At 47.5% G+C, this 1,153,433-nt stretch overlaps 2 protein-coding genes across 16 annotated transcripts in view; both read right to left on the reverse strand.

Annotated features, from left to right (window-relative positions):
* ST3GAL3 (ST3 beta-galactoside alpha-2,3-sialyltransferase 3) overlaps nucleotides 1–183,197 on the reverse strand; it is a 1,226,061-nt gene extending 1,042,864 nt beyond the window's left edge. Inside the window, exon 1 of one of the 13 annotated variants that reach the window (XM_085602933.1) lies at nucleotides 182,973–183,197. The gene's annotated coding sequence lies outside the window, so the exon portion shown is untranslated. Of the gene's footprint in view, nucleotides 1–73,286; nucleotides 73,320–143,908; nucleotides 144,154–172,657; nucleotides 172,677–175,092; nucleotides 175,112–177,751; nucleotides 177,771–182,972 lie in introns of those variants that run through there. The other 12 variants (XM_085602932.1, XM_085602940.1, XM_085602942.1 and 9 more) reach the window with 12 other exon arrangements.
* A 170,060-nt stretch (nucleotides 183,198–353,257) lies between these two features.
* KDM4A (lysine demethylase 4A) lies at nucleotides 353,258–966,058 on the reverse strand. Of its 3 annotated transcripts, XM_085602947.1 has the most exons (23): nucleotides 965,810–966,058; nucleotides 951,941–952,112; nucleotides 942,513–942,688; nucleotides 883,704–883,818; nucleotides 820,422–820,615; nucleotides 787,024–787,073; nucleotides 786,522–786,625; nucleotides 735,008–735,145; nucleotides 691,487–691,722; nucleotides 663,791–663,993; nucleotides 593,127–593,569; nucleotides 572,218–572,508; nucleotides 523,267–523,378; nucleotides 473,253–473,434; nucleotides 464,154–464,352; nucleotides 435,701–435,777; nucleotides 434,752–434,807; nucleotides 431,892–432,000; nucleotides 431,180–431,368; nucleotides 413,914–414,084; nucleotides 401,027–401,146; nucleotides 360,541–360,633; nucleotides 353,258–355,317 (listed from the first exon to the last, which is right to left on the reverse strand). In XM_085602947.1, the coding sequence occupies exons 2-23, from the start codon at nucleotides 952,076–952,078 to the stop codon at nucleotides 355,177–355,179; spliced, it is 3,537 nt and encodes a 1,178-aa protein (XP_085459073.1). In that variant the 5' UTR covers nucleotides 952,079–952,112; nucleotides 965,810–966,058; the 3' UTR covers nucleotides 353,258–355,176. The 3 variants fall into 3 exon arrangements, with proteins under 3 accessions (XP_085459073.1, XP_085459074.1, XP_085459075.1); XM_085602948.1 differs by lacking the exon at nucleotides 572,218–572,508 and having other exon boundaries at nucleotides 965,810–966,054; XM_085602949.1 differs by lacking the exons at nucleotides 883,704–883,818; nucleotides 942,513–942,688; nucleotides 951,941–952,112; nucleotides 965,810–966,058 and having other exon boundaries at nucleotides 786,522–786,624; nucleotides 787,022–787,073; nucleotides 820,422–820,557.
* Nucleotides 966,059–1,153,433: the final 187,375 nt, after the last annotated feature.

Raw genomic sequence — 1,153,433 nt, forward strand, 5'->3', positions numbered from 1 at the left:
GCTGGTGAGCAAAAAGGGGAGCATTACGAACTGAAAATGCTCTTGGCTAACCGGGAACAATAGGTAGAGGCTGTGAGCCTACAGGACGAGGATTTGAAAATAAGTGTTTTGCACTCTCCAGGGCACAGGGCAGACAGGACATGGCCTAGCATTAACATCTTGAATTTGTCCTTCCAGAAGGTGGTGTCGATTGGCCATATATCTAAAATAGGATGAAGGCATGCTTCAGCACAAGGAAGTACTGGGGATAACACTCAGTTCCTAATTCTGAAGCACAAACACTCTCTCCATGGTCTCTTTGGCAAAAGTGCTTGCATGTCTTGCCGTAAGACAGATAGATGACCCTCTGGCGGCTGTCCGGAAGTTGGTGGAAGGTGCGGCGGGGTAAATAGAAAAAGAAGGGCATAGTCTTGGCAGACATTTTCAAGATTCACTTGCCTGTTGTAATGGCAGCCACCCTTGGGAGGAAATATCAGATCCTGCCTGCGACAGGGCGACTGTGAGCCTGCAAGGATACATGACTGCGTCTTTGCGGTTGCTGCACCTGGAGGGGTGGGAGACTGAGCTGCACATTGTCCCTGCTGACCTCGCTGTCTGTGAACTGCTGTTTCAGCCACTAAAGGGCTGAAACGCTCAGTAGGCTAGAGGAGTCGTCTGGCGTTGATGGAGGGGAAAGCCTCTACTGCAGCCACGGAGAAGTTGAAAGCTGGTGGGATTGCCTTGTGCGAGCTGACAGGCCCAAGGAATGCGCTGTGCTGCTGCTCTTTAAAGCATTACAGGGCTGAGCCTGCTTTATTCCCATAAAAGGCAGGATCTGTCGAAGGGCATATCCATTAAAGATGACTGGCTGTCCCTAGAAAAAGCTGTCTATGTCAACCAGGCGTGGCGACAAAGAGCCACACTGGTGCCCATGGTACATCAAGTACAGTCGGTTGTATCCATCCCTGAGCGTATCATGAATTTTGCAGCATCCTGTATGTCCTGTATAGCTTGCGTGAGGGATGCCTGAAGGTCGTCCAACACAGCCGGTGAGACTTGAGCTACCGTATCCGAAAGGGCATGAGAATAACGGCATCGGAGGCAGCTGGCATTGACTGATATATGACTAAGGCTCAGAGGAAAATATTATTTACCAACAGTCTTGATTCACACGTAGGAGAAGTAATAGGAAAAGCATTAGGATTAAACCTGCAGGTGGAAGCTTGGACTACCAGGTTCTCAAGAGTGGGATGCGGTGTTAGAAAGGCAGGGTCGCCAGGTGAAGAGCAATGGCAACATACAACCCGTTGACTGAAGGACAGCCCCAAACGGGGTTTTGAACCAAGTGCCCAGAGGGGTCAGTAAAGGCCTCATTAAAAGTCAACAGTTGCTCAGTGGGTGTCTGACTAGATTGCAACCCTTCAGTAAGAACATTAGGTATTGACTTCCACGCTTGGTAGTTGCAAGTCCACCATCTCAGCGTCACTTCACATCATGATCGCGAAAGAAGCACTTTCATCCATAGCAAGACCTGGGTGATGAACAAGACCAGTGTCCAGCGAAGTGTTAAACCTACTTGCATCCTGTAGCTCCTCATACCAGTTGTTCTCATCATACTAGGAAACAAAACCACCCCCTTTTTCATAAATGTCGTTCTCAGAATCTGTGCCAAACAGGTGATGTAAAGTGTGAGCCATACCATGGGATAAGGGCAGAGTATCACAATCAAATGGATGGACACAGGTTTTCACGTTGGAAGCAACATTGGTCGAGGTCGTGACGGATTCAGTTCGGAGTCAGATAGCGCTTTAGGCTGTACGTCCGGCGGCAATGCGGATGGGGCCAGCGCAGGTGTTGACGCTGGGGTCAAAGATGGCCCCAAAGTCATGCTAGACCCTAATGTGGATCCAAGGTGTCTGGCTAACACTGACGGGTGAACCAGTTGGTGGAAGTCTGACTTGAGGCTCCTCCAGTTCCTTGGGGCCTGAAGGCACACCAGAGGGAGCCGATGAAATGTCAAAGATCCACAGCAGAAGGCTTCTACATGCCGCAACGTCGCGGAAGGACCTGAAAGATCAGGGTGCATCAGACGGAATCGGGTCTAAAGGAGATCAGAAAAGAGATCGAGAGGCACGTTGATGCCCTCACACCCTCTAGGGAATTCGAGAGTGTCGGTTTCCTGTTTAGAGTTTTGATGTTTCTTCTTCAAATTACCTAAAGACTTTGACCACAATGAGAAGCTGCTGTGGGAAGGCCTTTTGTGAGGAGGACTATGCTCTTCGTCCAGACACAGCGCGGTGTCTTCATGTGGTTAGCGACATAGTTTGGCCTTGTGGTCCCAAACACCCTTTGGGTTCATCTGGGTGCAGTCATAGGACCTAGGGACACGTTTGGACCACAGGCACTAAAGACTTCACGAGGGGGTGTCAAAGACATTTGTTTGCAACAGTACCTGCATGGATTGAACCCGGTCTTTTTTTGGGCATGACATTTTCCCTTGCCCACTAGATAATGTGTGAGAAAAATAACTCTGGTCAAAGACCATGAAGAGGCTGTGGTGATCTGTGTCTGCAGGAGGAGAAAGAAAGGCACTGACGTCAGCGCGGATGGGTGGCACCTATACCCGGCCCGCACGTCACTTCTGGAGTGGAGAGTCAGCGCTGAGCCGCACAATACTACCCATCAGCACACAATGGTAGTTTCCAGATCCAGTCTCATGCCTAGGGAGTATTCACAAGGTGAGGAATCTGTGGTTAGAAGTATTCATCAGAAAAAAAAGTTGTGCAAAACTATGGACTAAAAAGTCTAATGTTTACCATAGGAGCAGAAGGAGGCTCTAGTGAAATCACTCAAATACACACTAAAGAAGCAGACACTTTATCAGCATGGCACAAAAATATCAGGTGAAGGAAAATGACCCCAGGATGAAGGAAAGCACAGCATCAAGCACTCTACTGTGCAGCCAGGCAGCGGAACAGTGTACCCGCTAAATGACTAGCTGGTCACACGCACACACCCGTGGACACGGGGCTCTTGTTCTTCTTGCTAAAATGTATAAAATTGTGACTTTTTAATCATACTACAGGGCCCCGCTAGACCAGAACTGAAAGACAGATTCATTTTCTGGTGGTAGAGATTTACTGTCCCTTTCACCAGGATTCGCTTTGAATAACACCCCTAGGTGCCAAGCCCTGATCTACAGCGCACGACACTGAAGGTTACAAGTCTGCAAATCCCACAACTTGCACATGGTCCGACTTGCCTAGAGGCTGGCAATCTGGCATCTATGGTGGCTGAAGGACCAGGGGAAAACCTGCTAGCCCAAGCCGAAAATGGCAGGCCCACCTGCTGCCCATCATCTGGAGGTGTGCAGGGGGGAGAACGCTCCTACACAAAAACCAGATTTCACTGAGCTGTTTTTGCTCCCGATTCAAAGTCCCAAGCAGGGAAGATGACTGGTCTGCCATATCGGTCTTGCGACCAGTCAACTCCGTGCAGTGCTTTGGCTGTACAAGTTGTTGGGTGTACTTGGTTGGCCACAACCCCTGGACCAGATACCAATGGCACCGGACTCGTAACCTGCAATCGGGAGCAAAGTTGAGCAGCACTTCTGAGGACTGTGCGCAGACTTCATAAAACCTTCAGTGTATGCAGGAAAGTTGGCCAAATTAAATGAAGCTGCTGGTTATCTCAACGCGCTCCAGGCCTCAGGCACCTCCTGGTTCTGGTCCTGCTGCTAGAAACAGCAGCTGCTGCTAGAAACAGCAGCTTGCCCTCTTTGGCAAGACTGCAAAAGCGACAATGACAAAACTAAAATGATAAAACCTGGCCTTGATCAACCCGAGAAATGGTGAAACCATGAACAAGGAGAGGGGGACTCAAGTCCAACCATGAAATGAAGTTCAATGGTGGTGTCAGACACCCTTACACACAATACCACAGGCGTCCTCCTATCAAGGGATGAGGTAGAAGTAGAAAGGACAATGACAAGAGGAAGGGGAGAGCGATGCTATCAACCTATACTTTCATCCTCCCTAGGAATGCTCTAATCACAAATTGGCAAGACTAGGACTACGGATCTGTACGTCATACTTGTTGTAGACACTTCTTTGGGAAATCCAAGGCCCTCACGCACACATAGTATCATGCTTCATCATCAGGCTTCCCAAACCAAGATGTCTAGATGTGTCCAGCCAGGAAGGCTCTGCCATCTACTGTGGAAACAAGGTTTTGTATGGTCTGAAGAGGGAATTTTAAAACCGTCTAGTGCAATAATCCACAAAAAGTGCATTATTATGGGCAGCCTTGGCTGGATTAAAAACTACCAAGTTTGCGACCGACAGATAAACTATAACACAGGTATTGAATGTCCCAATGTGAGCAAACTGCTGACGTGCCTTGGGCACTCCTAAGGTAAGCTGTATGCTGGATGGTGACTCCTCGTATCGGGCCTCAGCTGTGGGATAGGTGGACCCTAGCACTTCCACACCCCACAAAGAGACTCCAAAGTGGACATGTTGTGTCCGTCATATAGTTTCACTGTTTTAGGGTTTTTGTTATGGGGAGCTAGGCTGGGGACTCCTATTCCACCTGACCTGGGGGAGTCACAATTAATATGTTATGTTTGTTGTTTTAGGTTGGTTTCTGTGAAGCCATAGTACATGATATGAACTCCTGTGGAGTGCACATTGGTGGGAGGGACTGATGCATTACTCACTTACGAACTATTGTAAACATGGGGTACGGATCGCCTCAAGTCCAGGCCTAACACGCACACTACCATGACACACCGTGGGGACATGTGCTGACAATCGTAAACCACAATATAATGCAGCAACGTGGAATGTCTGTGGCATGGCAACCCTGCCACACATTACAGAATCTACGTATACCTTAAGCGCCACCACATACACACATTACCATGTTGCAAGAAACGCATCTTACAGCTACGGAACTCCATAAATTTCGGGCCAAATGGAGAGGGCAGGTCTATGGTACATCCTCCTTGGCGTCTGCACATGGTGTTCTCATATGGATTGCACCAGTGGTCTCTTACGTAGTAAAACAACACTGCTCAGATGTAGGGGGTAGACATGTGGTATAAGAGGGCCAAATAGATGGGGCACAGCTAACACTCGTGGGGATCTATGCACACAACTCCAATCAAACAGAATTCTATGATGCCTTTGGAGTGGAGACTTCAACTGTGCGCCAGATGAGATCTGGGAAAGCTCTACTTCCCCACTGCGGGTGCGGCTGGTGCTTGGACGACAATAGTTACGAACTTGGCTAATGCTAAGACCCCTACATGATGTGTGGCAACTGGGACTTTTCATTCTATTCTGCAGTTCACGACCTCCACTCCAGGCGCGACTTGATTCTCTGCACTGGCCAACTGGGACCACTGATTACCCGATTTGAATACTTTGCCCGTACGCTCTTGGACCATTGACCACTGCAAGTTGTCTTGCAGTTGGGCAGACCATGCATGCAAAGTACTACCTGGCACCTTCAGACCTAAGGATTAAAAGACCCGCCCTTCTGTGAAGCCCTCTACATGTATCACTTAATACTTCGAACTCAACAAGGAATCCACTTCTCTCAGGGCCACAGAATGGGAAGCATACAAAGTAGTTGTAAGGGGTCATTGCCTAGTTGCTACATGGGGGGTCTGACAGCCACTACAGGACACATTTGTAACAGTGGATTGTGAACTACGCACCTTAGAGAAAGTAGCTGTTTGAGAAAAGGGGGTTGAGCATCTCCGACCCTTACGTGACCAGTATAATGAAGCAGAGGCCAGACTGGGACGACATGACTACACAAACACCGACTGACTATGCTGCATGCAGAGGGTGACCAATCAGGCAGAATACTAGCATGGTTGGTCAAGGATCAGCAGTGCTTTCCAATTGGTGCCATAAAACATAATGATGGCTCACTGGCCTCCACACAGGCTGATTTTAGCAACACATTCCATGATTACTACCAAACTCTGTATGGAGTAATGGATGCTCCAGACCTGTTACGTGGATTCACGACTGGACTCCTATTACCACGCCTGTCTCCACTCCAGAGAGCCGAACTGGAAGAACCCATTCGACTGAAAGAGGTTAGAGGGGCTGCAGCTCAGAAAGCCCATATTAAGGCCCCGGTACAGATGAGCTGCTAGTTGAATACTATGCCACGTTCTCCTCATTGCTTACTCAGCCCCTCCTAGAGGCGTTTGATGAAGCAAGGTTGTATGGCCAGCTCCCAGACTCGCATCGCTAAGCGCGAATAGTGGTCATCTCCAAACAGGGACGTTATCCATTAGATGTCTGGACGCATCATCCACTGTCCCTCCTTAACCTTCACAGTGAAGTCCTGGGAAAGGTACTCGCCAACAGACTGCTCCCGTTAATTAACACATTGGTCAATGACGATCAGTCTGTATTCAGAGCAGGACGTAGTACTTTCCTCAATACGAGACCACTCTTACAAATCATTCATGACACAGCCCTGGAGTATCACTGGACATCAAGAAAGCCTTTGATACGCTGAGTTGGGAATTTCTAACGACACTGCGACACATGGGATTCGGGTGGGGGTTTTTGGGTGGATCCGCACATTCTACTCGAACCCGACAGCTAGAGCAAGAACGGTTAGTTGATACCGGACAGCTTCCCAATATTCCCAAGGGTGCCCCCTGTCACCATTGCTCTTTGTGATTGCCATGGAGCCACTAGTTTGCCACCAGCGGCTGCGGGAGCAGGACTAAGCATTTACCATATTGTGTCCCTCTACACACATGTTGTGTTTGTCATTCTGCATGACGTTGGAGCTCATTTGCTGGACTTGATGCGATTACTAGACAACTTTGGAGCTATCTCAGACATCGGAGTTATCTGCCCAAATCTTGCCCGTTTCGCCTCGCTCCGACCCCAGAGCCCCAAAGGGTTGTTTCCCCAGAACACTGACTCAAATGGTGTTGCACCACATTTAAATATCTGGGTCTCGTATATAGCACACCAACAGGGCCCTCAAAGAAGGTAATGTGGATCGGACAGTGCGATCAGCGTGTGGATCCCTCCCTTTTTGGTGCTCGCTACCCCGGTCTCCACTAGAACAGATTGCTGTATTTTTTTTGCTGCAATATCAATTTGCTCTCTATATGCTTTTTTTGAGAACGGAACAGTCTCCAATTAGCTTTGACATGAGGGAGCGGGTGCTAGCCATAAAACAGCGACCACTCCTCAAGGGGGGGAATGGGCGCATCTAGCATCAAACTATATTACTTGCGTTGCAACTGCAATGGCCACAAAGATGATAGCGGGGGCTTGTTAGCGCAGGTTTGTGCACGGAGGTAACCCCACCATCTCACCATTAATTACTTTGGATCAACTGCCGGACATGTGGGAGTTGGCTGCCTAACATGACCTGATGCTGTGGAAAACAGCGGGGATTGACATTTTGGGGTATCTCTTACATAAGGGAACCCTCATGTCCTTCACGGACATCATGGACACATACACTTTGGGCGCGAGTCACCTTCTATCTTATCACACCATCCAGCACATGGTGAGATTTACATTGGGAACTGGAGAGGTGGAACCCCCTCAATCCCCCACTCTAGACACACTACTCACACATGGCGGAAGACGTCGAGCCATCTCAATATTATATGTGGCACTAACGACTAATGCTCTGGTGTATTTGAGGAAGGTGCTGACCCGTTGTAACCAAGTTCTCCCTCAGCCATTAACAGACAGAGCCTGGGCATGAACTCTGTAACATGTAAAGGAGGTGTCTATAAATGCCAGAATCCGCTTTACACAATTTAATTACACACACAGCTCGCTGGGACACACCAGGGTGACAGCCAGGACAGGGGACTTAATTCCCCAGGCTCCCCTGCACCGTTGTTGCTGCTGTCGGCGCCCGGAGGCGCATAAATTAAAGCGCGAGCTCCCGTTGCACGGGACGCTCGCTGGGCCATACCGTGGTGGGAGCCAGGACTATGGACTTCCTTCAAGAGGCTCCCCTGCACCGTTGTTGCGGCTATCGGCGCCCAGAGGCACATAAATGAAAGCACGAGCTCCCGCTGCGCTAGACGCGCCTGGGCTTAGCCCAGACAAAGGGCGGGCCCGTCCTTGCCCGTCATTGCCAGGAAGAGGCAGGGGAGGGCAGGGCCACCCCTCTTACGTCTGGTAGCCGGTTTACGTTGCTGGTTATTACCTGTACCATGAGGGGCATAAGTTCATCCTTGGGCTGGAGCAGCATGGAGCAACGTGTTCTGTGTTTGAACTCTGGTAAGGAGAGAGAGGAGGTTCACTGGGGGGGACCACGGCTGACTGCAGGCCAGTGACGCTTGTACCACCTGATGTGAGTAATTTCTCTTGTGCAACCACCCCCTCCTGAAGCTCTTTGAAGTATTTTTAGACTTTCCTCAAGGAGGTGGGCCCACTGGTTTGATTGTTTAACCTATACCATGGGGAAGAGGAAAGGTCCGCCCGCGTGTTTCCCACAGGACTTAACTAAGGAAACCATTGACTTGTTTCTGGCGAAAGCAGTTTGAGCAATTACAAAATAAACAGGGCTGAGAGACGCCTCTCTTTAGAAAAGGCAGGGGCTGTTGGGCCATTCATAGAGGGTCGCATGCCCGAGGTGGCAGAAAAACCAGCAGGGTTTTTTTTTGGGACGAGGCCAATGTCAAGATGAGCTTGAGGGGGTTCCAACCCTGGAACCAGTCTTACACCTACTGCTGCTGTTGGTCAAACCACTCGCAACAAGACCAGACTGATCATTATCCACAGTGGGGAACGAAGCGGCCCCCCAGCCCCGAAGAAACAATGGACAGCAACAAAGAAACCAATTCCGGCTAAGAAAGGGGAGGGCACCGTAAACCTAGATACAAAGGGCACTAAGGATTTTGAAGGCTTGGGGGGCCTTTGAAACACAAAATTCTAGAATCAGTGACTGGCCTTTTGAATGATTTTTTAAAAGAATTTGCAAAAGTTTGATAAAATTGGTATTACACTATCCCCCTCTACTCAGGTGGCGCAGAGCGTGGTACCTATTACTCAGGAGGTGCAACAAGCAATCTCCCCAGTATTTCCCCCAGTAGTGAGGCATACAGAGACTCAGATCCCCCAAATTACCCCTGTGGCAACACGGCCAGAGGTACAGCTTACGAATCCGGGGCTAAGGATTCCCGTGCCATTGGCTCCTGGTAACAACATGGTGTCGCAGTGGGATTACCAATGGGCCCAAAGGGAACAATGTTTGCAACAGCAATCGTGTAGGGGGGTTATTCTAGCTGCCCCTAATACCCGAGACCTACCAGTTAATGGCATCCCACCAGCAAGCTGCCCCTATACAGTGGTACTGAAAAGTGTACCAGGACTCAATAGCACACATGAGGAATCCACCATCCAGTTCATTCATATAGTGGTGCACTGGTTGTGTAAGCATGCTGGATTTAATATCGCCGAGTACAGGCACATTTTGATGGCGAGGAGGGCATCATGGATGGGCAGGACTAGGAAAGTATTCTCAGGAGACAGTCTGATTGTCTCGCTTAGGTATCCTGAATTGGCCCATAAGATCCTATCTCACCCTCCAGCCTATTTCCAGCAGAGTCAGGGATCAAACCATCACCATTGGGTTTCTTTTACAGGCCACCGTCTAGTCTAAATCAGCCTCAATGTTCTGTAGGACAAGAGGAGGGAATACCCTTGGGCGGGGGACACCTGCCTTTAAGTAACACATTTGCATCATTGAGGGACTTGAATGATATCGATTTAACACAAAAAATTGAGGGCCTGGGCAGAGTTATTGATACTCGATCTGAATCCACTGGTGTAGTAGGGAGGAGAGTGGAGACCAATTTGGGGAAAACAACACAAACCTCCAAGAGTGCAGGCATCAAAGTCATCTGGGACCAGATAACACATCTTTTATTGCCCCGCCCATTGGTTCCCTGGAGGGGCGCATTGTGGGCAACATAAAAATAATCTCATGGAATGTAGTGGGTTTGTCCAGCAAGTTCACGGACGTCCAATGGCTCCTCTACTTCAGGGAATACCATCTAATATGCCTGCAGGAAACGTGGGAGCCAGAAAATAACTTCTTTACGGAAGGATACAAAACTTTCTTCTGCCCAGCAGTAAGATCGGGCTCAGGGAGAGCAGGGGGGGAAGCTAATTTTGTTTATAGACCTGAAAATTCATGGTAGATGGAAAAATCTGGCATTGGATTCTTCAACAACATGTATAGGCTAGTTTTAATACATTTTTATAATGCAAAATCACATTCGCAGGGATCGACTAGCCTTCAAGAATTAAATACATGGTTGGAGCAAATACGCGAGGCAGGGCCGGCACAGTCTCAACCGATCTTAATCTGTGATTTTATTTGCGATCTGTGTCCAAACCTGAGAGCGAACCTTTGTGATTGGTCGTCCTGCACATTAAGAGAGGGACCACACCTGGAGCATGCGCAGGCAGGACGTGATCCGAGTGGTCTTTTAAACACACATGGGTTATCACACACACTGGATTTGATTGCCATCCAACAAGACACAATTGTCCCCCCAACTTGTAAAGGGAGAGGATGTTCATCAATTATCGATTTTATTTTTGCTTCCCTTACATTGAAAAGGTGTACATCCTTTTTTAACATTAATTATACTGCATTTAGTGACCATAATCCGGTGACTTTATCACTTGTTGCCTTGCACCATCCTCCCGTACCTCATAGAGTAGCTGGGGATACGACAATTGCCGTAATGGATCAAAGCAGGCGGTTATGCTGGGTTAAGGTGGACACTGCTGCTTTGAACACTTCTCTGTTTAACAGAGGCAAGCAGGTTATTCTGAAATGTTCAGACCAAGAAGTGCAAGGGGTTGAACTAGTGGAGGCCATTTGGGAATTTTGCACAGTTAGTGGATAGTTTACTGAAAGCACCCGCTTATTCCTCTAGCATGAAAGCACCTAGATGGTTTGATGGTCAATGTTCTCGGGCCATAAGAGAGATAAAGGCGTCCCTCAAGCAGTCCCCGAGGGATAGGGATCGGGTAGCGGCCTGTCGTAAAAGCTATAAGCTAGCCGTCAAGGGGCGAAAGGGACAACTACAACAGAAAGCCTGGGAGGAGTTAATAGAGACAGCAGAGCTAAAGGATTCTACTCTTTTTTTGGAGGGTCACTAACAACCCATGTTTCACGGACTCGAATAAACCAGGGCCAAGCCCTAATATCCTACCTGATCAATGGCAGGAGCACTTTCAGGGTTTGTATAACCACCCCCATAGAACAGAACAACGTCAGGCTCCAAATCCGGAGCAAAGAGCCGACCCCATTATATTCCCTCTGGACGAGGTGAGAACAGGAATTGAGAGTCTCACGCGGAACAAGGCGCCGGGGCCAGATGGGATCCCGCCAGAACTCTTCCGATGTAATACAGAGGTATGGGTGTCGCTCCTAGCCAGGGTATTAAATGCGGCAGTAGCATCAGTAATACCAGCATCATGGCCCACTGCCACTATTGTTCCCATTTTTAAGAAAGGAGATAGGGACAGTCCACACTGCTATCGCCCCATACCTCTCATTGATGTGTCTGTGAAAGCTTTGAGGCGGGTAGTTCTAAATAGGTTGATGGAATGGGCAGAGGGCAACCGAACCATAACAGATGCCCAATACAGGTTCCGTCCTGGGTAATCTACCATAGACCAATACCTCAATCTTTATCTCATCACTGCTAAATACACACTAGCTAAATCAGTGGTGCTGTATTTAGCATTATGGATCTCACAGCGGCCTTTGACCGAGTGAACCGCGGCAAACTATGGACACTCATGGGAGAGCTTGGGGTGGACCCGGCAATAATTACCATCCTAACGTCCCTACACTCTAAGAACACGGCAGCGGTGAGACACACCAGAGGGGAAGATCACGGACCATTTTAACTGTTCTAGTGAGGTTAGACAGGGCTGTATATTAGCACCGTTTTTGATTACATTATATATCAATGGGCTCCATTCTGCCCGGATGGCCATACATGCAGATACCCAGAGGATAGGTACAGGAGCGGTTCCTGTTCTGCTTTATGCAGACGATGCGTTACTCCTCGCTCGCACCCCAAAGAGTCTGCAGCTTTTAATAAACGGTTTTGAGACCTTCATGAATTATCTGGATCTGTCCCCCAATCTAGCCAAATCATACATTATGGAAATCGGTAAGAAGTCCAGTAAGCCTCACAATTACACAATAGGCACACATCTTAGGGAAAGTACCGGCCTTCTCATATGTGGGTATTTTATTTGATGGAAAATTGAATTTTAAACACTTGTTAGAGGAGAAGTGTCTCGCCCTGATAAGGTCCACAGGAGCAATCACTAATTTTGCTCATAGACTAGGCCGCTGGTCACCAGGAACGATTTTGAAGTTATACAATTCCATCTGCTGCTCGAAAGTTTTATATAGAAGTGAGGCTTGGGGATATAAGGAGGTTAATAAGTTCCAAACTGAAGAGAAGAAATATTTTAGGCGCTTGCTGAAAGTTCCACAAAGCACCCCTGCGTATATTGTGCACAACGAATTGGGGTCTAAATACATTTCTGATATGGTGGCTGTTAAACCCCTACTGTGTTGGGCGAAGATCTGGGCGAATGAAGAGGCTGGTTTTAATATGCTGGTAATCCAGGACTGTCTCTCCCTTTAAAATTCCATGGCTAAAATATGTAAAGGATACCTTCTCCACACTAGGGTGTGTAGATCTGTTCACTAACCCTGATAAGTTGGGAACTCAGGAAAAAGTACATGTTAAAGACCTGTATTTTAAGTATGTCACGATGCAACATGAGGATAGTGGACTTTATAAGTCCACAGTGAGAGAACACCTTTTAGGTCAAGTCAACGCAGGGCACGGAGCCATATTTATCTCTCAAAACTAGTGCACACAACAGATTTTTACTTACTCGTTTTAGATTAAACTTATTTCATCATCTATTGGCTGTACCTGCCGGTTTTACTGTGAATATAGAACATAGAGGACACTGTGGCTGCGACGATAGGTCTCCACAGGACACCTTACACTTTGTCCTACTCTGTCCGCACTATGCATATCCCAGAAGAATATTCCTGAAGGGTCTTTTAAGACGGCTCGGATTTAAACAGGCACATGTTGCCTTGTTGTTTTTGAAACTGTCATCAGATGTTTTTACCCTCTTCTGTGTTTCCAACTTTTTATGATCTGCTTTAAAGTGAAGATCTAAGGGGGGTGCTTGAAACCCAGAAAAATTCCAGCTCTTTTGCACTAAGTTTTACTGCTATAAAAGTATTTTATTGTTCTTATGCATTTTAAACTTGTATCAAAATTTGTTGGATGCACTTTGATATCAAGTGATAAGTAGGGGATAAGGATTGTATATAAACTTGGTTTTATCATGTGTGTGGGTGCATCTATGAAGGCGGCCTTCTCCCGTTTGTATATTTTAAGATGTTTCTTTTATTTTCATATGCCGAATAAGGATTATTATTATTATAACTACACACATCATGCCTATCCTTCCCTCCAAAGCATCAAGCGTTATACCCTAGATCCACGCCCAAATAACAGAGGTGAAAGCTGGTTGGGTTCTACCACACGGTATGGGAATGCCCACCACTGCCATGGACGTAGGTAAAAATTAAGACCACAACAGCAGACTTAGTAGGCCACATACTGACCCCCACCCCCGAATCCTGCCTCCTTGGCCTCCGTCCCAAAGCCAAAGGAGCTAAACACCTACATGGGTTTATAGACCTTGCGTTTGTTCTCTTCAAAGAGCCGATGGCAATGCAGTGGAAAAAACCCACGGCCGCAGATACTGATAAACGGTTGAATACACTACTACAATGGCACGCGCGGAATCCAGTGTGCGGATATCAATGCGTGCTAAGGGAATGGCACGGGTGGTGGGTGAAGATTGGGACGTCTGTATTGTGAACACTGAGGCCAAGAATGACACACGCCCACCCCGAAGGGAACAGTCTGCTACCACAGAATCATCAGTCTACAAGGGCGATATGACTGACCCACAGGCTCCCTACATTGTTGGAATCCAGCGTGCCATGGATGCAGGCATATAGGCGGGACCTCACAACTTATGAACGTTATTTGGGTTTATGTCCACAGCTTCTTTATGCCTGATGTACCCTGGGCTCAACGCACTACCCGAAAATTGACTATCGCTGCCTCCCCTCCAAAACCGCTTCTATAACGAGGATATTACGGGATATTACTCTCTGCAATGGCTGTGAACAGTATACATATGGGTCTGAGAAGTTTATTATATTATGAAAAAAGAATTAATTTGGCAGCTAATGTTTTGCATTGCGAAAAAAACTGCTAAGAGCTTCCCTATCTCCAGCCACATCTGATGCCACCGAGTTACGTTGTAATAATCTGGAAGATTTCTTTTATGGAAAACTTCAAGCCATGTACATGCAGGGCCGGACTGGGAACCAAAACCAGCCCTGGCAAAGTGCTCGGCCGGCCCCTCGGGGCTTGGGGGTGCCGCCGAGCTTTTTGCTCGGGGCCGGTTTTCGGCCGATTTTGTTACAGGGCCGATTTTGCAGCTATGCTGCAAAAACGGCCCTGTAACAAAAACGGCCCCCAGGGGCCCAAAACCGGCCCCCACCCCTGCGACGCACCGGGGAAATGCCTGGTGCCGGTAAAGGCCAGTCCGGCCCTGTGTAAATGTCATTTCCCCTTGCAGATGGCCACAGCAAGCATCAAACATTGGATATTAGCCCTTAGAGCAGGGAACACTACTTCGAGGTAATTCCCTTGATGAACCCTGAGTCGTCCAAAACATCTCGGCTCTTGTGAAGTGTGTGTCGCCTGGAGACCCGGCTCCACCGAATATTCTGAAGCAAGGGTCCGGCACGGTCTGCCCTATTATACTGGAGCGGATTAATGCCTCCATTTCTACTGGAGTAGATCCCCCTCCCTGGAAAAGTGCCATGATGAAGGCATTGTTAAAAAAGCCTCGTCTTGACCCTGATCTCCTGGGAAACTATCGTCCCATCTAGCTTCTCCCAGGGTTCAGTAAAATTGTAGAAAAACATGTTAATTCAGTACTTTCTACATTCCCGGAGTCCCACAATCTTATCCACCCCTCACAGACTGGCTTTCGACCACTACAGGGAACAGAAACTGCCCTCTTAGCAGTAGTTGAAGAGTCCAAGAAGATTCTGGACGCCAAAGGCACCACTGTTATCCTTCTGGACCACAGTGCAGCCTTCTACACCGTTAACCACCACATTTTGGTCCATAGACTCAGAAATTTAGGGGTGACTGGGGAAGCTATAGTGTGGCTGCAATAATTCTTGGAAGATCGGTCCTTTCAGGTTTTCGAAGGTGATGCCACCTCAAAATGGAAGTCCCACCGCTGCGGGGTTGCGCAGGGATTGTCCTCGAGTCCCACCCTATTCAATGTTTATATGAGCCCACTAGCGGAGATTGTGCTTCCTTTTGGGGTTCATATAGTGACCTACGCAGAGGACACTCAACTTGTCGTGGCCCTGAACCATTCTGACAATTCATCTCTTGGCATATGTCCTTGTTTGGAGGAGGTAGCAAAGTGGATGGATCATTCAGATTTGAAATTGAATGGAGATACGACAGATGATGCTTCCAGGGAATCCCTCCTTTGTAAAAGCAGAAGTAATGTGGCCAACCTGTCTGGGCTCCGTTCCTGCTCCCAAGACCCAGATGAAAAGTCTAGGTATCGGGCTTGACCGAGATCTGAGGCACAGAATGTGGCGGCTTCCTCCTACGGCATCCTAAGGATGCTTCAGAAAGTTATCCCGCTTCTCCCCTTCCTTGTAAGGCTTATGTTCCAGGCTCTCATTATTTCTCGCCTGGACTATGGGAATGTTCTCTATTTAGGAGCCCCAAGTGTTACCATCTCAAAACACCAGACAGCGCAAAATTGCGCAGTGTGGAGTCTTCTTGGGATTCCGAACCGTCAATCCACGAATCCAGCCCTGAAATCTCTTCACTGGCTCCCTATTCAAGAGAGAGTTAATTTGAAGGCCATGTGTATTGTCCACAAGACACTAGCAGGGAAGGGACTGTCCATCAGTCATTACATTTTCCTGCCTTACCTCGCAAATAGACGCCTAAGTTCGGACGACCTTCATCTTGCCGTAGTTCCCAGGATCAACAAGGCTAGAAGTGGTGGCCGCCTGTTTTCTTACAATGCTGCCAGGATGTGGAAGACTCTTCCACTTCTATTACGCAGGGAATCCAATCATTTAGCCTTTTGTAAACTTCTAAAAACCTGGCTCTTCTCTTAATGTGGTTGTGGTGTCTACTGTTTTACTGCTGTTGGCGCTGGGATGCCCCTGGGTGAATATGCCTCATTATCCCGCAGTCTTTTTACCCGCAGGGAATTACAACGCGGTTGTTACAACGACCGTGTTGTAATTCCGCATACCATTACCCCACAAGTCGTAACAACGCTGGATGTTGGAATAGTCTAATTTACTATTCCAACTCCAGTCTGCGCGGACATTAGGGAAGGTGTTGGATTTTAAATCCAACACCTTCTCCCCCCTCCGCAAGTCGTTGTTCTGACTTGCGGAATAATGGTATGTGGAATTAAAACGTGGTCGTTTTAACGACCGCGTTGTAATTCCCTGCGGAGAAAAGGTTTCGCGGTAAACGTTGTTTACCCCCCTGGGTAGCTATGTGCTTAATAAATGCTTCTTTAATTTCATTACTGGCTTCACTTTTGTTGTTGTTGTAAAATAATATAAACAAATAAAAGAAAATCACTATGTAGTTGTAGATTCTTGTGAAAAGTCCTCTGAACGTGTCCCTGCGCTGTTTTCAGTGGGTCCTATTAAAGCCTGCTATAATGTTTTGCTGAGATGTGAATACAAATAATAAAAATTCCAGTATTACAAATGTTGTTGTACACATGCTACATTGGTGAAGACTAGTCTTAATCAGCAGACACTCAATACTGAAGTAAAATCTGAGATGTGAGTAGATGCTTTTTACACGACAGTGCGCTGCTTCCTTCGAGACCTGCGTGGAAACAGCGTAGTTGACAAGAAGTGCACCATGAAGGCTCATGCGTGCATCACATTTCACAACTGGCTTGCGCCAGTGGTGATGGAACAATTTTCAGACAGGAGGTGCTGCCATTAATGTCACATCACTGATTTCATAGGGATTTTAAACAATGCATGCTTAACACAATGAACAAGAGTAGCAAAGGTGTTTAGCAGGAGAGTGGTAAGGATGTAGTACGAGCTTGTGGTACGTTTTGGAGCACATTGTCACATATATTACTAAAGCATGGTGTGGTAGCGCATTGCGAGCAGCTGGAATTTTGTGGTTTCTTGGAATCTTAGCGAGAGGACACTCTGAATGGAGTAACCATGCGCTTTATACAAATTTTAACTTAACACTGCCAATTACAGACAACACATTTCCCCCTGAAATGACCACTAAATGTGCACATACATACAATTTTACTGATAAAACTATATAGCACACAAAAGAAGTGGGAAAATCGGCATCACCAAGTGTATTGATTATTTTTTAAATCATATTTAAATCTTTGTTTCCACCACACTTCAGCATTGCTTTATGTGTGCCTTCCTAACTGCTGATCTATTCAGAAACCTGTGTACATTTGTTTACAGGCAATTTAATTTAGTTGGGTGCTAGAAAAAAATAGCATCTCACAGCCTTTTATTTCACACTCCGAGTACCCAGTAAGATTGGCACATACATTTTCTCAATTTGCAGTCAGAGAAAGAAAAGTAAACACAAAGCTCATTTTAAACCTAACAAACAGCAGCTGGTCAGAAGGCAGAGTCTGCCATTTGGCCTCTGTCTTTAAATGCACAGCAAATAGAACAAGATGCAAACTACATTTAAAGCCCTCTTTACTGCTCATTGTACTTCGGAACTCCTCTCCTGCATGGTTATTTTGAGGGTGCTTCAACACTTGCCACTCCCCTACTTCCAGTCTCTTTGGCATGTTTGGGACACTGAGGAAGAGGATTTTGTAAATGATGCTATTGGTATAGAGCGCTGAACAAAATAAACAAGCTTGTAGTGGGGAGAGGAGTTGGCCTAACAGCTAGGGCGGTCGACCTCGAATCTGGGGAACTGGGTTCGAGTCTCGGCAATGACGCTGAACCTCCTGTGATTCTGGGCAAATCACTTAATTTCCCCGTGCCTAACAAAAGAGAATGTGTCCTCATGCAATGCAAATAGTGCTATGTAAAGCGCTCCGATGCCAGATACCTTTGGGTCAAGTTCGCACTATATAAAACTCAGTTAAAAAAAAAATTGTAGACAGAACATTGGGGCATATCAGCAACAACCGGCGATAATTATCGCTCAGCGCACTTAGCGCTAGGATAATTATCGCCGGGTAACGTGGATTCATATCGCTGAGATAGCGCGCTATTAGCAACGCTTATCTCCTCAGCAATAAAAATCCTCACGCTAACTGCCTAACATGAGATTATCGCTGGAAAGCCAGCGATAATCTCACGTAGTGTGGCGTTAGCTTGCTGATAGTTACTCACAAACTTAGCCATGATATCCACCTTCCATAGGATATCATGGCTAAGTCAGTCCTGAAGCAGGTTTAAGGGAGGAAGCGATAACAGGTGTTATCGCTACTTTTCCTGCCGCTATGCTTCATAGCGTGGGGCTTGATGATAGGAGAAATGTCGCTCAGCGACATTTCTCCTGTCATGTCAGGTCAAGAACGCCCACTTTGCATCTCATTAGAGATGCAAAGCTGGGCGTTAGGAATCCTGACGCTAAAGCAAGGTTACACGCGTTAGCGTGGCCTTGCTAATTAGATAATTTTTTATCGCCAGCTTGTAAATATGCCCCATTGTTCCTCGCAGACATGAGTGATTGATGAACTGGGGGTGCCAGAGAGAAGTAGAATCAGTCAAACAGTAAGATATGAGGCAGGAAACAATTTCAAAGAAATACAGCACGTTTACTGTTTCCTGAACTAGCATACAAGAGAGACAGCTGAAAACACATGCACGTCCCTCACGAAAAAAAATAAAGAGTTTCTGGAAAGCGAGGGCCAGTGGAAGATGCAAGGAGACAGTCCGAGAGGTGGTAACAAGGCCACGCTCCACAGATGGGACAAAGGTATGCTTGACGCCCTAACAGAAATAAAGCCAGCCAATAGAAAACAAGGAGTGACGAGCTACAAAACACAAAGCGATGGTAAGCGAGGGTGGAGTGCATTCCAAGGTCAGCTTGCAGTACGTTCCCAACAGGTCTGTAGAACCAGACGGCTTGGACCTAAACACAAGACTAGATTGATGGACACTTTGTCAAAACTTGTATGTTGTGATTCTCAGAAACGTAAGTAGCATGCCACGTGGTAACCCGATGACAAAGCGCTTTAGCTGTACTGGTCGTTGACCACCATACACAATGTTTTATTTACAGTAGACAATCAGTTTTAAGACGCAGTATAAGAAAAGCTAAGGCACTGCCCCTGGCCGCTAAGTCGGGGTCAGGGTGTGTGTAATGTGCCTGCTTCCTAAGTGGGTCTGAAGGCATGCACTGGTTGATGCCCTGCACCCATCACTGAGAGGCCAACAAGAGGCACTGGGACATCTGAAGAGGGGGTCTGCAGAATCAGTCTGGGGCATTTCAGTGTCTCAAGCAGGAGGAGGCAGATGTACCTCAAGCAGGAGGAGGCAGATGTACCTCAAGCAGGAGGAGGCAGATGTACCTCAAGAAGGCATAGACGTGCATGTGCCTCAAGGAGGAGGAGAGAAGGGCGTGCCTCAAGGAGGAGGAGAGAAGGGCGTGCCTCAAGGAGGAGGAGAGGCAGACGTGCCTCAAGGAGGAGGAGAGAAGGGCGTGCCTCAAGGAGGAGGAGAGAAGGGCGTGCCTCAAGGAGGAGGAGAGACAGACGTGCCTCAAGGAGGAGGAGAGACAGACGTGCCTCAAGGAGGAGGAGAGGCAGACGTGCCTCAAGGAGGAGGAGAGGCAGATGTGCCTCAAGGAGGAGGAGAGGCAGATGTGCCTCAAGGAGGAGGAGAGGCAGACGTGCCTCAAGGAGGAGGAGAGGCAGACGTGCCTCAAGGAGGAGGAGAGGCAGACGTGCCTCAAGGAGGAGGAGAGGCAGGCGTGCCTCAAGGAGGAGGAGAGGCAGGCGTGCCTCAAGGAGGAGGAGAGGCAGGCGTGCCTCAAGGAGGAGGAGAGGCAGGCGTGCCTCAAGGAGGAGGAGAGGCAGGCGTGCCTCAAGGAGGAGGAGAGGCAGGCGTGCCTCAAGGAGGAGGAGAGGCAGGCGTGCCTCAAGGAGGAGGAGAGGCAGGCGTGCCTCAAGGAGGAGGAGAGGCAGGCGTGCCTCAAGGAGGAGGAGAGGCAGGCGTGCCTCAAGGAGGAGGAGAGAAGGGCGTGCCTCAAGGAGGAGGAGAGGCAGACGTGCCTCAAGGAGGAGGAGAGAAGGGCGTGCCTCAAGGAGGAGGAGAGAAGGGCGTGCCTCAAGGAGGAGGAGAGAATGGCGTGCCTCAAGGAGGAGGAGAGACAGACGTGCCTCAAGGAGGAGGAGAGGCAGATGTGCCTCAAGGAGGAGGAGAGACGGGCGTGCCTCAAGGAGGAGGAGAGGCAGAGGTGCCTCAAGGAGGAGGAGAGACGGGCGTGCCTCAAGGAGGAGGAGAGACGGGCGTGCCTCAAGGAGGAGACGGGCGTGCCTCAAGGAGGAGAGATGGGCGTGCCTCAAGGAGGAGGAGAGACGGGCGTGCCTCAAGGAGGAGGAGAGGCAGACGTGCCTCAAGGAGGAGGAGAGGCAGACGTGCCTCAAGGAGGAGGAGAGGCAGACGTGCCTCAAGGAGGAGGAGAGGCAGGCGTGCCTCAAGGAGGAGGAGAGGCAGGCGTGCCTCAAGGAGGAGGAGAGGCAGGCGTGCCTCAAGGAGGAGGAGAGGCAGGCGTGCCTCAAGGAGGAGGAGAGAAGGGTGTGCCTCAAGGAGGAGGAGAGAAGGGTGTGCCTCAAGGAGGAGAGAAGGGTGTGCCTCAAGGAGGAGGAGAGGCAGAGGTGCCTCAAGGAGGAGGAGAGGCAGAGGTGCCTCAAGGAGGAGGAGAGGCAGAGGTGCCTCAAGGAGGAGGAGAGGCAGAGGTGCCTCAAGGAGGAGGAGAGGCAGAGGTGCCTCAAGGAGGAGGAGAGGCAGAGGTGCCTCAAGGAGGAGGAGAGGCAGAGGTGCCTCAAGGAGGAGGAGAGGCAGACGTGCCTCAAGGAGGAGGATTGAAGGGCGTGCCTCGAGGAGAGGCAGAGGTGCCTCAAGGAGGAGGAGAGGCAGAGGTGCCTCAAGGAGGAGGAGAGGCAGACATGCCTCAAGGAGGAGGATTGAAGGGCGTGCCTCAAGGAGGAGGAGAGGCAGACGTGCCTCAAGGAGGAGGAGAGGCAGACGTGCCTCAAGGAGGAGGAGAGGCAGACGTGCCTCAAGGAGGAGGAGAGAAGGGCGTGCCTCAAGGAGGAGGAGAGAAGGGCGTGCCTCAAGGAGGAGGAGAGAAGGGCGTGCCTCAAGGAGGAGGAGAGAAGGGCGTGCCTCAAGGAGGAGGAGAGAAGGGCGTGCCTCAAGGAGGAGGAGAGGCAGACGTGCCTCAAGGAGGAGGAGAGGCAGACGTGCCTCAAGGAGGAGGAGAGGCAGGCGTGCCTCAAGGAGGAGGAGAGGCAGGCGTGCCTCAAGGAGGAGGAGAGGCAGGCGTGCCTCAAGGAGGAGGAGAGAAGGGCGTGCCTCAAGGAGGAGGAGAGAAGGGCGTGCCTCAAGGAGGAGGAGAGAAGGGCGTGCCTCAAGGAGGAGGCGAGAAGGGCGTGCCTCAAGGAGGAGGAGAGAAGGGCGTGCCTCAAGGAGGAGGAGAGAAGGGCGTGCCTCAAGGAGGAGGAGAGAAGGGCGTGCCTCAAGGAGGAGGAGAGGCAGACGTGCCTCAAGGAGGAGGAGAGAAGGGCGTGCCTCAAGGAGGAGGAGAGAAGGGCGTGCCTCAAGGAGGAGGAGAGAAGGGGGCGTGCCTCAAGGAGGAGGAGAGAAGGGGGCGTGCCTCAAGGAGGAGGAGAGAAGGGGGCGTGCCTCAAGGAGGAGGAGAGAAGGGGGCGTGCCTCAAGGAGGAGGAGAGAAGGGGGCGTGCCTCAAGGAGGAGAGAAGGGGGCGTGCCGCAAGGAGGAGAGAAGGGGCGTGCCGCAAGGAGGAGAGAAGGGGGCGTGCCTCAAGGAGGAGAGAAGGGGGCATGCCTCAAGGAGGAGAGAAGTGGGCGCGCCTCAAGGAGGAGGAGAGAAGGGCGTGCCTCAAGGAGGAGGAGAGATGGACGTTCCTCAAGGAGGAAGAGAGGTGGACGTGCCTCAAGGAGGAGTTCCATGGAATGAGAGAAGTGCATGGTATTCCCATGAAACAAGAGAGATGCACGGTATTCCTATGGAACGAGAGGTGCACAGTATTCCCAAGGAACGAGAGAGGAGCATGCTATTTCCATAGATCAGGAGAGGTGACTGGTATTCCCATAGAGAGGTGCATGGTATTCCTATGGAACTCGCAGAGGGAGACGGGTACATGGTATTCCTATGGAACTTGCAGAGTGAGAGAGGTGCATGGTATTCCCATGGATCGAGAGAGGTGCATGGTATTCCCATGGATCGAGAGAGGTGCATGGTATTCCCATGGATCGAGAGAGGTGCATGGTGTTCCCATGGAACGAGAGAGGTGCATGGTGTTCCCATGGAACGAGAGAGGTGCATGGTGTTCCCATGGAACGAGAGAGGTGCATGGTATTCCCATGGAACGAGAGAGGTGCATGGTATTCCCAAGGAACGAGAGAGGTGCATGGTATTCCCAAGGAACGAGAGAGGTGCATGGTATTCCCATGGATCGAGAGAGGTGCATGGTATTCCCATGGATCGAGAGAGGTGCATGGTATTCCCATGGATCGAGAGAGGTGCATGGTATTCCCATGGATCGAGAGAGGTGCATGGTATTCCCATGGATCGAGAGAGGTGCATGGTATTCCCATGGAACGAGAGGTGCATGGTGTTCCCCATGGAACGAGAGAGGTGCATGGTATTCCCATGGAATGAGAGAGGTGCATGGTATTCCCATGATTCAAGAGAGGTGCATGGTATTCCCTTGGATCGAGAGAGGATCATTGTTTTCCCATGGAACGAGAGAGGCGCATGCTATTCCCATGGAACGATAGAGGTGCATGGTATTTCTATGGCACTCGCAGAGGGAGAGAGGTGCATGGTATTCCCATGGAACGAGAGAAGTGCATAATATTCCCATGGATCGAGAGGTGCATGGTATTACCATGGATCGAGAGAGGTGCATGGTATTACCATGGATCGAGAGAGGTGCATGGTATTACCATGGATCGAGAGAGGTGCATGGTATTCCCATGGAATGAGAGAGGCGCATATTATACCCATGGATCGAGAGGTGCATGGTATTCCTATGTAACTTGCAGAGGGAGAGAGGTGCTTGGTATTCCCATGGATCGAGAGAGGTGCATGGTATTCCCATGGATCGAGAGAGGTGAATATGCAGAGAGTCACCCGCATCCAATGTCTTCCACACTCTACCTCTCTGAGTACCCAAGATCGCTCCTGGCCAGCCGTTCGGGCTGGACCGTTCCCATAGGGAACAGGGTAAAGACTGATTTGCATATGGCTGGGTCTGAACTGGAATGGCATGGGGAGCATAAAACAATGGGTTTGGGCCCAGATATCTGTACTGGGGTGAATGTTTGACTTTGTTCAGCATTCTGTCTATCAATTGTTCTTATTGCATTTGTCACCCCGAGTGCGACGGGTATGCCCAGACGCGAGTCCCGTGCTCTCCATGCTACTGGAGTCAAGCTAGCCAGGCTGATGAGGGTTGAAACTCACAAAATGGTCCTAGGATGCTTTTTTTTCAGTCCAGGGAGAACCTGGCCTGGCAGTTCGGGCTGGACTGCTCCCATGGCGAGCAAGGTCAAGACTGATTTGCATGTTGCTGGGTTTTAACTGGAATGGCATGGGGAGCAAAACAACGATGGATTTAGGCCCAGATCTCTGTACTGAGTGAATGTTTGACATTGTTCAACATTCTGTCCATCAATAACTCTTTTAGCATTGAGGTGACATCAGGTCCTCCTTCTGAAGCAGACGCAGCCGCGCCTCTGAGCTTCCAGACTCTGGGCGATACGACGACAGAGAGCCTGCGGGTTTTCCACCTAGCCTCTTACATCATGGCCTTCAATCCCTCCCAGGTCGCGCTTCATTTTGCACTACGGTCAGGAATATCGTTCTGGGCGAGCCTGGAACAAGGCCTCCTCTCGTCCATGGCTGAGTGGCTGCCCCTGACCTCTCAGCCAAGGACCCATAATGGCGACATCTATTTGGGTATTGCGGGAAGCTTAACCCCTCCAGGGAATATCTCCCTGCTTGGATGAGAGGGCCACTCCATTACATAATTCCAGCCTCTGTATTGGTGGACGCTGGGTTTAGTCAGCGGCTTGGAATGCGCATGGCATACAGCACCTTGACCAAAGTCTGCATGGCGGCGGACTCAATTGAGGACTAATTGAGGACAGTATTCAGCCTACTGAGTCCTGGCACCACCATCAACTGTTTCCCTACGGTGTGCTGCCCGTGGACCTGCCACTGTCCCCCTGCTTCAGGACCTCCAGGCATTTGGCCAATCCAGAGTGTTGCTGTTCGGCCTCGATGCGGTCTTCATCAAAGAACAACCCTCTCTTTCATCCCTCACAGCTTCTAAATCCCGACGGGAGTCTCTTCTGGGGAAGGCCTACTCTTCGGAGGACTGGGCACTGCTCCTGATAGACCAGGACAGGGCTCTCAGAGGATCTGGGCGGACGTTCCTGTACTTTAAAGTCCTACAAAACTGGCATATCACCCCCTGGAAACTCCGCATGGCAAAACTTCTGCGGCATGACATCTGCTGCTAGTGTACGCCCGCTCGCTGGGACCTCTACCACATCCTGTGGGCCTGCCCGGCTACTGCACCCTACTGACCACTCCTCTGGCCTCACTTAAGATGCTCCAGCTCATGCCTTCATCCCATCTTGCACTTCTCCGCGATTTCTCGGACCTGCCCGATACGACTTACCATAACCATAGATGGTTGGCCAACTTACTCGCCACGGCCAAACTGTGCATCTTATGCCACTGACAACAGCCCACTCTCCCCTTGCTCCCAGGACGGCTACTCAAACTGTACTGTATAGCAGGCTACGAGAAGCTTATTTCCAAGTTAAATGATCAATTACATTTCTGTGAAGCTGTCTGGGATCCATTCTTGACAGGCGTCTCAATGTTCGTTGACATTCGCCCTAACCTGACATAGGACCAGATGTGCTGTAACAGGGAAGAGGGCGCAGGGCTGCACTACCTTGGAGAAGATAGACCAACTGACTCTGGATAGGGCGCGTGCCACCATGGGTGCTCATACGCGCCTGTCTTTTATTCCCAATAGACACCCCCAACGGCAACCCTTCCCCAAACCTTGTCATGCCTCTTTCACCCACTAAGAGGGCCCAACTGCGGAGACAGATCCCTGAAGTGGGATGGCCTTGATTACCATTCATCTGCAGGGCTTGGGCAATGACATTTCCACCTATCGTGGTAGGCTGGTGACTGCCCCTGCAAAAATCACCCACTGAGGCTTGCGGCTGTTCATTGTATACTCCCTGTACCCCTCCTAATGAGAACCTAATTGTCTTCAAAACACAACTCTGATATTATCATACTATTGTTATAGTTATAATACAATATACAAATGTAAAACAAAAACAAAAAGGAATACTGTGAATATCCAGACTTCTACTAAAACATACAAGTGCAAGGCACATCTGCAAATAGGAAAGAAAATGGAACAAAAACAGAACTCCCAACAACAACATGATCCAGAGGTCCTTCATCACAAAATGCAGACAGTTGATCACATCAGCCCAAGCAAAGTACTATACCAGCATCAACACTGAAACCGTCAACAGAAGCAGAAGGCTCTTCAAGTCAATCAAGCACGGTCTCGACCACCGTCTGCCCCTCCGATCCACACTCCACAGACAAGTGCAATACCAGCCACCTCTCTTTCTGGGAAAAGATACGAAAGATCCGACAGCACATCGACAACACCTGGTCGGTTTCGCCTGACACCTGCCCCTTCTTGTACATCTCTGCAATGGTCATCCTTCAAAGCCCTACCTCTCGCAGATCTCGCTGACAGACTCAACGCCAGTGCCAAAGAATGGTTCTTGCCCTCATCCTTCATCGAAGCTCTCTCTGGGCAACTCCCTCACTCTGTCGGGGATCTAGCAAAGCTCGAGACAATCTGAGAAGGACACTAGCAGTGTTCAGAACAAGAGAAGGTAACGGGGGTGGCTGCTCTATGCAAGGACAAAGGCTGTCCCGAGACGGGCTAAATATAAACAAGAGAGTACCTGAAGGCTGGGAGGAAAGCAGGGCAGAAGCAGGCTGGGACACACACTGAATAGGAAACTGGAAGGCTGCGGGGGGGGGGGGGGGACTATGAAAACAAAGAAGTACAAACAACAGGAAGATAAACGCAGGGAAACGATAGACAAACTATCAAATGATAGTGTGTCTGCTACTCGGAAGTGATCTCTCTGAGATGAAAAAGATCTTACAAGAGGGCAAGGGGCAGCTAATTAAAGGAGAATGAGACACCCAGCAGCTCCTATGCAGGAGTGCGGGGTGGTTGGTTATCTGTGCCAGAGGCACAGGCACGGGAGTCTGACTGGCATAAACACAAGAAAAAGGAGAACAGTGGAAGGCGCAAAGAATAAGGAACTGGCCTCAGTGAAAATCTGGACTGGAATAAGGGTCAGGGGTAGGACTGGAATACACAGGACTGCAAATCTGCACTTAAAGTAGGACAGGGCAGGAATATGTCATCTGAACAGGAATATAGAACACAAGACACGTCTGGATGTGTGCAGTCAGAACTAGGGACAAGTCAAGCATGGAACAAAGAGGCAACAGACACAAATAACTGATCAGAACAAAAGCATGGAAACAAACAACAACGAAAACAAAAATCAAAGGCTCGTCTGGATCATAGATGCAGAATCAATCAGAGAGCAAGGAAACCCAGCAGCAAGGATAGTTGAGAGCTGCTGCACTGTTGGTTCACCAGAGAGAAACAGCAAATGGCTCAGGGGAGGAGCACAGGTGCAGGAAGAGAGCCAGGTACAAGGTAGAGAGCCAGGTACAAGGAAGAGAGCCAGGTACAAGGAATCGGGGAACTACCAATGAAGGGAAGGAAGAATTGGGGCTTCAAATGGGGAACACCAGGGTAACCAGTAGACACATGACAGGACACTGAAAATCCAGGACCAGAGTACAGGTCGGAGCCAAGAGAGAAAAAAGTAAATAAAGCATGTAGAAAGAGGTCAGTAGGATCCAGGAATCCAGTTACAGAATTGATTACTGCTACGAGGACGTGCTGGGGAACGGTTTGGAGACAGAAAGGACTACAGGGACCATGATGCATCACAAGGGTGGTGCAGAAGCCTGAAGCATTATATTAAGATGATCTGGGAATGCAAGGTGTAGAAGTATATAAAATCCTATTTAGACATAAAGTCAGGTCCCCCAGAGGGCCTTTGTGAGCACCGCCTAGGGCCAGATGGTAGAATTGTAAAAAACCCTTCCTTACCTTTGGTCAGTGCCTCCCTCACAGGGGGGATTGGCGTGGAGTGGTACACAGTAGAGTGCATTAGCACAAAGTGCAGTGGCATAGAGTGGAGTTGTGCAGAGTGGAGTGGCCTAGACTGGAGTGGTGTAGAGTGCAGTGGCAAAGAGTGCAGTGGTGTAGAGTAGAATGGCGTAGAGTACACTGGCACAAAGTAGAGTGGTGCAGAGTAAAGCAGAGAGGCGTAGAAAAGTGGTGCAGAGTGCAGTGGTGTAAAGTGGAGTGGTGTAGAGTAGAGTGCAGTGGTGGGAAGTGGTTCAGAGTAGATTGGAGTATGCATGGTTTAGTAGCACACTGCGATTACTGTCAACACATTTTCAACTGCAATGACCATTATATTTGCACAGATATACAGTTGTTTAAACGGCATCACCTAGTGTATTGATTTGTTTTGATCATATTAAAGTATTTGTTTCCAACACACTTCAGAAATAAATAAATGTGATTCCTTTTTTCTTTTGTAATTCTGATATATTCTGAAATACTTACACATTTCATTCAGATGTTGTGTGCTAGAAAAACCCTTTCCTATCCCCAGTGTACAACAAAATTGCCACATAAATCCTCTCGCTTTGAAGTCAAAGAAAGAAAAGTCAACACCAAGCTCCCTCTGAAGAGACAGCCTGCCGACATTTGACCTCAGTCTTTAAATGCACATCATACAAGATCAAGATTTCAGGCCTGTTTACAGAAAAGAGCACTTCTGGAAGGACACAAGGAGAGGTAGTATGAAACAGCTTTATTCATTTGGAAGGCGGAACTCACGCTGGACCGTCTAAAACAAATAAAGCCAGCAAATAGAAAGCCACAAAACGTGATTTATAAACCACAAAGCAAATGGTAAGCAATGGGCGAAATGCATTCCCAGGGAAGATTTCGGAATGTCATGAAAATGTCTTTAGAAAACCAGACAGCTGAGCTGTCTGTAAGGGTTCAACCTAAACACTACCCGGGTATCTGATAACCTCAACGACTACCAGCCCATCATCAGCCAGATCACTGAAAAAGCGGTCCACACTCAACTCCAAGATCACATCAATGCTAGCAATTGCCTTTACAGTTACCAATTTGGATTCAGGTAACACTGCATCATGGAGACCGCTATCTCACACATCACAGACAATGCCTTCTTGACCAGAGCTGCAGATGACCCCCTGCCTCCTATTATTGATAGACCGCTCATCTGAGTGCCACAGTTAAGCATATCACCCTCTTTGGTGCCCTTGAGTTTCAAATGGGATTCACAGACAATGTTAGTCACTGGTTCTCCAGCTTCGGTTCATCCATATGGGAACCTCCAGGTCCCAAAAGACTCCCATCATTAGCAGAGCCCCCGATAAAATCCCCCATCATCTTTAACCCCTACATGGATCTGCTTGGTGCTCGACTCACAGATATCATTAGGATTCACCAGTATGCCGATGAGACACAACTGTACTTGAAAGCCTCCCCTGCCCGGTTAGGGCTCCGCTCACGCATCAAAACTGACTCACATACTGAAAGTCTCCTACCCTCTAGACATTCAACACCTCATACACTGCCAGCACCTCATCCAGACCTAGATGTCCAGTCCCAGTCCAAGCTAAACCCAGACAAGACAGAACACGTCACGTTCCAAGAACACAAACAAGAAACAGTAGAAACCCATCTCAATGACATGAGACTTGCCAGATTTGAACGCCAACTTTCACCAAATGCCAAGTTACTAGGATTCATCCTGGACGACACTGACCTCACCCTGAAGAAAAACTATTAAAAAAAGGCCTGGTACCAGCTTTCTAGTCTAAAGAAAGTCAAAACATTTCTTCTAGAAAGCAACTTTAGAACTGCTGTTCAAGCTTTTGTACTCTCGCATCTTAGTAGAAGTAACACCTTTCCCAGGCGTAACATTGGCCACCTTAACAGAATCCTACATGCTGCAGCATGTCTCCCTTGGGGCCTGAATCACTATGACCCAATCATCCCCATCCTGATGGCACCCAATTGGCTCCCCTAGGTAATCGGTACCATCTTTAAGACCAGCCCCATCAATTACAAAGCATCAAAACCAGCGCCTCGGTTTATCTCTTAGACAAGTTCACCATCTCTAGTGGCTCTTGGGACACCCACACAGAGAACACCATCATAGTGGAGACAAAAAAAGTGTAATCAAGAGCAAAATCAAGGCAGCAGGCCTTTTCAATCTACCCAGGACCTGGCACAACATCCGGTATCCATCAGGCCTGTCCCGACACTGCCCCAATTCAGGAAAGAGTTGGCGACTCAGCGCTTTAAAAAACTATGTATGACAATTGAGAAACTGTCTGCTTCTGCTCCCAGACCTTAGCTATCCCTTCTTATCACCTGTTGACTGTATGCTCGACTTTGAACCTGTACAGCGCTCCACTACCTTTTGGCTAGGCTAGTGCTATGTATTAGTACATACATACTTACAAAGTGTGGAGCATGAACCAGCGAGGTGTAGTATTTGAAACAGAGTTGAGCAAAGCGTAAAAGTGATCCTTTTCGAATCTAACAGATTATGTTATGTGTGAAGGATTTTTTTTAAATCTTAGTTCGTTTAAAATTGATGTTTCTGAAAGCTTTTATTCTGCGCCTACAAATATGGCTCTTCAACACACAAAAGTTAAGGGGTAGGATGAGATGCCCCACTCCGCCCTCCTGAGTATACTTCTACACATACATAGAAACGCCGTTAGGAGAGAACTGGTTGTAGCAACTGCTTACTTTGACAAATGTGTGACTATAGGGAGCTGTCCTCACTCCCCCGCTAGTTCAAGCACTGTTTTAAGTAAACTAGGTTACACATCAGGAGTGAGTTACTCTACCGATAGTCCTGAGCATTTACTCAGAGTCTGACTACGCTCTACTCCACAAGTAAGGAGGTAGGGATAGTTTCTAAAGGGATCTGTCTTAGTCCTGATGAAAGCCGGGGATTTCATGCTAGCTGGCTGAAACATGTAGATATTTTGCAAAGTGGAGGGGTAGGTGGTTCATAATTACCCACTATACCACCATCCACTGGTCCTGGAATGACCTTTTAACTAGACCAGGGAATCCATCATTAAAGAGTTTGCTTGGGAGATCCCGAGGTCTACTTTTAATCGTATTCTGCACTTCTCCCGTGATCCCGCACATGTCTTTGCCTTGATTTATGTTGTGTTTTGTCTTCCCCTTCCTATTGCTCCACCTCCAGTGTTGGCTTGCTCGGAGGTGTGTCAGCAGCCCTATGATGAAGCATGCCACAGATTTCTGTGGGTGAGGGCAGTATTAAAACACTTGTGGGTTTTCCCCTCTTCTTCTCAGCGACAGTACTTAAGAAGACCCATTCCAACAAATATGGCTACAGAACTATTGATTCCTTGAGGTAAAAGTTATTCTGGAGTCCAGAGACCCTTCTCCGTCATCCAGTGCAGGTAGAGTGTCCAACCATCCATAAATTTCATGCAACGTCCGTTATTTGGGTCTCTGGTTCATTATCCATGATGACATCTTTCACAGATGCCTATGTTCTGTAATTCTGGACATTAGAGTCAGCTGTGCTGACCCCTTGAAGAAACCTCAGAGTTCTGTAACTCTTACTGTACGGGCCGGCAGCATCCCCTCCTGGATCTGGCACAGACTATCGGCCCATTATCATTCTGATTGTCGGCGATTATCACATCCAGAATGATGAGGGGCCTCACTGTGCAGTTACAGCATTTGCTGGGCCTCCTCCTGCCCCAGTCTAGGGCAGGGTATCCCAGTGGTGGCTGGCTAGGATCGGGGTGGTGGGGCAGAGGAAGAGAAGGGGGTAAAGAGAAAAACAAATAAAACTTACCTCCTCGCCGCGTCTCATTGTCCCTCGTCGTCGTCCCTCCACTCCGTTCGGAACAGAAAGCACCCCAAGTCAATCACAATGCTGCAATGCAATGTTGAGATTGGTCTGAGTGTCGTGGTTCGCGCTCAGCCAGGGAATGGGAGCCTAGGCATGTTCTCCATCCAGGCTGTAGTGCAGCCCGGCTGGATAACATGTCACATGCGCATGACTGTTTGTCTGGCCTGATGCGGGCGGCCAAACATTCATTCACACTTTATAGAGTGTCCACCACTCCTCCACCTGCTCTGAGAAACAGAGCAGCCCCGCCCCGCCCCACCAAGATGCAGCAGCAAGGACACAATAAATTGATAACAACAGCTAGTAATTATCATGTTATTTCTCCTTTGTTTCCAATGCTGGAAGCAGTAGGGAGACGTGAATCAATCTTAGGGGCGGAGCCTCCACTGGGGCATTCTGCTTGTGTTCACCTCACCTGGGGGGTCAGAGGGGTTGCATTTTGGCACTTCTTACAGAGTTAAATGCACAGACTTCAGATTCCTTGTGTGCCAGCAGTTTATAGGTTAAAAAAGTTAGTTTAATTCTGAGGATTGACGAGTCAAAACTCGGATTTCTCAGATACATCAAAGTAGCACAGCGGGATAGTGTGCCTCCAGCAAAGCACAATGTGCAACACGCAGATAATTATGTTTTGTGTTGTTTATGTAGACAGCTCGGTGGGTTACTTTTGTCGTCACAGGGACCCTTTTGCATTTATAAAATACAATCCTAACATATAGCACAGTGAGCTATGAACCAAAATCAAATAGTTTTTCTCTAATCTTTCTAATCTTTTGTTTTTCTCTAATCCTTCATCATTTGAAGGTTGATAAATAGGGTTCGTTTGGATGAAAATTACTTATTCGTAACACAAACCCAACCAATATGTTATGTTTTAAATCTCCAGACTAAGCACTCTTAACATTTAATGCCTACTAGCATAGTGGACATGTGACCCCTCAATGTTGTAGTCCTCGTTGTCTTAAGCAGGGCCACTAGAATTATTTGACCAGGGAGGGCCAAATTATGAGGCAGGGTAGAGTCAATTATGCAGCAAGAAAAGGCAAATTATGTGGCATAATGCTGCACATTTTGTAATGGAATTACTTAATTATTTTGCCATTTTTGTCTCAGCATACTTTGCACCCAATACATACCAGTTTAACACCCAAATATTGTAATAAGCAATGGAAAGGTCACCAGTCACCCTTTGCAAAGGGCCTTCCACTGCGCGGAAACAGGTGTGGCTGCGTTTTAAGTAAATTTTAAATCATTTGAGCTAAATCTGCAGAATATGCAGCAGATGATGGATTATGTGGCAAATACAGCACATCTATAATTATACGAAAATCGCAGCAGCCGGACAATCGAATAATTCCTGGCACCCTGGTCTAATGGGAGGTTTCCTATACATTGGCGTACACACTTATACAAGGCAGTGTGTCTGTTTCACATGTGGAATATCACCTCTCTCTCTCCTGGTTCCCAAGCCCAGGGCCCTCCTCCTGCCCTTCAAACTATGCCTCCATCTACTCGCACATGCGCTGTAGGAGTGCGTTCATGTCCCCATAGCAAAGACACGAGAGAATGTTAAACTGAAGGCCAGGGCTTGGGTCGAGTCCATTCAGCTCTGTCAGCCTTACAAAGATGTGCGACTTGATCTTTATTTTGCAGTTCCAGTCTGGGTGTTTCTAAACAGGACTGCTAGCATGGGGAGGAACCCGGGATTGGAGCACTTTTGTTTACGAGGCTGCAAAAAACCATTTCGCTCTAAGCAATGCCCAAGCATTGCCTCGACAGTTTCTGTAGAGTTTCTGCGATGTTGGTGTATTCCGCAACGGATGCAAAAGTACATTTCTTTTACAGGGTTAACCATGAAGCCGGCTATGAATTCACCGTTCCTGAACTGTGTAATGTTCGGCGCGCGAGGAGGCGTTCTAGCCTACCGCGCTGCCGGAGTGCGCTAGCGCTGACGCGTGACGTCAGACGCTAGCGGGTATTAAATAAAGGGGCGTGGCCTCGGCAAGTTAGTCGGAGCCGCGTGTAGAACGCAACCACCGGCTCCTGTGTTTAATGAGCGCGAGCGCGCTAGCATGCCAACGAGCACAAATTGAAACACCACACTGGCGACGAGAGAGTGTTTCTGAACCCTGCACTTTATGCAGGTGACCTCATGGGGCTGAGTGGCTGCTCCCATGGGTTTACACAGCAATCAGTGTTCTCTCCAGGAAGGCCCTGTGGAGGCAGCCGGTGCTGCACTGGGGATAGGTGGTGAGAGGCCCATCCAAGAGGCCCAGGCGCAGTGCCCACGCTTGGTGAGTGGCAGGGAAGGCCCAACCATTAACCAGCCGATGCCTGTCCTGTGCCCCGGAGCAGGCCCGCGCCCTGTTGAAGCGTCCAGGCGCCGAGGACCCTGCAACTGGATTCTTGAGCGACGTGACCCCGTTTGATGGTGAGGAGGCACAGGTGGGGAGCCACACCAGACGCGCATGAGGCGTTTGCCCACTATCTGCGTTCGGCGAGGGAAGAGAGGCGGACGGCCTCCACAGCACGCTGAGCACGTGCCAAGATGGCATCGATTCCCGCCCTAGAGCAGTTTGTCGTTGATGGGGCCCCGTCGTCCCTTGTCCCACTCTGGAGGGATTGGACAGACCGTCTACAAATATATTTTGAGGGAGCAGGCATAGCTCGGGAACGACGCAGAGCCTTACTGCTCCACCTTGGCGGCAAGGACATCCACCGCATCTACAAGACCATCGTGGAGGCAACGCCAAACACATACATCACGCTGCTGAACGCGCTAAATGCCCATTTCGAACCCATGGCCAACAGAGACTATGAAAGATTCATCTTTCGTCAAGCCAAGCAGGAGGCCGACGAGTCGCTGGATGCATTCCATGGCAGACTGAAGGAGCTTGCCGGCACGTGTGGGTTCCGAGATGAGCAGGAGGAGATCCGAGGACAGATCATACAAGGGTGTTACTCATCCAAACTCAGAGTCACCATCCTCCAGGAAGACGGCAAGCCCCTAGCGGACATCCTCACCTTAGGTCGGTCGAAGGAGCTGTCGCAGGCGAGGGCCTCGCACATGGAAGCAGCCTTACATCGCCCCGTAAAGACAGAACAGGTCCAGGTGGCACAAAAGGTGAATGTGGTACGCCCCAAGGTGAGACCAGCAGGAGGAAAGAGACAACCGGACACGAAAAGGAAAGACTGCGGGTATTGTGGAGGCCAGCCCCACCGCATACAAGAGTGCCCGGCAAGAGGGAAGAAATGCAGCGCATGCGGGTGGATGAACCACTTCGCAGCGGTGTGCAGGTCCACCAGAGTCAAGAAAGAAGCTGCACACGCGGTGCGGGAAGAGGCGGAGAGCGAAGACATGGATGATGACACCGAGGAGTACCCAGTCCACTACGTATTCGCGATCAACCAGCCACAAAGGAAGAAGCGCAGACTTCTGAAATGTCGCATATTGATCCACCAACAGGAAGTCAAAGCGACCATTGACACAGGGGCATCCATTGAGTTGATGGCCGCCAACGTCTATCACCAATTACGCACCAAACCCCGCTACGAGAGGCAAGAATCCGAGTGTTTGCATACGGTCAAAAGACGCCCATCCCACTCATCGGGTGCTTCAAGACAGAATTGCAACACGGGGAGGTGAAGATAGGCACCACCATCTATGTCACAGAAGAAGGCAGTGGTATGCTGCTGAGCGGGCAATCGGCCGAAGAGCTGAAACTGATATCGTTCGCCATGGCAGTCCTGAAGGAGGAGTTGGATACCATCATGGAGGAGTTCGGGGAAGTGTTCAAAGGAATCGGGTGCCTGAAGGGGAAAGAGGTGTCCTTACATATCGACCCATCTGTCCAACCGGTGGCGCTGAGGCACAGGCGAATTGCGTTCCATCTGAGGCAAAAGGTCGAAGAGGAGCTGGAGGCGCTCAAAAAACGAGGCATCATCGAGAAGGTCAGCAGACCAACCCCGTGGGTGTCCCCGATCGTCATTGCCAGAAAGCCAAAACAGCCTGGACAGGTCCGTATCTGTGTGGACATGCGCCTCCACAACGCCGCCGTAAAAAGTGAACGACACCGGACGCCCACCATTGATGACATCTTAGGGGAGTTGAATGGGGCCAGGTGGTTCTCAAAAATGGACCTCCGATCAGGCTATCACCAGCTGCCACTTCATCCAGACTCGAGGTACATAACCACCTTCTCCACGCACGTGGGCCTCAGACAGTATCGGCGCCTGAACTTTGGCATCTCGGGTGCCGCCGAGGTATTCCAGAATACCATTAGGGAAGTCCTCAGCGGACTCCCTGGAGTGCTGAATGTGAGTGATGATCTGCTGATCTACGCGTCGACCGTCGAGGAACATCACCAGAGATTGAGGGGAGTCCTCAAGAGAATCCAAGAGTCAGGCTTGACTCTGCACCGGGAGAAATGCCAATTTCTGCAGAACAAAATCAGTTTCATCGGGTACACATTCTCAGATCTAGGAGTGGCCCCAGACCCAGACAAGGTGAAGAACGTTCAAGAAGCCCCCGCCCCAACAAACATTTCAGAAGCAAGGAGTTTCTTGGGCATGGTAAATTTCTGTGGACGCTTTATCCCCGACCTCTCCAACATCACCAAGCCTCTCAGGGAGTTGACAAAGTCTACGACCACATGGCAATGGGGCCCCGAACAGGAGCAAGCTTTTCAAGCAACAAAAGCAGCTCTGTCGCCAGACACCACCTTATCGTACTTTGACCCGGCGAAGCCCACCAATGTGGCGGTGGATGCAAGCCCCTATGGTCTGGGAGCAGTGTTGGTGCAACTTCAGAGCAACGGAGAGTGGGCCCCCATCGCCTACGCCAGCCGATCGTTGACTGAGACAGAACAACGCTATTCGCAGATCGAGCGAGAGGCCATCGCCATCCATTGGCCCTGCAGGCACTTTCACGTGTATGTGTATGGCCATCACTTCACGGTAGCGACTGACCACAAGCCACTCATGCCTCTCTTCCAAGGGTCGGCGTCAAAACCTCCACCCAGAATTGAGAAGTGGATACTCCAACTGCAAGGGTACAATTATCGGGTGGAGTACAAACCGGGAGCCACCAATCCAGCGGACTACCTGTCTAGGCACCCACGCAAACCCACCAAGGAAGAGAGGGACGAGGCGGAGGACACAGAAGAATATGTCCGGTTAGTGACTGAACGCTCACGACCCCTTCCTATGAGCCTTGACGCAATCATCGACGCGTCAAGAAGAGACGAATGTCTGCAACTAGTGGCGGCTGCAGTCAAGTCAGGGGACTGGAGGGCCATCCAAGAGTCACTAAATAGGAGGACACCCCATGCCAAGATGACCCTGGAGTCTATCCTGAAGATAAAGGGGGAACTGTCCGTTGACAGCCAAGGATGTCTGCTACGAGGCCCCAGACTGGTCATGCCGGCCAGCGTTGCCCAGCAGGCGGTAGACCTAGACCCCAGAGGACACCAAGGAGTGGTAAAGTTCAAGGGCAGGCTCAGAGCCAAAGTATGGTTCCCCAGCATGGACGCAATGGTAGAGCAAACGGTGAGAACCTGCAATTGGTGCCAAGCGGCCGGACAGCCGGATCACCCTCACCCCGTGGTGACAAAGGAAAACCCCCAGAGGCCGTGGGAATGTGTGAGTGCCAACTTCGGGCACCTCCCAGATGGACGTCCTGCACTAGTCATCATCGATGATTTTACCAAGTATCCGGAGGTCGAGATAGTGGGGAGCCAAACAGCTACAGAGGTGATTGCAAAGTTTGAGAAAACTATCGCCACTCATGGCATATTTGAGGTGGTCAAGACTGACAACGGACCCCCTTTTCAGGGGCAAGAGTTCGCAGAGTACCTCAGGAGCTGGGGGATCCACCACCGCAAGGTGACACCGCGCTGGCCTCAAGCCAATGGAGAGGTGGAACGATTTATGCGCACCCAGAATAAGACAATACGCATAGCCATGGCGGACGGATCTCCGTTGGAAAAGGCGATTTATAGTTTTGAGGGAATACAGGATGACCCCCCACATTACAACGGAGGCAGCGCCAGGAACGGCCAACATGGGCCGAGTAGTGAGTGACACACTTCCCCAACACCCGACTTGGGTTCCGGCACAGGCCACCAACGAGAAGACTCTGTCCAATCGGACTCGCTCAAATGAGCAAGCCAGCCGACGGAGAGGAGCTAAGGAGTCAACGATCAAAGTGCGAGATCGAGTATATGTTAAGGACAGATACCCTGGAAGCAAATTTCGACTTCCTTTCGAACCACGACCATGGACTGTCACCCGCCGGACCGGCACAGCGGTAACCGCCCAGAGAGGAGCTGAAACAGTCACCAGGGATGTATCCTTTTTCAAGAAAGCCCATCCTGGAACACTTCCGTGTCCCGGGTGCGAGCCAGACGGAGGGAGCCCGAGCCAACTGTGCGGAGACCGGGAGGGGGAGTAAGCTCCGGAGGACGATCATGATCCCATGGACCGCGACCCCCAGTCCCGGCTGGCCACCCCCGGGGGTAACCTGCCCAGCTGCTCCTCGCCCCAGGATGAGCACAACACCCCACAGTGCAGGACCCCAGAGGTGACCCGGTACAGAGGAAGCCAATCCCACTATGGGTTGCAGAGGAATCCAGCACCATCATCCCAGCTAGCCGACTATCTGCTGTAACCTACCTGGACTGGCGGACTGGTAACAGATCCATAGTTTATTTGCATTTGGTGTTAATTGTTTGCTGTTTTGATAAAGTTGGGAAGGAATGTAATGTTCGGCGCGCGAGGAGGCGTTCTAGCCTACCGCGCTGCCGGAGTGCGCTAGCGCGGACGCGTGACGTCAGACGCTAGCGGGTATTAAATAAAGGGGCGTGGCCTCAGCAAGTTAGTCGGAGCCGCGTGTAGAACGCAACCACCGGCTCCTGTGTTTATTGAGCACGAGCGCGCTAGCATGCCAGTGAGCACAAATTGAAACACCACAAACTCCACGGTGAGCCCTTCCTCATTATGTCCACTGTGCGCTCGTGCTGCTTTTTCATGGCTCACCGCGCCACCAGCTTTACTTTGCCTGGTGAATCCAGATGGTCATTTGTTCCGTGGCATTGCCAGTCTACTCTCATATGGATGGGTTGAGTGACCGGGTGATGTCCAGTGCTTTACTGTGTCTATTGTCTCATGGTTCACTGCGAGTCGAGGCTGCTGTGAAATGGTACACTGTGTGTTCAAAGCTGCGGAATGATGATTGATGGTTTGATAAGGCTGGTATAGGATGATTCTCGGTCTATCCAGGCTACTTTTGGATTTTTCCTGGTGTGACTTGGCTTCTGTCCGAAGGCTTACTTAGTCTTAGTGAGCTGTCTGATGGTGAAATGTGAGCAGGCTATGATGGTTGACAGTGTGAGGAGGCTGCCAACGCACGCCATCGCTGCAGTCACTCCGGCCACCTTATGGGAAGGCAGCTGCTTTATGCTCCATATGTGCCAAGTCTTGGTCGAGTTATGCCACAATATGTTTTGAGCTAGTCCAGCACTTAGTATTTTTTAAACTGTACTTTGGTACAGCCTGTAGAGTGCTTGAGGGCTATCTAGGAGGCTGTGTGGTGCATATTTGCACTAAGATGGAGGGCGCTTGCAGAAGCAGCATTTAAATTGACCTAGATTGGCTCGGGGATGTGCCGCTGAGGATAAAATGCATTGTATGAGGACAGCCTCTGGGCAGCTTGGAGTACAATAATAGGGTTAATACAAAAAATAGATACTGAAGGGAGGTCTTTAAGCACATCAGAATCTCGAGAACGAGCATGTGAAGTAATAGTTCATCAGTAATTAGTCTCTGGCTGGTGTAACAAGAATAAAATACACTCTGGGTACCGCGATGCATAGTGGAATGCTGGAGGCGGGACATCACGGAATGGGGGAAAACTCCTGTACGTCTCAATACTTTTCAAATAGTTACAGTTGTGTAAGGAGTGAACTGTCTCCCCCCATCTGAGGACGTCCAACCTTCAGTGGTGTATGAGTGTACAACAAGTGTCACTGGCGAAAGACCTCTTAAAGTCATTGTGATCTGAAGACACAGCCTAGAACACAGAAGTCTTAACCATCTTTTATATCAAAATAACTTGCAGCGTCTGTGCTAATCTCCCCAGATTTAAACCACTCCACCTTCCCACTGCATCATAGGAGGAAGTTTACACAATTTGGAAATAAGGTGTCTGAATATTTAAATTGGACACATGAGGCACATCAGAAATTCACTCCTCACATTCTAGCCGGTGGTGGGTAATGCCCTTAACCTAGGATGCCAAAGTTCTAATTTACCTGTTGGCCCACTCCAGACAAGCCAAGATCATTTAATTTATTTACAGAGGTCTATAAACCTGGTCATATGCTTTCATCCAGTAAGTCCACCTCTGCCACCATGTACTTAATTCACTGAATCGCAATGTAGGATTGTGTAACAATCCTGATAACGCCGCCTCTAGCCTTCACCCTTTCTACATCAAAACACTGGGTACTGATAATGGCAAAATGTCTGCTCTTTAACAGAATGAATGAGATCACGAGCAACAGAACACCTTGCATCTCCCCTACAGCACCAACCGCAAGACCACCCTACATGAACGAACTTGCACAATCAGCCTACGACCAAGTGCACAAAGTCTAGCAAACCATCACACATACTGCCCAGCGCGATCATGAGTTTGAGTTGAAAGGTGAATGGGCAATAAAGATGCCTTTACATTTTGTTCTTCAGTTTGTCACAAGTGCTCTGGGTTCAGGCATAGAAGGCCAATGCCAGGCTGCTCATTCACTGAACACCAGGATTGGGGTTCACAGCATTCTCTAACTTTGCAGTCAAAGGCAGAATAGTAAAGTGGACTAGTTGACAGTCTTGTTGTGGTGGTAAGGGGCGTGCGAAAACAAAGTCTGAAAGTGGTCAGTTTTTTTTGTAACAACTTTTAAATGCCTGTAAATGAACTGTGCAAATGTTTCAAAACAGATCAGCAGTTAGGACACCACAAATGGAGCACTTGTTTAGAACTCAGAAGTGTTCTAACGGGATCAAAACAATCAAGACACTTTACTTGGTGATGTTCATAGGATATATATTTTTTGAAACCACATTTCCACGCATTACTTGTACGCAGTATAGTTTTATCAGTAAAACGGCATGTTGGCATTCTGCTGCCAGTTCAATGGAAAATGGTTTGTAAGTAAACGACAGTGCCTCCTTCTGACCTACAATAATGCCTCTACAACGTATACAGTTTTTAGTCTGTAGCAGACTTCTGAGCATCAGTAAGAATCTGCAGTTTACAGCTCACAGAAATGAAATGGCCCAATCAGTATACTATGCCCAATATACAGCTAAAATAAGGAGGGCTGATATATGGCTAGACGGGGCACGCTTAATGCTCTTACCCTCACACAAGACCTGTCCGCTATGGGTCTTATCTATCACTCAGCACGGCACCATCCTCTGAACCAGTCACCACCAGCTGAGCAGATATGTAATACCCGACGCGATCTGACAAATAAAGCTGGCCACTCGAAGGACTGCACTAGAAGTCCCAGTTAGCTAGATTCTATGGGTGCTGCTTTACATCTCACAATTGCACTCAGATATGAAATGCTAGTAAAGTCCAACCGAGCAGATCTTCCCGACCACGTCTCTCACCAAATATGCCTGCTCAGGACCATGAATTGTAAACAAAATATCAGGCTGCACAATCCAGTGCAGCAACCATATAAATAGATCGTGATCATATGAAGTAACACAAAAAGACCTGCACAGTTGCTCAAAAGCTGCACTCATACCGAAAAAAATGTGAAGTGCACAATTGTCTCAACCGCATATAAAGTTATTTTGGCGTGTACTACTATTTACCCACTTACATGCTATTGTGCAACCTACTCTGATGTGTTTGTAAAACTTATCTTTTCTCCTGAATTTTTGCCCTGAATGTTGACCTTCGGCCCTGAATTTTGACCCTTTCTCCTGAATTTTTACACTCGCCATCGTGAATTTGCACCCATGCCAGTTGTTCAACCTGGGTGCAGGCACCGCCTGTCACTCCATTTCACTTCCATGCCAAGGTCAGGTAACACGTGTGTGCTAGGACACGTATGTGTCATTAGCACCCGTGCGGTTACACCGTATCCGGTCGCTCCCCCCAGAGCACATGCACATGGGGTGGCTGTGTAATGAACATTGCTGCACCCTTCTGTGCTCACAGGCCTTTCCAGGCGCCCTGGGTGGAGGCAATCCTCAAGAGGTACTTGTGCCCGGCTGAGATGGTCTTGTGAATTGCTGTTTTCAGGGGGCTCCTCCGTCCCACAGGTACGGCTGGAATATTCCCCATGACATTAATAGCATATAACTCTCATAACCCAGGCTTTGGTAATGTAGCTCAAAGACAGCCCTTGACATCTCTGACGCATCTGGCTCAGTCACCACATTACTGACATTTTCCACACATGATTTAACGTGTAGTCCTATAAAAGACTTTGGAAATGGTAATGAGTAATTCCCTTCCCTTCCCTATACTCATAATTAGTTAGCCAATGGATACGCGGGGTGTAAATGGCTGGAGTCCAGTTAGATTTGGCTCCTGCCCAAGCCTTGATGGACGCTCAGTCACACATCACCTGTTGCACCACTGGACACACAATGTTCACCTTTTGGATAACTTCAAATATATCCTTCTCACAGAGGCTCAAAAGTCTGCAGCGCTTATTTTACGTCACCCATTGATTACTCACTCATCAGGCCGCGGGTGAACCACATTCAGCGTTTGTATGTCCGAGGCAGGCCGCCAGGGTTCCCCACTCAGACCCCACTCAAGTACCCTGCAAAGGAGGAGAGGTAGAGGCTGGGCCCTCTAACATGGAGGTCACAGCCCTCACAGCTCGGGCGATGAGCCTGGACTAGGAGAGGAAACTCAGAACAGAGGCCTCCCTGAGGGAAAATGGGACCAGGTCGCAAGGGGAGGCTGCCCTGGCGGTAAAGGGCATGACCAGGGGAAAACTAGAATGACCAACTGGCACGGGTGCAAATTCAGGACCTTGAGTGTTAAAATTCAGGACAGAAGTCAAAATTCAACAAAAAACTTCAGAACAAAAGGTAAGTTTTACAGACACATCAGAGGAGGTCGCGCTATAGTATACAAGTAGGGCTCCCGGTTTCATGGTATATTATTTTTGCCATTTCCGTCTGTATTTATCCATATTTATTTTGTGTTTTGTGGAAAACTTAAGCTAAAATGTGTATATTTCCACAATTAACAGATAAATATGCACTCATGCTTGAATGTCTGCCAGGTTTCACTGCTGTGAACATCTGCAGAAGATAAATCAGTGCACTTATATGAAAACGTGCACATTTCAGCATCATCCTTGTGCATATCTACTGCTGTTAAAGCCTCTATACTAAAAATCATTTCTTTGTTAACCCCTTATCTATAAATCCGCACATCTATTGGCCTGGCAGTCAAGGCAGACAGTATTTAGAATTACTCACAAAGCTTCCCAATTTCTTTATTTATCCACATTTAAAAATAAATACAGACAAGAAAATGAATGTTTTCTGTCTGTATTTATCTGTTAAAATCAGTAAAAACAGAAAACAGGGAGCCTTATATATAAGTAAGTAAATAGACAACCAACATAAGTACAAGTCAAAAGAAGTTTTATATTAGGTTGAGACAATTGTGCAAATCAAGGTTTTTCGTTATGCGCGCAGCTTTGAGCAACTGTGCAGGTCTTTTTTTCGCATTTCATATGATCATAATCTATGTATATGGTTACTGCACTGGGTTGTCCAGTCTGATATTTTGTTTACAGTTCATGGTCCTGAGCAGTCGTGTTTGATGAGAGAAGTGATCAGGAAGGTATCGTCTGATGGACTTTGTTACTAGCCTCTCATATTTGTGCCATTGTGAGATGTAAAGCAGCGCACATGGGATGCAGCTACTTGGGACCTGCAGTGCTGGCCTAGAGTGCATCCTCCGAGCAGCCAGCTTTATTTGTCAGATCGCTTCAGGTATTCCATGTCTCTTCAGCTGGTGATGAATGTTTAGGGGCTGGCACATTACTGAGTGTTAGCTAAGACCCAGAGCAGCCAGGTCTTGTGTGAGGGTAAGAGCAATAAGCAGGAAAAGGGAGTTATTAACAAGCCTGCACGAGCTATAACTGGTTGCAGACGGTTGTGTGTTATGGTATTACTGTGGGCCAGAAAGGTTAGATAGGAGTTGCTATTACTATATAGTGAGGAATGGAAGACAGTATTCGAATACCCCAAGCGGGTGTCCCGAAACACACGTTTCAAGTTTATATATGTATGTGCTGACGCAACGCGCCTACCTTACACTACACAAACTACACGTTATCTCCCCCAGCATTACAGGCCTGCCCCTGTTGCACTGATCAAGACGCAGACCTACTACACATGATTTGGTCATGCCCCAGCCTTTGCAGCTGCTAGTAATCAATCACAACTGCCTTAACAGAAGTAATGGGTGAAATGAGTTGGAAGTCTGTCGAAACATGTATACTCAGGCTATGCGCTCGACGGAAGGGACAGGAAGTACAGAACAAATTTATAGACTTAGCAAAAAGGGGTAACACAAGGAGATTGAAATCATCAACCCCTCTCCCCCCCCCCCCCTCCCCCCCAAGATACAGGTATGGAATGATAAGGTTGAGTTATGGGGACTAGCAAAAAGGGGAGACCTTCGACGAGAAGAACACAAGGGACTTCAAAAAAGGCTCACAGCAATGCAATGGGACCTAATATCAACATCCTTTAAAGCTTTAGATACACCAGATCATTAGGTCTTAAAAGAGTATATAACCTCGCACCACCTTCGACTGCACCTAGATAACACAACAGACGCAGTTCCTCCCTTAAGTAATAAATATTTTCCACTCATAGATTCTACTGTCAGCATAGAAACATTCAGCTCCTAATGCTCTCTGAACTTGACTCGAAGAGCCACACTCGCACTAAGTCAAGATAATAGGCCCGCTATACAGAATCAGTCCACTAGTGTGACACTTTTAAGTCATTACCCGTCAGTGTGTGGGGGGCAATTAGTTACTGTAAAGGTTTGTCATGTTTTTAATTTACGTGCCTTTATAATTTTGAATCAGATATGTTTGACGTCAGCCAGGGTCACGGAGGCCCCTAGAGCGGAGATGTTGTCATTTTATCCGCAGTGAACCTATTGTACCTTGATGTAGAAGTATATTATCACGGGATTCACATGAAACTATTCCTACATGATGCTCAAAGGCTTGTGCTTGTAAAATTGATCATAAATGCTGAATAAAAAAATATATATATATATATATATATATATATATATATATATATATATATATATATATATATATATATAATCTACTGGCGGTCGCCAGTAGATAGTTATAGTTAGGACCGTGTTTCCATAGGAAATCCGCAACATTCTATTTGGAATAACTTTGGCGCCGGTCGACGAATCCTCGCGAAATTTTCAAAACTAATGGGGCGCTACGCTCCGCTCCTACCCTGAAAGTCTCGGGGGGATTCGTCAAGCGGGGGCTGAGAAAAAAGGGGGGTCCCAAAACGCGTTTTCCCCATGCATTTTTCCATAGGACCTTTAGACACAGCTACAGCCCGAACGGCTGAACAGAATTACTTGAAATTTGGCAGAGAGGTAGTCCTCAGGTCAAGGATGTGCCTTTTCTAGGTCTGGTGTAAATCTGTTCAGTAGGTCCTGAGAAAATAGCATTTAAATCAAAATATATCTGTAAGCGCGCTCCGTGCGCTTACCGTAAGCTTACCGTACGCGTACGGTGCCGTGCGCGAGCTCAATTCTGATTGGTGGTTACATGACTGTAAACATTCGAATCGGTCGAAATCAGGAATTTTCGGCCGCCATTTTCTGTCTCTCGCACTGAGAAACAAAGGTGGGGAACGTGAAATGGGGGCAACGAAGAGAGTTGCAGACCCCCTAGTGTTTGTCAGAGGGTCCAAGAAGGACCCAAAAGTACGAAAAATAAATTTAATAATTTTAAAAAAAAAATCGCGGGGTACGCGTACGGTAAGCTTACCATACGCGCACGGCAAAAAAAAAAAATAAAAAAAAAATAAAGAAGTAACAATCACATTTATTAAATAAATTAAAGGACCCACAAGGGAGAAAAAAAGGCGAGGCGCGCACGGCATGGACTGCGCAACGTGGGAGCTCGGTGCGCGAAGCACACCGAGCGCCCACAGTGCGCGCACGTTGCGCGAAGCGCACCGTGCGCGCAGGGTGTGCGCATAGTGAAAAATCAGAAAAAAAAATAAATACATAACTTAGCATTTAAAAAACCGTACAAATTCACTGAAAAAACCATAGGTTTCACACACGTTATAGTTAGGAATTATCATTTACAAAACCTTGCAAATTCACTAAAAAAACCATAGGTTTCACACATGTTATAGTTAGCTGTACATTTCACTCGTAAAAAACCAATGAAATTCCACGTTATAGTTAGATCAGGTAACTATAACTTGCGCGACCGCAATCCACAATGTGTAATTTCAGATGTCATCATTGATGTCATGAGTGATGTCACTGACCAGGTCATGAGTGATGTACTATGTGACGTCATCAGCAGTTTATTGTGGGCGCGCAAGTTATAGTTACCTGATCTAACTATAACGTGGAATTTCATTGGTTTTTTACGAGTGAAATGTACAGCTAACTATAACATGTGTGAAACCTATGGTTATTTAAGTGAATTATATATATATATATATATATATATATATATATATATATATATATATATATATATATAATGTAAATGTATGGATACTTGTATAGCGCACGACTACCCGGAGGTCTCTCGGAGCTTGTACAAATACCGCTGTGGAACCCATCCTGGCTTTTCCCTGTGAGGCGTCCACTCCTGGGCACCCCCAAGGTGAAGGCCAGGCATCCTTAGCGTTGTGGGGGCCGTTGTGGAGATTAAGCAAGCTATTGCCCAGAGTTGCAGAGTGGGACTCCATGATTAGAATGGCACCGAGGCAAGAATTATCAGGTCCGTGGAATTTTTGAGCCCAAGACCCGCCGAGGCGGGGAATTGAACCCTGGTCCCGGGCTAGACCTCTGCATCAGGGTCTGCCGCTCTAATCATCGAGCCACACTTCTCCTAGATATATATATATATATATATCTCCTTGGCTAGCATTATATCAGCCCTTCTTATTTTACCTGTATACGGGGAATAGTATACGGATTGGGCCGTTTCATTTCTATGAGCTGTAAACTGCAGATTCTCACTGATGCACAGAAGTTTGCTACAGACCAGAAACTGTATATGTTGTTAAGACATTATTTTAGGTCAGAAACGGATACTGTCTTTTACATACAGAACATTTTCTATTGAAATTGAAGTAAAATTCCAACATGCAGTTTTATCGATATAACTATATAGCACACACATAATAAAATCTGGTTTTAGCAAATATGCATCACTTGAACATCACCAAGTAAAGTGTCTCGGTTATTTTGATCTTAGTAAAACTCTGTTTTCAGCACCCTTCTGAATTACAAACAAGTGGTTTATTTGTGGTTTTCTAAGTGTTGATATGTACTGAAATATTTGCACAGTTCATTTACAGGTATTTAAAAGTTCGGCGTTACAAAAAAAATGGACAACTTCAAGCTTTTGTTTTTGCACCTCCAAGAAAACGTTGGAAAACGTGGTACATTCTACAAAACATTTGTCATTATATATTTAATTCCTATGCAAGGCTAGCTTCAATGCAGTGGCAAAAGGAGCAAGGGACCAACGTCTGGGCATACCCTGCCAACTTACCTCATCAGCCAGGCTTTGCCACTGGATTCAAGGGAGCTTGGATGATGAGGGGGTGTTACCCCGAAACCGGTCCCAGGATGCATGTTCCTGGTTGACGGAAGACCTGGCTTGGCAGTTCGGGCTCGACTGTTCCCATGAGGCACAGGGTCAAGACTGATTTGCATACAGCGGAGTCTTAACTGAGGTGGCGATGCAAGCTAAAGAATGATAATTAATTCAACCCAGATCTGTGACTGGGGGTGAGTGTCTGAAAAGTTTCAGCACTCAGTCCATCATCTCCTTGAGTTTTCTTATTGCATTAGCACAGAAAAGACACTTGAGAGTGTGAGCTGATCCTTCACAGCGGAAGTCATGGATGAATGTGGACTGAGAAAAGCCTTCACGGAAACCATACTTGCAAGCTACTGCTCACCATGAGCAAGTATATGATATATGGGGCCAGTGATGGAACTGGAAACTGTTTACTCCGGAAACCTGTAAATTAGGGGGGTGGAATCACGAGGGGCAGAGCTTGGAAAGGCTAGTCTGACAGTCAACTTATACATTTAAATAAACTGCTGCAAAGAAATTGACAACCAGTACATATGAGACAGTAATTCTGTCCTAGATTCCTTAATTGCTCACAAAGAGGTTGCATTTTCAAATATCTTACAGGGTTAAGACACCTGCTGCAGGGGTCTTTGTGTGCCCAGCAAGTTTGAAGGGATTATAATAAGATAAATCTAGTCATTAATACAGTTCTGGAAAGTTCTGTGTTTTGTCCAATCACTGTTTAGAGTCATAAAATAGCATACAGGGTTAATGTGGCAGCACATGGTGTAACACACAGGTCACAGATTCGTATTTTGTCTACAATGGTAAGTGGGCTATTGCTTTTGACACCGAGACAGCCACAATCACTGTGTTACGTTTTATATCCTGCTTCTCCCAACCATTCACTCTTAGCATATAATGTCTCCAAGTATGGAGGATATGTGATCTTTACATCTTTTAACCCTCATTTTCTTATGTAGCATTTCCTGCCCATTTATTTACAAGCTGCTATTATTTATTGTGCCTGTGTGTGTGATTTGAAGCGCTTTGACACCCTACAGTGCATGAGCAGCACTATAAAGGAAATACATTAAAAAATCTAGGTGCCATTTAAATCAATGTTTGTGTAATTACTCATAGAGACTGGTAAATCTGGCATTCTTGTAGTGCAGGCGCATCTCTTACACAGGGAGTTGAACAAAGTTCAAAACCTGCCTTCAGTGGTTTCTCTGGTGAAGTGGTACCAGGCTAGGTGCTTGGGTTTCCCTCCACTGCACCGGCGACCAGGTGTTAGACTTAAGATGGCCCCCAGGCAGGCTGATTCTTGAATAGAAGGAGGGCTGAAGGCCCTTTAAATCAGGCCAGAAGGGTCAAAGGTGAGTGTGAGTGGAAAGTGCGAGTGCGGCTTGCTTGGCACGAGCACACCGTGTCACCGATGTCACAATGACGTGAAGCGTAAACTGGTTTCCGCTCCTGTTTGTAAATGCAATAACTGGTTTGTAGATCTGAACCAGAACCAATCAGGGCTGGCGCTAGGAATGGGGCAGCCACTCAGGGCCTCGCACTCAGCCCACCAGCATGGGGCCCACCAGCATGGGGCCCACACAGTGCAACACTCCACCAAACCTATTGTGTCCCTGCCGATCCCACTGAAGAAAGATGTCTGTTTGCAACTGGGCATACAGGAGGGGGGCACCCTCCCAGGGCCTCTCCGGGAGAGTGAGGGGGGGCCTAGGGCACACGGACACTTCATCTTGTGCCAGTTGCAAGGAGTCGCATTTTGTCCTGAAATGAGGCTTCCTGCCTGACTGCCCATTGAGAGACACATCAGGACACTGCAGGACACCCATTGTCAGCACTTTACCGTCTGCATAGTTTTAGCTATTCTCACACAGACAGCACCATATGAGCTGTGAAAAGGGTGCTTGTAGGTGGCAGAGAGGGGAGCTGCGGACCAGGAGGGGTCTGCACAAAGCAGCTTCCGGAGCCCTGAAGGTGTCCCTTATGTAAATTAGAGGGGCCTCGCACATTCCACTTCTCCCGGGGCCCCAAAAATCCTAGAACCGGCCCTGGCCAGGGCTGGCCCTAGGCATGGGCAGTGTGGGCAGCTCAGCCCACCAGCATGGGGGCCCTGCACAATGGCAACACCCTACCTGTCCTCATGTACCCCTGCTGATCCAACTGAAAGAAAGGTGTCTCTTTACAATTGGGACCAGGGGAGTGGGCCCTCTCGCTGGGCCTCTAAGGGATGGTGTGGGAAGGCCTAGGGGAGGGGACCCCTCTCGGGCTGCCCAGTCAGACACCGCAGGACGCCCATTGGCAGCACTTTAGCGTCCCCACAGTTTTACTCTCAGCCCCCAAGCAATTCTCACACCTTCAGCCCGAAATGGGCTGTAAAAGAGGTGCTTGTAGGTGGCTGAGAGGAGGAACTGCGCCCAGAAGGAGTCTCTTCAAAGAAGCTTCCCGAGCCCAGAGGGTGTCACTTTTGTAAATTAGAGGGGCTCGCACCATCCCTTGCACCAGGGGCCCCAAAAATCCTAGAATCGGCCCTGCTGAGACCTTGGAGTGCTTTGTGATCCTGCCAGGGGTATGAAACGCTATGGAAATGCTACTAAACAATCCACAAAGGGTTGACGCTCTGGTGGACAGTAAGGGGAAACTAGCCAGGAAATGTGAAACAAACAGATTTGGACTACTTGTGCCCTGGACTCCCGACTCATGCACGCTACCCGGAGGTACTCGAAGGAAGGGTCAGGAGGCGTAAGACGGAAAGGTCAGGAGGCACTCGACAGAAGGGTCAGGAGGCACTCGACGGAAGGGCCAGGAGGCACTCGACGGAAGGGCCAGGAGGCACTCGACGGAAGGGCCAGGAGGCACTCGACGGAAGGGCCAGGAGGCGCTCGACGGAAGGGCCAGGAGGCGCTCGACGGAAGGGCCAGGAGGCGCTCGACGGAAGGGCCAGGAGGCGCTCGACGGAAGGGTCTGGAGGCGCTCGACGGAAGGGTCTGGAGGCGCTCGACAGAAGGGTCAAAAGGGACGGAAGGATCAGGAGGCGTGCGACGGAAGGGCCAGGAGGCGCTCGACGGAAGGGCCAGGAGGCGCTCGACGGAAGGGCCAGGAGGCACTCGACGGAAGGGCCAGGAGGCACTCGACGGAAGGGCCAGGAGGCACTCGACGGAAGGGCCAGGAGGCACTCGACGGAAGGGCCAGGAGGCACTCGACGGAAGGGCCAGGAGGCACTCGACGGAAGGGCCAGGAGGCACTCGACGGAAGGGCCAGGAGGCACTCGACGGAAGGGCCAGGAGGCACTCGACGGAAGGGCCAGGAGGCACTCGACGGAAGGGCCAGGAGGCACTCGACGGAAGGGCCAGGAGGCACTCGACGGAAGGGCCAGGAGGCGCTCGACGGAAGGGCCAGGAGGCGCTCAACAGAAGGGTCAGGAGGGACGGAAAGGTCAGGAGGCACTCGACGGAAAGGTCAGGAGGCACTCGACAGAAGGGTCAGGAGGCACTCGACAGAAGGGTCAGGAGGCACTCGACAGAAGGGTCAGGAGGCACTCGACAGAAGGGTCAGGAGGCACTCGACAGAAGGGTCAGGAGGCACTCGACAGAAGGGTCTGGAGGCGCTCGACAGAAGGGTCTGGAGGCGCTCGACGGAAGGGTCTGGAGGCGCTCGACAGAAGGGTCAGGAGGGACGGAAGAGTCAGGAGGCGCGCAACGGAAGGGTCAGGAGGCACTCGACGGAAGGGCCAGGAGGCACTCGACGGAAGGGCCAGGAGGCACTCGACGGAAGGGTCTGGAGGCGCTCGACGGAATGGTCAGGAGGGACGGAAGGGCCAGGAGGCGCTCGACGGAAGGGCCAGGAGGCGACCGACGGAAGGGTCAGGAGGCGCTCGACGGAAGGGTCAGGAGGCGCTCGACGGAAGGGTCAGGAGGCGCTCGACGGAAGGGTCAGGAGGCGCTCGACGGAAGGGTCAGGAGGCGCTCGACGGAAGGGTCAGGAGGCGCTCGACGGAAGGGCCAGGAGGCGCTCGACGGAAGGGCCAGGAGGCGCTCGACGGAAGGGCCAGGAGGCGCTCGACGGAAGGGCCAGGAGGCGCTCGACGGAAGGGCCAGGAGGCGCTCGACGGAAGGGCCAGGAGGCGCTCGACGGTAGGGCCAGGAGGCGCTCGACGGTAGGGCCAGGAGGCGCTCGACGGTAGGGCCAGGAGGCGCTCGACGGAAGGGCCAGGAGGCGCTCGACGGAAAGGTCAGGAGGCGCTCGACGGAAAGGTCAGGAGGCGCTCGACGGAAAAGTCAGGAGGCGCTCGACGGAAAGGTCAGGAGGCGCTCGACGGAAGGGCCAGGAGGCGCTCGACGGAAGGGCCAGGAGGCACTCGACGGAAGGGTCAGGAGGCACTCGACGGAAGGGTCAGGAGGCACTCGACGGAAGGGTCAGGAGGCACTCGACGGAAGGGTCAGGAGGCACTCGACGGAAGGGTCAGGAGGCACTCGACGGAAGGGTCAGGAGGCACTCGACGGAAGGGTCAGGAGGCACTCGACGGAAGGGTCAGGAGGCATTAGACAGTACGCTAAGGAGTCAGAAGGCACTTGATGGAAGGGTCTGAAGGCACTTGACAGAAGGGTCTGGATGCACTCGACGCTAGTGTCTGATATTTTTTTTTTATACAGATGGGTTCCTTTTTGCCAAAGTTGTACACAAGTAAAATAAAAAGTAACATTTAAGAAGTGCTGCTGTATCAGCAGTGAGAACACATAAAAGGCACACACTTATTTTAAATGCCCAGAGACTGGGAAAGTTGCACGCACACCTTGGTTCATAAAATGTGTCTCAGAAGATTTGTTGTTATTTTTGTCGGTATAATTATTAGGGATCCGAGGACACAGAGAACAGAACAGAGTGCTATGGCGACGAGTCCTCTTTTAGTAACATGAAAACCATGCAATTATTATTTCACCATAAGGCTAGGAAAGAGCTGCTAGCGAACAAGTATCTCTGTGTTGGCTTTGTTTGTATGTGACATTGGGTAACAGTAAATAGGTTTATGTTCTGTTTTGCTTCTCTTCGCCATCTCGATAAACCTTCAAATAATTACTGCCGCTGATGCTTGCTGTACAGTCTGTCTTTTCACCGTGTATCCACGCAAACACATCTTATTTTTTTTCAGACCGTCACCACGCTTGGCACGCTCTGCAGAAACCTTCAGGCCTGTTTGTGGTCTGGGCAGTGAGAAGTGCCCTCTCAACTGCCTGACCATGCTGTTAGAGAACTGATGGGTAGTGTGAGAAGCTCACAGCAGTTGGCAAATGTGAGCTGAGGGCCGCTTTGCCACAGAGCCCCACAGCCCAGTGGTTAGGGGAAGGGGATGCATTTTACCCAGTAAAATTGGGTCTTGTCACAGACGGTAATTTCATGAGTGGGAATTCCAGGATACCTGCAATCCGCAGGGTATACTGCTCCGGCTGACTCAAATTCAGGGCCTAACTATAGAAGTGCTGGTGTCCATTTAGCAAATTACGTGCAACTTCCCAGTCTATTACGATCACTCTAAAGCACAGTATATATGTATGTATGTATGTGGAATTTCTATAGAGCGAGCCGAGTGAAAAGGCAGTGGAGCCCTGTACAGGGTCAAAGACGAGCACATGGTCAATGCGTGATAGGAGAGGGGGCTGGTTGTGGACAATTAATGTGCTGTGATGTAGGTTCCTTCACAAAGGCGAGTTTTCAGCTCTTTCCCACATTGGAGCAGTGTTGGGGCCGTCCTGATGGATACAGAGATGCTGTTCCAGGTCCTGGGCGGATGTATGGAAAAGACCAGATCTCTTTTGTTTTTGTGCATTTTTTACATTTCAGTCTGCTGGTGTCCTGGCTCCGGGTGTGCCGAGAACTGCCAGAAATAGCAAGCTGGCCTACTAGATGAGCTGGGTGCTGGTTGTAATGGCTTCGTAAATGATATCGCTGGTTTTGAAGATGGTGCGGGCCGGCGAGCAGAGCCACTGGAGTTCCATCAGGATGGGGGTGATGTGACCATATATCTTCAGGCCTTGGTTGAGACGTGCAGTGGCATCTAGGATGGGCTTAAGGAGTGCCCGTCAGGGACTGGGAGGTGACGGGGCAAGGCTTTACCACCATTCCGATGCGATAATACAAGGGCTTGAACAGTTCTAAAGTCAATGTCTGGAAGAAACTGTTCGCCTTTCTTTAGAAGACAGAGCTGGTACCGAGCCAGCTTTGCTTTTTTGGCAATGTGTTACGTGAGAGTGAGGTTGGTGTCCAGGGTGAATCCAAGTGATGTGGTATTTGGTGAAAGTTGGGGCTCGGAATCATCAAGGTTCATGACCCTGTGCCAGGTTTGTACTGCTTTTTGTGTGTTGATCTTGGCAAATGCCAGGAATTTTGTCTTGGTTGGGTTGAACTTCAGGTGGGCGCTGGACATCCAGATCTAAAGGGTGTCCAGGCAGTGTTTGAGGCATTGGATGTTTGAAGCAGAGACTTTCACGTAGAGTTGTGCATCAGTGGCATATTGGTGCATTGTGATGCTGTTATCTGCGAGAAGAACACCGAGCAGCTCCATGCGGAGGCTGAAGAGGATGAGACAGTATGGGGCTAGGGGTACTCCGCAGGCGATCGGGATCTTTTGAGATCTGGTGGTGCCCATGTGAACAAACTGGTGTCAGTTGGAAAGGTAGGAGGAGAACCATTTAACATGGCCGGTGAAAACCATTTGAGACTCCAGGGTGCACAAGAGGGTGGGATGGTCAACAGTGTCCGAGGTCGCTGAGAGGTCCAGCAGAATCAGGAGGCAGGGGACATCTCCATTTGTGGTACTGAGGGAATCGTCTACAATGTGGAAGGTAGCAGTGTCTTGCTGCAAAGTCACCTGTAGCCAGGCTGGTTGTTGTGCAGGAGCTGGTAAGCATGGATTCGATCTTGGATGTTAAACGTGCACGTTTTTTCCAAAGATCTTGCAGATAGATGGCAGGGACGGGATTGGTCTGTAGCAGATAATGTCATCAGAGTCTAATGTAGGTTTCTTTAGAAGCGGGAATATCTGTCCTGTCTGCTGCTGGGAAGATGCCTTGAGTGAGACACTGACAATAGTGTGTAAGGGTATGGGAGCATCCCAAGAGAGGGCTTTGATGAAGTAGGAGGGTAAGACTTCTTTAAAAAAGCGTGGCTTAGAGGGAGATAAGTATGTTGGTGAGATCTGCGAGAGATAGGGCTTTAAAGGCTGATCACTACGGTATTCTATGGGAAGGGTGGGATTGATTTTGTTGATGTGTTGTCAGATCGTCTCTATTTTTTCAGTGAAGAAGGCGCTGATGGCCGTGCACTCTTCTGTGGGTTTGTCAGAGGGTTGATGCTTGAAAGGGCTTTGCTTCTGTTACTGGCTTGAATGATGGTGGTGGTGGTACTATAACCTTGCTTTGGCTGATGTGATGAGCTGTCTGCAAGTTGCAAGGAGGGATTCAGTATTATAAGATCATTACAAGTTATTTTTTCTTCCATTCTCTTTCCTGTCTGCAAATGGATCATTAATTGCCAACGTATCAGGGTGCTGACAGCTCTGGCATCAGCACCATGGAATCAACATTGCACCATGCAGCCAGTGCAACAGATGCTGGTCTCGGTACTGCCCTGTGCCACTTTTGCTGGGTTCACCTGCAAGATGCCAGCGCCAAGGTTGTCATCACGCTGTCATCTGTTGGCTCCACAGTGTCCGCCAGACAAATTAACCAGTCCTCACCAAAGCATTGTTCAATGATTTTTGGGTCCTTCGGTGTAAGCATGGCACACACAATCTGTTTATGCAAATGAATGTCGACCATGCTGGAACAGGCACTGCTTGTTACGCATAGTGCAACGCGTCTGTTTATGCAGCCTGCCGGGAGTAGCCACTGATGAGTTTGGCACTGCTGTGCACTGTGGGTCAGGGGCTTTCAGGAAGACTAGTGTTAGCCTCCTGGCACAGAAATATTGAGGTGATGGGGGGCTTCCGTGGCTTAAAGCTCCTCTCTGCAATGCTATTGCGTCACAAAAAGAGTATGAGGGTGTAGGAAGGTGGAATCTGACTAATGGTTGCCCCCAACTTTTTGCCTGGTATTTGAGTGGTTTTTGACTAGTCTGGCTGGGATCCTGCTATCCAGGACCCCAGCCTATCTGCTTTTTCCCTAAAACTAATGTGAAGTACCCTAGGTACAAACCAATTGGATGCTGAGGAAGTCCTGACAGTCCCTTGTAGATGGTACCCAGGGCATGGGTCCCTCAGTAGGCCTACCAGGGCTGCAGCACTTATTGTGCCAACCTGGGACAGCCATACAAACTAACACCACCAGACCACTACTGTAGTCTGGGTAAGGTGGTGCTAGCACCCCTTACAGGGATATAGGTAGCCTATATCCCACCCCATTACAACACATGTACTCTCATGGGTCACCCCTATGGCAGGCCTTGCTAATCCTACAAGGCAGGGTGCTGAGGTATGTGTGAGGGGGGACCCCTACATGAGTAGGACCTCCCTGCAACCTTCGTAAAATCATTGCTGGGTTGTTTGTAGTGTAGCCATACCATATACTCTTAACCGCATTATAAGTCTATCGCGATAACGCGATAACTTGAGAATGGCTACACAGAACCATATCGTGTTTGGTGTCAAACATGTAGGAATCATACCCCCAGTCCAGCCATGGGCATGAGGGTACGATTCCCCCCTGCTAGAGGGGCGATATGAGAAAAGCGGCAGAATTGAGACACCAATTTAAAAGTGCACATGTAGTACAAAATGGCTACTACCCGCCACCCCCACGACTCTGGCTGGCTGTTGCTGGGGAAAACCCCAGCCTCGCCAGCTGGACAATAGGGCTCCTGTGGCAGGGAGGTGCTAGCATCTCCCCAGACAGGATAATGTGGATTGGAACAGGGTGGGTGCACCAAATGTCCTTTCAGAGTTGCACGTAGGCAGCTGCAGAGCCCTCATTCTGCATACACCGCTTGGAACCGGTTCAGGGGCATCCTGCCCCTCGCCCAGGCGGGAAACACACAAAGGGGAGAGAGTGTAGCCACTCTTTCCTGCCTCACCACTCATTGGTGGACACTCCCCTAATCTTGGGGATAAAGGTGAATAACGTGGCCCCAGAGCCTCAGATTAATCTTGAACTTTACAGTCTTCACCTTCGACTTGCTGCTGCCCAGCTGACGGAAGAAATCTCCCTTGGGATAAAGGAGTTATCCCCCTGCTTGGCAGGCACCTGAAACACTGCAAGTGACCCGGTTGGAACCTCGCTGCTCCTACGGACTTCGAAGACTTCCAGAACCCTTGAGGTGGGTTTCCAGCGCATCCCAGAGGCCAGTGAGTGTGCTCAACGAGTTTGGGCACCGTGGACCGCGTGGGTGCTGAGATCCCCAATACCCCAGGACACCGGCCACCTCTTGCGTAGCACACGACCCTGACCAGTGGGGAAGTTGTGCTTTGGCCCGTTTTCAAGCCAACCACTCTACAGCAATTGTCCCAAAGACCAGCGCCCTAGCCCCCTCCGGTGGCTCGTGGGTGCCCTTTTATGCACTCCAAATTGCCGCCTCCCGCGGTCCCTTGTCTCTCAACTTGTGGGCCCCGGCGGAGGTCTATTTCAACAATCAAGAGTTCCCCTAGTTGCTCCAGGCCTGCTCTACAGTCTCCCCAAAGGAGACCTCTCCCAGACCTCGTGGGTCTGTACTGTAGCCGATATGTTTATCCTTCGTGGGTTGCGGTTGCGAAGGCTTAGTGGATCCAATCCGGACACTAACACCGCAGCGACCCTCATCCGACGTGGGACAGTCGCCCTCCAGAAGCTGGCCTTCCTTGAAGCCTCCCGGAGCCCGTGGCTGCAGATCCAAGCTACACCACTTCGCACCTGAAGCACCCGACATCGAAGGGCTCTTTGCTTTGAGCCTCCTGGTCACTTTGCCGTGGCCCAGACACTGTCCCCTCTGCTTTCAGGTTCTTCTCTACAATCTTCACATCTTTGATATTCACGGCATCATCGACGCTTTTGGCTAGCAGCACTTTTGAACATTTTCCTATAGAAAATCAGCCCGCGACGCGACACCAGAATCGACCTATGCACCCGGCTTCCCTGGGGCAGGTAACAGTGGTACCTCGGTACTCTCGTGGTAGTGGGCTCCTCAAAAGCTTAAGTCTAAAGTTTTAACTTTAAAGTCACTTCTAGCAGGAGTATAATCTGTGTAATTTCAACTGCGACTTTCTCCATAGACTACAATAGAGATGCAGATAGCAGCTATTTCCACTGCACGCGCCTCCCGTGGGTCTCCTTCCTCATAACCTGGGGTGGATTCTTAAGGGGCCAGCGATCCTAAATGCCCTAGGCATTGTCTGTAGAATTGTCGTGGTTCTTATACCACTTTTTTGATATATGGTTTGGTCCACCCCTGGGGCCCTATGATTCCTGTGCTATTTATTGTGTTTATAAATGCTTGTTTGAATTGTAACTTTGCCACTAGACTCATAAAGAGACTGTGGGATTCTGTCTAGAATAAATACATATATTTTATATATATACACCTGTGTGGGCTACTCTTTCATTTGGTTATTCAAGAGGTTATTATGGTAAAACAATAAGCTTAACACTCCTTCAAGACTTAGCCTGAAGGCTGCTCTCCACAGCTACCACTAGGATAGCTTTCTTTAAAGGTTGTCTTAAACATATCATCAATAAGAGTCGAATTGGACTGGTGCAAGGTGTCCCTATAACTAGGAGACAGCATATGCCAGGCCAACTTCTCACAGAGGGGAACTAGGAGAATCATAAGTCACAGTGAGGAGCTGCACCACTACAAGGCGCTACAAGTGACCGTAAAGAGGGTGGATTGGAACCTGGGACCCCCTCCCATCACTTGCAGCTACAGAGAACATGAGTCCCATCCATCAACTAGATGGGCAGTGCACAGGGGCAGGAGCTGTTGGAAACTGTGACCCCATCAGACCTGCCCTGAAGCAACTCAGATGTATCAGCTGACCCGGCTTTCAGTCATCCTGATCCTACCTCATGTTACTGGAATCTGTGTAGCACACAAGCTGTAATTAATAAGGCTTTGTCTGTGGGGACGTCCGCACTTCCTATGTGTTCATGGCTGACCCGAGTCAGGTGATCCCAGTTTGATCACACTGGGCTGGACGCAGTTTTACTGCAGGCTTCCCATGTGACACAAGCAGTGACTCCTCCTTACAGCCAGCAAAACACGCTATGAATAGGTCTCTTGCAGTCGGTGGCCGGCGGAGAGCATTGCAAGCTTCACTATCTAAGGAGCAGACCTGCAAATACACGCAGTAAATAGGTCCCTTGCCCTCAGTGGCCATCGGAGAGCATTGCAAGCTTCACTATCTAAGGAGCAGTCCTGCAAGTACACGCCATAAATGGGTCTCTTGCAGTCGGTGGCCTGCGGAGAGCATTGCAAGCGTCACTATCTAAGGAGCAGTCCTGCAAGTACACACCATAAATGGGTGTCTTGCACTCGGTGGCCTGCGGAGAGCATTGCAAGCTTCACTATATAAGGAGCAGTCCTGCAAATACACGCAGTAAGTAGGCCCCTTGCCCACAGTGGCCATCGGAGAGCATTGCAAGCTTCACTATCTAAGGAGCAGTCCTGCAAGTACACGCCATAAAGGTGTCTCTTGCACTCCGTGGCCTACGGAGAACATTGCAAGCGTCACTAAGGAGCAGTCCTGCAAGTACACGCCATAAATGGGTCTCTTGCCATCGGTGGCCTGCGGAGAGCATTGCAAGTTTCACTATATAAGGAGCAGTCCTGCAAATACACGCAGTAAATAGGCCCCTTGCCCTCAGTGGCCATCGGAGAGCATTGCAAGCTTCACTATCTAAGGAGCAGTCCTGCAAATACATGCAATCAATCGGACTCTTGCAGTCTGTAGCCTAGGGAGAGCTTAGCAAGTGTCACTATCTAAGGCAAAGTCTTGGGTGCCACCCCTCTCCTGGAGGCAAGACTCCCAAATCCTGGGATGTACACAAACCGTATACTCTTCTGGCACCACAGCACAGCCTGGCACCCAGATCACACTGTCCATGGCTCTCTCTGAAGACTAGGAACCGTCCATATCTGCGGAATATCCTACAAATGTTGGCCTCATTGTCTAGCCCAAGCGAAAGCCAGCACAATTATCCACCAGCATGGCAAAGCCACTGGGTCTAGTTCAATATGCGAAAGCATGCACAGATAGGCATGCCCAGACCAGCACACGCTTTACTTGCACGCCCTCGGGCATAGCACCACAAGCTTTGGGAATGAAAACAACACGAGGCACACTAGAAAGCACAAAGAGGGGCATGCAGCACAGAAACAAGACACAAACAGCACAAAAACACGACAGACACAGTGTTAGCGCATTTGTGCATGCTGAGATTGCAGATGTGGTGGAAACTGTGGTATCTGCAGTGGTTGCAGCGGATGACCATGCTGTGCTGACAACTGTGGTCACTCCTGTGTTACCATCTGTGGGCACTGCTGTGGTGTCTGCTATGGTATCACCTATGGGCACTACTGTTGTACCTAATGTGGCATCCGCTGTGGGCACTACGGTAGTCTCTGCTGTGGCCTTCCCTTTGGGTCACTGCTGTAGTCTCAGCTGTTTACCTACTGTGGTCTCTGCTGTTTTACCTGCTGTTGTATCACCTGTAGTCACTGCTGTAGCCTCTGCTGTGAGATCACCTGTAATCACTGCTGTTGTACCTGCTGTGGCTTCACATGTGGGCACCACTGTAGTCTCTGCTGTGGCCTCACCTGTGGGCACTACTGTAGTCTCTGCTGTGGCATCACCTGTAGTCACTACTGTGGTCTTTGCTGTTGTACCTCCTATGGCTTCACCTGTGGGCACTACTGTAGTCTCGGCTGTGGCATCACCTGTGGGCACTACTGTAGTCTCTGCTGTGGTGCCACCTGTGGTCTCTGCTGTTGTACCTGCTGTGGCGTCCCCTATGGTCACTACTATAGTCTCTGCTGTGACATCACCTGTGGTCTCTGCTGTTGTAGCCTCCCCTTGGGGTCAATGCTGTAGTCTCAGCTGTTATACCTACTGTGGTCTCTGCTGTTTTGCCTGTTGTGGTATCGCCTGTAGTCACTGCTGTAGCCTCTGCTGTGACATCACCTGTGATCACTGCTGTTGTACCTGCTGTGGCTTCACCTGTGGTCACTGCTGCCGTATCTGTTGTAGTATCTGCTGTAATATCTGCTGTGGTATCACCACTGTGGGCTCTGCTGTGGCATCGCCTGTGGTCTCTGCTGTTTTACCTGCTGTGGTTTCACCTGTGGTCACTGCTGTAGCCTCTGCTGTGACATCACCTGTGGTCACTGCTGTGGGATCTTTTGTAGTATCTGTGGTGGTGTCACCTGTGGTATCTGCGGTGGTGTCACCTGTGGTAACTGCTGTAGTCTCTGCTGTGGCATCGCCTGTGGGCTCTGCTGTGGCATCACCTGTGGGCTCTGCTGTTTTACCTGCTGTGGTGTCACCTGTGGTCATAGCTGTAGCCTCTGCTGTGACATCACCTGTGATCACTGCTGTTGTACCTGCTGTGGTTTCACCTATGGTCACTGCTGTGGTATCTGTTGTAGTATCTGCTGTAGTGTCACCTATGGTCAGTACTGTGGTCTCTGCTGTTGTACCTGCGGTGGTTTCACCTGTGGTCACTACTGTGGTCTCTGCTGTAGCTTCACCTGTAGTCACTATGGTGGTCTCTGCTGTGGCATCTACTGAGGTCTCTGATGTGGCATCACCTGTGGTCACTACTGTGGTCTCGGTTGTGGCGTCACCTGTGGTCACTACTGTGGTCTCGGCTGTGGTATCACCTGTGGTCACTGCTGTGGTCTGTGCTGTAGTGTCACCTGTGGTCACTACTGTGGTCTCTGCTGTAGCTTCACCTGTGGTCTCTGCTGTAGCTTCACCTGTAGTCCTTATGGTGGTCTCTGCTGTGGCATCTACTGTGGTCTCTGATGTGGCATCACCTGTGGTCACTACTGTGGTCTCTGCTGTGGTGTCACCTGTGGTCACTACTGTGGTTTCTGCTGTGGTGTCACCTGTGGTCACTACTGTGGTCTCTGCTGTTCTACCTGCTGTCACATCACCTGTAGTCACTGCTGTGGTCTCTGTTGTATGATCTGCGGTGGTGTCACTTTTGGTCACTGCTGTAGTCTCTGCTGTTGCATCTGCTGTTGTGCCACTTGTGGTCTCTGCTGTGGTATCTGCCCTGAATCCCCTGTGGTCACTGCTGTGGTCTCTGCTATAGCTTCACCTGTGGTCACTATAGTGGTATCTGCTGTGGCATCACCTGTGGTCACTGCTGTAGTCTCTTCTGTTGTGTTACCTGTGGTCAATAATGTGGTCTCTGCTGTTTTACCTGTTGTGGCTTCACCTGTGGTCCCTACTGTAGTCTCTGCTGTGGCATCACCTGTGGCCACTACTGTGGTCTCTGCTGTTGTACCTGCCGTGGCTTCGCCTGTGGTCTCTACTGTTCTACCTGCTGTCACATCACCTGTAGTCACTGCTGTGGTCTCTGTTGTAGTATCTGCTGTGACGTCACCTGTGGTCACTGCTGTGGTGCCTGTTGTAGAATCTGATGTCACATCGGTTGTGGTTACTACTGTGGTCACTGCTGTCGTCTCTGCTGTAGCTTCACCTGTGGTCACTATCGTGGTCTCTGCTGTAGCTTCACCTGTGGTCACGATGGTGGTCTCTGCTGTTGTGCCACATGTGGTCACTGCTGTTGCGTCACCTGTGGTCACTGCTGTGGACTCGGCTGTGTATCACCTGTGGTCACTGCTGTGGTCTCTGATGTGTATCACCTGTGGTCACTACTGTGGTCTCTGCTGTGCTGTCACCTGTGGTTGATTTGATTTGTTTATATGCCGCATTGAATCACCCTAGGGAGGGTATCCCAGCGCTCTGGGGTAGCAGTGAAGCGTTGATCGGGGTTTCAGGCTAGAAACAGGGCAGTTTTCAGAGCCTTCCTGAACTTCCAGTAGTCAGGGCATTGTCTTAAGGCCTCCCCTTTGGGTCACTGCTGTAGTCTCAGCTGTTATACCTGCTGTGGTCTCAGCTGTGGTCACTGCTGTAGCTTCACCTGTGGTCACTATGGTGGTCTTTACTGTGGCTTCACCTGTGGTCACTGCTGTCGTCTCTGCTGTAGCATCAGCTGTGGTCATTATGGTGGTCTCTGCTGTGGCATCACCTGTGGTCACTACTGTGACGTCACCTGTGGTCACTAATGTGGTCTCTACTGTAGCTTCACCTGTGGTCACTGCTGTCGTCTCTGCTGTAGCATCACCTGTGGTCACTATGGTGGTAACTACTGTTGTCTCTGATGTGGTGTGGTAACACAGGTATGTGGCCTATACTGTGGTCTCCGCTATAGGGTCACCTGTGATCACTACTGTGGTCTCTGCTGTAGTGTCACCTGAGGTCACTGCTGTGGTCTCTGCTGTAGTATCACCTGTGGTCACTATGGTGGTAACTACTGTTGTCTCTGCTGTGGTGTGGTAACACAGGTATGTGGCCTATACTGTGGTCTCTGCTATAGGGTCACCTGTGATCACTACTGTGGTCTCTGCTGTAGTGTCACCTGAGGTCACTGCTGTGGTCTCTGCAGTAGGGTCACCTGTGGTCACTGCTGTTGCATCTGTTGTAGCATCTGCTGTGGCATCACCTGTGGTCACTACTGTGACGTCACCTGTGGTCACTAATGTGGTCTCTACTGTAGCTTCACCTGTGGTCACTGCTGTCGTCTCTGCTGTAGCATCACCTGTGGTCACTATGGTGGTAACTACTGTTGTCTCTGATGTGGTGTGGTAACACAGGTATGTGGCCTATACTGTGGTCTCCGCTATAGGGTCACCTGTGATCACTACTGTGGTCTCTGCTGTAGTGTCACCTGAGGTCACTGCTGTGGTCTCTGCTGTAGTATCACCTGTGGTCACTATGGTGGTAACTACTGTTGTCTCTGCTGTGGTGTGGTAACACAGGTATGTGGCCTATACTGTGGTCTCTGCTATAGGGTCACCTGTGATCACTACTGTGGTCTCTGCTGTAGTGTCACCTGAGGTCACTGCTGTGGTCTCTGCAGTAGGGTCACCTGTGGTCACTGCTGTTGCATCTGTTGTAGCATCTGCTGTAGCATCACCTGTGGTCACTGCTGTGGTCACTGCTGTGGTCACTGCTGTGGTCACTGCTGTGGTCACTGCTGTGTCATCACCTGTGGTCACTACTGTGGTATCTGTTGTAGTATCTGCTGTGGAGTCACTTGTGGTCACTGCTGTGGTCTCTGCTGTGGCATCACCTCCGGTCGCTGCTGTGGTACCGATTAACCACAGCGCCAGCTTTCCCTGCGGACGGGTTTACCATTGAATGGTCGCCGTACATTGTGACGTCCTCCATTAATGAAGTGCTTCTTAATAATTAGCAGTGAAGAGAGATTACGACTCCCTCCCTTCTCAGACGCGCACTATGTCCCTCACTTGTAAAGTGATGAGTTCCAGTGGGTCACTGTGTATCTCCATAAATCTGATTGGTCCTGAGGATGGCCTCATGGATTGATACCTTTTGAGATCGAAACTTCGACAACAAGCCCAACCCTCTGGTGCAGTTACCTACACCCGTGCGAATCTTGTCTCGATAGGAAGAGGGACATTTAGGTAGTTTCACTTGAGAGTGGGTCCCTCACACACCGACAGATGGAAACACTGAACGGTGCAGATGGACTTGGATAGCACATGCCCAGTGTATCCGTGGCCATCATCCTCACTGAGGCCCAGCAGGCTCTGTCCATGAGTACATGCTCTTGGATTCAATCACCTCACGTGCCTCTCTTATTTTTGTATTAAGGATTTGTAATAAAAAAAAAACATTTGCGAAACAGTTTTATGTGAATGACACTAATTAGCTTATGATGCCGCGGATTGGGCATTTCAATCACGTCAAATCTTTTAGATTTGTTGTGATTCTGAATGATTCCCTTGTCAGCCGTTTACCTTATTATACTTGTACCTGTTGTGGCATCACCTGTAGTCACTATAGTGGTCTCTGCTGTGGCCTCTACTGTAGTCACTACTGTTGCATCACCTGTGGTCACCACTGTGGTCTCTGCTGTTGTACCTGCGGTCGCTGCACCTGTGGTCACCACTGTGGGGTCTGCTGCGGCATCACCTGTGATCTACTGTGGTCTCTGCTGTGGCATCAACCGTGGCTACCACTGTGGTCTCTGCCTTTGCAACTGCTGTGGCCTCACCTATTGTCATTACTATGGTCTGTGCGGTTCTACCTCCTGTGGCATCACCTGTGGTTACCACTGTGGTCTCTGCTTTTGTACCTGCGGTCGCTGCACCTGTGGTCACCACTGTGGTCTCTGCACCTGTGGTCACCACTGTGGTCTCTGCTGTTGTACGTGCGGTCGCATCACCTGTGGTCACCACTGTGGGGTCTGCTGCGGCATCACCTGTCGTCACTACTGTTGCATCACCTGTGGTCACCACTGTGGTCTCTGCTGTTGTACCTGCGGTCGCTGCACCTGTGGTCACCACTGTGGGGTCTGCTGCGGCATCACCTGTGATCTACTGTGGTCTCTGCTGTGGCATCAACCGTGGCTACCACTGTGGTCTCTGCCTTTGCAACTGCTGTGGCCTCACCTATTGTCATTACTATGGTCTGTGCGGTTCTACCTCCTGTGGCATCACCTGTGGTTACCACTGTGGTCTCTGCTTTTGTACCTGCGGTCGCTGCACCTGTGGTCACCACTGTGGTCTCTGCACCTGTGGTCACCACTGTGGTCTCTGCTGTTGTACGTGCGGTCGCATCACCTGTGGTCACCACTGTGGGGTCTGCTGCGGCATCACCTGTCGTCACTACTGTTGCATCACCTGTGGTCACCACTGTGGTCTCTGCTGTTGTACCTGCGGTCGCTGCACCTGTGGTCACCACTGTGGGGTCTGCTGCGGCATCACCTGTCGTCTCTGCTGCGGCATCACCTGTCGTCACTACTGTTGCATCACCTGTGGTCACCACTGTGGTCTCTGCTGTTGTACCTGCGGTCGCTGCACCTGTGGTCACCACTGTGGGGTCTGCTGCGGCATCACCTGTTGTCACTACTGTTGCATCACCTGTGGTCACCACTGTGGTCTCTGCTGTTGTACCTGCGGTCGCTGCACCTGTGGTCACCACTGTGGGGTCTGCTGCGGCATCACCTGTCGTCACTACTGTTGTCTCTACTGGGGTCTCTGCTGTTGCATCACCTGTGGTCACCACTGTGGTCTCTGCTGTTGTACCTGCGGTCGCTGCACCTGTGGTCACCACTGTGGTCTCTGCACCTGTGGTCACCACTGTGGTCTCTGCTGTTGTACGTGCGGTCGCATCACCTGTGGTCACCACTGTGGGGTCTGCTGCGGCATCACCTGTTGTCACTACTGTTGCATCACCTGTGGTCACCACTGTGGTCTCTGCTGTTGTACCTGCGGTCGCTGCACCTGTGGTCACCACTGTGGGGTCTGCTGCGGCATCACCTGTCGTCACTACTGTTGTCTCTACTGGGGTCTCTGCTGTTGCATCACCTGTGGTCACCACTGTGGTCTCTGCTGTTGTACCTGCGGTCGCTGCACCTGTGGTCACCACTGTGGTCTCTGCACCTGTGGTCACCACTGTGGTCTCTGCTGTTGTACGTGCGGTCGCATCACCTGTGGTCACCACTGTGGGGTCTGCTGCGGCATCACCTGTCGTCACTACTGTTGCATCACCTGTGGTCACCACTGTGGTCTCTGCTGTTGTACCTGCGGTCGCTGCACCTGTGGTCACCACTGTGGGGTCTGCTGCGGCATCACCTGTCGTCACTACTGTTGTCTCTACTGGGGTCTTTGCTGTTGCATCACCTGTGGTTACCACTGTGGTCTCTGCTGTTGTACCTGCGGTCGCTGCACCTGTGGTCACCACTGTGGTCTCTGCACCTGTGGTCACCACTGTGGTCTCTGCTGTTGTACGTGCGGTCGCATCACCTGTGGTCACCACTGTGGGGTCTGCTGCGGCATCACCTGTTGTCACTACTGTTGCATCACCTGTGGTCACCACTGTGGTCTCTGCTGTTGTACCTGCGGTCGCTGCACCTGTGGTCACCACTGTGGGGTCTGCTGCGGCATCACCTGTCGTCACTACTGTTGTCTCTACTGGGGTCTCTGCTGTTGCATCACCTGTGGTCACCACTGTGGTCTCTGCTGTTGTACCTGCGGTCGCTGCACCTGTGGTCACCACTGTGGTCTCTGCACCTGTGGTCACCACTGTGGTCTCTGCTGTTGTACGTGCGGTTGCATCACCTGTGGTCACCACTGTGGGGTCTGCTGCGGCATCACCTGTCGTCACTACTGTTGCATCACCTGTGGTCACCACTGTGGTCTCTGCTGTTGTACCTGCGGTCGCTGCACCTGTGGTCACCACTGTGGGGTCTGCTGCGGCATCACCTGTCGTCACTACTGTTGTCTCTACTGGGGTCTCTGCTGTTGCATCACCTGTGGTCACCGCTGTGGTCTCCATTGTTGTACCTGAGGTCGCATCACCTGTGGGCACTACTGTGGTCTCTACTGTGGCATCACCTGTGGTCCCTACTGTGGTCTCCATTGTTGTACCTGAGGTCGCATCACCTGTGGGCACTACTGTGGTCTCTACTGTGGCATCACCTGTGGTCCCTACTGTGGTCTCCATTGTTGTACCTGAGGTCGCATCACCTGTGGGCACTACTGTGGTCTCTGCTGCGGCATCACCTGTGGTCCCTACTGTTGCATCACCTGTGATCACTACTGTGGTCTCTGCTGTTCTATCTGCTGTTGCATCACCTGTGGCCACCACTGTGGTCTCTGCTGTGGCATCACCGGACATCTACTGCGGTCTCTGCTGTAGCATCACCTGTGGTCACTACGGTTGCCTCTATTGTGGTCTCTGCAGTGGCATCAACTGTGGCCCACCCACTGTGGTCTCCACTGTGGTCTCTGCTGTTGCATCACCTGTGGTCACCACTGTGGTCTCTGCTGTTGTACTTGCAGTCGCATCACCGGTGGTCACTGCTGTGGTCTCTGCTGTGGCTTCACCTGTGGTCACTACTGTGGCCTTAGCTGTTGAGCCGGCTGGGGAGTCTCCTTTTGTCACTACTGTGGTCTCTGCTGTTCTACCTGCTGTGCTGTGGCAACAACTGATGGACGGAATGCTGAATAAATCAAACATTCACGCCCAGTCAAGCGATTGGGGTTGAATCCACGGTTCTTTATTCTTTTGCTCACTTTACTACCCCAGTTTGGACCCAGCCATAAGCAACTCTGTCTTGACCCTGTACCTCTTGGGGACAGTCCAGCCCAAACTGCCAAGCCGGGTCCTCCCTGGACCAGAAACATGGATCCTGGGACCGGTTTTAGGGTATATCACCCCTCATAAGCCAGGCTAGCTTTAAACCAGTGCAAAAATAATTGATGGACAGAATGCAGAACAATGTCATACATTCACCCCAGTACAGAGATCTGGGCCTAAATCCATCGTTTTTTTGCTCACCATGCCATTCCAGTTTGAACCCAGCCATATGCAAATCAGTCTTGACCCTGTGCCCCATGGGAACAGTCCAGCCCGAACTGCCAAGCCAGGTCCTCCCTGGACTGGAAACAAGCATCCTAGGACCGGTTTCGGGCTTTCAGCCCTCGTCAGCCAGGATAGCTTGATTCCAGTGGCATGGAGAGCAAGGGACTCACGTCTGAGCATACCCTTCCCACTCGGGGTGACAAATGCAAAAATAACAATTGATGGACAGAATGCAGAATAATGTCATACATTCACCCCAGTACAGAGATCTGGGCCTAAATCCATCGTTTTTTTGCTCACCATGCCATTCCAGTTTGAACCCAGCCATATGCAAATCAGTCTTGACCCTGTGCCCCATGGGAACAGTCCAGCCCGAACTGCCAAGCCAGGTCCTCCCTGGACTGGAAACAAGCATCCTAGGACCGGTTTCGGGCTTTCAGCCCTCGTCAGCCAGGATAGCTTGATTCCAGTGGCATGGAGAGCAAGGGACTCACGTCTGAGCATACCCTTCCCACTCGGGGTGACAAATGCAAAAATAACAATTGATGGACAGAATGCAGAACAATGTCATACATTCACCCCAGTACAGAGATCTGGGCCTAAATCCATCGTTTTTTTGCTCACCATGCCATTCCAGTTTGAACCCAGCCATATGCAAATCAGTCTTGACCCTGTGCCCCATGGGAACAGTCCAGCCCGAACTGCCAAGCCAGGTCCTCCCTGGACTGGAAACAAGCATCCTAGGACCGGTTTCTGGTTTCGGGTTTTCCCAGACGTGGGACCCGTGCTCACTACGCCACTGGAGTCAAGCTATCCTGGCTGATGACGGCTGATAGCCAGAAACCGGTCCTAGGATGCTTGATTCCGGTCCAGGGAAGACATGGCTTGGCAGTTCGGGCTGGACTGTTCCCATGAGGCACAGGGTCAAGACTGATTTGCATATGGCCATGTCTAAACTGGGGTGGCGTAGTGGGCAAAAAAACGATGGATTTAACCCAGATCTTTTGACTGGGGGAGAATGTCTGCATTGTCAGCATTCCGTCCATCATTTGTTTGTTGTATAGCTTTAAACCAGTGGCACAGTGAGCAAGGGACCCACGTATGGGCATACCCGGCACACTTAGAGCAAAAAGTGCTGCGTCAACAAATGGACGGAATGCTGAATAAATAAAACATTCTCCCCCAGTCATGCTGTACTGGGATTAATGTTACATTGTTCTGCATTCTGTCCATCAATTGTTCTTTTTGCATTGGTCACCCCGAGTGGGAAGGGTATGCCCAGACGTGGGTCACATGTTCACCATGCCACTGGATTCAAGCTAGCCTGGCTGATGTGGGGTGATACCCTGAAAGTGGTCCCAGGATGCTTGTTTCCTGGCCACGGAGGACCTGGCCTGGCCTGGCAGTTTGGGCTGGACTGTTTCCAGGGGGAGCAAGGTCAAAACTGATTTGCATATTGCTGGGTTTTAATATGAATGGCACGGGGAGCCAAAAAACAAGGGAATTAAGCCCAGATCTCTGTACTGGGGTGAATGTATGACATTGTTCAACATTCCATCCATCAATTGTTCCTTTTGCGTTCTACCTGCTGTGGCCTCACCTGTGGGCACTACTGTGGCCTCTTTTTGTTACATCTGTGGTCACAACACTGCACCCAGCTGTGGTAGCACCTTTGCTAGTATCTGCTGCTTTCAGCGTGAAAGGGGCTGACCCCAAACAACTCTTGTATATTTGTTTTTGTTAATCACAAAAGCTCTGTCAGACACACCTCGTCTGTCCATAGGGACATCTTAAAAGAGCGCGCGGGGCCTGTTTACGGATTTTGATTTCCTGTCGTCCGTCCATAGGGACATCTTAGTAGAGCGTGCAGCCTCTTCACAGCCTTTAATTGGCCGTCGTCCGTCCGTAGGGACATCTTAATAAAGCTCGCTGCCTCTTTACAGTCTTTGATTGGCCGTCGTCCTTCCATAGGGACATCTTAATAGAGCGCGCTGCCTCTTTACAGTCTTTGATTGGCTGTCGTCCTTCCATAGGGACATCTTAATAGAGCGTGCTGCCTCATAACAGCCTTTTGGCTGTCGTCCGTCCATAGGGACATCTTAATAGGACGCGCTGCCTCTTCACAGCCTTTGATTGGCTGGCATCACTGCTTGCTTGTCAGGCAGCACTTTTTTCCCTTTTGTGTGAAACACTCCTATATAGTGCACACATGTTAAGCCCTCTCCCTCGTGTAGTCTCTCCCCCACATTCCTGTTGCCTGACTGCCTGTCCCTGCCCCGTCCGCCTTCTGTGCTGCTTTCCCCCATCCCTAGTGCGGCTTTCGTTCCTGCCACCCCCCGTTACTGTTTACGCCCCGCGCCTTTCCCGTTGCTTCTGCATCCCTAACTCCCCCGTGTTGCTTCAGCGTTCGTCCTCTACTTCAAGCCCCCACGTTGCTTTGCCGTTTGCCCACTAATGTACCCCATATTGATCTGATGTTCCCACCACCTTCTATAATGATGCACCCGCTCCCTATATCTTAAAAAGGTGTTTTTGCTCGTTTTATTTTCTTTTTAGTAACTAATTAAACTCGGATTACAAGGTAAAAAGAAAAAAAAACACCTGTAACATTAAAGGTGCGCATGCGTGGTGTGGGCAGCTGCATCAAAGGCTTTCTTTATTTTTCACTTTTGTCACGAGTGGCGTGGTGGATGCTGGGCAACTTGGCTAAAAACCATTGGCAGAGCCAACAGGTCAAACATGCGAGACCTACTGGCTTTGCCAGTGCTCGTTTTGCCTGTCATGAGCTCTCCGACTCCAGAACCAATGGAGAAGGTAGCATGACCATGCTGAGGACGCTGGAGGACGCTGGGGGTCGCTGTAGCTCTCACCAGAGGTCAGCAACGCTGCTGAGCCTGACGAAGGCACCAAGAGATAGCATAGTAGTTAGGGCGCAGCGAGCCCCTCTGATACGTAAACTTATGTTAAGAAGCCACGTTCGGAACGGAGGCTTTGCTGGCATCCAGGGGGCAAGCTTAACCCCCACAGGGAGTCCGTCCAACCGTAGGGTGGAGGCCAAGTTCAGCAGCTGCGTGCCCAAGAGTCTGCGGCTCAACCCTTGGCGCTGCCCCTGCCAGGCCCCCATATTGAAAGGGTTGGGTCGAAAGTCTGCGAGAAAGGACCTGCGAAGCCCCAGGGGGCGACATGGATCTTGCCTACCTTGGAAGTGACCAGCCGGACCACTGGGCGCCTCCAGAGAGGCAGGGTGGCTCGGGGAGCTATCCTTGGTGCTGACCTCTCATGGGCTAGCAGTGGCCCCTTGGAGTCTAGAAGGCCGTTTGAACTCTCGACCTAAACGGGGCCTGAACCCCAAGACTGATCCAGGGGGAGCTCTCATGAACGGTAGGGGTACAGACTCCTTAACTACTCAAGCCCCCCCTACATCCGTTCGAGTGCACTGGACACCGCCTGCTGCCATTTAAGAGAGCCCTGGGCACAGACGGAGATAGGCAGAAGCGGCGGAGGTGTGTGGTGTGGGGGTGTGGGGGTGTGTGTGGGGGGGGTGTGGGGGGGTGTGGGGGGGGGGGTGCGTGGGGTGTGTGCGTGGGTGTGTGTGTGTGTGGGGGGTGGGTGTGTGTGGGGGGGTGGGTGTGTGTGGGTGTGTTTGGGGGAGGGGGTGGGGGGGTCGGGGGTATGAGGGGGGGTGGGGGTATGAGGGGAGGTGGGGGGGTATGGGGGGGTGAGTGTGCGTGGGGGGGTGTGTGTGGGGGGGGGGTGTGGGGGGGGTGGTGTGTGTGTGTGTGTGTGTGTGTGTTGCTAGCATTGGTCTTCACGCCGCACCCCACGAGCTACCCCCGGAATGCTCCACCGGCCTCCCCCAGAGGGGCAGGAGACGCCCAGCATCCTGCTCCGAGGCCACAGACAGCCTCCACCTTCATACAGCCGGCGGGTGGCTTCAGGGTATGGATACAAGCCTGGGTGGGTGGCTTCAGCGCGAGGGATGCAAAAGCACTCCCGAGTGTAAAATGAAACGAAATGAAGGTGCGGCACAGATGCAAATAAAAGGCTTTAAACAGGAAACGGTTAACATGCAGGGACACTCATTCATACATACTCGTCACAGACGACCATGACCGCTTTAAGGAGAGTAATGAAATGTGGCGTCCTATCCGAAGGGTGCCTTCAACGGAGCCCCAATACAAGAAACCAGGACGCGATCATTCAGCGAGAACTATAGGTAGACAACAACGACGGACGGACGGACGACGACGAACCCACGTGACCTGGACTGTATGCCATGCAGTAAACCACTGACGGGCAGAGGCTGAATGAATGACAAGACGCAGCGCTACAACCCAAAAAGCCTCAAGGCGCGCCTCGCTCGAAGGAGAGGACGCAGGGGGAAATTAGAATAGCCAGGAATGGATAGTCCTCAGGGCTGGTGCATACATGCCAACACTCCCGATTCAGGCGTGAGACTACCGATTTGAAGGCTAGTCTCCCGCCTCCCGATTCCTGCAAGCAAAAACCCGATTCCTCGGGGTTTCAGCTGACAGGGCTTGGTAATATGTAACGTGCTAATTCTTCCAGCAATTGTCAGAATGGCGATGCAGGGGCTCTAGAAGGGGTGACAAATCAACAAAGCCCCATTAACAACCGAATTGTCTTTTAAACACCTGTGAAGTACTGGGGGGGGGGGGGGGGCGCGCTGTGTGTGTGCCTGGAAGCTGTTTCAGCCCAGGCCAGTGCACAACTATTGCATCCCCCTCTTTCTCTGCCTGCCATTGCGCTCCATGCTTCTGAAAGGTGATAAAAAAAACACGTGAATTTGCTTTCAAATGCCCGACCCTGCAGCAGCACACTTCCAAAGTCCATACATGACAGAAACCCGATTGAAGGCCCCATTCTCCCGATTTTTTTTTTTTTTAGATCTCCCACTTTGCTCTCCTGAAATGTTGGCATGTATGCTGGGGCACAGCCAGTCGCACATTAGGCTCGGGGAGTGCCGGATATGCGAGAACGGCTCAGCTCACCCGTGTCCGGCACTGCCCGACATTCGACTGACTCTGGCCCAAGCCCCACCAGCCTCCGAGAGTACTCCCTCCGTCCAGACGTTAGAGAAGTCAGAGAGAGAAGTCACAAAGAGAAGACAGTCAGCCGCCCTGGGCTCTGGCCGGGCCCTCACATGCGGGGTGGACGTGGATGTGGGGTCGGGCACAGTCCACACTATGAGCCTTACCTGGGGCCTGGAGCCCTGCGCAGCACTTCAGTCCGTGGAGCAGGAGGCCAGGGAGTGAGGAGGGAAGGCAGGCAGAGGGGACCTCGTGTGTGGGGCACATGGTTAGCTCGTGACCCCAGTGGGCCCCTCCCTGCCTGTTAAGCCTTCGGCCACCTTCTTTCATCTCAGAGCCCCGACCCCATCCCCCTCTTTAAGGACCAGTGCTCAGTTACCCCCTCCTGGACCAGAGCCACTGCCCAATAGCCCATAACTGAGCCCCTGCCCCCCCCCCACACCCCACGATTCACAGAGCCCTCTGCCACCCAATGATTCACAGAGCCCCCTGCCCTCCCACACCCCACGATTCACCTAGCCCTCTGCCCCTCACACTCCACGATACATAGAGCCCTCTGCCCTCCCACACCCCACGATTCAGAGCCCCTGCCCCTCCCACACCCCACTATACACAGAGCCCTCTGCCCACGAACACCCCACGATACAGAGCCCGCTGCCCCTCACACCCCACGATTCACAAGGCCCTCTGCCCCCCCACACCCCACGATACAGAGCCCGCTGCCCCTCACACCCCACGATTCACAAGGCCCTCTGCCCCTCCCACACCCCACGATACACAGAGCCCTCTGCCCTGCCACACCCCACGATACACAGAGCTCTCAGCCCTCACTCACCCCACGATTCACCTGGCCCTCTGCCCCTCACACACCCCACGATACACAGAGCCCTCTGCCCTCCCACACCCCACGATACACAGAGCTCTCAGCCCTCACAGCCCCCGATTCACCTGGCCCTCTGTCTCTCCCACACCCACGATAACACAGATCCCTTTGGCCCTCACTCCGTCAAACCTAGCGCCCCCTTCTTTCATCTCAGAGCCCCGTACCCCGTCACTTCACCCCATTGTCCTTTTCTCCCCACCCCACTCCCCCGCTCCAAACCAGAGCTCTCTGCTTACCCACTCCATGCCAGAACCTGCCCCATCACTCCACGCCAGAGCCCTCTGCACCCTCTCTCCATGTGGGACCCATTCGCCCCCTCACTCCATGCCAGAACCATCTGCTCCCCCGCCCCCTCACTCCATGCCAGAACCCTTTGCTCCCTCACTCCATGCCAGAACTCTCTGCTCCCTCACTACATGCCAGAACCCTCTGCTCCCTCACTACACGCTAGGACCCTGTGCCCCCCATTTCACGCCAGAGCCCTCTGCTCCCTCACTCCGTACCAGAACCCACTGTTCCACAACTCTTACTACCCTCCACCCATCCATTCCATGACCCCCTACACGTCCCCTCATAGAGCCCTCTCTCTCCCCCTTTCCTATGCCCTCTTCCTCACAGACCAGTCTCCTCTCCTCCTCCCCAAAGCCTCCTTTCTCCCGGACCCGTCTCCTCTCTCATCCTTCCCAAAGCATCATTTCTCCCAGAGCGGTCTCTTCTCTCCTCCTTCCAAAGGCCACCTTCTTCCCAAGCCAGTCTCCTATCACCTCCTTCCTCCCAGACCTGTCTCCTCTCACCTTCTTTCTCCCAGACCCATCTCCTCTCTCCTCCTTCCCAAGGCCTCCTTTCTCCCAGACCGTTCTCCTCCTTTCCAAAGCCTCCTTTCTCCCAGACTCGTCTGCTATCTCCCAGACTCGTCTCTTCTCTCCTCCTTCCCAAAGCCTCCTTTCTCTCAGACCAGTCTCCTCTCTCCTCCTTCCCAAAGCCCCCTTTCTCCCAGACCCTTCTCCTATCTCCCAGACGGTGTCCTCTCTCCTCCGTCCCAAAGCCTCCTTCTCCAGACCCATCTGCTATCTCCCAGATGGTCTCCTCTCTGCTCCTTCCCAAAGCCTCCTTTCTCCCAGACCAGTCTCCTCTATCCTCCTTCCCAAAGCCTTCTTTCTCCCGGATTAGTCTCCCCTATACTCCTTCCCAAAGCCTTCTTTCTCCCAGACCAGTCTCCCCTCTCCTCCTTCGCAAAGCCTCCTTTCTCCCAGACCCATCTGCTATCTCCCAGATGGTCTCCTCTATCCTCCTTCCCAAAGCCTCCTTTCTCCCAGACCAGTCTCCTCTATCCTCCTTCCCAAAGCCTTCTTTCTCCCAGATCAGTCTCCTCTCTCCTCCTTCCCAATGCCTTCTTTCTCCCAGACCAGTCTCCTCTCTCCTCCTTCCCAAAGCCTCCTTTCTCCCAAACCAGTCTCCTCTATCCTCCTTCCCAAAGCCTCCTTTCTCGCAGACCAGTCTCCTCTCTCCTCTCTCCTCCTTCCCAAAGCCTCCTTTCTACAAAACCAGTCTCCTCTATCCTTCCCAAAGCCTCCTTTCTCCCAGACCAGTCTCCTCTATCCTCCTTACCAAAGCCTTCTTTCTCCCAGATCAGTCTACACTCTCCTCCTCCCCAAAGCCTCCTTTCTCCCAGACCAGTCTCCTCTATCCTCCTTCCCAAAGCCTTCTTTCTCCCAGATCAGTCTCCTCTCTCCTCCTTCCCAAAGCCTCCTTTCTCCCAGACCAGTCTCCTCTATCCTCCTTCCCAAAGCCTCCTTTCTCCCAGACTCGTCTGCTATCTCCCAGATGGTCTCCTCTCTGCTCCTTCCCAAAGCCTCCTTTCTCCCAGATTAGTCTCCTCTATCCTCCTTCCCAAAGCCTCCTTTCTCCCAGACCCATCTGCTATCTCCCAGACGGTCTCCTCTCCTCCTTCCCAAACCCTCCATTCTCCCAGACTCGTCTGCTACCTCCCAGACTAGTCTCCTCTCTCCTCCTTTCCAAAGCCTACTTTCTCCCAGACTCGTCTCCTCTCTCACAGACCCATCTCCTCTATCCTCCTTCCCAAAGCCTCCTTTCTCCCAGACCAGTCTCCTCTCTCCTCCTTCCCAAAGACTCCTTTCTCCCAGACCCATCTGCTATTTCCCATACGGTCTCCTCTCCTCCTTCCCAAAGCCTCCTTTCTCCCAGATCAGTCATCTCTATCCTCCTTCCCAAAGCCTTCTGTCTCCCAGAGCAGTCTCCTCTCTCCTCCTTCCCAAAGCCTTCTTTCTCCCAGACCAGTCCCCTCTCTCCTCCTTCCCAAAGCCTTCTTTCTCCCAGACCAGTCTCCTCTCCTCCTTCCCAAAGCCTCCTTTCTCCCAGACCCATCTGCTATCTCCCAGATGGTCTCCTCTCTGCTCCTTCCCAAAGCCTCCTTACTCCCAGACCAGTCTCCTCTATCCTCCTTCCCAAAGCCTTCTTTCACCGAGATCAGTCTCCTCTTTCCTCCTTCCCAAAGCCTTCTTTCTCCCAGACGAGTCTCCTCTATCCTCCTTCCCAAAGCCTCCTTTCTCCCAGACCAGTCTCCTCTATCCTCCTTCCCAAAGCCTCCTTTCTCCCAGACCAGTCTCCTCTCTCCTCCTTCCCAAAGCCTTCTTTCTCCCAGACCAGTCTCCTCTCTCCTCCTTCCTAAAGCCTCCTTTCTCCCAGACCAGTCTCCTCTCTCCTCCTTCCCAAAGCCTCCTCTCCTCTATCCTCCTTCCCAAAGCCTCCTTTCTCCCAGACCAGTCTCCTCTATCCTCCTTCCCAAAGCCTTCTTTCTCCCAGATCAGTCTCCTCTCTCCTCCTTCTCAAAGTCTTCTTTCTCCCAAACCAGTCTCCTCTATCCTCCTTCCCAAAGCCTTCTTTCTCCCAGATCAGTCTCCTCTCTCCTCCTTCTCAAAGTCTTCTTTCTCCCAAACCAGTCTCCTCTATCCTCCTTCCCAAAGCCTCCTTTCTCGCAGACCAGTCTCCTCTCTCCTCTCTCCTCCTTCCCAAAGCCTCCTTTCTACAAAACCAGTCTCCTCTATCCTTCCCAAAGCCTCCTTTCTCCCAGACCAGTCTCCTCTATCCTCCTTACCAAAGCCTTCTTTCTCCCAGATCAGTCTACTCTCTCCTCCTCCCCAAAGCCTCCTTTCTCCCAGACCAGTCTCCTCTATCCTCCTTCCCAAAGCCTTCTTTCTCCCAGATCAGTCTCCTCTCTCCTCCTTCCCAAAGCCTCCTTTCTCCCAGACCAGTCTCCTCTATCCTCCTTCCCAAAGCCTCCTTTCTCCCAGACTCGTCTGCTATCTCCCAGATGGTCTCCTCTCTGCTCCTTCCCAAAGCCTCCTTTCTCCCAGATTAGTCTCCTCTATCCTCCTTCCCAAAGCCTACTTTCTCCCAGACCCATCTGCTATCTCCCAGACGGTCTCCTCTCCTCCTTCCCAAACCCTCCTTTCTCCCAGACTCGTCTGCTACCTCCCAGACTAGTCTCCTCTCTCCTCCTTTCCAAAGCCTACTTTCTCCCAGACTCGTCTCCTCTCTCACAGACCCATCTCCTCTATCCTCCTTCCCAAAGCCTCCTTTCTCCCAGACCAGTCTCCTCTCTCCTCCTTCCCAAAGCCTCCTTTCTCCCAGACCCATCTGCTATTTCCCATACGGTCTCCTCTCCTCCTTCCCAAAGCCTCCTTTCTCCCAGATCAGTCATCTCTATCCTCCTTCCCAAAGCCTTCTGTCTCCCAGAGCAGTCTCCTCTCTCCTCCTTCCCAAAGCCTTCTTTCTCCCAGACCAGTCCCCTCTCTCCTCCTTCCCAAAGCCTTCTTTCTCCCAGACCAGTCTCCTCTCCTCCTTCCCAAAGCCTTCTTTCTCCCAGACCAGTCTCCTCTCCTCCTTCCCAAAGCCTCCTTTCTACAAAACCAGTCTCCTCTACCCTTCCCAAAGCCTCCTTTCTCCCAGACTAGTCTGCTATCTCCCAGACTCGTCTCCTCTCTCCTCCTTCCCAAAGCCTCCTTTCTCCCAGACCAGTCTCCTCTATCCTCCTTCCCAAAGCCTTCTTTCTCCCGGATTAGTCTCCCCTATACTCCTTCCCAAAGCCTCCTTTCTCCCAGACCAGTCTCCTCTCTCCTCCTTCGCAAACCCTTCTTTCTCCCAGACCAGCCTCCTCTCTCCTCCTTCCCAAAGCCTCCTTTCTCCCAGACTAGTCTGCTATCTCCCAGACTCGTCTCCTCTCTCCTCCTTCCCAAAGCCTCCTTTCTCCCAGACCAGTCTCCTCTATCCTCCTTCCCATAGCCTCCTTTCTCCCAGATCAGTCTCCTCTCTCCGCCTCCCCAAAGCCTCCTTTCTCCCAGACCAGTCTCCTCTATCCTCCTTCCCAAAGCCTTCTTTCTCCCAGATCAGTCTCCTCTCTCCTCCTTCCCAAAGCCTCCTTTCTCACAGACCAGTCTCCTCTATCCTCCTTCCCAAAGCCTCCTTTCTCCCAGACTCGTCTGCTATCTCCCAGACTAGTCTCCTCTCTCCTCCTTCCCAAAGCCTCCTTTCTCCCAGACCAGCCTCCTCTCTCCTCCTTCCCAAAGCCTTCTTTCTCCCAGATCAATCTCCTCTATCCTCCTTCCCAAAGCCTTCTGTCTCCCAGACCAGTCTCCTCTATCCTCCTTCCCAAAGCCTTCTGTCTCCCAGACCCGTCTCCCCTCTCCTCCTTCCCAAAGCCTTCTTTCTCCCAGACCAGTCTCCTCTCTCCTCCTTCCCAAAGCCTCCTTTCTCCCAGACCCATCTGCTATCTCCCAGATGGTCTCCTCTCTGCTCCTTCCCAAAGCCTCCTTTCCCCCAGACCAGTCTCCTCTATCCTCCTTCCCAAACCCTCCTTTCTCCCAGACCCATCTGCTACCTCCCAGACTAGTCTCCTCTCTCCTCCTTTCCAAAGCCTACTTTCTCCCAGACTCGTCTCCTCTCTCCTCCTTCCCAAAGCCTCCTTTCTCCCAGACCAGTCTCCTCTCTCCTCCTTCCTAAACCCTCCTTTCTCCCAGACCCATCTGCTACCTCCCAGACTAGTCTCCTCTCTCCTCCTTTCCAAAGCCTACTTTCTCCCAGACTCGTCTCCTCTCTCCTCCTTCCTAAAGCCTCCTTTCTCCCAGACCAGTCTCCTCTCTCCTCCTTCCTAAAGCCTCCTTTCTCCCAGACCCATCTGCTATCTCCCATACGGTCTCCTCTCCTCCTTCCCAAAGACTCCTTTCTCCCAGACCCATCTGCTATCTCCCATACGGTCTCCTCTCCTCCTTCCCAAAGCCTCCTTTCTCCCAGACCCATCTGCTATCTCCCAGATGGTCTCCTCTCTGCTCCTTCCCAAAGCCTCCTTTCTCCCAGACCAGTCTCCTCTATCCTCCTTCCCAAAGCCTTCTTTCACCCAGATCACTCTCCTCTTTCCTCCTTCCCGAAGCCTTCTTTCTCCCAGACCAGTCTCCTCTATCCTCCTTCCCAAAGCCTCCTTCCCCCCGGATTAGTCTCCTCTATCCTCCTTCCCAAAGCCTTCTTTCTCCCGGATTAGTCTCCTCTCTCCTCCTTCCCAAAGCCTCCTTTCTACAAAACCAGTCTCCTCTATCCTTCCCAAAGCCTCCTTTCTCCCAAACTAGTCTGCTATCTCCCAGACTCGTCTCCTTTCTCCTCCTTCCCAAAGCCTCCTTTCTCCCAGACCAGTCTCCTCTATCCTCCTTCCCAAAGCCTTCTTTCTCCCAGATCAGTCTCCTCTCTCCTCCTTCTCAAAGCCTCCTTTCTCCCAGACCAGTCTCCTCTATCCTCCTTCCCAAAGCCTCCTTTCTCCCAGACCCATCTGCTATCTCCCAGATGGTCTCCTCTCTGCTCCTTCCCAAAGCCTCCTTTCCCCCAGACCAGTCTCCTCTATCCTCCTTCCCAAAGCATTCTTTCTCCCGGATTAGTCTCCTCTCCTCCTTCCCAAACCCTCCTTTCTCCCAGACCCATCTGCTACCTCCCAGACTCGTCTCCTCTCTCCTCCTTCCCAAAGCCTTCTTTCTCCCAGATCAGTCTCCTCTATCCTCCTTCCCAAAGCCTTCTTTCTCCCAGACCAGTCCCCTCTATCCTCCTTCCCAAAGCCTCCTTTCTCCCAGATCAGTCTCCTCTATCCTCCTTCCCAAAGCCTCCTCTCCTCTATCCTCCTTCCCAAAGCCTCCTTTCTCCCAGACCAGTCTCCTCTCTCCTCATTCCCAAAGCCTCCTTTCTCCCAGACCCATCTGCTATCTCCCAGATGGTCTCCTCTCTGCTCCTTCCCAAAGCCTCCTTTCTCCCAGACTAGTCTCCTCTATCCTCCTTCACAAAGCCTTCTTTCACCCAGATCAGTCTCCTCGTTCCTCCTTCCCAAAGCCTTCTTTCTCACAGACCAGTCTCCTCCTTCCCAAAGCCTCCTTTCTCCCAGACCAGTCTCCTCTCTTCTCCTTCCCAAAGCCTCCTCTCCTCTATCCTCCTTCACAAAGCCTCCTTTCTCCCAGACCAGTCTCCTCTCTGCTCCTTCCCAAAGCCTCCTTTCTCCCAGACCCATCTGCTATCTCCCAGATGGTCTCCTCTCTGCTCCTTCCCAAAGCCTCCTTTCTACCAGACCAGTCTCCTCTATCCTCCTTCCCAAAGCCTTCTTTCTCCCAGACCAGTCTCCTCTATCCTCCTTCCCAAAGCCTTCTTTCTCCCAGACCAGTCTCCTCTCTGCTCCTTCCCAAAGCCTCCTTTCTCCCAGACCAGTCTCCTCTCTCCTCCTTCCCAAAGTCTCCTTTCTCCCAGACTCGTCTGCTATCTCCCAGACTTGTCTCCTCTCTCCTCCTTCCCAAAGCCTCCTTTCTCCCAGACTCGTCTCCTCTCACAGACCCGTCTCCTCTCTCCTCCTTCCCAAAGCCTCCTTTATCCCAGAACCGTCTCATATCTACTCCTCCCCAAAGCCTCCTTTCTCTGAGACCAGTCTCCTCTCTCCTCCTCCCCAAAGCCTCCTTTCTCCCAGACCAGTCTCCTCCTAAAGCCTCCTCTGAGTCCCACCCTAGGGAAGGAGGAGAGAGGAGCCGGATCTCGGAGAAAGGAGGCTTTGGGAAGGAGGAGAGGCGTTATTGGTTTAATGTGCAAGTGACATTTTAGCGCCACCTTTCTAAGTAGCGTCCTGCCGTGATAAAGTGTGCTTTCATGGTCTGAAACATTACACATTGTTTCGCAGGAAGGAGCACGATCATTATTATGATCCTATTTAAAGAGAGCTCGTCACTAGACATGTTGTCTTAGACATTTTTGCACCACTGTAGCATTTAAATGTGCTGCTTGTTGTTTTAAAGAGGCAATGCTCATTTTGATTCTGTTTTTCTTGTTTACACGCGTGGTCGCTTTGTTTTTAGGACTTAGTTCTATTAATTGATGATTTGCCAAAGTTCCAGCCCTAATTAATTTCCCAATGGCACTTGTCATTTTTCTTACTTTATGAATTGGCTGATTCGAACTAACTTTCACTCTCCATAATGTGAACTTTGATATGTGAATAAATGTACTAAATTGAGAACTGGAGGAGTCTAGTATTGCATATTTTCTTTAATGGTTTTGGCCGAGTGAATTGAATTTGTGGATTTGCCCTTTCCTGCTAGTTAACCCCTCTTAATGCTGACTGGACAGGAGCGTCAACAACGCCTACTCCGAAGGCGCATATTCGCTGCCGAAGCGGTATTATAGAGGGGAACAACTCAAAAGATTTCATTTAATCCTGCTCAGAGGATGAAAGGTTGAATGGACCCGACTGGTAATATCCAAGGAGAGGGAAGGCTGGTGCTGGAACGACATGGATATTGAGAATGACAGTAATAATTGAGGGTCACTAGCTGAAAAGATCATGCAGAAACAAGGGTCCATTTGAAGAGCTGAATCTCCATTTTCTTCCTGTAGAGAAAGAGACCTGGATCTTGGCAGATTTCGAAAGGGATGGAGTCCATGGCCCTTGGAGCACCGAGAGTCGAGTCTTTGCTTCTGCTCGTCATGGTTTTTTTTTCTTTTTTCTCTACGGTCCTAGCATCAAGACGACTTTGGCGATTGTGCGCTTTACAAACATAACTATTAATTCATTCAATCATATCAGGGCAAAGCCTGCTACTGGTCACTGATACGGTCTCCCGGTCTCAGCTTGGGAGAGATCCAGGTACTAGTGTCTTCTTCAACTCCACCCTCAAGAGTTCGCCGGCGGATCACAGCACCACCTTCCATGACGTACTCATTAGGGGTACCACTAAATTGGACATCCTAGCGGAAGCCCCTCTATCTTCAGCTTTTATTATAATGGAGGCACTAAACCCATGGGCTGTATGAAGGTTTCTGCCTCAAGCCCGAGGCCTAACAGAGATTGCAGAAGAAAAAATCCTTACTCAATCAGCGGTCAAGGTGGAGGCTCGTCGCCTATTTAATAAATACAAGTCACCGGAACAGAACCCTGAGTTCTTTAGATTGGGCCCAAAGCAGCTTCCATAATAGTCATGTCAGTAATATACCATCCCGCCTCTGCCCCAGAGAAGACTGCTCCACTGGATGGCAAAGAGCAAGTAATTGATGCTACGGGGAAAAGGGTGTGCGACCACCGCTCCGAAGAGCTGTAACGCCGCACTCTCTTGTGACAAAATGACAGAGAAATCTGGGAGGAGATGAACTCATCCGTGGAGGATGTCCCTCCACACAGGCATCAAGACACTGAGGACATGGTAACGGAAGGCTCCTTGGTCACCCACCAAGTAATCCGTGCCGCAGTGGACTCCGCTAAGCTTCAGGCGCCTGATTGTTGCCCTGCAGTATCCCCTTGGAGATAGTCGTGGCTTTGACGGACTACCCACATACTAGGTTCTCAGTCAGAGATATTAAACATTTCCATCTCGGTGCCACTTATGCAGTGTACAGACCTTGCCCCAAGCTTGGGATACAGTCCATCTTTAAAAGGGCTGCCCTAGGCTAGGCACACGCAATACCAAAGGGGATGATGGACGGAGCGTTAGAGCAAATCAAACACTCACCCCCAGTCAACTGATCTGGGTTTAATCCATCATCATTCTTTAGCTCACTCCACCACCCCAGTTCAGACATGGCCATATGCAAATCAGTCTGACCCTGTCCCTCATGGGAACAGTCCAGCCCGAACTGCCAAGCCATGTCTTCCCTGGACCGGAAACAAGCTTCCTGGGACCGGTTTCGGGTTCATAACAAAAGGCTAGGCACACAACAGGCTCAAGCTCTTAATGTTTAAATGACCAGTGCACTCCGACTTGTATGCTAAGCTGCCTGCCGGCCTGTTTCTTTACACACCTTATTTCATCAAATTGTTTGTTATCTCAGAAAGCCTTCTCCCACAATACCCCAAAAACTGCACGTCTCCATTGATGATAATGTGGAGACAGGAAGCAACCCCCACTCTCCCCTTTTAAAGAGGAGAAGAAATGAGTTCAGAGATAAATGTATGGGAGTTTTGTGTGTCGCTGGGTCCCAGTGACCCACCTTGCACCCGATCACGTGGCGGAAGGAGGATTCAGACACTTTGAGAAGTGAGGATCCAAATGGAGGCGCTAATGGGCACCAACTTCCGGTAAATTACAGGAAAAAGAAATCTATAAACAGACTTTGATGCCCCACGATCAATCGTAAATGAACTTTACAGATACAAAATATTCCTTGGATCACGAAGAATGTGTATGCGTACTATGAAGAAGAAAGGCCGCAGCGGAAAGGCTGTAAAAGATGGGTCCCAAAATGGAAGTCAATATGATAGGAAGTAGTGGATAGCTATAGTAATAACAAGCACTGGCAAAGCCAATAAGCCTGGCCTTGACAAGCATGAATTGTTTTTCAAACATGCAATGTGAAAGAAGAAATGATACATGGAAAAATGCCATCACTCAGTGCAAGACAGGGGATGAAGTGGGCTAACCCGCTTCTGTATGGGCGGAAGCAACATGTGAATGACAGTCAAAGAGACCAATGGATGAAAAGAGCAGACAAACTCCTGTATGTACAATAAATGTATGTATTTTCACATTTGGTAAACGTGAGGCTAAGAAACAAAGCTAAGCTGTCTCTATGCCATACTCAAAAAATCTTCAATCCCTCTCCCTCTCCCTCTCGTCGGCCCTCTTTATCCGCTGGCCTGCTCAACTGTAATTCACATGTTAGCACAGCTTCAAGCGGGCTTTGCAGTCTGTTCCAGATCCAATAGTGGCTACAGGGTATCACCTCGACAAATGTGTTCCTGAGGACTCTCCATCCTGCCTGGAGGTCACTGAAGGTCACTTTAGACCTACTTCATGTCTGCATCTTCCAGGAAAGTTTGGGAAAGAATAACAGTGTAAACTCTAGTGTCGTCTAACCTGCAATGCGATTATTGCCAGAGACACTGTTAAGGACACCGGACGCGTGAACGCATCTGGAAAATGACAGATTTTACACAAGAACTTACAGATCGCAGGATGGACGATGAGGCCAACCCGCTCTAGATACACAATCCGTAATCATTGTTTATTTCCCAATAGAAGGACTACGTAAGAATGCAAAGTTTGACTGAATCATAACCACCAAAGCCTCCCTAAAGACCGCAGGCTAGATGCTGGAGCGAAACATGTGTCGATTGATGAAAGTAAGGAAGCCCCCCCCAGGTCAAGCAGAGCTATAGACAGAGACAAAGGATCCCATAAAACGCACATAGGAACACCAGAACATCAACACAACAATTGCACGGCATCTCTCACTATGCTCGAGCTTTTTATTCCAAGGAGACGCACACATGGATAGGCGCCAGAACGAAAGGGAAGGACATCTTCAATGTAACGTAAGAAAGAGGATGTTTTTAAATTGCCTGAGGGGCTGAACTAAGACTTCTGGAAAGTGAACAAGGTACAGATCAAAAAAATGTAGACTCACCAAGGTCACTTAAGCAAGCTGGGCACATCAGAAATAAACCGAGGTAACACAGAAAATGAGAATAAATGCATTGACTTACAAAGGTAGTCTGGAGGGAGGAATAAGGCCCTTTACTACATAAAGCAACTGCCTCAAAACATAAACATCTGCCAGTGTCATCCAAACATTGTTCTTTCTCATGCACACACCATGTTGGACACTTCCATGGGATGTTCACAATAGCTCTGTTGGGGTCCCGACAAAGGTCTCATTGTCACCCAAAAGAAGGTTTCAAACAATTCGATACCTGTTGCCTTGTTGTTGCTTGTTCTCAGGAAGGTTCTGAGACACGGTCATCAAAATCAAAGCATTTAACCGTACACCCGAGGCGGCAACAACAAGAACAGGTTCAGGTCCCACTTATAATAGAAGGTCAAAGCGCAGCAAACAAACAGTAGTGATATAGTCATTGTATTAGCACTTCATCATCCTGGCCCATTTGGTGCCAGGGTGCAGAGCCTTAAAGTCTACTGGGAACCTGGAAGACTTCCTCAGTCCCACACAGACTATTCTCCCCCGCTCCCCAGCTGACAAGCCGGTAATGTGCTTGTACAGCAAACAAATGATGGACGGAATGCTGACAATGCAAACATTCCCCCCAGTCAAAAGATCTGGGTTAAATCCATCGTTCTTTTGCCCACTACACCACCCCAGTTTGGGCCCAGCTATATGCAAATCAGTCTTAACCCTGTACCCCATGGGAACAGCCCAGACCGAACTGCCAGGCCAGGTCCTCCCTGGACCGGAAACAAGCGTCCTGTAACCGGTTTCAGGGTATGTCACCCTTCTTCAGCCAGGCTCGCTTGAATGCAGTGGCACAGTGAGCAAGGGACCCACGTCTGGGCATACCCATCCCACTTAGGGCGAAAAGTGTTACAGCAAACAAATGATGGACGGAATGCTGACAATGCAAACATTCTCCCCCAGTCAAAAGATCTGGTTTAAATCCATCGTTCTTTTGCCCACTACACCACCCCAGTTTGGACCCAGCCAAATGCAAATCAGTCTTGACCCTGTACCCCATTGGAACAGTCCAGATCGAACTGCTAGGCCAGGTCCTTCCTGGACAGGAAACAAGCATCCTGGGACCGGTTTCAGGGTATGTCACCCTTCTTGAGCAAAGCTAGCTTGAATCCAGTGGCACAGTGAGTGTTTTGTATTCACTTTTGAAACCGACGCACTCTAGGACATTCCATCAAAATCCACAGCTGCCAACAACTGCCTCTCTGGTTCACTGCAATTGATTCAGAAACAGTAGAAATATCCTTTAACTTCACTGGTATAAACCAGGCAACTCTGTGTAAAGCAGCACTTACTGGATATAGTGGCTTCCACTGGCTTTCAACTGTGGTTCCAGCCAATCACATCCTTATTCCCTACTGAAATATCAACACAACATAATTCGGAGGCGTTTCATTCCACAATAAAATGCCTGATATATTGACAGGGGGGATTGTTTGATCTGCTTTGCATTCAGTCCATCATCTGTGTGTCTTTTGCTTTCTCGCCTTCAGTGCGCCGGGTATGCCCAGACGTGGGTCCCAGGCTCACTGTCACTGGATTTAAGCTAGCATGGCTGATGAGGGGTGATGCCCCAAAACCAGTCCCAGGATGCTTGTTTCCGGTCCAGGGATGACCTGGCTTGGCAGTTCGGGCTGGACTGTTCCGGTGAGGCACAGGGTCAAGACTGATTTGCATATGGCGGAGTCTTAACTGGGGTAGCATGGTGAGCAAAAGAACAATGGATTTAACAAAGATTTATTGACTGGGGGTGAATGTTTGATTTGCTATGCATTCCGTCCATCATCTGGGTGTCTTTTGTTGATGCGGATATACAGCATCCTCCTTTGCCAACCACACACTTGTCGCAGTGATGTGCTTCAGTTCCATTTCATTCCATATTGAATGCTAGTAGTCGTCAACTCTATCAAACACTACCATTGTTCACGCCTACTCTTCATGCGCCATAATAAAAACAGACAGTGCGGGATACCACTGGAAAGCGGGAAGTCCCCATCTCTCGAACAAGTGCTCGTCTGAACTTTCCCCTTCGCCGCAAAGCCAGACATACTTCATTTACTTCACTCCTCCACCACCTACAAGCCCTACTGTTCTCAGCGATATCTCCCGATGCAGCATGCACCCATCACACATCGGAAACATCTACTCCATCCAAAATTAAATATAGGAACAAATAATATGATGATCAATGAGCTCTGGAGTGGTTTTCTGACATAAAAAACTATAATAAAAGGGATAACTTCCAGTAAGTATGCACTGTTTCTGAACAGACTAAGTTCATGGTTCTTTGGGTATCTCACGCAAAGGCCAGCACATCATGTACTACCAATTCTGCTATATTTGCAATAGGACGAACTTGCACAGTCGTCACCTCTGTGGAACACTACTCCAAGAACAGGAGAAAGTTACTGAAGACACATTTATTAACAAAGGTATGATGAGCCAAGAAATTAGAGAACTGAACCTCCCTCTATGCACCCCAACATCTGTAACACTGTAGATCCACTACCTCCGTCTTGCATTACGGAGCACGCAGCATGCGGTGTTACAAACCACAGTCACCCCATGCCACACCATAACTGCAGCAGAGTACATGGGATCAATACCACTTGCAGGCGTAAGTGTGCATTTTATCCAAAATGTTACAAGTGCCTCCCATTCTCTCAAATCAATCATTTCACTTTTACAAAAAATCATATCAATTTTGTGTGGACGTAGGCAGGTAGAAATCAACAGACAACACCTTTATAACTCGAGATAAGAGGGAACCACTCAAGCCACCAACAACCCGGTACGTGGATCCACTAAAGTAATATGCAGGATGAGGTGGCCTTTGACGCGGCATTGTTCACTATCCCCATAGCAGGATACCGCCATATTGTGTGTCATCTTGAAAATAAGTACACAAAGTGCCACACACTTCCCCTGTGAGCACCACGTGGGTAAAACTGAAGACAAAATTACCACCCAGTAGGAAGACCACCATGTATACAGCATCACCCAGGTGCACCCACCAAGTCCAATGACCCCCATCTAAGACTCCATGTGGTGCAGATGAGGGCAGACCAGCATGTACAAACGGACATAACCAAGCATGTCCAGACAACAGGTCATGCCCCAAGTGAGCAGTCTCTGTTCTTATGCACTGAGACGGCCTTGCGCACATGCAAACTATGGCAACTTTACACAGCAGGCCTCTGAGATCTTTCGCTCTCAAAACAAGAGAACCTGCGAGGGCCTGGACGTGGGCTACTGCCCGCTCCTGGGCCCAAGGAGTTTGGAATCATAAATCTGTGACTTAGTAAGACCTTTCTTGGTAGCACATTCAAGTCCTGCTTCAGAAGTATGCTATCTGAAGAAAAGGGTAGGGCCCCTTAAAGTGTTTGAGGGATAAAATATACTACAAACACTACAGGGTAACCCTAAACTAGGATGGATTAAAGCAAAATGGCCAATCCGAAGTAGCTCCTTTCGTACAAAGCTCGATGGAGGACCTTGTTTTGTTAATCAAGAGCGCGGAAGAATGACCGGTTTCGGGGTTTCACCCCTCATCAGCCAGGATAGCTTGACTCCAGTGGCATAGAGAGCACGGGACCCACGTCTGCCCATACCCTTCCCACTCGGGGTGACAAATGCAAATAGAACAATTGATGGACAGAATGCAGAACAATGTCATACACTGACGCCAGTACAGAGATCTGGGCCTAAATCCATAGTTTTTTTGCTCACCATGCCATTCCAGTTTGAACTCAGCCATATGCAAATCAGTTTTGACCCTGTGCCAAATGGGAACAGTCCAGCCCGAACTGCCAGGCCAGGTTCTCCCTGGAATGGAAACAAACATCCTAGGACCAGTTTCGGTATGTCACGCCTCATTTAATGGCGTGTAGTGAGGTTACAAATGATGCCCACATTCTCATATAAGAGCTCTGATAATATCCTCTCTGGTTAAGCCGGGCTCATGTTCATCGCAGAGTTTTGATTCTGGCAAGGCTGTGCTATATTTGTGACTAAACAGAATGCGGAGCATATCAGGGTTTGTGATAAATATTTCAATATTCACAATTAACAGCGGTTTGCTGCAAGCTGGTTTCCAGGTCTGCTTCTGTAAACTCTTGTGAAATCCTTAAAGTCATACATCTGCACCAGTGCACGGCCGTAGATCTGCGGGTGAAGTTTTGTGGCTTTCATTAACAAGCATTTGCATAGCCAATAGGTCTCGCCTTTAGGACCCGTTATTTATTTTTTAAATTTATAAGGCGCAACAGCTACCCAAGAAGGGTTTCCCGGCGCCGAGACACAGCATAATGATGGCAGGGGAATACTGGCTGTTCAAGTTATTGTTCGAATAGCCAAGTCTTAACGTGCCTTCTAAACCTGGCATGATTTTCCTCCTTACGATTAAATGTTTAGCCATGCAGCACATACATGAAGAGCTTGCCCCCGGTTGCTGGTCTGTTGCAAAAATGTACGTCATCAGCAGTAAGAGGTCCACAAAAAAAAATTTTTTTTTAACTAGGTTTGTGTACCTTCGAATCAGATGTTCATGCCAGCATAACACACGCCATCTTTAAAATGCACTGAATACCACTGCCTTGGCTTGTAATGACGTTTGTTATTTACACGACTTAAACAATTGCAAAAATCAGCAGAGCAATAGATTTAAAAAAAAAAAAAAAACATAAGCTATCTTTGACACTAAAATGTCCAACTGGACCCAACACATAGCATCATCCTTCAACATTGCAGGATATTCCAGTACTTCCATCCACACACAGCACCATACCGTACATTACATCAATGTTATGTGTTGGGGTCTGATTCCCCAAAACAGAGCCCTGCTCTACACACATTAAACTGTGCTGCATCAATACACACAGAAGCCTGTCACTGTCCATGCATTCCCTTTCATCCATCGCACTGCACAGGGAAACACAACTGTTGATATTTGGGATACTAATGCAGCAATCCCCGCCACTTCATTAGAGAAGTCCTGCTATTAGAATGACTCCGAATTGATTCTGATGCGCTAATACCATTGACACATTTCACATCTCTATGTGGACAGCTCCCATCAAAAATGGTCTGCAACCCAAGAGGCTATAGTGTCTCAGCTTTGTGATTGCAACAAAATTGGTACCAAAGAGACGGTGACTGACATTAACCTATGTAAGCATTTGGAGACAATTCAGCCTGCGCGCTCGTAACTCGTCCTAAACTTAAAACTAACACCCAGCATCTGCCTGTGTTCTCTAGCGTGGCTTGGATTATAGCAGTGGGTCACAGTTCTGGAGACTACGACCAGAATCCTACTTCACCTTAACTTGTGTAGCCTGACCACAATATTCAACAATGCAGCCACTGTGTTCTCTGCATTTGAACATTTTTTGTATGGCGATACTGGCAGGGGTGATGTCACCCTCTGAATGTTAACAATCTAGCAACATTTAAGGAGCGGATGGAAGGTTAGCAGCCACAGCCCCTCTGTAGTCAGAGCTATAGTGGCAGCAACCAACAGGGGAGGAGTTGGACGGGCCATGCAGCTCTGCTCCTTAAATCTAAAGTCAAAGCAGCGCAGTTTTTAAATAAAGGTGCGTGTAAAATCTTGAATAATTAAGAACAGATGCTTCCTAAGCAGAAACCTAGAGGTTTTGTGGGAAGGCACGGGGATATTAAGGGAACTGGTTCTGGAGGCACGTCATGCACCCATGAGTGACGAGCAGATGGAAAGAACCAGGGAGTTGTGAGTTTGTCGGAGCGTTTTATAAAGTTGACATACAATTTAAAACAATTTAAAACAAGCGTTGGCCGCTTCCGCAGCGATCGCCCGGGAGTGGTGCGTACGTGTGTGTAGCAGGAAGTGGGATAAGGGAGAGGGGTAGGCGGAGAGAGGCACGCAGGGTGGCAAATGGTGTGCATTTTCGCGGACGCTTTGATGTTCTCAGTGGCCGCGTGGCTCATTGAGATCATCAAAGCGGCCGCGAATGTGATCACGATGACTGACAAATGGTGCACGTGCACTGTAGCTGCAGGCCTGAAAGAAGCACTAGTTTGCACTTCCAAAACCAGCTTACTAAAACTCTTGCCAGAGCAGCGCTAAAGCGCTGGCTCAGGCGAGACCTAAAAATGGGCCCCATAATTTACTTCCTTTAACATGTTCGCTCTTGATGGTTTTACAATTATTCTCATTATTATTTTTTATAATGCTAGAATTCATTAACTGATGCTTTAGAGAAATGTTAAAGTAGCCATTTAAATTGCACAATAATTTAGCAAAACTGAGTTAAATTTGTGTCTGCTCTTTGGCAAATTGAGTTATTTGAGTATATTCTGTACTGAACATGAACAATAATCTGTTTTTCCATGTTATGCATGTATTTATATATCATCAATGAACATTCTGGAAGCATTAGAAACAGCCACAAAGGTCACGTTTTTCTGACGTGCACGTGTGCTTTATTATTGCATAGTCAGTAATGCAAGCTGAGCTTACAACTCACTGTACTTGGTGTGAGTGCCCACCCTTACAACTCACTGTACTTGGTGTGTGCCCACCCTTACAACTCACTGTACTTGGTGAGTGCCCACCCTTACAACTCACTGTACTTGGTGTGAGTGCCCACCCTTACAACTCACTGTACTTGGTGAGAGTGCCCACCCTTACAACTCACTGTACTTGGTGTGAGTGCCCACACTTACAACTCACTGTACTTGGTGTGAGTGCCCACACTTACAACTCACTGTACTTGGTGTGAGTGCCCACACTTACAACTCACTGTACTTGGTGAGAGTGCCCACCCTTACAACTCACTGTACTTGGTGAGAGTGCCCACCCTTACAACTCACTGTACTTGGTGTGAGTGCCCACCCTTACAAATCACTGTACTTGGTGTGAGTGCCCCCCTTACAAATCACTGTACTTGGTGTGAGTGCCCCCCCTTACAAATCACTGTACTTGGTGAGAGTGCCCACCCTTACAACTCACTGTACTTGGTGTGAGTGCCCACCCTTACAAATCACTGTACTTGGTGTGAGTGCCCCCCTTACAAATCACTGTACTTGGTGTGAGTGCCCCCCCTTACAAATCACTGTACTTGGTGAGAGTGCCCACCCTAACAGTGACTGCTTTGCATTAATGAGCCATGAGTCTGAACCTCTTGTGCATGTCCAGGCATATTTCACCTTAGCCAGACAAACTTCAACCCTACAACCATACTGCACACTGTAAATTGGCAAAGGGTTTGCGCTGCAGTATTTTGGGAGTACTTGTTCAGTGGACAAAATAAACATGCCGACTTGTTGACGTCAAACATCATGCCCTGGGGAATAGAGATGTCACACCCCAGAATCCAGGCTGTTAAAGAAATTTGCAACACAAGAAATGTTCACTCCTTTTAAGCATAACAGAAAGAAAGATCAGCTAACCCAAAGCACACACGCAGCACAACAGGCAAAGCATCTGAAATACCAATGCAAAAATAACCAGGGGGCAGGGAGGGCACTGTGTCACAGATATTGAGCTCACGTTCCTACGACCCTGCAACAGGCAAGACCTCAAATGATCCCACTACGTATAATGACCTCAAAGTTTGGAAAAGAGTTAACGCTTGATGCTGCACTCAATCTAGTCGGAGAGATTACGACAGGGAGAAAGCCAGCTCCATCCACTAAACTACTCCGTGGCCGCCCCACTGCAGTCCACAGAATGTGGATAAAGTACAACACACTCTTCTTACTTCCTAAGGCTCTAGGCTGAGATGCTAAATTCAAGGATTGCCTGACTTCCAGATCCACCATATTGGAGCCTGGCAGGGTTATTGCACAATATCATCTCTTTCATTTGTCAATATCCCACTGGTAGGACCTTCAAAACACACAAACAAAAGTCTAAATCCTTCCCTCTTCTATCCCTCCACTATCCTTTTCAATCAAAATAACAGACTAACATATCCACCTCTCAAATTTCCTATTTCACTATACTAATTCACCACTAATCATTTGTGGGTTCCAGAGTAGCGTGCCAGTCGCCAAACAAAGCACTTCAACACCTCATATGGGGTAGCAAGCGCTATATAAATGCAAACCTTTTATTCCCTCTTCTATCCTTCCGCTGTCCTTCTGAACCCAAATAACTTACTAACCGACCCACCACTCAAATTACCTTCATATTTCATTATACTAATTCAACACTAATCCTTTATGGGTTCCGGACTAGCATACTAATCGCCGAAAAAGCGCTTGAACGCCTCATATGGGGTAGTAAGCGCTATATAAATGCAATTACAATATTCACTGAATCTGGTGGATATGTTTCTGTCAACAAGTCACCTTAACTGTCCTCCCTCTGCCTCTACTCAGGCCGACTGAGGAAAATGTGCGAAAATTCGCAAGTATTCAGTAAAAAACACTGTCAACCAGAACTCCGCAACAAAGAAGAAGCCATGGCAAAAACTCAACTTTGAACACACCAACACCAGATTCTACCCAACATAGGGAACACCGTAGAATGTATATTTTATGGAAAGGTCCACCCCCTGCGAGTCTCTACACTTACAAGATAGCCCTGCCGCAAACCATGCAGCGGCGGGGTGGGAGTGGATATCGACTGGCCGGATTGTCTCTGCCCCCGACTCGGTCTCAGTAGTCAATCATCATCATCATAGTCTTTATTCGAAGATTCAAATTCATAAAAGACACAAATATCACAAAAATACAATTACAATAAAAGCATCGTAACGGATGCAGAGACCGTAAAATCCATCATATAATAAATATTAAAATATGAATATAAAAAGACATTAAACAATAAATCCAACGACTAGATGGTGAAATAACATGGAATATGCAGAGAATTAAAAAGCAAGAAAATACCATGGCCCCACCATGCAAAAGCTCGGTAGGAAACTAACAAAGTGAGCGTGTCAGTTTATTCCTTAAATACCATGCCCAGCCCAGATATTTGGCAAGACCGACAGAAATAATTGGTAGGGTATTGGTATGTAAAATCCTTAAGGCCACAAGACTACTCCTTGTGCCCAAAGCTTTGCACAGAGGGGACAACCAGATACGTCTTGGATCAACATAAGCGGGGCAGACAAACAGGAAGTGACCAATTGATTCAGTCTGCATGCCACATGCAGGGCATATATCACTACCTGCACTTGACCACCTACTTGTAAGGGACCTGAGTGGCAAAGAACCTGCTCGTAACTGGAAATATAATTTCCTGTCACTTGGTTTAGTAATCAAGTCCCAATAGGTTTCCAGAACTGGAGTAACCTTTACCTCCAGGTACCAATTAGTCATCCAAGAACAATTGACTTGGCTCCAAGTCTTGTAATCAATATGTTCCCAATATAACGTTTTCAAGACACTCTTGGAAGGAAATGTCGCAGACATTGGATCGCTCCACAGCCCCACCAAACCCAAGTCTACAAGGGCCGCAAGCTTCCTCAGCCAACCGATCTTATGAGATGTATCAGACTTAATAACAGCCATAAGCCCCCTGGCATAGGAGGAGAGCTCCGGAGTAGACCACAACCTCCGCCAGAATAAAATCGGACAGAGATTGGCTAGTTCCAGGATAGCTCTCCTACCTAGGTCATATCTTAGAGGAACCAAAGGAGTACTCTGTGGAAGGCCTATAATACTGCGTAGGAATTTATTTTCAACTACCGTTAATAGGCTTAACGAGTCAAAGCCCTATAACTCTGCCCCATACAAGGCAGAGCTTAAAGCCTTTGCCTCATAAACTTGAAGCACAGGTTTAATCGGTTTGGTAAGCGAAGTTTTAAACTCGTTGTGTAGGACCCCAGTAATCTGCCGAAATTTCAGGGAGGTCATCATGACATGCTTACTCCACTTGGTGTTGTTAGTTATGTGCATGCCAAGATATATAAAGCTGTTGACCTCCTCTAGTGGCTGGGCATTCATAAAGAACTTCCTCACTCTGTAACTAGGGGGTGGATTAAAAACCATAAGTTTGGTCTTGGATACATTTACTTCCAAACCCTGGGCAAAGCAAAAGTCATCAAAGACAGACAGGGCTCTTTGCAGACCACTTGGCGTTTTAGACACAATAAGAGTGTCGTCCGCAAACATCAATATTGGGGTAACTATCCCTGCCAACTTAGGAGCGTCTGTAGAGACACTAAGCATACGATCTACGATCCCATTTATATACAAGGAGAAGAGCGTCGGGGCCATGGTACAACCTTGGCGTACGCCGCGCTCAACAGGGAACTCAGGAGTAACTTCATCAAAACCTCCCCATTGGACTTTAGCAAAGTTGGACTCGTGTAGTCTCATAACCAGGGTCAAAACTTCCGGAGTTGCTAGAACAAGCCACAGCCTTGAGCGTGGAACTAAGTCAAAGGCAGCTCTTAAGTCGACAAAAGCAACAAAGAGACTGCCTTTCCCCAGAGTCACAACCTTCCAATATAATTGGATGAAGCGAAAAACCTGGTCCACTGTGCTAATGGATCTACGAAAACCAGCTTGAAATGTAGACAAGACCCCATTATTCTCTTCCCAATCTAGTATTAAATTCAGGACCATCCTCCCGATGATCTTCTGAATTGTATCTATCAGACTAATCGGTCTGTAATTACATGGGAGAGCCTTGTCTCCTTTTTTGAAAATTGGAATAATAATAGCACCCCCCCCAAGATTTTGGTACAGGGGCACCTTCAGCCACCACGTTAGCCACTAGTGCAATGTACTTACTCCAGCAGGTTCGATTCTGGAGAAAGACATCGGACGGAACCCCGTCAGATCCAGGTGCACGTCCAGTAGCTACCGAAGCCAAGACAATTTGGACATCTTTGGGGCTAAAAGGACCTTTGCTGTAAAAAACATGTGGGATTGTCACAGAGGGAATATGTAAAAGGCTACAGGCATATTGAGGCTTGAAATACTTAAACCACTCATCCTGCGTCACATAATTTGAAAGAGTGTCAGGCAAGCCACCCCTGTTCCATTTGATAATATTCCAAACCGTTCTAGGATCCTTCCCATAACTTGCTCCCTTCAGGTTTTGCCAGAAAAGCTCATCCCAGTTTTTGTGGCTTGTACAAGGCATTTTTTGTATGCCTGCCTTGCTATCTGAATGCTACTCCTGTGACCGTTTGAGAGAGCAGCAGCTAAATTAGCTCTTGCATTTCTACATTCCCAGTCATACCAGCGGAGCCGCCTAGGAGGAAGCTTTTTATTTTTAGTGACTGGCTTTATAAAATATCCCTTTAATCCTTCAAAAAATAATTCATGAACGCCGGTTACTTGAGTCAGACCTTCACCAGAGGCCGCTACAACCTCTAGATGCAAGTTAACTCTAGCCAACTCGGTGTCAATTTTTGCTATGGACATGTCATTAGTTGCCACATCCCGCCACCTTAGCCTACGCATGTTATTAGTGGGAACGACTTCTGGCGGATTAAGTTCAATTATATCAGCTACAACAGAAGTACCACTCCACCAATGGTGAGTGACACAGATAGGATTATGGTCGCTCTCAACTCTGGGTTCCACCACCATGTCTTTGATGGAATGCCATAAGTTCTTACAGCAGAGGACATAATCCTACTTTTAGAGCGGCCATTATCAAAGGTATTAGCACCCAACTTATCCCCCTGGGTTCTGCCATTCAGAGCCCTAAGACCGTGCTCATAACAAAGGGAGTTTATCTGGACTATGACCTCCGACCATCGTTTGATGGGAGGGAGAGCCAGACCTGGAATATCCCATAGGCGATCCTCCTCAGGATCAAGTCCCCATTCTGAATCCGAGGCTAGTAGGGGTTCGAACGCAACGTTAAGATCTCCCGCAATGATCGTGCCCTTCATACTACAATAGGTATCCATAAGGGAATCCAGAGTGACCAGGACTTGCAACCTTTTCCCCTTTGTCCCTCTGAGATAGAGGTTGAAAATAACCAGGTCCATCTTTGAGGCCAAAGGCAGCCTAATTAGTTGAATATCCAGGGACCCGGACGGCAACTCACTGGCCTTGGGAAATAGAGCCTGACGTGCCCAGGTAGTTAAGCCACCCATAGGACGGCCTTTGAGGCCCTTGGATGCTGGGACATGGAAGTTTAAGTAGCCTGGCAAGAACAAAGGCTCGACCACAGACGGTCCCGCCCTTGTCCCGGGCTTCGCCCGGGCTCGTTCCCGCGCGCGTTCAGCGCTGCGGAATCAGTAATGGATAGATATAGAGGCAGAGGGCGGGAGGCCGAGTAAGGCGGGCCAAGCCACAGGTGGAAGCAGCAGAGGGCGCCTGGGTAATGGAGTCTTCCTCCCTTCCCCGCAGCAACAGCCAGAAACAGCAACGGAGGTTCAGCGCAGGCACAGAACCACAGGTAATCACACTGCTGGATACAATGTTGCAGCAAACACCAAAGGTCTTTCAAAGACGAAGCGGGACCCAATATAAACGCCAATGGCCTGCAGCAGATACTGAGAGCCGTAGAGTTTACTGCAACCCTTGAAGGTGAATCAGCCATGGCTCCATTTTAACCACCACAAACAGGGTCAGTGCAGCCACCTCTCCTGACAGATATTTGGACAGCATCGCGTTCTGCGCCCATATTGAATACCCTGTGGAAACCTTCCAGAGTGACTGACCAGGGCAAACTCACCGATCCATCTCTGTACACGAATGCATGCAATGCCCCTAAAGAGGACCGAGCCAAAGCGGCAAGGGTCAACAGGGCATTTTTCACACATCACACACACTCCTCATCCAGTGAGAGTACAGACCCTGGAAGTTGCTGTATGTAATTCCTTTGTCCTGGGCGACAGTACACTCACTGGTCTCAATGAGGTAATTTCCTCTGCATGCAGAGCCTCACATGTATAGCATGCATATTTGTATATACCTAGCCAGGGCTTCTGCTTGAGGTCTGCTCTTTTTCCCCTTTTTCTTTTCCAGGTCGGTTTATTTACGGATTGTTGTAAGGTATACTATATACTTTGTGTGATCGGTGTAAAGTACGGTTCTTGATATACCACATACACTGACCGACCTACCCTTGAGCTGTCTAGTCTATATTTGGTCCTGAAGAAGTGCTATGATCAGCATTGACATTAGAGAGGCAAGAAACATGTCGACCTCCACGCAATATGTGAACCAACGTGGACCATTGTATCCACTTCTGGCCATCACTTGCTTTTAATATAACAAAGCAATCCAGATAAAAACATGTTACCTTTGGATTAGCTTTAGTTATTTTTAACTCACTTCACAAGCAATCTACTCACTTCATCACACTCACACAGCACCTCACTTCACATCGCCAACATAAAAAAGAACTCCAGCAAAGAGTCCCTATGCGGGTGCGTTGGGCATTGCAGCGCCGGCCCAATGAGGAGCTGCCCGATGATGAAGGATAACACCGCTCGGGGTGTGGAGGGAACTTGCTCCTGATGGATCGGATCCCCTGATCTAACAAACTTAGTTGCTCCTGACCTGTCTTCTTCCCCTTGCTTCCGTAGGAATTGCCTACCCCTGACAGTACATATTGCTATTTGGGGCATGTATGCTGGACCTTCATTTCCTCCCATCCCTCTCTTTAAGAACTAGCTTTACCCATAACCAGAAAGTAAAACAAATTTATCATGCCAATCTCCCAAAAAGATGGAAGTAGCCCAAAGACTAGATAGCCAGGAATCTGATCCTATCTGGTGACTACGTCCCATTTAGAAATTCTGGAAGATCCTTTAGAAGGGAATTCAAAGAGAGTTATCAATAAACAAGCGACAAAAAACAAAAAAAAACAAAAGTGGTATCTAAGCCTCCCCTTAAAAAGTTATCAAGATCTCTTTTCCAATATTCTAGGGAGAACTAATTTGATAACCCACGATATACTAACTCACCAGTGGAGGGTTGTTAACCAACGTCTTTGCTGAATACTAGAAGCAAAGCGGCCAGCAGAAGTCAAAGGAAGGAATGATTGAGCCTTCCAAGAGCCCATGGTACTCTCCCCTAGCATAGCATGTGTAGTTGTAAAGGCACGTCCACCCGTAGGTATCTTGGCGCTGAATAACAGATGTTAATTGTTACCCAACTCAATGGTACTCATTTTATCGACCTCAGATGGATAAAAGGCCGAGTGGACCCGCCGGGATTTGAACCTGTGACCATGAGGTCAAGCACAGGCCCCTGCAGTGGAAGCATTAGTCACTGGAGCTGAGCCAGCAGACCAATAACAAACATTCAAGGGATCTACATTTGTCTAAAGTTCAAATCGAATGAAAGCCTATAAAAAAATATATATATATATTTTAAAGTATACCTCTTTGAAAAGGGAAACTTGATCCTAAATTCCTCTTCGGGACAACTAATATTAGGAAATATAACAAACGTTTCTCCTTTATTTAATGCAAAGAAATACTTCTAACAATCACAGCAACTTATTTTTTCAACAGGGGTATACACCCATCAGTTCTCTAGCCTTCACTTACAAGTGTTAAATGTAAATTTGATTCTGCACATAGTAGACGATTATATATATATATATATATATAAATATATCCAAAGAAAGCACACGCCAACCATCAGCAGCGCAAAACCGGCCACACTAGCGTACTTGTAAAATCTTTTATTCCGGTCAAAACAGCATGACGCGTTTCGAGGTCAGATACCTCTTAATCATATGCACAGTTGAGAGGGTGGGATCGTCAACTATTTAAAACGTAACTTTAAACATTGAAAAAGGACAAATGTCCATTCATTTAAAGAGGCAGTATGTTTTTACATTTTCGATTCATTATGTGTAGTTACGGTATCGAGTACTTATTATATTCTTTTGCTGAAATACAAGAAAGTTTCTTCTCAAATACTTCAAAGTTCACCGTAACCTTAGTACTTTGTATATTTCCTTGCTCTATTATCGGACTACACAGCCCACAATGCCTCCTAATTTCTCTTCATTGTTGAACTTGGCAAAACTTCCCAAATGTCAAGGTTTGCCAAACGCTTCCAAAGCCTTTACTTGGTCAAGTACCTTGTTATGGCTGCATCCGATGGCCACAGTGACATTGTAGATTTCCACAACCACCCTGGTTTCAACCCGTTCTTCCTTGCCTCTGTGGAGTAAAGTTCATCTGCACGACGTGCTTCAGGGAAATCCCTTTTGCAGACTCTGGCTAATTAGGGATTTCCCTGAAGCATGTCGTGCAGATGAACTTTACTCCACAGAGGCAAGGAAGAACGGGTTGAAACCAGGGTGGTTGTGGAAATCTACAATGTCACTGTGGCCATCGGATGCAGCCATAACAAGGTACTTGACCAAGTAAAGGCTTTGGAAGCGTTTGGCAAACAGTGACATTTGTGAAGTTTTGCCAAGTTCAACAATGAAGAAAAATTAGGAGGCATTGTGGGCTGTGTAGTCCGATAATAGAGCAAGGAAATATACAAAGTACTAAGGTTACTGTGAACTTTTAAGTATTTGAGAAGAAACTTTCTTGTATTTCAGCAAAAGAATATAATAAGTACTCGATACCGTAACTACACATAATGAATCGAAAATGAAAAAACAAACTGCCTCTTTAAATGAATGGACATTTGTCCTTTTTCAATGTTTAAAGTTACGTTTTAAATAGTTGACGATCCCACCCTCTCAACTGTGCATATGATTAAGAGGTATCTGACCTCGAAACGCGTCATGCTGTTTTGCCACGAATAAAAGATTTTACAAGTACGCTGGTGTGGCCGGTTTCGCGCTGCTGATGGTTGGCGTGTGCTTTCTTTGGATTTATGAGGTGTCTGACACACCTGTGACCGGCCCCGACTCGAAAGGCTGTGGAGCTCTGTTTGTCAGATTTCGTTTGGATATATATAGATATATATATATATATATATATACATACACACACACATACACACACACATACATACACATACACATACACATACATACACCTACATACACACACATATACATACATACACATATACATACACATACATACACATACACATACATACACATATACATACATACGCATATATATACACATATACATGACTCCATTATTACCAAGACCTTCATTGCCAAACTCATTTGAACTGTAAACCTTTTCTAAACATCTTAATTCCGCCAAAGTACCCTGGAGAGCGCAGTACACGCAAAAAACACACGTATATCCATTAACGGGCTTAAAGGTTGTTATTCAGCCTTTTACTATCCATCATTAAACATTCTCTCGCCAAAGGTGAAAATCATATTTCAGCAACCTTCAAGCTGGGTTCCCTACTCCGATTTCATCAACAAGCTACATCAGACTAGTCAATAAAGCCAGACCAGCTGCACACCAAAGCCACCATCATAAACACAAGTAGACACTGACATTTTAGCTGAAGGTCCTTCCACAGGCTACAAAACAATGTTCTCTTCTCGTCCGTTTTACAAAAAGGGCGGTGCTTGACTGACATGAAGCAGATCCTGTAATACGCGACCTCCGATGCTTTACTAGACCAGGCCATGGACTGTCCAGAGGCGTGGTCATAGTACAGAGGTGAAGCTGTTGCTTCAGGTGCCAGGACTAGAGAGGCTCTTTGTTATACAGGCTCGGGCCTTACCCAGCACAGTGATTCACTGCGCTACAATATGGTAGTCTCTGCAATGCCCAGTATGTAAAGTATCATTGCCATGCTATCCACACTGCTCTAGTACGAAAACCATCACTGCCATTCTGCCCTGGCATGTAAATCATCCCCGTCATTCTAGAATTCACAGTGCCCTTGAACAAAAATCTTCTTTGCCATGCTAGAAACTGCTGTGCCCTGGCACAAAAGCATGAAACACCATTGCCATCCTAGAATCTGCAGTGCCCTGGCGGGTTAAGCATCGCTGCAATCCAGGAATCCACATTGCCCTGGTGGGAAACCTGTGATTGCCACACTAGAATCCACTCTGCCCTACAACTAAACCCATCAGTGCCACGCTAGAATCCACTCTGCCCTAGAACTAAACACATCAGTGCCATGCTAGAATCCACACTGCCCTAGAACTAAACACATCAGTGCCACGCTAGAATCCACTCTGCCCTAGAACTAAACACATCAGTGCCACGCTAGAATCCACTCTGCCCTAGAACTAAACACATCAGTGCCACGCTAGAATCCACACTGCCCTAGAACTAAACACATCAGTGCCACGCTAGAATCCACTCTGCCCTAGAACTAAACACATCAGTGCCACGCTAGAATCCACTCTGCACTAGAACTAAACACATCAGTGCCATGCTAGAATCCACGCTGCCTTATTATGAAAAGCATCAGTGCCATTCTAGAATACACATTGCCCTTACATGAAAACCATCATCGTCATGCTAGACTCCTCAATGCCTCAGCATGTAAAGCATCATTGCCCTGCTAGGATCTATATTGCCCCAGCATGTAAAGCATTGTTGTCATGCTAGAATCTGCACTGCCCTAGCAGGTATTGCATCACTGCAATGTTAGAATCTGCGTTGCCCTAGCAGGTATTGCATCACTGCAATGTTAGAATCTGCGTTGCCCTAGCAGGTATTGCATCACTGCAATGTTAGAATCTGCGTTGCCCTGGTCTGTATAACATCATAGCCATGAGGCAATCTGCATTGCCCTAGCATGTAAAGCAACATTGCCATGCTAAATTCTGCATTGTCCCAGCATATAGAGCAGGTATAGCATCACTGTAATGCTAGAATATGCATTGCCCTGGTCTGTAGAGCATCACTGCCATGAGTGAATCTGCATTGTCCCAGCTTGTAATGCAACATCGCCAAGTTAGAATCTGCATCGCCCAGTATGTAAAGGCTCATTGCCATGCTAGATTCTGCATTGTCCCAGCATATAGAGTATTGTTGTCGTGCTAAAAAAGGCATTGCCCTAGCAGGTATAGCATCATTGTAATGCTAGAATCGCATTGCCCTAACAGATATACTAACATTGCCATGAGGGAATCCGCATTGTCACAGCTTGTAAAGCAACATCGCCAAGTTAGAATCTGCATCATCCCTGTATGCAAAGAACCATTGCCATCCTAGAATCCGCATTGTCCCAGCACATAGGGCGTTGTAGTTGTGCTAGAGCCTGCATTGTCCTAACAGGCATAGCATCACTGTAAGACTAGAATATGCATTGCCCTGGTCTGTAGAGCATCGCTGCCATGAGTAAATCTGCATTGTCCCAGCTTGTAATGCAATATCGCCAAGTTAGAATCTGCATCGCCCAGTATGTAAAGGCTCATTGCCATGCTAGATTCTGCATTGTCCCAGCGTAGAGAGAATTGTTGCCCTGCTAGAATCTGCATTGCCCTAGCAGGTATAGCATCACTGTAATGCTAGAATCAGCATTGCCATGGCCTGTAGAGCATCATTGCCATGAGGCAATCTGCATTGTCCCAGCTTATAAAGCAACACTGCCAAGTTAGAATCTTCATTGACCCAGCAAGTAAAGAATCACTGCCATGCTAGATTCTGCATTGTCCCAGCATATGGAGCATTGTTGCTGTGCTATAAACTGCATTGCCCAAGCAGATATACCAACATTGCCATGAGGGAATCTGCATTGTCCCAGCAGCTTGTAAAGCAACACTGCTAAGTTAGAATCTGTATCGTCCCAGTATGCAAAGAATCATTGCCTTGCTAGAATATGAATTGCTCCAGCATGTAAAGCATCATTGCATGCTAGAATCTGCACTGTCCAAGCATGTAAAGCATTGTTGCCGTGCTAGAATCTGCACTGTCCTAGCAGGAATTGCATTATTGAAATGTTAGCATCTGCTTTGTCCAGGCCTTAGAGCATCATTATTCCATGGATGGGCATTGTCACAGCTTGTGAAGCAACATTGCCAAGTTAAAATCTGCATTGTCCCGGTATGTAGAGAATCAATGCCATGCTAGATCCAGCATTGTCCCAGCATAAAGAGCATTGTTGCCGTACTAGAATCTGCATTGTCCTATCAGGTATCGCATTAGTTGAAATGCTAGAATCTGCATTGCCCTGGCCTGTAGAGTATCATTATCCCGGGGACGGGCATTAGCACAGGTTGTAAAGTAACATTGGCAAGTTAGAATCTGCATTGCCCCAGTATGTCAAAATTATTACCGTGCTAAATTCCACACTGTCCCAGCATTTAGAGCACTGTTGCAGTACTAGAATCTGCATTGCCCTGGTCTGTAAAGCAACATTGGCAAACTAGAATCTGCATTGTCCCAGTATGTAACGAATAATTGCCATGCTAGATTCTGCATTGTCCCAGCAGATAAAGCATTGTTGCAGTGCTAGAACCTGAATAAATATAAATAGAGGGAGAAGCGTAGACCCGTTCGCCTTCCCAGCTAATCAATATATTCAACAAAATTAGAATAAGTCTCCTACCTACATAACCTTTGTTCCAAATGACCACTTTCTAATCGTCTATAAAGTACCAGTGACTTGGAACCCACAGGGTGTTTTAAAAGAAAACTCATTCAACTACTTGATAGGTGACATGCTGCCGCATGCTCCCAGGTTGTGCTGCGACATCTGAATAAAGCGGAGCTGGATTTTTTGGGGGTGATCTTGTGACTTTGTGTGTGTCAGTGTGAGGTAATATTTTAAAACTGGCTCGAGATTCTCTCAAAATTTGTGAATTTATTTGAGAGGTTCGCGGTCAATGTTAAAAGCAATGGTGGATAAGTCTGGGACGTTTCGTTGATCCCACTTATCCTAGGTGTGGCCTACATGTTTCAGCCATTTTTATGTGCCTCTCTGGGTCAGTGTGGCTTTCATCAGGACCAAATTCAGATAAATTGTATGCGTACTATGACATACAAAAAAAGGTTGTCTGTGGTTTGTACTTACAAACCCCATGAGTTGTGACCATACCTCTTGTCGTAAAACATAGAATTTACGGGAAAGTGGAATTATAGACATATCGGTAGATTCTGTGTGGAGCAAGATAAGTTCCTTTCTTTCTGGTGCTCCATACTCAATAGTTGCTTACAGTATTTTAGTATCATGCACTAGGACACAATTTTGTGTGAACAAGGTTTCACATTCACGGCAGACAAGACAAAAATCAAAACAAACTTCAAACAAATCGTTTTTTTGGTCACAAAGTAATTGTGGACGACTGATCGAATCCAAGAGGCTATTGGCAATTTTTAGTCATCCCGGTTGTCAGTGATTCCATGCTGTGTTTTATTAGTGAAATCAGATGTGCGTGTTAGAGGCTGGTGACCTTGTTCCATTCATCCAAATTCTAAAAAATGCGCTTTTTACTTTTCAATGTGAGGAAGACCCACCCCATGCAGTGCCTTTTTGTTAATTTATCTTAAACCAGAAACGTTTAAAATATCAGAAGTGATATATTCTACTATTATATCCGAATACAGCTGCCTGCGCCGGCATAACGATGCGATACGAAAAATCCACGTGCTCTGGAAAAAGGAGTTCATACATCCAGTCACTGAAGTCTTTCATAGCTCAAGTGTATACAGTGAAGAGATCATGAGAAGAATGAAAAACAACAGAGGTCGCGTAGCGTGAGGGAAACTCCTGGCGATTAAAAAAAGTTTGGCACCGAGAAAACGAGAGAAAAGTCGGGCCGAAGTGTAGAAGAACTAAAGTAACGTCAAGCCCTGACGAAGTTCCCAAGGCTTGAGGGAACGAAACGCGTTGGCTGTGTGCCTATCTTCTTATTGAAGAAAATGGCCGCTCGCTGTTTCTAATCTGCGGACTGTGCTGTTGGGAGAGTGTTGGGAGCCCATTCCTCCAGTCAAGGACCTCACCTGCATCGCGGGAGCCTGTGTGTGTGCTCTTCCAGCCGGCGGGACTGCGAGGACCAAGGTGCCCAGCGCGGCAATCACCGCTGCACCTGGGGCCTCTTCCCGCCAGCTCCTCCCGCAATTCACATCACCTCCATTTAAGTCTCGCGGCCCCCGCTCCGCGGGAGCCGCTCGCTGTTTCTAATCTGCGGACTGTGCTGTTGGGAGAGTGTTGGAAGCCCTTTCCGCCAGTCAAGGACCTCACCTGCATCGCGGGAGCCTGTGTGTGTGCTCTTCCAGCCGGCGGGACTGCGAGGACCAAGGTGCCCAGTGCGGCAATCACCGCTGCAGCTGGGGCCTCTTCCCGCAAGCTCCTCCCGCAATTCACATCACCTCCATTTAAGTCTCGCGGCCCCCGCTCCGCGGGTTCCCGCTCGCTGTTTCTAATCTGCGGACTGTGCTGTTGGGAGAGTGTTGGGAGCCCATTCCTCCAGTCAAGGACCTCACCTGCATCGCGGGAGCCTGTGTGTGTGCTCTTCCAGCCGGCGGGACTGCGAGGACCAAGGTGCCCAGCGCGGCAATCACCGCTGCACCTGGGGCCTCTTCCCGCCAGCTCCTCCCAATATCCCACCACCTATTTGAACACTCCCCCTATCCTACGCGCTAGCGGGACGCGCGCGGGGTGAAGCTCGGGGCGAAGACCGGGCAAAGAGCGGGCCGTTTGAGGCCGTTCGAGAACGGACGAGCTCGGACCTGGGCCACCCTCATTTTATTGTGCTCACCTGTGTTCCCTGGTACTCGTGTTAAGTTTGCTCCTGGATAATGTCTATGAGAGGGACACGAAGCAAGACTCTGATGGCTGCCGGGCAGTCCCAATGTACCCTAGACAACTACTTTGCAAAGGCTGGAACATTACTTATTGAAGACATTACTACATTAGAACGACGTATCTCCCAAGAAATTGATTGGGTAAGGAGATCGTCTTTGGGCCCCCTAGCTTCTGTAACTACCCCGAATCATAGACTCGAATGTAGTCCATCAGCAGCTGGGGGAGAGGGTCCAGTCGATATGCCTGATATATCCAAATTACCCTGTTCCACTATATCTAGCATCCCTGATGTAGATTGTACCATTCTGTCTCAAGTAGACCTTAGTATACTATCCCTACCGTTACCAAAGCCTTTACAACCTAATCCTATCCCTAACACCATCTCGCAGGGTAGGGAGGAAAACACCGCTGGGTCCAAAATGTCCGAACTCCACAAGTGAGGGCCGAGAGAAGGAGCGATTCCTAAAAATAATAAGAGGTCCCAAAAGCCACTAGGGAAAAAACGGAAAAATGCTAAAATTCAAATTCCAATAGAGAGGGAGAAGACCGAGATAATTAACAAACGGCAAACCCCATTACAATACAAAGGGTCTTTACCATCTCATGTATCAACCCAGAAATCTCCTAATACTGGATCAACTTCTGGGGAGGAGGACATTACACTTTCTGACATCCGTAACTTGATGAGGCTGATGCTTAAACCATTGGAAGCACGGCTAGGAAAGATTGAAACCTCTTTACAGTGTATGGAAAAGGAAATGGCCCGCATATCATTTGCCCGCGCAAAAGATAGCAGATTACCAGATATAGGGTCGAGTAGAATGACGACCAAAATACCCCCCCAGCTATAATTATGAGTCCTGCTCCTGACCCCTCAAAGTCCCAGACCTCCCCTCCTTATCTTAATTTACCGGTCATAGGTCAGGTATCAATTAGAAGCGCGAAGGAGAAACCGGCCGTGTCCGGCAATGAGGGTTTGAATAATAGTAACTTTGGCAAACAAAGGCTAATCAATTTACCGCCTGAGGCCAGTCCATACATAGTAATCCTAGCTGGTATCCCTGTACTCAAAGAATCCATGCAAGAGTCGGTGGAATCTCTTAAAAATAAGGTCATTAACTGGCGATCTATTAACAGACCGCTCCCCGAAGGAATAAGCAGCTCTGATGGTCAGAAGAATTCCGCGGCTGGGTGGTGCAAAGAAATCCATCGATGGAGACTGTGTCCTGGTCAACTTTAGGGACCCCAGGACCGTCTCATATATATCTAACTGGCCCTACCGTGATAGGGGAACCTCAATCTAAGCTTTACCATTATCTTTCTTCTATCCACCCCCATTACAAGATCAGGGAGATGGAGGTTGGGAATTGGTACGGGGCAGAGGTTCCAGGAGGGGCAATAGGGAAAGGAGAATTCCATGCACGACTGAAACATCGTACCTTGACTATTTCCCTACCCAGAATAGATATAGGAATTTAGATATGGTAGACTGACAGTGCAGGATAGGTAGCAATGAGGATTGTTCTATAGCCTCCCCAATTGAGGAAGTCAATTCTGTGAAGGCTGATACCATGAATCAGACACCTAACTTCCTTATTCCCCTCGATATTCCTGTCTGGGAGGTGGAGACTTCTCAAGTCCCTAATACCGGCACCAGTATATTTACGGTGCACCAAGTCCGTAGGCCTTCTGTTTCAAATGAACCCACTGCTAGTACCACCTCCCCCGCATTAAAAATATTATCATGGAATGTGGCGGGCCTCACTAACAAGTTGCACTGCCCAGATTGGAATACATTTGTCAGGAGTAAAGACATATGTATGTTTCAAGAAACCTGGGCATGTGAAGAGGTGACTTACCCAGGATACGCGACATTTTTCACAAAAGCGAAATGGGGAGGGAAGGGACGCCCTTAGGGCGGACTTGCAACTTGGTTGGCAGCAGATTTGGGATGTAGTGCTGTCTTACACCCACTTACGACGGAGGATGTCCTTGTTGTATTATTGGAATGGCCTAACCTAAATAGATTTATGTTGGTAAACGTCTATTCTCACCCAGTTAACAATGGGCTTGAATCCTGCACTATAGAGGAACTCGCTGTAGTTTTAAGTGAAATTCCCGCAGGTACTCCTTATTTAATTGGGGGTGATCTAAACTGTCACTATGAGCCACTTCATGGCTCACTGGACGGTCTGGCTGATGAGGAGGATGCGCTCTGGTCCATACCTCCTCTGGAGGCGCCTGGCCCAAGAGCATGGACACCTCTTGCTGTCCAAATTACAACATTAACCTTAAGATTTGGTCTTCGGGCCTGTAATGGCCGGAAAAAATCCGACATGCCACCAAAACATACATACAATAGAGGTGGCAGGGAATCCAGGTTGGATTATATTCTTGTCCTCCTAGCATCGTGGTCACTTATCAAAGACTTTCGGGTAATCCCGAGGTTGGATAGTGACCATGATGCTCTGGAAACGGAATATACTCTTCCCCACCACAAGGCTATAAGGGATCAGATGCTGACATCCCGGATGGGCTTAACTCTTTCGAGTAACAGACGGAGAGTGAGATGGGAGAGACTACTTTCAAATCCAGAGAATCTACCTAGGCTTTACGCCCGGGTTATCCCAATACTTACAAAAGCTTTTGTAATTACTAAACAAGATACTATCCTTGATACCCGGAAAGAGTGGGGAATGCTCCACGAAGACCTAATTTTAGCATTGTCCGATATCCTCTTCTCAATTCAGCAAGGACCTAACAGACGCCCTTATTGCCCCACGTGGTATAATCCCACATGCTGGAAGGCCAAATCGGATCTTCTGGACGCAATGAAAAAGGGCATGGGGATTGAGGTTGTCCGGGCTAGGCGATCGGCATACAAACGTCTGATCGGTCTCGCAAAAAGGAATGGGAGCATAACAAATGGGAGAAACTGAAAACTACCTTGGCACGAGGAGACTCTCGTACATTTTGGCGTCTCGTGAATACAGGGTCAGAAACACAGTCCGATGCAATTGAGCCAAATATTTCAGCCATTGTATGGCAAAATCATTTTAAATCTCTATATAGCTCACCTGATGGTGCCATTCCAAACTTAATTAATTTTAATAATGCCGAACTAAAAGGGCCTCCATTTACAATAATGGAGGTACAAGAGGCAATAGATAGGTTAGCATCTGGTAAGGCACCCGGCTTAGACGGTCTGCCCGGTGACCTATTTAAACAAGAACCAGCTGTTTGGGCTCCATATTTACTGAGCTTATTTAATTCTATTTTGGGTGGTATGGAGGTTCCAAATACTTGGTTGGGCGCAGAGATTGTCCCAATATTTAAAAAGGGATCTCCTCTGCTCCCATCCAATTATAGACCTATTAGTTTAATAGATGTTCCTCAAAAATTGTTTGGTAGACTGTTATTGAACAGTCTCCAGGCCTGGATTGCAGAGCGGGAAATATTGAGCCCATATCATGCTGGGTTCAGAGAGGGTGTCTCAACCATAGATCAGATCTTCCGATTTAACCTTTTATACTGGAAGACGGCGCTAATAGGTAGAGGCACCCTGTATACGTTTTTTGTGGACCTACGAGCAGCGTTCGACTTGGTACCTAGGGACAAATTATGGACAGTATTAAAAGATCTAGATGTCCCGGTTGACATCTTATCAATGTTGATGAGATTGCACCAGGGCAATTTTGCTAAGGTGAAGTGCGGCAGAGGGGGAGCCCTTTCGGATGGCTTTCCCGTGGACACAGGGGTCAGACAGGGCTGTGTCCTCGCACCGACCCTGTTTTGCCTCTTTGTGGACGGGGTCATAGACTTCCTGACAGGGTTAAGCAATATTGATGCCCCAATGCTGAAAGGCAGCAGGGTACCCGCAATTATGTTTGCGGATGATACCCTGCTGCTTTCCAAATCCCCAATGGGCCTTCAGAGGGTCTTGGACGGCTTTATGAACTTTTGTGAGCGGCGTGGTTTGGAAGTGAACGCGACTAAAACCAAGTTCATGATTTTCAACCCACCCCCCACAACCCGCCCTAACCCTATGATAGGACCCGCTAGATTAGATAGGGTTTTTACTTTTGAATATCTGGGAGTAACCCTAAATCAATCCCTGACTTGGGACTCGCATATAACGAAGGCAAATCTGAAACTTGCCCAGTTATCAGGTGGCATATCCCGGATGATATCTAGGTCCTCGTATAAGCCATTAGGCCCACCTCTCCACATTTATAAAACCCAGGCAAGAGGGGCAGTAACCTACGGGGGCGAGATATGGGGGCATATAGCGTGCCCGAAATTACAGACAACTGAGAATAATTTCATTAGGCAATTGGTTGCACTACCATCTAGTACCCCACTCCTTCCGCTAAGACTTGACCTCGGCCTAAGATCAATTACTGAGGAGTTGGGACTTAAACCCTTGACTTACTGGCACAGAATATGGAGCTCATTGGAGCTATCAAGCTATAGAGCAGAACTTGAAGAAATTTTGCGCCTTCCAAAAGTGCTACAAATATCTTGGTTTAAATATATCAAGTACACTTTTGAAACGATGGGGAGATCGGAGCTGTGGCTTGACCCGTTGAGAGCTTGTCCTAGGATCTCTCGTAGATCCCTAGCGGAGGCATACTACGAGCACAAGCTACGGGTAGCAACCGAGCCCTTACGCCAGGACTCACTATCCAAACACTTCCTTGCTATCAAAGATCACTACTATTTGGAATCAGTCTTTGATGATGTGGGTCCACCACTAACACGGAAGTTGTATATGCAGTGGCGCTATGGAACTCTCCCCTTGAGGGCCCACACAGAACATTGGCATAAAATCCATACTATCCCAAATTGCCAAGTATGTCCGCTTTTGCGAGAAGATGAAGTACATGTTATTTTCTTTTGCCCTGCATACAATAACCCACGGAAACACTGGCTTGTCCCACTCCTTAGAAACCTAGGTTTTAGGGAACACCAACCCGCATATAGAATTTTAAAGTCAGATCTATCTGCCCCAACTGTATTTGCTGTAGCTAAATTTTTAACTGCGGTGTGGTTTATCCGTAACCGTTTTATTATGTCCAAATAATATTGCATCTTAAATTCTAAATGTTTTATATGAGCGGCACATGACATTTTCTATTATTATCTTATGTGCATTGTTTAATTGATAATTGTATTCAGTTGTATTCTTTTATGGTCCATAGTGACCGAAATAAAGATTTGGAATGAACTCACTTTTAAAATGGTAGCTTCTCGCTCCCTCCGGATACTCAGATACTCCGAGGGGGCGCGCCCTGTGGTCACTCTCTGGGGGATATTATCAAGAGGTGACGATAATTATCGCTAACCGCCGTTAGCGTGACTTTTTTATCGCCGTCTACCACGGGAAATTATCGCCGTGTTAGCGGCGTATTAACAACACGACGCTAACAGGCGATAGTTTCTCTTACCGGCTAAAATGTCTGGTGATAAAATTAGCGGGACGGCGATAAAAATACTCACGCTAACGTTAAAAAAGTGGTGATAAGCCCATTAGCGATAAAAAAAGCAAAAAACGCACGTTAGGCAGCCCAACATGAGTGATTTTTCCCTCTTACTTAAAAAATAGCCCAACAGTCCTCCTCCCATAGAAAAGATGCCCCAAAAAAAGGTTTAATGCAGATTGGAGCAGCCAGGGACAAGTGCAGCACACAACAACCCCTTCAAGCCACCCAACATCCAGGATGACCAGGATGAAAGCCTGGATGGCCCGCTGGACCTGCGTCTTGAGACTGGATGCCTCCCTGGGCCTGCGCCTGGAACCTGGATGCCCCGCTGGACCTGTGACTGGAGCCTGGATGCCTCGCTGGACCTGCGTCTTGAGCCTGGATGCCCCGTTGGACCTGCGTCTGGTGCCTGGATGCCTCCCTGGACCTGTGTCTGGAGCCTGGATATCCCACTGGACCTGCGTCTTGAGCCTGGATGCCTCGCTGGGCCTGCGTCTGGAGCGAGATGTGGAGGAGCTGTGGAGTAGATGAGCAGTGGAGGGAGACATTGATGCATGACGATTGCCAGTACCTGGTGGTGAAGTCTGGCAGGTCGCATGGAGCCACGTAGCTGACCTGTGTGAGAAGACCGCCTTGTCACCCTTGGCGCAGTTAATGGTAGCGGCACTCCTGCACACCAACGTAGTGAGGTCCGCATCGCATACTACAATCCACCACTACACCGGGGTGCATGGAGGGGATTACCAACGGTGTGCACCGTCTCCCTGCATCACAGGCCGGATGATGTTGGGCTGGTCGTACACTGTGGAGGCTGAGGCCCCTGTGCTACAGTGAACTTTTGTGGAGTGAGCGCTGTGCCTTCACGGTTAAGGGGACCCTGCTGCATCAACTGCATCGGGAGGTCCACCAGCCTACTAGGCGGCGACTGCTGTACCCAGCCGAGTGAAATCACACCTGGCTGAGGCTCCTGCTGGCTGAGTCACAGATTTGGAGAGAGTGCAGTGAATTGTGCCATGGTGTCAATGTCCAGGTAAGGAGAAAGTGGGACGTGTAGTGCAAGAGGGCCGGGGGGGGTGAGTCGCTCATGCCTAACACACATAGATGAAACACCCCCAGTGGCGCCTCTTCGGCTATGGCAGGAGAGCGTTGCCCCACCGACTCAAGCAGTGCAGAAGAGGAACAATCAACACATGATGATAACTCAATCAATGTATCAATCAGGGGAATTGTAAGAGCGCTACTCACCCGTGAGGGTATCAAGGTGCTGAAGGGGGGCGGGGGGGTGCAGAACTGTTAGCCTAAGAGCCAAGTCTTGAGCGTCTTCCTGAAGGTGTTCAGGGAGGGGGCGCGTCTGATGTCTGCCGGCAGCTCGTTCCAGGTCTTGGATGCAATGTGGGAGAAGGATCTGCCACCTGCTTTGGTTCTGTGGATGCGTGGGGTTTTTGGCCAGTGCGAGTTTGGGAGATCGGATGTCTCTTTTGGGTACGTGGAAGTTGATTCTTTTGTTGAGGTATTTGGGTCTATTCTTGTGTAGGCCTTTGTCGGCGTGAGTGAGGATTTTGAAGGTGACTCTTTTCTCCACGGGGAGCCAGTGGAGTCATCGTAGGCGTTGGCTGATGTGTTCGTGCCGGGGGATGCCGAGGATGAGTCTAGAGACTGTGTTCTGTAATGTCTGGAGTTTGCGGAGTAGGGACTTGTAAATGCCGGCGTAGTATGCTTTTCATTAGCCCAGTCTGCTGGTGATGAGCGCATGGGTGACTATCTTTCTTGACTCCAGGGCGCTCCATTTGAAGGTCTTGCGGAGGATGCAGAGGGTGTTGAAGCAGCTGGAGGTGATGGTGTAGACCTGTCGGTTCATGGTGAGGGATGAGTCGAGTATGATTCCGAGGTTTTGGCGTGGTCCGAGGGGGTAGGTGGGCTTCCAGTTGTTGTCCCATGCTGAAGGAGTGGTTCCAAGGACGAGGACAACTTTCTTCTCGGCGTTGAGATACAGGCAGTTGTTGGTCATCCAGACTTCGACGTCATGCATTCCTTTCTGGAAGTTGAGTCTGGCGGTGGTGGGGTCTTTGGTGAGGGAGAGGATGAGGTGGGTGTCATCAGTGTAGGATGCGATGTTGAGGCCGTGTTGTCGGACGATGGCGGCGAGGGGGGCCATGTAGATGTTGAAGAGGGTCGGGCTCAGAGATGACTCCTGTGGGTCTCCGCAGGTGATTTACGTGGGATTGGCGAGTTAGAGTGGCAGTCTGATCCTTTGGCTTCTTCCGTTGAGGAATAATCAGATCCAGTCTAGGGCTGTATGTTTCTTGTATGCCGGTGTTGTGTAGTCTGGCGACTAGTGTGCGGTCTGAGACGGAGTCGAAAGGCCGCTGAAAAGTTGAGTAGGATGAGGGCTGCAGAGTGGCCTTGGTCCAGGAGGGTGCAAACGTAGTCTGTGGCAGCGTGTAGAGTGATCTCGGTGCTGTGGTAGATGTGAGGAGGGCAGGGGTCGGTGGGGGCACCCCCGAGTGGATGCCTTTCATGGTCGAGGCGGTGTATTCGGCTGTGACCGGTGTACAGGCGGAGATGGTGGGCTGGCTGGTGTGTCGGGGGAGGCGGGGGCTAGCTGTGGCGTCTGGTCGGCGAAGTGGTTGTAGAGTTTTTTGATCTTGAGGTGGAAGTAGGTTCCACGCTGATCGCAGTGGTCTTGGGACAGGGTGATGTCTGTGGCTTTGCTGCGTGGGTTGGTGAATTCATGAATGACCTTGAAGAGTTGCTTGTAGTTGGTGGAGTTGTTGAGGATTTGGTTGTGGTAGTACGTCATGGCGTCCTTGTAGGTGGTGTAGATTTCGGGTGTCTTGGTGTGTAGGAGAGTAGGGTCTGCTATCCTATGGTCACCCCAAATTTTTGCTTTTTGCTTCACTGGATTTCGACATATTGAGGCTGTGGGCCTGCTAATCAGACCCCCAGCCTGCTGTTCTCTCTGCTAAATTGATACTATGCACTTTAGGTGCATGACCCATTGGAACTGGATCACCCTGTGAGCCCCTGTACTAGTGTACCCTAGGTACTCAGGGCATTGGTGAATCTAAGGCCTACCAGGGGCTGAAGCATGTATTGTGCCACCCCTGGCCTAGCAATTTGACACAACTGTCTGATCACTCAGCTGGGGTAATTTGGTGTATCCACCTCTTACTTAGGTGTAGTATGCCTATACCTAACCTTAAATGGGACACCTGGTAACCTATAAGTCACTCCTATGGCAGGCCTTAACAATCCTGAAGGCAGAGTGCTTGGTTTCATATGAGATGGTTCTCTGGCATGAGCTGAGCCTGTCTGCAGTAGTCGGAACCACTTCCTTCTACCGTTTCCAGATATCGCCATACCATATACCCTTAAGTGCATTATGAACCTCGCGGTTAAATGCTAGCTTTGGTTTGGCTTTATCAAAACATATTGAGTAAGGTGTCATACGAATTGGAATACTAACCCCTCGCCAATTCTGGCGACGGGGTTAGCATTCCACCCTCCTAGAGGGACACGACATGTACAGAACCTGAAACCCGGGTAAAATCAGACATAGCCTCAGCTCCACAAAATGGACGCTGCCACCACAGACACAAGTCGGCCCTCCTGCTGCTGGGAGTCCTTCCAGCTTGGGAGACGTGGACAAAGGGTTTCCTGCCAGGGGAGGTGCGAGCACCACCCCAGACAGGATTTTGTGTATTGGTCAGGTAGGGCTTGAAAAGAAACAGACATGCCTGAGGGTCACAAGGAGCCTCGGTGCATATGCCAGTTCAAACCGGTCCTGGGGCACACCAGCCCCAGACCTGGGGCGAGCTGGACAAAGGATTGGGGGTGTAACCACCCCCCTTCCTGGTCTCACCCTCAGGGAGGGACCTAGCAGGTAGTCCGGCCCCTAGAATCCGCTTAAAGGTAGGAGCTGTGTCCAAAGACTTCAGACATCCTGGAATCAACTTACAACTAAGAAGACGGGAACTTCGACGTTCTGCTGCACAGAAGACTGAAGGAAATCTCCCCTATGGTCAGGGAGTGACCATCTTGCTAACGCAAGCACCATCCAGCAAATCGACGTCTGCTTTGCCGCCGCCTCCTGCCGGAGCCCAAGCCCAGAGACCGACAAGGACTGGACCTCCAGACCTCTCACCGCCCGATCCACAGTCCCTGCAAAGAAGGAACCCGTGGAGGCACCGAGACACGTGGAGCCAGCCACCTTGGAAGACACTCGACTAAGCTGAAAGCGCGACAACACAGGCTCCCTCCGAGTTGTGCTTTGGGTCCTGAGAAGCCCAACATCCGAGCAGCATCTGCACCAAAGGTGAGCCCTCCAGCATCTCCACGATCGGCGTGGGGCCCCTCTGCACTTCGCGACTCGACACGCCTAACCGGTTACTGGTCCGTTGACTAGTGGCCATCTTGGCGACCATCTTGAAAAACTACAACGCTGGTCTGGTTGCTCCAGACTGGCCCCTGCTTCCCTCCAAAGGAGCAGCCCCTCTGACCTTGCTGGTCAGAGCTAACAGCTTTCTTCAATTCCTGCGACTCCTGCTTTTGCCAAGGCTTGTTTGCTTCTTCTGAGTCGCCGACACTGCCGACAGCGAGAGCCTGCGTGGGACAGCTCGTGAACGTCGTCGACCTTCAGGGACCACGTGGCTGCAGAGACAAGCTACATCTCTTCACCTGTTTGCACCCGACATCGCCTGGTACCTACCTGGTGCCACGCCGGTCACTGGCTAGTGACTGTGAACACTGTCCCCTCTGCTTACAGGTCTTCTACACTTCCGATCCATCCTTGGATCCACCGCATCTCTTCTGGACCGACCGCCTGCAGCATCTTTGTCGTCAGGCTCCATTGAACAGATAGACGAAACCCGACGCACTTCAAGCCCTATGCACCCGCTTCCTGTGGGTGAGGTAAAGCTGGCACTCCGGTGCACAAGTGTAGAGTAACATCTCTAGGGTCTAGGTTTGAAGTCTTGAATTCGTAGTCCAACCAGAAGACCCTTCTAGCAGTAACTTTTGAACATTTACGCACCCATTGAAAACCTATGGGCGCCCGCATGTAACTTTCCTCACTGCACACACGACCCGTGGACCTCCTGGTCACTAACTAAAGTTAGCTCCTTGTAGGCCCAGCGATTCTAGAGGCCCTAGGCCTTCTCCCTTTCCTGTTCGTGGTACTTATACCACTATTTTAGTATATGGTTTGAGCGGCCACCAGGGCCTATCCATATAAAGTGCAACTTTCGTATATTGTAATACTTTCTTGTTTAACGATTTGTGCTCCTGTGCTCATAAAGAGTCTAGGGGATACTTTGAGTAATAAATACATATATATTTTGAATATATATCTGTGTGGTGTCCTTTCATTGGTATAAAGGGGGGTTACATAGGGTAAAACAGCTTGCTTAACACGCCTTAACGAGTTTAGCCTCAAAGACTGCTTAGCCTACGCTACCACTAGGGCAGCTGGTCCAAAAATGTTGACTTACAACCACACAATAAGGGTTGCTTGGCATGGTACTAGGTGGTCACTTTAATTAGTGAACATCATATACCAGGCCAACTCTCGCATGATGTTTCTCCAGTTCGTCTCCAGCAGGTCCATCTTGCTTCTTGGAGATCGGTGGTGAATCAGGCTGCTTTCGTGGGGCACTGTTTGTTGGACTTGCGTAGCGGGCGAGCTTGTATGCGCAGTTGGAGATCCATGTGTGGAGTTCTCTGGCTGTGACGCTGGCATCGGATGCGTTGGAGGCCAGGGTGGTAGTTAAGGTCTGGCGGCAGGGTAGGCAGTAGAACTGCCTGTGGGTTGTGTTTGGCGAGGCCTGTTGTCAGTCTTTGATTTTTCCGAGGTCGAGTGCGTGGAGGGTGGCTGAGCTGTAGCTGGCTCGAGATCCAGGGTTCCTGGCGCTGGTTGCGGTCAGGTCACGGACGTACGCAGACGGGCTTGGCTTAGGTGCGCCTTCTGCGCGCCTGGGGTGCATGTCCGCTGCGCAACCGCACAGCGTACACCATTTAGGAGGCGGGAGGAATGATCAGCTGGGAGGCGGCAATGGGTGAAGACAGGGGTGTGGGGCCACAGGGGCAGCAGGAAGCGTGTGGGCTCCGAGAAGCAAAAAAAACAGATCACAAGTTAAAAACAAGGGATAACTAACTGATGTAATCATGCTATGTATCCTAAGGGGGTGGGAGGGTGGGTGTGACGGCCCCAAACAGAGCAGGGCATGGGCGGATTAGCATGCCCACTCAAGTGCGCAATGACTGGTCGGCCCACTCAGGCCGTCCAAAGCAGTTATGTGCACTTCCGTGTTCGCAATGTAGGCTGCATTACAGCCTGCATGGAGAACATGGCCACCCCTCTGGCCCCTGGCTGCATGACTTGTCCAGTTGCCGATTACCAATCTCACCGGTGCATTGCAGCTTTGTGACTGACTCAGGGGAGGGAGCCTGGCTGCCTACTTCCTTTTCCTGGAAGCAGACGCAAGAGAGCAGGAGCTACAAAAACACAGGACACAGCTTCGAGGTAAGACTTCACTCAATACATTTTTAACACACACTCACACACACATCCCCGCGTCTACGCACCATCCAGTGTTATTTCTGGCGTTTACCACCTCACCGCTGTCCAGCACACCCCGCACTTCTCAATGGTGGCCGCTGTGCACCCATGCACAGCGGGCGTACCACTTGTGTGCTAAAGGCACATACGTAGTTGAGACACATACCATCACCTTGCATTCCATTCCAATGCATACTAATACTTGGCACATTGCAACAGTAGAGTGGGTGTTGCATAGCGGAGACATAAAGATCACTGTTCCCACTACAGTGAATGCAACCCAAAACTAACCTTTGCACCACAAACCCAAATGTGAACCCTGGAATTCCTTTTTTGAGCCCCCAATAAAAACACAAAAATCACATTTGAGACAAATGCACACCCCATTTTTCATATTTTACACCAACACACCCCATTTTTCATATTTTACCCCAACAAATACAATTTTTCATATTTTACCCCCAAAACACCCAATTTTTCATATTTTACCCCAACACCCAATTTTTCATATTTTACCGCATAAAACACCCCATTTTTCATATTTTACCCCAAGACAAACGTATATTTTCAAATTTTACCCCAAAACCCTTACACACCTGAGAAACTTTAAATTACCCCATTACTTACCTCACAATGAGTTGTGATCAAATGCGATGTTAAGGCACCCGCGTTGTTGGAGTTGCGTTGTGAATGATGTACTGCCTGCCATCTCCCATGCCAAAGGCAACCCATAGGCTACGCCATTTGCGTCCGCCTGCCCCTGGACTTCGCTCAGCACCAAGGAGCATTCCTCTTGGACACTCCACCCCTACGACGCCAGCGCCCTCCTCGCCATCAACCCTGGACGCCACCTCGCATGCCAGGACCAACCTCTGTTCCATGCCAGACATCGCCTTCGCCATCACTGACGGCTGCAGTATCACCTGCAAGGAGCACCCCGACCGTCAAGGAGGAGGCATTGCCGTCACCTAAAGAGGCACACTCCGACTGACAACGCACTCTAATGTGCCAAGGGTGACCATGGACCATGTCAATTCCCAGATCCGGACCAAGCCCAAGAAGTTCCTCTGCGGCACCCTCATGTGGAGGCCCCCCGGGCCATGGCCCCCCATTCTCAAATACCACTGTAGACCTCATTGCACCCCAGGGTCTCCCATCCACCGACGACCTCCAACTCGGTGAACTCAAGTTCCACCTGGACAACCCCAGTGACCAGAGCACCACCCCTTCCTGGGGAGGGTCACCGACATCAGACGCAAGCAGCAAGTCACCTCAACAGGCCACATAGCAGGACACATGGTCGAGCACGTCACCTCCGCCAGCGGGAACTTCAACTACAGCCAAAACACCGGACTCTCCTGGACCGACCATCATTGGTAACATCACGTCTTCACCTTGCCCACCGGATGCCACCGCTATCATCGCACCCCCTCGCAGCTGGTTCAAGGCCAGCGAAGAACATCTCGTCAGCTCCCTCCGCACCAACACTCCACTAATGCTTCCAAACGATGACACCGCAGCACGCAACCACCACCGATGGATCTCCAACAGCGCCGACATTCGGGCACCCCTTATGAACAGCACTGCGTCAGTACCGTTCGCCTGCCTGATGGCAGGCATGAGGGTGAGGCAGTGCCACAGGGATAGGCTGCCCCCATGCACTGCTGGAGTTGCGTCATGGTTGTGACACAACTGCAGCAATGCGTGACTTTAGCGTAGACAGATACGTAAGGATTCCTGACGTATCAGTCATTACTTGCGTCATTGAGCCTTGTCCAGTAAATACAGCGCATCCATGCTGTCACAAGAAGGGTGTAGTGAGAAGTGTTGCAACGCTGTCTTGTCGCAGCAAAACTTTTCATGACTGTGGCACAGGAATGCGCACTATCTTATTGATTGTGTGCATTCCCGCACTGTAGTTTTGTCGTAGGGCAGCACTGCAACATTGCTTGCAGCGCTGGCCAGCACCTAAACCTGCAAAGATTTGGGCCCAAGTTTTATCACCATTTTTAAGACCAGCTATTTTATGGTCTTAAGTAACTGGCTCTAACTGCAGTTAGAGCCAGTTTTCTGGCTCTTCAGAATTTCAAGGAGCCCCTTGATAATATGGAGTAGTGGTGTTTACGTGCCTATTTGCACGGGAATGCCTACTTTGCATGTCATTAGCTATAAATATCGCTAAGATGCTTTGAGATAAAAAACGGGCCGCTATAGCCAAAAAACTTGCGCTAAGGCCCATTAGTTGCAGCTTGCTAATAGGGCGATAAAATTATTGCCGCTTTAGTGGCAAAAAAGTGCAGCTAACGTGGCGATAGGCCCTTGATAATATGCCCCTCTGTGGTTTGTAAGAGGGTTAAAGTTAGATTCAATATGTACTTTTCTCCGTACCCGAATTATCAGACTCCCCAATTATCGATGTTCCACTTACTTAATCAAAGAGCCTCACCCTATGTTGCACCTGCTCGGCCTCGTAGTCCTGCATGTTGTAGGCTGTGTCCGGGCTACCCCGTTAAATAGCGATTGTATTTCCCGCTTGGCGCTACAAACCGTGGCCGGTGCTCGGCCCCGTCCCCTTGGGGGGCGGGGACTGACCCCAGAGTGTGTATGCACATGAAGCGCGTACCATCATCGGGCGTCCATTTTCACGTAGGAGCATAACGCGTTGAGGTTCAGATACTGTTTACATTTACTGTATTCAGGGAGATTGTATGCTATGTTGAGAGAAAGTAGGTCGCACACCGCTCGTCACACCAGCAAGTTGCCCCAAAGGACTGTGGGAAATGTAGTGGCGACGGCGGGTACGCCTATGCCACAATAAGTCAATAGAACAGTATGTGTATGCGTTAGCCATCCCTGGACACGTGTTTCGAGGTAGTTGCCTCTCGTCAGCAGGGAGCAGGTCAGTGTAAAGGGGTGCCGCGTGGACTGCCAAATGTAATTCAAGCAGGTCAAGTACCTCTCCTGGCGCGCAGGTGCAGACACAAGGCTCGTCAGCCCGCCGGCCGAAGCCGTTTAAATTGAGAGAAAGTAGGTCGCACACCGCTCGTCACACCAGCAAGTTGCCCCAAAGGACTGTGGGAAATGTAGTTGCTGATAGGACTAGCAGAGTGCGGCCAATCAGATTTTTGTTTATATTCAGGCTCCCTTGAGCCGGTGGGGCTGACGAGCCCATGGCTACGCACCTGCGCGCCTTGAGTGGTACTTTACCTGAGAATATTTTTTGGCAGCCTACGCAGCAACCCCACACACATACCTACTCCCTGCTGACGAGAGGCAACTACCTCGAAACACGTGTCCAGGGATGGCTAACGCGACACTCATTTTCATTTTAAACTTTTGGCATAGGCGTACCCGCCGACGCTACTTCATGGACCACAATTCTTTGGGGCACATGCTGATAGGACTAGCAGAGTGCGGCCAATCAGATTTTTGTTTAGATTGTATGCTATGTGTACAACACGTCATGCGCTTTCACATTACAAACGTTTTTCTCTAGTTTACGTTTCTCAATGTCAGTATGCCTAAATGGTATAATCTTCTCGTGATAACTCCTTCTGAGACCTTATTCCATCGTTAATTCTTAAATGTGGCAAAAACGACAGTAGTTATTGGCTGTTTTTGAGTGAAAACAAAGAAAGGAGTGTATGTGTTATATAGGCACTTCTCTGTTCCCCTGATCCAAATATTGGGTTCTTGACACATTCTTAGTTGCTGTTTGTCTGTGTGTTTTACCAGCTAAAGTAGTTAATGTTCTTATACCTTGTGAGGGTTTCTATCCATAGTCTTCTATAAGTCAGTGATCTAGGTCATCTATTGCATGTATTACTCAGCCTCCAGTCTCGGGGTGCCTAAGGTTTATCAATGTTCCTCTTGGTGTTCTGAGATGAGTGCACTCAAGTAAATCTTAGATGCATCTCTCAATCTCCGGTCTTTGAGTGCATACTTGTGAATGCTTTAGGTTGCCCAACACAAATGTAAGTTCATGCTGTGCCACATTGTTCCCCTCATTATATTCACTGTGCTCGACTTTTACATGATGTTGTTCCAATGGATATTATCATTTAATCCTGTCTTTTGCGTGGACATGCAATATCCAACCTTACTCTTTTTCAAACAGACTTCTTTCTAGGTTTTCCAAGGAATTTTCCAATTGTTCTATTACTATCCAAGTATGTCCTTGGTTGAAAAAGTGATCTATCATTTTTGTTGCGTTTATTCTGCACCTGATATTGCTCCTGTGCCAGATTATCCGGGTCTTTATTTTTCTAGTGGTCATGCTAAAGTATTTTAAGCCGCAGGTGCATCAGGCCTGGGCGTAATTTGCGGCGTTTTGCTACGCGGAACCCAGCAATGTTACCAAAAAACACCGCGAAGTTCCGCGAGTGGCAGAGTGTAGTGCGAACTGCAGTTTTTGCTGGTATTCCTCTCTCTCAGGTAGAAATTCTACTTGAGCGGCAGCTCACGCTCGCGAACTGTTGCAAATTTGCTGTTCGCAATCAGGGAAAAAAAACTCCGCTGCCCATCGCAAAGCGGAGTTTTCTGCACTCCGCAAACTCCGCGATCGGAGCGAAGTTTACTGCGTTCGTCAAGTTTCAGTTAGTGCGTTTGCATAATGTCCAAATTCTACCTGGTTCTAAGTCCAGGGTTTTTGTTCTGGTTAGAAGGCAAACACTGCAGTTCCCACAGGTGTATTAGCCGGTCACCTCGGTTAGGTCCCACAAATTCCTTCCCGTAGTTCTCACATAATTGGTTGCTGGATTTTGTGGTTTAGTTCTAACTAGATTCTCTTTTAAGCTCATGGGTTTTTAAAAGAAGAAGACTGGCTTATCTCACTTTAGATTCCTCGGCTGGATTATGCGCCAGTTCTTATTTATGGTTTTTTCGACGTCATTGAAGATGGTATTGTAGGTCATCACAAGTCAGGGGAGTTGTGTTGTCATTTCTGACTACAGGTCATAGAAGACCTTCTCTGTCTTGATTGCTTGCTCTTGTATAGGTTTTTTGGATAAATTCTTCCAGATAGTTGCAGACCCGCAATTTTCCTTGAAGTACTTTTGCTTGTATAATGAAATTTGTTTTCTTTGAACAGTTCCTTCTTCACTGTAGAAATTGGCCATATGCAGTGGCAGCTGGTATTTAACGGCATAGGAGGGGGGGGGAGGGAAAGAAAGAAACAATTAAAACACTTACCTATTGCCGCTGCCTCTCGTTCCTCTTCGCCCGCTTCCAGTTGAGGAAGCACAAGGGTCCCAGGCTCCCCATAGCCAATCACAACACTGCAAGGCAGCGCTGTGATTGGTCGGAGTGCTGTGGTTCGGCGTTCAGCCAGGGAATGGGAGGCTGGACATGTTCTGTACCCAGGCTTTGATGCAGCCTGGTGCAGAACATACAAACTGTGCATGATGGTTTCGCCGGCCCGAGACGGGCAGCCAAAGCGTGTCGCGTACTAAGAGTGGGCAAACCACTCCTGCCCTGCTCTGTGAGCAGAGCAGCCCCACCCGCCCCAACCCAGCTGAGCAAGGATGGAAAATAAAATGATAATAAAAATGAGTTATTTTATTTTTTCTTTGTTGGCCGGCTCAGTGCGGCAACGCTCCTCCATAGCGGAGAAGCCACCACTGCCCATATGGCAGATTTTCTCGGAGGGCCCTTGGGGGGAAGCTGTCATTTGAACAATGTGTTTTTATCTGTTGGTTTTTGATAGGTTCTTGTTTTCCATTTTCTGTATATATGGTGACGTCCAGGAAGGTGATGGCTTCCTTACTGATTGTATGTGTGAACTTCAGATTGAGATCACACGTGTTGATCCATGCTAGGAACGTGCTCGTTATTGTGTTGTCTCCTTTCCATATCACCAGGGTGTCGTCTTTATAGCATTTCCGGAGTTATATGTTGTCTTTATAAACATTTTCATTATGCAGCATATTTGGTCTCGAAACTGTACACATAGAGACCCACTACACTTGGGGCAAAGTACTGCCCTTCCATGTTCTGAAGATTTACAGGTAGATTTTGCCTTCAAACTCAAAGTAGTTCTTTCAATGCGAGGCAGACACACTCCAAAATAAAATGTTTGGGTATCATAAAATTCCATTCTCCATGATTAAGGGTATCCTCTATTACTTCAAGCGTAGCTTCTTGTGGTAAACTTGTATATAGGTTTTCCACATCCAGGGATAGCAAGGTGCTGATTTGTGGGTCAAATTCAATGTCGTTTAATAGACAGAGGAGATCTTTTGTGTCCTTTAGATAGGCTGCAGTGTGTTGTACTTTTGGTTTAAGGTAAAAATCACAGAACCGGGAAAAAGGTTCTAATAGGGATGCAATTCCAGAAACAATGGTTATCCCCAGGTGGGGGGGGGGGGGGTCATATTTTTATGGATCTTTGGAATTGTGTAAAAATATGGAGTTTTGGGATTTTGAGTGATGATGAATTCTGCTTATGGAGCACCAGAAAGAAAGAAACTTATCTTGCGCCACACAAGAGCTACCTACAGGTCTATAATTCAACTTTCTCGTAAATTGTATGCTTTACAGGATGAGATACAAGAGGTATTGTTATCACAATTCCTGGGGTTGGTAAGTACAAACCAGAGACAACCTTTTTTTGCTTGCCATAGTACGCATGCAATTTATCTGAATTTGGTCCCGACAGAAGCAACACTGACCCAGAAAGGCACATAAAAATGGCTGAAACATGTAGACCACACCTAGGATAGGTGGGATCAACTAAACACCCCACACTTATCCACCATTGCTTTAAACAATGACAGAAACTCCCACTAAAATCTAAATCTGGCATTTGTAAAGCACAAACTACTCACTCCTAAGGGTCTCAAGGTGCGGGGGGGGGCCATCAGAGAGATAAAGTGAGCTATTGCCCAGAGTCACATGGTGCTGAGCTGAGCTGCCGCCTGCAATCGAACTGTGACCCCTGCGCGGAGTCAGCCGCCCTGGCCGTTGCGCCACACCTTTCCCTCAAATAAATTCACTAATTGTGAGAGGAAATCTCAAGCTAATTTTAAATCTCACCTAACACTGACACACACAGTCACAAGATCACCACCCCCCCTTTCAGAATACCAATTTCTACAGAGGGTGTATTAAAGGGGCGATCGGGTGAATGACGTCACCACGCATCTCAAAACCCCCAGGTGACATCATGAAGCTAAGAAACATTCTGGAACACCTAGTATTGGTGACTGTCAGACAGGACTGTTTTTTTTTTCCTTCATTTTTCTACACTCGATGACCCCTTTAATTCCTACTGGTGCAAACACCTGTATATATACACACATTTGTGTTCTGTGACTTCTAACCTCCTAAGTGAACAGTTCCAAACACTAATAGCGGATCTTTCAGCGGTGCTTGCTATCATACTTTAGATTAATTTATTTTAGGTATAGCGCCTTGCGTCATCAACGGTCTCGGGGCACTAAAAAAAGAAACTGCCACTAACACACACACGCGCATTCTTCAAGTATGAGCTGTTCACCATCTTTTGTGACTACGGACGAATACTGTTTCTGCTTGTGTGACATGTTTCACACGAGAGCTAACACGTGCTGCCGTGTGACCTGGCTCTGCCTTAAATAGCACATGCGTGTTATACTCTTTGCAGAGGGTAAATCTCTCCCTGCTATGGTTACCCTTCAACAACACACACCTACCCACCTGCCACAGGTTTGCAGACCTGCCCTGAGTCCACCAGGGGAAGTCATCCGTCTGCCGAGCAGTTCAGTGCTGTGTGTTTGTGGGGCCGGTAGCCCGGGTGTTGCAGCCTTCAGTGCTGTGTTTGTTTGTGGGGCTGGTGGCCCGGGTGTTGCAGCCTTCAGTGCGTTGTGTGTGTGTGTGTGAGAGAGGCCGGTAGCCCGGGTGTTGCAGCCTTCAGTGCTGTGTGTGTTTGTGAGGCCGGTGGCCGGGGTGTTGCAGCCTTCAGTGCTGTGTGTGTTTGCTGGGCAGGTGGCCTGGGCGTCACAGCCAATGTTGTGTGTGTTTGTGGGGCCGGTGCCCCGGGTGTTGCAGCCTTCAGTGCTGTGTGTGTGTGTGTGTGTGTGTGTGTGTGTGAGGCTGGTAACCCGGGTGTCACAGCCTTAGGTGATGTGTGTGTTTGTGGGGCCGGTGGCACGGGTTTTGCAGCCTTCAGTGCTGTGTGTGTGTGTGTGAGGCCGGTAGCCCGGGTGTCACAGCCTTCAGTGTTGTGTGTGTTTGTGGGGCCGGTAGCCCGGGTGTTGCAGCCTTCAGTGCTGTGTGTGTGAGAGGCCGGTAGCCCGGGTGTCGCAGCCTTCAGTGTTGTGTGTGTTTGTGGGGCCGGATGCCCGGGTGTTGCAGCCTTCAGTGCTGTGTGTGTGTGTGTGTGTGTGTGTGTGTGTGTGTGTGTGTGTGTGTGTGTGTGTGTGAGAGAGGCCTGTAGCCTGGGTGTTGCTGTGGAAATGTGCCTAAAAGTGGGCACACTGGTGCAGGGTCACCCTCTTGTTCACAGGCCCAAAGACCAACAAAATGGAGATTGGCACTGGAGTTGAAATAAAATAACAAGTTTATTAATCACTCATGAGCGGGACCACATCCACACAACATTCTCAAGTGCTGCAGGAGGTAGTACACTGGCTTCACACATCATTGTCCCTTTTATACCATTTTGTTGCAATGTAAGCATGTGAAGAGAAACGGAAAAAAACAAGTTTAGAAATAGCTATCAGCAAACAAGGGCAGATAGATGACTACGTGGTCAGCAAAGTGGGAGGGGGAGCAGGAATACTTATAGCAGCAGTAAATGTTCGACAGTTAACATCTGAGACCGGTGCACTGGCAGCTACAAACCCTCAGCATGTACATTGCTTAGCCATGTCAGGAGGTCAACTAAAATAGATAACACAAGCAGAGTAAAAAAGACAAGCAGCAGAGGACGGAAGAATTACGAAGGAAACAAAATGGACACCACAGCTGAAATGGCTGTCGCTTATGCCAACATGAAATATTAATAGTTTCCACAGACGGCCCTTTTAGCATAAGCTAAGACATTTTCTTATGCTCCAAAAGAGGTATGATACACATCATCGATGTCAATTAACATTATATCATAGATTTCTCGTTCCATTGCTGAACGGGCATTTACATTTTCAACATTCGTTTTAGATGGTAGACCAGTAGTACAAGTGGAAATAAAGAGGGAACAGAGCATTAGCCCACATTGAATACATAAACAACAAGAAAAGAGAATTACAATAATTATGAATAAGGCCGACAATATTTTCAGACCCCATACAGAAAATATGTTCCAGAACCATCCAGTCCAAGTCCATATTCCTAGGTCTTGATGTACTTCTGTGGCTATCTTATGTAGTTTGGAGATGGCCGCATATACAGAAGGTGAATTGTCTGATATGAAGACACAACAGCTGGATCTAATGATACAGCATGCTCCACCTCGATCAGCCTGAAACGCATCTAGAACAAGCCTATTCTGCAAAGCAACCATGCGGATCGATGCTTGTTCTTCTGTCAAGTTCCCCAAGGCCGTAGTTGTCGGATTGATCAGTGCTTCCATTGTACGGGTGAGGCGACGGACCAGCTTACTGTTCTGTGCTGGGCCAACAAAGAAGAAGAATCCTCTGTTAAAGTCTGTATATTGTTCCCATGTGGTCTCTGTCTGGTTGACTACAGAGACATTGATTGCACGTTATCCCCTACTACCAGCATGGTGATCGAACAATTGCTAATCTTGGTGGTAGGTTGGGGGGAGCTAAAAAGACAGGTGGTAGAAGGAAGACTTTATAACAGGTACCAGACCAGCCTGGAGGTAGGAAGTAGTATGCCTTAGTTCCACAAACAAAATAAGTGTGACGTGATGCAAGGAAGCTGCTTCGTCCTCTGGTAGACATCTGCAACACTGTAGTACAGTTGCTGTGGTTCACTGGCACATCGCCTGTACTCTGTACACAAAGGGGGCCAGTTGTCATGGTAACCGAGATAACAGGGGGTTCATTTCCTTTAGCCGACCTAGAATTTGGATACACATAGTTTATTGCTGCACTGCCTTTACTGTATTCTTCCATTTCTAAAGCAGTCCCCTTTTGCTTGTGGGTCCCCATCTTCGTTGGGGTAACAGACTTTGTTCAGTTTGGCATTGAGGTCACCCACATCCCATGTTTCTGAGAGATTAAATACTTTAGAGGCATATAGACGTTTGAATCAAGCTCGGCATTGCTTTTATGTTCTGAGGAGTCTTGCCACAAACCCAACAGTTAGTAGCATTGCTTAGCTGGTGTGTCTGATGCAACATTTGAAGAAAGTGTTATTGAGATGTGACATTCGGTGCTTCTTTTCATAATTGGGAAGAGTGAGTTAATAATGTTCTGTGGGGACAGGAGTAGGCAGTAAATTTCGATCCGGAGTTATTTCTTCCACAACCAACATTATTGTCGCAATGATGAGAGCAGTCAGAGTCAGTCCAGTTATAAACACTGTGCAGCCGCTAAACATCTTTGCAGCATTCGATTTCTTCTCCTCAGGTATGTTCAGCTCGTCGACAAGCAACAAAACAGATGGTGCCCTAAGGTCATGGGCGGGCGTTGGTCTCTTCACTAAAGTTGAGACTAGTGGTCACTAAAAGGCTACCCCCCTTTGTAGTCAGTCTTGAACCACCCAGGACAGTGGCTCAAACAGTCTCTTTTTGTGATGAAGTGTCTGTTCCTGGATCGAAGCAGATATCTAGATTAACCAGGGATCGTGTGGTCCAGGAAGACTTCCTCAGGCCCTTGAGGTGACGCAGCTCGTCCTCTCTCGGTGATCAAAACGTCACGATGATCTGTCAGTACAGCAGGGCTCACGAAGGAAGAGCTTCCCGCACCTGCTGATAAACAGAAAACAAGCGGTCAGTTATCTGGGATTTCTCCAGCAGCCCTCATCATCCAATGTTCCCTCCTTAAACTATTGATCTAGTTCATTAGCAGAGGTAGATTGTTGCATGTCCAGCACTTCCTGCCTGGCATCAGGCCAACGTTCAGCTTGTGACTTCACCACATACATAGATGTGGTACTTCGCTGCATTGCAGTCTCACGGGCTGTGTGATCCGCAAAGGCATTACCTGCTCCTATTTTATCACTCACTTTTTTGTGTGCACTACACTTAAAAATTGCCACTTTCTTAGGATAGGTTAGGGCAGTAAGAAGATTATGCACTAATTCTCCATGTACTATCTGTGTCCCATGTGAGGTGAGTGTGAGAAAGTGCCATCTTTCTTGCATGATATGCCCCCACTTTTTGCTGAATTGCTGAATGTACTTTGACTGAGTGTGCCCTGTACACCTGCCAATCAGGTGCACAGGGCCTATGTTCCTTCCCTAAAATCCAAATTGGCAAACCCTGGCCACATGTCAGCCCCTGGTAAATGGTACCCTAGGTACCCAGGGCCTTGTGACCAGGGAAGGCCTCTAAGGGCTACAGCACTCATTGTGCCACCCTTAGAGGCCCTGTACCCTAACACACACACACTGCCATTGCAGGCTGAGTGTCTGGGTACAAGACAAAACAAAGAGTCGACATGGCACGCATCCCTGTGTGCCATGCCCACAACCTACACTGCCCTGGCATACATCAGCCACCCCTCTAGCTGCATGCCCTATGCCAGCGGTGTGGGCACAGGAGCACGAGTCCTGTGCCCCTACAGTACCCAGGTCCATTCCTGGGAACTGTAAGTGCTGTGCTGCCATTTAAGAGTATATTGTGCTGGGGGCTCGTCAAACACAAACTCCACAGCACCATAATGGCTACACTGAAGACTGAGAAGTTTGGTATCAAACTTCTCAGCACATTAAACCCGCACTGATACCAGTGTGGGATTTAATGTACAAAGCACTACACAGGGCATCTTAGAGATGCCCCCTGAAACCTAACCTACAATCCACGTCTTGTCTGAGAGGCTTCCTACGCTGCCCCACAGCAGACATATTGCTGGACCCCTGGGTGGAGAGCCCCCCGCTCTCCTGGGCCTGCAACAATGCACATCCTGGGCGAGGCGCTAGGTCTCCTCCCCCAGGATGGGCAGGGGGAAGCTTCAAAGGCAGGCTGCCTTTGTGAGCTTCTCCAGGCCACTTGCTGTACTCAGCAACTGGCCCCCACCGGTTCTGACCCCCACTCTGGCAGGAAGACTGGCCGGAAACTCCAAGTCAGGACAGGGGATGTGCCGCCCCTGCCAACCCCACCCCTCAGGTGGGGGAGGCGAGGTGAAGGGGAGCCCTACCCAATCGGGACTAGGCCACTGCCCCCCTCCCACAGAAGAGTGGCAGGATGGGGGGTGTACCCACCCCAGGACAGGGACCCAGTGGTCCCTGCCCTTTACCTACCTGCAATGCCCCTAAATTTAGTATTTAGGGGCACCCTGAACCTTCCTTCCTCAGATTCCAGATTCTAAACTAGCAAAGAAGAACAAGAAGAAAGAAGACCTGCTGTGCAGCTGCTAAGAAGAGGAAGACACCAACTGCTTTGGCCCCAGCCCTACCGGCCTGTCGACCCTCAAACCTGCTAAATCCCGGCACCTCCTGCGGCCAGCAACCTCACAAACCCCGGAGGACCTGGCTACCTTGTGACTCTGAGCACCTGGGACTCCCACGAGCAGCGGCTCTGCTCAAAGGAAGATTCTAACCCCTGGCATCAGCCCGGAACCGCGAACCCTGCACACTCTGCACCCGCCAAGCCTGGCCTGTGCCGGAGTGGACAAAGACCCCGAGGACGCCCCCCCCCCAGCATCTATGACACCGAATCCGGCACCCAATGACCCACCTCGACGCTCCTGACGACACCTGCAGCCTCAGAACCAGGGACCCGCCCAACCGCGATGAACAGAGGGTAAGATTTCCCGACATCAAAAGGCACCCCTGCACCCAGCGCCATGCGGCCCCCTCTGCCCGACTCCTGGGTACCTACCTATCCTCCAACTACCCAACTTACCTCTCGAAGTGGTGGTGGCACCTGAAGAATCTTCGTACCCGAGCTTGCAGCCTTTGTTCGTCCTTGAGCTTTCCCATTGAAATCCATTGAGCGCCTGAAGGCTCAAAAGCACCCTGCACCCAGCTGCCCGAGTGGTATCAGCAGTGCAACTTCTACTCCTACTTACTTCCCCATTTGCCCTGAGCAAGTGACCAGGAGCCCAGCTCCCACAGCCGCGTGACCTGCTAGTCAGCAGCCACCAACCAAGGCCCCCCCTGCCTCCCATAGGATAACTTTGGGCCTAACTCACTCTGCACCCGGCTGCCCCTGTGCCACTGAGGGTGTAACAACTGTACTTACCTGACCCTGGGAGACCCCTGAGTCTGTGCCCAGAACCTTAACTCTGCCAGTCGAGTACTTACCCAAAAGCCGATAACTCATTTTTCTTCCATAGGGTAACATTGACTGGCTTCTTCTGAAATTTCTTCTAAGTGTGGAGTTTCTAAACTTTAAAATATTCACCTAAAATCAACCGAGTAATGAAAACGGAAATACTCACCTGCTATTAGGAGAGATCCCAGTGCTGGATCTTGGGGCCCAGGACTGACCCTGAAAAGTACTAACAACCGTACTTACCACTAACTCAATTTTCTCCCATTGGAAACCATTGACTGTTTTTCTGTGAAATGTCTTCTGTCGATTTTTGCAAACTACAAATCTTCTTTAAAAATCGTACCAACTGTGAAAACGCAATTGCTTACCCGTTTTAGATAGATGCCCCAGTACTGAGCCTAGGAGCCCAGCACTGGGTTACAAAAGTAACGAGAACATACTTTACCCGTAACTTGAATTTTCTCCCATAAGAAACCATTGACTGTTTTTCTATGAAATTTCTTCTAAGTGTCGATTTTGCAAACTTATAAATATTCCTTAAAAATCACCTGTGTAACTTAAGTGAAGTTTCCCAACTGCTTACAGGTGGTACACTAGTACTGGATCTAGGATCCAACACTGACCTAGAAAAAGTAACCATAACCCCACTTACCTGCTAAGTGAATTTCCTTCCATAGGATAACATTGGTAATTTGATTGGCAAAAGATTCTAAGTGTCAACTTTTAAAAAAGCAAATATTGCTTAAAAATCATAACAGTAACTAAAACAAATTTACTCACTTGTTTCCAAGAACTGTCCCAGGACTGAATCTAGGATCCAGTCCTAGAGTTAGAAAAGTAATCCTGAAAGTAATCAAGTGCACATAACTTAAAATTCCCATTGAGCTCAATGTATTGTTGTGTTTGAAATTGTGTTGTGTTTGAAATTGTGTTGCCTATTGCAACAAAACTAACTATTATCTGCAAAAGTCAATTGCCTATTGCAAAGTGTTTAACTAAAGCATCTCATTCTGAGAAAGTATGTTTTGATACCCATTGTTGGTTCTAACAACCATATATGTTGTATACAAACCATTGGCCTAGAGTTCAGTTCTTGAGTGTGTGAGACCATTTGCTGACAGTGTGTACAACAAATGCTTTACACTGCCCTCAGATACTGCCTTACTGCTCAACCAAGCTACCACTTTGGAGAGTAAGGTTATATCTAACTTTAACCTCTGCCAAACCTCTGGGGACTGGGGACACTGTACACACTGTACCTATTTGGCAACTGGGGACACTGTACACACTGTACCTATTTGGCAACAGTATATACAGAGCCACTTTCTCACAGTGAGGAAGCCCCTTTCTTTCCACAAGCTACCAAAATGGTGTGCCACCCCAAATGTGTACTGGCTGTTGGTGAAAATGTTGACATTAGAAGGCATTCTGACATTCAGTAGTCCATGGCCGGGGCATCGGAGTGTCTTTAGTCAAAAGGGCCAACAAAGGTTTAATAATGTGCGAACAACTGGGGATCCACTGCCTACAAAAAGAAGTAAGGCCAATCAGTACACGGACATCCTTCGGAGCACAGGAGTATCTAAAATGGTCCGAACATGATCTGGTGAGAGAGCACGTCCCTCCTTAGACAGGAGGGGACCTAAATAGGTAACCCGGTGTTTACAATATTGCAATTTCTGACGCGAGACTGTGTGATTATGTGATGCAAGAAATGATAACAATAACAGTGTTTATTCTTCACACTGCTCAGGGGTATCTACTCTCACTTGAATTTTTACAGGAGGAATAACCATTTGACATACATCAGTATCTGATCTAGCCCACAGAGTGCAAGGCAAGGACACCAGAGCGGCATCCTCATTGATAAACAGGATCTCTCAACCATTGGATAATTGTCATTTAAAATAACAAGCACACCTTCCAGAGAACAACGTATTGTAGCACGAAAATATTTGAGCATATCGATACCCACAATGTTGTCCGGCATGTCAGGGGAAAGCAAAAATGGACATGCGGCAGTGAATTTGTCAAGTCCAAATACAAGTGGCTGGGAAAGCGGGCTAGGTGTAGGTGTTACATCGAACCCTATTGATGTTATCGTTGTGCCGCACAGGGGAGCCCTAGGAACCAATCTCTTAGACAGAGCACTACGGGTAGCCCCTGTATCAACCAGACACTGATCAGTAGATCCCAAGACATTTGGGTCAGCATAAGGACCCATTTGATCTACTGGCACCTCAACTGGTCCCTTACCCCATCCTAGGCATCCCTATGCGTAATCAGAATCTGCAAGTGCATCATCAGAATAATCAGACATTTGATATTGATTTTGTCTATCAAAAGTATTAGAGTAATTTGGACCTTGTTCAAATGCCTCAAACCTAGGACGAGCTCCTGCAACTCCCCCGTTTCCTGAATTCCTGGGCATCCTCTCATACTTCCCTTTCCTTGCTGATACTGCTGACCTCGCAAAAGGGGGCACTCAGAACGCCTATGCTCAGTCTCTTTACAATAAGCACACTGATCAGGGGACAAATTCGCTCGAGGGAGAGGGGGCACTTCAGGTGTATACATTGCACGTCTGCCTCTTCCACCTCCCCTGAATGGTGGACCATATAGACCATATACTTGAGCCAACATAACTTTTGTCTTTAATTCTTTAACCTTCTTATATTCCCTGCCTTTCGCTTCCCATCCTGTCGCTCATAATATTAGGTCATAGTCAAAAGGGAAACTGGGGAAGACGTGGTCCAAGAACTCTCACTGGCCTTTAAGCGACTAGCTATTGCCGGTAACATATTAGCGACAAATTTGTCAACAAACAAATGCTTACCCGTATCATCGGCCAATGACTGACCACTAAAATCATGGAATGTCTTGTCAAATCTTGAAAAGAAATCAGAAACTAACTCATCCTTTTTCTGTTTACAGGACGCTAACGTAGTCCAATCTATTTTTTTAGGGGGTATGAGAGTTTTTAACTTAGCCACAATAGCTTTAGGGAGATCTAATATCGCCTGCTGGGGTTTCCGAGCAGGTTCCCTTTCCCCAGCTATTCTTTCTAATTCCGCCCAGTTGTCACCAAATGCTGTAGCGTCATTTATTTTACGTTTTGTTCTCCACATATCAGGGGGCAGAATAAGCCCAAAGAACATATCAATATCTGGCAAGGTCATAGTGCAGGAGCCGATAGCTCCTTCCACCTCCTCATAAAAGGCGGCGGGATTTTTCCCGGGGTCGGCCAAAGCAGCTTTAAGAGCCATATCATCAGCTCTACTCCAAGGAGTGTAAACCCAATTATATATAAAATATCCCTTTGCATCATCCGAAGTTTTATCATCATTTGTTCCTGCACCCTTCGGGGAAACATACAGGGGTGCAGCTTCATGCATTGGTTTCGTAGCACCTTCACAACTACTGGGTTTGTTCTTATCCACCAAAGCATCTACTTTCTTTGTCTGAGATTGAACTGTTTCTACAACTTTATTTTTTCTAGCTAATTCTTGCTCCTTCCATAAACGCAATGTTTAATCTCGTAATTTAACTATTCGCCTAATTGTATCAAGTATATCTTTAAAAAAAAGGTAAGTCCCATCTACCAATCGCTTATAATCAACGGTTAGATCAGCTGGTTCTGTTTCGTCAGAAATATGCCACCAACCATATATTACCTCCCAACAGAACCTTTCTACGAAATATAACTGGTCTATATCTTTCCAAGGTTGAACCATCTTTATGAGGATCGTCGCTGTAGTAGTCCGACGAGCTTCCTCTTTAGCAGCGTTTTTTAATGTATCTTTTTCTGCTTTAGTCAAAGTAGAGCGAGTATGTCACCCACCTTGCGTATCTTTTATCTTTTTCTTTTGAAGACAAATGCTTCTCGTCAGAAACCTCATACTCAGGGGCACTTGGAGTAGGAAATTTATACGGGGGTGGGGGTCATTCGAATGGGATGCAATCATCCTGAGGTGTATTAAGTAGTGGAAAGATAGGGCGCCTAATAGGGTCCTGGCCATTTACCTCTAATGGACGGTCTCTATCTTCTTTTTCTATTTTTTTCCTTCATTTCTTTATTTTTTAATTCTAATGCTTTTTGATGTATCGTTTTCTGCTATAGCTTCTGCTCTCTTCACTCTCTCTCTTACTTCTTTATCCCACATACACACACAATCAAACATATCCTGTCTACTTTTTCTTTTAAATAAACACTGTTCTACATATTGCACCTTTTTAAAATCGAATGACCCATTCACTGGCCATTGTAAATCAGACTCTTTCTTTGTGTATTTGTTTCACAATGAACCATACATTATGGGAGAAATACCATATTTAACATACATATCTCTATTGGGCGTCCCTTCTGGAGGAGCCGGCTGACTTTGTTCCAAGCTAACTTTGGTACCACAAGAGCAGCAACACCACTTACGGAGTGTGCTGAGTACAGGCATGTTTTTAAAAAAATTGTAAAATATTACTACTTCAAACAAATACTCCAAAAGGAGAAAAATATCCACATTACCTGCCTTCAGACTTTGCAAAGAGCGAATACAAAAACTAAACCAAAAACCAAGCCAAACAAATCAAGAATGCTGCTTCAGCGACCTTACCAAACATTAGTCTCCAACTCCCACCTGGCGATCTCTGGTCGACCTAATGGTCACTGCAGAATTACGCCAAAGAAAACCCCAGTCGAGACCGACCACCACCTGGAGGGTCAAAACGGGAAAACCGGAAACGTCACGTTGGCCTACAAAGACAAAGGTCTCTTCACGCAGTGCACATCCTCAGTAATATTTCGATCCTCCGTCAAGACCACTCCTTCGGACGGCCGCGTCTCTGATGGGGCCCCACGTGTCGGGCGGTGGCCCGGGTGTTGCAGCCTTCAGTGGGGGGTGGGGTGGGGTGGTGTGGTGTGTGTCCAGTAACATGGGTGTTCTGGCCTTCAGTGCTGTGTCTGTTTGTTGGGCCGGTGGCCCAAGTGTTGCAGCCTTCAGTACTGTGTGTTTGTGGGGCCGGCGGCCCGGGTGTTGCAGCCTTCAGTGCTGTGTGTGCGAGGCCAGTAGCCTGGGTATCACAGCCTTCAGTGTTGTGTGTGTGTTTGGGGGCCAGTGGCCCAGGTGTTGCAGCCTTCAGTGATGTGTGTGTTTGTGGGGCTTGTAGCCCAGGTGTTGCAGCCTTCAGTACTGTGTGTGTTGCACACAGCACTGTGTGTTGCAGCCTTCAGTGAGTGCTCACAGACAAGGAGGGCCTTTTACAACAAAGCGTGAGGAGTGTGGGGCACATGGACAGAGAGTGAGGGTCTTTTACAACAAAGCATGAGGAGTGTGGGGCACATGGACGAAGAGTGAGGGTCTTTTACAACAAAGCATGAGGAGTGTGGGGCACATGGACGAAGAGTGAGGGCGTTTTAAAATAAAGTGTGGGGCACAGAGATTAAGGGCCTTTTACAACAAAGAGTAAGGAGTGTGAGGCACATGGACAGAGATTAAGGGCCTTTTACAACAAAGTGTGAGGAGTGTGGGCGCATGGACAGAGAGTGAGGGCCTTTTACAACAAAGAGCGAGGAGTGTGGGGCACATGGACAGAGTGTGGGCCTTTTACAACAAAGAGTGAGGAGTGTGAGGCACACGGACAGAGTAAGGGCCTTTTACAACAAAGTGTGGGGCACATGAACAGAGATTAGGGGCCTTTTACACCAAAGAGTGAGGAGTGTGGGGCACATGGACAGAGTGTGAGGGCCTTTTACAACAAGGAGTGTGGGGTACAAGGACAGAAAGTAAGGTACTTTTACAACAAAGTGTGAGGAGTGTGGGGCACATGAACAGACAGTGGGGGTCTTTTACAACAAAGCGTGAGGAGTGTGGGGCACATGGACAGAGTAAGGTCCTTTTACAACAAAGAGTGAGCAGTGTGAGGCACATGGAGTGAGTAAGGGCCTTTTACAATAAAGCGTGAAGAGTGTCGGGCCCATGGACAGAGTAAGGGTCTTTTACAACAAAGTGTGGGGCACATGGACAGAGAGTGAGGGCCTTTTACAACAATGCGTGGGATGTGTGGGGTACACGGACAGAGTAAGGGCCTCTTACAACAAAGAGTGAGGAGTGTGGGGTATATGGACAGAGAGTAAGGGCCTTTTACAACAAAGCGTGAGGAGTTTGGGGCACATCAAGAGTGATGGCCTTTTACTACAAAGCATAAAGAGTGTGCAGCACAGACAGTGAGGGCCTTTTACAACAAAGCGTGAGGAGTGTGGGGTACAAGGACAGAGTAAGGTCCTTTTACAACCAAGTGTGAGGAGTGTGGGGTACATGGACAGAGAGTAAGGTCCTTTTACAACAAAGCGGGAGGAGTGTGGGGCAAAGAGAGAAAGGGTCTTTTACAACAAAGCGTGAGAAGTGTAGGGCACATGGACAGAGTAAGGGCCCTTTATAACAAAGCGTGAGGAGTGTGGGGCACATGGACAGAGAGTGAGGGTCTTTTACAACAAAGCATGAGGAATGTGGGGCACATAGAAAGAGAGTAAGTGTCTTTCACAACAAAGCGCGAAGAGTGAGGGCCTTTTACAACAAAGTGTGGGGCACATGGACAGAGATTAAGGGCCTTTTACAACAAAGAGTGAGGAGTGTGAGGCACATGGACAGAGTAAGGGCCTTTTATAACAAAGAGTGAGGAGTGTGGGGCACATAGAAAGAGAGTAAGGGACTTTCACAACAAAGCGTGAGGAGTGTGGGGTATATGGACAGAGAGTAAGGGCCTTTTACAACAATGTGTGGGGCCCATGGACAGAGAGTGAGGGTCTTTTTCAACAAAGCGTGTGGAGTGTGGGGCACATGGACAGCGAGTGAGGGCCTTTTATAACAGAGTGAGTAGTGTGAGGCACATGGACAGAGTAAGGGCCTTTTACAACAAAGAGTGGGGCACATGGACAGAGATTAAGGGCATTTTACAACAGAGTGAGGAGTGTGAGGCACATGGACAGAGATTATGGGCCTTTTACAACAAAGCATGAGGAGTGTGGGGCACATGGACAGAGAAAGGGCCTTTTACAGCAAAGCGTGAGGAGTGTGAGGCACATGGACAGAGTAAGGGTCTTTTACAACAAAGTGTGGGGCACATGGACAGAGAGTGAGGGCCTTTTACAACAAAGAGTGAGCAGTGTGAGGCACATGGACAGAGTGAGGGCCTTTTACAACCAAGCGTGGGATATGTGGGGTACACGGACAGAGTAAGGGCCTCTTACAACAAAGCGTGAGGAGTGTGGGGCACATGGACGGAGAGTGAGGGTCTTTTACAACAAAGCATGAGGAGTGTGGGGCACATGGACAAAGAGTGAGGGCGTTTTAAAATAAACTGTGTGGCACAGAGATTAAGGGCCTTTTACAACAAAGAGTGAGGAGTGTGAGGCACATGGACAGAGATTAAGGGCCTTTTACAACAAAGTGTGAGGAGTGTGGGCACATGGACAGAGAGTGAGGGCCTTTTACAACAAAGAGTGAGGAGTGTGGGGCACATGGACAGAGTAAGGGCCTTTTACAACAAAGTGTGGGGCAAATGGACAGAGATTAAGGGCCTTTTACAACAAAGTGTGAGGAGTGTGGGGCACATGGACAGCGAGTAAGGGCCTTTTACAACAAAGTGTGAGGAGTGTAAAGGCAAATGGACAGAGATTAAGGGCCTTCTACAATAACGCGTGAGGAGTGTGGGGTATATGTACAGAGACTAAGGGCCTTTCACAACAAAGCATGAGGAGTGTGGGGCACATGGACGAAGAGTGAGGGCCTTTTACAACAAGGAGTGTGGGGCACATGGACAGAGTGTGGGCCTTTTACAACAAAGAGTGAGGAGTGTGAGGCACACGGACAGAGTAAGCGCCTTTTACAACAAAGTGTGGGGCACATGAACAGAGATTAAGGGCCTTTTACAACAAGGAGTGCGAGGATCATGGACTGAGTAAGGGGCTTTTACAACAAAGTGTGGGGCAAATGGACAGAGATTAAGGGCCTTCAACAACGCGTGAGGAGAGTGGGGTATATGGACAGAGAGTAAGGGTCTTTTACAACAAAGTGTGAGGAGTGTGGGGCACATGGACAGAGAGTAAGGGCCTTTTACAACAAAGCGTGAGGAGAGTGGGGTATATGGACAGAGAGTAAGGGTCTTTTACAACAAAGTGTGAGGAGTGTAGGGCCCATGGACAGAGGGTGAAGGCCTTTTACAACAAAGAGTGAGGAATGTGGGGTATATGGACAGAGATTAAGGGCCTTCTACGACAATGCGTGAGGAGTGTGGAGTATATGGACAGAGAGTGAGGGCCTTTTACAACAAAGTGTGAGGAGTGTGGGGCACAGAGTAAGGGTCTTTTACAACAAAGTGTGAGGAGTGTGGGGCACATGGTAAAAGAATAAGGGCCTTTTACAACAAAGTGTGAGGCGTGTGGGGCCCATTGACAGAGAGCAAGGGACTTTGACAACAAAGCATGAGGCGTGTGGGGCACATTGAAAGAGAGTGAGGGCCTTTTACAACAAAGAGTGAGGAGTGTGGGGTACAGGGACAGAGAGTAAGGGCCTTTTACAACAAAGCGTGAGGCGTGTGGGGCCCATGGACAGAGAGTAAGGGCCTTTCACAACAAAGCGCAAGACGTGTGGAGCACATGGTCAAAGTGTGATGAACTTGGGGTAGTCAGATAAAGCACATGGAGTGTGAGGCACATGGAAAAAGAATACAGTTTGAGGAACATAGGACATATGGATAGAGAGTAAGGGCCTCGTAGAAAAAGGACAGAGTGAAGAACAACAACCTACTCTCTCCAGCGCCTAAAAACCCTCACTGGTGAATTGCCAGGCTCTACCAGGCGCAGTGCGTCCATTGGGACGTTGCCCCCCACACCCGCCCGTGCCCGCAGCTCCCTCCTCGGTGTCTCTGAACTTAGTTTACTTAAGTTCAGAGACGCCGAGGGTGGGGAGAACTGACAATGCATGTCAGTCAGCATGACGTCGGACCGTGGGCGGTCCGGCGTCGTCCGGCGTCATGTTGACTGACATGCATTGTCAGACAAGCCAGGGACAGGCAGCACTGCAGCACAAGTGCGCATGAGTGGGCATGGAGAGTAATTTTTAGCCCGTGCCCAGTCATGCGTACTTGTGTTTTTACTGCCTTGCGCATGCCCATTAGGAGCCCCTCGGTCTCCTAATGGGCAGGCGGCGGGCGTAGCTGCAGCAGCGCCAGGATTGGCTGAGGGGTTGCCACTCCAGTGCTGACGTGGTGTTCCGGTTTGAAGGGGGCAGAGGCGCCAACACGGACCAGGAGCAGAGGCGGTCAGGTAAGTTTTTGTTTTAATTTTATTCAGTTCTCCCGCTGCTGGCAGCTGCCTCCCCCCGCCTTTGTTCCCCCTCTTCCCTCTCTGTCTCGCTCCACACTTCACAAGACATCGGTTCTCGCCATTATCTGAGGGGACATTGTTAATATGAAATGGCCGCACCGCATGAAATAGTTGTCCAGCAAATGCCCTCTGACCCGGAAGAGCCAGGCGTTTACCTCAGTGGCCAGTCGTCCTGCTCACATTAGAGCCTGGGGTTGTCGATGTACTTCTTTGGCATTAAAAGTCAGTAAGATTAAGAAAATGTATTAAAATAGATTCGAACAGATTTAACGCCCTGAATAATTCCAGACAACTAAAGTAACTTTAAGGTAACCTGCCACACAAACTGTAAAACGCCTCAAGTGGGAGTAACATTCCCACCCAGCTAATTTATTATAGGCAGTATTGTACAGGATGAGTGAAAGGGGTGGCATGTGCAGGGCATGTGAATAGGTTGCTTGCCAGCATGCCCTGTAAAAGAATCGGCCCTTCATGCCGGCAGTAACTCTACCCATCCACCCCCATACCCCAGGGCAGCTTCCTACAGAAGACCGTCTGTGAGGTTATTTCCTGGGGCATTTTAGCGTTCCCTGCTGACATCGGAGGTCCGCTCGACCCATACAGTGCTGGGAAGGTGGTGACTGGCACACTGGCAGAATAGAGATGCCACACAGTCGACTGTGCCAGGGGGCACCTTGGGGGCTAGGGGTGTGGACAGGGAGGCGGGCCTTGGGAAGGGTGCAGGGGTGTGGACAGGGATCTCTGGTATCCCTTCGGCAGCTCTCAGTTAACAGGGAAGCACAAAGGATGTGTTTACAAAATGAATAAACTCCTAAGTGGGGCCCGGAAGGTTCTGCGCCAGGAAGCCTTGGAGGCGCTGGCTCGGCGCTCCCCGCTTCCCGCCATGGGAGAACCCACGGCTGCCGGTTCTGTTTATTAATGAACCACTCAGTGAGGACACGCAGAAGGCCGTGTGTCTTAAATGTCTGCAACTCTTCTGGTACTTCTGTGACTCTAGTAGCCCCACAAATGCCTTGGTAACCCCTGCTGCCCCTGTTCTGGAGTTCTAAGGCACCCCCAGCAGCAGCCACCCCCCACACGCCTGGATACCCTCACGGGTGTCCAGCAGCGCTATACAAACAATATTGAGTGATCGATGTCCAGGCTTCAGTGCACGCGTTCTCGTGTAAGGGGTCGCCTGTGGCTTCATGTGGGGAGTTGAACCGCGTGACACGAAGGGACACATCTCTCCAAAGCGTGCACTATGAGCCGGGTGAATGACCATGCAATGGAATATAATCATAACTTGAAGGAACGGAACCTGCGCCCTAGTGCCAGCTTCAGGGCTTGATTTTTTTCCATCAATTGAATAGAAGAGAGCCTAGTATGGGAATTTTTTTTTTTTTTTTTTTTTAAATAAAGATCAGATACATGATCAGGTCCGCAGTGCAGTACCACAATCATTTTACGCCCCGCCACTTTCAAATGTCACCAGCCGCCCCTGGGCTCTACAAATCCTTGTCCTTGACTGAATGAAGAACGTGGGGCACACAGACTGTCAGAGTAAGGGCCTTATAGAACTAGGACAGTGTGAGGAGCATGGGCCACACGGACAGTCAGTAAGGGCCTTGTAGAACTAGGACAGTGTGAGGAGCCTGTGACACACGGACATTTCAGAGTAAGGACCTTATATAACTAGGACAGTGTGAGCAACCTGGGGCACACGGACAGTCGGAGTAAGGGCCTTGTATTACTAGGACAGTGTCAGGAGCCTGTGGCACACGGATATTTCAGAGTAAGGGCCTTGTAGAGCTAGGACAGTGTGAGCAGCCTGGGGCACACGGACAGTCGGAGTAAGGGCCTTGTAGAACTAGGACAGTGTGAGGAGCCTGTGGCACACGGACAGTCGGAGTAAGGGCCTTGTAGAACTAGGATAGTGTGAGGAGCCTGTGGCACACGGACAGTCGGAGTAAGGGCCTTGTAGAACTAGGACAGTGTGAGCAACCTGGGGCACACGGACAGTCGGAGTAAGGGCCTTGTAGAGCTAGGACAGTGTGAGCAACCTGGGGCACACGGACAGTGGCAGTAAGGGCCTTGTAGAACAAGAGCAGTGGGAGGAGCCCAGGGCACGTGGGCAGAGAGCGCGAGCAGCTTGTGACATATGAAAGTCCTTGTCCGAGCAAGGACACTGAGAAGCCCGGCCCACGAGGACAGACATCATGAGGGGCATGGGTGCATGAACAGTGGGAGGAGCTTGGAGAAACCTCATGCACAGCAAGAGAGGCGCTTGGAACACAAGTGCAGATAGTGAGGTATACCAGTGCACAAGAACATACTGGTTGAGCAGCACGAGGCAAATGCTAAACCGGTGTGAAATACGTGGGCTCCGTGGACAGCGAGCCATACCTTCGAGCACACGGGCAGTGTGTGAACGGCCTGGGCACAACCAGGGGGCGGACCAGAGCGCACATGCACACAGAGACCTTAGGGGGCAATGGACAGTGGGAGGAGATTGTACATTCACGCAGGGCGCTGACCGTTGCCACCCTTATTTCATCATTTTCCATAGACATTAGAGCGAAAGTGCCTTAAGGCGACGGAGTTCAAGCTGCGCGCTATATGAAAAGCAAACTCTTACTTGCAGCCTCTGCGCCGTCTCGTGCTGTGCAGCCAGTGAGGGCCCTGCTTGATAATGGCGCTACAGAAGAGGTTAAAGCGCCCACTGCTCATGCCTGTACCCCCCTCATGGAGGGCACCTCCGTGCCATCGTGACGTGTTCGAGGTCCCACAGAACAGGACTCTGTGTGGACTCCACCGAGGGGCCAAGGCAGCAACAAGACGTGCTTTGAGTCAACATTTCTCAGACAGAATCCGCCATCCAGTACGGATGCCGAGGAGGGACGGGCTGCGCACGGCCGGACACTGTGCCAAGAAAAACATGCATGCTATCCTTCAGCAAACAGCTCTGTTTATGTTTCATTTAATTATTATTGCACATAACTGTAAACAGCCCCTTGCTTCCCCAAAAAACATACTCTTAGTGGGAAAGTATAAGATCAAATGCATGGTTGGGTTACATGATTTCAGAATCCATCAGAATATATGTTAATTGTAACGTGGAAACACATTACATTTCCTCCCTACTTAACAGACCAATTCCATATATTGCAAAAGCACTTTTGCTACAGATTCTTGACGTCAGCTTGCAGCTACCTCATCTCCTTCCCCGAAGTTCCAGATTCCAGTGCAGCAAATTCAGGCTCCGCCTGCCCTGAAGGACCCCAGGACATCTCACGAGGAGAGGGGTTTACACTCTCTTCTGAAGTCTGGCTGATGCTCTGAAGGACCCTGGACATCTCACGAGGACAGGGGTTTACAATCTCTTCTGGAAGGACCGTGAGACATCTCACGAGCGGAGAGGGTTTAAGCTCTCTTCTCAAGTCAGGCTCCTGCTGCTCTGAAGGACCCTGGACATCTCACAAGGAGAGGGGTTTAAGTTCACTTCTCAAGTCAGGCTCCTGCTCTGAAGGACCGTGGACATCTCACGAGGGGAAAGGTTTACACTCTCTTCTGAAGTCAGGCTCCTGCTCTGAAGGACCGTGGACATCTCACGAGGGGAAAGGTTTACACTCTCTTCTGAAGTCAGGCTCCTGCTCTGAAGGACCGTGGACATCTCACGAGGGGAAAGGTTTACACTCTCTTCTGAAGTCAGGCTCCTGCTCTGAAGGACAGTGGACATCTCACGAGGGGAAAGGTTTACACTCTCTTCTGAAGTCTGCTGATGCTCTGAAGGACCCTGGACATCTCACGAGGAGAGGGTTTGGGGATTTCTTCTAAAGCTCAGGCTGCTTCTTTGAAGGACCCTGGACTTCTCACGAGGAGAGGGGTTTACACTCTCTTGTGAAGTCAGGCTGCTGCTCTGAAGGACCCCAGGACGTCCCACAAGGAGAGGGTTTGGACATTTCTTCTTAAGCTCAGGCTGCTGCTCTGAAGGACCCCGAGACGTCCCACAGGTGAGGGTTTGAGGATTTCTCTGTAGCTCAGGCTGCTGCCGCTCAGAAGGACCTTGAGAAGTCCAATGAGGAGAGGGGTTTAGACTCTTCTGAAGTCAGCCTGCTGCTCTGAGAGACCCTGGGACATCTCACGAGGAGCGGGGTTTACACTCTCTTCTTAAGTTATGCTGCTGCTCTGAGGGACCCTGGACTTCTCACGAGCGGAGGGTGTTAACGTTCTCTTCTGAAGTCAGGCTCCTGCTCTGAAGGACCCTGGACATCTCACGAGGAGAGGGGTTTATACTCTTCTGAAGACAGGCTGCTGCTCTGAAGGACCCCGAGACGTCCCATGGGAGAGGGTGTGAGGATTTCTCTGTAGCTCAGGCTCCTGCTCTGAAGGACCTTGGGACATCTCACGTGGAGAGGGGTTTACACTCTCTTTTGAAGTCTGGCTGCTGCTCTGATTGCCCCTAGGGCATCTCACGAGGAGAGGGGTTTACAATCTCTTCTGGATGGACCTTGGGACATCTCACGAGGAGAGGGGTTTACGATCTCTTCTGAAGTCAGGCTCCTGCTCTGAAGGACCCTGGACATCTCACGAGGAGAGAGGTTTGCACTCTTCTGAAGTCAGGCTGCTGCTCTGAAGGACCCCGAGACGTCCCATGGGAGAAGGTTTAAGGATTTCTCTGTAGCTCAGGCTGCTGCTCTGAAGGACCTTGAGACGTCCCACAAAGAGTGTCTGAAGATTTCGTTTTGAAGCACAGGCTGCTCACCCAGAGTTGTCCATACAGAGCCCAATGGGCACCTTCAGTGGAATATGATTAAGTCTTGAGTCCATAGAGGTTGGATGCTACCTCGTAACAATCTCATTAGAACAGTAAACTCTTTACGGCCCTGTTGGCTGCAACATGAAATGAAACAGATAGTACTCATGAGAAAGACTCGACAAACACAGCATGATAAGAACTTAATAAGAAGTATTAAGACATTCAAATTCTGTTAGCAGATTTAAAGCTGCTACTTGGAAATAAAAAGAGGTGGGCGCTAGATGCACTGCAGCGATCCTTTCAATTAACATCACTGTCACCAAGTTCTACTCCCCCCCCCCCCTTTCATGGAGGCAAAGCCAACATAACATGAAAGAGCATTTCACATATGTCTTCAATGGTTCTAAACAGCTTCGAGCTCTACAACATCAATAACACCTAACATGTCCCTTTGCACCAGGCCCAAGCTCAAGGGCACCAAGAAGGTCCCTTTGCACCAGGCCCAAGCTCAAGGGCACCAAGAAGGTCCCTTTGCACCAGGCCCAAGCTCATGGGCACCAAGAAGGTCCCTTTGCACCAGGCCCAAGCTCAAGGACACCAAGAAGGTCCCTTTGCACCAGGCCCATGCTCAAGGACACCAAGAAGGCCCCTTTGCACCAGGCCTAAGCTCAAGGACACCAAGAAGGTCCCTTTGCACCAAGCTCAAGGACACCAAGAAGGTCCCTTTGCACCAGGCCCAAGGACACCAAGAAGGTCCCTTTGCACCAGGCCCAAGCTCAAGGACACCAAGAAGGTCCCTTTGCACCAGGCCCATGCTCAAGGACACCAAGAAGGTCCCTTTGCACCAGGCCTAAGCTCAAGGACACCAAGAAGGTCCCTTTGCACCAAGCTCAAGGACACCAAGAAGGTCCCTTTGCACCAGGCCCAAGGACACCAAGAAGGTCCCTTTGCACCAGGCCCAAGCTCAAGGACACCAAGAAGGTCCCTTTGCACCAGGCCCAAGCTCAAGGACACCAGAAAGTTCCCTTTGCACCAGGCGAACGCTCAATGACAATGAGTATGCCCATATGCACCAGGACGAAACTCAACACTGAGCATGTCTCTTTCCTTCAGGCAACACCAATCGGGTCCATTTGCACTGGGCCCAATCACAAAACCACCGATCATGACCCTTTGCACCAGGCCCAAACTCAAGGACACCAAGAAGGTCCCTTTGCACCAGGCCCAAGCTCAAGGGCACCAAGAAGGTCCCTTTGCACCAGGCCCATGCTCAAGGACACCAAGAAGGTCCCTTTGCACCAGGCCCATGCTCAAGGACACCAAGAAGGTCCCTTTGCACCAGGCCCATGCTCAAGGACACCAAGAAGGTCCCTTTGCACCAGGCACATGCTCAAGGACACCAAGAAGGTCCCTTTGCACCAGGCCCAATCTCAAGGACACCAAGAAGGTCCCTATGCACCAGGCGCATGCTCAAGGACACCAAGAAGGTATGTTTGCACCAGGCCCATGATCAACGACAATGAGTATGCCCATTTGCACCAGGCCCATGCTCAACGACAATGAGTATGCCCAATTGCACCATGCCGCAACTCAACAACACTGAGCAGGTCTCTTTCCTTCAGGCAACACCAATCATGTCCCTTTGCACCGGGCCCAAAACTACCAATCATGTCTCTTAGCACCAGGCCCAAGCCCAACCGCCCAAGTATGCCCCTTTGCGCCAAGCTTACATTGGAACTCCACAATTTCTTTTGCAAGGACAAGGCACCAATGTTAAATTTTCGTGTCAAACTGGCGTGTTCATGTCACAGAAATATAATGAAATCTTCAATCTACAGATACTCCTCCAGAGACAAGTGACACAGCAGGTGGTGCCGAAGAGGTCTGCATGGCCAAGGGTCTGGCACCGAGCTGATACCCGCTGGAAGCCTGGGAAGCAGGTTCTGCTTCCAAAGGGGTAATGAGAACCCTCTCTCTCATGCCAAGCTTTTGTCTGGCACTCTCACTCGGACGCCGTAGAGATCTTGCAAGGCTGACAAAGCAGGGTACTTGCAGTGTTAATGCCTGCGTTCTACCTTCTGTCCAGTCTGCCTGCCCAATCAAGAGCCATCTTGCTGAAGTCACACATATCCAAGCAAGAGCACACTTCTTTACCCACAACAACACGTCGAGCAGAGAGCTCTTGTACCTTTCAGGAGCACAAATTTGAAACAACTGGGAGCTCTCCAGAACATTTAGCACGTGTTCCAAACACACAGACTTTCCCTGAATCTATAGTTACTGTTCCTGACCGTAGTCCATAAATATAGGGGATTCAATAAAGGGCTATAACAACCGCCTACAGGCGGTGAGTGGATTGTAATTAGCAGTTCGTTATATCAATACTGAGGCATACAGACTTTGTTAGAATAATGTAGTTTTAATTTTCTTTTTTTTTTTTTAAATTTATTTAAAATTTTTCCCAAATAAATACAGAAAGCAAAAACACATTTTCTATCCACATTTTTGTTCTAGCAATAATCATCATCGAAAGAAAGTATTAACATCGGTGGGAAGAAAGGAAAACGAAAACAAGAAATAAGTCATACTATGCTTAAAAAAAGAATATACTCTAATCAGATTCATGGATTAGTCCATCCACCTAGTCTTTTAATGGATTCCAAATCTTCATTCCCAATTCTCTGTTCTTTTTACCCTTTTGTGCATAAAGTGCTCTTTCAAGAATAAAAATATGAACCAACCGTGTTTTCCATTGCAAAAAAGTAGTGGGAGAGGGCTCAAGCCAAGCTGAAACAATACATAGTCTAAACACTGCCATAGATATAAATAAAAATTCATTATTATGACTAGCTTGTGTCGTTACCCCAAGCATCATTAACTGAGGAGAAAGCAGAATTTCTTCTTTCAGCACATTCAACAAAAATGTTGTAATTTCTCTTCTTAATAGATCCAAAACAGGGCATGTTGCAAAAATATGGGTTATATCTGCTTCATAGACTTTACATCTAAAGCAGTGGGTCCCTTCTGTACCTTCCCATTTACCAATTTTCGCGGGCGTAATATACAAATCAAACAAAGTCTTATAATGTTGTGCCCGCTATTGGCAGACCTTAAAACCAGATTGCCCATTTCCATAGACATTAAAAAGCATAAATCTATGACATCAATCCTAGTCTGCCATTTCATGTTTTTCAAGATCATCCGTAACATTTCCAAGTAATAGACTATAAAGAGAAGAAATTGAAAGTTTAGATGTATGACTTAGGACTTCCATAAGTGGTATAGCTGAAAATCCCATCGCACCACCAGCTTTTTTAAGAAGGAAGTCTCTTATTTGTAAGAACTTAAAAAAATCTCGATGATCTATATTAAATTTAGTCCTCAATTCCTCAAAGGATGCAATATGTTCTCCTTTTAAAAGATCGCCTATCCTATGAACCCCTAGTTTATCCCATCTCTGTAGATGCCAGTCTGACAAAGCCTCAGGCATCTGCTCATTTTCTATCAATGGTGTATATCTACTGTATCTACCAATCCCCATTTTCTTCCTAACACCAGTCCAATTTCGGAATGCCGCTAGCAAAGTCTTAAAATGGGCCTTCTAGTAATAGCTAGGTTCATAGATTTTTAATAGGCAACCATTAGTGCATGGGCCGATTAAATATTCAAAAACTGATGGTACAGAATTAGTATCTGTTACTGTTTCCTTTTTTTTTAGTGCACCAAAAAGTGGCCAATAATACTGCAAAGAAGCTGCTAAATAAAGTTTAAAATTAGGTAGACCAAGACCTCCCCTGTCTCTAGGCAGGGATAAGAAAATATTCGATCTCCGTGTGCGTTGTATGACCATATAAACCTAGAGACCTCCCGCTCAATTAATTTAAACCAATTGTTAGATATTTCAAGCAGGATCGTACGAAAAATATATAATAATTTTGGCAAAATGGTCATTTTAACTAGGTTACATCGGCCAATTATAGATAGTTTTAAGTTATCCCATCGGCACATATAATTTTTTATTTTTCCAATTATAGGGGTAAGGTTTATATCGATAATATCATCAACATTTGCTTTTATATGTATCCCTAGATATGTAGCCTCATCCACCAGCCTACTATCGACAATAGTAGTATATCTATTGGCCAAGATCGGAGTCTTGGCTCTATTCAGCCGATAGCCTGAGATTGAACCAAAACGATCAGCCAATAACTCAACTTCTGCCATAGTTCTATCAGGCTCTGATGTAATTATTGCTACATCATCGGCATATGCCATTATTTTAACCTCCCAGCCATGCGGCGTGATTGGGGAGATATTAGGGGAAGACTCCAGACAGCGCAAAAACGGATCTATATATAACGCGAACAACAAAGGGGAGGAAGGACAACCCTGCCTTGTTCCTCTTTCGATTAAGAATGAGTCAAACTCCCCTCCCATCATTTGTAAACGAGCAGTAGGTTTTGCATATAATACCTGAATGGCTGTGATAAACTCCAACCCCAGCCCATTAGCTTCCAAACACTTCCAAAGAAATTTCCATGAGACGCGGTCGAAAGCCTTCTCGGCATCTAAAAAAGCAGCAGCCATAGGTTTCCTTAAAACATCTGTTGCATCAAATAAAGCAATGAGGCGCCTAATATGATCGTCCGTCCCTCTCCCTTGAATAAAGCCATGTTGCCAAGCTGTCACTAATTGTGGCATGATCTTGTTAAGACGGGATGCAAATATTTTAGAATTTAACTTTGTGTCACTATTTAATAATGTGATGGGTCTATAAGAACCCAGGTTCAAAGGATCCTTCCCCTTTTTAACAAAAATAATGATATTAGCGGCCCCCCAAGATGCTGGTGGTGCTGCCTCATTCCTAACTTCCTTAAATAGCCCCAGTACCTCAGGCCCCACCTCGCTAAAATAAAATCTTGTAAAATTCTAGTGGTAAGCTATCCATGCCCGTAGCCTTGCCTGATGGAAGGTCTTGTACAGCTAAATAAAGCTCCTCCTGTGAAATTTCTATACCCAAGGCAAGAGCTTCCTCCTGAGATATTTGTATTTTAGGTAAGAATTCATTTTCATATGACCTCTCTGTTTCCTCTAATATATCAGCAGCGGTGTATAACTCCTCGTAATACTTTTTAAAGGCTTCCCTAATTTCTATAGGGTCCGTGACTACATCTCCCTGAAGATTCCTGATCCGTTTAATGTGACCCATAGCTATTTGTTGCCTCGCCTTAACTGCTAATATTCGACCAACTGTCTCACTGTACTCATAACATTGTTGCTTTTTTGCCAGATACTTGCCAGCTGTTTTATCCAATTAAAAATCATTCAGAGAAGCTTTGGTCACCATTATTAAATCAGTGACCATTGTGTGATCCCCACCTTTATTAACGGTCTCAATCAATTCCGTCTCTAAATAAGCAATTTTCAGATAATAATCTTTAACTTGTTCTGAACTCTTTCTCTGCTTAATCAAACTATATCGCAATGTCTCCCCTCTCACAGAGGCTTTAAAGGCATCCCAGATTATTCCCGGGGCTGCACTAGCTTTATTAAAATTTAAAAACTCAACAATCCATTTTTTCATATGACTCACATAATCGTGGTCAGTGAGTAATGCTCTCTGAAAGGTCCACTTATTCTGTCCTACTCTCACTCCTGACACTGGAAATTCAAAAACCAAAGGATTATGATCTGACATTATCCTTGGAAATATTTCAATCCTAGCATCCTTCATGAGAGAGGGAGACACCAAAAAATAGTCCAGTCTAGCATATTTAAGATGAGGCGCAGAGAAGTAAGTATATCCAAACTCTGATTTTCTCAAACTATGCCACACATCCTCTAAGCCAATGTCTTTAATCAGATTTTTGAGTGCATTAGATGATTGAGGTTTGCGATTCCTATTTACTCCCACTGCTTGATTGGTCATATATTTTGTTCCATTAATATTAAGATCACCACAAATTATATAAGGTTCAGGCCAGGACGGAAGGTCCATAGCTAGAAAATTTAGCATCGAAGGGTCATCTAAAACAGGGGCATAGATTGAGCACAAAGTAAACAAACCAGTTCCACTTCTAACTTCCATAATTATCCATCTACCTTGTTTATCCACATTTTTTCTCACGCCTGTAATATTTTTATTTTTTATCAAAATTGTCACCCCTTTAGTCCTAACCTCTTGCGTTGTATAAGCCATTAGTTTAAAGCCCAGCTTATCTAATATTTTATAATCATTACAAGCTATATGAGTCTCTTGGAGACAGATCAAGTCTGCATGTAAAACTAAGATCTTCTTGGATTCTTCTTCTCTTGGCTCCGTCATTTAGGCCACAAATATTTACAGTTACGATGCGCAGTTTAGCCATGATCATTAACACACAGCCCCCCCGAAATGATCATACAGTTCATATACAAATTATTAATCTCAATCAAAAGTGTCTGTATAAAATCATCATGAAAATTGTATATCTTTTTCCCCCTTACCCACTTACTGCCTTTCAAATTTTTTTCCAGATTACTTTCAAGTAACACAAACTTACAAAAAAAAAGTACATCAATTTTTTTATCTGTGGTTTGCTTTCAACACCAAAGGAAAAACCCAGTGCCTCCCACCCACCCCTACCCCCCCCCCCTTGAGCCTTACAGCCCTCTCCCCACCCCCTCCATATCAGAGCAGCCAGACCACACCGGTCTGTGTGACAGGGCGAACGCTGAGCGCCATGGGACCTCCAGCACCCCCCACTTTGTTTTTTTCTCTTTTCTCCCCCCTGTTTTTTCCCCCCTTCCCTTTCCTTTAACCAAGCATACTACTCCCTATGCTGCTCAGAGTCAACTATATTTATATTTTAAAAAAATGAAAATATTCCTCCTAAGTCTTTTTCTTCTCCCCCTGAACTTGTACCAGATACTCTTTAGCCTAAATTTCTGACGTGAAAAATCTAACAGCCCCTTTAACAATCGTTTTTAGCCTTGCTGGGGCCAACAAGAAAGCTTCAAACCCAGAATCTTGAAATGGCTTGATTAACTGCCGTAAGCGCCATCTGCGCTCCACAGTTATGTAGCAAAAATCAGGACGTACGAAAAAGGAGGCCCTTTAAACTGTCGTCTAGTCTCCGGACGGACTTTCTCAAAGATGGCCTGTCTCAAAGAAAAGTTACCAAAAAATACCAAGATTGCCCTCGGTTGGCCAGAGTCTCTATTAGGCATGTTATGGCGAACAAAGAGGAATCTATGTACTCTCTGGATCGCGTGATCCCAATCCCAGCCAATGAGCTCTGGGAAGGATTCCTTGAAGAGACCTAACATAAACCCCCGAATATCTTCCCCCTCCATGCCTTTCTTAATCCCCAGGACTCGAAGATTATTTCTGCGCTGGTGGTTTTCTAAGTCTTCCAGTTTCCACATTACATCAGACAGTTGAGTTTCATGGGTCTTTGTTTGCTCTCTCACAGCCGCCAGATCTTTCTCAACAGTGACAGTTCTTAATTCCATAGAACCAACCTTTCACAAATTTCGCCACATGTACGTCCTACTTTTCGGATAGCCCCTTCCAGTTTTTTTGTGCCCTGTCTTGTCTTTTTCCCATATGCTCTAGTCTCTGCCTGATGATCTTCAATAGTCTCCAAAATGAGGCTTGCTATCGATTTATCCATTGTTATAGGTTCCCCTAGCTGTTCAGAAGAAGGAGGAATGCCACACAAGCTTGAAGCTTGTTCAAGAGGGCCGATCATACCAGTGTCTGAGTAATCCCATTTTAGGCCAGAAGCACCATTCTTTTTCTTTTTTTGAGTCTCCATAGGGCCCTTAGCCCCTCTTGTAGACCTCCGTAAGTTTTTATGGCGCTTCCGAGTTGTTTTGGGTGCTTCAACTGTACTAGACCCCGAGGTAGTGTCGATATGAACTGAATCGCTGAATGCTACCTCTGATTCAGAGGTCCCTGATCGTGAATCCTCCGTCAAAGAATAAAATGTATCTGGGCCATCTGAAGTAGCCTCAGAAATAGTATCCATTACAGTCGGCTTGTCAGGCATGATACCACTGCCCAAATCCTCATGTGAAATGCCTCCAACCCTGTAACCTAGAGCATGGGGGTCTTCTACCACAACAGGTAGAGGTGCCTGTATTAAAGCTAGAGTGTTAGATCCTACATCCTGAATCTCCGGCCTCTGATCACGGGGTGTATCTTTACTAAGATAATTAGCGGCCAGTGACTCTCGTGGCCCTGCCGCAGCAGAAGAATGATCAATACCCAATGTGCTGTTATCTGGGTCCAGATTAGGTAGCAGATTAACCAAGTTCGACTCTGTGATTATCGCTCCATCCCGGGTTTTAAAAAACGCTGTAATAGCCGGCTGAGGTGTTGTTGGTGTATTATTTATAGTATTACTTTCCTGTGTCCCCTTTCCTTCTTCTACAACCATTGGTATGCCACCTTTTTTGCCCGCGACTTGATTTCTATCATGAGGCGCCCTCCGCTTAGCCCCCAAGTCTTGTTTTTTAGTAATTCGAATCTCCAGGGGCTTACCTACTGGTGTTTCCATGTTTGCAGGGGACATCAGAGCCGGATTAATCCCAGCAGACTCTTTTTGCTCATGCGGTTGCCGCATCGATTTTGGAGGCATTATATGAAAGATTGTGCCTGAAAACCAGCTTTTGAAAGCTCTCTGTGCTTTCTTGATATTTTTGCTACTTGCCGCCAACAGGAGCTCAGCCCAGCCTCTAACGGAACAGCGCAGGGATCCCGCCGCCTGTATGGACGTGTCCTCTGACGCTCCGTGTCTCGATGCGCTCGTCTCCGTGTAGCAGCCGGCCCCCAGAAACTCCGCAGCTGGAATGGAGACTGCGGCGCTACCAATAGTCTTGCCCGGAGTCAGCAGCATTAGGTAAGTTCATCTGGTCCATAGGGAGGATCTCCATTTCTCAGCCAGTGTGGGAGGGTAAGACAGAAGCTCCGCAGCGAAGTTCTACGCAGCCACCATCTTGCTACGCAGTTGCTCGCTGTAGTTTTAATTTTTTAATGAAGTTAAATTCTGTATGTGACTGCAGTGAACACTAGTAGCCATAATGGGATATGCTCAAAGACAAGCAATGCCTACAGGGTGGTACATCACATATACTGAAAAGCATTTCGGCTTTGCAGAACTCAATGAGCTGCAGGCCTTCTACAGGACGAGAGGTGTTCCATTTTTATCTTCCAGGCTTTCAGCTTGCAATCTTCAAAATACTGTTACCATAATCAAATCAAATCAGGAATACTTACTTAGCGCACATATCACCCGAAAGTCTCATGGCGCTTTGCAGAAGATCAGGAGTTTGGTTTTGGACTAGGATTCATGTTCCTACCCCATATGAAAACATCCAAGCTTCTTAGACTATGGGTTGTATCTTTAGAAGACTGAAAAAAAATAATGAAATGCTGCCTGAGAACCAATGTCCAGATCGTTGCTGTTTCTTTGATTAAACCTAGTCTATCCAGTAGATAAGCTGTAACGGTCACTTATGTGGCGGCTGGAGCAAGGTTCGTCGTGAAGCAAGCAAGTGGACCTCTGTGTCTCGTCACTTGCCCCTTTTGTTCTCTCCCATGCGCAGTCCAGTTATCTCAGTAGCCTACATACACATTAAAATCCCTGGATGTACTGCTCAAATACCCTTAGATGTTTAGGGTGGCCCCAAGTGCTGTCCAGGAGCTGTTGAGCAGAGTAAGGTTCCAGATGTAACTTGCAACATAGGAGACAAAACAAAAATAACTCCCACAAGCTATTACTGGGCAGGTAGATACCTCACATGCACAACAATGTTACTGACAGAACACAAATGACAACACAGATCAGAAAAAGGGAGACAATGAGTGTGTGGAAGCCGTGGAGGTGGTGGGTGGAATAAAAAAAATCTTTTTAAGCACACTGCAAGGAAAGGAAAAAGCTGGCAACCAAAAGAAACATCACGCTCCATTGGACCAATGAGGACCCAACAGTCCGACACCCACATCACACTCCATGAGACCAACGTGGCCCTAACACTCCAACACCCACAACATCGCACTATATGCGAACAACGTTTCCCCAAAACTCCGACCCCCACAACATAACACTCCATGCGACCAACGTGGCGCCAACACTCCGACACCCACAATATCACACTCCGTTCAACCGAGGCCGCAACACTCCGACACCCACTTGTGCTTTGCAAAATGTACGTCCTTTTTAAAAGGAAATATTTCCTGTTTGAAGCTTTGTGCTTTATATCCACTCTTGTAAGAACTTCTTTTTTATTTTTCAATACAACATTGCACACTTAATTCTCAGATCTAGGCTTAACACTCAAGCGTCCAGAAGTCTGAGACTGAGGACGAGTGACAAAGGCATTTATGACAACGGGAAGTAGTAATACGGGAGTACTCATATGCTACAGGTCTTTGTGAATGGGCCCAAAAATGTCTAACTCCATTTTAGTAAAAGTGCAATGCGTGCACTGTCCATTCGATTTATACTGAATTTATATTAGAGGTCTTCAAATTGTGGGCGAGTTAACCATATGAAACTAGAGCATACAGGGGTTTTCCAAATTAATTCAAACAAGATCACATAAAGCAGGGACTCATCGAGATGTTTTGCTTTAAAATATTTTCTTTATTCTTAATCTTCTTTAAAAATCATCTTTTCTCTAGGTCAAAGGCTACAGAGAAAAGAAAGTTTTAAAAAAAGTTTAAAAATAAAGAAAATATTTTAAAGAAAAACATCTTGACAAGCCCTTGTGGTCTTGTTTGAATTAATTTGGAAACCCAAGAAACAAGTGGTTAATATAATTACAAGATAATTCTCCCGAAGATACACAAGGGTGGTGCATTTCCCCCAGGCAGACCAATAGTCTCGGGCATTGGATCACCGACAGAACGTCTATCAGAATATAGTGACGTGTTTTTGCAACCCTTAGTACTAAATATTCCCTCATACCTCAGGGACACTGGGGATCTTCTAAACAAATTGGAAGATATAGAATGGACAGGAGAACTCTCCTTTGCCACCTTAGACGTGTGTGCACTTTACACCAGTATTCCCTGGGACTAGGGCCTACAAGTCTCAACAGACACCCTTTCCCAGAGAGATGCCACTCTATATGAACACACAGATAGATGATCATAGACCTCACACGTGTTGTATTGGAAAATAATGTTTTATACACCAAGGAACCTGGTATCAACAAGCTATGGGTGTGGCAATGGGCTCCAAATTTTCACCGTCTGTGGCAAACTTGTACATGGGCAGATTTGAGCGCAAACATCTATGGACTAACGCTCCCCCCCCAATTTAAGAACACACATTGTATATTGGGGCAGTTATATAGATTACATTTTTTATCATCTGGGCTGGAAGTAAATCAGAGTTCATGGCCTTGACAGATCATTTGAACAACTACAACTTTAATCTTAAATTCACTTCCAATTTCAGCACTACAGAAATAGAATTCCTAGACACCATAATTTACGCCAGGGAACCCAAAATCTCTTCCCGATTGTTCAGAAAGACAACAGCATGCAATGCAATTCTACACGCTGCAAGTGCACACCCCAAAGTCCAAATCAAAAGCCATACCATTAGGGGAAATGACTCGTATACGTAGGAACTGCAGTGAAGATGAAGTCTTTTTCCAAGAACTCAACAACCTCCATGAACGGTTCATATTCAGGGGATATTCCCCAGATATTCTAGATCAAGCAAAAAAGCGAATCTTAAAAACACCTAGACATACATTGTTAAAGAAAATAACAGAGGGACAATCATAAGAAATATAAAGATCAACATAGTCTAGTTATGGACCATCACACAGAGAGTCATACCAGCCATAAAATTATCTCAAAACATTGGCATCTCCTCATGCTAGATAGATCACGGACAGGATACCTAACAAAACAACCTAGGATAGTACACAGGGGAGGCAGGACTTTAAGAGATATTCTCTGCACAAGCTATCTACCGGTGAAACCCACCACGAGTACCTGGTTCCCAAATAAGCCAGATGGCTTTTACAAGTGTGCTCACTGTAATATGTGTTCACTCGCTCACAATGGAATCAAAGTATTCTGTTACAACACATCTACAACGCATTACATGAAGGGATTCATGAACTGTGATTCTAAATTTGTGGTATACTGTATCTGGCGCCCCTGTAACTTAATCTATGTTGGGATGAACCATACGAGCACTCAAAGAACGGATCCAGGAACACATAAGGGCAATACGCAACAATGACACCAGCTACACAATAGCAGTCCACTTTAACAGAGTCCATCCTAACATGTCCATAACAAATATCAGATTCCATGGGATAGCACAGGCCGACAATGAGCCACGGGGAGGTGATAGAACCTCTGTTCTGAGAAAAATGGAGGCACAATGGATCATACGTCTTCGGGCGGTAGAGCTGGGCTTGAACTTTGATAAGTAATTACATGTGTTCTTGAAGGACTAGACTGTTACAAACAAAAAATCTGTTGCCCAAATGTATGTACTTAGAAATATCTATATTCCCACAAAATACAACATAATGGCCATCACCAACATTTATTGACAAAATGCCTCTCAGTAGACATGTCTAGATTTCAAAACAACCCAGAATCGGTTATTATCAAAATATGTTTAAGGTAGGCTCAGATGTTTAGATACAAACACATCACTTAAATTTGTTCCTGTAGAAGACCGTTCAAAATATTGAAATGCATGTCAATTAACAAATCATGTGTGTTTGGAAAAACAGTAATGCTCAGGATCAGTCTTGTATAAATGTTAAGAAACAAATACCGACTCATGCCGTGTCATTTTTACCGATATGTGGCTAAATAGTTAGCCTTGTTGCTTTTGATATGTTACATATGTTTTAGCTCTCCAATTGAAAATAGCTAGCCACCATAAAGAACTTCTAATGCCAAAGATGCACTTATCATATGTTGTGAATGATTCTCACATCCATTTTCATATTGATTCATGAAACGACAATCATTGTAATTTTAACTGTATGCTGTTAAATAGTGATACTCGATTGTATATTATGTTAAATCTGGCTCTTTTAAAAAAAGTCGTTACAATGTCTCTTGGGATATCACTACTCACATGGTTTTACTCTTTTCACTGGGAATTTCTTTTTTTATTTCCACCATATCACTTTCTTACACCAAAAAATGGAAACTTCAAATAGAAGAATGACATTCTCTTTATCTTTAATATTAGATATGCTTATCGCTTAGACATTTTTTTTTTAGACCATTTCATTAATCAACGAATGTTTGTTCTTTGCCCACCGAGTTTTTCTCAGGGACAGACAACAACAATGCCAACACTTCCAATATGGCCGACAATTTGTGCGAATGACAGAGAAATCTTAGTCCTTTTTCTACATCCCATAGACTAGGTAATCTGCCCAGAAGGGGCATTCAAATATACATAGTCTTTTCTCAATTTTTACAGTCTTATCGGTACATAAGCCGCGGGAAGCGCTATACCAAGCTTCTCCCCGGAGGTACTAGGATCGCCCCAATTTCGGACCACAGGCAACCTCAAAAAGTAAGGGCCATGCCACCACGATAAACTAACGTGTTAGCCAACTATGCTGTAACTTTAAATATATATAGAAGTCTCTAAACATATTTCTTTCTTTTTTATTTGCAGGGGCATATCATAGCCCATGTTGTATTGTATTGTATAACTACACCGGGTAAGTGTTTGATATACAGAATGCTAAGAAACGCTTCCGTACAGTGCATAGGATCTGTATAAATACATAGCATTCGCCATTTTTTTGGGACGCTTGGTCTTTCTCATATTTAACGACTCAAACACAATATGTTCTCGTCTCCATTTTTTTTGAAGGATGGACTAATAGCCTGTGCCAATAACTTTTGGAAACGAGGCTAACATTGTAGAAATAACTACCGTTGAACAAAGGGGTGACAAACCCATTTTAACTTTTGCAGGTATACAATTCTTTCAAATGTATTTCTCTGTTTCCGCATTGTGTCGAATTCCGAATCTGATATGGAGGACCAAATAGAATCCACTTATATTATGGGGAGGCAACTTTACGTCTGCACTTCCAACATCTCAAGGACAGGATGCAATTTGGGACATGCCTGAGTTCGTAATATGAACCGGACAAAGACAGTGATTCGGCTGCTAGGGACAATTGCTCTGTAGATAACTTTATTGACATGTCTAAATGGACCTTTTCTCTTTCTTACTATAAAAAACTTGTCTAGCAGAATCCACCTAGTTTCCAATCGGATGATATTTTACCGAACTGGAATTGCAAAAAAGGAAAAAAAAAATTAGGTACATACTGCTTTTGGATGAATTATTGCAAACACAACAAGCATTGGCATAGCCAATAGGTCTCGCCTTTGGGACCTTATAAGTGTTTAGCCATGCAACAGTTGCATAACTAAATACTTATAAGGTCCCAAAAGCGAGACCTATTGGCTATGCAAAGCGGCCGCGAAAGTGAAAGTGATCGCGATCAAACATCAAAGCGGCCGTGCGGCCGGGAAAGTGAAAGTAATCGCGGTAAAGCGCGGCACGCGCGTCCGCGCACATGCACTGTAGCTCTAGGCTGGCCTGGTAGCACTTTTTGGAGCCCTCTTAATAAGTCTCGCCAGACCAGCGCATGCGCTGGGTCAGGCGAGACCTAAAAACGAGGCATCAAATGAGTAATGATGCTTATCAGTTTGGATTTTAGCATGTTTTTGCAGGACGAGCAGAACGACTACGAAAAAACGTCGCTGTCCTATCTAGTACCTGAGACCACTCCCTTAAGGGAAAATGTACATTTAAAATTAATAAGGTAAAATACAACTAAATCCTTTGAGCTTTATTCTTTGGTCCTAATTTAACAATGGAAAACGGCCTTTTCTACTTTTCACTTTAATCACTTGTCTCTTTTCGTTGGAGACAACTAGTTTTCTTCTCTATTTTTTTTTAAGCCTTCTGTATCTTTGCTCTCCTGACACTAGTGATCCCAACTTTCTATTTATCATCACTTGTGCATGTTCAAAAACAAAAATCACCGCGCTTCTCCTCCTTTTAGCTCACTTTATAGCAGCACCTCTCAGGAGAATCTCACAAAGTATCTGACAAACCCTGGATACAATGTTAGTGATGGCCATCTGTACCATTCCAATTGCAGCCTTGAAAAGGTTACGGCAAGTAACAAAACACGTGTCGGCTGCCTCCAACTGCCACCACTTGGAAGGCTCTAGAAATAGGACCTTTACTTTGGCAATTGCACGGGTTTCCTTTGTTGAAAAAGAATATCATAGGCATATAATATTCTCATGCCTTTTAAGTCACTTGAATATGTGCTGTTTTTATGTTTAAAACGTTTTTATTGAAACAAAACAAACCATGGGGGAGGGGGATAGGAGGTTAGGGTACACTTAATACAATCAAAGAAAAAAGGTGCAACTCAAGAGGGTTAGCGATGGATAGCTCGATGGGCCAGGGGAAAAGCACAATAAATGAAAGGCTAGAAATGCAAACTGTGGAATCCCTGGGTGCATGTCCAACACCCCAAATCTGAGCAATGAAAGCCAGCAGCAACGCGACAAAGCACAATCCACCCCCCCCCCATCCCCCATCCCCCCAGTAAAGAAAGGAAGGAAGAAAAAACAATACCCCACCCCCCCCGTCCTATGGTCCCGCGTCAGATTAGTCCTCACCAAGAAGCCCCGCACCCCCCCCCCCCGGAGGCCCCTGTCTCACATGTGATCTAGTCCGCCGGGATCACCGGCGGCGTCAGCCTGAGAAGCCTGAGATACCTCGGACAGGTGAGCTCCCGGAATTCGGTGGACAGCAGCACTAGAAAGGGTTGCCACAGCTCTTCAAATTGGTCTATTTCCCCCGCCACCGTGAGCGACAGCTTCTCCATTCCCAGCACATGCCAAAGCCTATGCAACCAACCCGTGATGGAGGGGACAGTGTCGGTGCGCCAGTGGATAAGGATGTTCTGGACCGCAGACCCCAGCGCAATCGCGATCTGCCTGCCCCTGCGGGACTTCAGTGGGTACATTAGGTCATTGGGGAGGCCCAGCAGGACATACGCCGGGAAGCGCGGCAGCTCTATCCTAAAGTGCTTATCCACCTCATCCAAAACTTCCTTCCAGTAAGCGGTCAGCACGGGGCAATCCCAAAGAATGTGTGAGAGGGTACCCTCCTGCCCGCAGCCCCGCCAGCACCCCTTGTCAGTGTGTTTATGCATTTCATACAGTCGCTCCGGGGTGTAATACCAGTAAGTGGACACCTTAGTGAAGGTCTCCGTAAGGCCCGTGTGATATGCAGAGTGCCGCGCCCGATACGCAATTTTGTCCCATTCCTTGTGGCTGAGTGTCCTACCCAATTCCCTGTGCCAGCGCTCCCTCCCCGGATTGTAATAGTGAAACGGCGGGGGTTGTAGGTGCTTGTACAGATCGGTAATTATCTTAGCGTCGGAGGTCCGGGTAGCCAGCCACCTCTCATACGGTGTAATTTGACGAGCAGCGGTGTCACGCACCTGGGGCTGGAGGGCCCAATGCCGAACCTGCATGTAGCGCAATCTGTCCAGCTCCGTCAGGCCGAACTCCTGGCGGAGTTGCTGAAACGGAATCACTCCCTCCGGGCCATAGATCTGGAAGAGCGCCCTGCAGCCCGCCTGCACCCAATGGGAGAAAACTCCCGGCTCCATCCCTGGGGAGAAGTCCGGGTTGCCCGCTATGGGTGTGAACGGCGAAGGGAAGGTGGTGAGGCCCCGAGCCTCACAGACTGCGTCCCACACCCGCAGGGGGACCCGCGTAATAAAAGAAGCGTAAAGGTTAGGGGGGCGGTGCGCGCGACGCAAGAATGGAACCTCTTGTAAAGTGCGGCCCGCCACTGCCTGGTCTTGAAAGAGCCAGTGTTTGTCGGACTCCCACCTGCTCCACTCCACCAAATATCGCAGCTGTGCCGCCTGAAAGTACTTACGGAGGTCTGGAATACCGAGGCCCCCCGCCTCCGGAGCAAGCGTGGAGAGGACCCTCTTCATTCGTGGCTTGCGGCCCTGCCAGACAAAGCGGGAGATGTCAGCCTGCATTTGTCGTATCCAGCCCACCGGGGGCTGGAGAGGGAGGGCCCGGAAAAGATACAGTATCTGGGGCAACACCGTCATCTTAACCGCCGCGATTCGCCCCAACCAGGACAGTAGGCCTTTGCTCCAGCGACCAAGCTCCTCCTTGATCTTCCTACTGAGGAAGGCATAGTTAGCCGTAACCATCTCCGGTAATGTGGGCGCCAGCAGAATCCCCAGGTATGGCACCGTGGAGGAGGACCACTGCATGGGGAAGAGTCGCTGAAGGTCCCTCCTGGTGTCCGCAGCCAGGGACACGTCTAACGCCACCGACTTGCTCATATTCATTTTGAAGCCGGCCACACAGGCAAAGGCGTCTAGTTCCTGGAGGCAAGCAGGCAGCGACCTCCTAGGGTCGTCCAAGGTCAACAGGACATCGTCCGCGTAGAGACTGACAGTGTGGACATACTGGCCCATCCGGACCCCGACCGCATCCGGGTTATCGCGAATCCTCTGAGCAAACGGCTCCATGTAGAGGGCAAACAAGAGCGGCGAGAGGGGGCAGCCCTGCCTCGTGCCGCGTTCGATGGCGAATCCACCGGAGCTGCACCCGTTGACCCGCACCGACGCTGAAGGATGCTTATAACAGTTGAATACCATGGTGCGGAACTTATTCCCGATTCCTAATTTCTTGAGAACCAGCTCGAGATACGGCCAGTGAACTCTGTCGAAGGCCTTCTCCGCGTCGACGGACAGCAACATCCGCTCCCCCGGGATCCGCGAGGCCTTCTCCAGAACATGCGCCACCCGCTTGGTATTGTCAACCGTCTGTCTCCCGGGTACAAAGCCTGCCTGGTCCGCCTCCACCAATCCGGGGAGGTGTGGACCCAGCCTGGACGCTAGAATCCCTGTGTACAGCTTGAGGTCACACAAAAAAAAAAAGGGAATTCCCTTGCTTACACACTATTATATGAAAACCGAAAGAAAGTTTTTCTGAACTTGTCCTGATCTTTTAAAATGAATTTTATTATAACAGATGTCGTTCTGCAATCATTAAAAACAATCTCCTATCTTTGTCAGTGTGACACAATTTTTCATTAAAAATACTACACAATCAATTGATAAAAAACTAAATTAAAACAAGATTACAAAAACAACAATTTACAGACACCCAAAAGGTGGGTGTTATATTGGGGTAATGAACCTTTGTAATATCTGCCAGACTTTAAGAGTCTGGGAGGACACCTTATGTTTTTGAGGCCCTTAAAATAGGAGACCGACATACCACCCTGTGAAACATAATCTCAGAAAGTCTCACCCAGACAATATGCTAAAAAGTAAGTCTGGTACCGATAATGTATCAGGAGATGACTATGTGTAAGAAATAAGTATCACTATCATAATAACACATACATTTACTCTATTTAGGAAGTAAGAAAGCCATACAAGAAAGCCATAAAAGAAAACAGGAGACAGCAAAATTACTTTTTGTCTTGATAAAGATGGCAGCATCAATGTAAAAGCCATCGAAACGCGTCGACGCCCTAGCTTCTGGAAACATAATCTTATAACCAGCACAGAACAACAAACACAAAAATTGCAAATATAATTCAATGTTCTGCTGAGTTGAATGGATATGTAATGGTAAAGAACAGAAAATAGTGTCTTACGTATTTGTTTGTCTCCATAATGCTGGTCATTTTTGGGTATCTGTAAATTGTTGTTTTTGTAATCTTGTTTTAATTTAGTTTTTTATCAATTGATTGTGTAATATGTATTTTTAATGAAAAATTGTGTCACACTGACAAAGATAGGAGATTGTTTTTAATGATTGCAGAACGACATCTGTTATAATAAAATTCATTTTAAAAGATCAGGATAAGTTCAGAAAAACTTTCTTTCGGTTTTCATATAATAGTGTGTAAGCAAGGGAATTCCCTTTTTTTTTTTTGTGTGGTTAGACGACCTTATTTCCCTTGTAATTTCCAAGGGGTCCCTCTCATTCACTTGTTACAGCTTGAGGTCGACATTTAAGAGCGAGATGGGTCGATACGAACCGCAGAGGGCCCGGTCCTTCCCAGGTTTCGGAATTACCGCGACCGTCGCCCTCAGGAGATCCGGTGGGATGGCTCCCGATTCGGAAAAGGAATTAAATAGCCGAGTAAGGACAGGGGCCACAGCCGTGCAAAAAGTCTTATAAAACAAAGACGTGTACCCGTCCGGGCCCGGGGCCTTACCATGCTTCAGCCGCGCGATAGCGGAAATCACCTCCTCAACATGGATATCCCGCTCCAGGTGGTCCGCCTGAGCCGGATCCAGCACCGGAAGGGTCACCGACTCCAAGTAGCCTTCGGCGTCCCGTGGCGAGGAGGGCTCCTCCGCATACAGCGCCTCGTAGAAGCCGCGGAAAGATTCCGCTACCGCTGAGTCCCCGGAGACTACCACCCCGTCCGCGCCCACCAGTTCCCTCACGACGCCACGCTGCTGCGTGACCCGGAGCCGGTGTGCTAGAAGCTTGCCACATTTGTCCCCCCCAGTGTAGAAGGCATGTTTCAAGCGCAAGGCGGCATACTCCGCCCTATCAAGATCCAATGCCGACAGGAGCTTCCTCGCAGCCTTCAACTGCCTCCACACCCTTGGCGCCCCCGTGCGGCGGTGGACCTGCTCAAGCTCCCGGACCTGAACGGTCAGCTCGTCCCTCTTCCGTTGCCGCTCCCTGTTTTCGGCTGCGGAGATAGAGATAAATTCCCCCCGGAGGACTGCCTTCAGTGCCGCCCACTGTGTCGCCTGCGAAGTATCAGTGTTGCTGTTGTGAGTTAGGTAGTCCTGTATGACCTCCCCAATACGCTGCACGACAGACTTTTTGTGTAAAAGGGTATCCCGGAGGCGCCACACCCCCCGAGAGGGGGAGGCCGCCGGCCACTGGAAAACGCCGGTGACTGGTGAATGGTCAGACAAGGTCAGGACCCCGATGTCCGCCGCCGTGGCAGCGGCATGCATCGGTCCACTCACCAGAAGGTAGTCCAGCCGTGAGTAGGTTCGATGTGCGTGTGAAAAGTAAGAGTAGTCCCTATCCGTGGGGTGCATGGAACGCCAAAGGTCGTGTAAGTCCATTTCCGCAATCCGGGCCTTCACAGCCTGGGACAGTTCCCCCGTCTGCGGAAAGCGCTGCGCCGATCTGTCCATCACAGAATCGAAGATAATATTAAGGTCTCCCCCCAAAATGACGTGGCGGTCGGGGGAAGCAGTGACATCCACCAACACGGAGTCTAGGAAACGCTCTTGGTGGTCGTTTGGGCTATAAACGGAGCCGACCGTAAACGCTATGCCCCCTAAGCGCATGCGATACGCAAGAAGCCTCCCCTTCTGTTCAGCACATTTATACAAAACCTCCCCCCTAAAGGAGCTCGCTAGAAGAATGGCTACCCCCGCCGTCTTGTTCGCTGCCGAGGAGAAGAACTGGGTAGGGAACTTAGCAGAGCGCAGCCTATGGCAATCCCGGGACAATAAGTGGGTCTCCTGTAAAAGGCAAATGTCCGCCTGCGTCCCCTCCAGCAAAGATAAAATCGCTCTGCGCTTCACAGGGTTATTCAGACCCTGAACATTAAGGGTCACTACCTTTAGGGCCGACATTCCTCTCGGGGATCGGGAGCGCCGTGCAATGGGCAGGGGATCAGCGGGTGGGGCGCGCGGGGCAGCCGCACAGGACAAGCCATAACATACCAAGCGTGGGCATGGACAACATCGGACGGGACCTCCCCAACCCCAGAACAACCCCTACACCCCCCCAAAACACAACCCTGGCAACTAGCCAAACGCAAACTCAAACACCCCATTGTCCCAGTCAAGCCCCAAAACGGGCAAGTCCGTAGAAAGGAACGAAGTGGACGTCCAGCCACTCACCTCCAGCCGCTCCCCCCCAACCCCCCCGCCCCGCACCCAGCATTTAAAGAAGCTAAAGGCATCTCCCCCCGGAGTGAGTATTAGGCCGTCAAGGCCACGCCGGTGGAGCCGGCCGAGTCCCTGGCCGCCGCCCTCAAAGCGTCGGCCATGTCCGCCCTGATGGTAGGGGAATCAGGACGCCCTACGCTGGCCGCTGATCGTCGCCTCGCCGACCTCCGCCGGCTCCGTCTCTCCGAGGCCCTCCACGACGGTGTAGCTCCTTCCTCCTCCGCCGCCGTAAGCCCCAAGACTCCGCAAATGTCCTGCAAGGAGCGTAGCTGGTGTAGCACCCCGTTCCATCGAAAGATCAGGCAGAAGGGATGACCCCAAGAGTACGGCGTCTCGTGTTCTCGCAAAAAGTCAGTGGCAATCCTGAAGGACCTGCGTTTCTGCAGCGTGATGGCGGAGAGGTCCTGGTAAAGCGCCACCGGCCGTTCCCGGAAAGTCAGGGGCTGTTTCCTGCGGGCCTCAGTCGTGATGCGTTCCTTCAGCGGGAAATCGGGCAGGAAGGCCAGAATGTCCGGTGGAGGTGCCGATGATTGGCGCTGCCGGCCAACCCTATGTGCCCTATCAATGCGAATGGGGAAGTCCGCAGCTTCCCCCAGGATCTCTCGGAACAGGTCCCGCAGGTAGCTCCCCAGATCGGACCCCTCGTCTGCAGTCGGCACACCACGCACTCTAATGTTGTTCCTCCGTGATCTGTTCTCAAGGTCCTCAGAGTGGGCCTGGAGCTCAACACACTGCTCCCGGAGGCGGAGAACGTCCTGTTGAAGGTGGACTATCTCCTCCTCCCGGCGTTGGGCCTCCGTCTCCACCGCTTCAACGCGCTCGCCAAGGCCCTCCACTTCCCTGCGCACTTCCCGGACCTCGCTGGCCACCTCCCGCTTCAGTGTCTGGAAGTCCTCCCTGAGGGAGCTAAACAGTTCCTCCATAAAGGTCCTCGTGACGGGTGGTTCCCCCCCCAGTCACGTCCGCCGAGGCCTGGGAGGTCCCCGGCGAAGGCTGTGTTCTGTCCCGCAGTTGCTGGGCCCTGCCAAGCATGTCCGGCAGGGTGCGGTCCCCCTTCTTCGAGCCTCCTCTTCCAGACATCGCAAGCACTACGGTCGGGCACTGGTCCAGCCGCCCCAGGGATGCCCAGCTGCTGGCAAGCACTCGACGTGGGTGTCCCCCCACAAGCAGGGTCGCTGCGTCACAGGTGACAAAATGGCGGTCCAGCCCGGTCACCGCCAGCCGCGGGTGCCCATCCGAGACAGGAATGGAAGCTACAGTGGGGGGCTCCTCATCAGCACAGCCCCCAAAAAGTCAGCCCGGCAGCAGCGGCGGTCACATACATCCGCCAGCAAGGGCTCGGGGGAAGGCCAACACCACTGATCCCACGGGGACAAGATGGCGGCAGGGCGAGGCAGGGCAGAGCGACCAGGCCCGACGACACCACCGGGGCCCCCAAAACGCACAGCAATCAAATAGGTTCCACCGCCGGTTTCAGTCTGTCACACGCAGGGGCCCAGATGGTCCGACCCCAACAGAGAGTCCGCCGTACTTCGGCCAAGGGACAGGGGCCTACACAGTGCGAAGTGTCGCCGACACAGGTCCGAGTGCCAAAGCACCCGTCCTAAGTCTTCCACACCGTCGGGTCCCCTCCCGCAGGGCTCTTTCACCCTCCGTCGAGCGACGGGCCAGATTCCCTCCAGATCGCAACTTTCAGCACCAGGCCCAGCCGAGGCGCCCGGACAGCACTCCGATGCGCTCCGCCTCTCAGGCCCTCCTTCGCTCCTCGAGCTCGATCGGACTTTTTGGGGGCTTCCCCCGAGGCGATCAGAACCAAAACGGCAACAACGGGCGCACCAGGTGCTCCGCCACGCTCCTCTTCCACGCTGAGCCTCAGCGGGGGGAGAAAAGCATAAGAAAAGGGCTCAAGCTTGGCCGGGCCGGAGGAGCTACGGGAGGAAGCGTCCGCTCACCCCGCCATCTTGGCCACGATATATGTGCTGTTTTTGACCATTTTTGAATTAAAAACACAAAGTCACTTATGATTCATGTTTATTTGATGTAATTTTGTTTCTGTGAGTAGATATACAAATATATTCGAAGAATTGGACTTTATAAGTGGCCGTATTATTGCAGACTAACTTAGAGACTGCTTATGTTAACTATCAGAGTGCCGCGGTACAACATTTTGTGCAAATAATTACAAGATAATCTAGAGTGCTGAGCCGTATATATTGCAAATGCTGTTAAAGACTTTGACCTGTGGGGAAGGTTAAGACTTGTGCATCTTTTTCTAACTTGTTAAAACCTACTTTGACTCTAAGTGCCACAGTCGTTGCCTCAGTCTCTTCTACAATCACTTGTTGCATTAAAAAGCATGGCAACTAGGATTCTGTGCGCTGTGGTGGCGGGGGTCAAAGGAGGGGCTAAACAGAAAAAAATATTCGGAAATGTGTTGCTTTTTCACCTTTAGCCACCTGCATATAAAAGAATGCACACACCTTAAATTACAAATAAATACGAATTAAACTCCGTGCTGGGAATGCGCTCTTTTACGTTCCGAAACCTCACTTGGTTAATGTGATCACAACGGATGTCCCTTTGTGAGACCAGAGAGTCACAGAACTGAACTCTGGTTGGCGCAATCAGAAATAATGACTTGTGTATTTATGGTGCTATGACGTCTCCGTTTATAATACAAAGCACTATAAGTATGCTAGTAATTATTTAAAATTATATTACACGCAGTTTAAAGGTAGGCTGCCAAAAAATGATCTAGTGATTAGGATAAAAGACGCGCTTTCAAAGAATGCAGTTTAGCATTAATCGCAGTGTGACGGTGAAAACATTGGGATTAGTTAATTAAAAGGAGGCTTTCCAAAACTCAAACCCTTACATTAGACGAATTGAACAAGTTTACATTTGTCAGGTCACGTGGCAGGTACCTTGTGTGTAAATTACTAAAAGTAAAGGCAGAACCTTTCTAGAACGGGTCATTTGAGAACTCTGCTAATAAGGTGGGGGGGGGGAGGGGCAGCTGCTGCGAGGGCGCAGAATGGTGCCCGGATTCCCTTACACAAACTGGAGGATGTAACGCTCCACGTGCTGGTGTCCAGTCTGGAGTGCAGGACACGCCTCGGTGTGTGGACACCGTGACAGGCTTGGCTGGGCCGCCGGGGGTTGGTTCTCTGCCCTGCTGCGTGGTGATGCTCGCAGGAGCGCGGCATCCTTTCAAGCCCCGAACACGGGCCCTTTTGTTGAACAAGCAGCACAGAGCCCGAAGCGCTCTTCAAACAGCCTGAGTGGTGCACAGAACCTCTGCTGGAACAAAGGCCGATTGTAAAGACACACAGCACGGATCAGACCTCTGAGAAGCCCTGGTAAACATGGACTTACTAGTAGCACAGACCACACGTGGTTTACTGGCTTGGCCCCTGCACTGTTTCCACCCTGGTCTGGGCCCTCTCATTCATTGCTTCTGTACGGTTCCTTTTTTCCAGCTGACTCAGCATTATTTGTGTTCCATTCGCTCTCCTCTGTAACAGACAGAAGGGCTTATGATAAAAGCATCGGTAAAGCCAGTTGGTCTGTTACCTGGTCAGTGCTCGTTTTGCTCTGTAGTGGTTTTGTAAAGGTTTATTCTTGGCCAATCTGTTTGGGCCGTGGCCAATATAAAATAAATGGGCAAAAGCAAAAATACATTTTGGTCTCAAAAAGTGCACATTTGCTAGAAGGCGAGGGATGTACTTGGTGTGTAGGTGTGCCCCTTCTGGAAGCGTTTGATGGGGCTGAGTTGCGTCACCCACACCGGTGTTAGCCAATGGCGGAAGAGGGCCGACCCTTACCTTCATTATTGTGTGAAAAAAATGGAAAAACGCAATAACAGATGAATGGATGGATGAAGAGGGCTGGCTGGAAGCCCCTTTGACTGTAAAGGCTATGAACTGTGTGCTGTGCTTTTAAGATCAGAAAATTGAACAAAAGAAAATTACACCATTAAGAAACTAAAGTCCATTGTGAATCTTTTGGGAGACATTGTATCATTGTTCATTTTCAGTTATTGACACACACAATTGTCTGCTACATATAATCACAGCTGTGTGCTGAGCCATTCTGTTTCTTATATTCTATGATTTGTTTTAGTAGAATCAAAAAGTGGAATAGGAGGCAGAGTGCACAGTTAGGGCGACTTTATGGGGTCACACTGCCCAGCATTCAGGGTTTACACTGCCAGCTCCAGACAAGTACAGGACTAAATGTGACTCAAGGACGGACATGGAGTGAGCGGCAGTAGAGCACAGCATGAGTGACTTCATGAGGGTCACACTGCCCAGCATTCAGGGTTTACACTGCCAGCTCCAGACAAGTACTGGACTAAATGTGACTCAAGGACGGACATGGAGTGAGCGGCAGTAGAGCACAGCATGAGTGACTTCATGAGGGTCACACTGCCCAGCATTCAGGGTTTACACTGCCAGCTCCAGACAAGTACAGGACTAAATGTGACTCAAGGACGGACATGGAGTGAGCAGCAGTAGAGCACAGCATGAGTGACTTCTTGAGGGTCACACTGCCCAGCATTCAGGGTTTACACTGCCAGCTCCAGACAAGTACTGGACTAAATGTGACTCAAGGACGGACATGGAGTGAGCAGCAGTAGAGCACAGCATGAGTGACTTCATGAGGGTAACACTGCCCAGCATTCAGGGTTTACACTGTCGGCTCCTAAGGCAGATAAAGGAGTAAGTGTGCATTAAGGACTGACATGGAGTAAGAGGTATAGCCGAGCGTATGCGGGTCACACTGCAGACAGAGAAGGACACCCTCTTTTCCAAGCCAGGCTGTGTGCACCCGAGGGCCCTAGAATGTGACGTCAGCTCGTGCACAGTCACCTCTCTTTCGGGAATAAGTGTAGGCCAGTGGCCACCAGTGTGAGCGCGCCACTTGCCACGAGGCTTGTGAACAAGGGGTAGTGTGTGCGCGGGTGGAGCGTGGGCTGCTGCAGTCAGGCATAAAATAGCGGTGTGCACGAGATGCACATGACAGAGCTTGCAACACAGAGGTCAACTCTGGGAGGGCCCCTTTAGAAAACGACACCCCACATTCCTACCGAAAACCGCTCAGGAGACCAGAGACCATTCTGAAGAAACCCTTCGTGAACAGAGAGGGCATTCAAACAAAAGAGGAGATCTATGAAGCAGACAACCCCTGCGGACCCGGCCCCGCTCACCTGCCGTCATAAAACGGGATATCAACTCTAGGGCTGGGCTAAACTACCGCTCCTCGTGCGGAACACACCAGCAGCAATTTGTTTTAAACAACTACGCCTGTGACAGTTCCACAAAGCAATTTTAGTTTTCAATGTTACCCTCACAAGTGATAAGAAACTTTGAAAATTCATAAAAACTGAAGTTTCTTGAAGAATCTAAAAGATGTGAATTTCTGCAATTTGTCATACGCGTACATAAACACCTAGTAAAATCTCAGAGTCTGGTAGCGAGGGCTGCCGCAGCCTGTACACCCAAGGGGCAGGTGTGGCGGCCTCCGAGGGTGCGGCAGGTGAAGGAAGCAGTTACCTATATTCCGGAACATTGCTAAAGCCGAGAACGCTTCCCTTCCACCCTCGTTTCTCACCGTTGGGGATCAGAGAAGCCGCGACCCGCACCCTCTCCGGCTCCTGCTCGGAATGTGACAAACGGGTATTCAAGGTGATACGGGGCTTCATGGCGCTCGCGGCTTCCGCTTATCTGCTCTGCTGGGGTAATAATTAGCTAGAAATAAATGGTATTGATCGCACAGCTGGGGAGCGCTGCTTACAGCCTTCGATGGGCACAAGTATACCCACAGTCCAGCCAGCATTTCAAATCACCCCCAAACTACTGCCTGCTCTTGGCACATCCGACCAACGACGGCGCTCACACCCCCACCAGCCCTCGGCCTGCACCCGACACCATGAACCTGCCCTCACAAGGCCTAGTTCAGACGCACCGCAGCCTGGACCGCGTTCAAGAGAGCTGAGAGCAAAGGACCCACCGATGGGGACCGACCGGGGCGTGAACACAACCTGCGCGAGAACAGGAAGACACTCACAGGGCAAGGCGGCATGTACTGCGAGAACAAGCAGCCATCCCCAGCATGCCCCGGGAGATACCCCAAGATAGCACGTGACGTCACCGCAGACAAGCCGAGCATGTGCACTGCTCTCGCCCTACCACACAGGGTGCTTTACTAAAAACCAGCTTTTCATAACAGTCCTAGTCAGTTCTGCCATTCACAAGCACTGGGCACCAGAGGTCTTGGCATCGCCAGTTGTAAGAGCGCTCCAGTAGTCTGGGGGCCGGGTCCGCCCTGCTGGACGGACACTCGTGACACACAAGGCTCCGCGATGCACAATGAACTCACCGCGCCAACGTGCAGCTCTCTAGCTTCAAGCAGATGTCTCAAACTGTTTACTCCCTTAGAAACCATGTGACTCCGACCTATCGCCAGCAAGAAGGAAACATAAAGGTACGGGAAACACCACAACAGACGCAACAGGTGCTCACAAACTAGCAAGACGTTCGCAGGGGTGTTTGAAGGAAAGCCGAGCTTACGCTTACGCTTTGGCCTGGCAGTTCGGGCTGGACTGTTCCCATGGGGCACAGGGTCAAGACTGATTTGCATATGGCTGGGTCTGAACTGGAAAGGCATGGTGAGCTAAACGATGGATTTAGGCCCAGATCTCTGTACTGGGGTGAATGTATGACATTGTTCTGCATTCTGTCCATCAACAGTTCTTTTTCCAGCCGCAACTGGTGCTCACAAACTAGCAACAAGTGGAAAGCCGAGCTGCATGAGCGGGCATAGCGCTTACTCCGGGTGGAGCCCCGTCAAGCACACGAAGGTGTTGAACATATTGAATTACTTTGGTCTGATTAAAACCGGAATATAGCAAACATTGCACCCATCAAATGAATGAACCATCATTTCCTGCTACGAGCTGTATTCGAGCCGGAATGTTTCATACCTACACCAGTGTACAGGCCCCTTTATGAAATACAACCCGGCTTCATTCCTTTCGTGGCTAATGGTGTCACACAGCAAGCACACACACTTATTACATGTACACAAACAAGAATGTAATTGCCTCTAATGTCCTGCTGACAGGGGTGCCCAAAACTCTGGGTTTGTAAAGGCCGCCGTCCAATGGGCGTGGTCAGGTACGCATCAAAAGCACCAGCGTTCCCTCGCCGAGACTGCACAGCCCAGACAGAATGAGTCGATCATGTCTATGGTTTAGTGAATTCAACATTTCCAGTGTGTGGGAATCCACAATTCAATCCGACCCTTGGATTACAGAATCGACGAGGTATCTCTGAGCTGGCGATGGAAACAGTTTGCCATTACTGCTTAAAAAGACTCCCCACCACCCGTTAACCACTGCAGCTCAAAAGTGCTCTCCACCACACGGTCCTTGACACGCGCCGTTAACCCAGAGGCCCCCGTGAGTGAGTGAGTGAGTGAGGGCGGGCGGGGTTTCGAGTGTCTCGCTGTATTTACAGACAGGATTTATTTTAGACTGCAGTTCCTTTGGCAGTGTTCGGAGGCTGGGGAAGCCCCGCCAGGCCAGGCGGTGTCCCGCTTGTTGTGTCTGCTAACGCTCGACCACTAGTCGGGCTTAGTCCAAGCTTATACACGGTCCTGAGATTCTCAAAAGAAACAGGCGTCGAATTATAGCTCCTTCTATTCAGTTTAGGCTTCTGTATGCACTCTCAGCAGACAGCGGAGCTCCGAATATAACACTGTAGAAACCTATGCGGAGAAGTGAAGCAAAGGCGGTCCCTGACCAGTGCTTAATTTGAGCCGGTGGTAGGAAGGTGTGTGTGGGGGGGGGGGGCTACCGACCGTAGTTTTGGGGATCGGCACTTGTTTCAGTGCATAATATATTTATCAAGAGCAGGAGAGGGAAAACAAACTAAGGAGAAAGGCGGTAGAAGCAAAAGACGGCAACCCGTCACAAAGGGAGACAGTAGGAACCTACAAGTGTAAGATAGAGGAGCAGGGGTGCCTGCTAGTGGATGGAACACTACCTTCCATGGTATTCGGCCCGCCAACGTCTGCTTGCACCGACCGCCTCCTGAGCACAGCTTCGGGCACCGGCACTCACTGTTTCACAAATTAAAGCACTGTACCCAGACACAATGCCCGTCTCATCAGACGCAAGATTTATTGGAGCTGTCGGCTGCAAAGGCTCTACAACCACACACGGAGGGCGGGGTATATATACATACACACAGACACCTTTATACAGAGCTTTAAGTGGGCAGTGCAGCAAAATACCAGTGGGCGGCACATTATGCCAAGCACAGATTTTTTTGTTTACGTGTTTTTAAGCCACGCCCTTAATTACATTGGCCACGCCCCTATGAGACCCCCCCCCCCTAGTTCTTTCCTCCCACTTACAGCCCTGCCTTTCTAACACTCCCGCTTCCCTTGCATTAAATGTCAGTACACAAAAGGTACCAATAAGTAACAGTAATGCTCTCTAAAATGTAATAAAGGTAACATTCGCTAACAAATAAAACGATAACAGTAACAGAAGTAAAGGTAAAGGACCCATAGGCCCGGTACACCGGTAGAAACTGTGCCAAACAAAAGTACTCTCCATTGAACACAAGTGGAAACAAACTAGCACCGGCCATCATTCAAGAACGCTGGCGGCCTGCGATCCCTCACACTTCTTTCTGTCACCCTTATTACCAGAATAAGGAGCTATAGCGCTCGCGCCTTGTTCAACGTGTGAACGGATATCACTCACCCCAGCCTTCAACGTGTGAACGGATATCACTCACCCTAGCCTTCAACGTGTGAAAGGATATCACTCACCCCAACCTTCAACGTCACTCACCCCAGCCTTCAACGTGTGAACGGATATCACTCACCCCAGCCTTCAACGTGTGAACGAATATCACTCACCCTAGCCTTCAACGTCACTCACCGCAGCCTTAAACGTGTGAACGGATATCACTCACCCCATCCTTCAACGTGTGAACGGATATCACTCACCCCCGCCTTCAACGTGGAACGGATATCACTCACCCTAGCCTTCAACGTGTGAAAGGATATCACTCACCCCAACCTTCAACGTCACTCACCCCAGCCTTCAACGTGTGAACGGATATCACTCACCCCAGCCTTCAACGTGTGAACGAATATCACTCACCCTAGCCTTCAACGTCACTCACCGCAGCCTTCAACGTGTGAACGGATATCACTCACCCCATCCTTCAACGTGTGAACGGATATCACTCACCCCCGCCTTCAACGTGGAACGGATATCACTCACCCCAGCCTTCAACGTGTGAACGAATATCACTCACGCAAGCATTTGACGTGTGAACAGATATCACTCACCCCAACCTTCAACTTGTGAACGGATATCACACCCCAACCTTCAACGTGTGAACGGATATCACACCCCAACCTTCAACGTGTGAACGGATATCACACCCCAACCTTCAACGTGTGAACGAATATCACTCACCCCAGCATTAAAAGTGTGAACGGATATCACTCACCCCAACCTTCAACGTGTGAAAGGATATCACTCACCTCAGCCTTCAACGTGTGAACGGATATCATTCACCCCAGCATTCAACGTGTGAACGAATATCACTCACGCAAGCATTCGACGTGTGAACGGATATCACTCACCCCAACTTTCAACGTGTGAACAGTTATCACACCCCAACCTTCAACGTGTGAACGAATATCACTCACGCAAGCATTCAACGTGTGAACGAATATCACTCACCCCAACCTTCAACGTGTGAACGAATATAACTCACGGAAGCATTCAACGTGTGAACGAATATCACTCACGCAAGCATTCAACGTGTGCACGGATATCACTCACCCCAGCATTCTCCCCTTCAGTTACAGCTGAGCGATTAACATTCCTTTCCCTCCCAAAGTCACCATCCTTCATCAACATACAACTACTACATGCAGGGCTTTAAGTGGGCCGGGTCCTGTCGGTGCCCAGTTCTAAGAGGCAGGTGCTGAGACAGGTGCCTATCGGGCTCTCCATTTTTGACCTCACGCTCAGGGTGAAAATATACATGTTACCTCTGCAGCAGTGCCACCCTGCACTGCCTTTGAAGTAACTTCAATCAGACTCGTTATGGTACTTTCACAGTCTCATCATTTCAAAACTGAAGCATTTTTAGTATTACATACAAGGAAGCCATATTTGTTGCTTATCTTACGCAGCTAACAACCATTGGCAAAGGCAATAGCCCTGGCCTGTTGTGGGTGTTATGTTACTTATTGTAGTAAATATCTGGATGCAATGACAGAAACAGCAAGATACCGGTCAGGCGGCGCACAATACCAAGCACAGATTTTTACCTTACGAATTCATACGCCACGCCCTTAGTTACATCGACCACGCCCCTCTGAGACAGACCGACCGCCCCCCCCCCCACAGTTTTTGACATCCCACTTAAAACCCTGACTACATCTATCTACTTCAACACTGGCCTGTTCCCCCCTTTCTGATCAACGGCCACACTGCGCCGACTCCGATAGGATGGGGCGCGGATGGAAAGGCCCTTTACACATAGACAAGCTCTTCTTATGATTGCTATTTTAATCTTCACCCAGTCACCCATTTTCACAGCATCCCTCTTCCTTTCGGCATTTCTTCCCACTTGGCTTGTCTGGCCCCCCTTATCCACCCATTCTTACAAGGTCTCGTGCTGGAGCCGGGGCATATATCTTTAACAAGAAGGCGTCCATCAACCTCCACGAGTGAGTAACTCACTGAGCTAACTTGTAGTTCTCTAGTCACGCGATATCCTGAACAGAACAAAACAGTAACGGATACAACACTGTCCGCCCCGCCCCCCCCCCCACAGTGGCCGGGTGACGTCCACTCGAGTCACTCCATCAGTGATGTGCCTACAACTGTTGTTGTCTGACCCAGGCAGCGTCTACAATGAAAAATGCATCTTTAAGTGGCTGTGAATTTAAAGCTCAAAGTCTGAGGTGAAACTAAAGCACACCCTTTATTGTGCACTTCCTTAAAATACTTTAAAATCATCATTTCTGCTTTACACCAGGACACTACATAGCTCCCAACTTTCAAAAGCAAGAATAAAAAAAAAACCTCCTACTCCAAAACCTTATCTGGAATCCTGTCTATGAGACTTGGGGGCATATCATCAACGGCCAGCGATAATATCGCTGGCCGCTCTTAGCGTTAAAATGTTTAACGCCGGCGATCGCAGATAATTATTGCCATGCTAGCGCTGTATTAACAACGCTCAGCGCAATGGCGATAATTATCCTAGCAATAGCGATGTTTCCCATGGAACATCGCTGGTTTTCCAGCGATGTTCCATGGAAAACGGCGATACCCTTGATAATAGGGGCCTGTGGTCTTAGCCACACAATCCACCCCCCATGTTAAGTATGCCTGAGTCAGGAATTTAACAGACGTTAAATTCCCGCGTTAAGGCATACTAAACGCGATTTAAAAATCGCTTTCCCGCATTGTAAAAATCACGAAGCTGCCTTCGTGATATTTACCCATGTTGTTTCCACAGACACGCCTACTTTGCATCTCATTAGCGATGCAAAGTTAGGCGTGCTGGAAACGGGAGCAAAATCAGCGCAACACGCAATAGCGTGTCTTTGCTGATAAAGCGATAATTTGTTATCGCCGCATTGTTAATATGCCCCATAGTTGGGATCATAATACACAACTTAACAAGAGGCACATCTGGGGCAAAAAAAATGCAAAAAGTTTACAGCAGTCTTGATCGAAACCTCCAAATCGCCTTTCCACCACTAGCGTAGCCTTCTGTAGGTTATTCCTCATACTCCCCCATGGACTCCAAGTCCTCGGGGACCCCATCCTGATAGTATCACACTCCCGTAGACTGTCCTTCCACCAGTATAAACTCTTCTACATTAACCCCTTCCTCTCCTGTCTGAAGGCCTTTTCCTGAAGTTACCCCCTCCCCAGTTAAGTGCACTTCTTCGCCTCAGCCTGTCCATCCTCTCCTAGGTTAGCCCTCTCCCCGGGAGACTTCCTCCCAAAGGTATCCCTGCCCTACAGGGTGTCCACCACTGTCGCTCCACCCGTGTGTCTTCCTCTAGGTTACCCATCGTCTTCTCTTCAGGTACTCTCCCTCCCCTGGGTCTCCCTCCTGAAGGTATCCCACCCCCAGGAACTTTCTACCACTGTCCAGCCATTAGTGTGCCCTCTTCTAGGTCACCCCTACTCCACCTCCCAAGTACACTCCGTCCTGAAGGTCTCCCATCCCTAGAGACTGTTCCTCCACCAGTGTATCCTCTTCTAGGTTACCCCTCATTGTCTCCCAAGGTACTCTCCTGACTTTCCACCACTAGTGCATTCTTCTCTATGTTACCCATCATCCTCTCCTAAGGGACTCTCCCTCCAGAAGGGGCCATATCCCCAGCCCACAATTGTCCATCCTCCATTAGAACATTGAAATGTTGGGAGCGCCATTGAAGACAATGGAGTGACCCGGTCTTATAATGGCCAATAAAAACCCGGAGCTCCAACATTTCAATGCTTGTTCACAGCTGCTGCTGTGAAAAACACGGCCCTACGGAGCCCAAGGGGATTTCCTGTCCCCTCAGGCTCCAGTTAAGGCCTTTGTTTTACAAATTAGAATATTCTGCCTTCTAGGGGCGGAATGTTCTAATAGCCTTAGAGCCCTTCATAGAGGACTCTACCGGCCATTAAAGGCTCACTCCTTTGTTAAAGGCCCTCGACGAGCACACCTTTGATGGCTGGAAGAGCTCGCTACGGCAGGCTATAAGGCTATGGTGTGCCTCCTCAGGGCCTCCCTTCTGAAGGTTGCTCATCCCGGCTGTAGCGCTGGTGGCACCCGGAGCAGCAATGTTTGTTGGCGCCCTCCAATGACCACCTCCACAACGGATTCCCTCTCCACCACCCTTTAACAGTACTCCTCAAGTCTCCATAACCACTGTCTCTCAGATGCATTTAATTAGAAAGATAGCACCAATCATACCAGTGTAGGATGTCGCAGCACGTTACATCACATTACACAGAGACAACCAGTCACACGTTTGTAAATCATTGTAAAGAAAATGCTACATCAGCCAGAGAAGTATAAGGTGTAGGAGTGACATGTCATCCATACTGGTAGACATTATAGTTTAATAGAACTTGGTCTGGAGAAGCACAAATTCAGAATTTAAAAAGGAACTCAATTTTTGGGGATTACTAAAAAATAAGAATACATTTCTACCCAAATGAACCCTTTTTACAACATTAATCTATGCTCTAATCTACACTTTGCAGTGTGCATACAGTTTCTTTGATGACAATTAATAGCTCACTGTTCTATATTAGGATTTTAACTTATAAGTGGAGTAAAAAAAGATCTCATTTTAAAACATGAACCCACTAACTATTTACATTATATGCACTTTGCGATCTGCATCGTACACATTCTTTGAAGCAGGCATATTAATCCTCTGCCCTACGTTATAGTGTGTTAAAACATCAACTAGACAAAACTCCGATCTCTCTCCACGAAGGGCTTATCTTGACATTTTATTATTGCCTGGAAATTGCTGTAAGCCAGGAACGTACCAGCAGATGCTTTAAAACCATAATAAACTTGAAAATACTGCAACCCCCTTTCCTAAGTCAGCACCCGGTACAGTGGCACCGGCCGCACCACCCTAGATCCGGCCATGATCCCTAGACACAGACCCTCCACCAGTGTCTCTCCCTCGGCGGGGCCTCCACAGGATCCACACGACATCAGAGGCTGTACCATGGTGTTTTCTCTCCTGGGCACCCCTTACCCTGGCATATTCTCTCAAGTGCCCCCACTCTGTGTTCTCTCCTGGGTACCCCCCACCCTGGTGTGTTCTCTCCTGGGTACTCCTCACCCTGGTGTTGTCTCTCCTGGGGACCCCTAACCCTCTTGTGTTCCCTCCAGGGTACCCCTCATCCTGGTGTGTTCTCTCCTGGGTACCCCTCACCCTGATGTTGTCTCTCCTGGGTACCCCTAACCCTCGTGAGTTCCCTCCTGGGTGCCCCCCACCCTGATGTGTTCTCTCCTGGTCACCCCCCACCCTGGGGTGGGTGTTGTCTCCTGGGCATCCCCCCCCCCCTCCCTGGTGCGTTCTTTCCTGAGCCTTCCTTCTCCTCACCCCAGGGACTCTCCCTCCTCAGGGCACCACCCTCTCTCAGAGGCTCTATCCTGGCGAGTTCCCTCCTGGGCACCCCTCAGCATGGTGTGTTCTCCCCTGGGTGCCCCTCATCCTCTCCCTAAGGTCTCCCCCTCCTCAGGGCACCACTCTCTTTAAGAGGCTCTATCCTGGTGAGTTCTTTGCTGGTATCCCTTCATCCAGGTGTGTTCTCTCCTGGGTATCCTTCATTTTCTCCCCAGGGACCTCCACCTCAAGGTCTTCCTCGGGGGACCACACTCCCTCAGAGGCCCTGGTGTGTTGTCTCCTGGGCCCCCCTAATTCTCGGTCTACGGTCCTCCTTCTCAAGGAACCACACTACCTCAGAAGCTGTACCCTGGTGTGTTCTCTCCTGGGTCACCCTTATCCTCTCCCAATGGACTCTTCGCTCCTCAGGGTCTTCCTCGGGGCACCACTCTCTCTCAGAGACACTACCCTGGTGTGTTCTCTCCTGCCCCCGTCTCTCTCACTGGTGTGTTCTCTCCTCCGCCCCCCTCACCCTGGTTTGCTCTCTCCTGGACCCCCCTCACCCAGGTGTGTTCTTTCCTGGGCCCTCCTCACCCTGGTGTGTTCTCTCCCGTGCCCCCCTCACCCTGGTGAGTTCTCTCCTGGGTCCCCCCTCACCCTGGTGTGTTCTCTTCTGCCTCCCCCCTTCATCATGGTGTGTTCTCTCCTGCCCCCCCCCCCTTCTCCCTGGTGTGATCTCCCCTCTGCCCCCCTCACCCTGGTCTGTTCTCTCCTGAGCTCCCTCACACTGGTGTTTTCTCTCCTGGGCCCCCCTCACCGTAGTTTGTTCTCTCTGGGGCCCCCCTCGCCCTGGTGTGCTCTCTCCAGGGCCCCCCCTCACCCTGGTGGGCTCTCTCCTAGTCTCCTGGGCCCCCTCGCCTTGTTGAGTTCTCTCCGGGGCCCACCTCACCCTGGTGAGTTCTCTCCTGGGCCCCTCTGACCCTGGTGTGTTCTCTCCTGCCTCCCCCCTCACCCTTGTTTGTTCTCTCTTGGGCACCCCCTCACCCTGGTGTGCTCTCTCCTGGACCCCCCTTACCCTGGTGGGCTCTCTCCTGGGCCCCCTCATCCTGGTGAGTTCTCGGCCCCCCTGACCCTGGTGTGTTCGCTCCTGGGCCCCCCTCACCCTAGTTTGTTCTCTCTAGGGCCCCCCTCACCCTGGTGTGCTCTCTCCTGGACCCCCCCCCCCTCACCCTGGTGTGCTCTCTCCTGGGCCCCCCTCACCCTGGTGTGTTCTCAACTGGGACCCCTCACCCTGGTGAGTTTTTTCCTGGGCCCCCCTGACCCTGTTGTGTTCTCTCCTGGGCCCCCCTCATCCGCGCCCCAGGATCCTCCTCCTGAAGGCTTCCCACTCCTCCTTCCCGATGCCGCCGCCACCTCCTCCTCTGGAGCCTTTCGCTCCCTCCCTGTAGGGCACCCTGCCCCGGTGCCTACCCTCTACCCCCTCCACCCCCACCCAGGGTTACATCCCCTACAGGTTCCTTCACCCCCTCAATGCCATGCCCCCAACCCCAGCCCCCTCTGTGTCTCCGTCCGCCCCTGACCGGGGTGCAGGGCTCCCCCTGAAGTTCAGTGCACCGCTGCCTCCTTCCTCCCCCCGCGTCACCTGCCCCCGGCATCCCCCTCCCCAGGTCCCCTGTCGCAATCCCTCCTGTCACCTTCACCTCTACTCCGCTCCTCTCCGACCCTCTGCCCCTCTCGCTCTTACCCGTGGGTGTCGCCCGGCGGGCCCCCTCAGCCAGGTCAGTTGCGCTGGGGACCGGGGGCCGCGCGGGGGGGCTGCAGGTTGGTGGGCGCCGCCATTGTGAGGATTGAGGACCACAGGAGCCCCCCGGAGAGGCGACCAATCAAAGCGATAGGCAGAGAAGGGGAGCGCGTGATTGGCCAATCAAAGGGCAGGTGACAGCGACTCAGAGCCGACAGCCAGGAGACATCGCACATAACGGGATAGAGGGCGAGGGGAGAGTAAGATGGCTATTTGCGGCTTCAGCCGCCCCCGCGCGCTCACGGCAGAGTGTCCGCGAGCACCGAGCCTGGTGGGCACACTGCTGGTCATTCAGGAAGCCGCGGACGTCATCTTGGTAAAGTGTACAGAGGGCTGCTAAAGAACTACACTGTTAATGTGCCTCTCTTCTTAAAGTGCCCTCCGGCTACACAACACAGCTTAATAAATGTACAGCAGTAGATACAATTTTATGTAAACAACAGCCATTATCTTTCACACGTATAATGTTTATCAGTCTGTAAATGTGCGTTTTTTTTTTTGTAACTTTATATTAATCTTTGATTCCGGAAACAGCTTGTTCTCAATAGATACATGTATCTCTTACATATAGCTGAGTCTAATGAATTTTCAGTGATATTTCCACCATCTAGCACACACAGTGCCTCAGGAAACCAGCCCGCTTTATATAATGTAAATAAGCATTCCAAACCAAATGCAAAACTAGAGCAGACAAATATAGACAAAGCCAATGTGTCTTACCTTTAAATGCTGCTCTAATGTTTCTTCTTTTTTTTTTTTAGCTTTCAATACAAGCAAATATCACAAACAAAACGAGAAAGTGAGAAAAGAAAGCATGCTGCTGCCTAGACCTGGCGACCACACGGTTGTAAGGAAAAAAACAAATAAACAAGTGTCATATACTAATGTCAACAGAACAGTACAGATGCTTCCCAGAAGACCGGACCAATTAAAACAGCGGTTGAAACCTTTAAAAAAATGTATACATACCGCAGTAAATATGTTTACTGTTGGTGCACATAAATGGTACTATTGGCTTTGCATTACAGTAGCCTGATGTCCTAATTTAAACACACAAAGATTACTATAAAATGTAGAGAAAGGATAGTGAATGAAAAGAAAAAAAAGTGTTGACAGAGTAAAGTATTGCAAAAACCAAAGGAAATGATGGACGGAGTGTTGAACATTGCAAGCACTCACCCCCAGTCAACTGATCTGGGTTTAATCCATAACGTTCTTTAGCTCACTCTGCCACCCCAGTTCAGAGATGGCCATATGCAAATCTGTCTGACCCTGTGCCTCATGGGAACAGTCCAGCCCGAACTGCCAAGCCATGTCTTCCCTGGACCGGAAACAAGCTTCCTAGGACTGGTTTCTGGCATTTCAGCCAGGCTTGCTTGAATCCAGTGGCAAAGTGGGCTGGACTGTTCCCATGAGGCACAGGGTCAGACTGATTTGCATATGGCCATGTCTGAACTGGGGTGGCAGAGTGGGCTAAAGAACGGTGATGGATTAAACCCAGATCAGTTGACTGGGGGTGAGTGCTTGCAATGCTCAACACTCCGTCCATCATTTCCTTTGGTTTTTGCTTTGTTCGCCATAAGTTGGCAGGGTATGCTCAGAAGTGAGTCCCTTGCTCACTTTGCCTCTGGATTCAAGCAAGCTTGGCTGAAGACTGCTGAAATGCCAGAAACCGGTCCTAGGAAGCTTGTTTCCGGTCCAATGAAGACATGGCTTGGCAGTTCAGGCTTGACTTTTCCCATGAGGCACAGGGTCAGACTGATTTGCATATGGTCTGAACTGGGGTGGCAGAGTGGGCTAAAGAATGGTGATGGATTAAACCCAGATCAGTTGACTGGGGGTGAGTGCTTGCAATGTTCAACACTCAGTTCGGGCTGGACTGTTCCCATGAGGCACAGGGTCAGACTGATTTGCATATGGCCATGTCTGAACTGGGGTGGCAGAGTGGGCTAAAGAACGGTTATGGATTAAAGCCAGATCAGTTGACTGGGGGTGAGTGCTTGCAATGTTCAACACTCCGTCCATCATTTCCTTTGGTTTTTGCAGAGTAAAGTATTGGCCACCAAACCTGTACTGAAATGCATTTGTTTTTTTCGGCGAAAGTACACTTCTAGTCCTTGGAAATGCTTCGCTGAGCCCCGGCGAATGGTTGAAGTGGGGGAACCCCTGCCGCATGCTCTTCCCAGCAGTGGGCTTCTTGGCGTTTTCACTGTTTGGTTATGTTTTTGAGTCTCCATTTTTGTCTCAATTTTTTTTGGGAGTCTTTGGATCTGAGAAAACAGGTCTGTATAAAACTGCACTGTGCTGGTTACTAAACCCTATGGGCAGACGCTCGTGATGTTGGAGTAGAATATTGAATATGAAACTGATGTGGGGCTGGATATTTTTGGCAGTGTCTGTTAGAAGTTTATTCGATAAAGAAAAGTAGTTAGCAGGGGTCACAAAGCCATGTCTGATATCATGCAGAGGCCAGTGGCGTCACGATAATTGAGGGGGGCCCCCCTGCAAGGTACATGGAGGGGCCCCCTCCGGACTCTATCAGGAGCTCCCCGGCCGAAGTGCAGTGCCGAAGGGGCCCCCTGGAGCTTGGGAGTCCCCCCGCACTGCGGGGGATGCGCGGGCCTGTGTTACGCCCCTGGCAGAGGTTCCTACCAAGAGGAAAGCTCGGGGTTGCACTTATTTTAAGCACTTCTCTGGCCCTCCTTATGTGATTCTGAGAAAGGCTCCAGGACCCTATATTCACAGACTGAAGTGGTTGTGTCTGTCTTTCTCACCTCAGAGTCAAGAGACTAGAGGCAGCCACTGAGGGCCTCATGTATGGGGTAGTCCCCTTGACACACTGCCCTACATCAAAGTGGAAGGGCAGGAATGGATCGTATTGATCTAATACGGGGCTTTCCTGTCCTATCCCCCTGTGCTGGTGCTATTTTGGCACCCTAGCGCCTATGCAGGCATCCTTACACCGTGGTGCAAGGCTGCCTATGCTGTCGGCAGGATTGTTGATGTGCAGGAAGGGGCACTTTCCTGCACAAAAACAACCCTGAGGGGCTTCATCCTCTTTCGACGTGTGCTGCAGAACGCAGCGTACATGGAAAGATTAAAAAAACGAGGAGAAATAATGTTATTTCTCCTCGTTTCACTTTCCCTGGGGAGCCGTAAGGTTTTGGCGCATCCCCAGGCTTACATGGTTTTGTAAATATGGGGAAGCGTAACAATCCATGGGTGTGGAGTGGGAACACCCACCTCAACGCCCATGGAACGCCTCACTAACGCAGAGTAAGGCAGCACGGTAATGTGCGTTGCCTAGCCATACTCCACGTCTATGAGGCCATTCGAAGCCAAGCAAAGTGACTTTGCATTACCTCATAATTATGATTTTGTGGTTTGCGCCACAGAAGCATCACAAAAAGTGACGCTACTGCAGTGCAAGGGGCTCATAAATATGCCCGTGAGTGTACAAACCATACAGCGTCCCTACGACACTGGTGTAAAATTGCTGTGACTTATTCTGACAGACCTATTTTTATCACCCTCAAGGTGAAATCGAGGACTCTGCTGGAACTTTGTTATAAGCGTATAAGCCACGCCCAACTAACAACTAAGGAGGCAGGATTGACACTGTAAGTCTATTAATAAGACAAACTGTATGCTTATTAAGAAGCGATAGAATGATTGCCTGTTGTTATTTTGCTTACCTTTACTACATGCTATTTTGTAACACAGATTCTACAACATATGCATTACTTCGCATGTCAGCACTGTCTTTTGGAAATTCATTTACTTCATATGCTGGTACTTCATATTTTTAATGTCTACTTTGGATTTATAAGAAAAAGTCGTTTTTTTAGAAACCATAAAGAATGTAGTGCTCCTTCTAAAAAAATTCAAACTTCAAAAATTTAAATGCCGTAGATTTAACATAAGGTTCTGTTACTAAAAACACATATTTCAAACTAAAACATGTACATATTTTTACATAAAAAATCAATGACCTAAATAGAAGATACACAAAGCAACGTCCAGCATATTGTGGTCATTTGCGATGTAATCCACAAAAGCAGGTCTACAGTAGCATCTAATTAAAAAAGAAGAACACGCAAACGAAAGATTCGAACGCCCTTTACTTACAGTATGTCTATTTAACTAAAAAATGAAAATAACATTAGATTTTCGTTCATTTTTTCAGCAAAAAGGATAGCTTTCTCGTGGACAGCAGTCATTTGCCGTGAGATGACTTCTGTGTAATAAAGTGTATTATTATTTGGGCTGGGCGGTTGTCCACCTCAAGGAATATTAGGCCTATCCCACCAGGGTGAACCCTAAAAGTTGCAAAATTAACCTGAGCGCAACCACCGTGATAGCTATGGCACAGAGCAGACAGGCTTAACTTGGGGCAATGTGTAAAGTAATTATGCAGCACCAGAACAGTAATAAAGTCAAAATTAAAAACAAAACAAATCCAAAAAATAATTTTAAAAAAGAGTAAAATTTAATAAACAACATGGCAAAACTCCAATAAGGGGAACCGGAGATATGAGCTTTCAAAGTTTAACTAGAAATAGCTCAAAAAGCACAATGCGCCAATGACCGTTAATGATCACCGAAGAATGGGACCTATGACAAATGGAGGCTGACTGCAACTGAACGCGGGTCGGATAAACCACCAGGGTTTGTCCTGGTCAAAGATTTAGCCTTTGACTTAGTCCTTTGAGTCTCAATATACCACAGGAGCACACTTCTAAGGCCACAGACCTCAAGGGAAGGACATAGAGACTCACAGGGTATCTGGAAGAGGCCAACAGCAGGGATAAGACCAGGCCCGTTTGCCACTGATCAGGAGAGTATTTCCATGGCAAGGCCTCTTGTAGCTTGTTGTGTCCCTGTATCTAGAGCAGGCGGTCAGTCGTTTGCCCCTTGGTGTCCACTTCTCTGTCCTGTGTACAAGAGGGGACAGGTCCTGTCCTTCAGTACTCCTCTCAGGTCATAGACAGCATGTCCAGTCCTCTTCAAATCTTTAGCAGATCCAGGAAGTGTTCTGAAGTGGGTGCTTGGAGGTGTCACAATTTTGCCTGGCACTAGCTTGTGGGTGTAAATGACTCCAGGGCACCCCCTAACTAATGGTGTAAAAGTTCCCAGGACCACCCTATACACTTTCGGCATTTTCAAGATGGTGAAAGACTTTGATCACACTAAACTTGGGCGCTGGGGGTGTGTGTGAGGAATGTACTGTGGTAATACTAGTGTGCCTTGGCATCTAACACTAAAACCCAGTTTGAGGCACCCCTGTACCAACAATAAATCCAGAGACAGTAGTCTGGTAGGACAAAAGCAAGGCCCTTCAACAACCAGACAGTGGATCCACAAGAAGTTCTTGGCATCCTGTTCTCTCCCTTTTCAAGTGTGTTATATACAGGCCTCGAAGTCTACGTGCCCACTCGTGCCCACTCGCTATAAGGAGTCATATTTTATCAGGGCGAGCTATTTTTAGAGACTAATGGCTGGTCTGGCAGACTCACAAGTAACAGGTGTTCTGTTCACTCAGACAGTGAATGAGCAATAAAGGTTACTTTAAATCTTGTTCTTATCTTTTCACGTTTGCTCTTTGTTTAGAGAGAGGGGTCAAAAGTCAGTTTGTGTCTTCTTACAATTACTTTTCTTTCTCTGACTGCAACATTTTTTTTCTCCGTAGTTTTATATAGCGCAGACTTGATGGTATCAGAGCGCTTTACATGAGCACCAGTTGCGTTACACAAAGACACTTTCATTTTTGTTAGGCACAGGGAGCTAAAGTGATTTGCCCAGAGTTACAGGATGTTGAGCGTCATGACCGAGACTCGAACCCAGTTCCCCTGATTTGAGATCGACTGCCCTAGCCGTTAGGCCACATCCTCTCCCCCATAAGAAGAATTTGTAAAGTGAACTGACTGACAATCCTGCTGCACAAAGAGTGTGAAATGAAAGGCTGTAGAATGTCAGTTTTTTTCTAACACACAACATTTAAATAGCTTGTAAGTGAACTGTACAACCATTTCAAAATATATTTCAATAGTTATGAAAGCACATTTTTGGGAATTCTGTGTGATGAAAAAAAGATTTCAATAGGCTGAAAACAAATCTGAACATTTTATATGAACATTTTATTTGGTGATGTGTAAATTACAAAAAATATTTAGCTGCAACCCAATTTTCACAGTTTGTTTATACCCTATATAGTTTTATCAGTAAAACTACGTTATGGGAAGGTTTGTGGCCATTTCAATGAAAAATTTGCTATTTGTAAATGACAATGCACTACCACATCATGCTTAGGTGATGTATTTATTAAAAGTAGGTTTTAAACATGAACTCAGAAATATTCCTGCCCCGTCTTGATAGCAATGCTATAAGTGAACTAAGAGACAAGTCAGGCAGTGGTTAATTTGTAAAAACAACAAGTGCTGGGGCACTCTTCAGGAGGCAGCCTGCACCAGCCCATTTCTCCTGTTAGCACCACCTAAAACAGAACCAACTACTAACCATCAAAGTGTGGAGAGGATGTGAGATAATGACCAGAGCTGCTGACTTCAGAGCTGGGGGACCAGGTTCGAGTCTCAGCGTTGGCTCAACATTCTGAGTAAATCACTACATCTCCCTGTGCCGACCAGAAATGAATGTGCCCAATACTGGTGATCATGAAAAGCACCGGTATTGATGATTAAGTGCCGGTGCTGAGCACCGGAAACCACTGGCTCAAATTAAGCACTGAAGTCAGAGGTCATGTGTACACTACATGTGGGCTAGATTCTTATTATACTTGGAGTAATGTATAGTTTTTTAAATCAAACAAAAGAGTTGTTTGTACAGCAGAAATGTAAATGTCAAGGTACTTATAGAGCGCACTGTCACCAGACGGCCACCTTGCGGTGTCGCCTTTTGCGGTTTCCTGGCGCTGATACTCATACCGCTGTGGAACCCCTCCTGGCTTTCCTTGTGTAGTGTCCACTCCTGGGCACCCCCAGGGTGAAGCCAGGCATCCTTAGCGCTGTTGGGGCTGGTGGGAAGGCTAAGCAAGCTATTGCCCAGAGTTGCAGTGTGGGGCCCGTGATTAGAAGAGGCACCGAGGCGAGAATAGACAGGTCCGAGGTAATTGAGCCCGATCCCCGCCGAGGCGGGAATGGAACCCTGGTCCCTGGCCAGAACTCTGCTTCAGGGTCTGCCGCTCTAACCATTGAGCCACACTCCTCCACTCAAATGCTCAACGCACATATCTGAAGGTGCGCACAAATGTGATGAAGAAAAAAACAGCTCTGTAAACTAAAATATTTGCTTAGGATCACACAACTTGAGACCAGTTTACGGGTCAAGTGCATTACAGTTAGGTTAAGTAGATTATTCAAGTTACTCGATCTGCATGTCTGGTAACATTTTAATGATTTTTTCAGGTCTAATATATGAACCCAGAACATGTCAAGCAGGATTTGACTTTCAAGCACGGTTTGACTCTATAGTGTCAAAAAGGATGTCCACAGCTCCGCCCTGCATATTATGTGTGGTTCAGAGCAGTTATCTCTCCCCATTCAGGTGAGCATAATGTTTGCTCCTGGGCGGTCTTTCACACCTATTCACACTTATTCAAGGCTAATTACTGGCTGGGAGAAGTTATAGATACAAGGCAAATTAGCCTCCAGGAATGCCAGGCATGGAAAAGGTACCTTTCAAAAAGTAAATGTTCCTTAATATTTATAAAGAAATCTGACTACACAATTTAGCTGGGTTTTTAATAACTAATTAAAATAGTTTAATGTATTTTTCTAGCTGGTCTTATTACCGAGATACAGTATTAGTATTTTAACCTGCCCTCTGGTTTTCAACATAAAACAGCTGGCCAGCCACAGTGAACTAGTTTGTGTATACTAGTCACCGTAAGGACATGTTAACATTAAATGTCAACCTATCCTACTTTTAAATACCTTGCACCAATCATTCCCTGATGTGGGCCAGGTGGTCCTAAAATGAGATTATATTAATAGAAATGTAAGTGACTTTGGCTTTCTTTGAAAAATCAATACCCTGACACATTTCTATGTTGTATTATATGATGACAGACACTTACAGCTCTTTTTTAAATGAAAATGTTGGAAACCTAAATAAAAATGCTAGAAATATACATAAGATGTGGTGATCTGATTCTAAAGGTAAAGCACAATACCTATGTATTCTATGCTCTGCCGCGCTTCTGCCACCAACTAAATTGGGAGGTGAGATAACGTAAACAACATCATTTTCCAGAGGGAAACAAGGACAGACGCACAGTACTGTGATGTGAAATGGCAAACAGTCATATGGTCACGTGACCTGTTTTACCTGGGACTGGTGGACAGCTCTGATAACCCAAGTAAACCTTCTTTTGGACCACACCGGATCTGTGCCAAACATATGCGGATAATTGAACCCTTCTTCATTTTCCTATCCCCATCTGTCTCTCTTACTTTCCCAGTTCTCCCCTTTTCCCACATCCAATCCTCACATCGCTTCCCTCTGTGAATTTTTATGGTCAACCAACAGAGCTGTGTTTTGTCTTTTTTACCCTTTTGTATTCCACATGTCTATATAATTGCTCTGTGTTTTATCCCCCGTAAATCCCACAAATGGACCAATAAAGTATCATTCCTGCACTTGCTGCTTTACTCCTGTTGCCTATCTTTTAATTTGTTTGAGTGTTTTACTCTATTTCCTAGTTTGAATTAAGGGCCATGTGTAATCATGGCTTTCGGGGCTGAAACATGTTGACATCCACATGAGTGGATAGGCTACACTGTTTGAAAAGGCATCAGTACTAGTAGCATTCCTATTTGTACAGGCAATTATATTAGTTGACATAGCAGTTTTAAATGTGAATTATATATTTACAGCTTGCTCTGTGCCCCTAAATGCGATCATGGTCATTGGTTCTCCCCTTTCACAGGCACTACATTTCCCTTGTCTGCGAGGAACCTTGTTTCAGCCGATCCTTTGGCCTGGCCCGCGACTTACATGTTGCCTTCGGCTGTGCACAGAGGGTGTGGGCCTTCATCTCCCCCCCCCACTGCCTAGGACCTTCCAAGCAGAGTCTGGATGTTTTTTTTTTTGGGGGGGGGGGGGGGCGGCAACACTTCTTTAAGAAGCTATTCAGTCTTGTGATGTTATCTGTTATAGTCGGAGCGCATCAAGTTCATAGTAGTGATACTGTATGACGTCATATCCGGTTATTTGCGGTGTAGTAAGGACAGCAGTACTTAGTGCACGAGTGAAGTTTTTCATCCCATGCAGGGCTTTAAGTGGGCTGGGTCTCAACTGTGCTGCGTACTGGCAGTTTTTTAAAGGGGGGCTCGAAACGGGTCTCTATCGGGCTCTGTTTTGTTCCCTGGCACAGGCGTCTGTTTTTTAGGTCGAGCATTCGAGACCTCTTGTATATACTTTAGTATTTACTTTTATATGTATGTACTTTGTGGGCTCTAGAGATCAGCCCTAGGACTTGTCTGCTTCTGCTTAGGGACTTTTTTTCTGGCAACTGCCTCGATTTAACTGTCTTCATAGAAACCGACCAGCAGAGGTCAGTAAAATACCAGATTCACTTTAGCATTCTCTAGATTCCAGTCCATAGAAACTGTCTTCCACGAGCACCCGTAGACAAAAATATTTTTTTCAAATCTTGTATTTTCAGTGATATAACTACAGAAGGCCATGATTTTATATTAAAAACAGAGCTATGGACTATACCATTTCCCGCTGAAAGGCAATATTTCTCTCCATGTCTTCCCATACCTTGCTGTGTGACGCAATTTGATGTCCTTCTTCACCTCTATGTTAAAGAACAGTAGATGTGTCAGCACCCAGGCTAATGTGCTGCATAGCTAAATACATATAAGGTCCCAAAGGCGATACTGATTGCATTGCAAATGCTTGTTTCCCGACTGCAGTGACAGCAGGCAAATCGATGTACGCTGTTCCCACTGCTCACTTCTCACTAGTGGAGAAGTTACGACATGACGTCATGCCAGGTGAGCGTTGTAGGGGAAGGGAAATCCTTTAAAGAGAGTCAGTTTCTCTCTAGATTTCCCTTCTCTTTTTGAAACTCAGGAGCAGCAACATTGTCGTGGTGTCACCAGGGCTTTAAGTGGAAGCTTTTTCAATATTATATACAAGCCATCGTTGCTGCTTATTTATCTTACGCAGCCAACAACCGTTGACAAAGCCAATAGTCCTGACATGTTGTAGGTATGATGTTACTTGTTGTATCATATGTCTGGATGCAATGACAGAAACAGCAAAATACAAGTCGGGCGGCACACTATCCTAAGCACAGATTTTTACTTTACGTGTTTTTAAGCCACGCCCCTTTGAGAGACCACCCCCTAGTTTTTTCGTCCCACTCAAAGCCCTGGTCCCATGGACATGGGAAACTTGTCATCACGTTACGATCACATTAGCTTGGTAAAGATGACGCCTAAGTGCATGAGCGCTGCACAAAAACAGGAAATACAATTAATATTTCCATGGAAAGAAATGTGGGAAGAAGATCGTAAAGTCATTTCGACTGTTGTAAACCAGGTATTCCGTTTCCATCTGTACAGAGGTTGTTGAGCCTTTGAGAGGCGGAAAGTGCCCACATTTAAACAAATGGGTGCATGGCACATGAGGTGGGTCCCTGAGTGAAACGCTCCCTGCTGGCCTCTGATGAGATCTGCAGGTCACAAGACTGTAACCCTGAAAACCCTGCTCAACCCCTATCCTTTCGAGGTCGGTAAGTGGAGTCCGTCTGCGTTGGGTAATCGCCACACCTGTTGTTTACAGCGCCGCGGCGCGGCGGGAGTGTGAAGCAGAATTCCAAAAAAAGTGATTACAATTGACAAGGGAGGGGCAGCACACCCCGCCCCCCAACAAGACCCCCAGCATGACCTAGTGCTGGGGTTCGAGCCCCCCCCCCCCCCATCCAGTGAGTATGTCGGATGGAGGCGCCGGCTCCTCGGTTCCTGCAGCGTGCACCCGCCCTCCTGGGAGACCCGAGGCGTTCACATCCGCTCTGCCAGGACCACCGTTGTCTTTGCGGATTTCATGGGGCACTTCTTGGGATTAAGGGCTCTAGGTCTGAACCAGAGTTTAAAGTAAGCCGGTGGTTTCCGGTGCTCGTCACCGGCACTAAAGTGTCAACACTGCGCTTATGACAGTTTGCCACATGGTGGGGCTGTTTGTCTAATTTCGAGGTCATCCCAACGACAGTTGTTTAATAATTCAATATAGATCAAAAATGACTCATACCTGCCTCTCAAGCAGTCCTTATAGCCTTGAAGGTATTAAATGTCACATTAGAGGCAATGTGATGGTTAGTTGTGATGGTACTGTCATTGGCAGCGCTGGTAGGTGCAGGGGGCGGTGCAAGCTGCAGTGTCCTCCTGACCAGGGCCCTGGCACAAATGAAGCACTGGCTGAACGCTTTGAATGAAGAAAAGGCCACACCTGCATGCGTGAGAGCGCGTGCGAGTGTCTCATGCAGAGGGTACCTGGCAGTGCCCCGCGCGCTGCCTTCACTGGGCACAGAGTCCCTGGTGTAGGGTCCTCTAGGGCATCCTGGCCTCGTGTGATGCCAGCCACGCGCCGTCATTGTCCACAACACCAGCCCGTGGGGGGTACATGTAGTCTACACCGAACCTGAAATCCGAGCGTGTAAACATGATGTGAGGGATGCATGTCCGTGCCGCCCGCACACCGCCTCGAGGCTGCCTTCTCTGCCAGCGAGGCACAGTGCCAGTGCACGCTGTGCCAGGTCCTGCCCTCACAGACAGGCCGGGTACCAGTGGGTAAAGTGGCCTGCACAGCCAGGGGCAGATCTGGACCGCCAGAGCCGGTTTCAGATGCTGGTAGGGCTGGGCAAAAATCTCTTACAGCCCAATCTTTAGTGTTTCGTCTTTTCTTTATTTCGTCTATATATAATTTAGGGTTTTTTTTGTCCAATTTATTTTTGTGCTCTTTTCTACATTGATTCATATGAAAAACAACATGCACTCGCGCCTGGATCTGTATTTGACTATATATAATTTAGTTTTTTTGTCCACATTTATTTTTGTTCTGTTTTTCACATTGATTCATATGAATACAAATCATACACTCGCGGATCTTTCTAGTTTGGCTACATGAAGTAGCCACCATCAAGACAAACCTGCTTTTTCCACAGTTTTGGGATTTTCATTCCATTTCTATGCACCATAAACCCGAGGATTTAATATTAGCACTTCTGTCATACTCTCCGGCTTCGTAGCGCTAGGCGCCAAGGCTGCCGCAGCAGTGACAGCTCGTTCACACTCATCACTGGTGTGCAGTGCACGTGATTCTGGGCTATGAACGCGTGTGCTTCACGCGCACTCCCGGAGACCCACCAGCTCCTCCCTAAATACAGACGAGAGGCAGACGAGAGAGGGATTTAAAAACAGAAGATATATAAATAATGTACAGAAGGGAACATTGACTTATGGGACAGACATGCAAATACCTCAGGATTGTATATGCTGCAGGGGAGAGAGGGTATATGGGAGACATGCAGATACCTCAAGTTTGTATATGCTGCAGGGGAGAGAGGGTATATGAGAGACATGCAGATACCTCAGGTTTGTATATGCTGCAGGGGAGAGAGGGTATATGAGAGACATGCAGATACCTCAGGTTTGTATATGCTGCAGGGGAGAGAGGGTATATGAGAGACATGCAGATACCTCAAGTTTGTATATGCTGCAGGGGAGAGAGGGTATATGAGAGACATGCAGATACCTCAGGTTTGTATATGCTGCAGGGGAGAGAGGGTATATGAGAGACATGCAGATACCTCAGGTTTGTATATGCTGCAGGGGAGAGAGGGTATATGAGAGACATGCAGATACCTCAGGTTTGTATATGCTGCAGGGGAGAGAGGGTATATGAGAGACATGCAGATACCTCAGGTTTGTATATGCTGCAGAGGAGAAAGGGAGGGTATATGAGAGGCATGCAGACACCTCAGGTTTGGATATGCTGCAGAGGAGAAAGAGAGGGTATATGAGAGACATGTAAATACCACAGCTTTGTATATGCTGCAGGGGAGGAGGGTATATGAGAGACATGCAGACACCTCAGGTTTGGATATGCTGCTGGGGAGAAAGAGAGGGTATATGAGAGACCTGCAGATACCTCAGGTTTGTATATAACGAACCGGAGAAAGAGAGCGTATATGAGAGACATGCAAATACCTCAGGATTGTATATGCTGCAGGGGAGAAAGAGAGGGTATATGAGAGACCTGCAGATACCTCAGGTTTGTATATGCCGAACAGGAGAAAGAGAGGGTATATGAGAGAGCTGCAGATACCTCAGGTTTGTATATGCTGCAGGGGAGATAGGGTATATGAGAGACATGCAAATACCTCAGGATTGTATATGCTGCAGAGGAGAAAGGGAGGGTATATGAGAGACCTGCAGATACCTCAGGTTTGTATATAACGAACCGGAGAAAGAGAGCGTATATGAGAGACATGCAAATACCTCAGGATTGTATATGCTGCAGAGGAGAAAGAGAGGGTATATGAGAGACCTGCAGATACCTCAGGTTTGTTTATGCAGAACAGGAGAAAGAGAGGGTATATGAGAGAGCTGCAGATACCTCAGGTTTGTATATGCTGCAGGGGAGAGAGGGTATATGAGAGACATGCAAATACCTCAGGATTGTATATGCTGCAGAGGAGAAAGGGAGGGTATATGAGAGACATGCAAATACCCCAGCTTTGTATATGCTGCAGGGGAGAAAGAGAGGGTATATGAGAGACATGCAGATACCTCAGGTTTGTATATGCTGCTGGGGAGAAAGAGAGGGTATATGAGACACATGCAGATACCTCAGGTTTGTATATGCTGCAGGGGAGAAAGAGAGGGTATATGAGAGACCTGCAGATACCTCAGGTTTCTACATGATGCAGATGAGAAAGAGAGGGTATACGAGAGACCTGCAGATACCTCAGGTTTGTATATGCTGCAGGGGAGAGAGGGTATATGAGAGACATGCAGATACCTCAGGTTTGTATATACCGACAGAGAGGGTATATGAGAGACATGCAGACACCTCAGGTTTGGATATGCTGCAGAGGAGAAAGAGAGGGTATATGAGAGACATGCAGATACCCCAGCTTTGTATATGCTGCAGGGGAGAAAGGGAGGGTATATGAGAGACATGCAGACACCTCAGGTTTGTATATGCTGCTGGGGAGAAAGAGAGGGTATATGAGAGACATGCAGATACCTCAGGTTTGTATATGCTGCAGAGGAGAAAGAGAGGGTATATGAGAGACCTGCAGATACCTCAGGTTTGTATATAACGAACCGGAGAAAGAGAGCGTATATGAGAGACATGCAAATACCTCAGGATTGTATATGCTGCAGGGGAGAAAGAGAGGGTATATGAGAGACCTGCAGATACCTCAGGTTTGTATATGCCAAACAGGAGAAAGAGAGGGTATATGAGAGAGCTGCAGATACCTCAGGTTTGTATATGCTGCAGGGGAGAGAGGGTATATGAGAGACATGCAAATACCTCAGGATTGTATATGCTGCAGAGGAGAAAGGGAGGGTATATGAGAGACATGCAAATACCCCAGCTTTGTATATGCTGCAGGGGAGAAAGAGAGGGTATATGAGAGACATGCAGATACCTCAGGTTTGTATATGCTGCTGGGGAGAAAGAGAGGGTATATGAGAGACATGCAGATACCTCAGGTTTGTATATGCTGCAGGGGAGAAAGAGAGGGTATATGAGAGACCTGCAGATACCTCAGGTTTCTACATGATGCAGATGAGAAAGAGAGGGTATACGAGAGACCTGCAGATACCTCAGGTTTGTATATGCTGCAGATGAGAAAGAGAGGGTGTACGAGAGACATGCAAATACCCCAGCTTTGTATACGCTGCAGGGGAGGAGGGTATATGAGTGACATGCAGATACCTCAGGATTGTATATGCTGCAGGGGAGAGAGGGTATATGAGAGACCTGCAGATACCTCAGGTTTGCATATGCTGCAGGGGAGAGAGGGTATATGAGAGACATGCAGATACCTCAGGTTTGTATATACCGACAGAGAGGGTATTTGAGAGACATGCAGACACCTCAGGTTTGGATATGCTGCAGAGGAGAAAGAGAGGGTATATGGGAGACATGCAAATACCCCAGCTTTGTATATGTTGCAGGGGAGAAAGGGAGGGTATATGAGAGACATGCAGACACCTCAGGTTTGTATATGCTGCTGGGGAGAAAGAGAGGGTATATGAGAGACATGCAGATACCTCAGGTTTGTATATGCTGCAGAGGAGAAAGAGAGGGTATATGAGAGACCTGCAGATACCTCAGGTTTGTATATAACGAACGGGAGAAAGAGAGGGTATATGAGAGACATGCAAATACCTCAGGATTGTATATGCTGCAGGGGAGAAAGAGAGGGTATATGAGAGACCTGCAGATACCTCAGGTTTGTATATGCCGAACAGGAGAAAGAGAGGGTATATGAGAGACCTGCAGATACCTCAGGTTTGTATATGCTATAGGGAAGAGAGGGTATATGAGAGACATGCAAATACCTCAGGATTGTATATGCTGCAGAGGAGAAAGGGAGGGTATATGAGAGACATGCAAGTACCCCAGCTTTTTATATGCTGCAGGGGAGAAAGAGTGGGTATATGAGAGACATGCAGATACCTCAGGTTTGTATATGCTGCTGGGGAGAAAGAGAGGGTATATGAGAGACATGCAGATACCTCAGGTTTGTATATGCTGCAGGGGAGAAAGAGAGGGTATATGAGAGACCTGCAGATACCTCAGGTTTCTACATGATGCAGATGAGAAAGAGAGGGTATACGAGAGACCTGCAGATACCTCAGGTTTGTATATGCTGCAGATGAGAAAGAGAGGGTGTACGAGAGACATGCAAATACCCCAGCTTTGTATACGCTGCAGGGGAGGAGGGTATATGAGTGACATGCAGATACCTCAGGTTTGTATATGCTGCAGATGAGAAAGAGAGGTTATATGGGAGACATGCAAATACCCCAGCTTTGTATACACTGCAGGGGAGAGAGGGTATATGAGAGACATGCAGATACCTCAGGTTTGTATATGCTGCAGATGAGAAAGAGAGGGTATATGGGAGACATGCAAATACCCCAGGTTTGTATACGCTGCAGGTGAGAGAGGGTATATGAGAGACATGCTGATACCTCAGGTTTGTATATGCCGAACAGGAGAAAGAGAGGGTATATGAGAGACATGCCTATACAAACCTCAGGTTTGTATATGCTGCAGATGAGAAAGAGAGGGTATATGAGAGACATGCAAATACCCCAGCTTTGTATACGCTGCAGGGGAGAGAGGGTATATGAGAGACATGCAGATATCTCAGGTTTGTATATGCTGCAGAGGAGAAAGAGAGGGTATATGAGAGACCTGCAGAAACCTCAGGTTTGTATATGCTGCAGATGAGAAAGAGAGGGTATATGGGAGACATGCAAATACGCCAGCTTTGTATACGCTGCAGGGGAGAGAGGGTATATGAGAGACATGCAGATACCTCAGGTTTGTATATGCTGCAGAGGAGAAAGGGAGGGTATACGAGAGACATGCAGATCCCTCAGGTTTGTATATGCTGCAGAGGAGAAAGAGAGGGTATCCGAGAGACATGCATATACCTCAGGTTTGTATATGCTGCAGATTAGAAAGAGAGGGTATATGAGAGACCTGCAGATACCTCAGGTTTGTATATGCTGCAGATGAGAAAGAGAGGGTATATGGGAGACATGCAAATACGCCAGCTTTGTATACGCTGCAGGGTAGAGAGGGTATATGAGAGACATGCAGATACCTCAGGTTTGTATATGCTGCTAGGGAGAAGAGAGGGTATATGAGAGACATGCAGATACCTCAGGTTTGTATATGCTGCAGGGGAGAAAGAGAGGGTATATGAGAGACCTGCAGATACCTCAGGTTTGTATATGCTACAGATGAGAAAGAGAGGGTGTACGAGAGACATGCAAATACCCCAGCTTTGTATACGCTGCAGGGGAAGAGGGTATATGAGAGACATGCCTATACAAACCTCAGGTTTGTGTATGCTGCAGATGAGAAAGAGAGGGTATATGAGAGACATGCAAACACCCCAGCTTTGTATACGCTGCAGGGGAGAGAGGGCATATGAGAGACATGCAGATACCTCAGGTTTGTATATGCCGAACAGGAGAAAGAGAGGGTATATGAGAGACATGCCTATACAAACCTCAGGTTTGTATATGCTGCAGATGAGAAAGAGAGGGTATATGGAAGACATGCAAATACCCCAGCTTTGTATACACTGCAGGTGAGAGAGGGTATATGAGAGAAATGCTGATACCTCAGGTTTGTATATGCCGAACAGGAGAAAGAGAGGGTATATGAGAGACATGCCTATACAAACCTCAGGTTTGTATATGCTGCAGATGAGAAAGAGAGGGTATATGAGAGACATGCAAATACCCCAGCTTTGTATACGCTGCAGGGGAGAGAGGGTATATGAGAGACATGCAGATACCTCAGGTTTGTATATGCTGCAGAGGAGAAAGAGAGGGTATATGAGAGACCTGCAGATACCTCAGGTTTGTATATGCTGCAGATGAGAAAGAGAGGGTATATGGGAGACATGCAAATACCCCAGCTTTGTATACGCTGCAGGGGAGAGAGGGTATATGAGAGACATGCAGATACCTCAGGTTTGTATATGTTGCAGAGGAGAAAGAGAGGGTATACGAGAGACATGCAGATCCCTCAGGTTTGTATACGCTGCAGAGGAGAAAGAGAGGGTATACGAGAGACATGTAAATACCACAGCTTTGTATATGCTGCAGGGGAGAGAGGGTATATGAGAGACACGCAGATACCTCAGGTTTGTATATACCGACAGAGAGGGTTTATGAGAGACATGCAAATACCTCAGGTTTATATATGCTGCAGAGGAGAAAGAGAGGGTATGTGAGAGACCTGCAGATATCTCAAGTTTGTATATGCTGCAGATGAGAAAGAGAGGGTATATGAGAGACATGCAAATACCACAGCTTTGTATACGCTGCAGGGGAGAGAGGTTATATGAGAGACATGCAGATACCTCAGGTTTGTATATGCCGAATGGGAGAAAGAGAGGGTATATGAGAGACATGCAGATACCTCAGGTTTGTATATGCTGCAGAGGAGAGAGGGTATATGAGAGACATGCAGATACCTCAGGTTTGTGTATGCTGTAGAGGAGAAAGAGAGGGTATGCGAGAGACATGCAGATACCTTAGGTTTGTATATGCTGCAGGAGAGAGAGGGTATATGAGAGACATGCAGATATACAGGTTTGTATATGCTGCAGAGGAGAAAGAGAGGGTATATGAGAGACATGCAGATACCTCAGGTTTGTATATGCTGCAGAGGAGAAAGAGAGGGTATACGAGAGACATGCAGATACCTCAGGTTTGTATATGCTGCAGGGGAGAGAGGGTATTAGAGAGACATGCAGATACCTCAGGTTTGTATATGCTGCAGAGGAGAAAGAGAGGGTATACGAGAGACATGCAGATACCTCAGCTTTGTATATGCTGCAGGGGAGAAAGAGAGGGTATACGAGAGACATGCAGATACCCCAGCTTTGTATATGCTGCAGGTGAGAAAGAGAAGGTACCTCAGCTTTGTATATGCTGCAGGGGAGAAAGAGAGGGTATACGAGAGACATGCAGATACGTCAGCTTTGTATATGCTGCAGGGGAGAAAGAGAAGGTATACGAGAGACATGCAGATACCTCAGGTTTGTATAAGCTGCGGGGGAGAAAGAGAGGGAATACGAGAGACATGCAGATACCTCAAGTATGTATATGCTGCAGAGGAGAAAGAGAGGGTATACGAGAGACATGCAAACACCTCAGGTTTGTATATACCGACAGAGAGGGTTTCTGAGAGACATGCAAATACCTCAGGTTTGTATACACCGACAAATAGGGTATATGAGAGACATGCAAATACCTCAGGTCTGAATATATGGAAGGGGGAAAAGAGAAGGTATATTGGGAGACATGCAACTACCTTAAGTTACCATATACCGAAGCGGAGAAAGAGAGGGCATATGAGAAACATGCAAATACCTCAAGTTAGTAAATACCGAAGGGGAGAAAGAGAGGATATATGAGAGACATGCAAATACCTCAGCTTTGTTTATGCTGCAGGGGAGAAAGAGAGGGTATATGAGAGACATGCAAATACCTCAGGTTTGTATATACCGACAGAGAGGGTTTGTGAGAGACATGCAAATACCTCAGGTTTGTATATACTGACAGAGAGGGTATATGAGAGACATGCAAATACCTCAGCTTTGTTTATGCTGCAGGGGAGAAAGAGAGGGCTTATGAGAGACCTGCAGATACCTCAGGTTTGTATATGCTGCAGGGGAGAGAGGGTATATGAGAGGCATGCAAATACCTCAGGTTTGTATATACCGACAGAGAGGGTATATGAGAGACATGCAAATACCTCAGGTTTGTATATACCGACAGAAAGGGTATATGAGAGACATGCAAATACCTCAGGTTTATATATGCTGCAGAGGAGAAAGAGAGGGTATACGAGATACATGCAGATACCTCAGGTTTGTATATACCGACAGAGAGGGTATATGAGAGACATGCAAATACCTCAGGTTTATATATGCTGCAGGGGAGAAAGAGAGGGTATATGAGAGGCATGCAGATACCTCAGGTTTGTATGTACCGACAGAGAGGGTATATGAGAGACATGCAAATACCTCAGGTTTATATATGCTGCAGGGGAGAAGGAGAGGGTATATGAGAGGCATGCAGATACCTCAGGTTTGTATATGTTGCAGAGGAGAAAGAAAGGGTAGATCAGAGAGACAAACAAGTTATTTTCCTTCAGTAACGCCTTGTCTGGTAGAGACTATCTGACCAGACTCCCCACCCTGTGAATTTCTGCAGGCACCCGACTGGACCAAGAAACCTTTCAGCAATTCACTTGCACGTCAACAGGTGGCATCATGCAGCTCTGCATCAGATCCACCCACTCCAAATATGACATCGGGCCCCATATATGCGCCAACTCGGCGCACTGACGTCAATTTCTTCCTGAACTGTCCACGCCGTCAGACACAAATCTATGGAGATCGGTGTGGAGCTCTTTAGAGTTGGCAGTTAATTAATGAACAGTACAGTCCACTTCTCAGAATGGAGAGGAGAGAGGGTCGGTGAAGAATCTGCTGTTAGATAGAGTCTATACCAGAAAAGGCATTACAGAACGTAAATAACTTCTTCTTCTGATGGATACTTCTAACTGCAGATCCCTGACCTTGTGAACAGATACCAAAGTGGTACCTCCGCAGGTGGTGGGTCTGTGGGATGGCTCAGACCAGGAAACCCTGCAGGACAGATCGGGGGAGGTGCCCGTCCCGCTGGACCTCCGCTGTCTAGGCAATAATGCTTTGTGAATGTGCGTAGAGAAGCCCATGTCGCAGCATGGCAAATGTCCAGAACTGGCATACTGAGCACCAGAGAAATGGTAGCAGCCTTTGCCCTGGATGAGTGGCAGGAAAGCCACTTTTGTTCAAAGGACTAATTTGTATAGAAATAAAGATGTATATGGTGGAACTACAGACAAAGCCTTGAGTTCACTTACTCGACTGGACGATGTTATGGTGATGAGAAATGCAGTCTTAATAGTTGAAAGACAAAGAGAACACTTTGCATAGGTTTGAAGGGAGTGTACACCAGATAAGTGAAAACCAGATTAAGATCCGAGGAAGGATTGCCTTGGAAACTCCAACTCGCATAAGTTTGAAAACTGAAAATTCTCTTTGGTAGCAGTTAGATTGAGCCACGGTTCTCCCCATTGCTGGAAGACGCCCTGTGCCACCTTCCGGTGTAACTGCCACTCGGGATCCTCTAGGCAATCGTCAGCTGAGTTCATCTGCCCTGGCATTTAAAGATCCTGCCAAATGCTGTGCAGTCTGGAAGATGCCCTGAACATTCAGGCATTTCCCGAGACACAAGGCCTCCTGGTACAGTACCCATGACTTCACCCAGCCCTGCTTGTACCAAAACCACATGGCGGTTATATTGTCCATGAGAATTGGCACCTGTTCCCCCTAGATGATCGGGGGAACACATTTGGTGTGAAGTGAATCGTTCACAACTCCAACAGGTTGATATGGAGGTGGGTTTCCCCCGCAGACCAGAGTCCTCTGATCTCCACCTCTCGCAGATGACCTCCCAACGCAGCAACGATGAATCAGAAATTAATGTTAGCTCCTGGTGGGGCAGATAGAGGGGTCTGCCGCTGGTCCAATTGTGGTCGAGCACCCACCACTGCAGGTCTTTTGCAGTCTTCTCTAAAACCTGGATAAAATCTGATAGAATGCCTTGGGGCTGAGCCCAATGATACTTCAGATCCCACCAGGCATGATCCACAAGCAAGATGCAGGAGGCAGAGAAGCATAGAAGCCTCAGAGCTGCTCTCACCAAGGTCAGGGCTTGAAACATCTGGATCATAGCCCAACTGTCCTGGACGTGTTGAAGCAGAGGAATTTCTTGAAAGAGCACCATATTCAGGATGGCTCAGAAGAAAGGGAGATGGTGTGGAGGAGTCAGGTGTGACTTGGGCATGTTGATGGAAAAACCCAACAATGCCCATAGGCTGGCCATCATCTGGAGGTGGTTTACGAATGCTTGTAGCGAGCGCGCCTTCAGTAGCCAGTCGTTGAGGTATAGGAATACTGGTACTCCCAACCACGGCAGGTGGGCTGAAACCATCACCATTACCATCATTGTAGTGAACACTTCAGGTACACAGGTAAGGTCAAAGGGGAGCACAGAGTACTGAAAGTGCTGTGGCCTACCTGAAGCCACAGGTAACGGCTGGGGGATTGTAGGATGTGGAAGTGAAAATGTGCGTCCTGCAAGCCCAGCATTACCAACCAGTCTCCTGGATTGAAGGCAGACAGGGCTTGGGCCAGGGTGGGCATTATGAACCCGTCCTTTCAGAGGAAGAAGTTAAGAGGGCGAATGTCCAGGATAGGAGGGAGGCCTCCATCTTTATTCGTCACCTGAAGTAACGGGATTAGCAACCAGACCCGTTCTTTGATGTTGGCACCCTCACTACTGCTCTCTTTGCCAAGAGAGCCCGCTCTTCTTGACGGAGTATGGACAAGTGGTCCTCCGGGAGGTGTTGTGGGGTAGGCTGTATATCTGGGGATTAGGATAGGAAGGGTAGGGAGTACCCCTGCTCAACGTTCTGGAGCACCCATTGGTCTGACGTGATGCTCCGGCACTCATGGAGGTAAAATGTGACTCGACCTCCCACAAGGCAATCGTGTGTTGCCAAGGACAAATGAAAGTGGTTTTGCGGAGGCTGCAGGGGCAGGAGTTGTGTAGTGCCTGTACGCTGTCAGCCTGTTCCTCGGCCTCACCCTTGAAAGGACTGGGAGGCCTGCTGCTCCTCAGGCACATATTCCAGTTGCCTCCACAGGAACCCCCTACCGAAGCCAAAAGGGTGGTGGTATGGGGGAAGAGCTGAGCAGTCTGAGCTAGGCCTAGAGAGTGGTCAGTGGCCTTGCTCTGTTTAAAACTGGCCAAGGCTGACTCAGCCTTCACTCCAAACAGCCTAGAGCCGTCAAAGGGCATGTGCCAGGCCTGTCTTGGCCGTCCTTCGTGTGCGGCAGGGGGCGGCGCACACGCTCCATTTAAGCCACGCTCTGCGGCAGGAAGCTGCTTGCCGTTCTAGCTGTTTTGGCTACTAGCTTCCTGCCGTCGCGTCACATAGCTGCTCTTCTGGGTTGTTTCCTCGCCTCTTTCACCGCGTCCTGTCCGCGGTTCCCTCGTCGGATCCACGCATTCCTAGGACTCCGCTTGGCACATCTTTAGGGGATCCTGTATTACTGTTTCTTTGCCTTTCCTGCAGTGTTTCTTTGACACAGCACCTGTAATGAAGAAGAAATAGAGGACAAGGTCTAAACCAACGTTCTGTTTTGATAACGCGCTGTCACCGCGCTGTCACCGCGCTGTCACATACACGACTGACATCGCTGATCTTCTCTGGCTTTGTTTGGGCTGCCTCGCAGCTTCTGATCTTGCTGGTTTTATCTGTGAGGGTCACAAGAGGATAAGCCATTCTTATGTTCATGTTAAATTCTGAGCTACAGTATCTCAGATACTTCTCTTAGCATTAATATGACTCTTTGAAGGCTCATCATTTTTACCTTTTTTCCTTTTGACTTTTCTGAGGTGTCTCATGGCCAGGTGCATGAAGCAATGCTTTGTAAGTCATATGGTGTCATCATTCTCTCTTTTACAGTCGCTCACTTCTAACCTTATTTTAAGACGTTGCTATGAATGCGGAAGGTCTGCTACGTTACAATTGCTTCATTGTTTGGGCGCAATAACCTTCCCTGGGTGTCCTATACGTACAGTCTTCCCTCTCAGATTTACCAGTTGACCCCAAAACACAACTTGCAGACGGAAGAGGGGGCGTTAGGTATTGCATGAAGTTTTGTAAAAGGTCGGGAGGCTCTCACAGAAGAATCACCTATTGATATATTGTTAATTATTTCATAACGGGGAGAACCATAGACGAGTCCCGGCAGCCACGCCTCCTGCTGTGCAGTCAGCTTTGGACGTTTGTGTCTCTTCCCTTCCCCTCTTCCCCCGCTTGGATCTGAAATTGACTATGTTAGGTCGTTCTAGGCAATAGGGAGGTTGGGACCTTGCGATAGGGAGATGGGACCTTGCAATAGGGAGGTTGGGACCTTGCGATAGGGAGATGGGACCTTGCGATAGGGAGGTTGGGACCTTGCGATAGGGAGATGGGACCTTGCAAGAGGGAGGTTGGGACCTTGCAATAGGGAGGTTGGGACCTTGCAATAGGGAGGTTGGGGCCTTGCAATAGGGAGGTTGGGACCAGACAATAGGGGGGTTAGGACCTTGCAATAGGGAGGTTGGGACCAGAGAATAGGGAGGTTGGGACCTTGAAATAGGGAGGTTGGGACATTGCAATAGAGAGGTTGGGACCTTGCAATAGGGAGGTTGGGACCTTGCGATAGAGAGGTTGGGACCTAGCAATAGGGAGATGGGACCTTGCAATAGGGAGGTTGGGACCTTGCAATAGGGAGGTTGGGACCTTGCAAGAGGGAGGTTGGGACCTTGCAAGAGGGAGGTTGGGACCTTGCAAGAGGGTGGTTGGAACCTTGCAATAGGGAGGTTGAGACCTTGCAATAGGGAGGTTGGGACCTTGCAATAGGGAGGTTGGGACCAGGCAATAGGGAGGTTGGGTCCTTGCAAGAGGGAGGTTGGGACCTTGCAAGAGGGAGGTTGGGACCTTGCAAGAGGGAGGTTGGAACCTTGCAATAGGGAGGTTGGGACCTTGCAATAGGGAGGTTGGGACCTTGCAATAGGGAGGTTGGGACCAGGCAATAGGGAGGTTGGGACCTTGCAATAGGGAGGTTGGGACCTTGCAATAGGGAGGTTGGGACCTTGCAATAGGGAGGTTGGGACCAGGCAATAGGGAGGTTGGGACCTTGCAATAGGGAGGTTGGGACCAGGCAATAGGGAGGTTGGGACCTTGCAATAGGGAGGCTGGGACCAGGCAATAGAGAGGTTGGGACCTTGCAATAGGGAGGTTGGGACCAGGCAATAGGGAGGTTGGGACCTTGCAATAGGGAGGCTGGGATCTTGCAATAGGGAGGCTGGGACCAGGCAATATAGAGGTTGGGACCTTGCATTAGAGAGGTTGGGACCTTGCAATAGGTAGGTTGGGACCTTGCAATAGGGATGTTGGGACCTTGCAATAGGGAGGTTGGGACCAGGCAATAGGGAGGTTGGGACCTTGCAATAGGGAGGTTGGGACCTTGCAAGAGGGAGGTTGGGACATTGCAATAGAGAGGTTGGGACCTTGCAAGAGGGAGGTTGGGACCTTGCAAGAGGGAGGTTGGGACCTTGCAATAGGGAGGTTGGGACCTTGCAATAGGGAGGTTGGAACCAGACAATAGGGAGGTTAGGACCTTGCAATAGGGAGGTTGGGACCAGGGAATAGGGAGGTTGGGACCTTGAAATAGGGAGGTTGGGACATTGCAATAGAGAGGTTGGGACCAGGCAATAGGGAGGTTGGGACCTTGCAATAGGGAGGTTGGGACATTGCAATAGAGAGGTTGGGACCTTGCAAGAGGGAGGTTGGGACATTGTGTGAGAAAGTGAGTTTCTGTTGCAGTAACCCCCCCCCCCCTATTTTGCCTAATAGCTGATGCACTTTTCCTTGTTGTGCCCTGGGCTCCTGCCAATCAGGTGCCCAGGACCTGTGTTCCTTCCCTAAAATACAAACTCCCAATTGGCAAACCCTGGCCACATGTCAGCCCCTAGTAAATGGTACCCTAGGTACCCAGGGCCTTGTGACCAGGGAAGGCCTCTAAGGGCTGCAGCACTCATTGTGCCACCCTTAGAGGCCCTGTACCCTTACACACACACACTGCCTTTGCAGGCTGAGTGTCTGGGTGCAGGACAAAACAAAGAGTTGACATGGCACACATCTCTGTGTGCCATGCCCATCTCCTACACTGCCAAGGCATATGTCAGCCACCCCTCTGGCTGGGTGCCTTATGCCTATGGTGTGGGCACAGGAGCAGGAGCCCTGTGCCCCTACAGTACCCAGGTCCATTCATGGGCACTGTAAGTACAGTGCTGCCATTTACAAGTACATGGTGCTGAGAGCTCGTCAAACACGAGCTCCACAGCACCATAATGGCAACACTGAAGACTGGGAAGTTTGGTATCAAACTTCTCAGCACATTAAACCCACACTGATGCCAGTGTGGGATTTAATGTACTAAGCACCCCAGAGGGCATCTTAGAGATGCCCCCTTACAGCTAACCTACAATCCACGTCTGCTCTGAGGCTGCCCAGGCTGCTACACAGCAGACACGTTGCTGGACCCCTGGGTGGGAGAGCCCCTGCTCTCCCGGGCCTGCAACAATGCACATCCTGGGTGAGGTGAGAAATCTCCTCCCCCAGGATGAGCAAAGGGAAGCTTCAAAGGCATGCCGCCAGTTGGAGTTTCCCCAGGCCACTGCAACCCCCCACTCTGGCGGGAAGCTTGGCCGGAAACCCCATACAAGGACAGGGGATGTGCCAGCCTGCCCACCCCACCCCTCAGGTGGGGGAGGCGAGGTGAAGCACATCTCCGGGCTCTCGCCATCTTGAAGATGGGAGGCCCTACCCTATCAGGATTAGGCTACTGCCCCCCTCCCACAGGAGAGAGGCAGGATAGGGGGTGTACCCACCCCAGGACAAGGACCCATTGGTCCCTGGCCTTCACCTACCTGTAACGCCCCTAAATCTAGTATTTAGGGGCCCCCTGAACCTTCCTTCCGCAGATTCCAGATAGAAACCTACAAGAAGAGCAAGAAGAAAAAAGACCTGCCCTGCAGCTTCTAAAAAGGAGGAAGACACCAACTGCTTTGGCCCCAGCCCTACCGGCCTGTCGACCCTCGAACCTGCTCCTGCTCCAGCGCGGCATCTCTTGTGGCCAGCAACCTCAAAAACCCCGGAGGACCTGGCTACCTTTGAACTCTGATTCCCTGGGACTCCCATGAGTAGAGGCTCTACTCAAGAAACCTACTTTTAACCCCTGGCAGCAGCCCGGGACCGCGGACCCAACACACTCTGCACCAGCCAAGCCTGGCTAGTGCCGGAGTGGACAAAGACCCTGAGGACGACCCCACGGCGACTGTGACCTCGAGTCCGGCACCCAAGGACCCCCCTCGACATCCCGGAAGAAGCCTGCAGCCTCAGAACAGAGTGCCACCCCAACCGCGATCAACAAGAGGGTAAGATTCCCGACGTCAAAAGGCACCCCTGCACCCGGCGCCCTGCGGCCCCCTGTGCCCAATCCCGGGGTACCCACCTAACCTACAACTACCCAACTTACCTCTCGAAGTGGTGGTGGCATCTGAAGCATCCTCGTCCCCGAGCTTGCAGCCTTTTTCCAAACCGGAACATTCCCATTGATTTCCATTGAGCGCCCGACGGCTCAAAAGCACCCTGCACCCAGCCGCCCGAGTGGCCCTGGCAGTGCACTCTCTACACTAACTTACTTCCCCACTTGCCCTGAGTAAGTGACCAGGAGCCCAGCTCCCACAACCGCGTGGCTTGCCCGACAGCAGCCACCAACCAAGGCCCCCCTATCCCTCATAGGATAACATTGGGCCTAACTCTCTCTGCACCCGGCCGTCCTGAAACCGCTGAGGGTGAACCAACTGTACCTACCTGACACTGGGGGACCCCTGAGTCTATGCCCGGAATTTCAACTCTGCCAGTTGAGTACTTACCCTTAAAACCGCTAACTTCATTTTCCTCATAGGGTAACATTGACTGGCTTGTTCTTCAAAAATCTTCTAAGTGTGAACTTTTCAAAACTGCAAAAATTCACCAAAAATCAGCCAAGTGACAAAAACGAATTTACTCACCTGCTCCTAGGTGAGCTCCCAGTGCTGGATCTTGGTGCCCAGCCCTGACTCTGAAAAGTGTCCACAACTATACTTACCTCTAACTCATTTTTCTCCCATAGGAAACCATTGTCTGCTTTTCTGTGAAATTTCTTCTAAGTGTCTACTTTTGCAAATTTGAAATATTCTTTTAAAATCGTACCATTTCTGCAAACGAAATTACTTACCTGTTTTTGATAAGGACCCCAGTCCTGGGTCTAGGTGCCCAGTCCTGGATTACTAAAGTAACGATAAAGTACTCTACCTGCAATTTGAATTTCTTGCCATAGAGATCCATTGAATGTTTTCTTTGAAATATTTTCTAAGTGCTAACTTTTGAAATAGCTAAATATTATTTAAAAATCACTACAGTTATTAAGTCGACTTTCATCACTTGATTCTGAATACTGACCCAGAGCTGGATCTAGGAGCCAGACCTGGAATTCCAAAAGTAATCTGAAAAGTAATTTATTACAAATAACCTGAATGTATCATTGAGCCCAATGCATTGTGATGTTTAGGACATAGGATTGTTTATTGCAACCAACTGTGACTGTTTACAAAAATTCATTGCTTAAGACAAAAAGTATTTATATGCAACCTCTCATTCTGAGAAAGTATATTTTTATCCCCTTTGTGGTTCTAAAAATAAAACAAGCATATATTTTATATATATAAACCATTGGCCTAGAGTTCAGTTATTGAGTGTGTGAAACCATTTGCTGACTGAGTGTGTACAATAAATGCTTTACACTGTCCTCTGGTACTGCCTTACTGCTCGACCAAGCTACCACTTTTGAGAGTAAGGTCATACCTAACTTTGACCTCTATCAGCCTCTGGGGGACTGGGGACTCTGTACACCCTGTACCTATTAGGGAACAGTATATACAGAGCCACTTTCTCACATTGGTGGATCAGCGGTGGGATACAAACTTGCATTTGTTTGACTACTTGGTTACCATCTGATCACACGACAGAACTCTTAAAAATTGCCTTTAGAATTCTAATTGGTTTTTCCAAAATTACTAAAAGTCTTGCTAGGGCCTTGCTTAAGTCCCATTAGAATTTTAGAAAAATAAAAGTCACTATAGTCAGGGTAAAGGGTTAGAACTGTCAGGTTAGAATGTCTCAAACAAACCCAGCTATTAGTGATAATAATAACATGGACCTGGTGGAGGAGCTCGACCTCACACCTTACTTACACTTGTCTTTCAACGAATTGAGGTCCTTATGTAAACTCAAAAATTTACAAATGGGTCTGCATCCAACCAAACAAGGGCTCCAGGAGCTCCTGGCTGAGTATGCTAAAGACCACCCATCTGAACATGGTGATGGCCACTCAGATGAGGAAAGGGAAACAGGGGAGGTGGACAACAACCTCCCCATACTATTTCCTAGGGAGGAGATGGCACCCATACCCTCCTACTCAAGAATTAGCATCTGGGCACCTAGAGACCACACAGGTGGCTCTGGTCCCAGAGACAACACTGGGGGACCCCCCAGTGAAGAGGACAGCCTTGTGAGGCTGGCCAAAAGATTAGATCTAGAGTCCAGGCTCCTGGCTCTAGAAAAGGAAAGGAGAGAGATGGGTTTAGCACCCATCAATGGTGGCAGCAATAATAAAAACAAGGATAGGGAGGAAACTTCTGACCCTAAAATCCCCAAAGGGATTGTCCCTAAATTTGAGGAAGGTGATGATATCACCAAATGGTTCACAGCCTTTGAGAGGGCTTGTGATATCAGGAAAGTAAAGAAACCTCTCTGGGGGGCACTCCTGTGGGAACTGTTCTCTGGTAACTGCAGGGACAGGCTTCTGACTCTCTCTGGGCCAGAAGCAGGATCCTATGACCTCATGAAGAACGCTCTGATTGAGGGATTTGGATTCACCACTGAGGAGTATAGAATTAGATTCAGGGGGGCTCACAAAACCCAGACCCAGTCCTGGATTGATTTTGTAGATTTCTCAGTGAAGACACTGGATGGTTGGTTAGCTGGACATGGTGTGCAGGATTTTACTGGATTGTACAATTTATTCATGAAGGAACATATTTTGAGTAACTGCACAAATGAAAAGTTGCATCAGCATTTGGTAGACCTAGGTCTAAAATCCCCCCAAGAATTGGGAAAAAAGGCAGACCACTGGGTCAAGACTAGGGTGACTAGGACGTCCACTGGGAGGGACCAGAACCAAGGGGTCCCAAAGCCTCCCCAGAAGAAAGAGAGTGAACCCCTTGTGGATAAAAGAAAGGAGTCCCAGGTAGCCCCCCAAAAACCTGACCAGGAGGGTGGGCCCAAAGACACCTCACAAACTAAGCCAGGGTACCAAGGTAAGAATTGGGATCCCAACAGAATATGGTGTTTCAACTGTCAGAAGGCTGGACACCACACCCAGGACTCTAGCTGTCCTAAAAATAAGGTTCCTAGTACAGCTCCAGGGGTGACTAGTGTAGCCCCAGGGGTTGCCAGTGTAGCTTGGGAGGGAGGGTCCTCAGATGAGGAAGTCCTCCTAGCTTTCAACTGGGGAATGGGCCCAAGAAGCAAGCTGGAGATCCCAGAAGGAAGTAGACACTTCCACCACCTACTGGTGAATGGAATCCCAGCCACTGCCCTGAGAGATACCTGTGCCAGTCACACTGTGGTACATGACAGGTTGGTATTCCCCCACCAATATGTCCCAGGGGAAACAAGAAGGGTAAGAACTGTCCCAGGGGGAGTCACTGTTAGGCCTGTGGCTATAGTGCCCCTAGCCACAGCTGGGTCCCTTAGATGGAGAAAAGTGATAGTCAGTAAAAACCTCCCCCTTGATTGTCTCTTGGGGAATGATCACTTAGATGTGGAACTGAGCCAAAGAGAGGTGCTGGCCCAATGCCAGGCCTCGCCCAAAGAACCTGTGGGGGCTCAACCTGCAGTCAGTGCAGCTGAGTCCCAAAAGAGTGAGAAGAAACAGGGTAGGAAAGGTGGGCAACTGTTAGCCACAGTTCCAGAGAGCCAGGGAGATTCTATCCCAGTAAGGGAAAACTCCCACAATGGCACTGGTAAAGCCCCCCCTAGCCAACAACAAGACCTGACTAGTCAGGCAACTGTCCAGCCTGAATTAGTGGCTCCTCAGGTGGCAGAACAAAGGGTGGAGAAGGGGTGTTCCCTACCCAGAGTAGGGACCCCCTATCCTCAAACAGACCAACAGCCAGGACCCAAAGAGAACTATAAAATAGCTCCCTCACTTGCCAGTCAGGAGCTAAAGGTGTGGTTCTGGGCACTGACAGCTGTCAGCAGCCTCTGCTGGGTGTTAGCCTTCATGGCAGCCCTATCCTTGGCATGGTGGCCTAACCCCCTGCCGAATAGCAAGTCAGGTCCCTGACCTTATTGGTCATGGTGGGGTTGCTCAAGCTGTGGGTAGCCTCTGTGGGTAAGCTGGGCCTAGCCCTGGCTAAGTTAGAAACTACCGACGTATACACCTCTAAACCCAAAATAGAAAGATGGGACAAGGACAGTAAAAGACAAGGAGAGGAGCCTTGGGAGTTAGGTCCTGAAACTAATAAAACAGGCCAGCTCCCCAAAGGGACTGACCTAGGCAGAAGGATGTAAGGCAGAGTAAGCCCTGCAACTTTCAAACCACTTCCCCAACTCTTCCTCGCCTGAAAGACTAGGTAGACTCTCCCTGCTTTGGCAGAAGTCTCCTGGCCTTTGGGCTGGGGGGGGCTTGTGTGAGAAAGTGGGTTTCTGTTGCAGTAACCCCCCCTTTTTTGCCTAATAGCTGATGCACTTTTCCTTGTTGTGCCCTGGGCTCCTGCCAATCAGGTGCCCAGGACCTGTGTTCCTTCCCTAAAATACAAACTCCCAATTGGCAAACCCTGGCCACATGTCAGCCCCTAGTAAATGGTACCCTAGGTACCCAGGGCCTTGTGACCAGGGAAGGCCTCTAAGGGCTGCAGCACTCATTGTGCCACCCTTAGAGGCCCTGTACCCTTACACACACACACTGCCTTTGCAGGCTGAGTGTCTGGGTGCAGGACAAAACAAAGAGTCGACATGGCACACATCTCTGTGTGCCATGCCCATCTCCTACACTGCCAAGGCATATGTCAGCCACCCCTCTGGCTGGGTGCCTTATGCCTATGGTGTGGGCACAGGAGCAGGAGCCCTGTGCCCCTACAGTACCCAGGTCCATTCATGGGCACTGTAAGTACAGTGCTGCCATTTACAAGTACATGGTGCTGAGAGCTCGTCAAACACGAGCTCCACAGCACCATAATGGCAACACTGAAGACTGGGAAGTTTGGTATCAAACTTCTCAGCACATTAAACCCACACTGATGCCAGTGTGGGATTTAATGTACTAAGCACCCCAGAGGGCATCTTAGAGATGCCCCCTTACAGCTAACCTACAATCCACGTCTGCTCTGAGGCTGCCCAGGCTGCTACACAGCAGACACGTTGCTGGACCCCTGGGTGGGAGAGCCCCTGCTCTCCCGGGCCTGCAACAATGCACATCCTGGGTGAGGTGAGAAATCTCCTCCCCCAGGATGAGCAAAGGGAAGCTTCAAAGGCATGCCGCCAGTTGGAGTTTCCCCAGGCCACTGCAACCCCCCACTCTGGCGGGAAGCTTGGCCGGAAACCCCATACAAGGACAGGGGATGTGCCAGCCTGCCCACCCCACCCCTCAGGTGGGGGAGGCGAGGTGAAGCACATCTCCGGGCTCTCGCCATCTTGAAGATGGGAGGCCCTACCCTATCAGGATTAGGCTACTGCCCCCCTCCCACAGGAGAGAGGCAGGATAGGGGGTGTACCCACCCCAGGACAAGGACCCATTGGTCCCTGGCCTTCACCTACCTGTAACGCCCCTAAATCTAGTATTTAGGGGCCCCCTGAACCTTCCTTCCGCAGATTCCAGATAGAAACCTACAAGAAGAGCAAGAAGAAAAAAGACCTGCCCTGCAGCTGCTAAAAAGGAGGAAGACACCAACTGCTTTGGCCCCAGCCCTACCGGCCTGTCGACCCTCGAACCTGCTCCTGCTCCAGCGCGGCATCTCTTGTGGCCAGCAACTTCAAAAACCCCGGAGGACCTGGCTACCTTTGAACTCTGATTCCCTGGGACTCCCATGAGTAGAGGCTCTACTCAAGAAACCTACTTTTAACCCCTGGCAGCAACCCGGGACCGCGGACCCAACACACTCTGCACCAGCCAAGCCTGGCCAGTGCCGGAGTGGACAAAGACCCTGAGGACGACCCCACGGCGACTGTGACCTCGAGTCCGGCACCCAAGGACCCCCCTCGACATCCCGGAAGAAGCCTGCAGCCTCAGAACAGAGTGCCACCCCAACCGCGATCAACAAGAGGGTAAGATTCCCGACGTCAAAAGGCACCCCTGCACCCGGCGCCCTGCGGCCCCCTGTGCCCAATCCCGGGGTACCCACCTAACCTACAACTACCCAACTTACCTCTCGAAGTGGTGGTGGCATCTGAAGCATCCTCGTCCCCGAGCTTGCAGCCTTTTTCCAAACCGGAACATTCCCATTGATTTCCATTGAGCGCCCGACGGCTCAAAAGCACCCTGCACCCAGCCGCCCGAGTGGCCCTGGCAGTGCACTCTCTACACTAACTTACTTCCCCACTTGCCCTGAGTAAGTGACCAGGAGCCCAGCTCCCACAACCGCGTGGCTTGCCCGACAGCAGCCACCAACCAAGGCCCCCCTATCCCTCATAGGATAACATTGGGCCTAACTCTCTCTGCACCCGGCCGTCCTGAAACCGCTGAGGGTGAACCAACTGTACCTACCTGACACTGGGGGACCCCTGAGTCTATGCCCGGGATTTCAACTCTGCCAGTTGAGTACTTACCCTTAAAACCGCTAACTTCATTTTCCTCATAGGGTAACATTGACTGGCTTGTTCTTCAAAAATCTTCTAAGTGTGAACTTTTCAAAACTGCAAAAATTCACCAAAAATCAGCCAAGTGACAAAAACGAATTTACTCACCTGCTCCTAGGTGAGCTCCCAGTGCTGGATCTTGGTGCCCAGCCCTGACTCTGAAAAGTGTCCACAACTATACTTACCTCTAACTCATTTTTCTCCCATAGGAAACCATTGTCTGCTTTTCTGTGAAATTTCTTCTAAGTGTCTACTTTTGCAAATTTGAAATATTCTTTTAAAATCGTACCATTTCTGCAAACGAAATTACTTACCTGTTTTTGATAAGGACCCCAGTCCTGGGTCTAGGTGCCCAGTCCTGGATTACTAAAGTAACGATAAAGTACTCTACCTGCAATTTGAATTTCTTGCCATAGAGATCCATTGAATGTTTTCTTTGAAATATTTTCTAAGTGCTAACTTTTGAAATAGCTAAATATTATTTAAAAATCACTACAGTTATTAAGTCGACTTTCATCACTTGATTCTGAATACTGACCCAGAGCTGGATCTAGGAGCCAGACCTGGAATTCCAAAAGTAATCTGAAAAGTAATTTATTACAAATAACCTGAATGTACCATTGAGCCCAATGCATTGTGATGTTTAGGAAATAGGATTGTTTATTGCAACCAACTGTGACTGTTTACAAAAATTCATTGCTTAAGACAAAAAGTATTTATATGCAACCTCTCATTCTGAGAAAGTATATTTTTATCCCCTTTGTGGTTCTAAAAATAAAACAAGCATATATTTTATATATATAAACCATTGGCCTAGAGTTCAGTTATTGAGTGTGTGAAACCATTTGCTGACTGAGTGTGTACAATAAATGCTTTACACTGTCCTCTGGTACTGCCTTACTGCTCGACCAAGCTACCACTTTTGAGAGTAAGGTCATACCTAACTTTGACCTCTATCAGCCTCTGGGGGACTGGGGACTCTGTACACCCTGTACCTATTAGGGAACAGTATATACAGAGCCACTTTCTCACACATTGCAATTGAGAGGTTGGGACCTTGCAAGAGGGAGGTTGGGACCTTGCAAGAGGGAGGTTGGGACCTTGCAAGAGGGAGGTTGGGACCTTGCAAGAGGGAGGTTGGGACCTTGCAAGAGGAAGGTTGGAACCTTGCAATAGGGAGGTTGGGACCTTGCAATAGGGAGGTTGGGGCCTTGCAATAGGGAGGTTGGGACCAGACAATAGGGGGGTTAGGACCTTGCAATAGGGAGGTTGGGACCAGAGAATAGGGAGGTTGGGACCTTGAAATAGGGAGGTTGGGACATTGCAATAGAGAGGTTGGGACCTTGCAATAGAGAGGTTGGGACCTTGCAATAGGGAGGTTGGGACCTTGCAATAGGGAGGTTGGGACCTTGCGATAGAGAGGTTGGGACCTTGCAATAGGGAGATGGGACCTTGCAATAGGGAGGTTGGGACCTTGCAATAGGGAGGTTGGGACCTTGCAATAGGGAGGTTGGGACCTTGCAATAGAGAGGTTGGGACCTTGACATAGAGAGGTTGGGACATTGCAATAGGGAGGTTGGGACCATGCAATAGGGAGGTTGGGACCTTGCAAGAGGGAGGTTGGGACCAGGCAATAAGGAGGTTGGGACCTTGCAATAGGGAGGTTGGGACCAGGCAATAGGGAGGTTGGGACCTTGCAATAGGGAGGCTGGGACTAGGCAATAGAGAGGATGGGACCTTGCAATAGGGAGGTTGGGACATTGCAATAGAGAGGTTGGGACCTTGCAAGAGGGAGGTTGGGACCTTGCAAGAGGGAGGTAGGGAACTTGCAAGAGGGAGGTTGGGACCAGACAATAGGGAGGTTGGGACCTTGCAATAGGGAGGTTGGGACCAGGCAATAGGGAGGTTGGGACCTTGAAATAGGGAGGTTGGGACATTGCAATAGAGAGGTTGGGGCCTTGCAATAGAGAGGTTGGGACCTTGCAATAGGGAGGTTGGGACCTTGCAATAGGGAGGTTGGGACCTTGCAATAGGGAGGTTGGGACCAGGCAATAGGGAGGTTGGGACCTTGCAATAGGGAGGTTGGGACCAGGCAATAGGGAGGTTGGGACCTTGCAATAGGGAGGCTGGGACCAGGCAATTGAGAGGTTAGGACCAGGCAATAGGGAGGTTGGGACCTTGCAATGGGGAGGTTGGGACCTTGCAATAGGGAGGTTGGGACCTTGCAATAGGGAGGTTGGGACATTGCAATAGAGAGGTTGGGGCCTTGCAATAGAGAGGTTGGGACCTTGCAATAGGGAGGTTGGGACCTTGCAATAGGGAGGTTGGGACCTTGCAATAGGGAGGTTGGGACCAGGCAATATGGAGGTTGGGACCTTGCAATAGGGATGTTGGGACCAGGCAATAGGGAGGTTGGGACCTTGCAATAGGGAGGCTGGGACCAGGCAATTGAGAGGTTGGGACCTTGCAAGAGGGAGGTTGGGACCTTGCAAGAGGGAGGTTGGGACCTTGCAAGAGGGAGGTTGGGACCTTGCAAGAGGGAGGTTGGGACCTTGCAAGAGGAAGGTTGGAACCTTGCAATAGGGAGGTTGGGACCTTGCAATAGGGAGGTTGGGGCCTTGCAATAGGGAGGTTGGGACCAGACAATAGGGGGGTTAGGACCTTGCAATAGGGAGGTTGGGACCAGAGAATAGGGAGGTTGGGACCTTGAAATAGGGAGGTTGGGACATTGCAATAGAGAGGTTGGGACCTTGCAATAGAGAGGTTGGGACCTTGCAATAGGGAGGTTGGGACCTTGCAATAGGGAGGTTGGGACCTTGCGATAGAGAGGTTGGGACCTTGCAATAGGGAGATGGGACCTTGCAATAGGGAGGTTGGGACCTTGCAATAGGGAGGTTGGGACCTTGCAATAGGGAGGTTGGGACCTTGCAATAGAGAGGTTGGGACCTTGACATAGAGAGGTTGGGACATTGCAATAGGGAGGTTGGGACCATGCAATAGGGAGGTTGGGACCTTGCAAGAGGGAGGTTGGGACCAGGCAATAAGGAGGTTGGGACCTTGCAATAGGGAGGTTGGGACCAGGCAATAGGGAGGTTGGGACCTTGCAATAGGGAGGCTGGGACTAGGCAATAGAGAGGTTGGGACCTTGCAATAGGGAGGTTGGGACATTGCAATAGAGAGGTTGGGACCTTGCAAGAGGGAGGTTGGGACCTTGCAAGAGGGAGGTAGGGAACTTGCAAGAGGGAGGTTGGGACCAGACAATAGGGAGGTTGGGACCTTGCAATTGGGAGGTTGGGACCAGGCAATAGGGAGGTTGGGACCTTGAAATAGGGAGGTTGGGACATTGCAATAGAGAGGTTGGGGCCTTGCAATAGAGAGGTTGGGACCTTGCAATAGGGAGGTTGGGACCTTGCAATAGGGAGGTTGGGACCTTGCAATAGGGAGGTTGGGACCAGGCAATAGGGAGGTTGGGACCTTGCAATAGGGAGGTTGGGACCAGGCAATAGGGAGGTTGGGACCTTGCAATAGGGAGGCTGGGACCAGGCAATTGAGAGGTTGGGACCAGGCAATAGGGAGGTTGGAACCTTGCAATAGGGAGGTTGGGACCTTGCAATAGGGAGGTTGGGACCTTGCAATAGGGAGGTTGGGACATTGCAATAGGGAGGTTGGGACATTGCAATAGAGAGGTTGGGACCTTGCAATAGGGAGGTTGGGACCTTGCAATAGGGAGGTTGGGACCTTGCAATAGGGAGGTTGGGACCAGGCAATATGGAGGTTGGGACCTTGCAATAGGGAGGTTGGGACCAGGCAATAGGGAGGTTGGGACCTTGCAATAGGGAGGCTGGGACCAGGCAATTGAGAGGTTGGGACCAGGCAATAGGGAGGTTGGGACCTTGCAATAGGGAGGTTGGGACCTTGCAATAGGGAGGTTGGGACCTTGCAATAGGGAGGTTGGGACATTGCGATAGAGAGGTTGGGACCTTGCAGTAGGGAGGTTGGAACATTGCAATAGAGAGGTTGGGACCTTGCAATAGGGAGGTAGGGACCTTGCAATAGGGAGGTTGGGACCTTGCAATAGAGAGGTTGGGACCTTGCAATAGGGAGGTTGGAAAATTGCAATAGAGAGGTTGGGACCTTGCAATAGGGAGGTTGTGACCTTGCAATAGGGAGGTTGGGACATTGCAATAGAGAGGTTGGGACCTTGCAATAGGGAGGTTGGGACCTTGCAATAGGGAGGTTGGGACCTTGCAATAGGGAGGTTGGGACCTGTCCCAGGCCTGAACGTATCCTCAGGATCGAATCGATGCTCTAAGGGGTCCACCTCCCAACCTCCCCAAGTCTGGATACCAATATTACGCAGACTAAAAGGTGGTTAAGCGGGGGAAGGAAAGGTAGGGGACAGCAGGGAGGGAGACCTCTAGGAGACACAAAGAGGAACACGGATTATTACCAGAACCACCCACCACTCTCTCTATCTCTCCCCCTCCTCCTCCAGTACCTCTATCCTACTAACCTGTAAAGAAAAATAACGAAGACCAGCCAACAGGGGTGCAGAGTTTGACCTGTCTGAGCCCACGTGAGGATAAGTACTTGCGGGAAAACCTTGGCTCTGTGAGGCACCCCTGTGGAAATGAAAGGATAGCACAAACACAGGTGGTTTGACTACGATAGTCAAAATAGCAGGTACGCAGTTAATCAATGCACACACTGATCAAGGTAATAGTTGCCAACTACGATAGTCAAAATAGCAGGTACGCAGTTCATCAATGCACACACTGATCAAGGTAATATTTTGCCAACAGCAGCTGACCCAAACAGATAAATCTCCAGTAGAGTTACGTCACTCATACCTCGGGTAATGGCAGAAAAGCGAAAGGTGTACTGAGGGCGTCCCCTCTTTGATATAGGTTCTACAGTTGTTTTCCCTCGCATGAACTCTGCTTCTTAGTCAGGGAAGAGTTCGCCAACGTAGGGAAAAGCACACCGCAATCCCACAGCATAACAGAGCTACTTCGCACACAGAGCTCGCTTTCATGTTTCTCCAGCATAGCAGATAAGTGCGTGAGAGTACTGCTCTAAGGAGAGTGGACAAAGAATACACTGCGCGCTCCTCTTTACTCGCGAGGATTTCCAGGCGCAGATATAGGGCTGAACAAAGGAACTCACCACCTTCCAGGGGCGAAGTACACAAGGAATGAGTGGTGCCAATGGCACCCTTACCCGACCACAGGGACCAGAATGAAGCCAACGGGGACCTAAATCCTTCGGAATAATCGGCAGCGTCTCTTCCCGCTGCCTCGCCTTATCGCCGCTTCCGCATCACGTGTGACGCGGTGATTGGCGTCCGACGTCCAGCGGCGTGTTGAGGCTGCCGGGAACTGTAGTTTCTCCGTTCAGCGCCTGCCAGTGCGAACGGAGCTGCTGTGACCCCCTAACAGGACCTTGCCATAGGGAGGTTGGAACCTTGCAATAGGGAGGTTGGGACCTTGCAATAGAGAGGTTGGGACCTTGCAATAGAGAGGTTGGGACCTTGCAATAGGGAGGTTGGGACCTTGCAATAGAGAGGTTGAGACCTTGCAAAAGGGAGGTTGGGACCTTGTAATAGAGAGGTTGGGACCTTGCAATAGGGAGGTTGGGACATTGCAATAGGGAGGTTGGGACATTGCTATAGGGAGGTTGGGACCTTGCAATAGGGTGGTTGGGACATTGCAATAGGGAGGTTGGGACATTGCAATAGGGAGGTTGGGACATTGCAATAGGGAGGTTGGGACATTGCAATAGGGAGGTTGGGACCTTGCAATAGAGAGGTTGGGACCTTGCAATAGAGAGGTAGGGACCTTGCAATAGAGAGGTTGGGACCTTGCAATAGGGAGGTTGGGACATTGCAATAGTGAGGTTGGGACATTGCTATAGGGAGGTTGGGACATTGCAATAGAGAGGTTGGGACCTTGCAATAGAGAGGTAGGAACCTTGCAATAGAGAGGTTGGGACCTTGCAATAGGGAGGTTGGGACCTTGCAAGAGGGAGGTTGGGACCTTGCAATAGGGAGGTTGGGACCTTTCAATAGGGAGGTTGGGACCAGACAATAGGGAGGTTAGGACCTTGGAATAGGGAGGTTGGGACCAGGGAATAGGGAGGTTGGGACCTTGCAATAGGGAGGCTGGGACCAGGCAATATAGAGGTTGGGACCAGGCAATAGGGAGGTTGGGACCAGGCAATAGGGAGGTTGGGACCTTGAAATTGGGAGGTTGGGACCTTGAAATAGGGAGGTTGGGACCTGTCCCAGGCCTGAACGTATCCTCAGGATCGAATCGATGCTCTAAGGGGTCCACCTCTCAACCTCCCCAAGTCTGGATACCATTATTACGCAGACTAAAAGGTGGTTAAGCGGGGGAAGGAAAGGTAGGGGACAGCAGGGAGGGAGACCTCTAGGAGACACAAAGAGGAACACGGGTTATTACCAGAACCACCCACCACTCTCTCTATCTCTCCCCCTCCTCCTCCAGTACCTCTATCCTACTAACCTGTAAAGAAAAATAACGAAGACCAGCCAACAGGGGTGCAGAGTTTGACCTGTCTGAGCCCACGTGAGGATAAGTACTTGCGGGAAAACCTTGGCTCTGTCAGGCACCCCTGTGGAAATGAAAGGATAGTACAAACACAGGTGGTTTGACTACGATAGTCAAAATAGCAGGTACGCTGTTAATCAATGCACACACTGATCAAGGTAATAGTTGCCAACTACGATAGTCAAAATAGCAGATACGCAGTTCATCAATGCACACACTGATCAAGGTAATATTTTGCCAACAGCAGCTGACCCAAACAGATAAATCTCCAGTAGAGTTACATCACTCATACCTCGGGTAATGGCAGAAAAGCGAAAGGTGTACTGAGGGCGTCCCCTCTTTCATATAGGTTCTACAGTTGTTTTCCCTCGCATGAACTCTGCTTCTTAGTCAGGGAAGAGTTCGCCAACGTAGGGAAAAGCACACCGCAATCTCACAGCATAACAGAGCTACTTCGCACACAGAGCTCGCTTTCATGTTTCTCCAGCATAGCAGATACGTGCATGAGAGTACTGCTCTAAGGAGAGTGGACAAAGAATACACTGCGCGCTCCTCTTTACTCGCGAGGATTTCCAGGCGCAGATATAGGGCAGAACAAAGGAACTCACCACCTTCCAGGGGCGAAGTACACAAGGAATGAGTGGTGTCAATGGCACCCTTACCCGACCACAGGGACCAGAATGAAGCCAGCGGGGACCTAAATCCTTCGGAATAATCGGCAGCGTCTCTTCCCGCCGCCTCACCTTATCGCCGCTTCCGCATCACGTGTGACGCGGTGATTGGCGTCCGACGTCCAGCGGCGTGTTGAGGCTGCCGGGAACTGTAGTTTCTCCGTTCAGCGCCTGCCAGCGCGAACGGAGCTGCTGTGACCCCCTAACAGGACCTTGCCATAGGGAGGTTGGAACCTTGCTATAGGGAGGTTGGGACCTTGCAACAGAGAGGTTGGGACCTTGCAATAGAGAGGTTGGGACCTTGCAATAGGGAGGTTGGGACCTTGCAATAGAGAGGTTGGGACCTTGCAATAGGGAGGTTGGGACCTTGCAATAGAGAGGTTGGGACCTTGCAATAGGGAGGTTGGGACATTGCAATAGGGAGGTTGGGACATTGCTATAGGGAGGTTGGGACCTTGCAATAGGGTGGTTGGGACATTGCAATAGGGAGGTTGGGACATTGCAATAGGGAGGTTGGGACATTGCAATAGGGAGGTTGGGACCTTGAAATAGAGAGGTTGGGACCTTGCAATAGAGAGGTAGGGACCTTACAATAGAGAGGTTGGGACCTTGCAATAGGGAGGTTGGGACATTGCAATAGTGAGGTTGGGACATTGCTATAGGGAGGTTGGGACATTGCAATAGAGAGGTTGGGACCTTGCAATAGAGAGGTAGGAACCTTGCAATAGAGAGGTTGGGACCTTGCAATAGGGAGGTTGGGACATTGCAATAGGGAGGTTGGGACATTGCAATAGGGAGGTTGGGACATTGCAATAGGGAGGTTGGGGCCTTGCAATAGAGAGGTTGGGACCTTGCAATAGAGAGGTAGGAACCTTGCAATAGAGAGGTTGGGACCTTGCAATAGGGAGGTTGGGACCTTGCAAGAGGGAGGTTGGGACCTTGCAATAGGGAGGTTGGGACCTTGCAATAGGGAGGTTGGGACCAGACAATAGGGAGGTTAGGACCTTGGAATAGGGAGGTTGGGACCAGGGAATAGGGAGGTTGGGACCTTGCAATAGGGAGGCTGGGACCAGGCAATATAGAGGTTGGGACCAGGCAATAGGGAGGTTGGGACCAGGCAATAGGGAGGTTGGGACCTTGAAATAGGGAGGTTGGGACCTTGAAATAGGGAGGTTGGGACCTGTCCCAGGCCTGAACGTATCCTCAGGATCGAATCGATGCTCTAAGGGGTCCACCTCTCAACCTCCCCAAGTCTGGATACCAATATTACGCAGACTAAAAGGTGGTTAAGCGGGGGAAGGAAAGGTAGGGGACAGCAGGGAGGGAGACCTCTAGGAGACACAAAGAGGAACACGGGTTATTACCAGAACCACCCACCACTCTCTCTATCTCTCCCCCTCCTCCTCCAGTACCTCTATCCTACTAACCTGTAAAGAAAAATAACGAAGACCAGCCAACAGGGGTGCAGAGTTTGACCTGTCTGAGCCCACGTGAGGATAAGTACTTGCGGGAAAACCTTGGCTCTGTCAGGCACCCCTGTGGAAATGAAAGGATAGTACAAACACAGGTGGTTTGACTACGATAGTCAAAATAGCAGGTACGCTGTTAATCAATGCACACACTGATCAAGGTAATAGTTGCCAACTACGATAGTCAAAATAGCAGGTACGCAGTTCATCAATGCACACACTGATCAAGGTAATATTTTGCCAACAGCAGCTGACCCAAACAGATAAATCTCCAGTAGAGTTACGTCACTCATACCTCGGGTAATGGCAGAAAAGCGAAAGGTGTACTGAGGGCGTCCCCTCTTTCATATAGGTTCTACAGTTGTTTTCCCTCGCATGAACTCTGCTTCTTAGTCAGGGAAGAGTTCGCCAACGTAGGGAAAAGCACACCGCAATCTCACAGCATAACAGAGCTACTTCGCACACAGAGCTCGCTTTCATGTTTCTCCAGCATAGCAGATAAGTGCATGAGAGTACTGCTCTAAGGAGAGTGGACAAAGAATACACTGCGCGCTCCTCTTTACTCGCGAGGATTTCCAGGCGCAGATATAGGGCTGAACAAAGGAACTCACCACCTTCCAGGGGCGAAGTACACAAGGAATGAGTGGTGCCAATGGCACCCTTACCCGACCACAGGGACCAGAATGAAGCCAGCGGGGACCGAAATCCTTCGGAATAATCGGCAGCGTCTCTTCCCGCTGCCTCACCTTATCGCCGCTTCCGCATCACGTGTGACGCGGTGATTGGCGTCCGACGTCCAGCGGCGTGTTGAGGCTGCCGGGAACTGTAGTTTCTCCGTTCAGCGCCTGCCAGCGCGAACGGAGCTGCTGTGACCCCCTAACAGGACCTTGCCATAGGGAGGTTGGAACCTTGCAATAGGGAGGTTGGGACCTTGCAACAGAGAGGTTGGGACCTTGCAATAGAGAGGTTGGGACCTTGCAATAGGGAGGTTGGGACCTTGCAATAGAGAGGTTGGGACCTTGCAATAGGGAGGTTGGGACCTTGCAATAGAGAGGTTGGGACCTTGCAATAGGGAGGTTGGGACATTGCAATAGGGAGGTTGGGACATTGCTATAGGGAGGTTGGGACCTTGCAATAGGGTGGTTGGGACATTGCAATAGGGAGGTTGGGACATTGCAATAGGGAGGTTGGGACATTGCAATAGGGAGGTTGGGACATTGCAATAGGGAGGTTGGGACCTTGAAATAGAGAGGTTGGGACCTTGCAATAGAGAGGTAGGGACCTTACAATAGAGAGGTTGGGACCTTGCAATAGGGAGGTTGGGACATTGCAATAGTGAGGTTGGGACATTGCTATAGGGAGGTTGGGACATTGCAATAGAGAGGTTGGGACCTTGCAATAGAGAGGTAGGAACCTTGCAATAAAGAGGTTGGGACCTTGCAATAGGGAGGTTGGGACATTGCAATAGGGAGGTTGGGACATTGCAATAGGGAGGTTGGGACATTGCAATAGGGAGGTTGGGGCCTTGCAATAGAGAGGTTGGGACCTTGCAATAGAGAGGTAGGAACCTTGCAATAGAGAGGTTGGGACCTTGCAATAGGGAGGTTGGGACATTGCAATAGGGAGGTTGGGACATTGCTATAGGGAGGTTGGGACCTTGCAATAGGGAGGTTGGGACCTTGCAATAGGGAGGTTGGGACATTGCAATAGCGAGGTTGGGACATTGCAATAGGGAGGTTGGGACATTGCAATAGGGAGGTTGGAACATTGCAATAGGGAGGTAGGGACCTTGCAATAGAGAGGTAGGGACCTTGCAATAGAGAGGTTCGGACATTGCAAAAGAGAGGTTGGGACCTTGCAATAGGGAGGTTGGGACCTTGCAATAGGGAGGTTGGGACATTGCAATAGGGAGGTTGGGACATTGCAATAGGGAGGTTGGGACCTTGCAATAGGGAGGTTGGGACCTTGCAATAGGGAGGTTGGGACCTTGCAATAGGGAGGTTGGGACCTTGCAATAGGGAGGTTGGGACCTTGCAACAGAGAGGTTGGGACCTTGCAATAGGGAGGTTGGGACCTTGCAATAGGGAGGTTGGGACCTTGCAATAGGGAGGTTGGGACCTTGCATCTTGTTCGCCTCTCGCTCCCGTGGAAAATCCAGGTGAGGATTCTGACAGCATGTCCACTAGGGACTACTGGATGTCAGAGTTAAACTCTGTGGAGTGAATCCATGCCTGGGGCCGCACTATGATACTGATTCTGACAGCCCTACCCAGGTCTTGTCCATCAGAAGAAAGACGCTGTAAACTCGTCTGTGGCTTCTTGAAGAGTCGGTCAGATGTCCACCACCTTGTCCCACAACATATGAAAGTACCTACCCAAGATTCGTGAGGTGTTGACAGATCTATGGGTTTTTCTGGCACTGGATAACAAGTATGTCATGAATGCGTTTGGATTCTCGTTCAGGAGGGGTCATAAGAAAAGCATTGGGGTTCTGGTGACTGGTGAACGCCTGTAAAGTTCAGCTCTCTGACATGGGGTGCTCGAAGAGAAAATATGGAACCCATGGAGCAGGCCCTCATTCATTTTCCAAATTATTTATCACATCTTAGCGTAATCACACAACATCTACTTCCCTGATAGAAATCGGTTTTGTCCATAGAATTGCCGAAGTGGTGGTTTCCATAGTTCCATAGTATTCCACTTAAACAACATTTTCTAGTGAGCCTGCACCCACTTGCGTCCATTCTTTAACCACATTTTGAAGCAATGTGGTATAGATACAGGTAGAAATGGGATTATTTGATAAATAGATTAGAATTATTCCTGAAGAAACAGCCGCCAGTCCTAACCTTGTATATATCTTGTACGTTGAGAGGTAGTAATCAGCCGTGGATGCTGCACGTAAGAGCGGCGGGGTGGTCAGGCCGGGTGGAGGAGGGATTCCGAGAGACGACCACGAGGGAAAATTAAATAAATAATTAATTTCCCCCCGTGGTTGTCCCTCGAAATCCCCGCCCCCCCCCCCCCCACTTGACCCCACCGCTCTTACCTGCAGCGGCCATGGCTGGTAGTTATCGCTAAGTAGTAGATAAACCCCAATTGGTCTAAGCAGAAGGCTTCCATCTCAGCTGGTGTTTCTTGTTTCAAAATGCCCATTTCCCCTCTAGTGTTCAAGTAAAAAACCAAGACGTCGGGATGGGGGAGAACGGGATCTTCTGACTCCTGACGTTAAGACAATCTCCCAAGAACCATTCAGAGGAAAGTTTATTTCACAAAACCAAGGACACTTCCTGTTCTGGGCCATGGGAAAGAGAACTATTTATGGACACCTCAATCTAGAGAATGTTCATCTCCGTCACTTCGAGATATAGGGCCTCATTTATGAAAAGTGACGCATCGCTGCGAGAAAACAGCGATGCGTCACTTTTCATTGCGCCCTCCTTGCGACACCAATGATGCGTCATATTTACAGTATGACGCATCATGTCGCAAGGAGTTACAGATACGTCAGTATTTCTGACGTATCTGTAGGCGCAAAAATGACGCATTGCTGGAGTGTGTCACAAAAGTGACACAACTCCAGCAATGGGTCATTACACATGGGCAAGCCCCATGTGCAATGTGGCTGCGTCAGTCTTACGCCTGCCATGAGGTAGGCGTAGAAGTGGCAAAGTGAAATCTCATAGATTTCACTGCGTCACTTTTACGAGGCTTACTTGCGTCATAACGCCCACCCTGCATACATTATACCTGGCGCAGGTATAATGTGGCACAGGGGTTTACAAAGTGACGCATCTAGGTAGATGTGTCACTTTGTAAATATGGTGCAACCAGGCTCATTTTTTACGCCGCTGCTGCGTCACAAAAAGTGACGCAACGGCGGCGCAAAAATGACGCAAGGGCTCATAAATAAGCCCCATAGTTCCTACTTGAGGTCCTCCAGTGAGAGGCAACTGAGAGCATCTGTTCTCAAGCTGAATGAACTTGCAGGAGGAGCAGCTAACGAGAAAAATCCCCATTTCTGCATCCACTGCCACAGGCGAATCGCTTCCCAACACAGGGATCACGACCCCATACCCCCGTCTGTTGCTATAATGAACGGGGGTGAAGTTATCCCGAAAAATCTGATTTGTACTTCCCGAGACCGAATGGGAAAAATGCCTCTACAGTGGGCCGACCGCCTGCAACTCCAATGCATTTATATCCAGTTCCGAGGCGGACCAAAGGCCTTGTACGGTTCTATTGGGCGGATGGTATCCCGCCCCAGTGAGGATGCATCAGTGACTACAGTTGCCTTTGCGCGTGAGTGGGTCACGGATGAACAACTACCAGAGTGGAGGGGTCCATCCATCAGCGCAAATCCAGATGAACTAATTGGAGAATCTGAACCTGAGCCAAGGGACTCCATTCTGCTAGAGCCCATTCCGGCGCCGCTTGAGGACAGTCATCTACCATCTAATGCATGGAACCAGCAGGATGCATGAGGACCTGAGGTCAGGCAGTTGTAAGACTGCAGACCTGGGAGTGGTGCCGGAGTCAGAAATCTCTGATCTGGTGGCTTAGTGAACTAATGCGTCCACAGTAGGGGACTGCGTTTGACCTCATGGTCACAGGTTCAAATCCTGGCAAGATCCACTCAGACTTTCATCCTTCTGAGATTTATCAAATGAGTACCATTGAGTTGGATAGCAGTAAACTTCTGTTATTCAGTGCCAAGATAACCTTCTGGGAGAACGTGCGCTTTTACAAATGCACGTTATGTTATGAATCCTCTCCAGAGTATCTCTGCTCCTCTGAGGAGGAGGGAGACCCTTGATGCGAGTGATGTCCAGTAGTCATCTGATGAAGGTGAACCTCGGGGCACCGATAGTAAAGCCCAGCTGGTGGGAAAGGGTCATTAGGTGCTGAAGCTCTTCCTGGACCAATACTGGGTACCCCACAAGTATGGAAATTCATGAACTCCTCACCACTGCATTAAGGCTGCCACAATTGCAAGTGCTTTCGTGAAAGCCCACGGCGCGGTCATTGGTCCAAGTGCCAGGATCGTGAACAGATCCTGCTGAGAGCCCACAGTGAACCTCGGGAAAGCTGTGGGCAGGGAGGACTGGAAGATGAAAATAGGCATTTTCAGGATACAGGGACGCCAACCAATCCCCCACATCCAGGCACGACAAGAGTCGGCTCAGGGACAGCATCTTGCACTTATCCAGCCATACGACCTTTTTCAGAAGGCGTGCATCCATGCCAGGTCTCTGGCCTCCATCCTTGTTAGGGGCCAAGACATAACTGGAGTACCCCTGTCATCTTTAGGCACCATTTCTACACCCCATGTGCTTAGCAGGACAAGGTCTTATGCTCACAATTTTTATTTACTTCTTTTTATTGTTTTTTTTCTCCATTTTTACAATAATATCTGTCACCACACAGGTACAAACACTGCAAGCAGGTCAAACAGAAAATGAAAGCAAAGAAGACGACAATCCTGTGTCCCAATTCCCAATTTTTCCCCATCTTTTGACATATTTGTTTTGCACAGTCTCCATTATACACATGTTCTCATCATCCCCATCAAACGCAGTTAATTCTTAATCTATATCCAAAGGGGTTCATTGATATTCTCTAAATATTTCCCAAGGACCATAAACCTTTTCAGTTTTTTGGGGACAACCCCAGCCTTCATGTTTTGTTTTCTCTGCTCCCAGGAACCAGCCCAAGCCTTCCTTCAGTTGCTTGAGTGTAGGAGGAGTCCTTGCTCTATCTATCCTAGCAGCATTTCACAAGGCCATTTCCAGTCCTAAGTTGCACAGTAACATTGGTACATGGGTGCCTGCTTCCTCAGGTGAGGTATGTGCCAGAGAGCATGTCCTGGTGGAATAAGGGCAGTCTAGCGGAAGGAATATGAATCCCTTGTCGATTAGCAGGATGAGCCAGTGTGATCTTTTGTGAGAACCTCCCCCCAACAGAAGATGTTGGGGAAGGGTGGTTGGCAGTCAGAGAAGTTTTGCTGCAGACAGTCTGAGACTGAATCAACAGATGACAATGGTATCCCCATGATCTACACCTGCCCCAAAAGGAGCAGTCCGTTTGTGGGGGTATCTGGGGGCATATTATCAAGGACAGGTGATAAACTTATGGCCGCTTTAGCATCCTTTTTCGGGCGTAAAGCGGCGATAACTTTATCGCCTAATCAGCGTGTTTTGCTGAATTAGCCCCCGTTTCCAGCACGTCTAACTTTGCATCGCTAATGAGATGCAAAGTAGGTGTGGCTGTGAAACCAACCAGGGAAAATATCACAAAGGCAGCTTTGCGATATTATCAAGAAAGGGTAGCGATTTTTTAAATCGCGTTAAGTATGCCTTAACGCAGGAATTTAACGTCTGTTAAATTCCTGACTAAGGCATACTTAACAGGGGGGGTGGATTGTGTGGCTAAGACCACAGGCCCCTATCATCAAGGGTATCGCCGTTTTCCATGGAACATCGCTGGAAAACCAGTGATGTTCCATGGAAAACATCGCTATTGCTAGGATAATTATCGCCATTGTGCTGAGCATTGTTAATACAGCGCTAGGATGGCGATAATTATCTGCGATAGCCGGCGTTAAACATTTTAACGCTAAGAGTGGCCAGCGATAATTGTCGCTGGCCGTTGATAATATGCCCCCTGGTTCGGCTGAGAAGATTGTCTTTACCGGGACTGCATTGCCTTGGAACAACCTCAGAATGTTATGTACTTCAATAAAACCAATTTTTCTGTACTGTTAATAAATTGTCCTGCTGGGGAGGCTAGGCTCAGCATGCGAGCCACAGCTCTACCGGCCTTGAAGTGTTCCAGAAAGGAGTTGGTTTTCTTGCGAAACAATCGCCAAAGGACATTGAGGGTTGCCTGGACATCGCCTGCAAAAGCAGTGCAACACATACAGCCATGGTAATGCAGCACGATGGCCGTGCCCATGGATTGAGTCCAGACTGTATGTTGGGTTCTGGAGGCGTCCAAATCTTCATTAACCAAATTGTTTTTTATGTGGTTTGGTAGACTGATCACTGTGGACTCTATTCGTAAAGGAAAATTCACATGTGTAAATAAACTTGTGTAAATCTACTACTGTGCCTAGTAGTAACTTTACACTTTTTTTGCTATTCACACATTTACATGTCTCCACCCTCTGGTGGAGCCTCCTGTAGCAGGATTTAAAAGTGCACAATTAGGCAGAGGTCTGCACCGCCAGGGCGGCAATCTCTCTTTGATGAAGTACAGCAAAATATATTTTAAGACTATTAAACTTAAAAATATAAAAATATTGGGCCCGATTATAGTGTCGGGCAGAAATCCATCCGACAGCATGTCGGAGGCTTTCCACCCGACATCGGTGGCTTCCCTCCGACTGCCGTATTACAATGACGGCGGTCAGAGGGAAACCCGCAGGGGGATGCCGCTGCTCTTCCGACAGGCTCAAAGAGACCACCGAAGCGTCGGAATGACTAATAATCCCATGATTACGGAGGAGTTAGCCTCGCTCCGCCGTTGGGATTATGATGTCACTTGCCCACAGCCTTTCCATGTCAGCCTTTCTAACATGGGAAGGCTATCAAAAAGTGACGTTGTGGCCCCTAGCAAGGCCCCCTAACCCAATCGACCCTCCGCTATGGGGCTGCGGGGCACCTATGGTATCCCCCCTAAATATCCATGCACTGTGTGGCAGGCACCTCATGGTGCAGGGATGTTTGAAAACATCAATTTTTCAATGGCAGCTTGTGCTGCGGGCCAGTTCCGCCTACCGCACAAACTGCCATTGAATAATGGATATTTCTGACTGCCCTTAGGGTGGTTGCATCCAAATTATGCGGGCGGACCGCCGACCTATGGTCCGACAGACATCGTAATAAGGGCCATAGTATCATTAAATATTAATGTGAAATAATTTTATATATCATTTGAAATCTAGAATTTATCAAATACATTTTTGTAGCATATTAACTTAAAATGTGTAATATATTATTCATCATTTGAATTATATTTATTTAATGAAAAAATATTCCTAAAGAATTGAAAGAAAACACCACCTACATTTAACCATTTTTTCAACATCCAGAATGTATTAAATAAGTAAAATATACAGCTCTCTCTCTCTCTCTCTATAGATATATATATATATATATATATGTGATCAAGGGTACGTTGTATGCCCGAAACGCGTCATATGGCTTAACAATAAAGAAAGTTCCAGCCACGAAACTTTGGGTCTGTGACTCTGTGTCTAAACGTCCAGTAGTCGGCTTGCAAATATATATATCAAAACAAGTTACTCCCCTAGAAGATTATAGCCCTTAGAGGGGTGGCGCGGTGCCGGCGGAGTGGGCCGGTATTTCAATGAGCTAAACGAACGAAGTCCCAATCGCGCTCTCAGAGCAAATCAAATCACCAGATCCAAGTTTCATCAAAAGGGGTTTTATTGATTTGAAAACCCGCCGCGACGCAATTCACCCTCAGGGGGCTTGTTCACACAACGGGTACACACTGGGCAAAGACTTTACATACATTTTTTGTCATGTGCATAGAAAGCAGACTGACGTCTGGATTGAAGGACATCAGTCCGCTTTCTATGCACATGACTAAAAATGTATGTAAAGTCTTTGCCCATTGTGTACCCATGGTGTGAACAAGCCCCCTGAGGGTGAAATGCATCACGGCGGGTAATCAATAAACCCCCTTTTGATGAAACTTGGATCTGGTGATTTGATTTGCTCTGAGAGCGCGATTGAGACTTCGTTCGTTTTGCTCATATATATATATATATATTCGGGGAACAGAGAAGTAAAAACAGTATGGAGACCAATGTGCAAAAAACAACTACAACGGAAGAAGCAGCAGCCGACAGCGCTAGCTTTGATTCAATTTCAACGTCAAGCGAACTAAGTACGGAAAGTGGAGAAAGACCCACACCAGCTATAGTACTGGATGCAGGAGAAGAATTGGATTTTTTAGTAGCAGAGAGACTGCGATCACTGAGACCGAGAACAGAAAACAAGCAACAACAAAAAACACAAAAAGAAAAAACAGACGAAGGAAAGAACGAAGAAAAATCAGCCAACAAAAAAGGAAACAACAACAGAAGACGCAACTGGAATCGGAAGAAGTAGATTTGGACAAAACTATAATCAATTTGTCCAAGGTGTCTCTATCAAATGCTGAGAAAAAGTTGCTATCTTTGGGTCTGAATTTTTGCCCAGGCCAACCTTTCAATTACAGCTCCACGAGGATTGATGTCTTCAAATTCGTCAGAAAACTTAAATTAAAAAAACATTTTTCTTTGAAACATGTCAAGGAAAAAGACGAAGAGTTGCAACAAGGGGTTAATAACTATGACGAAAATCTAGGCATTAGGGCAGCTGATATTCCATTCTATTTAGACCTACATGATTTAAATAATGGCGAGGCAGCATGCGATGAAATTGATGATGATGCTTCAACGCAAACCAGACTTAGAAACATCAATCTGCTACAAAAGGGTGCTGGGATCAGCCCCTTCAAGAAAAAATCCAAATATATCCCCATGATGCCAAGAGACGCATTAGACACGTTCCACGACTGTGTAGTGGAAGACATTAAAAAATTTAACAAACAAGTGCAGTCCAAAAAAATCAAAAAAAGAAAACAAGTTGAAAAAAAGAAAAAAGATTATGCCCAGTTAATGAAAAAATTAAGTGAAAATAACGAAATCATCGTTAAGAAATCAGACAAAGGGGGCAATCTAGTAATCTGGCCCCGAGAAGATTACATCAAGGAGGCAAAACGCCAACTAAATAATAGAGATTGCTACGAACCATCCAACATCAAAAACTACAAAGGGGCCACAGATTCTCTTAAGAAACTGTTAGTACAACTTCGTGGTGATGGCCTTATTTCTAATGATGAATTCAAATTCATGCATAATGAGAACCCTATTGTACCTGTGTTATATTTAATACCGAAAGTGCATAAAGGTGTCTCTCCTATACCGGGCAGGCCCATTATTTCAGCTATAGGGAGTGTGGCGGAACAAGTGGGCCAATACATCGACTTTTTTCTACAAAATCATGTGAAAACACTGCCTAGTTACATCAAAGACACGGGTGATTTTTTAAGTAAGATCGAGAACATACACTGGTTAGATGGGATGTATCTAATTACATTGGATATTGAATCCTTATATACCAGTATAGATCACCAGGCAGGTCTGGCAGCTGTAAAATTCTTTTTGGACCAGAAAACGTGCGAATTCTACCAGCACAATAAGGCCCTAGTGAGTATGATGAATTGGTGTCTCAATAACAACTTCTTTTTATTTGGAAAGGAGATGTTTAAGCAATTAAGAGGCGTGGCTATGGGTGCCTGCTTTTCCCCCAGCTATGCGTGCTTGCACGTAGGCTGGTGGGAAGAGCAGGTACTTAAAAGGAACTATTCTTCTGTCTTTAATGAAAACATAGTACACTACTACAGGTTCATCGATGACATTTTCATCGTGTGGCGTGGTAATAAAGAGAAAGCCTTGGAATTCATTGAAAGCATTAATGTTAATAATTTGAATCTCCACTTCACCCACCACATAGACAATTCCAGTTTGGAATTTCTGGATGTCAAACTGTATGTAGCTAATAACAGAATAGAAAGTACCCTTTTCAGGAAACCAACTGCCGGCAATGTCACACTTCATGCCTCCAGTGCCCACCCTAAACACCTAATTGCGAGCATTCCCTATGGGGAATTATTACGCCTGAAAAGGATTTGCAGCACGGATGAAGAATTCAACATTTGTGCTGCAGAATCCATGCACCGAATGAAAGTAAGAGGCTACTCAGATGAGATTTTGACCAAAGCACTGATTAAAACATCAACTAGATCTAGAGCCAGCTTACTCCCGGCTCCAACAGCAGCCTTGGAGGTATCATGTGTTTCATCAGCTACTCCTGAGGCAATAGTTAGAACTCAATGTCCTAGACTAATCACAGCATATAGTGAGAACGAACGCAAAATTCGATCTATTGTCAACAAAAATTGGGGAATAGTACTAACTGATCCTGTCTTAAGAATGAGTCTACCATCCAGCCCCACTATAACATTTAGTAGAGCTAAAAACATGGGGGCAATACTAGATCTTACTAGCCCAGAAATAAGAACCAAATCCAATTGGTTAAAACCAAAAGATGGTTTCTACAAATGTTCATCATGCCGGGCGTGTAAGTTCGGGGTTAACACCACAGAATACTATACTCCATTCAGCCCTATACCACACAAGATAATGGGAAACTATAACTGTAAGACTGAGTTCGCAGTTTATGTTCTCACTTGTGCCTGCGGACTTCATTACATCGGAAGTACGAAACTACAGGTACATGAAAGAATACTGCAACATCTGCGTGCCATTTTGCATAGTGATCCCAATTACCCAGTGGCGCGCCATTTTAAACAAGTTCATGGTAATAATTTATCTTGTTTAAAATATTATGTGGTAGCTGCTATTCCCAAACCACGCAGAGGAGGAAACAGAGAGGCTATGCTTAGAAGATTAGAAACTAAATTTATTCTTAACTTCGACAGCAAATGCCCAAATGGTCTGAATAACACCGAAGATATGTACACATGTCTATAAATAGTTACTCTGTGGATAACCCGAAGTATTATATTTATATGTGGTACAGATTTCTAGAGTTTGCTTTTTTCTGATGTAATTTTATACAATTTAGTGTTTGAATTTTATGAATATTGGTGAAACGTGTGATCACGAGAAAAGGATAGAAAATATATCAAGAATGGTGGGTACATTTGTACTTACAATTGTTAGTGGCAATATATTTACACTGTGGCAGAGTTTGGGTATCACTGTTCTTCTGTTTGTTTCAAAAGAAATAATTAAATTTAGATATGATCTGAGTTTAAAAAGATAAAGAAAATTTTCCAAATAGAAGCGAACACCATCATGTATTAATACATAGTATACTTGGAATGGTGCCTAAGCCAGGTGTAGTTTGCTGATAAATGTATATTTGTATATAAATTATGTTTATATGTACATAGTATATATATATATATTTTTATATCTGTGTGGTCATTCCATGTATCCAATATTCTTTACACTTAATATCACATTAATTTGCACATAAATGATTTGAAACATTAATTCTTCGATTAGTTCTGCTATGCACTTTATAAACACGAACAAACATTACTTTTGCACATTGCCTTCCAAAGTCACAAGTCTGTTAATGATTGTATGCATTCGTGCAGTTATAATTAATGAATTGTTTACATTTTTTATAAATGTGAAATTGGATTTATCCAGGAATTTTTATATTACCGCTATGTATTCCCTACATGGGGTATGTTTACGAAGTCTGTTTTCTATGTCATTCATTAGTTTTGTATCATGTGACTATTATGGGAAGGGCATATTATTTAAAAATGGCGAAATCCACTGCAGCCTTTATGTGAGCAAGGGCGCTTGAGCCCGAAACGCGTCATCTGTCGAATGCTGCTGGGTATGAAATAAAACATCTTGCCTGAGAAAAGTGGTTCGTATCTCTTTCTTCGCTGCCGTGGTAGAGGTGGAAGGAGTAATTTTCGCAATATATATATATATATATATATATATATATATATATATATATATGTTCCATGAATTTAATAACTTTCATTGTCTGGCTCAATTGGGGCCATCGGCATATATTCAACAGGTATTTAAGCCATGATTTTAGGATATGCCTTTACCATGAGGGGAGCTGCTTGTTAATATATATTATCATAGTTCAAACTGAAAACAGCGGCGGGCCCCTCTTGCCGCACCTCACATCAGTTCCTGCGAAAACTGTAGTGGTTATCGTGCACACCACCCCAAAAGCGCCAGCCGCTGTGTGGCGCCACTGTGCTCCAGATCAAATGTCAGATAGAAATTGAGAAACGGGGGTGCACGAAAAAGATAAGTCCGAAAAGGATTCTGTAAGTTAGATTTCCACTTTAATTTTCATTTAAGTTTTGTATTTAAAAGGTTGGTCAGCCAACGCGTTTCATTCCCTCAACGGGAACTTCATCAGGGCTGTAACATGATAAAAGTGACATAGATATTACCAATAAATCAAAAGGCACAGGACTTACAACATAAACAGATAACTATACAATATGAAAATCATACAAACAAAACAAAATTATAACAACATTTAAAAGTGTCCATGAAGTTACACCAATCGATACTGGACATATTTATATCACATTAAGAACATATACACAAACCAAGTTTTTAGAAGGACGAAAGTCTAATATAAAAAACCGTTATTGAATTTGTCTGGCTCTTAGTTACTTTAGAGAAACAAATCAGTGAACTTCAACAGGTTTTATGCACACTGGAAAGTGAAAGAAAGTGAACAGAGAAAAAAGAAAATATAATTGGAAACAACATATAGATAAATACAGAGTGACGTTAATGTTTAAAAAGAAGAAACAAGGAGGAAAAATAGCAATCCAATCTCTTAAGGTAAAAGAGAGAAAAAGCAGAGAGGAAAGAAGATGTGTAATGAAAAATAGATGGATACAAAGTCACGTTGATGTTTAAAAACATGAAAACACGGGGTAAGAAGAGCAATCCAATCTCTTAAAGTAAGCATACCTTGAATCGATATGTGAAATTCCGTAAGAAGACAAGATTTAAAATATCCACGAAGTCAAGTACTTCAAGTCTCTGTAAGGAAGCATAGTGACCCAGTTCATATTATCTGGCAGTCAATGGCAGTCCATAATAATAGCTATGCTTAGACTCTATACGAACACTCCAGGTTCCCAACAGACACATCACCAAGTAAGATCACCATATGTAGTCCATACGACAAACTAGAGCCTATTTGAGCAGCAGTCAACACGATATAAATATGGTGGATTAGATGTACATGACAAGAATCGGGGACCCTTCCATCTATTGGGCGCATGCCCGTTCTAGAGACAACAGTGGTAAATTCCAAAGGAATCAACGGTGCCCCGATTGCCGAGCATTAACAATACCAGATCTGAGCTGCCACAACTATGTTGGACATAAGGCGCTCCTGATCCGGTATCAGATGTACAGTAATTTCAAGTCTGCATTCATAACTGTATTGTCATTAAATTTACATTGAACTCTTATTCTGTAAGAGTCTAATTCTAAGCATCGAGCTATATCGGCAGTCATAAAGGTCCTGTAACTCATAAGGTCTAAAATCTCCCCATCAAGCATTTACGGACAAATATACGTGACCCCGCCCACCGATTACTAAACTACAACCACAGTGGACCACAAAGTGAATTGCTTCTCACTATAGAGAGAAATGTTGCAATAAGGGCATAGTCAATGTCTCACAGTAGCAGGTGTAATATATGATTCAATGCCGCGAGCATAACCGTGTGTGAGTCGTATACACACATCGGTAACTGCCTTTACGTAATGGAAACTTAAGAGGTGAACAATAGCTAACACCTACAGACGATCTATTACCACGGGCATACCAGCGTAACACCCCAAGCACACTCACCGGCAATAACCTTAGTGTAGCGATCCGTACGGCGGCGTCTTCCTCGTTGTCAGCTAAACAGCCCGCCATTGTGATTAAATATACGTGACTCCTCCCGCGAGGCAGTATCCGGCCAATAGAGTTGCGCGTGTGTCGGAGTATTGGCCCCTCAGTTCATGATCTAATTCGGCGGCCATTATTAAAAGGTGACGGGCATATTAGCCAATTAGTAATATACTTCGTTCAAGTCCACCCGTGTTGTTATAAAAGCATACTTATATAAATACGTGTGTATCCCGAGAGTACCAGAATAAATAAGTGGCTATGCCAATAGCAATATATAAATAGTTTAAATCGTACCTAACAAAGGATAATAATGTACAGGTAATGTTGTATCTGCCCTGAAATGTTTTATAACAAATACGGGAAGTGAAAAGGTTAAGATCGGATTTTGTATGTGAGCACGGAAACCTGAAAAGGAGCACCATTTTGAACTGGGCATTGTGTTCAAAGTGCTAATAGCAATATACGAGTGAGTTCAATCACACCTCACAAGGGATAATAGTGTACATACAATGTACATCTGTCCTAAGATGGTTTGAGAACACGAAACATCGTAAATTGCAATCGGACTGTGTGTGAGAACACGGAAACCGAAAAATGGGCACCATCTTGGATTGGGCACAATATTCACAGTATCTAAAACCTTTGTTATAAAGATACACACAAATACCCAATTGATAATAAATAACTCTAAAGTGCAATGTCAAACATAAACAAAGGGGGTGAGAAGAAAAAAGAGCAAAAATATAACTCATAACTTCTTCCACAATCCGGAGAGATAAAAAAATGTTCTCTCTCAAATGTAGAGGGTTCGGGTACGCGTGCACATGAAGACCAAACCAAAACAGGTGAGGCATATGAGGAGAAAAAATGTCACCTTACATCAACTATTCATATGCAAGTTAAAAAATCTATATCTTTTGGTAAATTCATTTATCCAAACGAATTAGCACCACCAACAATCCATACTTGTATCTGTCATGATAGAATCATAGTTGGCGCGGGTAAGTATGCTGAGGATAAGAATTAAGGGGCTAACATCAAAGATGTATACCCCACGATTCACAGTCCATCATTGCGTTTTCATAAAGAAACAAAGAGAGAAAGTGTATAGTGGAGAGCAAGAGGAAGATAGGTAACAGGTGGCTGCTATAGTCACAGATTTGGTCACGTCCATCCTGTTGCTAACCCCATATCTAATTAGTAACTGGTCAAATTTGTGCAAATCCTGACCAGTACAAGCGAAATGTAAATAGTCCCCGACCAAACGGAGCTGGACTTTAGTCATTCTCCAGAAAATAATGCATTTCATTGTCGCTATTAAATCCTTGGGTAGCACTGCGCAATCTGCAAATCCATTTTGCTTCACATTGCCTTAGCTGTAGTTCACGGTCACCCCCTCTTACTGCACTTTTCACATGTTCAATTGCATGGAACCAGAAGTTTGCAAGACCCTCATGTTTGTTAACAAAGTGCTCCATCATAGGATATCTGGAATCACGTTTAAGTATAGCCCTCCTATGTTCTTGAATTCTGATTTTTAGGCTACGTTTAGTGCTGCCTACGTAAATGGTTCCACAGGAGCATCCAATCACGTAGACAACAAACTCAGTGTTGCAATTAATAAAGTTGTAGATGTTATAATTACGGGAGCCATTATAGGAGAAGTTCTTGATTTTGTTGATCCCTAGTTCACAAATGTTACACATTGTACATGTAAAGAAACCTTCAGGCTTAGGTGGTAACCATGTTAGTTGATTGTTACTACCTTTACTGATGTAACTTGGGCATAACTCATTCCTTAGCGTTTTTCCACGCCTGTATGTTACTGATGGATTCGAGTGTACCGCTTTTTGCAGGCCTGGTACCTCACATAGAAGATTCCAATGCTTTTTCAGCAACTTAAAAATCGCACTACTATGTGAGGTATATTGAGTCACGAACCTAATGTTAGTGTCAAAGTCCTTATTTGTACTCCTGTTCCGTTTTTTTGTTGATGTTAAAGTACCCTCTCTAGTTAGTGCACGTGCTCTCTTTTCTGCCTTTTCCACAGTCTCTTTTTGGTATCCCCTAGATAGAAATCTTCTCTTTACTTGTTCGAGATTCATGTCAAAATTGGATTCTTCACTACAATTACGTCTGACACGTACCATCTCACCGTAGGGAATATTTTTAATAGTGGAGCTAGCATGCGCACTCTCTGGGTGTAAGACCGCATTACATGCAGTCTCCTTGCGGTATAAGGTGCTATGAATGTGCCCATCTCGTATGTAGAATTGTAAGTCCAAAAAATTGATTTTCTCACTACTGAATTCCATTGTCAATTTGACATTAAATGGATTTGCATTAAGAAACTCAAAATATTCCTGTAGTTGTAAGGTGGAACCTGACCAGAGGCAGATGATGTCATCGATGTACCTCCCCCAGAACACGATGTGTTCGGTCCAGGGGGAGGCACATCTACCCCATGCATGCCCCCTCTCATACCATCCCATAAAGAGACAGGCATAAGAGGGGGCAAACCTGGACCCCATGGCCGTACCTCTTCTCTGATGGTACCAGACGCTGTCATAGAGAAAATAGTTCCTGTTTAGGACCAACCTCAGCATCTCCATGATCATTTGATTTTGGTCAAACTGATCGGCATTCTCCCTGTCCAAGTAGAATTCTACAGCTTTTAGGCCATATTCATGTTGGATGCACGTGTAGAGACTAATAACATCGAAGGTGACAAATAGGAGTTCATCAGACCACTCAAAATCTTGGAATTTGTTCAAAATGTCCTTACTGTCCTGGACATAGGATGGGAGGTCTAAAACATGTTTGTTAATTCTGAGGTCAATGAATTCAGATATTTTCTCAGTGACAGACCCAATGCCTGAAATAATCGGTCTCCCTGGAGGGAAGTTACCCTTTTTGTGTATTTTGGGGAGGATGTAAATACAAGGGAATCTGGGGTTCTCCGTCTTAAGATATCTGTGTTCCTGTTCACTGATCAGGCCCATATCCCTCCATTCCCTTAATTTGGCACTGATTTCTATAATCAGTTCCCCTGTTGGATTGTGGTCCAGTCTAGCATAACACTCGTTGTCCCCAAGCTGTCTTTCTATTTCACCTTTGTAGTCTTTTATGTCCATGACCACAACATTACCACCTTTGTCAGATTCCTTAATGACGATGTTGTTGTCACTTTTCAACCTTTTTAGTGCTAGTCTTTCTCCAGGTGTGAGGTTGTGTTGTTGGTTGTTCACACCCCTACTCTGTTTTTCCAATTGGTATAGACCCTCACTAACCCGCTCAGTAAAGGTATCAATATTTCCATGGTATGTCATTGGGGTAAATTTGGACTTCGGACGTAACCCACTTTCTTTTGTGATGTTCTCCCTGATATCAAGATCATCTAGAATCGTGTGTATTTCAACCTCCTCCCCATCACTTAGTGATCGTAAGCATTGAATATTTTTGACCTCCGCAATCGTGAGGTCTGTTTGTCCTATCTCACCAGAAAATTTGTTTGGAGGCAGCTTGTCATTGAAAAAATCTTTTAATTTTAGCATTCTGCTGAATTTGAAAAGATCTACATGTACACTCGTGAAGTCACCCCCCTGTGTTGGACAAAATCCCAGCCCTCTGCTTAACAAGTTAGTCTCATCAGTATCCAATACCTTGCTGGACAGATTGATTACTCTCAGATCTGAGTGCTCCCCATTCTCTTCATTTGCTGTTATTGCTGGTTTCCCTACTTCTGTTTGGTTTTTCCCCTCTCTGATCTCCTTAATAAATCTTCTGCCACGCCATCCTTGCCCCCTTCTGCCCCCTCTCCTTGTCTTTTTTGCTGTTGCATTCTTTTCGCTTGATTGCCACTTATCTTGAGTCTGGCCATTTCTTTTTGAAAGGTTGTGGTTTCCACCCCTAAAGGGTGTGCATTGGGATTGGTATTAGACGATGTGCTCCCAACAGATGACAGGGAAGTACTGCTTACCGATCTTGTATCTTCACTGGCCTCCCTGGATCGCTTTTTATCATCTGCCACTACAGTTGTATCGTACTTTTTGGCAAATGTATAGATCCTCCCCTCCCTGTAATCTTTGTCATCCCGACTGATCTTGCGTAATTTTTTCTCTGTTAAATAATTTTGATGACTCTCAATTACTTTTTGGAGAATATCGTAATTTTTATCTATTAGTTCCTTGTTGCCACAACCTTCTATTTCTTTTTCTATGGATTCGATCTCAGATAAGAGTTTTGCCCCTTTCTCTATGGCATGCCTGATCAGAATCTGCATCATTATTAAAGAGGCACCTTCCAGGTTCGCCTCCCATTCCTTTAACAATTCCTCACTGAGGTCCTCAAACGTGGGAAAAATAAGGATACGTAACCCTCTTGGTACTTTCTTATTATCTATGTACTGCTGGAGAGTTACCCCATCCCACCACCTTGATAGCTCCTGTTTTTTTAGGCGTTCCAATTTCAAAAATAGAGCACGTGGTCCCAATGTGTTCTGTATCGTGGGTCCAGATTGTGGTTGGTTAGTATTCCTTCCAAACAAGTCCTGTGCCATTTCCTCTCTATTATCATCAAATCGTGGCATCTTTTGGTTTCAGATGATGTTGAGTGCTTGCTGACCCAGAAGAACAGAGTTCAAACTGAAAACAGCGGCGGGCCCCTCTTGCCGCACCTCACATCAGTTCCTGCGAAAACTGTAGTGGTTATCGTGCACACCACCCCAAAAGCGCCAGCCGCTGTGTGGCGCCACTGTGCTCCAGATCAAATGTCAGATAGAAATTGAGAAACGGGGGTGCACGAAAAAGATAAGTCCGAAAAGGATTCTGTAAGTTAGATTTCCACTTTAATTTTCATTTAAGTTTTGTATTTAAAAGGTTGGTCAGCCAACGCGTTTCATTCCCTCAACGGGAACTTCATCAGGGCTGTAACATGATAAAAGTGACATAGATATTACCAATAAATCAAAAGGCACAGGACTTACAACATAAACAGATAACTATACAATATGAAAATCATACAAACAAAACAAAATTATAACAACATTTAAAAGTGTCCATGAAGTTACACCAATCGATACTGGACATATTTATATCACATTAAGAACATATACACAAACCAAGTTTTTAGAAGGACGAAAGTCTAATATAAAAAACCGTTATTGAATTTGTCTGGCTCTTAGTTACTTTAGAGAAACAAATCAGTGAACTTCAACAGGTTTTATGCACACTGGAAAGTGAAAGAAAGTGAACAGAGAAAAAAGAAAATATAATTGGAAACAACATATAGATAAATACAGAGTGACGTTAATGTTTAAAAAGAAGAAACAAGGAGGAAAAATAGCAATCCAATCTCTTAAGGTAAAAGAGAGAAAAAGCAGAGAGGAAAGAAGATGTGTAATGAAAAATAGATGGATACAAAGTCACGTTGATGTTTAAAAACATGAAAACACGGGGTAAGAAGAGCAATCCAATCTCTTAAAGTAAGCATACCTTGAATCGATATGTGAAATTCCGTAAGAAGACAAGATTTAAAATATCCACGAAGTCAAGTACTTCAAGTCTCTGTAAGGAAGCATAGTGACCCAGTTCATATTATCTGGCAGTCAATGGCAGTCCATAATAATAGCTATGCTTAGACTCTATACGAACACTCCAGGTTCCCAACAGACACATCACCAAGTAAGATCACCATATGTAGTCCATACGACAAACTAGAGCCTATTTGAGCAGCAGTCAACACGATATAAATATGGTGGATTAGATGTACATGACAAGAATCGGGGACCCTTCCATCTATTGGGCGCATGCCCGTTCTAGAGACAACAGTGGTAAATTCCAAAGGAATCAACGGTGCCCCGATTGCCGAGCATTAACAATACCGGATCTGAGCTGCCACAACTATGTTGGACATAAGGCGCTCCTGATCCGGTATCAGATGTACAGTAATTTCAAGTCTGCATTCATAACTGTATTGTCATTAAATTTACATTGAACTCTTATTCTGTAAGAGTCTAATTCTAAGCATCGAGCTATATCGGCAGTCATAAAGGTCCTGTAACTCATAAGGTCTAAAATCTCCCCATCAAGCATTTACGGACAAATATACGTGACCCCGCCCCCCGATTACTAAACTACAACCACAGTGGACCACAAAGTGAATTGCTTCTCACTATAGAGAGAAATGTTGCAATAAGGGCATAGTCAATGTCTCACAGTAGCAGGTGTAATATATGATTCAATGCCGCGAGCGTAACCGTGTGTGAGTCGTATACACACATCGGTAACTGCCTTTACGTAATGGAAACTTAAGAGGTGAACAATAGCTAACACCTACAGACGATCTATTACCACGGGCATACCAGCGTAACACCCCAAGCACACTCACCGGCAATAACCTTAGTGTAGCGATCCGTACGGCGGCGTCTTCCTCGTTGTCAGCTAAACAGCCCGCCATTGTGATTAAATATACGTGACTCCTCCCGCGAGGCAGTATCCGGCCAATAGAGTTGCGCGTGTGTCGGAGTATTGGCCCCTCAGTTCATGATCTGACTCTGTGTCTAAACGTGCAGTAGTCGGCTTGCAAATATATATATCAAAACAAGTTACTCCCCTAGAAGATTATAGCCCTTAGAGGGGTGGCGCGGTGCCGGCGGAGTGGGCCGGTATTTCAATGAGCTAAACGAACGAAGTCCCAATCGCGCTCTCAGAGCAAATCAAATCACCAGATCCAAGTTTCATCAAAAGGGGTTTTATTGATTTGAAAACCCGCCGCGACGCAATTCACCCTCAGGGGGCTTGTTCACACAACGGGTACACACTGGGCAAAGACTTTACATACATTTTTTGTCATGTGCATAGAAAGCAGACTGACGTCTGGATTGAAGGACATCAGTCCGCTTTCTATGCACATGACTAAAAATGTATGTAAAGTCTTTGCCCATTGTGTACCCATGGTGTGAACAAGCCCCCTGAGGGTGAAATGCATCACGGCGGGTAATCAATAAACCCCCTTTTGATGAAACTTGGATCTGGTGATTTGATTTGCTCTGAGAGCGCGATTGAGACTTCGTTCGTTTTGCTCATATATATATATATATATATATATATATATATATATATGTTCCATGAATTTAATAACTTTCATTGTCTGGCTCAATTGGGGCCATCGGCATATATTCAACAGGTATTTAAGCCATGATTTTAGGATATGCCTTTACCATGAGGGGTGCTGCTTGTTAATATATATTATCATGTATTATTGCGACAATTTGCACATTCTAAAATTCTTTGTCCTGTCTAATATTAGGATTAAGCTATTTGCGTCTTGTTATACAACAACAAATGAATGAAGCAGTGTTTTCTTTATTTTCATGAAAACTAAAGTCACATGTTTACTTATGGTGCACTTTGAACTTTGTAACAGGGCTATTTATTGGTCTTTGTAACATACTGACGTTGTCATGTGATCAAGGCTCTACGGAGCCGAAACGTTATGACGACAGCCTCACGAATCGATTAAAATAAGCACTTCATTGAAGGTCCGTGTCAGCGAGTGTTTTTGGAGTTACGGATGTCTACTACGTCTTCCATGCACCAGCGGATGTTGGATATATATATATATTCACTGAAAAAACCATAGGTTTCACACATGTTATAGTTAGCGGAAATTTTACTGATAAAAAACCAGTGAAATTCCCCCGTTATAGTTAGTGCTGGCAACTATAACTCACGCGACCGCAATCCTCTGCTGATGCTAATACTGTATTTAGACACTTATTTGCCCATGTCTTCTTCCATACATTTTTAGCTATACATATATTACAAATATTTTTTTTTCATAAAGACACATATGTCATCAGCAGAAGATTGCGGTCGCGTGAGTTATAGTTGCCAGCACTAACTATAACGGGGGAATTTCACTGGTTTTTTATCAGTAAAATTTCCGCTAACTATAACATGTGTGAAACCTATGGTTTTTTCAGTGAATTTGCAAGGTTTTTTAAATGCTAATTCCTAACTATAACGTGTGTGAAACCTATGGTTTTTTCAGTGAATTTGTACGGTTTTTTAAATGCTAAGTTACTTTACGCCATTCGTGGCGTGCGCGCCCACTTAACGCAGTTCGTTCCGTGCACGGTAATATTTTAATTTTTCGTAATTTTTATAAGCCATGCACAAATGGTGCCCTTCGGGCACCATTTGCACACGGGGTGGAGAGAGTGTGGATAATTTTTTCTTTTATTATTTTTGTTTAAAATATTTAGTTTTTGTTACCTCTAATAAGCCCTGTACATTTGGTGGCCTACGGGCACCAAAAGCACAGGGGGTGGGGTGAGTGTGGATAGTGTTTTTTTTTATTTCCATTTTTTTACCGTACGCGTACGGTAAGCGTAATCGGCGAAATTAGCGAAAAAATAAAAATTGCATTTTTGCCCTTGGGGGGTCTTTGGGGACTCCCTCAACATGACTATGTGTGTGGGAGTTGTCTAAACAGCCCCTTTATATGATTTTTCACTTTATTTTACAATCTAACTCTCAGTGCGAGAGAGAAAATGGCGGCCGCCGCTTCCGGGTTTCGGCCGATTCGAATGTTTACTAAGATCAAAGAGCCAATCAGAATCGCGCTCGCGCACGCCACCGTACGCATACGGTAAGCGTACCGTAAGCGCACCGTAAGCTGGCTCAGATATATATATTGATTTAAAGGCTATTTTCTCAGAATCTACCAAACAGATTTACACCAAACCTACAAAAGGCACTTCCTTGACCTGAGGACTACCTCTCTGCCAAATTTCAAGTAATTCTGTTCAGCCGTTCGGGCTGTAGCCCTGTCTAAAGGTCCTATGGAAAAATGCATGGGAAAAACGCGTTTTGGGACCCCCCTTTTATCTCAGCCCCCGCTTGACGAATCCCCCCGAGACTTTCAGGGTAGGAGCGGAGCGTAGCGCCCCACCTATTTTGAAAAATTCGCGAGGATTCGTCGACCGGCGCCAAAGTTATTCAAAATAGAATGTTGCGGATTTCCTATGGAAAAGGGGTCCTAACTATAACTACCTACTGGCGACCGCCAGTAGGTAATATATATATACATATATATATATCCATGGACGAAGGCACAGACACGAGGTAACCAAGATGTGGCAAAAAAGTATTTTCTCAGGTCCACCCTCAACCCCTGAGTTAAAAGATACGCGTTTCGGCTTTCAAGAAGCCTTTTTCAATCTATTTGGCGCCATCACTGGCACAATATATATAGCCCTTCCCACTTGAGGTAAGTATAGACATAGAAAACACACTTAACAGTACACTCAAACAATGTCCACCCACTGCAATAATATCATGCTATATATATATATATATATATAATATATATATATATATAACATTATTTGTAGATACATAACGATTTAACAACATTTTTAAAGTTTATTTTAACTTTAATATTAAAATACTATATTATTAAGTTTTTAAATAACAAAGGGGCTTATTCCCTAAGATAAATGTACACATGTGGATTTAAATTCCCTCCTACACTTTTGAGCACATTTTCTTCTTTGGGCTGCTCACAAAATCTGAGTATAAAGTTCCAAAAAAGTTTAGACTTAAATGTCTCTACTCCATTAAATAGGGGGTTGAGCCAAATTCACATACGTAAACATATTGCAGCCAAAAAGGAGCAGCAGTTAATTCTGTAACATTATCTTTTCATTAAAATATAACACAATTAGTTTTAATTAATTCAGTACATCACTTTAATAAGTTATTAGTACATATTTTAATTTTTTACGTTAGGTGGGAATTTCTTTATACTTTAAACTTCGGAAAATAATTTATAGATTGCCCACCTTTTAAATATTCCTCCGGCATCATACTGGATCCATAAACGATTGAACAGTACCTCTGAGTGCCAGTAGGTGGCACTGTGCTGCTCCCCACTGACTCAGTTCCGCTCTGGAAATGACCTGCGAGCCCTTTAAAGGCACCACTCCTGCACGCTGACGTCAGATGCTTTAGAGGCTGTCCACAACCCCAGACGCAGAGCTCCCGCAGCAAATTGACTTTGAACAGTGTGCAGATTTCTAGACTTGGGACTTTATTAATGCCTGGACCCCAATTGACCAAACGGGGAGGTTGGGAAGGTCGGTGAGGAAGCTGTGTTTAGATAGTTTCTACCAGAAAGAGTGTTACCGAGGGTGTGTAACTTGTTCTTCTGATAGAGAGTCCTAACCGAAGATTCCTCACCTTCTGAATAAATACCACAGCAGTACCTATTAGGAGATGGGTATGTGAATTGGCTCTAATCAAGAAATCCTGTAAGATCAAGTGGGCAAAATGTAATTATCGTCTAACGTGGCTGTCCAGCTAGTAGTGCTTTGTGAACGTATGGAGTGAAGCTCATGCAGCCACCTGGCAGATGTCCAGGACATGAACTCAGCATGCTAACACAGTGCTAACATCCTAGCCCCTGGTGAAATGGGCTTGCAGACTCTTTGGGGGCTGCTTCTTGGCCAGTACATAGCAGATCTTGATGGAGAGTGTGATCCAACGAGTGATGGTTTTCTTGTGCATGGCTCTGTCTTTTTTTGCTCCAGTGAACCACACATAGAGTTGATCATCTACTTGCTGTTCTTTGGTACGATTGATGTGAAAGTTCAGCGCTCTTTTGGAGTCCAAGCAGCGGAGTCTCTCCTCCTCCTTAGAGGGGTGAAGTGGACCATAGACTGCCAGGTAGAGTGATGGTTTGGCATAGGTGGGATGGCATCATAACCTTTGGTAAGTAGGATGTTAGAGTCAGCAGACACCAGCTTGTCTGAGCAGAAGGTGGTCTATGGCGGGTGAACTCAGAGAAACTGAAGATCACTCACTCGTTGTGCCGAGGTGATGGCGACGAGGAACAACATCTTGATGGTGTGGAGCGATAAGGGAAAGCTGTCAATCAGCTGAAAGGGAGTGCACATCAAATATGTGAGTAACAAGTTACAGTCCAAATGAGGCTTGAAGAAAGGAGAGAGTAGGAACAAGTGCTGAAGACATTTTAAAAAATGCATCACAACTGGTGACTTAAAGAGGACTGGTCTGGCAACCATAATATGGCTGTAGGCGGAATGCATCTTCCAGTGAGAAAGACACCGTGAAAACTTCAAAGTGCTGATTGTGTGTTCTTGGCGGAGGCAAAAAGTTCAAGCTAAGGTTCTCCCGATTTGCGGAAGAGACCTTGCGCCATCTCTGAGTGTAACTGCCACTCTTGGTCCACTAGGCATGGACGGCTAAACTCATCTGCCCTGCATTCAAAGATCCTGCCAGATGGTTCACCACCAGGAAAATTCCTTTATTGTCCTAACCATTTCCAGAAGCATAGAGCCTCCTGGCACAGACCCCAGGACCTCAGACCACCCTGCTTGTTGAAATACCACATGGCAGTAGTGTTGTCCGTAAGAATCTGCACTAGTCGCCCTTTGATGGAGATAAAGAAGGCTTTCAATGCCAAGCAGATCGCCCTCAGCTCCACGAGGTTGACATGGAGCTGTGTCTCTACCAAATACCAGGAGTCCCACCTCTCCTAGATGGCTGCCTCAACCCAGAAGGGCCTGCCGCTGACTCAATCATGGTCCAGTAGCCACCACTGCAGATCTTTCGTAGTCTCCTCCGAGATCTGGGTTTGGCCGCAGAAGCCCCATTGATGTTGGGCCCATTTAGACTTCAGATCCCACTCCAGAGCCCACATATTCCATCTGCCGTGCTTGTCCAGCAGGATGCAGGAGGCCATTAGGCCCAGCAGATCCAAAGTCGACCTCACCTAAATCCAGGACAGAGGTTGAAAGATCAGGATCATAGCCTGAAGGTCTCAGACTCCCCTTTCCGCGGGAAATTCACTAAACTGCGCCATGTCCAGAATGGCTCCAATGAAGGGTGACGTCTGAGAAGGAGTCAGGCGTGACTTCGGCACGCTGATGTGAACACAAAGGTTTGCTGTGGGAGGTTCACTGTGGTCTGGAGGTTGTTGACAACTGCTCGGTCAAACTCACTTTCAACAGCCTTCAACAGGCAGTCATTGAGGCAGGGGAAGACTGGGACCCCTGACCTCCGAAGGTGCACTGCTACCACCGCCACCACTTTGGTGAACACCTGAGGGGCACTGGTGAGCTCCTGTTCCTGTCCAACTATGAACCAGAGGTAGCACTGATGGGCCTAACACCACCATCCAGTCTCCAGAGTTGAGGGCAGCCAAGACCTGGGCCAGTGTGAGCAGCTTGAATTTTTCCTACTAGGGGAATGCGTTGAGAGGGGGCAGGTCTAGAACAGGGGACAGGCCTCTCATCCTTCTTAGGCACCACAAAGTAGCAGTTACACCAACCACATACTACGTCTGGTGCAGGCACCCTCTTGATGTCTCTCTGGCCAAAAGGGCTTGCACTTCCTGTTGTAAGACAAACAGATGGTCCTCTGTCAGTCGCTCTGGGGAAGTTGGAAGGTGTGGCAGAGTGGCAATGCAGGGTAAAGTGTACCCCTTCAAGACTATCTGCAGTGCAGAGCCCCCTTCTCAACATGAAGGTCTGCCAACCTGGCAAGAATCATCCGATCCTGCTTCCAGCTGGGTGGCTGTGCTCCAGTAAGGGCACGGTAAATGGGTTTGGTAGGTAGGCTCTGGGGGGGGGGGGGGCAATGGACTGTGTGGCTCACTGACCCTAACCGCTGGGGTGGTGGATACCGTAAAACTGCTGTGCACCTTGAAGGGGCTGAATTGGCTGAAGTATGGGAGACTCCTCGGCTGAAGCCATGAAAGGAGCTGTGGTGCTGATGTGGTTGGCGGGGCGGGGCAGACAAGCTAAAGGAGAGTGCTGTGTGCCAGCTTTCCTTGAACTGTTCCAGGCCGAAATCTGCCTTGTCCCAAAAAAGACTAGTTACATCAAAGGGCATGTCCATAAGGGAAAACTGGACATCACAGTAAACTGTAGGTTAGCATGGCAATGAATGGCGATGCAGGTGCCAAAGGCACACCCAATGGAATTGATGGCGTCCAAGCTACAATGAATGGTGAACTTGGCTGCATCATGACCAGCTTGGAAGGCTTGAACGAGGACAGGTCTGAGATCTTCTGGAACACCAGGGAGGAATTGTGGCATTGAATCCCAAAGAGCATGGGCATAGTGGCCCTGAAGGTGGCTGGCATTTACAAACCTGTGGGCCAAGCTAGTGGAAGAAAATACCATCTTCCAAAGGCTCTCACATATTTTGACTCCCTATTGGGGGGAATAATCAGTGAAGTATTTGGTTCATCTGACTTGTAGATGCCTACACCACCAAGCTTTCAGGCGAGGGGTGCTGAGATAAGAATTTAGGGTCACCCAGGGCAAGACAGTGGCATCTCGTTATTGACTGGGAGAGCCAGAGCAAGGTTTTGGCCAATGCCCCCAACAAGGTATCTGTAAGTGACTCAGTGAGGGGCAGTATGGACTCAGTGGGTATTTGACCCTGCTGGAGCACTTCCGTCATGACCATTGCATAAGAAGTACTCTCCTCAGGGCCTGGACTAGGGGGTGAGAGGAGGCCCATCTCAGGTGATGCATCAAGGCTGCTGGGCTCTTGAAGGTTATCATACCAGTTCTACTCGTGGTATGGTTACCCAGTTTCATCACCAGCATCGTAATCCTTGTCCGAATCCATGCCAAATAAGGAATGCAACGTCATGTGGGGGTGGCAAGTTCAGAAGGGGAGGTGGCACTTCAATGGAAGCCAAGCATGACCTTGGCCGAGGTCGTAGCTGCGCCGACTTGGAGTCAGCAAACATGATGGGTACCTTGTCCTCTGCCATCGATGGAGTCCGCATTGGTGTCAAGTTTCCATGAATCAGTGTGAAGAGCGGCGGCGGAGCCAGAACAGGAGCCAGAAGAGGCCTAGTGGTGAAGTTGAAGGATTCAACTGGCACCAAGGCCGTTCCCAGTGGCGGTACCCCAGATGGAGGTCTTCAAGAATCTGAAGATCCAGATGATAGCGGAACTCTTCGATTTGCCTCGGTGTCACAGACGGCTCAGGAAACTTGGATCGAGCGACTTCGGGAGGGAGATCGAGAAACATGGTGACACCCTTGTGCCTTTTCAGGAGTATGTGAGTGGCGGGAAGGGTTGGAGCTCCACATGGATTTTTTGTGCTTATTCTTTGACTTACCTGAAGACTTGGAGTGCAATGACAGCTGACCTCAGGAACAACTCCTGCATCTTCTGGACTGGGATCGACACTTCGACTTGGCCCGGTCTCGTTGCAGATTCTTCCAGTGCTCAGCGACATAGAATTTTACCTCACAATCTCCTGTGGCCTTCTGGTTCATCAACGCACAGTCAATGCAGGCCTTAGGGTCATGGATTGACTCCAGGCACCTCAGGCAAACCTGGTGAGAACCTCTTGTTTCGAGAGGGATCATTTCTCTTCCACACTGGATTTTCAATTTTGTTAGGTAAACTGGTCTCTAGAGAGATGGGAAGGAGCTCTAGATTTGCATCTGGTGGTGGCGCAGAAAGATAGAAATGGACTTCAGAGTATGGGAGTGTTACCTATATAATCCCATGCGCCATTTCTGGAGTGGAACGGTGTCAGTGGAGAACCACACAGCACCACCTACCCTCACGCAGAGGTTCTGTTCATAGGTTTCCAGATCCAGTCTGATGCCCGGGGAATATTTAAAAAGTGAGGAATATGAGGTTAGGATTCTCTATCAGAATAAGTGTTTATAGATGGGTGAACAGCAGATGACGTATGGATGGAGGCACTGGTTACAAGGATGAAAAGACTGATTACATGGTCTGAGAGGATGGAGGGATGCACTGTTACATAGTTGGGATTGATGTATCAGTGGATGGGTGGTTGGTTGCTTCAGAAGTTGGAATGGGAGAGGTCCAGAATCAGGTCTTTCACCACAAGATTAAGGAGATAAAAGACCGCTTCAACAGTCTCGATACCCAAGACCCTCACACCCCACCCGCAACCACGGCACCCAACGACACTGGACCCCTCACCGCTGATGACACCCTGAAGATCATGAAGAGGCTCCACTCCAGAGCATCATCAAACCCCTACTCGCACCACATCTTCAACAGAGTCAGCACCACCATCGCACCCGAACTATGTTGCACCATCTACTGCTCCATCAACTCTGCAGCATTCCCGGAAGACTGGAAACACACAGAGATCAACCCCTTGCTGAAGAAACCCTCTGCCAACCAGACAGACCTCAAGAACTTCACATCCATCTCTCTTCTTCCCTTTTCAGTCAGGGTCATCAAGAAGGCCATCAACGCTCTACTTTCCGAGTTCATTTAAGCAAACTACATCCTGGACCTTTGCCAATCCAGCTTCTGAAGCAGCCACAGCACCGAGACCACCCTCCTCGTTGCCACAAACTACGTCCGCACACTCCTCGACTGAGGTAAAACTGCAGCCCTCATCCTCCTGGACCTCTTGGCCACCTTCGATACCGTTTCTCACCGCACCCTATGCACAAAACTCCACGATACAGGCATCCATGACAAAGCCCTGGAATGGATCCGCTCCTTCTTCACCGGCCAAACACGGAGAGTCAGACTACCACCGTTCCACTCTGAACCCACAGAGATCAGCTGCGGAGTGCCTCAGGGCTCCTCCCTAGTCCCCACACTCTTCAACATCTACAAGGCCCTGCTCGCAGCCATCATCAGGAACCACGGACTCCGCATCGTCTCCTACGCCAATGACACCCAGCTGATTCTCTGCCTCACCAACGAACCAACAGTCGCCAAGAACAAATTTCACAGCAGGATGAAGGCTGTCACCACCTGGATGAAGAACAGCTGCCTCAAGCTCAACTCAGAGAAGACTGAAGTCCTCATCATGGGCTCCACCCTCTCCGTCGGTGGACCACTCCTGGTGGCCCGCAGCACTTTGAACCCACAGACCACGCACTGAACCTTGGCAGCATCCTGGACTCCTCGCTCACCATGAGCCGCCAGATCAATGCCGTCTCATCATCCTGCTTCCACACGCTACGCCTGCTCCAAAAGATCTACAAGTGGATCCCCATTGAGTCCAGAAAGACAGTAACCCACGCACTTATCAGCAGCAGAATCGACTACAACAATGGGACTTTATGCAGGCATCACCCAGAACTCCTCAAGAAACTGCAAAACATTCAGAACGCCTCCGCCAGACTTCTTCTCAACATCCCCCACCGCAGTCACATCACCGAACACCTGAGAGACCTTCACTGGCTCCCATTCAAGAGAAGAATCGCCTAAAAGCTCCACACACACACCGTCAACGCCCTACACGATGCGGGACCTGCGTACCTTAACCACTGTTTTGCGTGTAATGCACCCACCAGAGACCACCGCTCCGCCCAACTGGCCCTGGCTAGCGTCCCATGTATACACAAGACCATGGCCAGAGGAAGATCCTTCTCCTACCTCGCAGCAAATACCTAAGCGCGCTTTGCGATATTTATCGCCGGCCCTTGATAATATGCCCCCAAGTGAGTTGGCGTTGCTGGTTTGATGCCAAATAGAATGCGGCATATTTATGAGAGCTATGCGTTATGTTGGCACCATGAAATGTGGTACAAGTGTGACAAACCTTTAAGTCAGATTTATGAAGCCATGCAAAGCCACTTTGTGTGGCTGCATGGCTTAAAAAATATGGAATAATGCCACGTAGGCAAATCACTGAGTTGTCATAGTCTGCACATGGGAGGCAGTCCATGGGCATTGCGGATGGGTGCTCCCACGCATCTCCCTTGGTTTTTGACACATTCCCAAATTTACAAGCACTTGTAAACCTGGGAATGCACCAAAAAAGATACCCCTCTCCAGGAGAGGAGTAACAAGGAGATATATCTTTATTTCTCCTCATTTTTATCTCTTTCTATATTTTTTGCACATAGAAAGAGGAAAAAGCCTCAAAGGATTGTTTTCGTGCAGGAACGTGTCCCTTCCTGCACAAAAGCAATCCTGCCTACAACACAGGCACCCATGCACCATGGTGCAAGGGTTCCTCTGTTGGCGCTAGGCTGCCAAAATTGCACCAGTGCAGGTGAAAAGGACTAGAATGCGCCACGTTGGACAAATACGGCATATTTCTGCCCTTTCCCTGTGGTGCAGGACAGTGCTGCGAGGTGGCTTGCTGTGCTGCTCTGCACCACAAACTTCATAAATATAGCCCAATGTGTTGTTTTTCACTTGTATGGTTCCTATTTGCAGCTTGAATCTTATTACTGCATTTTACTGCTGTGCTGCAGTGAATTGCTCCTCTGATTCCATCGCCTTCTGGTCAAGTCATCCTGAAGATTGTCTTTGCCGCTGGCTTTTTCCTGCACCAGTAGTGATTTGTTTTATGGGATACTTACTAATTGCAGTGGGACATTCTTTATTCCATAAGGAGCCTCCAGTAAGACGTCGACCCAGCTTCAGATGAAGGGATGACCACCACAACCTTCCAATGACATTGACAAATTATCACTTTTTTCATTTATCTGTCAAGGGGGTGAAAGCTGGAATCACATTGGCTGCACACCTTCTGACCCATACATGGCTAGCAGTGCCATAAGGGTTTTGGGGCTCCAGGCAAGACATCTTCTGGGGCCCCTTCTTCGCAACAACGATGAATTTATCACCCATTTTTAGCCCCTTCAAAACTAACTTGTGGTTTGACACAACAATGAATGATACATTAAACTTTCAGAAAGAGGAGTTTGCAAAAACAGAACAAAGCTCAAGTTGCATGGAATATACAAACCAAATAGTACCAAAAGGAAGCCTCATTGATGAAGTTACTTTTTTTTGAGCTGGGATCTAGATTTGTTTGGTCTTGCAAGAACAACATTTCATGCAGGATTCGGTGTGTAACCGGTCTGTTCCTACCATTGTAGTAAAAACAATGTAACAATGATCCAGTGGATGATGAGCCGACCAGTACGTTACATTAAAACTCACAACCTGCTTGAAACTTTGACATTAATTGTTGTATATTCATAAATACAAGTAAATCCTCCTTCACAACAGGCAGTCAACAGTGAAAATCAAAGACCTGCTCCAAATTTTTTCACCATTCCATCAGGTAAAATCTGTCAAATTCTCCTTAATTCTTCCCTATGCCTCGTCTTCCTCGCCTCTTTTTATGTGTAGCCTTCGCTGGCTGGACAGTGACCTCGGACTCTGCAGACGAGGCAGGAGATGAACAAGGAAATAAACATAAAGGTACAGCATGAGAGGTGAGGTCATGTCATGTCTAAGGTGGATTACATGTGCTACTCAGTTGGGTCCTGTTTGGCTGTAGTAACTTTAGAAGTGCAGTTTGTGAACAGAGATGGGCTTACTCTTTTGTGGGTGTGTGCAAGTTCCTCCCTAAACCCTGCCCTAGCCCTACTCAAACCCCGCCTTACTCTTCCCCAAACCCTTGCCATTTAATAGTAAGTATTCCCCATTTTCCAGCCACTCTCCCTCCCACATGTACAACTAAAACATAGGTGTACGTACTCGGAAATATCCTTAGTTGAGATGGAGATCTCTCATACATAAAAAATAGCAGCGGCGGAGACCTCAGTTTAGTGACTAGCATTTTGGAGTATGTGAGTAGTACTACTGTAGCACTACTAATTATACTACAAACTCCCTAGGTGTTCATGAGTATGTCTAGATGTGGATCTGAACCAGGTAACACCTGACTGACAAGCCCCAGTCAAGGCCACACCAGTCTTGGGTTGTTTGTGTTCCGGTTAAGGGAGAACATGGCTCAGCAGTTCGGACTAGTCTGTTCCTATTGGAGTAGGGTTAAGACTGATTTACAAATGAACTAACCTGTTCCTATTGGAGTAGGATTAAGACTGATTTGCATATGGCTGGGTCCAAACTGAGGTGGTATGGTTGGCAAAAGACCAATCGGTTGGAATGCTGAGCACTTTCCAGTGGTTAGTCTGATTTCAAGCCTTCTACCCATCACCTTTTGTGGATTTGAACAATCTGGATAGACACTGAATTCCACGTAAATATAGTTACAAGATTTCATTAAAAAATCGAGCTTTATGCGCAACAAGCATTGGCAAAGCCAATAGGTCTGTCCTTTGGGACCTCTTGGCTTTGCCAATGGTTTCAGCCATGCATTGGGTGATGCTGTACCTCATGACTATATAATAGTTTTCAAGAAAGCTTTTGACGCAGATGCATGCGTGCATCTCTACAAAATGACGCATGCATTTATTTTTCATTTTTAGTCACCTATCCGAGCTGGTTCAGTAATTGAACAGGAAAATGATTGTGCAACGCATTTTTGTAAAATCGGGTGTGGGAGAAGCAACACTGGGTGTAGGAAGCAACACTGGGTGTAGGAAGCAACATGGGGTGCAGAAGGGGAAACCGGAAGCAACACAGGGGGTGGGTGGGATTTAGAAGTAAAACTGGGGCTTTGGATGGGGGAAACTACAAGGGGCACAGGAGGGGGGATCAAATGGGCAAAACACAGCAAGGTGGACCTGGTGTGGAGAAAGCACAGAGGTGAGAAGGCAACAGCGGGTAGTGGGGAAGTAAACCACAGGTGAGAGAGGAACATGGAGCGTGGTGGAGGGTGGGGAGAGAAGCACACGAGGGAGACATTTGAGAACACACTCACTCTCGTAGAGTGCTTTAACAAAAAGAAAAAAGTAGTACCTGCAAAAGAAGGCAGTGGAAGGACAGAGTAATGCGTCCATGCTCCAAGGAGCAACAAACAGAAAAAGAGAAAGAAAAGCCCACACAGCTGATAAATAAGAAACAAGCAAACGAGAGTGACAACGAAGATAACCAATGGTAAGCAATGGGCGGGCTCTAAGTCCGATGTATGCTAACAATACATCTCGTAACAGAGCGTGTGCTGTCTAGTAGATAAGACCCAAAAGGAAACTACCACGGCTCTCTTTAGCAAGGCTTGTTCAAGCTTTCTTTTGGCGCTCTTTGGCTGCTGGACACTGGACAGCTTGGGTCTTAGCTGTTTTTGCTTGCCGCTGTTTCTGAAAGTTACTTTAGTTTAAAATTGTTTGACATCACTAAAGCTTAAATTGCACAAACATGTGCGCGTTTTTCTGCATAGGGCACCCCAAAATATGTCTTGCCCGGGGACCCAAAAATCATTGCAATACCGGCCCTGAAGAGAGACATTAAATGCAAAACAGGAGAGAGATACAGATGAAATACCTCGGTATACACAGAGTGAAGGGCGAGGGGGCCATGGGAGGGGGCGAACACGTGCTGGCCGAAGCGAGGCTGTACACAACAAACTTATGTTTGAGGTGGGGTACGGGGGGGGGGGCGAAGCAGCACGTGAGCGTCTGTTCCTCACAGAAAGGGAGGGGTAAGCATCACCCTCAAGGGAGAGGAGGGAAGCAAACATGGAAACGCCAGCAGGAAGAGACATCATAGTAAATGAAAAGTAAACATCAACACGGGGCCCCTGTGAGACTGTCCCAACGAGGTACGGTGTCCGAGGGGTACCAGAACACCAGCGAACACCCTCTTAAAACTCTTGCACGGCAGGAAGAGAGAACCCTTTCATACCGGAGAGCAGCTGGCGTCAGCCGGAGCCAGCGAGCTGCCAGCCGAGGGAGAAGAAAGGGGGCATTGATGGGCAGCCCTGCCGAGTGCCAGGGCAGGGGAGCGCCCATGCGAGGGCCCCGCGCAGGGGCAGGCTCAGTACAATAGGCCCTAGAAGGAGGGTGTTCGAGCGGGCTCTGGGCCGCGAAGGGGCCCCGTACAGATGTCTTTCCTTGAGAGGGGGGCCTTCTCCCTCGGCCCCCTCAACTCCCCGAGATAGATGTGGACTGTGGAGAATGGTTCAGTGCACAGGGCCTATGGATAGGACTCCACACTGAGGGCTCTGTGCACAGAGGGGTTCAGTGCACAGGGGCTGGGGAGCAGGGCCTCCCCACTGAGTACTGTGTGCAGATGGGGGTTCAGTGCACAGGGCCTAGGGGTAGGGGCCTCTCCACTGAGTGCTCTGTGCATAGAGGGGTTCAGTGCACAGGACCAAGGGCGGGGACCTCTCCACTGAGTGCTCTGTGCATAGAGGGGTTCAGTGCACAGGGCCTAGGGGTAGGGACCGCTCCACTGAGTGCTCTGTGCGTAGAGGGGTTCAGTGCACAGGGCCTAGGGGTAGGGACCTCTCCACTGAGTGCTCTGTGCGTAGAGGGGTTCAGTGCACAGGGGCTGGGGAGCAGGGCCTCTCCACTGAGTGCTCTGTGCGTAGAGGGGTTCAGTGCACAGGGGCTGTGGAGCAGGGCCTCTCCACAGAGTGCTCTGTGCATAGAGGGGTTCAGTGCACAGGGCCTAGGGGTAGGGACCTCTCCACTGAGTGCTCTGTGCATAGAGGGGTTCAGTGCACAGGGGCTGGGGAGCAGGGCCTCTCCACTGAGTGCTCTGTGCGTAGAGGGGTTCAGTGCACAGGGGCTGGGGAGCAGGGCCTCTCCACAGAGTGCTCTGTGCATAGAGGGGTTCAGTGCACAGGGCCTAGGGGTAGGGACCTCTCCACTGAGTGCTCTGTGCATAGAGGGGTTCAGTGCACAGGGCCTAGGGGCAGGGGCCTCTCCACTGAGTGCTCTGTGCATTGAAGGGCTCAGTACACAGGGCCAAGGGCAGGGGCCTCTCCACTGAGTGCTCTGTGCATCGAAGGGCTCAGTACACAGGGCTTAGGGGTAGGGACCTCTCCTCTGAGGGTCCTGTGCATAGAGGGGTTCAGTACACAGGGCCTAGGTTCTGGGACCCTCCCACTGAGGGCTCTGTGCTCTATAGAGGGGTTCAGTACACAGTGGCTGGGGAGCAGGGCCTCTGTGTGCAGATGGGGGTTCAGTACACAGGGCTTAGGGGTAGGGACCTCTCCTCTGAGGGCTCTGTGCACAGAGGGGTTCAGTGCACAGGGGCTGGGGAGCAGGGCCTCCCCACTGAGGGCTCTGTGCATCGAAGAGCTCAGTACACAGGGCTTAGGGGTAGGGACCTCTCCTCTGAGGGCTCTGTGCATAGAGGGGTTCAGTACACAGGGCGTAGGTTCTGGGACCCTCCCACTGAGGGCTCTGTGCAGAAAGGCTCAGTACACGGTTCCTAGGGGGTGGTACCTGCCCTCTGTGGGCTCTGTGCCAAGAAGTGTTTTGTACAGACATCCTAGGTAGAGAGGGGGGGACCCCTCTCTCTCCCCTGCTCCCGGCAGTAATATTGCGCGTATCCTGGTTAATAACTCTACAGAGTTTGTGCATGACTTGTAATAACTATTTGGGTACAAACAACAAGTTCATTTCCTTCGGTATTGCTCTTTTTGGTGGGTACCCTGTCTAATCACCGGTGGGTACCCTGTCTAATCACTGGTGGGTACCCTGTCTAATCATGGATTGCTCACTCAGGCCATTATTGAGCGGGCCGGGCTACTCTTGATATGGGTGCAAACAGGATTTCTCATGGACACTTCTAACTGCAGATTCCTCACCTTTACAACATCCTGGACGTCTACCAATGCTCCTGTGTGCCACTGGTGGTGCCACATGACTCTGCTGTGACTCCACACTGTTGCAGCATTTACGGAGTGAAGCCACATAAAGCGCCAACCCACACGCTGATGTCTCGTGTCTACTTCCATGTCGTCAGTGCAGATCGCTGAAGAAATTGCCCGAGACCGCGTGCGGATTCCGAACTTGGGACCTATTTAGAAGGTAAAGAGGACTCTGCACACAACGGGGAGGTGGGAGGGAAGTGAGCAATCTGCGGTTAGATAAGAGTTTCCGCAAGAAAGACTGTTACCGAAGGTAAGCAACTTGTTCTTCTGATAGATGCTTCGAGCCATGGATTCTTCACCGTTAGAATAGGTTCCACTGCAGCACCTCACAAAGGTGGGGGGTCTGGGGAGTGGACTCAGACTAAAAGATCCTGCAGAACCGAGCGGGAAAAAGGGACGTTCCTATCGAACCAGACTGTCAAGGCAGATGTGCTTTGTGGACAGATGTACTGACGCCCATGTAACCGCCTGTCAGATGTCCAGAACTGGCACCCTTGCACCAAAGCTGTCGAAGTCAGCAAGCTGTGAGGAAGCTGCTTTCCGCCAGTGCATAACAAACGTTAATATCGAAAACTATCCCCCTTGCACAGCCTTACTTCTATTTGCCAACAGAAGCCCAGAAAGCAGATCTTTTGTGTGGTCTATGTCCTCAGTAGCAGTTTGTCCAGAAAGGAAGAGATGTAAGGCAGTGCCGTGAACTCCCGCAGTTGACTCATGCGACGTGTGGAAATAATCGCAATCAGGAAGGCGTTTTTCAGCATCAGGATCTGTAAGGAACCGCTGTGCATCGACTCCAAGGTCCTACACATGAGAAACGTCAAGACTACGGTCAGGTCCCATGGAGGCATAACACGGTTTGGGTGTGAACGTGTGTAAACTTTATACAACTATATCACAACCGGTGACTTAAACGAAAAGTGGTTGGTCAGGTACACATAGAAAAGCAGAAATAGCCGATAATCTTTTACTATCCTTACGTAGTCAAGGGTGATGAGAATGACCTGAGCCCAGTCTGTCTTGATCACAACCCGAGGCGGGAGAGGTAGCACTGGAAGACCGTCCATGAGTCTGTTCTTCCATTTCAGCCGGAATGCATCTTCGCACGAACAGCTCTGCATAAACGCCAGTGCACAGAATTACTGATACTGCACCTTCTCAATAGTAGTGAACAGATATGCCAGGGCACGCCGCACTTATCAAAGCCCGTCTGCGCCATCTCGGGATGAAGATGCCACTTGTGGTCTGCTCAGTTCGTCTGCTCTAGCATTCAGAGCCCCCACTTGGTGGGTGGTGGCCAGGATGAAGTTCTGCTGGCCCTGCCACCTCCTGAGGAGTAGCCCCTCCTGGCACAGGATCTAGGACTCCACCCCATCCTCCCTGTTGCAGTACCACCCTGCAGGGGTGGTGTTGTCTGTGAGGACATGCTCTAGCTTAACCTTGATGGGCATCAGGAAGGCCTGCAAGTCCAGATGAATGGCCAGCAACTCCAGCAGATTGATGTAGAACTGGCCCTCTGTCGTAGACCAGTGTCCCCTGATCTCCACCTCTTCAGTCCCACAGGGGCACGTCCATACCCACCGTCAGCTCCGGGAAGGGATTGGGACTTGCAAGGTTGCTGTGTTGGACAGCCACCACTGCAAATCTCGATCTGTCTTCTGCGATACCGGAGTGGCATTGATCAGAGTGCCTTGATGCTGGGTCCATTGGAACTGCAAATTCCATTACAGACTACGCATGTGCCACCTTGCATAGATGGAGAGAAGGATAAATTAGGCTATGAGGCCAAGCAGCCTCAGACCTGCTCTCAAAATGATCCAGGACAGAGCCTTAAACATTGGCATCACAGGTCGAACGTCCTGGGCTCATTGCGGCTGAGGGAAAGCCCTGAACTCCACTGCGTCAGGGCTGCCCAAGAGAATGGAAGCCTCTGCGAAAGAGTTAGATGAGACTGCTGCCTGTGGATAGTGAACCCTAACGATGTCAAGAGGTCCGCTCTTGTCTGCAGGTAGTCCACAAACTAACTGTTGCAAGCCATACAGCCAATCATTGAGGTACTGGAATACTGGTATCCCCAAACTCCGAAGATGGGCGGAGACCAGTGGCATCACTTTCATGTACACCTTAAGGGCTCTGGTGAGACTGAAGGGGAGCACAGAGAACTGAAAATGCTTCTGGCCTATCTGGAACCACATACAACGTTGGTGCAGCTGCATGAGGAGTATATGAAGATATTAATCCTGCCTGCCCAAGGAGACCATCTAATCCCCCAAGTCCAGAGCAGACCGTACCAGCGTTGCATTTTGGATTTGTCCTTCCGCAGGAAGCGATTCAGAGGCTCACGCTCCAGAATAAGTCTGAGCCCCCTGTCCTTCCTCCGAAGGAGAAAGTAGCGAGAGTAACAGCCCCCTCCTCATTCCACGTCCAGTACCTTCTCATTCCACCCTTGGAGAGCAACAACTGCACCTCCTGTAATAGAATGGACAGGTGCTTCTCTGAAAGTCCCTCTGGTATGTGAGGAACAGTGGTCTGGCAGAGAGACAAGGCAGGGCATAGCTTTTTTGAGTAATCAGTAAGACCTATCTGTCGGACGTGCTGAATCACCAACCTGGGAGGAAATGTTGAATCCTGCGGCACACGGGTTGGGCAAGTGCCACTAAGGTCAATCTAAAGTGGTCTGGTGACTTTTGTGCAGGGAAAAGGAATTGGAAGACTGATGCCCCCGTCGGTGCGGCAATGCGGCAGGACCCACGTCCACACCTCAGAATGACTGCGGTGTCTAGCTGTCTTCCCCACTACACCAGCCATCTGGAATAGCCTCTAAACCTTCAGAATCGATGCAGAAACTGTTTGGCAGAGGTCAACTGCCCCAAGGAGTGCACTGTAGCTCTGCTGTCTTTAAAGCGCGCCAACACACAGTCTGCCCTCTCAGGGGAAAGGCAGGAACCATCAAAAAACATATCCCTGAGGAAGGCCTGTACATCCCACCAGAGAATCCTGGGAAATGCATCCATGCATGGTGATGAGGGACAGCCATGTTAATGATTGCTCTCTCCAGGCCTCCATAGTATCCAGACCTGCACAGATATCATACTTAACCCTTGCTTATCCGCCATAGATGAGGTGGGCTACAGAGGTGATAAGATCTTCTGGGGCTGATTGCAAGATGTCGCTGGCCATGTCTTAAAGGGCAGGTTTTTAACGGCCCTGCAAACAAACAATATTTATGAACCAACCACAGTGCTAGACTGGCAGAAGAAAATGTGCTTACCAAAAGCATAAATCCTCCTGCGTTCCCCCTCCGGGGAGTGGCTGGAATGAGTTGGGATGCACCTTACTGGTCGAGGCTGCACAAGGAGGCTCTCTGGGGTGAGGTGCCTGATGAGCAGGTCTGTGACATGTGGCCACCTGCCACTTTTTTATCTTTATTTACAGTTTTATTACACAAGAATCAAGATGATACATCATAAAACAGTGCATCATATATCATTGAAGTACAGCACACAGTTATAGATATCATTGGCAATCGCGCTGTTAAGGTTGTAGTTTGATAGCGGTAATCGCTGTTATTTATCACAAGGTGATATAATTGAATTGAATTGAAGGGGCACTTAAAAAGCGCATGGCTACCCTAGAGCATCCCAGCGCTAAAGACATAATATTCAGTGTTAAGCATAGCAATTGTCACATTACAGAGTCGCTCAAGGAAGTTCTGGGTGCTTGGCGAGGTAATGGACCGCAAATATCCCTGGGATGGGCGGAGCTAAGGGGTAGAGGTCTCAGGATAGTCGTAGCATTTCGAGAAATCTGAGAGGCAACTGTTACATTTAGGCGGTCTGCCATGCCCCATGTCATTGCGACAGTACGCTTAACCAGAAAGAGTGCGAGAGCGACGTATTTACGACAACCCTTTGGAAAGTCACCACTATTAAAAGTATAATCTCAAATTCAATTTCCGTCATTTCTCGTGAGGCTGTTTATATGTCACCAGAATGCCTGAATCTCAGGAGAGGTCCATGCCAAGTGCGGAATATTGGCATCTGCAGGCCTACAGTGCCAACAGAGTCAATCAACACTTAGTCCACATCTAACCATCCTTACAGCCAGGGTATAGTATTTGCTTTATTTGCATGCAGCAAAGTAACCATTGCTAATCTGTTGTCCTATTCTACATCATGTTCCCACATATATTTCTTCATATAGCCTCAGAGTTTGTTTACAAGGGCTATGGCTGGACATTATGAGCGCGAGTGCCTTCCATTCGGTAGGTTCGTCAGGCTGTAGATATGGCCCAAAGAGCAGCTCAGACGTTGATAGATTCAAACATCCATGGTTGTGGAGTTAGAATCATTTAAAGATTCAGAGCAAGGCTTCGTCCAAGTGGTCATCAAAACATCAGCCAGGGCATTCTTAAAAGGACAAAACCAGAGAAGCGGTAGTAGTGTTTGATAGATCGCACTTCAGTAATCAGTATACAATCAGACTGGGCAATGTAGGAAAAGTTCTCATTTGTCTTAATAAACATCAACAGAAACAAATTAAAAAATGGTGCCACTAGGGGCTACAAATGTGCCCTACTACCTTGGGTACATGGACACATAGAACACGTGAAGCCGTGACTATGTGATGAAATGAACAATACAAGTACCCCGGCACTCAAACGTAATGATTCTTATACTTTAAGTCAAACTTTGTTAGGCAAAAACCATATTTCAATATAACACTGATTGTAAACAGAGATAGATTCGTACAAAAAGATTGTATGTTTAATTTTGTCAAAACATAAAATATAGACAAAACATTCTAACAACATAGTTTTGATAGACAGAAAACCATGTAGACCCCTAAATTTGTCATGAACTTGACGATTGAAGTATCAATTGTGAAGGGTGTCTTTGGTTCGATAGTCTTGATCCCAAAAGCGCAACAGCCGACACGCGATCCGTCACATCAGTGACTTTCTCAAGGCTTATAACAAAAAAAGGATGTGTCCAGCAATATAAAGATCTCTGTATTTTGATATCTGATGCCGAAAAAGGCCACAGGACAAGCGAAATTTTATAATTTGTGAAAGCAAAACTTGCCCGTCCGATGACCTTGAAGACCGAACAATCATCTAATAAATGATTCCAAAAATGTATTGAGAAAAGATCTAAATGTTGATAATGATTCTATTGGACACGAGTCTAATAATACTCCTAACTCCGTCATCCATGCTTCAAAGGAGACATCGTCCCTGTTAAGAACTCCTTCTTTAAATATATCTAGTTGCCAATTGAGCCCTCGATTTTTGTTAGCATTTGTTGTGAATTCCCAAAATATGTAGATCCTGTATGGGCTATGATAGACCCCGCCTAAGATTTTCAAAAATCCCACGATGTGGGCTTCGGCTCTCCATTTTGTCAGAAGGGATTGTATTGTTCATTCTTAATTTTTGTTTTGTATCGACTGAGTATCTACATATCTAGAGCCTCAGCTGCCCTCCGAGCCACCACTGTAAATGAGGTAGTCTCTTCTGTTGGTGGCCCAAGCGGCGAGTCAACCTCACCATCAGGGGAGGTGTCAAGCTCCATGGGTCTTCTGTAAGTCGATGTATAAAGCATCATCAGTAAAGTGAGGGGGGAGCAAATTATTCTCCAACCATCATCAACAACATCTTGGGGCACCGCCTGCTCTGGCACAGGATCATAGAACCAAGGCGGTAACGGAGTCTCTGCTGGTAGGTGCGGCATGGCAGACTGACTGCGTTGGAGTCAAGACGCGAGCTGACTGGTTACACTTTGGTTATTTTGTAGCAGACATTGGCGGCCTCGAGCTGAAGTTGGTTCTGGGTCCGACACCAGCATTGACGGTGGATCACCCTCTGTCTTGAAACCTTTCCTTTGGGGTGAAAACATTGTTCCCCAGGACATGGGTGAAATTGTGTAGAATTCATCAGAAAACTGACACATTTTGGAGTGGAGCTTTGGAGCCATTTCAGAAGGTGCAGAGAGAAATTAAATGCGCCAGCGCTTATATGTGACTCCATTCCATCACGTCTGGTGCAGTATGGAGTCGGCGTAGAGCTGTACAACATCACCTATCAGCGCAGACCATTGCTTCGGAAAACGTTTTCGAGAACCAGTCTGGTACCTTGGGAGTATTCTAAAGAGAGGACTCTGCGGCTAGAAATATCCATGAAAAGGCAGCCATGTGAATCCACTAGTCTCTTTACGAGGAGCCTCACTGGCTTACTCTGAGTCTCATCCAATAACTCCTTGTTCTGAAGTTACACCACGTCAGAAGGCCCACCTCCACAACTCTGCTTGGTACCTTGGGAGTATTCTAAAGAGAGGACTCTGCGGCTAGAAATATCCATGAGAAGGCAGCCATGTGAATCCACTAGTCTCTTTACGAGGAGCCTCACTGGCTCACTCTGAGTCTCATCCAATGACTCCTTGTTCTGAAGTTACACCACGTCAGAAGGCCCACCTCCACAACTCTGCTTGGTACCTTGGGAGTATTCTAAAGAGAGGACTCTGCGGCTAGAAATATCCATGAGAAGGCAGCCATGTGAATCCACTAGTCTCTTTAGGAGGAGCCTCACTGGCTCACTCTGAGTCTCATCCAATGACTCCTTGTTCTGAAGTTACACCACGTCAGAAGGCCCACCTCCACAACTCTGCTTGGTACCTTGTGTGAGAATTTTTCTTGGGTGTGGCGGCAGGTTTGCTCGCTAATATGCTGTTGAAAACCATTGTTTATAACTGATATCCCATGGCCACCAATAGTATTGAACTCAAATTGAAGGACAACAAAGTTACTCCATGAATACACTTGACTCTCTCTAGGTCGCAATGGAGCGTAGGCATGAGATTACCGCAGGAGGCAGTAGGGGTTAGAAACTCAGATACAGCTTGACACAGGAAAATAACCCTCTGTTCTTAAGATGTTCCTGAGCCCACTTACTTCTCTGGGCACCAGCTGCTAAGATATCTTCTTCTTGGAAGGCAAAGGATGTGGTTATACACAATCAATCAATCAATCAATCAATCAATCATGGCATTTGTAAAGTGCACGACATACCCGCGAGTGTCTCAAGGCTCTAGAGGGGGGGAGGCTGCTACTGTTTGAAGAGCCATGTCTTCAGAAGTCTTCTGAAGGTCAGAAGGTATTCAGTCTGCCGTAGGCAGATGGGGAGGGTGTTCCATGTCTTGGCGGCGAGGTGGGAGAATGATCTGCTGCCGGCGGTCACTCTTCGGATGCGGGGGACGGTGGCGAGGGCGAGGTCTGCGGAGCGGAGCTGGCGGGTGGGGGTGTAGAGGCTGAGTCGGCTGTTGAGATACATTGGTCCAGTGTTGTGGAGTGCCTTGTGTGCGTGGGTGAGGAGTTTGAAGGTTATCCTCTTGTTGACAGAGAGCCAGTGTAGGTCTCTCAAGTGGGGTGTGATATGGCTGAGGCGAGAGATGTCGAGGATCAGGCGTGCGGAGGCTTTCTGGATGCTTTGGAGCCGTTTCAGGCGTTTGGCCGGGGCTCCTGCATAGAGTGCATTTCCGTAGTCCAGTCTACTGCTGGCGAGGGCCTGGGTGACCGTCCTTCTTGTTTCGGTGGCATGCGGAGGGTGTTGAAGCAGGAGGAGAAGACGGTGTTGACCTGCTTCGTCATGGAGAGGGTAGAGTCGAGGATGACCCCTAGGTTGCATGCGTGGTCGGTGGGAGTTGGGGGTCTTCCTAGTGCAGTCAGCCACCAGGAGTCATCCCAGGCTGAGGGGGTGGATCCGAGGATGAGGACCTCCGTCTTGTCCGAGTTCAGTTTCAGTCAGCTGATTCTCATCCAGTCGGCGACGGCCTTCATTTCTTCGTGGAGGTTGGTTTTGGCGGTGTGGGGGTCCTTGGTGAGGGAGTGGATCAGCTGGGTGTCATCGTCGTAGGAGAGGGTGTTGAGGTCATGCAGTCGGGCGACGTGGGCGAGCGGTGCCATGTAGATGTTAAACAGCATTGGGCTGAGGGATGAGCCCTGGGGTACGCCGCAGATGATCTCGGTGGCTTCGGAGTGAAAGGGGAAGAGGCGGACGCTCTGTGTTCTGCCGGATAGGAAGGAGGTGGTCCAGTCCAGGGCCTTCTCTTGGATTCCGGCGTTGTAGAGGTGTGTTTGTAGTGTGCGGTGGCAGACCGTGTCGAAGGCGGCTGACAGGTCCAGGAGGATGAGGGCCGCGGTTTATCCCTTGTCTAGCAGGGACCTGATGTCATCGGTGACGGCGATGAGGGCAGTTTCGGTGCTGTGGTTGCTGCGGAAACCGGACTGGGACGGGTCCAGGATGCTGTTCTCCTCAAGGAAGCTGGTCAGTTGTTTGTTGACGGCCTTTTAAATGATCTTCGCCGGGAACGGGAGCAGGGAGATGGGTTGGAAGTTCTTGAGGTCCTTGGGGTCCGCCTTGGGTGTTTTTGAGTAAGGTGTTGATCTCTGCGTGCTTCCAGCTCTCCGGGAAGGTCGCTGTCTCGAAGGAGATGTTGATGGTTTTCCAGAGATGGGGTGCGATGGTGCTGCTGGCTTTGTTGAAGATGTGGTGTGGGCAGGGGTTGTCAGGGGATCCGGATTGGACGGTGTTCATGATCTTGATGGTGTCGTCGCCGTTGATGTTGGTCCAGGAGATCAGGCGGTTGGTGCGGGTGGTGGTCGTGGGAGCGGGGGTCCCAGTGGTTACCGGGGTGGTGACGGTGTTGAAGCTGTCGTGGATGTCTGCGATCTTGCGGTGGAAGAAGGTGGCCAGCAAGTCGCACAGGTCTTGTGAAGGTGGGATGTCGTTGGTGTTGGAGCTGGGGTTGGAGAGTTCCTTCACGATGTTGAAGAGTTCTTTGCTGTTGTGTGCATTGTTGTCTAGACGGTCTTTGAAGGAGGTCCTTTTGGCAGATCTGATGAGGTGTTGGGGTCTGCGGGGTGCGTTCTTGTGGGCGGTGTAGGTTTCCGGTGTTCGTTCACGGAGCCAGGTTTTTTTGAGTTTTTGGCAGGTTCGCTTGGAGGCCTGGAGGTCTTCAGTGAACCAGCTGGCTTTCTTGCTAGTGTGGGTGTTGGAGGGGTTCTTGAGGGGGGCGAGGGTGTTGGCGCAGTCGTTGATCCACTGTTTTAGGTTGTGGGCGGCGGTGTCGGGTCGGTCGGATCTGCGGGCGGGTTCCAGGTGAGGGAGGTGGAAAGCTGGTCTTCGGGTGACTTTGCTCCAGCAGCGGCGCGGCATCTGTTGGGTGCGGTGGTGCATGGTGGGTTTCCGGAAGGTGAAGTGGATGCAGCGGTGATCGGTCCAGTGGAGCTCGGTGGTGTGGTTGAAGGAGACGTGGGAGCTTGCGGAGAAGATGGGGTCAAGTTTGTGGCCGGCGGAGTGGGTGGGTGTAGTGACGAGTTGTCTGAGTCAGAGGTTGGCAAGGTTGTCGATAAGGGTGGAGGAGTTGGTGTCGTTGTTGTTCTCGAGGTGGAAGTTCAGGTCCCCGAGGAGTATGTAGTCCATGGAGGCGAGGGCATGTGTGCTGATGAGGTCGGTGATGGAGTCGCTGAACTGTGCTCGTGGTCCGGGGGGTCTGTAGATGAGGGTTCCTCTGAGGGTGGTGTTGGGATCGGTGTGGATCTGGAAGTGCAGGTTTACGGTGGTGCTGAGGGTGTCGTCGGTGTTGGTTTGAGAGTGTTCCTGTGGACGATGGCGATTCCTCCTCCTACTCCATTGGTGCGGTCCCTGCGGGTGATCTTATAGCCTTTGGCAAGCCCGCTGCACGCGTCTGCTGCGTGACCATATATGGGGAGGACGGAGGGATGAGCAGCTGGGAGGCGGGAGTCGGGAGGAAGGGGCAGCGAATGGGCAGTCAGGGGGGACGGGGCCGCAGGGGATGCAGCGGCGGGAAAGGGAGCGGGGGTAAGGGCACAGAATCACGGGGCACAGAAAAAAACGGGGCACAGAAAAAAACGGGGCACACAAAGAGAAAATGGGGCACAGAATCACGGGGCACTCAAGGAGAAAACGGGGCACAGAATCACGTGGCACGCAAGGAGAAACCGGGGCACAGAATCACGGGGCACGCAAAGAGAAAACGGGGCACAGATCAGGGGGCAGAGAACTTACCTCAGCAGCGGCAGCTGGGGCAGGGACAGGACGCACAGGCGGTGCTGTGCAGAGGGGGAGCGACCTACCTAACACAGGGCCTTCACCTCTGTTCTTAACATGTTCCGGAGCCAAATCACTTCTCTGGGCACCAGCTGCCAGGGAATCTTTCTCCTGGGAGGCAAAGGATGTGGTTATGCACAGGGTCTTTGCCTCCTTTAGAATGTCCAGATTGTCTTTGGAAGGTTAAGGCGGTTCTATGTCAAGGTAGGCATTTAAGATCTGCATTGAAAGGCAGAGTTGGCATCAATCGCCTGACATTCTAGGTAACAGGTATGGTCTGCATGGCAGCCTCTACTGAGGCTCCCAGGAGAGAAGATGATCTGGATACCACTACTGGTGTGGACAATCTGGACTCATCAGAACCATTCTGGTCTTGTGTTTCTGTCTTGAGAATTAACAGAACTGGAGAAGAAACATACCACTATTTCACAGATTGTCTTACACATTCCACTTTGACTTGGTTTCTGGGAATCTTGGCGCAAAGTCTCAATGTTTCGCATTTGCTTCTCTGACGAATCAATCTATATCTGGCTTTCCAGATATAGATTGATTCGTCCAGAAGTACCATCCAGAATCACATCCTTCAAACTAATATTTACTATAATGCGAGAACAGGGGTAATCTCATCTAATAACCTACCAAACTGAGCAACATTTAGTATTACAGACACCAAAAAGTCACATTTTTCATTCAGCACTAATTACTGACGCACAACACCCATGGAGATCAACTAAAACAATCAAAGATGTAATTCCCTAACACACTCATAGGTCCTCCTCAAAGTGTATATCTCGGTCTTGTAGGAGAAATGAAAAAATTAATTTTCTATGTAACTCTTCAATACATTTTTGGGGACACAGAAAGTGTTGAACATCGGCTGTGTTTCTAACAAACTGGGAGTGCCCTCTAAGTTATAGCTCCACACTTACATTGTAGGAGGCTGACTTAGTATATGTTGCACACTTATGTAGGTGGAGCACCTTGCACTAATCCAGACAACCCTTATGGTGATTTAAGGGGACTTAGACAACCTTAGAAAGCTCTCTAAGTTGTAGCTGCTGAGAGCAGCCTTCAGGCTTAGTCCAGAAGTAGTGTGAAGCAGCTTGTTTTCCCAGTACTAATCATAAAGTGTAGGTTAAGTGAAAAAGAACAACACAGTGTAGTTATATAAAAATATGTATTTATTATAAACACTCACTAACACATTTCAATATCTCCTTCCCGGAGATATAATCACAACACACCCAATACTTTAGCAATAGAACACATAAGTAGCGCAAATACACAGTGGTCTCCAGTGGAAGAACAAACCATATACTAAGAAAGTGGAAAGCAACCCATGACCTAAGTTGAGACTGGACCCAGAAGACTTAGAAGAAACCACCCAAGGTAAGTGCCCAGGAACCCCACGGAGGCTGTGCACAGAGTGGGAACACGACCCCCTGCTCAATACAAGTCAACGGGTAAGTCGCAGTTGCAATTTTCAAGAAGAAAGACCCTTCCCCGAGGACCCTGAAGGAACCCCATGGAAGATTGAAGGTTGGAGAGAGCCACCCCACTCATGGATACCCCGGGAACCAGGATACCTACACCAGGGAAGTCGGGTGCATAGGTGTGAAGTGGCGTCGGAAACCGCCGTAGACCACAATGGAGGACTTCAGTAAAGATGCCGCTGACGAAGAAGCTGCAAGAGTCCGGTGGAATCCAAGAGTGGATTCAGGATGAGAGGTACCTGCAAGCATAGGGGACAGAGTCTATGCCACTCAGGAGTGGCCAGGAGGCATGGAAGACGAATGCCCACCGATGTCGATGCAGGAGAGTTGACAGTGACTTTGCGCTGTAACTGTGTGGACCAGGTGATGCTGTGGAAGACCAGGAACCATTCATGAGCTGCCCCTCATTGGATGTCTAGAGCCAGGGGGTCGGTGTCTGGTGGGAGCACCAACAAGCCTTGGCAGAAGCAACAAAAGTGCCAAATGAAAAAGGTGCAGTGTCGGGACCAGCAAGGTCCAATGGACTCACCAAGGGCAGATCAGTCAGAGTAGGACCCGACCAGACAGGGGAGCCCACTGTAGCCAAAGGAGACCCTCAAGAGGACCCACGGGCTGAAGGCAAAGGAGTCGCAAAAGGACCTTGAGCAGCTCACCAAGAATGCAGTTCCACGGTGCAGAGGATGTGGTGAGAATGAAGATCTTAGTAGCAAGAGATGCTGGAGGCTGTATCTTCTTGGAGCCCGAAGATCTCTGGAGAAGAGAGTCAACAAGGCTTGCCAATGGCAAGTCGATGCGGTGCACAGGGGTACTGCTCCAACAGTTCCAACGAGGGATACTGACTTCAAACTTGCTGAGAAAACAGTGCAGTCCTTGAGGGAGTTACAGAACCTCCACCTGTGTTGCTGGAACATTTGGGGTATGTGTGAGCCCAGTAGCAGCAGACCAGTCAGCTTCATTGCTGTGCCTGCAGATGCAGGAGAGTGACTCCTTCACCCCAAGAGAGATTACTTTGGGTGTTTTGGATGTCCACAGGCCTGGAGAAGAACCTGTATGGAGCACAGGCATAGATGACGCAGAAGACTGGTAGGACGACGAGACCAGGAGCAGCAGGAGTCTTCCTGTGCAGTCTCGGTTCCCGGTCTAACGAAGTCCAAAGTGCCCAGATGGTTGAAGGTGAATTTTTTGTTCTGAATCTTGTCCCACAACGAATGTAAAGAACCACCCACATATAAGCCCTTAAGTACCCTAAAGAAAGAGTTGGGACGATTCAGGGGTCCCTCCCCGGGGAGCGGGGGGGGGGAGAGGAGGCTGGACAGTGTCCTTTGTACAGCTTTGCGCCAGAGCAGGAGACAACAGCTCCCAGAACTGGTTCCACTGGACTATGCAAGGAGGCCACCATATGTGCCCTTCAATGCAGTCTAGTGGCGCTGTCAAGCGACCCCACCCTAACCCCATACACTAAGTCCTGTCTGGGAGGTGGTCACACCTGCCTGTGACTGGAAACCTATTGTCCTACTTTCCCTTGCTTGAGCTTGGCTCAGCAGCAGGAGGGCAGAATCATGTCTGTGGTCGGTAGCAGCCATAGCTTGCTGTCAGACTCTGGAAGATTGGTACTGGGGGCACGGAGGGCTTCCCGGAGGAACACCACAGTGCATGGAATCATACCTTCAACACTGTTTATGGTGTTGGGGTATGATTCCAACATGTTTGATACCAAACATGACAGGGTTCATTGCCGGCAAATTTAGAGTTAGCCATCGCCTAATGATGCATGGCCACGCTATGTATCGTAATGGCAGATGCACTTACAACGCCTCGAGAATGGACTCGGCATTTGTAGGGGTTTCCTACTCATGCTGGGGCACCCTCACACTTATAAGCAAGCACCTTGCTTTCTGGATTGAAAGGCCTGCTTTAGGGGTGACTTGTAGGTTTTAAGTGTAGTGACCTCAGATATAAGAAAAATTATCTCTCGTAAGTGGTGCTAGCACCAGCTTACACAGACTGCAATGGCAGGCCTGTAGTCACAGTTTGAGTGGTCTCCCATTGGTGGCAAAATACATGCTTCAGCCCATGTTGGACCACTGGTGTACCAATGCCCTGGGTACCTTAGTACCATATACTAGGGACTTACAAGGGTACACCAGTAGCCAATCTGGGGGTTAACCAAGTACTCACCATGGTCCAATTTAGGGAGGAAACACAGAGACTGTAGGTCCTAATTAGCAGGATTCCAGTCAGACTAGTCAGAAAAACAGAATGACACCAGGAAAAAGTCAGGGTAACCATGAAAGCAGATCCTACTTTCCTACATGCGTGTACTATCAGTAAACGGCCCATAAGACAGAGGTACGTGCATTGATAACCTCAAGGGTTGATCATGGCAACAGTCTTTACCTAAATGTAAATGTACTTATAGAGCGCACTGTCACCAGACGGCCACCTTGCGGTGTCGCCTTTGCGGTTTCCTGGCGCTGATACTCATACCGCTGTGGAACCCCTCCTGGCTTTCCCTGTGAAGTGTCCACTCCTGGGCACCCCCAGGGTGAAGCCAGGCATCCTTAGCGCTGTTGGGGCCGGTGTGGAGGTTAAGCAAGCTATTGCCCAGAGTTGCAGCATGGGGCCCGTGATTAGATTAGGCACCGAGGCGAGAATAGACAGGTCCGAGGAAATTGAGCCCGAGCCCCGCCGAGGCGGGAATCGAACCCTGGTCCCTGGCCAGAACTCTGCTTCAGGGTCTGCCGCTCTAACCATTGAGCCACACTCCTCCACCTAGGTTTACCTAAATACTTAGGGCCAGATATATCAATCTTTCATGCAGCGCAACGCAGAAAGCCACCTTGCTGCGCTGCATCAAAGGGACAGGGTAGGACTGTGCCACATTTAACATTACACAGCACATGCCTGGCCTTTCCTAGGCAAGGCGCACTTTTGGCTGCCTAGCGACAACGCAGGTTGCATTGCGTCATGATGCAAGGGAGACTGCGTTGTAGGTAGGATTCTTTTTGTATAGGAAGGGCACCTTTCACAAAAAGAATTCTGAGAGGCACCTTCCTCTTTCTATGTGTGCTGCACAATGCCGCATAGCATTTTGATGCATTCCAAGCTCTACCAGTAATGGTAAATCTCGCAATGCGCCAACATCCAGAGGTGGGTGCTTGGAAACACCCACGCTCCACCCATGGAATGCCGCCCTGCTGCAAAATAATGCAAGACAGCTATTTGCACTGCCTTGCATTATTCTAGATTTGTCAAGCCATGCAGGTGGCCTTGTGCGGCTTGATAAATCTCACTTAGGTTTTACGTCCCCTTTGCGTGGCGCAAGGGCGGTGCAAAACCTTGATCAATCCGGCCCTTGATCAGCAGCCTGCAGGATATTAAAAAAGGAGCTGTAAGAATAGAACTGAAACATTCCCCTTCGGAACCAGGTCTGAGACCACTTGAGGCATCTCCACCGGTTCTGCCTGCAGAAACGTATTTTGTGTAAAGCCCTGGTCACAGTTTCAAGAGCCTTTCATCATAGTGGCCCAAAGTATCTTAATGACTGAATCACCCGCTATACCACCCAGAGAACACCAAGACTCACCAATGCAAACCTGTTTCACGCTCCAATTTAAACTTGTCACCAGATGGGGTGGATCCTTCTTGTGTCACAAGAGGGAGTAGATCCTTCTTGTGTCACAAGAGGGGGTAGATCCTTCACGTGTCACAAGAGGGGGAGATCCTTCTAGTGTCACAAGAGGGAGTAGATCCTTCACGAGTCACAAGAGGGGGTAGATCCTTCTCATGTCACAAGAGGGGGTAGATCCTTCACGAGTCCCAAGAGGGGGTAGATCCTTCATGAGTCACAAGAGGGGGTAGATCTTTCTCGTGTCACAAGAGGGGGTAGATCCTTCTAGTGTCACAAGAGGGGGTAGATCCTTCATGAGTCACAAGAGGGGGTAGATCCTTCTCGTATCACAAGAGGGGGTAGATCCTTCTAGTGTCGAAAGAGCGGGTAGATCCTTCATGAGTCACAAGAGGGGGTAGATCCTTCTCGTGTCACAAGAGGGGGTGGATCCTTCTTGTGTCACAAGAGGGAGTAGATCCTTCTTGTGTCACAAGAGGGAGTAGATCCTTCACGTGTCACAAGAGGGGGTAGATCCTTCTAGTGTCACAAGAGGGAGTAGATCCTTCATGAGTCACAAGAGGGGGTAGATCCTTCTCATGTCACAAGAGGGGGTAGATCCTTCACGAGTCCCAAGAGGGGGTAGATCCTTAATGAGTCACAAGAGGGGGTAGATCTTTCTCATGTCACAAGAGGGGGTAGATCCTTCTAGTGTCACAAGAGGGGGTAGATCCTTCATGAGTCACAAGAGGGGATAGATCCTTCTCGTGTCACAAGAGGGGGTAGATCCTTCTAGTGTCAAAAGAGCGGGTAGATCCTTCTAGAGTCACAAGAGGGGGTGGATCCTTCTAGAGTCTCAAGAGGGAGTAGATCCTTCTTGTGTCACAAGAGGGAGTAGATCCTTCATGAGTCACAAGAGGGGGTAGATCCTTCTTGTGTCACAAGAGGAGGTAGATCCTTCTCGTGTCACAAGAGGGGTTAGCCATTCTCGGTCTTGGCATCTACAGGCTGGAGTTAGCTTCCTCACACTTTGAGGGGAAAAAAGAATGAACAGATCTTCACGAAACAGCTAAAGTCTTGGCTGTTTCCTTCACCATAGGTTTGCGCGACCACTCTTATCTTTCTTCTTCCCTCTTTGGTGAGTTAATAAAGAGCATTTATCCACTGTACAGTACCGATCTTAGGCTAGCGCCAGGACTGCCCCAGGGGTGGCAGCTGTGCTTAGGAAATTCCTATTTCATTTTCAAAAGTTGTCTTTAGAATCTGTTAAAAAAAATGTAGAGAAAACAATCTAATTACGAATATAGAGGTGAAGTCTTCAATTTTATGAATCCAAATCCATACACAATTATAAAACATAAGTAGCATTACCAATGAGCGACTAATAATAGCTGTGTCGACAAGTTTAGGCATAGTTGCCTCGCCGGGTCCTGCACTTCTTTCAGGGTGAAACTAGGTTGTAGGTTTACCTGTAATCATCCGACACAAAATATGTCCCTCTCTTTTCATGTGGTGTCTCTTGTAAGAGCCAATGTACATACTCCTTGGAAGCACCTACTTTACAGACTGTTCATCTCCAAACTTTCACCACTTCTCTTGTTTATATTCAAGGAAGATTTACTGGTTTTGTATAGGCTAAGATAGGACAGTGAGCTACTGTCTTACTTCATATGTGCTCCTGGGGTCTTTAGGCTTCTGTACGCAAACTGGCCAAAGGATAGAAGAGGATACCAGACACAGAGGAATGGAAGTCTGCTTAAAAATAAAGGAGAATGGATTTGTGCATGTTCCGAGAGAAGACGGTTTACGTGGCCAGAGGCAAACCTAAGAAATGGAGTAAGATGTGGGGTCCCTGGAACTCCTACCGTGGGGATATATGCACCCCCCCCTTGGTGGTCACACCAGACGTAACGATGTCCCCTTGACTTTGATGTTCCTGGTCTTTTTCCCCTTTCGCTTTGCAGGATTGATGACCAATCTTTTCCCTGCCCCCCCCCCTGCCCTTCTTAACGCGAGTAACTGTGTAATGGGCTGCACTGTCGCTGTTGTCTCCGGCTCATGAGTGAGCAAGTCCCTGCTAATGGAGTTCTTCTGCCTGGTCTAAGTTTCCTTTTGTTGTTTTTATTTATAAAACAGTTAATAAGAAACCTTTCTGTAGTGCTGGGTCCAGTTGTGGGCGGCTGCAGCCGTTACGCGTGCGGTTCGCTCCTGCTCTCATGATTACTGTATTATTGTTTTCCCCCCCTTTTTTCTACGTTAGCGGCCGGCCCAAGCGGTTGTAGGCCCATGACTGTGACTATTTGATGTGTAAATAAAGGTTTTAAAAAATAAAATAAAAAATAAAATAAAGGAGAGATGGAGTAAAACATTTACACTATCAGAAGTACTGCTCTGAACTTCACACTACAGACAGGCTACAACAGAGACTTTATTTCACAGGTACATCTCAGCAGAATTAAAGAACATACACTTACACTTGATAGCAGACTTTGAGAAAACAACAAGGCTCACTGAAAGCCCACGTATTGTCCCCAAAAAGGTATTGTAAGACGAAACAAATATATCAACTCTCCTATGAGACCAACATCCATTGCAGTCAGTGATTTCTGCCTCTATAGATGTTTTAGAAGCATCACAGTTATTTTAAAAGAGAAATAAATCTAAAGCATGGTTTTTAACCTTTTCTGCAGAGCTGTGTTCAATGATCCAAAAAAACACACGTGTGGAGAGGTGGAGAGGTGTGGTGCAGTGGCCAGGGCAGCTGACTTCGGAGCAGAGGGTTCACGGTTCGATCCCCGGCTCCAGCGGCAGCTCAGCTTAGCACTGCATGACTCTGGGCAATAGTTCACTTAATTTCCATGACAGCCCCCAGCGCCTTGAGACCTGTAAGGGTGAGTTGCTGCGCTATATAAAAACGGACTTACATTTTTTTACTTACAAAGGCAAACATCCTGTGCAAAGCAGTTGTTTTCCACAACCTATTTTACTGAGAAAGGAAATACATGAAGGGAAATCTTCTGCCTTGAATTGGAAGTGTAAATAATAATAGTCCCCAGAATCCGAGCCCTCTACTAAGAGTGGGGGAAGGGTGATGCTTTTGAACGTCAACAGTGATCATGCCAGAGGGCTCGATGTGCCTTTTCATCCAAGGTGGGGCATCTATTCTTTGGCAAAAGCACCTTCTGGGATGCCCTAGAGCATCGTTGATTCATGAAAAATGAAATACAAGCATTTGCAATGCAATAGGTCTCGCATTTACGCAAGTTTGAGCTATTGGCATTGTAAATGACAATGCCTTTTATTTATGTTTTGGTTTTTAAAACCTAAATAAAAGACATTGTCATTTACAATGCCAATAGCTTCAACTCACTTAAATGAGAGACCTATTGCATTGCAAATGCTTGTTTCATCCCAGCTACTTGGCGCTGCCCTGCATGGGAATTCCTTCCTGGAGAATGACAATGCTGTCCAGAACTTCCCATTCCTTCCTGACTTAAATGACCTTGCATGGCCTCCACTTTTACCCTTACTTTATCAGTGCCACAGAATCAGTACTTCGTGGTTATTTTTTGCCCAAATATTCTTCTGGGAGACAGTTCCATGGATTTACAACACAGTCAGTAAATCAAGGCCATTGCACTACACGTCTGAGCTCATAGGCAGGACCACTGGAATAACGCAATATTGTGGCCACCGCGTTCTCGGAGTATTTACATATTTTCCACACTTGCCGCATGATTCAGATCTTCTGTATCAGTTTCAAACATTGATTCTAGCTCAGATGGATCAAAAGAGGCTTTAAAAAGCGTCAGCCGTGGTCCCCCGGGGGGGGGCAGACGCTTTGCAAAGATTAACTGTCGCCATTTCGTTGCTGACGGCTGTATTCGGGTGTTGCTGCTAATAGGGAGAAACGTTTGCCCAGGCAGTACTACTGTGTTGTAAAAAGACAAAATAGCAAAATATTGTGACAGAATGTGCCATATTATGCCGCATCATTGCACCTCTTCTGTGTCTGATTACGTTTGTACCTCTCCAGTCCCCGCAGCACCTGTTCTGACCTGGGTCTCAGGCTCTACAACAGCTCTGCTGACCTGGTTCGCTGACCTGGTTCTCTGGCCCAGTTCTCTGGCCATAGAACAGCTCTGCTGACTTCGTTCTCTGGCTCTAGAGCAGCTCTGCTGACCTGGTTCTCAGGTTCTACAGCAGCTCTGCTGACCTGGTTCTCTGGTTCTCGAGTGGCTCTGCTGACCTGGTTCTCTGGCTCTAGAGCAGCTCTGCTGACCTGGTTCTCTGGCTCTACAGCAGCTCTGCTGACCTGGTTCTCTAGCTCTACAGCAGGTCTGCTGGCCTGGTTCTCTGGGTCTAGAGCGCCTCTGCTGAACTGGTTCTCTGGCTCTAGAGCGACTCTGCTGACCTTGTTCTCTGGCTCTACAGCAGCTCTGCTGACCTGGTTCTCTGCCTCTACAGCAGCTCTGCTGACCTGGTTCTCAGGCTCTAGAGCAACTCTGCTGACCTTGTTCTCTGGCTCTACAGCAGCTCTGCTGACCTGGTTCTCAGGCTCTAGAGCAACTCTGCTGACCTTGTTCTCTGGCTCTACAGCAGCTCTGCTGACCTGGTTCTCTGCCTCTACAGCAGCTCTGCTGACCTGGTTCTCTGGCTCTACAGCAGCTCTGCTTACCTGGTTCTCTGGATCTAGAGCAGCTCTGCTGACCTGGTTCTCTGGCTCTACAGCAGCTCTGCTGACCTGGTTCTCTGGCTCTACAGCAGGTCTGCTGGCCTGGTTCTCTGGGTCTAGAGCGCCTCTGCTGAACTGGTTCTCTGGCTCTAGAGCAGCTCTGCTGACCCGGTTCTCTGGCTCTAGCGCAGCTTTGCTGACCTGGTTCTCTGGCTCTACAGCACCTCTGCTGACCCGGTTCTCTGGCTCTAGCGCAGCTTTGCTGACCTGGTTCTCTGGCTTTACAGCAGCTCTGTTGACCCGGTTCTCTGGCTCTACAGCAGCTCTGCTGACCTGGTTCTCTGGCTTTACAACGGCTCTGCTGACCTGGTTCTCTGGCTCTAGAACGGCTCTGCTGGCCTGGTTCTCTGGCTCTAGAGCCGCTCTGCTGACCTGGTTTTCTGGCTCTAGAGTGGCTCTGCTGACCTGATTCCCTGGCTCTAGAGCGGCTCTGCTGACCTGGTTCTCTGGCTCTAGAGAGGCTCTGTTGACCTGGTTCTATGGCTCTACAGCAGCTCTGCTGACCTGGAACTCTCTGGTTCGAGAGCGGCTCTGCTGATCTGGCTCTCTGGCTCTACAGCAGCTCTGCAGACCTGGTTCTCAGGCTCTACATAGGCTCTGCTGACCTGGTTCTCTGACTCTACAGCAGCTCTGCTGACCTGGTTCTCAGGCTCTAGAGCGGCTCTGCTGACCTGGTTCTCTGGCTCTACAGCAGCTCTGCTGACCTGGTTCTCTGGCTCTCGAGTGGCTCTGCTGACCTGGTTCTCTGGCTCTAGAGCAGCTCTGCTGACTTGGTTCTCTGGCTCTAGAGCGGCTCTGCTGACCTGGTTCTCAGGTTCTACAGCAGCTCTGCCGACCTGGTTCTCTGGCTCTAGAGCAGCTCTGCTGACCTGGTTCTCTGGCTCTAGAGCAGCTCTGCTGACCTGGTTCTCTGGCTCTACAGCAGCTCTGCTGACCTGGTTCTCTAGCTCTACAGCACTTCTGCTGGCCTGGTTCTCTGGGTCTAGAGCGCCTCTGCTGAACTGGTTCTCTGGCTCTAGAGCAGCTCTGCTGACCTGGTTCTCTGGCTCTACAGCAGCTCTGCTGACCTGGTTCTCTGGCTCTAGAGCGGCTCTGCTGACCTGGTTTTCTGGCTATAGAGTTGGCTCTGCTGACCTGATTCTCTGGCTCTAGAGCGGCTCTGCTGACCTGGTTCTCTGGCTCTAGAGCAGCTCTGCTGACCTCGTTCTATGGCTCTACAGCAGCTCTGCTGACCTGGAACTCTCTGGTTCGAGAGTGGCTCTGCTGATCTGGCTCTCTGGCTCTACAGCAGCTCTGCTGACCTGGTTCTCAGGCTCTAGAGCGGCTCTGATGAACTGGTTCTCTGGCTCTAGAGTGTGTTTGCTGACGTGGTTCTATGGCTCTACAACACTCTGCTGATCTGGTTCTATGACTCTAGAGCGGCTTTGCTGACCTGGTTCTATGGCTCTACAGCAGCTCTGCTGACCTGGTTCTCTGGCTCTAGAGCGGCTCTGCTGAACTGGTTCTCTGGCTCTAGAGTGTGTTAGCTGACGTGGTTCTATGGCTCTACAACACTCTGCTGATCTGGTTCTATGACTCTAGAGAGGCTCTGCTGAACTGGTTCTCTGGTAGAGAGGTGTGGCTCACTGGTTAGAGGCGGCCGACCCGTAAAGCAGAGAATCGGCCAGGGACCAGGGTTCAATTCCCGACGCGGCAGGGTCGTGGACCAGGGTCAAAACGGACTCGATAATTCTCGCCTCGGTACCTACTCTAACCAGGAACACACTCGGCAACTCTGGGCATTAAGCTTGCCTCATCTCTACAACGGCCCCCCACAGATGCCGGGGATGCCTGGTTTCACCTTGGAGATACCCAGCAAGGGACCATCTCACAGGGAAAACCAGGACGGGTTCCCCAGCGGTCTTCAGCGCCAGGATACTCCATGGAGTCACAGTTCGCTTTACAAGTACACCCACATTTACATTTTACATTTACATTTACTCTAGAGAGGCTCTGCTGAACTGGTTCTCTGGCTCTAGAGCGTGTCTGCTGACCTGGTTTTTTGGCTCTACAACGGCTTTGCTGACCAGGTTCTATGGCTCTTGAGCGGCTCTGCTGACCTGGTACAATGGCTCTACAGCAGCTCTTCTGACCTAGTTCTCTGGCTCTAGAGCGGCTCTGCTGACCTGGTTCTCTAGCTCTACAGCAGCTCTGCTGACCTGGTTCACTGCCTCTACAACGGCTCTGCTGACCTGGTTCTCTAGCTCTACAGCAACTCTGCTGACCTGGTTCACTGACTCTACAACGACTCTGCGGACCTGGTTCTCAGGCTCTACAGCCGCGCACTAAAACCCCAAATACAAATACCAGACAAGCTGTCGCATTTTGAAAAAAATATAATGCTTACCGACTAATGAAGGAGACAAGGAGGGACTAAGAAGCCTCATTATCAATCGGAAGCCAGCATTTACCATGGACGATGATGCCAGCAAATGAAAAATATGGGCGGGGCTTCCACACCACTTCTAAAACGTACCCTAATACAGCATGCCTCGCAAAGCGAACAGCGCATGCGCAGCAACGCTAGGCTTGACCTAAAAAAAGAGATTATATAGCGCTCTATTACCTAGGAGCGTCTTCGCGCTGCAAGCTGAATACGGTAGATGGAAAATCTGAGAGCTAAAGGTTGAAAAGCCAGGTTTTCAATCTTTTCCTGAAGAGTAGATGATTTTCTAAGGACCTGGGGGCAAATGTATCGTAGCATTGCGTCGCCCTTGCGCCACGCAATCGGGCGCAAGAGGGACCCAACACTAAAGTTAGATTTATCATGCCACGCAAGCTCACCCCATGTGGCCTGAGTGGCTTGATGAATCTAGAGTACCGCAACGCAGTATAAATCTCTGTGTTGCGTTACTCTGCTCCAGGGGGGCTTTTCATAGGTGTTCCCACGCATCCACTGATAGCTTTTGGCACATTCCTAGATTTACCATTACTGGTAAACCTGGTAATTTGTCAAAATGCCACGCTTCCCTGAGGGAGGCATAAAGAGGAGAAATATGTTTATTTCTCTGCGTTTTTTCTTCTTTCTATGGGTGTTGCAGAATGACTCAGAAAATTATTTCTCTGCAGGAAGGTGCTCCTTCCTGCACAAAAACAATCCTGTCTGCAACGCAGGCACCCTTGCACGGTGGCAGCAGTTTGTGCATCAGTGCAAGAAAATGTCAGGAATGTGCCATATAATGTTATATACGGCGCATTCCCGCCATTCTCCTTTCACGCAGCGCAGCAAGGTGGCTCGCTGAGCTGTGTGAAAGTTTGATAAATTTGCCCCCGATATCAAGTGACATAGAGCTCCAAAGTTTGGTTGCAAGATAAGGAAAAATCAAATCTCCCTCCCCAGAAGCTGAGGCTTGATTCTGTAGACAAATACATTTTTTCAAGATGCTGAGAGACCTTTGCGGGATATAACATTGGAATTTGAGCCTACGAAATTCAGGATCCCAATTGCAGAGGGCTATATGTGCCAAACAAAGTGCCTTGAACTTAGCTACCTTTCTGACCAGCATCCAGTGGATCTTGGTCAGTTCCTTTAAAACCGATTGATGTTTAGGTATGTCAAGTATAAGGCAAGTTGCCACATTCTGAACTATCTGGAGTCTGTTTAATGAATGGGTTAATTCCCAGATAAGGTGGATTACAGTAGTCTAGGCGAGAAGGAATAAGCGCTAGGACTACTGTTTTGCATGAAATTAAAGGAATAGCGGGAAAAAGTTATCTGCATATTCTTGAGATGTTGACGCAAGATGACATGACTTAACTAACCCGTCTCGCAGAAGTTAGAGTCTCAAAGATGACTCCTAGGTTCTTAGCTGATTTAACTGGTGCCGGCACGCTACCAAGCTCCATTGGCCAACAGGACCTACACCGAATGGATGAGGAGTGAATCTCTGTTTTCTCCACGTCTAATTAGAGGTAGTTCTTTCTCATGCAGTTCCCACTTCACACATACAATCATGAAAGTTGGCAGCTGAGGAATGAACATAGTTTGTAATGGTGAGGATGATTTGGGTGTTGTCCGCATATGTCAGGACAGAGAGTCCGACTGATCTAAACAAAGAAGCTAAACGAGAAAGACAGAAATCAGAGTAGGGGTAAGTGAAGCATCCTTTGGAGCCCCGCAAGGCATCGAGAAAGGCTTCGCTGTGAATTGATTAAAGTACTCTCTGTGGCGTATCTGACAGAAAGAAATGCAGCACTTGTAGCGCCTTATCTTTAATCCCTCGCCGGGGAGGCGGGTCACAAACACGGAGCAGTTTACAGTATCGAATGCCGCTGAGAGATCTAATACAATTAAAACGGCTGAACATCCTCTATCTACTAAGCCTCTAATATCGTCCAGTGCCGATACCAGCGAAGATTCCGAGCTGCACCCGCTTCTAAACCCTGATTGTGAAGCATCTTATAATCCATTCATGTTTAAAATGGCTGGGAGTTCTACATTTAGCTTCCATTGGTGCAGCAAGTGCAGTACACCAAGCGTTTGGCTGATTTCACGGTCCGACAGTGACTTATGATTCTCGCCCAGAAGTTACTCCCATGGTGCACTGGTAGGTGTTCACCATGTGGTCATATAGTACGGTGCACAGTTGGGTGACACATGGGTCCTCTTGCCATGATGAATTTGCCTGTAAGTTGGTCTTGACAATGAAACAAGTCGGCCGCTCGCAACATTTTGGTCTCAACATGTTGTAATGTTTTTAATCATGAGCCTGGGCATACACTAAAGTATGTATAACATGCCTTTCGGACTCATTTTAAAGTTTTTTTTGTAAGAGGAAGTGATTGTCTCTCCTTTCTTTAAGGACCTTTGGATTGATGCCTGCAGTAGGGTGATATATCTTTGAGAAATTGAGCAGTTATTGTATACACCAAGCATTGATAGAGATTCTGATTTAGTCTGGTCCTTTTGCTACTCCTGGAAAGTGCCGATGATGATACAGTGATGCAGTTGGTCAACATTAGCAAACAGGCTCATGGGGGTCACTCACGTGAGGCACTTCCTGTCATTTTGTAAAGGGTCCAGTAGCGCCATATCTTGTTGCTTAAGGATCCCACCCTGACATGTGGTCTGACTCGGAGGTTCCCCAGAGCAGTACTGAGCCCTACTTCTGAAATGCGCTGTAGGTCTCTATTGAGAGTGATCATTTAAAAGAGAACTGGTGTGAATGACATTGGGCTGTGTTGTGGTGGAAAGCAGTACACCGGGAACCAGAGTCCTCAGGGTTCTATTGAGGCCTGATAATTGCTGTATTTTTCTACCCCAACAATAGTGAAATGGGTCACTTTTCTTACTTGCACCAGGCACTGTGGCATCATTGCTATGGCCAGGGCCATCTTTTGGCATGGGCGAGCTAGATCTAGGCCGCCAACCTTAGAGGGGCTCACACAGCGCTCTGTATCAAGGTCCTACAAACATCAGCGTCCTTCTACCTTAACTTCTGTTATTTAAAGATGTTCTAATCAGTTCTAATGTGTGTATTTAACACCCTATCAGCCCCCTTCCGTGCCCTCCCCTCTACCTATTACCCTCTGCTGCCATACAACACCCCTTCCTCACCCCAGCGAACAACTTGACACCAGCCTCATGGCGCTAACTGTGGACTATTTAGGTGAGTTGGGGAAGGTGCAAGATGGTCGTAATCAGATCGCTGCTTTGATGATGCCAGTCAGGGACTGACCTGTGAAAAATGACACCCGCTTCCTCATTTTACATGAAACGCAGTGAGGGCGACAAATGTCTTTCCGCTCAGGGCGCACTCTAAGCAAGGGCCGGCTCTGGCTATGGCACTGTGCTTAGAGCCCTTTCCAGGATTTTAGCAGGTAGTAGGAATACATAAATTTACTGCTAGTTCTTCAACTACTTGAGATTGGCTGAGGGTTTTTTAACGAGTGAACACCCTGCCAAATACTAGGAAGATACCTGTGCCAATTATCCCATTTAACCCAGTTCTCTTGACTGGGGGTGAATGTTTGATTCATTCAGCATTCTGTCCATTATTTGTTTGTGCAACACTTTTCGCCCTAAGTGGAAGGGTATGCCCAGACTTGGGTCCGTTGCTCTGTGCCACTGGATTCACGCTAACCTGGCTGATGAGGGGTGAAACCCCGAAACCGGTCCCAGGATGCTTATTTCCAGTACAGAAAGGACCTGGCTTGGCAGTTTGGACTGGACTGTTCCCATGAGGAACTATTTTAATACGGCTGGGTCTAAACTGAGGTGGCATAGTGAGCAAAAGAACAATGGATTTAACCCAGATCTCTTGACTGGGAGTGAATGTTTAATTTATTCAGCATTCCGTCCATCATTTGTTTGCATAACATTATCTGGTTCCATGTTACTGTAAGATGGTTGGCCGCCACTTTAGGTACTAACTCGAGAATGCGGGCACATGGATCAGTTGATGAGCCTGACTGGACAGTAAGAAGAGAGTCGATCACCTGTAACTCTGTGAGAACTACAAAACATTCCAACACCGGAGGGTTTCCTGACATGCCCTTAGAAAATGTGATGTATTTGAAGTCAAAAGGTTTATCGGAGCAAATACTTTAGATGGTAGTAATTTTTGTCTGAAAGAAGATAATCTGCTCCTTAGAGATGGACTGAGTGAGGCCATGCTCGAAAAGTTGGTATGCTGAGAAAAAACTTTAACTACAGAGAATAGCTCTTTGGTGAGGTTCTATGAATTGTCTATTTTGTGCCTAGAGAACCTCGAATTTTCTTTCAATATAGTACGTTTGTACTCTCAGATGCACTCTTCATACTGGGTTCTTTCCTATTGGTCATAAGCTTCTCTCCATTTTTGATCCTGCGGATGGCATTTCTGTTTGAGCAACTTAAGTGTTTCAGAGAACCAAGGGTCTGAAGTAGATGTCTGATTTGACCTCACTTCTCTAATCGGCGCTATTGAGTTAAGGGTCTCGTGAGCGATCTGTCATAGGCAAATGCTGCAAAGGGGACAGACGTATTGACTAAAGCTGAACTAAAATCCTGCATGGTAATTTTATACAAGGGCCTTTTACGACATATCGGGAGAACTGTTGCCGGCGCATTTACATTTGTGGGAACGCTTTGATTAAACACTGGGGCCATGTGCTCTGCTCAAGGTAGAGGAAGTGTTGAACAAAGTGTCGCATTTACACACAGCAGGTAACTTGCTCCCAGTGGCTGGCAGACACTGTGCCTTATTTGTATCTAAAAAACACAGTCATTTTTTTCAACGGGAGAAATTTAAAGTGCAGAAACTCTTTTTATGCACTTTAACTTTCTCTCATTTAAAAACAAATGGTAGTATGTTTGTTATACATGTAACGCTGCCACATTTGGCAAAAGGTAGGACACCTTGTTTTCTGGCCTCCATAGAAAAAGACTAGCCTGGTTAGTAAAACCCTGCAGAGGTGGCAACCCTAGGAATGTCCTGTGCCACAAGTACATATGGACATCCCATTCATACGAACACATGTTCATACATCCCCAAAGAGCACGCTCTCACTGACGCACAGTGCCCCTAGTCAAGGTATTGTGTTCAAACCATAGCATCTGGCTCCATGGACATTGGACTTAAAGTCAGTGAAGTGGGCATGGGGGTCTGCTAACAATGCACAAGATGCTTGGCCTTCAGCAGCTCACGATGATTTTCAGTGATCAGAAATAGTTCTCACTAAAGTAAAGGTTGGAAACCCCTCGTGTATACATTGGGCTTTTTCTTTAAGGGGGGGGGTGCTGAATAACTTATTACCATGGATCGTCCTGTGCAGGACACCATTTGTTAACCACGTAGAAGGTGGACTTTGTTAGGCTGCAGAAGAGAAGGCGACCTTTGCTACAGATGTATTTACTCTCCGCTCTTGTTACCAAGGAATACAACTGTAAGTTTCCAAAGCCATCCGGCTGTAATGCGACTTCTTTACACACTGCCAAATGTTATCTGCACTGATCCGGATACTAGTGATTGCCTGAGGAGGGCAGATGGCACCATTATGCCCACGGGTGTCTTTCACAGGATGTTCAGACCATGCACAGGCCTCCCTCATGGATATGCCCTTTGATGGGCCACGCCTCTTTGTGACCAGGCAGACTCTGCGCAGCAGCGCCTCGAAGAAAGGAGTCCCTCTCTCTCTCTCTATCACACAGTCCCTCTCTCTCTGTCACACAGTCCCTCTCTCTCTATCACACAGTCCCTTTCTATCACACAGCCCATCTCTCTTTATCACAGTCCCTCTCTATCACACAGCCCATCTCTCTCTATCTCACTGTCCCTCTCTATCACACAGTCCCTCTCTCTCTATCACACAGTCCCTCTCTCTCTATCTCACTATCCCTCTCTATCACACAGTCTCTCTCTCTCTATCACACAGTCCCTCTCTCTCTATCACACAGCCCCTCTCTCTCTATCTCACTGTCCCTCTCTATCACACAGTCCCTCTCTCTCTATCACACAGTCCATCTCTCTCTATCACACAGTCCCTCTCTCTCTATCTCACTGTCCCTCTCTATCACACAGTCCCTCTCTCTCTATCACACAGTCCCTCTCTCTCTATCTCACTGTCCCTCTCTATCACACAGTCCCTCTCTCTATCACACAGCCCATCTCTCTTTATCTCACTGACCCTTCTATCACACAGCCCATCTCTCTCTATCTCACTGTCTCTCTCTATCACACAGTCCCCCTCTCTCTATCACACAGTCCCTCTCTCTCTATCACACAGCCCATCTCTCTCTATCACACAGCCCATCTCTCTTTATCTCACTGTCCCTCTCTATCACACAGTCCCTCTCTCTTTGTCTCACTGTCCCTTCTATCACACAGCCCATCTCTATCACACAGTCCGTCTCTCTATCACACAGTCCCTCTCTATCACACAGTCCCTCTCTATCACACAGTCTCTCTCTATCACACAGCCCATCTCTCTTTATCTCACTGTCCCTTCTATCACACAGCCCATCTCTCTTTATCTCACTATCCCTCTCTATCACACAGTCCCTCTCTATCACACTGTCCCTCTCTCTTTATCTCACTGTCCCTCTCTATCACACAGCCCACCTCTCTTTATCTCACTGTCCCTCTCTCTCTATCACACAGTCCCTCTCTCTCTATCTCACTGTCCCTCTCTATCACACTGTCCCTCTCTCTCTATCACACAGTCCCTCTCTATCACACAGTCCCTCTTTATCTCACTGTCCCTCTCTATCACACTGTACCTCTCTCTCTATCTCACTGTCCCTCTGTATCACACAGTCCATCTCTATCACACAGTCCCTCTCTCTCTATCACACTGTCTCTCTCTATCACACAGTCCATCTCTATCACACAGTCCCTCTCTATCACACAGTCCCTCTCTCTCTATCACACAGTCCCTCTTTATCTCACTGTCCGTCTCTATCACACTGTCTCTCTCTATCACACAGTCCATCTCTATCACACAGTACCTCTCTATCACACAGTCCCTCTCTCTCTATCACACAGCCCATCTCTATCACACAGTCCCTCTCTATCACACAGTCCGTCTCTCTATCACACAGTCTCTCTCTATCACACAGTCCCTCTCTCTATCACACAGTCCCTCTCTCTCTATCACACAGTTCCTCTCTATCACACAGCCCATCTCTCTTTATCTCACTGTCCCTCTCTATCACACAGTCCCTCTCTATCACACAGTCCCTCTCTCTCTATCACACAGCCCATCTCTATCACACAGTCCCTCTCTATCACACAGTCCCTCTCTCTCTCTATCACACAGTCCCTCTCTCTCTATCTCACTGTCCCTCTCTATCACACAGTCCCTCTCTCTCTATCACACAGCCCATCTCTCTTTATCTCACTGTCCCTTCTATCACACAGCCCATCTCTCTCTATCTCACTGTCTCTCTCTATCTCACTGTCTCTCTCTATCACACAGTCCCTCTCTCTCTATCACACAGTCCCTCTCTCTCTATCACACAGCCCATATCTCTCTATCACACAGCCCATCTCTCTTTATCTCACTGTCCCTCTCTATCACACAGTCCCTCTCTCTTTGTCTCACTGTCCCTTCTATCACACAGCCCATCTCTATCACACAGTCCGTCTCTCTATCACACAGTCCCTCTCTATCACACAGTCCCTCTCTATCACATAGTCCCTCTCTATCACACAGTCTCTCTCTATCACACAGCCCATCTCTCTTTATCTCACTGTCCCTTCTATCACACAGCCCATCTCTCTTTATCTCACTGTCCCTCTCTATCACACAGTCCCTCTCTATCACACTGTCCCTCTCTCTTTATCTCACTGTCCCTCTCTATCACACAGCCCACCTCTCTTTATCTCACTGTCCCTCTCTCTCTATCACACAGTCCCTCTCTCTCTATCTCACTGACCCTCTCTATCACTCTGTCCCTTTCTATCACACAGTACCTCTCTCTCTATCACACAGTCCCTCTCTATCACACAGTCCCTCTTCATCTCACTGTCCCTCTCTATCACACAGTCCATCTCTATCACACAGTCCCTCTCTCTCTATCACACTGTCTCTCTCTATCACACAGTCCATCTCTATCACACAGTCCCTCTCTATCACACAGTCCCTCTCTCTCTATCACACAGTCCCTCTTTATCTCACTGTCCCTCTCTATCACACTGTCTCTCTCTATCACACAGTCCATCTCTATCACACAGTACCTCTCTATCACACAGTCCCTCTCTCTCTATCACACAGCCCATCTCTATCACACAGTCCCTCTCTATCACACAGTCCGTCTCTCTATCACACAGTCTCTCTCTATCACACAGTCCCTCTCTCTATCACACAGTCCCTCTCTCTCTATCACACAGTTCCTCTCTATCACACAGCCCATCTCTCTTTATCTCACTGTCCCTCTCTATCACACAGTCCCTCTCTATCACACAGTCCCTCTCTCTCTATCACACAGCCCATCTCTATCACACAGTCCCTCTCTATCACACAGTCCCTCTCTATCACACAGTCCCTCTCTCTCTATCACACAGCCCATCTCTATCACACAGTCCCTCTCTATCACACAGTCCCTCTCTCTATCACACAGTCCGTCTCTCTATCATACAGTCCCTCTCTCTATCACACAGTACCTCTCTATCACACAGTCCCTCTCTCTCTATTGCAGAGTCCCTCTTTATCACACAGTCCTACTCTATCACACAGTCCCTCTTTATCACATAGTCCCTCTCTCTCTATCACACAGTCCCTCTCTCTTTATCACACCGTCCTGCTCTCTTTATCACACAGTCCCTCTCTCTCTATCACACAGTCCCTCTTTATCACAGAGTCCCTCTTTATCACACACTCCTACTCTATCACACAGTCCCTCCCTTTATCACACAGTCCCTCTCTCTCTACCACACAGTCCCTCTCTCTTTATGACACCGCCCTGCTCTCTTTATCACACCGTCCTGCTCTCTTTATCACACAGTCCCTCTCTCTCTCTACCACACACTCCCTCTCTCTTTATCACACACTCCCTCTCTCTTTATCACACAGTCCCTCTATCTTCACCTGTAAACAGCATTTTATTTAGCCTTACCGATATTTCAACTAGTATGTATATCTCCTTCACACACATTGATATAAAATGGTAATTACAATTAGTACATTTGTGACCATCACTCAGTGCGCTTTCAAGAGAGGCCAAGGATTGGATGAGCATGTTGTCTGGGTACCTTTTATGACCCATGGACAGGCACTGGAAGAAAAGACTGCCTTCTGCCTCCTACTCCAGACCTCTCAGTCGTGTTCTATCATGAACACCCTCCCACGAGCTGAAGTCACCCACGCACCTAGAGGCAACGCATTTCACAATATACACTATACAAGATTCCTATGTCGTCACATGGATAACACCCCCCCCCCCCGATCCCCCCCAGAAAACTACATCCGAGAGAAGCAACTACTCTTCGGTAAAGCTAGATCGTCTTGTATATTCTATAGCCTTATAGCCCGCCGTTGCGGGCTATACCGGCTATTAAAGGCCTGCTCCAGCTTGAAAGGCACGAGCCGAAGGCTTTGTTTTGAGGGGGACTTTAATAGCCGGTATAGCCCAGCTACGAAGGGCTATAAGGCTATTAGAGAATTCTGCCACTAGAGGGCAGAATGTTCTAACAAATAAAACAAAGGCGTCTCAGAGCCCGAGGGGGTTTAAATCCCCTTGAGCCCCGAGAGGCCTTTGTTCACAGCAATAGCTGAGAACAAAAGCAACATTGGAATGTTACCGGCCCGTAGAAGCACGGAGCACTCCACTGTATTCAATAGAGTGCTCCACATTCCGATGTTCTAATATGTGTATGTACTTTGTGGGCTCTGGAGATCAGCCCTAGGACTTGCCCGGTTCCGCTTCGGGACTTTTTTTCTGTTCAACTGCCTCTATTTAACTGTCTTGATATAAAATGACCCATAGAGGTCAGTAAAATACCAGACTTGCTTTCTGCCAAGAGACTTTATTTTGTCAAATTATGTTGGCAAATGCCTCTATTTAACTTTCTTGATAGAAAACGACCAGCAGAGGTCAGTAAAATACCAGAATCACTTTAGCATTATCAAGATGCGAGTCAATAGAAACTGTCTTCCACGAGCACCCGTAGAAAATAATATTTTTTTAAAATCTTGCATTTTCAGTGATATGACCACCGAAGGGCCTGATTTTATATTAAAACAGAGCTTTGGACTATACCATTTCCCGCTGAAAGGCAATATTTCTCTCCATGTGTTCCCATACCTGGTGTGTCACGCAGTTCGGTGCTTACGTTCCCTCCATGTTAAAGAACAGTAGATGTTTCAGCACCCAGGCTAATGTGCTGCGTAGCTAAATACATATGTTATGTTATGTTATGTTATAAAAGCTTGTATAGCGCGCAGCTACCTCCAACGGAAGTGTCCCGGCGCTGTTACCAATCATGTGGACCTGAACTAAAAAGAAAGGAGCTGTGATCAGTGGGGAGGAGAATCAATGCAAGAGAAAGAGCCAGGTTTTCAAGGCCTTTCGGAACACATTTTCCTTCTCAAGTGCTCTAAGATCCTTTGGCATGGAGTTCCAAATGGTAGGTGCCCGGACAGAAAATGACCGACCACCCATTCTGACCCTTCTAAATTTCGGTACCTTAAGAAGATTCAAATTGTTCGATGTTAGAGATCTGTTTTGTACGTACCTTTGAATTCTAGCTCTGAGATATGGAGGGCCTGTGTTATACAAGGCACGATGGGTTAATACCATAGCCTTAAAAATCACTCTTTTCTTTATGGGTAACCAGTGTAGACTGGCCAGATGAGGGGAAATTCTGTGGCGGACAGGTATATTTCTAATTAATCTGGCTGCTGCATTTTGAATTAGCTGAAGCCTGGCTATCAGATAGTCTGGAAGTCCAATAAATAGACTATTTGCGTAATCCAGACGTGAAGTAATGGTGGCATGTACCACTGTTTGACGACAGTCTACAGGCAGAAAATGAAGAAGACGGCGCAACATTCTAAGCTTCCAAAAGCAAACTGCGGAGAGCTGAGCAATGTGATCCTTTCCTGAAAGCTCTGTATCCATCTTAACGCCTAGGTTCCGAGCCATCTTAACTGGGGACGGTGCGGGATTTAAAGTGGTAGGCCACCAACAGTCTGAGGACAGTGGAGAGTGATTATTGAAAAATAGGACCTCCGTCTTTTCTGTGTTCAACTTTAAACAGTTGTCCGACATCCAAGATACTATGTCCAACATACATCTCTTATCACTCAACATCCTTCCCTCATCCTTTTCATGAAACGAGAAAAGGAGCTGAGTGTCATCAGCATAGTTGACAACACGTAGGCCATGTTTCTCAATTATAGGAGCTAAAGGAGCCAAGTAAACATCAAACAATGTTGGGCTCAATGCAGAGCCCTGAGGCACTCCGCATGACAGCATTTTTATTTGTGAAGAGTGCGGACCCAAGACCACCTGTTGCGAGCGTCCCTCCAAAAAAGACTGAAACCACGACAGAACTGCTCCTGATAGACCAATGTTCTTTAGTCTGTGCATTAAGATTTTATGGGACACAGTATCAAATGCCGCAGGAAGATCTAATAACACGAGCATTGCACAGTGTCCTTTGTCCACAGTTTCTCTCAGAATCTCCATAGTTTCCAGGAGCGCGGTCTCAGTGCTAAAAGTGGCTCTGAAACCAGATTGGGAGTCATGCAACAGGTTATTGGAGTCCAAAAATCTCGAGAGTTGCCTCTGTACTTCCTTCTCCAAAACCTTAGCTGGAGCTGCGAGTAAGGATATTGGGCGGTAATTTTTTAATACCAAAGGATCGGCTCCTTCTTTTTTTAAGATGGGCTTAACCAAGGTTTTCTTCCAATCCGCTGGATAGTTTCCAGTTTTCAACGACTGGTTCCAGATAATATTCAGGTCCGGATTTAGCCCCTGAGCAAGAGTCTTGTAGAACCTGGCAGGGAGAGGGTCTGCCGGAGAACCTGATTTTACAAGTTCAAGGTCAACCAGAGATTGAATGTCTTCAAAAATGGCAAAATTTGTCCAGGCCAAATTTCCATACCCATTACTCATAATTAACTCCGGTTCTTTGCAAGGAGGAAATGAGGAATATATTTCTGCAATTTTCTCATAAGAAAAAGTTGCCAGATTCTCGCATAAGATTTGAGACACAGGTATAGAACTTAAGGAGGCCCGGGGATTAGTGAAACCTTCTACAATCTTGAAGATTTCTTAATTTGAATTATTTGCCGCTCGAATCTGATCGGCAAAATAATTTCTCATGGCTGACTGCTTAATCCGATGGAAAGTCCTAATGGCGTTTTTATAAATGAGTTTGGCTTCTAAGGAATAATTCCGTCGCCAGACTCTTTCCAGCTTCTTACAAGCACTCTTTCTAGCTTTAAGATCATCGGTAAACCATGGGGCGGAAGGACGATTACGAACAGTATTCCTCAACACCCTTGGAGCAATGTTATCTAGAGTATGGGTTACTTGCTTCTTGAAAACTAGAACATCCTGATTGACGTCCCCCGTCAGGTGGGAAGAAAACATTCCCCAGTTGTGAGTGAAGGTAGTGGGCAACACCTTCCGCCAATCTCTAGTCTCAATCATAGCGTGAGGGCCTGTCTTGAGTTTATAGTTTCTTTTGAAAAAAAAGGAATAAAATAATGGTCAGACCAGGTAACTTCTTGAGGAGAACTCATTACCAGGGACAGGTCATTTGTAAACACCAGGTCCAACATATGACCTCCTCTGTGAGTCGCACTCTGGACCTTCTGTACAAGATTAAACCCCTGGAACGTACTAATAAGTTTACTGGCGTCCACACTTTCACTATCATCCACATGGAAATTAAAGTCCCCTAAGACCGTGAATGAGGGGAAACTTAAAATTGAGCTACTAATCCACTCATACAAACCAGTTAAATACCTAACAGGAGATGAGGGTGGTCTATATATAAGTAGGCCAGCCATTATGGGGTAGGAAGGGCAGGAGACATTAAAGGATAAAGCCACAATGGGACCAAACTCCTCCAACTTCTTGAAGGAGACGTCCCACTTATCCCGTACAATGATCGCTACCCCGCCTCCCACTCGATCCCTAGCTCGATTTGCAGCCACTAGTCTGTATCCAAAAGGAACTGCCAACGCAATATCTGGCCGAGAACTTTCTCTCAGCCAAGTTTCCGTCAGAAAGACTATATCCCAAGCTTCACATTTCATACTTAACCATATATCGTCAGCATGCTTGGGAAGGGACCTACAATTAATATAACCCGCCTTAATACTGTCCCCACCTCTCTGTTCCAGCTGAAGAAAGGGTACAGCTGACTCAGACGGCTTCAACAAAGGTATAAAAGCGAAATTGCAAACCATGCATATCTCTTCCCCCACTTTACCTTTCCTCTTTTTTCTAGTCCCAACAAACAAATTGTGGCGCATAGGGCAGTTGCCCGCCGCGAGGGCTAACAGTTCCTCTCTCGTCCAGGCGATTCCCCCGTTTGGTACAAATTGGACAGCATGGCTAGCGCTAGTCGCGAGCCGGTCGTGGACGGGCGCAGACGGGCTTGGCTCTGGCGCGCCTCTGGCGCGCCAATGGCGCGCCCGCTGCGCCAGCACGCTGCACACTTGCGTCTCCATCGAAGAAATAGACAGAGGCGCGAAAAGGCTAGAGCGCTAACGTTCAAAAAATGGCGCTGGAAACAGGCAAGTCAGCGCGATCCGATAGCGTGAGAGTAGCCAGGTGAGGATTACAGCACACCCTAAATACTGTTACAACGAACAGCAATACAATTATAAAACATACAATACAATATAAAAAGTTCGATTTTTAAAAAAGAGGTGGAAAGGAAAGCCCTTTCGAATGTGCAAATAAGCGTTTTTTTTTAAAGTGCAGGTATGAGCGTAATGTTGCGAGCAATTCACCCCCCGTTAGTTTGTTGATCCCAACTAATCTGAACAGCCAGCTAGACACTCTAAATTCACAGGTCTTCTAATGATCAGCATATAAGGTCTCAAAGGCGAGACCGATTGCATGCAAATGCTTGTTAAAGTTAAGGCACAGCTATCAAGAGACCCCTCATTCCGCGTGTGACATTTTGAGACAGCCAAGTTCAGCCAGCAGCGCTTGCTGCCTGATGCAATGTATGAAAAAACGACAGGTCATAAAATGTAGCTCGCTGTTTTCTAAATGTTAGCTACATTGGCTCAGATGTTTGTATTCTGAATGTAGGAAGGAGGACGCGTGGTGGCATTCTTGGATTTACTATCTGAATGTCTGTCTTCTATTGATAGTAGGACATTGGAAAGAGTAGCTAACGCTGAACTAGGGTGCTTCTGTGAAGAGGAAGGCCCTCCTGTTTTATTCCAGAGCAAAATCTAGTGGTGTTGTAGGCTTGCACGCTCGTGGCCGGAAGTAACATGGATGTCTGTCCCGTGCGCATGTGCGAGAGTTGGAACATTCAGCTCGAGCCCAGGTGGCTCTATCTACAACGCTGCCTCCTGGGGCAGACGCCGTCCGCAAACAGTTGGACACGTTTGGAAACTTTCACGCGGTAAGTAAGCGATACAAGCAAAGCTCCTTTCTAACTGCATTACCACAGGCGAGGGCCGTGCATGCAGCACGGTTAGGGTTGAAACGGAGGCGCGCCCTATGGTTACCGTATGGGCATACTTGTATATCAGCCCACAATTGCACGATAGAGAAAGAGCTTGCCTTTGGTTTTTCTTCCGCTTCTAAGCACTTGTTCATGTGAGAGCATTATACATGAGATTACCTATTTGTAAATGTCATGAGCATTTCTTATTTAAACGTACATCTATTCATGTGTTGTAGACGTGATGACGTTCACCACCAGCACCAGCGGCTTTCCACAATAATACGGAAGCACATATTGGTGTGTGGGTTGCACCACAAGTTGTTTTCGGTTCTGTTTTACAACAGATGAAATGTATACGCCCTTTCACCTGTAGCAGACTAACTAATTACAGACTGATGTTCACCACAGTGTCTCTCCAGGAGGGGGTTTGAGCACGTCATAGAAACACCCATGGATCTATCTATTAACCTTAGACTCGCTCTTGAAAAACAGGTCACTTACGTTTTGGTAAAGATGTATCTGTAAGAGACATATGTAGTTATAGATTCCTTACCTTTGAATTACCCCCATGCGTCAGACTGGATCCGGAATTTCATTTCTTTAGCAGTACCTCTGCACATCAATAGGTGGCGTCGGTCGACTCCGCATCCGTCGTTGTGTTTGCCAGGATGCCGCTGCGGTGTCTATTTAGACGCCGCACCTGCGCGCTGACGTCAGATCTGACACGACTTTCCACGCCAGGTGCGCAGAGCCATGCAAGACACTGACCACTGGTGCGCCACACTAGGGCCCTGGAAGGGAGTCCCTATCACTAGAAGTCAGTTCGCAGAACAGGGAGGGTGGCTGAGGCGGTAAGGAATCTATAACTACATTTGTCTCTTACAGAGACATCTTTTTAAAAGGTAAGTAACTTGTCCATCTGAAAGAGACTGTAGTTATAGATTCCTTGCCTTTAGAATAGATACCCCAGCAATTCCAACCCTGGAGGTGGGTCTGCGAACCAAGTTCACACCAGAAAGTCCTGGAGAACAGAGCGGCCGAAGTAGCCGTCTCTCTAGACTTGGCTGTCCAGGCAATAATGTTTGGTGAACGAGTGCAGGGATGCCCATGTGGCCGCGTGACAGATGTCAAGCAGTGGGACTCCACGCCCCAAGGCAGTAGTAGCTGCCGTTGCCCTGGTGGAGTGGGCACGCAGTCCCACTGGGCTTCCTTCTTTGTCAAGGAGTAGCAGATTTTAATGCATAGGAGAACCCATTGAGCGATAGTGCGTTTTTGTACAGCCAAACCTTTCTTGGCCCCCACATATCCAACAGAGTTGATCGTCCTTCCGGAAATCTATTGTGCGATAGAAAAACAGCGCTCGTTTTGGGTCCAGACGGTGGAGTCTCTCCTCTTTGGAAGGATGTGGAGGAGGCAAGAAGGTGGGCAAAGTGATGGTCTGTCCTATATGGAAAGAGGTAACCACTTTGGGAAGAAATAAGGGCCTTGTGGGAAGAACTACTTTGTCCAGATGAACAGCAAGAAAAGGTGGTTTTGAAGACAAAGCCTGAAGCACACTCACCCTGCGAGCAGAGGTGATGGCATCCAGGAAAGCTGTTTTCAGAGAGAGGAGCCTGAGAGGACAGCTGTGAAGAGGCTCGAAGGGACCACACATAAGACAGGTCAAGACCAGGTTCAAGTCCCATAGGGGCATTATGAATGGAGAAGAAGGATAGAGGTGAGTAATGCCCTTTAGAAAACTATATACACTAGGGGACTTGAAAAGAGAAGACTGATCAGGAAGGCGAAGAAATGCCGATATGGCCAAAAGGTAACCTTTAAGAGTGCCCAGGGCAGAGCCCTGCTGGGACAAACACAGAATAAACAGAAGAGCCTCTGAAAAGAGGGGCAGAAAGAGGATCAACAGCCTTTGCTGTGCACCATGCCACAAACTTGTTCCATCTGCATGTATATATCATTTTAGTGGAGGGACGCCTGGCTGCCGAGATGACATAAACTTCAGGAGGAAGGTCAAAAGCTGTCAATTGTCGCCATTCAATCTCCACGCAAGGAGGTTGAGGCTGGACAGGTTCGGGTGGAGGACCGTCCCCTGCTGCTGCGACAGAAGATCTCCCGAAGAGGCAGTCTGATTAGAGGATTGATGGCCATGCTCAAGAGCTCGGGGTACCATACTCTTCGTGCCCAGTCGGGTGCCACAAGAATGACTTGGGCCCGGTCGCGCTTGATCTTCTTCAGCACTCTGGGCAGAAGTGGTATAGGCGGGACGTCATATAGGAGGCCGCAATTCCACTCGTGATGAAATGCGTGACAGAGCGAGTGCCGCCTTGGAAATTTCAACGCACAGAACTGCTGACACTGCCCGTTCTCTTCGGATGTAACCAAGGCTCTCCCCACTGCTGAAAGAGACCTTGCACCCCCTCCGAGTGAAGGCGCCATTCGGGATCCATCATGCACTGATGGCTGAGTTTGTCCGCCCTGGTGTTCAGAGAACCTGCCAGGTGTTGATACACCAAGGATATGCCCCGATGTTCCAGCCATGTCCAAAGGCAAAGAGCCTCCTGACAAAGGGTCCACGACCCCACTAACCCTGTTTGTTGCAGTACCACATGGCGGTGGTGTTAACTGTGAACACCTGCACTACTCTTCCTTTGACAGAAGGAAGGAATTCCTTCAGTGCAAGACGGATCGACTGGAGCTACAAAAGTTTGATGTGGAGACAGGACTCGGCCGGAGACCAGAAACTCCTGATCTCCGCCTCTCCCAGGTGACCGCCCGCCCCAGAAGTGAGGCATCCGTCACTATTGTCAACTCTGGTTGGGGAATGGAGAGGGATCTGCCGCTGACCCAATCCTGGTTCGTGAGCCACCACTGCAATTGACGTGCAGTCCCCTCCGAGATCTGGACGGCGTCTTAAAGAGTCCCCTGATGCTGCGCCCACTGGCACTTTAGGTCCCACTGCAGAGCACGCATATGCCACCTGGCATGATCCACCAGCAGGATGCAGGAGGCCATGAGGCCTATCAGCCTCAGAGTCAATCTTACCAAAATTCGGGATGGAGGCTGAAACATTGGTATCATAGCCCGAATATCCCAGACTCGTTGCTCGGGAGGATAAGCCCGAAACTGCGCTGTATCTAGAACTGCTCTGAGGAAAAGGAGCTTCTGAGAGAGAATAATGTGTGACTTCGGCACGTTGATAGTGAACCCCAGCGAGTGCAGGAGGTCCGCCCTAGTCTGGAGTTGGAAAACAACAGCCTGGGGCGAGCCTGCCTTCCACAGCCAGTCGTTGAGATAGGGGAAGACTGGAACCCCTGATCTGCGCAGATGAGCTGCGACCACCGCCATCACTTTTGTGAGCACCTGAGGGGTGCTAGTAAGGCCAAAGAGGAGCACGGTAAACTGAAAATGCTTGTGGCCTACCGTGAACCATAGGTAACGCCTGTGGGCTGGCAGAACGGGAATATGCAGATATGCGGCCTGCAACTCCAACTCTACCATCCAGTCTCCGGGGACGAAGGCAGACAGGACCTGAGCCATTGTGAGCATCTTGAACTTCTCCTTCCGGAGGAAGCGGTTGAGGGCCCTGAGGTCTAAATTAGGATGCAGGCCTTTGTCATTCTTGAGGATCAGAAAGTAGTATGAGTAGCAACCACAACCTACTTCTGGCACAGGAACCCTTTTGATAGCTCCCTTGGCCAATAGAGCTGCAACTTCCTGGCGGAGAAGGGCCAAGTGATCCTCTGACATGCGATGGAAGGATGGCGGCATAGATGGAGGAATAGTCTTAAGGAGGGAGTAGCCCCTTCAGACTATCTGCAAAACCCACCTGTCCGACGTGATGTTTTGAAAGTGGGGAGGTGATGGCGAATCCTGCTGCCTACTGGCCTCTGGTGGCCCTGAAAGGCCAGACTAGGAGGGCTTGGACGCTGTTGCAGGGGGGTTACGGGTGGACTGGCCGGCCCGCTGGCCCCCAGAACCACGTCGCTGGGTCCTATATCCGCAGCCACACAGAGGCTGGGTAGCTTGCATGGACCAGTGGCTGGGCTGTGTCGAACGTGGTGGGAGACCCCTTCCGTAGCGATGAAAGGGGCGAAAATCAGACTGCGTGGGGTGAGAGGTTGCTGCAAGGCCCAAGGACTGGCCGTAGCCCTAGAATCATTGAAGCGCTCGAGTGCCGAGTCTGCCTTGCCACCAAAAAGGCAACGGCCATTAAAGGGCATGTCCAGTAAGGTGGATTGGACATCCCCAGAGAAACCAGATGTCCTCAACCAGGCGTAGCGCCTCAACGGTATTGACGGGGAAACCGTTCTGCCCTGAGAGTCGGCGGTATCTAGCCCACATCTGATGGTGAACTTAGCTGCATCTCTATTCGCTCCCACTGGGCTGGTGAGAACAGCTGGGCCTCCTCCGGGCACTGTGGCATCACTTGCGCAACCAAATCCCAAACCGTATGGGTATAACGGCCCAAGAGGCATGCGGTGTTACCAACCGCAGCGCTAAGCTGGCAGAAGGAAACATCTTCTTCCCAAGATGGTCCAGCTTCTTGGATTCCCTATCTAAAGAGCAGTAGGGAACGCACCCTTAGAGGACGAGGCTTGGACCACCAATCTCTCTGGGGTCGGTATTAGGAGAGAAAAAGTGGGTCACTTGGGGCCGGGTGGTGGCGTCGAGCAATCATCCTATCCACAGCAGCCCCTGTTCTGGGCTTGGACCAAGTGCCCAGAAGGACATCGGTGAGGGCTCCATTAAAAGGTAAAAGGGGTCTCAGAAGAGGAGGCTGTCGGTTGAAGCACCTCCGTCAGGAAATTAGTCCTGACTGCCACCATAGGAAGCTCAAGGCCCAAGGCCTCAGCTGTCCCATGCAACACCACTGCGTAGGAAGCTCCCTCCTCTGTTGCCATGGTAGGGGGGAGAGTATGGCAAGGTCTGGGTAGGTATCCAAACCACTGGCATCACCCAGTTCCTCTCGTCAGTCCTGCTCTTCAAGCTAGTCAGCCAAAGGGTCCACAGACCCCTCCCAGTCCTCCTCACCCTCCTCTGGTCACTCTGGATGGAAAGGAACACCAGGAATGAACAGGAGTACGAAAGTACCTTCCGGCACCGGTACTGATGTCGGTCCGGCGCCGTGTCCAAGTCGGAGGTGAGACTGGGGTCAACACCGGTCGGGGGCACAACCGACATTAGGGGTGTTGTCAATGGAATCGGCGCGGGGAAGGTACCGTGAGGTCAACCAGCAACGATCTGGATCCTCACGGACCCCTGGTGCTGGAGCTGCTGACATCGAAGGCCCAGGGTCCCCAGATGAGTCTGCGGGGCCTGAAGGCATGCCGGCTGAGTCCGGCTTCCCAAAGATGCTGTATAGCGCTTCCTAGGAAGCTCGAAGCTGGGCAGGGGGACGCTATGGCTATGGGAACAGGAGGGAAGCACGGAGCCGTCCCAGAAGCAGGTTCCCAGTATGGAGCTGGAGAGCGACGACGCTCCGGTCCCGCGTTGCGTTGGCCGAGGCGAAGAGCGACGGAGCTTCTTCGCCTTTTTTTTGTGCTTCGACTTACCCCAGGACGAAGACTTGGAAGACGAATGGTGATGGGGGCTCCACAACCGGTCCCCGAGACCTTCCTCTCAACCGGGATCGCGAGCGGCACGGAGCCGACTGCCGGGGCTCCAAAAGCTTTCGGCACCGCTTCCGCAAAGACTTCTGGTTCAACAGTCAGAGCACGACTTTGGGTCGTGGTTGCGCTCTAGGCACCAGAGGCACACAAGGTGCGTATCCGTGATGGACATCAGCTTGTGACAGGAGTCACAAGGCTTGAATCTAGTTCTGCGAAGGGACATCCCTCGTGCACCAGGAGTTGAAGACTCGAAAAAGGCGTTGACAAAAAGTCGAAAAAGGGTAGTCAAAAATTGAATAAGGGGCAAGCTCTCTCCGGATCTGCGCTAGGCTGACGCAGAAAAAGAAAGAACTAACATAAGAGCTCAGGGGCGGCGTCTAAATAGACACTGTGACGTCGTCCCGGTGAACACGACGCCGAACGCAGAGTCGACCAACGCCAACTACCGACGAGCAGAGGTACTGCTAAAGAAAAAATCTCCCAGATCCAGTCTGATGCCCGGGGGTAATTCTAAAGGTAAGAAATCTATACCTACAGTCTCTTTCAGATGTTCTGGTTTCATTGCCATCATTTTCTTTACTTCATAGGATAATACTTTATTATGATTGGTTAGAAAGTGGCAATGTATCAACAACACTATTAAACCATGTCCACCTATTGTAATGCTATCACCCGAAGTGTGGCTTACTGCTGAGCGGGTAACACAATAATCGACTGCAGTCCTAGACCCACTGTGCCTTTTCCTCATCGTGAGTCACAATAAACTCAAAACTGGTTATCCTAGGAACTTTTTAAACCCATTCAAAACGGACCTGTATCACAGAATAAATGTCTATGGGTAATCTAACCGAGTTGGAAGTCGGCATGCTTGGATTAGTTTTAATTTTTCAATTTCCAAGCTGGCTATGTAGTATGTTCTGACTTCACTGCTCTATTACCTGATGGAACCTCGATCCTTGCCCCAAGCGGACAACAAACCAAATATACTGATAATTGTAAATTTAGAACTAGCTGTTCATAAATGGATTGCAGTATTCTGCTCCACATTGTGCGGTGGACTCACATTTGGGCGATGTAAACCGTTTAATCTTAAAACATTGAACCCATGATCGATTAGGATGGGTGTGCGAAATTGCTTTATTTTCTTCTTATGGATGTTCTCTGAATTCCATTAAAATTTTGCTAAAGAATGCTTCAAAGCAACATGTAGATGTCAGTTTCTTTCAGCATCCAAACTTTATCAATGCTTCCAGAAGTGCACCCTGTCAATTATCACACCATGTGTTTTAGCATTTTGGAAACATGTTGTGTCCTTCAGGAACCTGTCTCTATTGTCACTTGTATGAACTTCCTAACGCTGCAAGGAAAACTAGTTCTCCCCACCCTTCCCTTTGAGCTGGTTACTGCATGCACTCTCTGCTCCTCCTGTATCTGTCCCGTTTAGATTTGTTGAGCTCCACCGTATCCTGTTAATTACATATCTTCCTATCGACCAGACTTGCATACTTAAAAAACACGAACGCTTACAAAGAGCTCTGTCAAAAAATCAATTTAACCAGTGCTAGTAAGTCTACTGAATCCAGTTCCTGTCATATGTTTTGGACGCAATGAAAACCCTTCACTTTCTTATACCTCCACTATCCCTTTTCAATCCAAATAACAAACTCCCACGTCCCCCACTACCATATTTCCCTATATTAATTCACCTCGAATCCTCTTTAGGTTCTGGAGTAGCGTGTTACTTGCCGAAAAGCACTCCGCCACCTCATCAGGGGTAGTAAGGGCTATATCAATACAATTACAATTCAAGTACAAGAAAAGGCGCCGTAAAAAACCTTGGCGTTTGGTTCGATGAAAACCTTAATTTTTTTCGACAAAGGTGAAGAAGTTGGCTGGTAACTGCTTTGGCACTCTTAAAACCTTGAGGAAGTTTCTTCCTCTTCTGCCAGTTAGTGCCAGAGAAACTGTGGTCCGTGCCCTCATTTTATCCCGTTTGGACTATGCCAACGCCCTCTTGGTTGGCAGCCCAGGTTTCTTAGTTAAGAAATTGCAAGTTGTTCAAAACTTGGCGGCCAGGCTTCTTCTGGGCTTGCGATCAAGGCTTAGTGTTCGCACTCAACTGCGTTCCTTATATTGGCTCCCAGTCGAATCCCGTCTGAAATTAAAAATGTTATCTACCTGCAGAAGAGGTTTGCCTTTTACACACCAGGGAGACAGCTGCGTTCGTCTGCCCAGTTGCTGGTTCAGACCCCCAGGTTTAATCGCCAAAGACTTGGGGGAAACTCCTTTGTGCGTAAAGCTGGCCTTGCCTGGAACTTGTTGCCCTTGGCTCTTCGGGCTATTCAGGACCCTCTTTTGTTTAAGAAAAAATTAAAAACACTGCTTTTTTAATCTGGATTGGTATGCATTTTTTCTCTCTTTCTTCCGAAGCTAGCGTCGGGACACTTTCGAGTAGCCGTGCGCTTTACAAATTAAATATAACATAACATAACATAACATACTTAGGATCCCCAGGGTTGACAATCCATTAATCTGCAACACTATTGGGTTATTCAGAAAGGTGATTTACTTGTGAGTAATTTACATGTGTAATTAATCTTACACCTTTGAGTACCATAACTAATTTTGGCTATTCACAAAATCCAAGTGAACAGTTACTCAAAAGTGAATACTTGCACATCTCCACCCTCTGATGAAGGGGTGGAGCAAAATGTATGAGTGAACATTAATACTGCCAAAAAGAAATAGTAGCAATTCTGGCATTGCACATGTTCAACCACTGATACAGCAACACTCTCCCATAGAAAATAATGGTGACTCAGACTTAAAGTAATTCCCCCTAGGGAATAATGTTAAACAAAATTATTTAAAATAGATACAAATATAAATGAATATAATTTACCATTAAAAAATGTATAAAAAGAAAACATTTATAAAGAAGGAACAATTTTTTTATTGAACAAATAACGCAACATTGTTTTTATTGAAATATGATTCTAATACTTTTAATTAGTTTATATATATAATAAAAATTATATTTCATTACGTTATGTAGGAATTTATTTTTTAATGTAAATAAACATTTGAATTAATCCATTATAAAGTCTAATACATATATATGTATTGCACTTCATAATGAATTAGTAAAATATGTATATATTTATATATATTTAATTTCCCCCCTACTTTACCACAGGATGATCTTCATCTCCAATGTGAAATCTCACTGTGGTAAAGTATAGAGAAATGAAAAACAAATGTTTAACTAAAAAAAGTAACTATAGTTTTATGTTCAATATTAGCGTAAATTAACTTTATACATTTTATTTTAAATTTAGAACAAAATAAAAAATGCTACAGCACTGTTAAATTAATGTTGAATTAATCTTTCATTAATTTATATTAATTAAAAAATAATTTCAGTTTAATTAAAAATTAATTTCCCACCTAAAGTAAAACAAAACTTATTCAAAGGAATGTAAAGTATTAAAAGTAATTTAATTACATTTTATTATAAATTAAAGTTACATGAATTTGTAGTCCAAAATGTTGCTGAAATATTTTATAATTAGTTTTTTAAATATTTTTTCTTTACATTAAATTGTAATTATTTATATTTTAACTATGTTAAATGATTTAACATTATTTCCTATAGGGTTTTATTTTAAGTCCGTGCTTACATTATTTTCTATGATATAGAAATACAGTACCTATTATTGACGGTGTGTGGTGCTGGACTCACTTCAGCTTTGAGCCAGAGTTATTTACTACTAGTTTGGATCTCTCTTTGACTGCAGTAGCTGTAGAATGCACTTTGTGAATAGCAAAGAGCTTATTATTTTGTGGGTGGGTGCCTTTCCTTCCCCAAACCCCTTATTGCTACTCCCTAAACACCTCCCATTTCGTAGTAAGAAGGCCCCTTTTCCCAGCCACATCCGATCCCTTTCACTTTTACTACTAAGGCACTTATTACGATGTCGGGGACACTGCTGCGGGAAAGGAACCACTTGACCATGGGTCGGCAGTTCCGCATCCCTAATTAGGATGCAACAGCACATAGGGCGGTCGGAAACTTTCATTTTTCAATGGGAGCTTGTGCGGCAGGCTGAAAACGCCTGCAGCACAAGCTCCCGTTGAAAAATTGAAGTTTGTAAACATCCCTGCACCGGGTGGCAGGTACCTCACAGTGCCTACCTCACGGTGCAGAGAAGGTGCCCACCCCCATTCCCAAATGTGGAGGGGCAGGGGGAAGGACGCCCTGCTAGGGGCCCCCAAAGTCAGTTTCTGACAGCCAATCCATGTCGGAAAGGCCGACATGGAACGGCTGTCTAAAACAGACATCATAATCCCGATGGCGGACAAACTATCTTTAAGGGATTATGGTGCCTTTCCGACTGACTGACGGGCTACTTGAGTCCGTCAGAACCATGTCAGATTCCCCTGCTGGTTTAAACTCCGAACACTGCCCTCCTAATGCAGCGGGTGGACTTGAAACCAACAAGATCGGGCGGAACTCTGACCAGCCCTTAGTAGTAAACCTCCATGTGAAGATCTCCCCTACAGAAAAGACAGGAGAGGTGGAGTTAGAGGTTTACACCTGTAGATTTTCTGCATTGCATTTTGTAGTACAATAGTAGTACTACGGTAGTCTTGCTAAATGTACAAAAAATGCACTTTGTAACTAAGGCCTCTGTTTTGATGTACGAGACTAAAACGTCAACAAATACTCTGCACAGGCCTCAACAGATCTCTAAAGTGCCACTTTCAAGAGGAAAATAAAAGTATTTGTAGGGCACTTGTTGGCTAAGTGGATAACTTAATGGCTGATGCCTCCTGTAGATTTATGGAATTATTGTGTGGCTGATTTCAGACTGTGCAATTGTAATGCCCTTGGCACTTACTTATATAGCTCCAATGTTAGAACGTAGTACTGGAAAAAACGTATCTAAATTCTTTAAATCCTTTGTTGACATTTACAGAGTATGCCTATATACGTTTATATTAATGTCTGTTCCTATAATGATGATCAATTGAGTTGTGTAACTGAGTTGTATAGGCGGGATTCTTTAAACACCAACCTGTGTAAATCTATTCACACTGCTTTGTAAATTATTCTTTCGGGGGCTCCTTGCTATACTCAAAGCAGAGCCCCAGCAGGTTCCTTGGGCCTGTTGCTCCCAGTCAAGCAGTGTCCACACCAACTCAAAAGGTTCACAGGCTATTCTAGAGGGCTGGCCAGCAGTCAGCCCAGTCCTTTTGGGGCTGTTGACGTGGATCTCACAGACAGAGGGCGGGACTGCAAAGGTATTTGCCCTATCTCCCTGCTGCAACAGCCACCAAACCACTTTAGTTTGCCCTTAGTAGTGCATACCCATCCAGTAGGCAGAAAGATCCATCATTTCATCTGAGGGTGGCAATCCATCACGTCTAGAAGCTGGGTCTTACCGAATAGCATCCGTCCATTCTGGTGCAGGAGTGAACATTATTCTCCAATGTGCTATTGAGACAGTACCGGACTCTGAAAGAGGAGAGGGTCGTTACTCTTGCTATTTCCTTTCTACTGAAGGAGGACGGGGTCTTAGGCCGATTTTGGACCTTCTGCCTCTACATGCGTTCCTGTGGAAGTACAAATGTACAATGCCACACATACCCCAATCCTGCATGCCTGCCCTGGACCCCGGTGACTGCAACGGTGTCCATGAACCTGCAGGACATGTATTTTCATGTACCTGCCCTGCTGGCCCACAGATGTCATCTGTGGTTCAAGGTAGGTCAGGAGCATTTTCAGTTTGCCGAGCTCCCCTTCAGTCTCCCCAGCCTGCCTCGTGTGTTCGTCTGACAACAAGGGAATTCACAATCCAGCTGATTCCTTGAGAGGCTTCCATTAATTACAGCTGTCCTAGACACAGTGTAGTTCAGTGCCTTCTCCTGCAACAACTGCAGGGAATTTAGATTATGATCCTGATGTTTCAGACTTGGTCTTGGATCTCAAGGAGAGCGGCTCAGAGGGTCTTGGCCTTTTAGCGAACTGCGTCCTCCTTGCCAGCTACACCAAGTGGCACATGCAAGCTCTGCATTGGAATCTGAAGTCCCAGTGCGCCCACATCAAGGAAATCTGACAGATTTCCTCCAGATCTCAGAGGAGGCAGCTCACGGTCTGTAGTAGATGATGCTCAACTTCTTTTTGCCAGCAGCAGGCCCCTCTCCTCTTGCCACCCAGAGCGACAGTAGTGATGGACACATCCTGCTGGACAGGGGAGGTGAAAGTCTGTAGGCCATTCTGCTTCCATCAAGGGGAGGCTCATGCACGTTATCACAGACAACACTGATGCCGGGAGGTATTGTAATAATCAGGGTGGAGGGTGGTCCTGAGCCAAGAGGCTCTACGCCTCTGGAGTTGGTGGGAGTGTCGGGGCATTTCCCTGAGTCCAAACCATCCTGGCAATGTCAGTGAATGCCACAGATGAAGGCAGTCCGGCACATCACAAGGTGTGTCTACTTGCTACGGTGATGCTGGGCATCTTCACCAATTTGGAGAACCTTATCAACATATTTTTTCGCCAGTGTCAAGCCTGTCCACTGTCGTAGTTTTACACGTTGAGGAGTTCCTCCAAGAACACTTGTTAGGAGATTAATTCCGTCAGGAATGGAACATGGGACTCCTCGCGTTCCCACCTATGCTTCTCCAGCCAGGAGTTCTAAAAAAGATCAAGAACAACTGGGCCCACATCATCCTAGTGGCTAGTAACTGGGCCAGGTAAGTGTGGTACATGGAACTTCTGGGCATGAGAATCATTCCTCCAATGCGGCTATCACTTTGTGAGAATATTTTGTCACAAGAAGAGGGCAGAGTCCTCCACCTGAATCTTCACAATCTACACCTACATGCATGGAGATTGATCGGTGGCAACTGGCAGTGTTGGACAAGTTACTTAGCTTCGGTAACGCCTTATCTGGTAGAGATATAATCTAGCCGCAGATTCCTTACCTTAGAATATCCCAGGCATCAGGCTGGATTCGGAAGACTTTTGCTCAAGCAATACCCACACATATACCTACCTATATAGGCGCCGACTGGGCACGCTGACTTCAGTTACTTTTCATGACTTTCCAAGCCAGGAGCGCGGAGCCATGAAGTGCACTGACAGTGGTGTATTTAGAGGAACTAGGGCCCTGAAACAGATCAACCTTAATAATAAAATCCTGTCCGCAGTGCGAGGAGGATGGGCGAGTCAATAAGGAATATGCAGCTAGATTATGACTCTACCAGTTAAAGCGTTACCGAAGGCAAGTAACGTGTCCATCTGATAGAGACATCTAGCCAGATTCCTTACCTTAGAATAGATACCCAAGCAATACCATCCCCGAAGAGACTGCAGACAGGCTTAGACCAGGAGGTCCTGCAGGAGAGAGGCATAAAAGGCCATTCCTGCAGACTTGACTGTTCAGGCAGTAGTGCTTTAGTGAACGTGTGCAGTGATGCCCACGTTGCTGCCTGATAAATGTCAAGAGCCGGAACACAACAGTGCAACGCAGTAGTTGCAGCCTTAGCTCTGGTGGAGGAGGCTGTTTCTTGGCTAGAGCGTAGAAAAGGTTGATGTAGAGGATGACCTATCACGAGATAGTCCTCTTCTGCACTGCACGACCTTTCTTTGATCCAACATATCCAACGATGGGTTGGTCGTCCAACCGGAGTTCTTTAGTGCGGTCAAGGTAGAACGACAATGCTTTTTTTGGGTCCAGACGGTGGAGGCGCTCCTCCTCTTTAGAGGAGTGTGGAGGAGCATAGAAAGTAGGCAACATGACTGATTGCCCCACATAGAATGGTGTTTCCACTTTCAGATAAGAAAGAGGCCCTAGTGCGAAGCACCAACTCATCAGGGAAGATGGCCAGGTAAGGAGGCTTGGATGACAGAGCCTGCAATTCACTCACCCTCCTGGCAGAAAGTATTGCCACTAAAAAGGCTGTTTTGATGAAAAGCAGCTGGAGGGGGGCAGTTGTGCAAAGGTTACAATGGAGCACACATCAGGAATGTGAGAACCAAATTAATGTCCCACTGAGGTATGATGAATGGAACAGTGGGAACATATGTACAAGTCCCTTAAGAAATCTGTTCACAATAGGGGATTTAAATAAAGAAATTGGTCTGGCAGCCTCAAGAAGGCAGACAAGGTCGAAAGGTACCCTTTAAGCATGCCCAGAGCAGAGCCCTACTGGGCAAAGGTCAAAATAAAGAGATGGACTTGAGAGAGAGAGAAGCAGAAAGAGGGTCAATAAACCTTTCTGTACAATATTTTACACATTTCTGCCAACAGCAGTCATGCACAGTCTTGGTAGACGGGCCTGGCTGCCAAAATCACATCACAGACTTTAGGAGGAAGGTCGAATGTTGTCAACTGATGCTGCTCAATCTCCAAGCAAGAAGTACAGTTGACAGGTTTGGGTGGAGGACTCTTCCTCTGCTGCTGCGACAGACGATCCTCCCAAAGGGGCAGCCTGATCAGAGGATTGAAGCTCAGCTGGAGAAGCTCATGAGACTAAATTCTCCGTGCCCAGTTTGGAGCCACCAGAATGACATGGTCCGGTTGCTCCTGATTTCTTGAGCACTCTGGACAGGAGTGGTATTGGCGGAAAGGTGTACAGGAGGCCTCAGCTCCACTTGAGACGAAAAGAGTCGCTGAGCAAGTGCTGCCTTGGAAACTCCAGTATCATACAACGTCTCAATGAAAGTCAATACTAGGGTACGATTTCTAGTAACACACAAAAACACGTAATCCTGATATGTTTTTCAGCAAAACTGTATTATCAACAGATTAGGTTTTGCTTTCAAGGGTTATATTTCAGCATCAACCAAGCTTCTTAACCCCTTCCATGCTCATGACGGAACGATTCCGTCATGAGCATCGGTTGAGCTGTGCTCATGACGGAACCGTTCCGTCATGGCCCCGCCCGCGCTCGAACCCTTCAGCACCGCGGGGGAATCCGCGCAGCGCTGAAGGGGTTAAATTGTGTACTGAGTGTAAGGTCAACACTTTGAACTCGTGTAAATGTGTATTTAAACCGTACAAGTGAAACACATGAAAATAATAAAAACTGAGCAGCGTAATGGGAATATTCCACCTGCAGATTACTCACCGACACACCCACCTTCCCGTTTGATGGATTGCTGGGAAACAACCTTTACAACGCAACTATTATATCGCACTACACTTACAACGCAGGCATTACAACGGAACATCCTTTACAACGCATGACACTACAACGCATACCATTACAACGCATGACACTACATCGCATGTCACTACAATGCAGGCATTACAACGCATACCATTACAATGCATACCATTGGAGTTAGAATAGTAATTTTTAACCCCTACACTATCCAACACTTACCCTACTGTTGCACCCCCTGGAGTTAGAATAGTAATTTTTACCCCTATACTATCCAACACTTACCCTACTGTTGCACCCCCTGGAGTTAGAATAGTAATTTTTACCCCTATACTATCCAACACTTACCCTACTGTTGCACCCCCTGGAGTTAGAATAGTAATTTTTACCCCTATACTATCCAATACTTACCTTAAATGCAATGTAACAGTATGCGTTGTAATGGTATGCGTTGTAAAGGTAGTATGCGATGTAATGGAATGCGTTGTAAAGGTAGTTTTTTAAAATGCGTTGTAGTGTCATGCGATGTAATGGAATGCGTTGTAGTGGATGTTGCGATGTAAAAATTGCGTTGTAAGTGCATGCGTTGTAATTGTATGCGTTGTAACGTCATACATCCTGGATTGCTACAGGAAAAGTTTTAAAGATCCAAATAATATATTTTGCCATCCTAATTCTCTAGCAGTATCAACCTGTCCACGCGGCTCTCGAATGCTCAGAAGCTGATGCTGATGCACAGGGTGGGCGCGACATAGTTTTGGTGACATCATCTGAAACCACTTCTGGCATCAATATGAAGCCAGCGCCTACTACTGTTGGCGTGAGAGCTTTGAAGTTTCTGTATCCACTCTGATGCCTGGAATTATTCTACAAGTGAGGGAAGTGGAAGTGTCCATCAGAATTGGAGAAAATAAATTTGGCAGGGTAGGCAATACGCCAGGCACTATACCTAAGGGTTGTTTGAAAGTGGTTGGTTGCCCACTGCGGCTTGGAAAACTGAGGTGTGCTATGTGAAAAACAAAAACCCTGAAAACTCACTGAAAAAACGGACTACTCAACAACGTCCTTCCCATAAGGCAAAAAGGCTTTCATATTCCCTCTCAATCTGCGAGGAAGCTGCTACTTACGTGTCTCCACTTCCAAAAGTGCTTTTCATTGAGGACAGAATCAAAAAATGTGTTAACATATTTCTAGACTTCGGGTTTTATTTCAACTAAGCGGATTAAAAAAAAAATTGGGGGATAGAAAATGTTTTTAAATAGGATGTTTTTGCCTTCAAATAATGTTTTACACACAGGCAGGCATGTTCTATGTTTTGGAGCCCAGAACATATGCTACCTGTAATCCTCATTCCTTTTTGTGGAAATCTTCACCAAATGTATGAACACTGATCGCCCTGCCTGCGAAAGGGATCCCATACTGAATGGGCAATCCAGCATTCAGGAATATCAGTGAGGATTCCTCACTGCAGAGTAATCAAGTTTCCATAAAGGAGAATGTGAATGTATGATTTGTGCATGGGAGTGTACCTGAAAGGTCAAGAGAGTAATTTTAACATGCCAAATGTTTGAGGAAAAACAGTCATAACACCCAAGGGCAGTGATCCTTCTGTGCCAGTCACTTGAGGACCGTGCCCAGTAGTCTCTATAGTGACCCAACAGCTTCTGATCTGCCCCCCGGCATGATGCACATCTATAGTGCAGTGAAGAAATGGGCACTGATGAACAACTCACTTATTTTCTGTAATGCCTTTTCTGTAAAGACAATCCTACTGCAGAGGCCTCACTTTGTGAATTCCCTCAGGCGACAGACTGGATCCGGAGAATTTTGATAGCAATTCCCTCATGCATCAGTAGGTGGCGTTGTGTGGCTCTGCAATGGATCCAAATGTGAAATCAAGGCCACTAGATTTGTGCCAACTCCGCACACTGACATCAGTTTCTATCTTATCTCTGCCTGCGCCGTTTGATGCAGAGCCCACAGAAATCAGAATATGCCAGAGTGCAGATCTATAGATTGGGAAGGAGGGTGGGTAGGAGTGGAATCTACGGTAAGACGGAGGCTCTACTAGAAAAGGCATTACCAAAAGTAAGTAACTTGTTCTTCTGATAAAGACTTCTGACTACACAATCCTATCCTTATATAAACACATACTAAAGCAGTACCACCCCATGTGGTGAGTTTGAGGAATGGCTCAGAGCAGGACGTCCTGCAGGACAGATGAAATGCCCATCCCACCAGATCTGATTGTCCAGGCAATAGTGCTTCATGTACGTGTTGAGGGACTCCCATGAAACAGCCTGGCAGATGTCCAAGACTGGCATACCACACACCAGCACAGTGGTAGCAGAATTCACACTGTGGAATGAGCAAACAAGCCTTCTGAAGGCTGCCTTTTGACCAGCCCATATTAGATCTTAATTTTTAGCACAATCCATTGCAGTGCTTTCCCCGTTTTTGCGACAGAGAAGCCCACCAACAGTTGACTGTCGAAACAAAGCTCTTTGGTCTGATCAATGTAAAAACTGAAGGCTTAGTTTGGAGCAAGATGGTGGAGGTGTTTCCCCTCTGAGCTCAGAGAGGTGTGGTGGAGTGTACAAGGTGATGGATTACCCAACGTAGAGGGGCGTAACTACCTTCAGCAGGAACGTCTCTTTTGTCCAGTGGACACATTTGTCTGGGAAAACTGCTGGGTATGGTTACTAGACTGGAGTTCACTTGCTCGTCTTGTGGATTTAATTGGGAAGAGGAACACCGTCTTGATAGTCAACAAGTGTACAGGACAGTTGTGCATCGGGTCAAGGGGAGTGCATGCCAGTGTGAGAAAGTGCCATCTTTCTTGCATGGGATGCCCCCACTTTTTGCTGAATTGCTGATGTACTTTGACTGAGTGTGCCCTGGGCTCCTGCCAATTAGGTGCCCAGGGCCTGTGTTCCTTCCCTAAAACTGCGTTGAAGCCTAAACCCAATTGGCATCTCTGGCCACATGTCAGCCCCTGGTAAATGGTACCCTAGGTACCCAGGGCCTTGTGAACAGAGAAGGCCCCTAAGGGCTGCAGCACTTATTGTGCCACCCTTAGAGGCCCTGTACCCTGACATACGCACACTGCCTTTGCAGCCTGAGTATCTTGGTGCAGAACTAAACAGAGTCGACATGGCACACATCCCTGTGTGCCATGCCCACAACACACACTGCCCTGGCATACCTCAGTCACCCCTCTTGCTGGGTGCACTATGCCAGTAGTGTGGGTACAGGTGCATGAGCCTTGTGCCCCTACAGTACCCAGGTCCATTCCTGGCCACTGTAAGTGCAGTGCTGCCATTAAGAGTATATGGTGCTGGGAGGCCGTCAACACGAACTCCACAGCACCATGATGGCTACACTGAAGACTGAGAAGTTTGGTATCAAACTTCTCAGCACATTAAACCCCCACTGATGCCAGTGTGGGATTTAATGTAAGATGCATGACAGAGGGCCACTTAGAGTTGCCCCCTGAACCTAACCTACAATCCACCTCCTGTCTGAGGGGCTGCCTAGGCTGCCACACAGCAGACATGTTGCTGGACCCCTGGGTAGAGAGCCATCCGCTCTCCTGAGCCTGCAACAATGCACATCCTGGGCGAGGTGGTAGGTCTCCTCCCCCAGGATGTACAGGGGAAGCTTCAAAGGCATGCCGCCTTAGTGAGCTTCTCCAGGCTACTTGCTGTACTCAGCAACTGGCCCCTACTGGTTCTGACCCCCACCCTGGCGGGAAGACTGGTGGGAAACCCCAAGGAAGGAAAGGGGGTGTGCCAGCCTCTGCCAACCCCACCCCTCAGGTGGGGGCGGCGAGGTGAAGCACATCTCTGGGCTCTCGCCATCTTGAAGATGGGGAGCCCTGCCCAATCAGGACTAGGCTACTGCCCCCCTCCCACAGGAGAGTGGCAGGATAGGGGGTGTACCCACCCCGGGGAAGGGACCCATTGGCCCCTGCCCTTTACCTACCTGTAACACCCCTACATTTAGTATTTAGGGGCACCCTGAACCTTTTTTCCCCAGATCCAGAATCCGAAACAAGCAAGAAGAACAAGAAGACCTGCCATGCAGTTGCTAACTAGAGGAAGACACCAACTGATTTGGCCCCAGCCCTACAGGCCTGTCGACCCTCGAACCTGCTCCTGTTAAAACCTCGGTGTCTCCAGTGGTCAGCAACCTCACAAACCCTGGAGAACCTGACTGCCTTGTGACTCTAAGCAACTGGGACTCCCACGAGCAGTGGTACTGCTCAAAGCAAGTAACTGACCCCTGGCATCAGCCAGGAACCGAGACTCCTGCACACTCTGCACCCGCCAAGCCTGGCCTGTGCCAGAGTGGACAAAGACCATGAGGACGTCCCCCCAGCAACTGTGACCCCGAATCCAGCACCCAAGGACCCACCTCGACGCTCCTGACAACGCCTGCAGCTTCAGAACCAGGGACCCCTCAAACCGCGACCAGCTGAGGGTAAGATTTCCTGACGCGAAAAGACACCCCTGCACCTGGCGCCCTGTGTCCCTCTGTGCCCAGCTCCTGGGTGCCTACCTATCCTACAACTTCCCAACTTACCTCTCGAAGTGGTCGTCGCACCTGAAGAATCTTCGTCCCCGAGCTTGCAGCCTTTGTTCGTCACTGAGCTTCTCCATTGAAATCCATTGAACGCCCGACGGCTCAAAAGCACCCTGCCGCCCGAGTGCTCCTGGAAGTGCAACCTCTATCCTAATCTACTTCCCCACTTGCCCTGAGTAAGTGACCAGGAGCCCAGCTCCCACAGCCGTGTGGCCTGCTAGCCAGCAGCCAGCAGCCACCAACCAAGGGCCCCCTGCCCCCCATAGGATAACATTGGGCCTAACTCACTCTGCACCCGGCTGCCCCTGTGCCGCTGAGGGTTTAACAACTATATCTACCTGACCCTGGGAGACCCCTGAGTCTATGCGCGGAACCTTAACTCTGCCAGTCGAGTACTTACCCAAAAGCCGATAACTCACTTTTCTTCCATAGGGTAACATTGACTGGTTTCACTTGGAAATTCTTCTAAGTGTCGAGTTTTGAAACTTTAAAATATTCATCTAAAATCAGCTGAATAACGAAAACAAAATTACTCATCTGTTATCAGGAGAGATCCCAGTGCTGGATCTTGGTGCCCAGCACTTACTCTGAAAAGTAATTACAACCATACTTACCGCTAACCCAATTTTCTTCCATAGGAAACCATTGACTGTTTTTCTGTGAAATTTCTTATGTCGATTTTTGAAACGTGCAAATATTCCTTAAAATTCACCTGTATAACAAAAACGCTTTCTTCCAACTGTTTACAGGAGATGCACCAGTGCTGGATCCAGGATCCAACACTGAGTTAGGAAAAGTAACGATAACCCTACTTACCTGCTATGTGAACTTTCTCCCATAGGATAACATAGGTGATTCTATGTGAAAACGTTGTGTCAACTTTTAAAATACAATAATATTCCTTAAAAATCATTCTTGTAACCAAAACATATTTAATTACCTGTTTCCAGGAACTGTCCCAGGACTGAATCTAGGATCCAGTCCTGAGGTTAGAAAAGTAATCCTAAAAGTAATCAATTGCATTTACTTAGAAATTCCCATTGAGCTCAATGTAAAATTGTGTTGCCCATTGCAACAACTGTAACTATTGCATTCAAAAGTCTATTGCCTATTGAAAAGTATTTAACTAAAGTATCTCATTCTGAGAAAGTATATTTTGATACCTATTGTTGGTTCTAAAATAAAACAACTATATATTTTTATACAAAACCATTGGCCTAGAGTTCAGTTCTTGAGTATGTGAGACCATTTGCTGACAGTGTGTACAACAAATGCTTTACACTGTCCTCTGATACTGCCTTACTGCTCGACTAAGCTACCACTTTAGAGAGTAAGGTTATATCTAACTTTAGCCTCTGCCAAACCTTTGGGGACTGTGGACACTGTACACACTGTACCTATTTGGGAACAGTATATACAGGGCCACTTTCTTACAGTCAGGGACTGTATTACGCGCCAAGCACTCTCCCGGTTTGCGCCATGGTGCTGTGTTTCCTCTAAGGTGTGCGTACCCTTCACTTTCACTGCGCCCAGCACCTCTGCAGGAGCGTACATCAGATTACTGGCACATAGAGAAAACCTTCCCCAGCTGCTCATCTAACAAGCATTTGTAATACAATAGGTCTCGCATTTGCAAGATTTTGAGCTATTGCCATTGTAAATGACAATGACTTATTTATGTTTAAAAAACCTGCAATAATAAAAGATTTTGTAATTTACAATACCAATAGGCCAAAGTTTTGAAAATGCAAGACCTATTGCAATGTAAATGCTTGTTTTGTAAAGCGCCAAGGTTTTGGTATAGTCTGCCAGGAATTCTACACTGTAGTACTTTCCATTTCCTTGTGGCGTAGTCAGTGGGGGCAGGCAGGGGGCCTCCTCACTAAATGAGGTGTAAATCGCACTCTAGCAGCAGGGCCACCCAAGGGACCAGTTTTCCCATGCAGATTGATTAGTGCTACAGTGTTGCTTTGCAGGCCCCTGCCCCCAGACACAGGGGAAGGGGGAGGAGGTCATGGCAACTGCAGACACCTTTCGTAATGTGAAAAACACAGGGCTGGGCGATCACGCAATATTTTTCAATTCGGACTATTCCTGCCGTCCTAGGACGCATGTCTAAAGTAAAGAAGTAGGGGAACGGTCTGTGTAAAATTAAAAAAGTAGGGGCACACCGTGCCCTTCCGATCCCGCCCACTTCTATCACTGGGTGTTTGCAATGGTTCACGTCCATTTAACACCCCTTCTCACAATGCGGCACAAGGAATATTTGTGCCATGAAAAATGCACCTTTTATGATGGAAAAAAAAGCAGGCTTTTCCAGCAGCTGGGCCTGCCTCGCCTAGGTTAGCGTATGCGCCGATCGGCAGCAAAGATAAGCAGTCATGGTTGAAGTGCGGGCCTGCAGCAGGGCAGGAATGCCAACCATGCCGTGGCAGGTTCGGCCCGGAGGCAGACCGTTCCACGAATAATTAACCGCACGATAACAGCGCTGTTTGTTTGGTTACGCTAAGGACAGTTTTGCGCACTGAAAGAAAAGCGTTAATTTATTCGCAGGTCTAGATTTCTATCTCACATTTTGTAAGGCTGCCGCAAACTCACAGAGCTAATGTGGCACTTGTGTACTAATTATACGCACCTCGAATGTGCTCCCGCCCTGCTGCATGCGCCAATCTCACGGGACACCAGAGTCTCCATAGCTTGTCCAATCGGTGCCACAGATGAATGGCGCACGAGTGACCCCGAAGGCATCTGCGTCACAGAACCTGCAGCAGCAAGCCGAGGCACTCCGCCTTCTACTCCTCGCCCTTCCGCAAAGAGGGGGTCTGCAGCAAAAGGAGAGGGCGGTGGAGCAGCAGGCGCTCTGCCTCTGCAGCCTACTCGCGGGGTTTTTCAGAATTTCTCCTGACAGCACTTGGCGCGCCGAGGACGAAATCTTCGCTGTGCAATCAGCAAGGGGGTCCCGGCAGATGCGGCCTGGCATATGGCGCAGTCGCGGCATTCTCGGTGACAAGTGGCGAGTTAGCAGAGCAATGAAGTAGCAGCAAAAAAAGTAATCTCCCTGTTGTCTGCACCCTCCGGCAGAATCATATTGCTTTATGCAGATGAGCGCCTCGCCATTCCTTCGGTTTAGCTGTTGAAGCACAAGTTACTACTTGTGTAACGATAGATCTGTAAGAGACATTAGTTAGTGATGGATTCCTTACCTTAGAACATTCCCCAGGCGTCAGTCTGTATCCGGAAATTTTTCTGCTTAGCAGTACCCCTGCGAGCCAGCAGGCGGCACCGTGCGGCTCCACACCCGCCACTGGCATTGTGCACGCCGGGACGACGGCACGGAGACTACTTAGGTGCCACCCATGCGCGCTGACGTCAGTTCTGTACACAACTTTCCGCGCCGAAACACAGAGTCATGCGAGAAACTGACCTTTGGTGCATACAACTAGGGCCCTAAAAGGGGATGACCTAAACCCCAGTAATCAGTTCGCAGAACGGGGAGGATGGGTGGGGCGGTATGGAATCTATCACTAACTAATGTCTCTTACAGATATATCGTTACACAAGTAGTAACTTGTGCATCTGAAAGAGACACGTTAGTGATAAGATTCCTTACCTTAGAATAGATTCCCCAGCAATACCAACCCCGGTGTTGGGTCTGCGAACAAGATTACACCAGAAAGTCATGGAGCACAGAACGGCCAAAGAAGCCGTCTCTCCGGACCGGACTCAAGGCAATAGTGCTTGGTAAACGTGTGCAGCGAGGTCCACGTAGCTGCCTCACAAATATCCTGCAAGGGGACACCGCGTCCCAAGGCAGTAGTGGCTGCAGTAGCCCTGGTCAAATGGGTGCGCAGACCCACAAGAGGCTCCTTCTTGGCCAAGGAGTAACATGCTTTGATGCACAGAACGACCCACCTGGAGATGGTCAGTTTGTGCACCGCCTGACCTCTTTTGGCACACACGTAGCCAACAAAGAGCTGATCATCCACCCGAAACTGCTGTGTACGCTGCAGATAGAATGCAAGCGCACGTTTAGGGTCCAGACGGTGGAGCGGCTCCTCTTCCCGTGAAAGTGATGGTCTGCCTGATGTGGAAGGGCGTGACAACCTTTGGCAGGAAAGAAGGACGTGTCCTCAGAACCACCTTGTCCGGATGAACAGAAAGGAAAGGAGGTTTGGAAGAAAGAGCCTGGAGCTCACTCACTCTCCTGGCAGAGGTGACAGCTACCAGGAAAGCCGTCTTGAGAGTAAGAAGACGTAAGGGATAGTTATGAAGGGGCTCAAAGGGAGCGCACATCAGAAAAGTCATGACAAGATTCAAGTCCCACTGAGGCATTATGAAGGGCACAGGTGGGAAAGTATGCATAATGCCCTTAAGAAAACGGTTAACAACCGGGGACTTAAAAGAGAAGGCTGATCAGGAAGCTGGAGGAAGGCAGAGATAGTCGAAAGATAACCTTTAAGCTTGCCCAGAGCAGAGACCTGCTGGGCCAAAGAAAGAAGGAACAGGAGAACCTCAGAAAGAGGGGCAGAAAAGGGATCCACAGTCTTAGCTGTGCACCATGCCACAAATCTGTTCCACTGACAGGCATACACCGTTTTAGTGCAGGGATGCCTGGCTGCCAAGATGACATCACAGACTTCGGGAGGAAGATCGAAAGGTGTCTACTGTCCCCGCTCAATCCCCAAGCATGGAGGCGGAGACTGGACAGGTTCGGGTGGAGGACCGTCCCCTGCTGCTGCAACAGAAGATCCTCCCGAAGAGGCAGACGGAGCGGGGGAATCGATGCTCATACTTAGTAGCTCGAGATACCATACTCTTCGAGCCCATTCCGGAGCCACAGGAATGACTTGGGCCCGGTCGCGCCTGATCTTCTTTAGCACTCTGGGCAGAAGTGGTATAGGTGGAAAGGCGTACAACAGACCGCAGCTCCACTCGAGACGAAAAGCGTCTCTGAGCGAGTGCTGCCTTGGAAATTCCAACGCGCAGAACTGATGACATTGCGCGTTCTCCACGGTGGCTAATAGATCTAACCAAGGCTCTCCCCATCGCAGAAAGAGACCTTGTGCCACGTCCAAGTTCAGACGCCACTCGTGATCCACCATGCACCAGCGGCTGAGTTCGTCCGCCCTGGCGTTGAGAACCTGCCAGGTGTTGAACCACCAAGGCAATGCCTTGATGTCCCAGCCACGTCCAGAGGCGCAGAGCCTCTTGACAAAGGGTCCACGACCCCGCCCTGTTTGTTGCAATACCACATGACGGTGGTGTTGTCCGTGAACACCTGCACTACACTTCCCCGGACAGAGGGAAGGAATGCCTTCACTGCAAATCGGATCGCCCGCAGCTCCAGAAGGTTGATATGGAGCCGGTACTCCGCCGGAGACCAGAGGCCTCTGATCTCCGCCTCTCCCATGTGGCCACCCCAGCCCAGATGGGACGCATCCCTCATTACCGTGTGCTCCGGTTGGGGAAGGGAGAGGGATCTGCCATTGACCCAATCGCGATTCGTGAGCCACCACTGCAATTGCCGTGCAGTGCCCTCCGAGATCTGGACATGATCGGACAGGTTGCCCTGATGCTGCGCCCACTGGAACTTCAGGTCCCACTGCAGAGCCCGCATATGCCATCTGGCATGCGGCACCAGCAGGATGCTGGAGGCCATCAGGCCCAGAAGCCAGAGGGACATCCTGCCAAACCCGGATAGAGGCTGAAAAAGCGGAACCATAGCCTGAATATCCCGGACTCGCTGTTCGGGAGGATAAACCCGAAACCGCGTCGAATCCAGAACCGCTCCAATGAAGGGGAGCTTCTGAGAGGGACTCAGGTGCGACTTCGGCACATTGATGGAGAACCCCAGCAGATGGAGGAGGTCGGCCGTAGTCTGGAGGTGGGAGACAACTGCCTGGGGCGAGCCCGCCTTCAACAGGCAGTCGTCGAGGTAGGGGAAGACTGACACCCCTGACCTGCGCAGATGAGCTGCGACCACCGCCATCACTTCCGTGAACGCCCAAGGGGCGCTGGTAAGGCTGAAGGGGACCACGGCAAACTGAAAATGCTCCGGGCCTACCGTGAACCGCAGGTAACGCCGGTGGGCCAGCAGAACGGGAATGTGAAAATAAGCATCCTGCAAGTCCAACGCTACCATTCAGTATCCAGGGTCCAGGGCAGACAGGACCTGAGCCAGAGACAGCATCTTGAACTTCTCCTTCCGGAGGAAGCGATTGACGTCCCGGAGGTCCAAGATGGGGCGCAGGCCCCCCTTGTCCTTCTTGGGGACCAGGAAGTAGTGGGAATAGCAACCACTCCCTACTTCCTGATCGGGAACGTACTCGATGGCCCCCTTGGCCAGGAGGGTCGTGACTTCCTGACGGAGAAGAGCCAAATGATCCCCCGACATGCGGTGGTACCGAGGTGGCATGGCTGGAGGGGAGGACAGAAAGGGGAGCGAATAAATTAGGCAGATTATCTGCAGCACCTACTTGTCCGACATAATCTTGCGCCAGTGGTGGAGGTGAACCCAGCCACCCACTGGCGTGGGGTGCCCCCTGAAGCTCGGATTAGGAAGGTTTCGAGGCGGAAGCGGTGGGGTGGAAGTGGACTGCCCCGCACACTGGTTACCAGACCCGCCCCCTTGGAACCCACGTCCGCGGCCTCGCTGAGGCTAGTTCTGCACAGGCTTGCTGGAAGAGCGCGCCTGGGTACCCCTGCCCTGGCCACGAAAGTAATGAAACCCCCGTTGTGGCAGGAGTTTGAGGAAAGGCCCAAAGACTTGGCCGTGGCACGAGAGTCTTTAAAGCGCTCCAGGGCATTGTCAGCCTTATCACCAAAGAGGTGGGAGCCATCAAAGGGCATGTCCATGAGCGAGCTCTGGACATCGGGTGAGAAGCCAGTGGAACGCAACCAGGCGTGGCGCCGCAACGCCACCGTTGTGGAAATCGCCCTGCCCTACGAATCAGCAGTGTCCAAACCACACCTGATGGCAAACTTCGCCACATCCTTGCCCTCCGCAATTGCTTGGGAAAGGACAGCCTGAACTTCCTCAGAGCACTGAGGCAGAACCTCCGCCACCGAATCCCACACTGCGTGGGAGTAACGGCCCAATAAGCAGGCGGTATTAACCGACCTCAACCACAAACTGGCTGAGGAGAACAACCTCTTGCCATATTGGTCCAGCCTCTTAGAGTCCTTATCCGACGGAGCCGAGGGAAAGGCACTCTGCGATGTCGAGGCCTGAATGACCTGGCTCTCAGGCGTGGGGTGAGTGGTCAAGAAGGCAGGATCACCAGGCGCCGGGCGATGACGCCTAGCGACGTTCTTATCCACCGGCGCCCCCGAGGCCGGCTGCAACCAAGTACCCAGGAGGACTTCACTCACTGAAAGGGAGCAGCGGCTCCGACGATGCAGACGCCGTCTGGAGCACCTCCGTAAGGAGGTTGGTCTTAAGGGCCACCGTAGGGAGGTCGACGTGGAGAGTCTCCGTGGCTCGACGCAGCACCATAGTGTAGGAAGCACCCTCCTCCATAGTAGGCGGAGACGAGGCCAACCCCGGGTCAGAAGACACATCAAATTCATCCGTGTCTTGAAGGTCATCCACCCAATCCTGCTCGAAGTCACACTGCCGCGCAAGGGGGTCCTCGGAGCTGTCCCAGTCCTCATCCGGCTCCGGGGTAGAAGGAGCCGGTAACGGCAGGATCAGAGCCGGAGAGGGGCCCAGCAGCGTTGGGAGCGGTGCCAGGTGCGGGGCCGGCCAGAGCCGAACCGGAGCCCCATCCCAATGAGGATCCCAGGTCGGAACGAAATGGTCCGAGAACCGAGGCAGGGGCGGGATAAACGGCACCCAGTACGGCGCCTGTGGCGGAGCCAGGGGCGGCGCTGGGGCTGGAGCCAATGGCAGCGCCGGAGCCGCGGGTGCTGGATCCAGTGGCTCCAGGGCTGGCGCCAGAGGCGGTGCTGCCGGGTCAACAGGATCTGGACGCGGGGCCGCGGAGCCCGCAGGCACACCGACGGGAGCCCGTGGCCTAAACAGCAGGTGGTCCAAGGCAGCAAGAAACACTTTCCGCTGTTCGGGAGTCGCCGACGGACCCGGGTAGAGCGGGTAGGCCGCGGGACTCCCAGGCTCCGGTGGAGCCCCTGTTCCCCATGTCTGCCTCCGGGGACCGACAGGGGGACTTCAGAGAGCGAACACGCATCTTCGACTTCTTCTTATGGCGTCGCTTACCAGAATCGGAAGGTGAAGACGAGTCCGAGGAGCGACGGCTGCGGTCCTGCGAGCGGTCCCGTGAACTGCCCCTAGACCCGGAGTGGCGGCGAGAGGAGTGCCAGAGCTCCAGCAACTTCCGGCGCCGCTCTGGCACAGCAGTCCCGACAATCCCGGGAGTCGTGGTCGGTCTCCAGGCAGTAGAGGCAGACATCATGGGGGTCCGCCACCGACATATTACGGTGGCACGACCCGCAAGACTTAAAGCCGGGCATCCCTACGTGCACCAGGAGACAAGAGGAGAAGACAAAAAGTCTCAAAAAGTGGTCAAAAATGGACAGAGGTACATGCTCAATCCAGATCTGCGCTTTCGGCGCGGAAAAAGCTGACGTCAGCACGCATGGGTGGCGCCTAAGTAGTCTCCGTGACGTCGTCCCGGTGTGCACGACGCCAATGACAGGCGCGGAGCCGCACGGCGCCGCCTGCTGGCGCTCAGGGGTACTGCTAAGCAGAAAACTTTCCAGATCCAGACTGACGCCTGGGGAATATTCTAAGGTAAGGAATCTATCACTAACGTGTCTCTTTCAGATACGGAACAGGCGCCAGCTTCCAACGCTGTGTCAACAGGCACCCGAGGGCATTCCAGCCGGCGTCGCAAGACTTTCACTATTTAAAGACCTGCTTTTAGCTCAAAATCAGTGGCTGTCTTTGGAGCTTAATTACCTCCCTTCCCGTGGGGTCCGACACGCGCTGCAGAATAGAGGCACGAGGGGTGACGCGCATATGGCTGCAGGGCCGTGATACGTGCAAGTGCGACCAGCTCCTCGATGTGCTGTCCGCGGTGAGAGCGCTCGAAAGTGAAGAGACGCCGTGCGCGTGCCGATGTGCTGTCCCCCTTCGGCCACCAAGCCGACGACTATAGGTCTCGCCAAAGCGAGCAGCGCATGTGCTGCGTCGCTAGGCGAGACCTAAAAAGAATTCAGCAGCGTGAAAGGGAGTTTTCTACTTGTGAGTGTTCCTAAAGGGAGATCCAGTGAAAGAGAACCTGCTGGGGTCCCATCAGTATTCTGATGGGGCCCCTCAGGTTAGCAGCGTCTCCAAGCAACTCTAAGTAAATATGTTAATGCGCTTAACACCTTTACAAGCCCTTTTGTTGCTCGAAAGGACTTGATGAGGTGTGCCAAGTTCATTAAATGTCAACAGGCTGCTGAACTTCACTGGTCTATAGGGCCATCAGGGTTTGGTCTTATAGGCATTTGTTTGGGGTTGTTTGTGGCCTGTTTTATGGGCTGGTGAGCTGGTTTTTACAAATGATTTCCCTGATATTATCACAAGCACTGCCTGCAACAAACACAAATGCATGGAGCGTCACATACCTTCTAAAACACTTAGACAGCATGTTTTACATGTGCTTTTCAAAACTGCCCGAATTTCCAAGTGTAGGCCACTATTTTAGCTGTGATTAATGGAGGACACTTGCTGCCCAGTTCAACCCTGAAGACACATGCATTGCTACAGTAACAAACATTGGCAAAGCCAATAGGCTTAGCCTATGCAAGATCTATTGGCTTTGTCAATGTTTTATTAGATATTCTGCACAGCAGCACATGCTTAAACAGAAAAAATGTGCTATGATGCAGCCAGCGCTGACAGCGCCATATCACTTTTTTCCTCTTTAAACCATGATGCATATATGCAGGGTATCTAATGTGCAGTATATCTAAAAGAAGCATTGACTAAGCCAAATAGCTCTCGGGGGATGTGAGAGTGCTAATATTGAGATATATTTATATGCAGCGGGAGAAGGGCAGGTGGGCAAGCAACACAGGGGAGGTGCAGGCGCACCTGTCCTTAGCTGTAGTGCACAGAAGACCTTCATTGCCACTCAAAGGAAAAAGATATTAGAGGGAACATTGCCATTGTGCACCTTTCCAAATGTGTGCTGGGTGCAAACAAGGGCTGTACTCCCTAGTACATTGAATGCGCTGCCCCCAGGACAGCCATGAACTCACGCTGCCCTGGAGGCAGTGCATTCAGTAAAATAGGGAGTGGCTACTACAAAGCCACTCATTTTGTGTAGGTGGCAGCCCAACTGCATTTTATAGAGGGGTTAAACATTCCCCTACAGGCAGTTGCAGTGAGTGACTGAGGGGATGTCTGGGGGAGTCCATGGTACCTCCTTTCACCCCTCGAGAGGACTGTCTTCAGGAGGTGCACTGAGAGCATGTTACCTTTATGTGGCACACTGAGCCTGCACCTCCTATTGGCCAGTTTGTCTCTGCTCCAGTGTCTTTAATATGGAGCAGAGTCCAAGAGATTCTCATTTACATCGGGTCATAACCCCGTGCAAATGAGGGAACAACCTCTCATGACAGTGCTGGCGTTACGAACGTGCCATCAGTATTCTAGAAGGAGCCACACAAGCGGCTGTAGCCCCTTCTGTAATACCATAGTGCCCCAAGGGGTGCATAAAGTGGGCACCCGTTGCACCCTGGGGGCACAATGCATAATAAGGCTCCTGGGTAAGTGAGAAGCAAATGAAAGTTGCACTGCGGCATCACAAAAGGTGTTGGTGGGAACATGTGGGCCAGTAGTTTAAAAAAAAGCATCACTAGAGGTGATTTGAATAGTAATGGCTGATCTGACAAACGTAAAAAGGCTGAAGATAACCCTCAACTGAAGCCACAACAAGGTCTTGCTGTGCTGAACACAAATACAACAAGAAGTCAAACAACTTTGCATTCAAGATTTAGATGTTAAAGTGGGGAAAACCAGACAAGAAACCTTTCTTAACGTCCTGTGTTTACTGCTTTGGTGATGGATGTGTGGCAGCCAAAATAACACCAACCGCCTCAGAAGGGAGATCAAAAGCCATCAACCATCAGTGCTCAATCTCCACGCAGGGAGATGCAGGTTGTGCAGGCTTAATTGCAGAACCCGGCCCTACTGCTGCGACAGGATATCCTTGCCAAAGGGACAGTTGATCGGAGGACAAATGCTTATGGCCTGAATTTCCGGGTACCACACTCTCTTCACCCAGCCCAGAGCCACTTGAAAGGCTTGGACCCGTACTTTTAATCTTTTTAAGTACTCTGGGCAGGAGAGGTAGGGGTGGAAAGGCATACAGCAGTCCAGAGTCACAATTGAAATGGAAGGTGTCTGAGGGAGAACGGCCTTGAGAAAGCCAATGCACAAAAGCTTCAACAATGCGCATTCTCTGCGGTGCTGAATAGATGGAGCCAGGGTTCTCCCCATTGCTGGGAGATGCCCTGTGCCGCCTCAGAGTTTAACTGCCATTAATGATCTGCTAGACAAAGGCAGCTGTGTTCTTCTACCCTGGTGTTTAAAGATCCTAACAGTTGTTGGGCAATCAGGGAAATGCCATGAGCATTCAGCCACTTCCCGAGACTTAAAGTCTCCTGGCACAGGACGCACAATCCCACTCTGCCCAGTTTGTTGTAATACCACATGGCGTTTTTGTTGGCCGTGAGAACCCGTACTTGTTTCCGTTGATGGTCGGGAGGAATGTCAAGTTAATCGCTCACAACTCCAGCAGCTTGATGTGGACGCGAGTCCCCGTAGGAGATTAGAATCCCCTCCTAGGTGATCTTCCCAAACTGAGCAGCAGTGCATCCGTCACCAGTCAGCTCTGGGTGGGATAGGGCTGAGGAGTCTGCTGCAGATCCAGCTGCGGTCGAGCAGCCACCTTTGCAGGTCTTTTGCAGTCTACTTTGCAACCTGGATTGACTCTGACAGCTTTCCTTCGTGCTGAGCACACCAGTGTAGCGCTCGCAAATGCTATCTGGTGTGGTCCACAAACAAGATGCAGGCGGACAAGAGGTCCAGAAGCCTCAGAGCTTCTCTCAGTGTGGCCAAGGGCTGAAACACCTGGATCATAGCCCGAATGTCCTGCACTCGTTGAGGCGGAGGGAAGGCTCCTAAGACCATCATATTCAGGATAGCTTAGATGAAGAGGAGCCGTTGTGAAGGTGACACTTTGGCATGTTGTAGGAAATTGCCCTTTTTTGCATAGTTGCCCCCCAATTTTTGCCTAATGTTGATGCACTTTGAGTGTGCCATGAATTCTTGCCAACCAGGTACACAGGGCCTATGTTCTTTCCCTAAATCTGCACTGTTGCACACCCTAATTGGCAACTCTCTGGCGACATGTAAGTCCCTTGTAAAAGGTACCATAGGTACCAAGGGCACTGTGACCAGGGAAGGCTTCCAAGGGCTGCAGCACTTATTGTGCTTCACTTAGAGGTCCTGTACTTTTACAAACATACACAGTGTCATTGCAGGCTGAGTGTTTTGATGCATAAAGTGAAGAGTCGACATGGCACACATCCCTGTGTGCCATGCCTACAACCCACTGCCTATGGCATAGGTAAGCCACCCTCTAGCTGGGTGAACTAGGCCACTGGTGAGGGTACATGTGTATGAGCCCTGTACCCCTACAGTGTCTAAGCCAATTTTTAAACATTTTAAGTGCAGTAATGCCATAAAGAGCATATGGTCTGGGAGTTTGTCATTACAAACTCCACTGCTCCATAATGGGTTTACTGAAAACTGGGAAGTTTGATATCAAACTTCTCAGCACATTAAACCCACACTGATGCTAGTGTGGAATTTAATGAAAAATGCACTCAGAGGGCATCTTAGAGATGCCCCCTGAAAAACAACCAGACTCTAGTATCCTGGCTGAGTGGTTGCTCGCCAGCTGCCATCACCAGACATGTTTCTGGACCAGAGTCGAGAGCCTGCTGCTTTCGGGTCCTGAAACAAAGCACATCCTTGGTCGAGGTGCCCAGGATGGGCAGGGTCCCTGAAGGGGAAACTTGAAAGGCTTGCCGCCTTTGTGAGCTGCCCAGCCATTTGCTGATCCCAGTGTCTGGCCCCTACCGGTTCTGACCCCAACTTTGGGCAGGAGGTGTGCCCACCTTTGCCAACCCCACCCCTCTAGTGCGGGAGGCAGGGCGAAGCACAACTCTCAGTATCCGCCATCTTGAGAATGGGGGGACCCATCCAATTAGAGTGAGGCTTATGCCTCCCTCCCATATGTACCCACCCCAAGGAAGGGACCCATTGGTCCAAACCTTTACCTACCTGAAACACCCCTATATTTAGTATTTAGGGGCAACCCTGAACCTTACTTCCTCAAACAAGAAGAAGGACCGAAGAGCCGCGCTGAAGGAAGAAGAGAAGGACACCATCTGACTTGGCCCCAGCCACACAGGCCTGTCCTGACCTCGACCTGCTTCAGCGAAACTCGTGTGTACTGCAGCAAGCAGCCCTCCAGAAACTAGAGGACCTGCCCTGCCTTTCCCAACCAGAATTTGTCTCCCAGATTTGCTCACCCACAGACTCTGGCTCCAACTAAATCTGTGAGTCTGCACCACTCTGCACCAGACGCCAATGACCCGAGTTCAAGTGGTCCAACACCACAAAGAGGGCTCCCTGGCGATCCTGACCTGGGATCTGGTGATCCTGACCTGGGATCTGGCGAACCCTAACCTGCCTCAGGTCTCCCGACGACGTTTGCAACCCCTTTCTGCACCAGACGCCCCACGGCCTTGGTTGGCCCAAATGACGGTGTCCCAGCATCCCACTACATCCCAACTTACCTCTATAACCGTTGATCGCCTCCAGAAGATCTCCGTGCCCGAGCCTGCAGTGTTTGTTCAAACCGGAGAATCCCCATTAAAAGTAACAGAGCACCCGACGCCAAAACAGCACCCTGCACCCGGCTATCCTAGTGCCGCTGTGGGTGCACCTTGGGTGCTTACTTGAACCCCCTTTTGCCCTGAACTTAAGTCCCGGAGCTTTGCTCCCTCCACCTTGTGGCCTGCTCGTGAGCAGCCACCAACCGGAGGCTTCCATTCCCCCATTGGGCCTCAGCACACAGCACCCAGCCGTCCTAGTGCCGCTGGGGGTGCTTTTTGAGTGCAACCTTGACCCTGGCGGAACCCCTGTTTTAACGTTAGAAACTCATTCCCAAAGACCATTTACTTACCTGCAAACTGATAACCTCATTTTTCTCCATTAGATTGCATTGGCTGTTTTCCTCAGAAAAACGTCAAAGCATTGAGGGTATTTGTATGGAAACATAAGTAACTGTTTTTGTGAAAACTTTTTCACTTACCTTTTCTCTAAAAAATGTTCCAGTGTGATATCTAGGCATATCACACCGAGTAGGAAAAGTAATCTAAAAAGTACTCTAAAAGTAACCCAAAAGTAATTACAACTACATTTGAAATTATTACAAACCTGTAACAAAACTCATTTTCATCCAACTTGCTTGTTGATTAATCTGTCTTGAAAAGTATAATTCCACTTACCTGTACCAAGTCCTGCTTGGTTCGAAAAATAAAATACAACAAAAGAAATACTTTTTATACAAACAATTGGTCTGATTTCAGTACGAGTGTGTGACATCAGTTTTTACCTGAGTGTGTACAATAAATGATTAACACTACTCTCTGATAAAGCCTTACTGCTCGCCCACACTACCACAAATAGAGAGTAAGGTATTATCTACTTTAGCCTCTGCCAACCCTTGGGGATCCACTGGACTCTGTGCACACTATACCTTACATTGGTATAGTATATACAGAGCCAGCTTCCTACACATGTTGATGGAAAACCCAAACAGTGTCAAAAGGTCGGCCGTTGTCCGGAGGTGATTTATGACTGATTGAGGTGGGCTTGCCTACAGTAGCCAGTCGTGGAGGTATGGGGAAACTGGTATTCCCAACCTCCACAGATGGGCTGCGACGACCACCACCACCAATCACCTTTGTGAATACTCTGAGGTGCATTGGTAAGGCCAAAGGGGAACACAGAGAACTGAAAGTACTCTTGGCCTACCTGAAACCACAGGTAGTGTCTGCGGGACTGCAGGACGAGTAGGAAGCTAGCTCTGTATATACTATACCTAAATGAGGTATAGTGTGCACAGAGTCCAGTGGAACCCCGAAGTAAGGCAGGGGTCAAAGTAGAGAGCACCTTACTCTCTATTTGTGGTAGTGTGGGCAAGCAGTAAGCGTTATTAGATGGGAGTGTTAAGCATTTATTGTAAAGACTCAGGCAAGAAATGATGTCACACACTCAGACTGAACTCAGACCAATTTTTTTGTATAAAAAAAATATTATTTAGTTATATTTATTTTCTAGAACCAAGCAAGCCTGGCACAAGTAAGTGTAAATGGTACTTTTCAAGGCAGGTTGAACAATACAAGCAAGCTGAATGAAAAGGACTTTGTAAATATTTTCAATACAGTGCAAATTACTGCTGGACTACTTTTGATTACTTTATGGATTACTTTTTCTACTCAGTGTGATATGCCTAGATATCACACTGGGACATTATCTAGAGAAGAGGTGAGTAAAGCAGTTTTTAGAAATTTGCAATTTTCCAAGTTCTCATACAAAACCAACTCTACACTAAGAACAATTTTCACAAGAAAGCAGTCAATGCAATCTGCAAGATGGAAGGGGGGGACTGAGATTTGTGCTTCACCTCGCCTCCACCACTTGAGAGGTGAGGTTGGCAAAGGTGGGCACATCACGCTTCCTCACTTGGTATTCCAACTGATTGTCCCACACAAAGTGGGGGTCAAAACCGGTGGGGGCCAGTTGCTGGGGTAGCTCACAAAGTCAGCAAGCCTTTGAAGCTTCCCCTTCGTGGACCCTGCCCCATCCTGGGGGAGGAGGCTTGGCAGCTCGTCCCAGGATGTGCATTATTTCAGGACCCGAGAGCGCAGGCTCTCGACCCAGGGGTCTAGAAACATGTCTGGGGAGCATCCACACAGCTAGGACACTAGACTTGGGTCGCTTTTCAGGGGGCATCTCTAAGATGCCCTCTGAGTGATTTTTTCATTAAATCCCACACTGGCATCACTGTGGGTTTAATGTGCTGAGAAGTTTTATTCGAAACTTCCCAGTTTTTAGTAAAGCCATTAAGGTCCTGTGACGTTCGTAATAAACTTCCAGCACCATAAACTCTTAATGGCATTACTGCATTTACAATGTCTAAGAAATGGCTTAGACACTGTAGAGGTACAGGGCGCATGAACCTGTACCCACACCACTGGTATAGTTCACCCAGCTAGAGGGGTGGCTGACCTATGCTAGGGCAGTGGGTTGTAGGCATGGCACACAGGGATGTGTGCCATGTTGACTCTTCACTTTGCTCTGCACCATAACTCACAGCCTGCAATGGCAGTGTGTGTGTGTGTGTGTGTGCGTATATAAAGATACAGGGCCTATAAGGGTGGCACAATAAGTGCTGCAGCCTTTAGAGGCCTTGCCTGGCCACAGTGCCATTGGTACCATTTACAAGGGACTGACCTGTGGCCAGAGAGTGGCAATTGGGTTTTGACCTAATGCAGTTTAAGGAAAAGAACATAGGCCCGTTTGTCAGGAACCCAGGGCACACTCAGTCAAAGTACATCAGCAGTTTGGCAAAAAGTGGAGCAACCATGCAAAAAGAGGGCACTTTCTTACACAACGGGTACGTAGAAGGATAAGTTACTTACCTGTAATCCTAGTTCTCTTCCAGGGGTATCCTCATCAAAGTCATAAGCACTGAATATTCCCGCCCATGTGCGGAGACCCCGGAAATAATAAAATTATATATGAAAAACATATATATACAGCTCTGTATATGTATAAACATATATTATTTTTTCCAAGCAAATGCAGCCCCCATAGAAGGCTAGACAATGTAGACACAAATATCCAATATTCCACCATAGGTATAATAATACACCTAAATCTCTTTTTTTTTTTCTTAATGAGGTAAAAAACTCATGATAAAGAAAAGAGAACACTGTGCAAAACACAGATCCACAAAAACATTGTTAGCCTGCAGGCTGCATTGCAATACAATACCATAGAGACTGAAAAGCCTTGTACAGGTAAAAACTGGCACCGTGCCTTTAAGGCAGCCCTGACTCCAATATCCCATCATGCCTCAGGGGTGACAGTTGGGTCAGTTGTTCTTTGCGGGACCGTAGTCCTAAACACTAAGATATACTTCTTCCATGTTTAATAATACAGACCTCTCATTTGCCTGGGGAGGCGGGTGGGTTGCTTATGACTTTGGTGAGGATACCCCTGGAAGAGAACTAGGATTACAGGTAAGTAACTTATCCTTCTCTTCCAGGGAATCCTCATCAGTAGTCATAAGCGCTGAATAGAATAGCAAGCCCACCTTCCACCTGCAGGCAAATGAGAACTGCACTATACATGGAGTAAAACCATTGAAAAAATCAGTTATTGAACAGATTCCTCAAGGAAGCTTGTCCTACTTGAGTGTCTGCTCTGGTGTCCGAGTCCAGACAATAATGCCTCGTAAATGTATGGACAGATCTCCAAGTGGCTGCTTTGCAGATCTCGGAGAGTGGGGCATTATTGAGAAAAGCAGCAGTAGCCGCTTTCCCTCTTGTGAATGCGCTTTAGGTAGAGCGACCAATGGCTTCTGAGCCAGTTGGTAAGCCAATTTAATGCCTGACACAATCTACCTAGCAATGGAACGTTTAGATGCAGCAAAACCTGTGTGGACAGCACCATAGTTTACAAACAATTGGTCAGATTTCCTGACAGCCTTAGTCCTATCTAGGTAGAATTTTAGGACCCGCTTAACATCTAAAGAGCGCAACGCCCTCTCAGCTGGCGAGGAGGGGTTGGGAAAAAAGGTTGGTAAAGAGATAGTCTGATTAACATGAAAATCTGACACCACCTTTGGTAAAAAAGATGGATGAGTTCTCATCACTACCCTATTAAGGTGAAAAATCGTGTAGGGTTCTTTAGAACAGAGGGCCTGTATTTCACTCACCCCACGTGCTGAAGTGATAGCTATTAAAAAAGCTGTTTTCCACATAAGGTGCTGTAAAATAGCTTTATGTATGGGCTCGAAAGGTGAACTCATAAGCTTCGAAAGAACCAAGTTCAGCTCCCAAGAAGGCGAGGGAGGCCTTACTGGGGGATAAACCTTTTTGAGCCCCTGCAAAAAATCCTTCACCACCTGCAGCTTAAAGAATGACTGCTGCGATGGAGAGCGCCTATATGCTGTAATGGCAGCTAGGTGAACTTTGATGGAGGAAAATTTGAACCCGACCCTGGCTAAGTGAAGAAGATAAGGCAAAATCACTTCCTCTTGACATTTTGTAGGGTTATACTGATGTTGAATACACCATACATAAAACCTCTTCCACTTACAGAAATAAGAGTGTCTTGTAGAAGGCCTCCTAGCTTCCTTCAGTATGGTCATACACTCCTGGGGACGGTTTAAATGGCCATACTGGAGGACTTCAGGAGCCATGCTGTTAAGCTCAGCGAGGGAAGACTGGGATGGTAAATCTTCCCCTGCATCTTGGTTAACAAGTCCGGTCTGCACGGCAGACGCTTGTGAGGTCGGATCGACATGTGGAGGAGATCCGTGTAACACCACTGCCTCGGCCAGTCCGGTGCTATGAGGATCATCTTAGTAGACTAGTGTTGCAGTTTGGTCACTACTTTGGGGATTAGTGGGAGAGGTGGAAAAACGTACACAAATGTCATTGACCAATCGATCAAAAGGGCATTCCCTATGGATCCTGGCCGATGGTATCTTGAGGCGAAGCCTCGGCATTTCGCGTTGTGTTCGTCCGCGAAGAGATCTATTTGCGGACGTCCCCACTCCCCGAAGATGTCGTCTAGCACCTCGTCGTTGAGTACCCAGTCCTCTGGATCTTGAAAATGACGACTGAGTAAGTCCGCTTTGACGTTGAGCTCTCCTGGCAGGTGTACCGCCTTTATCGAAATGTTCCTTGCTAGGATCCAGTGCCACAGGGACTGAGCCTCCAGCGAGAGCGTCCTGGATCGAGTACCCCCCTGTTTGTTCAGGTAGTACATTGTGGTGGTATTGTCCGTTTGTACTAGAATGGGACTCGTCCTGATTGCGGGTAGGAACGCTTTGAGGGCTAGGTGGACTGCCCTGAGCTCCAGCATGTTGATGTGGTACAACTTTTCGCTGCTGGACCACAGCCCCTGGGTCTGCAGAGATCCCAAATGCGCACCCCAACCCTGCAGGGATGCGTCGGTGATCAACGTCTGAGATGGGGGTTCTTGATGAAAAGGAATTCCCACCTGTAGGTTGGGTGGCTTCAACCACCACTTGATTGACTGCCTGGCCGCTGAGGAAAGACACACTGTTTCCTCCCACAGTGAATTCCTTTGGTCCCATTTGTCCTCCAGATCTTGTTGGAGAGGACGCATCCTCAATCTGGCATTGGGCACTAGGAATATGCAAGATGCCATGGCCCCTAGCAGAGACGAGATCTGTCGTGCTGTAGACAGATTGTTGGTTATAATCTGCTTGCCTTTGTGGATAAGGGATAACCGTCTCTCCTCCGAAGGAAACACTTTTCCTACTGCGGAGTCTATAGTTGCACCCAGGTAGTGTATTCTTTGTGTTGGTGTGAAGGTGGATTTCTTGAAGTTCACCGAGTACCAATCTGTGACACAAATTCAGGCTGCGTGCCAGCTGTGAGTGTACACTCTGAGGCGATGGACCTTTTATCAACCAATCGTCTAGATAGGGATATACGAAGACTCCTGCGCGCCTCAGTGCAGCCGCTACTACTGCCATGCATTTTGTAAATACTCGAGGAGCTGATTTCAGGCCAAATGGTAGCACCTTGAACTGGTAGTGGGAGGTCCCAACCACGAACCTTAGAAATTTCCGATGACTCTGTAAGATGGGAATATGAAAGTACGCGTCTTGCAGGTCCAGCGAGCACATCCAATCGCCTCGACGGAGATGAGGATATATTTGGTGAAGCGCAAGCATGCAAAACTTTTCTCTTTTGATATGCTTGTTGAGTGTTCGTAAGTCCAAGATGGGTCTGAACTCTGCTTTTGCATTTCTTTTTTGAATTAGAAAATATCTGGAGTAGACTCCTCTCCCTCTCTGCGCCCTGGGAACTCTTTCTATTGCTGATTTGAGCAGAAGGGTCGCCACTTCTTCTCTTAGCCTCTTGAGGTGTTGAGATGATTGTACAGGGTGGATCGAGGGAGGGGGACTCCGGAAACGAAGCGAGTATCCATGTCACAGTATATTTAGAACCAACTTGTCCTTTGTGATGGATTGCCACTCTCGAAGATGGTTTACACTACTTCCTACCACCGGAGCGGTGGACGGCATTGGAGGAAGCGGTCTCTCATTGCTTTCCTTGAGCCTTGTTTCCACTGCTGGACTGGCGGTTATTTCCACGTCCCCTAGATGATCTGCGGGACTGAAATTGTTGCTTCTTCTGCCCTCGTTGGTCTTGATTTTCTGCCAGTGAGGGGTTTGAACCCTCTGTTGGTAGCTACGCCTGTCGGTTCCCCTACGACAACGGAATTCTTTTTGTTTTTCTAGCCCCACGGCTTTCATGGTCTCGAGTTCTGACTTCATGCGAGCCATTTCGTCATCCGCATGAGAACGGAAAAGCGAACTACCAGAGAAAGGCAGATTCAAAATTCTTGCCTGTGCTTCAGGTTTCAGAGCCGTCAGCCTTAGCCAAGAGGATCTTCTGGCTGAAATCCCATGAGCATACGAGTGGGCTGCCAACGTTGCTCCATCCGCTGCCGCGCTTATCACCTGGTTTGAAACTAGGCTGCCCTCATGCAAGATCTCTTCAAAGTCCTTTCTGTCTTCGGAAGATACTTTTTCTATAAATCTCTGAAGGGAGTGTAGGAGAGTAGGGTCTGCTTTCTATGTTCACCCCCACTTTTTGCTTTTGCTTTACTGGTTTTCGACTTAGATGTGGCTGTGGGCCTGCTAATCAGACCCACAGCCCTGCTGTTCTCTCTCTAAATTAATACTATGTACTTTAGGTGCATAACCTCATTGGATAGGATCACCTTATTGGCCCCTGTACAGTGTACCTTAGGTACCCAGGGCATAGGTGTACCCTAGGCCTACCAGGGGCTGCAGCATGTATTATGCCACCCCTGGCCTGGCCTTCCATTATGACACAACTGGCTGATCACTCAGCTGGAGCAAGGTCGTGTAATCACCCCTTGCTTAGGTGTAGTATTCCTATACCTATCTTATATATAGACACATGTGTACCTATCAGCCACTCCTATGGCAGGCCTTAACAATCCTGGAGGCAGAGTGCTTGGTAACCTGTAAGATGGTGCTCTAGCATGAGCTGAGCCTGTCTGCAGCTTTCGGAACCATGTCCTTATAGCTGTTCTATGATATAGCCTACCATATACTCTTAAAGTGCCTTATAATCTTAAACGGTTATGGTAACTATGGTTTGGCTTTATCGAAACATGTTGTGTAAGGTGTCTAACACTTTGGAATAATACCCCCATCCCATTTCTGGGGATGAGGATATTATCCCTCCCTTCTAGAGGGAGAAGACATGTTGAAACCTACTTACCCGGTTAAAGTTAACCAGAGCCCCAGCATCACAAAATGGATGCTGCTACCACGACACAAGTCTGACCTCCTGCTGCTGGGAGTGATCCCGGCAAGGGAGGCTTGGACAATAGGTTTCCTGCCTTGGGAAGTGCGAGCACCACCCCAGACAGGCCTTAGTGTATTGGGGCAGGGAGGAATGAATGAAACGGGACACTGCCTGGGGCACACAAGGTGTCCCATGCATAGTCCAGTTCAAACCGGTGCTGGGGCACACCAGCCCCAGTCCTGGCGCGGAACTGGACAAAGGGAAGGGGGTGTAACCACCCCCCTCCCAGGTCCCACCCATAAGGCATTACAATGGCTTCACTCCTACTTAACGGGAAGGCACCAAATGGTGACTATGGGACCTTTTGTCTCAGAGAATACACCTGTGGAATTTGGGGTCCCACAGGGATCTAGTATCAGCCCCATCCTGTTTAATATCTATCTACAACCGCTATTTTCCATCATTAAAGCGTTCGGGGTGGAGCTGATAAACTATGCGGACGACACCCAACTGGCCTTCTCCCTGGAAGGCAAACAGGCAGTTCCTCTGGAGCAGTTCCAAAGCTGCATGAGGCAGACCATGGATTGGCTACGGAAAAACGGTTTACAGTTTAACGGAGACAAAACTGAATTGCTGCTCTATGCACCATCGAAACGGATCCAAAATCTTCCTGTGGAACTTAGGCTTACTCCAGACTCAGCTCCACTGACCCCAGCTAGTACTGTACGGAACCTGGGGGTTTTATTTGATAATAACCTCCAGTTGGTCTCACAGGCTAGGAAAACCTCCAGCACCTGCTTCGGCCTGCTACGACTCCTACGCCGTGTTCTCCCATTGTTGCCTATAGACTCTCGCAACATGGTTGTTAGAAGCGTCATCCTCAGCAGACTGGATTACTGTAACTCTCTGTACCTCGGAGCCCCCCATTACATTCTGCAGGGGCTACAGAGAGTTCAGTCAGCTGCTGCCAAGCTGGCACTCGGTCGCAATTTCGACTCATCCTCCACCCAGGCACTAAGGGAACTACATTGGTTACCTGTTAAAGAGAGGGTCCTTTTCAAATCTCTGTGCTTGGTGCATAAGGCAATTCACGGAACAGGCCCGATCCCACTACAGGAAAGATTTGCCCGGTACTCACCCGTAAGGCAGCTGCGGTCATCCAGGGCCAACCTGCTGGTACAGCCCAGCTTTAAACGGGCTAGACTGGGAGGGAGGGCTTTTAGGGTGGTCGGAGCTCAAAGCTGGAATGCACTCCCACCCGCTCTTAGGCAGACGCAGTCATTGATAGATTTCAGAAGGGGCCTTAAGACCTGCCTTTTCCCAGTAGCATGAAGTCCCTGATCTACCTTCCTCGCGCGATAAAACATCTTATCAGAGCGCCTGGATACCCGTAGGGTTACAGTTTCTCCGCGCTATATAAATCTTTATACAATACAATACAAGGCGTGACCTAGCAGGCAACCCAGCCCCCCAGATTAGTATAAGTGTGATAGCTGGGCCCCAGGAGATTAGATTATCCTGAACCTGCAACTTGAACAGAAACTCTGGACCTTCGACATTCGACGAAAGAAGAAGACTGAAGAATCTCCCTTGTGGCCAAGGAGTGGCTACCCTGTGCAAACAGGCACCATCAAGAGACTTACCCCTTTGCTTTGCTGAAGTTCTATGAGGGACCGACTGCAGAGCCCGACCAGAGCCTTGACTTCCAGACTTCTCCGACCCTGATCCACATCCACAGCCGAGCTGAGATCCGTGGAGGCGACGAGAAACGTGGGACCGGCTACCTGGGAAAAGTGGCGAGTATCTTCCAGCGCAGCTTCTGAGGTACCCTCGAAGTTGTGCACCGTGGATTGAGAAGCCCCAACCCCAAGCACCATCTGCACCGAAGATCAGCCCCCCACACTCCACGAGTCCTGCGTGGGGCCCTTCTGCATTTTCCTGCTTGCCGCGTCTGTCCGGTTGCTTGCCCGTTGGCTAGCGGCCTTTGCGACGACACACCTTTGAATCTTCACTGCTGGTTTGGCTCCTCCAGACTGGCTCCCGCTCCTCTGCAAAAGAGAAGCACCCCAGACCTTCCTGGTCTGCACCAGAAGCAAGTCCTCCATTCTTCGTGGGTTCCGCTTGCCAAGGCTTGGTGAGTCCTAGTCCAACTTCGACGCTGCCGACAGCAAGAGCCTTCGTGGGACAGCTCGCCTCCTGGTCCTGGTCGTCCTCGACGTCTCCTGGTACCCGTGGCTGCTGTGACAAGCTTCACCTCTTCACCTGCAATCTTCACGACATCGCCTGGTTCCTTCCTGGTTCCACGTGGTCACTGGCTAGTGACCTTGACTCTGTCCCTTCTGCTTGCAGGTACCCTTCCTTCTTGATCCCGGCCTTGGGATCCACCGGACACTCTTCACTGACTGCCTGTCAGCAACTTTCCTTCAGGCATCCATAGAAGTCCACGACGAAACCCGACGCAAGTTCACACCTATGCACCCGCAGCCCGTGGGCTAGGTAACTTGGGTACTTCGGTGATCACAAGGGTATTGACTATCCTAGGGTCTAGTTTCCGAGTCTCGACTTTCTAGCTACTCCAGAAGTGTCCTAAATCTTATTATTTCAGAACTGTACTATTTCTATCGATTATACGCATTACGCGTGAGTGTTTCCACTCTGCACCTGAATCCCGTGGGCCTCCCACTTCCTAACTGTTGGTAGTGTAGTGTAGCCCCAGCGATTCCCTAGGCCTAGGCCTATTCTATTTCCGTGACAGTGGTCCTTATACCACTTCTTTAGTATATGGTTTGCGTGGCCCCTAGGGCCTAACTGTATTACTTACCTGTGTGACTTAATGTATGCTTGAATAAGACTGTGTTGTACTTACCTCGAATCTCATAAAGAGTGCTGAGGGTTTGACTAGAATAAATACACTTTATTTTATATATATATATATCTGTTGTGGTGTCCTTTCATTTGGTATTCAAGGGATTATATATGGTATAACAGCTGGCTTCACATGCCATTCAGAGTTTAGCCTAAGACTGCTCTTGTCCATGCTACCACTAGGATAGCTGGTCTATAAGGTTGACTTTACGACCAATCACCATAAGGGTTGTTTGGACTGATACAAGGTGTACACTAGAATTAGTGACATCATATATCAGGCCAACTTCTCACAGGGAGTCCCACAGTGATCTGTCGTAGCGCCCCAGAAGCGCTGAGGCACTGGCCACTTTCAGACTGGAAGCCGCCGAGCCACATACTCTTCTCCCCCAAGAGTCTTGTGATTTACTTTCCTTATCCGGCGGCACTGTGGATGACAAAGCCACTGAATGAGTTTTTCTGGCAGCAGCGGTGATTACAGAATCCGGTGGAGGGTCTGTCTTAAGAAATAGAGGATCCTCAGGGGCCGGACGATATTTAAGAATCCGCGCCGGCGCAGACTTGACAGTCGCTGGCGTGAGGAAGATGTCCATTACCGGTTTAAGCAACCCAGGGACTAAAGGCAACAGTGGACGAGACACCGCTCGCTCATGAAGGGTCTCAAAGATGACAGAGGAGGTGGTTTCTTGAACAGGCATGGGAATGTTCAATTTTGTCGCTCCTCTGCACAACACATCTTGGAAGGTGCTGATGTCATCCACTGGCGATACTCTAGATGGTGGTGTATCTGAGAATGTGGGTGAATAATCTCTTCTGGACGAACGGCTTGACGAAGCAGATGAGGGGGAACTACGCCGCCTTCTCCCCGATCTGATTGACTCTTCTACGAGAGGTGGACCTGGATCGCCTTCTGGGCGAACGTGAGCGCCGTTGGAATTCTCTTCCTCGAGAATGGGATCTTGCTGGTCGTGACGGTTGATCCAGAGCCCTCAATCTTGTTAAGGAAGCATTAACTGCCTGAATCATCGAAGTGTCCTGAGGCATTTCCCTGATGGGGCTCTGAGTCAGAGAATGGTCCTGCTCTCGAGAAGTATGTTCCACTGGAGGAGCTGGAGAGAAACCCAACACCTCCGGCGATCCGGATCTTGATCTCGAGCCTTCAGAGGCTGAAGGTGAAATTGAAATCGGACGAGATGAATCGTGCTCCGATGTGGTATATACCAATCTATGTGGAGATTTGCGTCTCGATACTGGCTTGAAAGTCAAACTTATGTGTGATATTTCCTGGTATCCCACCGCGGAGGACCGTCTCGACGGTGATAGGCCTATCACCGGAGATCTGGACTTCGACGCCGAGCAGATAACCGGCGAGGTGTCCTGCCTCGACGTCGAGAGCCTTGTCGTCGACGGAGGCCTTGTCTTGGACGGAGGCCTAGAACCCAACGGGGAATCTCGCCTCAACGTCACTATCTTCTCCGAAGTTTTGGAGACCTTAGACGACGGAGGCACCTGCCTCGACGTCGACTCCGATGGAGGCACCCGCCTCGACGTCGACTCCGACGGAGGCACCCGCCTCGACGTCGACTCCGACGGAGGCACCCGCCTCGACGTCGACTCCGACGGAGGCACCAGCCTCGACGTCGACTCCGACGGAGGCACCCGCCTCGACGTCGACTTCGACGGAGGCACCCGCCTCGACGTCGAGTGTTCCGACGATGATCCTTGTCTCGACGTTGTCAGTACTTTTGACGACGATCGCCTTTCTCTTGACGGCGAATCAGGTCTCGACGTCGACGATCTTCCCTGATCTTTCGACAACAATCTTTGCCTCGACGTCGATTTCGAACGCCTGCGCTCTTCATGCGACGTCAACTTTTCTCTTGGTGTTCATTTCGACGTTGAGCGATGTCTATCCCTTGACGTCGAACGATGTCTTCTTGACGTCGATCGGTGATGACTCTCCTTCGACGCCGATGGTTTCCTTGACGTCGAAGTTGCCGACGACGAACGAATGCGCTTCGCTGCCGGGTCGAGTGTCGACGTGGGCTTTCTTTTTGAAGCATGACTCTCCCTGGACTCCTCACCTCTCAGCGACGATCCCGCCGCTGGAGTCTTCGACACCGAGCCCGACGCCGATGGAGAACAAACAGGGACCAGCTGCTTCGACGTCGACCGCTCCGAAAGGCCATAAAGCCTAATTCTCTCTCTCTCCTTCAAAGTCCTCTTTGAAAGGTCCTTGCAGTGACGACAGGATGCAGGAGAGTGAGAATCCGGTAGACAGACGATACACACATCGTGTGTGTCTGAAGAGGCCTTCTTTTTGCCACAGGATGGACAAGGCATGAACAAAGAAGGCATTTTTCTGACAGAAAAAAATGTTAAATCTAGTCAGAAAACACAGAAAATACGCTTCCCCAACAGAATTTAACAAGAGAAAGCCAAAAAAATAACTATAAAAGTAATAATTCTTGACTGGAAAGTCAAAAATGAAGAGCTGGAATCCAGGGTCCAGACTGAAGGAGCCGGAAAGAACAACTGACCCAACTGTCACCCCTGAGGCATGATGGGATATTGGAGTCAGGACTGCCTTAAAGGCACAGTGCCAGTTTTTACCTGTACAAGGCTTTTCAGTCTCTATGGTATTGTATTGCAATGCAGCCTGCAGGCTAACAATGTTTTTGTGGATCTGTGTTTTGCACAGTGTTCTCTTTTCTTTATCATGAGTTTTTTACCTCATTAAAAAAATAAAAAAGAGAGATTTAGGTGTATTATTATACCTATGGTGGATTATTGGATATTTGTGTCTACATTGTCTAGCCTTCTATGGGGGCTGCATTTGCTTGGAAAAAATAGTATATGTTTATACATATACAGAGCTGTATATGGAATATGCTACTTACCAGTATGCATCTGTTCTTGGCATGTAGAGCTGCAGAGTTGTACACTTAGCATAGATCGCCATCTGGTGTTGGGCCCGGATGTTTGCAGTTTGTTTTTGTTCTTTGGACAGTCTTTGGAAGTCACGAGTTCGGTGACTCCTCCTTCGGTCCGTACTGCGCATGGGCTTCGGCTCCATCCTCAGATTGTTTTTCGCCAACAGGGAAATGATGGAGCGTAGTAATAACAGTGAGAAACCCATGTGTGTTGTATCTAAATAAGATGGACTGGAACGGATACAGGTAGCCGGGGAGGAGGGTGGGCGTGTACAACTCTTTAGCTCTACATGCCAAGAACAGATGCATACTGGTAAGTAGCATATTCCGTTCGAGGCATATGAGCTGCAGATTGCACACTTAGCATAGATTATATAGCAGTACCCAACCTTAGCGGCGACCCCCGGTATCCGTTGCAGTGGTTTGAAAAAGCGTCTTTAGTACAGCCTGGCGCACACTAGCTTGCTGCTTGGAATGCACATCTACACAGTAATGTTTTGTGAAGGTGTGTGGTGTTGACCATGTGGCTGCTTTGCAGATGTCATCTAAGGGTATGTTCCCTAGAAAAGCCATAGAAGCCCCTAACTTTCTAGTAGAGTGGGCTTTAGGTGGAACAGATAATGTTCTTTTTGCCTTTTGATAGCAAATTTGTATGCACTTTACAATCCACCTAGCTATCCCCGATTTAGAGATGGGGTTGCCTTTATGTGGTGGAGAGAAGGAAACAAACAATTGTTTAGTCTTCCTGAAAGGTTGCGTTCTTTGTATGTAGTACAGCAAAGCCCTCTTAACATCAAGTGTGTGTAAGGCCCTTTCTGCAACAGATTGTGGTTGCGAGAAAAAGACAGGTAATTCCACCGATTGATTGAGATGGAAGGGGGAAATGACCTTGGGCAGAAACTTCGGATTTGTACGAAGTATGACCTTGCTGTGATGTATTTGTAGGAAGGGTTCCTGTATAGTGAACGCTTGTATTTCACCGACCCTTCTAAGGGAAGTGATAGCTACGAGGAAAGCTGTTTTCCAGGTGAGGAACTGTAGCTCACATTTATGCATTGGTTCGAAGGGTGGACCCATTAGTCGTGTAAGAACTACATTTAGATTCCATACAGGGGAAGGTGGTGCCCTGGGAGGAATTACTCGTTTAAGGCCTTCCATAAAGGCTTTAATAGCGGGCACTCTGAACAGTGATAAACTCTGTCTGTTTTGTAGATAAGCAGCGATCGCTGCTAGGTGTAGGCGTATGGATGAATATGCCAGGTTACACCTGTGAAGATGGAGCAGATAGCATATGATGTGCTGTATGGATGCATCTAAAGGGTTGATTGTGTTGTTACGGCAGTAAATCACAAATCTTTTCCACTTTGCGGCATAGCATGCTCTAGTGGTAGGACGTCTGGCTTCCATGATGATGTTCATGCAATCAGGGGGAAGGTTAAGGTAGCCAAATTCTAAGATTTCAGGAGCCAGATCGCAAGGTTGAGCTGAGCTGGGTCCGGGTGCCTGATTTCTCCATGGTTCTGGGTTAGGAGGCATGGGGACAGGTGCAGTTTTTGATGTGGCACCACTGATAGCTGTAGTAGTGTGGTGTACCACGGCTGCCTGGCCCATGTTGGGGCTACCAGAATGAGTGTGAGGGAGTGCTGCTGTAGCTTCCTTACCACTAATGGAATTAGCGGGAGAGGTGGAAAGGCGTATGCAAATCTGCCTGACCAGTTCATCCATATCACATTGCCTTTGGACAATGGGTGTGGGTATCTGGCGGCGAAGCTTGGGCATTTTTTGTTTTCGTGGGTGGCGAAGAGGTCTATCGGAGGATGCCCCCACTGTTGGAAGAATGGGTGAAGAACTTGTGGATGCAGTTCCCATTCGTGTAGTTGTTGCGTTTGTCTGCTGAGCAGATCTGCCATGGTGTTTTGTACGCCTGGAACATGCTGTGCCAGGAGAAAGATGTTTTGGGGAATTGCCCATCTCCATATGCTCTGGGCTAGGCGGGAGAGTGTCCCCCCCCCCTGTTTTTGGATATAATACATTGCAGTCATGTTGTCTGTGCGAATGAGGACTGCTTTGCCCGAAATCTGTTTTTGAAAGGATTTTAGGGCTAGAAAGATCGCCAAGAGCTCCAGATGGTTGATGTGGAGCGATTTTTGCTGTGGCGTCCATAGACCTTGCATTGTGAGGTGTAAGAGGTGTGCTCCCCAGCCGGAGAGCGATGCGTCTGCTGTTAGAATCACCTGAGGAACCGGGTCCAGGAACGGCCGCCCTTTGGAAAGGTTTGTGGTATTCCACCACTGCAGAGAGTGATGGGTGCGGCCGTCCACCAACACCAGATCCGTCAGCTGACCCTGGGCCTGGTTCCACTGTTGTGCTAGGCACTCTTGAAGTGGACGCATGTGGAGTCTTGCATGGGGCACTATGAAAATGCAGGACGCCATCATTCCTATGAGCTTCATAAACACTCTTGCTGGAAGAGAGTGTTGGGGAAGGAATGTTTTGCGCAAGGCTTGTATGCTTGCGATTCTGACTGAATTTGGATAGGCAATACCTTTGGAGGTGTCTATAGTTGCCCCAAGATATTGCTTTGTGTGAGATGGTAAGAGGTGGGACTTTTGGTAGTTCACCGTGAAGCCTAGCCGGTGGAGTAGTTGAATGGTGCTGTTGGTATGTTGCACACATTGATTGTAGGACGCGGCTTTTATTAGCCAGTCGTCTAGCTAAGGGAAGACGTGAATCTGTTGACGCCTGAGGTGTGCTGCTACAACTGCTAGGCATTTGGTAAACACCCGTGGTGCGGTGGTGACCCCGAAGGGGAGAACCGTGAATTGGTAATGCTGACCGTCCACCACGAACCTGAGGAACTTCCTGTGAGAAGGGTGTATTGGAATGTGAAAGTATGCGTCTTTCAGATCTAAGGTAGTGAGAAAGTCTCCCTGACAGAGGAGCGGGAGGACTTGTTGTAGGGTGACCATGTGGAAATGGTCTGAATGTATGTACGCATTTAGAGGTCGGAGGTCCAGAATGGACCTCAGGGTCCCGTCTTTCTTTGGTATAAGGAAATACAGGGAGTAGACCCCTAGATTTTGCTGATTGACGGGGACGTGCTCTATAGCGTGTTTTTGGAGGAGGGAGAGCACCTCCTGTTTGAGCAGTGTGGAATGTTCTTGAGACATTGGACGGTGTCTTGGTGGGATATTGGGTGGGGTAGATGTTAGCTCGAGACAGTACCCTGATCGAATAATTTGGTTCACCCATTTGTCCGATGTTATGGATTCCCATGCGTGGATAAATTGTTGTAGTCTGCCCCCGACCGGAGTGGGATGGTCTGGGGGGAGGGAAGGGAAGTCATTGTGCGGGCGGGGTTGCGGAACGGGTGGTGTTAGTTTTGCCCCTGCCCTTATTGTTGTTGCCTCTGTAACCACCCCTTTGGTTGCACTTTGAAAAGGTATTTTGAGGAGGGGACTTGTAGGAGGTAGAGGCGCTATCGGTGGAGAAGCCTCTGCCTGTGCCACGAAAGGATAAGCGTCGAAAGGAGCGTTTAGGGGCCTTTGATTGGAGTGCCCCCATAGACTTTGCTGTGTCTGTGTCCTTTTTCATCTTTTCCAACGCTTCGTCCACCTTTGGCCCAAAGAGAGTTTGTTGATCAAAGGGGTGATTTAGTATGGACGCCTGGACTTCAGGCTTGAAACCTGAGATCCTGAGCCAGGCATGACGACGAAGCAGGACACTGGTATTTATGGCTCTAGAAGCAGTGTCGGCTGCATCGAGGGCACACTTAATGGAGGCGTTTGTAATTAGTTTACCCTCCTGTATCAGGTCATGAGCCTTGCGCTTGTGTTTTTCGGGGAGGTGCTGCATAAGAGCCTCAAGTTCGTCGTAGTGTGCTCTGTCATAGCGCGCAAGTAGCGCTTGTGTATTCGCAATGCGCCACATGTTTGCAGCTTGGGAGGCGGTGCGTTTTCCAGACGCGTCTAAAAGTTTCGATTCCTTGTCTGGCGGTGGGGCTTCTCCTGAGGACTGGGAGTTAGCCCGCTTTCTAGCTGTGGACACAACTAGGGAATCTAAGGGAGCAGGGCCCTTAATGTATGCAGGGTCTGTGGGTGCCGCCTTGTACTTTTTTTCTATTCTAGGGTTCAGTACCCTGGCCCTGACAGGGTCCTTGAACACCTCTGCAGCATGCTTGGTGACACCTTTAAGCATGGGCAAAATAGACGTGGACTTGTCCTGAATGTCAAATGTGTCCAGTAGGAAGTCGTCTTCCACTGGTTCGCTATGCATGTCCACCCCATGGTAGTGTGCTGCTCTCTGCACTAAGTGGTGAAACCCTAAGGAGTCCTCTGGAGGAGACGGCCTGGATGGGTATAGGTCGTCCTGAGGCATATCAGGTATGTCAGGGTTGTGGTAGTCTTCCCATGGGTCTGGGGTCCCCGGTGGAGTGGGGTCCATTGGGGCGTCCGCCGGGTCATAATCTGGATCCCCGTAATTCGGATCTGGGGACGGGGTTGGGGAGTGATGAGGTAAGGGTGGCGGAGACCTGGGAGGGGGAGGGGGTGGAGGAGGAGGTAGTGGGGAGGGCACTCTGAGAGGAGAAGTAGCAGAGTCCTTCCGCTTGGGCGGTGGAGGAGGAGCCGGTGTGTCAAGACGTCTTTTCTTGACAACTAAAGTCAATAGCCCAGTCTTTGGATCTTTAAATAGAGTCTTTTGCAAAGGGTCTGGTGTAAAGAGATCCAGTGGCGCCGAATCGTCCGCTGGCGCCGATGTTTTCGGAGCCGAGGGTTTGGGTGGTTTCTGTGCGCCATGCTTTTTTGGTATCTCCGGTTTTTTCGGCGTCGAAGGAGTTTTCGGCGCCGGAGCGTCGGTGCCGACAGATTTGTGTTTGTGTTTTGTCGGCACCGAGAGTCCAGGCTTCGGCACCGGTGGCTTCGGAGTCGAGCTGGGGATCACTTTCTTCGGTGCCGGATGGTGTTTTTCGGCACCAGGCGTCGGCTGGCTCGAGCCCGAGCTGCCGTGAGACTTCTGAGGCTTCGACACCGGGCCAGAAGGTGGGGTGATAGAAGCTGTGTGCTTGGTTTTGCCCAGGCCTGCAGGCGAGGGTGTAACCGGAGTCTCTTTGGTTTTGGGCGCGGGGGGTGGGAGGGGATACAGTACTCACGACCCGCTGCGCCGGTGTGATGTCCTCCATGTCTGAGTCGTCGGCCTCGGAAGCGCTGACGACGTCGTCCTCCTGCTCGGTGTGTAGTTGCCCCGAAGCTTCGGCGTCGTCTCCGAAGATGTCCGGTGAAGCCGCGGTCGAGGAGTGCGCCATGGTGCGTCGAGCTCTTCGATCCCGGATGGTCTTTTTTGATCTAAAAGACTTACAGGCGGGGCAGTCTCTAGCCTCGTGTTCTGGAGAGAGGCAAAGGTTACACACCTGATGGAGGTCGGTGTGGGGAAATTTAGACCCACATTTTGGGCACTTTTTGAACGGAGTCCTTTCCATTGGCCGGGACCGGAGTCGAGGAGGGCCCGAAGGCCGGTGCCGATGTACGGGATGGAGAAAAGTGCCGCTTCGAGAGATGAAGATTGAAGAAGAAACTCGAAGAACGAGGATTTTCCGTCGAGGCTGGAACCGTAGAAGTTCGAAGCCGGAGCACGAAGTATCACATCCGAGCCCGATGGCGGAAAAAAACAATCTGAGGATGGAGCCGAAGCCCATGCGCAGTACGGACCGAAGGAGGAGTCACCGAACTCGTGACTTCCAAAGACTGTCCAAAGAACAAAAACAAACTGCAAACATCCGGGCCCAACACCAGATGGCGATCTATGCTAAGTGTACAATCTGCAGCTCATATGCCTCGAACATATGTTTTTCATATATAATTTTATTATTTCCAAGGTCCCCGCACATGGGCGGGAATATTCAGTGCATATGACTATTGATGAGGATCCCCTGGAAGAGAAATAAGCACTCTGCAAATCTAATGCCACAAACTCTCCTGGATCGAGGGAAGGCAGAATTGCGAACATTTGGAACTTGTCCATCCAGAGGAAGAAGTTGAGAGAGAGAGAATATCTACAATGGGACGAAGGCCTCTGTCCTTCTTCAGCACCAGGAAATAACAGGAGTAATACCCAGTCCTGTTCTATAGCTCCCTTTGCAACAGAACCTGAACTTCTCCTCAGCGTATGGACAAGTGCCCCTCCAGGAGGTTGTGCAATGTGGTGGCATACCAGGGGGCTGCAGCTGTGTCCCATATTCTGGACCATCCCCCGGATGTGATGCTCCTCCACCCGGGCATTTAGAAGGTAATGAGGTCTCCCACTGGGTAATTGTGTGCTGCAGAGAGTGACTTAATGTGGTTTTGCAGCTGCTGCAAGGTGTGCGATGGGGTAGTTGGGGGCAGGGCCTGGGATTTAGGTAGAACGTTACCCCTGGATGTTGGGCGGTGTCGGCTTGATCCCAGCTTCTACCTTGAAAGGACAGGGAGGCCTTTTGCTGCTGAAGACAGGTTTGCAACAACCTATATAAGGCTTAAACCCTGTCTTAGGAGACAACATGTTCCCTTGCACGCTGGAAGGAATTTGAAGAGAAAAATGAGCTCAACAACTGACGAGAAAACATAAAAAGGCTTGGAAAGAAAAACTGATCTCAGCACGTTTGTGTGTCGTATATACGTAGCTCCAGAGGTCACTTCCAGGGCTGAGCATAGTCGACATGGAGCCACATGCCATCACCTACTGGCGTGCAGGGGCTACGCTGAAAAATCTCCCAGATTCTGTCTGGCGCCTGCGGATGTTCTAAAGGTGAGATATCAGCAGTTAGCCATATCCATCAGAAGTCCCTTGGAAGGTTACAGAACTAATTCATGTTTTCACACAGATGCATAGCTTGTAGGTGTTCAAATAACAGGTGTCATTATTTGTCCAATGGAATGGAATGCGGTCTATTTTGAAAGAAAAAATTGCTTTTTGGGCCATACTGTTAAACGAATGCAGCATGGGCTTGATCCACTCGATTATACCCGTGTAAAACTCAGAACCATAATGCATCATAACAGTTTATGGACAGCGGCAAGGAAAGGTTTGACATCTCCATATAAATAATAGCACGTGACAAAAAAAGGAAAACAGGAGACCACATCTATAGGTTTAGAATGAAAGATCAGTGAATTTATTATGCTAAGTTTCCGATTGATATGTATGCCCAACACATTTCTGTGGTTCCCATTTTGAACTCAGTTGTCCTCCCTAACAAGTAATCTTCAGTTTTGTGTTGAATGGACATACCAATCAATGATGTCTCAGGGGCACTCCAATAAGTCTTACAGCTGCTACCTGTCCAGCTGACACTCAAGATTGGAATGTATGCCTCGTCTCACTGCAAGAAGCTCGCATCAATGTTAGCTGAACACACAATGTCCATAGGTGACTGATCAAATACCCCAATGTTCTGTTCAAAGAAATGATACGTATTTCATAATAAGAGTCACAGGGCGGTGACCAGTCTGTCACCTCTGGATCACATTTCCAGCACCGCTAGTCAGCAGCACTGTGCAAAACCCAATGTAGCTGCAATGTCAGCAGAGCCTGGCAGCCTCCATGATGCCCATCCTCGCTGCACCTTTCTGAACAGACCTGGCCTATAATAATGGAACTGGCTTCATGGGGCATATCAGACTCAGACATTTGATGGAGCTCCGAAAAGAAACCTAGTCGACTTAGTATGCTACGAACTGCAATGCAGTCTTTGTATCCATTTAAAGGAATTTTAGCTCAAGATTAAGGCATTCAGATGGGAGGTAAAATAAATTAAAAAAAGAGCCTTGGAATGAGCAAGGAACAAGCATTAGATGATACAAGAAACTACTACTAGAGGTTTAAACCACCCCAAAGGCATCACACACACTGTAGGAATCACCCTAGAAATTCCATCTATGACAAGCCTCCAAAAGATTCCTTCGCTCCGCTAGAGGAGCTGCCTACATAAGCTCGAGGACAAACCTGTATTTCACATGTGTGATACATGCTCACTGGGTTGGAGCTATGAATGCAAAACACAGTGCTACCACAATAGTATCTTTTTTCAATGGGAGTGATCACTGCACCACCCTCCATACAATACAGACAGCGGGTTGTCACAGACTTAAGAAAGGACAACCCTGCTTCTTACCAGGAGACTGCAGCTTCGCCATTATCGTCGCATAAATAGATCTATGGCTCCAGCTCTCCATACACCAATGGAACACAGATCACCGGCTCAACAGAACTACTGCGGATTCTCCCTGCCTCTTATGCAGAAATCAGAAAAATAAATATACAAAGGAGCAGAGAGGTGGAAATGGCGGATATCTGCTGGGAAGAGGAGCAACCTAACAGGTTTTCATTTGATTTGTTCACCCACTGACTGTTTTATTCATTCCAAAAGCTTTAGAATTCATTCCAAGGCATTGGGAATGGACAGTGAGATGAAAACAAAAACAGCCCACAGAAAACACAGCATCATAAATAGAGAAGAGTTTTACCAGGATGACCTGATAAACACTGCCTGCTCTTCACAGAGGCGATTGTAAGAGCGCAGAGGTATCCATAAGATGTTAAGAAGAAACACTCATTTATTATGGTCTACGAACTACTGCACATGGGGTAGTTGCCTGACTAGGCATGTTACCAAGGTTCTTCCTGCAGTTGTTTTTAGAAACACCAAAATGGCCCCAGTGCAGAACAGGCAGCAAAAATAGATGAAGGATGCTCCTGGTCTGGAGATGACCACTCAATGTGCTTGGGAGCATTATCAGATTTGTAAGTGGAGGAGAAAGCGGTGAAAACTGATTGGTGTCCCCATTTTAATCCTCCGATCTTCAGTTTGTAGAGGATGATGTGAAGTCAGCCAGAACTAACAAACTGCAGACTGAAAGTCTTCATTATAATACAAAAGACTCATTCACCAATGAGAAGTCTTGAATTTGAATCATTCGCAGGCATGGGGTCAGGTTTCCTGTTGAGAGCTCAAATTCACTGCCATTTTCGGTCTCAAAGTCCAGACCGCCCATGAGCAGGGACACATTATTCCATGATGGCTCGATACAGTGCTGGCTCGATGTAGTCTTCTCGGTACCGGGAGTTGATCACTCTTTGCCTCTTGACCTCCTGCTTGACTTCTGGATCCTCGAAGATTTCTGTGAATCGGGTGTCTGATGCGACGGACTATGAAGAGAGAGGATAGCATATCAGCACAATACAAGTTAGCACTGGAGAACGCATGCAAGCATTGAAAGAATAGGCAGGCAGTACATTGACACTTTACAGCAAGTATCTGCACACAAGGTAACATCTGCACCAACACATCTGGGTTATCTATCAGTAGAAGTCATCATTTCATCTACACAAGCCTCTCCATCGCAACATTCAGCTGAAATGGAAATATTCTAAATACCCACAGACTTTCCAACACCACCCACCTGATCCAACAGGAAACCCCATTCTGCTACTCATAGCACCTGATCCAACAGGAAACCCCATTCTGCTACTCATAGCACCTGATCCAACAGGAAACCCCATTCTGCTATTCATAGCGTTTATTCAAGCCATTAGTATGGAAATTCCACATCATAACCCCAGAGAACAAACTACTTCACACTCGTGCCAATAGTACCTAGAGGCAGTCATTTTTGTACCTTATCACCTACACCAGGGGCATCATGGACCTCCCACCTTAGCAGCTTGAGCAGGTTAAGGGAGCAACTCAGTAGATCTGTGCAACATAAAACATCTAAATTGTTGTTTATGACTCCTTGGACTGACTAGAGACTGCTGACCTGTAAGCAGAGACTCCTTACGTACCACTGTAAAATAACACCGCATGATGAACTCGTGGGGTGGAGGCACGTGAGAAGGAACAATGGAGAGGAGGATGGATGGATGATGAAAGGAAATGGAGAGCTGGGAGAAAGGAAAGATGAAGAGGTGGATAGGAGAAGAAAGGACAGATGGAGGAAAAGGAGGGAAATCAATAAAAGTGTTGGTAAAAGAAATAAGAATGGAGAAATAGGGAAAGTGGATGGAAAAAGACAGAAGGATGGAGGGAAGGAAGGATGAACAAGTTATTTTCCTTTGGTAACACTCTTCCTGGTGGTCTATCTAACCACAGATTATTCACCTTCAGAATAGCCCCAGAAGCCAGACTGGATCTGCAGTAGTGCTCCTGGGCACTAACAGGTTGCATCGTGCGGCTCCTTCCCGCCCCAGACGTGATGGAGTAGAGCAAGGTAAAAGTGCCATCCTTACACACAGACCTCATTTTCATTAACTTTCGCCTTCTGCACCCTCAGACGCGGATCGTCGAACAATATGTTAGGACAGTGTGAGGCATTTTAGCTTGGAACCTTTGTAAATGTGGAAAAAAAAGGCTGCTCCACTGAACGGGAAGGAAGGAGAGCAGCAAAGAATATGCAGTTAGATACAGTAACAGCCAGAAAAAGCATTTTAGAAGGTATACAAGTTGTTCTTCTGATGAATACATCTAACTGCAGTTTACTCGCCTTTATAGGAGATACAACAGCAGTACCTCCCAAGATGGTGGGTTTGGGGAACAGATTCATGCCAAAATGTCCTGCAGAACTGAGTGGGCGAAGGACCCCTCCCATCATACTCGATTGTGAAGGAAGTAGTGATTTGTGACCGTATACACAGATCCCCATGCTGTAGCCGGCAAGATATCTAAAACAGGGTCCTCTCGTGCCAATGCTTTTGTGGCAGCTTTGGCCTGGTGGAGTGAACTTGCAGGCCTACAGGGGGTTATTACTCGGACAGTGCATAGCAGGTTTTCATATAGTGGACTAGCTAGAGGAATAGGATCTTCTTTTGTAGAGCATTCCTTTTTTGCCACAGAGATGGCTACAAAACGTTGATCATACACAAGACTGTATTTGTGGGGTTGATATGAAAGCTCATAGCCTCTCACGGCGAAGTCGATGAACCCTCTCCTCTTTTGAGAGGTGAGGCGGAGCAAAGAAATGCTGGCAGTGTAACCGACTGACCGATAAGGCAGATGCACCAAAGTCACCCGTTATTCACTCACTTGATCTGCTGATGGAATCGCAATGAGGAAGGTCTTTAAAGTCAAGTCATCAAAAACAGTAGTGTACAGGCTTAAATTGCAGCTCAGGAACACTAAGACCAATTTCAGGCCCCATTTTAGCATCACAAATGCCTTGGGAGGAAACACGAGTCAAACCCTTTATGAATCGCATATTAACTGGAGACTGAAACAAGGATGATCGACCAGGTAAACACAGAAAGGTCGAAAGGGATGGCAAAAAACCCTTTCAAAATGTCCGCCACAAGTCTTTGCTGGCCTAACAAAAGAACATCACAAAGTCTTTCTGGTAAGGGGTCAGTGTCACAGCGCACAGCGTAGACAGACATTGTAGAGTCGCTTCTGGTTACCAGGAGGACATCCACCACTTCGGCCAGAATGCCAAAAGGGTTTAGTTGCACCTGCTCATTTAACAAGCATGGTGGTGTTTTTTGTGGTGATTCAGAGAGTGACAACCCTCTCGTACAGAGATTGGCAAGCCAAAAATTAATAGGTAGCGCTGAGCCAGAGCCAAGTTAAGGGTCTGGTTGGGCTCTACGAGCCTGTGAATGTGCTGAGCCCTGAAAATAGATGGCATCGAAATCATGCAAGAATCATCATGTGAAAATAGGATAGTCTCTAACATTGAAAGAGGTATTTATGTAACATGCAGACGCTTTTCACTTTAATATTTCGAATTCATTTTGTACAGTGCACGCCCTGAGCTCCCGTACTGGAAGGTACAAGGTTTCCAGAGATTCTGCACCATAAGTCGCCCTGTCCGGCAGCTAACGACCTCCAGAACCCTGAGAGGACTGACTGCCTTCAACAAAGACTGGATCCCATGTGAACAGTAGCTTTGTTCAATAGAAACTGTCAAGACAGGCTCTGAGCCAGCTGAGGACAAAGAAACACGACGCCTACGGCCCGAATCCGGGTGGCTCACTGGTCCCAGCAAGGTCCCCCTCCAACCGGAAGGGGACCGGTAAGGTGAAATCCGAAGCCAAAAGACAATCCTGCATCCATCCACCCTGTGCACTGGAGAAGAGAACCCAAGGTGCATCTACATCCTCGAGCCATCCAACTTACCTGCCCAGCTGTTGGTTGCCCCCTGAAGTCTTCCCGGACCAAGCCTGCAGCCAAAATCCAAAACCGGCAACTCCCATTGAAAACAACAGGGCACCTGACGCCAAACCAGTACCCTGCCGTCCCTGTACCGCTGTGAGTGCACCATGTGTGCTAAACTAGATCCCCTTTGGCCTGAGCTTAAAAACAGGAGCTTTGTTCCCACAACCTTGTGGCCTGCTTGTGAGCAGCCACCAACAGGAAGCCCCTTATCTCCCATTGGATAAAACTGGGCCTCAGCACTCTGCACCCGACCGCCCTAGTGCTACTGAGGGTGTTCTGAGTGCGCAGCCTCGACCCAGGGAGAACCCTGGTTCTAATCCTAGAATACCAACTCCCAGAAATAAGTACTTACCTGCAAACCGTTAACTTAATTTCCTTCCATAGGATTGTATTGACTGCTTTTCCTTGAAAATTCTTTTGTGTGGCAGTTGGTTTGTATGAAAAACTCCAAATGTACTAAACGTGAATTACATACTTTTTGTCTAGGAAATGTCTCAGTGTGATATCTAGGCATATCACATTGATTTACAAAAGTAACTCAAAAAGTAATCTAAATAGTAACGTGTGCAGGAATCTGTAAAGTAACTAAAAAGTAATTTCAAACAGTTGGCTTACTTGTATTTGTAATTCAACCAACTGCATTTGAACCTGAATGCAATAATAAATCACTGCATAATTCTTGCAAAGTATTATTTAACCTACCTGCACCAGGCTTGGCTTGGCTTGGTTCTAGAAATAAAATAACTAAATAATATTTTTGATACAAACAAATTGGTCTGAGTTCAGTCTTTGAGTGTGTGACATTTGCTGATTGAGTGTGTACAACAAATGCTTAACACTTCCCTCTGATAAAACCTTACTGCTTGCCCACACTACCACAAATAGAGAGTAAGGTGCTATCTACCTTTACCTCTGCCTACCTTTGGGGTTCCACTGGACTCTGTGCACACTAGACCTCATTTTGGTATAGTATATACAGAGCCATGTTCCTACAACTACTTCCCGGGGACGTTCCCCTCAATTACTTTCTTCAAATCCAACTCCTCGCTGCACAAACTTCAACTATCAAAACTAGCCATCAGTAGCTGTAAATCAGGATCACCAATGGATCCTTGCCCTCCGAGAGTGCTAGCATAAGGAATTGAAGTAATTAAACCCCTGAGGAATACCCTGTTTAATACCTCAGTCGAATCATCCACTGTCCCAGTACTCTTGAAACAGGCAAAAGTAACACCTCTTCTGAAAAAGCCATCAGCTAACCCATATATTCTATCAAATTACCACACAATTTCTCTGTTCCCAGCTCTATCCAGATGTTTGAAAATGTGATTAACATTTAATTAAAATGTTATTATCTGTCAACTCTCCTGCATCTGCCTCTACTAGGCTTAAGACCAGCCCTGATGAACCAGTCCTGATGGAAGTCTCGGCCACAGCAAAATTATTTTAGATAAAAGAGAGCTGGTCACCCTTGTACCTCATGATTTCTCAGTGGCTTTTGAAACTGTATAACATTCATTACTTCAACAACGTTAGACAGAGATGGGCACCTGTGGCTTGGTTCTTGAGTGGCTCCAGGCTTTCAATGATAGGCAGCAAACCGTAACTATTGTCAATTTCTCATCAGGAAACAAACAGCTCAAATATGGTATTCCCTAGGAGTTACCACTAAGCCCTACAGTTTGACAATGAGCTCTCTGTTCGCCTCAAATGTCTAGCTGTAATAGGCGTGTTTCTCTCAATTTTATGATCATTAAAAAAAAAAAAATCCTACCTACTACAGGAGCACATTAATCTTGTCCAAATAAAACTTAGCCAACAGCAGGTACTTGGGTCTCCTTACAGTTCTGTTAAATTGGATGCAGGTGAACCAAAACGAGGCAGCCCAGCTGGCTTTCAGATTGCCTTGTTGGTGCTCCATTTCCCATCACCTTAGACAGCCGCAGTGGATGCCAGTTCATGAACGCATCCAATTTAAAACACTAGTGTTGGACTGCAGAGCTTACTATAGTATGTGCATTATTTCAACATGTACATGATCGGGTGACATGCGCATTACTTCACTAACTAAATGGAGGGCTTCCTCCCATTGCACACAATTTCAACAGCAAACTGCAGAAATGTCTGATTCACCTACGTATTTCATAGGTGAGTCATTAAGGTGGTTAAACAGCTCCTCCCACACAGAACCAGCAGAAGACTCACTACCACTCAAAGTAACTTACCAGACGAGACTTGACTCTTTTAGGAAGTTCTTCATTAAGAGTATAGGCATCTTCTCTCTTCACAACCAGCTGAGACCCGTCTTCAAACTCCACCTAGGAAAGTCAATATCATCAACCTCTATGATTGTGTACTATAATTTGCATCCTCAGGCTCGATTCTATTCACCCGGTTTAATGTATTTTGTTATAACGTGGAGAACAGAGAAAAACAATATAGACAATGACAAGGAAATCACATTCAAAATCTAAATTTTTATATAGAACAAGTTACTTACCTTCGGTAACGATGTATCTGTAAGAACCATTAGTTAGTTAGATTCCTCACCTTAGAATATCCCCAGGCGTCAGACTGGATCCGGAAGATTTTTCGTCAGCAATACCCCTTGCGCGTCGTCTGCGGCTCCGCGTCCGTCGTCGGCGTCTTACGCCGGAATGACGTCGGAGTACTTAAACGCCGCCCTCGCGCGCTGACGTCAGTTCTTGTACATAGCCTTCCGCGCCAGGAACGCACAGCCATGCAAGAGACCGACACTGGTGCCAAAAAATTCTAGGGCCCTGAAAGGGATAGCCTTAACCCTAGATGTCAGTTCGCAGAACGGGGAGGATGGGTGGGTCGGTGAGGAATCTAACTAACTAATGTTTCTTACAGATACATCGTTACCGAAGGTAAGTAACTTGTTCATCTGAAAGAAACACGTTAGTTAGATTCCTCACCTTAGAATAGATACCCAAGCAATACCAACCCCGGTGGTGGGTCTGCGAACCAAGATCACACCAGAAAGTCCTGGAGGACAGAACGGCCAAAGAAGCCATCCTTCCGGACTTGGCTGTCTAGGCAATAATGCCTGGCAAACGTGTGCAGCGAAGCCCACGTTGCCGCCTGACAGATGTCCTGCAAAGGGACTCCCCGTCCCAAAGCAGTAGTAGCCGCTGTGGCCCGAGTAGAATGGGCGCGCAGCCCAACAGGCGGTTCCTTTTTTGCCAAGGAATAACAGATTTTTATACACAAAACGACCCACCGGGAGATGGTCCGTTTGTGCACAGCTTTTCCCTTCTTTGCACCCACGTAGCCAACGAAAAGCTGGTCGTCCACTCGGAACTGTTTAGTGCGGTTCAAATAAAAGGAGAGCGCACGTTTTGGGTCCAGACGGTGGAGCCGCTCTTCCTCTTTGGAAGGATGCGGAGGCGGAAAGAAGGTGGGCAAGGTGACAGATTGCCCAAGATGAAAGGGGGTCACCACTTTCGGTAGAAAGGAAGGACGAGGCCGAAGGACAACCTTGTCCGGATGAACAGATAGAAAAGGAGGCTTGGACGATAGAGCCTGGAGCTCACTCACCCTTCTAGCCGAGGTGATGGCCACCAGGAAAGCAGTCTTAAGAGTTAGAAGACGAAGAGGACAATTGTGAAGAGGCTCAAAGGGAGCGCACATCAGGAATGTCAAGACAAGATTCAAGTCCCACTGAGGCATTACGAAAGGGACAGGAGGGAACGTGTGAGTAATGCCTTTAAGAAAGCGTGACACTACAGGGGACTTGAATAGAGAGGGCTGATCAGGAAGCCGTAAGAAGGCAGAGAGAGCAGCAAGATAACCTTTCAAGGTGCCCAGGGCAGAGCCCTGCCGGGCCAAAGAAAGAAGAAAGAGGAGAACCTCAGAAAGAGGGGCGGAAAGGGGATCCACAGCCTTTGCTGTGCACCATGCCACAAATTTGTTCCACCGGCAGGCGTATACCGTCTTTGTGGAGGGACGCCTGGCTGCCAGAATGATATCACAGACTTCAGGAGGCAAGTCAAATGGCATCAACTGCCGCCGCTCAATCTCCACGCATGGAGGTGGAGGCTGGACAGGTTCGGGTGGAGGACCGTCCCCTGCTGCTGCGACAGAAGATCCTCGCGAAGGGGCAGACGTATCGGAGGATCGATCAACATACTGAGTAGCTCAGGATACCAGTACCTTCGTGCCCAATCATGAGCCACCAAGATGACTTGCGCCCGGTCGCGCTTGATCTTCTTCAGCACTCTGGGCAGAAGTGGTATAGGCGGAAAGGCGTACAACAGACCGCAACTCCACTCGCAACGAAAAGCGTCGCCGAGCGAGTGCCGCCTTGGATATTCCAACGCGCAGAACTGCTGACATTGCGCGTTCTCGTCGGTGGCGAATAGATCTAACCAAGGCTCTCCCCACTGCTGAAAGAGACCTTGCGCCACCTCGGAGTTCAGACGCCATTCGTGATCCATCATGCACCGGCGGCTGAGTTCGTCTGCTCTGGCGTTCAGAGAGCCCGCCAGATGTTGAACCACCAGTTTGATGCCCTGGTGTTCCAGCCATGTCCAGAGGTGCAAAGGGTCCACGACCCCACCCCGCCCTGTTTGTTGCAATACCACATGGCAGTGGTGTTGTCCGTGAACACCTGCACGACACTTCCCCGGACAGAGGGAAGGAAGGCTTTCAGTGCAAGTCGGATCGCTCTCAGCTCCAACAAGTTGATGTCGAGGCGAGACTCCGCCGGAGACCAGAGGCCTCTGATCTCCGCCTCTCCCATATGGCCACCCCATCCCAGGAGGGACGCATCCGTCACTACGACATGCTCCGGTAGGGAGAGGCTCTTGCCCGTGACCCAATCGCGGTCCGTGAGCCACCACTGCAACTGCTGTGCAGTGCCCTCCGAGATCAAGACATGGTCGGACAGGTTGCCGTGATGCTGGGCCCACTGAAACTTCAGGTCCCACTGCAGAGCCCGCATGCGCCGCCTGGCGTGATGCACTAGTAGGATGCAGGAGGCCATCAGCCCCAGAAGCCGCAACACTAGCCTGACCGAAACCCAGGATAGAGGCCGAAAGATGGGAATCAGGGCCTGTATATCCCGGACCCGCTGCTCCGGTGGATGGACCCGGAACTGCGCCGAATCGAGAACCGCTCCGATGAAGAGGAGCTTCTGAGAGGGGCTCAGGTGTGACTTCGGCACGTTGATGGAAAACCCCAGCAAATGCAGGAGATCCACCAGAGTCTGGAGGTGGGAGACGACTGCCTGGGGCGAGCCCGCCTTCAACAACCAGTCGTCGAGATAGGGGAAGACTGGAACCCCTGATCTGCGCAGCTGAGCTGCGACCATCGCCATCACTATCACTTTCGTGAACACCGAGGGGCACTGGTAAGGCCGAAGGGGAGCACGGTGAACTGAAAGTGCTCCTGACCCACCGTGAACCGTAGGTAACGCCGGTGGGCCGGGGAGGTGGAAATATGCGTCCTGCAAGTCCAACGCTACCATCCAGTCTCCAGGGTCTAGGGCAGCTAGAACCTGAGCCAAAGTCAACATTTTGAACTGTTCCTTCCGGAGGAAGGCATTGACGTTCCGGATGTCCAAGATAGGGCGTAGGCCTCCTTTGCCCTTCTTGGGAACCAGAAAGTAGTGGGAATAACAACCACGACCTACTTCTGGGCTCGGAACGCGCTCGACAGCCCCCTTGGCCAAGAGGGCCGAAACTTCCTTGTGGAGAAGATTCAAATGATCCCCCGAGATACGGTGGTGCTGCGGTGGCATGGCTGGAGGGGTCGTCTCGAAGGGGAGGGAGTAGCCCCTTCGGACGATTTGCAGCACCCACCTGTCCGACGTGATGGAACACCAGTGGAGCAGGTGATGGCGAACTCTGCCGCCCACTGGCGTGGAATGGGCCTGAAAGCTCGGACTAGGAAGGCTTTGAGGCGGATGCTGCCGGGGTGGATGTGGACTGACCGCGTCGTCTTCCGGTACCGCCTCGGCGGAAACCACGTCCGCGACCGCGTGCAGGCTGGTTCTGCGGCCGGTGGCTAGGCGGACGTGAGGAGGTGCCCCTTCCTTGGCCACGAAAGGAGCGAAAAGCGGAAGTTTGTGGCCGCGGGGCCGAGAGGCCCAAGGACGTGGCCGTAGCCCGGGACTCCTTGAAGCGAGCCAGCGCACTGTCCGCTTTGTCACCAAAAAGGCGAGCGCCATCAAAAGGCATGTCCATGAGGGTGCTCTGGTCATCCCCTGAAAAAGACGTGGACCGCAGCCAGGCGTGACGTCGAAGCGTCACCGTGGTAGAAATCGCCCTACCCAGCGAGTCCGTAGTGTCGAGTCCACATCGGATTGCATGGCGCGCTGCATCTCTCCCATCGGCCAGGGCCGAGGAAAGCCGCGCCCGGGCCTCCTCCGGGCACAGTGGCAGCACGTCCTCCACCGCATCCCACAGAGAGTGAGAATAACGGTCCAAGAGATAGGCAGTGTTCAAAGACCGCAGGCCCAAACTGAGCGAAGAGAACAGCTTCCTACCAAACTGTTCTAGTCTCTTGGAATCCCGGTCCGGAGGAGCGGACGGAAAGGAGGATTGGGAGGTAGAGGCCTGGATAACCAGACTCTCGGGGTGCGGTGTTGGGACAGAAAACTGGGGTTGCCCGGAGCAGGGCGGTGGCGCCTGGCAACGTTCCTATCCACAGGAGGGACTGTGGAGGGCTTGGACCAGGGGCCCTGCAGAACGTCAGTAAGGGCCTCATTGAATGGCAGCAGAGGCTCAGTGGAGCATGCGGCAGACTGAAGCACCTCAGTGAGGATGTTAGTCCACACAGCCACGGCAGGCAGCTCAAGCCCAAGCGCTTCGACCGCCTTGCGCAGCACCACAGAAAAAGCTGCACCCTCCTCCGAAGCCACAGTCGGAGGAGAGATGAATCCAGTGTCCGGTGAGGTATCCAACCCACTGGCCTCCCCCAGTTCATCTGCCCAGTCCTGTGCAAGTTGGCTCTGAAGGGCCATAGGGTCATCAGACCCCTTCCAGTCGCCCCCGTCATCCGATTCCTGGTAAACAGGAGGAATGATCGGAGCCGGTCGATAGACAATATGTGTCTCTAGCGGCGTCGGATGCGGTGTCGGGCGGCGCTGCATCGGCGTCGGGACCGGACAGGGGCTGAACCGGGGATCGACGTCGACCGGAGCCGGCGTCGGGGGTGGTATCGGTGTCGGCGCCGGCGGAGGAGGCGTAACGAGGTCGACCGGCGTCGACGGGGGCCCAGGCTCGGGCCCCTCGGGGACCTGCGGCGTTGGGGCCGGAGCCTCCAACAGCGCCAGGGCCGGAGCCGCCGGCACGCGAGGTCGCCCAGTCGAGTCCGCGGGGCCCGAAGGCGCGCCAGCGGGCATCGACGGCGGGGCCAGGCTCCTCATGGCCGAGAGGAAGGCACTGACCTCCGCCGGCGTCGCGTCAGTCCCAGGGACCGTCGGGTATGGGGACTTGCGCGGCGCCTGCGGCTCCTGCGGAGCCGCGGCGGTGTCGCCTCTTGGACTTCTTGGAGTGCCTCGACTTACCCGAAGACTTCGAGCCAGACGAGTGACGATGTCGAGTGCGGCTCCGCGACCGATCCTTGGACCTCCTCCTGGACCGGGATCGAGAGCGGCGCGGAGCCGAGTGGCGAAGCTCGAGAAGCTTGCGGGACCGCTCCCGCCTAGCTTTCGAGGTCAGGGCCATACAATCGGAGCACGACGCCGCGTCGTGGTCGAGGCCCAAGCAGTACAGGCACCGGCGGTGATGATCGGTCACCGACATCAGTCGGTGACAGTCGCCGCAGGCCTTGAAACCAGGCATCCTACCGGCACCAGAGTCGAGAATTGACCAAAAAGAGTCAAAAAAGTTAGTCAAAAATTGACTAAAGGGGTAGCTCTCCCGGATCGGCGCTTACTGGCGCGGAAAAAAGAAGAACTGACGTCAGCGCGCGAGGGCGGCGTCTAAGTACTCCGACGACGTCATTCCGGCGCACGACGCCGACGGCGGACGTGGAGCCGCAGACGACGCCTAGCGACGCGCAGGGGGTATTGCTGACGAAAAATCTTCCGGATCCAGTCTGACGCCTGGGGATATTCTAAGGTGAGGAATCTAACTAACGTGTTTCTTTAAGATAGAGTTTTTTAATGTATTTATTGAAAAAGTTAATCTATCCTTTTTCTCCCAGACACTTCTCTTTATGGACTCAAAGACCTTGGACATGTAATGTGGCCTGGTGTCTGCTAACCAAAACTTCTTAAACCCTCTGTGTAGTTTCAGATACTCAGATGATAGTCAGGCCAGCAGGGTAACAAAAGGAGGGTGGCAAATATTAGATACTGGCAAACTGTATCTTAACTTTAATAGTGCTGGACCAACCGAGTAAACACATGCATGTTATGTGGATGTGCATTAGGACAATTTACCCCCACATACTAAAGAGTCTCACACAGTGGGCTTTGTTGCACGCCAACATCAATGTACAGGAATACTGGACCAAAAATCATTGCACCTTTCTAGGTTTTGGATAAAAATATATAGTTGTTTTATTTTAGAACCAACAATAGGTATCAAAATATACTTACTCAGAATGAGATGCTTTAGATAAATACTTTTCAATAGGCAATAGACTTTTGAATAACATGTTACAGTTTTTGCAATAGGCAACACAATTTCAAACACAATTATACATTGAGCTCAATGGGAATTTCTAGTTAAATGCAATAGATTACTTTTTGGATTACTTTTCTTACCACAGGACTGGATCCTAGATTCAGTCCTGGGACATCTCCTGTAAACAGTTGAGTAAAAACGTTTTGGTTACAGTTATGATTTTTAAGGAATATTATTGTATTTTATAAGTTGACAAACTTTTTCACATAGAATCACCAATGTTATTCTACGGGAGGAAATTCACTTAGCAGGTAAGTGGGGTTATGGTTACTTTTTCGAACTCAGTGTTGGACTCTGGATCCAGCACTGGGGCATATCCTGTAAACAGTTGAAAGAATGTGATTTTGTTATACAGGCGATTTTTAAAGAATATTTGTAAGTTTGCGAAATCGACACTTAGAAGAACTTCTGGTGAAAACCAGGCAATGTTATCCTATGGAGGAAAATCAAGTTAAAGGTAAGTACGGTGTAATTACTTTTCAGGGTCAGTGCTGGGCACCAAGATCCAGCACTGGGATCTCTCCTGATAACAGGTGAGTAAATTTGTTTTCGTAATTCGGCTGATTTAGATGAATATTTTAAAGTTTCAAAACTCAACACTTAGAAGAATTTCCAAGTGAAACCAGTCAATGTTACCCTATGGAAGAAAGGAATATGCTACTTACCAGTATGCATCTGTTCTTGGCATGTAGAGCCTCAAATCTACACACTGTGCACAGATCGCCATCTGGTGTTGGGCCCGAATGTTGGAGTTGTTTTTCTCTTGGAAAGTCTTTGGAAGTCACGAGGTATGGGACTCCTCCTTTTGGATCATACTGCGCATGGGCTTCGGCTTCATCCTCAGATTGTTTTTCGCCAGCGGGGAAAATGATGGAGCGTAGTAATAAGCAGTGAAGATGCCCATGTGTGCTGTATCTAAATAAAATAAACTGGAACAGATAAAGGTAGCCGGGGAGGCGGGTGGGCGTGTGTAGATCTGCAGCTCTACAGCTCTACATGCCAACAACAGATGCATTCTGGTAAGTAGCATATTCCGTTCGAGGCATATGAGCTGCAGATTACACACTGTGCATAGATTATATAGCAGTACTTGCTCCGAGCGGCGACCACCCGTATCTGTTGCAGTTGTTTGAAACAGTGTTTTGAGGACAGCCTGGCCCACACTAGCTTGTTGCTTAGTTTGCACATCTACACAATAGTGTTTAGTGAAAGTGTGCGGTGTAGACCATGTAGCTGCTTTGCAGGTATCATCTAAGGGGATGTTCCCCAAAAATGCCATGGAAGCCCTTACGTGCAGAGTGGGCTTTAGGGGGAACAGATAGCTTTCATTTTGCTTTGTGGTAGCAAATCTGTATGCATTTAACAATCCACCTAGCTATCCCAGATTTGGAGATGAGGTTGCCTTTGTGTGGTGGTGAGAAAGACACAATTAGTTGTTTGGTCTTGCGAAAAAGGTTGTGTTCTCTCGATGTAGCAGAGTAAAGCTCCACAGATTGATTGAGGTGAAAGGGAGAAATTACTTTAGGAAGGAATTTTGGATTAGTGCGGCGAACAACCTTATTATGATGCATTTGCAGAAAGGGTTCTTGAATGGTGAGTGCTTGTATCTCACGGACCCTTCTGAGCAAAGTAATGGCTACAAGGCAAGCAGTTTTCCATGTTAAAAATTGAAGCTCACATTTATGTAGAGGTTCAAATGAAGACCCCATTAGTCTTGTGAGAACGATGTTTAGGTTCCACACAGGTGAGGGTGGCACTCTGGGGGGAATTATTCCCTTAAGGCCTTCCATGAAGGCTTTTAAGGCAGGTACTCTGAAGAGTGACAGATACTGTCTATTTTGTAGATATGCTGCTATGGCAGCAATGTGTAGTCTAATAGACGTGTAGGCTAGGTTGCATCTTTGTAGGTGTAGTAAGTAGCCTATGATGTGTTGGATAGACACATCTAAGGGATTGACGTTATTGTTGTGACAATAGATTACAAAACGTTTCCACTTAGCTGCGTAGCAAGCTCTAGTGCTAGGTCGTCTAGCTTCTTTAATGACGTTCATACAGTCAGGGGGAAGATTAAGGTAACCAAATTCTAGGAATTCAGGAGCCAGATCGCAAGGTTGAGCTGAGCTGGGTCCGGGTATCTGATCTCTCCATTGTTCTGGGTTAAGAGGCGTGGAGAGAGGTGTAACTTTTGGTGCGGAACTACAGAGAGTTCCAGCAATGTGGTGTACCACGGTTGTCTGGCCCAAGTCGGAGCAACTAGGATGAGAGTGAGGGAATGTTGCTGTAGTATGCGCACCACTAATGGAATGAGTGGGAGAGGCGGAAAAGCGTACACAAATCTGCCTGACCAGTTCATCCATATTGCATTGCCTTTGGACAATGGGTGTGGATATCTGGCGGCGAAGCTTGGGCATTTGGCGTTTTTGTGGGTGGTGAAGTGGTCTATCTGTGGTTGCCCCCACATTTGAAAGAATGATTGAAGAACTTGTGGATGAAGTTCCCACTCGTGAATCTGTTGTGTTTGACGGCTCAACAGATCTGCAATGGTGTTTTGGACTCCTGGGACATGTTGGGAAAAATGTTTTGAGGTATGGCCCACCTCCATATGCTCTGTGCTAGCTGAGAGAGCTGCAGAAAGTGTGTGCCGCCCTGTTTTTGGATGTGCTACATGGCTGTCATGTTGTCTGTGCGGACTAAGACAGCCTTGCTTGAGACGTGTGTTTGAAAGGCTTTTAGGGCTAGGAATATGGCCAGTAACTCCAGATGGTTGATGTGGAGTAACGTTTGTTGAGGTGTCCACCTGCCCTGCATGGTGTGATGTAGTAGGTGAGCTCCCCAGCCAGAGAGCGATGCGTCCGCAGTTAGAACTGTTTGAGGAACCGGCTCTAGGAACGGTCGCCCTTTGGAAAGGTTTTTGGTGTCGGAGGAGTAGCCTCTGGTGGTGCTTCTAAAGGAGGAACGGTGAAAATGAGCGCCTGGGAGCTTGCGACTGCAAGGCTCCCATAGATTTTGCCTTGTCTGTGTCCTTTTTTTAAAGGCCTACGTCGCCATTAGGGCCAAACAGGTGTTTCTCAGCAAAGGGGTGGTTGAGGATGGAACTCTGAAACTCAGGTTTGAACCCAGAAATGCGTAGCCAGGCATGCCCACGCAGAAGGGCGCTAGTATTTATTGCCCTGGTGGTGGTGTCAGCTACATCGAGGGCACAACGGATGGAGGTATTAGTAATGGTTTTGCCCTCCTGAATTAGCTCGTTGGCCCTATGTTTATATTTGTCAGGGAGGTGTTGCATTATTGACTCCAGCTCATCATAATGTGCCCTGTCATATCTGGCTAGGAGCGCTTGGGTGTTAGCAATGCGCCATATGTTGGCCGCTTGGGACGCTGTCAGCTTGCCAGAGGTGTCCAGGAGTTTAGACTCCTTATCTGGCGGTGGAGCCTCACCTGATGCCTGAGAATTGGCACGTTTCCTCGCATTGGAGACTACCAGGGAGTCTAGTGGTGCGGAGCCTCTAATGTAGGTTGGGGCGGCCTTATATTTTTTCTCAATGTGAGGGTTGATGACCCTGGCCCTAACCGGGTCTTTAAAGACCTCTGGTGCGTGCTTAATAACCCCCTTAAGCATGGGCAGAATTGAGGTGGACTCTGTGCAGTGTCAAATGTATCTAAGAGGAAATCCTCCTCCATGGGGTCTGTGTGGAGATCAACCCCGTGGTAGTGGGCAGCCCTATAGAGTAGCTGGTTAAAGCCCATTGTGTCCTCTGCGGGGGGAGGGTCTGGAAGGGTAAAGATCGTCCTGCGGGACATTAGGGACGTCTGGGATGTTGTAGTCGTCTCATGGGTCTGGGGAGCCTGTAGGAGTAGGGTCCCCTGTTGGTTGTCCGCCCCATCCCCTGTGTCGTAGATAATGTCATCATCATCATCTGGAGATGGTGTGGGAGAATGACGGGGTGGGGGAGGTGAAGGAGGAGGAGGTTGACGAAAAGGAGGTGGAGGAGGTGAAGGAATCCTCAAAGGGGAGGTGGCAAAGTCTCTCCTTTTTGTTGCTGGAGCAGGCTTGTCCAGTGATCTTTTTCTGGTGCTAAACGTCAAATGCCCAGTCTTTGGCTCCTTTATGAGGGTTTATTGGTAAGGATGGGGGTCGAAACAGTTCCACTGTAAGGGGCAGATCCTTTGGTGCCGATGGTGTCGGAGCCGTGGGTTTTTTAGGCGTGGATTCGGCACTAGTTCTTGGTTTGGAACCGTGGGGTTTAGAAGTGTCTTTTGACTTCCTCGGTTCCGAGGTGGGTTTCGGCTCCGAGGTTTGGGAGTCGAGGCTTTTCTGTTTCTTGCTCGGCTCCGAGGATGTTATCGGGGCCGCGGAGCCGGTGCCAGTCTTCGGCGCCGAGTGCTTCGGTGTCAAGCTTGGTGCGGACGAGGAAAGGGGCGTTTTCTTTTTCGGTGCCGGTGTCGATGAGAGTTTTTCGGCACCGAGGGTAGGCTGGCTCGAGCCCGAGCTGCTTGAAGGCTTGATGGGCTTCTTAAACGGGCCCGAAAGCGAGGTATGGGAAGCAGTCTCTCGGTGTATACCTAGGCCCGAAGGCGTGACCGAAGCCCATTTTTAATGGCGTGGAGGGGGGTTTGGGGTCGGGGTCTACATGTGTACTCACGCCCCTCTGGGCCGTCCTTCGTCGACGACCGGAATCGAAGACTTAGATTGTTGAGAGTCGCGTCGAGTGTGGAGAATACGACCGAGACAATACCGTCGAAGGGCAAAGGATTGCGCGCCGAACAGGAAGAACTGGAACGGTTCCGAACTGGAGCGTGAAGAACACATCCGAGCCCAATGGCGGAAAAAAACAATCTGAGGTTGGAGCCGAAGCCAATGCGCAATATGATCCAAAGGAGGAGTCACATACCTCGCGACTTCCAAAGACTTTCCAAAAGAAAAACAACTGCAACATCCGGGCCCAACACCAGATGGCGATCTATGCACAGTGTGTAATCTGCAGCTCATATGCCTCGAACAAGATGTTATGCTTGCCTTTCCCCGCAGTGGGTAATGAAGGAGGGGCAAGAAAGCACTCACTACTTGTCGACAGTAGTCTGTTTAGGGGCTTAGTCAGATGGTTGCTGACCTCCTCTTCCCCTTGAGTGACGTCTGTGCTGTTTATGTCTCTGTGGCTGTTGCTGTTTTTGCCGCTGGTTCAAATGAGGATTTTAAACCCTCTGATGGAAGTATCAGCAGTCATAGGGGCTATAGGAATGTCTCCAATATTCATTCCCTTTCTCCAGTCCAATAGCTCTCATAGTGTTGAGCTCTGTCTTTGTGAGAAAGTGCCCTCTTTCTGCATGGTTGCCCCCACTTTTTGCTGAATTGCTGATGTGCTTTGACTGAGTGTGCCCTGGGCTCCTGCTAATCAGGTACCCAGGGGCTATGTTCTTTCCCTAAAACTGCATTGAAGCCTAAACCCAATTGGCATCTCTGGCCACAGGTCAGCCCCGGGTAAATGGTACCACAGGTACTTAGGGCACTGTGACCAGAGAAGGCCTCTAAGAGCTGCAGCACTTATTATGCCACCCTTAGAGGTCCTGAACCATTACACTCACACACTGCTTTTGCAGGCTGCGTGTTTTGGTGCAGAACAAAGTGAAGAATCGACATGGCACACATCTGTGTGTGCCATGCCTACAACCCACTTCCCTGGCATAGATCAGTCACCTCTCTAGCGGGGTGCACTATACCAGTGGTGCGGGTACTGGTGCATGAGCCTTGTACCCCTACAGTGTCTAAGTCAATTCTTAGACATTGTAAGTGCAGTGCTGCCCTTAACAGTATATGGTGCTGGGAGTTTGTCATTACGAACTCCACAGTACCATAATGGCTACACTGAAAACTGAAGTTTGGTCTCAAACTTCTCAGCACTTTTAACCTACACTGATGCCACCACCAGACATGTTTATGGACACCTGGGTCGAGAGCCTGCTGCTCTCTGGGGCTGAAACAATGCACATCCTGGGACGGGGTGCCAAGCCTCCTCCCCCAGGATGGGCAGGGTTCACGAAGGGGAAGCTTCAAAGGCTTGCCGCCTTTTTGAGCTTTCCCAGGCCACTTGCTACTTTCAGCAACTGGTCCCCACTGGTTCTGAACCTCACTTTGGGCGGGAGAACCGGCGGGAAAAACAAGTGAGGAAGAGAGGTGTGCCCACCTCTGCCAACTCCACCCCTCAGGTGAGGGAGGCGAGGTGAAGCACAACTCTCCGTCCCCACCATCTTGCAGATGGGGGGACTCAGCCAACCAGTGACAGGCTCATGCCACCTCCGGAGGGTGGCATAATAGGAGGTGTAATAAGAATCAAATGGAGAGGGAGGAAAGGTAATGGAGCCAGTTCACTTCCCCTGGTATATATGTTTTATCAAAGAGAACTAGCTCTGGAATGGGTGCTCCTAGCGTATGTTTGTTTTGGAAAGTAAATACATTATGTTTATAGTAAGGCCCTGTGAGAAACGAATAGTTTCTTACCTGTCGGTGTAGTTTTGCAGCTTGAAGATCTTTCTGGATTCACTATGCTGTGCATTATTCCGCGATCTTGTGGTTGGGTCCGGATTCGTAGTCTTTTCTTTGTTTTTTTTTTTTTTTGTAGCCCAGGTGGGCGTCGACGACCACCATTTGGTGCACCTCCCGTGACGTCGTCGTGCTTCCTGCGGAAGTCCCACCTTTGGGGCGCCATCTTCGGGTTCTTTTTTCCCTTTTTTTTTTTTAACCCTAGGCGATAGATTAATTCTTCTTGTCCATTTTTCTGTAATTTTTCATTCCTTCTGATATTTTCCATTTCACCCCCTCTTCCTCCAGCCTCATCTTCCTGGCGGAGGTGGGTGGGTTCGCTAGTGAATCCAAAAAGATCTTCAAGCTGCAAAACTACACCGACAGGTAAGAAACTATTCGTTTTGCAGCGTGAATCTTTCTGGATTCACTATGCTGTGCATAGACTTTGTAGCGGTTTTCCTAATTTTGTGGCGGCTGGGTGGTAGATGAGCGTTGGTCGTTGAAAATGTGTTGAAGCACCTTCTGTCCAACCTGTGCTTCCTTGTTCATCTGAATGTCCACGCAGTAGTGTTTCGTGAACGTGTGCACAGATGCCCAAGTTGCCGCGAGGCATATGTCCTGGATGGGCGTGTTCGCCAGGAAGGCCACGGTGGCCCCTTTCTTCCTTGTGGAGTGAGCCTGAGGCCCCTCCGCTAGCTCCTGTCCAGCCTGTTTGTGGCAGAATTGAATAGTGAGGGCAATCCACCTAGCGATGGTGCCCTTAGTCACTGGCCTACCCATGAAGCTAGTAGCAAAGGACACAAACAGCTGCTTCGACTTCCTGAGTTCCTTGGTTCTCTCAATGTAGTGCATCACCGCTCTTCTTGCGTCGAGGGTGTGCAGGGCCTTTTCTGCGTTTGAAGTCGGGTTTTGAAAGAAACTTGGTATCTGAATACTCTGATTCATGTGGAACGCCGACACCACCTTGGGATGAAGTGTGGGTCTGTTCTCAGGACTATTCTGTCCTTGTGAATCTGAATGTAGGGTTCCTGTAGTGTTAGTGCTTGAAGCTCGCTCACCCTGCGTAGTGAGGTTATGGCCACCAGAAAGGCCGTTTTCATCGTCAACATCTGCAGTGTGGCCTTGTGAATGGGTTCAAACGGTGCCTTCATGAGCTCCGTCAGAACCACGTTCAGATTCCATGCCGGCGGCGGCAACCTTTTCGGGGGGGGCCATCCTTTTAGCTCCTTCCATGAATCTCTTCACCACCTGCGAGGTGAAGAAACTTCCACCCTTTTCACCTCTGGTGTAGGCCACGATTGCCGCTAGGTGTACCCTTCGGGAGCTCGAGCAGAGGTTACTCTTTAGAAGGTGTGTGAGGTACCTCAGGACTGTTGAGTCTCTTGTCATTCTGTTTTGCAGGCCCTTTTTCCTGCACCACACAGTGAATCTCTTCCATTTTGCGCTGTAGCATTTTCGTGTAGTTGGTTTCCTTGCCTCCCGTAGCACTCGCATAGTGCTCGGAGGCAATCTTAGGTGTGCGAACTCTAGGTCTTCAGGAGCCATGCCGCCAGGTTGAGGGTCTCTGGCTCTGGGTGCAGGACCTCTCCGTTTTGCAATGAGAGCAGGTCCTTCCTCCTCTCGAACCTGTATGGATTGCCTTGTGCCATTTCTTGAATTTGTGAGAACCATGTCTGCCTCGCCCACTGCGGAGCCACTAGGATCAGAGTCATGTTGCTGGTTCTGCACTTGTCGAGCACTCTGTGCAACAGGGGTATCGGTGGAAAGGCGTAGGCAAATGTCCTCGACCAGCTTATCCATAGGGCATTTCCCTGGGATTGCTGATCTGGTTGCCTGGACGCGAAGCTTTGGCATTTTGCATTGTGGCGAGTTGCAAATAGGTCTATTGTGGGAGTTCCCCATCTCCGGAAGAGTTTCTCCGTTTCCTGGCCATTGAGCTCCCACTCGTGCGATGCCGAGGTCTGCCTGCTTAGCCAGTCTGCCTCCACATTGTCCTTCCCCGGTAGGTGAATTGCCAGTAGATCTATCCTGAGAGGTATGGCCCATCTCCAAATCTCCTGCGCTAGAGAGGAGAGAGGGAACGACTGTGTCCCCCCTTGTTTGTTGATGTAGAACATTGCCGTGGTGTTGTCTGTTTGAACCAACACCCTCTGGTTGTACAGGTGCCTCTGGAATGCCTTCAGGGCTAGCAGGATTGTTTTCAACTCGAGGTAGTTGATATGGCGAACCGCATCTGCTGGAGCCCACAGACCCCTCACTCTGAGGTTGTCCATGTGCGCTCCCCATCCCTTTTGCGATGCGTCCGTGGTAATGGTCACTGTTGGGATTGGTGGTGTCAGGCTTCTCCCTGCTGTCATGTTGTTTCTGTTCCACCAAGTTATCTCCTCCTGCACTGCGTGCGTAACAACCACTAGATCCTCCCAACTTCCGTTTGCTTGTGAGCATTGCTGTTGTAGCCATTCCTGGAATGGTCTCATGTGCAGGCGTACATTTGGCACCAGCTGGATACACGACGCCATCATCCCCATCATCTTGCTCACAGCCCTCACTGTCAGAGCTCGCCCCTTCTGGTAGAGCCGCGTCTCCTTCAGTAGTGCATCTGTCCTCCTGTCGCTGGGCACTACTGTACTGTTGAGGGTGTTGATTTTCGCCCCCAGGAAAATCTTCACCTGTTCCGGTTCCAGCGATGACTTGCCCCAGTGGATCGAGAACCCCAGATTCGTGAGGGTGTCTGTTACGCGTTTTGCGTGCCTCTCGCACTTCTCGCGTGAGTTTGCCTTGACCAGCCAGTCGTCTAAGTAGGGGTAGACATGGATTCCCTGTCTTCGTAGGTGGGCCGCGACTGCCGACAGGCATTTTGTAAAGACCCTTGGTGCCGATTTTAATCCAAAGGCCAGGGTTGTGAACTGGTAGTGTTCCTGTTCGATGTTGAATCTTAGAAGGCCCTTGTGTCTTCTGTTTATTGGGATGTGAAGGTAGGCATCCTTGAGGTCCACGGTGACCATGAAGTCCCCGTCTCTTATTTGGGGCAGTACCTCCTGCAGCGAAGTCATTTTGAACTTCTGTGTTCTGATGAACTTGTTTAGGTAACGCAGGTCCAGGATGGGTCTGAGGTTTCCGTCTACTTTCGGGACCACGAAGTAGTTTGAGTAGACCCCTTTGTTGCGTTCTCTGAACGGCACTGCCTCTATGGCTCTCTTTTCTAGAAGTTTCCGTGTTTCTTCTCAGAGTAGTGCCAGTTCTTGGGCCGATCTCTGTCTTCCCTTTGGTTTCCTGTTTGGAGGTCTTTTCTCCAACTCTACGCAGTATCCGTACTGCATGATGTTCCGTATCCACTTGTCTGTGGTTATACGCCGCCACTCCTGAAGGTAGAACCTCAGTCTTCCGCCTACTGGTGTTGTATGCTCGTAGGCTTTTGAATATTCTCTTCCCCCGGATGTTACTTTTTTGCGCCTCACCCTTGGGGGCATGACGAGGGTAGGCGTCCTCTTGCGTGCTGAGTCACTTTGATGAGGGCTGTTCGCCCCCTCTCCTCCTTTGGCCACGTCCGTTCCCTCTCCCGCGAAAGGACTGGCCCCGAGGTTGGTACTGCCAGTTTTGCTTCTGCTGACCTTGTCCGTGACTTTCACCCTGCTGACCCCGCTGGAACGTCTGGTGCGACGGCCCCTGCTGGCTTCCTCCCCTACCGTAGGGTCTCCTCGAGGGATTGCCTCGCCTCATTCCCCTCAGCTGTAGGGCCCCCATGGACCTCGCCGTTTCGTTTTCTTTTTTCAGCTGGGTGAGCTTCTCGTCCACTGTTGCTCCGAACAGTGTCTCTCCGTTGAAGGGGGTGCCAAGGATGTTGTTCTGCACCTCCGGTTTGAATCCCGAGATTCTTAGCCATGCATGCCTTCTCTCGGTGACCCTTATGGCCATGAGTCTTGCGGAAGTCTCTGCCCCGTCCAACGCCGTCTTTATATACGAGTTGGCGATGTTCTTGCCTTCGTCTATCAGGTGTGAGGCTCTCTGGCGGTATTCTTCGGGGAGGTGCTTTACTAGCTCCCCCATCTCGTCCCAGTGCTGGTACTGGTGTCTATTGAGGAGCGCATTGGAATTCGCCATGCGCCAGTGCATTGCGGCGTTCCTCTCGACCTTTCTTCCTGTGAGGTCTATCCTCCTGCTCTCCTTATCAGGTGGTGGGCCCGAAGTTGCTGGTACGTTGGCCCTTCTCCTGGCCGTGGAAGCTATGATGGAGTCGGCGGTCACGCTACCCTTGATGTAAGGGGGGTCCAGGGAAGAGTGCTTATATTTCTTCTCTGTCCTGGGCGTGATCGACCGGCAGGTCGCTGGTTCCTTGAAGGCTTCTCTCCCCTGATTCATCACACTTTGTAGCATGGGGAGGAACTGGCTCCTTGTCTGGATGGGGAGCAGGGTCTCGAGGAGAAAATCGGCTTTCGTCTTCTCCTCGTCGAGTTTGACGCCGAAGGCTGTTGCTGCACTCCTGACCACCATATTGTACACCCCGATGTCGTCGGGTGGCGAAGGCCTCGAAGGGTACGTGTCCACGGGCTCCTCCGGGTTTTCGGTGTCGAGATCCTGCCATTCGATGTCGTGGCTGGTAGATGGCGCCGAGTCGTAGAACGACTGTTGGTCTTCTTCCTCGGCTTCACCATCATAATAGGGCTCTTCTTCCTCTTCGAGATCCCTTGTTAGTCCTTCGGTGTCGAATTCGTCCTCGACCTCGATGACGTCCGCCGATGAAACCGTTGGAATCTTGAATTCCTTCATCTTGGCGTCGAACTCCTTCTTCCTTTGAAGGATGTTCTCCATTTCGGCCTCGAGCCGCCTCTTCTTTTTCTCCATCTCGGAGATGCTTTCGGCGTCGACCGCGGGTCTTTTCGATGAAACTTGCGTCGACGTCGACCGTTCTTTCAGCGTCGATCGGCCCGTTTCCTGGGTTGTCTTCGACGACCCTTGCTTTTCGGCGTCTTTCGGCACCAGGGAGTCCTTTTCTCAGGATCCGCTCGGCCTCTTGTCCATGGTTCCCCCTTTGGTCGTCGAAGTTTTCGGCGCCGGGGCTCCCTTCGTGGACTTAGACTCTGATTTTCTCGAGTCACCCTCGTGTTTTCGAGGTACTTTCTGTTTTGCGCTCGACGATTCTCTTACCTCGTCTTCTTTTTTCTTGTCGGTCTCTACGACCGTGAAGTTTTCGGCTGTCTCGGCGACGTTGTCCTCGTCGTCCGTGGAGAGGCCCAGATCGTAGAGCGACGGGGCCTTACCCTTGCCATCCATGCTGGCGTTGGCTCTTCTCTGCCGATCTCTCACCCTGAGCGTCTTCGGCGCGAAGGCTGAGCAGGCGTTGCAGTCCTTACTCTGGTGTTCGACCGGTAGGCAGAGGTTGCAGACCGGATGCTGTTCCTTCTGCGCAAACTTGTGGTGGCAGTTTGGGCAGAACTTGAATGGCGTCTTGTCCATTGCGCTCAGGGCCTCTGAGTGCGCATTCTCCAAGGTCGTCGAAGAAAAAGGGCGCTGAACCTCCTTTCTTCGCGCTCCTGATGAAATCTCTTCCTTTCCTGTGATATCCTCTAGTATTTATCGACGAAACTCGCTTTTCTTTCTTCTTCCTTCGAGTGTAATTCTGGAGCTTCCCGATGACGATCCAGACCCAACGGCGGAAAAAAGAATCTGAAGATGGCGCCCCAAAGGTGGGCTACAAAAAAAAAAAAAAAAAAACAAAGAAAAGACTACGAATCCGGACCCAACCACAAGATCGCGGAATAATGCACAGCATAGTGAATCCAGAAAGATTCACGCTGCAAAAGTGCCATCTTTCTTGCATGGTATGCCCCCACTTTTGCTGAATTGCTGAATGTACTTTGAGTGTGCCCTGGACTCCTGCCAATCAGGTGCCCAGGGCCTATGTTCCTTCCCTAAAACACAAAACCCAAATTGACAAACCCTAGCCGCATGTCAGCCCCTGGTAAATGGTAACCTAGGTACCCAGGGCCTTGTGACCAAGGAAGGCCTCTAAGGGCTGCAGCACCCATTGTGCCACCCTTAGAGGCCCTGTACCCTTACACACACACTGCCCTTGCAGGCTGGGTGTCTGGTTACAAGACAAAACAAAGAGTCGACATGGCACATATCCCTGTGTGCCATGCCCATCACATACACTGCCATGGCATACATCAGCCACCCCTCTAGCTGGGTGCTCTATGCCAGTGGTGTGGGCACAGGAGCAGGAGCCCTGTGCCCCACAGTACCCAGGTCCATTCCTGGGCACTGTAAGTGCAGTGCTGCCATTTAAGAGTACATGGTGCTGAGAGCTCGTCAAACACAAACTCCACAGCAGCATAATGGCAACACTGAAGACTGAGAAGTTTGGTATCAAACTTCTCAGCACATTAAACCCACACTGATGCCAGTGTGGGATTTAATGTACCAAGCACCCCAGAGGGCATCTTAGAGATGCCCCCTGAAAACCTAACCTACAATCCACGTCTGTTCTGAGGCTGTATAGGCTGCCACACAGCAGACATGTTGCTGGACCCCTGGGTAGGAGAGCCCCTGCTCTCCTGGGTCTGCAACAATGCACATCCTGGGCGAGATGCTAAATCTCCTCCCCCAGGATGGGCCGGGGGAAGCTTCAAAGGCATGCCGCCTCTGTGAGCTTCCCCAGGCCACTGCAACCCCCACTCTGGCGGGAAGCTTGGCCGGAAACCCCAAATAAGGACAAGGGATGTGCCAACCTGCCAACCCCACCCCTCAGGTGGGGGAGGCAAGGCACATTTCCGGGCTCTCGCCATCTTGAAGATGGGAAGCCCTGCCCAATCAGGATTAGGCTACTGCTCCCCTCCCACAGGAGAGAGGCAGGATAGGGGGTGTACCCACCCCAGGACAGGGACCCATTGGTCCCTGCCCTTCACCTACCCGTAACGCCCCTAAATCTAGTATTTAGGGGCACAGATTCCGAAATCCGAAGAAGAGCTAGAAGAAAGAAGACCTGCCCTGCAGCTGCTAAGAAGGATGGGCAGGGGGAAGCTTCAAAGGCATGCCGCCTCTGTGAGCTTCCCCAGGCCCCTGAAACCCCCCACTCTGGCGGGAAGCTTTGGCTGGAAACCCCAAATAAGGACAGGGGATGTGCCAGCCTGCCAACCCTACCCCTCAGGTGGGGGAGGCGAGGTGAAGCACATCTCCGGGCTCTCGCCATCTTGAAGATGGGGAGCCCTACCCTATCAGGACTAGGCTACTGCCCCCCTCCCACAGGAGAGAGGCAGGATAGGGGGTGTACCCACCCCAGGAAAGGGACCCATTGGTCCCTGCCCTTCACCTACCTGTAACGCCCCTAAATCTAGTATTGAATATGCTACTTACCAGTATGCATCTGTTCTTGGCATGTAGGGCTGCTGACATTCATATCTGTGCATAGATCTTCGCCTAGTGTTGGGTCCGGATGTTTGCACGTTGTTGTCCTGGAAGAGTCTTCGAAGTATCCTGGGATAGGTGACTCCTCCCCTGGACTACAGTGCGCATGGGCATCCTCTCCATCCTCAGATTGTTTTTCGCCATTGTGGCAGTGATGGAGTAGATATAGAAAGTGATGACCATGCTTACAGTAATTCTGAGAGCTGCAGCTGCTACAGGCGCCGGGGAGGAGGGAGGGCGATATGAATGTCAGCAGCCCTACATGCCAAGAACAGATGCATACTGGTAAGTAGCATATTCAGTTCGAGGCATGTGGGCTGCTGAATTCATATCTGTGCATAGAATATATAGCAGTGCCCTCTTATTAGCGGCGGCTACCAGTGCCAGCTGCAGCGGTCTGAAAAAGAGTTTTGAGAACAGCCTGTCCTACAGCTGCCTGCTGTTTTGATTGCACATCTACACAATAGTGTTTGGTAAATGTATGTGTAGTGGACCAGGTGGCTGCTCTACATATGTCATGCAAAGGAATGTTTCCTAGGAAAGCCATTGAGGCCACTAACTTACGTGTTGAGTGGGCTCGTGGGGGAATCGTTAAAGTGCGTTTAGCCTTTTGATAGCAAATTTGGATACATTTAACGATCCATCTGGCTATTCCTGCTTTGGAGATAGCGTTACCTTTGTGGTGTGGGGCAAAGGCAACGAAAAGTTGTTGTGTTTTCCTAAAGGGTTTGGTCCTGTCGATATAATACATGAGGGCCCTTTTGACATCTAGTGTATGGAGTGCCCTTTCTGCGACAGTTTGTGGGTTTTGGAAGAAAACGGGCAGTTCAATGGTTTGATTCATGTGGAACTGCGATACCACCTTTGGCATGAATTTGGGGTTGGTACGTAGTACGACCCTGTTGGCGTGAACCTGTATAAATGGCTCTTGAACGGTTAGTGCCTGGAGTTCACTAACTCTTCTCAAAGAAGTGATCGCTACTAGGAAAGCTACTTTCCAGGTAAGGAATTGAATCTCGCATGAGTGTAGAGGTTCAAAGGGTGGACCCATCAGGCGTGTGAGGACCAAGTTAAGGTTCCACATTGGAGCCGGTGGGTGGCTTGGTGGAATGACTCGTTTGAGTCCTTCCAAGAATGCTTTGATGGCAGGCACTCTGAATAGAGAGAGGTGCTGCCTGGTCTGCAGATAGGCTGATATTGCGGTCAAATGGACACGTATAGAGGTGTACGCCAGATTGCATCGGTATAGGTGTAATAGGTAACAAATAATGTTTTGGATGGATGCGTCTAGCGGGTTAATGTCATTATTATTGCAATAAATGACGAACCTCTTCCATTTTGCTGCATAGCAAGCTCTGGTAGTGGGTCTCCTGGCCTCCTTAATGATGTCCATACAGTCAGGTGGCAGGTTTAGGTAGCCAAACTCTAGGACTTCAGGAGCCAGATTGCCAGGTTCAGCTGTTTCGGATCTGGGTGCTGAATCTCTCCATGGTTCTGCGTCAAATGCTCGGGTTTGACCCGCAGCCTTTGATGCGGCACCACGGAAAGTTCGAGAAAGGTGGTGTACCACGGCTGGCGTGCCCACGTTGGAGCGTCAGTGAGTGTTGGCGCAGTTTGCGTGCCACCAGCGGTATCAGTGGTGCTGGGGGAAAAGCGTACGCAAATCTGCCGGACCAGTTCATCCATATCGCATTGTCCTGGGACTGCGGATGTGGGAACCTGGCGGCAAAGCTTTGGCATTTTGCGTTTTCGCTTGTCGCGAATAGGTCTATCTCTGGATGACCCCACTGCTGGAAGTACGGTTGGAGTACTGATGGGTGTAACTCCCACTCGTGCATCTGGTGGGTGTGTCTGCTGAGCAGATCCGCCATCTGGTTGTCCTTGCCGGGGAGGTGTTCTGCCATGAGGAACATGTTCCTTTGAATGGCCCACTTCCACATGCTCTGAGCCAGATGAGACAACTGTGGAGAGTGTGTTCCTCCCTGCTTCTGTATGTAGTACATGGCAGTCATGTTGTCCGTCCGGATCAACACGACTTTGTTGCACAAGTGTACTTTGAATGCTTTCATAGCGAGGAAGATTGCCATCAGCTCTAGAAGGTTGATGTGCATCTTCTTTTGTTGTTGTGTCCATAGTCCCTGCACTGTGTAATGGAGTACATGAGCTCCCCATCCCTGGAGAGACGCATCCGCCGTCAGTATTATCTGTGGGACAGGCTCTTGGAACGGTCGGCCCTTGCAAAGGTTTTGTGGATTCCACTAATGCAGAGAGTTGTATGCCCGACCGCTCACCAACACTAGGTCTTTCAACTGTCCTTGAGCCTGATTCCACTGACGTGCTAAGCACTCCTGAAGCGGGCGCATATGTAGTCTCGCGTGGGGGACTATGAAGATGCAGGAGGCCATCATGCCTATCAACTGCATGAACACTCGCGCGGGAAGGGAGTATTGTGGTTTGAACTTGGAAATCAGCATTTGCATGCTGTTGATTCTCACCAAATTTGGCTGAGCTGAGGCCGCCAGAGTGTCTATAGTCGCACCTAGGTACTGTTGTACATGTGCGGGCTGTAGATGGGATTTTGGGTAATTTAGTGAGAACCCGAGACTGTGAAGGAGGTGAATGGTGCGGGACATGTGGCTGGCACATTGCTGGGCTGACTTCGCTTGAACGAGCCAGTCGTCCAGGTAAGGGTAGACGTGTATGTGCTGCCTCCGTAGATGTGCCGCCACAGTAGCTAGGCACTTTGTAAACACCCTTGGTGCCGTTGTCACGCCGAAGGGAATGACTTTGAATTGGTAGTGCTGCCCTTGAACAGTGAACCTGAGGTATTTTTTGTGTGAGGGGTGAATGGGTATGTGGAAATACGCATCCTTGAGGTCCAGTGTGGCTAGAAAGTCTCCCTGCTTGAGCAGCGGGAGGACTTGCTGTAGAGTGAGCATGTGAAAATGCTCGGAAAGAATGTATCTGTTTAGGGGGCTCAGGTCTAATATAGGTCTGAGTGACCCGTCCTTTTTCGGTATTAAAAAGTACAGGGAGTACACCCCCGTACCTTGCTCGTGGACGGGTACGACCTCTATTGCGCCTTTTAGAAGCATACTTTGCACCTCCTGCTGTAAGAGCGTTAAGTGCTCTGAGGACATAGGACGGTTTTTTGGAGGTATTGTGGGTGGAGTGGAGGTTAGTTCTAGACAGTAACCGTATTTGACAATATCTTTGACCCACCTGTCCGTGGTGATGGAGTTCCACGTGGACAGGAACCTTTGTAGCCTTCCCCCGACAGGTGTTATGTGGTCGGGAGGAAGGGAGAGGGCGTCACTGCTTGTTCTTGGGGGAGGACCTGGTGTTGCCGTAGCCGCGTCCTCTGCCCTTTGTACTGGAGCCACGATATCCACCCCGGGTGTTTTTATCGTAGGTGGTTTGTGTATTGCCCTTGTTGTATGTTTGCTGTGACCCCTGTCCTCTACCTGCTCCTCTATTTCCGGGGCGACGAAAGGAGCCGCTCCGAAAGGACTGAGTCTGGAGAGCCCCCATGGACTTTGCAGTGTCCGTGTCCTTTTTTATTTTCTCTAGGGTGGTGTCAACCTCCGGGCCGAATAAATAGTCGGGGTTGACAGGCTGGTTGAGTATGTTGTTTTGCACCTCAGGTTTGAATCCGGAGATTCGTAACCAGGCATGTCGTCGCAGCATGACGCTAGTGTTTATGGCCCTGGCAGCTGTGTCTGCGGCATCCAGCGCACACTTGATGGATGCGTTTGTGAGGAGCTGTCCCTCCCTGATGAGGATCTCTGCACCTTCTCTGTATTGGTCAGGGAGATGTTGGAGTAGTTGCTCTAATGTGTCGTAGTGCGCTCTATCGTAGCGAGCGAGGAGTGCTTGAGTATTGGCAATGCGCCATATGTTGGCTGCCTGGGCGGCAACCCGTTTGCCAGAGGTCTCTAACACCTTGGATTCTTTGTCCGGGGGAGGAGCGTCACCTGTTTGTGAGTGTGCCCTCTTGCGAGCATTCGCAACGACAATTGAATCCAGAGGTAATTGGCCTCTGATGTAAGTAGGGTCCCCAGGCGCTGATCTGTATTTCTTGTCGATCCTGGGGTTTATCACTCTTGCCCTGGTGAGTTCCTTGAAGATGTCCTTTGCTGGTTTGAGGACACCCTTCAACATGGGTAGAGTTTTTAAATTCCTTTCTGAGGATGCGAAAGTATCCATAAGAAAGTCGTCCTCGACGGTGTCCGAGTGAAGTTGCACCCCATGATTGGCCGCAGCACGTTCAATTAGAGCATTGAACGCTGCAGTGTCCTCTGTGGGAGATGTTTTTGCTCCATAGAGTTGCGGGTCTTGTGCATCCATAGGTGCACCTGGGTCCACAGGGTCATCCCAAGTTTGATCAGGGTCCTGTTGGCCGTCAGGGTCCATGTCTCCGGGGTAGGGGACGTGGTCACCCATGTAGTCCTCCAAAACATCTGTGTCGGAGTGTGTGGGAGAGAAGGATTGTGGATCCTGGTAGGGTGAGTGGAAAGGTTCGTAAAGAACTGGTTCTGAAGCCACAGGCAGCTTTCTTTTAAGTGGAATCCTGAAGGAGTCCAAAGCCGGCTCCGAAGTTATTTTATTTTTTTGGATAATCATTCTGCCGGTGTCGGCGTCGATTAGATGCGATGGAGACGTCTCCGCAGAGCGTTCGGCAGGCGTGATCGTGGTATGGGTCACCCGTGTCCTGATTCGGAACAGTTTCGGGGCCGTGGATGGTGGCAGGCCAAAAGTAATGTTGGCTGGTGCCGAAGAGGCTGCTGGAGCTTTAATTGGTTCGGAGCCCGACGTGTCCTGGAGGACCATTTTCTTTTTGGTGCTTTGCGCAGCAATGGGTCGCGTCTGGAGCGCCCTCGATTCTTTTGCACCGACCGGTTCTGTCGAGGCGGTCGTGGATTTTTTCGGCGCCGGTGGGTCATCGAGTCGAGGGGCGGGAATGGCCGTCGACTTCTTCGATGAGTGTGGCTTTGGTGTTGCCGTGGAAGCGGTGTGAGACGCAGCAGGCTGTTTGACCTTTGGGGTCGGAGTCGATTGCGTCGGTGCCGGGAGCCGAGCAGGTTTGGTGGTACCGAAGGCCTTCTTCCTTATGTCGACTCCGACGTCGGCCGCTTCGAGTTCGGCACCGAAGTCTCGTTTGGTGCGCTCGGTGCCGATGTGTTTTGCTGGCGTCGAAGGTGTGGAGGGCCTCGATCCGACCAGCGCCACTTTCGGTTTCAATTGAACCAATACAGCTTTCGGTTTCGGTTTCGAAGAAGGGAAACCAGCCGTTTTGGGCATTAATGGCTGCCGCTGAATGTCCGAGGCCGGGCCCGAGGGCGGGGCCGAAGAACTGCGGGATAGGTCTTGGGTAAGGCCCGAAGGCGATCCCTCGACCGGAGCCATAGACTGTTGCACTGGGCTTTCTTCAGTCTGAACGGGTAGGCCTTGCTCGTCACCGGAGCTACTCTCTTCGGCCCCTAAGGCCTCATTGTAGTCTCCTACCTCGGTGTCGTCTTCATCTCTGCGAAAGAGTGTTTCGTCGACGTATTCCGATCCGGAGTCATGTTCGGAAACGGGACTGGAGGGTAGGTTCTCCACTTCTTCGACATCTTCGGTCTCGGCGGTGAAGATGTCGGCCGGGGCCGGTGCCGCTTGCTGCGCCTCGAGTCTCGCCGCTCGTCGATTCCGTAGAGTCTTCTTGGATCGAAATCTGGCACAGGCCATGCATGTAGATTCGTCGTGATCCCGTGAAAGGCATTTGTTGCACACCGGATGGACGTCGACGTGGGGATATTTCGCATTGCATACCGGACACCTCTTGAATGGTGTCCTCGATTCCATCGTTGATGTCGAATCGACGGTCGGGTAAGATGCGAAAGTTTGTTCTGGAAGTTAGTAAACTAACAAAGATAATATCGATACCGATCGAGAACAGTACCGTCGCGAACTAAAGGCCTTTTGGCCTGAAAAAAGATTTTCCTAACTTGAGTCAAGATAGCACATCCGAACCCAATGGCGGAAAAAAACAATCTGAGGATGTAGAGGATGCCCATGCGCACTGTAGTCCAGGGGAGGAGTCACCTATCCCAGGATACTTCGAAGACTCTTCCAGGACAACAACGTGCAAACATCCGGACCCAACACTAGGCGGCGATCTATGCACAGATATGAATTCAGCAGCCCACAAGCCTCGAACTTAGGGTCACCCTTAACCTGCCTTCCCCAGATTCCAAACTACGAAGAGCAAGAAGAAAGAAGACCTGCCCTGCAGCTGCTGAAAAGAGATAGACAACAACTGCTTTGGCCCCAGCCCTACCGGCCTGTTGATCCTCGAACCTGCTCCAACCCGGCATCTCTTGTGGCCAGCAACGTCACAAACCCCGGAGGACCTGGCTACCTTTTGACTCTAAACCCCTGGGACTCCCATGAGTAGAGGCTCTACTCAAAATCTACTTCTAATCCCTGGCAGCAGCCGGAACCGCGAACCCTTCAAACTCTGCAAGCCTGGCTTGTGCCGGAGTGATCAAAGACCACGAGGACGACCCCACGACGACTGTGACCCCGAGTCCGGCACCCAAGGACCTCCCTCGACACTCCTGAAGAAGTCTGCAGCCTCAGAACCAGGTGCCCCCCCCAACCGCTATCAACAGAGGGTAAGATTTCCCGACACCAAAAGGCACCCCTGCACCCGGCGGTCCGCGGCGCCCTGTGCCCAATCCCGGGGTACCTACCTATCCTCCAACTACCCAACTTACCTCTCGAAGTGGTGGTGGCACCTGAAGAATCCTCGTCCCCGAACTTGCAGTCTTTTTCTAAACCGGAGATTTCCCATTGAAATCAATTGAGCGCCCGAAGGCTCAAAAGCACCCTGCACCCAGCCGCCCGAGTGGCCCTGGCAGTGCAACCTCTACACCTATCTACTTCCCCACTTGCCCTGAGTAAGTGACCAGGAACCCAGCTCCCACAGCCGCGTGGCCGGCTAGTCAGCAGCCACCAACCAAGGCCCCACTACCTCTCATAGGATAACATTGGGCCTAACTCTCTCTGCACCCGGCCGCCCTTGTGCCGCTGAGGGTGAACCAACTGTACCTACCTGACCCTGGGAGACCCCTGAGTCTATGCCCAGAACCTTAACTCTGCCAGTCGAGTACTTACCTTTAAACCGATAACTCAATTTTCTTCATAGGGTAACATTGACTGGCTTTTCCTGAAATTTCTTCTAAGTGTGGACTTTTCAAATCTTAAAATATTCACCAAAAATCAGCCGAGTAACGAAAACGAAAATACTCACCTGCTATTAGGTGAGCTCCCAGTGCTAAATCTTGGTGCCCAGCACTGACTCTGAAAAATAACCCAATTTTCTCCCACAGGAAATCATTAGCTGTTTTTCGTGAAATTTCTTCTAAGTGTCAATTTCTGCAAACTTTAAATATTCTTTAAAAATCGTATAACTTCTGAAAACGTAATTGCTTACCTGTTTTGGATAAAGGTCCCAGTACTGAGTCTAGGTACCCAGTACTGTATTACAAAAGTAACGAGAACATACTATACCTGCAACTTGAATTTTCTTCCACAGGGAATCATAGACTGTTTTCTATGAAATATTTTCTAGGTTTTCTATGAAATATTTTCTAAGTGTCAACTTTTAAAATAGCAAAATATTGTCTAAAAATCATAACCGTAATTACGTCACTTTTATCACTTGATTCCAAGTACTGACCCAGGACTGAATCTAGGATCCAGTCCTGGAATTCCCCAAAAAATCCTAAAAGTAATCTGTTGCAAATAACTTGAAACTTCCATTAAGCTCAATGCATTATTGTGTTTAAAATTGTGTTGCCTATTGCAGCCATTTGTAACTTTCTACAAAAGTCAATTGCATATTGCAAAAGTATTTATATAAAGCATCTCACTCTGAGAAATTATATTTTAATACCTATTGTTGGTTCTAAAATAAAACAAGCGTATATTTTTTATATATAAACCATTGGCCTAGAGTTCAGTTATTTAGTGTGTGAGACCATTTGCTGACTGAGTGTGTGCAACAAATGCTTTACACTGTCCTCTGATACTGCCTTCCTGCTCGAACAAGCTACCACTTTAGAGAGTACGGTTATAGCTAACTTTAGCCTCTGTCAAACCTCTGGGGACTGTGGACTCTGTACACCCTGTACCTATTTGGGAACACAGGCCCTCACTCACCAACCTAGTTGGTGACATGCTTCATCATCGGGCCCCACCCAAGGCACTGAGTGCACCTTGGGTGTGCTACGACACCTGGATACAGCAGAGCTGGTATTGTGCCGTGAGAGTGCAGTGAAAGGAAGTGAGTGAATGTTAAAAAAGCTGTCCTAAGGGTCCCTGGGATAAAAAACGACTATTTTAATGATTGGGCCCTAGGCAGTTAATAAAAACGAGTCTCGGATATTTAAGGAGATCTTAAGGTAACTCCAATATCCTAGTCGGTCAACATGTTTCAGCCATGCTCACTTAGTGGTATGGCTTTCTTCAGGACCTATGTGTAGTGCAAAGTGAGTGGTCTAAAAACGTGTTCTTAAAAGACCATATATGTGACACACGCACTAAGGTGTGACATGTGGTTCCATGTGGGGGCCCGACCTGTAGTCACACTTTCATCAAGCTCCATGGCGGCTGAAGCAGGTATCGAGAAGGGTCCTAGACTTTGATTAAAGTGTGACTACAGGTCGGGCCCCCACATGGAACTCATGGGGCACTTTCCGGATATTGTCTGAGAAAGCGGCACTAGAGGAAATTCTCCTCTACCACATATCACACCTTAGCGCGTGTCACATATATGGTCTTTTAATACGAAATCTAGTATTTAAGGGCACCCCTGAACCTTGCTTCCTGAGACGAGAAACTACAAAAGAAGAAGAAGAAGGACCGAAAAGCTGTGCAGAAGCTAACAAGAGGAAGATGCCCACTGACTTGGCCTCCGCTCTCTGGCCTGTCTCTACCTCGAACCTACTCCTGCAAAATCCCGGTGTGTCCTGCAGCCATCAACCTGGAAAACCCCGGAGGACCTGCCTGCCTTCAACCTCAGACTGTGTCACCCGTGAACACCAGATTTGTTAATCTGCAACCTATGGTTCTGTCCGGACACCGTGGATCCGCCCCACTCTGCACCCGCCATCCACGGCCCGCGCTCGAGTGGGTAAACACCACGAGGAGGTCCACCCGGCGATTCTAATCCAAGATCCGGTGACCCCTGACCTGCCTCCAGCCGATACCTGCAGCCTAAATCCAGAAGGTCCCCCCAACCGCGACCAGGAGTTGGTAAGAAGATTAGACCTCAAAAGGCACCCCTGCACCAGACGCCCCATGGCCTTGGGTGGCCAAACCGATGGTGCCTAACCAACCCCTAACTTCCCAACTTACCTCTCTAAGTGGTGGTCACACCCAGAAGACCTTCGTCCCCAAGCCTGCAGTGCCTTTGCAAACCAGAGGTTCCCCATTGCAAACAATAGGGCGCCATAAATCGAAACAGCACCCTCAACCCGGCATCCCTAGTGCCGCTGAGGGTGCACCTTTGGTGCTACTTTGTTTCCCCATTTGCCCTGAGCTAAAGCCAAGGAGCTTTGCTCCTACAACCAAGTGGCCTAGTCGTCGGCAGCCACCAACCGGAAACCCACTATCCCCCATTGGATAACATTGGGCCTCAGCACTCTGCACCCGGCCGCCCTAGTGCAGCTGAGGGTGTAACAAGAGTGCATCCTTGACCCTGGCGGACACCGGAGTCTAACCCCAGAACCTCAACTCCCAATACTACCTCAAAACCGATAACACTATTTTCCTCCATAGGATAACTGACTTTTTTTCTTGGAAAAGTTTCAAAGTGTGGAGTTTGAAAACCTAAAGATATTCACTTACCGGTTTACAAGAAATGTCCCAGAGTAGTATCCAGGTATACTACTCTGAGTAAGAAAAGTAATCTAAAAAGTAACTTACCTGGTATTTTACTGAAAAGCCCATTCAAGTCTATGTACTGTATTTACAAAGTATTGCATTTCTCTGCAACCATACTGTAAGTCAAAACAAAGTACATTTACAATTACAATTCAAACTGTTTACAAACAGCATTACTATTGTAAAGTATTCTTCGCTTACCTGTGCCAGGCTTGCTTGGTTATAGAAAATAAAATAACTAAAATAATATTTTTATACAAAAACAATTGGTCTGAAGTTCAGTCTTTGAGTGTGTGAATTCATTTGGTGATTGAGTGTGTACAACAAATGCTTAATATTGTCCTCTGATACTGCCTTACTGCTCGACCACACTACCACAAATAGAGAGTGAGGTGCTATCTAACTTTACCTCTGCCTACCTTTGGGGTTCCACTGGACTCTGTGCACACTATACTTCACTTTGGTATAGTATATTCAGAAGCAGCTTCCTACAGTCTTCATTCGAGGAATCTTATCAGCATGAGAACCGAAAAAGTATTTTCTGATAAAAGGAGATTTCAAATTTGGTGTTGAGCTTTAGCTTCCAGCCCTGCAAGACTGAACTAAGATGAGTGGCGTTAGACCATTACAAGAACCATGTGCTGCTAGTGAGGCAGCATCATTCGCAGCAGTGATGATCTGATTTGACACCATCATGTCCTAGTCGATAATTTCTTTGCAATCTTGACTTCTGTCTCTGGGAAGGTCATTGGTGAATTGCTAATTACAGTACCAAAAAGACCAATCATTACGCCCCAGGAGAACAGACACGCTAGCAGCCTTCATAGCGATGGTGGAAGTACTGCACACTTTTCTGCCCTTAAAATCCAACTTTTTACTTTCCTCACCAGGAGGTACAGTGTACAGTGCAGTTATGGCAAGTAATTTTATGACAGCAGAGTAAATGAGAGTCTGGTGTAGGATCCATGCAAAGAAATGTTGGATGCTGATCTGGAGGTTTGTATTCTTTCTGTAGGCAGCACGGTGGAGCCTTAGCAGTAGCCGATGTCCAAAATAGTTCCATAGCTGGTTCTAAAAAACCTGGAACCAAAGAGAGCAATGTTGTAGAGGCGGACCTTTGATGGAGCATTTCAAAGATTACCAACGTGGTGGCAGTCAGCAATTTATTATTTAATTTGTAGGCATCCCTAGTAAGAACCTCCTGGAAAGTATATCATCAACAACAGATATTCTTGATGTTGGTAAGTCTGACAATGTAGGTGAATATAGACCCGAAAAGGAGTCCGTGATGAGACCGTGAGGATCTCGATCTAGATGAAGCATCTCGTGTTCGTCTTGAGCCTGATAGCATGGGAGATCTTGAGTGGTAACAATGATGGTGAGATCTTAACCTTGTCCTTCACCTGTTGCTGTGAGGCCTGGTATGACGGGAGCGAGATCTAGGGTGCCTTAGTGGAGATGCCACTGGTGCTGGAGACTGTGGTGGCAGAGAATGGGTGGTTAGAGGAATTGATTGCAAAATGACTGCTGTAGGTACCAGTTGTGGAGGTCGAGCTGGAAGAGGAGGAGGAGTAGAAGAAGGAGGAGGCGAAGACTCCATCGGAACTTGAGGAGGCATTGGTGCATAAAGAATGATGACTGGAAAAGCCAGTCTGTTTGGCGAATAGGTTCTGGAGTACTTGGAGTCCGATTCTCAGATGGAAGTCTGTGAGTTTTCATGTGTGAAAGCCATTTCATGGTCTTCATCTGAGAAGTGGAGTGATTTCAAACCGTCTTGACGCTGACATTTTCAACATCGACGATGCCGTTCTCCTCGACATAATTTGTGTTATCGACATTAAACTAGCCCTTGACAGTAAACAAGTAGGTGCTGTACCTCTTCTTGACGTCTTTGTCCTCGAAGTCGAATGGGACGTCGTGTCTCACTAGATCTTTTTCGTTTTGGATCTTACTCTGCTGGAGAGGGTGAGATAGAGGCACTGGTAGAAGGAGCAGTCTCTCCTCACCCCTGGGAAGTCTCTCCAGCCGGGGAATCTTGCCCTTTTCCAGTGCTCTACTAGACCATGCTGGCAAATCTTCTCTCTCTCTCTCAATTTACATCTGGAGAGGGTCCTGCAGTGGAGACACTCCTTAGGGTCATGAAAGTCTGGCAAACAGGGAGCTATTTTTGCAATTTTGCTGCCAGATTCTGGGCATTTTGAATAGCAGAGATGGCATTTTTCAAAAAAAGATTGAATCCTGTCTGGAACATATCAGAGAAAACTCTTCCCCCTAAAGAACTTTGAGTGAATCACTTTTGGGAAGAAAGAAGTAAAACATTTTGAGTGAAAAAACCTTAAACAGGCAGAGCTGTGTGCCAGGATCCCGTGAGCAGGAACCTGAAATAAGAATTCACTTAACTGCCACCTACTGGGCATGAAGAGACACTGGAGGTCAAAGTGCTCCTTAAAGGCGCAGTTTTCTTTTCTCATTGTTTCAATACTGCAGCCTCTCTAGTTACATTACCCTATTCTTCCTACCATTCATCGTAAAAGAATGTAAAAAGACTTTGTGTAGGACGTTTACAAATTTCACTGTAATTCATTTTTAGCAACTTTTTGAAGGCTGAATGGTTTTTTTTGCCATTTTATACCGTAAATGAAGGAACTTGGCAATATGTACGAGTTACTTACCTTCGGTAACGATGTATCTGGTAGAGACGATTCTAGACGCAGATTCCTTAACGTAGAATTATCCCCAGGCGTGAGACTGGACCCGGAAAACTTTCTTACCCAGCATCTCTGCACGCCGGGGGGCTGTACCACGCGATTCCACCCCGACGTCCTCCGCGGGCGTGACGTTAGCGAGGTCACATAAGCCCCACCCGGCGCGCTGATGTCAGTTTGCTTCGGAGAACTTTTCTGCGCCACAACGCGGAGCCATCACAACAAAACTGAGGAGAGCACGGGAACAGTGTGCGAAAAAACGAGAGGCACAAAATAGAGAAAAACAAAAAGGTGAGAAACAGCACCAGGTGGCACCAAGGCACCAGAAGGCGACAACAGTAGGCCAGAGCAGGAGAAGAGCAGATCACCACTCTGAGGAACAACTGTACAAGCTAAGGCAAAAGTACCAGGCGGCAGTAAAGCACCAGAAGGCCAGAGCAGCGAAGCCATAGCAAGAAAGCGCAAGCACCACTTTGTGGAACCACCATGCAAGCCAAGGCGAGAACCACTCTGGAGGCACAAACATGTGAAAGCGCCGTGACAGAAAAATAGAGGGTCAGCAACCACAACTACAAGGGGAAGGGCCAGAAGCCTGGAACAAAGGAGCAACAGCAATCCATCCCCAACTACACTGCCAATGATGGCCATACCTCCTGAAAGGAGGAGGAGGCCAGAGGATAGGTAAACCATCCGCAGACTGCAGTGCCAAGGAGGGCCACAACCCCTGAAAGGAGCAGGAGGTCAAGGGACAGGTAAACCATCCGCAGACTACACTGTCAAGGAGGGCCATAACCCCTGAAAGGAGAGGAGGACAAAGGACAGGTAACAGAACCCCTAACGAAGAAGACCAAAGGGGGATCAGAAACTCTAACAACAGAGGGAAAGAGCAAAAGTAGGCCCTCATGCTAGAGAAAACTAGCTGGAGGGACGACTGACCGAAAGAAAACGAAGAGGACACCCACAGAAGACAAGCCACCCAGAGGGCGGCGACTGCAGAAACCCAAGCAGAGGGTCCTTGCAGAACGGGGAGAAATGGCGGGTCGTGAAGGAATCTGCGGCTAGAATCGTCTCTACCAGATACATCGTTACCGAAGGTAAGTAACTCATACATCTGATAGAGACTACTAGCCACAGATTCCTTAACGTGGAACAGATACCCTAGCCATACCCAGAAGGCAGGAGGGGCTGCGAGAGAGCTTCCCCACCAAGAGAGACACAGGGCCCCAGCAGGGGACATGGCACAGGGACAAGAAGGGAAGGGCCAGGATATCCGAAGCCCAACCAAAGGAGAACAGCCCAACACCCCGCAGGAGCAGACAGCGCCTGAAAAGCCTCAAGGAACACAAGGACCACATCCAAACCCTAGGGAGAAGAGGTAGAACCGGAGGCAGGGCCCACCATAAGAAACCCACACAGCGTGACAGAAAATAGCTTAACACACCGCAGACGCAAGCAGCGCACAAGGCAGGGAAGGCTCCACTGCCAAAAGCGCAGACGGAAGAAGAAAGGCACAGTGGTGTATGAGAACAAACAGGCACAGGATGCACAGCCAGCAGCAGACAACACCACAGTCCCAAAAGAGGGGCCAGCATACACTGACCCACGAATGAAGTGGAACCAGCAGAAGACAGACAGAAGCACAAAAACGTTACAACGGAGCACCGCAGGCAGCAGGCTGGACTAGGCCAGCGGCCCAGGAGAAGGCCAGCAAGAAGAGCGCACCTGCGACAGACCGTGGCGCCATGGAGAGCAGAAGCCCGAAGGACGACCACCCCTTCCCAGCACATAATAAGGCTATATAATAGCTACCAGTACCCCACATAGGGCATGTGACGTCCCATAACATTCCTCTTAGGAAAAAATTCCGCTGCAGAGGACAAACAGAAGACCTGCGGAGAAAAATGCAGACGGCTTGACAACAGCCAATAAGGAATACACAGAAGGCCTAATCTCAGGGCCTACACAGCTTACCAACGGTCAAAACCACAAGTCAAAACAGGGCCAGACCAGCAGCCAACAGCACCAAGGTCCTAACAAAAGGACCCGAAGGCACATGAATCACACAGAACAAACAACCGGGGCTACGTTCTACAATGCCCCAGGAAAACCACAGAAGAACACCTCCCAAAACCCAGACTGACTCACAGGTCACTGAGGAGGACGACGAAGCCCCGCAAGAAACCTCTGAATGGCAGAATCCGCAAGGGAGTGGAACAAAAGAGTGCCATCAAAAGGAAGGTCCACCAACCGTTCCCTCACGTTCTCCGGGAACACACTATCCCGTAGCCAGGCATGCCGACGAAGGGCCACCTAACAAGCCATGGTACGACCAAGCACATCCGAAACATCCAGAGCCGAGCGAAGACTAAAGGCTGCCAGCTCCCGGCCATCCAACACATGGTGCCTGAGATCAACACAGGCACCCTCCTGAGAAGCGGCTGACATAAGGGACTCCGCCGAGTCCCACAAGCAAGAAGTGGCCCTTGCTAACACACAAAGGGTGTTAAGGGCCCGCAAAGCCGCACTGGTGAGGGCGAAGATATTGCGCCTCCAGGAATCTAACCAGCGGGACCTCCTGTGACGGGGGAGACAACACCGATGGCAGGGAGGGAAAGGAAGTCTGTAAAAGAGGGCCCCTGGTAGAGGGGTGGAGGGAAAGACAGACAGGGTTATGCGGCGCAGTACGGTGCAGATGTGGCTGGGGCGGACCGCCCCCCAAAGAGACGTATGGAGCGAAGCCTCAAAGGGAAGAAGCAGCTCCCAACCCCCATAACCCTGATGGAGGACCTCCAGAAGATGATCTGTGGGGTAATGGGAAGCTGGATCGCCCATGCGCAAGATCCCTGCTGCCGTGGAAACAGTCCGAGCGAAGGCAACACCGGCCTCCATAGGGCTCTGTGGCGGGGAAAGCAGTTCCTCAGTGGGCAACGGCTGCAAGCTAAGGCGGCCGTCGCCCAGGCCAACCGGAGGAAGGAAAGGCTAAGTCCGGAAAGGAGGAAGGGGGACCGAGGAATGGGGAACCTGAGGTCCTTCCATCGAAGACTGCGGGCGCGGCGACGGGCCGTCCTTGGAAGACGCCGAGGAAAACTCCACGACATGGCGGCCCGTCTCCGGAGAAGATGAAACCAACAACCGCCAAACCTCTGGAGAAGAGGGGGCGTCCGAAGATGACTCAACAACAAGACGCCGGACTGGCGCCGTAGAGTCCGCGACCGGCATCAGGTCAATTTCGACTGGCGCCATAGGGGATGCCGGAACGACCTCTGCCACAATGCGCGGCGCAAGAGACCGGAGCTGTGTCGGAGCGGCTAAAGAACGGCGCCGAAAAGGCGTAGACTCGATCTCCGACGAGGCAGCCGCCTGCGTAGAGGGACAAGGGGGGCCTGGGGACACGCCCCGACCCCTAGGCGGCCTTGCCAGGGTCAGCAGCCGCCGGCGCCTGAGCGGCGTCACCTCGGCTTCGGATAAGGCCGCCGCCTGCCCAGAGGACTGAGGGGGACTCGAGGACACGCCCCGAGTCCCGGCACCCTCCCGCGACACCACTGGGACCTCCGAGGGGGTTTGCGGCAAGGCAGTGGTGCCCGGGTCCGAAGTGCCGCACCCCGACGGCGCCGTATCCTCCGAACCAGTCGGCACCGGGGCCGTAGCCGCTGGCGACGCCGCATAAGTCCCCGCACACGGCAAGGGATCCGCAGACGGCCCAGGAAGAGAAGGAGGAGAAGGAAGAGCCAAAGAGGCCTGCAAGGCTGCCGCATAGGCCTCCATCTGAGCTCTGGTTGCCCCCGCGCCGGGGAACAGCGGATAGGATGGCGACGCACGGGGCGGCACCACCCACGGAGAACCCACGCCCCCAACAGGCCGGGGACAAACTGCGACACTTACCAACAGATGAGCGACGCCCTTGCGGCATGGGAGAAGGACAATGTCGGAGGCGGCGGTTCTTGAAACCTGGACATGCGTGCCGAAAGGAAATTGATCCGGCGCTCTTGCCGGGTCTTCTGCTTCATTTGCGTACACGCCTCACAATCCGTGGAGTCATGGTGCTCCCCCACACACCACATGCAGATGGGGTGAGGATCCGTCGCAGAGATCTGGCGCGCGCAAGACCAGCACGTCTTGAAGCCCGAAGGCATTCGCACACTGTAACCAAGAAAAATCGTCCAAAGCAGGCAAAGAAGGCATGAAAAAAGGACAGGAACACAATCCGGGTCCATGTTGCATGCGGAAAAGAAGAAAACTGACATCAGCGCGCCGGGGTGGGGCTTATGTGACCTCGCTGACCGTGGAGGACGTCGGGCGGAGTCGCGTGGTACAGCCCCCCGGTGCGCAGAGATGCTGGGCAAGAAAGTTTTCCGGGTCAGGTCTCACGCCTGGGGATAATTCTACGTTAAGGAATCTGCGGCTAGTAGTCTCTATCAGATAGCCTGTTTTAAGTCTGCAAATTGTACATTTTGTCACATGTACCTCCTGGCCTTTCCAAAGGTAGGCAAAGATATTGTAACAAGCATTGGCATAGCCAATAGGTCTCGCATTTGGGACCTTATAAGTGTGTAGCCATGCAACAGTTGATGTTGTTGCACCCAGGATATTGTGCTGGATAACTAAACACTTATATGGTCGCAAAGGCGTGACCTATTGGCTATGCCAATGCTGGTTTATTACTTCAATCATAACGGTCAATTGGCCACATATCACGAGGGTAACTTTCAGCCAATTGTGTTTTTCAATAAACTGCACTAGCCATTCTAAGCATGGAGAACCCGAAAAGTTAAAAAGTAAAACTGTAAGTCCCAACATGCCTAGTGCTGTTCGTTGAAAACACAAGATATCAGAACTAAACACTGTTAGAACTTCAGAAAGAAGTCTTAAAATCGAGTCAAATAACTAGGAAAGCTAAAGACCAAAGCACTGCACTACCAGCAAATTCCCTTTTGTATATTGAATCGTTGCCCACCTCTCTGGGTTAGCTATCCAACTGCCCAGCATTGGAAATTGTACAATATGACAGAGGCAACAGTAATGTATGTTCAATTTTCAGTAACGCTTTGTTTCAAAAAGGCCAATGTTTCAAGACTATCCCAGCTGAAGTCTTTTGAAAAGGTTATTTAGTCAACATTTGTTCACATTTAAAACAGCCAACGTGTTTCGCTCATACAAGAGTTTCATCCGGGCTGTAATATGCAAAATTGCAAAATATTTAAAACCTCTAATCATAAAATTAAAAACAACATCTATATTTACATTCCTACAATACCAAATGCAATGTATTGGCACATGGACGTTTGGCAGTATAGAATGATATTTCATCACATGCAATGCGCACACAGAGGGTACAATACCCAAGAGACATGTTTTGCTTTCATTTGTACAACAACTACATCAGATACACCCAGTATAAAGAGAGAATACAAGTCAGTGGTAGAAATTGAATCGTTTTAGATCATAAAGTGCGAAAGGTTAAATAAAGTGGGTCATGTACATGTGGACATTATGTTGTATGGGTGAGAGCTAATCTCACAAAGTTTCTAACACCCTAAATGGTACAGCTACAAAATAACCGAAAAGGCACCACATATTCTCGCATCAGTATGACAAGTCTGCAGTCATTTGTACTTCCAGTTTCTTAGATTGTGTTTCCAAGCAACTGGAAGTACAAATGACTGCAGACGTGTCGTAATGCAACCTGTACACAACAGAAGGTAAACATTAGTTTGAATGCGGGTGGGGAATTGAAGATGCTTGCCCCTTGATTTTAAACGAGTAACTGATGTGAGAAAATGTGGTGACTATTCCACTGCTTAATGTGCAGTTCACACACTTGATCTGTCCTTCTCCTTCCCGCTATCACAATATTAAGTGCTACGTCCCAAGAGAGGTTAAAAGCGCCACTCTGGTCATTCATACATCACCCCAAATTGCTTCCCACGTGAAACTCACTACAATGGCAGCCACCTTCCAACGAAACACCCCCTCGTGGTGCAGAGCGCTACCTGTCCAGTACTGCACCAAAGCTCCTTTTCAGGGGCCTGAAGCGCTACACAAGTTCGACTACAAAAAAAAACAAGATTGTCAGGGGAAATGTGTGCTTGAAAAATATATTTTTAATCTGCCAAATACCTCAAAGGGACTGTCTAGCAAACAGTTCCCAATTAGGAAGTTGCATTTCAATTCCTTATGCAGCATGGCCAACTGGGAGGATTACAGATTTAGAATGACGCCCTCTCTGTGATGACGTCAGAAAGGCACAGGGGCAAATGTGAAGCACGTGACAAGATCGGCCCTTTAAAGCGCGGGGTGTATTCTGGGATGCTCGGGGGTTAACGTGAACTTGTTGAGTTCACATTAGTCATAATTATAAAGCACAAACCTAGCTGGCAAGCACCACAGAAAATTAATGGGGGGTGGGGCTCTGAGAGAAAAATAAACTAGTTCGGGTACAAGAAATTAGCCTTTCAATTACTGATTTGTAATTTAAGCACATGGAAATTGCCACAACCAGGCAATTTTCATTGAAGTGCCGATGCAAGGATTCGAACCCAAGCCCCCACACGCCTTCCATCAAAGTCACGTGAACACATCTCCCGTTCCAACGATGTCGCCAGAGTTTTAGTAGGGCGGGCCCATTATCTTTCTTCATCATAAGTGGTGCGCACGCGAGAGAGAGGGGGAGCAGGAGGTGAGCCCGGTGCGTGCACGCGCAGTCTGCTCATTTTCAAGCACTGCACCCGTGCTTGTGGCGCGCTCCCGCAAGGTGGATGCCGCCACAAGCACGAGTGCAGTGCTTGAAAAAGTGAAGAGCGACAGCTAAAGGCCCTCCTATGCAGCGCATGCTCACTGCGTAGGCAAGACCTAAAAATTTGACTTTGACAGAACTGTTTCGGAGTCTCCACATGTGGGTCAGACTATTCAGTGCTTATGATTATCAATGAAGATCTCCTGTGATAGAACTCAACTTTTTCTTTTATATTTCTTCCTTGAAATAAGCTGCAATGTCCATATGTAACTAAACTAACCAGTACATTCATACATACTTTACCTGCATTCCACTTTCCTTCTGCTTAGTTCACTGTACAGGGCACTAATATATTCTGGTGCAGTAGCACTATATAATTCAGCTAACTAAATATAGTCATTTTCATCAGTGGTCTGGTTGCAGTCATGGATACTTAAAATCAAAGCACTTATGGAATTTGGCCGGCAGTTGTGAAGAAACGATTGCTGGTGCAGTCATTGAGGGTAGACATCAAATCTTAGAATTGCTAAAATGGCTACAGAATAAACAATATGCGCCACAGGTACTACTGCTACACATGATCTGTCTGGATATCGTCTGCGATAGATAACATGTGAAGTCCTCAAGCCAAATGGTTAAGTGGAGAAAGAAAAGCTTTCTGACAAGCAGCTCCTGCAGACTGTGTGCACATGTAACATTCTGGGACTAACATCTTGGTGGCTGTGGACGTCATAAGAGCCAATGGAGTTGCAGTCTCACCTCGTACATCTGGATGACATGAGAAGCGATGAATGTGGCACCGTACACCTGTCCATCTGTCCACCTGACCTGCACAGCTTCCCCAGCAGGAGGGGGCCCCGACTGCACACAACTGTGACTCTAAATGAACAAAAACAATGGTATTAATGATTTTCATGCATGAAAGGGGAAAGTTGCAACACCATGCTGAACACTTTTGGAAGAGAGCAGCATACTGAAAGGCACATCAACCACACATTCCTGGAAAAAGAACTCTAAATAATTAGAGACATTAACCCACCAGCAAGGCCAACCCCAATTTTGCAAACCCTCTATTGAAGAACACATGTACCTGGGGACAAGCTCCATTCCAATAGCTGTAAGCCAGGGGAGTGTGCCTCAGAAATGTGCTTGGAATGAAAACCAGGCGAGAATCGTAGACTTCACTTTTCAGATAAAACTGGAACCATATAGCTGGGTAACAGCAGCAGCAGGAAATTCCCTAGGACTGGAACCTCTAATCTTTCTAGTTACTTTAATATAATTCTAGGTGGTGCATTAACATATAAAGAGATCTTGGAGCATGAGAGGTGTCATGTAACCAGTTTTTAGCAAACAGTTCTTGCCAGTTACTTGGCCTCTGGTGCTTAAAACATCCGACCTGCTATATGTGTCTCACCAAAGGATGGTATCTGTGAGTAGGACACAGGTCTATAGCCCCGGGCGAGAGAGATGTGGTTGAAGGGTGAGAGTTATCCTCACAGTGATGCTCTATTGGGCATGAGTCTTGTGATCTTCCATCCTAATTCTTTGGTTTTCTCTTTATCCTGATTTACAGTTGAGATTTATAACTTAAAAGCCCTACAACCTACCCCAAGTCAGCAAAGATACTGTTCGCAGTATATTAAGGTAGCTTACCTTGCACTACCTTAGTAAGCAGCTAATGGAGTGTTAGTTCTGGAAGACCTCTGTTGAACTATCACGCTTGGGTCCATTCCGCATGTTCTCAGTGAGCGTGTGTTACAGTGGTGGTAGTACCGTGGTTGAGGTGGAGCTGTTCTTGTCGAGGCTATGTGTTTCTGACCGATAATCTGGTGAGCGGAGGCTATAAGAATGGCTTATGGAATATGCTACTTACCAGTATGCATCTGTTTTTGGCATGTAGAGCTGCAGAGCCACACACTAAGGATAAGATCGCCATCTGGTGTTGGGCTCGGATGATTGCAGGTTGTTGTTGTCTTCGGAAGAAGTCTTTGGTCACGAGATTGGTGACTCCTTCCCTGGACAACAGTGCGCATGGGCATCCACTCCATCCTCAGATTGTTTTTCGCCATGATGGGAAATGATGGAGTGTATAAGAAGTAAAGAGAAAGGATGTCCATGTGTAGTGTCTAATTAAGACAATGCTGGAACGGATACAGGTCCCGGGGAGGCGGGTGGGAGTGTGTGGCTCTGCAGCTCTACATGCCAAGAACAGATGCATACTGGTAAGTAGCATATTCCGTTCGAGGCATATGAGCTGCAGATCACACACTAAGGATAGACTATATAGCAGTGTCTCCCCTAGCGGTGGTCACCTGTATCCGTTGCAGCAGTTTGGAATAGAGTTTTTAGGACAGCTTGGCCTACTGAAGCTTGTTGTTTGGATTGCACATCAACACAGTAATGCTTAGTGAAGGTGTGTGTAGTAGACCATGTGGCTGCTTTGCAAATATCTTCTAAGGGGATGTTCCCTAAGAATGCCATAGAAGCCCCTATTTTACGCGTGGAGTGCGCCCTGGGGGAACGGTAAGAGTACGTTTAGCTTTTTGGTAACATATTTGGATACATTTGACTATCCATCTGGCGATACCCGATTTTGAAATAGGGTTGCCTTTATGTGGTGGAGCGAAAGCAACAAACAGTTGCTTGGTTTCCCGAAAAGGTTTGGTTCTGTCGATGTAATACAGCAAGGCTCTCTTAACATCTAAGGTATGAAGTGCCCTCTCAGCTACTGAGTCTGGATTAGGGAAGAAGACTGGCAGTTCGACTGACTGGTTTAGATGGAAAGGGGAAATGACTTTAGGGAGGAATTTTGGATTCGTCCTAAGAACCACTTTGTTCCGATGTAGTTGTAGGAAGGGTTCTTCGAGAGTTAAGGCTTGTATTTCACTTACTCTTCGCAGTGATGTGATTGCGATGAGGAAAGCCACTTTCCATGTTAGGAACTGCAGTTCTCATTTGTGCATTGGTTCAAATGGGGGACCCATGAGCCTTGTTAGAACAATATTAAGGTTCCACACCGGGGAAGGTGGTAACCTTGGAGGAATAATTCTTTTAAGACCCTCCATAAATGCTTTAATGGCTGGTACCTTAAAGAGGGACAGGTGTTGTCTATTTTGCAAATAGGCTGCTAATGCCGCTAGATGTAGACGTATAGAGGAATACGCTAAATTGCATCTTTGCAAGTGTAATAAATAGCAAATGATGTTTTGGATGGAAGCATCCAATGGTTGTATGTCATTGTTAGAGCAGTAAATGGCAAATCGTTTCCATTTTGTAGCATAGCATGCCCTAGTAGTGTGTCTCCTGGCTTCTTTGATGATATTCATACAGTCTGGAGGAAGGTTGAGGTACCCAAACTCTAAGACTTCAGGAGCCAGATTGCCAAGTTCAGTGTTTGAGGATCTGGGTGTCTGATTTCTCCATGGTTCTGGGTTAAAAGATCCGGGGAGAGATGCAGTTTTTGATGTGGAACTAGCGATAGTTCCAGAAGTGTGGTGAACCAGGGTTGACGTGCCCAAATGGGAGCCACTAGGATGAGTGTCAGCGACTGTTGTTTCAGTTTGCGTACCACAAATGGAATGAGTGGGAGAGGCGGAAAAGTGTACGCAAATCTGCCTGACCAGTTCATACATATTGCATTTCCCTTTGACCGTGGGTGTGGGAACCTGGCGGCGAAGGTTGGGCATTTTGCGTTTTCTTGTGTGGTGAACAGGTCTATGTCTGGTTGTCCCCACTTTTGGAAGAATGGGAGTAAGACTTTGGGGTGTAGTTCCCATTCGTGTATCTGCTGTGTGTGGCGACTTAAGAGGTCGGCCACCTGGTTCTGAACCCCTGGGAGGTGTTCTGCTAGCAGGTAGATGTTTTGGGGAATTACCCATCTCCAAATGTGTTGCGCCAGTTGGGACAGTTGTAGAGAATGTGTCCCTCCTTGTTTCTGTATGTAATACATTGTGGTCATGTTGTCTGTGCTGATAAGGACAGTCTTGTTTTGTAGATGCACTTGGAAGGATTTCAGTGCTAGGAACACCGCTAGAAGTTCTAGGTGATTGATGTGGAGCTGTTTTTGTTGAGTGGTCCACTTTCCCTGAGTGGTGTGCTGAAGGAGGTGGGCTCCCCACCCCGTGAGAGATGCGTCGGTGGTCAGCACAACTTGTGGAAGGGGCTCTAAGAACGGCCGCCCTTTGGACAGGTTGATGGTGTTCCACCACTTCAGCGAGCGAAGTGAGCGGCTGTCCACCAACACCAGATCGGTAAGTTGTCCGTGGGCCTGGTTCCACTGTTGTGCTAGACATTCCTGTAAGGGACGCATTTGAAGGCGTGCGTAGGGTACTATGGAGATGCATGACGCCATCATGCCTAAGAGTTGCATGAACACTCTTGCGGGGAGAGAGTGTTGTGTTTGAAATTTCTTGATGAGACTTTGTATGTTGACTATCCTGGCTGTGCTGGGATAAGCTACGGCTTTGGATGTGTCTATGGTGGCTCCCAGGTATTGTTGTACTTGGGAGGGTTGTAGTTGAGATTTGGGATAGTTGATGGTAAATCCCAAGTTGTGTAGGGTTTGAATAGTGCGGTGAGTGTGGAGAACGCATTTGTCTAGAGTATTGGCTTTTATGAGCCAATCGTCCAGACAGGGGAAGACATGGATTTCTTGTCTCCTGAGATATGCTGCCACAACAGCCAAGCATTTGGTGAACACCCTGGGTGCAGTTGTTACTTCGAATGGGAGAACTGTAAACTGATAGTGCTGACCGTCTACCACAAATCGTAGATACTTCCTGTGAGCGGGATGCATAGGAATGTGAAAATATGCGTCCTTGAGGTCTAATGTGGCAAGGAAGTCTCCTTGTTGAAGTAATGGAAGGACCTGTTGGAGAGTGATCATGTGGAAATGATCCGATTGTATGTACTGGTTTAGTAGTCTGAGGTGCAGTATGGGTCTTAATGTTTTGTCCTTTTTGGGAATGAGGAAGTATAGGGAATATACTCCTGTGCCCTGATGTTATAGTGGAACAGGTTCTATTGCGTGTTTTTGAAGCAAAGACTGTATTTCTTGTTTGAGGAGCGTGAGGTGGTGAGACGTCATGGGACGGTGCCTGGGTGGTATGTCTGGGGTGGGTTTATGAGTTCGAGGCAGTAGCCAGATTGGATAATTTGTCTTACCCACCTGTCTGTAGTGATGGTATTCCAGACAGGTAGGAACTGTTGAAGTCTTCCCCCGACCGGAGTGGAATGGTCTGGGGGGAGTGGTGGCAAGTCACTGTTTGGTGGCTGTAGAGGTGCGGGTGTTGTTGCTGTTGCCCCGTCCTCGGCCTTTAGTATTGTTTCCCCGATAACCTCCTCTGAAATATCCTCTGCTAGGGGATGTTTGACCTGATGTTTTGAAGGTGGAAGAGTTGTCTGTTCCCACATTTTTGGAAGCTCCTCTATAACAGGAGCAACGAAAGGAGCCTCTGGGTTGAGTAGACTGCAATGCTCCCATAGATTTGGCAGTCTCAATATCTTTCTTCATTTTTTCTAGGGCAGTGTCTACTGCAGGGCCGAAAAGTTGCTCCTGATTAAAGGGTTGAGCAAGGATGGTGGTTTGGACTTCCGGCTTATAGCCGGAAATGCGCAGCCATGCGTGGCGTCTAAGCAATACGCTTGTGTTGACTGCCCTAGAGGCGGTGTCCGCTGCGTCTAATGCACATTTAATGGAGGCATTGGATATTAGTTTGCCCTCTTGGATGAGGTCAGTGGCCTGTGTTTTGTATGGTTCAGGCAGGTGTTGCAAGAGATCCTCTAGTTGATCATAATGGGCTCTATCATAACGAGCCAATAGGGCTTGTGTATTTGCAATACGCCAGTGGTTAGCAGCTTGAGCGGCAACCCTTTTGCCGGAAGCCTCTAGGAGTTTAGACTCTGTCTGGGGGTGGCGTGTCTCTGGTTGTTTGGGAGTTCACCCGTTTTCTGGCATTTGATACGACTAGTGAGTCTAGGGGGAGTTGCGCCTTGATGTACGCAGGATCTTGTGGCGCCAGTCTATATTTTTTTTCTATTCTGGGGTTGAGAACCCTGGTCCTGACAGGGTGTGAGAAAGTGCCATCTTTCTTGCATGGTGTGCCCCCACTTTTTGCTAAATTGCTGAATGTACTTTTACTGAGTGTACCCTGGACTCCTGCCAACCAGGTGCCCAGGGCCTATGTTCCTTCCTTAAACCACACAAACTCCAAATTGGCAAACCCTGGCCACATGTCAGCCCCTAGTAAATGGTACCCTAGGTACCCAGGGCCTTGTGACCAGGGAAGGCCTCCGAGGGCTGCAGCACTCATTTGTGCCACCCTTAAGAGGCCCTGTACCCTTACACACACACACACTGCCTTTGCAGGCTGAGTGTCTGGGTGCAGGACAAAATGAAGAGTCGACATGACACACCTCTCTGTGTGCCATGCCCATCACCTACACTGCCATGGCATATATCAGCCACCCCTCTGGCTGGGTACCTTATGCCCATGGTGTGGGCACAGGAGCAGGAGCCCTGTGCCCCTAGAGTACCCAGGTCCATTCCTGGGCACTGTAAGTGCAGTACTGCCATTTAAGAATACATGGTGTGGAGAGCTCGTCAAACACGAGCTTCACAGCACCATAATGGCAACACTAAAGACTGGGAAGTTTGGTATCAAACTTCTCAGCACATTAAACCCACCCTGATGCCAGTGTGGGATTTAATGTACCAAGCACCCCAGAGGGCATCTTAGAGATGCCCCCTTACAACTAACCTACAATCCACGTCTGCTCTGAGGCTGCCCAGGCTGCCACACAGCAGACACGTTGCTGGACCCCTGGGTGAGGGAGCCCCTGCTCTCCCGGGCCTGCAACAATGCACATTCTGGGTGAGGTGATAAATCTCCTCCCCCAGGATGAGCAAAGGGAAGCTTCAAAGGTATGCCGCCTCTTGGAGTTTCCCCAGGCCACTGCAACCCCCCACTCTGGCGGGAAGCTTGGCCGGAAACCCCATACAAGGACAGGGGATGTGCCAGCCTGCCCACCCCACCCCTCAGGTGGGGGGAGGCGAGTTGAAGCACATCTCCGGGCTCTCGCCATCTTGAAGATGGGAGGCCCTACCCTATCAGGATTAAGCTACTGCCCCCCCTCCCACAGGAGAGAGGCAGGATAGGGGGTTTACCCACCCCAGGACAAGGACCCATTGGTCCCTGGCCTTCACCTACCTGTAACGCCCCTAAATCTAGTATTTAGGGGCACCCTGAACCTTCCTTCCCCAGATTCCAGATTCAAAAGACTACAAGAAGAGCAAAGACCTGCCCTGCAGCTGCTAAAAAGGGAAGAAGACACCAACTGCTTTGGCCCCAGCCCTACCGGCCTGTTGACTCCCGAACCTGCACCAGCGCGGCATCTCTCGTGGCCAGCAACCTCGCCAACCCCGGAGGACCTGGCTACCTTTTGGCTCTAAGCCCCTGGGACTCCCATGAGTAGAGGCTCTACTCAGAAACCTATTTCTAACCCCTGAAAACGTAATTACTTACCTGTTTTGGATAAATGCCCCAGTACTGAGTCTAGCCACCCAGTACTGGATTACAAAAGTAACGATAACCTACTGTACCTGTAACCTATATTTCCTTCCATAGGGAATCATTGATTGTTTGCTCTGAAATATTTTCTAAGTGCTCACTTTTGAAATAGCTAAATATTAGTTAAAAATCACTACAGTACCAAAGTCGACTTTCAACAGCTGATTCTGAGAACTGACCCAGGACTGGATCTAGGATCTAAGCCTGGAATTACAAAAGTAATCTAAAAAGTAATCTGTTGCATATAATTTGAATTTAGCATTGAGCTCAATGTATTGTGTTTAGAAATAGAGTTGCCTACTGCAACTATTTATAACTGTTTACTAAAAAGTCTATTGCATATACAAAAGTATTTTTATGAAACATCTCCTGTCGAGAAAGTATATTTTAATTCCAAGTGTTGGTTCTAAAATAAAACAAGCATATATTTTTTATATACAAACCATTGGCCTAGAGTTCAGTTATTGAGTGTGTGGAACTATTTGCTGACTGAGGGCCTCATGTAGGTAGCGAAATACCGGTCGGTAACGGCCGATTTTCGGTAAATATGCCGTTACCGACCGGTATTCAGACAAGTGAGATGTAGGAGTCCAAAAACCACTGTTCGGTAAATATGAGGCGGTAAATACCGATTCATAGTTACCGAATGCTAAAATACCGATTCATATTTACCGAATACATAATTAACGAATCGGTAAATATGAAGTGGTAAATATGAAGTGGTAAAAAGTTAAAATGACATGTAGGAGCACTCGGTAATTAAGAAATCCAAGAAAATCGGTAAATAAGAGTCGGTAATTAACACGGATTGAAAGCAGGTGGTAACCAACAACAGTGCAGCTAAGCAATCCCAAAATGCAACAGCGTGGACACCCTGGCAGCTATGTACGTCATTGCAAGGCGCCTACGTCTACAGGCAGCAGGACTGAGGGTTTGGCGACGGAAGGAACGCATCCACAGACAGCGCATCACACTATTCCAGCTGACTGATGCAGAGATACATGAGAGGTACAGGCTACACCCCGAAACCATCATGGACTCAATCAGGGACCCGCACCCACTCCTGGACCAGCCAATAAGAAGGGCGCACGCCATACCCCCACATGTGCAGGTGCTCTGCAGCCCACATCTGCTGGCATCCGGCATTTCTCAGGTGGTGACAGCTGCGGTGGGTGGTGTATCCCAGAGTTGCCTGTCCCGTTCCTTCAGGAATTTCTTCCACCATTATATTGGCTGCATTGATGGGACACACATCCCACTCTGTCCACCAGCTGACACAGAGCACATCTACAGGATCAGGAAGTCCACCCACTCCATCAATGTGCATACCGAATGGAATGATGTTGTGAATGGTCCCGTGGGTGGCAGAACCAAAAGGTGCGCGTATGCTATTTACAACGAGGTCTGCAAGTTGTCGCACAGTGAGGCGGCTTCCAGACTGAGAGCTATTGACCAAGCAAACATGGAGAAGGCCTAAGCCGTTATAGATATTAGCTCTAGCACTCTCACTTCTAGGATTCATACATGAGACAATAGGCACATGCAAGTACACGGCGCATGCAATGTACAAGCCCCGATTTTGGCGTGCGTCCTACGAGGTATCCCAGTGCCTGTGATTACACCTTCTTTCACTGTGCTTGCAAACGGTATTCATTTAATTATGATTAATGAAGTTTGCTGCGGGATGTGAGTGGTAATCCCGTACATAACTGTCTCGCATGAAGTTGTCTGCTGCAATACTGTTCTTTTTCCACCCCCGCATGGGCGGCGGGATGTTTCCATCTGGCCTTCGATTCCAACCTTGAAAGCAGAGTCCAACAAGTTGAGCAGAATAGAGCGCCATTGTCCCACAAAGAGGTGCCTTTGACTTCCTCTCGTGAAATATTTGTCCTTCACGTTGCTACTACGCGCACTGAGGAACAGGCGCCTCTGAATACTGACCTCCCCCTGCATTTCGGCTCTTTGATCCAAAGTATTATCAATGCCTCGTCTACGACCGGCCTGGCTCAATTTTTTTTAACATGTGGGGCTCGGGTCTCGTGACCTCTTTCCAAACTATTTTTGGTGTAATTCCGGCATTTGTTCATTCACTGTTCTCGAGCATCTTTGGAGGTGTTCCGCTGCTTCTGGCGCTGGTGGCAGGTGTGCTGCTTTTACTTTTCATACTACGGAATGGCTGCTCCTACTGTGCCACACGAGCACCTGTCCCGTCTGCATCTTCTTCGTGATAGGATGCTTGACTTCTATGGTACTTTGCCATTGGCGACTTTGAGCCTGGCTTATGGATTATCCTTCAGGTATTCCTACTTCACCTGCGTACAACCTGTATTACACTGCCTGGATTGTCCCTTTGAATGGCCTCTGGATTTGTGCTTGACCAACATGGTGTCTCCGGTGCCGGATTTCGATCGACTGATGCGGCCCTTAGTGTCTCACGAGTTGTCCTGTTCTGGTGTCCGGATCATGGCGTGTGGAGCGGCGCATGGTATCCTGGGTAATTGGGACATCTCAGCGGCAGCCTACGACTTCTTGTCCATGAGCTATTTGGAGGAACATTCCGGGTGCCCTCTGATTGTGCTAGAGGCTCCGTTGGTAGGAGAACACGTATGTTCCTTTTCTTTACTCAATTGGATGGCTGAGACTTTTAGTGGCCCTGAAAACGATTGCTTGTTGGAAGCCGTGGCCACATATGCTGCCTATACATTCATGGATTAACTGGATTGTCGTCCATTGCACCTGTGCTACTGGACAGCACCCTGGCGCAACATTTATTTCTTTTATTTCTCGTTATTCTCTTCCTGATGGTCTGCTTGAGTTTTTTACTATACTTGCATTGTGTTTTTTGGAATTGTATGCTGCAATTAATTGGACTGTAGGACTTTGGCGCTGCATTGGTTACGCCCTGTTCTGCTCTGACGAAACTGAACTCTGCGTTCTCTCTTTTCTTGCCTATTACATATTGCTTCGCTCAAGGGGGCGTGTAGTGAGTTCTCCCTGAATACGTACATGCATTGTTCAGTTGGCATAACCACGTTGAATGTTATGTAGCCATATTTGTGTCTTTGCACACGACACTGCGTTTACATGTTCTTTCTTGAATAAACTGCTGACTCGAGACTTCCTTCCGACGAGTGCATTCTGTTGTTCCCATCCCAAGCTCTGCGCAGCGACCTTGGTCTGTACATGCTGTGACACACAGTCTGGAATTTTACACAATGCATGTTTTCCACTCTAGGTTGTTCGACCCACGATTTAGCCATGGCACACGCGCAGCTGCACATACCTGACAGTTGGTGCTTTTCATATCTCAGACATCATGTTTATTATTCAGACCGAAGACGAGCCTTCCTGCGAGGAGACTCCTGATGCTCCTGTGATGTGATTTCACTAAGCTGATCTTTGAGGTATGGGGTCCCCTATTCAAGCCTGAGAGACCTTCTATAATGACATGATTATGATATTGGCTACTTAGTTAAGGGAAGGTGGTAGTATCCTCGGTATTTTCCGATTCGCTAAATACCACCTCGGTATTTACCGATTCGGTGGATACCACCTCGGTATTTACCGATTCGGTGAATTCCGATTCGTATTTACCGAATGTTACCGAATCGGTAACTGTTACCGAATTTTTACCTACATATAACTTACCGGTTCTAATTTACCGATTCGGTACGGCTCGGTATTTATGAACCGGTAAAATTTATTTACCTACATGAGGCCCTGAGTGTGTACAACAAATGCTTTACACGTCCTCTGATACTGCCTTACTGCTCGACCAGGCTACCACTTTGGAGAGTAAGGTTATATCTAACTTTAACCTCTGTTAAACCCTTGGGGTCTGTGGACTCTGTACCTATTAAGGAACAGTATATACAGAGCCACTTTCTCACACAGGGTCTTTAAAAACCTCATTGGCATGCTTTATCACTCCTTTAATCATGGGTAGAATGTGAACTGTTTTCTGCGACTGCTCAAAAGTGTCGAGTAGAAAATCCTCCTCAGGAGTGTCGGTGTGCATGGTGACACCATGAAACGATGCTGCTCTGTTTATTAGCTGACCGAACCCTAAATGGTCATCAGGAGGGGAGGGTTTTGAGGGGTATGGAGTGGGGTCAGGCATATCAGGCAGAGGGTAAGTCCAGTCATCTACCGGTGCTGTGTCTGGGAGTGTAAAGGGATCAGTGGGATAAGTAAAGAAATCTTGGTCTCCCCCTCCCCCTAAATCATCATCATCCTGTGGAGGTGGTGTGTGAGAAGGAGATGGTAGAGGTGAAGGCGGTGGGGGTGGAGGGGATGGAATAGGAGGTAATGTAGGAGAGGAAGGACGTATGGGTGAAGTGGCACAGTCCTTCTTTGGAGTTGCTGGAGGAGGTGTTGTGTCCAGCTTCCTTTTTTTTGTAGGGCACCGCTGTGACATGTCCAGTTTTGGGATTTATGTAAATCCGTTTTTGCTTTGGATCAGGCCGAAAAAGTTCCTCACTGTCCGAAGGCGGCTTTGGCGCCGACTTTTTTGTTTCTGATTTTGATTTTTGTTCTTTATGGACTTGTTTTGGCACCGAAGATGTTTTTGGAGCCGAAGAACTTTTCGGTTCCGGTGGATTTTTCGGTGCCGAAGGACCTTTCGGTGCCGACGAGCCTCTGGGTGTCGGTGGAGACCTCGACGCCGAAGAACGTTTCGGTGCCGGTGGAGATGTCGGCGCTGAGTGACGTTTCGGGCCCGATGGAGATTTCGGAGCCTGCTTCGATGCCGAAGGTATTATAGGCACAATGACATGAGGTTTGCTCGAGCCACCTGCAGGCTTACTTTTCTTTGGAGCCGGGCCCGAGGGCGGGGCTTCAGAAGATGTTTTTGGATCACGACTGGGCCCAGCTGGCAGAGTCTTGACCAATGTCTTTTTGGGTGGTGTTGGGGTAGGGGGGCTGGTACTCACAGGCTGACCCGGATCAGAATCGTCGGCCTCGGACACGATCTGGCGATCTTCGGAGTCGTCGTCAGGGACACCTTGTGCAAAGATGTCCTCTGGTTCCGGAATCGGCTTGGCCATGATATGGCGTCGAGCTCTTCGGTCCCGGATGGTTTTCTTCGAACGGAATGCGGCGCAGGCTGGACAGCTGGATTCGTTGTGGTCTGGTGAAAGGCACAAATTACAGACCTCGTGGTGATCGCTATGAGGGAGCTTTGCTCCACATTGGGGGCATTTTTTAAACAGTGTCCTTTCCATCAGCCGCGTCCGGAGTCGGTCCGATATGTATTTTGACGTCGAGTTTTCAAATTTTGAGAGTTGTAGTGATTGCTATAAGTTTTCTGCTGGTGCGGAAAAAAGTTCATCCGAACCCAATGGCGGAAAAAAACAATCTGAGGATGGAGTGGATGCCCATGCGCACTGTTGTCCAGGGGAGGAGTCACCAATCTCGTGACCAAAGACTTCTTCCGAAGACAACAACAACCTGCAATCATCCGAGCCCAACACCAGATGGCGATCTTATCCTTAGTGTGTGATCTGCAGCTCATATGCCTCGAACATTCATTTTCTTGCGCCTCGGCTGCTCTGTGCAGTCAGCCCCGGAGGCCTAATAAACAACTTAACTTAGCATGAGAAAGATGTTGTGCCCTGAAGCTGCTGGATGATTATGGAGGGCAGGGGGAGATGCCCACAGCTAATGTCTGGTACAGGCAGTGTATGCAAGAAAGGATGGAAGGAAAGGCATGATTCATTCTAATTCACACACACACACAGTAGGAAGGCCAGATTACAATAACCTAATGGTATAACAAGAAACATCCAACATAATTAAATAAATCTTCCAAGGACCATTCTGACAACAATATATTCCATAATTTCCAAGGCAGTGCAGTGCAGTGCAGGAGGCACCCAATGGTACAACCCATAAGAATGGTTCCTAATACCTCAAGGACAGGTGAGACTATGCCAATGTGCTAAACAGTTCTTACTAACTTAGAGCAGATCAGACAGCACCCAAAGACATACATAACATCTGGAGAACTCAAGAGTAGAGCACACAACCTCCTGAAATCTATAACCAACCTCCTACAAGGGAAGAAAATCAACCTACCACTATATCCTCAGGATATAGGTCACTGCTGAAGGAACCGTCGTCAAAGTTCACTTCGTAAAATGTCTCTTTCATTCGTTTAATCACTTCACATTGATAGTAGCGGCCGTTTTTATGCTTGCTGATCACAGACTGCCCAACTTCAAGCTCCGTTTGGGAGGGCTTCACAGGCTGGAACAGGGTTACAAAAGAATAATACTCGGTTTTATTTTATAGCCACGTGCGCCACTACAAGAATATTTGCAGATATTGCACCGATCAACAAATATACCACAACAAAATGAAAACAATTGCGTTATTGAGTCACATTTGCATAAGTCATCAACGGCTGAAGTTTATTTAACGTTTTCTCATTGAGGAGTCAACAAAAGTGTTCATTTACGCCTGCTTTCCTTGGGCCAGAATACTGGTGCAATCCAATTTGGCATACAAGTTACTACTTTTAGAAACTTGGATCTCAGAGTAGCAGGGTCCAAGAGGTGGAGATGCCTAGAGAATCAGAGAAAATAGAACATAAAGAAAATAACAGTCAATGAGCCGGATGACTCAAACACTTACACTTTTGGTAATTGAAATGCAAAGATGGAGTTTTCCAGTCCTTGTAAGCAACAATCCCTGCATTCATAGCCAATCGTAGGGGGGCAGCAAACTGGAACCAGCTTAATTAACATTTATTAAACTGTGAATGGGATGATTAGGCTAACTGACAGCATTTTGGAAAATAAAAATCTAAAAAAGATATGAAACGTTGACTAATGTAGCCAGTAAAAAAAAAAAAAAAAATCCTTTTCAAAACTGAAAGATCTGGGGAGTAATGGAAAAGTTACTTATCCCTGTAAGCATCTATTTGTGGAATGTAGTGCTGTAGATTTACATGCTTTGCATACTCCTGCAATCTAGAATTGGGTCCAGACATGTACAACTTGGTTTTCTTCTTAGAAGTCTTTTGGGTCACAAGGTATAGTGATTCCTCCTATTACTGGTAATACACATGGGTATCAGGGCCATTGTTAGATTGTTTTCCTGCACGTCAGGTGAGACTGGAGATGGAGCACAGAAAGTGCAGGAAGATGATCATGCAAGTAAATGTAGGAAAGAAGGAAAGTAAAAGCAACAATTAAGGCTTTCAAGGAGCAGGGTAGACGCATGTGAATCTACAGCGCTACATGCCACAAACCAATGATTACAGGGTAAGAAAATACGTTTTTTTACCTGATAACTGCAGTTATACAGTATTAGTATCTTTCATAGATTCACATGCTTGAATCATTGTGTGCTGTCTTAGTGGGAGTCCCACAGTACCATAGTAAAGCAGTATGTAAAACCATCAAAGGCTATAATAGCATTAGGCCATCAGTTTAATAGCCTATCGATGTCCTTTTTTTTTTTATTTAAAAAAGGTCCCACTTGAACTATAACCAATGAGGAGTTAGCACCCCCTAGAACACTCCGAAGAGAGGCAGAGTCCCTCTGATTTTCAAGCACCTGTGGTAATAACATCCCTAGCTCTAAGGGAAGGAGGGTGGGTTGCACATGAATCTATGAAAGATACCAATACTGGATAACTGCAGTTACAAGTAAGTAACTGTAATAAAGAAAGTGACAACACCAGTAGCAGAACAACTGTCACTTTATTCCAAGCCAGCCGCTCTCTGACATGAGCTGGTTGTCAACATTCTAAGGTGAGCTTCGGGAGATACCAAGGTAAGAGGGACGGAGGGGGTGGACGGAAGGTACCAAGGTGGGAGAGGAAGGGAGGATACAACAGTAACTTATTTATTTATTTTTTTGAAAAACCCTTATTGAGTTATTGCATGCAACATCAGTGTATTACACACATCATATCATATACTGTATCAATATACATATATAAAGAACCTCTCCGCACCACAACTCGGATGAGTGTAACTCCCCCCCCCCCAAATAAGTGCGATGCAGCTTCAGGAATCTTATCATAAAGTCCAACATGCTTCGGTACAGTCTAGCATCATAGAAAGCAGTTCATCATTTACCCCCCAATCTGCCACTAGCAGGGCAACAGCGAATACCTCATCATCTCTGGCAAGTGAGCATCCCATTCACAGCACTCCAGGACACGCTCACCTTCCAGAATCTAGATACTGGGTCGACTACTCCCACCAGTCCGGTAGTTTTGCCCTGAAGTTGTGGAGAACTCCCTCCCGGGTACCCTACTCGCACATCCTAGGAACTTGATTCCGCCTCCAGCTCACCTCCTACTTCCAATGCAATTTCCGCATCCCCTTCCTTGCTCTTTTCCGCCTGTGTTAACAAATACGAGGTTAATGGGCCCCAAATATCCCTCGGACGCGACTTCGTGGGAAGAAGGTCCGCATAACCATGCAACCGGTCTTGCCAAATAATCATCGAATTAATCCAGTCTTTAAACTTGGGGGCTCTACCTCTCCCCCATCTGCATGCCACTTGTCTCCTAGCCAGTAATAGCCCCATTGCTAGAAATTTTTTATACTTAGTGTTGACAGCTTGGATCAAACCCAGAAGCGCCAGCATAGGACATGGCTGTACCTTGACACCGATCATACTCGAGAGACCTTCAAGCGTCTGCGCCCAAAACTCTGCCACCGGAGGACAGCTCCACGCCAGGTGCAGAAAATCCGCCCCCTCCCGCCTACAGCGTACACAGATATCATTGTCACTGAGTCTGAATCTATACAACTTAGCCGGAGAGTAATATAACCGGTGCAAAAATTTAAAGTGAATAAGGCGCAGCCTGCTGTTACCAGTAATAGCCTCCGTTTGCCTACAGCTAAATTCCCACTGTTCATCCGTCAATGGGGTAGTCAAGTCTGTATCCCATTCACTTCTGGCCCGAATAGGGGTGGTTGGTATTGCATCTTGTGTGTGTTTATATAAGAGGGATATCGCATGCCGGGGGGAGGAGGGGTGGGATCCGCCTGCACAAAGGCATGCAAAGGAGCCAATGTGATCGGTTCTGCAGGGAAGTCAGAGGTCACCGCCTTAAGACTTTGTCGGAGCCTGGTGTATAGAAATGTGTCCATAACGGTTGGTGCATGCTCACCAAAGAACTGTTCCCATGTGCGAAACTGCCCCGCTATATACAAGTCTCCCCAAGTGAAATACCGCAGGCCGTCAAGCATCTTCCGACAAATACCCTCACACGTGACCAGTAGTACGGGACTTCGTGCCAGGACCATTTTGGGTGAGTACAAAACAGGGGATCCCAACTTGCGGGCTATCCGCTGCCAGGCCCGTATAGTACAATCCACCATGGAGGGATCGCGTGCCCGTTCCATCACTGCAGTGAAAAGATAACCGGACGGAGGCGTCGGGCCATATAGCCATCCTCGACCGCTAAATGGGGCATGAAGGGCGGCGGATGGAACCAATAGGTGGCAAAGTGGGCTTGTGCACAGTAGTAATAAAATTCAAAATCAGGGACCTCGAACCCCCCCTGGTGATATGGCAGCATAAGCGTGGCCAAGTTAAGGCGTGCTTGCTTTCCGCCCCATATAAGCCTCGTGAGTTGAGATTTCAATGTACTAAAGAAGAAACTCCCTGGATGATATGGGATATTAACAAACAGATATAATAGCTTCGGCAGCAACACCATCTTGATCAGAGATATCCTTCCTGCCATGGACAGGGGGAGCCGCAACCACTTGGTAACATTTTCAGTAATCTTATCTATGGCCGTTCCATAATTTATTCTCATTAATGCATCTTTATCTCTAGTAATACGTATGTATATCAAGTCATCCAACTCCCATATCAGGGGATAATCCAACGGATATGGTATAGTATTTTCGGTTAAGGGGAAGACAGCAGATTTTGACCAATTTATGTGCACTCCCGATATAACGCCAAATTTAGTTATCTCACACAGGGTGGGATTGAGATTGATCTGGGGTTGCTTCACATATGGCGTCATGTCATCTGCATACAGTGAAATAAGCAATTGTCTAGAGGGGTATATTAGTGCTTTGTCATTATGGTGCTGCCGGAGTTTCGCTGCTAAGGGTTCAATGGCAAGGGCAAACAAAATAGGAGATAATGGGCACCCCTGACGCGTACCCCTGGAAATAGCAAAAGGTGAGGATTTAGCCCCATTTAAGAGCACTGATGCCACTGGTCGACTATATAGCAACCTGATCCAGTTTAATAAGGTGTACGGCATTCCCATACGCTCCAATACCCCCAGCAAGTAATCCCACTCCAGGGAGTCAAACGCCTTAGTGGCGTCGGGAAAAACCGCTACCGCTGAGCTGTTGGGGTCAATATCCTGTAACACTGCAGCCAGCGACCGAAGGTTATGCGTCGTGGCCCGGTTGGGGACAAATCCCCCCTGGTCAGGGAGGACCAGCCGCTGCATCAGCAGACCCAGACGAGTCGCTAACACTTTAGCAAGTATTTTAGTGTCACAATTTAGTAAAGTCAAGGGACGATATAAGTCACAGGACACAGGTGACTTCCCCGGTTTCAATAACGAGGTTATTAAGGCCTCACGCATAGTTCCTGGCAGACTACCTTCTTCCAATGCCGTATAGAATACCTCCTTCAGAATGGGAGCAAGGATCGAAGCATAAGTTTTGTAAAATTCTATAGGCAGCCCATCTGACCCAGGAGCCCGACCAGACTTCATTTGCATAATAGCCTCTGTGATTTCATCTAACTCCAACTCCAGGTTCAAGAATTTTTGCTGATTTTCCCCAACCAGGCTAGAGCAGTATCCTCTAGATATTCAGGAAGATGTAGAGGGGCACCCCGCTGAGAGGAGTACAGATTTCTATAAAAGTCTCGAAACGTGATCAATTGATCCGGAAGATTTCTATGTATCTGACCTTGCTCATCCTGTATCTCCGTTATGTAGTTAGAGAACCTTGGGGGTCTGATTGCTGCCGCCAGTGCCTTTCCCGACCTATCTCCCTCCCCATATCTTCTGGCCAGGTGCGGTTTTCCCCGAAACTCACTTTCCCTGTCAGCCATCTCGCCAAATTCCGTCAATTTGCTACGTATGGTAGCCCCGAGTGCATGCCCATCAGTACTGCCACTAGCTTCCTGTTCCAATGTTTTCAGCTCATCTTCCAATCTGGAAAGGTCTCTGCGCAACGCCTTAAGAATGCCACCCCCTTTGGACAAACACCATCCCCGGGCCGTCACTTTAAACGCTTCCCAGACCATGGTCATACTGGAAACCGATTTGATATCGCGCTCAAAAAAGTCCCGTATATCCTGCTTTAGTTCCGCTTTAAAAGCCGCGTCCTGCAAGTGTGAAGGTTTAAGGCGCCAGCTATTATATGGGGAGTGCTGCAAAGGAACATGTAGCTCGACCACCACTGGGGAGTGATCTGAATACGTTCGGGCTAAGTGGGCAGCATCGTGCAGCCAGTGCGCCATCCCAATCGATAGGAACATGTAATCCAATCTAGCCCAGGATGAGTGGACTGCCGAGTAGTGCGTACCCTCCTGCCCCCCAGGGTGTATGTGCCGCCAAGTGTCCAGTAAATGACTGTCAACTACTATGTCGCTCAGTGTTCTGTGAGTAAGCGTGAAGTGTGCCGGAGTAACTCGGGACCTATCTAGCCGTGGCTTTAACGTCGTATTAAAGTCCCCGCCCCAGATGACATATGCAGTGCCTATCTCTTGAATTCTGTTCCATAACCTGATAAGAGTGTGGGGGTCATCGATATTGGGGCCATAATAATTAGCAAACGTCACACCATGAGAGTAGAGTGTCCCCAGATTAGGCAAAATCTGCCTCCCATATCAGTATCTATTCCACTAGGCACGAATGGCACCCCCCTTTTGAATAGGATAGCCACTCCGCAAGAATAGCTGGAGTAGCATGCGAAGCATCGATGTGAAGCCCATCGCGAGGCGAATAAAGGTACTCCTCCAGGGCCCAGATGTGTCTCCTGTAACATAGCTACGGCAACATGGTGTCTATCTAAATACCCAAGCACCTGCCTTTTCTTCCTGGGGTTATTCAAGCCCCGCACGTTCCATGAAGCAATCTTCAATCCATTAAAATCTTGTGTGGTGTCTGCCAGGGTGCATACTATAACAAGCTGTACCTATTGTTGCATCAAGAATCACGCTGAATAGTGTAATTCAGAAATTTTCAACCAAATACCCCCCTCCCACACCGGCGTCCCCAACATGCCGGGTACATAGTCCCTCCCCACCCAAACAATTGTCAACATTCCACATTGACTGTCCCTCATCATCAAATATTTGGGGGATGCCCACATAGGTAAACGCCAGGGGCCCACGACCTGCCCTCTCCCTCCTTATTTTCACCCACACACCACTCCACTTGAAAGTGAGCAGCTGTCGCGGACGGAAGGGAGATGCCGAGCAGGACATCATGCCTAACACAAAAAAAGGGAAAAATAACATCACCAATTGCAGGTCAATCAGTAACAGCATAGTGTCCAGAAGAGTCACAGGAGGATCTAATGTCCAGTATAGGCCTTAGTCAGGATCCGATAACGGAGAATGTGATCTAGAACGTCGTTGCGCCCCCCGGTCTCCGGGCGCTGCACGCCGCTGCCACTTAAGGAAGTCTTCAACCTGCTGCGGGTTCTGGAAGAAGTGCTGCGACCCCTGATGTGTTATCCGCAATCGCGCCAGATACAGCATTGCGTAAGAAATGTCCTGCGCTTGAAGCTTTTTCTTGACTGCAGAAAACTTACGCCTGGCATCTTGCACTGATTGGGTGAAGTCGGGGTAAAACGCCAATATGGTATTCTCATAGTGGACCTGTTTCTTGTCACGAGCCAGCCTCAGGACCGCATCCCTGTAACGGTAATTCAAGAAGCGGGCTATCACCGGCCGCGGCGGCGACCCCGGAGGGGGGAGAATTCCCAGCGATCTGTGCGCCCTCTCCACAGTGAGATGTGCTGAAAAGGATTCCCTGCCGAACAGTTCCACAACCAGCCGTTCTATGAAGTCTTCCATGTAACCCACGTTTGTGGATTCCGCCAAGCCGAGAATACGGACGTTATTCCTTCGGGAGCGAGCCTCCAAATCCTCATTTTTATCCGCTATAACTTTGAGCAGCTTGTCCATTTGCGACAATTGACCCCGGTTGGAAGCAGCACCATCCTCAAGGTCCGAAACCCTGGTCTCTGCTTCTTTTATCCGCAGCTCGTGCTGGTCGAGTTTGTTAACCATAGCCTCCATGCGCATGTTCATCGTGTCGATCTTGGTATCTATGGACGTGAGAATGTGCTTCATGTCCAGCAGGAGGGCCTTCCAGTCTTCGTCAGGCGCCTCCGAGGCGTCCGAATCAGCATGGTCCTGCGAGGCCGATCTGGGCACCTTGCGTGCTTCAAATGTAAGTTTGGTTTGCTTGGCATCCGTACGCCCCATCTTGCAACGCCCAAATCCAAGCAGCAGCACAACTAGGGTGGCAAGGGAGGCTATCAGCTACAGCGGGTACAGCAAATCTTGGCTAGTAGCTATCACCACGCAGCGCAGTGCCAGCAACACCTTCGCATGTGTGTCCAAACGCGAGACTCATGCCACCAGACAGTCAAATCCAGCCAGTCTATCGCTCTAACACCCCTGATGTCACCAGCCTAACACCACAGGATGCAACTCTGCTCGTGTAGTATAACAATGTGGTTGAATTTCCAACAAGACTATCTGCTGCTCTGAAAGGTAAATGCCACACCCAGGAGTGGTGTGGCACTCTCAATCTCTCCACCGCTATCCGCCGTGAGCCATTACCAGTCTCTTGCCAGGCTGTGTAGTTGGACACTCAGCTGCCTCAAATTGGCTGCCAGGACCAGTCTATGTTGCTGTTGTCACAGCTGGCAATAACTTCAAGCTGAGCAGAAGCCTCCGACCAGCGCACCGCCAGGAAATAAACAAGGGTCTCGCTCCGCTATCAAGAATTACATTTAGACCGCCGGGGTCTGCGTACCCATCTCAAGCCACAGGATGCCAGGTAGGTAAGATGGCCGTCCCCGCCTGTGCGCGCGAAATCATATTAATACCAGCGCTTACCGCGCTCCATGGAAGTCAGGTGAGCACCGTGATCCGGTGAATTTATGTGCAGAGTTCCCCTGATTCCCCCACTCGGCGGTGCCGTCTGCCGCGTCAAAAACTTCAGGCGTATCATGGGCCGTCCGCGCCCATGTCCGCAGCGCTGCCAGAGTCTCCAAGTACCGGGCCCAGCACCAACACGTATGCGGCACTCACCTCCGGAACTCCTGTATGCAGCGAGCGACCGCCGGAGTCTCCAGGCACCGGGAGGCAGCACCAACGCCTATGCGGCGCCCGCCCCCGGTATTCAGCAAGCGAGGCGGCAAAGACTAGCCTCTGAAGCACCGGCACAGCAGAGCTCCGCCTCCACCACCACGGCCCCGGGCTTTCCTAGCTCAAGCGCCCGTCATCTAGCTCCGGCCCGAAGCACAGGAGGCCGCCCCAAGCAACGGCGGCAGCGCCACCGGGATATCGTCCAAAGTATTGAGCAATCGTGACACCAATAGACGCAGCAACTCTTCCGACAGTTCACGGTGCCTGCGGATAGTCACCACGCCAGCCCAGGATGAGGATGAAGTATATTTTCCTGCTCGGTAAGGCAAGAGCCTCACAGGCGTGCGGCCATTTTGGTCGTGCGCCACCTAGCGCCCCAAGTAACTTATTTTCTTATCCAGTATTGGATTTTTCATAGATTCACATGCTTGAATAGGAATAGCAAGCAATATTGTAGGTAACTGAAGTACCCTTGGAGGATGGTGGGTAAAACGCAATATACTTTTATAAAGGTGCATACAAGATTAATATATATCTATATATAACTATCTATATATAACTATTTCTCTCTCTAGATTACCTATTGGCGGTCGCCAGTAGGTAGTTATAGTTAGGACCTATTATCCATAGGAAATCCGCAACATTCTATTTGGAATAACTTTGGCGCTGGTTGACGAATCTTCGCGAAAGTTTTAAAACTGGTGGGGCGCTCCGGTCTGCTCCAATCCTGAAATTCTCGGGGTGATTCGTCAAGCAGGGGCCGAGAAAAAAGGGGGGTCCCAAAACGTGTTTTCCCCATGCAATTTTCTATTGGAACCTTTAAGCGCAGCTACAGCCCGAACTGCTGAACAGAATTACACTAAATTTGGCAAAACGGTAGCCCTTGGTTCACACTTGTGCCTTTTGGTTAAATGGTGTAAATCAATTCAGTAGTTTTTGAGAAAATCAAAAGTAAAATCATAGATATATCTGGGCGAGGCCTAACCACACATCTCATCATGAGATCGGATTGGCTGTCAGAACTTCATCCAAGTGTTGGCAGCCATCTTGGCACCAATATACATGATAGCACCTCATTAAAAAGCATTGCAGTTAATAGAAGGTTTTAAGACTTTAGTTAAATTATAAATCATTTGTTGATGGTACCATACTCATTTTAGGAATTGTGGTGTGTTCTAAGGTGATTTTACCATGTGAAAAAGCCTTCTGGTGGGATATCCTGAATCATGTTTGAGAGAAAACTATTTTCTCATGATTTTCCCACAGAGGTTTGGAAGGTGATCTATAAGCTAAACTGAGAGCATATTTTCTGCAAATTCACATGATCTTTCTCAGTCATGTGAGAATGAAGTCTGACATTCTCAGTAAAACATGTACATCCAACAAGGGCAGAGACTGTCAGTTGATTCCTTTGTGTTCTACTGCAGCTTCCCAGAGTGTTCTAAAGAACAACTAGAGCGCTAACAGTCCTACTTATGACAAACGTATGGCACACCTGAAGCCATCTTGATTGGAATAAAGTGGTAACTCTTTAAACATTTCATTTAAAAAGGAAAAAAATGAGGGGGTTCATTTTGCCATAGAAAGTATGATTAGTGCTGCAAAAAGAAAAATTAGGGCACATTTTGAGTGACTTCTCAAATCCTCTTCTATTTCATTAAAAAATTCTGACATGCAGACTGAAACATGCACTTTCAATACCAGCAGCAGACTTCCCTGGTAAGCAGTAGCTTTACTACAGTGATCTAATGAGCAACTAGAGTGCTAACATTCTGAATTTATGGCAAATGTGTGACACATCTGAATGCCTTCTTGATGGAATCAAAGTAAAAAACTGAAAGTATTCCTACTGAGGAGACCGTAGTAAATGAGGAAATTAGGAAACTTCATAACAAATAGGTCTCCCAAGATGGCCACCAGAGACAAAAGAGCCCAAATGTAGCACAAATATCACACAGATGTAGCCCAAGTATAGCCCAATGACAGAATGTCCCAGAGTGTTCTAAAAAACAACTAGAGCGCTAATAGTCTTACTTATGACAAAAGTATGGCACACCTGAAGCCATCTTGATTGGAATAAAGTGGTAACACTTAAAACATTTAATTTAAAAAGGAACACAGTGAGGGGGTTCATTTTGCCATATAAATTATGATTAGTGCTGCAGAAAGAAAAATTAGGGCACATTTTGACTCTTCTATTTCATTAACAAATTCTGACATGCAGACTGAAACTTTGAATACCAGCAGCAGACTTCCCTGGTGAGCAGTAGCTTTACTACAGTGATCTAATGAGCAACTAGAGTGCTAACATTCAGAATTTATGGTAAATGTGTGACACATCTGAATGCCTTCTTGATGGAACCAAAGTAAACAAGCATTGAAAATGCAATAGGTCTCGCCCTCGTTTAAGTTAAAGCAATTCTGTTTGTAATTAGGTGGGTTTTTAGCTTTGCTTTTATTAGTGTTTTTCAAACTTTCATGTGCATAACATGCATATATATTTATATGTATGCATGCATTTATATTTGTATTTATATAGATATGCAGATTATATATATGTTTATACATGTTTGTATATATATATATATATTCACTGAAAAAAACATGGGTTTCAGGGCTGTTATAGTTAGCTGAACATTTCACTCGTACAAAACCAATTAAATTCCTCTGTTGTAGTTAGTTCTGCTAACTAGAACTCGCGTGCCCGCAATCCAGTGCTGATGATGTCACATATTACATCATTCATGACATGGTCAGTGACATCACTGATGACATCTCAAATGACATCACTGATGACATCATCCAGTGAATGTGGTTTGGTTTGTTATTTAAATATGTATTATATTTAGCAATCTGCATTGAAGAATGAGTGGATATATAAATATAAATATCTGGATGGAGGATTTAGAAGCAGTGTGATTGACTGTTTACTTGACTAATTTATAGTGTCTCACTAAATATATTGGATAGTAATTAAACTGTGAGAATATCTGTATCACTTTGTCAGTTGTTGTGTAAACTGCTGCACCAGTTGGTTAATAGCTATGTGAAAGTCTATATTAGTTATTGATTTGCTAACTTAGTATTTGTATGGGAGAGCGAATGTGTGTGTGGTTCGGTGGGGGGTGTGTGACTGTCCAAAGATGTGTGAATAGTTGATTCAGTAGGTATATGAGGTTAAGACTACATGTTATAACAGTTGTTTGGGTGAGTGAATATCTTTATGGGTGTGGTGATGAGCAAATATATCTCTCAATGGTACATGTCCAACAAACTAGAAAAATAAAAGGCAGTGTATGTGACAGTTGTTGTATTTAAATAAGTATACATAAGACTCAGTGATTGTATGAGTGACTGTATGGATAACTATATACTTGTAATAGTGATTTTATAACACACTAAGTATGAGTTACTATCTATATGAATAAATGAAGTGGTGTTTGTATAAGTGTGTAGCTGACTAAATGTAAGTATGATCCATTGTTTGCCTAAGTGAGTAGAATGACTGCATAAGTGAATAGGATGTGTGCTGGTGTGTAATGTCGACATAGGTGTACAAGTATATTTGATAGTGTTCTATTGATCATTGACAGCATGTATGAGTGAGTCTATAGGTAAGTGATTAGATGTGTGTGTAGATCTAGGAATCACTGAGTGGGTTTTTAGAAACTTGTATTAGTGTGTCAATGGATTCAAATATGGTACTCTGTATTTTACAGTGAGTGATGAAAGGTTATACTAGTGTAAGATGATGTGTATCTGATTGTCACGTGGATTATGTCATCAGTAATGTCATTTGAGATGTCATCAGTGATGTCACTGACCATGTCATGAATGATGTAATATGTGACATCATCAGCAGTGGATTGCGGGCGCGCGAGTTATAGTTAGCAGAACTAACTATAACGGAGGAATTGAAATGGTTTTGCACGAGTGAAATGTCCAGCTAACCATAACAGCCCTGAAACCTATGTTTTTTCCAGTGAATATATATACACACACACACACACACACACACACATCTATATACACACACACATCGAAATATCTAAATACATAGGTGCATAAATATAGTGTAATAGTAAGCATGCATATCTACAACCTTAAGATAAGTAAAGATCAAATGAACAATGAAATAGCAACCTTTATTAGTGTGAGAAAGGGCCATCTTTCTTGCATGGTATGCCCCCACTTTTTGCTGAATGTACTTTGACTGAGTGTGCCCTGGGCTCCTGCCAATCAGGTGCCCAGGGCCTGTGTTCCTTCCCTAAAAACTGTGCTGAAACCTAAACCCAAATTCGCAAACCCTGGCCACATGTCAGCCCCTGGTAAATGGTACACTAGGTACCCAGGGCCTTGAGACCAGGGAAGGCCCCTAAGGCCTGCAGCACTTATTGTGCCACCCTTAGAGGCCCTGTACCCTGACACAAACACACTGCCGTTGCAGGCTGTCTGGGTATACAACAAAACAGAGAGTCGACATGGCACACATCCCTGGGTGCCATGCCCACAACACACTGCCCTGGCATACATCAGCCACCCCTCTAGCTGGGTGCCCTATGCCAGTGGTGTAGGTACAGGGGCATGAGCCTTGTGCCCCTACAGTACCCAGGTCCATTCCTGGGCACTGTAAGTGCAATGCTGCAATTTAAGAGTATATGGTGCTGGGAGATCGTCAACACGAATGCCAAAGCACCATGATGGCTCCACTGAAGACTGAGAAGTTTGGTATCAACCTTCTCAGCACATTAAACCTGCACTGATGCCAGTGTGGGATTTAATGTACAATGCACGACAGAGGGCATCTTAGAGATGCCCCCTGAACCTAACCTACAATCCATGTCTTGTCTGAGGGGCTGCCTAGGCTGTCACACAGCAGACATGTTGCTGGACACCTGGGTAGAGAGCCATCCGCTCTCCTGGGCCTGCAACAATAGACATCCTGGGCGAGGTGCTAGGTCTTCTCCCCCAGGAAAGGCAGGGGAAGCTTCAAAGGCATGCCGCCTTTGTGAGCTTCTCCAGGCCACTTGCTGTACTCAGCAACTGACCCCTACTGGTTCTAAACCCCCACTCTGGCGGGAAGACTGGCTGGAAACCCCAAAGAGGGACAGGGGGTGTGCCAGCCTCTGCCAACCCCACCCCTCAGGTGGGGGAGGCGAGGTGAAGCACATCTCCGGGCTCTCGCCATCTTGAAGATGGGGAGCCTTGCCCAATCAGGACTAAGCCACTGTCCCCCTCCCACAGGAGAGTGGCAGGATAGGGGGTGTACCCACCCCAGGGCAGAGACCCCGTGGTCCCTGCCCTTTATCTACCTGTAACGCCCCTAAATTTAGTATTTAGGGGCACCCTGAACCTTCCTTCCTTAGATCCAGATTCCGAAACAGCAAAGAAGATCAAGAAACAAGAAGACCTGCCAGGCAGCTGCCAAAAAGGGGAAGACACCAACTGATTTGGCCCCAGCCCTACCGGCCTGTCGACCCTCGAACCTGCTCTGCTAAATCCCGGCATCTCCAGTGGCCAGCAACCTCACAAACCCGGAAGACCTGGCTACCTTGTGACTCTAAGCACCTGGGACTCCCATGATTAGAGGCTCTACTCAAAACCTACCTCTAATCCCTGGCAGCAGCCCGGAACCGCGAACCCAGCACACTCTGCACCAGCCAAGCCTGGCCAGTGCCGGAGTGAACAAAGACCACGAGGACGACCCCACGGTGACTGTGACCCCGAGCTCGGCACCCAAGGACCTCCCTTGACACCCCTGAAGAAGCCTGCAGCCTCAGAACAAGGTGCCCCTCCTACCGCGATCAACAGAGGGTGAGATTTCCCGACACCAAAAGGCACTCCTGCACGCGGTGCCCCGCGGCCCCCTGTGCCCAATCCCGGGGTACCTACCTATCCTCCAACTACCCAACTTACCTCTCGAAGTGGTGGTGGCACCTGAAGAATCCTCCTCCCCGAGCTTGCAGTCTTTTTCTAAACCGGAGATTTCCCATTGAAATCAATTGAGCGCCCGAAGGCTCAAAAGCACCCTGCACCCAGCCGTCCGAGTGGCCCTGGCAGTGCAACCTCTACACCTACCTACTTCCCCACTTGCCCTGAGTAAGTGACCAGGAGCCCAGCTCCCACAGCCGCGTGGCTTGCCAGTCAGCAGCCACCAACCAAGGCCCCCCTATCCCTCATAGGATAACATTGGGCCTAACTCTCTCTGCACCCGGCCGCCCTAGAGTCGCTAAGGATGAACCAACTGTACCTACCTGACCCTGGGGGACCCCTGAGTCTATGCCCAGAACCTCAACTCTGCCAGTCGAGTACTTACCCTTAAACCGATAATTCTATTTTCCTCATAGGGTAACATTGACTGGCTTTTTCCTGAATTTCTTCTAAGTGTGGACTTTTCAAATCTTAAAATATTCACCAAAAATCAGCCGAGTAATGAAAACGAAATTACTCACCTGCTCTTAGGTGAGCTCCCAGTGCTGGATCTTGTTGCCCAGCACTGACCCTGAAAAATACTTACAACTGTACTTACCCGTAACCCAATTTTCCTCCATAGGAAATCATTGACTGTTTTTCTGTGAAATTTCTTCTAAGTGTCAATTTCTGCAATCTTTAAATATTCTTTAAAAATCGTAAAATATCTGAAAACGTAATTACTTACCTGTTTTGGATAAAGGTCCCAGTACTGAGTCTAGGCACCCAGTACTGGATTACAAAAGTAACGAGAACATACTGTACCTGCAACTTGAATTTTCTTCTATAGGGAATCATTGACTGTCTTCTTTGAAATATTTTCTAAGTGTCAACTTTTAAAATAGCTAAATATTGTTTAAAAATCATCACAGAAATTAAGTCGACTTTCATCACTTGATTCTAAGTACTGACCCATGACTGAATCTAGGATCCAGTCCTGGAATTCCAAAAGTAATCCTAAAAGTAATCTGTTGCAAATAACTTGAATTATCCATTGAGCTCAATGCATTGTTGTGTTTAAAACAGAGTTGCCTATTGCAACCACTTGTAACTGTTTACAAAAGTCAATTGCATATTGCAAAAGTATTTATAAAACATCTCATTCTGAGAAAGTATATTTTAAATCCAATTGTTGGTTCTAAAATAAAACAAGCATATATTTTATATATATAAACCATTAGCCTAGAGTTCAGTTATTGAGTGTGTGAGACCATTTGCTGACTGAGTGTGCACAACAAATGCTTTACACTGTCCTCTGATACTGCCTTACTGCTCGACCAAGCTACCACTTTAGAGAGTAAGGTAATATCTAACTTTAGCCTCTGTCAAACCCTTGGGGACTGTGGACTCTGTACACCCTGTACCTTTTAAGGAACAGTATATACAGAGCCACTTTCTCACAGTAGTCCCCTGTAGGTCCCCAAAATACTGATTAGGAGGCTGGGCCCGAGACACCTCACAAAATAAAAATGGGTACCAGGGTGGGAACTGAGACCCCAAGGAGGCTTGGTGCCTTAAATGCAACAAGATAGGGCACCAAAGATCCTTGCTGTCTAAAACACCAGGCCCCTAGTGTAACCTCAGGGTTTGCCAGTGTTGCCTTTGAGGGTGGTTCCTCAGATGAGGAAGTTCTCCTAGCCTTAAAGTGGACCCAAAAGGTGAGCTGGAGATTCCAGAGGGAAGTATACACTTCCATCACCTACTGGTGAATGGAATCCCACTGACTGCTCTGAGAGACACGGTGGCTCTGTAGAGCTGGGGGACCTCGCTGGACCACTAGGGCCGTAGGCGTCGGGTGCAGTAGTGGTTCCAGGCATTGGCTTTCTTTGTCCTTAACAGGCTCAGAGTCTTTCTTTGGTGATACTGCACTTACAATGTCTAAGAATGTACTTAGACACGGTATGGGTACAGTGCTCATGCAAATGTGTACCCTCACAAGTGGTATAGTGCACCCAGCTAGAGGGGTGTATTACCTATACCAAAGGCAGTGGGTTGCAGGAATAGCACACAGGTATGTGTGCCATATCGACTCTTCACTTTTCGTTGCAACAAAACACAAAGCCTGCAATGGCAGTGTGTGTGTTAGGTACAGGACCTCTAAGGGTGGCATAATATGTACTGCAGCCCTTGGAGGCCGTCCCTGCTCACAGTGCCCTAGGTACCCGTAGAACCTTTTACAAGGGACTTACGTGTGGCCAGAGAGGTGCCAATTGGGGATACAAAGGTACAGTTTTGGGAAAGAACACAGGCCTGGGAACCTGATTGGCAGGGACCCAGGGTAAATCAAGTCAAAGTGCATCAGAAATCTGGCAAAAAGTTGGGGGTTACGGTCACAGAAACCCAGCTTCCTACACGTGTCTCTCTCAGATTGCGCCTTACCTGATGAGGGAAATCTGAACATGGACCAACCTTTTGACTTGGATCAGGATCAGCTGTGTTTTTTGTGCTTGACAAAGTAACGTTTGGCTTCCTGTTAACTGTTGCATTTTTGGGGTGCATCAGGGAGCATTTGTTACAGGACCTGGAGTAATTTTTGGAGCTGAGGCCACACAACCAGACGTTTTACAGATCTGTAAGCAATGTTTGCTTCCGGTATTCACACTTACATCTTTCTGGGGGATTGGTATGGGGAGGAGATGAGATATCCATGCAGGCTGCGAAAAAAGAGCAACTGAAGTCAGCATGCAGGCATAGTGCCTATATGCAGCTCCATGTTGTCATGTCCTCAGGTGGGACGAAGACTGATGTTGCAACTTGCCGGCATGCTGGAGGTATTTCAGAAGTTTTCCAGATCCAGTCTCGCGCCAGGAATCTGTGGTCAGAAAACCTTATATGCTCTCCATTCATCACCTTTCAAAAGCACTGCCACACACCAAATGTAATGCCAAACTCTGACAGCAAAGATACACTCCCTTAAAACAAAATACTCCCAAGCTAAATACAATGAGATTTTGCACTGTGCGTGAGCTTCTAAAGAAAACGAAGTATTTGCAATGTTTAAATCATCTTTTCTGCCACTGCTCTGATCACTCACCTCCAACTGTGTTGGACTTTTATGCCTGAAGCAGGTGATGAACACCACAAAGGGCCAGTCATCTGGCTGCATCATGAGGCCAGCAGCCTGTGCACATGTAACATGAAATGAGGTAGGGCACCGTCCATGAGAGCACTGCACACAGCACCCGCTGATCCTCTTCTTGCGCTTCCTGCAGAACACACATTTCTACAGGAGAAAGAGGGGAAAAGGAGAGATCGAGAGATTATGAAAATTAGCGACTTTTACCTAGAAGGTCAGTGTCCCTGTACTGGAATAATACTGTTTCCACTACTACAATCTTGGGAGCCTGAGGTCAGGAGAGAGTAGTCAGCCTCATTCAGGTTGTGGGTTCACTATGGGTGCTCTGTCTGCAGAGTTAGGCTCTGCTAAAGAACAGCACTATAAAATGTAGAAAAACTCCAAGCATTTCATTAGATTTTACTTAAGGAAAAACAGAGGTTAGACCAGAATGAAAACACACACAAAGATGCAAGGAAGGGCTGTGAAAGTGGTCAAACCAATTAAAAAAGGCTTTAGTCCCAAAGACAAAACTTGCCAAGATCCTTTACCAGACTGAACCTCAACAGGCATAGGTCCTTGTGTTACAGTTAGCAATGAGACAAAAAACTCCTTAAGAAATGTACCATCTAAAATTCCTTCAAAGGACCGACAGAAACAAGCACGACAAAGCTTGACCACAGGAACTTACTAGTCTGAAACGCTGAAATGGGACCTTGCTAATGTCAACAGGGCGTCGTTCAGCAATATCAACAAACTTGGCTTCCAGAACCGCCACTGCACACATTACGTGGACCCATCTGGAAAAGCAAGAGTAAAAGGACATTTAGCACAGATCTATTTGTAGAGGACAAAATAATCAGCTCAGGCATTCAGGGAGAGAAGCAGGACCTAAAACTACTGAAACATCACTAGATTTGTAGGGATACCAATAACTGGTGAACAAAAACAGTGAAAACAAACAGAAATCTAAAGGAAATGTCCGTCCCTAATCAAACAGGAGTTGGTAACCACACTTCAACTGAGTAATGATTGTCTATAAATACTTTATTCAACAAACAACAAGGATTTTGGCCTAATAATGAGAAATAGTAATTGCAACAGGTGATAAAGTTCACAGTCTAGCTACCTAGGAGCCCAGCATTCTGTTGCCAAGGTGGGCTCTAGGCTGGAGTCCATGGCTGGCTAGTTGGCCACAAGGGTAGCAGCCTGATTTCCAAGCGTTGTCGGTCATGTTTGTGATCTTAGGGTGTCTGAGCAGTCATGGGTCAGTGGTACCCATAAATATTGACAATTTTGAAGGGGTTTTGACCACAGCTTGAACAGGTAAAATTTCCAGAACATAGCAGCTAGAGAGAGGATTTCAATGGTTTCAGAAGGGTTTCCTCTAGCAGATGGGAACGTCTTCTTATACCAGTGACTGTTAGGTGCCATTAGACAATGAAGGAGGCAATTATGAACATCCCACAACCTGTTGGCATGGGAGAGTAATTGACATTACAGGCTCACCCCTCTCCATTAATAGGTGATGGTATAGCTCCTCGAATCAGATGTTACCGTGAATCTACTGGCAGGGCAGCCTTGTGGCTCTTGGCTAGTCTCAGCCCATCGAAGAGTCCCCACGCTGGTCCTTCCAGTCAGCTGAATCTCTCTCTCTCCATGTACCAGGTAAGTTCTCATGCCAGATGCACTCTAGCACCTTTAGCAGGCAGGCAGGCCTTTCTTCTTGCCAAAAGAACAAACAATGTGGTGCCACAACCTTTCACAGTTTTAGGCCCAGCATGGAGGGAGAACAGCCCTCGTAGTTATCTTTTCTGGACTGGTACACAGGCAGCCTTGGTGTTGAGTCAATACAGCTGAAAAGTGCTGCCTGACAGTCAGCACTTCTTTCCTTCACCCAGACAAAGAGTCTGCATGTTTTCCAAACCTAGAGAAGCATCTTGTCACTGTTCAAAATGCCTGGCTTCCACCTCAGGTGGCCACTGCGAGAAATAGTTTTGTCTCTCTCATGTGGGATGTTTGTTCTTGTCTAGATGACTCACATTGTCAAAAGAAATGGGCACAAAACAGGAAAGAGGGGAAAAGTGGGATTTATTGCAGTTGGAGATGCTTGGGCCATACTAAGAATATGGGTAAGATACCTACTAGTCAGGGGGAGGGACAGGATAGCATACATGCAGGCTGCAGTGTCTGAGATAGACAATGGCAGCCAAGTGTGAAGGAGAACACCATCGGGGGTGGGGAGGGGGGCAAACCAACACACACAGACCGCCCAACTGACTATAGCACTCACGTGCTCTCCCCTTCTTTCCCTCCTGACACACACATTCACCCACTCACACGGGCTTTCACTCACTCACTGTGCCTCTCCCTCCAATGTAATACTACAGGAGTACAGGTAAAAAAGCTTATATTCTTGACAAGAAACCACTCAAAGTCAGTCCCCACATAGAACGGGTAGAGCGTGCAGCATCCAAGGTCTCAAAAGGGGTAGATCCTTGAGGATTTTCTTTTGACATTATAGCGAGAACCTCTAGGCAGTTAGCAGGATTGACAAGTTCACTGGGGGAAAACAGGGATGTCAAGAAAATGCACATGGGTACAGCAGGGCAGGACCGCTTCACGAGCCTATGAAGAGGACATTTCTTTCAACAGTTTTCCCCAGCCTCAACTTTTCCTACGCCAATCGTCATGCGCTGCTGTGAGTTAACTAGTCACTGCGAAGGGTATCATAGGCATACGTAAAGTTAACTCAGTATTCCTGCCATGGCCACCAGACGGTTATAAATAATAGGCCCTTTGAGTCAGTATTTTTAACAAAGCCCTTACTTGCAGGGCACCGAAAAATGTTGCCAGGGGATGTACATCTCATAGGTTCCAGCTCAAAACTGGCCAATGTCTGTATTCCTGCATGAAGCTTTCCTGCTGTGATCTAAGGAGAGACAGAAAGGTTACCTTGAGCTGGAGTGCACCTGTCAGGGTACAAAGCACCTTGATTTTGGGGGGACCTAAACATGGTCAAGCTGAGTGGCCATTTAGTTTGAGCACTCTGCAACTGACAAACGCCACCCAGAAGCCACAAGATCTCCAAAGCCCAGCACGACAGGAAAAGAAAGAAATGCCTAAGTCCAGAGATTATCATCATCTGAGTCTTGGTTCTGCAGATATGCTCATGTGGCATTGAGTGGGTAAACTTGCACCATCTCCGAGCTGCTAACTAGTCTTAGGAGATCTATCCCAGTACTCTCTAATCTAGAGAGGCAGGAGGTCTTGTACCTTCATACCCCTGGTCTGGAGTTTGAGACTGGAGGTGGTCAAAGTGATTCTGGACCAATTGAAATGATCTTTCCAGCTCTTACATATATAAACATTGATAGAAGCGGCTTGACATTACTCTTTCAGTCCACTTCCCTGGAAAAGATTCAAACTTCAGGCAAAGGTAAGTGCATTGAGCCTCAACCCTTCAGAGGCCTTTGCACCTCAGTAAACATCAATAACAAGAATGATTTCAAGTAAGCCTCTATCTGGATGAAAGGGAGGGTCACACTTACCTGTCTCCATTGGCTCTCTGCAGCGCTCCACCTCTGAGCGGACACAAGCAGCAGTCCTGGAAAGAGAGAAAAGTAAAGCTTTGATAAGAATGTTGATTAGGCACTGCTACGTTGCAAGCATGGCTATAGGGGTTCCTAGATGCTACTCCAATCTTAAAGGCAGACTTAGCTCCCACCAGTGAGCTGGCCAGAGAGTTACTGGCTCTAGCACAATACTCCCAGAAGGTTGTTCTTTACGAACATGTACGTACTTAACATGTTTTTACTAAAACCAATTCAGATGGATGTTATATGTGCATAATTGTACAATTATATGTGCATAATGCTAGCACAGGGACTGTGTTTAAATAATGAACCTGCCTTGGAAAATGCAGGCCAAGATGAAGGAGTCTGTAGCCAAGACCAAGACTGGATGTGGGCAGAGTTAAGCATCTTAATATCACCAACTTAAAACTTAATACAGTAGTGCACTCTCTCCTCTAATAAGAACATCCCAAACCCTACACATGATTATCAAGAGAAAGGATGAAGTGCTATACCACAGAGGGCACACAACAAATGTGTACCCGCAAACTGCAATTGCTTACATGAGGAAAACACAGACTGAGCCACAAATGTGCAGGGGCAGTGCTGGGGTGCTTTTCCAAACAATACTCAAGTAGTGCAGGAGACTTTCTTACCAATAGAGGGGGGGCCTGGGCAACAGCTGATAACACTCGCTTACTCGTCTAGCTCTGTACACTACATTCAGGTTTGCATTTGAGCAAACCGGAGCAGTACATCACTGGGCAAGGGTTAGGTTAACATTCTTGAAGGCGAACATGTACAATATAGCCTACATGTTTCTTTAACCACAATCTGGATGTGACATTCACTTGCACACTGCCCAGTAACAGTGAAACATCTCACATCCGTTCTTCACCAGTATCTCAAGCTTTTTTGGGCTCACCTCTGTCAGCGCATTCTCAGCACATCTGGAACACAACCAGTCCGCTGTAGCCTGTTCAGGCGGGACACCATAACAACCTGTTGGAGAGGCAGTGGCCAAGAGAAAAGCAGGAACACTGCTGAGAATTTTTTTTTTTAAGTGACATTTTGTATGAGAAGTTTTGTCTTAGGACAGCCTGAAATGGGATGATGAAGAAACAAAAAGGACTCTGTGTACTTCATTATAATGAGAAATAAGCCAAAGTAAGATGTTTTTCTTTATTATCCTGAACGATGGTCTGGGTAAGGTTATGTCTAATACGTTTGTATTTAGTTTATTTTTGCTTTCACTTTAAAAAAAAAATAAAATTACAAATTAAAATAGTAATGTATTTTGGTCCTGTGCAGTCAGTGGTTACCTGGTACTGTCGTTTACCACGTTTCTACCTGGGACGAAAATACCCTTTGTGTAGTTGACTCAATGGGAAGAGCAGTCACTTATTTCCTTGTAATCTCAGTTATACATTATGAATATTCTACCTGAACAATGTTCCTTGAGTGCGTTTGAAGTTTGACATGTTTCTTGCCCAAGTGTCCCCACCTGGGATCAATGGCAGTTCTTATTTGCCTTTAGGAGGGGTCAAAATTTGAGGGACCAACTAGTACATTCTCGACCACAAAACAGTGCCCGGGGGGCTCCCCGGGTGGGTGGGTTTCTACCGCCAGTCACTGGACATACGCAATGTGGATCTTGTGATGTTTGCTCCCTGACCAAGAACACTAAAGAAGTGGACGTGGGCTTAAAACACCCTTGGCAACAGCGAGTACATACCAACTGTAACTCATCAAATGTTATTTACATGATCAGGTGCCCGTGTAATCTCATCTACATTGGGATGACCTGCAGAAAGGTAAAGGTGAGAATTATGGAGCATAGGAGTAACATCAGGTGCTCCAGGACCAACACACGTCTCACTCTACATTATGCGGAGAAGGGTCACACAACACAGGACATATTCTGGACTGTGCTGGACAAACCCACTATTAGATCTTCAATAACGGATCCCTCACAAGTCCTTTTTGTACGGGAGCAGAAGTGGGTGTATCGTACTAGAAGTCATGAAACGGGACTTAATGACGATATACCGTGGTCTACCCTAGGGAGAAAGTAACCCAGGATTAGGAAATGAGGCATTGGGTAAACCTATGGAGTAGAGAGATGTACAGACATAGTAGGTGAGGGTTATGTTTTGATTGAATAGAAGAATTTTAATCAATAATTAGAAAAAACATTCACTCATAAAATATTCAATCAAAATAATTTGTGAGTAGGGGTACTGGCAATACCGTTCCCGAAATCATGACCTGAAATTACAACTTGATTAATGAGCGCATCCCTTAGGGTCTTGCTGCTGTTGCTCAAATTACATTTTGCGACAATAGGTTGTACATACATTAATTTCATTTATTGGGAAATAGATCTGAACATACTAGTGAGGGTATTGGTCTAGGTTCTGCATTGAAAAGATTCCAGTATTCATGAGTCTCCCCTCTTTCTCTCTCTTTTCTTTTTTTACTCCGTGAAAAAAGGTCGATACATACTACATGATGAGTTCCGCCATCTTGGGTCTCACCAAGGAAGTTTAGCGGTATAGTTGCGCCGCAGATCGCATGCCCCGCCGCAGGGTCACGTGTTGCGTGCATAGTCACTCGCACGCATCACGTGATTCCATAGCGGAAGAGTAAATACGGGGAGCGCGATATTCAGGCGGTCTGCACGGCACCAGGAGAGACTGAATCAGGAGGCAGCGCACCACTCTTGACGAAGTAAGAGGGGGATTAGGCCAATTATGGAGGGGGGCTGATTACATCTATGCCGGAGTCATTCGAGGATATTATCTTTGCACTCGAATGTGCGGAATATATAGAGGCCTCATTCAGGAGAGTGAAGTACTGCCCCTGCACTCTCTATATATATGGGTGAGTGAGGGGGATAGAGATACATGTATATATGGACCCATTATAGTCATCGAGGTCCCAACGGGATTTGGAAAAAGGGTAATGGCACAAAACAAGATATGAGGCTTGCCATATATATGTAATCAAGAGAATTTTAAAACACGGGTGAAATATCGTGTGTTGGTATATGCTAACCGATATGAATCAGAAGTCGAGGAATTGAATACACTTTGTCTCCCCCCCGCAGTGTTTGACTACAGAGGGTCGCTCTCTTCTCCAGTGCCTTTTTAAGCGAATTACCTAATAAACTCTGGTAAGCTATGGTGACATCGGGGTATCGCATGATCCCAGATATAATTAAGATCTTTTGTCTAAGATGAGGGTAGTAAAACCTGAATACCCTTGGAATACATGTGGAGGTGATGAGAGATATTTTATCACATGTATTTCGGCATGTTTCTCCTTGTGTGTGATGCACAAAAATTGTATATATAAGGAATTTTATTTGACTGGGTATTGAGCACAAAAATGAGTGTGCACCGAAGATACCACTGCATGGGCCAATGTTTGCCTGTTATACTATGATGGTAGAGTTAATACCACATAGACTAGAATTCTGGCTACACCAAATGGGTGATTGGCAATTTCTGTTGTTTGTCTGAGAGCACACGTGATTATGTCTTTGTTTTATGTGGATAGTTATATCCGTATTCTTTCTTTCAGTTCCTACTCTCTGAAGGAGTAAGTTATAAGAGGAACTCCAGACTCACAGGTGGAGTATAACCCACAACAGTGGGAATAACAGGGGTTTAACAAAAGGGCATGTGGATCAAATTGTCCTGAGGAATGCCGGAGATTTAGTTTTTTGAACCGGCAGAAACATGTTGACTGCTATGCAGAATGGAGGGGTGGAGAGCACCTAATGAACTCACTCCGCCACCATCCATTTGGGTATATAGTCTTTCACACATATATATACCTTTTTATTCTGACAGGGGAATCCAGGAATAAAAGTATTAGAGAGATATCCCCGGGTCAGTTTTAAGACTCATTTTTTCTGCACTTAAGGATCCAGCCTTCTTTTGTTTTTGTTTGTATCATTGTTGTACTGTCTACCCCTCCCTATTGCTCCGCCTCTAGCGTTGGTTTGCGCAGAGGCGTCAGTAGCAGCCCGATGATGAAGCATGCCACAACTTGTTGTGGGTGAGGGCAGTTTTCTAAAAACATGTGTGCTTTCTTTAAAACAATCGGCAATTGCTAGTGGATTGTAGCCGTTTTTTCACCCTACCTCCTGTTTTGTGTGGTATCAATGGCAGTTCATCAGGACTGTAATAATGGTGTTCCTAAACTACTTTGCGAGAACCCAATGCTGTCCTTGCAGTGCTCACTCTGAGTGTTATATACAAGTAATGGTTTCCCATTTAGAAAAACAATCAGAGTACTTGCATGTAACATTGATATAACCAATGTTCGGTCTCCGTGACCCCTATGATGTGGGGAATTACAGCTACTGCTTTAACTCTTTTTTTTTTTTTTTAAATACGTTTTCTGTTTGGAACAACATGAATTCCCCCCTCCCCCAGGGAAAGCTGCACCTTGGGGACAGCTTCCCCCTTTGTGAATCAGTAACCACCCCAGGTCGTGGAGGATGGTACGTGATCACTGGTTTGCAACAGCAATTGTAGTCAAAAACCATGGATACATTCCACCGAAAACCATAGAGAAGGCGAGAGCGGGTCACCTCTTTCACACCCCCTATTTACAAATCTGAATGCATTCAAAAACCCTTTCAAGTTGGACTTTTCTAACTCGTAAAAGAGCATTGATACGTTGTATAAAAGTGTCCTGCAATTGTAGGATTTGCAGCCACAAAACACCTTTGTACATGAGGCTTGAACAGTATTTTTTTGTTAAACTAATGGTGTTAGATTGGTAGGACCCCGCTACGAAGACCAAAGGCTCATACAGTAATGCACAGCAAGCCAATCTGTCCTTTGAAGCACAGATGATACTGGCCACAATAATCACCATCTCCCAGATGGCCTCCTGAAAAATCACCTTTTTAGTCAATGGAAAGGGGTTCAGAAAATTGCTCCTTAGTGTCCCACGGTGAATGCTCACAGCAACCAAGGGGTGTCGTGGAACTTGAAGATCTACGAAAGAAGTCTGTCAGTGCCTCTTGCCTACAGCCATACATCTCAGAGGAGCTGAAGAAGATGAACCCTGGGTCCAGTAACTCACTGTGGCCACTGCCATTACAAGTGACCATGCACGAGGATTTGCCAGAATCTATTTGGAAAACAATAATGCATGGAAATACTACTCTGTTATCTTTTCACAGAACGTATTGTCACAGGTGTGAATAACATATCAAGCATAGGCTTCAAAAGCCCTCCAACAAAAAGTGAGAGGGACCCTTTTACCACCCAAAGGACTAGGGTTCAATCAGAAAAAAACAAAGAATAGTCCTTTGTAGATTACTTAACCACCAATTTTCTCTACTCAAACACTCCGAGCAACATACGTACAATCTTGAGGGTTACTGTTCTGACCAAAGAAACAGTGTGCTAACACATGGACATAAATTACAAATTTGTAGACAATTTATTGATTACAATTACACTTTTAAAAACGTGTTAATACAGAATATAAAATGTATGATAGCTGCGGCATCAAAATAACATTACATAAAAGTCTGCAACAGATTAATTCACAATGATAAATTAAAAGCTAAGCAAGAGTTAAAAAAAGACGCTACTCTTGGTCATAGGAAGCACTATCCATATCACAGAATGTTAGAGATGGACCCTGATGTACCGCCATCCGTCAACATTTAGAGTACCATCAAACTGAATGGATTTATGGTGTGCAGGCGTCGACTCGTTTCAAATGCTTCCTGATTTAGACCATCTTTCTCAAAACTAAAAGTATATACACTCTCATATTAAAAGAAAACCACATTTGTGAAACTCATATTGTGTGCACATTTGTAACCTTTAAATAGTGTACACCCGATGGCAACCTTCATTTTTTTAAAACTAAATTTGGATTTGGAATCACTTTGGTTAAATAAATCGATGTGTGAAGGCATTATAGCTTTCCTTAGTTCGTTTTGTTCAGCAATACGGTAAAAATGTGTTTCATGTAGGCGGTTAGATTAGTGCTTACCTGTAAACCAGACATTCCTTAAAAAAAAAAAAATCTATTTATTATTTTAATAACAAACAAACAATCGCCATTTCACATGGAGAAACACGAGTTATTGATCCATATGGCAGTTCATCTGGGAATCTAGGCAGTTATAGCAATAAATCACATGGGTTGAGAAGAGTATTAAGGTGATATAGGTTCGTCGTCAATGGGAGCCGTTGGTGCAACACATATCTCCCCTGTAGGTGTTCCTTTGGCCCACATGAGGGACCATTTTTTGGGGCAGCCTCTTGCCACTTAGACTATTTTCTCCCTAAACATGCACCAATCAAGATTTCTTTTCCACGTGGCAAGAGTCGGGAATTGCTGAGCAATGTCTCTCTTTGCGACAGCGGCTCCCAGGGTGACCCATAGTTTCTCTTCCCCTGTCAAGTCAGTGGGTTCCCACACATCAAGCAAACATCTCTTGACCTCTGGGCAGATATATTTGTGAAGGACGTCCCTCATGACCACATGTGTCCCTCATGACCACATGTATCCCCCTCGAATATCTTTGAATCTGTTCACACTCCCAAAGAATATGCATGAAGGTGGCAACTTGCCCACACTGTCTTCTGCAAGCCCCACTCTCCCCTCTTCCCATACGGACCAGCTTGGGCCCGGTGACGTAAGTTCTGTGAAGAATTTTCAATTGCACCAGGCGGAGACGTGCAGAGATTGCCACCTTACGAGGTGAGGCCACTGCCTCTTGGCACTCCTCCTCGTCAAGCATTAAGCCATCCCTCTCCCAAGACTCATGCAATTTATCAAGGGGATCCGGTGTGTTATTAATCAGCTTTTTGTAGGTCAGTGATATGGCTTTCTGTAGAAGCAGCCCGTCCAATAACATGTCCTCTAGTGGGGAGGAGTCAGGGAGGGGGGTGCCCTTTTTTTAAGGCCGTGGTTAGTGCATGTCAGACCTGCAGGTAGCGAAAGAACTCTGTGTTTGTGAGCTCGAACTGCTGTTGTAACTTGTCAAAACTAAGCATGTCACCCTTTACCCAGAGATCACCTATCCGAGAGATACCGATGAGGTCCCACTTATCAAAACCCTTGGAGGAATGTAGGCTACCAAGTTGCTCCGAATCCCATAGGGGGGGGGGGGGGGTCGCCAGCGTCAGTCTACGATCCCAACCTAGACTCTTGTTTACCGTATGCCTAACATGGACAGAGTGCATGGTGGGCCAAGTTAAGGGGAGTTTCTTGGGATTCGCATAGAGGGCTCTGTTGTATGTCCCATCTGGCAGTAGCCACCTATCCATGGCATAGCCCGGGTCACCCGGTGTGCGGTATGTACCTTGATTGATGGCAGCGAGGTGGGCTGCCCAATAATATTTCTTTATGTCGGGGAGCCTTATACCGCCGTCGTACTAGTTGAGAACTAATTTGTTAAGTGCTATTCTAGGTCTCCCATCCCATAACAACGGTCTCTGTAAATGTTCGATTTCTTTAAAATGCCGAGTGGGGACTGGGACAGGATAGTTTTGTAGGGCATAGAGGAAGTGAGGCAGGGACATCATCTTACAAAGAGCAGCTCAGCCGAGCAGTGAAAGAGGGAGCGCTCTCCAGTTGGCAACATCACGACGCAGGCGTTGCAAGGGCGGGAGCAAATTCTTCTCATAACGGAGCTTGGGGCCTGCGGTGACAAAGATCCACAGGTAACGAAACCCATCACCCACCACCTGTATTGGACAATCTCTGGGGAGAGCTAGAGCCTCGCCACCCAGTGTGTAGAGGAGAGATTTATTCCAGTTGATAGAATAGCATGAAAATCTGCCGAAGAATGTGAAGATGTCTAAAACACATCTGAGAGACGTCTTGGGGGAGGCCAAGTAAATGAGAATGTCATCCGTGTAAAGCGAAATACGATCCTCCCACTCTGCCGACCACCGCAGTCCGCGTATGACAGGGTCGCGCCGGATCCAGGCAGGCTCCAAGGAAAGGATGAAGAGCAGGGGTGACAGCGGACACCCCTGTCTGATAACCCGACTAAGACTAAAGGAGTCAGACCGTTTGTGGTTTACTATCACCTGAGTCAGAGGCGCGGAACAGAGGAGTCTGACCCATGATACAAATTCCGGTCCAAACCCCAACTTGGAAAGGAAAGCAAAGAGGTAGGACAATTCAATAGTATCAAACGCCATGGAGGCGTCTAAGGATAAAATCACAGCATTCTCTCGGATGGTATCTGCCCGTCTTAATACTCCATGCACTCGTCGCAAATTCAGGGCCGTATTGCGCTGGGGCATAAAGCCTGACTGGTCCGGGTGTACCAAGGCACTAGTAACTCGCGACAGGCGAGTGGCCAAAAGTTTGGCAAGGATTTTCGGTTCTGCATGGAGCAGGGAGATGGGTCGGTAGGAGTCGCATCTGTCACTAGGCTTTTCCTCCTTGGGGATGACCACTATCGACGCCAGAAGTTGGTTAGGCGACAACGCTCCCGCTCTCCTACTCTCCTCGAACATAGCTCTCAAATACGGGGCAAGCTTGTCAGGACGCAGTTTATAGAGCTCAATGGGTAGCCCATTGGGGCCCATCGCCTTTCCCGGTCTGAGGTTTCTGATCACATGTGCAATGTCGTCGTTAGTGATGTCACTGTCTAAAAAGCTCCTATCGTCCTCGGAGAGAACTGGGAGTTGGATGTCTCGGATGAGGTCAGCAGAGTCTGTTTCAAGGAGGGACGACTGTGTCTGATATGCAGCGCTGTAGTGCGCAGCGAACTCACCGGCAATGTGGACGGGATCACTGATCTTCGTACCCGTGTCAACCGTCAGTTCGGGCACAAGTTGGTTGGCCCTTTCCTTCTTGTCCAACCAGGCGATTCGTTTCCCGGCTTTGTCGCCCCATTCGTACACGCTACCATCTCTCTCTTTTCCCCAGGATTTGGCCCAGTCCGTGGCAATGGCTTTATATTCATCTGTCTTTAGTTGCAAGAGGTGCAATGTTTCTGGGGCGTCCCCCTTACCAAGGTCTGCTTCCAATCGTAGGATCTCCCCTTCGACCGTCTCAAGCTCTTTGAATTTTTCTTTCCTGACCCCCGCTATAAGAGAGAGAGCTGTCCCTCTAACAACTGATTTGATCGCTTCCCAGAGTGTTTGTTGGGAGTCAACAGAGCCAAGGTTCTCCTGAAAGTAACAGTCGATGGCTTTCAGCAGGTCTTTGCGAACAGTTAGGGTTCCCAAATACCATGGGCTGATGAGCGCTACCGTGTCGATACGCTGGCCCCCCAGAACCAGCCTGGCCCACACAGGGGCGTGGTCAGATAAGCCGCGTGCAAGGTGACACACCTTGTGTAGGTACATGAGTTGAGAGGCAGGCAGGAGTAAATAGTCAATGCGTGAGGAGATACGGTGAGCACCCGAGAAAAAGGTGTATTGCAAGTCCCCTGGGGTGAAGCACCCTCCGAGCGTCCGAGAGGCAAAACGCCCCCTGGAAGTCGGGGGGCCAACGACTTGATGGGCCCACCGCATGGGGGGAGTTGCAGTCCAGTGTACCGGATGCCTCAGCATTAAAGTCGCCTCCCACAAGCAGCAGGCCCTCTGGAAGGGAGAGGAGCTGAGTGCCCAGGTCCATGAATGTTTGGCTTTGCAGCCTGGGTGGGACATATACCGACACTAGAGTTAACGCCTTACCCTCCCAATGTCCAGTGATAGCGACATACCTCTCACATCCATCAGTGTGTGCAGACTGGACTGAAAAGGGGAAGGAGTTTTTGGCCATAAATCCCACGCCCCTAGACCCAGAGGTGAAGCCAGAGTGGGCCATGAGCCTGTACCCCCATCTATTTAGAGCTTTACACGTATTACCAACAAGATGTGATTCCTGGAGGAAGACCACATCTGGGGAGTGCCGCTTTATGTGTTGCAGGACGATGGTACGCTTTACCTTGTCCCCCAGCCCATTTACATTCCAACTTATTAAGGTGAAACTTTTATCCCAGTGCGTTCCCATGGTGGTGGATCATGTGGGAGTCCTTCTCCCAGAGCCATGAAGATCAGTGATGCCGATGGAACAACAATTAACAAACATTTTCCTGAAATCCAATAACCCCCTCCCTGCCCCCCTGCACCCTAGGCATTAACCAGCCCATAGAACAAACTGTGCAGAGTGCCTGTTGCCCCAAAAAAGATACCAACAGTAGCTAAATGCGGGAAAATAGCTCCAACCCTCCGTCCCTCCACCCACCCCCTGAAAAAGGGGAAGAAAAAAAAAAGAGAAACTATTCCTCAAAGGGGCAACTACCAATGTTTAACAATCAGGAGAAATAAGTCATTGGACCCAGTGTGCACAGTTCGGCATGGAGGCGCCGCCGGCAGAATCCGGGACCTAAACAATCAGCGTGCACGAGAAAACCCCAAAGTGAGGGCCAAACAATACAAGGACAGCTATGGTGTGTGAAACTAGGCAGGACGAAAGTCAGCGTGGGTTGTGTTCCCCGACATCTCTCCAACCTTCAAGCCAGTCTGCCACCACCTCCGGAAGCTCCAAAAACCAGGCCTTTCCATTCGCCTAGACCCGCAGCCGGGCATGGAAGAGCATAGCGTACTTCATCCCTCTGTCTCTCAGAGTCTTTTTGATGACCAAGAAGGACCGTCGCTGCTTCTGCACGGCCTGCATGAAATCCGGGAAGAAAGTGACAGTGGAATTTTCATATTTGAGAGGCGGTGTGCTTCTGGCCCTCTGCAATATCACATCCCGGTCTCTGAAGTTCAGGAGTCTGGCCAAAATTGGACGAGGTGGGGCCCTGGGCTTTGGGCATCCCCCAGGGACTCTGTGGGCCCTCTCAAACACAAAGAACTTCAAGTGGCCCTTAGGAACAAGATAATTTGAATTGCTCCGATTATTCATAAAGTAATTGCTAAATACCAACACGGTTTCGTTCCTGGGAGATCAACTACCAATCACATCCAGAGAGTGATCACCTTATTTGATAGTATGGAAGGTACAGGAGACCCTATGGCATTGGTTCTTCTCGATGCCGAGAAGGCCTTTGATAGGGTCTCCAGGCAATTTTTGTGGGCCGCTATGTTTAGGGTCGGAATCAAGATTGGGTTTATCCAGGCTGTGCAGAAACTATATGTGAACCCCAGGGCCATGGTAATGTTGAACGGTAGCCTCACTAAAGAGTTGATCATATCTCCTGGAACTCGGCAGGGGTGCCCATGTTCGCCATTGCTCTTTGCGATCTACATTGACCCCTTTATTCGTAGACTAGAGGGAAACAGAGAAATTGCACCGATTTTGTCACAGGATTATTCGACCAAGACCTTGGCGTACGCTGATGACATTGCTGTTGTAACAGCTGACCCTAACACAGCTATGTCTGTTATTGAAAGTGAGGCTAATAAATTTGGGCTTGTATCCGGATACGCACTCAATCAGTGGAAAACACAGATTGTGCTGAACAATAAAAGCGAGATGTGCGACCCTCGAGTGGTGTATAAGGCTACATACCTAGGAATCTGCATTACATCTAAACTCGAGAATATGGTAGACCTTAGCAGGACTCCAATGATGGGCGCAATGCAGAAAGATCTCCGTCGCCTAGACAATATACATCTATCTCTAATTGGTAGGGCTAATGCCTTGAAAATTGTGTTTTTCCCTAAAATCTTATATCAATTCAGAGCTATATGTTTAGAATTTTCAGATCAATGGTTCAAATCTATGGAACGCACCGTCTCAAGTTTCATCTGGGCATATGCGCAACCCTGGCGCATACTATTGGGCATCTGTGTTGCTTTATAGTCGTGAGCTGTTACAGAATACCGGGATAGAGATGTTACCAGGGGGCGACTCGCCATCTATCTTTCAGCTAATTTTGGGCAGTAAAAGCAATGGATATCTCTGGCGACACTTGCACGACAGCTATCATACAACAGTGAAATTTAAAACACGTATAAGTGGGTTTAAGGTATGGAAGGCTGTGAGAAGAATGCTGGGTATAGGGCGAATATCATTTTATACCCCCCTAAGCGATAACCCTGTTCTGCCAGAGATCTTTAAAGATAATTGCATCAACAAGTGGAACGAGGCAGGAATAAATCATATAGGGTGCCTCCTCTACCCTGCAGGGATACAATCCTTTGAAGAACTAAGAGAACATTTTCAATTGGACAGGCGGGACTTTTTTAAATATCTTCAAAACAGAGACTTTTTGGTACGAAGGGGGGAGGGGTGGGGGGGGGGGCTCTACATGAAAAAATAACTTTATTGACAACATTAATCCACATCAAAAAAAGCACAATCGGGGGAATATATTCCCTTATAAATGCGCTGTTTCCAGATGATCTGGAGAAAACATCTCAGAAGTGGCAGGGGAAAATTGGTACAACTATGGATAAATTTAATTATGCCTATTTAATGTCTCAAACAATTCTTATGTCCACAAAACTCCAAGCACAGTTCTATAAAACATGCTTCTTTTTATACTATACCCCAGACAAAATCGCCAAATGGGGGAGTGGTAAAGGAACACGTTGCCCTAGATGTATGTTATTCAACGCTGATTGTGTACATATCTTCTCTACTTGTGATGGACTAATTTCTCTAAAACAAAACATTGAGAAATTCCTGTCAGCCGTATTGCAAAGCGATATAGTTCTGTCTAGTGAAGTTATCCTATTGGGAGCGACAGATCCTACCAACCCAGGTTGGGTCACAAACTCATTTTTATTGCTATGGCAGTATTAAGAATGTGTATAGCTTCGGCTTGGCTGGATCCCATTGCACCGTCCTTTCATCAGTGGCTGGCTAGGTGTGAGAAAGTGCCATCTTTCTTGCATGGTATGCCCCCACTTTTTGCTAAATTGCTGAATGTACTTCGATTGAGTGTACCCTGGGTTCCTGCCAATCAGGTGCCCAGGGCCTATGTTCCTTCCTTAAACCACACAAACTCCAAATTGGCAAACCCTAGCCACATGTCAGCCCCTAGTAAATGGTACCCTAGGTACCCAGGGCCTTGTGACCAGGGAAGGCCTCTAAGGGCTGCAGCACTCATTGTGCCACCCTCAGAGGCCCTGTACCCTTACACACACACACTGCCCTTGCAGGCTGAGTGTCTGGGTGCAGGACAAAACAAAGAGTCGACATGGCACACATCACTGTGTACCATGCCCATCACCTACACTGCCAAGGCATATGTCAGCCACCCCTCTAGCTGGGTGCATTACGCCTATGGTGTGGGCACAGGAGCAGGAGCCCTGTGCCCCTACAGTACCCGGGTCCATTCCTGGGCACTGTAAGTGCAGTGCTGTCATTTAAGAATACATGGTGCTGAGAGCTTGTCAAACACGAGCTCCACAGCACCATATTGGCAACACTGAAGCCTGGGAAGTTTGGTATCAAACTTCTCAGCACATTGAACCCACACTGATGCCAGTGTAGGATTTAATGTACTAAGCACCCCAGAGGGCATCTTAGAAGATGCCCCCTTACAGCTAACTTACAATCCACGTCTGCTCTGAGGCTGCCCAGGCTGCCACACAGCAGACACGTTGCTGGACCCCTGGGTGGGAGAGCCCCTGCTCTCCCGGGCCTGCAACAATGCACATCCTGGGTGAGGTGAGAAATCTCCTCCCCCAGGATGAGCAAAGGGAAGCTTCAAAGGCATGCCGCCAGTTGGAGTTTCCCCAGGCCACTGCAACCCCCCACTCTGGCGGGAAGCTTGGCCGGAAACCCCATACAAGGACAGGGGATGTGCCAGCCTGCCCACCCCACCCCTCAGGTGGGGGAGGCGAGGTGAAGCACATCCCCGGGCTCTCGCCATCTTGAAGATGGGAGGCCCTACCCTATCAGGATTAGGCTACTGCCCCCCTCCCACAGGAGAGAGGCAGGATAGGGGGTGTACCCACCCCAGGACAAGGACCCATTGGTCCCTGGCCTTCACCTACCTGTAACGCCCCTAAATCTAGTATTTAGGGGCCCCCTGAACCTTCCTTCCTTAGATTCCAGATAGAAAACGACAAGAAGAGCAAGAAGAACAAAGACCTGCCCTGCAGCTGCTAAAAAGAGAAGAAGACACCAACTGCTTTGGCCCCAGCCCTACCGGCCTGTCGACTCTCGAACCTGCACCAGCGCGGCATCCCACGTGGCCAGCAACCTCACCAACCCCGGAGGACCTGGCTACCTTTTAGCTCTAAGCCCCTGGGACCCCCACGAGTAGAGGCTCTACTCAAGAAACCTATTTGCTATCCCTGGCTCCAGCCCGGGACCGCGGACCCAACACACTCTGCACCAGCCAAGCCTGGCCAGTGCCGGAGTGGACAAAGACCCAGAGGACGACCCCACGGCGACTGTGACCCAGAGTCCGGCACCCAAGGACCCCCCTCGACATCCCGGAAGAAGCCTGCAGCCTCAGAACCAAGTGCCACCCCAGCCGCGATCAACCAGAGGGTAAGATTCCCGACGTCAAAAGGCACCCCTGCACCCGGCGCCCTGCGACCCCCTGTGCCCAATCCCGGGGTACCCACCTAACCTACAACTACCCAACTTACCTCTCGAAGTGGTGGTGGCACCTGAAACATCCTCGTCCCCGAGCCTGCAGCCTCTTTCCAAACCGGAACATTCCCATTGATTTCCATTGAGCGCCCTAAGGCTCAAAAGCACCCTGCACCCAGCCGCCCGAGTGGCCCTGGCAGTGCCCTCTCTACACTAACCTACTTCCCCACTTGCCCTGAGTAAGTGACCAGGAGCCCAGCTCCCACAGCCGCGTGGCTTGCCAGACAGCAGCCACCAACCAAGGCCCCCCTATCCCTCATAGGATAACATTGGGCCCAACTCTCTCTGCACCCGGCCGTCCTGAAACCGCTGAGGGTGAACCAACTGTACCTACCTGACACTGGGGGACCCCTGAGTCCATGCCCGGAATTTCAACACTACCAGTCGAGTACTTACCCTTAAACCGCTAACTTCATTTTCCTCATAGGGTAACATTGACTGGCTTTTTCTTCAAAAATCTTCTAAGTGTGAACTTTTCAAAACTGCAAAAATTCACCAAAAATCAGCCAAGTGACAAAAACGAATTTACTCACCTGCTCCTAGGTGAGCTCCCAGTGCTGGATCTTGGTGCCCAGCCCTGACTCTGAAAAGTGTTCACAACTATACTTACCTCTAACTCATTTTTCTCCCATAGGAAACCATTGTCTGCTTTTCTGTGAAATTTCTTCTAAGTGTCTACTTTTGCAAATTTGAAATATTCTTTTAAAATCGTACCATTTCTGCAAACGAAATTACTTACCTGCTTTTGATAAGGACCCCAGTCCTGGGTCTAGGCACCCAGTCCTGGATTACTAAAGTAACGATAAAGTACTCTACCTGCAATTTGAATTTCTTGCCATAGAGATCCATTGAATGTTTTCTGTGAAATATTTTCTAAGTGCTAACTTTTGAAATAGCTAAATATTATTTAAAAATCATTACAGTTATTAAGTCGACTTTCATCACTTGATTCTGAATACTGACCCCAGGCTGGTTCTAGGAGCCAGACCTGGAATTCCAAAAGTAATCTGAAAAGTAATTTATTACAAATAACCTGAATTTACCATTGAGCTCAATGCATTGTTATGTTTAGGAAATAGGATTGTTTATTGCAACCAACTGTGACTGTTTACACAAATTTATTGCTTAAAACAAAAGTATTTATATTCAACCTCTCATTCTGAGAAAGTATATTTTTACCCCCTTTGTGGTTCTAAAAATAAAACAAGGATATATTTTATATATACAAATCATTGGCCTAGAGTTCAGTTATTGAGTGTGTGAAACCATTTGCTGACTGAGTGTGTACAATAAATGCTTTACACTGTCCTCTGGTACTGCCTTACTGCTCGACCAAGCTACCACTTTTGAGAGTAAGGTCATACCTAACTTTGACCTCTATCAGCCTCTGGGGGACTGTGGACTCTGTACACCCTGTACCTATTAGGGAACAGTATATACAGAGCCACTTTCTCGCATTGGTGGATCAGCGGTGGGATACAAACTTGCATTTGTTGGACTACTTGGTTACCATCTGATCACACGACAGAACTCTTAAAAATTGCCTTTAGAATTCTGATTGGTTTTTCCAAAATTACTAAAAGTCTTGCTAGGGCCTTGCTTAAGTCCCATTAGAATTTTAGAAAAATAAAAGTCACTATAGTCAGGGTAGAGGGTTAGAACTGTCAGGTTAGAATGTCTCAAACAAACCCAGCTATTAGTGATAATAATAACATGGACCTGGTGGAGGAGCTCGACCTCACACCTTACTTACACTTGTCTTTCAAGGAATTGAGGTCCTTATGTAAACTCAAAAATTTACAAATGGGTCAGCATCCAACCAAACAAGGGCTCCAGGAGCTCCTGGCTGAGTATGCTAAAGACCACCCATCTGAACATGGTGATGGCCAGTCAGATGAGGAAAGGGAATCAGGGGAGGAGGACAGCAACCTCCCCATACTATTCCCTAGGGAGGAGATGGCACCCATACCCTCCAACTCAAGACATAGCATCTGGGCACCTAGAGACCACACAGGTGGCTCTGGTCCCAGAGACAACACTGGGGGACCCCCCAGTGAAGAGGACAGCCTTGTGAGGCTGGCCAAAAGAATAGATCTAGAGTCCAGGCTCCTGGCTCTAGAAAAGGAAAGGAGAGAGATGGGTTTAGCACCCATCAATGGTGGCAGCAATAATAAAAACAAGGATAGGGAGGAAACTTCTGACCTTAAAATCCCCAAAGGGATTGTCCCTAAATTTGAGGAAGGTGATGATATCACCAGATGGTTCACAGCCTTTGAGAGGGCTTGTGATATCAGGAAAGTAAAGAAACCTCTCTGGGGGGCACTCCTGTGGGAACTGTTCTCTGGTAACTGCAGGGACAGGCTTCTGACTCTCTCTGGGCCAGAAGCAGGATCCTATGACCTCATGAAGAAAGCTCTGATTGAGGGATTTGGATTCACCACTGAGGAGTATAGAATTAGATTCAGGGGGGCTCACAAAACCCAGACCCAGTCCTGGATTGATTTTGTAGATTTCTCAGTGAAAACACTGGATGGTTGGTTAGCTGGACATGGTGTGCAGGATTTTACTGGATTGTACAATTTATTCATGAAGGAACATATTTTGAGTAACTGCACAAATGAAAAGTTGCATCAGCATTTGGTAGACCTAGGTCTAATTTCTCCCCAAGAATTGGGAAAGAAGGCAGACCACTGGGTCAAGACTAGGGTGACCAAGACAACCACTGGGGGTGACCAAAAGAAGGTGGTCACAAAACCTCCCCAGGGGAAAGGTGGTGAGAATCCCCAAGATAAAAAGTCTGAGTCTTCCAAAGGGCCCCAAAAACCTGTTCAGGTGGGTGGGACCCAAACTACTCCCTATGTGCCCCAACCATATAGGGGGAAGAACTTTGATCCCTTAAAGGCCTGGTGTAATACCTGTAAGAAGCAGGGACACCTAACTGTATCTTGCCCCCAAAACAAAGCCCCTAAGGCACCCAGTACAGCCACTCCTGGGGCAGCAAGTATACAAATGGGATCAGAGGTGTACCCTGAGCAAATCTGGGAACACACTGAAGCAAGTTTAGTCTCCTTGGGAGAAGTGGAGTTTGCCACTGTGGCTGTGTGGCCCCCCAACTTAAAGAAATACTTACAGTACCCCTGGGTAAATGGAACTAGGGTAGAAGCTCTGAGGGATACAGGTGCCAGTGTCACTATGGTGAAAGACACACTGGTTTCCCCTGAGCAATACTTGATTGGGAAGTCTTACCCAGTCACCAACGCTGACAGTGTCACCACTAGTCATCCCATGGCCATGGTAACATTAGGCTGGGGGGGGGGTTACTGGCCTGAAACAGGTAGTGGTCTCCCCAAAGTTGCCAGCTGCATGCCTGCTTGGAAATGATCTGGAAACCTCAGCCTGGGCTGAAGTTGAGTTAAAGGCCCATGCAGCCATGCTGGGCATCCCTGAATTGGTGTGTGTGCAAACCAGAGCACAGAGCAAGAGGAAGGGTGAAAAAGTAGGTTTGGAGCCTGGAATAATGGCCCAACCAACCAAGAGGAAGGGCAAGGAGACTGGGGGACCAGCTTCTGTACAGCCAAACACTCAGAACCCCTCTCCCCCTGGAGAGGATGTAGATACCCCTGAGGGAACTGAGTCCATGGAGCTTGACCCTTACCAGGTTGAACTCTTGGGCCCAGGGGGACCCTCTAGGGAAGAGCTGTGCCAGGGCCAGCGAGACTGTCCCACTCTTGAAAGCCTGAGACAACAAGCTGCTTCAGAAGCCAGGGGAGATGTCAGTGGTACCCACAGAGCTTATTGGGAAGAGGGATTACTGTATGCTGAGGCAAGAGACCCCACTCCTGGAGCCACCAGGAGGGTGGTAGTGCCACAGAAGTACAGGGAGTTCCTCCTAACTTTGGCTCATGACATCCCCCTAGCTGGACATCTGGGGCAATCCAAAACTTGGGAAAGGTTAGTGAGTCACTTTTACTGGCCCCAGATGCACCAAAAGGTGAAGGAGTTTGTCAGCTCCTGTGTTACCTGTCAGGCCAGTGGCAAGACAGGTGGCCACCCAAAGGCCCCCCTCATTCCACTACCAGTGGTGGGGGTCCCCTTTGAAAGGGTAGGTGTGGACATTGTGGGTCCACTTGAACCTCCCACAGCCTCAGGGAACAAATTTATTCTAGTAGTAGTGGATCATGCTACTAGGTACCCTGAAGCAATTCCACTTAGGACTACTACAGCTCCTGCAGTAGCCAAGGCCCTCCTGGGTGTCTTCACCAGGGTGGGTTTTCCTAAGGAGGTGGTTTCAGACAGAGGTTCCAACTTCATGTCTGCTTACCTAACACACATGTGGAAAGAGTGTGGAGTGCAGTACAAGTTTACTACACCCTACCACCCACAAACCAATGGCCTTGTTGAGAGGTTCAACAAGACATTGAAAGGTATGATCATGGGACTCCCTGAGAAACTCAAAAGGAGGTGGGATGTCCTGTTACCATGCTTGCTTTTCGCTTACAGGGAAGTGCCACAGAAGGGAGTAGGTTTCTCACCCTTAGAAGTTCTGTTTGGTCATCCTGTAAGGGGACCACTATGTCTTGTAAAAGAGGGCTGGGAGAGGCCTCTTCAGGAACCCAAACAAGACATAGTGGACTATGTGCTTGGCCTAAGGTCCAGAATGGCTGAGTATATGGAAAAGGCATCCAAGAACCTTGAGGCCAGCCAGGAGCTCCAGAAGCACTGGTATGACCAAAAAGCTGCACTGGTTGAATTTCAACCAGGGCAACAGGTGTGGGTTTTGGAGCCAGTGGCACCAAGGGCTCTCCAAGACAAATGGAGTGGCCCTTACCCTATCCTAGAGAGAAAGAGTGAGGTCACCTATCTAGTTGACCTGGGCACTAGCAGGACACCCAAAAGGGTCATCCATGTGAACCGCCTTAAACTCTACAATGATAGGGCTGACATCACCATGCTGATGGTGACTGATGAAGAACAGGAAGCAGAGAGTGAGCCACTCCCTGACCTCCTATCCTACAGCCCAAAAGATGGGTCAGTAGATGGTGTGATTTTCTCAGACACCCTCTCTGCCCAACAGCAGACTGACTGCAAGCAAGTCTTGCAACAATATGCTAGCCTCTTTTCCCTGACCCCTGGTCTGACAAGCTGGTGTACCCATGATGTGGACACTGGTGACAGTGCACCTGTCAAGAACAAAATCTATCGACAGTCAGATCAAGTCAAGGAAAGCGTCAAAGCTGAGGTCAGCAAGATGCTGGAGTTAGGGGTCATTGAGCCTTCAGAGAGCCCCTGGGCTAGCCCAGTGGTTCTGGTCCCCAAACCTCATCAACAGGGTGAAAAGAGAGAGATGAGGTTCTGTGTGGACTATAGAGGGCTCAACTCTGTCACCAAGACAGATGCTCACCCTATCCCAAGAGCAGACGAACTGATAGACAAATTGGGGGCTGCCAAATTTCTCAGTACCTTTGACTTAACTGCAGGGTACTGGCAGATTGGCATGGCCCCAGGAGCAAAAGAAAAGACAGCATTCTCCACCCCTGATGGGCATTATCAGTTTACTGTGAGGCCCTTTGGGTTAAAGAATGCCCCTGCCACCTTCCAGAGGTTGGTGAACCATGTCCTGGCTGGGTTGGAGTCCTTTAGTGCAGCTTATCTTGATGATATTGCTGTCTTTAGCTCCACCTGGCAGGATCACCTGATCCACCTTGGGAAGGTTTTAGAGGCTCTGCAGAGTGCAGGTCTCACTATCAAGGCATCCAAATGCCAGATAGGGCAGGGCACTGTGGTGTACTTGGGCCACCTTGTAGGTGGAGGCCAGGTACAGCCCTTACAACCCAAAATCCAGGCCATCATGGACTGGATAGCTCCAACAACCCAGACCCAAGTCAGGGCATTCCTTGGCTTGACTGGGTACTACAGGAGGTTTGTGAAGGGGTATGGGTCCATTGTGACCCCCCTCACAGAACTCACCTCCAAGAAAATGCCCAAGAAAGTTAACTGGACAGTTAGTTGTCAAAAGGCTTTTGACACCCTAAAAGAAGCAATGTGCTCAGCACCAATTCTAAAAGCTCCAGATTATGCTAAGCAGTTCATAGTGCAGACTGATGCCTCTGAGCTAGGGATAGGAGCGGTCCTATCCCAGACCAATGATGAAGGCCAAGACCAACCTGTTGCTTTTATAAGCAGAAGACTACTCCCTAGAGAGCAGCGTTGGAGTGCCATTGAGAGGGAGGCCTTTGCTGTGGTTTGGTCCCTGAAGAAGCTGAGGCCATACTTGTTTGGCACTCACTTCCTAGTTCAAACTGACCACAGACCTCTCAGATGGCTAATGCAGATGAAAGGGGAAAATCCAAAACTACTGAGGTGGTCCATCTCCCTACAGGGAATGGACTTTGAAGTGGAACACAGACCAGGGACTGCCCATGCCAATGCAGATGGACTTTCCAGGTTCTTCCACTTAGACAATGAAGACTCCATAGGACAAGGTTAGTCTCATCACCTTTCGTTTGGGGGGGGGTTGTGTGAGAAAGTGCCATCTTTCTTGCATGGTATGCCCCCACTTTTTGCTAAATTGCTGAATGTACTTCGATTGAGTGTACCCTGGGTTCCTGCCAATCAGGTGCCCAGGGCCTATGTTCCTTCCTTAAACCACACAAACTCCAAATTGGCAAACCCTAGCCACATGTCAGCCCCTAGTAAATGGTACCCTAGGTACCCAGGGCCTTGTGACCAGGGAAGGCCTCTAAGGGCTGCAGCACTCATTGTGCCACCCTCAGAGGCCCTGTACCCTTACACACACACACTGCCCTTGCAGGCTGAGTGTCTGGGTGCAGGACAAAACAAAGAGTCGACATGGCACACATCACTGTGTACCATGCCCATCACCTACACTGCCAAGGCATATGTCAGCCACCCCTCTAGCTGGGTGCATTACGCCTATGGTGTGGGCACAGGAGCAGGAGCCCTGTGCCCCTACAGTACCCGGGTCCATTCCTGGGCACTGTAAGTGCAGTGCTGTCATTTAAGAATACATGGTGCTGAGAGCTTGTCAAACACGAGCTCCACAGCACCATATTGGCAACACTGAAGCCTGGGAAGTTTGGTATCAAACTTCTCAGCACATTGAACCCACACTGATGCCAGTGTAGGATTTAATGTACTAAGCACCCCAGAGGGCATCTTAGAAGATGCCCCCTTACAGCTAACTTACAATCCACGTCTGCTCTGAGGCTGCCCAGGCTGCCACACAGCAGACACGTTGCTGGACCCCTGGGTGGGAGAGCCCCTGCTCTCCCGGGCCTGCAACAATGCACATCCTGGGTGAGGTGAGAAATCTCCTCCCCCAGGATGAGCAAAGGGAAGCTTCAAAGGCATGCCGCCAGTTGGAGTTTCCCCAGGCCACTGCAACCCCCCACTCTGGCGGGAAGCTTGGCCGGAAACCCCATACAAGGACAGGGGATGTGCCAGCCTGCCCACCCCACCCCTCAGGTGGGGGAGGCGAGGTGAAGCACATCCCCGGGCTCTCGCCATCTTGAAGATGGGAGGCCCTACCCTATCAGGATTAGGCTACTGCCCCCCTCCCACAGGAGAGAGGCAGGATAGGGGGTGTACCCACCCCAGGACAAGGACCCATTGGTCCCTGGCCTTCACCTACCTGTAACGCCCCTAAATCTAGTATTTAGGGGCCCCCTGAACCTTCCTTCCTTAGATTCCAGATAGAAAACGACAAGAAGAGCAAGAAGAACAAAGACCTGCCCTGCAGCTGCTAAAAAGAGAAGAAGACACCAACTGCTTTGGCCCCAGCCCTACCGGCCTGTCGACTCTCGAACCTGCACCAGCGCGGCATCCCACGTGGCCAGCAACCTCACCAACCCCGGAGGACCTGGCTACCTTTTAGCTCTAAGCCCCTGGGACCCCCACGAGTAGAGGCTCTACTCAAGAAACCTATTTGCTATCCCTGGCTCCAGCCCGGGACCGCGGACCCAACACACTCTGCACCAGCCAAGCCTGGCCAGTGCCGGAGTGGACAAAGACCCAGAGGACGACCCCACGGCGACTGTGACCCAGAGTCCGGCACCCAAGGACCCCCCTCGACATCCCGGAAGAAGCCTGCAGCCTCAGAACCAAGTGCCACCCCAGCCGCGATCAACCAGAGGGTAAGATTCCCGACGTCAAAAGGCACCCCTGCACCCGGCGCCCTGCGACCCCCTGTGCCCAATCCCGGGGTACCCACCTAACCTACAACTACCCAACTTACCTCTCGAAGTGGTGGTGGCACCTGAAACATCCTCGTCCCCGAGCCTGCAGCCTCTTTCCAAACCGGAACATTCCCATTGATTTCCATTGAGCGCCCTAAGGCTCAAAAGCACCCTGCACCCAGCCGCCCGAGTGGCCCTGGCAGTGCCCTCTCTACACTAACCTACTTCCCCACTTGCCCTGAGTAAGTGACCAGGAGCCCAGCTCCCACAGCCGCGTGGCTTGCCAGACAGCAGCCACCAACCAAGGCCCCCCTATCCCTCATAGGATAACATTGGGCCCAACTCTCTCTGCACCCGGCCGTCCTGAAACCGCTGAGGGTGAACCAACTGTACCTACCTGACACTGGGGGACCCCTGAGTCCATGCCCGGAATTTCAACACTACCAGTCGAGTACTTACCCTTAAACCGCTAACTTCATTTTCCTCATAGGGTAACATTGACTGGCTTTTTCTTCAAAAATCTTCTAAGTGTGAACTTTTCAAAACTGCAAAAATTCACCAAAAATCAGCCAAGTGACAAAAACGAATTTACTCACCTGCTCCTAGGTGAGCTCCCAGTGCTGGATCTTGGTGCCCAGCCCTGACTCTGAAAAGTGTTCACAACTATACTTACCTCTAACTCATTTTTCTCCCATAGGAAACCATTGTCTGCTTTTCTGTGAAATTTCTTCTAAGTGTCTACTTTTGCAAATTTGAAATATTCTTTTAAAATCGTACCATTTCTGCAAACGAAATTACTTACCTGCTTTTGATAAGGACCCCAGTCCTGGGTCTAGGCACCCAGTCCTGGATTACTAAAGTAACGATAAAGTACTCTACCTGCAATTTGAATTTCTTGCCATAGAGATCCATTGAATGTTTTCTGTGAAATATTTTCTAAGTGCTAACTTTTGAAATAGCTAAATATTATTTAAAAATCATTACAGTTATTAAGTCGACTTTCATCACTTGATTCTGAATACTGACCCCAGGCTGGTTCTAGGAGCCAGACCTGGAATTCCAAAAGTAATCTGAAAAGTAATTTATTACAAATAACCTGAATTTACCATTGAGCTCAATGCATTGTTATGTTTAGGAAATAGGATTGTTTATTGCAACCAACTGTGACTGTTTACACAAATTTATTGCTTAAAACAAAAGTATTTATATTCAACCTCTCATTCTGAGAAAGTATATTTTTACCCCCTTTGTGGTTCTAAAAATAAAACAAGGATATATTTTATATATACAAATCATTGGCCTAGAGTTCAGTTATTGAGTGTGTGAAACCATTTGCTGACTGAGTGTGTACAATAAATGCTTTACACTGTCCTCTGGTACTGCCTTACTGCTCGACCAAGCTACCACTTTTGAGAGTAAGGTCATACCTAACTTTGACCTCTATCAGCCTCTGGGGGACTGTGGACTCTGTACACCCTGTACCTATTAGGGAACAGTATATACAGAGCCACTTTCTCACACTAGGCTACTAGCAATCTCCAATTTGGAGGCTGCTATTTATAAACGGAAAGGTAGGATACGGTGCAAAAGGGGTTTGAGAATTTGGTCCCCTTTGATAGAATGGTGTCAATTCCAAAGCAATACCTAGTATATTGTGAAGTATATTCAACTGTATAGTATGTTAAAAACTGATTTACTGCTGGGGATAATGTAATATGACTATGAAATTAGATAATTATGAAAATATACAATTTGGTCACTGTATTTTCAATTGTCTGACCTGGGAGGGTGGGGGTTGAGGGTGTGCTAAATCGTTGGAAAAATCAAATAAAGATTTTTAAAAAATTTTTTTTAAAAAAGGAACAACATAATGGAGCACAAGGTCCTCAACAAACAGGTCTGGAGTCTGCCCCTCCGACTCCGCTCCGGGACAGGGGCCCTGGGGCAGGTATATTTATCCAGCTTGCTCTGCTGCGTCACTTTAGGGCCCTTGCCGCCCGACATCATGCCAACACCAAGGTGAATTAGGCTGCTTTGTGTCTCTCTCCGCTTCAAGGGCCCATACCAACCCCTTCACAGGGTGTCCAGCCAGGTTCAAGTGGGGGCTGGGGACCACACTGGCAGTGAAATTTTCAACTCCAAGATGCAGGAGGCACCGCAGACAGGGGATGAGACCCCCCCCCCCCTCTGGTTCCACAGCATCCGGTCAAACCACTGCCAGGATGGACGCACCCGGAGGGGCACCGGGTAGTCCTAGGTGCCTGCCCCCTCAGGACCCACCGTCTCCTGCTGCTAGAACTGTCTATTCGGAGGGGGAAGGTAGACTATACAGCTGCAGGGAGGCACGAGTCACACCGATGCACCCCCCCCAGGGCGGACAAACTCACCGTCGGAGGATTCAGGCTCCGCTGGTTCGCGGGAGGAAGAGAGTGCTTCTGTAGCTGTTTCCAGCTGGTCTACACCTCACGGACCGGGCCGCAAGCCGCGGTGTAGATTTGCGGCTTGCCCTCATGTCGGCACGGCCACTGCTGCTGCAGGAATCACTCGAGGACGCGGCCTCGAGTTGCGGGCGGCAGCGCTCCATCATTCCGAGCTCGGCCGGACAGAAAAGTGGCTTGGTAGGGTCCCAGGCACTTCGGCCAGCAGTCCCCTTCTGTAGGAAAGTGGCTCTGTATATACTGATCCCAAATAGGTACAGTGTGTACAGAGTCCACAGTCCCCAGAGGTTTGGCAGAGGCTAAACTTAGGTATAACCTTACTCTCTAAAGTGAGAGCTTGGTCGAGCAGTAAGGCAGTATCAGAGGACAGTGTAAAGCATTTGTTGCACACACTCAGTCAGCACATGGTCTCACACACTCAAGAACTGAACTCTAGGCCAATGGTTTTTGTATAAAAATAGGTAGTTGTTTTATTTTAGAACCAACAATAGGTATCAAAATATACTTTCTCAGATTGAGATGCTTTACATAAATACTTTTAAATAGGCAATAGACTTTTGAATATAATAATTACAGTGGTTGCAATAGGCAACACAATTTCAAACACAATAATACATTGAGCTCAATGGGAATTTCAAGTTAAATGCAATTAGTTACTTTAAGGATTACTTTTCAAACTCCAGGACAGGATCCTAGATTCAGTCCTGGGACAGTTCCTCGAAACAGGTGAGTAAATATGATTTAGTTATGGTTGTGATTTTTAAGCAATATTTTGGCATTTTAAAAGTTGACACTTAGAATTTTTTTCTAATAAAATCACCAATGTTATCTTATGGGAGGAAATTAACTTAGCAGGTAAGTGGGGTTATTGTTACTTTTTCTAGTTCAGTGTTGGATCCTGGATCCAGCACTAGTGTACCACCTGTAAGCAGCTGAGAGAATGCGTTTAGGTTATACAGGCGATTTTTAACGAATATTTGTAAGTTTGCAAAATCGACAGAAGAAATTTCACAGAAAAACAGTCAATGGTTTCCTATGGAAGAAAATTCAAGTTACGGGTAAAGTATGCTGTTGTTACTTTTGTAATCCAGTGCTGGGCTCCCAGGTTCAGCACTGGGACATCTATCTGAAACAGGTAAGTAATTACGTTTTCACAGTTGGTGCGATTTATAAAGAATATTTGTAGTTTGGAAAAGTCGACACTTAGAAGAAATTTCACAAAAAAACAGTCAATGGTTTCCAATGGAAGAAAATTGAGTTAGCGGCAAGTATGGTTGTAATTACTTTTTAGGGTCAGGGCTGGGCACCAAGATCCAGCACTGGGATCTCTCCTGATAGCAGGTGAGTATTTTCGTTTTCGTTACTCGGTTGATTTTAGGTGAATACTTTAAAGTTTAGAAACTCCACACTCAGGGGTCTCCCAGGGTCAGGTAAGTACAGTTGTTACACCATTATCGGCACAGGGGCAGCCAGGTGCAGAGTGAGGTAGGTCCAATGTTATCTTATGGGAGGCAGGGGGCCTGTGGTTGGTGGCTGCTGGCTAGCAGGCCACGCGGCTGTGGGAGCTGGGCTCCAGGTCACTTGCTCAGGGCAAATGGGAAAGTAGGTTAGAGTAGAAGCTGCACTGCCAGGGCCACTCAGGCGGCTGGGTGCAGGGTGCTTTTGAGCCGTCTGGCGCTCAATGGATTGCAGTGGAGAAGCTCAAGAACGAACAAAGGCTGCAAGCTCGGGGACGAAGATTCTTCAGGTGCGACCACCACTTCGAGAGGTAAGTTGGGTAGTTGGAGGCTAGGTAGGTACCCAGGAGTTAGGGCACAGGGGCCGCAGGGGTGCCTTTTGGTGTCGGGAAATCTTACCCTCTGTTGATCGCGGCTGGTAGGGTCCCTGGTTCTGAGGCTGCAGGCGTCATCAGGAGCGTCGAGGTGCGTCCTTGGGTGCTGGATTCGGGGTCACAGTCGCCGGGGGGACATCCTCGTGGTCTTTGTCCACTCCAGCACAGGCCAGGCTTGGCGGGTGCAGAGTGTGCAGGGTTCGCGGTTCCTGAGTGATGCCAGGAGTCAGTTACTTGCTTTGAGCAGTACCAATGCTCGTGGGAGTCCCAGATGCTTAGGGTCATAAGGTAGCCAGGTCCTCCGGGGTTTGTGAGGTTGCAGGCCACGGGAGATGCTGGGATTTAGCAGGAGCAGGTTCGAGGGTCGACAGGCCGGTAGGGCTGGGGCCAAAGCAGTTGGTGTCCTCCTCTTGTTAGCAGCTGCATGGCAGGTGGTCTTGCTTTTTGATCTTCTTTGAAGAATCTGGTTCTAAGGAAGGAAGGTTCAGGGTGCCCCTAAATACTAGATTTAGGGGCGTTACAGGTAGGTAAAGGGCAGGGACCAACGGGTCCCCGCCCTGGGGTGGGTACACTTCCTATCCTGCCACTCTCCTGTGGGAGGGGGGCAGTAGCCTAGTCCTGATTGGGCAGGGCTTCCCATCTTCAAGATGGCGAGAGCCTGGAGATGTGTTTCACCTTGCCTCCCCACCTGAGGGGTGGGGTTGGCAGAGGCTGGCACACCTCCTTTCCTTCCTTGGGGTTTCCAGCCAGTCTTCCCGCCAGAGTGGGGGTCAGAACCGGTAGGGGCCAGTTGCTGAGTACAGCAAGTGGCCTGGAGAAGCTCACAAAGGCGGAATGCCTTTGAAGCTTCCCCTGCCCATCCTGGGGGAGGAGACATAGCACCTCACCCAGGATGTGCATTGTTGCAGGCCCAGGAGAACGGATGGCTCTCTACCCAGGGGTCCAGCAACATGTATGCTGTGTGGCAGCCTAGGCAGCCCCAGAGACAAGACGTGGATGTTAGGTTCAGGGGACATCTCTAAGATGCCCTCTGTTGTGCATTGTACATTAAATCCCACACTGGCATCAGTGCGGGTTTAATGTGCTGAGAAGTTTGATATCAAACTTCTCAGTCTTCAGTGCAGCCATCATGGTGCTGTGGAGTTCGTGTTGACGATCTCCCAGCACCATATACTCTTAAATGGCAGCACTGCACTTACAGTGCCCAGGAATGGACCTGGGTACTGTAGGGGCACAGGGCTCCTGCACCTGTGCCCACACCACTGGCATAGGGCACCCAGCTAGAGGGGTGGCTGATGTATGCCAGGGCAGTGTGTGTTGTGGGCATGGCACACAGGGATGTGTGCCCTGTCGACTCACTGTTTGGTTCTGCACCCAGACACTCAACCTGCAAAGGCAGTGTGTGTGTGTGTGTGTAAGGGTACAGGGCCCCTGTGGGTGGCACAATAAGTGCTGCAGCCCTTAGGGGCTTTCTCTGGTCACAGTGACCTGGGTACCTATGGTACCATCTACCAGGGGCTGACCTGTGGCCAGAGATGCCAATGGGGTTTAGGTTGTCATGCAGTTTTAGAGAAGGAACACAGGCCCTGGGTACCTGATTGGCAGGAGCCCAGGGCACACTCAGTCAAAGTACATCAGCAATTCAGCAAAAAGTGGGGGGCATACCATGCAAGAAAGATGGCACTTTCTCACACCTTCTTCGGGACACGGATAAATGTGGAGAATCAGTGGGTTTTGGACGGAGGGTCCGGAGCGGTCTTAAAACGCGGCCATCACGGTGCCGCGCATAACCACGCACTGTAAACCAGACATTTGTGGTCAATTTCTGGAAGTCTTTGATGGTTTCAGCAGAGGGTTTTCCATTACAAAAGGGTTATATTGGTCTGTGAGATTTTCATTATGGTTGTCACCATTGGTCCCTTCCCCATCAGCACAGAAAAAGCAATAAAAGAACTACAGATGGTGTTTATCAGTTTGACATTGTGGAAGACAGGGTCGGGATTTCGCACACACACTCTTTAGCACCACAGACTTTTAAATTGTTACTAAGCAGCAATGTGCACGCGAAGACTTAAACCCGGTTCCCCATTTCGAAAGACGTCAGCTCTGGATGTTATGTTACATCTTCTTTCTCAATAGGCATTTTTTGCATCCAAGTACATGCTTTTTACAAATATTTGAAGGGCGCAGTCTTCAAATTTGTATTTATTTCGTTATTTTTCATACTATAATGGTTTTTTGATGTTGATTGCCTGCTTTTTTCTAAACAATGAAAGATAAAATAATATGGCAACATAAAATGTGTTGGGGCTGTATAATTAACATTCCCTGCACAGGTACAGCAGTACTAACAGTAATACTTACTGGAATGTACACACACAGAGCATTTTCTGCAGGTGACTAGGATGCTGGTGCCATCTTCCTCCAGATACGGGGTGGTGAGGTTCAGTTCCGTGCTCCACCCTGTCGTAGTAAAGCACATCTCTGGGATCAGGGGCTTGGTGCGGATGCGGATGTCGCCAACGCTAGGGTCACTTTTGATGTTTTGACCAGCACACTCAGTCTAAGGACAAAGCACAGGCCTTTCACACAAGAGAACAACCCTGCCTTGAAATTCTACCAGGTCAGGGTGGGAACCAACACCAAAGTAGGACATAACAGGCCTATTTACAAACTAAATTTTGTAGCAAGTCTAGTAGTACTACAACAGAGCTACTACAGTACTACAAAATGCTATTCACAAACCTACGAGCGGACATTTCCACCTCCAGCTTTTCTATGTTTCTATGGGAAGATATTCACAGATGTAAATGTACAACTTAGTATTAAATGTGAGAGGGACCAAGGGAGTGGTTGAAAAATGTGGCATACTTACAACAAAATAGGTGAAGGATAGAGAGGAATAAGGTGGTGTTAAGGAAGGTTTAGGGAGGGACGTAACCCACTCATCAAAAATAAGCCCATTACTATTGCTAAACTGTACTTCTAAAGTCACTACACTCAAAAATGGACCCAAAATAGTAGTAAATGTACTCCAGATCAAAGCTGGAGTAAATCCAACAACACACATGGCCAACCATTAGTGCTGCAACTTGCTCCCATTAAAACTAATCGAGGCAGGAGCTTAAAATAAAAACCTGTAGCAAATAATGTTTCATTACATTATTTAAATTAGTTACAAATATAAATTCATTTAATTTACTGGTAAAAAAGATCTAAAAACAAGAAATTTTTGTTTCATTTGAACTTATTTAATTACATTAGTTTTTATATTAAAAAAGGTTATCAATTTATTATTAAAATAAAATTACATTACTTAATTCTATGCATGACTTAAATATTAATACACATTAGAAAATATAATATAGTTTAGGATGAATTTCTTTTCATTTACATTTCATAATGGTTTTGATATAATAATTACATTTTAAATTTAAACTAAGGTATTAATTCTGTAACGGTTTTGTTTTAACATTTAAAATTAATATACACAAATTACCTTAAAATGTAAAGTAAAAATATTTTCTTAATTTTTTTTATATTGCCCTGTTCTTTATCATAGAGAGATCTGCACCACTGGGGCTGAGCACTCCCTACGGTAATATATACTGAAAATGTTAAAAGGTTAATAAACGTGCAAACAACAGGTAAAATATTTTTATGTTAAATGTTATTGTCATTGTTTATTTTTATTTTGACTGTACAACAAAATAAATAAAAAAATGCTGCAGAACTATTAACTTCAATTTAAATTAAACATTTACGTAATGTAAATATATTAAATTAGTTTTTTTAAATATTGACCAAACAAATACCACATGAAGTAAAAAAATGAAAAACATGTCTCTATTATGTATTAATAATTAATATAGACGTATACAATTAATTACTGTAATTATATATATTAATAAATATTCATGTCATTAACTTTTTGATTCAAAAAAAGTTATTAAAATATGTTTAAATAAATATGTTTAACTAGTTGGAATAATTGAACTATATTTGCTATGGGGTTCTATTTTCGCTACCCCCTTATTTTCAATAGGAGGGTGTTTCAATATCAGTGGTTGGAACCGTGTGATGCTGGATTTACTATTGCTCCTTTATGTCTATAGCAACTTTACACTTGGAAATTTGGCATTCCCTGGTTCAGAGGGGTGGAGACATGTAAATCTACATTTTTGAGTGACATCATGTTTGCAAATGCTGAAAAGCCAAAAGTAGTAAAGTTATTAAAATGTTTAAGGGTAAACTTAGAAGTGTAGATTTATTCATGTGCACGTTTACCTTTGTGAATAGGTTCCAATGTTGGCAAACTTTTTGCTATAAAAGGAATATGCTACTTACCAGTATGCATCTGTTCTTGGCATGTAGAGCTGCAGAGTTGTACACTTAGCATAGATCGCCATCTGGTGTTGGGCCCGGATGTTTGCAGTTTGTTTTTGTTCTTTGGACAGTCTTTGGAAGTCACGAGTTCGGTGACTCCTCCTTCGGTCCGTACTGCGCATGGGCTTCGGCTCCATCCTCAGATTGTTTTTCGCCAACAGGGAAATGATGGAGCGTAGTAATAACAGTGAGAAACCCATGTGTGTTGTATCTAAATAAGATGTACTGGAACGGATACAGGTAGCCGGGGAGGCGGGTGGGCGTGTACAACTCTGCAGCTCTACATGCCAAGAACAGATGCATACTGGTAAGTAGCATATTCCGTTCGAGGCATATGAGCTGCAGATTGTACACTTAGCATAGATTATATAGCAGTACCCAACCTTAGCGGCGACCACCGGTATCCGTTGCAGTGGTTTGAAAAAGTGTCTTTAGTACAGCCTGGCCCACACTAGCTTGCTGCTTGGAATGCACATCTACACAGTAATGTTTTGTGAAGGTGTGCGGTGTTGACCATGTGGCTGCTTTGCAGATGTCATCTAAGGGTATGTTCCCTAGAAAAGCCATAGAAGCCCCTAACTTTCTAGTAGAGTGGGCTTTAGGTGGAACAGATAATGTTCTTTTTGCCTTTTGATAGCAAATTTGTATGCACTTTACAATCCACCTAGCTATCCCTGATTTAGAGATGGGGTTGCCTTTATGTGGTGGAGAGAAGGAGACGAACAATTGTTTAGTCTTCCTGAAAGGTTGCGTTCTTTGTATGTAATACAGCAAAGCCCTCTTAACATCAAGTGTGTGTAAAGCCCTTTCTGCAACAGATTGAGGTTGCGAGAAGAAGACAGGTAATTCCACCGATTGATTGAGATGGAAGGGGGAAATGACCTTGGGCAGAAACTTCGGATTTGTACGAAGTATGACCTTGCTGTGATGTATTTGTAGGAAAGGTTCCTGTATAGTGAACGCTTGTATTTCACCAACCCTTCTAAGGGAAGTGATAGCTACGAGGAAAGCTGTTTTCCAGGTGAGAAACTGTAGCTCACATTTATGCATTGGTTCGAAGGGCGGACCCATTAGCCGTGTAAGAACTACATTTAGATTCCATACAGGGGAAGGTGGTGCCCTGGGAGGAATTACTCGTTTAAGGCCTTCCATAAAGGCTTTAATAGCGGGCACTCTAAAGAGTGATAAATGCTGTCTGTTTTGTAGATAAGCAGCGATCGCTGCTAGGTGTAGGCGTATGGATGAATATGCCAGGTTACACCTGTGAAGATGGAGCAGATAGCATATGATGTGCTGTATGGATGCATCTAAAGGGTTGATTGTATTGTTACGGCAGTAAATTACAAATCTTTTCCACTCTGCGGCATAGCATGCTCTAGTGGTAGGACGTCTGGCTTCCATGATGATGTTCATGCAATCAGGGGGAAGGTTAAGGTATCCAAATTCTAAGATTTCAGGAGCCAGATCGCAAGATTGAGCTGAGCTGGGTCCGGGTGCCTGATTTCTCCATGGTTCTGGGTTAGGAGGCATGGGGATAGGTGCAGTTTTTGATGTGGTACCACTGATAGTTGTAGTAGTGTGGTGTACCACGGCTGCCTGGCCCATGTCGGAGCTACTAGAATGAGTGTGAGGGAGTGTTGTTGTAGCTTCCTTACCACTAATGGAATTAGTGGGAGAGGTGGAAAGGCGTATGCAAATCTGCCTGACCAGTTCATCCATATCGCATTGCCCTTGGACAACGGGTGTGGGTATCTGGCGGCGAAGCTTGGGCATTTTTTGTTTTCGTGGGTGGCGAAGAGGTCTATCTGAGGATGCCCCCACTGTTGGAAGAATGGGTGCAGAACTTGTGGATGCAGTTCCCATTCGTGTAGTTGTTGCGTTTGTCTGCTGAGCAGATCTGCCATGGTGTTTTGTACGCCTGGAACGTGCTGCGCCAGGAAAAAGATGTTTTGGGGAATTGCCCATCTCCATATGCTCTGGGCTAAGCGGGAGAGCTGGGGAGAGTGTGTCCCCCCCTGTTTTTGGATATAATACATTGCAGTCATGTTGTCTGTGCGAATGAGGACTGCTTTGCCTGAGATCTGTTTTTGGAAAGATTTTAGGGCTAGAAAGATCGCCAAGAGCTCCAGATGGTTGATGTGGAGCGATTTTTGCTGTGGCGTCCATAGACCTTGCATTGTGAGGTGTAGGAGGTGTGCTCCCCAGCCGGAGAGCGATGCGTCCGCTGTTAGAATCACCTGAGGAACCGGGTCCAGGAACGGCCGCCCTTTGGAAAGGTTTGTGGTGTTCCACCACTGCAGAGAGTGATGTGTGCGGCCGTCCACCAACACCAGATCCGTCAGCTGACCCTGGGCCTGGTTCCACTGTTGTGCTAGGCACTCTTGAAGTGGACGCATGTGGAGTCTTGCATGGGGCACTATGAAAATGCAAGACGCCATCATTCCTATGAGCTTCATAAACACTCTTGCTGGAAGAGAGTGTTGAGGAAGGAATGTTTTGCGTAATGCTTGAATGCTTGTGATTCTGGCTGAGTTTGGATAGGCAATACCCTTGGAGGTGTCTATAGTGGCCCCGAGATATTGCTTTGTGTGAGAGGGTATGAGGTGGGACTTTTGGTAGTTCACCGTGAAGCCTAGCTGGTGGAGCAGTTGAATGGTGCTGTTTGTATGTTGCACACATTGGTCGTAGGACGCGGCTTTTATGAGCCAGTCGTCTAAGTAAGGGAAGACGTGAATATGTTGACGTCTGAGGTGTGCTGCTACTACCGCTAGGCATTTGGTAAACACCCGTGGTGCGGTGGTGACCCCGAAGGGGAGAACCGTGAATTGGTAATGCTGCCCGTCCACCATGAACCTGAGGTATTTCCTGTGAGAGGGGTGTATTGGAATGTGAAAGTATGCGTCTTTCAGATCCAAGGTAGTGAGAAAGTCTCCCTGACAGAGGAGCGGGAGGACTTGTTGTAGGGTGACCATGTGGAAATGGTCTGAGTGTATGTAGGCATTTAGAGGCCGGAGGTCCAGAATGGGTCTGAGGGTCCCGTCTTTCTTTGGTATTAAGAAATATAGGGAGTAGACCCCTAGATTTTGTTGATTGACGGGGACCTGCTCTATAGCGTGTTTTTGGAGGAGGGAGAGTACCTCTTGTTTGAGGAGTGTGGAATGTTCTTGAGACATTGGACGGTGCCTTGGTGGGATATTGGGTGGGGTAGATGTTAGCTCGAGACAGTACCCTGACCGAATGATTTGGGTCACCCATTTGTCCGATGTTATGGACTCCCATGCGTGGATAAAGTTTTGTAGCCTGCCCCCGACCGGAGTGGGATGGTCTGGGGGGAGCGGAGGGAAGTCATTGTGCGGGTGGGGTGGCAGAACGGGTGGTGTTAGTTTTGCCCCTGCCCTTATTGCTGTTGCCTCTGTAACCACCCCTTTGATTGCCCTTTGAAAAGGTATTTTGAGGAGGGGACTTGTAGGAGGTAGAGGCGCTATCGGTGGAGAAGCCTCTGCCTGTGCCACGAAAGGATGAGCGTCGAAAGGAACGTTTAGAGGCTTGTGTTTGGAGTGCCCCCATAGACTTTGCTGTGTCTGTGTCCTTTTTCATCTTTTCCAACGCTTCAACCACCTTTGGCCCAAAAAGAGTTTGTTGGTCAAAAGGGTGATCGAGTATGGACGCCTGGACTTCAGGCTTGAACCCTGAGATCCTGAGCCAGGCATGGCGACGAAGCAGGACACTGGTATTTATGGCTCTAGAAGCAGTGTCGGCTGCATCGAGGGCACACTTAATGGAGGTGTTTGTAATTAGTTTACCCTCCTGTATCAGGTCATGAGCCTTGCGCTTGTGTTTTTCTGGAAGGTGCTGCATAAGAGCCTCAAGTTTGTCGTAGTGTGCTCTGTCATAGCGCGCAAGTAGTGCTTGTGTATTTGCAATGCGCCACATGTTTGCAGCTTGGGAGGCGGTGCGTTTGCCAGACGCGTCTAAAAGTTTTGATTCCTTGTCTGGCGGTGGGGCTTCTCCTGAGGACTGGGAGTTAGCCCGCTTTCTAGCTGTGGAGACAACTAGGGAATCTAAGGGAGCAGGGCCCTTAATGTATGCAGGGTCTGTGGGTGCCGCCTTGTACTTTTTCTCTATTAAAGGGTTCAGTACCCTGGCCCTGACAGGGTCTTTGAACACCTCTGCAGCATGCTTGGTGACACCCTTAAGCATGGGCAAAATAGACGTGGATTTGTCCTGAATGTCAAATGTGTCCAGTAGGAAGTCGTCTTCCACTGGTTCGCTGTGCATGTCCACCCCATGGTAGTGTGCTGCTCTCTGCACTAAGTGATGGAACCCTAAGGAGTCCTCTGGGGGAGACGGCCTAGATGGGTATAGGTCGTCCTGAGGCATATCAGGTATGTCAGGGTTGTGGTAGTCTTCCCATGGGTCTGGGGTCCCCGGTGGAGTGGGGTCCATTGGGGCGTCCGCCGGGTCATAATCCGGGTCCCCGTCATCCGGGTCTGGGGACGGGGTCGGGGAGTAATGAGGTAAAGGTGGCGGAGACCTGGGAGGGGGAGGGGGCGGAGTAGGTGGAGGAGGTAGTGGGGAGGGCACTCTGAGGGGAGAAGTAGCAGAGTCCTTCCGTTTGGGTGGTGGAGGAGGAGCCGGAGTGTCAAGGCGTCTTTTCTTGACAACTAAAGTCAATAGCCCAGTCTTTGGATCTTTAGATAGAGTCTTTTGCAAAGGGTCTGGTGTAAACAGAGCCAGTGGCGCCGAATCGTCCGCTGGCGCCGATGATTTTGGAGCCTAGGACTTCGATGGTTTCTGTGCGCCATGCTTCTTTGGGGCGGTTTTTTCGGCGTCGAAAGAGTTTTCGGCGCCGGAGCGTCGGTGCCGACAGATTTTTGTTTGTGTTTGGTCGGCACCGAGAGTCCAGGCTTCGGCACCGGTGGCTTCGGAGTCGAGCTGGGTATTACTTTCTTCGGTGCCAGATGCTGTTTTTCGGCACCGGGCGTCGGCTGGCTCGAGCCCGAGCTGCCGTGAGACTTTTGAGGCTTCGACACCGGGCCCGAAGGTGGGGTGATAGAAGCTTTGTGCTTGGTTTTACCCAGGCCTGCAGGCGAGGGTGTAACCTGAGTCTCTTTGGTTTTGGGCGCGGGGGTAGGAGGGGGTACAGTACTCACGACCCGCTGCGCCGGTGTGATGTCCTCCACGTCGGAGTCGTCGGCCTCGGAAGCGCTGACGACGTCGTCCTCCTGCTCGGTGTGTAGTTGCCCCGAAGCTTCGGCGCCGTCTCCGAAGATGTCCGGTGGAGCTGCGGACGATGAGTGTGCCATGGTGCGTCGAGCTCTTCGATCCCGGATGGTGGTCTTTGATCGAAAAGACTTACAGGCGGGGCAGTCTCTAGCCTCGTGTTCTGGAGAGAGGCAAAGGTTACACACCTGATGGAGGTCGGTGTGGGGAAATTTAGACCCACATTTTGGGCACTTTTGAACGGAGTCCTTTCCATCGGCCGGGACCGGAGTCGAGGAGGGCCCGAAGGCCGGTGCCGATGTACGGGATGGAGAAAAGTGCCGCTTCGAGAGATGAAGATGATGAAGAAACTCGAAGAAAACTAGGATTTTCCGTCGAGGCTGGAACCGTAGAAGTTCGAAGCCGGAGCACGAAGTATCACATCCGAGCCCGATGGCGGAAAAAAACAATCTGAGGATGGAGCCGAAGCCCATGCGCAGTACGGACCGAAGGAGGAGTCACCGAACTCGTGACTTCCAAAGACTGTCCAAAGAACAAAAACAAACTGCAAACATCCGGGCCCAACACCAGATGGCGATCTATGCTAAGTGTACAATCTGCAGCTCATATGCCTCGAACATCAGATTTTCATGGTCTACAAAATGCAGACTGATTCCAATGAGGGATTACCTAAGCTTGCCCTGTTGGAATGTCTAGAGCAGCATGCACAGAGCAAAAAAAGCATGCAGATCAGTGACAATATTCACAGAGAAAGAAGGTATTACATAGAGACTGCCAAGAAAATATAGAAACGCAAAACGAGTAGTGACTTAAGTTGGCAGCGCTAAACACCCATCCCTTGTAAGACCCATCTACCACGCTAGACCATCATCTTGATGCGGACAGCGACATGATGGTGATGAAGCACAATTCTAGATAAATGTGAAGGAAGGCTTCTATAGTATGCAGAGTAGAAGCAACAAGCACAAGGAAGTGACAGCATGCACACATAGCAATTACCTGGCGGACAGCCTTGGTGCATGCAAAGAGAACATCAGCCTCAAGTCTTTATCTGTTGAAAAGTTTACAGCAGCATGTACAGAGGACACAGTGTGCACACTGCAGCAGCAGCGTGCGAAGACTCACAAAGCAACAAGCATGCTCACAGAGCAGAGAGGGGGTGTACATAACAATAAGGATGACCTCCTGGGAGGACAAAGTACAGGCAAACGTAGGGTACAGCGAGGAGGCATGCATCAGAGACAGCATGCAAACAGATCCACAGGAGCTTACATTCAGCAGTGAGTGCAAAGTAACGCTAACACTCCCACACTACCACAACAGCACACGCTCACAGCAGCCAGAGAGAGCTCAGTGAAAGCTTGTGCACACTGCAGTGAGCACACAGAAGCAGCACCTGTGGGTACACTGGTTGAGTGTAAAAAAACCTGCTTGAAACAAACCATCACACAGAAGTGATATTGTAGACACGTGACTGTGAGCTCACATTAGTACAGAGCACCTGCTGAAACTCCAAAGGAGAATGCACCATGGGCAGTGTGTGCACAGAATTAAGTGAAAATGTGCATACAAAAGTAGGGATGACCTGCTGGTAGGTCTGTAATAGCGTGCACAAATAGCAGTGAGAGTGCACACAAGGCAGCAAACACACACAATACACAGCAGCACACATGACCACTTGGTATGTGGGGAAAACATGCACAATGGATGGTGAAAGATTACATACAGCACTGTTGATAAGCAACATAGTGGGGAGAACATGCTGGGAGGTCTGGGATGCACACAAGCAAAGAGCCCACACACAGGCAGACAGAGATCAGAGAGACAGTGAGCCAACACAGCAATAGGAAGTACCTGCTGGAACATCTGGAAGAGCATGCATACAGAGCAGTAAGGTGCCACTCGGCTCATCGCTCTGTTATACTCCTGCTCCGCCTGGAAATTTGGAGGTCTATTCTGCCAGAGCTGGGTGAGAGGCTTGGCCCAGGCCTCCATCTCTTCAGGCTCCTCTTCTATTGACTGCTGCTCTGGCATTTCTGAAAAAAGAACAAAAAAAATGAAACAAATGAGATGAATATGGATCTGCCACATGCAAACACAAGGGCTGCTGCTGAGGCCTTTACGCACCAAAGATTACAGGAATGAACAGATATTTTAAAAGGTTCAATAGGGTACATTAAAGTTCGGAAGGAGGAATATCACAGAACATGAGGCAGCATTTCTCTGTTGTCATCTGTGCGGCACTCAGTGACGAGAAATACAAAGACGTAGTGATAGCGATGATGTGGTCACCTGATTAGGACTGTCCAGGTTCTTCCTCTGGTACCACAGTTCAGCTGTTGAGATTTTGCTGGTATGCTGGGAGAAATGTCCGCTTTCGGACTTAGAAAAGCTGCGTTCTAGTGCTCCGCCAGTGTTTTCTTGCCAGTAATCCCTACAATTAAGATAGTCCACTGGAGGTGCTCAATTTTTCCCTTTCCAATTCGTTGTCAAAGCTAGGACACCCAAAGTGTCAGTCCCCTCATCTCAGGTGGTGAATGGGTCTGGTGGCACTGCATTATTAGTCTAAGGGTGCGTGCCCTTTTATCTGTACTCCAGGCTCCCAACGTTTGAAGGTCTATCATTCGCTCAAACTGGGGCCTCTCACCTTCATGTGTAAAGGCTATATGTGTATTACTGTTATCAAGTACATGGTGGGGTCCATTTGCCCCCACGTAAGCCCTGTCCAGGGTGCACATGGCAGCAGGCACATACTACTTGTGGGGTCCGCCTCCCCAAAACCTGTTGTAACTGATGGGTGGCAGGTGGTGGAGGCTGTTGGGCCATTCCCTTTGTCAGACTGCTAGAGTGAAAGCCACTGAGGCACTATGGTCCGTAAGGGGCTCAGTCCAACCTTGAATCTTCAAAATCCCCTAGACAGCCCAAAGTGGTCTGACCTAAACTAATTGCTTCTGAAGCACAAGAAACATGGACTGTTAAGGGAAGTTGCACTTTTGCAGGATAGAAGTAAAAAAATAAAATAAAAAAGGGCCCTTTGACTCTGCTTCACATCTTAGCCTCCGGTGTGATAAATGCTGGCTCCCAGGAGTGATAAGTTATACTCATTTGTATTTCTTAGAGACACTGCTTACCAGTGAAAAGAAAACATACTTACAGATGCAGAACCTCTTCTGAGTTACTGGTCTTTCCCTAGACAGGGCTCAAGTCTGAATTCCTGCCCGATGCCTTGCCCGAATGTGACCAGAAAAGAGACACCAAGTGCATAACTGCCTGTTTGAGGAATTGGGTGGCACCTTCCATGAGGAGTATGCACACTGATCCTGGAAGACCTGTGCATGGCCCAAGAGGGGAATCCGGAAGGAGGATGTCACAATGGCCCAAGATCACTCTAAACATAACTTTTCTTACCTGTAGCAGTAGTTTTGCAGTTTGAATAATTCTGGATTCACATGCTGTGCATTATTCTGCCATCTAGTGGTTGGGTCTAGAATTCTCCAGTATCCTAGTAGTCCTCCTCTCCTGACGTCATAAGCCTTCCTCAGAAGCTCCCACATGTGGTCACCATCTTCAGATTCTTTTTTCTTTTTCTTCTTGCTTTCCCATCTTCTTGGGGAGATGGGTGAGTCTCCTGTGAATCCCGAAAATTCTTCAAGCTGCAAAATTACTCCTACAGGTAAGAAACAATTTCGTTTTGCACCGTCAATTTTTTCTGGATTCACATGCTGCACATAGTTTTTGTAGAGGTTTGCTAAACTGTTTGAGATGAAGATGAGCTTGAAATTGTAAATAGACCCTTTTAATATTTTTTTTCCTCACTTGAGCTTCCTTGTTCATTTGAATATCTGCAATGTTTCGAAAAAGTGTGCGCTGATGACCAAGTAGCTGCCATGAAAACGTCTTGCAAAGGTATATTTGCTATAAAGGCTATAGTTGATCTTCTTTGCGTGTAAAGTGTGCCTTTGTTTGAATCTAACTATTTCCTGCACTTGAGGGGTAAAATTGGTTTGTTTGTAAAATCAATTTAGAGATTCTACCCTTTGTCACTGGTTTACCCATGTTGTCTGTAAACAACCGAAATAACTGCTTTGTCTTCCTACTTGCCTATGTCTTTTCCTTATAGCACATGATCACTCTTCTTCCGTCTAATTTGTCGAATGCTCTTTCCACTTGATTGTTAGGCTCCTGAAAGAAACTTGATATATGAATTGACTGATTTATGAGGAAATATGAAATGACTTTGGGTAGGAATTGTGGATCTGTTCTCGTGACTATTCTATCGCTGTGGATTTGCCAATATAGCTCTTGGATTGTAAGTGCCTGCAGTTCACTCACCCTGCGAAGAGATGTCATTGCAACAAGGAATGTTATTTTCAGTATGAGAATCTTTACGGAGGCCTTGAGTAGAGAATCAAATGATTTCCTCATTAGTTGTGTTAGTACCAAGTTTAAGTTCCATGTAGGAGCTGGCAGCCGCCTAAGTGGTACTATCCTTTTTGCTTATCCCAGGAAGGAAAATGCTACTTACGAGTAGGCGTCTGTTCTTGGCATGTAGAGCTGCAGAATGAAATACTTGTGCATAGATCGCCATCTGGTGTTGGGCTCGGATGTTTGTAGTTGTCTTGGAAGAAGTCTTTGTAGTCACGAGATAGGTGACTCTTCCCTTGGACGACAGTGCGCATGGGCATTGACTCCATCCTCAGATTGTTTTTCGCCATGAAGGGAAATGATGGAGTTTGTAAGAAACAGAAAGATGTCCATGTGTAATGTATCTAAATTGAATAACACTGGAACAGATAGAGGTACCGGGGAGGCAGGTGGGCGTATGTCCTTCTGCAGCTCTACATGCCAAGAACAGATGCATACTGGTAAGTAGCATTTTCCGTTCGAGGCATATGAGCTGCAGAATACATTCTTGTGTATAGCAGTGCTCTGCCCTAGCGGTGGTCATCTGTCTCTGTTGCAGTGGTCTGGAAAAGTGTTTTAAGAACAGCCTGGGCTACAGAAGCTTGTTGTTTTACCTGCACGTCTACACAATAGTGTTTGGTGAAGGTGTGTGGCGTAGACCATGTTGCTGCCTTACAAATGTCATCTAAGGGAATGTTCCCTAAGAATGCCATGGAAGCCCATAGTTTGCGTGTTGAGTGCGCTCTAGGGGGAATTGTTAATGTGCGCTTTTCTTTCTGGTACCATATTTGAATACATTTGACTATCCACCTGGCAATTCCAGCTTTGGAGATGGTGTGAGAAAGTGGCTCTGTATATACTGTTCCCTAATAGGTACAGGGTGTACAGAGTCCACAGTCCCCCAGAGGCTGATAGAGGTCAAAGTTAGGTATGACCTTACTCTCAAAAGTGGTAGCTTGGTCGAGCAGTAAGGCAGTACCAGAGGACAGTGTAAAGCATTTATTGTACACACTCAGTCAGCAAATGGTTTCACACACTCAATAACTGAACTCTAGGCCAATGGTTTATATATATAAAATATATGCTTGTTTTATTTTTAGAACCACAAAGGGAGTAAAAATATACTTTCTCAGAATGAGAGGTTGAATATAAATACTTTTGTCTTAAGCAATAAATTTGTGTAAACAGTCACAGTTGGTTGCAATAAACAATCCTATTTCCTAAACGTAACAATGCATTGAGCTCAATGGTAAATTCAGGTTATATGTAATAAATTACTTTTCAGATTACTTTTGGAATTCCAGGTCTGGCTCCTAGAACCAGCCTTGGGTCAGTATTCAGAATCAAGTGATGAAAGTCGACTTAATAACTGTAATGATTTTTAAATAATATTTAGCTATTTCAAAAGTTAGCACTTAGAAAATATTTCAAAGAAAACATTCAATGGATCTCTATGGCAAGAAATTCACATTGCAGGTAGAGTACTTTATCTTTACTTTAGTAATCCAGGACTGGGTGCCTAGACCCAGGACTGGGGTCCTTATCAAAAGCAGGTAAGTAATTTCGTTTGCAGAAATGGTACGATTTTAAAAGAATATTTCAAATTTGCAAAAATAGACACTTAGAAGAAATTTCACAGAAAAGCAGACAATGGTTTCCTATGGGAGAAAAATGAGTTAGAGGTAAGTATAGTTGTGAACACTTTTCAGGGTCAGGGCTGGGCACCAAGATCCAGCACTGGGAGCTCACCTAGGAGCAGGTGAGTAAATTCGTTTTTGTCACTTGGCTGATTTTTGGTGAATTTTTGCAGTTTTGAAAAGTTCACACTTAGAAGATTTTTGAAGAAAAAGCCAGTCAATGTTACCCTATGAGGAAAATGAAGTTAGCGGTTTAAGGGTAAGTACTCGACTGGCAGAGTTGAAATTCCGGGCATGGACTCAGGGGTCCCCCAGTGTCAGGTAGGTACAGTTGGTTCACCCTCAGCGGTTTCAGGACGGCCGGGTGCAGAGAGAGTTAGGCCCAATGTCATCCTATGAGGGATAGGGGGGCCTTGGTTGGTGGCTGCTGTCTGGCAAGCCACGCAGCTGTGGGAGCTGGGCTCCTGGTCACTTACTCAGGGCAAGTGGGGAAGTAAGTTAGTGTAGAGAGGGCACTGCCAGGGCCACTCGGGCGGCTGGGTGCAGGGTGCTTTTGAGCCTTCGGGCGCTCAATGGAAATCAATGGGAATGTTCCGGTTTGGAAAAAGGCTGCAGGCTCGGGGACGAGGATGTTTCAGGTGCCACCACCACTTCGAGAGGTAAGTTGGGTAGTTGTAGGTTAGGTGGGTACCCCGGGATTGGGCACAGGGGGCCGCAGGGCGCCGGGTGCAGGGGTGCCTTTTGACGTCGGGAATCTTACCCTCTGGTTGATCGCGGCTGGGGTGGCTTTGGGTTCTGAGGCTGCAGGCTTCTTCCGGGATGTCGAGGGGGGTCCTTGGGTGCCGGACTCGGGGTCACAGTCGCCGTGGGGTCGTCCTCAGGGTCTTTGTCCACTCCGGCACTGGCCAGGCTTGGCTGGTGCAGAGTGTGTTGGGTCCGCGGTCCCGGGCTGCTGCCAGGGGTTAAAAATAGGTTTCTTGAGTAGAGCCTCTACTCATGGGAGTCCCAGGGGCTTAGAGCCAAAAGGTAGCCAGGTCCTCCGGGGTTGGTGAGGTTGCTGGCCACGAGAGATGCCGCACTGGTGCAGGTTCGAGAGTCGACAGGCCGGTAGGGCTGGGGCCTAAGCAGTTGGTGTCTTCTTCTCTTTTTAGCAGCTGCAGGGCAGGTCTTTGTTCTTCTTGCTCTTCTTGTAATTTTCTATCTGGAATCTCAGGAAGGAAGGTTCAGGGTGCCCCTAAATACTAGATTTAGGGGCGTTACAGGTAGGTGAAGGCCAGGGACCAATGGGTCCTTGTCCTGGGGTGGGTACACCCCCTATCCTGCCTCTCTCCTGTGGGAGGGGGGCAGTAGCCTAATCCTGATAGGGTAGGGCCTCCCATCTTCAAGATGGCGAGAGCCCGGAGATGTGCTTCACCTCGCCTCCCCCACCTGAGGGGTGGGGTGGGCAGGCTGGCACATCCCCTGTCCTTGTATGGGGTTTCCGGCCAAGCTTCCCGCCAGAGTGGGGGGTTGCAGTGGCCTGGGGAAACTCCAAATGGCGGCATGCCTTTGAAGCTTCCCTTTGCTCATCCTGGGGGAGGAGATTTCTCACCTCACCCAGGATGTGCATTGTTGCAGGCCCGGGAGAGCAGGGGCTCTCCCACCCAGGGGTCCAGCAACGTGTCTGCTGGGTGGCAGCCTGGGCAGCCTCAGAGCAGACGTGGATTGTAAGTTAGCTGTAAGGGGGCATCTCTAAGATGCCCTCTGGGGTGCTTAGTACATTAAATCCCACACTGGCATCAGTGTGGGTTCAATGTGCTGAGAAGTTTGATACCAAACTTCCCAGGCTTCAGTGTTGCCAATATGGTGCTGTGGAGCTCGTGTTTGACAAGCTCTCAGCACCATGTACTCTTAAATGACAGCACTGCACTTACAGTGCCCAGGAATGGACCCGGGTACTGTAGGGGCACAGGGCTCCTGCGCCCACACCATAGGCGTAATGCACCCAGCTAGAGGGGTGGCTGACATATGCCTTGGCAGTGTAGGTGATGGGCATGGTACACAGTGATGTGTGCCATGTCGACTCTTTGTTTTGTCCTGCACCCAGACACTCAGCCTGCAAGGGCAGTGTGTGTGTGTAAGGGTACAGAGGGTCTCTGAGGTTGGCACAATGAGTGCTGCAGCCCTTAGAGGCCTTCCCTGGCCACAAGGCCCTGGGTACCTAGGGTACCATTTACTAGGGGCTGACATGTGGCTAGGGTTTGCCAATTGGGAGTTTGTGTGGTTTAAGGAAGGAACATAGGCCCTGGGCACCTGATTGGCAGGAACCCAGGGTACACTCAATCGAAGTACATTCAGCAATTTAGCAAAAAGTGGGGGCATACCATGCAAGAAAGATGGCACTTTCTCACAGATGGGGTTTCCTTTATGAGGTTGAGAGAAAGCTACAAATAGTTGGTTTGTCTTTCTAAATGGTTTAATTCTGTCAATGTAATAAAGTATAGCTCTTTTGACGTCAAGTGTGTGAAGAGCTCTTTGCTACAGAATCTGGTTTTGGGGAAAAAACGGGTAATTCCACAGATTGATTAAGATGGAAAGCAGAGATTACTTTGGGAAGGAATATCGGATTTGTTCTAAGAACCACCTTGTTATGATGTATTTGTAAGTATGGTTCTTGTATGGTTAAAGCCTGGATCTCGCTTACTCTTCTGAGAGAGGTGATTGCGACTAGGAAAGCTACTTTCCATGTAAGGAACTGCAGTTCGCATTTGTGTAAAGGCTCAAATGGAGGACCCATGAGCCTAGTAAGGACTATGTTTAAATTCCACGCTGGAGAGGGTGGGATTGTGGGAGGAATTATCCTTTTAAGGCCTTCCATGAATGCTTTGATAGCAGGTACCCTAAACAATGACAAATGTTGTCTGTTTTGCAGGTAAGCGGCAAGGGCAGTAGTCTTATGGATGTGTATCCTAGATTGCATCTTTGTAGATGAAGTAAATGGCAAATAACGTTTTGAATTGAAGAATCTAGCGGGTCAATTTTATTGTTATTGCTGTAAATGACAAATCTTTTCCATTTCGCTGCATAGCAAGCTCTAGTAGTAGGGCGTCTAGCTTCTTTAATAATGTTCATACAATGGGAGGTTGAGGTAACCGAATTTTCAGGAGCCAGATTGCCAGGTTCAGTTTAGCTGGATCTGGATGCCGTATCTCTCCATGGTTCTGTTTAAGCAGCTTTGGGGAGAGCTGTAGTTTTTGGTGTGGAACTACTGAGTGTTGTGAATCATGGTTGCCGGGCCCATGTTGGAGCAACTAAGATCATCTTGAGAGGCTGTTGTTTGAGCTTGCGCACTACTAATGGATTGAGCAGGAGTGGCGGAAAAGCGTACGCAAATCTGCATTACCAGTTCATCCATATCGCATTACCCTTGGACAATGGGTGTGGAAACCTGGCGGCGAAGGTTGGGCATTTTGCGTTTGTGGCGTACAGATCTATATCTGGGTGACACCACATCTGAAAAAATGGATGAAGAACTTGAGGATTAAGTTCCCATTTGTGTATCTGCTGCGTCTGATGACTTAGCAGATCTGCAATCTGATTGTGTATCCCTAGAAGATGTTCTGCTAGAAGATCTATTTTTTGTGGGATGGCCCATCTCCATATGGTTTGCGCTAGTTGAAAAAGCTGCAAAGAATGTGTTCCTCCTTGTTTTTGTATATAATACATTGCGGTCATATTGTCGGTGCGGATAAGGACAGTTTTGTTGATGAGATGTATTTGGAATGATTTCAATGCTAGAAATATTGCCAGTAATTCTAGGCGATTGATGTGGAGCACTTTTTGTTGAGGGGCCCATGTGCCCTGAATTGTGTGGTTTAAGAGATGGGCTCCCCTGCCGGTGAGTGATGCGTCCGTTGTTAGCACTATCTGTGGAACCAGGTCTTTGAAAAGCCACCCTTTGGAAAGGTTTTGTGTTCCACCATTGCAGAGAGCGATGTGTGCGGCTGTCCACCAACACCAGATCTGAAAGTTGACCGTGAGCCTGGTTCCACTGACGTGCTAAGCATTCTTATAAAGGGCGCATTTGAAGTCTTGCATGAGTTACTATGAAAATGCAAGAGGTCATCATTGCAATGAGGCAGGGTGTGTAGGAATATGTAAGTAAACGTTCTTGAGATCTAGAGTGGCGAGGAAGTCTTCTTGTTGGAGTAGTGGGAGGATCTGTTGAAGAGTGATCATGTGAAAATTATCAGATTGTATGTAGATATTGAGAGGTCTGAGGTACAGTATTGGTCTGAGAGTACCGTCCTTTTTTGGAATGAGAAAGTAAAGGGAGTAAACCCCAGTACCTTGATACTGGAGGGGAACTGGTTCTATTGCATGCGTTTGAAGAAGTGAGAGAACTTCTCATTTGAGAGGCACTAGATGTTCCGTGGACATCGGACGTTGTTTGGGCGGTATGGTTGGGGGAGATGCGGTAAGTTCCAGGCAGTAACCAAACTGGATCATTTGTCTTACCCACCTGTCTGTAGTGATGGAGTTCCAGACAGGTAGTAACTGTGAGAGCCTTCCTCCAAGCGGAGTGGAATGGTCTGGAGGGAGCAAAGGGAAGTCATTGTTTGGTAGTAGGGGAGGTTCGATTGTTGTTACCTCGGCCTCTCCCCTTGTTATTATTTCCCCTGTACCCACCTCTAAAATATCCTTTGTTGGGGGATGTTTGCGTGGGGCTTTTGTAGGATGAGGAAGTAGTGTCTGTACTAATGTTTTTGGATGCGCCCCTATATCATTTTTTCTAGAGCTGTATCTACAGCTGGTCCAAATAAGTGTTCTTGATCGAACGATTGGTTTAAGATGGTTGTTTGCACTTCTTGTTTAAAACCAGAAATGCGCAACCATGCATGTCTCGCAGATCTAGATGCAGTGTCTGCTGCATCGAGGACACATTTGATGGATGCATTTGTAATTAACTTGCACTACTGAACCAGATCATTTGCTTTGGCCTTGTATTGGTCAGACAAATGTTGAATTAGGTTTTCAAGCTCATCGTAGTGAGCCCTGTCATAGCTGGCAAGTAGTGCCTGTGCATTAGCTATCCTCCAGTGATTGGCTGCTTTAGGAGGCAACTCGTTTGCCTGATGCGTCCAGCAGTTTAGACTCTTTGTCTGGAGGCGGAGCATCACCAGAGGTTTTAGAATTAGCACGTTTTCTTGCATTGAACACTACCAGAGAATCTAACGGAGTTGTCCTTTAACACGTTTGTTGCGCCCATCGGCCGTCGCGAGCACTACCTCAGTAGTGCTGCGCACGTCCGTTGGCCAACACGGCCCCGCCCAGTCAATAGAACGCCCCGCATGCTAAACAGGTTAATGTAGATGGGATCGTTGGGGGCAGGTTTATACTTTTTATCAATCTGAGGATTGAGAATCCTGGTCCTGACAGGGTCTTTACAGATGTCTGGTGCATGTTTAATGACACCTTTGAGCTTGGTCAAAGTATGTATTGTCTTTTGTGACTGGGCAAAAGTATCTAACAAGAAGTCTTCTTCCATAGGGTCTGAATGTAGTAGTACGCCATGATATTGCGCAGCCCTATTAATAAGCTGACTAAACCCTATATTGTCATCTGGGGACGATGGTTTTGTTGGGTATGCATCTGGATCAGGAACGTCTGGAGGAGCTAAAGGATCTTTGTAACCTGCCCATATATCCTGTGGTATAGCAGTGTCATCATCAGGGTTATCTAAAGGGTGATTAAGGTGTCCACCCCCATCCCCTAGGTCATCGTCATCCTGTGGTGGTAAGGGTGAGCATGGAGAGAGTATAGGAGAGGGTATGGGAGACTTTGTAGGAGACAAAGGCTTAGTAGGAAGAACAGGAGAAGAGGGTCTTAGATGTGAAGTTGCAAAGTCTCTTTTCTTCACAGGCACCTCAAGAGAGTGTGAGGTATCCAACTTCCTCTTTTTTGTTGGGAGACTGACAATATGGCCCGCTTTAGGGTCCACATGTAATGTCTTTTGTTTCGGATCGATAGGATCTGGTTGAAATAGTTCTTCCTGGTTATTTTCTCCTTTCGGTGCCGATTTTTTCGGTTCCGAATGTGGTTCCGATTTGTGTTCAGGAGCCGTAGGAGGGTTCTTGTGCTCCTTTGGCTTCGATGGGGAGTCGGAAATCTTTTTCGAATCCGAAGGTTTTCAGGGTTTGTTCGGATCCTAGGCCTTATGGTCTTTCGATGCCGAAGAGCTCGATACCGAGGCTTTTTTGGACGTCACGGGAGTAGGGTGTAATCCAGATTTTGGAACCAACAGTGTTTTTTGGGTACTGATACGTGGCTTGCTCGGTCCCGAGCTGCCGGAAGGCTTTTCCTTTGTCTCCGGAGCTGGGCCTGGAGGCGGGGCTTCTGAAGTTTTTTTTCGGTCTCAACTAAGGCCTTCAGGCGAAGTTTTGAGCGGAGACTTCTTTTTTTTGGGTGGGGCAGGGGCGTTTGTGCTCACTCATTAACCTGGAGTGATGTGGTCATTGGAGTCGGAGTCATAAGCTTCAGACACAATGTCGAGTTCCTCCGAATCCTCTGCCTCTGGAACGTCGGGGCCTTCATCGAAAATGTCTTCTGGCACCGGTGCAGCCTATTGAGCCATAACGTGTCGTCGAGCCCGGCGATCATGGATAGTCTTTATGGATTAAAAAAAGAGGCGCAGGCTTGGCAATCCTTTTCCTCGTGTTCTGGTGAGGCAAAGGTTGCAGACCTTGTGCTGGTCACTGTGTGGAAATTTAGCTCCCCACTGGGGGCATTTTTTAAATGGAGTCCTTTCCATTAGCCGTAGACCGGATGGCGCCGATAGACCCAGCGGCCCGAGTTGACGACTGGAATCGAGGATTTGAGAGTTTGTGCATCGAAGGGCACGCAAACGAAAACAATACCGTTGAGTGGTTATGGTTTGCGCGTCGAAAAGGTTTCGAAACACAGTACTGAACTGGAGCGCAGCAAGTCATACCTGAACCCGATGGCGGAAAAAAACAATCTGAGGATGGAGTCGATGCCCATGCGCACTATCGTCCAAGGGAGGAGTCACCTATCGCGTGACTACAAAGACTTCTTCCAAGACAACAACAAACTGCAAACATCCGAGCCCAACACCAGATGGCGATCTATGCACAAGTATGTATTCTGCAGCTCATATGCCTCAAACTCTTTATTACTGCTGTGTCTTTAGTGTTGTCGGGAAATAACCCCTTTTTTTGGCACCACTGAGTATCCTTCCCATTTGGCTATATAAGACTTCCTTGTTGTTAGCCTTCTTGCTTCTCTGAGAACGGCCATTGTGTTTTCAGTTAAACCTAGGTGGCCAAACTCTATGCCCTCATGAACCATGCTGTCAAAATAAACTTTTTGGTTCCAGATGAAGAACTCTTCCTCTTTCCATTGATAGCAGGTTTTGTCTTGCTGTCTTGGTGGTCTCTGTATGTTGCCCTGCGCCATTTCTATTAGGTCCGAGTACCAAGTTTGCCTCACCCATTGAGGAGCAATGAGTATTAGGGTCACATTTGAATGTTTGCATTTGTTGATTACCCTGTGTAACAGTGGTATTGAGGGGTGGGGGAAGGGGGAAGTAAGCAAATATCCCTGACGTGTTTGTCAACAGAGCATTCCCCATGGGATTGGTGATGTCAATGTCTGGAAGCAAAGTACTGGCATTTTGCGTTTGCTGATGTTGCAAATAGACCTATTTCTGGAGTTCCCCCATCATTCATGAACATCTATCTGAGTACTGCTTGGTTGGGTTCCCACTAGGGGGAAAATGATGCTTGCCTGCTTAACTTACCCGCTTGGACATGGTCTTCCCTGGAAGATGAACTGCTGGTAAGTGTATTTGTCGCTTATTAATCCACTTCCAGATTTTCTGAGCTAGTCTTGATAGAACAAGAGACTGTGTTCTTCCCTGCTTGTTGAGCTAAAACATTTCAGTTTTGCTGTCAGTTTGAACTAATAAGAGATTTTCCGCAAAGCTCTTTCTCAAAGGCTTTTAAGGCTAGGAACACTACCTTTAGCTCCAGAACATTGATATTCTGTACTGCTTCTCGTTCCTTCCATAAACCTCTGACTTTGAGTGTGCTAATATGAGCTCCCCAATCCAAACGCGAGGTGTCTGTAGTAATGGTTACTGTTGGAGTTGGTTGTATAAATGGTTTTCCTGCTGTTAAATGTAATCTGTTCCACCATGCCATCTCTCCTGAACTTTTTGTGTGACACCCACTAGATCCTCCCAACTTCCCGCGGTTTGTGACCATTGTCTTTGTACCTGTTCTTGAATTGGTTTCATATGTACCCTTGCATATGGTATGAGAGGATGCATGAGGCTATCTTCCCCAGTATCTCCCCCACAGTCCTCGCTGTCGGAGACTGCTTCCTCTGGTAGAGGAGAGTTTCTTGAAGTATTGATTTTATTGTTTTCTCGCAAGGATAAGACTTTGCTTCTGTTGAGTTGATGATTGCTCCTAGAAATAATTTTTTTTGTTCCGGTTTTGGTAAGGACTTTTCAATATTTTTTGAAAATCTTAGCCCGATCACCTTTTGCATGTCTGTTTGGCATTTGCTGAAAGAGTTTGCTCTTATTAGCTAGTCATCTAAGTAAGGATATGCGTGTATCCCTTGTCTTCTTAAGTGCGTTGCCACTGATGCTAGGCTCTTTGTAAACACCCTTGATGCAGATGTTATCCTGAAGGCCAGTACCTTGAATTGATAGTGTGTCTGGTTTACTACAAACCGCAAATATCTCTTGTGTCTGTGATTCATTGTGATGTGCAAATAAGCATCTTTTAGGTCTACAGTTGCCATGTAATCAGTCTTTTGTAACTGTGGTGTGTTGAGGAAAGTACCCCTTTTAGCATGGCTACCCCCCCACTTGTCAAAGAATCTCATGCACCTTTGACTGAATGTGCAATGGGTTCCTGCTAACCAGGTTCACAGTGCCTGTATTCTTTCCAAAAACTGTACCTCTGTTCCCACAATTGGCACACCTCTGGTCTACATACAAGTCCCTTCTAAACAAACCTGTGGCCTAAATACAAGCCCCTTGTAAAACATACCAGTGGCACCAAGGGCATTGTGACCAGAGATGGTATCTAAGGGCTGCAGAATGTATTATGCCATCCTAAGAGATCCCTCACCAAACACATACACACTGCCACTGCAGCCTGCGTCTTTTGGTGCAGATACAAGTGAAGAGTCGACCTGACATCCCTGTGTGCCAAGCCTACCAACACTGTAATAGGCATAGTTAAGTCACCCCTATAGAAGGCCTTTTAGCCCTAACACAGGGTGCACTATACCCCTAGTGAGGGCATAACTGCATGAGAAGATATCCCCCTATAGTGTCCAAGTCCATTTTTAGACATTAGAAGTGCAGGGTGAAGCCATACTGAGAACATGGGAAGAGAGCTTGTCACTACAAGTTCCACATCTCCATGAAAGCTTCACCGAATTCCCAGATGTTTGGTACCAAACATCTCCGATTAACGAGCACACACTGATGCCATTGCAGGATTCATTAATAAATGCATGCAGAGGGCACCTCAGAGGTGCCCCTTGAAAACCTACCATTGTGTGCCTGGCTAGTATGCACCAGCCTGCCACTTCTAGACATGTTTCTGACTCCCTGAGGTGGGAGCCTTTTGCTCTCGTGGGTCAGAAACAAAGCATGCTCTGGGTGGAAGTGCTTCACAACTACCGCCAAGCAGGAACAGCACTGAAGGGCAGGTTTTAAAGGCCTCCCGCCCTTTGTTATGCTGACCAGGGCCTCTCCAGCTAGTGCAGATGCCTGCTCCCCTGACCAAGCCCCAGTTCTGGCTGCAAGGTAGGCGGGAAAATTAGTAAGCAGGAGAGGTGTGTCCCCTCTCAGCTAGGACCACCCCTAAGGTGTCATGAGGTAAAGTGAACCCTCTTTTGAAAATCCACCATATTGTTTTGGAGGATTTTAGCCAATAGGGTTCGGGGTAAGGGTCCCCAGGTCCCCCCCACAACCCGTTGGAGCGGACATACAAAATGGGTGTAGTCACCCTAAAGGTAAGTAGCCCATTGGCTACTAGCTTCTGACCACTAACACCCCTAAACATAGTATTTAGGGGCACCCCTGAACCTTAATTCTTAGTTCCTGATGACCAATGAAGGAAAAGAACATCACAGAGCAGTTCAGAAGAAGAAGACTGAAGACACCCACAGACTTGGCCCCAGCACTACCGTCCTGTCTGCAGTCCTCGAAGATACTGTGAAACAAGACAACTTGTCCTGCAACCCAGCAACCTCTAAAAGATTCCGGAAGGACTGCTGCCTTCAACAAAGACCAGACGTAGGTTGGATCCCTGGCACAGCTGCCCTGTTCAACAAGAAACTCAAAGAAAGGCCACTGTAACCTACAGAAATGCAAAACCCCGCTTCCGGATCCACCACTGCACCTGACGCCTCTGGTCTGAGTCTAAGTGACCCACCGGTTGCAGCGATGTTCTTCAGCGATCCAGAGGCAGAGTCCACCATTGGCTGACCCCTCGTGGACTCCATGACGACGCATGCAGCCTTAACACGAAGGTCCCTTTAACCTCGACCGGCTTTGGTAACGCTTTTCAGATGTCAATGGACACCTCTTTATCTGCAGCCCCCAAGCCTGGGGGAGCCCAACCGACGGTGTCCCGGGGTGTCTCCACAGCCATTGGTTTTCTCCGTCCAGCATCCTGGTCCGAGCCTGCAGCCTTTGTTTGAAACCGCCGTCCCCCATTGTTTTGTATTGGGCAACAGGCACGGTGTTGGCACTCTGCAACCCTCCCCCCCTGCACCTCCCCCCATGCTCGTCTCAACCCCTTGAGGTTGACCTCCAACTCCACTTTACTTACCTGTAAGTTGCACAACTTCGAGTGCCCCCAGTCTCCATTGGTTAACATTGGACACCTGACTCCGAATTTTACCTCGGCACCCGGCCACCCCAGTGCCGCTGGTGGTGCAGTCTTGGTGCTCACTTGAAACCCTACTCTGTGATGAACTAAAAGCCCGAATACTGGTTTTGTAAGTAAAGTACTTACCTGTGAAATTGCATTCTTGTTTTCCTTCCATAGGACAACATTGCTCAATTGAACTATAGCACCAGGTGAATATTTTTTTGCATTGCAAAGTATTGCCATTTCTGAAACCGAATCTACCTTGCTGGACTAAATTCAACCCAAACGGCTGTGTGGACACGAATCAGGTTGAGCTAAAAGGCACTCAGCTGCTGGCTGGGACCACTACTGGCGCCTTCCTGGCACGGCTAAGGGGTGACCTCCTAGGCTCTCTGGGACTCACCGGTGCCCGGCTTGACCAGTCTACTACCCACGGTGCTGCGGACCCCCGGAGCCAACCCTGGGGAGTGGGCCCGACCAGTGGGCCAAACTGATCACAGCAGGAGTGGCACACCCCAGCATAGGACTGCTGCCGGAGTGAAGGGACCCCGAGGATCTATGCTGACTGTCTCAGGCACGGGTGGCCTGGAAGGATTAGTTACTTACCTGTAATCCTAGTTCTCATCCTGGGGTATACTCAAAGTCATAATCTATGAATAATCCCCGCCCACGTGCGGGATCCCGGAGCATATAGAAAATACATATATATACATATATATGCATATGTGAAAACATATACATACAGCCTAAAAATGTTTCAAACATGGCAATGCTGTAAATTACATAGGTTTGCATTGTAGTGCCCCCTAACCCATAAGGAAAAAAGGAAGCACCAAGCCAATTGTCACACAACAATGCTTTATTGCCATAAAGCAAACGTAATTGCAGGCACTTGCCTGTAGGCTGCAGTAGAGTATCAAGAAACAAAGAAAACTGACACCTTGCCTTTAAGGCATTAGAGTAAGGGGACCGTGCCTTTAAGACCTGCAGGAGACCCCTTGCTCCTATGATGCACCACAGGTGACAGTTAGGTCAGTTCTTTTTGACGGTGCACTCGCACCCGAGTAGATCTGCAATTAATAAACAATGACTTGAGGAGAAAAAGCTCGTCCGGGGAGGTGGGTGGTTCGCTTATGACTTTGCTGAGTATACCCCTGGATGAGAACTAGGATTACAGGTAAGTAACTAATCCTTCTCATCCAGGGGATACTCATCAATAGTCATAATCTATGAATAGAGTACCAAGCCCATACCCAAAGTCTCGCGGACGAGCATTATAGCATTTAGAGCATGCATTAACATCACATAAGCATAGCGGTTATGCAAACAAATTCCTCAAAGAGGCCTGCCCCACCTGGGCGTCGGCCTGTGCGTCTGAATCTAGGCAATAATGGCGTGAAAAAGTATGTATGGAGCGCCATGAAGCCGCTTTGCAAATTTCAGACATGGGAACGTTGCGAAGGAGAGCTACAGTAGAAGCTTTCCCTCTAGTAGAGTGTGCTCTTGGTCTAACCTGTAGAACCTTGTGAGACAGCTGATAAGACAAGGCTATACATGAGACAATCCATCTAGAAATGGACCTCTTGGAGGCAGCCAGCACGGTATTCGTTGGACCGTAATTAACAAAGAGCCTGTCAGACTTTCTAAGCAAAAGAGTCTTAGCAAGATAAAATTTCAATACCCTCCGGAGGTCAAGAGAATGTAAAGCTCTCTCCGGGGGAATGGTTGGCTGAGGAAAAAAAGTGGGCATCGTGATAACCTGATTAATGTGGAGGTCCGAGACCACCTTGGGCAGGAAGCTCGGATGAGTACGTAGTACCACTCTATTAGCATGGAAAACAGTGTAAGGTTCCTTGCAGCAGAGGGCCTGAATTTCACTCACCCTGCGGGCAGAAGTGATGGCTACTAAGAAGGCAGCCTTCCAGGTCAGATGCTGTAAGGATGCCTTATGAATAGGCTCGAAAGGAGCTCCCATCAATTAAAGAGAACAATGTTGAGTTCCCAGGGAGGGGAAGGAGACCTCACTGGTGGAAAATCTTTCTTAAGCCCTTCTAGGAAATCTTTGACTACCGGCATCTGGAAGAATGAGGCCTGGGTAGGAGATTTTCTATAAGCTGTGATAGCAGCTAAGTGGACACTGATGTAAGTATACTTTAAACCAGACTTTGCCAAGTGCAATAAGTAGGGGAGAATAACCTGTTCTTGACCCCGGATCGGATCAAGGGCGTTCTCTCTACACCAAATGTAGAACCTCTTCCACTTGAAGGCATAAGACTTCCTAGTGGAGGGCCTTTTTGCTTCTCGCAGAATGTTCATACAGTCCGCCGGAAGATCTAAATGTCCGTACTGGATGAGTTCAGGAGCCATGCCGTCAAGCGAAGAGAGGGGAGGTTGGGATGGAACACTCTCCCCTGGCTCTTGGTCAGTAAGTTCGGCAGGCAAGGCAATCTCCGGTGTGGCACCTCTGACAGCTGTAGTAGATCCGGGTCCCACCAATGACGGGGCCACTCCGGCGCTATCAGGATCATCCGCGTTCTGGTCCTGTAAAATTTCTGTATCACAGCTGGGATGAGAGGGAGACGAGGAAAAGCGTATAGCAATGTCCGTGACCAGCTGATCAAAAGTGCGTTCCCCTGAGATCCCTGTTGGGGGAACCTGGGGGCGAAGACGGGGTATTTTTTGTGTGCCGCGTCTGCGAAAAGATCTATGTCCGGTACTCCCCACTGCCGCAAGATCTCTTGAGCGACGTCTTCGTTGAGCAGCCAGTTGTGCGCTTCGACTAAGTCTCTGCTGAGGCCGTCTGCCTGGACGTTCAGGGTCCCTGGCAGGTGAACAGTGATGATCGAAAGGTGTCTCGCCAGTAGCCATCTCCAAATGGACTGAGCTTCCAGAGATAGGACTCGTGATCTGGTGCCTCCTTGCTTGTTCAGATAGAACATAGTTGTTGTGTTGTCTGTCTGAATCTGCACGTGGTTGGTTTGGAGGGACGGATACAGGGATTTGAGAGCTAGATGGACTGCTCGTAGCTCCAAGAAGTTTATGTGATAACTCTGTTCAGTATTGGACCAGACACCTTGTACCTGAAGCTGGTCCATATGAGCACCCCAGCCCTGCATGGAGGCATCTGTGACCACTGTCTGTGTCGGAGGCACCTGATGGAAGGGGACGCCGTGAAGTAGATGGGAGCGTTTCATCCACCATCTGATGGAGTCTTTGGCAGCTTGGTGAAGAGAGATGAGATCTTCCCAGCGGCCGGACCTCTGCGACCACTGATCCTCTAGCTCTTGTTGCAGAGGGTGCATGTGAAGACGTGCATTGGGCACAATGTAAATGCACGAAGCCATCGACCCCAGAAGTGACGACACTTGCCTGGCTGTGGGAAATGCCGCGTTGAGAAGAGTGTGGCATTTCTGAAGCATGGATGATAACCTCTCCTCCGAAGGACACACGCTTGCCTTTGCGGAGTCCAGAGAGGCGTCCAGGTAGTGAATCCGCTGAGTGGAATGGAGGACCGACTTTTTGTAATTGACCTGTAATCCCAGCGACTGTAGGAGATTGAGGCAGAACGAGAGATGGCTCTGGAGTCGAACAGGAGTGGAACTCTTCAGGAGTCAGTCGTCTAGATAGGGATAGACGAATATCTTCCGTTTGCGGAGGAAGGCAGCTACCACCGCCATGCACTTTGAGAATGTCCGTGGGGCGGATTTGAGGCCAAACGGCAGAACTCTGTACTGATAGTGCTGACGAGAGATCTGAAACCTGAGAAATTTCCGGTGTTTCACTGAGACAGGAATATGGAAGTAGGCATCCTGTAGGTCGATGGCACACATCCAGTCTCTCTGGTGAAGATGCGGGAAGATCTGATGCAGAGCCAGCTTTCTGAACCTTTCCTTCCTGACAAATCCATTGAGCAGACGGAGGTCGAGAATGGGTCTGTACTCTTCGACTACTCCTCGTTTTTTAACAAGAAAGTACCGGGAGTATACTCCTTGATTTCTTTGCAGGGGAGGAACTTCCTCTATGGCGTTCTTGGAGAGGAGAGTAGCTACTTCGCCCAGTAAGAGCCGATTTTGGATTTGAGGGAGGTGCTGCCTCCGTGGGGATACATGCGGAGGGGGAGACTTGAACCTCAGCAAGTAGCCATGCTGTACAATATTCAGCACCCATCTGTCTTTTGTAATAGCTTCCCACTCTGCCAGGTGAACACTGATACTTCCTCCTACCGGAGTGGCGAACGAGCGCGGAGGAAGTAAGGTCTCACTGTTTTGAGGGCTGTTTGGTGGAGGACTGTTGCTGCTTTGCATTTCCTCTCCCTCTGCCACGACCCCTTTGTTGAAACTGGGACCTCTGCTGATTTTGGGAGGACCATTGGGGTGTTTGAACGCGCTGATGAAAGGCACGCTTGTCGCCCTGGCGAAAGCGCTTTCGATATTCCTTGCGCTTTTCCAGCCCAACAGCTTTAACTGTGTCCAACTCTGCCTTCATTTTGTTCATTTGGTCATCAGCGTGAGCCCCGACCCGTTAAAAGGCAGATTAAGATTTTTTTTCTGCGCATCAGGCTTGAGGCCCGTTAGCCGTAGCCAGGCTGAGCGCTGAGAGCATACGCCATGAGAGTAGCCGTGTGCGGCGAGGTCCGAAGCTTCCGCAACAGCCGCACTGATAATTTGATTGGCTACAAGCCCACCTTCCAGGAGAATTTCATTAAAATCCTGCCTGTCTTCCCTTGGCAGTTTCTCAGCAAATCTGGAGAGGGAATCCCACAGAGAGCGATCATACCGCCCTAGCAGGGCTGAAGCATTAGACACTTTTATGTGTGAGGCAGAAGTGTTGCACATCTTTCTGCCATACGAATCCATTTGCTTGCTGTCTTTCTCCGGGGGGACAGAAGAGGACACAGAGGCAGAATGGGACTTAATGGCAGCTGCCACGATAACGGAGTCCGCTGGTGGTTCCGCCCTTAGAAACAAGGGATCCTCAGCCGGAGCCTTATATTTTTTCGCTATTCTTGAAGGCACAGAGCCCACCGTAGCAGGAGTGAGAAATGTGGCCATCGCTGGCTCCAACAATCCTGGCACCAATGGTAGCAAAGGTCTGGGTGCTGACCGGTGATGTAACGTATCAAATATAATTGACGTGGGGGCCAGAGGGGTGTGCAGCGTGATATTCAATTTCTGCGCACCTCTACCCAGGACGTCAGAGAAAGTAGCGATGTCATCCACAGGGGACACTCGTGACGGGGGTGTAGAAGACAAGGTCGGAGAATAGTCCCGGACCGAGGACCTTGTGGAGGAAGACCAGGTGGGTGATCTAGTGCGTCGCCTCTTGTGGGGACGGTCGCTGTGATGACCCCTGGACCGTGATCTGTGTTTGGAAGGAGATCTTGGCCTTCTGTGAGAAGAGGGACGATCCCTGGATCGTGACCGGCGTGGAGAAGGTGGCTTTGGACTACCAGGAGGGGACCTGCTCCTACGCGGAGAAATTCTGGAGGGAGAGTACGTGCGGGAATATTCCGAGCCCGTACTTCTGCAGGCACCTGTACCCACACTCTTCAACCAGCGAGGTGAAAGTCCGAACATCTCCGGTGCCTTAGGTGATCCTTTCGGAGAGATCTGCACGATATGCAGGCCTGGAGATGATGATCGATCTCCTGAAGATCTAGATCTTGCTCTTCTCTCTGTGGTCACTGCTGCTCTATCTTTCGACGAACGCCTCAACGTCGATGATGTTTGTGTCACCATCGGTGCCGATTGATGAGAATGGCGCTCCGCCCTAGACGGTGGTCTCGACGCCGACCGCCTACGGCGTTGCGGAGACCTCGACGTCAATCTTCGCCGAACAGGTGTTTGTCGTCGAACTGGCACCTTCGACGTCCACCTTCCATGACGTCGGCTTGGCGACTTCGACCTTCCATGACGTTGAATGGGGGTTGACCTCATCGACGTTGAATGCCTTGACGTTGAACGCCCCACTCGCGGCGAGACATGTCGTCGCATCTCTCGACGCAGACCCCCTCGAGGGCGGCGGAGAGTGTCTCGACGTCGACGGAAGCCTCGACGTCGACAGAGACAGTCCAGATCTCACCAGACTAACAGCCTTCGAGCCCGAAGGACTGCGCCTCGATGCCGACTTACTTTTCTGCGGCGGAGAACCTCGACGTCGATATGAGTCTCTTGACGCAGAAGTCGTTCTCGTTTTTTTCGACAGTACCTTCGACGGCAAATCTCCTGGAACCTTGGTCTTCCTGGGGTCAGGAGAGGTGGTATGTCGCCGTTTCTGAGGTTATCTAGCTGAAGAAGGTGGTTTTAAGGATGAATGGTCGCCTTCACGACGGCTTCTTTCCTTCTCCAGCTGGGCATGCAGCTTAATGCGCTCTCTATCGCGCAGAGTGCGCCTGGAAAACTTCTGGCAGTGGGGGCACCGGTCAGGATTGTGTGAAGTTGGTAAACACACAATACACAAAGAGTGTGGATCTGCCAGTGCCATCTTATTGCCACAGGAAGGGCATTTCCTAAATAAAGCAGGCATTCTGACTGGAAAAAATTGAAATTCTTCAGGAAAACCAGCAGAACACGCTTTCAGGAGCCAGAAAATGTCGAATTTTCTGAAAAATTCTGAATTACAAAACTTTCAGTCAAAACACTAGGATCCTCATAGAAGGAGCCGGAAAAAAGAACTGACCTAACTGTCACCTGTGGTGCATCATGGGAGCAAGGGGTCTCCTGCAGGTCTTAAAGGCACGGTCCCCTTACTCTAATGCCTTAAAGGCAAGGTGTCAGTTTTATTTGTTTCTTGATACTCTACTGCAGCCTACAGGCAAGTGCCTGCAATTACAAGTTTGCTTTATGGCAATAAAGCATTGTTGTGTGACAATTGGCTTGGTGCTTCCTTTCTTCCTTATGGGCTGGGCACTACAATGCAAACCTATGTAATTTACAGCATTGCCATGTTTGAAAAATGTTTAGGCTGCATGTATACGTTTTCACATATGCATATATATGTATATATATGTATTTTCTATATGCTCCGGGATCCCGCACGTGGGCGGGGATTATTAATAGATTATGACTATTGATGAGTATCCCCTGGATGAGAAGTGTCTGTCCCCCGAGATCACCGTCTGTCGCCTTAACAAGGTGCTGCTGTGCCTGCTTCGGTACCAGGGGGTGGAACCAGGAGACTGCTGGGCCAGTCCGGCCAGACCCATGAGCTGGACTCGCCATTAAAGGATGTCGACATCGGGATGTGGCGGTGTTGTCGGATCGCGGACTAAGGTGCACTATCTCTGGTTCCTGGCCCTCTACACTGGCCTGTACGCCCCTAAACCCAGCGCTTGAGTTGGAGGGACTTGAGGGTGCTGTCAGTGACTCCTGTTAGCTTCCTCTGTCCCTCGCCCCAGGAAAACCTACCCCCCGCCCCCAATGCGGAAGAGGCTGCGCCACGCTGCCCCCTTGGCGAATTGAAGGCCCGGAACTGAGCGGCCCAGTGGTGGGCGGGCCAGAGGGGTGATGCAGCCTGCTGGGAAAGCTTGGCCCAGCCTACAGGAGTGGCTAGGCGCTGTCCCCTGAGAAGAGGGACTCGAGGGCCACTCGCTGGACGGAGCTTAACACTTGGGGCCCACTGGAGAGCCATGTAGAGAACTGATTCCTCCTTACAGGCGCCAGCACCAACTGCAGCCTAACACAGAGAACTGCCGCGCAGGAAGGGATGGTTTGCGAGATCTGTGCTGCTACTCTGAGGGTACCGTGTTTCCACCGGGAGAGACTGACAGTCACCACAGTGGCAGCGCTTGGTTTAAGACATGCTTGGAAGTGGGAGAGATCTGCCACAGACCCCATGGTGGGACTGACCAGCCCAGGTATTGGCCCCGTGCCTGTGCACCCACACGTAGGTTGGATCCCTGGCACTAGCAGCCCCTAAGTGTTGCTACTGCAAGCCAACAGGGAGAGAGGGACTGCTGGCGGAGCCCCTTTCGTCCAACTGGCTTTTAGGTGTGGACCCTTTGTACACAGTGGAGGTCTAAACTAGGCGACCTATCACAGAATGGACTGCATAAAAGGGAAACAGGTAGACCCTCAGGGGGAGGCGCACACTAGTCCAACAGATGGTTTCTGTTCCATGACTGCAGATGATGTTGTGCCCCCTACATTCGATCCCCCTCCCCCTGACAAATTAGACGTCATCCTCAAAGAAATCAGGGATTCCTGTGCGGTGCTGGAGCACCAGCTGGTAGCTCTCAGTACTGATGTCAGTCTCTTCAGAGCCGATCATAAGAAACTATCGGAGAAGGTTGGAATCAACTCAACGACACTCTCAGACATGGACCAGAGATGAAAGGAACTATCTGAGGTGGTTGCTCAGCTTCAGCAACAGGATGAAGAACTCCAGCACCGGGTAGAGGACACTGAAGGGTGCTCACGAAGAAATAACTTAAGAATAACTAGCCTGCCCGAAAACAGCATAGGCAACAACCCCACTCAATTTATTGAGCACTGACTGTTTACTGCGGTGGCCCCTGAGGGTCTTACTGCAATGTTCAGCGTTGAAAGGGCACACAGGGTTCCCACTGGAAACCGAACGCTGGGAGTACCACCCAGACCAATTCGTAGCCCGAATCCTCAACTATGGGGATAGACACACCTTGCTCCACAAAGCACGAGAAAATGCACCCCTATTATACGAGAACATTAGAATCTCTATGTTCCCGTCTACACTGTACAAGTTCAGTGCCAAAGGGCCTCTGTGAGAAAGTGACATCTTTCTTGCATGGTATGACCCCACTTTTTGCTGAATTGCTAAATGTACTTTAACTGAGTTTACCCTGGACTCCTGCCAATCAGGTTCCCAGGGCCTATGTTCCTTCACTAAAAACACAAAACCCAAATTGGCAAACCCTGGCCATATGTCAGCCCCTGGTAAATGGTACCCTAGGTACCCAGGGCCTTGTGACCAGGGAAGGCCTCTAAGGGCTGCAGCACTCATTGTGCCACCCTTAGAGGCCCTGTACCCTAACACACACACACTGCTCTTGCAGGCTGAGTGTCTGGATACAAGACAAAACAGAGTCGACATGGCACACATCCCTGTGTGCCATGCCCACAACCTACACTGCCCTGGCATACATCAGCCACCCCTCTAGCTGGGTGCCCTATGCCAGTGGTGTGGACACAGAGGCAGGAGCCCTGTGCCCCTACAGTACCCAGGTCCATTCCTGGGTCCTGTAAGTGCAGAGCTGCCAGCTAAGAGTATATGGTGCTGGGAGCTTGTCAAACACGAACTCCACAGCACCATAATGGCAGCACTGAAGACTGAGAAGTTTGGTATCAAACAGCTCAGCACATTAAATCCACACTGATGCCAGTGTGTGATTTAATGTACAAAGCACCACAGAGGGCATCTTAGAGAGGCCCCCTGAAACCTAAACCTACAATCCACGTCTGTTCTGAGGCTGCCACACAGCAGACATGTTGCTGGACCCCTGGGTAGGAGAGCCCCTGCTCTCCTTGGTCTGCAACAATGCACATCCTGGGCGAGGTGCTAAATCTCCTCCCCCAGGATGGGCAGGGGGAAGCTTCAAAGGCATGCCGCCTCTGTGAGCTTCCCCAGGCCACTGCAACCCCCCACTCTGGCTGGAAGCTTGGCGGGAAACCCCAAATAAGGACAGAGGATGTGCCAGCCTGCCAACCCCACCCCTCAGGTGGGGGAGGTGAGGTGAAGCACATCTCCGGGCTCTCACCATCTTGAAGATGGGAAGCCCTGCCTAATCAGGACTAGGCTCCTGCCCCCCTCCCACATGAGAGAGGCAGGATAGGGGGTGTACCCACCCCAGGACAGGGACCCATTGGCCCCTGCCCTTCACCTACCTGTAACGCCCCTAATCTAGAATTTTGGGGCACCCTGAACCTTCCTTCCCCAGATCCCAGATTCGAAACTACAAGAAGAGCAAGAAGAACAAAGACCTGCCCTGCAGCTGCTAAAAAGAGGAAAACACCAACTGCTTTGGCCCCAGCCCTACCGTCCTGTCGACCCTCGAACCTGCTCCTGCTCCAGCGCGGCATCTCTCGTGGCCAGCAACCTCACCAACCCCGGAGGACCTGGCTACCTTTTGGCTCTAAGCCCCTGGGACTCCCATGAGTAGAGGCTCTACTCTAAACCTATCTCTAAACCCCTGGCAGCAGCCCGGAACCGCGAACCCAGCACACTCTGCACCAGCCAAGCCTGGCCAGTGCCGGAGTGAACAAAGACCCTGAGGACGACCCCACGGCGACTGTGACCCCGAGTCCGGCACCCAAGGACCTCCCTCGACACTCCTGAAGAAGCCTGCAGCCTCAGAACAAGGTGCCCCCCCAACCGCGATCAACAGAGGGTAAGATTTCCCGACACCAAAAGGCACTCCTGCACGCGGCGCCCCTCGGCCCCCTGTGTCCAACCCCGGGGTACCTACCTATCCTCCAACTACCCAACTTACCTCTCGAAGTGGTGGTGGCACCTGAAGAGTCCTCGTCCCCGAGCTTGCAGTCTTTTTCCTAACCGGAGATTTCCCATTGACATCCATTGAGCGCCCGAAGGCTCAAAAGCACTCTGCACCCAGTCGCCCGAGTGGCCCTGGCAGTGAAAACTCTATTCCTTCCTACTTGCCCTGAGTAAGTGACCAGGAACTCAGCTCCCACAGCCACGTGGCTTGCCAGTCAGCAGCCACCAAACAAGGCCCCCCTATCCCTCATAGGATAACATTGAGCCTAACTCTCTCTGCACCCGGCCGCCCTAGAGCCGCTGAGGGTGAACTAACTGTACCTACCTGACCCTGGGAGACCCCCGAGTCTGTGCCCAGAACCTCAACTCTGCCAGTCAAGTACTTACCCTTAAACCGCAAACTCTATTTTCCTCATAGGGTAACACTGACTGGCTTTTTCTTGAAATTTCTTCTAAGTGTGGACTTATAAAATCTTCAAATATTCACCAAAAATCAGCCGAGTGACAAAAACGAATGTATTCACCTGTTCCTAGGTGAACCCCCAGTGCTGGATCTTGGTGCCCAGCACTGACTCTCTACAACTGTACTTACCCTTAACTCAATTTTCTTCCATAGGAAACCATTGACTGTTTTTCTGTGAAACTTCTTCTAAGTGTCGATTTCTGCAATCTTTAAATATTCTTCAAAAATCGTATAATATCTGAAAACGTAATTGCTTACCTGTTTTGGATAAAGGTCCCAGTACTGAGTCTAGGCACCCAGTACTGGATTACAAAAGTAACGAGAACGTACTGTACCTGTAACCTGCATTTTCTTCCATAGGGAATCATTGATTTGTTTCTCTGAAATATTTTCTAAGTGTCAACTTTTAAAATAGCTAAATATTAGTTAAAAATCATTACAGTACTAAAGTTGACTTTCATCACTTGATTCGGAGAACCGACCCAGGACTGAATCTAGGATCCAGTGCTGGAATTCCAAAAGTAATCTAAAAAGTAATAACTTGCATTTACCATTGAGCTCAATGTATTGTTGTGTTTAAAAAATAGAGTTGCCTACTGCAACCTCTTGTAACTGTTTACTAAAATCTATTGCATATTGCAAAGTATTTATATGAAACATCTACTATTGAGAAAGTATATTTTAACTCCAAGTGTTGGTTCTAAAATAAAACAAGCATATATTTTTTATATATAAACCATTGGCCTAGAGTTCAGTTATTGAGTGTGTGAAACCATTTGCTGACTGAGTGTGTACAACAAATGCTTTACACTGTCCTCTGGTACTGCCTTACTGCTCGACCAAGCTACCACTTCAGAGAGTAAGGTTATATCTAACTTTAACCTCTGTCAAACCCTTGAAGATTGTGGACTCTGTACACCCTGTACCTATTTGGGAACAGTATATACAGAGCCACTTTCTCACACTGTGTCAACTTTTAAAATAGCAAAAGATTGTCTAAAAATCATCACAGTAATTAAGTCGACTTTCTTCACTTGATTCCAAGTACTGACCCAGGACTGAATCTAGGATTCAGTCCTGGAATTCCAAAAGTAATCCTAAAAGTAATCTGTGGCAACTAACATGAAACTTCCATTGAACTCACTGCATTATTGTGTTTAAAATTGTGTTGCCTATTGCAACCACTTTTAATTTTCTACAAAAGTCGATTGCCTATTGCAAAAGTATTTATATAAAGCATCTCATTCTGAGAAAGTATATTTTAATACCTATTGTTGGTTCTAAAATAAAACAAGCATATATTTTTTATATATAAACCATTGGCCTAGAGTTCAGTTATTGAGTGTGTGGGACCATTTGCTGGCTGCGTGTGTACAACAAAATGCTTTACACTGTCCTCTGATACTGCTTTACTGCTCGACCAAGCTACCACTTTAGAGAGTAAGGTTATATCTAACTTTAGCCTCTGCCAAGCCTCTGGGGACTGTGGACTCTGTACACCCTGTACCTATTAGGGAACAGTATATACAGAGCCACTTCCTCACAGCCTCCTACTTAGGGGTCAAGAAACACCTACAGCATCTCAATCTGAAGTATGCCCTCTAATTCCCGGCTCGCCTCAAAATCAACGAGCATACAAGCCACTTCTTTGATGATCCTGAGGTAGCATGGTCCTGGATTGAGGGCAATTTCTCAGATCTCATGATCCAGGAAGAACTCAAGACGCCCACCTGTGTGCACTACATGGCAAAAAAGAGTAAAACGACGCATGGCGTGATCTCGCGGAGATGGCAAATTCCAGCCCACCCAGGAACACAGGCTAGAGGGTAGACGTGCAGCACTTCGGACAGCAACCACGCTGCGCGACCCTGGGTCTCCAGCTGTGGATGAGACATCATCGGATAGCATAGCCCACACAGACTGACAGCAGCCTTGTCCATCGATAACTCAGCAGACGGTTAAAGACATGTTAGCCTGACACAAGCCTCTGATCACTGTCTGCGTAGAATGCTGCAAAGATGCCTGTATTTCACTCGCCTCTTTCCCGGACTAAAGAATATATGGGGTGTATTGGATGCAATCACTGCACCAGCGGACTATCTCCACATTCCAGGACCCATGCAAAGCGGGAGACACTAACTCAGAGTCTTATTTATCACTGGCACGTCAGGGAAGAATTTACTTTCTACGCTACCTAGATTTTATGGGGAGCTGGTGGGGTTGGATCGTGGGCCCGTCAGCATAGGATACGTCTTAAGGCCTTACTGGAAGATGTGGATGGCTAATGCATCTAATTTAATTCCCCAGGCGAAAGCACGTAACTGACCACAATGGTTGCCTTCTAAGGTTTATGTTTGATCGAACACAGTTTTTAGGTTGGACCGTGTATTGGAGACTTTGTTAGCAATGTTGGTGACTAGAATGGGTGGGTCTTCCAGATCTACAATGTCTCAGTCCCCTCTGGCTGCTACTACAGGGGGCCACTATCTGCATCAACTCTGACACATGACTAAGCCACTCCATTATAACTTTGCAACTTGGAATGTGAGGGGGATGGGCCCAGTCAATGAACGTCTCCGAATATATGCCCAACTTTGCAGGCGTAAATCTCAGATAGTATTTCTACAAGAGACACACTTGACTTCCTTTGAGGCTCATAATCTCCGTAAGAAACGGAGAGGCATAAGCACAGACACACGCATAGACACCGGGGGCAGGTACACATTAATCCGGGGCAAGTTAGATGGCATGCATGTAGTATTGGGCAGCCTATATGCCCCGAATACAAAACAAGATACATTTCTGGCACAAGTTAGTACATCACTAGCAGATTGGACAATGTATCCATGGATACTGGGAGGAGACTATAACGGAGTGTTCGAGATACATCTTGACCAGTCCCATCCTCCGCTACATGGGGCTACAATGGTCCGGCAAGCAAAGGCCCTATCAACGTGGGTACAAGATTGGTCACTAGCTGATGCATGGCGCAGTAGGAACGCCGGAATTGTGAATATTCTTTTTACTCACCAGTGCACACGCTGCATAGACCGTGTATTATATTCCTCTACATTATTGCCACAAATTACTCACATCACCTACCTTGGGAAAACGCTGTCGGGACATAACTCAATGGAGCTCACTATGTCCCAGGGTTGCGTACCCACACCTGTCCCGACATGGAAACTTAATCCTCTCCTATTGGAAGACGGTATGGGCACATATGGCCAACCACTATTGAGACCTATTTCTCTACTAATGCTAATACAGCCTCCACATCACTGATAGAAAGGGAGACATTCAAGGTGGTAACAAGAGGGGCAGTGATTGGCTCTGTTGTGGGCGCACGGCACACTATCCTTCGTGACTTGAATAGAGTGGAAGCGAACCTAGGCACTCTAGAGAGGGATGCGGCAGCGACCCCAGCGGACTCGAACAGCCTACAGGATACGCACGTCTAATACGCAGACCTGCTAGAGCATCTGAGTGGTGGACTATCGTGCATATACACAAAAGGTTCATACAGAGGCAGACAGAGCAGGCTTCCTTCATGCTCGCTTGATCAGGGACGTACCCGACACTGCTAATACTTTAAATTCAAACACCCCTGCGCGCAAACACAGACACCCAATACGAGATAAACAACGCCTTCCAGGAATATTATGAACAGTTATGCACGACTTCACAGGCGGCAGACCCTCAGTCACTCAATGATTTCTTCAACACAATACAGTTGACCCACATATCCACAGTGGACAAAGTGGCACTTGAAGCACCAATATCTGCGATGGAGATCCGAGAGGCTATTAAGGATCTTCCCCGTAACAAAACCCCAGGACTGGATGGCCTCCCTGTGTAGTTTTGTGCCACATAGTCCATGCACTTGGTGCCTTAGTTGGAGCACCGGTACCGCACTTTGCTGGAAAGGGGCGTATTTCCCCCAACGAAAGTACAAGCCCTAGTAACATCACTGCCGAAGCCAGGCAGACACCGTACAGACATCACAGCATACAGACCCCTGTCGATCCTAAAGACACATTATAAAATACTGAGCAAAGTTTTAGGGGGCCACCTTCTTCCCTTTCTCTCAAAGCTCATACACATAGATCAATTCGGATTGGTGCCCGGCCGGAGTACATCCATAAATATCTGCAGACTCTACCAAGTAATGTGGGTGTTTCCGGATAATTTCCCCAATGCAGGGTGCCTCTCCTTAGAACCTCACCAAGTTTTTCACACCCTTAGCTGGGAGTACATGTTAGCGGCCTTCGCACGATATGGGATCCACCAAGGGTTTCTCCGCTGGGTTAAATTATAGTACACTTCTGCAACGGCACAGACTTGCACTGGAGCACACATCCCAGGTCTCTACAAGATTCCGCGGGGTCCCGGCAGGGGTGCCCGCTATCTCCTATGCCTTTCGTACTAGCCTTGGAGCCCATCGCTCATATGCTGCGTTGTGATGTGGTCAACTGGGGAACCACGATGGGGCAAATGGCACATGCACTGTCCCTATATGCCGACGATATTCTACTCTACACTTAGGATCTCCGGAGAAGTTTCCAAACTAGGGCCCAGATCTTTTCGCAGTTTCAATCAATCTCAGGGCTCGCCATTAACTTGGATAAAACACTTGCATACTCTTTTGGGGAGGGATTCTTGCAGATTGTAATCCCCTTCGGGGAGGCAGAGATGGCTGTTGCCCCGGTCACATTCAAATACTTGGGCGTTCGAGTGTACGGAACTCAACAGGACATACTTGATGGGAACATACAGAGGGTGATCACCTCTTTGTGCTCCCAAATCACTCTTTGGACATCGCTTTCCCCATCGGTGGCGGGATGCGTATCCATTGCAAAAATGGTCATGTTGCTGCGTGTACTATACTTTTTCACTAACTTACCGGTTGTGATCCCATCTATTAATTTGAAAACGCTGAATATGCAACTGACCAATTCAGTATGGGGCACGGGTAGGCGCCGAGTCAGTTTGGAAAAATTACAACTACTGTCCGACGCTGGTGCAATGGGAGCTGTAGATTTCAGGGCCTACTGCCTGGCAAGCCAACTGCAATGGCTCTCTTACTGGCTGGTGGGCCATAACCTACAGGAGATAGCGTACATTCATGGCATGATTGCATGAGGTGTTCTGCACACACTGCTGCGCCCCACGGGGGCACCCCAATTGTAGCCCCACCACTATTGAAAGTGGTGCTGACGTACTGAAGACTGTCCCTGAAATACATGGCATACACCATACCGTACGCCCCCAACATCCCGCTCCTGGGACTCCCCACTCCTAGCGGGATACTGACACGTCAAAGAATCCATGTGAGAGCGGGCTGGAGTGTCCACCATTGGTGCACTATTCAGAGATGGTACTCCTCTTGCACACACCAATTTTGTCCAGAAACCGGGGCTACCCGACACATTATTTCTAATGCATGCTAGTCTGATAAGCTATGTCAAGTGGGGCTGGGCTCCTGAAAGGACCGAACCACCAACACATGAACTGGTGCACCTGATGGGCAACTGGTAGACAACTAATGCAATGGTTGTATCGGGGCATACGGGCGCACACACCTTCACCCTTATCTCCATTTCGGGCCAAGTGGGACACAGACAAGAGCGGAGCTCTCACCGACAAAGAATGGTCCACACGATACAGATTGGATGGAATTTCCCCCGTCTTCACGTTGGTTGGTGGGTGGGGAGGGTACTTGTTGTTATATCGTCGCATTTGCTAAGGACGTCAACGCTGGATCAGATTTCCACCACTGTATTCCATGTTGCCTCCGACTAAATGTAAATGGATCTACACATCTTACAACAATGTACCTGTGTAAGAAGCTGGCTCTGTATATACTATACCAAAGTAAAGTATGGTGTGCACAGAGTCCAGTGGATCCCCAAAGACTTACAGAGGTAAAAGTAGATAATACTATACTCTCCATTTGTGGTAGTGTGGGCAAGCAGTAAGGCTTTATCAGAGGGTAGTGTTAAGCATTTATTGTACACACGCAAGAAATTATTTCACACACTTCAAGACTGAACTCAAATCAATAGTTTTTGTATACAAATATTTGTTTTATTTTATTTATAGAACCAAGCAGCAGTTGGTAGAGGTAAATTTGATGGTACCTTTCAAGACCGATTGTTAAAAAGCTGTGAGAAAGTGCCATCTTTCTTGCATGGTATGCACCAACTTTTTGCTGAATTGCTGAATGTACTTTGACTGAGTGTGCCCTGGACTCGTGCCAATCAGGTGCCCAGGGCCTATGTTCCTTCCCTAAAACCCCAAATTGGCAAACCCTGGCCGCATGTCAGCCCCTGGTAAATGGTACCCAAATAGGTACAGGGTGTACAGAGTCCACAGTCCCCAGAGGTTTGGCAGAGGCTAAAGTTAGATATAACCTTACTCTCTAAAGTGGTAGCTTGGTCGAGCAGTAAGGCAGTATCAGAGGACAGTGTAAAGCATTTGTTGCACACACTCAGTCAGCAAATGGTTTCACACACTCAATAACTGAACTCTAGGCCAATGGTTTATATATAAAAAATATATGCTTGTTTTTTTTTAGAACGAACAATAGGTATTAAAATATACTTCCTCAGAGTGAGATGCTTTAGGTGAATACTTTTGCACTATGCAATTGGCTTTTGTAGATATTTACAAGTTGTTGCAATGGGCAACACAATTTAAACACAATAATGCATTGAGTTCAATGGAAGTTTCAGGTTATTTGCAATAGATTACTCTCAGGATTACTTTTGTGATTCCAGGACTGGATCCTAGACTCAGTCCTGGGACAGTTCTTAGAAACAAGTGATGAAAGTTGACTTAGTTACTACTAGGATTTTTAAGTAATATTTTGCTATTTTAAAAGTTGACACTTGAAAGAAATTTCATAGAAAACAGTCAATGATTCCCTATGGAAGAAAATTCAAGTTGCAGGTATAGTATATTCTCTTTACTTTTGTAATCCAGTACTGGGTGCCTAGACTCAGTACTGGGACCTTTATCCAAAACAGGTAAGTAATTACGTTTTCACAATTTATACGATTTTTAAAGAATATTTAAAGTTTGCAAAAATCGACACTTAGAAGAAATTTCACAGAAAAATAGTCAATGATTTCCTATGGAAGAAGATTGGGTTACTGGTAAGTACGGTTGTGAATATTTTTCAGGGTCAGTGCTGGGCACCAAGATCCAGCACTGGGAGCTCACCTAATAGCAAGTGAGTATTTTCGTTTTCGTTACTCAGCTGATTTTTGGTGAATATTTTAAGTTTTGAAAACTCCACACTTAGAAGAAATTTCAGAACAAACCAGTCAATGTTACCGTACAGAGAAAATTGAGTTATCGGCTTTGAGGTAAGTACTCGACTGCCAAAGTTAAGGTTCTGGGCACAAACTCAGAGGTCTCCCAGGGTCAGGTAGGTACATTTGTTACACCGTCAGCTGCACTGGGGCAGCTGGGTGCAGAGTGAGTTAGGCCCAATGTTATCCCATGGGAGGCAGGGGGGCCTTGGTTGATGGCTGATGACTAGCAGGCCACACGGCTGTGGGAGCTGGGCTCCTGGTCACTTGCTCAGGGCAAATGGGGAAGTAGATAGGTGTAGAGGTTACACTGCCAGGGCCACTCGGGCGGCTGGGTGCAGGGTGCTTTTGAGCCTTCGGGTGCTCAATTGATTTCAATGGGAAAGCTCTGGTTTGGAAAAAGGCTGCAAGCTCGGGGACGAAGATTCTTCAGGTGCCACCACCACTTCGAGAGTGTCTATATAGTGTCTATGGGCACATTGGCCATAAATGCCAGTCTCGCTCCCTTCTTCCTAGTTGAGTGAGCAGCTGGTTGTACCGTTAGTTCTTTGTTTCCAGTGGTATAGCATAGTTGGATGGTTTGAACTATCCATCGTGCAATTGTTGCTTTTGTGACAAGCGTGCCTGTTTTAGTATGACAGTAGCTGTTGCTGGCTCCGGGTGAAAGATTTGGCACTGTTGCATTGTTAGTATATCCTTGTCCACTCTGATTTTGATTATCTGTCCCCTGGACAGATCTCGCAGACTTGAGTACCTTTGACACGTGGTAAGGAAACCGAGGCAAATAACCGGCATGTCTCGTTCTGTATTGTCGCAAACAGGTCTATCTATGGGGTTTCCCAGCGTTTGAAGATGTATTGTACTGTCTTGTTGTTCAATTTCCACTTGTGGGACCAATTGTACAGTCTGCTCAGAAGTTCTGCTGTTGCGTTGTATACTCCCGATAGATGTATTGTTTGCAGATTGATTCTTTGAGAAATTGCCCATTTCCAGATCTGTTGTGCTAGCTTGCTTAGCAGAAATTACTTCGTACCTCCCTGTTTGTTGAGGTAAAACATTGTGGTGTTGTCCGTTTGAATCAAGACAGTCTTTTTGCAAATGTGTTTCTGGAACGCTTTCAAAGCTAGGGATACTGTTTTAATTTCCAAGTAATTGATGTGTTTTATGGAGTCGAGGTTGCTCCACTGACCTCGTACCTTTAGTTGTTGGAAGTGCGCTCCCCTTCCGTTGAGGGATGCGTCTGTAGTGAATGTCACAGAAGGAGCTGGGTTTTTGAAAGGTTTCCCTTGTGCTATGTTGTTGGATGTCCACCATTGTATTTCTGCTTGCAGCTTGAGTAACAAGTGGGGCCAGGCGGTCAGCGCTCTAGCGCTCACAGCCTATATAACCAGCATGGCTTGCTCGTCGCGCAGCGGACGCGCGTAGACAGCAACTACATGCTGAGACAGTTCTGTTTTGGGCAAATCTGTTTTAAAGCTTTTAAATCCTGTGGAGTGATTTTAACTATTCTAAGTTTGTTTTGAGCCTATGTTATTTGTATTTTGCTACTTTGCATGGACTCTTTCCTGCTCCTATCTCTCTGGGACCTCGTCCCCTTGGCAGCGTTTGTAAGTGCTCCCGCCTGCACCCCGTTCCGCTGCGGGTTTTCCCGTTTGTTGTGGAGGGTGCTGGCAGTTTCCATATTTCATTTCTGGCTTGTGGGGGGAGGGGCAAGGCGGTCTGCGCTCAGAGCCTATTTAACCAGCATGGCTTGCTCGTCGCGCAGAGGACGCACCCAGCGGGCGCACCGCTGGCACCAAAGTCAAGCCCGCCTGCGCCCGTCCGCGCCAATATCGCCCCTTGCGCCAGGGATGCTGGTGTTTTTCTGCCAGATCGGCCGATACGGACTAGCTATACTAGGAAGGAACTTCTAGACCTTCGGAAGGGAGGAGCTTCTTGTCACCATGCTATGAACCCTGAGGTCTTAGTTAAGAAACATTGCTCTGCCTGTTCATCCTGCAGTTTTTGCCTGACACAGGCAGGAGTTGGGAGCGTTATCACCGATAACAGTGTAACTACTTCTCCTTCTAAAGAGCACACAGTTCAGGGTTATCTCATTAATGCCAGATCCCTGATTAAGAACAATGTGGCCTTCAGAGATTGTCTCGCTACGGAATCCAGACTGGGTGTTTATTACAGAGACATGGGCCAGGGACTGTTCGGGTCCCGATCTCGTAGAAGCTATCCCTTCTGGATATAGCCTAGTCAGATTGGATAGGGTAGGCCGGCTGGGCATTCGCCATAGGAGACTCTTATTTGCCATACAGAGCCACTCACCTCACTCTCTGATCATTACCAGGCATTATACTTTTCAATAAATATTCATCCCACTGAAAGTTTTTCTGGTGTCCTATGCTATCGGCAACCTGGATCTAGGGCATCTTTTAGCCAGAACTTTAGTAGTCTTTTAGAGCCCTACCTGGAAAGATCTAATTTCACACTTCTGGGTGATTTTAATTTCCATTTGGATAAAACATTATGTAATGACACACTTACTCTCTTGGAAACCTTCAGCTGCTGCGGTTTCACGCAGTTGGGGGCATATTTTAGATGGTATTTTCTCTAATGATCCACAAATTAAGGTGGGAAAGCCTATACCTCTCGCCTGGTCAGATCATCTTGCCATTCCTTTTAACTTACAGACTTCGGCATCAGGGACTCTTTTAGCTGAAAATAGGAATTTGGAGGAAAGGAGAAATCTCAGCCTTATTAGTAAGGAGGCATTCACTAACCTCTTTAAGGACTTTCAGCTTTCTGGGCAACTAGATGCAAATTTGGCAGCAGCTGAATTATCTAAAAAGTTGCTAGCAGTTACGGACACTTTAGCGCCCGTTAAAAAGCATTATGCAGCAAGAAAAAAGTCCTCCGCTCCCTGGGTCTCTGACAGGCTCAGAAAGCTGAGACAGGTGTGCCGTAAACAGGAGAGTCAATGGCGTTCAGATTTATCGCTGATGGGTAGAGAGCTACACAAACAGCGTTTGAAAGAATACAAAGTGTCTATCATGGAAGAAAAAGGAATATACTACTCAAACATCAAAGAGTCGATTAAATCCTCTAGAGAGCTCTTTAAGGTTATCAACTCCCTCACTTCTTCCCCAGTCACAGATCCTTTGGAGGCCTCGCAGGAGTTCTGTGACAGAATATCAGATTTCTCCCGTACAAAAATCACAGACATATACTCCGTGTTGGAGGCGTCCAACTCTAAAGCGGGGTTACCTGCTCAGCCTACATTCCACCTTAATGATGGTGCAATTATGGAGGAGACATCCAGGTTACTCACTTTCCCTTGCATGTCACCAGACGTTACGGACTGGCTACTAGAAGGAGTTACATCTAGGTTCTCTGGACTCTTGCTCTGTTAAGGTGCTAAAAATTGGTTGAGAGGTTATCGTTCCTCACCTTACCGCTGTACTGAACGTAGCGATCTCAAAGGGGCAGTATCCTACCTCATGGAAGACTGCAGTGGTCAAGCCACTGTTAAAGCCTTCATTGGACCCTTTGCAATTGAAGAATTATCATCCTATTTCTTTGCTAACTGTCCCAGCCAAGATTTTAGAAACCTATTTAAATTCTCATCTTAGTGTCTATTTAAATGATCACCAGATACTTGATGGTTCGCAACATGGCTTTAGAAGCCACCATAGTACGGAAACAGCATTAACTGCTGTATTTAATAACATCCGTACTCAGGTGTATGCAGGGCACACCACATTGCTGGTCCTACTTGACCTTACCGCAGCTTTAGATACCCTATCTCCTCTGAGGCTGGTTGAACGTCTTAGGGAGATAGGGATCGGGGGATTGGCCCTGTGGCTTCTCGCCTCCTTTCTTAGTGATCGGGCACAGACAGTGAAAATGGGCCAATTTTATTTGGCTTCAAATTCTCTATCATGTGGAGTTCCACAGAGCTCCACCTTGAGCCCGACACTTTTTAATATCTATGTGGCCCCGCTGGCAAAGGTGGTGAGATCCTTTGGGCTAGAGGTGTTGTCTTATGCCGACAATACCCAAATAATGGTGTCCATTACTCACAGTATTAGGGACTCCGCCACAAATTTTAATAGGCGTATGCAGGCAGTCTCTTTCTGGATGGTGGAAAACTTCATGAAATTGAAAGGGAAAAGACTGAGGTCTTGATATTTGGTAACCAGCTGGATATTTGGTCCAACGATTGGTGGCCGGATACGCTCAGCAGCTGCCCCTGCCCTGTACCCCATGGGAAAAATATAGGGGTCATAGTGGTCAATCTCTTTCTTTGAGCCTGCAGATTAGTAGGACAGTGTCCACCTGTTTTGGGATAATTAGGATCCTTAGAAAAATGTCCCAGTTCCGTTTGCCTCACGCAAACAGGCTGTCATTGCCCTAGTGTGAGAAAGTGGCTCTGTATGGAATATGCTACTTACCAGTATGCATCTGTTCTTGGCATGTAGAGCTGCAGATCTACACACTTTTGCATAGATCGCCATCTGGTGTTGGGCCCGGATGTTTGCAGTTTGTTTTTCCTCCTGGAAAGTCTCTGGAAGTCACGAGGTCGGTGACTCCTCCTTTGGTTCGTATTGCGCATGGGCTTCGGCTCCATCCTCAGATTGTTTTTCGCCAGCAGGGAAAGATGGAGCGTAGTAATAATAGTGAAGAAACCCATGTGTGTTGTATCTAAATAAGATAGACTGGAACGGATACAGGTAGCCGGGGAGGCGGGTGGGCGTGTGTAGATCTGCAGCTCTACATGCCAAGAACAGATGCATACTGGTAAGTAGCATATTCCGTTCGAGGCATATGAGCTGCAGATTACACACTTTTGCATAGATAGCAGTACCCAACCTAGCGTCGACCACCGGTATCCGTTGCAGTGGTTTGGAATAGTGTTTTTAGTACAGCCTGGCCCACACTGACTTGTTGCTTGGTTTGCACATCTACACAGTAATGTTTTGTGAAAGTGTGCGGTGTTGACCATGTTGCTGCTTTGCAGATTTCATCTAATGGGATGTTCCCTAGAAAAGCCATAGAAGCCCTTATCTTTCTTGTAGAGTGGGCTTTAGGGGGAACAGATAGCGTGCGTTTTGCTTTGTGGTAGCAAATTTGTATGCATTTTACAATCCACCTAGCTATCCCTGATTTAGAAATAGGGTTGCCTTTATGCGGTGGAGAGAAAGAAACAAATAGCTGTTTGGTCTTTCTGAAAGGTTGTGTTCTTTGGATGTAGTAAAGTAAAGCCCTTTTAACATCCAGTGTGTGTAAAGCCCTTTCCGCAACGGTTTGAGGTTGTGAGAAAAAGACTGGTAATTCTACCGACTGGTTTAGATGAAAGGGAGAAATTACTTTGGGAGAAATTTTGGGTTGGTGCGGAGTACCACCATGTTATGATGCATTTGAAGAAAAGGTTCCTGTATGGTGAGTGCTTGTATTTCACTAACCCTTCTAAGGGAAGTGATGGCCACTAGGAATGCTGTTTTCCATGTGAGAAACTGGAGCTCACATTTATGTAATGGTTCGAAAGGGGGTCCCATTAGCCTTGTGAGAACTATATTCAAGTTCCAGACAGGTGAGGGTGGTACTCTGGGTGGAATTACTCTTTTGAGGCCTTCCATAAAGGCTTTAATGGCAGGCACCCTGAAAAGTGACAGGTGCTGCCTGTTCTGTAAGTAAGCAGCAATCGCTGCGAGGTGTAACCGAATGGATGTATATGCTAGGTTACACCTTTGGAGATGGAGCAAGTAACATATAATATGCTGTATGGACACATTTAGAGGATCGATTGTGTTGTTGTGGCAGTAAACAACAAATCTTTTCCACTTTGAGGCATAGCATGCCCTAGTAGTAGGGCGTCTAGCTTCCCTGATAATATTCATGCAATCAGGGGGAAGGTTAAGGTATCCGAATTCTAGGACCTCAGGGGCCAGATCGCAAGGTTGAGCTGAGCTGGGTCCGGGTGCCTGATCTCTCCATGGTTCTGGTTTAGGAGGCATGGTGAGAGGTGTAGCTTTTGGTGTGGTACTACCGAGAGTTCCAGCAGTGTGGTGTACCACGGTTGTCTGGCCCATGTTGGAGCTACTAGGATCAGTGTTAGGGAATGTTGTTGTAGCTTTCGCACCACTAATGGAATTAGTGGGAGAGGTGGAAAGGCATATGCAAATTTGTTTGACCAGTTCATCCATATCGCATTGCCTTTGGACAATGGGTGTGGATACCTGGCGGCGAAGCTTGGGCATTTTTTTTTTCGTGGGTGGCGAATAGATCTATGTGTGGATGCCCCCACCTCTGAAAGAACGGATGAAGAACCTGTGGGTGAAGTTCCCATTCGTGAATCTGTTGCGTTTGTCTGCTGAGCAGATCTGCCACGGTGTTTTGGACTCCTGGGACATGTTGGGCCAGGAGAAAGATTTTCTGTGGAAATGCCCATCTCCATATGCTCTGTGCTAATTGAGAGAGCTGTGGAGTGTGTGCCCCCCTGTTTTTGAATGTAGTACATGGCAGTCATGTTGTCTGTGCAAATGAGGACTGCCTTGCCTGCAATCTGCGTCTGGAAGGATTTTAGGGCTAGGAAGATTGCTAGTAACTCCAGATGGTTGATGTGGAGTAACTTCTGTTGCGGAGTCCAAGTGCCCTGTACTGTGAGATGTAACAGATGAGCTCCCCAGCCGGAGAGCGATGCGTCTGTTAGTATTATTTGTGGAACCGGGTCCAGGAACGGTCGACTTCTGGAAAGGTTTGTGGTGTTCCACCACTGCAGAGAGCGATGGGTGCGACCGTCTACCAACACCAGATCTGTCAGTTGCCCCTGGGCCTGGTTCCACTGGCGTGCCAAACACTCTTGGAGTGGACGCATCTGGAGTCTTGCATGGGGCACTATGAAGATGCAAGAGGCCATCATCCCTATCAGTTGGATAAACACTCTTGCTGGGAAAGATTGCTGAATTATGAATTTGTGACGCAGAGCCTGTATATTTGCAATCCTGGCAGGATTGGGATAGGCTATGGCTTTTGAGGTGTCTATGGTAGCACCGAGGTATTGTTTTGTGTGTGATGGTATTAGGTGGGACTTTTGGTGGTTCACCGTGAAACCTAGCTGGTGAAGTAGTTGGATCGTAGCGGCGGTATGTTGCACACATTGTTCGTAGGACGTGGCTTTTATTAGCCAGTCGTCCAGATACGGGAAGACATGAATGTGCTGTCTTCTGAGGTGTGCAGCCCCTACCGCTAGGCACTTGGTGAATACCCTTGATGCTGTTGTTACCCCAAACGGGAGCACCTTGAACTGGTAGTGTTGCCTGTCCACCACAAATCTGAGGTACTTTCTGTGAGACTGGTGTACTGGGATGTGAAAGTACGCGTCTTTTAAATCCAGAGTGGTGAGAAAATCGCTCTGGGAGAGGAGCGGAAGAACCTGTTGAAGGGTTACCATGTGAAAATGGTCTGAATGTATGTAAGTGTTTAGAGGTCTGAGATCTAGGATAGGTCGTAGAGTCTCGTCTCTTTGGAATCGGAAAGTACAGGGAGTAGACCCCTAAATTTTGTTGATTTATGGGGACCGGCTCTATGGCTTCTTTTTGCAGGAGGGAGATCACCTCCTGTTTTAGTAACGTAGTATGTTCTTGAGACATAGGGCGTTGCCTGGGTGGAATGTTTGGGGGAGTAGATGTTAGTTCTAGGCAATACCCTGAACGAATAATTTGTGTCACCCATCTGTCTGAGGTTATTGTCTCCCAGACGTGAAGGAAATGTTGTATTCTGCCCCCGACCGGAGTGGAATGGTCTGGAGGGAGCGGGGGAAAGTAATTGGGCAGGAGGTGTGGCAGAGCGGGCGGTATTTGTCTTGCCTCTGCCCTTATTATTATTGCCTCTGTATCCGCCTCTTTGATAACCCTTTGTGAAGGTAGATTGAGGAGGGGATTTGTAGGACGTGGATGCACTATCCGAGGAGTAGCCTCTGCCAGTGCCCCGAAAGGAAGAGCGGCGAAAAGAGCGCCTGGGAGTATGTGACTGCAGGGCTCCCATGGATTTCGCCGTGTCAGTATCTTTCTTCATCTTTGAGGGCTTCATCAAATTTGGGGCCAAATAGATGATCTTGGTCGAATGGGTGGTTTAAAATAGAGGCTTGTACCTCAGGTTTGAAACCTGAAACTCTGAGCCAGGCATGGCGACGGAGAAGGACACTGGTGTTTATGGCCCTGGATGCTGTATCTGCTGCATCTAGGGCACAGCGTATAGAGGTATTAGTTATTGTTTTTCCCTCTTGAATCAATTCATTAGTCCTAGTCTTGTACTTTTCAGGGAGATGGTGCATGATGGTCTCTAGCTCATCATAATGCGCCCTGTCGTATCGGGCCAACAGCGCTTGCGTATTGGCGATACGCCATATATTGGCAGCTTGTGACGCAGTGCGCTTCCCTGATGCATCTAGGAGCTTGGACTCTGTCAGGTGGTGGTGCTTCGCCTGATGCCGGAGAATTTGAGCGCTTCCTAGCTGTAGATACCACTAGGGAATCCAATGGTGCAGGGCCTTTAATGTATGAAGGGTCTGTGGGGGCGGTTTTGTATTTTTTCTCTATACGGGGGTTTAGGACCCTGGCCCTGACTGGGTCTTTAAAAACCTCAGGTGCATGTTTAATTACTCCCTTCAATATAGGTAGAATGGCAGTAGACCTATGTGCATCGTCGAAGGTGTCTAGGAGAAAATCTTCCTCCACTGGGTCAGTATGTAACTCCACCCCGTGGTAGTGTGCCGCCTTTTGTAACAAGTGGTGAAAACCTAAAGAATCTTCAGGTGGGGATGGCCTAGATGGGTAAAGGTCATCCTGTGGGACATCTGGGATGTCCGGATTGTTATAATCGTCCCATGGGTCTGGAGATCCAGTAGGGGTGGGGTCTTCTGGCACATCTGCTGGATCATAATAAGGATCTCCCAAATCGTCTAGGACAGGCGACAAGGTGGGGGAACGATGAGGTGGAGGTGGGGAGGGTGGAGGAGGTGGGGAAGGCACCCTGAAAGGAGAGGTAGCAATGTCTTTCCTCTTTGGAGGTGTAGGTGGAGCTGGTTTGTCCAAGTGTCTCTTTTTTGAAGACAATGTCAAGTGTCCAGTTTTTGGATCCTTGGTGAGTGTCTTTTGCAGAGGATCCGGTGTGAAAAGTTCTTGCGACACTGGTTGTTCGGTCGGCGCCGAAGTTTTCAGGGCCAACGGCTTTTTAGGCTTGTCTAAGCCGTGCTTCTTTGGGACCTCCGATTTTTTGGTCGGTGCCGAAGAAGGCTTGGGTACGGGAGTGTCGGTGCCGAGGGCCTTGTGATGTTTGGTCGGCGCCAGAAGAGTAGGCTTTGACACCGAAGGCTTTGGTGCCGGGTTTGGTGTGGAGGCCGATTTTTTCTTCGGTGCCGAAGGGTGTTTTTTGGCACCGGTGGTCGGCTAGCTGGAGCCCGAGCTGCCGGACGGCTTAATAGGCTTCTTTACCGGGCCCGAAGGTGGGGTGTGAGAAGCAGTGTCCTTGGTCTTGCCTAGGCCCGGAGGCGAAGGTGTGACCGAAGCCTTTTTCGGTATCGATGCGGGCGTGGGAGGGGGTATTGTACTCACGACCCGCTGTGCCGGGGTGATGTCCTCCACATCTGAGGCGTCGGCCTTGGAAGCGCTGACGAGGTCGTCGTCCTCCTGTTCTGCTGTCCCGGAGCTTCGACGTCGTCCCCGAAGATGTCGACTGGAGCGGAGGTCGAGGAGTGCGCCATGTTGCGTCTAGCCAGTCCATCTCGAATAGTCTTTTTAGAGCGAAAAGACTTGCAGGCGGGACAGTCTTGGGCCTCGTGTTCTGGGGAGAGGCAGAGGTTGCACACCTCATAAAGATCGGTGTGGGGAAACTTGGACCCACATCGAGGGCACTTCTTGAAGGGAGTTCTTTCCATCAGCCGAGACCGGAGCCGGAATAGGCCCGAAGGCCGCCGTCGACGACCGGAATCGAAGAAGTGCCGAAGAGAAGGTGATTAAGATGATTTATGATCTTGAAGAGGCTCGATGAGCGAGGATTTTTGCGTCGATCGTTGAACTGGAAAGTTTGGAACCGGAGCGTGAAGTATTACATCCGAGCCCGATGGCGGAAAAAAACAATCTGAGGATGGAGCCGAAGCCCATGCGCAATACGAACCAAAGGAGGAGTCACCGACCTTGTGACTTCCAAAGACTTCCCAAGAGGAAAAACAAACTGCAAACATCCGGGCCCAACATCAGATGGCGATCTATGCAAAAGTGTGTAATCTGCAGCTCATATGCCTTAAACATACTGTTCCTTAATAGGTACAGGGTGTACAGAGTCCACAGTCCCCAAGGGTTTGACAGAGGCTAAAGTTAGATATAACCTTACTCTCTAAAGTGGTAGCTTGGTCGAGCAGTAAGGCAGTATCAGAGGACAGTGTACAGCATTTGTTGTACACACTCAGTCAGCAAATGGTCTCACACACTCAATAACTGAACTCTAGGCCAATGGTTTATATATAAAAAAATATATGCTTGTTTTATTTTAGAACCAACAATTGGAATTAAAATATACTTTCTCAGAATTAGATGCTTTATATAAATACTTTTGCAATATGCAATTGACTTTTGTAAACAGTTACAAGTGGTTGCAATAGGCAACACTATTTTAAACACAATAATGCATTTAGTTCAATGGAAGGTTCATGTTATTTGCCACAGATTACTTTTAGGATTACTTTTGGAATTCCAGGACTGGATCCTAGATTCAGTCCTGGGTCAGTACTTAAAATCAAGTGATGAAAGTCGACTTAATTACTGTGATGATTTTTAAACAATATTTATCAATTTTAAAAGTTGACACTTAGAAAATATTTCATAGAAAACAGTCAATGATTCCCTATGGCAGAAAATGCAAGTTACAGGTATAGTATGTTCTCGTTACTTTTGTAATCCAGTACTGGGTACCTAGACTCAGTACTGGCCCCTTTATCCAAAACAGGCAAGTAATTACGTTTTCAGATATTATACGATTTTTAAAGAATATTTAAAGATTGCAGAAATTGACACTTAGAAGAAATCTCACAGAAAAACAGTCAATGATTTCCTATGGGAGAAAATTGGGTTACTGGTAAGTACAGTTGTAAATATTTTTCAGAGATAGTGCTGGGCACCAAGATCCAGCACTGGGAGCTCACCTAAGAGCAGGTGAGTAATTTCGTTTTCGTTACTCGGCTGATTTTTGGAGAATTTTTTAAGATTTGAAAAGTCCACACTTAAAGAAATTTCAGGAAAGAGCCAGTCAATGTTACCCTATGAAGAAAATAGAGTTATCGGTTTAAAGGCAAGTACTTGACTGGCAGAGTTGAGGTTCTGGGCATAGACTCAGGGGTCCCCCAGGGTCAGGTAGGTACAGTTGGTTCACCCTCAGCGACTCTAGGGTGCAGAGTGAGTTAGGCCCAATGTTATCCTATGAGGGATAGGGGGGCCTTGGTTGGTGGCTGCTGACTGGCAAGCCACGCGGCTGTTTTCTGTCTAGATGGTATTTAGACAGACCACCGCACTCCAGACTCATGGAGCCGGTCCCATTAATTTATGGAGTAAGCATTTTTAGGTTTACTTAATTTTGTACTCACCTATTCATTTACCGTGTCCGTAGCACCTGACACTTTTATCCCATACATTAGTGCACACTACCACTGTAGCACCTTTGTCGCTGCCTCACATACCGTACCGTTTGCCACTTTCACAGCGGTACTCTTTGTCACTTGCTCTTTGTTGACAACCATAGAGGCTAACTACTTGTTATATGTTGTATGTCTGTGTGTCTTTCTTTTAACAGGATTGGATTTAAGAGGGACACCCCCTCTGCCAGTTAGAGCACCTTAGCGCGTGCCACACATAGACGGTTCTAAACACTCTGCTAGATTCTGTCTTTTTCACTTCTTGCACTTTGGTCCTGATGAAAGCCAGCACCAGTATCTAGGCACTGGCTGAAACATGTTGACCCCACAGGATGGTGGTGGCCATTGATACCCCCTGAACCATTCTTCGCCTTCCTTTTAATACTGCCCATGGCCCATCATTAAACTAATTTTCTTGATATCTGGGACCATTGGGACAGCTGTTTTTAAGTTACACATGCACTTCACTTGCACTGCAAACTCACATTACAAAAAAACCCCGATCCGCTGTAGTTCAGGCGTCGCACCACACCTGGGGTACACTCGGTGCCTCAGGTGGGGGCCGATGATGAAGCATGCCACCAACTAGGTTGGTGGGTGAGGCCTTTCCTAAAAAACCTAATGGTTTTTCACTGAACTAATCAGTATTTACGTACACATACCTTTCCCTGTTATCTCTGGGGACCAGTTCTTGTTGATTAATTATACTTATACCTAGGGGAATTGAACTGTTTCTCTTTTTAATTCCTCGCTCTCTTATTGATTCTTAGAATCTCTGGTCACATGTCAGCCCCTAGTAAATGGCACCTTGGTTGCCCAGGGCACTGTGACCATAGAAGGCCTCTAAGGGCTGCAGCACTTATTGTGCCACCCTTAGAGGTCATGTACACTGACACTCACACACTGCCTTTGCATGTTGCGTGTCTTGGTGCAGAACAAAATGAAGAGTCGACATTGCACACATCTCTGTGTGCCATGCCCACAAACCACTGCCCTGAAATAGATCAGTCACCTCTCTAGCTGGGTGCCCTATGCCAGTGGTGAGGGTACAGGTGCATGAGCCCTGTAACCCTACAGTGCCCAAGTCCATTCCTGGGCCCTGTAAGTGCAGTGCTGCCATTAAGAGTATATGGTGCTGGGAGTTTGTCATTACGAACTAAACACCATAATGGCGACACTGAAGACCGGGAAGTTTGGTATCAAACTTCTCAGCACCTTAAACGCACACTGATGCCAGTGTGGGATTTAATATAAAATGCATAACAGAGGGCATCTTAGAGATGCCCCCTGAAACTCGACCAACTTCTAGTGACCTGACGGAGAGGCTGCTTAGGCTGCCACCAACAGACCTGTTTCTGGACCCCTGGGTCGAGAGCCTGCTGCTCTTGGGTGCCTGAAACAATGCACATCCTGAGACGAGGTGCCAAGCCTCCTCCACCAGGATGGGCAGGGGTCACAAAGGGGAAGCTTCAAAGGTATGCCGCCTTTGTGAGCCTCCCCAGACCATCTGCTGCTTTCAGCAACTGGTCCCCACTGGTTCTACCCCCAACCTTGGGCGGGAGAAACAGCGGGAAAAACAAGTGAGGAAGAGAGGTGTGCCCACCTCTGCCAACTCCAACCCTCAGGTGGGGGAGGTGAGGTGAAGCACAACCTCGAGTCCCCGCCATCTTGAGGATGGGGGGACCCAGCCAACCAGGGACAGGCTCCTGCCCCCCTCCCATTGGTCCCTTCCCTTTACCTACTTGTAACGCCCCTACATTTAGTATTTAGGGGGCACCCTGAACCTTGCTTCCTCAGATCCAGCCTGACAACAAGAAAAGAAGAAGAAGGACTGAACAGCCGTGCAGCCAGCAAACAAGAGGAAGACGCCCACAGACTTGGCCCCAGCCCTACCGGTCTGTCTCCCCTTGAACCTGCTCCTGCGAAATCCCGGTGTGTCCTGCATCCAGCAACCACAAAAACCCCAGAGGACCTGCCTGCCTTCACTCCTAAAGACTGTTTCACCCATGAAGACCGGATTTGTTCAACTGCAACCCCTGGCAGCAGCCAGAGACCGCAAATCCAGCCAACTCTGCACCCGCCAAACAGGCCCGAGCTCGACTGGAAAAAGACCACAAGGAGATCACCCCGGCGATCCTGACCCCGAGATCCGGTGACCGCTGACCTGCCTCATGCCTCCAGCCGATGCCTGCAGTCTAAATCCAGAAGGCCCCCCTAACCGCAACCAGGAGCTGGTAAGACGATCCGACCCCAAAAGGCACCCCTGCCCCAGAGCCTTTTGTGCCAAAACCGACGGTGCCTAACCAAACCCTCAACTTCCCAACTTACATCTCCAATTGCTTGTCGCACCCAGAAGTCCTTCATCTCCCTGCATGCAGTGCTTTTGCAAACCGGAGGTTCTCCATAGAAAACAGGGCGTCCGACATCGAAACAGCCCTCGGCCGCCCAAGTGTCGCTGAAGGTGTCCTTTTTGGGCTACTTTGTTTCCCCATTTGCCCTGACCTTAACCCTAGGAGCTTTGCTCCCACAACCCAGTGGCCTGCTTGCCAGGAGTCACCAACCTGAGGCCCCTTATCCCCCATTGGATAATATTCGGCCTCAACACTCTGCACCCGGCCGCATTAGTGCCGCTGAGGGTGCAACAACAGTGCATCACTTGCCCTGGGGTTCCCCTGAGTCTAAACCCAGAACTTTAACTCCTACAATAGGTTACTTACCGGTGAACCGATAACCTGTTTTTCCTCCAAAGGATAACATTGGCAATTTTCTTCCAAAAAGTTTTCTAGTATGGAGTTTTGAAATCTAAAAATATTCTTTAAAAATCGCACAAATAACCAAAACGTATTTACTTACCTGTTTACAGGAAATGTCCCAGTGCTTAATCCAGGTATCCAGCACCGAGTAAGAAAAGTAACGTACAAAGTAACTTACCTGTAATTTACTAAAAAAGCCTATTCATTTCAATGCACTGTTCTTCTTCCAAAAAACGACTAAGTGTGGAGTTTTGAAATCTAAAGATATTGTTTGAAAATCATGCGAATAACCAAAACGTAATTACTTACCTGTTTACAGGAAATGTCGCAGTGCTGAATCTAGGTATCAAGCACCGAGTTAGAAAAGTAACGTAAAAAGTAACTTACCTGTAATTTACTGAAAAAGCCTATCCATTCCAATGTACTGTATTTGCTGTGTTGCAACCTGCTTTATCCCCTGTAATTCAAACAAAGTACAAGTTCTATTGCATTTTCAAACTGTTCTATATTCAGCAACTTATTACTGAAAAGTATTTCATCCTTACCTGTGCCAGGATTGCTTGGTTCTAAAAATAAACAGTATACTTTTCATACAAAAACAACTGGCGTAGAGTTCAGTTCTTGAGTGTTTGAATTAATTTGCTGACTGAGTGTGTACATCAAATGCTTAACACTGTCCTCTGATACTGCCTTACTGCTCGTCCACTCTACCACAAATAGAGAGAAAGGTTCTATATAACTACCTCTGGGGTACCTGGACGCTATACACACTATACCTCATTTTGGTGTAGTATATATAGAGCCAGTTTCCTACAGTAAGTGTTGGCCTACTAATATATCTGCCCGATGAAAGAATAAGAGTCAGTTAGATCCTTAAGAGATTGTTATTTTTTTTCAATCACAAACAAAATTCCACTATGGAAGTTTTTGGGAAAAACAAAAAAAACTTTTGAAAAGTTTGACAGCCTGCTGTCATGGCTGATGGTATAGTCTGTCAAACTTTTACTACATTTTGAGAATAAAAGGCCACACAGCAGTTTCAGCAACAAAAAAAAAGTAAACTTTTTATTAGTCATTATATCATACAATATCCTTCAACAAGCATAATATACTTGTTCATTTAGTATACATACAGGTAAACTATAATCCACGAATAATAATTTGTGCATTGTATTTGCATAATAAACAAACTCAAAACCAGCAACCAATACAGTGTGGTCACGCCAGCCCCAGTATTGCCCTCAGTTAACATTAGGGAACCAGACACATTCACTTTTACTTATCGCGTTGTGAGAAAATCAAAATGAAATCCCAGTGACCACATACTTTGCATCACCAACTCCAAGTAGAGGTCATTTATCCTACATCTCATTTGTCATGAACACCAGCCACCGCTTTGTATTGACTAGATTTAGAGTGAATAATATTCCATTAATGGCCGCCTATCCGGCACAAGTATTTTCGATAAACTAGCTATCTTTCTGCCCTTGTGACGGCCTTTCCCCCCCCAATCTATTTCATATGTGTTTTTTCTTTTGTTCATTCTACACGGTAGAGAGGAAAACATTAACTATTCCACTGTTGAAAAAATTCTGTATTCGATTGCATAAACAAGCCCTTGGAACTTTCCGAGTATTGGAAACTCCGTACATATGTTTTATGCTGCCACATTTCTGCTTGCTGTTCTTAAAATAAAAAAAAATGCACTTTAATCCACATGGGGTGCACTTTTAGAACTTGCACTACCAACCACCAGAGGGGGCAAGCCGTTTTATGTATACGGTTTTACAACTTTTTAAAATCAATTTTATAGCTGTTTTATGAATCTAACATTATCTTTTTTAACAGTTACTAAAGTTGAACCGTTGTTTTATATGATGTATACCACACTTCGATGATTTTATGTACTTTTTATGCATTTATTCGAATGCGAAATAAAGAGGTGATAATCTAGAGAGTTATTCACAGGGCTGGCAGAAACTTGAAATTTGGCAGGCAGAAGTCCCTCAGGTTGGTGGAGATACTGTCCTCTGGCATCCTGCCGGAGTAAACTATTCGCCAAGCACTAAATCAGGCCAATAATGAGCGACCACATAAACCGGAATAAAAGAGCAAGGGGGTCTCAGTAAAACAACAGGGGATATTCAAAAGCACATCTATCTATGAAAGATCCAAAGCTGGAGAAGACCAAATATGAGGAGAGCAGTGCAGCACAAATGGAGATGTCAAAATTATTCTTGCAAAACTCACCATCATCACTCCCAGTCTCCTTCAGCACAAGAGGATGATGACGAGGGAGTTTGGCCAGAAGCTGCTTGTGGCAGACTGGGTTCTCAGATTCCATCATGTTGTCCTCTGCCACCTGCATGAGACCAGAAAGACTCACTCAGTTTCATGGGCCACCAAGCAACATAAAAAGGAGTACATTTCTAATGACAACAGGGGAGAAGATCAGTTACAATGCACCACAGACGAACAAGTTACTTACTTTCGTTAACACCTTAAGTGGTAGATGCTCTATCTAGCCGCTGATTGTTTAACTTAGAATACTCCCCAGGTGTCAGACTAGATCCGGAAATTTTTGGTGACCAATACCCCTGTGCACCAGTAGGTGGTGTCGTTTGGCTCTGCGTGGCATCGTTCATGCTGGAAGTGACAAGTGCGGTGCCCATATAGGCATCACCCCAGCGTTCTGACGTCAGTTTCTATTCGTGACTTTCCAAGCCAGAAGCCTGGATCCACGAAGAACACGGACCACTGGTGCGTTCAGCTGGGGCCCTTAAAATGGGAACAGGCCTTAATTCAAAAATCCGTTCGCAAAGCAGGGAGGACGAGTGGGTCAGTAAAAAATGTGAGGCTAGACAGAGTCTTTACCACATACGGCTTTACCGAAGGTAAGTAAGGATAAGTTACTTACCTGTAATCCTAGTTCTCTTCCAGGGGTATCCTCATCAAAGTCATAAGCACATGAATATTCCCGCCTATGCGCAGGACCCCGGAAACATATAAAACATATGTGGAAACCATATATGTAGATATATATATATAACAAAAACACAATGCAGCCTTCCAAAGCAATGCTGAGCAATGATGTAAGAAATACCCTTGCTTATAAATACATTCCAATAAAGCAGGGAGAAAGAAACACATGAAATCTGCTTTAATAAATACCAGATATCATAATCTTGCAAAGAACAATGAAAAACATTGTCAGCACATAGGCTGCATTGCAGAAACAGAGTAGAAAGCTGAAAAGCTAACCCACAGAAACATACAGAATAAACTGGCACCGTGCCTTTAAGGCAGCCATGACCCCTAGCTTCCCATCAGGCCTCAGGGGTGACAGTTAGGTCAGTTGTTCTTTGCGGAGACCCGCAGACCATAGCATAAAGAGATGACATGCATCTTGTTCACTTGCCCGGGGATGCGGGTGGGTCGCTTATGACTTTGATGAGGATACCTCTGGAAGAAAACTAGGACTACAGGTAAATAACTTATCCTTCTCTTCCAGGGGATCCTCATCGATAGTCATAAGCACATGAATAGAATAGCAAGCCCATCCCCTCATCCTGCGGGCAAGTAACCAGAGTAAAATAAAGATACATAGTAACCATAAAGCAAAACAAGCATTTACAATGCAATGGTCTCGGCATTGGTAAAGTTAGAGCTATTGGCATTGCTCATGACATTATTTTTGTTCATGTTTTTTGTTTTTAAAACATTTAAATAAACGGCATTGTCATGAGCAATGCCAATAGCTCTAACTTTAACAATGCCGAGACCGTTGCATTGTAAATGCTTGTTATGTCTCGCGAGCGAGACTGCGCAAGCGCAGCCATCGCTAGCCGAGACCGAAACCCCCACGACAAACCGCGGGAAGGGGCCTGCCTCCTCACTTAACAACGCCCCCCCCAGAGCTGTTCGCGACTATCACCTCTGGAGTGTGCCCCGTATTTTCCAGTCCCCGTATCTCTCCGTTCCCACAGCAGGGAGAATTTTATCTGGGATTTCGGGAGGGGGGGGGGGGGGGGGAGCGGGCTAGAGAGCAGGCGGACAGAACGCAGCATGGAGCCCCATGCGCCGCCTGCACTCGAGCATGTCGACATCTGCAGCTGGTTGGCTGGTCCCGGGGGATTTGTAGCAGTCTGGACCCCGGCCAGGAATTCCCTACATTCTAAGCCAGCCGATATCGCACACGCCCCATTCCTCAGGACGGGCCCCTCAGGAAGGGTATACGGTGCTTTGCCATATGTACTTCACTGCGGGACGGAGCAGGGTAATGATTACAGCTGGAAATTGTGCGGATTTATGGCAGTGTCACGGTCGAGGGTTTGCTTTCCAGCCGGGAGCGAAATTTTAAGGCAGTTGGCAAACCTATTGTGCATTTTGTTAATTACACAAATGGAGCACACCGTGGGCATGCTCACAGAGCAGACGAATGCAATACTAAGATAGCTCGGTGGGTTCGTGTATCTTTGGCTGCGGTTAACCAATACAGTCGAGCTTGCCTGGCCCCGAAGGAAGAAAAGAGGGGGAAAAAAAATCAAGACCTGTTATGGCGGTATCTGGCCAATACAAGACTAAATCACTGCTGGCGGCCATGCCGCAGAAACCCCCATTCCTTTGCTACTCAAATGCTTACATTTGCACAAAATTGTGTCTGTTTAAACCGTGGCCTAACTAATACCATGGATATTGACTAGACGACTATTCACCCAAAATAATCTACCACCAAGGGCGCAGGCAGGTGGGGATGAAGGAGGTGCCACAGACACCCACTAAACAAATAAATGCAGGCACGGTTTTCTATCCAAAGTTGTGAAATGTAGTTAAAAAGCTCACAATAATTTCGGGCATGGTTCCACATGAGGCGAACATTAAGGCGAGCGAGGAGTGCGCACTTTACAGGGGCTCTATAACATGAACAGAGTTAATATTGATGTTTTGCGATCTTAGAAAAAAACATACAATTCTCCCCATTTCCTAAAACATCGTATCCGGTCAGACCTGGTCAGTCCTCGCATTCAGGCACATAGGTCGAGAAAGATAAACGACAAATTAACTCCATGTGTAGGAAGCCTAACATGACAACCATAAAAGCCACAAGGGAAACATTTGGGCCTTGCTGCCCCGCCCCCTCCCCCCTCGACTACTGTTGTCGATCAGGTTTCAGGCTGAGAGATAAGGAGGCAGGGGGAGGACTGTAAGAAGCTGCAGTTTGATGGGCGCGTGCTGCGGGGCACGTTCCCACCACTGACGTTAGTGTAAGAAGACAAAACCATAAAACACCACCGCCCTGGCCTGCAATAAAACAACCCCCATAAAGCATATGCTGCTTTAGTGATTGGTTTCTTGGATGTGCAGCCAACAGTGACTTGGCTGATGCCGCCCACAACAAACTGGACACATCAAGCCAAAACCGGCTACATCATCAAATGTCCCCAAATAAGTCTGCTCCGGGTGAGACAATTTGTAAAGGGCCTTAGGGTGCTGATAAAAAATTCGATCATTTAAATTACCTGGTAATTTTCACGTTGGTAAGTGCATCATCAACTAATATTTCGTTAACAAAATTCAGGGGTTAGGATAAATACTATACAGATTTGAAACCTAGGGTATTTTGGTAAAGCACTGGCCACGGATTTACTGCATAGGTTATCCTATCAAGTCACCACGATTCCTTCCGCCCTTACACGGGGTATGGAATTGCATTTACGTATACCACTGCAGCTATCACACTACATTTTAAAGAAACTACACTATACGTAAAAAGTAGTTTTCAATACATTAACTAGGAGTTTTGAATTAATAAAGAGAGCAAGGCCATTGTTTTTCCTATCAAATTTCTTCAATCACGTTTTGGGGTGTTTTGCAACGGTGATTAGTAGCAGTCTGTCGCAGCCCTTTAGTTTATTTACGCTACCTTAGCAGCATGCTTTCCTCTAACAACCAACGATGCCATCTACTGTAGACGCACTCTGTAGGCTTGGCTGGCATGCCCCCCGCATAGTGTACAATGGGGAGCTTCCACGCTCCGGACTCAGGAGCTGTAAGCCCCCCGCCCCCGGGCTATTGTCCCACCACTGGCCTGCGGGGCCCACCGAACCCTGACGTACTAACTAAGACTGCCACCGAGGAAGCATCCCTCCAAAAGCTCGAAAGGGAAACCTGCCCCCATGCAAACAACCCTGCTGTGGCGCCCTCAGAAGAGATGGTTGTGACGGAGAAAGCATTGGATGGCCCGATGGCCTCGCCCACCCCACTGTGGTTGCAACGGATCAACTGGCGTTAACGGTTATATGCATTTCAATAAGTTTAGATACTAAAAATACAAAAAGTCATATCAGTAACTTACAATAGACTCGTCCAACCTGCTTAGGCACCTTGTACTTTTTCATAAAGGTCGCATACATTGGTTTGAGCATACGGAACATACACTAGGTTTCTAAACCAGGCTTCCGTGCCCTGCAAAACGTGTGATCCTTGACGGAACTCCAAATACAGGCGTCGAATTTATCTTAAACAACAAAATTAGAAGCGCTTCGTAGTGCACGGACACGGAACCAACAGGGCGCGCTACCCATGAGAAAACACCGCTGTATCTGCAGGGGAGAGGTGCACGCGCAGTTAGCTGCCTGCAGACCAGCGTTGCAAACAATACCTCGGGTGAGCAAAACACATGATGAAAGGTAAGTGTTGGTTTGAAAATTCGGCAGCCATGTTGGAAAAGCAATATTATATGCAGTAATAGACTGGAAAACCCAGCTTTTAATGCCGTTCTAGAAGCAAGCTGCTTGTAAACGCACACGCATCTTGACCACTCTAAGTAGTTCTGAAAAACAAAGCTTTTAAAATGTATCATCCTGCAGTAGAATTGTTTAAAAAGTTGTTCAATCTGAGCACATCGGGTAGTTTCGAGAAATGTTTTTTTTATTTCAAGATAGTTACTTTGTTCTGAAAACTGGAGTTCTTGGTGCACGGGAGCAACGCCGGGGCACCACCGCCTTTCTCCGAGGCACAGCAGAAAATGCCTCGGAGAAAGGGAGTGTCCTTTTCGGATTGAGGGCGTGTTTTGCTGTTGTCTCCTCCCTGAGACTTCTCGCAAAAAACACGCCCCCCGATCCGAAAAGGACGGGGCTTCAACGGAGTGACTGGACCTCTTCTCCAGTGGCTGGCCAGCATTTAAGAGGCCAGCCAATGGAGAACAGGAGAGAAGAGGGGCGGGTGCAAGCCCCTCTTCTCAAAGTCACTCAAACTCATTAAATCTCGGAGCGAGACTGCGCAAGCGCAGCCTTTCGCAGCCGAGACCTAAAAAGACTCCAATCAAGTTAGCATTGGAACAGATTTCTCAAGGAGGCCTGGCCTACTTGGGTATCCGCTCTGGAGTCAGAATCCAGACAGTAATGTCTGGTAAACGTATGGACCAATTTCTAAGTTGCAGCCTTGCAAATCTCGGACATTGGTACATTGTGTAAGAATGCAACTGTAGCAGCCTTGCCCCTAGTAGAATGAGCTTTAGGGGAGGCTAACAGAGGCTTGTTCGCAATTTGGTAGGCCAACTTTATACAAGACACTAACCATCTTGAAATCGATCTTTTGGAGGCCAGAAAGCCTGTTCTAACAGAGCCGTAGTTTACAAAAAATGTATCAGCCTTTCTAATGGATTTTGTTCCCTCCAAATAAAATTTGAGAACCCTCTTGAGGTCTAACGAATGAAGAGACCTTTCCGCTGGTGTAGCAGGATTAGGAAAGAAAGAGGGGAGAGAAATTGTCTGATTTACATGGAAATCACACTACTTTGGGCAGGAAGGAAGGAAGGAAGGGTGAGTTCGCATAACCACCCTATTATGATGGAAAACCGTATACGGTTCCTTAGAACAGAGTGCTTGGATTTCACTCACTCTGCGTGCTGATGTAATAGCTACCAGAAAGGAATATGCTACTTACCAGTATGCATCTGTTCTTGGCATATAGAGCTGCAGAGCCACACACTTGGGATAGTAGATCGCCATCTGGTGTTGGGATCGGATGCTTGCAGGTTGTTGTTGTCTTCGGAAGAAGTCTTTGGTCACGAGATAGGTGACTCCTCCCTTGGACTACAGTGCGCATGGGCATCCACTCCATCCTCAGATTGTTTTTCGCCATGATGGGAAATGGAGTTTGTAGAAAAGAGAGAGATGTCCATGTGTGATGTCTAAGTAAGACGATGCTGGAACAGATACAGGTCCCAGGGAGGTGGGTGGGCGTGTGTGGCTCTGCAGCTCTACATGCCAAGAACAGATGCATACTGGTAAGTAGCATATTCCGTTCGAGGCATATGAGCTGCAGATCATACACTTAGGATAGACTATATAGCAGTATCTCCCCTAGCGGTGGTCACCTGTATCAGTTGCAGCAGTTTGAAATAAAGCTTTAAGGACAGCCTGACCCACAGAAGCTTGTTGCTTTGCTTGCACGTCAACACAATAGTGTTTAGTGAAGGTGTGTGTTGTAGACCATGTGGCTGCCTTACAAATATCTTCTAAGGGAATGTTTCCTAAGAATGCCACGGAAGCCCCTATTTTGCGTGTGGAATGCGCTCTAGGGGGAACCGTTAGTGTGCGTTTAGCCTTGTGGTAGCATATTTGGATACATTTAACTATCCACCTAGCTATCCCAGATTTGGAAATGGGGTTGCCTTTATTTGGTGGAGAGAAAGCAACGAACAATTGTTTTGTTTTGCGGAATGATTTGGTTCTGTCAATGTAGTAAAGAAGGGCTCTTTTGACGTCTAAGGTATGAAGAGGTCTTTCAGCTACCGAGTCGGGATTTGGGAAGAACACTGATAGCTCTACTGATTGGTTAAGATGGAACGGAGATATGACTTTTGGAAGGAATTTCGGGTTTGTTCTAAGAACCACTTTGTTACGGTGTAATTGCAAGAATGGTTCTTGTATGGTTAAAGCCTGGATTTCACTTACCCTTCTGAGGGATGTGATAGCGATAAGGAAAGCCACTTTCCATGTGAGGAACTGTAGTTCGCATTTATGCAGAGGTTCAAATGGGGGTCCCATGAGTCTTGTAAGAAAAATGTTTAGATTCCACACTGGAGAGGGTGGTAATCTGGGAGGAATAATTCTTTTTAGTCCTTCCATGAAGGCTTTGATCGCAGGTACTTCAAAGAGTGACAAGTGTTGTCTATTTTGTAAGTAGGCTGCTAATGCTGCTAGGTGGAGACGTATGGATGAGTATGCCAAATTACCTCTTTGCAAGTGCAGTAAGTAGCAAATGATGTCTGGATGGATGCATCCAGTGGGTTTATATGATTGTTAGTGCAGTAAATGGCAAATCTTTTCCATTTTGCAGCGTAGCAGGCTCTAGTGGTAGGTCGTCTGGCCTCTCTTATAATATTCATGCAGTCTGGTGGTAGGTTGAGATAACCTAACTCTAGGACTTCAGGAGCCAGATTGCCAGGCTCAGTTGACCTGGATCTGGGTGTCCGATTTCTCCATGGTTCTGGGTTAATAAGGACGGGGAGAGATGCAGTTTTTGGTGGGGCACTAGCGAGAGTTCCAGTAGTGTTGGGAACCACGGTTGGAGTGCCCATGTGGGAGCTACTAAGATCAGTTTGAGAGAATGTTGCCTGAGCTTGCGTACCACTTATGGAATGTGTGGGAGAGGCGGAAAAGCGTACGCAAATCTGCCTGACCAGTTCATCCATATTGCATTGCCCTTTGACTACGAGTGGGGAAACCTGGCGGCGAAGGTTGGGCATTTTGCGTTTTCGTGTGTGGCGAACAGATCTATGTCTGGTTGGCCCCATTGTTGGAAAAAGGGTATTAGAACTTGGGGATGTAGTTCCCATTCGTGGATCTGTTGAGTCTGTCGACTTAACAGATCGGCAATCTGATTGTGAACCCCTGGAAGGTGCTCTGCAAGTAGGTATATTTTCTGTGGAATGTCCCATCTCCAAATGTTCTGTGCGAGCTGGGGAGAATGTGTGCCTCCTTGTTTCTGTATGTAATACATGGCTGTCATGTTGTCTGTCCGAATTAGGACAGTTTTGTATTGGAGATGTAGTTGGAATGATTTTAGTGCTAGGAACACTGTTCGCAGTTCCAGGTAATTGATATGGAGCATTTTTTGTTGAGTGGTCCATTTGCCCTGAGTGGTGTGGCCGAGGAGGTAGGCTCCCCATCCTGTGAGCGATGCGTCCGTTGTGAGCACTATCTGCGGAAGAGGCTCTAGGAACGACTGCCCTTTGGAGAGGTTTGTTATGTTCCACCATTTGAGAGAGCGATGTGTGTGGCTGTCCACCAACACCAGATCCGTAAGTTGTCCGTGAGCCTGGTTCCACTGATGTGCTAGACATTCTTGCAAGGGGCGCATTTGAAGTCTGGCATAATGCACAATGAAGATGCATGACGCCATCAAGTACTTTACGAGGGTCTTACCATCTTAGCTGGCGCAGTTATATACAATCCTCCCGGACAACAAGCTGGCCTCGGCGCCAAATTACTGAATCAACTACTGCCACTCTGTCTGATACATAAAAACTATTTAATTATTGGCGATTTTAACATTCATTTTGAAAATACGGACTCTCCGGTCGCTTCCCAGCTTGAATACGACATGGGAAGTCTTAATCTCAAGCAGTGGGTAGTGGGCCCTACTCATACAGCCGGTCATACCTTAGACCTATTATTCACTAATATTGAATCCACCAGCATAAAAGATATCCAGCCTCTATCCTGGTCAGATCATTCCCTCATCTCCTTTACATTGGGCCTTCTCGGTAAACCTTTAAAATCTAAAGCTGTTTCTTATATTTCTAAACGAGCTTGGAGGCTAATCAATAAATCCAGCTTTGAAGAACACTTTCAAGTGGTCAATATCAAACCATCGGAGGTTTCCTCTGTTTACGACGACATTGCCCTATTGGACGCTGGAATACTACAAACATTAGATAAACTAGCCCCGATGCGGGAATCCAGAAAAAAATCTCCAACAGAGAAATGGTATACCCCTCATCTAAAAAACCTTAAAAAAGAATGCAAAAAAGCTGAACACTTATAGAGACAATCCAAAGACAGCGAAACGAGATTAACCTATGGTCACAAACTAAATCAGTACATTCTTGCCATTAAAAACTCAAAAAAGGGTTACTTTACCCAGCGTATCCAAGAAAACAGCAACTCAGCGAAAGAGCTGTTCAGGATTGTGAAGGAGCTTAGTAAAGGAGTAGTTTCTTACCTGTAACTCCAGTTCTGTATTAGGGGTATCTCTGTTATAGTCATAATCTATGAATAGTCCCGCCCATGTGCGGGGACCCCGGAGCAATCAAAATATCTCTTAAGCTGTCCTGCATTTGCAAACCTGCAAAGACACTTAAGAGACAGACAAAATAATACAGCCTAATAACAATATGGCTGCACTGGCCAGCACTTCCTCTGAAGTGAACACAAAAGCCAAAATAAAGTTAAAATGTCATTTTTATTCACATCTGACATGTTCCTTTATTGTATCACACTCCCTTCACCAAAATCCCTTTAAACAATAGAGAGGAAGGGGTGGACAGACAAGCCCTATAGGCTGTCATTATGTGTCTGCTAAAGGGATACCGTGCCTTTAAGAAACTCTCCAGAGACCCCCGGTATCCCAGGATGCACAGCCAAAGCAAGTTACTTTCAGTTATTTTTGAAGGTGTATAACAGGCCTGATACTGCCAGTTTTACTCCACCGGGGAGGAGGGAGGGTCGCTTATGCCTATAACAGAGATACCCCTACTACAGAACTGGAGTTACAGGTAAGAAACTACTCCTTCTGTAGTAGGGGATCTCTGTGTATAGTCATAATCTATGAATAGAATGCCAAGCCCATCCCAACCAACAAACAGCGGTGGAGCAAAAACCAAACACCAACAAACTACTGTGCAAACAAATTCCTCAGCGAAGCCTGTCCAACCTGCGCATCTGCCCTAGCATCAGAATCCAGGCAGTAATGCTTTGTAAACGTATGGACCGTCTTCCAGGTGGCAGCCTTACAAATGTCAGCAATCGGAACATTCCTAAGCAAAGCTGTACTCGCTGCTTTGCCCCTAGTCGAATGCGCTGTAGGCTTACCCCCTAACGTCTTATTAGCTTTCTGATAACAAAGCTGAATACAGGACACAATCCATCTGGAGATGGACTGTTTTGAGGTAGCTAGACCAGTTCTGACTGAACCATAATTCACAAACAGTTGATCCGACCTGCGGATGTCTTTTGTCTTACCTAGATAGAATTTCAACACCCTATGCACATCTAAGGAATGCAGAGACCTCTCCGCCGGAGAGGAGGGATGGTGAAAAAATGTAGGCAAAGTTATCATTTGATTTACATGGAAATCAGATATCACTTTAGGTAAAAACTTAGGATGAGTACGCATTACCACTTTAGAAGCATGGAATACAGTATACGGCTCTTGACAACACAGAGCCTGAATCTCACTTACTCTCCTGGCCGATGTGATGGCCACAAGGAAGGCGGCCTTCCAGGACAAATGCTGCAGAGAAGCCTTATGAATAGGCTCAAAAGGCTCCCTCGTTAATCTGGACAACACCACGTTCAATTCCCATGGTGGAGAAGGTCGTCTAACAGGGGGAAACACCTTACGCAAACCTTCAAAAAAATCTTTAATCACAGGGATTTGAAAAAATGAGGTTTGGGAAGGGCCCTTTCTATATGCAGTCAAAGCTGCGAGCTGAACTTTAATAGACTGAAAATTAAGCCCAGATTGAGCTAACTGCAGAGGATAAGGCAAAATAACATCTTCTTTACAGGATGTAGGGTCAATGTCCTTTGCCTTGCACCATAAGCAGAATCTCTTCCACTTATAGGCGTAAGAAGTCCTCGTAGACGGTCTCTTCGCCTCTTTCAAGATCTCCATACAGTCCTGAGGTAGGTTCAAGTGTCCATATTGTACTAGCTCAGGAGCCATGCTGCTAAACTCAAGGACGAGAGATTGGGGTGAACCATCTGTCCTCCGAACTTCGTGAGAAGGGCCGGCCGACACGGCAGGCGCCGGTGTGGCAGAACAGACCGGTGAAGAAGGTCGGTGACTCCGGAGCAATCAGGATCATCCTGGCTCTGGATTGCGACAGCTTGATCAGCACCGCCGGAATCAGGGGAATGGGTGGAAAGGCGTAGAGAAAGCTGTTGGACCAGCTGATCCATAGGGCATTCCCCAGTGTCCCTGGTTGGTAGTACCTGGACGTGAAGTCGCGGCATTTGCTGTTTTCTGCCGTAGCGAACAGATCGATGTCCGGAGTGCCCCACTCTGCGAAGACGTATCTTAGCACGTCGTCGTTTAGCACCCACTCGTGATTTTCTTGAACGAGCCTGCTGAGCGCATCGGCTTGGGCATTCTGCACTCCCGGCAGATGGGTTGCCGTGATCGTGAGGTTCCTGGCCACCAGCCAATTCCAGATCGTCTGTGCCTCCCGAGACAGCGTGCGTGAACGGGAGCCCCCCTGCTTGTTGAGGTAATACATGGTAGTAGTATTGTCCGTCTGAACTAGCAGGGAGTTCGTCGTGAAGGAGGGATGGAACGCCTTTAGGGCCAAGTGTACTGCTCTGAGTTCCAAAAAGTTGATGTGGTAAGTCATCTCCGTCTGTGACCATATCCCCTGAATCTGAAGAGGGCCCGAATGCGCTCCCCAGCCCTGGAGAGACGCATCGGTCACTATGGTCTGGACCGGAATATCCTTGTGAAAAGGAGTCCCCTTGCAAACATTCTCTGAGGAGCACCACCATTTCAGAGATTGGAGAGCGTGTTGGGACAGATGAATCGTGTCCTCCCAACGCCCCCGCCTCTGGTCCCATTGATCCTCCAGACACTCCTGCAGGGGCCGCATATGCAGACGTGCATTGAGGGTGAGAAAGATGCAGGAAGCCATCGACCCCAGTAAGGAGGACACCGTCCTCACTGTAGGAGAGTGGGCTGAGACGAGGTGCAGGGCCTTCCCACGGATCGATAAGCGTCTCTCCTCCGAAGGACACACGCTTGCGTTCAAGGTATTGACTGAGGCCCCCGAGTACTGGAGACACTGCACAGGGATCGGCACTGACTTTGACATGTTGATGTGCAGCCCCAGGCGATGAAGCAAGGCAGCTGTCCTGTTGAAGTGACACTGGGCTTCCCAGAACGTGGAAGCCTTGATCAGCCAATCGTCCAGTTATGGATACACAAACACTTTTTTCTTCCGCAAGTGTGCTGCCACCACTGCCATGCACTTGGAGAACGTCCGTGGGGCAGACTTCAGACCAAACGGGAGTACTGTATACTGGTAATGGTTGTTGCCTACCAGAAACCTCAGGAACTTGCGATGCTTTGGTGCGATCGGCACATGAAAGTAAGCGTCCTGCAGATCTATGGCGCACAGCCAGTCTCCTCGATGCAACTTAGGGTAAATCTGATGCAGGGACAACATACGGAACTTTTCTCTGCGGATCCACTTGTTTGCTTGACGCAGATCTAGAATAGGCCTGAACTCGTTCTTGTCCTTTTTTCTGACGAGAAAGAACCTGGAGTAAAGGCCTTTTCCTCTTTGCCTCAAAGGAACAGTTTCTATCACCTTCTTCCTTAACAGAACGTCCGCCTCCCCCTGGAGCTCCCGCACCATGAAGGGAGAGCGCACTGGTGGAATCTGAGGAGGCGGGCTGGTGAAACGAAGACTGTATCCATTGCAAACAATATTCAGCACCCACTTGTCCTGAGTTATTGTCCTCCACTCTGCCAGGTAGAATTGAATACTTCCCCCCACCGGAGCGGGTAACGGACGAGGGGGAAGTGACCTTTCAGGGCTTCGACCCGGCCGGGCCTTTGTTCCCCGACGAGGATTGATGCTGGCCTCTGCCCCTCTGGCGCTTCTGAAAGGACTGCCTCGGGAACTGTTGTTGTTGCTGGTGCTGTTGTTGATGACCAGACTGGCGCCCTTGACCGCGTTGCTTAGAATAACGCCTGCCATAGGAACGGAATGACTTCTTCTGCTCCTTGGGTCTTTCCAACCCCACGGCCTTCAGGGTTTCTGCTTCGGCCTTCATGCGGGCCATCTCGTCATCCGCATGAGACCCGAACAACGTCGAGCCAGAGAAAGGCAAGTTAGCAATCTTTTGCTGCGCTTCAGGTTTTAGAGAGGTAAGCCTCAGCCAGGAATGTCTCCTCATGTGTACTCCATGACAGTACCCATGGGCCGCCAGCAACGATACATCCCCCGCCGCACTGATGATCTGGTTGGAGACCATCATGCCCTCGTTCAGCACCTGCTGGAAGTCCTCCCTTTTGTCCCTAGGCAGGGAGGCAGCAAACTGTTGCAGAGAGTCCCAAAGCGATCGGTCATAGCTACCCAGCAGGGCAGAGGCGCTAGCAGCCTTCATAGTCGTGGCAGACGTAGAGCACATTCTCCTCCCCAAGGAGTCCATCTTGCGGCTCTCCTTATCCGGAGGAGCCGTGGAAGAGGGCGTCGTGGAGTGTTGTTTACGAGCTGCAACCACAATGACAGAGTCCGGGGGAGGGTCCACCCTGAGGAACGCCGGGTCCGAATCAGGGGCCCTGTACTTCTTCTGCAACCGTGAGGGAGCAGACTTCACCACTGCTGGTGTCAAGAAAACCTCCATGGCTGGTTCCTCCAAACCCGGAACCAAAGGAAGGAGGGGGCGTGACAGGTGAGCCTTGTGCAATGTCTCAAATATCACTGAGGTAGTGGGAACCGGGACTGCTACGGAGATTCCCAATTTTGCCGCCCCCCTCATCAGCACATCCTGGAAAGTGGCAATATCATCCACCGGCGAGATTCGAGTAGGCGGAGTTTCCGACAGCGATGGGGAGAGCCGTAGATTGCCAGAAGAGTCCGTATACCTCGTGTCTCTGGAATGAGATCTATACCTCCGGCGAGATCGAGAGCGTGACCTCGGTCTGCGTGGAGCCTTAGGAATCGCCGGTAGCCGAGGAGACGACGGGAGCTGAGGCACTGGCGGTGGCGGAGGTGGCGTAGGCCGCTTAGGAGGCGGATGAGGAGGAGGAGGCGTAGGAGGCTTCTGAGGCAGCGGCTGAGGGAGAGGCTGCGGAGCTCCATCACTCCTTGCAGGAGAACCAGGACCAGCACTGTCCGGACTCCCATCTACCCTTCTCTTCTTGGCGGGCCTATCCCGTGATGAAGTAAACGAGGGGGGAGCGCCGTCGTCTCCTAGATCCACGACTGGAGATCGTAATCACCGAAGACGTGTTACCAGATGTCACCGACGTCGAACTGATCGTCGACCTCGTCCGACGTCTCCTCGCCGTCCGGCGTCCCCTCGACGTCGAACGGTGGCCCCTCGACGACGAACGTCGGGTCGACGGAGAGTCTCTCGACGTCGACGGTGAACGATGTCTCCTCGACGTCGATCTCCTTCGCCTCGACGTCGATCTCCTTCGCCTCGACGTCGATCTCCTTCGCCTCGACGGCGATCTGTGCCTCGACGGCGATCCGTGCCTCGACGGCGATCCGTGCCTCGACGGCGATCTGTGCCTCGACGGCGATCTTCTTCGTCTCGACGGCAGTCGCCGGTGTCTCGGCATCGATTTCGTCGGCGTCGATCCATCGCGGGGCTCGGTACAACGTCGATGGTGTGTCGACGTCGACCGTGGAATCCTCGACGGCGACCTAGTCCTAGGTCTCGCCGGCCCCTCTCTCGACGCCGAACGTCGCGATCCAGAGCCCTGGATCGACGGCGAACACACCGGTGCTTTACCTCTCGCCGTCAACGTCGTCGCCTTCGACGTCGAACGCGATCTACCAGCCGGTAGGTGTCGTTTCTGCTGCTTTTTCTGCCCGGAGGTCCCTCCAGTGGCTGAAAAATGGGCAGAGGAAGGGGAATGAGATCCTCCATGCCCCGAAGTCTGCTTCTCCTGTCCCTGGAGGCGAATCTTCTCTCTGTCCCTCAGGGTCCTCTTGGAGAAGGTCTTGCAGATGGCACATGTAGCAGGGACATGTGAGGATGACAAGCAGAGGATACAGACATCATGTGGGTCCGTCTTGGCCTTTTTCCTCCCACACTCAGGGCATTTATCAAATAAAGCCATGCTAAGAGTGGGCAAATTGCACCAAAATGCAGGATGCAGTAGAGAAAGGCTATTTATCCAAAAATCCAAAATTTAGTCCAAATATCCACCCAAAAGGGTAGAGCTCAAGCTCCAGGGTCCTGCTAGCAGGAGCCGGAAAAAAGAACTGAAAGTAACTTGCTTTGGCTGTGCATCCTGGGATACCGGGGGTCTCTGGAGAGTTTCTTAAAGGCACGGTATCCCTTTAGCAGACACATAATGACAGCCTATAGGGCTTGTTTGTCCACCCCTTCCTCTCGATTGTTTAAAGGGATTTTGGTGAAGGGAGTGTGATACAATAAAGGAACATGTCAGATGTGAATAAAAATGACATTTAAACTTTATTTTGGCTTTTGTGTTCACTTCAGAGGAAGTGCTGGTCAGTGCAGCCATATTGTTATTAGGCTGTATTATTTTGTCTGTCTCTTAAGTGTCTTTGCAGGTTTGCATATGCAGGACAGCTTAAGAGATATTTTGATTGCTCCGGGGTCCCCGCACATGGGCGGGACTATTCATAGATTATGACTATACACAGAGATCCCCTACTACAGAACCATCTAGCACTTCACAAACACTCACTCCCTCGATTGAGGTCTGTGAGCGTATCAGTATCTTCTTTTCTGATAAAATTAAGAAAATATACTCCTCTTTCATTCCTCAATCTACTCATAATAATTCAGATAACTTATCTAAAATCGCGACGTCACCAGAAACATCCATGACCCTACCAGATACAGGAAATACACCCCGCCTAACCAGCTTTGAACCATTTTCAGAAGATGAGGTTCTGGCAGTTCTAAATACAATCAAATCAGGATCACCTTCGGACCCTTGTCCTCACTTTGTGTTCGCAGAAATTGCATCTACGCTTTGCCCCCTGATCACTCGACTCTTTAACAAGTCACTAACCACCGCTTGTGAGAAAGTGCCATCTTTCTTACATGGTATGCCCCCACTTTTTGCTAAATTGCTGAATGTACTTTGACTGAGTGTACCCTGGACTCCTGCCAATCAGGTGCCCAGGGCCTATGTTCCTTCCTTAAAACACACTAACTCCAAATTGGCAAACCCTGGCCACATGTCAGCCCCTAGTAAATGGTACCCTAGGTACCCAGGGCCTTGTGACCAGGGAAGGCCCCTAATGGCTGCAGCACTCCTTGTGCCACCCTTAGGGGCCCTGTACCCTTACACACACACACTGCCTTTGCAGGCTGAGTGTCTGGGTGCAGGACAAAATGAAGAGTCGACATGGCACACATCTCTGTGTGCCATGCCCAACACCCACACTGCCAAGGCATATGTCAGTCACCCCTCTGGCTGGGTGCCTTATGCCCATGGTGTGGGCACAGGAGCAGGAGCCCTGTGCCCCTACAGTACCCCGGTCCATTCCCGGGCACTGTAAGTGCAATGCTGCCATTTAAGAGTACATGGTGCTGAGAGCTCGTCAAACACGAGCTCCACAGCACCATAATGGCAACACTAAAGACTGGGAAGTTTGGTATCAAACTTCTCAGCACATTAAACCCACACTGATGCCAGTGTGAGATTTAATGTACCAAGCACCCCAGAGGGCATCTTAGAGATGCGCCCTTACAACTAACCTACAATCCACGTCAGCTCTGAGGCTGCCCAGGCTGCCACACAGCAGACACGTTGCTGGACCCCTGGGTGGGAGAGCCCCTGCTCTCCCGGGCCTGCAACAATGCACATCCTGGGTGAGGTGATAAATCTCCTCACCCAGGATGAGCAAAGGGAAGCTTCAAAGGCATGCCGCCTTTTGGAGTTTCCCCAGGCCACTGCAACCCCCCACTCTGGCGGTAAGCTTGGCCGGAAACCCCATACAAGGACAGGGGATGTGCCAGCCTGCCCACCCCACCCCTCAGGTGGGGGAGGCGAGGTGAAGCACATCTCCGGGCTCTCGCCATCTTGAAGATGGGGGGCCCTACCCTATCAGGATTAGGCTACTGCCCCCCTCCCACAGGAGAGAGGCAGGATAGGGGGTGTACCCACCCCAGGACAAGGACCCATTGGTCCCTGGCCTTCACCTACCTGTAACGCCCCTAAATCTAGTATTTAGGGGCACCCTGAACCTTCCTTCCTCAGATTCCAGTTAGAAAACTACAAAAAGAGCAAGAAGAACAAGGACCTGCCCTGCAGCTGCTAAAAAGAGAAGAAGACACCAACTGCTTTGGCCCCAGCCCTACCGGCCTGTCGACTCTCGAACCTGCACCAGCGCGGCATCTCTCGTGGCCAGCAACCTCACCAACTCAGGAGGACCTGGCTACCTTTTGGCTCTAAGCCCCTGGAACTCCCATGAGTAGAGGCTCTACTCAAGAAACCTATTTTTAACCCCTGGCAGCAGCCCGGAACCGCGGACCCAACACACTCTGCACCAGCCAAGCCTGGCCAGTGCCGGAGTGGACAAAGCCCCTGAGGACGACCCCACAGCGACTGTGACCCCGAGTCCGGCACCCAAGGACCCCCCTCGACATTCCGGAAGAAGCCTGCAGCCTCAGAACAGAGTGCCACCCCAACCGCGATCAACAAGAGGGTAAGATTTCCGACATCAAAAGGCACCCCTGCACCCGGCGCCCTGCGGCCCCCTGTGCCCAATCCTGGGGTACCCACCTAACCTACAACTACCCAACTTACCTCTCGAAGTGGTGGTGGCACCTGAAGCACCCTCGTCCCCGAGCTTGCAGCCTTTTTCCAAACCGGAACATTCCCATTGATTTCCATTGAGCGCCCGACGGCTCAAAAGCACCCTGCACCCAGCCGCCCGAGTGGCCCTGGCAGTGCACGCTCTACACTAACCTACTTCCCCACTTGCCCTGAGTAAGTGACCAGGAGCCCAGCTCCCACAGCTGCGTGGCTTGCCAGACAGCAGCCACCAACCAAGGCCCCCCTATCCCTCATAGGATAACATTGGGCCTAACTCTCTCTGCACCCGGCCGTCCTGAAACCGCTGAGGGTGAACCAACTGTACCTACCTGACACTGGGAGACCCCTGAGTCTATGCCCGAAATTTCAACTCTGCCAGTCGAGTACTTACCCTTAAACCGCTAACTTCATTTTCCTCATAGGGTAACATTGACTGGCTTTTTCTTCAAAAATCTTCTAAGTGTGAACTTTTCAAAACTGCAAATATTCACCAAAAATCAGCCAAGTGACAAAAACGAATTTACTCACCTGCTCCTAGGTGAGCTCCCAGTGCTGGATCTTGGTGCCCAGCCCTGACTCTGAAAAGTGTCCACAACTATACTTACCTCTAACTCATTTTTCTCCCATAGGAAACCATTGTCTGCTTTTCTGTGAAATTTCTTCTAAGTGTCTATTTTTGCAAATTTGAAATAGTCTTTTAAAATCGTACCATTTCTGCAAACGAAATTACTTACCTGTTTTTGATAAGGACCCCAGTCCTGGGTCTAGGTACCCAGTCCTGGATTACTAAAGTAACGATAAAGTACTCTACCTGCAATTTGAATTTCTTGCCATAGAGATCCATTGAATGTTTTCTTTGAAATATTATTTAAGTGCTAACTTTTGAAATAGCTAAATATTATTTAAAAATCATTACAGTTATTAAGTCGACTTTCATCACTTGATTCTGAATACTGACCCAAGGCTGGATCTAGGAGCCAGACCTGGAAATCCAAAAGTAATCTGAAAAGTAATTACAAATAACCTGAATTTACCATTGAGCTCAATGCATTGTTATGTTTAGGAAATAGGATTGTTTATTGCAACCAACTGTGACTGTTTACATAAATGTATTGCTTAAGACAAAAGTATTTATATTCAACCTCTCATTCTGAGAAAGTATATTTTTATCCCCTTTGTGGTTCTAAAAATAAAACAAGCATATATTTTATTTATATAAACCATTGGCCTAGAGTTCAGTTATTGAGTGTGTGAAACCATTTGCTGACTGAGTGTGTACAATAAATGCTTTACACTGTCCTCTGGTACTGCCTTACTGCTCGACCAAGCTACCACTTTTGAGAGTAAGGTCATACCTAACTTTGACCTCTATCAGCCTCTGGGGGACTGTGGACTTTGTACACCCTGTACCTATTAGGGAACAGTATATACAGAGCCACTTTCTCACATTGGTGGCAGCGGTGGGATACAAACTTGCATTTGTTGGACTACTTGGTTACCATCTGATGACACGACAGAACTCTTAAAAATTGCCTTGAGAATTCTGATTGGTTTTTCCAAAATTACTAAAAGTCTTGCTAGGGCCTTGCTTAAGTCCCATTAGAATTTTAGAAAAATAAAAGTCACTATAGTCAGGGTAGAGGGTTAGAACTGTCAGGTTAGAATGTCTCAAACAAACCCAGCTATTAGTGATAATAATAACATGGACCTGGTGGAGGAGCTCGACCTCACACCTTACTTACACTTGTCTTCCAAGGAATTGAGGTCCTTATGTAAACTCAAAAATTTACAAATGGGTCTGCATCCAACCAAACAAGGGCTCCAGGAGCTCCTGGCTGAGTATGCTAAAGACCACCCATCTGAACATGGTGATGGCCAGTCAGATGAGGAAAGGGAAACAGGGGAGGTGGACAACAACCTCCCCATACTATTCCCTAGGGAGGAGAGGGCACCCATACCCTCCCTCTCAAGAATTAGCATCTGGGCATCTAGAGACCACACAGGTGGCTCTGGTCCCAGAGACAACACTGGGGGACCCACCAGTGAAGAGGACAGCCTTTTAGCAAGGCTGACCAAAAGAGTAGAGCTAGAGTCCAGGTTCCTGGCTCTAGAAAAAGAAAGGAGAAAGATGGGGTTAGCACCCATCAATGGTGGCAGCAATAATAAAAACAAGGATAGGGAAGAAACTTCTGATCTTAAAATCCCCAAAGGGATTGTCCCTAAATTTGAGGAAGGTGATGATATCACCAAATGGTTCACAGCCTTTGAGAGGGCTTGTGATGTCAGAAAAGTAAAGAAACCTATCTGGGGGGCACTCCTGTGGGAACTGTTCTCTGGTAACTGCAGAGAGGCTTCTGACCCTTTCTGGGCCAGAGGCAGGATCCTATGACCTCATGAAGAAAGCTCTGATTGAGGGATTTGGATTCACCACTGAGGAGTATAGAATTAGATTCAGGGGGGCTCACAAAACCCAGACCCAGTCCTGGATTGATTTTGTAGATTTCTCAGTGAAGACACTGGATGGTTGGTTAGCTGGACATGGTGTGCAGGATTTTACTGGATTGTACAATTTATTCATGAAGGAACATATATTAAGTAACTGCACAAATGAAAAGTTGCATCAGTATTTGGTAGACCTAGGTCTAATTTCTCCCCAAGAATTGGGAAAGAAGGCAGACCACTGGGTCTAGACTAGGGTAACTAGGACGTCCACTGGGGGTGACCAAAACAAAGGGGTCCCAAAACCTCCCCAAAAGAAAGAGAGTGAACCCATTGCGGGTAAAAGTAAGGAGTCCCAGGTAGCCCCCCAAAAACCTGTCCAGGAGGGTGGGCCCCAAGACACCTCACAAACTAGACCAGGGTACCAAGGTAGGAATTGGGATCCCAACAGAATATGGTGTTACAACTGTCAGAAGTCTGGACACCACACCAAGGACTCTAGCTGTCCTAAAAACAAAATCCCTAATACAGCTCCAGGGGTGACTAGTGTAGCCCCAGGGGTTGCCAGTGTAGCTTGGGAGGGAGGGTCCTCAGATGAGGAAGTCCTCCTAGCTTTCAACTGGGGAATGGGCCCAAGAAGCAAGCTGGAGATCCCAGAGGAGAGTAGACACTTCCACCACCTACTGGTGAATGGAATCCCAGCCACTGCCCTGAGAGATACCTGTGCCAGTCACACTGTGGTGCATGACAGGTTGGTATTCCCACACCAATATGTCCCAGGGGAAACAAGAAGGGTGAGAACTGTCCCAGGGGGAGTCACTGTTAGGCCTGTAGCTATAGTGCCCCTAGCCACAGCTGGATCCCTTAGATGGAGAAAAGTGATAGTCAGTAAAAACCTTCCCCTTGATTGTCTCTTGGGGAATGATCACTTAGAGGTGGAACTGAGCCAAAGAGAGGTGCTGGCCCAATGCCAGGCCTCACCCAAAGAACCGGTGGGTGCTCAACCTGCAGTCAATGCAGCTGAGCCCCAAAAGAGTGAGAAGAAACAGATTAGGAAAGGTGGGCAACTGTTAGCCACAGTTCCAGAGGGCCAGGGAGATTCTATCCCAGTGAGGGAAGACCCAAACAATGGCACTTGTACAGCCCCCCCTAACCAACAACAAGGCCTGACTAGTCGGGCAACTGTCCAGTCTGAGTTAGTGGCTCCTCAGATGGCAGAACAAAGGGTGGAGAAAGGGTGCTCACCACAAAGAGTGGTGACCCCCCCACCCTCAAATAAACCAACAGCCAGGACCCAAAGAGACCTATAAGATAGCCCCCTCACTTGCCAGTCAGGAGCTAAAGTTGTGGTTCTGGGCACTGACAGCTGTCAGCAGCCTCTGCTGGGTGTTAGCCTTCATGGCAGCCCTATCCTTGGCATGGTGGCCTAACCACCTGACAAATAGCAAGTCAGGCCCCCTGACCTTATTGGTCAGGGTGGGGTTGCTCAAGTTGTGGGTAACCTCTGTGGGTAAGCTGGGCCTAGCCCTGGCTAAGTTAGAATTTGCAGAGGTATGCACCTCAAAAGCCAAAATAGAAAGATGGGACAAGGACACAAAAAGACAAGGAGAGGAGCCTTGGGAGTTAGGTCCTGAAACTAATAAGACAGGCCAGCTTCCCAAAGGGACTGCCCATGCCAATGCAGATGGACTTCCCAGGTTCTTCCACTTAGACAATGAAGACTCCATAGGACGAGGTTAGTCTCATCACCTTTCGTTTGGGGGGGGGGGGGGGGTTGTGTGAGAAAGTGCCATCTTTCTTGCATGGTATGCCCCCACTTTCTGCTAAATTGCTGAATGTACTTTGACTGAGTGTACCCTGGACTCCTGCCAATCAGGTGCCCAGGGACTATGTTCCTTCCTTAACACACACAAACTCCAAATTGGCAAACCCTGGCCACATGTCAGCCCCTAGTAAATGGTACCCTAGGTACCCAGGGCCTTGTGACCAGGGAAGGCCCCTAAGGGCTGCAGCACTCCTTGTGCCACCCTTAGGGGCCCTGTACCCTTACACACACACACTGCCTTTGCAGGCTGAGTGTCTGGGTGCAGGACAAAATGAAGAGTCGACATGGCACACATCTCTGTGTGCCATGCCCAACACCCACACTGCCAAGGCATATGTCAGTCACCCCTTTGGCTGGGTGCCTTATGCCCATGGTGTGGGCACAGGAGCAGGAGCCCTGTGCCCCTACAGTACCCAGGTCCATTCCCGGGCACTGTAAGTGCAGTGCTGCCATTTAAGAGTACATGGTGCTGAGAGCTCGTCAAACACGAGCTCCACAGCACCATAATGGCAACACTAAAGACTGGGAAGTTTGGTATCAAACTTCTCAGCACATTAAACCCACACTGATGCCAGTGTGAGATTTAATGTACCAAGCACCCCAGAGGGCATCTTAGAGATGCGCCCTTACAACTAACCTACAATCCACGTCTGCTCTGAGGCTGCCCAGGCTGCCACACAGCAGACACGTTGCTGGACCCCTGGGTGGGAGAGCCCCTGCTCTCCCGGGCCTGCAACAATGCACATCCTGGGTGAGGTGATAAATCTCCTCCCACAGGATGAGCAAAGGGAAGCTTCAAAGGCATGCCGCCTCTTGGAGTTTCCCCAGGCCACTGCAACCCCCCACTCTGGCGGGAAGCTTGGCCGGAAACCCCATACAAGGACAGGGGATGTGCCAGCCTGCCCACCCCACCCCTCAGGTGGGGGAGGCGAGGTGAAGCACATCTCCGGGCTCTCGCCATCTTGAAGATGGGGGGCCCTACCCTATCAGGATTAGGCTACTGCCCCCCTCCCACAGGAGAGAGGCAGGATAGGGGGTGTACCCACCCCAGGACAAGGACCCATTGGTCCCTGGCCTTCACCTACCTGTAACGCCCCTAAATCTAGTATTTAGGGGCACCCTGAACCTTCCTTCCTCCGATTCCAGTTAGAAAACTACAAAAAGAGCAAGAAGAACAAGGACCTGCCCTGCAGCTGCTAAAAAGAGAAGAAGACACCAACTGCTTTGGCCCCAGCCCTACCGGCCTGTCGACTCTCGAACCTGCACCAGCGTGGCATCTCTCGTGGCCAGCAACCTCACCAACCCCGGAGGACCTGGCTACCTTTTGGCTCTAAGCCCCTGGAACTCCCATGAGTAGAGGCTCTACTCAAGAAACCTATTTTTAACCCCTGGCAGCAGCCCGGAACCGCGGACCCAACACTCTGCACCAGCCAAGCCTGGCCAGTGCCGGAGTGGACAAAGACCCTGAGGACAACCCCACGGCGACTGTGACCCCGAGTCCGGCACCCAAGGACCCCCCTCGACATTCCGGAAGAAGCCTGCAGCCTCAGAACAGAGTGCCACCCCAACCGCGATCAACAAGAGGGTAAGATTTCCGACATCAAAAGGCACCCCTGCACCCGGCGCCCTGCGGCCCCCTGTGCCCAATCCCGGGGTACCCACCTAACCTACAACTACCCAACTTACCTCTCGAAGTGGTGGTGGTGGCACCTGAAGCACCCTCGTCCCCGAGCTTGCAGCCTTTTTCCAAACCGGAACATTCCCATTGATTTCCATTGAGCGCCCGACGGCTCAAAAGCACCCTGCACCCAGCCGCCCGAGTGGCCCTGGCAGTGCACTCTCTACACTAACCTATTTCCCCACTTGCCCTGAGTAAGTGACCAGGAGCCCAGCTCCCACAGCTGCGTGGCTTGCCAGACAGCAGCCACCAACCAAGGCCCCCCTATCCCTCATAGGATAACATTGGGCCTAACTCTCTCTGCACCCGGCCGTCCTGAAACCGCTGAGGGTGAACCAACTGTACCTACCTGACACTGGGAGACCCCTGAGTCTATGCCCGAAATTTCAACTCTGCCAGTCGAGTACTTACCCTTAAACCGCTAACTTCATTTTCCTCATAGGGTAACATTGACTGGCTTTTTCTTCAAAAATCTTCTAAGTGTGAACTTTTCAAAACTGCAAATATTCACCAAAAATCAGCCAAGTGACAAAAACGAATTTACTCACCTGCTCCTAGGTGAGCTCCCAGTGCTGGATCTTGGTGCCCAGCCCTGACTCTGAAAAGTGTCCACAACTATACTTACCTCTAACTCATTTTTCTCCCATAGGAAACCATTGTCTGCTTTTTGCAAATTTGAAATATTCTTTTAAAATCGTACCATTTCTGCAAACGAAATTACTTACCTGTTTTTGATAAGGACCCCAGTCCTGGGTCTAGGTACCCAGTCCTGGATTACTAAAGTAACGATAAAGTACTCTACCTGCAACTTGAATTTCTTGCCATAGAGATCCATTGAATGTTTTCTTTGAAATATTTTCTAAGTGCTAACTTTTGAAATAGCTAAATATTATTTAAAAATCATTACAGTTATTAAGTCGACTTTCATCACTTGATTCTGAATACTGACCCAAGGCTGGTTCTAGGAGCCAGACCTGGAATTCCAAAAGTAATCTGAAAAGTAATTTATTACAAATAACCTGAATTTACCATTGAGCTCAATGCATTGTTATGTTTAGGAAATAGGATTGTTTATTGCAACCAACTGTGACTGTTTACACAAATTTATTGCTTAAGACAAAAGTATTTATATTCAACCTTTCATTCTGAGAAAGTATATTTTTACCCCCTTTGTGGTTCTAAAAATAAAACAAGCATATATTTTATATATATAAACCATTGGCCTAGAGTTCAGTTATTGAGTGTGTGAAACCATTTGCTGACTGAGTGTGTACAATAAATGCTTTACACTGTCCTCTGGTACTGCCTTACTGCTCGACCAAGCTACCACTTTTGAGAGTAAGGTCATACCTAACTTTGACCTCTATCAGCCTCTGGGGGACTGTGGACTCTGTACACCCTGTACCTATTAGGGAACAGTATATACAGAGCCACTTTCTCACACCGCTACCTTTCCTGATGTCTGGAAGCACGCCTCTGTGACTCCCCTTTTAAAAAAAGCTGGCTCTGATATTCTCAATCCTGAGAACTATAGACCGATTTCTCAGCTTCCTTATCTTTCTAAGGCTCTAGAGAAATTGGTCAATGTACAGCTGACTAGATATCTAGAAAGTAATTCTCTTCTAGACAGTTCCCAGACTGGCTTTAGAGCCAATAACGGATGTATGACGTTACAACGCATGCTTTTACAACGCATGCCGTTACAACGCATTTTTTACAACGCCAAATCTGTTACAACGCAAGTCTTTACAACGCAAGTCTTTACATCGACTTGCAGTAGATGGCGTGCTGACATTAAAAAAGGGTAATTTACTATTCTAACTCCAGTCCACGTTGCAGTAGGGAAGGTGTTTGGATAGTAAACTACTCTATTTTTAATGTTAGCATGCCATCTAGTGCAAGTCGATGTAAAGACTTGCGTTGTAATGGCATGCGTTGTAACAGATTTGGCGTTGTAATAGTTTCGTTGTAATGGTAGTGCGTTGTAAAAGTTGCGTTGTAAAGGTTGTTCCCCGCCAATAACAGCACCGAGACAACGCTGCTGGCAGTATCGGACAGTTAATGTTAATGTTAATTTGAATTTGTAAAGCGCTTAATACCATCAGGTCTCTAAGCGCTGCGAGCAGAACTACGGAATACCAGGGGGCGAGAGTATCACGAGTAGGCATTTAGGCCCAGGCTTCCGTGAATAAGAGAGTTTTTAGTTTTCTCCTGAAGGCTAGGAGACCGCTTTCAGAGCGCAATTCACTTGGCAGTTTGTTCCAGATTTGAGGCATGAGTGTGGAAAAGGCTCGGCCCCCTTTCGTGGAGTAATGGAAGCGAGGACATTTTAAAAGGCCCTCCGTGGAAGACCTAAGAGTACGACAGGGGGTGTAGGTTGTCAGGCGTTCCTTGATATATTTGGGGGCTTGCCCAAACAGGGCTTTGTGTGTAATGCAGAGGCCTTTGAATTTGGCCCTCTGCTTGATGGGTAGCCAGTGTAGTTGTTGAAGTAAGGGCGAAGCTCGATTGTGTCTGGGTAGTTTAAAGATCAATCTGGCTGCATCGTTCATGATTACCTGTAGTCTGTGCAATAGTGAAGTTGGAAGGCCGATATACAGTGCGTTACCGTAATCAAGCCGGGCCAAGATCAGGGCAGACACAACAGTTCTCATTGATGAGAAGGAGAGGATGGGAGAAAGTCTTCTTAATCGCCTAAGTAAGCTCACGCAGGTCCCAAAGACGGAGGTGATCTGGTTTGACAGGGAGAGATTAGCGTCGATTTTAATTCCCAGGCTTTTTACCATAGCTGCTGGGGCGGGGATCGCCCCCAGCTCGTTGGGCCAGAATTGAGAGTTCCAAGGGTTGCTGTTATTTGTGATAGCGAGCACCTCCGTTTTATCTGGGTTGATCTTGAGTGAGTTAGTGGTCATCCACCTGACCACGAATCTCAAGATGTTTTTTACCCGATCGTGTGCTTGCGTGCTGTTATCTATTTGGACAATAATTTGTGTGTCGTCCGCATAGTTAAAAACTTGGCAGTTCATCGAGGCGAGCTTCTTGATCAGGGGACCAAGGTAGATGTTAAACAGAAGGGGGGATAGAGCCGATCCTTGAGGAACACCACAGGGGATAGACCCCCTTTCTGACGTCAGGTCCCCCATCTGAATTTTGTGGGTACGGTCTGATAAAAATGATTCAATCCAGTGGAGGATCGACCCTCCAATGCCGATGTCTCTTATTCTGTCCAGGAGTTGTGAGTGATTGACCGTGTCGAACGCTGCCGACAGGTCAAGAAGGACTAGGACACAGGGTTTTTTGTTATCTGCTTTGGTCCTGATTTCATCTAGGACGGACAGCATCACCAGTTCTGTACTGTGATGAGCCCTGAAACCGGCTTGCCTATCCTCAAGCACGCTATGGGTCTCCATGAATCCAGAGAGGGTTTGGAGAACATATTGCTCCAGTATCTTAGCTAGGAATGGCAACTGCGATATGGGTCTAAAGTTTTTCATGTTGGAAACGTCGGCCCCAGTCTTTTTAAGGAGGGGGATAGCTCTGGCTTCTTTTAGTCGAGGTGGAACTTTTCCCGATTCCAACGAGGAGTTCATCAGGGCTAGTATTTCTTCCTCAATTGCTGGGAAGGCCAGTTTAAAAATCTTTGGAGGGCAAGGGTCTGACGGTGAGCCGGATTTAGTTTTATTTACGATACTTCGCAGTGTCCCCAAATCAAGGGGTTGAAAGCAGGAAATCAGCACAGGTCGTTTTTCTTGTGACTCCGCTTCAATGTCGGGGGGAGCTTAAAGGGGGAGTTATTAATATCTGTCAGAATGTCTTGGACTTTTTCCGAGAAGAAGGATAGGAATTTGTTGCATGAGTCCTTACTAGATGGTATGACTGGTGCCTGCCTATGACTCAGTTCATTGAGGATGTTAAATGTTTCTTTTTGTTTATTAGAGGCCACCTGGATCCTGTTCTCATAGTGTTTGGCCTTGCAGCTAAGCAAGGTCTTTTTGTAAGCGGCGAGTTTTACCCTATATTCTGCACGAACTTGTGGTTCATAGGCTTTGCACCAGCGTCTTTCGTAGTGGCGAAGAGTACTTTTCAGGACTCGAAGTTCTTCTGAGAACCAGGGGGAGCCTTTGCCCTTATTTCCTGTTTTTATTCTTCTAGTTGGGGCAAGTGTGTTTATGGCAGAAGTAAGTTGATTGCCGATGGAAACTGTCCATTCTTCCAAATCCAGTGTGATTGGCCTCTTGACGGGATTACTCCGAAGAGAGCTCTCTAGGCTGGGACCCGAGATTTTGTTCCAGCTTCTAACTAGCTTCCAGGTAGGAGGCTGACCGAGGTTATGTTTGATAGGGGGAAGTAGGAGGTTAATAAAGTAGTGGTCAGACCACCCACAGGGAGAGATGTCCATTAAGTTCACGGAGGGGAGAGTAGTCCATGCTAGGTCAAGGGTGTGTCCTTTCACGTGGGTGGGGCCTGACACTAGCTGGATAAACCCGAGGGATGTAAGCATTATCTCAATTTGTTGGGCCTGTGCCCCTCTAGGTGTCTGGTCCCAATGGTAGTTAAAGTCTCCTACTATCAGGATTTGCTGAAAACGTGATCGGAGGGTGGTAATACATTCGGTAAAAAGGTCACCGAAGGAGGGAGGGCAGCTAGGTGGGCGGTAAACAGTCATGATTACTATATTAGAGGCGCTGTTGCAGACCTTGGTGACTAAAATGTCTGCTGCCTCCAAGTTTTCACCCGACAGCTTCTCGATAGTCAGGTGGTTTTTAAAGATAAGCGCTACCCCACCGCCCCGCTTCCCTGCTGTCCTATTATGCCAAACGGCATCATATCCATCGGGCAGGGATGCGATTAGCGTTGGTCCTGAGTCCTCGTCGAGCCAAGTTTCGGTCAGGGCGAGGATATCGGGGGCGTCTTCTTGTAGGAAGGTGAAGATTTCGGGTGCGTGTTTATGTAATGATCTTGTGTTGAGTATAGCGAGTTTCAGTGGGGTACAATGCTTTGAATGGGCGAGGTCCGGATTGTGTGGAGGAGAGGCGCGACTTATCTCCTTCACTTGTGGTCTGAGGATACCTTCTCTCTGGAGGGTGAGCAAAATATCTGGGAGTAGAGGGTGAGAGCCCGCGCCTAGTGCGGTGTCAGATCCTCCACCGATCAAGGTGGAGCGGTGGCTCTGATACTGCTGGATCTGTCAGCGGCGTTTGACACGGTATCACATAAGTGCCTGTTGAACATACTTCAGAGTAAAGGAGTCCAATCTACGGCGTTGAATTGGATACACTCTTTCCTGAGCAACCGTACCCAGGCAGTACATATGGGTCAGTTCCATTCAAGGCCCAATTCCATCTGCTGCGGGGTTCCCCAGGGCGCCTCACTGAGCCCCACCCTTTTTAATGTCTATATATCATCCCTCGCGGACATTGGAAGGAAGTGGGGTATTGGCATCTGCTCTTATGCGGATGATACGCAGCTGATGGTGACTATGGATGAGAGACCAGAGGTATGCAAAGCTAAGTTACACGACTGTCTCTCGGAAATGGCACGATGGATGCATGACCATTGCCTAAAGCTAAATGCAGGCAAAACAAAGATTCTCCTGTTCGGTGGCGTCAAACGTATGTGGGATGACACATGGTGGCCACCTTCACTGGGACTGGCCCCTACCCCAAAACAACATGCCAGAAACCTAGGAATCATCATGGACGATGCTTTGTCCATAAAGGACCATGTCCGATCCATTTTTGGCAAGGGCTTTGCCATACTAAAACTTCTTGCAAGGATATTTCCTTGGATACCCCTAGACTGCAGACGTTCAGTTACACAGGCTCTATTGGTCAGTCGCCTGGATTACGGCAATGCACTATTTGTAGGGATGAACGAACATCTATTCTCCCGCCTACAGGTTTTGCAAAATCTGGCGGCTAAACTTATCTGCAATAAAGGTAATCGAGACTCGGCATCGGAATGCTTAAAAAAACTTCATTGGCTCCCGATGCGTCAGAGGGCTGCTTTTAAACTACTTAGCCATGCCCATAGGGCCCTACACAAGACTGGCCCCACAATTCTTCATAGGAAAATTGAATTTTATATACCCAATAGGAACCTACGCTCCTGTCATTCAGCTCTGGCTAAAACGAAACGTATTTTCAAAGTCAGAACAGGTGGTCGCTCTTTTTCCTATCTAGCAGCAAAAAGGTGGAATGAACTTCCTACTGACCTGAGACATACCACAAACTATCTCCAGTTTCGAAAGAATTTAAAAACCCACCTCTTCCCCAACTCCTAATTGTCTCAGCACACGTCAGCAGCAGCTTCTTTGGTATAAAGCGCCGTGATATCCCATGGGATGAGTGTTGCGCTCTATAAATACCAAAAATAATAAATAATAATAATCATGCCTATGAGTTGCATGAACACTCTTGCTGGAAGAGAGTGTTGGATTTGTAATTTTGCGATAAGAGCTTGCATATTGGCTATCCTGGCTGGATTGGGATATGCTCGGACTGTGGAGGTGTTTATTGTGGCTCCTAGATACTTATATATGTGAGCAGGTTGGAGGTGAGATTTGGGATAGTTTATTGTGAATCCCAAGTTGTGTACAATTTGGATAGTTTGGCGAGTGTGTAGGACTTACTTGTTGAATGACTTGGCTTTTATTAGCCAGTCGTCTAGATACGGGAAGACATGAATTTGTTGCCGTCTGAGATGTGCTGCTACTACTGCTAGACATTTTGTGAATACTCTGGGTGCGGTTGTTACCCCGAATGGGAGGACTGTAAGCTGGTAGTGTTGTCCGTCCACCACAAACCTTAAATACCTCCTGTGGGCAGGATGTATGGGAATGTGGAAGTAGGCGTCCTTGAGATCTAGTGTGGTAAGGAAATCGCCTTGATGCAGTAGTGGGAGCACTTGTTGAAGAGTGATCATATGGAAATGATCTGAATTGATATACAGATTTAGGGGTCTGAGGTCGAGTATTGGTCTTAGAGTCCTGTCCTTTGTGGGGATTAGGAAGTAGAGTGAATATACCCCTGTACCCTGATGTTCTAAGGGAACTGGTTCTATTGAGTGCTTTTGAAGCAGTGAGAGAAACTTTTGTTTGAGGAGTGTAAGATGGTCTTGTGACATGGAATGCTGTTTGGGTGGTATATGTGTGTGGGGGGGGGGGGGGGTAGTTGTGTGTTCCAGGCAGTAACCATACTGGATAATTTGTCTTACCCACTTGTCTGTTGTGATGGAGTTCCAGACAGGTAGGAACTGTGTTAGTCTTTCCCCGACCGGAGTGGAATGGTCTGGGGAGATTGGAGGAAAGTCACTGTTTTGTGGCAGGGGAGGTGCGAGTGTTATTATTACCTCAACCTCGCCCCTTGTTGTTGTTTCCTCTGTATCCGCCTCTAAAATATCCTCTACTGGGGGATGTGTGTGTGGCGGTTTTGAATGTAGAGGAGGTGTCCGTTCCAATATTTTTGGAGGCTCCTCTATAGAAGGAGTGCCGAAAGGACCCACGTGGTTGGGGAGATTGTAATGCTCCCATGGACTTAGCCGTCTGTGTCTTTTTCATTTTTTCCAGTGCAGCGTCTACTGCTGGTCCAAAGAGCTGCTCCTGATTGAATGGTTGACTAAGTATGGTAGTTTGTACCTCTAGCTTAAAGCCTGAGATGCGTAGCCATGCATGTCATCGAAGGAACACACTTGTGTTAATTGCTCTAGAGGCGGTGTCTGCGGCGTCAAGTTCACATTTAATTGCTGCATTTGAAATGAGCTTTCCCTCCTGAATGAGGTCATTTGCCTGGGTTTTGTATTGGTCTGGCAGTAGGGCTTGAGTGTTGGCAATTCGCCAGTGATTAGCGGCTTGTGCTGTTACTCTTTTGCCAGAGGCTTCTAATAGTTTGGATTCTTTGTCTGAGGGTGGTGTGTCTCCCGTGGTTTTGGAGTTGGCGCGGTTCCGCGCATTGGAAACGACCAAAGAATTTAAAGGGAGTTGGCCCTTGATGTAGTTAGGGTCTTCAGGAGCAGGCCTATATTTCTTTTCAATTCGTGGGTTGAGAACCCTGGCACGAACGGGGTCTTTAAAGACTTCAGAGGCGTGTTTTATGACACCTTTAATCAGTGGCAGGATTTGTACAGACTTTTGAGACTGTTCGAAAGTGTCTAATAAGAAGTCTTCCTCTGGTGCGTCTGAGTGCATTGTGACGCCGTGGTATATTGCTGCTCTATTTAATAATTGTCCAAACCCCAGGTGATCGTAAGGAGGCGATGGTTTTGAGGGATATGGCTGAGGGTCAGGCATATCTGGTAAGGGGAATGCCCAATCATCCAGCGGTGTGGTGCCTGGATCCGTAAACGGATCATTAGGATCACCCCCACCCCCTAGGTCATCATAATCATCCTGTGGTGGTGGTGTATGAGATGGAGAGGGTATATGTAATGGTGGTGTAGGCGGAGGGGGTGGCATAGGAGGCAGTATAGGAGAGGAAGGAGGGATAGGGGAAGTAGAAGAGTCCTTCCTATTTACACGAACTGGGGCAGGTGGTGTGTCCAGCTTCCGTTTTTTGCATGGCACCGCAGTGACATGTCCAGTCTTGGGGCTGATATAGATCTTTTTCTGCCTTGGGTCTGGATGAAAAAGTTCTTGTTCTTCAGGAACAGTCTTTGGTACCGATTTTTTCGGTTCCGATCGAGGTTTTGGTTGATCGGTAGTGTGTTTGGCTTTAGGAGGCGTATGAGAGTCCTTAGCCGGTGGTTTCGGTACCGATGATGGTTTCAGTGCCGATGTGGTTTTCGGAGACGAAGGTGTTTCTGTGGGCTTGGGAACCTTCGGTGCCGGTGTGTCTATTGGCCTTGGTGTTTTCGGAGCCGAGGGCTTCGGAGCCGATTTCGGTGCCGAGTGGTCTTTCGTCTTCGGTGCCGGTTGGACAATGACATGCGGTTTGCTCGGTCCCGAGCTACCGGAAGGGTTATGTTTCTTCGGAGCCGAGCCCGGAGGCGGTGGCTTCTGAAGGATGTTTTCGGTGTCGACTGGGGCCAGCAGGCGAAGTCTTGACCAATGCCTTTGGTTTTGGTGGGGTTGGGGCAGGGGCACTGGTACTCACACGTTGCCCAGGAGTGATGGGGTCGTCTGAGTCGTCTGCTTCGGAAATTATTTGCAGATCCTCGGAATCTTCTTCCGGGACATCTGGGCTTTCATTAAAGATGTCCTCTGGTTCCAGAGCTGGTCTTTGTGCCATGATGTGGCGTCGAGCCCTTCGATCCCGAATGGTCTTTTTGGATCGAAATGCTGCGCAGGCTGGACAGCTGGACTCGTCGTGTTCCGGTGATAGGCACAGGTTGCAGACTTTGTGGTGGTCACTGTGTGGAAATTTTGCTCCACACTGGGGGCATTTTTTGAACTGATTCCTTTCCATGAGCCGTAGGCCTCACGGCGTGGATGGGCCCAACGGGCCGCGTCGACGTCCGGAATTGAGCCGATGTAGTCGATGTCGAGGATGAAGGTGTTTCGATGTTTTGTTGTAAAGTTTTTCGCTTCGAGAAGCTTGGAATTGATATTTCCAACCGGAGCGGAAAAGTTGCATCCGAACCCAATGGCAGAATAAAACAATCTGAGGATGGAGTCGATGCCCATGCGCACTGTCTTCCAAGGAAGGAGTCACCTATCTCGTGACCAAAGACTTCTTCCGAAGACAACAACAACTTGCAAGCATCCGAGCCCAACACCAGATGGCGATCTACTATCCTAAGTGTGTGATCTGCAGCTCATATGCCTCGAACAGCTACTTTCCATGTAAGGTGTTGTAATGTGGCCTTATGAATGGGTTCGAAGGGAGGACTTATCAATTTTGACAAAACCAGATTCAACTCCCAAGGCGGAGAAGGAGGTCGGACAGGAGGATAAACCTTCTTCAAACCCTGTAGGAAGTCCTTGACCACCTGAAGTTGAAAAAAAGAAGGATGGCTAGGTGATTTTCTATATGCCGTGATGGCCGCCAAATGCACTTTTATGGACGTGTACTTCAAACCAGATTTGGCCATTGTGAGAAAGTGCCATCTTTCTTGCATGGTATGCCCCCACTTTTTGCGGAATTGCTGAATGTACTTTGACTGAGTGTGCCCTGGACTCCTGCCAATCAGGTGCCCAGGGCCTATGTTCCTTCCCTAAACAAAAACCTCAAACCCAAATTGGCAAACCCTGGCCACATGTCAGCCCCTGGTAAATGGTACCCTAGGTACCCAGGGTCTTGTTACCAGGGAAGGCCTCCAAGGGTTGCAGCACTCAATGTGCCACCCTTAGATGCTCTGTACCCTCACACACACACACACACACACTGCCCTTGCAGGTTGAGTGTCTGGGTACAAGACAAAACAGAGTCGACATGGCACACATCCCTGTGTGCCATGCCCAGCACCTACACTGCCCTGGCATTCATCAGCTGGGTGCCCTATGCCAGTGGTGTGGGCACAGAGGCATGAGCCCTGTGCCCCTACAGTACCCAGGTCCATTCCTGGACCCTGTAAGTGCAGTGCTGCCATTTAAGAGTAGACAGTGCTGGGAGCTTGTCAAACACGAACTCCACAGCACCATAATGGCAACACTGAAGACTGAAAAGTTTGGTATCAAACTGCTCAGCACATTAAACCCACACTGATGCCAGTATGGGATTTAATGTACCAAGCACCACAGAGGGTATCTTAGAGAGGCCCCCTGAAACCTAACCTACAATCCAGGTCTGGTCTGAGAGGCTGCCTAGGCTGCCACACAGCAGACATGTTGCTGGACCCCTGGGTAGGAGAGCCCCTGCTTTCCTGGGTCTGCCACAATGCACATCCTGGGCGAGGTGCTAGATCTCCTCCCCCAGGACGGGCAGGGGGAAGCTTCAAAGGCATGCCGCCTCTGTGAGCTTCCCCAGGCCACTTGCAACCCCCACTCTGGCGGGAAGCTTGGCAGGAAACCCCAAATAAGGAAAGGGGATGTGCCAGCCTGCCAACCCCACGACTCAGGTGGGGGAGGCGAGGAGAAGCACATCTCCGGACGCTCGCCATCTTGAAGATGGGAGGCCCTACACAATCAGGACTAGGCTACTGCCCCCCTCCCACAGGAGGGTGTCAGAATAGGGGGTGTACTCACCCCAGGACAGGGACCCATTGGTCCCTACCCTTCACCTACCTGTAATGCCCCTAAATCTAGTATTTAGGGGCACCCTGAACCTTCCTTTCCCAGATTCCAAAAAACAAAGAGCAAGAAGAAAGAAGACCTGCCCTGCAGCTGCTAAGAAGAGGAAGACACCAACTGCTTTGGCCCCAGCCCTACCGGTCTGTCGACCCTCAAACCTGCTCCTGCTACAACCCGGCACCTCTTGTGGCCAGCAACCTGACAAACCCCGGAGGACCTGGCTACCTTTTGGCTCTAAGCACCTGGGACTCCCATGAGTAGAGGCTCTACTCAAAATCTGCTTCTAATCCCTGGCAACAGCCCGGAACCGCGAACCCTACACACACTGCACCCGCCAAGTCTATTACTATAAATGGGGTGACCCAAAATAGCCAAAGGACCTGGGTATCAATTGGTATAAGAAACAGTTGGTCCTAAAACATTATAGTTCAAAAATACAATCAATGTTAATGTTACTTCTTCAACAAGTATTTGCAATGCAATAGGTCTCGCATTTATAAGAGTTTGAGCTATTGGCATTGTAAAATTACAATGCCTTTTATTTATGTTTTGGTTTTAAAACAAATAAAAGGCATTGTCATTTACAATGTCAGTAGCATAAACTCGCATAAAAGCAGTGTGCGGCGTACAGCAGTGTTTCGTGTAGCAGTGTGAGGCATGCAGCACTGTGTGGCATGCAGCGGCGTGCAGCAGTGTGCGGCGTGCAGCAGTGTGCGGCGTGCAGCAGTGTGAGGCGTGCAGCAGTGTGAGGCGTGCAGCAGTGTTTTGTGTAGCAGTGTGAGGCATGCAGCAGTGTGCGGCGTGCAGCAGTGTGTGGCATGCAGCAGTGTGTGGCATGCAGCAGTGTGTGGCGTGGTTTGTAAACAACAAGAAAAGCGGACATCAAAGGAAGGGTGGGAGGGAACGAGCATATGGGGTGTGAGTTATAACGAAAGTTAATTGTTGTAAGAGGGGATGCAGGAAGTGAGGCCGAGCGCGCGCTGGCGAAAGCAGTCTGCTGCTTTCAAGTCCGATGCCAGATGCCAGCTTCGTGCTTGAATGCCTCACATGCACTGGCCATAAACTGCATTCCTAAGGTCTTGTGCCCCTTACTAAATCTCTCTGAATGCATGAGGCGGCGCACGAAGTAGCTGGTGGCAAATGGAATACGTGTGGTTGTGCGCGTAACCGCCACTCGATCCGCCTGGGAAGCCTGTGGGAGCATTTTCTGAAGACCCTACATAAGTCTCGCTGAGCGATCACTTACGCGATAGCCAGGCGAGACCTAAAAAGGAATGAATACTGAAATAAATAAGGAGAAGAGAGAAAACAGGCCAAATACATTCAAATTCATTCAACAATATATAGGACAGTACCCACATGTATGGTTATGCCAAGAAAAAGAGTTAATTTATTCATAGACAAATCTCAATATTTCAATTTACAACATATCAAATTGTGGGGGTTACTACCAGGGAGAGTGGAGAAAGGTGAAGACTTGGTGCTCGTGTGAAAAGAGGACAGAGTCAGAATGAATAAAAACCACACTATTCACAATGTACAATATTAGCTAAGGCCAAAGTCCTTAGGTTCATCAGGCCTCTCCCTACTGTCATTTAGAGGACTTTAGACATTTTTATTCTGGTATTTACATCACGGTCACACATAATCTGTGATCTTGGTAGGGATATGGGGGTATATAGAGTACAGGCCAAAAAAGGGGAAATTCGTCGACGTTTCGACCCAGACGCTAATAAGGGTAAGTGATCGCCTCAGCTACAGGTCTTCCTCAGGACAGGGACAAAGGAACCTGGGGAGTAACCAAAGTGACAGAATCTGTGTCTTGAAATTCAAATATTCCAACGAAATATGACCAAAATTCTAAGGGTACTGACCTAAGTATCCAAACTGTAGCGCCCCCAACGATAGGGTGGGCAACCTACAAAAGAAAAATGTATGAGGCTATCAATCCCCAGCGATCAGGATAATAAATGCTTATGTAAATAAATAAATAAACTAAATAAACCATCCAGTATGGCACTCACCCATTAATGGTGTGCCTTGATCCACAAAAACCTTGTTATTTGGCTTGGCGTAACGAAAACGACAAAATGGTGGGATTGATCTCTTAGTTACACTACAAAAACAGTGAAACTGAACATTAGATCGTAGATCCAATCATGACAAACAAACGCAAACTATGTATGCACTTCAACATAGAAACAGTAAATGTCAACTCACCCGCTGCGATTAAGCGGCGAGAGACTCTCTGAGGTGTAAATTCACACTCGTAATTGTTTTGCCTATGGGGAAAAACAATACAATCAGGCGCTAAGTATTTGGTTGCCTAAAAGTAAGTTAGAAATATAGAACCTCCAGCGCATAAAAAATTCTGCATACCTTCATAGTCAAGACGCGTCCTATTCCATCAGCGCCTAGTCTGTAACTGCTCGATTTGGAAAAGCCGATGTACGGCGGGAGAGCTCTACTATTAGTAACTATGGTGACGACGCGGCGCGACCTGCACGCAGCTCCCGGTCATCACGCTAGAAACCTGACGTGTCTCTATACGCGAGTATGGGGAAACGGAATAATCCGGTTCACGCTGTAACTAGCCTGAGCTGTCAGTATGTGAGCTACCGCTACTCCCGGTCAAAACACTGGAGAAATAACGCGTCTCTCAGCGTGAGTGTGGGGAAACTGAATAATCTAATTACCTCTAAATCCAGCTGGATCAGTCAAATTACGAGTCAGAGGAGGATAGTAGATATAAGGGGGAAAAAAAGGAAAACAAATGAATGTGCAGTACATGATTGATATTTTAACATATGAAATACAACTATACATGAGAAGATGTGCTGTGTACAATGCATAGTTCATAGTGGAGATTCAACATATCACTGTGGGTGCAAATGTCCGATACTTACAACCAGCGAATATTTAAAGATACTACATGTCTACATATCGGATCCTATATTACAACGATAAAACCAGCGAGCAATAGTTTGTGAGTTAAAAGACTTACGTTATACTACATAATGTATTTACATGGTATCTTGTCAGAGTGAAAGGGGGTGAATGCAAGCATATTCGTGTACAGGAGAACCCACCGCATATATTGGTTAATACCCTTCACAGCGTGTTAGCCATTACTCATTGTGGCCATTTGTCTGGTAATCTCCTCATATTCATTCAAACCCTTATTCACAGTGTTGAAAATATGTATCCACTTACATTCCCTGGTGTTGAGAATGCTGGCAAAATTACCTCCACGTGGGTTAGTGGTCACTTTTTCAATTACCCACCACCTCAAGCTTTCCACAGGGTGTCCAAATCTTTCAAAATTATCAATAAGAGGTGCACCCTGAACTTTACACCATATCCTACTACAATGTTGTAGGATATGTGTTTTTATTTTTTTAATCATTTGACCCACGTACATAAAGTCACAGGGGCACAAAATGGCATAAATGACGCCCATCGAGTTGCAGTTGGTATGCTGTTGCATGGGTTGTGAGTGGTTATTGTATGTGCATTGTTTTTGTTCCAAAGCCATAGGGCAGGCCTTGCATAAGCCACACTTAAAATGGCCTCTCACAGGTGGCAAATTCCAAAGTGTAGTTTGATTATCCCTTTGCTTAGTTGGGAGTAAAGATTGTACCACAAAGTCCCTCACATTTCTACCCTTTTTAAAGGCGTGCATGGGTGTTTCCAAAATGCCGATTTCGTCAGCCACCAAATGCCAATGACAATTAATGATCTTCTTGATCTCGTTGCTCTTAGTGCAAAAGGTGGTAACGCATGTCATTCTTTTCTATTCATTGGTTTTATCAACCTTCGGTTCCAACAAAAACTCCCTATGACAAAACCATGGTCTCTTACGTGCTTTCTAGATGAAGGCTATCTATCTAAACAGGAGTATGATTACTTGAACAATCAACCAAGATTACCCACAATTTATATGCTACCAAAGGTTCATAAAAGTCTCGAGAACCCTCCAACCAGACAAATGGCCACAATGAATAATGGCTAACACGCTGTGAAGGGTATCAACCAATATATGCGGTGGGTTCTCCTGTACACGAATATGCTAGCACTCATCCCCTTTTACTCCGATGAGATACCATGTAAATACATTATGTAGTATAACGCAAGTCTTTTAACTCACAACCTATCGCTTGCTGGTTTTATCGTTGTAATATAGGATCCAATATGTAGACGTAGTATCTTTAAATATTCACTGGTTGTAAGGATCGGACATTTGCACCCACAGTGATATGTTGAATCTTCACTATGAACTATGCATTGTACACGGCACATCTTCTCATGTATAGTTGTATTTCATATGTTAAAATATCAATCATGTACTGCACATTCATTTGTTTTCCTTTTTTCCCCCTTATATCTACTATCCTCCTCTGACTCGTAATTTGACTGATCCAGCTGGATTTAGTGGTAATTAGATTATTCAGTTTTCCCACACTCACGTTGAGACGCGTTATTTCTCCAGTGTTTTGACCGGGAGTAGCGGTAGCTCACATACTGACAGCTCAGGCTAGTTACAGCGTGAACCGGATTATTCCGTTTCCCCATACTCGCGTATAGAGACGCGTCAGGTTTCTAGCATGATGACCGGGAGCTGCGTGCACGTCGCGCTGCGTCGTCACCATAGTTATTAATAGTAGAGCTCTCCCGCCGTACATCGGCTTTTCGAAATCGAGCAGTTACAGACGAGGCGTTGATGGAATAGGACGCATCTTGACTATGAATGTATGCGGAATTTTTTATGCGCTGGAGGTTATATATTTCTAACTTACTTTTAGGCAACCAAATACTTAGCACCTGATTGTATTGTTTTCCCCCATAGGCAAAACAATTACGAGTATGAATTTACACCTCAGTCTCTCGCCGCTTAATCGCAGCGGGTGAGTTGACATTTACTGATTCTATGTTGAAGTGCATACATAGTTTGCGTTTGTTTGTCATGATTGGATCTACGATCTAATGTTCAGTTTCACTGTTTTTTGTAGTGTAACCAAGAGATCAATCCCACCATTTTGTCGTTTTCGTTACGCCAAGCCAAATAACAAGGTTGTTGTGGATCAAGGCACACCGTTAATGGGTGAGTGCCATACTGGATGATTTATTTAGTTTATTTATTTATATAAGCCTTTATTATCCTGATAGCTGGGGATTGATAGCCTCATACATTTTTCTTTTATAGGTTGCCCACCCTATCGTTGGGGGCGCTACAGTTTGAATACTTAGGTCAGTACCCTTAGAATTTTGGTCCTATTTCGTTGGAATGTTTGAATTTCAAGACACAGATTCTGTCACTTTGGTTACTCCCCAGGTTCCTTTGTCCCTGTCCTGAGGAAGACCCGTAGCTGAGGCGATCACTTACCCTTATTAGCGTCTGGGTCGAAACGTCAACAAATTTCCCCTTTTTTGGCCTGTACTCTATGTACCCCCATAACCCTACCAAGATCACAGATGATGTGTCACTGTGATGTAAATACCAGAATAAAAATGTCTAAAGTCTTCTAAATGACAGTAGGGACAGGCCTGATAAACCTAAGGACTTTGGCCTTAGCTGATATTGTACATTATGAATACTGTGGTTTTTATTCATTCGGACTCTGTCCTCTTTTCACACGAGCACCAACTCTTCGCCCTTTCTCCACTCTCCCTGGTAGTAACCCCCACAATTTGATATGTTGTAAATTGAAATATTGAGATTTGTCTATGAATAAATTAACTCTTTTTCTTGGCATAACCATACTTGTGGGTACTGTCCTATATATTGTTGAATGAATTTGAATGTATTTGGCCTGTTTTCTCTTTTCTCCTTATTTATTTCAGGATTCATTCCTTTTTTTCAAGAAGTAACATTAACATTGATTGTATTTTTGAACTATAATGTTTTAGCACCCGCCAAGTCTGGCCTGTGCTGGAGTGAACAAAGACCACGAGGACGACCCCACGGTGACTGTGACCCGAGTCCGGCACCCAAGGACTTCCCTCGACGCTCTTGACGACGCCTGCAGCCACAGAACCAGGTACCCCCCCCCCCCCCCCAACCACGATCAACAGAGAGTAAGATTTTCCGACACCAAAACGCACCCCTGCACCCGGCGCCCTGCGTTCCTCTGTGCACAACTCCTGGGTACGTACCTATCCTCCAACTACCCAACTTACCTCTCGAAGTGGTGGTGGCACCTGAAGAATCTTCGTCCCCGAGCTTGCAGTCTTTTTCGAAACCGGAGCTTTCCCATTGAAATCAATTGCGTGCCCGAAGGCTCAAAAGCACCCTGCACCCAGACGCCCGAGTTGCCCTGGCAGTGTAACATCTACACCCATCTACTTCCCCATTTGCCCTGAGCAAGTGACCAGGAGCCCAGCTCCCACAGCCGCGTGGCCTGCTAGTCAGCAGCCAGCAACCAAGGCCCCCCCCCTGCCTCTCATAGGATAACATTGGGCCTAACTCTCTCTGCACCCAGCTGCCCCTGTACCGCTGAGGGTGAAACAACTGTACCTACCTGACCCTGGGAGACCCCTGAGTCTATGCCCAGAACCATAATTCAACCAGTCGAGTACTTACCTTTAAACCGATAACTCAATTTTCTCCATAGGGTAACATTGACTGGTTTCTTGTGGAGTTTTCAAAACCTAAAATATTCACCAAAAATCAGCCGAGTAACGAAAACAAAAATACTCACCTGCTATTAGGTGAGCTCCCAGTGCTGGATCTTGGTGCCCAGCACTGACTCTGAAACATATTCACAACCGTACTTACCAGTAACCCAATTTTCTTCCATAGGAAATCATTGACTGTTTTTCTGTGAAATTTCTTCTAAGTGTCAATTTCTGCAAACTTTAAATATTCTTTAAAAATCGTATAAATTATGAAAACGTAATTACTTACCTGTTTTGTATAAAGGTTCCAGTACTGAGTCTAGGCACCCAGTACTGGATTACAAAAGTAACGAGAACATACTATACCTGCAACTTGAATTTTCTTCAATAGGGAATCATTGACTGTTTTCTATGAAATTTCTTCTGTCAACTTTTAAAAAAGCAAAACATTACTTAAAAATCCTAGTAGTAACTAAGTCGTTTTTTATCACTTGTTTCTCAGTAATGTCCCAGGACTGAATCTAGGATCCAGTCCTGGAATCCCAAAAGAAATCCTGAAAGTAATATATTGCAAATAACTTGAAACTTCCATTGAACTCAATGCATTATTGTGTTTAAAACTGTGTTGCCCATTGCAACAACTTGTAACTTTCTACAAAAGCCAATTGCATATTGCAAAAGTATTTATATAAAGCATCTAATTCTGAGAAAGTATATTTTAATGCCTATTGTTGGTTCTAAAATAAAACAAGCATATATTTTTTTATATATAAACCATTGGCCTAGAGTTCAGTTATTGAGTGTGTGAGACCATTTGCTGGCTGAGTGTGTGCAACAAATGCTTTACACTGTCCTCTGATACTGCCTTACTGCTCGACCAAGCTACCACTTTAGAGAGTAAGGTTATATCTAACTTTAGCCTCTGCCAAACCTCTGGGGACTGTGGACTCTGTACACCCTGTACCTATTTGGGAACAGTATATACAGAGCCACTTTCTCACAGAGATCGCGATCGAAACAATACCGTCGAAAGGGAAAGGATTGTGCGCCGAACAGAAGAACTGGAACGGTTCCGAACTGGAGCGCGAAGAGCACATCCGAGCCCAATGGCGTAGAAAAACAATCTGAGGATGGAGCCGAAGCCCATGCGCAATATGATCTAAAGGAGGAATCACATACCTCGTGACTTCCAAAGACTTTCCAAGAGGAAAAACAACTGCAAATTTCCGGGCCCAACACCAGATGGTGATCTATGCACAGTGTGTAATGTGAAGCTCATATGCCTCGAACATACAGCTTCGATTTTGGTGGTGGAGAAGCAAGGATTCCCCCTGTAACTTCCTGCTCCACTTGCTCGAGAATGGGTGCGACCGGAGACATAGGAGCAGAGGAAGTCTTGGGAGGTTTTGGATCCATAGATTTCAGACCGGAGGGTTTAGGTGTGGAGCTAAGTTTTTTGGTCGGCACCGAGGTTTATGTGGTTGCTTGCGGGCTCAGTCCCAAAGGTTGGTCTCAGTCCGAAGAGGTTGATGCAGAAGGCTTGGCCTTGGTATCAGATTTCGCTGCTGGGCCAGAATGTGGGGCGACCAACGCAGGCTTTCGGATCTGAATATGGCTCTAAGGCAGAGTCGGTCTGGTGACCTCTGTATGCGAGATTTTGGAAGCGTGCTTGGGTGTTGGAGCTGGGTCAGGGGCAACAGTACTCTGAGGCGGACCAGATGGAAGTCTACACATTTCCATATCGATATCCACATCGGAGACTGAGCTTTCTTCAGGGGAGCAGACCCTTTGTTTTTCCTCTGAACCTGGCTCCTCCTGGGCATGTTCCTCACTGAAAATGGTGGGTCATCTCCGTGTCTGCAAGACATTTCCAACGGACACACCCTCCAATCTCAAAGGGTCTTTTTGGACCAAAAAGAGTTACACGTGTCACAGTCGGCCTCACAATGGTTCGGAGAAAGACAAGTTGCACATGAGGTGTTGGTCGGTGTGCAGATGCTTTGCGTGGCAACGCGGGCAAAACCTGAAGGGTGTCCGTTCCATCAGAAAGACATCCTCGATGGAAAGCGAGGGATCGCTGGAGTAGACCTCGAAAGGCAGATGTAGGAAGGTAGGATCCTTCTGCATGGTTACTCCCATTTTTTGCTTAATGTAATTCTGTTTCTGACTAGTCTGACTGGGATCCTGCTAATCAGGACCCCAGTTTCTGTGCTTTATCCCCTAAATTGGCATGGTAAGTAATTAGGTACATCCCAGATTGGACACTGGTGTACACCTTTAAGGTACCCAGTGCATAGGTGTAGGAAAGTGGCTCTGTATATACTGTTCCCAAATAGGTACAGTGTCCACATTCCCCAGAGGTTTGGCGGAGGCTAAAGTTAGATATAACCTTACTCTCTAAAGTGGTAGCTTGGTCGAGCAGTAAGGCAGTATCAGAGGACTGTGTAAAGCATTTGTTGCACACACTCAGTCAGCAAATGGTCTCCCACACTCAAGAACTGAACTCTTAGCCAATGGTTTTGTATACAAATATATGGTTGCTTTATTTTAGAACCAACAATAGATTTCAGAATATACTTTCTCTGAATAAGAGGCTTTAGGTAAATAATTTCAATATGCAATAGGCGTTTGAATGCAGTAGACACAGTTGCTGCAATAGGCAACACAATTTCAAACACAATAATATATTGAGCTCAATGGGAATTTCTAGTTAAATGCAGTTAGTTACTTTGAGGATAACTTTTCTAACCACTGGACTGGATCCTGGATTCAGTCCTGGGACATTTCCTGTAAACAGTTGAGTAAAAGCGTTTTCGTAACAGTAGTGATTTTCCAGCGGAACGGTCTCTACATTCCCTGGATGTTCGGAGGGTGTTGAAGTTTTATCTTGATAAGACCAAAGATATTCGTAGGTCAGACCAATTGTTTATCAATTATGGATCAGTCAGGACCGGTCTTGCTACCTCCAAACAGTCCATCTCTCGGTGGATTGTGTCCTGTATACAATTGTGTTACCAAAAGGCTAATAAGACCTTAGGGGGTAAACCTAAGGCTCATTCCACCAGGGGCTAAGCTGCCATGACTGCTTTGCTGCGTAATGTTCCGATTGCAGAAATCTGCAAGGCGGCCACTTGGAGGTCGGTCCATACCTTTGCTGGATATAGGCTGCATTATCTGTCTTTGAAATTCTCTCTTAAGTGTAGATGCAGGTCTGCATGACTTTACAACTTAAGAGATTATTTTTATTGCTCCTGGGTCCCCTCACATGGGCGGGACTATTCACTAGATTATGACTATACACAGAGATCCCCTACTACAGAAAAGAGAGTTATCGACTTTTGGGTATGTACTCGACTGTCTGAGTTAAGGTTCTGGGCATAGACTCGGGAGGGGTCTCCCAGGGTCAGGTAAGTACAGTTGTTACATCCTCAGCGGCACAGGGCAGCCGGGTGTAGAGTGAGTTAGGCCCAATGTTATCCTATGGGAGGCAGGGGGCCCTTGGTTGGTGGCTGCTGGCTAGCAGGCCACACGGCTGTGGGAGCTGGGCTCCGGGTCACTTGCTCAGGGCAAATGGGGAAGTAGAGAAGAGTAGAGATTGCACTGCTAGGGGCACTCGGGCAGCTGGGTGCTTTTGAGCCGTCGGGCGCTCAATGGAGAAGCTCAAAAACTAACAAAGGCTGCAAGCTCGGGGACTTAGATTCTTCAGGTGTGACCACAACTTCGAGAGGTAAGTTGGGTAGTTGGAGGATAGGTAGGCACCCAGGAGTTGGGCACAGGGGGACGCAGGGTGCCAGGTGCAGGGGTGCCTTGTGGTGTCGGAAAATCTTACCCTCTGCTGGTCGTGGTGGTTGGAGAGGTCCCTGGTTCTGAGGCTGCAGGCGTCGTCAGGAGCGTTGAGGTGGGTCCTTGGGTGCTGGATTCGGGGGTCACAGTCGCCGGGGGGGGGGGGGGGGGGGGATGGACATCCTCGGGGTCTTGGTCCACTCCAGCACAGGCCAGGCTTGGCGGGTGCAGAGTGTGCAGGGTTTGCGGTTCCTGGCTGATGCCAGGGGTCAGTTACATGCTTTGAGCAGTGCCACTGCTCGTGGGAGTCCCAGTTGCTTAGAGTCTCACAAGGTAGCCAGGTCCTCCGGGGTTTGTGAGGTTGCTGGCCACGGGAGATGCCTGGGTTTAGTAGGAGCAGGTTCCAGGGTTGACAGGCCGGTAGGGCTGGGGCCACAGCAGTTCTTGTCTTCCCCTCGTTAGCAGCTGCACAGCAGGTCTTCTTGTTTCTTGACCTTCTTTGCGGTTTCAGAATCTGGATCTAAGGAAGGAAGGTTCTGGGTGCCCCTAAATACTAAATGTAGGGGCGTTACAGGTAGGAAAAGGGCAGGGACCACTGGGTCCCTGCCCTGGGGTGGGTACACCCCCTATCCTGCCACTCTCCTGTGAGAGGGGGCAGTAGCCTAGTCCTGATTGGGCAGGGCTTCCCATCTTCAAGATGGGAAGAGCCCGGAGATGTGCTTCACCTCGCCTCCCCCACCCGAGGGGTGGGGTTGGCAGAGGCTGGCACATCCCCTGTCCTTCCTTGGGGTTTCCGGCCAGTCTTCCCGCCAGAGTGGGGGTTAGAACCGGTAGGGGCCAGTTGCTGAGTAGAGCAAGTGGCCTGGAGAAGCTCACAAAGGCGGCATGCCTTTGAAGCTTCCCCTGCCCATCCTGGGGGAGGAGACCTAGCACTTCGCCCAGGATGTGCATTGTTGCAGGCCCAGGACAGCGGATGGCTCTCTACCCAGGGGACCAGCAACATGTCTGCTGTGTGGCAGCCTAGGAAGCCCCTCAGACAAGACGTAGATTGTAGGTTAGTTTCAGGCCCCCACTTTTTGCTGAATTGCTGATGTACTTTGACTGAGTGTGCCCTGGGCTTCTGCCAATCAGGTACCCAGGGGCCTGTGTTCCTTCCCTAAACCTGCATTGAAGCCTAAACCCAATTGGCATCTCTGGCCACATGTCAGCCCCTGGTAAATGGTACCACAGGTACCCAGGGCACTGTGACCGGAGACGGTCTCTAAGGGCTGCAGCACTTATTGTGCCACCCTTAGAGGTCCTGTACCCTGATACTCACACGCTGCCTTTGCAGACTGCGTGTCTTGGTGCAGAACAAAACAAAGAGTCGACATGGCACACATCCCTGTGTGCCATGCCCACAAACCACTGCCCTGGCAAACATCAGTCACCCCTCTAGCTGGGTGCCCTATGCTAGTGGTGAAGGTACAGGTGCATGAGCCCTGTACCCCTACAGTACCCAAGTCCATTCCTGGGCCCTGTAAGTGCAGAGTTGCCATTAAGAGTATATGGTGCTGGGAGTTTGTCATTACAAACTCCACAGCACCATGATGGCTACACTGAAGACTGGGAAGTTTGGTATCAAACTTCTCAGCACATTAAACCCACAGTGATGCCAGTGCGGGATTTATTGTAAAATGTACGACAGAGTGCATCTTAGAGATGCCCCCTGAAATTCGACCAACTTCTAGTGACCTGATTGAATGGCTGCAACAACCAGATATGTTTCTGGACCCCTGGGTCGAGAGCCGGCTGTTCTTGGGGGCCTGAAACAATGCACATCCTGGGATGAGGTGCCAACGCTCCTCGCCCAGGATGGGCAGGGTTCATGAAGGAGAAGCTTCAAAGGCATGCCGCCTTTGTGAGCCTCTCCAGAACATTTGTTACTTTCAGCAACTGGCCCCATTGGTTCTACCCCCCACCCCACTTTGGGCGGGAGAACCAGCGGGAAAAACAAGTGAGGAAGGGAGGTGTGCCCACCTCTGCCAACTCCACCCCTTAGGTGGGAGAGGCGAGGTGAAGCACAACCTTGAGTCGCCGCCATCTTGAGGATGGGGGGACCCAGCCAACCAGGGACAGGCTTCTGCCCCACCCTCCCACAGGAGAGTGGCAGAATAGGGGACCCTTTACCTACCTGTAACGCCCCTGAATTTAGTATTCAGGGGCACCCTGAACCTTGCTTCCTCAGATTAGAAACCACAAGAAAAGATGATAAGAAGAAGGACCGAAGAGCCATGCAGGGCTAACAAGAGGACGACGCCCACTGACTTGGCCCCAACCCTACAGGCCTGTCTCTCCTCGAACCCGCTTTGGCGAAATCCCGGCGTGTCCTGCAGCCAGCAACCTCACAAACCCCGGAGGACCTGACTGCCTTCACTTCCAGGACTATCTCCTGAGAACACCGGACGTGTTTAAACTACAGCTTCTGGTGCCAGCCAGAGAAACCGAATCCAGCACACTCTGTCCCCGCCGACCCCGGCCCGAGCGAACCAACACCACGAGGAGGTCCCCCCGGCGACCCTGATCAGAGATCCGGTGACCCCTGACCTGCCTCAAGCCTCCTGACGACACCTGCAGCCTCAATCCAGAGGACCCCCCTACCGCGACAAGAGCGGGTAAGAAAATCCGACATCCCTAGGCACCCCTGCACCCGACGTCCCACGGCCTTGTGTGCCCAAACCAACGGTGCATAACAAACCCACGACATCCCAACTTACCCCTCGAAGTGGTGGTCGCACCCAGAAGATCCTCGTCCCCGAGCCTGCAGTGTTTCTTTGTCCCGGAAGTTCTCCATTGGAAGTAACAGGGCACCTGACCTCAAAACAGCCCCCTGCACCCGGCCGCCCTAGTGCCGCTGAGGGTGCACCTTTGGTGCTACTTAGGTCCCCCAACTTGCCCCGAGCTAAACCCTAGGAGCTTTGCTCCCACAGCCGTGTGGCCTGCTAGCCAGCAGCGACCAACCGGAAGCCCCCTACCCTCCATATGATAACATTGGGCCTCAACACTCTGCACCCGGCCGCCCTAGTGCCGCTGAGGGTGCAACAACAGTGCATCAGTGACCATGGGGGACCCCTGAGTCTAACCCCAGAACTTTAACTCCCACAGTCGTTTACCTACCTGGAAACCGATCACCTGTATTTCTTACATAGAACAACATTGACAATTTTCTTTCGAAAAAACGACCAAGTGTGGAGTTTTGAAAACTTGAAATATTCGTTAAAAATCGAAATAATAACCAAAACACATTTTCTCAACTGTTTTCAGGAAATGTCCCAGTGCTGAATCTAGGCATCCAGCACTGAGTTAGAAAGGGTAACGAAAAAGTAAGTCACCTGCAATTTATTGAAAAAGTCCATTCATTCTAATGTACTATACCTGCTAAGTGTTGCAATCTGCTACATTATCTGTAAACCAAAACCAGTATAATTTCTACTGCATTTTTGAACTGTATGACAAACAAAGTATCATATTACTGCAAAGTATTTTTAGGCTTACCTGTACCAGGCTTGCTTGGTTCTAGAAATAAAACAACAGTATATATTTTTATACAACAACAACTGGCCTACAGTTCAGTTCTTGAGTGTGTGAATTCCTTTGCTGAGTGAGTGTGTACATCAAATGCTTAACACTGTCCTCTGATACTGCCTTACTGCTCGACCAAGCTACCACTTTGGAGAGTAAGGTTCTATCTAACTTTAACCTGTGTCTACTTTTGGGGACTCTTTGACTCTATACACACTGTACCTCACTTTGGTGCAGAATATAGAGCCAGTTCCTTACAGATATCCATCCTTAAGCCTCCTTTGCTCTATGTCCCTGATCTGGTACCACCCACGAAAGTTTGATATATCATTTGTAGGAATGAGTAGACTAGGATCTAAAAGAAAAAGCACTCACCTGTTTCTGCTTCTGCTTCCGCGTGACAAAGTCTTTAAAACTCTGAGGTGGATGGGTACTAAATATAGATGGCCATCGAAGGAGCCGGTTCTTCAAAGACCTAACCGAAAGAGAGTCACAGAGTGCGCAGTCAGGCCAGGGATGTTCAGGCCCAAGACACTGTAGACACAGATTGTGTGGATCAGCTTCTGGAAACTGTGCGGGGCACGTACGACATCTCTTGAAACCAGTTGTCTGTGGCTGGAGAGCGGAATTGCGTACTGAAGTTGGAGATCCACAGGATATCTTGGACTGAAAATATTAGAGATAAAGAATATAAGAGTCACTACGGCTAGTATCTTCGAAGAACAACTTGGTACATGTAATTCCTTGTAATCCAGTCTGGTGAAGGCTGAAAATGAGAGGCCTCAGAAAACCGCATTCTAAAAAGCTGCCGACCAGACCGCCAGAAGAGGCATCTTGGAAGATTAAAGAGACCCTCAGACAGTAGACAGAATCCACAGTAAGACAGATCTAGGTTCTAGAGTTAGGCTCTTCTAAAATGAGCACCTGATCAAGACATTAGATTCAAAGGCGGTTTAATGCAACAAAAAAAAGTAAGTGAAGTTTGCAAATGGTTTTCAGCAGATGCCTTTTAGAGGTGTCAAAGTGACTAGCCACATAGTTTGCCTAGGCTCAGATTACAGGTATGCTGATGCTCTTAAAGTGAGGGCTAGGAACGTGAAATAGGAGTAAACCCGTATACCCAGTTGAAACCGGGTGAATTATAGTATCAAAACAACAATGTCTCAACCAGTAATTATAGGGACAATTTAAGAAAAAAATGCATAAGTCATAAAGGAGGGAAACCAAGAGACCAAAGTAAGAAAAAGTTTTGTAGTTCTTATTATTATGCAAAAGAATTATAACAGCACTATAATACAGTTAAATCAAATTAAGGTAGCCAAACATACACCAATTGTGTACTGACCGTGCTCGGTGCAAGTGATAAGTGCAGTGACACAAGTGATATATACAGTGTGGGCGGCGCAAAGTGAAAGGACAACATTAATCATAAACAAATTACAAGAACACAATAAATAATTTGCAATAAGGTATAAATCCTTAGGTGGCCGTGGGTTACACTGGGATGTCGACGGTGTTTCGACCTTATGCACTTAAGGTCATCATCAAGACAATGGCTACAATTTGAAGAGTGCTGCAGAGAGGTAAAGAGAATTAAGAGTGGGTGGATCATCTTTTAAACTAAGGAAAGCAAGGAGCCAAAAGTAGAAAAGCAGTTTAATAAAGACAAAAGTCAGTGGTACGGGCAGTGGAAGTGAGGTAGGGCGGGGGGGGGGGAAAGAGGGGGTGTGGGGTGAGGGCAATTGGGCGGAAGAAGGTGTAAAGATGGAGGGGGGGGACGGGATGGGTTGGGAAGGAAACGAAGGAAGGGGACGAGGGGGAAAAGGTGTATTATCACAAAGGGAGGAGAGGTATGACTAAGGGTAAATCACAGTGCAGTGAGCAGATGTATTAATTCACCTGAGTTCTGGTCTAAAGAAAACGCACAAAGCGCTAATGCCGGGGCGATCGTCAGGAACTTCTACGTAAGACGGTATCACAAAGTACTTTGGAGTGCCAGAACTACGTTCGGGAACTGTGAAGAAATTGAAACTCGTTAAGATTCAAGGTAATCACAGGTCGGAGGGGCGAGGTAATTTAGACTATAATGAACAAACGTACCAAGCTAGCCGATATGCTGGGTCCGTTACAGTCATGCAGTCAAAGGTCCTGCTAATATGGACAGCCTACAATGTATGAGAAATGTGCCCAAATCTACAAACCAGGAGATAGCGGACATTAATCGCGGGCCTTAGCTCAATTATTAAATGACGTTAGAGTAATAAAAAATAATAAAATAAAAGGGGGCCCTTACCAACTATTATGGGTCAAAGTCCAACCGATATGTCCAACACTGAAATTATTCCAACGGAAGTGCGTGAGCGTGCCAAGGTAGCACGAAGACCTCTAAGTGGGGCCAGTAATCTCTTTACAAGTAGACCAGACGAAAAATCGCCGGCAGAGTGAGCGGAACCAATACGCTAGGGTGACTGAATCGCAAACCGCGATGGAATCATGGTCCGGAAATACAGCCAATTGCGGAAGTCAAAGGTGCGCAGGCGCGCCCATCAAGGGGAACCACTAGACCGTAAACATACGGATGACCCAAGTGCCCATGGGGAACAAGTAAACAATAAATAACCGATGTAAATGCACCTAAGCCGATGGGCAAGGACCGGATTACAGGAGCGGGTACAAGAAAGAAAGTCGACAAACCCAAAGGAATAGGTCTTGACTGAATGTTAGGACTTACTAATATTAAACATAAAAGTGGAAAAACGGGAAAGGGGGGGGGGGGAGGGGAAAAAGGGGGAAGGGGCGCAAAGGGGACGTGAAAAAGCAAATTAAGAAAAGGAAAGAAAATTGAAGGCAATTAACATTAGAGAGCTCACATATATAAACAATATATATACATACAGACAAACACATTGGTCAACAAGTGTCTAATTTGAACTTGCTAAAACAAGTGTCCATATGATCCTCAGTTGTTACAATGAGAAGAAAAGGTTTAGATTAACAAAGTCGCTTAGACCATCAATGTAAGCAATCCACAGTATAACAAGCAAGGTACACATAATAGTGCTGTGGTGGTAAACGGAACGAACATTAAGCCCCTCCTACATCCGATACAGTGGGAAAAGAGTGGGGGGGGGGGAATACAAGTTCACATATTAAATACCCGCTGTTGCTTTCAAGTACAAGGAATTAAGGCATACATAAATCAGAGTTTTCTTATGATGTTGGCATAACAGAATTCCATTCATCAAGGGAGTTAAGACCACAATTTACAGTGTTGCAGCGCGTGATCCAGCGACATTCACATCTATTCAGTAGAAGTTGAAGATCACCGCCTCTAGTTGGTATTTGTGGACGATCGATTACCTGCCATGTGAAATCAGATTCTGTATGATTAAATTGCTTGAAGTGTGTAACTAATGGAGCGGTCTCCACACAGCATCTAATGCGACTCTTGTGCTGGCTGATTCGGTGCTTAATCATCTGAGTAGTCTGACCAATATATAGCAAGTTGCAGGGACAGCGTATAGCATAAATTACATTAGTGGTCCGACAATTTGAAAAATGCTTTAGAGTATAGGTGCGATCAGTTGTAACAAAGGACTTGGTGTTAAAAGTAAGGTCGCACGCGGTACATGTCTGGCATTTAAAATGGCCAATAAGAGGAGGCAAACCCCACATAGATGTAACTGATGGGAGTTATACTTTCTTTTACAGGCCACGTTATTGCGTGTACCAATTTGTCTGAGAGGTTATCACCTCTTTTGTAAGAGAACAAAGGCGGGTCCTTGTATAAACCAGACGTCCGAAGAATTGTCCAGTTTTTCTTGATTATTTTCCCTACATTGTTACTCGAGGGACTGTATGTACTGACAAATGGAATCCGTTGGTTTTGGGGATCTTTCAGAAGGGGATAGGATCGTTTCCCTAGGAGTATACCAGGCTCTCTTAGAGGCTCTGCGTACCAGATGTTTTGGGTACCCTCTACACAAAAGTTTTTCAGTCAAGGTAGCTGCTTCATGTACATAATCTTTTTTCTATTTACAGTTCCTTCTGACTCGAAGGAACTGCCCATATGGTAAGCCGTCACGTAAGCCTCGCGGGTGGTAACTAGTGTACATAAGCAAGGTATTACGCTCTGTGGGTTTTCGGTAAAGTTTAGTACCCACTATGCCATCCTCACAATGTAGAGTCAAATCTAGAAAAGGTAGATCGTTTGTTCTAATATCTGACGTGAAGGTCAAATGCTTCTGACAACCATTTATCCAAATGATAAATGATTCCAAATCTTCATGTGTACCATGCCAAAACAAAAGAACATCATCAATATAGCGACGCCAAAGTCTGACATTAGTCAAAAAAGGATTAAGGGCAGATAGAACAAAAGTAGTTTCAAGATGGTAAACATACAATATTAAAAAATTTGGAGCAAAGCACGCACCCATTGAATCTCCCTTTACCTGCAGATAAAAGGTGTCTTTGTAAAGGAAGTAGTTGTTGGTTAGAGCAATATGTAACAACTCTAAAATGAACTCGCTGGGAATACGAACAGGTCTTTGTCTGGTATCCAAGAGGTCTTTAATAACAGCGAGTCCTTCAGCATGGGGAATATTTGTGTATAGAGATTCTATATCTAGACCGACCATAAGATCAGAATCGATATTGAATGGAAAATCCTCTATAATATTAATCAAATGTGTGCTGTCTAGTACAAAAGTGGTAGTTGAAGGAACAAATTCTTTAAGAAAAAAATCAATATATTTTCCCAATGGCTCCAAAATTGAGCCACATCCGGAGACAATAGGTCTACAGGGCGGATCAGAAACATTTTTGTGAACTTTTGGCAAAACATATAGGACCGGTGTCCTAGGGTGAGGTTTATTCAGAAAAGCATGTTCTTTTTTTGTGATAATGTCCAAAAGAAGAGCCTGATTTGTAACTGTCAAAATGTCATCACGGATTTTAGAAAGAGGATCAGACGGCAAAGCCGAGTAATGATTAGAATTACTCAATTGGCGCATTATTTCTAAGTCATATTTGTCTTGGTCCATAATGACTATTCCGCCACCCTTATCTGCTGGCTTTATTGTTATACCTTTGTTGTTGCTCAAACTATTAATAGCCCCTTTCTCCAGAAGTGACAAGTTATAGGGAACAAATTCAAATTGTTTTTTCAATTCCATTACCTCATGTAACACTAGTTTTTCAAAGGTTAAAATGTCCGATGGCATCATAGATGTAGGAGGCACAAAGGAGGAGGGCAAATGAAATTGTTTCTCATAGGGTCTATCAATGCTTGATTTGTCTGCAAAAAAGTATTTCAAACGGATCCGTCTGAAAAATATTAGAAGATCTTCCTGTAATTTAAAAAAATTAATAGTTGGTAAGGGCCCCCTTTTATTTTATTTTATTATTTATTATTTTTTATTACTCTAACGTCATTAAATAATTGAGCTAAGGCCCGTGATTAATGTCCGCTATCTCCTGGTTTGTAGATTTGGGCACATTTCTCATACATTGTAGGCTGTCCATATGAGCAGGACCTTTGACTGCACAACTGTAACGGACCCAGCATATCGGCTAGCTTGGTACGTTTGTTCATTATAGTCTAAATTACCTCCCCCCTCCGATTACCTTGAATCTTAACGAGTCAATTTCTTCACAGTTCCCGAACGTAGTTCTGGCATTCCAAAGTACTTTGTGATACCGTCTTACGTAGAAGTTCCTGACGATCGCCCGGGCATTAGCGCTTTGTGCGTTTTCTTTAGACCAGAACTCGGGTGAATTAATACATCTGCTCACCGCACTGTGATTTACCCTTAGTCATACCTCTCCTCCCTTTGTGATAATACACCTTTTCCCCCTCCTCCCCTTCCTTCGTTTCCTTCCCAACCCATCCCCTCCCTCCCCCTCCCCCCATCTTTACACCATCTTCCTCCCAATTGCCCTCACCCCACACCCCCTCTCTTCCCCCCGCCCTACCTCACTTCCACTGCCCGTACCACTGACTTTTGTCTTTATTAAACTGCTTTTCTACTTTTGGCTCCTTGCTTTCCTTAGTTTAAAAGATGATCCACCCACTCTTAATTCTCTTTACCTCTCTGCAGCACTCTTCAAATTGTAGCCATTGTCCTGATGATGACCTTAAGTGCATAAGGTCGAAACACCGTCGACATCCCAGTGTAACCCACGGCTACCTAAGGATTTATACCTTATTGCAAATTATTTATTGTGTTCTTGTAATTTGTTTATGATTAATGTTGGCCTTTCACTTTGCGCCGCCCACACTGTATATATCACTTGTGTCACTGCACTTATCACTTGCACCGAGCACGGTCAGTACACAATTGGTGTATGTTTGGCTACCTTAATTTGATTTAACTGTATTATAGTGCTGTTATAATTCTTTTGCATAATAATAAGAACTAAAAAACTTTTTCTTACTTTGGTCTCTTGGTTTCCCTCCTTTATGACTTATGCATTTTTTCTAAAATTGTCCCTATAATTACTGGTTGAGACATTGTTGTTTTGATACTTAAAGTGAGGGCTAGCATTAGGAGCCTGTGTTTAGGATGAAAGACATACCTGAAGAACTAAACTCTATTGCCTGCTCCAGAAACAAAAACAATAAGAGCATCTTAACATCCACATTCTGGATGGGCTGCTCATTTTCAATGAGGAGTGGATTGGCGAGGAATGCAAAATAAATCTGCTGCACCTCTGTGGACAGCAAAGGGACGGAGAGGAGAGGTGAGGAAGCAGGTTACTGGGAGGGAAGTGGGGTGACACATAACCCCAAGATTGCTGCCTGAAGCCTTCCTAGTCTTACAGCTTTGGGTCAGGTATTACATCTGCAAATGCAAAGAGCAATAAGTCAGACATGTTAAGGTCGGGTTCGTCTTTGAACAAACACTTGAAACAAGCACTACTCAAGACGAAAGGTCTGGCTTGAATGTAGTGATGCATTCAAACACAGATGTACACGAATGCTCTTGCATGTGCTGGTAAAAGTTGCAAAAGGGATTGCTTCCTTTAAAAACTGAATAAAGGTGAAAAAGAGCTGAATGTGATAGTGCAACGATTGAGTTTACTCTTCAGATGTAAAAAACATAAATCAAACAAGCAAAGGCATGAATCAAGAGATAAATGCTACTCTGGGCGGAGTCTAGGCCACCCTATGTGTATTTATTTTGTAATAGAAGGTCTTCTGTTCAGGTGCACTGACAACCCAGACCTAAAACAGACTGATGCAGTGGGGAATAACAAAAAGACGATTACTTTGTGTATACAATGTTTGGATGACATAAATAATTGTTGTGTAATGAGTTAGTGAACTTTCCAATTGTAAATAGCCACTCCTGCATTTCAATGAAAGCACTGCATATATAGGAGGTACAAGGGTACACTAAAGAAAGAGACAACGACATGAGGTGAGTATTCAAATGTTACTTACTTGTACTCCTAGTTCTTCACCATGGCATCCCCCTGAGTTGATAAAGTGTAGAATATCTGCGTGCATGCGTGAGGTCCAGGAGTGCTGCTACACTCGCCAAGACAGGATACGCTTAATGCCGAAGCTCCGCGCTGGCCCGCAATAATCCTGACCCCATCAACCACCACTGGACCCACCGTCGGCAACGAGGACCTGGGGGAGGGCCAACCCCCCAGAGGCACCTCTGCAGGCAGCTGGATGCCAGAGATCGGCAGGACATAAGGAGAGAGCCGCGGCCGTCGGAGGCATGTGCGTGAGGGCCAAGCGGTCCAGGGGCCCCCGCTCATGTAAACAGCAGCGGGACCGATGTGAGGGACCGCGACCGGCCCTAGAGGCAGCAAGAGCCGGGGTGAGGCCTTGGCGCGAAGCAGCTCAGCAGCCTGAGGGGGCGTGGTCATGCCCAGAGTGGAGGCCCGCGTGCTGCAGGCGGAGTGGGGCATGCTCGGAGTCGATGGCCACCCTCCAGTGACAGAGTCCACAGGAATTTACCGGAGAGGCCCCTGCCCTGCCAATACTGAACGAGGATCGGGACGGTCTTTGGCGCTCTGGGGGTGTTTGCCGACAAGCCCCGAGTGCTGCGGGCACAGCGCAGTCCGCACAGGAGCAGCACCCACATGAACGGAACTCGTGAGCCCTGATGAGCAGCACCGTGTAGCACGGGAGGGGGTGCCTTGGACATGGGACACCCCCTCCAATAATAGCAGGGCCACCCGGAAGGCCCCTACCCAGCTGGTGAGAACTTCCCCCATAACGAGGGTAGGAAATGAAGGAGAGGAGAGCCAGGGACCACGCCACACATTGAGAGCTGCCGGAATTCTCCAGGGATGGGCCAGAGACAGAGCAGCAGGCGCCATTTACTCCCCCTGAAGGCTGAAGCCCCAGCTGGCAATCACAGAAACAGCGCAGGTCACTGGCGTACCCGAGAAACCAGGGGGCACTGCGACTGGTGACACGATTATCAGACAGAGGTGATGACCAGGGTGGAGGCGCCAGCAGCACAAGGGAGCAGAGGAAGGCACAGTAGACGGGGGAGGCCCCACCCACAGTGCATGCACCAGACGGGACTTTGGCATGAGGACCCCCTCCCCCAGTTGGCAGTGACACCTCCCTTTGCTGCAAATCTGCGAAAAGACCACAGGTGTGCGCCCCAGCGGCGGGCAGGATTTGGGAGTGCCAGATTGCCAGCATCAACCCGGAGAGGAACTAGCTGGCTACAGGGTCCAAGTAAAACACAACAGAGGGCAGTTCGGACATGGAGACACCCGGTAGATAGCCCAGCGAAAGGATCGCTTGTGGAAGAATACCAGGGGTGGGGGTGGGGGGGGGGGAATTGCTTTGCTCCTTGGAAGGGACAATCTCAGCCTGGACAGCCTAAAACACAGCCAGCAAACAGAATGCCAGAAAGGATTAGGTTAAGCATCTGTTCTTGTCATGCACCTGCTGACGCCTGGAAAAGAACTGGAGAAACACCAAGACACCCGAAAATACACCACCTACAAGGACGCCATGACGGACTACCACAACCAAATCAGAACCACCAAAAGGACTTTCGTCCACAACAAAATCCTCGCAAACTCCAAGGAACTCTTCACAGTCATTCAGGAATTCACCAACCCCCACAGCGAAGCCACAGACATCACCCGGTCCCAAGACCTCTGCCACAAGCTTGGAACCTTCTTCCACCTCAAGATCAAAAACCTCTACGACAACTTCGCCGGCCACCCATCAGACGCCACAGCCGGCCCATCCCCCAGACACACCACCCAGCCAACCATCTCCACCTGGACACCAATCACAGCAGATGACACCACCACGGCCATGAAAGGCATCCACTCAGGGGCCCCCAAGGACCTCTGCCCCACTCACATCTAACAGAGCCACCACCGCAATAGCACCCAAACTACAACACATCATCAACACCCCCTACGAAACAGGCACCTTCCCACACAACTGGAAACCCGCAGAAGTCAGGACCCTGCTCAAAAAGCCCACAGCTGACCCCACCGACCTCAAGAACTACCGGCCCATCTCGCTCCTCCCCTTTGCAGCCAAAGTTGCAGAGAAAACAGTCAACAGGGAACTGACATGATTCATCAAAGACGAAGCCGTCCTCGACCCGTCCCAATCCAGATTCCGCAGCAACCACAGCACCGAGACCCCCCTACTTGCCGCCACGGATGACATCCGCACCCTCTTGGACCAAGGACATTTCGCAGCCCTCATCCTACTCGACCTATCAGCAGCCTTCGACACAGACTCCCACCTTACACTCATCGCCAGACTACATGACGCCAGCATACAAGGAACAGCCCTAGACTGGATCCGATCATTACTCACCGGAAGAAGCCAAAGAATCAGACTGCCACCCTTCCTTTCCCACCCCACGAATATCACATGCGGAGTCCCACAGGGGTCGTCACTGAGCCCAACCCTCTTGAACGTTTGAAACTAAACTCCCTCAAAACAGATTTCCTCTTAATCGCCCCCCCCCTTCCACCCCCTCCCCCCAACAAATCATCAAACAACCTTGACTGGATGAAGCACTTAATAGCATTCAACGGGCAACCTCGCATTGTCGAATCAGCGAAATCGTTAGGTGTGACACTGGACAGAAACCTAAAGATGCAGAAGCATATCAGCACCTCCACAGAAGGAGCACATTTCCACATGAACACCCTGCGAAAACTGAAAACCTTCCTGCCAGCAAACGACTTCAAACAAACAGTTCAAGCCCTAGTAATTCCAAGAGTGGAATATGGGGCTGTAACCCTCTGCGGCCTCCCCATATTGACGACAGCCCAGCTAAGAGCCGCTATCAATTCAGCTGCAAGACTCATCAGGTTCAAAAAGAACATCGCACATCTCTCCATACATTAGAGCACACAACTGGCTACTGTTTGAAACTAGAATTAATCTGAAAATCGCATGTATGACGCACAAGGCCTTGCACCACAACTCTCCGAGCTACCTAGCTCAGAAACTGGTACTCTCCGCTGGTAACAGAGCATCCAGGAGCGCCAAGAACCTTCTACTGCAACCACAACGATTTGCCAAGAAAAAGACTTACAACCGGACCTTCTCGGGAATGGCTCCCAGGATCTGGAATGCTTTGCCCATAGAAGCGAGGCTGAACCCTTCCACTGCCCCCTTCAAAAAAGAAGTGAAAGCAATTCTCATGGCTAAATTCACGTGAACTACTTACTTAGGACTGTTATTTTAATTACTAGTATGTATTATTGAGCACCGTATATCTGAATCACCTATATTTGTACTTCACTAGACTTATACTTGTTTCAAACATCTGACATCTAAAGCGCTCTGATTCTCTCAAGGGTCTTGTTCGCGCTATAAAAAAACTTCAAATAAATAAATAAATAAATGTCTACATTGCCCCCCACCGCTGCCATCGTCCGACAAAACGGCCTCAACATCGTATCCTACGCAGACGACACTCAGTTCATCCTCTCCCTCACCAAAGAACCCGACACCGCCAGATTCAACTTCCAAAAAGGGATGCAGGAAGTAGCAATCTGGATGACCAACAGCTGCCTTAAGCTCAACGCCGAGAAGACAGAAGTTCTCGTCCTTGGAACCACCCCATCAGCATGGGACAACACCTGGTGGCCGTCCGCCATCGGAAGCCAACCGACCCCCTCGGAGCACGGCAAAACCTCGGCATCATACTCGCATCATCCCTCACCATGAACCGACAGGCAACGCTGTCACCTCCAGCTGCTTCAACACCCTCCGAACACTCCACAAGACCTTCAAGTGGATCCCCCCAGAGTCAAGGAAAACAGTCACCCACGCACTCATCACCAGTAGACTTGACTATGGAAACACGCTCTACGCCGGCATAAACAAGTCCTCACTCCGCAAACTCCAGACAATACAGAACACCGCCGCCAGACTCATCCTCGGCACCCCTCCGGGCACGCACACATCAGCCAACACCTACGAAGGCTCCACTGGCTCCCCATGGAGAAAAGAGTCACCTTCAACATCCTTACCCCTGCCTACAGCCTACAAATGCCTGCACAACACCGGACCCCAATACCTCAATGACAGAATCAACTTCCACGTATCCAAAAGGAACCTCCGATCTTCCAACACAGCACTGGCCGAAAACCCACTCATCCACAGAGCCAGAGCAGGCGGAAGATTCTGCTCCCACATCGCGGCCAAAACATGAAACGAACTCCCGGCAGACATCAGGCACGCCCCCTCCCTGAACATCTTCAGGAAGACTCTCAAGACCTGGCTCTTCGGCTGAACGGATCTGCTGACACCCCCCCCCGACCCCACACTCAGCACCTTGAGACCCTCATGGGCGAGTAGCGCGCTTTATAAAACCCTGATTGATTGAGGCAGAGCTGTAGAGTCACATGCTTTGCATACTCCTGCCATCTAGTGTTGGGTCCACCAGAATGTTACAATACAGCGATTCAAGTTCATAACTGTGAATGTTTCATATGATGTAATATATGCAAAACCCTAATAAAAACATGTCAAAAAAAAAATCTAGTGTTGGGTCCAGATGTTTGCAAGTTGTTTTGCTTCGAAGAAGGCTTTTGAGTGACGAGGTAAGGTGACTCCTCCTTTTGCCAATAATGTGCATGGGCATCGACTCCATTGTTAGATTGTTTTCCGGCACAATGGTGAGAATGGACTAAGTAAGTGTAAGTAAAGAGATACCCATGCATGTGGAATGTAAATAGGAACTGCAACGACCATAGGTGTCTGGGGAGGGCGCATATAAATCTACAGCTCTACATCCAAGAATAGATGCTTTCTGGGTAAGTAACAATCTGTTCAAGTCATGTGTGCTGCAGACACACATGCTTTGCATAGAATGTATAGCAGTACCCTCCCAAAGTAGGGGCTAACCAGGGGGCGTTGCAGTTGTTTGAAAGGAGAATGCTACTTACCCAGTAAGCATCTGTTCTTGGCATGTAGAGCTGTAGATTCACATGCTTTGCATACTCCTGCCATCTAGTGTTGGGTTCGGATGTTTACAGGTTGTGTTCGTTTGACGGAGTCTTTCCAGTCACGTGGTAGATGACTCCTCCTTTCGGTGATAGTGCGTATGGGCATCGACTCAATTGTTAGATTGTTTTCTTGCTGAGGGTGAGAATGGAGTAAGTAACAGTAGAATACAGATGTCCATGCGTATGTATGTAAGTAAGAATACTGCAACAGGGGAGATGGGTTGGTGCATGTGAATCTACAGCTCTACATGCCAAGAACAGATGCTTACTGGGTAAGTAGCATTTTCCGTTCGAGGCATGCGAGTTGGAGATCACATGCTTTGCATAGACTATACAGCAGTAATCTCCCAAAGCGGTGGCTAACATGTAGCTGGTGCAGTCGTTGAAAAAGTGTACGAAGAACTGCCTGGCCTACATTAGCTTGTTGTCTGCCTAACACATCTACACAATAGTGTTTTGTAAATGTGTGTGGTGTAGACCATGTGGCAGCTTTACAGATGTCAGCCATAGGGATGTTTCCTAAAAAAGCCATAGAAGTTCCTAGTTTGCGGGTGGAATGCGCTCTAGGGGGAATTGGTAAAAATCTTTTTGCTTTTGCATAGCATGTCTCAATACATTTAACTATCCACCGTGCAATACCTGATTTTAAAATGGGATTGCCTTTGTTGCTTTTGCTCCACCACACAAAGAGTTGATGAGTGTTACGAAAAGGTTTGGTCCTTTCTATGCAATATAACAGAGCTCGTTTTACGTCTAAAGTGTGTAGAGCTCGTTCTGCCACTGAACCTGGTTGAGGAAAGAACACAGGTTACTCAACAGATTGGTTGATGTGAAAGGCAGATATCACTTTGGGTAAGCATTTGGGTTTGGTACGAAGTACCACTTTGTTTTGGTGGACTTGGAAAAATGGTCCCTCTATGGTTAATGCCTGAAGCTCACCCACTCTCCTGAATGAAGTAATAGAACTGAGGAAAGCAACTTTCCAAGTGAGACATTGCAGTTTGCATTTATGCAATGGCCCATTAGTCTGGGAAGGACAATATTAAGGTTCCACGCTGGGGCAGGCGGGAGTCTTGGAATAACTCTTTTGAGCCCCTCCATAAAAGCCTTGATAACAGGTACTCTGAAAAGGGACAGATGCTGTCTATTTTGAAGGTACGCGGCTATTGCAGCGAGATGTAAGCGTAAGTATATGCTAGACCCGTTTGCTGTAAATGAAGCAAATAAAAAATAATGTTTTGAACGGAAGCATCTAAAGGGTTGATATGGTTGTTGTTACAATATATAACAAACCGCTTCTATTTTGCTGCATAGCAAGCTCTTGTAGTAGGCCTTCTGGCTTCTTTATTGATACTCCTACAGTCTGGTGGAAGATTCAGGTAACCAAACTATGATTTCAGGTGCAAGATCACAAGGTTGAGATGTCTGGGATCTGGATGTCTTATCTCTCCATGGCTCTGTGTGAGCAGACTGGATGCGAGATATAGTTTTTGATGAAGAACTACTGAGAGTTCCAACAGGGTAGTGAACCACGTTGACACACCCATGTAGGAGCTACAAGGTTTAGCCTGAGCTATGTTTGCCTGCCCTTCCGAACCACTAGTGGAGTGAGTGGGATAGGCGGAAAAGCTTAGGAAAATATCCTTGACCAATTCATCCACAGTGCATTGCCTTTGGACAATGGGTGTGGATACCTGGAGGCTAAGCTTGGGCATTTTGCGTTTAGGTGTGTGGCGAACAGATCTATGTCCGGGCAGCCCCATATATGGAAGAACGTGAAGAGAACCTGAGGGTGAAGTTCCCACTCGTGAATCTGTTGTCTTTGTCTGTTGAGCAGATCTGCGATCTGATTGTTTACCCCTGGGAGGTGTTCCGCAAGGAGATAAATCTTGTGATGTATAGCCCATTTCCAAATGGTTTGTGCAAGGTGTGACAGTTGGAGAGTGTGTTCCCCCCCTGTTTCTGTATGTAATACATGGCTGTCATGTTGTCGGTGCGTATCAGGACAGCTTTGCCTACAGGATGAGTTTGGAAGGCTCCGAGTGCTAGAAATACTGCTAGCAGCTCTAGATGATTTATGTGAAGTTGTTTTTGCTTTTGACTCCACAGGCCTTGAATTGGGTTGAGTCTGGAGATGAGCTCCCCAACCAGTGAGCGCTGCATCTGCTGTTGGTACTGCCTGTGGAACAGGGTCGATGAAGGGCCGCCCTTTGGATAGGTTTTGTGGATTGCACCACAGCACAGAGCGATGAGTGCGGCCGTCCACCAACACTAGTTCTGACAATTGACTGAGATTGGTTCCACTGACATGCTAAACACTCCTGAAGGGCATGCATTTGAAGTCTTGCATAAGGAACTATCATGATGCAAGACATTATTCCTAGTAGCTGCATAAATACTCAAGCTGGTAAAGAGTGGTGTGGCTGAAACTGTGAAATGAGAGCCTGAATATTGTGAATCCTGACAGGATTGGGACAGGCTAGAGCTTTCTGTGTATCGAGAGTGGCTCCCAAGTAACTTTGCGTGTTGGAGATGTGACTTCAACAGATTTACTGTGAGCCCCAGATCGTGCAGTAATTGCACTGTGCTCTGAGTGAATTGTAAACACTTTGTTAGAGATCTGGGTTTGATGAGCCAGTCGTCCAAGTATGGGAAGGCGTGAATATGTTGTCTTCGCAGGTAAGCAGCGACTACTGTTAGGCATTTGGTGAATACTCTGGGAGTACCCTGCACCCAGCCGCCCGAGTGGCACTGGCAGTGCAACTTCTACTCTAACCTACTTGCCCATTTGCCCTGTGCAAGTGACCAGGAGCCCAGCTCCCACAGCCGCGTGGCCTGCTAGCCAGCAGCCACCAACCAAGGGCCCCCTGCCTCCCATAGGATAACAGTGGGCCTAACTCACTCTGCACCCAGCTGCACCTGTGCCGCTGAGGGTGTAACAACTGTACTTACCTGACCCTGGGAGACCCCTGAGTCTATGCCCAGAACCTTAACTCTGCCAGTCGAGTACTTATCCAAACGCCGATAACTCACTTTTCTTCCATAGGGTAACATTGACTGGTTTCACTTGGAAATTCTTCTAAGTGTCGAGTTTTGAAACTTTAAAATATTCATCTAAAATCAGCCGAATTACGAAAAGGAATTTACTCACCTGCTATCAGGAGAGATCCCAGTGCTGGATCTTGGTGCCCAGCACTGACCCTGCAAAGTAATTACAACCATACTTACCGCTAGCTTGATTTTCCTCCATAGGATAACATTGCCTGGTTTTCACCAGAAATTCTTCTAAGTGTCGATTTTGCAAACTTACAAATATTCGTTAAAAATTGCTTGTATAATAAAATCACTTTCTGTCAACTGTTTACAGGAGATGCTCCAGTGCTGGATCCAGGATCCAACACTGAGTTAGAAAAAGTAACCATAACCCCACTTACCTGCTAAGTGAATTTCCTCCTCTAGGATAACATTGGTGATTCTATGTGAAAAAGTTTCTGTCAACTTTTAAAATACAATAATATTCCTTAAAAATCATAACTGTAACCAAAACGTTTTTGCTCAACTGTTTACAGTAGATGTCCCAGGACTGAATCTAGGATCCAGTCCTGGGCTAAGAAAAGTAATCCAAAAAGTAATCTGTTGCATTTAACTAGAAATTCCCATTGAGCTCAATGTAGAATTGTGTTTGAAATTGTGTTGCCTATTGCAACAACTGTAACATTGCATTCAAAAGTCTATTGCCTATTGAAAAGTATTTATCTAAAGCAGGGGTACTCATAGTACGGCCCGCGGGCCGCCAGCGGCCCGGCAAGCCTTTCTTGGCGGCCCGCGGACATTGCAGACATCGTACCGGTGTTTGTTTAACAGTGTCAGCAAACACAGACTCTGCTCTGTGGGGGCCCCGGGATTCAAGCGATAGTCAGAGTGGAGCTGCTGGGGCGCTAAGAGGTGAAATACAACAAAGCCTCGTTATCATGCAAATGGTCTCTTAAAGACCTGTGAAGTACTCGGGTGGGGCTGTGTGTGTGCCCTGGAAGGGAAGCTGCCTCAGCTGCCAGGGGCATAACGCAGTACCCGCGGTGCGAGGGCCCCCACGCCCCAGGGGCCCCCCTCACTCTAAGCGAGGGAGACGGCTGCGCCTGGAAGCAAGCCTCTTCAGCCTCCCCAAGTCCCCATAAATTAAGCTGTGCGCGCACGCCACGGTGACGACATCTAAGCCTCCGAGTCTTCCCTCTCTCTCTGTCTCGCTCCTCAGTTAGTGAAAACCGAGACTTCAAGAAACGGGTATTACCCTCTCTTTCCTCCTTTCGTTTATTTACTCCCCTGTGAAATGGATCCAAAAAAGAATAACATTTTTGCTGGAAACGTTGTCTTTCTCTGACACAAGTGCAGCCTCCGGGTGGAGAGAAACAAAACATTCCTAATGTGAAAAATAAATAACTAATCAAAGCAAGACAGAGTGTTTGCAAGATGTCCAGATTGATTTATTTACACCTAAACACATTAGTGCCACTTTACAGTGTTTGCCAGTGAAGTGATACTTTTGTTTACTCCTCTCTCTTTGAACAACATAGTTTTCCCTGTGTGGGAAAGTGCACCTTGCCTGGAGGTGCTGAAATACCTGCTTGAAAGGGTGAATTGGAAAACAAAATGTGTACAGTGACTTTGTGTTTGCGAATGTGTTCTTTTGATACCATACTGCCTATGTTTTGAAAGAATATAAGCAATGGGCACTGAAACGGGTCCCTTCCGGGCCCTGTAGTCATGGCCTTACCTTTTCATGCAAAAGCACTCACTAATTTTAGAATAATGAGTGTAAAAGGAAAAAGTTAACCAGGACTGAGAGGGAGGGAGACGGGGAGAGGGAGGGAGACGAAGAGGGAGGGAGATAGGAGGAGAGGGGGAGGGAGACGGAGAGGGAGAGAGAGAGAGAGAGGGAGACAGGGAGGGAGGGAGTCAGAGAGGGGGAGACAGAGAGGGGGAGACAGAGAGGGGGAGACAGAGAGGGGGAGACAGAGAGGGGGAGACAGAGAGAGAGGGAGGGAGACATGGAGGGAGGGAGACAGAGGGGGGAGGGAGGACGGAGGGAGAGGGAGGGAGACGGAGGACGGAGGGAGACGGAGAGGGAGAGAGGGAGGGAGAGGGGGACAGAGAGGGAGGGAGACAGAGAGAGAGTGAGGCAGAGAGAGAGGGAGACAGAGAGGGATAGAAGGAGAGAGGGTGGGAGATGGAGGAGGGAGGGAGATGGAGGAGGGAGGGAGATGGAGGAGATGGAGGAAGATGGAGGGAGACGGAGGAAGATGGAGGGAGACGGAGGAAGATGGAGGGAGACGGAGGAAGATGGAGGGAGACGGAGGACAGAGGGAGATGGAGGAGGGAAGGAGACGGAGGAGGGAGGGAGGGAGATAGAGAGAGGGAGAGAGAGAGAGAGATGTGTATGCCGGGTCCGGTGGCTCAGTGGACGAAGGCGTCCGCTGCAGGGACCTGTGTTACACCTCATGGTCACAGTTTTTTGTTGTTGCTCTATCCCCGCCCCCTCCCCCAATGACCCCGCCCCCAAGGTGCGGCCCTCGGCCACAAACCACACTGTAAATTTGGCCCCCAAGAGAAAGTTTGTGAGTACCCCTGATCTAAAGCATCCCATTCTGAGAAAGTATATTTTGATACCTATTGTTGGTTCTAAAATAAAACAACAATATATTTTTATACAAAAACCATTGGCCTAGAGTTCAGTTTTTGAGTGTATGATACCATTTGCTGACTGAGTGTGTACAACAAATGCTTTACACTGTTCTTTGATACTGTCTCACTGTTCAACCAAGCTACCACTAGAGAGTAAGGTCATATTTAACTTTAGCCTCTTCCAAACCTCTGGGGACTGTGGACTCTGTGCACACTGTACCTATTTGGGAACAGTATATACAGAGCCACTTTCTTACAATGTCACATCGTAATTGGAGCTCTAAATAGAAAATATGTTAGTAATGTGTCTCAAGATCAGAACTCCATGACTCTTTCCCCTTGTTTCTCTGAAGAGAGGAGTTTAATGATGTGTATTAAGTGCAAATTCTTCCCTGGGTTTGCACCAGTATTTATGTCTCTTTTTACAAAGTATACCTCTTGATATGACTCTTTCTTACATTCCCTCTTGTAACTTATGGCTCAATGACACAGACTTGTAGGCACTTTTTTTATTACCATTAGTTGGTTGATATGTACTATTCTCATCCATCTGCACAATTCCAGTCACACTGTCATTACTACTACAACCGTGGTGAGATCGAGCGTTCTTTATTTTAATGACTGAGTGTTACTTCGCCCAACTACGGCACATTTTATTGTACGAGCGAGACTGTACTTTAGCAGTGTAGTCTTTGTGCTCATACTACCGGAAGAGCCCCATTTGCGAACATCTGTGATACAGAAGTGTATCACAGGTCTCCTTAAGCTGGTTATGAAAGGGTATAGGTTGCTGTATGGGTGGAAAGTTCTGGACTTGCGACGCTGCAGTTGTTAGGGCCCAATTTTATATGTGGCACAGTCCTTGTAAATGGCTACACCCAAGAGCCTCTCTTCCACTATTGTGGCGACACCACATGTGCCTACTTTTTAGACTTAGACCCAAGGTATTGTCATTAAGTCATTAATTTGTTGCTCAAATCACGCATAGGTTGAACAACATCTCTCTATACCTAGGCTACTGGAATACTGAAAGTGGAGCAAATCAGACTGAGCGAGGGACACATGTGACATCTCTTTACTGCCGTTTCGTAATTTGGACATGCAAACCTTTCCTACTATAATATCTTGGTAAGCTGCTGGTGCTGAGTATTCCGAAACCTCCTAGAATGCACTAGGGATACACTGTTATTTGGCCGTCATCACACCTTTTGTGATCTGTTTGCAAAACTGTCTTTAGGATTGAGCACACACTCAGTTCAACACAGTCCTTGGCATGAGCTCACCATCTCTATCACGACTCTTCACGGCTGGTTCTTCTTTCTCTTTTGACTTCATTCCCAAGACCATTTTGGTCAATTTTAACAGTTCAACTGTCTTGTAAATCCTGATAAAATGGATTACCAGTATTTTAAAATGGACTCCACTGTATGTACTTACAGCCCTGAAGAAGCACTTTTCAAGGGCGAAACATGTTGAATGTACCTAACTGTATAAAGGATATGAGAAATAAAGAATCTACAATACACAATAAACAGAACTTGCGAAAGAGCTCTTATTGCTCATTGACTCATTAATGTATTTATCTGTATTGCCTCTCAACCTTTGAGTATTTTGTATTTATCTGTAGCCATGTGGCAGCTGGCCATTTGAGGTGGGCAATACATGTGCTTGAAAATAATAGTGACCAGACTGGGTAGTGCAGTTGTAACAAACCCTGCTGCCTTCTTGTTTCGAATACAGAATTAGAACGGAGTCTGTTCCATTGGCAGATTACTCAATGGTGTTTGTTCGAGTAGAAGTGAAATAAAATGGGGTAGGCACGAAGGCCGCAGTTGGAGTGCTCGATCCAACTAGGAAGATTTTTCCAATTTTCGACTCATGGAGGATGGGAAACTCGTTCAAAACAATACAGGCGCAGGTACAGTGGGTTGCGAACCAAATGGATCCCGACAAACTTTCTTGAACCACAGCACAGCAAACCACGTTCGAACAAGATGGTGGAAAGAAAACAATCTAACAATGAAGTCATTGCCCATGTGAACTATCTTTGAAGAAAAACAACTTGCAAACATCCGGACCCAAAAGTAGATTTCAGGAATATGCACAGCATGTGTATCTACAGCAAACATGCCTCTAACATTGTCTTCTCAAAACCAAGTAAATATCACGACCAGGTGAATACTGTCACTTCTGCTGCCTTTTACACCCACAGGCTTATTAAGATTTTACGGTTTATTCCAGCTAACCTACGGAAAATGGTAGTCACTTTTTTAGTGCTTTCGAAGATGGATTACTGTAAATGGGCTCTATTTGAATGCCCATCAGCACGTTTTAAACGTCAAATTCCACAAAAAGCGGCAGCATGGGTGCTCCTAAAAATTCTTAAGTCCCAGTTCATTTCAAAATCCCTTAGGAAGCCTCACTGGTTGCCTGTAAGGCAGACGGTGCAGCTCAAAGCTTTATGTATTGTACATAAAGCTCTGCATGACCAAGGTCCATGCTTTTTAAAGAACAGCTTCCCCTGGTATGCGCCTGCCCGATCTCTACGATTGGCATCTGCTAAATTTGTGGGGGTGCCGATTTTCAAGCGTACTACCTGGGGTCGCAGAGGCTTCGTGCTTAATGCCACTAAAGTGTGGAACGACCTTCCTCTCTTTATCAAAGCTATACCAAACCTTTTGGCATTTAGGAAATCCAAGAAAACATGGTTGTTTGCCATTAACTAGTTTCCTTTGTGGTTCTTTTGTCTGCAGTTCAGCTAGCGCCAGGATGTCTCTGGGTATTTGAGCACTCTATAAGAATAATTAACATAACATGACATAAATTACAGAATAAGTATATAAGAGCTGGGAGGCATAGCTTCCTGAAACCATGCATAGGACTTTTGTTGTGTCTTGTGCTGTAAAAGACCAATCCTGGCTATGGTTTGAGAATACTCCAAATAAATACAAATTAAATAAATACATAAAAGTATTGCTGTAAAATAAATACAACATATACGTGTGGCTGAAACTAAAGCCCAGGGAGATGCAGAAATACACTTGGAGAACCAGCAAGTGGGATTTGACACAAAGTATACCCTCCCTCATCTTAACCCTAGCTCTCCATCCCATTGCATTTCTCATTCATACCTCTCCAAATTCCTGATCAGTGGTGGTACTGCTGACACTGCTATCCTCCCCCTTCACAGGGCTGTCCTCAGAGGATGAAGAAGAGGAGGAAGAACTTGCATCGGCATCACTCCCATCGGTTTCGCGATATCGGCGCGGTGTTCCTACTTCCCCAGGGCTGAGGGTCCCCGTAAGGGGAAGGTCTGTTGATTCAGAGTCAGAGGACTCTGAATCAGAGGTTGAGGAGGAGGCTGCACTGGAGGAAGAGCTCTGGCTGGAGGAGTGGGGGAGCAGGCTACTGCTGACTGCCGTAAGAACCCGAGAGTTAGGGAAGGACAGGTCCAGGGCTTCATCCTCCTGCTTGCAGCATGGCTGGATGACATCCACTTCCTCATCATCATCAACTTCTTCAAGCTTCACACTCTTCAGTTCTTCAAACGTCCCCTGTGAGGGTGCTGTACTATCTGCAAAAGAAAAGGCAAAGGTTTTCAGGAGCAAGCTAGGATGCAAGGTGTTGGCTGAATACGAAATAAACACAAGCATGAAATAGAAAAGCAAAGATAAACTCCTACACCAATCATCTTTCATGATACAACTTCTTTAACTATTGGAAGATTCTGATTTAGACTGTTCTCAATCCTTGCATGCTTTGAAAGTCTGAGAAGGCTGATAGGAACACTTTTTTTTAAAGAACTAACAAACACAACAAAGGACTTCACTGTAACAATGTTTGTTTTACCACTTTTAAACTACTGTGGCTGGAGAGAAATAGCATCAAGTAAGAATATCTGTATGAAAATGCAAACAAAACTATAAAGGAACAGAGAATTGTACATCGGAAGGGAACAAAAAAGTGCAAAGAAGGGGGGCGGGGGGACCACGTCAAAGCTGGGTGGACAGGTTCATACTATTTAGTAGGCAGCACAGGAAAACAAGACAAGTTAGCAATATGAATTGTTCTGCAGCTTGATGCTCTTAAAAGTCCCTTCCTTCGAAGGGGAAAGTCATGTGTGAATCTAAAAGACTTCAAGCTGCAAAACCATTCTCATAGTTAAGTAGCTGGCTTCTTTTGCAGCATGAATTCCATCTAGATTCACATGCTGTGCACAGACTCATTAGCTGTATTATTTCCCTAGTAGGTTGTTTTAGCACCGACTGGCCCACTGCTGTTTGTTTCTTTGCACGTTTCCATGTTATGTTATGTTAAAGGATTTGTAAAGCGCATGGCTGTCCAGGCAAAGGGACTTCCCAGCACTGACTGCCTTTTGATCACTGACTTACTGGAGCCAAGGAGCAGACCTTTGTAATAGTCCAGCCTGGCTAGAACAGTGGCTTGAACAATCAGCTGGAGAGTGTGGGGGTAAAAAAATAATAATATGGGTTTGAGGTCGTGCAGCAAGCCAAAACAGGTACCTGTGACAGACTTGGCATGATCTTCAAAAGGTAAGGGCACTATCGACACAACTGCCTAGATTTTTTACAACGGTTTTTGTCAGAGGGGAGCGCTAAGCTTTGGAGGCCACCAATTGCTGCCCCAGAGATGGGAGTCTCTACCTAGTAGGAGGATCTCAGACTTAGTGGAGTTCAGTTGGAGGCAATTAGCCTCAATCCAAGCGGAGATGGCGGTCAGGTCCTCCTGAAATTTAGCGGCATCCTGGCTAGGGTCCTCAGTAAAGGAAAGCATCAGCTGCGTGTCATCCGCATATACCACCAGGGAGATGTTACAGGCTTTGGCCAGCAAAGCAAGCCGCTAAATGTAAACACTGGACAGGGTAGGGCTCAATGCTGAACCCTGGGGAACACCGCACTGAAGGGAGAGTGTATGGAAATGGAAAGGTGGGGGGGGGGGGGCAATGAAACAATGAGAACCAGACAAGGGCTTTGTCGGTGCTACCGATCTACCGCAGCTGAAGAAGCAGGATGTTGTGGGAAACCATGTCGAAAGCGGCACAGAGATCAAGTAGAATCAGTGTTGAAGTTCTGCCCTCATCCAGGGATGCTCTGAGTTGCTCATTGACCGCCAGTGGAGCTGACTCAGTACTATGACAAGGCCTAAAGCCATTTTGAGAGGGATCTAATATAGAACAGGATTCCGGGTACTGGGTCAGAATGGTGTTCACATGTGATTTTAGCTAAACAAGGGAGCAAAGAAATTAGGCAGCAATTCTCTGGTCTAGAAGCATCTAGTGACGGCTTTTTCAATAGTGGAATTAATTTCACATGTTTCCAGGATTGCGGAGATACTGCCGATGATAGGGATAGATTGATGAGTTCCAGGCAGCTAGGTGGAGGCAGTCTTGGAACTTAAGGAAGAGTTCCAGTTTAAAGGGGTTGTCTGCAGATTCAGATTTTATCTTAGCAAACTAGGCCTGGAGGCCTTTGATGGAGATTAAGGGGAGGGCAGGACACATTGAGTCTCAGTGCCAGTAAGATAGCCTTCCAAGAAGTCCAAAGCAGTGCTTTTAGAGAAGAAGCGGTCATAGATACCCTCCACCTTGTAAATAAAATAGGTGGCCAATACCTCACATTGGGCATTAGATGTTATGGCATTTTCGGGGGCCAGAGGGGATTTCACCATCTCCTTTAAGAGAGAAGATCATTTTTGAGGGTCTGTTGCTGGTATTGATTTTATTGGCAAAGTAGGCAGCACAGGAATTCCGGACCAGTTTATGATAGGCTTTAATGGCCGTTCTATAGCCAAACCTACACATTAGGGTTTCATTTAGCGTATATGGGTCATTTTACAATACAGCACTTCCTTTATTATATCTTGACTATTATGGGAAGGTTCAAATAACTAAATGTTGCCATTTCATGCGAGAAGATTCTACTTGTATTTTCTTTGGGCTTGAATGAAATTCTTCCACCCACCCCACATTCAGTGTTCCCTTGTGCATCAGGATTCTGATTACCAAGGATACCATATATAACGTGACCACTTAGACATAACTCAAATCAATGACATGCTTGAGATCTTGAACTTTTTCAAAATTACTGGAATCAGCACCATCAGTGCTAACAATATAAGTGTAGGAAAGTGGCTCTGTATATACTGTTCCCAAATAGGTACAGTGTGTACAGAGTCCACAGTCCCCAGAGGTATGGCAGAGGCTAAAGTTAGATATAACCTTACTCTCTAAAGTGGAAGCTTGGTCGAACAGTAAGGCAGTATCAGAGGACAGTTTAAAGCATTTGTTGGAACAACTTCTCAAGTGGAAATCCCCTGGCCCGAGGCGCTCACGGCACCTCGAGGTTTGTAGCGCTTCTGTGCTGATCACCAACAACACAACTACATTTAAAGGCGCTGTTGGAACGCTAGCACACTCTTCTCCCGCGTCGGACTTCCCCTGCCCTGGGAGTTACTTTTTTCGTTGATGAAAAACATCGATGTTGGTGTTTATCAGTGTTTTTACTCACATTTTTACATCAACATGTTGGTGTGTGGTCCCGCATCGCTTAGCGTTTTTACCTGCTGTGGAGGTGCTGTCTTCCTTCGCTGACACCCAGGAGGGGCTGGCTGCTACCGCTGTTGTACCCGGAGGCGCTGAGGAGGGCTTGAGGCACGACGCGGGACTCCGTGTCCCAGGAGCCCGTGCTCGGTTGCACCTGTGCTCTTTCCCCGCCCATCTGACCTGGCCTGCTGATAAGACCTCGCGGAACCCGCTGGCGCGGGTCCCGCATCGCTTAGCGTTTTTACCTGCTGTGGAGGTGCTGTCTTCCTTCGCTGACACCCAGGAGGGGCTGGCTGCTACCGCTGTTGTACCCGGAGGCGCTGAGGAGGGCTTGAGGCACGACGCGGGACTCCGTGTCCCAGGAGCCCGTGCTCGGTTGCACCTGTGCTCTTTCCCCGCCCATCTGACCTGGCCTGCTGATAAGACCTCGCGGAACCCGCTGGCGCGGGTCCCGCATCGCTTAGCGTTTTTACCTGCTGTGGAGGTGCTGTCTTCCTTCGCTGACACCCAGGAGGGGCTGGCTGCTACCGCTGTTGTACCCGGAGGCGCTGAGGAGGGCTTGAGGCACGACGCGGGACTCCGTGTCCCAGGAGCCCGTGCTCGGTTGCACCCGTGCTCTTTCCCCGCCCATCTGACCTGGCCTGCTGATAAGACCTCGCGGAACCCGCTGGCGCGGGTCCCGCATCGCTTAGCGTTTTTACCTGCTGTGGAGGTGCTGTCTTCCTTCGCTGACACCCAGGAGGGGCTGGCTGCTACCGCTGTTGTACCCGGAGGCGCTGAGGAGGGCTTGAGGCACGACGCGGGACTCCGTGTCCCAGGAGCCCGTGCTCGGTTGCACCTGTGCTCTTTCCCCGCCCATCTGACCTGGCCTGCTACGTCCCATAAAAGTCGAGGCGTCAACCGCTACGCGGGACGCGAGCGGGACGCGCCGGACGAAGCCCGGACAAAGGGCGGGCCGTCTGTGGCCGTCCGAGGACGACAGAGGACGGGACGGGCCACTCCTCTTCTAACTGTGGTTGAGTGAGTTTTTTATTGATACCAAGTCCGCTAGGCACCATTGCTGACTGAACTACTTACAGCTTCCACTATTACATTACGAACTGTTATTAGACTCTGTTACAGCTCTGTGGTAGCATGTCGAAATCAAAAAAGTCCTCAAATCCAAACACTATGGACAATTATTTGGTGCAGATTGTCAGCAAAATTAATAACGACAGGAGGGTTTCATTGGGGTTAAATTGTTCTTCAAACCTTTCTTTACCGATCCCCCTATCTGATTCGCTGCTGGCTTCTCCCTCATTGGTTAACAGTAGCACTCTAATTGATACAGAGGTCTTAGATAGCGACATTCTTGAGTTAAGCGTCCACCCAACTGTTAACTCACAGCCTACTCCTGACGTAGACTTGGATACGGATGCTGAATTAGTTGATCCTAAATCTCCCGCTCCTCCCCCTAGAACTAGGGAAGTCAGAGCCTGTAGGAAAACCCAGGTTAGAAGCAATGGGACCCGCCCAGGGAAAAAAAAGGCAACCTCCGTATCAAAAAGCACGAGAAAGGCAGAGACACCAGAGTCACAAGTTGCTAAAAACTCTGAGAATGAACTATCTATGAAAATAGCAAATATGATTGACACTAAAATTGAGAGCATCATTACTCCCTTGGTAGCCAAAATTGATAACTTAACGGCAGAGGTAGCCAGATTGAGTGCCTTACTAAATAGACCTGTAGAAGAAGTGACCAGAGTTACGTCCCCGGTACTAAGTAGATCTACCTCGAATGTGCTGCCTGCTAGAGGGGAGGGAAGGGCTGTGCTAAAAGAGATAGTGAATCCCCCACCTTTGCAATCTAGAATTGATGAGAACTCCCAGAAGGCATCTAAACCAGGTCCCCCTCTTGACCGTTTTGCCTCGCGCCTAGCGAATGACCAATTTCAATGTACTGTTGAGGCCCTTCCCAGTACATTGGTCCTTGCCAATGTTCCTACTTTGCCGCTTGACAAAATAGAAACCACATCTTCTCTCATTAGCAAATCTTTGCATTGGTTGATAAAAAATATGAGGATGTCCCCCTGGGGAGCGCGACAATTAGCTGGGGAAATTATTATGGCAAGAAGAGTCTCATGGCTAGGCCATAATCCTAAAAAGTACGCAGGTGACTGTGTGGTTCTCAATTTTTCTAACCCAGTAGTTCTTCCCAATGTCCTGAACAATATATTTCCCCCTCAACGGAGACACGGTGCTATCATTCCTCTAACACTAAAATATTTTTATTGTGGGAGGAATTGGGAAGCAAACCGAGCGACAGCGAGGAAAGGGTGGACCCCAATGCCCAATATAGGGGGTGGGAGTGACTCCACTAGGATGTGGAACATCAGTTTAGAAAACAGGTTTGGGGTCCTGTCAGATCTAAATGATTGCGATTGACTTGATGGGGAGGTTAGACTTGAGAATAAAATATTGGTATCGTACGATAGCTTATCTACTCCTATAGCCTCAGCCAGCTGTCAAGATAATATTGTAATAAGCGACTCCAGTATTACCCAGCAAAATGCATTTGAATCCCATAGATTAACATCGCCCAGCCACCTAGGACTTGGAAACATAGCATCAAAGGCATTAATAAATGAATCATTAGGTATCCCACGCAGTAATGTTGAACACGTGAATAGGACTGATAGTGAGTTTCAAAGTCCATCAACATTAAATGAGTTTCCTCGTCCCCTTGAATCTGAGTCACGCCTGTCTTTTTTATCCTGGATCCTTGCAGGAATTAGCAATAAGCTACATTCAACCGAATGGCATGCTTTTGTTGACCAGTTCGACATAATTTTATTCCAAGAGTCGTGGTCTATGGACCCGGTTTATTGTCTGGGATTCCTTAATTTTTATATACCTGCTACTAAAAAAACTAAAGGTCGTCCATCAGGTGGTCTGATAACTTGGATTCGCCAATCCCTATGTTGTAAGATTAACCAACATAGTCTTCAATCTAATGACATTTTGTCATTAAATATCACTTGGCCTAATGACCAGGGAATGGTCATATCTAATATATATGCCAGAGGGATGGTTGGAGGCTCCTTATCCGACACGACATCCGCCCTAGATCATCACCTTTCTGCACTACCATCGGAGAAGCTCATTGTAGTGGGTGGTGACTTTAATACGACGTTCGAGCCCCTTGGCCCTGAGGACCAGTTTCTCGCTGAAGAGGAGGACAGTAGATGGGGAGTTCCCCAGCTGGATCTTCCCCCAGTCAAGAGATGGACCGCTGCGGCCATTCAACTTAAAGCACTCTGTTTAGAGAGAGGGCTCAGAGCTGCCAATGGACGTACCCGGTCAGATCGCCAGGGTGCCAGCCAGTACATTTGACAATGGCAGATCCACTAGCCGTATAGATTATTTCCTGGTGGATATAAGGATTTGGCATAGATTGAATGATTTGACCATAATCGCACGGGAAGACAGTGATCACAACGCCCTGTGCTTGGAATTACAAACTCCCAACGGGCTCACAGAACCCAAAATTGACGGGGCGAAAATTAGCCTGGACATTGTCGTATCAAACAACAGGAGGCATGTCAAATGGGGTAGATTTATAGAAAAGCCGGAGAATTTAGAGGATCTCAAAAAAGTGGTAATTGACGAAGTGGCTAAACTAAATGCCCAACCGTCAGATAATAACTTCCCTTCATCTATGGATGAGGTCCATACTACCTTTTTTTCAAATCTCCAAGAGTTTTTCATGAGACCCCTTGAGGGTGGGAAAGCAAATAAGGGCAAACAGCCTGTGGTGGGATGGTTCAACAAATCTTGTAGAGCAGCTCGTCAGAGTTTAAGCTTAGCCCTTAGATCAAGAAACATCGAAGATGTGAGATCTGCTAGAAAGCTATACAGACACGTACAGCTAGTGGCTCAGAAGGAATGGGATGAGGAGCACTGGCAGGACTTGAAATCTGCTTGTCTGGCTAAGGATCAAAAGCAGTTTTGGGCAATAGTGAAGTGGGATAGAGGTGGGGTTGCGCCATCACCCCAAAACAACGTGGCAAAAAACCAGTGGGTTGACTTCTTCAGACCGCAATATGCTTCAGTCTCATCTGAAGGAGAGTACCCACTCCCTCCCGCTATCTATTTTCACACGCAGGTGTTCACGATTAAGGATGTTAATCTAGCACTAGATTGTATTACCGGGGGCCGTGCTCCCGGGATGGATGGGATACCTGCGGACGTATTTTTAACTGATAGATCATCCTGGTGTCAGTACTTCCAATGGCAAGCCAATTCCATAGCTATGGGTGCACCTGTTCCCCCCTCATGGAAAGGAGCTGAAATAATCCCAGTTTTTAAAAAAGGGGACAAATCATTACCCAGCAACTATAGACCTATCAGTCTTATTGACTCTGCCCAAAAACTGATAGGTCGATTAGTTCAAAATATTTTACATATTTTAAATCATTACAAACCTGGATTTGAAGAAAACAACATTTTGTCCCCGTTTCAGGCTGGGTTTAGACCATGTACTAGTTCGGTTGACCAGGTATTTTATTTTTTAGCACTCTATTGGAGGAATGTGAAGCTGACTAATGGGACCCTTTATGCGGTTTTTATAGATTTAAAATCTGCATTTGATTTAGTGCCTCGCTCCAAACTTGAGGGTTCTCGATGAAGCCGGGGTTGCACCGGAACTACTAACGTTACTTGTCCGCTTGCATGAGAACAATTATGCACGAATTAGGTGGGGAACTCAGGGGGAGGTGACTGACATTTCCTGTAGAGCGTGGTGTTCGGCAGGGATGTGTCTTGGCACCCACGTTGTTCTCCCTGTTCATAAATGGCATTGTAGAATATCTGAGCCGTTCGCCCACAGACGCTCCTGTATTGGCTGGGTCTCGCGTGCCTGTTCTCATGTTTGCGGACGACACGCTGATAGTTTCGCGGACACCTAGTGGCCTGCAGAAGGCGCTAAATGCATTTGGTGATTTTTGTCGAGAACGTGGTCTTGAAATAAACACCTCCAAAACTAAATTCATGTGTTTAAATCAGCGGCAAAATTTTAGAGGTGTTATTAATTTTAACGGCACCCCGCTGGAGCAAGTTGAGGCATTTACATATTTAGGGATATCCCTTCAGAACAATATGAAATGGACAAACCATATTGACATGGCTGTCTTAAAATTTCATCAGCTAGCGGGAGCAATTGTTTCTAAATATAAATCCTCCTTGACTAAACCCATCACTCCAGCCTTGGAAATCTATAATATGAAAGTTATTAGTGCTGCATTATATGGATCGGAATTATGGGGCTTTGGTAACCTGAATCAACTAAGATTAGCTGAAAACAAGTTTTTACGTTGTTTTAACAGGAGTTCCCCGAAGTACCCCAATGAGTCCATTAGCATACGATCTTGGCAGGAAAAGAGTTGAGGACTTGGCACGACTGCGCCCACTCCTTTATTGGCGGCGGATTATGGTCACACCGGAACTAGTGCATTATGCCATTGCCCTAAAAGATATCATTAGGGCTGATCGTTTTCATTCCATTACATGGCTCAAAGAAATTAGAGATTTGCTAACAAAATTAGACATGGGACATCTATGGAATGATTTAAATGGCTTAAATTTTCCTTCTAAGTCTGCATTCAAAAAAATTTACTGGGATATGATTTTAACATCTGCTTTTAGCTCTGGCCAGAATTCCAATCTAACAGGTCGTTATTTTGATATCAAGTTTACCCCATCTTGTGAGGCATTCTGGGATTTTATAGAGAGGCCCATTGATAGAAAACTGTATTTTCAGTTTAGAATTGGGTCTCTCCCTGTAAAAGCATTCACTCATAGATGGTTACCTAATCAGGACAACAAATGTCCCCACTGTCGAGATTTGATTGAGGATCCTGGCCATCTATTGTTTGTCTGTCCATTGTATGTCGTTCCACGTCATAGGTGGATAAAACCAGTATGTTCAAATCTGGGAATACGCAGATATAAGGAAGCCCTAAGGATACTTGAGTCTGATTGTACCCCTTGTTTGGTTATTGCTGTTGCAAGATTTTTGGGGTGGGCATGGATAATACGCACTCGTATCCTAAAAATGTTAGAAGCTGGACAATGAGTATCTGACACTAAATGTTATTGATCTTCTTTTAATATTAGGATTTTATTTTTTTTAATAGACAAATTGATGTCACTAAATTCATTGGAACTATTCGCCAGCATTATGGTTTAATGTAATTTTAAAATTTATACATTGTATTTTAAAATAGTATTTATATTTATGGTATTGTTAGGATGTTAAGATGCTTTTATGACATGCTGTCGAATAAAGCTTTGAAATTTGATTTGAAATTAGAAATTTGAGCATTTGTTGTACACACTCAGTCAGCAAATGGTCTCACACACAAGAACTGAACTCTAGGCCAATGGTTTTGTATAAAAATATATAGTTGTTTTATTTTAGAGCCAACAATAGGTATCAAAATATACTTTCTCAGAATGAGATGCTTTAGTTAAATACTTTGCAATAGGCAATTGACTTTTGAATGCAATAGTTACAGTTTGTTGCAATAGGCAACATCATTTCAAATACAATAATACATTGAGCTCAATGGGAATTTCAAGTTAAATACAATTGATTACTTTTAGGATTACTTTTCTAACTACAGGACTGGATCCTAGATTCCGTCCTGGGATAGTTCCTCGAAACAGGTGAGTAAATACGATTTAGTTACTGTTGTGAAATTTAGGCAATATTTTGGTATTTTAAAAGTTGACACTTTTCCTAATGAAATCACCTGTGTTATCCTATGGGAGAAAATTCACTTGGCAGGTAAGTGGGGTTATTGTTACTTTTTCTAGCTCAGTGTTGGACCCTGGATCCAGCACTAGTGTACCACCTGTAAGCAGCTGAGAGAATGCCTTGAGGTTATACAGGCGATTTTTAACGAATATTTGTAAGTTTGCAAAATCGACACTTAGAAACGTTTTCAGCAAAAAACAGGCAATGTTATCCTATGGAAGGAAATTTAAATTATAGGTAAAGTATGTTCTCGTTACTTTTGTAATACAGTGCTGGACTCCTAGGCTCAGTACTGGGACATCTATCTAAAACAGGTAAGTAATTACGTTTTCACAGTTGGTACGATTTTTAAAGAATATTTGCAGTTTGCAAAAATCGACACTTAGAAGAAATTTCACAGAAAAACAGTCAATAGTTTCCTAAGGGAGAAAATTGAGTTAGCGGTAAGTATGGTTGTAATTACTTTTCAGGGTCAGTGCTGGGCACCAAGATCCAGCACTGGGATCTCTCCTAATAGCAGGGGAGTATTTTCGATTTCGTTACTCGGTTGATTTTAGGTGAATATTTTAAAGTTTAGAAAATCCACACTTAGAAGAATTTCCAAGTGAAACCAGTCAATAGTACCCTATGGAAGTAAGGAATATGCTACTTACCAGTATGCATCTGTTCTTGGCATGTAGAGCTGCAGATCTACACACTTGTGCATAGATCGCCATCTGGTGTTGGGCCCGGATGTTTGCAGTTGTTTTCCTTTTGGAAAGTCTTTGGAAGTCACGAGGTCGGTGACTCCTCCTTTGGATCGTATTGCGCATGGGCTTCGGCTCCATCCTCAGATTGTTTTTCGCCAGCAGGGAAAGATGGAGCGTAGTAATAACAGTGAAGAGGCCCATGTGTGTAGTATCTAAATAGGATAAACTGGACCAGATAAAGGTAGCCGGGGAGGCGGGTGGGCATGTGTAGATCTGCAGCTCTACATGCCATGAACAGATGCATACTGGTAAGTAGCATATTCCGTTCGAGGCATATGAGCTGCAGATTACACACTTGTGCATAGATTATATAGCAGTACCCATCCTTAGCGGCGGCCACCCGTATCTGTTGCAGTGGTGTGAAATAATGTTTTGAGTACAGCCTGGCCCACACTAGCCTGTTGCTTAGTTTGCACATCTACACAATAGTGGTTAGTGAAAGTGTGCGGTGTTGACCATGTAGCTGCTTTGCAGATATCATCTAATGGGATGTTTCCTAGAAAAGCCATTGAAGCCCCTATTTTACGTGTAGAATGGGCTTTAGGGGGAACGGATAGCGTTTGTTTTGCTTTGTGGTAGCAAATCTGAATGCATTTGACAATCCACCTAGCTATCCCCGACTTGGAAATGGGGTTGCCCTTGTGTGGTGGAGAGAAAGAGACAAACAGTTGTTTGGTCTTACGGAAAGGTTGTGTTCTCTCGATGTAGTAGAGTAAGGCTCGTTTGACATCAAGCGTGTGGAGAGCTCTTTCTGCAACGGACTGTTGTTGCGAGAAGAATACTGGTAGCTCTACAGATTGGTTGAGGTGAAAGGGAGAAATGAATTTAGGGAGGAATTTTGGGTTGGTACGGAGAAGAACTTTGTTATGGTGCATTTGTAGAAAAGGTTCTTGAATGGTAAGTGAGCATGGGCAGGAACTGGCTCCTAGTTTGTTGAGGCAGCAGAGTTTCCAGAAGAAAACATGCCTTGGGCTTCTCCTCTTCCATTTTCACTCCATACGTCTGTGCAGCCTTTTGGACAACCATACTGTAGATCTATGTCGTCTGGCGGCGAGGGACTCGAAGGGTAAGTCTTTACCCCTTTTTCTGGCGATTCAGCATCGAGATCCTTCCATTCGAAGTCTTGTGCGCCCGAGGACGTCGAGCCCCGGTAGGATTGCTGATCCTCGACGCCTTCGCCCTCGAAATAATAGACTTCGTCCTCCTGTTCCTTTACCGGTTCGGGTGTTTTTGGCGGTTCGGCGTCCTCGTCGTCTCTTTCGACTTCGAGCGCGGGTTTCGGCGGGATGGTGTATTGGCTCATCTTCTCGTCGAAGTACCTTTTCCGCTGCAGGATGCTCGCCATTTCGGACACGAACCTCCTCTTCTTACACTCCATCTCGGCGGCATGTTCGGCGTTGAGGGTTGGAGCGCCTCGCTTCGAGGCCGTCGATGTAGGCCCTTCTTTTCTCTGGGCCGAGGTGTCCTTTACAACCTTCGACGATCTAGGTTTTTTGTGGGCTTTTCAGCGATTGGGAGGGCTTTTCGAAGGATCCGCTCGGGTGACTGTCGTTGGTTCTGTTGCCTTCGTCGAGTGTTTCGCCGGCAATGCTCTCTTCGAGGACTTGACTTCACTCCTAAGGGTGTCGCTCGGGGCTTTAGCTTCACCCTTGAGGATCGCTCGAGTGTCTAGGGGTCGACGACTCCCTTACCTCCTTCGACGTCTTCTTATGGACCTCGATGACCGTACAGTCCTCTGGTCCTTCGGCGATGTTGTCTACCTCTCCACGGGAGAGGCCCAAGTCTCGGAGCGATGGAGGTGGCCCCTGCCCCTGCATGGTGTGGTTCGCCCTTCTCTGCCTCTCTCTTACTCTGAGTGTCTTGGGTGTGAACGCCGAGCACGCGTTGCAGTCCTCGTTGTTGTGTTCGAGCGGCAGGCAGAGGATGCAGACTGGATGCTGGTACTTCTGGGCCTATTTATGGTGGCAATTGGTGCAAAACTTGAAAGGTGTTTTGTCCATTCCAGCGTTCAGGGAGCCCCCTGCAAGCACATTCTCCGTTGAACGTCGAGATCTCGGTCGAAACCTTCTCCTTCGTCGTCCCGGTTACCTGACCTGAAGTCTGGTGTAGCTGAAACTTTGATTTTCGTCGATTTTCTTCTCTTTTCTTTGATTCCTCTTCCAAAACTCTGGAACTCTTCGGTAACGATCCAGACCCAACGGCGGAAAAAAGAATCTGAAGATGGTGACCAACGGTGGGAGCTTCCGGAGGAAGCATGTCGACGTCACGAAGGACAACAAATGGTGGTATGTCAACGCCCACCTGGGCCACGAAAAAACTAAAAAAAAAGACTACAATTCCGGACCCAACCACTAGATGGCGGAATAATACACAACATAGTGAATACAGAAAGATTCACGCTGCAAAACAAAGTCTTTCCTGGGCGGAGGTGTTCACACCTCCCCAGGATAGGAAGAGACATCTGTGGCAGGGGAGCTTCAAAGGCCTTGCAGCCCTTGTAACGCAACCCCCAGTCTCTCCTGCTATCAGGAGCAGGTCCCCTTCCTGTCTCCCCTTCTTTTCGAAAGGAAGACAGGCGGGAAAAATTAGCCAGCTCAGAAGGTGTGGCCACCTCTGCCAACCCCATCCCTCAGGTGGGGGAGGTGAGGGGAACCCCACTCTTCAGTGCCCGCCATCTTGCAAAACAAAACCCATTTGACAGCTCCGGCCACAGGTAGGTCCCTGGTAAATGCTACCCCATGTACCCAGGGCACTGTGACAAGAGAAGGCTCCAAAGGGCAGCAGCACCAATTGTGCCACCCTTAGAGGCCCTGTACCCTGGCACACACACTGCCTTTGCAGGCTGAGTGTCTGGGTGCAGAACAAAACAAAGAGGTGCCATGCCCACAAACCACTGCCCTGGCATATATCAGTCACCCCTCTACCTGGGTACCCTATGCCAGTGGTGAGGGTACAGGTGCATGAGCCCTGTACCCCTACAGTGCCCAGGTCAGTTCCTGGGCCCTGTAAGTTCAGTGCTGTCATTAAGAGTATATGGTGCAGGGAGGCTGTCATTACGAACTCCACAGCACCATAATGGCTGCACTGAAGACTGGGAAGTTTGGTACTGATGCCAGTGTGGGATTTAATGTAAAATGCATGACAGAGGGCATCTTAGAGATGCCCCCTGAAACTCTACCAACTCCCAGTGACCTGACTGAGTGGCTGCGCAAGCTGCCACAACCGGACATGTTTCTGGACCCCTGGGCCGAGAGCTTGCTGCTCTCGGGGGCCTGAGACAATGCACATCCTGGGACGAGGTGCCAAGCCTCCTCCCCCTGGATGGGTAGAGTTCACGAAGGAGAAGCTTCAAAGGCATGCCGCCTTTCTGAGCTTCTCCAGACCACTTGCTCTACTCAGCAACTGGTCCCCACTGGTTCTACCCCCCCAGTTTGGGCGGGAGACCCGGCGGGAAAAACAAAGTGAGGAAGAGAGGTGTGCCCACCTCTACCAAATCCACCCCTAAGGTGGGGTATGCAAGGTGAAGCACAACCTTGAGTCCCCGCCATCTTGAGGATGGGGGGACCCAGCCAACCAGGGACAGGTTCCTGCCCCACTACCACTGGAGAGTGGCAGAATAGGGGGTGTACCCACCCCAGGGAAGTGAACCATTGGTCCCTGCCCTTTACCTACTTGTAACGCCCCTAAATTTAGTATTTAGGGGCACCCTGAACCTTCCTTCCTCAGATCCAACAACAATAAGAAAAGAAGAAGGAGGACGAGAAGCCGTGCAGAGCTAACAAGAGGACGACACCCACTGACTTGAGCCCAGCCCTAGAGGCCTGTCTACCCTCGAACCTGCTCCTGCAAAATCCCAGCGTGTCCAGCGGCCAGCAACCTCAAAAACCCCGGAGGACCTGCCTGCATTCACTCTCCAAGCTGTTTCTCCTTTGAACACCGGACGTGTTTGAACTGCAGCTTCTGGTGCCAGCCAGAAACCGCGAATCCAGCACGCTCTGCACCCGCCGAGCCCGGCCTGTGTTTGAGTGTGAACAAACACCACGAGGAGGTCTCCCTGGCAATCCTGACCGGCCTCAAGCCTCCAGACGAGGCCTGCAGCCTCAATCCAGGAGACCCTCCCTACTGCGTGTAGAGCGGGTAAAAATATCCGACGTCTAAAGGCACCCCTGCACCCGATACCCCATGGCCTTGTGTGCCCAACCCAGTGGTGCCTGGCCATCCCTCTACATCCCAACTTACCACTCAAAGTGGTGGTCACTCCTGGAAGATCTTCGTCCTCGAGCCTGCAGTGTTTCTTTTTTCCCGGAGAATCTCCATTGAATTCAACAGGGCACCCGACCTCAAAACTGCACCCTGCACCCAGCTGCCCTAGCACCGCTGAGGGTGTCCCTTTGGTGCTAACTTGGTACCCAACATGCCCTGAGCTTGACCCTAGGAGCATAGCTCCCATAACCTTGTGGCCTGCTTGCCAGCAGCCACCAACCGGAGTCCCCCTATCAGATATCATTGGGCCTCAACACTCTGCACCCGGCCGCCCGAGTGCCGCTGAAGGTGCAACAACAGTGCATCACTGACCCTGGGACACCCGAGTCTTACCCCAGAACACTCACTCAAAAGACTGATTACTTACCTTGAAACCGATAATGTTATCCTATGAGGAAAAATGAGTTAACACTTTTTCTCTCAAGTGTCGACTTTTGAAAACTGCAAATATTCCTTAAAGATCAGCCGATTAACCAAAACGCATTTTCTCAACTGTTTTCAGAAAATGTCCCAGTGCTGAATCCAGGATCCAGCACTGAGTAATTAATGATAACATAAATTACCTGCTAAGTGAATTTCCTTCCATAGGATAACATTGGGGGTTATCTGTGAAAAAGTTTTTAAGTGTCAACTTTTGAAGTACAATAATATTCCTTAAAAATCATACCTTTAATCAAAACGCATTTACTCACCTGTTTTCAGGAAATGTCCCTGGGCTGAATCTAGGATCCAGTCCTGTGGTTAGAAAAGTAATCTGAAAAGTAATTAACTGCATTTTACTTAAAAAGCCCATTCAATTGAATGTACTATACCTGCAATGTGTTGCAAACTGCTTTCTTAAACCTGTAATCAAAACCAGTACCAGTTATACTGCAATTCTGAACTGTGTTCACACAAGTCAATTACTATTGCAAAGTATTTATATGCTTATCTGTACCAGGCTTGCTTGGTTCTAGAATAAAACAACAGTATATTTTTTTATACAAAACAATTGGCCTAGAGTTCAGTTCTTGAGTGTGTGAGACCATTTGCTGACTGAGTCGAATATGCTACTTACCAGTATGCATCTTTTCTTGGCATGTAGGGCTGCTGACATTTATATCTGTGCATAGATCGCCACCTAGTGTTGGGTCCGGATGATTGCACATTGTTGTCCTGGAAGAGTTTTTTAAGTATCACGAGATAGGTGGCTCCTCCCCTGGACTACAGTGCGCATGGGCATCCCCTCCATTCTTAGATTGTTTTTCGCCATTGTGGCAAAGATGGAGTGTAATACAGTGAATGATGACCATGCTAACTAGTAATTATTGAATGCTACAGCTGCTACAGGCACCGGAGAGGAGGGTGGGCGATATGAATGTCAGCAGCCCTATATGCCAAGAACAGATGCATACTGGTAAGTAGCATATTCGGTTCGAGGCATGTGGGCTGCTGAATTCATATCTGTGCATAGATTATATAGCAGTCCCTCCATTTAGCGGCGGCTTCCCGTGCCAGCTGCAGCAGTCTGAAAAAGAGTTTTGAGAACAGCCTGTCCTACAGCTGCCTGCTGTCTTGAGTGTACATCTACACAGTAGTGCTTGGTAAATGTATGTATAGTGGACCATGTGGCTGCTCTACATATCTCCTCTAAAGGAATATTTTCCAGGAAAGCCATGGAGGCCCATAACTTTCGTGTAGAGTGGGCTCTTGGAGGAATTGTTAGTGTGCGCTTAGCTTTTTCATAGCAAATCTGTATACACTTAACTATCCACCTAGCTATTCCTGCTTTGGAAATGGGGTTGCCTTTGTGCTGTGGAGAAAAGGCAACAAACAGTTGTTTTGTTTTCCTGAAATTTTGTGTTCTGTCAATATAGTACAGGAGAGCTCTTTTGATATCAAGTGTGTGGAGCATTCTCTCTGCGACATTCTCAGGATTAGGGTAAAAAACTGGCAGTTCTATGGATTGGTTCATATGGAACTGCGAAATTACCTTGGGCATGAAAGTAGGGTTGGTACGTAGTACGACCCTGTTGGCATGAACCTGTATAAATGGCTCTTGAATGGTTAGTGCCCGAAGTTCACTAACTCTTCTTAGTGAAGTAATGGCAACCAGGAAAGCTACTTTCCATGTTAGAAATTGAATCTCACAAGAGTGTAGAGGTTCAAAAGGTGGTCCCATCAGTCTGGTGAGGACCACATTTAGGTTCCAGACTGGTGAAGGAGGGTGTCTTGGAGGAATGACACGTTTGAGTCCCTCCAAGAAAGTTCTGATGGCAGGCACTTTGAACAGTGAGAGGTGCTGCCGGTTCTGAAGGTAAGCTGCCAGTGCGGTTAAATGTATACGGATGGAATTGTATGTGTAATAGATAACAGATAATGTTTTGCGTTGATGCATCCAGCGGATTGATGTCATTATTTTTACAATAAATGACAAATCTCTTCCATTTAGCCGCGTAGCAGGCTCTGGTAGTGGGTCTCCGTACCTCCTTGATGATATTCATACATTCTGGAGGGAAGTTTAGGTAGCCAAATTCTAAGATCTCAGGAGCCAGATCGCTAGGTTCAGCTGTTGCGGTTCTGGGTGCTGAATCTCGCCATGGCTCTGCGTTAAAAGCGTGGGTGTTAGCCGTAGTCGTTGATGCGGTACCACGGAGAGTTCCAGAAATGTGGTGTACCATGGTTGGCGTGCCCACGTTGGAGCAACCAGAATTAGCGTAATTGAGTGTTGCCTCAGTTTGCGTGCCACCAGCAGTATTAATGGTGCTGGGGGAAAAGCGTACGCAAATCTGCCTGACCAGTTCATCCATATTGCATTGCCCTGCGACTGTGGATGTGGGAACCTGGCGGCAAAGTTTTGGCATTTTGCGTTTTCCTTTGTGGCGAATAGGTCTATCTCTGGATGATCCGACCGTTGGAAGTACGGTTGTAGTACTGACGGATGTATCTCCCACTCGTGTATTTGGTGGCTGTGTCTGCTGAGCAGATCCGCCATCTGGTTGTCCTTGCCCGGGAGGTGTTCCGCCATGAGGAAGATGTTCCTCTGAATGGCCCACTTCCACATGCTCTGAGCCAGATGAGACAACTGTGGAGAGTGTGTCCCTCCCTGCTTTTGTATGTAGTACATGGCGGTCATGTTGTCCGTCCGGATCAACATGACTTTGTTGCACAAGTGTACTTTGAATGCCTTCATTGCAAGGAAGATTGCCATGAGTTCCAGAAGGTTGATGTGCATCCTCCTTTGCTGTGTCGTCCATAGTCCCTGCACTGTGTAATTGAGTACATGAGCTCCCCAGCCCTGGAGAGACGCGTCCGCCGTCAGTATGATTTGTGGGACAGGTTCTCGGAACGGTCGGCCCTTGCAAAGGTTTTGTGGATTCCACCAATGCAGAGAGTTGTATGCCCGACCGCTCACCAACACTAGGTCCTTCAATTGTCCGTGAGCCTGATCCCAATGACGTGCCAAGCACTCCTGAAGCGGACGCATATGTAACCTCGCGTGTGGGACTATGAAGATGCAGGAGGCCATCATGCCTATCAACTGCATAAACACTCGTGCCGGCAGTGAGTGTAGAGGTCTGAACTTTTTTATGAGCAACTGCATGCTGTTGATCCGCACTGAATTGGGCTGTGCCTTGGCTGCCAGTGTCTCTATGGTCGCGCCTAGGTACTGCTGTACGTGTGTGGGTTGAAGGTGGGACTTTGGATAATCCAGGGAGAATCCAAGGCTGTGAAGAAGGTGAATGGTGTGGGTCATGTGGTTGGCACACTGCTGGGCCGACTTTCCCTGGATAAGCCAGTCGTCCAGATAAGGATAGACATGTATGTGCTGTCTCCTTAAGTGCGCCGCCACTGTTGCCAGGCACTTGGTGAACACTCTGGGTGCCGTTGTTACTCCGAAAGGGAGGACTTTGAACTGGTAATGTTGATTGAGAACAGTGAACCTGAGATATTTTCTGTGTGTTGGGTGCATGGGTATATGGAAATACGCATCTTTGAGATCTAGTGTTGCGAGAAAGTCTCCCTGCTTGAGCAACGGCAGCACCTTGTTTCCGGTCCAGGGAAGGCATGGCTTGGCAGTTCGGGCAGGACTGTTCCCATGAGGCACAGGGTCAGACTGATTTGCATATGGCCATGTCTGAAATGGGGTGGCAGAGTGGGCTAAAGAACGGTGATGGATCAAACCCGGATCTGTTGACTGGGTGTGAGTGTTTGATTGGTTCTGATGCTCCGTCCATCACCACCCCCTTTTGTACCGCTTTGTTCGCCATAAGTTGGCAGGGTATGCTCAGACGTGAGTCCCTTGCTCACTTTGCCACTGGATTCAAGCAAGCCTGGCTGAAGACGGCTGAAATGCGAGAAACCGGTCCTAGGAAGCTTGTTTCCGGTCCAGGGAAGGCATGGCTTGGCAGTTCGGGCAGGACTGTTCCCATGAGGCACAGGGTCAGACTGATTTGCATATGGCCATGTCTGAAATGGGGTGGCAGAGTGGGCTAAAGAACGGTGATGGATCAAACCCGGATCTGTTGACTGGGTGTGAGTGTTTGATTGGTTCTGATGCTCCGTCCATCACCACCCCCCTTTGTACCGCTTTGTTCGCCATAAGTTGGCAGGGTATGCTCAGACGTGAGTCCCTTGCTCACTTTGCCACTGGATTCAAGCAAGCCTGGCTGAAGACGGCTGAAATGCGAGAAACCGGTCCTAGGAAGCTTGTTTCCGGTCCAGGGAAGGCATGGCTTGGCAGTTCGGGCAGGACTGTTCCCATGAGGCACAGGGTCAGACTGATTTGCATATGGCCATGTCTGAAATGGGGTGGCAGAGTGGGCTAAAGAACGGTGATGGATCAAACCCGGATCTGTTGACTGGGTGTGAGTGTTTGATTGGTTCTGATGCTCCGTCCATCACCACCCCCTTTTGTACCGCTGTTGCAAGGTGAGCATGTGAAAGTGCTCTGACAGAATGTAACGGTTTAGAGGTCTTAAATCCAGTATGGGTCTGAGAGACCCGTCCTTTTTGGGGATCAGAAAATACAGTGAGTACACTCCTGATCCCTGTTCGTCTGCTGGCACGAGTTCTATGGCTCCTTTTTGGAGCATACTGATAACTTCCTGGTGTAATAAGTGCAAGTGCTCTGCGGACATAGGACGGTGTCTTGGTGGTATGTTTGGTGGAGTGGATGTGAGCTCCAGACAATAACCGTACTGGACAATGTCTCTCACCCACCTGTCTGTAGTGATGGACTTCCAGACCGGCAGGAACTCTTGCGAGTCTCCCCCCGACAGGTGTTACGTGGTCGGGGGGCAGTGACAAGGCGTCACTGTTTGTTGGTGGCGGAGGACCTGGAGCTGTTGTTTCCTCGGCCTCTGCCCTTGACGTTGTTTCCACGGTATCCACCTCTGTTATTCTTATTATAGGTGGTCTGTGTACCTTGTTTAGTGTAATGCGACTGTTGGGAGTTCTGGCCTCTAGATGGTCCTCTGTTGGTAGAGCGACGAAAGGACCCGCTCCTAAACTGCTGTGATTGCAGAGCCCCCATAGACTTTGCAGTCTCTGTATCTTTCTTGAACTTTTCTAGGGTTGTGTCAACTTCGGGGCCAAAAAGGGAGTCAGGGTTGACAGGTTGATTGAGTATAGTTGTTTGTATCTCTGGTTTGAATCCTGAGATTCTCAACCAAGCATGCCGTCTTAACATGACGCTGGTGTTAATAGCCCTAGCTGCAGTGTCCGCTACGTCAAGAGCGCACTTAATGGAAGCGTTGCTAATGAGCTTCCCTTCTGTAATAAGCGACTCTGCTCCTTCCTTGAACTGATCTGGGAGGTGCTGTAGCAGTGTCTCTATGGTATCATAATGCGCCCTGTCGTATCGAGCTAGAAGTGCCTGAGTGTTGGCAATTCTCCAGATGTTAGCTGCCTGTGCAGCAACTCTTTTCCCTGAAGTTTCCAAGACCTTAGACTCCTTGTCAGGGGGAGGAGCATCACCCGTAGTCTGTGAATTGGCTCTCTTCCAAGCATTGGACACCACCAACGAGTCCAAAGGCAACTGGCCTCTTATGTAGGTAGGGTCCACAGGAGCTGGCCTATATTTTTTGTCAATCCTAGGGTTTAGTACTCTCGCCCTTGTGGTCTCCTTAAAAATGTCATTAGCCGGTTTTAGGACCCCCTTCAGCATGGGCAGAGTCTTAACAGATCTTTCTGAGGTAGAGAAGGTATCCATCAGAAAATCATCCTCAATAGGATCAGTATGGAGCTGTACGTCATGATTTTTAGCTGCTCTCTCAATCAAGGCATTGAAAGCAGCAGTATCCTCAGTAGGAGATGATTTTACCACATATGCCGGCGTGTCTGGAGCGGTATGTGGGTCCCCTGTACCAATATCGTCCACCCAAGGTAGGTTTTGATCTTCAGGGTCAGTGTCCACAGGATAAGTGTCCTCAATATCACCAGCATCCCCTACATCCTCATCAAATTGTGTGGGTGAGAATGACTGAGGCTCCTGGTCATAATAGTGAACATGTTCTACTAGAACTGGTGACGTGGTCCTCTTCTTCTTCAATGGAATTTTGTATGGCTCCATTGATTTCTCTGGCAGTATCTTTCGTTTATATATTGACAGTCTACCAGTCTCCGCATCGATAAACTGCCTTGGCTCCTCATCTTCCTGAGGGACTTCGACAGCTCGCTGTCCCAGTGGCATTCCTGTTGGTGCTTTGACAGGTTTCTTCGGGTCGACCCCTTTTTGCGGCTCGAGACCCTTCTTTGCGTCAAACATCTTCAGTCGTACCGCCGGTGGTAGTCCGAATTTTATGTGCGTCGACGCGATGTGAACTGTGCTGACCGTCTTCGGCTGCGGGGGTGCTTTAGCGCCGAGCATGGAAGCCGTGTCGCGGATGCGGAGTAACGACTCCGACACCTTCTTCTTTAGGAGGGGAGACGGTGTTGTTGAGTCGACACGTTCCGTCGATACCCTCTTGGACGTGGCGTCTAACCCTGAACCAGACGCCGTGTTCTCGACACGAGGACCGGGATGGGTCGGCCGTCGCGAGGCGCTCTGTATTTTTGTGTCGACGATCCTCGGCGCCGATTTTTTCGGGTCGGCAACCTTGACCTTGGTTGTTGGCGCCGCCTTCGGATCGACGTCCCCATGAAGTTTCCGTGCGTCGACGGCCTTTTTTTGTTTGTTCGGCTCCGGGGGCTTCGAGGCCTTGTTGCCGATGAGAGACTCTTTCACTTTCGGTTTCGAGGTAGGTGCCTGTGCCTTCAGTTTCGATTTCTTTTGATCGAATGATGGCTCTTTCGATACCGATGGCTCTTTAGGGTAGTTCGTAGCCGGGCCTTTATGCAGGGCTGTAGAACGAGAGGAATGATCTTGGGTAAGGCCTTGTGGCGATCCCTCGACCTGAGCCTTATCGAGTGTCTCGTTGCGTCCTGTACCGACATGTGGGCCTAGCTCATCTTCCTCAGCCCCAAGGGCCTCCTCGTCGTCTCCTATCTCTTCGACGACACCATCTTCCTGTTCGTCTAGTATACGCTCGTCTTCGGCATCATAGTCGGATTCGCGCTCCGAATCCGGATCCGAGAGCTCCCCCCGAACTTCAAGGTCCACGACCTCCTCATCTTCTGTCCCGAAGATGTTGTCCGGGTTCGGCGTCGCTTTCTGCGCCTCGAACCGAGCTGCTCGACGAATGCGAAGGGTCTTCTTCGATCGAAACCTGGAACACGCCATACAGGTGGCTTCGTCGTAGTTTGGAGAGAGGCACTTGTTGCACACCGGGTGCACGTCGAAGCGAGCATACTTAGCGTTGCAAAGAGGGCAACGCGTAAAGGGGCTATTCGATGTCTTTGGTTCCATCGTTGATGATCTACTCTTGAACGCCCTCGACAAATATACTTGGCGCCGAACGAAAACAATACCGACGAATGTAAAGGCCTAAATACTCAAAGAGCTAAGATTAGGACATCCGAACCCAATGGCGGAAAAAAACAATCTAAGGATGGAGGGGATGCCCATGCACACTGTAGTCCAGGGGAGGAGCCACCTATCTCGTGATACTTCGAAGACTCTTCCAGGACAACAATGTGCAATCATCCGGACCCAACACTAGGCGGCGATCTATGCACAGATATTAATTCAGCAGCCCACATGCCTCGAACATGTACATCAAATGCTTTACACTGTCCTCTGATACTGCCTTACTGCTCGACCAAGCTACCACTTAAGAGTAAGGTTCTATCTAACTTTAACCTCTGCCAAACCTCTGGAGACTCTTGGACTCTATACACACTGTACCTTACTTTGGTGCGGTATATATAGAGCCAGTTTCTTACAAGCACCCTGCACCTAGCAGCCCCTGTGCCGGTGCGGGTGCACTTTGTGAGCTAAACTGGACCCCCCCCCCCCCTGCTTTCTCCTGAGCCTAACCCCAGGAGCTTGGCTCCCACAACCTTGTGGCCTGCTCGCCAGCAGTCACCAACCATAGGCCCCCTATCCTCCATTGGATAACATTGGGCCTCAACACTCTGCACCCGGCCACCCTAGTGCCGCTGAGGGTGTAACAGGAGTGCATTCTTGACCCTGGGGAACCCGAGTCTAACCACAGAACACCAACTCCCACAACCAAGTAATTACCTTAAAACTGATAACACTATTTTCCTCCATAAGATAACATTGACTGTTTTTTCTATGAAAAGTTTCCAAGTGTGGAGTTGGAAAACCTAAAAAAAAGTATTTAAAATTGTACTAACTAACAAAAGGAAAATGCTACTTACCCAGTATGCACCTGTTCTTGGCATATAGAGCTGTAGAGTCATATGTTTTAGCATAGATCGCCATCTGGTGTTGGGCCCAGATGTTTGCACTTTGTTTTTCTTCGAAGAAGTGTTTGTAGTCACGAGGTAGGTGACTCCTCCTTTCGGTGATAGGGCGCATGGGCATCGACTCCATCCCTAGATTGTTTTGCCGTAAGGGTGATGATGGAGTTAGCAGGAGTAGAAAGAGATGTCCATGTATAGTGTATCTAAGTAAGATAATACTGCAACAGATAAAGGTACCCTGGGAAGCGGGTGGGTGCATATGACCCTACAGCTCTATATGACAAGAACAAATGTATACTGGGTAAGTAGCATTTTCCATTCGAGGCATATGAGCTGTAGATCATATGCTTTAGCATAGACTATACAGCAGTTATCTCCCCAGCGGTGGCCAACCTGTATCGGTTGCAGTGGTCTGAAATAGTGTTCTTAAAACTGCCTGGCCTACACTAGCTTGTTGTTTTGCTAACACATCTACACAATAGTGTTTTGTGAATGTGTGTGGTGTAGACCATGTTGCAGCCTTGCAGATGTCATCTAAGGGTATGTTCCCTAAGAATGCCATAGAAGCCCCTAATTTTCATGTAGAGTGCGCTCTAAGGGGAACTGTTAAGGTGCGTTTAGCTTTAAGGTAGCATATTTGGGTGCAATTAACTACCCACCCTGCAATACCTGCTTTTGAAATAGGATTGCCTTTATGTGGTGGGGTAAAAGCAACAAAGAGTTGTTTAGTTTTCCTAAAAGATTTGGTTCTTTCAATGTAATAATGTATCATTCCTTTCACATCTATTGTGTGAACAGCAAGTTCTGCTACGGAGTCTGGTTGAGGAAAAAACACTGGTAACTCAGACTGGTTGAGATGAAAAGCAGAAAAGACTTTAACAATTTTGGGTTAGTCCTAAAAAACACTATTTTGGCGAATCTGTAAAAATGGTTGTTGTATGGTTATTGCCTGGAGCTCAACAACTCTTCCAAGAGATGTGATGGCTATAAGGAAGGCTACCTTCCACGTCAAACTGTAGTTCGCATTTGTGCAAAGGCTCAAATGGTGGGCCCATGAGTCTTGGAAGGACTATATTAAGGTTCCACACGGGAGAAGGTGGAAGTCTAGGAAAAATAATTATTTTGAGTTCTTCCATAAAGGCTTTGATAGCGGGTACACGAAACAAAGACAAGTGTTGTCTATTTTGTAGGTAAGCTGCTATTGCGGCACGATGTAATTGTATAGATGTATATGCTAAGTTAGCACGTGTGAGAAAGTGCCGTCTTTCTTGCATGGTATGCCCCCACTGTTTGCTGAATTGCTGAATGTACTTTGACTGAGTGTGCCCTGGACTCCTGCCAATCAGGTGCCCAGGGCCTATGTTCCTTCCCTAAAAACCTCAAACCCAAATTGGCAAACCCTGGCCACATGTCATCCCCTGGTAAATGATACCCTAGGTACCCAGTGCTTTGTGACCATGGAAGGTCTCTAAGGGCTGCAGCACTCATAGTGCCTCCCTTAGAGGCCCTGTACCCTGACACAAACACACTGCCCTTGCAGGCTGAGTGTCTGGGTACAAGACAAAACAAAGAGTCAACATGGCAAACATCCCTGTGTGCCATGCCCACCACCTACACTGCCCTGGCATACATAGGCCACCCTTCTAGCTGGGTGCCCTATGCCAGTGGTGTGGGCACAGGAGCATGAGCCCTGTGCCCCTACAGTACCCAGGTCCATTCCTGGGCACTGTAAGTGCAGTGCTGCCATTTAAGAGTACATGGTGCTGAGAGCTCGTCAAACACGAACTCCACAGCACCATAATGGCAACACTGAAGACTGAGAAGTTTGGTATCAAACTTCTCAGCACATTAAACCCGCACTGATGCCAGTGTGGGATTTAATGTACCAAGCACCCCAGAGGGCATCTTAGAGATGCCCCCTGAAACCTAACCTACAATCCACGTCTGGTCTGAGAGGCTGCCTAGGCTGCCACACAGCAGACATGTGTGAGAAAGTGGCTCTGTATATACTGTTCCTTAATAGGTACAGGGTGTACAGAGTCCACAGTCCCCAAGGGTTTGACAGAGGCTAAAGTTAGATATAACCTTACTCTCTAAAGTGGTAGCTTGGTCGAGCAGTAAGGCAGTATCAGAGGACAGTGTAAAGCATTTTGGTGTACACACTCAGTCAGCAAATGGTTTCACACACTCAATAACTGAACTGTAGGCCAATGGTTTATATATAAAAAATATATGCTTGTTTTATTTTAGAACCAACACTTGGCATTAAAATATACTTTCCCAGAATGAGATGCTTTATATAAATACTTCTGCAATATGCAATTGACTTTTGTAAACAGTTACAAGTGGTTGCAATAGGCAACACTATTTTAAACACAACAATGCATTGAGCTCAATGGAAATTTCAAGTTATTTGCAACAGATTACTTTTAGGATTACTTTTGGAATTCCAGGACTGGATCCTAGATTCAGTCCTGGGTCAGTACTTAGAATCAAGTGATGAAAGTCGACTTAATTACTGTGATGATTTTTAAACAATATTTAGCTATTTTAAAAGTTGACAGAAAATATTTCAAAGAAAACAGTCAATGATTCCCTATGGAAGAAAATTCAACTTGCAGGTACAGTATGTTCTTGTTACTTTTGTAATCCAGTACTGGGTGCCTAGACTCAGTACTGGGACGTTTATCCAAAACAGGTAAGTAATTACGTTTTCAGATATACGATTTTTAAAGAATATTTAAAGAGTGCAGAAATTGACACGTAGAAGAAATTTCACAGAAAAAAAGTCAATGATTTCCTATGGAAGAAAATTGGGTTACGGGTAAGTACAGTTGTAAGTATTTTTCAGAGTCAGTGCTGGGCACCAAGATCCAGCACTGCGAGCTCACCTAAGAGCAGGTGAGTATTTTCGTTTTCGTTACTCGGCTGATTTTTGGTGAATATTTTAAGATTTGAAAAGTCCACACTTAGAAGACATTTCAGGAAAAAGCCAGTCAATGTTACCCTATGAAGAAAGGAATATGCTACTTACCAGTATGCATCTGTTCTTGGCATGTAGAGCTGCAGAGTTGTACACTTAGCATAGATCGCCATCTGGTGTTGGGCCCGGATGTTTGCAGTTTGTTTTTCTTCTTGGACAGTCTTTGGAAGTCACGAGTTTGGTGACTCCTCCTTCGGTCCGTACTGCGCATGGGCTTCGGCTCCATCCTCAGATTGTTTTTCGCCAACAGGGAAATGATGGAGCGTAGTAATAACAGTGAGAAACCCATGTGTTGTATCTAAATAAGATGTACTGGAACGGATACAGGTAGCCGGGGAGGCGGGTGGGCGTGTACAACTCTGCAGCTCTACATGCCAAGAACAGATGCATACTGGTAAGTAGCATATTCCGTTCGAGGCATTTGAGCTGCAGATTGTACACTTAGCATAGATTATATAGCAGTACCCAACCTTAGCGGCGACCACCGGTATCCGTTGCAGCTGTTTGAAAAAGTGTCTTTAGTACAGCCTGGCCCACCCTAGCTTGCTGCTTGGAATGCACATCTACACAATAGTGTTTTGTGAAGGTGTGCGGTGTAGACCATGTGGCTGCTTTGCAGATGTCATCTAAGGGTATATTCCCTAGAAAAGCCATAGAAGCCCCTAACTTTCTTGTAGAGTGGGCTTTCGGAGGAACAGATAATGTTCTCTTTGCCTTTTTATAGCAAATTTGTATGCATTTTACAATCCACCTAGCTATCCCTGATTTAGAAATGGGGTTGCCTTTATGTGGTGGAGAGAAGGAAACGAACAATTGTTTAGTCTTCCTGAAGGGTTGCGTTCTTTGTATGTAGTACAGCAACGCCCTTTTCACATCAAGTGTGTGTAAGGCCCTTTCTGCAACAGATTGGGGTTGCGAAAAGAAGACAGGTAATTCCACTGATTGATTGAGGTGGAAGGGGGAAATGACTTTGGGCAGAAACTTCGGATTTGTGCGAAGTATGACCTTGCTGTGATGCATTTGTATGTAGGGTTCCTGTATGGTGAACGCTTGTATTTCACCAACCCTTCTAAGGGAAGTGATAGCTACAAGGAAAGCTGTTTTCCAGGTGAGAAACTGTAGCTCACATTTGTGCATTGGTTCGAAGGGCGGACCCATTAGTCGTGTAAGAACTAAATTTAGATTCCATACAGGGGAAGGTGGTGCCCTGGGAGGAATTACTCGTTTAAGGCCTTCCATGAAGGCTTTAATAGCGGGCACTCTGAAGAGTGATAAATGCTGTCTGTTTTGTAGATAAGCAGCGATCGCTGCTAGGTGTAGGCGTATGGATGAATATGCCAGGTTACACCTGTGAAGATGGAGCAGATAGCATATGATGTGCTGTATGGATGCATCTAGAGGGTTGATTGTATTGTTACGGCAGTAAATTACAAATCTTTTCCACTTTGCGGCATAGCATGCTCTAGTGGTAGGACGTCTGGCTTCCATGATGATGTTCATGCAATCAGGGGGAAGGTTAAGGTATCCGAATTCTAGGATTTCAGGAGCCAGATCGCCAGGTTGAGCTGAGCTGGGTCCGGGTGCATGATTTCTCCATGGTTCTGGGTTAGGAGGCATGGGGATAGATGCAGTTTTTGATGTGGTACCACTGACAGTTGTAGTAGCGTGGTGTACCACGGCTGCCTGGCCCACGTCGGAGCTACCAGAATGAGTGTGAGGGAGTGCTGTTGTAGCTTCCTGACCACTAATGGAATTAGTGGGAGAGGTGGAAAGGCATATGCAAATCTGCCTGACCAGTTCATCCATATCGCATTGCCCTTGGACAATGGGTGTGGGTATCTGGCGGCGAAGCTTGGGCATTTTTTGTTTTCGTGGGTGGCGAAGAGGTCTATCTGAGGATGCCCCCACTGTTGGAAGAATGGGTGAAGAACTTGTGGATGCAGTTCCCATTCGTGTAGTTGTTGCGTTTGTCTGCTGAGCAGATCTGCCATGGTGTTTTGTACGCCTGGAACGTGCTGTGCCAGGAGGAAGATGTTTTGAGGAATTGCCCATCTCCAAATGCTCTGGGCTAAGCGGGAGAGCTGGGGAGAGTGTGTCCCCCCCTGTTTTTGGATATAATACATTGCAGTCATATTGTCTGTGCGAATGAGGACTGCTTTGCCCGAAATCTGTTTTTGGAAAGATTTTAGGGCTAGAAAGATCGCCAAGAGCTCCAGATGGTTGATGTGGAGCGATTTTTGCTGTGGCGTCCATAGACCTTGCATGGTGAGGTGTAGAAGGTGCGCTCCCCAGCCGGAGAGCGATGCGTCCGCTGTTAGAGTCACCTGAGGAACCGGGTCCAGGAACGGCCGCCCTTTGGAAAGGTTTGTGGTGTTCCACCACTGCAGAGAGTGATGTGTGCGGCCGTCCACCAACACCAGATCCGTCAGCTGCCCCTGGGCCTGGTTCCACTGTTGTGCTAGGCACTCTTGAAGTGGACGCATGTGGAGTCTTGCATGGGGCACTATGAAGATGCAAGACGCCATCATTCCTATGAGCTTCATAAACACTCTTGCTGGAAGAGAGTGTTGAGGAAGGAATGTTTTGTGTAAGGCTTGAATGCTTGTGATTCTGGCTGAGTTTGGATAGGCAATACCCTTGGAGGTGTCTATAGTGGCCCCGAGATATTGCTTTGTGTGAGATGGTATGAGGTGGGACTTTTGGTAGTTCACCGTGAAGCCTAGTTGGTGGAGCAGTTGGATGGTGCTGTTTGTATGTTGCACACATTGGTCGTAGGACGCGGCTTTTATCAGCCAGTCGTCTAGGTAAGGGAAGACGTGAATATGTTGACGTCTGAGGTGTGCTGCTACTACTGCTAGGCATTTGGTAAACACCCGTGGTGCGGTGGTGACCCCGAAGGGGAGAACCGTGAATTGGTAATGTTGCCCGTCCACCACGAACCTGAGGTATTTCCTGTGAGAGGGGTGTATTGGAATGTGAAAGTATGCGTCTTTCAGATCCAAGGTTGTGAGAAAGTCTCCCTGGCAGAGGAGTGGGAGGACTTGCTGTAGGGTGACCATGTGAAAATGGTCTGAATGTATGTAGGCATTTAGAGGCCGGAGGTCGAGAATGGGTCTGAGGGTCCCGTCTTTCTTTGGTATTAAGAAATATAGGGAGTAGACCCCTAGATTTTGTTGATTGACGGGGACCTGCTCTATAGCGTGTTTTTGGAGGAGGGAGAGTACCTCTTGTTTGAGCAGTGTGGAATGTTCTTGAGACATTGGACGGTGCCTTGGTGGGATATTGGGTGGGGTAGATGTTAGTTCGAGACAGTACCCTGACCGAATGATTTGGGTCACCCATTTGTCCGATGTTATGGACTCCCATGTGTGGATAAAGTCTTGTAGTCTGCCCCCGACCGGAGTGGGATGGTCTGGGGGGAGCGGAGGGGAGTCATTGTGTGGGTGGGGTGGCAGAACGGGTGTTGTTGGTTTTGCCCCTGCCCTTATTGTTGTTGCCTCTGTAACCGCCCCTTTGATTGCCCTTTGAAAAGGTATTTTGAGGAGGGGACTTGTAGGAGGTAGAGGCGTTATCGGTGGAGGAGCCTCTGCCTGTGCCACGAAAGGACGAGCGTCGAAAGGAACGTTTAGAGGCTTGTGTTTGGAGTGCCCCCATAGACTTTGCTGTGTCTGTGTCCTTTTTCATCTTTTCCAACGCTTCGTCTACCTTTGGCCCAAAGAGAGTTTGCTGGTCAAAGGGGTGATTGAGTATGGACGCCTGGACTTCAGGCTTGAACCCTGAGATCCTGAGCCAGGCATGGCGACGAAGCAGGACACTTGTATTTATGGCTCTAGAAGCAGTGTCGGCTGCATCGAGGGCACACTTAATGGAGGTGTTTGTAATTAGTTTACCCTCCTGTATCAGGTCATGAGCCTTGCGCTTGTGTTTTTCTGGAAGGTGCTGCATAAGAGCCTCTAGTTCGTCATAGTGTGCTCTGTCATATCGCGCAAGCAGTGCTTGTGTGTTTGCAATGCGCCACATGTTTGCAGCTTGGGAGGCGGTGCGTTTACCAGACACGTCCAGAAGTTTAGATTCCTTGTCTGGCGGTGGGGCTTCTCCTGAGGATTGGGAGTTAGCCCGCTTTCTAGCTGTGGAGACAACTAGGGAATCTAGGGGAGCAGGGCCCTTAATGTATGCAGGGTCTGTGGGTGCCGCTTTGTACTTCTTCTCTATTCTAGGGTTCAGTACTCTGGCCCTGACAGGGTCTTTGAACACCTCTGTAGCGTGCTTGGTGACGCCCTTAAGCATGGGTAAGATAGAAGTAGATTTGTCTTGTATGTCAAATGTATCCAGTAGGAAGTCTTCTTCCACTGGTTCACTGTGCATGTCCACCCCATGATAGTGTGCTGCTCTCTGCACTAAATGATGAAACCCTAAGGAGTCCTCTGGAGGAGACGGCCTGGATGGGTATAGGTCGTCCTGAGGTATATCTGGTATATCAGGGTTATTGTAATCCTCCCATGGGTCTGGGGTCCCTGGTGGAGTGAGATCCATTGGGGCGTCCGCCGGGTAATTGTCCGGGTCCCCGTCATCCGGATCTGGGGATGGGGCCGGATCGTAGTGAGGTGGAGGTGGCGGAGACCTGGGAGGGGGAGGGGGTGGAGGTGGTGGAGGAGGTAGGGGAGGCGGTAGTGGGAAGGGCACTCTGAGGGGTGAAGTAGCAGAGTCCTTCCTTTTGGGTGGTGGAGGAGGAGCCGGAGTATCAAGGCGTCTTTTCTTGATAATTAAAGTCAATAGTCCAGTCTTTGGATCTTTGGACAGAGTCTTTTGTAGAGGGTCTGGTGTAAACAGAGCCAGTGGCGTCGAATCGTCCGTCGGCACCGGTGATTTCGGAGCCGAGGGCTTCGATGGTTTGTGTGCGCCATGCTTTTTTGGGGCCTCCTGTTTTTTCGGTGTCGAAGGAGTTTTCGGCGTCGGAGCGTCGGTGCCGACAGATTTATGTTTGTGTTTGGTCGGCACCGAGAGTCCAGGCTTCGGCACCGGTGGCTTCGGAGTCGAGCTGGATATTGCTTTCTTCGGTGCCGGATGCTGTTTTTCGGCACCGGGCGTCGGCTGGCTCGATCCCGAGCTGCCGTGAGACTTTGGATGCTTCGACACCGAGCCCGAAGGTGGGGTGATCGAAGCTTTGGTCTTGGTTTTGCCCAGGCCGGCAGGCGAGGGAGTAACCCGAGTCTCTTTGGTTTTGGGCGCGGGGGTGGGAGGGGGCACAGTACTCACGGCCCGCTGCGCCGGTGTGATGTCCTCCACGTCGGAGTCGTCGGCTTCGGAAGCGCTGACGACGTCTTCTTCCTGCTCGGTGTGTGTTTGCCCCGAAGCTTCGGCGCCGTCTCCGAAGATGTCCGGTGGAGCTGCAGACGATGAGTGCGCCATGGTGCGTCGAGCTTTTCGATCCCGGATGGTTTTCTTCGATCGAAAAGACTTACAGGCGGGGCAGTCTCTGGCCTCGTGTTCTGGAGAGAGGCAAAGATTACACACCTGATGGAGGTCGGTGTGGGGAAATTTAGACCCACATTTTGGGCACTTTTTGAACGGAGTCCTTTCCATCGGCCGGGACCGGAGTCGAGGAGGGCCCGAAGGCCGGTGCCGATGTACGGGATGGAGAAAAGTGCCGCTTCGAGAGATGAAGATGATGATGAAGAAACTCGAAGATACGAGGATTTTCCGTCGAGGCTGGAACCGTAGAAGTTCGAAACCGGAGCACGAAGTATCACATCCGAGCCCGATGGCGGAAAAAAACAATCTGAGGATGGAGCCGAAGCCCATGCGCAGTACGGACCGAAGGAGGAGTCACCAAACTCGTGACTTCCAAAGACTGTCCAAGAAGAAAAACAAACTGCAAACATCCGGGCCCAACACCAGATGGCAATCTATGCTAAGTGTACAATCTGCAGCTCATATGCCTCGAACATATAGTTATCGGTTTAAAGGTAAGTACTCGACTGGCAGACTTGAGGTTCTGGGCATAGACTTAGGGGTCCCCCAGGGTCAGGTAGCTACAGTTGGTTCACCCTCAGCGGCTCTAGGGCGGCCGGGTGCAGAGAGAGTTAGGCCCAATGTTATCCTATGAGGGATAGGGGGGCCTTGGTTGGTGGCTGCTGACTGGAAAGCTACGCGGCTGTGGGAGCTGGGCTCCTGGTCACTTACTTAGGGCAAGTGGGGCAGTAGGTAGGTGTAGAGGTTGCACTGCCAGGGCCACTCGGGCGGCTGGGTGCAGGGTGCTTTTGAGCCTTCGGGCACTCAATTGATTTCAATGGGAAATCTCCGGTTTAGAAAAAGACTGCAAGCTTGGGGACGATGATTCTTCAGGTGCCACCACCACTTCGAGAGGTAAGTTGGGTAGTTGGAGGATAGGTAGGTACCCCGGGATTGGGCACAGGACCCCCGGGCGTCGCGTGCAGGGGTGCCTTTTGGTGTCGGGAAATCTTACCCTCTGTTGATCGCGGTAGGGGGGGCACCTTGTTCTGAGGCTGCAGGCTTCTTCAGGAGTGTCGAGGGAGGTCCTTGGGTGCCGGACTCGGGGTCACAGTCGCTGTGGGGTCGTCCTCGTGGTCTTTGTTCACTCTGGCACTGGCCAGGCTTGGCTGGTGCAGAATGTGCTTGGTTTGTGGTTCCGGGCTGCTGCCAGGGGTTAGAAATAGGTTTCTGAGTAGAGCCTCTACTCATGGGAGTCCCAGGGACTTAGAGCCAAAAGGTAGCCAGGTCCTCCGGGGTTTGTGAGGTTGCTGGCCACAAGAGATGCCGGGTTGGAGCAGGTCCGAGGGTCGACAGGCCGGTAGGGCTGGGGCCAAAGCAGTTGGTGTCTTCCTCTTCTTAGCAGCTGCAGGGCAGGTCTTCTTTCTTCTTGCTCTTCTTTGTATTTTGGAATCTGGAATCTGGGGAAGGAAGGTTCAGGGTGCCCCTAAATACTAGATTTAGGGGCGTTACAGGTAGGTGAAGGGCAGGGACGAATGGGTCCCTGTCCTGGGGTGGGAACACCCCCTATCCTGCCTCTCTCCTGTGGGAGGGGGGCAGTAGCCTAATCCCGATAGGGTATGGCTTCCCATCTTCAAGATGGCGAGAGCCCGGAGATGTGCTTCACCTCGGCTCCCCCACCTGAGGGGTGGGGTTGGCAGGCTGGCACATCCCCTGTCCTTATTTGGGGTTTCCGGCCAAAGCTTACCGGCAGAGTGGGGGCTTGCAGTGGCCTGGGGAAGCCCACAGAGGCGGCATGCCTTTGAAGCTTCCCCCTGCCCATCCTGGGGGAGGAGATTTAGCACCTCGCCCAGGATGTGCATTGTTGCAGGCCCAGGAGAGCAGGGGCTCTCCCACCCAGGGGTCCAGCAACATGTCTGCTGTGTGGCAGCCTAGGCAGCCTCAGAGCAGACGTGGATTGTAGGTTAGGTTTAAGGGGGCATCCCTAAGATGCCCTCTGGGATGCTTGGTACATTAAACCCACACTGGCATCAGTGTGGGTTTAATGTGCTGAGAAGTTTGATACCAAACTTCAGTCTTCAGTGTTGCCATTATGGTGCTGTGGAGTTCGTGTTTGACAAGCTCTCAGCACCATGTACTCTTAAATGGCAGCACTGCACTTACAGTGCTCAGTAATGGACTTGTGTACTGTAGGGGCACAGGGCTCCTGCTCCTGTGCCCACACCATTGGCATAAGGCACCCAGCTAGAGGGGTGGCTGATGTATGCCATGGCACTGTAGGTAATGGGCATGGCACACAAGGATGTGTGTCATGTCGACTTTGTTTTGTCTTGCACCCAGACACTCAGCCTGCAAAAGCAGTGTGTGTGTGTGTGTGTGTAAGGGTATAGGGCCTCTAAGGGTGGCACAATGAGTGCTGCAGCCCTTAGAGGCCTTCCCTGGTCACAAGGCCCTAGGTACCTAGGGTACCATTTACCAGAGGCTGACATGTGGCCAGGGTTTGCAAATTTGGGTTTTGTGTGTTTTAGGGAAGGAACATAGGCCCTGGGAACCTGATTGGCAGGAGTCCAGGGCACAATCAGTCAAAGTACATTCAGCAAAAAGTGGGGGCATACCATGCAAGAAAGATGGCACTTTCTCACAACATGTTGCTGGACCCCTGGGTAGGGGAGCCCCCGCTCTCCTGGGCCTGCAACAATGCACATCCTGGGCGAGGTGCTAGGTCTCCTCCCCCAGGATGGACAGGGGGAAGCTTCAAAGGCATACCGCCTCTGTGAGCTTCCCCAGGCCACTTGCTTCCCCCACTCTGGTGGGAAGCCTGGCCAGCAACCCCAAATAAGGACAGGGGATGTGCCAGCCTGCCAACCCCACCCCTCAGGTGGGGGAGGCGAGGTGAAGCCTATCTCCGGGCGCTCACCATCTTGAAGATGGGAGGACCTACCCAATCAGGACTAGGCTACTGCCCCCCTCCCACAGAAGAGTGGCAGGAAAGAGGGTGTACCCACCCCAGGGCAGGAACACATTGGTCCCTGACCCTTACCTACATGTAACGCTCCTAAATCTAGTATTTAGGGGCACCCTGGACCTTCCTTCCTTAGATTCCAGATTCCGAAATACAAAGAAGAGCAAGAAGAAAGAAGACCTGCCGTGCAGCTGCTAAGAGGAGGATGACACCAACTGCTTTGGCCCCAGCCCTACCGGCCTGTCGGCCCTCGAACCTGCTCCTGCTACACCCCGGCACCTCTTGTGGCCAGCAACCTCACAAACACCGGAGGACCTGGCTACCTTTTGGCTCTATGCAGCTGGGACTCCCATGAGCAGAGGCTCTGCTCGAAACCAGCTTCTAATCCCTGGCATCAGACCGGAACCGCGAACCCTGCACACTCTGGACCTGCCAAGCCTGGCCTGTGCCCGAGTGAACAAAGACCCAGAGGACATCCCCCCGGCAACTGTGACCCCGAATCCGGCACCCAAGAACTCACCTCGACGCTCCTGACGACGCCTGCAGCCTCAGAACAAGGTACCCCCCCCCCAACCGCGATGAACAGAGGGTAAGATTTCCCGACACCAAAAGGCACCCCTGCACCGGGCGCCCTGCGGTCCCCTGTGCCCAACTCTTGGGTACCTACCTATCCTCCAACTACCCAACTTACCTCTCGAAGTGGCGGTGGCACCTGAAGAATCTTCGTCCCCGAGCTTGCAGCCTTTGTTCAACCAGGAGCTTTCCCATTGAAATCTATTGACCGCCCCGATGGCTCAAAAGCACCCTGCACCCAGCCGCCCGAGTGGCCCTGGCAGTGTAACCTCTACACCTATCTACTTCCCCATTTCCCCTGAGCAAGTGACCAGGAGCCCAGCTCCCACAGCCGCGTGGCCTGCTAGTCAGCAGCCACCAACCAAGGCCCCCTGCCTCCCATAGGATAACAGTGGGCCTAACTCACTCTGCACCCGGCTGCCCCTGTGCCGCTGAGGGTGTAACAACTGTACCTACCTGGCCCTGGGAGACCCCCCCCGAGTCTGTGCCCAGAACCTTAACTCTGCCAGTCGAGTACTTACCCAAAAGCCGATAACCCAATTTTCCTCCATAGGGTAACATTGACTGGTTTCTTCTGAAGTTTCTTTTAAGTGTGGAGTTTCTAAAACTTAAAATATTCACCAAAAATCAACCGAGTAACGAAAACGAAAATACTCACCTGCTATTGGGAGAGATCCCAGTGCTGGATCTTGGTGCCCAGCACTGACCCTGAAAAATATTCACAACCGTACTTACCAGTAACCCAATTTTCTTCCATAGGAAATCATTGACTGTTTTTCTGTGAAATTTCTTCTGTCGATTTTTGCAAACTTCAAATAAAAATCGTACAAACTGTGAAAACGTCATTACTTACCTGTTTTAGATAGAGGTCCCAGTACTGAGCCTAGGAGCCCAGTACTGGATTACAAAAGTACCGAGAACCTACTTTACCTGCAACTTGAATTTTCTCCTATAGGGAATCATTGACTGTTTTCTATGAAATTTCTTCTGTCAACTTTTAAAATAGCAAAATATTGCCTAAAAATCACAACAGTAACTAAGTCGACTTTTATCACTTGTTTCTAAGAACTGTCCCAGGGCTGAATCTAGGATCCAGTCCTGGAGTTACAAAATTAATCCTGAAAGTAATCTATTGCAAATAAATTAAAACTTCCATTGAGCTCAATGCATTATCATGTTTAAAATTGTGTTGCCTGTTGCAACAAACTGTAACCAGTATTTACAAAAGTCAATTGCATATTGCAAAAGTATTTACCGAAAGCACCTGATTCTGAGAAAGTATATGTTAATACCTATTGTTGGTTCTAAAATAAAACAACCATATATTTTTTATATAAACCATTGGCCTAGAGTTCAGTTATTGAGTGTGTGAGACCATTTGCTGACTGAGTGTGTACAACAAATGCTTTACACTGTCCTCTGATACTTCCTTACTGCTCGACCAAGCAACCACTTTAGAGAGTAAGGTTATATCTAACTTTAGCCTCTGCCAAACCTCTGGGGACTGTGGACTCTGTACACTCTGTAGCTATTTGGGAACAGTATATACAGAGCCACTTTCACACAGCATGTTGTAGGTGTAACAGATAGCAAATTATGTTTTGATTTACAGCATCTAGTGGATTGATTTGATTTTTAGTACAATAAATTACAAATCGTTTCCATTTTGCTCATAGCATGCTCTTGTGGTAGGATGTCTAGGCTCTTTAATGACTTTCATGCAGTCTGGTGGGAGATTAAGGTAGCCAAACTATGATTTCAGGTGCCAGATCGCAAGACTGAGTTGACTGGGATCTGGATGCCTGATCTCTCCATGGTTCTGGGTGAGAAGCTTGGGGGAGAGGTGTAACTTTTGATGAGGAACTACTGATAGTTCCAACGGGGTTGTGAACCATGGTTGTCAAACCCATGTGGGAGCAACTAGGATCATTGTGAGGGAATGTTGCTTGAGCTTCCGAACCACTAATGGAATTAGCGGGAGAGGTGGAAAAGCGAAGCAATTTTCCCTGACCAGTTTATCCATAGCGCATTGCCTTTGGACAGTGGGTGTGGATACGTGGATTTTGCGTTGAGGCGTGTGGCGAACAGATCTATTTCTGGGTAGCCCCACATCTGGAAGAATGGGAGGAGTACTTGAGAATGTAGTTCCCATTTGTGGATCTGTTGTCTTTGATGACTGAGCAGATCTGCAATCTGATTGTTTACTCCTGGGAGATGTTCTGCAAGGAGATATATCTTTTGAGGTATGGCCCATCTCCATATGCTTTGAGCTAGGTGTGAAAGCTGTAGAGTGTCCCCCCCCCCCCCCCTGTTTTTGTATGTACTACATTGCTGTCATATTGTCTGTACGGACTAGGACAGCTTTGCCTACTGGATGTAGTTGAAAAGTTTTTAATGCCAGAAAAATTGCTAGCAGCTCCAGATGGTTTATGTGGAGTTGTTTTTGTTGTAGTGTCCATATGCCCTAAATGGTATGCTTGCTTTTGAAGATGAGCTCCCTAACCAGTGAGCGATTGTGAGAAAGTGCCATCTTTCTTGCATGGTATGTCCCCACTTTTTGCTGAATTGCTGAATGTACTTTGAGTGTGCCCTGGACTCCTGCCAATCAGGTGCCCAGGGCCTATGTTCCTTCCCTAAACACACAAAACCCAAATTGGCAAACCCTGGCCACATGTCAGCCCCTGGTAAATGCTACCCTAGGTACCCAGGGCCTTGTGACCAGGGAAGGCCTCTAAGGGCTGCAGCATTCATTGTGCCACCCCTAGAGGCCCTGTACCCTTACACACACACACACTGCCCTTACAGGCTGGGTGTCTGGGTGCAAGACAAACAAAGAGTCGACATGGCACACATCCCTGTGTGCCATGCCCATCACCTACACTGCCATGGCATATATCAGCCACCCCTCTAGCTGGGTGCCCTATGCCAGTGGTGTGGGCACAGGAGCAGGAGCCCTGTGCCCCTACCGTACCCAGGTCCATTCCTGGGCACTGTAAGTGCAGTGCTGCCATTTAAGAGTACATGGTGCTGAGAGCTCGCCAAACATGAACTCCACAGCACCCTAAAGGCAACACTGAAGACTGAGAAGTTTGGTATCAAACTTCTCAGCACATTAAACCCCCACTGATGCCAGTGTGGGATTTAATACACCAAGCACCCCAGAGGGCATCTTAGAGGCACCCCAGAGGGCATCTTAGAGACGCCCCCTAAAACCTAACCTACAATCCACGTCTGTTCTGAGGCTGCGTAGGCTGCCACACAGCAGACATGTTGCTGGAACTCTGGGTAGGAGAGCCCCTGCTCTCCTGGGCCTGCAACAATGCACATCCTGGGCGAGGTGCTAAATCTCCTCCCCCAGGATGGGCAGGGGGAAGCTTCAAAGGCATGTCGCCTCTGTGAGATTCCCCAGGCCACTGCAACCCCCCACTCTGGCGGGAAGCTTGGCCGGAAACCCCAAATAAGGACAGGGGATGTGCCAGCCTGCCAACCCAACCCCTCAGGTGGGGGAGGCGAGGTGAGGCACATCTCCGGGCTCTCGCCATCTTGAAGATAGGAAGCCCTACCCTATCAGGACTAGGCTACTGCCCCCCCTCCCACAGGAGAGGCAGGATAGGGGGTGTACCCACCCCAGGACAGGGACCCATTGGTCCCTGCCCTTCACCCACCTGTAACGCCCCTAAATCTAGTATTTAGGGGCACCCTGAACCTTCCTTCCCCAGATTCCAGATTCCAAAATCCGAAGAAGAGCTAGAAGAAAGAAGAACTGCCCTGCAGCTGCTAAGAAGAGGGAGACACCAACTGCTTTGGCCCCAGCCCTACCGGCCTGTCGACCCTCGAACCTGCTCCTGCTCCAACCCGGCATCTCTTGTGGCCAGCAACCTCACAAACCCCGGAGGACCTGGCTACCTTTTGACTCCCATGTGTAGAGGCTCTACTCAAAATCTACTTCTAATCCCTGGCAGCTGCCCGGAACCGCGAATCCAGCACACTCTGCACCAGCCAAGCCTGGCCTGTGGCGGAGTGAACAAAGACCACGAGGACGACCCCACGGCCACTGGGACCCCGAGTCTGGCACCCAAGGACCTCCCTCGACACTCCTGAAGAAGCCTGCAGCCTCAGAACAAGGTGCCCCCCCAACCGCGATCAACAGAGGGTAAGATTTCCCGACACCAAAAGGCACCCCTGCACCCGGCGGCCCCCTGTGCCCAATCCCGGGGTACCTACCTATCCTCCAACTACCCAACTTACCTCTCGAAGTGGTGGTGGCACCTGAAGAATCTTCGTCCCGCGCTTGCAGTCTTTTTCTAAACCGGAGATTTCCCATTGAAATCAATTGAGCGCCCGAAGGCTCAAAAGCACCCTGCACCCAGCCGCCCGAGTGGCCCTGGCAGTGCAACCTCTACACCGATCTACTTCCCCACTTGCCCTGAGTAAGTGACCAGGAGCCCAGCTCCCACAGCCGCGTGGCCTGCTAGTCAGCAGCCACCAACCAAGGCCCCCCTACCTCTCATAGGATAACATTGGGCCTAACTCTCTCTGCACCCAGCCGTCCTTGTGTCGCTGAGGGTGAACCAACTGTACCTACCTGACCCTGGGAGACCCCTGAGTCTATGCCCAGAACCTTAAATCTGCCAGTCGAGTACTTACCTTTAAACCGATAACTCAATTTTCTCCATAGGGTAACATTGACTGGCTTTTTCCTGAAATTTCTTCTAAGTGTGGACTTTTCAAATCTTAAAATATTCACCAAAAATCAGCCGAGTAACGAAAACGAAAATACTCACCTGCTCTTAGGTGAGCTCCCAGTGCTGGATCTTGGTGCCCAGCACTGACTCTGAAAAATACTTACAACTGTACTTACCAGTAACCCAATTTTCTTCCATAGGAAATCATTGACTGTTTTTCTGTGAAATTTCTTCTAAGTGTCAATTTCTGCAAACCTTAAATATTCTTTAAAAATCGTATAATATCTGAAAACGTAATTACTTACCTGTTTTAGATAAAGGTCCCAGTACTGAGTCTAGGCACCCAGTACTGAATTACAAAAGTAACAAGAACATACTATACCTGCAACCTGAATTTTCTGCCATAGGGAATCGTTGACTGTTTTCTATGAAATATTTTGTGTCAACTTTTAAAATAGGAAAATACTGTCTAAAAATCATCACAGTAATTAAGTCGACTTTTATCACTGGATTCCAAGTACTGACCCAGGACTGAATCTAGGACCCAGTCCTGGAATTCCAAAAGTAATCCTAAAAGAAATCTGTGGCAAATAACTTGAAACTTCCATTGAACTCAATGCATTATTGTGTTTAGAATTGTGTTGCCTATTGCAACCACTTGTAACTGTTTGCAAAAGTCAATTGCATATTGCAAAAGTATTTATATAAAGCATCTCATTCTGAGAAAGTATATTTTAATACCCATCGTTGGTTCTAAAATAAAACAAGCATATATTTTTTATATATAAACCATTGGCCTAGAGTTCAGTTATTGAGTGTGTGAGACCATTTGCTGACTGAGTGTGTACAACAAATGCTTTACACTGTCCTCTGATACTGCCTTACTGCTCGACCAAGCTACCACTTTAGAGAGTAAGGTTATATCTAACTTTAGCCTCTGCCAAACCTCTGGGGACTGTGGACTCTGTACACCCTGTACTTATTTGGGAACAGTATATACAGAGCCACTTTCTCACAGCGATGTGTCTGCTGTTAGCACTATCTGTGGAACCAGGTCGACGAATGGCAGGCCTTTGGAAAGTTTTTGTGTATTCCACCACTGCAGAGAGCGATGGGTGCGGCCGTCTATCAACACCAGATCGGTCAACATTTGGAGTCTTGCGTAGGGAACAATTAGAATGCAAGAAGCCATCATTCTGATCAATTGCATGAACACTCGAGCTGGTAATGAGTGTTGAGGCTGAAATTGTGATATCAGGGTTTTGCATGTTGCGTATCTTGACTTGGTTGGGGTATACTAAAGCTTTGCAAGTGTCTATTGTGGCTCCTAGGTACACTTGCCTTTTGGAGGGTTAGAGATGAGACTTGGTGAGGTTCACAGTGAATCCCAAGTTGTGAAGCAGCTGAACTGTTTTGTGAGTGTGGTGTATGCAGCTGTGTTGTGACTTGACTTTTATTAGTCAGTCGGGGGTAGCGGAGGGAAGTCACTGTTTATTGGCAGGAGAATTGAGGGTGGAGTTACCTCTGCCTCTTCCCTTATTATTATTTCCTCTGTAGCCTCCTCGAAAATAGCCTATGGAGGAGGAAGATTGGTTGTTCTTCTTATAAGAGGAGGAGGGATTGCCTGATGACACTGTTTTTGAGCCTCCCCTGTAAAAGGAGTGGCGAAAGGAACCCCTGTTAGAAGGCAATTGTAAGGTCCCTATGGACTTTGCAGTTTCGGTGTCTTTCTTCATTTTTTCTAGTGCAGTATCAACTGTTGGCCCGAAAAGATGTTCCTTATCAAAAGGCTGATTAAGTTTGGAGGATTGGACCTCCTGCTTGAATCCAGATATTCGAAGCCAAGCGTGCCTGCACAGAAGTATGCTGGTGTTGATGGCACGAGATGGTGTGTCTGCTTCATCTAGTGCACATTTTATGGAAGTATTGGTGATAAGCTTACCTTCCTGAATGAGGTCGTTAGCTTTGGTTTTATTCTCATCAGGCAAGTGTTGCATGAGTTTTTCCAACTCATCATAGAGAGCCCTATCGTAGCGTTCTAACAGGGCCTGAGCATTGGCAATACGCCAATGGTTAGCAGCCTGCGAAGCCACTCGTTTGCCTGAGGTGTCAAGTTTAGACTCCTTATCAGGAGGAGGGGCGTCGCAAATGGTTTGAGAGTTAGCTCTCTTGCGGGCGTTAGATACAACAATAGAGTCTAAGGGCAACTGGCCCTTTATATATGCAGGGTCTGTTGGAGCGGGATTGTACTTTTTATCCACTCTAGGTGTGAGTATTCTGGCTCTAACTGGGTCTTTGAATACCTAGTCTGTGTTTCAACAAGCCCTTGAGCATTGGCAAAGTATTGGTAGACTTTTGTGAGTGCGTAAATGTCTCCACAAGGAAATCCTTTTCTAGAGGGTCTGTATGTAGCTCCACCCCGTGCTATCGAGCAGCCCTATTGTTCAGCTGCGCAAAGCCAATGTTGTTATCAGGTGGGGAGGATTTGGAGGGATAGAGGTCAGGGTCATTATTTTGATCTGGATCCTTATTATAATCTTCCCAGGGATCAGTGTCCTGTGGTATGTCTTGTGGTATATCTTGATCTTCATCCTCATCCCCATTCCCATCCCCATAATCTTCATCCTGTGGGTCAGGTGAAAGTGGAGGTGGTGGTGAATTTGATGGTGTAATTAGTAAATTGGGATTAAGAGGAGGAGAGGGAGGTATGTAAGGGGGAGAAGGGTTAGTACCCATGTCCTTTTTCTTCAGGGGTATAGGAGAATCTTCCAAGAGATCCAGCTTCCGTTTTTTAGGAAGAGTGGCCAGAAGGTGACCAGTTTGACAGTCACTACTAAGTCTCTTTTGTTTTGGATCCAAAACTGTGTCTTCAGATGGAGGCTCCTTGGAAGGAGTATCTTTTTCTTTAGGAGTGGATTTCAGCATGGAAGATTTGGGGTGAGAGTCTTTGTGCGCCGAATGTTTCTAATCTGGGCCTTCGGTGCCGAAGGTGTCTTTGGTGCCAAAGGTGTAGGGACCGGCACATGTTTTGTTTTATTTTTGGGTGCCGAAGGTGTTGGTTTGGCACCGGGATGGGGCCGGCTTGAGCCTGAGCTGGAAGGCTCGTCTTTATGTTTCATAGCCGGGCTGGAGGGCGGGGCATGTGAAACTGTTTCTTGGTGTCGAGGCGAGGGTGATACCAGAGCTTTCCAATTTAGTTGCGTGGGCGCATGGGGATCTGTACTCATGGTACGTTGACCCGGAGTGATGTTCAGGTCTTCCTCCATGTCGGAGTCGGCTTCGGATACGGAGACCAGCTCTTCTTCCTCGGCTTCTGCGGCTGGATGTTGGATTTCTAAATCTTCGCCAAAGATGTCCGGTACCGAGCGGTTACCGCGCTCCATCTCGTGGTGTCGAGCCCGACCATCACGAATGGTCTTATTCAATCGGAATGATCGACACGCTTCACAGTCCTTCTCGTTGTGTTCCGGGGATAAGCAGAGGTTGCAAACCTGGTGCAAGTCTGTGCGTGGAAACTTAGCACGACACCCGGGACATAGCTTGAATGGAGTCTGTTCCATCGACCGCTGGCGTGGTCGGCAGGGGTAGGCCCGACGGCCCACCTCGAAGTTCCCGATCGAAAATTGTACAATTTACACGATGCACGTCGAATGGAAAACCACGATAGAAAGACAATACCGTCGAGGGTAGAGGATTGCGCGTCAAAGTGGTTTCAAAACTATACCGAACCGGAGCGCAGCAATACACATCTTAACTCGATGGCAGACAAAAACAAACTAGGGATGGAGTCGATGCCCATGCGCACTATCCCCGAAAGGAGGAGTCACCTACCTCGACTACAAACACTTCTTCGAAGAAAAACAAATTGCAAACATCCGGGCCCAACACCAGATGGCGATCTATGCTAAAGCATATGATCTACAGCTCATATGCCTCGAACATGATTTTACTTACCTGTTTACAGGAAATGTTACAGCGTAGTATCCAGGTATACTGCACTGCTGTAAGAAAAGTAATCTCAAAAGTAACTTACCTGTAAGTTTACTAAAAAATCATATTCAAATTATATGTACTGTATCCTGAAAAGCATTGCATTATCAGTAACACTATTATGATCAAATCAAAGTACATTTACCATTGTAATTAAAACTGTTACAACTGTATATTTACTGCAAAGTATTTATCACTTACCTGTGCCAGGCTTGCTTGGTTCTAGGCAATAAAATAACTAAAAGAATATTTTTATGCAAAAACAATTGGTCTGAAGTTCAGTCTTTGAGTGTGAGAATTCATTTGCTGACTGAGTGTGTACAACAAATGCTTAACACTGTCTTTTGCTAACACCTTACTGCTCGACAACACTACCACAAATAGAGAATAAGGTGCTATCTAACTATACCTCTGCCAACAGAACCAGCTTCCTACATTGGTGGATCAGCGGTGGGATATAAAACTTTGCATTTGTTGGACTTACTTGGTTACCACCTGATCATACAACAGAACTCTTAAATTGACTTTAGAATTCTGATTATTCCAGATTGGAATTTTTGCAAAATTATTAAAAGTCTTGTTAGGGCCTTGGTTAAGTCCCCTTAGAATTTTAGAAAAGTAAAAAGTCACTTTAGCTAGGATAAGAGGGGTTAGGATTTTTTTTAACTATGTCTCTTAACAAGAACCCAGCTGTTAGTGAAGATAACTACAATGACAGAGGACCAGGTTGAGGAGCTTGACCTCACCCCTTACCTTCACTTGTCTTTCAAGGAGGTATGGTCCCTATGTAAAATTTAAAAAAAACATGGGGTCCCATCCCACCAAACAAAAGCTCCAGGACCTGTTAGCGGAGTATGCTAAGGACCACCCATCTGAAAATGGTGAAGACTAATCAGATGAGGAAGAAGATGGAGGGGATGAGAATGCAATTCAACCCCCGCCCCCCTTCCCCCTCATAGGGAGAAAAGGGCCCAAGTGCCCCTGACTCTAAGAGTAAACCTCTTAGTATCTAGAAGCCACACCGGTGGGTCATGTACTACTGAGGACATCCTCAATGAAGAAGACATCCTGCTAGCCAGGTTGACCAAAAGATTAGACCCAGAGACCCGACTCCTGGCTCTAGAAAAAGAAAACAGAGATGGGCCTAGGTCCCATCAATGGTGGCAGCAATTTAAAAGAATGTAGAAAAAGAAGGATCCCATGATCCCAAAATCCCCAAAGGGATTGTCCCTAAATTTGAGGATGGTGATGATATCACCAAGTGGTTCACAGCCTTTGAGAGGGTTTTGTGAAGCCAGAAAAGTGAAGAAAACTCACTGGGAGGCACTCCTTTGAGAACTCTTCTCTGGTGAGTGCAGATACAGACTTCTGACCCTTACTGGAGCAGATGCTGGGTCTTATGACCTCATGAAGAGAACTATGATTGAGGGATTTGGACTCACAACTGAGGAGTATAGAATTTGATTAAGGGGTGCTCAGAAAACTCAGAGTCCGCCCTGGGTGGAATTTGTAGACTACTCAATGAAAACACTAGGTGGCTGGTTGACTGGAAGCAAAGTCCAAGATTATGATGGTCATTATAATTTGTTTATGAAAGAACACATATTAAGTAATTGTATTGATGAAAAGTTGCATCAGTATCTGGTAGACGTAGGTTTAAATTCTCCCCAAGAATTGGGAAAGAAGGCGGACCATTGGGTCAAGACAAGGGTGACTAGGACATCCACTGGGGGGGGAGGACCAAAAGAAAGGGGTTTACAAAACCTCCACAGAGGGAAGACAGTAAGTCTCTTAAAAATAAAAGTAACGAGTCCCATATAGCCCCCTGAAAACCTGTCCTGTCAAGACACCTCACAAACCAAAACTGGGAACCAAGGTAAGAGTTGGGATGCCAACAAGGTATGGTATCACAACAGTCAAAAGACAGGTCACCACACCAAGGACACTAGCTGTCCTAAAACAATTACAGTCCCAAGTGTAGCTCCAGGTGTTGCCAGTGTGGCTTTGGAGGGTGATTCCTCAGATGAGAAGATCCTCCTAGCCTGAAACTGGGCCCAAAAGGCGAGTTGCAGATTCCAGAGGGGAGAAGATACTTCCACCACCTACTGGTGAATAGAATCCCAGCCACTGCCCTGAGAGATTCATGTGCCAGTCACGCTGTCGTGCATGACAGGTTGGTTCTCTCAAATCAGTATGTCCCAGGGGAAACAAAAAGAGTAAGGGCTGTCCCACGGGGTGTCACTGTCAGGCCGGTGGATGTAGTGCTCCTAGAAATAACTGAATCCCTTAGATGGAGAAAGGTGGAAGTCAGTAAAGACCTCCCCCTTGATTTTCTCCTTAGGAATGACCACCCAGAGGTTGGTCTGAGCCAAAGAAAGGTACTGGTCCAATGCCAGATCTCACCTAAGAAACAGGGGGGGGGGGGGGGGGGGGGGAGGGCTCTACCTGCAGCTGGTGCAGCTAAGCCCCAAAAGAAAAAGAAGAGACAGTGTAGGAAAGGTGGACAACTGTTAGCCACAGTTCCAGTGGAGAACTCCAAAATTGGCACTGGTGAAGGCCCCCCTAGCCAACAGAAATACCTGACTAGTCAGGCAACTATCCAGCCTGAGGTGGTGGCTCCTCAGCTGACAGAACGGAGTGTGGAATAGGGGTTTTCACTACCAAGTGTAGTGACCCCCTACCCTAAAAACAGAAAACAGGCCACCAGAACCCAAAGAAGCCTGTAAGTTAGCCACTTCGCCTACCAGTGAAGGGCAAAAGGTGTGGTTCTGGACACTAACAGCTGTCAGTAGCCTCTGCTGGGTGTTAGTCTTCATAGCAGCACTGTAATTGGCATGGTGGCCTAGCCCTCTGACAAATAGCAAGTTAGGCCCCCTGACCCTAATGGTTATGGAGGGGTTGCTCAAGCGGTGGGTAACCTCTGTGGGTAAGCTGGGCTCTTGCCCTGGCTAAGCTAGAATTTGCAGAGGTACGCACCTTTGAACCCAAACTAAAGAGGTGGGGTGAAGACACTAAAGAGCTAGGAAAGGAGCATTGGGAATTAGGTCCTGATACTGTTGAAGTAGGCCAGCTCCCCAAAGGAACTGACCTTGACAGAAGGACGAAAGGCAGAGTAGGCCCTGCGTGTTTTGGTGAAAAACAAATGGCACCCATCCCTGCGTGCCATGCCTACAAGCCACTGCCCTGGCATAGATCAGTGTTACAGCAAACAAATGATGGACGGAATGCTGACAATGCAAACATTCTCCGCCAGTCAAAAGATCTGGGTTAAATCCATCGTTCTTTTGCCCACTACGCCACCCCAGTTTGGACCCAGCCATATGCAAATCAGTCTTGACCCTGTGCCTCATGGGAACAGTCCAGACCGAACTAGGATGCTTGGTTCCAGTCCAGGGAGGACCTGGCTTGGCAGTTCGGGCTGGACTGTTCCCATGTGGCACAGGATCAAGACTGATTTGCATATGGCTGGGTTCAAACTGGAATGGCATGGTGAGCAAAAAAACGATGGATTTAGGCCCAGATCTCTGTACTGGGGTGAATGTATGACATTGTTCTGCATTCTGTCCATCAACTGTTGTTTTTGCATCTGGCATAGATCAGTCACCCCTCTAGCTGGGTGCCCTATACCAGTGGTGAGGGTAAAGGTGCATGAGCCCTGTACCCCTACAGTGTCCAAGTCCATTCTTAGACATTGTAAGTGCAGTGCTTCCATTAAGAGTATATGGTGCTGGGAGTTTGTTATTACAAACTCCACAGCACCATAATGGCTACACTGAAAACTGAGAAGTTTGGTATCAAACTTCTCAGCACATTAAACGCACACAGATGCCAGTGTGGGATTTAATGAGAAATGCACTCAGTGGGCATCTTAGATATGCCCCCTGAAAAATGACCAGCCTCTGGTGGGTTGCCTGACTGGTACACACCAGCCAGCCACCACAAAACATGTTTCTGGACCCCTAGGGTGGAAGCATTCTTTCCCTGAGCCCAGACACAAAGCCTTTTCTGGGCGGAGGAGTTCATACCTCCCCCAGGCCAGGAACAGCCATCTGTGGTAGGGGAGCTTCAAAGGCCTGGCTGCCTTTGTAATGCGACCCCCAGCCTCTCCTGCCGTCAGGAGCAGGCCCACTTCCTGGCTCCCCTCCTTTTCGGCAGGAAGACGCCTGAAAAATTAGCCAGCCCAGAAGGTGTACTCACCTCTGCCAACCCCACCCCTCAGGTGGGGGAGGCGAGGTGAAGCCCACTCTTCAGTGCCCGCCATCTTGCAGATGGTAGGCATTCCCCAATCAGGATTAGGGATTGTGCTCACTCCACGGCGTGGGGTGAGCACACCAAGGGTGTAGTCACCCTAAGCTCAGGAGCCCATTGGCTACTGACCTCTGGAACCCTAAAACGCCCCCGAAATACAGTATTTAGGGGGCAGCCCTGAACCAAGAACTCAGATTCCCGCAACCTAAGAAAAAAAAAGATGAAAGAAGACGCCCAGCAGAGGAGACTGCAGAAAACAATTGACATGGACCCAGCCCTACCGGCCTTTCTGCAGTTTCCGGAGATCCTGCGCCAAAAATTGTCTTGTCCTGCAGCCAGCGGCCTTCAGAGCCCCTGGGAGTACTGACTGCCTTCAACAAAGACCGGATCTCCTGTGAACAGCAGCTCTGTTCAGAAGTAACACCAAAGAAACACACCGAGCCTGCTGAGGAAAAAGAAACCAGACGCCTGGAACCACCCAGGGTCAAGGATGCACTCTATTTACACCCTCAGCGGCACTAGGGCGGCCGGGTGCAGAGTGCTGCGGCCTAATGTTATCCAATGGGGGATACGGGGCCTCCGGTTGGTGGCTGCTGACGAGCAGGCCACTGGGTTGTAGAAGCAAAGCTCCTGGACTGAAGCTCAGGGCAAATTGGGGTTTATATAAACACAAAAGTTGCACCCTCAGCGGCACTGGGGGGCCGGGTGCTGAGTGCTGTTTTGGCGTAGGAAGCTCTAGCATTCAACGGGGAATCTCCGGTTTGTAGGCTCGGGGACAAAGGTCTTCTGGGTGCGACCACCAATTCGAGAGGTAAGTTGGGAGTTGGTTAGGCACCGTCGGTTTGGCCACCCAAGGCTGTGGGACGTCGGGTGCAGGGGTGCCTTTTGGGGTCGGATCTTCTTACCAGCTCCTGGTTGTGGTTGGGAGCACCTTCTGGATTTAGGCTGCAGGCATTGGCTGGAGGCTTGAGGCAGGTCAGGGGTCTCCGAATTTCGGGTCAGGAACGCCGGGGGGACATCCTCTTGGTGTTTGCCCACTCGAGCTTCGGCTGTGGACGGCGGGTGCAGAGTGGTGCGGATTCGCGGTTCCCGTCTGGGGCCAGAGGTTGCAGATGAACAAATCCGGTATTCACGGGAGACAAAGTCTTTGGGGTTGAAGGCAGCCATGCCAAAGGGACCATCTTCATCCGAGTCATCCTCATCTAAAACGAAAATATGACTTACCTGTAAGAATAGTTTTGCAGCCAGACTCTTCTAGATTCACAAACTGTGCATATTCCACCATCTAGAGGTTGGAGTCGGAAAGTGCTTTTGAATTTTTTAGCAATTTATTTTGTGTTGGGAGATCCCCCTGGTGAGGCTACAACCCCGCTTGGGTGTGTGCAAACTCTCAAATTAATTTTTCCCTTTTTGCGTTGTGATGTCTGCTTGTTGAATAAGTCTAATATTGATTGCTTATAGGGCTGAGAGTGCAGGGACACTTGTTGATTTGTAAAAGGTGATTGATCTCTCTCTCTCTCGCTCTCCCCCCTTTCTTTTTTTTAAACGTTGCTGTATATAGCGGAGTATGAAACAAGCATAGTAACTTATGTGTTACTTAGTCTTTTTTTATTTTTTTATTGTGAGTTTATGAGCTATGTAGATAGCTAGGTGTGCCCTTTTCTAAAAAAGGGTCATCAGTTGGTATAAAAGGAGATATGCAGCATAGTTGCTACGGTTTTAGTCTTTATATATATGACGTATGTAATATTGAAAGAGGAGATGTATAGCTTTTGCTATTGTTTAGCCCTTAAAAGTACTTATTGTGAGAAAGTGCCATCTTTCTTGCATGGTATGCCCCCACTTTTTGCTGAATTGCTGAATGTACCTTGACTGAGTGTGCCCTGGACTCCTGCCAATCAGGTGCACAGGGTCTATGTTCCTTCCCTAAAAACCTCAAACCCAAATTGGCAAACCCTGGCCACATGTCAGCCCCTGGTAAATGATACCCTAGGTACCCAGGGCCTTGTGACCAGAGAAGGCCCCTAAGGGCTGCAGCACTCATTGTGCCACCCTTAGAGGCCCTGTACCCTGGCACACACACACTGCCCTTGCATCCCTGTGTGCCATGCCCACCACCTACACTGCCCTGGCATACAGCCACACCCTTATCAAGAATAGGAGGGTCCAGAGAATGGCAAAATATTCCATAGGTTTTAGGCCAAGGTCTAGTCTTAGTGGCAGAAGTTGTGTATTCACTGGCAAGTTCGTAATAGCTCTAATAAATTTGTTTTCAGAGGTAGTTCGGTCTGTAAGATTTTCCAATCCCCATAACCCGGCCCCATAAAGAGCCGCTCCTAGACCTTTTGCCCTATGCAGTTCGAGGATAGGTGAGATGGGCCGGTAGGGAGAGGCCCTAGCCCTACGTACTAGGGCACAATCTACATTCTGGAGGGTCAAGGTGCATTATATTTGGCCTTTGGGAAAGTGAGGATGAAAAAACGTATGGAAGTGCTTTTATTTCTTTAACCTCTTATTGAGAAATTAAAGCCCCCTTCCAGGCCCTGTTCAGAAGGCCGTTAAGGAATGCGCTTCCTGGAGATAAGCCTCTGATTAAGAGGTCTCAGGGCTCGACATCAAGGCCCCTTGAAGTTTAACATTCTTGTTTTTGCCCGGAATGGGGGAGTTTTATGGCCTTCACAGTGGAATGCTAGAATCCTCCTCGATGCTATGTGTATCGGGGGGGGGGGGCAGGGGCTGTGTTGAAAATTGTGCTACGTGCAAAATAAAAGGTTTGGCTTTGCCGCTAGCTATACGCGGTATTTGGTGCTTATATAAATGTTTGTTATGCCAACCAGTAAAATAGTAGGGAATTAAATCCCCTGCTTTGTTAATTGAAAAATCTGCATCGAGTTTACTTTTCTGAACGACAATTAGCACATATGGGTAGGAGGACAGACGGGATGTGCAGGAGAAAATGTGGCCAGGAGGGGACCTTCCTGCACACGCTCTGGGAGTGTCCGCTAGTCCAAATTTACTGGAAAAAAGTGCACGAGTGTGGTCTGGGGGTTCCGCTATGGCCTGAGGTTAAAAGATGTCTCCTGAATATCTGGGAGCCCACGGACCTGAATACAAAGGGTAGGCTCTGGGCGACGCTGGGGCAGATGGTCGCTAAGCGAAATATAGCTAAACACTGGGGAGCGACAATGCTGCCAAAGATTAACACCTGGAAAAAGGACATGGACCGGTGTATGGCAAGGAGAGGAGGAGGAGGAGAGGAGTTGGCCTAACGGCTAGGGCGTCCGACCTGAAATCTGGGGAACTGGGTTCGAGTCTCGGCAATGACGCTGAACATCCTGTGATTCTGGGCAAATCACTTAATCTCCCCGTGCCTAACAAAAATCAATGTGTCATCATCTAATGCACCTGGTGCTATGTAAAGCGCTCTGATACCCGATTCGGGTCAAGTTCGCGCTATATAAAACTCTGGAAAAAAAAAAAAAGGGAGAAAACTGTTTATGCGGCCCGTGGCTGTCCTCGAAAATGGATACAGCTCTGGACTAAATGGAATGAGTACCGGGGAAGTGTGTGTGAACCCCCATATGGCGCCCCCCCCCATTGACGAACAATTAACGCTCTGCAGCCCAAGAAGTGTGACAGCGAAGTAAACCGAGTCAGTATCAGAAACGATGCTATAACCTGTGAAAGACAATGTACCTTGCTAAGTGAAATGATAACCTGTATGGCATGACCTTTCATTTGTTCAATAAAAAGATTTAATAAAAAAAATAAAAAAAAATACCCTGCTTTGTTGACAACCGTTTAAAAGAGTCCTAAATGGTCTCTTTAAGCACAGCTACGCCCTTTACCTTATAAGCGTAGCGAACGCTTGAGCTGAGTTCTTGCTATGTCTGAAAAACCAAGTAAAGACAGGGGGAATAAGCCCTACCCAAGAAGCTTTTTTATTATTGGTGCGTTTGAAATGCACTACCAAACCCCTGCATGCGTACCAGCACGGTGCTGTAACTACAGGCACGTTAGACAGTCTAGTATAAATTCCGAATTTGTTTAAATAAATGCGGCTTACATTTTTTAAAGTCCTGCGCTCGTGCATGGCGAAATTCATCAGTCATGATGCTTTAAAATATATAGAAGTCGACCTTAAAGTTATCGACGAGAAAGATGAGGCAGTCGGAAAGGTGGAGACAGTGGCCGTAGATGAGGAGGTGGTCTTCATCGTCAATGGTGTTGACAGCAATTTTCTAGTCAACGGTACCACACTAGTCTAAGGTCTCCTCTTCGACGTTACAGAAGACTGGTTTTTAAAAGTGTGGATTATCTTAGGAGGGTCGGACCTCGATTTTGAAGGTGTTTCTGAGGAGAAAGATAATGTTTTCTTCGCCTTTCGTTTTGAGGACATCTCACACAGGTGATCTGGATGGATTGCTCTCTATGTGAGTGGATGTTTGTGAGTGTTTTTTAGATGGTGAGGGAAAGTGGGTTTATGTTGCAGTACCCAACACTTTTTGCCTGGCTTTTGATGTAACTTTGAAGTGTACTGTGAGAAAGTGGCTCTGTATATACTGTTCCCAAATAGGTACAGGGTGTACAGAGTCCACAGTCCCCAGAGGTTTGGCAGAGGCTAAAGTTAGATATAACCTTACTCTGTAAAGTGGTAGCTTGGTCGAGCAGTAAGGCAGTACCAGAGGACAGTGTAAAGCATTTGTTGCACACACTCAGCCAGCAAATGGTCTCACACACTCAATAACTGAACTCTAGGCCAATGGTTTATATATATAAAATATATGCTTGTTTTATTTTAGAACCAACAATAGGTATTAAAATATACTTTCTCAGAATGAGATGCTTTATATAAATACTTTTGCAATATGCAATTGACTTTTGTAGAAAGTTACAAGTGGTTGCCATAGGCAACACAATTTTAAACACAATAATGCATTGAGTTCAATGTAAGTTTCAAGTTATTTGCCACAGATTACTTTTAGGATTACTTTTGGAATTCCTAGATTCAGTCATGGGTCAGTACTTGGAATCAAGTGATAAAAGTCGACTTAATTACTGTGATGATTTTTAGACAATATTTTGCTAATTTAAAAGTTGACAATTAGAAAATATTTCATAGAAAACAGTCAATGATTCCCTATGGCAGAAAATTCAAGTTGCAGGTATAGTATGTTCTCGTTACTTTTGTAATCCAGTACTGGGTGCCTAGACTCAGTACTGGGACCTTTATCCAAAACAGGCAAGTAATTACATTTTCAGAAATTATACGATTTTTAAAGAATATTTAAAGTTTGCGGAAATTGACACTTAGAAGAAATTTCACAGAAAAACAGTCAATGATTTCCTATAGGAGAAAATTGGGTTACTGGTAAGTACAGTTGTAAGCATTTTTCAAAGTCAGTGCTGGGCACCAAGATCCAGCACTGGGAGCTCACCTAAGAGCAGGTGAGTATTTTCGTTTTCGTTACTCGGCTGATTTTTGGTGAATATTTTAGGTTTTGAAAACTCCACACTTAGAAGAAATTTCAGGAAAAGCCAGTCAATGTTACCCTATGGAGAAAGGAATATGCTACTTACCAGTATGCATCTGTTCTTGGCATGTAGAGCTGCAGCTCTATATACTGTGCATAGCTCGCCATCTGGTGTTGGGCCCGGATGTTTGCAGTTTGTTTTTCCTCTTGGAAAGTCTTTGGAAGTCACGAGTTGGGTGACTCCTCCCTTGGTTCGTATTGCGCACGAGCTTCGGCTCCATCCTCAGATTGTTTTTCGCCAGCAGGGAAAGATGGAGCGTAGTGGTAACAGTAAAGAAACCCATGTGTGTTGTATCTAAATAAGATCAGACTGGAACGGATACAGGTAGCCGGGGAGGCGTGTATAGATCTGCAGCTCTACATGCCAAGAACAGATGCATACTGGTAAGTAGCATATTCTGTTAGAGGCATATGAGCTGCAGATTATACACTGTGCATAGATTATATAGCAGTACCCAACCCTAGCGGCGACCACCGGTATCCGTTGCAGTAGTTTGGAACAGTGTTTTGAGTACAGCCTGGCCCACAGTAGCTTGTTGCTTGGTTTGCCCATCTACACAGTAATGTTTTGTGAACGTGTGCGGTGTTGACCATGTGGCTGCTTTGCATATGTCATCTAGTGGTATGTTTCCTAGAAAAGCAATAGAAGCCCCTATCTTTCTTGTAGAGTGGGCTTTAAGGGGAACCGATAGCGTTCGTTTTGCTTTGTGTTAGCAAATCTGTATGCATTTTACAATCCACCTAGCTATCCCTGATTTAGAAATAGGGTTGCCTTTATGTGGTGGAGAGAAGGAGACAAATAGCTGTTTGGTTTTCCTGAAAGGTTGTGTGCGTTGGATGTAGTAAAGTAAAGCCCTTTTTACATCCAGTGTGTGTAACGCTGTTTCCGCAACAGTTTGAGGTTGTGAGAAAAAGACTGGTAATTCTACCGACTGGTTTAAATGGAATGGAGAAATGACTTTGGGTAGAAACTTTGGGTTGGTGCGAGTACAACCTTGTTCTGATGCATTTGGAGAAAAGGTTCCTGTATAGTGAGTGCTTGTATTTCACTAACCCTTCTGAGGGAAGTGATGGCCACTAGAAAAGCTGTTTTCCATGTGAGAAATTGGAGCTCACATTTATGTAATGGTTCAAAAGGGGGTCCCATTAACCGTGTGAGAACTATATTCAAATTCCAGACCGGTGAGGGTGGTACTCTGGGTGGAATTACTCTTTTGAGGCCTTCCATGAAGGCCTTGATGGCCGGCACTCTGAAGAGTGATAGGTGCTGCCTGTTCTGTAAGTAAGCAGCAATGGCAGCGAGATGTAACCTAATGGAAGTATATGCTAGGTTACACCTTTGTAGGTGGAGTAAATAACATATGATGTGCTGTATGGACACATTTAAAGGATTGATTGTGTTGTTGTGGCAGTAAACAACAAATCTTTTCAACTTTGCCGCATAGCATGCCCTAGTAGTAGGGCGTCTAGCTTCCCTGATAATGTTCATGCAATCAGGGGGAAGGTTAAGGTATCCAAATTCTAGGACCTCAGGAGCCAGTTCGCAAGGTTGAGCTGAGCTGGGTCCGGGTGCCTGATCTCTCCATGGTTCTGGGTTAGGAGGCATGGTGAGAGGTGTAGCTTTTGGTGTGGTACTACTGAGAGTTCCAGCAATGTGGTGTACCACGATTGTCTGGCCCATGTTGGAGCTACTAGGATCAGTGTTAGGGAATGCTGTTGTAGCTTTCGCACCACTAATGGAATTAGTGGGAGAGGTGGCAAAGCGTATGCAGATTTGTTTGACCAGTTCATCCATATCGCATTGCCTTTGGACAATGGGTGTGGATATCTGGCGGCGAAGCTTGGGCAGTTTTTGTTTTCGTGGGTGGCGAATAGGTCTATGTGGATGCCCCCACTTCTGAAAGAACGGGTGAAGAACTTGTGGGTGAAGTTCCCACTCGTGGATCTGCTGCGTCTGTCTGCTGAGCAGATCTGCCACGGTGTTTTAGACTCCTGGGACGTGTTGGGCCAGGAGAAAGATTTTTTGTAGAATTGCCCATCTCCACATGCTCTGTGCGAGCTGAGAGAGCTGTGGAGAGTGTGAGCCCCCCTGCTTTTGAATGTAGTACATGGCAGTCATGTTGTCTGTGCGAATGAGGACTGCCTTGCCTGAAATCTGCGTCTGGAAGGATTTTAGGGCGAGGAAGATTGCTATTAACTCCAGATGGTTGATGTGGAGTAACTTTTGTTGTGGCGTCCATGTGCCCTGTGCTCTGAGATGTAACAGATGAGCTCCCCAGCCGGAGAGCGATGCATCTGTTGTGAGGATTATCTGTGGGACCGGGTCCAGGAATGGTCGACCTCTGGAAAGGTTTGTGGTGTTCCACCACTGCAGAGAGCGATGGGTGCGACCGTCTACCAACACCAGATCTGCCAGTTGTCCCTGGGCCTGGTTCCACTGGCGTGCTAAGCACTCTTGGAGTGGACGCATCTGGAGTCTTGCATGGGGCACTATGAAGATGCAAGAGGCCATAATCCGTATGAGTAGCATAAACACTCTTGCTGGGAGAGAGTGTTGAGATATGAATTTTTGACACAGAGCCTGTATCTTTGCAATCCTGGCAGGATTGGGATAGGCTATGGCTTTTGAGGTGTCTATGGTAGCACCGAGGTATTGTTTTGTGTGTGATGGTACCATGTGGGATTTTTGATGGTTCACCGTGAACCCTAGCTGGTGGAGTAGTTGGACTGTAGTGGCGGTATGTTGCACACATTGGTCGAAGGACGTGGCTTTTATTAGCCAATCGTCCAGATACGGGAAGACGTGAATGTGCTGTCTTCTGAGGTGTGCAGCCACTACTGCTAGGCACTTGGTGAATACCCTTAGTGCTGTTGTTACCCCGAACTGGAGCACCTTGAACTGGTAGTGTTGCCCGTCCACCACAAATCTGAGGTACTTTGTGAGAACGGTGTACTGGTGTTGGACAGGCCACATGAAGGGCTTACTCCCTCCCCGCATGACACGGCCCAAGCCCCGGCCCTCCAGGTGTGACCCACAGGACCAGCCCGCAACCCGTCTCCAGACGGAACTCCTGCCCCCGGACATCTGTGTATCATGGGGCCGACCCACTCCCGGCTCCCCCGTCCGGACCAGCCGCCATCTTGGACACTGCACCACGAGGCCGCGTGGCCTCAGCTCGACCCTAACCCTGGGCCTGGCCAGGCCCCGCCATCCCGGCACCACCATCCACCCAGGAGGTGAACGGACCACTTGGCAGGTCGATGGGAGAAAGGAGTGTCGATGGCTCTCCCCCGCCAGGTGCCGATCGCCCTCCAGCTCCCCCGGGCGCTGGCTCCACCCCCTGCTGGGTGTCTGGACTCCCTCATCCCGGACCTCCCGACCTCCAAGTGCGAGGGTCCGGACATCAAAGGGCGCCAGACCTATAACTAGGGCAGCTCCAGAGCAGGGAGGTAGTTGTATCCTGGAGTCGAGAGACACCGCGAAGAACTCATCCTTGACGGACTACCGGCGCTGCCATAGCCCTGCCTTGTGCTCTACCGTCCTGCCTGCTGGCGCTGCCGCGGCCTTCTTCATCCTCCATCCTCGTCGGGACCTGCTGGCGCTGCCGCGGACCGTGTAACGACCATCTTCATCGGGACCTGCTGGCGCTGCCGCGGACCGTGTAACAACCATCTGCATCGGGACCTGCTGGCGCTGCCGCGGACCGTGTAACGACCATCTTCATCGGGACCTGCTGCCGCTGCCGCGGACCGTGTAACGACCATCTTCACCGGGACCTGCTGGCGCTGCCGCAGACCGTCCAAGCTAGAACACCAAGCTCGAGGATTGTGAGCTATCCATCATTACATCTACCAGATTGGTAATCAGACTGTCCCGCTACCCCCCTTTCCCAAACCCAGAGACTAAAATCGAGGGAACCCCGGAGTCCAGACCTCCTTGTACCATTTCATCGTACCTTAAGAAACTGCTTATAAAGAGCGTTAAAACCTATCCTTGTGTGGTGTACATCTGTGGGGGGGAAGTTACTTGTCTGTACGATCGCTGGAGACGGCTCTCCCCGGAGACCTCTCCCCTTGTCCTCGGCCGACCCTCCCGGTCCGTCTAACATTGGTGGCCAGCGGCGCGATCCGAATCAACGCGTAATCGTACAGAGAGTAGCTCACCCCACGACAAAACCACAATGTCAACCAAAGAGAGCGGATCTACCGAGAAATTCCAGATGGATAAATTGGAAGAGTACAGCCATCGTGAATTAAAACAATTCTGCATGGAACTAGGCATTGCTACCACCGGCCTAAGTACCAAAGACGATTTCAAGCACGCCATTGAGTCGTGGGCAGAAACCGGGGTCACCAGATCCCCAGACCGAAACATGGCCACATCAGAGAGGAACGCCACGGCTCCCGAGGAGCGAGGAACGAGCCTCTCGCAGGAAGAGATCCAAGAAAGAGAGAAAAACAGGCTACATGAGTTAGAAATGGCACGACTCAAAATGGACGGTGAACTAAAATTAGCCGAGTAAAAACTGAACCTGGAACATCTGCGGCTCCGAGAAGAACGGGAAGAAAAACAGAGGCAGAGAGAGCTCGAAGAAAAAAGACTAGCGTACGAACACGAGCGCAAACTGGCAGAAATAGACATACGGAAGCAGAACAAAGAACCGGAGGTGCCCGAGCGACCGCGCACCCCGGGAGCAACAGAAAAGAAAGTCCACATCCCCAAGGATGTCGTTCGAGAGTATGTCCGGGAGGACGACATACAGCAGTGGTTCAAGGCCTACGAGATCGCCATGACCTCCCACCGGATCGATCGAAGTGACTGGGGAGCCGGCCTATGGGGGAGGTTCGTCAACGAAGGCCGCGATGCCCTGCTACAGCTCCCAGACCATCATATGTCATCCTATGACCACATGAAGGCTGCCCTCCTCACCCGATATGGGCTCACGCCCGAAATGTACCGCCAGAGGTTTCGAGACTGCACCCGGATCCCGGGTACAACTTGGGTGGAATATGTCAACTATTTCAGCCGAGCCTTCGAGGGATGGATCAAGGGAAGCCACGTAACGACCTACGAGCAACTTTTTAATCTTATGGTATGGGAACACCTCTCTAACAACTGCTTCGTCGAGCTCAGGCAGCACCTCCTCGACAGTAAATTGACTGACCCCCGGCAACTCGCTGCCGAAGCTGACCGGTGGGAAAGCACCCGAGTGGGCCGGAGAGGGCCACACGAGCAGAACCGGAACCACCAAGGTCAGCACCGTCCCCGAGGAGGAGGAGGAGGCCAGGGGCGAGGGAGAGACACCGTCCCGGCCACTCCCGCTGCCAGCACCCCGCCCCCGGCCGGCCGGGGCAACCCCCCGATGCGCCCGGGGTTCCGAGCCAACGTCACGTGTCACCGATGCCAGCGAGTCGGCCACTACCCCAATGACCCGAACTGCCCGCAGAACCAAACGCCAAAACCCCACCAGGTAGCTGCCGCCGCCCTGGGGGGAGAACAAATCTCCGAGGAACAAGAAGAATATGAGCAGGCACAACAAGAATGGGAACCGGCCGCCATGGTCCTAGCGTGCCTAGGGGGAAGAGACATGGTCCCGCGGGCCCCCCTACCCGCCAACACCAGAAAATATAGCCAATGGGTGAACATTAATGGGCGCCGGGCCGAAGCACTACGTGACACAGGGGCCAGTGTGACGGCCGTCCGCTGTCACCTGGTAAAACCAGAGCAGATCCTGCCGAACATTCTCTGCCCCGTCCGTTCGGCCGACAATTCCGAAAGTCTATGTCGGATGGCCTGCGTCCCCTTCGAATGGGGAGGAGTGTCCGGCATGTTGAAGGTGACGGTCCGAGATGATGCCCCCGTGGACTGTCTCCTGGGGAATGATCTTGAGAGTTCCCCGTGGGCCGCCGTCGAAAGGAGAGAGCACTTGGGGATGTTGGGCCTCCCGGACTGGGCGTGCGTAACCACCCGTTCCATGGCCGCCCGTACCATCCCCCGACCAGAAGAACCAGAGTGGCCAGCACCTCCTCCCCCGATCGCTCCAGTAGAGGACACCGACTATACCGACCCCCCAGAGCAAACCCCCGAAGGTGTCGCCCAGCCCCAGGACCTTCCCGAACTAGCTCAGTGGCGTCAAGAAGGGGGGCCCACCCAAGAACAGTTCCGTCAAGAGCAAAAGACCTGTCCCTCCCTCGAGGGACTAAGCCAGCAAGCCCTCGCCCAAAGCGCAGGGGACACCACCGGAGCCCATTGGATCTATTGGGACAACGACCTACTATACAGTGAACAGAGAATCGCGGAGTTAGGGGCCAGCCGAGTGTTGGTCGTGCCCCTCCGTTTCAGAGACTTCCTGCTAAATTTGGCCCACGATGTCCCTCTGGCGGGACACCTGGGCCAGGACAAAACCTACAGTCGCCTGGTGACACACTTTTTTTGGCCGAAGATGAGAAACGACGTCCTCAACCACTGCCGGTCCTGCCCCACGTGCCAGGCCAGCGGGAAGAGCGGCCGCAAACTCAAAGCACCTCTGCAACCCTTCCCAGTTGTCACCACCCCGTTCGAGAGGGTGGGAATAGACATTGTGGGGCCCGTGGACCCCCGTACAGCACAAGGACATCGGTTCATCCTGGTACTGGTGAACCACGCCACCCGCTACCCCGAGGCTGTGCCCTTGCGAACGGTAACAGCCCCGGTGGTCGGCCGGGCCTTAATGGGGATCTTCTCCCGGGTGGGCTTCCCCCGCGAAGTCGTCAGCGACAGAGGCACGAACTTTATCTCGAAATATATGAAGTCCCTCTGGCAACAGTGCGGGGTCACCTACTGATTCACGACCCCCTATCACCCTCAAGGAAACGGACTAGTTGAACGATTCAACCGCACGCTCAAGGGAATGATTGGGGGATTGGAAGAGCCCCTCCGTCGCCAGTGGGATGTACTACTTCCGTGCCTCCTCTTCGCCTATCGGGAAGTTCCCCAGAAGTCCCTCGGCTTTAGCCCGTTCGAACTCTTGTACGGGCACCCTGTGCGAGGGCCCCTCAGCCTAGTCAAAGAAGGTTGGGAGATGGCCCCCCTAAAGACCCCTCCAGACGTCTTCAAGTACCTCCTGACACTACGCAACCAGACTCGGCGGTTCAGGGAGATGGCCAAAGCAAACCTTGAGGCCAGTCAGGAGGACATGAAAAAATGGTACGACCGCAATGCCTCCTCCATCGAATTTGAACCAGGCCAGCAAGTGTGGGTGATGTCCCCCACCGAACCATGTGCCTTGCAGGACAAGTGGACAGGGCCCTTCAAAGTGGTCGAACGCAAAAGTCCCGTCACCTATCTCATCGATATGGAGTCTCCCCGGAACCCCCTCCGGGTCCTCCACGCCAACAGACTCAAGCCCCACTTTGTGCGCTCAGAGCTCAGCCTCCTGATGGCTACAGACAGTGGAGCAGAAGAAGACTCCGAGCCTCTCCCGGATCTCCTGACGACTCAGGAGAAGGATGGTTCCGTGGACGGGGTTCGGCTCTCCGACGCCCTCACCCCAGAACAGCGCCAAGGCTGCCGGGACCTCCTGCTGCAGTTTTCTACCTTGTTTTCCCTTACCCCAGGGGTCACCCCCTGGTGCTTGCACGACGTGGACACTGGGGACAGTCCCCCTGTCAGACACCGGGCCTACCGCGTACCAGATCGGGTACGGGCCTGCATCCAGGAAGAGGTATCCAAGATGCTCACGCTCGGGGTCATCGAGCCCTCGGATAGCCCCTGGGCCAGCCCGGTCGTGCTGGTCCCCAAGGCTGCTGCCCCCGGCACCACTCCTGAACTCCGATTCTGCGTTGACTATCGGGGCTTGAATGCTGTCACCAGGACCGACGCCCATCCCATCCCCCGAGCGGATGAATTGATCGACCGCATGGGGGCTGCCCGCTACCTCAGCATCTTCGACCTGACAGCGGGCTACTGGCAGATCGGCCTCACACCCCGGGCCCAAGAACGTTCCGCCTTCTCTACCCCCGATGGCCACTACCACTTCAAGGTCATGCCCTTCGGCATGAAGAATGCCCCAGCTACTTTTCAGCGACTAGTGAACCAGGTATTGGCGGGGCTCGAAGAGTTCAGCGCCGCCTACCTGGACGATATCGCTGTGTACAGCCGCCACTGGTCCGACCACCTCCACCACCTCCGAGAGGTCCTGCAGGCCCTCCAGCGGGCCGGCCTCACAATCAAGGCCGGCAAGTGCCAAATTGGTCAGGGATCCGTGACCTACCTCGGACACCAGGTGGGGAGCGGTCTGGTGGCCCCTCTGCAACTCAAAATCGCTGCCATTCAGTCCTGGCAGCCCCCAGTCACGCAGACCGAGGTCCGAGCCTTCTTGGGGCTCACCGGCTACTACCGGCGGTTCGTGAAGGACTATGGCAGCATTGTGGGGCCCCTCACGGGACTCACCTCCAAAAACCAACCGAAGAAGGTTAACTGGACCCCCGACTGTCAAGCGGCCTTCGAGAAGCTGAAAGCCGCCATGTGCACTGCCCCTGTGCTCCTGGCCCCCGATTACAGTCGGGAATTCATTGTGCAAACGGATGCCTCCGACCATGGCATCGGGGCGGTCCTCTCCCAGCTGAACCCCGAGGGGCTGGACCACCCGGTGGCCTTCATTAGCAGACGCCTCCTGGCCCGAGAACAGCGCTGGAGCACAATCGAGAGGGAGGCCTTCGCAGTGGTGTGGGCCCTCAAAAAGCTCCGGCCCGATCTCTTCGGCACCCACTTCCGGGTGCAGACAGATCATCGACCCCTGCAGTGGCTAATGCAGATGCGGGGGGAGAACCCCAAACTATTGCGCTGGTCCATCTCCCTGCAGGGGATGGACTTCACTGTAGAACATCGGCCGGGCCAAGACCACGCCAACGCAGATGGCCTGTCACGCTTTTTCCGCCTCGACGAGGAAAGTCCCCAAGAGGATGGGTGACTCTCCCCGCCTTCAGCTGGGGGGGACGCATGTTGGACAGGCCACATGAAGGGCTTGCTCCCTCCCCGCATGACACGGCCCAAGCCCCGGCCCTCCAGGTGTGACCCACAGGACCAGCCCGCAACCCGTCTCCAGACGGAACTCCTGCCCCCCGGACATCTGTGTATCATGGGGCCGACCCACTCCCGGCTCCCCCGTCCGGATCAGCCGCCATCTTGGACACTGCACCACGAGGCCGCGTGGCCTCAGCTCGACCCTAACCCTGGGCCTGGCCAGGCCCCGCCATCCCGGCACCACCATCCACCCAGGAGGTGAACGGACCACTTGGCAGGTCGATGGGAGAAAGGAGTGTCGATGGCTCTCCCCCGCCAGGTGCCGATCGCCCTCCAGCTCCCCCGGGCGCTGGCTCCACCCCCTGCTGGGTGTCTGGACTCCCTCATCCCGGACCTCCCGACCTCCAAGTGCGAGGGTCCGGTCATCAAAGGGCGCCAGACCTATAACTAGGGCAGCTCCAGAGCAGGGAGGTAGTTGTATCCTGGAGTCGGGAGACACCGCGAAGAACTCATCCTTGACGGACTACCGGCGCTGCCGTAGCCCTGCCTTGTGCTCTACCGTCCTGCCTGCTGGCGCTGCCGCGGCCTTCTTCATCCTCCATCCTCGTCGGGACCTGCTGGCGCTGCCGCGGACCGTGTAACGACCATCTTCATCGGGACCTGCTGGCGCTGCCGCGGACCGTGTAACGACCATCTGCATCGGGACCTGCTGGCGCTGCCGCGGACCGTGTAACGACCATCTGCATCGGGACCTGCTGGCGCTGCCGCGGACCGTGTAACGACCATCTGCATCGGGACCTGCTGGCGCTGCCGCGGACCGTGTAACGACCATCTTCACCGGCACCTGCTGGCGCTGCCGCGGACCGTCCAAGCTAGAACACCAAGCTCGAGGATTGTGAGCTATCCATCATTACATCTACCAGATTGGTAATCAGACTGTCCCGCTACCCCCTTTCCCAAACCCAGAGACTAAAATCGAGGGGACCCCGGAGTCCAGACCTCCTTGTACCATTTCATCGTACCTTAAGAAACTGCTTATAAAGCGCGTTAAAACCTATCCTTGTGTGGTGTACATCTGTGGGGGGGAAGTTACTTGTCTGTACGATCGCTGGAGACGGCTCTCCCCGGAGACCTCTCCCCTTGTCCTCGGCCGACCCTCCCGGTCCGTCTAACAACTGGAATATGAAAGTATGCGTCTTTCAAGTCCAGAGTGGTGAGAAAATCGTTCTGGGAGAGAAGTGGGAGAACCTGTTGAAGGGTTACCATGTGAAAATGGTCTGAGTGTATGTAAGAGTTTAGAGGTCTGAGATCTAGGATAGGTCGTAGAGTCTCGTCTGTCTTTGGAATCAGAAAGTACAGGGAGTAGACCCCTTAAATTTTGCTGATTTATGGGGACCTGCTCTATGGCTCCTTTTTGCAGGAGGGAGGTCACCTCCTGTTTTAGCAGTGCAGTATGTTCTTGAGACATAGGGCGGTGCCTGGGTGGAATGTTTGGGGGGCAGATGTTAGTTCTAAGGAATACCCTGACTGAATAATTTGTGTCACCCATCTGTCTGAGGTGATTGTCTCCCAGACGTGAAGGAAATGTTGTATTCTGCCCCCGACCGGAGTGGAATGGTCTGGAGGGAGCGGGGGAAAGTCATTGGGTAGTAGGTGTGGCAGAGCGGGCGGTATTTGTTTTGCCTCTGCCCTTATTATTATTGCCTCTGTATCCGCCTCTTTGATAACCCTTTGTGAAGGTAGATTGAGGAGGGGATTTGTAGGACGTGGATGCACTATCCGAGGAGTAGCCTCTGCCCGTGCCTCGAAAGGAAGAGTGGCGAAAGGAGCGCCTAGGAGTGTGTGACTGTAGGGCTCCCATGGATTTTGCCATGTCAGTATCTTTTTTCATCTTTGAGGGCTTCATCAACTTTTGGGCCCAATAGATGATCTTGGTTGAATGGGTGATTTAATATAGAGGCTTGTACCTCAGGTTTAAAACCTGAAACTCTGAGCCAGGCATGATGACGTAGAAGGACACTGGTGTTTATGGCCCTGGAGGCTGTATCTGCTGCATCTAGGGCACAGCGAATAGAGGTATTAGTTATTAGTTTTCCCTCTTGGATCAATTCATTGGCCCTGTTCTTATATTTTTCAGGGAGATGGTGCATGATGGTCTCTAACTCATCGTAATGTGCCCTGTCGTATCTGGCCAATAGCGCTTGCGTGTTGGCGATACGCCATATGTTGGCAGCTTGCGATGCAGTGCGCTTCCCTGACGCGTCTAGGAGCTTGGACTCTTTGTCAGGTGGTGGTGCTCCGCTGACGCCTGAGAATTGGAGCGTTTCCTAGCTGTAGATACCACTAGGGAATCCAATGGTGCAGGGCCTTTAATATAGGAAGGGTCTGTGGGGGCGGCTTTGTATTTCTTCTCTATACGGGGGTTTAGGACCCTGGCCCTGACTGGGTCTTTAAAGACCTCCGGTGCACCCCTTTGAACATAGGTAGGATGGCAGTAGACCTATGTGCGTCGTCAAAGGTGTCTAGGAGAAAATCCTCCTCCACTGGGTCAGTGTGTAACTCCGCCCCGTGGTAGTGTGCCGCCCTTTGTAATAGGTGGTGAAAACCCAAGGAATCTTCAGGTGGGGATGGCCTAGATGGGTAAAGGTCATCCTGTGGGACATCTGGGATGTCCGGATTATTATAGTCGTCCCATGGGTCTGGAGATCCAGTAGGGGTGGGATCCTGTGGCACATCTGCTGGATCATAAAATGGGTCTCCTAAGTCGTCTGGGACAGGAGACAAGGTTGGGGAACGATGAGGCGGGGGTGGAGAGGGTAGAGGTGGGGAGGGTGGAGGAGGTGGAGGAGGAGGGGAAGGCACTCTGAAAGGGGAGGTAGCAGTGTCTTTCCTCTTTGGAGGTGGAGGTGGAGCTGGTGTATCAAAGTGTCTCTTTTTTGTAGACAATGTCATATGTCCAGTTTTTGGATCCTTGGTGAGTGTCTTTTGGAGAGGATCCGGTGTAAAAAGTTCTTGCGACACTGGTTGTTCGGTCGGCGCCGAAGTTTTCGGGGCCGACGGCTTTTTAGGCTTGTCCAAGCCGTGCTTCTTTGGGACCTCCGATTTTTTGGTCGGCGCCGAAGAAGGCTTCGGCACGGGAGTGTCGGAGCCAAGGGCCTTGTGATGTTTGGTCGGCACCGGCAGGGTAGGTTTCGACACCGAAGGCTTTGGTACTGGGTTCGGTGTGGAGATGGAGGCCGATCTTTTCTTCGGTGCCGAAGGGTGTTTTTCGGTACAGATGGTAGGCTGGCTCGAGCCCGAGCTGCCGGAAGGCTTAATAGGCTTCTTTACCGGGCCCGAAGGTGGGGTGTGAGAAGCAGTGTCCTTGGTCTTGCCTAGGCCCGAAGGCGAAGGTGTGACCGAAGCCTTTTTGGGTGTCGGCGTGGGAGGGGATATTGTACTCACGACCCTCTGCGCCGGGGTGATGTCCTCCACATCTGAGTCGTCGGCCTCGGAAGCACTGACGAGATCGTCGTCCTCCTGTTCGATGTTCTGCTGTCCCGGAGCTTCGACGTCGTCCCCGAAGATGTCGACGAGTGCGCCATGTTGCGTCTAGCCCGTCGATCTCGAATGGTCTTTTTGGAGCGAAAAGACTTGCAGGCGGGACAGTCTTGAGCCTCGTGTTCAGGGGAGAGGCAGAGGTTGCACACCTCGTGGAGATCGGTGTGGGGAAACTTGGACCCACATCGAAGGCACTTCTTGAAAGGAGTTCTTTCCATCAGCCGAGACCGGAGCCGGAATAGGCCCGAAGGCCGCCGTCGACGACCGGAATCGAAGAAGTGCCGGAGAAGGTGATTAAGATGATTTAATATCTGAAGGATCTTGATGAGCGAGGATTTTGCGTCGATCGGTGAACTGAAAAGTTCGGGACCGGAGCGCGAAGTATTACACCCGAGCCCGATGGCGGAAAAAAACAATCTGAGGATGGAGCCGAAGCCCATGCGCAATATGAACTAAGGGAGGAGTCACCCAACTCGTGACTTTCCAAGAGGAAAAACAAACTGCAAACATCCGGGCCCAACACCAGATGGCGAGCTATGCACAGTGTATAATCTGCAGCTCATATGCCTCGAACATTGAGTTATCGGTTTAAAGGTAAGTACTCGACTGGCAGAGTTAAGGTTCTGGGCATAGACAGAGGGGTCTCCCAGGGTCAGGTAGGTACAGTTGGTTCACCCTCAGCGGCACAAGGGCGGCCGGGTGCAGAGAGAGTTAGGCTCAATGTTATCCTATGAGAGGGAGGGGGGCCTTGGTTGGTGGCTGCGGACTAGCAGGCTACGCGGCTGAGGGAGCCGGGCTCCTGGTCACTTACTCAGGGCAAGTGGGAAAGTAGATAGGTGTAGAAGTTGCACTGCCAGGGCCACTCGGGCGGCTGGGTGCAGGGTGCTTTTGAGCCTTCGGGTGCTCAATGGATTTCAATGGGAAAGCTCAAGGACGAACAAAGGCTGCAAGCTCGGGGACGAAGATTCTTCAGGTGCCACCACCACTTCGAGAGATAAGTTGGGTAGTTGGAGGATAGGTAGGTACCCAGGAGTCGGGCTCAGGGGGCCGCAGGGCAGCGGGTGCCGGGGTGCCTTTTGGTATCGGGAAATCTTACCCTCTGTTGATCACGGTTGGGGGGGCACCTGGTTCTGAGGCTGCAGGCTTCTTCAGGAGTGTCGAGGGAGGTCCTTGAGTGCTGGACTCGGTGTCACAGTCGCCGTGGGGTCATCCTCGTGGTCTTTGTTCACTCCGGCACAGGCCAGGCTTGGCGGGTGCAGAGTGTGAAGGGTTCGCGGTTCCTGGCTGCTGCCAGGGATTAGAAGTAGATTTGGAGTAAAGCCTCTACTCATGGGAGTCCCAGGGATTGGAGTCAAAAGGTAGCCAGGTCCTCCGGGGTTTGTGAGGTTGCTAGCCACAAGAGATGCCGGGTTGGAGCAGGAGCAGGTTCGAGGGTCGACAGGCCAGTAGGGCTGGGGCCAAAGCGGTTGGTGTCTTCCTCCTCTTAGCAGCTGCAGGGCATGTCTTCTTTCTTCTAGCTCTACTTCGGATTTCAGAATCTGGAATCTGGGGAAGGAAGGTTCAGGGTGCCCCTAAATACTAGATTTAGGGGCGTTATAGGTAGGTGAAGGGCAGGGACCAATGGGTCCCTGTCCTGGGGTGGGTACACCCCCTATCCTGCCTCTCTCCTGTGGGAGGGGGGCAGTAGGCTAGTCCTGATTGGGCAGGGCTTCCCATCTTCAAGATGGTAGAAACCCCGGAGATGTGCTTCACCTCGCCTCCCTCACCTGAGGGGTGGGGTTGGCAGGCTGGCACATCCCCTGTCCTTATTTGGAGTTTCCGGCCAAGCTTCCTGCCAGAGTGGGGGATTGCAGTGGCCTGGGGAAGCTCACAGAGGAGGCATGCATTTGAAGCTTCCCCCTGCCCATCCTGGGGGAGGAGATTTAGCACCTCGCCCAGGATGTGCATTGTTGCAGACCCAGGAGAGCAGGGGCTCTCCTACCCAGGGGTCCAGCAACATGTCTGCTGTGTTGCAGCCTAAGCAGCCTCAGAACAGACGTGGATTGTAGGTTAGGTTTTAGGGGGCATCTCTAAGATGCCCTCTGGGGTGCTTGGTACATTAAATCCCACACTGGCATCAGTGTGGGTTTAATGTGCTGAGAAGTTTGATACCAAACTTCTCAGTCTTCAGTGTTGCCATTATGGTGCGGTGGAGTTCGTGTTTGACAAGCTTCCAGCGCCATATAGTCTTAAATGGCAGCACTGCACTTACAGTGCCCAGGAATGGAACTGGGTACTGTAGGGGCACAGGTCTCCTGCTCCTGTGTCCACACCATTGGCATAGGGCACCCAGCTAGATGGGTGGGTGATGTATGGCATGACAGTGTAGGTGGTGGGCATGGCACACAGGGATGTGTGCCATGTCGACTTTGTTTTGTCTTGTACCCAGACACACCGCCTGCAAGGGCAGTGTGTGTGTAAGGGTACAGGGCCTCTAAGGGTGGCACAATGTGTGCTGCATCCCTTAGAGGCCTTCCCTGGTCACAAGGCCCTGGGTACCTAGGGTACCATTTACCAGGGGCTGACATGTGGCCAGGGTTTGCCAATTTGGGTTTTGTGTTTTAGGGAAGGAACATAGGCCCTGGGCACCTGATTGGCAGGAGTCCAGGGCACACTCAGTCAAAGTACATTCAGCAATTCAGCAAAAAGTGGGGGCATACTATGCAAGAAAGATGGCAATTTCTCACTTGTACTGGATCCCTGCTGTCCATGTTCCCAGTACCAGTGTTCTCTCCCTAAAAACGGTATCACAATTGGCAACCTCAGACCCCCGTAAGACCCTAGTAAATGGTACCCAGGTACCTAGGCATGGGGAATGAAGAGGGTCCCCTAGAGACACCTCACCAGGGCCATGCTAACTGCCACTGCAGCCTGCAAGCCTTGGTGTAGACAAAAACGACCAAGTGTGCCATGTCAAAGCAGCACTACGTAAGGTATGGGTAAGTCACCCCTTTAGCAGGCCTTACAAGCCCTAAGGCAGGGTGCACTATATCACAGGTGCGGGCATATCTACATGAGTAGACATGCCCCTACAATACTTAAGTCAATTCATAATATTTTAAGTGCTAGGGAAGCCATAGAGTACATGGGCTGGAAACTCGACAAATTAAATTCCTCAATACTATTATGGCTTCACTGAACCAATGAGTGTTTGGTACCAAACAACTCCTCTTAATAAAACCCACAAAGATTCAAGTGTTGGATTTATTACAACATGTACCCAGAGGGCACCACAGAGGTGCCCCCATAAAGTCTACCAACCTTGGTGTGGTCTCTGACTGGCTTTAGGCAGTCTGCCACCACCAGACATGTTTCTTGACCCCTGGGACGAGAGCCCCCGCTCTCTGAGGCCAGAAACAAAAGCTCATCCTGGGTGGTGGTGTCACACCTCCTCCCCCAGGATGAGCACAGTGCTCGGAAGCTTCAAATGACTTGCCGCCTTTGTAATGCAACCCCAGCCTCTCCTGCTAGTAGATGGCAGCCCACGGTTCAAACCCCCACTTTTTGCGGGAGAACCAACAGGAAAACCTAAGTGGATGGCAGATGCAAGGTATGTTGAAGGAACTGAAAAATTCGGTCTATGTAACATTACTCAACTTGAGGTAGGGTTGGCATTCATCTCTCACCTGGTGATAATATTGTCTCCTCATATTTCATAACATCAGTGCAGACGGGAGCCAAATCAGCAACTGGAACCTCGACAGGTAACTCTGGCTCATACTGAGGAGTGCTTAGCTCATCCTTTGGAAAGCATTCACTTGTACTGACTTCCTGTGGTACCTCCAAACATACCCGGTGCCTCTTGGTTCCAATTCGTTGCTTGGTCACACTGGAAAAGTGAGAGATCAGAGTTATTCATTGTCCCTTATAAGTCGATGCCCTGCCCTCTACAGGACGTCTATGCCTAGGTAACCTCATACGGGTGAAGAAATTCATACCTCTGAGAGCGTTCACAATAGCTTCCTCAGTCCCATTTCCTAAACAAATATTCAAACTACTCCTTTCAGCTAATGTACACTAGAAAGTAATACAAAAATACTTCCTCACAACTCCCAATTCATGCAAGGAAGCATCTGTCATGATATGATATACAGCTTATGTTGCAACAGCAGGTCTCTAGGTAAAGGCCACCACTGAAAGTCCTCGTGAAGATGAGGTGAGATGTGCGTTAGGCGTGTGAAGTTACTGTGACAAAGGTATGGGGTCTGTTCCTTGGATCCAGAGGGCACCATACAAGGTTAATACTGCTGTTTACCACTGGCATACCAAGGCTGGAAGCATAGAGACACCAATTAGGTAACTGAGTATCTGCCTTTAGGAGGTTAATTCCGACTATGCTATAGTACAAGTCAGGAACTGTTCAATCAGACCAAGCAACCAGTTCAAATAGGTTACGTGTACATATGTAAAAGTTATTAAATTATGACACTCAAATTAAGGTGTACAAAACATAACAAAAGATGATAACTTATAGGGCCAAGGCATATTGGATAAACACTTCTAAAGCATTTAGGCACTTGGGACTCAATTACAAGTTCTGCAGGGTGATATCACTGGGTGGAATACCACTCCACCTGCTCAGGACTAGCTCAGTGCACCTCAACCCAGACTATCCAAGGGTAGGAAAATCTGGCCAGATTTAGTGTACAGAAAATCTGGGCAGTGAAATAAGAAAACTAGGCAGGGGCTATAGGCACAAGCGAAACCCCGCCTCACAAACCACCTCCTACAGCAGGGAAGGAGGATGGATGACTCCCTCATGCCTGGCTCCAGCCTATTCTGCATCTGCTCACCAACATCATCCCAAACTCCTGCACTGTACCAGCTACTGCACTCCTATTTACCACGTGCTCAGACCAGGTACTAAATGGGGCTGTTAGCCAGGAAGCGAGAATTTCCATCATAATTTGACCTGGAAAATTAACGGCTCACATTGTCATTTCCTGTTCAACGGGGAGTAAATAATAATTGTACTTAAGAACCATAATTGCACATACTGGCTGGGTGCTACTGGGTGCGAGGACTGTACCCGGCCAATACATATCATGCAGCAACTTTAAGTATAGTACACTGTGGCCAATTTGACGTGCTGGGATAAACTTGCGTATTCTAGGGAGCCAACAGGGATCTTCAGGTATACTACAGTTAGTTTATGTTTAGTTAGTCAATAGGGAATGGGTTCCAAAATAGAGGAAAAAGTTGTGGACATGTGAAGAGTACAGCTGGATACGGTGTACTCTTGTTTCTTCATCATTAAAATGTTAGCCTTCTGGTCTCTGGAAAACGGTACATACTAGCTGGTGGTGCCACTTCTGTCACAAGGTACCATAATAGCGTAGAAGAAAACAAGTTACTTACCTGTAACTACAGTTATCCAGTATTGGTATCGTTCATAGATTCACATGCCTGAATCATTCCCCGTCGCCGAGGCGGGAGTCTCGGTAGATAAAAAAGTAGTGCCAAAAAATAATTAGTAGTAGTAGTAGTAGTAGTAGTAGTAGTAGGCCCAAAGAAAAAAGGCCCTAAGGCCTATATCTTAGAAGCCTATCTACTTCGTTATGTAAAATAACCCAAGAATTGGTAACAACCAATCAGACATCAGCACCCTTCTAGAACCCTCTCAGCAGAGCCAGCTCTCCTCAGATTTTCCTAGCACGAGTGGGAAGCACATATCCCAAACATAGAGAACTGACTCTGCGGGGAGGAGGGTGGGTGCATGTGAATCTATGAAAGATACCAATACTGGATAACTGTAGTTACAGGTAAGTAACTTGTTTTCTTATCCAGTATTGGGGTATCTTTCATAGATTCACATGCCTGAATCAGAGTAGCAAGCAGTATGCCAAGCATACAGTCGTTTGCGGATGGTGGGAGACTATTGCTGATACACTCCCAATTACGCCCGCAATTTGGTAACTAGAAGGCATAAGATGTCCTCTCTTAAAATCCAAACATGTATCTTACACAAAGAAAAGACAATGTAGCTTAAAATATAGCAATTATAAACAGCAAATTGAAAAAGCATAAATACACACAACTCAGGAAATCACTCATAAAAAGTAATGAATATGCTACTTACCAGTATGCATCTGTTCTTGGCATGTAGGGCTGCTGACATTCATATCTGTGCATAGATCGCCGCCTAGTGTTGGGTCCGGATGATTGCACATTGTTGTCCTGGAAGAGTCTTCGAAGTATCACGAGATAGGTGGCTCCTCCCCTGGACTACAGTGCGCATGGGCATCCTCTCCATCCTTAGATTGTTTTTCGCCATTGTGGCAGTGATGGAGTAGATCCAGTAAGTGATGACCATGCTATACAGTAATTCTGAGAGCTGCAGCTGCTACAGGCGCCGGGGAGGAGGGTGGGCGATATGAATGTCAGCAGCCCTACATGCCAAGAACAGATGCATACTGGTAAGTAGCATATTCAGTTCGAGGCATGTGGGCTGCTGAATTCATATCTGTGCATAGAATACATAGCAGTACCTCCTATTAGCGGCGGCTACCAGTGCCAGCTGCAGCAGTCTGAAAAAGAGTTTTGAGAACGGCCTGTCCTACAGCTGCCTGCTGTTTTGAGTGTACATCTACACAGTAGTGTTTGGTAAATGTATGTATAGTGGACCATGTGGCTGCTCTACAGATTTCCTGTAAAGGAATGTTTCCTAGGAAAGCCATGGACGCCCCTAACTTTCGTGTTGAGTGGGCTCGTGGGGGAACCGTTAATGTGCGTTTAGCTTTGTGATAGCAAATCTGAATGCATTTAACGATCCATCTGGCTATTCCTGCTTTGGAAATTGCGTTGCCTTTGTGTTGTGGAGAGAAGGCAACGAAGAGTTGTTTAGTTTTTCTAAAATTCTTTGTCCTGTCAATATAGTACATGAGAGCTCGCTTTACATCTAGTGTATGGAGCATTCTTTCCGCGACATTTTGCGGATTTTGGAAGAAAACGGGCAGTTCGATAGTTTGATTAATGTGGAACTGTGATATGACTTTGGGCATGAACTTGGGGTTGGTGCGTAGGACAACCCGGTTTGCGTGGACCTGAATGAATGGCTCCTGAATGGTTAGTGCCTGGAGTTCACTAACTCTCCTTAAGGAAGTGATGGCAACCAGGAAAGCCACTTTCCAGGTGAGGAATTGAATCTCACATGAATGGAGAGGTTCAAAGGGCGGACCCATCAGTCTGGTGAGGACCAAGTTGAGGTTCCACACCGGTGCTGGTGGGTGTCTTGGGGGAATTACTCGTTTAAGACCTTCCAAGAAGGCTTTGATGGCAGGCACTCTGAATAAAGAGAGGTGCTGCCTGTTTTGGAGATAGGCTGCTATTGCTGTTAAATGGATACGTATTGAGGTGTATGCCAGATTGCATCGGTATAGGTGTAAGAGATAGCAGATTATGTTCTGAATGGATGCGTCTAGCGGGTTAATGTCATTGTTGTTGCAGTAAATGACAAACCTCTTCCATTTAGCTGCATAGCAAGCTCTGGTAGTGGGTCTCCTGGCCTCCTTGATGATCTCCATACAGTCAGGGGGCAGGTTTAGGTAGCCAAACTCTAAGACTTCAGGAGCCAGATTGCCAGGTTCAGCTGTTGCGGATCTGGGTGCTGAATTTCGCCATGGTTCTGCGTCAAAAGTGCGGGTTTGATCCGCAGCCTTTGATGCGGCACCACGGAAAGTTCCAGAAAGGTGGTGTACCATGGCTGGCGCGCCCACGTTGGAGCAACCAGGATGAGTGTCAGTGAGTGCTGTCGCAGTTTGCGTGCCACCAGCGGTATTAACGGCGCTGGGGGAAAAGCGTACGCAAATCTGCCGGACCAGTTCATCCATATCGCATTGCCCTGCGACTGTGGATGTGGGAACCTGGCGGCAAAGCTTTGGCATTTTGCGTTTTCGTTTGTGGCGAATAGGTCTATCTCTGGATGACCCCACTGCTGGAAGTACGGTTGGAGTACTGATGGGTGTAGCTCCCACTCGTGCATCTGGTGGCTGTGTCTGCTGAGCAGATCCGCCATCTGGTTGTCCTTGCCGGGGAGGTGTTCCGCCATGAGGAATATGTTCCTTTGAATGGCCCACTTCCACATGCTCTGAGCCAGATGAGACAACTGTGGAGAGTGTGTTCCTCCCTGCTTCTGTATGTAGTACATGGCAGTCATGTTGTCCGTCCGTCCGGATCAACACGACTTTGTTGCACAGGTGTACTTTGAATGCCTTCATGGCTAGGAAGATTGCCATCAGTTCCAGAAGGTTGATGTGCATCTTCTTTTGTTGTGTTGTCCATAGTCCCTGCACTGTGTAATTGAGTACATGAGCTCCCCATCCCTGGAGAGACGCGTCCGCTGTCAGTGTGATTTGTGGAACAGGCTCTTGGAACGGTCGGCCCTTGCAAAGGTTTTGTGGATTCCACCAATGCAGAGAGTTGTATGCCCGACCGCTCACCAACACTAGGTCTTTTAGTTGCCCGTGAGCCTGATTCCATTGACGTGCTAAGCACTCCTGAAGCGGGCGCATATGTAGTCTCGCGTGTGGGACTATGAAAATGCAGGAGGCCATCATGCCTATCAACTGCATGAACACTTGCGCCGGAAGGGAGTGTTGAGGTTTGAATTTTGAGATCAGCAGTTGCATGCTGTTGATTCTCACTAAAGTTGGCTGAGCTGTGGCAGCCAGAGTGTTGATTGTCCCGCCTAAGTACTGTTGTACGTGCGCAGGTTGGAGACTTGATTTTGGGTAATTTAGTGAGAATCCCAGATCGTGAAGAAGGTGAATGGTGTGGGACATGTGGGTGGCACATTGTTGTGCTGACTTGGCCTGAACTAGCCAGTCGTCCAGATAAGGGAAGACGTGAATGTTTTGTCTTCGCAGGTGCGCGGCCACTGTTGCCAGGCACTTGGTAAAGACCCTGGGTGCTGTTGTTACTCCGAAGGGGAGAACTTTGAACTGATAGTGATTCCCTTGAATCGTGAATCTGAGGTATTTCCTGTGTGATGGGTGTATGGGTATGTGGAAGTATGCATCCTTTAGGTCTAGCGTAGCTAGGAAATCTCCCTGACCGAGTAGTGGGAGAACCTGCTGGAGGGTGAGCATATGGAAATGCTCCGACAGAATATATAGGTTTAGGGGTCGCAGGTCTAGAATAGGTCTGAGCGAGCCTTCCTTTTTGGGGATTAAGAAGTACAGAGAGTACACCCCTGCGCCCTGCTGGTCGATGGGCACTACTTCTATTGCCCCTTTTGCGAGCATAGCGATCACTTCCTGCTGGAGTAAACCTAAGTGTTCGGCTGACATAGGACGGTGCTTTGGTGGTATGTTGGGTGGAGTGGAAGTTAGTTCTAGACAGTACCCGTGCTGGATGATGTCCCTGACCCACCTGTCCGTGGTGATGTTCTTCCACGCGGACAGGAACAGCTGGAGTCGTCCCCCGACAGGTGTTATGTGGTCGGGGGGTAAGGAGAGGGCGTCACTGTTTGTTCTTTGGGGAGGACCTGGTGTTGCCATAGCCACGTCCCCTGCCCTTGGTGCTGGATCCACGATATCCACCCCTGTTGTTTTTGTCATAGGTACTTTGTGTGCCACCTTTAGTATACGGTTGTTGTGACCCCTGACCCCTTGACGTTCCCCTATTTCCGGTGCGACGAAAGGAGCCACTACGAAATTGTTGCGTTTGTAGAGCCCCCATAGATTTCGCAGTGTCAGTGTCTTTCTTTATTTTTTCTAGGGTAGTGTCAACGTCTGGGCCAAATAAGAATTCTGTGTTAACTGGTAAGTTCAGGATATTGTTTTGGATCTCGGGTTTGAAGCCTGAGATGCGTAACCAGGCATGGCGTCGCAGCATGACACTTGTGTTTATTGCCCTGGCCGCTGTGTCAGCTGCGTCTAGGGCGCATTTTATGGATGCATTAGTGAGGAGTTGTCCTTCTCTAATGAGGAGTTCCGCTGACTCTTTATACTCCTCTGGTAGATGTTGGAGCAGTGACTCCAGCGTGTCGTAATGTGACCTGTCATAACGTGCCAGGAGTGCCTGTGTATTGGCAATGCGCAGGATAGTCGCTGCTTGCGCTGCAATGCGTTTGCCCGATGTTTCAAGTACTTTTGACTATTTGTCTGGGGGAGGAGCATCACCAGTCGTTTGTGAGTGGGCTCTTTGCGAGCGTTGGCAACCACCATAGAGTCTAATGGCAACTGACCCCTAATGTATTTAGGGTCACCGGGTGCAGGCTTATATTTCTTTTCAATCCTGGGGTTTAACACTCGGGCTCTTTTGGTGTCCTTGAAAATGTCTTTGGCAGGTTTTAGAACCCCTTTTAGCATGGGCAGAGTTTTGACAGTTCTTTCTGAAGATGCGAAAGTGTCAAGCAGGAAGTCTTCCTCAATGGCGTCAGAATGTAGCTCCACCCCATGATGAGCAGCAGCCCGTTCGATGAGGGCATTAAATGCGGCCTCTGTAGGAGACGTTTTTACGTTGTAGAGTTGCGCATCTTGAGTATGTGGCGCGACACGTTGGTCTGTGGGGTCATCCCACGCCTGATCAGGGTCTTGTAGTGGTTCATCGGGATCTACGTCCCCGGGGTAGATGGTATCCTCCCCGCCATATTCCTGCATCGCGTCCGATTCGGAAGGGGTAGGAGAAAAGGACTGCGGATCTAAGTGGAGGGGTTGGAAGTGTTCTTGTAGCACTGGTTCCTGCACTGGTTCCTGCTCCGCCGGCAGCTTGCGTTTAAGAGGAATTTTGTATGGCACCTCTTCCCTGACTGGCGTTATTTTGCGCTTGTGGAGCATTAACCTGCCAGTGTCGGCGTCGATAAATTGTGGCCCCGAAGAATCTTGTTCTGTTAGGCCAGAGGTGGTGGACTGTGTGTGGAGGACACGTGTCCGAATTTGAAATAGTTTCGGTGCCGATGTCGGTGGCAGCCCAAATGTAATGTTGGTGGGCTCCGAGTGCACTCTACAGGGTGAGGTAGTGTCGGGACCCGAGATAGAGTGGAGGGCTGCCCGGTCACGGATGCGTTGTAGAGATGCAGAGACCTGCTGCACAGCAAACTCAGATGGTGGTTTGGTGGGCACCTTGGTAGTAGAGGCCGAGGCGGGCCCCGACTTTTTTGTCGGAGGGGGGTCACTGGTCTGAAGGGATGCATCGACAGTCGACGTAGTCGAGGACTTATTCGGCATCGTTGCTTTAGGCGTCGACGTAGCCGGGGCGGCCATCTTGACTGCGGAGGTTACGGCCTTCGGTGTCGGCGCCGAAGGTCTCGGTGCCTTGGGGTGCCCGAGGGCGCGCTTCTTCTGTGTGTCGACTGCATCTGCTGCGGTGAGCTCGGCGCCGAAGTCTCTTTGTACGCGGTCGGAGCCGACAACTTTTTTCAGCGCCGGGGCAGTGGATTGTTTCGACGCCTTCGATCCGACCACCACCAGTTTCCCTTTCGATTTTAAAGGGACTGGAGCGATGGATGTTTTTGGGTTTAATAACCCGGTCGTCTTCGGTAATAGTGGCTCTTGCAGAGTGTTCGAGGCCGGACCGGAAGGTGGGGCCGAGGAACCATGTATTAGATCTTGGGTAAGGCCCGAAGGCGATCCCTCGACCGGAGCCTGATGAGAACGTACAGTTTCGGCCTCCGTTTCGACGGATTGGCCTAGCTCTTCGGGAGAGCTGTCTTCTTCGGCCCCGTAGGCTTCGTCGAAGTCTCCTACCTCGTCGACGGTTTCTTCACGTCGAAAGATCACTTCATCATTGTTGTCCGATTGGGAATCATGTTCTGAAGCGGGGCTAGAGACTACTTCTTCCACGCTCTAGGCGTCCTCGTCCTCGGTGCTGAATATATTGGTAGGTGCGGGCGCTGCTTGCTGCGCCTCGAGCCTCGCCGCCCGTCGGTTCCGCAGAGTCTTCTTGGATCGGAACCGTGCACAGGCCATGCATTTCGATTCGTCGTGATCCGGCGAGAGACATTTATTACAGACTGGGTGGACGTCGATATGAGGGTACTTGGCGTGGCATAATGGACACCTCTTGAACGGAGTCCTCGATTCCATCGTCGATCGAGCTTCGAAGTTTGGACCAATTCGGTACGAAAGTCGGAAGAGGGTGTGGAGCACTAAAGCTAGTAGTCGACACCGAACGGTAACTGTACCGACGAAAACTATAGGCCTTTTGGCCTAAAACTAAGTATTCCTAAGTTATGTTATGTTATGTTAAATTTAGCTTATAAAGCGCACGTACGCCCGTAGGCTTCATGGCGCTGTAGGAGGTTTTCAGAGCATAACACAACAACAGGAGGACAACTTAGAACGTCTAAGGATAAGCTTCTCTAAAAAGCCAGGTCTTAAAGGCTAGTCTAAAGGCTAGAATATCCTCGTGTGACCTTAAAGAAGCTGGCAAGGAGTTCCAGAGGGAGGCAGCAAGAAAATGAAAAGAGCTGCCGCCCTGACGTTGTTTCCTAACAACCGGCACCATGAGCAAGTTTTTGTGACCAGAGCGGAGGTTGCGGGAGGGGGTGTATCTGGCAAGCAGATTGATGATAAATTTGGGGCCTTTACTTTGTAATGCCCTAAAGATAATGCAGCCGGTTTTAAAAGCCGCCCTCTGGGCTACCGGCAGCCAGTGCAGGTCTGCCAGGCCTGGCCTGATGGACTGCCATTTAGGAAGCCCACAGATCAGCCTGGCCGCCTGATTTTGAACCAGCTGCAGCCTCTTGAGCTGCCCGGCTGGAAGGCCCAAATATAAACTATTTGAGTAGTCCAGCCTAGACAGCACAAGGGCGATGGTCACCTGTATCAGGGCAGAATGGGTTAGGAAATGGGCAATCTTTCTAATCTTGCGCAGCTGAAAGAAGCAAGCGGAAACAACTGACCCTACCTGACTTTTCAGGGAGAGGTCTTCACTAAAGGTGACTCCAAGGCTCTTAACTGTGCGGGAATTGGAGGGGGGGTTTCCCATCTCCAGAGGCCAAAATTGAGGACCCCAGCTGAGTTCGCTCTTCCCAGGCAAGATCAATTCAGTCTTGCCTGGGTTAAGTTTTAGGTGGTTAAGGCCCATCCAACTCTGGATATGAGCCATGACCTCCCTAAACTCAGTGACAGCATCCGGCGACCCCAGGGGGAAAACCAATTGCAGATCATCTGCGTAATTAAAGATCCACACTTTGAATTTCCTCAAGGAGTACAAAAGGGGACGCAAGTATAAATTAAATAAAAGGGGGGACAGGGATGAGCCTTGAGGGACCCCGCAATCGTTCTTAATTCTAGGGGCTGTGAAAGTGCCCAGTCTCACTGCTTGAGTCCGGTCGGACAAGAATGATTCCACCCAGCTCAGGGCAGCACCTCTGAGGCCTGCCTGCTCGACACGGCCGACCAAAATCGTATGGTCGACCGTGTCGAATGCAGCAGACAGGTCAAGAAGCACCAGTGCCTGGTGGACATCCCTGTCTGCGTTACACCGAAGTGTATTCTGGACTGCCAGGGTTACCGTCTCAGTCGAATGGCCTGGACGGAACCCAGCTTGATTTGGCTCCAGAAATCCAGTGGTTTCCACAAAGTTGGAAAGGCAATTGGAGACGTGAGCCTCCAATATCTTGGATAGGAACGGCAGCAGGGATATAGGACGATAATTTGATGAGTCCTGAGGGTCCAGGCCTGGTTTTTTAATTAGAGGGATTAGCAGAGCGTGTTTAAAGCCAGTAGGTACCCTGCCCTGGGTCAGTGATTTATTTAGTAGGGGTAGAATCCCCTGAGGGAAAGTCTGACCGATTTCTGAGAAGATGTGGGGGGGGCAGATGTCGTTAGGGGATCCGGACTTTACCCTCGTCAAAAGTGAAGAAAAAGTTTTACCATCAATGACCGGGAAGGTATCTAATAGAGAGGGATTGTAAAAGACGTCATCCAAAGAAAGTGACGTTGGGGAACTAGCAATGCTCGATTTGATAGTGACAATTTTTTCTCTGAAAAAATTATTCAGGGAATCGCATAGCTTCTGCGTAGGAGCTATTGAAGGGGCTGTCCTGTCGTTGTCACAGAGTTCATTAACTATATTAAAAATATCTTTGGACTTGTTGGATGACGATAAAATTTTTGAGGAGAAGAAATTAAGTTTGTGTTGTTTTAAAATTTTTTGATAATTTTTCCTAGTGACGCGGAAGGTTTCCCTATCCTGTGAAGAGTAGGTGACTCTCCACTGTCTTTCTTTCTGTCGTACCCCTAATTTAAGTGCTCTAAGTTCTTGAGTGAACCATTTGTGGGCATCATTACCTCTAATGTTAGGTAGGTATACAGAGGGGGCGAACAGATCTGCTGCATGGAGAAGCCAGGAGGACAGTGCCCTCTCGTCAGCCTCCAGATCTTCATCTAATGGGGGAAGGGTGTTGTTCAACGTGTCCATGAACCCAGAGCGGTTCATGGACACGTTGAGCTAAGATAGTTACATCCGAACCCAATGGCGGAAAAAAACAATCTACGGATGGAGAGGATGCCCATGCGCACTGTAGTCCAGGGGAGGAGCCACCTATCTCGTGATACTTCGAAGACTCTTCCATGACAACAATGTGCAATCATCCGGACCCAACACTAGGCGGCGATCTATGCACAGATATGAATTCAGCAGCCCACATGCCTCGAACACATATATCTGACCTTAGTTTAAAAGATGTTGAAGTACGGCTCATTTAAGTGGAACTGAGTCTGAACTTTAGGGATAAATCGTGGATTTGTCCTGAGAGTAACAAAATCTTTAGAGAACTGCAAAAAGGGCTCTGAGATGGTGAACGCTTGAATCTCACTGACTCTTCGAGCCGATGTAAGAGCCAAAAGAATAGCCACCTTCCATGTTAAAAATTTTAGCTCAGCCTTGTGGATAGGTTCAAACGGTCTTTTCATTAATTGAGCTAGAACTGTGTTCAACCCCCACTCTGGAGGAGGTGCACGAATTGGTGGAAAAACACGGAATAGCCCCTTCATAAATTGTTTTATTAATGAAGAGGAACAGAGCGAAGGTTTAGAAGTACTCTTCCTGAATCTTGATAGAGCCGCAAGATGAACTTTAATTGATGAGAATGCAAGCCCAGATTTGGCTAGGGATAACAAATAAGGAAGGATTTGTTCTACTGGAGCTTGTAAAGGATGGACATCCTTCCCCTCGCACCAATGACAAAATCGTTTCCACTTTAAACGATAAGTTTTTAAAGTACTTTGCGCGCGTGATTTAGATAGAATCTCACGGCATTCCTGTGAAATGGTTAGATCTTTGTATTCTAGGAAATCAGGAGCCATGCGTGCAAGTGCAGCGACTGTGGATCTGGATGGAGTATTTGACCCCTTTCCCTTGTCAACATCGTCATTGTTGGTATTAGACGGATGGAGCTGTGAGCTAGAAGAAGCAGCTCCTGGAACCAATATTGCCTTGGCCAACGGGGTGCAATCAGGATGAGGCGGCAACGTTCCATCTTCACTTTGCGGATCACTTTCGCAATTAGTGGTATCGGGGGAAAAGCGTACGCACAAAGCCCTGACCATCTCATGGACAGGGCATTTCCTCTTGATCCCTGTTGAGGGAATCTGCTTGCGTAATAGCGGCATTTCTTGTTTTCATTTGTAGCAAACAAATCCAGTGCCGGCTTGCCCCATGATTGAAAAATTTCGTCTAGTTGCTTCTGCTCTATCTCCCATTCGTGACAGCCTGCCAGAGATCTGCTTAGGTTGTCGGCCAACGTGTTGTGAAGGCCCCCGACCTGCTCCGCACGTAAGGTTATCTTGTGTGTTGTAAGCCATTCCCATAGTTCCTGAGCTTCCTGCGAAAGGGACAGTGACCTCGTTCCTCCCTGTTTGTTGACGTAATACATGGTGGTCGTGTTGTCCGTCCGGACCAGCACTGAGGCCCCTGCAATCCTTGGGAGGAACGCTTGCAGAGTGAGAAAAATGGCGCGAAGCTCCAATCTGTTGATATGCTGTTGGCGGTATTCCTGGGACCATCGTCCCTGAATCTGTAAATCTTGGAGATGTCCTCCCCACCCCTCCATGGAGGCGTCTGTTGTTACCATGAATTCTGGAGGAGATGTTAGAAAAGAAAGGCCCGGAGCCAGGTTTTTCATCTGTGGCCACCAATGCAGAGAGACCATCATGTGAGGTGTTATCATGATGGAGTCGTTGAACGACCCTACGGCTTGTTTCCATTGTAGATGTAACTATTCCTACAGAGGTCTCATTCGGAGCCGTGCTAAAGGTACAAGATTTATTGTTGATGAACACATCCCCAGAAGAGACGCAAACCTCCGGACAGAAACTGACTTTCTTCTTGCGATTGAAAGTGCTAGCTTTTGTAAACGAAGCTGACGTTCCTCTGACAAGAATGCCTTGCATTGTCTGGTGTCCAGCATTGCTCCCAGAAACTGAATCCTTTGACGAGGGAGCAGTTGAGATTTGCTTTTGTTGAGAGTGAGGCCTAAGTTTGAGAATAGACTTAGGCATGCTGAAACTGCCTCTACGGTAGTCTGCTTCGAAGGGCCTTTGAGCAGCCAGTCGTCCAAGTACGGGAATACTTGTATTCCCTGTGACCTTAGAGTCGCTGCTACTGGTGCGAGACACCTTTGTAAAAATTCTTGGAGCAGATTTCAGCCCAAACGGAAGGACTTTGAACTGATAGTGGACGCCAGCCACTACAAATCGCAGGTACTTGCAATGCTTGGGAAGGATAGGAATGTGGAAGTACGCGACCTCCAGGTCCAGAGAAGCCATAAAATCCCCTTTGTTCAGGCAGCTCAAAACTTCAGCCAGTGTAACCATCCGAAAACTCTGCTTCTTTAGAAATTTGTTGAGCTTGCGGAGATCCAGAATCGGGCGCCACTCTCCTGACTTTTTCTTTATGAGGAAAAATCGAGAATAGAACCCGGTTCCCTTCTGGGGCGAAGGAACCTTCTCTATTGCGTTCTTGCGGAGCATTATTAAAGCTTCTTTGAACAATAAGTGAAGACGAGGGGGAGGGGGACCCCTGGGCGGGGCAGTAGGAGGTTGTTTTAAGAACTCCAGGGTGTGACCGTTTCTGACTAGGTCGATGACCCAACGATCCGAGGTGATCTCCTCCCAATTGTGTGCAAAAGTTGTTATCTTTGCTCCCACTGGAAGGGAAGGAGGGATGACTGGCGTCCAGCGTAAATCATTGCTTCTTGTTGGCGTCGCGACCCTGATTGTTCGATCGCCTTCTTCCTCCCTGACGAGAGAAACTATTCGAGGAAGATTGCCTGTATGATGATCGTCCATAAGGCTGTCTATATTGAGATTGATATTGTCTGTTTTGCTGACTTTGATAATTTCCCCTTGATACAAAACCTCGTCCTCTTGAACCACGGAAAGATCCCCGTTTGTATTGGAGAGCAGCTAGTGACTTAGCTGTATCCGTATCGGTCTTGATCGCTAGGAGGGCCTCGTCTATATGTTTCCCAAACTAGGATTCTCCATCATAGGCCATATCAATGATTTTGGCTTGAACCTCTGGCCTAAAAGATGTTGCCTTAAGCCATTCTTGACGCCTAAGGACTGCAGCCCCTGCAAGTTGCCTAAAGTTGGTATTTGCAATATCCAGAGCACAGTCTATGATCTCTGATGCGGCTCGTTCTCCCTCTAGAAGTATCTTCCTTGCCTCTTGTTGACGATCTTCAGGAATGAGGTCTATAAATTCCGAGAATTCTGACCACATCTGGCGGTCATAGCGACCAAGTATGGCCAAGGAGTTTGCAGCTTTGATAGAAGTTGCCGCCATAGTAGAGAACTTCTTTCCGATCAGATCCAATCTTCGCCCTTCCCTATCCGGCGGCGTGGATATCGGCATAGCCGGATTTTTGGACTTTTGTTGAGCAGCCTGCGATATAACGGAATCTGGTCGGGGATGACCGATTAGACAAGAGGGCGTTTCTGGAGGACCACGATATTTCTTATCAATACGAGGGAGGACCGCAGGTACGGAAGCAGGTGTCTTCATAATTTTTAACCCCTCATTCCATATAAAATCGATGATGGGGATTGCTCTGGTAATTTTCCTTTGCTCCTCTTTAAAATCATGGAGGAAACAATCCGTATGCTCCACAGTGACTGGTAGTTGAAACCTGACTGCGGCACGTTGCATTAAATTGTGAAAGCCACCTTTATCCTCTGGAGGAGAATCCGATGGCTGAGGAATGGGTGGAGAAGGCATGGGAATAATGTAATCATCCCAAGGATCCAGAGTGGTGTCTTTATCCGGTACTTCACCTTCTTCGATATCTTCCTCATCAGAGGAAATGGTATCATGGTGCGATTGTGTCCCCGAACCAGCAGGGTGAAGCGGCGAATTTGGAATGTCCGTATGTGACTCTTCAGTCGGTTGTAAATTAGGAAGAGGTTGTTGTGGAGGAAAGCGTTGGCGGTAATCCGCCAGCATGGCCTGAAGATCTTGAATCAGTGTAGGCGGGAGATGACTCGTTTCTCTACGATCCCAATCCCTTGAGGGATGCCTGTAAACTGGTGTAGCAAGGCCTTCCTGGTAAGCATGCTCATGATAGTCTTCTTCCTCATCCACCTCTTGACACTTTATATGTAACTCGAGGTGTGCCGAGCTATTCCGAAAGGATCCTCATCATCCTCCTCTTCAAAATCATCCCCTTCCGCATAAGAGTCCAAGATATGCGAAGGCAGCAAAGGAGAAATATTACTGTAATCCTGTTTATGAAAAGTTTTTAACTGAATATGCGTGTACGCAATAGGCGTAACATGAGTAGTCGGTGGAATCACTTTAAGGAAACCTCTCGTCGACGGGCTTCCCCTCGTCGACGGATATGCTGCCTTCTGAGGCGTCGACGGGATTGTCATCGTCGACGGGATCGTCATCGTCGACGGGATCGTCATAGTCGACGGGATCGGCGTCGTCGACGAGGTCTTCGCCGTCGACGGGATCGTCGTCGCCGCCGACGAGGTCTTCACCGTCGACGGAATAGTCGTCGTCGACGGGGTCTTCGCTGTCGACGGGGTCTTCGTCGTCGACGGGGTCTTCGCCGTCGACGGGGTTTTCATCGTCGTCGACGTGTTCGCCGTCGTCGACGGGGTCTTCGTCGTCAATGTTCTCATCGACGACGTCGTTGACAGAACTTCCTTCATGCTCGACGTCGACGCAATTGTCGACGGAGTCTTAGATGTTTTAGGAGACATGATAGGTTACGATATCGAAGTAGTGGAGACTGTAGCCATCGACAGAGGAGCAGCAGAAGTCACAGAGATAGTATATGATGATCCCACAGACAAAGTCTTAACCTGAGATTTACTCACGGTTTTAGAAGTTGAAGACTTCTTGGATCTCTCAGAGTCTTGGGACTTCTGTGAATGGTCAGAAGTTACATGAGAGGCCTTATGATGTTTTCTCCCTTCACTGGAAGAACTATCAATAGATCTAGCCCTCTTGCTAGATGTCGAGGCCCTGTCATCCTCCTCAGCCGAGGAAGATTTCAACCATAACAATACTCTTGCCTCTCCGTCCCTTAAGGTCTTGGGAGGGAAAGTCCGGCAAATTCTACAGTCCTTAGCAACATGCTTAGGATGCAGACAGTAAATACACTCCTCATGCTGGTCGTCTACATGAACCCTCTTCTTATCACAGGTCCTGCAGGGTCTAAACAAAGCTTTTTTGTCAGACATTACTGAAGAAAAGAAGAAACTGAGTAGGCACTCAGGGAGACTCCCTTCCACACGACGTGCGGTGAAAATCTGAGGAGAGCTGGCTCTGCTGAGAGGGTTCTAGAAGGGTGCTGGTGTCGGATTGGTTGTTACCAATTCTTGGGTTATTTTACATAACGAAGTAGATAGGCTTCTAAGATATAGGCCTTAGGGCCTTTTTTCTTTGGGCCTACTACTACTACTACTACTAATTATTTTTTGGCACTTCTTTTTTATCTACCGAGACTCCCGCCTCGGCGACGGGGAATGATTCAGGCATGTGAATCTATGAAAGATACCCCCAATACTGGATAACAATGATATCTGGCAGTAATGAGAACAAATAAATATAAGGATCAGCCCAGTAAATTTTAGTCAATCTATGGACATCCAAGTGGTGCAAGTGAGCGATAAAGGATCCACAGAGAAAAAGAGTATATCAGAATCAACTTTACTGAAGCGACTCAATGTTTCTTTTAAAACATACTGTTCTGTCCAGTAAAAAATATCCAGTCATGTCAAACACATTTTGAAGGGGGAGGGATTGGTTTGGACAGGCTTTAAAGAGATCTAGTTACCAAAAAATGTTCTAGACAAGTGGTTCCCAAACTTTTGACTCCTGAGGACCCCCATTGAGTCACCACTGGAAGCCGGGGACCCCCAAGCAATTTGTAGGATTTAAATTTCAAACATTAAAACAGTAATTCAAAAAAAATAAACAAACGTGTGCACTCAAAACAAGTACTCAAATTACTAAGGATTTTAGGGGCATATTTACAAGTCCCTATCGCCATGGGAACGTCACTTTTTGCGATGTTCCTGTGGCAATAGGGGCTTTGCTTTATTTACAAGGCAGCCTTAAGCCACTTATTGTGGCTTAACGCTGCCTTGTAAATAAGGCCCCCTTTCACGCAATGCTTAGCGTGAAAAAGGTGGGCAGTGGGAGTTGTAGTGGGCGTTTCACTCCAACAACCATTGATTTTGACGCTGCCCTCTATTTACAAGGTCAGCTTAAATAGGAGACAGCACCAAAATTAAGACCATGAAAAACCTGGTCTTAACTTGGCAAAATGAGATGAAGTGCCTTATTTCTCCTCGTTTTTGCTTTTTCCAACAGAAAAAGCAAAACACCTTTGATTGTTTATGTTCAGGATGGTGACCCTTCCTGCACATAAACAATCTTTAATAAAAATGACGTTTTGTAACTTCCATGTGTGCTGCATTAGGCAGCACACATAGAAGTGACAAAAAGGCATTACAAAAGTGTTCATGTGCAGGAAGTGGGAACATAGCAGCATCAGAATAATGATAGACTGGGAATAAACATATGTTGCTAACTTTTACCATGCAGTATGCAAGCAGCTCTTTGACAGTTTATAGGACTCTGTGCTAGCATACGATTTTCCCTTATGAATTGCACAGTGACAAACGAATCTCTGTGACAAAATCAGTAGGCCACTGACCTATGCACATAAAATACTGTTTTTAAAATGCATTGTAAACGTTCTTTGCAGTAGGCATATTAACCCTCTGTGTCACATTAGATAAGTCAAAGCTGCCACTAGACAAAACTTTCCTCTCTCTCCAGCACGTACATTAATCACTGGCATTTTCTTGACACTTTTATAGTTGCTCAAACTGCTAATTTTACAAGGAACTTTGCAGTGCTTTTAAAACTGCTGCCTGCGGACCCCCTGGGAATGTGCCACGGGCCCCTGGGGGTCCTCGGACCCCAGTTTGGGAAACACTGTTCTAGACTATTGACCTTCCAGTTGAACCTCTGGGCCTGGCAACCGAGTATTGCAAGCATAAAGAAAGATCAAATGGCTACTCTCCATATCAACCCCTCAAAAGAAAAAAAAGCAATGGCCTCGCGCACACTTCCTGAAATAGCTATCTATGAACCTGGAAATATTCTGATGAGTTTACCTGCGCATTACATAGTTATTTAATCTTGCAATGTAATGGTGAAGTGCCCCTCCGTGGGTCTAGCCGACAGACGGAAGAGGAGAACGACAGAAAGACAATTGGACTGATTGACTAAAGTGGCTTCCAGTTGCCAGGTTACACAAGAAAGCTATTTTCGACCTCTAGTTTGACTACTGGAAAAACTGTATGTAGGTTTATGATTAGACACAGATATTACTCCACTCAGGATGTTTAAGGCACATATGTACAATTTTAGTACATTTTAGAAAAAATCATAAATAAATACATAAAAATCACAATATTCAATTCAGAGCAATTGACCAAAAGACACTCTAAAAACACAATAAATCCTAATGAGAATTCATTCACATTAAAAAAGGAGAATTTGTCAAGACATCTGTATTTGTCATACAATTGTTAATTTGGTAAAATAGACAGCACCATGCACGGACATCAGTTACCTGTCTAATTCTGACTGCTGACTTTGGGCCAAGTTTAACAACCGCATCCATGAGCAAGAGTCGGGAGTAGCGATATCAGTTAGAATCAAGAGCTACGGTTACGTGATCCTGGTGCATATAAGACTGGGTATACGGAGATCCGTTGTTGCACATATCGCTAAGTCGCCGAGATGTGTTCCGGCCCTGTGAGAAAGTGGGTTTCTGTTGCAGTAACCCCCCCCTTTTTTGCCTAATAGCTGATGCACTTTTCCTTGTTGTGCCCTGGGCTCCTGCCAATCAGGTGCCCAGGACCTGTGTTCCTTCCCTAAAATACAAACTCCCAATTGGCAAACCCTGGCCACATGTCAGCCCCTAGTAAATGGTACCCTAGGTACCCAGGGCCTTGTGACCAGGGAAGGCCTCTAAGGGCTGCAGCACTCATTGTGCCACCCTTAGAGGCCCTGTACCCTTACACACACACACTGCCTTTGCAGGCTGAGTGTCTGGGTGCAGGACAAAACAAAGAGTCGACATGGCACACATCTCTGTGTGCCATGCCCATCTCCTACACTGCCAAGGCATATGTCAGCCACCCCTCTGGCTGGGTGCCTTATGCCTATGGTGTGGGCACAGGAGCAGGAGCCCTGTGCCCCTACAGTACCCAGGTCCATTCATGGGCACTGTAAGTACAGTGCTGCCATTTACAAGTACATGGTGCTGAGAGCTCGTCAAACACGAGCTCCACAGCACCATAATGGCAACACTGAAGACTGGGAAGTTTGGTATCAAACTTCTCAGCACATTAAACCCACACTGATGCCAGTGTGGGATTTAATGTACTAAGCACCCCAGAGGGCATCTTAGAGATGCCCCCTTACAGCTAACCTACAATCCACGTCTGCTCTGAGGCTGCCCAGGCTGCCACACAGCAGACACGTTGCTGGACCCCTGGGTGGGAGAGCCCCTGCTCTCCCGGGCCTGCAACAATGCACATCCTGGGTGAGGTGAGAAATCTCCTCCCCCAGGATGAGCAAAGGGAAGCTTCAAAGGCATGCCGCCAGTTGGAGTTTCCCCAGGCCACTGCAACCCCCCACTCTGGCGGGAAGCTTGGCCGGAAACCCCATACAAGGACAGGGGATGTGCCAGCCTTCCCACCCCACCCCTCAGGTGGGGGAGGCGAGGTGAAGCACATCTCCGGGCTCTCGCCATCTTGAAGATGGGAGGCCCTACCCTATCAGGATTAGGCTACTGCCCCCCTCCCACAGGAGAGAGGCAGGATAGGGGGTGTACCCACCCCAGGACAAGGACCCATTGGTCCCTGGCCTTCACCTACCTGTAACGCCCCTAAATCTAGTATTTAGGGGCCCCCTGAACCTTCCTTCCCCAGATTCCAGATAGAAACCTACAAGAAGAGCAAGAAGAAAAAAGACCTGCCCTGCAGCTGCTAAAAAGAGGAAGACACCAACTGCTTTGGCCCCAGCCCTACCGGCCTGTCGACCCTCGAACCTGCTCTTGCTCCAGCGCGGCATCTCTTGTGGCCAGCAACCTCAAAAACCCCGGAGGACCTGGCTACCTTTGAACTCTGATTCCCTGGGACTCCCATGAGTAGAGGCTCTACTCGAGAAACCTATTCCTAACTCCTGGCAGCAGCCCGGAACCGCGGACCCAACACACTCTGCACCAGCCAAGCCTGGCCAGTGCCGGAGTGGACAAAGACCCTGAGGACGACCCCACGGCGACTGTGACCCCGAGTCCGGCACCCAAGGACCCCCCTCGACAACCTGGACGAAGCCTGCAGCCTCAGAACCGAGTGCCACCCCAGCCGCGATCAACCAGAGGGTAAGATTCCCGACGTCAAAAGGCACCCCTGCACCCGGCGCCCTGCGGCCCCCTGTGCCCAATCCCGGGGTACCCACCTAACCTACAACTACCCAACTTACCCCTCGAAGTGGTGGTGGCACCGGAAACATCCTCGTCCCCGAGCCTGCAGCCTTTTTCCAAACCGGAACATTCCCATTGATTTCCATTGAGCGCCCGAAGGCTCAAAAGCACCCTGCACCCAGCCGCCCGAGTGGCCCTGGCAGTGCACTCTCTACACTAACCTACTTCCCCACTTGCCCTGAGTAAGTGACCAGGAGCCCAGCTCCCACAGACGCGTGGCTTGCCAGACAGCAGCCACCAACCAAGGCCCCCCTATCCCTCATAGGATAACATTGGGCCTAACTCACTCTGCACCCGGCCGTCCTGAAACCGCTGAGGGTGAACCAACTGTACCTACCTGACACTGGGGGACCCCTGAGTCTATGCCCGGAATTTCAACTCTGCCAGTCGAGTACTTACCCTTAAACCGCTAACTTCATTTTCCTCATAGGGTAACATTGACTGGCTTTTTCTTCAAAAATCTTCTAAGTGTGAACTTTTCAAAACTGTAAAAATTCACCAAAAATCAGCCAAGTGCCAAAAACGAATTTACTCACCTGTTCCTGGGTGAGCTCCCTGTGCTGGATCTTGGTGCCCAGCCCTGACCCTGAAAAGTACTCACAACTATACTTACCTCTAACTCATTTTTCTCCCATAGGAAACCATTGGCCTAGAGTTCAGTTATTGAGTGTGTGAGACCATTTGCTGACTGAGTGTGTACAATAAATGCTTTACACTGTCCTCTGGTACTGCCTTACTGCTCGACCAAGCTACCACTTTTGAGAGTAAGGTCATACCTAACTTTGACCTCTATCAGCCTCTGGGGGACTGGGGACTCTGTACACCTTGTACCTATTAGGGAGCAGTATATACAGAGCCACTTTCTCACATTGGTGGCAGCGGTGGGATACAAACTTGCATTTGTTGGACTACTTGGTTACCATCTGATCACACGACAGAACTCTTAAAAATTGCCTTTAGAATTCTGATTGGTTTTTCCAAAATTACTAAAAGTCTTGCTAGGGCCTTGCTTAAGTCCCATTAGAATTTTAGAAAAATAAAAGTCACTATAGTCAGGGTAGAGGGTTAGAACTGTCAGGTTAGAATGTCTCAAACAAACCCAGCTATTAGTGATAATAATAACATGGACCTGGTGGAGGAGCTCGACCTCACACCTTACTTACACTTGTCTTTCAAGGAATTGAGGTCCTTATGTAAACTCAAAAATTTACAAATGGGTCTGCATCCAACCAAACAAGGGCTCCAGGAGCTCCTGGCTGAGTATGCTAAAGACCACCCATCTGAAAATGGGGATGGCCAGTCAGATGAGGAAAGGGAAACAGGGGAGGTGGACAACAACCTCCCCATACTATTTCCTAGGGAGGAGATGGCACCCATACCCTCCAACTCAAGAATTAGCATCTGGGCACCTAGAGACCACACAGGTGGCTCTGGTCCCAGAGACAACACTGGGGGACCCCCCAGTGAAGAGGACAGCCTTGTGAGGCTGGCCAAAAGATTAGATCTAGAGTCCAGGCTCCTGGCTCTAGAAAAGGAAAGGAGAGAGATGGGTTTAGCACCCATCAATGGTGGCAGCAATAATAAAAACAAGGATAGGGAGGAACTTCTGACCCTAAAATCTCCAAAGGGATTGTCCCTAAATTTGAGGAAGGTGATGATATCACCAAATGGTTCACAGCCTTTGAGAGGGCTTGTGATATCAGGAAAGTAAAGAACCCTCTCTGGGGGGCACTCCTGTGGGAACTGTTCTCTGGTAACTGCAGGGACAGGCTTCTGACTCTCTCTGGGCCAGAAGCAGGATCCTATGACCTCATGAAGAACGCTCTGATTGAGGGATTTGGATTCACCACTGAGGAGTATAGAATTAGATTCAGGGGGGCTCACAAAACCCAGACCCAGTCCTGGATTGATTTTGTAGATTTCTCAGTGAAGACACTGGATGGTTGGTTAGCTGGACATGGTGTGCAGGATTTTACTGGATTGTACAATTTATTCATGAAGGAACATATTTTGAGTAACTGCACAAATGAAAAGTTGCATCAGCATTTGGTAGACCTAGGTCTAAAATCCCCCCAAGAATTGGGAAAAAAGGCAGACCACTGGGTCAAGACTAGGGTGACTAGGACGTCCACTGGGAGGGACCAGAACCAAGGGGTCCCAAAGGCTCCCCAGAAGAAAGAGAGTGAACCCCTTGTGGATAAAAGAAAGGAGTCCCAGGTAGCCCCCCAAAAACCTGACCAGGAGGGTGGGCCAAAAGACACCTCACAAACTAAGCCAGGGTACCAAGGTAAGAATTGGGATCCCAACAGAATATGGTGTTTCAACTGTCAAAAGGCTGGACACCACACCCAGGACTCTAGCTGTCCTAAAAATAAGGTTCCTAGTACAGCTCCAGGGGTGACTAGTGTAGCCCCAGGGGTTGCCAGTGTAGCTTGGGAGGGAGGGTCCTCAGATGAGGAAGTCCTCCTAGCTTTCAACTGGGGAATGGGCCCAAGAAGCAAGCTGGAGATCCCAGAAGGAAGTAGACACTTCCACCACCTACTGGTGAATGGAATCCCAGCCACTGCCCTGAGAGATACCTGTGCCAGTCACACTGTGGTACATGACAGGTTGGTATTCCCACACCAGTATATCCCAGGGGAAACAAGAAGGGTAAGAACTGTCCCAGGGGGAGTCACTGTTAGGCCTGTGGCTATAGTGCCCCTAGCCACAGCTGGGTCCCTTAGATGGAGAAAAGTGATAGTCAGTAAAAACCTCCCCCTTGATTGTCTCTTGGGGAATGATCACTTAGATGTGGAACTGAGCCAAAGAGAGGTGCTGGCCCAATGCCAGGCCTCGCCCAAAGAACCTGTGGGGGCTCAACCTGCAGTCAGTGCAGCTGAGTCCCAAAAGAGTGAGAAGAAACAGGGTAGGAAAGGTGGGCAACCGTTAAACACAGTTCCAGAGAGCCAGGGAGATTCTTAAACTCCCACAATGGCACTGGTAAAGCCCCCCCTAGCCAACAACAAGACCTGACTAGTCAGGCAACTGTCCAGCCTGAATTAGTGGCTCCTCAGGTGGCAGAACAAAGGGTGGAGAAGGGGTGTTCCCTACCCAGAGTAGGGACCCCCTATCCTCAAACAGACCAACAGCCAGGACCCAAAGAGAACTATAAAATAGCTCCCTCACTTGCCAGTCAGGAGCTAAAGGTGTGGTTCTGGGCACTGACAGCTGTCAGCAGCCTCTGCTGGGTGTTAGCCTTCATGGCAGCCCTATCCTTGGCATGGTGGCCTAACCCCCTGCCAAATAGCAAGTCAGGCCCCCTGACCTTATTGGTCATGGTGGGGTTGCTCAAGCTGTGGGTAGCCTCTGTGGGTAAGCTGGGCCTAGCCCTGGCTAAGTTAGAAACTACCGACGTATACACCTCTAAACCCAAAATAGAAAGATGGGACAAGGACAGTAAAAGACAAGGAGAGGAGCCTTGGGAGTTAGGTCCTGAAACTAATAAGACAGGCCAGCTCCCCAAAGGGACTGACCTAGGCAGAAGGATGTAAGGCAGAGTAGGCCCTGCAACTTTCAAACCACTTCCCCAACTCTTCCTCGCCTGAAAGACTAGGTAGACTCTCCCTGCTTTGGCAGAAGTCTCCTGGCCTTTGGGCTGGGGGGGGGGCTTGTGTGAGAAAGTGGGTTTCTGTTGCAGTAACCCCCCCTTTTTTGCCTAATAGCTGATGCACTTTTCCTTGTTGTGCCCTGGGCTCCTGCCAATCAGGTGCCCAGGACCTGTGTTCCTTCCCTAAAATACAAACTCCCAATTGTCAAACCCTGGCCACATGTCAGCCCCTAGTAAATGGTACCCTAGGTACCCAGGGCCTTGTGACCAGGGAAGGCCTCTAAGGGCTGCAGCACTCATTGTGCCACCCTTAGAGGCCCTGTACCCTTACACACACACACTGCCTTTGCAGGCTGAGTGTCTGGGTGCAGGACAAATGTCGACATCTCTGTGTGCCATGCCCATCTCCTACACTGCCAAGGCATATGTCAGCCACCCCTCTGGCTGGGTGCCTTATGCCTATGGTGTGGGCACAGGAGCAGGAGCCCTGTGCCCCTACAGTACCCAGGTCCATTCATGGGCACTGTAAGTACAGTGCTGCCATTTACAAGTACATGGTGCTGAGAGCTCGTCAAACACGAGCTCCACAGCACCATAATGGCAACACTGAAGACTGGGAAGTTTGGTATCAAACTTCTCAGCACATTAAACCCACACTGATGCCAGTGTGGGATTTAATGTACTAAGCACCCCAGAGGGCATCTTAGAGATGCCCCCTTACAGCTAACCTACAATCCACGTCTGCTCTGAGGCTGCCCAGGCTGCCACACAGCAGACACGTTGCTGGACCCCTGGGTTGGAGAGCCCCTGCTCTCCCGGGCCTGCAACAATGCACATCCTGGGTGAGGTGAGAAATCTCCTCCCCCAGGATGAGCAAAGGGAAGCTTCAAAGGCATGCCGCCAGTTGGAGTTTCCCCAGGCCACTGCAACCCCCCACTCTGGCGGGAAGCTTGGCCGGAAACCCCATACAAGACAGGGGATGTGCCAGCCTGCCCACCCCACCCCTCAGGTGGGGGAGGCGAGGTGAAGCACATCTCCGGGCTCTCGCCATCTTGAAGATGGGAGGCCCTACCCTATCAGGATAAGGCTACTGCCCCCCTCCCACAGGAGAGAGGCAGGATAGGGGGTGTACCCACCCCAGGACAAGGACCCATTGGTCCCTGGCCTTCACCTACCTGTAACGCCCCTAAATCTAGTATTTAGGGGCCCCCTGAACCTTCCTTCCCCAGATTCCAGATAGAAACCTACAAGAAGAGCAAGAAGAAAAAAGACCTGCCCTGCAGCTGCTAAAAAGAGGAAGACACCAACTGCTTTGGCCCCAGCCCTACCGGCCTGTCGACCCTCGAACCTGCTCTTGCTCCAGCGCGGCATCTCTTGTGGCCAGCAACCTCAAAAACCCCGGAGGACCTGGCTACCTTTGAACTCTGATTCCCTGGGACTCCCATGAGTAGAGGCTCTACTCGAGAAACCTATTCCTAACTCCTGGCTGCAGCCCGGAACCGCGGACCCAACACACTCTGCACCAGCCAAGCCTGGCCAGTGCCGGAGTGGACAAAGACCCTGAGGACGACCCCACGGCGACTGTGACCCCGAGTCCGGCACCCAAGGACCCCCCTCGACAACCTGGACGAAGCCTGCAGCCTCAGAACCGAGTGCCACCCCAGCCGCGATCAACCAGAGGGTAAGATTCCCGACGTCAAAAGGCACCCCTGCACCCGGCGCCCTGCGCCCTGCGGCCCCCTGTGCCCAATCCCGGGGTACCCACCTAACCTACAACTACCCAACTTACCCCTCGAAGTGGTGGTGGCACCGGAAACATCCTCGTCCCCGAGCCTGCAGCCTTTTTCCAAACCGGAACATTCCCATTCATTTCCATTGAGCGCCCGAAGGCTCAAAAGCACCCTGCACCCAGCCGCCCGAGTGGCCCTGGCAGTGCACTCTCTACACTAACTTACTTCCCCACTTGCCCTGAGTAAGTGACCAGGAGCCCAGCTCCCACAGACGCCTGGCTTGCCAGACAGCAGCCACCAACCAAGGCCCCCCTATCCCTCATAGGATAACATTGGGCCTAACTCACTCTGCACCCGGCCGTCCTGAAACCGCTGAGGGTGAACTAACTGTACCTACCTGACACTGGGGGACCCCTGAGTCTATGCCCGGAATTTCAACTCTGCCAGTCGAGTACTTACCCTTAAACCGCTAACTTCATTTTCCTCATAGGGTAACATTGACTGGCTTTTTCTTCAAAAATCTTCTAAGTGTGAACTTTTCAAAACTGTAAAAATTCACCAAAAATCAGCCAAGTGCCAAAAACGAATTTACTCACCTGTTCCTGGGTGAGCTCCCAGTGCTGGATCTTGGTGCCCAGCCCTGACCCTGAAAAGTACTCACAACTATACTTACCTCTAACTCATTTTTCTCCCATAGGAAACCATTGGCCTAGAGTTCAGTTATTGAGTGTGTGAGACCATTTGCTGACTGAGTGTGTACAATAAATGCTTTACACTGTCCTCTGGTACTGCCTTACTGCTCGACCAAGCTACCACTTTTGAGAGTAAGGTCATACCTAACTTTGACCTCTATCAGCCTCTGGGGGACTGGGGACTCTGTACACCCTGTACCTATTAGGGAACAGTATATACAGAGCCACTTTCTCACAGGCCCTTTGATATGTTGGATATAAATTAAAGTCTTTCTAGAAGTATCATCCGTATCTATTGGGAGCGGTTTCAATCCGAGTGCTGTTGCACCGGTGCTATAGTCCTGAAGAAGGTGGCCTAAATGTGATTGTTCCACCGAAACACGTCAACGCCCTGAGTTTGTGTGTTAAATTTGGCCCAATGTCAGCAGTCAGAATTAGACAGGGAACTGATGTCCGTGCATGGTGCTGTCTATTTTAACAAATTAACAACTGTATGACAAATACAGATGTCTTGACAAATTCTGCTTTATTAATATGAATGAATTCTCATTAGGATTTATTGTGTTTTTAAAGTGTCTTTTGATCAATTGCTCTGAATTCAATATTGTGTATTTTATGTATTTTTATTTGTGATTTTTTCAAAAATGTATTACATTTGTACATAAGTGCTTTAAACATCCTGAGTGGAGTAATATCTGTGTGTAGTATGAATGTGGTTGCATAAATTGTGGATATTAACAATACACAGGGTTTCTCCAAAGGGTATATTGATTTTTGAACTTTAAAGTTACTGGGTGCTCCATCCCTTTGGAATATAAGAGCCCCTCTCCTTGGTTTCAATGTTTATGATTAGTATCTACACCGTAGTCACCTTTCTGGCCAGTTCATGGTTGAGAACCTTACCTAAAATTTAAGTAAGACCTCACAAGTCAGAAACACAAATCAACCAACAACTATACTGAAGTCCTGATGTACGGTAATGCAAGGTGTATGAGAAATATCAACCATTTGCGCTTGCCATTTCTGTCACCTCAAGAATCCTAATAACATTGTTATTTTTTTTTAAACTGATAAAAGCTCCTCAACTTCACTGCTCTGTTCCATGCTGTCCGAGACTTGGTTAATCGGGCAGTGTTTCATTGCAGGTATGTTTCTTAGAGGTTCCCTCTGCACACCACAACAACCACATGCATTAGTCTGACAGAGAATAGAGGCAGCCACGTATGTACAAAGGTCCTTGGACACAAAAAAATGTCCCTTATTTGTAACAGTTTTGTACAACCGGATGCGGTGATTTATTTTTTTGTGGTCATACCATGTGGCACAAAGAAAGCAAATATTACCTCTTTTTCTCCACAGTATCCATAGGTTGAGTTTCTTCTTTGCATTTCTCCTCATCTTCATCTTCGCACTCCTCATCGCATTCAGCCTTGTGGAACTCAGCAGCTTCAGGCGTTGGCAGAGAGTGGTCAATGGCTGTAGTATCTTTGCCAGCTTTCCAGAGCTTATACCGATCTGGCTGGAACTTCCTTACAAAGACATCCATTGATATTTTTACCATGTCCTTCCTGCAAGAGCACTATAATGAGGGAAGAGAAGACATGGGTTACAATTTGTTCAGAGAAAACTGCTGCACAGGAATGCAAAGGAAAATGCTACTTACCAGTATGCATCTGTTCTTGGCATGTAGAGCTGCAGAGTTGTACACTATGCATAGATCACCATCTGGTGTTAGGCTCGGATGCTTGCACTTTGCTGTTGTCTTGGAAGAGTCTTTTGTAGTCACGAGATAGGGGACTCCTCCCTTGAACGATAGTGCGCATGTGCATCGACTCCATCCTCAGATTGTTTTTCGCCATGATGGGAAATTATAATGTCAGTAAGAAATAAGAGATGTCCATGTGAATGTATCTAATTAAGATAATACTGGAACAGATACAGGTTCCGGGGAGGCGGATGGGCGTGTACAACGCAGCAGCTCTACATGCCAAGAACAGATGCATACTGGTAAGTAGCATTTTCAGTTCGAGGCATACGAGCTGCAGATTGTACACTATGCATAGACTGTACAACAGTGTCTCCCCTAGCGGTGGTCACCTGTATCTGTTGCAGTAGATTGAAAAAGTGTTTTAAGAACAGCTGTACCTACAGAAGCTTGTTGCTTAGCCTGCACGTCAACACAATAGTGTTTGGTGCAGGTGTGTGGTGTAGACCATGTTGCTGCTTTACAGATGTCATCTAAGGGAAAGTTCCCCAAGAATGCCATGGAAGCCCCTAGTTTGCGTGTTGAGTGCGCTCTAGGGGGAATTGTTAATGTGGGTTTATCCTTTTGGTAGCATATTTGAATGCATTTTACTATCCACCTCGCGATCCCAGCTTTGGAGATCGGGTTATCTTTATGAGGTGGTGAGAAGGATACAAATAGTTGTTTTGTCTTTGTAAAGGTCTTAGTCCTGTCAATGTAATAAAGTAGGGCTCTTTTGACGTCCAGTGTGTGAAGAGCTCTCTCTGCTACAGTCTGGGTTTTGGAAAAACACCGGTAACTCAACTGATTGGTTAAGATGAAAAGCAGAGATTACTTTGGGAAGGAATTCTGGATTTGTTCTAAGAACCACTTTGTTAGGATGTATTTGTACGAATGGTTCTTGTATGGTTAAAGCCTGGATCTCACTTACCCTTCTGAGAGAGGTAATTGCGACAAGGAAAGCTACTTTCTATGTAAGGAACTGCAGTTCACATTTATGTAGAAGTTCAAATGGGGGACCCATGAGCCTGGTAAGAACAATGTTTAAATTCCACACCGGAGAGGGTGGCAGTCTGGGGGGGGGGGGGATTATCTTTTTAAGGTCCTCCATAAAGGCTTTAATTGCAGGTACTCGAAATAGTGACAAGTATTGTCTGTTTTGTAAATAAGCGGCAAGTGCAGCTAGTTGTTATCGTATGGATGAATATGCTACATTACACCTTTGTAAGTGTAGCAAATAGCAAATGATGTCCTGGATTGAAGCATCAGCAGATCAATTTTATTGTTATTGCAGTAGATGACAAATCTTTTCCATTTTGCTGCATAGCAAGCTCTAGTAGCAGGGTGTCTGGCTTCTTTAATGATGTTCATACAGTCCGGCGGAAGGTTAAGATAACCGAACTGTAGTACTTCAGGAGCCAGATCGCTAGATTCAGTTGACCTGGATCGGGGTGCCTTATCTCTCCATGGTTGTGCGTTAGCAACGTTGGGGAGAGGTGTAGTTTTTGGTGTGGAACTACTGAGAGTTCCAGTAGTGTTGTGAACCACAGTTGCCGTGCCCATTTGGGAGCTACCAGGATCATCTTGAGAGACTGTTGTCTGAGCAGTGGGAGTGGCGGAAAAGCGTACGCAAATCTGCCTGACCAGTTAACCCATATCGCATTGCCTTTGGACAACGGGTGTGGAAACCTGGTGGCGAAGGTTGGGCATTTTGCATTTGCATGTGTGGCAAACAGATCTATGTCTGGTTGACCCCACATTTGGAAAAATGGTTGAAGTTCCCATTCGTGTATCTACTGTGTCAGTCGACTTAGCAGATCCGCAATCTGATAGTGAACTCCTGGAAGATGTTCTGCCAGAAGGTATATGTTTTGTGGAATGGCCCATCTCCAAATGTTCTCCAAATGTTTTGTGCCAGCTGAGACAGCTGCAAAGAATGTGTGCCTCCTTGTTCTTGTATGTAATACATGGCTGTCATGTTGTCCGTTCGGACTAGGACAGTCTTGTGATGTAGATGTATGTGGAATGATTTTAATGCTAGAAATATTGCCAGTAATTCTAGGTGAATGATGTGGAACACTTTCTGTTGAGTGCTCAATTTGCCTTGAATTTTATGGTTTAGGAGATGGGCTCCCCAGCCGGTGAGTGATGCGTCTGCTGTTAGCACTATCTGTGGAACGGGCTCTAGGAACGGCCGCCCTTTGGAAAGGTTTCGTGTGTTCCACCACTGCAGAGAGCGATGTGTGCGGCTGTCCACCAACACCAGATCTGTAATCTGACCTTGAGCCTGGTTCCACTGATGTGCTAGACATTCCTGTAAGGGGCGCATCTGAAGTCTTGCATGAGGTACGATGAAAATGTAAGAGGCCATCATTCTTATGAGTTGCATGAATACCCTTGCTGGGAGGGAATGCTGTGGCTGAAATTTGGTGATTAGTGTTTGTATACTGGTTATCCTGGCTGGATTCGATATGCCAGAACTTTGGAGGTGTCTAATGTGGCCCCTAGATACTGATGTATGTGGGAGGGCTGAAGATGTGACTTGGTGTAGTTTACTGTGAATCCCAAGTTGTGTAGCAGCTGGATGGTTTGATGAGTGTGATGAACACACTGGTTGAATGACTTGGCTTTTATCAGCCAGTCGTCGAGATATGGAAAGGCATGGATTTGTTGTCTTCTTAAGTGTGCTGCTACTACTGCAAGGCACTTTGTGAACACCCTGGGTGCGATGATCACCCCAAATGGAAGGGCTTTGAACTGATAGCGTTGTCCATCCACTATGAACCTTAGATACTTCCTGTGAGCAGGGTGAATGTGGAAGTAGGCGTCCTTGAGATCTAGTGTGGCAAGGAAGTCGCCTTGTTGAAGTAGTGGAGGACCTGTTGAAGAGTGATCATATGAAAATGATCTGACTGTATGTGGAGACTGAGGACGAGTATTGGCCTTAGGGTGCCGACCTTTTTGGGGATTAGGAAATACAGCGAGTAAACCCCTGTTCCTTGATGCTGTAAGGGAACTAGTTTTTAGCAGCCTCGGTGTCCTTTTTCATTTTCTCTAGTGTGGCGTCTACAGCCGGTCCAAAAAGTTGTTCCTGATTGAATGGCTGATTGAGGATAGTTGTTTGTACCTCCTGTTTGAAGCCTGAAATGCGTAACCAGGCATGTCCTCTGAGTAACACACTAGTGTTAATGGACCTAGAGGCTGTGTCAGCTACATCAAGGGCACACTTGATTGATGTGTTCGTTATTAATTTGCCCTCGTGAATTAAATAATTTGCCTTGGTTTTATATTGATCAGGTAAATGTAGTAATAGGGTTTCTAGTTTGTCATAGTGAGCCCTATAGTACCTAGCAAGTAATGCTTGTGTGTTGGCTATTCGCCAGTTATTAGCTGCTTGGGCAGCAACTCTCTTGCCAGACGCATCTAACAACTTAGATTCTTTATCCGGAGGTGGCGCATCACCGGAGGTCTGAGAGTTGGCACGTTTCCTAGCATTAGTTACCACTAGTCAGTCTAAAGGTAGTTCCCCCTTGATGTAGGTGGGATCATCAGGAGCGGGTTTATATTTTTTGTCAATCCTGGGATTGAGAATTCTAGCGCTCACAGGGTCCATGAATATGTCGGGGGCATGTTTAATGACCCCCTTTAGCATTGGCAGGGTTTGGACAGTCTTCTGTGACTGTTCGAAGGTGTCTAGAGGAAAGTCCTCGTCTGCAGGGTCAGAATGCATCTGAACGCCATGGTAGAGAGCAGCTCTATTTACAAGCTGACCAAAGCCAATATTGTCATCTGGGGGAGATGGCTTTGTTGGATATGCCTGGGGATCAGGGAGGTCTTGGGGATTTATTGGGTCATCATTATCGTCCCAATCGTCCTGTGGTACGTCTGTGTCGTCATCAGGGTCAGTGAAAGGTTCATTGTTGCCTCCCCCATCCCCTAAATCATCATCATCATCATTCTGTGGTGGTAGTGAGTGTGGTGGAAGTTTGGAGAATGTGGAGGAGAGACACGCTTAGGAGGAAGAACAGGCTCAGGAGTAAGAACAGGCTTAGAAGGAAGAACAGGAGAAGAGGGTCGTATAGGTGAAGTGGCACAGTCTTTTTTCTTCACAGGCACTGCAGGAGTGTCTGGTGTGTCCAGCTTCCTCTTCTTGTGTGGAACAGCAACCACATGTCCTGTTTTGGGGTCTATGTGGAGAGTTTTTTGTTTCGGATCAACAGGATCCGGTCGAAAAAGTTCTTCCTCTTCGGTAACCGCTTTCGACGCCGACTTCTTCGGGTCCGAGCGGGGTTTGGATTTCTGCTCCGAGGCTTTGGGAGGTGGTTTGGGTCCTTTGCTTTGGCTGTGGAGATGGAAATCTTTTTCGGCTCCGAATACTTTGGTTTCGGATCAGATGTCTTTTCTTTCGGCGTCGAGGAGGTCGGTGCAGACTTCTTTTTGGGAGTAGGTTGCGCTCCCGTCTTCGGTGCCGAAGGCGCCTGCTGGACACGGAGATGCGGTTTGCTTGGTCCCGAGCTACCGGAAGGCTTGTCCCTTATCTTCGGAGCCGGGACCGGGGGCGGGGCTTTTGAAGCTTGTTTTCGGTCGTGACTGGGGCCAGCAGGCGAAGTCTTGACCAGGGACGTCTCTTTTTCGGGTGGAGTTGGAGTAGGGGCAATTGTACTCACTCGTTGACCAGGAGTGATGTGGTCGTCTGAGTCTGAGTCGTCTGCTTCGGACACGATTTGCAGGTCCTCACAATCCTCCTCCGGGACATCGGGCCTTCATCGGAGATGTCCACCAGTGCCGGAGCTGCTCGCTGCGCCATGATGGGTCGTCGGGCCCGGCGATCACGGATGGTCTTTTTGGATCTAAAAGAGGCGCAGGCCTGGCAATTGTTCTCGTCGTGCTCATAGGTTAGAGACCTTGTGGTGGTCACTGTGTGGGAATTTAGCTCCACACTGGGGGCATTTTTTAAATGGAGTCTTTTCCATGAGCTGTAGGCCCGAACAGCGTTGATAGGCCCAGCGGCCCGCGTCGACAACTGGAATCGAGTAGTTGGGATGCGCGTCGAAGATCACACGATCGAAAACAATACTGTCGAGTTGTAGATAGTATGCGCATCGAAAAGGTTTGGAGAATATGGTGCCGAACCGGAGCGCAGAAATTTACATCCGAACCCGATGGCGGGGAAAAAACACTGAGGATGGAGTCGATGCCCATGCGCACTATCGTCCAAGGGAGGAGTCACCTATCTTGTGACTACAAAAGACTCTTAGTTAACAACAAGGGGACAATGAGGGCTTGATAAAGGTCCACCGTACTTGCCCTGGGTAGAACTAGAAGACAAAAGAGGTACGGTGTTCCTGGGTGGCAAGTTGGCCACCTGGTGAGTACTCAGAGTGGTGGGGAGGTGGGAAATACCTCCTTTCGGAACTTGGACCCTCACACACCCAGCAAGCTGGGTGTCATGCTTTATCATATGTGTCTGCTCCTCGTGGAGCCGGCGCTGCAATGCTCGACGGGCACCCATAAAGGGGCTCTTTATCGGAGATCTTTTGTTCCTTGCCGTATAGGTGCCATGGGTGTGAGGGGCCTGGTAAGATGTAGAGGTTGGCTGCTTTTCTCTAGGGGATCATCCTACCGAGAGAAGAAATGGTATGTAGAACCACACCACACACTGTAGATAGTTTTCATTTAGTCACTAGGTCCTGAGGAATCGCCAACTGATCTATTAGAGACATTTTATAGGCGAGAAACATGTTGACCACTAAGGGGTAGACTGTAATTTTTGTCAGATTAAAACAAAATAGTCGCCCTACTTCTTTTTACTTTTTAATCAGGTTGTGACCTCTCCAGAATAAAAATAATTATAGAGGATTCCCTTACCTGTTTTAACCCACACACCACATCTACATCTTACCAGGCCCCTCACACCCATGGCACCTATACGGCAAGGAACAAAAGATCTCCGATAAAGAGCCACTTTATGGGTGCCCGTCGAGCATTGCAGCGCCGGCTCGACGAGGAGCAGACCCATATGATGAAGCATGACACCTAGCTTGCTGGGTGGGTGAGGGTCGAAGTTCCGAAAGGAGGTATTTCCCACCTCCCCACCACTCTGAGTACTCACCAGGTGGCCAACTTGCCACCCAGGAACACCGTACCTCTTTTGTCTTCTACAAAAGACTCTTCCAAGACGAACAACAAAGTGCAAGCATCCAAGCCCAACACCAGATGGCGATCTATGCATAGAATACAATCTGCAGCTCATATGCCTCGAACATACAGTTTACAATGTCAATACATGAGATATGGGTAAAGGTGCGACTAGCACTACTGAAGCACAGTTCGATGGGTAAGAAAGATTTGGCCTTAGAAGGGGTTGCACCAAATGGTAAGCCTCTGCATTAGACCTTAAAGAACAGCTGCAGTGTAGCAGGGGAGGAAGAGAAATCAGTTAATGCTACTCACGACAAGCACTCCTGTCCTCCAGAGCCCTTGGAAGCACTGCTTGGAGTTTGGGAAAAAATATCCCTGCATGGCACGGTAAAATGTCCTGCCCTATTAATTTAATCTAATTACCTTTTTATATTTATCCCCCCACCCCCCTCCAAAAAGTGGCTTTGACAACCTTACAAATCTATTTGAGGTGCCACATCTTTTGGCTTCACTGATCAGCAGGCAGCTTGAATGACTAGAAGACATCAGAAGTATACTCCTTTTTATTTCTGAGTGACTATTGCCCCCTCATCCTTATCCCAAGCATCTCCAGAAGGTGAGAGATCAGAGTTAATCATTGTCCCTTATAAGTCGATACCCTGAACTCTATAGGACTTCTATGCCTAGGTAGTGCCATACAGGTGAAGGAATTCATACCTCTGAGAGCGTTCACAATAGCTTCTTAAGTCCCATCTCCCAACCAAGTATTCAAAGCTTTGCTGTAATTTTCAGTGCTGGCAGAGAATTGCAGCCAAGGAGTGCATGACTTTTTACCTACATTCCTGCGAGGAGAATCCCTACTGGTTCTCCTCAACTAATGATCAGTTTAGTCAAATAATTATGGCACCTGGCTTTCATGATGAATGGAACATGTGCAGAGGCTGTGTGGTAGATATGGGAGGTGCAAAGCGGTCATTTGAATGGTAATATATCCCTTAGAAACTGTGAGCAGGTTGTAGAAGACTAATGTATGATCCAGAGAGGGGAGTTTCAATTTGGGCATAAACTGTGCAGAACACATCACCTGCAACTTTGCCTATTTGGTTGGGGAATTAATTGAGATTGCCATCTGGGCTGTGGGTTCTTAGGCCCAGGTTTTTAGTTTGACTTTTTATATTTGTGCACTGGAGACCGCAACAGAGGCTTCAGCTCACTTGAGCTGTCTAGCTTGGAACCCAAAACTGGAACAGTTTAAGGATGTAGTAAAAAAAACATGCGATCTGTACCCCAAGCACAAAACAGAACTGCTTTCATGGTAAAGGTGCTCACATATACATACGACTTATGAGGTGAGGGATAGGGCGAGCAAACTCCTCGCCTGGCTGGACAAAAAGGACCGAGCTAGCAGATGGATAGCCCAACTCCGTTTGGAAAACGGGGAGGTAACAGCAGATCCACAACGGATAGTGGACGAACTTGCCTCATATTATATGGGGGTATACACGCCTACAGCCACAAATACAATTGACAATAACCTTGCCTTCCTCAAAGATATTCGCATGCCCACGCTACCGCACGACGCAGCTCTGGCGCTGGACGCCGAGCTAACCGCAGACGAACTCACCTTAGCAGTTGGGGCACTCCAAACAGGGAAAGCACTGGGGCCCAATGGCATCCCGGTGGAGCTCTACAAAAGAATGGCGACCCAACTCACGCCGCACCTCCTAAATATGTATAAGGCCAGTCTGGAAGTGGGAGAACTCCCTTGGGAGCGGCGTCTAGCGACCATAGTCGCGATTCATAAGACAGGAAAGCCACTGCACGATTGCGCGTCCTACAGACCAATCTCCCTCATAAATGCTGAAGCAAAAATATTAGCCAAGGCACTGGCAATGCAACTCCAGCCATATCTAGCGGCGCTGATCCATCCGGATCAATCGGGTTTCATGCCTCAACGCAACACGGCCCTGAATCTCCGGAGGCTCCAAAGTGTAATAGCTCGAAAGTCCACTATTGCGGAGGATGCAGTTATACTCTTGCTAGACGCACGCATGGCGTTTGATATGGTCGAATGGCCATTTCTCTTTGCGGTGCTCCGGCATTTGGGATTCGGGCCCAAATTCTGTGATTGGATACACCCACTATATAATAAGCCCATGGCACATGTTGTAGCGAACGGTCGAACTTCGAAGGACTTCCCTCTCGGGAAGTGAACAAGACAGGGTTGCCCACTCTCCCCACTCTTGTTCGCGATCGTGCTGGAACCACTGGCGGCTTGGATCCACCAGGACCCAGTCATCAGGGGGCTTAAATGGACCATGGGATGGGAGGGCCGTATATCATTGTATGCGGACGATGTGCTGCTATATATGGCATCCCCTTCTAGATCAATTAATTGTCTCTTAGACATCTGTGCAGCTTATGGCAAAGCTTCAGGATACACTATTAATTGGTCAAAATCACTGCTTTACATTCTTCATGGCCCCCCGCCCAAACTGCAGCGAAACTGTGCAATACAGATTGCAGAACAGGGCTTCAAGTACCTCGGCATATATATCACGCCCCAAGTCATGCACTTCACAGAAGAAAACCTTATGAAGCCACTGGCCCGCTTCCGTCGCGATGTGAAACACTGGCGTTCTCTGCCGCTTACTCTGTTGGGGAGAGCGTCCCTCTTCAAAATGATCGCATTACCCAGATTTTTATATCTCCTACAAAATACCCCCTTTCAGGTCCCTACCTCCTTTTTCACATTAATAAATACTGAAGTAACTCAACTCCTGTGGGACGGTGAGTCAGCCCGTATCGCTATGAAAAAACTGGTTAGGGGTTGGTATGATGGAGGAATTGCCCTCCCACACATACAAACGTATTATTGGGCATCGCATCTCACGGTTATAAACCAGTGGCTCCATGCACAGCAGGATGATCCGGCATTCCGTATGGACCGCCACCTCCTTGACACCGAGGAGATAATGGGGGTGCTGTATAATAAATTTAGGAAACAACACTACACAGGCCCCCACAGCCCATACATTACAAATATGGCATACGGCTCAGCGGGCACTGGGCTGGGAGGAAACGCTTACGCAACCGACGCCATTGTGGGACAGCCAAAAATTTGGAAAACTAAGAAACACAAAGGGATTTGAAAAATGGGACCTAATAGGTATCTCCAGGGTGGGGGACCTATGGAAACAAGCATTGGCATAGCCAATAGGTCTCGCTTTTGGGACCTTATAAGTGTTTAGTTATCCAGCACAATATCCTTGGTGCAACAACATCAAGTGTTGCATGGCTAAACACTTATAAGGTCCCAAAGGCGAGACCTATTGGCTACAGACAAATGTTTTTTTGTTTCTTTTGTTCAAGCACCGCACACGCTGCAGATTTAACATGGTGAGCACACCTTTCATTTGTGCTTGGGCTCGCCAAAATCAACTTTTAAAAATTCTTATTTTTTCTCCCCATGAACTCCAAATTACCACACTTTAACAATGGGGCCCGTGCGTTCATTGTCAGCGGTTGGGCGGCTTCAAACACTTCCCCCGTTCTCCCTGCGTGACTGCGTTGGCCTGTTGTGTTGCTAAGGGCTGAGATTCCTACTACAGCCCCTGCAGAGCAGGCACGTTTTACTGCTGCAGGTTTGTTTACATCGGATAGATAGCCCTTCTACTTTAATCTGAAGATAATATGGGTAACTTGAAGGGCAGTGTGAATTAATAGACAGGGGTGTCTCGGCTTGTTTAAATATACGTTAATTTGAAATATACTGTGTTCACAAAAAAATGCGAGTTTGTTTCATTCAAAAACTGCTGTCATTATCGAGGTGGGTCTTTCATGTGAGGCTTGTGTTATTGCAATGGAGCGAAAAGTAACATTATGGGCGGAGTAAGCTCGACTCCGGCTTTGGATGGCTCTTTCTTTATTTGAAATCCACGAGGAAATGTCTGTCCAGCAGAGATCTGGTCCCTTAGCACGCAGCATCAGTGCTCTTTCACTTTTCTTTTGTGGATTACCGTTTTCCACAGTTGAAAATAATTTCATATTTCTTGACTTGTAGTTTAATCCTCATGTGTTTTGTAGGGTGTGGTGACCATATTTACTCTAAATGTTATCTTGGAACGAGTTCGCCGGATTGCTTGGTAATGTAATCTACATTATAATTTTGTTTTGGACACGCGCCCTCTGGTGGTTAAAAAGGATATTCAAAGATTGATGACGTTTTCAGTTTGCACACAACTGCCTTTCTCAAGCATTTGTAATGCAATAGGTCTCGCATTTGCGAGAGTTTAAGCTATTGGCATTGTAAATGACAATGCGTTTTATTTATGTTTTAAAAACCAACACGTAATTAAAAGGCATTGCCATTTACAATGGCAATAGCTCAAACTCTCACAACTGCGAGACCTATTGCATTGCAAATGCTTGTTTACTAAGTAGACTGCAGAGAGGTACTTAATTTCCGTGGTTGCACTGGGGCCCACGGCACCTTTGCTGGGTCACGAGGAGAGACCCTCTGCCAAATGAAAGTAATGCTCTACGGCGACGACGGGGGGGAATGCTCTCTCCTGTTTGGAAGCCTGCTGCATGCTTAGGAAGCAGGGGGCAAATGTTACTGCGCAAGAGAAAAGTCACCAAAAGTAACACTAAGTAACATTTAGCGCTGCACTATGGAATGGTGCAACAGTGTGTGTGCGGCGCTATGCAGCCTGAAAGTGCAGCAGAAAACGGTAATAGAGCGAAGTACCCCATCTATGTGCACAGGGTGCTGTCCCCTCTCGCCCTTTCACGCAACGGAACAAACTTTGGTTGCTGCGTTGAGGAAAATAACAGTACATTTTCCACAAGGTGTTTATTTTTTTTGTTTATTTGTTTATTTATTCTTGAAATGAGGTGCGTCCTGCGTGGCGGAAGGAACTGCATGGGAGCTCCTATATTGAGGCGGGCTCTTATCCCCTTTGTGATAAGCCAGCAGGGTCACCCGGAAGGATGCAGACTCTCTGGGGTTAGTGGTACTTAGGGGGCACACAGAGTAGGAGTGAGCGCCAGACTTAAGGAGTAAGTTGCGGGTTCAGCGGACCCCATTATACAAACAACTGAGTGCGGCAGGAGAAGGGGCACTTTTGCAACCATAGAAGAATTGAAGGCAGAATGAAAAAGATGGAGCGCAAGAAATGGCACGAGAGGATAACAAGAGAACAGAAAGGGGAGGAGGGTTAAAAGAAAGGCGCAACTGCACAGGGAAAGAAATGGTATAAAGGAGGGGAGAGTAACGCTGCCTTTAAGGGACTATGTAAGGAGAACAGAGCGTCTTGTGGGTAACTGGAAGAGTTGTGCCCCCAGGCAGAAAACTGAAAATGGGAGCGGAGAGAAAGAAAGACAGAAGAAAGTAAGCACTAGTGGTGGGCTGCAGGAAAGAAGGGGAAGAAAGACAGGAGACGAGAGATAGATTCACCAGGGACCTTTCCGCAGATTAGGAGCGGGATCTTCTGTCTGCAGCACAGAAAGAGAGGAATGTAGAGCAGGCGGGGGTGGGGGGCTGAGAACAAGGGGGTGTTCAAGGAGGGAGGAGGGCTGGGATGAAGGCGGACCCAGCCCTGCAGCTACCTCTGGTTACATGCTGGCGCTGGGAAGCTCGTGCTCTCGCAGCGAGAGGGCGCGAGGGGGAGGGCAGACACCCCTTCGAAAACACAGCGTCAGTGCGAACAGGAACACGCCCAAATAAAGATTCATTTGACCCAGTCAACCTGAAAAAAAGATGAATCAATACACTTTCACGGATTATGGTCTGCTATGTGCTGTCCTCAGGGAATTAGCACCTAATTACTCATGGCTAATGCACATGCATTCAGACCGAAAGCGAATGAAATAATAACAAGATAAGGTACGCACAAAGCCATGCCAGTGAGGAAAGAAGACAACGAACTGAAGCGCAGTGTCCCTTAAACGGGCACCGTGCTGTTAAAATAAAAGTCGTTTGGCCGTGTCGGGGCGGAGGAGCATTCAGAGAGCAAGCGTGAGGAAAGACAGATGGCGCCTGATTGGGCGCTGAAAGCTGCCGCATACGCGCTCTCGTGAACGCAAGCGCTAGGCCAGCCAAAGCGTGGGGAAGCACTTTGAAAACCCACCTACTAAATGTCTCGCAGAGCAGCGAATGCGCTGGCTCAGGCGAGACCTAAAAAAGGAGGGGTTGTACCATTTAATCAACTAGAAGTCACCTACAAACTGGCGCAGACAGAAAAGTTCAGGTATGCGCAGATCAGACACGCACTTCTAGCAGTGATCCCGACAGAAACACAATTACCAGAGGCCACCCCTCTGGAGGACAGATTACTCACAGAACACCTCCAAAAAAAAAAGCCATCTCCCTAACGTATCGTAAAATTACAAATAATCAGCACGATCCCACGACGGCCCTGAAGGAGAGGTGGGAGGTAGATCTAGGAGACCTGGCCGAGGACGACTGGCAAGCCGGCCTGGAGTCCCCGAGGGAAGTGGCAATACCCTCTACACTGAAGCTATTACAACTGAAAATCCTACATCGTATATACTACACAAGCACACTACTGCATAAGCTAGGCAGGGCAGAAACTCCTTTCTGTCTCCGAAAATGCGGTGCTGAAGCACTTTCTGGCACACAATCTGGGAATGTCCAATAATTACTCGCTTCTGGGAGGCTGTTCTGCGCAAAATGTCACATGTTTCCAGGGTAGAGGTCCCACCTGAACCAAAACGTTGTTTACTTTAACATCTGGGAGCCCACTGATTTGAACCACACAGACCAAGACCGGGCAACACTAGGAATGACATTAGCCAAATGGAACAGAGGACAGCACTGTGGTTCGGAGCAGTCCCCGACACATCAGCAGTGGTGCCGTGACATGGATCACACGATGGTGACAGAGAAGGAATATGCTACTTACCAGTATGCATCTGTTCTTGGCATGTAGAGCTGCAGATCCACACACTTTTGCATAGATCGCCATCTGGTGTTGGGCCCGGATGTTTGCAGTTTGTTTTTCCTCTTGGAAAGTCTGTGGAAGTCACAAGGTCGGTGACTCCTCCCTTGGTTCGTATTGCGCATGGGCTTCGGCTCCATCCTCGGATTGTTTTTCGCCAACAGAGAAAGATGGAGCGTAGTAATAACAGTGAAGAAACCCATGTGTGTTGTATCTAAATAAGATAGACTGAAACAGATACAGGTAGCCGGGGAGGCGGGTGGGCGTGTGTAGATCTGCAGCTCTACATGCCAAGAACAGATGCATACTGGTAAATAGCATATTCCGTTCAAGGCATATGAGCTGCAGATTACACACTTTTGCATAGACTATATAGCAGTTCCCAACCTTAGCGGCGACCACCGGTATCTGTTGTAGTGGTTTGTAATAGTGTTTTTAGTACAGCCTGGCCCACACTAGCTTGTTGCTTGGTTTGCACATCTACACAGTAATGTTTAGTGAAAGTGTGCGGTGTTGACCATGTAGCTGCCTTGCAGATATCATCTAATGGGATGTTCCCTAGAAAAGCCATAGAAGCCCCTATCTTTCTTGTAGAGTGGGCTTTAGGGGGAACAGATAGCGTGCGTTTTGCTTTGTGGTAGCAAATTTGTATGCATTTTACAATCCACCCAGCTATCCCTGATTTAGAGATGGGGTTGCCTTTATGAGGTGGAGAGAAAGAGACAAACAGTTGCTTTGTCTTTCTGAAAGGTTGTGTTCTCTGGATATAGTAAAGCAAGGCCCTTTTAACATCCAGTGTGTGTAGAGCCCTTTCTGCAACAGTTTGAGGTTGTGAGAAAAACAACGGTAATTCTACTGATTGGTTTAGATGAAAGGGTGAGATGACTTTGGGTAGGAATTTTGGGTTGGTACGGAGGACAACCTTGTTCGGGTGCATTTGGAGAAAAGGTTCTTGTATAGTAAGTGCTTGCATTTCACTGACCCTTCTAAGGGAGGTGATGGCTACAAGGAAATCTGTTTTCCAGGTGAGGAATTGCAGTTCGCATTTATGCAAAGGTTCGAAAGGCGGTCCCATATGCCTTGTGAGCACTATATTTAAGTTCCACACAGGTGAGGGTGGCACTGGGGGGAATTATTCGTTTTAGGCCTTCCATGAAGGCTTTAATGGCAGGCACTCTAAGGGCTGCAGCACTTATTGTGCCACCCTTAGAGGCCTTGTACCCTAACACAAACGCACTGCCCTTGCAGGCTGAGTGCCTGGGTACAGGACAAAACCGAGAGTCGACATGGCACACATCCCTGTGTACCATGCCCACAACATACACTGCCCTGGCATACATCAACCACCCCTCTAGCTGAGTGCCCTATGCCAGTGGTGTGGGCACAGGAGCATGAGCCCTGTGCCCCTACAGTACCCAGGTCCATTCCGGAGCACTGTAGGAGCAGTACTGCCATTTAAGAGTATATGGTGCTGGGATCTCGTCAAACACAAACTCCACAGCACCATGGTGGCTCCACTAAAGACTGAGAAGTTTGGTATCAAACCTTTCAGCACATTAAACCCGCATTGATGCCAGTGCAGGATTTAATGTACAATGCACGACAGAGGGCATCTTAGAGATGCCCCCTGAACCTAACCTACAATCCACGTCTGGTCTGAGGGGCTGCCTAGGCTGCCACACAACAGACATGTTGCTGGACCCCTGGGTAGAGAGCCATCTGCTCTCCTGGGCCTGCAACAATGCACATCCTGGGCGAGCTGCTAGGTCTCCTCCCCCAGGATGGGCAGGGGAAGCTTCAAAGGCATGCCACCTTTGTGAGCTTCTCCGGGCCACTTGCTGTACTCAGCAACTGGCCCCTACCGGTTCCAAACCCCCACTCTGGCCGGAAGAATGGCCGGAAACCCCAAGGAAGGACAGGAGGTGTGCCAGCCTCTGCCAACCCCACCCCTCAGGTGGGGGAGGCGAGGTGAAACACATCCCCGGGCTCTCGCCATCTTGAAGATGGGGAGCCCTGACCAATCAGGACAAGGCCACTGCCCCCCTCCCACAAGAGAGTGGCAGGATAGGGCAGTAGTCCTTGCCCTTTACCTACATGTAACGCCCCTAAATTTGAGCACCTGGGACTCCCACGAGCAGTGTCTCTGCTCAAAGCAAGTATCTAACCCCTGGCACCAGCCAGGAACCGCGAACCCTGCACACTCTGCACCCGCCAAGCCTGGCCTGTGCTGGAGTGGAGTGGACAAAGACCCCGAGGATGTCCCCCTGGCGAATGTGACCCCGAATCCAGCACCCAAGGACCCACCATGACGCTCCTGATGACACCTGCAGCCTCAGAACCAGGGACCCCCCCCCAACCGCGATCAACAGGGGGTAAGATTTCCCGACACCAAAATGCACCTCTGCACCCGGCGCCCTGCGGCCGGCCCCTTGTGTCCGACTCCTGGGTACCTACCTATCCTCCAACTACCCAACTTACCTCTCGAAGTGGTGGTCACACCTGAAGAATTCTTCGTCCCTGAGCTTGCCCCCTTTGTTCGTCCTTGAGCTTTTCCATTGCAATCCACTGAGCGCCCAAAGGCTCAAAAGCACCCTGCACCCAGCCGCCCGAGTGGCCCTGGCAGTGCAACTTCTACTCCTACCTACTTCCCCATTTGCCCTGAGCAAGTGACCAGGAGCCCAGCTCCCACAGCCGCGTGGCCTGCTAGTCAGCAGCCACCAACCAAGGGCCCACTGCCTCCCATAGAATAACATTGGGCCTAACTCACTCTGTACCCGGCTGCCCCTGTGCTGCTGAGAGTGTAACAACTGTACTTACTTGACCCTGGGAGACCCCTGAGTCTATTCCCAGAAACTTAACTCTGCCAGTCGAGTACTTACCCAAAAGCCGATAACTCACTTTTCTTCCATCGGGTAACATTGACTTGTTTCTCTTGAAATTTCTTCTAAGTGCGGAGTTTCTAAACTTTAAAATATTCACCTAAAATCAACCGAGTAACGAAAACGGAAATACTCACCTGCTATTAGGAGAGATCCCAGTGCTGGATCTTGATGCCCAGCACTGACCCTGAAAAGTACTTATGACCGTACTTACCACTAACTCAATTTTCTCCTATAGGAAACCATTGACTGTTTTTCTGTGAAATTTCTTCTGATGATTTTTGCAAACTACAAATATTCTTTAAAAATCGTACCAACTGTGAAAACGTAATTACTTACCTGTTTTAGATAGATTTCCCAGTACTGAGCCTAGGAGCCCAGCACTGGATTACAAAAGTAACGAGAACATACTTTACCCGTAACTTGAATTTTCTTCCATAGGACACCATTGACAGTTTTTCTGTAAACTTTCTTCTGTCAATTTTGCAAACTTATAAATATTCGCCTGCTTACAGGTAGTACACTCGTGCTGGATCCAGGGTCCAACACTGACCTAGAAAAAGTAACCATAACCCTACTTACCTGCTAAGTGAATTTCCTCCCATAGGATAACATTGGTAAATTGATTAGAAAAAGTTAAAAAGTGTCAACTTTTAAAATAGCAAAATATTGCTTAAAAATCACAACAGTAACTAAAACGTATTTACTCACTTGTTTCCAAGAAGTGTCCCAGGACTGAATTTAGGATCCAGTCCTGGAGTTAGAAAAGTAATCCTGAAAGTAATCAATTGCATATAACTTAAAATTCCCATTGAGCTCAATGTATTATTGTGTTTGAAATTGTGTTGCCTATTGCAACAAACTGTAACTATTGCATTCCAAGTCAATTGCCTTTTGCAAAGTATTTAACTAAAGCATCACATTCTGAGAAAGTATATTTTGATACCTATTGTTGGTTCTAAAATAAAACAACCATATATTTTTTTAACAAACCATTGGCCTAGAGTTCAGTGCATGAGTGTGTGAGACCATTTGCTGACTGAGTGTGTACAACAAATGCTTTACACTGTCCTCTGATACTGCCTTACTGCTCGACCAAGCTACCACTTTAGAGAGTAAAGTTATATCTAACTTTAGCCTCTGCCAAACCTCTGGGGACTATGGACTCTGTACACCCTGTACCTATTTGGGAACAGTATATACAGAGCCACTTTCCTACACTGGTCCTGGAACATCAGTGGTTAACAATCGTGCCAATACAGGGTACAGCCCAGTTCCGATTGTCTGCCCCCAGAGCCCAAAAACGCTTCACAAGCGACAGCTCCCTTCCTTGCAGGACAGTTTATCTCAACTTCCCCAGATCAGAGTAGGAAGCTGTTGAAGGAATCCCGGCCAGCCCAGAGCTCGAGGGAAGAGCATGATTAGCAAAGGTTAAGCTTGAGGTACTACATCTAGCCAGCACTGATATGCATGGTCATTTTAGTGTCCAGATGATCTACAACTTTTTTTTTTTTTGCCTTTTTAAAAGTTTCACTGTTGTGTGCTTTATTTTTTATTTTTTTTAAATTCTTTTTATTTGCATTTTCAACAACAAAACAAATACAATTCTCTGCAGTGTGAGTAGGATATGTTATCGACAACAGAGCTCCCCACCAATACAACAGTATCAATATGATAACCAGGTGCCAACCCGTCATTGCTCGGTAAGTCTCGCATGGTCCCCCCACTTCCGCCCCCCCCCCCCATCTCGTACACCTCCTACATCATATTCGTTGACCTCAGCACCCCATGATCTACCTGGTTCTCGTCCCTGTCCGGCTACCATCAGTGTATAGCACTGTTTTACAATGCTTGAATCGTAGTCTGAGCCAACCAGTGTGTGAATGGTTCCCATATGTCCTGTGGCCGGGAGCGCACTGGCAAGAGCTCCCAATACAGAGCGAGTTGCGTCTGGCAGTATACAACGCTTTTAATCCATTCCCTAACGTTCGGCAATGTAGTAGCTCCCCAGTGCATCGCAACCTGTCTTTTGGCAAGCAAAATGAGAATGGCCAGCAGTTTACGGTGTTTAGGCTTGACCATGTGTAAGATCTCTAGTAGTGTAGTCTGCGGAGTGCAGGGGATCAGTAGGCCAGTGATTGCACGCACCAGCTCCATTACCCTGGCCCAGAAGGAGGCCAACGTCGGACACTCCCACGCCATATGTAAGAACGTAGCTCCGTGTGCACTACAACGCCAGCAGTTGTCTGTGTCCCTCAAGCCCATGCGATGGAGCCGGCTAGGCGTGCAGTATATCATGTGTATATATTTAAAATGTATCAGTCGGAGTCGATAATTAGGGGAAAGGGTCTCAAGCAGTCTACAGCAAATATCCCAGTGGTCGTCAGTGATTTCGGTACCCAGTTCCGTATTCCACATACAGCGCGCCGTTGGGACCACAATTGGATGATTGCTTTGCATGCTTCCGTACAATCGGGATACTAGTTTACGCCCCGAGTCCACCTTGAGAACATTCTCCAGGGCCAACAAATCCGGTGGCGGCGCCGGAAATGTGGGAAACAGCTTTTGACATGTGTGGCGAAGCTGATAATAGAGCAGTCTGTCGAGCATCGTCGGGGCCTCCGCACCGCACAACTGTCCCGGCGTGATGAAGGTATCGCCCGGGAAGAGGTCCCCCCCAGTATTAAGGCCGTGTGACGCTGCGCGTTCCCCGGTTTTCATGTTTAGCAGCGGGGGCCACATGGGGTTCCCGCGCAGGGGCACCGATTTGGTATAGAGAAGGTCCAACTAGGATCGGCGACGCAACCCGTCCCAGGCCCACTTTAGTGCGTGCACAGTGTCAATTGCTTTGCATCTCCTCTTGCGTGGTGCGTATAGGGCCGTGTCGAGCGGTAACGATGATCTACAACTTAATGGGCACACAAGCCTAATATTTAGGCCACACAGGCAGGAAGACTGACCCTAAGTGCTTGACCAAATCCTGGAGGAGTGCTTCAGTGAGAACTGTGCATTCACATTTAAAAAGACTGCTAGTGTGCTGCTACTGAGAAGTTTCTCAGTCAATGTGACTTCTTCCACAGGAGAATTGATTTCAAGCATATGGCCAACGAACCCACACCACCCCGTATGCTGATATACTGGACAGTGGTGGTGGTGGTGTTCGAACAACTTTGAACATTGTCTTTTGAGAAAGAACGGAGAAAGGCCTTCAGAGCAAGACAGACTGCTCACAGCTCAAGAACAATTATGTGCAGGCGTTGCTCCAACACAAACTAAAGGCCCGAGATGAGCACTCCAGCCCAATGAGGAGTGCCAATAGTAGCATGACCCTTTGGGGGCCAAACAACTGGTCCATCAGAAGGTTGGAGGAGTGGGGTCCTTCCATCAGTGATAGGCAGACTGGAAGATCTGCAGCTACAGTCTCTTCAAATACCAGGGAAGGGCTCTTATCCACCATCTGACATAAGGAACCAACAGGATGCACTCAGGCCATGAGGCCTAGGAGGCACAAGACCCACAGGACCAGAGTTTGAGTCAAACGGAATCTTTACCTTAATATCCCCGATCCTCTGAGGTGGAGCAAAACATTTCACTAAGGTTTATTGTAGAAAAGTGCCCCTTTTATACATAGTTGCCCCCATTTTATGCCTGGTATAGGAATCTGTCTCTCTCTCTATATATATATATATATCTATATTCACTGAAAAAACCATAGGTTTCAGGGGTGTTATAGTTAGCTGGACTTTTCACTTGTACAAAACCATTGAAATTCCCCCGTTATAGTTAGTTCAGCTAACTATAACTCGCGCGCCCGCAATGCATTGCTGATGACGTCACACATTACATCACTCATGACATGGTCAGTGACGTCACTCATGACATCACTGATGACATCTCAAATGACATCACTGATGACATCATCCAGTGAATGTCTGTTTTTCTGAAAATTAAATATGTTTTATATATGTATATCTCAAGGTCGATGGAAGAATAAATGGGTATATAAGTGTCTAAATGGATGATTTGTTTTTGAAAAATTGATTGTGTAACTGACTGATTAAGTGTATCATAGTGAATACATGGCTTAGTGAGTAATGTTTAAATATGTAAATATCTGTATCAGTCTCTCAATTTGTGTATAAGTGGCTGCATGGGTGTCTATATAGGTTATTAGTTGTTTTTTTGAGTATCAGTCTGAGTGTCTGCATGGTTCGGTGGGGGGTATTACGTAGTGCATAGGTGCATGAAAGAGTGACTCACTGTTTGTATGTGTTGAAGACAGCATGTGTGCAGGACTGTATGGGTGGATGAGTGTGTGTATGGGTGTGTTTAGTGAGTGAATGACTGTCTCAATAGTGTCTTTATGAGTAACTACATATGTTTTAAACTAGTATATGTGACTATTGGTGTATATAAGTGAGTATATGTGAGAGTGAGAGATTGAAAGAGTTCCTGTATAAATAAGTATGTGTTTCTATAAGTGATTGTTTAAAAGACTAAGTATGTGTAAGTTTCCGTAGAAGTAAGTGTGGTGGTGTGTGTATAACTGTATGTGCAAGTAAATGTATGTTTGATTCTTTATTAGCATGAGTGACTATGTGTGTGAGTAACTCTATGAATGAGTGGCATTGTGTAACAGGATGTATAGGTGTATGAGTACATATGATGAGTGAGTACATGTATGAGTGGCTGTATAGGACTGTTGGTGAATGAGTGGATGTGTATGTGGATCTTAGAATTACTGAAGAGGTTGTTGTAACTGGTATTGGTATGTCCATTGTTTTGAAAATTTTAGTCTCTATTTTTGAATGTGTGTATCAAAGGTTATATTAGGGTGAGAGGAGGTCTGCCACTATCACAAGGATGATGTCATCAGTGATGTCATGAGTGATGTCACTGACCATGTCATGAGTGATGTAATATGTGACGTCATCAGCAGTGCATTGCGGGCGCGCGAGTTATAGTTAGCTGAACTAACTATAACGGGGGAATTTCAATGGTTTTGTACAAGTGAAAAGTCCAGCTAACTATAACACCCCTGAAACCTATGGTTTTTTCAGTGAATTTCTGAGGTTTTTTAAATGCTAATTCCTAACTATAACGTGCCTGAAACCTATGGTTTTTTCTGTGAATTTCAAAGGTTTTTTAAATGTTAATTTCTAACTATGCCTACAGAGATAGGACATGTGAAGAAAGAAGAAAAAATGCACAGAAAGAAAAAAAAGAAGTGCAGAAAGAAGCAACAGAAGTCCTCAAAGACGAAGAAAAGTGCAGGAAGAAGGATAACGTGCAGAAAGAACAAAAAGAAGAGCAGAAAGAATCCGTGTTGCAAAATCATCCTGTACCCTCAACTTTTTCAGACGGATACTGGTGGTAACTGAGTCTGACTAACCAGTCCTAGAGCCAGTGCTATGTTAAAAGACACTTAGAATACAGTGAAAACACCTACATACACTAGGGAACATTATGCGTTGGGGTCCCCCTGTGATTAGCATGACCTCTGTAAGCCCCTAGTATATAATAGGGCAGGGGGATTAAAACTACCTCTTAAAACAGGCCACAGGGCGTTTTTGCACACGTTAACTCAGGCCCCGTCCCCTCCCTTCACCACTGTGTAAACACGCCCTGTGTCCGTTTTTAGTTGGGAGATTATGTTCATTTGAATCCTGAGGGCCCCTAGGGTCCAACTAGCCCACTAGGTACCTCCAGTAAGTGCCACAGAGCTGCGTTGCAGAGAGGTGTAAAAAGTGGCACGGCCTGGACCACCTCTCTGCAATGCAGCTCAGTGGCGCTTACTGGAAGCACTTGGTGGGCTAGTTAGCCCCCAGGGCCCCTCAGTATTGAAGGGAAATTATATCCCCAATTTAAAACGTGCCATAGTGCGTGTTTGCACACGTCACCTCAGGCCCCGTCCCCTCCCTTCAACACTGTGTAAACGCGCCCTGTGGCCGTTGTTAGTTTAGAGATTAAGTTCCCTTGAATCCTAATGGTCCCTAGGGTCAAACTAGACCACTAGGTACCTCCAGTAAGCACCACAGAGCTGCGTTGCAGAGAGGTGTAAAAAGGGGCTTGGCCTCAGAACACCTGTCTGCAGCGCAGCTCACTGGCGCATACTGGAGATGCCTGTTGGGCTAGTTGGCCCTCAGGGACCCTCAGTATTGAAGAGGAATTAATTCCCCAACTTACAACTCGCCAGGGGGCGCGTTTGCAGAGTGCTGCAAGGAGGGGGCGTGGCCTCCGGCACGATGCCAGTCTTTTATTTATTTTAATTTTTTAAGAAGGGGGGCTGTGTGGTTCCCCTTCTTATTCTAATTTATTGGCCCTGATGACCCGATCCCCCAGGGCCTGTCTCCTAATTATATTTTTTTGACCCCAATCCCCAGGGCTGGCCACTGTTTTTTATTATTTTTAAAAAAATATATATTTATAGACACACCTAGGACATGCTGGACAAACCGTACGTACCTATCACCATGACGATTTGCGTGATATTCATTAAAAGGCGACTATGCATACAATGAATCCACGTGGAATGTATTTACACCACTAGTGAAGCTCTGACATGTCTGATGCCCTACCGTGCCTAATCCCGGTAGACAGCCTTGTCGTTTATTTATACAAACATGGGTAGCTATTGACGAGCACATTTAATACACATGCACACCAAGCCATTCAAAGGGGATTCGACAAAAATTCGACCAAAACTATGCAAGAAACCCCCCTCACGGTTAATAAAACACACATCCACTGCCGGATGTGTAATACTTTTTATTTTACTCTCTGGAAAGGGGACGAACATCACTTGAGAGTCACAGCGCGCTCCTGACAGAGCCCAATGCTGTGTTACACCCACCATTGCCTGCCGAGTGCCACACACCTCTGTGATGTATTCCACCAGCTAGTGCATATGCTATGACACTCTCTAGCCCATGTGCACTGTAACACCACCCCGTGAATATGTCATACCACACTTGTCTTTGCACGGGTTATATTGCCCCATCTAACGTGCCTTCCTCGATGCCTATGTTATAACGCACAGTGCTATGCCATACATATTACAATCTGGGATCCATATCTTTGTCACAGTGCATATGCAACGTTACACTCCCCAGCACATATTTTATATTACAACTTTAGAGACTAGTTAGGTTACACAACACTGCCCTGTGCATATTACACTCCAAGGCGCATATCGCATAGCACGCGCTAGTGCCTGTGCTATCTCGCGCTCTCCAATGAATCTGTCATTGTGCACAATGTATTGCATATTATATTTCACGCCTGTTTCATCTTATATCACACTTTTCGGTGCATAGTTTATACCATAAACTATATCTAGTTTTCATTTTCAATCGTGCTCTCAGGACTATGTTCTATATAACACTGTGTTCACCTACCCTTTTCACGGGCATTACATTTTGCGATAGGGGGTGGAGGGTCAGGGGGTGTTTCTGCCAAGTGAGCCCGGAGTCACAGTCACAAACGTCCTCTTCTTCCTGAATAAAAGTGAGATTATGCTGCATACTTGTTCATATTTTAAGTAGTTCGCACAGACACACGTTTTAAAAACAATAAAGTTCCTAATACCCGCCTTCTCTGAACAGTTAGCTTGCTGCCCCATCTCCCTCCTCCCTATCCTCTGTTTTGTGAATCCATGGACTAGCCTCCTCCCATGCATGGTCTGATGTGCTGCCACTGCCCTCAATTTAGTATGATGTACCAGTCCACTCCTCCTGCCCTCCATTGCCCAATTCTATGCCCCATCATTGACCTCCTGCTTAAACTCTGTGCTTTGCTTGCTGCCCCTATTCTCCTTCCCCCTGCCCTCCGATATCTTTGTGCATGCCCCTGCTCCATCCTTTTTGCCCACCATGTTCCATGGACCTGCCACTCCTATCTACTCTGAGTGTTCTGTTGAGCTGCCACTCCCCTCCCACCTGCCTAGCATTGTCAGATGACTGTAACCTGTCCCTGCCACCTCCCCCCTGCCTGTCCACATGCCATGCCCCTATCCTCTTCCTCCTGTCCTACATGGTCCATTGTACTGCCACACCCTTCTGCCCTCCCTGGTCTGTTGTGCTGCAACTGCTCCTCCTGCCTGCCCCGTGCGGTCTGTTGTGAGGCCCCTTCCCCTGAACTTTCTTGTCTGTGCACAGGTCCTGACCCTCCCTTCTATCCTCCATCGTCCTTTGTGCATGCCCCTGCAGCCTCCTTCTTGCCCATCATAGCCATTGTGCTGCCACTTACCCTCCCACTTGCCATGCATGGTCTTCTGTGCTGCCATGGCCCCTCCCACCTTCCCTGTGTGGTCAGTTAGCTGCCCCTGACCCCCTCCCACCTTCCCTCCATGGTCTGTGTGTATGCCATCACAGTCTCACTGTTGCTCTTCATGGTGTGTCTTGCTTCTAGTGCCCATCCTGCCTGACCTCCATGGCTATCTTGCTGCTCCTGCCCTGCCCCCTTGCCCCCAGCCCTCTGTTTACATGTGCAGACCCCTACTCCCTCCCTCCTGGCTTGTCTGTTCCATTGTAATGCCCTGATCCGTCCCTCCTGCCCTTTATGGTCTGTTATGCTGCAGCTTTCTCTCCTGTCTGTCCCTGCAGGGTCAGTTTGGTGCACCTCTCCATGTCCCTCTTGTCCTCTGTTATCCAAGTCCATGTCCCTACCCCATTTCCTTCCATGATCCAATGTACCATACTTGCGAACATTTTGAACTTGGTAAGAGGGAGATTTTGAAAAAAAACTTGGCTATTGATTTTCCCCTTTGAGTTACATTGAAAAAGAGGAGATTGTAGACAGGGGACAGATCAAATAAAGCCCATTTGAGCTCAAAAACATAGGAAGTTTCCTGGCTGAATCGGGTCTGTTGGCATGTATGGTTGTACTACCATTGCCTCTTCCTTCTGCCCACAATGGTCTATTACATTGCCACAGCCTCTCTTGCAAGTCCTGTATTGTTGGTTTGTTGCCCCTGCCCCCCTTTCCACTGCCCTCCATAGTCTGTTGTGCTGCCACGGCCCTTCCTGCCTGCTCAGTGTGGTTAAATTGTTGCCTTTGCACCCTCCTACCTGCCTTCAATTTTCAGAGTCCGTGCCCCTGGCCTCTGCCTCTCAACAGTATCCTAATGAACTAGATTGCTAACATTCTATATTTATTACAAAAGTGTGGAACGCCTGACGTCATCTTGATGTAATCAAAACTGTAATACCTAGAGCATTTCCTTTAGAAATTACATATATGAGAGGGTCTCATTGGCATCAAAATTATGGTTAGTGCTCTAAAAGACTAAAATAAGGACATATTTTCTGAGTTTTCAAATAGAGACAAAGCACTTTTAAATTATTTGTTATCTTTATGTTTTTTTATCCAGTTGACCACTTGATTAAATGTTGCACTTAGGGGAGAGGATGTGGTGTTACTTCCAGAACTGCAGACTTTGCAACTGGGGAACCAGTTTGGAGTTTCTGCTTCAGCTCGACATTCTGTGATTCTGGTCAAATCACTTAGTCTCCCCATGTCTACAACCAAAATGAATTTGTTCTGGTGTGATGTAACCAATGCTCATGTAAAGCACTCCAATACCTGACAAGTCTGCACTATATAACACTGCAAAAACACAAAATAATAAGTGTTTTGCACACTTCTGTCATTGGGCTATATTTGGACTACATCTGGGTGATTTTGGGCTACATTTGGGCTCTTTTGTCTCCGGTGGCCATCTTGGGAGATTTATTTGTTATGAAGTTTCCTAATTTCCTCATGTACTGCAGTCTCCTCAGTGGGAAATGCTTTCAGTTTTTTACTTTGATTCCATCATGAAGGTATTCAGATATGTCACACATTTGCCATAAATTCTGAAAGTTAGCACTCTAGTTGCGCATTAGATCACTGTAGTAAAACTACTGCTCACCAGGGAAAACTGCTGCTGGCATTAAAAGTGCATGTTTCAGTCTGCATGTCAGAATTTTTTAATGAAATAGAAGAGGATTTGAGAAGTCACTCAAAATGTGCCCTAATTTTTCTTTCTGCAGCACTAATCATACTTTTTATGGAAAAATGAACCCCCTCATTTTGTTCCTTTTTAAATTAAATGTTTTAAGAGTTACCACTTTAATCCAAGCAAGATGGCTTCAGGTGTGCCATACGTTTATCATAAGTAGGACTGTTAGCGCTCTAGTTGTTCTTTGGAACACTCTGGGAAGCTGCAGTAGAACACAAAGGAATCAACTGACAGTCTCTGCCCTTGTTGGATGTACATGTTTTACTGAGAATGTCAGACTTCATTCTCACATGACTGAGAAAGATAATGTGAATTTACAGAAAATAAGCTCTCAGTTTAGCTTATAGATCACCTTCCAAACCTCTGTGGGAAAAGCATGAGAAAATATTTTTCTCTCAATCATGATATCCCAGCAGAAGACTTTTTCACATGGTGAAATCACCTTAGAACATACCACAGTTCCTAAAATGAGTATGGTACCATCAACAAATGATTTATAATGTAACTAAAGTCTTAAAACCTTCTATTAACTGCAATGTTTTTTAATGAGGTGCTATCATGTATATTGGTCCCAAGATGGTTGCCAACACTTCTTGGATGAAGTGCTGACAGCCAATCAGATCTCAGGATGAGATGTGTGGTTAGGCTCCACCCACATATATATATATATGATTTTACTTTTGATTTTCTCAGGAACTACTGAACAGATTGACACCAGACCTGCAAAAGGCACTTCCCTGAGCTGAGGACTACCTCTCTGCCAAATTTCAAGTAATTCTGTTCAGTCGTTCGGGCTGTACCTTGGACTAAAGGTCCCTATGGAAAATTGCATGGGGAAAACGCGTTTTGGGACCCCCCTTTTTTCTCAGCCCCCGCTTGACGAATCCCCCCGAGACTTTCAGGGTAAGAGCGGAGCGGAGCGCCCCACCTATTTTGAAAATTTCGCGAGGATTCGTCAACCGGCGCCAAAGTTATTCCAAATAGAATGTTGCGGATTTCCTATGGAAACACGGTCCTAACTATAACTATCTACTGGCTGATAATATATCTATATATATATCTATATCTATATCTATATATATATAGTATGCAACTAGGTGGTTATACCATGCTCAGAGTCCAGGGGCTCCCCAAAAGTGTACAGGGCTCAACGCAAAACCCCAAATGCTTTATTAGTGGCAGTGTGGGTGCGCAGACTTAGGCCTAATACAGAGGAGTGTAAGACATTTATTGCACAATGTGAGAAAGTGCCTCTTTTGCATGGTTAGCCCCCAACTTATTTCCTGGTTTTGATGTGGTTTCAGTTGTAGTGCACCAGGTCCCGTGTGCCAGTGCTTCTTCCCTAAAAGGTACTTCTACCCCTGTAAGTCCCTAGTAAATGGCACCCTGAGTACCTAGGGCCTGGGATCTGAAGAAGGTCCCCGGGGACTCCCCTCAATGGGACCATGCCACTGCCCTTGCAGTGTGCATGCCTCTATGAGGGAGAAAACAACAACAACAATATGGCTCCCTGCCTGCGTGCCATGCCAGCCAGCACTGCCTGAAGGCATAGGTAAGTCACCCCTCTAGCAGGCCCCACAGCCCTAAGGCAGGGTGCTCTATACCACAGGCAAGGGCATATATGAGGGAACAGATATGCCCCAACAATGTTGGGTTTCAATCCTTAATATTGTAAGTGCCAGTGAAGACATAAAAAGTACATGGGCTGGAAACTTGACAACTCGAGTTTCACAGCACCATGATGGCTTCACTGAACACCAAACTACTCTTTTCAATAAATCCACACTGGTGTCAGTGTAGGATTTATTGTACCATGTACCCAGAGGGCACCTCAGAAGTGCCCCCTGAAAACCTAACAACCCTGGTGTTGTCTGACCGGCTGAAAGTAGGAAGCCAGCTACCACCAGACATGTTTACCGACCCCTGGATAGAGAGCTCCTGCTCTCTGGAACCATAAACAATGCACATCCTGGGCAGGGGTGTCACACCTCCTACCCCAGGGTGGGCCAGTGCTCAAAGAGGAGCTTCAAAGGCCTGTCACATTTGAAATGTGAGCCCCCGCCAGCCTCTGCTGCTATCAGCAGAGGGCAGCCCCAGGTTTACACCCCCACTTGGGAAAACTTAAGGAGAATATGAGGTGTGCCCACCTCTGCTGACTCCACCCCTAAGGTGAGGAAGGTGAGGTGAAACATCTTTTAGTCCCTACCATCTCGAAGATAGGAAGACCCCTCCAATCAGGGCTAGGTCTATACCCCCTTTCCACAGGAGGGCGACATAATAGAGGTTGTAGTCACCCCAAGTAAGGTGTCTATTGGTCCTACATGCTACTCCCCTAAAACGCCCCTAAATCTAGTATTTAGGTGGCTCCCCAGACCTGGAAACTAGATCTGTGACGACCTACAAAGAAAGAAGACACCCCTGCCAAAGAAGCCTGGACACAATGACTTGCAGCCTGTCTCCATCTTCGACGAACCTGCAACCTGTCTTGCAGCAAGCAACCTCTGAAACCCCTGGGAGGACTGCTGCCTTCAACATAGAATACCATCTCCCGTGGACAGCAGACCTGTCCAGAAGTAACCAACGACAAAGACTTCGGATACAGGTGGATCCGCCACTCATGTCCACTCTGCACCCGACGCCCACAGCCCGATTGGCCCAAATGCCCAATGAAACCTCCCCAGCAACCAGGACTCCGAATCCAGCGTTGGCTGACCTCTCCTGACCACCAAGACGGCACCTGCAGAGTGAATCTGAAGCCTCCCCCGCCCCCCTCCGGGGGCCTGGTAAGAAAACTTCTGACATCTAAAGGCACCCCAGCACCCGCAGGCCTAAGGCTTTAGTGAGCTCGACCAGCGGAGCCCCTGTAACCCCAACAACTCAACTTACCTCGGCTGTCGCTGATTGTAGGAAAAGTGTCCCTTTTTGCATGGTTAGCCCCCCAACTTTTTGCCAGATACCGATGCCAACTTGACTGCATGTGTGCTCGGATCCTGCTAACCAGGCCCCAGCCCAGTGTTCTTTCCCAAATCTGTACCTTTGCACCCACAATTGGCACACATCTGGGGCATCTGGAAGTATCTTGTAAAAAGCACCCTGGTACCAAAGGCCTTGTGACCAGTGAGGGATGCTGAGGGCTGCAGCATGTATTATGCCTGTAAGAAAGTGCCCTCTTTTTGCATGGTTGCCCCCACTTTTTGCCAAACCGTTGATGTACTTTAACTGTGTGTGCTCTGGGTTCCTGCCAACTAGGTACCCAGGGCCTATGTAATTTCCCTAAACTGCATTAAGACATAACCCAATTGGCACTCTCTGGCCACATGTCAGTTCCCTGTAAATGGTACCGTAGGTACCAAGGGTACTGTGGACAGGGAAGGCCTCTAGGGGCTGCAGTACTTATTGTGTCACCATTAAAGGCCCTGTACCTTTACACAGACACACACACACACACACACACACACACACACACTGCAATTGCAGGCTGCATGTTTTGGTGCAGAAGTGAAGAGTCAACATGACACACGTCCCTGTGTGCCGTGCCATGTCTACAATCCACTGCCCTGGCATAGATCAATCACCCCTCTAGCTGGATGCACTATACCAGTGGTGCGGGTACTGGTGCATGAGCCCCGTATCCCTACATTGTAAGTCAATTCTTAGACATTGTAAGTGCAGTGTTGCCATTAAGAGTATATGGTGCTGGGAGTTTGTCATTACGAACTCCACAGTACCAAAATGGCTGCACTGAAAACTGAGAAGTTTGGTATCAAACGTCTCAGCACATTAAACACCCACTGATGCCAGTGTGGGATTTAATGAAAAATGCACTCAGAGGGCATCTTAGAGATGCCCCCTGAAAAACGACCTAACACTAGTGTCCAGGCTGAGTGGCTACTCGCCAGCTGCCAACACCAGACATGTTTCTGGACCCCTGGGTCGAGAGCCTGCTGCTCTCGGGGGTCTGAAACAACAATGAAGAAAAGCAGACCAGCAGCTGTCTTGACCAGGGCAACCTAACTGAATTCTGCCACCACAAGTGGCACTATTGCTCACATTAGAACACTACTTCAGTTAGGTAAGCCTTTAAACATGTCAAACATACTGCACACCAAGCTTGCAATTGCATCACCAGATCAATAAAGTTTTCTCCAAAGAAGAATAGCAGGTCTGAACATTATATGTTTTTACCACCAATTTTTACAATTGTCTTTTTATTTTTATTCCTTTCTTCCTCACAATGAGAGGACCACCACCACAAATCCACTATCACCAATTCTTCTCACGAGTAACAAGTTTGAAACGCATGATGTCATTAGTGGAACCTGTGTGTCAAGGAACCCAAATACATGCCATGTAAAATTTCAAGTGAATTTTTTTTTTAAAACCCCTCAAAATATATCTAACAATTAATTTGTTTACGCAAAAATGTGTTCAAATGACAGGGCAGATGAGCAACTCGAACCGCCGGACTCCCAGGTGAATGATACAGGAAGTAAGTACATTAGGGGCAGCCATTTTGTGAATTTATCGTTCTAGTGTTCCTAGACGCAAGGACGCCTGTAAACGTCAGCCAAGGCACGCCTTATCAGGAAGTCTCCCCGATCAGTCTATTGACTTCGGAGCCACGGGTAAGGCAGACAATGCCGAGTAAGGGAAACGCTTTGATGATGTAAGTATGGCATAGCCGCAGGGAATAACAGACTCCCCCTTTCCCCTAGGCAATGAGCAAACTCCGGTTTGTCAAGCGGGCTCGCCCATGCAATATACTAATTTCTGGTCCCCTTTTCATTTTTTTCCAGTGTGTGACTACAAGCACCCCTTCCTACCCGGACTGAGCTGGGCCTTAATTAGGGAACTATTATGTAAGCTATCCGCTTCGGATTCTCATTTTTATTTTCAAAGCCACTATACTATGACCATGATCTCTGGTACTCCTTACAGGAGGTCTATATACATACATATAGAGTGTGTGATTTATGTTATCTGTTGCGTCTTGTCTTGTACGTCAAAAGGGCAGCACAACAAATTATTAATAAATCTAATAGATTAGGAGCGCCCAATAGTTTGAAAACTCACCGCAGCTGCTTCCAATCTAACTGCTATTCGTGACATTGGGAATTGGTTCTGCTCCACAAATCCGCCCACTCGTTGTCCACGGCTGGGACAAGCTATCTGCAACGTTCTCTTGTGCTGAAGTAGCCATCACCAGATTTCTTGGGCTTGGTTCGATAATGTGAGAGACCTGGTGCCCCCCCTTTGTTTGGCTAGATAGAACATCGTTGTGGTGTTGTCTGTTCTCAACAGAACAGAGGAGACATGGATTCTCAGAAGGAACGACTGCTGACCTACATAAACAGCCCGCAATTCTAAGAGATTGATGTGAAATTCCTTTTCTTGAACGGACTATTTTCCATGGATTTGTAACCGTCCATTGAGGCATCCGTGGTCATTACATAACTGGACTGTGTCACCTAGAACGATAGGCCTGGAGAGATATTGCATTCTTTCTCCCACCATGACAGCGCCTGTTTCATTGCCTGACAGATAAGGATAATGTCTTCGAAGGAGCCCTGCGCCTGAATCCACTGCTTGTCCAACTGCTCCTGAAGAGGCCTCATTTGGAGCGGACAATTCAGAATCAGAGGGATGCATGATGACAGCATCCCAAGTATAGATTTGAACACTCTTACATAGGTGGACTCTCTTGCGCGCAGGAGGGTTGCTAAGAGCATTATCTTGTGCTTGCGTTCTGAAGTGGCAAACACCTTCATCAACCTGGTATCCAGTATTGCTACGAGAAAAATAAGTTTCTGACTTGGAATCAGGCATGACTACTCCTCTTTGAGTTGCAAGCCTAGAGATGTGAACAGCCGTTGACAAGCCTGTGTAGTCTCTCTTGCTGAGTGGAACGTAGGCCCATTCACCAGCCAGTCGTTCAGGTAGGGATAAACCTGATGATCCTGCCTCCTTAGAAAAGCCGCTAACGGAGCCATACAGTGAGAAAGTGCCATCTTTCTTGCATGGTATGCCCCCACTTTTTGCTGAATTGCTGAATGTACTTGGACTGAGTGTACCCTGGACTCCTGTCAATCAGGTGCCCTGGGCCTATGTTCCTTTCCTAAACACCTCAAACCCAAATTGGCAAACCTTGGCCACATGTCTGCCCCTGGTAAATGGTACCCTAGGTACCCAGGGCCTTGTGACCAGGGAAGGCCTCTAAGGGCTGCAGCACCTATTGTGCCACCCTTAGAGGCCCTGTACCCTGACACAAACACACTGCCCTTGCAGGCTGAGTGTCTGGGTACAAGACAAAACCAAGAGTCGACATGGCACACAGCCCTCTGTGCCATGCCCACAACCTACACTGCCCTGGCATACATCAGCCACCCCTCTAGCTGGGTGCTCTATGCCAGTGGTGGGGGCACAGGAGCATGAGCCCTGTGCCCCTACAGTACCCAGATCCATTCCTGGGCACTGTAAGTGCAGTGCTGCGAAGTTAGAGTATATGGTGCGGAGAACTCGTCAAACACGAACTCCACAGCACCATAATGGCAACACTGAAGACTGAGAAGTTTGGTACCAAACTTCTCAGCACATTAAACCCGCACTGATGCCAGTGTGGGATTTAATGTACAAAGCACTACAGAGGGCATCTTAGAGATGCCCCCTGAAACCTAACCTACAATCCACGTCTTGTCTGAGAGGCTGCCTAGGCTGCCACACAGCAGACATGTTGCTGGACCCCTGGGTGGAGAGCTCCCGCTTTTCTGGGCCTGCAACAATGCACATCCTGGGCAAGGTACTAGATCTCCTCCCCCAGGATGGGCAAGGGAGAAGCTTCAAAGGCATGCCAGCTTTGTGAGGTTCTCCAGGCCACTTGCTGTACTCAGCAACTGGCCCCCGCCGGTTCTAATCCCCACTCTGGCGGGAAGACTGGCCGGAAACCCCAAGTAAGGACAGGGCATGTGCCAGCCTCTGCCAACCCCACCCCTCAGGTGGGGGAGGCGAGGAGAAGCACATCTCCGGGCTCTCGCCATCTTGAAGATGGGAAGCCCTGCCCAATCAGGACTATGATACTGCCCCCCTCCCACAGGAGAGTGGCAGGATAGGGGTGTACCCACCCCAGGGTAGGGACCCATTGGTCCCTGCCCTTTACCTACCTGTAACGCCCCTAAATCTAGTATTTAGGGGCACCCTGAACCATCCTTCCTTAGATTTCAGATTCCAAAAAAGAAAAGAAGAAAGACCACCTGCCGTGCAGCTGCTAAGAAGAGGAAGACACCAACTGCTTTGAACCCAGCCCTACCGGCCTGACGACCCTCAAACCTGCTCCTGCTAAAATCCCGGCACCTCCTGTGGCTAGCAACCTCACCAACCCCCGAGGACCTGGCTACCTTGTAACTCTGAGCATCTGGGACTCCGATGAGCAGTGGTTCTGCTCAAAGCAAGTTTCTAACCCCTGGCATCAGTCCGGAACCGCGAACCCTGCACACTCTGCACCCGCCAAGCCTGGCCTGTGCCGGAGGGGATAAAGACCCAGAGGACGTCCCCCCGGCGACTGTGACCCCGAATCTGGCACCCAAGGACCCACCTCGACGCGCAGGACGACGCCTGCAGCCTCAGAACCAGGGACCCCCAACCGCGATCAACAGAGGGTAAGATTTCCCGACATCAAAAGGCACCCCGGCACCCGGTGCCCTGCGGCCCCCTGAGCCCGACTCCTGGGTACCTACCTATCCTCCAACTACCCAACTTATCTCTCGAAGTGGTGGTGGCACCTGAAGAATCTTCGTCCCCGAGCTTGCAGCCTTTGTTCGTCCTTGAGCTTTCCCATTGAAATCCATTGAGCACCCGAAGGCTCAAAAGCACCCTGCACCCAGCCGCCCGAATGGCCCTGGCAGTGCAACTTCTACTCCTACCTACTTTCCCATTTGTCCTGAGCAAGTGACCTGGAGCCCAGCTCCTACAGCCGCGTGGCCTGCTAGTCGGCAGCCACCAACCAAGGCCCCCCTGCCTCCCATAGGATAACATTGGGCCTAACTCACTCTGCACCCGGCCGCCCCAGTGCTGCTGAGGGTGTAACAACTGTACCAACCTGACCCTGGGAGACCCCTGAGTCTGTGCCCAGAACCTTAACTCTGCCAGTCAAGTATTTACCCAAAAGCCAATAACTCACTTTTCTTCCATAGGGTAACATTGACTGGTTTCTTCTGAAATTTCTTCTAAGTGTGGAGTTTCTAAAACTTAAAATATTCAACGAAAACGGCAATAATCACCCGCTATTAGGAGAGATCCCAGTGCTGGATCTTGGTGCCCTTTATATATGTAGAAAACAATGGTCCTGAGCAGACACTAAATTTTACATAAAATTAAATATAGACCACAATGGGTTACTATACACATCCGATGTCCAGCCGGACAGGGAATTTTTATTTTTCAGATACTAAAGGATATGGTCAAGGATAATGAAAACACTACATTTATCGTGGGGCACAATCCTGCACCCTACAGCATGGGGAACGTGCGGGGGGAAAAAAGGAATAACAATGCAGACAGTTTAGGACAAACAACAGTTACAGGCAAAGACTGAGAGCCGTTGCAACTTGCAGGCATAAATGAAGTTGTAGCAAGTTTGACGAAATAGAGACCACAACGAGTAAGCACAATGGATATTTGTGGCACTATTTTTAAAAAGTCAAGATCTTGGTGCCCAGCACTGACCCTGAAAAGTACTCACAACCGTACTTACCACTAACCCAATTTTCTCCCATGGGAAATCATAGACTGTTTTTCTGTGAAATTTCTTCTGTCGATTTTTGCAAACTACAAATATTCTTTAAAAATCGTACCACCTGTGAAAACGTAATTACTTACCTGTTTCAGATAGAGGTCCCAGTAATGATGCCTAGGAGCCCAGCCCTGGATTACAAAAGTAACGAGAACATACTTTACCCGTAACTTGAATTTTCTTCCATAGGAAACCATTGACTGTTTTTCTGTGAAATTTCTTCTAAGTGTTGAATTTGCAAACTTATAAATAATCCTTAAAAATCGCCTGCGTAACTTAAATGCAGTTTCTCAACTGCTTACAGGTGGTACACTAGTGCTGCATCTAGGACCCAACACTGACCTAGAAAAAGTAACCATAACCCCACTTACCTGCTAAGTGAATTTCCTTCCATTGGTAATTTGATTAGCAAAAGTCTCTAAGTGTCAACTTTTAAAATAGCAAAATATTGCTTAAAAATCACAACAGTAACTAAAACGAATTTACTCACTTGTTTCCAAGAACTGTCCCAGGACTGAATCTAGGATCCAGTCCTGAGTTAGAAAAGTAATCCTGAAAGTAATCACTTGCAAATAACTTAACATTTCCATTAAGCTCAATGTATTATTGTGTTTGAAATTGTGTTGCCTATTGCAACAAACTAACTATTGCATTCCAAGTCAATTGTCTTTTGCAAAGTATTTAACTAAAGCATCTCATTCTGAGAATATATATTTGAATACCTATTGTTGGTTTTAAAATAAAACCACCATATATTTTTTATATAAACCATTGGCCTAGAGTTCAGTTCTCGAGTGTGTGAGACCATTTGCTGACTGAGTGTGTACAACAAATGCTTTACCCTTCTCTGATACAGCCTTACTGATCGACCAACACTGTACCTATTTGGGAACAGTATATACAAAGCCACTTTCCTACACATACATTTTGTGAAGACTCTGGGAGCTGAGCGAAGGCCGAAGGGCAGAACCTTGAACTGGTAGTGATCCCCAGACAGCTTGAACCTCAGGAATTGGCGATGTTTCGCCAGAATAGGAATGTGGACGTATGCGTCGAAGATCGAGGGACGCTAAAAAAAATCTCCCTCATTCACCAATAGGAGAATGTCTTGCAGGTACAACATTCTGAATGACTGTTTCTTGATGTATTTGTTCAGCTGTCTGAGGTCCATGACCTGTACCATTTCCCACACTTTTTCTTTATGAGGAAGAAATTGGAATAGAAGCATTTTCCTCGTTGACTTTAACCTCTTCGGTGCCCGTGACGAGCTGGACTCGTCATGGGCCGCGGTGGCGCTGTGCCCATGACGAGTCCAGCTCGTCACAAACCCCGCCCGCTAATGGAACGGCCGGCACAGGGCGGGGAAAGGGGCGGGCACCGAAGGGGTTAAATTTTTATTTTATTTTTATTTGAGAAGTTTTATATAGCGCTGGCTAGACCAGGAGGTATCAGAGCACTTTACATAAGGATTTGCAAGATTACATGGTTACAAACAGTTACTGGAGCAGAATGTGGTTGGGATTAGGCGAACTGGCAAGGGTGAAAGAACTTAAACCAAAAAGTCAGGGTAAGAGTCAACGAACCGGCTGAGAACCAGTAATCGAAACATCCGGAGTTGGGCTCACTCGCTGCATCAGAAGTTCTTGGACATGGAAAAACGGGTTGGGTTGGGTGGGGGAAAAAACCGCAGTCCAAGGGGCATGCTTCGACCAATGAATCCATCGGAGCCAGGAAATCCCTCGAAGCAGCCATGATGTCGGATCAGGTTAAGAGACCCAGTAACACAGCAAAATGTCGGTGTTGCAGAATAGGCAAAAATTAGTTCAGAAAAGTCACAAAGGAGATCGACCCCAAGGAGCCGCAAGAGCAGGAGGGGGAAAGGCTGGCGAAAGCTGATCTGTTTCAGTTAGTCATTGGTGAACAATCGGGGCAACAAGGGCAACATTATAACTGTTAAAATATGCTATGTTGGTAGGGGAAGTCCACTCGGGTGTCCAGGTGGAAGCCCAGGAAGAGGGGGGCGGCTGAGGGGTCAAGAGGACACACTCACAAAGAAACGCAAAGGAAGAAAAAACGAGCTTGATTGAACAGGGCAGCAGCGACATTGCAATCACGCTGCATTCTTCTCCGTACATCCAAGAGCAGGGGTGAATGGGGAGGGCAGACGCAAGATCTGGAAGGCGGAAGGGTTGGAGGTAGTCGATCCCACGTGGGTCATCACTAGTCAGGGGAAAAGTGAGCACAGGCACCCAGGCAGTTGCCCCGGAAGGGAAGGCAGCAGAGGGGTCAGGAGGGCGCGAGGACAAAGAAAGTGAAGGAAAGGTAAGGACAAGCTCGGTGAAAAGGGCATCGGCGTAACAGCACTCTGTAGGTTATTCCATCAGGGAGGCAAGACCAACACGTCTCAGCTGCAGCCCCGGAGAGGCGGCACAGGATGTCAGGCAACTGCAGCACAGGTCCAGAAAGGCAGGCGTCGATCGAAGGGACCACCAGGACAGCTAAGCCGGGCATCGGCGGCGACGTAGAGGAACAGCAACTGGCAGACCCACGTAGTCCGGACGGCGAGGGAAGAAAGGAGAACCAATGGAGAGATGTGGAGAACTATGCCCGACGTCCGGCTGGGTAGGGGACAGCTGAGGCAAACCGGAGCCAATCTCCTCTATAGCTGTCTGGGCAGCTCCATCGGGCATCGGCCATATTGCTCGGGCTCTGCGGCTAGAACAGCGATCATGATTCCTCGGGAGGACTCAAACCTAAATGGAGATTAGAGAGGCGAGGATCGCTGACCAACATGACCTCAGGTATGTAAAAAGGGTCCATGGAGGGGTCGATATCCGGGGATTAAAGCCAAAAAAGGCAATCCCAAGCTGAGAGCTGCTGGTCGGAGCTCCTCACCTATCGGCCATCTTGGATGACCAGCCTTGACTGAAAGGAACTTTTTCTATCGCCCCCATTTCCAGTAAGATCGAGATTTCCTGCTTTAACAAAGGAAGATGATGATGTTTCTGCTTGAGGGCGGATTCCGAGGAGGCTTGTGAACAAATTCTAGGCTGTGGCCCAAACGGATGATGTCTCGTGCCCATTTGTCCTTTGTAATGGCTTGCCATTGGCTCAGAAATGGAGAAAGATGATGGGACAGCAGAGGCTGAAGTCGAAATGAGGTGGCTGGCGGAAGAAAAAACATCACTGCCGTCTAGATGGGTCTTGCGATTTTCCTCGTGCCGAAGCCTTACGTCCAGCTGATTGTTGGTTGTACAACGCACTGGAAGCACAAAAATGCTGCTGTTGTCCTCCATATTGTGGTCTATATGATTGTTGAAAGTATGGCTGAAATCTGTAAGACTGATAGGATGATCTTTGTTAGAACTGATAATGTCTTTGTTGCAAAGTGCTGTCTCAGTATCGTTCTTGATACCCTGTAGTTCCTCGTCCATGTGTTTCCCAAACAGGTTTTCCCCATCGAAGGGCATGTCTAAAACTTTCGAATGTACTTCAGGGCAGAAGGTCGTCGCCCTCAGCCAGCCCAGTTTATGGAGAACAGTGGCTCCTGCCATTTTTCTAAAAGCAATTGAAGAAAAATCCATTGCCGAGTCAGTCACTTTCGACGAAGCTCTAGCACCTTCCTGCAGCAGGTCTTTCACTTCCCTCCTTTTATCTTCAGGAAGATGTTCAAGAAGAGGTGCAAGGTCTGACCATAACTGGTGTCATATCGCCCCATAATCGCTAAGGCGTTAGAGGCCTTGATGGATGTCGCAGCCATAGTAGCGAAGCGTCGGCGTATGCTGTCAAGCCATTTGCCTTCCTGTTCGGAGGCACAGAACAAGGAGATTACAAATTTCTGGAGCGCCTCTGCGCAGCTTGCATTATTACGGAATCCAGCCGAGGATGACCAATTAAACACGCTGGGGCTGAATGGAGTGCCTTGTATTTCTTATCCATTCTCAGCAGAACAGCTGGAACTGAGGCCGGATTTTTCATAATCTTTAATCCTTCGTTCCATATATACTCAAGATAGGTATGGATCGAACCGATTTCTCGGCCGGATCCTTAAAAATATAAAAGGAAGCATTTGTTTTGAACTACAGGCAAAGGCAAATCAAATCGCCTAGAAGCCCTTTCAAGTAATTTGTGGAAGCCTCCGATAACCCCCGGAGAACTCGCTGGGGAGGGGAGGGGGACGGCGAAGATTGAGCCATGTAATCATCCCACTCTCGTCTAAGTCTGGATCCTGAGTGAGTTCACCCTCTTCAGGATGATCATCTGCTTCACTCTCGATGTAATTGTCTTGAATTGTAATGCACTGAGGAGCCCGTCTTTCTTCCTGTCCAGCATGGGGGATGAGTAACCACTAGCGGCGGTGGTACTTGAATACTTGGACCTCCGGGCGTCAGCAGGACCGGAGTGTGAGAGTCCAGAAATCACTTGTAATAATTGTTTAGCATGTGTCTCAGGTCGGTAACCAGGGAGGTTGGCACCAGCATGGAATCCCTTCTAGCCTCCTGATGTTCTTCGTAAGCCTCATACGGACAGTGCTCCTGAAAAGAAGCGTAACGTTGGGCCCGTGGACGACCTGTGAAGGAGTAGTCCCCTTCCACGGTACTCTGATGTGTCCTGCCCCTGTGCTTCCTCTTCATCATCTGTGTCCTGGCATTTAACCCTGAGCTGACAAGGGCTGTAAACTGGGAGGAACACACTCATCTCCAGATCCCTCCATATTAAGAAGGTGAGAAGGAGGCTGAGGTGATATCTTTGACAAAGAAGTCAAACCAGGAGTCTTTTGGATAAACTGGAGGCTCCTAAAGTCTTGTTTTTGATCCGTCGACGGAAGACGGCTTAAAGTGATAGTCAGCGAAACCCGCAATGAAGAGGGGGATTTAAACACGGTCGTCGACAAAGTGGTCGTCGATGGAGCCGTAGACGACGTCAACGGTGCTTCCGTCGAAGGGGTCGTAGGCGAAATTGTTGAGGTAGCCGACAGAGGTTGTGGACGTCGATGCCATTGACGTGGAAATTGTCGCCGCCGTATTCGTCGTCGAGGCCATCACCACAGCCGTCATTGCCACAGATACCGATGGGGATCTGGCTGAAGTTCTTGATGACGGGTCCGTCGACTGAGCTTTTTTCGTCGACGAAGCCTGTTTTAGAGGTGTGACAGGCAAAGCGGCAGCAGCAGATTTCTTCAAGCCATAATCTTTTTACTTTAGAGCTGCTTTTTCGGCAGATGAGATTTTGTCCCCCTTAATTCTTTTAGAATCAGCCTTCAACGAGGTAGATTCCCAATTTTTACGTTTCCTCAGCTGAGGATGGCATAGGCCTCTCTTCCACATCAGATCCAGAATCAGAATTAGATTTTTTCTTCTGGATCCATAACAACAACCTGGCTTCTCTATCTTTAGAGTTTTGGCTGAAGAGTTTCTGCAATGTATGAACAGTCCTTGGCTGTATGTTTGGGATAAAGGCAATACAGACAGTCCTTGTGGGGGTCCTCAGAGAAAAGTCCTGCCTTCCCATAAGATCTGCAGGGTCTAAAAAGCCTCTTCTTAGATACCTCTGACATTTTTGAAGTACAGATGGTAGATCAACCAGTACCTTGAGGTGAATTCTAGCAGGGTCAAAAGTTCACAAACTGACAAATTGAGCAGAGCTCAGGGAGACTCCCTTACACACGACGTGCGGTTAGAAATCTGAGGTCTGGTGGCTCTGCTGGGGAGTTGAGTTCTAGGGCTTGTCTCTGATTGGCCGAAGTTTTAACCTACATAAAGTTGCTGACGAATGTTAAAGTTTTTCTTTTCCTTTGGTGGTTTCTAATGTACTTTTATAGTACTTCTTTTCTATCTACCGCAAGGCTCCCAACAGGACGACGGGGAAGATACAAGCATGTGAATCTATGAAAGATTCAATAATGGAGAAATTAGTCATTCTAATATTAGCCAACTGGACATGTACTTCAGGGGGACAGAGCATATGCACAAGAACAGAGTGGAAAAACCAGCAGCATTGGAGGGGGTAGGGTGTAGGAAGCTGGATCTGTATATACTATTCCAAAGTAAGGTATAGTGTGCACAGAGTCCAGTGGATCCCCAAAGGTAGGCAGAGGCTAAAGTAGATAATACCTTACTCTTTATTTGTGATAGTGTGGACAAGCAGTAAGGCTTTATCAGAGGGTAGTGTTAAGCATTTATTGTACACACTCAGGCAAAAAATGATGTCACGCAATTTTGTATTCTGGCACATACGAGCTATTGATTATGCTTAATTGTTTAAATAGACCAAGCAGGTGTTCCCTGACAGAAATAATGACGTATTTCATTATTACGTGAGTATTTTGCATAATTGATCACAATGTAGTGTGAGAGGGATGTGGATAGTAGCCTGTGTAACACATGCATTTAAGGTGACAGGTGGGTAGATTTGAACACTAAACTAATGAATATAAAAATTATAAATCACACAACTTATGCTTGCTCATATGGGTGGAACACTTTCAGTAGTTTGTACTGAAAAGAGGTCAGTTGGAAAGTATGCCATCGATCAATTTTTTCAGGGTAAGGTTTTGGTTTTCGATTTTTTTTTATTTGAAAATGTATTTAGATATTTACGGTTTTGGGTCATAGAGGCTCCCGAAGAAGAGATGTGTATATCACGAAATGCATAGGGCAACATCATCAACCAATGGAATGAATGGATCACCATAGGATTGTAGAACAATTTATGTCAAGAAGTAATAGGTTAATAATATAATCTGTTGATGGTTTATGTCTATAAAACACAATGCTGATTAAATAGTATAACATTTTGTTTGTGTTAAAAATGAAGGTACAAGATGTACTGATTAAGGGTCTCTGAATTTCAAACTGAATGTGTATGTTTAATACATTCTGCTGTGCACACCTGGATTCATGTACATATCTACTTGATACAATTCACATTGACATTGATGAGAGACAGGCAGCTCCCAGGCCAGGTAAGGCACGCGTAGAGACCAAATAGGGAGAATCGCAAAACAAAATTGAGGAATAAAGGTGTGCGCCACTGGCAACAAATATAATTGTTTTTGTTACTACACAGGGATGTGTGCCATGTCGACTCTTTACTTTGCTACGCACCAACACATGTAGCCTGTAATGGCAATGTGTGTGTGTTAAGGAACAGGGCCTCTAAGGGTGGCACACTAAATGCTGCAGCCCTTAGAGGCCTTCCCTGGTCACAGTGCCCCTGGTACCAAGGGTACTTGTTACAGGGGACTTACAGGTGGCCAGAGAGATGCCAATTGTGTTTTGCAACAGTACAGTTTAAGGAAAAAACATAGGCCCTGGGTACCGTGGCACACTCAGTCAAAGAGCATCAACATTAGACAAAAAGTTTGTGTGTGTGAGGGGGGGGGGGGGGGGGGCAACCATGCAAAAAGGGGCATTTTCGTACAGGGGGAAATCATACAAAAGAGGTACTTTCCTACAAAGTGGATACCAGCTAACCTCACAAACCAACAATGTGAGGAACTTCTAGTGGAATGCAATATTGTTGAGTTCACTGGAGCAAATGAAGGGGAGAACAAAACCTACAGGGCAATCCACAATGGCACAGATTTCCAATCCATGCATTGGACATATGCCCGAATGAGAACTAAGAAACTAACTAGGTAGTGTTAAGTGTGCTCTTAGATAAAACTGTGCTTAGTTATATTTGTACTATGAGATTTAGATGGATTATGCCTTGAACTGACACATATTTGCAGCAACACAAGTGAGTTGCCTTCAAGAGAGGGAAGTGTGATACTGTTCAATTATTTCATTGGAAAAAGGTGGCTGCTAAAGAAAATGGGGAGGACGTCGGAGGCGAATCCCTGGATTATACAGGAGGTTAGAAGATGACAGCTCTGCCCTCCTCCTTATCAAGCACTAAATTCACATCACACAGGAAGGGTGTGGGATGCAGGAGAACCTTCAAAAAGAATGGACTGATAAGGTTAAAAACGCACGCACATTTTCATATGCAAACCAGGACATCCCAGTGGAAGGATTTTCACAACTGGTGCAGCCAACAGCCCGTCTCCACTGACTTTTGTGTTCTACCTCACTGAACTCTATTTAGCCTCAGATATCACATTTCGGTTGCAGGGATGTCTATCCTAATTTTAAAAAGTCAGTCTTTCTAATTAAAAAATATCTTTTATTTTAAAATAATCATTTTGTCAGAATTAGATCTCAGATTCAGTTTTCAGCTTCCCTTAGACCTCTTTTCCTGTATTGTGCAGAAACAAAGACAACAAGGGGAGGTCTGCTCATGTTGCAATAATACTTTCCATCTGGGGTGACTGGGGTAGAGGCTAGAGATCAGAACAAAGGTGGCCTACCAGCACAGAGTGTTTGCCGTACTCAATCCAGCGTAGGGTGGCAAAGTTGGTGGATTCTGCACAGTTAAATCCATGGTTGAAGCCAGCATGGTATCCATAAGGAAAAGTGATCATAAACTCTCCTGCCTCCTGGGTCACCTAAGAGAAGGAAAAAAAACAGGGCTGGAATCAACACTTTATGTAGAGCCATCAGCATTGAGTGCACACAGCACTCACATCGATTCAGAAAGTACTTTTATGCTTAACCTGTCTTATCTCTGCTCTCCCTGTCCTCTTCAAACTTTCTCATGTTAGACTAATACAGATATATGTGAAGCACTCCAGTGCCTCTTTAGATGTGTCTTCACTATGCAAATAGTTTAAATAATTTTTTTAGAGACAGGCTTATCCAAGAGTAGTGAAAAGTAAAGCTATTTGCAAGTAGAGAGTTTATGCTTTGAAATTCGACATTTTTAAAATAATATCTTCAAACTGAAGAAAATTTGAGGTATGAATTTCGAAGCTCAGGGACTTCATACTTCACTGAAAATAAATACAGAGTTACTAGATTTCACACAGAGCAGTGCACAAGTAGCTGGTTTTCTAGATTTTTTTAAAATTACCATGCAGCCTTGAGGGAGGTTAAGGTACTCAAACTCCAAGTACTCAGGTGCCAGATGAAGCACTTTGGGGTCTGAGTCGACACAAGTGTTGTTTGAGAAGGTCTGGCCATGCTGGGTGCTTCTAGTGAGGGTGACTGAAATCTGTAGAAGCACTGAAAACCATGGTTGCCTTGTCCACGTTGGTGTGATTAGGATTCAGAACATTGAGATCGGTCGCATTTTAGTGACTACATATGGTATTGGGAAGAGGTGCAAAAGCGTAAGTGAGCATCCCAGACCTGTTGATCCATAGTGCATTTCTCTTGGATTGAAGGGTGCGGGTACCTGGTGGCAAAGTTTTGCCATTTTGTGCTTTTCAAAGTGTCAAAGGCATCTATTGTTGGAGGTTCCCCAACGTTGGAAGTATCTGTGTAGAACTTGTGGGTGGAGTTCCTGCAGGAAGCTGGCTCTGTAAATGTGTAGGAAGCTAGCTCTGTATGTACTAAACCAAAGTGAGGTATAGTGTGCACAGATTCCAGTGGATCCCCAAAGGTAGGCAGAGGTGAAGTTAGATAGCACCTCACTCTCTATTTGTGGTAGTGTGGTCGAGCAGTAATGCAGTATCAGAAGACAGTGTTTAGCATTTGTTGTACACTCTCAATCAGCCAATGAATTCACACACTCAAAGACTGAACTTCAGACCAATTGTTTTTGTATGAAAATATTCTTTTAGTTATTTTATTTTCAAGAACCAAGCAAGCCTGGCACAGGTAAGTGATAAGTACTTTGCAGTAAATATACAGTTGTAATACAGTTTGGATTTGTAATAGTATACGCTCTTTGTTTTGACTTACAGTATGGTTTCAGAGAAATGCAATACTTTGTAAATACAGTACAAAGACTTGAATGGGCTTTTCAGTACAAATTACAGGGGTTACTTTTGAGATTACTTTTCTTACTCAGAATAGTATACCTGGATACTACTCTGGAACATTTCCTGCAAATAGGTCAATTAAAACGTTTTTGTTAGTTAAAGCAATTTTAAAGAATTTCTTTAGGTTTTCAAACTCGACACTTAGAAGCTTTTTTCAAAAACAGTCAACGTTATCCTATGGAGGAAAATAGTGTTTTCCGTTTTAAGGTAAGTATTTGGTAGTGGGAGAAGAGGTTCTGGGGGTAGACTCAGGGGTCCCCCGGGGTCAAGCATGCACTCTTGTTACACCCTCAGCGGCACTAGGGCGGCCGGATGCAGAGTGCTGAGGCCCAATGCTATCCAATGGGGGATAGGGAGCCTCCGGTTGGTGGCTGCGGACTAGCAGGCTACTTGGTTGTGGGAGCAAAGCTCCTGGACTTTAGCTCAGGCCAAATGAAGAAACAAAGTAACACCAAAGGTGCACCCTCAGCGGCACTAAGGCGGCCGGATGCTGGATGTTGTTGACGTCGGGCGCCCTGTTTTTTCAATGGGGAACCTCCGGTTTGCAAAGGCACTGCAGGCTTGGGGACGAAGGTCTTCTGGGTGCGACCACCACTTCGAGAGGTAAGTTGGGAAGTTAGGTGTTGGTTAGGCACTGTCGGTTTGGGCACAAAAGGCCGTGGGGGATCAGGTTCAGGGGTGCCTTTTGGGGTCGGATCTTCTTACCAGCTCCTGGTCACGGTTGGGGGGGTGGTCCTTCAGGATTTAGGCTACAGGCATCGGCTGGAGGTTTGAGACAGGTCAGGGGTCGCCAGATCTCGGGTTAGGATCGACGGAGTGACCTCCTTGTGGTGTTTGCCCACTCGAGTTCGGGCTGTGGCCGGCGGGCGCAGAGTGGGGCGGATTTGCGGAGGATGCAGAAGAACAAATCCGGTGTTCACGGGAGACAATGTCTTTGTTCTTGAAGGCAGGCAGGTCCTCCGGGGTTTTCGAGTTTCCTGGCTGCAGGACACACTGGGATTTCGTAGGAGCAGGTTCGAGGGGGAGACAGGCCAGTAAGGCTGGGGCCAAGTCAGTGAGCGTCTTCCTCTTGTTAGCTGCTGCACGGCTGTTCGGTCCTTCTTCTTGTAGTTTCTTCTCATCTGAGGAAACAAAATTCAGGGGTGCCCCTAAATACTAGATATAAGAAAGTGGCTCTGTATATACTGTTCCCAAATAGGTACAGTGTCCACAGAGGCTTGGCAGAGGCTAAAGTTAGATACAACCTTACTCTCTAAAGTGGTAGCTTGGTCGAGCAGTAGGACAGTGTAAAGCATTTTTTGTACACAGTCAGCAAATGGTCTCACACACTCAAGAACTGAACTCTAGGCCAATGGTTTTGTATCAAAATATATAGTTGTTTTATTTTAGAACCAACAATAGGTATCAAAATATACTTTCTCAGAACGAGAAACTTTAGTTAAATACTTTTCAATAGGCAATAGACTTTTGAATACAATAGATACAGATGTTGCAATGGGCAACACAATTCAAACACAATTATAAACCTGAGCTCAATGGGAATTTCTAAGTAAATGCAATTGATTACATTCACGTAGCAGGTAAGTAGGGTTGTGGTTACTTTTTCTAACTCAGAGTTGGATCCTGGATCCAGCACTGGTGCATCTCCTCTAAATAGTTGGAAGAAAGCGTTATTGTTATACAGGCGATTTTTAAAGAATATTTGTAAGTTTCAAAAATCGACACTTAAAAGAATTTCTGGCAAAAAACAGGCAATGTTATCCTATGGAGGAAAATCAAGCTAGCGGTAAGTACGGTTGTAATTACTTTGCAGGGTCAGTGCTGGGCACCAAGATCCAGCACTGGGATTTCTCCTGATAGCAGGTGAGTACATTTGTTTTCGTTGATCAGCTGATTTTTAGTGAATATTTTAAAGTTTCAAAACTCGACACATAGAAGAATTTCCAAGTGAAACCAGTCAATGTTACCCTATGGAAGAAAAGTGAGTTAGTGGCTTTTGGGTAAGTACTCGACTGGCAGAGTTAAGGTTCTGGGCATAGGCTCAGGGGTCTCCCAGGGTCAGGTAGGTACAGTTGTTACACCAATATATCAAGCAAGGCTAGGCACCAAAGAGGGGTATAAACTATTAGCGTAGGACCAAAAAACTGTTTAGAGAGAAAACAATTTTTCTTCTACTACTGGTATTCTTATCCAGAAATTATTTAGGTCCAGCCGCCCTCAATTTATCAAACTTCAAACAACAAACAAACAGCCCTTCACTACCCATCACCTTCACAAAGACATATCAAAAGTATTTGAGCAGGGAGGAGCCTAGCGCGCAACCAAGATGGCCGCGTAGGTGCGAGGCTCCCGAGGACCACCACGACCTCCTGAATTAATCCTGCCTAGATCCTGTCCTTGTTGAGGGGACTGCATCGGTGAACCCGAGCTGAGGCGCCATCCGTTTTTCGTTTTCGAATCGGACCCCGGACACCGGTGGGAGCACCGATTGAAGGTTGCGGCCTTCTCCACGCTGGCCCCCCGGATTGGAGTAGTGGGGCGATCCGGGGACAAAGCGAACAACAGCGGCGGGCAGGGCTGGGCGACTCGCGTACCCCGTGCTTTCACTTTCGCTTTTGCGCTCTCCTTGCCCTCAAGTGAGGTAGGGTTGCGGAGCGGGGTGCGGTGGTGTGGCCTTGTCCAGGTGCCCGGCTGACCCACCGACCGTGAGTCGTCCTGCGGCCCAGTGGTCGCACTCCCCCCCCCCGGAACCCGTGAACTGGTTTATCGGCCCTTTCGAGGAGATTGGCACGACGGTGGGAGAGCAGGCATGTCCACCAAACAAGATGGCGACCGGGCGAAGGTGAAGACGACCCGCCGCGGCCCGGCGCCTCAATCCAACAGTATGAACCGCTACACCCTCCAGAAGGGATCTCCGGAGACATCGCGCACATCCCCGGCGGGCCCGACGGAGGCATCTGCTCAACCGGTGGATCTGACCCTCCGGGACTTCATGGGCGCCATCGCAGAGATGAAGGCCTCGGTGGACCAGCGTTTCGACACCCTAGCGCAAAAGATAGACTCGGTCCTGGTGGATGTTAGCCTTGTGAGGGCTGACTTGTCCAAAACCAACGACCGGGTCGATTCCCTGGCCCACACCACAACGAGCCTCACGACGGACGTGGTGGCCCTCCAAAAGGAGGTGCGCCGGCTTGGCCAGGCGAGCGCCCTGATGGACCGGCGACTGGAGGATTCCGAGGGTCGGGCCCGGAGGAATAACGTTCGCATTGTGGGGGTGCCGGAGGGACGAGAGGCGGAGGCGGCAGATCTTTTTGTGGAAGAATTGATCCTTACCCATCTCCAGCCCCGGGGGCTGAGTAAGCTTTTTGCGGTGGAACGTGCTCACCGGGTCCCTGGGGGCAGACCTAAGGCCGGTGCCCCGCCGCGGCCTCTCATTGCCCGGATTTTTAATTTTCGGGACAGAGACGCTATCCTGCAGACCTCCAGGCAACAGGGACCGGTCAAGCTTGATAACATGGATGTGCATTTCTACCCAGACTTTACTCCGGCGGTCCAAAAACAGAGATTGAGTTTTCTCGGAGTTAAACGTCGCCTACGAGACCTGAACCTTAAGTACTCAATGCTTTTTCCAGCTAAGCTAAGGGTGGAGGTGGATGGGCGCACGCACTTTTTTGACCGACCCGAGGCGGCTGGGGACTGGTTGGACACTCTGCCTGGAGATCGGGGCCGAGGGGGTGGGGGGGGTGTGGTTGGCGGGGAGGGCCCGCCGGATCAGAACTGAGGGGTTACGAATAGGCCGGGCTCTGGACAACATTCCTTTACCATTTACGGATCGTTTATGTTCCCCTCCTATGGAGGTCGTGTGGGGTCTGTTGGGGGCTTCCCTCCTCCTCTGGGGGACTAGTTAGTTTTTCATCTATGGGGCGACAGGCACACTGCACTTTGGGGGGGCTGTCTGGGCTCATGCAGGGGTGCAGGGAGGGGGGAGTTCTGTTGGGATGGGGGGGTGGGGGGGATGTGTTGTTTGTTTGCACCGCAAGGCAAGCCCTTTACTGTATTGTTGCTCTCGAGATGCTCTGTGGGGGACGACTGATTGCTTCTACGTATGATGGGGGGTAGGGATTTGACTGTGTTGTCATGGAATGTTAACGGCCTGGGGGACAGGATTAAGCGTGGTGTGGTCCTGCAGTACCTGAAACGTATCTCACCAGATGTTATCTTCCTGCAGGAGACACACCTTATAGGTAACTCCTTTCATGCCATGAATCGGCGAGGCTATCGATTGGTGGCCCACTCGGGCTTCACCTCGGGCTCGCGGGGGGTGGGTATCATGATTAAGAACTCGCTCCCGTTGGAGATTGATGAGGTGCGCCATGATGAGAGGGGACGCTACACTGTTCTGGTGGGTAGAATGGAGGGTAGAGTGTTTGTTTTTATATCAGTGTACGTCCCGCCTGGGTTACAATCTACTACATTTGCGGACTTGGGGCGCCTCCTCCTGGACCTCCCGGGTGGCCTGCTGGTGGTTGGGGGGGACTTTAATGCGGTAGTTTCTGGGTCTATGGATCGCCATCCCCCTAGGGACCTCCCCCGGGCACAGGCTTGGCTGTCCGGCCTTTTAGATACACTGGGCCTGGTGGATTGCTGGCGACTAAAGCATCCCGCACAGCGGCAATACACCTTCCACTCGGGTGCCCATGGTAGCCTCTCGCGGCTTGATTACATCCTTGTCCCGGCGGCCTATGCTGGGAGGGTGGGAGAGGTGTGCCATCTGGCGCGGGGCATTTCAGATCACTCCCCATTGCTGTTCCATTTCGATGTCTTCCCTAGGGGGGAGGGCAGGGTGGCTCCAATCAATGCTTGGTACTTGCGTGACCCCACTATTCGTGCCGACTTGATCAAATCCTTACAGCGATACTTTGATGAGAATGTGGGGTCTGTCCCTTCGGCCATCTCCCTGTGGGAGGCTTTTAAGGTAGTTCTCAGAGGGGAGGCCCTCTCCTTTATCTCCCATGCCCGGAGGCGCGAGCGGGAGGAGGTAACTCGGGTGGAGGCCGAAATTGTGGAACTAGAGGGGGACCTGGGGAGCGGGGTCACAGACGCCAAGTTGCATGTTCTGCACCTCAAGCAGGCGGCCTATGGGGCCCTCGTCACGGAGGCGGCCAGGGGCCTCAGTAGAGAGCAACAGGGGCGACTGTATGATGTGGGTGATAAGGCTGGTAAATTGATTGCGTGGTTGGACAAGAGGGAGAGAGCGAGTCGTGTGGTTCCCTTGATTGAGGGGATGGATGGTGTGCCTGTCACCGAGCCGGAAGCCATTGTCTCCTGCTTCGCGGATTACTTCCGCGAGGTGTACTCCCCGGTCTCTCCCTGCTTGGAGGAAGATTCCCATGCCCTGCTTCGGGATATCACGCTGCCCTCCCTTACGGTGGAGGACAGGGATTTGCTGGACGCTCCTCCCACCTCGGACGAAATTGCCCTGGCTATTCGCTCGGTCGCATCCGGCAAGGCCATGGGCCCCAATGGTATCCCCATCGAGCTTTACAAGCTGCGACCGGATGTACTGGCGCCCCACCTGCGCGCGATGTTCCTGGCGGCCCACTCGCAGGGTTCCCTCCCGCCGGACCAGCGTCTGGCCACAATCGTGGTGATCCACAAGGAGGGGAGACCCCGTGAGCGGGTTACATCCTATAGGCCTATCTCGCTCTTGAACGCGGAGCCCAAAATCCTCGCCAAGGTACTGGCCAACCGGCTGGTTGGCGTGGTGGGCGATTTGGTCCACCAAGACCAATCTGGCTTTATACCCCATCGTAACACGGCTCTTAATCTGCGACGCTTGCACGGGGTGCTCGCGCGTGTCCCGTTTGTGCGGGAGCCGGCCATCTTGGCGTCCTTAGACGCCACTATGGCGTTTAACACGCTTGAATGGCCATACATCTGGGCGATGCTGGCGAAATTTGGATTTGGACCAGGATTCATTAGCTGGGTCAAATTGTTGTATTCGGGCCCATTGGCGCAGGTGGTGGTGAATGGGCGAGTCTCGGCCCCCTTCGCGCTGGGGCGGGGCACGCGTCAGGGTTGCCCCTTGTCACCGCTCTTGTTTGCATTGGCCTTGGAGCCCTTGGCGGAGTGGCTGCGGTGGCACCCCTCTATCCGTGGTCTCCGCTGGACCCCCGAGCATGAGGACCGCGTGTCCCTCTACGCCGATGATATCCTTTTGTATCTCGCCTCCCCGCGTAACTCGCTGATTGTCCTGGTTGATGTTCTGCGCTCCTTCGGTCGTAACTCAGGCCTTGTCATCAACTGGGCGAAATCCTGCGTGTATGTGCTTTCCGGGGAGGCTCTGGCCCTACCACGGGACTGCCCGATCCAGATTGCCTCCCAGGGGTTCCGGTACCTGGGTATATATATTACTCTCGACCCGGAGGCCCGCTACGAGCGGAACTTGCTACCCCCCTCCAGCGTTTGCGGGAGGACGTTGCGCGTTGGCGGCGTCTTCCGCTTTCGCCGCTTGGCCGAGCGGCCTTGTTTAAGATGATGTCCTTGCCGCGCTTTCTGTATGCGCTTCAGAACACTATGGACTTGGTTCCGGCGCGCTACTTCCGTGAGGTGGAGAGCCTGCAGCGGCGCCTGTTCTGGGACGGGAGGCCGCGTATTGCTCTGGCTAAATTGACGCTCCCGTGGTACGATGGGGGAGTTGCCCTCCCGGACATTAAACGGTATTACTGGGCCTCCCAGCTAGCTGCGATTAATCATGGCCTTTACGGGCCCGCCCTGAACCCGGCATTTGAAATGGACAAGATGCTCCTGCCCGGTGGCGACTACAATCGAGCGCTCTACTCTGGCGCGCCCGACTCCCGTCTGACGGGACCGACGCGTGTCATGGTGCGTGTCTGGCACGCGGCTAATGCAGCTATGGGGTGGAAGGACCGTTTGACCCGGGCGACACCGCTATATGCGTCTGAGAGGTTGGGCTCCCTGTGGACATCGAAGGGCTTCGAGAAGTGGGACACGATCGGAATCAGCACAGTGGGAGACCTCTGGACAAGGGGTGGATTCAAAACTTTTGAGACGCTGCAGACGGAATTTCAGCTGCAAGGCAGTGAGTACTTTCGGTACTTACAAGTCCGCCACGCGCTGGGCTCCGTCTTCCCTGATGTCGCGTCCATTCCGGAGTCTTCCCCCCTGGAGGACAGAGTGCTGGATGGCCGTGTCCCAGACAGCACGATCTCCCTTATATATAAAAAACTGATCAACGACAGATCGTGCCTGCTGACTAGTCTCCGCGAGGCCTGGGTTGCCGACGGGCTGGAACTGGACGACGAGGACTGGATTTCCGCGGTGGCCTCTCCGAAGGAGGTGGCCATCCCGGCTCGCCTTCGCTTCGTCCAGCTTAAGATCCTCCACCGGATTTACGTGACGGGGCCAAGGCTTCTACGTATGGGCTTTGTTGGTGACGGATTGTGTAAGCGTGGCTGTGGTGCCTTGGCAACTTTCATGCATATTCTGTGGGAATGCCCACAGGTGGAGCGATTCTGGCGTGGTGTGCATGAGGTCCTGCGTGTGGTGACGCGTGTTGTGCTGTTGCCTGAAGCGAGGAGATGCTTGCTGAATGTGTGGGAACCAAATGACTATTCGGTCCCGCAGACGCGGTGGGTGACTCTGGGATATATGATAGCTAAGCGTGACATTGCTCAATTGTGGGGATCCCAGAGGCCCCCAGCGGTGTTGGCCTGGAAAGAACATATGGATTGGTGTATGTTTCGTGAAAAGGTAGTGTATGTGGCGAGGGGTAAACCTGGGGCGTGGGTGAAAATCTGGGGCCCCTGGAACGCCTATCACGGGGGAATTTGTGAGCCGCCACTGCTGCCGGCCGCCTCACCAGCTCCGTCCCCCTAGCCGACCCCCTCCCTCAGCCACGGGCATGTGGTTCCCCAGTCCCTGACCTATTCCCATTCCCCTCTTCAGAGTTTGGCTGCTGGTTGGGATCCCCCACTTAAGGAGCACGTGGCGTCACTTTGGATGGCGGGTTGCCTTGCGGGTGTGGGTTTTTTTTTTTTTTTTTGTGTGTTGTCTTGTTTTGAAAAAAGGAAACCGTATTGTGGGCTTGGAGTTATGTGGCCTGCGCTATTGATATCTCCTGATTTACCGATCTGCACCGCCAAGAGACTCTTACTGTATGTATGTCATATGCTTCTGCCACTCTAGCGGCCGGCCGGATGGTTGTAGGCCCATACTTGTAACCTTTTTAAAATGTAATAAACGGTTTCAAAAAAAAAAAAAAAAAAAAAAAGTATTTGAGCAAAAAAGAAGGTGAAGCATGAGTGGGCCCCTCACGTACGCACCACCAGGAAGGCTGCCAGCCGGTTCTCGCTAGTATGCCCACGTTTTCTCATCATCGGGTGCCCACTCATGGGAGAAAGAGATTAGAGTCCAGTGAAGAGAAAAGAGGGAACAGGCCGCAAGAGAAAGCTGTGTTCCTGTTCCCAGCAGAAAGAGAAAAGACAAAACCCGTGAATTGCAAGGAACGACTGTTCAAAGCAATCTTTAAAATTGAGTTGTAGACTCACGTCACAGTCACCCTCTTTATTCAAGACAGTGAGCCTACTCAAAAGTAAAAACACATAATGTTGTTACCCGTTTCAAAGAAGGCCAACATGTTTCATTGCCACTTAACTTTGTTCTGGCAAATTCATCAGGGCAAGGGTTTCAAAGGTTTCAATCACCTCACTGGAATTGTAATTTTGGGATTGCAGAAGGGCTGTTTAGAGAATAAAAACAGAACCAAAACAGAAATAGAGGTTCCTGTTTGATCATCATATGGCACACACCAACCTATCGTGGTTCTAATCAAAGATTTCTGCACTTAGGGTAGTAGGTTATATTTACCATGTAGAGGCGGAGGGCATTCGTACCTGCCTCCACTATGCCACACGGGGTTATAATGAATACTGTCCCCCGGATAAATGGCAACACTATTATTTGCTCATACACCGCCTGTGGAAAAAAGAGAAAGATACAGCAGTCATGCTGTACTTAGCACACTCTTGCGTTATATATCTCCACCCGAGTTTGTCATACTGCAATTATACCTGAGTAATTGCTTCTTTCAACCAAATCGTTAAGAAATGCGTTTTAACCACTGGGTACTACTTTAAAGATGGTATATAATGAGCACCATCCATAGATACAAGACCACGTACTCCCAGGCTACGTCTGCTAGTACCACGGTCAACACAACGCCCTTTCCGGCATTCTTTAAAATCAGAAGACACTTAGCCTGAGCCCAGGCTTACAAACACTCTCGTCCCGGCAATCATTGGCTACCACTGCTCGCTTTCTCGAGCACAGCATTCAAGACTTCGTTAAGGCAAGTACCACTGGACTATAGTTAACCGCTGTGTGCAACCCCCTCAATAGAAAGCGCCCTGTATCATCCTATCTCGAGTCGCTATGTCTGCCACTCAACGTAACGTAAAATGTCCCTTCTCAGAGTCAATATCAGTGCCCCCACCAAGAGCCCAGTCGTCTGCCCTAATCCGCCCCTCTCACCGCAACCGTAGGCTGACAGAGCTGTGTCTCGTCCCTGCTTCATTATCCGCGTGTGGAACGGGAGCTCATATTGAGCCGTGCCGCTGACACGCCCCTCTTTTTTTCTTTTTTTCAATTGAATGAAGTCACACGGCTCACAACGAGGTATATTGGAACCACGGCGGCCATCTTAGAGTGTGTGATTTCATGTTATTGTGTGTATCTAACCACCAGCTACATTAAGAGCTGCACACTATCACCCACAGATCTCTTTAGTTATATGTCTAAATTTCAATGAAATAAAAAGGGGGGGGGGAAAGAAAAGACAAAATGACAGTACAGACTAACACCTTTTTGAATGCCTGTATTGTGCGTGTGCTCGTAGATAACGCCTATTCTACCGGGACCTGTCAAAATAATGCCAGTATGTGTTTCCACACAGGTATAGTAGACCCTGATAAAGAAATGGGACGAACCATTCACATGGCTATCTCACAGTGTATATACCTGCCATGCAAGTTCAACAACAAGGGAGTAAGACGCCCTGACTTTCCTGTACTTCAACGTGCTTTGTTGACAGACCTATCAAGGGATACTGTTTTAATGCCTGATTTTATTCCACTCAATACGCTCATTTAACCCCTTCTGGTCCACTTTTTCTGAAAAAATCCAGCGTGCCTCCTTAGTGGCTAAAACTCGATCAATACAATCACTACTAGCCACCACCTTCTCTAGGACCACCCATTTCAAGGATTTTAAGTCATGTCCAGTTTCACAGAAGTGTTGCACCAGGCGTGTGGACAATTTACCAGCTTTAATCGTACTTAGGTGTTCCTGGACCCGGATTTTTATTTTCCTTGTCGTGAGACCGACGTACTGAAGTCCACATAGACACGTGAGTCTATAGATAACATTTGTGGTGTTACAATTCGAGAATTTGTTCAAATACCAAATTCTACCGCTATTCAATGTTACGGATTTAGTTTTGTCAGTCAAATGACAGACCGAGCAACTGCCACATGGATGGTGTCCTACCGGGATCGAAGAAAGCCCTTGTGTCACTTGTAGACGCGAGTGAACCAACTTATCTTTCAAGTTGGTGGCCCGTTTGAATGCAAATCTGGGTTGGGGCATCTTAAAATCAGCGGTAGACAACAATGGCCAGTGCCTCCTGATGAGCTGTCGTATTTTAGTTGCCAGGGGATCGTACGTCATCACTACTGTTAGACATTCATCTGACTTTTTTTGGCTCCTCTCTAGGAGAGCCTCACGTGGTGTATTTAGGGCCCTCTTACGTGCCCTGCTAACGATCTTCTTAGGGTATGATCTTTGAATTAACCTCCCCGTGAGTTCATCTGCTTGGTGAGAGAAACTCTCTGCAGTGGAGCAATTGCGGCGATACCTAAAAAACTGACCAACCGGTAAGTTATCCCGCAAGGCTCTTGGATGATATGATTGATAGTGGAGTAAAGAATTCCTGTCAGACCCTTTTTGGTGAACCGTGGTGACCAGTTGATTACCCTGTACTTTAATATCAAGGTCTAAGTACACTGCATGGTCATTACTAACTGTCCAGGTGAATCTAAGACAGGGGTCAAGATTGTTAAGCCACTCAAGAAATTGTAGGAGGACCGTCTCAGTGCCCTCCCAAATGCACAGGACATCATCAATATATCTTTTCCAGAGACAAATATGTCTCTGGAAAGGATTAGATGACTGGTACAAAAAAAGCTCCTCAAACTGGCCTACATAAATGCAGGCCAGGCTCGGCGCAAAGGTAGCGCCCATAGATGTACCAGACACCTGCAGGAATAACTCGTCTTTGTAGCAAAAATAATTGCGAGTCAGGGCGAGTTCGATGCATTGTAGCACGAATGTTTGGGGCGTGTCATAAAACCAATCCTGCTCCCCCAGGGCCCTCGCTGCTGCCACCAGCGTGGCTTCCTGGGGGATGTTGGTATATAAGGATTCTATGTCGATGGTCAGAAGAAATTGCTGTGTGGCATCAAACTCCAAAGTACTCAAGATGTTCAATACATCTGTAGTATCCTGTACATAGGATTGTTGTTTGAGGACAGATTCTCTCAAGAAGAAGTCTGCGAATTGGGAAAGGGGCTCAAGAATGGAGGAAATGCCCGAAACTATTGGACGGCCAGGGGGGGGCCGTTGGGCTTTATGTACTTTGGGGAGTACATAAAACGCCGGTGTTCTAGGTTTGGTGTTTACAAGAAAATCAGCCTCCTTACTCGTGATCCAGTTCTTGCTCCGAGCCTCCGCTACCATGGTTGTAATTATGTTCAGAAGCTCGGGCGTGGGATCTCTGGCGAGGGGATGGTAATTCTTCCGTTCGCCCAGGAGTCTGCGTACTTCAAGATCATAATCTGAAGTGTTCATCACCACAACAGCCCCACCTTTATCGGCACTTTTTATGGTGATCAAGGTGTTATTTTGAAGTGATTTAAGGGCCACCCAGTCATCCTTGCTCATATTGCTAAAGGCCCGCCGCTGTTGATCAAGTTGTTCCAGGGTAGAGATTTCCTCTAGAACCTTTTGTTCAAAAACTATGACCTCGGGGCCAACCATCGAGCTCAGGGGGCAAAAATGAGAGGGGCGTCGTAAGTTGGTAGAGAACAACGATTCTGGTTCGGATTCTCTATTGGCAAAAAACTTTTTGAGTTTGATTTTTCTCATGGTTTCATGGAACTCAGTTCTGCATTTGAAGGCGTCATGGCGTGGAGTGGGAACATATCCAAGTCCTTTGTTAAGAACACCCAGTTCATTAGGTGATAATGTACAACTCGATAGGTTCATCACTATGTTGTTTACAACGGATTCCTGCCTCGGCTGCGGGTTATCCGTGGGGAGAACATCGGCCATTGTTGTCCTTGATTGTAACCCTGCCGTGCTCGCCCTCTGCCTCTCTGACCTCCCCCTCTGTTGCCTCTGTTGGTTTTGTCTTTTCTCTTTCTGCTGGGAACAGGAACACAGCTTTCTCTTGCGGCCTGTTCCCTCTTTTCTCTTCACTGGACTCTAATCTCTTTCTCCCATGAGTGGGCACCCGATGATGAGAAAACGTGGGCATACTAGCGAGAACCGGCTGGCAGCCTTCCTGGTGGTGCGTACGTGAGGGGCCCACTCATGCTTCACCTTCTTTTTTGCTCAAATACTTTTGATTTGTCTTTGTGAAGGTGATGGGTAGTGAAGGGCTGTTTGTTTGTTGTTTGAAGTTTGATAAATTGAGGGCGGCTGGACCTAAATAATTTCTGGATAAGAATACCAGTAGTAGAAGAAAAATTGTTTTCTCTCTAAACAGTTTTTTGGTCCTACGCTAATAGTTTATACCCCTCTTTGGTGCCTAGCCTTGCTTGATATATTGACTTTGAGTGGAGGGCGGCTTGGCACTTACCCTCTGTAGCTCCTATTTGTGATGAGGCATTGAACGGCGGGTCAGCCGTGAGAGCTTTTTTATACACACATCTTAATTCATTTTTTCATCTGGACACACCAACCATTAGAGTGGAGTTTTTGGTCACGGAGACGCATTTATTTGCTGAAAGAGCACCTGTGGAAATTATCTGCGTTATTTCCTAGATTAGTAATGGACAGAAACTGCCTGGCGTTTTCTGACGATCAGATTGCCGCAATCCTCTCAGGCCCTTCATTGTTCCCTGATTCCTCTTTTTCAAACATAAGCTCTGCAAGGGAAGAGTGGGAGAAACTAAGTAACCTTAAGAAACACCAGGTGAGGGTTGCTCTTCATGGAGCTCTGATGACAGAGTATCTCCGTGCTGGAGCAGCCCCTGCAAGTCTACTAGTTAGAATCGAACCCCGTATTTTTCTAGAGGACAAAAAATTCAGACTCGATTGGAGTTACATTGCCAACAAATGCACTAGGGATTGGTTAATATTCATTATTAACACCGCAAAAAGATTGAGTGACGAATTATTAGCAGAGATCCTAGAACTGGAGGATAACATTAAAAAAGATACTACAATTGTAGACGCCAAAGAACAACTAGCACGCATACAGGAAGATCTGGCAGAGTATAAACACTACATGGTTAATCAGAAAATTAAGGGTTTGAAGAGGAACCTTGAGAGATTTACTCACGAGTGGGCTTTTCCCTATGTAGAGGACAAACACTACCAACAGGGAAGTGAGACAGCACCACAGGCTAGCTATCGTGGGAGAGGGGGTAGACAATATCAGAAAAGGACCCCCCAGAACTGGACTTTTGAGAATACCTCCAGTGAAGAGGAAGAGGGCGCACCATCATCTAATCAAGGGAGAGTGAGCTTTGATCCCCAAATTAAAACCAACGAAGATCTGGGGGCTCTGGTACGTTCTTTTTTAGGACAGACCAACAGAGGCAACAGAGGGGGAGGTCAGAGAGGCAGAGGGCGAGCACGGCAGGGTTACAATCAAGGACAACAATGGCCGATGTTCTCCCCACGGATAACCCGCAGCCGAGGCAGGAATCCGTTGTAAACAACATAGTGATGAACCTATCGAGTTGTACATTATCACCTAATGAACTGGGTGTTCTTAACAAAGGACTTGGATATGTTCCCACTCCACGCCATGACGCCTTCAAATGCAGAACTGAGTTCCATGAAACCATGAGAAAAATCAAACTCAAAAAGTTTTTTGCCAATAGAGAATCCGAACCAGAATCGCTGTTCTCTACCAACTTACGACGCCCCTCTCATTTTTGCCCCCTGAGCTCGATGGTTGGCCCCGAGGTCATAGTTTTTGAACAAAAGGTTCTAGAGGAAATCTCTACCCTGGAACAACTTGATCAACAGCGGCGGGCCTTTAGCAATATGAGCAAGGATGACTGGGTGGCCCTTAAATCACTTCAAAATAACACCTTGATCACCATAAAAAGTGCCGATAAAGGTGGGGCTGTTGTGGTGATGAACACTTCAGATTATGATCTTGAAGTACGCAGACTCCTGGGCGAACGGAAGAATTACCATCCCCTCGCCAGAGATCCCACGCCCGAGCTTCTGAACATAATTACAACCATGGTAGCGGAGGCTCGGAGCAAGAACTGGATCACGAGTAAGGAGGCTGATTTTCTTGTAAACACCAAACCTAGAACACCGGCGTTTTATGTACTCCCCAAAGTACATAAAGCCCAACGGCCCCCCCCTGGCCGTCCAATAGTTTCGGGCATTTCCTCCATTCTTGAGCCCCTTTCCCAATTCGCAGACTTCTTCTTGAGAGAATCTGTCCTCAAACAACAATCCTATGTACAGGATACTACAGATGTATTGAACATCTTGAGTACTTTGGAGTTTGATGCCACACAGCAATTTCTTCTGACCATCGACATAGAATCCTTATATACCAACATCCCCCAGGAAGCCACGCTGGTGGCAGCAGCGAGGGCCCTGGGGGAGCAGGATTGGTTTTATGACACGCCCCAAACATTCGTGCTACAATGCATCGAACTCGCCCTGACTCGCAATTATTTTTGCTACAAAGACGAGTTATTCCTGCAGGTGTCTGGTACATCTATGGGCGCTACCTTTGCGCCGAGCCTGGCCTGCATTTATGTAGGCCAGTTTGAGGAGCTTTTTTTGTACCAGTCATCTAATCCTTTCCAGAGACATATTTGTCTCTGGAAAAGATATATTGATGATGTCCTGTGCATTTGGGAGGGCACTGAGACGGTCCTCCTACAATTTCTTGAGTGGCTTAACAATCTTGACCCCTGTCTTAGATTCACCTGGACAGTTAGTAATGACCATGCAGTGTACTTAGACCTTGATATTAAAGTACAGGGTAATCAACTGGTCACCACGGTTCACCAAAAAGGGTCTGACAGGAATTCTTTACTCCACTATCAATCATATCATCCAAGAGCCTTGCGGGATAACTTACCGGTTGGTCAGTTTTTTAGGTATCGCCGCAATTGCTCCACTGCAGAGAGTTTCTCTCACCAAGCAGATGAACTCACGGGGAGGTTAATTCAAAGATCATACCCTAAGAAGATCGTTAGCAGGGCACGTAAGAGGGCCCTAAATACACCACGTGAGGCTCTCCTAGAGAGGAGCCAAAAAAAGTCAGATGAATGTCTAACAGTAGTGATGACGTACGATCCCCTGGCAACTAAAATACGACAGCTCATCAGGAGGCACTGGCCATTGTTGTCTACCGCTGATTTTAAGATGCCCCAACCCAGATTTGCATTCAAACGGGCCACCAACTTGAAAGATAAGTTGGTTCACTCGCGTCTACAAGTGACACAAGGGCTTTCTTCGATCCCGGTAGGACACCATCCATGTGGCAGTTGCTCGGTCTGTCATTTGACTGACAAAACTAAATCCGTAACATTGAATAGCGGTAGAATTTGGTATTTGAACAAATTCTCGAATTGTAACACCACAAATGTTATCTATAGACTCACGTGTCTATGTGGACTTCAGTACGTCGGTCTCACGACAAGGAAAATAAAAATCCGGGTCCAGGAACACCTAAGTACGATTAAAGCTGGTAAATTGTCCACACGCCTGGTGCAACACTTCTGTGAAACTGGACATGACTTAAAATCCTTGAAATGGGTGGTCCTAGAGAAGGTGGTGGCTAGTAGTGATTGTATTGATCGAGTTTTAGCCACTAAGGAGGCACGCTGGATTTTTTCAGAAAAAGTGGACCAGAAGGGGTTAAATGAGCGTATTGAGTGGAATAAAATCAGGCATTAAAACAGTATCCCTTGATAGGTCTGTCAACAAAGCACGTTGAAGTACAGGAAAGTCAGGGCGTCTTACTCCCTTGTTGTTGAACTTGCATGGCAGGTATATACACTGTGAGATAGCCATGTGAATGGTTCGTCCCATTTCTTTATCAGGGTCTACTATACCTGTGTGGAAACACATACTGGCATTATTTTGACAGGTCCCGGTAGAATAGGCGTTATCTACGAGCACACGCACAATACAGGCATTCAAAAAGGTGTTAGTCTGTACTGTCATTTTGTCTTTTCTTTCCCCCCCCCCTTTTTATTTCATTGAAATTTAGACATATAACTAAAGAGATCTGTGGGTGATAGTGTGCAGCTCTTAATGTAGCTGGTGGTTAGATACACACAATAACATGAAATCACACACTCTAAGATGGCCGCCGTGGTTCCAATATACCTCGTTGTGAGCCGTGTGACTTCATTCAATTGAAAAAAAGAAAAAAAGAGGGGCGTGTCAGCGGCACGGCTCAATATGAGCTCCCGTTCCACACGCGGATAATGAAGCAGGGACGAGACACAGCTCTGTCAGCCTACGGTTGCGGTGAGAGGGGCGGATTAGGGCAGACGACTGGGCTCTTGGTGGGGGCACTGATATTGACTCTGAGAAGGGACATTTTACGTTACGTTGAGTGGCAGACATAGCGACCCGAGATAGGATGATACAGGGCGCTTTCTATTGAGGGGGTTGCACACAGCGGTTAACTATAGTCCAGTGGTACTTGCCTTAACGAAGTCTTGAATGCTGTGCTCGAGAAAGCGAGCAGTGGTAGCCAATGATTGCCGGGACGAGAGTGTTTGTAAGCCTGGGCTCAGGCTTAGTGTCTTCTGATTTTAAAGAATGGGCGTTGTGTTGACCGTGGTACTAGCAGACGTAGCCTGGGAGTACGTGGTCTTGTATCTATGGATGGTGCTCATTATATACCATCTTTAAAGTAGTACCCAGTGGTTAAAACGCATTTCTTAACGATTTGGTTGAAAGAAGCAATTACTCAGGTATAATTGCAGTATGACAAACTCGGGTGGAGATATATAACGCAAGAGTGTGCTAAGTACAGCATGACTGCTGTATCTTTCTCTTTTTTCCACAGGCGGTGTATGAGCAAATAATAGTGTTGCCATTTACCCGGGGGACAGTATTCATTATAACCCCGTGTGGCATAGTGGAGGCAGGTACGAATGCCCTCCGCCTCTACATGGTAAATATAACCTACTACCCTAAGTGCAGAAATCTTTGATTAGAACCACGATAGGTTGGTGTGTGCCATATGATGATCAAACAGGAACCTCTATTTCTGTTTTGGTTCTGTTTTTATTCTCTAAACAGCCCTTCTGCAATCCCAAAATTACAATTCCAGTGAGGTGATTGAAACCTTTGAAACCCTTGCCCTGATGAATTTGCCAGAACAAAGTTAAGTGGCAATGAAACATGTTGGCCTTCTTTGAAACGGGTAACAACATTATGTGTTTTTACTTTTGAGTAGGCTCACTGTCTTGAATAAAGAGGGTGACTGTGACGTGAGTCTACAACTCAATTTTAAAGATTGCTTTGAACAGTCGTTCCTTGCAATTCACGGGTTTTGTCTTTTCTCTTTCTGCTGGGAACAGGAACACAGCTTTCTCTTGCGGCCTGTTCCCTCTTTTCTCTTCACTGGACTCTAATCTCTTTCTCCCATGAGTGGGCACCCGATGATGAGAAAACGTGGGCATACTAGCGAGAACCGGCTGGCAGCCTTCCTGGTGGTGCGTACGTGAGGGGCCCACTCATGCTTCACCTTCTTTTTTGCTCAAATACTTTTGATTTGTCTTTGTGAAGGTGATGGGTAGTGAAGGGCTGTTTGTTTGTTGTTTGAAGTTTGATAAATTGAGGGCGGCTGGACCTAAATAATTTCTGGATAAGAATACCAGTAGTAGAAGAAAAATTGTTTTCTCTCTAAACAGTTTTTTGGTCCTACGCTAATAGTTTATACCCCTCTTTGGTGCCTAGCCTTGCTTGATATATTGACTTTGAGTGGAGGGCGGCTTGGCACTTACCCTCTGTAGCTCCTATTTGTGATGAGACAGTTGTTACACCCTCAGCAGCACAGGGGCAGCGGGGTGCAGAGTGAGTTAGGCCCTATGTTATCCTATGGGAGGCAGGGGGTCTTTGGTTGGTGGCTGCTGGCTAGCAGGCCAAGTGGCTGTGGGAGCAGGGCTACTGGACACTTTCTGTGGGGAAGTAGATTAGAATAGAGGTTGCACTGCCAGGGGCACTCAGGCGGCTGGGTGCAGGGTACATTTGAGCCGTCGGGCACTCAATGGATTTCAATGGAGAAGATCAGAGACGAACAAAGGCTGCAAGCTCGGGGACAAAGATTCTTCAGGTGCGACCACCACTTCGAGAGGAAAGTTGTAGGACAGGTAGGCACCCAGGAGCTGGGCACAGGGGGCCGCAGGGCACCGGGTGCAAGGGTGTCTTTTCGCGTCGGGAAATCTTACCCTCAGCTGGTCGCGGTTGGAGTGGTCCCTGGCTCTGAGGCTGCAGGCGTCGTCAGGAGCGTCGAGGTGGGTCCTTTGGGTGCTGGATTCGGGGTCACAGTCGCCTGGGGGACAGCCTCGTGGTCTTTGTCCACTCCAGCACAGGCCAGGCTTGGCGGGTGCAGAGTGTGCAGGAGACGCGGTTCCTGGCAGATGCCAGGGATCAGTTACTTGCTTTGAGCAGTACCACTGCTCGTGGGAGTACCAGTTGGTTAGAGTCTCAAGGCAGTCAGGTCATCCGGGGTTTTTGAGGTTGCTGACCACTGGAGATGCCGGGGTTTAGCAGGAGCAGGTTAGAGGGTCGTCAGGCCTGTAGGGCTGGGGCCAAATCAGTTGGCAGCTGCACGGCAGGTCTTCTTGTTTCTTGATCTTCTTGCTGGTTTCGGAATCTGGATCTGAGGAAGGAAGGTTCAGGGTGCCCCTAGATACTAAATTTAGGGACGTTACAAGTAGGTAAAGGGCAGGGACCAATGGGTCCCTTCCCTGGGGTGGGTACACCCCCTATCCTGCCACTCTCCTGTGGGAGGGGGCAGTAGCTTAGTCCTGATTGGGCAGGGCTCCCCATCTTCAAGACGGCGAGAGCCCGGAGATGTGCTTCACCTCGCCTCCCCCACCTGAGGGGTGGGGTTGGCAGAGGCTGGCACACCCCCTTTCCTCCCTTGGGGTTTCCCGCTAGTCTTCCCGATAGAGTGGGGGTCAGAACCGGTAGGGGTCAGTTGCTGAGTACAGCAAGTGGCCTGGAGAAGCTCACAAAGGCGGCATGCCTTTGAAGCTTCCCCTGCCCATCCTGGGGGAGGAGACCTAGCACCTCGCCCAGGATGTGCATTGTTGCAGGCCCAGGAGAGCGGATGGCTCTCTACCCAGGGGTCCAGCAACAGGTCTGCTGTGTGGCAGCCTAGGCAGCCCCTCAGACAGGACGTGGATTGTAGATTAGGTTCAGGGGGCAACTCTAAGGTGCCCTCTGTCGTGCATCTTACATTAAATCCCACACTGGCATCAGTGCGGGTTTAATGTGCTGAGAAGTTTGATACCAAACTTCTCAGTCTTCAGTGTAGCCATCATGGTGCTATGGAGTTCGTGTTGACGACCTCCCAGCACCATATACTCTTAATGGCAGCACTGCACTTACAGTGCCCAGGAATGGACCTGGGTACTGAAGGTGCACATGGCTCATGCACCTGCACCCACACCACTGGCATAGGGCACCCAGCTAGAGGGGTGACTGAGGTATGTCAGGACAGTGTGTGTTGTGGGCATGGCACACAGGGATGTTTGCCATGTCGACTTTCTGTTTAGTTCTGCACCAAGACACTCAGCCTGCAAAGGCAGTGTGTATGTGTCAGGGTACAGGGCCTCTAAGGGTGGCACAATAAGGGGTCCAGAATCATGTCTGGTGGTGGCAGCAGAAAGCAGCCACTCAGCCTTGACACTAGTGGTAGGTTGGTTTTCAGGGGGCATCGCTAAAATGCCCTCTGTGTGCATTTTTCATTACATACCACACTGACATCAGTGTGGGTTGAATGTGCTGAGAAGTTTGACACCAAACTTCTCAGTTTTCAGTGTAGCCATTATGGTGCTGTGGAGTTCGCAATGACAAACTCCCAGCACCATATACTCTTCATGGCAGCACTGCACTTACAATGTCTAAGAACTGGTCCAGACACTGTAGGGGTACAGGGCTCATGCACCTGTACCCTGACCACTGGTATAGTGCATCCAGCTAGAGGGGTGACTGACCTATGCAAGGGCAGTGGGTAGCAGGCATGGCACACAGATGTGTGCCATGTCGACTCTTCACTTTGTTCTGCACCAAAACACACATCCTGCAAAGGCAGTGTGTGAGTGTAATGGTGCAGGACCTCTAAGGGTGGCACAATAAGTGCTGCAGCCCTTAGAGGCCTTCTCTGGTCACAGTGCCCTGTGTTCCTGTGGTATCATTTATCAGGGGCTGCCCTGTGCCCAGAGATGCCAATTTGGTTTAGGCTTTAATGCAGTTTTAGGGAAAGAACATAGGCCCTGGGACCTGATTAGCAGAAGCCCAGGGCACACTCAGTTCAAGTACATCAGCAGTTCAGCAAAAAGTGGGGGCAACCATGCAGAAAGCGGGCACTTTCTCACAATATACTATACTAAAGTGAGGTATAGTGTGTACAGAGTCCAGTGGAACCCCAAAGGTAGGCAGAGGTAAAGTAGATATACCTCACTCTCTATTTGTGGTAGTGTGGGCGAGCGGCAAGGCTTTATCAGGGGTAGTGGTAAGCATTTATTGTACACATTCAGGCAAGAAATGATTTCACACACCCAACGACTGAACTCTGACCAATTTCTTTTGTATAAAAATATTATTTAGTTATATTTTATTTCTAGAACCAAGCCAGGCCAGGTACAGGTAAGTGTAATAGTATTTTGAAAGAATAATCTAGTTAAATACAGTTTAAATGCAGGTGAATGCAATTGGATTGGTTACTGGTAAGTCTCTTGTTCATAAACAGTTGGAATTACTTTACAGTTACTATTAAAAATATTTTTTAAGTTACTTTTTAGATTACTTTTTAAGTACCTTTTTCTACTATATGCCTAGATATCACACTGGGACATTTCTTGCATAAAAGGTGAATAAATCAGTTTTTGTAAGTATACATTTACTTAAGGTTTCATACATTTTTACAACTCCACACTTAAAACATTTTTCACAGAAAAGCAGTCCATGCATTTGTATGGGAGGAAGGAAAATGCTACTTACCTGTTCTTGGCATGTAGAGCTGTAGATTCATATACTTGTGCAAAGATCGCCATCTGGTGTTGGGCTCGGATGTTTGCACTTTGTTTTTGTCTTGGAAGAAGTCTTTGTAGTCACGAGACAGGTGACTCCTCCATAGGGTGATAGTGCGCATGGGCATCGACTCCATCCCCAGATTGTTTTAGACCTGAAGTGTTATGATGGAGCTAGTAAGAAATAGAAAGAGATGTCCATGTGTGATGTATCAAAGTAAGATAGTACTGCAACAGACAGAGGTATCCGGGGAGGCGGTGGGCGTATATAAATCTACAGCTCTACATTCCAAGAACAGATGCATACAGGTAAGTAGCATTTTCCATTCGAGGCATATGAGCTGCAGATCATATACTTGTGCATAGACTATACAACAGTTCTTTAGCGGTGGCTACCTGTATCTGTTGCAGTGGTCTGAAAAAGTGTTCTCACTACAGCCTGGCCCACACTAGCTTGTTGTTTTGCTTGTACATCTACACAATAGTGTTTTGGTAAAGTGTGTGGTGTAGACCAAGTTGCTGCTTTGCAGATGTCATCTAGGGGACTGTTCCCTAAGAATGCCAATGAGCTCTAGGGGGAATGGTTAATGTGTGTTTGGCTTTATGATGGCATATTTGGATGCATTTAACAATCCACCTTCCAATCACCTCTTTTGAAATGGGATTGCCCTTATCAGGTGGGGAGAAAGCCACAAAGAGTTGTTTAGTCTTTCTAAAGGATTTTGTCCTTTCAATGTAGTTGAGTATTGCTCTTTTAACGTCTAGCGTATGAAGAGCCTGCTCTGCCACTGACTCTGGTAGAGGGAAAAAAAACTGGGAGTTCAACAGACTGATTACGGTGGACGGCAGAAATGACTTTAGGTAAAACTTTTGGATTAGTCCTAAGAGCCACTTTGTTACGATGGATTTGCAGAAATGGTTCTTGTATGGTTAATGCTTGGAGATCACTAACTCTTCTAAGAGATGTGATAGCAAACAGGAAGGCTACTTTCCAAGTGAAGAACTGTAGTTTGCATTTATGCAGAGGTTCAAATGGGGGACCCATGAGTCTGGTAATCCATTTCTGGGTGCCCCCACATGTGGAAGAAAGGAAGAAGAACTTGAGGATGAAGTTCCCATTCGTGGATCTGCTGTGTTTGACGACTGAGCTGATCTGCAATCTGATTGTGTACCCCTGGGAGGTGTTCTGCAAGGAGATATATGTTTTGCGGAATGGCCCATCTCCATATGCTTTGAGCTAGGTGTGAAAGCTGCAGAGCGTGTGTCCCTCCCTGTTTCTGTATGTAGTACATTGCTGTCATGTTGTCTGTACGGACCAGGACAGCTTTGCCTACCAGATGGAGTTGAAAGGATTTTAATGCCAGAACAATTGCCAGTAATTCCAGGTAATTTATGTGGTGTTGTTTTTGCCGAGTGGTCCATATGCCCTGAATGGTATTTTGAAGATGAGCTCCCCAGCCGGTGAGCGATGCATCTGTTGTTAGCACTATCTGTGGAACCGGGTCGAGGAACGGCCGCCCTTCTGAAAGGTTTTGTGTGTTCCACCACTGCAGAGAGCGATGTGTGCGGCTGCCCACCAACACCAGATCTGTTAGCGGACATTGAGCCTGGTTCCACTGACGTGCTAAACACTCCTGTAAGGGACGCATTTGGAGTCTTGCATAAGGTACGATTACAATGCAAGAGGCCATCATCCCAATTAACTACATGAACACTCGAGCTGGTAATGAGTGTTGAGGCTGAAATTGTGATATTAGAGTTTGAACTTTGCATATCCTGACTGGGTTGGGGTATGCTAGAGATTTTGAAGTGTTTATTGTAGCTCCTAGATATTGTTGTGTGCTGGACGGTCGGAGGTGGGACTTGGTGAGGTTCGCCGTGAATCCCAACTGGTGAAGCAACTGGATTGTTTTGTGTGTGTGTTGCACACAGCTGTTGTATGACTTGGCTTTTATGAGCCAGTCGTCCAGGTAAGGGAACACGTGAATATGTTGTCTTCGCAAGTGAGCTGCTACTACTGCGAGGCACTTTGTGAAGACTCTGGGTAATGTGGTCAACCCATGTCCAAGGGCTCTTGTGTCACTGTTGCTTCAGAGCTGCGTCCAGAGACCGGCAGTTTGGAGGCACTGAGCCGAGGAGGAGACGCACCCTGTTCTGGCGGGCTTGCTATCTGCAACTATCGCCAGGATTCCAGTCGCCCCAGAGGCAGGCGCCATATCTCTCTTCTTGATAGAGCAATATGGACTTATCGGGTGCGACACATAGCGCCAAATACTGTTGGTACCCAAAATGAGGCATAACACGCATATTTTGGTGCTTTCCACACCATAAACCGCAGTGCTTACATTTGCAGGTTATGTTCTTCCCAGCTAAGATTCCGAAGGCCTGACCTGGCCGAAATTTGCTGGGATAACTGTGGAAAGTAGGGTTTTTACTTCACAATTTGTCGTTATTCGAAATGTACCAAAACTGGAGTTATTGCAGGTATACTGGAAATAACACAGCCTTCTGTAACCGGGGCAAACACACCTTAAACTTTTATAAATGAATCGACCGAGTCCAGCATTCCTTTGTTTTCCTATAACAAGAACTTCTTGTACCTCTGTCTTGATGGAATATTTCCACCCCGGCATCAAAGTGTGACTGTACCCGAGGGCGAGCGCGAGGATGTTCTCCCCTCATCCTTTCCGAATAATTTCATTATTTTAAGTTTTTGAAAACGAAGCACAGGCTTATGTACCAAAGATGCCATTTGACCAAAGGGGGAAGGGTCAGAACAAACTTATGTTTTACTTTATAGTGCACTCAGCTAGTCTTCAGCCCACATAGCCCCTGTCAGCTCCCAAGCCCTCCTTCCCACCCCGAACACCCTTCAGTGAGCTATGCCACCCCAGGCACAGACTGCAGCTGCTTACATGCGCCCACCTTAAACTAGGCGCTTCCAAGGAATAGCTCTACTCTCTTTGCAAATTCACAAGCAGCCTCGCAGTGTTATGTTTCATTACTGGGTATTTGTAAAGCACAGTGTTTGGCTTTTTGATGCATTGCTTGAGTTTTGGTCTGTAGTGATTATTTGCGGCGAGAGTGTGGAGCTATTTTGTAGTGTTCCTACTGGCTGTGCTAGTCTGGCGTTGGTGAGGAGCTGGGGGCAGGCAACGGTCTGGTCTTCTGACGTCTTTATTTGTTTCATTGCTATTTCCAAATATGTCACTGTGTCAGCCAAAACTGTCTGAAACTCACTTAGTTTACAATAACAAGCAACTTATTGAACATTCTAGAGCGAAATCTATAAAGCTACGTACCACTGTGTCATTCGGGTGATTTTCTACCAGTCCTTGTTTAAGCCCCTTCTTATAATACAAGTTACAGGAAGCCAGGACTGACTGGAGGTGCAACAAAAGACATGGTCCATTTGTCATTTAGGACTATATCCTTTATAATAATAAATAAGCTGATCTATACTTTGTTTGCACACGCCGTGGGATGCACAGCTGAACTAGACTTTGTTTCCACACAAAAAACTTCTCAGGTAGGGCCACGAGACCGGCTCAAACACTTCCCTCAAAGCGCTCCAATGGATTAATTTTTTTCCAGAGCTTTATATAGCTTGACTCGAATTGAGTTTTAGATAGCTTGACCCGAATCGGGTATCAGAGGGCTTTACATAGCACCAGTTGCATTACATGAGGATTGTTGTGAGGATTGTTGTGCTAACTGTCGGCATATATGTTTCAGCGCCTTATCAGGGGTATGAAGCGCAATATAGATGTAACTAGAATACAACAGACTAGTGGTGCACTGGTGATCAGTGTAAACCATGGGCGTACACCGAGAGTGCGATGCTGAGATGTACGTTATTAGGGGTTTACATTGTATGCACAGTGACTCGCCATGCATGCACTGCACAATCCCTGTAATGTACCCTTCACAGGCACACATGCAACCAGTGCAGTCACCACTCCCGCAGTGCACAGCACTCACATATAGCTGATGTAGGCCAAGGGTGACTCAAGCACATAGCAGCTGGACTTTAAAAGTGAGTGAGCCAGTAGGCCTCTGTCGGGAGGACTCTGGGAATTCAGACTTGGGAACTCTTGATGACACTGCTATCCTGCTGGCACGGGTACGGGAAGAGGTCGGTCCCTTTAATTTTCCCCGGTGGGTGCAGGGGGAGGAGTCCAGTGGCGTAACGTCGGCCTCCGGGTGCCTATCCGGTGGACCTGGGCTATTCAAGGAGGAAGCGTCCGGAACAGAGCGCGCGCTGGTGGAGGATCAGAAAGACACGCCCGGTGAGAAGACGCTCGGGGAGAAGAGTTACTGCAAAAACACGACTTGAGACAAATTCGACATCCCATCAAGGGCCCTGGAAACAGACGCGACGACCGGAGGTCTACTGCACCGCGCCACGTCCCGCCACACTCCTGGAGGAGGGTGGCTAGATCAGGTACGGCAACATATACTGAGTGTTGTCAAGCCACGGGGAGGGAACGGTTAGGCCTGTGGGAGGACACCAACTCTCTCTCTCTCTTCTGGTGATCACTCTTTTTATGGCAGGTGCATCCCTCACACTTCCCACCCCCATAGACGGTCCTTGATCGCATTCATTGACCCGTGGTCTGTTTTGTTTTCTTCTTTTTTTCACCCTTCAACCTACCTGAACCCAATTGGAGTACCAAACGGATCACAGCCCTTCTGACCTACCCTGAATCTGGTGTACGAGGAAGGATTACCTGTAACCAGACCCTTTTCTTCAGTTGTTTTGTTCTTTTGATTTTCCTTAATAAATCCACATCGCATAAGAAACGTCTGAGAGCCTTTTCCTTTGGAAGCCACAAGCCCTATACCTCAGGTCCCGACAGCCTCACTCTAGTGACACAAGTTAACAAGCATTTGCAATGCAATAGGTCTCGCAATTGCGAATTTTTGAGCTATTTGCATTGTAAATGACAATGCCTTTTATTTATGGGTTTAAAAAACAACACATAAATAAAAGGCATTGTCATTTACAAAAACCAATAGATCAAAGTTTCTAAAATGCAAGACCTATTGCATTGCAAATGCTTGTTATTTTGGTCAGGAAGATGTTACATAAGCTTTTCAAGCTCATTATAGGGAGCTCTGTCATATCTGGCTAACAAAGCTTGGGCATTTTGCAATCCGCCAATGATTTGCAGCCTGTGACGGAATTAGTTTGCCAGATGCGTCTGAGTTTTGATTTGTTATCAGGAGGGGGCGTCACCTGTGCTCTGTGAATTAGTACTCTTGAGTGCATAAGACACCACAAGAGAATCCAGAGGGACCTGATCTCGGATGTACACGGAGTCATTGGGAGGTGCCTTTTATTTTTTGTCCACCCTGGAGTGGAGGATCCTGGCTCTGACAGGGTCTTTAAACACTTCTGGTGCATGTTTTAGCATGCCTTTTTGCAGTGGAATGGTGTGTGTGGACTTTTGTGAGGGTGCAAAGGTTTCCAAAAAAAGTCTTCCTCTAAGGGATCAGAGTGTAATTGTACCCCGTGGTATTGAGCAGCCCTATAAATCAGTTGCGCAAACTCAGTATTATCATCTGGGTGGTAATGGTCTAGAGGGGTAGTGTGAGAAAGTGCCATCTTTCTTGCATGGTATGCCCCCACTTTTTGCTGAATTGCTGAATGTACTTTGACTGAGTGTGCCCTGGACTCCTGCTAATCAGGTGCCCAGGGCCTATGTTCCTTCCCTAAACCACACAAAACTCAAATTGGCAAACCCTGGCCACATGTCAGCCCCTGGTAAATGGTACCTTAGGTACCCAGGGCCTTGTGACCAGGGAAGGCCTCTAAGGGCTGCAGCACTCATTGTGCCACCCTTAGAGGCCCTGTACCCTTACACACACACACACTGCCTTTGCAGGCTGGGTGTCTGGGTGCAAGACAAAACAAAGTTGACATGGCACACATCCATGTGTGCCATGCCCATCACCTACACTGCCATGGCATACATCAGCCACCCCTCTAGCTGGGTGCCTTATGGTGTGGCACAGAAGCCGGAGCCCTGTGCCCCTACAGTACCCAGGTCCATTCCTGAGCACTGTAAGTGCAGTGTTGCCATTTAAGAGTACATGGTGCTGAGAGCTCGTCAAGCACGAACTCCACAGCACCATAATGGCAACACTGAAGACTGAGAAGTTTGGTATCAAACTTCTCAGCGCATTAAACCCACACTGATGCCAGTGTGGAATTTAATGTACCAAGCACCCCAGAGGGCATCTTAGAGTTGCCCCCTTAAACCTAACCTACAATCCACGTCTGCTCTGAGGCTGCCACACAGCAGACATGTTGCTGGACCCCTGGGAGGGAGAGCCCCTGCTCTCCTGGGCCTGCAACAATGCACATCCTGGGCGAGGTGCTAAATCTCCTCCCCCAGGATGGGCAGGGGGAAGCTTCAAAGGCATGCGCCTCTGTGAGCTTCCCGAGGCCACTGCAACCCCCCGCTCTGGCGGGAAGCTTGGCCGGAAACCCCAAATAAGGACAGGGGATGTGCCAGCCTGCCAACCCCAACCCTCAGGTGGGGGAGGCGAGGTGAAGCACATCTCCGGGCTCTCGCCATCTTGAAGATGGGAAGCCCTACCCTATCAGGACTAGGCTACTGCCCCCCTCCCACCGGAGAGAGGCAGGATAGGGGGTGTACCCACCCCAGGACAGGGACCCATTGGTCCCTGCCCTTCACCTACCTGTAACGCCCCTAAATCTAGTATTTAGGGGCACCTGAACCTTCCTTCCCCAGATTCCAGATTCCGAAATACAAAGAAGAGCAAGAAGAAAGAAGACCTGCCCTGCAGCTGCTAAGAAGAGGAAGACACCAACTGCTTTGGGCCCAGCCCTACCGGCCTGTTGACCCTCGAACCTGCTCCTGCTCCAACCCGGCATCTCTTGTGGCCAGCAACCTCACAAACCCCGGAGGACCTGGCTACCTTTTGGCTCTAAGCCCCTGGGACTCCCATGAGTAGAGGCTCTACTCAAAACCTACCTCTAATCCCTGGCAGCAGCCCGAAACCGCGAACCCTGCACACTCTGCAGCAGCCAAGCCTGGCCAGTGCAGGAGTGAACAAAGACCACATGCACGACCCCACGGCGACTGTGACCCCGAGTCCAGCACCCAAGGACATCCCTCGACACAACTGAAGAAGCCTGCAGCCTCAAAACAAGGTGCCCCCCTACCGCGATCAACAGAGGGTAAGATTTCCCGACACCAAAAGGCACCCCTGCACACGGCGCCCCACGGTCCCCTGTGCTCAATACCGGGGTACCTAACTATCCTCCAACTACCCAACTTACCTCTCGAAGTGGAGGTGGCACCTGAAGAATCGTCGTCCACGAGCCTGCAGTCTTTTTCTAAACCGGAGATTTCACATTGAAATCAATTGAGCGCCCGAAGGCTCAAAAGCACCCTGCACCCAGCCGCCCGAGTGGCCCCGGCAGTGCAACCTCTACACCTACCTACTTCCCCACTTGCCCTGAGTAAGTGACCAGGAGCCCAGCTCCCACAGCCGCGTGGCTTGCTGGTCAGCAGCCACCAACCAAGGCCCCCCTATCCCTCATAGGATAACATTGGGCCTAACTCTCTCTGCACCCGGCCGCCCTAGAGTCGCTGAGGGTGAACCAACTGTACCTACCTGACCCTGGGGGACCCCTGAGTCTATGCCCAGAACCTCAACTCTGCCAGTCGAGTACTTACCTTTAAACCGATAACTCTATTTTCTTCATAGGGTAACATTGACTGGCTTTTTCCTGAAATTTCTTCTAAGTGTGGACTTTTCAAATCTTAAAATATTCACCAAAAATCAGCCGAGTAACGAAAACGAAAATACTCACCTGCTCGTAGGTGAGCTCCCAGTGCTGGATCTTGGTGCCCAGCAACTTTACTTACCAGTAACCCAATTTTCTCCCATAGGAAATCATTGACTGTTTTTCTGTGAAATTTCTTCTAAGTGTCAATTTCTGCAATCTTTAAATATTCTTTAAAAATCGTATAATATCTGAAAACGTAATTACTTACCTGTTTTGGATAAAGGTCCCAGTACTGAGTCTAGGTACCCAGTACTGGATTACAAAAGTAACGAGAACATACTGTACCTGCAACTTGAATTTTCTTCCATAGGGAATCATTGACTGTTTTCTTTGAAATATTTTCTAAGTGTCAACTTTTAAAATAGCTAAATATTGTTTAAAAATCATCACAGTAATTAAATCGACTTTCATCACTTGATTCTAAGTACTGACCCAGGACTGAATCTAGGATCCAGTCCTGGAATTCCAAAAGTAATCCTAAAAGTAATCTGTTACAAATAACTTGAAATTTCCATTGAGCTCAATGCATTGTTGTGTTTAAAATAGTGTTGCCTATTGCAACCACTTGTAACTGTTTACAAAAGTCAATTGCATATTGCAAAAGTATTTATATAAAGCATCTCATTCTGAGAAAGTATATTTTAATACCAAGCGTTGGTTCTAAAATAAAACAAGCATATGTTATGTTATGTTATGTTACAGGAATTTATAGAGCGCACGTATACCCGGGGGTGTCTTGGCGCTGGACATAACAATGATACAAGAATACTATTGCCCTAATGCTGGAAGAGCCAGGTTTTCAGTTGCTTCCTGAAAATTGTCAGGGAGCTGGCATTTCTGAGGGAGAACGGAAGAGTGTTCCACAATTTAGACGCTCCGTAAAAGAAACTGCGTCCACCCCAGTGAGTTTTAAAAATTCTTGGAACAGCGAGTAATCGAGCTCCCGTGGACCGCAGCTGTCTGGTGGGACAATACCAAGAAAGATGATCCTGCAGGAAACTCGGACCAATACCATGCAAAGCCTTAAAGACGATGCACAGGGCTTTGAAATCAATACGCTGGGGTATAGGAAGCCAGTGGAGATAGCGGATTCCATTGGAAACTGAGTGATATTTGGGTATATCCAGTATGAGGCAAGCCGCTGCGTTCTGGATCATCTGTAGTTTATGCAGATATTGCTTCTGTGCGTTCAAGAAAAGGCCATTACAGTAGTCAAGCCTAGATGAGATAAGGCAGGAGACCACTGTTCTCCTGGTGTGATTAGGGATGTAAGGAAAGATTTTCCTTATTTTCTTGATAAGAAAATGCGAGGCCGACACTACCGCGTTTGTGTGGTGATGGAAAGTGAGCTTGGCATCCATAAGCACGCCCAGGTTTTTTGCCTTAATCACCGGAGTGGGCGGGGAACCCAGCTCAACGGGCCACCACAGATCATTCCACGGGGGCTGAATGCTCCCGAAAATTAGGACTTCTGTTTTGCTGGAGTTGAGCCTCAGGCATTGTGCTGTCATCCACTTATTAATTGCGCTCATGCAATTCCTGAACTGCGGAGCCGGAGACTGTTGGGATTTGGAGGCCGCCACCACAATCTGAGTGTCATCGGCATAGGTGGTCAGACTGAAACCGAAATCCTGGATAAGGGGTGCTAGTTCAGAGACATATATGTTAAATAAAGTGGGGCTTAGAGAGCTCCCTTGTGGGACACCGCAGGGAAGTGTGTAGGAGTCTGAGTTAAAACCATCCATGGATACGGTGGATGATCGATCGGCAAGGAAGGAGGCTATCAGTGCGCATGCTAAGTCTCCCACTCCTAGCTTCTCCAGACGTCTCTGCAGAAGGCCATGATCCACCGTATCAAATGCCGCAGAGAGGTCGAGGAGCACCAGAGCTGCTGCTCCTCCGCCGTCCATAACTGCCCTGATCTCCTCTGAGGCTTTGATCAATGCCAACTCTGTACTATGGTCCTTGCGGAAGCCAAATTGGGTGTGATCCAATAGGCCATTGGCATTGATAAATAGGGACAGTTGGTTATTCATTATTTTATCCACTATCTTTGCTGGCAGCGGCAGTCTGGCAATGAGCCGATAGTTGGTAGGGTTAGTTGCATCGAGAGTGTTTTTTTTTAATAAAGGTAAAATGGAAGTCTGCTTCCAGCTAGTCGGAAAAACACCAGAAGAGAACATCAGATTATAAATATCGGTGAGTGGGGAACTCACCGACTGTACCAGTTCTTGATAGACCCTTGGGGGGCAGGGGTCTAGAGGTGAGCCCGACTTAGCTTGAAGGACAAAGTCTCTCACTATGTCTATCGAGATTGCAGAGAATACAAATGGTGGATGCTTGTTAGAGCTTGGGCTGTTAGGGCATAAAACTGGGCTGGGGTCAGAAACCACCCTAAAAGCATTAAAAATATCTAAAACCTTAGATTTAAAAACCTCGGCTACCTCGTTGCAGAATTCTTGGTTGACCCTCCTGCCTGAGTTAGTGGGTGTCGAGAGTTTATTGATCACTGTAAACAGTTCTTTAGATGAGTTGGCGGCGGACTCGATCTGAGAGGTAAAGTATCTTTTTATTTCAGATATGAGGAGTTTTTTATAATTGGATAGTGCAGTCTTATACGCTAATTTCTGAGGCTCATCATAGTTTGTCCGCCACCGTCTTTCTAAGCGACGACAGTGCTGTTTTTCCAGACGAAGACAGTCGGAGAACCAGGGGGCGGAAGGTGTAGACCTATTGGTTGAGAGCGTTCTTTGAGGAATTGAAGCATTCGCTGCATTCTGTATCCAATTAGTGTAGCTGTCAACAGCCAGATCTACCTGGTCATGTATGGGGGGATAAGCGGATTCTAGCAAAGAAATAAACAATGGTAAGTCTGCTTTGTTCCATGCAAGCCCAGCAAAGGCAGAATGTTTACTGACAACCCCCTTTGGTTCACTAGGCATGGGAAGCGTGAATTTAATTAGGGAGTGGTCTGACCAAGTTAAAGGAAGCGTCTTCTTGATCATAAGACCCTGAGCCGAGGAGAACACACCATCTAGTGTGTGCCCAGCAGTGTGTGTAGGGGATTGCACCAATTGTGAGAGTCCAAAAGAACCAAAGCCATCCAATAGCTCTGCTGTATCTTTGTTCCCTACATCCTCTAAATAAAAGTTAAAATCCCCAAGAATGATAAAATCAGAGTTTAAAATAACTGATTCCAATAGACTGCCCAAGTTAGTTAAAAACGTGGTGCGGGGGCCAGGTGGGCGGTAAAGAAGAATTCCCTTGAGCGTTAATTTGGGATGAAGTGTGAGCGAAAAGTGGAGGCCTTCATAGAGGGGGGAAGAGATGGAATAATGAGCTGACGGAAACTGGTCCCTAAGGATAATGGCAAGTCCACCCCCACGCTTAGCAGACCTGTCTTCCCTGATCACTTTATATCCCGTGGGTGTGGCAGTAATAAAGTCGGGGTCAGATGCCGCATCGGCCCAGGTCTCTGTTATGAATAATATGTCTAAAGCCAGGTCCTCTATCATCTGAGCAATTTCGTACTTGTGCTTGCCCAAGGATCTAGCATTGATGAGTCCACTTTGGAAGACAGACTGGACCTGTGGCAAAGTGTCCTCTCGCCGTTCATAGGCGCAGAATGCCCTCACTGGTGTAGGGAGGGGGAGAGCGAATCCACAGGCACAGTTAGTTAACATTTCCCCGGGATATAAGATACAGCAGGTCTGCTCCTTAGGAGATCCCAGGGCGTGTAAAGCACTGCTCGTATATTTCATTGTCAAAGGTGTATTATGCAGGGCCCTGGGCACGGACTTGGCGCGGACGGGCGCAGACGGGCTTGCCTTAGGCGCGCCTTCGGCGCGCCAGCGGCGCGCCCGCTGCGCGCGTCCGCTGCGCGTCCGCCCCATCGGTGCCTATGAACCCTTCCAGTGAGCGCCAAAGCGCGAGCCACCGGAAGCGGAAAGAGGAAGGCGGAGTAGCTGAGTGTTGCCGGGTCCGCCCTCCGCTCAATCGGCACAGCAGCCGTGACGGAACGGGGCGGCCCCAACACCAGCAACAGAGGAAGTGCAAGATAAGTACAATGATAGTTAAAAACACAGTTAAAAACGTTATAGAAATACCATCGATTACAATCAAAGATGCTGATCGTGTCCCCAACCAGAACAGTCCCCCAAGTTCCCCAGCTTCTAAGAAAAGTGCAAGGTGCCTAATGATGTGCAAAATCGCAATAGAGTAGCAGCGTAGTAAGGCAGAATATAAATAACGTTATGAGGCTGTTTGTACTTGCAGGGCAAAGTTATGTCCGCTGCGCGTCCGCCCCATCGGTGCCTATGAACCCTTCCGGTGAGCGCCAAAGCGCGAGCCACCGGAAGCGGAAAGAGGAAGGCGGAGTAGCTGAGTGTTGCCGGGTCCGCCCTCCGCTCAATCGGCACAGCAGCCGTGACGGAACGGGGCGGCCCCAACACCAGCAACAGAGGAAGTGCAAGATAAGTACAATGATAGTTAAAAACACAGTTAAAAACGTTATAGAAATACCATCGATTACAATCAAAGATGCTGATCGTGTCCCCAACCAGAACAGTCCCCCAAGTTCCCCAGCTTCTAAGAAAAGTGCAAGGTGCCTAATGATGTGCAAAATCGCGATAGAGTAGCAGCGTAGTAAGGCAGAATATAAATAACGTTATGAGGCTGTTTGTACTTGCAGGGCAAAGTTATGTATTTTTATATATATAAACCATTGGTCTAGAGTTCAGTTATTGAGTGTGTGAGACCATTTGCTGACTGAGTGTGTACAACAAATGCTTTACACTGTCCTCTGATACTGCCTTACTGCTCGACCAAGCTACCACTTTAGAGAGTAAGGTCATATCTAACTTTAGCCTCTGTCAAACCCTTGGGGACTGTGGACTCTGTACACCCTGTACCTATTAAGGAACAGTATATACAGAGCCACTTTCTCACAGATAGTGGTCTGGGTCATTGTGTGGATCGGGATCTGTATTATAATCACCCCAAGGATCTATATCGTGTGGGATCACCCCAAGGATCTATATCGTGTGGGATGGTATGTGCGTCATCATCCTTATCTGGATCTCCGTTCCCATCCCCATCAGTATAATCATCTTCATCATCCTGTGGTTGAGGTGAAAATGTATGTTGTGGGGAGTGGTCTGGAGGAATTAAATTAGGATCAGCTGGAGAAGGAGAGAGAGGTGGAGAAGTATTAGTGCCCATTTCCTTCTGTTTAATGGGTATTTCAGAGTCTTCTGAAGTGTCCAGTTTCCTCTTTTTAGGAGGCCTGGCGACAACTTGACCTGTTTGTGGGTCAATATCTAGTGTTTTTTGCTTTGGATCCAAAAGCACTGGCACAGACTGTTTGTGTACAATGTCCTTTTTCGGTGCCGAAGGTTTAGGGTCAGAATGTTCTTTGGCCTTTGTTACTAAAGCTTTCTGCGGGGTCTTGGACTCTTTGGGTTTCGTATAGGACTTTGTGGCTCCGAGACCTTTTTCGGCTTTGAATGTTTTTTTAGCTCCGAAGATTTTTTCAGCTCCGGATTTTGTCCTTCGTTTGTTTCGATGCCGAGGGATTCGGCGTCGAGGCTGTTTTGGTGCCGACGAAGAAGCGTGTGGCATATCTTTAGTTTTAGGCTTCGGTGCCGAAGGTGACTAGTCGGTACGGGGACGGGGATGGCTCGAGCCCGAAGGCTTTTCTTTCGGATTCATAGTTGGGCCCGGGGCGTCTGAAATGTGTTGCCGGTGTCCACCTGAGCCGGAGGGTGAAGGTGTTACCGGAGTCTTGTTTGGGGATGGTTAGGAGAGGGGTCTCGGTACTCACGGACCGCTGAGCTGGTGTGACTGCCTCGCCTTCAATTTTGGAGTCGTCGGCCTCAGAGACGGAGATCTCTCCTTCATCAGCTTGTTGTTCTGGCTGGAGGGGCCTCCGGTTGGTGGCTACTCATGGGCACGCCACTTGGATGTGGGAGCAAAGCTCTTAGGGTTTAGCTCAGGGCCAAGGGGGTCCAAATTAGCACGCAAAGTGCACCCACAGCAGCACAGGGGTGGCCAGGTGCAGAGTGCTGATTTGGTATTGGGTGCCCTGTTTTCAATGGGAGTTTCATATTTTGGATTATGGCTGCAGGCTCGGCTTCAGGAAGTCTTCCAGAAGGAGCCAACAGCTGGGCAGGGAAGTTGGAGGGCTCAGGGACGTAGGTACACCTCAGGTCCTCTTCTCCAGGGCAGAGGGTGGCTGGATGCAGGGGCGTCTTTTGTTTGAGGTCGGATTTCACCTTACCGGGCCACTCGTGTTTTGTGGGGGTCTCCGTGCAGAGGCTGCAGGCGACGTTGGGGAATCCTGGAGGGGTCCACCACGGTGGACTCGGACTCTAGAGCGCTGGGTGACCTCACTGGGAACGATAGGCCAATCAGACTTGGGCTGTAGGCGTCGGGTGCAGTAGTGGTTCCAGGCGTCGGGTTGGTCCTCAGCCGGCTCGGAGTCTTTCTTTGGTGATTCTTTTGAACAGAGCTGCTGTTCACAGGAGATCCAGTCTTAGTTGAAGGCAGTCAGTCCTTCAAGGGGTTTTGGAGGTCGCTGGCTGCAGGACAAGGTGACTTTTGGCGCAGAATCTCTGGAACCTACAGATGGGCCGGTAGGGCTCGGACCCGGTCAGTTTTTCTCTGCAGTTTCCTCTGCTGACCATCTTCTTTCGTTGTTCTCCTACGTAGGTTGCGGGAATCTGTCTTCTTGGTACAGGGCTACCCCCTAAATACTGTATCTGGGGGGCATTTTAGGAGTCTCTAGGTCAGTAGCCAATGGGCTACTGACCTTAGGGTGACTACACCCTTGGTGTGCTCACCACACATGGGGGAGTGGGCACAATCCCTAACACTGATGGGAGAGTACCTGCCATCTGGAAGATGGCGGGCACTGAAGAGTGGGCTTCATCTCGCCTCCCCCACCTGAGGGGTGGGGTTAGCAGTGGTGGGCACACCTTCTGGGCTGTTCTAGTTTTTCCCGCCAATATTCATGCTGAAAATGAGGGGAGACAGGAAGGGGGCCTGCTACTGATAGCAGGAGAGGCTGGGGGTCACGTTAGAAAGGCGACAAGGCCTTTGAAGATCCTCTGCCACAGATGGCTTGTCCTGACCTGGGGGAGGTGTGACCCCCTCTGCTCAGGAAAGGCTTTGTTTATGGACCCAGTGAGCAAAGGCAGCCACTCCAGGGGTCCAGAAGCAGGTCTTGTGGTGGCAGGCTAGTGTGTACCAGTCAGGGAACCCACAAAGGACTGGTAACTTTTCAGAGGGCATCTCTAAGAGTGCATTGTATAATAAATCCCACACTGGCATCAGTGTGGGTTTATTACGCTTAGATGTTTGCTACCAAACTTCCCAGATTTCCTTAAAGCCATTATGGTGCTGTGGACCATATACTCTTTATGACTTCACTGCACTTAAAATGTCTAAGAATGGACATGCAGCTGTACCCTCACCAGTGGTATAGTGCACCCACCTAGAGGGGAATCTTACCTATCCCATAGGCAGAGGGTTGCAGGTATGGCACACAGGTATGTGTGCCATGTCGACTCTTCACTTTCCTCTGCACCAAAACAAGCAGCCTGCAATGGCAGTGTGTGTGAGTTAAGATACAGGCACAATATGTGCTGCAGCCCTTAGAGGCCTTCCCTAGTCACAGTGCCCTTGGAACTCATGGTACCTTTTACAAGGGACTTACATGTGGCCAGAGAGGTGTCAACTGGGTTACAAAGGTATAGTTTTGGGAAAAACCGAACAAGTTACTTACCTTCGGTAACGATGTATCTGTAAGAAACATTAGTTAGTTAGATTCCTCACCTTAGAATATCCCCAGGCGTCAGGCTGGATCCGTAAAGATTTTTCGTCAGCAATACCCCTTGCGCGTCGCTAGGCGTGGTCTGCAGCTCTGCGTCCGGCGTCGGCGTTGTGCGCCGGAATGATGTCGGAGTACTTAGATGCCGCCCTCGCGCGCTGACATCAGTTCTTGTACATAGCTTTCCGCGCCAGGAACGCAGAGCCATGCAAGAGACCGACACTGGTGCCAAAAAAGTCTAGGGCCTTGAAAAGGATAACCTTAACCCTAGATGTCGGTTCGCATAACGGGGGGGATGGGTGGGTCGGTGAGGAATCTAACTAATGTTTCTTACAGATACATCGTTACCGAAGGTAAGTAACTTGTTCATCTGAAAGAAACACGTTAGTTAGATTCCTCACCTTAGAATAGACACCCCAGCAATACCAACCTCGGTGGTGGGTCTGCGAACCAAGATCACACCAGAAAGTCCTGGAGAACAGAACAGCCAAAGCAGCAGTCTCTCCGGACTTGGCTGTCCAGGCAATAATGCTTGGCAAACGTGTGCAGCGAGGCCCATGTTGCTGCCTGACAAATGTCCTGCAAGGGGACTCCCCGACCCAGGGCAGTCGTCGCCGCCGTGGCCCGAGTGGAATGGGCCCATAGCCCAACAGGAGGTTCCTTTTTAGCTAAGGAGTAAAGCTTTGATGCACAAAACGACCCACCGAGAGATGGTCCGCTTGTGCACCGCCCGCCTCTTCTTAGCGCCCACGTAGCCAACGAAGAGTTGGTCATCCACCCGGAACTATTTTGTGCGGTCCAAATAGAAGGAGAGCGCACGTTTTGGGTCCAGACGGTGGAGCCTCTCTTCCTCTTTCGAGGGATGCAGAAAGAAGGTGGGCAGCGTAACAGACTGCCCGATGTGAAAGGCAGTCACAACCTTAGGAAGGGCGAGTGCGGAGCACAACCTTGTCTGGATGGGTAGAAAAGAAAGAAGGCTTAGAAAAGAGAGCCTGGAGCTCACTCACCCTTCTAGCAGAGGTGATGGCTACCAGGAAAGCATTCTTAAGTGTCAACAGACGAAGAGGACAATTATGAAGTGGCTCAAAGGGAGCGCACATCAGATATGTCAAAACAAGATTCAAATTGCACTGAGGCATTACGAAAGGGACAGGAGGAAACATGTGAGTAATGCCCTTAAGGAATCGAGAAACAGGGGATTTGAAAGGAGAAGGCTGATCAGGAAGCCGGAGGAAGGCAGAGATAGCAGAAAGATAACCTTTAAGAGTGCCCAGAGCAGAGCCCCGCTGGGCCAAAGAAAGAAGGAAGAGAAGAACCTCAGAAAGAGGGGCGGAAAGGGGATCCACAGCCTTTGCTGTGCACCATGCCACAAATTTGTTCCACCTATAGGCGTATACAGTTTTAGTGGAAGGACGCCTGGCTGCCAGAATCACATCGCAGACCTCAGGAGGCAAGTCAAATGGCATCAACTGTCGCCGCTCAATCTCCACGCATGGAGGTGGAGACTGGACAGGTTCGGGTGGAGGACCGTCCCCTGCTGCTGCGACAGAAGGTCCTCCTGAAGAGGCAGTCGTATCGGGGGATCGATTGACAGACTGAGTAGCTCGGGATACCAGTACCTTCGTGCCCAATCCGGAGCCACTAAGATGACTTGGGCCCGGTCGTGCCTGATCTTCTTCAGCACTCTGGGCAGAAGTGGTATAGGCGGAAAGGCGTACAACTCCACTCGTGACGAAAAGCGTCCCCGAGCGAGTGCCGCCTTGGAAACTCCAACGCGCAGAACTGCTGACATTGCGCGTTCTCTTCATTGGCGAATAGATCTAACCAAGGCTCTCCCCACTGCCGAAAGAGGCCTTGCGCCACGTCCGAGTTGAGACGCAATTCGTGATCCATCATGCACCGGTGGCTGAGTTCGTCTGCTCTGGCGTTCAGAGAGCCCACCAGATGTTGAACCACCAGGGTGATCCCCTGATGTTCCAGCCATGTTCAGAGACGCAGAGCCTCCTGACAAAGGGTCCACGACCCCACCCCGCCCTGTTTGTTGCAATACCAAATGGCGGTGGTGTTGTCCGTGAACACCTGCACCACACTTCCCCGGACAACGGGAAGGAATGCCTTCAGTGCAAGGCTGATCGCTCTCAGCTCCAAAAGGTTGATATGGAGCCGAGACTCCGCTGGAGACCAGAGTCCTCTGATCTCCGCCTCCCCCATGTGGCCCCCCCATCCCAGGAGGGACGCGTCCGTCACCACTACGTGCTCCAGGTGGGGTAGGGAGGGAATCTGCCGCTGACCCAATAGCAGTTCGTGAGCCACCACTGCAACTGTTTTGCAGTGCCCTCCGAGATCAAGACATGGTCGGACAGGTTGCCCCGATGCTGGGCCCACTGAAACTTCAGGTCCCACTGCAGAGCCCGCATTTGCCACCTGGCGTGATGCACTAACAGGATGCAGGAGGCCATCAGACCCAGAAGCCGCAGCACCAACCTGACCGAAACCCGGGATAGAGGCTGAAAGATGGGAATCAGAGCGTGAATATCCCGGACCCGCTGCTCCAGAGGATAAGCCCGGAACTGCGCCGAGTCTGGAACCGCCCCGATGAAAACGAGCTTCTGGGAGGGACTCAGATGCGACTTTGGCACGTTGATGGAGAACCCCAGCAAATGCAGGAGGTCGGCCGTAGTCTGGAGGTGGGAGACTACTTGCAGGGTCGAGCCCACCTTCAAAAGCCAGTCGTCGAGATAGGGGAAGACCGGAACCCCTGATCTGCGCAGATGAGCTGCGACCACCGCCATCACTTTCGTTAACACCCGAGGGGCACTGGTGAGGCCGAAGGGGAGCATCGTGAACTGAAAATGCTCCTGACCCACCGTGAACGGCGGGAATGTGAAAATAAGCATCCTGCAAGTCCAACGCAAACCATCCAGTCTCCTGGATCCATGGCAGCCAGAACCTGAGCTAGGGTAAGCATCTTAAACCTCTCCTTCCGGAGGAAGGCGTTGACGCTCCTGAGGTCCAAGATATGGCATAGGCCCCTTTTGCCCTCCTTGGGAACCAGAAAGTAGTGGTAATAGCAACCACGACCTACTTCTGGACCAGGAACGTGCTCGACGGCCCCCTTGGCCAAGAGGGCTGCAACTTCCTCCCGTAGAAGATTCAAGTGATCCCCCGACATGCGGTGGCACTGCGGTGGCATGGCTGGAGGGGTCGTCTGGAAGGGGAGGGAGTAGCCCCTTCGGACGATTTGCAGCACCCACCTGTCCGATGTGATGGAACGCTAGTGGAGCTGGTGATGGCGAACTCTGCCTCCCACTGCCGTGGAATGGGCCTGAAAGCAAGGACTAGGAGGGCTTTGAGGCGGATGCTGCCGGGGTTGATGTTGACCCCCGGTACCGCCTCGGCGGAATCCACGTCCGCGTGCAGGTTGGTTCTGCGGCCGGTGGCTAGGCGGACGTGAGGGGGCGCCCCTTCCTTGGCCACGAAAGGGACGAAAGGTGGAAGTTTGCAGTCGCGGCCCCGAGAGGCCCAAGGACTTGGCCGTAGCCCAGGAGTCCTTGAAGCGCACCAACGCACTATCCGCCTTTTCGCCAAAAAGGCGAGTGCCATCAAAGGGCATATCCATGAGGGTGCTCTGGACATCCCCTGAGAAAGACGTGGACCGCAGCCAGGTGTAGCGGCGGAGCGCCACCGTGGTTGACATCGCCCTACCCAGCGAGTCCGTAGAGTCTAGTCCACATCGAATAGCATGTCATGCTGCATCCCGCCCGTCGGCAAGAGCCTGGGCGAGCCGCGTCCAGGCCTCCTCCGGACACTGGGGCAGCATGTCCTCCACCATATTCCACAGAGAGTGAGAATAACGGTCCAAGTGGCAAGCGGTGTTCAAGGACCGCAGTCCCAAACTAAGGGAAGAGAACAGCTTCTTACCGAACTGTTACAGCCTCTTAGATTCCCGATCCGGGGGAGCGGACGGTAAAGAGGATTGGGAAGTAGAGGCCTGGATAACCAGGCTCTCGGGCGTGGGGTGTTGGGACAGAAAACTGGGGTCGCCCGGAGCAGGGCAGTGGCGCCGGGCCACGTTCCGATCCACAGGAGGTACTGTGGAGGGCTTGGACCAGGTGCCCTTCAGAACATCCACTAGTGCCTCATTGAACTGCAGCAGAGTCTCCGAGGAGCTTGCACTTGCACTTCAGTGAGGAGGTTAGTCCTCACGGCCAAAGCAGGCAGCTCCAGCCCAAGGGCTTCGGCCGCCTTCCGCAGCACCACGGAAAATGCAGCACCTTCCTCCGAAGCCACAGTCGGAGGAGAGATGAAACCAGTGTCCGGGGAGGTGTCCAGACCACTGGCATCCCCCAGCTCATCTGTCCAGTCCTGAGATAAGTTGGCCTCCCAGTCGCCCCCGTCATCAGATTCCTGATAAACAGGGGGAATAATCGAAGCCGGACGGTAGATGAAATTGTCATCCATCGGCGTCGGCTGCGGTGCTGGACGGCGCGGAAGTGGCGCAGGGCCCGGACCGAGGAACGGCGTCGTCCGGAGAAAGCACCGGGGGTGGAACCGGTGTTGGCGCCGGCGGAGGAGGCGTCGTGAGGTCGACCGGCACCGACTGAGATCCAGGCCTGGATCCCGCGGGGACCTGTGGCGTCGGGACCGAAGTCGACGACGGCGCCGGGGCCGGAGCCGCCGGCTCGCTAGGTCGCCCTGTCGAGCCAGCGAGGCCCGAAGGCACGCCGGCAGAGCCAGGCCCCTCATGACCGAGAGGAAGGCACTGATTTCCGCCGGAGTCGCGTCAGTCCCAGGAACCGGTGGGTATGGGGACGGATGCGGCTACTGCGGAGCCGTGGGGGTGGTACCACCCGGACCCTTGACCGATTCGCACGACCGGCGAGGGAAGTACGAAGAGCGGTGTCGGTGACAGGAGTCACAGGCTTTAAACCCAGGCAACCTACCGGCACCAGTTCGAGTCGAGTAGACAAAAGAGTCCAAAAAGTTTTAGTCAAAAAGTGAATAAAGGGGTAAGCTCTTCCCGGCGCTGTCTGGCGCAGAAAAAAAGAGAACGGACGTCAGCGCGCGAGGGCGGCGTCTAAGTACTCTGACGACGTCATTCCGGCGCACGACACCGACGACGGACGCGGAGCCGCAGACGACGCCTAGCGACGCACAAGGGGTATTGCTGACAAAACATCTTTCCGGATCCAGCCTGACGCCTGGGGATTTTCTAAGGTGAGGAATCTAACTAACGTGCTTCTTTCAGGTACAGGCACTGGGACCCAGGCCACATAAAGTCAAAGTGCATCAGAAATCTGGCAAAAAGTGTGTGTGTGGGGGGGTATTACTGCAACAGAAACCCAGCTTCCTAAACAAGCCCAGCCGCCCTCCCCCCCCCCCCCCCCCCAAATAGAGACAGGGGTCTAACTTGCTATTTGGCATGGGGCTAGACCACCATGGCAAGGACAGTGCTGCCATGAAAGCTAACACCCAGCAGAGGCCACTGACAGCTGTCAGTGCCCAGAAAAACACCTTTAGCTCTTCACCAGCAGGTGAAGGGACTAACACACAGGTTTCTTTGGGTTCGGGTGTCCTGTCTGCTCTTTAAGGTAGGGGGCCACTATACTTTGAGGTGAGCACGCTTCTTCCACCCTCTGTTCTCTTAGCTGAGGAGCCACCAACTCAGGCTGGACAGTTGCCTGACTAGTCAGGTGTTTTTGTTGGCTAGGGAGTACTTCACCAGTGCCAATTGTGGAGTTCTCCCTTATTGAGAGAGCCACATTTCCACTGGGCCAGGGAGATTCTAACAGTTGTCCACCTTCCCTACAGTCTCTTCCTTTTCTTTGGGGCTTTTTATTTTTCTAAATAATTCTAAAGGGACTTAACCAAGGCGGTATCAAGACTTGTGATCAGGTGTTGACGAAGTCAGTCCAACAAATGCAAAGTTGTAGACCCACCGCTGATCCACCAATGTAGGAACCTGTCTATATAGACTATGCCAAAATGAGGTATAGAGTGGACAGAGTCCAGTGGCCTCTAAGGGTGGCACAATAAGTGCTGCAGCCCATAGAGGCCTTCCCTGGTCACAGTGTCCGTGGTACTTAGGGTACCTTTTACAAGGGACTTACATGTGGCCAGAGAGGTCCCAATTGGGTCTTGCAACAGTACAGTTTTGGGAAAGAACATCGGTCCTGGGTACCTGGTTGGCAGGAACTCCGGGCACAGTCAAAGTACATCAACATTAGGCAAATGTGGGGGGAAACCATGCAAAAAGGGGCACTTTCTTACATGGATATTAAACTGAATGAGGCGGAACCCCGTCTTAATCGCCATCTCCCTATGGCCCATGAGTAAGGGTGGGCGTAGTGGGGCTACGTGAAGCAGCGCGTAGTGTGCCCAAATCTACGCACACTCGCGCGCTATGCGTAGCCCCACTACGCACCACCCGCCTCCCGCCCGCCCTCCTTTTAAATCAAACCCCGCATTTAAAATAAATAAAAAGTAAAAAAAATTACCTGAAGCGCGGCGTCTCCGGGGCTCTTTCTTCCATTTCCAACTTCTTCTGACAAATGCGCACGCGCGGACACCCGCGCATGCGCATTTCGCGCAAGAAATGCACATGCGCGGGCATCCGTGCATGCACATTTGTTAGAAGAAGTTGGAAATGAGGAAGAGGGAGCCCAAGAGACGCCGCGCTTCAGGTAAGTTTCTTTACTTTTTATTTATTTTAAATGTGGGGTTTGATTTAAAAGGAGGGCAGGCGGGAGGCGGGTGGCGGCGGCAGGCAGCTACGCTTCGCCCTGGGTGTGCGTAGCGCTAGCCTGCTTCGCCTACTTCGAAAACTTCGAAGCAGGCAGCGCTACGTACACTACGTGGGCGAAGCGTAGTGTCACGCCCAGGGTTACCCATGAGCACCTCAGTCTATTCCTCATCTGTGAGCTCACTGAGGTCCTGGTCCCATATCCCCCTCAATGCCTTAATGGCGATCTGCAGGTTATTTATAATCTTTTTATAGATGAGAGAGATTGCCTTACTTTTAAGTGGTTCGTCTGTCCACACCAAAAGATCATTAAATAGTTTATGGAGGGCATTTTTAGAGCATTTACATCTGTGTTGTGCCCTGTGAATTCATCATAGCCACCTTCTGCTGCCTCCTTTCTAACCAATCCACAAAGTTCACCTAAAGTTGATCTCATCTAAGGCAGTCCTTCTGGTGTTTACATCAGCAAGGAGAGCACGGGTTAACACGTTGGTTTTCAGCCTGCACCACAACAAAGTGAATTGTCCACTCCAGGGTACAGTTAGGGTACATTTCACTAGGAGCATGGCGATGACTCACTGTACACTGCTGTACCTTTACAAGATATCTGCAGTGCAGTTACCTGGAATAGTAGGCACACATTCATGGAGCACTACTACCTGGATGTAACCTCAGTTGCTGACTTCAAAGTGGGGCAGGCAGTGCTCCGCAGCTTGTTTCAGTAAAGGTGGTGTATGAAGCTGGCTCTTGATTTGATGTATCAAAATGGGATACATTGTGTGAAGATTACAGGGGTTCCCTTATGAGTGGGCAGGGGCTTGCTCTTGCAGTCCCATGGTGCTCTCTAGTGGGTAGCGCTGTCAAGCAGCCACAGACTAATCACAGAGGAGTGTTAGACATCTGCAAATACACACAATAGTAAATAAATGGAGGTGCACTTCTCAATAAGGAGATCCACGCCAATTTATAAAAATAACAACTTTATATATAGAGGCCCTGTAGCTTTACACACACAATGCCAACGCAGGCTGCATGTTTTGGTGCAGAACTAAGTGAAGTGTCGACGTCTACAGTCCACTGCCCTAGAATAGGTAAGCCACCTGTGAGAAAGTGCCCTCTTTCTTCATGGTTCACCCACTTTTTGCTGAATTGCTGATGTGCTTTGATTGAGTGTGCCCCGGGCTCCAGCTAATCAGGTACCCAGGGCCTATGTTCTTTTCCTAAAAACTGCATTGAAGCCTAAACCCAATTGGCATCTCTGGCCACAGGTCAGCCCCTGGTAAATGGTATCACAGGTACCCAGGGCACTGTGACCAAAGAAGGGCTGCAGCACTGATTGTGCCACCTTCAGAGGTCCTGTACCCTTACACTCACACACTGCATTTGCAGGCTGCGTGTCTTGGTGCAGAACAAAGTGAAGAGTCAACATGGCACACATCCCTGTGTGCCATGCCTACAACCAACCGCCCTGGCATAGATCAGTCACCCCTATATCTGGGTGGCCTATACCAGTGGTGAGGGTACAGGTGCACAAGCCCTATACCCCTACAGTGTCTAAGTCCATTCTTAGACATTGTAAGTGCAGTGCTGCCATTAAGAGTATATGGTGCTGGGAGTTGGTCATTACAAACTCCACAGCACCATAATGACTACACTGAAAACTGAGAAGTTTAGTATCAAACTACTCAGCGCATTAAACCCACACTGATGCCAGCGGGGGATCTAATGAAAAATGCACATAGAGGCCATCTTAGAGATGCCCCCTGAAAAACGATTTACCACTATTGTCCATGCGGAGTGGCTGCTTTCAGCTGCCACCACCAGACAGGTTTCTGGACCCCTGGGTCGAGAGCCTGCTGCTCTTGGGGGCCTGCAACAATGCACATTCTGTGGCGAGGTGCCAAGCCTCCTCCCCCAGGATGGGCAGGGTTCACGAAAGTGAAGCTTCAAAGGCTTGTCAACTTTATGAGCTTCGCCAGGCCACTTGCTGCTTTCAGCAACTGTTCCCCACTGGTGCTGACCCCCACTTTGGGCGGGAGAACCGGCGGGAAAAACAGGAAGAGAGGTGTGCCCACCTCTGCCTACTCCACCCCTCAGGTGAGGTTGCCGAGGTTAAGCACAATTGTCAGCTCCGCCATCTTGCAGATGGGGGGGCCCAGCCAGCCAGGGAAAGGCTTATGCCCTCCTTCCACTGGAGGGTGGTATAATAGGGGATGTACCCACCCCAGGGAAGGGACCCATTGGCCCAAACTTTTTAGCTACCTGTAACGCCCCTAAATATAGTATTTAGGGGCACCCCTTACCCCTGCTTCCGCAGACAAGAAACCAGAAGAAAAAAAGAAGGACCGACCAGCCATGCCGAAGCTAACAAGGAGGAGGACACCCACAATCTTGGCCCCAGCCCTACCGGCCTGTTTATACCTCAAACCTGCTCCAGCGAAATCCCGGTGTGTCCTGCAGCCAGTAACCTCGACAAACACGGAGGACATGCCTGCCCCTTCAACACCGGATTTGTTCATCAACAGACTCCAGCTCCGCAAGGATCCGCGGGTCTGCACCACTCTGCACCCGACGCCCATGGCCCTAGTTCAAGTGGCCCAACACCAAGAGAAGGTCTCCCCGACGATCCTGACGAGAGATCCGGTGATCGCTGAGCTGCCTCAAGCCTCCAGCCGACTTCTTCAGGCTTATACCGGAAGGTCCCCCACAACCGCGATCAGGAGCTGGTAAGAAGATCCGACCCTAAAAGGCCCCCCTGCATCAGACACCCCACTGCCATGGGTGGCCCAACCAACAGTGCCTAACCAACCCCCAGCATCCCAACTTACCTCTGCAAGTGGTGATCTCAGCCAGAAGACCTTCGTCCACGCGCCTGCATTGTATTTGCAAACCGGAGACTCCCCATTAAAAGCTACAGGGCACTCAATGCCAAAACAGCACTCGGCACCTGTCCGCCCCAGTTCCGATGAGGGTGCACCTTTTGTGCTGGCTTGAACCCCCATTTGCCCTGAGCTTAAGTCCAGGAGCTTAGCTCTCACAACCCAGTGGCCTGCTCATCAGCAGCCACCAACTGGAGGCCTCCTATCCCCCATTGGCTAACATTGGGCCTCAGCACTCTGGTGCCACAGAGGGTGTAACAAGAGTGCATCCTTGACCCTGGGGGATTGCTGAGTCTAACCCCAGAATAGCAACTCCCACAACAAATTACTTACCTGTTAACTGATTACACTATTTACCTCCATAGGATAACATTGACTGTTTTTCTATGAAAAGTTTTCAAGTGTGGAGTTTGAAAACCTAAGAAATCCTTTTAAAATTATACTAAATAACAAAAACGCTTTTACTCACCTGTTTACAGGAAATGTCCCAGTGCATTATCCAGGTATACTGTACTGTGTAAGAAAAGTAATCTGCAAAGTAATCTGTCATTTTACTAAAAAGCCTATACAAAGTATATGTACTCTATTTCCAAAGCATTGCATTTTCTGTAATCAAAACAAAGTGCATATACAATTGCAATCCAAACTGTGTTACAACTGTATTACTACTGTAAAGGCTTGCTTGGTTCTAGAAAAATAAAATAACTAAAAGAATATATTTATACAAAACAATTGGTCTGAAGTTCAGTCTTTGAGCGTGTGAATTTATTTGCTGACTGAGTGTGTAGAACAAACGCTTAACACTGTCCTCTGATAAAGCCTTACTGCTCAACCACACTACCACAAATAGAGAGTGAGGTGCTATCTAACTTCACCTCTGCCCTGGCATAGGCCAGTCACCCCTCTAGCTTGGTGCACTATACCAGTGGTGAGGGCACAGGTGTATGAGTTATGTAACCCTATAGTGTCTAAATCAATTCTTAGACATTGTAAGTGCAGTAATGCCATAAAGAGTATATGGTATCAGAGTTTGTCGATACGAACTCCACAGCACCATAGCGGTTTTACTGAAAAATGGGAAGTTTGGCATCAAACTTCTCAGCACATTAAACCCACACTGATGCCAGTGTGGGATTTAATGAATCCACAAATGCAACCATTTAAAAACCAACCTTACCTCTCAAAAATGGCTACCCATCCAAGTTCTCCTACAAAATAGCATGTCTAATATATAAGGGGTTGCAATTCCTATGTCGCAACCTCCCCACAGCCAGGGGCTCCCTCCTCGTCAGAATCAAGAAAAATGGTCAATTAAATTACTTTTGTTTCAAGAAGAAAAAAACACTAAGAGGGCCCCTGCATTTCCTTAGGATATATCCCAAATCCGTGGAAGGATTTGCCACAGCCATTAGACCAGCACCGTCTACTCTCTTTAGGGGCTCAATGAAGAGCAGTTCATTATGTAGACACCTGGGAGGTCCTCCTCAAGGAGTGACATCCAATCAGTGTCATCTTCCTATGCTCTTTTCTATATTAAAAGGTGGAACTCCTCACCCAGGATCATTCAATGGTCTGGTCTCGAATTACTCACGCTTGGTTTACCCTCCAGGATGCAGCCTATATCGCCCACTTTCGCCGAATTTACTTCTACTCGCATTACCCACTCTCCATTCAAAATCCAAAAAAACACTGCCTTTCCACACTGCTCCTCAACTCTGTTACAGCCCCAAGTGTATGCTCACTTTTTCACTTAACCTAGAACACATTCCACAGAGTTTACAGAATTATGCAAAATCCTAATGATACTTCCTTTTATTTTCAAGCGTGATCCCATCTCGTTATATTAACAGGGCCCTGAACGAATGCTGCGTTTGTTGTCACCTATATTTGCCAGCAATACACTCTACAGCTCTCCGAAGCCCTACGGGCGTATTCCATGCTCATATAAAACTGCTGATAAATGATTGCTGTTCTGTTCAATCTTTTCCCTCACTATTTGGGTCAATTTAGGATCTTTTTTGTTTTTTGCTTTTAAAATATTCTCTTCTCCTTGTCTGGTTTCATGTTTATATTGCCATCACCATTATTCTCTGCCCTACTTGAAATATTTTGTCTTCCTAGCTTGCACGGTGACTATTTATTAACCCCTTCCCCGCTCATGACGGAGCCGCTCCGTCATGAGCCACGGTTGCCGTGTGCTCATGACGGAGCGGTTCCGTCATGCCACGACCGTTGGCGGCCGCTCCGCCTACGCGGCGCTGTTTCCCCGCCTGTGCGGGGGGACAACGCAACTGGGCGGAGTCATGACGGAACCGCTCCGTCATGAGCACAGCTCAACCGTGGCTCATGACGAGCACAGCGCCACCGCGCTGCCCCCCCGTGCTGCGGCGGAATTCCCGCCGCAGCGAAGGGGTTAAGAGAGGAGAAATAAAATGGTTTGAGCTGGAAAACTCCTAACAAATATTTTCTGTAGCACTCGACTTACAAGGTAGAGAACTCTTGAACAGCATGTTTTTTAAGCACCAAAATACAAGAAGTGCAGCCAATGGCGGGAATCATCCAGTACAACGCAGGCATTACAACACAATGCCTTTAAAATGCAGTCAATTAAACGCAGGATCCATTACAAATGCATGCCATAACAACGCATGCTATTACAACTCATACACCTCACCGACCAGCACCTTCCCAGAGGTAAGCACCCGGCGGTGTTAGAATAGTCATTTTCTTAGTAATGGAATATGCGTTGTTACGGCTTGCGTTGTAATGGATGATGCGTGGAATTGACCGCCTTTTAAAAGTATGCTTTGTAAAGTTTTTCGTTGTAATGTCATACATTCGCCCATGGCATTAGGCCTCTCAAAGGTGGAGCACAGAGCACACATAGTGAACAGGAGAGTTCAAGCTTGTAGAACCCCAAGCAGAGTCAATCAATGAAAAAAACAACACTAAACAAACCAAACATGGAATCAGCGAAAGGGTCGACCATGCTGACCCCAACGAGTTCCTTACCTGCAGTCAAGGAACCTGTAACTAACCTAGAACTCTAGTAACATGTCACAGTGCATCAGCAGAAGCTACGAAGGATTTTCATAAGCAACCAACTTAATGTCAAGGCACCATGAACAGTGGAGTCTTCCAGCGTTCCTCCTTACTCACCTTATTAAATGGGATCCCATATTTCTTCAGAATGAAGGGAGAGATGAGGGTCATTTTGTGGCGGAGGAAAGCCTCACAGTTCTGAGCGCTTCCAGGAAAAAAACCTGCAATGCAAGAAAGAGATGGACTGAAAAGTTGAGCACTTTACCTTTACGGGCAAAGAGACTCAAAGCCTGTGCCCTCCTGTAGGCAAGTAACAAGAAGTTCAGAGGGCAGAAATGCCCCAAAGAAGCTCGAATTACGAGCACCAATCATATCAGCAAATACGCGATTTTATTATTTCACTGTCTAGAGATAAGAATGGCTGTACAGAACTCTGGTAGAAACAGTCTGCTTTGTAAGAAATGTCAGGGAGTGCATGCCCATCAACAAACTATTTAAAATGAAGCAGTAAACAATCTATGTGTTCTACCAGAGTGGCATGGGAATCCACCGGCTTGTGTAGCAAAGCTCTTTTCAGAAACAGTCATCAGACAGACAGATCAGACCAAAAACGGTTTACCTTTGGCAAGTCGCTCCAATCTCTTTCCATGCTCGGGGGGGACGCAGTACCTGCAATAAACACACAGTCAGCTTAAGTCAGCAGATTGCAGAAAGCAGTACTGGGATACCCAGAAAAACAAAGGTAAACAGCTGGAAAACTCCTAACATATATTTTCTGTAGCCCTCGACTTACAAGGTAGATAACTGTACCTTGGAGGTTTAAATAATATTAGGTGATGTCTCGGAGCTCTATCTTTGAATTCACAGACATTATGTTATCTCCACCCATGGTTAAGATCTTGGAAAAAACATCTAAATTGAACAATATCCAATCCTTTAATTAATCCGGATAGAAAACATACTGATCTAAAGGAAGCAGTTTCCGGTTTTTTATGTGTTATAAATAACTATTGAAATGCTTTTATACACTGAAAAGCTCAAAGGCTGCAACAATTCAATTTTAAATCACAAAAAAAATAATAATAATCATGCGGGCTGTGAGCCAATAGGTGTCAGTTTCATTGAGAGAGTTTTTAAAGTGGGCATTTTTAGCTTCCAAGGCGCTACACTGTCCTAGGGCAGTGTCATGGAGGACAGTTCCGTATGATGATGGGAATGAAGTATGGTCCCACATTACTGCACTGATTTCTGTGCTTCTAATTTAAAGGGAAGACATGTTTATGAATTCTGAGAAAGTGAACCAAAATGTTAAACAGAGACCACAAACAAGTAAGTAGCCTTGCATTCTATCATGGGATTCTCTTCAATATTCATAAACGTTTGGATACCAAGTTTATCGAATACCCAACCATAAACACAGAGAAAAAATCACAAGTGACAAATCTGTTAAGCAAAAATCAAAACTCTGCAGAGGCGTCAGAGGTCCTTGCTGGACGAAGGATCTACTTAATAATACCAGGCAAAGATATAAACAACGCGCCCCACTGCAGATCTCACTGATGGGCCAGTTTACATATAATTGGCTTATAAGAGTTTCATTGACAAGCTGAAATGCAGGAGACTGTTCATGGTGCTATAAATTGCTCTGGAGAGGCCAAACCATTATGGACTTTTGCTGCAATAAAAACACAAGGATTCAAACCACGTGCAGGGAAGCCAGCGTTCGACTGGGGCTGGAGAGGGAATTCTGGAGGCAGTAAAACAAGGTTGGATGGGAGAAAATCTGAAATGTCTCTGCAAAGTTCTTAATGAGACATTAATATCATGAAATACTAAACAGAATAAAGAATGTGTAAAGCTTGGATCTCAGTCGCCACCCTAACCGATGTAATGGCTAACAAGAGAATGCTCTTCAGGAGAAAGGTTGAAAGACGGACTTGTACAAAACAAAGATTTAACAGGCAAAATTTAGAACAAGCCTTTGCAATGCAATAGGTCTCGCATTTGCGAGAGTTTAAGCTTTAGGCATAGTAAATGACAATGCCTTTTATTTTTCTGGTTTGCTAATTAACACTAATAAAAGGCATGATCATTTACAATGCCAATAGCTCAAACTCTTGTAAATGCGAAACCTATTCAAACAAGCAGCCGCCATTGTCCCGGCTGCTCGGAACGTGAAAGCGCGCATGCGCCCTGAATGTTGCGGAAAAGCATGGCTTGCCTGCAGTAGGAGAAACTCATTTAAAAAAATAGTGCTTACAGACTAAAACCAGCATTAAAAATGAAATAGGTCTCGCCTTTCATTAAGTTAAAGCCATTTGCTTTGCTATACAATACCATTAGCAAAGCAAATGGCTTTTAACTTAATCAAAGGCGAGACCTATTGCATTTTCAATGCTTGTTTTTTCAAGGTGTGTCCAATGCCTTGTCTCTAGCTCCACAAAACATGCCGTGTCTTTTTATTGAAGACATTTCAGGGATCAGGATAGCCCTTTATATGTTGTCAACGAAAGATGCCATAGGTATCTGTTTCTCCGAGATTTTGAAGGGAAGACACGACACAAGTAACTGGGCGTGTTGATTCCATTACCAACTCCACCCTAAAATACATGTAGGCAGTCACACTCACAATAGATTAGAAATTGCGGATTTTTCTATAAGGTTGCCATTTTCTTTAATGGCCTGTATCTTTAAAGGTCAGTAAAAATATTGCGAAAAGTAGTGATAGCCGGTATCTTTTCCCTTTTGAAACATACACCTCAAACAGGAAACCCGTGAAGAAATCGCTGTGAGAAAGTGGCTCTGTATATACTGTTCCCTAATAGGTACAGGGTGTACAGAGTCCACGGTCCCCCAGAGGCTGATAGAGGTCAAAGTTAGGTATGACCTTACTCTCAAAAGTGGTAGCTTGGTCGAGCAGTAAGGCAGTACCAGAGGACAGTGTAAAGCATTTATTGTACACACTCAGTCAGCAAATGCTTTCACACACTCAATAACTGAACTCTAGGCCAATGGTTTATATATATATATAAAATATATGCTTGTTTTATTTTTAGAACCACAAAGGGGATAAAAATATACTTTCTCAGAATGAGAGGTTGAATATAAATACTTTTGTCTTAAGCAATAAATTTATGTAAACAGTCACAGTTGGTTGCAATAAACAATCCTATTTCCAAAACATAACAATGCATTGAGCTCAATGGTAAATTCAGGTTATTTGTAATAAATTACTTTTCAGATTACTTTTGGAATTCCAGGTCTGGCTCCTGGATCCAGCCTTGGGTCAGTATTCAGAATCAAGTGATGTAAGTCGACTTAATAACTGTAATGATTTTTAAATAATATTTAGCTATTTCAAAAGTTAGCACTTAAAAAATATTTCAAAGAAAACATTCAATGGATCTCTATGGCAAGAAATTCACATTGCAGGTAGAGTACTTTATCGTTACTTTAGTAATCCAGGACTGGGTACCTAGACCCAGGACTGGGGTCCTTATCAAAAACAGGTAAGTAATTTCGTTTGCAGAAATGGTACGATTTTAAAAAAATATTTCAAATTTACAAAAATAGACACTTAGAAGAAATTTCACAGAAAAGCAGACAATGGTTTCCTATGGGAGAAAAATGAGTTAGAGGTAAGTATAGTTGTGGACACTTTTCAGAGTCAGGGCTGGGCACCAAGATCCAGCACTGGGAGCTCACCTAGGAGCAGGTGAGTAAATTCGTTTTTGTCACTTGGCTGATTTTTGGTGAATATTTGCAGTTTTGAAAAGTTCACACTTAGAAGAATTTCCAAGAAAAAGCCAGTCAATGTTACCCTATGAGGAAAATGAAGTTAGCGGTTTAAGGGTAAGTACTCGACTGGCAGAGTTGAAATTCCGGGCATAGACTCAGAGGTCCCCCAGTGTCAGGTAGGTACAGTTGGTTCACCCTCAGCGGTTTCAGGACGGCCGGGTGCAGAGAGAGTTAGGCCCAATGTTATCCTATGAGGGATAGGGGGGCCTTGGTTGGTGGCTGCTGTCTGGCAAGCCACGCGGCTGTGGGAGCTGGGCTCCTGGTCACTTACTCAGGGCAAGTGGGGAAGTAGGTTAGTGTAGAGAGTGCACTGCCAGGGCCACTCGGGCGGCTGGGTGCAGGGTGCTTTTGAGCCGTCGGGCGCTCAATGGAAATCAATGGGAATGTTCCGGTTTGGAAAAAGGCTGCAAGCTCGGGGACGAGGATGCTTCAGGTGCCACCACCACTTCGAGAGGTAAGTTGGGTAGTTGTAGGTTAGGTGGGTACCCCGGGATTGGGCACGGGGGCCGCAGGGCGCCGGGTGCAGGGGTGCCTTTTGATGTCGGAAATCTTACCCTCTTGTTGATCGCGGTTGGGGTGGCACTCTGTTCTGAGGCTGCAGGCTTCTTCCGGAATGTCGAGGGGGGTCCTTGGGTGCCGGACTCGGGGTCACAGTCGCCGTGGGGTCGTCCTCAGGGTCTTTGTCCACTCCGGCACTGGCCAGGCTTGGCTGGTGCAGAGTGTGTTGGGTCCGCGGTTCCGGGCTGCTGCCAGGGGTTAAAAATAGGTTTCTTGAGTAGAGCCTCTACTCATGGGAGTCCCAGGGGCTTAGAGCCAAAAGGTAGCCAGGTCCTCCGGGGTTGGTGAGGTTGCTGGCCACGAGAGATGCCGCGCTGGTGCAGGTTCGAGAGTCGTCAGGCCGGTAGGGCTGGGGCCAAAGCAGTTGGTGTCTTCTTCTCTTTTTAGCAGCTGCAGGGCAGGTCCTGGTTCTTCTTGCTCTTCTTGTAGTTTTCTATCTGGAATCTGAGGAAGGAAGGTTCAGGGTGCCCCTAAATACTAGATTTAGGGGCGTTACAGGTAGGTGAAGGCCAGGGACCAATGGGTCCTTGTCCTGGGGTGGGTACACCCCCTATCCTGCCTCTCTCCAATGGGAGGGGGGCAGTGGCCTAATCCTGATAGGGTAGGGCCCCCCCATCTTCAAGATGGCGAGAGCCCGGAGATGTGCTTCACCTCGCCTCCCCCACCTGAGGGGTGGGGTGGGCAGGCTGGCACATCCCCTGTCCTTGTATGGGGTTTCCGGCCAAGCTTCCCGCCAGAGGGGGGTGTTGCAGTGGCCTGGGGAAACTCCAAATGGCGGCATGCCTTTGAAGCTTCCCTTTGCTCGTCCTGGGGGAGGAGATTTCTCACCTCACCCAGGATGTGCATTGTTGCAGGCCCGGGAGAGCAGGAGCTCTCCCACCCAGGGGTCCAGCAACGTGTCTGCTGTGTGGCAGCCTGGGCAGCCTCAGAGCAGACGTGGATTGTAAGTTAGCTGTAAGGGGGCATCTCTAAGATGCCCTCTGGGGTGCTTAGTACATTAAATCCCATACTGGCATCAGTGTGGGTTCAATGTGCTGAGAAGTTTGATACCAAACTTCCCAGGCTTCAGTGTTGCCATTATGGTGCTGTGGAGCTCGTGTTTGACGAGCTCTCAGCACCATGTACTCTTAAATGACAGCACTGCACTTACAGCGCCCAGGAATGGACCCGGGTACTGTAGGGGCACAGGGCTCCTGCTCCTGTGCCCACACCATAGGCGTAATGCACCCAGCTAGAGGGGTGGCTGACATATGCCTTGGCAGTGTAGGTGATGGGCATGGTACACAGTGATGTGTGCCATGTCAACTCTTTGTTTTGTCCTGCACCCAGACACTCAGCCTGCAAGGGTAGTGTGTGTGTGTAAGGGTACAGGGCCTCTGAGGGTGGCACAATGAGTGCTGCAGCCCTTAGAGGCCTTCCCTGGCCACAAGGCCCTGGGTACCTAGGGTACCATTTACTAGGGGCTGACATGTGGCTAGGGTTTGCCAATTTGGAGTTTGTGTGGTTTAAGGAAGGAACATAGGCCCTGGGCACCTGATTGGCAGGAACCCAGGGTACACTCAATCAAAGTACATTCAGCAATTTAGCAAAAAGTGGGGGCATACCATGCAAGAAAGATGGCACTTTCTCACAATCGCCAAAAAAGTATTTGTGATCTGTCTGGATAATTTCTAAATGATTAGAGCAAGTACAGGTATAATTGCAATGTTACAAAAGATTAATGAATATTGTATTTGGTTCTATTTTATTTTCCAGCTCTTGGCCCTTCCAGCGTACAAACGTAATCGAACGGGAACTATTTTTCTCACAAGCAAAAGCGGCAGCTCATTGCTTCATAGGGAAGACCTGGGATACTGTGTGTCGTAATTAGGATTGGTGAGATTTCGGCAGCTAATTGGTTGGCTTCTTCACATGCATAGAAAACCCCAGGTCATGAACATGGTGTGTTGTCGCCCCGAACTCAGTGATAGACGTTTTAGTGCTCAGAAAAATGGAAGATCGGGTCAGCTCTGTTGAGTCGAGCAGGTGCCCTGCAGGAACAAACACTTCTCCGAAGCAGTAGCCCTCTAAACTTAAGTCACCAAACCTCATTCACCGCATCATTTCACCGCAAGACACACTGACCCGTTCTACATTCATTCATCCATCCATCCATCCATCCAGGACCCCACCCATGGATTCCATAAGTCCAATACATCATGCTTTTTTAATTTTCGCGCTTTTATGGTGCTGCTTTTGTTTATTCTGATATCGACGTGGAACTGTTACATATATGATAATCGGATTGCGATGAGATGTGTTTAGTCTCGAGGGAGCTGAGACTCCCACCTGACAGCTATTGGCCTAAACAAACCATTGTTTTGCCTGAATTGTGCATTTCTTAAGAGGGATAAACGTGATCCTTTTTCATCCCAAAACGCCTTTGCCTGAAAACAAACCCACCTTTTCTTTCCTTGTTCCGGTTCGGATGCCTTTAGTGTCCTCCCCTTGTCCTCCCTCTCCCGTGCCAGAAAAGGCAATTGATAAAACAAAACAGATTAGGAGATCAGTGCCGGGTATTTTTGCATATTAATGCCAGCGGAGGGCCTCTAATGGGTTTGTAATTGCAGAGATTGTTTGGGACGGTGGGGTGAAAACTGCAGCCTCTCTACACCAAACAACCTCCCGGCGAGGTTTTCACATCGGAACTTGGAGTAAAAGTGAAAATAGTCATTACGAGGCCAGCGCCATTTAAATGTAAAAACTCTGGTCTTTCTTTAAGGACTGCCATTTTAACAAGCGATCGCCATTGCGGGAAGGCAGGCGCTGTTAATTTTTGCATCGCGCTTTCACTTTAAGTGACAGCGCGATGCAAAAATAAACACGCGGCGCCCTGTCTCCTTTTGGGACGGCCCATCCGGACTGGATCTCACGGCTTCTTTATATAACACGCCTCCTTGAGATAAGAAACTGCTTCACGACAGGCGTGAAGCAGGCGATCCAGTCCAGATGGGCCGGACCAAAAGGCGAAAGGGAGGCAACGCAAACAGCTCATTTCCAATGGCAGGCCACCGTTTAGCATAAATGGTGACGACAGCCAATGGAAATGAGGGGCGGGGCTTAAAGCCCCTTTCTGTAATCCCCCTCTCACAAAATTTCTCGCCAGCGAGCAGCGCATGCAATGCAACGCAGGCGAGACCTAAAAAGACGTGCCGTGTAACAACCGAAGTAAATGTGCCAGTCTTCATGGGAGGATACAAATAAAGACAAGGCGGTACAAAGGAGGGACTAACAAGCCTATTAAGGAATCAGAAGCCACCATTTACGAAGGACAATGACACAAGCCAATGACAAATACGGGCGGAGAGTGGGCGGGGCTTCTATTCCATACTCCAATACAGCATGCTGCCAAGCAGCCAAATGCGCTGCCAGGCTGGACCAAAAAAAAGTGGTTTGAGTACACTGATCATTAGTGGCATTGACTTCCCAAGGGACCTGATGTAGAATTACTTCATTTAATGTCATTTGAGCCTGTTGTACGGTCCCTACTATTCCATTAACACTGTGCGTTTGGGCAACATAAACATCAAAACTATGATGGACAGCATACAATCAGGATATGATGACCTTAGTCCTGGCTAGCTCACACTACTACACCTGGGCCTCTAACCTGACAAGGTACCAGATGGTATATCCAACCTCAGAACAAGACAACGCTGACTCTCCAAGAAAATCGTGATAGCAAAGAGACACAAGAAATACTCCAATTAGTATTTCAAACATTTATTGAAGCAACTGGATTCTTGTGTGAAATATGCGTGCTGCAATGATTACCAGAATGGAGCAAAACAATGTCACCAGCGTTACAAGAATGGTGAAAAGAAAGAATAGTTCAACCATTAAGCAGTTATGTTGATTATATGAATACATATAATTGCACTCCTACCTAGTGCTTCCTATCCCAGTAAGCGTAGGGTGTGCGATTAGAGTGGTCTCACTCCCCATTTACTTGCGGGCATGTCATCTGGCAGCCAGCCTTGGTGTGGAACAAGCCACCGCCCTTCTCAGGATGGCAACGGGATTATGCTAGGCTAGAGTTCGGGCATGAGGTGACTTCGACAATCCCATTGAAATGTTCCTCTCCCTAAACAAGGGCTTTTATAATAATCTTTACCAATTCTCTCTATGCCAGAGTTCTGGTCCAGCTTTCATTGTTGATTCTACCCACCCAGGATTGTCGCCGGACAAACAACAACAGTTGAACTTAGTCCTTGTAAAGAACAGAATTACCAAGGCCTGATAATGTGACTACAAAGAAGTGTAAAGGTAAGCAAACCATTTTCTGAGAACATTATCCCACACAGGCACGGAAGAAAATGTGTGTTAAAAGTCATTATTTAAAAAGATGTCAACTTTAAACGTGAACATGTAAAATGGAGGTGATTGTGCCTGGGGTCTATTTAACTTAATGACAAGCCTTGCACATGTTTAAATTTATGTCACTTTGTGCTTCAATTGTCCATACAGGCGATGTACAGAAGCCAGGCAGATACGTTCAGCCACAGATTTTCATTACCCCTCCAAGATATAACAGAAATTGAAAAACCTCAGATACTGCACAACAACTATACATGCAAACGAAAATAAAGCTCAGACAGCACATTGAGCAACATCAGTTTGTGACAGCTGTTCGACAGAATGTTTTTGGGTCAGTCTATGAAACAATTTGAAGATGCTTTGTAAACAAAAAATAAAAAAAAATATAAGCAAAGGAATGTCTTGTTTATTTTTTGTACAATGGGCAAAAGATGATATGCATCGTTAAATTATGGGAAGCACACCGAGTCTCCTTGCAGGGTGGAATGCAGAAAGGAAGTGGTGTAATGCCTATATTCAGAGGTTTTTTCTTTAGCTTATTTCTTTGTCATATTGAGATACAAAACTCCCATCTGACCTCGTGTCACACCTTTTTCTGTCCAAAACGTTTCCTGTACAGGAAACACTAAAAGCATAAACAGGATCAAAAGTCTGCTATTTCAATAAAATGAATGTTTCTTCTGTGCACAACGTCAAGCCTCCAACATGTGTTCTGCTGCACAGTAAAGAGTGTAGGAGGAACCTGTTCTGAGAAGCGGGTCTCTTGTTTAACTGTGACTAATTTACATGATAGGCTTGGGTCCAAAAGAGGACCCTCAAAGCCAGAGTGAACACATGATCAAATCCGTTGGTAAGAGAACCATACAGGTAGGACAATTATGATCAGACTTTCCTTATGAACTATGGCTAAAACGATGGCTAGCCTGAACACAAACATTACAATTTTCAAGACCGTTTAAAAGTATCTTATAATATGAAAATCTCTATACTTTCACTTAGAACAGGGGGAAATATGTATTGACATCAGACCACACATTAGCTCCATTCTATCGGTTCTAACTAGGAGGAATAGGTTTAATTTCCATGGCACACAAGCCTTATTCAAATATTTCAACATCAAACTCTCTTTGAATCCTACATCCAAGGTAAGAAAGGGCATAGATAACAAAGTACACAGAAAAACTGCAGTATAAACAAAGTCCAGCTACGCCTCTTGCTACACAGGCGGAGCCCTGCTGCAAACTACACAAAGAGTACCTTCGTACCACATGTCTTGGAGACAAAAGAGTAGACATTTCCTAGAACAGCCCCTGTTCTGTAGACTATGGAAAGAATGGAAAACTCCCATGAAGTCAAAGGACAGCACTCTCTGGAAAAGGTGCAATTGTCTCCAAAGATGTACACATCACAATATCAAAACAGAACCAACCTTGCAAGGGAGAGAGTCTAAGATTTAAGAACCCACAAAGAGGTGCTCACTGGTAAAACAACATTCCTCATACCCTCTACCCGGACAACCTAAAGTGGAAAGGTGCAGACTCATCATTGAAAATCATCTCGTAGAAAGATACCTGAAGGGCCAGGAACACAATGCACATCTGAGCTCCATTTTAAAAGGAATGTAAGAAATGAGGATTCCTCAGGACATTTAAACCTGGACATTGGTGCCCAGTAGTCTGCTGGACCTTCCAGCAATGAATGAATGATCTTTACTACAATCAATCAATCAATCAATGCACTTATAAAGCGCACTACTCACCCGGAGGGTCTCAAGGCGCTTGAGGAGGGGAGGGTCCGCTACTGCTCGAACAGCCAGGTCTTGAGCTGCTTCCTGAAGGCGAGGTGGTCTTGGGTCAGGCGGAGGTGGGTTGGGAGGGAGTTCCAGGTCTTGGCGGCCAGGTAGGAGAAGGACCTTCCTCCTGTGGTGGCTCTTCGGATGAGGGGGACGGCGGCGAGGGCGTGGCTGGTTGATCGGAGCTGGCGTGTGGGAGTGTAGAAGTTGAGGCGGCTGTTGAGGTATCTCGGGCCTTGGTTGTGTAGGGCTTTGTGTGCGTGGGTGAGGAGATGGAAGGTGATTCTCTTGTTGACCGGGAGCCAGTGCAGGTCTCTCAGGTGCCCGGAGATGTGGCTGTGTCGGGGGATGTTGAGGATGAGTCTCGCAGAGGGGTTCTGGATCCGCTGGAGTCTCTTCTGGAGTTTGGCAGTGGTTCCGGCGTAGAGGGAGCTGCCGTAGTCTAGTCGGCTGGTGACGAGGGCCTGGGTGACCGTCTTCCTGGTCTCGGTGGGGATCCACCGGAAGATCTTACGAAGCATGTGCCGGATGTTGAAGCACGACGAGGAGACGGCGTTGACTTGTCTGGTCATGGAGAGGGAGGAGTCCAGGATGAATCCCAGGTTGCGTGCGTGGTCTGTTGGTTTGGGTGCGCTGCCCAGGGCGGGGGGCCACCAGGAGTCGTCCCAGGCGGCGGGTGAAGAGCCCAGGATGAGGACTTCCGTCTTGTCTGAGTTCAGTTTCAGGCGGCTGTTCATCATCCATTCGGCTATATCTGTCATCCCTTTGTGTAGGTTGGCTCTGGCGGTGGCGGGGTCGTTGGTGAGGGAGAGGATCATCTGGGTGTCGTCGGCGTAAGAGATGATGTTGAGGTTGTGTTGGCGTGCGATGGCCGCAAAGGGGCGCATGTAGACATTGAAGAGGGTGGGGCTGAGCGAGGAGCCTTGAGGAACGCCGCAGATGACTTCGGTGGCTTCTGATCTGAACGGGGGAGGCGGACTCTCTGTGTCCTTCCGGCGAGGAAGGAGATGATCCATTCTAGTGCCTTCTCTTGGATTCCGACGTTGCTGAGGCGCTGCACTAGGGTGCGGTGGCAGACAGTGTCGAATGCCGCGGAGAGGTCCAGGAGGATGAGGGCCGCAGTTTCTCCGTTGTCGAGCAGGGCTCGGATGTCATCGGTGGCTGCAATGAGGGCGGTCTCGGTGCTGTGGTTGGCCCGGAAGCCAGACTGCGAGAGGTCGAGGGATCCGTTCGTCTCGAGGAAGGCGGCCAGCTGCTTGTTGACGGTCTTCTCGATGACTTTGGCCGGAAATGGGAGGAGCGAGATGGGGCGGTAGTTTTTGAGTTCGGTGGGGTCCGCTGATGGTTTCTTCAGTAGAGCGCTGAGTTCGGCGTGCTTCCAGCTCTCCGGGAAGGTGGCGGTGTCGAAGGAGGTGTTGATGATGTCCCGCAGGTGGGGTGCGATGACAGTGTTGGCCTTGTTGAAGACGTGGTGTGGGCAGGGGTCGGTTGGAGACCCGGAGTGGATGGAGTTCATCGTGCGTCGGGTTTCTTCGGTGTTGATCGGGGTCCAGGCGCAGAGGGTGGTAGTGGGGGGTGCCGGTGCTGTCGTGGGGTGCGTTGGCTGTGTGATGAAGCTGTTCTGTATGTCTGCGATCTTGTTGTGGAAGTAGGAGGCGAGGGAGTTGTAAAGGTCTTGTGATGGGGTGATGTCGTTTCCGGCGTTGGGGTTGGAGAGCTCTTTGACGATGTTGAAGAGTTCCTTGCTGTTGTGTGCGTTGTTGTCCAGTCGTTCCTTGAATGCGGTTTTCTTGGTGGTGTGGATCAGTTGGTGGTGTTTTCGAGTGGCGAGCTTGAGGGTGGTCATGTTGTCTGGTGTTGGGTCTCTGCGCCAGGCTCTCTCGAGGGCTCGGCAGTTCTTCTTGGAGCTCTTGAGTTCGTCGGTGAACCATGGTGCTTTCTTACTGCCGGGTCCGCTAGGCGGGGTCCTCAGAGGGGCGAGGTCGTCTGCGCAGTTGCTGATCCATTTCGTGAGGTTGTTTGCGGCCTGGCTGGGGTTCGCTGAGCTGGCGGGGGGGTCCTGGCTCAGGGATGCAGCGAGCTGGTCGGCTGTGATCTTGTTCCAGCTTCTGCGTGCAACCTGTTGCTGGTGGTGGTGGACCGTGTTCTTTCTGAAGCTGAAGTGGACGCAGCTGTGGTCCGTCCAGTGGAGTCCGGTGGTGTGGCTGAAGGCGATGTCCTTGCTGGATGAGAAGACGGGGTTGAGTGTGTGTCCGGCGTAGTGGGTGGGGGTGGTCACCAGCTGCTTGAGACCGAGGTTGGCGAGGTTGTCCAGCAGGGTGGTGGTGTTGCGGTCGTTGTTGTTCTCCAGGTGGAAGTTGAGGTCCCCGAGGAGGATGTAGTCAGCGGAGGGGAGGGCGTGCGGGCTGATGAAGTCGGCGATGTCTTCGCTGAATTGTGTGCGTGGTCCCGGGGGTCTGTAGATGAGGGTGCCTCTGAGGGTGGTCCTGGGGTCGGTGTGGATCTGGAAGTGCAGGTGTTCGGCGGTTGTGAGGGTGTCGTCGGTGTTGGTCGTGATGCGGATGGTGTTCCTGTGGATGATGGCGCTGCCTCCTCCGGTCTGATTACCGCGGTCCCTCCGGGTGATCTTGTATCCGTCCGGGATGGCGATGGCGATAAAGATAAATAAAAGTCGCATCAAGAAAACATATGAGCAGCATGGATAAACAAATAACCTGCAAAAAACTCAATGTTAATATTCTGACTCTTCATAGGCTAAAGTGGTTATGTGGCAAAAGAATCCGGAGTGCAATCATACCATCAAAAGAATAAGATTCATCAGTGAAAAACTCAATGCTCACGTTCTGAATCTTCATGGGCTAAAATGGTTATGTGGCAAATTAACCAAAAGTGCAATTGTGCCGTCAAATACATAAAATTCATTAAAAAAACACCATCACAGATAAAAAAAATAATTATCTCATCTAAATAGGACCAAATATAGAGCATGCAATAGTGTCATTGCATCCCACGAGACATCAGAGTCGCGACTCTGGTCGCAATCTTGAAACCCGGGAAGCCCCCCACTGAGTGCACCTCCTATAGGCCCATCTCCCTCCTGAATGCGGAAGCCAAGATATTGGCAAAATTGTTAGCGGCCCGTATACAACCTCATTTGCAGACACTTATCCATCCGGATCAGTCAGGCTTTATGCCAGCGCGAAACACTGCAATGAATATTAGACGGCTGCATGGCATACTGGCCAGTGGGCCCCACATCCAGGAGGATGCTGTCATACTCTCGCTGGACGCGATTATGGCTTTCGACCGAGTGGAGTGGCCCTTTCTGTTTGCGGTGCTTCGGCGTTTTGGTTTTGGGCCAAAATTCTGTGCCTGGGTAAGGCTACTCTATACAGCGCCTCTGGCGCAAGTGGCGGTGAATGGCCGACTATCGAGAGACTTTGCACTGGGACGAGGCACTAGACAAGGTTGCCCTCTCTCCCCTCTACTGTTCGCCCTGGTTTTGGAACCATTGGCGGCATGGATAAGGCAGGCTCCAGACATATCAGGACTCAAATGGACAGAGAGCTGGGATGATCGTATCTCCCTCTATGCGGACGATATTTTGGTCTATTTGACACACCCGAAACGTTCCATAGCGGCATTACTGGATATTTGTGACTCATATGGTAGATTCTCTGGCTATTCGATCAATTGGACGAAGTCTGTGCTATACGTCCTTCAGGGACCTCCGCCACAACTCCCCAAAGGAGTGATAATCCCGATGGCGGTGGATGGTTTCAAATATCTGGGTATATACATCACGCCAGATCCAGAACTATTCCTAGAACACAATTTGCTGCCGCCCCTTAAACGACTAAAAAGTGATGTCAAACATTGGCACTCCCTGCCGCTGACGCTGCTGGGGAGAGCGGCGCTATTCAAAATGATGGCCCTCCCTCGTTTCCTTTATGCGCTACAGAATGCGCCCGCCCCAGTCCCGGACTCTTATTTTAAATTGATCAACGCAGAGGTGGGCTCGCTGCTGTGGGAGGGTAAACCGCATAGAATAGCTCTCTGCAAACTTATGCGGAGTTGGTATGATGGGGGAATTGCGTTGCCCAACATACGTCTCTATTATTGGGCGTCCCAACTTATAACAGTCAACCAATGGCTACACGCGGAGCAAGATGAACCCGCTTTCCGCATGGACAGGGCGCTGTTGGGACTACACGGAGTACTCCACGCCTTATATGCCACCTCAGGGGCGAAGAAGCTACAAGGCCCCACAGCGCACACGGTACAGGTGTGGCGTACAGCACAGCGCAGGTTGGGATGGGAAGGGGTGATTACGCAGCAGACGCCGCTTTGGCTCTCCCCGAAGATAGGTATGGGACACCTACGTAAAGAATTTGCGGGGTGGGACCTGATAGGCATCTCCAAGGTTGGTGACCTCTGGAAAAAAGGGGGGTGTGGTGCCGTTTGCGAAGCTCCAATTGGAGTATCAGTTGAACCAGACTGAGCACTTTAAATTTTTACAAATACGGCATGCCCTACAGCTAGCTATACCCAAGGGGACCGTCCTACCCGAGTCCTCCCCGCTAGAGGATAGGCTGCTCGCAGACCACCTCACCAAGAAAGCCATTACACTGACCTACCGTAAACTAGTGAATCATCAAAAAGACCCCACGGAGATCCTTAAAAAGAAATGGGAGGCGGCAGTGGGGCCCATGGACGAACTCGAATGGTTTGAAGCGCTGGCGTCTCCCCGGGAGGTGGCTATCCCCTCCAAAGTAAAGCTGGTGCAGCTTAAAATACTGCACCGGATATACTACACAAGAGACATGCTCCATAAAATGGGGAGGGCACCTACCCCGATCTGTCTGCGGGGATGTGGACAACTAGGCACATTCTTCCACACGTTATGGGAATGCCCTGACATTACCTTGTACTGGGGGGAGGTCATGGCCACGATCTCACGGGTTACCGGTCGAGATGTCTCGCCGGAACCCCGGATGTGTTTACTGAATGTCTGGGACGACACTGACCTAAACACAGCTGACCAAACCTGGGTGGCTCTCGGACTAGCGTTAGCAAAGAGGACACTTGCGCAATACTGGGGGGCGCAGTCCGCCCCCTCCCATGTGAGATGGTGCCGTGACCTAGATGGTGCCATGATGGCGGAGAGGGTGGTGTGTGTCAACAGAGGTTGCCCCCGTAGATGGCAGAGAATATGGGGAAAATGGAACACATACAGAGGCAACTTATGCGAACCCCCTGTACCGAACTCGGAGTCCGAGCTAAGCGACTAAACTCAGGGCAGTATTGTCAAGTGGGACTTGACCGGAGAGAGGGTCAGGGAGGAGGAGGGAGGTGGCGGGTGGCGGAAAACTGGGCTTGGATGTACCGGTATGACAATAGCCATCAATGTCAGAAATTGGATGATATGACAGCACATTGTACCGCACAGATCTACCATGTAATGACGAAAGGTGTACTTTTGTTCGTTGTTTCAATAAAAATTGTTTTTTAAAAAAAAAAATAGTGTCATTGCATATATAATCAGTCGCAATAAAATCAGCATTGGCAAAAATGATAATGTCAGTCTAGACAAAAAGTGCAATCATACAGTCTAATAAATAAAATTCACTAAAATGATAGGTAGACAAAATAGATATGGTATTTCTAATTCAGAAAACAAGGAGGAAACTGCTCAGTTATTAACTTCTTTACAAATTTTCATGAATTTTAGAAAGCGAGGCGTCAACCGACCAGATTCACCCATCAGACAAGTTTCAACCGCTATCCAACAAGTTCTAACAGATAAACACCTGAACATTGTTTTCAGTATTTGAGATAAAAAAGGCAAGGGTAGACACAGAGGATTTTGCTCTGCATAAACGGTCTGATCCTTCCCAAGTCGACCGTACCAAAATGCTCTTAGGGGGATCAGCCCAAATAGGTTTCTGTTTAATGCTTTTTCCCACTCCAGTGACCAAGGTTGCTTGAGATAATGTGGGACCCTCGGCTGTTCATACAGGCTAGGGAACAACTTAACGTGTGTTTTCTTTTTTACTGAAATCTTTGGTATCTTGCTTAATTGATAGGAGTTTAGCCTGTTTAATTACTAATTTTGAAAATAGTTTATCTGGAAACTCCTTCGGCCGAAGGTCCCTAGCTTCTAGTTCATTTATGGCCTTTTCCAAATAAAATAACCAAATGGAACCTTTATTTATCATTGTCCAAAGATAAAACTTCAGAGTATCCTGGTCAGCCCTTTTGAATTTTCTAACAATACGAAATAAATTTGGCTGAATAAGCAATTTGCATCTGGCCAAATTAAACTCTAATCTTAATTGTGCTTCGGAGGATAGAGAAGGTAGTCTGAATGACTGGCAGTAACTCTTACATGTATTGTCTGAAGCCAGTCACCTAACTTATCTTTACAATCATACCACAAGGAATTGTTGATGTTAGTGAACCCTATCACTTTACAAAATTGAGTTGTGTATGAAGATAAATATGTTCTATATAGGAAAACAGAATAGTGTGGTTAAAAAGGTTATTGCATTCCTAATTGATGTTTTGGGCGCTATTGGGCACCCCCTCTGCTCAAAAAATACCTTTAGATATTTATAGTGAGGCGCATTCTCAATGGATTCATTGCCAAACACCCAGTAGCCTTTCATGGGTTTTTTTCCTACCAAAAACAATGATCTTTGTTTTAGACATGTTAATTTTAATATCACTGCTCATGCAATATCTTTAAAGTATATCGAATAGCCTTTGGAGGCCCACTCCGGTTAGGTCTAAAAGAATCGTCTCATCGGCATACTGTGAGATATTAACCTTCAAATCTGCTAGCTTAGGCGGGCAAGCTCTTTCTGGGAGAGGGACTTTGGTCCACCAGGTAGAAGTTAAAAAGTAACAGGCCAATAAGCAACCGCACTTCAGTCCCTTGTTTGTAAAATGTTTCCTGAAGTGACCCATTTGAACGCAAGTCTCATCTTTAACCACGTATTTGAATAACGATCAATGACTGCCTTCAATAAGGATTGAGGAATGCTCCATTCATTAAGTTTTACCCAGAGCTTGCCCCTATTGACAATGTCAAAGGCTGTGTTAAAAATCAATAAAAGCTGCATAAAGCAAGCTCTCTTTACTTGTCAGGGTATTCTCTACAAGCGTTGACAGCGGAAGTAGGTTATCCTCAATGGTACAGCCTATAACAAATTCGGTTTGAAATAAATATATTCATTTTTGCTCAGTAGCCCACTTGTTCAAATCTTTTAAAAGTAGCTTTGTGTGTACTTTGCCTTTGACATTAAATAATGCAATGAGACGAATGTTCTCAGGTGATCTATTTGATCCTTTTTTTATGAATAGGGACCTGAAATGAGCCACTCCAGCAATCTGGGATAGTATCATTAGTAAAGTAAGCATTGTAGAGTGGCGTTAAAATGATCAACCAGTCGTCCATCATAGATTTAAAGAACAAGGCCGGAATGCCATAGGGGCTCAGGGCCCGAGTGCTACGAGAAGATTCAATAGCGGTTTGTATAGCTAATAGAGTAAAAACATCCACCTTCACTTCTCCACTAACACTCAAATCAAGAGGGCTCTTATCCGCTGAGGCTCTGCTGTAGTCGTAGAATAACTTTGAAATACAGTCTAACCAAACGGCTGGGGTTATATTTGTGGCATGTGGTTTTTTTCTTCTATGAAGATGTGAATTAACAATTACCCAACATTTTCTGGCATCTATGTGTGTGACAGCATCATGCACCCACATCAACTGCTTTTCGTGGTTACTTTTCTTTATATCCCAAGTTTTTTCCGATATACCGCAGAGAAGTTTAACTTTCATTCAAAGGGCTCTATTATCATAGCTACCCTTCTAGTGCCTCCTGGAGCGGTTTAATAACATCTTTAACTCTCTTAATTCTAAATCATCCTCCAAATGCCCATGTCGAATTGTTAGATGACGTTTATTTACCGCCATTGATCGATGTAGAGCTTTTGAGGCTGAAAGCATTGCTTCCATAGTGCAGTGAGGCCATTTGGCAATAAACAGTTCCAGCCATGACGTTGAGACCTACCTCACTGAACAATTTCAAGAACCAAAATTTGCACCAACAATGTTAACACCCACCGGGAAATGCCATTTTGACAAAAGCTCACTTATACCTAGTAAGAAAACCTTTTTGAGGTAATTTGTCACAATTTGGTTTATTACCACGTGCAACTGTGTTGGTGCAGTAACGCATCAGCCTGAATTGGAGGTTATGTTGCACCCAATTTCCAGGCTCTGTTGAGGCACACCTTCTATTGGTGTTTTGCGAGGGAAACTAGAAACAGAAATTAATAAAAAGAAGACACCTTACAAATATGGTCAATGTTGAAGCATTGAGGCACAGTCAATGACATCGCCTCCATTGTGGATATGGTACTGGCCGCTTAAGTAGTGAGGATTGCAAACATCAGTGACTGTCCACTGGAAAGGTACCAGAGAAGGAGAGTGAGGTGGCCTCATGCTCCCACCCCTTTACTGTGTTAGCCTCATTTTGGGCTAACGATCAAACACTGGCTACAAATATTTTCGCTGGAACCAGGAAACAGCAAGGAAATGTCATGAGAGTAAAGGACTAAAAACAAACCTTACCTCCAAGAAGAAAAGGGGTTTACAACAAAATCAGGGACCAAAAAGTAACACTCCAAGCGACTATATTTTAAACAAAAAAAAATTAACCCGACTGCAGCAGAAAACTGAACTGATCTAACTTACACTGCTGGGACAGTGGAGACCTCTGGAGCCATTACGTGACAATAGCAAAATACTAATATGAGAGCAGTGCCTACCTCTATTTTTGCAGCTACATTTCTTTTCCCAAAAGTGAAGTACAACTGAATTTTCACAGCCAGGAGCTTATGATTACTGTTAGTTTTAATACTAAAAGCCGAATATATGTCGTTACTACGCATTCCGTTGCAACGCATGCTTTACCACGCATGCGTTACAACGGAATGTTTTTTCTTCACATTGCCCTTACCTCGATTTTGCCTTTACCCTGCTTTTTCTTTATTGGGGGGGGGGGGGAGACCCCCCCCCCCCCAAGCCCCCTTTCTTCTTTTTTTTCCTTTTTCTTAGGTCTTCGCCGACACTAAAGAAGGACTGACGTTTTTTATTCCGACCAGGAAGACGTTTTTCCGTGATGACGTTGCTTGCGTGGTAAAGACGTCGTTGAAGCAATACGCGGTGTCAAGACGTTTACGAGGTAAGTGTACCGTTGTAAACGTAACGCGTAGAAAATGCTTCGTGGTAAGGCTGTTTCCCCTAAAAGCCTGCTTCTAGAGGCAAGTTTCCCCTGTAAAAACAACTTTAAAACAAACTAATGGGCAGAGATAGTCTAATGTTTATGAAAATGAGGATCCTCGGATTGAGAAAATAACAATGCTTGTGTGCGACTCATAACCAAGGCCAGGTGAAGTAAAACCTTTGCTGAAAGAATTATGAAGAAGTTAACAAGGGATGTACTTCAGCCGCCTCTCCCTCCAAGTGAAGACGGAAGTAACTGCATCATCGTGTAATATATTGCTACAAAATGGACTGCAGCACAAACAAACATTTAATAAGCAGCAGACTGTCAGCTGAATGTTATTTACTTTCTTTAAACGACCAAAGTTTGAGGAAAAACAGGACTACGATTCAAAAGATGGCTCGACAAGATTCCTTCACAAACCTCAGAGAAAAAGGAAACTCAATATGGACAGTGCAGGTGGATAGGCTGCAGAAACCAGACAATGCTCAGTTTAAGCAAGCAATACTCTCCTGTATCCAATGTACATGAGCAGCATTCTCCTCACTTGAAGTTTTAAAGATCCAACTCAGAAAACAACCCCTTCCGTGTACTTCCACAGAGTGAGGTGGGTGCAATGGTGAGGACCTCTGTGAAGATTTTCCAGGAGGAAAACTAAGCATACAAGTAACTTTTCTTTCCCCTCCAGGGGATCTTGGTTGATAGCCATAAGAACTGAACAGAGAAGCAAGCCCGTCCTCTATGAAAGCAGAAGAAAGAAACAGGGAAGCTGTGCTCTATGTAAAGCAGGAGGAGTTTGATTCATTTATTTAGGTGCATGGTGCACACAACAAAATTACTTTTTTGTAGATGCCCATCTAGTTTAAATCATACCAACTGCCGTGTTCCTTACTGATGAGCCCACCGGATCTTTCCTGAAACTTAACAGAGTTGAATTATACCGAATATCGTGTAACAGAGTTCCAGATCTGTGGGCCAAGCACAGCAAACCTGCAGTGCATTTCGAAAAGGGACCTTGTTTTTGGAAATTTCAAAAGCATCTAGTCACCACATCTGAGAGCTTGTGCCGGTCAAAACCATTGCAGTTTCTCCTTGAGGCATTTAAAGACCAAAGAAAATAATGTCAAGTGCAGGTTGCCTTCCAGTTGGCAGCTTTGTTTACTATTACAAAAGGAATGTTCCTCAGCAAGGCAGAGAACGGAATATTCTATTTGCTTTTGGGACCCACAGTAAACTATCCCTCTTCAAATGGAGTATTTTTCTGTGGCTAAGACCATTCCAATGGGCACATAGTTCACAAAAATGTGTTTCATTTACCTAAGGAATTTCATTCTGTCCAGGTAAAATTAAACACTCAACATCCAGAATGGAAAAAGAACGTTCTCCTGGAAAGGAAGGTTTCAGATAAAAGTAATGGCCCGACTCATGTGGGAAAGAAGACACTAGCTTACAGAAAAAACTAGGGTGTGTTTGGTGACCAATCTGTTTTTGCAGGACACAGTATTTGATGTCTGACAGCATAAGGTTTGGATATTACGAACACTGCCTTCGGAGGAGACTTCTACTAGAAAGGCGAACTTTCCAGTAACATACTGTAAAGAGGCACGGTGGACATGCTCAAAGGAAGCACCAATGAGCTTAAGGTTTTTAACTCCCGAGATGCAGATTGCCTTCTAATTGTCCAATAACTGAGCAGAGTGTCACCTAACCTCTTTTGTGGTCACCACAGCAGGTGCAGGAGGTTGATAAACTCCTACTCACTTGGCCACTCCGGATGTAGGACAATCATCCTGCTCTTGCACTAAGCCAACTTGATAATCGTTAGAATTGGGGATTGGCAGAAACGCATGCAAAACTTCTCTGATCAATCAGTGTCAGGCTGACAATATCTGGAGGCAAAGACTGGGCAATTTGTATTGTGCAGAGAGGACTGTTTGAGGACACCCCCCACCCACCCCCCACAATATTCCGTTGTTTAGTGCCCATTCATAGAGGACCTGCTGAGATAGCCTGCTTGCCATTCTGCTCATCTGAGAGGTGAACTGTGGCGACTTGCAGATTCCTTACTATAAGCTATTTCCAGATTGTTTACGCTCATGAGCCCACCCTCATCCCTTCCGCTTGTTCATAAAACTTGTTGTTGTACTGTCCATGTGAACCAGAAGAGAGTCTGATTTGAATTATGGAAGAAAGGACCGGACAGCCAGGTTTACAGCGCCATTTTCCAGGATATATACAAGATACTTTGACTCTTTCTGGGACTTCGTTCCCTGGACTTGAAGAGAATATCATGTGTGCTCTGCATCCTTTTAGGGAGGCATTCACAACGATAGTCTGCGTTGGAATATCCTGAGCAAATTCTCTTATTTATCAATCTAATTGGCACCACTGGCCTTCTATATACTGCTGTACAGGTCTCATGAGAAGACCATTGTGAGGAACCAGGAAACTGCCTTAGCAGACTTTGTGCTTCAGACTGGTGTATTAACGGGACCACTACCCAGAGGGAAAAGCTCTTCCTTACAAGATGTAGAATATTGTTCCCAGATGGTGTATGGAATCAACTGGCGTGGATGTGAACTAGGCCTGACTGGCTTGCAATTGTTGAAGAACACAGACTGTCAGCTGATAATGATGCAATGACAGCTGCAGAGTGAACATTTTGAGGAGACAGACATCGATATATGGATAACGAAAAGTTTCTTACCTGTCGGTGTAGTTTTGCAGCTTGAAGATCTTTCTGGATTCACTATGCTGTGCATTATTCCGCGATCTTGTGGTTGGGTCCGGATTCGTAGTCTTTTCTTTGTTTTTTTTTTTTTTTTGTAGCCCAGGTGGGCGTCGACGTCCACCATTTGGTGCACCTCCCGTGACGTCGTCGTGCTTCCTGCGGAAGTCCCACCTTTGGGGCGCCATCTTCGGGTTCTTTTTTCCCTGTTTTTTTTTTTTTTTTTTTTTTAACCCTAGGCGATTGATTAATCCTTTTGTCCATATTTCTGTACGTTTCCACTTCTTTGATCCTATCCATTTCACCCCCTCTTCCTCCAGCCTCATCTTCCTGGCGGAGGTGGGTGGGTTCGCTAGTGAATCCAGAAAGATCTTCAAGCTGCAAAACTACACCGACAGGTAAGAAACTTTTCGTTTTGCAGCGTGAATCTTTCTGGATTCACTATGCTGTGCATAGACTTTGTAGCGGTTTTCCTATTTTTGTGGTGGCTGGGTGGAAGATGATCGCTGGTCGTTGAAAATGTGCTGTAGCACCTTCTGTCCGACCTGTGCTTCCTTATTCATTTGAATGTCCACGCAGTAGTGCTTTGTGAACGTGTGCACAGATGCCCAAGTTGCTGCGAGACAAATGTCTTGGATGGGCGTGTTTGCCAGGAAGGCAACTGTGGCCCCCTTCTTCCTTGTGGAGTGAGCTTTGGGCCCCTCCGTTAGCTCCTGTCCAGCCTGTTTGTGACAGAATTGAATAGTGAGGGCAATCCACCTAGCGATTGTGCCCTTGGTCACTGGTCTACCCATGAAGCTAGTAGCAAAGGACACAAACAGCTGCTTCGACTTCCTGAGTTCCTTGGTTCTTTCAATGTAGTGCATCACCGCTCTTCTGGCATCGAGGGTGTGCAGGGCCTTTTCTGCGTTTGTAGTCGGGTTTTGGAAGAAACTCGGTATCTGGATACTCTGATTCATGTGGAACGCCGACACTACCTTGGGCATGAAGTGTGGGTCCGTCCTCAGGACTACCCTGTCTTTGTGAATTTGAATGTAGGGCTCCTGTAGCGTTAGTGCTTGAAGCTCGCTCACCCTGCGTAGTGAGGTTATGGCCACTAGAAAGGCAGTTTTCATCGTCAACATTTGTAGAGTGGCCTTGTGAATGGGTTCAAACGGCGCCTTCATGAGCTCCGTCAGAACCACGTTTAAATTCCATGCCGGCGGCGGCAACCTTTTCGGGGGTGCCATTCTTTTGGCTCCCTCCATGAATCTCTTCACCACCTGCGAGGTGAAGAAACTTCCACCCTTCTCACCTCTGGTGTAGGCAACGATCGCTGCTAGGTGTACCCTTAGGGAGCTCGAGCAGAGGTTACTCTTTAGAAGGTGTGTGAGGTACCTCAGCACAGTTGAGTCTCTTGTCATTCTGTTTTGCAGGCCCTTTTTCCTGCACCACACCGTGAATCTCTTCCACTTTGCGCTGTAGCACTTTCTTGTAGTAGGTTTCCTTGCCTCCCGTAGCACTCGCATAGTGCTCTGAGGTAACCTTAGGTGTGCGAACTCTAGGTCTTCAGGAGCCATGCTGCTAGGTTGAGGGTCTCTGGCTCTGGGTGCAGGACCTCCCCGTTTTGCATTGAGAGCAGGTCTTTTCTCCTCTCGAACCTGTACGGATTGCCTTGCGCCATTTCTTGAATCTGTGAGAACCATGTCTGCCTCGCCCACTGTGGAGCCACCAGGATCAGAGTCATGTTGCTGGTTCTGCACTTGTCGAGCACTCTGTGCAACAGGGGGTATCGGTGGAAAGGCGTAGGCAAATGTCCTCCACCAGCTTATCCATAGGGCATTTCCCTTGGATTGCTGATCTGGTTGCCTGGACGCGAAGCTTTGGCATTTTGCATTGTGGCGTGTTGCAAATAGGTCTATTGTGGGAGTCCCCCATCTCTGGAAGATTTTCTCCGTTTCCTGGCCATTGAGCTCCCACTCGTGCGATGCTGAGGTCTGTCTGCTCAGCCAGTCTGCCTCCACATTGTCCTTCCCTGGTAGGTGAATTGCCAGTAGATCTATCTTGAGAGGTATGGCCCATCTCCAAATCTCCTGAGCTAGGGATGAGAGGGGAAACGACTGTGTCCCCCCTTGTTTGTTGATGTAGAACATCGCCGTGGTGTTGTCTGTCTGTATCAACACCCTCTGGCCGAACAGGTGTCTCTGGAATGCCTTCAGGGCTAACAGTATCGTTTTCAACTCGAGGTAGTTGATGTGGCGGACCGCGTCTGCTGGAGCCCATAGACCCCTCACTCTGAGGTTGTCCATGTGCGCTCCCCATCCCTTCTGCGACGCGTCCGTGGTAATGGTCATTGTTGGGCTTGGTGGTGTCAGGCTTCTCCCCGTTGTTATGTTGTCTCTGTTCCACCAAGTTATCTCCTCCTGCACTGCGTGCGTAACAACCACTAGATCCTCCCAACTTCCGTTTGCTTGTGACCATTGCTGTTGCAGCCATTCCTGGAATGGTCTCATGTGCAGGCGTACATTCGGCACCAGCTGGATACAGGACGCCATCATCCCCATCATCTTGCTCACCGCCCTCACTGTCAGAGCTCGCCCCTTCTGGTAGAGCTGCGTCTCCTTCAGCAGAGCATCTGTCCTCCTGTCGCTGGGCACTACTGTACTGTTGAGGGAGTTGATCTTTGCCCCCAGGAAAATCTTTACCTGTTCCGGTTCCAGCGATGATTTTCCCCAGTGGATGGAAAATCCCAGACTTGTGAGGGTGTCTGTTACGCGTTTCGCGTGCCTCTCGCACTTCTCGCGTGAGCTTGCCTTGACCAGCCAGTCGTCCAAGTAGGGGTATACGTGTATTCCCTGCTTTCGTAGGTGTGCCGCTACCGCCGACAGGCATTTCGTAAAGACCCTTGGCGCAGATTTTAATCCGAAGGCCAGGGTTGTGAACTGGTAGTGTTCCTGTTCGATGTTGAATCTTAGAAGGCCCTTGTGCCTTCTGTTTATTGGGATGTGAAGGTAGGCATCCTTGAGGTCCACGGTGACCATGAAGTCCCCTTCTCTTATCTGTGGCAGTACCTCCTGCAGTGAAGTCATTTTGAACCTTTGCGTTCTGATGAACTTGTTTAGGTAACGGAGGTCCAGTATGGGTCTGAGGTCTCCGTCTACCTTCGGCACCACGAAGTAGTTTGAGTAGACCCCTTTGTTGCGTTCCCTGAACGGCACCGTCTCTATGGCTCCCTTTTGTAGGAGTTTCCGCGTTTCTTCTCTGAGCATTGCCAGTTCTTGGGCCGATCTCTGCCTTCCCTTCGGCTTCCTGTTTGGAGGTCTTTTTTCCAAGTCTACGCAGTATCCGTACTGCACGATGTTCCGTATCCACTTGTCTGTGGTTATACGCCGCCACTCCTGAAGGTAGAACCTCAGCCTTCCGCCTACCGGTGACGTATGCTCGTAGGCTCTTGAATTTTCTCTTCCCCCTGATGACACTTTTTGGCGCCTCACCCTTGGGGACCTTACGAGGGTAGGCGTCTTCTTGCGTGCTGAGTCACTTCGAGGAGGGCTGATCGCCCCCTCTCCTCCTTTGGCCACGTCCGTTCCCTCTCCCGCGAAAGGACTGGCCCCGCGGTTGATATTGCCAGTTTTGCTTCTGCTGACTTTGTCCGTGACCTTCGCCCTGCTGACCTTGCTGGAACGCCTGGTGCGACGTCCCCTGTTGGCTTCCACCCCTACCGTAGGGTCTCCTCGAGGGATTTCCTCGTCTCATTCCCCTCAGCTGTAGGGCCCCCATGGACCTCGCTGTCTCGTTTTCCTTCTTGAGCTGGGTGAGCTTTTCGTCCACCGTTGCTCCGAACAGTGTCTCTCCGTTGAAGGGGGTGCCAAGGATGTTGTTCTGCACTTCCGGTTTGAATCCCGAGATTCTTAGCCATGCATGCCTCCTCTCTGTGACCCCTATGGCCATGAGTCTTGCTGAAGTCTCTGCCCCATCCAACGCCGTCTTTATACAGGAGTTGGCGATGTTCTTGCCTTCATCCACCAGGTGAGAGGCTCTCTGGCGGTATTCTTCGGGGAGGTGCTTTACTAGCTCCCCCATCTCATCCCAGTGTTGGTATTGGTGCCTATTGAGGAGTGCATTCGAATTCGCCATGCGCCAGTGCATTGCGGCGTTCCTCTCGACCTTTCTGCCTGTGAGGTCGATCCTCCTGCTCTCCTTATCCGGAGGTGGCCCCGAAGTTGCTGGAACGTTGGCCCTTCTCCTGGCCGTGGAGGCTATGATGGAGTCTGCGGTGACGCTACCCTTGATGTAAGGTGGGTCCAGGGAGGAGTGCTTATATTTCTTCTCTGTCCTGGGCGTGATCGACCGGCAGGTGGCAGGCTCCTTGAAGGCTTCTCTCCCCTGGTTCATCACGCTTTGTAGCATGGGGAGGAACTGACTCCTAGTCTGGATGGGGAGCAGTGTTTCGACGAGAAAATCGGCTTTCGGCCTCTCCTCGTCGAGTTTGACGCCGAAGGCCATTGCTGCGCTCTTCACCACCATATTGTATACCCCGATGTCGTCGGGTGGCGAAGGCCTCGAGGGGTACGTGTCCACGGCCTCCTCCGGGTTTTCGGTGTCGAGATCGTGCCATTCGACGTCGTTGCTGGTAGATGCCGCCGATTCGTAGAACGACTGTTGGTCTTCTTCCTCGGCTTCCTCCTCATAATAGGGCTCCTCTTCTTCCTCGAGGTCCCTTGTCAGCCCTTCGGCGTCGAACTCGCCTTCGACCTCGACGACGTCCGCCGATGAATTCGTTGGAATCTTGAATTCCTTCATCCTGGCGTCGAACTCCTTCTTCCTTTGAAGGATGTTCTCCATTTCGGCCTCGAGCCGCCTCTTCTTTTTCTCCATTTCGGAGATGCTTTCGGCGTCGACCGCGGGTCTCTTCGATGAAACTTGCGTCGACGTCGAACGTTCTTTCTGCGTCGATCGGCCATTTTCATGGGACGATTTCGACGACCCTTGCCTTTCGGCGTCTTTCTGCCCCAGGGAGTCCTTTTGTAAGGATCCGCTTGGCCTTTTGTCCGAAGTTCCCCCTTTGGACGTCGAAGTTTTCGGCGCCGGGGCTCCCTTCGTGGACCTTGACTCAGTTTTTCTCGAGTCACCCTCGTGTTTTCGAGGTGTCTTTTGATTTGCGCTCGACGATTCTCTTACCTCGTCTTCTTTTTTCTTGTCGGTCTCTACGACCGTGAAGTTTTCGGCTGTCTCGGCGACGTTGTCCTCGTCGTCCGTGTCGAGGCCCAGCTCGTAGAGTGTCGGGGGTTTCCCTTTGCCATCCATGTTGGCGTTGGCTCTTCTCTGCCTCTCTCTCACTCTGAGTGTCTTCGGCGCGAAGGCTGAGCAGGCGTTGCAGTCGATACTCCGGTGATCCACCGGTAGGCAGAGGTTGCAAACCGGATGCTGGTCTTTCTGCGCGAACTTGTGGTGGCAGTTTGGGCAGAACTTGAATGGCGTCTTGTCCATTTCGCTCAGGGTCTCTGAGCGTGCATTCTCCAAGGCTGTCGAAGAAAAAAGGTTCGCTGGTCCTCTTTCTTCGCGCTCCTGATGAAATCTGTTCTATTCCTGATGTCTTCTCTTGATTCTATCGATGAAACTCGCTTTTCTTCCTTCTTCCTCCGAGTGAATTTCTGGAGCTTCCCGATGACGATCCAGACCCAACGGCGGAAAAAAGAATCTGAAGATGGCGCCCCAAAGGTGGGACTTCCGCAGGAAGCACGACGACGTCACGGGAGGTGAACCAAATGGTGGACGTCGACGCCCACCTGGGCTACAAAAAAAAAAAAAAAAAACAAAGAAAAGACTACGAATCCGGACCCAACCACAAGATCGCGGAATAATGCACAGCATAGTGAATCCAGAAAGATTCACGCTGCAAAACTGATATTTTTTGGTTTCTTAGAAGTACTGCCAACATTGTCATGCATTTTTTAGAATTTCCTGGTTTTAGGTCACCAGACAGGGCCCTGCACCCGTACTGAACTTATTCTTTCGAAAATCTCAGGAACTTCTAGACTTTCAAGAAAGTAGAATGTGAATCTAGGCATCCTGAAAATCAATAGTACATATACGGTCTCCTCGATGCAGCAGAGGGTAAATTTGGTGCAAGGCTAGAATCCAGAATTTGTCTTTCTTTATCCATTTGTTTGCAGTGTTCTATAATAGGAAGGAATAAATTCCTCTTCCTTTTTGGGAAGCTAGGACCTTTTTCATGAGGATGTTGACATATCCAGTGTTGGTGATAATGGGACGAATTCTTTGGAGAAATCACCATCAGCTGCAACTTGAAAGCAAAATTCAGTAAACATTTGTCTTTTGTGATGTTTTGCCACTGTATAATAGGAATGCAGATGGCGACCCCACTCCTCCCCCACCCACCTGAGAGGTAGGACTGCTCCTCTCTTGTGACGCTGCCTTTGTGGATATGGCCACCTCAGCTGTTGTTGGGATTGTTAGTAGGACCAATCAGGGATTTGAACAGTCAGCTGACGGGGATGCCTTTCATGCGACCTGTGCTGGTGCTTTGTAGATTCTTCTATTTCCAGGCCCATTATTCTGAGAGTTTCAGCTTCTGCCTTCACGGGCTGCATTCCTCCTCAGCATGGCTGCTAAGCAAGTTGTTTCTTGAGAAATAAGGCTGAGGATGTGCTTCTGGGCTAAGCCTGTAAGATGAAACCAGGAGCTCTTATTGTTAAACCAAGACTAACCAAATCGGTAGTCTGCAGCTACTGAGATCCGTTTGTTTTACCATCATACCCTCAGTAAAACATTATTGAAAATCGTCTCGTCTGTTTTTGATTAAGTCACTTGCAAGATCTTGCAGAGAATCCCCAAAGAAGCAATCAGATCTCCTCTTCTCAATGTTGAGAGTGGCGCTTCTAGCCTTCATAGATGCTACTGATCAGCCACAGTTTGTGTTCATTCTGAATCCTGAGTGTGATCTATTAGTCAGGTAGAACTGTGAGGAGGGCAGCAGAGCATGATATATCTTGGCTGCTGACATCACAGAATCTAGTTGTGGACCTGTCCTTAGCAAAAAGGAGGAGATCTACTATGGTGGTTTATATTGGTTTTGTTAACATGATTGACCAGTTTTGACTGTAGCACCAGTCAAGAAAGCCTGCATAGATCATTTCATCAGGCGGGACCAAAAGTAACAAGGGCCTGACAGAGCTCCGTTGGTGATGTATGTCAAACATATCAGAAGTCAAAGATGGCCGTGTTGGTATAGGAACAGAGATTTGCTGCACCGTTTGCAAGAAATGCGAGGCGTTGGTGAATCGGGAGTGTTGCCAAGTACTTTAAAGATTTTGTAGAAGGTGAAGCTGTAGTGGTTTTTGACATGTAGGAGTACAAAGTGTGTGATCTTCTCAACTGCCTCAACTCAGAATGGCAAGTGGAGAGAGTGGTACCTCCTTGTTAAGGGAGGACGCTTCTTGGAATGCAGGAGTACATCTTGATGGGGAAGGTGAATATCTGAAGATAGGCGTGTGCCTTGGTGCATCTACCCCAGAGTACAGATGTAGTGGCATGGCTGGACACTGAACAGCTTGCACAGTTGAGGCACTGACGTTGCTTGTGGAGGAAGTGTAGCGGGTGGAGACACCTGGCACAAATAGTGAGGGAAAGAAGTTGATCACATTTGTGTAGTCAGCTTCTTGGTAAATCTTAAAGCTGACATCTGTGAGGAGAGCCCCGGGGGTCTCAATGTAGATGTTGAAGAGGACAGGAGAATAATGCCAGTAGTATTGGGTTTTAACGGTCCTCAGTGAGAGTAAGGTCTGAAAAGGCAAAGCTTAGCACTCCAAGGTGTTTTCTACAGAAGCCAAACATAGAGCTGAGGTAACCGCCACTGAGAGGGCACAATGCTACTGGAAGTCAATGCTGCCCTAACGGGGCAGTGGCAGTGTCTGAGCTTTTAAAACAGTTAGCCTTTCATCCCGAGTGGTCTCCCCTTTTTTAATGCTTCCTTTAAAAATAACTGAAAGATTTTTTAATGACCACTACTTGAATTACAGTAATTTTTCCCCCTGAACAGTTAGCTGTGTTTTTTAAAAGAAAAAATAAATGTGGGCAATGAAGACCGTAGATACATTTATTTTCAAATCGGCTTTTCTAAGGGAATCATTTTACACATTTATATTTATGTTAAAAGTGCTCGGAGACCCAGCACATGGAGAGGATGATTCAGGGATTATGACTTTAATGAAGATTCCCTGAAGGAGAAGCTTCATTTGCCACTGTGTGGAAGTAAGCACCTGTACATTAGCAGCATGAGTCCCACCCTGCTGCCAGTTAGACGTCATAGCTACACATACAGTGGGACACTGTTAGAAGCCGGCGATTCCGCGAGCACCATTGTTGTCAAGTGCATGACCCGGACCCCCCGCTTCCACGCTAGGCCAAGAAAGGACACCGTCCGAGACAGCCCTGCTCACCCCCTTAGTAGCTTGACACGAGCAGGCAGGCTTATCTCCAAGGCACAAGTGTTCAGTATTTGCGACCACGCCCACAGCAATCCCAATGATGTCACCACAAATGGACTCTTTATATAGAAAGATATACGAAATGACCACACGATACAAATCCAACATACACACAATGGGTAATATTTTTTCCGGTGGGTTGGGCGGTCCTAATCCCCAACCATCGCAATTCAGTACAGTGCAGTAAATAACCAATGCAATGCGCCTCGCTATGATCCTGTATCCTGCAACAGAAACATAACGTAGTGCGTGGCGCACTAACCCCTGAGATCGTTAAGCACCACTAATGTCAGACATTGTCCAATAGTTCGTTAGCAACAAATATGCAAAGTGTTATACGACTGTTTTCAGAAGTTGTGAGAACGGTTGCCCCCAACACGGATCAACGATGACACCCAAGTTCCACTCCGGGCCCTGGCCCCTGTTGTAACGCCATCTCCGGGACCAGCAGGGACCGAGATCTGGGCCGAAGCAACAGGCGCACACAGCTGCCAGCAACGAGAGGCCGAGAGAGTGTCCCTCCAAGCCGGCACTCCGCCCCAGGCGATGATTCACTTTACCTAGCGGGGTGCGACCCCACTCTCCTCTCCTGCAGCTGCGGCTTGGCCTTACTCCAGAACCTTGTTACCACGAGCAAGGCGCTCGGGCCGGTGGTTCAGCTCCTGCAGGGCTGCCGGTCTGGGCAGCCAACGTTTAGCACAAACTCCTTCCACAAAGCCTTCCACACAATGCTGGTGCCACCCCACGTTGCCTTCAAGGGCCCGATAAGTTGGCCCTCCTCTCCAGCGCTGTTAGGACTCCCCCGTGCTCACCGCTCCCCAGTACTTCTCACCATCACCTCCGGTGGCACCTCCGACACGCACCCCCGGTGCATCCAAGACTCACTCCTCCTCTGGCCTCCGATGACCAGGCGCACCTCACTACGCCTCGGCTGACACCTTGACATGCACCCTGCGCGTCCGAGTCTCGCTCCGTCTCCTGGTGCATACGATCTTCAGGCACTCTCCTCTAGCGCCACAACTGCACCCCCACATGCATCCTGCATGCTTGAGACCCACCTCGTTTCCTGGTGCACACGATGACCCAGGCGCGCTCCACTAACGCCTTGGCCGCACCACGACACGCACACTGCGCGTCTGAGTCTTACCTCTCCTCCTGGTGCACACGAGGTACCAGGCGCTCTCCACTAACGCCCTGGCTGCACCACCACACGCCAACCCACGTGTCGGAGACTCACTCCTTAGTGCCCACGATGTCCCGGTGCTCTTCACTTGCGCCTTGACGGCACTGCGACACGCACGCGCTGCGCGTCCCGAATCTCGGCTCTCTGCCACAACGCCCACAATCCACAGGCGCTCCAACACCTGTAGCCGCACCAAGACACGCACCCTGCGCGTCAGTCTGGATTCGCTCTGGGTGCCCACGACCACCTAAGGCACCCCTTCGGAGGTCTCAGGCTGCCACGACGCGGTCCCACCACCGCGCCACTTGATACTTCCTGGAAACTTTCATGTTCCTGTGTTTTCGAACAGGGAGCCAGCTCACCTCGGGCCCTTGGGGTACAGGACGCAGCACACAGTAAAGTCCTGCTCAGGAAGAAGGGGGGACACGACCCACTGCGGCGCCCCATCAGTTTCTCCTCGGTCAAGAGCTACAAACTGCCCACAAGCCCCAGATCACGAAGCAAGGGTCAAGTGTCTCCCACAGCCTATTCAGCAACTCTTCCTGAGGCAGAGGTTTTCTTCCTGATCGCAGACAGGTCATAGCCGCCAGAGACTCGACCAGTCCACGGCGTCGTCAAAGCGCTCCCAGCACTTCTCTGAACGATACGAGACCGTTCTCGACGACATCATCAACATAACCAAAGTCTTGGGGTTACAGTTCTTTCAGTTATGCCCCTCATCATTGTCTTTGAAGTTTCCTTGTACTCCGGGGTCCCTGACCCCTCCCTAAATCAGTCTTGCGTATCTTCACCCCCCCCCCCCCCCGTTTCACCTTCCTCCCTTTGATACTGGGGGCCTGGATCTTTAATCACTCAGAGGGAGATGGGTCTATTGTTTTATGGATCTAAACCAGGCCTCTTCACCTCGCAAAGCCTCTCTTTCTCCCCGCTCCAGGTTCAGGGCAGCCTGGCGCCATCTCCACCCCTCCCCTGGGGCACGACCTCCCTCAGCCTTTCTCGCCTCTCCCTGATCCAGGCAGGCAATTCACATTCTGCTGAGACACACAAAAAGGTCTAAAGCACAAACTCTGCAATTTTCTCAAACAGCGGCTTCCGGACACACAGCGACAAAACCATCTACCCAAAAAGATGCGTTATGACGCTGCGAGTTCAGACATACCAAACTTCACTGTTTGATTTCCAATTCTTGGAAAACTAGGCTAACAATACTACACCCAGCCTCCCCCATTCTGTCCTATGGGCAGGATGGCCTTTCACCAATGAAAATGAAATGGAGTATTTTCCACTGTCAGGGTCTAACACCCACACTGGCACAGGTCCTGCCTTTTACCTACACTGCACCCTGCCCAGGACGTCCTACAGGGGTGCCCTATGTATATACAAAGGGGACAGTCAGGCCTGACAAGTGGTAGCATTTGTCAGAACAACAAGCTAAATTAGCATAATGTGCATAGGCCCTACACTGAAGACGTATGTTCCCTCTCTGTGCATTTCTTTAGTACTAGCCCTGGCACCCACAGTGCACATCACTTAGGAATCTTGCTAGTAAGGCAAACATACCAATCAGAGACAACCAATCACCACTACAATTTATACAGGGAACATCTGTACTTGCACACTGATTAGCAGTGGCAAGTACCTACAGCATCTAACTTCACAGGCGGCAAAGGCAAAAAGTCAGGGGTAATCACGCCAAGCTATGCCAAGTCTCACAGACACTGTGAGGGAAACTGTGATGCCAACATGTCGGAATGTCATGCTATCCCTGAAGTCAACAAAAGGATTTCGGGAAAGGCCAGTCACAAAAGATCTCTCACCAGGATTTGGGCTCTCCGAAATGCAGATAGTTGATGCTGTACAGATCCATGTCCTCGGTGTGCCAAGCAAAGGAGGTCTTCCACATGCCGAAGTACAGGTATGGGGTGTTCACACCTTCAATGGTAATGCCTTTCTCGCTCTCCACAACATCCAGAATGGTGTTCAGGTGGCCAATATTCCATTCATGGACATGCTGGAAAACAAAAAGACGTTTAGAATTAAAGAGAAGTCTGGGATGACAGGTCATTAATACTGTGTGTGCCACTGCATTAAAATAAACTAACAAAAGGCAAAAATAAATGTAATTCAAGTTAAGGACATGTGTAAAAATTCTTCTCTGGCAGGAAGAAACCATTCCCTACCACTACCAACACCGGCTTTACCCCCTTCCCCATTTCCAGTCTGCAGCCAAGCGCAAAACATCGAGGCACACCTGAAGCACACCTGAAGCAGAACCATATGCAGCTGGAGGTCAGCATAGACTTACATTTATATGGGCTTTCATGTATACAACACAAAACAGGTCGCAAATGTGGAAAGCTCTGTACTAGACTCAAGCGCAGCTCATAGGGGAACAATGGACAGAGCACAGCTAAGTAATGTGAATTTTCCAGCAAATATAGAAGGCATCATCCTGATTACTCTCGGAGAAATTAAAGCCAATGCTGCTGTCTTATCAATTTCACAGCATAAAGGGAGACGAGGAAGTGAAAACAGAAAACTGAAGGACAAAACCTGAGCAGAGAACTGAAGGACAAAACCTGTACCTGCTCCCTTATTTCCTAGCAAAAATGTTCAGCTGACTTTCTTCTAATAGTTAGACTACCTTGTTGTATTTCATACAACCAAACGGACAAGGGAGAAAAAACTTATTTCTTCTCCCTTCGAACATTTGAACAGTGTGTTCTCTTCTTGCTAAAAATGCATGCCACTTACTTCTCTTACCTGTGCACAAGAGAATGCAAAACAATCTGGGTTTTTTAGTACTTTCCTTCAAACACGATGGAAAAAGAACAAAACAAACACCGCTGTTAAAGTAGTTGCTCTCTTGCATTCTTGGATGTGGATGATAAATATGTAAAAGAAGGCTGTGGCCCAGGCACTGAGGTAGTACTGAATGCCACTCCCCATGATGCCCGCCTGGTGAGGAGCTGATGGGTCTCAAACCAATGGCTGCCAACTGGGTCGAGCACTCAAGTATCCCATTACCACCCAACCTCTGTTCTCTCTGGATTGTGAATGGCCACTGCTCTAGAAGAGACAATGCTTCTCATTAGATAAGGCAGACCCTTTTAACTACCATTAGCTCTGCAACCACAATGCATTCTTCCCTACACCTTCTTAACCTTTATACTGATCCATTTATCATGCAACTGTTGCACAGCAGCACCTTAGTTCACCTTCAGGTGGCCAGGGTGATCTTATGGCTTGACAGACTGAGTTTGAACCCCCTGTGTTCACTGGTCTGAAGTTGTAATCCATACATAACTATGGCTATTATTTGATGTCAGTCCACGGCCACTGGGATGGAACCTAATAGGACTCATCACTTTTCTAGACTCTCATCTAAAGATTGTTTAACCTCTATATGTAGTTTGCCATCATGAATAGCTTTACTATTAAACACCAGTCCACCTGAAAGCATTCTGTCTAAGTGGAAGAGTTTTGGAATCCGGTGCGTCCAGAAAGAATACGATCTACTGTTAACTCCAGAACAAGCTGTTCTTCCTTACGGTCTGCATTTAACTGGGTCCGATTTTATTTATTATTTATAGGTTTATTTGTCTGACACTGGAATACAATTTATTTTTCATCAATTACATTAAACTTTTTAGGTCTTCATAAAGACCTCATCCATAGCTTGATGTGGTATTGACAAAGCAAAGTTGATGTGCCCTCCTAGCAAACCCATGCATAGACCTGATCTCAAGTACATGCTGTGAACGTTTCCCTTTATGACCTCTACATCTTCAGCTAAGAGAGACACCGAAATTCCTACTTTCCATTGAAAAGTCTTACATTTTATCTTAGGGGTATAGTAGTCTGACACACCACCTTCTTTTGTGCTTAAGGTAGTTTCAGACGATCCGACTCCATTTTAAGTAAGCCACAACTCCATGTTCTGTCATTTAGATGTAGACAAACAAAACACCTGATGCAACATCAGTCTGGAACAAGTGACAGGTTATCTCAATGTCAAGGTCAAACAAAGAACAATAGTCAAAATAGCATAGTCTGAATTGTCGTACTTTTACCTTATATGTTTAAAGGAATGCATCTTACACTAGCATTTTCATGCGTATTGGTTGAATCAAACATATCTAAGATGATTGCACATTGCATCTAAGATAAGATACAATTGATAAGGACTGCAACTTGACCACCTGTCAATAGAGGTTTTCCGCCCCAGATTATCACGAGTAAGCAGGGCACACCGACTCCTTGACTCCAGATAATAACAGCATTTTGCTGCAAGGAAAATGCTACTTACCAGTATGCATCTGTTCTTGGCATGTAGAGCTGCAGATCCACACACTGTGTATAGATCGCTATCTGGTGTTGGCCCGGATGTTTGCACTTTGTTATTGTCTTGGAAGAAGTCTTTGGAAGTCACAAGATAGGTGACTCCTCCTTTGGACAATAGTGCGCATGGGCATCGACTCCATCGGAAGATTGTTTTTTAGCCAAGAAGGGAAATGGAGTTTTGTAAGAAACAGAAATAGATGATCATGTATGTTGTATCTAATTAAGATAATACTGGAACAGATAAAGGTAACCGGGGAGATGGGTGGACATGTGTGGATCTGCAGCTCTACATGCCAAGAACAGATGCATTCTGGTAAGTAGCATTTTCCGTTCGAGGCATATAAGCTGCAGATCACACACTGTGCATAGATTGCATAGCAGTACTCCTCCTTAGCGGCGAACACCAGTATCTGCTGCAGTAGTTTGAAATAGCGTTTTGAGTACAGCTTGGCCCACACTAGCTTGTTGTTTTGCCTGCACATCTACACAATAGTGTTTTGTGAATGTGTGCGGTGTAGACCATGTAGCTGCTTTGCAGATGTCATCTAAAGGAATGTTAAACAAAAATGCCATTGAAGCCCCTATCTTTCGGGTAGAGTGGGCTTTAGGGGGAATAGACAGTGTACGTTTTGCTTTGTGATAGCAAATTTGTATACATTTGACAATCCACCTTGCAATCCCAGACTTTGATATGGGATTGCCTTTATGCAGTGGTGAGAAGGATACAAAAAGTTGCTTTGTTTTACGAAAAGGTTTTGTTCTGTCAATATAGTAAAGGAGTGCTCTTTTTACGCCTAGAGTATGAAGAGCTCTTTCTGCTACTGTTTATGGTTGCGAGAAGAACACTGGCAACTCAAAAGATTGTTTAAGATGGAAGGGAGAGAACTTTAGGAAGGAATTTGGGATTTGTCCTGAGAACCACTTTGTTATGATGGAGTTGTAAAAATGGTTCTTCAATAGTTAGTGCCTGTAGCTCACTGACTCTTCTAAGAGATCTAATGGCCACAAGGAAATCGACTTTCCATGTAAAAAAAATGTTGTAGCTCGCATTTATGCAGAGGTTCGAATGGAGGACCCATGGAGGGGATGGTCTAGATGGGTAGATGTCATCCTATGGTGCGTCGGGGCATCTGGTGTGCCATAATCGTCCCATGAGTACCAGGAGGACTAGGTTCCCCTAAGGGTTGATCATCCCCTTCGTCATCAGAGGTGTCGTCATCATCCTGAGGTGGAGGAAATGGTGAGGGTACTGGAGATGGGATAGGAGAGTGGTGTGGAGGAGGAGGAGGTGGAGAAGGAATCCTTAAAGGAGAAATTGCAATGTCTCTTCTTTAAAGGAGATGGAGCTGGTACAGGTTTGTCCATTTTCCTTTTCTTGGAAGGACTAAGTATAAGTTGACCTGTCTTGGGGTCTTTTTGAAGAGTTTTTTGGGTTGGATCAGGTCGAAAAGCTCCTCCTCTGGAGTGTGTTGTTTCGGTGCTGATTTCTTCTGGTCTGATTGTGTGTGTGACAGAGGTTTTGGAGTCGTTATATGCTACTTAGGTTTGGAATCTGGAGTTTTCCTCGTTTCTGGCGGGGTCTTCAGCACCGGTTGTTTGCTTGGTTCCGAGGGTTTTTTGGGCTCCGAAGGATGAGCGCCCGAAGTCTTTGGAACCGGGTGTTTACTTGATTCCGACTAATTTTTCGGAGCCGGGACGTCCGTACCAGTGGATTACGGAGCCAAAGGCGACGATGTGGAACTAGGCGTTGGTGCGGAGGAAGGCAGTGGTTTCTTCTTTGGTGCTGGGGATGGAGTTTTGGCACTGACGGCAGGCTGGCTCGATGCAGAATGGCCTGAAGGCTTGTGTATCGACTTCTTTGCCGAGCCTGAAGGCGAGGCGTGAGAAGTTTTTGTCCCGGTGTGCACCTAGGCCCGAAGGTGAAGGTGTGACCGAAGCCTTTTTGGGAATAGGGGGAGGGGGAGGGGGGGGAAGCGGGGGATGTCGAAGTCAGTACTTATGACCCGCTGCCCCGGAGTGATGTCCGACGTCGGAGTCGTCTGCTTTGGAGGTGCTGATGTTGCCCTCTTGTATCTGCTCCTGCTCCGGTACATTGATGCCTTCCTGGAAGAGCTCGTCCGGAATCGATGTCGATGATCGAGCCATGGTTCTTCAAGCTTGACGATCCCTATTTGTCTTCTTGGAGCGAAACGAGGCACAAGCTCGACAGTCTTTGGCCTCGTGCTCAGGTGAAAGGCAGAGGTTACACACCTCGTGAAGATCGGCATGTGGAAACTTGGATACACATTTAAGAAACTTTTTGAAGGGAGTCCTTTCCATGAGCCAAAGGCCTAATGGCGCAGGTAGGCCCGAAGGCTTGCGTTGAGGACCGTAATCGAAGAATTCAAGTTTGAAGAGATGCGCGTCCAATGGGAACGCGATCAAAACAATATCCAAGAATGGGTCAAGGGTTTCGCGTCGAAAAGTAGATCGGTAACGACACCGAACTGGATCGCGATGAACACATTAGAGCCCAATAGCAGGAAAAAACAACTGGATGATGGAGTCGATCCCCATACGCACTATTGTCCAAAGGAGGAGTTTCCCATCTCGTGACTTCCAAAGACTTCTTCCAAGACAATAACAAAGTGCAAACATCCGGACCCAACACCAGATGGCGATCTATGCACACACAGTATGTGATCTGCAGCCCATATGCCTCGAACATAAGGTTAGCAGTGCACTCATCCTCCCTAAGAAAATCTAGATGCAAGTTACTCTACTTTCCATGCTCTCCTAGTGTAGAGTATAGAAGTAGGTTTTAGGGTGCTAGGTTTTTAGATGACATTTAACCATGTTAGAAGTGTTTGCTTTATTCTCGTTGCTCGCAACGTGCATTTAAGCTGTTTTAATCGTATTCTGTGTAGGTATTTTAGATGCATTGCGCAACAGGGCGCACCTGTTGAAATAAACAAGCATTTTAGTTAAATTGTCTTTTTCTTAGCGGTGGCTCGTGGGTTGAGTGGGATTGATTGAACAAAAAACGTTTGTTTCTCATCACCACATTGCCCCTGGATATCTGTTTTGGGACTGTTAATAACCCAAAAGCATTGACACCACTTCAACTATAAATTGGGTGGGGTACTGCGGGCTATAAAAATCTGTCTTTCACATTCAAGCGTTGGTGCATTGAGCTAAGTTCACTCGAGTCACCTCTGGGTGGGAAACCAAACCCGGTAGAGCTGAGACACAGTCTCAGTTTACACAAAACATTACATTCTCGCAGTGCATTTGCCGGTATTTTTTCCTAATCCATTTATTACCCAACTCCATGTTGAAAATGACCATCTTTTGTTTGCTATTCCCCCAGATTGTTCTGCTTAATCTGTCCTATTTTTGCTGTACCCTTTTTTGTTAGAATTAGGATTCTGCACCTTTTACTCCTGCTAAACAGTGATAAAGTGCTTCAGCTCTCCCTTACAAACATGGTAAAATTGGTACACACCTAATTGGCACATTTATGTTACTTATAAGTCCCTAGTAAATGGTAATGCATGTACCCAAGAACTGTAAATTAAATGCTACTAGTGGGCTGCAGCACTCATTGTGCCACCCTATAAAGTAGTACTGTAAAACATTTCTCAGGCCTGCCATTGTAGCCTGTAGTTCAGTTTTAAACTGCCATTACGACTTAGCAAAATAAAAGTCTTTAGGAGATCTTATTCTCGGTCTCCCATGGCTGCCAAAGGGTGGGAACCAGGCACTGAGTTTAGCAAGGTTGGACTTTGGGCTTTTGTAGGAGAGCTGCACAGAAAGCAAATTATCAACCTCTTCCAGACTTTATTACAAGTGGAACGATTTCTGCTGGCGGCCCGAGCTGCCTGATCGCTGCAGTACACCTGCCTATGCTGGGATCCTGGCCTCTACTATGGATGTACTGAAGAATCGGTCATTTAGAACAAACTGATCTTAAGATATCACATTTCTATTTCATGTGGCTAATCTGCTCACCAGGTTGAGCACATAATAAGGTGCTTGCAGAAAACAAGCAAATCGACTGATTTGCTTAGCCTCATATCTCAAAGCTGTTAGGGGGAGACAAGAGAACCTCCAGTAGGAGAGGTGGAATTCAACATGCCTGTCTACTTGTTCTACAAGATCAGATTTGACAATGAAGACTATCTTGAAAGCAAATGCCTGCTCCACACGAAAATGCAATGCCGAACGGGCGATGGGCAATGCCAAGTGAAAGCACAAGGTAACCTTTACATAGGAGAAGTGTGGCTCAATGATTAGAGCGGCAGACCCTGATGCAGAGGTCTAGCCCGGGACCAGGGTTCAATTCCCCGTCTCGGCGGGTCTTGGGCTCAAAATTCCACGGACCTGATAATTCTCGCCTCGGTGCCTATTCCAATCATGGAGTCCCACTCTGCAACTCTGGGCAATAGCTTGCTTAATCTCCACAACGGCCCCCACAACGCTAAGGATGCCTGGCCTCCACCTTGGGGGTGCCCAGGAGTGGATGCCTCACAGGGAAAGCCAGGATGGGTTCCACAGCGGTATTCGTACAAGCGCCTTGAGACCCTTGCGGGTGAGTAGTGCGCTATACAAGTATCAATTTACATTTTTTACATTTACATAGGGACTTTCTGTATCTGAGGGTGTCTAAGGAGGGAGATGAGGCAACTCTGGCCTTCTTGCCACAATATCAGATCCACCCCCTTCTCTTCTAGGCAGCTGCAGAAGATGCAGATGATCCTTTATCTCGAACAGGAGTAGTCTCAGCAAACAAAAAATAATTCTGCCTTGAAGACTTGCACGTTCTGCCTTTAAAGAAGTGAATTATATCCCTCTGAAGGTCGTAAAAAAAATCCACTCTCTGCTACAAAGGTACAAGAGCACTTAGGATGTCCATCCTCTATGCTCATCTTCCAACATACAACCAAATTTGCTAAAGTATCTAAATAGCCTGTATTTCAATTTGGCTGACGGGATGCTCCGCCACATTTCTGGCGGTGTGGCCTAAACACCAAACTATAAATTGGGGCCCAAGACAATTGCAATTTTCAGAAGATCTTCTACTACAGGCCTACTAGTGACCAAAAAGGCTTAAATGTTCTCAAGCCCAGTCTTAGAGTGCGCCAAATATCACACATGATATTCCACATACACCCGTGGAAAACAAAGAAGGCAGGATAATAAACATTAACACCTCAGAATTTATTGTAAAATAAATTAAAAATTAAAGAGATATATATATATATATATATATATATATATATATAATCAAGGCCGTTTTACCGTCCGAAATGCGCCGGGTGCTGGAAGCGTGTGAATGCTTTGAAGTCGAAATATATATATATATATATATTACATTTCAAAGTGCCACCTTTAAACATAGTAGGCATTTTGCTCCCACTGGCTGGTAGACACTGTGCCAACTGAAAGATACAGCCATTACTTTAAGAAGGAGAAATTTCAAGTACTGAAATGTTTTCCATATTATGAAAGTTTTCACATTTTTTGGCACTTTAAATTTCTCTCATTTGTAAAAATGGTTGTATGCTTCGGTTATTCCTGTAACTGTCACATATGGCGAAAGTCATGTCGTGTGCCACAAGTACATATAATACAGGCTCAAAGTCATCCAAAGACCTACATCCCATTCATATGTAAACATGTTCATACATCCCTAAAGAGTACGCACTCACTGACACATATGGCAGACCTGTCATATCAGTAGTCAAAGTATTTTTCAGACCATAGTATCTGGCTCTATTGGACATTAGGCTAAAAGTCAATGAAGCTGGACGTGGGGGTGTCTGGTAACAATGCATGAGGTGCTTGGCCTTCAGTAGCCAACAATGATTTTCACTGGTATGAAGTAGCTCCCACTACGATAAAATGGTTGGAGACCCCTGGTTCAGAGTAATAAGAGAACATTAACAAGCATTGAAAATGCAATAGGTCTCGCCTTTGATTAAGTTAAAGCCATTTGCTTTGCCAATGGTATTGTATAGCAAAGCAAATGACTTTACCTTATTGAAAGGCGACACCTATTGCATTTTTAATGCTTGTTAATTCTGGCAACAATCCAAAGAAATTCCGCCTGGATGCTGAGGCTGCGTTAGCACCTGTAACATGAATGTGTTTTCTGTGCAGGTATTTGATTTTGAAAAGCTGCTAAAAAAAAAAATTGTAGTTTTACATAGTGTGAACTCGACCGAACGATATTGTAGCACTTTACGTGAGCAAAAGTTACATTAAGCAAGATCATCAACATTTTTTATATTTAGGCAGAGGGAGATTAAGTGATTTTCCCAGAATCACAGGATGTTGAGCCGGCACCGAGATTCAAAACTAAATCCCCCTGCCCCAAAACCTGCAGCTATGGCCGTTACACCGCATCCTCTTCCTCGTTCGACCTGGATGGCCTGTTGTAGGAAAGTGGCTCTATATATACTGTTCCCAAATAGGTACAGTGTGTATAGAGTCCACAGTCCCCAGAGGTTTGGCAGAGGTTAAAGTTAGATATAACCTTACTCTCTAAAGTAGTAGCTTGGTCGAGCAGTAAGGCAGTATCAGAGGACAGTGTAAAGTTGTTGTTGTACACAGTCAGCAAATGGTCTCACACACTCAAGAACTGAACTCTAAGCCAATGGTTTGTATATAAAAACAATAGGTATCAAAATATACTTTCTCAGAATGAGATGCTTTAGTTAAATACTTGGCAAAAGATACTTGACTTGGAATGCAATAGTTCCAGTATGTTGCAATAGGCAACACAATAATACATTGAGCTCAATGGGAATTTTAAGTTATATGCAATCGATTACTTTCAGGATTACTTTTCTAACTCCAGGACTGGAGTCTAGATTCAGCCCTGGGACAGTTCTTGGAAACAAGTGAGTAAATACTTTTTAGTTACAGTGGTGATTTTTAAGCAATATTTTGCTATGTTAAAAATTGACACTTAGAAACTTTTTCTGATCAAATTACCAATGTTATCCTATGGAAGGAAATTCACTTAGCAGGTAAGTGGGGTTATGGTTACTTTTTCACTAGTGTACCACCTGTAAGCAGTTGAGAAACTGCGTTTAAGTTATACAGGCGATTTTTAAGGAATATTTATAAGTTTGCTAAATCGACACTTAGAAGAAATTTCACAGAAAAACAGTCAATGGTTGCCTATGGAAGAAAATTCGAGTTACAGGTAAAGTATGTTCTGGTTACTTTTGTACTCCAGTGCTGGGCTCCTAGGCTCAGTACTGGGACATCTATCTAAAACAGGTAAGTAAATACGTTTTCACAATTGGTATGATTTTTAAAGAATATTTGTAGTTTGCAAAAATCGACACTTAGAAGAAATTTCACAGGAAAACAGTCAATGGTTTCCTAAGGGAGAAAATTTAGTTAGTGGCAAGTACGGTTGGGAGTACTTTTCAGGGTCAGTGCTGGGCACCAAGATCCAGCACTGGGATCTCTCCTAATAGCAGGTGAGTATTTCCGTTTTCGTCGCTCGTTTGATTTTAGGTGAATATTTTAAAGTTTAGAAACTCCACACTTAGAAGAAATTATCAGAAGAAGCCAGTCAATGTTACCCTATGGAAGAAAAGTGAGTTATCGGCTTTTGGGTAAGTACTTGACTGGCAGAGTTAAGGTTCTGGGCACAGACTCAGGGATCTCCCAGGGTCAGGTAAGTACAGCTGTTACACCCTCAGCGGCACAGGGGCAGCCGGGTGCAGAGTGAGTCAGGCCCAATGTTATCCTATGGGAGGGAGGGGGGGCCTTGGTTGGTGGCTGCTGACCAGCAGGCCACGCGGCTGTGGGAGCTGGGCTCCTGGTCACTTGCTCAGGGCAAATGGGGAAGTAGGTAGGAGTAGAAGTTGCACTGCCAGGGCCACTCGGGTGGCTGGGTGCAGGGTGTTTTTGAGCCTTCGGGTTGCTCAATGGATTGCAATAGAAAAGCTCAAGGACGAACAAAGGCTGCAAGCTCGGGATGAAGATTCTTCAGGTGTGCCCACCACTTCGAGACGTAAGTTGGGTAGTTGGAGGATAGGTAGGTACCCAGAAGTCAGGCACAGGGGGCGGCAGGGCACCGGGTGCAGGGGTGGCTTTTGGTGTCGAGAAATCTTACCCACTGTTGATCGCGGTTGGGGGGCGGGGTACCTGGTTTGGAGGCTGCAGGCGTCGTCAGGAGCGTCGAGTCGGGTCCTTGGGTGCCGGATTCGGGATCACCGACGCAGGGGGGGGGGGGGGGGGGGGGGGGGGACGTTCTCAGGGTCTTTGTTCACTCCAGCACAGGCCAGAGTGTGCAGGGTTCGCGGTTCCGGGCTGATGCCAGGGGTGAGATACTTGCTTTGAGCAGACTGCTCATGGGGGTCCCAGGTGCTCAGAGTCACAAGGTAGCCAGGTCCTCCGGGGTTTGTGAGGTTGCTGGCCACAAGAGGTGCCGGGATTTAGCAGGAGCAGGTTCGAGGGTCGACAGGGCTGGGGCCAAAGCAGTTGGTGTCTTCCTCTTCTTAGCAGCTGCACGGAAGGCCTTCTTTCTTCTTGCTCTTCTTTGCTAGTTTGGAATCTAGGGAAGGAAGGTTCTGGGTGCCCCTAAATACAAAATGAAGGGGCGTTATAGGTAGGTAAAGGGCAGGGACCACTGGGTCCCTGTCCTGGGGTGGGTACTCCCCCTATCCTGCCACTCTCCTGTGGGAGGGGGTCAGTGGCCTAGTCCTGATTGGGTAGGGCTCCCCATCTTCAAGATGGCGAGGGCCCGGCGATGTGCTTCACCTCGCCTCCCCCACCTGAGGGGTGGGGTTGGCAGGGCTGGCACATCCCATGTCCTTACTTGGAGTTTCCGGCCAGTCTTCCTGCCAGAGTGGGGGTCAGAATCGGTGGGGGCCAGTTGCTGAGTACAGCAAGTGGCCTGGAGAAGCTCACAAAGGCGGCATGCCTTTGAAGCTTCCCCCTGCCCATCCTGGGGGAGTAGGCCTAGCACCTCGCTCATGATGTTTGATTTGATTTATAGACTTGCAGAGCGCAACGTATGCCCAAGGGCATCTTGGCGCTAGAGTAGGCAGGAATACTGAACTTTTTGGCAGCCCTAGGAATTTTGGCGTTTCAGTTGGCGAATAACCAAGTTTTCAATAGCTTTCTAAATGAAATGAATGATGTGCTGTTTTTTTTTTATCTGAATCGCTAGGCTGTTCCAGGTTTTCGCTGTTCCTAACAGGAAACGTCTGCCCCCCCAACGGGCCTGCATGTACCTGGGGATAGACGGTAGTTGCGAATGACCTGACCTTAGGATTCTGGTTGGTATATATCTTTGGAGATGTGTTCTTATATACAAAGGTCCTCTGCCCTGTAGGGCCCTATATGCTAGGCATTGTGACTTGAATTTAATTCTCTTTTCCACTGGAAGCCAGTGGAGGTCTCTCAACCGGTGAGAAACTGGTTCGTATTTGGGTATATCTAAAATTAATCTTGCTGCTGCATTCTGCATTCGCTGAAGCTTCAGTAGGAGTTGAGACTGTAACCCCACATATAGGGCGTTGCCATAATCCAGTCTCGAAAGGGCCAGAGCTGTGACCAATGTCTTCAATGCATCTTTGGGGATGAAAGGGCTGATTTTCCTTATCATTTTCAGGATGCCCCAAAAAGTGGAGATGAGCTTGTTGACCTGACATTCAAAAGTCAGTCTTTCATCGAATATTACCCCCAGGTTTCTAACCTTTGGGACTGGAGTTGGGCATTCACCCATATCAACTGGCCACCATCTTGGGGACCAGAAGGAGGTGTTTGCCCCTAATAGCAGCACCTCGGTTTTTTCACCGTTCAATTTAAGTCAGTTTTTCTGCATCCATATGTTTATCTGTGACATACAGATATTAAATTGATCGGCTGTTTCATCGATGTTATTGGAGATTGATACAACCACCTGGGTGTCATCGGCATATGATATCACCGAGAAACCACATTGCCTGATGATCGCTGTCAGAGGGGCCATGTATATATGCCATGTATATATAAAACAGTGTAGGGCTCAAAGATGAGCCCTGTGGCACCCCACATGGCAGCGAGAAGGATTTAGATGCTGATCCATCTACTTCTATTACAAAGGATCTGTCTGCTAAATATGACGACAGTAGGGAAATGGCATTGTCTTGGATTCTGAGCTCAGCTAGTCTACCAATTAAGATCTTATGATTAACAGTGTCGAAGGCCGCCGAGAGATCCAACCAGATCAAGGCGGCCTTCTTTCCTGCATCCAGAGTTCTTCTGAGCTCCTCTAATGCCATAATCAGTGCCGTCTCTGTCCAATGGCCCTCTCGGAAACCATATTGTGAGTGGTCCAAGAAGTCTCCTGCGGTGATATATGTTGAGATCTGTGTATTAAGTAGTTTCTCCAGCACCTTAGATGGAAATGGGATCTTAGAGATGGGCCTATAGCTGCTAGGTTCATTGGGATCCAGGTTAGATTTTTTCAGTAGTGGTCGAACTGAGGCTGACTTCCATGCCATTGGGAATGTGCCCGATTGTATTATATCGGAGAACAGTGCTCTAAGTTGCTCACTGAGTATTTCTGGGAACAGGTGGAAAACCTTAGGAGGGCAAGGGTCAGATGGAGCCCCTGACTTGGTAGTCTTTACCACTTGGGTGATCTGTTCCATCGTAGGTCTTTCCTCCGAAAAGGTGTTGTTATCCGAGAATGTTCTATAAACAGTCTCAACTTTGTTTATAAAGAATAGACCTATGGTGTTACAGAAATCTGGGCTGAAACTTTTTCGAGCATTCATTAGGAGGTTTGCTATTTTTTTTACTGTATCAAACAACTCTCTACTGGTGTTCTTAGTCTCCAGAATTTTCTTTGTAAAATATTTGTTCTTTTCCTCGATAATCAGTTTCTTATATTCTGTCAAGGTATATGTGTAGTCAGTTTTTCTTGTCTGGTCATAACTAGCTCTCCATTTTCTTTCTGACCGACTACATTCTTTTTTTTTCACTCTTAGCTTTTCTGAGAACCAAGGCTCAGAGGGTATTTTACTTTTCGACATGAAGTTCTTTTTGGGAGCTGTCGTGTCTAATGCTGTTTTAATCCAAGTGGTAATTTTATTAACCACAGAGTTAGCATCTGAGTCTAGGCTTGGCTTCGAAACGCTTAGTTGGGCATGTAATTTGGGAATGTTTATTTTATCCCAGTCATGATATAGGACTGGGTGTTGTTGCTAATGGATAGTGTTTTGTGCCCATTATTCTGTACCGTGAATATTATCGCTTTATGATCCGACCACGGGACTGGAATGACTTCCGAGATCCTTACCCATGGATTGGAAGTAAAAATTCTGTCCAGTGTGTGCCCTGCGACATGTGTAGCTTGCCTAACTATCTGTTCCAAGGAGAAACTTGCCATGGTCTCAATGAAAGTGACAATATTGTGGTCCTTTTCCTTTTGTAGATGATAGTTGAAATCTCCCAGCACTGTGAAATCTGAGTAGTTTATGCTGGACTCCAAGAAGGAGCTAAAATATTATCAATTAGCGGAGTCCGGGCTTTTGGCGGGCGATATACAAGTCCTTTAAGTGAATCATTATTATTTATTGATATTCGGAAGGCTAATATTTCACAGTCCGGTGTACTGCCCATAGAACATCCCGCTACTCTGATTTCTTCTCTGGAGAGGATAGCTAATCCTTCCCCGCCGCTTGTGTGTTCGGTCAGCTCTGGTAAAGGAGTAGCCCGCAGGAAGTGCTAGTATTAGCTCCGGGTCTGACGTTTTTTCTGCCCAAGTCTCCGTTATAAAAACTAAATCAAGTTTATGAGTTTCTATCATTTCTGCAAGTTCAATGTTGTGTTTTACCAGTGAGCGTGCGTTAATTAGCACAGCTTTAATCTCTTTAGTGTTAGTGGATTTTTGCTGTGTTATTCGTGTCTTTACTTTCATATAACTCAGCTGCAGCCCACATTGTTCACATCTCTTTGGCTCCTTCTGAAAATCATAACACAACCTTGAGTTTGATATGCTCATAGTGTTCAGCCTCCATAGCTCCTCTTGTGTACAGGTCACAATTTTTGGTACTGATGGAAGAGACACAGGGGTTCTGGCGCTAGGCGCGGGCCAGGCGCGTGCGCTTTAGAATCGGGTTTTATGGTGCTGTCAGCGGGAATGCTAGTCCGCTACCCACTCTTACCCTGAGGTGTCCAAGACCCCCAATATGTCCGCCCAGAAAGCGCCTTCCGATCAACGGCACTTGCCGAGTCGGACCGAGGCGCGTTGGCAAGGACCAAGCAGCGCGTGTGCAATGTGCAAATGAGCAATTTTAAAAGGTAATTTCTATGCCTATATGCAAGTAGCAGCAAGTATAATGTGCAAATGAGCAATGACCAATTCAGTAAATATCGGTATGTAACCAATTTTAGCCAATTTGTCAAGCTGCTTAGATTGCAATAATTTCAGTTTAAAAACATACAGTATTTACACATCAATGTCGTTCGATGCAGCTAGCGGCGCCGCCGTTACACAGCAGTCCCGCCGCGTCCACATTGTTGCAGGCCCAGGAGAGTGGGGGTACTCCACCCAGGGGTCCAGCAACATGTCTGCTGTGTGGCAGCCTAGGCAGCCTCTCAGACAAGACGTGGATTGTAGGTTAGGTTCCTCTGTAGTGCATTGTACATTAAATCCCACACTGGCATCAGTGCGGGTTTAATGTGCTGAGAAGTTTGATACCAAACTTTGGTGCTGTGGAGTTCATGTTTGACGAGCTCCCAGCACCATATACTCTTAAATGACAGCACTGCACTTAGTGGCCAAGAATGGACCTGGGTACTGTAGGGGCACAGGGCTCAGGCTACTGTGCCCACACTACTGGCATAGGGCACCCAGCTAGAGGGGTGGCTGATGTATGCCAGGGCAGTGTAGGTTGTGGGCATGGCACACAGGGATGTGGACTGCCAAAATGTAATTTGATGATAAGTCAATCAATTGAGTTATGTCAGACGGTGCCCCAGAATTTCCTGTGCGTGGTCGCCATCTTCAGATTCTTTCCATTTCTGGGGAGGTGGGTGGGTCGCATGTGAATCCACAAAACTCAAGCTGAACAAGCATTGGCATAGCCAATAGGTCTCGCCTTTGGGACCTTATAAGTGTTTAGCCATGCAACAGTTGCATAACTAAATACTTATTAGGTCCCAAAAACGAGACCTATTGGCTATGCCAAGCAGCCGCGAAAGTGATCGTGGTCACGATCAAACACCAAAGCGACCGTACGGCCGCGAAAGTGAAAGTAAATGCGCGTAAAGCGCGGTGCGCGCGTCCGTGCACATGCACTGTAGCTCTAGGCTGGCCTGGTAGCACTTTTTGGAGCCCTCTCAATAAGTCTCGCCAGACCAGCGCATGCGCTGGGTCAGGCGAGACGTAAAAACTACTGCTGGTAAGTAACCATTTTGTTTTCCAGCATGAATCCTTTTCTGGATTCAAATGCTGTGCATTAGACTATGTAGCAGTATCCTGTTCCCTGGGTTGGTTTGGGTTGAAATATGCATGTATTGGCAAGCAGATGTTGAAATACCTTCTGTCCCACCTGTATTTCCCTGTTTATTTGGATAACCACATAAAAGTTTTTTGTGAAGGTGTATGGTGATGCCCAGGTTGCCGCCATGCAGATTTCGTCAATGGGTATGTTTGAGGAATTAAAGTGTTGCACACTTTTTCCTGGTTGAGTGTGCTCTAGGACACACAGGTACTGTTTTTCCCACTGTGATGTAGCAGGTTTTTATAGTCTCCACTATCCATTGTGTGATTGTTCCCTTGGTAACTGGTTCCTTGCTTGCCCTAGCAAAGGAGATAAATAATGGATTTCCTTTGCGAAAACCCATGCTTCTTGTATGTTGTAGATTAGTGCCCTACGCACAGCCAGAGTGTAAGGGGCTGTCAGGAACCCCTGATTGAACTAAGAGTGTGTCCCGATGCATCCCGAGCCTGAGGTTCTACTGCTTCACAGACAGGCTGAAGACTACCCCTTTAAGACTCCGTGTGCTGTCGGCCGGGAGGAGCCCTGTCCTCTGACGTCATCGGGAGTGGACCTATCGGGAAAGGTGGTGACAGAGAAAGAGGAAGAGGATTTCAGGTCGGAGAGAAACACGGAAAAGGAATCCAGAGAAATCAGAGAACCGAGGGAGGAAGCAGCGGATTGGGAGAGCCGTCGAGGGTTTCCAGCGCAGCTGTCCGAAGCAGACGTTCGGGACACAGGAAAGAAGCCAGGAGGCCAACGTAACTACGCGCCGCCCCACCCCGCCACCCTCCGGAGGAGCGTGGCTGGACAAGGTATGGCGCCGTATACAAGGGTTCTCGGGGCACTGGGTGGGAAGGGGGGCACCTATAGGGAGGACATCGATACATCGAGACTGCACCTGGTGGCAGAACGTGGTGATCCCTCACTATCCCAATCCCCAGACGTGAAACGCAGACCGGCCAAACCACTGATTGTGGCTTCTTTTTTCTGTTTTCTTATTTTTCTATACATCCTTCTGGTACTACGGGGGAAAACGCAGAGGATCCTGGCCGGATCCTCTCTTGAGGCAAAGAAGCAGACTGAGGACTTGAAGCTTTGCCAAGAGTTAAATTGGAAAAAGAAAAGCTACTCACTTCAAGTACATCCTTGCCTATGGGTTCTCTGTTCTTAGCCTAGAGAGCCGGGCCCTGGGGTCCCATCCCGACAGGGGCTCTTTCAGCTGGTGTCTTTGGTTTTTGAAAGAATGCTGGCAGTTGTACGCTTTGGTTTACGTGGAATTGTGAAACCACCTTTGGTAAGAACTGTGGATTTGTTAAGAGGACTGCTTTGTCCTTATGGATTTGCAGGTATGGTTCCTGTATTGTCAGAGCTTGTAGCTTACTGAATCTGCATAGTGATATGATTGGTATTAGAAAGTTTATTTTCAGTGTCAGAAACTTTACATCTGCAAAAGGCTCTGTCATCAATTGTGTTAGGACAAACTTTACGCTTCACATAGGGGCTGGTGCCACTCTTGGTGAGGCCACACTTTTTAGACCTTCCAGGAATCTTAACTACTACTGTGAAGAGGATATTTCTCGATTTACCTCTGCTATAAGCTACTATTGCGGCTAGGTCTACCCTTAGAGACGCGTAGATTAGGACACTGTTCAACAAGTGTGTTAGGTATTTTAGTACCGTCTCCTTGTCTGCGCCGGTTTCCATTCTTCTGTTATCTGTGCACCAGTGGATGTATCTGCTCCATTTTCCTCATGTAGCATTTTCCTGTGCTCGGTTTTCTTGCCTCCCTAAGGATTTTCATTGTCCTAGTAGGGTGGCAGTAGGTGGCCGAATTTTAGGTAATTAGGAGCCATGCTGCTAGGCTGAGTGTTGGTAGTTCTGGTTGGTACACACTTTCGTTTTGCATTGTTAGCAGGTCCAGTTCTGCCTGGATTAGGATCATGTGCCCTTTGGACATCTCTAGCAGGTCTCTATACCATGTCTGTCTTGCCCATTGTGTGGCTATGAGAATGAGTGTTGCCTCCGGTTGTCTGACCTTGTCCAGTACCCTAGGCATCAGGGGAATAGGTAGAAAGGTGTATGCGAACATCCCTGACCAGTCTAGTGACAGGTAATTTCCCTTGGATTGGCGGTGTGAAAATGGGGAGGCAAAGTTTTGGCATTTTGTGTGCTTGAGAAAAGGTCTAGGTTTGATGTGCCCCATGCCTTGAAAATGTTGTTTAGCACCTCCGGTTTTATCACTGATTTTTGGGAGTTGTTAGCCTGCTTGTTCAGTCTATCGGTCTCCGAGTTTTGTTTCCCTGGCAGGTGAATTGTCTGTAGTATGATTCTTCTGGGAATAGCCCACCTCCATATTTCCTGAGCTAGCTTGAACAGAGAGAAGGGCTACGTTACCCCAGTTTGTTGAGGTAGAACATAGTCGTTGTGCTGTCCATCTTGATCAGTACAGTCTGACCTGTTATATGCACTTGGAACGCTTTCAAGGCCAGAAAAACAGTCTTCATCTCTAGATAGTCCACACTTAGAAACGTGGAAGAAAATTGACAATGTTATCGTATGGAGGGAAAACAGGTTATCGGTTCACAGGTAAGTAATCAACTGTTGTTGCACCCTCAGCGGCACTAGGACTGCCAGTGGCAAAGTGTTGAGCCCCAATGTTATCCAATGGGGGATAGGGGTCCTCCGGTTGGTGGCTGCTGGCAACCAAGCCACTGGTTTGTGGGAGCAAAGCTCCTAGGGTTAAGGTCAGGGCAAATGGGGAAACAAAAAGTGCACCCTCAGCGGCACTGGGGCGGCCGGGTGCAGAGTGCTGCTTCGACGTCGGGCGCCCTGTTTTCTAAGCAGAACCTCCGGTTTTAAAAAGCACTGCAGGCAGGGAGACCAAGGACTTCTGGGTGCGACCACCACTGAGAGAGGCAAGTTGGGTGCAGGGGTGCCTTTTCGGGTCAGATCTTCTTACCAGCTCCTGGTCGCGGTTTGGGGGCCTTCTGGATTTAGACTGCAGGCGTCGGCTGGAGGCAGGTCAGGGGTCGCCGGATCTCGCGTCAGGATCGCTGGGGTGACCTCCTTGTGGTGTTTTTCCACTCGAACTCAGGCCGGGTTCGGCAGACGCAGAGTGGGCTGGATTCGCGGTCTCTGGCTGCTGCCAGAGGTTGCGGTTTAAACAAACCCGGTGTTCACGAGAGAAGCAGTCTTTGGAAGTGAAGGCAGACAGGTCCTCCGGGGTTTTCGAGGTTACTGGCTGCAGGACATACCGGTATTTCGCAGGAGCAGGTTCACGGGGAGACAGGCCGGTAGGGCTGGGGCCAAGTCAATGGGCGTCTTCTTCTTGTTAGCTGGCTTCGCGGCTGTTCGGTCCTTCTTTTCTTCTTGTTGTCAGGCTGGATCTGAGGCAGCAAGGTTCAGGGTGCCCCCTAAATACTAGATTTAGGGGTGTTACAGGTAGGTAAACGGCAGGGACCAATGTGTTCCTTTCCAGGGGTGGGTACACTCCCTATCATGCCACCCTCTCGTGTGAGGGGGGCAGGAGCCTGTCCCTGGTTGGTTGGGTCCCACCCTCCTCAAGATGCCGAGGACTCAGAGTTGTGCTTCACCTCGCCTCCCCCACCTGAGGGGTGGAGTTGGCAGAGGTGGGCACACCTCTTACCCTCACTGGTTTTTCCCGCTAGCTCTCCTGCCCAAAGTGGGGGGTAGAACCAGTGGGGACCAGTTGCTGAAAGCAGCAAATGGTCTGGGGAGGCTCACAAAGGCAGCATGTCTTTGAAGCTTCCCCTTTGTGAACCCTGCCCATCCTGGGGGAGGAGGCTTGGCAACTCGTCCCAGGATGTGCATTGTTTCAGGCCCCGAGAGCAGCAGGCTCTCGACCAAGGGGTCCAGAAACATGTCTGTTGGTGGCAGCCTAGGCAGCCACTTAGTCAGGTCACTAGAAGTTTGTCGAGTTTCAGGGTGCATCTCTAAGATGCCCTCTGTTGTGCATTTTACATTAAATCCCACACTGGCATCAGTTTGGGTTGAAACCAAACTTCCCAGTCTTCAGTGTAGCCATTATGGTGTTGTGGAGTTCGTAATGACAAACTCCCAGCACCATATACTCTTAATGGCAGCACTGCACTTACAGTGCCCAGGAATGGACATGGGCACTGTAGGGGTACAGGGCTAATGCACCTGTACCCTCACCACTGGCATAGGGCACCCAGCTAGAAAGGTGACTGATGTATGCCAGGGCAGTGGTTTGTGGGCATGGCACACATGGATAGGTGCCATGTTGACTCTTCACTTTGTTCTGTACCAAGAAACGCAGCCTGCAAAGGCAGTGTGTGAGTGTCAGAGTATAGGGCCTCTAAGGGTGGCACAAAAAGTGCTGCAGCCCTTAGAGGCCTTCTCTGGCCACAGTGCCCTGGGTACCTGTGGTACCATGTACCAAGGGCTGACATAAGGCCAGAGATGCCAATTAGGTTTAGGCTTCAATGCAGTTTTAGGGAAGGAACATGTATAGAATCAATGTATAGGAAATGTAACATCAGACAGAGGAATAAAATGTCTCTTCTTAACAGAGCTGGGCTGCTAGGGTTTTAAGCAAACGTTTGGAATGATATTTGGCGCTGCACACACGCGCATGGTGGTTCCTGCCGCACATAGCCATGGCTGCAGCGCACAGAGACCATACACTGCCGCACACAGAGGAAAAAAATTAGAGGGAACATTGGTCCTGGAGTACTCTCTTTCTTGGGCACACATTACAAAGTGACACCCTCACATTCCTCCTTTGACTTCCTGTAGATCAATCAGGCCACATTTAGAAGGGGCTAGGACCTCCAGTTTGTGCCGATTCATGAATTACTGCCTTTGCCACCCCTATGACAAGGTATCTACGCATGCCTTGCTCCTAGCTGACAGAGGGATCTCTACAAACAGTAGGACACAATATACAGAAACGTTAGCGTCCAGTCCTGCTTCAATGACATTTTTTTAAAGGACTTTACTGACATGGCAAGTAAAATAATGGGCTTAAAATTAAGACAACCAATGAAAACTCGAGGTCTGAGTTCCTTCAGGGCCAAATTTAGAACCCCAAATGTCTTCATAGCTTCCTCTCACTGGAATCTGGTTAATATTTGCCTGTACTGATAATGTTAACCTTTGGAGATGCTTCAGGGAAACGGAGTACTGTTGAAAGCGTTTGTGTCTGTGAGGCAGTTTTTGGAGTTCTGGGGCAGTCAAAAGTTACTGTGGATTAAGGCTGTTTACCACTGGTGTCTCAGAGCCACATGTCTACTGTGCCCCAACTAAATGACCAAACTCTTGCTTCCTTCCAGCACTTGACTCTAAGGATGGTGATTAAGCAGGAGGAGGAAAGACTCCGTGCAGCACAATAAATAACTGCTAACAGGGAGTCCAGTCACTACTTTACTGTAGGAGAAAGAAAATTACTTTAACAGCAAGCAATGAAATAGTATATTCATAACTATGAAACACAAAGAAAAACCAGAAAGGCCTAATTGCTCGAGGGCCTGAGAACAAATTCTAAAGTGTTTTAAGCTCCTACATGCTAAGCATAACAAATCCAGATAACATGAAGTCCTATGGCCAAGATTAACCAATGAAAGGACTCTGGCAAAACCATGCCCGAATGTCAATTATTGAACCAGAGGTGCCACACAGAGATAGAAAGCATATGATATATCTGGCAGTCTGGGCAATTTGAGAAACTAGATAACTGAGAAATGCAAACACTCCTCTCTGGCCTAAATCCCACCACACAAAGCTAGTTCACAAGCCTAAAACAGGTTTCTTATAGGTACATAATGCAGATTCTTGGGGTGGAAAAGCGGTGTGGGTGTTCGCGGTAACCTGTGGAGGGGCACACATCTAGTCTACAGAACTTAGAGTTCAAGGCCAAACCATCATATTGGGACACTAAAAGCTAGTGTCCCAATACCTGCTGGGTTTCCCTTTAGGCGATAGGGGATCAGGGGCCTGTATGTTGGACACAACTGGTCGCAACAGAGATTTTCCAATCTGAGGGACTCTTCCCATGGACAGGCAAGAGAGGAGTCAGTGGCTCAACAGCTGTAGGAAAGTGGGTTTCTGTTGCAGTAACCCCCCCACACACTTTTTGCCAGACTACTGATGCACTTTTACTGGATGTGCCCTGGGTGCCTGCCAATCAGGTTCCCAGGGTGTAGGACTTGGCCCTTTTTCCCTCATTTGTTTTCATTTTTCATGTTGATGCAGATTCAGGGAGCCATTTTACCTACCCCTGAAACTTCTGTCTGAGGGCCTGAAGCACAAAATGGTGGCCACCTGTGACATCACCAGCATCCACTGGAACCTACCAGCACCTTCCAGAACATTCCAGAACCCTGTGACAGTTGGAGGCGGTTTAGAATGTTGGGAAGCTAAGAGAGAGGGTTGGCAGTTGGAGCTGGCAGTTGGCACCTGACTGGTGAGGAGTGAGCAGCACAAACTTGAAGGAGGAAGGAGTGAAGCAGCAGGGGTGGAAACTTGTACCTGGAGTGGGGTCCAGAAACCCACCCTTGATACTAGTCCCTACTGACGGAGCCCAGCCTAGAGCCCTGTGTGGGAAGAAGTCAGAAGAACCATCCTGAGGACCTGGACAGCAGGAACAGGCCTTAGAAACAAGAGAACAGCAAGATCCTGACCTGGAAGCTGGTTTCCCTGAAGTCCGACGTCGAGTAGCCTAAGACCTGGAGCCGGAGGTGGAGAAGCGGCGCTGACTGGAAAAGCAGACGTCGTACCCGGAGCCGCCAGAGGTCGAGAGAGGGCGCCGTCAGAGGTCGTGAGGAATACCAGAGGTCGAGGAGGAAGTCACCCGAGGTCGAGTGAGCGGCGTCATCGGAGGAGTGAAGTCCGCCCTCCGGAGTCGTCGGAGACCGAGGTGAAGGATAACGGAGGTCGGGAGTGAGGATCGCACTCCGGAGTCGCCGGAACCTGTGAGAATCGTGCCGGAGGTCGGGAGTGGAGGTCGCACTCCGGAGTCGCCGGAACCTGTGAGAATCGTGCCGGAGGTCGGGAGTGGAGGTCGCACTCCGGAGTCGCCGGAAACCTGTGAGGAGCACCGGAGGTCGGGAGCGAGGATCGCACTCCGGAGCCGCCGGAAGTCGACATCGAGGCAAGGCCGGCCGACGTCATCGAAGCCGAGGTCGCCATCGGACCGGAGCCGCCCGAAGTCGACATCGAGTAAGACTGCCCGACGCCATCGAATCGGAGGCCGAGATCGAACCGAGGCCGCTGACATCGAGACCGGAGCCGCCTGCCGGCGTCGTCAAAGAACTGACATTGTGCCGAGGCCGCCGACATCGAGCTGGAACCGCCTCACGGCATCGACCCGACTCCAGCGGCGTCGGAGCATCAGAAAAAGGGCAGTAAGTGGAGTAGAGGGCGCCTAAGGCCCTGTGGAGACCTGAGAGACTGCTCTAAGGGGCTAGGGAGGTGCTGGAACCAACCTGACTGTGCCAGGGGTGAACTGGGACTAATCTAGAGAAGTTGTGTGGAGAGAGAGCCAGGTCTCTGGTATTTTCCCCCTTTATCTACCTCAGTTTAGGCCTCAGCCTTGACCAAGCCAGGGAGTAGACACCCCCAAGCCTTCCACATCCCCACAAGCTGTGCCTGGGCCAAATCAGCCCTTAGGAATTCAAAAGTGATCTGATTCCATGAGTGTCACTGTCAGCTTTTAAGTATTTATTAGGGGCACTGTATTTATTGTGTTTAACCTATTTATTGTTCCACTGTATTTATTGGTCCACAGTATTTATTGATGCACAATATTTATTGGTTACAGTATTTATTGCCTCAGAATATTTAATTGCCTGTCTGTATTGCACTTTTATTTATGCCTTCAGTATTTATGATCACCCCTATTTATTGAATCATTAAGCCAGTATTTATTTGACCTGCACTTTCTAAAAAAAGTTTGTATATTGTGATTGTTATTTATTTTCTCCAATCAGCAACTAAGAGAAAAAAGAAGATAAAGAAAGTTATTTTCATAATTTTTACGGTGTAGAGTCGTTTTTGGAACGGATGCACGCATGGTTATTGTTTGGGTATGTTGTATGCTTAGCACGGAGCCTGATTCCTGACCACTCGAGCCAAGCTACCACAGTGTGTCCGGAAGACCACCACCACCCCTTCTAGTGTGGGAGTGGGTTTCCAACACAGGGCCTGTGTTCTTTCCCCAAAACTAAACCAATTGACATCTCTGGCAACAGGTCAACCCCTGGTAAATGGTACCACAGGTACCCAGGGCACTGTGACCAGGGAAGACCTCTAAGGGCTGCAGCACTTATTGTGCCACCATTAGAGGCCCTGTACTTCTAAACACACACTGTCTTTGCAGGCTGCGTGTTTTGGTGCAGAACAAAGTGAAGAGTCGATATAGAACACACCTCTGTGTGCCATGCCTACAACCCAATGCCCTGGCATAGATCAGTCACCCCTCTAGCTGGGTGCACTATATCAGTGGTGAGGGTACAGGTGCATGAGCCCTGTACCACTACAGTGTCTAAGTCCATTCTTAGACATCGAAAGTGCAGTGCTGCCATTAAGAGTATATGGTGCTGGGAGTTTACCATTATGAACTTCAGAGCACCATAATGGCTACACTGAAAACGGAGAAGTTTGGTATCAAACTTCTCAGCACATTAAACCCACATGGATGCCAGTGTGGAATTTAATGGATAAACACACACAGAGGGCATCTTAGGGATGCCCCCTGAAAACTAACCCACCACTAGTGTCCAGGCTGAGTGGCTGCTTTCAGCTGCCACCACCAGACAGGTTTCTGGACCCATGGGTCGAGAGCCTGCTGCTCTCTGGGGCCTGAAACAATGCACATCCTGGAACGAGGTGCCAAACCTCCTCCCCCAGGATGGGCAGGGTTCACGAAGGGGAAGCTTTAAAGGCTTGCTGCCTTTGTGAGCTTCCCCAGGCCACTTGCTGCTTTCAGCAACTGGTCCCCACAGGTTCTGACCTTCACTTTGGGTGGGCGAACCGGCGGGAAAAACAAGTGAGTAAGAGAGGTGTGCCCACCTCTGCCAACTTCACCCCTCAGGTGGGGGAGGCGAGATGAAGCACAATTCCCAGTCCCCGCCATCTTGCAGATGGGGGGACTCAGCCAACTGTGGGCCCCCCTCCCACTTTTTCCTACCTTTAATGCCCCTAAATCTAGTATTAAGGAGCACCCCTAAACCTTGCTTCCTCAGACAAGTAGAAGAAGAAGGACCGAACAGCCATGCAGCAGCTAACAAGAGGAAGACGCCCACTGACTTGGCCCCAGTCCTATCGGCCTGTCTCCCCCCTCGAACCTGCTCCTGCGAAATCCCGGTATGTCCTGCAGCCAGCAACCTCGAAAACCCTAGTGGACCTGCCTGCCTTCAAGCACATAGACTTTGTCTCCCGTGAACACCGGATTTGTTCATCTGCAACCTCTGGCTCCGGCCGGACATTGCAAATCCACCCCACTCTGCACCTGCCATCCAAGGCCCAAGCTCGAGTGGGCAAATACCACGAGGAGGTCACCCCGGCGATCCTGACCCGAGATCCGGCGACTCCTGACCTGCCTCAAGCCTCCAGCCAATGCCTGCAGCCTAAATCCAGAAGGTACCCCCAACCGTGACCAGGAGCTAGTAAAAAGATCCGATCCCAAAAGGCAACCCTGCACCCGAATCCCCACGGCCTTGGGTGCCCAAACAGACGGTGCCTAACCAACACCTAACTTCCCAACTTACCTCTCGAAGTGGTGGTCGCACCCAGAAGACCTTCATCCTCAAACCTGCAGTGCCTTTGCAAACCGGAGGTTCCTCATTGAAAACAGGGCTCCCGACGTCGAAACAGCACCCTGCACCCGGCCGCCCTAGTGCCTCTGAGGGTGCACCTTTGGTGCTGCTTTGTTTCCCCATTTGCCCTGAGCTAAAGTCTAGGAGCTTTGCTCCCACAACCAAGTGGCCTGCTTGCCAGCAGCCACCAACCGGAGGCCCCCGTATCCCCCATTGGATAACATTGGGCCACAGCAGTCTGCACTATTTTCCTCCATAGGATAACATTGACTGTTTTTCTGTGAAAAGTTCTAAGTGTGGAGTTTGAGAAACTAAAGGAATTCTTTAAAATTGCATAATCTAACAAAAACCATTTTACTTACCTGTTTTCAGGAAATGTCCCAGAGTAGAATCTAGGTATACTACTCTGTGTAAGCCTAGTAATCTCAAAAGATACTTACCTGCTATTTTACTAAAGAGCCTATGCAAGTCTATGTACTGCATTTACTAAGTATTGCATTTCTCTGCATCCATTCTGTAGATAAAACCAAAGTGCATATACAATTATCATTCAAACTGTATTTCAATTGCATCACTACTGTAAAGAAAGTATTGCTTACCTGTGCCAGGCTTGCTTGGTTCTAGAAAATAAAATAACTAAGAATATTTTTATACAAAAACAATTGGTCTGAAGTTCAGTCTGAGTGTGTGAATCCATTTGCTGACCGAGTGTGTACAAAAAATGCTTAACACTGTCCTCTGATACTGCCTTACTGCTCGATCACACTACCACAAATAGAGTGAGGTGCTATCTAACTTTACCTCTGCCTACCTTTGGGGTTCCACTGCATTCTGTGCACACTATACCTCACTTTGGTATAGTATATACAGAGCCAGCTTTCTACAACGGCTACTTGTCAAAACAAGGAGTACTGCCTACAACTTTAAAGAGCGATATTGCTGGACCCGGAGCAGTTAATACGTCAACTGCAATGACCAGTGCGATCTGAACTTGCTGATGCAATGGGATCCGAACTGGGGCAGGGGGCGAGCCCAGATTTCTCTGGACCTCAAGAGGTCAATAGAGGCTGTAGGTAAAGACACCATGGGTACTGGATAAGTCACTGGATAGGTCGAGGAGCAGGATCACGATTTTCAATATCTGAAAGCAATGGGCCAGATTCCTGATACAGATGTCTGTGTTGTACCTAAGCAACTGCACTGACAACGGGGCAGCACTGTGGATTCTGGGTACTCTCAGTCTGTCAATATGTCCCCATAAATGTCCTTCCAGTCCATTAGGCCTTGGCTTCACCTTGTAGATCAGGTCACTCCTCATGGCAGGCACTCTAGAGCTCCTTTTGTAGGCAGGTAGTCTTTACGCTCGCCACAGGTCCAGCAGTAAAAAGTCACGGCAGGTTTTCCCAGACTGACACAGTCTGAAGAGAGAATGGCATCCCGTGACTGATGCACTCCTGTTTCTCTTGTGTTACCAGATGCGGGTACACAGGACCTCCTCGTCACGGAGGATAAACACTGAATACATTCCGGACTAAGGTGACCATCCTCATTCTCCATTGTTAACCAAGCCAGGCCAATCAGGAGGCGGAGCCTTTTGAATGTCTGAATGCTCCTCCACTCCACAGAGATCATTCGTTCCACTCCTGTGGTCCAAATGCACAACTGTCACACTGTCCCTCTAAGATTTGCTTCTGCTGGTAGATGTGAGATGCCCCCTTTGGATAACAATTTAACTGGTGGGCACTGGACATGAGCAGGAGGAGAGAGAGAGTAGGTTTCACTCTGGCATGGGAAACGAAGATGCATAAAACTGGAATGGCCAGGCTATCTCTCCTGTTCTTTAGCCGTACCTAATCTCATGGAGGTGGCCATGAGATGGGTACATGTGTGCTGGTGATGGACCAAGGACTCGTATAAAAAGAGACGTGCTCGGAAGAAATTCACTCAAATAACTCATAACTCCGTAATAATTGTGTTTGTAAGTACTAATTTACACTACATGTTCGTACATTTGAATCTAGGGGAAGCTTGCATACGTGTTATACTAACAAGCAACCCGAATGTCTCTAAATGGCTGCTAAACACAGGATTCTGCATTGCGCATGCGTCTACTGCATCTACGTAGTATGGCGTGCTGTCGCTTAGAGGGAAATCTTTGCAGCTGCGCAGTTGCTATTAAAATGGCCGCTTGAAACCCACATGATAATGCGCATGCTTTGCTGAAACTAAACCATGTAAGTTTACTAAAATGTTAATGCGAAAGATTTATATAAGTAAATGGGAATAGAGTAGAATAGAGAGGTGGTATACAGTTGTGAGAAAGAGGCTCTGTATATACTGTTCCCTAATAGGTACAGGGTGTACAGAGTCTACAGTCCCCAAGGGTTTGGCAGAGGCTAAAGTTAGATATAACCTTACTCTCTAAAGTGGTAGCTTGGTCGAGCAGTAAGGCAGTATCAGAGGACAGTGTAAAGCATTTGTTGTACACACTCAGTCAGCAAATGGTCTCACACACTCAATAACTGAACTCTAGGCCAATGGTTTATATATAAAAAAATATATGCTTGTTTTATTTTAGAACCAACACTTAGCATTAAAATATACTTTCTCAGAATGAGATGCTTTATATAAATACTTTTGCAATATGCAATTGACTTTTGTAAACAGTTACAAGTGGTTGCAATAGGCAACACTATTTTAAACACAATAATGCATTGAGCTCAATGGAAATTTCAAGTTATTTGCAACAGATTACTTTTAGGATTACTTTCGGAATTCCAGGGCTGGATCCTAGATTCAGTCCTGGGTCAGTACTTAGAATCAAGTAATGAAAGTCGACTTAATTACTGTGATAGTTATTAAACAATATTTAGCTATTTTAAAAGTTGACACTTAGAAAATATTTCAGAGAAAACAGTCAATGATTCCCTATGGAAGAAAATTCAAGTTGCAGGTACAGTATGTTCTCGTTACTTTTGTAATCCAGTACTGGGTACCTAGACTTAGTACTGGGACCTTTATCCAAAACAGGTAAGTAATTACGTTTTCAGATATCAAACGATTTTTAAAGAATATTTAAAGATTGCAGAAATCGACACTTAGAAGAAATTTCACAGAAAAACAGTCAATGATTTCCTATGGGCGAAAATTGGGTTACTGGTAAGTACAGTTGTAAGTATTTTTCAGAGTCAGTGCTGGGCACCAAGCTCCAGCACTGGGAACTCACCTAAGAGCAGGTGAGTATTTTCGTTACTCAGCTGATTTTTGGTGAATATTTTAAGATTTGATAAGTCCACACTTAGAAGAAATTTCAGGAAAAAGCCAGTCAATGTTACCCTATAAAGAAAATAGAGTTATCGGTTTAAAGGTAAGTACTCGACTGGCAGAGTTGAGGTTCTGGGCATAGACTCAGGGGTCCCCCAGGGTCAGGTAGGTACAGTTGGTTCACCCTCAGCGACTCTAGGGTGGCCGGGTGCAGAGAGAGTTAGGCCCAATGTTATCCTATGAGGGATAGGGGGGCCTTGGTTGGTGGCTGCTGACTAGCAAGCCACGCTGCTGTGGGAGCTGGGCTCCTGGTCACTTACTCAGGGCATGTGGAGAAGTAGGTAGGTGTAGAGGTTGCACTGCCAGGGCCACTCGGGCGGCTGGGGGCAGGGTGCTTTTGAGCCTTTGGGCGCTCAATTGAATTCAATGGGAAATCTCCGGTTTCGAAAAAGACTGCAAGCTCGGGGACGTGGATTCTTCAGGTGCCGCCACCACCACTTCGAGAGGTAAGTTGGGTAGTTGAAGGATAGGTAGGTACCCCGGGATTGGGCACAGGGGGCCGCGGGGCGCCGCGTGCAGGGGTGCCTTTTGGTGTCGGGAAATCTTACCCTCTGTTGATAGCGGTAGGGGGGCACCTTGTTCTGAGGCTGCAGGCTTCTTCAGGAGTGTCGAGGGAGGTCCTTGGGTGCCGGACTCGGGGGTCGCAGTTGCCGTGGGGTCGTCCTCGTGGTCTTTGTTCATTCCGGCACTGGCCAGGCTTGGCTGGTGCAGAGTGTGCTGGGTTCGCGGTTCCGGGCTGCTGCCAGGGATTAGAAGTAGGTTTTGAGTAGAGCCTCTACTCATGGGAGTCCCAGGGGCTTAGAGCCAAAAGGTAGCCAGGTCCTCCGGGGTTTGTGAGGTTGCTGGCCACAAGAGATGCCGGGTTGGAGCAGGAGCAGGTTGGAGGGTCGACAGGCCGGTAGGGCTGGGGCCAAAGCAGTTGGTGTCTTCCTCTTCTTAGCAGCTGCAGGGCAGGTCTTCTTTCTTCTTGCTCTTCTTTGTATTTCGGAATCTGGAATCTGGGGAAGGAAGGTTCAGGGTGCCCCTAAATACTAGATTTAGGGGCGTTACAGGTAGGTGAAGGGCAGGGACCAATGGGTCCCTGTCCTGGGGTGGGTACACCCCCTATCCTGCCTCTCTCCTGTGGGAGGGGGCAGTAGCCTAGTCCTGATAGGGTAGGGCTTCCCATCTTCAAGATTGCGAGAGCCCAGAGATGTGCTTCACCTTGCCTCCCCCACCTGAGGGGTGGGGTTGGCAGGCTGGCACATCCCCTGTCCTTATTTGGGGTTTCCGGCCAAGCTTCCCGCCAGAGTGGGGGGTTGCAGTGGCCTGGGGAAGCTCACAGAGGCGGCATACCTTTGAAGCTTCCCCCTGCCCATCCTGGGGAAGGAGATTTAGCACCTCGCCCAGGATGTGTATTGTTGCAGGCCCAGGTTGAGCAGGGGCTCTCCCACCCAGGGGTCCAGCAACATGTCTGCTGTGTGGCAGCCTAAGAACAGACGTGGATTGTAGGTTAGGTTTAAGGGGGCATCTCTAAGATGCCTTCTGGGGTGCTTGGTACATTAAATACCACACTGGCATCAGTGTGGGTTTAATGTGCTGAGAAGTTTGATACCAAACTTCTCAGTCTTCAGTGTTGCCATTATGGTGCTGTGGAGTTCGTGTTTGACGAGCTCTCAGCACCATGTACTCTTAAATGGCAGCACTGCACTTACAGTGCCCAGGAATGGACCTGGGTACTGTAGGGGCACATAGCTCCTGCTCCTGTGCCCACACCATTGGCATAAGGAACCCAGCTAGAGGGGTGGCTGATATGCAATGGCAGTGTAGGTGATGGGCATGGCACACAGGGATGGGTGCCATGTCGACTCTTTGTTTTGTCTTGCACCCAGACACCCAGCCTGCAAAGGCAGTGTGTGTGTGTAAGGGTACAGGGCCTCTAAGGGTGGCACAATGAGTGCTGCAGCCCTTAGGGGCCTTCCCTGGTCACAAGGCCCTGGGTACCTAGAGTACCATTTACCAGGGGCTGACATGTGGCCAGGGTTTGCCAATTTGGGTTTTGTGTGTTTTAGGGAAGGAACATAGGCCCTGGGAACCTGATTGGCAGGAGTCCAGGGCACACTCATTCAAAGTACATTCAGCAATTCAGCAAAAAGTGGGGGCATACCATGCAAGAAAGATGGCACTTTCTCACAACAGTGAAACCACTTTATTTTGATTTCCAACATATCTCTTTCTGACTTTACTATTAGTTCATATTCGGGCCTCTGAGGGTGACCGAAATCCAAACCCAACGTGACAACTGCACTTGCGCAGTTGTAACCAGTCAGGAACCATGATGAAGCTCTTGAACCACAGCCAAGGCCACGGATATTGCATGTCCTGGGAACCTAACTGTCTTCCACGGAACTGGAGGAAACTGAACCCTAAATTGCATACATTGTATTGATTAACTTGTGGATACGGGTGGGAAATAAAGCATGGGAAAATAAATTAAGGGGCGGGAACATAGAACAATGAGCTTAAAGAAAAGTATTAAACTTAGCATGGTGAAATGATCATCTTCCCTTTCCCTGTCCAATCAGAATTAGGCATTTCATGAACACTGAAACATTTGGGGGTGGTGGTTACCATTAGAAGAGTAAAATTGAGGTAGTTTAGTTAGTAGGATATCGCTCATGCTGCAGAGATGCTGAGAGACCAAGATGCTGTCTGAGAATTGAACAGATCCTAAAGAAGAACCGAACTACAGACCTTAAAACCAAAGCTAAATTAGAGAACATCGCGGAAGAATCAAGGAGGCACATAACAGAAGAACATTGCGGAAGAACCGAGGAGGAAAATAGTGTCCGAGAGGGGTGCGACGCAGGCGTTGTATCTAGAAGAGGTCACCTATCCTGTCCTGAGCCTTTGTTACCTGTTCTGTCCCAGGGAACCCTTTCCAATTCCTTGGTTAAGGGGTTGGTTTCCACACCATTCTAGGTAAATATAATTCTCTGTAGTATGTCATTGTACTGCTCTATCGGTTTTTCTCCCTTTTCAGGTACTGTCATTATTATAACTTAGTCTGAAATCTCGAAACTTAAATGGATTTTCCTTCCTTAAGAAAACGGTGTTCAAACTGTACTTTGCAATCTTTGGTTCGCATGAAAATTACTATATAAACATTTAAAACTCTTGAGTCAGTGGTCATTTAAAGTATATTTAGAAGGTACTACACCTATACAGCTAACAACTAGATCCACTGATCAGAAGAAATTGTAAACGGAGTAAGAATTGGTAAGGTAAACATACATCGAAGGTATCATCACAATAAATTGATCCGAGTGGAGCTAACTAGCATTGTATGAATGTTTATGGGCCCAGGTGAGTATGAGGATTGGATGATGAGGATCTCTAGCTGGTAACCGCTCCGCTCGATCAGTTTGTCTGGTAGCAGAGAGGATGGTTAGTTTTAGTTAAGTTAGGTGCATATATATTGAGATTTGAATTTAATGTATTGACACACCCATTTTTAGGTCTTGCCTACGCAGCGCGCATGCGCTACATAGGAGACCTTTAGCTGTCGCTCTGCTCTTTTTTGAAGCACATACTTGTGCTGGTGGCGGCATCCACCTTGCAGGAGAGCGCAGGGGCGCGCCACAAGCATGAGTATGTGCTTCAAAAAAGATCAGACTGCGCATGCACGCACGCACCACTCCCGGGCCAGCAAACACATGATTGCAGTGCCAGCAGTGTGTTTTTCTTTTACTTTTACAAGCACGCGTGTGGAGTGTGCTTTAAAAAGCATTAGTTATTCACTCGTGCAATTGTGGTGCTGTTGAACAAAGCTTATTGAATCGAAAACCATTATCCATCTATCCTAATGGGCTGGCAACGAGCAAGGCTGATTCTACCCATGTGAGGTACCTCCCAATTAACTGAAGTTTGTCATCGTCCCCAAGTCGTTGAAGTTCTGCTTGCTTTTCTAGGCAGTATGAGGTAACCAGTACGGGACTGCTCCACTGTAAAAGTAAATTCGGTATTTAAGCGCGAACTAATCCCCCCCTAAGGGCCTCAAGGCGTTGGCACCACATACTTGGGTAGAACAGTTAGTCTTGCAATAGGTTTGCTTTTTCAAGTGTGTATTGGCGCGTTTGTGGTCGTTGAACACGAGTGGTCGAGCAGTCCTTGACAGCTAAAGTGGAACTCGCCATTATCACATTTATGACACTTGATGTGAATAGCCCAAACACTAAGTGAAATTTAAAAAATAGGAATACAAAATGGATACGTATTACTTACACAACGTCACCCTGGATTACACTGGATTACAAACGAATTGTCGCAGGTACACTTAAAGGCATTTGCCACACAATAGGCGACCACTCACTGCAGTGCGGACGATTACAAAACACTGCGTTCAGTGGCTGCAATCCATATCTTCCCCCAAAAGGCAGAGGCGATGTTAAAGCATTGCAGGAAACTCATTCGCACATGCAGAACACACAAGATGCTAAATTGGTTAATACAGAACGAGTACATAAATCCCGTACTAGATGAAACAGGGAATTTGCATCACTGCAAAACATACACACGTGCAGCAGATACTCACACAACTGCACACCACCACGTCGCTGGACGTACAACAAACTACTAAAAGTGCAGTCCTTTCACAGCGCTAATTGTATATCCTTACAGTTCCAGGAGTACAAAATGGTACATAAACCTCTCCAGTTGACCGTTCTTTTGTTGACTACTTGGGCCAGGTTAACCATATCACAATAGGTCATCTAAATTCGATTTTGTGATTGCTCTTTTCTGGTGGCATCGAGTGCTTACATTTTTTAACAGAAAAACAGTAGATTTATCTTGTTTCAATAGCCTCTTCTCAGTGAGTCTCCTCTTTTCAGTCCCCCCCTTTTCTTGCCCTTTCTGTTTCCCTGCTACTCTCTCTCTCTCATACCCACATTTTGTCCCTTTTCTGTCTTTTGCTCCCCTCTTCTCTAACACCCACTGAATCACCTTCACTCTTTTTCCTTCTCTTCTTCCTCTCACCACTATATTTCCTCCTTTCTCTCCTCTCCTTCTCCCACACCCACGCTCTCTCCCAATTCGCCCTTCTCGTGCTCTCTTTCTCGTCTTCTTTCTCCCCTCACTCCCAGCCTTCCTTTCTTGTTCCCCTCTTCACACCCGTTCTTCCCTGTCTCTACCTAGGCGCGGATGTGCACGATCTCTCGTGGTAAAGGGCTTCATGCCCCGGTTGCGAGGGGTTTTCCCACTGGATATGAGGATGCTGCACATGGTCAAGATACGGGAGACGGATTCATTGCCTACAAGGTCATGTGTTCTCACAGCTGAAGTTTATATTTATTCAGTCACTCAATGTAGTGTTGGTATGCACATATGTATGTAACGTGCGTGTAGTGCACACATGCCAACAAAGATGTCCTCAGGGCACTTGATCCATCTGCAGTTTTATATTGGTCTTATTTATTGCGAACTCCACCCAAAGATTTACATGAGCACCAGTTAGTATTATCTTCGCTCCTTCCTTCCTTCCACCTAGGCTTCCCAAGAAGTGTCAGACCTCGTGGAGATAAATTGCCTTAGAACAGGCTGAATATGTTATAATTAAAATCAATTTATAAGCGCAAAGCTTCAAGCACACATGGTTAAAAAATTGTCCAGCGCAACTACCACTGTTAAACGAAATGTGACTGGTTGCTCTGTCTTCTTTCTGATGTTTATAAACTCGCAGCTTGTGTCCTGCATGGCTAACCACTCATATAGTCCCAAAGGCGAGACTTATTGGCTATGCCAATGCTTGTTGTATCTTGTTCTATGTTGTCTGGAAATTCCCAGGAATAGTGAATAGCGGGTGGTAACCGGAAGCCCACACTACAGTGAGGTTACTCGTTTGCTTTAGGTAGCACTGAAAAGCTATGCAGGGCTGAAAGTGTTAAGTTAGGGATTAATTTGTATAAAAGTGAGAGTGATTGACAGCAAAGAGTTCACTGGTGACACTTTGGTCTTATATCACCTAGAAAGGGTAATTCCGAAGGAGTAGCAGGTTCATCGATGCTTGAGTGAAGAGTAAGCGGAAGGTTTTACTAGTAATGTGTCAAGAGTAAGCGGAAAAGTTTTACTTGTAGTAAATGTAAACCGATTTTCTGATACTTAGCAGAAGCAAACAGAGTAGCGAATGTTGTCAATGAATAAATTTTGCATGAAAATTATAAGAAAAGAAGTCATTTGTGTTACCTTGTAAAGGAGGGGTCATTTGCGAGTGCTGCACTGACGTCACAGAGGGCCCCGCTGGGTTTGGTTGGAACAGTGGGCGTGTGACTGACGCAAAATTTGTAAAGGAGGGGTCAGTAGTAAGGAGTGGTACTGACGTCACAGAAAAGTTGCGCTAGCATTGGCTAAACGCATAGCGTGAGACAGAATTTGATTGGTCAGAAGAATAGAAGCCGCGCTGGTATTGGTCAATTATTAAAGTAAAAGCGAACATTTGATTAGTACAAAAATAGAAACCATAATAATAATGGATAGTGGGTTTTGCATGTGGAAACACGATCCAACTTTAATAAGGAATCGCCCAGACAGAAGGTATTTAGGATTCGCTAGAGACCATTATATAAAAGGATCGACAACAAAAATGTACGGAGAAAAGAGGAAGATGACATTTGTGCCGAAAATGTAAAATTATTTTAGAAAGGATAAACCCCTTAAGACTAGAGAGGGAATTCTTATTCCTCCCCCGAAAACGCCCGCATCATACATGATGATGGAAAGAGGCTATCATACCTGTGTATGGTTAGAAAATTGGATAGAATATACAAAAAGTGATGGAGTGCTATCTTTCCCAGAACTTGGCATATTTAATGGACATATTTTACATAATCTAAGATTGAGAATCAATGAATTAGAGCCCAGACCTAGATTAACTCAGTATGAGGCATTAGAAGAATGGGAAACTGAAGCATTTGAGCGCGATAGATCTAGAAGTAGCAGAAACCCTAATGGATTTTATCCCAAACTAAAGCGTGAAGCTCGAGATAGTCAGATGAAACAATGGAGACAAGCAATGGTAGCTGAAGGATTATATCCTGTATTGATGGCAGAGAAACAGTCAGGAGGCAAGTGCACAGAGAAAACAAAACATCTAACGATGATAGGTAGTGGAGAATCAAAAGAGGATTTTATGGAGGATATGTGAATGAAAAACCCTCCGCCATATCATGATGAAAGCACAGGGGTGTGGAAATCTTTAAAAATTCTACTTGGCCATGGGACAAAATGTTACAGGAATCTACTTGCCCTCTGTAAATTCTGCTTGCCTTACCTACTCCATAATTCACTAAGACAGGTCTGCACAGAGAGCGCCTGCACTGCAATCAGTGCAACATACCATGCAATATATTTTTCAAATGCCAGTACAATTATGTCGTGAAAGGTGATGCACCCTTACATGCAAATGTTGTACTGGCTAGTTGTACAGCATGTGTGAAGATGCCATTTTGCACTGCACCCACTTATCAACCCGTCTGCCTAGGACAGATTTTCATATGTAGAAAAAAAGGCAGAGTGCAGACTGGTAATTGACTACATATCTTGCTGTGTCTTTGGGGCAGACTGTGTCAGAATATGAACCTGTTGGACAGAAGGGTTTTCTCCTTCGTAGGGTCAACTGGTAGCTCTCCAGCTTCAAAAATACGCAAGAGATGTTCTGATAAACATGTGTGGATGGGAATAACTGCACTTCTTGGTCGAGCTTATCAACTCCTCATGGGGCAGCAAAATCATGTAGCAGAGGTACTGTGGTTCTCTGAGACAGTATCCACAATTCTTGTCGTCAGGGTTTCTATACTTTTAATGGGGAAGTTAAATCAATTTATCCTTTCACGCTCCTGAGCTGGAGTAACAAACATCATATACAAAGCTGGCAGTATCAGTACAAGTTTCTCTTGCACAGTACAGGTGCAGTAATGGCAGCAGCAGCACAAGGTTCACTGACATGGAGAGGCTGAATAAAAGATATGTAGCACTCACACACTCACACAGCAGCAAATCAAACTTCATTCCATTTTCACAGCTAAGGGAAGGAGAACCAAGTTGAAGAAACTGTCAATCTAGATGTGAAGGGATCAGGATCATTGTGATGGAGGGGTAGTGAGTAATTGGAAGGACTCAGCATTCCATGTCACACCTAGCAAGGACACCCGGGCTCAATCCCAGTAGAGTTGGAAACACTTTCTTGGCCTGATGGATAGTCAGAGGCTATCTGACAAATTACGTTTATTTATGCATCAGCTACCAGGATGTCTAAATCAAATATTACCTATTTAGCTGAACAAACGTCCAAAAGTGCCACTACTCATTTTCATGTTCTCTCTTAGTCATTATGCTCTGTGACCATCATCTAACCTATTCGGCAGCCTCATGTCTAGTATTTCCCTGAAGGACCAGAAAAGGTTGTTGGAGGAAGGGAGCAGGAAGTACACCAAAACCATAAGCAGAGCATGAACCAACACACTGCACAAATGCCAACATGTCACAAGCCCATCTCTCCCTGCTTCCTAGCCCTAGCCTCATAAGTGGAAATGTCTTCAAATACACAAGACCCCTCCATGTATAGTGCATTTGATACCTTAGCAATTAAGGAAAATCTACAACTCCTCAACTTGAACCTCCCCACCACTGCAGACAAATGCAATAGAAACGCACACCTTGCACGGACAGCAAATAAAGTAAACACCCCAATTAATAACAATAAAATATAGCAATGTATACAGCACCTACTCTGATGGTTGCAGGCACAAAGACCCTCCCAGTAGTCGCCCCCACCCTTCATTCTAGTTAAAATGTAAATACAATGAGTCACAAATATATGCTACTGTTTCTTCACACGTTTAAGTAGAAGTGGTTTAGGGGTGGGTTTCTAAAATATAGATCTGTGTAGCAATTATGGAACCAGTTAGATCTTAATAGCTGCCAGGCACACTCTGAGAGTGAGCCTTTAGCCTGAGTGCTACTGCAACCAGAACTCTTCTCGCATTTCCGGGCGAGGCAGAGAAAGAAGACATTTGGGGATGTTGGAGCACCATGCTAGAGTACGGGTGAACTAAGCATTTACAGTTATGGTGGCAGTAGGTATTTGAACTCACTGAGCTATTTTTCTTGTTCGTGCACACTGTATTGCCATTCCTGTAGGTGCTCTGTTCTGCATCTTGAAGGATAGGTGATGGGGTGTGCCAGGTACTTCGACCGACACTTAAGAGATGCATAGCACAAGATTTATGCAGCAGGTGCGCTCACAGGCTGTGCTATCTCCAAGGTATGTGGTGTTCTCCCTCACACCATAGAATGACTCTTTCCATCCCACCACAAGCCCATCTCTTAATTAGCTATGACATTCTAATGTCAAAGGGATCCAGGATCAGAGCCCAGCATTTTTCTTTACAGTTGAGAGGAAGACAAAGTCCTTAGTTTCAGTTTATAATTTATTGCACAGTTAATTAAAACCAATGCCATACAATAACACATAATAAAGTTCATTAAAATCTGCAGCATAGATAGTTCATCTATGTAAGTTAAATCATATGTCCTGTTTGCTGAGTTAATCAAGGGTCAATTTTTGGTAGTTTTTTTTCTACTACTTTTAAAAATTTCACAAATCTGCAACTTAGCTGAGGGTCCTGTGCTGAGAAGCAGGTTAACACTGCATTCCTTCGTGTGCGTACCCCCTGTAGAATGAAATGGCGTTTCAGCAGGAGCTTCCTTTCTTCTTGCAGTTCCTCACACGAGCATAGCAGGTGCAACATGTCTTCTGCCCCAATGCCGCATAACCTGCATAATGTTCCTGCTTTCAATCTCAGCCAGTGAGGAAGATGTAGGATGCATGGTAGCAGGCCCAATCTATATCTTAAAAAGCACAGTTTGATTTTTTTTGTGTAACCTAGGGCAAGGTAAGGCTGGGAGGCTTGTGTCAGGTATGTATTTAATACCATCCAAGCGTGAGATCTTTTTGATAGGATGGCTTTATCCTGCACCCATGACTGTAGCTTGATCGATTTTTTCACCAATTTGTTGAGTGTTTTATGATCTGCAGGGGACGCCCAGAGCTCCGCCAGCCCGGTGTTCGCTATGCTTTTTTCCAGGTATTTTGCAGCTGGTGAGTTTTGGGTCTGCTCTGGCTCTTTCCATAGATATTCGTTCAGCGTCCCTTCGGTCGTTTTCTTACTTTATACCATGAGCAGATATATGCCCCTTGTCGTGCCAAGAGCTGTGACCGAATTCCAAACTCCAGTCTGATCTGTGCTGGGGAGGATCGCTTTGGGAGGCTGAAGATGATTCTATATGCCGACACGATTGTGCTGTCAAGTGTAACGGCATCTCTGCCTCGGTGGGCCTCACTCCCATATGTTAGTGTTGGTAACAGTTTGGCACGCATGACATGTAGTAAGGGGGTCAGAGAAGGGCCGGATAGGTTGTTTAGTGTTTTTAAGGCGATTGCCAGAACGGTGCCTTTGCCTCTTATGCTAGCCCTTTGTTCGCTAAATTGGCCACCACTGTCTATCTTCACGCCTAGATATTTATACGACGAGGTGTCTTTGATACAGGTGTTTTTCCAGAACCGCGAGAAAACTTTCTTCTTTTTGTTGTTGCTGATTGTCATTGTTTGCGTTTTTTCGAGGTTCACTGTTAAGTCATTTAACTCAGAATATCTCTGGGTCGTATTCAGAAGATTTTGAAGCCCAACTCTTGTATGGCTTATTAACACCAGGTCGTCTGCATATAAGAGGCATGGTAAATTGAGGCCTCCTAAATTTGGCGAGTGTGAGTTGCAGTTGTTTAGTAGGGGCACCAAGTCACCCAGGAACAGGTTGAACAATGTGGGGGCCAACACGCAGCCCAGCTTAAGGCCGTTATTAGTTTGTATCCGCCTTGACAACATTGAGCCGTCTCCCACCTTGATCTGAATTCAAGTGTCTGTATGTAAATTAATTAACAGCTCCAACAAACCTTTTGGGATACCCCAATCATTGAGTTTTGTCCATAGTAGGTTGCGATTAATGTTATCGAATGCTGCTTTATAGTCAATATAGCAGAGGTGCAGAGGCAATTTTTTCATCTCTGCCTTATCAATAAGCATACCCATCGTCAGTATGTTTGTTGTAGTCCCCACTGCTTTAACAAAGCCTGTTTGATTGACAGGTATGAGAGATTTCCTCATGGCCCATTCCTTTAGTTCTTCCAAGATTAGACCTGCAAAATACTTCGCATCGTTATCGATTAGAGCAACTAACCGATAATTTTGAGGAAGGCCCCTATCCCCTGCTTTATATATGGGGGCAATGATGGAGCCCTTCCAAGTATCTGGCAAGATGTTTGTATGTCTGATCTCCCGAAAGAGAGGTTCAAGTGCCGCTGCCCAGTAATCCATATCTTGTTTGAAGAGGACGGGCGGGATCCCATTTGGACCCGGCGCGCCTTCCCTTCTTCCTTTCTTTATTTGCCGCTTTATTATGGGTACCAATGATATATGATCTGTGTCCCCCACCGTGTCCTGGTCGATTGGGCACCATTGTAACCTATTGCCGACGTCCTGGGCTCGCACAGGAAAAGGTTTGCTCATGTTCTGATTGGCCAACAGATCTCGGTTAAAATGGTTTTCGAGATATGCTGCCCAAGTTGCCTCTGTGATGTTTGATGTTATCTCCATTTTTGCAGAGTGCGTTAATGAGTTTATTGTTTTCCAAAACCTTGCACCATCATTCTTTTTTATGTCCTCATGAAGGGTTGCCCAAAGTTGTTCCTCTAAAGTTCTATTTGCTTCCCACTTACGTTTTTTTAATGAGGCTTTTAGTTCAGAGAGATGATACAGCATCCTTTTGTTGTTGTGATCCTGCTGTGCTGTTCTCCTTAACTTAGAGATTAAGTATTTTGTTTCTTTAATTTTCACTCTGTATGGTTGAGGAAGGGTGCCCAACTTGTTCGTCCTTGTGCGCAGTTTAGGTTTTGTTGCATATTGCCCCAAGGTGGTAGTAAACTGCACCCATTTCACTACTTCATTAGGGCCTGTACGCTCCATATAGTGTTGTTTTGCCAGTCCAGTCAAAAATTCGCCCATTGCGGTCGAATACTTGATCTTTTTAAATTTTTCGGTATAAATGGACTCTTTAGGAGCTGTCGAACGCTCGTAGGTTGGCTTAGCAAGGTCCATAGTGATTTCCTGAGGACAATGATCGCTATCTGCTTGGATCCCTATCTGATAGGATATTACGAATTGGAAGAGTGGAAGTGACATGAAGGTATAATCTAGCGTGCTATTCGCTTTTTTTGAGTAAAAAGTTGAAGCTGGCGGGTTATCCCCTGCAAACCTGCCATTTAATGCCCGGGTGTTAACATTTTCTAATGCCTCAAGTACCTTCTTTCCCAATTTTGATTGAATGGCTATTAGCGGTTTGCTTTGTTGTGGTAGTGCCCAGAATGTATTTTGTGCCATGGTACCCTCCTCTTGTGTTGTTCCCATAAGATTGAGGTTGAAATCCCCAGTGAGTACTAAATTCCCTGTTTTTTCCCCCGTGATACACTCTTCAATATATGCATATAACTCCTCCGCTGCTTTTTTCTTTCCTTTGGGGTGAATATAAGCATTAACCAAGATGCAGTTGTTAATTGTTTTACCTAGTCCTGTTGTCAAAGTCAGGTTAACTGCGAGTGCAGTTGTCGCCGAGTGCCCGGTTTCTTTGGCCATCGCAAAGCTAGTTGTAGCTACATATGTTACCAAACCTCCTCTTAAGTGACCATACTTAGCTAAGCTCTTTGCGCCGGAGAAGAAGCGTAGGTATCCTTGCAGGTGCAGGGGCTCGGCAAGCCAGGTTTCTTGTAACGCTATTAGATCAAAAGATCGAATATAAGCTATGAAGTCTGAGTCAAGCATTTTAGATGCTTGGCCATTTATATTCCAGGAACATAAGCGCAATTGGTCCTGTAAGTTCTCCGTTATTGGCCACTGCACTTGTCAATTGCTGTTTGTTATGGTTCTGACAAACCGTCTTTGTTCCTGCCACCCGTTTGGAGCTTGCCTTCCATGTCGTACTCCGAGAGTGAGTTCACTCGACCCGTTACTGCCAGTACGGCTTGGCCCGACAGCACCCCTGAGAACAGAGATTTTGCTGCCTTCTGTATGCACCCTCGGGTTCGTGTTTCTCTCAGAGCACAGTACATCCGGGTATCGTGGCTTTGTGAAGGGCTTCAGCGTGATGCCCCAGTTTTTAAAGATCTCAGATTCCATAAGGATCTTTTGTGCCATGTCTGCCGAAGCCCAGGTCGCCTTCGTCGCTTCTTTTCTTATGCCATCCACAGCTATGAATTCAATAGTCTTCAGGTCCGAGCTTACCACAAATGACAATGAAGGAATGTGGGCCAATAATCGCAAGATATTGCCTCTGTTAAGGATGTCGTGGCTTCCTTTGGAGGTAAAATCAGGGATGAACCATGTGGCATCCGAAGCTTCCCTTGATCGGTAGCACCTCCAAATACGTTGTCCTTGTTTGGTGTTGCTGTCCGCTTCGTATTACTAGTTGTATTTACTGGTTCCCGATAACCCTCTCGGTTGTGTTCCCATACTGAGGTTAAATCCCTTGCACCATTTGTTGGATCAGAGGTTTTGCGGCGTGGAAGCTGTTTGTTAAAAGTCAGGATTACAGGGGCAATTGTTGGCATTGTTTGGTCCACCTGTAGATAGTTTGACACCGTTTATTTGGTGATACTGATATTTGATTTTCGGTAAGTCCTAGATCCTGTCTTCCTGTTTTATCTTCGCTTGGGCTTATAGGAGCTTTTGGGCTTCCCATGGGTTTTATGCAAGGCTGGATGTTGTGTGTTAGTCGGTTCCAAGACCCAGGGTCGGCCAATGAAGTGATGGACCCAGAGTGTTGGGGCACCACAGTTTCATTGCTTTGTAGATCAGCTGCTGTCTTCACTAAGGTTTTATTTGCTGGTTGGGCGATGTCATCGGAAGTGCCGACTCTTTCTTCTTGTTCATGATTCGGTGATATTACTTCAACCAGATTGCTCGTGCTTTGTTCTGCGGTTTTAATTTGCCCGAAAAGTTGCCTAAAGCCTTCACGTTTAGAGCAGAGCTTCTGTTTCCTCCCTTTGCGTTTTTTCGCTCTCCTCTGTTTGGCATTTAATTTCTGGTTTGTGTCCGCGTCGTCTTCGACACCTGCTGATAGAGGTGTTATTATCTCCGTCCTATTCTCCCCTGTGTCCTGGATTTTCGCTTCCGTCTTTTGATAGTCATGCCCACCGATCATTGTTGTTTCATCGCGCCGTTTGGCAGCGGTGTCTTTGCCAAGGGTGGCGTCAGCCTCAGCCACCCCTATACGTGCAGTAGACTCTTTGCCGGGTCCGTTTGATTTTTGGCAAACCAGTACACCACTGCTAAGTTCGGCAGATCGTTTAAGATGTCCGCATAAATCTGACATTAATGTTGGCAGGGTGGCCAGTTTGTCAATGATTGGGCCACATTCACAATCAATGTTGTTTCTCCTTTTGGTGTCCACAAGTTGGTTCAGTTTACTCTGAAGAAGCGAGTTTAGCGTGCCCAGCTTCCCGTCTATTGCGACTACGAATACTGCCAGCGTGTCTAACAACGTTAGTTGGGCGTCCATTTTCTCCGATTGATATTGTGCTGCGTCCACCAGGAGTTGTACTGTGTTAAGGAGACTGGGCCATGCGCTTTCTTGTCTGGCCTAAGCTGAATATGCATCCTGGTTCCCATCACACTCTTTGGGCCCCGCTTCTTGGAGCGCGGATGACACTTTGAAGGGTTGCGCTGTTTCTGGCCCCTCCGTTCCTGCCATGTTTGTCTGCTGGTGGGCCCTTCCACATTTTGGTATCTCACTGACCAACCTACTTGTGCTCAGGTTTTTGGGGTATGCCGCCATGAGTTCCTCCCACTCCTCTTTCCTTAGGTAAGAAGAGATTTCGATCAGTTCTGGAGTGCAAATCTTCAGGCTTCCATCTTTTTTTCCCGTCCCTTCTGACGCCTTAGGTACTAGTGTTGCTTCGTTGTTTTTTGTATCAAGGACTACTAATGAGGGTTCCATCTCCGATGACCTTGCTGGAGCGGTCTCAGGTTCCTCTTTTCTCCTGCCCTCTTCATTATTGCTTATGCCCTCGTGACCCTCCTGGTCTAATTCATTGCTCATGCTGACATTTTCGATGTTAGTGTTGATGTTAGAGATATTCTTCTCCAATTTTGATGGTAATAAATCCATGGCTTCCTTTGGCCGATGTATTTGTATTAATTTGGCACCTATGGTCATTTTCCGTCTTGCCGGGATGTCTGCCATCTCGAGCTTTTGCCCCGTTTTGAGATTATTGCGCTGAGGTGTTGAAGTTTTTTGGGGTGATATTATAGATGTTATACTTTTGTCTTCTCTGCTGTTGCCGATGCTGTTGCTGTAGCTGTCGTCCAGTCGGCCCTGAATGTCGCTGGGATGGTGGTTTGAAGTTGGTTGGAACGGTTCAAGAGGTGATTGAAGGCCTGGTACTTTGTTGATCTTAGAAAATATAATGTCCCCTGGATTCTTTAAAAAACAAAATTTTGTATAGATTTTAGGCTGAACCAAGGTTATGTTCATTTTATTTCCCCCTTCTTTGCTCATCGTAGTTCTTATTTGTTTGGTTGTAGTTGTAGCAATATGGGCCTGAGTTGGCTCCGCTGACTCACTTGAGACTGTTAGGTCAATTATTTCTGGTGGGGGGGGTCTCCTCTGTAGGTTTGGGCACGTCTGTCTGAGCCTCAATCTCCCCCTTAGATGACTTAGTCCTTTGTTTTCGCTTGTTTGGTCCTCCCTTATGCGTTTGGCTCCCTCGGATCTTACCAGATCTCATGTTAGATTATTGAGCCTGGGTTGCAAAGACCGACAGACGGTGGAAGGCGGAAGCTGGGTAGAGCTGGGTAGAGCTGGGGAAGCTTAGGGTGCACACTGACCGTGATGTTGTTGTCTCAGTGGCAGAACACTAGTCCTTTAGCTCCCCCCCCCCTCGCACCCCACACCAACACACCACTCACTGGTTTGTCCTGGTGTGTGTCTGGTCCCTCCCGGGGTGGTCTGGTGCTAATTGCGAAGAAAGCGGCTTCACAGGGTGGTCCGTGCAAGGTTTGAGCTGAAGGGTTAAATAAATCGATTGTCCAATGTCCCCTTGCTCCCCTTTTGGTTGGTTGGTTCGTTGATCCCTCCACAAGATTTTACTTGCTTTGCTGAGCTGTACTGAGGCTATGCTGTGCTGTGTCTAGGGGCTGTGGCTGGGGGGCTGACAAGCCCGGCTGACCGCGGGTCACACTTTTCGACTCACTCCGGTCTCACTCCGGTCTCACTGGTTTCTGGTGTCTCGCTGTTGCAGTTGCAGTTGCTACTCTGCTACTGATACTGGTACTGTACAGCGCCGCTTTCACTGGTTTCGCAGCTCACAGTTTGCTTATTCCGTTCAAAATTTTCCTAAACTGTAGAGCACCCGAGCTTTCTGCCTGAGCTCTCCCCTGCTCCGTTTCCGTCTGCAGGAGTACCGCGGCTGCCCGCCTCTCCCCTGTTCTAACTTGCTCAGACTCTGTTCCGTGTTCCCGTGTTCCCATGTGCTTTGCCAAAACGCCGCAGCAGCCCCCCCAGCAGGCTTTTCCGCTGACTCCCGCAGGCTGGAAACCAGGGACCGGGCACCTTTTTTAACCGGCTACCGGCTGCCGGAAACGTAGGCAGGGCAGGGCGCTGGATGAAAGGCTCCGGGCGTTCAGCTAAAACTCGCCTGCTCGTTGCTCGCTCGCTGCTAACTGCTGACTGCTCGCAGACGTGGCGAATGGCGACTAGGATCTGCTTGCTGCCGCTTGCTGCTGCTCACTGCTGCTCTCTGCTGGTGACTGGGAACGACGGACGGCAATCTAGTCCTTAGGAACTGGCAGAAAGACCCTTGCACATATGCGCATCAACTGCATATTTGTTTTAATTGGCGCAGAAGCTTTGGGGTTGATGGGCGGTACTCGGCTGCAGCACTAAAATGCAGTGGCCCTGCCTCTGCACCTGCATTCCGGACACCTGTCAGTTTCCGATGCGGTAGTTTATCGGAGGCAGGCAGTTTAAGTGAAACTACAATGCATGGCCTGGCTGCTTCAGCCTCAGTGTCAGAGAGACAGCTGGGAAGTGTAGCCCCTGTGAAAACTGGCTTTTGTGCTGGCAGCACACCATGGAGCTTGTTGGGTATCCTTTATGACCATTAAGCGCTGAAGTGGGTGCTCAGGGGGCCAGATCTCTGAGCAAACGGCCACACAGAGTGAAATAAGCAGCCGACCAGACAAGAAAAGACAGGGAGTGAAAATCCCCCTCCTGCCCCACCCCCTCCCCAGCCTCTTACAAGTGAATGAATGCTGGACGTGCGTTGCTTTGAAGCGAGATTTTCCTGCACCTTTATGTGCAGCTTTCCTGGGTCATTGAAATTCCATTTATTTCATGACCTTGGGAAATGCACGGGCACTCTTTCTTTCTGCGTAGTGCCCCGAAGCCCACCACCAGGCTGAGTTTACCAATAGTCTTAAATCAATATCGCCTAGAGCACCGTTTCCAAAAAAAAACACGTTTAATCGTGGATTTCCTTTTAGAGGATTTATGACTCTGACAAGACAAGTTGACCTCCCAGTGTCTCCTGAAAACCACGAGCGCTTAGAAACAGGCCAAATACGTCTATGTCGCGCTCTATAAATACCGGACATTTGGAGTCACAGGTCACAAACAAACAAGTGATACACAAAGTGTCCCACACTGACGGGTGGCACACATATGCCTACGGCAGAACAGACCCATGTAACACACCCTAGCAGGCTCACACTAGAAAACCCCCATGCCTCAGGCGCATGCAGCCTCACAATTAACATTGTCACAATCCCAGGCCTCCCCACTGGCCTCGGATTATCACCGCTTCCCTTCGACAGCCCTCAGCCAGCTCTGTGCTCTGCCACGTCTCTTGCACGCCTCCTTCTTGGTGCTCTCTACAAAACACAGATTAGTAGAAGTGACGGTGAGAGGACGCCCCCTGCAGCAGCTGGTACATCAGGCCCCTCAGCTCATTGCACGGGTGGCCTTCCGGCACCGCAGGCTCTTACGCCATTCCTCTGTGATAGCCACCTACTCGATTTCTCAGTGGTGGCAGGTAGAGAGGTACAGCCAAAGGCCAATGTTAACTCACCTGTTTCGATGCTGAGCTGCTGACAGTGCTTGTTCCATGTTTTAAGGGGGTGGGACATAGATTTTTCCTATGCCTGGTAATTTGATGGCGTTGCAGGGGGGATGGGGAGAGCGCGGTCCGGTGCTCACGTGCATTAGAGGCCCCCAAAGGTTCTCTGACTTTCTATTACCCATTTCTGATTGATTGTGAGCCTCACGGAGCCCACAGCTCTGATATTATTTACGTGATTTAATGTCTACTTGTCCGTCGGACAAAATAGACATTAAATCTTCTTGCCCACCATAAAAATCAACATTGTTCGGGCGTCGGGCGTTATGAATCCCCCACCCCTGAACTAGTAGAACTATTCCTAGTGCGCCGGGTTTGGGAAAACCATTGGTTCCACAAGTTAAACATGACCCAACGAATGGAAGGGTACTTCAGGAAAAAGAAAGGCAATAAAAAAAAAAATAAAAAAAAAATAGAGAGGAATTGATACAGAAAATAACCCAATTGAATACCCATCCCGAAGCATTAACCATCCCAGTGACTATAGGTCCGGTTGTTCCACTGTAAGGGGATAAGGTGATCAGCCCCAAACCTCCAGTAATGTCCACACCTGTAATTGAACAAAGAAAGGAGAAAATAATAGTGGATGACCAAGCCAGTGAATGTGAGTCAGTGATATCATTAATGGACTTATCAATAAGGGGACAGATAAATGAAACTCCAAGAAGAATTACACCTAGTAGTTCAAGGGACGTACAGATAGAGACTTCCACAGGAGTCAAGAATGCCACAATAGTGTCATCAGAAGAAATAGAAAGGTGGGCACAGGGAAAAGACAAGCCAAAACCACCACTAAAATGTGTGAGATATTTAACAACTAAAAGTTGATTTCGAAGAAATGATAGCTGGAAATGTGGGACTAGACAGACTAAATACTTACAGTGAAGAAGAATTGCTGTTCATTTGTAGGAGAATCACCAGGAATACAAAAGAATTAGATGAGAAACGAACAGATTCAGCCCATGAAATGGGAACTGAAATAGGGAAATTCAAGGTATTACAGAAACCATACAGAGCAGAATTTAGTGATAAAGACTTAGAAAATATGAATGGGTCCAGAAAGAAATTACAGGTTAAAGAATTAATGAACATTCAGCAAAAGTGGGGTGATATAGACAAGTGGAAAGCTAGATGGATGAGGAAAAAGGAAGAAGCGCAGGCAAATAGAACGACCTCTGAATATCTGTTGAAAGACACAGGGATGGTTGAAAGACTATGTCCTATGAGAGAGGTACCAGGAGGAGGATCTGTACATGTTCCATGGACAAAACAGGATATTTTGTCATTTACTAATGAGAGATTTGTGAAGCCTTCAACGGTTTTGCTAAAAGATATGGATGGTCTGTTTGACATAGTAGTACCTGCAGATTTGTGGACAGAATGTAAAATTACTATTGATTGGCCTAGTGATGAATACCCGAGAGATGAGAAAACAGGAGCTCCTTCAGAAGAGGTAATGAAGAAATATCACCAGGTGATCACTTTCTTGAAAGGGAAAATTCCTCCGAAAGAAACAGATTGGGTAAAAATAGACAGAACAACCCAGGACAGAAATGAGTTGGTAATACTTCTTATGAACGACTACTGCAAGTGTTTAAGCAATATAGCGGAATTGAGAATATCGGAGATAAAGATATGGGACATTTTGGGTATCGATTTGTGACAGGATTGAAACCAGAAATTGGAGATATGATTCGCCAAAACATGTTGTGTTGGCAAGCAAGGCCAATAGATGATATACTCAAGTATGCAAAATACTGCGGAGATGAAATTGACAATAAACGGAAAAAGTTAGAAGAAAAAGTGATGTGGGCCCAAGTAAAACTAGCAGAACAGCAGGAACTCCAATTAAATAGTCAGACAGGAAATCAAGGAAAAGGGCATGGTCAAGGTGAAAATAACGGGGGAAAATATTCCGTTCGAGGCATATGAGCTACAGATTACACACTATGCATAGATTGTATAGCAGTATCCCCTCCTAGCGGCGACCACCACTATCTGTTGCAGTAGTTTGAAATTGTGTTTTGAGTACAGCCTGGCCCACACTAGCTTGTTGTTTAGTTTGCACATCGACACAGTAGTGTTTTGTGAATGTGTCCGGTGTAGACCATGTAGCTGCTCTGGAGATATCGGAATGTTCCCTAAAAATGCCATTGAAGCCCCTATATTTCGTGTAGAGTGGGCTTTAGGAGGAACAGATAATGTACGTTTTGCTTTGTGGTAAAAAATCTGTATGCATTTGACAATCCACCTAGCTATCCCAGATTTTGATATGGGGTTGCCCTTGTGTGGTGCTGAGAAAGACACGAATAGTTGTTTGGTCTTACTAAAAGGTTGTGTTCTCTCTATGTATACAGCAGTGCTCTTTTGACATCTAAGGTGTGAAGAGCTCTTTCTGCGACTGTTTGTGGCTGCGAGAAGAATACAGGCAGCTCCACAGATTGATTGAGGTGGAAGGGAGAAATGACTTTAGGGAGGAATTTAGGATTAGTTTTGAGTACAACCTTATTATGATGCATTTGCAGAAAGGGTTCCTGAATAGTTAGCGCTTGTAGTTCGCTAACTCTTCGTAGAGAAGTAATAGCTACTAAGAAAGCAGTTTTCCATGTTAAGAATTGTAGCTCACATTTATGTAGAGGTTCAAATGGCGGCCCCATTAGCCTTGTGAGAACGATGTTTAAATTCCACACGGGTGAAGGTGGTACTCTGGGGGGAATTATTCTTTTGAGTCCTTCCATAAAAGCTTTTATCGCAGGTACTCTGAAGAGAGATAGGTGTTGTCTATTTTGTAGATGTGCTGCTATGGCAGCAAGATGCAGTCTGATAGACGTGTAGGCTAAGTTGCATCTTTGGAGGTGTAGTAAGTAGCCTATAATGTGTTGGATAGACACATCTAGGGGATCAGTGCTGTTGTTATGGCAGTATATTACAAATCTTTTCCACTTGGCTGCATAGCATGCTCTTGTGGTAGGCCGTCTAGCTTCTTTGATGAAGTTCATACAATCAGGAGGAAGGTTGAGGTAACCGAATTCTAGGACTTCAGGAGCCAGATCGCAAGGTTGAGCTGAGCTGGGTCCGGGGGTCTGATCTCTCCATAGTTCTGGGTTAGGAGTTGTGGAGAGAGGTGTAATGTTTGGTGCGGAACTACGGAGAGTTCCAGCAATGTGGTGTACCATGGTTGACTGGCCCAAGTTAGAGCAACTAGGATGAGCGTCAAGGAGTGTTGCTGCAGTTTGCGCACCACTAGTGGAATGAGTGGGAGAGGCAGAAAAGCGTACGCAAATCTGCCGGACCAGTTCATCCATATCGCATTGCCTTTGGACAATGGGTGAGGATACCTGGCAGCGAAGTTTGGGCATTTGGCGTTTTCGTGGGTGGCGAAGAGGTCTATCTGTGGTTGCCCCCACATCTGAAAAAACTTCTGGATGAAGTTCCCACTCGTGGATTTGGTGTGTTTGACGGCTCAACAGATCGGCTATTGTGTTTTGGACTCCTGGGACATGTTGGGCTAGGAGAAAAATGTTCTGAGGTATAGCCCACCTCCATATGCTCTGTGCGAGCTGAGAGACCTGCAGAGAGTGTGTCCCGCCTTGTTTTTGTATATAATACATGGCTGTCATGTTGTCGGTGCGGACTAAGACAGCTTTGCCTGAACTGTGTTTTGGAATGCTTTCAAGGCTAGGAATATGGCTTGTAGCTCCAGGTGGTTGATGTGGAGTAACTTTTGCTGAGGTGTCCACCTGCCCTGCATGGTGTGATGAAGTAGGTGAGCTCCCCAGCCGGAGAGCGATGCGTCCGCTGTCATGACTATTTGAGGAACCAGCTCGAGGAACGGTCGCCCTTTGGAAAGGTTCTTGGTGTTCCACCACTGCAGAGAGCGATGGGCACGACCGTCTACCAACACCAGATCTGTTAGCTGACCTTGAGCCTGGTTCCATTGGCGTGCTAAGCACTCTTGGAGAGGACGCATCTGGAGTCTTGCATGAGGCACTATGAATTTGCAAGAGACCATCATCTCTATGAGTTGCATGAACACTCGAGCTGGAAGAGAGTGTTGAGGTTGGAATCTGGTGAGAAGAACTTGTATGCTCGCTATCCTGGCGGGACTGGGATAGGCTAGCGCCCTTGAGGTGTCTATTGTGGCACCGAGGTATTGTTGTGTGTCGGACGGTTGCAGCTGGGACTTGGCGTGGTTTATTGTGAACCCCAGGTCGTGAAGTTGTTGAATAGTGGCGTGAGTGTGTTGTACACACTCATTGTATGAGCTGGCTTTTATGAGCCAGTCGTCTAGATATGGGAAGACATGGATGTGTTGTCTTCTTAGGTGTGCTGCCACCACCGCTAGGCACTTGGTAAACACTCTTGGTGCTGTGGTGACTCCGAATGGGAGTACTTTGAATTGATAGTGCTGACCGTCCACTACGAATCTGAGATATTTTCTGTGAGCGCTGTGAATGGGAATGTGGAAATAGGCGTCCTTGAGGTCTAGAGGAACAAGGAAGTCGCCCTGGGAAAGCAGAGGGAGGACCTGCTGAAGTGTGACCATGTGGAAGTGGTGGTCTGAGTGTATGTATAGGTTTAGGGGTCTGAGGTCTAAAATAGGCCTTAGAGATCCGTCCTTCTTTGGTATGAGAAAATAGAGGGAGTAAACTCCCTTGTTTTGTTGGTGCAGGGGAACTGGTTCTATTGCACTTTTTTGTAGGAGGGAGATTACCTCTTGCTTGAGCAGTAACAGATGTTCTAGTGACATTGGACGGTGTTTGGGTGGCATGGTTGGGCCTGATTGAATTATTTGGTGGACCCACCTGTCTGAAGTGATGTTTGCCCAGGCAGGGAGGAATTGGTGGAGTCTTACCCCGACTGGAGTGGAATGGTCTGGGGGAAGTGGAGGGAAGTCATGGGGTGGGGGTGGAGGCAGAGCGGGAGTTGTTATTTTTGCCTCTGGCTTTGCTCCCCCTGTAACCACCCCTTTGGTAACCTCTAATAAAGGTGGATTGGGTGGGAGCCTTGTAAGAGGTGGAGGGGCTATCAGAGGAGTAGCCTCTATGGGTGCTTCTGAAGGATGAGCGACAAAAGGACCATCTGGGAGTTGCGACTGCAAGGCTCCCATAGATTTGGCCGTGCCTGTATCCTTTTTCATTTTCCCAAGTGATACATCCACATTGGGGCCAAACAGGTGTTGCTCATCAAAAGGCTGATTGAGAATAGAACTCTGGACTTCGGGTTTAAAAACTGATATGCGTAACCAGGCATACCTACGCAAAAGGACACTGGTGTTTATTGCCCTTGAGGCTGTATCTGCTACATCTAGGGCACAACGGCAGGAGGGGTTAGTGATGGTTTTACCCTCCTGTAGGAGTTCATTGGCCCTGTTTTTATACCCTCAGCGAGGTGCTGCATTATGGACTCAAGCTCATCATAATGTGCCCCGTCATACCTGGCTAACTGCGCTTGGGTATTAGCAATGCGCCAAATGTTTGCTGCCTGTGACACTGTGCGTTTGCCAGAGGCGTCTAGGAGTTTTGATTCCTTATCTGGTGGTGGTGTGTCACCTGATGTTTGGGAATTTGCTCTCTTCCTTGCATTAGCGACTACTAAGGAGTCTAATGGTGCGGGACCTTTAATGTATACTGGGTCAGTAGGAGCAGCCTTATACTTTTTTTTTATTCTTGGGTTGATGACTCAAGCTCTGACTGGGTCTTTAAAGATCTCTGGTGCATGCTTAATGACCCCTTTAAGCATGGGCAGAATTGCGGTGGACCTTTGTGTGGTATCGAAGGTATCCATAAGAAAATCCTCCTCTACTGGATCTGTATGAAGGGCAACCCCGTGGTATTGGACAGCTCTGTGAAGGAGCTGGTTGAAGCAGATATTGTCCTCTGGAGGGGAAGGCCTGGAGGGATAAATGTCATCTTGTGGGGTGTAAGGGACGCCTGGGACACTGTAATCATCCCAGGGGACCGGGGAGCCAGTAGGGGTAGGGTCCCCAAGGGTTTGATCGTCCGCACATCCCCCTGCATCATCTACTGGGGTAGGCGATGGTATAGGAGAGCGGTGTGGTGGGGGGGGAGGGGGAGGTGGAAGAGGAAGAGAAGGGATCCTTAATGGAGAGGTAGCAACGTCTCTTTGGTGGTGGTGCGGACGCAGGCGTTTCCAGGGGTCTTTTCTTGATGCTAAGCATTAAATGACCAGTCTCAGGATCCTTCACAAGAGTCTTTTGGGTAGGATCTGGACCAAACAGTTCGTCTGTGGGAGACAGATCCTTCGGAGTCAATGGCTTCGGTGCCGTAGAGTTTTTTTGGTAGCGGTTCTAGGTTTGGAACCTTGTAGTTTTGAAGTGTCTTCATCCGATGGAACGGGTTGTTGTTTTTTCGGGTTCTGAGGTCTTTGGCTTAGAAGAATCGAGGCCTTTTGGTGGGCGTTTTTTAGTCGGCTCCAAGGGTGTTGTCGGTGCCGAGGAACTGGTGCTAGTTTGACGCAGAGTGCTTTGATGTCGAAGCAGCGGTCAGCGTAGATGAGGCCGAGGCCATCCGTCTTCTTCTTCGGTGCCTGAGTTTGTTTTTCAGCACCGAGGGTAGGCTGACTCGAGTCGGAGTCGCCTAAAGGCTTAATTGGCTTCTTTACCGGGCCCGAAGGCGGGGCATGGGAAGCAGTGTCTCGGTCTGCACCTGGGCCCGAAGGTGAAGGTGGTACTGAAGCCTTTTTTGATAGTGTCTAGGGTCGGGGTCGACGTCTGTACTCATGGCCCTTTGAGCTGGAGTGATGTCTTCGACGTCGGAATCATCTGCTTCGGAGGCGCTGATGATGGCTTCTTCGACCCGACCCTGCTCCGGAACATCGACGCCCTCTTGAAAGATGTCGTCTGGGATCGAAGATGACAAGCGTGTCATTGTTCTTCGAGCTCGTCGGTCCCGGATCGTCTTCTTCGAGCGGAAAGAGGTGCAAGCTGGACAGTCTCTGGCCTCGTGCTCCGGTGAGAGGCAAAGGTTGCACACCTCATGTAGGTCGGTGTGGGGAAACTTCAACCCACATCGAGGAAACTTTTTGAATGGCGTCCTTTCCATGAGCCGGAGATGAGGCTCAGGTAGGCCCGAAGGCCTTCGTCGATAACCGGAATCGAAGAATTCGAAGTTGAAGGGTCGCGTGGATTGGAAAACGCGAAGTATTGCGCGTCGAAGAGAAAACCGTTAACGGTTCAGAACTGGAACGCGAGAACACATCCGAGCCCGATGGCGGAAAAAAACTATCGGAGGATGGAGCCGATGCCCATGCGCACTATGATCCAAAGGAGGAGTCACATACCTCGTGACTTCCAAAGACTTTCCAAGACAAAAACAAGTGCAAACATCTGGGCCCAACACCAGATGGCGATCTATGCATAGTGTGTAATCTGCAGCTCATATGCCTCGAACAAGATATTACCTTTTTGTTGGACACTGGTGCTACCCGTTCTACTGTGAGAACAGCAGACATTCCAAACCTACCCCTCTGGGGAGATTCAATCCAAGTAGTGGGCATTTCCAATAAGCAGATTAGAACCCCTATTACAGAACCCATGGAGGTAAGCATTGGCAATTTTAGGGAAATGCACAAATTTGTAGTGTGTGACTCCAGTCCCATAAATTTATTAGGAAGACATCTACTATGTAAGATGAATTGCACAATATTTTGCACACCATACGGTGTTGCAATTCAAACCCCAGATGAAAACGGGGTCTATAAAATTATGCTAGCTAAACAAGGCACAGAGGTAGACGAAATGTATTCTCTGATGACAAAAGATGATCTGCCAGATGAGGTCAAATTGACAGTCAATCCAGAAGTGTGGGATTTTACAGGAAAAGACGTAGGACTAATGGCAAATGTAGATCCAGTAAAAGTAACCGTGAAGGAAGGTGCAGTCTACCCTAACACTCGACAATATAAAATGAGTCCCGAAGTTAAAGCTGGTGTAGCAGCAGAAATTGATCGAATGGTGGAACACGCCATTCTAAAAGAAATAATGAGCAGTCCATGCAATTCACCTATAATTGGCATTAAGAAACTCAACGGAAAATATAGGGTGGTTCAAGATTTACGGAAAATCAACAAGATTGTTGTACCATGCTGCCTTGTAGTGCCTAACCCTGCAGTAATTTGTACCAGATACCATGGAAGGCAGGATGGTTTACTGTAATTGATTTATGTCACGCTTTCTTTTCTATTCCATTGCATCCTGATAGCCAATATTTGTTTTCCTTTAAAGTTGAGGATCGTATTTTAGTTTGGAATCGTGTTCCTCAAGGGTATACTGAAAGTCCTTCAATTTTTAATCAAATTTTGAAAAAGTGTCTTGAAACTTTGGTGCTGCCTAGGGAGTCAGTCCTGGTGCAGTATATTGACGACTTACTAGTCGCATCTAAAACAAGAGATGGCTGTGTTAATGATTCGATTGCCTTGTTGAACCATTTGGCTGAAGGTGTACATAAAGTGTCCCCAGAAAAATTACTTTTGCCGAACCGGAGTCAAATATCTTGGACACCAAATAGAATGTGGAGTGAGGAGACTGACTCCCGAGAGGATAGAAATAATAAGACAGATGAAATTGCCTGAAACCCAGAGAGAAATAAGAATGTTGCTTGGAGTTGTGGGATACTGTAGGCAGTGGATTGTAGGGTTTTCATTGCTAGCCAAACCCTTAATACAAATGACCTAGAAACGAGCAAAAGATCCAATAGAATGGGATGATGAAAGTATGGAAGCATTTGTAAAATTACGAAAATGTCTATGTGAAGCTCCTGCTTTAGGAATGCCAGATTACTCGAAAGAATTTGCACTATTTTGTTGTGAAAGGAATAGTTGTGCACTTTCCGTTTTAACTCAGAGACATGGTTTGATGCAACGACCAGTGGGATATTTTTCTGCTACTTTGGACCCTGTAGCCTCAGCTTTACCTGGTTGTTTAAAAGCAGTAGCTGCAACCTGTACCAGTCTAGAGCAAAGTGAGTCAATTGTGACGGGACATCCGGTAAAGGTGCATGTTCCACATTCAGTTGAGATTCTGTTGACAAGAACTCGAACTCAGTATCGAATGACTAAGTATGAAAGAATCATATTAGGTGCTGAGAATGTGACAATAGTCAGATGTACAGTTTTAAACCCAGCTACCTTGTTGCCAGATGTATATGGAGAAGAAGTGAGACATGAGGTCGAACTCGACTGTCTGGACGTGACCGAACTTTGCGACAAACCCCATCCAGACATACAAGAACCCCTGAAGAATACAGAACATGAGCTGGTTATAGATGGCTCATGCATGCACCATGAGGTGGGAGAATTAAGTGCTGCTTACGCTGTATGTACATGACTGGAATAGTCGAAGCATCCTATTTACCAGGAGTCAAATCTGAACAAGTAGCCAAATTGGTGGCTTTGATTAAAGCGTGTAAAATTGGGAAAAATTGGAAAGTAACCATTTTTTCTGGTAGCCAGTATGGTTACGGGGTTGTGCATGATTTTGGCCAGCTTTGGATGCAGAGGGATTTCCTGACTTCTTCAGGATCCCCAATTAAAAATGGAATTTTCGTAAAAGAACTGCTTGAAGCAATACAATTGCCAAAAGAAGTGGCAGTGGTCAAGTGTGCCACAAATCAGTCAGGAAATGACTATGTGACAGCTGGTAACAGGTATGCTGACCAGGTTGCCCAACACTGTGCCAAATATAAAATGGCAGTTAATAAAAAAATTGAAACAAGTGGAATCAGCTGCCAACTTATGCTACACTCAGGATTAGAAACATGGGAAGAAGTAAGACAACTACAAGAGGAAGTAGACTTGAAAGAAAAGGAAGAATGGGTGAAAGGAGGATGCGAAAAAAGGTCACAAGACAATGTGTGGGTTTACCTAGATGGCAGGCCAGTAATGCCAAACTGTATGCTTTCACAATTTGCTAGGATGTACCACAGTGACACCCATGTAGGCAAGGATGCCATGATAAGACTTTTCAAACAGGATTGGTACAACCAAAGGTTTAGGAGTATAGCAGAGAGTCTATGCCAGAGATGCTTCATTTGTCAACAAATGAATCTAGGTCAAAAGACAGTGGTCGGTACAGGAAAATTGGAAAAGCCGCAGGTCCATTTATAAGGTTACAATCAGATTTTATCCAATTACCACCTTGCAGAGGTTTGAAAGATATGCTTGTCATAGTTTATTTATTCTCAAGGTGGGTGGAGGCCTATCCTACTAGAAGAAATGACAGTATAACAGTTGACAAATTATTGTTGAGAGAACTGATTCCTCAGTTCGGTTTTCCAGTGACCTTGGAATCAGATAGAGGGCCTCATTTTAATAATGAAGTAATTTGACTAATCTGTGAAGCATTTAAAATTGAACAAAAACTGCACTGTGCATACCGCCCAGAGGCTTCTGGAGTGGTAGAAAAACTGAATGGTACTATAAAAGCTAGACTGGAAAAGGTATGTGCATTCACCCCACTAGACTGGCCTGATGCTTTACCTCTTGTTCTTATGGGGCTAAGAAGCATTCCTGATAGGAACACAGGGTTGAGTCCCCATACTCATGGGAAGAGCAATGAGGCAGGCATGTATACCTGGACACAAACTGTTGACTATATCTGATGACTCGGTATTGGAATATTGCAAAAAACTGGCAGACCTAGTGCGTTCCATCTCTTACCAGGTTGGAGAAGACGCAGTTGTCGGGCAGCCGAATCAAGCACATGATCTGAATCCTGGTGATTGGGTGGTGGTGAAGGAACACACTCGAGAGTCATGTCTAGCACCCAGGAGGGGAAAACCACATCAGGTTATATCGGTTACAACCACAGCAGTGAAATGTGCAGGCTTGCCTAATTGGATCCAAGCAAGCCATACCAAGAGAGTACCACCACCTGACACGGAAGGTTCTCAACTGACACAAGCGGTTGAGGCTGCAGAAGGTGGTGCAGCTGAAGGATCTAGAATATCAGGTCCTGAAATAGCTAATCAAGAACAACCAAGCCCAAGTCAGGATGACTGGATACCAGTGGTTGACATGCCAGAAATTGTGAGAACAAGAAGTCAAACAAAGTTAGAAAGGCAGGAAATTAGTGAGGCCCAGATAGGTATAGAAGAACAAGCTCAGGAAGGTGAAAATACAATTATTGGAGAACCTGAGCAGGACCAGATAAGGAAAGAACAATCTACTCAGACGGAAGTGGATGAAACCATTCACAAGTCTGGGGAGGGACAGATATGTCTAGAAGAACACGTTCGGGCTGCAGAAACCCAAAGTGCAATAAGACCGGAGCAGGATCATACAGGAAAAAAAGAACAAGTTCAGGTAGAAGAAGAGAAAACCGAAATAAAACCTGAACAGGGACAAGACAGGGAAGAAGAAAGCATCCAGGCAGAAAAAAACACAACTTAATGAAAAGAACACTTGAAGACAGTGAACGTGCAGTGCAAGCAAAAAGGGTCAGAAGAGGTGATAACTGGCCAAGTGTTGTGAAAAGGTTAAAGTATCATTTCAAAACAGTTAATCAAGAACCTGACAAAGTAAACAAAATTTCTAGTCAGTCTGGGACATCTGCTGAACAGCCCAGACGACAAAGTCAAAGATTAAGAGTATTGAACAATAAATTCAAAGGTCCTGAATGGATCTATGTAATTCTTGAAGATTGAGAATTTAGATTTAAATGAAGAAAGTGATGAAGTAGTAAGTGCAGAAAAGATTGGCGAAGAAGTAAGACCGACTTGAAAATTTCCCAAGAAATAATATTTCAAATCTTAATCTGAATTAAAGAAGAGAGATCTTCTTAGCCCAAGATGGCTGACGATAGGGCTGCTGGAAAACCGAAATGAAATTGTGTACAAAAATGTTGTAAAATATATGTAGTATATTTTTGGTACTCATAATTTGGTTACTACTGACAGTAGCCATTCCTTATTTGATGGTTACAAAAGAAAAGAATAACACAAGTATGCATTAAAGAGTAGATAACATTAATGGAGATAGGGTAGAATTAGGAACACCGAATGAGTCCAAGACTGAAAGAGAGAGAGTAGATTTAGGAGCACAAGATGAGTTAGATGTACACCACACTGTGACAAGTAATGACACTGCTTTAAATGTTTTCACAAATCTATTAGTGCAATATGTAGACACTATGGAAGTGAGTGATAGTTATGTATGTATGAAATTACCAGCATCAGTAGCGGAAGGTGTAACATACCACCATATTCCCTTGACTTATGGTATTTCTAGTAGCGTGTTAGCAAGTTTGTTTTATAAGACAGGAAAGTTACAATATTATTATTCTAATGTAGATGTGATTTTTTTCTGAGGTTCCTATGCGAAAGAGCATGAACCCAGTTCTTAGTACAAGAGATGCACAGTTTATGGGAGAATATTTTCTAACTATGAAAGCAATAGATATAGCTGAAGCACACATGCACAATTTAACATGTAAATTACGTGCAGAAAAGATATTTTTGAATTTAGCTGAGCAAAGGAGACAAGACATCCAAAGAAAGGCCCCTGAACCGAAACCTCAGATACCTCAATGGGCTGAGAAAGAAAATATGTATACAACTGGCAAGACTCATGCTGCTATGTCCCTAGACTTTGAAAAGAAAGGGAAAATCTGCCGCCATAGATTAAACACTGAATATAACAATGTATTTATTGGCTCCAGTGAATGTGAACATAATTTTCTAGTAACTGGGGGATGGGGACTAAAAGGTTGAACAGATAGAGTATTTCCTGGAATTTATTATGTATGTGGAGACAAAGCATATTTTAGGCTGCTGATCATTGGTACGGGGTTTTGCTATTTTGGAATAGTACTCCCAAAAGGTGTACCATGTAAAAAGAATCACTGGAAGCAATGAAAACGAAAAAGAACTAACACGTATGAAGAGAGCTAGTTTTTCAGAAATAGTAGGTGATATATTCAGTGCATGGATACCTTCAGTGGGAGTAACTGAACTCACGCACGATTTGTCAATTATCTACAGTGGTTGATCATCTATCGACTGATACTGCTGGAGGATTCTTAATGATTAATACAGAATTGTTTGTGATTAGATCTATGGTTTTGCAAAATCGACTTGCTCTTGATATATTATTGGCAAAAGAAGGCGGAGTCTGTAAAATTTTGAAAGCGCAACATTGTTGCACTTAGATTGCTGACAAAAGTGTTGAAATTGGAAGATATATTAAAAAACATTACGAAATTAGAGGAATATTTGAAACCACTGGAAGTTGACAGTGTATGGAAGAAATTAACAAATAGTATCACAACCATAGGCGGCTGATTTTCTACCCTAGGTAATAGTCTTATAGGTCAAATAATACTACCAGTATTAGGAATAACACTATTAGTTTTAGCAATAATGACATGGTTCAAGTGTTGCAAGAAAAGAAAAAGATATACAGTAAACAAAATGGGAAAGAAGAGAAAATACAATTAGAAGAAATGAAAGGAGACCTATACAAAAAGATGAAGAATTTACAAATTAACAACGAAAAAGAAAGAAAAGAAAGGGATGAAAAGATTTAAGAAGGAATTGAAATGTGCTAAAGTTGGCATCTGATTTGGTGGTGGGAAATTAGTGATGGCATAAAATGCCATCAGAGAGGGGACTGATGGAGAAAGGACTCCTAAAAAGAGACATGCTCGGAAGAAATTCCCTCAAATAACTCATAACTCTGTAATAATTGTGTTTGTAAGTACTAATTTGCACTACATGTTCGTACATTTGAATCTAGGGAAAGCTTGTGTATGTCTTATACTAACAAGTAACCCGAATGGCTCTAAAATGGCTGCTAAACGCGGGATTCAGCATTGCGCAAGTGTCTACTGCATCTACGTAGTATGACGTGCTGTCGCTTAGAGGGAAATCTTTGCAGCTGCGCAGTTGCTATTAAAATGGCCGCTTGAAACCCACATGATAACGCGCATGCTTTGCTGAAACTAAACCATGTAAGTTTACTAAAATGATAATGCAAAAGATTTATATAGGTAAATGGGAATAGAGTAGAGATAGGTGGTATACAGTGAAACCATTTTATTTTGATTTCTAACATATCTCTTTCGGACTTTACTATTAGTTCGTATTCGGGACTCTGAGGGTGACTGAAATCCGAACCCCACGTGACAACTGCACTTGCGCAGTTGTAACCCACCAGGAACCATAATGAAGCTCTTGAACCACAGCCAAGGTCACGGATGTTGCATGTCCTGGGAACCGAACTGTTTTCCACGGAACTGGAGGAAGCTGAGCCCTAAATCGCATACATTGTATTGATTAACTTGTGGATATGGGTGGGAAATAAAGCATGGGTAAGTAAATTAAGGGGCGGGAACATAGAACAATGAGCTTGAAGAAAAGTATTAAACTTAGCATGGTGTGATGAACATCTTCCCTTTCCCTGTCCAATCAGAATTAGGCCTTTTATGAACATTGAACAATTTGGGGGGGGGTGGTGGTTACCATTAGAAGAGTACAATTGAGGTAGTTTAGTTAGTTCAATACTGCTTATGCTGCAGAGATGCTGAGAGACCGAGATGCTGTCTGAGAATTGAGCAGATCCTAAAGAAGAACCGAACTACAGAACTTAGAACCAAAGCTAAATTAGAGAACATCGGGGAAGAATCAAGGAGGCACATATTAGAAGAACATCGCGGAAGAATCGAGGAGGAAAATAGTGTCAGAGAGGGGTGCGACGCAGGCGTCTTATCTAGAAGAGGTCACCTATCCTGTCCTGAATCCTGTCCTGAGCCTTTGTCACCCGATCTGTCCGAGGGTACCCTTTCCAATTCCTTGGTTAAGGGGTTGGTTTCCACACCATTCTAGGTAAATATAATTCTGTGTAGTATGTCATTGTACTGCTCTCTGTTTTTCTCCCTTTTCAGGTACTGTCATTATTATAACTTAGTCTGAAATCTCTAACTTGAATTGATTTTTCTTCCTTAAGAAAACGGTGTTCAAACTGTACTTTGCATTCTTTGGTTCACATGAAAATTACTATATAAACATTTAAACTCTTGAGTCAGTGGTCATTTAAAGTATATATTTAGATGGTATTACACCTATACTGCTAACAACTAGATCCATTGATCAAAAGAAATTATATACAGACTAAGGGTTGGTAAGAATTGGTAAAGTAAACATACCTCGCAGGTATCATCACAATCAATTGATTAGAGCGGAGCTTACTAGCATTGTATGAATGTTTAGGGCCCAGGCGAGTATGAGGATTGTGTGTATCTCTAGCTGGTAACCGCTCCGCTCCATCACTGGTACGACTAAGATGACCAGCCTGGCACATTAAAGAGAGACTAGCCTTCCACATTAAAGAGTACCATCTTGTGCAGCACACACACATGGAATCCAGGGGACTACAATGGATACTAACACACAGCAGCGTCACTCACAACAGTAAACCCACAAACACACTCAATATTCACTACAGGAATGTAGGAGGGGTCACAGTTAAATATCAGATTGCAGAAACCAGGATATGATAGGACCGTTGGAGGGGGCACATGTAACTTGGACAGAGTTAGGCAGAGTATTTATTTAACACAACACATATTTAGATTACAGTAGATATTAAACAAAATTAAGCATAGGAAGAGAATATGATTTGCCACGAATGCTATGGGGTTTGGTCAACTGCCAATGCCAGTAATAAAAGGTAGGTCTTTTCACTGCTAATCCATCGGCTGATGCCAGTGAGATGCTCTACAGTCAATAGGAGACACTCCGAAATTGTGTTCAGCCCAGAGCTTTGAAGTCTCCATACGAGGAAGAACATGTGAAGACTCCTCCTATGGGCTTCAAATTAACTAAACTCCTCCCACTTTAAACAATGTCACCAAATAGAGGGAGCGGGCACACTACTTTACCTTGTCATACAGTGATCCATTCACATCAGCGCCATAGATTGGAGGGTTGAATGTCAAATTCTTCCAGTATTTACGCTCCAAGTCCTCGAAGTCTGAATACCTTGGGGTGCAGTACCTGGAAAAGAGAACAGATGAGATTTTAAGTCACGGAATAGGGGGATGGGAGAGACACCTGTGGATCCAGGGCCCATATGCAATGGAAATACAATCTACAGTGGACTACTTGGCCTGGACTTGGATTAGTGACTGGGGGTTTAAAGTTAAGTTAATTCCAGAACTGCTATAGTATGGATGCTAATTCCAGCAGTTCCAGAGCAACTTCCTACAGCCGATGGGGAGGGGGGGGGGGGGGGGGGAGAAGCCACAACTGCATAGGTGGAGATCACAATCGTATGCAACATGCATACACGACTACATTCACTTGTCCAGGCACATATGTGAAGCCACGTACAAGCACACAAATGTACAGGTTACCGCCATGTATTTCCTCGACAGCTAATGACCCCGGTTCGGGAAACTATTCAGATTTTCTACTGAGTAAGCCACTGGGCCTCACCTTTCTAGACGACCAGGTAAAAAAGCCTAAATCCACAACTACAGTCTATACTGTTACCACTTCTAATCTCTTAATGCCTATGTTGAGAGGGCAGTAGCTACTCTCATTAAGAGGGGTGCTCCGATATCTCAACTTCGTAAAACAATCGTACCTCTAGCGGGCTCCGATGCTTATCAGGGCTTACTAAGGGAAAAAGAGAGGACCGTTCAGAAAATGTACAAGGACAGGGCAGAACGGCTTCTATAACCCTGGCATGCATGTTGTCACAACAGTATGTGTCACAGTCTTTTCTGCCTTTTCATGAATTAGAAAGAAGACATGAGCAGTGCTGGGGGTGAACTATCTAATTCCAATGACAAATCCAAAATCTCAGAGTAAGAATTGTACTCCCACTTGAAAAAGACTGAAAGGTTTTCTGCCCGCCTGCCATTGGATGCTTCACCCACACCCAGAGATAAGATTTCAATTACTTCCCCAAGTGAAGCAAATGAATTAACCACAACTTTTATCAACTGATTCTGTCATCCAAGATACAGCGTAACTCTCATTACTAATGATTCTGAGTGGGTTTCACTTCCAAAGCAGTTTTCTGCACACTGAGTGTGAAAGTTGCAGTGTTACGAGAATTGAGAGAAGTAGACTACTCCAAGAAAGACATAATCCAAAAGTTTTTATTCTAAATACTGAGCATTGTTACCTGAGCGCCATGGTGGAAAATCTAAAACACAGCAACTAATAAAGCCTAGTGAAGGCCCCTTCAAGTATCTCGACATTCACATAACATCCGACCCACAGATAGCATGGGACCTCAACACTGCTCCGATCCTGACCCACACACGTGTAAATCTCGCTAGCTGGGCTACCCTTCCCCCGATCTTGCCGGGCCGGATCGCCTTGTATAAAATGTTGGTCCTGCCCAGATTTCTTTACGTGTTATAGAATTACACTTTTGTTCTCCCCAACTCTTTCTTTCCCAATCTATGGCCACGAGGTTCTACTGGGCTTTCAGGTACCCCAGAGTCTCCCATACTAAATGCTCTGCCTCTTCAAACGATTGGCCCTGGTTCCCCCAACCTCCACCTATACTACTGTGCTGCACAAATGGTAGCGATTAACGACTGGCTGTTGGGGGATTGCCAGGATTCTTCCGGTCATCTAGAACTCCATATGCTAGAGAACTGGGATGTTTACCACGTACTCCATGTGAGGAAGCTCCCTGTCTCCCTCCCACAGATTTCCAAAATCCCTCTACCATGTTGGAAGGCAGCACTTTTCTACATCCGTTGCTTGGGTGTACTGGCAGCGCACACCCCTCTGTAGACCAAGCCTTGGCTGAAGTGGGTGGACCGCCTGGAGGGGTTCCGGGGTTAGGACCGGATAGGGATCAGTACGCTCAGGGACCTGAGGAACCGGGACCACATAGTTTACTTTGATTATCTCAAAGCCAAATATGACCTCCATAACTCCCAACTCTTCCAATACTTGCAGGTGAGGCACGCCCTTGACGCACATAAAGAGTTGCTCACGATGGTCCCCGAAGATAACCTCGTAAAGATATGGGTGACAATATAACCCTTGGGCCAACTGGGAATTTCCTAGCTATACCACTCACTTCTTAATGCCCCGGACCCTCTCTTTAAACTTGGAGAGTGCTGAGGGAGTGTCCTGGGGCAGGTAAACGATGATGATTGGTGCGACCAGAAGATGGCCTCGCGCATGCTGACCATACCCTCTAATCTCTCGCTCATCCAGTGCTAAAAAAAATAAACTGGTGACATTTTTCAGTCATGTCTTGTGGCAAAGTGGGTTTCTGTCGCAGTACACCCCCACTTTATGCCTGGTCTTTAATACAACTGTAGAGTATTGTGTCCCTGCTGTCTAGGTTCCCAGTACCAGTGTTCTTTACCTAAAACTGTTCCACAATTGGCAACTTCAGCCCCCTGTAAGTCTATAAAAAATGGTACCCTTGGTACCTAGGGCATGGAGACTGAAGAGGGTCCCCTAGGGACCCCTCGACAAGGCCATGCCACTGCCCCTGCATCTGGCATGCCCTGGTGTAGTGAGAAACGACAAAGTCAACATGGCACACTGCTTGTGTGCCATGCCAACCAGCACTGCCTAAGGTATATGTAAGTCACCCCTCTAGCAGGCCTTACAGCCCAAAGGCAGGGTGCACTTTATCACAGGAGTGGACATATCTGCATAAGCAGATATGCCCCAACAATATTTAAGTCTAGTCTTAGATATTGTAAGTGTCAGGGCAAGCCATAGAGAGTACATGGGCTGGAAACGCAACAACTCGAGTTCAACACCAACATGATGGCTTCCCTGAAACCAGGAGTGTTTGGTACCAAACAACTCCTCTCAATAAACCCACAGTGATGCCATTGTGGGATTTATTGAAACATGTACCCAGAAGGCAAATAAGAGGTGCCCCCTGAAAACCTACCAACCCTGTTGTTGAATGGCTTTAGGCAGCCTGCCACCGCCAGACATGTTTCTGGACGCCTCTGCGGCCAGAAACAAGGCACATCCTGGGCGGAGGTGTCACACCATCTCCACCAGGATAGGCACAGTGCTCGAGAGGAAAGCTTCAAAGGCCTGCCGCCTTTGTAATGTGATCTTCCCAGCCTCTGCTGCTAGCAGAAGATGGAAGCTCCTCATTTACATCACCACTTTGTACGGGGAAACCTAGGAAGAATAGGTGTGCCCATCTCTGCCAACTCCACCCCTAACGGGCAGGAGGCGAGGTGAAGCACATTTTTCAGTCCCCGCCATCATGAAGATGGTGGGACTCCTCCAATCAGGGCTAGGACGATACCCCCTCCCACAGAATGGTGGCATAATTTAAGGTGTAGACACCCAAGGGAAGGTGCCCATTGGCTCCACCTTTCACTCCCATAAAACACCCCAAAATATATTATTTAGGTGGCTCCCCCAGAACCTGAAACTAGTTCCTGCCGACCTAAGAAGAGAGAGGACGAAGAAGACGCCGTGCAGAGAAGACTGAAGACACCTACTGACTCGGCGCCCAGCTCTACCATCCTGTCTGCAGCTTCGAAGAGCCTGCGAATAAAACGACCTGTCCTGCAGCTAGTGACCACCAAAACCCCTGGGAGGGCTGTAAGAAACTGGCTCTATATATACTACACCAAAATGAGATATAGTGTGTGTAGAGTCCAAGTGACCCCAGAGGTAGGCAGAGGTTAAAGTTAGATAGAACCTTACTATCTAATTGTGGTAGGGTGGTCGAGCGGTCTCAAAGGACAGTGTTAAGCATTTGATGTACACACTCAGTCAGCAAATGAATTCACACTCTCAATAACTGAACTCTAGGCCAGTTGTGTTTGTATAAAAATATATACGGTTTTATTTTAGACCCAAGCAAGCCTGGCTCAGGTAAGTATTAAATACTTTTCATCAATAAGTTACTGGATATAGAACAGTTTGAAAATGCAAAAGCAATTGTACTTTGATTTACAGGGGATGCAGTAGGTTGCAACACAGCACATTGAGATGAATAGGCTTTTTCAGGTAATTACAGGTAAGTTACTTTTTACGTTACTTTTCTAACTCAGTGCTGGATACCTAGATTCAGCACTGGGACATTTCCTGGAAACAGGTAAGTAATTACGTTTTGGTTATTCGCATTATTTTTAAAGAATAATTTTAGATTTCAAAACTCCACACTTGGTCGTTTTTTAGAAAAAAAACAGTGCATTGAAATGAATAGGCTTTTTCAGGAAATTACAGGTAAGTTACTTTGTACGTTACTTTTCTAACTCAGTGCTGGATACCTGGATTCAGCACTGGGACATTTCCTGTAAACAGGTAAGTAAATACGTTTTGGTTATTTAAGCGATTTTTAAAGAATATTTTTAGATTTCAAAACTCCACACTTAGAAACGTTATCCTTTGGATGGAAAACAGGTTATCGGTTCACAGGTAAGTAATTGACTGTGTGAGTTAAGGTTCTGGGGTTAGACTCAGGGGTCCCCCAGGGTCAGTGATGCTCTATTGTTGCACCCTCAGCGGCACTAGGGGGGCTGGGTGCAGAGCGTTGAGGCCCAATGTTATCCAATGGGGGATATGGGGCCTCCGGTTGGTGGCTGCTGGCAAGCAGGCCACTGGGTTGTGGGAGCAAAGCTCCTAGGGTTAAGGTTAGGGCAAATGGGGAAACAAAGTAGCACAAAAGGTGCACCCTCATCGGCACTGGGGCGCCCGGGTGCAGAGTGGTGTTTCGACGTCAGGCACCCTGTTGTTTTCTATGGAGAATCTCCGGTTTGCAAAAGCACTGCAGGCAGAGAGACGAAGGACTTCTGGGTGCGACCACCACTTGGAGAGGTAAGTTGGGAAGTTAAGGGTTGGTTAGGCACCGTCAGTTTGGGCACACAAGGCCGTGGGGCATCGGGTGCAGGGGTGCATTTTGGAGTTGGATCTTCTTACCAGCTCCTGGTCGCGGTTAGGGTGGCCTTCTGGATTTAGGCTGCAGGCGTCGGCTTGAGGCAGCTCAGGGGTCGCCGGATCTTGGGTCAGGATCGTGTGGTGACCTTGTGGTGTTTTTCCACTCTAGCTCGCGCCGGGTTCCGCAGGTGCAGATTCGCGGTCTCTAGCTGGTGCCAGAAGCTGCAGTTTGAACAAATCCGGTGTTCTCGGGAGATGCAGTCTTTAGAAGTAAAGGCAGGCAGGTCCACGGTGTTTCCGGGATTTAGCAGGTGCAGGTTCGAGGGGGGAGACAGGCCGGTAGGGCTGGGGCCAAGTCAGTGGGCGTCGTCCTCTTGTTAGCTCTGCACGGATCTTCAGTCCTTCTTATCTTCTTTCTTGCCTGGATCTGAGGAAGCAAGGTTCAGGGTGCTGCCCCCTAAATACTAAATTTAGGGGCATTACAGGTAGGTAAAGGGCAGGGACCTATGGGTTCCTTCCCTGCGGTGGGTACACCCCCTAATCTGCCACTCTCCAGTGGGGGGGGGGGGGGGGGGGGGCAGGAGCCTGTCCCTGGTTGGCTGGGCCTCACCCATCCTCAAGATGGCGGGGACTCGAGATTGTGCTTCACCTCGCCTCCCCCACCTGAGGGGTGGAGTTGGCAGAGGAGGGCACACTTCTCTTCCTCACTTGTTTTTCCCGCTGGTTTTCCCGCCCAAGGGGGGTGGTAGAACCAGTGGGGACCAGTTGCTGAAAGCAGCAATTGGTCTGGAGAGGCTCACAAAGGCGGCATGCGTTTGAAGCCTCTCCTTCGTGAACCCTGCCCATCTGGGGGAGGAGGATTGGCACCTCGTCCCAGGATGTGCATTGTTTCAGGCCCCCGAGAGCAGCAGCTCTCGATCCAGAAACAGGTCTGTTGGTGGCAGCCTAGGCAGCCACTCAGTCAGGTCACTAGAAGTTGGTTGAGTTTCAGGGGGCATCTCTAAGATGCCCTCTGTTGTGCATTTTGCATTAAATCCCACACTGGCATCAATGTGGGTTTAATGTGCTGTGTAGTTTGATACCAAACTTCCCAGTCTTCGGTATAGCCATTATGGTGTTGTGGAGTTCATAATGACAAACTCCCAGCACAATATACTCTTAATGGCAGCACTGCACTTACAGTGCCCAGGAATGGACTTGGGCACTGTAGGGGTACAGGACTCATGCACCTGTACCCTCACCACTGGCATAGGGCACCCAGCTAGAGGGGTGACTGATGTATGCCAGGGCAGTGGTTTGTGGGCATGGCACACAGGGATGTGTGCCATGTCGACTCTTCACTTTGTTCTGCACCAAGACACGCAGCCTGCAAAGGCAGTGTGTGAGTGTCAGAGTGCAGGACCTCGAACGGTGGCACAAAAAGTGCTGTAGCCCTTAGAGGCCTTCTCTGGTCACAGTGCCCTGGGTACCTGTGGTACCATTTACCAGGGGCTGACATGTGGCCAGAGATGCCAATTGGGTTTTAGGCTTCAATGCAGTTTTAGGGAAAGAACATAGGCCCTGGGTACCTGATTAGCAGGAGCCCAGGGCACTCAGTCAAAGAACTTCAGAAATTCAGCAAGAAGTGGGGGCATACCATGCAAGAGAGGGGGCACTTGCTCACAAGGGCGGCTGAATGACTCCCAAAGACAGCAGATTTGTCCCCAAGAAACCAAGACCAAGGACTCCGGTGTACTCTGGAACCGCAATCCCTGACCACTCTGCACCACACACCTCCGGCCTGCGTTCAGGTGGCCCACCGGTCCAGAAGAGGTTCCCCAGTTATCCAGAGTCCATCGTTGCCTGACCCCTCCTGGACTATATGACGACGACTGCAGTGTGAATCCAAAGGCTCCACCCAACAGCAACCGGCTCTGGTAATAGAAACCCCACGTCAAAGTACACCCCTGCACCCGAAGCTCCTGGGCTTTGGAGAGCTCGACTGAAGGTGTCCCTGCAACCCACAGCATTCAAACTTACCTCAGCTGTCACTGGTGTTCTTCGTGCAGCCTCCTTTTCAATGCCTGCAGGCTGTTTTCAAAACCAAGTTCCTCCATTTACTTGCATTGGACGCCAGACACAGTGTATGCACCCTGCCGCCGCTGCGCCGCTAATAGTGTATGTATGGTGCTGCCTTGTGCGCCCCCGTGCTTGCCAATCTCCAAAGCTTGAACCCTGCAGCCGCTTTACGTACCTGCAGGCAGCGTTTCTTCAAGGACCCCCCAGTCTCTATTGGTTAACATTACGCCAGAGCTCAAGATTTTACCTCTGCACCTGCCCGCCCCTGGTGGTGCAGTGTTTGTGTTCACCTGAACCTTGCCCTCTGCTGACCTTCAACCCTGAAAACTGGAACTTTAAGTTGTGTACTTACCTGCAAAACTGCATTATTGTTTTCCTCCAATAGCTTAACATTGCAAAGACTGAAAACTGCAGTATGTACACTTTTAACCTGAAAAGTACTTCGACTTAAAAACCTACTTGCTTCTATGAAAGTTTTCTGGTCTTAGTAAATAAATATACCAAAGTACTATTTTTAAAATCTGGTCTTGGATTTATTCACGGAGTGTGTGCATCATTTATTGCCACTGTGTGTACAAATATACTAACACAACCCTCTGATAAGCCTAACTGCTCACCCACACTATCACAAAAAGGTGCATTAGTATTATCTAATTAGTCTCTGTACAAGCTCTCAACAACCGCTGTAGTAAAGTGCCCCTTTTTGAATGGTTGTCCCCCACTTTTTGCCTGATGTTGATGCTCTTTGACTAAGTGTGCCCTGGGTTCCTGCCAACCAGGTACCCAGGGCCTATGTCCTTTCCCTAAATCTCTACTGTTGCAAACCCAATGGGCAACTCTCTGGCCACATGAAAGTCCCTTGTAACAAGTACTATGGGTACCAAAAGCAATGTGACTAGGGAAGGCCTCTAAGGACTGCAGATCATATTGTGCCACGCTTAGAGGCTCTGTATCTTAAACACACACACACACACACACACACACACACACACACACACACATACTACTTTCACAGGCTACGTGTTTTGGTGCAGAGCAAAGTCAAGAGTCGACATGGCACACATCTCTGTGTGCTATGCTTACAACCCACTGCCTATGGTATATGTAAGCCACCCCTCTAGCTGGGTGCACTATACCACTGGTGAGGGCACAGGTGCATGAGCCCTGTACCCCTATAGTGTCTAAGCCCATTCTTAGACATTGTAAGTGCAGTAAAGCCATAAAGAGTATATGGCTTGGGAGTTTGTCATTACGAAATCCATAGCACCATAATAGCTTTATTGAAATCTGGGAAGTTTGACACCAAACTTCTCAGCACATTAAACCCACACTGATGCCAGTGTGGGATTTAATGCCAAATGCACGCAGAGGGCATCTCGGGGATGCACCCTGAAAAACGACTTGACTCTAGTGTCTTGGCTGACTGGCTGCTCGCCAGCTGCCACCACCAGACATGTTTCTGGACCCCTCAGTAGAGAGACTCCTGCTCTCGGGGTCCTGAAATAAAGAACATACTGGGTCGAGGTGCCAAACCTTCTCCCCCAGGTTGGACAGGGTCCACGAAGGGAAAGGTTCAAAGCCTTTGTGAGCTGACTCACCAATTTGCTGCTCCCAGCAAACTGGCCCTCACCGGTTCAGACCCCCAAGCTGGAGGAGGAATTGGCTGGAAAAACATGATAGGAGGAGCGGTGTGCCCGCCTTTGCCTACCCCACACCTCAGATGGGGGAGACAAGGCAAAGCACAACTCTCAGTCCCCGCAATCTTGAAGATGGAAGGACCCATTATGCTCCCCCTCCCACTGGAGGGTGGTATAATAGGGGCTGTACCCACCCCAAGGAAGGGATCTATTGGTCCCAAGCTATACCTACCTAAAACGCCCCTAAAATTAGTATTTAGGGGCAACCTCGAACCTTGCCTCCTCAGACAAGCAAGAAGAAGAACCGAAGAGTCGTGCGGAAGGAAGAAGAGAAGGTCACCAACTGACTTGGCCCCAGCCCTACCGGCCTGTCCCGACTTCCACCTGCTCCAGCGGAATCTCGGGGTGTCCTGCAGCCAGCAGCCCCCAGAACCCTTAGGACATGCCCTGCCTTCCCTACAAAGACTTAGTCTCTTGTTAGCACCGGAATTGCTCAAGAACCAGATTCTGGCTCTGGTCGAATCTGTGAGTTTGCACCACCCTGCACCAGATGCCCACGGACCCTGTTTAAGTAGCCCAACACCCTGAGGTCTACCCGGCGATCCTGACATGCGATCTGGTGATCCCTGACCTACCTCAAGCCTGCCGATGACGTCTGCAGCCTCTATCTGGAGGATCCTCGACAGGGCCTGGTAAGGAAAACCCGACTCCTAAAGACACCCCTGGACCCAGCACCCCTTGGGGTGGCCCAAACGACGGTGTCCAGGAAACCCCCTGCATCCCAGGTTACCGCTACAACCGGTGGTTGCCTCCAGAATTTTTTAGCCCCTGAGCCTGTAGTGTTTGTTCTGATTGGAGCGTCCCCGTTGAAAACAGTAGGGCACCCCACGTCGATCCTGCACCCGGCCGCCACTGAGGAAGCACCTTGTGTGCTAACTTGGATCCCCCTTTGCCCTGAGCTTAACCCCAGGAGCTTTGCTGCCTCAATCTTGTGGACAGCCCGAGAGCAGCCACCAACCGATGGCCCCATAGGCTAATAATGGGCCTAAGCACTCTGCACCCAGCCGCCTAGTGCCACTGAGGGTGCTTTTTGTGTGCATCCTTGACCCTGGGGGAACCCTTGTTCTAACCCCTGACAATCACCCCTCAAGACTATGTACTTACCTGCAAACCGATAACCTCATTTTTCTCCATAGTATTGCATTGACTGTTTTCCTCTGAAAAACTTTCAAGTGTTGAGGGTGTTTCTAGGAAACCTAAGAAACGGTTTTGATAAAAACTGCTTTACTTACCTTTTATCTAGGAAATGTCCCAGTGTGATATCTAGGCATATCACACTGAGTCGAAAAAGTTATCTAAAAAAGTACTCTGAAAAGTAATCAAAAGTAATCCAAAAGTAAACTCAACTGTAACTGAATCTTTGCACAAACCTGTAACAAAAGTCAAACATCCAGCTAGCTTGTTAAACAATCGGTCATGAAAAAGTACAATTTTGTATCAAGTCTTGCTTGGTTCTAAAAATAAAATACAACTAAAATATTTTTGATATAAACAATTGGTCTGAGTTCAGCCTTTGAGTGTGTGACATCATTTCTTGCCTGAGTGTGTACAATAAATGCTTAACACTACCCTCTGATAAAGCCTTACTGCTCACCTACGCTCCCTCTAATAGAGAGCTAGGTATTATCTACTTTTACCTCTGTGAGCCTATGGGAATCCACTGGACTCTGGGCACACTATACCTTACTTTGGTATAGTATGTACAGAGCCAGCTTCCTACACTACACACTATACCCCTTTGTGGTATAGTATATGGTGAGCCAGCCTCTCTCACCTTTTCAATGATGGATTTATCTGTCTGGTCTAGTTAAAAACATTATGGAGCAAAATGGGTAAGGTCTTCAGGCATTTCACCCATTTATTTCTTTAAAATAATACCTTTCAATAGGTTTCTCTAAGAGGAAGCGGCATGGATGGACATCATGTCGGAAATACACTCTCGGGTGGAGACTGCTGGCTCGCAGAGGAGCCAAATAAAATGAATAGCACATGCAGTCAGCTCTCCTGATGCTTTAGTTGTGTGCCTGGTAAAGGTGCTACTCACATAATTACATTACATACAAACAGGCATTTCGGTTTTCAGTTTCTATTCACTGTGGATTCCAGTGGCGATTTTCCCAGGGTGCTCCAATTTTTTCAAAACAAGTAAAAGTCAGTGGTCATCAATCACTGTTACCTTTTTTATGCTTCGTAAAAAATCATGGATAGTGTTTTTCCGGTTCTTAAAATTATTTGGCTTTCAATCAATCAATCCGGGGTTTTGAAGTGCACTACTCAACCGTGAGAGTCTCAAGGCGCTGGGGAAAAAGAGGAGGGGGGTTTGAGCAGCTCCGTAGAATATTCAAAGAGCCAGGTCTTGAGGTCCTTTCTGAATTAGTGCAGTGTCGGGCTTTGTCGGATGCGGAGGGGGAGTTAGTTCCAGGTCTGAACCACCAGGTAGAAGATCTGCCACCTGCTCTGTCTGGCCCTGTGGATGCAGGGGACCGTGGCTAGGACGTGGTCTGCAGAGCAGAGGTATCACTTGGGGGCACGGGAGGAGATTCAGTCGTTGAATTATTGGGGTCCGGTGTTATGGAGGGCTTTGTAGGCAGGTGTGAGCAGTTTACAGGTTATTCTTCTTTCGACGGGGAGCCAGTGGAGGTCACGGTGGGTGTTGGGTGATGTGGTCATGTCGTGGGACGTTGAATCAGTCTCGTTGTGGCGTTCTGGACAGTCTGGAGTTTGCGGAGGAGTTTTTTTATTAATTCCAGCGTTGAGGGCATTTCCGTAGTCCAGTCTGCTGGTGATGAGTGCATGAGCGATGGTCTTCCTGGAATCGGTCCGTTTGAAGGTTTTGTGAAGGATGAGGAGGGTGTTGAAGGAAGTGGAGGACACGGCGTTGATCTGGCGGTTAATGGTGAGTGAAGAGTGGAGAATGATGCCGAGGTTGGGTGCGTGGTCCGTTGGGGTGGGTGGGTTTCCGAAGGCGGGGGGCCACCAGGTGTTGTCCCATGCGGAGGGGGTGGAGCAGAGGATGAGGACTTCTGTTTTCTCCAAGTTGAGGGGAGAAGCCAGCTTACGTATTTATATGCATACCGTTAGCTATAGCGACTATGGTGACAGCAAATGCTGCTGCTATATAAATAACCATATGGCGGTGGTTATAAAAAATACAAACCCTTCATGATCTGCAGGATGAGTTTGGTTGTATGGTTCAGTTCACACCGTGAATGAAGTTTATGTTACACTGTTTGACCATGTGTATGGGATTTTGTGTTTATTTAAAAACCACACATTGATTGTAAGCCTTTGTTTATTTGAAAACAGTGCCAAGGAAGTACCCCTCCTGGGGATACTTTCCCTTTGGATTATCTGAAGCCACACTGTTCTTTTCCATTTTTCACCTTGTGGAGAAGAAGAAACACAGCTCATTGTTTTTCCAATAAATATGTTCACAGGAGTTTGTGCAGGTGATGCTGAGAACTGTCAAGTCTTGTTTTGGCAACGTATGTTCCAAGCTTTATTTTCACATGGAGGTAGTTGGAATGAAAGTTGAACTTGGTGATCCAGAGGTTGTGTCATGAATGTATCATGTGTCAATGCATAGGCTACGAATGAGCCCCTGCACTTATTTTTGCTGAAATTGTGTTGTCTGAAAATACTAGGAAACACAGCACAGTGGTTGCCTCTTCAAGCTTCAGTTTTTTTTAAACTTTATTTTTCATTTTATAGTAACAGGTACTTCTCATAAATGTTGGTCCACAACTACATCCCATTTTTCATGCAGATGTACAATGAGTAATTGCAGGGGCATTTATACCTCTAGTTGTGGAGCTCGGGTTCCGAATCTAATCAGTGCAGGTGCCACCACGGCCCATTCAGCTGCAACTAATGTGTCCCTACACCAACACCGTGGGCCTGGGTAGTGTGACTTATTACGCAGATTTTGAGGTGGCAGTGCCCTCAAGTGTGAGAATAAAGTTGTGCAGAGGTTGCCATATGCCGCGCTGGCGGGATGTGGGCAGTTGTAGGTTTGCGTACAATTCGCAATTTGTGTTGCACTAGATCAAGCTATTTAACCAAGTATTGAGCGTGGGTGGGTGACAGCTACCCCAGTGTATGGCAACCTCCCTTTTGGCGAGCAGAAGTGCATTAGCAATGAAGCTGCGCAACGCAGCCGGGATTTCTTGAGCAAACCCCAGGAGCGCTAATAATGGCAAAAACGTGAGGGTCATGTGGGTCAGTTCTTCGAAAATGGTCTGACAGTTTTGGGATACCCTCTCGCAGGTCCATGCCATATGGGCAAAATCAGCTGATGGTAAGTGGCAATTGGGGCAGGAGTGGGGGCAGGAGGGGTCCATCTTATGTATTGTAGGTGGCATGGCGTATGTTTGCCGCAGGAATTTAAAGTGGAGCATTTTGTGGCAATGGTTGAGGGATATTAATCTCGTTTGCATACAGCACTTTTGCCATTGAAAATCGATTAGCAGACGTCCTAGATCTTGCTCCCAGGCTGCGGTGATACCAGCATCCAGTATAGTAAGCACGTGAAGACATTATTATTGGTATGTGGATATCAGGTGTTCCCCGCCAGTTATCTGTGATAAGCAACGTCAGGGATGCATAGTCATCCGGCACGAAAGGGTAGCTGTAAATCTGGGCTCTGAGACCCCATGCAGCCGCCAGACGAATTGGTCCAGTATAGGAGCATCTTGAAATTGGGTGTCTTTTGACCGTGAAAATGCGTAGCCATCTGGGAAGAGGTCCCCGATGGTGGCAAGGGAGTACCGGGTTAGGGTGAGTCGGACAAGGGCCTCTTGCATAATAGGCAACCGCGGGTTTGAACCAGGGTATGGCAGACGAGTACAACATATGGCCTCCTTTCATTCTAATCAGTCATTGCCAGGCCCAACTGGTTGTAGACACCATCTGAATGTCACGAGAAACGCCCGGAAGCCCCGCCGGCAACAGCGCAGCCAGTGGAGTTAGGTCATCAAGGTCTGCTTCTGGCTTAGTGTACGTATGCGGGCTTCTGAATGGTACCAGTGATATGCAAAGCTGCACTGAGCCACCAAGTAATATAGATCGAAGTTAGGGAAACCGGAGCCCCACGCTCATATGGCAGCATCATTGCATCCCAAATGATTCTTTGCTGTTTGCCTCCCCCCCCCCCCCTCTCCCCCCCACCACCACCCTGACGAGCTTAATAAGGTGGTTGCGAAGTGTTGCAAGGACAGCGTTGGTCAGCGGGATAGGGATGTTTTGGATCAGGTGTAAAAACATTGGGGTAGGACCACCATTTTGACAATGGCTATCCGGCCTGCCATAGATATACGAAGAGTGAGCCAGCCTTCGACCAATACAGACAGTTTATACAGCGCTGGAACATAGTTGCAACGTAGTATCTGCTTTTTATCTCTATGAATATGTACCCCTAGGTACCCAAGTCGTCACACCACACTACAGGAAAATCGCAGTCAAAGCTGCTTGCTGTAGACGTCAAGGGAAATCAAGGGAGAAATCTCAGATTTACCCAAATTTATATGTAGCCCAAGCAGGGCTCCATATCCGATGACTTCCCATACTATGGGTGCTAGGTTCTCGCTCGGGTGTAACATGTAAAGGACAATGTAATCCGTATAACGCGTTATCAGGAGTGGTCCAGTTTTAAACTGCAATCCTCTGTGGAGGTGCTTCTCCTCCAAATATCGCACAAGGGGGTCCAGGGCAATGACAAACAGTAGGGGCGACAGCAGGCACCCTTGTCTAGTGACCAGTTTTAGAGAGAAGGTGTAGGAAGCTGGCTTTCTGTAACCCTACGCCCCCACCCACTGTTTGCCAGATTTCTGATGCACTTTGAGTTGATGTTGCCTGGGTCACTGCCAATCAGGTTCCCTGGGCCTGTGTTCTTTCCCAAATCTATACCTTTGTACCCCCGATTGGCACCTCTCTGGCCACATGTAAGTTCCTTGTAAAAGGTACCATGGGTACCAAGGGCACTGATCAGGGAAGGCCTCTAAGGGCTGCAGTACATATTGTGCCACCCTTAAAGGTCCTGTACCTTTACACACACTGCCATTGCAGGCTGCGTGTTTTGGTGCAGAGAAAATTGAAGAGTCAACATGGCCCACAGTAAAGCCAGGCCATAAAAGAGAGTATGGTCTGGGAGTTTGTCATTACGAACTCCTCAGCACCATAATGGCTTTACTGAATTCTGGGAAGTTTGGTATCAAACTTCTTAGCATAATAAACCCACACGGATGCCAGCGTGGGATTTATTATACAATGCACTCAAAGGGTGTCTTAGAGATGCCCCCTGAAAAACAATCGGCCTCTGGTCGGTTCCCTGCCTGGTAGACACCAGCCTGCCACCACAAGACATGTTTCTGGAGCCCTGAGTGGGAGCCTTCGTTCCCTGAACCCAGAATCAAACCCTTTCCTGGGCAGAGGTGGTCACAACTCCCCAATGTCAGGAAGAGCCATCTGTGGCAGGGGAGCTTCAAAGGTCTTGCCGCCTTTGTAATGCGACCCCCCAGTCTCTCCTGCTATCAGGAGCAGACCCCCTTCCTGCCTCCACTCCTTTTCAGCGCGAAGACAGGCGGGAACAACTAGAGCAGCCCAGAAGGTTTACCCACCTCTGCCGCCCCACCCCTCAGGTGGGGGAGGCGAGTTGAAGCCCATTCTTCAGTGCCCGCCCTCTTGTAGATGGCAGCCACTCTCCAATCAGGTTTAGGGATTGTGCCCACTCCCTCATGTGGGGTGAGCACACCAATGGTGTAGTCACCCTAAAGTCAGTTGCCCACTGGCTACTGACCCAGAGACCCCTAAAACGCCCCCTAAATACAGTATTTAGGGGGCAGTCCTGAACCAAGAAGGCAGATTCCCGCAACCTACGAAGAAGGTAAGAAGATACCCAGCAGAGGAGACTGCAGAGAATTACTGTTTTGGCCCCAGCCCTACTAGCTCGTCTGTAGTTTCTAGAGATCCTGTGCCAAAAGTCGCCTTGTCCTTCAGCCAGCGACCTCCAGAACCCTGGGAGGACTGACTGCCTTCAACGAAGACCAGATCTCCTGTGAACAGCAGCTTTGTTCAAAAGAAACTCCCAAGACAGGCTCTGAGTCTGCTGACGACAAAGAAACCCTATGCCTGGAACCACCACTGCACCCGACACCTACGGCCTGAATACTGGTTGCTAACCGGTCCCAGCGAGGCCCCCAGCGCTCCAGAGTCAGAGTTCACGGTGGGTTGACCCCTCCAGTACTCCCCGACGTCACCTGCAGCCTCTGCACAGAGACCCCCCCCCCCCAACCGCAAGTGGCCCGGTAAGGTGAAGTCCAACCACAAAAGACACTCCTGCATTAAGCCGCCCTGCTGACTGGAGAAAAGAACCCGAGGTGCACCTACGTAACCGAGCCCTCCAACTTACCTACCCAGCTCTTGGCTCCTCCCAGGAATACTCCTGGACCGAGACTGCAGCCAAAATCCAAAAACGGCAACTCCAATTGAAAACAATAGGGCACCAGAGGCCGAAACAGCACCCTGCACCCGGCTGCCCCTGTGCCGCTGTGGGTGCTTCTTGTGTGCTAAATCGGATCCCCCTTAACCCCGGGCTTAAGTCCAGGAGCTTTGCTCCCACAACCTTGTGGCCTGCTCGTGAGCAGCCACCAACCGGAGGCCCCCTAGCCCCTACCGAATAACAGTGGGCCTCAGAACTCTGCACCAGGCCGCCCTGGTGCCGCTGAGGGTGCTTTGAGAATGCATCCTAGACCCGGGGGGGGGGGAACCCTGGTTCTAACCCCAGAATAACAACTTCCACAACCAAGTACTTACCTGTAAACCGATAACTTCATTTCCTCGCATAGGATTGCATTGACTGCTTTTCTATGTGGAGTTGGTTTGTATGAAACTCTAAGAAACTGCAAATATATAAAAACTGATTTACTTACCTTTTCTCTAGGAAATGTATAAGTGATATCTAGGCATATCTGTGAGAAAGTGGCTCTGTATATACTGCTCCTTAAAAGGTACAGGGTGTACAGAGTCCACAGTCCCCCAGGGTTTGACCGAGGTTAAAGTTAGATATAACCTTACTCTCTAAAGTGGTAGCTTGGTCGAGCAGTAAGGCAGTATCAGAGGACAGTGTAAAGCAATTGTTGTGCACACTCAGTCAGCAAATGGTCTCACACACTCAATAACTGAACTCTAGGCCAATGATTTATATATAAAAAATATATGCTTGTTTTATTTTAGAACCAACACTTGGATTTAAAATATACATTCTCAGCATGAGATGTTTCATATAAATACTTTTGCAATATGCAATTGGCTTTTGTAAACAGTTACCAGTGGTTGCAATAGGCAACTCTATTTTAAACACAACAATGCATTGAGCTCAATGATAAATTCAAGTTATTTGTAACAGATTACTTTTTAGATTACTTTTGGAATTCCAGGACTGGATCCTAGATTCAGTCCTGGGTCAGTATTCAGAATCAAGTGATGAAAGTCGACTTAAGTACTGTAATGATTTTTAAACAATATTTAGCTATTATAAAAGTTGACACTTAGAAAATATTTCAAGGGAAAACAGTCAATTATTCCCTATGGAAGAAAATTCAAGTTGCAGGTATAGAATGTTCTAGTTACTTTTGTAATCCAGTACTGGGTGCCTAGACTCAGTACTGGTACCTTTATACAAAACAGGTAAGTAATTACGTTTTCAGATATTATACGATTTTTGAAGTATATTTAAAGATTGCAGAAATCGACACTTAGAAGAAATTTCACAGAAAAACAGTCAATGGTTTCCTATGGAAGAAAATTGGGTTACAGGTAAGTACAGTTGTAAGTATTTTTCAGAGTCAGTGCTGGGCACCAAGATCCAGCACTGGGAGCTCACCTAAGAGCAGGTGAGTAATTTCGTTTTCGTTACTCGGTTGATTTTTGGTGAATATTTTAAGATTTGAAAAGTCCACACTTAGAAGAAATTTCAGGAAAAAGCCAGTCAATGTTACCCTACGAGGAAAATAGAGTTTGCGGTTTAAGGGTAAGTACTCGACTGGCAGAGTTGAGGTTCTGGGCATAGACTCAGGGGTCCCCCAGGGTCAGGTAGGTACAGTTGGTTCACCCTCAGCGACTCTAGGACGGCCGGGTGTAGAGAGAGTTAGGCCCAATGTTATCCTGTGAGGGATAGGGGGGCCTTGGTTGGTGGCTGCTGACTGGCAAGCCACGCGGCTGTGGGAGCTGAGCTCCTAGTCTATTACTCAGGGCAAGTGGGGAAGTGGGTAGGTGTAGAGTTTTCACTGCCAGGGCCACTCGGGCGGCTGGGTGCAGAGTGCTTTTGAGCCGTCGGGCGCTCAATTGATTTCAATGGGAAATCTCCGGTTTAGAAAATGACTGCAAGCTCGGGGACGAGGACTCTTCAGGTGCCACCACCACTTCAAGAGGTAAGTTGGGTAGTTGGAGGATAGGTAGGTACCCCGGGATTGGGCACAGGGGGCCGTGGGGCGCCGCGTGCAGGGGTGCCTTTTGGTGTCGGGAAATCTTACCCTCTGTTGATCGCGGTTGGGGGGTGTTAGACCTGTCAGCCCTTTGGGTGGTCCCTCCTCTCCATTATTTATTTTGTCCCACTTTTGCCTCAAGCCCTGTTAGTATTTTTCCTTTTTGGGAACCACCAGACTTTTTAGTATTGATGCAGATTCAGGGAGCCATTTTATCTACCCCTGGAACTTCTGTCTGAGGGCCTGGAGCACAAAATGGTGGCCACCTGTGACATCATCAGAGCCCACTGGAACCTACTAGAACCTTCTGCAACATTCTGGAGCCCTGTGACAGTTGGAGGCGGTTTAGAATGTTGGGAAGCTAAGGCAGTTGGAGCTGGCAGTTGGCACCTGACTGGTGAAGAGTGAGCAGCAGAAACCTGAAGGAGGAAGGAGTGAGGCAGCAGGGGTGGAAACTTGTGCCTGGAGTGGGGTCCATAAACCCACCCTTGATACTAGTCCCTACTGACTGAGCCCAGCCTGAAGCCCTGTGTGGGAAGAAGCAAGAAAAACCATCTTAAGGACCTGGACAGAAGGAACAGGCCTTAGAATCCAAGAACAGCAAGATCCTGACCTGGATACTGGTTTCCCTGGAGTCCGACGTCGAGAAGCCTGAGACCCGGAGCCCGAGGTGGAGAAGCGGCGCTGACTGGAAAAGCAGACGTCGTACCCGGAGCCGCCAGAGGTCGAGAGAGGGCGCCGACGGAGGTCGTGAGGAGTCCCAGAGGTCGAGGAGGAAGTCACCCGAGGTCGAGTGAGCGGCGCCGACGGGGGAGTGAAGTCCGCCCTCCGGAGTCGCCGGAGACCGAGGTGAAGCGTGCCGGAGGTCGGGAGTGGAGATCGCACTCCGGAGTCGCCGGAACCTGAAGGGAATCGTGCCGGAGGTCGGGAGTGGAGGTCGCACTCCGGAGTCGCCGGAAACCTGAGGAGAGGAGCACCGGAGGTCGGGAGTGGGGATCGCACTCCGGAGCCGCCGGAAGTCGACATCGAGCCAAGGCCGGCCGACGTCATCGAACCAGAGGTCGCCATCGGACCGGAGCCGCCCGAAGTCGACATCGAGCCAAGACTGCCCGACGCCATCGAATCGGAGGTCGAGATCGAGCCGAGGCCGCCGACATCGAACCGGAACCGCCTACCGGCGTCGTCAAGAACTGACATTGTGCCGAGGCCGCCGACATCGAACCGGAACCGCCTCACGGCGTCGACACGACTCCAGCGGCGTCGGAGCTTCAGAAAAAGGGCAGTAAGTGAAATAGGGGGCGCCAAAGGCCCTGTGGAATCCTAAGAGACTACTCTAGGGGTTAGAGAGGTGCTGGAACCAGCTGGACTGTGCCAGGGGTGAGCTGAGACTAATTCAGAGGGGTTGTGTAGAGTGAGAGAGCCAGGTCTCTAGTATTCTCCCCTTGATCTACCTCAGTTTAGGCCTCAGCCTTGTCCAAGCCAGGGAGTAGACACCCTCAAGCCATCCACATAACTACAAGCTGTGCCTGGGGCCAAATCAGCCCATAGAAATTTAAATGTGATCTGATTCTAGGAGTGTCACTGTCAGCTTTTAATTATTTATTGAGGGCACTGTATTTATTGTATTTAACCTATTTATTGCTTCACTGTATTTATTGTTCCACAGTATTTATGGTTGCACAATATTTATTGGTTTGCAGTATTTATTGCCTCAGAATATTTAATTGCCTGTATGTATTGCACTTATATTTATGCCTTCATTATTTATGATCACCCCTATTTATTGAATCATTAAGACAGTATTTATTTGACCTGCACTATTTAAAAAGCCTTGTATATTGTGATTGTGTTATTTATTTATCTAATCAGCAACTAAGAGAAAAAGCAGATAAAGAAAGATATTTTCATAATTTTTACGGTGTAGAGTCGTTTTTGGAACGGATGCACGCATGGTTATTGTATGGGTATGTCGTATGCTTAGCACGGTGCCTGATTCCTGACCACTCGAGCCAAGCTACCACTGTATGTCCTGGAGAGACCCCGTTACCACCAACCTCTTCCGGTGTGGGAGTGGAGTATTTCCAACAGGGGGGCACCTTGTTCTGAGGCTGCAGGCTTCTTCAGGAGTGTCGAGGGAGGTCCTTGGGTGCCGGACTCGGGGTCACAGTCGCCGTGGGGTCGTCCTCAGGGCTTTGTTCACTCCGGCACTGGCCAGGCCTGGCTGGTGCAGAGTGTGCTGGGTTCGCGGTTCCGGGCTGCTGCCAGGGATTAGAGGTGGGTTTTGAGTAGAGCCTCTACTCATGGGAGTCCCAGGAGCTTAGAGCCAAGAGGTAGCAAGGTCCTCCGGGGTTTGTGAGGTTGCTGGCCACAAGAGATGCCGGGTTGGAACAGGAGCAGGTTCGAGGGTTGGCAGGCCGGTAGGGCTGGGGCCAAAGCAGTTGGTGTCTTCCTCTTGTTAGCAGCTGCAGGGCAGGTCTTCTTTCTTCTTGCTCTTCTTTGTAGTTTGGAATCTGGAATCTGGGGAAGGAAGGTTCAGGGTGCCCCTAAATACTAGATTTAGGGGCGTTACAGGTAGGTGAAGGGCAGGGGCCAATGGGTCCCTGTCCTGCGGTGGGTACACCCCCTATCCTGCCTCTCTCCTGTGGGAGGGGGGCAGGAGCCTAGTCCTGATTGGGCAGGGCTTCCCATCTTCAAGATGGCGAGAGCCCGGAGATGTGCTGCACCTCGCCTCCCCCACCTGAGGGGTGGGGTTGGCAGGCTGGCACATCCCCTGTCCTTATTTGGGGTTTCCGGCCAAGCTTCCCGCCAGAGTAGGGGGTTGCAGTGGCCTGGGGAAGCTCACAGAGGCGGCATGGCTTTGAAGCTACCCCCTGCTCATCCTGGGGGAGGAGATTTAGCACCTCGCCCAGGATGTGCATTGTTGCAGACCCAGGAGAGCAGGGGCTCTCCTACCCAGGGGTCCAGCAACATGTCTGCTGTGTGGCAGCCTAGGCAGCCTCAGAACAGACGTGGATTGTAGGTTTAGGTTTCAGGGGGCCTCTCTAAGATGCCCTCTGTGGTGCTTTGTACATTAAATCACACACTGGCATCAGTGTGGATTTAATGTGCTGAGCAGTTTGATACCAAACTTCTAAGTCTTCAGTGCTGCCATTATGGTGCTGTGGAGTTCGTGTTTGACAAGCTCCCAGCACCATATACTCTTAGCTGGCAGCACTGCACTTACAGGACCCAGGAATGGACCTGGGTACTGTAGGGGCACAGGGCTCCTGCCTCTGTGCCCACACCACTGGCATAGGGCACCCAGCTAGAGGGTGCCATGTCGACTCTCTGTTTTGTCTTGTATCCAGACACTCAGCCTGCAAGAGCAGTGTGTGTGTGTTAGGGTACAGGGCCTCTAAGGGTGGCACAATGAGTGCTGCAGCCCTTAGAGGCCTTCCCTGGTCACAAGGCCCTGGGTACCTAGGGTGCCATTTACCAGGGGCTGATATGTGGCCAGGGTTTGCCAATTTGGGTTTTGGCTGTTAGGCAGTTTTTTAGGGAAGGAACACAGGCCCTGGGCACCTGGTTGGCAGGAGCCCAGGGCACAACACGGAAAAGTGCATCAGCTATTAGGCAAAAAAGGGGGGGGGGGTTACTGCAACAGAAACCCACTTTCTTACAATATCACAGGGAGTAGAATAAGTAACTTAAAAAGTAATCTGCAAAGTAACTTGAAAAGTAATCTGAAAAGTAATTCAACTGTTATATAAACAAATGCCTTACCTGTAAACCAATCCAACTGCATTGAAATTGAATTTTACTGCATAATACTTGCAAAGTATTATTTCACTTACCTGCACCAGGCCTGGCTTGGTTTTAGAAATAAAATAACAATCATATTTTTCATACAAACAAAATTGGTCCGAGTTAGTTCAGTCTGAGCGTGTGACATCATTTCTTGCCTGAGTTTTTACAATAAATGCTTAACACTACCCTCTGATAAAGCTTGTCCACACTACCACAAATAGAGTAAGGTATTATCTACGTTAGCCTCTGCCTACCTTTGGGATCCACTGGACTCTGTACACACTATACCTTACTTCGGTATAGTATATACAGAGCTAGCTTCCGACAGAAGGGGGGCGTCAACGTGTCATTTAAGCGAATGTGTGCTGTAGGCTGCGTATATAGCAGTCGGATAAGGGCAGTGAATCCCAAAGGGAGTCCCATTTTGCAAAGTGTGGCCTGCAAGAAAGGCAATTCCAGTGAGTCGAACGCTTGCTCAGTGCCCAACATCACCGCAGCAACTGGTACAGTAGGTGAGATTCTGTGGAGAACCAGAAAGAGTGTGCACAGATTTAGATGCCAATGTGCAACATTCAGTCCATCATCTTGTGCGTTTTGCTGTTCGCCCTATGTGGGAAGGGTATGCCCAGACGTGGGTCCCGTGCTCACTACGCCACTGGAGTCAAGCTATCCTGGCTGAATAGGGGTGAAACCCCGAAACCGGGCATAGGATGCTTCATTCCGGTCCAGGGAAGACATGGCTTGGCAGTTCGGGCTGGACTGTTCCCATGAAGCACAGGGTCAAGACTGATTTGCATATGGCCATGTCTGAACTGGGGTGGCGTGATAAGCAAAATAACAATGGATTAAACCCAGATCTGTGACTGGGGGTTAATGTTTTGCCAATGTGCAACATTCCGTCCATCATCTTGTGTGTTTTGCTGCACAGATTTAGGGCACGTGGATCTATCTACGACAAATCCGGATTGCGCCGGGGAGATAATTGATCAAGCGGGAGGGAGAGACGGGTTTAACAAGGAAGAAGGTCTGTAGGAACTGCAACAGAGCAGGTCTTTTCTGGGCTTGGGGAGCAGTATTATCACTGCCTAGCAGAGCGCGGGGGAGGGCACCTCTCTCCATCGCCTCCTGGTATAGTTCAAGGAGTTGCGGGACTAGTAAGTGTTTATATGCTTTATAGAAACTACCCGAAAACCCGTCAAGGTCCGGCACCTTCATGCCATCCATGGCCCCTATCGCCTGCACTATCTCCTCCACAGTTTAGGGTTCCCAGAGGAATTGTTGATGCGCTGAACTGAACAGCACCATGGCAATCTCCTCCAAGTAGCCTGCCCGATCAGCGGTCTGGTCTGTGACCCAGGAGGTGTGGAAATTTAGTTTGCAACTGAACATTATCTGCGCCATCTTGCCTCTCCCCAGTGCCACGCACCAGAAACGTACGACAGCCATTTTAGGCACCCCACTCTCTCCCCGCTCATTACCGATCACCAGCGCGCCCCTCAGGCGCTGCAAGCATTCCCCCGCGCGCCGGCCACCCCCGCTCTCTCATACACGGGCCATAAACCCTCTCCTTCTGCGCGACCCTGCCATGGAACCACATCCCACGCCCGACCGACATCCCATACATGGTCATGCATCTCTTTGATAACCCCCCCCTTCCTCTGCGCCCCATTGTCCAAACCGATCCCAGGCCATCACCTAGCCCTGCGGATGCAGTTTATTGCCCCTACTGTAAAGGAAACACCCCACATCAAAGGGATTACAGCAGATCAAGGCCCCCCCCACCCCCAGAGACCCGACCGGTCGCACATACCCCCGGGAATTGGCGGAATGTCCAGCTGTGTGATAGCCATCTCCCACTGTGGGTGGGGTGGGGGCTTCCACTGTAGATATGTGTGGGAACAGGCTTGAAGTGGGGATTCTGAGGATGTTCTTTCATGTATCAAAGCGATCTCAAGAATGTGCGATGTATGATAAACCTGCAATAAAGTCATAAACCTGTGTATAAGAGGCCAGGCCTCAGAGATGCAGTTAGAGCACCTCATGACGATACCTTGCTGTCTGACCTGATGTGTTCTCCTCCGGAGAGAATAAAACCTTGTTTCCTGCCTTCCAGTCTCCGGCGCCTGCCTCTTTGTTGGTTCAGCATCGAATGGTATAAGAGGCGACTATCGCCGGGCAATACTTGAAAGGTTATCGACTACGACTGCCGCTACCATTTAACAGAGGTGTATAAGTCTGTGTAGTGGGTAAGTATTTCGTCCTCAAAACCCAGTGTATCTGAAACATAGGTGCTGTCTGAGTGCTGTACTGTATGACTGGCCTCTAAGGAGTTGCAGTAGTCTGGCGAGTATGCGTCCCGGTCTCTCTCCCTCCCCATAGAATCTGGCTGTGGCATACTTCCCCAAATAGTGTGTTTCTCTCTTGGCTGCTTCTCTGAACTCAGCCAGTAGGGAGGCGGGGCGGTGGAGCTGTATCGTTGCCCCATGCACCGCCTGAGCCTGAACAATCACTGATAACTGTTTCTCTAGCTGGAATAAAGTAAAGGATCCCCGGGTGCTTACCTAGGCCGACCCCCTTATATAGGCCTAAAAGGCCTCACATAGCGTGGCCCAGGTCTCAACTGTCCCTTTGTTTATCTCAAAGTACTCCACTCTCGCCGCATGGCACTCTGATCGGAATAAGTCATCCTGGAGCGCCATCACGGGGAACATCCACTGCCTCGCCATCTCCATCCCCCCACCCCACCTTGTGATTCGGAGCTTCAGGAGCACCGGAGAGTGATCGGACAATGTACGTGGAAGGTGTTGTATGGAGGCTATCAGAGAAGCCATGGTGGATGTGAAAAGCCAATAATCTGGGCGGGTCCAGGTGTTGTGTTTGCTGAGTAGTATGTATAGGTGGGTTATTGATGACTCCAGACATTAATAAGGCTGTGCCTGTCTCTGAGTTCTCCCAGTGCTCGCCAAGAGCGCAACTTGGTACCAGGAGTATCCGCTGTGCTGTCACGCTTGTAGGTCGAGCAGTATGTTCAGGCCCCCCCCCATGCAAATATGGTCTGCCCCCATCCAATCAATATGATCTTCTAGCTCGTGGTAGAAGTTCGGACTGGCTGTATTTGGAGCACATAAATTAACTAGAAGAATGGGGTACCCCATCAAGTAGCCCGCCTACAGTGTCTATCAGCCCCCCGTAACCGCGCGCACTCCCGATAGCTGAAAAGGCACTTGCTTGTGTATGAGTATTGAGACCCCCCCCCCCTGGCGTAGGTGCTGTAGCCAGCGAAGTAACGAAGAGTTTCCCATGTGGATGCGAAGGTGGGTGGTGGCTTGGGGGACAGGTGCATCTCCTGTAGGAAGGCAATGTCGACCTGACGCCTTTGAAAGCAGTGCAACAGCTGCTTGCCCTTAAAGCGTTATTCAGCCCCGTATGTTCCAGGTCGCTAGTGTAATGTCTGCAAAGGGGTGAATCTTATTGTATGTAGTCATAGTTGTTTTGTGGGTTAAAAAAGCTCTGTGGCCAATAGGATTAGCGCGGTACCACCAGTATCCTGATGTACAAATATTTGCAAAACTTCCCATGATTCAACATACGTTCCCTCTCCCTCCCCCATCCCCGTTCCCAATGCTATGGGGAAATCTCACTCCCATTAACATTGCTGCAGTCCCAAACAGGGCAGCGTAAACTAATACAACTCAATATCTTGTGTAACACACTCGGGGGACGCAACTCCGCGCCGGTTCCTCACGTTCTGCAGGAATAAAGAACATGTTTTCTACTAAATAGTGCTTTTTCCAGTGCACCAAACCAGTAGGTACCATCTGGGATAGAAGGGACTATGCAACATCATTCGCAGAGTCAAGCTGGTGAGTCTGCGGAGAAAAGGTCAGTGCTGGTGCCAGAGTTGGCAACAGGTGGTGGATCATCAAGGGAAACACTCCGGTGAGCAGCTTGCGATCCAGAGAACATGCAACAGAACTTCTGCACTGCCGTTGGAGTGTGGAAAATCTGCACTTTGCCATGGACTTCGACCCGCAAGCGTGCAGGATGCACAATACCATTGCGGAGGCCCCGGTTGCGCAATGTGGACTTAACACAAGTGTATTTTCAGCGGTCTTCCTGGACCATCGCCATGAAGTCCGGGTGGATAGAGATCGATGAACCCTGCCAGCTGAGCGGCACCCAGCAGCAGTCCTCCCTCAGTCACCAGGCGTGGCCAGATAATGTGCACCTCCCTCTGCACAGTTCTCTGCCTCGTTTTCAAGAAGGTCCATCCCCGAATGGGGTCTCCAGGTCCAATCCCAGTTGCAGCTGCTGCTACTCCCGCTGGTTTAAATTACGGCAGCTCCTCCCGCCAATCCCAGCGTCCAGGCCCAGCATTGTAGGCACCGCTCCCTGGGGACCCGTATGCGGGTCCCGGTCTGCAGGGGCAGCTCGAAATGATGAAAGATAGGCTGGTGGGGGTAGTGCACCCCGCTCCGGTCGGCCCAGCTCCATGGCCGACCCAAAGGCTCGCCAGAGGACCCTCACCACGGGGCCTCCGGGAGAAACGTGGACCGGCCTTCCCTGTCGTTCAGGCATGCCCGCCTCCGGTACAGCTCCCCGCAACTCAGCCGTCAGTAGTCACAGCCGGGCCTCCACACCACAACTGCCCGCCTATCGCAACGGGGCTCACAGCAGTCCCGCAGGTCGCAGCTTCAACTCCACTAGGGGCGAGGTTCCGGCACACTCCATGCTTCCACCGCTCCTGACAGAGATTTACCCGGGATGGCAGGGTTGCGTTATTGATGTGTCCGGGCTAGGATGGCTGTTTATGCCCTATGGGGGGCCAGGATGGTTAGAAGGCCGGCGGAGCTGCAACGCTACGTGGCAATCTTAGTCAGCAGCTTAGCCACGTCCTTCAAGCTTTAAAGTTGAGCTGTCTATGGCTCATACACTAACTAGTAAATTTTCTAAGGTAATGTATGCACTAAAAGCAGAACAGTTTAACCAGACACATGACCCCTTCTGGGTCTCTGCGGGGGCACTGAAGATATTCCTATGACCAATGATCCTTCTATAGGAGGGGGGGGATGATGCTCCTATAGGGATGTTTTCTAGGCCATCACAAAGTAAGCCTAAAAATAGGAGTGCTGGTGCAGTGTCATTAGCCTAAGAGTAGGAGTGTTGGTGAAGTGTTTTATGGCAGGACATGGAATCTAGATGACCCATAGAACAAGTTACTTACCTTCGGTAACGCTTTTTCTGGTGGATACAGTATCTGCCTGTGGATTCCTCACCTTGTGAATATCCCCTGCGCCAGCAACATTCGGAAACTTTTGTAGAAGTCCACGCCGATGTGGTCGAAGACGACGTCACAGAGACACGGCTCCGCTCGCGACTCCGCTGACGTCACCGGCTCCATAAGAAGACCCCATCGGCGTGATGACGTCAGTTCCGGCCCTTTTTTCCGTGCCTTCGAGGCACACGGACGGACTGACAGCAATATGTACATAAACAGTATACACAGTACACAATATGCATATCAACACACACAGTGTGGAGAAGAAACATCAAAGCACTAGAAATAACACAATGCCCTTGACAGTCATAAACACATTTGAAACCATCAATAGAATTACAGTCATAGAATCACTGGTATAGAAGGATGAACAACGGGGAGGCGGGTGGGCCAGTGAGGAATCCACAGGCAGATACTGTATCCACCAGAAAAAGCGTTACCGAAGGTAAGTAACTTGTTCTTCTGATGGATACATCTGCCAGTGGATTCCTCACCTTGTGAATAGATTCCACAGCAGTCCCCACTCCCGGAGGAGGGTGTCCATCCCCCTATACCAGAAAGTCCTGAAGGACGGAACAAGCAAAGTGTCCGTCCCTCCTCACCTCGGTGTCCAAGCAATAATGTTTTGCGAAGGTGTGGAGGGAGGCCCAAGTTGCCGCCCTACAAATGTCCTCCACAGGAACGCCCCTAGACAAAGCAGAGGTGGAAGACTTTGCTCTAGTGGAATGAGCTCTTAAACCCTCCGGAGGCTCCTTACCGGCCAAAGAGTAGCAAATCTTGATGCACAAGACAATCCACCTGGAAAGGGTGCGCTTGTGCACCGCTCGACCCTTCCTGCAGCCAGCAAAGCCCAAGAAGAGCTGATCATCAATTCTGATGTCCTTCGTCCTGTCCAGGTAAAAGCTCACCGCCCTCTTAGGGTCCAAACGGTGAAGTCTCTCCTCCTCCTTGGAAGGGTGAGGGGGAGGATAAAAGGAAGGAAGGGTAATGGATTGCCCCAGATGGAAGGGAGTTACCACTTTAGGCAAAAACGCAGCCCTGGTCCGGAGCACCATTCGTTCAGCATGCACAGTCAAGAATGGGGGTTTTGAACTAAGAGCCTGAAGCTCACTTACCCTCCTTGCCGAGGTGATTGCAATGAGGAAAACCGTTTTAAAAGACAACAGTCTCAAGGGACACTTATGTAAGGGCTCGAAGGGAGAACCCATAAGAATAGTCAGTACAAGGTTTAAGTCCCATTGAGGTACAATAAAAGGAGTAGGAGGAAATTTATTTGTGAGGCCCTTGAGAAACCCAAGTACAATAGGTGATTTAAACAAGGACGGCTGATCCGGCAGGCATAGGAAAGCCGACAAAGCCGATAAATATCCTTTAACTGTAGCCACAGCAAAGTCTTGCTGAGCAAGAGAAAGGGCAAACTGCAAAATGTTAGACAAACGAGCCTTCAAGGGATCAATTGACCTCTCTCCACACCAGAGAACGAATTTAGACCATCTATAGGAGTATATGGATTTGGTGGAGTGTCGCCTGGCCGATAAAATAACATCCACCACATCAGGCGGGAGAGAGAAAGAATTCAGGTTGCCCCGTTCAATCTCCAGGCATGAAGGTGTAAGCTCTGGAGGTGGGGGTGTAGAACCTGCCCCTCCGACTGCGAGAGGAGGTCTGCCCTCAGAGGGAGACGGAGCGGAGGGCACGAGGAGAGGTGGAGAAGATCTGCGTACCACGCCCTTATTGGCCAATCCGGGGCGATCAATATAACTTGGGCCCGGTCTTGGCGAATCTTCCTCAGAACCAGAGGAATCAAGGGTATGGGAGGAAACGCGTAAAGGAGTCGTGAGCCCCAACTCAACTGAAACGCGCCCCTAACGCTCCCTGCATCGGATACTGGAGACTGCAGAATGACGGGCAGTGAGCATTCTCGTGAGTGGCGAACAGGTCCATCCGAGGAGTTCCCCACATCCGAAAGACGTGACGAACTACCTCTGGATGAAGCCTCCACTCGTGGTCGGCGGAGAACTGCCGACTGAGACTGTCCGCACGCACGTTCAGAACTCCGGCTAGATGATTTGCCATCAGACAAATCTGATGGTCCTGAGCCCAGGACCATAGACGCAGGGCCTCTCTGCAGAGACAAAGAGACCCCACTCCTCCCTGATTGTTTATATACCACATCGCGGTAGTGTTGTCCGTCAGGACTTGAACAGACTGACCGCGAAGGGAAGGGAGGAAGGCCTTGAGCGCCAAACGAATTGCCCGCAATTCCAGAAGGTTGATGTGAAGCAACCTTTCCTCTGGAGACCAAAGACCCTTGATCTCCAGATCCCCCAGATGAGCACCCCACCCTAGAGTGGATGCATCCGTAATCACTGTGGTCACCGATGGAGGTAGATGAAAGGGCTTTCCTTGAGACAGATTGCCCTCCACGCTCCACCAAGACAGATCCACTGCAGCTTCTCTGGAGATCCTCACAGACTCCCTGAGATCCCCCTTGTGCTGATACCACTGCTTGCGGAGGCACCACTGGAGCGCCCTCATGTGCCAGCGTGCATGGTTGACCAACAGAATGCAGGAGGCGAACAGACCGAGCAGGCGAAGGACCTTCAGAACTGGAACGACCGCTCCGTTGAAAAATATAGGAATCATCTCCTGAATGTCGAGATTCCTTTGAGGAGAAGGGAATGCCCGACACACAGTAGTGTCCAGTACCGCACCTATGAACAGGTTGCGCTGAGAGGGCACCAGGTGAGATTTGGGCACATTGATCGAAAAACCCAATTTGTACAACAGCCGAGTTGTATCCTGCAGATGGAACAGCACCTTCTCCGACGACTCCGCCTTGATCAGCCAGTCGTCTAAATAAGGGAAAACCGAAATCCCCGACCTTCTGAGATGGGCTGCCACCACCGCCATCACCTTTGTGAAGACTCGAGGTGCCGAAGTAAGACCAAACGGGAGGAGCGCAAACTGATAATGTTGCGACCCTACCGTAAACCGGAGATACTTCCTGTGCGACTTCAGGATGGGGATGTGAAAATACGCATCCTGCAAGTCGAGCGACACCATCCAGTCCTCCTGATTCAGCGCCTGAAGAACCTGCGCAAGGGTGAGCATCTTGAACTTTTCCTGTTTCAGGTAAAAGTTCAGGATTCTGAGGTCCAATATCGGACGCAATCTGCCGTCCTTTTTCGGAATCAGAAAATACCGGGAGTAGCATCCCTGACCCCTCTCCTGCTCCGGAACCACCTCTATCGCACCTTTCTGAAACAACTTCAGGACTTCCTCCTGCAGGAGAAGACGGTGGTCCTCCGAGCAAGCTCCTTGGCAAGGAGGGTAATTTGGAGGGAATTCCCGAAAGGGAAGGGCGTACCCATTTTCTACAAGATCCAGAACCCAGAGATCTGTAGTTACAGATTCCCAATCTTGTAGAAAATGGGTAAGCCGGCCCCCCACAGGACCAGCATGATCCGGAATGTCGAATCTAGGGCTGTTTTGCGGTGGTGGGAGCGGCTGAGGAAGAGGAGGAGGAGAGTTGACAGCCACGTGAGCGACCTCTAAGTCTTCCTCCATATCCCTTGGACAGAGAGCCTTGCTGCTGCTGCTGCTGGGTTGGTCTGTAGGAACGAAAACTCGCCCTTCCAAAGCCTCTGTATCTTTTGAAAGTACCTCGCGGCTGGGATTGAAGGCCCTCTTTGAAGCGTTCGAGAGCCGCATCAGCCTTCTTGCCAAACAACCCAGACCCATCAAAAGGTAAGTCCAATAAAGTTGACTGTACATCGGAAGAGAATTCGGAGGACTTAAGCCATGCACCCCTCCTGGTGGCAACTGAAGACCCCATGACCCTGGCAACTGAGTCTGCTGTATCCAGGCCACTCTGAATAACCTGGCGAGCAGCCGCCTGGGCATCCGATAGAACTTCATTGAAGCCCCCTCTATCCTCCTCTGACAGTTTCGGCGCCAACTTTTTAGCCGAGTCCATAAGCGCATGAATATAGCGCCCCAACAGACAAGTCGCATTTGAAGACTTTAACGCCATACTGGCTGATGAAAAGACCTTTTTGGCCGATTGGTCCACCTTTTTTGCCTCCCTGTCTCCTGGGACTTGAGGAAATGCCCCTTTCGACCGTCCCGAACAAGCAGCCTGAACTACTAGGCTTTCAGGTGAAGGGTGTGATGATAAAAACTCAGGATCCCCTGGAGCCACCCTATACCTTCTTGCGACTACCTTGGAGACTGCAGGAGCTGTGAAAGGCTTGCGCCATACATCCAGCACAGGTTCCAAAATTGCTTCGTTGAAAGGCAACAGAGGCTCTGAGACCGCAGTCGGGGAATGCAACACTTCAGTTAAAATATTGGACTTGAATTCGGTGGATGGCAATTGAAGGTCCAACAACTCAGCTGCTTTCCTAATTACCGCATGATAGGGTGCTGCGTCTTTAGAGGGTTCGTCTGATGGTGGAGTGATCTCCCACTCTGGAGACAAATCTAGTCCACTTGCCTCCTTTAACTCGTCGAACACCTCATCGGATTCGACTAATTCCCCCTCTTCAGCCTCTTCCATCAGAAAGCGTCTCTCCTCTAGCACTCTCTGCGCTTCCCTTCTCGAACGGATCCGTACCCTCGGCGTCGGCGGCGCTGTGTTCGAATCCGACAGCGCCGGCAGCGGCGTCGAACGCGGATCAGCTGGAACAGCCGGCGTCGAACGAAGTCGAGTCGGCGCCGGTGAAGAGGGAAGCGGCGTCGATGTTCTCGGCGCCAGCAGCTGCCAAGACGGCGTCGCTGGGAAGAATGGCATAAACGGTGCTTGAGGGTAAACCTGCGGCACTCCCAAATTGAAAGCCATCGGACCCATAGGTGCACCAGAGGTATACATGGCCCGTGAAAACACCCCATACATTGCATTGAGATAATGCGAGGGGTCCTGACCTGGAGTAGGGAAAGCCGGATACTGGTCAGGTAACACCGGACTCGGGCCTGCCGGCGCCGACGGTGGAGCTTGCGGCGTCAGACTCACCCGGAGCCTGACGATCCTCATCCTGGCCCGGGGTCGGAGACGGAGCCCGAGGACTTGCTGGAGCCGGAGATGGAACCGGCGTCGGAGATGACACCGGCACCGGAGATTCAGCCGGAGCCGGCGAAGTCATCGGAGAAGAAGGCACTGGAGGCGAAGCCGGGACTGGAGAAGGAGACACTGACTCCCTACGACGTCGAGAAGGCGATCTCGACTTCGAAGTCGTACCTTTATCGGAATGGTGATGTGAAGAGTGCCTCCTCTTTTTCTTATGCTTCTTGCTCTTTGAAGCATGACCCGAAGTCGATTTGGAAGCAGACCTCGACCTCGACCTGGATCCAGACCTTCTTCTTTCTCTTTTCTCCTTTTTCTTCATCCGGGCGATAAAGAGCTTTGCTTCTCTTTCTTTAAGAGCCTTCGAGCTCATCTTTCTGCAACTCGAACAACCTTCTACATCGTGGTCCGAGGACAAACACCAAACACAATCGTTGTGCGGGTCGGTGATAGACATGTGTTTGCCACATTCACGGCAAGGCTTAAAACCAGACTTCCTTGTCGACATTTTTCAAAAAAGACAGAGAAATCCAGAAAAACATACAAAGTAACCAGAACAGCCACTAGTAACGATTCCCGAAATCCGTTGGCGTCGTCAGCGCGGAAAAAAGGGAACTGACGTCATCACGCCGATGGGGTCTTCTTATGGAGCCGGTGACGTCAGCGGAGTCGCGAGCGGAGCCGTGTCTCTGTGACGTCGTCTTCGACCACATCGGCGTGGACTGCTACAAAAGTTTCCGAATGTTGCTGGCGCAGGGGATATTCACACGGTGAGGAATCCACTGGCAGATGTATCCATCAGAATGCAGTGATAGTTCTCACCACAAGCCCAATACATCTGCTTTCAGAAAGCAAAAGTCTATACCAATCTCACTGAAGGAGGAGGATATCAGAGTTGCCCCTTGCCTTGGACTGAGACACTTTCAGGGTTTAGCTCCAAACTTCTTGATCACTTCACAGAAGCCTGCAGTGAAGAGTGAGCAAACACCCTTTGAGCACTGCTTCCTAAACAGGAGTGGATGTAGGTCGTGGGAATCCAAGAACTTGGAATGGTCTGATAGGTATATTAAGCGCTTTACATGGCCTGAGTGGGCCATATTAAGATGTTCTACACAGAAAAGTGCTTTGAGGTAGGTGCTGCAGTTATACTGCTTGTCAACAAAGGGTGTAAAAGCATTAACAGGGTCGTGACCAGCCAGGATGGCTGAACGGACTGGAACCGTTTCGGCTCCGCTACCAGCCGTAAACTCACAGCAAAAACAGGTGTACTGAGCTGACCCAGCTCTATTAGCTGTCACGAAGGTGTCGGACCGCTCCGGGCTGGTCTGATGGCCCAATACCGCAGAGAAAAGCAAAGAGCAAAGCCTGGGACCAAGTGGCCAGGCGGCGCTCGGAGCGGTCAGCGAGAGCTCATGGGGCTTCTCGCTCTCTAGATCCCCAGAGACCTGGTGAGTGTTAAATGCAAGTAATCAGACACAAGGAATAAAACCTGTCAAAGGAAAGCATGAAAAGATACAAAATCTATACAAAGAATACATCAGATGATTATAACCACTGGAGGCCGGAATGTGTACACAGACACTCACACATCACAATGCCAAAAATCAGAGAAAATACCTCACCAGCAGCAATAACTTCATCTTAGCCCACACAAGACTGGGGGATTCACAGCCCTGAGGCCAAGAGACTCCGCAAGCCGGGAACTGCCACACTGAGTAGATGCGTCCGACCCTTGGGTCACAATCCCGCTTCCAAGCCAGGAAACCCCAGTTTTATTATATTCTCAGTTTACGAGAAGACCTCCTCTGCGCCAAGGAAACTTACTGGCGTTGGCCAATCGCCCACAAGCATTCCAAAGGCAAAGGAGTTCTCCGGTATTCTTCTGCGCTCCCACATGTTCCAGCCTCCTAGTGACGTTTGCAAAAGTAGAAAACATCTCCAAAAGTGCAGAATGCAATCTTGTATGTGACAAGGTGGAATTTAGGGCACAAGTGTAGAAACTTCATAAAACTTCCCAAGGTACAACATAATGCCAATGTGTGCACCACTGCCTAGGTCATACATCCAAGCTAGAGTAACTTAAAATACAAAGTCAATCAAAACAATGGTAGTCAAAGGTCATCACGTGGTCCTAATACATGGGAGTGCCTATAGCACTACGCCCTCCTAGATTTCCATCTTTATTATAAAGCAGCTCAATTAAGAGTGATTGCCAAGTGGTCTATCAACGCATCCGACAAGCACTGGTTGCATATGGAAAGGGCCATAGTGGGGAGGGTCATATGGGTCGTTCTATGGAAGCCTATAACAGAGCGACCTCCAAATTCTTACCTCAGCATGCCTACACGAACTACCCTGAAAGGATGAGATGAGGTAAATAACCAAGTAAAGTAGACGACCTACCCCTCCCCTTACACGGCCATACATTTTAACCCTGCTCTCCCCCATCCATTAGAACCGGGCGGCTTTGACGTGTGGAAAGGGGTAGTTGTCTGAAAATAGCAGAACTCTTTCATAATTAGGACATCCTAAGATTTGAGAATTGGAATTCAACCCTTGAGGTGGAAGGCTCTAAGCCTGTGTGCTACCATGGACTGCCTGATCATACAGGTAAAATTCTCTGTAGCCCAGTTTAAACCACTAGCCATGGCCATGTCTGAACTGGGGTGGAAGAGTGGGCTAAAGAACGGTGATGGATCAAGCCCAGATCTGTTGACTGGGTGTGAGTGTTTGATTGGTTCTGATGCTCCGTCCATCACCACCCCCTTTTGTACCAATTTAAACCACTAACCATGGGCTCCAGACCAGGTACCCTGCAGATTTACAAACCATGTCCCATCCATCCCTAAAGATGAAAGGATCTGTAACATTTACAAATCATTACCCATTCAATCAGAAAGATGAAAGGATCTCTAACTCTTTACAAGCTATTTACCATCTAGCTTAAAAGATGAAACGTTTTCTGAAGCTTTTCAAGCCATTGACTATTCAGCCCAAAAGATAAAAGGATCTGCAACCCTTCACAAACCATTTACCACCCAGCCCAAAGGAAGAAAGACTACATAGCCCCATATAAACCACTCCCATCTATCTGAGACTTTAAACCTGTAGATCCTAGTAATGATTCAGCTGTTGAAGTTAAAGGCTCCTACCTAGTTCTAAAAACTGACCATGAAGTTATACATGTAAAAGGTTTGAAACTCTGTGGAGACTTTTGGGGACCATCAAAGAGACTTATAAAAACACACCTGATTATAGGAGAAGAGGTATTTGGCATAGAAAAGAGTTCCAGCTACAAATATCTAGAGATCAGGCTTCAAGATCACCATTCCCCTGGACCCACCTAAACACACTAAAGCCTTGCCTTGCTTCACTTATTGCCGATTTTCAAGAAAATACACAGTAAAATACCTGGGCCAACTTGGAAACCAATATTGGCAACATTTAAAGCAAAACTGATGCCAATGTTAGCTTTCAAGTCAGTAGCCTTTCAGGGAAAGCTAAGCTCATTATTGAACAATGCTCAGAGTAAGGTGGTCCGCCTCAAATTCCATCCCCCACAGCATACCTCACCACCACAAATTCGCTTAAAGTTCGGATTACAACAGAAAGGGTTGGCACAAGAAAGCACGCTTAAGTATGTCATCTCTAAGAATGGGTGCCCCGGATACAGAAAAATCACTTATCTTGAAAGAAATTCAGATTGTTGGGTCCATGCTAGAAGTGAGGCTTAGTGATGCTGGAATCACCTCTATGAAGCATCCTAAACTCACAATGCTTTTAAACTCGCAATAAAGAAACAAGCAAAGTTATGGTTATGGGCGCAAGATAACAAGCACTTCCAAAAGCACAAACACTTGTGGCTATGTATAAACACATGTACTATGTCGACCCATAGAGTATCTATTTGAATGAAGGTTGCCACAAATCCAGGTTTAGCACATAGGTTCGGCCTAACACTAAGAAGGAAGCCCTGCCTCTGTGGGTCCTAAAATAAGGTTTGCCACTATGCAGGCTGTGCTTGGGGCCCAAAGAAACCTTTCTGCATATACCGTGCATATGCCCAATTTTTAATTTGCACGCAGAAAGCTCTTACGTAACATCTTTAACGCTCACGGAACAAGGACCCTTCCTTTCAGCTTGCAAGGCTGAAGTGCCCAGGTAATAGTCTGCCTGGTAAATTTCATCATCATCACAGAGAAGTTACTTAAGCTAGTATAAAACAAACCTTGGAAATCACATCACTAACAGCTGCCTCGAACAAAATTTAAAATAAGCCTCAGAAACCTTACTAAAAAATTGAAGTCGATAAAAAAAAGGTTTAAAAAAATGAAATCCCTAGCACGTAACAGGTCCCAAAAAAAAGGTTAAAAAAAACGGTATCCCTAACATGTAACATGCCCCAGAAAAAGAGTTAAAAAATTGAATTACTAGCACCTAACATGTCCACCACAGAACCTGCGTTGAATGCAGTACTGCAAGATAATTGACTCACTCTGGATAGACAAACAAATATTGTGTTACTGGAGTGCATCATTTGTCTGCCTCAAGAACCACTGCAGTGGCCTGTAAACAGTTCAGGACACGTATGGAGAACAGTCCCGAGAATTCCAACATGGGACCCGCGGTACCCCAGCCCGGACGTGTGGTTAGCGCTTCAAGACCCTCGACAGAGCCTGGAATGCAGACCATGGAAATCCGACTGCTAGAGGGCAAAGCTACGGGGGATAAAAAAAGACCGGCAACAAGGAGGAAGGAAGGAGGAAAGGGAGGCAGACCGATCAACGAAGACACAGAAACTACGAGGTAGCGGAGAAACGGAGCAGGAGAAGCCAATCAAGCCGGTAGAGGACGGAGACATAGTCTACGAGGAGGAACCGGACTACACTGGAGGATACCGCTCAGGGTGCAAAACGGGCAAGTCCAGTACACCTACAAGGGAAGCGGAAGCTGCAACTCCCCTCCCCACGACCCAAGATGGTCATGGGTTCAGGCAAGTGTCTCGCATACCATTATTTTTGCTAAAAGGTTGGTGGGCAGGGTTGCAGGCCGCACCACCTTAATTGTCACGGTTTATTCCTGAACTGAGGCACGAAGCATGGCAGAACACCGGTGAAGGGTGTGCACTAAACCCTCCCTTTGTTTTGTAACTGAATGTTAGGTGGGCCATACCTTTACCCTGCTTTACTTTATCTTTCTGGTTCCCTTGTGACGAGACGACCCCAACAGCGTGGGCTTCAGGAGTATGAGACAGGATCAGACCCTATTCCCCGTTTACCTGGTGACCCAGACGATGGCTAAAGTCAAACTATAGATGTATTCTTGTTTTGCTGTGGTTCTAAACTCAACTTATCCATCCCAAGAAGTATTGGGACTATACTACTTTGTCAATAAATATCACTAACCCTAACTCTAAGCCCGTGTATCATTGAGGGAGAGACCCCACCGGAACACCCCTTGAGTCTGAATCCTTAACTGGCAATCACATATCCTTCTTGCACATTCTAAGCATTGCCTCTTGCTACTTTGTACGTCTAGCTACGGCTGCGGGGCGCAAAAGACCAATCCACCCTAAGGTTATTTAGGCACACTTTATAGAGGAACTAAGTGCTATAGGAATCCTCAGATATGTTTGGCTGCCATTTTCAAACACGCCACTTTACCATGCATGTTTTTCGCATTATTATGGACAATGTTGAAATGGACCATTTGGTGTGTATGACCAGAATTATGGTATTGGATGACTGAAAGCACGCAGTATCATATATGTCTCAAAAGGCGCCCTTTGATTGCACACACGTTTTATCTGCTTCCACATTGCAACATCGACAAAATACAACAAACAAACTTGCTTGATCTAAACTGGATTTAGAAGTGGGCAATTTCTGCCTTTTGCACTATGGGAATACCCATCAGTTAATGGTTTGTGAAACACACAACTCTTGATTATCTCCGACATTCTGGACTCTTTCTTCGTGGTTCTCTTCTCTTCACTTGGGACACAGTACATGTTTTGTCTTGTACATATTTATTCATCCAACTAACAGGCTCTCCGACTCATCCCAATCCTATTTGCTATTATGAACTCCCAAAACACCCTTTCCTAACTCTTCCCTCCTCTATCCATTCTTTATCCACTTCATCCATCTAACAGATTTGCATGTCTACTACTCCCATCACTCCCAATAATTATTTCTATTTCCCTATACTTAGCCACCATTGGGTTCCGGAGTAGCATGTTACTCGCCGAAAAGCACTTCAACGCAATTAAAGTATTCAAGACTCACTCGAGGATGTGGTAGAGATTGGAAACCCGGATAAAACATGGCAAATAGCACTCGAAGTCCAGTTGGGGCTATATTTTCAGAAAACTACTTTCTTCTAAAAAGGTAAGCAAAAAGAATACTCAAAATTATGAAAAATAAGCTGCCAGTACCTTGTTGGGCTTGGATAAAAAAAAAATACCTTTTTAATCAAACATGTTCACACTTGGTATAAAGTAGATGTGCTCATCTCAACTTGGAGGATGTGGAGTTTCTTTGGTTTTACTGCACTGGTAAAAATTTCCAGTTATTCTGACAGAGGTGCCACATGAAAACAATAGCACATGGGAACTTGGTTATAATCAAACTGTTCCTCTGTGTGAGTAGTCTCTAGTTGCACAGAAAAACAAACACATATAGTACAATCCCAGCACTCAAGATTCCATTACCCAAACAAGAAAGGTCTCAACACGTAAAAATAAAACATTAGGGTGCCAAGAGACTTCTAGCGTAGTTTGACAGGATCCAGCCATGACACAAAAAATGAATCGGCTGAAGATCAATGATGTCCAGTTGGAGTGAAGATTTGATGGGGTGGGCGTATCCACTCTAATTAGGCACAGATACACTTTGGTCAAGGGAAATATCCTTTAACTAGTAGAGGCCTCCAGTCATCAAAAATGCCGGCTTTGTCTTGGTGACAGGGTGACTTGCCAGACGTCACTGATTTACACAACTGGGCTATGATGCCTTCTTTGATCCAGTCTGGCTTACTGCGCAAGGAAAGTATTATGCATGGCTTGCAATAGGGAGGGCTGGTGTAGCCAGTTTGTTTGTCAGACGAACATAGTGATGTTCCTCCAGTAAACTCAGCAAGCTGGCAAATTCCCCATCTTGGAAGATTATCTCAGCTGTGATCCGAAGTCAGGGGGAACCCAAACCACTTTAGTGAGTTAGAGTGGCTACTGCTACCCAATTCTTGCTATGTGGTGACTGGCAGAGGTTAAGGTGCATTAACAGTCCAAGAAGACAGGCCTTTTTAACTGTATTCATTTGTAGTATGCCTCCAGGCTTTCCAACATTGAAGGATGTTCCGGTTTTGGACACTGTGGTACTTTGCCTGCCCTGTTGGAGGGATATGTGCCAAAAAAAGGCTTGGGCAGAGGGATGATGGTGTGAATGTGAGGAGGAGGGATCCTGGGGTGTCTGTGTGTGTGCATATGTGGTTTATTGGTATAGAGTAAATGGCATTGCCTATTTGGACCCGTTAGTGTGCTGCACAAGGTTGAGTCTTTCCATCATGCAGGTTGGTTTTGTCCCTAATAGACAAGGCAGCCTGCACATACTCGTTCTCAAAACTCCTTTCTGAAAGTTGTTCTATATGTTGGGTGAGAGTACTTTCCACTCCCAAGAGTAAACATGTGGAAAGAGAAACTCTACAAACAATCCCACTGTAAGACCAAACAGCCATAGCTGGTAGAGGTTAGGTAAAGAGAAAGCTTTGCTATTCTAACTTTTAAGAATATGAAAGAATATGCCATCCTTGGAATCTTAGTTTCGGAACATGGGTACCAACAACATTTAAACCACAAGCACAGACAGATCCTCTGGTCATGCCGTCACACTGAGCTGCACGGACTGCCAATGCTCTGCATTCCTGCACACTGAAGCCTTAAAGATGCAGTGTGTATTAGCAACGCGGATTGCTTTGTTTTTTGTTTAGGAGAATTAAAATGGGACTTTCACATGCAAGGGTTTTTTAGTAACAAAATATAATTTCAGTTGGATGCAATACTAGAATAAACAGAAAATTATGTCTCTCGGTAAAATTGTAATTATATATCTCTCTAAACTTAATAAGTTATTTTAGGAAGGGTCACCATAATACATATGATTTTTTTAAACAATATTCGCAGCAGAACATGGATATGTATTAGCTTTTTCAAGTAACAGATAAGGGAATCAAATCGGTTTTATTCCACCACAATAGACAGTAAACAGAAAAAGTAATAAGGCTTACGAAAAAGTCAGAAAAACAAAGTACTAAATGCATCACCTCATGCATTGCATTTGAACACTATGTATTGTCCTAAGCCTGCAGTAGATACTATTAATGCTGGACCAGAGTGATGGACTGCTCACCCTTTTCACAGCGATCCCTTCTTAACCCCACAGCAGGTACTACCTGTGCTGGACCGGAGTGACGGACTGCTCACCCTTTTCAGTGATCCCTTCTTAACCCCACAGCAGGTGCTACCTGTGCTGGACCGGAGTGAAGAACTGCTCACCCTTTTCACAGTGATCCCTTCTTAACCCCACAGCAGGTGCTACCTGTGCTGGACCGGAGTGAAGAACTGCTCACCCTTTTCACAGTGATACCCTCTCAGTCCTACATCAGATACTCCCTGTGCTGGACTGGAGTCGAGGAATGTTTACTCTTCTCAGTGATTCCTTCTTAACCCCACAGCAGATACTACCTATGCTGGACCAGAGTGACGGACTGCTCGCCCTTTTCACAGTGATCCCTTCTCAACCCCACACCGGAGTCAAGGAATGCTTGCCCTCTTCACAGTGATCCCTTCTTAACCCCACAGCAGGTGCTACCTGTGCTGGACCGGAGTGAAGAACTGCTCACCCTTTTCACAGTGATGCCCTCTCAGCCCTACATCAGATACACCCTGTGCTGGACTGGAGTCAAGGAATGTTTACTCTTCTCAGTGATTTCTTCTTAACCCCACAGCAGATACTACCTTTGGTGGACCGGAGTGACAGACTGCTCACCCTTTTCACAGTGATCCCTTCTCAACCCCACACCGGAGTCAAGGAATGCTCGCCCTCTTCACAGTGATCCCTTCTTAAACCCACAGCAGGTACTACCTGTGCTGGACCGGAGTGACGGACTGCTCACCCTTTTCACAGTGATCCCTTCTTAACCCCACAGCAGGTGCTACCTGTGCTGGACCGGAGGAACAAGTTACTTACCTTCGGTAACGCTTTTTCTGGTGGATACAGTATCTGCCTGTGGATTCCTCACCTTGTGAATATCCCCTGCGCCAGCATTCCACTGAACTTTTCTTCCCCAGCACTCCACGTCGACGTGGGCGATGTCATAATGCATCGGCTCTGCTCGCGACTTCGTATGACGTCACCAGAGCCATAAGAGCCCCACGTCGGCGTGATGGCGTCAGTTCCACCTATTTTTTCCGTGCCTTCGAAGCGAACAGGTGGACCAACGACAGACTCAAAGTATACACAGTATACAATATACCACCACATATGCATAGTATACAAAGGAAAGGAATGCTAAATATACAAGCACTTCCTACAAATGCACAAGAAAGTGTAACAACATTTCAAACAAGACCTCTTTCACGGTATACAAAGGTGGACAACGGGGAGGCGGGTGGGCCAGTGAGGAATCCACAGGCAGATACTGTATCCACCAGAAAAAGCGTTACCGAAGGTAAGTAACTTGTTCTTCTGATGGATACATCTGCCAGTGGATTCCTCACCTTGTGAATAGATTCCCACAGCAGTCCCCACTCCCGGAGGAGGGTGTCCACCTTCCTACACTAGAAAGTCTTGCAACAAAGAGCGCGCGAAGTGGCCCACCCTCCTCATCTCCAAGTCCAAGCAATAATGCTTTGCGAAAGTATGGAGGGAGGCCCAAGTCACGGCTTTACAAATATCTGCCACAGGAACACCCCGGGCCAAAGCAGATGTAGACGATTTCGCTCTAGTCGAATGAGCTCGAATACCCTCAGGAGGGGTCTTACCAGCCAGGGCGTAGCAGATCTTGATGGCAAGGATAATCCATCTTGACAAAGTGTGTTTGTGCACTGCTCTTCCTTTTGAATGACCAACATAGCCAATGAAGAGTTGATCATCTAGACGAAAGTCTTTAGTCCTGTCCAGATAAAAACTCACAGCCCTCTTTGGATCCAGGCGATGGAGTCTTTCCTCCTCCTTGGAGGGATGAGGAGGTGGATAAAAAACAGGGAGAGTAATAGACTGCCCCAAATGAAACGGAGTAACAACTTTTGGCAGGAAACCAGCCCTGGTCCTGAGAACCATCCTTTCAGCATGTAATGTAAGAAAAGGGGGTTTAGAACTAAGAGCTTGAAGCTCACTCACCCTCCTTGCCGAGGTTATGGCTACAAGAAAGACCACCTTAAAGGACAACAGCCTCAAAGGACAGCTATGTAGAGGCTCAAATGGGGACCCCATCAGAAAGGTTAAAACAAGATTAAGGTCCCACTGTGGCATTACAAACGGAGTGGGAGGAAACATGTTTGTAAGGCCCTTGATAAACCTCAGAACAACCGGAGATTTAAATAGTGATGGTTGATCTAGAAGGCATAGAAAAGCCGATAAGGCCGAAAGATGGCCCTTGACCATGGCCACAGCACAGCCCTGCTGAGCCAAGGAAAGCGCAAACTGGAGCACATCAGAAACATGGGCTTTTAAAGGGTTCAGAGGATCTCTCCCCACACCATTTAACAAATTTCGACCACCTGTAGGAGTAAATGGACTTGGTGGAGTGTCGCCTGGCCGATAAAATAACATCCACCACATCAGGCGGGAGAGAGAAAGAACTCAGGTTGCCCCGTTCAATCTCCAGGCATGAAGGTGTAAGCTCTGGAGGTGGGGGGTGTAGAACCTGCCCCTCCGACTGCGAGAGGAGGTCTGCCCTCAGAGGGAGACGGAGCGGAGGGCACGAGGAGAGGTGGAGAAGATCTGTGTACCAAACCCTTCTTGGCCAATCGTGGGCGATCAATATGACTTGGGCCCGGTCTTGGCAAATCTTCCTCAGAACCCGAGGAATCAAGGGTATGGGAGGAAACGCGTAAAGGAGTCGTGAGCTCCAACTCAACTGAAACGCGTCCCCCAACGCTCCCTGCATCGGATACTGGAGACTGCAGAATGACGGGCAGTGAGCATTCTCGTGAGTGGCGAACAGATCCACCCGAGGTGTCCCCCACGTCCGAAAGACGTGACGAACCACCTCCGGATGGAGCCTCCACTCGTGATCGGCGGAGAACTGCCGACTGAGACTGTCCGCACGTACATTCAACACACCGGCCAGATGATTTGCCATCAGACAAATCTGATGGTCCTGAGCCCAGGACAATGACGCAGGGCCTCTCTGCATAGACAAAGAGACCCCACTCCTCCCTGCTTGTTGACATACCACATCGCGGTAGTGTTGTCTGTCAGGACTTGAACAGACTGACCGCGAAGGGAAGGGAGGAAGACCTTGAGCGCCAAACGAAATCGCCCGCAATTCCAAAAGGTTGATGTGAAGCAACCTTTCCTCTGGAGACCAAAGACCCTTGATCTCCAGATCCCCCAGATGAGCACCCCACCCTAGGGTGGAGGCATCCGTTATCACTGTGGCCACCGACGGAGTCAGATGGAAGGGCTTTCCTTGCAACAGATTGCCCTCCACGCTCCACCAAGAAAGATCCGCTGCAGCTTCTCTGGAGATCTTGATCGACTCCCTGAGATCTCCGTTGTGCTGATACCACTGCTTGCGGAGGCACCACTGGAGCGCCCTCATGTGCCAGCGTGCATGGTTGACCAACAGAATGCAGGAAGCGAACAGACCAAGCAGGCGAAGGACCTTCAGAACTGGAACAACCGCTCCATTGTGGAATAAAGGGACCAACTCCTGAATGTCGAGAATTCTTTGAGGAGGAGGAAATGCTCGACACACAGTAGTGTCCAGTACCTCCCCTATAAACAGTTTGCGCTGAGAGGGCACCAGGTGAGATTTGGGCACATTGATCGAAAAACCCAAGTCGAATAACAGCTGAGATGTTACCTGCAGATGACGCTGCACCATCTCCGGGGACTCTGCCTTCAGAAGCCAGTCGTCCAGGTAGGGGAAAACTGGAATCCCCGACCTCCTGAGATGAGCAGCCACCGCTGCCATCACCTTTGTGAAGACTCAAGGTGCGGTAGTAAGACCAAACAGGAGGACCACAAACTGGTAGTGTTGCGACCCAACTGTAAAACGGAGATACTTCCTGTGCGACTTCAGGATTGGGACATGAAAGTATGCGTCCTGCAAGTCGAGCGACACCATCCAGTCTCCTTGCTGCAACGCTTGAAGAACCTGCGCAAGGGTCAGCATCTTGAATTTCTCCTGTTTCAGGTAAAAGTTCAAGATTCTGAGGTCCAGTATCGGACGCAATCTGCCGTCCTTTTTGGGAATCAGGAAATACCGGGAGTAGCATCCCTGACCCCTTTCCTGCTCCGGAACCACCTCTATTGCACCCTTTTGAAGCAAAGCTAGAACCTCTTTCTGCAGGAGAAGCAGATGGTCCTCCGAGCAGTAACCTTGGCAAGGAGGGTAAGGGGGAGGAAACTCCCGAAAGGGAAGGGCTTACCCAGTCTCCACGAGATTCAAAACCCAAAGGTCTGTCGTAACAGATTTCCAACCCCGCAGAAAGTAGGACACCCGACCCCCCACAGGTCTTACATGATCCGGGATGGGGGATCTAGGGCTGCTTCCCTAAAGCCTCATTGGGAGCAGAGGAGGAGGAAGAAGAAGAGGGGTTGCGTCCAGGACCTCTCCGACCCCTTTGTCTCCCTCTATAGGCTCTATAGAGGGGATTCCGCTGATGCTGCTGCTGCTGCTGCTGAGGCTGCCGGAAGGAGCGAAAGGATGATCTTCCAAATCCTCTAAACTTCTTAAAACCAGAACCCTTAGCAGGAGCTTGCAGATCCAAAGACTTAGCCGTTAACCTGCAGTCTTTAAACCTTTGTAGGGCAGAGTCTGCCTTCTCTCCAAACAACTTCTGCCCATCAAACGGCAAATCCACTAAAGTGGCCTGAATATCCGCAGAGAATCCTGACGAACGAAGCCATGCCTGCCTTCTTGCGGCTATGGATGAGCCCATTATCCTCGCCACCGAATCTGCTGTATCCAGCCCTGATTGGATCACCTGTCTGGCAGCTGCCTGAGTGTCTGCAACTACCTCCAAGAAGGACGTCTTATCGCCCTCAGACAGCTTAGGGGCTAAAGACTTCATTGAGTCCATCAAGGCATGCACGTAATGACCCAGCAAGCACGTGGCATTGGAAGACTTTAGTGCCATACTTCCTGAAGAGAAAGTCTTTTTAGCAGCCTGGTCCACCTTCTTGGACTCCCTATCTGCGGGAGACTGAGGGAAAGCCCCCGAAGCGTCCTTTGAGCAGGAAGCCTGCACAACTAGGCTCTCTGGAGACGGGTGTGTAGATAGAAAATCCGGATCCCCAGGCGCCACCCTGTATCTTCTCGCCACCTGTCTGGAAACCGCCGGAGAAGAAATTGGTTTCCGCCATACCTCCAAAACAGGCTCCAAGATGGCCTCATTAAAAGGCAGTAAAGGCTCTGACGTGGAAGTTGGAGAGTGTAGCACCTCCGTCAGCAAGTTCGACTTACACTCTACTGAAGGTAACTGTAAATCCAACAGTTCTGCTGCCTTTTTAACAGTATGGTAGGGTGCCAGCACTTGTGGTGGAGAGGATCTAGATGAGGTGTGCTCCCACTCCGGGGTCGTATCCAGGCCACTAGCCTCTTGTATTCCTTCAAATTCATCAGAGGATGTGTCAACCTCACCTTCCTCTACCTCTGCCCTATACCTTCCTTCCTCCAATACCCTTTGGGCCTCCCTTCTTGATCGAATCCGGGGAGCCGGCGTCGTCGACGTCGTACGCGGCGTCGGTGGAGCCAGAGGTATAGGAGTCGGCGGTGCCATAGACTGAGTCGGCGGCGCCGGACGCGGCGCCGATGGAGTCGGCAACGGTGTCGAGGAAGGCTCTGAAGCAGGATGATCCAGCCGAAGCCGTGACGGATCCCCAGACGGCGCCGGAAACTGCCACGAAGGCGCCATCGGCAGAAAGGGCATAAAGGGGGCCTGAGCGTAATGCTGCGGCACCCCCAACGAATACGCCATGGGACCCACGGGACCAGTTGGTGCTCCGGATGGGAAAGCCGCCCTATTAAAAATACCATACATGGCATTTAAGAATTGTGTAGAGTCAGTACCTGGAGCAGGAAACGGAGGATAAGGTACAGAACCTGTATCCCTCTGCGGAGTACTCGGCAGCGGCGCCGTAGAGTCCTCTACTGGAGCCGTAGAATCTTCAGGCACCGGAGTAGGATCCTCCCCTTGTTTCTGTTCACCATCCGAAACAGGCGACTCCACTGAAGCCGGGGACGACGCCGGGGACTGCGCCGGTGAACGCGCTGGAGCCCGCTTCGGCAAAGGAGATCCTCCCGGAGACTTCGAAGGAGAAGGAGAAGGTGACAAGTCCTTACTTCGACGTCGCCGGGGCGAAGCCGACCTCGACTTCCTGCTCTTCTAAGACCGGCGTCGTGAAGAATGTTTTCTTTTCTTGTGATGTTTCCTTGACTTCGACGACCTCGAAGTCGACGACTCCGGCCTCGACTTCTCCTTCTTCCTCCCTCTCTTCTCCTTACCGATCTTTGTCATAAACAGCTTCGCCTTCCTTTCCTTCAACGCTTTAGGATTCATTCTCCTGAAGCATGCACAATCTTCAACATCGTGGTCCGACGAAAGGCACCACAAGCAGTCCTCATGCGGGTCCGTCATCAACATGTGGCCGCCACATTCCCTACAGGGCTTAAAGCCTGACTTCCTCGTCGAGGACATTACAGATTTTACAACAGTAACACCTTACAACTACTAAGTATCAGGAGAGTACTGGAAAAAAACGTTACGCGTCGACGGCGCGGTAAAAAGGGAACTGACGTCATGACGCCGACGTGGGCCTCTTATGGCTCCGGTGACGTCATACGGAGTCGCGAGCGGAGCCGATGCATTATGACGTCGCCCACGTCGACGTGGAGTGCTGGGGAAGAAACGTTCCGTGGAATGCTGGCGCAGGGGATATTCACAAGGTGAGGAATCCACTGGCAGATGTATCCATCAGAATGACAGACTACTCGCCATTTTCACAGTGATCCCTTCTTAACCCCACAGCAGGTGCTACCTGTGCTGGACCGGAGTGACGGACTGCTCACCCTTTTCACAGTGATCCCTTCTTAACCCCACAGCAGGTACTACCTGTGCTGAACCGGAGTGACGGACTGCTCACCCTTTTCACAGTGATCCCTTCTTAACCCCACAGCAGGTGCTACCTGTGCTGGACCGGAGTGACGGACTGCTCACCCTTTTCACAGTGATCCCTTCTCAACCCCACAGCAGGTACTACCTGTCCTGGACCGGAGTGGCTTACTGCTCACCCTTTTCACAGTGATCCTTTCTTAACCCCACAGCAGGTACTACCTCTGCTGGATCGGAGTTACTGACTGCTCGCCCTTTTCAGAGTGATCCTTTCTTAACCCCACAGCAAGTACTACCTCTGCTGGACCGGAGTGACTGACTGCTCGCCCTTTTCACAGTGATCCCTTCCTAACCCCACAGCAGGTACTACCTGTGCTGGACCGGAGCCAAGGAATGCTCACCCTTTTCACAGTGACCCCTTCTCAACCCCACAGCAGGTACTACCTGTGCTGGACCGGAGCCAAGGAATGCTCACCCTTTTCACAGTGATCCCTTCTCAACCCCACAGCAGGTACTACCTGTGCTGGACCGGTGCTAAGGAATGCTCACCCTTTTCACAGTGATCCCTTCTCAACCCCACAGCAGGTACTACCTGTGCTGGACCGGAGCCAAGAAATGCTCGCCCTTTTCACAGTGATCCCTTCTCAACCCCACACCCGAGCCAAGGAATGCTCACCCTTTTCACAGTAATCCCTTCTTAACCCCACACCGGAGTCAAGGAATGCTCGCCCTTTTCACAGTAATCCCTTCTTAACCCCACACCGGAGTCAAGGAATGCTCGCCCTTTTCACAGTGTTCCCTTCTTAACCCCACACAGGAGTCAAGGAATGCTCGCCCTTTTCACAGTGTTCCCTTCTTAACCCCACACCAGATACTACCTGTGCTGGATCGGAGTGACTATCTGCACACCCTTTTCACAGTGATCCCTTCTTAACCACACAGAAATACCGGAATGCTCGCCTTATTTACAGTGATCCCTTCTTAACCCCACAGCAGGTACTACCTGTGCGGGACCATATTGACGGACTACTCGCTGTTTTCACAGTGATACCCCTCGGCCCTACATCAGATACTCCCTGTGCTGGACCGCAGTCAAGGAATATTTGCCTTTTTCAGTGATCCCTTCTTAACCTCACAGCAGATACTACCTGTGCTGGACCGGAGTGATGGACTGCTCACCCTTTTCACAATGATCCCTTCTTAACCCCACAGCAGATACTACCTGTGCTGGACCACAGTGAAGGAATGCTTGCCCTTTTCACATCGATACCCTCTTGGCCTTACACCAGGTACTACCTGTGCTGGATCAGAGTGACCGTCTGCTCACCCTTTTCACAGTGATCCCTTCTTAACCACACAGCAGATATTACCTGTGCTGGACCGGAGTGACGGACTGCTCACCCTTTTCACAGTGATCCCTTCTTATGTAGAATAATGCAGGACCCTGCACAGGCTCTGAAGCTAAGAAACTCCAATTGCCTGTCTGATCTGGCCTCTTATTCCCCACTCTCAGCAGGTTCCAATACATATATGCATTAATTTCAAATGCTTGCAACACACAGCAGCCTGTATAGTCAGAAAACAGACCATAATACCATGGCTGCCAAAAGACCCCATATTATGTGCGACACGAACGGCCTCACTTTTAAGCCAACAGTATGTCACATGTTCTGATTTTTGAGCCCTTACTCACAAAGGGAAAAGCTCAACTAAAAGTCCCAGCAATGCCGCCAGCCAAAAAGCCGGACTGGCCGATTGTGCCAGGCATGACACATGGCCACTTAGCAGGCATGTACTATGTACACCGCAGCCAAGCATGTTCTTGCAAATATGATTAAGTACCCAAACACAAAGTCAGAAGATCTTGGCAGTGCACATCATGACATGTGCCTCTGCTTCTGGAACTTAACCCAACACCCCATCAGATTCACATCTGAGCTGAACACATTCCACAAGTACTCAAAATCATATCCTTTCAGTTATAAACCTAAACCACCTCCACCACAGGGATGTTGAATTCCTATAGCCCGACGCTCAGGACATATTGTTTGGGGTCAAGGGCAACAAGTTATCATATTATTTTTTTTTTTTGATAGATGCAATTTGTTTATTATTGCGGGGTTCTATGAACTGATCAAAAGGTGGAACTTCCCTTGCACAAGTGCCCGTTTAAAAAAAATATTTTTATTAAGAGAGAAAACAAAAAATACACAGTAGCAGGTCCGGTTCCTTCTAGAGGTCTCACACATTTTTTACCAGTTTTACCCCCCCATACCCACGCCGCCTCCCACCCCATCCTTAGAGCAACAAAAATATTACCTGATGGGTTTTTCAAATCTACATTTTTAACAAGTCCTTTATCCAAAGTCTTTCCCTTATCTCGTCATGAATTTTCAGAACTAAGTCCCTTTCTTTTCACACTTCTATTAAACTTATATTCTTATAACAACCTTTTCACATTTTATCTGATCCTTGTCGGAGCACGTTAAAATCAAAAAGAGGAAATGTCGCAAGGCACAGATTCTTCATCTGGGCCACTTATACAGCCCCTCTTCTTGTTATAAAGTGCTAATGCATACATTTTATATGTTTATACTCATTATACATATTCAATCCACTGTCTTGAAAAGTAACAGCTTAGTTAACAAAGTGCACAGTGCCAGGTTCGGAGAGAGTACATGAACACAGAAAATGTTTTCAACACCTTTGCTTATCTAGCCCAGATATTATCCTCCTCTTCCTCCCATGTTCATACATAAGCAATCTCCTAAAGTGCAAGTGCTAAATTACATTGGTTTATAATAGTCACGTTATTACGGAACAATGTTTTAAATTAAGTGCATATATACAGTCTCAATCGGCATTATAACAGTCTTCGCCATGATTCGCTTATCCAAATCACCCACTCTCCTAAGTTCAATTGGTAACAACTCCCAAAGTGGCAGTGCATCACTGCGCCAAATTCTAGCAGCCAAGTTGGTGCAAAATTTCGATAAAGTGCGTATGTGAAATCTCTACAGGCTTTATGTCTCAACGATAAATTATCCCGAAAACCTATTCCTCCACTTGATCCCTCCATGTAGTAAGGTGTTGCCAAATTTTACGTCCTTTCCTTTTAGCCTTAATGCCCCTTAGATCATATATATCTTTCTCGAGGCTATAGGTTTTCATTAAGCGGGCTAGCCACTGATGAAAGGTAGGTGGATTAGTGTCAAGCCATACCGATGCTATGACAATTCTATAAACTGCCATAGCTATGCAGATCAAGGCCCCACCTTCTTCTAAGCCGAGGTATGGATTCCCAGCATTATTACCTGTGGGGTAATTTTCACCTGTATCTCTAGCTTCCCTTCCAAAAAAGTCTCTATTTCTCGTATCAGCGGTATGAGTTCCTGGCAAGTGGCAAACATGTGTATCAAATCTGCCTTATAAAGTGCACATCTTGGACAAAATGTGCCTTTCCCCTCTCCCCACTTAGAAATCAGATATGGCGTGTAATACAACTTAAAACATGTTTTATAAAATTGTGCCTGAAGATTAGCGGGCATTAAAATCCCTAAGGTGTTAAAAAAAAAATTCTTGAAAATCACTATCTGTTATTCCCAACATCTCTTGCCGCTTTTCTGAACATTTTCCCAGATCGTCTTTCATATAATATTTTAATAATACATAAATTTGTCTGATTTTCGGTGCCTCGGGTTGGCTTTAGCTCACCAATAATTCACAACTATCAAATTTCTGTATACCTCCTGCCTTTAACAAAAAATCCCTCACCTGTAAGTATTTTAAAAAATCCCTATTCGATAATGCAAATTGCTCATTTATTTCTTCAAAAGATGTTAAACCTCTTGGTGTGGAAAGACATCCAACCTGAGTTATACCAGAGTTTATCCATTTCTGAAAATATTGGTCATTAAAGATATCGGGCAGCTCTGAGTTCTGTACAAGTGGTGAATAATAATTTATTTTAGCTAACCCTACTAGACGTCATACCGCTGCTGACCATACGCTAAAAGCCGTCAAGTGTCTTAAAGCGCACTCTTTTGTAGTACCCGTAATTAACCTGGCGCCATAGACATCCTCTTACGTCTAGAGAGTTTACTTGTACATATGCATTATTCCCACTTGTAATTTCCACTCCCGGGGTCACATTCAGCAAGGATCTGTAGTATATAATGGAAGTTGACCACCAGTATATTTTAAGATTCGGTAAAGCCAGACCTCCACGCTCCTTGGGTAGGTATATGAATTTTAATCGCCCTCCTAGGTCTTGTATAGGCCCAAATGAACAGTGAAAAAATACTTTCACATTTTTTAAACCAAAAATTCGTACAAATCTGGGGAATTGATGTGTTGCTCTGGAATGGCCGACGGTGCGCAGGGGGGTCACAGTTTTAGGGTTAATATTTCATTTGCATTGCTTTTCATTATCTCTTGAATACACATGAAAATGGTCGAATTCACTTGATGTATATTGATGCTGAAGAAGCTTCTGGGTTACAGAGCTCTGCGTTATATGTGATGGTTTGACAAATTAAATTTGTTTAAAAAAAAATTTAAAAATCTGGAGAATTGCTCTCAAAAAATATAAAACCTTAGGAAAATCATCATCTTGATTATATTTACTCGACCAATCATGGTAAGATGTAGATTGTCCAGTCTCTTAAGTGCTTTTTTCACTTCAATAGCGCATAGTTCCAAGTTTTCCTTAACTATCTCATCGATCTCGGCATTAATCACCACTCCCAGATATGTCGTTTTTTTTACGACTTATCAGTGCTTGTGGCGTATTCGTTAACAATTATTTGCATTTTGGCTCTGTTCAAGGCATAACCGGATACTAAGCCAAACCTTTGGGCCTCATTTTCGATTGCTTTCATAGCCATTTCCAGTTGGGTAGTGACTAATGCGACATCGTCCGCATATGCTAAAACCTTTTCTACGGGCCCAGTATCAAATAGTGGAGGAATATTCGATGCATGTTCCAGTTGTTTCAGAAAGGGATCAATATAGATAGCGAACAAAAGTGGGGAGAGAGGGGCACCCCTGCCTTGTGCCTCTCATTATTTTGAATGCCTCGGTCAATCCCCCATTAACTAACACTCTTGCCTCCGGATCTTTATATAAGGCTTTCACTGCCCGAATGAACTGTTCCCCAATCCCATTCCAGGACATAGTGGCACACAGGAATTGCCAGGAGACCCTATCAAACGCTTTCTAGGCATCCAAGATGATCACGGCCATAGGGTCTCCTGCTATCTGCTTCACATCAAAAAGTGTTATAATTTTCCGGACGTGCTCAATGGTACTTCTACCTGGGACAAACCCATGTTGGCTCTGGGATACAATATTCTGAATCACTACTGCCAAGCGAGATGCCAGAGTTTTAGGATATATCTTCACGTCCTCATTAATGAGGGTAATTGGCCGGTAAGACCCCAACTCTTCCATAGGTTTATTTTTTTTCGGAAAGATTACTATATTTGCCTCCCCCCAGGAGGCTGGTGGATCCGCCCCCTCTATAATTTGTACAAACAGAGCCTTCATAGTATCCCTCAGTTGCTCCTGGAAGACTTTGTAAAATTCAGTTGGGATCAAATCTGTTCCCGTCCCCTTCCCCTTTGGTAGACTAGCCAAAGCATTTGCTATTTCTTCCCATTCAAGAAGTCTATCTAGCTGGTCCCTTTCATCTCCCGTCAAAAGACCTTCAGCAGGTTGGGTCAGGTATTGCTCTATCTGTTCTGTCCTGTGTGCTCTCTCCCCCTGATCTTCTGTATAGAGAGTTCGATGAAAGGCACAAACAGCAGTTCGGATTTTCCCTGCTTCAGTTCTCAATCCCTCCACAGTGTCCCTGATCGCCCTTATTTCATTTCACGTAGGTTCCCGCCTTGTTCTTACCGCAAGGAAATGTCCCACCCTTTCACTGCATTCATACATCTCTTCACGGTTCACTATTGCCTTATCCACTGCTTTCTTTAACAGTTTCTCCCCTATTAGAGTTTTGCTTATTGTTACCCTTAGGCTGACTGTTTCCATGTCTTCCTGCTGCTCTATAGCCTTAATTAGGTTGCATTGGACTTGAGCCAACCCATTTTGTAGGTTCTGATGTTCACCTTTCTCGATTTTGTTATTCCTCATTGCAAATTGCATAGTTTCGCCTCGTACCCCTGCTTTTAATGTATCCCATACTATGCCCAGGGAGGCCGATCCAAGGTTTCTTTCTAGAAATTCTGGTATCCACTGCCTCATATGCATATGCCTTATACACCAATAGTGCTCTTTCGAACGTCCATGATGAAAATTGCTTCGCTTGCTCCCCCATTCCCTGTATCTTCAGCACTAATGGGCTGTGGTCTGACAGACATCTAGGAGCTTTTTGAAATTCACCTTTGTCTGATTGTGTGTGAGACAAAAAAGTAATCCAATCTCACATGCTTCTGATGGGGCGCAGAGTAATAGGTGTACCCTTAATCTTGCGGTCTTAGTTCCCCCCCACACATCACACAGCCCGTGCTCCTGACACATACTACACAGAGCCTGATAGACTTTAGGTTTCTTGCCGATATATGGTTCCCCCAGCTTCCAATCACTATGAAGATTGATATTAAAATCTCCACACACCACGATAGGCAATTCCCAATGCACCAATTTGTTTGATACCCACTCCAATGAAGCCGGATAGTCAATATTATTACCATAAAGAGAGCATAGTGTGAATTTAAAAGAGCCAGTGGCACTACAACTAGCAATAACCCACTGCCCTGCTGTATCTACCTATACAGAGGAAAAATGAATAGCCTTGTTGCGGGCCAGAATTGCCACCCCCGAATACACACTGCGATGTTGCTCCTATTACGCTATACCCAAGATGTTTCAACAGTTCTTTCTGACTTCCTTCCATAAGGGTCTCTTGGAGACAAACAATGTCAGACTGTAATATTCTCAACCCTTGGGAAACCATGTCTTTTCTGGATATCATTCAGGCCACAAATATTTATCGATCCATTCCCCATCCATCTTGCCTCCTCCCCTTTCCTCCCCCCAGCCCTCTCCCATTCCCCCTGTACTCCCCCTTCCCCACCCTCCCCAGGACCATCCACCTGCCTCCCTCCCCAAACACCTAGCAATCAGGCAGGGCCTGAATGATGTGCATCGGACACTCTGCCCAGCAACCCTCCCCCCCCCCCCCCGTGCTAACCGGAAAACAAAAAAAAAAAAAAAAGCATAGAAGCAACATTTCATTTCTTCTTTTAATCATAACCTCAAAGAGTTACTGGCCTCCTGTCTTCGGACTCTCCTCCCGACTTGATTATCTCATTTAGGTACCCCTGTGCCAAAATTTCTGATATGAACACATGAGTAGTGCCCTTATACTTCACTTTCAATCTGGCCAGGTTCTGTAAAAACACCTCTTCCCCTACTTTTTGAAAAGGTGTCATTAATTGTCTAAATCTCCAGCGTCGTTCCACCGTCGCATAGGCAAAGTCCGGTTTGACAAAAAAGGAGACACCATCGTACGACTTAGGTGAATTGGGTCGGGCTTGATCGTACACAAGTTGACGCAGTGGGAAATTCTCCAAAAACACTAAGAAGGCCCTTGGTCGATCTTGTGGCTGTTTCCTCATCGTTAGGGGTACCCGGTGGGCTCTCTGTATCTCGTTGTTCCAATCCAATTTTACTTGCTCCGGAAAAGTATTTCAGCAAGTTCACAATGTACAGCCTCGAGTTACTTCCTTCCACCCCCTCCGGTACCCCGAAAAAGCGCAGGTTGATTCTCCGCTGTCTATTTTCCTGCTCCTCCAGCTTGAGCATGACATCTGGCAGAGTTCTGCTCTGTCCAGCGCTCTGTTCCTTCAATGCCTCGACTTCCACTTAGAGGTCCTCTGTCCGTGTTTCCACCATCGTCAGCCTTTCTGCAAAGTCCCCGCACTTTTTATTGATTTTCCTGATCCCAGCTTGTATTTTCTTATTGGCAACTCTGGCTCTACGTCCATCCGCCCTTACTTCCTCCTGCATCTGCTGAATAAAACATAGTATCATTGATAGTGACGGTTCTCTTGCTTGGGCTCCCGATTCTACCTTTTCATTCACTCCATCCGCCGCCTCTTCATCCAGGACAGACTGCGTGTCCGAGTAATCCCATTTCAATTGTCTCCCCACTGGCCATCTCTGGTTCTCTTTCCTTTTACCGCCCCCTGTACTCTTCTTCCTCTGGGTTAGTTCCAGCGGATCAACGGATGAAGAGTTGTCTGTTTCTAGGCCCCCTTCACTACTACTCGAGGAGATGTCAACTTTTCCAGAGGGATCAGATTCGTCAGTTAGTGAGAAAAATGTCTCCCCTATCCCATCGGGTGAAAGCTCCCCTCTGGTCTTCTTCCCCACTCTCATCATGTCTTTTTTTGCCAGACTTTCCTTTATCTCCGATTTATTCGCGGGCATTTGGAGCAATATTTTACTCGTTGTCTTGCCTTCCTTTTTATCCATTGGTTTTAAGGCAGCACACTTATCTAGGCCAGGGACTAGGTTTCCTGTGGGAGCGTCAGCTATTACGTTCATTAAGCCGATTTCCTCCGCACCCACCTCCCCACTATACACAGTCTCCTTTGTCCCTGGTGTTATTTTTATCTTAGTAAAAGTTTGCCCCTTACTTGTGACTTCTGATGCAGACAGGTTGCTGAACATAGTGGTGAGGGTGGGCTGCGCCGGGTCAACCTCCATCTGCCGGCCTAGTTTCCCCATCACCTTCTTAGATCCAGGGTCCTTTTTTAAATCCTCTGCCCGTAGCGGCCCGTTGTTTAGCCTCTCCGGTGTTCCCGCTTGCCTAATTTAGGTTTGCCGGTGCCACAGGTGCGGGGCCGCCTCCCGTAGAGCTCCCAGCGCCGATGTCGGCTCGAACCTGGTTTACTTTGCCTCCCCTTGCTGCCATAATTCCAAAAACTTTCCTCCGTGTCCAGTAAATCAGCTCAGACCTCATGCGGCGTGGACACGTCTCCGTAAGCCGCAAAACGATCAGTAGAAGCAGGAGAAGGGCATCCACAGTCTCGTGTGCTGTGTCCGACCTCAGGTTAGCCAGTCCAGCCAGCCGCTGACCATCGCATCGATACATTCAGGGAGGATAGCGGGTTGCGAGCAGCTAATCACACGCCATCTTGCCTCCATGGGCAACAAGTTATCATGTGTATTTTGTCCTTGAGACAAGTTGGCCCATCCCCCTGCAGCACAAACCCTTTGGCTGCCAGTTTGCAGTACCACATTATGGGTCAGGGAAGGACACTGTTTGCAGATAAGGTAATGTTTTTGTCCATGTTAATGCTGTTCAAACTTGTATTTATGGTTCATTAATTGAAAGCCTTTATTATTAGGGTGAGCACTCTAAAGTAAATGTGTTAAGCTCTGACAGCACTACTGACAGTGGTTCCAGTATAAAAATGTGTGTACACGCTTTCAAAGTTTAGCAATATGAGGCTATGAATAATGCTCCCATAAAGCTCTCTGATTTGATGCAAATATTTGCATAAGCTTGAAAGCAAGATTGATTCTTTGCTTTCAAAATAAAATGTTCATAAGAAATGAAAGCGGGAAAAAAAAGCATTTTGCTAAAGTCTGCAAAGTTTCAGGTACCATTTTTTCACGGCATCAATTAACAACATGTGTTGATGCAAGCTATTATTTCCCAAAAATATTCATAATGTAAAATCAGTGTAACTAGTTTCAATAAGATTATGGGAAACAAAAATAAACAAGCATTAGCAAAGCCAGTAAGTCTGAAATTGGTGGTCAGCTTTTTAGTTTTGTCAATGTGTGACTTGTTTTGGCATGGTTTTTATGAAACCTTATTGGTGTGGGAGCTGCCGGGCCCTCGCCTATATAATAAACATTGGCAAAAGCAAAAAAAAAATTGGGATCTCAAAAAGCGCACACTGCCACAGTAGTTACCGGCAATGAGCAAAACTACTTTGTGTGCAAATATGCTCCCTATGAAAAAGCAGAATGCTGTCACTCACAGTGAAGCCAGCCGATACAGAGCGAGAGAGACAGAACTTTAATAAAACCCAAAAGGTCATGGTCAACGACAGACCAAATTAGGGGCCCAATTATTGAAGAAAGTCACAAAAAGTCACCCATGGTATATGTCCTTAAAATAAATGCAGCTATATGGCTTTCGTGAATACCCAAGAATTTGCGGAAGTAGGACAAGAAATAGAACTCCTAGAAAATATTTGTGAACTGCATTTTAGCATGAACAAATATGCATGTGTAGATTTGCTCATGTGAAAATCTGAGTGTTTGCAAGTTCACTTTCCCTTCTACCGCTTTTTTCCCCCAACTATGGAAGAAGGTTTACGACTGCCATTGTCAGGAGTAAATTTCCAACATTTCTCAGTATGGGGGAAGATTATGGAAAAGTTGTTGAAAACCCATAAAACATGCAAGTTAGTAGGTTTCCACAGACTCAAAGGGGCATTCTAACCCTGGATCTACTGCTGACCACTACCTTCAGCCACATAAGGGGATTGCAAGTATTCAAACACTACCATGGTATGAGCCCTAGCATACTCAGAGAGGCTATATCAGAGCTCTTAAATAATGAGATTGCTGCCAAAATGTGTCCCAGCATTTCATGGCACCAAAGGGGCAAGTGGATTTTGTTACAGGACAAGTATATTTATGAAGCAACCTGCCCCATGTACAAGTAGATAGTTTATTAAATTCCATGAGCTCACTTACATCCCATCCCCTATGCCTAACATCACGCTGCTTCATCTACGCCCAAGTGACTCTTATTGGTCACGGATACATAGCAATGAACACATTCAAATGATTTACAGCATTATATGAAAGCTAAACGTAAAAAACTGTTTGGTACACAAAGGCCTTCTTACAAGTGAATACAGATTCCTGTACCCCCTTGTTGCCACCTGCACAGAACCCCTTCCTCCAGCTGCTAAAATTCTATTCACCAATCCAATGGATTGGAGTAGGACAGATATTAATTTGTCATCTTGCTGGATTCTGGGTGCCTATCCCTTTGTGTATTGCTTTGCTGAAAGACGTACAAAGGTCACTTTCCCCCCACCTAGCAACACTACATATGTCAACCTTTTTCAAACAGACGAGTTAGAGGAACACCCCTCGGAGTTCTTACTTGTCACTGTTGGCGATGCGTCGGAACTCCCGTAAGCTCATTGGCTTCTTCTGTATGTTGTACTGTGTGAAAAGGCCAGACTGGCCAGTAACCAACTGCTGGATGGGTGCCGGAATCACCAGGTCATCAATGTCATCATAGGAGAGTCGAGGCTTCCACTCCTTGGGAGGAACAACCTAAATTAAAAAAAATTACAGGTTAGTATGAAAATGCAAGTGGTGTGGTGCCTGACCAGGTAACAGCTGGAAATAACAATACCAGATATGCTATACCATGTGTACTTCACAGGTCCTGCTTAAAATCACAGGAAGATGAAGGGAAATCAGAGTGAAACACCTAGGTCCTTGTGAGCTTCCAGTGGCGGGGGGATGGGGGGGTGGGGGGGGACACCACCGTTCAACACTGAAAATGTAAGATAAATGCCTGCTCCAAATAGTTTAGAAAAACACCACAAACAATAGGACAGATTCCAGCTTTGGAAGCACTAGTATAGGTAAAGGACACTCAAACGAGAGACATTGGATTGCTGAAGGAAGAACTTTGTATTCTTTCCAACATTTACCAGAAGAAGGGCAAATAAGATTGGAGATGTAAATGGACTGCCATAGTACTGCTCATGTAATGGACTCAGGACATGGTCAGGAAGAAAGGGGTAACTTTGTTTTTTGAGGTTGAATCCCAAGCTAAAGTTTGCTTACAGTCAGTGTTCTACAATGCTTGGTCAGATAGTTGAACCCTGGGTTTTAGGTTGCAACACTTTTCTTAATGAGGTATTGCTATTGGTAAGTAACTGCACAAAGTATTTACAATTGCCATTTCATGTCATCATATAGGGCTAGAAAAATCCACTTGCCCACCCACTATGGAGAGTAAGATGCAATCAGGACGCGCTATTTGTGGGACATACTCGCCCATTCTGGAGAGCTGATAACAGGTGTTCTGCTTGCTCACAAAGTGGATGAGCAATAAAGATGACTTTAAATCTGGTTATCTTTTCACATTTGCTCAGCTTTCAAAAACAGAGGTCAAGAGTCAGTTTGTCTTCCTACATTTACTTTTATTTCTGTGACTGAAGTTAGACGATTTTGTAAAGTGAACTGGCAATGTCAGACAATCATGCTGTGCAAAGCATGTAAGATGTAAGATTTCAGGATTTTTTTCTAACACAACAATGAAATAGATAAGTGAACTGTTTAAACATTTAAAAAATATTTCACTAGATATGAAGAGAGATTTTTATAATTTTGTGGTAATAAAAAAAAAAGATTTTTATGGGATCAAAACAAATCAGAACACTTTACTTGGTGATGTGCAAATTTTAAATATTTTTGCTGAAACTTCCCAAGGACTTGTGCCTCACACCAAAGACAGAGGCATATGTAAGGTTCTTTTTCGCAAGCACCCTAAGCGCAGAAGTTGAATTTATTCCAAGCCGGTTTACATGAGTATGTTTATTTTTGATGTCCCCATGGAGGGCCAACATTAGGACTTATCAAGACTTGTTCCCCAGCGAAAAGCACACTTAGCATTTGTTATGGATTAAGGTCAATTGGTTTACATTCAAGAGCACCTCTCAGTGCTCTGAGGACTCCGTGATGGGCACGATTGCTTGACTTACAATTTGTATTCTTTCAACAGCACATAGTGACATTACGGAAAATATGAGGAAGTTCTTATCTCTCCTTTTGACTTCAGTGCGCTTCGGATAGATTTTTTCTTGCAGACTATTTGGGTCAGTAAAATATCTTAGTGACATCTGTCCAGTAAATTTTTGGATTGTGTTTAATTTATCCTTTAAGAGCACTCCCTGGTGTTGGGCTGAGATAACTAATTGCTTGATTAAGGAGCTTGTTGGGCTTAGGTTGCTATACCCTTTTGAGACACTAGAAGGATGGTGGTGAAGCACGATGACGCATCCGAGGCTTTTCTTTCTCTAATTTGTAATTTCCATTTTCCAATTGTAGATATATTTCTCTGTCATGGTAGTGTAATTTGTAAATAGCATTAATATTGTTGATTTGGTTATAATGGATTGTAGGTCTTTATTTCCTTGCCGTTTGTCCTGATGCGGCCAAAATGAATATGGCCGAAACGCGTCGACCTCATGGCACAGAGGAGTCTGCCAGATGTGGATTACTATAAAAAATACTTTACATGTTCCAGATAAAAGAGTGAGGGTTGACAAATCCCCTCGAATGTGTACAGGACTTCCTCATTATTTGATTTGTTCTAGTGACGGATGGAATTACGTTGTTGGAACATACGCACGCAAAAATAACAGGCAGGAAAGATTGTTTGGATTTATGTATATGGATTTATGTTTACGTATTTGTTGTTTGTGACAAATTTGATGAATATAAATAATTTTACAACCACTCCTGGAGTAAGTATTGTTGGTATACATAAATGAAAAATAAGAGATTGATTATTCAGAGATAGGGATTAATTCAGTTCTCCCTAGGATAAATTGATTTACAGATTAGTTCCTCTGCATCACAGTCTTATTTTGAGAGTGTTTTTGTAGCCCAGATGCAGTAGGATTATTAGGGCTTACCCCTATTTTTTGTACGCTTCTATTTGCACTTAGGCAAGTGTGAGGGTAGGTCAGTTTATGCAACTTACTTTGAGAGGCATTGTTAACAGAATTAATTAAGTGATTGCTCTCTCCAATTATTACTCCAGGAGGTAGGATGTAAAAATAGAAGGTAACACATTGCGTATTAGTGTTTTAAGTTAATTACAGATATATATCAGTTGTTCATTCCTTTGGGTTTAGTACACATTCATATAATTTTGGCTAGCATGACAAATCCGCACATAGTAAGTTATACAGATGACGCAATAAATAAACTTTTACAAATTCTGTCTCTATTAAGTGGCGACCAGCCGGCCTCAAAGAACACCAATATAGACAAAGTGGAGAGACTAAAACAATTGAGAAAAAAAAAAAAAAAAAAAAAGATTATCCGCACGCAGAGGTACTTTTGGAATACTTGAAAAACCCAGTAATTTTTTTTTTTACAAGACGTACTTGTTGAATTTCTGCGGTTTGGGTACTAAATGTTCTAGAGATTGGTTAGCTTTATCAATAGAAACTGCTTTAGGGATCAATGAGGCGGAGCTTAAAGAGATTTAAGCCTTAGAAGAGGAAATAGGAGGTGACACGACTATCAGAGATGCAAAAGCATTATTAGAGGCAGGAGACAAGATAATTGCCGATTTTAAAACCCACAGCACTAATCAAAAGACTACAAAGGTAGCGAGAGACATCAAAAACTTCAACAACGAATCAGTCTACCCTTATTTAAAGGATGATTTTTATCACAATAATAACACCAGTTCGTTGAATTTACAATACAGAGGTCGTTCTCGGAATAAGTTTATACATTTTTCAGACACGTCATCGGATTCTGACCAGGGATCATACAACACCTACCAACCCTACTTCCAGTACCCCAGAGCGCAACCTTTTTTAGGCAGAGGCAGAAGCAGAGGATGAGGGGACGGTGGGATATGGAGAGGACAAAATCAAAATTCAGAACAAGGGTTCTTCAGGACCAGGAGGAGTGTGTACAGACGATGAACACAGTTAATAACACAGGGAGAGACAAAAGTGAAATTATTCCAATCTATAACCTATCTAAACATAATTTGACAGACATTGAATTTGTTAAAGAAAGGTTTATCATTTGTACTGATCACGATGCAAAACCCTGTGTTTACCAAAACAGAAGTCTTCCAATTTTTAATAAAGATTAGATTAAAATCTTTTTTTTCTGAAACCGAGAACGTTGAAGAAATTAATCTGAGAGGATTAAGAAATAAATCCATGTTCCGTCCTGATAGTACCACCTTACCTGCAGAAATCCTGATCTTTGAAGCTCAAATCCTGAAAGAAATAGACCTACTGAACAACAAAAAAGTATTTTTTAATGCTAACTGTACAAAGGCCCAAATGCAAGCCTTAAAAAAATCTGGCCAAGAATCCAGCCATAGTTATTAAGCCAGCAGACAAGGGGGTGGGATTGTGATGTTGAATGATGAGGATTATGAAAGAGAAGTTATGAGACAACTTAATAACATTGCTCATTATAGAACAATTGACTGCAATCCCACCCCACGCCTGAGAGCCCGGATACTGCATCTCACTACAGGAGCATTGCAGGAACGTTGGATTTACAAAAAAGGAATATGAATATTTGAATCCCACAAATCTGAAAGTACCCAATATGTACGTCTTGCCAAAAATTCACATAAGTACAGACAACCCTCCAGGAAGACCTATTATTTCATCATGTGTCTCAGTATTGGAACCTCTAGCAAAAATACATAGACACACTTTTGATTCCCTGTGTGAAAAACACTAAATCATTTGTAAGGGACACGATGGATTTGATTATGAAAGTTGAAAATTTGCATTTCGATATAAATACACATTTTGGTAACATTCGATATTGAATCGTTATATACCAATAACCCAGAGGACGAAGCCCTTTAGGTATTAAAAACTACCCTACAGCAAAGAGAATGCCCACATCAAGTACCCATTGATTTTATACTTGCATTAGCATCGATATGCTTGAAAAATAACTTCTTTAACTTCAAAGACTCCTTGTATTTACAGGTAAAAGGAGCAGCTATGGGGTGTTACTACGCGCCTGAGAAAGCCAATCTAGTCATGGATTATTTCGAGAGACAATGGATATATAGTGGTGCCAATGTTTTTAAGTCTAACATCGTTCATTGGTATCGATATATTGATGACATTTTTATGGTTTGGGAAGGTGCCCAAATGACATTGGAACACTTTCACAACTGGTTAAATATGAGGACACCTGATCTGAAATTCACAGTTTCAAGTAGTAACACCAAGATTAACTTTTTGGATGTGTGGATTCAACATAAAAATAGTCGGTTGGAAGTAAAATTTATACAAGAAACCGACAGCCCGTAACACTTTGTTACATTTCAAAAGTGATCACCCGAGAAGTCTGAAAGAGAATTTGCCCTATGGGCAATTTCTTAGGATAAGAAGAAACTGCACAAATAAAGAGGATCATTTCATAAATGCAGAATTCCTCTAAAGCAAACTGATTGATCGTGGGTACCCTCGTAAACTGGTAAAAAATGCACTTAAAAGAGCTTGGTACACCCCGAGGGAGGAATTGATAACACCCCCAAAGAATGGCAACAATCCAATCCCTTAACGTGTCCTGACTTACAACCCGAAGGCTAATAAAATCAAAAGAATCATTCTAAAACATTGGAGGTTGATCAGTCATCTAGGAATCCCCAAACCATTACTTTCCTTCCGTAAAGGTCGGAATCTGCGACAACTGGTGAAGGCAGCACAACCCACAAATACAGATCTAAGAGGAATGCTGGGTCTTCCTCCAGTGATTGGGCATCATGAATGTAACGAATGTGCAGCGTGTCATATGACCGATGATTCAAAATACATCATGATTAACGGTCATAAACATTTCCAGAATAACTTTTCAAACTGCAACACGAAAAACATAATTTATTGTTTAAAGTGCCCATGTATCTTTTCTATAAAGGCCAAACCAAACAACCGGTCAAGTCTTGCATTTTGCAACACAAATCTAGATTAAAGTGTGGCACACAAGGAGCCCCGTTAGTACAACACTATCAAAGCATGCAACATAAAGAGATGGATATACAGTGGTCTGTGTTGATAGTGGTTCAGAAAACCAATAATAAATACAGCATGCAGACCATGCTCAGAGGCCAGAATGATTGGAAAATGCCATAATGCAGTCAGCAGGCTGAATGATCACGATGAAACACGGGCATTGATTCAGAACGAATATATCTATGTGACATTCCCAAGCCTTGGAATACTGTACACAGGCCCCTTTGTAAGGATTTAGGGAATCGCTGGAAATATCTATTGATGCAGTTCGAATACATGTTAGTGCAGTTACAGTATATTGATACACAAGAATATGATGGTCAATGTGTTTTCTTATATGTGATCCATATGTTTAAATTCATTCACCAAATACCTTGAATTATGAGTCTATATTTAATAGATGTAGTTGCCACCATTAACGTTATAGGTTTTACCGATGTGTTTCGTCGCATCATCTCATAGATACATTGTAATTTTGAGTATATTATATAGCAGAATGTAATGTAAATGACGGTTCCAAAAAGCTGTAAGTTTAGCCTTCTACAGCCAGATCTAAATGTGCCTTGTGATATTCACATGAAACTATATAAGCGGTGCTACTGATTTGTTGCCATTTTAGAAAACATTGCTCTCTTATAATGGGTCTCTCCGATTTGCTGGTAATACATACACGTGTATGGTGTTGGTATCTTTAGGTGGTTTATTCACTATATTTATATTTCATGTTCCTTTCACCATTCTTTATTATTATTTTTTCTTGGTTGCAAAGTTGGGGATTTAGACGGACATTTTTGATTTTCTAGCCCTTTTTCCATGTCCAGTCCTATCAGTCATTAGTCACGTAAAAGGACGTTCTCTAACCTCACGTGACCGGAGCCCGGCACGGAGGACGCCGAAGGATTCACTCCTTCGATTGCGGAATACCCGGGAACGAAGGCAGATTTCCTGAGGACTTGTGCCTCACACCGAAGACGCACGCATAAGTAAGGTTCTTTTTCACAAGCGCCCTAAGCGCAGAAGTTGAATTTATTCCAAACCCATCTACATGAGTATGTTTATTATTGGTGTCCCCATTCATGTTGGGTTGAGGTTATTAATTGTTTGATTAAGGAGCTTGTTGGGGTTTGGTTGCTATACCCTTTTGAGACACTAGAAGGATGGTGGTGAAGCACGATGACGCATCCGAGGCTTTTCTTTCTCTAATTTATAATTTCAATTTTCACTCCTTCGATTGCGGAATACCCGGGAACAAAGGCAGATTTCCCGAGGACTTGTGCCTCACACCGAAGATGCACGCATAATTAAGGTTCTTTTTCACTAGCGCCCTTAGCGCAGAAGTGGAATTTATTCCAAGCCCGTCTACATGAGTATGTTTATTATTGGTGTTCCCATGCAGGGCCAACATAAGGACTTATCAAGACTTGTTCCCCAGCGAAAAGCACACTAAGCATTTGTTATGGATTAAGGTCAGCTGGTTTACATTCAAGAGCACCTCTCAGTGTTCTGAGGACTCCGTGATGGGCACGAGTGCTTGCCTTACACTTTTTATTCTTTCAACAGCAAATAGTGACATTACGGAAAATATGAGGAAGTTCTTATCCCTCCTTTTGACTTCAGTGCACTTCAGAAAGATTTTTTCTTGCAGACTATTCGGGTCAGTGAAATATCTTAGTGACATCTGTCCAGTTAATTTTTGGATTGCGTTTTATTTCTCATTTTTTTAGAGCACTCCCTGGTGTGGGGTTGACGTTACTAATTGTTTGATTAAGGAGCTTGTTGGGCTTTGGTTGCTATACCCTTTTCAGACACTAGAATGATGGTGGTGAAGCACGATGATGCACTCAAGGCTTTTCTTTCTCTAATTTCCATTTACTAATTGTAGATATATTTCTCTGTCATGGTAGTGTAATTTGCAATAGCATTAATATTGTTGTTTTGGTTATAATTGTTTGTAGGTCTTTTTACTTCCTTGCCGTTTCTGTCCTGATGAGGCCAAAATGAATATGGCCGAAACGCGTCGACCTCATGACACAGAAGAGTCCGCCAGATGTGGATTACTATAAAGAATTGTGTACATGTTCCAGATAGAGTGAGGGTTGACAAATCCCCTCGAATGTGTACAGGACTTCCTCATTATTTGATTTGTTCTAGTGATGGATGGAATTACGTTGTTGGTACATCCGCACGCAAAAATAACGGGCAGAAAAGATTGTTTGGATTTATGTATATGGATTTACGTTTATGTATTTGTATATTTGATTTATTTGTGTTTGTTGTTTGTGACAATTTTGATGAATATAAATAATTTTACAACCACTCCTGGAGTAAGTATTGGTGGTATACATAAATGAAAAATAATAGAGATTGATTATTCAGAGATAGGGATTAATTCAGTTCTCCCTAGGATAAATTGATTTACAGATTAGTTCCTCTGCATCACAGTCTTGTTTTGAGTGTGAGATTTTGTAGCCCAGATGCAGTAGGATTATTAGGCCTTACCCCTATTTTTTGAATGAAACTCAATTTCCAAACATTGTTTATACACTATCGGGAAACATCCATTACCATGCGGGCTTTGCACGCAATGCCTTTACATCACGGGCAATACAATGCAAGTTGTTACAACAACTTGCGCTGGATGGCGCTCTAACCTTAGGAATAGTATGATTTACTATTCCAACACCTTCCCTACTGTATGTAGACTGGTGTTGGAATAGTAAATCATACGATTCCCAAGTCCAGCGCCCTCCAACGCAAGTCCTTGTACCAACTTGCGTTGTAAAAACTGCGATTTAACGTTCCGCGATCATTTTGATCGCGTTGTAACGTCACATATTCTACACTATATATTTCCATCAGTAAAACTACATGTTAGTGGAAACTATTTGTGGCCATTTCAATAGAAAATATGCCATCTGTAAATGACAGTGCACTACCACATCATGCTTTAGTAATAGGTTTATGAAAAGAGAGTTCTTAAAGATGAACTGGGAAATATTACTGCTCCTGCCCAGATGACAATGCTATTAGTGACCTAGGAGGCAAGCCAGGAATAAAATGACTCTATAAGTGGGCTTGATTCAAATTATACATGAAGCAAACAAAGAGTCAAGTACATAGCGTTTTTTTGAAGAGCAGAAATCGTGAACTTGCATGTGATAATGAATAAAAAGGTCGCTCCATAAGACAATATATTTGCCTAGGATCACACAATGAGACCATTTCTCTGGTCAAGTATATTACAGTTAGGTCTAGTAGATTATTCAAACTACTAGACCGGCAGGTCTAGTAAAATTTTTATGATTTTTCGAACCCCGTCATATCATGGTTACAAGGCACAGTAGTTGTGAGCTGATGGACAAGAGCGAGTTCATATCCTTGCCTAGACTCATATCCAACCTTCGAAATGTAACGACCACATGTTTTAACAGGCAATTGCATATCCACAGACAGGAACACCCCAGCGACTACATGTTTTTTTTGTGTTGCCAATAAAAGACAACTTTAAGATATTTGCTCTGACGGATAGGTTTCATCAAACCTGTTGTGACAATTACCCCCCCAAAATGTCTTTCTTCAGGCTGCCAAAACCAACCTGGCAAAAGCTTTTCTTGATAAAGTGCCAATAATGCCCCACTCGTTTGCTTGCTTCTTATTCAATGGCATGGCATGGCATTTTCTTTTTGTGCTTGAAGCCTTCCACTAACCCGCCCCAACCCTCCGGAGCATAGCCTCTTTGCCATCCTTTTGATTGGCTTACTTGCATCCTTACCTTTGCCAGCCCTCCTCGGTGGGCTCCTTGTGATTCGATGTAAGCAATATATCGACTGAAGTTACGAAATTCATCCATAGTGGGATAGAAGGTCATAATCCGTGAGCCGGGGTTTTGATTCTCTGGATCACTCGCCATTATTGAGATGGAAGATTTCTCACGTTATGGAAGCCTAGAAGATAAAACATTGCACACATTGTTTTACTACATTGACAATCAAATACATCACACAGTTTTCTTTTCTATCCAGCCCTCTTTGCAGTGTTGATCACATAAATATCACCGGATGAGCACCAGTTGAGGACAATTCATTCTCTTGAGCTGCCAATAACCCTGCCTTCCTTTACACCCACTAGCTCAACATCTATCCACCTGATCTAGGTTTGCCCACTTGATAATGTCTAGAATAGCCTCTGGAGCAGCACCTCATTCAGTGGAGTGGGGGGGGGAGGGAGGGAATAGGGCAAAGGACGGTAAGGGGCTTCTGAAACCCAATTGTGGAAGTTGACGCGGTTTGCCACTTGTGTCCCTCCTACTATAGTTCTGCAAACAGAGCCAAGTAAAACCTGTTGCTCACTTGGCTCTCAGGAAAGTAAAAGTAAGCAGTCTAAGACTTCTCAGGAAGGTAAAGCAGGGGCAAGAGCTCAGAACTCTTTACATGAGTAGGTAGAATTGCTTCAAAACATAGTTACATAATAACAGTTTAAGGTATGTAGATTACTGGGGATACATGAGTAACAAAGGTATGGCTCAGGTGTGGGGAAGAAAAAGCAGATGGGGAGAGAGATTTGGGGGAGGGAGGGAGAAGAAGAGGAAGAATAAAGAGTGAGGGAGGGGGAAGGGAAGGGAACACAACAGGGCAACGAGAAAAGAAATTGTGTCTGATGATCAGGAGGGTAGGTGCCAGCCAAGGGGGGGAACCAGAGCTAGACTTCTCAATAGTTGCGTAGGGCAACTCCATCGGCCAAAGGTTGCTTGGTCGCCGAGGTACATCCAAGGGTTAAAGTATCCGCCTCGGGGAGGTCATCAAAAAGGATTCTAAGAGAGCGCCTATCACGGTGTGCGGTGTTGAGTTACCAGCGATAATAGGAACATTCCCAGACCTCCGCTATGTGTGAATCCCTTAACACTGTGGACTCTCTCAGTGGGGTATCTGAGACTCAAGGGCATAAATGCAGGATCCCTCCCCAACAAGGGCAGAAGGAGTGCTTCGGCAAGGGGCACCTTAGAGGAGGCCAATAAAGGCCATTTTCCGCTACGTGTGAATCCCTTAACACTGTAGACTCTCTCAGAGGGGAATCGGAGACTCCGGAGCAAAATTGCTAGATCTCTCCCCAACAAGGGGAGAGGGAGTGCTTTGGCAAATGGCACATTCATGGAGACCGTCAACCAACACGTTAATTGAAGTGTCCAGCCCTTATCTTTTAGTATAAGCAAGTACTTTAATTACACAACAGAACTAAATACTACATAATCCAATTTTGCTCAAGAATACGGAGTTGAATCCTCGGATAAGTTCTTCAGGTGGCAGTACACACTACCACCTTAACATCTTCTCCCCCAACAGTGATATGTAGGCACTATATCATCAAGCGACGGAGGCATGAATTAGCCACAGGGGCATATTAGAACTGTCATAACTATGGGGCTTAGAAGAACAACCACTCGATCTTATTCTTAGTTTAATTTGGGTAGAAAGTCTCAAGTCCATTTATTCGCCTTCCTTTTCAGCCCGTGGGCTCAATTCACATGGGGAAAACTTGTGATGGCTACACAGAGTCCTTATAGGTCAGGTGGTGCCCATGTTTACTATAACCACTCCATCATGTCAACATTATTGGGTGGATGCAGTTTAAATCCTGATGTCGTATCTGGCCTTAACAGCCGAGGCAGTCCACAGATGCGGTGTGCAGATACACTTCACAGACCAAATGAGCTTACCTCAGCAATGTGCAGGTGTGCTATCCCTTGTCAATGAAGCTCACAGTGACAAGATGCAGTTACAGTCTCTCAGGCCAAGAAGGTTCACAGCAGTGAGGTACAGTGGCAGCAACATGGGCTCACTGATGCAGTGGAAAGCAGATACAGCCATGCCTGGTTGATACAGTCTCAGTTAGGAACTGGACAGTGAGACTGGTGGGGAGCTGGCAATGATGGTAACTCCTGGTTTCACTCGCTGATTGGTTCCACCTTCTCTGGGAGCTCCACACACCAGAAACACTTTCCAGTCTCTCCTCCTGCAGGTTCAGGCACACAACCTTCCTTGCTAAGGAGGCAAACAGGCTTAGAGGCACTAGGCAGAGCTCAGCTCCTCCAGCAAAATGTGCAGACTTTAAGTGTTGTCCCCTCATCTCAATTATTTAGTTGTAGCCCATCCGCAGGAGTCACAGGTTTAGGGCCTGTCCTGATCCCCCGGAGGGTGACTGACCCTCTTTATTTATTTGTTTGTGTATTACTTTTTATCACGTGCACTAGACACCACACCACGCTCACTTGGACCTGAAGAAGTGCCACAGATCCCATGGGACCATAAAGGCGCGAAACATGTCGACCTTTGGAGTTACCCAGGCACATTACGCTTTGTGGGGTAACACTCAACCTACAGGTTTTTTACCTTGGCAAGGGTACCGCCATATTAAAACATATTCTCCTGGTAACCCTTAGTCAATTTTAAGTCACTGCACACACTTTTACACTTCTTACTTAGGACTCTCCCCACACACCCACATGCACCATACAGCAGTTCGTAGAAGATCTCTGACAAAGTGACCCCTTCAGGGGACCCGTAGGGCATTGCAGCACCAGCCTGACGAGGAGCAACTGCCCGATGATGAAGCATGACAACTTTCAGGGTGTGTGAGGGCAACAAGGGACTAGACTTGTTCTTCCCTCTCACCAGTGAGTTCTAGGCCTAGGATCCCTGTCTCTCCTTTTCCTTCTTCCAAGGGAGTGTGTGACACACTGCACCCCTCCCTAGGAACAGTATCCCAGTCTTTTTGACCTTACTTTTAACTCCTGGAGCACAGGCACTAGACCTTTAATCAGCTCCTGGTCCCCCCTATCTTCTCTCTTTTTTGACATAAATAAAAATAATCCAACACTCAAATAAAATACTGTCCTGGAGATTGTGTTAAAATTTAGCTCAATGTTCATTTGAGAGTTGGGAATCCTCAAGTACTAGTAGTTTATTTTATTAACAGGATAAGTGTAAACTTTGTGTAAGAGGTCAGAGCCAGGTAATCAAACAGTTGATGGGATACATGTCAAAAACGGACCAGCCAGCGCAGTCTGTCAGTAAAGAATCAAAGGATGACAAAGGGTAGCAGTAAAATTGTCTGTTCGGATTAGGTTTAAGGGTGGTAATTTACAAAATAATGAGTGCTTGTATGACCATATCCCATTTCACGGAGTAAAGTCAACATTTAGAGCTCTAATCTGAAGGGAGACTCATTTCTACACTGAGTTAGTACAGCGATATTGTTAATTAGCAGAGGAATACACAACCATAATCCTTCTGATATTACATTTACTGTAATATCATTACTACTTTACTGTAGCCCACACTAACTGTGCTACTGTGAAACAGTGGTGTGCTCGCCCCCTTCTTTTATCTTTTTTTAAATAGATATACAAATTGATTCATAGAAAAAACAAAGGTTAAAGTGACAATATAGTTAGGTGGCGTAATAAGATCTCAGCTTACATTAAACAAACCCTAGAAATTCACTGGAAAAAAGGGTTAAAGTCATGTTATTGTTAGGTGTTAAAATGAGTTAAAAACAAATGTTTAAAAACAAATAAACCATTGAAATTCGCCTATTACAGTTCAGTGAGGTAACTAACTTGTGCCGCTGCCATGTACGGCTTATTACCTAATCACTCATGACATGCTTAATGACATCATTTATGACATCACTGGTGACATTTTCCAACTAATTCTATTCTATATGCTTTACTTACTGGAAGGTATAGCGAGACAAAACCTAGACCCATTTCTTTTACCGCCTCTGTAATGCTAATGGTCTTAACCTTTAGCAATATGCAGTACAGAAAGCAGCCACATCTAGCAGAATATATGTTCCTTTTTATTTTTACTAGTATTAAGGTGCGTAAGAAACATAAGGTCTCTTTAGACATTATTGCGATCAGCAATTTACTAAAACTTAAATACTATTCAAAACAGTGTTTGGTCATTATTTACCTTGATAAGATGTCCCTGAAAAATTCCTAATCTGACATTAAACTTTAAGTCAACAGCTTCACATTTATGCGTTAGCCACTTATAAGGCATGTTAAAAACAAAAACCTAACAATTATTCTTGAAATTAGCAGAATGCTGTACACCCTTACAACAATTTAGTTTATTAAATTAGCACAGTTAATTAAAACCATGGCAGTAAATAACATCGTAGCACTGTAATCACATTGAAAAATAAAGCAAAGCAGACCATCAAGTTTCAATTCATACACATATTACTGATGAGGCAGTCTAGTAGTTACTGTTGTAATTATGTGACAGGCTTCTAAAACCTAGGATAAAATGCTTTAGTGCAGAGACACTAGGGCAAAGTGCTGAAATAGTCTGTGATAAGTTTTTGAGGAGGAGGAGCTGGTAGGGCGGGGGCAGGAGGGGAAGAAAGCAGATTGTCCAAGAGTCTCACATATTTCCCAGACCTGGCAAGCACATGAATATCTGGGGGAAGTAAAGCAGAGAGCAAATGCCTCCCAACATGTACTGATGCCCCTTTTTAGATATAAGGGTTTTAAGAGAAGTCTTCTGGGAGCGTCAAGGGCAGGACAACAACACAGAAGATGCAGCCATGATTCAGACCTGTAATTACACAGTCTGCAATCCCCCTCCTCATTAGTTGGAGCCCATCGGTTGAAAGCAGTGGAGCGCAGACCTAGGAGACGCAGAAACAGGCCACTGCATTCAGACTATCAAGGAAGTAAGGTTGAGGTACCCCAAGGAGGTTTGAGTCATTCAAGGGAAGTAGGATAGTTGATGTTTTTAGGACCCGAACGTCAATCGGATAGGAAATTTGTCTAACCTGCTTGTTGATAACCCTTTTCCAGGCTGTGTATGGAATAGAGTCTGCAGTTAGTGATGTTTCGTCAATATGTAGCGTTCTTATGGCTTTTACAAATTGACGGTTCCATGGATTCCCGGGGCTGGCGAGGGTTTCTTTTAACCGGGCTTTAAGCGTGTTATCTGCAGCTTTTAGTGCCCTTATGTAATACTTCAAGGTGTCAGCCTCTCAGAAAATCGATGGTGTTTGAAGGCCCAGCTCCAGACGTAGTCTGGCCCTGTGGATGTAGTTCGGGAGGTGGAAGATTTTTTTTTTATAAATGGTAACCTGGGCGTGGTCGAGACAGGCCGAGCATGCGCCAGGAAAGGCCTGGTGCCCGTAACTTAAGGCGGGAAGAAGGGTGGCTTTAATCACCTTCAGAATGAGTTCATCAGAAGAACGACTCAGGTGCTGGCTAAGTCGAGTCAGGCTGTATGTTGTTGCTCTAGCTCTCTTTTTCAAGATAGCCAGGTGGACTGTTGGTCTGGAAGACTCACTAAACCAAACCCCCTGGTAGTTGTATTTTGATCTTTTTCTTGCAACAGCCGAAAATCAAGACCTTGGTCTTATCCTGGTTAATTTTAAGAGCATTAGCTGTGTTGTAATTGTGAAGCTTACACAACGCTCTTTGGAGGCCAGACTTTGCCTGGTCCATTATAACAATATCATCGGCGTATTGCAGAATGTGAAGTTCGTTTTTGCGAGGCCCAGTTTTGGCGGAAGAAGACTACTTTCCTCCAGGAATCTCCCGAGGTCAGCGGTGTAGAGGTTGAACAAGAGGGGAGCAAGAACACATCCTTGCTTTAGGCCATCTGAGGTTGGAATTTTGCGGAGAGGGTCGTTGGGAGACTTCTAACTCGTACCCATGTGTTTTTATGCAAGGAGATAAGGGCTCCGAGCAGACTCTGTGGAATCCCCCACTTATCCAATTTCCTCCATAAAGTGTTACGAGACACTTTGTCAAAGGCGGCGCTGTAGTCTATAAAGCAGCAATAAAGGGGGAGTTGATTGTTTTGAGCTGCTTGTTGACTCAGGATGGCTAGAGCAGTGATGTTGTCAATTGTGGAGGCAGAAGATCGGAACCCAATATGAAAATATGGTAAGATGTTTTTTTCCGCTACCCATTTTTCTAGCGACCTGAGGAGACACCGAGCATATACCTTAGCCTCAAGATCTAATAGGGCAATGAGTCGGTAATTAGCTGGAAGAGAGGGATCTCCTTTCTTGAAAATTGGGCACAAGATCGAGCCTTTCCATGAGTCTGGTATCCGATAGGTAGTAAACGCATAGTTGTATAAAGAAGCCAATATCTTAGCCCAGTCTTCCAGCGCACATTTGAATACAGCATTTGGAAGGCAGGTGGGCCCTGGAGCACCGTTGTTTTTCATGGATTTCAGTAACTTAAAGACCTGAGCCGAGGTAGTTAGCTCATGGGTATCCATCCACGTAGTGTCGGCAGGATCACTGATTTCGACCTCAGCAAGGTCCAGGGTATTGCAGCAGTACTGTTGAGTCACGTACTGAGACCAGACTTCTTCATAAACCGCATTCCCCCTGCTCTTGTTGGAGGAACGAAGTTTGTTTATATGGTTCCAGAAGTGGGTCAGGTTTTTTTCCTTTAATAGGGCGAATATTTTTAGCCAGTCATTCTGTTCTTTTAGTTTCTTAGCTTCCCATGTTGATTTTTTTAATAGACTTTATGGAGTAAGGCCATATTATTGGCAGAAAGCTCTGTACCTTTCGATTTATGCAGGCGCACGGTCCTCCTTAAGGCTCTTCTTTGAGTGACTAAGACCGGATAGAAAATCCAATGCGGGAGAGGTCTGGGGGGGGGGGGGAGGTCTGTGATGGATTTCAGGGCCTATTAGAAGATCTCGTAAATCAACAATGGCACTGTGCCACCAGTGATGATAGTCTGTGAGAGGGTTGTGAGTGAAATTTGGGGTTATTTCCATGAGCCAAGACCTCACCTTGTCGGCGCCTAGAGTCCCATTTGATTCTTCTGACTAGTGTGTGGAGTTCGATCTGCATTGAATGCCCCACTTCAATTATTTCGGCAGCAACAGGATCTTGCAGGTCCACTGTTACGGTCAAGTGGTTATGGTCGTTCTCTGTTCGAGTGCGAATCTCCATTTTAACTAACTGACTTGCCAGAGATGGAGATAAGAAAATATAATCAATGGTCGAGAGGTTCTTAAATGTTGGAAATAGATGGAAACTGGGCTCCTGTTCCAATGCGATTTGCTTAGCAGAACGTAAATTGTAATTGGTTAAAAAAGTGATCATGGCTTCTTGCTCTTTGGTTTTGGTGACTAAATGAGCATTGGATCCCAGATCTCTGATGTTAAAGTTGCCTAATAACAAAACTTCAGCAGAAGCGAACATGAGTAAAAGCTCTCCCAGATGCTTGACCAGAGGAGCTGTTGCCAGTGACTTTTATGTTTTGGCTGTGATAACAGTTGATTAAAAGCAAAGGGAAGTCCCTGGTTGGAATTGAAAGACAGGTGATTAAAACAATTTGCCCTGCCGTAAAATTCCAATCGATGGGGGTAGCTGCGATCTTGCACCTATGTCTAATAGAAATGGAAAGGCCCCCAGAAGGTCTTCAATAGGAATTAGGCTGGGATGCTGGATGAAAAAGTTCAAAGTAGCCATGAATAGCCGATGGAAACAGAGACCAGCTCTCTTGAAAACAGATATCACTTTTGCTCAGATAGTCCACTACTGATTTGGATGAAACAGTGGACTTTAACCCAGCAGCATTCCAAGAGGACTGAGCGGTTAGGAAGGATGCTGCTGGGAGCAGGGGGCTGGAGGCTCTCGATGGAAGTATCCATGGCGGCTGTAAGTATTATGGGAGACAGAGAGTCTTGATTTACAGCTCACCAAGCGTTGATTGTTATTATATGAAATGTTTATGAGGTTATCTGCTTTTGATGCATCTGGCAGCCAGGCATGGGTTGCGACACGTGACCCTTTCAGAATGCTAGTGTACGGCCTCACTGTTTCTTCTTGAAGAAGAACATGGGGATATTTTCTGTTGGAGGAGCGGGGGACCCAGAGTTCTATACCCCAGTCTTCAAAGAAACGGGCTTCCCCAAGGATTGAATCCCTTAGGGATTCTCGTGACCATGTGTTGACAGTTGCTTCCGATGCCCCTTTGCCTGGTATTAAGGCAAACTTGACTGATATAAGATCAGAAGAAGTGATCCCAGAGAGCCCTGGAACGTGTTGGAATAAGCATCTTTCAGGCAGAGGAGAAGGGGCCAGAAAGTGTAGGGGTGTAACTTTGGATGGACAATGATTCCCCTCCAATTGACTTTGCCCTCCCAAGGCCTGTATAAGTTGAGACTGAGAAGGCTTCTGCATTTGTGTGGGGTAGTCCCAAGGGGTTTTGGTCAAGTCACCTATTGGGTTTCGCTGGGAAGGGCCCACAAGTACGCCGTCGGTTGTGATTTGGGAAGCGACGGTAGTATGGTTTACATTTTTCCGGACAATTGCTTTGACCACTCCTTGTGTTTGAGACTTCCCTTGAAGGCTCAGCTGTGATGTCTTGCCTGCCTAAACTTTGGCCTCGAAAGGCTATCCACTTGTTTTTGATTGACGAAGACCCATGCCTCATGATGGTAGAGTATAGTTCGGTGACACCGGAGGCAGGAAGTGTCCCCTTGGGAGCTTCCTGAGTGAATGACTGAGGATTATCGATGGGATCATTGTTATCAGAGAGAGACATTCTAGTATCAGGTGTTTTCTTTTTGAGTTTTAAAGCCTGGTTAAAAATAGGAAAGTGAGAGAGCCCCCTCGCTTCAGAAACTGGCATGATGGTGACCCCTGTCCCGTCAACTCCAGATCTCCGTTTCGCAAAATGTTGTTTTTTGGTTTGTTTTTTAATTTATTTCTCTCCCTCCTAGACAAAAGTGGTTTTGTGGGGAGGTTGGAGGACAGATGGGCAACATTTGAAGAAGGTAAGACATTGAGATCAGGTTGCATGATCGCTAATGAAGTGGTCATTGGACTGCTAGTGTTGACGGTCGCCAAGCCATCTTTGGGGTCAATTGTGCTGGTCGCCGTTGACTGATAAGGCGAGGAAATTGAGACTTTGAAGTCTGATTCCAAGGGGAGGGAGATAGTTCTTCTCGCTGATGATGCTGAATCTAATGATACTAGGCATAGTGACTCTTCAGAGGGAGCACCGGTTTGAGCCTCTTGAGTAGATTTAGGTTTCCCATTGCTGTTGGTATGGCGCTTCACGCTGTCCAAAAGCGAGCACAGAATTTCTGGAAGGTATGAGAGTTTGTTAATTAAGGGAGAGCAGGAACAAGAGTTCGAGCTATCGGGAGTCCCTACAGACCTTTCAAGAGAGCTTAGCCTGGAGCCCAAGTCAGACAAAGATGAAGCCAGAGATTGAATTAAGTCGATCTGTAATTCCATTTTCTGGGATTGCCATAGCAGGGCTGTAGCAATAGTGTCTTGTTTTATGTGGAGAGACGTCCGTGAGATCAAAAAAGGACTTATGGGCCCCGAAGGCGTAGGCGGGTCCCTGTCTTCTTGCACAGTGCTGAAAGAATTGTGACGAGAACTGAAGCCCAGTGTATGCGCTAAGGAGGCCTCAATCTGGGCTTCTAGAGAGGACAGAAACCGATCGGGTAGGTTTTTAGATGAAAAGGGGCTTTCATAAGTTGGTCTCTTTCTTGGTGATAAGGAGTCAGTGGACTCGATTTGGTTTGCACCCGGGCTACAGCGCGGGCGGACTTGGATGATAAATGAGCTACTGCTGGGTCACCACTGCCTTCTTGAAAGTTTAAAAGGGCGGATGAGCTGCCGTCATGAACCTGAAGTTTAGCTGCAGTAATTGTCGTGGAGTCGGAAACAGAGTCTACTACAGTAGGGTCTCCGTAACTGATGGGAGTGGGTTCTTAGTGAGTCAGTGGAAGTGTCCTGGATCGTAGTGACGTCCTCACAACAAGGCTTACAATTGTTCTGCGCCTTGAAATTTGTCAGTGAGTCACCCATGGATTACACATTCTGCAACAATGTATAATCCTTCAGAATTTTATTTGAACTTCTGGGAATAAATACGTGAACCTTATAAATCTCCAGTTTATTAAAAAAAAAACTTGTAAACAGTACTACATGACAACTCTTTAATGTCAGCATGTGTGAAGAAATCCATAGGTGAATAATCTATTGAATACATAAGCTAAGTTTTTCTCACATATTTTGGCAACATGACTTTGGTTTAAACCATAACTTATTTGTAAAGTAAGTCTGCCACTCACACTAGTTGCACTCAGTCTCTACCTTATTAAAGACAAAGTAGACTTGCCTCCAGGACTACACTATTAATATCTCATGAAAGCACACGTTCATACACTCAATGTATGATGTAATTGTTTGTGGGGCCTTTACTAAATTACTTTATTTTCTAAAATAATCAAGTGGTTTACAGAGTAATTTGAGGAACAGTAGCTCAGTGATGTCATCAATATCATTTGAGATGTCAATGAGGTCAAAAATATAGTCATTTAGCATGTTAACCCCTTCAGTGCCCATGACGAGCTGGACTCGTCATGGGCCGCGGTGGCGCTGTGCCCATGACGAGTCCAGCTCGTCATAGACCCCGCCCGCTAATTCAACGGCCGGCACAGGGCGGGGAAAGGGGCGGGCACTGAAGGGGTTAAGAGAGATGTAATATGTGAGGTTATTCGTAGTAAAACACAAGGAGATGATGGATGCAGTGCTGAAACTTTTTCAGACACTCACCCCAGTCACAGATCTGGGTTAAATCCATCATCGTTCTTTAGCTCACTTTGCCACCCCAGTTTAGACACAGCTATATGCAAATCAGTCTTGACCATGTACCTCATGGGAACAGTCCAGCCTGAACTGCCAAGCCATGTCTTCCCTGGTCCCGGAAACAAGCATCTTGGGACCAGATTCGGGCTAACAGCCCTCATCAGCCAGGCTAGCTTGAATCCAGAGGCAAAATGAGCAAGGGACACACGTCTGGGCATACCCGGACAACTAAGGGCAGAGAAAGCCGGGTGAAAGTTATAGTTAGCTAACTAAACTAGAACTGGTGAATTTTTTTTTTTTTTAAGTGCTAGTTTAGGCATTTTTTTCCAGCACCGGAGCTAAGGTGGGTGAACTTTTTTTTTTTAAAGCTTTACGAGGATTCATCAAACACCACCAATGTAAGCAAAACAAAAAATGCTCTGCCTATGGGAAGTCTCTCTTAAATATTACACAGTGGCAACTGCCACAGAGCACTATATATATATATATATATACACACACACACACACACACACACACACATACATACATACACACACCTACAAAATCACTTTAGAACCCAGGTTACACCAAAATACAACGCCACCATCTCCTTCTTATAAACAAAGATAACCAATAAACATTTATCAAATCCCCAAGGCATCTATTTTAACCTGAAAATATTGCTACCAAAGACAACCAACACTTTCCAATTACACACACCTTGATCGATCAATAAACAGCTGCTAACGTCAAACAATGAATAAACAAATAACCATTTTTCCAACCCTTTTCTATATACATTCTACTCTTCTTAGAATAAAGTTTTAGGCAATTCTGGAAATTTGCTGTAAACCAAGAGAAGCAAGATAGCATGAACGGATGTGCATGATAAAAAAAAGCAGCAAAACAGAGAAATACATTTATAATTAACGGAGTAATTTTCATGAGCCAACTAAAAACACAAACAGAATTTACACTGCATTGATAATTAGGAATAAATCATTATAAAGTACAAAAATCTGGAGGAAAAAAATCCTGGTTGATAACCAATACCATTTCCTTAAACAAGGGATGTCCACCTTAGGCCCAGGCGGGGCAGAACCATGCCAAATTGTCAGCTTATCCACACACAAAAAACTCCACATAAGATTCATCCAAATAAATTCTAATTCTCACATAGAATGTTTTTATTTATTTGGCAACAATAGCATTTTGATCAGAAGCTTTATACACAGCAATCATGAATGTACAATAATCAAGGAGGATGAGGTGATTTCACACAGTTTGGAGAAATATCAGTACAGGCATGGGTTAAATGACTGGCAAAAACAACTGAAGTGGAGCCTAAGGCAGTAAATGTACATACTACAGCATATATGTGCTGTAATTGTGGTCATCAATCAATAAATAATAGATGTTGCTTAACTGACATTTTCAACTCTTAGAGAAAGGGTTTCACTAATGTCTGCAATTAGGTAGTACAAGTGCAGGAGGCCCAAAGGGTAGAAGGACTGCAATTGGGAAGCAGCATAGTATGGATTGAGTGTGACTAAAAGGTTATGGATCTTAGCTTACAAGTAGGGGTCAACTTCAACTGGAGCTACGATATTGACGAACTAGTGAGGAGCTACACAAATAGTGCTTAGAATACACATATTTGTTTGCACATGCCCCCGTTTTTTGCTGGCCAGCCAGCTTGATGGCTATATATAGACAAGGGAGATGTTCCCGGGTAATGAATGCTAACCATCAATAGAGGCTATTGCACTCTGATGAATGCTAATGATTTAAGGAGTGCTTCTAGATGTGATGATGGTAAAATTGCATCTTGCACATGTTCAGATGTTTGGAAGCATGTTGCAGCGGATGGGAAGAGTTGCGAAAGCTTCAGATTTGTTAGATAGGTTGAAGAGAACACAGGGGTTTCTGGCCAATTGGGTGAATTTAAGCAGGAGCTTAAAAGTAACCCTAACGTTACACCTAAACCCAACATTGTTAACTTACTAGAAGCTCCTCTTTATTACTCAAAATAAGAGGACAGGCAAGTCTCGAGATAAATTATTTGGACATTGGCTACACTACGTAGATTAGGTGAGTCTGTGTAGCATTTCTCCCGTTTTGGTCACAGACAAGCAAGCGATTTGAGACTGCTACTTGCTCAGATTTAAAAAGGGCCAGGAGCTGGTTTATGAATACGATTATGTGTAAAATCCTTATTTTATAGGATAGCAATTCCGTGTATTTAAGTTCAGCCTAGTGATCATTTAGACACATCTAAAATACATTTAACATTATTTCTTTACGTATTTGCAATGTTAATTTAGTATTTCAAAGCCGGAAAAAATTACTAGATGTCGCCAATTTTCACGTTATTACAGTCACGGGTATGGAAATACTGTGTATGCTGGTAAAGTACTACCCACGGCGCACAGCGGCACAACGAAAAATACCTCTCTATCTGAAATGTCTTTTAACACGACTATAACATCATCACGTGCTAGACCGTAGAATAGTGTAGGATCGCATAAATCATAGGCAGCCTTTGCTATCCTTCACCAGGATTCAACGTATCATGCTTCTAATGTTTATATCCGAACAGCAAAAATCCTTGTGTGTACGAGTACAGTCATTGTTAGATCGCGTGCATAACTATCATGCGTATTACACCATACAACGTCTTGCATGGGTACATTTCAAGCCTCAGTTGTGTATGGAGAAATGCAGGAGCCCCCGTTCCCCTTCATCCTTTCAAGATAGTTTACAATAATAAAGTCGCCCATTTTAACACACGATTGGCGTGCGCCGGAAGTTCTACTAAGCCCCGCCCTCTTGGCGCGATTGGTCGCCAAGAAGATCTACAAGGACGTTGCCCAATAACCACCTAACCTCGATTATGAGGGCGAATCCGATTGGCTGTAGCTGCTATAAATCCCATAAACAGCCGGGGCGCAGAGTAAACCTCAGGGATGAGAAATGCAAGGAAAGAATAGACAGCCGGGGGCGTGCGCACGATGTCACTCACCGGTAGGCGGGTTGGTGCCCCCCGCTGGGCTTAAGGCGTTAGGCCGTCGGCTCTGTCACCGGGTTCTGAACTACAGCAGTCCACAGGCGCCTCCGCCGCTCCTTCCCACCCACCCTGCCAGACTCTTGCTTGACCCCTTCGATAAACCCGCCCCCTCGCTGAAACCGCGCAAGCGCACTCGGAGCCCGCGCAAGACGGGCACCGAACTCCACCAAACACAACAGCGCGCCCGCCTAGTCGAGAACAGCTAGAGGCGGGGCTGAAGGAACTTGTCTGTTTGGAGCTATACTCTCATTGGGCAGAGCGGACACGGGAGCGAGCCGTTGACAGGCATCGGTTCGGGGACTGTCCAACGGGAGCCCCATTTCTTTGTGTCGTCACAATTGTGGAGACCTGGTAAAGCTTCAGCTGCTGCACCAGTTTCAGAGTATAAATGAACATAGAAAAGGGACATAGTCGTGCTCCTCTAGCTGCTGCCTTCTACCTACGAGTCTTCATGTTTGGTTGGGGCGAAAATGTCTTTCGGCGTATTGTATACCGTCCGTACACTCGGGTCGGATTTGCGCTGTTAAGTTATTGTTCAGAAGAGAATGTGGGGTGCAAACCGAGATTGGTCTAATGTAGGCCTTAATTGTTAAGTTCTCGAAGAATGCTTGATTTGTGATTTTTTTAATACATAAGCATATTGGCAACGTCACATTCCCTATTTGGCTATTTAAGTTTACACTTTGTTAAAAGGCCTAGCGACCAGTTGGTCAGGATGCACTTTTCCAACATGGCGGCCCTTCCTACCAGCCTGTCTTTTTTCTATGTCGAGGCCCATACAATATAACCCTGACTTCAGATGCATCCGTCGTTAGTCAGCCTGGCACGTGCTGTTGTGGATACGATGGACTTGTTTATTTATTTGCAGTTTTATATAGCGCGGATATGGCCCAAAGGCATCGGAGCGCTCTTCAACACACAGGATACAGGGTTACAGTAGTTCAACTCAGCCGTTTACATCAGTGGACGCCTACAGAATTTACCACAAGATACAGTTACAACAGTTTGGTAGAGGAAATATACAGTTACATGAAGTCAGATCAGGGCGTAGTGGAAAAACCAAGCTGTCTGTCAAATAGGAAGAGCTTGAGGTTGGACCCTAGAGGCAGCGCACATGTGCTTCTCTTTGAGGCATGTTGAAATCCTTCTGAGGGCTAAGGCCCAGAGGTGCAATGTTATATTATGCATTTTAGTATGTTTTGTTGCGCACTCTGTGTCTTCGCATTCCATAGAACATGGAATGCGAAGCCAATAGCAGTTATGCCCAAGGAGAAATTGTTGAATTGATGATCATTTCCGGGCTGTTGATCATTTCCGTGCTTTTGTATGGGGTAAGCAGTTCACTTTGCGCAGTAATCCTAGACCTTTACTCAAAGTTCTGACCACTGAAGGAACTATAAACACTTCAGCAAGAGTTACTAGACTAGCAATTAGATTACAGGATAGTTGTTACAAAATGGAGTATCTTCCTGGAAAAAAAAATTGCATAGCAGATTTCCTTTCAAGAATGCCTAAACAATTAGATGTGTGCGAAGATGAAATCTGGAATTCCTTTCAAATTGCCTATGTACAAGATTTGGGGAACTCTGGTATTATGAAAGACAAATAGGAGGAAGAATATTCCAATGATGATGAATTATCACAGGTAAAATTACACCTAGCACAATCTTGACCAAGGAAAGTAAGCAGTGACCATCCTTTAAAACCTTTCTGGGAGGTTAGGTTTGATCTTAGTGTTCAGGGTGAAAACATTTGGCGAGGTGAAAGAGTTATTCCCCCATTAATAGTTTCTGAAAGGTATCTAATAAATGCTCAGAGGGAACAGTAGAGAAACGGCCACCCACGTAACCCAAATTTCAGTGTCCAAGGCACACAGAAACAAAACATAGAAGATGAAAGCCTGTTCCCGAGCAAGAAATCTATCTCCGAGGTATCCCCACAGAATATCAGTCCATATCCTTAGGTATTCAGAGTCTTCTTTATTTCCATGATGATCCTTTAGCGTCACAAAACACAATCGGTATAATCAAAGAGTAGCCAGCCAACACGTGCTTCGTCCCGGGTTTATCACCCATTGACTTCCTCAGGGCTACAATAATGATATCAAAAAACATATAGTCAGATCTTATATTGCTATTGTTAATAAGTCACTAATCAGTAAAGGTAAAGAGGCAATATACAGTATATACAAAAAAAAGTTTTTTACATCAAACTTCTAAGAAACCGAGACAAAGAAGGAATCCAAAGAGCCCCCTAATCCGTGGTGGGAAAAGGAATAAGGAAAAAAAACCTCTATAAAGGTGCTCACTATCAAGAGCCAAAAACCCACACCATTATTAAGAAACGTGTATTATAGTGAAATATAAGTAGAAAAGGTAAAACAATCCCAATATATAAAACGATAATCATCATAATATCATTAGGAAAAGCATGAAACAGCTCTCATCCCAGTATGTCACATAGGACACCCGAATTATAGAGGGATTAATAATCATCACCAACAACGAAGAAGAAAATAAGGCAACGTAAATCCATGTTACCTCAAAGAATTTCTATCTTCAAAAGCTGAATAATATTCTTCTAATGTATTGGCTGAAATATAGATCAATATTCACCAAATATATGTAAAAAAAATGTAGTATTTAAAAAGTTGCCTGTACTCGGCAAAAAAAAGGGCAAATCCTGATCGGGCGCGAGTCACTAACACTATTAACGAGAGGCTATACCAAAAAGGAGACCCTACAGTCCCACAACTATGTGCCTTACCTCGTAATGGGGAGAGTACTCCAGACAGTGTAACAGCCGAAAATGAAGTAAACCGGAGCAGTCGTTTCCACGGTTTAAATATCAATAGCCGCCAAACATCGTACAGGTAATCTCATATTAAAAGAGAAAAGAAGGAGTGTTACCGCGTTAGCGAGGACGCTCAAACAGACCGCCATATTGGGATGGTCAGTTTAGAGCGGTATTTAGGGTTACAGCATAAGGAAACCTTGCTACATCAGCGAATATTTATTTAAAATGCAGCGAACTATGCAAGTTATATTTATAAAATATAAAAGTAAGGTAATAGACCTCCCAATATTAGTAACATCAATTCCAAAATTTTAAAGGTAAATTGGTTCGTGACAGCAAGAACAAAGTAACCACCATTTTGAAGTGGCCACATATATACTATATTCGTGTATCTATGATACACAAATATAGTATATATGTGGCCACTTCAAAATTTGGGTGTCCTATGTGACATACTGGGATGAGAGCTGTGTCATGCTTTTCCTAATGATATTATGATGATTATCGTTTTATATATTGGGATTGTTTTACCTTTTCTACTTATATTTCACTATAATACACGTTTCTTAATAATGGTGTGGGTTTTTGGCTCTTGATAGTGAGCACCTTTATAGAGTTATTTTTTCCTTATTCCCTTTCCCTCTTCTTCTTTCCCACCATGGATTAGGGGACTCTTTGGATTCCTTCTTTGTCTCGGTTTCTTAGAAGTTTGATGTAAAAAACTTTTTTTTGTATATACTGTATATTGCCTCTTTACCTTTACTGAATAGTGACTTATTAACAATAGCAATATCATTATTGTAACCCTGAGCAAGTCTAGGGGTGATAAACCCGGGACAAAACACGTGTTGGCTGGCTACTCTTTGATTATACCGATTGTGTTTTGTGACGCTAAAGGATCATCATGGAAATAAAGAAGACTCTGAATACCTAAGTGTGAGAAGTTGGCCTGATGTATGATGTCACTAGTTCTAGTGTACACCTTATATCAGTCCAAACAACCCTTATGGGGATTGGTTGTAAAGTCAACCTTATAGACCAGCTATCCTAGTGGTAGCATGGACAAGAGCAGTCTTAGGCTAAACTCTGAATGGCATGTGAAGCCAGCTGTGATACCATATATAATCCCTTGAATACCAAATGAAAGGACACCACAACAGATATATATATAAAATAAAGTGTATTTATTCTAGTCAAACCCTCAGCACTCTTTATGAGATTCGAGGTAAGTACAACACAGTCTTATTCAAGCATACATTAAGTAACACAGGTAAGTAATACAGTTAGGCCCTAGGGGCCACGCAAACCATATACTAAAGAAGTGGTATAAGGACCACTGTCACGGAAATAGAATAGGCCTAGGCCTAGGGAATCGCTGGGGCTACACTACACTACCAACTGTTAGGAAGTGGAAGGCCCACGGGATTCAGGTACAGAGTGGAAACACTCACGCGTAATGCGTATAATCGATAGAAATAGTACAGTTCTGAAATAAGCAGTTTTAGGACACTTCTGGTATAGCTAGAAAGTCGAGACTCGGAAACTAGGCCCTAGGATAGACAATACCCTTGTGAGCACCGGAGTACCCAAGTTACCTAGCCCACGGGCTGCGGGTGCATAGGTGTGAACTTGCATCAGGTTTCGTCGTGGACTTCTATGGATGCCTGAAGGAAAGTTGCTGACAGGCAGTCAGTGCAGAGTGTCCGGTGGATCCCAAGGCCGGGATCAAGAAGGAAGGATACCTGCAAGCAGAAGGGACAGAGTCTGGGTCACTAGCCAGTGACCACGTGGAACCAGGAAGGAACCAGGCGATGTCGTGAAGATTGCAGGTGAAGAGGTGAAGCTTGTCGCAGCAGCCACGGGTACCAGGAGACGTCGAGGACGACCAGGACCAGGAGGCGAGCTGTCCCACGAAGGCTCTTGCTGTCGGCGTCGTCGAACTAGGACTCACCAAGCCTTGGCAAGCGGGACCCACGAAGAATGGAGAACTTGCTTCTGGTGCAGACCAGGAAGGTCTGGGGTGCTTCTCTTTGGCAGAGGAGCAGGAGCCAGTCTGGAGGAGCCAAACCAGCAGTGAAGATTCAAAAGGTGTGTCATCGCAAAGGCCGCTAGCCAACGGGCAAGCAACCGGACAGACGCGGCAAGCAGGAAAATGCAGAAGGGCCCCACGCAGGACTCGTGGAGTGTGGGGGGCTGATCTTCGGTGCAGATGGTGCTTGGGCCATACTCGGCGGACCTACGTCTCGCACTAAGAAGAAACGAGGGCACGATATTTGGGATAACGACAGGTAGGACGAATACGCTTACTGAGACCCGGGGACTGATTGAGGTTTTGGAAATGATACGAGGCTTCCACGAATTGTATTGATCACGTGCCGCTTTTGGGATATTGTGAGTGCTTTTCTTTAGCCACAATCAAGAACATATTTCACGATACTATAAAGGTATTGTTGCCGTTTTACAGGCATACAGATAATATTTACAATGTTACCTGAATATACCTGGGGCAATGTGGTCCCAGCAATATATAGACCTTGGTTTGTATTTTGCTTATTTACAACAAATGTACGATGAGAAGCTAGAGATAGCCGGCACGGGTTGTCAAACAGAGACTTAGATTTTTATTGATGTAATGTGGTATCTTTGGATTGCCACGAACACGCTACAATAAACCTGGACCGTGATACTCTATTCTATTATATTATATCTTTTTCCTTAGAGAAGTGTTTGTACACGAACACCTCCTTGTTGTTGCTGTGTTACTCCTCGTTTCCACGTACCGAATACAGAACCCCTTGTGGGCCGGAATTATAACCACAATCAAAGTAGGTTCAACTTAGATTAAGCACGTGTATTTGCACAAAGAGACGACGGTTTGATCTTTATCTGATGTCTTTCATTATCTTTTAATCCCCGTGTTTAAACAGAGATTTCACGGATACCAAGAAAGGTAACCAACCCACTTCGGTACTTTGGGTGTTATTCATTTAGTCTCGGTTTTTCCTAACGATGACATGGCATTTTCATCTCACGACGGCGATATGGTTACCGTTAATGAGCACATTAAGTAGTTCACGTAGTAACCACGTAATCTCACGATCGGGCCTTTTCTCTCTCCATATATTTGGTTGCTTCCAAGACTTTTTGCTCATCATTCCCCTTATGGGTTCCTATCTTTTGGAAAGACGACTTTCCTCCACGCAACTACTCACTATGTTTGGAATCACTATACCAAACTGTTTGTTGATTACTGTGGATTGCATTTACTGTATGTACTTTCACGGTATGAGGTGGTATATTTTCTTTGTTTATTTGTACAACCTTGAGGAAGTCGCGGGTTCACATTCCCGATGCGACGAAACACGTGTTGGCTGTAATCTCGACACTTCACCTGGAATCGTCTCATTAAAGAAGACAAGAAAGAAATTGTACTCTGTTTTTTCAAAAATCAAAAAGAAAATGTTTTATGTACTCATATTTCATATGTATATATACTTAAACATCTATATTTGTTACGTGTGCTGAGGCTTCAGCAAGAAGTTTTGTTAAGCTCCGGCTTACATTTGTAGAGTGTGTGGTGTCTCTACGCCTTTCAGCACCGTCCTATTAGAGAACGGATGAATTTTGTGCACTTTCTCTGTAGCGCCGGTTACCTATGACACATACCACGCACCTCTAAGCTCAGATGGTGCTTGGGGTTGGGGCTTCTCAATCCCCGGTGCACAACTTCGAGGGTGCCTCAGAAGCTGCGCTGGAAGATACTCACCACTTTTCCCAGGTAGCCGGTCCCACGTCTCTCGTCGCCTCCACGGATCTCAGCTCGGCTGTGGATGTGGATCAGGGTCGGAGAAGTCTGGAAGTCAAGGCTCTGGTCAGGCTCTGCAGTCGGTCCCTCGTAGAACTTCAGCAAAGCAAAGGGTAAGTCTCTTGAGGGTGCCTGTTTGCACAGGGTAGCCACTCCTTGGCCATAAGGGAGATTCTTCAGTCTTCTTCTTTCGTCGAATGTCGAAGGTCCAGAGTTTCTGTTCAAGATGCAGGTTCAGGATAATCTAATCTCCTGGGGCCCAGCTACCACTCTTATACTAATCTGGGGGGCTGGGTTGCCTGCTAGGTCACGCCTTATGGGTGGGACCTGGGAGGGGGGTGGTTACACCCCCTTCCCTTTGTCCAGTTTCGCGCCAGGACTGGGGCTGGAGTGCCCCAGCACCGGGTTGAACTGGACTATGCATGGGACACCATGTGTGCCCCAGGCAGTGTCTCGTTTTTTTCATCCCTCCCTGCCCCAATACACTAAGGCCTGTCTGGGGTGGTGCTCGCACCTCCCAAGGCAGGAAACCTATTGTCCATGCCTCCCTTGCCGGGATCACTCCCAGCAGCAGGAGGTCAGACTTGTGTCGTGGCAGCAGCATCCATTTTGTGATGCTGGGGCTCTGGTTAACTTTAACCGGGTAAGTAGGTTTCAACATGTCTTCTCCCTCTAGAAGGGAGGGATAATATCCTCATCACCAGAAATGGGATGGGGGTATTATTCCAAAGTGTTAGACACCTTACACGACATGTTTAGATAAAGCCAAACCATAGTTACCATAACCGTTTAAGATTATAAGGCACTTTAAGAGTATATGGTAGGCTATATCATAGAACAGCTATAAGGACATGGTTCCGAAAGCTGCAGACATGCTCAGCTCATGCTAGAGCACCATCTCACATGTTACCAAGCACTCTGCCTCCAGGATTGTCAAGGCCTGCCATAGGAGTGGCTGATAGGTACACATGTGTCTATATATAAGGTAGGTATAGGAATACTACACCTAAGCAAGGAGTGATTACATGACCTTGCCCCAGCTGAGTGATCAGCCAGTTGTGTCATAATGGAAGGCCAGGCCAGGGGTGGCATAATACATGCTGCAGCCCCTGGTAGGCCTAGGGTACACCTATGCCCTGGGTACCTAAGGTACACTGTACAGGGGCCAATAAGGTGATCCTATCCAAATGGGTTATGCACCTAAAGTACATAGTATTAATTTAGAGAGAGAACAGCAGGGCTGTGGGTCTGATTAGCAGGCCCACAGCCACATCTAAGTCAAAAACCAGTAAAGCAAAAAGTGGGGGTGAACATAGGAAGCAGACCCTACTCTCCTACACTAAGGATATGGACTGATATTCTGTGGGGATACTTCTGAGATAGATTTCTTGCACGGGAGCAGGCTTTCAACTTCTATGTTTTGTTTCTGTGTGCCTTGGACACTGAAATTTGGGTTACGTGGGTGGCCGTTTCTCTACTGTTCCCTCTGAGCATTTATTAGATATCTTTCAGAAACTATTAATGATGGCTTTGCGCAAAATTTTAACCCAGCCACGTCTTTTTCATTGTATTGTTATTTTGGGTCTTTTGCTGCACGCCTTCTGTACTGTGGTATATAATACACAATTGTAATAATGAGCTCGAGACTAGATCGAGAGAGGATCTTTTCAACAACCTACATGCTGGGTTACCTGTCAATAAAGCAGTGACCTAAGGAGTGCCTAGGACTAATGAGGGTCTTAAGAGCAAATTTATTCGACTAGAGAAACTTCGTAAATTCAAAATCTCCAAATGGTGGGATGGTGCAACTCTAAAACAATATATAAAATTGAATAGAGTACCCCGGGGATTGCGGGCACGAATATTCCCGACCTATGACGATCTGGAAGCAGACTTACTTCTAGTGTGGGAAAAGGAACTTAATGACAACAGCTTTAGATTAATGAATATCCTAATTGAAAATGCTGACTGTAAAGTCACAAAAACTGCAGTGGAAATAGATGCTCTAGAAAAGGATATTACTGACCTTAACTTAGCTGAACCAACTAAAAAGAATTATGTTATCTTAGAAGAAATATTAGTAAGATATGAGGATGACATCAAACAACGTAAGGCTCGCAAATTGAGACGGGATGAGATTGATTATGCAAGTGGCAGAATATTCACATTTGCTAAAAAATTCGATGATCTAGTCAGACAAGACCAACCAGGAGAAAGTATTAGAACATCATCAGTGCGTGGTATTAGTGTCAGCTCTTCCAGCAACATCTCCAGTAGTGGAGGTGAGGGCCCTAGTGGAGGTCCAGCGATAACATTACCTGATAATTCTTTTTTAAAGGAAGTACAGCGGATCAGAATGGGCTACAAGGGGACAGAGATGAGACCACAACAGAATCCAAAAGGAAAACAAAGAGAGGCAAGAGGGGATGAAGGAGGAATAAAGGAAAGACAGAGGGTCCACACACGATCTTGGAACCAGAACAAATAGCTCATACTGACCACATGGGAGAAGTTCGGGTAGTCCATTTGTCCAGTAAGATATTGTCCAGAGACTTAATTACGGCATTGCAAAAGGGTATGAATTATTGCCCAACTGGGATATGTGACATTACTAATGTTAAGATTGATGTGTTTACATTTATTAGACATTTGAAATTAAAAAAATATTTTGAAAGCAACCCTAAGCCTATTGTATCTAAGAAATGTGACACAGTGACTGGGAAATTGTCGATTCAGGATGTCTATAATGTGACTACTCTGTTATCAATAAATGAGGACGTTGGGGAACCTGTAAATGTATTTGATGTAATATCGGATTTAGATCATTGCACAAACATGAGCATAGACAGTGGTATAAAAAATAAATCAAAATGGACCTCCCAACTCACTAGCGGTAATAATATTGACCTCTTTCATAAGATGGTCAATATTGAACTAGACAGATGGGAGAAACATATGTCTGTGAGTAATCGTATACCGCAGTTTTACAATTTGACCTCTAAGGAACGCAAGGCGATCAGAGTACGATCTAAAGACATGGATCTTATAGTGAGGGAAGCTGACAAGGGAGGAAATATGGTTGTCATGGACAAAGAAAAGTATGATATGGAAATCTTATCACAATTGAACAATCAGCTGTGGTACAGGAAGATCGATAGTAACCCTATCTTTGCCATAGTGAAGATTATTCATTCTGAATTAATAAGGTGGCGTGAACAGGGCCTCCTGTCCCATGACGAATACCTATATTTGATAACAGACAAACCAAGATACCCCTGTATGTATGCGCTCCCAAAGATACATAAGAATCCTATTAGCCCACCGGGTAGACCTATAATATCAGGAATTGGTGGACCAACCGAAAAGATTGCAGGATTTGTGGACTCTTTTTTACAGACATATGTAACTAATCTCCCATCGTACATTAGGGTTACCAAGCATGTGTTAAATATTCTTAATGACTTGACTTGGGAAACAGGTATGAAATTTGTTACAATGGATGTTGTTTCACTGTATACAAATATCTTACACGATCATGGCATTCAGGCACTTAAACACTTCCTGTATCGACGTCCTGTAGAATATCTGGAACACTCTGAGATGTTGATAGAGATGTCACTTCTTATCTTAAAACATAATGTCTTTCTCTTTAACAACGAATGGTACCAGCAGACCTGCGGGACTGCGATGGGTTCCAGATTTGCTCCGTCTTTTGCCTGTCTCTTCATGGGATGGTTTGAGGCGAAGCATATCTGGGGCCCTTCAGGATCAAAATGGCAGGAATATATTCTGTACTATGGCCGTTATATTGATGACTGTCTGTTCGTATGGACTGGCAGTGATGAAGATCTTGCAGGATTTTTTAAACATATGAATACTAACATACATCATATGACATTTACCATGACTTCAAGACTTGAAAAGATTATCTTTTTAGATGTAGAGCTGTTCCACTTTGAGGGAAAGATACACAGTAAAATGTACAGAAAACCTACGGCATGCAATTCCTTATTACACGCTAGGAGTGCACACCCTCAGAGCCAGATCAATGCTGTCCCCTATGGAGAAATGCTAAGGGCACGATGAAACTGTAGCCGGGGTGAGGATTTCTCCAAAAATCTGACTGACATTGGAAATAGGTTTCTTGCAAGGGGATACTCCGAGAAGATAGTGTGTAAATCCAGAGAGAGGGCAGCACGGTTGAAACGCTTGGATACCCTTAAAAGTATCACCAAAAAACCTAGGGATAAAGTGGTGAGACTGGTGACCAGTTACCATCCTTGGTCACACAAATTATATGCAATTCTCAAACGTAATTGGTTTCTACTTACTGCGGACAGATCTCTGGAAAATTATGTAACTAAAGCTCCCAGCATTACATACAGAAAAGGCACAACTATCCAAAATCTAATCAGCCCTAGCTATCCTGCGCAACGCAATGTGAAAGGCACATGGCTGAGAGAACTAAATATCGGGTCACATGCTTGTGGCTGTTGCAGCATGTGTAGGATGGCAAAAAGAGGGGTGAAAGAATTTGAATATAATGGTTCACGTAAATTTCGGCTCTTGGATCACATTGACTGTTTAACCAAATATGTGGTCTATGTAATTATATGTAAGTGCCAGAAAATTTATGTGGGGAGCACAATACGCCCACTAAAAGAACGTATGGCGGAACACTTTAGTGTACTAAAAAATCTGGACATTAGATACCCAATAGGAAATCATGCAAGTACCTGCTCAGATCAGAAAAGCATTCTTGGTATAGAAACCGTTAAAGTGGATCCTAGAGGTGGTGATCGCGAATTAAGATTGAGACAATATGAGGCACGTTGGATATTAAAATTACGAGCAGTAGAATGTGGGATAAATATAGATAATGAATTACATTATTTCTTACATATGTGAAACAGAACGTTTTGTTAGATCGTAAGCTCTACTTTCTGTATAATTGCATATATTATCCATCATTATGATCTTAATCATGCCTCTAAATCTGCATACTTTTTTGGATAAGTCCATATGTCTAGATACCTTGTTATCTTTATATCCTGTATGATATCTGTGTCTCTCTTATGGCCCCTCAGAGTACCTAAAAACGTAAAAAATGAAAAAACAAAAAACTTCTGTTTTTTCTCAGCATGCCTCTCTGATTATATGAATGCTCTATGTTTATATTAGGTTATATTTTATCAAGCAAAATGTATGCTTCGCCCTGTATGTTACCAATGCATGTACTTGTCCTGTGAAATTTTACCGGGTATGGCCTCTTTTTTCCTCCCCGAGAGCTTTGATATAGAAAATGATATTAATGATATAGGCCTCTATTGTTCTGTCTTTTAGCCACATCACGGTTACTAACCTATGTCTGTTTGGCTTCTTTCCCTTTTTTTGTTCCATTCTTGCTTTGCTCCTCTAACCTTATTTGTGCTTGACTTTACCCTTTTGGATCTTATATCTACGTTATATGAGAGAACATATGAAGTATAAATATACATATACTTATGTCACCAATATTGGGAAGTCTATTACCTTACTCTTATATTCTATAAATATTATATATATATTTCGCTGCAGTCTAAATAAATATTTGCTGATGTAGCGGGGTTCTTTTTCTTATGTTGTAATTCTAAATATCGCTCCAAACTGACCATCTCAATATGGCGGCTTGTGTGAGCGTCTCGCTTACGCGGAATAGTCCTTTCTCTCTTTTAATATAAGATCACCTGTACGAATTTTGGCGGCTACGGATATTTAAACCTTTTTGGATCATATATCTATTTTATATGATAGAATATATGAAATACAAATATATATATATATATATATATATAAAACTATCTTTCCGTGATTTGGGGGATGTTATTTTAACCCTTCTCTCAATAGATACACGAATATAGTATATATGTGGCCACTTCAAAATGGTGGTTACTTTGTTCTTGCTGTCACAAACCAATTGACCTTTAAGATTTTGGAATTGATGTTACTAATATTGGGAGGTCTATTACCTTACTTTTATATTTTATAAATATAACATGCATAGTTCGCTGCATTTTAAATAAATATTCGCTGATGTAGCAAGGTTTCCTTATGCTGTAACCCTAAATACCGCTCTAAACTGACCATCCCAATTTGGCGGTCTGTTTGAGCGTCTTCGCTAACGCGGTAACAGTCCTTTTTCTCTTTTAATATGAGATCACCTGTACGATGTTTGGCGGCTATGGATATTTAAACCGTGGAAACGACTGCCCCGGTTTACTTCATTTTCGGCTGTTACACTGTCTGCAGTACTCTCCCCATTAGGAGGTAAGGCACATAGTTGTGGGACTGTAAGGTCTCCTTTTTGGTATAGCCTCTCGTTAATAGTGTTAGTGACTCGCGCCCGATCATGATTTACCCTTTTTTCCCCTTTTTTTTGCCAACGAGTACAGGCAATTTTTTATATACTAAATTTTTTTACATGTATTTGGTGAATATTGATATATATTTCAGCCAAATCTATTGGCATGTTTGGACGCATTTTCGCCATGTATAGACTTTTTTTTTTTTTTTTTTTAAAACCGTTTTTATTGTTTTCATCTTCAAGGCACATATCTTACTGACATATCGATACAAATACATATAAACCATTTCCTGACAGTAATGAAAATGATAACACTCGGCTTTATAAAGTCGTAAACCCGTCCTGTGACTGACAACTGTCCCCATATTACACCTCCAGCTCTTCTCTACTTTCATCATCAGAGTCCTCCTCTGCTTCGGGTTCTGGGGGTTCACAAATGTTTCCCCTGTATTTATTCCATGCCCCCCCATTTCGCGTTCCACTTCCCGGGGCAGTCCCGATTTATAAACACCGCTTTCTCTGCCACCATAGCCAGATCTAGATCTCCGCACCATGCGGCCAGTGATGGTGTCTCCCTCCCTCCCCACTTTTGTGCAATGTTGCGCTTTGCCACCATTATTCCCATTGTTGCCCATTCCTGTGCTGAGCGCGCGAGGTCATTTGGCTCCCATATGTTTAAAATGCATCTTCGGGGCTCGGGTGTCACTGATACTTCCACCACCTGCGATATGGTCCTCATCACTTTTGTCCAATACTCCATTATCTTGGGGCATTCCCATAAGGTATGGAGGAAGGTACCCTCTTCCCCACAGTGTCTCAGGCAGTACGGATGGGGCGCAGACCCTATCGTGCATAAGATGCGTCTAGTATAATAAGTTCTATGTAGGATTTTTAGTTGCACAAGTTTAAGCCTTGACGGTATCCCCACCTCCCGTGGTGATGCCAACGCCTCCCGCCATTCATAGTCCTCGAAATCGCCAACCTCGCGCTCCCACTTTCTCCTGAGCACCTCATGCGGGTCGGGGAGGTTGTTTACTAACTTTTTATATGTGAATGAAATGGCGCGCTTATACATACAATCTGTTAGAAGCCTGTCCTCCAAGGGGGTGGCCTCCGGGACCTTCGTGCCGGGTGGTATGGCCGCTTGCAGCGCATGCCGAATTTGGAGATATCTAAAGCGCTCAGTGGGCGCCAGATCAAATTGTGCCCTGAGATGCTCGTACGTGGCGATCCCTCCCTTGTGTCACAGATCACCCACTGTTGATATTCCAATTGCTTCCCACTTGTCAAAGCCCCTGCACTGTCCCAAGTTATCCAGCCTTCGGGTCACCCACAGAGGGGTGAGCTGTGTTATTTTCCCTGTCCATCCCAGCTTTCTGTGCGCTTCATGCCAGATGTTTACCGTTAGTTGAGTGGGATCCGAGTAACAGTGGTGTACGCTTTTTGTTATACAGAGCTGACAGCATGCCATCAGCCCCGAACCCATATCTATCAGCCTTATAGACGGGATTCGTCTGCGGAGCATGCACCCATTGATTAATGACTTTCAAGTGTGCCGCCCAGTAATAGAGCTGGATGTTTGGTAGCGCAATGCCCCCGTCAAACCACCCGCTATTTAGCTTGCGTTGCGCGATGCGTGCCGGTTTGTTACCCCACAGTAGCCCCGTGACCTGAGCCGTAATGCGTTTAAAGTACGTGGGCGGCACCGGGTACGGCGCATTTTCGAGGGCATACAGGAATCGGGGCAGTGCCATCATCTTAAAAAGGGCTGCCTTCCCCAGCAGCGTCAGGGGAAGAGTCCCCCAGTGGGCGGCGTCTCTTCTGAGGCGTTCCAGGGGTGGCATGAGATTGTGCTTAAGAAATTCATCGGGATCCGCTGTAATATAGATTCTCAGATATCGGAATCCCGCCACCGAGATCTGCAGTGGACAATCTTCCTGGAGTTGCGGCGGTGGGCCCCGTATCACAAATAGGATAGATTTAGACCAATTAATAGTGTACCCTGATGCTGTCCAAATTGTTCAAATAAATTGAGAAGTACCAGGATGGAGCGCCTTGGTGAGGCCAGGTAAAGCAGAATATCATCTGCATAGAGTGATATGCGATCTTCCCAGTCTGCCGTCCACTGCAGTCCGCGTATCTGCGGCTCTCACCTGATCCATGCCGCCAGTGGCTCAAGCACTAGCGCAAACAGTAACGGTGACAGCGGACGCGTGCCGCGAGACAGTGGGAAGTCCTTAGATATGTGGCCGTTAGCTGCGACGTGGGCCAGCGGCCTTGTGTAGAGTAGTCGCACTCACGCACAAAACCTTGGGCCGAATCCCAGATGCACGAGCACCGCAAATAGGAAGGGCCACTCCACCATGTCGAACGCCATACGGGCGTCCAGTGAGAGGATATCTGCCGGTTCTTGAAGATAAGGCACACGGGCCATCACTCCATGCAGTCGCCTTAGATTCAACGCCGTGTTCCTATTAGGCATAAACCCCGATTGATCCGGGTGAACCAGGGTCGTGAGATGCGGAGTAAGCCGTAGTGCCAGAACCTTCGCTAATATTTTCGCCTCCGCATTAATGAGGGAAATGGGACGGTATGATGTGCACTCTTCTGGGGGCTTCCCTGGCTTCGGGATCGCCACTATCGTGGCCACACGTTGATCCCTGCGGGAGTTCTCCCTTCGTCAAACTATCACAGTACATGGTAAGCAAGTGCGGAGCCAGTGCCCCCGCAAGCCTCTTATGGAGCTCTCCATTTGGTCCCAACGCCTTTCCCGTCTGTAAGGAACCGATCGCCACCTGGAGCTCCTCCGCCATCAGATCTGCCTCCAGTGCGAGGGCTGACTCTGGGGCGAGCTTGGGCATCGCTATATCCTTGATATAGGTCAGCGCCTCTTCCAGTGTCATCGCTGATTGTGACGTGTACACCTGTTGGAAGTGCTGCGCCAGCCTGTGGACGATGGCTCGCGGTGCAGCGTTAAGCGTGTTATCCGTCAGTCTGATATGCGCAATCCATTTCCTATATCTCTTTTTTTTTATCGAGCCACACCAATAACTTCCCTGCCTTATCACCGGCCTCGTATATTTTATATCGCGCGGCTGACAGGCCTAGCGCAGTCACCCCCTTCAGATGCTCCCTATACAGTTGTTGTTGGTGGCACAGGGCGCGGGCTGTATCAGGTGTTGGGTCCTGCGAATACCTTGTGTCTGCCTTTTGGAGGTCTGATTCCAAGGCATCTAGTTCCCTCCGCTGTTCACGTTTATGGCCCGATATCGCGGAGATTGCGTGCCCTCGGAGGACAGTTTTATAGGCCTCCCAGAGGCCAACCGACCCGGCATTTTCCCTGAAATAGTGCTTTGTGGATTTGCTTATGGATTTCATAATCCCAGGGACTTTCAGGTAGCCCGGAAATATGGGAAATATTCGCTGCCGTCCCCCCTGACGATACGTGTACGTTAAGATCACTGGTGAGTGATCTGATATACCTCTGGGCTTGATGTCCACTAGGTCTACATGTCTGAGGCATTCTGGGGAGGTCACAAAGTGGTCTATCCTTGACAAACTGTTATGTGCCGTGGAGTGGAAAGTGAACTGTCGCTCCGCAGGGTGCCGATGACGCCAGGCGTCTACAAGCCCCATTGCCTCCAGAAACCCCCCAAGCCGTGTCTCCCCCCCCCTGCCCGCTCCCTCACCGGGTGCCGAACCCTATCTCTGTCCACCACATCGTTAAAGTCCCCTCAAATTAGCAGCTCTCCTTCCGGGAGATCAAGGAGGAACTCACTCAGGGCCGGAAGCGTAACCGTCTGTAGTGCAGGGGGGACATAGACCGACACAATGTTGATGGGATGCCCCTCCCACTGTCCCACCAGCGCCGCAAACCGGCCATTCGTGTCCGTCTTTGTCTTGTGTATTATTAGCGGCGATGTATAGACTTTTATGGTGAAGCACAACAGCGGGTTGTGAATTACATAATATATGGCGTTTACATTGAGATGGCCAGATATATGTGTGGGAGATTATTTGCTCTGTATACTCTTGCCGTATATGTGGGCTTTCTGGGCTTTGCATTTACCTTGCTACATCGTGGAGTTTTTGAGCAATATGTATTGTACATGTATTTTTTAGGATATTTTCTTTACAAGTAAAGGAAGTCTTGGAGGATGATACTGATAGTATATATTATACCTCTCTCTTTTTCTTAGATATCTGTGCACACTATATATTGTTGTGCTGAAATAAGACGCGATCGTAAGTTACTTTAAATAAATATACTTTTCTTAATACAGTCACTTTCAGTTGTTATTTGACTAACACTTTAATGAGTGTATGATACACTCTCATTTCAGGACCTATGCAGAGTTTTTTATTGACTGCTTGCAATTACATTAGAAGAATATTATTCAGCTTTTGAAGATAGAAATTCTTTGAGGTAACATGGATTTACGTTGCCTTGTTTTCTTCTTCGTTGTTGGTGATGATTATTAATCCCTCTATAATTCGGGTGTCCTATGTGACATACTGGGAGGAGAGCTGTGTCATGCTTTTCCTAATGATATTATGATGATTATCGTTTTATATATTGGGATTGTTTTACCTTTTCTACTTATATTTCACTATAATACACGTTTCTTAATAATGGTGTGGGTTTTGGCTCTTGATAGTGAGCATCTTTATAGAGTTTTTTTTTCCTTATTCCCTTTCCCTCTTCTTCTTTCCCACCACGGATTAGGGGACTCTTTGGATTCCTTCTTTGTCTCGGTTTCTTAGAAGTTTGATCTAAAAAACGTTTTTTTGTATATACTGTATATTGCCTCTTTACCTTTACTGAATAGTGACTTATTAACAATAGCAATATAAGATCTGACTATATGTTTTTTTATATCATTATTGTAGCCCTGAGGAAGTCAATGGGTGATAAACCCGGAACAAAACACGTGTTGGCTGGCTACTCTTTGATTATACCGATTGTGTTTTGTGACGCTAAAAGATCATCATGGAAATAAAGAAGACTCTGAATACCTAAGGATATGGACTGATATTCTGTGGGGATACCTCGGAGATAGATTTCTTGCACGGGAACAGGCTTTCAACTTCTATGTTTTGTTTCTGTGTGCCTTGGACACTGAAATTTGGGTTACGTGGGTGGCCGTTTCTCTACTGTTCCCTCTGAGCATTTATTAGATACCTTTCAGAAACTATTAATGATGGCTTTGCGCAAAATTTGAACACAGCCACATCTTTTTCATTGTATTGTTATTTTGGGTCTTTTGCTGCATGCCTTCTGTACTGTGGTATATTATACACAATTGTAATAATGAGCTCGAGACTAGATCGTGAGAGGATCGCAGAGGATCTTTTCAACAACCTACATGCTGGGTTACCTGTCAATACCTAAGGATATGGACTGATATTCTGTGGGGATACCTCTGAGATAGACTTCTTGCTCGGGAACAGGCTTTCAACTTCTACACTTTGAAACCTCCTTTAAGTACCATGACTAGACCTAGTTCACCTTGGGAACATACTGCAATTGATATCATGGGTCCCATTGGTATTGAGCAGAAGAACATTTTGGTACTAATGGATTTATATTCTAGATGGCCTTTTGTCAAAATTGTTAACAAAGCTGACACTGATACAGGCCTTCATTTTCTTGACCAGTCATTTATAATGGAAGGTATTCCCTCTGTTTTATTAAGTGACAATGGTGTACAATATATGTCAACCAAGGCCAAAGAATATTTCAATAAACTAGGAATTAAAAACAGAACTACTTCATTTTACAACCCAAACAGTAATGGCATGGTTGAGCGCTTTGACCGTGTTACTAAAAATACAATTCAAATGTCTGCCAAATGTAATGATTGAGAAACTCAAGTCTTAAAAATGGTTTGAGCTTATAGAGTTTCTATATGTAATGCCACTGGATATCGCCTTTCGTCCTTATGCGTGATAGAAATCCTAGAACCAAATTCACTCCTGGTTGGTTATTTAAGTCCAATGTTGTACATTGGTCTGAGGACTTAGTAAAAGAAAAAGGTGATGCTGCTCATGTTAAGAGTAAGTAGTGGTATGATTCAAAACATGGTGCTAAAAATGTCAACATTGATATTGGACAATGGGTTAGAGTAAAAAACCCGGTAAGACTTCTAAATAAGTCAGTTGTTTTTATGAACCCATGCAAGTTGTTGAAATCATGAATAATGCTGTCTCACTGATGGAAAAGTTTGGAACCTCAAGAGGGTAGCAAAATGTTCTGCACCTTCAGAGTGTACTGTGAAAGTTTCCTACTGGTATGATTTTGATGACTTGTTAGGTAATGATAATTCCGATAATGGCTCTAATGCAAATTCTCCTGTGGTCATGAAAGACAACACTGTAACTGTTTCTCCAGTTCCAGAGTCACCTGTTTTGGAAATTGATTCAAGAAGTTCAGATGTTACTATTCAAGATGAACTTAATTTGGATTCCAGGCATTCCAAGCGTGAAAAAAGACCTCCGGTCTGGTTAGGGGATTATATTTCAGAAAGTTTTCCTTTGCATTATTTATATTGCTCATCTTAGTTTATTTGTATTAACTCACATATTTTCTAATATTGTTTCACTTTCAAAAATTGTTTCTCTCTTCAAAAGGAAGGGGATGGTATGTTATGTTGTCATTTTTCTTTTCTTAATTTTATTTCTTTGTTATATTCAGAAGGGGATGTGTTATGTTATGCATTTTAGTATGTTTGCTGCGCGCTCTGTCTTCGCGTTCCATAGAACATGGAATGCGAAGCCAAGATCAATTACACCGGAGGAGATAAGCGGACGGCCAGCTGAACGGTTGTGCTGCTGTACCTGCCTATATCTTTTGGAATAAAGATAATTTGACTCACTAAATTATCTCTGAATCATCAATCCAACATGTAAATAGAGCCAAATTTCGAGGGGGGGGGGGGGCTACCAGAAATTACAGAGGGGGAGGCAAATTCTTCCAGCAAAAGGCAGAGTGGAGATGCAGGGGCTCTAAGAAGGGTTGAAAAAACAAGAAAATGGTCTTTTAAAGACCTGTGAAGTATTCGGGTGCGCCTGCAATAAGACGGGCGACAGACCGGCAAGTCTACAACAGCTCAAAAACTGTCTGTGTGTGTGTGCCGGGGAAGCTGTGATGCAGCGCGGCTATTATAAAAACTTCCCTTATGACCTCAACCCTGAAAATCCCTTAAACCATTTATTCATTGGTGGGGCCCATGACAACGAGATACACATTCACTCAGTTTTCTGGATCAGTGATAAGTAGACGAGCTGCAAGACATACAGGGTACCTTATTAATGTTTTACCTAAATAATAACTATATACATTATATACATTTAACTCTGGAATTGTCGGTTCTAAACATCAAGGTACTCCGCTATTTAGGTCGATGGACCAACTAGTAGGAATCAGTTGATGGCGATTAAGTCCAGCTCAATCACAATAAAAACCTTTTAACAATTATTGATCATAACTTTAATTCTAATAACCACAGACTCAGTTTGACGTTAACATGAAATGTTATCTAGATTCATTGAATAAATTGAATAAGTAAAGCTTTATTAGACAAATATTCTAGACATTATTTTCATAAGCATTTAAGTAAAGATTGAAATAGAACACGGAAAATACTCAGTACCATTGGCCTTAGGACGATGACGAGAATGGTTCACCAGAACATAAACTGAAGATCACAGGATAGGTTCCCAAAACTGACTGACTGTCCCTCTAGCCTCCTCGGACGTATTCCATCCCTGGACAGAATCCCGCGACGGTCTCGTTCCTTTTCCCCCATCGAAGTTCGATGTCCAAAATGATCAAAGTCTTTTCAACATCAGAAGGACAAATCGTCTCAACAGACAGTGTATCGTGTTGAATAGATCGATGTAGAATAAGCAAGTGCGACCACGTCATTGTAAGCACAACTCTTTTATACCATTTCACTAACTTGGTATACCCAAAATTGAAACCTTTTTAGAGGCTACATTCATTCTGATTGGTCCATTGGAGTGGTGGTAATGGTCACCTCATTGTCCTCCTTGCCTGAACCGGTTCTGCAAATAATCCATTCATGCAAAATCTTGTGATTCATCAAGTCCAAGAGTACATTTTAACTTTGTTAATATATTTGCAAAATTTTCAGATTTCTATGAGCTTGTTCATCTTCTGGAGTTCGAGTCTCCCATCCGTTCCCAAGCATTCTGCAGAAAGTTTGGCACAACTCTTGTCCTAGGCCAGGCTGGCCTTGACACTCATGACTGGAACTTCCATTCTGCTCATGCGCGGGGGCCATCTTTATTCTGCGCACGCAATCACATCTCTCGACAGCGGCCATTTTCTCAGCGAGGCCTAGCAGGCCCAAACGGAACTAATATGAAAACAACATAGCAGAAATTAGACATAGAAAATAAGCCCTTCTGTTTACCACCCACCATTCTAATGACCCGTGTTAGGTGTTACCTAGCATAAGCGACATTTAAAGACATTTTACTTACCATCTGCATTCTTTGCCACAATATAATTTTACTACATACGAAATACATGCAATTTTACGTCTACTTTCTACACGAATCACAAACCTATGTTAATTTAACTTCACAATTGTAAATAAATTAGATTTTTGCAATGCCAGTTAGTTTCCCGCGTGTAGTGTCTAATTAAGGTGCATTTGTTGATTAGTTCATGCATTCAAACAGTTAGTATTTTTAAGGTTATGAGGTCATTAACTTCGAAGGGGGTACAAACATTTTTTGTATTTCCCCTAATCTATCAATTCCCCCCTTTGGTGATTTTTAATATCACCACAAAAACAATCTCTACCAATTTATCAAAAATCATGTTTCTTGTCCTTTTTCATTTGTTAGTTCAAGCAATTGTATTTTTCACATTCTGTCTTTTAGACTTGTATATTTTCTCTTTAAATTCTTCTAATTCAATCTCTCCCGTTTCTCGTTCTTTTTATATATTTTTCTCATTTTGTCTTTTTACCTTAATTTCTCTTTTTCTAATACATACACATGCTAATCTCAACATTAATGTAATTAATATTACTATTGTCACTGGTATTAATATTTTCCCAACTAATGAACTACCTATTTCTGCAAACCATTTCTTTACAGAGGAAAAACTCTTACCAAGTTTCTCCCAAGCAGAATCAACCTCCAGTGGGGTAACTTCTTCATGCAATTTAGTAATATTCTTTATATACCTTTGTACATTCTGACTTTTATCTGGAATGTAAGTGCAACAATGTTGTACCTTCAGCATCCCACAGGCTCCTCCCTCTTTTGCCAAAAGAATATCAGGGGCAAGTCGATTTTGCATCAACGTAGCTTCTCATGGCAACCATCTCGGTATTTCCCATTAAGAATCCTCCAGCAGTATTCGTTGATAAATGATCTACTTTTGTTGACAATTTCCGAATCTTATATGCATTAAAAGATATACCCACTGCTGGTATCAATGCTCCAAAAATATCACCTATTATCTCTGAGATACCTTCTCTTCTATGTGTTAGTGGTTTACCTATCTCGTGAGTTCCTTTAGTTCTCCTATCTACATGAAATATCTTTGGAAAGACCAGGCCTAGATAACATGTTCCGTACCAATGGTCCGGCAACCTATAATAATCTTTGTTCTCGCAAATAAAATAGATCCCTGGGAATACTGTACCTTTTCCTCCTTTGAATCCCCATCCCCCTATAATTCTATATGTATCTCGGCATTCACTAGCACCCACAAAATAGTTGTTATACATGGTGTTATCTCTATGAATGCACAATTTCCCTTTTTGGGGCAAATCTAACCCTATTGCTACATTAGTTTAACTCTTATCTTAACTTCCTTCCTCAAAACCCCAAGGTGGTGTTTTCATCTTTTCTCCTGTTATTTTTCTTTGAAACTTAACTCTTCTTTCCTCTACCATGTCCAAAAATACTTTTTCTTCTTTCCTTAATCTACAAGTAAGGTTGTGTCTAAATGCGTATTCTAATGTTAATTCTTTTGTTTCTAAGAAAAAATCTCCAAAAACCTTACCAGGCTTTACTTTGTTTAGTTTAGAAACTACAGAAACTATGGCAAAAGCGTCATCAATATCAGTATAATAATATTCTAATTTGCCTGTCTTATAAAATAAACTAGCCAACACACTGCAAGTTATTACATATGTCAAGGGAAGGTGATGATATGTTACACCTTCTGTCACAAACAACTGCATGCAGACATAACAATCTCTAACATCCATTGTCTCTACATATTCATATAAGAGCATTAATTGACCTGTCTCTATGAGTCCAGTATTATCTATCAGTGTTGCAGTATTCTTTGTGTCATGTGCCTTATCACTATTCGTTTTATTGTTCATTCCAGATGTACTTTCTGCAGTTAATCTAAGTGGAATAATTATTGCCAAAAGGAACCAAATAAGCATCAGTAAGCCTGTACAGTAAAAACACATTCTACACCATCTGTGTAGAAAACTACACCTAGATCTTCTATTTTCATTCTCTGCCATGAAAAACTATAATCTAAGATATGTACAGGAAAATGTATCTCTCCACACTCAAAAATATATGGCCTTCGAACCAACTGCCCTTAGCGCACTGTTTGGTCCTTCAAAATTTTCTTTGATTTCATCAGATTGTCTTTATTCTGGTTTCTTCAGGATGGGTACAGCTCACTTTCACCCTCCTGTTTACAATTTTCGTTTGCGTTCTCTTGACTGTAATCCACCTCTTCGATGTCAGGCAGTGCTATGTAAGTCCATTCAGGTGATTTGTATTTCAAATGTGGTCTTTTTACTCTTTTCGGTCTTTGCAATTGTCCTTTATTCAAATGTATTTGATTTCTTTGACTCTATATTTCAATCACTTGTTCTTTCTTGTCTTTGGTCAAATTATTATTTAATATCTCAGTCTTTTACATTCGTTGGGCCAATTGTTTCCTTTTCTTGGCCTTTTCAGTTCAGTCTCTGTTTCTTCCCATTCCACTTTCCAAGCTCTCTTTCTTGGTCCTCTCCTTTGTCTTATTTCTTCTTCACTCTCTTCCGATTCTGTTTCAGATCTCACTTCACTTTCTTTAATTTTGAACTTTATGATCTCTCATTCTTCATCAGATTTTAGATTTTCATCTGTTTCAATTATTTCCGAAGGGATTTTCCCAAAACTTGTACTTGGTTGTTCATCATCACTGTGAATTATTTCTGTTTCTCCAGTTTCAATATCAATTGTTTGTCTTTCAAAGTCCTCTGTTTGCTTTTCAATGTCCTCAGTTTGTCTTTCACCAAATTCAGATTGTTCTACTTCAGATGCCGAACTGGTGTCTGATATTTCCAGCTGTCGACTTACTGGTCGATCTTCGGGATCTGGAACTCCGACTGCTTCAGTTTCTGTTTCAGATGCCGACTTGGTATCTGATATTTCCAGATGTCGACTTACAGGTCGATCTTCAGGATCTGTAACTTTGATTGTATGACTGGCATGAATCCAATTTTTCACACCCCCACACTTTACTGCTGTGTTAGTCACCAGGTTCACCTGATGTGGTCTATCCCAGCGAGGAACCAGGCAATTTCTTCTTCGGTGGACTTTTATGCGAACCCGATCTCACTCAGACTGGACTCATGATCTGAGTCCAGTCTCTGGACTCAGATCATGAGCTGGGTTTCTTTCAAGAGTGATCGCATCCGGTCCAACCTGATGAAACACAGAATGCACCACATCAGCTAATCCTTTGCAATAGTCCAGAATAAGATCATCAGTTATAGACAGCAGTTTGTTGACAGGTATGAATCTCATTACTCGTCCCATTATTATTTCATGAGGACTCAAACCTGTTTTTTCTGTCTGGTACGCTCCTCATGCTCATGAGCACAAGAGGTAGGGCATCTGGCTATTTGAGTCTTGTGGCTAGACACATTTTCCCTAGCCTATTCTTGATTGTGCTATTCAAAAAATCATTGCCAGGATGATTCTGGCAAGAATCCAGTCTTGGATCGAGCAGGAGGATATCATTTCGCCATTGCAGGCTGGGTTTAGATCATGCATTAGTACCATCGATCAGGTTTTCAGGTTTCAACTGATCATCTGGAAAACGGTCTATCTTTGCGGCGGCACTTTATATGCCGCTTTCGTTGATCTCCGGTCAGCCTTTGACCTAGTTCCCAGGACAAAATTATGGGGGGTGTTAGCCGGGGTAGGGATGCCCATTGACCTTTTGAACATTGTCATCAGGCTGCACGATGAAAACTTTGCTCAAGTCCGCTGGGGGAACCAAGGGCAGGTCACTGACAAATTTAAAGTAAATAGGGGTGTCAGGCAAGGGTGCGTCCTAGCGCCAACTCTCTTTTTGTTATTCATTAATAGAGTTGTGCAGTATTTTTAATCTATTTCAACCGACGCCCCCTCCTTGGGTGGTACTAAGATCCCACTGCTCATGTTTGCCGATGACACCCTATTACTGTCACAGACACAGATGGGGCTTCAGGGGGCCCTGAATGAATTCGATAAATTCTGCGTTGACCACGATCTGCAAGTAAACGTTTCCAAAACCAAGTATATGGTTTTCAATAAAGGAAGAAGCTTGGCAGGTCATGTCACAATGAACAACGAAACACTTGAACGCACGAACATCATGACCTATCTGGGGGTTGCTCTTGAGAACAAACTGAGCTGGAAGCCGCAAATTGACATTCTATCTCTTAAATTTGCCCAGCTTTCCGGGTGTTTGGTAAAAGAACAGAAACAGTCCCAGATAAAAAGGATAGGTCCAGCAATTAAGATTTACAACTCCAGGATCAGTTCCGCGATTATTTATGGTGCTGAACTCTGGGGCTTTGCGGATCTATCCCCTTTGGTCAAGGCGCAAAACAAATTTCTGAGGAACCTCACGGGCCTTCCTAGTTCAAGCCCAATGAAACCACTTTTACTGGATCTTGGGTGTCGCTCTTTCGAAGACATTGCCCGGTTTAAACCTCTGGCCTTCTGGAGAAGATTATGGACCACCCCGGAATTAGCTTCATACGCTAAGGCTTTTCTGGATGTTCGATCCATTTTGGGTTCTGGCAATATAGTCTGGTTTAAGCAAGTTAGTTTGCTACTGGAATCCATGGGATTGGGAAATTTATGGTCTGACCCCGTTAATAACCCCTTTCCCCCCAAACAAATATTCAAAGGTCTCTACTGGTCCCAGGTTCACCAGAAGCAGCTAACACAAACATCAGCAGAGTCTTTGACTGGCAGGTTCCTAGAGCGAAAACATTTCCCACTTTTAGAAGATTATTGGGACATTATTTGTAGGCCCAGTGACAGGAAACCTTATCACCAATTGAGGGTTGGTTCCCAACTCACCAGATCGTTCACCAAAAGTTGTAAGGGAGAGATGAGTGATTCCTGTCGCTGGTGTTCCGACTGTGTTGAATCCGTTGGTCACATATTTTTTGTCTGCCCGGCCTATGCAGCCCCACGGGCAAAATGGCTCAAAACCATATGTCGAAACTTGGGCACCAGAGTGGGTCTTGAGGCGTTAAGAATATTAAGATTTGATACCAGTGATTGCACTGTAATTGCCGTGGCCAAATTTTTGGGTTGGTTCTGGATCATTAGAAATAGGACATAATAGGCACTCAGCATAGTGTTTTATTTAGTTTTAGTTTTATATCCAGTTTTTATCTTTGAAATGTTTTTCTCTTTTACTGTATGGAATACCCTTTTTATATTGTAATGTCTTTTTATGATGAATATAATCGATAATAAAGACTATATATGATATGATATGATTGTGCTATTTACTTGCTCAACCACCCCAGAGGCCTCTGGTCTGTAGCCACAATGCAGCTTTTATTCAATGTCTAATGCTTCACATATCAGCTGAATAATTTCATTTAGGAAATTACTTCTTCTATCTGTTTCTATCGTTACCGGAAAACATATCTAGGAATTAATTCTCTCAGCAGGAGTTTTGCTACAGTAACTCCATCATTCCTTCTTGTCGGATATGCTTCCACCCAACGAGAAAACAGACAACCACCAAGACATACCTCAGTCTGTTACTTGGGGGCATTTCTATTAAATCAAGTTGCATTCTGGTAAAAGAACCTCCTTCTCGTCCTATTGTTCGCAAACTCACTACGGTATTCTTTCCAGGATTTATCTGTTGACATATAAGACATCTTTGACAAAGGCTTTCAGCTATAACCCTAAATTTCGGGTTGGACCAAGTCTGTTTAAAAAGTCTGATCATTGCATCTCTACCTATGTGTGCCTGTCCATGGTACATTCGCGCCATGTTAGAGATCATGCTATCAGGCATAACTGGCCTTTCATCCCTGTAAACGCAAACTCCATCTTCCTCTCTTTGTCTACACCCTGATTTTATCCATATATCTTTTTCTCATCACCTGCTTCTTCCTGCAATTGTCTCACCTCTTCCCATGTTTCAATTGTGTTAGTAAACATCAAGGACATGAAACATGTTCTTTTTCCCTCCTCCAATTCATTGAGGTCGTATGTCTGGCACAATATTGAGCTATTTCGTCTGCAAATGTATTGCCCTCTGTAATGTAGTCATCACCATTCTTGTGTGCAGCACATTTCACGACTGCAATCTGTTTAGGCAGCTGTATCGCCTCAAGCAACATTTTCACAAACTCACCATGGGGATCCTCAGGAAGTCCTGAATCCCCTCTGGGACCAGATCTGTCCGAAATCACGTACCACTCCGAAGCCATACTGGCTATCCGTGATCACAGTGATTCAGAAATTTCTTCTCAGTTTGCAAGCTCGAATCAAAGCAATAAGCTAAGCAACTTGGGCTGAACGTATTCCTCTCAAACAAGATGCTTCTATTATGTCTGCCACCGTACATACAGCATACGCAGCACTCAAAAATCCTTCTTTCATTCTCAAGCATGATCCATCCACAAACATCACATAATCTGATTCTTCTAGAGGTTCATCTCTAATGTCAGGGCAGGGCTTTGTGCAGAATTCAAGTACATCCAAGCAATTGTGATCAAAGTCATTTTTGACCTCTGCATTTACTACATCAGGCAATAAAGTGGAAAGATTCCCACTTATGTATCTCACAATAGTTACATTGTCTGCACCCAGAATAACCTTCTCATGTCGGGTTAATCGACTGTGTTATGAATTGGGTCTTTGTTCTGGTCAGAAGGATTTCAACTGAATGTGGCACATATATCCTTAAAGGATATCCCATCATAATGCCTTCACTCTGTTCCAGACTCACACAAGTGGCTGCTACTGCTTTTAGACATCCAGGCAATGCTTTTGCCACTGGGTCCAAAACAGCTGAGAAATATGCTATTGGCCGTCTCATTCTTCCAATCCTTTGTATTAGTACTGAAAGTGCACATCCGTCTCTTTCACTACAGTACAACTCAAATTCTTTCTCATAATCAGGCATTCCTAATGCTGGGGCTTCACACAACCTGCTTCTCAATTGCTCGAAAGCCTCCATCTCTTCCTCATTCAACACAAATGGATCTTTTACATCACTTTTTGTTAATCGCAGTAAAGGTTTGGCAATCAATGAAAATCCATTTATCCACTGTCGGCAGTAACCAACCATTCCGAGAAACATCTCTCTCTGTGTCATTGGGGCGATCTTTCCTTTGATAATCCTGATTCTTTCTGTTGTTACTTTTCTCATCCCTTTTTCAATCTTATGACCTAAATACTGTACTTCTTGTTGAGTTTAGATGGGGACACCTTATGTCCTCCTTCTGCCAAATGATTCAATAATGCAATTGTGTCAGTAATACAAGCCTCTTTGGTCCTTGATGCCACCAATAGGTCATCAATATACTCGACCATAACAGATTTCTCAGGCATTTTCAAAGTTTCTCGTGATTTCTTCAGAATCTGATTAAAAATGGAAGGACTTTCAGTATACCCTTGAGGAATTCGGCACCATGCCAAAATACGCTTGCCAAACCGGAAGGCAAATAATGGATGGCTGTCAGGGTGGAATGGAAAAGAATGCATGGCACAAATCAATAACGGTGTACCATTCTACATCATGTAGAATTTGATACAGTATTACAGCAGGGTTTGGTACAATTGGAGAACAAGGAACAACAATTTTATTCACCCTTCTCAGGTCCTGTACTATTCTATAGGTTCCATTAGGCTTTTTCAATCCCATTATAGGTGAATTACATGGGCTACTCATTATTTCTCTCAGAATCCCTTGTTCAATCATATTATCAATCACTGGTGTTATTCCTTCAATAATTTCTGGCGTTAATTTGTACTGTGGATTATTCGGGTAAATTGCTTCTTCTTTTACAGTAATTTTTACAGGATCAATTTCTTTCATCAGACCTAGATCTTCACCCGTAAAATCCCATATATCAGTTTTCACTATTCCTTTTAATTCAGCAGGGATTTTCTCTGCATCAAACACAGGAAATGTATCACAATTTTCAGGTTCAAGTGCTATCATAGTCACTTTGTACAGAACATCATCACCTGATGTCTGGAAAGCAATACCATCTGGGGTACAGTAGATGGTGCAGTTCATTTTACAAAGTATATCGCGTCCAAGTAAATTTACAGGACTGCAATCGCACACTACAAAGCGGTGCATCTCTTTAAAGGGACCAATTTACACCTCTACTGGTTTAGTGAGAGGGGATTTAATTTGTCTGTTGGAGACACGTACAACTTGGATGAATTCTCCTGACAGAGGAAGGTTTGGAATTTCAGCTGATCTTACAGTAGAACGGGTAGCACCAGTGTCCACAAGGAAAGTAACATTTACACCATTCACCTTTCCGTCCACAAATGGACCTGACTGATCTACCTCTAGAGTTGCGCCAAGAACGCACTCCTCTTCCTCTCCTAGGCACCGTCGTAAACTTTCATCCAATCCATTTCCATCCGGTCGTAGCCAATACTGTGAAACAGCAGCTGCGTGCGGCAATTTCGTTACCTTCTCTCCACAGTAGAATCCTGTCTCTGCACTGTATCTTTGAAGATTTACACTCTTTCGGAGAGGTGGCTGCGGCACCTGACTCTGTTGAGTAACTACTTGTTGCTGTGGCGGTTGTTGATAACCCACCTCATTCTGCACCTGTGGATTTAATGATTTATTCTCGGTATTAACTTTTGGAGGTAATTTACACTTTTTTTCCATTGCCCTAATTTTCCGCAATTATGACATGGCCATTTCTTTTTAGCTTCTTCTATATTCATCTGACCTTTTCCTTTACCAATGTTTGGTTTCATTTTGGTCTGCCCTGCTTCATTAATTTGGTTAACTATCTGGGCTTCTTGTTGTTCTGCAACCTTCACCTGTGTCCACATTGCCTTTTCTTTGAGCTTACGATGTCTGGCTTCAATGTCATCACTACAATATTTTGCATACCTTAGTACCTCATCCACTATACTAGACTGCCAACACAACATATGCTGCTTAATCATTTCACTTATATGAGGTCTCAGACCATACACAAATCGATATACAAAGTGACTCATGTCTTTTTCACTCAAACTCTCATATCCACTGCACTGTTTAAAAACCAGAAGCAACATTTCATAATAAGCGTGTACAGACTCCTTAGGTTCCTGAGTTGTTCTATCGATATTTACCCAATCTGTTTCTCTTGGAGGAATCTTATTTTTCAGAAATGTGATTACTTGCTCATATTTCCTCATTACTTCTGGACCTGGAGCTCCTGTTTTTGCTTCTCTAGGATATTCTTCCTTTGGCCAATCAATAGTGATTTTACATTCTGTCCACAAATCAGCAGGTACAACAATCTCAAACAATCCATCCAAATCTTCCCATAATACCTTTGAAACCTTTACAAACCTTTCTACTTGTCTATACCATTCTACAGGCTTTCCTCTCAATCTTGGAAAATCATTTGTAAATGACAATATATCCTGTCTCTCTGGGGAACATGGCGGCTTGAAGCTAACGGCCACGGTCAAGTTCCCCTGGCGTGTATTACCAGGACTCTCCGGGAAACACAGCAAACATTATAACTATGATATTTGTTTGTTAAATAAGTATTGCTGGACCCCCCTGTTCCACTGTCCCCAGCTTGGATTATAGTTATGGTTAAGATTTGCAGAGGAGAGCACTTACGATCTTTTTTTCTTTTTGGAGGCGGCGCTTTCTCCCTGTCGGATGGTGTCTGAGGATCGAGGTGGCGCTGCGTCACTGGAGCTCTCGCTGCTACGGTTTGTCGGCGCAGCCCGAGAGTGGAGGCGACGGACTCCCGGTTTGCAGTTCTGGGTCGTTTCTGGCAGATTCTGCACTCTCGAGTACACCCTAGAGAGGTGTGGTAGGCAGAAGCGAGGGAGCATTCCTGAGAGCAAGTGTAAGGCAGGAGGTTGCTTGCTCTTTTCCTTCGAGCGCTATTTCAGTCTAAGCAAAAGTGAAGATGGAGGTAAGATCTTGGAATTTCTCCACGAGGATTTACCGGTTGTGTTGACTGCCTCCAAGTTCAGTAGCAAGCCTAATGTAGCACGGAAGTATGTAAAAGGGTTAGCTGGCGCTGTCAGTCCGAGTGAAAGTGAAACTGAAGGTAAAGGTGTTACTTTGGAACTTCTTCACGAGGACTTACCGGCTGTTTGGTTTGCCTCTAATCTCTATAGCGAGGCTAATGAGGCACAGAGTAGTGCAAAAGGGGCGGCTGGGTCTGTTTTCTTTTGGGTGGGCTCCTGGAATTGCATGGAGAACAGTGGGAGTAGTGCCCCCCGTAGTGCCCCCCCTAGCGCCACCACGAGTCAAGCTGCTAAGCCTCCTATTTGTCGCTACACCTTGCGTAATAGGGATCCTAATCTCCTCCTAGATTCTGCTAAATCTATCTCTGTTTCTCCTCCGGTTACAGAAATAAGGGCCACTGCTAGGCAGGGCAAAGTGAGAGTCACCACGGAGAGCATCCCTCCTGTGAGTGGAAGGGGGAAAGGGAAATCTAAGAAAGTTTTGTCTTCTAAACCTAGAATCACTCCATCATTGAAGGCATACTATAAGGTGTTATCTACCACGTTGGATAGGGGGCAGAACAAAAAATACGTTATGGCTGCTCCTGGTATTCAGTCTGGCCTCCTTCCATCTAAGGATAACTATCAGCCCTCTGTTATGCCTCCCTCAGGGGTAATCAATGACATGGACACACTGTTGGGACAGCAGGCGATTATCCATTCTTCTGTGGAAGTATCGAATAAATATTCGTTCTGGATAGTCAAGAAATTGGCTTAGGCAATCCTCCAGTAATGGAGAAGGTGGATGTTCCTGTATCATTGTCGGCCATTCAGTTAGTTAGACCACCTGATCCCCTTCCAGGTCTACCCCCTAACACGGTGTCGTCCGGGTCATTAGCCAACATCCTATTAAGTCTAAAGGAGGACATTGGGGGAAGATTCTCAATCTCAGAATCCAACCAAGCTGCAATTCCGGCCTCATGTGTGGTATTGGCGCAAAAAATAGAAGAGGTTTCGCAGAATCTGAGATCCCTAAAATCAAGGAAGCCCTACATTCCTCTTCTGCTGTGATGGATCAACTAGCCCGCCAAAATAGGGAACTGAAAGATGATATTGAGCGCCTTGAAAATCATTCAAGAAAAAACAATTTGAAAATATTAAATGTTCCCGAAGATCTGGAGGGGAAGACATTAAAAATGTTGTGATTTCCCTCTTAAAGGGGGCAATTCTTAAAGATTCCCCTGAACTGGACCTGATTTCAGATATTCAGTGAGTACATCGGGACCCATATAGGAGGAATTTAGAAAAGCAAAAGCCAAGGAAAATTCTAGTAAATTTTCTTACATACGCTGTAAAGGAGAAAATGTTATCCTTGGCCTTGAAAGCAGGCCAAGTCAAAAGTAATTCCTTCTCCAGCTCATTTTCCTTCTCTATTAGGTCAGATGTCTCCAACATCACTGCAACAAAACAGTGGGAGCTAGGCAAAAGATTGGTAATTCTAAATTCAACTGAGGTTCCCTGCATCCCTCCTGATTATGTGGAATAATCACATGCATAATCTGCGTCAAATTGAAGAAGTAGATGCCTTGATAAAATAAGGAACGGGAGTGGGGTATAGTTGGAAAGGGGGTGAGAGCATTCATTTGACTTTTTTTTTCTTTTTTTGTATAGCTTGTATCGCTAGGCTCCCTCGTAGAGACTGATTTACTATGAAATTGAATTGTCCCGCTATGATCACGCCTAGGGGTCCTCACCCATAGGGCTTATGCCCAGAGGACATGGGGGGGGTGCCCCAGGATACTGTGGGCTTGATGGGGTCACTGGGGGAGGGTGGGGGAGCACGGGTGGGGATGCAGTGGGAAGAAAAAAAAAATGTCCTCAGTCTCAATTGCGTCTTAGGATTTAAGCCATTCCTAGAATGTCTCAGTAAAGCCCTGTTAGTAGTAAGATACCGCAAGTCTTAATGAGTACTAAAATTAAATTTATGTCGTCGCACATCAATAGGCTTAGATGTCCACGCAGACAGAGGTTAGTTATGAAACTCCTTGAACAATCTTCTGCACAGGTTTGTCTCTTACAAGAGACACACCTGAGTAATTTGGAATGTAGGGCCTCTTTGGTAAATATCACTGGGTCGAACATTATTGCTCATCTAAACAGACATTCCATAATAAAGGGGTGGCGATCTTAATTAGGTCAGGTACAAAAGGCATTACTAATTCGGTCTCATCAGATCAATCTAGGAGATGGATAATAGCACAGCTGGAAATCGGGGGGACCGAGCTAACCATAGTTTCATTCTACGGCCCTAATGTTGACGATCCAGCCCATATATATAAAATACAGGCCAAATTAATAGGAACCACTACTCCAATAATAATTGGAGGTGAATTTAATGTCCTTAACCCGCAACGGGACAGATCCAATCATAGCCATTATGTCGGTGCCCCTCGTATTCATCGGGCAATGATCAATATGATTCATGATCTTGGACTCGCCAATGTATGGAGGGCAAAAAAGGGTGCAATATCAGGTTTGACCTTTTTCAGCAAGAAACATGGTCATTCCTCCAGAATCGATTATGTTCTTACTGATAGGCTGGGCCTAGAGAATTTATTGGATATTTCCATTCTTCCAAGTATCTTTTCCGACCATGCCCCTATCTCTTTCTCTTATTTAGGGAAAAGGCAAAGTCTTAGTCCTAGATGGACATTGAAGAGGGCAATGTTGTCTAATACTGAAATAACTAGTGCTCTTAAAGCTTCTACAATGGACTATTTCATAGTTAATATAGGTTTGACATCTTTAAATTTTGTTTGGGACGCATTTAAAGCTCATTTACGTGGACAGTTACATAGTCTGATATCCTCTAAGTAAAGGGAAGAGGCCCTAGAATTTCAACACTTGGAAAGGGAGATATCCAGGCTGGAAGGAGAAAGAACGACCCACCTTCAGGCTCACCCTGAAAACCTGACACAAGTTCTTAATGATCTTGAACGTTTGCGCCAGGAATATAGAGGGAAGCTGGATCAAAAAGCTCATAACATGCAAAATTATGAGTATGGTGAGAAGGCGGGTGCCCTTTTGGCCTGGAAAGCGAGGGTTGATCGAGCTAAAAACAACATGAGCGAATTGGTCATCGATGAGAGTGGGGCAACCTCTTGCATACAGGAGGATTTGCAGAAGTGCCTCCTTTCCCTATTCTCTGATCTATATAGAGAAGAGATAACTCCTAGCCCAGGGAATATTCAAAAGTGGCGTCTGAATAAGGAACTATCGGTGATAACAGAGGGTAGTCAATCTGCTCTTGATGCACCTATATCCGAGAGCGAGATAAACCTCCATATAAATAAGATTAAGAACAACAAGGATGCGGGGACTGATGCCATCCCTGGGGAGATTTATAAAATCCTCCAGGAAGAGTTAGCCCCTAGACTGTGTGAATTATTCAATTACATCTACAGTTCGAAAGGTAGAGTCCCTAAATCCTGGAAGGAGGCCACGATTGTCCTTTTATTTTCATACAGACCAATCTCCCTGCTTAATGCCGACTATAAGATCTTTATGAGCATTTTAGCGGGGAGATTGGTCAAGATAGCCCTGCAGCTAATAAATATGGACCAAAAGGGCTTTATCCCAGGGAGGTTAATTCAGGAGCAAACACTGCAACTAATAGGCAGTATAGATCTAGCGGTGGCACGGGCGGACCCCTTGGCAGTGGCTGCATTTGATGCTGCTAAGGCATTCGACCGGGTCTGTTGGGTCTTCCTCTGGGAAACCCTAAAGATAATGGGATTTGGTTCAACCTTTATACAGACCCTGATCAGATGCTATGAGGGTGCCTCTTCAGTTATCTTGTTAAATGGCATGTTAACATCAAGCTTTAATATAACAAGGGGAACAAGGCAGGGATGTCCCATCTCGCCCTTATTGTTTGACATTTACATCAAGCCCCTCGCTCAAGCCCTAAGATTGGATCACTTAATTACTCCTTTCAGAGTTCACCATTACAGCAGTAAGTTAGCTTTATATGCGGACGATCTGTTGGTCTATACTAACAACCCAGCAGAGGTATTTCCAAGGGTGGAGGCCCTTTTGGAGGAATTTGGTCTATATTCTGGGTACCTTGTAAATTCCTCTGAGACAGAGATAATGTGCTGGAATGTTAACAACTGGGCCGGCAGGATAAGCAAGGAATTTAGATACCTTGGGATAATCATAGTTAAAGATTTAGACAACATCCCTTTGATCAACTTGAAGAAGGTATCTAAAGAAATAGACCACCTTTTCTTAAGATGGCAGAATTTACCTCTGACCATTTATGGCCGGGTCAATCTTGTAAAAATGGTTGTTCTGTCAAAATTGACTTATTTGTTTAGTATCATCCCCCTTGATTTTCCCAGTAAGGCTGTGAGCAAAATCCAAGGCAAAATAGGAAGCTTTATATGGTCTAGTAAAAGTGCCAGGCTATACTGGAAGAAGTTAAGATGCAAGCTTCTGAAGGGTGGCTTGGCTCTCCCGGATCTGCTTTGGTACACTTTTGGTTTTCAGTTTAAAAATATACAGACTTTGTTCACTATCACCGGTGAATCCAATTGGGGGAAGTTATTGAGTGAGATGGTTACATTCGAAGGGGGGGGGGGGGAGGGAGTGGGCTTTTTATATAAGTTTGGGGCTCCAAGGTTCTTTAAAAAGGTCAGTTTGAAAGTTTTAGGAACAGCACTTAAAGTGTGGTATAGGGTTAGAAGGAAACTGGGGATTGGCTATTATTCTGATTTTGCCCCCATTTGGGATTCCCCCGGGTTACCTATATGTTTGGAAGATAGTCTTGCGTTGCCTATTAAAAGGGCTGGCATCGGGATCTGGTCTGATCTTATATCACCAGACGGAGTCCACCCATGGGAGGTTCTAAGATCAAAAATAGGAAGCTCTTTTTCAAAATTTAAATACTTACAACTGTCCTCCTGGTATACAGCTGAGAAAGAATTTACAGGTGGAAATTGGGAAATATGGCGCTTCATCTTCAAAATGCAAAACCCATCAAAAAGGAGGTCGGGTACTGGTATAAGAATTTATTGGATGTGGAAGTTGCAGACCTCCCTCCACCTTATTTCGTTTGGAATCTATCAGTCTTGGATGGTATAGCTGTTGATTTGTATGGTCTAGCTCTTCAAACTCTTATAAGTATGTTAAGTCAGCTTCTCTTAAAAATAATCATTTTTATGTTATCAACAGATTATATTATACCCCCAAGAAAATAGCAAGATTCGCCCCTCTCTCCTCTTCTAAGTGCCCAAGATGTGATTTCGCTGCGACAGACGATATTCATATATTTTTTGAATGTGCTATCCTAAGAGGATTTTGGGAGAATGTAGTGTGCCCTTGGAGCAATTTTTAAAGCTAAGCTTAACCTGAATCTCGCACTAGTCATATTTGGTCTGGATGATGAACTGACAAACTTGCTGTTGGCAACTCAAAAAGGCCTGCTATTATACTTGATCCTTATCGCCCGGAGGGAGATTTGTAAACTATGGAAAGATCCAAGGCCTCCATCATATGAGAATTGGTTGAGTGCAGCATTTGGTATGGCTCGTCTAGACCAGGGACATTTGAACGATAATAATTTTAACATCTAGTCATTGCTACTATTATGGGGTAATGAAATGAGGTTAGTTCAATGCCCCTTAGGCCAATGATTACACCAAGCTTTGTACAAAGAAGCTGGACTGGTTGGCCAAAAGCCAATGCAGTAGCAGAAGCCTGGGGTGCCAGGCTAGAAGGTTGGCTTCTTGCTTGCTTTTGCAGACGCTACATGGTGAGATGAGGGTAAAAAAAATATATATATATATCCTGTCTTGACCATGGGACATGTACATAACCTCCTCCTGGAATTTCTCTCATTGGACATTCTACTACTTTTGGTTCCTTTTCTTTTACTGGGATGGCTAAAGTAGCTTTATCAGCCGTTTCTTCTTTTCTCTTTATCCATCTACTTCTCCATCTGTCTACATCTCCCCATTTTCGCAGTAACACGATTAGTTCTTTTATCTATGTTAACCGTCCTGAAGTGTTCAAATTTTCTATATCTTTCTCACTAAAATCTACTCTATCAGGTTTCTGTAATCCTCTAACTTTTGCAAAATCTACTCCCAATCCACTTGCTGTTTCTTCCAGTTTTTCATGCAAATTCTTGGCTCTCCATGTAATACTTTACACATAAACATCAATTCATTATCCTGATATGTTTTTAAGCGATATGTACCAATAGTTCCTAGAACCAGTTCTCCCATGTCTATTTTCAATCTAACTACTTCCAAAGGTTGTGGTTCTGTATCTTTCTTCTGCAAATTCTTGACCCACTCATTTAATTCTTCCGCAGTTGGACCCACAGGGGTCGTATGTAAATCTACTCTATTCACACTTTTCTCTGGTGTTTCAGTTGCTGACTCAGCTCCCATAGGAATTTTATTTATTGGACTCTGATTTATTGTCAAATCCATAGGGGGAGTTAGTCTAACCAAATCTTTCATCTCCCTAACTTCAGGATAAATCTGTTCCTGTACTTTTTGCATACTGGAATTTAAGGGAATCGTTAAGGAATGTTCATCTATCTTTTGATTTTCAAATACAGGTATCACTGGACCTATAGTTGTTGGCACAGTTACAGCTTCTACATTCTTAGTCAATTCTTTTACCTTTTCAGCCAATTCCTTTGTTGTGCTTGCTAGTTCAAATGCATTATGATTATCAGGTTCTACAGTCTGTGGTATTTTATGTCTATTAAATGGACTAGTTATTTCAGAAAATAGTTCTAGGTTTTGATTCGGAACATAACCATCATCCCTTGTACCTCTGTGTCTCTCTCTTTCATATATCTCATCTTCCCATTCACCTAGGGCTTCAAACTGTGTCGGTCTAGGTCTCGGTTCAAGTCTCATCATATTGTTTCTCAAATTTCGAAGTACACCAGTTTCTCAAAATGCCAATGCTCCATCATTTTGAGTATATTTTGGCCAATTTTCCAACAAAATACAAGTATGATAACCATATTTCAACATCATATAAGATGCTGGTGTTTTCGGTGGAGGAAGCACTTCTCCCTCTCTCGTTACAATCTTTTTATCTTTCTTTAAAAAGGTTTTTGAATTTCGTAAACCATGAAGGTTTCTCTATCTCTCGTCCTTCATAATAAGCCATATTTCACATTTATTTGCCGAAACAAATTCACACAACTCTCCGTTAATCTGCTTGACTAGTCTGTCCTATCTCAGCATGAAACACACTAACGCACCAATCAGTAAGCTCTACGTCACTCTCACACTGACAAATCCCAGCGCGAATCACACTAACACACCAATCGGTAAGCTCCTCATACTTCCGTGAATGTCCAATCTCAGCGCGACTCACACCAACGTACCAATCAGAAAACTCTTCGCCCTTCCGCAACTGGCCAATCCCAGTGCGGTACTTGTTAACGTCAGCTCTACTCCTGCTTCTGCTGACCCCTCCTTTACAAAAATTATCGGCACTGTTTTTATAATTCGTTGATCTGACAAAATCGGTTAATTACAACCTAAAACACATTTTTATTGTCCTTTTCTCTAAAAAAAGAAATCGTTTATTCAAACATTCAAGAATACTATTTTGTTCGATAAGTGTAGCACTTCCCTCTACCTTACCCTTCTCTCAAACAAGAGATAAGCCTGTGTCTCTGGGGATAAAACACATGTGGAGACTATACTGCTCCTGAGAATTAAGGCCAGAGTTTCACAAGAAAACCTGTTGCTATTCTACTCAACGCAATTCACACATGAATTTCCCTAACATAATACAGTTCTGTGTTATCACCAAATTGAAATAAGACAATGCACAATTCCATGTGACTTCTCTTGTCACACAAATCCAGTTCCTAACTTCCCGGAAGCTTCAAAATTCCGACTACATATAACGTGACACAAACTCAACATAGAGTGTTAAACATATAAATCAATAATCAATAATCCCTTAAACTGACCTATAGAAACCATAACTCTGCTACCAAGAAAACTGATGCAGCGCGGCTATTATAAAAACCTTCTCTTATGATACCAACCCAGAAAATCCCTTACACCATTTATTCATAGGTGGGGCCCATGACACCGAAACACACATTCACTCAGTTTTGTGGATCAGTGATACGTAGACGAGCTGCAAGACATACGGGTACCTTATTAATATTTTACCTAAATAATAACTATATATATTATATACATTTGACTCTGGAATTGTCGGTTCTAAACATCAAGGTACTCCGCTATTTAGGTCGATGGGCCAACTAGTAGGAATCAGTTGATGGCGATTAAGTCCAGCTCAATCACAATTAAAACCTTTTAACAATTATTGATCATAACTTTAATTCTAATAACCACAGACTCAGTTTGAAGTTAACATGACATTTTAACTAGATTCATTGAAGAAATTGAATAAGGAACGTTTTATTAGACAAATATTCTAGACATTATTTTCATAAGCATTTAAGTAAAGATTGAAATAGAAAACGGAAAATACTTATTACTCTTGGCCTTAGGGCGATGACGAGAAGGGTTCACCAGAACATGAACCGAAGATCACACGATAGGTTCCCAAAACTGACTGACTGTCCCTCTAACATCCTCGGACGTATTCCCTCCCAGGACAGAATCCCGCAACGGTCTCGTTCCTTTTCCCCGTCAAAGCTCAAAGTCCAAAATTATCAAGGTCTTGTCAGCATCAGAAGGAAAAATCGTCTCAACAGACAGCGTGTCGTGTTGAATAGATCGATGTAGAATAAGCAAGTGCGACCACGTCATTGTAAGCACAACTCTTTTATACCCTTTCACTAACTTGCTATACCCAAGATTGAAACCTTTTTAGGGGCTACATTCATTCTGATTGGTCCATTGGAAGGGTGGTGATGGTCACCTCACTGTACTCCTTGCCTGAACCGGTCCTGCAAATATTCCATTCATGCAAAATCTTGTGATTCATCAAGTCCAAGAGTGCTTTTTAACTTTTTTAATATATTTGCAACATTTTCCGATTTCCATGAGCTTGTTCATCTTCTGGAGTTCGAGTCTCCCATCCGTTCCCAGGCATTCATGCAGAAAATTTGGCACAACTCTTGTCCTAGGCCAGGCTGGCCTTGACATCTCTCACTCCGGGCATAGGCCACACACTCGTGACTGGAACTTCCATTCTGATCTTGCGCGGGGGCCATCTTTATTCTGCGCACGCAATCACGTCTCTCGACAGCGGCCATTTTCTCAGCGAGGCCTAGAAGGCCCAAACGGAACTAATATGAAAGCAACATAGCAGAAATTAGACATAGAAAATAAGCCCTTCTGTTTACCACCCACCATTCTAATGACCCGTGTTAGGTGTTACCTAGCATAAGCGACATTTAAAGCCATTTTACTTACCATCTGCATTCTTTGCCATGATATAATTTTACTACATACGAAATACATGCAATATTACATCTACTTTCTACACGAATCACAAACCTATGTTAATTTAAGTTCACATTTGTAAATAAATTGGATTTTTGCAATGCTAGTTAGCTTCCCGCGTGTAGTGTCTGATTAGGGTGCATGTGTTGATTAGTTCATGCATTCAAACAGTTAGTATTTTTAAGGTTATGAGGTCATTAACTTCGAAGGGGGTACAAACATTTTTTGTATTTCCCCTGCTCCATCAGTTGTCTCAGCCCGGGCTGATACACACACAACGGGGGGGGGGGGGCTGAAGCCCTCTAAGCGCTGTGGGTGTTGCGTAGGCCACACCCACCACTTTCGATTTGTTGCTTCGTGTGCTTTTCTAAATAGCGATCTTTTTATTGGTGAAACTCTGCTCTTTGTTCCGGCTTTGGGCGTGTGTTCACTTTCATGGGGACATGAAAGTAAAAACATGCACCCTTACTGTCGGATTTATTTATCCTCTGTTTCTCGCACACTTTTTTTTTTTTATTGAATGGTCCCACACCGTTTCTCTCGTTTGCCTGCTGCCACTCTTGATCCCTTTATGGATATCTATGATCTGGTGTGAGCGCTACCCGTTGTCGTGTTGCCTTTGCTCCTGCCCCCTCCTGTTGTCCTTCTTCACCACCTCCCTCGTCCCTCCTCCACTCCCTTTTATGGGCGAGTGATGATTTTTTGTTTGTTTATTAAATGTTTTTTGTTTTTTTGAGAAACAATAGGAGATTGGCTAACATCCACTCAGATCTCCTTTCTCCACAGTGTGAGGACAGCAGCTGGCGGAGGTCTCTCGCGCTCCTCCTCCTATCAGCATGCTGTTGCAGCCTTATTTCCTCCGGCAGGCTCACTCTGCTCCTGTTTACTCGCTGCACGGGACGTGCATTCTTCCTTCTGGTATGTTTTATGCTTCCTCCCTCTGCCTTTGTTTTTTTTTGTTCTTACTCATCCCTTTCTGTTTATTTAACCATCGAATTTCAATTCTGAAAAATTCCTTCCTGTCCTGTTTCCTCAGTGCTGTGGGCTCCAGTTCTGTGGTCATTTAACATTTCACATTCTGTTTATTTTTGTTCCACCCTCAACTTGTCTCATTTCACTGTGCTTATTTTGTTCAGTGTGTTGGTTACGTGTGGATATTTTAGTATACTCCTTGTGAAGTAACAGTGCATGTCGTACCACCAAGGATAATGTGCTGCATGGCTAAACACTTATAATGTCTCAAAGGCGAGGCATGTTGGCTATGCCAATGCTAGTTGAAGTTTGCTAGGCAGGTGGTTATATGGAATGAGGCAGGCAGAGAGTTCCAGATTCTAGTGGCGCTACCAGGGAAAGACTGAGTCATGTATCGGAGCAGGGATTGGGCATTTCTGGAACCTCTATTTGCTCTGTAGATTTTCAGTTTCTTGTTGAGATCGGCAGATGAGGAAGAGTGCAGCACTCTGTGGTTAATGCAAGCAATTTTGAATTGAGCGTGCACTTCAGTGGGGAGCCATTGGAGGGTTAGGGTGGGCGAAATGTGGTCACATTTCTTGATATCTAAGACAAAGTGTGCTGCAGCATGTAGTTTTGCTCTCAATGTGCCTATGTAAACATTTTGGTAATGTCTGAGAGAAGGGCAATTCCATAGTATAGTCTAGAGAGAGTGAGAGACTGCCTCACTATTTTGAGGTCCCGATCCAGAATCAATTATCTGATTACCCAACAGGCCACCCTATCCTGGAAGAGGAATACAAAACCTCCACCCAGGGTAGGCTTTGCCTCCGTCCTCTCGAGAAGGTGGGCTCTCCTCCATGAGACCAGAAACCAGTCTGGTGGTGGCAGGCTGACAAAAACCAGTCTGGAACCACAACAGGGCCTGGTAGGTTTTCTGGGGACCCTCTGAAAGGGTCTCCTGTGTGGATTTATTAATGCATCCATCACTGGCATCAGATGTTTGGTACTGGAGCTAGGCAACTCGTATTGATGAGTATCCAGCCCATGTATTCTTTATGGTTTCCCTGTTTACTTCCACACCTCGTCCAGGCCATTATGGTCTTCCTGGGTGTCAAGTTTCAAAGGTAATGCCACATTTGAAATCCAACCCAGTATCCTCCAGAAAGTGAGGGATGGCAAAATCCCCCTTTCCTGCTCCACTTTTGGCAGGAGGAATGTAGTCACCCTACAGGTAAGCAGCACATTGGCTACTACCTGGCTCTCCCTTAATGTCCTCTAAATGTAGTATTTAGGTGGCTCCCAGAGACCTTGAATTCAGATTCCACAGACCTAAAGAAGACAAAGGAAGAAGATGTGCTGCTGATCCAGGAACTGAGCCCTGCTGCAGCAGAAACCGGCTCCAAACCCTGCCAAATGCAAAAGGAGTCGACACCTGTGGTCCGCTGTCCCTACCTGAAACCTATGCAGCCTCCAAGAAGCCGGGAGCCCTACTAGCCTCTACCAATTGCTTGGGACCTCCCCTGTGGACTAATGGCACTAGTCCCCGGCACATCGCCAGTAAAGACCAACACTAGGTGAAGACCGGCACAGACTGTGTCGGTGCCATTCACCTCGTCAACTGAACATTGAAGCAGCCAAGGCTGCTTGGTCACCAATCTGGTAATCAACCCCTTCAATGCATCTACCAGCGAGGGATCTTCGGAGTATTTGCCACCAATACTGGAAACAAGCCTGCTCCTGTGAGCCAGTACCTGCTTTCTGGTAGAAAGAGGTGTGGCACAGCGGCAAGGGTGCCTGACTCCAGACCACGGGGTTCACGGTTCGATCCCCGGCACCGGTGGCAGGTTAGCCCATCACCATGTGACTCTGGGCAATAGCTCGCTTAATCTTCCCCATGGCCCACAGCACCGGGACACCTCTCCCGAGGTAGCTATGGGCTTTACAAATGCTGGTATTTCATATTTCATTTGAGGTAGACTGTGTGAAAGCAGCAACTTGGGCACGACCGCGCCGGACTGCCCTCATGGCACCTGCAGTGAACACTGCCAACAAAGAAAAACTTCTGCCTCCCAAGACCCCTGGCACCCCTCACCCACTTAACCCAAAACTCCTACTCCCCTGGAGTAGAGCTTCTCCTGAACTCTGGGCGACAGTTGTCCCCCATAACTCTGTGGGGAATTTTGCTTCAATCGACCACAGCAGTAAATGTGTTGGTGGCACTGCGCTATCTAACCCTATACTTTTTTTTTCCCTTGACCCCGAAGGTCTTTGCCTGACAATAGTGACTGCTGTTCCTTAAAACCTGTAAGCATTTGTTTCTTGAACTGTGTTTTGTTAAAAAGTGACATACAAAGCATTTGTTAACTGTTGAATAAAGTTTTTTGTGTATTTATGTGTATATATATATATATATAACCGTGAAAAAGGCCGGGATGACCGAAACGCGTCGGTGAGACAGACTGACTCTGTATTCAAATTAAACAGATACAGTACAATACTCGAGAGTGCGGCGTCCTTTGTGTTAAAAAAAAAACAATTTTGGCCACTGGTTCGGCTCAACGCCTGCCTGCACCCGCTGCTGCGCGCTCCAGCTGGAACCAAATTGTTGAAAAAATAAAAAAATAAAATATGTATATATATATCTATATTTTCCAAACTGTCGCTCCTTCCGATCGTCTGGGACCCAAGAGAGGTGGCGCATGTGCCGGCGGAGCCTGCCGGCGATAATATCCAAAATAAATCACCAATGAATGCGCTCTCAGCAAAGCAGTACTCAGCAGTCAAAATTCACAAGAGGTGTTTAATCCAATACGACGCGTTTCAACTCCCTGCGGAGCCTTGGTCACGTACAAGTGTGTGCAAAACAAACAGGTAACTGATAAATTTTATCACAGACATTAACAAGGGACTAAACTCTTGTCGTCACGGTGTCGGACATTTTGGAAAGGTCAAATCAAATATCTGCTGAATTCACGTGCATGAATTAAAGTACAACAGCAAAACGCTTTGCAACACAAATCAATATCAAAATGTCAAAGTAATGTACATAATGTAAAACTGTAATGTTGAAAGCAATTTAACAGCCCTGAAATCAAAAGGCTGGTACGAACGAGTACATAGACTGTAGTGGATCATAGGCAAACAAATATTGAAGTATAATTCATAGCAAGTGCTGGAAAAGAGCCGTGCATGCAAAGAAGTAAACAGCAATCAAAATGAGGCAAGCAGCGAGTGTCAACAGAACTGCAAGCAAGCTGGAACGTTGGGCATCGACAGGTGTCGCCCAGTGAATGTAAAGAGATAGAACATTCAATCAAAAGTGACATCAGTGGCCCAGTGGCCTGAGACTCCCTCTGTAAGAGAGAGAAGGCAAAGGGTCTGCAAAGATATGTATCCAAATTGTTAGTGCGGCTAGAAAGTCCACCTTATCTCATAATGAATCAAGGTCCATATGAAGTGATATACTGTACCAATCAGTTGCCAAGTGTAGGTGATGATAAGGGGAAAAGGGTAGGTTGCCCGTGAAACGTGAGTGCCGGTGTCTGGGCCCCTTCCTTTCCTCCTAGAAAATAATAAAGAAAAGAGAAGATATTAAAAACATGGAGCACGGATAGTGCATCAATACACTACACAATGCATGATGGTATTCTCTATCTTCCATGCACATTAGCAACCAGACGAAAAGACGAAGGAATCCGAGAGAAAACCACACAATTGGAGGTAAAGTTAAAAACAAGTACAAATAAAATGAAATGAACATAGGCATCAGAAATATAAGCATACAGTAGCTAGATGTAAAGAAGGGGCGTGATCCTGTAAAGAATAACACAAGCGTCATCAAGGATTATTCTCTAAGATGTATTGCTAACTCCTCATCGAGGTTGAGCCCCCCAGGATGTTTTGTTTGAAAATTGACTATGTACTTGGATTCTTTTTGTCTTAACTTGAGAGTGCGGTTCCCACTCCTGGGGCTGTGGCAAATTTGTTCCAAGATGAAAAATTTCAACAGGGCAGGATTGGAAAAATGTAAATCTCTAAAATGGCGTGCCACAGGATATTTGTCATCTTTGTGTACAATTGCCCGGTAGTGTTCAAGGATGCGCTTCTTGGCCACAAGAGTGGTACTGCCAATGTACCACAACTTACACGGGCATTCAATAACATAGATGACAAACGTAGAACTGCACGTCAAAAATTGAGTGATTTCCTTGTTAATCCCATTGTTGTAGGCTCTCTTACAAAAGGTACTATTTTTGCAGGCCTTGCAATGGCCGCATGGGAAGAAACCTTGAAGACCATGTTCCTGTCTATTGGGATAGATCGTGACATCACTCTGTACAAGAAGATCCCTGATGTTTTTTCCTTTTCTGTACGTGATACTGGGTCTGATGGGAATATTGGCGCCAATGATGTTATCGCATTTCAAAATGTCCCAATTTTTGGCCAAGATGTGGTGTATCTTATTGGAATCAGAATTGAAAGTGGTGATCAATCTGGTCACATTATCATCTTCCTCATCTGTGCTAGGGGGTTTTTCTCGATGGTGGAGGTTCTGCTGATGCCATCGGCTCTGTCTTTGGCCCTGCGTAAGACCCAATTGGGGTATCCCCTGGCCTTAAAACGGTCAAGCATGTGGACCACACTGCCATGATTCTGGAGATGATTGAGTTTTGTCTCAACAACAACATTGTTTTGTTCAACGGCGCCCTCCACAGACAAAACATCGGTACTGCGATGGGTTCTTGCTTCGCTCCCAGCTTCGCGAATCTCTTTATGGGACGCTGGGAGGAAGAATTATTTGCGAATCCGGACATGCAAAATCATCTCAAACATGTTAACACCTGGGTACGATACATCGACGACCTTTTCATTATATGGAAGGGTTCGGAATCTGAGGCTACTGAATTTATTGATCAGCTGAACATCAACCCATATAACATTGTTCTCACTAGCAACATCAGCAGCACGATGGCTGAATATCTTGATGTCAGGCTTGACGTCAAAGAGAACTCCATCTGCTCTGCTCTGTTTAGGAAATCGACTGCAGGGAACAGCATTCTTCATGCCCTGAGTAGCCATCCAGACATGCTCAAATGGAGCATTCCGTTTGGAGAACTGCTGAGGGCAAAAAGAAATTGCAATACTGAGGAAGCATATCAGCAAGAATGCGTCCACATGCTTGACCGTTTTAAGGCCAGGGGATACCCCAATTGGGTCTTACGCAGGGCCAAAGACAGAGCCGATGGCATCAGCAGAACCTCCACCATCGAGAAAAACCCCCTAGCACAGATGAGCAAGATGATAATGTGACCAGATTGATCACCACTTTCAATTCTGATTCCAATAAGATACACCACATCTTGGCCAAAAATTGGGACATTTTGAAATGCGATAACATCATTGGCGCCAATATTCCCATCAGACCCAGTATCACGTACAGAAAAGGAAAAAACATCAGGTATCTTCTTGTACAGAGTGATGTCACGATCTATCCCAATAGACAGGAACATGGTCTTCAAGGTTTCTTCCCATGCGGCCATTGCAAGGCCTGCAAAAATAGTACCTTTTGTAAGAGAGCCTACAACAATGGGATTAACAAGGAAATCACTCAATTTTTGACGTGCAGTTCTACGTTTGTCATCTATGTTATTGAATGCCCGTGTAAGTTGTGGTACATTGGCAGTACCACTCTTATGGCCAAGAAACGCATCCTTGAACACTACCGGGCAATTGTACACAAAGATGACAAATATCCCGTGGCACGCCATTTTAGAGATTTACATTTTTCCAATCCTGCCCTGTTGAAATTTTTCATCTTGGAACAAATTTGCCACAGCCCCAGGGGTGGGAACCACACTCTCAAGTTAAGACAAAAAGAATCCAAGTACATAGTCAATTTTCAAACGAAACATCCTGGGGGGCTCAACCTCGATGAGGAGTTAGCAATACATCTTAGAGAATAATCCTTGATGACGCATGTGTTATTCTTTACAGGATCACGCCCCTTCTTTACATCTAGCTACTGTATGCTTATATTTCTGATGCCTATGTTCATTTCATTTTATTTGTACTTGTTTTTAACTTTACCTCCAATTGTGTGGTTTTCTCTCGGATTCCTCCGTCTTTTCATCTGGTTGCTAATGTGCATGGAAGATAGAGAATACCATCATGCATTGTGTAGTGTATTGATGCACTATCCGTGCTCCATGTTTTTAATATCTTCTCCTTTCTTTATTATTTTCTAGGAGGAAAGGAAGGGGCCCAGACACCGGCACTCACGTTTCACGGGCAACCTACCCTTTTCCCCTTATCATCACCTACACTTGGCAACTGATTGGTACAGTATATCACTTCATATGGACCTTGATTCATTATGAGATAAGGTGGACTTTCTAGCCGCACTAACAGTTTGGATACATATCTTTGCAGACCCTTTGCCTTCTTTCTCTTACAGAGGGAGTCTCAGGCCACTGGGCCACTGATGTCACTTTTGATTGAATGTTCTATCTCTTTACATTCACTGGGCGACACCTGTCGATGCCCAACGTTCCAGCTTGCTTGCAGTTCTGTTGACACTCGCTGCTTGCCTCATTTTGATTGCTGTTTACTTCTTTGCATGCACGGCTCTTTTCCAGCACTTGCTATGAATTATACTTCAATATTTGTTTGCCTTTGATCCACTACAGTCTATGTACTCGTTCGTACCAGCCTTTTGATTTCAGGGCTGTTAAATTGCTTTCAACATTACAGTTTTACATTATGTACATTACTTTGACATTTTGATATTGATTTGTGTTGCAAAGCGTTTTGCTGTTGTACTTTAATTCATGCACGTGAATTCAGCAGATATTTGATTTGACCTTTCCAAAATGTCCGACACCGTGACGACAAGAGTTTAGTCCCTTGTTAATGTCTGTGATAAACTTTATCAGTTGCCTGTTTGTTTTGCACACACTTGTACGTGACCAAGGCTCCGCAGGGAGTTGAAACACGTCGTATTGGATTAAACACCTCTTGTGAATTTTGACTGCTGAGTACTGCTTTGCTGAGAGCGCATTCATTGGTGATTTATTTTGGATATATATATATATATATGATTTTAGTTTAGCAAATTAGTCTCAGATTTATTCTTCAGTGTGTGTCTCATTTATTGCCCCTGTGTGTGACCACAAACGCTACCCCCTGATAAGCATAACTGCTTTCCCACACTACCACATAAAGAGCATTGGAATTATCTGCTTTTACCTTTGCACACCTACCAGTTACCGATCCAATGGACTCCCTTCACAGTGTTCTGTAGAGAGACAGCATCTTACATTAGGAATATCTGTACTATATAGTGTACTGAATGTGCAATAAATGAGAAACACACTCGAGGCATTTGTTTTTTACTCATTTTTGTAGGGCCTAATATGTTCAGAGCCACAACAGGACTTTGTACTGTCCACTCACCACAGTACAACTAAGAGAACTTTAGTGTGGAAGAGTGACCTGCTCTTTTCCATTCCTGCACTTTCATTTTCCATATCATTATCAGGTGTGTTGGCTTAAGTAAAATGAATCATGACTGAACTTCCAGAAAGGACTGAATATTTAAAAGGAAATCAGAGAATGGAAAATTGGTGTCCCTCTCACATGGAGCCAACTGCAGCCCTGCCCACTCTCACAGTGTCACCTGACGGAGAGCTGTTCTCACACACTGGCAGGCAAAGCGAGCTAGAAACCTCTGCACTCAGTGGTTTCCAGTTCGTCTTTAGAGACTGTGGGCAGCTGATGCCCATTAAGGGATTTGAAAGTCCAGGACACTATGCACCTCCTCAACCCTTTGCTTATTTTGTTGAAATAGGTCAATGGGAGAGAGGTCTAGGGCAGAAGTGCCTCTCTGGCATTTTTCTGCATCAAGCCCTTTCTCCTCCAATGCCACGCTCCTTCTCACACTGTGAATTTTGTTTTGAAGTTGGCAAGTCTGCAGCTGGTCACACTAGCTTTGGACCTGGATCTAATCCCGGTCAGTAATGCCACACAGATAATGATCGTGCACGCAGGACATGCAGAAATTGATGGTAGCAATCCCTCTGCAACATCATGTACACAACCTAGCATATTCCTTAGCTCCAGCCAAGGTGAACGAGAGAGATAGAGTTGGCGTTCTCATTCCTCTCGTCTACCTGATCTACGCATTCCACGATTTCTGACTTTCCAAAGGAGATTGGCTACCAGCTTGGCAAGTGTGTTCATGGGGCATTTCAGGAATGCAGGTCAATGGAAAGCACAGGTCAACATAAAGGTATTTCTACATTAATAGGCACACTTTGGTGTTAAGAATATTTTATGTTTGCTGCTGCGCACCACGGTGATACATCCACCTTATTTATGCACGATAACTAACTATTCAGTAATTCTGATATACCTATTCTTATCAATCAATCAAAGATGTGTTTATTTAGACCAATGGCCTTTAAACAATACAACATTAAAATATAGTAACAAATACATATATAATAGTAATTTCCATCTAGAAAGACCATAAATAAATTGTTCAGATAAAACCTGTATTTCAATAAATCGGTATACAATTCTTAAAAATACACCACACCTCTACTTGTTTTCAATAAACACTGCATTAACTGCCCTCATAAATCTACCAATAGTACATGCTATATCTAAGAAGCGCATCTCAGTTAAAAATTCTGTGGCATGCCCTCGAGTAATAATTCCATATTTGAAGAATATTGGACGTAACCATTGTCTCCGCTGTTGCCTGAGTTTTAATCAATCCAACAAAATATGCAACACATCACATTTGGTGTTCAATCCACAGACAGAATTCGCACCTATGCCAATCATTTTTGCTTTTGCCGTATTACTTATCTTAGAGGGGTTAAGACCAATTCTTACTCTCAGCACTTTGTTTCTTAACAACGGACTTGGTAAAGTGTCCACGTATGGGTAACTCACTTTATAGCGCCACGCATTTAACATAAAATCTAAAGATTTTTTCTCTCTTAGATATTGGTAGTCATTTTCATAGGGAAATTCTTTGCCTAACGCTTTTAGCTCACTCTTGGAAATATCAATATGTAAGGACTGCTGAAGCTGCTGTACTTTCATAGCCATGCAGACGGCGGCCAGGTTAGCCCTAGCCCTTTTTGCCCATTTTAATTCACATTTTTTGTCCATCTTCCCCATTCAGTTTCCCCCAGAATCTTATTAGGGCGTTTGTGGCCAACATATTCCATGAGATCATGTCAGTTTCCACTCTTATTGCTTGTATCATAGCAGAACTGGGGTGTGACAGTAAACACTTCAAACATTTTCCCTCCTCAGCATCCCACCTGTCTTTTCCGCTAAATACATAGCAATTCAGCTCCATATAGGAGTTTCGGGGGGATCATTGCTTCATAGGCTTTTAGCATCGGTCTGCATGACTTATCTCCAAAGGACTTATTAAACTGTTTTAGCCCACTCACCGAGGCGATAGCCCTAGTCTTTAGGGCCTCTAGGTGGATATTCCATTCCAGAGACCGCTCAAACCAAATACCAAGGTACTTGTATTCAGTAACTACTTCCAGTCTCTCGGATCCTAGGTGTCAGTTAAATTTGCTTTTAGTTTTCCCAAAGCAAAGAACTCGAGTTTTTTCCATATTCACCACAAATTTTTTCCACCTACAACATTTCTCAAATTTCTCAAATTTCCTTTGTAGGCCTATTTCAGTCTAATCTAAAATCACAAGATCCTCTGCATACAGGAGGCATGCCACGTGTTTGCCATTCATCTTAGGGCTATATCCATGTGCGGCGGCTAAAGTCTTTGCAGATCAGCATCAAATAGAGAGAAGAGTAACAGGGCTAAAACACATCCCTGTCTCAACCCATTGTTTACTTGTATTTTCTGACTTAGGGTCCCCATGGTATCCAGAATAACCTGGCCCAATTCCTCCTGTGCAGCTCTTGAATTAGCTTTAAGAGGTCTTTGCGGATATCTAATTTTCTCAATGCCTCCCATTAGCGGATTCTATCAACAAGATCAAAGGTTACATTGAAGTCTACAAAGCAACAAAAGAGGCTCCCCTGCTGCTCCACAGACTTACATGCAATGGGCCAGAGTGCAAAACAGTGGTCAACTGTCGAGTGCCGTTCCTTAAATCCCCCCTGTTCCGGTGGTACTATACCATTTACATCGGCCCAATCTTTTAACATTCCCAGGATTATTTTAGCAAATACCTTTTTCGGCCACGTCTAGCAGTTTGAAGAACCTATGTTTTTTTGGGCTTTTTATCTCTCCCTTTTTATGGTTCGGTCTGATAATTGCCCCTCTCCAGCTTTCTGGAATAATCCCTGTACTCAGAATTCTATCAGACAACCTGTGCAATAACTCAGCTCACCAATCCGGGCGATTCTTTATTATTATCGCGGGCATATTATCAGGACCAGCAGCACGGGTAAGGCTTAGTCTTGCGATTGTATTTCTAATGTTTCTTTTTGCAAACATATCTCTGGTATCCTGTTCTGCTCGATTTTCCTGGCCTTCTTGTGAGGAACAATAATGTAATGTGACTTCAGTCTCTTATCATTCAAGTCTAAGGGTTAGAGTAGTGAATGGAGCCTATTTACTAGGCACTTCGACATGATTCTGTGCTCTTCCCCATAGATCAGGGCTTGCACACATAGCCTAGGGGATAGATTCGTTAGTATTAGGGATAACCTGTCCTGTAGTGAGGGTATTTCACGGAGCTGTGCTGAATTCAGGCCTGGTAGGCCTCAAACGGGAGAGACTCCATCTCTCTTTCTGCTCCGGCAGCTTGGGATGCTTCTAGGTCAAACGTAATGTTTTAGTTATGAGGTGTTATTCGCTTGGAGAGAACCGTTTCAGGCCGGCCCTTATCGAAGGATTGTATTTTTCTTCATGCCGAAGACACTACATCAGGCCGGCCGGCTGGGAACGTGTCCTTGGTACGGGGAGGTACAAGAATTTGGTGGGCGGCAGGTTACAGGCCGGAATTTTCCATGAGGAAACGCACCTCTATATTAGTGAAAGTCTGAGGCAGTTACATGTTCAGTCCGTAGGCGGCATCTAGCCGTTAGCAGTAAAGCTAATACTTATTCCAGGGAAGACAGACGCCATCTTGAAGGCGGAGAAGAACCGAGAGACAGATGCTTTCCTAGCAGAATAGCCAGAGAGGAGAGAGTAGCCGATAAGGAAGAGGTCCCAGTGACTCGGAGAAGGGTGATTCCAGGCGAGCCGAGGCACAGACGAGAAGGGAACCTAGATGACCACTGAGTGCAGGCTACATACTACTAAGGTGATGTCGACCCTTTCTTATTAGAGTGTACAACTTAATCTTTCACTTTTCTTTGCAGGTTATGTGTTATATCGTAATGTTATGTGATTGTGTATGTAATGAGTAATAAAGTATCCAGTTTGTAGTGAACCAACATGTGCTGCGTGTTCTTGTATAAGAGGGTAGCCTATTCTTCTAGTCAGCTGCGGCTACATGAACAGATGTTAACCCTGATCAGGTAAGTGGTAACTGAATAAGGGAAAGAGGAGCCCCTCGAACCTGAGAACAGGCTAGGCTCGAACTGGCAATCCTTGTGTGATCTGATGAATAGTGAGACTGATTCCCTTTTGTATGTTATGGTGATCATAGGATGAACTGTCGTATGAGACTGCCGTCTGGGTAGAGAGGTCTGGGTTCGTATGGGACCGCGAGGCCGCCACTTGTGATCTGAGACTGCCGTCTGGGTAGAGAGGTCTGGGTTCGTATGGGACCGCGAAGCCGCCACTTGTGATACTGTCGTATGGGCAGAGAGGTCTGGATCCGTATGGGATCGCGAGGCCGCCGATTGTGCTGAGACTGCCGTCTGGGTAGAGAGGTCTGGGTTCGTATGGGACCGCGAGGCCGCCACTTGTGATACTGTCGTATGGGCAGAGAGGTCTGGATCCGTATGGGATCGCGAGGCCGCCGATTGTGCTGAGACTGCCGTCTGGGTAGAGAGGTCTGGGTTCGTATGGGACCGCGAGGCCGCCACTTGTGATACTGTCGTATGGGCAGAGAGGTCTGGATTCGTAGGGGATCGCGAGGCCGCCACTTGTGATACTGTCGTATGGGCAGAGAGGTCTGGATCCGTATGGGATCGCGAGGCCGCCGATTATAAGAGGTCTTGGTATGCATAGTAGGAATCCCCTGTCCTTAGGTGGTAGATATATGTGGTTGCAGGATTGTAAATAGGTTCTAGGGAGGGGGTAACGTTCTGGCTGGGTTAGTGAGGCTCTGATGAGCGGGTTCTATCTGATCCGAAAACCCAAGCAGAACATTTGGCGTCACGAACCGTTTACGAAACCTGTGTGCGTTCTGGTTGTATCGTGTTTGCTTTCGGCGTGTGCGTGGTTTTGTTTGTATTTTATTTGTATATAATTGTTTGTTATTTTCTTTTCTCTTTCTTCTTTTTCTTTTTCTCTTTTTCTTTCTTTTCAAAGATGTTTTCTAGAAAGTCGAAATCTACTTTTAAGTTACCCGTTGATATTCCCGGCTGGGATTCGACGCCTTATGAAGCCTTAGCCCGTGAGTGGGCTGATTCTACTGGTTTGAGTGAGAATTGGAATTCTTTTTTGGAGCTGGCGGAGCCGGCTAATGTGATTACTTGTTTACAGAAGGCGCCGGTATCTAAGGGTGATGAGCTTCCCGTTTTGGGACGCAGAGGTTGGATTGTTCTGTCTGCGTACAGAATTCTGCATGAGAGGTTGTTGAAGGTACAGAACTTGCATAAGGATTTGGAAGCGAACTTTGTTGAGATTCAGAATGCTCATACTTTGTTGCAGTGTCAAAATAAGTTGCTTGCTGATAAACTTGAGACGTACCAAACTATTGCCGAGAGGGCGGCTGTGCGAATTGCTCGTTATAAATACAAGAATCGTCGTGGTCGGGTTTCGACGCGAAAGGTGCGTCTGGTCGTGGCGAAAGCCGGACTGGATTGGAATCCTGATGAATGGGATGGTAATATCTGGAACTCGAGTGATTCTCCTTCCTCGGGTGAGGAGTCTGCCAAGCGCGAGTCCTCTCGCTCCGGCCGTGCTTGTAAATCTGCTTCTTGCGCCTCTGATGGTGCACCCCGTGATTGCGCTCGTCCTTCGAGCGGGGTCGATGCTTCTTCCACTGATTGTTCCTCTACGTGTACTGGTCGAGCTCCTTGTGATGCTCGTCCCGCGGTCTCGGTGCATCCAGTTTTTCGGCGGAAGGTGCAGCAGGCTCCCGGTGCTCCGAATGGTATTGCTTTAGACTCTTTGGAGGATTTTACTCAACAAGAAATTAGTGATATTTTGCAGCGATTTCGGCAGCGAGCTGGTGAGACCTTACTCACATGGATGGTGCGCCTTTATGAACTGGGCGCTGCTGGCATTATGTTGGATGCTGGCGATTGTTTGAAGTTTTGTTCCTTGAGTTCGGATTCTACTGTACAGGATCATTTTCGTAACTTTAATGCTGGTGGTCAAATTTCTTTGCTTCAATTGGCGACTGAGGGTTGTAATCAAAAATATCCTACTGAGTCTGACTGGCCTATGAATGACAAACCGTGGTATACTTTGCGCGATGCTGCGCAACGTCTCAAAGAGGAGGTGATGAAAACGGCAATTTTTCTGAATACTGCCGACAGGTTGCTTGATGGTTTCTTGACATCTTCTGTGCGGAATCGTATTATTCGTTCTTCCCCTGTTGCTTATAAGCAGGTCATGATGACTTTATTGATTAATCAGACTGGTAACATGTTATCTGTGGTGCTGGAATCGGTACGCCAACTCGGTGAGTTGGGTGAGTGGTTTAAACCTGAACGGCAGTCCCGGCCTGACACTCGTACTCCTGGTGACAATAAACTTACTAGACGTGATATGTTTTTTGGTCTTATGGCCGATGGTGTGCGGAAGGAGGACATTGATGGTGAGACTACTTCTCGTTTGTGGGAAATGTTTCGCAAACGTGGCTTGGATCGAAAGGAGGGTGCCCGGCGTGTTCGGACGACTGAGTGTGATCGTGGTTTTTCTGACGGTAGCGGTGATGACGACCGCCGTGGGCGCTCTGATCGTCGTGATGATCGACGTTATGTACATGATTTGTCCCCCCGTCATGAGAGAGACAGGGAGAGAGAGGGGGAAAGAGAGAGGGGGAGAGATGATTATGTTAACAGCAGACGTAGAGATGATAGGGATCAATCCCCTGAGTTGAGAACGAGAGAGGATCGACACATATTGGCCGATCGAAACCCGCAGTACAATGCAGAGAACAGTAATCCATTTCGTAATGGAGATGGATATGAACAGGAGGTATCGATACCTAGGAAACGTGAGAGTCTTTATCCTGATTTATCCTGGTACACAGAACACAGTAAAAAGGACTAGGAAATAGGTCAAGCTCCAGTACACAGATGGGCTCACAGAGATAATAGACCCTATGTAGATATTGATATTTATTGGAGACATCGCAATATCCAAAGGGCCCGAGCATTGGTAGATACAGGAGCGGAGGCCACTCTTATTCATGGAAAATCAAAGAAGTTTAAAGGTCAGCCTTTTACAATTACCGGATTAGGTGGAAAAGAAACTCCCGCAGTTCAAACCTTACTTGAAATGAGAATAGGTAGAATTCCTAGAAAAGAATACTCTGTATTAGTGGTGCCACTCTTAGAATTCATAATTGGAATTGATATTTTGAAAGGAATGACTTTGCACTTAGATGATGGATGTTACCAATTTGGAACTAAACATTATATATCGTCCAGGCCTGTACGGGTTGGTCGTTTAAGAATGCCCCCCATAAAAGTTCCCCAGGCGACAAAAGTGGTTCGTCAGAAGCAGTATCGTATTCCAGGTGGTCATGAAGAGATTAGTGTCACTATTCAGGAGTTGGTGGATGCAGGAGTTATAACCCCAGTTACTTCTGCTTGGAATAATCCTGTTTGGCCTGTACGTAAGAGTGATAATTCTTGGCGCATGACTGTTGATTATCGAGAATTGAATAGACACACACCCTCTTTGACTGTTGCAGTACCGGATGTTATTACCCTAATTGAAAGAATCCAAAAACATCCAGGTACATGGTATGCGTCCATTGATATTGCTAATGCTTTCTTTTCGATTCCGATTGCCCCTGAGTGCCAGGAACAATTCAGGTTTACGTGGAACGGGCGTCAAATGACGTTTAGAAGTCTTCCCCAGGGCTATGTGCATAGTCCTACGATATGTCACCGGCTGGTGGCAGAGCATCTGGCTGAGGTACCGGTTCATCCACAAATTCAGATATGTCACTATATTGATGATATTTTGGTCCAAGGCGAATCACAAGAGGAAGTTCAGACCCAATTAAATAGAGTCATTGAGTGCTTGCGTGAGAAAGGTTGGGAAATCAACCCGGATAAATTACAAGGTCCGTCCCAGGCTGTGAAATTTTTGGGCATTAATTGGCATGAGGGGCACCGAGAAGTGATCCCTCAGGTTAAACAGAAAATTCTTGATTTTGCAGTTCCGAGGAATAGGAAAGAAGCCCAAAGCTTCATTGGTTTATTTGGCTTTTGGCGCCAGCATATCCCTCATTTGAGTCAAATATTGGCCCCTTTGTACCAGGTCACTCGTAAAAAGAATGCATTTGAATGGGGTAAACCACAGCAAGATGCGTTCAGTCTGGCAAAAGAAGCAATTCAGCATGCTCTGGATTTATGGCCTGTATGTGATGGTGATGTGGATTTGAATGTGTCTGTACAAGGCCTTTATGCGAATTGGAGTTTGTGGCAGAAACAAGGCAAGAGTAGAGTACCAATAGGTTTCTGGACTAAAAAGTTACCTGATGCTGGTGAGCGTTATACACCTTTTGAGAAACAGTTACTTGCATGTTATTGGGCTCTGGTGGATACCGAGCAATTGACTTTGGGACATGATATAGTTTTGCGACCTGAAATTCCTATCATGCTGTGGGTTATGAGTTCGCCGAAAACTCACCGAATTGGACACGCTCAAGAGGCGAGTGTGATTAAATGGAAATGGTATATACAAGACAGGGCACGTGTGGGACAAAAAGGAGTTGCATCTTTGCATGAGCAGGTGGCACGGGCGCCATCAACTGAGACTGAGAGTGAATGTTCCGTACCTTTAGTACAGGAGTCTCCTGTTAAGTGGGGTAGACCTTTTGATGATTTGTCCGCAGAGGACAGAAACCATGTCTGGTTTACGGATGGTTCAGCAAGGTTCATAGGGACGAAACGGCATTGGAAGGCAGTGTCCTATAATCCGATCACACAAAAATTGCTGAGTACAACTGGTGAGGGTAAGAGCAGTCAATTTGCTGAACTCTATGCTGTTTATCAAGTTCTGAAACAAGAGTTACCTGGCACATGTCATATTTTTACCGATTCTTGGTCTACTGCCAATGGACTGGCAGTTTGGTTACCAACTTGGCATTCCCATAGTTGGAAAATCCATTCAAAAGAACTGTGGGGAAAAGAATTATGGCAGGAGATTTGGGAAATGCTCCCACAGAGTACTGTTACAATCTTCCATGTGGATGCTCATACCCCGAAAGACTCTCTTGACAAATTCTTTCATAATATTGCAGATGAGAAATCTAAAATTGCTGAGGCAGTGGTGGACACGCAAGATTCTGATATTGCGGGATTGGCGAAATGGGCCCACCAGAAAGCAGGACACTTTGGAGAGAAAGCCACTAGCAGGTGGGCTGCTGATCGAGGAATTTATATTCCCCTAGATTTAATCAAAAATGTTATTCTACATTGTCCCATTTGTCAGCATATCAGGCAGCGCAAAGTGCCCCAAATTGTTAAAGGTCATTTACATCGCGGGAAATTGCCCGCTCAAATTTGGCAGATTGATTACATTGGTCCACTTCCTATGAGTAGGAATTGTCAATATGTTTGCACCATTGTTGATTCATACAGTGGCCTGTTGGTGGCCCTTCCCTGTAAGCAAGCTACCCAACTGAATACTATTAAAACATTGGAATTGATTATGATGTATTATGGTGTGCCATTCCAAATTCAATCTGATAATGCATCCCATTTTCGTGGAAGATTGGTACAGGAATTCTGTGTGGAAAACAATATTGAATGGGTGTTTCATATACCATGTTATCCACAGGCCTCGGGTCTTGTGGAGAGGTTGAATGGCCTGCTGAAAGACCAATTGCGCAAATTAACAGATGACAAGTATAAGAATTGGCGAGACTTTTTGCCTCAAGCGTTATTGATTTTAAATAACCGTCCTTTTCTAAATGCTGAATCCCCACTTATGCGTTTGTTTCCTCCGAATGTTGATGCTAAGCCCAATGAGATCAGAGAGACTGTGATGTACTGGGAGATTACTCCCGGAGCTTTGGCTCCATGTAGAGCGACCCCAGGGTCGGCAGGTTTAGACTTGCATGCCATGAATGACACCGTTATAAAAAGTAAGGATCGAGTCATCATTGAAACCGGTGTTGGTGTTCATATACCAACTGGAAATTTCGGATTAATCGCCCCTAGATCGGGGCTGGCTGTAAAAGGCATTCAGGTGCTTGGAGGAATCATTGACAGTGATTATCAGGGAGAGATTAAGGTGCTCCTGCTGAATAGCAGTGAGGTTGACTTACTGATACATCAAACTGACCGAGTGGCTCAATTGCTAATAATGCCTGTTTTCAGTGGTGAGATCACAAAAGGCACTGCCCCAACGTTGCTAACTGTACGAGGCCAGAAAGGTTTTGGCTCCACAGATAATCCTGGGGCCAGAGTTTGGGTGCAGTCGCCTAAGAATCCCCCTGAACAAGCAGAAGTCATTGCAACCGGTCAAGACAACACCATTTTAGTTATGAGACCAGGGAAAGATAGCTGGGAAGCAGTCCCGGCTGACAAATGTTACTTACGAGAATGAATAATGCCTGTATTTGAGTCTCTTTCAGATCATTCTTTGGACTGTTGCTGCAGGATGTGTCGGCGTTGGACTCCTTTTGGGCTGGTACGACGAGAGAGGAGGGATCCCATCAACCCGGGCTGAGTTGAGAACCCGAGTGTCGCGTTCCTTCGCTGCGTGGGATTCGTCGCCGAACTTTTGGATTACATTGGCCAAGCAAGTGACTAAAGCCCCTCATTTCTGCTTGACACCGATGAGATCGGTGACGGACATTCTGGCAACTTGTTTAGTTGCTGTCCCTGCTTCATTGGAGACTTTGACTCATATTTTTAATATATCAAATGCTCGCCCCAATGTTCTTCTGGGCGATTTCGCTGCCCATGAGTATTGCCCCTTGTGTACTGTACTGTCAGACCCGATACCGCCCATCCAGTCCCAAATAGTTACCTATAATATCACACAGGGTGATTTATGTTTTTTCCTTACTTGTGATCCTAGGGTGATTTCTGAATGTATGCGTTTAAGATTGAAAGGTGCCACTTCATTCACCGCTCATGAACGAACTTTGTGCCTTCAAAGGACACCGAAAACATGTACTTCTGTTCAGAATAACATGACTTGCAAGAGTATGGTAGTTACCCCCAGTCACTATCGCACGATGTTACTACCTGCCGGATGGCTTTTCTCATGTGGTAATACTTCCTGGCCATATATCCCCGCAAATATTTCTGGAGGCCCTTGTGCCATTACTAGACTGAGCTTGCTCATGTTCTCATCACATCCGAATGCCAACTCTCGTGTGATTCGAGATACAGTGAGGTTACAGGAGGATTGTGACTCATCTTTGCATTTATATTCCAAGTCTGAATACCTTAGCCTGGCTGTTTCAATTGTTAGTGTTCCTGCTTTGGCAGTTTATAATGCCAAATCTATTGGGAAAATGGCCTGCTGGATGGTAAAATCCATCAATCATACTTCTACAGTCCTGTCTGACATGCTATTAGACGCCCAGGGTGAACGAAGGGCTATCTTGCAAAATCGAGCGGCCATTGATTATCTTTTGCTTAAACATGGACACGATTGTTCTGATTTTGAGGGTCTTTGTTGTTTTAACTTGTCGGATCATACAAAATCCATTCAAGCTCACATTGATAAACTACATGACTTGACAGAAGAAGTTAGAAAACACATTGACCAGGGCTGGTTTGACTGGCTCTTTAATTGGTTACCTAATTTACATATGTTACGTCAGATATTAGGAGGTATTCTGATTACTATCGGCATTTTGATTTCTATCTGTTGCTTTATTCAGTGTATTCCTTCACTACTTCAATTCTGCACACCTGGTACTAGACATAGATCAGTTAGTCTTGTTTCATATTATTCTTCCACAGATATTAGTTCCGTTTAATGAATGTATAATAGACTGAAGTCAAGGGTGAAATGTTCTGCTCGATTTTCCTGGCCTTCTTGTGAGGAACAATAATGTAATGTGACTTCAGTCTCTTATCATTCAAGTCTAAGGGTTAGAGTAGTGAATGGAGCCTATTTACTAGGCACTTCAACATGATTCTGTGCTCTTCCCCATAGATCAGGGCTTGCACACATAGCCTAGGGGATAGATTCGTTAGTATTAGGGATAACCTGTCCTGTAGTGAGGGTATTTCATGGAGCTGTGCTGAATTCAGGCCTGGTAGGCCTCAAACGGGAGAGACTCCATCTTTCTTTCTGCTCCGGCAGCTTGGGATGCTTCTAGGTCAAACGTAATGTTTTAGTTATGAGGTGTTATTTGCTTGGAGAGAACCGTTTCAGGCCGGCCCTTATCGAAGGATTGTATTTTTCTTCATGCCGAAGACACTACATCAGGCCGGCCGGCTGGGAACGTGTCCTTGGTACGGGGAGGTACAAGAATTTGGTGGGCGGCAGGTTACAGGCCGGAATTTTCCATGAGGAAACGCACCTCTATATTAGTGAAAGTCTGAGGCAGTTACATGTTCAGTCCGTAGGCGGCATCTAGCCGTTAGCAGTAAAGCTACTACTTATTCCAGGGAAGACAGACGCCATCTTGAAGGCGGAGAAGAACCGAGAGACAGATGCTTTCCTAGCAGAATAGCCAGAGAGGAGAGAGTAGCCGATAAGGAAGAGGTCCCAGTGACTCGGAGAAGGGTGATTCCAGGCGAGCCGAGGCACAGACGAGAAGGGAACCTAGATGACCACTGAGTGCAGGCTACATACTACTAAGGTGATGTCGACCCTTTCTTATTAGAGTGTACAACTTAATCTTTCACTTTTCTTTGCAGGTTATGTGTTATATCGTAATGTTATGTGATTGTGTATGTAATGAGTAATAAAGTATCCAGTTTGTAGTGAACCAACATGTGCTGCGTGTTCTTGTATAAGAGGGTAGCCTATTCTTCTAGTCAGCTGCGGCTACATGAACAGATGTTAACCCTGATCAGGTAAGTGGTAACTGAATAAGGGAAAGAGGAGCCCCTCGAACCTGAGAACAGGCTAGGCTCGAACTGGCAATCCTTGTGTGATCTGATGAATAGTGAGACTGATTCCCTTTTGTATGTTATGGTGATCATAGGATGAACTGTCGTATGAGACTGCCGTCTGGGTAGAGAGGTCTGGGTTCGTATGGGACCGCGAGGCCGCCACTTGTGATCTGAGACTGCCATCTGGGTAGAGAGGTCTGGGTTCGTATGGGACCGCGAGGCCGCCACTTGCGATACTGTCGTATGGGCAGAGAGGTCTGGATCCGTATGGGATCGCGAGGCCGCCGATTGTGCTGAGACTGCCGTCTGGGTAGAGAGGTCTGGGTTCGTATGGGACCGCGAGGCCGCCACTTGTGATACTGCCGTATGGGCAGAGAGGTCTGGATCCGTATGGGATCGCGAGGCCGCCGATTGTGCTGAGACTGCCGTCTGGGTAGAGAGGTCTGGGTTCGTATGGGACCGCGAGGCCGCCACTTGTGATACTGTCGTATGGGCAGAGAGGTCTGGATTCGTAGGGGATCGCGAGGCCGCCACTTGTGATACTGTCGTATGGGCAGAGAGGTCTGGATCCGTATGGGATCGCGAGGCCGCCGATTATAAGAGGTCTTGGTATGCATAGTAGGAATCCCCTGTCCTTAGGTGGTAGATATATGTGGTTGCAGGATTGTAAATAGGTTCTAGGGAGGGGGTAACGTTCTGGCTGGGTTAGTGAGGCTCTGATGAGCGGGTTCTATCTGATCCGAAAACCCAAGCAGAACATATCCTCACCTACTCTCTCCCAAGGTGTTGCGTGTTCCTCCACCATCTCGCCTTCTTTACCATATATCTGCTCCAGATGGTCCTCCCAAGCTTGCTACTCCACTACACAGACCATCCGACCCTGAGTTTTTCCCGATCCCTCTTGTACTAATTTCCGAAAGTCTTTTGTGTTTTTAGTTTCGAAAGCCTCTATCATAAGTCTCCAACACTTTTCTTTGAGCTCTCTTTTCTGGTCTCTGATTAAGTTTTTATACCTCCACCTTAGCCTCATCAGTTCATTATGGCTTTCACTATTGTACCTTAATTAAAGGTTTCTTTCCCCTTTCCTTATTTTCGCTTTAAAGGCCTTACATTCCTTAGTATACCAATTGTTTTAGTTGTTTGAGGCTACTCCATTTTTTGATCCTTTCCCGTTTAAAGCTACTCTTAAACACTGTACAACCTGCCCAATGATCTTCTCATACCCTTTCGGGTGGGGCTCTAAACTATCACCCATTGACTGCTTTTGCTGATAAGTTGACAATTTTTCCATATACTCCTCTGTTAGTCTTGTGGACAGCCTTTTTGGATATTCCAACTGGACTGGGATCACCTTTTCCCTTTGTACTACATTCCCTCTTTTTAGTTTTAAATTCAGAGGATTGTGATCACTTCCTTCTTCAGAGCCCAATTTAAAATCCATTATTTTAGAAAAATTCCAGGGATGCATATACCTATTCTTTCTTGGTAAGTTGTTGCTGTGACACACACCCAAGATATGGTGTGTCGTTTTCTTTAGCACCCCTCAATTCTTTATTTATTTGGTGACATACACAAACCGTCAGTTATTTCAAATTATGATATGTTACATATATGTCAGAACAAATTATTTCACAGTGTGTACCACATTGGTGAAACATACACCATTTAAGGCATAAACATTATTGGTAAGCATTCTACTTATCCATTTGTTGGTTTCATTGCCTAGAACAATTGCCAGACACCTTACTGCACCAAGCGAGGTTCAGCCGACAATAATCTTTATTGGGGTTTGGGAACTACTCTTTGTTTCTCTTTTCAAAGCCAGTCATTTTGGTGCTACAAGAGACTCCTCTCCCCGCTGCTGCCACACCACACACCACAGTAGCACCCGTCACCTACACCCAATGCTAGTTCACATGCAGTAGCCTACCCACACAAGCAGTAGCAGCACTTTTTTTTGGGAAAACATATTTTATTTGTCAATTTGCATATTGCGCAGGGCTCTACACGCCAGAGTCATCTGCCAGATCAGACCAAATACAACCATGACAGCAATCGACTTTTGCAGGATCAGCAATACAGTATGATAAAACATTTAATGATGTTGAACCCCTCCCCCCAACTTCCCCCCTAAAGATCGCACTGAGTCTATACAGTCTCGTCCACAGCATTAATAGGAGATCAAAGAGTCCTAATCAAGGCACGCACACCCTCCCTGCTCCCCCCTACCCCCCAGCTATATAGGCCCAGAAACTTAATCCGGCAACGGAGGCTCCACCATCGCTGTCGGCTCCAGCCATAGGCCCCGATACTCTGCCCTTCGTTTCCATATTTTATAGTGTTTGCGTGGGTGACCCCTGGCCACAAAGATAGGCTGCTCCAGCCCCATGCAAAAGTCCAGACCATTTTTCCAGGCGGCCACCCAGGGGGCCCGTGTCGCCTTCCGCACTTCACCATACGGCAGTTGGAAAGAAGATCGCCGACAAAGCGCCCCTTCTTTAAGGGAGCCCGTTGGGTATTGCACCGCCGACCCGACGAGGAGCAGCCCATATGATGAAGCATGACACCCGCAAGGGTTGTGAGGGCACCATAATCCAACATATGGATTCCCAACCATAGACACCATGTTGACTTAGTTGGACCCAGCCTTCTCTTTAACTCTTTCAACTCTACTTTAGAGGAACAGCATTAACTCCTATTCTTGTAATCTTTGTAACTGGGGCATTTGTTTTTGCTGGACCTCCCACTCCTTTCTCTTGGAGTGGAAATAGCCCCTCTGTCACTTTGTTTGTATCCAACAAAATGTGGTGTCACATACCAATCTATCCATAGGTGGTCGGTCCTTCTTTTGTAGGAGTGACTCTCGTGGTGTCCACAATGCCCTCTTCATTGCATTCTTCAAAAGTCTTTTTGGGTAACCCCGGTCAAGTAACCTACTTAACAAATTGTTTGCATGCAAGAAGTACTCATCTTTAAAGAAACAATTGCGTTGAATCCTTAGGAATTGTCCAACGTAACAAGAGTGAGGCATTATACTGCCTTCATTTCAACCATCAGGACCTTTCCCTTTGCCCTTGGGTCTAGCTGCCTCTTTTTTTCAAAGAATTATGTTCAAAATGTTGAGAAGAGTAAGAGGTGTTGCCGTCTTTGAAGATTGTGTTGAAGCAACATGATGTAGTCTTGGAATGGTTGTTATTAATCTTACATCTTACACAATTATGCGGTGGCACTTAAAGCTGAAAAAATGAGATTAAAAAAAGAGTTGGATGCCTGGGACACATTGCCTCAAGATCAAACCCAGGCCTGGATTAGTGTGAGCATAGTGGTTGCAGCACTACATGCAGGCAAAAATGAAATAAATATTTTGTAGACTAGTGTGAATTTTATGCACAATTTATTCCTGACTATTTTTCCCAATGCTAAACCATTAACATCATTTTTGAAAAAGACTGTCCCCTTTAGAATGAGTTATGCCAGGGAAGGGAGCCTTTGATTGGATCAAAGTCCAATTGGTCAGTTCTAAGGCCATGAAATCCTATGACCCTGGTTTGCCATTGTTTTGCTTTTTCTTTGGAACACCTGAGCAAGACTTCAAAATACCAGGACACAAGGTCAGCACTTCAAAATAGTGAGCACACTTAAGAGTACCAAAATACAAAACGAACAAAGCTCAATAATTATTTGCCAAGTAAAGGGGAATATTTATTGCAGCAAATTCCCATATATCAAATGGCAATAATACACAAAAATAAATATATAGAAAAGTCACTGTATTTACCCAAGAATAAGCAATTAGAACTTGGAATACGTCACCGGCTGTCTTTTTAGCATCATCCTTGCCAGCACGACTGGGGAACTCGTTGACAGTCTCAGGCAGGAGATGTCAAAAATGCCCAAAGGGTTCTGGCCAGTGTGTCCGCTCCGCAGGAGAGTTCCTTTCAAAGTGCCAAGCGGTCTCTGTCTTTATACTCTTTGTTAACATGGAGAGATTTCTAGACGCTCCCCCTCCATTCATCTGCGCTGTGCAGAAGAGTTCCTGTCAAAGCGCCAAGCCGTCTCTGTCTTTATACTCTTTACTAACATGGAGAGAGATTTCTAGACGCTCCTCCTCCCTGCATCTGCAGGCTACACTGCTCTGCGTTGAGGTCACTCAACAGAACTGGCCAGGCTCCGATAAGAGCTGAGGCAGAATTCTTCCCATTCTCATCCTTGGGCACTGTACGCATCCCAAACCGTTTGTTCCAGCAGATTATCTCTCTCTCTTTTCAAGTGAGAAACATAAACAATCTGTGTGCACAAGTAACCTGGCCTACCTGCGTTTGCAGCTGAAACGCATGGTCGGATAGACACAAGATGAAACTGTGCGCACAAATGTAGTTAAAGCAAAATGTAGTCAATGGTCAATACACAATCTCACAATGTATAACTGCCTGTAGCATTACAGCTGTGTTGTATCAGTGTTGATGTCAGTAATTTGGGTTTGCGTGCCGTACCGATGCAAAAGAGGGGTGATGAGAAGACAACTATAGGATATGTGTTACAAGACTCAGAAACACATTTTTTGGTCATCGTGAAAGAATTCCGTACTGTTGGGCCATTCAGAAGTTTAACCCGTATGTTTGGGGAAGGACATTTTAGGTCCAAAGTGACCATAACAGTAGCGGCTGGCATGTCCCAAGGGTGGTAAGGCTGGAGGCACAAAAAAAATAGACTTACCTCCATAAATTGCCGCACAGAGTCTCCCTCCCTCGGGTGTCGTCTGGAACCTCTGGACGAAGAAAACTCAACTACCCAATCCTGGCACTGCTCTCACAGCATGAGAACAGTGCCAGGATTGGATAGAGCAGGCTCTCTCAACGCTCTTCAGAGCACTGGAGGCCTGCACTTTCTCTAACCTAGCTTTCTAGGACAGCTAGGTTAGAGAAGTTTAGAATGGACATGTCTGGCTAGCAATCCCCATATGGCCGGCCAAAGAGACATGCACATTTTAAAGCACATAGCTCCTTGCTGCTGCCACTCGGCAGCACTGACCCCTCCCCATCACGACACATAGTTTGGGCTGGGGCTTGTGGAGCAACGCTCCTCTGCCCAAATGGAGGACCCGCCCCTGGACCATAAACCCCTTTTTTCTGTGTTGGGTGAGTGGGGGAGTGAAAGATCACTCCCTCAACGATCTACTACCAGATTAATGCAGTACAATTTCAACATTATACACATCAAAGGATGTAAGAATGTAAGGGAAGACAATCACAGTTCCAGTTGAAGAACAACCATGACAAGATCAGTGACGAAGACACAAAGACGATGATTGCATCTATTTACTTAAACTCTACATGTGGAATTTCCATGTCTGAGAGGAGATCAGGAATAGAAAACGACCAGGTGTTGATGATTGTATGTGATTTTGTAAAAAATGGATGGCCTAAAGAGAAAAATGTAGTGAGTGAATGTCAAAAGTTCGTTAAAATTTCTCAAGAATTATAATTGGAGTATGGTGTGGTTATACATTGTGACAGACTGGTTCCACCACTAGGCCAAAACCAAGAATAATTGATGCAGCTCGTGAAGGTAATTTAGGTCACACTTTGTTCAAACATAGAAATAAAGAAACATTTTGGTGGTCTAGGATGGATTATGATATTGATGATTGCATCAACAAATGGTGTCCAACAGCTGTGAGAAAGTTTTAAAAGTGGTGAGTCGACCTTTGCAACCCAGTGAGTTGCCATCAAGACTTTGGGAAAGGGTGGAAATTGTTTTGGTGTGTGGGAGAAATTGGGGCATTATTTGAAGGGGTGAGTTACCATCCGAAATAATGACCAAAATCCTTGTCTGGGTGAAACACTAAAGTCATTAAATGAACCTGAGTTCACCCTCCCCTCCGCCTCGGTATCTATGACACCCTCCCCTCCGCCTCGGTATCTATGACACTGCACAGGCAGGCTTAACTTAGAGGCAATGAGTGAGTGAACTATTTATGCAGTACTCAAAAGCAAGAAAGTCAAAACACAAGAAAAATCTAAATCCAATTGACAGAAATTGAAAATATTTTAGTAAATAAAATGACAAAAATCAAATACGCATAAATAGAATTATGAATTTTTAAATGTTGGCAAAAAGCGCTAAGCTTCAACCAAGGTCACCCCCGGTTCACCCCGAGCCCCCATCCCTGCTGCGTATTCTAACACGGTCTGTCACGACGCACATCCCCTAGCACCCACTTCCATGATAGTGGTTTCCCTTCCCTAGTTCTTTCTCAGTTATATAATTGTTTTAAAAGGAAAAAATAACAAAAAACGAGATCTAAGTCACCTTGTGTTGTCACCGCTGCCCCCCTGACGCGGCCGGCCCCTCATGGGGTTGTAGGCGGCTTGCTGTGTATTCTACCTCCCCCCACATACCACCTAGCAATGGTACTTTGGCCCTGGATGAGTTGTATGGCCTACGATAACAATAAAGATCTTGTTTGTTTAAAAAAAAAAAAAAAAAAAAGCTTCAACCAAGGTCACCTGGTTGTGCATGAACCAGACAAAGGTATGGTTTGAGGGTGATAAATGCAAAAAGAACAATTGATGGACAGAATGCAGAACAATGTCATACATTCACCCCAGTACAAAGATCTTGGCCTAAATCCATCCTGTTTTTGCTCACCATGCCATTCCAGTTTGGACCCAGCCATATGCAAATTAGTCTTGACCCTGCGCCCAATGGAAACAGTCCAGCCCGAACCGCCAGGCCAGGTACTCCCCGGACTGGAAACAAGCATCCTAGGACCGGTTTCAGGGTTTCACCCCTCATCAGCCAGGATAGCTTGACTCCAGTGGCATGGAGAGCAAGGGACCCACACATTTTGCACTCAAAGAAGGAACCCCACCAGCCACTTACTTTTTGCGCCTTCACCTAATAAAGACTTCTAACTTCGGACATAGTCCCTTTTTTTAGAGCTCAGGTTCTCCCAGTGGGGCAAGGCTGATGGATATAGCCGAAGAGGGGTCCAGGAGGCCGGATACCTTTTCCTTGAGGTCCTGTTGAATTGGAATTACTTCTGCAGCGAAGAACATAGCGGGAGTAACCTCATTCTTTGGCATAGCATCAATGCACCTATGTCTGATTGGTTTGGCAGGTTGGTCCCGGAACCCGTCGGTTTGCAGAGCAAAAACGTGGCAAATTGCTCTAGGTCCCAGGTTTCAGGATTTGTTAGGAGAAGTTAATTTTGACACCAGTCAATAGTCCAGCACCTCGAGAGCAGCGCTTGGGTGGAGGAATGGATAACGTAAAGACTGAGTTAAGCAGAGGTCGGCAGCAGGGTATAGGGCCAGTCCAGTTGAAATTGGTTATCTAGAAAGCAGGAAAAGGCTTCTTGACGCTCGTGTCCCTGTTATGTTATGTTATTATTATTTGCTATAGCGCACTTATTACCCGGGGGCATCTCGGCGCTGTTGCAGACCCTAACTGGAAAATACGGACCATCGATAGTTAGTATAAGTAGGCTTTTAGTAATATCCTACATTTACTGTAGGTGGGAGTTTCTCGTAAATTTACGGGTAGTTTGTTCCAATGTCCTGGGGCGAGATAGGAGAAGGACTTTCCCCCAGTACGCGTTTGGTGGATTTGGGGCCCGTGGAGAAGGGCTTGAGTGCTTGATCTGAGAGTACGTCCGGGAACATAGGTCTTTAGTTTGTTTTGGAGATAGCGTGGGCCATTGCCTCTTAAGGCATTATAAGTGAGGCAGCAGATTTTAAAACGGGAGCGCTTTTTCACTGAAAGGCAATGTAGTTCTTTCAGCAAAGGCGCAGAGGGGGTCCCTGCAGGCTGGTTCAGTATAAGTCTAGCCGCGGTGCTCTGGACCACCTGGAGCTTGTTAAGCAGAGTATCATTGACTTCAGCCAAAAGGTCATTTCCATAGTCCAGTCTGCTTATCACCATTGCCTGAACCAAGGTTCTACGGACATGTGTGGGGAGGAGAGGGGAGACTCTGCGCAACAGGCGCATATTGTACTAGCAAGAGCTTGTAATAGCTGCAAACTGATCTTTCATTGTTAGGGCCTGATCAAGTTTTATCCCTAGCTTTTTTACCGTTTGTTTGGGCACGGGAGTGGCACCCAATTGATGAGGCCACCAATCATCTGACCAGATGTCTGGGGCTTTTCCAAGCAACATAATCTCAGTTTTTTCAGGGTTTAGCCGACTCCAAGTCCATAATAGCTCAGTAATCTTCAAACTTTTTAATGCTTTGCCCCTAGTGAAAAAATAAACATCATTGGGACCCCTCCCCTTGGAAATGTTCTCAATTATTCTATTAAATTGGCAATGTTTAAATATGCCTGGGCATATTTAAACATTGCAGTTAAGTTCTGTTACTGATTTAAAAATGCAACCAAATACATGATTTCCCATCTGGCAGGCCTTACTAACATGTGAAAGTATCCACAGGGTGATTATTAGAAATGGGGTGGGGGCTTTAAAGAATATTTGGCGTCCCTTTCCTTTGACACATACTCCCAGCTAGGATATAAATGACAAAAGATGTTGGTGATGGCGCATTACAGAGCGGCTTACATTTTTTTCCCCTGCTTAAAACCATGCACTGTTATTGGCAAAATGCTTCTTTTGGCCAGGGCCTGGCACCCCCTCAGGATAACTTGAGGCCCCCCTAGGGGGCCCGCGCACCAGTTTGAAGAACACTGCTGTAGCCCAACGAGGAGGTCAGCCTTATGATAATTTTAGTCCACTTGTTTATCCTGGGTACAAGAGGGAGAGTAGGTCTAGTCTTCAAGGCCCTTCTAGGTCACAGACAGCAGGTTCAGCCTTCTACTGTTCTTCTGTAGGTCCAGAAGAGATCTGAGGAGGGTACTCTGGGTGCACATTTATGCCCAGTGCCAGCGTGTGAGCCGGAGATACTCCTGGCCACTCATAACTAATGGGATGAAAAGTCCCAGACGTCATCCAGTTTTATAGCACTTCCTGTTAGTTTTACTGTGGTCTATCCCACATTGCCCCCATCCAAAACCAATATGGCAGAACGGTTCTTCACCTGTTTTGAGCTCTATATTTAATTAAATATTGTATCCCCTTGATTTTCTATGGGACGGCTACTCTTGTTACAGTGAAAATAGCCCTGAGGTCTTTTTCACTGTATTAACATGTTTAACGTTAACATTATATATCCTACTTTTAAATACCATGCACCTTACCTAATGGGCATGTAAGGCCAACTTAGAGGTGACATTAGTATTTTGGAAGCGTGGGTAGGCCTGTAAAAAGGGGTTACTTTGACTGGCCGAATTTGCAGTTAAAAACCTCAGAAACAAGACTCTGGTGTCAGACCTGCATTCATGTTTACAGTGAGCAGCGCTCACTGTGCCGTCCAGTGGGCACAGTGAGTGCTGCAGTCCACTTGTGACATTTAACTTACAGGCCCTAGGTCCATACCTTGTTAGCATATACTAGGTATTTCTAGAGAAGTTAAATATGCCAATTAGGAGTATACCATTTTTGCCTTGTTGAAAGGAGGAGCACAATCACTTTACCACTGGTTAGCAGGGAGTATACCATTTTTGCCTTGTTGAAAGGAGGAGCACAATCACTTTACCACTGGTTAGCAGGGAGTATACCATTTTTACCTTGTTGAAAGGAGGAGCACAATCCCTTTACCACTGGTTAGCAGGGAGTATACCACTTTTACCTTGTTGAAAGGAGGAGCACAATCCCTTTACCACTGGTTAGCAGGGAGTATACCACTTTTACCTTGTTGAAAGGAGGAGCACAATCACTTTACCACTGGTTAGCAGGGAGTATACCACTTTTCCCTTGTTGGAAGGAGGAGCACAATCACTTTACTACTGGTTAGCAGGGAGTATACCACTTTTGCCTTGTTGAAAGGAGGAGCACAATCACTTTACTACTGGTTAGCAGGGAATATACCACTTTTACCTTGTTGAAAGGAGGAGCACAATCACTTTACCACTGGTTAGCAGCGAGTATACCACTTTTACCTTGTTGGAAGGAGGAGCACAATCACTTTACCACTGGTTAGCAGGGAGTATACCAATTTTACCTTGTTGAAAGGAGGAGCACAATCACTTTACCACTGGTTAGCAGGGAGTATACCAATTTTACCTTGTTGAAAGGAGGAGCACAATCACTTTACCACTGGTTAGCAGGGAGTATACCACTTTTACCTTGTTGAAAGGAGGAGCACAATCACTTTACCACTGGTTAGCAGGGAGTATACCACTTTTACCTTGTTGGAAGGAGGAGCACAATCACTTTACCACTGGTTAGCAGGGAGTATACCACTTTTACCTTGTTGGAAGGAGGAGCACAATCACTTTACCACTGGTTAGCAGGGAGAATACCACTTTTACCTTGTTGAAAGGAGGAGCACAATCACTTTACCACTGGTTAGCAGGGAGTATACCACTTTTACCTTGTTGAAAGGAGGAGCACAATCACTTTACCACTGGTTAGCAGGGAGTATACCACTTTTACCTTGTTGAAAGGAGGAGCACAATCACTTTACCACTGGTTAGCAGGGAGTATACCACTTTTACCTTGTTGAAAGGAGGAGCACAATCACTTTACCACTGGTTAGCAGGGAGTATACAATTTTTGCCTTGTTGAAAGGAGGAGCACAATCACTTTACCACTGGTTAGCAGGGAGTATACCACTTTTACCTTGTTGAAAGGAGGAGCACAATCAATTTACCACTGGTTAGCAGGGAGTATACCATTTTTACCTTGTTGAAAGGAGGAGCACAATCCCTTTACCACTGGTTAGCAGGGAGTATACCACTTTTACCTTGTTGAAAGGAGGAGCACAATCACTTTACCACTGGTTAGCAGGGAGTATACCACTTTTGCCTTGTTGGAAGGAGGAGCACAATCACTTTACCACTGGTTAGCAGGGAGTATACCACTTTTCCCTTGTTGGAAGGAGGAGCACAATCACTTTACCACTGGTTAGCAGGGAGTATACCACTTTTGCCTTGTTGAAAGGAGGAGCACAATCACTCTACCACTGGTTAGCAGGGAGTATACCACTTTTACCTTGTTGAAAGGAGGAGCACAATCACTTTACCACTGGTTAGCAGGGAGTATACCACTTTTACCTTGTTGAAAGGAGGAGCACAATCACTTTACCACTGGTTAGCAGGGAGTATACCACTTTTACCTTGTTGGAAGGAGGAGCACAATCACTTTACCACTGGTTAGCAGGGAGTATACCACTTTTACCTTGTTGAAAGGAGGAGCACAATCACTTTACTACTGGTTAGCAGGGAGTATACCACTTTTGCCTTGTTGAAAGGAGGAGCACAATCACTTTACCACTGGTTAGCAGGGAGTATACCACTTTTACCTTGTTGAAAGGAGGAGCACAATCACTTTACCACTGGTTAGCAGCGAGTATACCACTTTTACCTTGTTGGAAGGAGGAGCACAATCACTTTACCACTGGTTAGCAGGGAGTATACCACTTTTACCTTGTTGGAAGGAGGAGCACAATCACTTTACCACTGGTTAGCAGGGAGTATACCACTTTTACCTTGTTGGAAGGAGGAGCACAATCACTTTACCACTGGTTAGCAGGGAGTATACCACTTTTACCTTGTTGAAAGGAGGAGCACAATCCCTTTACCACTGGTTAGCAGGGAGTATACCATTTTTACCTTGTTGAAAGGAGGAGCACAATCCCTTTACCACTGGTTAGCAGGGAGTATACCACTTTTACCTTGTTGAAAGGAGGAGCACAATCACTTTACCACTGGTTAGCAGGGAGTATACCACTTTTGCCTTGTTGAAAGGAGGAGCACAATCACTTTACCACTGGTTAGCAGGGAGTATACCACTTTTACCTTGTTGAAAGGAGGAGCACATTCACTTTACCACTGGTTAGCAGGGAGTATACCACTTTTACCTTGTTGAAAGGAGGAGCACGATCACTTTACCACTGGTTGGCAGGGAGTATACCACTTTTACCTTGTTGGAAGGAGGAGCACAATCACTTTACCACTGGTTAGCAGGGAGTATACCACTTTTACCTTGTTGAAAGGAGGAGCACAATCACTTTACCACTGGTTGGCAGGGAGTATACCAATTTTACCTTGTTGAAAGGAGGAGCACAATCACTTTACCACTGGTTAGCAGGGAGTATACCACTTTTACCTTGTTGAAAGGAGGAGCACAATCACTTTACCACTGGTTAGCAGGGAGTATACCACTTTTACCTTGTTGAAAGGAGGAGCACAATCACTTTACCACTGGTTAGCAGGGAGTATACCACTTTTACCTTGTTGGAAGGAGGAGCACAATCACTTTACCACTGGTTAGCAGGGAGTATACCACTTTTACCTTGTTGGAAGGAGGAGCACAATCACTTTACCACTGGTTAGCAGGGAGTATACCACTTTTACCTTGTTGGAAGGAGGAGCACAATCACTTTACCACTGGTTAGCAGGGAGTATACCACTTTTACCTTGTTGGAAGGAGGAGCACATTCACTTTACCACTGGTTAGCAGGGAGTATACCACTTTTACCTTGTTGGAAGGAGGAGCACAATCACTTTACCACTGGTTAGCAGGGAGTATACCACTTTTACCTTGTTGAAAGGAGGAGCACAATCACTTAACCACTGGTTAGCAGGGAGTATACCACTTTTACCTTGTTGAAAGGAGGAGCACAATCACTTTACCACTGGTTAGCAGGGAGTATACCACGTTTACCTAGTTGAAAGGAGGAGCACAATCACTTTACCACTGGTTAGCAGGGAGTATACCACTTTTACCTTGTTGAAAGGAGGAGCACAATCACTTTACCACTGGTTAGCAGGGAGTATACCACTTTTGCCTTGTTGAAAGGAGGAGCTCAATCACTTTACCACTGGTTAGCAGGGAGTATACAATTTTTGCCTTGTTGAAAGGAGGAGCACAATCACTTTACCACTGGTTAGCAGGGAGTATACAATTTTTGCCTTGTTGAAAGGAGGAGCACAATCACTTTACCACTGGTTAGCAGGGAGTATACAATTTTTGCCTTGTTGAAAGGAGGAGCACAATCACTTTACCACTGGTTAGCAGGGAGTATACCACTTTTGCCTTGTTGAAAGGAGGAGCACAATCACTTTACCACTGGTTAGCAGGGAGTATACCACGTTTACCTTGTTGAAAGGAGGAGCACAATCACTTTACCACTGGTTAGCAGGGAGTATACCACTTTTACCTTGTTGGAAGGAGGAGCACAATCACTTTACCACTGGTTAGCAGGGAGTATACCACTTTTACCTTGTTGGAAGCTGGAGCACAATCACTTTACCACTGGTTAGCAGGGAGTATACCACTTTTACCTTGTTGGAAGGAGGAGCACAATCACTTTACCACTGGTTAGCAGGGAGTATACCACTTTTACCTTGTTGAAAGGAGGAGCACAATCACTTTACCACTGGTTAGCAGGGAGTATACCACTTTTACCTTGTTGAAAGGAGGAGCACAATCACTTTACCACTGGTTAGCAGGGAGTATACCACTTTTACCTTGTTGAAAGGAGGAGCACAATCACTTTACCACTGGTTAGCAGGGAGTATACCACTTTTACCTTGTTGAAAGGAGGAGCACAATCACTTTACCACTGGTTAGCAGGGAGTATACCACTTTTACCTTGTTGAAAGGAGGAGCACAACCACTTTAATACTGATTAGCAGGGAGTATACCACTTTTGCCTTGTTGAAAGGAGGAGCACAATCACTTTACCACTGGTTAGCAGAGAGTATACCATGTTTACCTTGTTGAAAGGAGGAGCACAATCACTTTACCACTGGTTAGCAGGGAGTATACCACTTTTACCTTGTTGAAAGGAGGAGCACAATCACTTTACCACTGGTTAGCAGGGAGTATACCACTTTTGCCTTGTTGAAAGGAGGAGCACAATCACTTTACCACTGGTTAGCAGGGAGTATACCACTTTTGCCTTGTTGAAAGGAGGAGCACAATCACTTTACCACTGGTTAGCAGGGAGTATACCATGTTTACCTTGTTGAAAGGAGGAGCACAATCACTTTACCACTGGTTAGCAGGGAGTATACCATGTTTACCTTGTTGAAAGGAGGAGCACAATCACTTTCCCACTGGTTAGCAGGGAGTATACCACGTTTGCCTTGTTGAAAGGAGGAGCACAATCACTTTACCACTGGTTAGCAGGGAGTATACCACTTTTGCCTTGTTGAAAGGAGGAGCACAAACACTTTACCACTGGTTAGCAGGGAGCATACTACTTTTACCTTGTTGAAAGGAGGAGCACAATCACTTTACCACTGGTTAGCAGGGAGTATACCATTTTCACCTTGTTGAAAGGAGGAGCACAATCACTTTACCACTGGTTAGCAGGGAGTCTACCATGTTTACCTTGTTGAAAGGAGGAGCACAATCACTTTACCACTGGTTAGCAGGGAGTATACCACTTTTACCTTGTTGAAAGGAGGAGCACAATCACTTTACCACTGGTTAGCAGGGAGTATACCACTTTTGCCTTGTTGAAAGGAGGAGCACAATCACTTTATCACTGGTTAGCAGGGAGTATACCACGTTTACCTTGTTGAAAGGAGGAGCACAAACACTTTACCACTGGTTAGCAGGTGTAAAAGTGCACAGAGATCTATAGCTGCCAAAAATAGTGTTCAGCACAAAAAGGCAAAAAAATTGAGATGACTGCAGAAAGGGCACATTTACAACACGGTGGGCCCTTTCTATTCTTTATCTTCAAATCATAAAGATGCTTTACGTCAACTACTACACAAAGTGGCCTGGAGTGCGCTTTGTGGCTGAAACCACATCCAAAACTGTTATTGCATTTTTCAAAGATTTGTTTCTTCGTGGGAGTTTGCCCAGTTGTCTTGTATCTGATAATGAAGTACAATTTGTTAGTGCAGAGGTTAGTACATTCTTACATTTGAGAGATGTCAAACACCTAAAGGTCTCTTTGTATCTCCGTCAAATTAATGGTTTAGTCAAGAGAAGGAACAGGGTGGTCGTGGAGCGCATCTAACGGGCAGTGGCACATAAGTGTGTGATTGCCAATGCTGTTTGTTCCATGCTATGGTTTTAATACACCTTGCCTCATCCTTCAACAAAAGTATCAACTTTTGAGTTGTTGAGAGCACATAAACTCTCCACTAATGTATGTCGTGGATGGATGGCCGAAGGTCTGGATGAAGTTGTCGATAACAGCATTCAGAAGGCACAGGCCTAACAAGTTAAGAGTCAGGGTCAGGTGAGAAAAGGGTGTGATTGACAAAGTGAGTGGTAATGCCATCAGGGTTTATGGACAGAACTGCTGGAATGTGGAAAGAGTGGTCGAGATAGATGGTAGGTCAGGACAGGAGATGAGTAAAGAGTAGAAGTGGGTATGAAGATGAAGCAAGGGATGCAGTACGGGTCAACCCGCAAGGTGGACATTTGTGAAGAAGCGTACACTGAGTGCCTAAAACTAGGTTTCCTTAACTCTGTTCATCTGTCCTTTCACTTGTATTTTTCTTTTTTCATCTTCTCATAAATGGTTTACTTTGTTCCATCAAAGGTCATGCAGTGTTCCACATTATGTTCTACTTTGGAACATCCCGACGTTAGAATACTGAGACAGGTTTGCAATGTTTTGCTTTGAATGAGGTGTCAGTTTCCTTCCTGCCACTTTGCTGCATGCGTGCGTGTGGTGGCTACCATTGGAAGTGGAATAAAGGGACTGACCTTTTGCTGCATGCGTGCGTGTGGTGGCCACCCTTGGAAGTGGAATAAAGGGACTGACCTTTTGCTGCATGCGTGCGTGTGGTGGCTACCATTGGAAGTGGAATAAAGGGACTGACCTTTTGCTGCATGCGTGCGTGTGGTGGCTACCATTGGAAGTGGAATAAAGGGACTGATCTTTTGCTGCATGCGTGCGTGTGGTGGCTACCATTGGAGTGGAATAAAGGGACTGACCTTTTGCTGCATGCGTGCGTGTGGTGGCTACCATTGGAAGTGGAATAAAGGGACTGATCTTTTGCTGCATGCGTGCGTGTGGTGGCTACCATTGGAAGTGGAATAAAGGGACTGACCTTTTGCTGCATGCGTGCGTGTGGTGGCTACCATTGGAAGTGGAATAAAGGGACTGACCTTTTGCTGCATGCGTGCGTGTGGTGGCTACCATTGGAAGTGGAATAAAGGGACTGATCTTTTGCTGCATGCGTGCATGTGGGGGCCACCATTGGAAGTGGAATAAAGGGACTGATCTTTTGCTGCATGCGTGCGTGTGGTGGCTACCATTGGAAGTGGAATAAAGGGACTGATCTTTTGCTGCATGCATGCGTGTGGTGGCTACCATTGGAAGTGGAATAAAGGGACTGATCTTTTGCTGCATGCGTGCGTGTGGGGGCCACCATTGGAAGTGGAATAAAGGGACTGATCTTTTGCTGCATGCGTGCGTGTGGTGGCTACCATTGGAAGTGGAATAAAGGGACTGATCTTTTGCTGCATGCGTGCGTGTGGTGGCTACCATTGGAAGTGGAATAAAGGGACTGATCTTTTGCTGCATGCGTGCGTGTGGTGGCTACCATTGGAAGTGGAATAAAGGGACTGATCTTTTGCTGCATGCGTGCGTGTGGTGGCTACCATTGGAAGTGGAATAAAGGGACTGATCTGTTGCTGCATGCGTGCGTGTGGGGGCCACCATTGGAAGTGGAATAAAGGGACTGACCTTTTGCTGCATGCGTGCGTGTGGTGGCTACCATTGGAAGTGGAATAAAGGGACTGATCTTTTGCTGCATGCGTGCGTGTGGTGGCTACCATTGGAAGTGGAATAAAGGGACTGACCTTTTGCTGCATGCGTGCGTGTGGTGGCTACCATTGGAAGTGGAATAAAGGGACTGATCTTTTGCTGCATGCGTGCGTGTGGAGGCTACCATTGGAAGTGGAATAAAGGGACTGACCTTTTGCTGCATGCGTGCGTGTGGTGGCTACCATTGGAAGTGGAATAAAGGGACTGATCTTTTGCTGCATGCGTGCGTGTGGTGGCTACCATTGGAAGTGGAATAAAGGGACTGACCTTTTGCTGCATGCGTGCGTGTGGTGGCTACCATTGGAAGTGGAATAAAGGGACTGATCTTTTGCTGCATGCGTGCGTGTGGTGGCTACCATTGGAAGTGGAATAAAGGGACTGATCTTTTGCTGCATGCGTGCGTGTGGTGGCTACCATTGGAAGTGGAATAAAGGGACTGACCTTTTGCTGCATGCGTGCGTGTGGTGGCTACCATTGGAAGTGAAATGAAGGGACTGACCTTTTGCTGCATGCGTGCGTGTGGTGGCTACCATTGGAAGTGGAATAAAGGGACTGACCTTTTGCTGCATGCGTGCGTGTGGTGGCTACCATTGGAAGTGGAATAAAGGGACTGATCTTTTGCTGCATGCGTGCGTGTGGGGGCCACCATTGGAAGTGGAATAAAGGGACTGATCTTTTGCTGCATGCGTGCGTGTGGTGGCCACCCTTGGAAGTGGAATAAAGGGACTGATCTTTTGCTGCATGCGTGCGTGTGGTGGCTACCATTGGAAGTGGAATAAAGGGACTGATCTTTTGCTGCATGCGTGCGTGTGGTGGCTACCATTGGAAGTGGAATAAAGGGACTGATCTTTTGCTGCATGCGTGCGTGTGGTGGCTACCATTGGAAGTGGAATAAAGGGACTGATCTTTTGCTGCATGCGTGCGTGTGGTGGCTACCATTGGAAGTGGAATAAAGGGACTGATCTTTTGCTGCATGCGTGCGTGTGGTGGCTACCATTGGAAGTGGAATAAAGGGACTGATCTTTTGCTGCATGCGTGCGTGTGGTGGCTACCATTGGAAGTGGAATAAAGGGACTGACCTTTTGCTGCATGCGTGCGTGTGGTGGCTACCATTGGAAGTGGAATAAAGGGACTGATCTTTTGCTGCATGCGTGTGTGTGGTGGCTAACATTTGAATTGGAATAAAGGGACTGATCTTTTGCTGCATGCGTGCGTGTGGTGGCTACCATTGGAAGTGGAATAAAGGGACTGACCTTTTGCTGCATGCGTGCGTGTGGTGGCCACCCTTGGAAGTGGAATAAAGGGACTGATCTTTTGCTGCATGCGTGCGTGTGGTGGCTACCATTGGAAGTGGAATAAAGGGACTGATCTTTTGCTGCATGCGTGCGTGTGGTGGCTACCATTGGAAGTGGAATAAAGGGACTGATCTTTTGCTGCATGCGTGCGTGTGGTGGCTACCATTGGAAGTGGAATAAAGGGACTGATCTTTTGCTGCATGCGTGCGTGTGGTGGCTACCATTGGAAGTGGAATAAAGGGACTGATCTTTTGCTGCATGCGTGCGTGTGGTGGCTACCATTGGAAGTGGAATAAAGGGACTGATCTTTTGCTGCATGCGTGCGTGTGGTGGCTACCATTGGAAGTGGAATAAAGGGACTGATCTTTTGCTGCATGCGTGCGTGTGGTGGCTACCATTGGAAGTGGAATAAAGGGACTGACCTTTTGCTGCATGCGTGCGTGTGGTGGCTACCATTGGAAGTGGAATAAAGGGACTGATCTTTTGCTGCATGCGTGTGTGTGGTGGCTACCATTTGAATTGGAATAAAGGGACTGATCTTTTGCTGCATGCGTGCGTGTGGTGGCTACCATTGGAAGTGGAATAAAGGGACTGACCTTTTGCTGCATGCATGCGTGTGGTGGCTACCATTGGAAGTGGAATAAAGGGACTGACCTTTTGCTGCATGCGTGCGTGTGGTGGCTACCATTGGAAGTGGAATTAAGGTTCTGATCTTTTGCTGCATGCGTGCGTGTGGTGGCTACCATTGGAAGTGGAATAAAGGGACTGATCTTTTGCTGCATGCGTGCGTGTGGTGGCTACCATTGGAAGTGGAATAAAGGGACTGATCTTTTGCTGCATGCCTGCGTGTCGTGGCTACCATTGGAAGTGGAATAAAGGGACTGATCTTTTGCTGCATGCGTGCATGTGGTGGCTACCATTGGATGTGGAATAAAGGGACTGATCTTTTGCTGCATGCGTGCGTGTGGTGGCTACCATTGGAAGTGGAATAAAGGGACTGATCTTTTGCTGCATGCGTGCGTGTGGTGGCTACCATTGGAAGTGGAATAAAGGGACTGATCTTTTGCTGCATGCGTGCGTGTGGTGGCTACCATTGGAAGTGGAATAAAGGGACTGATCTTTTGCTGCATGCGTGCGTGTGGTGGCTACCATTGGAAGTGGAATAAAGGGACTGATCTTTTGCTGCATGCGTGCGTGTGGTGGCTACCATTGGAAGTGGAATAAAGGGACTGACCTTTTGCTGCATGCGTGCGTATGGTGGCTACCATTGGAAGTGGAATAAAGGGACTGTCCTTTTGCTGCATGCGTGCGTGTGGTGGCTACCATTGGAAGTGGAATAAAGGGACTGATCTTTTGCTGCATGCGTGCGTGTGGTGGCTACCATTGGAAGTGGAATAAAGGGACTGATCTTTTGCTGCATGCGTGCGTGTGGGGGCCACCATTGGAAGTGGAATAAAGGGACTGACCTTTTGCTGCATGCGTGCGTGTTGAGGAAATATGAATTTTGTGATCAGTTATGTCCCCTATCGGAGACCCCAAATGGCTCCATGTGCATGCTATAAGTACATGTATGTTCCCTCCTACTCCAGTTTTGAAGACGCAAATATATGTGCGTCCACCGTCAACATGTCCTCTTTCAGATCCGCCATGAATGGGTCAGATATTCCTTTTCTAAGTATGAAAGGCCACCGACTTTATGTGGTTCACTTTCCACATTTTACAGATTCAGGCGAGTAGGCCCGAATTCTGTCATCAAGCCTTTTCCTGCCTTCTGCCTCTGAAAGCTCCAGTCTGAGCCTGCATCTGTGTCCATGAACTTTGTCCTACTCCCTGCGCGGCTAACGGTGCCTGATCCAGCCCGTCGCCTGCCAAAAACTGTATTTCACCTTCAAGATTATCTCCTCCGCCCCTCATCTGATGCATTCCTGTCTAGCAGTTTAGGTAAACATTCCTTCAGCTACCGTGCATAGGGCCAGGCCTCGCTGTCCTCATGCAAGTAATTCATAGACCCATTACCATGGAATATTCCTACCCCCTCGCATCTAGTGTAGACACTTAGACGCTAGTACACGCACAAACAGTCAGTATAGAATAAGATTCTATCCTAAGAGACCTCTCTTTTTGGATAACACAGTTCTTTAAACATAGGATATTAGATATGATTTGGGATTAGGTTGACATAACCCCAGACTTCTGTCTCCACATATAGAGCTAAATGTCAAGTCCCCTTCACCCTCTAGTTGCACGTCAATCACACGTCATGCGGCTGCGCGCGCATCTCTGCCAAATATTTCTGCTGACATTGCAGGATTCTCTTATGGATCCACCCATTTGTGACATCATGTATAATGACGTTTTCTAGTTACGCCTATTCTAGTTACGCATGCATATTTTATTTTGTCTTATCAGTTGTTACGCCTACTGCATCTGTTTCACTGTAATGCCTTTTCTATAAAAATGATTACCTGTCAATAATGTATTGCCCTTCCTTCCTGAACTTTCGTGGTGATGGAATAGAATGCCTACAATTCGAATTGTATTCCTTTGTATAGGAATAAAGCCTTTTAAAACCTCTAATACCACGGATTCTGCCTCTTATATTTACTGAGTTATTCTTGATAGACTTTACCGCATAAAAAATAGTACCGGTAATGAAATATTTACCACATAAATTGGCGCCCGAATAGGGACACTTTCTCATCTCACGCGCCGGCGGTGCGTTGCAGGCCCGGTCTCCTGCCACAGCTGAACGGACAAAAACGCGTATCTACAGGATTTCCTGTATCTCCTTCCGGCCAAGCGGGGACGACTGAGGCTGCGATCAACACCCAGACGAGGCGGTGAGAAGTGCGAAGTATCCCGACCAGAGCCTAGCTGAGAGAGCAAGATCCGAGGTATACAGAGACCCGCCAGGTTCCGAAGTTCCGAGACCAGTCCAGTCCAGTCCAGTCCGGTTCAGTTTCAGTTCCGTTCCGAGGCCTTCCGTTCCGAGCTACCCGGTGAGTACCATTACCGGGGAGGCATTTTACGTGCACAAAGTCTGTGCCGGTCAAGACGGGTTTGGGTACACAAATCCGGTCTGCACTGTTTTAGCAGTGTATCTGTACTGTTTAGCAGTATATATAGTATGTTTTGCATATAAATAAGTATTATCTAGTGTCGGTATAATGTCAGTAACTAGTTTTCTATTATTTATCATTGTTCGTTAAAACTGTTAAGTGTTAAATGTTTTAAAATACGTTCTATATACTGTGGTGTGAATGACTGTTCATTATTGTGTTTTTTTTGTATAAAGTGTGTTCTAGTAATAAGGTCTAAAAATGCCGCTCTTTTCGAAACTAAGACAGATCAAAACTAGAAAAGGGGTACTCGAAGAAGCTGTTCCCATCCCACCGAGGGACACTCCAGGGTACTTTATGTATCATAAGCATGGCCTAGACGCCGTATTATTTCTTGATTTATGGGTGGACTACACCAAAGAATTACCAGAAAGTCAGAGATGGCCCGCAGCGGGGACCTGGGATGCAGATTGCATCATGAGAGTAGAAGAAGAATTATGGAAAAGGAAAGCCAGACAGTCACAGAAAGATGCCATTGAATTATGGCGTAAAGAATCGTATAGACGTACAGAAAAAGCACTCAGACAGGAAGATAAGGGTAAGGAGAATTCAAATAAAGTCCGAGAAAATCTGTTAATTGAGGAAGGTACCAGAGTAAAATCAGAACAAGTAGATAGACAAAGAAACGCCCTTATGAATGGTATGTATCCACTTCTGGCCGAAGGGTTACCTAAGGCTACTCCGGAAATACCAAAAGACTTGCCACCTCCATTGTTTCCGATAAAAGCACATCCCAAGGGGCATCCCAGAACCGCAGAAGATGTTTTCCTTTCCTGCTATTTAGATGACGCAGCTCCCGAGTATGCTAATACCGCACCACATAGACCGCTTGTCGATGATGCTCATCGCCAAGATCCTCCGTCTGTACCTCCGCAACAACAAGCTCCGACACACATTCCGACAAGCACATCTGTTTCTACCGCTTTTCCCGCAACGACGGTTGCTGTCTCACCTTCAACAAATCCTTTCACGTCCAGCACCCCAGACGGTGCTACAGGAGGTACGACAGACATTTTTTCTACGCCACCCAGAGGAAATAAATTTTCCCTTAGAGAATTAGCACACCAACGTACGCCCAAACTAGCAACTCCCGACATGCTTAAGGAACTTCTAGTAGATTGTAGATATGATCCTGTGCCCGGTAAACGGGACGAAATGCTGCTGTCATCATTACGTATTCGGCGAGCTGCAATATATTTAACGAAGCTACCAGGAATGACTACACATTTAGAAAATATATATCACTTTGTCCAGTCGGGGCGAGGTCCTGAAAGTATTAGCAGAGCCATGGAGTACCAGAAAGCGGAGGTACAGGGACAACTATTACGTTTCCTCATAAACTGTGTAATCAGAAATCAAGACCGGCCTGGGGTAAATCCGGAAGAAATGCAAAAACTTGTCACTTGGGGCCAGAATATATCAGAAGGGAGACATGATAAACAGTTATGTATAGTAGCTATGTACCGAAAGATCCGCAAAGAAGTAGAACGAATACACGAAGAAAGATTAGAGGTAGACGCCGCTGACCTAAACAGAGAGGAGGAGGAGCAAGAATCAGAGCAATTAGACACGATAGCTTATGTAAGTAAAGGAAGATCCCATAATAATACCAGAGGTTTTAACGACCCAATACGTCTAATACGTCCGGAATATAATAGACATTTTCCAAACCCTATGCTAAATACAAAATCCCCCGAACACTTATTCCAAGCCGCTGATAAATTACTCCGAGATCGAAGGGGGTACCACGTGCTCGATTCCATGGACGAACAAGAATTAGCCAGGTCAGCAGTACAATGGGCTGACAGTCCCGGTGAATACAATGACGATGTACTTGCACACACGTTTCTGAATCTAGACCCATATGAACAGCGTTTAGCTAGTATATACATGATTCAACACCTCCTTATATTATATAAAAGCCAACACTCCGATCCAGGACCCTTACCTGACATATTGACAGAACTACTCACGAATATATGGAGAGGGTCAGGTACTGATTTGATTAAGGAAATTCTAGAATCCCGAAACCAATATTTAAATTTCGTATGCCCAGAACACGTTCCAGTTCCCATCATGGGAAGAAAAATGTATCACATAGATAGACAGAACCCGTTACGCGAAGTACACCCAATTAGAGGTGCCGGTGATAACTTTACACGCGTGTTTGTGTACACGCCTATAACTAAACTGGAATTATTAGAAATGAAGAAAGTAGTACCCAGCCATGACAAGGACCCAGCAGGTTTCCACCGTGAGATAAAAGACATGTTACTCATGGGAGAGTATACCTACCCCGATATTATGAAAATATTAAAAGTCCTATTACCCGCCGGTGTTTATGAGAAACCCAAAGAAAAAGAATGGGAGGTGGGAGACCAAAAGATAGATTGGACAGCATTAGAAAACGAAGAAAAGGCCCGAGCTGCAGGAGCAGGGCTTGGGGAAAAGACTACCGCACTAGCAGGGCTACTAGTACAGGTACTGCCACGTTTATTAACTACGAAAAAGGAAGATTGGGGTGCAATCTCAGCCTGTAAACAAAAACCAGATGAAGACACTAGTGATTTCTATTCCCGATTTGAAAAATGTTTTAGTATAAATAGTGGCATAAAAGCCAGTAGTGAGTCATATCCACATCTGTTTGTGACAAAATTAGTTGAAAATTCTCTGCTACAAGTCAAGAATAGAGTATTGAAATTCGAAAGTACCTGGCAAGGTAATACCCCATCACAGATGCCACAGATGTTACAATATCACCACAATAGAATTAGAGAAGAACAAGAACACGAACAAAGACGTATGAAAGATACGAAAATGAAAATGCTTGTTGCACAGTCAGTTCCAGCCGATAGTCATCAAAAGGGTGATTCCGCAAGTCCTGCAAAAGGGACATGCAACTATTGTAAACAACCAGGTCATTATATACACGATTGTCCAGTCCTGAAACATAATATAGCCACAGGTAGAACACATGAGAGACCACGTCCACCTAGACAGGATCAGAATCAACAACAAATACCTCAGCATGCACAACCTAGGTTAGCTCCGCAACAATTAGCTCCACAACAGGCAGCTCCACAACAGATCGTAGTACCACCACAAGCGCAGCCTATTGCTGCAACTCAAGCAACAACACAACAAATGTATCAGTATGCACAAACAGATTATCCCGATTATCAGCGATACTCATGAGATAGCCTAGAGAGGGAAGTTGGCTTACCCCTTATAGAGGTTCCTGTAGACCAAGAGGGACCTTATGTACATAGTGAACTATTAGGGGAAGACAGAAAGTTTTTACTTGATACAGGGGCAAGCAGAACAACTATAAGACGCAGTGAAGTTCCAGGGGCACCCCTCTCAGGCTCACAAAATATTTCCCTTGGATTCTCAGGAAAACCGATAATAAATGACGTAACACAACCTCTTCCACATACAGTCGGTCCATTAACACGTACTACAGATTTATTGCTTACTAAATCATGTCCAGAAAACTTGTTAGGTATAAAAACATTGAAAGCTCTAGGAGCCATAATATGTTGCTCTCCGGAAGGAGTACGACTATTTTTACGTGACTTTAAAGGTCACTACGTATCCAGAGACATAGATTACCGACTGCAGAATTTATCTACACATTTATGGGCACAAGGCCCCACTGATGTTGGTTGCATGAACATTACACCATATCGAGTCACACTAAAGACAGGAGTGGTACTACCACGAATGCGACAATACAAGTTACCTCCAGATGCTGTAGTGGCTTTACTGCAAATCATTGACGAGCTTATTGCCCAAGGAGTGGTTGTGGAAACTGACTCCAATGTATGTAATTCCCCGATAATTCCGATCCTTAAAAGAACGGATCCAAAAGCACCACCAGTATATCGATTAGTTATTGATCTGCGCGAATTAAATAAATGTATTGTACCACAATACCCTGTGGTCCCAGATATCTCTTCATTACTCACAGCTATTGACTCAGAAGCAACGTTCTTCACTGTAATTGATCTCAAGAATGCTTTCTTTAGTGTCCCAATAGATCCGGAAAGTCAATATTTGTTCGGTTTTAGTTTAAATGGACGAAGCTTTAAATTCACACGCGCACCTCAAGGATTTACAGAAAGCCCCAGCATCTATAGCCAAGCACTGAAACGAGAACTTGACAGTATCCACATGCCAGTTAACACTGCCTTGCTTCAATATGTCGATGATCTGCTGATCACCGCCCGAAGCGAACATGAATGTGAGATAGCGTCACTGACGGTTTTGAAATTTCTGGCTGACAAGGGGCACAAGGTGTCCCCTTCTAAGCTGCAATTCTGTGTCCAGCGAGTTGTTTACCTTGGGCACTCGCTGTCCAAGGAGGGAAGGCAGCTTACATCCGACCGCATCCAGTTAATTGCTAACATGCCAGCACCCAAGACACAAAAGGAGGTGCGGGCTTTTATAGGCCTCACTTCATACTGTAGGCAGTGGATCCCTCAATATGCATTTCTAGCAAAACCACTCATCCAGTTGACAACACAGGAGGCAGCCACATCAACTGTCCTCCCTTGGACTCCAGAACATACACACGCTTTTGAAAGCTTAAAGAAAGCTTTATGCCAAGCACCTGTCCTAGCAACACCATGTTACAGTAAACAGTTTACACTCTTCGTTACAGAACGCGAAGGTACTGCTTTGTCAGTACTCACTCAGGAACAAGCAGGATCACACAAACCATGTGCTTATTTCTCTAGTACATTAGATCCAGTAGCTCAGGCACTTCCAGCGTGCCTGAAATCAGTGGCAGCAACAGCTTTAGCAATCAGACAAAGCGATGCCATAGTGTTAAGACATCAATTGACAGTACAAGTACCACACGCAGTAGAGGTTCTCTTGAACCGCACACAAACACAACACTTGACTATAGCAAGACTCACCGGTTACGAATTAACATTGTTTCAGCCACATATAGAAATCAGACGTTGTAATACGTTAAATCCTGCCACACTGTTACCAGTAGGCGGAACAGATCCATTGGCACATGATTGTGTCGAAGTCACCCAGACAAGACTTGACAGATATCCCTTTGTCAGATCCAGACTTGACATTGTATGTAGATGGGTCATGTATGAGAACAAGTACAGGAGAGTTAGTGGCCGCTTACGCAGTCACAACAGACACTGAAGTTATTGAAACAAATTGTATTAACACTTTGTCAGCTCAAGCAGCAGAGCTCACCGCTCTGACACAAGCCTGTATTCAAGCCACAAATAAAAAAGTCAACATATACACAGATTCACGTTATGCATTCGGAGTCGTCCATGACTTCGGCGTACTGTGGCGAGAGAGAGGTTATTTAACTTCTCACGGTGCCCACATCGAACACGGACCCCTTATTCAAGCCCTATTAGACGCGATTCATCTACCTACTGCAATATCGATTATGAAATGCAAAGCCCATACAAAAGTTACCGATATCATTTCTCAGGGTAATGACCTAGCTGACAGAACAGCTAAACAGACTGCTCAGAATCAGACTCACACAACTGACACGACAAAGACAATAGTTCCGATACCAACACATTGCATGACAGTTAAGGATCCCGCCCTTGATGTAATTGACATACAGACACATGCTACACCAGAAGAAATAAAGAAATGGACTGAATTAGGAGGGATCCAAACAGATCAAGGATGGATGACGAAGGAAAAATCTATATGGTTTCTTCCCGACTCAATGGTCCAAGTCATCATTAACACAATACATAGTCCAGCGCACCTAGGAGAAAAAGCTATGCTAGACAGTATTCAACACATTTGGTTCAACAAACACTTGCGAGCCGCAGCTAAACAAAAGGTTCGTACCTGTATGATATGTTGTCAGTTTAATCCAGGTAAAAGCATCCCCGTAGAGCAGGGTGGATTTCAAACTCCCGATCATGCTTTTGAAGTCCTCCAGATGGATTATATCCAGATGGAACGATGTCGAGGATTCAAATATGTTCTCGTAGTTGTCTGTGCACTTTCCCGTTGGACAGAAGCATACCCGGTTTCAGATTACACTGCCCCGACTACTGCCAAACAGTTAGTTCGAGAATTCTTCCCACGGTACGGTTTACCACGTGTTGTCTACTCAGATAACGGCCAGCCGTTCTCATCCGAACTAATGAAACACGTTTCCCTTCTATTAGGCTATCAATGGAAATTCCACTGTGTCCGACATCCCGAGGCAGCAGGTCTCGTAGAACGCCATAATCAAACTCTGAAAATTAGATTGTCCAAAATATGTAGAGAAAAAGGAGTCGATTGGATAGTAGCCTTACCAGTTGCGCTCTTTTACATGAGAATGATAGCACATTCTCGAACAGGGCTATCCCCGTATGAGGTGATCTTCGGTAGACCACCAAATATGTGGGGGACGCCTATACCTCGCAAAATCACTGATGTTGACTGTAATATGCTGACAGATTACCTGGCTTCCTTGATGTCTGCACTACAATCTTGTCGTTCACAGGTATCCGCAGCTTTTCCCGACAATACTGAGGTGAAGCCCCATGACGTGGTTCCTGGGGACCTGGTGCTGGTCAGGAATTTTGACCGGAAGACCCAACTGGATCCTAGGTGGAAGTCACCGAAGTTGGTTCTACTCACCACAAGGACAGCCGTGAAAATCGAGGGACGGAAAGGGTGGTTGCACTCGAGTCATATCAAGAAATTTTATGGACTACCATCCAGTGTAGATACTCAACCCTGCATTCCCTCACAGACAGACTCAAAGCTCCCCTTGGTTGAGCAATCGAACTCAGAAATTTATAAACTAAAATTGAGGTCTAGTAAGTCAGACAATTTGATTGTTTAAGTCCTCTCCAAGGTGAATCGGTTGAATTTGTCCCTGACATGTATCCTCTAGACCGGAATAGAGAAAGAAATGATCAGATGCAGCTCAAGAAGCATGCGTATTGTAAATCATTTCGTAGTCACTGCACAGTAACATTATTAATTTTGTTTTTTCTAAGTCTTCTGATCATCATTGTCAGTATACTATTACACATGTATTACCCTATTCCTAAGCGTGCTTACAATATAACTGCAGAACATTCTTTTAGTGAATTACCTCCGCATGAGTTGTCCTATAGATTTGCGCTGCGCAACAACACATTCATTAGTATGTTACATCATTCCCATCAAACCAGCAATGCCACAAATTGTTGGATATGTGGCCGACTCCCTCCCTATCAGAACTATAAGGGAGTTTTGCCCCTCTTTCCCTATCCGTTTACACACAATGGCTCCTGTGGAGCATGGTTTAGTTTGACTAATTCCCTAGATTCAAATTCCGCGGTTTATCAAGACAACTGGGTATGGGGCAACCTGAACTTAGTTTTGCTTAAAGTCTGCTACCCTAACAAGGAGGGACTTCCCAAAAGAACAGGAACTGATCTAGAAAATGAAGTATATGGATTAGGTAATTTTACACTTAACCTCATGATCCTGAACGTTGAATCTGAAGCTACACCAATCTTGCCCGCCATGTCAGTATTCCCAGTAAAAGGGGAATTATGTGTAAGAAAGAATGGTTCCATACACATGGGCCATAGTAAATGCACCACTGTAATAAAATTCAGTGATCAAGGCAAGTCTACATTCAGAGCTTCTCGCCATTCCTACTTTATATGTGGCCAGACCGCATATATACGTCTACCTCTAGATTGGGATGGTACCTGTTACATAGCATTCCTTCTGCCACCTGTTTTCCTAGCTCCTCCTGATTATCATAGAAATACCCATTTAGTACACAATAGACAGCAGAGAGATCTCCCAATTGTCGATTACACTGAAACAGCATGGGAAAAATACACAGATTTCAATAAAGGTTTCTTTCCCTATATAGGTACAGTTACTAATAGTAAGCTGATACGTAGATTAACCAGAACTCTTGAAGCAGTAGTGAATGAAACTATTTCCGCCTTAGGCAATTTAACAGAAGAGCAGTCTGCTATACGGATTGTTGTGCTTCAAAATCGTCTTGTCCTTGACGTCATACTGGCCGATAGGGGCGGAGCTTGTAGGGTCATCGGATCAAGTTGCTGCATTTTCATACCAGAAAATTTGCCGTCAGTATATAAAGCCATAACTCGCCTTCATAAGATTGTAAGCCAGATACACCAGAGCCCAGGCACCTGGACTTGGTCCGGTTGGTTCTGGGGCGTGTTGTCAGCCTGGGGATGGAGAATCCTATCCTTCCTAGGTATTGGCTTTTTCATACTATTCAGTTGCTGCTTATGTCTACAATGTGGGCCAGCGATTTGTGGTCTGTGTGCCACCTCGTGTATCCCACATCCAAGTTTTCGTTCGAGATCCCGGAAGAAGAAAGAAGAACAAATGATGCTATATGAACAGATCGATGGATTGATGAAGATCGATATCTCCTAAGGGTCCGAAGGGGACAAGGAGGGAATGAGGAAATATGAATTTTGTGATCAGTTATGTCCCCTATCGTAGACCCCAAATGGCTCCATGTGCATGCTATAAGTACATGTATGTTCCCTCCTACTCCAGTTTTGAAGACGCAAATATATGTGCGTCCACCGTCAACATGTCCTCTTTCAGATCCGCCATGAATGGGTCAGATATTCCTTTTCTAAGTATGAAAGGCCACCGACTTTATGTGGTTCACTTTCCACATTTTACAGATTCAGGCGAGTAGGCCCGAATTCTGTCATCAAGCCTTTTCCTGCCTTCTGCCTCTGAAAGCTCCAGTCTGAGCCTGCATCTGTGTCCATGAACTTTGTCCTACTCCCTGCGCGGCTAACGGTGCCTGATCCAGCCCGTCGCCTGCCAAAAACTGTATTTCACCTTCAAGATTATCTCCTCCGCCCCTCATCTGATGCATTCCTGTCTAGCAGTTTAGGTAAACATTCCTTCAGCTACCGTGCATAGGGCCAGGCCTCGCTGTCCTCATGCAAGTAATTCATAGACCCATTACCATGGAATATTCCTACCCCCTCGCATCTAGTGTAGACACTTAGACGCTAGTACACGCACTAACAGTCAGTATAGAATAAGATTCTATCCTAAGAGACCTCTCTTTTTGGATAACACAGTTCTTTAAACATAGGATATTAGATATGATTTGGGATTAGGTTGACATAACCCCAGACTTCTGTCTCCACATATAGAGCTAAATGTCAAGTCCCCTTCACCCTCTAGTTGCACGTCAATCACACGTCATGCGGCTGCGCGCGCATCTCTGCCAAATATTTCTGCTGACATTGCAGGATTCTCTTATGGATCCACCCATTTGTGACATCATGTATAATGACGTTTTCTAGTTACGCCTATTCTAGTTACGCATGCATATTTTATTTTGTCTTATCAGTTGTTACGCCTACTGCATCTGTTTCACTGTAATGCCTTTTCTATAAAAATGATTACCTGTCAATAATGTATTGCCCTTCCTTCCTGAACTTTCGTGGTGATGGAATAGAATGCCTACAATTCGAATTGTATTCCTTTGTATAGGAATAAAGCCTTTTAAAACCTCTAATACCACGGATTCTGCCTCTTATATTTACTGAGTTATTCTTGATAGACTTTACCGCATAAAAAATAGTACCGGTAATGAAATATTTACCACAGTGTGGTGGCTACCATTGGAAGTGGAATAAAGGGACTGATCTTTTGCTGCATGCCTGCGTGTGGTGGCTACCATTGGAAGTGGAATAAAGGGACTGATCTTTTGCTGCATGCGTGCGTGTGGTGGCTACCATTGGAAGTGGAATAAAGGGACTGACCTTTTGCTGCATGCGTGCGTGTGGTGGCTACCATTGGAAGTGGAATAAAGGGACTGACCTTTTGCTGCATGCGTGCGTGTGGTGGCTACCATTGGAAGTGGAATAAAGGGACTGATCTTTTGCTGCATGCGTGCGTGTGGTGGCTACCATTGGAAGTGGAATAAAGGGACTGATCTTTTGCTGCATGCGTGCGTGTGGTGGCTACCATTGGAAGTGGAATAAAGGGACTGATCTTTTGCTGCATGCGTGCGTGTGGTGGCTACCATTGGAAGTGGAATAAAGGGACTGATCTTTTGCTGCATGCGTGCGTGTGGTGGCTACCATTGGAAGTGGAATAAAGGGACTGACCTTTTGCTGCATGCGTGCGTGTGGTGGCTACCATTGGAAGTGGAATAAAGGGACTGACCTTTTACTGCATGCGTGCGTGTGGTGGCTACCATTGGAAGTGGAATAAAGGGAGTGACCTTTTGCTGCATGCGTGCGTGTGGTGGCTACCATTGGAAGTGTAATAAAGGGACTGATCTTTTGCTGCATGCGTGCGTGTGGGGGCCACCATTGGAAGTGGAATAAAGGGACTGATCTTTTGCTGCATGCGTGCGTGTGGTGGCTACCATTGGAAGTGGAATAAAGGGACTGATCTTTTGCTGCATGCGTGCGTGTGGTGGCTACCATTGGAAGTGGAATAAAGGGATTGACCTTTTGCTGCATGCGTGCGTGTGGTGGCTACCATTGGAAGTGGAATAAAGGGACTGATCTTTTGCTGCATGCGTGCGTGTGGTGGCTACCATTGGAAGTGGAATAAAGGGACTGATCTTTTGCTGCATGCGTGCGTGTGGTGGCTACCATTGGAAGTGGAATAAAGGGACTGATCTTTTGCTGCATGCCTGCGTGTGGTGGCTACCATTGGAAGTGGAATAAAGGGACTGATCTTTTGCTGCATGCGTGCGTGTGGTGGCTACCATTGGAAGTGGAATAAAGGGACTGATCTTTTGCTGCATGCGTGCGTGTGGTGGCTACCATTGGAAGTGGAATAAAGGGACTGACCTTTTGCTGCATGCGTGCGTGTGGTGGCTACCATTGGAAGTGGAATAAAGGGACTGATCTTTTGCTGCATGCGTGCGTGTGGTGGGTACCATTGGAAGTGGAATAAAGGGACTGACCTTTTGCTGCATGCGTGCGTGTGGTGGCTACCATTGGAAGTGGAATAAAGGGACTGATCTTTTGCTGCATGCGTGCGTGTGGTGGCTACCATTGGAAGTGGAATAAAGGGACTGATCTTTTGCTGCATGCGTGCGTGTGGTGGCTACCATTGGAAGTGGAATAAAGGGACTGATCTTTTGCTGCATGCGTGCGTGTGGTGGCTACCATTGGAAGTGGAATAAAGGGACTGATCTTTTGCTGCATGCGTGCGTGTGGTGGCTACCATTGGAAGTGGAATAAAGGGACTGATCTTTTGCTGCATGCGTGCGTGTGGTGGCTACCATTGGAAGTGGAATAAAGGGACTGATCTTTTGCTGCATGCGTGCGTGTGGTGGCTACCATTGGAAGTGGAATAAAGGGACTGATCTTTTGCTGCATGCGTGCGTGTGGTGGCTACCATTGGAAGTGGAATAAAGGGACTGATCTTTTTCTGCATGCGTGCGTGTGGTGGCTACCATTGGGAGTGGAATAAAGGGACTGATCTTTTGCTGCATGCGTGCGTGTGGTGGCTACCATTGGGAGTGGAATAAAGGGACTGATCTTTTGCTGCATGCGTCTGTGTGGTGGCTACCATTGGAAGTGGAATAATGGGACTGATCTTTTGCCGCATGCGTGCGTGTGGTGGCTACCATTGGGAGTGGAATAAAGGGACTGATCTTTTGCTGCATGCGTGTGTGTGGTGGCTACCATTGGAAGTGGAATAAAGGGACTGATCTCTTTGCAGTTTTGGCTTTCTATTCTCATTTATTCACTACAATAGGGTTACAACCGGGCTGATTTTTACTGGCATGACCAGTATTTTAATGTTATTAATCAGCGAGAACTAGTCTGTCTAGACGTGTGGGGAATTCGCAAAAGTGTATGTAGTATAATGTATGTAAAGGGGTAGAGTTTACCCTTTTAGAAAGCCCTCACCCACCAACCTAGTTGGTGGCATGCTTCATCATCGAGCCGAACCGGTAACAGCAAGTGTGTTCCGGGTGTGCTTCTACGCCTGATTATAGCTCCGCTGTAAAAGGGTAAACTCTATCCCTTTACATACATCATACTACATACACTTTTGCGAGTTCCCCACACCTCTAGACAGACTAGTTTTCGCTGATTAATAAGATTACCACAGGGGATCTGGACTAGTCCTCCATTCCTCTCTCTCTTCTTGATATATAATAATACAGTATTTTAATGTCCCAGCGGTGCAAACATTAAGAAAATCACTAAAGCCAGTATTTTTCCCGTTATCAGAACATACTTCAAACAGTAAATATAAGAAGAAAGCATTTTAAAATGTGCTCCAGGGCATCCTTAATAATCCCTACCTGATAATTAAAGTAAACAAAGTCAGAAAAGTCATATTAATAATGAATATAAACAAGTTCTATAAAGTTCTATTTAAGTATGATATCCCGGCCTTTGCTAAATCTTAAAACATGAACAGATGGCCAGCAGTTTTCTCTGGAAAGGTGGCCCACCTAGCAGCAAAGGTTAAGAAGAGAAGTGCCTGAAAGCTGCTGGTTCCCCCTACACCAGGGGTCAGCGTCGCACTATCACAGCACACAGTCGGTTGACCCCAGGAGATGGAAGTCTGCATGGGTGAAGAGAAGAGACCTCCAGGTGCACCCACCGAGAAGAGGACCCGAACAGGAGGCAAGAGGCCAATATGGGCAGGAGGGGAAGTCGGCCAGAGCAGGACAGCATGCCTATAGCTGCCCATGCCAAAGGTCACCCCAGCAACACATCTCCACTGGCAGAGACCGGACCTAGTGACAACAGAAGATGGAATCCCCGGTGAGAATCCTGAGTGAGCTGGCTCCCATACATCAGATCCGAAAGAGATTGAGAACCTGTAAACAGGGTACCTCAAGGGAACCAGCATGCACATCAAAAACTGAACAGGAATACAGCATGCTTAGTCAAAGGCGGTCCAACAGCGCCAGGGCCGGACTGGCCGTGGCGGGCACCCCCCTCCCCGTGGACTGCACGGGTGGGGGCCGGTTTTGGGCCCATGGGGGCTGTTTTTGTTACAGGGCCGTTTTTTCAGCATAGCTGCAAAATCGGCCGAAAACCGGCCCTGGTAAAGAGGTCGGCGGCACCCCCAACACCCCGGGGGGCCGGCCGAGCACTGTGCCAGAGCCGGTTTTAGTTCCCAGTCCGACCCTGAACAGCACAGTTCTTTTACACTATTATGCGCCTTATAAAGGCTTCCAGGCGATAGCACCCAGCTGTGGTGGTGAACCAGTTGTGTCTTAAGAGTATCCAGGAACGCTCCAACATTGAGAAATCCCACACGGTGCATGGAAATAACCTGGTAATGACAAACCGAGACACTGTCCAGAGACACTATAAATGCTTCTCATATTTTTACCGAATCAACACTGTCCTCCTTTTGATACCATTTTGGATGCCACAAAATCAGAGCTTCTTAAAAAAAGGCTGTGATACCTAGTATGCAAATGGATTCATTGTATTATTGACTCTAAGTGACGTAGGTTTCCCAGAACTAAGCAGCAGCCTGGGCCCCCCTAGGGCAGAGGTCTTCAAACTTTTGGGCGTAAGGACCCCCTCCTGACAAACATTTCTAAACCTGTAGGCAGGGCTTCTGGAATTACAAGGCAGGTGAGGACCAAATTACACGACAGGCATGACTAAATTGTGTGGGAAGAAAATTTAAATAATGTTATGTGATGCTGCGTTATTTTGGGATAGAATTGCTTCATTATTTTGACATTTTTTGCACAGAGTAACACTGAGGAAAGATTTCACCCCATCAGTACCAGTTTATAACCAAAATACAGCAATTAACATCAGAAAGATGTCTAGTCAACCTTTGTGATGGGCCTTCCACTCCGCAGGAATACGTGCTGCCACGTTAGAAGCTCACCTGGCCCTGGCCAGGAGAAGCAGGGGTCCCTTAAAACCCTGGCAGTCTTGTGCAGAGTTAAGCAATATACCCATGCTGCTTTCCTCTCACCTCTCCCTTCCATCCCTCTCTCCTCTCCCAATCCCGCATCCCTCTCTCACTTTGCAGCCCATTTTCTTTCACCCCTTTTTACAACTTCTGAACTCTCCCCATTCAACTTCTCACTATACCCTTAATCACCTCTTGCCATTCTGTCTTTTAACTGCCCTCATCTCTAACAGTTTCTTGCATTTATCTCATGGCCTCTCCGGCCCCGTCACTTCCCGCGCCCATCTGCACTTCTCATTCACCTCAAGTCTCTCCATTCAAATTGTTGTCTATTTATATCTTACACCTCTCCAGTCCCCCCCATTCATCTTTCACATCTCTCCTTTGTTTTTAAACACCTTCTTGAACCAATGTCCCTCTCCCTTGTTACCTCAGCTCCAGTGCTTAATTTGAGCAGGTGGTTTCCGGTGCTCCGCACTGGCACCTGATTGTGCACACTGGCACTATGACCGTCTGCCACATGGTGGCTCTGTCTGTGTTATTTAGATATGAGCAGAACAGCTGTTTATTAATTCAATATACATTAAAAACGATAAACTCCTGACATCCATGCCATTCTTATAGCTTTGGGGGCTTGAAATAGTCACACTTGTACAGTGTTATGGTTGGTAGTTGCATAGGTATCGACATTGGCCGCACTGGCAAGGCAATGGGTGGGTGGTTAAAGCTGCAGTGGCCTACTGGTGAGGTCCCTGGCACATGTGTTATTACAAATTAATCACTGCTCAGCACCCACCCCAGTACTCCCTCTCTTCCCCTATCGCTGCTGTCCCTCACCCCTGTCGTATCAAATTACTTTTTAGGTCACAGATAATCTCTCAGCTATCTTCTCTCACAGTTTAACAGTAGCCCTCCTCTGTGCCCTCAACTTTTACTCACACTCACTTCTTGCGTGTCCGCACTTCCCTTCGGCACTTTACATTTCTCCTCATCCCTGACCTCTTCAATCAAATTCTCTCACTCCCTTGCTGTCCTTTCTCATCCTCTCATCTCTCCACATCGAGCACACGGGTTGGACCTGTATGCTCCTCTTGGCCTGTGCCACTCTGCTTATTGTTCCCTAATTCAGGAAGGCATGAATTGTCTGTCTTGCTGTTTTGGTGCAGGCCACACAGTTATGGAACGTGCACCCTCCTTTGCTTCGCTCCACCAAGACTCTATTATCCTTTAGGAAGATATAAAAACCTGGCTCTATGCTCTGTAGGTCACCCCATTTGGCTGGTCCTCCTTCCCCTTCTGTATGTTTCTCATTTCCCTTCAGGCAGAAGATGGCTATTAGCCCCAGCACACCTTTTGGTAACAGTCACACACTACAAATGTAAATAATAATAGTAATAGGTAGAAGCATGGGAGCGACTGGACCCAACCTTCGCGGGGGGCCTACACTCCCAGGCAGGGCTGGCCATAGCACTGGTCACACACGGCGCAACAGTCTTTTTTGGTGCCCCATTCCCCGTTTCCTCCTTCTCCATAAATACTCTCTCTAGCACTCACCAACAATACACCTCATCTCTCTGTAGCTCCTTTCTGACAAACATTTTTTTTATAGTGCTACTCATAGTTTACAAACACTCAGTTCTGTGATCTGCATAGTACATGTTCTTTGTAGCAGGCACATTAACCCTCTGCACTCTGTGGATGAGAAGAGTGCCCAGGTGAGTGCACGGTGAGCGATGCAACAGTGTGAGAGTAGGGAAAGAGGAGTGACTGCAGGGTGAGTGAGGTGACCATATGAATTTGGGTGCGGATGTAAATGCAGAGTGGGACGAATGAATGCATGGTTAATGATGGGCTTGTTTGAGCGAGTTGCAAATTGAGCAGTGAGGGGCAGGTGAATGAGGTGTAACATGAGTGCAGATGAGTAGTGTGACTGCAGGCTGAGGTACAGGGTGAACAACGCAAGTGCATTGTGATTGCAGAGTGATCACTGTGAGTGCAGGGTGAGAGGGTGAATGATGTGAGTGCATGGTGATCAGTGTGAGTGCATTGTGATCGCTGTGAGTGCAGGGTGAGCGTGAAAGTGAAGTGTGAGAATGAGAAGTGAGTTCTCTGAATGTAGGGTGCATTCCCAGACACTTGAAGTAACTCAGCATATAATTGACGGCATCGTAGGGTTTAAAGATATAAATTAAACTATTGCTATTATGACATTAATCTGGGATCGAGGGTGGAAGAAATAAATAATATGCCGATCCTGCTTCACACTTCCAGTCCAATGGTTAGGGTTGCCTGCTCATTATCTTGATGTACCAGACGGTACAAAAATAAGAAGTCACCTAGAGCTGTATATTTCAGCACTCATCTGTGCGTACTTGGAACAGCAAATATAAATAGTGATAATTAAAGGGAACAAAGGCAGAAGAAAAGTCACATTACGAATGAATGCATATGATTTTATTTACAATCCCATTTAGTGTCAAGAGAAGGCCTTTGCAGGCTCTTTAAACCTCAAATGGCTGGTATTTTCCTTCTTGCAACCCTAATTTATATTTCTTTTCATGAAATGCATTCTAACACACTGCTGCAGTAAATGTAAAATACAAATGTAAGGAAAAGGCAGAGTTGGGGCCCAGGGATTACTGGAACTCGAAAAAAAAACTAAGCCTCAGTAACTAGTTTACAAAAGGTATGTAAACATGCAAATGGTCTTTAACAACCTGTAAAAAACTCAGGCATGACGGGCTGTGCTGGAGATAAGACTGCAGACACAGCTCAGCGGAGCCCACAGCAGCTCGAGCTGAGACACACTACGGGGAAGGAGGGGGGCTGAATCCCTTGTTGTCCGATGGGCCTGGGCAGAAGTGTGACCGGGAATGCGCGACCCCCTTTCCATCACTTCACAGCCCCCCTGGGGGTCGCGCTCCACACTTTGAAGAGCCATGCCCTAGGGCATACAGCCGGCACATATGTCGCAGCCCAAACCACCACAACAGCTGCTGCTTCCAGAGCTACTTCCTGGGACTGGGCATCACAGACCTTTAGGGAACAAGCAACATTCTGCCAATCAGAGAGCCCCGCCACTTCAACTACATTGGCTACCCTTTTGAACAAATTGTCAGACATAAGCACTTCCAATGTTAAAATGCAAATACAAGGTTATGGATGGAATGCTTGAAATAATCTCAGTCACTGGCAGTCGTTCTGGGCCACATTCCAGACATTTGTTTCTCACCTGCTGCGCCATTATAGTCACAGACTTGCCTTAGTTGACAGACGCTTACTTTACTGCGCACTTGCTGTTGCTGGCGCTGCTGCTGGCGCTTCGCTTTTTAAAAATCCCGTTTTTGTCTATTTGTTTTAATTTACCTTGCTGCACTTCTCCCCTGTTTTTAGCTGGGTCTTGCCCCCTCCTCATTCCGCACATAATTGGTTCCCTCACTGCCGTTTTGGCGGGCCTGGATCTCGGGGGTGGTTCACTGTGGGCGCCATTTTGGGTAGGGCTGTAATTGTAACTTCGGGCGCCATCTTGGAGCGTCCTCTCGCTCGCGCTAGGATTGGTGAGCCTACTTAAAGCTCCCCTCTCCCGCGCAGCGGGACGCGCAGGTGTGGACGCCGTCGCTTGCCGGAGTCGTGCCAGAGTCCTGCCCGTCTGCGCTCGTCCGCGTCGAGGCAGCGCGAGGCGGGGCAGGCTCTGTTTCTCGTCGCGGTGTTGACTCGCCGATATTGGCAGGTATGGTGTTTTACACACGGTCCGAGCTGCTGTCCATAAGGCGAATGTCCAGAGGAAGTGCCTGTAAGCCTGTGGACCCTTTAGTCGGCCCTTATAGCTGTGCCTGCAAAGGCTGGTCACTTAACAGCCCTACTAAAATCCGTTCCCTGGAAGATGCTATTCCTGTCACGCGAACGTGTGTTGTATCTCGAGATCTTCGTATTTGGTGCTTAAACATTAGATCGCTGGTAAAACATCACCTGTCCATTTATGATTTGCTAGAGAAAGAGGACCCCGATGTCTTTCTAATGACAGAAACCTGGCTTCAGGATTCGGATTCTGCCATATTGAATCTTGCATTCCCTCAGAACTATACCGTCTTCACTTCCAATAGGACCACAAGAGGAGGTGGTATTGCTATGGCAGTCAAATCCTGTTTTCCAGCTGATTGGAAACCGTCGGGACTACCTGCATGTGAAAGTGCTATTTTCAAAGTTGCTTTTTCCCATCAATTCACTTTCAGTGGTATGCTCATTTACTGTCCTCCGGGCAATGATTCTGTCTTCAGGTCCGCACTGGCCGATATGATCGGTCCTATAGCACTCGGGTGTGCCAATTTCAACATCGTGGGGGACCTTAACATCCATTTTGATAATGGGTCATCCACTACAGTGAGCACTCTGCTGGCAAACCTCGAAGCTCTCCAACTCACTTAGCTCGTCACCCTTCCAACCCACTCAGGGGGCCATATTTTGGACCCCTTTTTTTCCATACTTGAGGGGGTAAGGTTGTCAGATCCGAGGCTGATGGGGTGGACTGATCATCTGCTTATAGAAGCCTTTTGTCCGGTCCACGATAAGCCTTTTATAGCTGTTGACAGACCTATTCTAAAAAGGCTTTGGCACAAGCTTAGGCTTGAAGAGTTTTATAGCATACTGGAACAGAAACCTCTGAGCATCTTTATTAACGTGGAACAAGGTTACCAACAGTTCTGCGCCTGGATCACCGATGCCTTGGACTCTCTCATACCTTTACGGTGGTCGAAAGGCCGGACAAAAACACCTAGTCCTTGGTATAATGAGTCACTCGCAGAACTAAAAAAAGCTTGCCGAAAAACAGAGAGGGAATGGAGAAGATCCTACAGCCCTGCTCTGAAAACTCGGTATTTTACTGAGCTGAAGCTCTACCATAGAGCTATTTGCAGAACACGAGCTGCATTTTACGCTCAAGAATTTGCTACCAGCCCTAATCCATCAAAACTGATTTTTAAGATACTGAAGGATCTTATGAAAAACAGATCCACCTCGGAGGTGATTTGCACAGATTCCCACTGTGATAAGTTGGCTTCCTTTTTTGTGGAGAAAGTGGAAACAATCTACCAAAGTTTTGACACACTCCACCAGAACCGAGAGGTTACTGTCCCCGATACGTTGGGATATGAGACCCTGGCAATGCTACCTGAACTGACTATTGAGACCTTTGATAGGCTTAGCCTCAGGGTCAAGTCAGGTTCTCCCTCGGACCCGTTAAAGCCAGCCTTTATCAACACACTTTCCCCACTCTGTCGTGACCCCATATTGAATCTTATCAATATGTCATTGTCCAACGGAACGGTACCCACGGCATGGAAACAGGCAGTGGTTACTCCTATACTAAAAAAAGCCAACTCTGACCCTCGGCTGCCAGAGAATTATCGACCCATATCCCTGTTGCCTTGGATTGCCAAAGTAACAGAAGCCCACGTCAACTCTGTTCTGTCTGAGCATCTGGCTCGCAACCAGATATTGGATTCCAGTCAGAACGGCTTCCGGTCGGGACACAGTACCGAGACGGCATTACTTTACATCACGGAACATCTTCGCCAGGTTGTGGACTCAGGTCGTACTGCAGCGCTTTTACTATTAGATCTAAGCGCTGCCTTCGATACTGTGTCCCACCATATACTGATCCAACGCTTACAGGAGGCGGGAGTGACTGATCTCGCTCTCCAGTGGTTTCGGTCTTTTCTATCAGATCGTTCTTTTAAAGTGGCCATACCACCTGGCCAATCCGCCACTTATCCCCTGGAGCTGGGGGTACCACAGGGATCCTCGTTGAGCCCTACAATGTTCAACCTCTATGTGAAACCGTTGGCTGGTGTCGTTAAACAGTGGGGTCTTACGATAGCCTCATATGCGGACGACACACAGCTAGCGGTGACACTTAGTGGAGACCCTGAGGTGGAGGCCCCCAAATTTCGAGCGGGTTTGTTGGCAGTAGCAAGCTGGCTTCGCACCAACTGCCTTCAGTTAAATGCCACCAAAACAGAGGTGTTGGTACTAGGGAAGCACGCTGAGCTATGGGGTAACCAGTGGTGGCCTTCAGAGTTGGGTGTCACTCCCATTCCTGCTTCTGGAGTGAGAAATTTGGGCATCTGGTTGGACTCTGCGCTCACCTTCAAGGACCACACTAAGAAGGTGGCTGCCACGTGCTATGGCATTCTGCGGGGAATAAGGCCGGTTTTAAAGTACTTTGATCCCCCTACCAGACAGCTTGTGGTCCAGGCCTCTATACTATCTCGGCTGGACTACGGCAGTTCACTGCTGTTAGGGGTGAATCAAGAGGAGGCCTCTAGGCTCCAAAGGGTGCAAAATGCCGCGGCTCGGGCCATTGTGGGCCTCCCTAGACATTGCTCAGTGTCTGGTACCATCGCGGCCTTACATTGGCTCCCGGTCAGACAGCGAATTCAGTTCAAAGCGCTGTGCCTGACCTTTAAAATTTTGAAATCTTCTTCGCCGCCGGCACTTGCTAACCTACTCACGCCCTACGTTCCTTCGAGATCCTTGAGATCGGAGGGGCGTCACCTGGCGGTCTGTCCGCGCTTTAAATTGAGCAGAATGGGTGGCCGTTCCTTTAGGGTGCTCGCGGCAGGTTTGTGGAACTCGCTCCCGGTACACATCCGAGCTCTTGAAGACCTGCTCGCCTTTAGGCAGGCGATTAAAACTTTACTGTTTCCCGTGTCTGGTTAATTTCCTTTTCTTTTATTGTGTGTTATGTTGTAGCGTCTGTCATAGCGCCAGGACGCCCCTTTGCTGGGGCAGCTGTGCGCTATAAAAATATAAATAACATAACATAACATAACATAACTTATGCAAATCAATTTTAATCTTGCTCCACTAAGAGCATTCCATCCCTAACCGCCATGAGAAGTCCCCTCCAGATGTTATGCAGAACTGAAGAGCGCACTTTCACCCAGGAGGGTATCCTGGCACTGAACAGGAGAGAGTCTAGACAAACCTGGGGCCTAGTGGGACTACTCGAAAAGCCAGGTCTTCAGCTTCTTGCAGAATTCAAAAAGTGAGGAGGACGCCCTTAAGTATAGTGGCAGGTCATTTCTCTCTTTAGGAGTGATGTAGGAGAAGGCTTGACCAACCACCAGATCTCGTTTTATGTATGCATGGGATGTGTGCAAGTAGGAGTCCGGAGGAGCGGGTGTGCCTGCAAGGTTTATGAAAGTTCACGATTTTGCTCTTGTTGGTGTTCAACGTTAGACAGCTGGTCTTCATTCAGTGGGTGAGTTCAGTCAGTCAGGCATTGATCTTGATCCAGATGCTGGGCGTCTTGTCCATCAGGGGGGAAAGGATTTGTGTGTCGTTGGTGTAGGCGAGGATGTTGATGCTCTGAGAACGGGTGATGCTGGCTAGAGTGATCATGTATGAGTTGAAGAGGGTCAGGCTCAGAGAGGATCCTTGTGGAACTCTGCAGATGAGGTCACGGGCGTCCAAGATGTATTCTGCCTGGCTGACTGACTGGGTCATTCCTGTCAGAAAGGAGCTGATCTAGTGGAGTATGGGTCCTTGGATTCCGTTGTTGTGTAGGCGTTGGATGAGGATGGGTGGGAGACCGTGTCAGATGGTGCGGTGAGGTCCAGTAGGATGAGGGCCGCCATGCCTGAGGTGGCATAGTGAACAAAAATGGGACTGGGATGCAGTACAGAGTAATTACCAGTGGCTGAGATTTATTCAAGGATTCTGCCCATCAATTGATCTTTTTGCATTTGTCACCCTGAGGGGGACGGGTATGTCCAGATGTGGGTGGGTCTGGTGCTCTCCATGCCACTGGAGTGAAACTAGCCTGGCTGATGAGAGGTGAAACCCCGAAACCGGTCCCAGGATGCTTGTTTATGGTGTAGGGAGGACCTGGCCTGGCAGTTCAGGCTGGATTGTTCCCATGAGGAGCAAGGTCAAGGCTGATTTGCATATGGCTGGGTTGAAACTAGAATGGCATGGGAGTAAAAGAACAATAGATTTAGGCCCAGATTTCTGTACTGGGGTGAATATTTGACATTGTTCAACATTCTGTCCATCAATAGTTCTTTTTCCATTTGTCACCCTTACTGGCTCTCCATGCCACTGGAGTCAAGCTAGCCTGGCTGCTGAGGGGTAAAACCCCCAAAACGGGTCCCAGGAGGCTTGTTTCCGGTCCTGAGAGAGCCTAGCCTGGCAGTTCGGGCTGGACTGTTCCCATGGGGAGCAGGGCACAACTGATTTGCATAAGGCTGGGTTTAAACGGGTATAGCACGGTGAGCAAAAAAACAATGGATTTAGGCCGTGATCGCTATACTGGGGTGAATGTTTGACATTGTTCAACATTCTGTCCATCAATTGTTCTTTTTGCATATGTGAACATAACATGCATCCTTACGTGTACATTTGAATGCCACAGACAAGAAAATTGAGCAAATAGAACAAGAATTGATAGCATCCAAGAATGTGGTCTGCACATGTGGACGAAGAGGCAGAAGGTAATGGGATTGGAAGATCGCACTCATATTGACAATGTAAGATTCTAAAGGATACCTGAACAGTCTGAAGGTAGAAGCATACTGAGATACTTTGAGAGACTTTGCCCGTGGTGTCTTCTAACGGACGCCCTGGGAGGGATGAGCAGGTTCAGTTCATCTTAGCTAGTAGGATAACAGCTTGCAGGCTACAGTTCATTAATTGACCTCTTTCAAATTACATAATAAAAACATTTCTTCTGGACTTGAGCAAGAATCTTTACATGACCAAATGGTAGCCAAAAGGTACATATATTCTGAGGATTGGTTGCACTCTGAAAGACAAAGCGGAGTCAACAGGGTCAGCACAGTTACTGTGGGCAGCAGAAAAAGCATGTTGTAGTGGACAGTGTGAGGAAATAGGGTGATTATTTATGGTGTGGTTGTGTGACCTTACCATGTAATAATGAAGAATGCTGAAGATGATCAAAGGATGCTGTGGATGCGATGCGGTTGACGTGGTTCTTGCTGCGACTTCTCCTCGGTCCACTAAGGGGGGTGAGGCGGTATCGGTCACAAGATCAACGGCCCTTGAAGTCCTCTCAGTGCTGGCGATAGTCCAGTTGCCACTGGAATACCAGTTGCCCACTATTGTGGTCACAGGCCAATCCTTCCTGGGTCATTAACTCATCCTCTGGAGGTCCAAGCTGCACACCGATGACACTCCCGGATTCAGCGAACTTGCATGCAACTTTGTGCGTTGGTTTCACGTTCCTGGTGCTGCACAGCGGCATGTTAAAGACTTTGAGCCTCCATCTTGCCCAAGCACCTTCTTCAGCTGTTGTCTCCCTGTGCCGTGAACAGGAGGCCAGATAGCAAACACTTGTAGCCTGTAGGAAGCTGGCTCTTTATATGATATAACAAAAAGTGGTATAGCGTGCAAAGAGTCCAGGTATTCCCTTGCTAGTGAACAGGGGCTTGCTCTAGCAATCCCAAGGTGCTCTTCTAGGGGGTAGTGTGATTGAGCAGCCTTAGGCTTGTCAGAGAGGAGTGTTAGACATCTGCAAATACACACAACAGTCAATAAATGATGCACACCAATTTATAAAAATAACATGTAACTTTATATATATTTAGGCATCAGAATCAATACGATCAGGTAAGTACATGTCGCAAGAGAAATACTTTTACATTTAAAAAGTCTACAGTGCATTTTTCAGAAGCTGTAATATTATTATCTTAGGGAGGAAAAACAAGTACGGCATTCAGGTATAGTACAGCGACTTATGAGACTATTCTCTGGGACTTTAGGTGAGTATGCGTTAAAGTCCAAGGCAGCACAAGCAGGTCACCTCCAGCGGCACCAGGTCGGCTAGATGCAGTGGTGCAGGAGAGCGTCAGGTCCCAATGTTAGTCAATGGGGATCAGTCTGCGCAAAAAGAGGCTGCAGGTTTGGACTGAGAGGCCAGTTGGTTTGAACCAACAAGAGGGTTCAATTCTTGCGATGCTAGAGGATGTAGGTGCTCCAATGACCCTCTTCTCAGGCCAGCGCGGACAGATGCAGAGGGCCTTTGAGTTATCAGGTTTCTTCACCCTGGATCACTTGCGTTTGAGGGGGCCTGCACACAGAGGCTGCAGGCTGCTTCAAATAGGTCACCAGGGGTGATACCAAGGTGGACTTGGCAGCATCTGGTTTTGGCGGTTCCAGAATCCTCACGGTTCTTCTTGGGGTGCCTGCAGGATGCAGGAGAGCAGTTCTGCTGCTCCACAGGAGTCCCTAGGTCTCTTTGTTGAAGGCAAGTAGTCCTCTCAGGCTTTAGAGGCACAACAGCTTACAGGACGAGATGACAGATGGTGCAATTCAATGGGGAACAGCAGACAGCCCGGCAGGGTTGGTGCCAAGTCAGTTGCTCTTCTTCAGTCTTTGCTTTTGTGGCTCTTCAGTGTCTTTCTTTATAGCTCAGCTGGACCAGATTTTCTAGTGCCAAGGGCTCCCCTAAATACTGAATCTTTGGCCGTTAGGGAGTGAAAGGTAGTAGCCAATGGGCTACTGGACCCACTACGCCCCCTATGTGATCATTTCTTGTAGGAAGTGGGCATAAACCTGTCCTAGAGTTCCTAAGTTTGCCATAAGGGCAGCGGGCGTTTCCCCGGTGGGCCGCCAGGGTGGGGACCGTTTTTTGTTACCGGGGGCCGGCAATATTGTCCCACTGTAAAAAAATCTGTAGAAACCGTCCCCAGCAAACAGCTCAGCTGCACCCCCCTTCTTCCCCCAGGGGGGCCTGCCGAGCAGTTTGCCAATGCTTGTTTCGGTTCCCAGTCCGGCCCTGTTTGCCATTACAAAGATGGCCAACTCTGAAAAGTTTTGTCCACTTCAGGTTAGGCCAACTTATGGGTGGTGCTAGCCTGGGGGTGGGAACGCCTATCCGACAAGCCTATTTTCCCACCTGTTTAGGTGTCAAAGGGCTCTGGACAAAGGGGGAGCCAGGTTCGCATTTCAAAGGCGGTGGCTTCCCTAGAAAGCTAATCAGCAGCTCACTCTGTGGGAGGGGGTGTGATTACCCTCTTCCCGAGCAGGCTTCGTTTCTGACCTCCTCTGAGCAAAGGCCCTCACCCTCGGGGGTCAGAAACTCATCTTTGGTGCAGGCTGGCAGTTACCAGTCAGTCAACACACCAGTGGCTGGTCGGTAGTCAGGAGCCACCTCTAAGGTGCCTTCTGGGTGCATGTTTGAATAAAGTCAACACTGGAATCAATGTGGTTTTATTACTGCAAGATGTTTGATATCAAACATCACTATTTCCACTGAAGCCGTCATGTAGTCAGGGAACTCGTTTTCACCAGTGTACAGTTCATGTTTTAAAAATGGCTTTCCTGTTCACTTGCAATGGCGGTAATGGAATTGACCAGCACTGGGGCATATCTGCTCATGCAGAAATGTCCTCATATGTAATATAAGGCACCCTGCCTTAGGGCTGCAAGGCTTGCTGTAGAAGTGACTTACAATAACTACATGCAGTGTTAGGGGACATGGCACACAGGAATAGAGCAGACTGTCTCCCAAGTGTTCCCCATTTGCTCTTAAAGTCAGGTTCACTTTTGAAGCTCACCTTTTGGGCTAACACCCATGTGGCCTCCTGCCTGGGGGAGGTAACCCCTTCTCCAGTGGCAGGCCTCTATTGTTATCTTTTCTGGGAGTCACTAGCACACCTCCCCAGGAGGACATAAAGCTGTCTGCAGGACAAACCCCGAGTACAACAGTAAACAGGCACCAGAAATCTTGGACAACTACAGTGGCAACTTCTAAAGTTGCACTTTGCCCACCAGTGACATTACATTTTTATCTGACCATTAAATTGGATTTAATGTACTGAGAGGCATATTCTCAAGGAGCTATCGCAGAGTTAACGGCACTTTAGCACAGCCAAAGTTGTGATAAATCAATTGCCCCATTCACAAGCTGGTGCAAACTGCCCATACCACCAGTTTCCTTGCGATAGCAACCTCAAAAAACATTGCCACAGATGACCCCGGCAACTATCGCTAATGAGATGCAGAGTAGGCGTTCCTGAGCAAAAAGCCGCGACAACACCACACCTCAACATTCCCAACGACCAGTCACATTGGCGATAAGATCACAAAACATGCGATAAGGCACGATAGCAGCAGGAAACTAACACCTGATCCGACCTGGTGCAAAGTCGGATGACAATCTGCAACAAAAAAGGGAGCCCAGAGCATAGCCACACCTGAAGACCAACAGACGCCATGGAGCCACTGATCATGCAGCTCAGAGCCCCAACAGGGACACAACACCCCCGCCACCACACCCAGGACAACCAACCCCCGGCCCACCCCCCAGATCACCACAGAGGCAGCACGGACAAAGACAGCGGACCCCCAAGAAACACACCAGCCTCACAGACCCAACACCTGACAATGACATTGCACACTACAGGCTCAAAAGGACAACCATCCACGCATCCTGACCATCATCGCCCAACATGTTGATGGCACCAACACAGCAGACAACCAACATCCCACCTCAGACAAAGCTGCTGGCTGTGCTGCACCTGTTGGCCACTGGTACCGCCCAACCAACACCTGCCAGAGTCGGAGGAGTCTCACAGCCTGCCACATCCGAGACCCTCACACCTGCCCGGGATGCCATCATCAGCCTGGTACCCTAGTACCTGTACGTCCACCACAATGTGCTGGAACCGCTGGAAACCAAGCAAGGACCATACGCCATAGCTGGATGCACGCACGTGTCGTGAGCAATCGACAGTACACATGTCCCACTTGTGCCCCCTGCCGACACAACACACAAGTACCCCAACAGAAAGCACACGCCTCCCTTCAATGTGCAGGCAATATCCCAACACCGTTGAATCGCCACCAACGTCGTCGCCAACTACTTAGGTAGTGTGCATGAGACCTACAACTTCCGACAGTCCTACATCAACCAGCGCTTCCAGGATGGCACCAATGGAAATGCACAGCCCGGTGGCAACTACCAAATGAACACCCCACACACCTCAACTCCACAACCGAGCAACCCACAACTCTGGCAATGCACATGTCACAAATTCAAATGCAACATGCCAAACAACATGCCCACCCACCAGACACGACAGCACAACTTACCATGGTAACCTGGGCTAGCCGTGAACATGAGCCATCAACGTCATGGCACCCCAGCCACACAATAGCCGAATGTGGGGAGAGGTGGGAACCAGGCATGTGTGAAGGAGGCAAGAGACCCATGTATGGGAAAGTACACAATGTCAAGTGTGGGGGAGATGTGCTGGACAGACTGCAGTATGCAGAATGATGGAGGATCACGGGCTACCATATAAATGATTAAATATCGACCCTGGCAGCCTGAAGGTCCCTATATAGGCCCCACTAACCATAACCTGGAAATGTGCTAAATTGGCCATTTTTATATCACACAGTCACTAGTGCCATTGTAGCTCACAGCTCCCCTGACACATCTACCTACGCCCCTCAGTTCTCATCCTCCTCAATAATAAAAATCTACTAGGCCTCACTGATCTCAAATATGAATTTCTCTTGTGCCCAACGCTGCAAGGCAGCTTGGCCAACCACGAAAACTTTCCACAGTTGCAAGAATAGCCTATGTCACACATAGACGAGACCAGCTGGTACCTCTTCGGTTTCACAAGTATTGTATTGCTTCATTTTCTATATCATGAAAGTTTCCAAGCATGCTCAAGATGTAACCAAAGACAGCACCTTGCCCCAACAGCACCTGTTTCAAGTTCCGCTTTCATGGACTCGTTCCGAGAAACGTATGATAAAAATATGATTTGTTTATAAATTGTGGTCAAGCATGGTTGACCATCCGATCAAACACCTGCCCACTGTGAATCCACTTCTGTGTTCTTTGAGTTTTAGCAACATAACTGTAGGCGTGCGGTCAAGAACCTACGTCAATTGTGGTCTTATAGTTCTGTCTCAAACAGGTATAAAATGCCAACACCTCAGTGGGTGCGCAGAACTCCTTTGCAGTGCCTTGTCGCTGTGGGTTCCCGGCCGGCCGTTTATCTGCATTGGGCTTGGAAAGCCTACTCTCAGGTGGTATAGCCCAATCTAGATAATATTTGTTTTTTTTTTTAGCCACTTCTCTTATGCTAGGTTTTTCATCTTCACCCAATTCATTGCATTTAATGTGCCTTTAAATTGTAATTCTTGGATGGTCAGTTTTCTAATTTCTCTGTAGCGGTCTGTCTTGCCACGATTCGCACCCTCTGTGACTCTGTGTGTGGTCACAACTGTATACGCACTTCTCATTGTATTGTGTATAGTTCTAGATTTTATTGTGTATTTTGGTTCCTTCAAGGTTAGAGTCCTCGAATGTGGTTCTAGATTTTGGCTGTAATTCTAGATTTTATTGTGTATTTTGGCTCCTTTGAGGTTAGAGTCCGCAAATGTGGTTCTAGATTTTGGCTGTAGTTCTAGATTTTATTGTATATTTTGTTCCTTCGAGGTTAGAGTCCCCGAATGTAGTTCTAGATTTTGGCTGTGGTTCTAGATTTTATTGTGTATTTTGGTTCCTTTGGCGTTAGAGTCCTCGGAGGCAGTTCCACTTTTTATCATTACATTGTGTATCTTCCTTCGAGGTTAGAGTCCTCGGAACTGGTTCTGAGTTTTGCCTGTGGTTCTAGATTTTAGTGTGCATTTTGGTTCCTTCGGGATTAGAGTCCTTGGAGGTGGTTCCAGTTTTTAGAGGTGGTTCCAGTTGTTATCGTGTCTTTTGGTTCGAGGTTTTGAGTCCTCAGTGTGTTTTGTTTTTACATTAACTTTGAATTTCGCCGCTGCCTTCTGCGGTTTATCTACAGTGTGTTTGTCTCTTCCACAGGGTCCCTTTTTCAATGCGTGCTTCCCTTATTTGCCCGTTTTGTCCTTTCGGATCACATTATTTCACGGGCCTCTCCCCTGTCTTCATAGCTCCCTTTCACGACCTTATTCTGCATGCATTGGGTGTAACATTCTTCTCTTTTATTAAGCTCTTTTTCATTTGTAAACGTCGTGTCTCTCATATCTTTTTCTGACAGTCCATTTTGACTGCGCAGCTTCTTGCCTCGAAAAGGGGAAGTCACTTGTGGTTACTTCGCAGCCTTCCCCCGCCTTCCACCTCTGTGGTTTCCAGCCCGGCTGCCTTAGCTGCGCTGTCGTCCTCCACCACTCTCTCCATGTCTCTTCTGATTTCAGCCCTCCCCACCCCTTCGTTTATTCCTTTCTTCTTCCCTTTGTTCATCTTGCCATATACGCTGCTCTCCCTATCCTTGCCCTTGTCCTTCCCCTCTCTCTGCACTATCTGCTCTTGCCTTCGCGCCCCTGCCTCCGCCCTGCACCCCCTGTGCTCTCTCTCTCGTGGCCTACCTCCTCAGTGCTGCTGACATCTCTCTCCCTCTTGCTGTCTGATCTCGGGTTTTTTCATAGTGAGAATTCATATCTAGGTTCCTAACAGTACAATATTCATTCACTATGCATCCATTTTATTGTCTCCTCATTTATTTTTCATTAATGTACTCTGTTTAACATTTTGTTGTCTCTTTTTCCGTGTCATTGTGCTTCATGCTTTGTGCTTCTGTATTAGTCTTGTAATACCGCAGTGCCTAGGAACTCTTGTCATACCCCAGCCCCTGCCTCTCCTGTTGCTTCCTTGGCACTTTCACATGCCCAGTACTTAGGTGCCATGGATGCCAGTTATTTCATCTACCTGTTGCTGATCTTGACACTTTCACACAAACTAGCTGAGTGCCAAGGCTGCCACTTAGGGGTTGCCTGGACTGCAGTTCTACACCTCTCCTGCACTTAACAGCTGCGTCCCGCCAGGTAAGCTGCAGGCCTCTCATACCGAGCCCACGGACACCTACCCTTTTTGTTCTGCCCACATCATTTTCCACTAACTGCCACCGCCGTATTTTTTTTGTCTCCCAGTTGCCTTGCAACTGGTAGCCAAAGGGGGATGGTAGTATTCCTTCCTGGCTCCTTGCCTCTGTCACCGCGCCCTCCTTGAACTGGTATGTCCAATCCCCCCCCACTTATCATCAATTTCAATATCCATCTAGTGCACGGTACTGCCCTAGCCGTCAATAACACTACCTTTAATGAACTATATGAACTTACAGACCATCAACGCGACATCCTCTTTGCCACTTGGGGGAATTCTAGGGGTCGTTTTCACCCCTAATACTCAGATCCGCATCTCTACGCTATCCTTGACTGACATTTTTGCCGTCCGCGAACACACATTTCTCCCGCCATCTCCAGACACCACTCGTCCTGACCACTCATCCAACTCTTCCACCATAACAACCCTCCATTCCGCCCCTTTTGAGTATCCCGCCACCTGCCCAATTGTGATTATTAACGACGGGGAGTCTTCACTAGACTCCACACATTCTGTTGCCCCATCTGAAGCAGCGTCTCTTCCACATCTCGACGCTCCCACGCTCTCCGCCTCCAACTCCTCCGCCTCATTGTATCACACACATTCTCAAGACCACCCGGTGTCCCTCTTAAGGGCACTCCTGCACGAGTGTTCACGAGATTCTGCATCCCTGTCACGAGACTCAGCATCCCTGTCAGCCCCTGCAAGCCCACCCCATTGCTCTAACTCTATATAAGGGAATGACCAACAACTCCCACAATATTACCCCACCTCAACTCACGGTATACCTGATCAACAATCACGTTGTGGGTATTTCAGACGGTCACCCCTCTTGCTTTATCCACATAACACCCTTAACTAGCACTGTCCTTCTCACTATATTCCAAGCACTCGGGATTGACTATAGTCACACAGGACAGATCACGATCTCAATAGCACCGGCATTCTCTCACCCCCTTACATCAAAGACCTGTGTACTAAAGCGCAATAAAAAGTAATACCTCTTGGTATACTTCTGCACCACCTACCCTTCGTGACCAAAGGTCCCATGCAGGCAATATATGACAAAAGAATATTGGGCACTTCTGTGCACAAAACACCAGATTTGATTTACGTACGCATTCACCTAATATCTCCAGGCTTAGAATTACGAACCACATTGACCACTTCGTGGCCACGAAACCCATTACACAGTAATATCATTATTGCCCTTGCCCGCCACAATCTCGAATTCCCTGATTTCTCCCCTGAGGGAATATACAGAGGACCAGACAAATTGGATTTAAGGCTGATACTTTGCCTTATTGTTCTTGACCACATAGGAAATGAACTTATAAAAGACCTATACCCCAACTATCCCAGTGACTAGTCTGAGAAAGCATTAACAGAGGGCGCCTCTCCCCGCAGCACCCACATCGGTTCCCTCAAACTTACTCCGTGCCTCTCTGTCTCACACTAGTATCCCCATGAGTAGGATATTGAGTTCTACAGTATATAAAACAATTCCCGGCTTCCACATATATTTTATCACACGCCTCCCAGGCTAGGGAGGCCACACCATACTATCAAGCTCTTGGCCGAGACACCCACTTCAGACTAAAATTGCTGAAGCCTGTTTCGGACGCCAGCTCCGCTTTCCTGGTTGCACTCCTGCACAGGAGCACGAATTACAAGACGGTGTATATCTCCTTGTCCTTCAAGGTGTAGGAGAAGAACTTATACATGATCTCCACACCAGCCACTGAGGAAGGAAAACATAGGTAGAGCGTATTCATACCGCAACACCCTCTTTTCACCAAACACACTTATCTTGCGCCTACGCATCAAACTACACCATCATGGCCACACCCCTCCAGCACGTATTGACAACTTTCAGTGGGCAGGAACAACGTATACTTAAACACTGTAGGGAGCTTCACAAACTCACTAAAAATATGAGCCACCCATGGCCATCAGAAGGTAGTTTTGATAGAGTAATGCTAGATCATGCCAACACCTTCCTAGACACCAAGTACTCTGGCACCAAGCTATGGAAGAGGAAGGCTACCCTAGACCTCTGGCACATTTTCAAAGACAATGCTCAGGAGCCTCCGGCCATGACACATTCACCTATGCCCACTGCGCCTCTGGCTCCCCCACCATATCAGGCCAGCGGTATGTACTCTGCGATCACCAACGTTGAGGGCCCAGATTTACAGCCTACCACGAATGACCTACCAGCTGTCGAATTCGAACGACTCCCAGACGATTTATCGTCCCCACCAGACCCCACACCTGCACCACCCATCACCAGCAGCGGCCCAACAATACATGCCCCAGTGCCAGGACTAGGCACACCCCCACCTGCACCGCCCGTCACCAGTAGCGGTCCAATGATACACGCCACAGTACCAGGAATATCAGGGCAGATAGACGCGCAATTTACCCTGAAGCTCACTCCAGCCTCAATGACTACCCCACCACCCGAACTAGACACTGAAGATTCTGACACTGACTCTCACACATCATCTCACCATTCACGCACTTGTACCAACCCCTTTACTAGTGCAGACATCTCACAACCTCCTGGGCAGCATCCCGGTCCCCACGACAGGTTGCCATTCGGTAATATAGGCACCAACAACACACCGTTGACATTCTTAACAGTCCAACAGCATTGTAGGTACGGGGAAAAGCCGCTTCTCCTAACTTTTGACCAAACCCATTACAACAAATGGAGAGCAAGCATCCACGCTAGCAAAAGTCTGGAGAGGATTCCGGATGCGGACCACACCGTGGACGCATTCCATAGAAGTGCATCACCCAGCTCCGACCTCGGTGATCCAGTTAACGCACTCCGATGTGTGTCATTAACCACTTGAGTGCCCATGACGAGCTGGTCTTGTCATGGGCCGCGGTTGCGCTGTGCCCATGACGAGACCAGCTCGTCATAAACCCCGCCCGCTAATGCAACGGCCGGCACAGGGCGGGGAAAGGGGCGGGCACTCAAGGGGTTAAAAATAGAACGTGTGCATGACATGCTCAATGTCGGGTCTGTCAGGCTGTCAGCAGCACCCACACAGAAAGCATGCTAATAACCTGATCTCAGAACTCCAGCAGAGACGATGGCCGCCGATTTTGTCCCTGATTCCCCTGAACCTAACTCCCAGCAGAGAGAAAGGAAAACCCTTCTGCATGAGGTCAAGCCCCCGGGGGGAAATGGGAATGGGTAAACAATGAATATGCTGCCAGCGGGGATGTTTCTTGAGAGTCAGGTCAAGGAAGGAGCGGTTACCCTCTTGGAACAACCCTGTAGAACAGGGGGAGAGAGAGAGAGAGAGAGAGAGAGAGATGATGTAGGGGTGAATTTCCCTATCGTATAAAGACAGGAACAATCAAATCTGATCCTACCCACCAGAAGACCTACAGCCAGCCAGCTTTCCTCGCAATACTAAATCACCAAAGAAAAGTTCTCATCCAAGCATAAAGTCTCATTAACGTATAATATGATAGTCTTGTCACAGCGTACCAAGGGGGAGCCTTGCGCTGCTATTCGTTATGACAGGCTATAGGAAGTCCGTGCAAATCAAATTAGGAGGAAGTTCCAAAATACCAAACAGTGCCTTTAATACCCCTTAGAGGACACGGCTCGTATTTGTCTAAAAAAAAAAGATATATATGTGGTCACTGTATCCGTGACCCGCTTCAAACACGGGTATAACGGTACTTCAGAAACGCTCACCGGCGTCTCTAGCTGAACAACAAATGGATCCAATCTGGACATGGAGAAAGGCACCCTAGTGCCTGTAAGTCACTACTCAAGGACTCGATAAACAAAAAACGGGAAGCGGTTAATTACGGTAACGCACGGGTACCCCCGTGTTACCTGGACCGCTGCAAATTGTTCCTTCTGGCGCTCCTTGCGTTTCAGCAGCGTCTGGGGTCTTTACATGGGAACGGGACTCGGCCCAACTCAGAACTAGATGCGGCAATGCTTCTCGCTGGAATCTGGCGGGGAGCACCATCCGCCATGGAGTTCTAATCCGGAGTCTTGTTGTCAAGCACCTTCCGCCTCCGGCGGAAGTGCTTCTGTACTGCATGCTTCATGTTGCGTCCCGTTGCCTGCAGGGAATTGTAGTTTCTGACGTGTTTGCTGAGTTTTAGCCTGAAAACGGGCTTTCGTGTAACGCGGCAGCGTGTTTGTTGCTGCATTTTCCGAAGGGTGATCGCTACAGTACCCCTTCTCAAGGACCGACGGCTCGGCGGTTGGCCAGGCTTGCCAGGATTCATTGCATGGTATTGTTCCACCAACTCCGGGCAATTCAAGTTCGTTTCAGGTTCCCATGTCCTATCTTCCACCCAAACCCTTTCCAGTCTATTAGGTATTGAACGTACTAGTCGGGAATCTAGAATCGTCTGTACCTCATACTCTTCCTGCCCATCGATGACTATGGGTAACGGTGTTTTTGGTAATCTCATGCCACTCAGGCACGGCTGGAGCAGGGAAACATGGAAGACGGGATGGTTTTCCAGGAAGGGGGCAACGACAACTGCATGGCTACTGGGTTGATCACTTCCTCAATGCTATAAGGACCGATGTACTTGGGTTTTAGTTTATGTATCCCTCGTAAGTGGAGGTTTTTTGTAGCGAGCCATACCTTGTCCCCCACCTGGTACTCGGGTTCTTTGGATCTCTTTTTATCTGCATGGGTTTTTTGGGCAGACTGAGCAGTAGCTAAATTCTGTTTGGCTTCTATCAATATAGACCTAAGGTGCGTGGTGTTCATGTATGCTGGGCACGGGAGATTGGGCTGGCCATTCAAATGGGAGCATGTTGGGGTGATGACCATAGACACAATAAAAGGGAAAGCAGCCCAACGTTGAATGTGTGGTGTTGTTGTATGCAAACTCCACCATCCATAACAATGTGGGCCAGCGTATCGTGTTTTGCATGGTAAAACAACTGAGGTATTGTTCTAGAGTTTGATTCAGGCGTTCAGTTTTGCCATCTGTTTGTGGATGATAACTAGAGGAGAGCCTTGCCTCGATGTCTAATATTTTGCAAAGGGATTTCCAGAAGCGAGAAGTGAACTGTGTACCCCTATCGGTGATCAGTACGTTGGGGAGTCCGTGGGCTCGAACCACATGCTGAAGGAAATCTAAGGCAAGTTTCGAGGAGGTGGGTAAGCTGTTAAGAGAGATAAAATGTCCCATCTTCATTAGGTGGTCAACCAACACCAGTATGACTGTCTTTCCTTCGCAGGGAGGCATCTCCACTATGAAGTCCATGGAGATGGTGTGCCACGGATGAGGGGGGGTAGGCAAGGACAGGAGTAGGCCTGCTGGTTTAGAGTGTATGGCTTTTCCCTGGACGCATACCGCACAGTTCTTGATATAGTCCTGGACGTCTTTTCGTAGCCCTGGCCACCAAAAGGAACGTTCCACGCAGGCGATAGTTTTGTAGGTTCCTAGGTGTCCACCCAGTACTGAGTCATGAGCCCATTGTAACACCTGTTGTTGCTGGGTTTGGTGAGGAACATACAGAGCATGGTAACAGTAGGCTAAATCCTCGACTTCTGAGCGGTGTTCAGGCTCTTCATTGATCCAGGCAGGTATGTCTACATTCCCTAAGGACACTCTCACATCTTCAATAAAATCCTGAGAGACGAGTAGTGCTATGGTTTGTCGGGAAGGTTCGACCTCGGTGAGTATAAACGGTGGGGTCCTCTGGGTTTGAGAGGCCGTATCTTCCGATTCGTAGATACGGGAAAGGGCATCCGCTTTCCCGTTTTGTTGCCCAGGTCGGTATTTGATCACAAAATCGTAGTCTGAAAAGAACAAGGTCCACCGCAACTGACGAGGTGTCAGAGCTTTTGTGGTTTTCAGAAACAGCAGGTTTCTATGGTCAGTGTAAATTTCAACACAGTGTAAGGGCTCCTAATAGATAGTGCCACCACTCCTCGCAAGCTCTTTTAATGGCTAGCAGTTCCTTGTTGGAGAGGGTGTAATTGACCTCGCTAGGAGTGAGTTTTTTGGAATAAAACGCTACGGGGTGTAACTTCCCGCTTTTGGGGTGTCGTTGAGAGAGCACTCCTCCTAAAGCGTATTGAGAAGCGTGTTGTATCCAATTTTTAGTCTCAAGGGCCACACTTACCAGTGGCCCGCAATGTAAGTCAAATAACGATCAGTTGGCAACGTAGAAGGTTCAAGCGTTTATTGGCCAAACAGGAAACTCTACATAGAGGAGCCTCGTCGATCCTCACCCAAGAGGTGTGCCGAGGAAGACTGCTGGCTCCTTGTCAAACTCATACTTTTATACATTACAGCGCAACATACAAAGCCTTATAAGTGGAAAAGTACCAGCCAGTCTAGGCGCGCCTAATGAGCTCATCCTATATCTAGTTTCAATGATCCAAAAAGGGCTACTATCTTTAAGAATAGAAGGTCGACCGGGTGACTCCCTTCTCGTCCCAGGTTCAGAAGGAATTTGCTTGGTACTCCCTTTTGGCAGATATGACCTTGCTTCTCGGTCGTAAATACAATTCAGCCTGTCTTCTAAAACTAGTGTCTGCTGAACAAGGAAAATATGGGTTCAGGGAACCACGTGATTGTAGCTCCTTTAGACGAGAGAGCTGAGGGCCAAGATGGCCGCGGTTCTGTTTTCTGCCCTTTCCGCCGTACTTACTAAATGGATGCACAAAGGGCCTTCTTACAGGGCTGAGTCAAATAAGTTAGTTTTAGTTACACTGTGCTAATCATATTCTGAAATTTGGATCCTACAAGCGTCAGTCTCGAGAATGAAAGGAAGTTGTGGATCTGAATGGCGCAGGATAGGAGACTGCGTGAACTTGTCCTTTAATACCTGAAAGGATTGAGCAGCCTCTTCTCCCCAAATAAATGGAACGTTTTTTCGTAGTAAGCTGGAGATAGGGTGTATCACCTTCGAGAAGTCTTTAATGAACCGTCGGTAAAAATTGGCAAAGACCAGAAAACTTTGCACGGATTTAACGTTCTGAGGGGGTTGCCATTGGGTGATTGCTTCCACTTTGCTGGGATTCATTCGGAACCCCTGGGCGTTAATTATGTAACCCAAAAACGCCACTTCCTGGACATGAAAAAGACATTTTTCGAGTTTGGCATACAAAGAGTGTTGTTGGAGCCGTTCCAAGACTGCTTTTACATGGGCTACATGTTCCTTAAGAGTAGAGGAATAAATTAAAATATCATCAATGTAGACCACACAGAAGGCATCTAAGTAGTCTCGCAAGACCTCATCCATAAAATATTGAAAGGCCGCAGGGGCGTTGCAGAGTCCAAAAGGCATCACTCTATACTCAAAGAGACCGAATTTGGTTCTGAAGGCGGTTTTTCATTCGTCGCCTTTCTGGACTCGCACGAGGTGATAGGCCCCTCTGAGGTCGAGCTTGGTGTAATATCGCACCCCCTTTAATTGGTCCAAAAGCACAGGGATTAACGGCAGCGGATAGCGGTTCTTTATGGTTACTCGATTAAGCGCACGGTAGTCAATACACATCCTTAACTCTTCGCAATCCTTCTTCGGTATGAAGAAAAGAGGAGACGATGCAGGAGAAGAGGAATGTCTAATGAACCCTGACGCTAGGTTCTCCTCGAGGTATGTCTTCAGATATTGTGTTTCCGGTTCCGTTAAGGCGTATACTCGACTGCACGGTATGAGTGCTCATGGCATCAACTCGATACGACAATCGTATATACGATGGGGAGGCAATTGGGTTGCTTGTTGCTTGTCGAACAGAGCTTGGTAGTCATGATAGGTGTCAGGCAGCACAGTAGAGCAACAGAACCGCTCTTGGGTGCAAGCAGTTGCTAGGTACGTAGCGGGTGTATCCTCATGTTCTGTACAACCTATGTCTTCCTGTTTACAATGTTCCTGGCAGTAAACCGAAGCCATGGTGATTGTACGTGCGGTCCAACTGACCACAGGGTCATGCAAGGTCAACCAGGGCATTCCTAGGATGAGTCTAAACTGTGGTGCATCGATGAGATCGAATCGAATATACTCGTGATGGCCAAGACCTACAGTCATTCGCAGGGCATGCGTTCGGTTCTTCACAGGACCCAAAGAAAGGGCGGTCCCGTCTACGGCCTTCACAAGTTCAGGGATGTCTTTCTTTCACAAGGTATTCCTAGTCTGAAGGCATACTCCTGGTCGATGTAATTACCCGTTGCTCCTGAGTCTAATAGGGCGTCCAATTCTAACATGTCCCGAGCGGTGATCCACAGGGACACCCCAACGTTTAGATGAGCAACAGCAGGTTGCAGAGTGGTTGCTAGTACAGAGGAGATCGTGATGCATGGAGCACCCAAATCAGAGACCTCATCCTGACTCGGGCGTGTCAGTTTTCCGCCGGTTCGTCTCGTCTCAGGGTGGCTTGCACCCGAGGACCAGAGGCTCTCCCATCCACTGCTGTTCGGGCGCGGCACTCTCTAATGAAGTGGCCTCCTTTGCCGCAATGCAAACATAGTTTCATTCTCCTGCATTTGTCCCTCTACTCAGGGGTAAGAGGGCCTCGGATTCCTCCCAATTGCATCGGTTCGGGTCCCTCTATGGTCTTAGGGTGTTCTTCCGTAGTATTCTTCGGCCGAGTATAAGGAAATCGAGTCTCACTACGACTCCTATCCCCTTTGTGTTCCAGGAGGCGGTGGTCCAATTGCACTGTTAGGTCTATCAGCTCTTCCACTGTTTGTGGTAGTTGCACAACCTGGGTGAGGACGTCCTTGAGTTCTCCTCTTAGCCCCTGATAAAACAGGGTACTCCTTTTCTCTGGGGCCATTCAGTTTCCACTACCAGTCGATTGAACGTCGTAATGTAGGATAACAAATCTTGGGATCCTTGTCGCAAGGTGAGTAATTCTCGATCTAACGTCAACATGTGTGATTTTCTATCGAATAATTTCCTCAGGGCTAAGCAGAAATCCGGGAAATGATGCAGAACAGGATCATTCCTTTCCATCAGCGGAATAGTCCAGCTGGCGGCGTTTCCTCCCATATACAACATCATGAACGCCGTTTTTGCGGCTTCCCCCTGGAATACGGCAGGTTTGCAGAGAAAGTGAAGCCGGCATTGATTTAGGAAGGTTTCGAATTTTTTTGGGTCTCCATAAAATCGTTCAGGGGGAGCTAAGGGAATACTGTTGTTTTGTAAGACATGAACGGTAGGAACGGTATCTGAGGATGCAGGAGGATAAGGGGTTGCCGTGAAAAACCCATCTCCTGCACTAACAGGTCTCGGGGGATGCCCAACCGAAACAGGAGGGGTTAGGGTGGCTGGCCTGATGTAGGAACCCTCCCCGGGGCTCTTGCGGGAAAGACCCGCGACCTCCCTACGTAATGTGCCCATCTCTCTTTGTAGATTCTGGTTTTCCACACGAGAGGTCTGCACCTCCTGCTGCAGAGCCATCAGGCTCTCCAACAGCGAGGCCAGCAATGCGTTGGTGTCCATCGTCTGGGCTGGGCATATTCGTGAGCTTGACAAACTGTCGGGTCTGTCAGGCTGTCAGCAGCACCCACACAGAAAGCACACCACTAACCTGATCTCAGAACTCCAGCAGAGACAATGGCCGCCGATTTTGTCCCTGATTCCCCTGAACCTAACTCCCAGCAGAGGGAAAGGATAACCCTGCTGCGTGAGGTCAAGCCCCCGGGGGAAAAAGGGAATGGGTAAACAATGAATATGCTGCCAGCGGGGATGTTTCTTCAGAGTCAGGTCAAGGAAGGAGCGGTTACCCTCTTGGAACAACCCTGTAGATCAGGGGGAGAGAGAGAGAGAGATGATGTAGGGATGAATTTCCCTATCGTATAAAGACAGGAACAATCAAATCTGATCCTACCCACCAGAAGAGCTACAGCCAGCCAGCTTTCCTCGCAATACTAAATCACCAAAGAAAAGTTCTCATCCAAGCATAAAGTCTCATTAACGTATAATATGGTAGTCTTGTCACAGCGTACCAAGGGGAAGCCTCGCGCTGCTATTCGTTATGACAGGCTATAGGAAATCCATTCAAATCAAATTAGGAGGAAGTTCCAAAATACCAAACAGTGCCTTTAATACCCCTTAGAGGACACGGCTCGTATTTGTCTCAGAAATATATATATATGTGGTCACTGCATCCGTGACCCGCTTCAAACACGGGTATCACGGTACTTCAGAAACGCTCACCGGCGTCGCTAGTTGAACAACAAATGGATCCAATCTGGACATGGAGAAAGGCACCCTAGTGCCTGTAAGTCGCTACTCAAGGACTCGATAAACAAAAAACGGGAAGCGGTTAATTACGGTAACGCACGGGTATCCCCCGTGTTACCTGGACCGCTGCGAATTGTTCCTTCTGGCGCTCCTTGCGTTTCAGCAGCGTCTGGGGTCTTTACACGGGAACGGGACTCGGCCCAACTCAGGACTTGATGCGTCAATGCTTCTCGCTGGAATTCGGCGGGGAGCACCATCCGCCATGGAGTTTTAATCAGGAGTCTTGTTGTCAAGCACCTTCCGCCTCCGGCGGAAGTGCTTATGTACTGCATGCTTCATGTTGCGCCCCGTTGCCTGCAGGGAATTGTAGTTACTGACGTGTTTGCTGAGTTTTAGCCTGAAAACGGGCTTTCGTGTAACGCAGCAACGCGTTTGTTGCGGCATTTTCCGAAGGGTGATCGCTACACTCAATGACAGTTACAGAAGGATGAGCCTAGGTCAATCGGCTCACCAAGCAGCACCAAATACCCCACTCCGACACAAGTTACATACATACATTTCTGGGAACACAGGGGAAATGGAGAAATGCACGATAGTGAGCACCCCTATCGGTGTGAGGCCGCTGCAACAGGACAAGCGCACACAGCTGCCACAACTGCTCAGGCCCACACCACGCAACAAGCACCATCCTCAGAGGTGACCACCACTGTAACAGACCCATTTGCCCCACTACTTTCCCCAACTGTAATAGATCCAGCCGCCCTACTACCTACCACAACTGTGACAGACCCGCCCCGCCCACTACGCAAGGAACCCCCAAAGTACAGGTGACACAGGACCGAAAAGGAATCCTAGGACAACAGAGGTAGAGACCCTCAATTTACTAGGGTTGCACCGGCAACCAGACAATGACATAATATATAACGTCTCCGTCTCTGCCTCTATGCGCACCACTAGAGTGGGAAAGTGTAGCAACATGTATTTCAATAGACTAGGGGCCCCGGGGAAGAATTGCCTGACACCAAACGAAATAGTAACACTTGGAGAGGGATCAGACTACTATGTCAATCCCTTCTCAGATAATTTGGCAGGATGGACAGAAGCCAATGCACCCCAGATGAATGTGTGGCCTTGAGAAGGATCATTAGACCCACAAGACATGGCAACTGCCTAGGAATGCATCCTGGAGGGAGCAGGGGATGAGGTCTGGGACTATGACTACATACGTCCAGGCCTACGGGTCTGGCAGAAATATGCCCGTAGGTATTACCGCACACGACCCACAGGAGTGACATGCCAGATGCCACTGTTGTATAAAAATGCCGCTGACCCACCCATATATGTCCCATGGTCTCACATAGACAAAGAAAATCTCAAAAAGCTCCTCACGGAGGGTGCTGGCAAATGGATTGCGGCCCTGGAAAAAAATACTGCAGGTAACAACCTAGGGATCGGTGACATGAAGAGTCTGCTCATCTCCATCCTGGGAGAAGAAGCGGAGGACATCTTCAAACGCATCAGTAATGACATAATAACAATGACTGAGACGAAATATGATGGGGAATCATTTGACAAAATAAGAGCAACAGTATGGGCCAAACTGCGTGTAAAAGTTCCGGATGTCCCCGATGTTGGATTCCTCATGTCACTAACAATGCAGGTGAATGAGGCTCCAATTAACTTTATCTCAAGAATTAAGGAAAACTGGCATCAGGAGTTAGGAAACAAATGGAACGCAACAGGAGGGAATAGCAGGCTTTTCTACCACATGGTCAAGAGAGGACTGCCTGAGGACATACAGGAAAAGCTGTATGGAGTTGTATCTATGGAAGCAAAACCATGGCCTCAGATACAGGATCACATTATACATTTCTGCAAAAAATAGGCAAGAACAGGAAAAGAATAGACAGCTAGCTATAGAGAATGCAGCTGCTAAATTGGTGCAACAGAAACTTTATAAGAAAAAGGAGACACCAGACACACTCATGGTAGCTGCACCTGTTAGTCAGATGACGGCAGTAACCACATTCCCCCAGGCTGCCATGAATGCCCTCGCAGGCAACATGCAGCTTGTCCCCCAACAGATGCAGACACAACCTGCCATACAACACGCACAGAACCAGCCCCAGCCTGCCGCGCAGTATGTACAGCCTCAGCCCCTCGTACAGTACATGCCAGCACAACATGCGTACATACCAGCACAACCTGCTAACATGCCAGCTCAACCTGCTTACATGCCAGCACAACCTGCTTACAGCATAGGCCAACAACCTTATTACAACAACAGAAACAATGCCACTAGGAACACAGGTATGCAGGGAAGAGCTAATGGAATGGGACAGCAGAGGTTCCAACAACAGCCAGGACAGCACACCTGTTTCTATTGCCACATGCAATGGAATTGCCGCACTAAATTGCGAGATCTTAATTAACAGTACATGGGTCCCACCCAATAAACACCGCCCCAATTCCAGCTACAGCGAACGCATCCACAACCCCAAATGCCATACACCTACATCCAACCAGTCCAACAGCAAAACATGCAGCCAGCACAGCTACAAGCAACCATGATGGCCCAAGCCCAGTCACCCCTTCTGCAAATGCCAGTCCCAATACAACAGCAACAGCAGGCCCCCATGTACCAGGTGGTGCCCCAAACACAGAATACTATGCCCCAAGAGGGCACGGTGAGCTCCCCTAGCAACCCGTTCACACAAGGTACCATCCAGCAAAACCAAGCAGGAGGATACACCGGTTAGGACAGCCCACAGATAACTCTTGTGTGCCCAGTTTTATCATGCACCATGGACAGTGAAGACGACCCCACCGTCCTGGTCACGATAAACAATAAAATATACAGCTTTCTCATTGACACAGGCGCCACATACTCCGGTATTACAGGCAGCCCACTGCCCATTTCAGATCAGATAGCGGACACACAGGGATTCTCTGGGGCAATAGCAAGGGTCCCTTTCACTAAACCAGTACCCATAGAGATTGGAGGTCATGTGGTGGAGCAACGACTGCTCTACTCACCACGGCCTCCAGTGAATCTCTTGGGACGTGACCTCATGGCAAAATTGAACATGACTATCCACTTTGATAAGAACAGAACAATGACCTGTTCAATACCAGGTACACCACTGGCTAGAATGATGGCTGTCACAATAGACTCCTCCCTGAGCAGTCAGGTTAGGGCACGCCCAGTGAATGAACACGCCTTTTCTTTGGCAGTCCAAACAATATTTTCCACCACCCCAGAACTAAAAGGTCGCACTGTTCTTCTACCAAAATAGTTTCTTTTCAGGCCCCAGACATCAGGCCTGCAAATATTTGACAAGCACCTGACTCTAGACACATGCATCCTCGAAATAACACCTACATACGGAGCATTTCAAGCGTTTGATGACGATGATCATACTTGGGCTTGTGTCATCTTCATCGAGCCAGGAGGATTAATCAGGGATATCTCAGATGACCAACTCTTTTTACCCCCTGAAAACTATTCGAAGAGTGAAATAGTCTATCTGAATGAAGTGCCCCTCTCAGTGACAGTGGAAATGAGAACACCCACTGCCGTAACAAAGTATGACTCTGTACCTGAAGCAGATTTGGCCCAGGTTCCGGCACAACTGTGGACTACGGGCCCAAATGACGTAGGCCTCATTCACTCTGCCGCGCCATTCAAGATAACGGTGAAACAAGGTGCCATCCTACCCAGAATAAAACAGTATCCGTTCTCTAAGGAAGTAGAGGAGGGTATTGCACCCACCATACAAGCCCTGCTGGGACAGGGAGTCATATACCCATGCATATCTACTTGTAACACATGCTTTTTTCCCGTACGCAAGGGGAACACAAACCAATGGCGTCTAGTACATGAACTTTGCGCAATTAACAACATAGTCATGCTAGAGTTTCCCATCGTCCCAGACCCCTCTGTCATCCTCACCAATGTTCCCCTGAGTGCACAGTACTTCTCTGTGATTGACCTGAAAAATGCGTTGTTCAGCGTCCTCCTTCACCCGGTCAATACCTATTGGCCTTTACGTACAAAGGGGTGCAAATGACGTATAGGAGATTAGCACAAGGGTACTGCGAGTCCCCCAGCATCTTTAACAGAGCCGTCAAGGAAGATTTATCGAATTTCCAATGTGACACATTGCTGCAATATGTGGACGACATTTTGCTTTGCAGTCCCACAGAACAACAATGCAGGAAGGACACAATTTCTCTGCTTACCACCTTAGCACACAGGGGTTACAAGGTAGACAGAAACAAACTTCAGTATTGCCAAAAAGACGTACACTATCTTGGCCAATTACTGTCAGCATCAGGAAGACGAGTCACGCCAGACAGAGTTGAGGCAATAAAGTACACCCCTGAGCCACAGACAGTAAAGGACATGCAGAAAAATCCTAGGATTAGTGGATATGTCCGCCGGTGGGTCTTTGATTTCGCAACAATAACTGCCCCCTTGCTGAAAGCAGTTAAAATGGCCAAGGACAGACACAGCAAAATAGACTGAACACCTGAGATGACAGCATCCTTTAAAGAGTTAAAAGATGAAATTACAAACGCACCAGTATTAGGCTCACCTGACTACACAAAAGAATTCTACCTGTTCACTCATTGTGACGGCCAAGTCATGACTACCATAAGCCCATTGCCTACTTCAGTGGCATGTTAGACTCTGTCATGAAAGGTCATTACCCATGCGAGCAAGCTCTTGCCGCAGCAGCTTTCGCTGTAGACAAAAGTACCCCCATTGTCATGGGATCCCCGTTAACACTGTACACTGAGCACGCCGTCTTTGCCACAATACAGAAAGCCAAGACAACATTAACAACTCAAAGAGTGTGAGGTTACAAAGTCATACTGTCATTGCCTTCTCTGAAAGTTGTCAAATGTCACACCGTCAATCCAGCCACGTTCTTTGCCCATCCCATTGCAGCTTCAGATGATGACACCCATGATTGTGCCACATACTCTCCAGATGAGTCAGGAGCAGCGAAAGAGGACCCCTTGCCAGATAGCACTGTATAATTTGTTGACGGGTCCTCCACCATTGACCAAGAAACAGGGATCAGGTACACAGGAGCCGCAGTGGTTAGGGCCCAACCGTATGAGTCCTCTGATTCCCTAGATATTGTACAGCAGATTGCATTACCTCCACATTACTCAGCCCAAGCAGCCAAGTTAGTTGCGCTCATTACCGCTTTGAACAATGGGGCTGACGACAGCATCACCATTTACTCAGACTCTTCATATATGAAAATGTCAAGAATTCCTGTCATACAAGGGAAACACGCCCTTATGTAAACAGGAGAGCTGTTACATAACTCAAGGAAAACACGCCCTTATGTAAACAGGAGAGCTGTTACATAACTCAAGGGAAACACGCCCTTATGTAAACAGGAGAGCTGTTACATAACACAAGGGAAACACGCCCTTATGTAAACAGGAGAGCTGTTACATAACTCAAGGAAACACGCCCTTATGTAAACAGGAGAGCTGTTACATAACTCAAGGAAAACACGCCCTATAAAGGGAGGAACCGGGAGGTACAACGCTGTCGGATATTGTGTTCACACCGACGTACCTGCTTCGTGAAGAGCAGTGTTCCGGAGTGGTGCTCCAGTAAGGCAAGAACGGAGGTAGGTCGAGTTGTTACTCCCTGGGCCGTGTCTTGCCCCATCGTCACCTGTGAAGGACCCGGAAGCTCTACCGGTCAACCATTGAGCTTCGCTTTTTGACTGAGTCCAAGCGCAGTGGCGCTTTTGCTGGTTGGAGTCGTAACTCCCAGCCCGACCAGAGACACAGGGACTGCCAGCTGTAACGCACACCAGGAGGTGTTTGCCGCGTTACAGACTCGGAAGTCCACAGGATCGATCGAGCGGCTGCTCTCGGTTCAGTCTTCTTGCTTGTGATTGGGGTATCGGTGACGCATCACCAGGAGGTGACTCCGCGTCCCGGTGCAGTCTGAGGAAGAGGTTGAGCGGCTGCTCCCTTCAGGTAGAGACCCCGGCTGGGTGTTTCCCTGACTCCTCGATTCTCCCCAACACTCTTCGTGCCCCTCACAGCCTACCGATTGGCATTGTCGGCCATTTCATTTCTGCCCTCTGTTGGCATACGCCGGGACCGGCGTATATGCAGAGGACGGTTAGGACCATCCGTGCTGTGGGCTGGTAACGTACTTAGCCTGGAGGATTCCAGTGACTATAACTTGTTTATTCTTTGTATTATATTTGCCTTCATTAAAACAACTAACCCTTCACTAGTGGTTGCGTCCTCATTGTCGTGTCTGTTAAACGATCCTGAGACGTTCAGGGCGTTACAGAAAACAACAACACACTCCAGCATCTTGCGCTGGAAAAGGCGTGGATTTTTTAAATCAGATGGGACGCCTGTGATTCACAAACAGTTCTTAGAAGAACTAATTGAAGCCCTTACACTGCCAGCCGAGGTGGCTATAGTCAAATGTGCAGCACACACTAATGGACAGGACTTTGTCTCCAGAGGTAACGCTCTGGCAGACTGGGCAGCAAAAGCCGCAGCCAGAGACCCCCCACCTGTAGCCACACCAGATGCTCAGAACACCCTTCTCCCAGACGTTCATAATGCCCCTATCCTCCTTGCCGAAACAGTAACTCCAGCAGAGCAGACAGACATGAATGAAGAAACACCTGACACAAGCACCCCATGCACTATCGACAACACGCAACAATATGATCACAATGCCCAATTACCATCTCAGAGCAAATCTAAGAAAGTGCGCCAGATCAAGAGAAAGAGTTATGGAAGAAGAGGGGAGTACAGCAGGACCCTGCTGATTTCATTTATAGGCAGGCCATGATGGGAAAGCCTTCCATGCCACTGGCCTTGCTGCAAGTGGCCCTAGATCAACTACACCTTCCCACACATGTCTCCCGAGATAATATGTCCACAACATTACAGACAGATTGGTTCATTCCCAATGCCCACGAGAAGATACAACTCTTTGTTAATAAATGTCTCATCTGCCAACAACATTCACCAAACCCAACTCTCAAAACAGTCACCTCCACTATCCCTAAACCCTCTGGCCCCTTTAAAGAACTCCACATCGACTATGTCGACATGATTGATCGATGCCAAAATTACCGCTATCTCATTGTGGTAGTATGCCCTTTCTCACGCTGGATCGAAGCTGGACCATGTGTCCACTGTGGTACCAAAGCAGCAGCCACATTCCTACTCCGTGACGTAATTTCTCGATGGGGCGTCCCCGACGCCATCCGGACAGATAACGGAAGTCATTTTTCAAACGCTATCTTTTCCTCCCTGACAACAATGCTAGGCATTAGACACAACCTGACATCAGCTTATCACACACAAAGCAATGGCATTTGTGAACGCCTCAACGGCTTGTTCAAAGGTAAAATAAGCAAGATAAGCATCCCAATAGGTAAAAAATGTCTCTACTGCCTCCCAATTGACCTCTTTTCACTAAGAAATTACCCTAGTTCAGATCACCACCTCATGCCACATCAGCTTGTCACCGGACGATCCATAAATGTAACTGTCCCGTCCACCAGGCCCTAAACAGATAGCGAGTCATCTTCATTGATTCCTCACCAACTGCCGTTCGGATAGCTGAGAAAAAAGCATGGATCCATTGCGGAGATGTCCGACTCGACCCTGCACCTCAGCAGCACCAGACAATGGACTGAAAGAAGAAAACTCCATGCCCTTGGTCCCCCTGAATAAGGACAGCGGCTTCCCTTCCACTGTCCCCTCCACTGTCGATGAGGATGAAGATGACACCCACGTGCTGCTCCATGAGTACAGCAGCCGCGATGCAAAGATATGTATTGGTTCTATATTAATGTTATGTATCATTGTTGGAGTGGCACTAGCTATATTTAATTGGTAATTTTTTTTCATTACTGTAAAGGCTTACTTTCCTCATAATGCAGATAGCAACAATGTCATAGCATCTACAACAACTCCCCCTGTACCAGCGGTCACCCTTAGCCAGGAGAACGCATCACACAACACACTAGGTCCAAAAAACCCTGACCGTAACACTAGCAGCACCCCCACTAGTATGCATCCCGAACCCCCAACTTCCATCCCAGGTGATAGAAATACTACATGGAATGGCACTGTTGATCTCCCAACACAGCCACCAGCATTCCCCCAACGCCCTTCCCGCCACCACAGAATACGTCGATTCGCTATTTCTCCCAGCAGAACTAAGCCCCTTGTCCCCCACAAACCCCTATGGCAGAGGACTGCGTACAAAACATTCCAACATCTAGTAGAAATACAGGAGGGTCTAGGGGCCATACTAGGTCCAGAGCAGTCAATAACCTCCACTCCACAGTCCACTCCTCCCTATTAGACAACCTGTGGTATAAAGATATGACAGCAGTGGGAAAAACGGTAACAAATGATTCCTGCTACATATGTTCTTACATCCCCATGCGGTTGGTGCAGACAGACTCCTTATCCCTAAAGAAGTCCACCCAGACATTACCAAATGCCTCCTGCACTTGTATCTTTGCCGCATAGAGGGCCCAATTCAGGTTATTACGGCTGACATATCCACAGCATTTGTAAACACCTCAAAATGAAACTACAGCTACAATATCCAAAAAGTTATCTCAGACCCAACTGGCCTCGAGGAAGTAATACAAGCAATGTGTAAGTCACTAATAAGAGATATGGACACTAAGCCACATATAATTAGGGAACGTGGATGGATATCCTCAACACAGCCCCCTCCCGATGCGATGGGACCTTAGAGGCAGATACACACGTAGCGGCTGGCCATGTCACAATAGAACAGTGCTACGCCTATGGTCACATATCTTCTACAACAACAAGTGGAATGGTCTTGGCTTCGTGATCTGCAAAGCAGCGTCTTTAGGCCCACCGTGGGTGGATTCAGATTGGGAGGAAGGGATTGACTGGAACGTTGAGGATAACTGTGAAGGAGTATGGGCTCAGGAGGGCAAGAGATACACCTGGGGAGCGGAAGAAACGTACATATCTAAAAGGGCATTCAAACTAAAAAATCATCTCCTTTGCTTCATAGGTAATGGCTCTGTACCTGTTGGAAGTAACACAGATTGCAACAACACTATCTTTAATTTTGATATGTAGTTCGGCACGTCCACTAAGATGGACTACTACTGGGCTTGCGGAGAACGCCTCCATCTCCCACTACCTCCTCATTGGAATGGCCTTTGTTCCTTGGTTACTCTGCATGAAGTACATCTGGTCATCCCGGCCACCAATGTCTCCCATATCAATTTGCACCCAATGACTGGCGACGTCACCTTTCTCCACCGCCACCGGCGATCAGCTCAATACTTTGCAAACGATCCCTATGATGAAATTCCTCAAGAATTCCGCCTCTTTAACGATGCCCAGGACTTCTTTGGAGGGCTTGTTCCACTTTTCCAAACTAAAGCGAATGCCAGATGGCTACAGTAACACGCTATGAGGTGATGAAGGCCATCAACAGCACTAGGGATGGACTAAATGCAATAAGAGAAGAGCTGCGCCCCTTAAGACTAATGGTTCTAGAACACCGCTATGTTCTGGACATGCTGACTGCTAAAGATGGTGGAGTCTGTCATCGGATAGGAAAATTCTGCTGCACGTTCATACCGGGGAATGACGAGGAGAATGGGTCAATAACAAGGGCCATTGAGGAGTTGACCAACTTGGGAAAGAAGATGGCCGAGGAAGGAGGTGCCCCTGCAGACATTTTTCCGAACTGGTTCGACTTTGGCTGGATGCCTTCATGGCTGACAGCAATACTGAAAGTATTAATACCTATAGTGGGAATTATGTTGCTTCTGTGTTGCGTCTTTCAGATAGGGAGCCACTGTGTAAAAAAATTCCGCACCAAGATAGTAGGTATGAATTACGCTAGCACAGAGATTTACAGAACAAAGCAGTATGAGGACATGGACCGTGCCCCAGGGGATGGGGATGGGACACAATTGGAAATGAGTGAGCTCACAGCAAATGACGCTCACTACGACATTCCCACAGCTCCCACACTTCCTCCAGGTAGATACACCATGAGAGATGGCTCTGCCGCTGCCCCATATGAATGTCTGGTTGACAGGTCAGATGGAGAATATGCAGAAATAAGGGAACAACAGCAGGGCACATACAAGTGCTACGTTAATGACACGCCCTGGATGCCCCCACTGGCAGAAGGGTCACCAAGATACTCTGTAAGAAGTGTGTTAAAAAATGAACAAGAGAAGGGAAATGATGGAGGATCATGGGCTACCATATAAATGAATAAATATGAACCCTGGCAGCCTGAAGGTCCCTATATAGGCCCCACTAACCATAAACTGGAAATGTGCTAAATTAGCCATTTTTATATCACACAGTCACTAGTGCCATAGTAGCTCACACCTCCCCTGACACATCTCCCTAGGCCCCTCAGTTCTCATCCTCCTCAATAATAAAAATCTACTAGGCCTCACTGATCTCAAATATGAATTTCTCTTGTGCCCAACGCTGCAAGACAGCTTGGCCAACCACGAAAACACTAATTGTAGTACAAGGTAAGAAGTAGCTGCTGTTTTCTATAGTATGGAATATACTAAGTTTATATGTCACTAGTCCCTCTAGGTTCTAGTCAGCTCCATAACTTAGAATGAGAGAGGTGGGAATCTCTTTCTGAATCTCAAACTCTAACACCCCATTAAGGGAGTCAGAACACTGGAAGCTGGATTCTCTGCGAGCAGGGATGACAGCGTCTGGTCAGTGCGTCAGGCGGGAACTCAAATTCCTTCCGAACTTGCCGTGGTGAGCCGTATCGAGCTGAGCCGTGCCGAGCCTTACTTGCCATGCTAAGGGAAGGTGTATTTATACCTGGAAGGTGCTTAGGAATGCTAGCATTGACGTAAAGTCGGGCAGAGGAAGACGTCATGAATGAACCCCTAAGGAATAGTAGTTCATGCATAATAGATGAGTTCTTGGAGAAATCAATAATCCTAGCTAGGGAAAGTCCCGATGGCTTAAGGGTCTGGTTTCTAAGAACTCGTTGGGATGGACGGATGTAGGTGACCATGCCTGTATTTGGATAGCCTGGCTAAAGCTTAAATAAGGACTGGGATTCTATGACTAAATAAGGCCATACGAATTGTGCCTATATAAGGACATGATTCAGGGAAACCTATGTACGGGCATCTAAATCGAAACACAACACCCACTCCATTGACGAATTATCAATATTACTAAATGCTAAACATGCTAAACACATAAAATCGAGTATCACATGTTCACTAAAAACATTTGTAAAAGCATACTAAAATAAGTCTTTGTTAAAAAACTTTGCTAGACATAAAATGCAAAGGTGCTGTACATATTAAAGCAATGTTTCATTCTAAGCATATATTTACAGTGAATGCTAAGCGAATGAACAGAAATATAAACACATATGTAATGAAATGGTCCAGTTTTACCGAAAGGAAAAAAATTGTTCAGAGCCATTTCATGTCATGATTACATAAATGCGAAGAAAAGGTGACATTGTGTCCCTGGAAGTGTTCAAATAAGTCTGTTCTCTATGAATAGTTCTACTGTAAGCAGAGTTTGTAAGCCATAAAAGAAAAAGTCAATTATCTTAAAAAGTTCCAAATTGAGTCTTTTGTTTGTGAAAAATGAAGGCCAAATTCATAGATTATCCGGTACACTGTGAGTCAAATCAAAAGTCAGTGTTAGATGCTGGTGAAAACATGAAATCTTCTATTCCTGTAGACAAAAAATTGTCTACCAAAGTCGGTGATAGGTCGATTACCTTGTTTAGAAGACTAACTGCACATAGATGTGACGCATCGTCAGTAGCAGTGCTCGTTACTGATGTTACCTGTGTGCCTGTTGATCCAACTCGTACCTCAGCAGTAGCATGTTGCGTCCGTGAGATCTCAATGAATGCCGTCATCAGGATCCACCGAGCTGGCGGGGTCAGAGGGTAGGAACGAAGGCATTCGGATTCTCGGATTGCCAACACTGTACTTTTCAGTGTTTTCTCAGCGCCATCTCGCTGACACCAGAGACCTGGGATACCAGGGCGTATTATCTTATATCTTAAAGTAACCACTTATTAGGGTGCTGTATCGGTGGTAAGTATTAGTTGCTACCACTACCAATAAGTGTGTGAACTTTCTGGTCCTGAAGAATTGCGGCCAACTTGACCGATGCAAGAAACATGTTGACCACTATTCACTAGAGCGTAATTCAGACACACTCACTGGAAGATTACGCATGTTATTGTTCTTAATTAAGAGTGGGACCTTTCTTATTAAAACTTGTTTTCTAGGATCTCCACTACTTATCTTAAACACACTTAGTCTCACACGCACATCACACTAGGGCCCTCACTTGCACTCACCAACCGGCAATGAATGGAATAAAGATCTCCACTAAAAGGCGCCTCTAAGGTCGCCGATCGGGGATTGCAGCGCCGCCCCGATTCGGAGCAGACCTGATGATGATACTTGACATCTGGGCCACCTGCTGACGATACATGACAGCTAGTTTGCCGGATGTGTGAGGGTCTTTTTCCAGAAGGAGAGACTTCCTCCTGACCTACTTCTTTCCACAATCTTTAACAGCCTCTCTAGGAACAGCATACCTTCGTATTTTCAATCTCAATGAATGCCGTCATCAGGATCGGTAGCTTCTGGGGACAACACAGAGCATGGGCCGTTATCGGGTCCAGCAGAGTATCGATATCCGTTGGTATGACTGATGGGAGTGTTAGACAGACGTCTAGCACGCATTCTTCACCACAAAGCATGACAGAAACCATGTGGTATTTAGTTCTCGCAGACGAGGTAAACCCAATAGCTGTACTATGCGCTCACCACACTTCCTTTCCAGGAGAGCTTTCTCTAAGGTGCTGGGAGTGACGCTGGTGGATTGGCTTGCCATAGCGTAGCAGTAGGAATAAAAACAGGATTCCTGCAACGAGTGCTAGAATTAGCGGCAGACTACCAAACACCGAGTGCATAAAGTTTGGAATGATTCCGAGGACTGCTTGAAAAGGTGTTAACAGTCCTGAACATACGGTCTTAAATACATGCACAATACCGCTCGTATCAGACATGTTTAAGATTCGTCCCAACATTTCTTTGATATGTCTAGGGCAGTTTGTACGTAACAGAGCTTGTATCTCAGCCGAAGTCCTTGCAATTTGTAGATCATAGGTTTTTTTGGCCGAGGTCAAAGGCACGGTTTGTTGTAAAAGAATGGCTTTTATTCTGCTTAAAGTATCAATTCATATAGAAGAAATGTTCAGTGAAGGCCATAAAGGCGACTCCCTGACTACGTCTATTTGGGGGAACAAGACTTGCATACAGCAAGTGACCCTGGAACTAACCATTAGTAGATATGGGATACTTGGAAACATGCCACAACAGCTCTGATCATTCAACATGCCGTAACTCCCATTTGAAAGTTGTCCAAACGTTGGATTAATCACAGCGGCCGGTGAACCTTGCAGGTGGCAGGATAAATTTGCAGTGTAACCGCTACAGGCCCCGTGTAAACTAATATCCCGACATATGAGTGAACCGCTCAGTGCATTTTCGCAATGTGTACCTCTAAGAAACACTTCACGCCCCCCACTCCAACATCTGTGTGTGTAAGGTAAATCCCAGGATGTCCTGATGTATTCTTTACCCATCCTTTCATATTTGCCTGCTGTCATGTGTTTGAGGCAATACTGAAAATGGAAAGTGGTAACAGGCAGAGTCATTTTGCCATGAATTATCTATTCTGTAGCCGGTTTTTCTGCTACCGTAAATGGCAATTTTTCCAGTTTTTCAATGCTCAGCACTGTATACCTTGCTCACCTTTGTGCCGGTTCGATCTGTTTATCAGTGAGATTGTATTCTGAAAACAGAGACGACGTGTTGATGAAACGCCAAGGCACATTGCCTGCACGCAAGTTTTGTAGCGTCTAGCCTAATAACAGAATAGAACGTAATTGAGACTGGCCTTGTTGCAGCAGGACCAAATCTTGTTCCACAATGTCCATAGCAGAGGATGCAATGTTGCCCAGTGAATATATCCTGGATGACAGAGTCGTTAACTCATTGTCGACCACAGCGAGAGATTTCTCTGAATGAATACAATCAAATTCTCGTATTCTTTCTGCGGCATCTGCTTGGGTAACCTTCCATATTTCATTATAAGCAGCATAGATGCTGGCATATATGAAACGTTTTTGACACAGTTTTCTTGGACCTAGCAAGAAATCCCTAAGGTCTGCGTCTTCTTTAAATAAAGATAAGTGTTGTTTCACATACTCTAGTGTAGATGTCTGTAGCCAATCAAGGCATACTTTTCCTACACTGTATGTTGTTACTACCCCTGGATGCTGTCTTTGAACATAATATGGGTCTGGCCTATTGATTTGAAAACCTTGTATTCTGTTCATGAATCTTTCTTGACAGATGTTTGTGTCTGTGGGCCAGAGCAACCCTTTTTCCCATTCAGGATCTGATCTGTTGAATTGTAAAACTGTATGCACGTCGACCTCCCCCTGTGTAGTGCTATTACTTGCAGGTGTAGGTATGGACGGTGTGTTCATGTCTTTGATCTTGGCTAACCCAAGGCAAGACGTTCGTTGGACAGTGTCCTTCAAAAACATTATTTGCTGTGGGATGATGCAGGCTCTAAACAAAGCTTCTATCCCCTGCACTTTCCAATCTTTTGTACCTCAGACAGATTTTGTGTCAATTGTGTTTTTCCAAAAGTCGAAACCCTGTCCAGACATGTTGCGGGCATTTTGCTCATGCACAGAACTATGCGCAGGAAACCAGGACCTCAGTGAATTGTGGTGTACCAAAAACTCACCTCAGTACCCAGAACCCCTATCCGACTAGCATCAGTGTCTTATTCGTTCTCCGTATCATCTCGAAGCTACCAATGATTAGACAACCCAGAACAAGCGACTTAGAGTACTCTCAGGAATGGTGGGAATCAGAAACACCTTTTCGTTAGTTTTCTCATATCAGTCCACAACAAGAGTAATTAGAGACACGGTAAAGTTTAAAATGTTTATTTTTAACTACGTGCCCTAAGGAGCAGTTCTTTGGCTAACATAAGCAGGCAAATGATTAAAAACAAAACCATCAGCATTGTTACAATACCATAGAAAATGAAGGGAGAAATCATGTTACAAATGATAGTGGAATACAACCACCCTCCCTTCAATAGTAAGCTATTTTTATGAAAATAATAGAAGGTCTCTAGGCTTCAATGGGGAACCCCATACCGTAAATATCAGCTTAGGTGAATCACATCACAGAATCAGCTCTGCTCTGTGTCTGGAAAAAGTTTTCTCCAAAGTGTCTGAAACATGCATGCAAATGCAATATTAAAGGCACCTGAGTTTCAGATATTTGCAGCTGTGTGCGTGTTTTGGCGCTAGAGCGTGGGCCGATCAACATGAATTCAAAAGCATACATTGTTATTTGACCTTGATGGCTTCTGCACACAGTGTTCAGACTAAGGTCGCGGTGCACGTCTAGGTATGTGAACAACAGACCGTTCTCATGTGAAGAAAAAGCAAGCAAGCAGTTTTTCTTGTCATAACAGCTACCTGCAGTGTCGTGTGCAAAAGCAGCAAAAAGTGGCTTGATGACGTTTTACATCTAAGGTGCTAACATAGCAATGTGTGTACATGGAACTCTGTCTCCACTACACCCTCCCTTGATCGGTCCACGAACAAAATAGGGAAGCAAAGTAGGAACGCAGAGTTCAAGTTCGAGACTGAACCAAGGTCTTGCATTGCCAATCCATATAATTGGTAGTGACAGTTCGAAAACGTGTTAGAAAAAACAAGGTATTAAAACTTCTCGCAGAGGCTTGACAGAGCTTAATGTGGAGTAAAAAAGAAAAAAATTAAAAAACTTGGGTTTGGACTTGCGCAAGAAGGACAACTACCAATTTAATCCATCAAAGTGTAAGCACAATAAGTAGCAACTGTCTCTAAGAGGAAGTCATTATAATGTTCTGTAAAAGATTCCACCATCCAGTCAAGTAAAGTAAATGAACATACATGTTCTTCGATAACTGGACCCTCTAGCACAATTGCGTGTTCTTCAAGATAACTTCTCGCCAAGAAGTCATATGCTGCCACATATATATCCCAATTCCCAAGGACTCCATGTGCCGCTCCACAGGCCATAATCCCGATGCCAGAACAGTCCAACTCATGAGCCACAAAGGGACTCATTAGTCGATCATAATCCGGGGCAGTAGACGTCGTGTTCGACAGGCACAAATCCAGAGCCCATTCGAATGGACAATCTAAGCAATGGAAAACAGGTTGCCCGCAAGTAAAGAAGGAGAACCAGAAGGATAATCCATAGGCTACGCTTAAAGTGGCCAGTGGTAATGTTCCATAGTATTCTAGCATCCGGTTATGCAGTTGAAGCAGCCGGGGCAGGCTGTTGTGTGACACACATCGTGCAGCCATTGCGCAGCAAGCAGAGCAACAGGAGCACACCAGCAGTCAGGGCGAGAATCAACGGAAGCCCGCCGAAGTCGCTGGAAAAAATTGAATGAAAAAATGCCGGTATCACACCAAATATTGTTTGGAAGGAGGTCACGAGGCCGGAGCCCACAATTTTGAAAAAATGCACTAAGCCAATTGTTGATGGACATTGAATATAGTATGAATCAGAGCACCGAAATGAAGGGGGAGATCCGTATTTAAAAGCGCATGCACCTCGATGCGGGAGTTTGCCACGTGAAGGACGAATGTTTCACGGGAGGAAGTCAGAGCGACTTTTGTTTTAGACAATAGAGCCCTTATTCTGCTCATCTTGTTGAACTCTGCTTTCAAGGTTGAGATAGAAGGCCAGACTGATACATCTAGTCTCCCATGCGGGGGCAGGAAAAGGACTTTTTTACAGCAGACTACGCGTTGTGAGACAGTTACAATATACGGAATTCGCACTAGCATCCCGCAGCATGCCGCATTATTTAAAAGCAAATAGCTACCGTTAGCTAACAATGTAAAAGTGGGTGTAATAGCTGGCACAGGATTTCCCTTCAGAATGCAAGCTAAATTTGGTGCCTGAACATTAAAGGCACCATGCAATTGGATGTGCCTACAGACTACTGAGTGATCAGGTGTGGAAGTGCATTCCTCTCCTTTTAAATAAACTTCTTTACCCTCTCTCATGCACCTGTATGTAAATGGGAGTGACCAAACTTCATGCAGGAAAGCAATACCCAATGGTTCATATCTGCCTAGGGCATAATGTTTCATACATGAACTGAACTTAAACAATGGAAACGGCAAGGTGATTAAACCGTCTGGATATAAAAAGTGCACGTATTTGAGGGAGATGACCTATTCGAACCCGTTATATCTTGATGAACTGGTTAGACAAATACTATCGTAATGCAATTGGGCAATTTTCAAAGGTTTTTAACTGGGGAGTGCAAGATATGGATAAGCGCCAATGATTCTCTTAACATGCTAAAACGGTGTGTCTAACGTCTTGATATACGACAGGGCATAGTCGAAGTTAAGGGCGATATATTTGAGACAAAATAAACAACGTGTGGGGAATGAGATAAATATTCATATATATCTTTCTTTTTCGATGTGTGCTCTTTTTTCATCTAATGTTGTCGTGAGACGCATCTTTGTGGATTTGCTTATTTTGAGAAATCATTTGAATATCAATGATGATTGTTATTGTTGATTTATCTTTATTGCGTACAGGTAGTCTGGACATAAAAGTGCCCGTATTTGGGGGAGACGACCTATCTGAATCTGTTATATCTTGATAAATTGGTGAGATAAATACTATCATAATGCAATTGGGCTTCATAAAATAAACAGTATAAAGCACCCAAATTTTTTGTCAACAGATTAATCGCAATGAATAATTTGTTTCATTTCTTGTAGAAGAAACTGATTAGGATCGATTCGGTCTGCCAATTTTACAAAAATATATATTTTTTAAAAATACATTGATGCCCTTGATAATTTATATAGGTAAGATATAAAATGAAGTTTAACATTAGAAGGCTGATATTGATTTTTTTATGGTCTTAGAATCAGAACTAAGATTTTATTATATCTTTTTTGAAAGACATGTGGTTGCAGGATTCTGCATATTTCCGAAGAAACAGTGAATAGCTTTTCTCTGGATTGAGTTACGAATTATCTATTTCTCTACTTTGAGGTGAGAAATGTTATGCTATAATAAATAAATATAATTTTACGGATCTCACAAGTGATCTGTTCCTTGTAATTCTTTTTTTTCTCCCTTCACATTTCTTATTGTTCTATCTAGTCAGATTGATTTAAAATTTGGTTTTAGATGATATTCACATTATATTTAAGAATATACTAAATGAAACTTCCCATAGCCTTACAAAAAATGAAAGTGAGGCAAAAATTTGTTCTTGTAGATCCATTAAATAGAATTAGATGTAACGTAGGAGAATTTTCGCCCCCCTTTCCCTTTTCTTTCCTTTCAACAGTACATTTGATTTTAACAAATCTAAAGGTTAAGTTTCTCCTTTTTAACCTTTATATATGTTGTTGGCTTTCTTAAAAACTGTTTTTGAAGTATTGAATGTTTTTGTCTCTATTTTACTGTATATATCCTTAAAATTACATGTTGTTACGGTCATTTTCAGTCTGTATTATGTTATCTCAGATAGACTCAGTTCTTGTTTTGTGTTTGTGAAAGAAATATGTTCAGTCAAGCATCATGTTAGTTGAGTCTTTTCTTATGTCATTGTCCGTCATTTTTTAATGTATTTTAATGTATCTTATATAAATGTTTTTATGTTTATTACAGCCCTGAAGAAGTTCCATTATCTATCTATATAGGAACGAAACGCGTTGGCTGTCGTTGAGTACAATTACGAAATAAAATTCAGAAAAAGAAAAGAAACATTTTGGACTCTTGTGTTTTACCTTTAGTGCACCTCCTTTCTGAAAAAAATGTTTGAATCTGTTTACAGAGGCACCATTAGGTGACGGGTGCTGGAGTCTTTTGTGCACCAACGGCCTGATAAGGCGGCATTTGAATAAGTGAGGTGCTATCAATTATGTCCGTCACCTGGTAGCTTTTTTGTTGTTATAATATTATCTAATGTGTAAATTCTGGAAGAAAGGGTGTTAATGCTATTATCGATGACAGCTAGCACTTTTTCCAAATTTCCTTGATCAATAGCTCTTAATCTGGAAGCAGCTTCAATTTGAGATAATTTCCAAACTTCGTTATAAATAGCATACACCCATCTTTTGGACCTGCCACCCACAGGGCCCTTAACAAAATCATTCAAATCTACTTTGTCATTTAACTTTGATAAATTAAGTTTAACAGATGCCAAGGTGGAATGTTGCAGCCATTTCTGTCATAACTTCCCGACAGAATAGGTAGTAACAGAATGGGAAAATTCAAATCTGGGGTCTACTCTAACCTGTGTATAGCCAGGGTAGAGACCCAGAAAACGATGTTCACAGGAGTCTGAGCTCTTCTGCCATATTAACCACCATTCAGGGTCTAGGTTGGAAATGTTGAATGATGCATTAGTAAGAAATGACTGCAATGCATCAAGGGACAGATCCGTGGATTATTCCATTTTGAATAAGCACCCAGATCAGGAATAGAGGGGGAATTCATCTTTTTAGAAGTAGCCAATCCAAGGCAGGTGGTTTGAAAAATGGTAGAATTCAAAAACAAAATGTGGTTTAGGGTGAGGCAAGCACGATGCAGAGCTTCTGTACCTTGTACCTACCATGCTTTAGAACCCCAAACAGATTTAAGATCAATGGTATCTTTCCACAGCTCATAGCCCCCTATAGCCAATTTATCCATAAAGGACTTGGAATACAATAATTTGGTGTGGGTCAGTCTAACTTTGGAAGCTGACTCCGCAGCCATTTTAAAATAAAAGGCCTCAGGTTCGATACACTGAAACCAGTAAAATAAGTAAATTTGTTCACTAGAGTTTTGGAGCTGCCTTCAATGGGTGCTGGGCAATGTTCCCATTGCGTATAATTGACAACATTTCTAAATGTATTCGCTTTATGCAGGAAATGATTGCCATATTGTTGGTAGTAAAACAACTCCCCATAATTAGCCCTGTCTAAAGACAAATATTCAGCATCAAAAGCAGCATAATATTTCAAATCAGAAAAAAGAGCCTCTACGGCTTGGACATTCCAATCATCAGAGCGGATGTTTTGTTTAACAACATCCCCCATAGAAGCATGAAGTACATTGGGGACATTAATCACCTCTGTGGGACCATGAATTTGAAATTTAACAGCATCCCATACAATCCCATCCAACACAGGCCAGGCAGTAATATTCACAAAAGTCTGGTCCCTTTTCATGATGTGCGATGAGGAGTGAGGGGCCAAAGTTCCATCAATTAATCTAATTGTAGATCTTTCGGTGAGATAGTGTCCATTTACCGGACGAAAAAATATAGCCACAAATCCAACGGACATAAACAAAAAAATAGTTTTGAGCACCATCCAAATGTAAGTCCCAGGGGGGATTAAAAAATGTCTTTTAAACCAAGCAGCAAAAATAGAAATTTTTGATGGGGCATTGGAAGTCATTGAGTTAGTGTCAAATGAAAAACGAGACTGGTCAACTGTACTTGAATGAAAACCAGGCAACGACACGTCTGTGGGATAAGTATACTCAGTATCTTCAGTTGGACCACCAGCTGGTGGAGGAAATAAAGGATTAGTAACTGTATGCATCTCGATGGCAATGTCAGGCCTGTTGGTAGTTGCCGGAGCCAAAACAGAATTTCTCAGCATTGCTGGACAAGAGACCGCTGGAGTCAAACTAAGAAGAATCGGCCACTCGCTGTAGTTTGACATTGTCAATGGAGATGTACCTGTTATCCTTGCGACCAGGAAGTGGAGGTAAAATGACTGTTCTCGTATCCTGCACGCCAAGCACTGGTACTGGAGCACGATAAGAGGGGCCAAACTCCTTCTTGTTCTCCACCTACTCACGGCCCAGGTCACCAACTCGAGGTAGCCAGCCAACTACCGGAATCTGAAGCGCAGCATCAGTTGCGGAGGTCAAGTGTTCCTTTGCAAGACTGTCTCTGGTCTCTTGTAGATTCTGTAATACAGCACAGTGATCATCTACGTCAAAGGGTGCGGCCGACGCCGCCATGTCTAGACCATCAAGGTCCGGGACAAACATCTTTATGCCAAAGAGCATTTCGTATGGGGTCCGCCCATCCAGAGACCTTCTAGGGAGATTATTAAGTGCACGTTGAACTCTATACAGATGGGCCAACCAGTTCCTGCCAGTACCTAAAACCCTAGCTGTCAGGGATTACTTTAATTCACGGTTCATTTGCTCCACAACACTATTGCCCTCAGGCCGGTATGGAGACGAAAATTTGACTTGGACCCCCAAACTTCTCATTGCTTCTTTGTACGCCTTAGAAGCGAATGCAGGACCTTGGTCAGAATGAAGGGTACCACATGCGAAAATTCCCACAAAGACACGCAAAACCCTGATGACAGTTCGAGCATCAGCACTCCGTTGTGGCCAGACCCAAATAAAACGTGTGCACGAATCCACTGCAACTAAGATGTACTTATACGCAGTATCAGAGGAGAAAGGACCGCAGTGATCTAAATAAACCCACCCAAGTGGTTTATTAGATATGCACAACTGTGTTTAAGGTGGGCGCGCAACAGGTGAAGGTTTTATCTGCTGGCAGATGTCACAATTAAGAACATAAGCACAAGTCTGTTTATACAATCCGTGCCACCAGTAACGTTGTTGTAAGAGAGTAACAGTCGCTGAAACGCTGGCATGGGCAGAAGCCATACCTTCGTGAGCTGCTGTTATCAAGGAAAGTCTGCAGTCCGCGTTGGGAATCAATCTGTCACCAACGTCGTTAATTCTCACATAGGGAACTTTATCAGGACTTAAATGATAAGAGTATTTAGAAGAGAAACCTCTAGGGTAATCACTTCCCTTCTCTGTTGCAGCTATAGCTGCCAAGATGTCATCATCAATCTTACTTTTGGATCTTGTAACTGCTGCTACTAGATATGTTGCCACTGCTGTTTTCGCTGCTTCATCAGCTAAGCTGTTTCCGACAGCGTGGACACCTACTCGCTGGTGCCCAATAGTATGAATTACATTTACGAGCGGCAGACGTTGTTTAAGGTCTGCGACTCGAACCCAAAGCATTTTATGCTTGATTGTGCTTCCTTTGGAATCACGATACTCATTTTGAGACCAAAAGAATAAATTGTCATTGAAAGACTGAACACAGTAAAAAGAGTCACTCACTATAAGAGTAGTAACTCGAGGATCAGCAAACTCCAGTGCAAGCACCAGAGCACATAGCTCTGCCAACTGGGCGGTACAATCACCCAACGTCTGCGTATGCATGACATCACATTTGAATTCACCATTCACGAAAGTACCAGCCACTATTGCGCAGGCTGCTGAATAAGCATGCTTAGATCCCTTAGCCGGTTGCCCCGAACCGTCAGTGTAAATGACACAATGGTAATCCTCAAGCGGGTGCAAGGACAGAGGAGCTGGATGAACAAATTCATACTGCAAATACTCCTGAGTCTGCAATGAGGCATCAAAGATGTAAGTGACATCCTGCGATGTCAAGGAAGTGGCCCTTCGTATCCAACGTGGATGCAAAGCTTTAGAATTAGGTACCCTGGCTTTCATCACCGCCTCTAGGGCAGGATACGGTGTGACAACCAACATGCGTTTCCCCTGTGACAGCGCTCTGAATCGCCATCTGCACTGCAGTCAACACTTTCTCGAATGTGGAAAAGCGCATTTCAGCCGAAGTGTACAAGTGAGATTTGTAAGCAATGGGGACTGTGTCGCCCTCAATAAACGTTAAGTACGTGAAACCCACTGTGCCAGGCACAATTCTTATTGCCAGGTTAGTGTGGTTATCACGCATCAGTAAGTATTTCGAAGCAAGAAGATCAGCCTGCAAAGATTGCAAGATGGCTGAATGTTCAGGCAGCCAGCTCGATTTGGAAAAAGTAGGTTGTAGCAAGGCATATAGCGCGTTATTACCCTGGGCATAATCGGGAATGTAAGTATGCCCAAAATTTTAAAAACCCAGCAAAGATTGTAGTTTTTTCAGTGTCGTCGGAGCACGCAAACATGCACACTTCTCCAGGAAGTGAGGGGCTACCTTCATTGTTGAGTTCATAGCCCAAAAACTACACTGTATACTCTGCAATGTGTGACTTAGCAAAGTTGAATTTGTAACCGAAGTCCGCAAACATGACAATGATGCGGTCAACGCGACACAGATGCGGCTATAATTCGTCGTCTGTGAAATAGATATCATCAACATACGAGTAAGCATCAGGGTCGATGCTCTCTAACAGAGACAACACGAGCGGCAAAGATGCCCGGACTGTTTTTGTAGCCCATGGCTAATCTTTTAAACTGGTATTGTTTGCTGCCGGAAGTAAAGGCTGTCCATTGACTACTAATCGAGGACAGATTATGGCTATAAAAGCCATTGGAGATGTCAAGTGTGGTCTTAAACCTTTTTCTCCTGAGACTATCAACGAGGGCAGAACTGTGGGTATTCTGTACTGCACAGGTCCGACAATGAGAGTTCAAATGCCGGTAATCCAAAACTAGGCGGTACGACCCATCAGGTTTAGTTACAGTGAATAAAGGATTATTCATGGGTGACACACATGTTTTAATAACACCTTGATATTCTAATTGTCCAAGGATTTCTGCGATGTGAGATCTTGCTTCGCGGCGCATGGGATATTGGGTTTGCGGCTGGGGCATAGACCGTAATGGAATCTCATGGCTAGGCGACAACTTGTCCCACCCAACCTGAATATGGTACAACGCTGGAGCAAGGACCTGAGCCCACTCTTCTGCAAAGTTCTGAGCCTGATCCTTCGGCACAGTGTGCGCGAAAGATGGGAGGATTACCTCCTCCCCTCTAGGAGCGGTCGAAATGAAAGCTGGGGGCCAGTCTGCCTCTGCTAACAGAATGTCATTTGTAGAAGTCAGATTTTCCCCAAAAATCCCTTTTATGGTACGTTGTATGTCACCTTCTATTAAAAGGACTATGTCATATAGTCTGTCAGGGGGAGCCACTCTAGTATCAGCAGGTTCTACAGTAATAAATGAGTCAGTTGCTGTCGCCTTCAGATATGGACGCAGTGCTTGCCGCACTACTGTAACCTCCGCTGCGCTGTCGAGCAGCGTTAGTGCCCATTTTAGGTTCCGAAGCTGCGTTCTCACTATCTGTGGCATACCTCGCTGTTAGTGCCGCAACTTTCTTCTTTTGAAACGGGGGTCGTTGTCGTGCAAATTCGTCCTGCTTGCCTTTTCAGTCAGCCTGGCGGGGTTGCTCATGTCCTTGTTGGGCACCCAGACCTTTGCGACGTTCTCCTCCACCGGACTGTGAGACCGATGTTTTCTGTGAAGAACGAGGAGAACGTTGTTCAGGAACCTGAAATCTATCAGGAGACCTAATCCTAGTGCGATCGCGCAAATCATATGTGCGTTCAGTAGTTGCTTGGACTGGCGACGTGGGACGAGACCCCTGTTTCTGTTGCTGCTTCGCCTGTTTTTAGCTTTCCAATTTTGTTTAGGAAAAGCTGGACGGTCGTCTTTAGAAGACGTCCCTGTTTTAGTTTGCGGTTGTGTAGTTGTTGTCTGAACAAAAGGCGTAACCCCTAAACTATTGCGGCCAATGGTCTTATACGCCTCTGCAATAATCTTTGGTAACTGCCGGGGTTTATCGACGTCGGCGACGAGGCGCAGCTCATTCGACACTTGAAAGTTAACTGCATCTTCCTTGACGTTAGCAAGGATGAGCGTGGCAACTACCTCGAACACGCCGACAAGCCTCATTCCTAACTCGACCACCGCCTCCGGACCATGTTGATCCTGAACACGTTTGATCACGGAGGGCAGTACAGCCATAGATGGGGTGCCGAAGCACTTCGAGTAGACTGCTGCAAACACTTTACCCCAGTTATCACAATCAGCTACCTCTGGGACCAAGTCTTTCTGCAAACTAATGGTGAGAATCCTGTGTTTTTCCACAGGGGTAGAATTTGGAAAAACTGCTTCCAGCTGGTCAAATTTCTCAGCAAGCCAATAAGGCAAATCGTCCTTATTTTGGGGGCGCTTGCCCATTACCGAATTAACCATGACGGGACTATTAGTAATCTCGGCCGGGCCAACTGGTTGCCCCGCAACCGCAGGTGCCCCTACCTGGACATTGCGTGAAATGTTTTTGCACTAAAGCCCGATGTACCGTTATCAAGGCGGTATGTAGTTGACATAACTCATCCACCGTGGCTTGCAAATAACGTGGATGTGGTGTAAACCCGGCCAATACTGGCCAAGTGGCCCCTGGAATGGACAAGGGACCCAAACGAACCAGTGTAACCATGTGGGGGAGGGCGCCATTGAACCAAATACGATGCTGCCATATGACGTGTAATTTGACGGGACTGCCGTAGGAGTGTATGAGTGAAACGTACCATCGTCCGCATCCACCTCCGGCAAAGTAACCCAAGAGTAAAACAGCTCATAGGGATGCGATGCATCGGCACTCACTACAAAGATAACAGACATCCCATCGTCAGGCACCCTGAACTGTGTCAAATGACGACGGAGAGGTGCGCGACTGTGCGTAGCGACTTCAGCCATAAGGACACAGAGAAGAAAACAATCTATATGAACAGTAGCACAAAAAGGGTATATTGAAACCTTTTTAATTGTCAAGCTTGAGAGAACCTGTATATTAACTATTTAGGTAGGTTGAAGCCGTCACTCCCGCTAACCGGAAACAAGAGTGAGGGTATTGTGGACTAATATAAGCACTACTAAGGGCGTCTCAATCATAAGACCAAACGTTAGGTGCGCCATGTTGCGGGGATTCTGCTCATGCACAGAACTATGTGCAGGAAACCAGGACCTCAGTGAATTGTGGTGTACCAAAAACTCACCTCGGTACCCAGAACCCCTATCCGACTAGCATCAGTGTCTCATTCGTTCTCCGTATCATCTTGAAGCTACCAATGATTAGACAACCCAGAACAAGCGACTTAGAGTACTCTCAGGAATGGTGGGAATCAGAAACACCTTTCCGTTAGTTTTCTCATATCAGTCCACAACAAGAGTAGTTAGAGACACGGTAAAGTTTAAAATGTTTATTTTTAACTACGTGCCCTAAGGAGCAGTACTTTGGCTAACATAAGCAGGCAAATGATTAAAAACAAAACCATCAGCATTGTTACAATACCATGGAAAATGAAGGGAGAAATCATGTTACAAATGATAGTGGAATACAACCACCCTCCCTTCGATAGTAAGCTATTTTTCTGAAACTAATAGAAGGTCTCTAGGCTTGAATGGGGAACCCCATACCGTAAATATCAGCTTAGGTGAATTACATCACAGGACCAGCTCTGCTCTGTGTCTGGAAAAGGTTTTCTCCAAAGTGTCTGAATCATGCATGCAAATGCTATATTAAAGGCACCAGAGTTTCAGATATTTGCAGCTGTGAGCGTGTTATGGCTAGAGCGTGGGCCGATCAACATGAATTCAAAAGCATACATTGTTATTTGACCTTGACGGCTTCTGCACACAGTGTTCAGACTAAGGTCGTGGTGCACGTCTAGGTATGTGAACAACAGACCATTCTCATGTGAAGAAAAAGCAAGCAAGCAGTTTTTCTTGTAATAACAGCTACCTGCAGTGTCGTGTGCAAAAGCAGCAAAAAGTGGCAAGATGGCGTTTTACATCTAAGGCGCTTATACTAACATAGCAATGTGTGTACATGGAACTCCGTCTCCGCTACAGACAGTTGGGCAATAAAGCCTGCACAATAAATCTATTTTGTATTGGTTAACATATTTTTCGTTCCTGTTTTGTTCACATTTTTAAAGTAAAACGTTTTTGGATTGGATGTATTATACCCTGAAAAATATGGAAACTTCATTGCAAACGTTTATGAGCTACCCCTTGGTGGTGTAGGACAATGTTCCCATTTGTTATACATAAATACATTTCTAGGTGTTGCAGATCTATGCAAGAAATGATGACGATAGTGGTTATAACAATAAAGCTGTTCATAGTCTGTTGAACCCTATAAGTATTCGTTGTTAGAGAATGCAGCAGACCTTTCTGGATCAGACATCATGTTATTAACAGTCTCAAAGTCCCAATCATCAGAATAGGTACTGGAGGTAATAAAGTCACTTAATGACATTTTAAATAAGTGTGGAATCTTCAAAAGTTCAGACGGGCCGAATATATCATAATCCGTTTTGTCCCAAACTATACCATCTTATATAGGAACAGCTGTGATGTTCACTGCTGACAAGTCTCTTGCTTCACGATGGGATAATTTGTGTGGTTTCCAAAGTAAGTTCACATTTTTACTTTCTGTTTCCAAGTGAATATATCTGCCATTTATCAGCATGATCAGAGTCATTACCAAAACTAGCCAAACAAAAAGTATTCCAGAAATAATCCATAGTTCAATCCATGGTGAAACCAGATAAGTCTTTTTCAGGAGATGAAAAAAGTATTGTGCTTGTTCTTTGAAAGTTCTTTTGGCTGGCGTCATTTCAGGCTCACTTGGATCCTCAGAAAACGTATCAAAGTTAATGAAATAGCCAGAGGCAGTTCTGTCAATGGTTGAAATTGCATCAGGATTCGTTAAAATCGCTGGCACCAGTTGATCACGTGTTACATTGGTGTAGACAGGTGTATCAGGATGAACTGTTATTTGGGTTTCAAGAGGAATGAGTTCCATAGCATTGTTGCTTAGTCCTTCATTTCTTACTGTTGAACTCTCAACGATGATGAGTCTTTCAGTTTTAACCTCTTGGATAGTTGCTAGAGGAGTGCGCCTGCTACTTGGTTGGAGTTCACATGGCCTACTGCTTAGTATTGGCCACATTGTGTGGTTTGATGAGGTCGATGAACACAAATCGTTTCTCCTTTTTACCAGCAATTGGCGACAGAAGTACTGTTCTTGTTCTGTGAATGGCTAGGACAGGTACTGGTTGTCTGTAAGAAGGCCCAAATTCCTTCTTGTCCGCGATCTTCTCTCTGACTAGATCCCCAAGCTTTGGGATCCAGACAGGCCTTGCTGGGATGGCTGGATTTTCCCCAGTGGTGGTTGGCTTCAGGAACACATTGCTTTGTTTCGATCTTAGTTCATTTAAGTCCTGTAAAACAGCCAAATGATCTTTGATATCAAATGGTTTATTTTCCACCACTGTGCCTTTACATTCGAGATCAGGAACCCACATTCTTATCCCAAATAGAACCTCATATGGAGTGACCCCCCCCCCCCAGAGAACTACTTGGCAAATTGTTTAATGAGCGTTGGACCCATAGAGATGTTTGACCCACCCATCAACCGAACCTAATACTCTAGCTGTTATAGACCGCTTTATTTCCCGGTTTTTCCTTTCCACAACCGAATTTCCCTCAGGATGGAATGGAGAGGAGTACTGCAATGCAACGCTCAAACTGACCATGGCTTCTTTGTAAGCCCGAGAGCTAAACGCACGGCCCTAGTCAGAATGTAGTGTGCGAATTGCGTATGTGCCGATAAAGACTCGCAAATCTTTTATAACAGTTCGAGCGTTAGCTGAGCGCTGAGACCACATCCATAGGAACCTTGAGCACGAATCCACTGCGACTATGATATAATTAGAGTTACCATCCCTTTGCAAGGGACCGCAGTGCTCCAGGTAAACACAAGCTAATGGTTTATCTGAAATTAACAGGGGTGTTTAAGCAGGACGTTTCACTGTAGAGACTTTCATCTTCTGGCATATTTCATATTCCAAAACATAGTTTTTGGTCTGTTTCCTAAAGCCGGGCCACCAATATCTCTGTTTTAATAACGATACTGTGGCAGAAACACCTGCATGGGCAGAGGCGATCCCTTCATGTGCTGCTAGGATTAGTCCTCATCTACGTTCCATGTTTGGAATTACCCTATCCCCCACTCCAGGGATCTGAGCAAACGAAACGTTGTTTGCATCAATTATATACGAGTATTTGTGTGGAAACTTTTTAGGTAACGCTGCACCACTGCCTTTGCTTGAAGCATTGACAGCCAATAATATCTCACTGTCTATTCTCGTTTTTGAACGAGTGATCGCAGCTATGGAAGCCGTTTGCACAGCCCCCATCGCGGCTTCGTCAGCCAATGAATTCCCTGCAACGTGAACCCCATCACGTTGATGACTCAGCGTGTGTATCACGTGAGTGTTTTGCAGTCCATCTCGCAACTGAACTACTTGTTCCCAAAGCATTTTATGCTTGATTGTGCCACCTTGTGCATCTTTGAAACCATTTTGAAGCCAATTCTGTAAATATTCATTATATGATTGAACACAGTAAAAAGAATTGCACACAATAAGTGTGGGGAATTCGTGATCCGTATTTTCAAGTGGCAATTTGAATGCTTGTAGTTCAGCTCGCTGAGCTGTACAATCTCCTAGAGATTGTGTTTTAGTGACCATTGGTCGGAATTTACCATCGCGCATACGACCTTTAACGATCGCGCATGCTGCACTGTAAGCTTGCTTACTTTCCGTAGCGGGTTGTGCTGATCAGTCAGTATAAATCATAAATTCTTACTGGTCAAGAGGGAGAATCTCAATAGGCAGAGTACATTTATGTTCATATTGCAGGAATGCTTGTGTTTTTAAATAAGGATCAAAAACATATCCAACACCTGTTGCAGCAAGAGAATTAACCCATTGTATCCATCTTGGATGTAAAGCTTTTGCATTTGGAATGCTCGTTTTGTAACTGCCTCTAAGGCTGGTACCGGAGTCACAACAATAATGTGTTTCCCCTGAGCTAGAGCTCTTTCTTTTGCCACAGCGGTTTGAACTGCTGTCAGAATTTTTTCTGTCGAAGTGAATCGCATTTCTGCTTGTGTATACAAATGTGATTTGTATGCAATTGGTACTTTTTCACCATAATTAAAAGTTAAGTAGGTGAATCCGTGTGTTTGTAAGTGATTTGTTACTAACATGTCAGCTTGAAGTGATCGCAGGATATCTGTGTGCTCCTGTGTCCAATTTTTGTTTTTGAAATCAGGTTTGATTAATTCGTAGAGAGGTTTGACCCTTTCTGCGTAATTTAGAATGTAAGTTCTTCCAAAATTTAGGAAACCTAGAATCGACTGTAACTTTTTCAGCGTTTTTGGAGGTTGGAGCAGCGCACAGTTTTCTAAAAAATTAGATGCCAGGCTTTTGCCTTCACTTGAAAGTTAATATCCTAGTAAAAGGACATTGAGAAGGGCAATTCTTGATTTTTTAAAATTGAATTAGTAGCCCTCAGAGGCAAAACCCAGTATAATGGTATTTACCCTATTCAAGTGCCTATCCAGGTCATCGTCTGTTAGATAGATGTCATCGACATATGACAATGCCTCGTCATCATAAATTTGTAGTAACTCTGTTACTCTTGCTGAGAATAACCCCGGGCTGTTCTTGAACCCTTGTGGGAGTAAACAGAAGTGATGCTGGGCCCCCATTATTGAGAAAGCTGTCAAGTTCCTACTTTCAGGTGCTATGTTTTGACAAAAGAAACCATTTGAAATATCCAATGTGGTTTTATATTTTTTACGCACAATGTTATTCATTAATGCTGTACTGTGTGTATTTTGCACAGTAAATGTCTTAGAACAAGTGTTCAGGTGTCTGTAATCCAAGACTAGACGATATGTATTGTCTGGTTTGGAAACAGGAAACAAAGGATTGTTCATTGATGAGGTGCATGTTTCAATCACCCCTTGGTATTCAAGTTGATCTAAGATCTCCCTGGCCTGTTTTTTAGCTTCTTGCTTAATTGGTTACTTCCTTTGTGCAGTAGGTTGACATTTTAATTGTATTTTGTGGTGAAGTGAGTCCTCATCCCATCCTACATGATTTTTGTATAATGCTGGGGCCTGGGCTACTGCCCATTTCCTGGCATAAGTATATTTTAAATGTATTGGAACATGGTTGGAGAAGGCTGGCATAATGATGTCTTCGCCATGTGGGCACTCCCTGACAAATTCTGGTGGCCAGTCCCGTTCTGCTAGAAGTATGTCATAACCCCTTGAAAGTTTTTCCCAAAAGAGTGCTTTCCCTTCCTTGGTATGTCTCCCTCCATCCAGATTATTATTTCATATAACTTTTGTGGAGAACTAACCCTAGTGTCTACAGTCTCAACTGTGATGTACTCATTCAAGTCCACTATCTCCAGAAGTTCCTTAAGGTTCTAGCGAGCTATTGTTACTTCTGCTGCACTGCCAAGCATTGTCTGAGCCCATTCTCCGTTCTTGAGTTGTGTTCTCAGGATTTTCGGCATGTCTGATCTTCAGACCTGCTACCTTTTTCTTAGTGAATTGAGTTTTTATTTTTTTCTGAACGTGTTGATCGTCTTTGGACTTCACGCATTCTTCCTTGTGATCTGACCGTCCTCTTCTATCGGATGTCTGTGAAGATGTCTGAAAGGTACGAGAGGAACGTGTATCAGTATCTTGATACCTGTCAGGTTTTTTCAAATTATCCCTATTCCTGAGGTTATACCTCCTGTCAGAGGGCTCCTTTTGAGGAGACCTACCTCGGGATTGAGAACGTTTCTCTTTTGAATGTTATTTGTTATTTTCCCACTTCTTTTTAGAAGATGTAGGGTTGTGTTTCAGACAGTTATGGTTTAACTATGTAATTCTATTAATTCTTGTATTTGATTAAGTAATTCCTTGTCTGACATTGCTTCAATATCAGGATGAGGTGTGTAGCCGGCTAAAATCGGCCATGTTGCTCCTGATCTACCTAGTGGACCGAGCCTGGTAATGTGATTGTAATGTTTTAGGGCGCCTTTAAACCAGAGCTGATGCTCCTGGTATGTGAGTGGAATTTCAATATCCTCGAAGGGAATGTATTCCTCAGGTGGTTCATCTTCTTTGAAGAAGTGAAACATGTGTTACTGGATTTGATTCTGGGAATACTATCCATGAATAGAATACCCCTGTGTGGTATTCTCTTATGCTGTTATGCCTATGAGTTGCATTTATGTAATCTTAAGTTTAGTGAGTAGATCTGGAATTTAGAATGTGTTGGGTGCCTAGCTACAAGGTTCTCCAGAGAGCAGTTGCTGCTGGATTGCCTGTGGTTAGGACGCTTATGCTGTTACTCTTACAATAAAAGAAGACTACAATTTATTCATCACTGTCTCATGGTACTTCATTACACTGGCGACGACCGGGAGTGGAAAGTTCTCACGAAGACATCATTGGAAGCTGTGGAGAGTTTTGAAGAATGCCTTAACATTTCAACATCTACACTTCTACATGGTGAGACTAATCTGTTCAAGCATCCTAGCACAATCAAGCTGTGGAAAAGCCCTACGGGAAAACAAGGTACTGTACTGTGTGCTTTTGTCTTGAAACGAGAATTTTACTAAGGAGTCTCCTCTTCAACTTTCACTTTAATTCACCCAGCACATAAACAGCGTTCAGCGCTTAATCCAACATACGAACATTGTTTAATACTTATTGTATTCTCGTAGCGGTATAATTAAATAATACTATTTGTGAGTTTAAACAACTTCAAAACGCACGCTCACCTTTTGCGTCTTTTGAAAATTCTCACGCGCTGTACTCGTGCTGTGCTGCCTTTCGGAATTTCTCTGCTTCACGTTGAATCAGCGTTTCAAGCACGCCTACGCATCATTGAAGCTCGTCTCCTTGACAACGCATCGAAACTCCTTCTTAGACGGCATAGCGATGCATCAACGCGTTCCTACGTCGGTGTGGCTTGCCTCCTAGCAATACATCGACGTTTATTCTTACTAGGAACAGTTTCTACGCAGCTGTGTTAAATGCCTCTTCTGAAGTCCTTGTGTGTCACGTTGCGCTGACTAACACAGCATTTTTGGAGAATCTATTTTAAAATTCTTCTTTAAGTTGCTTGTTGTTTAAAATACGCTGACAAGCACAGCAGAAGTCCTTGTTTGTCACGTCGCGCTGACAAACACAGCATTGTTGAAGCATCTCTTTAAAAAAAAATCTTCTTTAGTTGTTGTTGTTTAAAGTACGCTGACAAGCACAGCAGAAATTCTTGTTTGTCACATTGCGCTGACAAACACAGCATTGTTGAAACATATATTTACACAATATTCATTGGTTGCTTGTTGTTTATTCGATGCTGACAAGCACAGCCTCACGCAGCATCGTTACATAACAACTCGGCCACACTCTGTTGGAATTTACAGTTTATTGGTTATTTATTTAACATCATATTTTAATTCATTATTGTTTTCTCTTGCTTTATATTTCAATCATTTTACTTTTCAGGTTAAAGGAACTACTCATAACTCAATAGTAAATTTAACAGTTTGCTTAATTTTAACGCAAACATGCAAAATGTAACATCAGCACCTTTCTTCCTCTCAAACCCTGGTGAACCACCTATACGTTGGTCGAAATGGAAAAAAGTATTTCTCAACTATGCCAGAGTCTGTGGTGTGTCTTTGAGCGCAGAAAGAACATTTTCTCTTTTATTACATTGCCTAGGATCAGAGGGCCAAGATGTATTCGAACATCTCCCAGACTTAAACGATGATGAATCTGACAATTTCAATGAATTTGAAATTGCTCTTAAGAAGTTAGATAAACATTATCTACCAAAACTCAGTACTATTTTAGAACACTATAATTTTGGGAGATGTGTACAACAACCTAATGAGTCTGTCGAGACCTACATCACAGCTGTGCGCAAATTGGGTGCTACTTGCAAGTTTGAAAACTCATTAGAGGAATGTATACGAGATCAATTTATGCTGGGTTGTAATGTCAAAAAATAAAAGATGAACTCTGGCAAAAAGATGAACCTAACCTTGATGAGGTATTTATCTTAGCTAAGAGAACTGAACATTCATTAGCTTGTGTGGAGGTCATAAAAAACGCAGATTGGGAATTTTCAAGAAAAGCATCAAGAAAAAGTTCAGGCCATCGACAAAAATTCTCTGAAGTCTTCCTTGAAGGAAAATGATCTAACTATGAAGGGTCGTCTAGCTAATTATTTTTCGTCTACTTCCAGATGGAAGGAGGATACTGAGGTCAAATGTTTTCGTTGTGATCTTTATGGTCATCTTGCTGTTGACAAATCTTGCCCTGCTCTTTCTTCAAAATGTCACAACTGTGGGAAAACTGGTCACATTTCCAAAGCATGTAGAGCCAGGAAGCCTAAAACTAGCAAACGTGTCAAGGAAGTTTTTATTTAAAACGATGACTCTGAATATGAACAAGAGAATCTACATTGTGGGGAGGTTATTTCATCAGGTGTCTTTAACAAATGTAAAGGGCCTGTTGACTGTGTTCTTGTAAATGAGTGTAACATTAGAATGCTCTTTGATTCAGGTGCTAAGATTTCTCTTATACGAAAAGATTTCTTTGATCTAAAATTGCAAGGTAAAGTGAAAGTACATAAGCTCGATATCAAACCTTTGGCATACGGAGGTCAACCCATAAAGCTTTTTGGTTATTTTCTTGGTAATATTGAATATAAACAAAGACTAACTGCCAGGAAAATGTACATATCATGTAGAGGTGACAGCATTATTAGCTCGTTTCACCAGGTTGATCTAGGTGTCTCATTGGTTCCAGGAGCTAATCCCTGTATTGTACTAAGAGACTTATCACAATCCTCTTCTACTACAAGCATTGGAAGTGTAGATACTTGTATGGAAGGAGTTTCATTCAAGAATGACTTTAACTTGAAGTTACAAACTGAATTCAAAGAAGTTTTCAATGAAAGGTTAGGTTGTCTTTCCGACTATGTTCATAAGATCCTTTTGAAACCCGACTCTGTTCCTGTTTCATGCAAAGTACGGAATGTTCCCCTAGCAATGAAAGAATCTATGCGTTTGGAACTTGAAGAGTTAAAACGTGGGGGTATTGTCGAGACTGAGGCAAGCCAGTGGTTGGCTCTGGTTGTTCTTGTGCGCAAGGCCTCAGGTGAGGTGCGATTATGTGTGGACTTGCGCGCACTTAACCGTGCAGTTGTTGTGGACAAATATTCGCTTCCTAACATCTCTGAAATGCTTACACAATTGAAGAATTCATGTATTTTCTCAACACTAGATTTACGTGCTGCCTATCATCAGGTAAAAATAGATACAGACTCCATGGATCTGACTGCCTTTATTACCTTTTTGGGACATTTAAATTCACACGCCTTCCTTTTGGTCTAGTCTCCGCGGCCTCTGTTTTTCGGAGAGTCATGGAGGACGTGTTGAAGGGAATAAAGGGAGTCAAGATCTATCAGGATGACGTGTTGATTCATGGCTCTTCACAAGCCGAACATGTTTCGAGATTGAGAAGTGTCCTAGAACAATTTCACAACAGAGGTTTGACTCTTCCTGAAAATAAATGCAAATTTAATCTTAATGAAATAGATTATCCTGGACATTGTTTAACATGTAATGGTGTCCGACCCAAGGAACGTTTAGTAAAGACCATTGATGAATTACCTGTTCCTCAGTCTCGTGAAGAGCTTGTAACATTTTTAGGTATGGCTGAGTATTATAACAAGTTTGTGCCACATTTCGCCAGGCATATTGATGCCCTCAGGTCTCTTCTTAAAAAAGGGATAACATTTCTTTGGACACCTCAGTGTCAATTAGAATTTGAGGAAGTCAAGGAAGCTCTCAAGTCAGCTCCATCCTTGCAGAGCTTTGACACCTCTTTAGACTCTATTCTAATCACAGACGTGAGCTCTAAAGGTTTGGGAGCTGTCCTTAAACAATTCAAAGATGGTAAAGAAGAAACCATTATGTTTCTTTCTAGAGCTCTTGTGGGATCAAAAATCTTAATGCAGTTTCCTCCAGGATCCGTAAGTGAATTATTGCTCTTCAAGATTTTGAGTCTCTTGTCAAATAAATCCCTGGGGTTGATATCCTCGAAGGGAATGTATTCCTCAGGTGGTTCATCTTCTTTGAAGAAGTGAAACATGTGTTACTGGATTTGATTCTGGGAATACTATCCATGAATAGAATACCCCTGTGTGGTATTCTCTTATGCTGTTATGCCTATGAGTTGCATTTATGTAATCTTAAGTTTAGTGAGTAGATCTGGAATTTAGACTGTGTTGGGTGCCTAGCTACAAGGTTCTCCAGAGAGCAGTTGCTGCTGGATTGCCTGTGGTTAGGACGCTTATGCTGTTACTCTTAAAATAAAAGAAGACTACAATTTATTCATCACTGTCTCATGGTACTTCATTACACCCTGTCTGAAAAGATTCATGTGCCTCTATCACAAAAACTGCTCCACCACCTCTTGGTGTTAGGCCATGTTTTATACGTTTTAGAGTGATGGCTCTCCTTAAGTTTGGAGGGATGTTTATAACACCCTCATCAGTTTCATTTAAACCTGTAGTATTAAAAGCTGTTACGAGTGGATTAGTCGCAGCCTCACTGGTCATGGCATTATTATCCCCATTTTGGGACATTGTTGTTTGAAAATGTAGAACAAGTTTCAAGGGAACAAAGATAAGGTGCACAATATTTTGGAACACTGGATCCTTCAACGTTGAACAAACCAAACAGCTAATACATAGGACTCTCGTCCTACTCAGCTATGGCGGATATTAACCCTACCCACTCCAGACGTCTTATGGAGAATTATGAGTAGGGGGTCTCTGAGAAAAGCACAAGTGAGTTACTTCAGTATCTAGCGTTAAATTAGTGCCTTACCAAACGTTGGGCGCCATGTAGGGTAGTTCCTATTTCCCTTATAGGTTCTGCGCATTGAAATGATATACACTATAGTTTTTGCATAGGACTAAGGACAGTATGCCTCTATCGAGTACATTAAACTTAATTACTTGTGTACCAGCTAACTCAGAGGTCACTAGAAACTTCTCGAATAAACAAGAAGGGAGTAGTTTCTGACTACCGCATAAACATGACAACTTTGTTTCCCTTGGAATCGGAACGTGTCTCAGAATCGTGGAAATAATAGATAACAGTTTCACTCAGTAAATCGTGCATGCTTAGTTTCTCCAGAGTTACACAGAAATAGATAGACGGGCGTTTCAGTAAAAGGATTTATTGAACAGTCTTGTTTCTCATATAAGAGATATGAGCTGTTACAATCATTAGACAGTATGCAAGATATAATACGCACAGTGTAAGCAGTAAGAAGAAATGATACTGCAAATAGCATTGTCTTTTAGCTATTACATATATTCATATATACATACATAAATAACACAGGCTAAAAAGTGAATACTCGTCTGATGCTTCTAAATAGTTCTACCCCAGTGTACCTAACCTAAGTGTAGTACAAGGTAATAAGTAGGTGCTGTTTTCTATAGTATGGTATATACTAAGTTTATATGCCAAGAGTCCCTCTAGGTTCTAGTCAGCTCCATACCTTAGAATGAGAGAGGTGGGAATCTCTTTCTGAATCTCAAACTCCAACACCCCGCAAAGGGACTCAGAACACTGGAAGCTGGATTCTCTGTGAGCAAGGATGACAGCGTCTGGTCAGTGCTTCAGGCGGGAACTCGAATTCCTTCCGAACTTGCCGTGGCGAGCCGTATCGAGCTGAGCCGCGCCGAGCTGTACTTGCCATGGTAAGTTAAGGTATATTTATACCTGGAAGGTGCTTAGGAATGCTAGCATTGACGTAAAGTCGGGCAGAGGAAGACGTCATGAATGAACCGCTAAGAAATAGTAGTTCATGCATAATAGATGAGTTCTTGGAGAAATCAATAATCCTAGCTAGGGAAAGTCCCGATGGCTTAAGGGTCTGGTTTCTAAGAACTCGTTGTGACGTTGGGATGGACAGATGTAGGTGACCATGCCTGTATTTGGATAGCATGGCTAAAGCCTAAAGAAGGACTGGGATTCTATGCCTAAATAAGGGCAATGCGAATTGTACCTCTATAAAGACATGATTCAGGGAAACCTATGTACGGGCATCTAAATCGAAATACAACAAGAGGAAGACGCGGTTCAGTCCGGAGGAGAAAAGGAGCATCGTTACGGAGGTGATCGAACACTTCCGACAACTGCTCTGGTGTCACAGACTCTGTGCATCGCGGGTCAACGACACGTTGCTGTGTGCCCCTGTTGACCGCTGCCTCGTGCCTCCACTGCGGTGCAGCAGGTCACACATATGGAACTGTGTCTTAATTACATGATGTCCGAGGCCTTACATACATGGCAGCCTTACTTCACTGTACACCCTTCGAACAGGTGGCAGCAACTTTGCATTTCATCCCAACGACACATGGCTGTGGGCCCATGCGGACTGCTGCCTCCGGCCTACACTGCGATCCAGCATGCCTCACTCCAATACAATCCAGTCTGTAGCAGGCAGGACACGGCATTGTCGCTGACTGTACACCCGCTCAGCTTTGGTGCTACTGAGTCTGTTCCACAACATCCATGGATACTTTCTGGGTGAACTGTGATGGCGAATTGGTCTATGGTATTGGGATTGTCGTCATCATCATGTCTGTAATACTGACTTTGTGGTAAAAACGAGGCTGTAGCATTCCACTCCTCCATTTGCCGCAACCGGACGGCTTGTACCCTCTGCATCCTGCCCTGGAGGACACCTTCCACTGGCTACTGCAACCCTACACCTCGTTCACCTTGGACATTGATGAGGACCCGCTTAGCACTTCGCGTGGCCCGATCCCAGTGCACCATAAGTCACCGTCCCTTTCGGGTGTGCCTGTCCTGGCCGCAGTGCATCCGGGGCCACTAACTCTGTGCAGCTCTAGTCAGGGACCCTGTCTGCTGAGATATTGGATGGCCTCTAAGACGGTGGCCTTGGGTCCTCACCGCCATGTGTCTGTGGCCCTGCGCTGTCCGCTGCCTCCGGCATCAGCAGCGGTCCACCAGGGCTCACACATTAATCAGAGTCATGACCGGCCCGGACGTCTCATCACTGCAGGAGGCACACGTCACTACCGCCAGGACCACCTCCAAACAACAACAGCCAGATCGTATGTGTCTTACTGCCAGACTGTCAGAGTTGGTCTGACCTGTCGTGGATGGCATCATCTGCCTGATGCCCTGGTCAGCACTCGAGGTGTCACTGATTTCTGATTGGGTCGTGTACTGTGGAGAGGTCACGCAGCAATGTAACCTCAGGCAGTGTGGGAGACCGGGGATGATGTTGAGGAAGATGATGCAGGTGTGACACACTCCACTGCAGCTGCATCAGGTATTTTCCGAAGAGACACAATCCTTGACATTTTCTTCACTTGAGCGAGCTCAGCTCTGATGCCCCAACATCAGTGCACTGCAACTCATGGACACATCTGTTTGCATGATGTTTGACCTCTGTACTTGCTCTGGTTACCAACATGATGCTCCGCAGTAGTCTCTGTAATGCTGGTGTTTACTGTTTACCTTTCTGTGGTGTTCACTGTTCAAGTTGTTGCCAGCACCAGCAACTCTGTGCTGGCTGGCTTACACTCACCGCACACACATCCAGCACAGGCGTCACTGTACATGTGTCCCTGCCAATAAAGGAGCCGGGCGCTCATTCCCGTAGCCAGTTCCACGATCTTTCCCAGTGTGTCCGTGTGGTCATGATGTATGCATGATGGTCCCTGGGCCTACAACATTACATTGTGCTGTGTACATCGTGCGCAATCATGTTACCTTTGGCAGTGGGTAAGACCTTGGACATGCAGCTTCGTCGTCACCTGCTCAATGCGTGGGAGGAGTGGACTGGGCCGTTGCACGGAGGTCCAGCGTGAGGGTGTGTATGATGATTCCTGAGCTCTGGGCATGGTTCTTTGCTGGAAGTATGCATGTGTCTCTGGCGAGGTGTGGGTCTCCTTTGTGGGGTGTGGGTGGTCCCTGGTGGGAATTGAACACCCACACGTGTGCTCTGGTTTGGGTTCCAAGTGCTCTGACCCCCCCGCACCTGTTCGGCCACCTCTTTTTGGCATTCTGACACCTGGCGTTGGAATGCGATGTGTGCCGAGGTGGGGTGTTGGTAGACAGACGTGGAGGCGGGTGCTTCCTGCTGTGTGGTCTGTGCAGGGGTTGGTGTCTCCTCTATGTGGCTTGGCTGCACTGCTCCTGGGGGTGGGTCTTCTTAGATGTCCATGGGCTGTTGTAGGGCGTCGGTGTCGAAGGTGTGGTGATCCTCTCCAGCATCACTGATGAGTGGTCTGGTCTGCTCTGCTGGAGGTGTTGTTTGCCCCTCTGCAATACGAAGGGGAGATGCATGTTGACATTGTGTTGACATGTGTTTTGGCGCATTGTTCTGGTTAACATGCAGATTGTATGACAATGTATATTGTGACTGTTTGAGAGGTGCTGTATATTTGATGCGGGACAGTGGACATTTGGAGTACATGACATAGGTTAGGCTGTACACGTGCGTTTCCATCTCGCAGTTTCCTGATGTGTTACATGTGATTGGCCTCTTCCTGCGCATTTGCGGACCCAGTTGTGTCCTCTGTTCTGCCGTGTCGGTGTTACACTTTGTATCACATTGTCGTGGGATGTGCTGTTGTTGCTATGTGTGTGTGCTGCAGTGTGCCACGGGGATCTGGGACATGTTTATCGCTGATTTCTGTATCGCGGTTGGCCTCATCTCTTTTTTTTTGCGTTGATGTTTCGCATTTTTGCGGCGTCGTGTTGACTTTATCACCGACATTTGACGCGTTGTCTTGGGACTATCTCATGGTGCCGACAGCTTGTGAATACCGCGTTAACATGGTGTTGTTTTCCCGTGACAGACTGAGATATGCAAAGTTGCGCTACGCTAAATTTGCGATGGTTATCACACGTTCTTGAGAATATACCCCTGAGTATTTTGATACCTCACAGTACCAATTTTAGTAAACTCGTTTAGATGTTAGCAGGGCTAAGGTTCTGCCAATAACTCTGTGCTTTCCAATGGGACTTCTAATGTTTCCACAGTAAAAATGACAATTTGTGGTTTTTACTTCTGGAGCATGTAAAAGTCCATGGTCCAGTTTTTAACATACAGCACCCTGCCGTAGGATTTGTAAGCCCTTCCTTAGGAGTGACTTACATACATTAAAAAGGAATGTTTTGGCTTTGCCATTACCTTAACTGGCAAAGTCAAGTTTGCAGTTTAAAACTGCCCTTGCAGTCTGCAGTGGCAAACTGGGAGCCAAGTTTTACCTTGTCCCACTCAGGTTGACGCAACCTGTGCTGCAATCCCCAGGGTCACTCCAATGTATAGGCCCTGGGTACCCATGGTCCCATCTACTAGGGACTTATAAGTAAGTTAGGCTATGCCAGTTTTGCTGTTAGTAGGGCTCAGGGCATTTCAGAGTCTAGAAACCAGTAACAAGTTGTCAAAATGGGGGCATAAAGGGGTCGTAATCCTGCAAACAGCCTGTTTCCTTACAGACAGAAAATGAGAACTCAGCAATTACAAAAAAGAAAGCATAAATAGAACAAAAATAGAGACATCAATGCAAGAACTGACAACTCAGTACAACTCTAACACATCTCCACCTTCAGATAACACCTAGAAAAGTAGGTGCTCCCTAAATTTTCTGATCAACTCAAAAAATGTCACAATGAAATAGGGAAAAGGATGGTAGGTTGTTGTATGTCAATTGGGGCAAAAAGAATTGCAATTAGCAATGACTGCCATTACTAACCCACCTAACAAAGGTCACTGAAACCTTTGTCACCTACTTCAAGAAATTGTACCAGTGACAGCAAAGGAACACAACATTAGAAGTAAAAGCCTTTTTGGGACATTTAAATCTCCACAAGCTCACCAAGGATGGGAGAAATGTACTTGAAGGGGGAATTGCAAAAGAGTTGTTATATTCCCGAGTTAGACCCATGTAGCGAAGCAGCTTATTTCTTACATTGTCCTCACAAATAACATTTCCAGCTGTGACACTTTGCACATATTTGCATGCATGACAATGTTGGATTAATTTCTCTGAAATTAAACTTGTTTTCACATCTAGCTTTGCACAACATTATCACAACGCCCTGAACATCATGTACATGGTCCAGTTTCACACTACTAACAAATGTCATCACTATCTTCATCCAGGGGGCCGACATGGCTATCTACATAGCCACAACATCACTAATCTAGGAGCAAATCGCAAGTGTGCTTTCTATCATAAAAGATGAGCGTCCCAATAGAATAGCAGAGGAGGCCCTTCCGCTGACACCGAGGGTCCTTGCATGCTGAGAAATCACCAAGCAGCGGTCTGACATCTCGTGAAGGGGATCCTGTTCATGACCAAGATGGGGTCCTTCACTCTATCCCGTCAGGTAATGGGGTTGGATCATCCCTTGGGGGGATTCTTGGCTTCACACCTACACACTCTCTAGGTACACTTAGAGTAGGGTTCGCATAGTAGGATTACGCTAGATTACTGTCTTGTTTTATATGCCTGCATATATACATTGTTTTAGCACCATGGTAGAACTAAATCTACTATTTACGCTTTTGGTACTTGTAATCATGTTTATCTGCTTCTGTCTACTAATCATTACAGCACAAGTAATTTATGCAAGAATAATGTTGGTTCAATAAATATTATTGAAAACGTCCCACTGAGTATTCTCTGTATATTTCCCTGAGAATAAGTGAGCACAAGTGACTGAGAAAAATGTTCTGTACTGTTTCCACGATCCCTGAGGGGTCAGGGTTGTAATGTTCAGCGGTTGCCAGGGAACAATTCACTCACTGGTAGGTTAGTGGGGGCTTACGGTGGCACCGTGAGCTAGCTGGTCTGTAGGCCAATATATCCTGTCAGGGTGTTCGGAATCAGTCTTGGCACCAAACCCCTAGTTTATGTTGTCCAAACAATGCGCAGGTCCTAAGGATTATTAGGAACTACACGACATGGTGCCACCAACTTTAGTTAGGCTCTTATTTAACTGTCGAATTAGAATACTTCAGTCGTGATTTCTCAGAGACCTCTACTCACATTTTAACCGGAGATGTCCATAGCGGAAAGGGTAACAAATCCACCTCAGCTGAGTAGGTATTCTTTACGTATTGGCTGTAGGTTAAATCAAGCTTGGGGGATTAGAGGTCCCCACATCATGCAAACCGGATCTCTGTAAAGTATTATCTGATTACTGCTGCTCTGACAATGACGAACAAACTGAGGACGTTTAAGAACAGATAGCTGGACTAAATATTTCAGAAAATTGTAGACATGCAGTTACCATGAATTTATTACAGCATGGCCTCCCGGCAACGGGTGGAGATATTACCTTCAAGGCACACAAAGCATTATTGTGTTAAGTTCCCGCCTACAGACACACACACACGGTTATTCCATTAATACATTGAAGTTGAACCAACTGATGAGAATTTCCCATAAATGGACTTAGAAGTCCCATTAACTTACCAAGAGCACATTAATGGGCTTAAAGGTGCCCTACCCCATACCACAGAACACATGAGACTCAGTCCGCTCTGCAGTGAAGGAGAGATTTGGCCAGACTTAGCTTCATATACAGCGCATCCAGGCATTGTTGCGTATCAACAGCAGGAATGCGTACACTCTAAAGAGATTTGGTAAAAATGTACAGAAATCTTACACAATACGTAATGAGAATATTTACAGTTCAACCTGCAGGGCCTGCTCAGGCTACAGAACCACACATGGTTACTACAGGTATTAGCCCACAAACACTAAACGCCGTTATGGGAAAGCTTCCCACCAGCCGGGAGCAAATCCCGTTCTGGGTAACACAAAAAACAGCAGAGCTTGAAGCAGTTTTTCCCCATATGGGTGCACAGGCAAAAAATGAAATACTGACAATTTGCTTGCCATTGGGGATGGCTCCCCCGATTGAAGATTGCGTCACTTGGGGTACAATCTTCGCTGCTGTATATACCAGAACACATTGTACTCCTTCAGCAGCAGTCATACCAGATGTACTGAAACAGATTCAGAATGAGTATGGGGCAGATCTGGGAAGGAAACTGATGGGCAATTTTCCCCAGGTTTTGGCCATTATGTTGAGTAACATAAGAGGGGAGGCAGCAGTGGTGGCTATACGCCAACGCCTGAGGGAATTCACTCCTGCACAACAGGAGCGAGAATTGCTAAAGATTATCAAAGATACATATGCTTCACTTGGTAGAGATAATCTGGGAGCCATACCTGGGAAACCATTAATTAAGAGCAATTCTGAAAAGCAAGCACCTGTTTCTTCAAAAAGAAATGGGATAATAAACAAACAAATTAACAAAACAAAACACCGTCACGGGGTGGGTCTCCTCAACAGGAACACACCGAAAGAAAATACAATCTGAGAAACTGAGACAACATTAGAAATATTTGACAGGTATCAGGATAGGAAAAGCATTCGGATAGAGACCGATGGTCAGAGTACAGATCGGAAGAGGGAGTCAACCCGAAAAGCGAGACACATCGCTCTTCCGACTACATCATAAAACAAGAAGACAAACAAAAGACTTCAAAACCTCAATTTAAAAAGAAAAAGGTAGCCGGGATTAAAATTAGAAATGTTCAGGCTACTGAGGAGTTTACTTCTGAACAGGGGATGGACTGTGACGATGCTGGACAGCGCAGCAGACGTCACATTAGCTCACCAGAACCTGATGGATTATCTGGGGGCGGTAGCGCTGAATGAACATATCACGGTGGAAACACCTGGTACAAGGATAACTGTCCCACATTGTTCATACGAAATAACGCTCTAAATGGAGGGGGGCATACCCAGACAAGTAAAGGGTCTCTTTGTGGAGAACCTGACATATGGTTACGATATTCTTTTGGCTAAAAAGGTTTGGCCACCTGAGTTCGTAATGGATTGCCCAATGGGGGAGAAGTTTATTTTACCTGCTTTCTTCAACCTCGTACCAGAATAAGTTAATACGCACAGGAGTGGGCATTAGCGTTAGCTTCTGCACTTTACCCTAATCATGTTGGGTGGGATGAGTCACTTTATCACGAAACCCCATTAAAATCAATTCCTCAACCACAGAGACAGTACCCGATTAAACATGAGGCAAATAAACAAGTCAAGGAGATCCTGTATCAACTGGAATGCCAGGGTATGATAGAGAATTGCACCTCATCTATGAATAATCCATTGTTTCCCGTAATGAAACCCGATAATTCATATCATCTAGTCTTAGATTATAGACATTTAAACGCATTGGCACGCACATTTGCAGAACAAAATGCACACAGTGCCTCACTAATGAAAATCATTGTGCGAAAAAATACAAAACAACATTAGACATCTCAAATGGATTTTTCTGCCAAAATATAGCGCCTAGGAGCAGATATTTGACAGCATTCTCGGCACTAGGCTTTTAACACCCATTTTGACGATTACCCCAGGGGTATAAGAATAGGCCCAGATTGTTTTCAGCCAGGGTAACAGAGTTACTTCAAACGTTTTTTTTTAACAACAAATTTTTATTTTGTCAATTGTCACAAATAATGCAGAGCTCTGTAACCCAGAGACAACCTGCCACATATCGCAGAAAACATGTTGCGTTGACATTTTACATAAATGTTATGCAAAAACTGAAATTATAAGAAAATAACACCCCCCCCACTGTCTTTACGCACCACCAATATTAGCACAGAGTCGCCCAGCACATGAAGAGCACAATTCACAGGACCCAACAAGCCCAGAACCACAACTCCCGCCCAGCTTATCCCTCAAGTGCCACATCCCGCACAACAGGGGGCTCCAGGTCCAAGCCTCAATACACCACCCACCTCTTCCAGATCTTATAGTGCTTCATCGGGCACCCACGTGCCTGAAAGATGGGAACCTCCAAACCCATATTAAAGTCCAACCCATTTTTCCACGCCTAAAGCGGAGGTGGAGCCCCAGCCTTCCACTGACGTGCAATGTCCCGTTTAGCCAGCGTAAAGCCCAGCATCATCAAATGGCGCTTATAAATATTCCCCCCCACTCCTTCCATCACATGTAACAGCATCAATTTTGGGGAATAAGGGAGCTCCCACCCCAAAACCTCCGTGAGGCAGGCCAAAACTCTTCGCCAGAACCTTTCTATCACTGTGCATTGCCAAATTGTGTGAAATAGAGTACCATTCCCTGAGCCGCAGCGCAGGCACACCGGGGACACTATCAGGCCAGCCCTCCACAGCCGAATGCGAGTATAGTACACTCGGTGGAGATAGTTAAATTGGATCATCCGGAGACGCATGGCTATCACTGCTTCACGAGGGGACGCAAGCGCTTCCATTCAGTCCTCCTCATCCAAGGGACCCAGATCATCTTCCCACCTCCCCCTAAGCTTATCTAGCGTGGTGAGGCTATTTGTCACCAGAGTTTGGTATATTTTAGAGATTTTATGATCGTTTAGGTCCCCCATAAATACTTTGGCTTCAACGGGGCTGAACTCGGGAAGAGACTCCAACTCCTCAATACTGGGGAGAATAGCATGTCTGAACTGCAGGTATTTAAAAAATTGTGTTTTCGGCATCTGAAATTCCCGTTGAAAATCCTTAAAAGATTTGAGAACTGTGCCCCGCATAACATCCACCAGGGTAGAGATCCCGAAATTGTCCCAATCCCGGAAGCCCCTCAGACCCGCAAGCTGCGGCAGCCCGCCATTAGACCACAGGAGAGTCTCTCGTGTCAGCCTGCCCCACCACCCCATCCTGCGCAGGGCCTGCCTTCACATCTGGAAAACCACACTCGTAGCGGATGGCAGTGTCCTGCGAATAGAGGCCGAATACCGGATCGTGTGTAAGGAATAGGATCCCATCTGGCACCGTTCCACTGCATATGCCGGATCTGAGCGGTCCACATACCACCACTCATTCAATATCAAGAGTTGCGAGGCCACATAATAGGACTGGACATCCGAGGTGGCCAGTCCGCCACAATACGAGGACTGAAAACAAGTCCGGAGCGCCATCCTAGGTGTTTTCCCAGCCCAAAGGAACTGTCCCAGAACCGAGTTAACCTGGCAGTACCAAGAAGGCTCAACAGGGAATGGATACGTTTGCATCTGGTACAGCAAACGTGTCAACGAGACCATTTTAAAGATGGCCGACCGACCCGGAAGAGAAAGGGGCATACGAGACCAGTTTCGCAGTTCGTCACGCACCCGTACCCAGACCAGCGCCACATTACGGTCCCAAGACCGATAAGAAGACACACAAGTATTTCATGCCGACTGTGGTGACCTGCACCGCAGAAGCCCAGGTGCCCAGTTCCACCGGACGCCCTTGTATCTACAACACAGATTACCCACGTTCATAAAGAGGCCAGAAGTCTCCCCGAATATTTCCATGATACGCAGCAATCTAATACCCGTCCTGTTAACGTCAGTCAAAAAGAAAAGAACATCGTCCGCGTAGAGCGCGATACGGTCCAATAGTCCCGACACCCATTCGAAGCCCACCACTTGCACGTCCATCCGCATCCATGCTGCCAATGGCTCCATTGCGAGGGCGAACAAAAAGGGCCAGAGCTGGCACCCCTGCCGGGTGCCCCGCCCCATCGGAAAAGTGAAGGATGTAGCTCCCGCAACCCGGACCGACTCCATGAGCTGTGTATATAAAGAGGTTTTAAATAGGCCAAAAAGCATGGGTCCAGATTCAAATTATCCAGGAGCGCAAAAAGATACAACCAACTAAGGGAATCAACGGCTCTGTCCATATCTGCCAACAAGAGTGCCGCTGGAACATCTAGCCTCCGAATCATGTCTATGGCAATGTGCGTCCGCCGAATATTGTGTCGTGTTGCCCGTTGGGGCATGAAGCCCGTCTGGTCCATATGCACCAGCGAAGTGATATGGGAGCGAAGGCGAGTGGCCAACGCCTTGGCCAAGATCTTGGCCTCAATATTCAATAGCGAAATAGGGCAGTAAGAAGAATGTTGGTCCGGAGGGTGGCCTGGCTTTTGAAAAACAACCACCTCGGCGTGTCTCTAGTCCCGTGGCAGGCATCCATGCTCACGCGCCTCCTCCACCACCTGTAGGAGATGGGGTCTCAGTTGCGAGAAGTATCTCTTAATGAACTCGCAGGGGAATCCATTGGGCCCTGGGGCCTTCCCGGAGCTCAAGTCACCTAATGCTGCACCCAGTTCCTCCACCGTAAGTGGGAGATCTAAGGCCTCTCGAGCCTCATCAGAGAGAGACTGGGGCGGAAGATCCGTGATAAAGCGGCGAACCACACCCTCTGGCAGGGACTCCCGTGGGGCATACAAATCGGCATAGTAATGCGTGAAGCTCTCCCCAAGATCTTATGGATCACCAATGGCCTCCCATCTGGCCCCAGAAGCCCAGGCAGAACCAGGGAACTCTCCGCCCCCTGACAGAGACGATGGATAAATTTACTGGACTTATCGCCACATTGATAGATCCTACTGTGGGACGCATGCCACAGGGCCAAACTGGGAACTAAAACCGGCTCTGGCACTGTGCTCGGCGACCCGGGTTGGGGGTGTCGCCGACCTCTTTGCCAGGGCCGGTTTTCAACCGATTTTGTTACAGGGCCGATTTTGCAGCAATGCTGAAAAAACGGCCCTATAACAAAAACAGCCCCCAGGGGCCCAAAACCGGCCCCCACCCATGCGGCCCACTTGGAGATTGCCCGATGCCCGCTATGGCAAATCCGGCCCTGGCCAGCCACTCAAATTGGGCCTCATCCAGTAACAAGTCCACGTGCGATTGCCTCGCCACTAGCAGTTGTCGACACGCCAGTGCCCCACCTCCTCTCTCCCAGCGCGTTCCAATTCCAACAAATTGGCCTCCGAGCGCACCAAGGACTCCTTTTTGGATCGCCGCACCGTGGAGCAGTAGGAAATGTCCACACCCCGAATAGTCGGCTTCATCGCTTCCCACAGTGGCGCAGCGGTCGTCACGAGCCCACATTGATATCAAAATAATGTGCAACGGCCTGCCCCAAATGGGTCCTGTACTGGTCATCTTGCAGATGCCAGGGGGAGAGACGCCAACGAAAGGGCGGCCTCGCAGGGCTGAGCCGTATCCTAAGTGCAACTGGGGAGTGGTCCTACAGACCCCTGGGGAGAATCTCTGCATCCGACACTCTCCTAACTATTGCAGCTGGTATGAAAACATAGTAGAGCCGTGAGAACGATTCGTGCACCGCTGAAAAATAAGTGTAGACCTGCTCCTCCGCATGCTGTCGTGGCCAGGAGTCCACCCAGCCCAGACCCAACACCAAAGATGATAATTTAGTTGATTGGCCAGCAGTTTGCGCTCCAACTCGGCGCCATCTATCTCGAGCCCCATCCATCACGTCATTCCAGTCGCCACCCACTACCACCGCCCCATCCGGAACGTCTGCCCACAAAGTCATAATGGGCTCAGCCAATGTCCAGGACAGGGGGGAGCGTAGACACTGCCCAGTACCACCCGTTCCTCATAGATAGATCCTTGAATAAAAACATACCTCCCTTGGGTGTCTGCCCACGTCTTAGAGTGAACATATGGAACCCTACGATGGATGAGAATTGCCACCCCCCGGGATCCCCTAGTGAACCCAGAGTGAAAGACCCAGGAATACTCATATCTCTGTAAGCAAAGGGCCTTGGTCCCCAGGAGATGCGTCTCCTGCAGCATAAGAACATCAGCCTTATAACGCTTAGCCTTATGAAGTATCGCCCCTTTCTTTACTTTATCTAGTGCCCCCCTGACATTCCAACTCACGATCCGGAGGGACCCGGCAGTAGGCCGTGGGCTAGCTACAGGAGTGGCCATACAATAAAATGATCAAAACATTGGGCAAGACCTGTGGTGACCTGTACATATACGCGGAGACACGTAGCAATAGTATGACAGTGCATTGAAATCAAAACAATCCTCGAAACCGTAAGCAGGAAAACAGAAAGCTTCAGAGGAACAAAGAAGCAACTCACAAATAGTGACCCACAACTACCCAGGAACCCCAACCCCACACCCCAATACCTCAAAACCACTGAAGTATTTGTCGCGGTGAAGGCAGCATGGCTTCAACAGTTGAAACATAAATGTACAAATGGTTGTCCACCAGGAAGGCCCCCCAGAGGTCACGAGGCCGACATCTCCGAGCGGGACACTGAAGCCGATCTGCTGGCATCGCTTTGAGACTGCAAGCGGCATCTAGAACCAGAGTGTCTGCGTCCCTTAACTTTGGGTTTAGGTGGCCTGCGAGTGGATTCAGTTACTTCAAATGTTTAACGAGGAGACTTTCTCCTATGCAGATGAAATCTATCTGACATACGACGGATTAATGGAACACTTATCTAGGGTGAAACACATAATTCTTGAGTTCGCACACTTGGGATACGAATGTAATTTAAAAAAAAATGTAAATTGCCCACCTCAGTGTCCTATTTTTAGGGTACGAATTGTCAAGTGAAGGCAAAAGCCTGACGGCACAATTTTTAGAAAAATATGCACTGCTCTAACTTCCAACAACTCTGAAAAGACTACAATCTATATTAGGATTTTTTAACTTTGGCAAGACATAAATTTTGGGTTCCGCAGAAATGGTGAAACCTTTCTAAAACTTAATTAGACCTGATTTTTCAGTGCATCATTGGACATCAGTAACATACTGATATCCTACATTCTGTACAAGCTGACATGATAGCTTCCAAACAGTTACACACTCGTGTTAACACAACAAACCTGGTGATCCGCCAGCCGCACTCCATGCACGTAACAGCGCTGGGTCAATGGGGCCGAGTTGGGAGGGATTTCGAGGGACGATGCAGAAGGAAAATCAATTATTTATTTAATTTTCCCTTAGCATTGTCCTTTAAAATCCCCCCAACCCGGCCCCACCGCCCAACCACTGTTACCTGCTGGTCCAGCTAGGTACACATATATCATGTTCAATAAAGGTGATACAGTCCCTATAGCATACAAATCACATTTGTACACGAACGCTGTGCGCCAACTGAAAAAATACACACAGCGGTACAGACTGCTGTAGTGAGAGAGGGCACTAGCGCAAAGGAAACGCATAATTGTTGTGAGTCTAGTACCGACCCTAGAGGCCTTTACAAAGGCAAGCATCCTGAATTCTAAAGCATTGCATCCACGTTGGATCCAATGGGCTAACTCTCCCACTGCAACAGATGTGGATTACAGATTTGACTCTACATTACAAACACAAGCATTCTTGCTGTGCGAACAAGAATATCCTCTGCCGAATGAATTAATGCCTCTAGATCGACATGAATGTATCATTTATACCAATGGATCTGCCCAGCTAGCCATAGGAATGAAACAACAATATTCCACAGAATGCCCAATGGTTTTTGCATATGGCCAGGTCTAAACTGGGATGGCATGGTGAGCAAAAGAATGATGGATTTAACCCAGATCTCATGACTGGGGGTGAATGTTTTGATTTGTTCTGCATTCCGTCCATCAATTGTGTGTCTTTTGCCCAATTGTAAAGGGCGCATGCAGGACGGAAGGTTCTTTCCCGGAAAAACACACACTCAATCCCTAGGGGATTGTACAAAAAATATTCTTGCTAATTGCATCACCCAAAATAACCACATTATTCACTTAAATCTCAAATTCAAATATATTTATATCAGCATTTGGCATAATGCAAGTAATCAATACAATTTGCACAGTTGGGGCTCCAAGGGAAAGTGAAGGTGGTGTGCTTGGAAATGTGCTCATGTGAGGGTTTCAGAGGAAAGAAATATAGAAATATACAGTATTTAATATCTATTTATAAAGACCTGTCTGGCCATCTCAGTGGCTAAAGTTAAATCAAGATACACAGTATTGTAGAGATACAGTAAACCAGTGTTATCTATCTGTGAGTACAAGAACAGTACAGGTGCACAATAATGAACAGTCGACGTTTCGACTCCAAAGATATGTGGAGGAACATTGGGTCCTTAAACCGGGGTCTTCATCAGGACGGTAGGAGCCACTTTATTTCCATGGCAGATATGTCAGTGGAATATATCACATAGATGGACCCAAGGGCTCCTGTGGCTGAGAAATGAGTTGTCTCAAGAATATTAAAGATTCATAAACTGCGTAGGTATAGTGGTCAAACAGTAACTGACTGATCCAAGAAGCATCAGCAAGGGATATATTCCTGTTCTGGAAGTGTCCGTAATCAGAGGTAAGTGTATAAATCAGGAGGAATCTCTGAGCACAGTGGTGGAATCCAGCCGTGTGTCTTCAATACTCTTGAAACAACTCGTTTTTGTTGCCAGATTAAAAATGTATGGACGGTGGATTGCATCGATGGATTTCTTGTTGCGTTTTTTGCTAACAATACTTATTTTTTTTTTTTTTTGAAACCGTTTATTACAGAATCCAAAAAATATACAAAGATGGGCCTACAACCTTCAGGCCGGCCGCTAGCAAACAGAAGGAGCATGTAATACAGACAATAGAACGCACGCTGCGGCAAAAGGGAATTCACAGGAGTTGAAAGAGGCGTTGGCAGCCACACCTTCCGGACCCCACATGACGGTTTCATTTTTATATAAATAACAACAAAAAAAGCAAGTCCACAAGGCAACCCACAGTCGGAAACAACAGCATGTGCTCCCCTAGGGGGGGGGACCCCACTGATTCATAGGAATATCGAGGGGGGGAATAGGTCAGGACGTGGACTAAGTAAACTCATTGCCCAGAACCGGGAAGACAAACAGGCTAAGGAGACGGGGCCGGTGACGGATCAGGCAGTAGCGGCGGGGTACAGATTCCCCCACGGTAAGCGTTCCAGGGGCCCCATACTTTCACCCACGTCCCAGGCTTACCTCTCGCAACATACACCACCTTTTCCCGAAACATACACCAATCCATGTTGTCCTTCCACGCCGAGACAGTCGGCGACCTCTGGGAACCCCACAGTTGCGCAATGTCACGTTTGGCCACCATATATCCCAGAGTCGCCCACCACGTCTGCGGCACTGAGTAGTCGGTTGGCTCCCATACATTCAAAAGACATCTCCTCGCCTCAGGCAACAGCGGCACATGCGTAACAACAATACTTAATTTTTCTGGATTTTTTGGGGGGATGCTTTTATTATGTTTACACAGTATATTTGGCAGTATTTTGTTTGCTGAAAAATATGGCTATGCAAATCTATGTCTCTTTTGATAGTTTTGCACAGGATTTGGATTCCATCACAGATATTGGTTTTGATAATTTGGATATTTGGAGTGGCCAAGACTCTTGATGAACTGTGGAATTTTGCAAAAGTCCAAGAGTCGGAGAAAGACGACAACTGAAGGTAGGAAACCCGACATTTTTTTTTCTTTGAAAAATGTTTTAAAAAATGCCAATTTAATTTGAAAAAATGAATTGCAAAACAGGGAAGTAAGTTAGAATAGGTGTTAGTGTTAGTTGGAAATGTAGTATGTGTGCAATATTGTCAAGTTAGTCTGAAGCCACCATCAACAAAAACTGTTCAATTTGTCCCAATAGTCGCTCGGACATTTCATTTGTTCTTTTGGAAATTTGTGGGTTCAGCTATCAGTCAATGATTGTGCTATTCTCATTTCTTGGAAACTTTGCTCCTACTTCAAAATTTCCAAAATATTATAAAAGTTTGGGTAAGGTTTTCCGATTGATTTGTTGAAGGAGTTGTACCATCCCTCTATGGCATCATTAGTCTTTGTTCCTCCCTTAAACAAGTTGTATCTCAGTTCCCCCATTTCACAGGAAACCTTGGATTCCTCCTGCAACCCGACCTGCTTAGGTGGCCAATCCATGTGCCCTCAAAGTAATTTAATAGTATGCCTAATTAGTCTTCATTTGTAGGAAAATATTTTGATTCAGTAATTGATGAGTAGTAGTCATCCGCACAGTCAGGAGGAACAAAGCATAGGGCAGTTAGTTTTGTTTAACTCAAATTGCATTTTACTGTCTGATATGTAATCCTTAACTAAGGAAGTTTTTTTTTACTTTTCTCCAATATCCCTGTGAAAAGTGAAATAAGAATTCTTCAATTTGAGTATCTGGATACATTTTGGTGATGGTGTTAATCATTTTCTTTAGTTTAAAGAAAGGATTTTATTTATAAATAGAAAAATACAATGCGATAAAACACAAGGTAAAATCCACGTATACAAAATTAGTTAAGTCACTAGATAAGCAAAAGAAAATAAATAGGGCAATAGAGAAAAACAAAATCGACAATCGTATATATCGAAATTAAACATAACCACTGTATTATAATGACCATAAAGCAGAGAGTAAAAAGAAACAAAAGAGTAAATAATAAATATAATAAATACAATGCAAAAAGTATTCAAGGAGGTTTAGGTACTTCTTCAATTTGGGGATTATGAAAACCTGTTTTATTTGCAGATGTGTCTGAAAAGGTATTGATGGGCAACCATAGGAAATCTCGCTTGATAACAAGGGACATTGGAGAGACAAATGCCATATCCAATCTGTGATTGTAACAAATACCATATCACCAAGCTTGGTAAAGCACTTTAGTACAATCTTCCCAGGCCCTGGTAATCTGTTGAAAAGCAACTGCAAGAAGTAAATCTATTATGTGATTATTACTAGAATGAGAAGTCCAATCTTCAGAAACACTACCTGGAAAAACATTAACAAAATGAAGAGGCACTTGGGGTTGAAAAATGGTATTGATCTGCTGCCAGACTTGTAACCAAAAATTATAAAGATGGGTACATTCGAAAAGCAAATGTTTTAAGTCTGCTCAGGTAGCATTACATGACCAACAGGAAGAAGAAAGAGGGGGATTTATTTTATGCAATGAAATAGGAGTATACAAAATCCTATTAAAAATGAAAAATAATGTTTGAATAGTATTAGCTGCTCTAGAAGACTGCCTTATTTTAGTCCAAATTTTACTCCAAATGGAATACGAAGTTTGGAAATCAGATTCCCAAGAAACCTAAACCTCTGTTTTACTCCAAGTAACTGGAAAATAAGTTAATGTTTATATAATCGGGATGCAGAATGAAAAGTAGTTAAAAGCAAAATGGATGGAGTGGAGGATATAGAAATAGGAACATGTAAAAATTGATTATAAGTTAAGTGAACCACTGAGATTAAAGATATGTAGTGAGATTCATTGGAGGAAGGTAAGGAGAAATGTGCTTGAGCAATTATAAAAGGGATACATGCATCATCATGAAAAATTTGATAAATCCACTGAAGTCCTTTAGCATGCCATTTTTACCAGAATATACATTTGTTATTAATGTTAAGATATTTTTTGTACCATATTGGGGACTGCAAAAATTGATCACTAGCATCTTCACAAGAAATAAAAAGGGGTTGGGGAATTTTACATGTATTATTTAAAATAGGAAGGGATAATGACAGAGGCCTATATGTAAGAGATAGAAATTCTTTAAACGAAAATGGCTGAATAAAGGATTTTTCAATATTAGTCCATATGGGTAAGTTTAGTGTATCGCCCTCTTGTTGTAACAAAGAAGATTGTTTGAGGGAAAAGGTTGTATGATAGGAATGAAAATCAGAACATTTTACTACCCCCAAAAGTTTAGGTTTTTTGAGTTTATGAAGAGACATGTAAGCTTTTTTGTTCTTCCATAGAAATCTAGATAACATAGAATGAAGTGTTTTATATTGAGAGTTAGGAATATTTATAGAAATATTAGAGAGGGAAAAATGAATTATAGGAACCAGCATGATCTTTATTGTATCTATGAGACCTCACCAGGATAAAAATAAAAGATTCCATCGAGAAGTAAGAGATTTCAATTTTGTTTGTAATTCCCTAAAATAGACACAGTCTCCTTGATAGAAGATTCAAACCATAAACCAAAATATTTGATTTATCCGATTTCCAAGTAAAGTTAGAAGAAATAAAATCTGCATGAAAGCAAAACGTATTTAACTGTATAATTTGACACTTAATTTATAACCTGATACAGAGGCAAAAAGATTTACCTGCGATAAAAAAACTGGTAACAAAGTTTGTGGTTGTGAAATAAAAAGTACGATATTGTAGGCATATACTGAAAGTTTTAACTGATTATCACCATATTGAAATCCCTTAATTTGGTAGTTTAGATTAATTGTTATCAAAAACGTTTTGAGAGCAAGAAGAAATAGAAGAGGAGAAAGAGGGAAACCTTGATATCGAGAAAATGATGGAGAGAGGAGGTCGTTAGCTAAAATATCAGAGGTAGGAGAGGAATACAACAGAGAGGCATAATTTATAAAAGTTGGTCCAAACTAAACCAAGATAGAGTAGAAAATATAAAAGGCCAGCTAACACGATCAAATGCATTTTCAGTATCTAAGGAAATAGCTGCTAAACAATGTTAATGTAATCAGAAATATGTCTACCCTTAATAAAACTACATTGTTCTTGACCAATCAGTTGAAATAATAAGGATTCTAATGTAAGAGTCAACATTTTGCAAATATTTTATAATCTGCATTCATTAAAGAAATAGGCCTATAGTTTTTACATAATGTAGGAACCTTGTTGTCCTTGGGAACAAGACATATTAAAGCATCCTAAAATGAACCACTAGATTTTTTAAAAGAGAAAAAGTTGAGAAATGAGAATAAAATTCCATGGTAAAACCATCATGTCCTGGCGCTTTACCTCATTTAATAATATGTATGGCATTAGTAATGTCTTGAATTCGAATATCATCATCTAGGTGCCGATTCCGGTGCCGATTCCGCTTTGAGGGCGTGGGTACGGCCCGTACCACCATTGTAGTGGTGATGTAGGTGTACGCGTGGTACGGGCCGTACACACGCTCTGAGGGCGTGGGTACGGCCCGTACCACCATTGTAGTGGTGATGTAGGTGTACGCGCCGTACCCACGCCCTCAGAGCGTGTGTACGGCCCGTACCACGCGTACCCCTACATCACCACTGCAATGGTGGTACGGGCCATACCCAACCTATGAATGCGGGGGTACGGACCGCATCACCCGTACCCCTAGGGCACCAGATTTGTGATACAAGGCGTACACACGCCACAAATGTTGGCTTAGGGCCTGGTGCAGCATATAACCAGTATATTGGGGGGTGTTCATGGCCAGGACAGCAGTGTATAGCACCAAGGGCGCGGGTGGGTGGGTGGGTGTCTGCCTAGAGTCCCAGCAGTGGACAAAGACATGTGAGGTGTGGGTGCCTATCACTCCCAGCAGTGGACAGAGACATGTGAGGGGTGGGTGCAGCGGAATACCAGCAGTGGACAGAGACATGTGAGGGGTGGGTGCCTATCACTCCCAGCAGTGGACAGAGACATGGGGGTGGGTGCCTATCACTCCCAGGAGTGGACAGAGACATGGGGGTGGGTGCCTATCACTCCTCCAGGTCCGTGCAGGTGTCTCCCTCGGTGTCCTCCGATGATGCTGTGGGCAAGGTGAAGATACAGAAAATAATCAGTCACCTGTATACATCTGACACATGAGTCCAAACAAAATATGTCACAGTGCATATCAGGAAATGCATCATGAGTAACATCTAGAATACTCCGCACATATGTAACCCTGCACTCCCTAGTTGGTTGACCAACCATGCCACTTGGAAACAATGGAGATTATGACACAACAGCAAATAACTTGATATCGAATTATACTGAGAAGCTAGTGTCTGGGAACATTTGAGCACAGCAAGACTATGAAGGCATGCCACCTCTTGTTCACTGTGAACGAAACAGTATTGGTGCACCCAAGGCCAAATAACAGACCTCAATGCTGAAGGTGTCCCCACACTCAGAGACCGGTGAGTACTTTGGCAACCCAAATGAAAAACATTGTGATCCCTTGGGACTCACAACACTTTACACAATGTACATGTTTAGAATGTGTGAATGTGCCACTTTGTGAACAGAAAAAAAATGTGCCTGTATAACAGAAGTCACACAAGGAGGTGCACACAAAACTACATTTACACAGTCATTGTATGAGCTGCCAGCCGAATTCAAATAAGCCACTGTAAAGCAGAAATGGGGTATCAGTAAGTACATATACATGGCACCACGGTGGTCTGGATGACTTGACACTCGTAAGTTGGTATCAGCAACAACCAAGGACTTATCCAAATGCAAACACACTGTGGGAACATGGATATGTATAATCAGAATACAAGTGGTAATCGAACTGTGCCTTTCTTTAAAATGTGCCAGCGTGTCCCCGGAAAGTGTAAAGGTACTTTCTTTTGCACTTCCTTGGGAGACATCTGTCATGCAGGCACATTATTGTCCTTCACAACAAAACAGCAAAAAGAAGCATAGGAAAAATTGAGCCATGTTAACAAGTGTAGTGAGTGCCAAGGTACAATACTTCTTGACTAACAACTTGAATCATGCCACCTGTCACATGGCCATCCGTACCATGATGACACAGTTGGCAACACATCTGACCCACTGCCTGTCATGTGGAGTGGCACACATGTCTAAACACAGGACAATGCATTAGCTAATGTGCCTGCAATAGTGTCGGGATAAGGAGCACCTGCACTGAGGAGACACCCTCATGGGAACCAAGAATGTCCACACAGATGTCAGCACACACAGACCAAACTATGTAGCATCTCGACCACACACTGGTGGCAAAAATGGAGGAGCATGAACCATGTATTTTAACTTTTGACACATGCTGCAAAGCACAAACATTAAACCCTGCACAACATGACTGGGTCACTGCATGTTGAGTGTCTGTCCAGACAATTATCACACACAGGTCAGACCTGGCAAGGAGACATAAGGTTTGGACATGTAGGCCTTGCCCGCACAAACCCCCCATACCTGAGACAATGTGATTGAGACAGATCAAGAAGTTACACCTCTTAATCTGGGTTTACTAAAATGCGCATCAAGAATTCCTAAATGTACTCCACATCACCTCGTGAGGCTGCCAACACATATTTGTGACAAACAACCATCAACAGATAGTTGTACATAGACACACAGGCACTGCCCAGTGTGAGGATGCACAAGCCAAATGGGGTCTCCCTGTACAATGGACACATGTAGCACACTATAGATAAATACAAGTGAGGCCAGGGAACAATGCCACAGAGGCCAACCCATGCTGAACACACAGAGAATGGACACAGTGTTGGATGCACACATGATTCCGAGGCAAGGGTGTCTTAGGGGACTGTAGTGGGCACACTGCTCCATGGTCCTGGAATTATCTGACTGTAACATGAGCAACTGTCCGGGCACTATGCATATCTCCCACTCATGCACATCATGTCTGAGGCCACAACATCAGTCATGCATGCTGCAAGTCTGTTCATTTGAAAACTCACACTCCTATGTTGAGACTCAGCATCAGTGCCAACTAACATGGACACCCAAATGACTGTACAGGACAGGTCACAGGCAAGGTAACAACACATGTCTCAGACCCCCACCTCACATGATGCAGAAAGCAATGTGCACTTGGATTAACTGACAGCCTAGATGACCATGTGCAATAGTGATTACACACAGACCAGGGAACACATGTCATTTAGGGGAAGGGAGGAGGAACAGCCCTGTTTGACTTTGGGGAACATGATATGCACTGCACAAATTAACCCTCGCTGTGTATCCAGGCAACTGAGCACTTCCAAAAGCTGGTGACATACAACAAACACACATGTGCCTACCCCCTTCCTGCTGCTGCAACTCCTGTAACCGCCTATCCAAGTCAGGGAAGACCACCACCAGGACATGCTTCATCTGGTGGGTCAGGCGTCGGCGCCCGCCGTGCTTGCGTGGAGGTAAGTCCTTCAGCTGGACCCGGGCGATCCTCCGGGTCCAGCACCGGATGTCCTGCCAGCGTTTCCTCACTTGGGCTAGGAACCGACTGTGACCCTCCACCGATCTCACGGCCCTGACGGCCCGCTTCCAGATCTTCCCCTTCTCGTAGGCAGTTACCTGTGAGGATGACAAAGTGAGACAACATCACTACACCTGCTCCATGTCACAGAGACACACATTTGAACATCTTTGATATGTTGAACAGGGCATAGTATGCTGGCAACAAATAGCACCTTTGTCATAGGGACATTAGCCTCTGTGGAAGCCCCAATGCACTACATGGCATTGAAAGTACACAGGTGGCATGAGGGGTGCAACACACTCCCTGATCATGGCACACACTGTGCATCACATGCAACACCAGGCTGATGGACAGCACCTCCAAGCAGTTACATGCCCCAGGCCACTGACGTAACCTCAGCAGAGTACACAGACACACACAGGCACAGATCAATCACCTGCCATTGGCAACAGCGGATACATACCTCACTCTGCACATGTGCCACTTGCCTGTGGGGTGTCACAGGTGTGGTGCTAGCTCAGCCAGTCAGACACTCCGCACGGCTTACTTCTCACATCAGATGGATGGAGCTGTTGCCTCCTCCATGCAGCTGTGGTGCAACACTCCACATAGACACTCACCCACATGACAAGGAACATTCACACACATCAATGTCCAGGGGGCATACACATCATTTGGACACTCTCACCACTCTCAACACAGCTCCACTCAACTCACACGCATCTGTGGGTACAGTCACCTGTCACACGGGGGGGGCACTGAATCCCCTCAGGACTATAGAACAAAAATGGCCCAAAGGATTGGGCAGGCTGAATGTGCCATGCACTATGCAGTGAATGTGACAGTAAGCACAATGCAAGTGAGGAGTGCACACATAAACTACATCATGCTCTGCATGAGAGACATAAGCCATTACCACCCCTGGGACCCACTCTAAACAACATTGCATGTCTGTCACACCTGGACAAAATGCCTGAAGTGACAGTCACAAAAAAGGTGCACAGTCAAAGGTAGTGAAGTCAGCACTCACCTGCTCCCCTGGTCTCCCATACAGGCTGGGGTACTGTGGGAGGATGACATCTAGCAATGCCTCATTCTCCTCTTGTGTGAAAGGCTGGGCCCTCTCCACAGACCTTGACATGGTGCCAGAGGAAGCACAGGCAGCAGCAGTGGTGTCGACTGAAAGGTTGTGCAGGCAAGTGCCCTCTCATGGGTTCTGGCTGACTTATTTCTGCCTTGCTAGGCTGTTTCATTTACAGGAGTACAGAGTGATTGGTCAGACTCATTTGCATCCTACGTTTCCTCCAATCCCTTTAAGCATACACCAGTGAGTGCCTTTGCATGGTTCAAAATTTGAGCATCATGTGAAGACAACAACCCATTTGCAACATTGTATTTAGTTGCCAACTGACTTTTACAGGCCACCTGATGGAAAAATTTGAACTGAAAACTCGGTATCCATGACAACCAGCATGCATTTAGGCCCTAATACTTGTCCCTCGTGTGTCCCTATGTAATTTAGCAATCCACACACAGGTACGGTGCGTTTGACACGTACCCCTACGGCACCAGTTGCACAGTGCGTTTGACACGTACGTGTACGACCAGTGTGTACACGTACGTGTACGACCAGTGTGTACGCGTACATGTACTACGGTCGTACACGTACGTGTGTACACGTACATGTACGACCAGTGTGGGTAGTAGACGTACGTGTGTACGGTCCGTACACACACCCGTACTCTGTCGGCAACACCAATATAATGATATGGACCTTTCACACGCCCTCAGAGCGTGTGTACGGGGCATTTCACAGCTTACACTGGTGATAGGAGGCGCACACGAAAGGAATGGAGGTGTCAGACTCGTGCATGGCTGTACATCAATTCATTGTCATTGCAGTCCTTCATGTGCAGGGCCTAGGTGTGTCAGGCAGTGATATGGCACATGTCTCCTCATGTTTTAGCACAATAGATGTGTGATGACCTGTGTACACATGTCATGTGTGATGGGGCAGTATGTGGCACACTTCCCCTTCCCACTTTGCACATGTGTGCATGTAGTACAAACGTGTCAAGCACTGCATCACTGGTATGGCACAGTCACCAACACCTGCAACTGTCCCCTGATGCCAGGGACAGGGACACTAACACCTGACATCTAAGTACCAGCGTGCCCCGATGTGACTATGTCCTTTGTGTGTCATGTGTTCCCATGAGCTTGCTGATGGTGTTCCGTCAACTGCATCTGCTGTTGCTGCATCCAACATGTGTCTGTGTGTAGATGGGCATGGCACACATATACGCACACCATGCCACATGTGGATTTACATGTTACGTGTGTCTGGATGCTTTGAAGATGATTTTTTGACATGAGGACATATCTGCGCCGTATCCATGTCTGTGTTTTCGTTTTTCACGTGTACCCCTTCATCGCAATGTGTGTGATCTGTACATATTCAATGACATGTGACCTGTGCGTCTAGCTTGCCGCCAGCTGTCTGTATGAGATGACATCCTTCAAATGCAGATATGTGGATGTATGTCACTCCTGTGATGTCTCTGGCTGTTCACTTACACTGGCCCACAGCTAGTTTCGGGGCATGTCATGTAGAACTTGACAATCAACGGGTGTAGCTGGCTTTTCGTAGGAGTATCACCTGGCTGGCATACGTGTCCTGGATTTATTGCACAGACCAGACTCTGTATTTAGCAGATGTGTAGTAGCAGTTGAGCATGTGCTCAGTACATTGACATTGATGTTGTTATGTACTCACTCTTCGTTATTCCTTCAATTTTCTGCAGGGCACCGCCTCTCCCCCGACCAATGCCAGACTTGGGTGCCATGAGGGAACGTGACTGCATAAGACGTTACCGCTTCTCGCAACAGTTGATTGAGAACTTGACCGCAAAGCTGGAACCACACCTCCAACCGCGACACAGGTATCCTACTGCGCTGACCCCCAAGATGAAGGTGATGGCAGCCCTACATTTTTTTGCCACCGGTACGTTTCAATTCACCATAGCTGATGTGGGTGGCATGTCACAGACCATGTTCAGCCGTGTCCTGCATGATGTTTTAGAAGCCATGTTGGAGCACCTGGATGAATTCATCCATTTTCCGACTCGTGAGCAGTTGACAGGTGTCAAGGGTGAGTTCTATGCCCTTGGAGGGATGCCCCATGTAATTGGGTCTATTGATGGGACACATGTGGCTTTGGTACCACCACAGGCACAGGAGGTCGCCTATCGCAACCGTAAACATTCCCACTCTATAAATGCCCTTGTGGTGTGTCTTGCTAACATGCTGATTTCCCATGTCTGTGCACGTTTTCCAGGGTCAGCACACGATGCCTACATCTTGAGGTGTAGCAGTGTGCCAGAAATGATGCTGCGGCTGCACAACGAACGAGCATGTCTTGTTGGTGGGTATACTCTGTTTGTCCTTTGTTTAGCGCTATCTTTGTATCTTACGGCATCCCCTGACCCACTTCTTTACATGATGTTTCCATGTAGGGGACTCTGGCTATCCCAACATGCCATGGCCTCTCCACAACCCCAGAACAGCTGCAGATCACCGTTACAACAATGCACATGGGCAGAGCAGGCGAGTGATCGGGAGGACGTTTGGCCTCCTGTAGAGCCGATTCCGGGGCCTTCACAAGACAGGCGAGTCCCTCCCATATGCACCGGTGAAGGTCTGCAAAATCTTCCTCGTGTGCTGCATGCTGCACAACATGGCACTGGAGAAGGCTGTGCCACTCATCCTGGATCCGGATGAGCAGGAAAATCCACCCGTGGAGGATGAAGGGCTTGGTCACGAGGCAAGTGAGGATGAGGAGGAGGAGGACGACGACATCCGGAGTCAGCTCATACGCAACTTCTTCTCATAATGGTGAGTCCATGGGCCTGAGTGTGTTGCAATGTGTGTGTCCAGCTGACTGTATGCTAAGTGACTTAGAGGTGTGTTCAGATGTGTCACTCGAGTGATGATGTCCTATCACACATTTTAGCTTAGACACTCAATTTTAATATAGCATGGTGACACACTTATTCCTGTAGAGTAAATGACCATGCATGCGGATGACAATCTTTTCCCTGACTTCTTGTGTGTCTGTCATCCCCATGTAGTTGCGCATGCTGTCTGCTCGTGTCATCCTTGGCCTCCCGCTATTCCTCATGAGTATTGCAACGTGTGCTGAATCAGCGTCCCATGCACGGACATGGTGAAAAGTATTTTTGGTTAAGGATTGCTGCAAGGCATTTTGGTGTTGGTAGGTGTTTGGAATGTGTGGGCACTGCTCCTGTGCATGTTGTGTTACTATACATACATGTCGA

This window comes from Triturus cristatus, chromosome 4_2, assembly GCF_964204655.1.
Source record: "Triturus cristatus chromosome 4_2, aTriCri1.1, whole genome shotgun sequence".
Lineage (NCBI taxonomy): Eukaryota > Metazoa > Chordata > Amphibia > Caudata > Salamandridae > Triturus > Triturus cristatus.

Bases quoted from the DNA above. Each gene is read 5' to 3' on its own strand.
- KDM4A (XM_085602947.1), bottom strand. From the start codon at position 952,078: ATGGCGAGTGATCCAGAGAATCAAAACCCCGGCTCACGGATTATGACC. The intron at 786,626-787,023 runs GTAAACCGTTTT...CTTGCATTGCAG, and splicing joins ATTGGAGCGACTTGCCAAAG to GTTTTTTTCCTGGAAGCGCT. The intron at 691,723-735,007 runs GTAGGCCACCTT...CCCTCATTATAG, and splicing joins ACGGCAAACACTCTGTGCTG to TGCTCTTGCAGGAAGGACAT.